This window comes from Narcine bancroftii, chromosome 11 (genome assembly GCF_036971445.1).
Source record: "Narcine bancroftii isolate sNarBan1 chromosome 11, sNarBan1.hap1, whole genome shotgun sequence".
In the NCBI taxonomy this organism is placed as follows: Eukaryota; Metazoa; Chordata; class Chondrichthyes; order Torpediniformes; family Narcinidae; genus Narcine; species Narcine bancroftii.
In genome coordinates, this window is record NC_091479.1 from 105,495,708 (window position 1) to 106,649,140 (window position 1,153,433).

The following is a 1,153,433-nucleotide window of genomic DNA, read 5'->3' on the forward strand; positions in this document are numbered from 1 at the left end:
AACACCTCACACTTGTCCGAATTAAACTCCATCTATGATTTAAAAACCCAGAAATGCTGGAGGAACTCAGCAGGTCTCACAGTGTCCATCATATGTAACCAACATTTCGGCCTGAGCCCTTCTTCAAGGTACCTTCTATGGATGCTGCGAGACTGGCTGAGTTCCTCTGGCATTTTGGGGTTTTTACTACAATCACAGCATCTGCAGACTTCCATGTTTCACTCCATCTACCATTTCTCTGCCCAGCTCTGTAATTGATCTATATTCTGTTGTAATATTTGACAACCCTCCAGTGGTTCTCAACCTTTTCCAGTCTAAGGCCCACTTGGCTTCCAGTCTAATATGCCATGGCCCACTAGTGGTAATGAATGAGCAATATTTTCAAGTCAAAGGCAGCTCTGGAAGAAACATATCTTAATCTAATTTAAATTATTTTACTTAACATTTTTAAAGACCCACATAGGAACATGCTGATAGCCACCAGTGGGCATGGTCTGCTGATTGGGAACCACTGGTCTACACTGTCCATAATTCATGGGCGACACGGTTTGCGTTGCAGTTAGCACAACGCCTTACAGCGTCAGCAATTGGGACCGGGGTTTGAATCCTGCGCTGCCTGTAAGGAGTTTGTATGTTCTCCCCGTCTTTGTGTGGGTTTTCCCCAGGGGCTCTGGTTTCCTCCCACCCTTCAAAACTTACGGGGGTCGTAGGTCAATTAGGTGTGATTGGGCTGCACAGGCTCATGGGCGAAAAGGGCATGTTACCATGCTGTATGTCTAAATTTTTTTTTAAATTAAATTAAAATTTTACATTTTAAATTTTTAAAACTCCACCAAATCCTTGCCTCATCTGCAAACTTACTAACCCACCCACCTACGTTTTCGTCCAAGTTATTTATATATACTGTATCACACCCAAAGCCAACCCTGCAGAACACCACTGGTCATGGGACCCCAAAATAACAAATTTCTACTACGACCCCCCCCCCCCTCCCTCCCCATCTTCTATGGGTCAGCCGATTCCAAATCCAAACTATTAACTTACTGTAGATCGAATGCACCACTACCTTCTAGATCAGAAATTAATCTCATGACGTTATATTGTAAGCTTTAATTACAGGCAGCACAGTGTTGTGACTAGTAGTGACTGAGCTTCAATGCTGACCTCAGCTGCTGTCTGTGTGGAGTTTGAATGCTCTCCCTGTGGCTGTGTATCCATGGGTTCCATTTGCAAACATTTGAGGCTGTTCTGAAGCTGTGATCTCAGATGGAACTTGCAACGTGAACACCCTGAACTCAGCTTCAAAACTTTAGAATCATAAACAATGAGGATCCTGATTCCCGATGAAGGGAACATTATGAACCAAGCTGTTCCTGGTGAAAGGTGTGATCCTGCATCCCTGATTCAGGGCAGGCAGAGTTTGATGACAATACCTAACAATTAACACTGGATTTTGTCCACCAGAGGGAGCCAATGACCAGCTATTCCTGCACAATGAGCAGTAGTCAACAGTGGCCAAGTTTGCATATCAAGAACAATTTTTGAATAAATACTGAAAGTTACCTGCCTTTTCATGCAAAGGAGCCAGAATCCACGAAAGCTGTCTTGAACTGGTTTTGTTTATCCAGCTGCAAAATATGTTGAAAGAGTTGTCAGTGACAATATGTGCAGCAGGAAGAACTGTTGCCCCACAGCTCCAGAGCCATGGGTCCAATCTCCCTGTTGGGTGCAGACTATGTTGAGTTACACATTCTCCCCGTGGCTGTGTGGGTTTCCCTGGAGACTTCAGGTAGCTCCCAGGTCCCAAAGACGTGTAGGTTGGTGGGTTAGTTGGCTGCTAGAAACAGTCCCTGAGTGTGTGGTGAGGAGCAAAATGGACCAGGGGCTTGTGAGAGCTGCAGAGATATAATAAGATGAAATGGAAATGCTAGTCTTAGTCTGCAGAGCCGGCAAGGCTTGGAAGGTCAGATAGTCTCTCCTCTGTGCTGTGGGCATCCAATCAACAGGATGGAGGAAGGGGAACTACTCGGGGTGAGTGGGGGTTTGGAAGAGAGAAGGTGAGTGACAAAGAATCAAGTGGAATTGACAGGCGAGAGAGGAGAGGGAAAGGGACTGATGGGAGTACACTTCAGGTGACTGGCTTGGATTCAACAGGCTGAATGGCCATCTTTTGTCCTGTCAGAAAAATACCAGTTTGTCAGTGAGTTGCTGGAGGGAGGTGGGAGGGCAGGCATCCATACTCTCTTTTTATTTTGTAATTCTTTATTTATCGCACTATGAACCATATCAACTAATATATTTACAGATGCATCTCTTTAAATATTCACAGTGACATTTTCTCTTTTTTCCCCCATCCCTCCCTTCCCCCTTCCCACCCCCTCCAAAAACAGTAAATATTGAACATATAAAATACAATAAAACAATATCTTTTACAAAAGGAATACAGACAAAAAAGACGTATCATCTACTTATTCAGATTAAATCTGATCGTGTTCATCTTCTTATCATTTCAGGTGGTGGTGGTCCAAGGCCTGCTCTTTCTGTTATGTTCCATATATGGTTCCCAGGTTTTGTCAAACATTGTAACTTTGTCTTTTAAATTGTATGTGATTTTTTTTCCCAATGGGATACACTTAAACTTGGTTATATATCCCATTAATGTTTATAGTCATATAGTCCAACGTGGCCATCTTATATCTTTATTTTCACTCTTTTCCGCCTCTTCACCACCTCCATCCCTTTTTTCCATTACTGTTTTTTTAAGTTTTCCTTTTTAATCTCAATATGTGACAACGCACTTAAGACATGAAATACCCCAACAATCCCCACAAGCAATAACCCTTTAACCCCAAATGAACCTCCCCTCCTTGAATTGCCTCCTGTCCCTTGACAGCAACCACAACTCCCCTTTCCATTTGGTTTGCAAACTTACTCGCAAGCGTCAACCGATTTTGCAGTGACCCTTATTCTCCCCCCCCTCCCAGAGAACACTATTTTCCTATACTTATAACAAAGCTCTCTCTCTCTCTTTTCCTTCTTCCCTTTCTCTTATCCATCTTTAAATCTTTATATATACATGATCTTTACTTTATATTTTTACATATTTTTGTATATTTTCTTGCCGGTCTTCCTTCTTGTCACTCCTCTTCCTCTTCTCCTGTCCTGCAAATGTTCAGCAAATTCTTGGGCTTTCTTTGAGTCTGAGAACAGTCTATTCTGTTCCCCAGGAATAAATAGTTTGAGTATTGCTGGATGTCTTAATATAAAGTTATACCCTTTCTTCTATAAGATTGTTTTCGCCATGTTGATTTCCTTCCTCTTCTTTAAAAGTTCAAAGCTTATGTCTGGGTAAAAAAATATTTTTTGTCCCTTATATTCCAATGGCTTATTGTCTTCTCTAACCTTCTTTCTTGCCTGCTCCAGTATGTTTTCTCTTGTCGTGTATCTGAGAAATTTTACCAATATGGATCTCGGTTTTTGATGTGGAGGTGGTTTCAGTACTAGCATTCTATGTGCCCTTTCGATTTCTATTTCTTCATGTAAATCTGTCGTTCCCAGCACCTTCGGGATCCATCCTTTTATAAATTCCTTCATATCTGACCCTTCTTTGCCTTCTTTCAGGCCCACTATTTTTATGTTGTTTTGACTACTGTAGTTTTCCAATATGTCAATTTTTTGTGACAATAAATCTTGTCTCTTTAATTTTTTTTTCCGCTCTCTTCCAACTTCCCTCTTAAATCATTTATCTCCATTTCTGCAGGCAGCTTCTCGTTCCTCCACATTTTCTCCTCTTTTTCCAATTTCCAATTTCAGTCCTGACCAACTCTAAGCTTTTCATTCTGTCTTCAGCTCTTTTCATTTTTCTTTTGATTGAAAAGATGGCCATTCTTTTAATGACCTCATTTGTTCTTCGAAAAAGGCTTTGTCTTTCTATTTTACCTTCTTCTTTCCTTTGAAATTCTTGGTCTTCATCCTCTTCTTCTGTGTCTGTATCTATGTCTGTGTCTTCTTCTCTTCTCTGTATCTTTGTATCTTCATCCTTCTCTGGTGAGCTGCTTCTGTATCCTTGCTGGGCTTCCAGCTGCTGTGTCTCCTGTTGTTGGGCCTCCTGCCGCAGGTCGTCCCCGTTGGTCGCCCCGTTGCCACTCACCCTCTTCCAGCCTTTAATTCTCTTTCTCACCACTCTTCTTTTCTTTTTTCTTGTTTACTTTCCCCAGTCGAATGCCCCGATACTGGGCGTCTCTCAACTGGCCTCTCCTCAGCTGAGCCCCCTTCCCGTCGGCATTTACCTTTTCTTTTACTTGTGCACGGCTCATGCGCCACTCTTTGCACATGTGCAGTTGCTGACCTCTTCTTGGCTCTGAGAACTATTTTTGGGGTCCGCCGGTCGGGAGGACACCACTCCTCTGAGAACTCACTGACATTGGAGATCGGACGCTCCTCTCCACGGTGGCTCTCTGCTCCGATGTGCAGATAAGGCCTTCTTCTTTCTTCTCCAGTGATTTTCCTTCTTCCCTTTTCTCTGTTATTCTTACTATTTCTCTTTTGGGCGCCATCTTCTGTCTCTTCTCTATAACTTTATCTTTCTCTTCCTGTATTTTATGTTTATTGAGCTCTGCTTTTTCAAACTTTCTGTTTCTTTTCTCTGGAGAGAGCTGTTTCCACTTGACCAGCCACGACTCCATCACGTGACTCCCTGCATTCATACTCTCTTAAGGGTGCGGAGTACCTCAGGGAGGGAGGATGTCGGCAAAGGTAAGCAAGAACTATGTGGATTAAATCCACAGCTCACAGCTCTGTGTGAATGGAGCAGCAGCACACTGGAGTTAATTTATCCTTTGTCATAATCCCTGAAGATCACTTACTTCACAAAAGGCCAGTTGGAGAAATGTGTGTGATAGGGAGAGGATGAGAAAGCTCATGGCAGGGAACAGCTGGGTATTCTGAGGATGGTCCTGGGGCTGAGAGGGTGGCAGCTATCAGATGAGATGCTGCATGAGATCACGTCAGATGAAACGACCAAAGGAACTGCTCACACAAACCATCCAAGCCTCTTGTGTTCATGAAACCATTTTTAAAAATTTAGTTGTATCGATGAATACTTGTCTTGCATATGTACTATTTGTCTGTATGTGGGTTATGTCTGGTTGTGTGTCTGCATGTTTTGCACTGAGGACCGGAGAACAGCGTTTCGTTGGGTTGATCTTGTGCAGACAGATGACAAATAACTTGGCTTGACTTGTATAGTGCCACTGTGCCCCACTGAAACCAATTGGAGCTGGCGTTGATGGAGGACTCCCTGCTTTGTTGAAGTGACGACTTGTCAGAGGTGGCCAGCTCACTCGGGACGTTGATAAATGTAAAAGGTGCTGAGTGAGCACAAGTTCCTTCCTCTAAAGGATAATTTCTCCAACCGTTACAAAGCATTTTAGTCTCATTCCCATCTCTCTGACTTTCCTCTGCTGGGCTTGGACACAGCACTTGGTGCCTGAGGAAACATTAACCTTCATTTGTGATCCTGTGTTAAGTGCTGGAGGGGAAGTGGAGTTGGGGAGGATGTGACTGCTCATTTATCCCTGTGGGGAATGGTTCAATAAATCCTCTCACCAAGTGTATTCACTGGATTGTGTGAGAGCCAATTTCGATTAACATTAGTACGTTCATTTAATCAACATCACCTTAGCCATGTGTAGTCAACACCGACGTTGCCCACTAAAAAATACTAGGAATATATATTTAAAAATAATAAAACACAAAAGTCTGCAGGACATCGCTGTTGAGGTAAAAACACGATGGTGGGGAAACTCAGCAGCTCAAACCGTGCATTTATATATCTTCTCTCTCTCTCTTTCTCTCTTTGGCTTGGCTTCGCGGATGAAGATTTATAGAGGGGTATGTCCACGTCAGCTGCAGGCTCGTTTGTGGCTGACAAGTCCGATGCGGGACAGGCAGGCACGGCTGCAAGGGAAAATTGGTTGGTTGGGGTTGGGTGTTGGGTTTTTCCTCCTTTGTCTTTTGTCAGTGAGGTGGGCTCTGCGGTCTTCTTCAAAGGAGGTTGCTGCCCGCCGAACTGTGAGGCGCCAAGATCAGCCCACTGGCAGTGGTCAATGTGGCAGGCACCAAGAGATTTCTTTAGGCAGTCCTTGTACCTCTTCTTTGGTGCACCTCTGTCTCGGTGGCCAGTGGAGAGCTCGCCATAGAACACGATCTTGGGATGGTCTGATGGTCCTCCATTCTGGAGACGTGACCCACCCAGCGCAGTTGGGTCTTCAGCAGTATGGATTCGAAGATAAAGATACATAACCAATGCTTCAAGCTTGAGCCCTTCAACAAGATATAGACAAAATGTTGTCAGGTGCCTGAATAAAATGATGGGGAGGGAGGGGTGTAGGGGAGGAGCACAGTCCCAAAGGCAGGAGGTAGTAGGTGGATAAGGGAGTTAATAATGGTTATGTATCTTTCACTTTGTTATATAAAGTATATTGTTTGAACAGCTGAGTTCATTCAGCATTGTGTTTTTACCTGTAATATACTGTCTAAAGGTAGGAAGGTGTTGCATTCTGGACACAAATTCAACAACAGTGAACAGAAGTATCAGAGCTGAGAAACAGCTTCTTCCCACGGACTGTGTGACTGCTGGATGATTGATGAACTGTTAATACAAACCCTCCGAGCTCGATCATTTATTTAACAATAATATTTATTTAATATTTGTATATGTATACTGGGCATGTGCATCATTTGTCTGTATGTGTATTTGCAGTGTGTTGCACCAAGGACTGGAGACTGCTATTTCACGGGGTTATACTTGTACGATTGGATGATAAATAAACTTGAACTTCACATAGAATGTACAGAATGGTTCAAAACCTAAGGTCAACAACGTGCATTTCTGATGTAACAATAACAGCAGTATTTCACTGGAGGCAGTTCAGAGAAAGTCCACTTGGATCCTCCTGAGTAGAGGGATGTTCGTGAAAGGAAGCTTGAACAGGTTCGGATTCAATTCATTGGAGTTTGGAAGCTTGAGAGAAGGTGTTATTGAAACCTGTCAGATTCCTGCAGGAGGCTGGGGAATAGGGTTAATGCTGCAAGGAATGTTTCCTCTCAGGTAAGAGTCTAGAAGCTCATGGCCTACTCTCATGCCAACAGAGACACACCAGAAACTGCAGAGGTTGCAATCTGGAGCTAAACACCCTATGAGGTAGGAACTCAATGGGTCGAGCACCATCAAAAGGAGAGAATGAATGTTCATCATTTTGAGCTGAAACCCTTTCTCGAACATAGAACATTACAGCACAGTACAGGCCCTTTGGCCCTCAATGTTGTGCTGGCCCATATATTCCTTAAAAAATGTACTAAACCCTCCCAACCCCAAAACCCTCTATTCTTCTTCCATTCATGTGCTGTGCGAGAGTCTCTTAAATGCCCCTAATGTTTCAGCCTCCACCACCATCCCTGGCAAGGTATTCCAGGCACCCACAACTCTCTGTGAAAGAGAAATTACCCCAATGTCTCCCCTAAACGTTTCTCCCTTCACCTTGTACATGTGTCCTCTGGCATTTGCTATTCCTGCCCTGGGAAACTGGTGCTGATTGTCTACCCTATCTAAGCCTCTCATAATTTTGTAGATCTCTATTAAGTCTCCTCTCATCCTTCCACGCTCTAAAGAGAAAAGACCCAGGTCAGCCAACCTTGCCTCATATTTTCCAATCCAGGCAACATCCTGGTAAATCTCCTCTGCAACCTCTCCATTCTTTCTATATATTCTATAACTGAACACAATATTCCAAATGTGGTCTCACTAGAGATTTGTAGAGCTGCAACATGACCTCTTGACTCTTGAACCCAATCACCCTATTAATGAAGCCCAGCATCCCATAGCCATTCTTAATTATCCTATCAACCTGCATGGCGACCTTGAGGGATGTATGGATTTGGATCCCAAAGTCCCTGTGTTCATTCACACCCTTAAGTAACCGACCATTAACCCTGTACTCAGCTTTCTGGCTTATCTTTTGAGAATGAGGAAATGTAGTAATCAAACCAATGTATAGAGGAGAGAGTGGAAGGGATGCAACAGGGGCCCCATGTGGGATTAGTGAACCAGGTGGAGGAGAAACATGATGGACAGAAGCAGAGGAATGGCAGATGCCAGACAAGAGAGAGACGGAGAAATTAAGGAAAAGCGAAAAGGTTAGGAAGAGGAAGATGTATCCACAGGAGGAAGAGGGTGATTAGAGACAAAGGCTGCCTGTGCTTGAATCTGATTAGTAGAAAAGGTGTAAAGAGAGATCAGATTAAACTAAAGCTGGGGTTGGGGGGAGGTGGGGGAGGCAAGAGAGAGTGGAATACAATGGGAAATGGAGTTGGAGGTGGATGGAACCAAAGAGGAGGGGGCATGAAAATGAAGAGGGGGCCACATGAATGGGAAATGGGACAAAAATGAATGGGGAAAAAGGAAGAGCCAAAGGGGTACAGAAAAAGAGAGAGGAGACTCATTACCTGAAATTAGAAAATTCTGATGTTCAAAAGACATTTGGACAGATATATAGTCAGGAAAGGTTAAGAAGGGTGTGGACCAAATGCAGGCAAGTGGAACCAGACCAGAATGCCAACTTGGTCAGCACAGAAAAGTTGGGCCAAAGGACCTGTTCTGTGCTGTATAACTCCGAGACTCTAGTCAGGTCTTACATCATGGACAATCCAGAGAGCATAAGGGATAACAAATTTCCTCCCTTGAGGGGGTTAGTGGCTTTATATTTTAATAACAATTTGTTATTTTTTGAAGTTATTTCTGCTATGGTAGAATGTGAACCCAGTTCTCTGTGTTGTTATCCCTGGCCCTATATTTTAATCACTGCAACACCAAGGTATTACCCCTTCTCTGGGCTCTGAAATTGCCCTCAGCAGGACCCAGCGGTGGGAGCACAGTCAGGCGGATATGGTTTCCATGCATTTCACAGCATGTTGCATCGTCCCTCTTGTGGACATGGTGAGGATGGTCTGTAAATAAATCACTGCTAAAAAGATGAGCCAATCAGTCTGTGCAGACGCACCAGTGATTCCTTTCCTGCTGCAGTAAGATACACTGAGTTACATACTTAAACATGACCTCAATGCAAAAGAACCCTTGAATGCTTGGAATTCCATGTGCAATATCCCAAAGGAAAGAAGAAACATTTGGAGATCCATGATCCTTATCACAGAGATACAAAATACTGGGAATAACTCCCCTGTTCTTTCTTAAACACTGTGACTGAAGCTCGAACACGAGCCAAAGGAAGAAGTCTCTTAAAATCCTCATTTTAAAATTTCACCTTCAACAGGCAGCATTCACTTGATCATGTGTCCAGCCTCCCAAATAGGACCTCAAACCCACAACTCCTTACCACAGAGGCAACAGTGAGCCAGGGGTCAACGTTCATGCCATAGAAATACAATTCCTGAGACACTCTTGGAAAATGATAAGGATAATCTGGAATCAATATCCTGAGTTGACAGAAGGCTAGTCTCGGAGCATCGGAGCTACAGGGCGGCCTGAAGAAACTAGATAAAATTAAGAAAGGCCGACATGGGGTAGACAGCAGAGTCTTTATCCTAGGATGGAAATGTCAAACTCAAGGCAATACAAATTTAAGGCAAGAGGGAGATGAAGCGTTTTTTTATTTACACAAAGAGGTGTGGGTGCCTGGAATGCTCTATTACAGGAAATAGTAGAAGCAGAACAATAGCAATATTTTAAAGACATTTAGACTGACGTGTGAAGAGGCTGGGAATGGAGGAATATGGATCATGTGTGAGCAGATGGGATTGGTTTAATTTGGTATCGTGGTTGGTTTGGAGATTGTGGGGAAAGGGGCCTGTTCCTGTCCTATACTGTTCTATGATCTAGATGCTGTGAGAGTATACACCTGCACCACCCTCCCAAGTAATTCATTCCAGGTCATTTCAAATTCAAAGCTCAAGTTCATCGTCACATGCATCAAAAGTGCAGTTCTGGAGGTTGTTTTGTGAGCAGTCCCTAGACAGCTCATACTTCGTACAACAAATAAGATACAATACAATACAGAGAAAGATCAGTTAGGATGGATTAAAAACAACATCATTTTACTAGTTTGGGGTTAATTTCCATACTCAGTCATCAGCATAGAAATTATCCCAGAAAGTATTATATTTAAAATAATATTTTTATTATTAAGCACTAATAATGTAACACCTTATCTAACTTATCTAAACTTAACCCCAACTATACACAATATGTGTGTGTGTGTGTGTGTGTGTGTGTGTGTGTGTGTGTGTGTGTGTGTGTGTGTGTGTGTGTGTGTGTGTGTGTTGGGCAGGGGGGGGGGGGGATATCCCAAACCATTACAGTTCAGGTCCAATTCATGAAAGACAGTTCAAAGTCTAGTCTCAGAAATCTATTGTTGACACAGAGACTCTTAAATTGATGGAAAGAAGTTCACAAAGTAGGTGGGCGAGATCAGGGTGACAGACGGTTTATGAACTCTCGAAATCCTTGTCGAGATGCTTCCAGAGAAATGTCCTTTTCAGATGAGTGGCAACCCAAACTCTCCTTCTCTTTGCGCAGGCAACACGAAGCGAGTGATTCTCATTAAGTTTCCAGAAACCCTTCTGAGGGTCAGCCATTCAAGGTGACCTTCCCTTTTGGTCAGGGTGTGACAGACTCATTCCCCTATAACACTGAGAAATCAGACAAGTTGTCTATTGTCACACAAGGCCACTTCAGCACAGTATCACTTCCAAGAGCTCCTTGCTCCTGTACTGTCTCCTTAAAAATGGCTCATGAGCAAACAGTGTACTGTTGCTTTAACACCTTGGTCACATGGTCTCCACACCTGTGCCTCCAGGCACTTCCTCTCTTCTAGAAGTATCAAATTTGGGTACACGCTGTCTTCAGTCTGTCAACCCACAGTCCATCTCCAGGGTTTTACAGCCTGATTTGTTCTCTTAAAGTGACAATCCCACTCAAATAAAAATGAACTGAAAATCGGAGCATGTAATACTGAGTACACAGCCTTGGAGTGTTTGTGGAGGAGGTGCTGTAGCATAGAAAATCATGGATCCAATTACAGAGAGAAATGCTAGAGCCAAGGTGACGTAGTTTGGGGGTTAGTTTAATTGGCACAATTGTGTTAAAAACAGAGCTGTAGTCAATAATTAGTAGTGTGATGTAGGTTTCTTGTTGCCAGGTGGTCCAGGGCTGAGTATAGGGCCAGGAGGATGGCTCCTGTTTTGGCAGTATGTGAACTGGAGTGGATTAAAAGTGGCTGGTAAGTTGAAATAACCAGCCTTTCAGTGCACTCTTTGATGGTGGATGTCAGAGCCACCAGCCGATAGCTCAGCACAGTGAAGAATTTGCTTCCTGAACACTTTTGGGAGTATTTTATGGGTTTTGGCCTGCTGATCTCGAAAATCATCTTAAACTTTTCCTATCACATATGGTTTTTTTTAGATATAACCTATTTTTGTGATTTCCTGTCATCATTTAAGTCTACTTCAAGCTGCAAAGCCATGAAGTGCAGCATGACATTGCATTTGCAGTTTGACTTCTTCGGTGCTGATCTTTGTGTGGTCAGTGTTGAGCACGGTGACCACGGAAAAGGGGTATCAGGGCAGCTGGAATCCATCAACACTGGCCGACTCTTGTTGGACACTGACATGAGAGGCATCTGATGCTGAGTACAAGCGAAAATCAGCAGCAGGACATTTTTAGATCAGTTGAACTAAAGGCAATGTTTAATTATGTTAATTGAATATTTTTCCAACTTCCTGCATGATACAGTTCGGCTCGAAGTTGAAGTTGTCTATCATAATATCTAATTTTTCTTCAGGAAGCAAACATTTTGAAAAGATTGTTGTCCAGTGTCATCATTTAGGCCCATTACCCCATTCTTCTTCAGTACTGAGTACAGAGGCCTTCTTGAAGCAGGTGTGTTTGGAGAGAGAGGTTGAACATGTATGTAAGTACAGCCACTAGTTGGTTGGTACAGGGCAGAGGACACATCCAGGAACTTTGCAGTAGTTTACCCAATGGAAGGCTGACCTGATGTGGCAGAAAGAAGGATGTGGATGATGATTGGGCCTTTCGGCTTTGGATGCTGCCCTGATAAACTCCTGCTGTCTTTCTTTGTGTGAGGTATGATTCCCATGGTCTTTTGTAGGAGTTGAGAACCAGAATCCCACCATCCTCCATGAGGGGAGTTATTTCCCATTCTTCCTAAATATAAAAGGGGGAAGGGCATCTTACTGTAGTTGTACAGGCTACTGAAGTACCACGGTACACCACACAGACTACAGAGGTCCCACGGTACACTACACAGACTACAGCAGTTCCACGGTACACCACACAGACTACAGCTGTCGCACAGTACTTCACACACAGACTACAGCAGTCCCACAGTACACCACAGTCTACAGCTGTCCCACAGTTCACTAGACACAAACTACAGCTATCCCACTGTTCACCACAGACTACAGCTATCCCACTGTACACCACACACAGACTACAGCAGTCCCACAGTACACCACAGTCTACAGCTGTCCCACAGTACACCACATGTTCACTACAGCAATCCCACAGTTCACTAGACACAAACTACAGCTATCCCACTGTTCACCACAGACTACAGCTATCCCACTGTACACCACACACTGACTACAGCTATCCCACAGTACAACACACAGACTATAACAGCCCCATTGTACACCACACACAGACTACACCTATCCCACTGTACACTACACAGACTACACCTATCCCACTGTACACTACACAGACTACACCTATCCCACTGTACACTACACACAGACGACACCTATCCCACTGTGCACCACACAGACGACAGCTATCCCACCGTACACCTCACACTGACTACAGCAATCCCACTGTACACCACACACAGACTACAGCTATCCCACAGTTCATCACACACTGAATATAACAGTCCCATAGTACTTTCAAGATTTTCTTCAATATTGTTTGATTTTCTCAAACTTTCCCATGATCTCTCATTGTTGTTCAGTCCACGTGACAAGTGGTTTGGTTTTGCTAATAAATATATAATCATGAAAATAAATCTTAATTCAAAAGAATGACCTTAACGCACTACTATATTCATCAATATCTGGCTCAGATCAAGTGTCGATGCTGAGAGCATGGAACCTGTTCTTCTCTGTCCTGGAAATTTGACGCATGTCACAGTGAATGATGAATGTCATGTTAGGTCACTGCACTTAAATTTCACAGAAAAGCTTAAGGGGTTCAGGAAGAAATTTCACACACTTCCAACTTTGAGGTGATGTCTGTGGTATTCATTAATTAAATGAGCGGTAAATCTCCAGAGACATGGCTTTCTAAAATCCCACCTTTGAACCGCTTCATCTTCCATCCCTGCTACTGAGAGAAACCACAGCTCATTGCCGGTCACAATTAGGAGCCACTAAACATGTAAATGTCTGGATATTTTGCAGCAAGTCCAAAAAAGAACTAAATTCTTTTTCACGGTTCTGTTAAATATTGAGATGAAATAATCAAAGAATATTTCTGGATGACTCAGTCACCAGAAGAGGCATAAGCCCAGGAAGACACATAATGAAGAACAATGGATTTTTTTTCCAAAAAGAGATAGTTTTAGTCACAGCTCCAGCGCCAGCATTTCGGAACTAGAAACAACAGTGTCATTTTGGGGTAATTTCATGAATGAATTTGCATCCCTCTTGATAACCCAGATGGGGGAGGGAGGGAAGGAGAAAAAGAAAGAAGGAGAAAATTCCAGGCATGTTATTTAAATCAACATACAAAACTGTTTTAATGCAGGTGTTGCCATTTGTAGCTCAACAACTCCTTTTCCTTGCACAGTTGTACAATTTGGAAGCAGGAAGCAGATCAATTGTCACAAGTTACCTGTTGATTGGTTTCTTCTCGCTGTGTGCCTGTTGACTCCTCTTCTGTTCCGCAAAGGTGGATGACGGGGTGATCAGTGTGATCCCTGCTGACTTCAATGCTTCTGCACAGACCAGATGCTCAGACTGGGGTGTTGTTGTAGTCATTTCTCCAGGCCTTGCAGGAGGTGGTGAGCACTAAAGAACAGGATGAGCTGCGAGGTGACAAAGAGGACTTTCAGAGGAGGTTGTATCTACCTTCATCATTTACGGGGCAATTTTATGTGCCAAACTTTTGTGATAATCTGGGAAGCTAGTGTTCACCCAAGGAGGTGATCGCAGAAATCAGCCTCCAGGAGTCGTTTCAGTGCAGGACAGCTCAGCATGACATCACTATTGGAAAGAAATTTCTAATGTACTTTCCTGTTCACTATTCTATTCCAGCTTTATTTGGTGTAGTGATAGAAAACAGTCGATTATTGCTGTCAATTGCCATGTGATGGCTTTTGCTACTTTAATGGCTAGATGTATTTTACTAACATGGAAGGACTCTATCCCTTTCAGTTATGCTCAGAGGATGACCCAAACGTTATCATACTTGAACCTCAAGAAGATTAAACGTAATGTTTCGAAAAATGAAGTTAAGTTTAATAAAATGTGCACTCCCTTATGGAATATTTTAATGCTTAATGAATAATACAGTGGTTTACTGTTTTGTATGTAACATACAAAGTGTTTGTAGTCTCCTCCAGAACTTACTTAGTGACGTATAAGGCAATTCACCTGTACAGCATACTTGTTCTTACATGTTCTGTTGTGTGTGTATATAGGTAACATAGTTATTATAGGTTAATTCAATCTCTTGTTTCTTATGTTGATCAAGGAATTGTCGATGTAGTTCTATTTTTTCCCTTTTTTTGTGCTTAGGTGGATACAAGATGATTTGTTTTGTCCTTACTTAAATTTTGTATGCAAGTTTGCATGTTAAACTCAATGAAAATATTTAAAAAAGAAAGAACAGCTTTCTTTGGATCCACACATTGTACTCGTGTATGACCAAGATGTAGATGATCAGTGATCAAAACAGTGGAGTTGCTGCAGCAGGCTGAAATGAGCTTGTATGGACCTGACAAGAGCAGGGCCACAGCCTGTCAGCACTCCTTTGCAGGGCTCATCTGCCCATCTGTCCCACCTGACAGACTTATGCAGGCTAAAATTGCCTGTATAACAGGCCTGGTGGCATTTTTTTTTGCATCGAAGGTCTTTGGAGTCCAGATCCAAGAAGGCACACCCATGTTTGACAATGAAGATCTCAAGGGTCTCAGCTCTGGAGAAAGAGTGGACTGGTGCAGGGTGCCAGAGCTGCAGGCCTGCATGGGGCTCAGTGCTGAAGGACTCACACCAGATGGTAGGCTGTTGGCAACTGGTTTCTGGGAACCAGGTGTCAGGTCCAGGACACTCAAGGGTGCCAATAGCAAGCAGGGCTTCTGAAGGAGCCCCAGGTGTTGACAGTCTCCTGACTGCATTGGGAGTTCAGAACAAGGGGCTGAGAATGTTTCCTGATGCCCCAAGCTTGGCTTCACCAATGGACAAGGCATGAGGCCGGGCAGCTATGGAAGTTGTTAGGGGGCAGAGGAGAAGGAGGTATCAAAGGAGGTGGTGGGATCCAAGATGTCTCAGAGGGGACTCTCCTTTGCTTCACTTTCTTGCCTTGATAATAGAGCTGGACTCAGTGTGTAACTTTACAGGGCAAACAAAGGAAAAAGATTTATGTGTATTTTGCATAAACAACAATAAATGGAATTCTGATCTTTATCTTGATAATAAATTCAGTCAATCTCTCTTTTGAACCATTCCCAGTCTCTCTTCCCTCCCTCTCCCTCCTTAAATTGGAAACAATGTCTCCTCCTCACTGATCATCAACACAGGTACACCCCAAGGATGCATGCTTAACCCTCAGCTCTACTCGTTATAAACCCATGACTGTGTTGCCAGGCTCAATTCCAATGCCATCAACAAATTTACGGATTACACCACAATTGTTGGACAGAATCACAAACGGCAATGAGAAAGTGTACAGGAGGGAGATAGATCAGCTCATTGAATGGTGTAACGACAACAGCCTTGTGCTCAAAGTCAGCAAAACCAAGGGGATAATTGTAGACTTCAGGATGAAGTCAGGGGAACACGAACCAGTCTTCATCAAGGGCTCAGTCATGGAGAGGGTCAAGAACTTCAAATTCCTGGGTGTCAACAGCTCCAAGGATCTGTCCTGGAGCCTCCACATTGATGCAATCATGAAGAAGGTTCGCCAGCGGCTATATTTTGTGAGGTGCCCGAGGCAGTTCAGTATATCACTGTAGAGCTCGTCGAAAGAACCAAAGACTTGTTGATCCAAACCAAGGCTTTTATTAGCAAAAGACAGGAGCTCTTCACAGGTGGCCGACCAGTCCGGAATGATCCGACCTGGCTAGGGACACAACCCTTTAAAGCCCAGACAGTGGGTGTGGCTAAGCTCTCAGACAATCGCTGTAAGCACAGTCATTACATACTCGAGATATTGTAACTATATACATTGATGATAGGTCTGTACTATCACAATCACTGAATAACTTTTACAGGTGGACTGTGGAGAGCACTCTGGCTGATTGCATCGCTGCCTGGTATGGAGGCACCAATAATCAGGACAAGAAAAAACTCCAGAGGGTTGTTAACTTGGCCTGCGACATCATGGGCATCAGACTTCACTCCATCGAGGACATTGACAGGAGGCGGTGTCTTAAAAAAGCAGCCTCTATCCTCAAAGACCTCAACCACTCAGGCCATTCCCTTTTCACTCTGCTACCATTGGGGAAAAGGAACAGAAGCTTAAAGATGAGCACTCAGCGGTACAAGGAGAGCTTCTTGCCCTCTAACATCAGATTCCTGAATGATCAATGAACCACAGACACGGCCTTTCTTTTTGACTCTATGGTGACGATAATAATTTTTTACTGTTAGAACATGTCTGTTTGGATTATCATTGCTGCTTCAAAACACCCAATTTCATATCACCATGTAACTATTACAGCACGGAAACAGGCCATCTTGGCCTTTCTAGTCTGCGCCGAACTAAGTCCTCTCCTCTAGTTCCACCGACCTGCACCCCGGCCATAACCCTCCATTCCCCTCCCATCCATACACCTATCCAATTTTTCCTTAAATGACTAAATGGACCCTGCTGCCACTACTTCTCCTGGAAGCTCATTCCACCCAGCCACCACTCTCTGAGTGGAGAAGTTCCCCCTCATGTTACTTCTAAACTTTTGCCCCTTAACTCTTCACTCATGACCTCTTGTTTCAATCTCTCTGACTCTCAATGGAAAAAGCCTCTCCACATCAACTCTATCTATCCCTCTCATAATCTTAAATACCTCGATCAAATCCCCTCTCAACCTTCTATGCTCCAAAGAATAAAGACCTAATTTGCTCAATCTTTCTTTGTAATCTAGATTCTGAAACCCAAGTAACATTTTTGTAAATCTTCTCCGCACTCTCCCTACCTTGTTGATATCCTTCCTATAATTTGGTGACCAGAACTGCGCATAGTATTCTAAATTTGGCCTCACCAATGTCTTGAACAGTCCCAACATCATTTCCCAATTCCTGTATTCTATGCTTTGATTTATAAAGGCCAGCATACTAAAAGCCATCTTCACCACCCTATCCACATGAGATTCTACCTTCAGGGAACGATGCACCGTTATTCCTAGATCTTTCTGCTCCACTGCATTCCTTAATGCCCTCCCATTTACTATGTATGTCCTGTTTTGATTATTCCTACCAAAATGAAGCATTCGCACTTCTCGGTCTTAAACTCCATCTGCCATCTTTCGGCCCATTCTTCTAAGCAGTCCAAATCCCTCTGCAATCTTTGAAAATCTTCTTCATTTTCCACAATTCCACCTATTTCAGTATCCTCTGCATATTTACTAATCCAATTGACCAACCCATTATCCAGATCATTAATGTAAATGATAAACAGCAAAGGACCCAATACAGAACCCTGAGGCACACCACTTGTCATCCACTTCCATCCTGATGAACAGTTATCCACTATTCATTTCTATGGCATTTCCCTTCCAGCCACTGTTGAATCCATATGACTTATCTCAAAATTATTACCTAACGACTGAACCTTCCTAACTAACCTTCCACGTGGAACCTTATTGAAGGCTTTACTGAAGTCCATATAGACAACATCCACTGCTCTACCCTCATCAACATTCCTTGTCACCTCTTCAAAAAATTCAACAAAATTGGTTAAACATGACCTTCCACACACAAATCTGTGTTGAGTGTCCCTGATCAGACCCTGTCCCTCCATATACTTATATATACTATCTCTAAGAACGCTTCCATTAATTTACCTACCACAGACATCAAACTTACAGGCCGATAATTGTCAGGCTTGCTCCTCTAACCCTTTTTAATCAACGGAACCGCATGTGCAACACGCCAATCCTCCGGCACTATCCCCATCTCTAATGTTATTTGAAAAATCACTGTCAGAGCCTCTGCTATTTCCTCACTAACTTCTCTCAAGGTCCTGAGGAAAATCTCATCGGGACCTGGAGACTTATCCCCCTTAATATGCTTCAAAAGCTCCAGTACTTCCTCTTTCTTAATCACTAGAGTTGCCATAATTACCCCCTTTCCTTCCTTTTCCCTGCACAGCTCGATATCCTGCTCCTTTGTGAATACCGAAGAAAAGAAATTGTTCAAGATCTCCCCCATCTCTTTGGGCTCCACACACAGTTGTCCGTTTTAATTCTCTAATGGGCCAGTTTTATCCCTTACTTTTCTTTTGCTATTAACATATTTGTAGAAACCTTTTCGATTTATTTTCACCCTGCTTGCTCTAGCCACCTTGTACCTTCTTTTAGCTCTTCTTATTTTTTTAAAAGATTATTTTGACACTCAAACTTTTGACCCTGCCTTTTAACCTAAAAGGAACATAAAGATTTTGTATTCTCAAAATATTACCTTAAAAAGACCTCCATTTCTCTACTACATCCTTTCCATAAAACAAATTGTCCCAATCCATTCCTCATAAATCCTTTCACATCTCCTCAAATCTAACTTTTCCCCACTCAAAAACCTCAACCCTAGGCCCTGATCTATCCCTTTCCATGATTACATTGAAACTAATGGCATGATGATCACTGGACCCGAAGTGCTCCCCAGCACATACCTCTGTCACCTGACCTATCTCATTCCCCAACAGTAGATCCAACACTGCCCCTTCTCTTGTTGGTACCTCGACTTAAAATACTATCCTGCACACATTTTACAAACTCCAATCCATTCAGCCCTTTCACAGTATGGGTTTCCCAATCTATATTTGGAAAATTAAAATCTCCCACAATCACAACCCTGTGCTTATTATAAATATCTGCTATCTCCCTACAAATTTGCTCCTCTAGTTCTCGTTCCCCATTAGATGGTCTATAATACACCCCTATAAGTGTAACTACCCCTTTCCCATTCCTCCCTTGCAAGCCCTCTAATCTATCCTGCCTAAGCACCACTGTAATATTTTCCCTGACAAGCAATCCAACACCACCCCCTCTTGCCCCTCCAATTCTATTACACCTAAAGCAACGAAATCCAGGAATAGTGAGCTGTCAATCACATCCCTCCTGCAACTCCCTCACTACCTCGTCATACTGCCAAGTGTCAATCCATACCATCAGCTCATCCATCTTCCTTACAATGCTCCTAGCATTAAAATATATGCATTTCAGAAATTTCCTATTTCTTACTCTATTTTCCCCATCTCTACAAACAATTCTATTACGTTCTTTTTCTATCATCTCCCCTCCATCTTCGTACAGAGCTTCTCCCTTCTCTATCACCTGCCTTTCTACCCTCAAACACTGTCTACAAGCTTTCTCTGTTTGCAATCTAACCTTGTCCTTGCTGTTCTCATCCATTTGGTTCCCTCCTCCCAACCATTCTAATTTAAAGTCTCCTGAGTAGCCTGAGCAAATGTCCCCGCCAGGATCCTGGTCCCCATGGAATTGAAGTGCAACCTGTCCTTTCTATACAGGTCACATCTACCCCAAAAATGGCCCCAGTGATCCATAAACTTGAATACCTGCCCTTGTTCATGACAATAAATTCTGATTCTGTCACACCCCCTTTCTCCCTTCCCTCCTTTTCTGTCCTCATTCCCCATGCAACATTGCTCCCTTTCTCTTTTTGTCACTCTTTCTTTCTGCATTTCCTTGCTCCATCAGGGAGTGGTGGAGGCAGCTACTCACATATTTAAGAAAAAAGATTCATTCAATTGCCAAGGTATAGAAATCTAGGCACCTCGCCAAAAAAGTAGGTCTATGTTTGCTGAGTTTAGAAGAATAAGGTATTCTAAGAGGGCTTGAAAGGACATATTTGAAATGTTTTCATGAGTAGGGAGTCAGGAACAAGGGACATAACTACAAGATAAGGAACCAGTTATTTAAAACTGGGATACATAATGTGTTTTTACGTGGTGCCTCCTTTTCGAGCCCAGCTAATTTCGCAGAGAGAAAAAAAATCAAACTTACCTTTTTGTGGAGCAGCCCTAAAAGGCTGTTCTTGGGTCGCATTTATGAAGGGCAGAACCTCGTAGGGTCCTCCAGAGCTGATGGAGGTGGTGTGACTGAGCCGTAGCACCACCTGCTGAGTCGACATCATGCACACATGCCCAGCGCAGAAAGAGCCCTCTAATGGAGAATGGTGACCCCAGAGCAGGTAAGAAAGTTGATTGGGATATTTGCACTGCAACCAGTCTTAGTGCCCAGGCAGAAATCCTGCACGCTGTCAGTGTTTTAAAAATCCTCCTCCTGGGTCTCAGGCTGACGATTCCACTGCGATGTCATCAGCCCACCCCGAGCAATCACGGTGTGTGGTGGGGCACTATGCTCCGCCGCTGACACTAGGTCGAGGGGGGAATGGAGTCGGTGCACCTTGGAGCTGGTCAGGGAGCATTTATGAAGGTGTTCAGCGACCTCCAAGGGAGAGAATTTCCGCTTTCACCTTCACATTTTATTACTCTCTAAAAGGGCCTATAGAGAGGTCTTCCCCCAGAGGGGAATGTATTCCTGGAGTTCTCTGCCTCTGAGAGTGATGGAGGAGGCCACATCATTAGATATCTTACAGGTAGAATGAGACCACCCTATCTACATGAGAATCCACTTTCAAAGAATGATGAACCATTATTCCAAGATCTCTCTGTTCCTCTGCATTCCTCAGTGTTCTCCCCTTCACTGCATATGTCCTGTTTTGATTCTTCTTCCCAAAATGAAGCACTTCGCACTTATCTCCATTAAACTCCATCTGCCATCTTTCTGCCCACTCTTCTAAGCCGTCCAAATCCTTCTGCAGTCCATGAAAACCATCCTCACTATCCGCAAATCCCCCTATTTTTGTATCATTTGCATATTTATTAACCCAAATTGGAGGGAAACACCTCATCTTCCAACTGGGCCCCCTCCAATCAGATGGGACTAATATCAACTTCTCGGGTTTTGGTTAAAATCCCCCCCCCCCCAATCCCCCATGGTCTCTTCAATTCCACCTCGTCCCTTATCACATCCAACCTTTCATGGGTCTGGATTCCTCCCCTGTTGTTGGATTTTCCCTTGAAGAAGGGCTAAGGCCCCAAAGGTTTGGTAAACTTGGTCTCCTCAGGACTGGGGCCACCATGGATTGAACCCAGTGCAGGCCCTTCGGCCCTGGATGAGATTCCGCCCCCTCTCCTTTTATTCCATCCCTCCGCTTGTCCAGGAGCCTTGTCAATGCCCCTCATGTTGCCCCACCTCTGGCAAGGCCGCGGATAACCCTCTCCACCAATCACAGATTGGGGCGGGCTTGTCTGAATCCGCCCCTTCGGAGCAGAACGGACCAATCAGCGGACCGGCCAATCGCAGCCGAGAGAGCCGTTGTCACGTGGCGCGGGGTGGGCGGGGTTTGCTGAGGCGGCGGCGGCGGCGGTGAATGAGGGGCCGCTTGGTGTCCCCGACCCGACCGGACCGGACCGGACCGGAGTCCTCACAGCGCCGGGCGCCTGCCGCCTGTCCCGGCAGCAGCAGCAGCAGAGCAGGTAGGGCTCCGGCGCGTCACTGAGAATGCGCGCCCCCCCCCGCCACGACCGCGCGGCCCCCGGGGTCTGCGAGCAGGCGCGCCTCTTGACCTCTCACCCGACGGGGTGAGCGAGGGAACGCGCGTTCCTGGCCACGATCCCTGCGGGGGCGCGGCTGCCTGTCCAAGTCTCAACGTGGAATGCGCGCTCCCGCGGAATGCGCGTCCCCGCACCCCCACCCCGCACCCCCCCACCCCCTCCCGAGCTGCCCGTCGGCTGCGAGGGACTGCGCACACCCGCCCCAGGGGGATCAACGGGAGCGCGTGATCTGGAGCGGGTGCGCGCTTCCCCATGGGGGTGGTGGTGGCTTTATCATGGGGTTGGTCTTCAGTGGGAAGACTGGTACCTATGGGGTGGCCGTGCCCCCCTCCCCCTTCCCTCCCCAGCTCCCGTGCCCCCCTCCCCCTTCCCTCCCCAGCTCCCGTGCCCCCCTCCCCTTCCCTCCCCAGCTCCCGTGCCCCCCTCCCCTTCCCTCCCCAGCTCCCGTGCCCCCCTCCCCTTCCCTCCCCAGCTCCCGTGCCCCCCTCCCCTTCACTCCCCAGCTCCCGTGCCCCCCTCCCCTTCCCTCCCCAGCTCCCGTGCCCCCCTCCCCTTCCCTCCCCAGCTCCCGTGCCCCCCTCCCCTTCCCTCCCCAGCTCCCGTGCCCCCCTCCCCTTCCCTCCCCAGCTCCCGTGCCCCCCTCCCCCTTCCCTCCCCAGCTCCCGTGCCCCCCTCCCCCTTCCCTCCCCAGCTCCCGTGCCCCCCTCCCCCTTCCCTCCCCAGCTCCCGTGCCCCCCTCCCCCTTCCCTCCCCAGCTCCCGTGCCCCCCTCCCCAGCTCCCGTGCCCCCCTCCCCAGCTCCCGTGCCCCCCTCCCCTTCCCTCCCCAGCTCCCGTGCCCCCCTCCCCTTCCCTCCCCAGCTCCCGTGCCCCCCTCCCCTTCCCTCCCCAGCTCCCGTGCCCCCCTCCCCTTCCCTCCCCAGCTCCCGTGCCCCCCTCCCCTTCCCTCCCCAGCTCCCGTGCCCCCCTCCCCTTCCCTCCCCAGCTCCCGTGCCCCCCTCCCCTTCCCTCCCCAGCTCCCGTGCCCCCCTCCCCTTCCCTCCCCAGCTCCCGTGCCCCCCTACCCTTCCCTCCCCAGCTCCCGTGCCCCCCTCCCCTTCCCTCCCCAGCTCCCGTGCCCCCCTCCCCTTCCCTCCCCAGCTCCCGTGCCCCCCTCCCCTTCCCTCCCCAGCTCCCGTGCCCCCCTCCCCTTCCCAGCTCCCGTGCCCCCCTCCCCTTCCCTCCCCAGCTCCCGTGCCCCCCTCCCCTTCCCTCCCCAGCTCCCGTGCCCCCCTCCCCTTCCCTCCCCAGCTCCCGTGCCCCCCTCCCCTTCCCTCCCCAGCTCCCGTGCCCCCCTCCCCTTCCCTCCCCAGCTCCCGTGCCCCCCTCCCCTTCCCTCCCCAGCTCCCGTGCCCCCCTCCCCTTCCCTCCCCAGCTCCCGTGCCCCCCTCCCCTTCCCTCCCCAGCTCCCGTGCCCCCCTCCCCTTCCCTCCCCAGCTCCCGTGCCCCCCTCCCCTTCCCTCCCCAGCTCCCGTGCCCCCCTCCCCTTCCCTCCCCAGCTCCCGTGCCCCCCTCCCCTTCCCTCCCCAGCTCCCGTGCCCCCCTCCCCTTCCCTCCCCAGCTCCCGTGCCCCCCTCCCCTTCCCTCCCCAGCTCCCGTGCCCCCCTCCCCTTCCCTCCCCAGCTCCCGTGCCCCCCTCCCCTTCCCTCCCCAGCTCCCGTGCCCCCCTCCCGTTCCCTCCCCAGCTCCCGTGCCCCCCTCCCCTTCCCTCCCCAGCTCCCGTGCCCCCCTCCCCTTCCCTCCCCAGCTCCCGTGCCCCCTTCCCTCCCCAGCTCCCGTGCCCCCTTCCCTCCCCAGCTCCCGTGCCCCCCTTCCCTCCCCAGCTCCCGTGCCCCCCTCCCCTCCCCTCCCCAGCTCCCGTGCCCCCCTCCCCTCCCCTCCCCAGCTCCCGTGCCCCCCTCCCCTCCCCTCCCCAGCTCCCGTGCCCCCCTCCCCTCCCCTCCCCAGCTCCCGTGCCCCCCTCCCCTCCCCTCCCCAGCTCCCGTGCCCCCCTCCCCTCCCCTCCCCAGCTCCCGTGCCCCCCTCCCCTTCCCTCCCCAGCTCCCGTGCCCCCCTCCCCTTCCCTCCCCAGCTCCCGTGCCCCCCTCCCCTTCCCTCCCCAGCTCCCGTGCCCCCCTCCCCTTCCCTCCCCAGCTCCCGTGCCCCCCTCCCCTTCCCTCCCCAGCTCCCGTGCCCCCCTCCCCTTCCCTCCCCAGCTCCCGTGCCCCCCTCCCCTTCCCTCCCCAGCTCCCGTGCCCCCCTCCCCTTCCCTCCCCAGCTCCCGTGCCCCCCTCCCCTTCCCTCCCCAGCTCCCGTGCCCCCCTCCCCTTCCCAGCTCCCGTGCCCCCCTCCCCTTCCCTCCCCAGCTCCCGTGCCCCCCTCCCCTTCCCTCCCCAGCTCCCGTGCCCCCCTCCCCTTCCCTCCCCAGCTCCCGTGCCCCCCTCCCCTTCCCTCCCCAGCTCCCGTGCCCCCCTCCCCTTCCCTCCCCAGCTCCCGTGCCCCCCTCCCCTTCCCTCCCCAGCTCCCGTGCCCCCCTCCCCTTCCCTCCCCAGCTCCCGTGCCCCCCTCCCCTTCCCTCCCCAGCTCCCGTGCCCCCCTCCCCTTCCCTCCCCAGCTCCCGTGCCCCCCTCCCCTTCCCTCCCCAGCTCCCGTGCCCCCCTCCCCTTCCCTCCCCAGCTCCCGTGCCCCCCTCCCCTTCCCTCCCCAGCTCCCGTGCCCCCCTCCCCTTCCCTCCCCAGCTCCCGTGCCCCCCTCCCCTTCCCTCCCCAGCTCCCGTGCCCCCCTCCCCTTCCCTCCCCAGCTCCCGTGCCCCCCTCCCCTTCCCTCCCCAGCTCCCGTGCCCCCCTCCCCTTCCCTCCCCAGCTCCCGTGCCCCCCTCCCCTTCCCTCCCCAGCTCCCGTGCCCCCCTCCCCTTCCCTCCCCAGCTCCCGTGCCCCCCTCCCCTTCCCTCCCCAGCTCCCGTGCCCCCCTCCCGTTCCCTCCCCAGCTCCCGTGCCCCCCTCCCGTTCCCTCCCCAGCTCCCGTGCCCCCCTCCCCTTCCCTCCCCAGCTCCCGTGCCCCCCTCCCCTTCCCTCCCCAGCTCCCGTGCCCCCCTCCCCTTCCCTCCCCAGCTCCCGTGCCCCCTTCCCTCCCCAGCTCCCGTGCCCCCTTCCCTCCCCAGCTCCCGTGCCCCCTTCCCTCCCCAGCTCCCGTGCCCCCCTTCCCTCCCCAGCTCCCGTGCCCCCCTCCCCTCCCCTCCCCAGCTCCCGTGCCCCCCTCCCCTCCCCTCCCCAGCTCCCGTGCCCCCCTCCCCTCCCCTCCCCAGCTCCCGTGCCCCCCTCCCCTCCCCTCCCCAGCTCCCGTGCCCCCCTCCCCTCCCCTCCCCAGCTCCCGTGCCCCCCTCCCCTTCCCTCCCCAGCTCCCGTGCCCCCCTCCCCTTCCCTCCCCAGCTCCCGTGCCCCCCTCCCCTTCCCTCCCCAGCTCCCGTGCCCCCCTCCCCTTCCCTCCCCAGCTCCCGTGCCCCCCTCCCCTTCCCTCCCCAGCTCCCGTGCCCCCCTCCCGTTCCCTTCCTCTGTGCCAGCTCTCTGCCTGCATGTGGGTTGACTGGAAACATAAGAGTGCCTGTTCTCTGCACACACGCCTTTTACTGTGGGTTTCCTGCAGAATCGTCTTTTACTTAAAATTATAGATATAGTCAGCGCAACCAGTAAAACGACTGGTTAAAGATTATAACCTGTTGCAGATCTGTGTACTGATTCCAGTAAAAACTCCTCAATGGAGCAAAGATACAAATACACAACTGATGTTTCTTCAAGATATGTCCGAATAGTGTCTGGTCTGTACTTTTTGTCGGTGTTGCACTGTCATTTCTGATCTGAGTGAAGCTTTAAACTTGCTGGTGTAATATGTGTGAAGATGAAATATGCTCAGTACAAATGCTGAAACTACAAGGATTTTTTGTGATTCGGACACATCATCTGTGTCTCACATGTTTATGTTATTTCACTTGTAGTTGAAAAGGTTTTACTGTTAATCCTGCAGATATAACAATTGAGACCATTTAAAGGCTTATTCAGTTTACTGATACTTGACCTTCAAAATTATAATTTGAATACTTTACCCTAAAGTACCCTGGGGCACAGTATTGAAATATCCAGGTCTTATTGTGAGGAGCATGTGGCATAACAGACATCGAAATCCTAAAAATGTGACCCATTTTAAAAATTAAAATTACAATTAAATTAAATCTTGTATTTAAACTAAGTTAGGTTAACATTTTGATGGGATTTGTGGTTAGTAAGAAATACAGTCTAGGTATAGGAGCTGTTGTCAAGTTGGAAATTGGTGGAGATGAGTATTTTTGGAAATGTATTTTTACAGAGCCAGTTGCTGCAAGCGAAAATGGACTGAATTATTTCTGTTTAAATGCCAAGTGTCATGGACAATTGACACTGAGATGCTTCTGTTGACTCTGTACCTCACTTTTGCTGACTTCACCTTTTGACTTTTTAATAAAGATACACACAAAAGGAAAGGCAGACACTGTTGTATCGATTATTTCTTCCCTTTGGTATACTATTTCCCAAATGGTTTGAAAGCCAGGCGTGTCTAGCTATTTTCATCATCGGACCATGTTATTTTTGGTAAAGCCATGTAATGGTTCGACAGCATTCCCAGAAGTGTGTGTGGTGATTCTGTCTTACCACATGTGAAGTAAGTTGCACCAGTAAAGTCTTGGGTTGACATTGAAACCTGACTTGTTTACTTTTTTAAAACAATCTCTACCTAGTCAGCCCCCTAAACTTTCCCCTTTCATCCTTAACCCTTTGATTTCTATCTCACCTAGATGCTAACCTTATCAGGAATTCTGACATACTGAAAATAAATACCAGACTGTTGGGTATAGTCTAGTTTTAATTTATATTTCTGAAAAATATGGATCTTGACTATCCTGAGACATTAGGGTGAAAATAAAATAAATCATGTTCTCCAAATCTGAAAGACAAACAGAAAACGCTGGAAACACTCTGAAGGTCAGGCTGCATCTGTGAGCAGGTCTTCAACCTGAAATGTTGGCTGATTAGATGTGAAAAGAGAAACAGGTGATCGCAGTACTGTATCTTTATTCAGACAAAGACATCCAAAGATGGCAAAGGTGGCTTTGGAAGTGGAGGTTTTGATGGTGCGCTCATCACTGTGGGATCACCAGAAGAGCTTGGTTGGTCAACTGGATCTCAGCAGTGCTATTTGTAATGCACTTCTCCACTTAATTTTTTTTTGACTGCCCCCTTTTTCACCAATTCCACTCCTTAGTTATATTTCCTGATACCCTTCCTTACTACGAAGTGCCAAAATGTAGGTTTGTAAATATTTTCCTGAGCTGGGAAGCAAATACTCTGGCTCATAAGCATGAAAGTTGTGATGTGTGAAAATACAAATTTAGTTTTGTAAAGTAGTTCAGCAAAATTAAACTGATCAAGATTTGGTCGACAATATGGATAAAAGAAGCAAATCAGAATATTACAGGTTTCATATCAAAACTGAGTTGTAACTCACTCCTCAAAATCCAGCCTGTTCATTTCACTAACCTGCTTTACTCTTCAGCTTTCTCCAACATGTACTGTCAACTTACAGCATTCTGTGGTATACAAAGGGCTGATCCAGCCTCATCCAAAAAAAACACACATTTTATCACAAATCTTGAACAGTTCATTGCTGCACAATGTGCTCTGATTGCTGCATTCAAAAATTGGCTTGCAGCCTGCCTGTGCAGGTTGTAGCAAAAAACTCCCCCCCCCCCCCCCCCCATAACTGCATTATTGACAAAAACACTCAAGTATTTTACTATAACTTGAAACAAAACCTTTTGAAAAATTGAGAGTCTGATCATTTCTCAATGAAGCAGGCAAACTTGCTTTAGGAGTTTACTTATCATCTGATTGTACAAGTACAATCAGATGTTCTCTGGTCCTCAGTGTAAATCACTGCAAACAAACATAACATGTAGCACACATGCAGACAAATGACACATATGCATGGTATGTATATAACAATATTAAATAAATACTATTGTTAAATAATAGTCACAGAGGCTTTGAGTAGTTCATCAGTCTCACTTTTGTCATAGAATCACTAATTTTGCATAGAAACAGGCCATTCAGCACAGGTATCCATTGCCAGCTAGTAGGCACCCATCAGCATTAATCCCATCTTCCAGTCTTTGGCCTAAATCTTTTGGTGCCTGGGTGATTCAAGTGTCTGTCTAAAATGTTTCCACCACTCTCAGGCAGTACATTCCAAATGCTCACATGCACTGAGTGAATTGGATGATAGAACATACAGCACATTACAAGCCTTTGGCTACTTATATAAACCTACTCAGCAATCTAAAATTTCCATCCCTTACACCCATAACCCTCTTTTTCTTCCATCCATATGCATGTTTGAGTCTTTTAAATGTCTGTTGTATCATCCATCACCACCTCTGGCAATGCATTCCAGGCACCCTCCACTCTATGTTTTTAAAAAAAAAGCCACACCCCTGATGTCTCCTCTGAACTTTTCTCCTCTTACCTTGGTATTTGCTGCTCTCACCCCAGGGAAAAGGTGGTGGCTGCCCACCCTATCTATGTCTCTCATAATCTTGTCGACCTCTATTAAGTCCTCTCCTTTATTCCAAAGAGAAAAGCCCTAGCCTCAGAAAATGCATTCTCCAATCCAGGCAACATTCTGTTAAATCTCCTGTGTACCCTTCTCCGTGACTTCCATATTCTTGTAATGAGGCAACTACAGCTGAACACAATATTCCAAGAGTGGTCTAACCAGAGATCTATAGATCCCTTCAGATCTTCTCTAAATCTCTTGCCCTAAATCTACCTTTGATATGGAGAAGAGTTTCCTACCCTCAAACTTATCTATATCTCACATAATTTTATATACTTGTACCTCAAACATGTCCTGTTTTCCTCTTCACAAATAAAATGGAACATTCCAGATAACCTCTTCTCCAGCACTATCATTCCCATAGTATGGAGACCAGAGTCATGTATGTTAGTCCAGTTTGAGGCCTGGCCAATGTTTTATAAATATGGAGCATAACCTCCTATTGTATTCAGTACCCCACCCAATGAGGGCCAATATCCCAAATAATGCCTTAATCACATTATCGACTTGCAAAGCTACCTTCAAGGATCTTTGGAGTGTGTCTTTGTCTCGAGAAGAATCCTGGAGACACTACCTGATCAGCTGATTGACTGGAAAAAGAAACAGTTAATGTTTCAGGTTGAAGACCCTCCCACGGATATAGCCAGGCTATCTGTGTGTTGCTGGTATTTCTTGTTTTTCAGATTTTTAGTTTGTGCAGGTTTTAGATTTTCACCCTGCTATCAGAATGGTCAATGTCCACATTTTTCTGAAATAGAACACAGCATCTCAGCCGTTAACAGTTCATTCATCCCAACAGAAACACTCATAGACCACCTCTGCACATTGCTTCAGTGGCCCATTCCACACCAAACAGCAATGGAGGGCAGGGGCTGTTTCAGGTTCCCAACACAGCAAAACATAGTCCACTCGAGTGATTTTTTTTAAAAAAGTACCCGTGAAGTTAAGCAATTAGTTAGTAAGGTCAATGGCAGTACACTGTTATCCGGAATTCAAGCAACTGGCAAAAAATAATTGAGGAAATAAAGAAATTAAAATAAACATTTAAATAAAAGTTTTAAATTGTAAATTTTTAATTCTTTTTAAAATATTTTGATATTTTTACAATAAAAATTGAACAATTATGAAATGTGCTACAGGACGAGGAAAAAAAGTTTCAATAATAATGATATGTATAAATTCCGAAGCACAATAGCACAGTCATGAAGATACAATGAGAAATAATTTCTAACCCCCTTCACCTAAGCAAGGTTAAGGATCAACATCCAAAAGTCTTGGAGAGGGACAGCACCATGCCAAAATTCCAAATCAACACCAACTTTTTTTAAATATTTTTTTTATTTTTCACACTGTGAACCACATCAACCAAAATATGTACAAAAGTTTCTCATTAAATATACACAGTGGCTTTTTCCACCTTCCCACCCCCCTCCAGAACCAATAAATAGTCAACATATACAATAAAACCATAAAACAATGTCTTCACACAAAGGAAAAACAAACAAGAAAAATATGTCATCTACTTTTGCACACTAAATCAAATCATTTTGTCTTCTTCTCATTTTAGGGGATGGAGGTCTGATTTATCTTCTTATCATTTTAGAGGATGGAGGTCTGAGGCAGGCCCTCTCAATGAGGGGGATATCAATACTAACTCTTAAGGTTACGATAGTGGTCCATGAATGAGCCCATATTGTTTGAAATTTAATATTTGAATCAATGATAGCATATCTAATTTTTTCCAGATTTAAACAAGACATCCCTTGGCCATTGTGCATTTGTAAATGTTTCCATTTAATCAAAATTGCTCGTCTGGCCATCAACGAAGAAAAAGATAGAATGTGACATTAAATTGAAGTTTGTAAAACATCATCGTATCAGAGTGTTCCAAAAAGAGCTATTAAAGGATTAGATTCGAGTTTTAAATTGAGATTTACTGATAATGTTTGAAAAATTTCCCTCCAAAATTTTTCTAAGCTAGGGCAGGTCCAGAACATGCGAATTAAAGGAGGCATCAGCTGTTTTACATTTGTCACATCAGGGATTTATTTAAACATACAGCACAGTAACAGGCCATTTTGGCCCACGAGCCTGGGCTGCCCAATTTACACCCTACATCCCCGGTACATTTTGAAGGGTGGGAGGAAACCGGAGCCTTCATGGAAAATCCACGCAGACACTGGGAGAACGAACAAACTCCTTCCAGACAGTGGGATTTTAACCCGGGTCCCGATCACTGGTGCTGGCTAGCCACTGTGGCAACCATGCTGTCCACATAGCAGTAAACATTCTCTGGCATTGCCCTGGTTGAAGAGTCTATTGATACTGCTTGCTGCTGGGGTGTCTCCTTATCCCTGCTTAGTAAGAGTCCTTATTGGTATATTAGTAAGGCTTTATCTGTAAATGGGTTTAATAATGATGTTATTCATCTTTCAGGCAGCTCTATGGCTCTGCCGGGGAGGAACCTACAGATGCAGCAATGGTTAAATGTTTTCTAAGATTGTGACTGAAAATCAAGTAAAATGCTTTAAGGTTTATGTATTCAAGCAATTTAAATTTGTTCAATCTAAGTATAGATTAGTATTTTTGTCTTTTTAAACTGTTTATTCTTAATGCAGGTGTATTGGGCATTAGAAGAGTGAGTCTCAAGCAACTGGAAATCTCACTTATCTACCAATCTCCATAGGTGCCAGATACCAGGGTTTTACTATTATTAGTTAGACAGACTACAGTTCACAGTTCTGCACTCCCTATTTCCCTATTTAAGAAAGGATATATTAGTACTGGAAGCAGTGCAAAAAGATTGATTGTTCTAGTTTCTCAGATGAGAGGATTGAACGAACATGAGTGGGTAAATAAGTTGGATTTGTGTTATTTGGAGCACATGGTAGTTGGATTTTCAGTTACTGAGAGAATGAAAACCTTCCTGCTCTCAGACTGGGCAAGGTAGGGCAAGAGGAACATTTATACTGCGGGCAACTTTAAAGTTAGTAGTAGTTTTGGAGATTATCATTTGTCTGCTGTGAATATAATTATCTTTAAATAAATTTGAGTGCTTGAGTTCCTAAAAAAAAAACTATTTCCATGTGTAAACATTTCCAATTTTAATTGCACACCATCTGCTCTGTAATATGTTGAGTGCAATGTTAATTGATTTTCTCACATTTTGTTCCACACTGATAATGTTAAATGACACAAAATTTCTTTGCACTAATGTATAAATTTATTCAGTAATATGATTCCTGCATTCTTTGGAAAATACATATTTTAGAAGCAAATGAAATCTATACATTGCTGCTTAGATGTTGGATCGTACTAATTATTTATTTATTAAATAAGTTCAATGTCCAACAAGGTCAGGTCAGGTACAGCAATGAGCTCTCTGAATCCTTCTCCATTAACAATGGCGTGAAGCAAGGCTGCGTTCTCGCACCAACTCTCTTTTCAATCTTCTTCAGCATGATGCTGAAACAAGCCAAGAAAGACCTCAACAATGAAGACGCTGTTTACATCCGGTACCGCACAGATGGCAGTCTCTTCAATCTGAGGCGCCTGCAAGCTCACGCCAAGACACAAGAGCAACTTGTCCGTGAACTACTCTTTGCAGACGATGCAGCTTTAGTTGCCCATTCTGAGCCAGCTCTTCGGCGCTTGACATCCTGTTTTGCGGAAACTGCCAAAATGTTTGGCCTGGAAGTCAGCCTGAAGAAAACCGAGGTCCTCCATCAGCCAGCTCCCCACCATGACTACCAGCCCCCCCACATCTCCATCGGGCACACAAAACTCAAAACGGTCAACCAGTTTACCTATCTCGGCTGCACCATTTCATCGGATGCAAGGATCGACAACGAGATAGGCAACAGACTCGCCAAGGCAAATAGTGCCTTTGGAAGACTACACAAAAGAGTCTAGAAAAACAACCAATTGAAAAACCTCACAAAAATTAGCGTATACAGAGCCGTTGTCATACCCACACTCCTGTTCGGCTCTGAATCATGGGTCCTCTACCGGCATCACCTACGGCTCCTAGAACACTTCCACCAGCGTTGTCTCCGCTCCATCCTCAACATTCATTGGAGCGCCTTCACCCCTAACATCAAAGTACTCGAGATGGCAGAGGCCGACAGCATCAAATCCATGCTGCTGAAGATCCAGCTGCGCTGGGTAGGTCACGTCTCCAGAATGGAGGACCATCGCCTTCCCAAGATCGTGTTCTATGGCGAGCTCTCCACTGGCCACCTTGACAGAGGTGCACCAAAGAAAAGGTACAAGGACTGCCTAAAGAAATCTCTTGGTGCCTGCCACATTGACCACCGCCAGTGGGCTGATCTCACCTCAAACCGTGCATCTTGGCGCCTCACAGTTCGGCGGGCAGCAACCTCCTTTGAAGAAGACCGCAGAGCCCACCTCACTGACAAAAGGCAAAGGAGGAAAAACCCAACACCCAACCCACCAATTTTCCCCTGCAACCGTGTCTGCCTGTCCCGCATCGGACTTGTCAGCCACAAACGAGCCTGCAGCTGACGTGGACATTACCCCTCCATAAATCTTCATCTGCGAAGCCAAGCCAAAGAAAGGAAGAAGAAGAAATAAGTTCAATTCTTCTCAAAATTTTCATTGAAAGATTCCTATTAGAACACTAAAATTAGCATTGGGTACAAGTATGCAGAAGGTATCATTGATAAAGCAGGGCACGGGAGAATCAAACTTTCATTACTCAAAATAACCGTAACAGGACAAGAACTGATTATAGATTAACCTATTCCATCTAAGGCAGAACTCTTCACCTCTGATCCACTTATCTGTGAAATTCATTTATGACACTCCGCCAGAAATTTGTTGATGCTTAGAAATACGGTGATATAATGTACAAAGTGGTTTGTTTTTGAAATTTTCCTTCAGCTATTTGCTAGAATTTTTTTAGACATTTTTATGAAAAAAATGAATTATTTAAATGGTTCTTACTTGACTGGATTCCCCATAGTTGGCTAATCTAGACGATTGTCACATGGGACTCACACAATGACTTGTGTAGTTTGGATTCAAAATGGTCTTCTTGGAAGATAAAATAATGGTGGAAGAGTGTTATTGAGAACCAGAGATTTATGAGCAGTGGTGTTCTGCAAGGATCAGTGCTGCTTCTTTGTAATATATAAGAATTACCTGGAAGAAAATATTGTGGCCTGATTAGAGTAAGTTTATGGACTACTTAAATTGTTGTTGTGGTTAATGATGAAGGTTGTCAAAAAGGTACACAAGATGGAGTTCAATTAGAAATTTAGGTGGAGAAATGCCAGACCAAGTTCATTCAAACAATTGAGGAGGGACATTTTGGGAAGTCAAATGCAATTGGAAAGCGTACAGTAAATTGATGAATGAAGTGTCCTGGCTCTCGTTCTGAGCTTGCAACATGTTTCCACATCCAGGAAGTTGATGAAAATGAAATCTTTATCTCTTATATTAAATAAAATAGACACAACGGGAAATCTTTAGGATAAGTGACCTGGTTAGTATAGCAGTTAATGCAACACCAGCGATCCTGATTGAGCTCGGTGCTGTGCGCAAGGAGGTTATATGTTCTCGTTTCTGCTCGAGTTTCCTCTGGGTACTCTGGTTTTCTCTTGCCTTCCAAAGCTAGACTGGGAGTTTGTAGGTTAATTGGTTCCCTGGATTTATTTGGGAGGTGCTGGCTCATGGGCCAGAATGCCCTGTTACCATGCTAGGTCTCAAAAAAATCAAGACGCCATACACTGTGGAAAAGTAAGTTACAATAATACTTGCCACATTTCAAATTATTGACCATAATGAAATCACACACGTCTTTGTTATTCCAAGGGCAGTCGCTGTTGTGAATCATAGCTGCTTCTGATTTAAAGTGCAAGTGTAGCTGTGTGTGTGTGTTTAAATCCACTTTAAAATCTTTACCCCTCCATAAATCTTCGTCCGTGAAGCCAAGCCAAAGAAAAGAAAATACGGAACAGAAAAAATCTATATTATGTATACATGTATGTATATATTTTTTCTGTTCCATATTTTTAAATTAATTTATTCTGTTTTAAGTGCCTCTGATTAACAGTTATATAGAAAACAGTTTAAAAAGCCTTTTGATGCACAAGCTATTTCAATAAACATTGGTGCCTGGGGCAGAATCTGTCACTAAAAGCATTGTCCCCACTCTGGTCTCGCCAAATGTATGATGCTGTCGATCAGATCAAACATAGTTCAACCCCAATGAATAATCAAATAAAAGATTAACAGGTGGTTGGAGAAATTTGTGTTGATAAAGATGATCCAGCATAGAATTGTTACAATGCAGGTTATGTTGGACTAATCTGATTAAGATTTTGATGAAAAGAGTTACAAGATTGATGAAGGGAATAAATTGGTATCATTAAATGAGACACATGGCTTAATTAATAAGATGACTGTTCATAACCTGGACTGTGTAGGATAACATTTTCAACTTATCATAAGATCATTAGTAATATGGTAAAATGTAGAAGATTGTATTAGTCTATAGCAAGACAAATCATCCGGTTTAATTGAAATGTGAAGTCATGCTGGCAGAATGAGAGACCATATAAAGTTTATGGCACAATCTTAAAGGGTGTGCAGTAAGAGAGGAGCTTGGAAGGATGTCATTAATCTCTTGTGCTGAGTGATCAATTGGTGACGTTTATGGGATCTTTGGATTCAGAAAAAGAAATATAACATAGAATGGTAAGAAAGTTATCTTGAAAGAAATGCTGCAAATGCAGGAAATGTGAAACAAAAACAAGCACTCAGCAGACCGGGCAGGATCTATGGAAATCTTCTCTCTGATTTGTTTAAGTTCTTCCAATGTTTCTAGTTTTAAATATGGAAGTTGTAGGGAACTCCATTCTTGAATGGATGGCTGAGATTTGGATCTCCATTTGTAAAAACTGAAGGAGAAAGTTGCATTGACATGTTTGTGCTTTTGATTTACTGACCAAGACCAGAACTTGCAATGTTATAATGTTTGCCTTCGTGTCTCAGCCTGCATGCTCCCGATTTGGGTTCATTTCAGTTTTTTTTATATTCTAGTTTACTGCCAACAGTTTTCTAGTATAACCTGGGGGAGTTGATGGGAATGGTGGGAATAGTGGAGGAATTGATTAGCATTAGGGTCTGTTTCCGTGCGGTATCTATTACATTATTACATTACATTACAGTCTCTTCAATCTGAGGCGCCTGCAAGCTCACACCAAGACACAAGAGAAACTTGTCCGTGAACTACTCTTTGCAGATGATGCCGCTTTAGTTGCCCATTCAGAGCCAGCTCTTCAGTGCTTGACGTTCTGCTTTGCGGAAACTGCCAAAATGTTTGGCCTGGAAGTCAGCCTGAAGAAAACTGAGGTCCTCCATCAGCCAGCTCCCCACCATGACTACCAGCCCCCCCACATCTCCATCGGGCACACAAAACTCAAAATGGTCAACCAGTTTACCTATCTCGGCTGCACCATTTCATCAGATGCAAGGATCGACAATGAGATAGACAACAGACTCGCCAAGGCAAATAGCGCCTTTGGAAGACTACACAAAAGAGTCTGGAAAAACAACCAACTGAAAAACCTCACAAAGATAAGCGTATACAGAGCCGTTGTCATACCCACACTCCTGTTCGGCTCCGAATCATGGGTATCTACCGGCACCACCTACGGCTCCTAGAACACTTCCACCAGCGTTGTCTCCGCTCCATCCTCAACATCTATTGGAGCGCTTACACCCCTAACGTCGAAGTACTCGAGATGGCAGAGGTCGACAGCATCGAGTCCACGCTGCTGAAGATCCAGCTGCGCTGGATGGGTCACGTCTCCAGAATGGAGGACCATCGCCTTCCCAAGATCGTGTTATATGGCGAGCTCTCCACTGGCCACCGTGACAGAGGTGCACCAAAGAAAAGGTACAAGGACTGCCTAAAGAAATCTCTTGGTGCCTGCCACATTGACCACCGCCAGTGGGCTGATAACGCCTCAAACCGTGCATCTTGGCGCCTCACAGTTTGGCGGGCAGCAACCTCTTTTGAAGAAGACCGCAGAGCCCACCTCACTGACAAAAGGCAAAGGAGGAAAAACCCAACGCCCAACCCCAACCAACAAATTTTCCCTTGCAACCGCTGCAATCGTGTCTGCCTTTCCCGCATCGGACTTGTCAGCCACAAACGAGCCTGCAGCTGACGTGGACTTTTTACCCCCTCCATAAATCTTCGTCCGCGAAGCCAAGCCAAAGATTCATAAGCAGGTACGAATTTGAGATCAAATGAACTTAGCTTAAATCGCACAAGAGCCCAACAAAGTGGGAACAGGATAGGGCACCAGAGCCCTCAAGCCTGTCCACCATTCAATATAATCATGATTGATATTAAATTGCAGCTTCACTTTTATATAGTCATTCCTAGTTCTAGAGGAAACATTTCTACATCCATCATTTTCAGGAATTTGTTTCAATCAACCCCCCCCCCCCCTCACTCTTCCGAATTCGAATGGATACAGGCCTAGTCTGCTGAACCTTTCCACAGAAGACGACCCTTCCATTCCAGATCTAAGTCCAGCAAATCTTTGAACTTCAAATGCACTAACATCAGTTCATAAAGAATGAGAACCGCTCTCTGCTGAATAACTCCAATTGTGGTTTCAAAAGTGTCCTATATCCCTCCTTCAAAATTCTAGCTTGATGAGTGTAATGCTGGTTCTCCTTTGCAAATTAAATTTGTTTGGCAATATTTTAATGCATTAAGTATGCTAAACTTTGTAATATATTCCAACAGTTCATCAAGCCATGTCTAATAGGGATGAAATATCACAATCGGTATGTGATACGAGTTGGCCCCTTACGTGAAACTCCTGAGGGGTGTTCTGTCATGATTTATCAACATTTCCTTTTGAAAACACTGAAATGCATTGTCAAAGCATTTTTTTCCCTGTGAATGACTTGATGTCAGTCAGTTGACCATGTTTCCCATTGTAGATCAGCAATGTATACAATAGTTTAAGCTTCTGTAATCCATTTAATTAATTCATTCAATACACAAAAGCGCTGGATAAATTTTTTTAGATTTACAAATTTTTTTGCAGATTCATTTCTTTTCACTTTTGATTAATGTGATGTTTGTCTCCTAAAATGTCATACATCCAATTTGTAGCCCCACTTGTAGATCTTTTATTGTAGGTTAAATCTGAGGAATTTGGATCTGAAATGCATTGAAAGATCCTGTGAAAAATAGGCAAGGCAATTTTTGCGAATGTTGCTCTGGCTGACCACCAGCAGATAGCAAATTGGTGTGGTTCTTACCAAGTTAGGGTCTTTTCTGCTTTCATCTGATAATACTGAAATCCTCTGCTCTGGTATGTCTTGCTGAGAGTGGGAATGGGCTGGAGAGGGTGAGGGGAGTGGTGATTTGTACCTGTGTATGGCTGTAACAGTGATATTTTTATGGTGTTACTTTTATGTGTTTTATGCATAATTTTGCTGTGCCAATCACTGTTTTACTGAGAATTGGTTCTGTTAAGTCTCAGGCAGAGCTTTGGGCTTTCACAAAAGTTTGAAAATGGGAATTTGCCAAAACACTGGAATTTTTCAATGTGTTCAAGTGGAAGCCAAAGCAGCTGACATCTGCTCAATGCAACTGCAGTCCAAATTACAAGCTATTTCCCCTTCTGACAGTATATTTTAAAAAACTTTTTCCAAGTTATTATTCATTGTTTCAGTCTTGTGTTCAAATTGAACTCTTTTAAGCCAATGCCATTGTCATAAGTCAAACCTATTGATTTGGATTGTTGTAAATTGTATGATGAGTTCGACATGGCGATTGTTTACAGCTTCTATTGATGCTGACGAAAGATTGAAAGATTTTTTAGGAAATAAATCTAAAAGGTTGAGTTTGTCGTCCAGCCGCTTGGAGATAGTTGACTTGTTTGTATGGTGTAAATTGCTTCTGTACAAATGTGTAGGCTCCAAAGATAACTTTCCAGGAAAAGTTTTTGCTTTTGTGGTTGATCATAACAAATTGTAAGTTCTCATTTCTTTCATTTCTACCTTCAATCCCTTCATTTCTTCTTTCATTTCCACTTTCATTACTTTAATCTGACACATTATTGTTATAGTTAAATCTTCTACTTTGTGAAATCTTAACTCCTTTAATTATCTCCTCTTCCTGTTGTTCTTCTTCATCGTTGCTTGCAGATCCAACCCCTTGTCATCCAGGGATGAAGTGGAGGACCTTGACTTCTCCATAGCTTGTGGCCCTACTCCCAATAGTGCCTTGTGGTTTGCTGTACTGCGCATCTGCATGAATGCAGAAATGAAATGGGAAACTAACAGTGTTAGAGTTTGCAAAAAAAATGAAGAAAAATTTGGATAAAATGGATGAGGAAATAATGGGGGTACATGTTGAAGACAGGGTATCGATTGTGGAAAATACAACTACTGGATTAATCATGGTGAATCAAAAGCTCTTAGAGAATGTGGATGTATTGGAAAACTTTAGTAGAAGGAATAATATTAAAATAGTGGGCCTTCCAGAAGGGAAAGAGGGTCTAGGTTCATTTGTTTTCAGAAATGGATCCTTGAAAATAGGGACTGCAAAATTGAAATTGAAAAGACTCTGAGAGCAAAACTTCTTCCAAACTAGAAGCTGCGTACTATTTTAATCCAATATTTACGTAAAGAGAGAAGGTTCTAAGCCAAGAGAATAGAAAGGCCTGCTTCAACGTGACAGAAATAGAATTTTATTCTGTCCTGATTTGAGCGAAGATTTATTGTAGAGAATAACTTAACTCAGCTAAGAAGGCTCTTTTTGATCATTTGTGCTATGTTACCCTGCGACTTTGAAGATTTTCAAACCGAGAGATCAAAATAAATTTATTTTCTAAATTTACTCAAGCAGAAGAATTTGCCCGGGGGCTCTAGGGTGACCCCAGGCAGTTCCAAGAAGATATTTCACCTCTGCTGGAATGAACTTTTATTTTTCCTGTTTTATTATTATTGGAAAAGAGAAAGTTTGTAAGATGAAAGAAATTGGAATATTTTTTTCTCTTTCTTTTTGATTTCTGGGGTAGTTGTGATTGCTATGGGATTATGTGTGTTACTGTGGTCACAGCCTGCAAAATGGAGGGAGGTAGTGTTGTACGTTATTTAAACAACACTTACAGGGAGGGTTTAGTTATGCTTGTATATAGTTATAAGTGTGGGATTATGTATTTTTTTAGTGTTTTATTGGTTTTTTTTCTATTTGGATTGCTGGAGGAGATGTGTACTGACACATAGGATATTAAACAATGGAATTAGGGGGAGATTTACGGGGGGGGGGTAATGGAAGTAACATGAAAAGAAATGATTATAGTTTTATCAAAATGAGTAAGGTAATTAAATTTGTAAATTTTAATGTTAATGGGTTAAATGGGAATATCACTTGGAATTAAAAAAGAGACTGGGTTGGATATGTAGCTTCTTTTTATTTAATTCTAAGAGAAGAGGTGTGGTAATTTTGGTTTTAAAAAAAAAAGAATCTTCCAATTAAAATTCAGTGTTGTAATGGAGCATGCAGGGAGATATGTAATGGAACGTTGTCAAGAATATTCTTAATTCTTGACTTTAAAATTTGTATGCTCCAAATATTGATGATGAGAAATTTATTCAATAAATATTCTTAATTTAGCAAGAGGCACATGAAAATATTTTAATGGGGGGGATTTTAATTTTTGTTTAGATCCATTGTTGGATAGATCCACTCGAGTAGCGATGGGAACAAAAGCAGCAAAATCTACATTTGTATTAATGAGAGACTTGAATTTAATAGATGTATAAAGGAAGATTCATCCTAAAGAGAAAGATTATTCATTTTATTCAAGACATGACTCTTATTCTAGAATTGATTTATTTTTTAATTTCAGCACAAATGCAAACTAGGATTCTTGAAGCTGATTATAGAGCGAGGATGTTATCTGATCATTCACCTTGGAATTAATAAGAACTGAAGTGTCTGACAAAGCGAAAATGATTATAGGTGGAGATTGAATTCACTATCATTGAAAAGATTTTTTTGAGTTTGTTAGACATTTTGTGATGTAAATTTGAACTCTGTCAATGAAAAGTTTATTATTTGTGATGTTTTGAAAGTGTATCTAAGAGGTCAAATTATAACTTTTACTTCTAAAATTAAAAAGGAGTATATGAGAGAGATTCATCAGTTAGTAAAAGAAATAACAATTTTGGAAAAAATCTTCAAAAATGGGTTTCCGAAGATAAATGTAGGCAATTAATAAAAAAAAAAACTTCAGTATGTACATTACAAATTTACAGAACAGAAAAAGCAACCACAGAATAAAACAAAATGTGAATTAGGTGGAAGATCACAAAGTACTTGGCAGTTAAAAACAGCAGGTTTTGAGAACAATTAATAAGGACACTAATATTAATACTTATAAGCCTCAAGAAATAAATGAATCCTTTAAGAATTTTTATTCAAAATTGTATAGCTTGGAATCTTTAAAAGACAAATAAAATAGATCTATATTTGTCAAAGATAACTTTGCGCAGATTAGGTTTGGAAGAACAAATTGAACTGAGTGTTCTCTTTACTCAGTTACAGGTGAGGGAGGCTATGAGTTCATTACAGAGTAATAAATCTCCAGAAGAGGATGAATTCCTGTTTGAATTTTATAAAGAATTTACAGATTTATTAATTCCTATTTTTATGGATGTATGAGATCAGGCTTCAGAAACTCATACTGTCACAGAATTGTTTTCAATGGCAATAATTATTTTGATACTTAAAAAAAAAAGACAGGAATCCTTTAAAGAGTTGATCTTATAGACCTATTTCACTATTAAATGTAGATTATAAGATTGTTGCAAACATTTTGGCAAATTGAATGACTAAACTGCTATCTAAATTAATAAATATGGATCAGACAGGTTTTTTTTTAAAAAAAACGAGACATTCATCTGAAAATATTGCCAGATTACTTGGTATAATTCACTTAGTGCAAAAAAAAAGAGATTTGAGTGTTGCAGTGGCTCAGATACAGAAAAAGTATTTGATATTTCCAGATTTGTTTATTTTGGCTATAGAACCACTTGCAGAAGTGATTTGGAATTAAGGGATTTTGTGTTGGTCAAGAAGAGCATAAAATTAGTTTATTTGCAGATGATGTTTTAATAAATATGACTGAATCTGAGACTTCATTATGAAAACAATATGTTAAATTGGAAGAATATGGAAAAATTTTGGGTTATAAAATAAATTGGGATAAAAGAGAAATTATGCCACTAACAGAAAGGGACTATAACCAATGCCAAAGGGATACCCAGTTTAAATGGCCAAAAAATGGTATTAAATATTTAGGGATTCATACAGATAATAATTTGAAGAATTTATATAAATTGAATTATTTACCATTACTTTAAAGTTTGAGGATGATTTTTAAAATTGATCGATTTTACCTACAACTTTGGTGGGAAGGGTTAATTGTATTTAGATGAAGATATTTCCAAGACTACAATATATTTTTCAAATATTACCTATTTTAACACTGGAAAAAAATGTTCAAGAATTGAATAAATATGTAAAGAAATTCCTCTGGAAAAGTAAAATGTCAAGAGTTATTCTAGAAAAGTTAATATGAAATTGTGAATTGCGATGTTTACTGCTTCCTAAATTCAAAAACTATTATTGAATGGCACAAATGAAATTTCTTACTTCTGTGACACAATGGGTTAATTAAATATATACTTATAAAAGGGATTAGAATTGGGTTAGCTGTTAGCTTGTATGCATTTCACAGAAACAACCTTGCAATGTCTGAAAGCAGGTGCAAACAGAAGGTTCTGGGCTTCAGCAACATGTGCAAGCACTCCCCAGAAACTGAAACATTTGCAGAGAGTTGGGGCCATGTGTTTTTTGTAAAGCCTGGAAATTTCAACATTTGCAAACTGAAATAAAAAAAAGTGCTTGGAACATCAGGAGGGGAGTGGCAGAGAACAAGAGAGAGGGAGTTAGCAGCAGGAGTCTGAGGAAAAACTGGACAGAAGAGGAGCCTGCTGAAAAGGCTCTCTTTTTCAAGACCGGGCAGAGTTCTGATATGGTAGCCTGAGTGTACTCTCTGCGGAAATCAGGAGTGGCAGCTAGTCTTCCCAGTGTGGCGAAGAGGAGAACTCTGGGAGAAGAACCTGGAAGGAAAACACTTTTTTTGGAAGTTACTCCTGTTTGGGGTGTTCAACAAGTAACAACCATCTCTCTATAACCCTCCACAACTTTCCTGCCTGGTAATTCTAAGTCAAGCACTGAGGTTTGCTTGAATGTAATGACTGTTTGATTCTGTGCACAGGATTGAAGATTACTGGAAACTGTCCTCTTGAAAACATGGAGAGTGGAAGATGGGGCAGTAGAAAGGACTTTCTTGAAAACATTACACACACTTGGGCTTAGATTAGGTTGGGGGGAGGGATTGTGTAAATAACTTGGGGTTGATAAGTGCTGATTTTGTTGTCCTATACTCAGAGAATTAAACTGCTTTGGTGTATTGCTGCTGGTATATGGGGGTCACTGTACTCATAACACTTTTTAAAAAATCCAGCATGGATTAAAATAGAATTGAATAAAATAGGAGAGAGGAAAGCAGAAGAATTCATATACAAATGGGATGCAAAATTGATGGTTGATGATAAAGAGACACCATTGTTGAAGCACCTGATTAATATTTGGAATAAAATAAATTATGAAATTGGTGTAAGAGGATGTATATTGCCTAAAATGCCTTTGACTCAAAATTCCTGTTGCTGTGCTGTAATATTCTCTCTACGATTATTTCTAGATTGATAATGTCTGCTTTCTTGGGACGGTAACTATTCAAGATGCATCACCTTGATTCAGAGGTTCCCAATGACATTATTGGTTTGGAATTTATGTTAATGTATAGGGATACTATTGATTTATACATTAAAATGAGCTGAGCAAAGCATTGGGGAGAACGACAGCCTCAAAGCTCTAACTCGGGTTCAGTTTGTGACCTCTGAAGTTTGCATGTTCTGCTGTGACTGCTTGGGTCTTTAATGGGTTTCCTCTCTTAATCCAAAGTCTTGCTGCAAGATAAACTGGCAGGGATAATTGAGTTTATTATCATCTACATTAATCAATGCACATACTATATGCCTGAAGTTCTTGCTGAAACTAAACGGGTTCTTTTTTTTAAAAAAAAGAACTACTGTTGCCCCAGGAAAAAGCTGCTGTCTGTCCACTCATAATCTCGTTGATCTCTATTAAGTCACCCCTTGTCCTTCGGTCCAAAGAGAAAAGCCCTTGCCTCGTAAGACGTTCTCCAATTCAGGCAACATCCTGTTAACTCTCCTCTGCACTCTCTCCAAGTTGATAGGTTGGTTAAGAAGGCATATGATTTGTTGGCCTTCATTAGTTGGAGATTGAGTTCAAGAATCACATTGTGTTCAAGAAGATGAAGAAGAGATTTTCCAGAATGTTTCCTGGATGAGAGAACATGTCTTATGATGAAAGGTTTAGTGAGTTAGGGCTTTTCTCTTTGAAGCATTGTAGGATGTGAGGTGACTTAAATGGAAGGTTATGTTGAGCATAGATAGGGTGGACAACCAACAAACACTCTTTTCACAAAGCAGTAACTGCCAATATCAGAGGACATTTAAGGTGAGTGGAGGAAAGTTTGGGGAAGATGTCAGAGGTAGATGTTTCTAGTAGTGGGTGCCTAGAATGCACTGTCGGGTATGGTGGTGAATGCTGGTATGATAGGGACATTTTAAAGAAAACAGGGAGATGGATTATTTAAAAAAAAAGGAAGGCGATGTACGGTGAGGGAGGGAAGGGTTCGATTGCTTGTGCAGTGTGTTTAGGTCAGCACAGCATTGTGGGTTGAGGGGCCTGTATTATACTATATTGCTCTATTTTCTAAAAGGAATGTTTATATTTGGTTACAGACCAAATTAAACTGACACAGTTGATGTCAGCGCCAGCAGAGAGACATTGGGAAGGAGAGGAGTGAGAATAGAGGTGGGGAGGGCAGCAGGGTTGGCATAGCGGTTAGAGTAATAATGCCAGCGATCGGGACCAGACCAGGGTTCAAATCCTACGCTCTCTGTAATGAGTTTATATGTTTTCCCTGTGTCTGCATGGGTTTTCTCTGGGGGCTTCGGTTTCCTCCCACTGTTCAAAATGTATTGGGGGTGTTGGTTAATGGTGTGTAAATTGGGTGGCACAGACTCGTGGGCCAAAATGGCCTGTTACCAGCTGTATGTCTAATTTAAAATTAAAATCAATTATGGAACCCAGGTGCAGAACATAGTTGCTGGAAATACTCAGGATCTGTGGGGGTTAAAAAAAATGAGGTAGTCACTGTAGTGATAGAGTGCTCGTGATCCTCCTGACCACTCGAGGGAGTCAGAGAGAGATGTTATGGTTCGGATTTGATGAAGGACATAGCCACACCATGAGGTCATGAGTAATTAATAAAATATAGTTATGAAAGAACCCAAGTTTTATTTATTACAATAAAAGGAACATCACATGGTACCAGGAGTGGGGTTTGGGCATTTCTAAAATTGATTCACCTTGCTCTTGTCTGGCTCCACACCTGCCTTCGACAACTTATCTCCCAGAAAAGTGATTTCCTTCACACCAAACTGACCTTTTGCTCTGTTTAGCTTTAATCCATACTTCTTGTAGCACTTTGATGAGCCTCTCGTTGTGTTGTTCCTATGTGGATCCCAATAGGATCATGTCATCCATGTACTTGCATACCCCATTTATTCCCTTCTATGATGTGCTCTGTGGAACACTTCTGGAGCTGAGGAAATTCAAAAATGCATCATCAGACAGGTACCAGGAGTGTGTATCAGTCAATTTCAGCAGATAAATGGAGAGTGTGAAGGTTCCTGATGCTGTGAATTGGACTGGGAATGTCGACCACAAGTGGCGGTTGTTCAAACAACAGTTTATGCTGTACCTGCAAGCCATTGGACTTTTTAGCAAACTGGATGCACAGAAGATTGCACTGCTACATATCGTGACAGGACCTCAAGCACTAGAGGTTTTCAACGCGTTCATTTTGCCGAGGCAGAAGACCGGGGCAAGTTTGACAAGGTTATCGAGATATTTGATGAACACTTCACCAAAGAAAAGTGAAACGTTAAAGAGGTACTTGTTTTTTGTACGCACAACAGCTGTAACTTCAATACTTAATAGACAAAAGCAAGAACATGCAATTTTGGAAATTGTGTTCGGAATTAGTAATAAGAAAGTGAGACAGGTTACAACTAGAGCTGTGAAGATATGCCACGCTAGTGAAATAGCTCTGCAACACTTGAAAAGGTTCAGTGCAAAAGCCAGTGAAAATGAAGACATAGCCGTGGCCACATAAACAAAGAATGAGACATAAGAAACAACAAAAAGATAGAGACATTCAATTGCAAACGATGTGGCACTCAACATGCTCCGAAACAATGTCCAGCATATGGAAAATTCTAATAAGTGCAAAGGGCAGAATCAAAGCAATGTTTTTCCAAAGAGAAATAAAACAGAAGTGAAAGTGTGTACACTGCTGTAAAACACAAGAGAAGAAACTGCTCTCAGTGATGCACTCTTCATTGACATGATAGTGCAGGAAGATTTTAAACCAACAGACACTGAACAGCCAAGTGTAAACAGAATCAAGCAGGACATATGGGCTGTGTCATTACATACAAATGGAGCAAATGTTCCAATATTCTTTTCAAGCTAGACATGGGCAAAGGTCAATTTGATTAGTGCAATGAAGATAAAGTCAATAATCCATTCAAATCCTGTTCAGCTTAAAGCCTACAATGGACCACACATTGACACAAAAGGTGAAAGTTAAAGAGCACCTAAGCCTAGTCAAGAGGGTGTACCACATAAACAGCGCCAATGCACAGAACCACGTAGAGGAAAAACTGGATCAATTTCCAAGCGGTTTGGTGTTCGACCATTCTCCTATAGGATACAGTTTAAGGAGGACACACAACCCGAAGTGCGTGCCTCAAGTTGGGTTCCAGTGCCACTAAAAGAAAGCTCAGGCAGGAACTCGACCAAATGACATCACTAGGGGTCATAGAGAAAGTGGAGGAGTGCACAGAATTGGTGAATTGAAAGATTTGTGTTTAAAAAGAAGAATGGTGCATGGACCCAAAAGACTTTAATGTCTATATAAAGAGGGAACATCATCAGATTCCAACCAGGGATGAAATTACAAGCGAGATGACTGGAGCAGAGTTTTTCACTGAATTGGACAGTGCTTCTGGCAAATAAAGCTGCAAGATAAGAGCACAAAATACTGAACATTTAATACACCGTGGCTGATACTCCTGTCTGAGGATGCCTTTTGGAATTTCCTCAGCTCCAGAAGTGTTCCACTTGACAATGGAGACATGTAGTGATACAATGCTAGTGATCCTCCTGACCACCAGAGGGAATCAGAGAGGGATGTTGCAGTTCACTTTTGAAGAATATGGCCACACCACAGGGTCATTAGTATTTAATAAAATATAGTTATTATATAAAAAAAAACAAAATTCTTTATTGCTTAAAAGAAACATCACAGTTATTGTTGACACTTTTGCCAGTGCATTCATAAACTGGTTATCCAGAATTGTGCAATTTCGCATTGAAAGTCTACGTCTGCAATCTTCATAGAAGGAAGAGAAGATGTTGTTTCTTAAGCTTGCATGCAACAGAGGTTAGGGTGTGAGTGGAATGGAGAAATGATGTAACAATGACTGGAACGTTAGGGGCTCAAGAGACTGCAGATGCTAGAATGTGGAGCAAAGATGAGAAATGATCAGTTCCAGTAACAGAATAAAGACAAACTGCTGGGAATATGATTTATAGAAGATTAGTTATGTTTGTGGACTAAACAAGATATTGTGCGAAGTGGTCTCCCACTCTGCATTTGGTCTCTCCAGTGTGGAGGAGAGACTAGTGCATGTTTATGGTGTACAGTGAAATTGTAATATTCCACTGCGTATTGTTGAGGGACTGTTAAAATAGAGCAGCAGAATTCAATATATGGCATGCTACATGTGATTGAACTGTTAATTCTAATTTTTTTTTGTTGCAAATTTGGGTCAGTAAAAGTTTGTTACTTTACTGTTGATGAATTTTTTTTTAGGCGGAGTGCTATAATTTGGAGAAATCTTGGTAGACATCTGCATTGAGATTCAGGATGATTACAGGAAGCCAAATCTAATAAACCATTTCACTTTAATAGCTGCAGCATTACCATTTGGGTTTCAATGTTGAATATGGGTGTTTGAAAAGTGAATGTAAAATTTTATTATGGATTGTTTTATTCCTGTAATCATAAAATAATGCAATGCTGAAGGAGGCAATTCCAATCCAAACAGTTTGTCCCAAATTCCACCCATAACTCCTTCCAGTTCCTCTCCCAAATACAAGAAGAAAAAAATTAATATCTTGACCTCAGGATATGTGAATTTTTTTCCCCAACGAAGCACAACTGATTAGTCACTGTTGCAGTGGAAGACACGTGGCAACTGATGAATACATAATGCAACTCCACAAACAGGAATGTGATGTGACCAGATCTTTTGTTTTTTTAGCGACGTTTGTTATAGGCTAAACAGAGGCCAGATCATAATGGAGAAACTTTGAAATTTTGACAGGGGATTCTTTTGCATTTACTTCAAGTTGAAGTTCAAATTTATTATCATCTGATTGTACACGAACAACCCAATGAAACAGCGTCTCTCCAGACCATGGTGCATAACCAACATGTACAATACACTGTACATAATGATCACATAAATAGACAAAATAAATATGTATATTTTAATTAGCAAAAGTGCTGGAGAAACTCAGCAGGTCACACAGCATTCTTTATGGCAAAGATACCAACATTTTAGGCCTGTGCCCTTCGTCGTAGTGCGGCCCTTCGTCGTAGTGCGGCCCTTCGTCGTAGTGCGGCCCTTCGTCGTAGTGCGGCCCTTCGTCGTAGTGCGGCCCTTCGTCGTAGTGCGGCCCTTCGTCGTAGTGCGGCCCTTCGTCGTAGTGCGGCCCTTCGTCGTAGTGCGGCCCTTCGTCGTAGTGCGGCCCTTCGTCGTAGTGCGGCCCTTCGTCGTAGTGCGGCCCTTCGTCGTAGTGCGGCCCTTCGTCGTAGTGCGGCCCTTCGTCGTAGTGCGGCCCTTCGTCGTAGTGCGGCCCTTCGTCGTAGTGCGGCCCTTCGTCGTAGTGCGGCCCTTCGTCGTAGTGCGGCCCTTCGTCGTAGTGCGGCCCTTCGTCGTAGTGCGGCCCTTCGTCGTAGTGCGGCCCTTCGTCGTAGTGCGGCCCTTCGTCGTAGTGCGGCCCTTCGTCGTAGTGCGGCCCTTCGTCGTAGTGCGGCCCTTCGTCGTAGTGCGGCCCTTCGTCGTAGTGCGGCCCTTCGTCGTAGTGCGGCCCAACTACTGTGGTATCATCCACAAGTTTAATGATTCTGTTGGAACTGAATCTGGCAGTGCAGTTGTGAGTCCTCAGCATGAACGGTGGCAGGCTGAGTGAGCACCCTGAGGGCCGCCAGTCCTCAGCATGAATGGGCTTGAGGTTTTGCTGCCAAACCAGATGGATTATGATCTTTCCATCAAGAAGTTCAGTATCCAGATGCACTATGATCTTTCCATCAAGAAGTTCAGTATCCAGATGCACCGAGTGTTGTTGAGTCCCATTGTGGATAGTTTATCCACCTGCCTCTGAGGTATGATTGTGTTGAACGCCAAGCTGAAGTCCATGAACAACTGACTGGCAGGGGATGCATCATTCCAGGTGGGTCAGGATGGAGTGGAGGGTCAAGGCTATTGCATCTTGTGTGGACTGGTTTGGATGGTAGGCATACTGGGATGGATCCAATGTTTCTGGAAAATGTGCTTTAATGCACTCCATAATCAGCCACGCAAAGCATTTGGTGATTGTAGACATCAGTGCATTAGTCCAGTTACTGTAACTTTCTTGAGCATTGGGGTGATGGTAGCTGCTTTGAATTCTATGGGGACAGTAGACTTCTTCAGTGAGAAGTTAAAGTTTTACATTGATCTGTCAGCTGATCCATACAGACATTCAGCATCTGGCCAGGAATGTTATCTGGACCCTCTGCTTTGAGGTGCAGATGGGTCCCAGGTTTAACTGTTGAGTAAACTCATCCACTTTCCGCCCCTGTATTTCATTGGTGCATTCTAGAATGGTTTGGGAAAGCTGGTCAGGTACACTATGGTAAAGATTACAATTTAGGGAAAATTAGTCAATGAATATGAATGGTTTTACATACTAACCGAGAGGAGAAACCTATTCTGCTCAAAATTTAATGACTAATTAAATATTGTTTTCAGCTGGTATGTCTGATGTTTTCAATTTAAAAAAAATATAGATGCTTTTTAAAAATGTGCCGCCTCTTCATGTCCCAACTGGATCTAATTTACACAACAGCAATTCCAATAATTGGGGTAGGCGGACAGAGGGTCCTAACGACTAGTAATTTGTTTAAACTATATTGAGATGAATAAACCTGGATTAAGTTTACATAACTAGGATCTCATGGTAGAAATAGAATTGTTTATTTTTAAAATCTACAGCTCTGTCTGTTGATCAGTGCAGTGCTGAGCTATTTTTTTGGATTGAGAGATGATTTAGTTTCAGACGGTAAATGTTGTGCAAGAATGCCAGCTGCTTTTACTTCCCGTGACTCAGCTCTGGCTTTGGCTAGGATAATTAGGTAGGAATACAATTACATTGCTCTTGTCTGCAAATCATTTAATTATTCATTAAATTCAGTCACAGGAGGTTGCTGTGCTAATTTGTTTCTGAATTACCATTTCTCCGCATGGCTAACACTGTTCATTTGGAATATAAATATTTCAGTAAGTCTCAGAGCAATCTTTCTTGTGAGCTGTTTCAGAAACTTAATGTGAAACTGTTTACATGGAAGAGTGCAAGAAAAGTCCAAAAAAATTAGAATTTTTGGGGTTCCTGCTGGAAGTAGTTGTCCATGAAATTGTAGATTGTTGATTGACTTTATGTGGAACGGTCACTGCTGTCAGAACAGATTTAATTCCCTTGTGGATATTCCTTAACACTCTAAGTTTATTAAATTACTACTTTGTTGTCTACCCACTGGGAAAGTGGATACAGATGTCTGTTTCACAGGTTTGACCTGAGCATTTGTGGTGATTCTATTTTTCCCTGTTTGCATGATACTTCCAAATCTGAACTCTTTGGAGGTTCAATGCAGTGCAGAAACTTGAGGTAGTGAGGAATAATTAATTTGCTTTGATTTTTACCATAATATGTGATTTTATTAGTCCAAATGTTTGCATTGCACTGATGGAGAGCTCTGTAGATTTAACAAGATAATACATATTTTCTGCTCTGCAATACGGTAAGTTGACTGATTTTAAACAAAAAATGCAGGAAATAATTCAAGTTGGTAGCATCCATGGAGAGAAAAAAATCAAGTTAATTTTGTGTTCAACAAAAGATGGTGGGGGGGGGAGAGGTGTGGCGAGAACATGAGTTGGGAGACGAGAGATTATAAGTGACATACAGTGTAAAGGTTGAACGTGTAGAATGAAGGAGGATGATCTAATTGGTGAAGGAGGAACTTGGATTTATAGATTTCTGCAGCTCAGAAACTGGCCCTTCAGCTGAATACTATTACACTGACCAAGGTGCCTGTCAAACCAATTATATTCACCTATGTTTGGCCCATAGGTTTCTAAAGCTTTTCATCAACCTACCTATCCAAATATCTTAAACACAACTAGGTTGTACAATAGACCCACAGGCTCAGCTTGTCCAAGCAAAATAACATGCCCCCAGCTTTAGTCCTACTTGCCTGCATTTGGCCCATACACCTCCGTTCTCCTCCCGTCCACCTAGTTATCCAAGTGTTTTTTTTGTATAGGAAGCTAATGTAGATGCCTTTACCCACTTTGGCAGCTCATTCCAAATGCCTAATACCCGCTTAAGTGTAAAAGCTGTTGCCTCGTGTCCCTTTTAAATTCTATCCCTCCCACCTTGTAGTTAAACCCTCCCATCTTGGATTCTCATACTTCAGGTAACAAACTAGCACCTTATTTACCTTATTTCTGCCTCCCATGACCTCAGTAAGATCTTCCTCAACCCTCTTCGTTCTAAGAAAATTTGGCCTAATTTTCCAGATTCTCATAATAACTCGGCTTCCCTAATTCTGGCAACAACTTTGTAAACTTCTACTGTACCCTTTTCATCCTTATATTTTTCTTGTTGCTAGTTGACCAAAACTGCACACAATGTTCCAAGTGTGGCCACACTAATGACTTGTACAACTTGAACATGATGTCCCAGTGCTTGCATTCATTGTCCTGACTGATGAAAGCAAACACCCCAGATGCTCTCTTCTGAAACTTGTGTACCTCCACTCCAAGATCCTTCTGCTCCATAACATTCTTTAGGACTCTTCCATTAATAAAGTAAGCTCTGCTCTGGTTCAATTTACCCAACTGCAGCACCTCACACTTCTCAGTGTTGAATTGTATCTGCCATTCCTGAGCCCAGTTCCCCATCTGATCTAGACCCTTTTGCAAATCCAGGTAGTTCCACCATCGTACATATTTTCATATCATCAATAAACTTACCTTGCCACAAACATCCTTGTTCAAATCATTTGTATTACAAAAAGTAATACTAGTACCAAACACTGAGGTACTCCATTAGTCAAAGTCCTCCTCCAGTCTGAAAAAAACACCTGCTGCAAACACTCTCTGACTTCAATCACCAGGCCAATTTTTTAATGCATTTAACTAACTGGCTTCTTATCCCATCTGTTCCAACATTCCATATGGTGCCTTATCAAAAGTTTCACCTAAATCAATATAAATTATATCAACATCCTTGCCCTCGTCTACCATCACTGTGGCCCAAATAATTCTTTCAAGTTTGTGGATCCATTTTGCACACACAGATCCAAGCTGGCTTTCCTTAATTTTCTCCAGGCCCATGTAAATGTTGGTAGATTCTCTATTGCTCTGAATCTACTCTAGTAGTTCCCTCACCACTGATGTCAGACAACAGGTCTGCAGCGACTCAGATTATCCTTACAGGTCTTTTTAATTAATGGCATTATATTTGACTTCCTGCATTCCTCAGAGCTTTTTTTTGTCCTCAGTGATGAGTTAAAAATGTCTGACAAGGCCCCATCAATTTCCTTCCTGACCTTCCACAATTTTCTGGGATACACCTGGAGGTTTATCCACCTGTATATGATTTAAGACTGTTAACAACTCTTTAGTACTGATATGGCACTATTTGCCTTGGCGAGTCTGTTGCCTATCTCGTTGTCGATCCTTGCATCTGATGAAATGGTGCAGCTGAGATAGGTAAACTGGTTGACCGTTTTGAGTTTTGTGTGCCCGATGGAGATGTGGGGGGGCTGGTAGTCATGGTGGGGAGCTGGCTGATGGAGGACCTCGGTTTTCTTCAGGCTGACTTCCAGGCCAAACATTTTGGCAGTTTCCGCAAAACAGGACGTCAAGCGCTGAAGAGCTGGCTCTGAATGGGCAACTAAAGCGGCATTGTCTGCAAAGAGTAGTTCACGGACAAGTTTCTCTTGTGTCTTGGTGTGACCTTGCAGGCGCCTCAGATTGAAGAGACTGCCATCCTCGCGCCTTTGGAAGACTACACAAGAGTCTGGAAAAACAACCAACTGAAAAACCTCACAAAGATAAGCGTATACAGAGCCGTTGTCATACCCACACTCCTGTTCGGCTCCGAATCATGGGTCCTCTACCGGCATCACCTACGGCTCCTAGAACGCTTCCACCAGCGTTGTCTCCGCTCCATCCTCAACATTCATTGGAGCGCTTTCATCCCTAACGTCGAAGTACTCGAGATGGCAGAGGTCGACAGCATCGAGTCCACGCTGCTGAAGATCCAGCTGCGCTGGGTGGGTCACGTCTCCAGAATGGAGGACCATCACCTTCCCAAGATCGTGTTATATGGTGAGCTCTCCACTGGCCACCATGACAGAGGTGCACCAAAGAAAAGGTACAAGGACTGCCTAAAGAAATCTCTTGGTGCCTGCCACATTGACCACCGCCAGTGGACTGATCTCGCCTCAAACCGTGCATCTTGGCGCCTCACAGTTTGGCGGGCAGCAACCTCCTTTGAAGAAGACCGCAGAGCCCACCTCACTGACAAAAGGCAAAGGAGGAAAAACCCAACACCCAACCCCAACCAACCAATTTTCCCCTGCACCGTGTCTGCCTGTCCCGCATCAGACTTGTCAGCCACCAACGAGCCTGCAGCTGACGTGGACATTTACCCCCTCCATAAATCTTCGTCCGCGAAGCCAAGCCAAAGAAAAAAAAAAGTACTGATATGGACATGCCCTAGGGTATCTTTAGTTAACTCCCTCAACTCCCACTCCTGCTTATCCTGCTCTACAATAAACACATTCACAAAATATTAATTTAGGATCTTCCCTATCTCCTCTGGCTCTACAAATAGACACTCTAGATCCTATATTAAGCAAAGAAGGATGAGAGGTGACTGGATAAGTGATTTTCAAGATTTAGAGACCTAGATAAGGTAAACATCCAGCATCTTATTTCTAGGGTGGGAAGAGCAAACATCAGAGGACATCTTTACAAAGTGAAGGGAGGAAAGTTTAGGGGTGACATCATGGGTATTTTTATTTTTTCATACACAGTGTTGTGGGTGCCTGGAATGCATTACCAGGGGTGGGAGTGGAGGCTGGAACAATAGCATTTAAGTGACTTTTAGACAGGCACATGGATGAAAGAAAAATAGAGGGTGATGAGGTAGGGAATGTTCGTTTTTCTTTGGTAACCCTGTGCTGAAATTTTCTATGTTTTATGGCTGATTCTGTACCTCATGATCCTTTTGTTCTTGATATCAAATATTTTTGGATTCTCCCTTGTGCTGACTGCCAAACCATCTCAAAACTTCATTTGGCCATCCTTATTTCCCTTTTTACTATGCTCCAGCATTCCTTGTACACAAAGGATTCCCTCGAACCTGTGTCTCCATCAGATATCTCTCCATTTTCTTTCCAATCTATTCCTCTATCTCTCTTGTTAACTAGGGTTCCTTTACTTTGTCATTCCTGCCCTTCACTCTAGTGTGAGCATGTTCATCCTAGACCTTAACAACTCTCTGAAATGCCTCCCATTTGTTAGTGGTGTTCTTACTCTCTAACATTTGTGTCCAGTTTATTATTGCTAACTCCTGCCAAATCATGTTGAAATTCACCTTGCTCGAGGACCAGAGTTATCCTTTTCTATAATTAGCTTAAAGGTAATAGAATTGTGGTCACTGGTTCCAAAATGTTGCCCTACAGACATCTCCATTATCTGACCAGCTTCATTCCCCAGTACCATTTTCCTGATACCAACTCTATCCCGTTTGCAGGAATTTCTGAAGCTAATCAATTATCATTTGTTTTGTTAGCAATCTTATAAGCTTGATTACTACTAAGAACATAATGGCATGTCAGGGCCAAAAGGCATTAACGTGGTTGCTTGAGATTGAAGTGTTGTATCACACAGCCAGCTAATCCAATTGCCCAGTTGGAGATTTGTAATTCTGTTTTGTATTTGTGCATTTTTCTAGGCTGGAAAATTTCCCCTGCTGAGACCTCAAATGTTGTGTACATTCTAGATACTTTCCCTCTCTTCACCCACCATCTCCGATGTTTAAGAGGCGGTAGTTTTGCCATGTAATTTATTACTCTTGTTAAAGGTTTTTATTAATTTGAGATAAGCGGTAGGAATTGCATGGTATTGCAAGTGTTTTGCTGCTTCATTTTGTTTGAATGAATGCTCAGATTTTAGATGTATGAGCAGAATGTTGGAATCTACTGATAAACTTGAGGATGACATGACTATCATGGCAAGGTTTCTAATGACAATGAAGTAAAGTGCGGAAAACAGACGGAGAGACTTGTGGTCTGGTGTCAGGACAACATCCTCTCCCTCAGTGACAGCAAGACCAAGGAACTAGTAGTCATAGACATGAGAGAAGGGTTCATTCACTCTCCAGGCCGCTTTACCAGTGCTGAGGTGAAGCCAGTAGTAACTTTTAAGTTCTTGGCTGGGGGGAGGGGGGTAAACATCTCCAAATACGTCCTGGTCCACCCCACATGAATACAGTGGTCAAAGTGCACCAACCCCTCTTCCTCAGAAGCCTCAGGAAGTTTGGCAAGTCACCTGTATTCTTTTAACAGCTTCCACAGGTTCATCATCAAAGGTGAATCACTGCGTGCTGCGTGTTGGTGGGCTTCTGTGGGGCACTGGTGGGATCTCATTTGGAGTGCTGTGTGCAGTTTTGGCCTCCTAGTCTTGGAGGGGATGTGGTGTTGTTGGGGAGGGTGCAGGGGAGGTTTACTGGGATGGTTCCGGAGTGCAGGGGCTGCCGTGTGGGAGGCGAATGGCGGCTCTTGGCTCTTGTTCGTTGGAGTATGAGAGCAGATCTTATAGAGGCATTTCGTATTTTGAAAGGTTTAGATAGAGTGGATGCAGGTAAGATGTTTCCCTTGGTGGGTGAATAGAGGAGAAGGGGTCATTGTCTGAAAATTAGAGGTTATCCATATAAAACAGATTAGGAAGAACTTCTTTAGCCAGAGAGTCGTGGATCTGTGGAACTCTCTGCTGCATACAGCAATGGAAGCCAGATCACTGGGAGTATTTAAACAAGAAATAGACAAGTATCTCATTAGTGAAGGTGTCAAGTGATATAGGGAAAAGGCCGGAAATTAGAACTAGTGTAGTGTAGCTTCGTGTAGATTTACAGAACAGACTCGATGGCCCTAGTGGCCTGCTTCTGTTCCTTTGTCTTGTGATCGTGTGAACTTGCATGTACGTGGCTCCACCTTGCACCATTGCCATTGTGGCAATGGCTGGCCACTGGAGGTCCTCGCTGTGGCACTACAGAGCGAAGGTAAACCAAAGACATCTCTGCTCCTTTTTAATAATTTTATATTCACTATAACTCATTTAATCTCAGTTTGTAACCTTGAAAAAGCTCAACTGTTTTCCCTTTAATCACAGTCAAAGGAATTGCATCAATCTAATCCATGTTAAACTAAAATTCTTTAGTCCTAACAATGGCTTTGTAATGTTTCCATGAGCAGGAATTCCATGAGCTTTCTGAGATTGTGGCCGATAAAGCCTTGGCCAATTTTCCTGTACACTATCTACTGCTACTCTGGCATTTGGTTGTACTGGCCCTTCATCCGACTATTTTGTGCTGACCTGTATCGGCTTACTCCACATCAATCAACCCTTTCCTCCCTCAAAGCTAATAACCATCCATTTTCCTTAATTCCAAGTGCTCATCTTAGAGTCTTTTAAATGTCGCTATTATGTCTGCCTCTACCAAACTCCTGGTTGTGTATTTCAGGCACCCATCCTTTTCTTTTTATAAAAAAGCTTCCTCTTGATGTTTCCCCTGAAAATTTTCCTCCACTCCATGAATGTCTTCTGGTATTAGCCATGCTGTCCTGGGAAAAAGTGTGTTGGCTGCCCACCATATTTATGTCACTAAATAATCTTGTACTCTTCTATCGAGTCACTTCTCATCCTCTGTTGCTCCAAAGTGAAAAGTCCTAGCTCACTCAGCTTTACTTCATGAGACATGTTCTCCAATCCAGACAGCATCCTGATAAATCTCCTTGCACTCTCTAATGAAGTAACCACCCTATCATCTTGTGTGAAAGTCTATGGTCTTGGACCTCAAGTTCCCTTTGTTACTCCATACTTCTAAGAATTTTGCTATCAACCTTCATCTTCTGGTTCAATCTTCCAAAGTGCATCACTTCACATGTTTCCAGATTGAACTTCCATTTGCCATTTCTCCATCCAATTCTCCAACCTGCTTCCCATTGTAACTTACAACTCTAATGGTCGCAACATCATAATTCCATCTACTGATCCGTGCTGTCAGTTCATCTTTTTTAAAAATGCTTTATTTAATATTTTCAAAACAAAAACTTTTACAAAATCTGTTAGCTACAACTAACCCAACCCCCTCCACCCACCCTCAGCAAACTCCACAAGGGAAGCATTAAGAAAATAAAAGAAACCCATACAACAATTTAAGATATTACTAAATTCATACATTTTAAATAAGGCAACCACATCTTAACAAAAAAGTCGTAATTATCATGCAAGTTGTATGTTATTTTCTCCATATAAATACAGGACCTCGACTCGTTAAGCCAATGAGTTGCATTTACCTCATCCTCATCTTTCCATGAAATCACAACACATTTATGTGCTGCAACCAATGCTAAATGAAAAAATGCTGTCTGAAACTTATTTAACCCCAAATCAATAAATGGGGCAGTGCAACCCAACAAAATTTTTTTTAGATCTAACAAAAATTAAATCTTAAACAATTTTTGAAGAAATTCCCTAATTTTATGCCAAAATGATTGAACCTTATCATAAACCAAACTGAATGTAAAAATGTTCCTACACATAATCCGCATCTAAAACTCAACTCTGAATTACTAAATGCATATTTTTTCAATTTCTCAGGGTTTAGATACAACTGGTGCAAAAAATTATAATTAACCATTACTATATCTTGCATTAAGCAATTTAGTCACACCATCAAAACACATCATCTCCCAAACGGCTTGATTAATATCACAAATTAAATCATTTTCTCATTTAATCCAAGATTTATCTAAATTTATTTTATCTATAGTGTCTTGCAACAATGCATACATCTTAGAAATAAAACCCCTATTTAATGAATGAGAAATCATAAACTCAAATTTCATTAACTTAGGAATTTTCATTTCTCTTCCAAAATTATCTTTCACTATGCTCTAATTTGATAATACACAAATAAAGAATTCACTGGAATTCAAAATTTTTCTCTAAGTTGATTAAACGATAAAAATTTACCTCTTCAAAACAATCCTGCAATGACTTTATTCCTTTAATCTGCCATTCCCTTAAAAATCTATTATTCAATGAAAAAGGAATCAATTTATTTTGGTATATTGGAGCTTGAACCTTTCATACCTATCAATAAATTCCTTTTAGTCCAAATCTCTAATAAATGTTTTAAAATCGGTACATTATAATGAAGCAGAATTCCACTTAAATATAAATTGATGTGAATAAGGTTCAGAAATACCAGCCATTCTACCCTAGCCCAGCTAGGGGGGTACAAAACATCCAGCATACAGTTAATAAATTTTAATTGAGCTGCTTCATAATAATTTTGAAAATTAGATGATTGTAAACCTCCCAAAGCATATTTCTTAGTCAGAGTATCGCTACTCTAGCTAGTTTTCCCTTCCATAAAAATTCTCGTACTACTTTATTTAAATCCTGAAAAAAGATTTCAGAAGTAAACAAGAAATCGACTGAAAAAGATACTGAATTCACGGAAAAATATTCATCTTAATACAATTTACTCGGCCTATTAATGACAAAGGTAGATCCTTCCACTTAATCAAATCAGCTTTGATCTTTCTCATTAACGGTACATAATTTAAATTATACAATGATTGAACATTTATACTTAATTTTATCAGTCCAACGAAGTTTAGTAACTTGTCTACACAAGGGGTGTCAAACTCAAATTCACAGAGGGCCAAAATTAAAAACTTGGACTAAGTCGAGGGCCGAACTAAATATTTATTGAAAATTTTCAACAACATCTGCATATTTTCTCTTCTTTCAACATATGTAATGTTAAACTTTTTCTTATTAAAATAAATGTTTAATAATAGTTTTGGATAAACTCTTTCATTGTCATTGTCATTGGTCCATTTCTTTTAGCGTTCTGAAACCGTGCACATGACGAGTCGAGGGATGATTAAAGCAGTGGTCTTCAAACTTTTTCTTTCCACCCACAGACCACCTTAAGCAATCCCTTACTAATCACAGAGCACCAATGGCACAGGGACGCGAGTGGAAAGAAAAAGGTTGAGAACTGTTGTATTGTGGTAACTCCATATCTGATTAGGTTAATTGTTAGGCAAGTGGTCAGAGAAGGACCCCCCCCACCCCAAGAAAGGCTTAAATCACAGGAACAAAATAAGCTTCCGTCTCACTGCTCCCAATCTTACACACAGTCCTGATGTGGAATGTGGGGTCGCAGCTCCACGTTCTCCCGAGTTCAGGTGCTGTCTGTGTGGAGTTTGTACGCTCTCCCCTTGTCTTGGACCAACAGGTCGGTCACCTGACGAAGGCACCCGAACCCCTCGTTGAAACGCCGGCATCCTGGGTGGTGGAGGAATTGGCTGAGAAGAGCGCGTTGCTCCCACCCCCTCCCATGGTTGGAGAGTGATTAAACTGCGATCTCATGGCGCCGGGCTCGTCTCCAACAAAAGGAGCGGGAGGCTGGGTCCGCCACGCACGGAGCGAGGGGGAAGGCATCGCCAACGAGACGTTCGGTCCGGCGTCACTGCTGAAGCGCAGACCCAGCGAGGATGGTCCCCAACTCCAGCCGCGTCTGTGTGTCCGGGAGCCGGGCGGGCTGAGTGCGGCGCTCCGATCCCCGGGATTCGGGACTCTGAGATCCCTCCACACCTCCGGCATCTTCATTTTCACCTTCAGTGTGCATGCGCTATACTGGCGCGGCGGCCAGCGGGCCAACTCTAATATATATTTAATATGATCTTGCGGGCCAAATATAATTATATCGCGGGCCAAATTTGGCCCGCAGGCCAGAGTTTGACGTGTGGTCTACACTGTTTGTAATTTGCCTCAGAAATTGGTAATACTTCACTTTTATCCCAATTCACTTTATATCCTGACAATTTACCATATTGTTCTAAACATTCTTGCATATAAATTAAAGATTGTTCCAGATTAGTTAAATACATCAAAACATCATCAGCAAATAGATTAATCTTATATTCATTGTCTGCTATCCTTGTACCTTTAATATTCTCATTCTGCCTAAGAGCTTGAGCTAACGGTTCGATGACCAACGCAAATAGAGCTGGCAACAAGGGACAACTTTGACGAGTTGAACGTGATAATTGTTAAAAAGGAAGAGGTTTGACCATTTGTCACCACCCTAGCAACTGGATTATTATACAGTGCCTTTACCCAACCAATAAAAAAGGGTCCAAACTTGTATTTCTCCAAGACTTTAAATAAAAAATTTCCATTCGATCCAATCAAAAGCTTTTTCAGCATCTAGAGCAACTACCATTGATATGTTGGGTTACTGACGTGATGTGTTGATCAGCGAAATTACTCTAAGAATATTATAAGAGGCATACCCATTTTTAATGAAACCAGCCTGATCTGCATGTAGCAATTGAGGTAAATACTTAGCAAGTCAATTTGCCAATAATTTCACTATTATTTTATAATCCACATTTAATAAAGAAATTGGCCGATATGAAGCTACATTTTGGTATAACCATTTTTATTGCACTCAAACACTAATCTGGTAAAGCTTGATCTTGCGTTACCTGCTGAAGAGCATCCATAAATGAGAAGACATCATCATAAAAAAACTTTATAAAATTCAACAGTAAACCCATCATCTCCTGGAGACTTCCCATTAGGCATTTGTTGAATAACATCCTTTATTTCTAAATCCATAAAAGGAGAGTCCAGTTTCTTCACATCATCTTCCCCTAATATTGGCAAGTTTAAATCTGACAAAAAAGATTCAATGGAACCATCATCTCGAACTCCCTCAGAAGTATATAATTTCTGATAAAATGATAAAAATTGGGCATTAATTTCCTGAGGTTTAAAAGTAACTGAATTATCTTTCCTCACAGCATTACTAATTCTCGATGCTTGTTCTGTTTTCAATTGCCGTGCTAGAACTTTGAGCTCTATCCCCTAACTCATAATAACGTTGCTTAGATCTTTGAATCAAATGTTCATAATGATATGTTTGTAATATGTTATATCGTAGCTTCAATTTAGTTAAAACTGCCTTATTATCCTCCATATAATTCCTCTGAAATTCTTTTTCCAAGTCAGCTATCTGTCTTTCCAATAACTGACTCTCCGCCAAAAATTTCTTCTTTTGATGCATAGCTAATAATTTGACCATGTAAAAATGCCTTCAAAGCATCCCATAAAGTAAAATTACTCTGAACTGTATTCCTATTCAAATCCAGAAAAGAAGCAATTTGATCCTTAGTAAATTTTACAAATTCTGTTTTTTTCAATAGCATTGCATTAAATCTCCACTGAAAAGTTGATTGAGTAACTTCTGGCCCAACACAAGAAATAAATAACAATGAATGGTCAGAAATTATTCTACTCTTATGTTCAGCTTGAGTAAAATGGGATTGCAAATGTGCTGATGCCAAAAATAAATCAATCCTTGAAAATGAATCATGACGCAAAGAATAAAATGAAAAATCTTTCTCAGTATGATTCAACCTTCTCCAAATCTCTATCAAATTTTAATCTTTCATCAAAGAAACCAATTGGACCACTGCTTTTGATTTTTTCTTTCAGTTTTAAGAGATTTATCCAATAATCGATCTAATACACAAATGAAATCTCCCCCAATCAAAATATTTTCTTTAGCTTGACTCAGAGTTAAAAAAGCTTCAGACACAAATTGTTCATTGTCAACATTGCAGACCATGACTCTGCAAACTATTTACAATTAATCATTAAAATTCGACCAGCTGTTTCCACCAAAGATTCGTTCAAATGGTATTTTCTTGTGAATCAAAAACGCCACTCCTCGTGCTTACGAATTAAAAGATGAAATTACATGACAACCCAATCTCTCTTCAATTTCAAATGTTCTTTTTCAGTTAAATGAGTTTCCTGCAAAAAAGCTATATCCACTTTCATCTTTTTTATATAGGCTAAAACACGTTTACGCTTAATCGGGTTGTTTAAGCCCTGAACATTAAATGTTGCAAAATTCAAACTAGACATTGTTTTAACAATTTAAAAAAAACCCTCCTTTTCCTTCAGTCAACAAAAAAACCTCTCCCTAATAAAATAAAATGAAGCTCCCCTTGCCAAATAGCCCCTAAATTAATCATCCACTAGAACCCCCCCCCCCCCCCACCTTAAACAGAATAAAGATTACACAAAAATAAAAAGGTTTTTTAGAAATAAGTTGAAGCTACAAAAGTAGTAACTCCCCGCTTAACTAGGTGTGGAAAGAAATAAAATCACGAGCGCGCTGATCAAGATAAGAGGAAAATAATTGGAAACCCAGTGCCATCTTGCGAAGGCGCCAGGGTAATACTTAAGCAAGCTGGAGTACGTTGCTGCTTGGCTAACTGTCCAATCGATTCCGTGGATTCTACTTGGTAAGTAGGCCTCAATTCTTCTGTACTCTTAAAAAGAAGTTTCTTCTGAATCTGTGCTTTCAATTTCTTTGTATTAGCAGCCATTGTAATCTTTTAACATTCAGACAACTTCAGAACAAATTTTCAAGACTTTAAAAAAATTCTTTAATTCGGCTATTTGTTAGTCCAACTGGGAGAAGAGGGAATTGCACTTCTTCCTTCGCCATCAGGCTACACCCCCAGTTCATCACCCTTAATACTAATTGCATTAAAGTATGTAAAGTCTCATCGTACATTGCTTCAATCTTTCAACCAACTGCTCCATCTAAATCAGTGGTTTTCAAATATTTTTCTTTCCACTCACATACCACCTTAAGTAATCACAGAGCACCGATGGCATAGGGATTACTTAAAATGGTATGTGAGTGAAAAGAAAAAGTTTGAAAACCACTGAGCTAAACTAAACGTTCCCATCCTCCTGTCTAGCTAGTTTAAACCCTCCCCATCCACTAGAAAACTCCTTTTTGTCAAGGTAATACTTTACCCAGAAGAGATCCCAATGATCCAAAAATTTGAACCCCTGCACCAACAACTCTTTCATCTGCTATATCTTCCTGTTCTTACCCTCACTGGCATGTGGCACAGGCAACGATCCAGAGATCACAACCTTTGAGGTCGTAATCCACAGACTGTTTGATCTTGCATCTACATCTGAATTCAAGTTGTGAAAGTTTAAAGCACTGAGTGATCTGGTTTCATCTCCACTGCTATGTAAAACGTGAATGAAAGCTTTGACCTAGGGTGGCCATTCCAAAAGGAGGACATGGTCATAGGTTATGCACGCACGCACCCTCCTCTACACACACCCTTCCCTACACACACATTCAAAAAAAATTATATTGTTTTTATAAGATTTAAATGGTATTGCAAAAACAACAAATGCAAACATGCGTGTGGGTGTGTATGTCCTCCTTTTGGAATGGCCACCCTACTTTGACCTGAAATATGAACAAATCTTTCTTCCCCCACTCCCACAGATGATGATCTACCAGTCGAGTTCCTCCAGCAGTTCTTTTTACTTGTTGGTGATTAGTCTTTTGACGATGACAGTTTGCTTATTATATCAGTCCCTTCACTGTTAAGAGAGCTATTGAACTAACCAAATTGATGTTAACAGCATCAGTTCAATGAGAAGATAGAAGGATCCAACTGGCTCTTGTTATGAATCACTGCCATTTGCTTTTCCTAATTTGCTACTCAGTTAATTTGTAGCTTTAATCATATTTCTGGAGTAATTTAAAGTGCAATCATTAAAATTAATTTTCATTCATGTGATCTGTGAAACTGTTTCATTTAATTTGATCTCCAATTATTAAATTAGTCATTCTAGCAGGTAACTAGGACTACAAGTCTTGTGCTGGATTATAAACTTTAGAATTCCATTACAGAAGCAGTCATTTTTATTAAAAACGATGCCCTTTGGTCATTTTTTTGTTCCATTTCAATTTTTGATGGACAATTCAAGTTTATTGTCACAAATAATAAACACAATGAGAGGTTGTTTTGTGAGCAGACCAGTGGACATTGCATATTAGTATCAAAAGTGCAGAATTGCAGAGACAGATCATTGGGTATAATGTTGCTGTTTTGGGGTTCATTCAGGAGTCTGGTAATGGCAGAAAAGAAACTGTCCTCTCAGCTGATGAAGCACGATCTTGCACTCTCATTCCTCTGACGGGAGGGGGTAAAGAGGATTTGGCCCAGGGTGGGGTGCATCTTGTAATGGTTGCCTGCTTTTCCAAGTCAGCGGGAGTTATAGATGGAGTCGATGGAAGGGTATGTGCCTGAGCCACATTTACACCCTTTTCATTTAGTAATGTTGGGAGGGAAAATCAGGAAAAAAAAATGCAGATATAAGAAATTGTAAGACCAAAAATGCTGAAAATCTTTGGTTCAAGCAGCATCTGTGGAAAGAGAAAAAGTTTACAATTTTAGGTCTGATGCCCTTTATCAGAGCTGGGTCTCAGACTTGAAATGTAAATATAAACTTTTTCTTTCCACAAGTGCAGTCTGACCTCATTAATATTTACATCAATTTTAGCATTGGGATGTGTGTGAATCAAGTGAGTTATGTTTTGGCTCATGAAATTGAAAGCAAGTTATTGATGAACCCAAGAAATTGCTTGAGTGCTAAGAATCAGAAGGGATAATGAACAGTTTCTTTAATTGCAAGTATGACCAATGTGTTTTGCAAGAATTTGTTGTGAGAGATTTTAAATGTAAAATTTAGACATATTGCTATGACAGGCCCTTACAGCCCATGAGCCTGTGCTGTCCAAATTAACCCATTTTTGGAGGATGGGAGGAAACTAGAGCAACTGGAGGAGAGAACATACAAACTCCTTAAAGACAGTGCTGGATTTGAACCCAGGTACTGGGACTGTAATAGCATCGTGTTAACTGTGCCTCCTTAAGATGTATGATAGATCAGTTGTAAACTGGAACAACACTCAAAATGCTGAGACAGCACAGCAAGTCGAGCAGCCACCATGAAAGATGATGGATGAGCAAGTTTCAGGCCAAACCATTCAGAAGTGATCTAGTGGGTAAGATAGAGAACCACAGTTTTGTTCTGATACAAAGTTGGATAGCAGTATAGAATTGTGAAGGTGTATTGTTTGATTTAAATGGGTAAAATTGGCAAGTGGATTTATTAAAAGCATATGTGACATCATCAACTTTGAGATAGCCGGATACTTTCTAAATGGAAGGGAGTTGGAAACATAGTGATCATTTACATTTATTATTAGAATGTTGTAGGAACAACTAATAATCAATGCAGCTAATGAATGCTGATTTTGTATGTGGAGGGTGTGTACAAGTAGGTGTGTACAGCTATTCAGTAGACAATAGGTGCAGGAGTAGGCTGTACAGCCCTTCAAGCCAGCACTGCTATTCACTGTGATCATGGCTGATCATCCACAGTCAGTTCCCCATTTCTGCCTTCTCCCCATATCCCTTGACTCTGCTATCTGCAAGAGTTTTACTTAATTTTTTTTCTTGAAAGCAACCAGAGAATTGGTCTCTACTGTCTTCTGAGGCAGAGCTTTCCACAGATCCACAACTTTCTGGGTGAAAAGGTTTTTCCTCAACTCTGTTCTAAATGGCCTTCTTAAACTGTGGCCTCTGGTTCTTGCCTCTCCCAACATCGGGAACATGTTTCCTCCCTTTAGCATGTATGATCCCTTAAAAATCTTATGTTTCAATCAGATCCCCTTTCATCCTTCTAAACTTCAGTGTAGCTGGAGCCCAGTTGCTCCAATCTTTCGTCATATGACAGTCCTGCCATCCTGGGAATTAACCTTGTGAACCTACGCTGCACTCCCTCAAAAGCAAGAATGTCCTTTCTCAAACTTGAAGATCAAAACTGCACACAACATCCCAGGTGTGGTCTCACCAGGGCCCTGTACAACTGCAGAAGGACCTCTCTGCTCCTATACTTGACTCACCTTGTTATGAAGGCAAATATGCCATTAGCTTTCTTCACTGCCTACTATACCTGCATGCTTACTTTCAGTGACTGATGAACAAGGATACCTAGATCTCGTACTTCCCCTTTACCTAACTTGACACCACTCAGGTAGTTATCCTCCTTCCTGTTCTTGCCACCAAAGTGGATCACCTTGCATGTAGTCGTCAGGGGCAAAAGAAAACTTTCCAAACAAGAACACTTCCCCACGCATAGTCTCTTCTTTGGAAAAAAAGGGGAGAATATACACCCTTACACATCATAAATTCATTTCAACAAGTCCTCTTGTACAGATATTTGAACCTTGAACAGGTCTTTAACATATTCTTTGGGCTGGACATAATTAGTGAAAAGGACATTCTGTTGATCTGGCAAGAATATTTTCCACATGGCTAGATAATATATTTATCATATAAAGCCTTCTTAACTGGGTTGAACTCTTTCCTTCAAAAGAGGTTGACTCAAATCGGGATTTTTAAAAAATCGTTTCTCCTTCATAAGTCAAAGGTCCACATTCTTTGGCTCTTTTCATTGCTAGACCAAGTATCTTCTCTCTGTCTTGATGATTTAAAAATCTAATCAAAATGGAACCAAGTCTCTGGTTCGGACCCGGTTTTAGTCTAAGAGCTCTCGATCTTATCTTCAAAATTGTTCTGTTCAAATATTTCTGGTATCCGTTCTTGAAAAAAAATCGAATTACACCTTATAATTGACTTCTTTACCTTCAGACATCCTGACAATTTTAAGATTATTCCGTCAACTGTAGTTTTCCAAAATATCAACTTTCTCAAGCAATTTTTCATCATATAAACCAAAGCAGTAACTCAATCTTCACTAACATTTGACCTTTCTGCAATACTTCTACGACTTCATGGTCCTTTTGAATTTTTTCTTCCACTTGATCAATCCTTTGTGAAACATTATTCATCAATTTAGTCATATCAATTCTAACTTTAATTCTAGTGTTAAAAAATTTCTCCTCTTTCACTTGCAGAGTGTTGGAGTCCTTCTCCACATAGAAAACATCTCCCTCCTGTTCAATAGCTGGGACATTGGAGTGGCCCTTTAACAATTGTGATTTTTTTTCTAACTTCTTCTATAGCATATGCGCGGTATAGTTTTACTTTTCCCGATGGTGCCATCTTTGCGGAGAGCCGCAGGGATAGCTCCAGAGTACAGTCCCTCACCAGGACTGTCTTCAGTGACTCCAGATCGAACTTTGATGGCCAGCTTTGAGTACAAAGTAGGCTCGAATTCTCCTTCCTCTCTGTCTTCACATTTTTCTTTTGGCGTAGTCTTTAAATTTTTTTCTTTCTTCGGAGACATCTTTTTTTCTTAATGATAAGCATTTTAAAATAACTTTAAGGTAGTTTTTATAATTTTAACTTTTCTTAATGTATTCCTCTTTTAATAAATCCTTCGGGAGTCTGAAGGGTGTGTGGTGTTCCCTCTGACATCATGTGACACCCCCTGCCACCCTATTTTCTATTCATGTCAGTACCCTTCCCCTAATACCATGTGCTCTAATTTTGCTCACTAATCTCTTATGTTGGACCTTATCAAATGGTTCTGAAAGTCCAGGAACACTACATCCACTAGCTCTCTCTTGTTCATTTTCATAGTTACATCATCGAAAGATTAGTCAAGGGTGATTTCCCCTTTGTAAATTCATGCTGACTTGGACCAATCCTGTTACTGCTATCCAAATGTGCTGCTATTTCATCTTTTATAATTGACTGTAGCATCTTTCCCACCATTGACATCAGCTAACTGTTTTTTCTCTCCCTTCTTAAAAAGTGGGACAATATTCGCTACCCTCCAATCCGCAGGAATTGATCCTGAATCTGTAGAACATTGGAAAATGATTACAAATGTGTCCATGATTTATCAGCCTTCAGTCCTATCAGTCTTCCCAACACCATTTTCTGCCTAGTGTGAATTTCCTTCAGTTCTTCCATTATCCTCTTCCTGCTATTATATCTGGAAGATTGTTTGTGTCTTCCCTAGTGAAGCCAGATCCAAAGTACCTGTTCAACTCGTCTACCATTTCCTTGTTCCCCAGAATAATTTCACCCATTTCTGTCTTCAACTTTGATCTTAACTAATTTTTTCCTTCTTCACATACCTAAAGAAGCTTTTACTATCCTTTATATTCGTGGCTAGCTTATCTTCGTCCATCATCTTTTCTCACCATACTGCCTTTTTAGTTCAATCCTAATTAGATTACACTTCTTACCTGTTTTACTGGCGTAAAACACTGCAGATACAGTGATTGAAGTCAAAACAATGCTGGAGAAACTGAGAAGGTTAAAGAGTGCACGGGTGCAAGGGCCTGTCTACATTTTGTTCAAACCTTGATGAAGGACTCAAGCCCAAAACATTGGTTATGTGTCTTTGCGATATAAAGTACATTGTTTGACTTGCTGAGTTTCTGCAGCATTGTGTTTTTACTAGGATTTATTGTCGTGAAGGCGAAGCAGAACAATACCTGGATTTGTTAAACATGAGGACAAACACAAAATATGTTTGTATTCCTTGGAAGTCAGAAGGTTAGAAGCAATTTATTGAAGGTTTTCAGGAGATGGGGAATTAATGAGCAGGTGGAGGGCAATTGTTTTCATTTGGCTGAAATTCTCTCAAGGGAAACTAGTCTAAACACTGTATCCAGGTCTTTTTCACCCCGTTTTTTATCTGCAATCCAATATGCATTTTAATTAGGGTGCCCAGAAGGCAGAGAAATTATTTAGATGTTGACATGGTTAGGTACAGAAGCCTAATAGCCTGAATACACCTGAGATTGTCAGATCTTGAAAGCAAAGCAGGCTCAGGCCTGGTCAGTACTTGGAGGAGAGACTGCCTAGGAACACCAGGTGCTGTAGGTTTCTGTGAGGGGTGCTAGACAAGTGGTGACTCTGTCTGCTTTAAGTTAGACAAAGTCAAAGAAGTTCATGCATGTTACATTCTAAATGTACTAGTATGTGACAATAATGGAACCTTTACACCAGTGGTACTCAACCTTTTTCTTTCCACTCACATACCACTTTAAGTGGTATTTGAGTGGAGAGAAAAAGGTTGAGAACCACTGTCTTACACACTCAAAATCCATAGATGTCTGCAAATTGTAATCAGGATGGTTCATTGTACGCAAAAGTTGTTCTCGTGCTTTCTTTGCTGTTTACTTGGTATAATAGTGCTGTTGTGCCTTGGGTAACTTTCTATTTTAAGGAACATTGTTAGCTGAGGAAAACATACTATAGTTTCATTTTTTTTATTTGAAAATTGTGTTGGATTTGAGCCTCGAAAAAAGATCTTCAAAACTGAATTTCTGTTCTATTGCATTTTTTTCTCTGAAAGCTGTTGTAGCTAATCTTCTCTAGGTGTCAGAACACAGTTTTCACATTAGATTTTGTTCATGTGTGGCAGCTGTCCTGCATATTGTTAAGTCATTTGGCTTTTTACCGAATGATAACAGAACCTCGTATATGTTTGTTTTTGCATATGGTTTCTAAGTTTGTGTAAGATTGTTCATCACATGTTAGTTTTAAACCATTGGATCACCATTTAAGGACAGTTCATGGGCGGAGAATAGGCAGGGGGATCTAGCAGAGTTGTTTGAGAGAACCGGCGTGGACTTGAAGGGCCGAGATGGCCTGTTTCCATGGCATAAGCTGTTATATGGTTATATAAGGTTTATTGAGGAAAATTAAAGATTTATTAAGTTGGAAAGATTTGCCAATTTCTTTAATAGGAAGGATTAATTGTGTGAAGATGAATATCTTTACTAGAATACAATACCTTTTTCAATCTTTACCAATTTTTGTACCAACAAAGTTTTTTCAGGATTTAAACAAAAGTGTAACATGATTTATTTGGAGAGATAAAATACCTTGGATGGCATTGGAAAAATTAACATGGAAATTTGATCAAGGGGGACTTCAATTGCCTAATTTTAAAAATTATTATAAAGCAGCTCAACTTAGATTTTTGTCCCCTTGCTATCAGACTGATGAAAAGATTGCATGGGTGCAAATTAAAATGAATAAAATAGGAGAAAGTAATTCTGAACATATTCTATAACTGGCACGAGGGGTTATTAAAGGGAACATTTTGAAGCATAGACTTAAAGTATGGAACGAAGAATGTGTAGAAAGAGGAGTGAAGGATTATCAGTTGGCTAAAATGATAATAAACCAAAATCCTTTCATTCCTTTTATGGTTAATAATCGTTATTTTGATGTTTGGTAATTGTGGAATTTAAAAAAAGGGATTTTTGGGGATCTGTGTTTGGACTTTTGATCAATTGAAAGATAGTATAATATACCACATAATACTATTTTTTCTTATCAACTTAAATCATATTTTTTTTTAAATTAGGGAGGAATTTTAAATTGCCAGGACAAAGTCCATTTGAAAATCTAATAATAGATATGTTTATTGAAAGATTTATTACTAATATGTATATCATATACAGATTCAAGATGAAGTAGGGTCAAAATTATGTTATGAAAGTGTAACTAATGCAATTAATGTTAGATATCAAATGGTACAATTTAATTTTTTACATCAATTATATTCTACTCCATACAAATTGCATGCGCTTCATTTGAATTGTTCTGATCAATGTTTTAGATGTAATAAAGAAGTAGGATCTTTTTAGGAAGGGATATAAGTATTTTATTGGGACAAGTTTTGAAGTTGCAAGTTTTGAAGGATCCCAGAGTTTTTTTTACTGGGAGATATTTTCAAATTGAAGTTAGATATTTATCAAAAGAAGTTTTTAAGTGTAGCAATAGCAAAGAAATCAAGAGCTGTTTACATAGAAATCTGGGGATATTGTGGGGTTGAATAGATGGCAAATGGAATTATTAAATTGTATATCAATTAGGAGAATAATGAATAATTTACCAAATCAACTAGAAAAATTTGATAAGATTTGGAAACCCTACATGGATTTTACTGCTCCGTCTTTACCTTCAGTGTCCACCACGCCCCCATCCAACCTACCCTAATTAGTTATGGTTTAAGACTTATGTAAATTGAAATTAATTAATTAAAATATATAGATTTATTAGACAGGCTTTTTCTTTTTTTCCTACTTTTTTGGGGAGGGAGGGGGATGAGAAAATATATAAAATTTGTATTATTTTTGTGTCATAATTTTATCATTTTCTATTATGGATAAATTCTGTATATGTTTTGATGCAAATGGAAAATAAATTTTCAAAAATATTATAAATCAGAAATTGTTTGTCATGAACGTGTGTCCCAAAGTGTGTCGTTTGGTGGCACTAATATTGCAAAATTGCTATAAATTACATTTTTTTAAAAATTAGTGCAAAAGAAGAGAAAAGTGAGGCCGTGTCTGTGGTTCATGGTCCGTTCAGGAATCAGATGACCAAGGGGAAGAAGCTGTTTTTGGGCTGTTGGGTGTTCATCTTCAGGCTCCTGTACCTCCTTCCTGATGGTAGCAGTAAGAAGGGCATGGCCTGGGTGGTAAGGGTCCTTGAGGATAACGACTGCTTTCTTGCACTGCCTCTTGTCGATGTCCTCAATGGTGCGAAGACTGATGCCCATGATGGTGCTGGCTGAGTTCACAACCCTCTACTCTTTTCCTGTCCTGTGCATTGGCACCTCTATACCAGACAGTGATGCAACCAGTTAGAATGCTCTCCACAGTGCACCTGTAGAAATTTCCAATAGTCTTTGGTGACATAACATACATGCTATTGTATTGAACAATCTGAAACAAACTTTTCATCTTAAAATTAGACTCTCGACAAAGAATCTAAAATTCTTACTTTGACGGTGAAGTTGCAACACCACCACCATCTTCTTCCAGCTCCAACGCAATCTTGTGCACGCTCCATTAGTTATTTGCAAAGTCTCAGTGCTCCTCTGTGGGGTCCATCTACCCAGTCTGACTGCTTTTGTCTCTGTATAGGCTTTAAATGACCTGTTACAGGATCTGACAGTGGTTTATTTTAAAATATCCAAATAAAATTTAAACCTGTGATAATTTGTCATTAAAATATTGTGATTTGCTTTTCACAGCATCCTCTGGTCTGTGCTAAGTGTCAGATTTGGGGGTCATCATATTCAAAGAGTATCACTCAAAGCCAACATTTTAGGTGGAAATTCCGGGGTTGTCATATGCGAGTCGTCCTATACAATGGCATAGACAGTATTAAATCTTCTCAAACTCCTCATTAAGTACTGTTGCTGGCAAGCCTTCTTCATGATTGCATCATCATAGAGGCCCCAGGATAGATCTTCAGAGATCTCAAATCCATACATCTCTCAAGGTCATACAGGTTGATAGGACAGTTAAGACGGCTTATGGGGTGCATGAATTCATTAATGGGGGGATTGAATTTAGGAGTAGAGAGGTCATGTTGCAACTCTACAAATCTCTGGTTCGAAGGAATTATGTTATTATTAATCTTTAATTATTGTATATTTTTTTAGTAAAGGGATTTTGTGGGTGAATAGGGGCCCAGATACCACAGACCTTTGAATGCAGAAACTGTTTTGAAAGTCGAAATGTCTGCTGTTATTTGGTTGAAGCTGGGTAAGCAACATTAAAAACTGAAGTGATTCTTCATTGAAATTAAAATTGAGTGGTTCAGTCAATTGCTGAAACAATAGATATTACAAGCATTTTGAGGGGATTGTTGATTGTATGTACAATTCAGAAACTTAAGATGTAATCTATGATCTGTACAGCGCTTTGGTCAACATGAATTGTTTTAAATGTGCTATATGAATAAAATGAATTATATTTGCTCAGAAGCATCTGTGTACACAAAGAGAACTTCTGGGCTCAATGATCAGCAGACAGGCCGGAGTCCTTTTCTCATAATTCATACTTTTGAAGTGGCTTGAAGCAACTTCAAAGACAGCAGAGAGGTCATGTCATGTGATTATGACATTTTAAGAGGCATCTTTAATATTACTGAACCAAAAACATCTGAGGTCAGAAATTCAGTAACATCCTGTGAAGAAAGACCTGCTTGTGTTCTCCTTGTCAAGGGAGGAACACAGAATTGGAGTGGCTTCAGAAAGGATGCTACATTGCTGCTTCTCTTGGTCAAGAGAGAGAGCAGTGCTGCGGTGGCATTTTAAATAGCCACTTGTGACTGACCCGATTCTGGGTAAAAGAAAGTAAAATCATTCTTGTTTCTGGATCAGAACCATTGTGATGGATACTTTGTCAGATTCGTACCTGAGTTTGTGAAATTATCATGAAAAAAAAACATAAGTTCTGAAATCTCCATGCAAGAGAAGTAAATCATCCATATGAAGAAACAATCCTCTGAAAACAACTCCAAGAATTTTGAGTTTTGAGAAGTCTGAGGCTAATTACTTTTGAGCAACACAAATCTGAAGTTTAAAAATTGATTCTTTTTACAATTGTGCCTAACCTGTAATGGTTTTGGGATCTACACACCCTCTTCCCCCCACCTCCCCCCCCCCCCCCCCCCACACACAAGTTTAGAGTTAAGTAAGATTTTATATTATTAATAAAAATTGTTTTGAAGATGCCATTGTCTTGGTGAATTTCTATTGCTACTTGGTCTGGTACATAACACTGGTAAGATCACACTTAGAGCATTGTGTTGAATTCTAGTCACCTCTTGTAGGAAGGATGTGGAAGTTATGGAGAGGGGATTTACCATGAGTATGTCTGGATTGGGAAACCAGACTTATGAGGCAAGGTTAGCAGAACTGGGACTTTTTTTCTGGAGCATAGAAGGATAGAGGTCTACAAGATTGAGAGACAAGATAGGGTGGACAGCCAGAACCTGTTTCCCAGCGCAGGATCAGCAAACACCGGAAGACGTGTACAAAGTTAAGGGAGGGAAGTTTAGGGGAGACGACAGGGGTAAATTTCACACTGAGAGTTGTGGAATGCCTTGCCAGGGATGGTGGTGGAGGCTGAAAAAAAGTATTGGCCCACACCCTGAGTTTATCTGCTCTATTCTTAATACTCACATTCAAGTTCAGACAATTCAACCTTGCTCTATTTTGCTCCATCCACTGCCTATTCTTGCTCGGTTTCACTGGTGATGAAACGAATGGTTTGTTGTAAAATCCCATCTGTTTCATTGATGGGCCTTCAATTTGATGTGGCTTCTGTGACTCAGACTCCATAACATTGATCACTCCGTTCAGGGTATATTGCTGTCCTGTGTATAAATAATTTTTTATATTTTAAAATATCATGAGCTAGTGCTTAAAATAAATGTTGTTTCTTGTCTAGTTTAATCTATTTCAATCAGTGTTATTGGGAGACTGCCAGTCTTGTAGAAGACGGCAAAACATTGCTGTAAATTTTGCACCGAAATGCATCCAACAAAACTGTTGTTAAATTAAATATCAGGAAGCTAGCACAGATCCAGTCCCTCAACAGCACTTGCACAAATATTTGCTACTGTGGCTTTGATTGGATGGAGGGAGTGGGTTTATTGAGAGAGTAAACACTGGAAATAATTTGTTCAGATTCTAACAGCTGTTCTTGTGACATGGAATGGGAACTCAAGTTTGTAAACCATTCAGATAAACCATTCAGATAAAATCTACCCTTGATTTCCTTGTAGCCATTCAGATTGGTGCCAGTCTAAGGGTCTTTCTGAATGAAAGTCTTGCACTGGTGTATGTTTGATCCATGTTTTATCACAGTATAAATAGCCCCAAAATGATGCATCTATTCATTCGTGTCATTTTCTTCCTCCAATGTGATTGATTGCTCATTTCTGGGAACCAGTGGGAAGAATCTCTAAAGATACCTCTTGTGATTTCAGTGTTTGTGGGTGTCAAGTTTCTTTTAAGTAAATCAGTTGCGAAAGGAATAAATAAGACCGTTAAGCAAAATAAATGCACAAAAACAGGAGAGGTCTAGAGGGTTATGGAACATAGGAAGTAGGAACGGGAGTCGGCCAAAAATGGCCCATCGAGCCTGCTCCGCCATTCAATACGATCATGGCTGATCTAATTTATGACCTAACTCCACCGACCTGCCTTCTCCCCAATATCCCCTAATTCCTCTATCGGGTAAAAATTTATCTAACCGAATTTTAAAAATTATGGAATGAGAGCAGGTCAGTGGGACTAGCTAGTTTAATGGTTGGCACAGACCAGAAGGGTCAAATGGCCTGTTTTTCTGTGCTGTAAAATTCTATGGTTCTAAATGCTCCACATGGATTAAACTAGATTTCTGCATAAAGGATGTATGAAAAATTTGTTACTTGAAACTAGCTTTTTTAAAATTCAGACATCCAGCACGGTAACATGCCCTTTCAGCCCATAAGCCCGGCCTCCCAAATAACTTGCAACCCCCAGTAGAAATGGTGGGAGGAAATGGGAGCATTCGGAGGAAACCCACACAGATACGGGGGAACATATAAACTTCTTCCAACGGCGGATTCGAACCCCAGTCACTGGTGCTGTAACAGCATTACACTAACTGCTGTGCTAACCATGCCGCCCCAAAGATTTAATTGAGATTTTATTTCTTATTTACTGTTGGCTCTTTTTGTAAATGAAATTAAAGCTTACTTGCATCTTTTCTGAAAGTGGGTTGGTTTGTAGTTGAACAAAGTAAATAAAAAAATTTAGAAAAATGTGCATTAAAAATTTGGCCCCATCTTGTTATCAAAAGAATTGCTACCATTACGTGGAAAACTGAAGATTTCTGCCAGCTGTAAAAGATGACTAAGTCCTTGTGCAGCGATGAAGCCACACTGCAAGCATGGACAAATGGTATAGGATAGAAGCTGGTTACCAACACTGGCAAACTTCCAAGAGACTTGGAACTCTAAAAACATGTGCAAGTTGCCTCCCTCAAACTGTGAGTCACAGATTGCACATAGAGTTGCATTGAAATATATGACACACCAAGGCTAGGAACCCAGGTGCATAACCCAGCATGTCCAACTTGCCAGCTCGTGCGATTTGTGTAGCTGCTTTCAGTAACAGCTGCCATCGTACCCAAATCCTTGTAAAGCTGAAATTACCATAACCACGGAGTAGAGTTTAGATTTGAGGTGATGTTTGTTTCACTTCATATTTGATATAACTTTCTCACTCACATAGATTTCATTGCTTTTGAATGTGAATAGAGTTCTGAGAAGTTTATTTGGATGGCTATTCCCCTTAATATCCTATTCCAGTGCATTTGAATAAAATTGAGAGCTTTTAACTAATGATTGAGGGCAGGGTCTCCAAAATGTTAATATCAACCCATGGGGGTCGATAATGCCTAGGTGGGGGGGGGGGGGGGGGGGGGTGTTGATTGAACTTTTGCAGTGGAAAACGGGTGGCCCAACAGAAAATAGCCTCTGTGGCGTTAGTGGCCAACCTCTCACTAGAATGGGCCTTGGTGACCGCTATGTTGTACTTGGCTTCGGCCTTTGAATAAGTTAAGAGTGAACGGGAGGGTGGACTGAGTGTAGAAGAAAGATGTATGTTTCTTTGTACTTTTGGTAGTGTCCCTCCCTTGTCCTCCTCCTCCCCACCTGTCCAGCGCCACCACCCCCGTCCCTCCCCTCAGTTCAGTGTTGGGATTCCATATCTGGGGGTCTATGAAGGATCAAATATTCCATGAAGTGGTCGATGGTCTAAAAGGTTTTGGGAGCCCTGATTGAGGGTGTTTTATAATTATTTCTTGTTTTCCATAGGTTCAGGTGTAGCGTTAACTGAGTTACAAAGATAAAAGATGACTGATGCCAGTGAGATGTTGGCTGCTGCTTTGGAGCAAATGGATGGTATTATAGCAGGTAAGACCTTGCTAAAAATTCCTCAATGATTCACTTTGTATTACAAATAACCACCATGAACATTTACTAGGCAGTCTGTGAGTAAAGCATTTGTGATACATAGAACTATATCTCAATTCCAAAGTGTCATTGCGAATTGTACTGTTAAACCCCACAAAAAAATTCCAGCTCAAGGTTGAGGCAGCTGGTGATAAAACAGATGAGCATCGGCTGGCTCATATGAGATGGTTCAGCTGGTCAGAAATAACACTGTTTTCTATATTGGTGGAATAAATTCAGGTACAAATCAATCACGACAGTTATATGCCCTGAGTGAAAGGGCAGAATGGCTTCCTTGGAGAAGATTCTGCCATTCCATGTCACCCCTGCTTCCATTTTGCTGTAGATTTCAGGTACTTGCACTCATTAAGTAAAAATGGTCCCTATCTGTGAATTTCTTGTTCTTTACCCTAAATCTATGTCCTCCAGTTTTATTTACCTCTGATATGGGGAAAATTTTCATGCAGTCCATTCTATCTATAACTCTCAGTGGTGCTGAATTGGGAAAATGGATTAACAAGACTAAATAGTGGGGCAGACTCGATTCTGCTCCTGTTTCTTATCGTCTTAAAGTTTCCTCTTAACTGCCATTCCAAGGAAAATGAACGAAGTCTTTCCTCATGGAAATGCTCCATCAGACATTCTGATGTACAAAAAATGAAAAGCTGAAGGGGTTTATCTGGTCAGGAGAGAAGTGGACAGTTGGGTATGGTCCCAACCTGAAACATTTCACTGCATGAAAGCTGCCTTTATTTCCTGGGATTAAGAATGTTGAGGTGATTTGACTCTTCCCTTGCCTGTTTCTTATGACTGATATAAGAGATAGCTGAATATTGTGCTGACTGGTATATTCTTTCCTTTTATATTAAAAAAAACTACCCCCCACCCCTTAACCCTCTATTTTCCTTTCATCCATATTTCTGTCTGAGACCTCTTAAATTTCCCCCAATGTTTCAGCTTCCACCATCAGTCCTGGCAATGCATTCCAGGGAACCACAACTCTTTTTTAAAAAAAACTTGCTCCTGATGTCTCCCCTAAACTTCCTTCCCTTAACTTTGTAGATACGTCCTTTGGTGTTTGCTGATCTTGCCCTGGGGAAACAGGTGCTGGCTATCCACCCTATTTATAGCCCAGTTTCCACTGACACCCTGACCCAGGAATTAACTGGGTATTTACTGGTACAGGGTCCAGTGGAAAAGGAACATTGTCTGAACACCAGTGTCAATATGATGCCATTTCACACCGGGAATTAACCACCTCTACTCCCCTACTCATATCCCCGGTGTTTGCTGATGCCGGCTTGCTGATAAAACCAATGGAAAAGGGACAGCAGAAAGTCACCCATTTCCAGTTGAAGGTAGCACACTCCGATCCGATCCCTGGGGATGTGTGTGTTTAGTGGAAAAGCAATTAGTGTCCCAGTTAAGGGTGGCTCAGTGGAAATGGCACAAAGGGCTTCCTATCCTGGAAGACTGTACAACCAATTAACTGGGATGGCGGTGGAAAAGGGGCTTATGAGGTCATAATCTTGTAAATCTCTATCAAGTCTCTTGTCATCGGGGGTGTTTCTAGTGAGCCAGGAAAAGCGCGGTGATGCGCGGTGACACCTCAAATTTGGCCGCACTTGAAACACATCCGGTTGTGGCCGATGTGTGGCGATTTGAGGTGCTCTGGCATCCTACTTTTGAGGTGGTCGATGCGGGGTGAAGCGAGGGATGACCTCGCAGTGGAAACACCGCGGGTGACTCACCGGAAGTCGCGATTTTTCACCCGCAGTTTTCAATTGCTCATTGGACTTCCTGGTCACCTCGCATTGCCCTGCATCACCTCGCATTCCTCGCATCGCCCCGCATCACCACGTATTCATCGCTCGGTAGAAACAGTTCAGGTAGTCCAAAAATGCGCAGTGATGCAAGCGACAAAAAATCGCGGTGATTCGAGGTGATGCAGGGTGATGCGAGGTGTCCTTAGTATAAACACAGCTATCCTTCTTTGCTTCAAAGAAAAAAGTCCCAGTTCTACTAATCTTGCCTCATAAGACTTGTTTCCCAATCCAGACATACTCATGGTAAATCCCTTCTGCACCCTCTCCATAGCTTCCACATCCTTCCTATAAGAGGTGACTAGAATTGAACACAATACTCTAAGTGTGGTTTTACCAAAGATTTGTAGAATTGCAATGTGACCTCTCTACTCTTGAACTCTCCCCCTATTAATAAAGCCCAGCATCCCTTAGGCCTTCTTAACTATTCTATCAACCTGCATTATGACCTTGAGGGCTGTATGGATTTGCACCCCAAGGTCTCTCCGTTCATCCGCACTCTTAAGTAACTGACCATTAAGCCTGTACTCAGCCTTCTGGTTAGTCCTTCCAAAATACATCACCTCACTTATCTGGATTGAACTCCATCTGCAACTTCTCCGCCCAACTCTGCATCCTGCCTTTATCCTCTTGTAACCTTCGACAACCTTCAGCTCCACCACAACTCCTCCAACCTTCATGTCATCCACAAAATTACTGACCCATCCTTCTGCCTCTTCATCCAGATCATTTATAAAATTCACAGAGCAGGGGTCCCAGAACAGATCCCTAGTCACTGACCTTCAGACAGAATACTTGCCTTCCATTACTACTCTCTACTTTCTTCCTACGGGCCAGTTTTTAAAAAATCCACAGATCCCATGTCTCATGACTTTTTGGATGAGTCTCTCATGGGGACCTTGCCAAATGGCTTGCTAAAATCCATGTAGACCACACCTACCACCCTGCCCTTAACAATTTATTTTATTACCTCCTCAAAAAACTCGATTAAACTTGTAAGGCACGACTTTCCCTTCACAAAGCCATGGTGACTATGCTTGAGTAGACTGGACTTTAGCAAATGCTCATAAATCCTATTCCTTAAAAATGCTCTTCATTAATTTACACACCACAGACGTAAGACTCACCCGTCTGTAAATTCCAGGATTCTCCCCGTTACCTTTTTAAACAAGGGGACTACATTTGTCATTCTGCAATCCTCTGGCACCTTGCCTGCGGCTAAAGATTCAAAGATCATAGCTACTGCCCCAGTTACCTCTTCCCTCACTTCCCACAGCAAGTCTAGGGTATATCGCATACAGCCCCAGGGACATCAATCTTGATATTTTTAAGAAGATCCAACGCTTCTGCTTCCATGTTGTCCAGTACACAGTCCTGTTCAATTTTTACTTCACCATGATCAAAGTCCATTTCTCTTGTGAATACTGTTCAAAGTATTCATTTAGGTCCTCTCCGCTTCCAGGCACACGTTGCCTCCCTTATCCTTTAGCGGCCTCACTTTCATTCTCATCGTCCTCCTGTTCTTCACATATGCATAGAACACCTTGGGGGTTCTCCTTAATTCTCCATGCCATGACCTTCTGATGCCCCCCTTCAAAGTCTCCTAAGTCCTTTCTTAAGCTCCTTCCTGGCTACCATATTCTTCTCATGAGCCCTTCCTATTTCCTGCTTCCCATATTTAATTTATGCTTCCTGTTTCGTCAGCCACGGTTCCCTTTTCCTACCATCTTTTCCTTGTCCCAGTGGGACAAACCTATCTTGAACCCAGCTCAAGTAGTCCCTAACTTCCTCCACATTACTTGCTCTCGCCTTTAAACATCTGTTTCCAATTTACTCTCACTAGTTCCTGCCTCATCCCTTCATAATTAGCCCTTCCCCAATTAAGCATTTTCCCAGTTTGACTGTTTTTAACCTTTTTCATAGCTATGTTGAAGCTAAGGGAGTTGTGGTCACTCTCACCAAAAGCTCTCCCACATGACCAGATTAATTCCCCAGAACCAGATCCAATAGGCCTTTCCTCTAGTTGGCTGATCTACATACTGTCAGGAATCCTTCTTGTACACACCTGACAAATTCAGCCGCATCTATCCCTCTTGCAGTCAGTAGGTACCAGTCAATATAAGGGAAGTTGAAATCACCCATAACTACAACCGTGTATTTCCCACTATTCCAAAATCTGCCTGCTTATCTGCTCTTCGGTGTCCCGAGGGCTGTTTGGGAGCCGATAGATGACTCCCAGCACAGTGACAGTTCCCTTCCTATTTCTGACTCCCACCCACAATGACTCAGTGGACACTCCCTCTGCAGCCGTGATACTATCCCAGACCAGTAATGCTACTCTCCTCCCCCTTTCTACATCCCATCCTTTTTTTTATATAAACATCTAAACCTAGGTACCTGTATCAGCCAATCCTGCCTTCCCTCCAGCCAAGTTTCAGTAACGGCTACAACAACATAGAGCATGGATCAGTGCATGGAACTAAGTTCATCCCCTTTATTCCTAATACTCCCAGTGTTGAAATAGAAACATTTCAACCCCTCTCACTGGCTACCTTTATGTTCTGTCCCCTGCCTGTCCTTCATCATGAACTCAGAGTACACAGCATCATGTTTTTGTCGATCTCCCCTAATCTCTGCCCTCACATTCTGATTCCCACCCCCTTGCAAAACTAGTTTAAACCCTCTTCAGGGTTTAAATTTCAGGTGCAGTCTGACCTTTTTGTACTGTCCCTCTTGTCCTTTCCCCAGAAGAGATCCCAATGATCCTGAAATGTGGACCCCCTGCACCAACTCTTCAGCCACACATTCATCTGCCACAACTTCCTGTTCCTGCCCACTCTGGTACGTGGCACAGTCAACAATCCTGAGATTACCACCCTTGAGGTCCTGCTTTTTAACTTCTTTCCTAACTCTTCAGGATCTCATCACTACTCCAATCTATGTCATTGGTCCCCACGTGGACCACGAATCTGGCTGCTTGTCTTCCCCCTCCAGAATGCTATGAACTCAATCAGAGACGTCCCTGGCACCTGGGAGGCCACATACCATCCAGGAGCCTCGATCTCGATCACAGCACCACCTTTCCACTTGTCTAACCAACAAGTCCCCAATCACCATTGATTTCCTTTTCTTCCCCCTTCTGAGCCAGAGGGCCGGCCTCTATGCCAGAGACATGACCACCTCGTCTTGTCCCTGGTAGGCTTCCCCCCGCCCGCCCCCCCCCCCCCCACCAACAACAGTATTTAAAACCGTATACTTGTTATATACTTTGCTCTTGCCATCACCCTGATCCATGTTAATCTTGGTCTCATCTTTCCCAGAATTCTGCAGGCTCTTTTAAACACTTCCTGGCAAACTGTAATCTGGCCGTCCTCTCTGTGGCCAACTAGTGGTTTGCAACTTGCAATGTAGCCTCTGTATTTCTTTTAATGAAATCTTCTGCAGACAGTCGTCATTGACAAATCCACACGTGCTTTCTGAAGAGTGTTTCTGATCTCTGGGACAGGGGTTTGTGGATTTTTCTTTACTAATGATGAGAATTCTTCTGTTATCAGTAGTGGCGATCTTCCTTGGAATACCAGTCCCTTTAAGATTACTGAGTTCAGCAGTATGCTCTTTCTTCTTAATGATCCAACCTATTGATTTTGATCATCCTAAGTTGTTATTCAGCCTCATAATGACCGCTTTGACTTGCATTGGCACAACTCTAGTCCTCGTGCTGAAAAATGGCAACAACCAATTCCAAAGGTGATCAAAAGCTTAGCAGACCTAGCTCTCTTATACCTGCACCGATGAAGCAATTAAACATTCCTGAGTACTCACAAACACCTGTAAAGCCAAATGTCCCAAACTTTATGGTGCCCTGAAATGGGGGACTATGTATTTAAAAAGTGCTGTAATTTCTATGTGGTCAAACCAAAATGCATACAAATAACCTTGAATTAAAATCTGGAGTGTGCACTTTAATATCCATGTGAATTGTTTGATCACAAATTTAAAACTGTGGAATGCAGAAGAAAATAGTGGAAGAAAAATGTCTTTATTCCAAACATTATGTCATAGAGTAGCTCGATTCATCACAAAATTGCTGCACTTTGTGTCCTCATGCTGATGATATGGTTTTATTCGTGCAGATACTAGTTGTAGTAGCTTTTTCTAACTGCATCATTTGTAACACGAGGCAATTTCTTGTGTTATTATAGCCTGATATGTGGAAGCCCATCATTAGCTTGTTTTCAAAGATGTTAACATGCTTTATCTGTGTAAGAAATTAATTTAAAAAGATGATCGGTAGGGTGGTAAAGAAGGTGTATGCTCAGCTTTTTTGGACAAAGCATTGAGTGTAAAAGTAAGGGGGTCATGATGCACCTCTATAAAACTGTGAGACTGTTATTGGAATAAGTTCATTTATCATCCGATTGTACAAGTACATCCGGATGAAACAGTGTTGTCCAGTCCTCTGCGAGACACGCAACCAGGCGTAAAACACATACAGATGAGTGATACAATAGTGTATGCAGTTCTGGTTACCCCCATTACAAGAAGAACGTGGAAGCTTTGAAAAGGGTACAGAAGAGCCTTGCAGGGTAGAGTTATGGGAAGAGAATGGACAAACTTGAGTTGTTTTCTCTGGCGTGTAGGAGACTGAGGGGGGAGATCTGATAGAGGAGTATATGATCATGAGACGCATTGATGGGTGGGGGGGGGTAAAGAGTCACATTAGAGGACATGAGTTTAAGATGAGACGGAGAGAGATATGCAGGGAAAATGATTTAGTGAAGGTGTCTGGAATGGGTTGCCAGGTGTGGTGATGGAAGCATACAATAGTAGGGTTTAAGAAACTTCGAGGTACTCACCCTCCATCGCCTTCATATTCATGACGTGTATATCACATGCAGCCGATTTTCAATTTGATTTCGATGTGCCGTTCTGCACATGTGCGGGCTGAAGGACTTGTTCCTGTGCTCTATTGTCCCCTGTTTTATGTTCCATGCAAGTTGCAAGCCCCTGATGTTCAAAGTGATCATTGCTCATGTTTCTGACATCGTTAAGTTTTTCTAATTGTCTTTCCCTAGGATCAAAGACCTTGGACTACTCAAATGGGCTGTTTGACTGCCAGTCACCCAACTCCCCATATATAGGTGGCCTCCGAGTATTGCACCTAGTGGAAGACCTTCGAGGGCTGCTGGAACTGATGGAGAATGAGGAGAAGGATGGACTGCGCTGTCAGATACCAGACTCCACTGCAGAACTTCTTGCTGAATGGCTACAGAGTCACATGGTGAGTAACACAGCATCGTACGTCCACATTTCCTATCTCGTATTTGTTTGTGCTGGTTGTTTTTAATGCAATAATGACTTTCCCATCCTTGTACTGAGACCAGTGGGAGAAAGTGGAGTTACATCATGCTCCTTGACTGAACTTTGAGAGATGTGTTATAAAGACCACCTCTTTTTCTCATGTCCTCTAAAAACCTTTCTTGTCCAGGGTACTGCCTCTTTGCTGATTATAAGTCACTTGTTCAACGTGTGGTTAAAAGATGTTCAGCCAGGTGAGATTTTGTTTGGCAGAATTTCTTCTTGAACTTGTAACCTCTCTATGCAGACACGGGCTCGGTCTTAATCGAAGAAAGAAAACTGCTGGAGGAACTCTGGGTCAGACAGTCGTTACAGTTGAACACACATTTCTGCTGCTGTTTGTTTGAGCAGTCATTCTACAGTAAAAGCCTTGCGCATAATGAGTGGTAAATATTTCTGATGGCATACAACTGAAATGTGCAAACATAATGGCTCTTTAATCTTGTTTTCAACAGACAAATGGCCATATCTCTGTCGCTGGTGATGCACGTCAAGATAGGCTGGTGAAGTTAGAAGGTGAAAAAGAATCTCTGCTTTTACAAGTAAGCAAAATGTAAATACTTTAAGAACTGAAGTTTGCAAGCTAATATTTCTTAACTAATCTGTACAACACAATTCAAATGATTTTTAATTGCACAATAACTGGTGGAATGCTGATCCAGAACATAGAGGCATTTCAGGATGAGGAATTGGCTGATGTCAACCCAGGAGCTGTGGCTTTAATGTGGAAAATGCAATGCGTTTTTAAAAACTGCTACCATTACCAAATAAAGTTTGTAGCTTGCCTACAGGATCGCATTTGGAACATCTTGTTGATAAGCCTACCAGGGGATCAGCGGTTTTGGGTTGGGTGATGTGTAATGAACCTGAGGTGATGGAGAAATTAAAGGTGATGGAACCCTAAGGGAATAATGATCATAACCTGATTGAGTTCAGGTTCAAATCTGAAAAAGAGAAGCTGATATCAGGGGTGTCAGTGGAATAAAGGAAATTACAGTGGTACGAGAGAGGAACTGCCCCAAGTTGACTGGAAAAGTAAGCTCAGAGGAGGGACGGCAGAGCAGAACTGGAGGATATTTCTCCAAGAAATAAGGAAAGTGTGGGATAGATATATTCTAAGAAAAAAGAAAATTATGAATGGAAAAATGACACAAATGTGGCTAACAAGAGAGGTTTAGGCTAAAATAAAAGCAGATGGGAGGGGATACAAGGAAGAAAAAAATAGTGGAGAAACAGGACTGGGAAACTTTTTAAAAAAAACTTGCAGAAAGAGACAAAGTCATTGGGAAAGAAAAAATGAATTATGAAAGGAAGTTGGCAAATAACACAAATGGATTTTTAAATATATGAAGAGTAAAAGGGAGACATGGGTAGATGTAGGACTGATTGAAAATGATGCTGGAGAAATTAAAATGGGTAACAGAGGTGGCAGAGGAACTAACTGAGGAACACAATAGGAGTATACCTGATGGAGATCTCTGGGAATAGAATTAAGTACAGACAAGATTACTAGAGAGATGGTGCTTAATAAGATGAATGGACTAAAGATAGGTAAGTCTCTTGGACTGGATGGGGTGCACCCACGGGTTCTGAAGGAGGTGGCTTTGGAGATTGTGGAGACATTGGAATTGATTTTTCCAGAAATCAGTAGGCTCTGGTATGGTTCTGGAGGATTGGAAGGTCACAAATGTAGATCCACTGTTTAAGAAAGGAGAGAGGCTGATATAAGGAAACTACAGGCCTATTATTCTGATGTTGGAAGTGGAAGGTTATTGGAGTCAATCCTCAAGGACGAGGTAATGAAATACCTCGAGGTGCTTGACTCGATAGGTTCAAGCCAGCATGGTTTCATGAACGGTAGATCCTGCCTGACCAACCTATTGGAATTTTTTGAGGGAATCTCAAGTAGGATGGACAAGAATGTTGTGTATTTGGATTTTCAAAAGGCCTTCGATAAGGTGCCGCATAAGAGACTGCTTAATAAGATGAGAGCCCATGGAATTATTGGAAATAGATTAGATTAGGTGGAGCATTGGCTGGTAGGCAGAAAGCAAAGGGTGGGAATAAAAGGGTCCTGTTCTGGTTGGTTGCCAGTTACTAGTGGTGTTCTGCAGGGGTTGGTGTTGGGGCAACTTCTTTTTACAATATGCATTGATGATTTAGATTATGAATTGAATGGTTTTGTGACGAAGTTTGCAGATGATACCAAGATAGGTGGTGGGGTAGGAAGTGTTGAAGAAACCAAAAGGTTGCAGAGACATTTGGACAGCCTGGCAGAGAAGCCAATAGCAGATGAGATACAATGGTGAGAAATGTACAGTTGGACATTTCGGAAGAGGAAATAAACACTATTGGGATGGAGAGAAAATTCAAAATTCGGAAGTGCAAAAGGACTTGGGGGTCCTCGTGTATGATAACCTAAAGATTAACCACCAGGTTGGATCAGCAGTAAAGAAACCGAATGCTATATTGGGATTCATTTAACGGGCAATAGTGCATGTGTAAAGAGGTGTTGTTGAGACTCTATGGGGCACTGGTGAGAGCTCATTTGGAGTAACTGTGTGCCGTTTTTGGGCCCCCCATCTTAGAAGGGATGTAATAATATTGGAGAGAGTACAGAGAAAATTTACCAGGATGATTCCTGGAATGCAAGAGCTAACATATGAGGAACGTTTAGCGGCTCTTGGACTGTATTCGTTGGAGAATAGAATGAGAGAGGATTTCTGAAACAATTCGAATGCTGAAAGGATTAGACAGAGTAGACATGAATAACCCGTTTTCCCCTTGTGGGTAAATCCAGGACAAGAAGGCCCAGTCTTAGAATTAGAAGGGACCCATTTAAAACAGAGATGAGAAATTTCTTTAGCCAGAGGGTCGTGGATTTGTGGAATTCGTTGCCACATACAGCTGTGGATGCCGGATCATTGGGGGAGTTTGAGGAGATTGACAGGTATCTAATTAGGGTATCAAGAGATATGGGGAAAAAGCTGGAATTTGGAACTAGATGTGAGAACAGTTTAGCTCAGGGTGGAGTTGTAGAGCAGACTCGATAGGCTGACTGGCCTGCTTCTGTTCCTTTGTCTTGTGATAAAGACCTGAAGATAATTTGCTAATTTTCATTTGCATTTTGTTATTTCTTTCCCCACTGTGCACGTGTTAAAACTCTCGTCACTCTTCCATCCATTCATAGGTGGCTATGATTCTTGGTTTCAAACTGAAAAAGAGTCCTTGAACTGAAGCATAAGTGTTTCTCTTTCCAAGATGCTGCCTGAGTCTTTCCAGCATTTTCTTTTTTTATCTCCTGAACCTAATCTGATTCTGTATGTTTCAATCTGTTGGCTTCAAGTTTTTGGCACTCTTGTACTCTGGCAACTTGTAAAATGCAAGGATTTGTGTTTTCCACAACTGCGCTTTGGGTGAAATTGCTTTTCTCAAGTCTCAAAAGTACCTGAAGATTATGTTTAGTGCAAAATTATGTGTGTAAAACAAACCTTCTTTAACTTGTGCTTCAGTTCAAGGACTCTTCTTCAGTTTGAAACCAAGAATCATGGCCACCTATGAATGGATGGAAGAGTGATGAGAGTTTTAACATGTGCACAGTGGGGGGGAAAAAATAACAAAATGCAAATGAAACTTAGCAAAACTGCACATGGAGTATTTAAGATATCACTGTGTTCAGTGGCCAGCCATTATAACATGGGACAGGTTGGGCAGATCCAATCTCCCTCACCACTGCACTGGCACCCAGCCTGCACTAGATTATTACGGCTCTCATTACTAATAGTTGTGCCATTCAATGAGGTGTTGCAAAGAGGCCACAGACAGTAGGAACTGACCTCAACTTCAGCTGGCTGGTGATTCTCTAAGGAAGTGCTGGCTCGCTGTCAGTGTATTCCAGTACACTGCAAAATCCTTTAGGTCTTACAGATCCTGTAATTGATTCTGAAAGAAAAACCTTCCTTTTGGAACTTGAGCAGAAAAATTTGTTGCTCTTTCTCTGATTTGGGCATGATAGGGCCTGCTTCGGAAGTCTGCCAGCAGAACTGTGAAGTTGTTCAATCAGTGAGCAGGGTCAGATTTGGTATTTGAGGTATGCTTAAAATTTCTAACTGCAGTGATGAACACGCAGATGGCTGCACCAGGTAACCTCTTTTTGGAGGTGGTGATATTTGTTGCCGTACTGGAAGTTTTACTTTGTGTTTCATAGGTGAGTGTTCTAACAGACCAGGTGGAGGCTCAGGGGGAGAAAATTCGAGACCTGGAGTGTTGTCTAGATGAGCATCGGGAGAAACTGAATGGCACAGAGGAGATGTTGCAACAGGTATGTGTAGTAGTTGAAGGAGAAAGAACCTTTGAGGTTTGTGTTGATTTGAATGTAGTAACACCATTTAAAAAATGGAGACAAATAAGATTGGATATCTTGGAATCTAGAGCAAAATAACAAAATGCTGGTGGAACTCGGCAGGTCACGAGGCATCTCTGGAGGAAGAGGAATGTCTTGACCCAAAACTTGAGGAGAAATTTCCTCAGCCAGAGGGTGGCAAATCTATGAAGATTTTGGCTGCAGATAGATGTGGAAGCCATGTTACTCAGTAGATTTAAAATCAAGATTGATTAGTAAAGGTCTCAAAGGGCAGGAAAATGGCATTGAAAGGAAGAATGGCTGAGCAGACTTGATGGGCTAAATTAGTCCAAATCTGCTCCAATCTTTTATGGAAGCATTCCTTTCCATTCACAGCTACTGCATGACCTACAAAATGCCTCCCCCATTTTGTTAGAACATTTAAAAAAAAAATTTGTGTTGGGAATTGAAAAATTGAATTATACAAAGGTACAACGCAGAAAAGGCCATTTAAGTTATCCTGCTTGTCTTGACCCTTTGAAGCAGGATAATTTGCCAATTCTCCCCAGAAAATTTATCCCTTTTAAAGTATTTGAATCAGCTCCCATGGTTTTATCCCTTCTGTTTTCTAATCCAGACAACATCCTGGTCAATGTCATCTGCGATCGTGTAGATCTCCATAGCTTCCACTTTCTTCCAGTAGTGAGGTGACTAAAATTGATCACAATATTCCAAGTGTGGTCTAACTAGAGTTTTATTGAGCTGCAACTTTAGCTCACCGCTCGAACTCAATATCCCCCCCACCCCCCCCGACTAATGAAACCCAGCATACCATAAGCCTTCTTTACAAGTCTATCAACCTGCGTGGCATATGTTCAAAGATATCCTTTGTTTCAGGAGCTCCTAAGCAGAACAGCACTGGAGACTCAGAAACTGGATCTTATGGCTGAAGTGTCAAATCTAAAAATAAAGCTGAATACAATGGAAAAGGACAGGTTGGAAAATGAGGAAAGATATAAAGATACTGAGGTGGGACAATCATTTATTATCTTAGTCTCCTTCAGAATAGTTCCAATTTATTCAATAAATGCCTGCTGTATTAAAATTTCTTTCCTCTTTTTGATAATCTTGTTTGGCATAAGCAGTGTCCTTTTCCAGGTTTTGTTTTATCTGTTCTAGAATCCAGTCTTCTGTTTCAGCAATTTGTATTTACCTAAAGTACATTGCCTAGGACTTTCTTTTTTGCACAGTATTTAGTTACAGACATGGTTTGGGAAATGAGCAGATTCTAGCTTAGGTTCCCACATCAAATTGCAAGCCATATCATGGGTTCTGCTTGATCTCACAAAATAATGGGCTTAGCAATACTGCCTAGGTATTTGGTCATGCTTTTGGGACTCAAGTGATCCTGAACTGATTCCAAATTGCACCATTTAATTCCTGCTTTGAAACAGAATTGTAGTTTATTTTCAGCAGATTTGTGTAAGATTCATTCCAAATAATGACTCCAGATATGTAAGATTTAACATAGTAGTTCTTAATTAATACTTTGTCATTATAGAGAAAGAATGTGGAAAAATTTTGATGGGATAAACATAGTCAGGAGGAAGTATTAGGGGTATTAGAATCTTTAAAAAAGTAGGGAAATCATCAGTCTGAAATAAAAGGCATACTAAGCTGTTAAAAGGAAGAAAATTGCTGAGGCTCTGGGTAACTTTTTATTTCTCCCTGGTATTGGGTGTGGTATTAGAGGTAATACCATTGTTTAAACTTAGAGGATGGCTAGGCCAGGCTAGGCAGTTACATTACAGGCCTTCTGATAGGCAAATTGTTTGGAAGCAGGCCCTTCAACCCATGCAGGTTGAAAAGGAATATGCAATGGTTTCATTTTTTTTGTGCCTAAAGCATTGAATATATAAGTAGGATTAATATGAAGCTATTTTCCATTCTAGTTGGACTGTAGTTTGCAAACAATCCCAGCCTCGAATCTCAAGGGTATTATTACTTTGGTAAGTGTACATCTGAGGACTTCACAAGGTGTTCTAAGAAAAAAAATGAAGAAAGATTGGAAATGCTAGAGCAGGTTTCTTTGGAACGGGAAGATCTTGTTTGAGAGGTGAAGGTAAAATAGAAGGGACCTGCTTCCCCTAAGCACAGGAGTCAGGACTAATACGGCATAGATTGAAAGTATTTGGTTGAAGGATTGGAGGAAAAGACTTCAGAGAGTAGTGGGCGTGTAGATCTTGCTGCCTGAAAGGTGGAGGCAGAAACCTTCATTGCAGTGAAGCATTAAAAGAGCCATGGGCCTACACAGCAACAGATTATGAGAGATTGGAAGAGAGATTAGGCTTTGGGTTGTTCTATTAAGTGAGCACAATATATTGGGTGATGTAGTAAGTATTTATTGATTCAATCATAGAGGACTGGTGATTCTTGAATTGGGAGAATTAGCCTGATCCCTACCTCAAATGTTGCTGAGTAAATTGAAGCACTTGCCTGATATTTACAGATCACCTTGCCTGATATTCACAGATCACCTTGCCTGATATTCACAGATCACCTTGCCTGATATTCACAGATCACCTTGCCTGATATTCACAGATCACCTTGCCTGATATTCACAGATCACCTTGCCTGATATTCACAGATCACCTTGCCTGATATTCACAGATCACCTTGCCTGATATTCACAGATCACCTTGCCTGATATTCACAGATCACCTTGCCTGATATTCACAGATCACCTTGCCTGATATTCACAGATCACCTTGCCTGATATTCACAGATCACCTTGCCTGATATTCACAGATCACCTTGCCTGATATTCACAGATCACCTTGCCTGATATTCACAGATCACCTTGCCTGATATTCACAGATCACCTTGCCTGATATTCACAGATCACCTTGCCTGATATTCACAGATCACCTTGCCTGATATTCACAGATCACCTTGCCTGATATTCACAGATCACCTTGCCTGATATTCACAGATCACCTTGCCTGATATTCACAGATCACCTTGCCTGATATTCACAGATCACCTTGCCTGATATTCACAGATCACCTTGCCTGATATTCACAGATCACCTTGCCTGATATTCACAGATCACCTTGCCTGATATTCACAGATCACCTTGCCTGATATTCACAGATCACCTTGCCTGATATTCACAGATCACCTTGCCTGATATTCACAGATCACCTTGCCTGATATTCACAGATCACCTTGCCTGATATTCACAGATCACCTTGCCTGATATTCACAGATCACCTTGCCTGATATTCACAGATCACCTTGCCTGATATTCACAGATCACCTTGCCTGATATTCACAGATCACCTTGCCTGATATTCACAGATCACCTTGCCTGATATTCACAGATCACCTTGCCTGATATTCACAGATCACCTTGCCTGATATTCACAGATCACCTTGCCTGATATTCACAGATCACCTTGCCTGATATTCACAGATCACCTTGCCTGATATTCACAGATCACCTTGCCTGATATTCACAGATCACCTTGCCTGATATTCACAGATCACCTTGCCTGATATTCACAGATCACCTTGCCTGATATTCACAGATCACCTTGCCTGATATTCACAGATCACCTTGCCTGATATTCACAGATCACCTTGCCTGATATTCACAGATCACCTTGCCTGATATTCACAGATCACCTTGCCTGATATTCACAGATCACCTTGCCTGATATTCACAGATCACCTTGCCTGATATTCACAGATCACCTTGCCTGATATTCACAGATCACCTTGCCTGATATTCACAGATCACCTTGCCTGATATTCACAGATCACCTTGCCTGATATTCACAGATCACCTTGCCTGATATTCACAGATCACCTTGCCTGATATTCACAGATCACCTTGCCTGATATTCACAGATCACCTTGCCTGATATTCACAGATCACCTTGCCTGATATTCACAGATCACCTTGCCTGATATTCACAGATCACCTTGCCTGATATTCACAGATCACCTTGCCTGATATTCACAGATCACCTTGCCTGATATTCACAGATCACCTTGCCTGATATTCACAGATCACCTTGCCTGATATTCACAGATCACCTTGCCTGATATTCACAGATCACCTTGCCTGATATTCACAGATCACCTTGCCTGATATTCACAGATCACCTTGCCTGATATTCACAGATCACCTTGCCTGATATTCACAGATCACCTTGCCTGATATTCACAGATCACCTTGCCTGATATTCACAGATCACCTTGCCTGATATTCACAGATCACCTTGCCTGATATTCACAGATCACCTTGCCTGATATTCACAGATCACCTTGCCTGATATTCACAGATCACCTTGCCTGATATTCACAGATCACCTTGCCTGATATTCACAGATCACCTTGCCTGATATTCACAGATCACCTTGCCTGATATTCACAGATCACCTTGCCTGATATTCACAGATCACCTTGCCTGATATTCACAGATCACCTTGCCTGATATTCACAGATCACCTTGCCTGATATTCACAGATCACCTTGCCTGATATTCACAGATCACCTTGCCTGATATTCACAGATCACCTTGCCTGATATTCACAGATCACCTTGCCTGATATTCACAGATCACCTTGCCTGATATTCACAGATCACCTTGCCTGATATTCACAGATCACCTTGCCTGATATTCACAGATCACCTTGCCTGATATTCACAGATCACCTTGCCTGATATTTACAGATCACCTTGCCTGATATTTACAGATCACCTTGCCTGATATTTACAGATCACCTTGCCTGATATTCACAGATCACCTTGCCTGATATTCACAGATCACCTTGCCTGATATTTACAGATCACCTTGCTCTCTGCCTTTTGGTGAAATTCTAGAATTAAGGTGAATCAAAATATCAATTTAAACACCCCAAATTTGTTTTGAAGACTCTAAAGCAATTGATAAAGTTGCTCTTTCTGCTTGGTGTCGAGTGTGAGATGCTGTGATTTTTTTTATCCTGTCCATGCTTTTCTTTCCACGACATGTTCTATTCTGAGCTTCCTTCTCCTTTTCAATTTCCCTTGTGATCGACAGTCCTTGATTAACCTAATAACAGAGCTGAGGCAGCAGATGGAAAAAGTGGAAGTGGAACTAGCATTATTCCAGGAAAAGAGGTCCCTGTTTTGGGATCAAGAGGTGACTGCACGACAGAAATGCAGTGTTTCCATGCATGACATTTCCTCTTTGATTGAAAGCTGATTTATTATGGGGATGATTTAAATGTACAACAGTACTCTGGTCCTTCTATTGCTGCCTTTAAGGCCCTGTAGAAGTCCAAGTAATATCTTAACTGCTTGTTAATGATGAGATTAGTAAGAAACATTAAAAATTGGAAAGGTCTTCCTGGCTCAACAAACTTTTCCTTCACAGGACATGTAATTCACTGTGTAAATACTGCAGATGCTGAACATATAGAACACACAGAACAATACTGAATATGGGAACAGGTCATCGGCCCACATGTCTGCACCAGAAATGATGCCCAAGTTAAATATTGTAAACACTCAACAGGGCTAGGAACTCAGACTATTTGTTTCTGAATTATAAATGCCTGCATTGTATTCTATCTAAACAATAAGGGACTGCTCCATGAGGGAATGTTCCTTAAAAAATTATATTCCTCTCTCTTGTCTGCACCCTACCCCTCTCCCCATGCTAGTGAGATTGAAATCTATGCCTCCCAACATAACTCCCCCCACCCCATTTTCCTTCATTCCATTTAAATATCCTGACCAACTCCTGTCACTTTTTTGTTTCAAATGGTTATCTCCCTTACTTTGTCACTAGGTTGCAAGTGCCTGAAGCCATCTCATTCATATTTCTGAAACATCAGCTGTCTGTTCTTTTTAAAGATGCCCGTGATTGAATTTAACCAAGGGACTAAATGACTTGTTGCAGGTTCGTGATCCTTGTTTGGTTCCAGGTAACTTTAGAGAGTCACCTTGATTTAATAGAATTTGTGGACTCGAATTTGTATTTTTGGTGTTTAGGAGTTGCTTTGATTTTCTGGATTTAACAGGATCTTGTGAATAGTCTGTAATCAGTATTTGTGGACTCGAATTTGTATTTTTGGTGTTTAGGAGTTGCTTTGATTTTCTGGATTTAACAGGATCTTGTGAATAGTCTTCAATCAGTATTTGTGGACTTGAATTTGTATTTTTGGTGTTTAGGAGTTACTTTGATTTTCTGGATTTAACAGGATCTTGTGAATAGTCTGCAATCAGTATTTGTGGACTCAAATTTGTATTTTTGGTGTTTAGGAGCTGCTTTAATTTTCTGGATTTAACAGGATCTTGTGAATAGTCTGCAATCAGTATTTGTGGACTCAAATTTGTATTTTTGGTGTTTAGGAGCTGCTTTGATTTTCTGGATTTAACAGGATCTTGTGAATAGTCTGTAATCAGTATTTGTGGACTCGAATTTGTATTTTTGGTGTTTAGGAGCTGCTTTGATTTTCTGGATTTAACAGGATCTTGTGAATAGTCTGTAATCAGTATTTGTGGACTCGAATTTGTATTTTTGGTGTTTAGGAGCTGCTTTGATTTTCTGGATTTAACAGGATCTTGTGAATAGTCTTCAATCAGTATTTGTGGACTCAAATTTGTATTTTTGGTGATTAGGAGCTGCTTTAATTTTCTGGATTTAACAGGATCTTGTGAATAGTCTGTAATCAGTATTTGTGGACTCAAATTTGTATTTTTGGTGTTTAGGAGCTGCTTTGATTTTCTGGATTTAACAGGATCTTGTGAATAGTCTGTAATCAGTATTTGTGGACTCGAATTTGTATTTTTGGTGTTTAGGAGCTGCTTTGATTTTCTGGATTTAACAGGATCTTGTGAATAGTCTGTAATCAGTATTTGTGGACTCAAATTTGTATTTTTGGTGTTTAGGAGCTGCTTTGATTTTCTGGATTTAACAGGATCTTGTGAATAGTCTGCAATCAGTATTTGTGGACTCAAATTTGTATTTTTGGTGTTTAGGAGTTGCTTTGATTTTCTGGATTTAACAGGATCTTGTGAATAGTCTTCAATCAGTATTTGTGGACTCAAATTTGTATTTTTGGTGTTTAGGAGCTGCTTTGATTTTCTGGATTTAACAGGATCTTGTGAATAGTCTGTAATCGGTATTTGTGGACTCGAATTTGTATTTTTGGTGTTTAGGAGCTGCTTTGATTTTCTGGATTTAACAGGATCTTGTGAATAGTCTGTAATCAGTATTTGTGGACTCGAATTTGTATTTTTGGTGTTTAGGAGTTGCTTTGATTTTCTGGATTTAACAGGATCTTGTGAATAGTCTTCAATCAGTATTTGTGGACTCAAATTTGTATTTTTGGTGTTTAGGAGTTGCTTTGATTTTCTGGATTTAACTGGATCTTGTGAATAGTGTGTAATCAGTATTTGTGGACTCGAATTTGTATTTTTGGTGTTTAGGAGTTGCTTTGATTTTCTGGATTTAACTGGATCTTGTGAATAGTCTGTAATCAGTATTTGTGGACTCGAATTTGTATTTTTGGTGTTTAGGAGTTGCTTTGATTTTCTGGATTTAACAGGATCTTGTGAATAGTCTGTAATCAGTATTTGTGGACTCGAATTTGTATTTTTGGTGTTTAGGAGTTGCTTTGATTTTCTGGATTTAACTGGATCTTGTGAATAGTCTGCAATCAGTGTTTGGAATATGATGAAAAAAGCAAAAGGAGCAGCCTCACTCCAGTTTTCTTTCACATTTGTCCTTTGCTAAAATTTTCTGCTTTTCTTTCTCTCTGCTAGCCCCTTCTTTATCCAATAGAGTTCTTTTGCAAACCTCATCAATCCCTTTCCATTTTCAATCTTTTTATTATCTAGGTAAACAATACACAAGGAGAATGGGTCATCATCAAAAAGACAAAAAAAACCACAAGATGACATCATCTTGTATAGCATATTGCATTACAGCGCAATAAACTAAAATCTTCAAAAGAGAAAACCATTATTATATAAACCCCACTTAATCTAAGAAAGAAAACGACTGGGTAGCCTATCCTAAGAATTTATTAATAAAAATTGATCATCTGGTCTTCAACAAAGAGAAAAGAAATAAAATTAAATATCGTCCAGAAGGGAAAATAATTCTATTAAGTCATGTGGAAATAATTTATAGAAGGTCACCAAGTCTCTTCAAATTTAACAGAAGTATCAAATATACAACTCCTAACTTTCTCTAAACTTAAATATGCCATAATTTGAGAGAGCCATTGAGTCAAAGTAGGTGGATTAGAATCATTCCATTTAAATAAAATAAATCCTCATCAATGAAAATAGTACAAGTGAATGGTAAGCCTGAAAAGACCAGTAGGGTTGGAAGCTGAAAAGAAGCAGAAAACATGGACAACACAATGATGAACCTTGCAAAATGAGGCGAGGAGCCAGTGAAGGCATAAGGCATGAGGGTGTAAAATAAAAACTCGTCGATGTAAAGTGAGCTTGGCTGCTCAGAATGAAAATATATTAACGAGGCTGCCCTGCATGTGAATAAACCATACAAAGGGGGCTTGTTGAAGCAGTAATAAACATCCACATCATGATTCGATCTTGTTGGTATACCTGCTCGCATTCTCTGATGGATTGAAAGGAATACGTCAGTATATATTGGGCACTCTGCCTGATTTCCTTTGGTCAAGTATTTTGAAATGATTGATGGCACACTGACTTTACCAAGCTGTTTATCCTAGGATTATTCATTGCAAAGGTGAACAATATGTTTGGCATTCAGTTGAATGTGGCAGCTCAAAGAATGAGTTGCTAACATGCCAGTGGTTAATCTGATAAATTCCCCTAATTGCTGTGGTGTTCATGCTTACCTTTGTTACAATGTGGGGAATGAGGATTTACATTTTTAAAAACGTGTGCTTGCTTTGATTTTTCAGTAATTTGGGCTATAACTTGACATTTTATGGCAGTATCTAGCTGGGTCCACTGCTTCCAATTTGATGCGTTGCATGGCGGTAGGAAATCTGCATATTGGTGCAGTTTGTATAATCTCATTAACAAATTGTGAACTTTCCTTTGTTTCAACTTGCCATTACAGATAGACCCTGACTTACGATGGTCAGAATCTGTACTTCTGATTTCGAGTTCTGACGTTTCCCCACACTTGTGATATGTGACGCAGTGAAGTTCTCCCCAGGCCACCTGCACATCCAAGCTCATAATGCCCAGGCCGCCCACGCATCCCATTCATACTCACCATCCAACAATTAATTTTAGTGCAATGCTTCAAATATTCTTCTAGCCTAGTGTGCTTCAGCTGTGTACATTGCAGTCATTTTTTACAGTGTAAATGACTTTTGAATAAAGGTTTTCAGCGTTTAAATAAAAAAAATTTAAAACAGTAGAGTGTGGTAATGTTTCAACTTACGATGAGAGTCCCGGAACTGAACCCCATCGTAAGTCGGGGTCTACCTGTAGTTGATTCTACTTTGCTCAGGTAATGTATCCAAGACCTATTATTTTTGTTTCATTTGCATGATGAAACTTTGATGCTATTTTTAAGTTAACTGAGAGTCGGGTAGCATTTGATTGAATATAATTTGAGGTGGTTTTTAATTAGAGTCAATTTTCTACATGGGCAGAGTTCAGAGCTTACTTTAATGGCCTTTTTGAATACTGTCACATTTTGTGTGCTTCATTCAGACTACTAAATCAGTTTAATCGTGCACTGAAATTGAATTTTTTTTTTAGGGCTTGTATAAAGAGGTTAATGATCTAAGGATAAAGGTGGTTGACATGGAAAATGAAAGAGTTCATTTTGAAAAAAAACTTAAAACAACCAAGGTAAGAATCCAATTTGCCAACTAGCCACTTAATTACATCTGTGGATAGAAGAGTTACAAATGTTAGCTCAAAGATCCTTTATCTAAAACCTTTTATTCAGCAATATCTTGCCACAACAATTTGAATTAATTTACAAGAGCCTTTTGCATTCTCTAAATAAAGTTGAGAAATGAATTAACATAAGTAATGCATAGTTTCTTCACAAGTTGTTCTTGGAAGTAGATATTGTATACCTGATGCACATTATTTTCACCCTTGTGTAAAGGTGTCATTTTCTTTTTGAATGTGGCCTTAAGTTGTATCGATAAAATTGTGATATACTCCGTATTATGATTGTATTGAGCAAATTAGGAGATTGTTTTAGTATTCAATTCAGTTAATGTCCAAATTACGTGACCATTCCATGCATTGGGTGAAGATCTGCTGAACTTTATCACTCTCTCATTATATAATTAGTTCATCTTAAGAGTTGTTCTTAGTTGCAATGTTATAACAGTGATGTGCCCTGAAATGGAATGTTTTTTAACAACAAGATCATATTACTTGGTAGGATATGGAATTAATGTGGAATCACTGTATTCTTGACACCGCTTGTGAATTAAGAGTTATGGTGATGAGATGTTCCCCTTTTGTTTATAGAGGAGGAATTATTTGCTTTATTCAGTCACATTATGCTTTGAATTTGGTTTTGCTCTCTGATAGCTTAGGGTGTGATGCCACCTGTTGTCACCAAGTACAGGTATACCCTGCTTTATGAAAGTAGAGCGTTCCTATGAAACCCTTCGTAAGTTGAAATGGTGTAAAGCGAAAACCCATTCAAATTTCTTTTGGATAATGAACACAGGTTTCTTCGTAAAAGCAAATTTGCGTCAAGTGAGTATTCGTTAAGCAGGGTATATCTGTGCCATTATCTTTAGCAGTGAGCAACACTGACATTCCAAAGTTCCTTTCCCCAGTTCTCTGTATATCAGCCCAGGTAAGAGGTGTTGACTGCAAATTGCACTTTTGTAAGAATTGAATGCGGTTACCCCTTTGAAACGACTGGTCACTGTGTAATCATAGCCATCTTGTTACATCCCAATGAACTTGTCAGCTAAAGCAAGTTGCATAAAAGAGTTTGGGCAAACTCTGATGCTGGGAAGATGAGTTGACTTAAACTTGTGTTTAAAAAGCTGCTGCTCTACATAGTGGTAAGCTGTTTCTGGAAGAGCACCTGAGCTATACAAACTTGCCTCTATCAGCCTCTAGCTCTCTATTTTTGTATTCTTTCATCTCTACTAGTCATTAATGGCTAAACTCTCTAGCCTGAAAATCAAAGTTGGGCAGATGCAGTACGAGAAGCAGCGAACGGAACAAAAGTCCCAGGCAATAAAGGTGTGATGAGTTTCAACTCATTGATACTGCTGTGTGGTAACTTTTTCCTGGACCATTTTGCTGTTTGCTTGTGTCCATGTGGTGTCTTGGAAAATATTACACAAAAGGTGTATTGGACTGAAAGCTGACTCTACATGATCCTTTGCTTTCTTGCTTGTGGCACAATTTTGTTTTACAGAAGCATCTCGTATTTCTAAATCATAGATTAAAATAACCAGACTACAATGGTTATGTAACATGTAATCTTTGTGGCCTTCACATTGCAGTGTATCACTCCGTTCTTTTGCAGCATGTTCGTTTTAGTTTCCCTAAACAATGCAAGTTCTAAATAAAATGTGGTCAGATTTGATAACAACCTTTATTTGTGGTTTTATTCAAACCACTTGCATTGTCTGTATATTTGACAAAATCAAGGATGTTTAGAATGCCTGCATGTGTTATCAGCATGTGTTTCAGTTTTGAGAAATGTTTTGATGTCACCCAGCAAGCAATGTATTGGAAAAGGTTCAACCTCTTGAGAAATTGTACATAATTCTTTTCTATTTTAAAGCATATTTGTGGCTAAAATATTTATCTCAATTTCTTGATGGATTCTCCTACTTTGTATGTACAGTAAACCCTCTGGTAATCCAGCGTCTAGAGGGATTGGTAGATGCCAGATAAGTGAATTTTGCGGTTGCTTTACATTGCGTGTTTCGTGATTGGCAAACTCATGGTGACGTGTGCCAATTTTAAACCTACATTTTTTTTGTCTTTATTTATCGTGATTTTTTTTGCCCGTTTCTTGAGGCTGCAGGTTGCTTGAATTCTGGATTTAAAAAAAAATTTAAATATGGACATACAGCAGGGAAACCGGTCCATGAGCCCATGACTCTCAGTAATGCCCAATTGACCGACAATCCCCAATACATTTTGAATGGTAGAGGAAACCGGAGCTCCTGGAGGAAACTCACACAGACAGCGCTGGATCCAAACCCTGGTCCCTGGTTCTGTAAAGTGCTGCACAAATCCCTACGCTTAATCGTGCTAATAATGGGGTTTTATGTATAGTTATTTTAGGTATTTCAGGTTGAATTTAAATTTTCACATTGAGCTGGCCTGATCTCTTTCTCAAAAGTATCCCATCAAATTTCAACACCCTAGAATTGGTGATTTCTCAAGTTTTCATTGCTCAAGATCTAAAATTGTCTTGCAGACAGAAAGCAGTGTGTAATGAATTTTGTGACTGTGTGGTAAGATTTCACAACGCCCATTGCTTGGTCAATAATTTTGATATTTGACGAAAGGCTCAGCCCCGACATATGGTTATAGATCTGTGCTGCTTATGGATGCTGTGCGACCTGCTGAGTTCTCCAGCACTTTTTTGCTTTAAACTACAGTCACAGTGTCTGCAGACTTGCTCCCTCATTGTCATACCCTAATTCAATTGAGGAAGAAAGGTGAACAGGAAGATCCATTTTCATTGCCATCAGTGGGTGTAATTCGAGGTATTTGGTAAAGGGATGAGACGAGACCTGGAGGAAATGTCCAGGAAAGGTTGATGGGGAGTGCAAGTGACCGCCTGACGGACGGTGAAAGTAGAAACTCTCCTAATGAGCATTTACCCAGCACAGACCAAATACGTTGTCTGGTTTCCTTCAGTGTTCTATGTTGCTGTGACTCGAACCTTTCGTCCTCCACAAGAACTGGGATTGGCAAACCTGACCTGGTCATGGAAAGATTATCTCTACAGCTGAATGACTTCCTCTGAGATGCAACATACTTGGCATCCTTGATTTTTCTTCCCCTCCCCCCCCAAAAAAACTGGTACGTGGAGGTGAACAGCACAGAACAGGCCCTTCAACCCAACTTAATCAAGTTGGCTTTCTGGGCTAGTCTCATTTTCTTGCATCTGGTTCATTTCTATCCATATATCTGTCTAAATGACATTTGAATGTTGTAATTGTACCTACTTTTATAGCTTCCATAGCCATCCCATTCATGTCGCTTTCCAAATTTTTCTTTAATGTCAAAATTGAGCCTACATTCACCAGTTTATATGCATGACCCTTTTAGCTGGCAGCTTGTTCCATACTGGGTTCAAGAACTTTGAGGTAATGTTGCAGCTCCATAAAACTCTGGTTAGACCACCCTTGGAATATTGCATTCAGTTCTGGTTACCTCATTACAGGGATTATGCAGAAGCTTTAGAGATAGTGAAGCCTAGATTGGAGAACATGATTTATGGAGCAAGGACTTTGTTCTTTGGAGAGATGATGGATGAGAGGTGATTTAATAGAGGTGTATAGGGTTATGAAGGGCTTAGGGTGGACAGCCAGTATCTTTTTCCCTGGGCAACAATAATAGAGGATATAGGTTCAAGGTAAGTGGAGGAAAGTTTAGGGGAGATGAGTTTTGTCTTACACAGTAGTGGATTCCTGGAATGCATTACAGGGGGTGAAGGTAGAGGCTGGTACAATAGGAGACATTTAAAAGCCTCTTGGATAGGCACATGGATGCAAGCAAAAGGTAGGGCTATGGGCTCTGAGAGAGGAAAGTGTGAAATTAATGTAGGGTTGGTTTATATCAGTTGGCACCATATTGAGTGCCTGTACAATGCTGTTCTAAGACAAAGAGCATGACATATTTTTGTAACATAAACCTTTGGCCCACAAGCATAATGGCCCTTGATTCTGCCATACTGAACTGGAAAAGATATTTGAGAAAGAACCTTATATAAAATTAAATTAATAACCAGATATAAATTAAATCCTGGGTGAAAGTTGTGCTGCATGGTTGCAAAATGGAGAAGGCTAAAATGATCTTAAACTATGAAAAGTGTAATCATTTATAATCATCTGTATCATCTAGTTCTTCCTTGAAACATTCCTTATTGCCATATAGGATGAATTGGTGCAACTGAAAGAAGAATTGGAGAAGAAGGATGCTGAGATCAAGAGACTGTTATCAGAGTTGAATTGTAAAACTGAAATGGCTGAAAGTGAAGGTGGAGCTGGTAAGGAACATTATTCTTTGTTCATCTGTTAAAGCAGGGCTGAAACAATTAGTTTGGATATTAAATGTAAAGTTATTGTATCCCGGATGTCATATTCTATAAATGTATTCTTGTGATGTGGGTAACATTTATTTCTCTCAATGAAACATTTTAAGATGATGTCACTTCATAACCCATTCCTACTTGTCAGTTGGCAATTCTATCAGCATTCCCATTGAACCATTGGATTTCTCATATTGTTTGACATTTTTGAACCTTGCACACCATGTTTTAATCTTTACAAAGAAATGGGTTGTTTAAACTTTTACATAAATATTCATAAACAGTTGCAAGTTTCTAGTGTTAAATTTAGCCATTTAGTTTTGTAAACTAATGGACTGTTCTTTCTTGTACCTGTATTACATGACCTGTGTGAATTTCCTGCACAGAGGAAAGTTATCAAAAGAAGCTGAAGGAGAAAAGTAAGGCTTTGGTGTCTTTGTGTGGTGAATGTGTGCATTGATGTTGTTGCTGGTGGCATTCATTGCAGCAGATGCATGCTTGGTTGAGAACCTTCTCTTCATCTGTAATCATTAGTTGTAGCTTTGAAGTTGAAGGTCAAATGAGCCAATTGAAAATGTCAGGTTTGTACATCCTGCACCACATCAGTTTTTCAAATGTTGAATTGAAGTAATTGTTTGCACTAACATAAATTTAAAAGATTTCAATGAGGAAAGTGGAGATTTGTTGAATAAGTTGTCTTCTGCTTTGGATTCACTTCTTTATACCGGCTATAATCAGTGGTCGATTTCAAGTGCCTTCTCTAGTGCAGGTGAGCTGAACTTTTTTTTAAATTAAAATTTATTTGCAGTGCAGTAGAAGCCAATTCTGGCCATTGAAAACCTGTGCCGACCAATTACACCCAAATTAACCTACAACCCTGTATGTTTTGGAATGGTGGGAGGAAACTGGAGCACCCAGGGAAAACCCACGCAGGCACTGGGAGAAGATGCAAACTCCTTCCAGACAGTGCCGTATTTGAACCCTGCTCACTGGCGCTGTAACCGCAGTGCACTAACTGCTATACTAAATTATGAAGGAGGGTTACATTCCTAGAAAACAGTTTGTAATAATCATCAATAATCATCTGCGTGAATCAAGAAACAAGAATTGAATAAAGGTTTTTTTAATGTACATAAATTCCATCAGAGTGAATTTTATTTCGTATCTCAAATTTATGGGCAATGATTTATGAATTCTATTGGGTGATTTTCCACTACCTGATTGGTCATAACACGGGGGTTGCCTGTACTGACAGGATGTATAAAATTTAAAGGCTAGGCATTATAAGTCACTTACTAAAGGTTACAGATGAATTGTAGCTATGGTTTTGTCTGGATTTGTGTTTTAAATCCTTGCATGACTACTTTATTATATTTTCTTATGCTGGATTTAACCTGTATCTTAGCTCTACTGCCCACTAGGCAAGATCAAGGAATCACACATTTTTCAGATGTTGGTTTTGAGTAGCAAGACCTGATAGTTTGTGAACCAAGTCCTTTTAAGCAGGCAGTAGAGTTTGTCCAAAGCAAAGTAAGGTTGCAATGCAAGTCCAAAACTAGGATCTTCATTTTCAATTTTTATTTGTAACATAGAATTGGATAATTGGTTTTCTCTCACATAGAGACCCATGGTCCTACAATTAGAAACTCTGCTTTTTTTTTTTCAAATTTTTATTGGAGAATATCAAGGAAATTTATACCTTTTGGGTACATTTTAAAAGTTGGGTACAAAGACCACTGCATTCCAGAATCAAATAAAACTACATCTGCTGGAAATCTGAAATGAAGGCAGAAAATGTTGGAAATCTTTAGCAGGTGGAGAGAAAAAATCATGGTTAATATTTCAGATTAATGAACCTCTATCAGAACCCAATCTCTTTTCCACAGATACTACCTGACCTGTTGAGGATTTACAGCATTTTTGGTTCTTGGTGTGTGTAATATCCTTGTTATTTAACCCTTAATCAAGAATCAAATGATTTGTTTTGTGGACCGTTTTATCTCGTATTTTCTTTAAGATGGTGGATTAGCAATAAATGACATTCCTATCCCGAAGGTGAATTAAAACAATTTTCTGCACATATAATTTATCGCTCTCCCACTTCAAATATGCTTCCCCTTATTAGTGTATGATTTTTATTTGTACCAAAATCTAAATACTCACTAAATTTGATGATAATTCTAAGAGTTTGTCTTTAACTGTGGAGCTCACTGCCCAGTGTATCCTAGCTTGGTTTCTTCATCCTTTTGGAACAATTTGGTGTCAGCAACTCTTTATTCCAGACCATGTTATTTAGCATCAGAGTGTGGTGCCCTGTCTTTATTTTTAATATTGGAACCGTTTTTTCTCTCATTCAGCGCTATGTTCTATATTCTACTCCCAGCACAGTTACTTTTTCACCATTTTGATAAACTGTTGAAAATATTATTTTCATCCTCATCCCCTCTTGAATAAACTCTTTATCATTAATACATTTTTCATATGGTTGTTAAAATACTTGTATTTCAGGAAGCCAGCAATTTTCTGGAAAATTTTAGTTTATATAAACTTTCACCACTGGATTTTGTACATTTCTCTGTTGCCTCTTAAGAATCTTTTATAAGTTACAATAGCTGATTGCCAACCATGTTTTATTGACTGTCCTTTTCTCATAATCTCTTAATTTTTCCTTTAATCCACTTTCTCTAGGTATCTTAGCATCAGCTTCCTTGCAATGTTGTGATGACCACTTCCCAGAAGTCAGAATTTTCACCACCTTGTACTCACCCCTTCATCAAATTTCCACGTTATTGTTTAATATTTCCAATTTAGAAGGACAGAAATGTAGATATAATAACATTACATCAGAGAAGACGGTTCAGAGTTGCTCCTTTAAAGAATACTTTCAATCTACCAGGAGTCCTGGTTCCCATCAACTGGAAACACACTTGCCCCAGAGGATGAGCTGCTTGTGAATGTCTATTTACTGCATGTAATCTAACACCTTTAATGTTGCATTTAATGTGCGTAGGGTTGAAATATTTAATAACGTATTAAAGGAATGTGAATCAAAGCTTCTTTTTGCAGTTTTGCTTGTATGTAGTTGGTGTTCTCCCAAAGCAAGGACATATTAATATAAAGTCATCGTATTGAATTTTGTACCTGATCTTTTCAGATCTTGAAGTCCATAACATGAAAAAGGCTGTGGAGTCATTAATGTCAGCAAATGAAGAGAAGGTGAGTTTAAGATTAATTTCATTCATGGGTGAATAATGGGTAGTGTTGACAAGGTTTAGCTCCCTTGCCATGTAGCACTTGAGCCAGTTCAAAAGATGCTCCTACGAAGACTGTAGGTAGCATGAACTGAATTCTGTTCAATGCTGTAGATATGGAAAGGTACTACTGTATATTGGTTTTGAAATGTTTCAAAGCCTGTGATTGATAAAATTAGAAAAATAATCACAAAATCCTGTGGATCAGTATTTCTCAACCTGATGTCCATAGACACTAATGGTGTGCGTGTTCTGCAAAGACTATACTTTTATCATGGACAAGTAAAAATGTAAAACGTGGCTGCAAAAATAAATTCTCAAAAACAAAATTCCCACCAAATCCTGGAGGTGGACTGGGAAGGGGTTGAAGCTTGCCACCCTCCCCACTGTGGTCTGTAATGGATGGTGTGCAGGAAGTAAGGAACTTGCAAGGAGGTCAGTGGGTGAGAGGAGATTGAGGACCACTGGTCTCGATTGTCCTGAATTCTTCTTTCTAGTCCAATGGGAAATTAAGGCAGATTAGAGATAAATTTAGATTGCTGTCTTTAATTAGTATAATCATGGCACTTTGCCAAAGGCCATGTTTCAAAATTTATAAAATAATCTTGGGGTTGTCATCCCTGCTGTTCACTCCTGCTGCTATTTGTGTACACGAAGGTATTGGTACTGGATTCTCAAATAAAAATTTCAAACATCATGCAGGAGTCATGCAGGGGTAAAACTGGCTCTGGAATTGTTGTATAATGTTACCATGCAGTTCAATTTCTCAACGTTTTTTTATATAGGATCGGAAGATAGAAGAATTGCGACAGTCTTTGAACAGATACAAGAAGGTGCAAGATATGGTGATGTCTGTGACACATAGTAAGAAAGGTGCGTTGGCCATGTAGCCCAAACATCAGTAGTGATAGAGCCAGTGCTAGAGGACTGGTAAATTGCATATGTTGCACCCTTGCTCACAACAGGGCAATAGCGACAGACCAGTGACAGGGAATGTTCTAGAGACTGTCCTGGACAAAATGAGCAGGAACGATTAGGGAAAGCCAGCATTGATTTGTGAAGCCAAGTCGTGACTGACTAATGACGGTCGTTTGAGAGCAAGGCAAGGAGTTGATGAGGAAAGTGCGATTGTTCTGATGCAGAAGGTAAAGGCATGTGGGATCAAGGGGAGCTGGCTAATTAGATCCAAACATTGGTTGGTGTTATCAGGCAGAGGGTGGTGGAAGAATGTATTTCAAATTTTAAGTCTGGCTTCTAGTGGTGTACTGCACTGATCTATCCCAAAACCTTTGCTATTTATGATTACATTAACTTGGATGTGAACGTATAAAGGGCAAGGAACAATTATAGATGAGACAAAAATTGGTGTTGGGGAGGTTGAGGTAGGTTTTCAACAGACTTCTATTGCAAATGTATTGTTCCATATATTTATAATAGAAATACAAATATGTAAAATAAATATATTTGATATATTTATAATATAAATATAATTAATAAATATTATTTATTCTTTCTAATTATATATTAAATATATTTAATGAGAGCCTCAACCTCTTCTCGGCAGAGAATTCCAGATTCACTACTCTCTCTCATCTCAGTCCTAAATCTACACCCCAATTTCTTGAGACTGCATTCCCTAGCTCTAGTCTCACTAACCAGTGGCAATAGTCTTCCTGCCTCCATCTCATTTATCCCTTTCATAATTCCATATGCTTTGAAAGATCCCCTCTCATTCTTCTGAATTTCAGTGAGTATAGTCCCAGGTGACTCATTCTCTCCTCATAGGTTAACCCCTCATCTCCAGAATCAACCTAGTGAACCTCCTCTGACTGCCTCATCTCTTGTGACACATCTGCCATACCAAGAATCAATCCCGTGAACTTTTGTTCAACTCCGTGATACAAGTATATTTTTTTCTTAACTAGGAAGACTGTTCTTTCACATGGTATGTAATTGCTGTGTCACCAGGACCATGCATAATTGTAGTCAGGCATCTTTCAAAGCAACACAAGCCTTTATACCAGTTGCCTTCCTAATTCTGCTAAATCTGAATGTTAACTTTCAGTGGTTCATGTACACTAGAGTCTTCTGATAACGAACATTTTCATTATCTCACTATTTTAACAATTCCTATACAGTAACTTTAAAAAAAAAATTTAGACGGGCCATTTTGGCCCACGAGTCCGTGCCACCCAATTGCACCCCATTAAACTACAATCCCCAATACATTTTGAACAGTAGGAGGAAACTACAGCCCTCGGGTAAAACCCACGCAGACATGGGGAGAAGGTAGAAGCTCCTTACAGACGGTGCGAGACTTAACTCCCAATCTGGTCCCGATCGCTGGCGCTGTAAAGGTGTGTTACCTGCTACACCAACTGTGCCGTCCTAAAGTACTTTTTTCTTCAGAGTTTATTACCGTACTTCATAATTTTCCACATCATATTCCACCTGTCGTGTCAATGGCCTTCACTTATGCCTGCCTCTGTTCTGCCATCTTCTTGCAATTGCACTAGAAAAATTACACTTTCTTTGTCTTACTTCTGTCATTTATCCAGTAATGTGTCACACTGATAACATTCTGCTGTTTGAAAAGAACCTTTAGGAATGGTTTCATTCTTCAAAACCATCAGTTGAAGGGTTTTAAATGTGGAATAGCAGAACGGAGAGTTGTGGACACAAACTAGTCTCCCATCCATCAACTGTCTACACTTCCTGCTACCTTGGGAAAGCAGCCAACATATTAAAGGGCCACCATCCCATCCTCTTAACAATTTCTTTTCCCCCATCCCATTGGGCAGAAGATGCACCACCAGATTCAAGGACAGTTTTTTTTTTCTTGCTATGATCAGACTATTGAATGGACCTCTCTTTGTGTCCTTACGCTGTTTATAACTACCGGTAAACCTTTCTTTGTAACACAAAACTCTGCACTTTCGTTTTATTTTGCACTCAAGTATGGGTTGACTTGACTGGATAGCAAGCAAAACACAACTTTTCTCTGTATCTCAGTACAAGTGACAAACCACTCGATTCAAAGGCATTAGGGCACAATGTCATGTTCATTACTGACTTTTTTGAAGCCAGTTCTTTATTAAAACATAAATATTTCCCAAAATTGAATGAATTTACTTCCTATTACAACATGTAAATGTGAGAAAAGAAAAATGATTTGTCAGGAAATTATTCCTGCAACAAGGAGTACACTAGGTATGAAATCAAAGTTTCACACTTGATGATCAATATTTTACTCAAAGCAAAAGAAGGTGAGAATGATAAAAGCCTCATTGGGGGATCTTCAGGAGTTAACAGCAGTGAAGTATTGGAGATGGAGCTGGCTTCTCCCACAACCCCATCGCCTGCAGCTGACAACATGACTTCAGTCCCAGTGCTAGAAATGGTAAGTCTGAAATTTCACTTTGTACTGCTGTGAAAAATTAAAATGTTGTACGTTGGTTCTTTGTAAAAGAGAAGGACAACAAAAATTGTGATACTGTATCCAGGAAATAGATTCACACACTTCTCTTGGATGGGGGTGGGGGAGATCTGATAGAATTGGGAATATGAAAGTTGACACTTGAAAACTTTGAATAAAATAAAAACGAGATATATATTTGGTTCCCACTTCTTCATCACTGCCAACGCATCTTGAGAGCAACAGAAAACAATGCTGGAAATATTTGCCAGATCAAACAAGATCTGTGGTGAGAGAAACACCTTGTGTTTTTATTGTATGTTTGCAGTAATCAGTGTTTTAGTTTCTCATGGTTGAGGCAGTGGACATCATCCATTAGGAATTCAGGATTGAAGGTTGTACACAAAACAGAAATGCAGAGGTAAATTTCTTTACCTAGAGGGTGGTGAATCGTGGAATTTGCTGCCAAGGCGGTTGTGGAGGCCAGCTCATTGGGTGTACCATATTTTAAGGCAGAGATTGATAGATTCTTGATTAGCCAGGGCATCAGAGGTTTTGGGGAGAAGGCTGGGGAGTGGGGCTGAGTGGGGAAAATGGATCAGCTGGCATGGAAGCCCTGATTCAAAAGGGGAACGTGCATAAGTTTATTGCAGCAATATATTTCTTACTCCAAGACGAGAGCCCAAAGTCAGGTTTTAAATCTAGGCAAAGGTGGGAGTTAGACTTGGGTGTAGCGATTGATGAAAGATGCTCGTCGGACCTGTGTTGTGACAGCATGTCCACAATTATTAACACTCAATACAGGCTGGTGCAGCATAATTTTCTGCACCAGTTGTACTCTACGCCACAGAAATTGAACAACGCTAAGCCAGAAATTGCAGATCAGTGTTTTAGGTGAGGTATAGAGACGGGGACCTTTGTGCACTCAAACTAATCATGCTCCAAGGTGAGGTCCTCGATTAAATCATAGGTAAAGAGTTTCCACAGGAACCAGAGTTGTTCCTGTTGGGAAACTCATGGACATGAGACTTACAATGAAGCTGTCCAAATTTCAAATCCAATTTGTGTTGATTGCTTTGGTGGTGGCCAGGAAGTGCATAGTGGTTACTTGGAAGTCGGACTCTCATTTTGGCATTGCGCGCTGGAATGCGGAAATGCAGAGCTGTGTCCCCTGGAGAAAATTGACTATAACTTAAGGAGGAAATATGACACCTTCCTCAAAATTTGGCAACTGTACCTGCATTTTATAGGGGCAAAGATATAGTGTGGTTCCTTGTGCTTCATCATTCTGTCTGTTCCCGTCTACCCCACTCCTTGGGGTGGGGAAGGGGGAGGAGGAATTCATCCTTCTTAATTAGATTGAGTCATGAAAATTTAAAGACCTGGGGGCCGGCGGTGGGGTCCTGACGAATCCTACGATTTCTGTCTTTTCATTGAATTTGTTCTTACTTTTTCATAAGAATTTTTATATGTAATTGTTTTTTTTTTTGGTCCTTGCGTCTGAAATGAAAAGGGACACTGTAAAATGTTACAGGAATAGGAGACGAGGACTAAATTATTGTTGCTGTCTCTCTTTTCAGGGTAATTGTCTATTTAATTTTGTCTCTGGTTATATGAATGGGGACGTGGGAATGAGAGGGGGTAAAAATTGGACTCAACTGTGAAGCTTGTATATAATTGGAAAATGTAGTGTGGTTTTATTATTATGGATTGTTGACACTGTTTGAGTCTGAATAATTATAAATAAATATTCAAAAAAAAGAAATTGGATCCTGGTTAATTGGCAGGACAGATTCGATGGGCTGAATACCCTGTTTCTGATCCTATGTCTTCTGGTCTAATTGACATTCCCCACTTTGGTTCACAAATCCAGTGTATGAAAGCGTTAAGTCACCATCAGGCACTGGTAGGAGGTAAACTGTAAAGATTGTTACATGAGAGGTCCAAGTTGATCCCCAGTAATCACATACAAGATCCATGTTGGATCTCCACTGTAAAAATCCATGTCCACAGTGCTGTTTCCCAGAGTGTGTGGTGCCTAATCCAGACAAAGTTGAGCAGGATGTGCACTGAAAAGCAAGTATCTCCTGGAAAGACATGGAAAGACCATTGCGAGTGAACAGATTGCCTGCAGACAATTTAAAAGGATTGGATAGTTTGTTAACCAAAGAAATGTGAGATGTTTGAGAATTGAGATTCCATGTGTTTGGAATGATGGCACAGTATTCTTTTTTGGGAATTGGTAAATAAATTAAAAATAACCATCACAATTTCCGTGCCATTTTCCAATGATGTGACCTCTAATTGCAACTTACAGAGCAGTGTAGTGCAACTAGATCTGATCTGTGGTTAGCATAGTTGGTTTCAAGTCACTTCACAAGGGACATTAAACCCAGCCAAGAGGCCCACACCCATCCTTTTTGCTGAATGTAAAACATTCCATGAGGGAATTTGAAAGATCGGGGTAGCTTTACTCTGTCTGTCCCTCATTCAAATCACTAAAACTGATTATCTGCTCTTAGTTCCCTCGGGCACTGTAAACTCCCATAAATAGCCAACCGACTTCTGCATTTCCTGTGTGATTGATCACGATTACTGTACTCCTTTCAAAAACCGAGACCAATCTCTTTTTATGAATATGATTACCCTTATTATTGGATACAAATCTAAAATTGAATCGTGCAGAAAATTATGTAAAATAACTGTTTTCTAAATAACCATAATGTGGATATTTACAGTTATAATGTCAGCATTTAAGATGCATTTAGACAGGCAGATGAACAGGTCAAGGATAGAAGGAGACAGACAATGTTCAGGTTGATGGGATTGATTTAAATAGCAAAAACTCAGCTGGTCAAACAGTGTCCTTTATAGAGCAAAGATCAAGATACAGAACCAATGTTTAGGGCTTGAACCCTTCATCAAAGTACGGAAAAATGTTGGCAGGTGTTCAAAGAAAATGGTGGGGGAAGGAGCCTAGTTCCACAGGCAGGAGGTAATGAGTGGATAAGGGAAGGAGGGCACACCAGCAAACAGAGGGAAGGATGATGGCTCTGTGAGTAGAGAGGGAAGGGGTTGGCAAGCTGGAGGAAAGGGACAGAAGGGAGAGAGAACAGAGAGTAGGCTAGTAGAAACTGGAGGGGTTGATATTAATGCCATCTGGTTAGAGAGTGCCCAGGCAGAGAATTAATGCAGTGATGGATTTATCTAGAGAACAGGGGGTCAGGAGATTGTAGGCTGGAAGGGCCTGTTACCATGCTATATGTCTAATTTATAAAAAAAAGTTATGGAATAACAGTAATTGAAGAGCATGTGCGCGAGAGAAGAAAACCAATGTGTACAGTAATATTTGATGAAAAGTCTGTAGCTGAAATTATTATTTTTAAATTTAATTTTTAGTTCTTGCTAGTATAATTTTGTACATTGTGTCATTATTGGCATTTATAGCTGATTTAAGAAAAAAGTGCGTTCTGTTTTGAGATAAACTGCACAGACATTGCAAAATGCTTATAGTTCAAGTTTATTATCATCTGCCTGTACATGTGGAACCCAACCATGGTGCATACACACATAAAGATATTAGTTATAATACCAATTAGTGGTAATTCTGCCTCACCACAGAAAAAATAATCTTGGTTGTATGAACTTTGACATAACTCTGAAATATAAATATTTTGGGACAATTTAGTCAGTTGGGGATACTGTCCATCAATCTCTCAGCCTCTGGGAAGAAGCTATATCCCTGCCTGACAGACCTGATTCTGATTTTGATGCTCCTGTACCTCCTTGATGGTGGATCAAAGATGCTGTGTGCTGGATGGAAGGAGTTTTCTATAATTCTTTGATTCCTATTCAAGCATTGTTCCTGGTAAATGCCAATAGAGGAAAGGGAGACCCCCCCCCCCCCAGTCATCTTTTTGGCTGTTTTAATGATCCTCTGTACAGACTTCCAGTCTTATGCTTTGCAGCTACCATACCAATGATGCAACCAGACAGGACACTCAATTGGGCTCCTGTACAAGGTTGTCAATGAGGGAGGCTGGTAGCCTTGCCATCCTTAACCTGCTTAGGAAGTGTAGCCGCTGCAGCACTTTCCTTACCAATGACGAGGTGTTGCGAGTCCAGGATAAGTCATCATTTGTATGCACACCAAAGAAATTTGTGCTCTCCACTCTCCATGACAGAACCATTGATGGTAATGGAGAATAGTCGACCTTTGTACTCCTGAAGTGCACAGCCATCTCCTTTGTCCATGTTAAGACTCTAGTTGTTATTCTCACACCATTTTATGAGCCTCCTGACCTCCCCTCTGTGAGCTGATTCATTGTTGCGGATGAGACCAATTACTGTTGCATCAACCACAAACTGGATGATTCTGTTGGAACTAAATCTGGCAAAGCAGTTGCGAGTCAGCTGCATGAACAGAAACAATTTGAATGGGAACCCTCTGGAGCACAAGTGTTCAGCGTGATGGGACTTGGAGGATTTACTACCAAATTTAAATTTAGATATTCAGCATGATAACAGGCCATTTTGGCCCACGAGCGCATGCTAGCCCATGATAACAGGCCATTTTGGCCCATGAGTCCATGCTAGCCCATAACAGGCCATTTGGCCCATGAGCCCATGATAACCGGCCATTTTGGCCCAGGAGCCCATGCTAGCCCATGATAACAGGCTATTTTGGCCCACGAGCCAATGCTAACCCATGATAACAGGCCATTTTGGCCCACGAGCCCCTGATAGTCCATGCTAACCGGCCATTTTGGCCCACGAGCCCATGCTAACCGGCCATTTTGGCCCACGAGCCCATGCTAACCGGCCATTTTGGCCCACGAGCCCATGCTAACCGGCCATTTTGGCCCACGAGCCCATGCCAACCGGCCATTTTGGCCCACGAGCCCATGCCAACCGGCCATTTTGGCCCACGAGCCCATGCCAACCGGCCATTTTGGCCCACGAGCCCATGCCAACCGGCCATTTTGGCCCACGAGCCCATGCCAACCGGCCATTTTGGCCCACGAGCCCATGCCAACCGGCCATTTTGGCCCACGAGCCCATGCCAACCGGCCATTTTGGCCCACGAGCCCATGCCAACCGGCCATTTTGGCCCACGAGCCCATGCCAACCGGCCATTTTGGCCCACGAGCCCATGCCAACCGGCCATTTTGGCCCACGAGCCCATGCCAACCGGCCATTTTGGCCCACGAGCCCATGCCAACCGGCCATTTTGGCCCACGAGCCCATGCCAACCGGCCATTTTGGCCCACGAGCCCATGCCAACCGGCCATTTTGGCCCACGAGCCCATGCCAACCGGCCATTTTGGCCCACGAGCCCATGCCAACCGGCCATTTTGGCCCACGAGCCCATGCCAACCGGCCATTTTGGCCCACGAGCCCATGCCAACCGGCCATTTTGGCCCACGAGCCCATGCCAACCGGCCATTTTGGCCCACGAGCCCATGCCAACCGGCCATTTTGGCCCACGAGCCCATGCCAACCGGCCATTTTGGCCCACGAGCCCATGCCAACCGGCCATTTTGGCCCACGAGCCCATGCCAACCGGCCATTTTGGCCCACGAGCCCATGCCAACCGGCCATTTTGGCCCACGAGCCCATGCCAACCGGCCATTTTGGCCCACGAGCCCATGCCAACCGGCCATTTTGGCCCACGAGCCCATGCCAACCGGCCATTTTGGCCCACGAGCCCATGCCAACCGGCCATTTTGGCCCACGAGCCCATGCCAACCGGCCATTTTGGCCCACGAGCCCATGCCAACCGGCCATTTTGGCCCACGAGCCCATGCCAACCGGCCATTTTGGCCCACGAGCCCATGCCATCCGGCCATTTTGACCCACGAGCCCATGCCATCAGGCCATTTTGGCCCACGAGCCCATGCCATCAGGCCATTTTGGCCCACGAGCCCATGCCATCAGGCCATTTTGGCCCACGAGCCCATGCCATCAGGCCATTTTGGCCCACGAGCCCATGCCATCAGGCCATTTTGGCCCACGAGCCCATGCCATCAGGCCATTTTGGCCCACGAGCCCATGCCATCAGGCCATTTTGGCCCACGAGCCCATGCCTTCAGGCCCACGAGCCCATGCCTTCAGGCCCACGAGCCCATGCCTTCAGGCCATTTTGGCCCACGAGCCCATGCCTTCAGGCCATTTTGGCCCACGAGCCCATGCCTTCAGGCCATTTTGGCCCACGAGCCCATGCCTTCAGGCCATTTTGGCCCACGCTGCCAAATTACACCCATTAACCTACAACCTCAGTATATTTCAATGGTGGGAGAAAACCAGAGCACCCGGTGGAAACACACACAGGCGTGGGGACAATATACAAACTCCTTACAGACGGTGTGGGATTCAAACCCCAATCCTGATCATCAGCGCTTTCATTGCTCTGCTATCCCAACCCCAATAAACTGGGGACTTTCAGTCAAGAAGTCCAAAATTCAGTTGCAGAGAGGGATGTTGATTCCCAGCAAGACAATTTATCCACAAGCTTCTGAAGTATGATAGTGTTAAATGCTGAGCTGAAGTCCATGAACAGCAGTCTGGCATATGAGACATTGTTCTCTAGGTGGGTTAGGACAGAATAATGGGTCAAGACTACAGCATTGTCTGTAAAAAGTTAATGATTTACTAATTGTGTTTTAGGAACCAGTTCAGATCCACACCAGTGTGCTTCAAGTCCCAATACCAATGATATCATCTACTCCAAAAGGCTGTGCTGAGCAGATGGATAAGAAGATGGAGACAGAAGCTGAAACAAAGCCTGACATTGGGTAACAGAGTTTTGCTTTGATGATCTGACTTGAGGTGGTGCATTGTGACAGCAGAGTGTGGTGGCAGTGGTTGCCTTCCTGGACATGAGGGATGTTGTTTGAGTACTAAAGAAGTGTGTGCAGTAATGGGTGGGGCGGAACCCAACTGTGATTGGCAGCCGGTGCTACCTCAACTAGTTAGGGGCAGTGCTGTCACCTTCCCAATACAATAATAAATTTAAAAGATGGGTAAACAGTTACAGTTAATGTAAGAAAAAATATTGTCATTTCAATAGTCCAGACAATATTTTTGTGGTGCTGGAGAAGTTTATAGTTAGGGTGGTAAGGGGAGGTTCAAGAGTCTGATAGCCATTTGATGTTGAAAGTGGTAGTCTTCAGGCTTCTGTACCTTCTTTCCAAAAGGTAGCAAAGAGAACAGGCAGTAATCAGGGAGTTGGGGCAAAGATTAGAAAATTCACAAGCTATTAAACAATTGAGAGAGTCACTGATAGTGTGAAGGTAGTATGGATTACACAGTGATATTAATGTGAAATGTGCTGCAAAATCACACGTGGTGTTCAATCCACACCATGCAAGGTGATGTATTGTGGGAGTATTAATGAAGCTAGGACATCATAAATTGTGAGGGAGTTGGGGATATTGTGGGGAAAAAATAGACCTTGGAGTACAAGTCCCTAAATCTTTCAAGGTGGTATTGCAGGTAGGTAACATGGTTTGGAAGACACGTGGCATACTGACCTTCACTAGTCAGAATATGAAATACAGAAGGAGGGAGATTATGCTGCAACGATACAAAGCCACAGTCAGGTCTCAGCTTTTGTCTCCATGGTCGGAGGATGTGATTGCCCTAGAGTGGGTGCAGAAGAGATTCACCAGGACATTGCCTGAGTTGGAGCTTTGCAATTAGTGAGGAGAGGCTAGAACTAGCTTGTTCTCCCTGGAGCAACAAGAGGGGACCCGAAATCCTGAGAGGTATAGATGGTGCAGACAGCAAAAAGATGTCCCATATCAGAGGTAGATGATAGAGAAAGTGGGTTTAGGGAAATGGGCAAGTAATTGAGGGGATCTGAGGGGGACCTTCTCCCAGAAAGTGATGAGAACATGGAACATGCTGCTAGAGAGGGGTGGGAGCAGAGTCGCTGACACCATTTAAGTATCTGGATGAGGACTTGAGTAACCTTGACACAGAAAGCCATGGACTTGATTGTTGGGGATGGGGTGAACACAGAAGAATGTCCATTGTCAGTCTGGACAAGTTGGGCCTAATAATTCTATGACTTTAATTTGTAATGTAACCAAGTGTAAATTTGTATTTTTCTGCAGCGAAAAACAACCAAGTGACATCTCTTCATTAGTTGAAGAAACTGTCATATGTGACAGTCCCATGTAAGTAGAAGGCAAGCAGTAGATCATTTTACATCAGTGTGGATCTGAAGGTTAAAAACTGGTCAGGTCCAGGTTATTTGTATTATTGCCAGTCTGAAAAGTTTACGATATGCTATCAAATTGAGCTCATTTGCAAAGTTTGAGATTCTGATTGTAGGTCTTTTTTTCACTAATATAAAATAAATGCAGGTTACACAAGACCAAGAATTAGAAACTCCAGATCATCTGGCCTTTTCAGAATCAGAATTTATTGTCATGAACAAGTCCTGAAATTTGCAGCAGCGTTATCGAGCAAACGTTCATATTGTAACCATCTTACGACATTACTGTAAAAAAAAATTAAAATAATTGTGCACAATAAATGAGGCCGTGTCTTTGGTTCATTGATTATTCAGGAATCTGATGGCAGTGGGGAAGAAGCTGTCCTTGTGCCACTGAGTGCTCATCTTTAGACTCCTGTACCTTTATCCCAATGGTAGCAGAGCGAAGACGGCATGGCCTGGGTGATGGGGATCTTTGAGGATAGAGGCTGCTTTTTTAAGACACCGCCTCCTGTAGGTGACCTCTAAGGAGTGAAGTCGCAGGCCAAGTTCACAAACCTCTGGAGTTTATTCTTGTGCTGAGAGTTGGCACCTCCACACCAGGCAGTGATGAACCAGTCAGAATGCTCTCCACGGTCCACCTGTAGAAGTTTATGAGAGACATCAGTGACATTCTGAATCTCCTCAGACACCTCACAAACTATAGCCACTGGTGAGCCTTCTTTGTGATTGCATCCACATGGCTCCAGGACAGATCCTCAGAGATGTTGACAGTCAGGAATTTGAAGTTCTTGACCCTCTCCACTACTAAGCCTTCAGTGAGGACTGGGTCGTGTTCCCCTGACTTCCTCCTGAAGTCCACAATCATCTCCTTGGTTTTGCTGATGTTGATCTCAAGGTTGTTGTCGTTGCACCATTCAACGAGCTGATCTCTCTCCCTCCTGCACACTTCCTCATTGCTGTTTGTGATTCTGTGGTGTCATCAGCGAACTTGTAGGTGGCGTTGGAATTGAGCCTACTCTGCCATTCATCAAAGTCATGGCTGATGATCCCCTGCAACTATCCAATATCCCTCTTCTGGTTGTATCCAGAAATCTATCAGCCTCTATTCCAAATGAAGACAATGTCTGAATTTCCACTGCCCCTTCAGGCTTCTGCCTAAAGGTCGCAGTGTGGTTGTGACTGGGATGATGGGGATCCCTTATTGAGGCAGCATCTCACATCGACATCGGCAGTGGGTGCAAGGTCAGAGCTTGTGATGTATCTGGCCTTATTTGTTACCTGCTGGGGTCTTCTGTGTTCTTGAGCATTTGAATTACCAAATTGGGCGGTGATGCAACCAGTCAGTATGTGTAACCTCAATGTGGACTCTGATGGAATCAATACAAGAACCTTTAAAATGGACCCAAGAGTCCAGCTTCTGACACAGGTTTCTAAGTGTTAATTTCTCACTAAACCCCCATTTAGTTCTCCAGTAAATGATATCCCGCATTCAGTCAGTAGATGTTTAAAGCCTTAAAGGCTTATAGCTCAAGAATGAGTGTGGTATTGAGATGGAGGATCGAATGGCAATGTCAGGAATGACTGAACAGGCTCAAAGATCCAAATGGCCCCTCTTGCTCCTATTTCTATTTTTATGTTTCTCTCGTTACTTTCAAATGTTCAGGAACTGTTCTCCATCAGTTAGGGAGCTGCGTACATTTAATTTCATTTGAAATGATGAAGTAAGTTCCTCACATCTCGTTGCAGATTATCAGATGTGCACAAGTCTGGTAGTGTGGACATCCTGACCATGGAGGAGAACAAGGTTGGTTTGTTTTGATATCTGCTCTTGCATATTGAAAAATGTAGATGTGAATCACTGAAGGCTGTTCAAGTGTGCTGATCTATGTTGTAAAATTCATTACTCTTGCCTTTGAACAGAAACTGTCCTTGGAACCGACACAGCCAAGTGCATTGGAGGTATGTCTGCTGTATCATATGAAGGTTTGAGAAGAGATGTGCATCTGGTGACCAAGAGGATAGCACTTTGATTTTAGTCATTATAAGGAATGCACTTTCAGCAATCACAGGTCATTTCACGTTAACTGGTTGTAATGTTGTATTCCAGGTGTAATGAACTCCCTGAGTATTTTGCACAATAGAGTTAGTCGTCTTTCCTCTTGTTCCTAATGCTGTTTTTCTTCCTTTTTTTTCTGCTCCATCTCTTCTATCCAATATCAGCTGGCAGAGAACATTCTGCTCTTGATCAAGGTTAGCTGGGAATGTTTTGTTGATTGAGCGTAAAGTATGTTTTACAATTCTTGAGTTGAAAGTCTATCATTGTCTTAACCCTTCCAGAACAAAGCATGTCTGGAGATTAGTAAATTTACAGCCCTGCCACCAAAACCAACTGGCCATCACAATTCTCTGGGCGATGAAAGTGCTGCCTCCAAGAAGGCAAGATCCTCTTTTGGTCGAGGCTTCTTCAAGATCAAAGGTGGCAAGCGGACAGCTGGTGCACCAAACCTAGGTGAGCAGGCACAAAGAGTTCACAGAATATTAATTTGGTGTCCATACTGCACATTTAATTTTTAGTTCTTGTCGCGTGGGTAACTTTGGCAAAGCAAAACATTGGATTTTAACTATTCCCTATAACACTGAGAGCAAAGCAGTGGAGCAGGATTGGAATTGTATGTGAACTGGAATATTGCAGGTGAACCAGTGGCTGCCTGAGCATTCTCATATTTCCACATTTGCCTTTAAATCTGGACCATGAAATCAGTGTAATATCTTCAAACATTTCAAAATTTATTTGAACTAATTAGGGGTATTATTAGCTTATTTAATATCTGATATAAAATATACCTGCCAAAACAAATTAAATCTGTTTTATACTTAAGCTATGTAAAACAAGTCCATTGCCAATCACTTGTAATCCTGTCTGAATATGAATGCAGTTTATTTCCGACTCTTCAACTTGTCGGAGTATCCGACCAGGTTTATGGGACTAAATCGTGCATCATTGAGTGTTACACCTGATCACAAGTGTTGACAACAATTGTTCATTCAACTTATTGTTATGTCGAGTTCAAGTTTATTGTCAATTATTTAAATTTACTAATATATTTAATGGAACTTAAGATCCTAAAGCAATTAAGGGTTAATGCAGTCGAGTGGTGTCGATAGAAAAATCAACCCTGGTGTAGCAGTTAGCATCACGCTTTTACAGAGCCGGTAATCGGGATCAGACCTGGATTCGAATCCCATGCTGTCTATAGGGAGTTTGTACGTTCTCTCTGTGACTGCGTGGGTTTTCCCTGGTGCTCCAGGTTCCTCCCACCCTTCAAAAACTTACTGGGGTGTAGGTTAATGGGGTGTAAATTGGGTGGTACAGACTGGTAGGGCCGAATTGGCCTATTGCATATCTAAATTTTTTAAAATTAATAATCTTAAGTCTGAGTAGGCCATTCAGCACAGGCGTATGCACTGATTGGCCTACTCAGACGTTTCGCTTCGGGCAACAAACCAATAAATTGTTCTCTTAATATATAAATATCTATGCTTGAGTGTTTCTGTGGTATGTTGTTCATGTTGTAAGCTTTTCCTGACCTTTGATTGGAGTAGTTTGTTTCTGTAAATTGATGTCTACTTTACCTTGTTATCCCGCATATTCTGTGTCGCTGTGCTCTCCACGATCACAAACATTTTCTGGATGGCTGAAGATCGCAGTCGAAGTGCAAGTGCACCGATGCTAGGTATAGTATAGCTGCATGTTTGACTGCACCAATGCCTTGCTCTGGCCATAGTGCCAGCTGTTTTCTACCTGTCATCCTCAGCAGAGCTAATAGAATTGAGATAGCTTAAGCTGATCAAATCTTGGAATACTTGGTCGATGCAATATGAACTTTTAAACTGCAATAATAGTTCTTTTGTAAGATGAAGAGATTGTATCAGCTGCTTTATGTTAACTCATCAGAATTTATTTTTCCATGCTCATTTATTTGCTTGCTTCATCAGGGGCATGCTTGATTTGTGGGTGATTATTTCAGAGAGCTTCGGGTGCTCAGTTTCAAAGGTGAACTGCAATTCCATTGTTGTGGATGTGGTAGAGAACAATAACCTGCATGCTTCATGTAGAAAAAGTCTCTATTCCCTTCATTTTCTCTGAATACCTTACTCCATATACCAGGAGGTTACTACTTCAGGATACCCAGAAGATTATAGAAAGTGTGGTGTGACATTAAGACAGAAATTAGAAAAATAAAGAAAGTGAATGGAAAGATTCAATTTATTGTCATTAATAAAAACTGTGTCATATTACACAAAATTGCCTTTTACGGCAGACAGATTCTCCATCAGCAGAAATTGCCTGAAACACCTCTTACAGTTAGAGAAAGAGAAACAAAAGAGTCACTGAGTGTCCGTGGATTTGACTCCAGCTTCTGCAGCCGCACAGAGTCCAGTCCAAACCATCGGCAACCCGAGCTCCAGATCCGAACCTCCGACAAGATCAGGAATCCTCCAGCGCCCTCGGCACCCACTTGCATCCCAGTTCTGTGACCTGGTTCTCCTTCAACCAGTCTCCAGCAGTCCTGCTGCCTGTAGTGAGTCACTTGACTGCAGTCTCCAGCAGCCAACAGCTTATGTGAGTTCCTCGCAACAACAGCCTGCTGCCTGTGTGGGTTCTTAAGCCGCAGAACCTCTCACTGGTCCACCCTTGTAGTCACTGAACCGTGGGTCATCTTCTCTGCTTCTGTTTTCCCTGTTTTCTTGGGCCTAGACTCCACGGTCGTAGGATTTTAAGGGCAGTCAGACTAGATGGATGGACCCCGCAGGAGAATTGTTTCTCTGTTCCCTGCTCTCCAGCAGCAGCGCTGCCATTTTGAAATGACTGGGAGTAAAATCAAAGACAGTCCTTCATTAGGAAGAGATTAATCAAAAATTGTCCATGGCCCTTTGTTGATGAAAATTCTGTGATCAAAGTGTAGTTTTGTGACTGGATAACTGATCAGTGGAGTTGGTACTCGGCCCTTTGCTTTTATTGTCATTTGTTATGATTTGGGTTTAACTGCAAGAAGCAGCGTAAAGACATTTGCACATGGTGTCAAATTGACTTTGGGCAACGAAGAGGAGGAAGATTTTAGAGCGCAAGAAGTTTTGGGTGGTCTGGTTAGTTGGGCAGAAAAGTAACTAGTTCAAATTCAAATTTATTGTCACATACCTCATAGAATGAAAAGGTTTAATCCATGAGCGATCTAGCAAGTCAACTTTAACATGCATGCATGCCACCATACAGAATTAAAGAGTAGGAGCATAATTAGAGTGTGAAGTTGCAGTATAAAAATCAATTAGTGCACAGCAAGGGCAATGGGAAAGCACTTGTGGGGTTCATTCAGGGTCCTGATAGCTGTGGGGAAGAAACCGTCATTAAGCTGGTTAGACCTCTTAAGCCTCTCTGATGGAAGGAGAGAGTGTGTATGGGGTGAGATGGGTCCTTTGGTATGTTGGTGTGGATGGAGGGGAGGGAGGTTTGCATCAGGTTCCAAAAACACTGAAATGCTGGAGGATTTCAGCAGGTCTTGCAGCGTCCATAGGGGATCCTCCAGAATTTCCGTGCATTTATTACAATCACAACTTCTGCAGATTTCCGTGGTTCACTTGCATAATGTTCTAACCTGCATTCACTCCCTTTTACAACAGCTCCCAATGTTGGGCAGATCCGCTTCCATGGCATTCTGTGATCCAGTTCGTTTGTTCGTGAAGGTGCACCTGTAGAAGTTGTGAAGGACCACTTTCTTTTCCTTGTACAAAAGTAGAGGCCTTAGTGCACTTTCTTTTCTAGCAAGTACATGTGGTTGGTCCAGGTCTATTCATTGGAAATGTAAACATCAAAGAGCATGAAGCCATTCACTAGCCCCTTTCCCACTGGCACCTTGTTCCAGGAATTAACTGGGACAGGATTCAGTGGAAAAAGAAAACTGTCAGCACACCTGCATCATTTCACACCGGGGATAAACCACCTCGACCCCTACTTCTATCCCGGTGTTTGCTGATAAAACCAGTGGAAAAGGGACAGGAGAAGGTCATCTGTTTCCAGTTGGCCAATTAGATGTAATTGGGTGTGGGCTGAAAAGGCCTGTTACCGTGCTGTATTATCTAAATTTTTAAAAATTTAGATATCTGGTAGCTCCGATAGCTCAGTGGGTAGAGCACTGGTCTTGTAAACCAGGGTCCCGAGTTTGTTACTCACTGTGGCCTCATTTGTATGAGGGGTGCTGGACAAAGTGGCGACTCTCTTCCTTACGATTGTCAAAGTTAAAGAATTTCATGAATGTTACATTTCATGACAATGATGGAACCTTTACCTGATTTTAGTAGATCCATCATTGATAACTGAATTCAGCTGCCAAAGCCCAATATCTGAGACATAATCCCTTGTGCTTCTTCACATCTTCAGCTGCTTCTTGAAATGTATTCCTGTGAGCTGTTGATCAAGTGTGTTCAGTCATTTTAATGGGTAATTTGTGCACCTGCTTCCTCCTGCTGAAGATGCTACTTAAATAAGAATCGTTGTGGAAGGTGGTTACTAATGAGGAATAAACTGCCTCATAATAAGAGTGGCACGATGGCCTGGGCTCCAGCAGCACAGACCCCATCATTATCCTGAGTGCTGTCTCTACAATCTTCCTGCAGCCATGTACCTTTTCTCCGGGTGCTCCATTTTCCTCCTACATCTCAACGACGTGTGGGTTGGTAGGTTAGTGAGGGCACCGGGGTTAGTGTAACAGTTAGTGTAAAGCTGTTATAGCACCAGTGAGCTGAGTTCGAATCTGGTGCTGTCGGTAAAGAGTTTCTACATTCTCCCCATGCTCCGGTTTCCTCCTAATCTTCAAAACATGTGGAGGTTGTAGGCCAATGGATGTATTTGTGCGGCACGGGGTGTGGACCTGAAGGGCCTGTTACCTTGTCTAAATTTAAATTGAATTGCTGTTTTAAGTTCCCCTGGTGTGTAAGTGAGTCATGGAATCTCATGTAGGGGTGGTAAGCAGAATGCAGACAGAATAAAATCAAGATTAGTGTAAAATGATCACTTGGTAATCATGGACTCAATGGGCAAGTTTCCATGCTATATGACCATAACTCGAAACTGTAGGGGACTTCACAAGATACAAATTGATCTCGTCGATGCGTCAAACAGAACAGGCCCTTCAGCCCATCAAGTGCACCAAGGCCTCTGCCTGTTCGTGTGTCTAGACATGTGCTTTTTAAATGTGGCCATCATATCTGCTTCTTCCATCTCCCCTGGCAGTGGGTTTCAGACACCTACCACTGTTATTTAAACAAAACTGTCTCGAACATCTTTTAAAATTTTCCCTTCTGCCCCTTAAACCTAGGCCTTCTAGAATTTGATATTCCTACCTTGGGAAAAAGACTCTATCCACCTCCCTCTACCTTTGTATTGATTGGGTAAAATCTGTTCTGTTGGTTTCTCTGCCAAGTTTAGAAGAGAGACGGGTGTAGTGAGCACACAATGAAGCAAGAGGGACTCGACAGGGCAGGCAGCATCTGTGGGGAGAAACAGACAGTCAATATTTTGGGTTGCAGTTCTTTGAGGCTAGGAGCATTGACCTTTGCGAACCTGGAAACAAACTAGTGCCTGATCCTGGAGAGGTTCCGTGAGGGATGAGTGCATGAAGAATAATCTTGTTTTCCTTGGAAGCTGTGATTTGTTGTTAGGACCTTTTTATTTAAAGGAGATGGACTGTGGTCAGTCTGGCCGTTGCCAGGAGTTCATTTTGAAACTGAATTTGATTTTGTTTTCTAATATTGTGCTGAAGTAACTATGAGGGGTTTGATACCAAGGAGAAGGGGGAGTAAGAATGAGATGCCACCATGGTGATAATGGTGGAATTAGAAATGAAGGTTCCACTGTACAGTGATGGAAACTTAGAGTGGGAAGAGACTGAGCGCTTTTCCTTTTGTAAGTTATTTATGGTGAATAAAGTCTGTTTTTAAAAAAAATCCCTGATCTGACTGGATTAAAGACTAAACCTTTGAGAGAATTGTTTCTCTTCCCATCCCACCTACAACCAAATTACATGCATGTGGAAGGTGGCCGGATGGGCAACATCAGCCAAATGCACAATGTATTTCAGGAGGTGTGAGTTAGTTTGGCTCAATACTACTAGTTCTGCTGAAGGTGTTCAACCCCATAAATGGTAACGCAGCTGACAAGGTCCATTAAAGCAAGGCATTTGCAGAGGCCAACTTCTGACAACACAATCTTTTCAGAAGTTGATCATTTAACTACAATGAAGTGTTTTTAAGGCCAGCGTCCGTCATCCATCTGTGTAAATCATGTTCAGTAACTCATAATAGTACTCTTTGTAGTTTAGAGTAATATGTTGATATGGTATCACATCCGTCCTAGTTCCCTGACCCAATCATGATTGCAGGCACCACCTTAATGTTTTAAAGGGTAGGCATGCGAAGACATTTATTTCACAGTTTGATTCTTGAAACTCCCTTGTTTATTTGGAGAATGACTAACAAAACAATCAATGATTCAAATAGCAATTTTTGTTTCAATAACAAACATTTTATGGTAAGTGTTATTTCTTTTTAATGTTGTAGGGTATTTAAAGAGATTGCATTGTCCTTAATACTAGGTCATTTTTGTTTGCATTAAAATGTTTTGCAGATTTTACCAGTTCACCACAGAATGTTCTGTTTATCGTAAAGAAGTTCATTTTTCATCATGAGGGAAAGAATTGATTAAGTTTTTTTTATACAAATGTTTAGCAGAGACTGAGAGAGAATCTGAGCAGGTGGATGTTGCTGGTCTCCCACAGCGGGCAGCCGAGGCAGATGGTTCCCAGCTCTTTCCAACCTCGCCAGAACTCAAAAAGAAATCAAAGGGAATCAAAAAGTTATTTGGAAAGTAAGTAGCTTTCAATTGAACATTAGGCCATGGGGTCATTAGAAATTGAAACAATGAAATAATTGGAATAAATTGTTTTTTTGTATCTATTTCCATAATTAAGCAAATGACGTCCTTTCACATCGATTTATCCTTGCTACATAAAGGGCCTATCTTATTGGCCTGGAGACTAGGTGGCGACCCCGCAACGTCTCCTGGAGACTAGCCGGGTCTCCGGGGAGTCGCGGGAAATTCAAACATGCCCTATTTATTTGGAGACTTTTTCCAGTGTCGAGCAGGTCGCGGAATCAGAGACCTGCTGGATACCAAGGAAACGTCGCAGCAACTGCCGGAGACGTCGCAGCAACTCTGTTAGTTTTAAGGTAGTTTTAGGGAGGAGCAAGGAGGGGCCTAAAGTTGAGGTTCTGGATTGGAGAAGAGCAAATTTCGAAGGAATAAGAAGGGATTTGGGGAGTATTGAGTGGGACAGGATATTTTCAGGTGAGGGTGTAAATGAGAAATGGAGGATATTCAAAAAAGAAATTTTGAGGGTACAGAGTAGTTATGTCCCAGTCTGGATCAAAGGAAAGGCTGGAAGTCATAGGGAGGCTTGGTTTTCGAGGAATATTGGAAATTTGGTTAGGAGAAAAAGGGAGGTGTACAAGAGGTATAAAGAACAGAGAGCTGACAATTTGAAGGAGGACTACAAGGTGTGTAGAAGAAATCTTAAGAAAAATTAGAAAGGCCAAAAAAAGGCACGAAGAGGCTTTGGCTGACAGAGTAAAAATAAATCCAAAGGGTTTCTATAGGTACATTAAAAGTAAAAGATTAGTGAGGGATAAAATTGGACCCCTTGTAGATAGCGAGGGTAGGCTGAATGAGAAGTCAGAGGAAATGGGGGAAATTTTGAATGATTTCTTTGCCATTCACGAGGGAAAAATATATTGAACCGGTTGAGGTAAAGAAAAATAGTGGGGAGGTAATGAAGCATATAAGGATAACTGAGGAGGTAGTGATGGCTGTGTTGAAAAAGATAAAGGTGAATAAATCTATGGGACTGGACAAAATATTCCCAAGGACACTCAGGGAGGCTAGTGGACAGATAGTGGGGCCATTAACAGAGATATTTAGGATGTCACTGGCCACGGGTGTGATACCAAAGGATTGGAGGGTGGCGCATGTGGTTCCGCTGTTTAAAAAAGGGTCTAAATGTAAACCTGGGAATTATAGGCTGTGGTGGGCAAGTTGATGGAAAGTGTTCTGAGGGATGGTATTTACAATTATTTGGAGGTACAGGGATTGCTAGGGAGTAATCAGCAGGGTTTTGTCAGGGGTAGATCATGCTTGGCAAACCTGATTGAGTTTTTCGAGGGGGTTACAAAAAAGGTTGATGAAGGGAAAGCTGTGAATGTTGTCTATTTAGATTTTAGTAAAGCTTTTGACAAAGTTCCCCTCAGGAGGTTAGGAAAAAAGGTGGAGGCATTAGGTATAAATGAGGAGGTAGTGAAATGGATTCAGCAATGGTTGGATGGGAGGTGTCAGAGAGTAGTGGTAGAAAATGTTTTTCCAATTGGAGGCCAGTGATTAGTGGAGTTCCTCAGGGATCGGTCCTGGGTCCACTATTGTTTTATATATATATATATATATATATATAACGATCTGGAAGTAGGGGTGGAGAATTGGATAAGCAAGTTTGCGGATGATACAAAGATTGGTGGTGTTGTGGACAGTGAGGAAGATTACCGTAGATTAAAAGGTGATTTGGGAAGGCTGGAGGTGTTGGCTGAGAAATGGCTGATGGAATTTAATACAGATAAGAGTGAGGTGTTACATTTTGGAAAGGCAAATCTAAATAGGACATATGCATTAAATGGTAGGCTATTGAGATGTGCAGAGCAACAAAGGGATTTAGGAGTTATGGTAAATAGTACCCTCAAGGCTGATACTCAGGTAGATGGTGTGGTGAAGAAGGCATTTAGAATGTTGGCCTTCATAAATCGGAGTATTGAATTCAAGAGTAGGGAGGTTATGATGAAATTGTACAAGGCATTGGTGAGGCCAAATTTGGAGTACTGTGTACAGTTTTGGTCACCAAATTATAGGAAAGAAAAAAACAAAATAGAGAGAGTGCAGAGAAGGTTCACGAGAATGTTGACAGGATTTCAAGGTTTGAGTTACAGGGAAAGGTTGTGCAGACTGGGGCTTTTTTCTCTGGAGTGTAGAAGATTGAGAGGGGACTTGATAGAGGTGTTTAAGATTTTAAAACGGACAGACAGAGTAAACGTGGATAGGCTTTTTCAATTAAAAGTGGGAGAGATTCAAACTAGAGGGCATGGTTTAAGATTGAAGGGGGAAAATTATAAGGGGAACATGAGGGGAAATTTCTTTACGCAAAGGGTGGTGAGGATGTGGAATGAGCTTCCAACAGACATGGTCGAGGCGGGATCATTGGTTACATTTAAGGAAAGACTAGAGAGTTACATGGATAGGAGAGGACTGGAGGGGTATGGACCGGGTGCTGGTCAGTGGGACTAGGAGGGCCGAACTGGCCTGTTCTGTGCTGTAAGTGGTTATATGGTTATGTGGTTAACTGCCGGAGACGTCGCAGCAACTGCCAGGTGAATTGGTTGTCACCTTTTTTGGAGACGTCTCAGACATCGCCCTGGCATCACCTTGGTGAGAGTTCAAGCTATTCTTTGGGCGCCCGAGTTGCCGCGACTGATAAGTCGTGGCAACATCTCCGCCAATGAAATACCAGTGTAAGAGTTGAAAACAAGATCTGTGCAACTAATTCAACACTGGCAACTTATTACAAAATTGTTTTGATTTTTTTTTTACACAAGCATCATTCTGCAGTATTGCTTTTTTCTGCATCCACCTAATGTCATTATAAATGATATTGAGGACCAAAATGTATCCAATGACCATTGAATGGTGAAAATCATCACAGAGAGTTGGGGAGATGTCAATTACCGAAAGGGGTAAAGTTAGATGCGTGTTTAACGTGCAGAGGAGAGGAAGGGTGAAAGATATAAATGCTGGAGGAGCTCAGCTAGTCTTTTCACCATCTATAGGAGACAAGGAGATGTAGATTTTCATTTAAACCCTTCCCCTGTCGCCTTTCCCTATGTCTCTCTCTCCACTCCAACTGTTTTCACACAAACATGATAAATTCTTACCTTGTCCCTATCGTATCTAATTAACACCTTTCGTTGGTCTGGATTCTGCCCCCAGCCAGCACTGTCTGAATTCTGAGACTTTAAGATTTCCTGCTTCTGGTTCATTCTGCTTATTCCTTGAAGAAGGACTTCGGCCCGAAACGTCGGCGATATATCATTGTCTCCTTATAGATGATGAAAAGACGGGCTGAATTCCTTCAGCATTTAGTGTGTTTTTACCACAATCACAGCGTCTGCAGACTTTCAGGTTTCACTAATGAAATAAAGAGGAATAGAGACTGAGTGAGGCAGTGATGGTGGTCTTCCTGAGGATTCGTTATTGCAGCTGATCTGTCTGGTGGGGGGGAGATGCAAATAGAAGGAAATGAAAGTGGGCAGTAAAGCACGTGCTGGAACTGTGACATACAGAAGGCTGCAGATGCCAAAATCCTGAAATAAAAGAAAAGACTCAAAATGTCAACAAGTTGATCAGCGTCTGTGATCTGAGTGGGGTGGGGAATTCAACAATAGTGATACCTACTGAGAAGTAAACTGAAAGGCTTTTAATCAAAACCTGGAAGAGTTTGGGCAGGATGAGGATCTTGGAAAACCCCACGTTGTGGGTGGAAAAGTTGGAGAGCCTTGGGAAAGATTGAGATGCATCAATTCCTGAGTTTCATGTTAACTCAGGTGACCAATATTAAAGCGGTCAAGCCATTAAGTGGATGACAAAACCCGCATTGTTTCCACAACTAAGGATTGAACTGTGAAGTTGATTACCATATGTACTCATGTAATCGTCAAATTTTTTGGACCAATTTTTTGAGTCAAATTTTGGGGAGGGAGTTTTGACTTTTACACAGGTCGTACTTTTTAACCACTGTAAGTACCTTATCGTTCAAGGCATCAGGAGCTTGGATGGCTGTGACTGGGTGAGGAGTCCACATTTAGGCCATCGGGAGCTTGGATAGGCAGGTGGCCAGGGTCAAAATATGAGGGTGGGGTTGACTTTTACATGGGTCATACAAAAACATGTAATTTTTGGGCCAAAAAAGGGGATCCATTATTACACGGTATCAACGGTAGTCTTTGTAGATCTTTCATCCACCATAGAAATTATGGGGCATATGGCAACCTCCTGTGCCTTAATTTCTTGTGATGTGTAACAGAAAACTGTTTAGAGGTAGGATTGCTGCTGAGCTGGCAGGTTCAGGACAGAGGGAACATTGGGAATTTGCATATCATCTTTTGAATTGTTTCTCTTGGGTTTTTCTACTCAGGCTTAAAAGAAGTCAATCAACCACCTTCAACCCTGATGACATAAGTGATGGGGAATTCAAGAGAGGGGGAGCCAGAAGCACCTTTGGTCCAAAGCTTGGCTGGTCCAGGGATCTACAGCACACTAAAGCGTATGAAGCAATTTGAAATATGACCAAAGTCTTGCATATGTTAATATCCCTTTTAGATTTCATTTCTCAAAGTTTGCGAAAACAATTCAAAAAAAGAACTTGGTAAATATTTGAAGGAAGTTAGGGATACAGGGCAAGAGCCAGGGAATGGAACTGACTGGATTATTAGTTCAGACTTCGTCCCATGCTCCTCTGCAACTTCATCGTGTATTTGATATTTCTGCTCATTGACATGTTTCCAACCATCCCCATTACTTAACAGCTCAGCTCTAACACCTCCAGGCCTGCATAAATCTTCCACCATCCCTGCCCTACCCTTGCTTCCTCATCCTTCGCTCTTGGCTTGGTCAGTCCTCTGGTGACTCAAGCCGGATCCTGAGCACACCAGTCACAGGGCTGCGGCTACAAATCCACTCCAACACCCTTTAGATTCAAGAGAGTTGCTGGGACTGTCAAGGCCCTAGTGTTCCCACCCACCTTATTTTTCATTCAAGATGTTTATTTATACATTTGTATCTGCATGTCACAAGCAACAGGGGTCCCAACAATAAAACCTATGGGACACTACTGTACTGGTCATGGCCCTCCAACTCGAATAACACCATTCCATCACTAACCTCTCTTCTATGGGCCAGCCAATTCACCATGGATCCCATGGATCTGTATCTAATGGATCAGCATACCATGAGGGACCTCATATTTCTAAAGTTGATGTGGGCCACCATCATCAACCACCATCTCAAAAAAACCCAGTCAAATTGGTAAGATGTGACTTGCCTCATATAAAGCAATATTGGCTGTACAAATATGTGTAAATCCTATCACTGGGTAATTCATGACCGCTGATGTGAGAGTAACCAGCCTATAATTTCTGGTATTATCCTGGTTTCTCTCTTTGAGTTTATCAGCATTAGCTTCTTTCTAGACTTCTGAGACCTCGCCTGTTGCTTGAGAGGATGCAAAAGTCTTTGAGGCCCCAGCAATCTCCTCATTTGCCTCCTTCAGTAAACTGGGTGAAATCTCATCAGGCCCTGGGGATCTTTACACTTTAATGCTCCTCAAAAGACCCAGCACCACCAATTTCTTGATCTCAAAATGCACACCTGAGGATTTTCCATATTATTAGAACCATAGAATGTTACAGCAAATAGGACATTCAACCCTTCTGGTCTGTGCCAATCAATAAAACTTAACTAGTCCCACTGACCTCCTCTCATTCCATAGCCCTCCAGACCCTTCCTATCCATGTATTTATCCAATTTATTTTTAAAATTCAAGATTGAATCTGCGTTCACTACATCAGATGGCAGCTAATTCCACACTCCCACCTCTCCCTGACTGAAAAATTATCCCCTAATGTTCCCCTTGTACCTCTCCCCTTTAGCCTAAAGCTATGACCTCTTATATTTATCTCCCCTAATCTAAGTGGAAACATCCTACTTGCATCTACTCTGTCTTAATCCTTCATAATCTTATAAACCTCTATCAAATCTCCCCTCATTCTTCGTTCCAAGGAGTATAGTCCTAACCTGTTTAATCTTTCCCTGTAACTCAACTCTGAAGACCCAGCAACATCCTTTTCACTATCCTCCATGTCCTTCTCCTTGGTATGATGCAAATTACTTAGTTCCTCATCCACTTTCTCTCACTCCTGTGGTAAACCACTGTATATATGTTTGACTATGTTGGGACACGCCCCTTGCTGACTGTGTCTGAGGCTCTTCCCACAGACCACTGAATAAAGGTGACTGTGCCACAGCTCCCTCCTCAGTCCAGGACAGTTGACCAGCATGGACATGCCTCCATTCTGTTGTCAATTAAAAACCTATCTGTTTCTCTATAACTTCTAGTCTGAAGTAATTGGATGATGCATCAGTTCCAAACATAAATTCCCTTCTTTGTCCTTGAATGTCTTATCATCTTCTTATCCTCTTGTTTTTATGCAAGTATAAAAAGCCTTGGAATTCTCTTCAATCCTGTTAATTTTGTGGCTCCTTTTGACCTTCATAATACCCTCCTAAAGCTCTTTCATGCCATTTTTATATTCTTCCATGTCCCTGTCTGATTGTAGCTTCCTAAACGTAAAAACTTTTTGACGAAACCCATGACCTCTGTCATTATCCAAGGTTCCCATCCTTGTCCTTCCCCCTACTAGTCCTGGACTCAACTTGGCTGATTCTTAAACAATTCTCACATGTCAGTTGTCGTCTTGCCCAATGACATCTGTTTCCAGTGAACACCCCTAACTCCTGCCTAGTTAGTCATGTCATAATTTGTCTACCCATAATTTAGTACTTTACCAATTTTCTTTATTCAAAACCATCTTGAAACTTACAGAATTATGATCACAATTCCCAAAATGCTCTCCAAGCACCTGGCCAGGCTTAACTGCCAATACAAGATCCAGTATGGCCCTGTTCGTGGTTGAACTATCTACATACTGCTGCAAGAGACCCGCCTGGGTTCACTTGAATTCTGTCCCCCAAGCCTCTGGCATCCCAGTCAATATTGGGGAGATACGTGTCTCCCCAATTGACATCCCTGTTGCTCTTATATAACTTTGCATAATCTCATGATATACCTGCTCCTCTACTTTCCAGTGGCCATTTGGAGACCCGTAGTTTAACCTGATCAGGCCAATTGCATCTTTCTTATTTCTGATCTCAGTGATGTTAGTGACTTACTCAGATTGTTACTTTTAAATTTACTTGATCACTAATCTGAGGGATCAAACTTATTTCTTCTCCAGTGATCTGGATGCTCCATTTGCCAAGTGGAGCAAAGACCAAGTGTGTAACTGGCTGGATGACCAAGGACTAGGTATATACGTGGGAGCTTCTGGATCCTGGATTACATCAGGCCAGACTTTACTGCACGCATCTCAACAGGACCTGGAGAGAGTAAGTTATCAAGGCTTGCATTTAACAGTGCCTTTGAAATGTGGAAATACCACAGTGATCTTCCCAGAAATGCAATTGAACAAAAAATGAAAATCCTCATTGGAACCTTCTTCAGTCAAGCTTGTCCACATTTCCTTTGCTGTTCAAAGAGGGAAAGTGAGATGGAGAATAGAAATGCCAGAGTAAGGGGGTCGTGGCAGCTGACGACATAGCTGTTGATAGAAGGCCAAGGAAATTGAATGCAACTTGTCCCCAAATGATTGAGACTTCCGAAGCAATGAAGTGTGGGTTATGTAAAATGTTCTTAAAGGCTCAAGTCATTTTTGACAATGTGGTAACTAATCTGGCACAGTTAGACCTCAGCTGTATTGTCTGATTCGTCAGCCATGGATCAGGTGGATAACTCTCCTCGGGTTCTACTCACCCTAGCAACTTGAAAACAATGTTGCAGGCTGATTCTCCACCACAGAACTGAGATCACTGCAATTCCAGTGGGTCAACCCTGAGTGAATGGTGCACCATTTGCAAATGGTGACTGAAATGTTGAACCTCACGCTTGAAAACTGTCAAATACAGTAGGTCCAAAAATCCAAATACCAAAAACCTAAGAACCTGAATATTCAAGCTCTCAAACTTCTAAAATTTAACAGGCTTTTGAGTGTGTGCGTGTGTGCATGCACAAGTGCCACAGATGCACAGCGGCCACATGTATAGCATATGTATTTGCAAACTATAGAACATTACAGCACAGAAGCAGGCCACTTTGGCCCTTCTAATCTGTGCCAAATCATTTTTATTTTGTCTAGTTCCATTGTCCTGCACCCAGCCCATAGCCCTCCATATCTCTCCCATCCTTGTACTTGTCCAAATTCTTCTTAAATGTTAAAATTGAGCCCACATTCATCACCTCATCTGGCAGCTCATTCCACACTCCCTGCGAAGAAATTCCCGCTCATGTTCCCCCTAAACCTTTCTCCTTTCATTCAACTCATGTCCTCGGGTTTGTATCTCACCTACCCTCTGGAAAAAGCCTATCTAAATTTACTCCTTTCTATCCCCTCATAATTTTAAATACCTCCACCAAATCTCCCCTCATTCATCTAAGGTCCAGGGAATAAAGTCCTAACCTGGTTATCATTTCCCTGTAACTTAGTTCCTGAAGTCAGGGCAGCCTCCTAGTAAATCTTCTCTGCACTCTTTCTATCTTATTGATACTTTTCCTGCAGTTAGGTGATCAAAATTGCACACAATCCTCCAAATTTGGCCTCACAAATGTCTTGTACAACTTGACCATAACATCCCACCTCCCACACCCAATACTTTGATTTATGTAGGCCAAGATGCCAAAAGATCTCTTTACAACCCTCTCCACTTGTGATGCCACTTTCAGGGAATTATGTATCAGTATTCCCAGATCCCTCTTCTACCGCACTCCTCAGTGCCCGACCATTCATCTTGTGTGTCCTTTCTTGGCTTATCCTTCCAAAATGCAACATCTCACACTTGTCTGTATTAAATTCCATCTGCCATTTTCAGCTTATTTTTCCAGCTGGGCCAAATCCCTCTGCAAGCTGTGAAAACCTTCTTCACTGTCCACAACGCATCCAATTTTGTCCACAATGCCTCATCTGCAAACTTGCTGATCCATTTTCCCACATTGTCATCCAGATCATTGATAGAGATGACAAACAACAATGGTCCCAGCACCGATCGCTGGGTCACAGGCCTCCAACTTGAGAAGCATCATCCATCACTACTCTTTGGCTTCTCCCGTCCAGCCATTGTCGAATCCATTTTTACCACTTCATCATGAATACAGAGAATCTGAACCTTCTTGATTAACTTCCCATGCAGGACCTTGACAAAAGCCTTACTGTAGTCCATGTAGACAACATCCACAGTCTTTCCTTCATCAACTTTCCTGGTCTTTATTAGCAGGATTCATATCGACAGGTTTTATTTCCGAAAGAATGCTGTATTGTGAGCAGTGTAATGGGGGACATGCTAATCCATTGGGATGTATGAACACTGTAAATATTCGGCAATTGATAATATGTTTCGAGGATCAGTACATTCTTGGACTAATTTATTTGTGTAGGAACTCGGCATCAAGCATCATCTACACAAAAAGAAGCTGCAGCTCGCTCTGCAAGCATTTGGCTCTGAAGAGGAAGATAACAAGGGGAAATTGGATTACAATTGGGTCACAAGTGAGTCAAATTTATTTTTTCATTCTTTTGGAAATAGAAACCATTTAAGAACATAAAGTGGCATATATTGCACAAGAATATTGTTTGTTTTGCTGGGGAGGTGTGGTCACTGGCAGGCCTGGGTTTTAACTGAATCTTGGAAAGCATTTTCCTGGGGCAACAATGGCAAATACCAGAGGACATCTGTTTGAGGTGAATGGAGGAAGGTTTGGGGGGGACATTAGAGGTTTGTTTGTTTTTACACAAAGTGGTGGGTCTAGAATGCATTGCTGGTAATGGTGGAGGCTGGTACAATAGGGACACTCAAAAAAAAATTGGTCGGCAAATGGATGTCAGAAAAATAGAGGGTTACAGATGGGAGCTACATTGTTGTCGAGCAGCTGTACAGAGGTTGGCACGACATGGTGAGCTGAAGGGCCTGCACTGTGCTCCAATGCACTATATTCATTTTAAATTGGAATGTTTGGAAGAGGGAACAGATGGGAAGTGGAGGGTGCTCAATGTCCTGTCCAATGAAGTCTGATGTATCAAACATTGACTTCTCTATATTGTCTACCTGTGTCTTCACTCTCAACAAAATATCCCCTGTACCCATGTCTCTCTGTTCTGCAACTTAACCAGTGTAATCAGTAAAAGGGCACGGCACCAAGAGAGCCCTATTAATGACGACACCACGTCTGTTCAAAGTGCTTATTGAGCAGTTTACTTTCAGACATAAAATTTATAAAATATAAATGTGAATAAATTCAATGACTGGTGCATTTGCTGCCAGCCTTGCCTTGCCAGAGCTCGTTATCAACACTCTCTGAGCTGGCTTGTCTTCCTGACGTTGGTTTGATGAAGATGCTGGGACTTTGGAACCTGTTTACAAGACAACATGTCCCTATACAATTGGAAACTAAACTTGGTTTAATGGCAGGGTCAGGGATATCTCTGATCGAGTACATAGCTTTCTGCAAGGGGAAGGAGAACAGCCAGAAGTCGTGGTCCATGTGGGGACCAATGACTTAGCAAGAAGTGGGGACGAAGTCCTGAAACAGGATGATGTAGAATTAGGTAGGAAGTTAAAAAACAGGACCTCCAAGGTAGTAATCTCTGGATTGCTGCCCGTGCCACGCGCTAGTGAGGGTAGAAATAGGAGGATGTGGAGGATAAATGCGTGGCTAAAGAGATGGTGCAGGGGGCAAGGGATAAGATTTCTGGATCATTGGGATCTCTTCTGGGGAAGGTCGGACCTGTACAAAAGGGACAGACTCCACTTGAACTGGAGGGGGACCAATGTGCTGGCAAGTAGATTTGGTAGAGCTGTGGGGGAAGGTTTAAAATAGTTTGGCAGGGGGGTGGGGAACAGAGTGTGTGAGTGCAGTGTCAAGGGAGCATGGCCACCTAGATAGGAATAAAAACGATAACAAAGGTAGGATGGAGATTAGGGTAGAAGGTAGAAAAGAGAATGTATGTGAGGGTCATTCTCTGAATTGCATATATTTTAATGCAAGAAGCATAGTGAATAAGGTAGACGAGCTGAGAGCATGGATAGATACTTGGGGTCACGATATTGTGGCAATTAGTGAGACCTGGATACAGGAGGGGCAGGACTGGCAACTTAATGTTCCGGGATACATTTGTTTTAGATGTGATAGATCAGGGGGTTAAAAAAAAGGGGGGAGGAGTTGCTCTGCTTGTTAAGGAGGACGTTACTGCCGTGAGGTGGCAGGATGGTCTGGAGGGATCGTCCACTGAGGCTGTTTGGGTGGAATTGAGGAGTGAAGGAGACATGAGGGTGCTAATAGGGGTGTATTACAGACCACCAAATGGGTCAAGAAAACTAGAGGAACAAATGTGTAGAGAGATAAAGTATATGTGTGAGAATCATAAGGTAGTGATCATGGGAGATTTTAACTTCCCTCACATTGATTGGGATACCCATACAGTTAGAGGGCTGGATGGGCTAGAGATCATTAAATGTGTTCAAGATTGTTTTCTGAATCCATTAGTAGAAGAACCAACTCGGGACAGTGTAGTACTGGATCTCCTATTAGGGAACAAGCTAGGTCAGGTATCAGACATTAATGTTGGAGATCCAATTGGGTCTAGTGATCATAATTCTGTTAATTTTAAGGTAGTTTTAGGGAGGAGCAAGGAGGGGCCTAAAGTTGAGGTTCTGGATTGGAGAAGAGCAAATTTCGAAGGAATAAGAAGAGATTTGGGGAGTATTGAGTGGGACAGGATATTTTCAGGTGAGGGTGTAAATGAGAAATGGAGGATATTCAAAAAAGAAATTTTGAGGGTACAGAGTAGTTATGTCCCAGTCTGGATCAAAGGAAAGGCTGGAAGTCATAGGGAGGCTTGGTTTTCGAGGAATATTGGAAATTTGGTTAGGAGAAAAAGGGAGGTGTACAAGAGGTATAAAGAACAGAGAGCTGACAATTTGAAGGAGGACTACAAGGTGTGTAGAAGAAATCTTAAAAAAAATTAGAAAGGCCAAAAAAAGGCACGAAGAGGCTTTGGCTGACAGAGTAAAAATAAATCCAAAGGGTTTCTATAGGTACATTAAAAGTAAAAGATTAGTGAGGGATAAAATTGGACCCCTTGTAGATAGCGAGGGTAGGCTGAGTGAGAAGTCAGAGGAAATGGGGGAAATTTTGAATGATTTCTTTGCCATTCACGAGGGAAAAATATATTGAACCGGTTGAGGTAAAGAAAAATAGTGGGGAGGTAATGAAGCATATAAGGATAACTGAGGAGGTAGTGATGGCTGTGTTGAAAAAGATAAAGGTGAATAAATCTATGGGACTGGACAAAATATTCCCAAGGACACTCAGGGAGGCTAGTGGACAGATAGTGGGGCCATTAACAGAGATATTTAGGATGTCACTGGCCACGGGTGTGGTACCAAAGGATTGGAGGGTGGCGCATGTGGTTCCGCTGTTTAAAAAAGGGTCTAAATGTAAACCTGGGAATTATAGGCTGTGGTGGGCAAGTTGATGGAAAGTGTTCTGAGGGATGGTATTTACAATTATTTGGAGGTACAGGGATTGCTAGGGAGTAATCAGCAGGGTTTTGTCAGGGGTAGATCATGCTTGGCAAACCTGATTGAGTTTTTCGAGGGGGTTACAAAAAAGGTTGATGAAGGGAAAGCTGTGAATGTTGTCTATTTAGACTGTAGTAAAGCTTTTGACAAAGTTCCCCACAGGAGGTTAGGAAAAAAGGTGGAGGCATTAGGTATAAATGAGGAGGTAGTGAAATGGATTCAGCAATGGTTGGATGGGAGGTGTCAGAGAGTAGTGGTAGAAAATTGTTTGTTCAATTGGAGGCTAGTGATTAGTGGAGTTCCTCAGGGTTCGGTCCTGGGTCCACTATTGTTTGTTATATATATTAACGATCTGGAAGTAGGGGTGGAGAATTGGATAAGCAAGTTTGCGGATGACACAAAGATTGGTGGTGTTGTGGACAGTGAGGAAGATTACCGTAGATTAAAAGGTGATTTAGGAAGGCTGGAGGTGTGGGCTGAGAAATGGCTGATGGAATTTAATACAGATAAGTGTGAGGTGTTACATTTTGGAAAGGCAAATCTAAATAGGTCATATATATTGAATGGTAGACAATTGAGGAGTGCAGAGCAACAAAGGGATTTAGGAGTGATGGTAAATAGTACCCTCAAGGCTGATACTCAGGTAGATGGTGTGGTGAAGAAGGCATTTGGAATGTTGGCCTTCATAAATCGGAGTATTGAATTCAAGAGTAGGGAGGTTATGATGAAATTGTACAAGGCATTGGTGAGGCCAAATTTGGAGTACTGTGTACAGTTTTAATCACCAAATTATAGGAAAGATATAAACAAAATAGAGAGAGTGCAGAGAAGGTTCACGAGAATGTTGACAGGATTTCAAGGTTTGAGTTACAGGGAAAGGTTGTGCAGACTGGGGCTTTTTTCTCTGGAGCGTAGAAGATTGAGAGGGGACTTAATAGAGGTGTTTAAGATTTTAAAAGGGACAGACAGAGTAAACGTGGATAGGCTTTTTCAATTAAGAGTGGGGGAGATTCAAACTAGAGGGCATGGTTTAAGATTGAAGGGGGAAAATTATAAGGGGAACATGAGGGGAAATTTCTTTACGCAGAGGGTGCTGGGGATGTGAAATGAGCTTCCGACCGACATGGTCGAGGCGGGATCATTGGTTACATGGATAGGAGAGGACTGGAGGGGTATGAACCGGGTGCTGGTCAGTGGGACTAGGAGGGTGGGGATTTGTTACGGCATGGACTAGTAGGGCCGAACTGGCCTGTTCTGTGCTGTAAGTGGTTATATGGTTATATGACTGTTGAGCTCCATGAGTCCTTGCCTTGCATTTCCTCATCGACTGACATGCTGATGTGTACCCTGAAGGGCAGTTTTGGAATAAATATGCCCATGGTTCCAATCTACTTCCTTGGCCATTAAAACAATGGCATCTTTGTCCCTGTCAGGGTGGCTGGATGATATTGGATTACCCCAGTACAAGACTCAGTTTGATGACGGAAGAGTTGATGGACGAATGCTCCACTATATGACAGCGGTAAGCAGATTCTTGTGAATTAAAGCCTTTGTCTATCTGATAAAAGTGTGATTTTTAACTACAACCATCTCAATAACTGTTTACTTTTGTTCTGGGTGAAAATGGGAATCAATCTTCCAAGTTACTTATATCCTCAATCCTGCACTGAGGTTAAAAAAAAACAAAATTTTTAAATTGAATGTTTTTTAAATGCTCTGATAGTTTTGGTTTTGTCACTGGTGTCTTGACTAACCAGTGTAATCAATAAGAGACTATTAACTGGGATCACCCATGTCAAGAAGGCAGTGACCAGAACACTGGTTTCAGCTGTTATAGAGAAGGACAAGAAATTAAAGTCCTGAGATGATGTGGGTAGAACCCATGAGAAAGCAACTTTCAATAGCCAGTTAAAAGGAACAAACTAAGAAATTGTCAGCTGGTGACCTTTACATCCATCGAAGATTCTTATTGTCCCAACTCTTGTGCTCAATGTCCTGTCCAATGAAGTCTGATGTGTCAAACATTGACTTCTCTATATTGTCTACCTGTGTCTTCGCTCTCAGCAAAATATGCCCTATACCCATATGTCTCTCTGTTCTACAACTTACTCCAGGCTCCTATTACATCAGTACAGTTACAGGCCCTTTTTGGCCCACAAGCTCATGCCATCCAATTAACCTACAGCCCTTCTCTCTTCTCCCCTCCCCACCACGTCTTCAAAAGTGGGAGGAAACTGGAGCAGCTGGAGGACATGGGGAGAATTTACAAACTCCTTACAGTGCTGGATTCAAACCTCTGGCGCTGTAGTTACATGTTAACTGTGCCACCTCTGCACTATTCTACATGCCCAACTCTAGTTTAACTTTTCTGAATCCTAACAATCCATGCCTGATCCATGTGACTCTTGGCCCACAGAAATATGGTTGTCTCCCGCCTGAAGCCAAAACACAAAAATGCTGGAGGAACTCAGCAGCCTGGCCCAGCATTTAAATGATGGCTCATCAGCACCACCTTGTGGGCAGCGAAGGGAGGGCCAATAGTACTGGCCTTGAATTTTAAAAAAGTTAACACGTTTCCAAAATTAACATTTGAGATGCTGGTTGACATGTTGAGAAACTCCAGTGTCCTATGAACTGTTTCCAGCAGGCTGAGTTGTCAAACAACTCATTGTGGGAACACGTGAAGTGGGGATGTATTTTAAATTGATTCTGTAAAACTATTCATGTACAGGAAGCTGAAGTAGCAATTTTTCAGCCAGATACAAAGTGTGTACGTAATCCAAACATCAGCTAGTCTTAATTATGTATGCTTCACAGAACAATTAAATATCAGTTGAACTATGTAAATATTTCTTACTCTGCTTCGACCAATATTTGTTTTGAACTATCTGTGGTATTTTCTTTTATTGGCTGAATTTGCATATTCCCAATTTTTGCTTCTCTCTTGTTCAAATAATTAAAACTAATCTTTTAAAGTAACTAAAAGCCAGAAGGAATTTGCATTGAGAAAAACTCTATCCCATCCTCAGCATTGGAAGCCCTGGATTACTTCAGGTGTCTATTATATTATATTGGTCATCCTTCAGTTTGAAGCAGACGCATTTGTTGTTCAGTTCATCTGTGGACACTAAGGTGATTTTGCAGTCCCAGTCTGGAAGCGCAGAGTCTAGTGCAATGGGGGCACTGGAAGTCCGTTGTTGGAATAACCGTGGCTGCTGCTTTGCGATGCAGTTCATGGTTTTACATCAGTTTTTGGCAGCGCCCATCTTCAAAATTGGTGGAGGCTTCATAGCACAGGGCTCTCCAACGGGATCTGTCAGTAGCCGCAGCTTCTAGCTCTTTTGGCTGGATGTCACAGTAGCATAGGGTTTCCTTCACAGACTCTTTATAGTGCTTGTGTGGACGACCTTGAACTCTCCTTCCAGTCTTCAGTTCACTAAGGAGATGCTGGTGAGGCATACGATGGTGGTCGTCCATTCAGATGACGTGTCCCACCCACCGCATCTGGGCTCTAATGATCAGGGACTCAATGCTGGTGACCCAAGACCTTCAGGTTGGAGATGTGGTCTTACCAACGGATGGAATTTCAGGAGTCCCCATTGTATAAATCACGGCTTGTGAGCCACATACGGCTCTGACATACAGTGTGCAGCTCACGAACTCTGTTGGTTGGGACTGGAATCATACCAGCTGATGCTCACGATGGTAGAATTAGTGGACGTGGGTTGCAATCGTATGATTGTTGTGGGTGTCAAATATCTAAAGCTTATCATATGTGGCCCTTGTGTTAAGCAAGTTTGTCCACTCCTGGTATAGGTTGAAGCAGCTCGCCAGGTTACTGTGGCTTGTAGAATTTCTCTCAGGTTAACTCTGGCCAGGTATGAATAGTATCACAGGGTTTTTCCACTTCCACCTGAGCAGCCAGACAAGGCTTTGATGACAAGACAATGCCTCCCAGAATGTAGCAGTCCTTCGATACTGCACTATGGAGGGCAATTTTGACAGTCTAGCTGATTCAGCATCACATTCTGCCCTCCGGATTAAAGAATTAGCAATCTGTTTGCCAGAAATGTTGGTCCCAGTAACAGGAGTCTCCAAACTCATGGCACAGATTAATTCCTGAGGTGAGCCTGAGAGCAGTTTGTGATGAATGTCGTTTGGTTTGTGTGTAATGTGGAGGATATAGTTGGTGAATCATTGTTTATGCACTCTCCCTCTCAACTATTTTTAGAGTGTGTTACTGCCAAGGTTTATTTTCAGTCTTTGGGTTTGACTTTTTGCAGGATGATCTGCTGTCATTGAAAGTTGGGAGTGTTCTCCATCATCTCAGCATCAAACGGGCCATTCAGGTTCTCAGAATAAACAATTTTGAGGCAAACTGTCTACGCAGAAGGCCATCTGATGAGGTAGGAATGTGTGTCTCAGGGTGCTTTCTCCATGGTAGGGTTAGGGGAGGTGGTGAGGGACTAGAGTGCAGGTCCTTCCAAACCACAGTGCTTAACACTTGGGCAACATAAACAGGATGCTGACAGTTAAAGAACAGGGCCTGGTGGTTGGAGACATATTCAGCTCAAGGGAAGGAGGTCAGAATTCTGTCCATAGGGATTATCCTGGGCCCAATTACCTGCTGATGCTGCTGGGTTGTGTGAACTGCCCCATGAATGAAGCAGTCCATGACTGCGTCCAGCAGGAACGAGACACAGTCAGGCACAAGCTGTTAGTGGCAAATTGCTGTCACATGTTCCCAAGTTCCAGTAAAAATGTTTCTTTTTGCTGCTGTCCAGACAATTCAACTCATACAAAAGTACAGCCATAATGTAAAATAAAAGTGCAGAGAGTGGTGTAGAGAAAAGTGCAATTCAACCCATGCAAGGTCCTCATCGAGTTCAATGCACCAACGAGTATTGCAGCATATAAACACAGCAACCATAGGAAGTAAAGAGCAGCCAACATTGAAGGCCTGAGTCCTTCGTCAGGTATAAGCAAAAACAGGCAGGCACCTGAGCAGGAGAGGTTCATCTTTTGTGCATTGGAAGTACATTCAAGAGTCTGATAACAGAGAGGAATCTAGTGGGGTGTCTTTTCAAAATAGTGTCTTCTAATAGATGTAAACTGTCCGATGAGGAGGGATGGGTCCTTGTTGGCTGCTTTCCTGAGGCAGCGGGAGGGGAGATTTACTGATGACCTGCATTCAACTATCTGCACTTTCTAACAGTCCAACCCAAACTCTTAACACATCATAAATGTGCCAAGCCAAAGCAGGATCTCACTGCGTAGTCAGGGGTTGTCATTGGTAATTTCAACTGGAGTAACAAATTCTTTTGCTGCAAGAGTAGGTCAGAGGCTGGGGATCCTGCAGTGAATAACCCACCTCCTGATACCCTAAGACTTAGACCATCTACGAGTGGCAAGCCAGGAATGCAGTATGTACGATCTGCAGATTGCACAGTATTTGCTCACCCAGACTGCTCCAACAGTACCTGCCAACTCAACCTCTTCATGCCCAGAAGGAAAGGGGCAGCAGGCGCATGGGAACACCTTCCCTCCAAGTTGCATGCCCTCACAATCTTGGAGATGTATTGTTGTTGCTGTGCCATGAACAGGAATGGGGAGAGAGAAGGGCCTAATGTAAGCCCAAGTAGATGGGCACTGTGGTTAGCATGGATGAGATGGGCCGAAAGGCTTGCTTTGTGATCCACAACTCCAAGACTGAGTAGGTTACTGGATCTAACTCCTCGAACCCCTCTACCCAAAAGCGGCTCCCCTTCTCGAGTACAGTGGAGGATGGATGTAAACACTGGTCTTGTCACTGATGTCTGGTTCCTAGAACGTGAATTTGAAGAATATGGAGGAGCATCCTGCTATATAGGATTTCAGTCTGAAATTGTGAAGGAATAGAATTTGAATTATATATAATATTTTATCTCCCAGAATAATATGACACCAGCAGAGGTCTCACAATGGACCAATCACCGGGTAATGGAATGGTTACGGTCTGCAGACCTGGCAGAATACGCTCCCAATCTGCGAGGCAGTGGTGTACACGGCGGCTTGATGGTAAGAAAGGCAGCAGAAGTCCATGCCAAATTATTTATCAGTCAACAGTTTATTCATCTAAAATGTGATGTACATATCTCACCACCTCGATAAATTCCACAGGCATTGTACGTAGTGTACTGCCCTTGCAGATCCCAGTGGCCTTGTAAATTTTTTTGTGCTGAGCTGCAATGACACTTTCCAAGGGGAAGAGAAAGAATACAAGAAAGAATGTTTACTTGTTTCAGTCTTTAATTTTTTTATATATAAAAATATAAGGTCCTGTGAAGACTGGAAAACTTTAGCAGATCAAGTGCCATCAGTAGAGGAGAGTCCATTTGAATGTCACTAAGGATGTTCAGAGCTCAACATCACTTGAGCCAGCACAGAGCCAGGAAAATGTGCTGACCTTGGGCCACTTTGTTCATACCCCCCTCTCCCTGGCTGACCGTCCCAATTTATCATGTTTTTCTCTTCCAGTTCTAAATCTGTGTGTTCTTGTTCTTGGACATTGTCTCATTTATTGAAGGATCGGCTTGCGATGGCCAGTTGATAACTGCTGCCAGTCCTGTCTGTGGTTAAGGCAGAAGTGGATGGAATTTCTGGTACACGAACGATGATCATCAGCTGATGTTGTCTTGCCTTCCTTCTGCAGGTGCTGGAACCTCGATTTAATGTAGAAACGCTGGCGATCCTGCTGAATATCCCTCCCAATAAAACACTACTGAGGCGACATCTGGCCACTCATTTCAATTTGCTGGTTGGTCCCGACGCTCAACAGCAGAAGCGAGAGGCTGTGGAATCTCCAGATTATACTCTTCTTACAGCAACTGCCAAAGTTAAGGTACGCTCTGAGATAGTCCCCCACACTGTCATTCTTCAGAACATTCTCCTTTGTCTCTCTTGTTGGCAAAATCAACAGTTCACAGCCTTGCTTTGGAGGCATGGAAACTGTTAACCACTCCCAGAATTATCCTTTGTTAGTGTAACATGACCCCTGTGTAAGCCTGGTGAATTAATCATATGCTCTAGGTAGGTCCTCAAGGCATTTTGTCATGTGTATGAAAAAAAACTGCCTAACAATTTAGCCAAATTATCTCTTAAATTTCTTCAGTCCCATGAAGTGTGGGAAAGCGGAAGATTGCAAGATGTAAGAGAGGAATGTAAAGACCGAGTGTTTAATTTAATTTTTAGTTTATTGTGCACATTAACAGACCCTTCTGACCCATGAACCTGTGCTGTCCAAGTCATGTCACCCATGTCATCAATTGACCTCCTGAGCCCGTACGCCTTTGGAATGTGGGAGGAAACTGGAACCAGGGAAACCATACAGAGACCTGTAGAAAACGGGCAAACTCCTTACACTCAGTGCCAGATTCAAACCTGGCCTCTGGCAACTGTAAGCGGATTTGCACTAACTGCTCTGCTTAACCGTGCTCTTCGAGTTGAGTGAAACACGAAAGTGTTCAGATACTGTGATTATAATGAAAACACAGAAATGCTGACGGAATTCAGCAGGTCTCGCAGCGTCGATCAAAGGCGAAGATATATTACCAACGTTTCGGGCCTGAACCCTTCTTCAAAGTGTTCTGATCTTACAACTGGTTATTTTGATCCCTGATGTGAATGAAAGGAAAGAATCCTGCACTCCAACTCTAATCCCCTTTCATGGGAATAAGATTCTGACTATCTACCCCACCAATGCCCCTTATAATTATAACACCTGTTAAGGTGAGAGTAGAAAGGTTTAAAGGGGGCTATCTTTTTTCATACACAAGGTGGTGGGTATATGGAATGAACTGCCAGAGGAAATGGTAGATGCAAGTACATTTACAACATTGCAGAGACTTTTGGACAGGTACATGCCACACCTACACTCATCTCACCTGGCTGCATTTGGCCCATATCCCTCTAAACCCATCCTGTCCACATATCTATCTAAGTATTCCTTTCAAGTTACAATCGAACCTGCTTCAACTAGCAGCATGTCCCATACACTAACAATCCTCTGTACCTTAAAAAAGAAGTTGCCCCTCAAGTTCCTATGAAATCTCTGCCCCCTCACCTTAAACCTATATCCTTTGGTTACCAATTCCCCAACTCTGGGCAAAAGACTCTGACCATTTATCTGATTTGTTCCTCTCGTAAGGCATTTGACAAGGTCCTACATGGGAGGTTAGTTCAGAAGGTTCAGACACTAGGTATCCACGGAGAGGTTGTAAACTGGATTCAAAATTGGCTAAATGGGAGAAGACAGAGTGATAGTGGATGATTACTTCTCAGACTGGAGGCCTGTGATTAGTGATGTGCCTCAGGGATCAGTGCTGGGGCTGTTGTTTATTGTCTATATCAATGATCTGGATCATAAATTGGATCAGCAGGTTTTCTGATGACACTAAGATTGTAGACAGTGACAAAGGCTTTCAAAGCTTAGAGGGATCTGGACCAACTGGGAAAATGGGCTAGAAAATGGCAGATGGAGTCTAATGCAGACAAGTGTGAGATGTTGCATTTTGGAAGGACAAACCAAGGTAGGACGTACATGGTAAATGGTCAGGCACTGAAAAGTGTGGAGGGACAAAGGGATCTGGAAACACTGATCCATAATTCCCCGAAAATGGCGTCACAGGTCAATAGGGTTGTAAAGAAAACTTTTGACATCTTGGCCTTCATAAATCAAGGTATTGAGTACAGGAGTTGGGATGTTATGGTAAAGTTGTACAAGACATTGGTGAAGCAAATTTTGGAGGATTGTGTGCAGTTCTGGTCACCAAACGATAGAAAGGATATCGCTAAGATTGAGAGAGTGCAGAGAAGATTTACTAGGATGTTGCCTGGTCTTCAGGAGTTGAGTTACAAATTATTTCTTGGAGTGTAGAAGAATAGGAGGTATAGATGCGAGGAGCCTCTTTCAACTTGGATTAGGAGAAGTCAAAACAAGAGGACATGACTTTAGGATGAAAGGGGAAAGGTTTAGGAGGAACATTAGTGGGAACTTCTTCAATCAGAGTGGTGGGAGTGTGGAACGAGCTGCCATCCGACGTGGTAAATGTGGACTCACCCTTATGTTTTAAGAATACATTGGATAGATACATCGATAGAAGAGGTGTGAACGATTATGGAATGGGTGCAGGTTAGTGGAACCAGCTGAATGATGTTTCGGCACAAAATAGAAGGGGCGAATAACCTGTTTTCTGTGCTGTAGTGTTCTATGATGTTATATACTTCTATGAGATCACCCCTCAACATCCTCATAAACCTTCTTTGCACCCTCTCCAGCTTGACAACATCTTTCTGCAGTATGGTGACCAAAACTGTTTTGAGGTTTGTTGCTTGACGTACAACTTGTGTTAATGATTGAATGTTTATCCTTCACAGCCCAAGAAGCTGGTGTTCAGCAACTTTGGAAGTCTGAGGAAACGGAAGCAGGATGAGGAGGAATACATCTGTCCGATGGAACTGGGACACCCAACAGGAACTGGGTTCAAAACAGGGAGCAAACAGGTCAGAGGGATAGAACTGAGATTGTACAATGAGGAGGACCTGGATAGGATTGAACAGGTAAAGGTAGCTGGCCTTCATTTACCATCTTTTGACAGAAAAAATTTCACAGCATTTGCCATACACATTTCCATTTAGCTCGACTAGTACACACTATCTGGCAGCAACACCACACTATCTTCTCACCGTGGCCTGCTGATCTCCTAGGGAGTTACCCCATGCACTGATGTTGAATTGAGAAATCACTTGCTGAGTAATGTTGAGGTGTGTTTTGAATGGGTTGAAACTGAGTGGCAACCATTTATTTTTAGATCAAATCTCCTCTTCTATAGACCCACTCCCCAGCTTGTGCATCTTTCCTCAATCCCCAGAGTAAATATCACCTTCTCCATGCTGACCATCAGCACAGAGACACATCAACACTGTGTGCTTAGTCCGTGCTCTATTCCATCTACCAACTTTGTCTCCAATGCAGTCTATAAATTTGCTGCCAGCATCACTGTTGTAAGGCTGAATGATGGGTAATGATGATGGAGTTGGAGAATCTGATGGACAGCACCAGAAAAACTATATTCCCTGAAACATCAGCAAGGCCAAGAAGCATGTTATGGAGTTTAGGAAGGGGAGGCCAAGGGATGACACATTGATGGGGCAGTATTGGAATTGGAACGGGTTCGTAGAATCAAGTTCCTGGCAGAGGACCCATCCTCTCGCCAACACATCAAGGCAACCATGAAAAAGGCACGCCAATGCCTCTATTATGCAAGAAGTCAGAGAAGAGTTGGGATGTTTTTGAACTTCTACAGATGTCATGTGGAACGATTACTGGCTGGGTTGTATTGTGGTCTGGTTAGCAACTTGTATGCTGTGAATGTAGAAGGCTGCCGAAAGTGGTGGACGTAGCCAGGTCCATCACAGGCACTGATCTTCTGTGCATTGCTGACGTCTGTGAGTTGCTGCCTCACAGAGGCAGCCAACGTCAGAAAGGTCCCCCATCACCCTGGTTACAATCCCTTCTTGCTGATACCTTCAGGCAGAAGTCCAGCACAACAAGGTTCAAGAATAGATTTTTTTCCAACAGCTCTCAGGTTCTTGAACCTCTGCACTACCATAATCATGAACTACATTTCAACCATCAAAAGACCTACTGAACATTAGTTTGGTGCTAACTGCAATTGTGAACATTTGTGCGTGCACCTTTCATATTTATTCCATTTTTCTTCCTCTCAGCATATTGTGGTAACATCATTTAAACTATTGCAGTTGATGCATGACAGTGTGCAGCTGCAGGAAGACCAGAAATACCCCTGGTATCCGGAATTCAAGCAACCTGCAAAAAAATCATGGAAAATAAACAGGCAAAAAATACATTTAAAATTGGCATGCCTGGCTATCAGTTCATCAGTCACACAACACGCAATCTCAAGCAACCAGAAAATACACTTGTGTGGCATCTACCAATCACCATAGGTGCTGGATACTAGGGTTAGTTAAAAACATAATGCTGGAGAAACTCAGCTGATCAAACAATGTACTTTATACAGCCATTCCCTGACATGCATCCAAGTTCTGACTGACTGGTTGGGTATCAAAATGGGCACAAGATATTAATAAGGGAAGGTAATGGAATAGAGAGAATAAGGAGGGAATTAAAAGAGGGACCTTTGTGACATATGAAAAGTGAAATCTTTTCTGGGGGAGGCGGGGTGGGGGGAAATAGCGGTCACTGCAAAATCAGTTGACGCTTGCGAGTGGATTCGCAAATCCAAATGGAGAGGGGAGATGTGGTTGTCCGACAAGGGATAAAGGACAACTCAGGAGGTGAAGGGGAGATTGGGGATAAATAAGATAGAAATAGGAGAATAAGGAAAATGTTAGATGTTATAGGAATGTTGTCTTATAAAGAGTTGAAAATAAGAAAACAGAAATGGAAAAGGAGGAAAGGTAATGATGGAAAAACGGAAAGAGAAGATAAACAAAATATAAAAGGGCTACGCTGAACTATATGTCTTTAAATATTAATGGAATACATAACCAAATTAAAAGGAAGAAACTACCAAATTTAAATGAATAAATGTATTCCATTAGAAAAAATAACATATTGGTTAAGAAATAATATTGAAATATTCGAACAAGTATAGGAGCCTTACATTAAATACAATAGCGAAAACGTACCGGGGACAAACATTACCTAAGTTGATGGAAGGAGAAGGAAAGAAAAGAATGGACTCAGTAGAATTTCTGGTGTAATTTTGTTGAATGACAACATTGTCTGACTGGCTTAATGCAACCTAGATTGTATACCTAAAATGGATGAGAGGGGGGGGTGGGGGGGTGGTTTGGGAGGAAAGGGGGGGGGGGGGAGAGAAAAAGTCACTGTATATGTGTGAAAAGAAATAGTGTATATCATGGCTAATGTGATTTATGGTGTGAAAAAAAAAAATTAAAAAAAAAAAAAAAAGGGCACAAGATGAACGTATATTAGCATGGCATGTAGTCCCCATGCTGATCCCACTGTCCTGCATTCTCCTGACAGCCCTCTGTACCCGTACAGGATTCCTTTATCCATTAGCACTGGTGGGTGTATGACCAAGCATAATTTTTATATTTATTTTTTTTAATTTATACAATTTTTTTTTCTTTGTATGTTTACCAATTTTCCCTTGCGACCGCTGCAACCGTGTCTGCTTGTCCCGCATCGGACTTGTCAGCCACAAACGAGCCTGCAGCTGACGTGGACATTACCCCTCCATAAATCTTCGTCCGCGAAGCCAAGCCAAAGAAAGAAGAGGTCATAAGTAAGGGAGAGGCTGTATGGCAAAGATAGATACGTTTCAGGCTTGAGCCCTTTATCCAGGTATGAGGTTCGGTTGACTGCCTACATTTTGCTCATACCTGGATGAAGGGCTCAAGCCCAAAATGTTGGTTCGGTGTCTTTATCTTTGCTACATAAAGGGTACTGTTGAACCTGCTTAGTTTCTCCAGCATTTTGTTTTTCAACCACGGTGTCTGCAGACTTTGGTGCTTTATAGGGGTTTTACTGTATTGTATGCAACTGTACATTGTACTTGTGTACGTGACAGTAAATGTATTCATTCAGAGAACTCGCAGAATGATTGGGCCATGGGATTCAGCTCAGAGGGACTGGAATCTAATTGAACCTTTGCTTGTCTTTTACTGCCAGTGCTACGGTTTGGGAATTTCTGTTGAATACAAGTATGTGGACTTTAATCTTTTAGATGGATGATTCCGAAGGGACGGTGAGACAGATTGGAGCATTCTCAGAGGGCATCAATAATCTCACAGTGAGTACATGGAACTTCTACTGAAAGTAACCAACTGTTTGAAATCTGCGTATCCAGTGTTCTTAATTTTTTTTTAATTTGGATGTACAGCACGGTAACAGGCCATTTCGGCCCACAAGTTAGTTTTGTCAAATTTACATCCCATTAACCTACAACCTCCAGTATGTTTTGAATGGTGGGAGGACATCCACGCAGACGTGGGGAGAATGTGCAAACTTCTTTCAGACAGCGCGGGATCCAGTCCCAATCGCTGGCGCTGTAAAGGCTTTGCACTAACTGCTACGCCAACCATGACGTCCTGTAAATGTAACTCAATAGAAATGCGTCCACTTTGCTCTGATTTCATGGCCAGTCCTTCCTTTCTGTTTGTAGCACATGCTGAAAGAGGACGAGCTGTTTAAAGATGTGAGAGTGAGCTCTCCCTGTGCCAGCATTGATTGATGAGGATTCCACTGTCTGACCATCACTCCAGGCCCAGCGTCTTCTCAGCGACTTCAGTCCAACACTACCAGATGAACTGCCTGCACTACTCAATGCCTTTTAGTAATACCTTCCCTCATCGTGAACGCAAATGCACGAGGCACCGCCAAATATTTATTCTCATTTGGAACTGGAAAAATGTGGTGAAAATCCAATGATATTCATTGAACACATTTCAAAATTCAATGGTTTGTGTACCCAGACCACATGGTGCTGGTTAATTTGATGAAGTTTTGAAAGCCGGGTCTGATTTTCATCAGGAATCAGAAGTTTGCAGTCTATTCTGCCCTCTGACGCCAACGAATACTTCAGAAGCAATATCTCAAGAATGCCTTAATAACCAAAAACAATGCCATTTTAATGATCCAATTATTTTACATCATTAATCCTTTTCTACCACAATGTGAATTTTGTACCTTTTGTAATTTCTAAAGTGGCAGAGAAAAGGAATATTTTGTAATGTACATCTTTTGAATGGGGTTACTAATTAGTGCAATGATTTGTATCGATGTAGGGATTGTATTCCAGCTGGCCTGGCCTAATCCATGTAGAATTTATATGGTGCTTTACAGAATGGTGTCGGGGTTTGAGGTCTTAGTCGTTTTGTAACCCAAGTTACAAAAACTTGATTTGTCACAGCAGGCGCTGTTGCAGTTGGGATGGAATCGTGTTAGTTTTAAATTGTGGCACATTTTAAATGGTACAGATTGCATTGTGGGAATTGTTTCCATTTCTTAATCTTGAAGAGCAAGTGGAGAAGGCATGAAATTGACCATTATAAACACTAACGAGCTTGATGACCATTGTGAACACTAACGAACTCATGCAAATTGATGCTTTTCATTTTGTTACCAAGTGCCCCAACCCCAGTTTGGATGAGTTGAATGAGGATTACATTTGAGATCGGTGTAACACTGAATCTTAGCACTCCAGCAGAGAATAATTCTGTACAGAAATACTGGTGGTTACTTAACTCTGCAGTTAGAAGTGCAATTGCCCAAAGCCTGAGCAAGAATTGAGAACTATGAACATTGAATAGGTTCTGTCCTACCCACAACCAGATACTTGTGCATCAATTACAACTCTAATCTTTGTACCTTAAAGATTTTTTATCCAAAACAGTTAATGATTCAAAATTAAAAATGCCCTTTATTTAAAGGCGTGAAAAAAGAAAAGGCTGTTTCTTCTCCTGACAGTGCCAAATGTATTTTTCTATATGCGTAGCTTTTATAAAAAAAATAAAATATTAGGCATTGGGCTCACGGGGAAATCTGCATTCCCTGCCTAGTGGTCAAGACAACCTCAATGCCATCAGATCCTCTCCACATCCAATCTGTAGATCAATGTGCTTTCCATCAGTTTATTTATTCTGCCATATACATGTTGAGTGTTGGTGCAATGTTTTGTGGCATATTTGTGTATTTTAGAACATTTAACAGGATGATTTAAAAGATGTAATTGGGCCATTGTTTCAAACCTGTTGAAAACCAACATGTGACTCAGAACTTGGATGGAAGGTTTTGAGATCTCTGCCTTGTTGCTCATTATCACAGCATGAATATTGATAAATATAAAATCCTGACAAGGCATTAGAACAGAGAGGGTGAATGTGTTAATTCCTTTGCCCTTAGCAGCACTTCCTGTCCTGAATCGTGAAAGCAGAATTGTGTATAATCCATTAACCTACAGCAATACCTGCATTATATATCCACTGCCATCATGTGAATATTTCAACATAAAAATAAAGTCTTGCATAACATTTGAAATGGTTGCATTTAATGATGAATGGATCATTCAGCCTTGCCTGTGTTTAAGGATCTTGGAACATGCATTAAGCCCCTAGTGTAGAGTTCAAATTTCCTTTCCTGGCAATAGGAAGAGCACACACCAATGTCTTACTTGGAGAGCCACGCAGAGACAGGTGGGAGTAGTCCTTGTTCTCTCAGTCATGCAGAAGATCATTGAACCTCAAACTGTATCACCCAAGTCCCACATTGTCATTGATCAGGGGGGCAGGAGGGGAGATAGTGGGATGTTGGAGGTGGGCCGTGTGGAACCAGTACTGGTTCAAAAAGTATCTGTTTAGCATCGCCACAGCCTCCAGAGATGACAACCAACCAATCCTTCCCAAGCAGGGCCAGCATTAACCAGGGTGGTGACTGAGCTCCAAATGCAGATTCCAAGCAAGCATTTTGCCAGCTGCAGGCAGTTACAGCAGAAGGGGAGAGTTGATCAAAGGCTCCGTGCCTTTCTGGTCAAGAGAGATCTTTTCCATCATCTCCAGGGGTACATTTATGCACTGGTTATACTATAAAACTGCTGTAGAGCTTGTGATCAGGCAATGCTGGCTGATCCCCAACAGTACTGCTCCAGACAATATCATTCAACAGAAGAGCCATTTAAATACTTTATTTTGCTCCATTAATACAAGTGGTGTGGTGCTGGACATTGCATTAACATATTACAAATGCTGTAGTACGAACTTTGTTAAAGCTAAGTAGTTAAAGTTTAAAACTAGAGGACAGCCAGCCACTCTCCGCTACCCACCTTGCTTCCCCCGCAGCATGGTGCTGTGTCTCAAGGGTCGTGTTGGTCATTCAAAAGACCCAAGGCTGACAGGCAAACAGAAGTGCACAGGAAGAGATTGGCTTGTATTTTTGCTGACCTGTCCATTAAACATTGATTTCTCTCTTTCTTAATTCAGCTGTAAGAGATCTCAGCATTGTGTGGGAGCAAGCTACCTGCTGAAAACAGGGGGGAAACTAAAGAGGTGAATGTGGGCTTGATTTTAATATTTAAGAAGAATTTGGACAGGTACATGGATGGGAGAGGTTTGGAGGACTATGGACTGGGTGCAGGTCAGTGAGACCAGGCAGAAAAATGGTTTGGCATTGACTAGAAGGGCCTGTTTCTATGCTATGATGTTATATGAATAGGGAGGTGGAGGGGAGACAGGAAGGCTGTATGTTGTACAAAGAGCATGATTTTGTGCAAGGCACTGATATAATCCAACCAGAAACTGGAGGTGGAAAGTGCAAGGATTTGTACTGAGGCATCTGGTGGCAAATGCAGCGCTTAAATCGCTAATGTGTATAGGTTGCAGGTATACAAGTGGGAGCAGATTGGCAAGTAGAATGAGTGCAGAGGGCTGACAGGCTGGTTCTGTGGAGTACGATAGCGAGCTCTGACGTGTGTCGGCTCCCCTCTCCAGCTAATGTCAACCACATTCAGCGCAAGCTTTGCTCAGAAGATGCCTCTGAACAGATTTATAAACCTTAGTTCTTATGGTGTAGGATATCACCATCAGTTTCCACTTTACAACCATTGCAGCAGGGAAATTCCAGGGCAAAGGGAACAATCCTGCTCGTCACAAATGTGCCAGAGGAGGAATCCTTGAAGCAGTTCCAGTGGAAGCATACTATCTGAATCTGTTACACATTTAATGGATAACCAAAGTTCAGCAAATTCTCCAGCTGACCCCACAGGATGCTGGAGTCGAGAGCAAAAACTAACCTGGGTCAGACCATTATCAGAGGAAGGCAGGACACAAGTTGTGACCCAATAGTGGGATCTGAAAGCCGATTGTCTCTCTGCCTCCATAGAATCTGCCAGACCCACTAGTTCCTCCCGCTGTTTGTTGTTCCTTCTGGAAAGCCCATATCCTGACGAAACATTCACCTGACATTGGTCTGGGAGTGATGTGAACAAGGAACAAATGTTGCAAACGCTCCCACGTGGGAAAAAGCAGTCTATTTGAATTCTCCTGTCGCCACATCCCTCTCACAACATTCCCTGGGGCAGGAAAGCTTTGAGGGGGTTGTCCTTGGGTGGTCTAACCGTGATTCAGGAGTGAGACTGAAGCAATCCATCCAGATTTGGTCAGTCTCAGACAAGCCATAGAAGTTATTAAAAATTGCTTTAATCTCAATTTCAGATTGAAGCTGTGCCCAAATTCCCCACAGTGATCCTCTGGAAGTGAGCCACACACATCACTTGTGTAACAAGAGCTCTGGTGCCCTCCATCCTTTCATTCGCCTCTAATCCTCCAAGCCCACCACCCTTCAACCTGGCAGAACCTAAAGTCAAACAATAGTAAAACACGAACATCTGCAGACACAGTGGTTGAAGTAAAAACGCTGGAGAAACTCAGCCCTTTAAAGACACATAATCAACGTTTCAGACAAGCCCTTCAAGGTATGAACAAAATGTAAGTAGGCATGGGTGCATTTGCTCAAACCTTTAAGGGCTCTAGCCCAAAACATTGGATGTGTTTCTTTACCTTTGCCACATTAAGTAAAACCAGCTGAGTTTCTCCAGCATTGTTTAAAAGTTGAACACTAGCCCAGTATAAGTTCCCAAAGTCCGAGCATCTCGAACAGGGGAAAAATCCACCAAGCAGCAGTAGAGAGGACAAGCAGCCATGCCCATTTGCCCCAAAAGCTTGCCTTTCACTTTCAGCTGTAGTGATGGCACTTTGATTAAGTATGTAGCTTATATAACATGGAAGGGAAACCCCAGCCACTACTGATCCCACTTCTGAACACTCAAAATGTAAACCGCGCATCCTGGCTGTAGCCCAGTTTGTCCAGGTTTGGGTTACAGGCAAACTCTATCATTGGTGGAGGGCCACACATTAGAATGAGCACGTCATCTGCTGGTGGGGGCAGATGCTCCTGGATCATCTGTTCATTCACAAATCCCTCACTATACTTCCAGCCTGAAAAATAGAATCAAAGTCACAATTAGAACATTTGTGCTTTCTGGTTCCAAGAAATCCCCAACCAACTCTGGATCACAGATCGATACAAGTCTTACTGGGATGGACTTCAGCCTCAAACCAACATTCAAACAAGCAACCATACCTTCAAATGTTTCCCCTCTGCTCAAGATCAGAAGTTAAAGGTGGTGAACACAGCTCCCCTTCATGGACACCATCTACATCTCCCACTGCCAGGAAAGCAACCAACATACTGAAGGACCCATCACACCCCGGACACATTCTTCATCCTCCCATCAGGGAGAAAACTTAAGAGTGAAAGCAGTTTTTTTCTCTGCAGGCATCAGGCTCCTAAATGAACCCCACTTAGTGCTCTCATGCAGACCTTGCTTGGTGCTAAATTATTTTCCTTTTTATTATAACCTGCTGGTCTGTACTGGGTACTTTGTAACCAAGAACAACTTTCATTGGCGGTTGGGATAGATGAATGGGATTTCAGAAATCGGGAGGCATGTAGGGGGTTACAGGGTATAGTCCATAATGATCTCCAAGAACTGCTGAGAATTGAGAACATTGCAACCTGACCCAAGGATCTTGCCAAAGTGTGCAGCACATTGAGAGACTATACCTTCAGGTGCTTTGTCCAAGGTGTACCATATGATCACACGATGAGGATTCTCTGCCTCAATTTCTTCCAGTTCAGCTTGTAAAAGAATGTCCTTCTCACTCTGCAAAAGTTAAATAGCCCATTACAACCTAATGCACAGCATTAACTCTGCCCCAAAACCAACAGAATTTTGCCTCCTACAACTCCATGATTAAGCGCCTTGTCCTTGGTGGGAATGGCCAAGAGATTTCAACTTCAACCCCAATCCATACTCCTTGGTTCTGCTCCTCAGAGAAAGAACAGTTTGCTTTTCATTCACCTCAATCTCCCAAAGCCAACAAAGTAGAAAATACAAAAATTTGTACACAGCTCACATCTAGTGTGACATTGACGAGGTGATTTGGCCAAAAAGGTTATAGATACTGTTTCATCCTAAGGATGCTGGAATCTGGGGTAACAACAGTCTGCTAGAAAAACTCAGCAAGTTGAGCAGTATCAGCAGGGATAGAAAATGAAGGGTTCCGGTCTAAAACGTTGACCGTTTGTTTTCTCCCTCTGATGCTACTCGACCTGCCGAGTTCCTCCAGCAGATTGCAGCTTCCTAAACCTTGCGCACCTGGGCCTGGAGGAATGTAAATATTGCAGTTGAACTCCAACAGGGCTCTGGGAAGGCTAAAGGGACCGTGAAATGTTCTTGATGGGTAGAATAACAAAATCCACAGGTATAGACATTAAACACAAGAGGATGACTCAGGAGACAATCAGACCCCTCAAGGTGGAAGTTTGGAGTTGGAGAAAATGAGACAGGTACAAGGTGAGTGTTCACCTCGCTGTTTCCCAAGGAGAAGGACGTGGAGGATAACTTTAGGGCACTTTAAAATCAAAACACAGATAGTACTGGGTGTTTTGAGGAATGTTAGAGTTTACTGGGCCATTGACCAGATTGCTTCCTCACAAGGAATGGGAGAGCCTCTTCGCTCGCTGTGTAGACTCCACTGTTTTCAGCCACTCAACTTGGTCCTCCTACAAACACTACAATGCTGACAGAGGTTAGCAGTGAGCCAACCCACAGCTGCTAGGTGTTCCTCAACTTGCGTCTGTGTTCCGTTCTGACCAACTGGTCGTATCCCCGAAATAGACGTACATCGGAAATTCACTTTTATCCATGTTTATGAAATACAATATGGCAGCCACCAAGGCCAGCTCCTGCAAGAGGTTGGCCACCCTTGCCATACGCATTTTCCATAGATAGGCCTGACTTTCACCTGTAAATGCATAATTTTTAGACTTTTTCATTATGGTTGCATGTACGGATGACGATGTTGCATAGGTGGTAAGTTAGGGAATGCCTGTATTGTTAGGACATTTCCCCAGACTGGACATCATCAGCTCCCTAGATCATCAACACAGCCCCCAGCCTGGAGTCACTGGACCGTGGGAGGAACAATCCAGGTTAGTTGGCAAGGCTGGCGATTCTGCTCAAGGTGAATATGAGTCACATTGCTGACCTCTCCCATAGACAGAGTCTTACCTGGTTGGCAAACAATAGGTGACAGATCATGGGGTCACTGGGATCCTTCACAATCGCTCGGATCAGTTGCAGCATTGGGGTGATGCCTGGAAAGATTCAATCGCATGTCAGACCCAGCCACATGTATCAGACACCCGAGACGCAGGGTAGGCCGCTGGCTGTGGCAAACCTCAGAGGTTTCATATAGATTCAGGTGGAGGTTGCTTGGACACCGGGGAACTTCTCTGCTCTCAGAAAGAATACCCTCAAACCTGCCTAGCATCACCTGCAGAGGTGCAATGAAGGCCTGTGGTATGGCCATACCCCAGTGTGGTATTACAACCCCAGGCAGAGACGGTCATCTCCCACTCACCGGTCCCACCAGCAATCATGCCCACTTTCTGAACCTTCTTGATCTTGGCTTCTGATTTCTTGTCAGCACAAATGGCAAATTGTCCTAGAAATAAAACATATAATCACTGAAGTCACAGACCCAGCAATCCTGTTCCAAGGCCGGGCTTCCCATCAAGCATCAAGTTGAGCACATGTGGCTGAGGCAGAGAAGCTACTGAGTTTCTGTGCCAGTACCTGGGGTTAGTGGAGTTGGGTACGATGGTCAAAATAGCCCCCCTAGTGGGCCAAAGGACCCGTTTCTCTATAACTGAGCTTCCAAGAGTTCACCCCACTGCCCTGGGACAACCTGTTTCATGCTAGGAAACAAAAACAGAAATGCTGGAGGAACTCGGGTGGTCTTGCAACATCCATAGGAGATAAGGATATGTTACCGATGTTTCGGGCCTGAGCCCTTCAAGGTACAAGCAAAAAGCAGGCAGGCCTCTCAATGAAGACAGAAAGGGTAGGGAGGAATCAAGATCATCACATAAAAGGTGTTAATTGGATATGATAAGAGGAAAGGTGAGGATTGATTTTGGTTCTGTGAAAGGAGTCAGGAAAAAGGGAAGAGAACTAGAGGGAAGGAGACGGCAGGTGGGGAGGGAGGGGTAATCACAGCATTTGCAGACTTTCACTACAAAGATGGAGAGCTGGGTTTTTGGAAACCGGAGAGGTCGATGTTAATGCCATCCGGATGGAATGTGCCCAGACGGAAGATGAGGAAGGAACATTTGTTATTGCAGCTCCTAAATCCCATGGCCCAGAACCCTCCACTGCTCAACGTGACCCAGCCAAGCGCAATACTGACTTGCCTTTTCCCTTGTAAACAAGCAGACCACTGGGTCCCCGAAAATCAATGGTGTCTTGCAGTCTCAGACTCTCCAGGTACTGGGACATCTTTCCTCCTTCAGGGTACTTTGGATTAACCCCTTTAAAGTAAACCTGAAACAGGGAATACGAGTTATGTTGTCTCTAGGGCAACAGGAGTGAACGCACAATCGATCACTGTCCCTAGACACTGCACTGGCCAGGGATCAATGACCCGCTGGGAACACATGCAATCTCTCAACAGCAAGACCTCTGCTCAGTTCCCCTCAGTGTTGGTCCAACCCGGTACTCAGAAACTCAACAGTCTCCATTCAACAAACACGGCTCATTGACTCTCCACATAGAGCCCCTCCCCTTCGCCCCTGTCTGAAACCTCTGCACCCGGACCCACATCACCTTTCCCTGTTGTCCCTCCCTGTCACCTCTGCACCCAGAGCCCCTGTCACCCCTCCCTGGATCCCCTATGATGTGCTGAGGGGGGGTGGGGGGGGGGGTTGATCAGATCATGTCAACTCTAAATGGTTGATTTTGGAGCATAGGTTCTGTGTGGAAGATGGTGATTCTGCTCAAAGGGTAGGACAGGCTGCTAGGACTCCCAGGGGTTTGGGGGTGGGATGGGGGGAGGATGAGGGATATCTGGCCCCTACATATCTGTTTTGGGGCCAGTTCCTGGTCAGGTTTCAGGGGGCATGCCAATATTAGTTTTAAGACAGATCTGTGACAACCATCACAGGGAGGCGTCCCTGAACCCTGGGTGGTGAATGGTGAGTAAAACACCCAGAGTGCCATGAACCAGGAGACACCTCCAGTCTATCACGCCAATTAAACCTGGGGCAAGACTGCAGGGTTGGAACCAGGCCACAGTCTGTGCCAAGGCCAAGCGTCTGGGTTGTACAGGCTGTCTCCATGGTTACAGAAATAGCCAGAGACCAAGGCTGAGAGTGACGCAAGACCCAGATCAATCATTCACTCTGCTGCATTTGATTGGCCCTGTGCCAATAACCTCGGTGAAATGGTCAACACAAGTGACCAGTGTCGATGCAGGGGTCCAACACAAGTTCAGGAGTGGTGGTGGGGGGTGGGGGAGAGATGATTCCTGAAAACAGGATTTAGCCCCTCAGGACAGTGCAGGAGCATCTCCTCCCAAGAGGGTTTGAGACCGGGACTCGGGACACTCTCTCCCCCCCCCCCCCCCCAAGAAAGACCACCATTGGGGTCTCAGAGGACAGTGCGCTGAGCAGGCTGGTGGTTATTGGAGCTGGTCCTTGTGGCTACGTGAATCCCACTCATCGCCAGTTGTCAGTGAGAGGTCTCTGCAGTACAAAGGCTGAAGAGTTATCAGGGTGGACAGGAACCTGGAGTAGAGTTGACAATATGATCAGCTGGGAACCTGTTAAATGGCAGGATGGGATGAAGAGGCCTTGGTCTCCTGCTGTTCCCACCTTCCTCTCCCCACCGCTCCCACCCTCCCCCCCACCTCCACTTTCCTTTTTCCCCAAGAGGGGTTTGAGTTCCCTGGAAGAGGAAACACACTCCCCCAGTCCACACATGAGCTGATGGAGAGAGGACAATCCCACACCTTCAAATGGAGACGATTCCCCAACAGAACGGGGGTGGTCAGGGGGCTGAGGGGGAAGGGACCACAGACAGGGGGCAAGTCTTTACCTTGACCACTAGGTCTACGTATCCCTTATCATCATCGCTGGAGACAGGGGTGTAGGGCCTGACAACCAACTGGCCGTTGATCCTGGCCGACAGGTAAATGTGCTGCCCTGTAAGGAACAGAGGCCACATTGTGATTCAGTGCAGAACTCCAGCCTAGCTCCCACCTCCCCGGGCACCACTTATCCACTGCATCGCTGGCCCCAATGTCTCGTGTGGTCATGTATAGAGGCCAGTCAGTACGCTACACAACTGTGGGTGGGCAAGATCGAGGATCCCCCGACAGGCAGGGGTAAGACTCACCAATCGGCAGTCCCAGGATGTGATCCGGGGAAGGGAGAGCGAAGCAGAACCTTCTGGTGTCCCTGGTGATGACCTGGGGACAGAAACAGTCACACCTTCAAATTGCACCCATGGGCACAGCCCTTGCCAGGGGAAGTAGGTAACCGTGGGGGGAGGGGAGGCAGGGGGCGAGGACCCACACTGCCCCAGCTCTCTACCCCCCATTATCACCCTGGCCCACAGCACCGGACCCCACCGCTGATCAGCACAAGTGCAGAGTCCTCGAGCATAAACCCCCTCAGTAACTGGGGCATTCGGCCTACAGATGTGGACCACTCTGTGTGGGTGGGTGGTGTGAGGGGAGGTTGTCCACCATCCCTGGAGTGAGGCACGTTCCGGGTCTGGAGCTCAGTCGATTAAAGTTCAGAAGATCATTGAACACATTCATCAAACCAACCAGTCACACTAAGCCAATCAGAAACCCAGGCAGAAAGAGACCATTGAGCCCCTCTAGTCTTCTGCCTTGAGTGAGATACATCTCTCTCCACCATGGGTACACAGACATTTCTTTCCAGCCGATCCTTCCTACCCCAACCTGCTGGGCATTTCGGATGGTGTGGTAAAGCTGCTGCTACAGTGCAGTATGCAATGTAACTGCTACACCTACCTATTTAAATTCAACCTTTCTCCAGCAATAAAATGCAAGTTATGGTAAAGTAAATCATTAACTGACTTCTGATAAACTGCTTCCCACAATCTGCCATAAAACACCAAAGTCTGCAGAGCCCTGGTTGAAGTAATAACACGATGCTGGAGAAACTCAGCAGTTCAGTGTCCTTTATAACCAAGATTTTGGGCTTGAGCCCTTCATCATGGGCACCATGGTTCACGCAACATCTTTACAGCGCCAGCGATCAGGACCAGGGTTCAAATCCCACACTGTCTGTAAGCAGTTTGTATGTTCTCCCCATGTCTGCACAGGATCTGGTTTCCTCCCACCCTTCCATAATAAAACATGCTGGGGTGAGAGTTAAAGGGGTGTATATTGAGCGGCACGGACTCAGGGCCCATTTGCTCTGTAACAGTGCTGTAGATCTAATTTTTTTCTCACAGATCACTTGAGCAAAATGTAGGGAGGTGCCTGAATATATAAATTGGAGGAGCTGTACCTGATTTTCTGTCTGGCTTTAACACAGACTTCTCCAGTTTCTACTAGACCACTCCTCACTGTTCCTCTATTGCCCATCCCTTCATCTTCTTTCCTCCAGCTTTCCACCCTCCACATTCACTGAGCCATCTCCCCTCCCTCCCTTATCCACCTATGACCTCCTGCCCGTGGGCCTGTGCTCCACCACTCCCCTCCCTCCCTTATCCACCTATTACTTCCTGCCCGTGGGCCTGTGCTCCACCACTCCCCTCCCTCCCTCCCTTATCCATCTATTGCCCATGGGCCTGTGCTCCACCACACCCCGCCCTCCACCATTTTATCCATCTATTACCTCCCGCCCGTGGGCCTGTGCTCCACCACTCCCCTCCCTTATCCACCTATTACCTCCTGCCCATGGGTCTGTGCTCCTCCACACCCCTCCCCCCACCATTTTATTCAGGCTTAGCTTGATCAAACCAGAAATGTTGGTTCTGAATCTTTATCTTTGCTAATATAAGAGGACACTGTTACACCTGCTGAGTTTCTCCAGCAAAGTGTTCTTCCTACAAATTTTAACAAAGTTCAGAGAACAGTGGATGCGAGTTTCATGTTTCAATTATAGTGTGTGGTTCCACCAACGTGAACAGGTTTCCTTCCTTCATACTAATGCCCAGAGACACCTTGGGTCAAACAACCCTGCACATTGATATGAGCAACATCTATCCAAGTAGCACACAAATGATTAATGGTCCCTTCTCACCTCCCACTCGCTGGTGAAAAGGCTGCTCTGGTGTAATGATGAATGGCCATAGATGACCTGGCTTCAAGGATGAACAACATGGAGATGCTCCATTATTCCTTTCCACGGGTGAAGTCAGGGCTCAGGATCTGGGGGGGGGGGGGGGAGGTGGTGTGGTGTGGAATCTGTGACTGGAGTTATCACATGGAGAAAGCGGCGGCGCTACTGCCCCGGGAGAAAGTCAAGGACCCAACAATGGTGGAGAGCAGAAGATCAGTCTCTCTCCTTTACTGAAGGAGGGCATGGTCATGGTGCCTTGATATCCTCAAGTGGGGAAACAAGATTATTGATTAGTCATGGGAAATATACTAAGGGATGGGGTGTGCACACATTTGCAATGGCATGTTCAGATTAGCATTGGTATACAGCTTTGCAAGGGACAGGTCATATTTGTGTTTATTATGGAAGTGACAAAGGGGTTGATGAGGGTAGAGACGTGATGTTGTCTATGTGGATGTTAAGGAGTTTGACAAACCCCCTCATAGCAGCCTGATCCAAAGGTACAGGTACATGGGATCTACAGTGAATTGACAGTTTGAATACAGATTTGTCTGGTCTGTAGAAGAAGGACGTTATTCTAGCTATGGTTTCATGACCAGTGATGTTCCATCGGGATCAATGTTTGGACCACTGTCATATTTATACATGACCAAGATGAAAAAGTAGGTGGGTGGGTTAGGAAGTGTGTGGATGATACAAAGATTAGTGGAGTTAGGCACAGTATAGTGGGCTATCAAAGAATATCACAGAATCTAGACCTGGCAGAGATGTGGCAGGCAGATCCATTTGTCAGGGCATTAAGCAAAAGAATACAGAGGTCGTGTAGCGATACAAAACTTTGGCCAGGCCACACTAGGGGAATTCTGTGTACATTTCTGGTTGCCCCCTTACAGGAAGGATGCTGCCTGGGTCAGAAGGAATGCTATGAGCACAAGCTTGGATTGTTTTCTCTGGAGCGTCAGAGGCTTTTTGCAGTTTATAAAACTGAGAAGCATCAATAGGATGGACAGTTAGGATCGTTTCACCAGGTAAAGGTGTCACACACTGTTGAATATGTTTGAGGGAAGGAGAGAAATTTAAAGGAGATGTGCAGGGTCAAATTTTTTTTTTTTAAACAGAGGGGTGGGTGCATCGAACGGACAGCCAGGCATGGTGGTGGAAGCAGACACAATGTTTAAGAGGCTGTTAGATAGAAACACAGACATGAAGGGGGTGGGGGATAAGGAGCAGGTGCAGGCAGCCAGTTTAGTACATACACTATTAGCTTGAATGGCCTGAAGCTGCAGGAAGAGTCATTCCGAGCCAAGCTGAGCTGAGTCATCACCGATACATTCACATCTTCCAAAAGTCCTCCCCAACCTGCCTTTGACAGTGAACCTTCAGATCTTCCATTGGTCCTCCCCAAGAGGCTTCTCACACTCTTGTCCAACCCTGCCACAGGAATAGATCTCAAGGACATTGCTTCTTGGAAATCCTTGCCCATAGAACGGTCATTTTTCAGGATGGCTGGAGAACCAATTCCATGTGTCAAGAGCACCTGTTCCCAAACTACACCCTCCCTGCTGCATCCTGCCAGTCACCTCCCTCTCCATCCACAGGGGAGCTGAAAGTTCCAAACTACTTTGCCCAGAGCCACAAAGCACGGTGGGACCGTCACCCTAGATCCCCAGGAAAACCACAGAGCAGAAACTTCACTGCCGATCTCCCTCTGTCCACAGTTCAGAGAAACCCTACAACCACTGCTTCCAAACCCTCCTCATATCTGCTCACTACACAAGCTACAACTCCAGGCAGGTGCTTCCTCAAGGGGATGAAACCTGGAGGAACCCCCTTCCATCCCATTAACATGATCAAAGCAAAAATGCATATTGCATGACCTCAGTACAGGTTACAAGTTAAAAATTAAAGGCTTCAATTCGTGAAGTGATTCCGCACTACAATTTTATTGGATTCATTATCGGTGGGGGGGGGGGGGTGGGTGGGGGTGGGACTGGTATTTATAGATGACCACAGACTGCCCTTGAACATCCTCCAAACAAATCCATGCTCTCAGGTTCCTGCCAGAAGCCACAGTATTTATGGGCATCTGAGCCACATTGGTGTGTCCGTAACAAGGGCGTTACCGGGCAGAGCACAACAGAACAGGCACAGCTGTTACTGACCAACTCCACATTCTTTCACACTGATTCTGGGTTCAAATTGAACTGCCTGCTGCCAAAAGCCCAGGATTGGAACATCGGAGATCTCAGGAGCAGGACCGCAACAGTCTGAGATGGGGCACAGTCTGGTAAATAGACAAAGATAGGGGTTTTACAATCTAGCCATTGCCAGATCAGGAGTCAGTGTTGCTCAACAAGAGGAACAGAGGATCAACTTGGTGCAGAGTCTGGAGCCACAGGTACACCTGGCCAGGCAAGGTGAGGAAGGAGCAGTTCTTTCTCTGAACAACATCAACCAACTGGATGAGATTAGAGTGGCTATTTGATCATTTCATTGCAAAATCATTCCTGATTTTATTACCATGGTCACCATAACTGACCTGCACCATTGCTGTGATGTGATTTGACACTGTCCCTGGACGCTAGTCCAGGATTCGACCAGGATACTCCTGAACTTGCTCCACACCTACCTCCTTATCAATCAGCCTCAGTGGGTACTTGGTATTTGGGTCTTCAAGGGTGACTGGTGGACCTGTTTTCTTGAGGCCCAGTAGCTTCAGGAAGACATCAATCAGTGACTTCAGAAAGGAAATGAGTGCCTGCAGACAGGGAGAGGGTGTCAGTCATCTCATCACTTGATCCCACAGCCTAGTCATGTCCATCTGCACTTGGAGGGTTTGAGAAAACATCTCCACACACTCTCAGAGAAGCATGATCAGACCTCTAGGCAAACTATTCTATCGACAATAGATGCAGGTGTAGTTGTAGGCCATTCAGCCCTTTGAGCCAGCACCACCAATCACTGTGATCATCCAGAATCAGTTCCCTCTTCCTGCCTTCTTCCCATATCCCTTAACTACCTTTAAGATAGTTTATTCTCTCTGCATTCCACTGCCAGAGAGAGGACACAATTTATCTGCCCCATTTCCCCAGACTTCACCCACTCTGCCAAGGGAGTTGTGTCTACATGAGAGAAGAACCTCAGACTGGATTACCAACCAGCCCAGCTTCCACTGCACCCTCTCCAGATCTCTGACATCCACTATGGAATGGAGGATAAGGCCAACCAGGCCCAAAGCAGTGACTCCAAGCTTCTGCTCAATATCTTCTGTGTATTTCATGACTTCTCGACCTCCCACAGCTACCAGACTATGCTGGAACCAAGCCGTTTCCGTGGACGGGGAGCCAGGTCCAGCAAAAGGTGGATGGGACAATTCCCACAGCCCACTGGGGAAGGGAGGTGAGGAAGGGTCAGGCAGAACCACGACAGGCATGTCCTTGTGAACGGGAGGGCTGGACTTCCATTCTTCTGTTGTTGCTCCATGCAGAGCAACTCTGGCAGTGATTGGGGGGGGGGGGGGGGGGGTCGTGAGTCCAGCACCCATAACTAGCCAGCACTGGGGTCCCAGACAGCATCATCCGCTGGTCAGTGGGCTCCCTCCCTCTCTCCCCTCCCTCTCTCGCTTCCCTCCCTCTCTCCCTCCCTCCCTCCCTCCCTCTCTCCCTCTCTCCCTCCCTCCCTCTCTCCCCTCCCTCTCTCCCTCTCTCCCTCCCTCCCCTCCCTCCCCTCTTCCCTCTCTCCCACACTCCATCCATCCATCCCTCTCTCTTTTTCCCTCTCATACCCCTCCTCTTTCTTTCTTCCCCTCCCTCATTCATTTATCCCTCCCTCCATATCCCCCATCCCCCCCTCTGCCCGCCCCGGCCTCACCGCCACCACTCGGCCCAACATTCCGTCCTCTCCGCGCTCCGACACAAAGTAACCACACCCTGGTCCCGCCCCCTGCCTTAAGACGATTGGCGTCTCGGACGTTGATTGTCTCGCTGCTTTGCCGTCTGCGGGCTTTGATTGGTGCATCCGCTCGCCAGTCAGGTGGGAATCGGGCCAATCGGCGGCGGTGAGAGCAGCGAGGTCCCGCGCAGTCCCCGGAGCGACGTACCGGTTCTTGCCGAAGCTCGGCGGCTGCGGGGGAGGAAGGTGTCGGGGTAAGTGGGGGGGTTGGGGGTGGGGGCCGTCCCCTCCCGTCCCCCTCCCCTCCCCTCCCCTCCCCTCCCCTCCCCTCCCCTCCCCTCCCCTCCCCTCCCGTCCCCCCGTCCCCGCACCGTTATCCGCCTTTGTCCAATCCGGGATTACACCGCGATCGGACCGTTAGGACGGTGTAAATGCGGTGTTTGTGATCGGACACCGGGTGCAGCGAGTCGGGGTCCGGGGAAGGATCTATCCTGGTCTGCGGGTCCCCGGTGGGAGCGGAGTGAGGGGGGCCTGGCCCGGGGGGTGGGGGGGGGCCTGGCCCGGGGCGGGGGTGGGGGGGGGCCTGGCCCGGGGCGGGGGTGGGGGGGGGCCTGGCCCGGGGCGGGGGCGGGGGCGGGGGTGGGGGGGGGCCTGGCCCGGGGCGGGGGCGGGGGTGGGGGGGGGCCTGGCCCGGGGCGGGGGTGGGGGGGGGCCTGGCCCGGGGCGGGGGTGGGGGGGGGCCTGGCCCGGGGCGGGGGTGGGGGGGGGCCTGGCCCGGGGCGGGGGTGGGGGGGGGGCCTGGCCCGGGGCGGGGGTGGGGGGGGGCCTGGCCCGGGGCGGGGGTGGGGGGGGGGCCTGGCCCGGGGCGGGGGGTGGGGGGGGGCCTGGCCCGGGGCGGGGGTGGGGGGGGGCCTGGCCCGGGGCGGGGGTGGGGGGGGGCCTGGCCCGGGGCGGGGGTGGGGGGGGGCCTGGCCCGGGGCGGGGGTGGGGGGGGGCCTGGCCCGGGGCGGGGGTGGGGGGGGGGCCTGGCCCGGGGCGGGGGTGGGGGGGGGGCCTGGCCCGGGGCGGGGGTGGGGGGGGGGCCTGGCCCGGGGCGGGGGGTGGGGGGGGGCCTGGCCCGGGGCGGGGGTGGGGGGGGGCCTGGCCCGGGGCGGGGGTGGGGGGGGGGCCTGGCCCGGGGCGGGGGTGGGGGGGGGGCCTGGCCCGGGGCGGGGGTGGGGGGGGGCCTGGCCCGGGGCGGGGGTGGGGGGGGGGCCTGGCCCGGGGCGGGGGTGGGGGGGGGCCTGGCCCGGGGCGGGGGTGGGGGGGGGCCTGGCCCGGGGCGGGGGTGGGGGGGGGCCTGGCCCGGGGCGGGGGGTGGGGGGGGGCCTGGCCCGGGGCGGGGGTGGGGGGGGGGCCTGGCCCGGGGCGGGGGTGGGGGGGGGGCCTGGCCCGGGGCGGGGGGTGGGGGGGGGCCTGGCCCGGGGCGGGGGTGGGGGGGGGGCCTGGCCCGGGGCGGGGGTGGGGGGGGGCCTGGCCCGGGGCGGGGGTGGGGGGGGGCCTGGCCCGGGGCGGGGGTGGGGGGGGGCCTGGCCCGGGGCGGGGGTGGGGGGGGGCCTGGCCCGGGGCGGGGGGTGGGGGGGGGCCTGGCCCGGGGCGGGGGTGGGGGGGGGCCTGGCCCGGGGCGGGGGTGGGGGGGGGCCTGGCCCGGGGCGGGGGTGGGGGGGGGGCCTGGCCCGGGGCGGGGGTGGGGGGGGGGCCTGGCCCGGGGCGGGGGTGGGGGGGGGCCTGGCCCGGGGCGGGGGTGGGGGGGGGCCTGGCCCGGGGCGGGGGTGGGGGGGGGCCTGGCCCGGGGCGGGGGTGGGGGGGGGCCTGGCCCGGGGCGGGGGTGGGGGGGGGCCTGGCCCGGGGCGGGGGTGGGGGGGGGCCTGGCCCGGGGCGGGGGTGGGGGGGGGCCTGGCCCGGGGCGGGGGGTGGGGGGGGGCCTGGCCCGGGGCGGGGGTGGGGGGGGGCCTGGCCCGGGGCGGGGGTGGGGGGGGGCCTGGCCCGGGGCGGGGGTGGGGGGGGGCCTGGCCCGGGGCGGGGGTGGGGGGGGGGCCTGGCCCGGGGCGGGGGTGGGGGGGGGGCCTGGCCCGGGGCGGGGGGTGGGGGGGGGGCCTGGCCCGGGGCGGGGGTGGGGGGGGGCCTGGCCCGGGGCGGGGTGGGGGGGGGCCTGGCCCGGGGCGGGGGTGGGGGGGGGCCTGGCCCGGGGCGGGGGTGGGGGGGGGGCCTGGCCCGGGGCGGGGGTGGGGGGGGGCCTGGCCCGGGGCGGGGGTGTGGGGGGGGGCCTGGCCCGGGGCGGGGGTGGGGGGGGGGCCTGGCCCGGGGCGGGGGAGGGGGGGGGGCCTGGCCCGGGGCGGGGGAGGGGGGGGGCCTGGCCCGGGGCGGGGGAGGGGGGGGGGGCCTGGCCGGGGCGGGGGAGGGGGGGGGGCCCTGGCCCGGGTGCGGGGGAAGGGGGGGGTGGTGGTGGGCCTGGTTTCATCAGGAGATCCTAACTGATTTGTTTCAGAGGTTGACCAAAGGTTGACAGGTGCTGAATGAACCATGGCAAACCTCCATGGCAGGAAAGCAAGGGCAGTTTGGCAAACCAGGATCTAAATTTTCAGTAATAGAAGGTGGTGGGTGATGGTAGGTGGAGTAGATGTTTGGTGTTGGGAAGCTGTGACCAGTGATGTCATGGAGTTGGACTACCTCAGCCCATCAATGTTTATGCCCAGCCATGTGACTTCCTGAGCCAGCCCCATTCAACCCTATACCCCTTGACCTTTCCTATCCACGAATCTTTCTAAATTTTATCATTGTTCTGTCTCTGGTAGCTCATTCTCTAAACTCACAACCCTCTGTGTGAAAAAAGGTGTTCCTCAGACCTCTTTAATAGTTTCCCTCTTACCTTAAATTTGTTTCCTTGTGTTTTAAAGATTTAAAGAATCAATTTATTGCTATAGTAATAAAACAGTGTCGCATTACATGAATTTTTTTTTCGCAGACAGAATCACCACTGACAGGAATTGCCTGTGCCTCTTGCAGTCAAAGAGAGAGAAGCAAAAGACTTCCCCCTACCCCCCCCCCCCCCCCCACCCCCCACCGAGTCACTGAGTGTCCATAGATTCACCTCCACAGTCTCTGCAGCAGCCACAGAGTTCAAACCATCAACAACCCGAGCTCCAGATCTGAACCTCCGACACAGTCAGGGACCCTTCGGTGCCCTTGGCAGCCTTTCACATCCCGGTTCCGATAACTGTTCCTACAGCCAGTTTGAGCCATTCTCCAACAGTCTCCAGCAGCCCACAGCCTCCGTGGATTCCTCTCCTCAAGTTGCCAGCACCCTCTGCAAGCACTGATCCCTCAGCCTTAGAGCCTCCTCACTGGTCCGCCTCTGAGATCACCATCCCCGCAGGTCATCTCCTCCACTTCTCCCTCTCAGTTGTGGTGTGATCGTCCAGACTTGTGGTGCCCTGCACCAGTCCTCCATTTCCCCAGAGTCTGCAGTCCTTCATGGCTGCCTGCTGAATAATAGACCCTGCCATCTTGGGCAATGAAGTGCCAGTTGATGAAGTAGACAAAGACGATGTAGTCAAACAATAATCATGGCTTTTATTAACAGAAACTAAGGGTACAATAATGAAAGACAATAGGTGCATGTATAGTTATACCCAAGGGGAGTATCTTTAACAGTAGAGATAACCCACAGCCAATGTTAGTACAGCAAGGCTCGCCAGAGGGGAGACAGGCAGCTTGGCAGAGATTCACCACAGGCACAGAACCCACAGTCAATTAAAACCCCCGTTGGCTCCTTTAATGGGTCGTTTCAAGCCCGTGCAGAGCTGATGGCAGTCAACTGGGCAGATGGACCCTGCAGGAGCACTAAATTTCAGCTCCCCATGGGTCCACACCAGCACTAACTCGACAATGGCTCCAGCAGCACCGCCATCTTTATCGGGCTCCTCTTGGGAAAAGACTGACAATCCTTGTCTATGCCACTCATAACTTTACAAATCTCACAACCTTCCTATTGTATGATACCCAGATCTGCTCTGGGCTTGATCTGACCAGAGTCACAATTTAATGTTCAGGGGGAACAGGATGGGGTCCTTCTTCACACAGAGAGTGGTGGGGGTGTGGGACAAGCTGCCAGCTGAAATGGTGAATATGGACTCAATTTTAACATTTAAGAGGAATTTTGACAGGTCCGTGGACGAGAGGGATCTGGAGGGCTATGGACTGGGTGCAGGTCAGTTGGACTGTGGTGAAAAAAATGGTTCGGCATAGACTAGAAGTGCCGAAGGGGTATGGTTCTGAGCTGTAATATTGTATGGTTCTATGAACGTGTCACAAAATTCGTTGTTTTGCGGCAGTGTTACAGGTGCAAATATTGCTATAAATTATAATGTCTCATACAGCTGTAAACCACTCCCAACTTTTGGACCCCATGCCCCATCCAGTAAAGCCAAGTCTGTTACCTTGTCTATCTGTGGCACCACTTTCAGGGAGCTATGCACCTGTACTCTCCAGAATATTCTACAACAGGAGCCATTCCTTTGGCCACTTCCCCAATTTAAACTTGTTAACTATTAATATCGACAACAAATAACAAGGGGCAGCATGGTTGGCGTAGCATTTAGCGCAACTCTGTTCCAGTGCCAGAGATCGGGACTGGGGTTCGAATCCCACGTCATCTGTAAGGAGTTTGTACGTTCTCCCCGTGTCTGCGTGGGTTTTCCCCAGGGGCTCCAGTTTTTTCCAACTGTTCATAATGTACCAGGGGTGAGATTAATTGGGTGGCAAGGACTCGAGGGCCAAAGTAGCCTGTTAAGTGCTGTATGTCTAAATTTTTTTTAAATAATTTTTTAAAAAATTAATTTAACATTGGACCCAGTGCCGATCCTTATGGCACACCACTGGTCAGAGGCTCCAACCTGAGTAATGTAAGGTAAAAACATCATGACATGGGACCGGAGAAGGAGTCACCCAGTACTAAGGAGTAACGGAATGCAGATGTGACCTTGTACTGGGTGACTCCTTCTCCGGTCCCATCTCATGATGTTTTTACCTTACATTACTCAGGTTGGAGCCTCTGACCAGTGGTGTGCCATAAGGATCGGCACTGGGTCCAATGTTAAATTAATTTTTTTTTAAATTATTTTTTAAAAATTTAGACATACAGCACTTGCAACTAACAGTGTTAGTTGGAGAAGGCGCATTCTGCCGTTATCAGCAAGTGGTGTTTTTTTATACCTCAGGATACGTACTTAATAAATTATCATACCATGACATTGTCCAATGAATTAGCTGTTGCTACCCTTCTCTGTTAGTCTGCTGCACATCATTCTTGTTAGTGCAAAGCTTATCTTGAGTGTACAAGGTCACATCTGCATTCTGTTACTCCTTAGTACTGGGTGACTCCTTCTCCGGTCCCATCTCATGATGTTTTTACCTTACAATAACAACCTTCCACTTCCACCATGTGTCTCCTACCATCATACCAATCTGTATCTCAATGTGGCCTCATCTTCTGGACCAGCCTATCAGAGCTTCACCAGCCCATTCATAGAACTAAAGTTCTTCATTTCTCCAATTCTAAGAAGTCTCTTCTGCACCTTCTCCAAAACTTTCCCATCTTCCCTGGTGTGGCCCCAGTACTGAACACAGCAGTATTTTTTTAAAAGGTATTTGTAATGTGCAGTTATGAACACAAAACACTGCCAAAGGAAATAATCATGAATCTCCAGACTGCAGGTTTCAGTGGGCACATTGTGGATTGGAGGTATATTGATTTCTTTCATTAATCTGTGGGCACTTTGGGGGGAAAGTGGTAGAAATAGTTCAAATATGTTTCGGATCAGAACAAAGGCGGCAATTAATTCCTTCATTGGTGAAAACATTTCGTCGTAATTTGTCATTTTGCTTTTAAAATGCATTTGCTTTTGCATCAATGCATTTCCAGTGATGAGCTTTCGCAGTGATAAACCAACAGGTTATGTTCGACAGTATCAATGTGACTGGGCAGACATTCCAAGTTGTAAACTATGTGCATGGTAACGTGAAAACACGACATGGGAATGTGTAAACACTATACGATAACATGTTTACATTCATTACTATGTTCCTCATGATTACACATTTCTACAAGGGAATCCACAGCACAGCACAGACCTTTTGGCCCACAAGTGTGGTGCTGACCTAATAACCTACTCTAACATTTGCCTCAAATTTCCCCACGGCATAACTCAGTTCACTGTACCTATCTAACTGTCTCTTAAAACATCCTATTGTACCTGCCACTGCCATTACTTGCAGTGCATTCAAAGGACCCACTACTCTGTGGGAAGAACTTACCTCTTACATCCCCCTGTACTTATTCCCAAGCACCTTAAAACTATGCCCCCTCATGTTAGACATTTCAGCCCTGGCATACAGTCTCTCATCATTCTGTACCCCTCATCCTCCGTCGCTCTAAGAAGAACAAACCACGTTCACTCAGCCTATCCTCATAAGGCATACTCTCCACTCCAGGCAACATCCTTGTAAATTTCCTCTGCACCCGTTGAATCCTATGCATCCCTATTTTTCCTGTGGTGAGGTGACCAGAACTGAACACAATATTCCAAGTATCTTGTATAGCTGCAACAGAACCTCATGGCTTTTGAACTTGATCCCATGATTAATGAAGGCCACGCACCTTATACCACCTTAACAGCATGTTCAACCTGTGCAGCTGTGTTGAGTATCCAATGGAAACAGACCCCCAAGCTCTTTTGGTTTGTCCTCACTGCTCCAAGTCCTTTCTTTAATGTTATATTCTGCATTCAAATTTGACCAATGGAAATGAACTACTTCACACTTTTTTGAGTTAAACTCCACCTGCCACGTCTCATCTGATCTCTGGATCCTGTCAACATTCTTTTGTGACCTCAGGCAACCCTCCAGATTATCCACAACACCATCCACTTTCGTTTCATCCACAAACTTACTAGCTCACCCTCCGACTTCCTCCTCCAAGTCATTGTTAAAAATCACCAAAGTCCCAGAACACATTTGTACAGAACACTGCTGGTGCAAGATATGAACCACCTCCAACCACCTCTGTCTTCTGTATCCACAAAACAAAGCCTCCTTGGATTGCTCACTTTCTGAATGAGACCTGCAGAGGGAACCTTATCAAATGCCTTTACTGTATTCAAGGCATTTCCAAATGTGAACTTTTAAAACATTGGCCCTCGATTTCGTGTTGACAGGTGGTAGGAGAATTGGAGAGAGTACGTTACAGGAAAGTCCGTGGGAATGGGACATGATGAGCCAAGTGATCAGTGTGGTAGGGACAGGCACAGACACCAGAGGGACCTCCCCTACACTTCAGTAAGATTTCAGAATCAGAATTTATTGTCAGGAACAAGTCACAAAATTCATTGTTTTGTGACAGCTTCACAGTGCAAACATTTATAAAAATAATGCATCAAAAGTCAAAATAAGGCAATGCCTTAGGCTCATTGATTATTCAGGAATCTGATGGCTGCTAAGTGCTCATCTTTAGGCTCCTGTACCTTTTCCCTGATGGTAGCACCAAAGAAGAGGTACAAGGACTGCCTAAAGAAAGCTCTTGGTGCCTGCCACATTGACCACCGCCAGTGGGCTGATCTTGGCGCCTCACAGTTCGGCGGGCAGCAACCTCCTTTGAAGAAGACCGCAGAGCCCACCTCACTGTCAAAAGACAAAGGAGGAAAATCCCAACACCCAACCCTAATCCACCAATTTTCCCTTGCAACCGCTGCAACCGTGTCTGCCTGTCCCGCATCGGACTTGTCAGCCACAAACGAGCCTGCAGCTGACGTGGACTTTACCCCTCCATAAATCTTCGTCTGCGAAGCCAAGCCAAAGAAAGAGCAGAGTGAAGAGGGCATAGTCTGTCTATTAAAGATGCCTTTGTCATGTAGAAACTAATAATACATGAAATTCATCAACTTTTGTTTGCCAGAGAAGTGCTGCTAGCCCAGGAGCCCAAACAATAAGAGAAAGGCGGGGTTGGCTGGAAAAAAAAAAGAGAAAGGCAAGAAAACAAAAGTCCTTTCAGAGACACCAAGTGTCTGTGGAGTCGGCCAGACTGGGTTTTAGTTCCACGTGGAGTGATGTGGTTATGGACATTTTAATTTTTATGGATGGAGCAAGGAGGAATGAGCATAAACTTGGGGAGGGGTGGGGGCTGAGTAGTCTGCAGTTCAGCACAACATGAAGAGAGTGGTGGGAGGTTGAGAGTGGAGCCAAAAGAGATGGGGAGATCTTAAATGTTTTTATTTCATCAGTATTCATGGAAACAGGCACAGAGTCATGGGATGTTAGGAAACCAAGCAGTGAGGTCATGGAACCTACACAGATTAAAGAGGAAGTGCTTGCTGTCCTAAAACAAATAAAAGTGGACAAATCCTCAGGACCCGACAAGATATTCCCTCGGACCTTGAGGGAGGCTAGTGAAAAATTATTTAAAATGTCCTTAGCCACGGGTGAGGTGCCAGAGGATTGGATAGTAGCTCATGTTGTTCCGTTGTTTAAAAAAAGACTACAAAAGTAACCCTGGAAATTATAGGCCAATGTCAGTAATAGGAAAATTATTGGAAGGTGTTCTAAGAGATCAGATATACAATTATTTTGATAGCCAGAAACTGATTAGGATTAGTCAAAATGGCTTTCTGCATGGTAGGTAATTTTTAACCAATCTTATAGAGATTTTTGAGGTGGTTACAAGGAAAATTGATGAAGGAAAGGCTGTGGATGTTGTCTACATGGACTTCAGTAAGGCCTTTGACAAAGTCCCGCATGGGAGGTTAGTCAGGAAGGTTCAGTCGCTCAGTATTCATGGTGAAGTAGTGAACTGGATTGGACAATGGCTGGACGGGAGAAGCCAGTGAGTAGTAGTGGATGATTGTTTCTCAGTCTGGAGGCCTGTGACTAGTGGTGTGTCTCAGGGATCAGTGCTGGGACCATTGTTGTTTGTCATCTATATCAATGATCTGGATGATAATGTGGGAAATTGGATCAGCAAGTTTGCAGATGACACTAAGATTGGAGGCGTTGTGGACAGTGAGGAAGGTTTTCAAAACTTGCAGAAGGATCTGGACCAGCTGGGAAAATGGGCTGAAAAATAGCAGATGGAATTTAATGCAGACAAGTGTGAGGTGTTGCATTTTGGAAGGACAAACCAAGAAAGGACATACTCGGTGAACAGTAGTGCAGTAGAACAGGGGGATCTGGCAAGACAGATACATAATTCCTTTAAAGTGGAGTCACAAGTAGACATGGTTGTAAAGAGTGCTTTTGTAATATTGGCCTTCATAAATCAAAGTATTGAGTACAGGAGCTTGGATGTTATGGTTAAGTAGTACAAGACATTGGTGAGGCCAAATTTGGAGTATTGTGTGTAGTTTTGGTCACATAACTACAGGAAAAAATATCAATAAGATTGAAAGAGTGCAGAGAAGGTTTACAGAGGTTGCCTGGACTTCAGGAATTGAGTTACTGGGAAACGATAAACAGGTTAGGACTTTATTCCCTGGAATGTAGTAGAAGAATGAGGAGAGATTTGATAGAGGGGGACAGACAGAGTAAATGTAGGTCGGCTTTATCCACTGAGGGTAGGTGAGATACAAACCAGAGGACATGGGTTAAGAGTGAAAAGGGAAAAAGTTTAGGGAACTTCATCACACAGAGTGGTGGGAGTGTGGAACGAGCTACCAGCTGAAATGGTGAATGCGGGCTCATTTTTAATATGTAAGAGGAATTTAGACAGGTACGTGGATGGAAGAGGTGTGGAAGATTATGGACTGGGTGCAGGTCAGTGGGACAAGGCAAAATAAATGGTTCTGCAGAGATTAGAAGGGCTGAACAGGCCTGTTTCTGTGCTGTAGCGTTCTATGGTTCTATGAATCCCAGAAGTACCGGATACCACGGGTTTTCCAGTTTTTTAGTCACAGTTCCAATACCACAAAGACAGAAACCAATTTGTGCACAGCAAGTTCCCACAGATCAATGATATGTGATCATTTATAGCCATCGCTCCTGCTGCTGAGGGTCTTTGGTCATCACTGCTTCAGAGTTGGATGAGTGTTTGCACAAAATTGTGGGGATGGGTCTGGGCTGGGCTCCATTACTCCAGCACAGAGCCGACACACGCAGTGAGAAGGCTTGAGGCTGATTCCGCTACCGCTTACCAATGTCTTATTAGGTGGGGCCATAAGTGTTGTGGGCAGGAAGTGAGGGAAATTATTCTACAACCCAGATGTCATGACTGTTCAAATTTAAATGTTGTTTTGCTTTGAGACGAGAGCATTACCCATAATTCCACCCACCGACATTACAGCTCTGACAGTGAGGGACGCAGTTGTTGTGTATAAATCCTGTCACATCGCTCCCTGACTTTTGTCCAGCATTGGGAAAGGATCTCCAGTACATTGATCTCACCCTTTTCTACTTCCTCCTTCCCAGGCTCATCATGAATCACGATCTGTCGAAGATACTGAACGAGCTTTGGAAAGTGGATGAAAACCGTCTCAGTCCTGGAGTGGATTACCAGATCTCAGTGCAGGTAGGTGGATCTTCAAATCTGCACACAAGGACCATCAGCTGCAAGATGGAGACATGACTGGGGCAGGATCCTCGTGGGGGTCTGGGGGAGAGGTTCGCAGTTCATCAAGACCATGCTGCTGCCTTCGGAGTGGCATAGGGAGGGGTCCATGTTGCACTGTGCGAGAAGGGGGATGTTTGGGGGGGTTGAGGCTGTCACTGGGGCATGGGGGAGGGGTTCAGGCTGGGATGGTGAAGTGGAAAGTCAGGGTAGAGGCTGAACTGTGAGAAGGGAGAGAGTCGAGGGAGGAGTCTGGAGACTGAGGATGGGGAATTTTAGTGGGGTCAAGGCTGGACTGAGGAGGGTGGTGGAGGTTTGCGGGGTTCAAGGCTCGACCGAGGCGGGGTTTGGGGGTTTAAGGTTAAGACAGGAGGGTGTTGGGGTTGCAAGGGGGGTCAAGGCTGGACTGAAGAGGGTGGTGGGGGTTTGTGGGTTTTGTCTGGGGCTGTGAGGAAGTGGGGAGTTGGGGTTGGGAAGACTGGGGAAAGGGAGTTATGGGGGATTGAGGGTAGGAGGAGTTTCGGGAGGTTGAGGCGAGGTCTGTTGGGGGGAGTTGAGGGTTTAAGGGTGGGAGAGGGTTGGGGGAACAGGACTTTGATTTTAAACACCTTTCTGTGATGTTGGGATTCTGGGCCCAAGTAGTCTAATCCATGCTTCTTCCTCGGCTCAGTGGTTGATCCCAGACACAAATGTGCTGTTGAAGCCAAAGTTGGGGGGGGTGGGGGGGGGTGGGTGTCGTGTTGGCGGGGTGTGGGTGTCGTGTTGGCGGGGTGTGGGTGTCGTGTTGGCGGGGTGTGGGTATTGTGTTAGTGGGCATGTGGGTGTCGTGTTAGCGGGGCGTGGGGGTGTCGTGTTGGCAGGGCGTGGGAGTATGGGTGTCGTGTTGGCGGGGTCTAAGTGTCATGTTGGTGGGGTGCAGGTGGTGGTTTGTGTGGGTGATATTGTTAGCGGTTGTGTGGTATTGGGATGGGATGATCTGATTCATGTTGATGCAATCTAGCCACGGACACATCCTCTGTCCCACAGGGCAAGGCCTCCTATGTCCCTGCGGGCAGCACCAATGCTCGGGACTGTGCACGCCGGCCTCTATTCTCCTATGTAAATGAGGAACGTTTGCAGACAATAAAATCCTTTGCAGGTAGGTTCCCAGCTTGTTGAAGTGTATCTCACCCATGTGGGAGCCTGCATCGGTTTGATGGTTCTCCCTTGGTCTGAAAAACAATTTCCCTTCTTCTGGGTTTGCACCTCCTTATTACAATGTAGGAGGCCATTTGGCCCATCGAATCTGTGTCTGATCACAGTATAGCAGTTCGATATCATCCTGATATCCCTGTAATCCCCACACACCCTTTGCTGCCTACCTCCTTTCAGGGTATTTGTTCACCTTCCCCCATATTTCCAGGGTGGGGGAGGAACTGCAACTCCCAGGGTTAAACCTCATGGCAAAGCCACACACTCCCCATCAGTTCTTGTGAGGTACATCTTGTGGCCATCTCCCCTGGCAGAGATGAGGTGATCGGTCATTTTCCCCAGGTGGTGAGGGAAATCTCAAACCAGAGACACAGAATAAGGTGAGAGGGTAAATATTTTCACAGAGAGCGGTGGATGTGTGGAACGAGTTTCCGCAGGAAGTGGTAGAGATGGGGTGAGTTACAGGTATGTGCATAGGGAGGGTTTGTGGGGATGTGGGCTGAAAGTGTATAATGCCCCTGGAGTTAGGTAATGGTGGGACTGTGTGCGTAATACCCCTGGAGTGAGGTAGTGGTGGGACTGTGTATGTAATGCCCCTGGAGCGAGGTAGTGGTGGGCCTGTGTGTGTAATGCCCCTGGTGCGAGGTAGTGGTGGGACTGTGTGTGTAATGCCCCTGGAGTGAGGTAATGGTGGGACTCTGTGTGTAATGCCCCTGGAGAGAGGTAATGGTGGGACTGTGTGCGTAATGCCCCTGGAGTGAGGTAATGGTGGGACTGTGTGCGTAATACCCCTGGAGCGAGGTAGTGGTGGGACTCTGTGTGTAATGCCCCTGGAGTGAGGTACTGGTGGGATTGTGTGTGTAATACCCCTGGAGTGAGGTAGTGGTGGGACTGTGTGTAATGCCCCTGGGGAGCATAGGGCAGGCACTTCTCCACTTAGTGGATCTAACACCATGGTGATTTAACGTTCAAACAATTCATTGATCAGCGTTTATTGCCCTGCTGGATAACTACGAAATGTCAACGGGAATTGCCGAGGTGGTGACCCCGGAGGAACGGGCGGAAAACAATCTCTTTCTTGATGCGATTCTGGAAACTAAAGTCATGAAGGTGAATGTCATTGGTGAGCGGTGGGATAGGCTCGGGGGTGGATTGGGGAGGGAGGGGCCGGGGGGAATGAGGGAGGGAGGGGCCCGGGGGTAATGGGGAAGGGAGGGGCCTGGGGGAAACAGGGAAGGAGAACGGGGAAGGGAATGGGGGAGCGAGCTCAAGCACATGAGGTTAGCTCTGGTAGGCAACTTGGTCAGAATGGACAAGTTGAGCAGAAGGGGCCTGCTGTGACTTGTGACTCCACTGTTTGGATGTTGAACATGATAGATTTGCACCTTGAATGAAGTGCGTTAGTTTGTTCCCCATTCACCCCATAGGAAAAGGTGGGTCCAGAATGCATCCCCGTTTGACACACCAGCAGAGACAAAATCAGGCCTGGGATTTTGCTCCATGACTGGGTTAAAGCAGCATTCTGATATCGGAGTGACCAGGATGGGTGAAATAGGGCAAGAGTAGTGAGACCCAGCACAATGACTTGACTGTTGTCCTTCCAGCTGGCTCACCAATACCTCGCCAGTCAAAACCTAACATCAGCCAATCCACAGGAATTCAAGGAGCACCTGTACGACATCTGGTTTGAACTGTACTCCAGAGGAGGCAGCCGTGGGTATGTTTTTGGCAGGAAACTATCTCGGGGTTTGGTGGAATGTTTCCTCTGGTGGGTGTCAGTGCTAGGAATGTTCTGGGAGTTTAACCTGACCTGGGTGTGCTGGGATTGTCCATTGGTGCCTGCAGAGTCAGGAGTAAAACACAAAAGTCTGCAGATGCCATGATTGAAGTAAAAACATGATGCTGGAGAAACTCAGCAGGTCAAACAGCATCCTTTATATAGCAAAGATAAAGATACAGAACCAACGTTTCATCTGAAGCCCTTCATCAAAGCGTGAGCAAAATGTAGGCAGGTGCCTGAATAACCATCCCCTTTGCTCCGTTTGGCGAAGGGATGGTTGGTAATGGCGTTACGTTAGCTGGAGACGGGGCTAACGGTGCAAGTTTTCCTTTGAGGAAAATATGGCTTCATTGGTCAGAATGAAACCAGTTCACTGATTTACAACTAGCCTGAATGACAAGCTATTCAGAACATTACAAGAGCTTGAGAAATCAGAGTTGGTGAGGCCATTTGATCCTTCAGACAGGTTCTGCATTCACCAGGATCCAAGCTGATCTTCCACCTTCACCACTTTTCTTGCCCTCTCCCCTAACATCCAGTAATCAGTCAATCCCTAAATGATGGAGGATCTCAGTCGGTCTTTCAGTGTCCATAGGAGACAAAGATACATTGCCAATGCTTTGGGCCTGAGCCCTTCTTCAAAGAATAAGCAGAATGAGCAAAAACCAGGAAGTTTCCGAATAGAGTCAGTGGCGGCTGGAGGAGGAGTCCGGACCAACAACAGGTGTTTAAATGGATATGATGAGGGGAGAGGTGAGAACTGATTATGTCTGTATGAAAGGAAACACACGGGAGAAGATGAGTGGGGGTGGGGGGGGTAGTTAATGAAAGCCAGAGGTCAATATTAATGCAAAGCAGTTGGGGGGTACCCAGTTGGAAGATGGTGTTGTTCCTCCAACTTGCAGGTGGTCCAACTGATCTGTATCCTTTGGGAAGCTTTATCACTATCCATCTGCAAACAGAATCAGATCACCTACATTTTCATCCAAATGATAGTGGTCCCAGCACTCATCCCTGTGGAGTACCACTGGTATCAGATCTCCAGTCAGGAAAATATCTCTTCACCACTGCCTTGAATTCTTGGCTAAGCCAAATTTGGATCCAACTTAGCAACTTGTATGAGTTCTATGTGACCTGCTCTTCCTGATTGAGCTACCACCAAGTATTTTCCTGTCTTCCATTTCCTTCATCTTCTCACTGGACCTTGGATCTCTATCTCAGGCAGTGTTTTTGTGTCTTCTTCATGCAGACTCACACAATGTTGTCGTTCATTTACTTTGCCATCTCCTCATATTGGTTAAAAATACTTAAGTCTGCACTCAAGGGGCTTGTGTATGCACTCAATAGACAATAGACAATAGGAACTGGAGTAGGCCCTTCGGCCCGTCGAGCTAGCACCGCCATTTTACAGATCATGGCTGATCACTACCATCAGTACCCCTTTCCAGGTCTTTTTGCCTGTTGAAGCTGTTGAGAGTTTGAGCAGAACCGAGATGATTTTTGAAGAGGCTTCCAGCATGGGAACTTACACTATTGATGTTTGCTCCCTCCAGGCGGGACTCCTCAGGCTTTGAGCATGTGTTTGTTGGAGAGACCAAGCGAGGAAAGGAGATCATGGGACTCCACAACTGGGTCCAGTTCTACCTCCAGGAGAAACGGAACCACATTGATTACAAAGGCTTTGTGGCACGCAAAAACAAGAACAAGGTTTGGTCCTGGCTCTTCACCAGTCACTGATGTGGTTAATCATTCATCCCACTCCACACATTGGTCTTTACCCCAAGCCCCTTCATGCATTGTTGATAAAACTATCACCCAGACTTCAAGTTACCAGTTGAATCAGCTGAACATATTCTGTGGGTTGAGCAGCATCAGTGGGAGGGAAAGAATGGTCAGCATTTCAGGCTAAAATCCTTCACTGAGACTTGGAATGCTTGTGTAAAGAGGACTGGGAGGGAGAGGTGGGGTGGCCCTGTATAGGTTGATGAAACATGACGAGCAAAGGCCTTTGGTTGGCAGGCCATTATGGGCATCAGACTTTACACCATCGAGGACATCTAAGAAAAACGGAGTTTAAGCAGTTTAATCTTCAAGGACCCTCACCACCCAGGCCATGCCTGCTTTTCACTGCCGTCATCAAGGAGGTACAGGAGCCTGAAATCGAGCATTCGGTGGCTTCTTCTCCTCCGCCATCAGATTCCTGAACGAACAGTGAACCAGAGACACTGATCGTTTTCTCTTATTTATTTATTTGTAAATATTTGCAGTGTGATCCTGCTGCAAAACAACGAATCTCCTGGCACGTTCATGACAATAAGTTCTGATTCTCTGTGTCCCTGGCCACATTAATTGCACATGGAAGCTCATCTAAAAGTGAATGCTGGAAACTCTCAGCAGGTCAGGCAGTGGGTGGGCAGAGAGAAACCAGTCAGAACTGGGGAGACACTGGTGAGAAACATTGTCGTCTTCTGCCTTCGATTGTAACCCATCCTTGCTTTTACTCAACATAATTATTTCCTGTTGATTCTGTCATTTGAATGTTTATTTTGCCTTTCTTCTTGAGGGACAAATAATACATTTCCTCTCGGTTGGCATAATCGTGGATAAAAGCCAAGGTCACCTGTTCATGAAGAGTAGGTCATGGGTTAAGGATAGGGGAAGCGGTTTTAGAGGACCTGAAGAGAAAGTTTCTCGACACAGTGTGTTTGATATCCGGAACTCACTGTCAGAGGAGGTGGTGAACCAGATACGAGCACTACGTTTACGAGACATTTCAATAGACGAGTGGGCAAGGCTAACGAAGGGAGGCTGCATAATTACCAGCAGTGACCACAGCGACACAGCTGCTGCCTTCATGCTCCATGGACCCAGGCGCTGCCTGTCTGGAGTTTGCACTGTCTCATTGTAATGTGGATTTCCCCTGGGTGCTCCAGTTTCTTTCCACATCTCTGAGGTCATTGTGCTCATTCACTGCTGTAAATTGCCCCCAATGTGTGGGTGAGGGGTAGAATTCGTGTGGGATTATTAAAGAATGGAATTTATTTTAGAGTATTGCAGTCTTATTGCATATAGTTTGTTGTATTGTCTTCTATTTAATATTCTAGTCATTGCTAATCATGTTTCATGGCTGGTTTACCAGCAAAATGACAATGACACCATCATCAATTGGCATAAATGGGTGCTTGATCAGCATGGACTAGAAGGCCCGAAGGGCCTGTTTGGTGCTGTGTCTCAAAATGAGCCCCATTGACTGGGATGATGGAGCTGAACTGAGGCTACAGGAATGTAGGTTCTTTTCTGTGGCAAGCCCTGCCTCTCCATCCAAAATTAACCAAAGGTTTGGTCCCAACCTGGCATGGTGCTTGCAATGCCTTGCTTTTAAGTAGAAGGGGATTTCTTGTGTGTGGGAAGTGAGGTCTTGGCCCAGTTACCTGCTGCCTGGTGTGGGGACTGTATGTGGGCAGTGAGGCCCTGGGCCCAGTTCTCCATTGCTTGGCGGAGGAAGTGTCTGTGTGGGCAGTGAAGTGCTGGGGCCCAGTTACCTACTGCCTGGTGTGGGGACTCTATGTGGGCATTGAGGCCCTGGGCCCAGTTCTCCACTGCTTGACAGAGGAAGTGTCTGTGTGGGTAGTGAAGTGCTGGGGCCCAGTTACCTGCTGCCTGACGTGGGGACTATGTGTGTGGGCAGTGAGGCCCTGGTCCAGTTACCGACTGCCCAGCCTGATGACCGTCTGTGTTTTTGCTTCCAGCCTGATGAAGATGATCATGTCTTGAACCTGCAGTTCAGCTGGAAGGAGATGGTGAAGCCTGTGGGCAGCTCCTTCATCGGGGTAAGCCCGGAGTTCGAGTTTGCTCTCTACACCATCTGCTTCCTCCTGTCGGATGCCAGGGGCTCACGAGAGCTGGTGATGGTGGATGAATACCACCTGCAAATCGTGGTGTATCGTCATGGCAAATACATCGGAACTTCGTACCCCGTCCTGCTTAGCAACAACAACACCCCTTTGGAATGAGTCTCAGCTGCCTGCATTGCTTCTGTCTGCTCCGTGCTGAGTCTGTCCAGGGGCAGGAGTGTAGACTCTGGGTTGTTTCAACATGTTAAAGCCTTGTACTAAATGGTGGCAGTGTGCCTTATCTGGAAACACCATGGAATACCCATGCTCCATTTTACCCTCTCCTGCTTCCCACCCTTCTATTCCCCTCTGTCCCATCATTCTCTGCCATGGGATGATTACAATCATAAGACCATAAGACAGAGGAGCAGAAATAGGTCTTTCAGCCCATCGATTCTGCCCCACTATTTAATCATGAGCTGATCCATTTACCCACTCAGCCCCACTGTCCGTCCTTCTCCCCATAACTTTTGATGTCCTGGCTAATCAAGAATATATCAGTCTCTGCCTTAAATGTACCCAATGACCCAGCCTCCACAACCACCTGTGGCAACAAATTCCACAGATTCACAGCCTTCTGGTTGAAGAAATTCCTCCACATCTCTGCTCTGTGGATGCCCTTCAATCCTGAAGTTGTGTCCTCTTGTCCTAGACTCTCCCACTATAGGAACAACCTTTCCACATCTATAGTCTGTTCATGCATTTCAACATTTGAAATGTTTCATTGAGATCCTCCTCATTCTCCTAAATCCCAATGAGTACAAGCTGAGAGCTGTCAAATGTTCCTTGTGTGATCACTCTTGCATTCCCAGAATCATCCTTGTGAGCCCTCTCTGAACCTGCTCCAACATCAGCACATCCTTTCTTAAATGAGGACCCCAAAATTTCTCACAATCCTCCAGGTGAGGTCCCACCAGTGCCTTATAAAGTCTCAACATTTTATATTCTATTTAAATGAATGCAAGCATTGCATTTGCCTTCTTCACCACCGACTCAACCTCCAAGTTTACCTTCAGACTCCTGCACGAGGTCTCCCAGGTCCCTTTGCATCTGGCTGTTTTCAATTTTCTCCCCATTTAGAAAATCATCTACCTGTTTGTTTTTCCACCAGAGAACATCACCATACACTTTCCAACATTGTACTTCATTGGCCACTTCTTTGCTCATTCTAATCTGTCCAAGTTCTTCTGCAGCCTCGCCGTTTTCTCAACACTACCTGCTCTTCCACAGTTAATTACAATTAATCTGTAAAACCAGAACATACCTGAATCAAGAACCAAGTTTTTAAAAATCTAGTTTAATGCTTTGAATGGATCGAAACTCCAGACCACAGCCCAACCACTTTTCCCAAGAAACATCACAATGGGCCCTTTCATTCCTGAATATATTGCCCGATATCATGCAACTGATCTTTCTTTTAGACTTTAACCTGGGAATGGCCAAAAGCAAGGCCGAGTGTCAGATATCACTCTCTCTACCCTCTGCCACCACAAATCACTTCATTCACTGAAATCGTGGACGAAGAGATTTCCATCTCCGTGACATTGGGAGGACAAATCATAGTGTCCTTAATGCAAAAAGAAGCTCCCTTCTGAGAATATAGAAAGGGAAATGTCTTTTTGAAAATGTTTTTATGTTTGTTCCGCAGCTTCCAGAGTTGTAGGAGATCATTGAAAAGTTCATCTTAATGTAATCAGACTTGTTATCAGCTTCATTTCCTCTGACCTTCCCCATCACCTGGTGTTTTAGTTGATGCTGCATCATTGCATTTAGCCTCTTAAATGTTATAAAGAACCTTCGCTGTGACAACCATCAGCTCATTCTCCCAGAAGCTGATTGAATTTTGTTTATCGCAGTTGAACCCTGATGTAGCTGATGTATAATTCACCCTGCACACTCGAGTGAATACTGGAATCTGCTTTGTGCGGTGCACTGACTGAAGTTTGTTAGTGATAAATGGTACAAGACCCTTTTATATTAGTCTTTATTACTGGAAGGGCCTTTAAAAAGCAGCTTCTTAAAGAGTTGAACACCGTTTATTTTATGTAATAGTTATATGTTTTATGCAGTGCATGTACTTTTTATAAACAAGCTTTCAATAAAATTAGGAATGAAACATGACTGGAATTGTTGCGCCAAACGTGAGTTCTCTGGGTGGTCCAGTCCTGATTGGGAGATATTGTTCTCAAGGCAAAGAACAGCTGAGCTCTCATCAACTTCAGCCTCGTCTGCCTCGATCCACAACAACCCTCGTCAGGTCCACAGGAGACCCCACTCAGCCCTGGAATGCTGAGAGAATACCCATGTCAGACTCCTTTATTGACTGCAGCTCCACCTTCAACACCATTTGTCCCAAACACAAATACCTTGTTTTCATACCTGTCTCTTCTCCTGACCCACAGACAACAATTAGTGAGGATTGGTGACAACATCATAATGTTTCCTCAACACCATTGCCTGTAAGGCTGCCACTCAGCCTCCAACTTTACTCCCCATCCCCTCAGGGCTCTGGCCAAATAGCTCTCCAACTCCATCTCCGTGTTTGCATGTGATGCCACTGTCAAGGGCCAGATCTCAAACAACGAGACGGAGTACAAGAAGGAGGTAGAGTTTACTGACCTGATGTCAGGACAATTTCTCTTTGAATGTCAGCAGAATAAGGTCATTGAGCAGGTTGGTGGGAGGCATTTACCTCTGTCTGTATTCACAGTGCTGAGCTGGAAATGGTGGAGACCTTCACGTTCCTTGGAGAGAGTATCAAGTCAAGTTTATTGTCACTGATTGTACAAGTACAACCTGATGAAATAGTGTTCGGTCCTTGGTGCAAAACATGCTGACACACATCCAGACAACACATATACAGACACACAATACATATGCAGGACAATAATAAATAATATTTCAGTTAGTGTGAGCAGTTCCTTTGGTCATTCAGCATTCTCACTGGCCAAGGGAAAAAGCTGTTTCTCAGCCTGGTGGTGCTGGCTCTAATACTCCTGTATCTCTTCCTCGATGGGAGCAGCTGAAAGATGCTTTGTGCAGGGTGGAAGGGGTCCTCAATGACTTTACACACAGTTGATGGAGGGGAGGGAGTCTCCAATGATCTTCTTTGCCACTCTTATGGTGTGTATGGACCACCGATCCATCTCTCTGCAACAACCGTAACATCAACCTGTCCTGGTCCAACCTTGTGGAAACCACAGCCAAGAAAATGACTATTTTCCCAGAAACTCTTGGAAATCTGTGTCCCCACTCTCATCTGTTTTTGTAAATGCATGGTAGAAAGTATCCCGATATCCTGTCTGAATGCATCACAGCTTCATGCGGGACTGCTCTGCCCAAGGCTCAGGGCATCTGTTAGCACCCCTCCTGTCTTATCTACCTTCCCTCCTCCCCAACACCCCTCACCCTCCCTCCAACCTCCTCACCCTCCCTCTTAACACCCCTCACCCTCCCTCCCTCCTCCCCAACACCCCACACCCTCCTCCCCTCACCCTCCCTCCTACCTCTTCACCCTCCCTCCCTCCTCCCCCACACCCCTCACCCTCCCTCCCTCTTTACACCCTTCACCCTCCCTCCCTCTTTACACCCTTCACCCTCCCTCCCTCTTTACACCCCTCACCCTCCCTCCCTCCCTCTTTACACCCCTCACCCTCCCTCCCTCCCTCTTTACACCCCTCACCCTCCCTCCCTCCCTCCCTCCACCCCAACACCCCTCCCCCTCCTCTTCAACACCCTCCTCCCCTCCCTCTCCCTCCAGTGCAACCCCGGACCCCTTCCCCGCGCAGCTGCCACTGGCCGGACCGTTTGTCCGGGACGCGCGGTTCCGGGAACAGGTTTGCGGGACGGACATGGAGGCGGCGGCGGCCATTGAGGTGCTGGTGGCCGAGTTCGGGGCTCTGGGCCCCGCCGAGCTGGCGGCGCCAGTCCGTGCAGTCGAGGTGAGGGGGTTCGGGGGGGTCCCGGACCTCGTGGAAACGCGGTGGCCGGGGCCTGACGGCTGGGCCCCTCCATCTCCCCTCCACCAACCCCGCTCTCCGCCTCCTCCCCTCCGGCCCCTCCCCCTCTCCGGCCCCCCCTCCGGCTCCGGCCCAGCCCCTCCCTCCTTCCAGCCCCTCCCTCTCCCGGCCCCTCCCCCAGCCCCTCCTCCCCCCAGCCCCTCCTCCCCCCAGCCCCTCCTTCCCCCGGCCCCTCCCCCAGCCCCTCCTTCCCCACCCGGCCCCTCCTCTACCCCCCACTCCGGCCCCTCTCCTCCTCCCCCCCCCCGGCCGCTCCATCTCCCCCCCCCACACCCCGCTCTCCGCCTCCCCCCTCCAGCCCCTCTCCGTCTTCCCCTCCGGCCCCTGTCCATCTTCCCCTCTGCACCCTCTCCACACCCCGCTGTCCACTTCCCCCATTCGGCCCCTCGCCGTCTCCCGCAACCCTCCTCATCTTTGGCCTTTGATTTGTCAAATGAGTGTGAAGTACGAAGCGCATGAAACAGTGACAAGGTTCAGTCACGGCTGCCCTAAAGTGAACTGAATAAATATGCGAAGAAAAATGTTGCCGTGATGAAGGGAAGACAGGAGTTGGGTTAGCTGAATGCTCTACTACAGTGCTCATCCATCTCCAGATTACCCTGTGCCTTGAAGCAAATCCTGATTTTTTTTTAGTATGGGACAAGAAATAAATTGTTGGAGGATCTCCGCAGATATCGAGGAGGCAAAGGAATGGTTTTGGGACGAGACCCTGTATCAGGACTGAGTGATCGGAAGATAGTGAGTGTAAAGAGGTGAGAGGGGAAGGTGAGACAGGCTTGTAGATGATGGGTGGAACCCAGTGAGGTAGGAGATGGAGGTGAGGAAGGGGATGGTAGAGATCGGAGCTGGTTGATGACAAGGGAGGGATGATGAGCAGATGGAATGGGATGGAAGAGGGGGTGCTGCTTGACCTGCTCAGTTACTCCAGGATATTTTTTGGTGAAGTTTTGTGTTGGTTTCACTGTGTGATCATATTATTAACTCAAACAATTAATCTGTGCCATCTGTGATTTGAAAACATTACTATAGGGTAGACATTTTATATTGTGGTTATCATTAAAAAAACTGCAGGTGTATTAAAATTTTGTTTTCCTTTCAGGAAAAATGGAAGCTGCTCCCTGCCTTCCTGAAGGTAATGTTGGAGCTTCAAACTGTTCCCAGTCCGTTGTGTCGTGGAAAAAGATGGCAGTGTTTTATTTGTTCTCTGTGTATAATGGAAGTGTACAACCTCCTAATCCTTCACACGATGGATTTGGGATTGAAATGGAACACTGCAGTGGGAGTAGCAGTTATTGTTGCTGCTGAACAGCTCCAGGAGTCCAGGTTCAATCCTTGGGTGCAGTATGTGTGGCATTCGCACGTTCTCCTGATATCACAGGGAGAACAGAAGGCTTGTAAGGATTATGGGCTGGGAAAGAGGGAGGGTTTACATTTATTCGTTTGTAAAAGTTGACCCCCCCAATCTGTTTTTTGGCCCCGGTCTCTGCACCTTCTGAGCTCCTGATGCCTCAACTGCCGTCTCTCACCCAGGCCCCGGCAGCCTGCCCATCTGAGCTCCTGACATCCCGAACTCAGACTTACCACCCGGTCCTGGCCGCCAGCCCGACCATACAAGCTCACGATGCTTCGAACGACACAAGTATTTACTGCAGAATTAGACAACCCCCTAAATTTTACCCTAAGTATTGGACTATTACACGCATATGTGAGGTGGATCGATGTAGAGTAGGTTTCTATAGGTGAGCACAACATCATTTCTGTCCCTGCTATTCCTGATGACTCGGTTTCCTCAAACATCCCAAAGATGTGTCTGTCGGTTAAAGGGCCACTGTTAATTCCTCTGTTTTGGTGAAGGTCAGGCGAAGCGGGGTAAATGGTGAGGATTTGAATGATGGGTCTGGACTGGAGGGAATGCTGGGAGCTGCCATGCATCAGCCATTCATTGTAAGTCTTCGACAGAATGTCAGCTCTGCAGCCTCTCTTGCACGTACCAAATCCTGATTCAGTCCTTGTTTTCCAACTGCCCGGTTGATGCAGCGACCCAATGGCCTCCTTTATCTGTACTGCCTCTCTTGCACCCACCGCTGACGCTCAGTCACCAAAAACAAGTTATTTTTTTCTTTGCAGGTCAAAGGGCTGGTAAAGCAACACATTGACTCGTTCAACTACTTCATAAATGTGGAGGTAGGAAAGTTGGCGTCCGGCTCTGGGGCTTCCTGCAGACCCATCCAGCTCACTCACTGCCTCTTGTGCTTTGCCCTAGATTAAGAAAATCATGAAAGCCAATGAGAAGGTGACCAGTGATGCTGATCCAATGTGGTACCTGAAGTGAGTCCAGATGATGCTGACCTTCGCTATTTCTCCCCTGTTGGGATGTTACTGTTGGAAAAGAAATGAAGCTGCAGATGCTGGAATGTAGAATTAAATAGAAACAGGCAAACAACTCAACTGGTCAAGCAGCATCTATGGGGAGAGAGGACAAGTCTTCACTCTCCCCCAGTTCAGAGGAAGGGTCACTGACCTGAAACTTTAACTGATTTGTAATTCCACAGATGCTGCCTGATTGGCTGAGTTCTTCCACCATCCCTGATCTAGTTATTTTTAGCAGCATTGCCAGACTGGACATATCCAGATGAGGACCAGTCGGTACCAAGTTTCCAACTATGACTTCGGAAGTCGCACTTGTCCTGAAACTATAGAAGGTTCTGTACCACAGGTTCAACCGCATTGCCCAACCTGACCCCCCCCCCCCCCCCCAGTGCATTACTGAGGGAAGGCAGCGTAGTCAGAGGTACTGATCATGTCCCACCTGCTCGGACAGGAAGGCCGTGTGCAGCAGGTAGAAATGCTGACCAACTGTAAAGGGCCAACGATATTCAAGTCGGAAGTATTGTATATACCAACATGTCAGCACCTGGGGATGGTGAACAAGAACATGGATGAGAAATTAGGTTTCAAAATCTAAGTGTCAGCTCAATTTTTAATCAATTTATTTCTTGCCTGTCAATATTTACAAGTTAGGGTTAGGGTAACCTTGATATGGTTTGCATAATTTCAGTTATTTGAAAGGATGGGAACCTACCAGAAGAAAAGGTCCCAGCTGTTGTGACCACTCACTGTAACTCTGGCCCTTCAGTCCTGGTGACATCCTGGTGAACTGACACCAAACTTTACTATTAATGAATCCATTGAAGTGTGATCGCCCTAATGTTGAAAAATGAATTTATTTTAGGTACCTGAATATTTATGTGGGTGTGCCAGATGTTGAAGAAAGCTTCAATGTAACCCGGCCTGTTGCACCTCATGAGGTAATGATGCAGCATATTCCCAGTGGAAATGTTTGGGGTTGTTATTGACTCTTTAGCATGGGTTGATTTTTTAAAATTCATTTATGGCATCCACATATGCTGGTAAGGGAACATTTACTCCCAATTCCGCGTTGCCCTTGAATGAGTGAGAGTGAGCCACGTCAATTTGAACCTCAGCAGTCATTATGGTTAAATTACTCCCATGTTGTTCTTAGAGTTATACAGCATGGAAATGGGCCATTTGGCCCAATTCATCCATGCTGACCACAGAACATTACAGCACAGTACAGGTCCTTCCATCCTCAATGTTGTACTGACCTATCTATTCCTACTAAATAAATCTAAACTCTCCCTACCTCGTAAGCCTCCATAAATTTTTCATCTATGTGCCTGTCTAAGAGTCTTTTAAGTGCCACTAATGTTCCAACCTCCACCACCACCCCTGACAATGCATTCCAGGCACCCACAACTCTCGTATAAAAAAAAACTTAACCCAGATGTCTTCCATAAACTTCCCTCCCTTCAGTTGGAACATTTGTTCTTTGGTGTTTGCTGTCCACCTCATCTGTGCCTCTCAGAATCTGCAGACTTCTATTAAGCTGGTTCCAATCCCCCGTGTTTGTCCTGTATTCCTCAACCTTTCCGATCCATGTATCTATCCCACTGTCTTTGAAAATATCCACCTCTACCACTTTCTCTCACATTTGTTTCACGTACCCACTGTATGGAAAAGTTCCCTTTAAACCTGTTCCCTCTCACCTTAAATCATTGCCCTCCAATTTCTGGGAACTAGACCTTTGCCATATTTATACCCCTTGTAACTTTATCCAATTCCATAAGGTGACCCTTCAGCCTCCTATACTCCAGGGACAAAATGCTGAAGGCATTTCCAATGTCTCCTTATAATTCAAGTTTCCAGTCCCAGTAACATCCTTGTGAATCTTGTCTGCACCCTTTCTAACTTAGTTGGGTGACTGGAACTTCACACAATACTTCCAAGTGTGGTCTCACCAATGTCTTGTACAGTTGTAACATGACATCCAAACCCTTCTACTCACTGACTTGACCAGTAAAGGCAAGCATGCCAGATGTGTTCTTCATCACCTCCACATGTGTCACCACTTTCGGGGAACCAGGTACCTGTACCGCTAGGTCTCCATTCTACAACCCACTCAAGAGCCATGCCATTTATTACTAAGGTGCTGCCCTGGTTTAACTTCTCAAAGTGCAAGTTTGTTAATTCTATCTGTCAACCTTTCACTCACTTCCTTGTTGATCTCGATGCTTTTGTAACCTGGTGTTCCTCTTAACTGACTACTGCACACCAATTTCGATGTCAGCTGTAAACTTACTACCGTTGCCAGCTACATCATCACGTAAATCGTTAATATGGATGGCTAACAACAGTGAAGCCAACACCAATTCCTGTGGCACACCACCAGCCAGAGCTCCAACCATCCACATCCACTCTTGGTTCCTCGTCATGTAACCTTCATGCCATGGAAGACCTTGTCAAGGGCCCCCGTAGACAACATCTACCACTTCGCCTTCGTCTATCCTCCTGGTCACCTATTCAAAAAAATACCATAAGACCCAATTTTCCTTCCCAAAACTAAACAGATGATCACTAATCACTTCCTTGAATTCTAAGATTTAGACACATCAGCAACAGAGGAATTGTGATACATTTCTGACTGAGGATGGGATGTTTTGGATAAGAAAAATTTGGACAGGTGGGAGGGCTATGGAGGGATATAGTCTGGGTGCAGGTCAGTGGGACTGTGGCAAAGACTTGATGGGCCAAAGTGCCTGTTTCTGTGCTGTACTGTTCTATGGGAACTAAATAGAGCATTTCAGAGTTTGCCCAATAGAGACATCATTTTGTTAGTAAATCTTTACTAATTTGGCCTAATGCATCAAACCTTTGTGAATAAAGTTACTTATTGACATGTTGCATCCCTAGTGTCGCCTGCGGGACATGACGTACTCTGCCCCCATCACGGTGGACATTGAATACACCAGAGGAAGCCAGCGAATAATACGCAATGCATTACCCATCGGCAGGTAACCACACTTGGCACGGGCTACGCTCTGCGACTCACGCCGTTCCCTTGCCTGCTGTGTACTAACGGCTGATGCTTCATTCCAGGATGCCAATAATGCTGCGCAGCTCAAACTGTGTGTTGACTGGCAAAACTCCAGCAGAATTTGCCAAACTGAATGAATGTCCTCTGGATCCAGGTAACAACCAGTGACCTTTCCACTTGGCTATTCCTGCTGTAGGGTGCCGCAGGCAGTGATTAATCCCAATAATGGAAATGCTTTGCCAGTGATGTCGTAGAAATATTGGAACGCAGAAGAAACAAATTTAGTTTTATCTGTTTTTATCGTATTTTTGTAATTCTGTGAATTACTTTAGGTTAGTGTGCAGAGATACAAAGCAAGATTCCACAGTTGCAAGTGAAAGGATGAACAAATTGTTATTATTCAGTGCTATTGGTTATGGGGGACAAAGTTTGCCTGGGCGTTGGAGACTTAATATTCAACCATTTGGAAGGAATAAACACAGTATTGCTTGAAATTTAGACATTCAGCACAATAACGGGCCATTTTGGCCAGGAGCCCGTGCTACCCAAATGCACCCAATTATCTACACCCCTCGGTATGTTTCGAATGGTGGGAGGAAACCGGAGCCCTTGGGGAAAACCCACGCAGACACGGGGAGAATGTGAAAACTCCTTACAGACAACGCGAGATTTGAACCCCAGTCCCATTCGCTGGCCGTGTAACAGTATGGTGCTAACCACTAAACCAACTGTTCCACCTGAAGTATTCTGCAGTCCTGGTGCTATCCATGACGAGAAGTGTCAAATACATCCCATCAGAATTGGGGATGGGTTTGAAAAAAGATGGGGAGAGGGTGAGAGAACTAAAGGGAAGGTCTGTGACAGGGAATGGGGCAGCTAAGGTGAAATGAGGAAAAGGATAATGGATGTCAAGACCTCCTGTAGGCAGAAACGGGGCCAGGGATTCTGATTTGAAACTGTTGATTGCCATCTGGGGGCTGCAGCGAGTTGAAGTACAAGATGGAGTTCAGTTGCTTGGGTTGTGTTCAGCTGCCATCAAAAGATGATGGAAGTATGGTGAGGAAGGAAGAGCAACAGTGGTGTGGATTGAAGAGCAACATCCTGCAGAGCCATCACCCAAGTTGTGTTTGGTCTGGGGAAGTTGAAAGCTGTAAATTCTGTTTAATTGAAATGGGGCCAAACTAAACCTTGTATTGGCAAATGAACCTGGCCATTTGATTGGAGTTTCAGTGGGAGAGCATATTGGGAACAATGATCATAATTCTGTATTAGTCATGGATGAGGATAAGACTGGTCCCTGGGAGAAGGCTGATTACAACAGGAGTCGTTAGAATGGAGTGAAACTCAAAAATGCTGGAGGAACTTAGCAGGTCATTCAGTAAAGATTATGCCCAATGTTTCAGGCCTGAGCCTATGACCAAAAGGCAGGCAGCACATGAATTTAAAGGCTGGGGAGAAGGGGAAGGGAAGAAAGGGGAGGGGGAGGAGCACAGGCCGACAGCTGAAAGGTGATAATTATACGTGGATTGGAGGACAGGAGAGGAAAGGTGAGAATTGCATTCACAGAGCTGGAGGAAAGGACAGAGGAACAGGGAAGGATAGAGAGAGCCAGAGGAAAAGAGACATAGGGAAAGGGAAGAGATAGAGTGGGAGGAGGGGACTAATGGAAACCAAAGTTGATGTTAATACCATCCAGATGGAATATGAGATATTGTTCCCCCACTCTGCCGGACGTCTCAGTTTGGCAGTTCATTAGGCCTGGTCAGACATGTTGGTATGGGAATGGAGCAGGGAATTGAAGTGGACAAAGCAAAGATGCTCAACAAAGTGATCTCCCAGCCTGCATCCAGCCTCTCTGATGTAGAGGAGGCCACAATGAGAGGACTGGATGGAGTCAAGGGCCCCTCCAGGATCACAAGTGAAGTTGAGCTTGGAGAGTAGGACCTCCTTCTGCATTAGGGAGTCATTTAAAGGTCAGCTGGACAGAATTCAGGATCAGTGTCTTCCTCTGACGGGAGAAAAGATAGGGATGGCGAGGTTCGGGAACATTGGAAGTCGAGAGAAGTACAGTTAGTCAAAAAGGAAAAGGAAGTAATTATAAGGTTTAGAAAGATGAAATCAGACAGGATCCTCGAAGAGTGTGAAGGGATCAGGAGAGAACTGAAACAGAGAATCAGGTCGGCAGAAAAGGGCCATAAATGTCTTTGACAAGTAGAATTAGGTGAATCCCAAGGCATAGGTGAAAACGAGGGTAACGAGGCTATGACATCAGTTGGAGCATTGAGAACAAAAATTGGGAAGTTATGCTGGAGCTGATGAACCATATTTAGAGTAGTGCATACAACTCTGGTCATTGGATTACAGAACATATATGGAGAGGGTGCAGAAGAGTCTCAGTAGGATGTGGTGTGGAGAGTATTGGCTGCAGGAGTCGATAGACAAACTTGGGTGGTAATCTCCAAGGTGTCAGAGATGTGATGGGTGCCTGCAACTGGGTGATACTGGAAGCAGATATAACAGCAACATTTAAGAGTCATTTAGACGGGCACATAAAGCAGCATGAAGTTGAGGGATGGAGTGCCAGCAACCTGGGTTCGAATCCTCCATTTCTGAGACCTGTGTGGGTTTTCGCTGGGTGCTCTGGTTTCCTCCCACCCTCCAAAAATACATGGGGTTGGGAGGTTAATTGGGAAGCAAGCAGTTCATTGGCCAGAAAGGCCTTCTAACGTGCTATATCGTTAAAATGAAAAGTTAAAATAGACCATGTGCAGGCAGATGGCATTAGTTAGATTGACATCAGGGTTAGCATAGATCAGTGGGCTGAAGGGCCAATTCCTGTGCTTTATGGCTCTGTCTGGAGAAAGAGAAAGGAGACTGATTGTGTATCTGATGCATCTCCTACTTTTCACAGAGATGGCAGCGCTCTATATATTCAAGGCTGGTGAAAATGGTGACAAGCCTGGTATTTGTCTATGTGGTCAGGGTGTTGTGAAAGAGTTTCATATGGATATTGAAAGGGGAGGGGAATATTTTTGTGGTGGTACCAGGAATGGTGGAGCTGTGGGGATTAAGTTGAAGACAAAGGAAACCCCCATGGTGGTTCTGAAAGCAGAGAATAGGTAAAGGCCTGGAGGTGAGACCAATGGGACAGTCACGAGTATATAGCGTGGACAGAAATATTGTTAGCAGGACAGAATGAAACTGATTGGAATTAATTGTCTTTTTTTTTGTTCTATCAGGTGGCTATTTTATTGTTAAAGGTGTTGAAAAGGTTATTCTCATCCAGGAACAACTGTCAAAAAACCGAATAATTGTGGATGCTGACAGGAAAGGGGCAGTCGGTGCCTCAGTGACCAGGTACTGTAGTCAATCATGGGTTAACTGTGAGTTGAGGTCAGGGTCAATGGGAAAAGCACTGTGGAACTTGAAGGATGAATGTGCACAAACTGCCTGCTCCACCTCTAAATAAGATTGTGACTGATCTTTCAGCTCAGCACCACTTAGCTGCATAAACCCCAGACCCCTTGATTCCTTTACTACCCAAACGTCTTGATCCTGGTCTTGAATATGCTCAGCAGCTATTGGGGAGAGAATTCCAAAAATTCACAACCCTCAGGGTAAAGGAATTCCTTCTCATCTCATTCCTGATTGTCCAGTTCCTCATCTAAAGGCTGTGACTCCTGTTTCCAGACTCTTCTGCCAGGTAAAATATCTGCTCTGCATCTATCAAATTCCATGAGAGTTTTGTGTGTTTCAGTGAGATCCAGCTTGTTGTAAATTCTAGAAAAAATAAGCCCACTCTTGTTAATCTTTCCTAGAGGACAGTCTGCTCCATCCTCAAAATCAGAAGACTGGTGAGACTTGTTGTATTCCCTCTCTCACGAGTATTTCCTTCCTTAGGTTGGGAGACCAGACCTGTACTCCAGGTGTTGTCTCACCAGCGTCTTGTGTAATCATGGTAAGATGTCTTTATGCTTGTATTCAAATCCTCCTGCAGTAAAGGCCATTTGCATTCTTAACTGTAGACTGCAGTGGCAAACTAACCATTGCCGACTGAATTGTGGAAATCACTTCGTTGAGGAATATTTGATGCAATGTAATTATCAACATTGAAAGGGCTGGATAGAGTGGATATAGAGATCTTCCCTGTAGTGGGACAGTCTGGGACCAGAGGGCCTTTAGGATAGAGAGGAAGAGAAATTTCTGCAGCCAAACGGCAGTGAATCTGTAGAATTTGTTGGCACAAATGGCTGTGGAGGCCAGATAGAAGGAGTTGATTGATAAGGAAGTCAAAGGTCATGGGGAGAAGGCAGGAGAACAGCTTTGAGAGGAAAGGTACATCAGCCATGATTCAAATGGCAGAGCACACTTGATGGGTTGAATGGCCTAGTTCTGTTCCTGGGTTTTATGGTGTCATGGAGAATGACGAATACTGCTGAAATCCACCTCAAACTCAATGCTGGGAGAACTCGACAGGATCTGTCTGCTGCTCACCCATTCTCCATCTCCAGCTACCCTTTCTCCCATCCCCCATGCGGCTCAGCCCTTCCCCATCACTCCTCCACCCCCAGCCTCCGTCCCATCCCCTATGTACTGCTGCTCATCCCCAGCCTCTGTCGCATCTCTCATGCAGCTCATCCCTTCCCCATTACCCCCCAGTCTCTGTCTCCTATCCCCTATGTACCCCTGCTCATCACTACCCCATCACCCCCTAACCTCTGTCCCTCACACCCCAGCCTCTGTCTCATCCTCTGTGTCCTGCTAAACGCTGGCAATCTCTCCCTGCTCAGTCCTGCTGAAGGTTCTCAACCTGAAATAACGACACACCTTTTGCTTCTAGATTCTGGTTGACCCTGCTGAGTTCTTCCAGTTGTTAATGATAGGCAATGTCGAGTTGAAATGTGCATTGCTGCCATGCATTGCAGCCAAGCTGACTCTTGAGATGGCAGGGTTGTTCTTTCACAAGCAGCTCAGACTTTAGAAGAATGCGGTGATACTATCAAAACCCGATGACCCTTGGGGAACAGAAGTCGAGATGTTTCCATTGTTCAGCCATTCTGACCAATGGACAAGGGACATGGTTGCAAAATGAAGGGGCAGTTGTTTCAAGCTGAAATGTTGGAACTCACAGAGGGTGTTGAATCTCTGGAATTCTCATTGCCAGAGGGTTTTGTGGAACCCAGATCACTGGTGATATTTAAAGAGAAAATAGATACCCTTTAGAAACATCCAGTAATTAAGAGCGATGAAGAACAATCATGGAAGAGACAATGGCGAGTTAGCCGTGATGATGAGAACAGGAGCAAGAGTCGGCCACCCAACATTCACAAGATCATGGACTCCACCTACCTGCCTTTTTCCCATGATCCTTAATTCCTCAATTCTGCAAAATCTACCTGTTGGCTCTGGCAGGACCCTGCACTGGCCCCCATGCTCTGGCAGGACCCTGTTTCTGGCCTCGTGCTCTGGCTGGGTTAAGCACTGGCCCTTCATCTGACAGGGCCCTGCACTGGCCCTGGGTTCCGATTTCTTGAATCCACTACTGCTTTGTTGACCCTTCAACTTGCCCACCCACAAACCATTCTCTACTCAACCTGCAGCTCCACGCACGAGAAGAAGAGCAGAACCAACCTTGTGGTGAAGCAAAGTCGCTACTACCTGCGGCACAACACTCTGTCCGAGGACATCCCCATCGCCATAATATTCAAGGTAAAGGCGCACGAGCTTGTCAGCCACGCAACCCCTCATCTGAGGTTGCTCTGCTTATTTCCAGATTTCCAGCGCATGGTCAATATGTCACCACACCCTGCTTGCAGTTCCATCTTAGTGGGCTCAGAGATCCTCGTTTTGTTAAATTGTGCCGCGATCCTTGTTCAGTCATCTGCCTTCACTTATGATTGACGGGATCATGCAGCCATACAGCACAGGCCTTTCAGCTCATTTCCTCTGTTCTGACCAAATTGCCATTCTGGATCAGCCCCACCTGCCTGCATTGGGTCCATATCCCTCTAAACCAGTGGTTTTCAAACCTTTTTTTCCAGTCACGTACCATAGGTGACAGTCACATAGGTGCTGTGAGGTTAGTAAAGGATTACTTAAGGTCGTATGTGAATAGAAAAAAAAAGATTGAGACCACTGTTCTAAACTCTTCCTATCCATACATTGTCCATCTGATCCTTGAGCATTGTAACTGTGTCCACTTCTACAGCTCCCTCTGGCAGTTCGTTCCAGATACGGTCCACCCTGGGGTCTCTCGAAAAATCTCTTTTCCCCCCCCCACCTTAAATTATGCCCGCTAGTTCTAGAATCATCTGGGGAAAGACTATAAGACAGGAGCAGAAATAGACTATTGAGCCCATCGAGTCTGCCCCACCATTTAATCATGTGGTGACCCATTTTCCCACTCATCCCCACTGCCTGGCCTTCTCCCCATAACCTTTGATGCCCTGGCTAGTTAAGAAACTCGATCTCTGCCTTCAATACAACACTCACTTTATCCATGTTCATTATTATTGTGAGGGTTGGATCTTGGAGAGCTGCTTTGATTTTTTTGTCATTGTGACCTGCTCTTGTTATATTCTCTATGGTTGCACATAATATTAGGCTGCTTGCATAAGAACCCTTCTCACTATGTTAAGGCGACACAGTTAGCGTAGCGGTTAGCGCCACACCATTATAGTGTCAGCAACTGGGGTTCGAATCCCATGCTGTCCGTTGGGAGTTTGCATGTTCTCCCCATGTCTGTGTGGGTGTTCCCTGAGGGTTCCAGTTTCCTCCCACCCTTCAAAAGGTACAGGGAGTTGTAGGTCAATTGGGTGTAATTGGGCAGCATGGACTCGTGGGCTGGAATAGCCTGTTACTGTGTTGCATGTCTAAATTTCAAATTTTAAAATATATAATGAGGCAGAATAATTTGGCACAGTCCAGATGGGTGGAAGGGCCTGGTTTGTGCTGCGGTGTTCTATGTGATGACAAATATCGATTCCCTCTCTGCCCTCACACATGTGGCATGGCCTGCTGTGTTCTCATTTCCTTGTTGTGCCAAGGCCCAGTGACTGTGAATATGAGGCAATGATGAAAGGCAGGGGAAGACTATACCCAGGGCAGAGTAAATACAGCATGGAAGCAGGCCCTTAGGCCCAACTCCTCTACGCCAACCAAGTTGTCATGAGCTCGTCCCATTTGCCTGCATTTGGCCCATGGTGACACAGCAGCCCCCGTGGGGTCCAACTGCCAGTCCTGTAAAAGAAGCTGGTTGTGTTTTTATTTAACGTCCTGCAACCACAGGATCTGGGCCCAAGATGGCAACATCTATGTATGGCAGCAGCCACGAGGGGTTGCAGACTCTATAAGGGAGCAGAGGATTGGTGCGGGGCTCCAGAAAATGGGGAGACCCCCACCCCCATTTGAGAAGGAGAAGCAGAGGAGGCGACCCATGGGCCAGTGACCATCGCGATGGACTAGCTAGGGGCTCCGAGGCTGAAGAACATACAGGCGGTGAGGCAAGGAACCCATGCAGGATGGGGTCTGCTGGCCACTGTGATCATGGGCCTCACACCAGGCTTCAGACTGGCTGAAGAGGTACCAGGTATTGGAACCAAGACATGAGAGGATGTCAGGGGTACCGAAATTTTCCTGATTGTGTCAGAGGTTTGCATCTGGAGCTCAGGTCGTGGATGGTTTGGAGTGGACTCTGTGTGGCTGCAGAGGCTGTGGGAACACTGGAGGTGAATCCATAGACTCTCAGTGACTCTGTAGGGAATTCTCTTTTGTTTCTCTTTCTCTGACTGCAAGGAGCAGTGGGTAATTTCTGATGATAAATGAATCTTTGCTTCACACTAGATTTAAGGAAATTTTGTGTAATCTATTTTCTGGTTTTTTAAACATGACACTATTATAATCTTGAATCCCTCTAAACCTTTTCCCTAACTATGTTCTTATCTGGATATCTTTTCAAACATTGTGATTAGATCCATGTCTGCCACTTACTCCAGCAATTTGTTCCACACACCTATCAATCTCTTGTGAATCTGTTGCCTGTCAGGTCCCCTTTAAATCTTTCTCTCCCCCACCCCCCCCTCACTTTAACTGTGCCCTCTAGTTTTAGATACCCTACCCTCATGACTTCATAAACTTTCCATGTTCCAAGGAGAAAAGTGCCAATCTATCCAGCCTCTCTTTATCATTCAAGGTCACCAATCGTATAATGTTCTTTGAATCTTTTCTGCACCTTTTCCAGCTGACTAATATCCTTCCTAGAGCTGGATGAGCAGAACTGCACAATACTCCCAAATGTGGTCTCACCAACATCTTGTACAGGTGTAACCTGACAACCCTGCTCCTGTATTCAATACCCTGACTGATGAAGGCAAGGGTGCCTAACACTGCCTTCACCACACCTCTACCTGTGTTACCATTTTCAGAGAACTGTATGCTTGCACCACCCCCCTTACCACTACAAATCTCTCTGTTTACAGCACTCTCCAGGACTATAATTCATTCTGCAAGTTCTGTCCTGGTTTTAATTCCCAAAATGCATCACTTCACATTTGTCAGACTTAACTACCACCTGCCATTCCTTTGCCCCCTTGCCAAGTTGCCAACTTCATCTGGACCCTGTTGTAATCTCTGGTAACGTTTGTTGTCCACCATACTACCAACTTTGAAGTCATTTTTTTGAAAACTTACCAACCACACTAACTACCCTCAGTGTTTCCTACTATTAAGTCAGCTCTGTATCCGATTGGCTGGCTCACCTTGGATCCCATGTAATCTGACTTTCCAGACCAGCCTACCATATGGGACCTTGCCAAAGTCCATGTGGATAATGTCTACCACTCTGCCCTCATCAATCTTCTTAGTCTCCTTTACGAAAGCTCACATTTGTGAGACGTGATTTCCCTGCACAAAGCCAAGCTGACTATCCCTCATTTATCCTTGCCTTTCCAAAGGCATGGAGATCCTGTGCCTCCAGAATCTGCTCCAGTAACTTCCCCACTGAGTTTGAGGTCATTGAGGTCTCCAGCCTGTTGTTCCTTGGCTTGTCCATGCAGTCTTTCCTAAATGTACAGCGTTGGCTGCCCTCCAGTCTACCAGCTCCCATTGTGAAAGATGATACAAATATTTATGCCAGAGTTCCTGCAATCTCTTCCCTCACTTCCCACAATGGCATAGGATCCACTCAATAAGGGCCTGGGGATTTATCGACCTTTATGCACGTTAAAGCCTCCAGCACTTCCCGTAATGTGAAAACTCTTCAACTCCTCATGATTTACTTCCAAGTTCCCTCACAGTCACGAGAAAGGAATGTTTGTTCACGATCCTGCTCTACTCCTGTGGCTCCACAACGTGACGACCGCGTCAAAGTTGTTAGCACAGAATGGCAAACTCTCCTTTAATGAAACTAGACTCCAGCAGCTGCAGATTTTCTTGTTTAACTCCTGTTCTGCACTTCTTGGGATTTGGAGATTGTTGGCAAAACCAGTGAATGGCAGAGAGGAATTTATGGGAAAATATCCACAGACAAAAGAAATTCAGGAGGCTGTCCTCAGTTAATCTTTTTAACTGGAGCATCCACTGAATATCTGCCCAGCATCACAGCACCATACAGACCCTCCAGCCCATAATGTGCTGACCTTGGTCTCAGAGAGTTATGCTCGTGTCCTTAGGCCCAGGTTGGCTGACCTTTTAATGAGCTCTGGTTTCACCATTCAGTAAACATCTTAGAAGAGATTTTGTTAAAATGTTCAAAATCTGAAGTGTGTATCAAAAATCCTGCTTCTTTCCAGTGAGTTCGCCAGTTGTTTCTGAAGTCTGATGAATTGATCATTTTTTTTCACATATTGTAACACCTTTGAGTGTGATTTTGTATTAATTTCTATGGAGCATCTCTTGGTAAACTCATTGGACATCCCAGGACCTTGCTGAGTCCCTGAACTCATATGGTTGATAAGAGTTTGAGAATAAAGTTTTGAGATGTTGACTTCAGTCTGTCGCCAGGAGAGGGCAGTGTTTCTCCACAATACAATCCTTTACTGTTTACAAATGTTTACCTCTGTACACAAATTTATCTGTTCAAAGCTGTACTTCACAGGTAAGTGTGTCAGACATCCAGAGGTGGTTGACCACAGATGGAGGGCATTTTTTTGGTGTCTTGGTAAACTTTCAATAAAGTTGTCCGTTTGGTTGTGCAGTTGTCGAACTCTGGCCTGCCTGCCTGTCGAGGGTGGAATTTTTTTTTGCGTTGAATTTTGGGAAGTTAAGCCAAGGCAGGACTTGCACAATAAATTGTAGGGCTCTGGGATGGGGGTACAGGCACTTAGTTCCATGAAAGTGACAACACTTTGTGTGGTCAAGAGTGGTGAAGAAGGTGTGTGTAGCACGCCTGCTTTCATCAGTTAGGGCAACCATCTGCCACTTCTCTGCCCAACTTTCCAGCTGATCTTTGTCACCTGTGTCCTGAGATAACCTTTGTTATCTATGACTCTACCAAATTTTGTGCTACTTGCAAGCATCAATCCAATCACTTGCATTCTCATCCAAGTCATAAATATATATTACAAAGGTCCCAACTCTGATTGCAGTGTGAAATGGGATGGGAAAGGGAGATGGAGTTTAATCCCAATAAATGTGAGGCGCTGCATTTTGGAAGGACTGATGAGTCCAGAACATACACCATGAATGGTCGGGTATAGAAGTATCTGGGAACGGAGGGGCTTTGGTGTACACGGTTGGTAGATAATAAGATGAAGAAGGCAGTTGGGGTACTGGCCTTCATTGGTTGGAATGTGGAAGACCAGAGCAGGGAGGTTATACTCCAACTTTATAGTCAGACCTCAACTAGAGTACTGTGCACAGTTCCAGCCACCATACTACAGCATAGCTGTGATGGGACTGGAGAGGGTGCAGAGGAGAACTTCAGTGTTCTATTCTAATGGCTTAGATCCATAATTGAGGTCTTTGTTCTGGATCTGCCATAGATAGTTACGCAATTATATCTGAGGATTGTTTTAAGTAACCTTATCACCCCTTGTGATGCCTTTAGTGTGGTGAGGGTGGGCAGTGTTGCTGAGTGAAGTAGTTGATGTGGATCTGACAAGTGAGGACATCAGGCAGGAGCTCTCCACTGGATCCCACCTAGTGACTGAATTCACTAGCTACATGGTTGGGCATGGTCCTGGGTTGGCCATATGGCTGGGTATGGCGCCCTGGATTGGCTATGTGGCTGGGTACAGTGCCGTGGGTTGGCCACATGACTGGGTATAGTGCCCTGGGTTGGCCACGGCTGGGTATGGTGCCGTGAGTTGGCTACGTGGCTGGGTATGGTGCCCTGGGTTGGCCATGGCTGGGTATGGTGCTGTGGGTTGGCTACGTGGCTGCATTCAGTGCAATCCCGATGATCCTTTCTCAAAGGGCAATGGAGCTGAGGCTAATGTGAGTAATTATCTAGAAACTGAAAACACAACGCTGGAGAAACTTCGCCAGTCAAAAGGTGTCCTTTATATAGCAAAGATAAAGTAACACAACCAATGTTTTGGGCTTGAGCCCCTTCATCAAGGAATAAGCAAAATGTAGGCAGGTGTCTGAGGTCCTTTAAAGGACACTCTTTGACTGGCTGAGTTTCTCCAACGTTGTGATATTACTTCAGTCACGATGTCTGCAGACTTTCGTGTTTTACTATTACCTGGACACTCTTTGCTTCTAATCTTTGTGACAACCCTTCAAGTGAAATCTCTGCAAATCAAAAGCAGTGCAAATGCTGGAATCAGAGAATACTGCAGGCTGGGGTGGAAAAGCAGCAAGCCTTTCCCTCCTTGTGTTCTCATCTTTCTCGTTCTGGCGTCGAGATTGTGCAGCACCCAGTATTTAGGATTTGATCCCGGGTGAGTTGTCTTTGCTTCTGCTCTACATTCTTCAGGCCTTTCATGTTCTGATTTCACAGACTGAATTGAGACCTAGTTGGAGACTAAACAACATGCACTCCATTATTAATTTGTGGTCACCTTAAGTTGTGATTGTGGGAGTCTGAGTTGTGCCTTGTTGGCCTAGCCAGATGGCAGAAGTGTGAGAGAAAGACCAATCGCTGCTGTGAACTCTATTAGCATAAGCAAATGTTACTGTGCTGTCAGAAATGCGAATACTGCCTGTGTCTCTCGCTCCTATTGTAGGCCATGGGGGTGGAGAGCGATCAAGAGATTGTGCAGATGATCGGTACTGAGGACCCTGTGATGTCTGCCTTTGCTCCAAGTTTGGAAGAGTGTCAGAAAGCTCAGATCTTCACACAGATGCAGGTGTGTTTTTAGAGAAATAAACCTCTTTTTCCTAAGTGTGACTATTTGAAAGTGCCCAGCTCAAAGCCCCGATTCCTCAACCTCAATGAACTCCTATCATAAAAATGCATCTTTCTCTAGTTTCACTCATTCAATATTTTAACAAGGCTTTACAGAAATTACCAAGGTTGTACCAGTATCACAGTACAATATTTCTAAAGCATTGATAGTAATTTACAGCATTAAGTGAAAATTTAGAGCTGGATCTTGAAATATTTAAGTTCAAGTCAGAGTTTTGCCTGCTGGTTATTATGTAGAGTTGAGAGTATTGTCAGCTTTACCTAGATTCAGTGACAATCTTAGTGTGTGCTACCCAGACAATGCAGAAAATGTCACCACTCTCCAGAGCGATTTTTGGTAAAAGGAGCAAGATTAATGCCTACAAATTGGGTTTCCAGTGCTTTTACCTAATCAGCAAATGGATTCATTCCCGCTGGCTTCCTGTTCTCGTGAGTGGGTTGGAATCCGGAACAAACTGTCACTCTCTGCCATCCGTCACCACCCAAGTGAGAGTGGGCTCCATGTCCGTGGTAACTGTCCTGCCTCTGGGACCTGGCGGAGGAACTGTCCCACACTCCCTGATATTTGTTCATTGCTTTGAGAGGGCATGTTTTAAAGGCTGAAGTAATCTGGTGATGGCAAGGATGTGAAATACGATTCATTCTGATTTGTAGGCATTGAAGTATATTGGGAATAAAGTGCGCAGGCAGAGAATGTGGGGAGGACCGAAGAAGACGAAGATGGAAGAGGCCCGGGAGCTGTTGGCATCAACAGTGCTCACTCATGTGCCGGTAAGTAGCACACTCATCTACTGGTGTTTGTGAGCCTTGGCCAGGCAGCTTGGAGTGATTGACCTGCCAGCAATGCCTTTATAAGACCATAAGACATAGGAGCCCATCGAGTCTGCCCCACCATTTAATCATGAGCTGATCCATTTCCCCACTCAGGCCCACTGCCAGGCCTTCTCCCCATAACCTTTGATGTCCTGGCTAAACAAGAACTGATCAATCTCTACTTTAAATACACCCAATGACCTGGCCTCCACAACCACCTGCAACAACAAATTCTGCAGATTCACCGCCCTCTGGCTGAAGAAATTCCTCCACATCTCTAAGTGGATTCCCTTCAATCCTGAAGTTGTTCCTACGTCCTAGATTATCCCACCATGGAAAAGAACCTTCTACATCTACTCTGACCATGCCTTTCAACATTCAAAATGTTTCCGTGAGATTCCCCTTCATTCTAACTTCCAACATCTACAGACAAGCTGTCAAATGCTCCTTACAAGTTAACCCTTTCATTCTGGAATCATCCTTGTGAACCTCCTTTGAATCCTCAGCAATATTAGCACATTTCTTCTTAGATGAAGAGCCCAAACCTGCTCACAATCCTCAATGGGCCTCACCAGGGCCTCAATATCACATCCCTGCTCTTGGATCTTATTTCTCTTGAAAATTTCTTTCTTTGGCTTGGCTTCGCGGACGAAGATTTATGGAGGGGGTAAAAAAGTCCACGTCAGCTGCAGGCTCGTTTGTGGCTGACCAGTCCGATGCGGGACAGGCAGACACGATTGCAGCGGTTGCAAGGGAAAATTGGTTGGTTGGGGTTGGGTGTTGGGTTTTTCCTCCTTTGCCTTTTGTCAGTGAGGTGGGCTCTGCGGTCTTCTTCAAAGGAGGCTGCTGCCCGCCAAACTGTGAGGCGCCAAGATGCACGGTTTGAGGCGTTATCAGCCCACTGGCGGTGGTCAATGTGGCAGGCACCAAGAGATAATGCCACAGCTTTGCATTTGCCTTCTTCACCACTGACTCAACCTGCAAGTTTACCTTTAGCTATCCTGCTCGAGGACTCCCAGATCCCTTTGCATCTGGGCATTTGTTCACTGTGTTGTTGCCATCAGAGGCACTGTGGAAGGTGCTCAGAAAAGGTTTGCAAGGGTGATACCAGAATAGTGAGGTTGTAGCCACCGAGGAAAGTTAAACCAGGTGGGTGGAACTCCTTTTGACAGGAGTCTTTAAGCTTGCATGTTAGCTTGATGGGCTCTTCTCAGTATGGGTGACACAAACCAGAGGCCATGAAAACCAGACCTGAACCAATAAATCTAGGAAGAGCATTGGGGCAGGAGTATGCCAGATGGCCACCTAGCCTGCTCTGCTGACTTGATCATGGACACAGCTCCACCTACCTACCCATTCCTCATTACCCCTACTGTTCAAGAATTAATCCATAACTTAGGAGAAGCACCTTTATCCAGTGAAGAGTGAGAATGTAGAGTTTTTCCACAGGGAGAGGTGAGGGAACAGCAGAGGTGTTTGGGGGGCATCTGGATAAATACATAGATCAAAATAGGAGGAGCTGCTGGCCTGTGGAACAGAACTAGTGCAGACCAGGAGGTGACTCAAGACCATGCTTGAATCTAGAACTCTGGAGGAAGGCAGCATGTCAGGCGGCTTCTGTGGTGGCAAAGGGACAGTTGACATTTCAGGTCAAGACCCTGCATCAGGCCTGGAGTGTAGAGGGAGATGGCCTAGAGGTGGGAGGGAGGGGTTAGACAGGGGCTGGTCGTGATTATGTAGGTGGAACCAGAAGATGTGGGGAATGGTGTGAGGTGGAAGAGTGGGAGAGGGAAGGTAGAGACGATGACTGGAAGATGATGAGTGAAACCAGATGAGGGATGATGCGCAGATGGAAGAGGGGAGCGGAAACCCAGGTGGACAGGTATGTGGGTGATGAGCAGATGAAACCATAGGGGACAAGGACAGGAATCTTGAATAGGGGAGGGTTGGGATAGAAAAGGTGGCGAGAGGACGTGGGAGTTCAGTGGAATATGAGGTGCTGTTCTTGCCCAAAAGCTCAGTTTCAATGCTATAAATATTATAACTTTGTCAGTTCAACCTTGGATGAAAATCCAAGGGTTTGGAATGTTGGTTGGGTTCAGTTGGACAGGAGAATCTGCAAACCATAGATCAGAAATCTGGTGCCAGATCCAGAGCCTAGCATCTGTAAACCCTCAGCCTTTCTCAGCTCTGGCTCAGTATGAGACTTGGTGCTTGTTCCATTAACTATCTCACAGAGGTTACAAAAGCAACCCTCAGCTTCAGTTCCGTCCTGAACTGTCTGGAGGCTTTGATTGAACAATGTAATTTTTCTTTGATATGATTTAATATTTATAAGAACATAGAACACAACACACAGTACAGGCCTTTCAGCCCTCAATGTTGTTCCAACCCATATATTCCTTTAAAAAAAAAGTACTAAACCCTTCTTACCCCGTAACCCTCTATTTTTATTCCATCCATGTGCCCATCTAAAAAGTACCCGTCATGTTTCAGCCTCCACCACCACCCCTGGCCAGGCATTCCAGACATTCACAACTCTCTGTAAAAAAAAACCTTACCTCTGACTTCTCCCCTAAACTTCCCTCCCTTCACTTTGTACTTCTATCCTCTGGTGTTTGCTATTCCTGCCCTGGGAAACAGGCACTGGCTGTCCACTCTTTCTCTGCCTTTCAGAACCTTGTAGATCTCTATTAAGTCTCCTCTGATCTTTCTACGCTCCAAAGAGAAAAGTCCCAGCTCTGCTAACTTGCCTCATAAAACTTGTTTTCCAATCCAGACAGCATCCTGGTAAATCTCTTCACCCTCTCCACAGTTTCAACATGACCTCTCAATTCTTGAATTCTTCTTCTTTCTTTGGCTTGGCTTCGCGGATGAAGATTTATGGAGGGGGTAAAAAGTCCACGTCAGCTGCAGGCTCGTTTGTGGCTGACAAGTCCGATGCGGGACAAGCAGGCACTATTGAAGCGGTTGCAAGGGGAAATTGGTGGGTTGGGGTTGGGTGTTGGGTTTTTCCTCCTTTGTCTTTTGTCAGTGAGGTGGGCTCTGCGGTCTTCTTCAAAGGAGGTTGCTGCCCGCCAACTGTGAGGCGCCAAGATGCACGGTTGGAGGTGATATCAGCCCACTGGTGGTGGTCAATGTGGCAGGCACCAAGAGATTTCTTTAGGCAGTCTTTGTACCTCTTCTTTGGTGCACCTCTGTCTCGATGGCCAGTGGAGAGCTCACCATATAACACGATCTTGGGAAGGCGATGGTCCTCCATTCTGGAGACGTGACCTACCCAGCGCAGTTGGATCTTCAGCAGCATGGATTCGATGCTTGCGGATTCTGCCAGCTCGAGTACTTCGATTTTGGTGATGAAGTCATTCCAATGAATATTGAGGATGGAGCGGAGACAGTGCTGGTGGAAGCGTTCTAGGAGCCGTAGGTGATGCCGGTAGAGGACCCATGATTCGGAAACTGAGGTCCTCCATTCTTGAATTCAATCACCCTATTAATGGACCCCAGCATCCCATGAGACCTTCTTAACTATCCTATCAACCTATGGTGACCTAGAGAGATGTATGGATTTTGACGTTAAGGTCCCCTCTGTTCATCTATGCTCTTAAGTAACCGATCGTTAACCCTGTGCTCAGCCTTCTGGTTTGTCCTTCCAAAATGCATCACCTCACACTTATTCGGATCGAACTCCATCTGCCACTTTTCCGCCCAACTCTGCATCCTGTCCATATCTTTTTGTAACCTTCGACAACCATCCACACTCCTCTATATCATAGAATTATAAACATTACAGCACAGAAACAGACCCCTTCAGCCCTTCTAGTCCATACCTGTCTAACCTTTCCCTGGAACTCAGTCCCTGAAGTCCAGAAACATCCTAGTAAATCTCTGCACTCTTTCTATCTTATTGATAGCTTTCCTGTAGTTAGGAAACTTACTGACCTCTTCATCTAGGTCATTTATAAAAATCATAAAGAGCGGGGGTCCCAGAAGTTCAGGTCCCTGTGGAACTCCATAAGTGATGCAAAAGATACCATATATGCTGTTGTATTGGATGAATCTCGAAACTTAAAATTTTCACCTTAAATCAAGGTCGTCCTGTACAAAGAATCTAAAATTCTTCCCTTGACGATGAAGACTCAACACCACCACCATCTTCCTGCTGGCTCTGATGTGATCTCGCGCATGGCCCATTATTGATCAGCAAAGTCTCAGCACTCCTCCACGGGGTCCAACTGCCTGGTGCCACTGCTGTCAGCTCTGTACAGGTTTTAAGCCACCTGTTACAGGAGCCGACAGTGATTTATTTTGAAATATCCAAATAAAATTTAAACCCTTAAATGATCATTTGTTATTAAAATATTGTGATTTGCTTTTTAACAGCATCCACTGGTCAGGCATAAGTGCCAATTTTTTTTGGGGGGGGGTGGGCTGGGGTGTTGACTTATTCAAAGGGTATCTCTCATTTTAGGTTGAAATTCCACGGTCCTCCTATACAATGGCATATACAGTATCTCCAGATAGAGACTATAACTAGTATGACAGGATGGTCACTGGGTCACACCTGTCAGCATCTATAATTATAATCAAATAAAACCCTCTATGGAATAGCTGGTGGTTCCATTCATGTGATATGGAGACACTGCACTTGTAGTATAAGTGGAAGCATTTAAAACATTCTCTGGTTTCTGCCAACACTTCAGATGCTGAGAGAAGACTCTTTGTCACAACAGGGAAGGGAGCTCACCCAATGCGCTAACCTCTCTTTGTTTCTGCTTTATTTTTGCAATGTTCCAATTCGAATAATATTCCCTGTCTTCTTGTGCGTGTCCTTCAAGGTACAGTTAAGTAAGAATAACATTTATTTCTGTTGGAGTTAATATTACAAAAGTAGTGTTTCTATTTAGATTTCGTTATGATATGCTTTAATACGGAACTAAATATAGCTAGTTTAAAAGGGGTTGCTTTGGGCAGAACCGTTGGTGTAGCAGTCAGTGCAACGCCTTTACAGCGCCAGTGACCGGGACCTGGGTTCGAATCCCAAACTGTTTGTAAGGAGTTTGTACCTTCTCCCTGTGTCTGCGTGGGTTTTCCCCCAAGGCTCTGGTTTCCTCCCACTGTTCAAATCATACCAGGGGTGTAGATTAATTGGGCGGTACAGACTTGTAGGCCGAAATGGCCTGTTACCGTGCTGTGTGTAAAAAAAATAATAATAATAAAATAACTAGCAACCTTGCAACCCACTTGATAAATCCTCTTTCTAATAAATATCTAAAGAAGTGCAGATAATCTGCACCCTTTCATTCAGCCTGTTTGACAGCCTTATCTTAATCTCCAGCTTCCACTTTTCCAAGTCTCTTGTGACATTCCCTCTGAGTAAATATGTCCATATTTCTATCTCTATTATAAATGGTTACACTGGTCAGCACATGCTGTGTTTTTTTTTATTGGGCTGTTTTATTCCCTTGTACAAAGGATTTTCGATGTTTAAAGTCTTGCAGCTTCTTTCCTTACACATTGTGAACAATTCCGCAATGCAACTGGCGTCCCCATAGTAACCCATTCTTTCACCGATCAACACCAGAATCCAGTTAGCCAGTTGAAAAAAAATGCCCCTGCACCAGGCCATGACCGTGAAAAGAAAGCCCTGATTTTCTCCACTCCTTTGAAAATTCCATCAACCATGGTCAGCAGCATCTTCGTCCATGGTCAATCTCTTTCAACTTTTTCCCCATCTAACCACTCTTTCCAAGAAGTGTTATAAAAAATAAATACTTTTAGGTAGGTTAAAACCTTGGGTGCAGCTTGGTCCTCTCTCTTGGCTCGCCCCCTCCTCACCATCCAGCTCATGTACCTCCTGCGTTTAGCTTCAACCCCTCTATCATTGCACACTGCAGTATTCTCAGTACTGTTCTGATAAACTGTACTCAAACTCTCATGTCTGAGCTCCACCCTTCCTAAACGTGAGTCAGTCAAAGCTCTTGCATGTGCCCAGTGTTGCAACAAGTCTTGTTCACCTGTTACCCATGATCTCACTGACCAACATTGTCTCCACATCCACCAATCCCTTGCTTTTACATTGTCATCTCCTCTCCCCTTTCTCTGTAGTTCCCTGCAAGTTTACTCCTCTCAGAGGTACCTCTGCCTTTCTGATTCCAGTCTGTTCTGTGTCTGTGATTTCATCTGTCAATAAGGCCAAACCTCATTAAAGAGATCTTTCCTCTTTCCTGTGATTTTGTCATCAAGTTTGTGATGGGGCTAAATCTTTTCATCTGTACCTTTACCGTCATCACCTATAGCCGGGAATATTTGTGACTTGGCTTTTTACAAGATGTCCACAATAAATGATGAAGAGAAGATTATGCTGTCAGAAATTCAGTGCCCACTGTCTGACATGTACACAAGGCTGCTTAAAGCCACTTGTGTTTCTTTAGACCTCATTGTGAATGAAAAGGAACTCAGAATCTTACGTGGACTTCAGCAGGTGAGTTAGTTCTCTCCTACCCATTTTCAGTACTGACTATCTGTTTGGACATTCACACGGAAATCATTTCATTAGTAGAAATGCAGGAGGAACTCGGCCCGTCTCGCAGTGTCCGTAGGAGGTAAAGGTATATTACCAATGTTTCGGGCCTGAGCCCTTTTTAAAATTTTTTATTTTTCACACCATAAATCACATTAGCCATGATACACACTTTTTCCTTTTCACACATATACAGTGCCATTTTCTCCCCCCCACCTCCCTCCTCCCAACCCACCCCCCCCACCCCTCCCCTCCCATCCATTTAAGGTATACAATCTAGGATATATTAAACCAGTCAGACAATGTTGTCACTCAACAAAAATACACCAGAAATTCTACTGAGTCCATTCTTTTCTTTCCTTCTCCTTCCATCAACTTAGGTAATGAGTGTCCCCGGTAGGTTTTCTCTATTGTGTTTCATGTAAGGCTCCCATATTTGTTCGAATATTTCAATATTATTTCTTAAACTATATGTTATTTTTTCTAATGGAATACATTTATTCATTTCTATATACCATTGTTGTATTTTCAAATTATCTTCCAATTTCCAGGTTGACATAATACATTTTTTTGCTACGGCTAGAGTTATCTTAACAAATCTTTTTTTGTGCATCCTCCAAATCAATTCCAAATTCTTTGTTTTTTCTGTTACTTAGGAGAAAGATCTCTGGATTCTTTGGTATATTGTTTTCTGTTATTTTATTTAATATCTGATTGAGATCTTCCCAAAATTTTTCTACTTTCTCACATGTCCAGATTGCATGAATTGTTGTTCCCATTTCTTTTTTACATCGAAAACATCTATCAGATACTGTTGGGTCCCATTTATTTAACTTTTGAGGTGTAATGTATAGCCTGTGTATCCAGTTATATTGTATCATACGTAACCTTGTATTTATTGTATTTCTCATCGTTCCAGAACATAATTTCTCCCATGTTTCCTTTTTTATCTTTATATTTAAATCTTGTTCCCATTTTTGTTTAGTTTTACCATTTGTTTCCTCATTCTCCTTTTCTTGCAGGGCCTGAGCCCTTCTTCAAGACAATGTCTGCCTGCTTTTTGCTTATACCTTGAGGAAGGGCTCAGGTCCGAAACATTGGTAATACACCTTTACCTTCTTTGGACGCTGCGAGACGGGCCGAGTTCCTTCAGAAGTTGTGTGTTTTTACTACAATCACAGTGTCTGCAAACTTTGGTGTTTCACCAGCGGTGAGAGATGTCTACAAACATTGAATGAAATTAAACCCTTTCCTCTTCCCCAGACTGCGTAGATTAAAGTCAGTGCTGCTGTAGATGAACTGTGCAGGGTCTGAAAATGTTTTTAAATAAGAGATTCTGCAGATGTAGGAATACTAGAAAAGCACAAAATGTAGGAGAAACTCACTGGGCCAGGCAGCATCTATGAAAGGCGGAAGGCAGCAACGTCCACTGTCCAAACCCCCCCCCCTCCCCTTAACAAATTTGTCCCTTCATCCAAGCTGAAGAATGGAGGGAAGATTTTAATTTTGCATACTGAGCTGTTATATTCAAGAACTCATTGGGAGGAAGGACAGTGATAGTTTATTCAGCAGGACTTCAGAAGGCAAATGTAGCAAGTCCGTAGGTAAAGAGGGAAATGGGATAGTTGGAAAACGGTGGGTACAATGTGACAGCTTGTTCTTTATCTGCAGGTCAAAGAGTTCAACTTCCGTGCCAAATGCATCTACACAGCAGTTATGGTTCGGAGAGTGATCTTAGCTCAAGGAGCCAACAAAGTAGATGACAGAGATTATTATGGCAACAAGCGTCTGGAGCTGGCTGGCCAGGTAGGCTTGACATCCCTCTTCTCCCAACCCCTTCATCTTATCCCCCCAGACCTAGTTTCCATTTTGTGTCTGATATCTTTCTACTGGTTGTAGAAGAGGAGAAGAATGAATTGAAGATGTTAGGGTGGTGGGGGACAGAGAAGAGTAACTAAACCTTTGGACCAATGTCAGATCAGTTCGAGAGGAAACATGGTTCTTATCTGGAAGATACCTGCTAATGAGTAGATTCAAGGCTGAACTACAGAGAGTGCAGGACATGAAACGTAGGAGAATCATCGTCACACAGCACAGAAATGGATCCTTCTGTCCAGAGAGCCCACGCCCTCAGAACTCATACTCATTCCAATTTATTCTCCATAGAATCCCATCACCTCCCCAAGACTCTTACCCCTAGCCAGTTATCCCACCAACCTGCATGTCTCCTGGGGAAGCGCTGGAGGTCAGGGTTGAAGCTGGGTCACGGTGAAGTGACAGCTCTCTCAGCTGTGTCACTGTACTGTTGCAAGTAGAGCTGCTGGCTTCACAAAGTTCCCTTGCTGAAGTTGAATTTGAATCACCTTGAAATAATATATAAATTTTCTTAATGCAGTTTATCCAGCATGTTGTCAGGTCAGTTAACTGGTTTCCTTGGATTGAGAAAGAGTTACAGAATGGTTCTACTGGGAGGGAGGCATTCAGCTTGGTGAATCCCAGGTGAGTTGGTACCAAACCTCCACTTGTTGCCCAGAGCTATGTAAGTTCCTCTGTATCGGACACTTTATCATCTCCCCTTTGAGTGCTACGGTAGAACTCACCTGCAGTCCCAGCCCTGGCAGCCATCCTGTTCCCAACAAAAATGTTTATCCTCGCATGTTTTATTCTATGTTCTTGTGCTGTCTATCAATGGCACCCCTTTTTCTTGTGGCAGAGTATATAGATTTGTTTTTGGGAGATAAATTGGAAAAGGTTTGTTAGACTAGGTTACATACAAACACTTTAACATATCTTATTTGAAATACTGGAGCTCTGCTAATGCTAGACATATCAGCCCCACAGCCTTTGCAAGAGCTTTGGAGAGTGCCCAAGAGACTTCACTAATGGATTATTGTTTACAAAAAGATCAGATGAAAGAGCTTGTCTGAGCCACTTAGGTCTGGAAGAGAACTTGCTGTTGTAAGAGGGTCATGTGGTTTTGCAAGCAGAGAGAGTCAAACAGGCTTTCTCTCAGAGAGAGAAACACACACAGAGATCACTTCTACAGTGTCAGATAAATGTTTTTTTCGGAGAACTGGTCATTTTTTAAAAACTGCACAGAGCAGCATCAAATCATAAATTTTTAAACAACAACAAACAAGGGAAGACCTTTTAAGCATTAAAATAATGTTTAATTTTCACCAAAAAAATGCTGGCTACCACCGATCACCGTGACGAACCCACCGCTGCCACTGATCCCCATGGAGGCTTCCCGGCTGATGGAACGCTCACTGGCGAGTTGGAGAGCTCCTGTCTCCCTAGTCACCGGAGCTCCTGATGCCAGAGTCCCAATTCCAAATTCTCCCTTTGGCCGACTGGAGTCAGTGTTGGCATCTGGTGTGACAAGGGGGGAGGGGACAGCCTGCCACTGAGACCGAGGTCCCACTCCTGCCCAGGAGGCCGCTCTCCTTGATGATGCCAGGACAAGGGATTCTTCCAACCGGTTGCTGCTAGGAGACAGTGGCGTGCAGTTTGAGAGGGAGAGTTAGAGAGAAAAGTCAATGGGGAAGGTAAAGATGAAATGGAAAGAGAGAGTGGAGGGGGTTACCTGAAATTAGGACAATCATCGTTCTAATTTCATGTCGAGTTAATTTTTTTTCAACCTGTGAGGTCAGTTCGGCTCCAAAAAAATCAGATAAATGAGGATTTCTGATATCCTCATTTAGCCAAAAAAAAATTTTTTTAATTTGAATAACTGAGGATTTTGGATAATCAGAATTGTCCTGTAATAAATATTTTCTTCATTACAGTTGGCTGGAAGAGCAAAAATGTGTGATGACAGCATTAAAGGCAGATCTTTGTAGTCTTGCAGTGGTATAGTTCAAGTGATTTGGGAGGTTCAAGATCCTAACAGCTGTTGGGAAAAGAGCTGTTCTGCTTTCTTCACCACCTGCTCTTCCTAATTTGCCACCATTCAGATAGTCTACCTTCTTGTTATTGCCACAGAAATAGATAACCTCACATTTAACTGCTTGAGGCATCTCTGTTCATGAATCCATTTTAGCGTTAAGCGGTCCAGTTTATATCACCTCTTCTTCACAGCACTTCATATTCCTAACACCAACTTTCATCTGGCAACAACCTTCCCACATTCCTCCAGCCTGTTGTGACTTTTTTGGGTCATCAAGGAGGTTCATTGTGCCTCCAGGGAGTAAAGACTCAGCTCTTCAATACTATCCAGGACTCTGCAACTGTGCACAGGCAGGAACTGTTGGGCCAATTGGCATGTTCCAGAACTGAGAGACCAGAGATAATACCAGTAAAAATACAATGCTGGAGAAACTCGGCAGGCCACACAGTGTCTTTCCTATAGCAAAGATAAAAACATTTTGGGCTTGAGCCCTTCATCAAGGTCTAAGCCAATGTAGGCAGGCGCCTGAACAAAATGATGAGGAGCACAGGCCCAAGGAGGTGATGAGGGAGGGAGGGCACACCAGCAGACAGGGGGAGGAAGGATGCCTCTGTGAATGGAGAGGGAAGGGGTGGAGAAAAGAAACCAGAGGAAGGAAGGGAGAATGGAGAGTAGGCTAGCAGAAGCATGAGCAGGGGGAATATGACGAGGACAGGGCGGTCAAACTGCAGAAGTCGTTGCTGTAACCCTGGACAGCAAGGAGAAGAACATTGGCACAGAGGACTGAGAGGAAAGAACACAAACATTTATTTTAGTTTTACCGATAAAATTAAAAATAATACAGCAAATATATTTATAAACTGTAATTTACAATTCAAATGCGAAGGCTGGACATTATTCTAAATCTCACAAAATGTACTCTTTATGTCTCTGAATCATTACCCACATTGATGCTGTAGGGTAGATGGTTGCATAATATTCAATGCTGTCATTTTGTCGTTAGACTGCAGCCACTGTTTCCCTGTGTACTTGAGAAAATTGAGTTGTGACCATAAACTACATGGTCCAAAGAGGGAGATATGTCACTTATATTTGAAATATGCTGAAACAAAGCTGTTGTGTTCAAAAAAATCGTGCAGACAATGAGTTTTAATTCCACACCACATGGGATTGGGGGAAAGCTAAGTCTGGGTTGGCTTGTAGATAAGAGTGGAGCGTCAAGCCCTCATGCTCGTTCCAATGTGCAGTTTGAAGCTGTACGACCACTAGAGGTTTAGTAGGCCCACAGCCAGTGGAGGTGCTTGTAAAACCTGCCAGTTTTACGGCTTAATCTTTCACCTTAATTTTCTGTGTTTTTAACGTGTTCATTATTTCCTCTGCATTTCCCTCTTCTTTGTTGTCAGCTTTTTATCCCTAATGCTGCTCGCTTTGTTGGTGAGAGATATGGAACAGTCCCAAATTCTGGACACCCTGGAAAGCACAGGATTTCCCTGGAGACAAAAGAATAGCGTGTCGGCTTTGGAGATTGTCTAATCCTACCCTCTCTGATAATGTAATTAAATGTACCCCACTGCCTTTAATTTCACAACTAGAATTGGCAATTGGAGGACTTCAGAGTCAAGTAGGGATCTCAAGGCATCTAATTAGAATTCCCTGACATTAAACTAATTCATGATGGCATAATCAGGATGCTAATGTATCTCTAAAATGTGTAATTGTTTATTGTGTGTGTTAAATGCCACTGATGAACTGTTTGCAAATGAATTTATTTGTTCCCGGATTTATTGAAACTCCAGGTGTAGCAATATATGAATTTTATCACGGGTTGTCTGTCCTCTGCTTTTTAACTGCCACTCTCTCCGTTTCAACAGCTCCTCTCACTCCTCTTTGAAGATTTATTCAAGAAGTTCAATTCTGAGTTGAAAAAAATCGCAGACCAGATCATCCCCAAGCAGCGGGCTGCCCAGTTTGACATCGTCAAACACATGCGCCAGGACCAGATCACTAATGGCATGGTCAATGCCATCTCAACAGTAAGGACTTGATGTTCTCTGAGCTTCAAGTCGGTGACTGTTTTGAATTTTTGTTTAATTTCTCATCCTTCTTTCTGAGTGTTTGATTCTTGTATCATGGTTATGGGAGCCACTGTTCAAAGGTTCCTTGCCAATAATGAACTGCTGTTGACCTTATAAATCAACACCTTGCCATTGAATACAAGGTGTAATATTTCTATACAAATGCGTTCATTTGAAGTGACGATGAGCATTTTGACAATTAAACAAGAACACAAGAAATAGAAGGCCATTCAGCTTCTGTACATCCTACCCCTTTCATTTAGATAATTGAGAATCTTTTACCTCATCACCACTTTCTTGAATGACTCAATAATTTCTAAAAAACATGCAATCTGTCTGGAATATACTCAGCAATTAAGCTTCTACAGCCTTTTGGGTAGACAATTCAAATTTGAAGCCAGAGTACAATGTTAATAGGAAGACTCAGTGCAGAGGGGACGAGCTGAGAGACCTTGGGGTCCATGTCCATAGAAAACTCAAAGCTGCTGCACCAATTGATAATGTTAAGGCCTTCATTAAATGTGGGATCGAGTTCAAGTCCTGTGGCAACTATGTAAGATCTTGGTTAAACACCACTTGAAATACCTCGTTCAGTTCTAGTCACCTCATTACAATAAAGATGTGGCTGCTAAAGAGAGAGTGCAGAAGAGATTTACAAGGATCTCTTCTGCACTCTCTCTTTAGCATCCACATCTTTATGAGGGTGGGTTGAGTGAAATTGGTCTTTTCTCCTTGGAGCAATGGTGGATGAGGTATGACCTGATAGAAGTGTACAAGATTATGAGAAGCATTGATTGTTGCATGGATGGCCAGAGGCTTTTTCCCAGGGCTGAAATGACTAACATGGAGGGGGGCATAGTGTTAAGGTGTTTGGGAGTAAGTACAGAGGGATAGGTGGAACTGAGAAAAATGGAGGGTTAGGCAGAAGGGAAATTCTAGGCCGTTGTTAGAGTAGGTTAGTATGTCAGCACAACACTGTGGGCTGAATGAAGAAGTGTCTTCTCATCTCAGTCCTCAGTGATTGACTGCTTATATTGTGACCAACCCTGGTTCCAGACACCCTAACCAGGAGATGTATCATCCCCACAACACTCCTGTCAAGCCCACAAGAATATTGCATGTAAAGTAGTTAAAACCCCTGCATTGTGGATCAAGAAACTGCTGTTTTGCAAACTGCAACTCTGAAACAGGAATTTCTCAGGATTTTTGGACAAATTGGCAAAGCTTTGTTGACTCGTTAAAATGTACTGCACACAGGTCGTCTGTTCTGAATGAATTTGGCACAATTGATCAAAGTTCCCCATCTTTACCATAGCTGAACCTTGGAGTATTGTGTCTAAAACCTGTATACTGAAACTATTGTCACTTCTACTTGTTCCAGGGAAACTGGTCTCTCAAAAGATTCAAGATGGATCGTCAGGGTGTGACTCAAGTGTTGTCACGTTTGTCTTACATCGCTGCATTGGGTATGATGACCAGGATCTCCTCGCAGTTTGAAAAGACCAGGAAAGTGAGTGGTCCCAGATCACTTCAGCCATCACAGTGGGGAATGCTGTGTCCATCAGATACTCCTGAAGGAGAGGTACGCTCACTCTGAGACTTATAAAAACCATGGAACAATGTCTGCCGAACATGGTCCTCACGTTAAACTAAAGCTCTGCTTGTTTCTCATCCCATGTACCTGCATATTCATGTGTCCAAATAGAAGCCATATAAATGCTACTATTGTATCTGCTTCCACCACTACTGGCACCTTGTTCCAGGCTTTGTGTTTTAAAAAAATCTGCCCTGCACATCTCCTTTCAACATTCTCCCCTGTGTGTTCTCTAATATATCATGTTTTGACCCTGGAAAAACCTCGAACCATCTGCCTGTCATCATTTAATGCACTTCCAACTGATCATCTCTCAGTCTCCTACACTCCATAGAAAACAACCCAAGTTTGTCCACCTCACCCCATAACTCGTACCCTCCAATCTGGGACACCCCAGTAAACCTCTACCCTTTCCAAAGCCTCCACATCTTCTATAACATGGCCAGTAAGTGCGAGGCTGCAACATGACTTCTTAACTTTTTCACTCAGTGCTCAGACCAGTGAAGACAAGCATATCATACACCTTATTTATCTATCTGTGGCCTCAATGACCTACCCCCTTCCCCCTCCCCGATCCCTCTATGCATCAGTGGCTTTGAGAGTCCTGCCATTAACTGTAGGCATTCCTCTTACATTTCATCTCCCAAAGGGCAGCACCTTTCACGTACACATCCACTTCTTCAGGCTATTTGTGAAACAGTTGCTGCTGTCGGATAGATGCTGAGGTGCTGGGAAGCCTCACCGTCAGGTGTCAGGGTGTATAGTTAATAGTAGGGAAACTTCCCCACAGATGGTGGGCCTTTGGAAGGATGATCAGTCAGTGGATGTATTGTAGGCTTCTTCATATTTTGGACGTATGAAAAACAGGATTGTTCTTCAGGTAAAGTTGTGTGGAGGACCAGGGCAGGCTGTGTGCTGTTGGTACAGAAGGCAAGGGCAGTGTTCCTTACTAATGTAGCGGCCTAACTTTTTGAATTACATGTGGTGAAGTTCTTTATTAAAACAACTGATCAAGTTTACGTTTATTGCCACTTATAGCAAGGTACAGTGAAAAGTTTTGTTCTGTGTGCTATCCAGCAAGTCTACCTGAACACTAAGCACAGCAGAATAAACCACGGTGCAAAGAAACTGAGAGAGCGGTCTGAATAGTGTGAGGACAACATTATTTTACTGAAATGTTTCCTGTAATATGAGGGGTGAATGAGTGATTTTACACACCTGTCATTGTCAGTGGTTGGGAAGATGTTGGATCGAGTGTCAAAGATGAGGTTACGAAGTAGTTGGAGCCACATGACAGGACAGGCCAAAACCACCATGGATTCCTTAGGGGAAAATCTTTCCTGACAAACCTATTGGAATTTGTTGAAGAGGTGACAAGCTGGCTGGATAAGGGAGATGCAGTGGATGTTATGTATTTGGATTTTCAGAAGACCTTTGACAAGGTGCTGAACATAAGGACACTTAACAGAAGCCCATGGTATAACAGGAAAAATAATAGCGTGGGTAGAACATTGCTGATTAGCAGGAAGGAGAGGGTTGGAATCCAGCGATCATATTCTGGTTGGCTGCCACAGGGGTCGGTGTTGGGGCCACTTCTCTTTATGTTGTATATTAAGGTATTTGGGTGAGGAGAATGGCAGAGAAGTGGCAAATGAAATACAATGATGGAATGTGGACAGTCGTGCTCTTTGGTGGAAAAAACAAACGGGCAGACTATTTTCTAAATGAGGAGAAAATTGAAAATACCCAGATGCAAAGGGACCTGGGAGTCCTCGTGTAGGATAACCTGAAGGAAAACTTGCAGGTTGAGTGGGTGGAGAAGAAGGCAAATGCAATGCTGGCGTTCATTTCAAGAGGAATATAATCTAAGAGCAGGGATGTGATTTTGAAGCAACCCCAACCAACCAATTTTCCCCTGCCACCGCTGCAACCGTGTCTGCCTGTCCCGCATCGGACTTGTCAGCCACAAACGAGCCTGCAGCTGATGTGGACATTTACCCCCTCCATAAATCTTCGTCCGCGAAGCCAAGCCAAAAAGAGAAGGCCCTGGAGAGATCTCACTGAGAGGATTGTGAGCAGTTTTGGGCTCAGTTAAGAAACAATGTGCTGATGTTGGAGAGGGTTTAGAGGAAAATCACAAAGATGATTCCAGAAATGAAAGGGTGATCATATGAGGACATATAGCTCTTGGCCTTTACTCATTAGAATTTGGGAGAATGGGGGGGGAGGGGGGATCTCTGAAATATTTTGAATGTTGAAAGGTATGGATAGAGTAGATGTAGAAAGGTTGTTTCCCACAGTGGGATCTAGGACAAGAGGGCACAACTTCAGGTTGAAGGGCAACTACTTAGAATAAAGATGCGGAGCAATTTCTTCAGCCAGAGGGCGGTGAATCTGTGGAATTTACTGCCACAGGCAGTTGTGGAGCCAGGTCATTGGGTGGATTTAAGGCAGAAATTGATAGTTTCTTGATTAGCCAGAACATTAAAGGTAATGAGAAAGACAGGCAGTGGTGCTGAGTGGGAAAATGGATCAGCTCATGATTAAATGGTGGTAAAGACTCAATGGGCTGAATAGCCTATTTCTGCTCCTATATCTTATGGTCTTATGATATTTTGGCTGTAGACAGACAAGAGAACCAGGGAGGAGTGTGTAGGATCATGAATAGACCCAGACTGAGCAGTGAAAGCAGGACATTGGTGAAGGAAATGGTGTTTGTGGCAATGTGCAAATTTCAAGGTCACTGACACTCTCTCCAAATGTATCTGAAACATTGCAGTCCTACCTACCTCATTTCCCCTCCATCAGCAGCTTGTTTCATACATTTATCACCCTCCATGCAAAAAAAACTAGTTATCCTCAGGTTCCTGTTAAATCTCTGCCCCCTCAGAAGCCTATGTGCTCTGGTTCTCTATTCCCCCACTCTGGACAAAAGATGGTGCATTCTCCAGATCCATTCCTCTCGTGATTTTGTACACCCCTTCCCATCCTCCTGGACTCCAAGAATAAAGCCCCAGCCTGCTTGTAGCTCAAGCCCCCGAGTCCTGGCAACATCCTTGTAAATTTTCTCCCCACCCTCTCCAGCTTGACAACATCTCTCCCGCAGCGTGGTGACTAAAACTGACGGCAATACTCCAACTGGGGCCTCACCAATGTCATGTGCAGCTTCAACAAGACCTCCCGAAATGCAGCCTCCTCACATTTCTCTGTGTTAAATCCCATCAACCATACCTCTGTCCACATGCCCACCCAATTGAAGTCTGTACTTAATGACCTGAATTGATTTTTCTCTGGTGCCGTGGTGGGATTTGAACTCTTTGGACCAGTGCTCGAGCTCTAGCTTTATGCTACCACACGCAATAATGTTTTTAGAGCCTCTTAGTTTGGGGAGGAGGCCAATCAGGCCACGTGCCTTCGGCAGCTTCCCTCTTCAGTGCTCATCCAGCTGGAAGAGGGGGAAGCTAAGTATGGTTGACATGGAAATACACTTCCTCAGACCACCTGGATTCGTGTCCTGTAGCCTGAAACTTCTCATAACATGTGAAAAACTCTTCTTTAAATGTACCATTTTGTCCTCATAGGCTTGTGGCCTAGTGAAGAATTTAGCTCTGATGACACACATTACAACAGATATGGAAGATTCTCCTATCATTAAACTAGCCTTCAATCTTGGTGTGGAAGATGTAAATCTGCTTTGTGGGGAAGAGCTTTCGTATCCAAACGTGTTCATTGTGTTTCTGAATGGTAAGTAATAATATTTATGTGCTCCTCCACCAGCCCTCATCCACCAGGAATCAGTGAGCATTGCCTTTGGGTTAACTTTGATGCAGGGAGGTTGAGTGAGGATCTCCGATGATCTGCATCAAATCCCTCAGCTCTGTTTTTCGACGTTGGAAAGTAGCTAACTTTAGTCTGATTATCTCTACCTTGGTTTTCTCCTAGCATGTAATCTCTCAGCATAGTGAAGCCAATAACGAGAGTATTTCAACAGTGATCCCAAGCATGGATGACAGATACATTTGGAATCCATTGGTAGCAAGGAAGGAAGGCACAGCGTGCCTGTGTACTTGCACAAAGAATGTGGCTTAAACCTGGATCTGAAAGAGCAGCCTCCAGGTTTAGAACAATGGCACTGACTTTGCCCATCCAGCCTGTACTATTGCTGGAACTGTGTCCTCATCCATGCCCGACTTTGCCCCATCATTCCATTCTCCCTCTCGTTAATTGCTGTCCACTCTTCTTCAACGATTCACAGTTTTATGTCTTGTTTGTCCTGAATATCTTGCATTTGATCATCCCTTGGCCAATGTTCCCAGATCTTCTCCATTTAAAATGTTCATTGCTTTGATTTTTTTAATTAGAGCACGAGAGACGGTAGGAATAGGCCGCTGGGTTCCTCAAACCTGCTGCTCCATTCAATATGATCATGGCTAATTTTAACTTTTACATTTAAGTTTTAGATGTACAGCACAGTAACTGACCTTTTCAGCCCACGACCCTGATTACACCTGATTCACCTACTACCCCCATATGTTTTTGGAGGGTGGGAGGAAACCCACATAGACACAAGGAGAACGTACAAACTCCTTACAGACAGCACCAGAACTGAATCTGGGATCTTCTACCTCAGTGATACTTTCCTGCACAATCCCCAAGTTCCTTGATTGTTCCCTAATATTTAAAATTTATCAAAATGTCAGGAGTAGGCCATGTGGCCTCTTGAACTCCCATAATACCCCTCATCCCCATTCCTCCCACCCCCCTAATAATCTACCCCAGAAAAAAGAAAGAGCGAGATGGAGGAGAATAATTAAAATAATACATTTAAACTTGTCATGGTTGGGGACCATACCACCCACACATGGGAAAATATTTCAAGAATTAGTATGTATCCAATCCATATATGGGCTTCAAACTTTCACAAAAAAGGATAATTATTTTGTAAATTATACGTTCTCTAAAGGAATACCTGATCTCATATCTCCGTATGTCATCATTGAATATTCAACTAAATATCATTCTTCCAAGTGACTGCTAAACATTTCCTAGCTACTGCTAAAGCCAACCTCAGGAAAGCAATTTGAGATTTATCTAATTTGAACTCTAAGCATAATGATTTCATATCACCCTGTGGCTGTACATCATTAGGCAGGCGAACCGGCCCTGCTTGTCATGCATGTAGCGGGGCAGCTGGACAAAATGGCGCTGTCGGGGGTTTGCTCCCGACCTCAGCACCGGGCTCAAAAGCCCATGCTTGGGAACCCACGTGACGCCCCGGTGACGTCGGGGCCCCCCCCCCCCCCCCCAGCTCAGTTCTCAGCCAGGTCCGGGCTGGGAGTATAAGACCAGCCAGGCAGCCTGCAATAAATCAGTTTTTGCTCACTGAACTCAACCTGTTTGGTTGTGTGATCCTTCAGTTAGCAGTGGAGCCACCACTACAATTGGTGACCCCGACAGGTTCAAACGTCTTTGAACCCAACGTGAACAATGATCAACGCTATAGCCATCAAGCTCCCTGACTTCTGCGTTAAGGAGCCAGAGACTTGGTTCAACCACGCAGAGGCTTAATTTAACCTCCACCAGATTTCATCGGATTCGACCAAGTTTTACCAGGTGGTCGCCGTCCTGCACCAGGCCACCACCAAACGAGTGCTGCACCTCGTTCAGCACCCATCTGTGGAAGATAAGTATGGGACCATCAAGCGGGTGCTCACTGGCTCCATCAGCCTCTCCAGGCACCAGTGTGCTGCTCGGATGCTGCCCGTCGATGCCTTGGGGGGACAGAACTCCAATTGAATTGATGGATGAGATGCTCGCGCTCATGGGCAATCACACCAACTGCCCACTTTTTGAGCGCATCTTCCTCAACAATCTACCTTAAGACATCCAGCTGTTACTGTCCCAGGAGAACTTCATCGACTCTAGGAAGGTCGCTGAAAAGGCTCAGGAGCTATGGCTCAAATGATTCCCGGAGGGCTCAGCAGTCCAGCAAGTTATAAGTCGCAGGCATGACTACGCCAAGCCTTCTTCGAGCGCTGCGGTGGAGCACTCAGCCCCTGCAAGGGCCTCAAAGAGCCTCTGCTTCTTCCATCAGCTCTGGAGAGCCAAGGCTCAGAAGTGTCGTCAGCCCTGGCCAAGAACACAGCCTTCTCTTTTTGCGGGATTCAGTCAGCGGCCAACGCATCCTTGTCGACTCTGGGACCCAGATCAGTGTCATCCCGGCCACAGCCATTGAGTCCCGGATCCCGCCTCGAGGACCTCCCCTCCGTGCAGCCAATTCGACGGAGATCCGAACATATGGAGACAAGACTGTCCACATCCAGATCGGCCAGTGGAAGTTCTCGTGGAGGTTCACTGTTTCGTCCCTTCCAACCGCCATCTTGGTTGTCAACTTCCTCCTCACCCACAGACTCCTGGTCGACATTCGAGGTAGGCGACTGGTAGATGCCTGTATCTTCCAATCCGTTCGCCTCAACACCTCCCACACAGAGCAGCTACAGATGGCCACGGTCAGCACGCCCAAGGACGAGTTTCAGTGTATCCTGGACGGTTCCCGTCCCTCCTCAAGCTGCAGTTCTCCGCTGCCTCACCATGCCTCGGGAAGTTTCATTACATCCCCACCCAAGGCCCGCCGGTCTACGCCAAGGCACGCCGGCTCCTGTCAGATAAGCTCCAGATAGCAAAGGAAGAGTTCTCACATCTGCAGGAGCTGGGGATCATTCGATGCTCCGACAGTCCATGGGCCTCACCACTCCACCTGGTCCCAAAAGCCTCCGGAAGCTGGCGCCCCTGCGGAGATTATCGACAGCTTAACGACGTGACAGTACCTGACCGTAACCCGATCCCTCACATCCTGGACTTTACGGCCAACCTGTATGGCGCGAGGGTATTCTCCAAGGTCAACCTGGTGCGCAGGTATCACCAAATCCCGGTGCACCCTGAAGTCATACCCAAAACGGCCATCATCACCCCCTTCGGCTTGTTCGAGTTCCTACGCATGCCGTTCGGGCTCAAGAATGCTGCCCAGACCTTCCAGTGCCTTATGGACACAGTGGGAAGGGATTTGAATTTCATATTCATTTACCTGGATGACATCCTTGTCGCCAGCAGAGACCGGGCACAACACAAGTCTCACCTGTGCACTCTCTTCTCCCGACTGGCCAACTTCGGCCTAAAGATCAATCCGGCCAAGTGCCAGTTCATGAAAGAGTCCATGCAGTTCCTGGGTCATACCATCACAGCCAAAAGAGCCACACCTGCCGCTACGAAGGTCAGTGCAATCAGGGAGCTCCCATGCCCAGACAACCTCAAGGGGCTACAGGAGTTCGCGGGTATGGTCAATTTCTATAACTGCTTAATTCCAGGCCCTGCGTGCATCATGCAGCCGCTCTTCACCCTCATCGCAGCCAAAGACAAGACACTCACCTGGACTCCAGAGGCCAGTAGGGCATTCGAAGCCACGAAAGATGCCCTCGCGAAGGCTACCCTGCTTGTCCACCCACGCACCGATCTGCATATGGCGCTCTCCATCGATGCCTCTGCCACAGCTGTCGGCGCCGTCCTGGAGCAGCAGGTCAACGGATAGTGGAAACCACTGGCATTCTTTAGCCGACTTCTTCACCCGCCAGAGCGCAAGTATAGCACTTTCGATCGTGAGTTGCTGGGCATGTACCTGACGGTGCGTCATTTCCACTATTTCTTGGAGAGGAGGCCTTTCACCATTTTTACTGACCACAAACCCCTCACTCAGGCGCTCGCTATGGCAAGAGATCCCTGGTCAACCCCCCAACAGCGTCACCTCTCCTTCGTGTTGGAGTTCACCACCGACATTCGGCACAAGGCGGGGAAAGACAACGTGGTTGCCCACGCACTCTCACAACCGGCCATTTGCGCGCTGACACCCAGCCTCGACTTCGACCAGCTCACCCGGAACCAGAAGTCCGACGAGGAGACGCGGGCCTTCAGGACCTTCCGACTCCTCACGGTGAGGGCACCGTCCTTTACGATGTTTCCATGGGCACCCCATGACCAGTGGTACCCCAGCAGTGACGCAGGCAAGTCTTCCACCATGTCCATAACCTTTCCCACCTTTCCATCAGGTCCACAGTCCGTATGGTGGCAGAACGTTTCGTCTGGCACGGGCTTCGGAAGCAGATTACGGACTGGACCAGAACCTGCACCTATTGCCAGCTTTCCATGGTACACAGGCACACCAGAGCGCCCATACAAGATTTCGAACATGTCCAGGAACAGTTCACCCACATACATGTGGACATCGTCGGACTCTTATCCGTTTCCCGAGGTAACCGTTACCTTTTCACAGTGGTAGACCGCACCACTCGTTGGCCCGAGGTGATCCCGATGCCAGATGCCTCCACGGACTCCTGCTCCCGAGCGCTTTTAAATGGTTGGGTTGCCCGGTTCAGCTTCCCGAACCACCTCATCAGTGATCGGGGTGCCCAGTTCACCTCTGCGCTCTGGGCACAGCTCGCCAACAGGCTGGGGATCGAGCTACATCACACCACGGCCTATCATCCACGGGCCAATGGGCTAGTCGAGCGATTGCACCGCCACCTTAAGTCAGCACTTATAGCCTGCCTCACCGGCCCCGACTGGGTGGACAAGCTGCCTTGGGTGTTCCTGGGCATCCGCTCGACAACCAAAGAAGACCTACAGGCATCATCAGCCGAGCTGGTCTACGGTGCACCCGGTGAGTTTGTCAACACACCTCACAACCCCCAGCAGTCACCGCATGGTCTACTTCCCCGCCTCCAGGCCCAGTTGGACTCATTCACACCCCCACTGCCACCCAGTCACGGCACGTGGGCCTCCTACATCCCCAGCGAGCTGTACTCCGTAGAGTACGTTTTTATCAGGTGGGGCCCGTCCACAGAACCTCTACAAAGATCATACGAAGGGCCGTACAAAGTCATCCAGTGTTCAGGATCCACTTTCACACTGGACATCGGTGGTAAGAGGGAACTGTTTATGGTGGACAGGTTAAAGCCAGCCCACCTCGACCCCACCAAGCCAGTAGTTGTGGCCCAACCCAATAAACAAGTCTGCCCGGCAAAAAAGGACATTGGCACCGGTTCTGGGGAGGGGGTGGCTGTGTGGCGGTATGCCATTAGGCAGGCGAATCGACCCCGCTTGTCACGCACGCAGCGGGGCAGTAGGCCAAAATGGCGCCGTCGGGGGTTTCCTCCCGACCTTGACACCGGGCTCAGAAGCCCGCGCTTGGGGACCCACATGACACCTCGGTGACATCGGGGGCACCCCAGCATGGTTCTCATCCAGGTCCGGGCTGGGAGTATAAGATCAGCCAGGCAGCCTGTAATAAATCATTTTTTGCTCACTGAACTCAACCCGTCTGGTTGTGTGATCCTTCAGTTAGCAGTGGAGCCGCTGCTACAACCCAATAAAAATGTTATAAATTCTAAAGTTATTTTAAATTTAAACATAACTTCCAAAAATTCTTTAATTTTATTCTAAAAAAGGTTTAATTGTCTCACTTAACCAAACTGAATGTAAGATTCCTACTTCCTTATGACATCTAAAACACAAATATTTAAACTTCTTTAATTTTTCAGGAGTTAAATATAATTGATGAATAAAATTATATGAACTAATTTCCTCCTTACTTCCTTTCTTCCCTTTCTTTCCCTTCTTAGTTCTTACCTATACTCTATTTTTTATATATACATATATATATATATACATATATATATATATATATATATATATATAAATACCTACATACACACAAACATATAGTTTGTTGTCATTTTTGTTCTTGTTACATCTCTTCATCTCTCTGTCTGTTTTGTAGTTCTGCAAATTTTCGTGCTTCTTCCGGATCCGAGAATAGTCTGTTTTGCTGCCCTGGAATAACTATTTTAAGTACCGCTGGGTATTTTAACATAAATTTATAACCTTTTTTCCATAGGGTCGTTTTTGCTGCTTTGAACTCCTTCCTCTTCTTCAGGAGTTCAAAACTTATATCTGGATAGAAAAAATTTTTTTGACCTTTGTATTCCAGTGGCTTTTTGTCTTCTCTTATTTTCCTCATTGCTTTCTCCAATATATTTTCTCTTGTTGTATATCTTAGGAATTTTACTAGAATGGATCTTGGTTTTGTGGTTGTGGTTTAGGGGCTAATGTTCTATGTGCCCTTTCTATTTCCATTTCTTCCTGTAATTCTGGTCTTCGTAGGTCCCTGAGGATCCATTCTTTTATAAATTCTCTCATACTCTTGCCTTCTTCATCTTCCTTAAGGCCCACTATCTTTATATTGTTTCTTCTACTATAATTTTCCATTATATCTATCTTCTGAGCTAACAGCTCTTGTGTCTCTTTAACTTTTTTATCAAATTCTTCTAATTTCTTTTTTTAAGTCCTCTACTTCCATTTCTACGGCTGTTTCTCATTCTTCTACCTTGTCCACTCTTTTTCCTATATCTGACATGACCATCTCTAATCTATTCATTTTTTCTTCTGTACTTTTTACTCTTTTTATTTCACTGAATTCTTGTGTCTGCCATTCTTTTACTGTTTCCATATATTCTTTAAAAAAAATATCCATTGTCTTGCCCTTCCCTTCATCTTCCATTTCTCTGTGTTCTTCCTCTTCTTCTTCTGACTCCACTCCAGGATCTGTGTCCTTTACCTCTGTCTCTTCTGGTTTTCTTGTTGGGTTGTTTGTTTTATTTTGTTGGGTATTTTTGGTCTTCTTATTTTTATTAGAAGTGTCTTGATGCTGGTCTTCTTCCTCTGAGTTGGTCCTCTGTTGTTTCTTTGATTTCTTATTTTTATTCTCTTCCTTCTTGTTCTCGTTATTTTCTGTTTTCCTCTTGCTGTTGTGTTGTAGTTGCCTGTTTCAGCTGTGGAGATCGACTCCTCAGCTGGTCCCCCCTCCCGTCAGTGTTATTTTTGTCTTGAGCATTGTTTGGATCCGTGAGCCATTTTTGTAGTCCCGAGTTCGGGGCTTCGACTGACCTCAGGGAGCGGGCTTCTTTCTCCACGGCGGGCCTCCTCGTACCGGTAAGGCCTTCACCTTCTTATTCCGACGTCCTTCCTTCTTCTTTTCTTCCTGTTGCTTTTGGTTTTTCTTTCTTCGCTGCCATTTTATCTTTTCTGGAGAGGGCTGGAGTTCCCCCACCGGCCACTACTCCATCACGTGACTCCTCCACCTTTTCCTGTTCAATGAAATCTTTCCTGCACCGGTATATGATCTGAACTGAGCACAATATTCCAACGTACGGTACCGTTATAACATGATGTCTCAGCTCCTCTACTCAGTTCCCTGGCTGATGAGCTCAAGTATGCCAAATGCTTTTTTTCACCACCCTGTCTGCATACTTTCATGGAACTATGTACTTATTCCCTAACATCTCTCTGTTCTACAACAAATTCCAGAGCTGAACTAATGTATACAATTCTACCTTAACTTCTTTACCTTGTTTCCCTGCCCACAGTTCATAAAATGAAGCCCTGTGCCTTTTGAACCATCCTATCTACCTGTCAAGCTAACTCAGGGTCTATAGTATACATTCCCATCCCCTCTGTCCCTGCACACCTCTCACTATTTGACATTCATGACTATGCCAAAAGATCTAAGACACACCATTCTTTACATCCCAGAGAAGATTTTAAGGTCATTAAGACAGCACTGAAGTGAATTTCATGGATGATTCTAGGGTGAGAAGTTTGTGGAGAGATTGGTATTGTTCTTCCTGGGGCAGGGAGATGTATTCAAAACTACATGGTGTTTAACAAAGTTTTGTCCCCTGGCTAGTGGTTTATTATCCGAAATCTTAAGTTTAAAATCATTCTCACAAAACAGAGATTAAGCTGAATGTTTTCGCACACAGAATTGTTAAATTATTAGGAAGAAATTGAATTCCATTGGAATTTTTTACAAAGGCAAGAAGGTACCATATCTATTTGTGTAATAGTTGAGTGTTTTGGACCAATTTTACAGGTCAAATTTGGGGGATTGACTTTTAAACAGGTAAAACTTTTGACTGTGGGAAGTATTTGTGTCGTTCAAGGCACTGGGAGCTTGGATGGCCAGATCCGGGTGACGTCCACGCGATCGGGGCATCGGGAGCTTGGGTGAATGGGTGGGCCTAGGAGATGGTCTGTGGCTGGGGTGTCAGGAGCTTGGATGGGTGGGCGATTGGGAGCTAGGATGATCTGTGTATCGGGAACTTTGTTGGACGGGCAATCAGGGTCTTGGGAGCTCATGTGGGTGGTGGTCAGGGCATTGGGAGCTCAGGTGGGTGGGCGATTGGGGCGTCGGGAGCTTGGGCAGGCAATCAGGAGCTCAGATGGGTGGTGATCAGGACGTTGGGACTCTGGTGGGTGGGTGACTGGGACAAGGATCTGCAGTTAGAGTGTCAGGAGGTTGGGTGGATGGATGATGGGGGCATCGGGAGCTCAGGTGTGTTGCTGGGGTGTCAGGAGCTTGGGTGGGCAGGTGGTCGTGGTGTTGGGAGCTCAGGTGGGTGGGCAGTCGGGGTGTCAGGAACTCAGGTGGGTGGGCTGTCGGGGTATTGGGAGCTCTGGCGGCCAGGTGGTCATGATGTTGGGAGCTCAGATGGGCAGGCAGCCTAGGCGATGGTCGGGGTGTCGGGAGCTCAGGTGGGCAGGCAGCCTTGGTGATGGTTGGGGTGTTGGGATCTCAGGTGCACAGGCAGCCTTGGTGATGATTAGGAGCTTGGGTGGGTGGGTGGCTGGGGCCTAAAATTGAGGGGGGGGTCAACTTTTACATGTCATATAGAAAATTTGATTTTTTTTCTGGCCAAAAATGGGTGGGGGGGGTGGTGTTGAGCATTACATGAGTATATATGCTATGTGCTGGAGTGGAGGACTAAATTATGAGCTGGCCTGGACAATGTGAGCCAAATGGCCTCTTTCTGTACTGCATGGTTTAGATTCTGTGACGGTTTCAGGATGTCTGCTTTAGGAATATAGTTAACGCCTGCACTCATATTGAACTCATTCTTGCTCCTGCTGTGATCAGGTAACATCTTGGGGGTAATACATGATCACCAGAAGCTGGTGAAAACATTCCGACTGATGAGACGAGCAGGATTCATCAATGAGTTTGTCTCCATATCCACAAACCTGACAGACCGCTGTGTGTACATTTCTTCAGATGGAGGCAGACTTTGCAGGTAACCACCAGGAAACGGCAATCTTTGTAATGACTCTGGGTGCAGAGGTCCACACGTGCTGGCAAGGAAAAGGTGAGACAGTCAAGGAAGGGGAGGGATGGGAGGAAGGAAAGTTAAGGAAGGTAAGGGGAAGGGAAGGTCAAGGAGGTGAAGGGAAGAATGAAAAGGGGAGGGGGAGAAAGGAGAGGGGAAGAGAGAGGGAGGGAAAGGCAGGGAAGGAATGGAGAGTGGAAGAGCAAGGAAGACAGGAATGGATCAGGGGAAGAGGAGGGGAATGTAGAGAAGGGAGAGAGAGGGGAATGCAAGGAAGGAGGGAAAGGAGGAGGGAAGGGAGAGGGAGGTGAAAGGAAGGATGGGGAGGGAAGGGGAAGGAATGAGGGAATGGAGAGGAAGGGGTGGAGAGGAATAGGCAACAGTGAAGGAGGGAAACTCCCCAGCAAGGACTGCAGGAGATCAAAGCATAGCTGTCCACAGTGGAGTGATTGCATTGGAGTGTGAGGGGGGCATGGATAAGAGGACATGGTGACCAGATGAAGTGAAGGAAGGTGATCAGTAGCTTTTAGAGTCGTGGGCTTCATCAGCACAGAAAAAGATTCTTCTGTCCAACTTGTCCATGCTACGACACTTGTCCCATTTGCCCATGTTGGGCCGACATTCCTCTACACATTTTTTTTTCCTTTCTCTGAGGGCCCCTTCTGATTTTATAAACCTCTAGAAGCTAATCCACCCACCTTCTTAACTGCTCCCACTCCAGGGAAGAATGTCCCAGCCTCTCCAGCCTTGAATTACAAGTCCTGGTAACATGACTCTTTTCTGTATCCTTTCCAGTTTAATGATATATTTCCTTCCACCTGGGTGACTAGAGCTATGCACACATTACCCCAGTGCGGTCCTACCAATCTCGTGTTGTTGTAACGTGATGTCCCTGCTCCTGTACTCAGTGCCCCAAGTGCTAAACACGTTCTTCACCACGCTGTCAACATGCATTGCCATTTTTGTGGAACTCTGTACTGTAGCCCCAAGTCTCTTTTACCACAGACCCCAGGACCCTACCATTCACTGAGCAAGTCTCACCCCGTTTAACTTCTCAAAATGCAACACCTCACACTTTCCAGACAAATTCCATCTGCTGTTCCTTGTCTGAGTTAAATCTATGGATTATTCTTTGGCCCACTTCATCTTGATCTTTGCTCACCATTCACTACTCCACCACAGCTGTGAATCTCTCTTCAAGTTTCTCTTGTTAACACCTCCAACTAAAGGTTGAAAGGTTCCAAAAGTTCCTTTTGTTGCTAAAGACCCCGTTAGTTCAGACTGGGATAAACCTAATGGAACCTCAATTCCATGATTAGCACAAATTGTTAAAAATAATCTTTCATCTGAACCCCAGACCCAATGCAGTTCATTCAGGGTTACCTGATTAGTTAAGGCAGCTAACTAGTTACAACAATAAGTTTCTGTCAACGGGGATAATGTTTCCAATATCATGGAGAGTGGTGCAGCACTCAGTTCCTCAGAGTTCCCTGCTTTAAATTAGGAAAATACTCAAGTGATTCAGCTCTCTTCCTTGACTGGTTGTGTGGAAATACAGCAGCGTAAAGCACCTTTGGTTGCTTTAAACCAGTGGAGAGATGCTCATCTCTCTCTGCCGTTACTTTTTCCCAAGAGGGTAAATCAAACTTTATATCCAATCTACCCAGTGACATTTTGGACCTTTTTTCTGATACTGTGCTTAATTTTTTGAGAAGTGCTCATTAAATGCCCGACAAGTGTGTGTACTTTTTTTATATGCAACTACCTCGTGTTTATCTTCTGCACTCTGCAGGAGCTGGCTGTACAAACAGGCAGCTTCACTGATGATCAGATGCCACATACCATCCTTTGTGCCTTTGGGTTCCTCTTGGCGATGGTAGTGAAGCCCGCTGGGGTCCATGCTCCACACCAATGCTGCGAATAGCAAGTCCCGAAACACCAATAAATCTCATTTTTTATTGACTGTACAAATATGGGCTTTATCAATGCCACAAAGTGGTGATGTGAAAAAGTCTGCGAACTTCACAATCTCTGTTTGGTTTTCTTTATGCATTAGATGTAAAACCACATGAGGATGTGTCATCCATAAATATTATTTAAGAATTACATTTCTCAGATTTAAAATTTGCCATGGCAATGGTTTCAGTAAATCTAATAGTATAGAGCACATTCGAGCTGCAGGCCCATAGTTGGACCATGAACCAAGGCATCTATTAATGGAAAACCAGAAATGTTTGAAATACTTGACAGGTTGGGCAGTGCCTGTTTTTTGAGGGGGGGGGGGGGGATATTGCGATAATGTTTCAGGTGGTTGGTTCTTCATCAGATGAAGATCTGTTAGCTGTTTCTCCCTCCACAGATGCTGCCTGACCTGCTGAGTATCTCCAGCAAATGTTTTTATTTATTTCAAATATGCAAAATCTAGTTTCTTTCTTGCCCATTTTCCAGTCGAAATTTGAAGGCTGAGGTAGTTACAGTGAGCTGATTGGTTTAAAGTAATTGCCTCTTTTGTGCTCAAGAGATCTGTCATTTTGCAGAAGGCAATTTGCATTTTGTACAGACCACTGAACGATACAGCACAGGAATAGGCCATTTGATGCCAAATTAAACTTCCTGTCTTACCTGTACGTGGTCTGCAATATCCCCTGCCTATTCTTGTGTCTGTTTAACTGCCTCTTAGGCATCACTATCCTATCTACTCCTCCTGACAGCACGTTCCGAGCACCCACCACGATACATAAAACAAAACCTGATGTAAATCTCCTTCAAACTTTCCGCCACTCTCTTAAAACCACGCCCTCTGGAATTTGATATTTTTGTTCTGGCAAAAACCATTCTATCTAACCTATCAACACCTCTCATAATTCCATTAACTTCTGTCAGGTCTCCCCTCAGTTTTCGAGGTTCCATGCAAACCAACCTCTCCTTTCAGCTAAAACTCTCCAATGCAGGCAATAAGCTGATGAACCTCTTCTGCACTCTCTCCAAAGCCTCCACATCTTTCCTAAAGGTCAGCGACCAGAACTACACTCAGTCTCACAATGTGTCCTAACCAAAGTTTTATTCAGATGCAACATTACTGCCCTACTTTTATATTCAGCACCCCAACCAATGATGGGAAACATTCCATACACCTTCTTTAACACACTATTTATTGACGTTTCCACTTGCAGGGGGTTATGGGTGCATCCAGGAACCCTCTGTACACATTGCTTCTGAGAGTCCTGCCATTTACTGTATAATTTTTCTGTTACATTTGACCTCCCAAAGCTCAACACCTCACCTTTCTCCAGATTAAACTCTGCCTGCCATTTCTCCACCCATATTTCTAACTGATCTATATCCTGCAATCTCCTTTAATAAACTTCCTCACAACTCTGCCAATTTTTGATCAAATTATATCAGAAACCACTGGTCACAGACCTCCAGTCAGAGAAACACCCCTCCACCATTACCCTCTCCATCTGTGGCCAAGCCAATTGTGAATCCAATCCACCAAATCACCATGGATTGCGTGTGGATTTATCTGCTGGATGAGCCTACCATGAGGGGCCTTGGCAAAGCCTTACTTAAATCCATGTGGATAATGTCCACTGCCGTACCTTTATCATTCTCCCTTCACAGTTCACCTCCGGCCATTCCATTAACAGTTTCCACCCTGTGACGCTCGAGGAAGTCATTGTAATGTCAGAAATACATTAGGTCATTTGGTGCTGCAAACAGTAGTGAGATGCTCGGATCTTGGTTTTGGCAGTATTGGCTGAAAGATAGACATTCAGTCCCTGCTGCTTTCAGTAGTGGGGTGAGATCATTTGTTCTATGTGGGCCCTTGATTCTTCAGAAGTCACTATTTCACTCTGGTGGTAGAGGGCTTCCTTAGCACTACCTCTGACATGGTGATCCCTTAATCAATGACATACTCCCTCAATACTCTCTCTTCGTCAGTGCAGCTCTCACATGCTACTGACTGATGGTTCATTGCTGTTTAGTTCTGCTGCAGTGGAGTACCCCCTTATCACTTGTAGAGATTTATAAAATCATGGGGCATGAATAAAGTAAACTGTTTTCCAGGGTAGACGGTTCTAGAAATAGAGCGCATTGGTTTAAGGTGAGAGAGGAGTGATTTAAGAAGGTTTTCACCCTGACCGTGGACTGTATCTGGAACTAGGTGCCAGAGGAAGCTGTGGAAGTGAATGTAATTATCACAATCAAAAGGCATTTGGACTGATGTGCAGACAGGAAAGGTTCAGAAGGGTAGAGATCCAATGCAGGCAAATAGGACCAGCCCAGAATGCCAACTGGTAGGGCTGATGGGCCTGTTCAGTGCTGTGTGGTTCTGACCCTGTACTTGAATGTCAGTAAAGATTTTCTGCTTTGGTCATTGGTGTTACAGTATTTTAATTTAATTCAGCTGCCGGAGCTGATTTATAACCCGGTGTCAACTTTTAATCTATTTGAAGTCACAAGATGAATGCAACTTGATTACAAGTTGAAAATTTTCAAATGTAAAACGTTTGTTGCTAAGCTTGGTTCTGACGTGGAGTTGAATTTGCTGTCTCACAACGGATAATATCATTGCTTGTATTGGACAACATTACTTTCTGGACTTCACTGAAGCAAATGTTTTGGTGTATGTGTTTAGACCCTACATCATTGTGAGGAATGGAAGACCAGCAGTGACAAGCAAACACATTGATGAACTCTCTCAGGGATACAGGTAATCTCTGTCCAATTCATATCAAGGGGATACATTGACTGATTCTGTGTGTACTGCTCACTGGCAGTATGGTGGCTTCTTGATGTGGGTGAGGAGCTGCTGGCTGAGCTACCTGGACAGGGCATAGGGAGGGAGCAGGTGAAAGGGGAGTCCAGAGGGGGGTGGGAACAGGTGAGCAGGGAGTTCTGAGGTGGGGAGGAGAGCTGGGAGTTCAGAGGGAGTATCACTGGGAGTTTTGAGGGTTGCACTGGGAGTCCAGTAGGGGGAGGGAGCAGGGAGTCCAGAGAGGAGACAGAGTCCTGATCTCATTTCATAGAACTACAGCACAGGAACAGCCCCTTCGACCCACATGTCTGTGCCAAATATGATGCTCAAATTAAACCAGAACCCTGCTACCTGCACATGATCCATATCTTACTCTCTGCATATTCATGTGTCTGCCGATAAGCCTCTTAAACTGCTTCCACAACTACCCCTGGCAACCTGTTCCAGGCACTCACCACTTAGTGGCAAAAGAAACAACTTGCCCAGTTTGGGTCCAATAGGGTCAAGTTTATTGTCTGATGTACCAAGGTAGAGTGAGAAAGTTTGTCTTGCAACCAGTCCAACCCAAACATAGTACAGCAGTAAAAGCACAAAATAGGGTGCTGAGTGACAGGGATAGATCAGTTTGAACAGGGAAAAGGCAACATTATTTTATTAGTGAGGCTCATTCAGGAGTCTGATAACAGCAGGAAAGGATCTGCCCTTGAAACTGGTGACTTCACATGAATCAATTTTCCCCAACAGTTTGTCTTTTTCCCCTAAGATTACAGCATCTGTAATCTCGTGTACTTCCAGGTACCAGTCAAGGAACTATCTTGTCAATTGCCTTGTTTGACCATCTTTGTTCAATTGTGAAAGTGACTAAAGAATACTGTGAGATGATTTTTTAAATCATTTTACTCTGAAAATAATGAGGGGCATAAGATAAGTTAAACAGCCAGCACCTCTTTCCCAGGGCAACAATAGCAAGTACCAGACAATATCTGTTAAAGGTGAGTGGAGGAACGTTTAGGGGAAATGTTAGAGGTACATTTTTCACACAGAGTGGTGAGTGCCTGGAATGCTTTGCAGGCTAGTACAATAGGGACATTTAAAAGACTCTTGGACAGGCACATGGATGTAAGAAAAGTAAAGGATCATGGGTGTGAGGCGGGGAAGGGTTAGATGGCTGTGGAGAAGGTTTATATAGGTTGGCACAGCATTGTGGGCCAAAGGCCTGTACTGTGCTGGAATGTTTCCCAGAGTATGCCTTGCATCTCAGCAGTGTAGGTCAGCTTCTTGGTACCTTGGTAAATATCTGCTTACTATCTGTTATTAACTGTAAACTGTAGAATCACAGAAACAAAGATTACACCATAAAATTAGATAATACAGGCCTTGTGTCTGAAGCATCATGGATAGAGCTGTTGTAGTGCAGTATTTTAAAGTGCTGAGAAATAGGAGCATTCTAACTAGAAAGTAGATGCAGGCCCGTGAGTGAGATGCAGAATCAGGAAAGGAACACTCTGAATTTTATTTTTAGGATGTGGAATGCAAGGCATAGAACATACTGTGGTTGTAAAACTCTTCGGGGTAACTTTATCACTTGAGGTTGCCTTCACCAAGGTTGTGAATGGAGGAAATGAAAAAACAGATTAATTTCTGTAGTAGGCTCAAAAATTGTTATTTGAACGTGACATTTTCTTTTATATGGGGTGTTATCCTAAATTCACAGAATTCCTTCGCACGGAGGTGGAAGAGTACAATGTAGATTGACTGGGATGGTTTCTGGAATGAAGGATAAAAGACAGCGTGAGGGGCTTGGGCTAAACCGACCGGAGGGACGAAGTGGGATAACATCCTGAAATGATGGTGGGAAAGGGTCCGTGGGGTAGATCATTGCAAGGAATTCTGTGAGGTGTGAAGTGGCAAGTGCTGAGAATTTCAAGCGAGGCTGCCAATGCCACACATTTCCGAAGGAGTTATTAAATATTTTAGGAAATGAGGAAGAAATCTGTCTTGCAGAGGTATTGCAGTTGCAACCCCATGTTCTTTATGGTTTATCTACAGATCATTTGAAGATTTTCTGCACGAGGGGTTGGTGGAGTACCTTGATGTCAATGAAGAAAATGACTGTTACATTGCACTTTACGAGCATATGATCAACAAGTGAGTGAAGGAACTGTCACATAATGTAACTGTTGGAGAGATTCCTCACAAAATTATCATTCCTTTTAAAAATAATTTACTAATCCTGGACAAAGGCAAAATCACCTTTTGAATGAAAGCCACTTGCTGGGATGGTAATATCTGGATGTAGGCAGAGGGGCAGGGCCTTCACCCCCTGTATCCGTTCTGCCCCCATTGTAAAGGCAACCTTTCTCCTTTCTCGTTTCCTTCCAGAAAGTCTTGGCTCTAGTTTTGTTTTCAGTCTTGTTCTAGTTTTTCCCATTAAAGGAAGCAGTTTCTATCAAAACATTTTTTGTTACTTGATCAATTTGCCTCTCAACTTTCCGAGAGAATACAAAGCCGAATTTATGCATCCGTACCTCATTCCGCCCTTCAGTACAATACTACCTGGATGAAACTCCTCAACCAGGCCAATGTATCCGAACTGAGCCCTGGTGTCCTGATTGTCCCCTGCTCTGAACTTCGTGAAAAATCGATGCTGGCTTTCATCTTCACCTGCCCTCAGCCTCTCTCACCTACCAATGTACTGCCTCACCCTAGTCCTACAATCTCTTCCACGAGAACAGTTTCCTGTCCCTCAGATTGTTGTGTGCTCTCCCATCTGATGCCTCCTCTCATCCTTGGTGGGAGAGCTCTGAGCTGCCAGAGCCCACTCCCTAGAACTTCTTCCCCAAACCTCTCCACCTCTGTGCTTTTCCCTCCCGAGTTTGGAAACCTGCTGAGGGTCCAATTTTGAGCTGTTGCAATTTTATTAGCCTCCCTCCCAATCCAATCACTCTTCTCCCTCATGCAGCCCCTCCCACACAACTCTCCTGGTGAACGTCCCTTTGCCAGAGGAAAATCTCCCCACCCCCACACGTATACCAAAACCTCTATTTTGAACGCCTCTCCCCTGTAGCTTCTGACAAGACCGGCAATAGGAATAAGCCATTCAGCCTCCGAAGCCTGCCGAACCATTCCATGGAATCAGGCCTAATCCTGACCTTTCCCATATCTCCCAATTCCCATTGTTCTTTCCTCTCAGCCATGTGCATGTTGTTTAGTATCTCCCCATGGACATCAGCTCAGCCGCTCTGAGGGAAATAATGCGTTGAAATATCCTTGTTTGTGTTCTGCTAACAAAAATGATGGTCATATTTTGAAATAGTTATCAGGACTTGTTACTTCTGTTAGCTGGCATTTGCTATTTTGGTAATAGGTTTCATATTTCAAATGAGGTGATTTGCTCTGCTCTTGTTTATAGGTCAACGACCCATCTGGAGATTGAACCATTTACGCTCCTGGGCGTGTGTGCTGGCCTCATTCCTTATCCTCACCACAACCAGTCTCCAAGGAACACCTACCAGTGTGCCATGGGTAAACAGGCCATGGGTAAGAGTTGCTGGCCTCCTTTCTGTAAAAGAACAAATGGGAACTGGTGCCCATTGCATTGAATCTGCTGCTTTACATTTGTAAGGTAGTAAAAAGAAAATAATCAATTACAGTGATCATAAAACCCTGAAATTTGCAGAAAAGGGAGGAGGTGATAAAGGAGGTGGTCACAATTAGCTTGAAGCAGTGAGTTTGTTGCCACACACAAACTGGGCATCGCACTGTCCTGAAGAAAGGAGCCATTTGTGAGCACTGAGGGATACTGGAACACTGTGTTAACAACAGGGAACTACAGGTAGTTCCTGGGTTACGCAGGGGTTCCATTCCTCATCAGAACCGCCTGTTTTCTGTAGTTACCCATATTGCACCTCTCTACACACACTCGGTGTGGTCCCTTCATTTTATTGAATGATCACCTTCACACGACCCAGAATTAAACTGACCCAGTCATCAATGAATACCAGGAAACATTTATTATTGTCATTATTCCTCACTTGAAAAAATGTTTTAAACCTGTCTGCAGAATTTGCATAATGTGTTTCCATAAGTCAGGTCATTGGTGACCTGGGGAGCCCCTGTAGTGGGGAGGAGACCACAGCATCACTGCAGGGGACATGTGAGCAGAGTTTGTCAAGGAGCAGGGGAAGAAGATCAAAAGAGATCTTCTGTTGAAGAGCACAGGCTCAGGGGGCTGAATGGCCTCTGCCCGAGCTGTAATTCTGAGATTATCTATCATGGCGCTGTGGGCCTGTAGAGTTTTTCTCTAATCATTCTTTACCGGCTGTGGGTCAGTGGTGCAAGACCAGTGCTAAAGTTTCCGACTAATTGCTTGCTGTGTTTGTACCCATTTGACATAATTTTCAAAGTGAACAGTCTGTTGCCACACACAGTTAAGTAGAGTCAGTGCAGAGAGAACAGCAGATCAATATATATGCAGCGCTTCTTTGTTGGCTTTGTGTGTGAAGCTTTTCTGTGTTTTTGTTTTGGAGTGTCATTTGCAATTCATTGTCTGTTTTGCTCTGTGGCTGGTGTATTCAGCTGCCCAGACCCTAGCTTGTACAATCAGCTCCCTGGATACAGTGCCCTGTCGTCACTCCTGACGTTAGAATGAGGGGCTACTGTCAAAACCTGGATGTAAACGTTGAGCAGGCTGAATGCGTAGCTATGATTAATGGCACCATCGTTACAATGTGTGGCCTTTGTGGAATATAAACGAGTTAAATTTAACTGGGCCTGTGTTGAGTGTTCGCTGAACTAACTCAGCACAAGCTAAGATTTACTGGTGTGGTGCTGGGGGCGAGAGACCTCAGTTGTGCAGAGAGAATAGAGAAGTCGGCGTTGTTCTCCTTAGAAAGACAAGTTTGCAAGGAGATTTAATAGGGTTTTTAGAATAGAGTTGGAGTTTGCTGGAGGACATAGCTCTCAGATAATTGGCCAAAGACCCAGAGAGACATTGGGGTGAATTTTTTTTAATGCAGCAGATTTCTATGATCTGGTTTGCACTGTCAGAAAGTAGCTCATTGCTACTTGAAACATTGGAATCTCCAAAAAAAAATCAACTAAATATCAGAAAAGGGAAGTTTACGGGCTACAAGGAAAAGGGGGAAAGAGGGTCTAATGGCTCCGGATTAGAATCAGGATTCATAGTCTCTAGTTGGCCCCTAAAGTCTACGCTGTTTCCAATAAATCTTCCTCCATGCTCTTCTCCAGACGTCTGAAATATTTTCTTTTTCAGGTAATTAGAAAAACACAATTCTCATTACAAATGACCACAAAGTAAACCACCAATATATAGAGCCCCCCACTGCCCCTTTGCTATCTTATAACTCCTTGAATTATAACTTTGCTGGATTTGCATTCTCAAGAATTTTAAATTTGAGGAAACCGCTGATGGTTCTTTTTCAGTTGCCGTGCCTTAAAGTTCACCCTTCTTTCGGACTGAAGAGCATTGTCTCAGCATGTTTTGGTAGCTAACAGAGTCCAAAACCAAAGCAGTGTAGAGAAATGGATCATAATTTATACCTCAGTAACTGTTAACTCGTGTTACTGATAATAAACCACTGCTGAATTATCGGGAATAATGAACCAGTTACATTTGGCACAAGGCCCAGACCTTTACACTTGCTAATGAGATATGATTTCACCAAACAGCAATCCCCAACTCTCCTGTTGTCCTCTGAACCACTTCAGGTGCCAGAGGGAAGGTAGTTGAACCTGTGGATGTTAGTGTGAGAGGTCCTAATTTATAACTGGAAACTAAAGAAATTGTGGAACTCTGATCAATGAAAAGGCCAGGGTTTAATTAATCAGAAGATTTTTTTAAGGTGTTTATGACCAGCTGCTTTGATTTTAGATCGTGCTGGTGAGTTGAGGTTTATATCATGACTGAAGACTGTTCTCTACTTGTGTGTCTGCAGGAACAATTGGCTATAACCAGCGAAACCGCATTGACACTCTCATGTACCTGCTCGCCTACCCTCAGAAACCCATGGTGAAGACCAAATCCATCGAACTGATTGACTTTGAGAAGTTACCAGCTGGACAAAATGCCACAGTGGCAGTGATGAGCTTCAGTGGTTATGATATCGAAGATGCTCTTGTGTTAAATAAGGCTTCTTTGGACAGAGGTAACTCTCACCAGCATATTTCATTCCATTCTTTTTTCGATTTTGACCATTCTGACAAAGATCGAATTGCTTTGTCTGAGCAGCAGAATGTATTGTTTATACCTTTCACAAGACTTTACTAAGTTCTCTTGAACTAATAGCGCAGTTAACATTGTTGAAACATAACAGCTATTTTATGCACTGCAAGATGTTAATGAGGTGATGAATAGATCACCTCTTACTGATGTCTGAGAGATTATAGTGGCTGGTTCAAAAGGCGATTAGATTGTCAAAGGTGTATTGGCTTTTCTAGCAGGGGCTGCTGAGGAAGATGTGCTTCATTTGTATAGGACTTTGATTTGATTGCACCTGGACAATTCTCAGCCAAGAAAGGATATATTTCGCAGAATAAGTAGTGAAGACTGATTTCCGGGACAAAGTGGTCGCCCTGCGTGGGCCCATTTTCTCCGGAGGTTAGAAGAAGGTGATCTCAGTGCCCTTACAAATTCCTCAGCAAGATTTAAAGAGGAGATTGAGAGAGGCTACTTTCTCTGCCTCAAGAGTCAAAATAAGGGCATCTCGAGAAGAGGTATTGACTGAGTATGACTGAGATGAGATTTTTTTTACTCTGGGCTGTAAATCTGTACCTCAGGGGTGAGGTACTTGACCCCAGGGTTCTGATCTGGGTTCATAATGGAGAGTGGGGAATCAAGGGACAAAGGAGGTGTGAGGGAGGGGATGGGCCATGATTGTGTTGAATGGTTGAGCGGTCAGGACAAAGCAGCCGACATGTGTGGCTCCTCTTTCACCCCCACTGTTCCACCATAGAGGCAAGGACCACCACCTGCAAAATTCATGGCAGCAACTCTTCAAGGCTACTGCCAAACCCACGGTATTTACCACAAGGAAAGCAAGTGCCCCCCCCCCCCCCCCCCCCCCCCGTAGGTTCCTTATCATCATAAACCACCCTGATGGATCTAAATCAGGGTAGACAACCTCTGGCCCACGATCTAAATTTATCCATACCCACTGCCACTCCCCACCCCAGGTCCAACAATGCTGAAAAATCAGTGTATTCCGCCATTCAACCACTGACTCACCATCTAGCCCACACATGGTAAAAGTATTCCCCCCCCCACTACCCTGTCTAAATCCTCAGGTTTCATGCCCAGCAGCACATTAAGTGGACTGAAGTGGTGCCAGTAGGTGGCACCACCTTCTCAAGGACCATGATGGGCAAGGAGTATTGGGCTTGCCACATCACACCCAGAAAGTAAACTCTTCCTCAAGGCCAAGTGACTCTTTTCTCCTCTGCATCTTATAAGCTCCACCCTAGAGACCATGTTGAGGATTAGGTTAATATCTCAACTCCAAGGCCTCCCTCGATACTGACTGCACCTTTGGGTGTCTGAAACGGGACTTGAACCCACAACCTGATGCAAGCCAAGGGTGCCACTATTCCTCCTGAAGGTAGAGAAAAAAATGTTGGCTTTTAATTAAATAAAATAGACTTGTGGAAAATTTTAAGTTAGGATGGAAGATCATCAGTGTGAAATGTGCCAAATTTAATTTTGAGGTGCAGCACAGTAACTGGCCCTTCCAGCCCACGTGCTTGAGCCACCCAAGTACACGTGTAGAATTCTACAGCACAGAAACAGGCCCCTTTGGCCCTTCTAGTCGATGGCAAACCATTTTTTTTTGCCCAGCCCTCCATACCCCTCCCATCCAGGTACCTGTCCAAATTCTTCTTAAAATTGAGCCTGCATTCACCTCATCTGGCAGCTCGTTCCACATTCTTACCACTCTCTGTGTGAAGAAGTTCCCCCTCATGTTCCCCCTAAACTTTTCTCCATTCACTCTTAACCCACATCCTCTGGTTTGTATCTCACCTACCCTCAGTGGAAAAAGCCCACCTACATTTACTCTGTCGATCCCCCTCATAATTTTAAATACCTCAATCAAATCTCCCCTCTTCTATGCTCCAGGGAATAAAGTCCTAATCTATTTAATCTTTCCCTGTGACTCAGTTCCTGAAGTCCGGGCAACATCCGAGTAAATCTTCTCTGCCCTCTTTCTATCTTATTGATATCTTTCCTGTAGTTTGGTGGCCAAAACTGCACACAATCCTCCAAATGTGGCCTCATCAATATCTTATACAACTTTACCATAACATTCCAACTCTTGTACTCAATACTTTGATTAATGAAGGCCAATATGCCAAAAGCTCTCTTTGCAACCCTATCTACCTGTGAAGCCACTTTCAAGAATTATGTATCTGTATTCCCAGACCTCTCTGTTCTACTGTACTCCTCAGTGCCTGACCCATTTAGCATGTATGATCTTTCTTGGTTTGTCCTTCCAAAATACAACACAAAACATTTGTCTGCATTAAATTCCATCTGTCATTTTTCAGCCCATTTTTCCAGCTGGGCCTGATCCCTCTACAAGCTTTGAAAACCGTCTTCACTATCCACAATGCCTCCAAATCTTAGTGTCATCTGCAAACTTGCTGATCCAATTTCCCACATTATCATCCAGATCATTGATATGGATGACAAACAACAATGGTCCCAGCACCGATCCTGAGTCACAAGCTTCCAGTCTGAGAAGCAACCAGCCACCACTACTCTCTGGCTTTTCCCGTCCAGCTATTGTTGAATCCAGTTCACTACTTCACCATGAATACTGAGCATCTGAACCTTCCTGACTAACCTCCATGTGGGACCTTGTCAAAGGCCTTACTAATATCGATGTAGACAACATCCACAGCCTTTCCTTCATCAACATTCCTAATAAACTTCTCAAAAAACTCTATAAGATTGGTTAAACATGACCTCCACGCACAAAGCCACATTGACTATCTCTAATCAGTTTCTGGCTATTCTAATAATTGTACGTTCCAATCTCTTAGAATGTCTTCCAATAATTTACCTACTATTGGCGTCAGGCTCACTGGCCTATAATTTCCAGGGTTACTTTTGGAGCCTTTTTTAAACAACGCAAGTTGCCCTCCAATCCTCTGGCACCTCACCTGAGACTAAGGACATATTAAATATTTCTGCCAGAGCCTCTGCAATTTCTACACCAGCCTCTCTCTCAAGCCCCAAGGGAATATCTTGTCAGGCCCTGGGGAACTCTTCCTCCTCTTTAATCTGAGCAGGTTCCATGACCTCACTGCTTATTTTCCTTACTTCCCACGACTCTGCCTGTTTCTTGAGTGAATACTGATGAAAAAAATCCATTTAAGATCCACCCCATCTTTTTTGACTCCATACAAATCTGACCACTCTGATCTTCAAGGGGACCCATTTTGTCCCTTACTATCCTTTTGCTCTTAATATATCTGTAGAAACCCTCAGGATTTTCCTTCACATTGTTGGCCAAAGCAACCTCACGTCTTCTTTTACCTTCCTGATTTATTTCTTGAGGTTTTTCTTGCATTCCTCAAACACCTGATATGCTCCATGTTGCCTACCCCTCTCTCTTCCAAACCAGATCCCCATTATCCCTCAACAACCAAGGTTCCCTGTACCTGCCAACCTTGCATTTGATCCTGACAGGAACATACAAGCTCTGTACTCTCATAATTTGCCCTTTGAAGGTTGTTCTGCACTTACATTGCACATCCTTGCCTGAAAACAACTTATCCCAGACCATTCATTCCAGATCCTTTCTTATTTCCTCCAAATTACCATAGCCTTTCTCCAATTTAGAATCTCAAACCGAGGCCCAGACTTATCCTTCGCCATAGTTAACTTGAAACTAATGGCATTTATAATCATTGGACCCAAAATGTTGCCCTACACATACTTTTGTCACCTGTCCTGTATCGTTCCCTGAAAGGAGATTCCTTATTGCACTCTCTCTCGTTGGTACCTCTATATTGATTTAGAAAAATTTCCTGAACATTTGACAAACTCTGAGCCATCCGGCCCTTTTACAGAAAGGGAGTCCCAGTTAATATGTGGAAAATTAAAATCTCCTACTGTCACAGCCTTATGTTTCCGGCAGCTGACTGCTATCTCTACAGATTTGCTCCTCCAATTCCCGCTGACTAGAGGGTGGTCTATAATACAACCACTTGAGTGTGGTCATACCTTTCCTGTTCCTCAGCTCTACCTATATAGCCTCAGTAGACAGCCGTCTGGTCTGTCCTGCCTGAGCACAGCTGTGATTATTTTCCCTGATGAGCAATGTCACTCCTCCCACCTTCATCTCCTCCACACCCCCCCCCCCCCAACATTTTGTCATGTTTAAAGTTATGGACGCCGGGAATGTGGAGCTGCCAGTCCTGCCCCTCCTGAAATCCACCCCATGAGCTTCTGTTTCCATGGAGTTGTACAGTACAGAATCCGTCACATGTGACCAATTAAACTACCAACCCTGTATGCCTTTGGAATGTAGGAGCACCAGGAGGAAGCCCACGCAGATTCGGGGAGAACCTATAAACTCCTTCCAGACAGAGCAGGATTTGAACCCGGGTCGCTGGAACTGTAATAGTTTTGTGCTAACCTTGTCGCCCTAGTTATTAGAAGGAGTTTGCCATTTAGCCTACTGTGGCCTTCTTTGGGATGAACAGACTGGTTAATTCCACATTCATTCCTCAGTCTTTGTGGTGACTTTAAAACCCTTGCTTTGTAATTATTCACTAATTCCTGCCTTAAATACACCTGATTCCAAAGACTGAGGACCGACTAAGGAAATTCGGTTTTTGAGCATTTTCCCTACTTTCAATTCTCCCATAGAGTAAACACCCTGTCAAGATTCCTCCATTTCAGGTATAAGCTCAGGCTGCCTAACCTTTTGTATTCCAGACAACCATTTAGCAACCTTTCTCCGAACAGATTATGATCCACCCCATGAGCTTCTATTTCCATGGAGTTGTACAGCACAGAATCAGGCCCTTCTGCCCTTCTTGTCCATTGTTGACCGTGATGCCTATCTACACTGATCCTACCTGCGTGCATTACTCTACCCCTCTATACCTATCCTGACCAAGTTCCTGTTCAATTTTCCTCATTACCCTAGTATAGCACCAGTTTTCCCATTTTCCCAGCAAGTTACTTCTTCAAAGAATCTTGGTACGTTTGTCAAAGGTGATTCCTTCTGTTCACCGTCACTGCCTGATCTGCTAATCTCAGAAACAGGCCCTTCAGCCCATGATTCCCATGCTAACAATCTTAATAATAAAGTTTATAAGTATTTGCTCTTCAGCCTTCCACGCTTTGATATTGAGATACTCCATAAATGCACCAGAATGCTTGCCTTCACCCTCTCAGTCTGTACAAACTCCAAACGCTCGCTGTGAGAAATCATTTCTTGTATCCCCTGTAATTTTGTTACTCCTTACTTTCAACCTAGGCCACTCTAATTTTGTACACCTCTATCAGGTCCTCCTTGGCCTCTTGTGCTCCAGAGACAACAAACACAGCATCTCCAGTCTCTTCTCACAACATAATGATCCATCCCAGGAAACATCCTCGTTAATACCTTGGATCTGTCCGGCACAGAACAGGCTCTTTGGCCTAATCCAGTGATCTTCAAACTTTTTCTTTCCACTCACATCCCACTGTAAGTAATCCCTATGCCATAAGTGCTCTGTGATTAGTAAGGGATTGCTTAAGGTGGGATGTGAGTGGGAAGGGAAGGTTGAGAATCACTGCTCTAGACACAATTATTACTGAAATATTTTGCTTGAGAGAAATTGTCATTGGCCCATTTCCTTTGGAGTTCTGAAACCCTGCACATGATGAGTCAATTGGGGACGATTAAAACAGTGGTTTTCAAAACATTTTCTTTCCATTCACATACGACCTTAAGCAATTTCTTACTAATTACAGAGCACCTATGGCATACGGATTACTTAAGATGGTGTGTGAGTGGAAAGAAAAAGTTTGAAAGCCACTAGCTGTGCCGACCAAGTTGGCGTCTGGTTGAATCCCATTTACGTGCATTGGTCCAGATCTAAACCTTCCTATCCATAAATCAACTCAAAGGTAAAACATGAAAGTCCGCAGGGACCATGGTTGAAGTAAAAACACAATGTTGGACAAACTCAGCACGTCCAACAGTGTCTTTTATGCAGCCAATGTTTCAGGCTTGAGCCCTTCATCAAGGTATGATCAGCCCCAAATCTCTTTTGTCAATGTACTCAATTCTCCCATATCATTCCAGATATGGACCACCCTCTGAGAGAAAATGTTTCCCCTCAGGCCCATCTTAAACCTCTCCTCTCTCACCCTAACCCATTCCCTCTAGTTTTTAAGCATAATCTACCTTGGGACAAAGCCTGTAAGCAGTCACTTTGTCTACCTCCCTCATGGTCTTGTAAGCTTCTATCAGGTCACCCCCTCAGCCTACTTCACTCCAGGGAATAAAGACCCAACCTGTCCAATTTCTCCATTGCACAACCCCTCTAGAGCCAGCAACAACCTTGGGAATCTCTTCTGTACCCCTTTCAGCTTATTGATGTCCTTCTTACAGCTGGGCAACCCGATCTGCACACAGTTCTTTGTACAGATGTTTCATGAAGTCCCAACTTTTACACCTTTATTGCCTGCCCAATGGTGAGCATTCTCCCTCACCATCCTCTACATCTCTCCATAGCAACACTCTGCACTCCACTCAATATCCCATCTGTGGCCTCACCAATGTTTGATAAACTTCATTCAGCATTTTCTATTTCTATTGTAACAGCTATTGATCTGCTAGCGAGTATAATAACTAGGAACTCAGTCCTGTCCAATGGAGAGGTGTGGAGTCTAAAATTGAAACACAAAATTTCGCCGCTGGTCAGCAGCATCTGTGCAGGGAGCAGAGGCAGGTTGCAGATGGAAGACTCTTCATCAAAACTAACATCTTTTCTCAGCATCACAACAGGTTGCAATTGTTCCCTGAATGCTCAAAAAAGACTGTAAAATTCTCATTTTTAACATTGCATGTTAATGACTTTATCGTCATATTCGTTGCCCAATGTTCACATGCATCAAGATTCTTTCTTGCTGCAGCCGAGCAGGAACTTTGTAAAAATAGGAACATGTGTAAAAGCAACTACAGTAGCTTTTTAATTGAATTCAAAAGAGAAATTAATGCAAAAAAATTAGGTAATCAATATTCACAGTTATCCTTGTGCAAAAAGAAGACAACAATAGTGTAAACAGTCCTTTTGTGGTGTCGGTGCAATCCCTTGTTCGAGGGGAGGGGATCAAGAACCTGATCGTTGTTGGGAAGAATCTGTTCTTGAACCTAATGGGGCTGGTCTTCAGGCTTCTGTACCTTCCACCTGAAGGAAGCAGTGAGAAGAGGTTGTACCCAGGGCGATAGGGTCCTTTATGAGATTGGTTTCCACCTTGAGGTAGCGCCTCACACAGATGTCTTCTCTGAGGTCAGAGCCTATGATGGTCCTGGCTATGTTGGCCACATTCCTGAGCCTTCTGTGTTCCTGGGTAGTTGAATTCCCAAACCAGGCCGTGATACATCAGTCACTGTACTTATAGAAGTTTCTTTTTAATTTTTTTATTTTTCACACTATAAACCATACTGACCAAAATACACACAAACATTTCCCTCTTGAATATACACAGTGTCATTTTCTCCCTTTTTCCTCCCTTCCCTCCCTCCTTCACCCCCCGCACCCATTCAACATAGTACTTATAGAAGTTTGATGAAGGATTCAATGACCTGCCAAATCTCCTCAGACTCCTTAGAAAGTAGAGGTGTTGGTGTCCCTTCTTCATGGTTGCATCAGTGTGCTGGCTTCAGGTCTTCTGAAATATGTAATCTCAGGACCTTGAAGGTTATGACCCTCTCCACTACCGTCCCAACAATGTGGACAGGGGTAAGGTCCCTCACTGAATCTTGCCAAATAATTCTGTATAGCTTCAATTTGGACCACTATAGCTCATGCTGATCCAGGTTCTTACTCAGTGTGTGACAGCCCAGTACTTTAGGAATATGACTCTTGGAGTGTGTCAGAAACTCCCACTATTCAGATGTATTTAGTGAAATGCCTCCTGCAAGCAATATAAAGGTAAATTCACTTCTCCATCCATTTCTTTACGGCCAGATTCAAATCACACGACAGGCTTTCTGGGTTTGTGGGTGTTGGAATTCATAGGTTTAGGGTTAGGGTTTCTGGGATTGTGGGTGTTGGAATTGATAGGGTTAGGGTTTCTGGGTTTGTGGGTGTTGGAATTGATAGGGCAGCACTTTGTACTTATAAACTATCTATAACGTGCCACACATCTAGGAACTTGAGAGGAACTTTAAAGAGAATTTAACTTGGCAACATATTGTCATCTGATATCAACATCCTTGAAGAGAGTTCAAGGAACTTCAGAGAAGAATGACGATAAGGTTTCTGGAAGTGATCATACAGACCTTGAGGCCTCAGCAGCTGATGGTAGCCAAAATGGTGGAGTGATTAAAGTCTCGTTGTGCATGTGCCAGGATCAAATCCTACACAGGACCATATACATGCAATTGCTTCATCAATAAAGTGTCTAAAACATGATGCCTGCACCACATCTGGAGGGGAGCAGACTGCAGAATTATTTCAGCCAGGCAGGCGCTGCCAATTTTCAGCAGGTCCGTTCACATTGTTACCAGTGAACAGCATATTATTTCAGCTAGACGTCTTCCCTGCCCTTCCACCTGCCTTTTCACCAGTAGAATTATCCATTTTATCCATATCCCTCTCCTATTCATCTGCTCAAAAACATTTTTTGCTTAAAATTATATCAATATATGTTGCAGTGCTTGACATTGTGAAACACCATTTATCTGTCACTGACACACACCCCCCCCCGCCCCCCCCTCCCACTCTGTCCACAGTAAGGGGTTGCTTACATCAACATGTTCCCAGGAATGTGAAAGGCAAAGAGGGCAGGATTGAATTGTCAATCCTGTAGGAGGGGCCTGGATGGTCAGACTTTCCCAGAGTGGGGAAGACTAAAACTGAGCAAAGATTTACTGTAAGTTGAGAGGGTGGGCACTTTGTCACTTGTAGGGTAGTGGGTTATGGAATGAGCTGGCAGGGGAAATGGTAGAGATGAGTGCAATTGCAATGTTTAAAAGATATTTGTACAGTTACATGGATAGGAAAGCTTCAGAGTGATGTGGGTCAAACATAGGCAAATGGGACCGATAGATGTCTTGGTCAGCAACGACAAGTTGAGCCAAAGGGCCTGTTTCTTTCAGCGCTGATCCCTTGGCATAAAAGCCTATTTTTGTAATTTTTTACATTTTTTTAATTTACATCACAGTAGAACCCGAGCTGCCCATTTAAACCCAAATTAACCTACAACCCTGTACATTTTAGAGGTTGGAGGGAAAACCAGAGCACTTGGGGAAACCCCACGCTGACATGGGGAGAATGTACAAACTCTTTATAGACAGCACTGGATTCGAACCCAGATTGCTGGCGCTGTAATTGCATCGTGCTAACTGGCATCCAATTCCAAGGGAAGACCTACATTAAGCACTCATGGAAAGTGTCCTGTCTTTGGAAACTGTCATGTTGTACAGGAACGTTTAGCTGTAATAATTGTCCAATGATCTTTTCTTGTCTCTCCAAGGGTTTGGAAGATGTCTTGTTTATAAAAACGCTAAGTGTACTCTTAAGCGTTACACCAATCAAACTTTTGACAAAGTCATGGGTCCAATGCTTGATGCTGCCACACGAAAGCCAATCTGGAGGCATGAAATTTTAGATGCTGATGGTATTTGCTCCCCAGGTAAGAATCGTGGATTGGACTAGCTAAAAGAGTGAGCAAAATGTAGTATCTTGTTAAAGTTCTCTTTGGTGATATCTTGGTTTCAATGACTGTCTCCTGTTTGTAGCAAAACATTTTTCCCATGTTATGTTGTGTCTCTTTCGCAGAAGTTGACTGGTCTCTATTGGTATTTATATCGTTCATGAGCCCCATCTCCATATCATCCTGTCACCATTCCCTTCGGTCCCTTTTACTCTCGTGTGAGTTAGCCCCCACTTATCTCGACCATTTTCCAATGGGAGAAAAGTCACTTTCTCACATCTCCCTGGGGAAAGAGGTGTCTCCTGAAATCCCAACTGGAGTCATGACTAGTTTAACCTCACAGTGATTGTGTGTACACTTCCCCATCCATCCGTAGAACTCAGAGACTAAGCTCTGAGCTCGTAATTCAGCAGCAGAAATTAGAAGGGGAATGTTTAGCTGGCAGTCGAATGTAGACGGACAGTTTGACTAGCTGTTGAGATGTGGATATTGAATGGATTACATTAATTTTCCAATTGTTCTAACTATATTACAATAAAATGGGGAATTTATTCTTTATAATATCTAATTGCACATTCTTTTGCAAATCAAACCTTGTGGACATTTCTCACTCTTGTCCTGTTGTGCAGTGCTACCTCCTGATGTGAAACCTTAACCTTTTTTATTGCACGTGCTTAGGGGAGAAAGTGGAAAACCGGCAAGTCCTGGTGAACAAGTCGATGCCCACAGTCACACAGACACCACTGGAGGGAACGGCCCAGTCCCAACAGCCACAGTTCCGTGACGTCCCAATCGCGTACGTTAAGGCACTGCTTTCTGAGAATACCTCAGCATGGAGGTGGGGCCTAAGCCATGAATGGTTTGATCTTGAAAGAAATGAAAGTTCCTATCTGCAGCCTAGAGTAAAGCACGAAAGCCTGCAGACGCTGTGATTATGGTAAACACACAGAAATTCTAGAGGATCTCAGCCAGTCTTGCAGCGTCCATAGGCAGTAAGATATACTACCCACATTTCAGGTCTGAGCCTCTCTTCAGGGTACAGGTCGAGTACCCCGTATCTCAAGTTCTGAAAACCGAAAAGATCCAAACACCAAACCTTTTTTTTAGTGCTGACACGACTTTGCAAGTTGGAAAGAATTCACCACCTGACTTGCCTTCACGGGACTCTGATGCTCTGTTGGCACCAGTTTGGTGCAATCAAAGACGGTCTTCTTGACGATGGGAATCAGTGGTTGCAGATATAAAAGGCTGAGAGGAGATGAGATGAAAAAAAAATGATTTGAACTATATTAGTACCACAATATAACACTATATATATAACACTATACCATCATGTGTGGTGCTGTCTGAATTGAAGAAGTCGTCTCAGGCTCCTGGGCAGGAGCGGGCACCATGATTGGGGACCGGCGGTAGGGAGGTGTCGGGACTGGCAACTGTGCTGCTTAGTTCCATGGTTCTGAAAACCAAAAAACCCAATAATCGAAAAACATCTGGTCCCAAGCATTTTAAATATGGGTACTGTACTGAATTGGTTCTTGAGGAAGAGTTCAGGTCCAAAATGTTGGTAATATATCTTTACTTCCTATGGATGCTGCAAGATCAGCTGAGTTCCTCCAGCATTTCTATGTATTTTTACTGTGTGCAGCATAACCCACTATACCTCACAGCAGTTGAATAACTTTTGAAGCTTTTTCTCTTCATATAGGTAAACTTTCAGGACAAAGACTAGGAATAGGAGAAGTGATGCTGGGAAAAGTCTGGCTGCTCAATTCAAGCCATGCTGGGACCTGGTCAATTGTTTGGTGTGGGTTGCATTGGGCATGTAGTCAGCCAAACTGGCACGAGGAACTGACACTTCTATTCGTGCAGGGTTGAGGGTACTGCTGTGGCCTGGGGTAGATGTTCTGGCCATTCAGCCTCATTGCAATGGTGGGTATGGACATCTGTGGGAATAATTATATGGCTTTGGGTTTGCATTTCTACCTTAAATTCAGTTAATAAAAATCCATGCCATGACATGCCTAGTTGTTTTAAAATCCCATTTGGTTCAGTCGTCCCTTTTGGAAAAGTTAACCAGCCATGCCTATTCTTTTAGGTCTGTATGTGACCCCCAAGATGGTTGAATCTGTCTTCTCCAAAGGCCTCATGAGCCACTGACCTGCTGCAGACCTACAAGGTCTGCAATGGTTTACGAAAGCAATAATGAGACTTTGCGGAGAATAGATCGTGGGTTAATGATCAGCGTTGGCTTGATTGGGTTCCTTGCTGTATCTTCCACTACTATCTTCTCAAGGGCAATCAGGGATAAATTATAAATCCTGGCCTTGCCGCAGGTGGAGCCATAAAGCCCTTCAAACAGGTGGAACCGGGTACAATTACAATATATGAAAATCATTTCAATATGTACATGGATTGGAATGGGTTAAAGCAGACAAGTGGGATTATCTCAGGTGAGTCAGCATGGAGAAGTTGGGATGAAGGCTCTCTGTGCTGTATAACTTTGACACTGGTATTACCAATGTGCCAAACAGTGTACTCCTTCGATTACCAAAAGTGCCAGACTGAGATTACTAATCTTGTTGTCACTTATACTGACAGGTACAAAGGAGCAACAGATTCATATATTGAGAAGGTGATGATCTCTTCAAACTCAGAAGATGCATTCTTAATTAAGATTCTCTTGAGACAGACGAGGCGTCCAGAGATTGGTGACAAATTCAGCAGCCGGCACGGGCAGAAAGGTAAATCGGACCATGCTGGAATATCTCCACATTCTGACTTTCCTCCTTGTACTTGCTGGTTGTAAGAAACCATTATCAAGAGGTGGAGATTCAAGGTGGCATGCAAAGTTTCACTTGTACAGAATCTTGTCAGGGTCCCACTTGGAGTAGCTGTGTTCTGGTCTCAGCTCAGTGATGTCTGCTTTGGGCAGATGCAGGAAAACAGTGGTGGGGTAGGAAACCCTGCACGAATAGAAGTGTCAGTTCCTCGTGCCAGTCTGGCTGACTACATGCCCAACGCAACCCACAATTGACCAGGTCCCAGCATGGCTTGAATCGAGCAGCCGGACATTTCCAAGCATCACTACTCCTATTCCTGGCCGTTGTCCTGAAAGCTTACTGACATGAAGGCAGTGAGAGTGGAGAAGTTGAGGGGATGGCAGATAGACCATAAGATTTAGGAGCAGAAGTAGGCCATAAATCCACTCCGCCATTCCATCATGAGCTGATCCATTCCCCCACTCAGGCCCACTCCCCTACCTTCTCCCCATAACCCTTGATACCCTGACTATTCAGATACCTACCAATCTTTGCTTTAAATACACCCAATGACACGGCCTCCACAGCCACCTGTGGTAGCAAATTCCAGAGTTTGGCAACTCTCTGACTAAAGAAATTCTTCCGTATCTCTGTTTTAAATGGGCGCACTCTTCAATCCTGAAGTTGTGCCCTCCTGTCCTTGACTCCCCTACCATAGGAAAATTTTTTGCCACATCTACTCTGTCCAGGCCTTTCATCATTCGCAATGCTTCTATGAAATTTCCCCCTGGGGGAGTCACGTGATGGAGTAGTGGCCGGACGGTGAACTCCAGCCCTCTCCAGAAAAGTCGGGAAAAACAAAGGAAAACACAAAGGCACAGAAATAAAAGTTACAGAAAAGTGAGTATAAAGGTGGAAAGAAGATGGCGACAAAAAAAGAAAAATCGAAAGCAACGGTAAGAAGAGAGGAAGAGAAGACAAAGGAGGAAAAAGGTGAAGGCCTTACCTGTCCGAAGAGGCCCGCTGCGGAGAGAGAAACCCGCTCCCTCAGGTCGGTAAATAATGGACTACAAAAATGGCTCGCAGAGCCGAGTAAAAGTGCGCAACCGCGCATGCGCGAAACTTCGCGCATGCGCGATGCGAATGAAAAAAAACACACCGACGGGAGGGGGGACCAGCTGGGGAGTCGATCTCCACAGCCGGCAACGACAGCTGCAGAACACCTGCAGCAAGAAGAGACCACAGAAGACAATAGAAACAAGAAAGAAGAGGAGGAAAGGGCAACAAAGAAACAACAGATGGTCAACCCAGAGGAAGAAGAAGAGGAAGAGTATGGTGAAATAGAAGAAGAAAAGAAAGGCAAGGTAAAGGATATACTTGCTCTTATTAAAGGATACATGGAGTCATTTAAAGAATGGCAAACACAGGAATTTAAGGATTTAAGAAAAAGAATAAACAACACAGAAGAGAAAATAAATAAAATGGAGATGACCTTAACAGAAATGGGAAAGAAAATGGACAAGATGGAAGAGCGGGCAGTAGCAGCAGAAATGGAGGTAGAAGACTTAAAAAAGAAATTGGAGAAATCTAATAAAAAAACTAAAGAGACACAAGAACTAGTAGCTCAAAAAATAGATACAATGGAAAACCATAACAGAAGAAATAACATAAAGATAGTGGGCCTTAAGGAAGATGAAGAAGGCAAGAATATGAGGGAGTTTATAAAAGAGTGGATCCCTAAGACCCTAGGATGTCCAGAACTACAGCAAGAAATGGAAATAGAAAGGGCACATAGAGTATTGGCCTCTAAACCACAACCACAACAAAAACCAAGATCTATTGTAGTAAAATTCCTAAGATATACTACAAGAGAAAAGGTACTGGAGAGGACAATGGAAAAAGTAAGAGAGGGCAACAAACCACTGGAGTATAAAGGGCAAAAAATCTTCATTTATCCAGATATAAGTTTTGAACTCCTAAAGAAGAGAAAAGAGTTCAATACAGCAAAGGCGATTTTATGGAAGAAAGGGTATAAATTTATACTAAAGCATCCAGCGGTATTGAAAATATTTTTTCCAGGACAACAAAACAGACTATTCTCGGATCCAGAAGAAGCACGAAAATTTGCAGAACAATTACAAAAATAGACTGAGGGAGGAAGACGGGTAATGAGAGTAAAAATGATCAAGATTGATATGTATGTGGGTAAAGACAAAAATAGACTGAGGGAGGAAGACGGGTAATGAGAGTTAAAATGATCACGATTGATATGTATGTGGGTAAAGACAAAAATAGACTGAGGGATGAAGACGGGTAATGAGGGTAAAAATGACCACGATTGATATGTATGCGGGTAAAGAGGTATAGGAGTGAATAGAGACAATGAGCATACATGAATGTATCTGTACTTAGAGGAAAATATAGATAGTATAGACAAGAATTAATAAGGGAAGGTAATGGAATAGAGAGAATAAGGAGGGAATTAAAAGAGTGACCTTTGTGACATATGAAAAGTGAAATCTTTTCTGGGGGAGGCGGGGTGGGGGGAAATAGCGGTCACTGCAAAATCAGTTGACGCTTGCGAGTGGATTCACAAATCCAAATGGAGAGGGGAGATGTGGTTGTCCGACAAGGGATAAAGGACAACTCAGGAGGTGAAGGGGAGATTGGGGATAAATAAGATAGAAATAGGAGAATAAGGAAAATGTTGGATGTTGTAGGAATGTTGTCTTATAAAGAGTTGAAAATAAGAAAACAGAAATGGAAAAGGAGGAAAGGTAATGATGGAAAAACGGAAAGAGAAGATAAACAAAATATAAAAGGGCTACGCTGAACTATATGTCTTTAAATATTAATGGAATACATAACCAAATTAAAAAGGAAGAAACTACTAAATTTAAATGAATAAATGTATTCCATTAGAAAAAATAACATATAGGTTAAGAAATAATATTGAAATATTCGAACAAGTATAGGAGCCTTACATTAAATACAATAGCGAAAACCTACCGGGGACAAACATTACCTAAGTTGATGGAAGGAGAAGGAAAGAATGGACTCAGTAGAATTTCTGGTGTAATTTTGTTGAATGACAACATTGTCTGACTGGCTTAATGCAACCTAGATTGTATACCTAAAATGGATGAGAGGGGGGGGTGGGGGGGTGGTTTGGGAGGAAAGGGGGGGGGGGGGGAGAAAAAGTCACTGTATATGTGTGAAAAAGAAATAGTGTATATCATGGCTAATGTGATTTATGGTGTGAAAAATAAAAAAATTTAAAAAAAAAGAAATTTCCCCCTCATTCTTCTGAACTGCAAGGTGCCATTAAACGTTACTCCCTTCATTCCAAGGATAATTCTTGTGAATTTTCTCTGAATCCTCTCCAATGCCCTACCTTCTTTCTTCAATATGGAGTCCCAAACTGTACAAGTACTTCAAGTGAGGCCTCATTAGTGCCTTATAAAGCCTCACCATCACATCCCTGCTCTTGTATGCTATTCCTCAGATACGAAGGCTAACTTTGCACTCACCGCCTTCACTGCTGACTCAGCTTTTAGGGGATCCTACTTGAAAACTCCCAAGTCCCTTTGCACCTTCAAATGTTAAATTTTCTCCCCATCCAAATAATAGGCTGCTGCCCTTTTATATTTTCGACCAAAGTGCATGATCGTACACTTTCCAGCGTTGCATTTCATTTACCACTTCTCTGCCCATTTTCTTAATCTATCTCCGTTTCCTCCTATCTACCCCTCCACCTGTCCATGGCAAGTAAGTCTGGAAAGAAGGACAGGAAGAGACAGGTGAATGGTCACAGTGAGCCAAAGGGGTTGAAGTGCAAGGAATATTGTGGATAGATACCATTCCAGAGACACGGCTGCAAGAGGGACAGGATTAGCAGCTCAATGTTAAGACCATAAGCAATAGAAGCAGAAATAGGCTATTCTGCCCATCAAGTCTGTCCCACCATTTAATCATGAGCTGATCCATTTTCCCACTACCCCCATTGCCCGGCCTTCTCCCCATAACCTTTGATGCCCTGGCCAATCAAGAACCTATCAGTCTCTGCCTTAAATACACCCAAATGATTCAGCCTCCACAACCACCTGTGGCAACAGTTCCACAGATTTACTACCCTCTGGCTTGAGAAATTCCTCCACATCTCTGGATTTTACTGTATTAAATGGGATAGAGAGGGAGGTGAAAGAGGCGGAGATGTTGCAGAGAGTCACAGCTCTACTCAGAAAGGCCCTAATGGTGGGGTCATCTGAGGCAGCGTGGGTAGAGATCAGAAGGAAGAAAGGTGCAATCACTCTGAATAGTCCTCCCAACAGGCACTCAGAGGTGAAGGAACAGATATATTGACAGATTATGGAATGTTGTAGTGAGAAACTTTAATTTCCTTAATATTGACTGGGACATTCTTCCTGCAGAAGTTCAAATGGAGCAGAATTTGTTGAGTGCATCCAGGAGGATTTCTAAGGTCCAGGTCCATAGCTCATTGAAATGGCCACAGAAGTGGATATGATGGTAAAGGAGGTGCATGATATGGGGCATCGAGTTCAAAAATAGGAGGTTGTAGCGATGTGAAACTTTCAATAGGCCACACTTATAATACTATGCAGTTCTGGTTGCCCCATTACAGGAAGGATGTGGAGAGGTTTTACCAGGATGTTGCCGCATTACAGGAAGGATGTGGAGAGGTTTTACCAGGATGTTGCCCCATTACAGGAAGGATGTGGAGAGGTTTTACCAGGATGTTGCCTGGTTTAGAGGGGATGAGTTATAGGGAGAGATTGGACAAAGTTGGGTTGTTTCTCTGGAGTGTCAAAGGCTGAGGGGAGACCTCATGAGGGGGTATTGATAGGGTGGACAATCCCAAAGTAAATATATCACACACTGGAAGTCATGCGTTAGAGTAGGGTGGGGGTGCAGTTTAAGGAAGATGTGTGGGGCAAATATTTTCTGCAGGGTGTGGTGGGTGCTTGGAATCAGAACCAGGAATGATAGCAGGGAGCACCTCCTCACAGGAAGGGCAGTAGGAATCAGAACCCTTCTTCCGCAAAAAGCTTGCAGCTCGTTGAAATTGATCAGTTTGTGTCACTTTGAGTTGGGTCGGTTTGTGACGGGTCAGTCCGAGACTGGATGGTTTGAGACGGGTCAGTTTACATTGGTTATTAAGGGGTGCAGAATGGAGTTGAGTGGATGAAGTTGTAACAGGATCAGCAAGTCAGGTTGAAAAATAGAATGGGCTCAAGGGGATGAAAGGCCTCTTCCTGCCCCGTCCTCCTTCTGAGCAATGGAATGCTTTCTCACTTCTGGCCCCCAGTACCCACATCAGCTGTCCCAAGACTGACTTTGTGGGTGTGGATGAAAATCTGGTCAGCTGCAACAACTCCAGTTCTTGGAGTAATTGCCCTGGGTACTCTAATTCCAGTTGCAGTCTGTATTGGGTGGATAAGGTTGGACCTTCGAGGAGCAGGCCTTGCACCTCTTTTCATTCAGTAACAGAGAAGTGGGATTCAATTACCCTGACTTGCATTGCAGTCGCTTTTCCATAGTCTCAATGTTGTTAGTTATTGGCAGACCAGTTGAAGCTGTGGAATCCACATCCCAAGAGTTGAAGGAAGTAAGGTATGGAAGTAATCTTGAAATCTTTTACTCTGGTAGTTTCTATGTAAGTTTGCAGTTAGAACTTGTGCTTACTGGAATATAAATCTGTTGAAAGTCTCTTTGCAATCTTTAGGCAGCTTGTTGAACTCTCCTTCATTCTGCTTTAGCCATGAAACGTGAAATGCACAGCTGCCTGTAAAATGTCCCACAATGTGTGTTTTCAGTACAAGACCTGAACTGGTAACCTTCTGACCTCCTAATTAAGTATGCAAAACAGTTTTCATTGCCATTTTATGGCACATAATTGCCTACGCCAAACACAACAAGGAGTGAAGCAGTAAGTGCAGACTGTATTGCAAAGGGGCCCTTAACCCATTCTCCGTTTGCAGCATCTCAAGTCTCCATGCTAATTGTTTTATAATAGCAGCTCCCAGGCGTATTTTAATCTTTCTAATATATTAATTAGCGTTCACTCTCCTTAGCCAATTCCACTGTGTTATGTGTGGCAATATCTGGTCTGAGCAAAATCATGTACATGGTTTAAAGTAAAGCTTGTATTGCAATAGATCCTGAGATCGAAGTTCTCTGACATTCAGCTGGTAGACCTGGTGCTGTCCTCTGCGTCTCCGGACGGTTTTGGAATTGCTGGTGTGGTTACATCGGAAGGCGAATTGTTGCCCCAATTTATTTTGCGTTCAGACAGAACGGTGGTGTGTTTATGTGATGTTCTTCCATGGTTTGTTTTAATACAGGTGATGTGCACAACCCACAATGTCAAAATATAGATGTGCAATTAAATGGGGGGAAATGTGAGTCAAACGCCTTTGATATGGTTTGCCCTGTCAGCACTTTCACTGGATCACAATAGGTTAATTATTTACTCTAGTCCACCAGTCTCTTCATCTAATGAAACCCACAGCTGTGTTGGATCTGTAGCTCCCATTGTTATGCAACTCACCAAAGGCTATGAGCTGCCTCTGAGGGAGTACCCCTGGTTCTTTCTGTTTTCCTGCCTTTTTGTGTCAATTTCATGCATCTTTTATCATTCCCTTTCACACAAAACAAACAACACACTGGCCCTCTGTGGCCTGAGGAGGCTTCAGTTCCACACTCGGCTGCTAGTCACCATTTTCATTTTTAATCGTAAGAAGTCTGGCTGAAGTTTCCCAAAAGAAGCTTTATTCACCTGTTACATCATTCAAGGTTAGCAGACTGGTAGGTCTTGTGTGTAATCGGTTAAGCTGATTTTTCTGTGAGCCCAACCCCCAGCATATTCAGGAGAATTTACAGCTGTTACTGGGGCCCTACCTTCCTGCCGGACTGCAGACTCTACCTGTAATTCCTCTGTACTCTTCTTCCCTCCCACCCCCATAATTGTGGCTGGGCTGCTTCAGTCGGATTTGGTGCTTCCTCAGACTTTGGGAAGTTCTTTTACATTGCTTAACCTTTGTTCTGAATCCTGCCTTTCAGTTTTTCCCAGGTCAGTTCTTGGGATGCAATGTAGTTGCCCAAGCTGACATTGATTGGTTAGCACCGGTTTCTCCTGCTCCTATTGGCTCATTAACCTTCTCTCTGTCCACATCAGTGACAGGGATCTTCCAGTGACTAACCTCTTCAACTCCATGCCCCACTCCCACTACTCACATGTCTGTCCATGGCCCCATGTACTGTCCCACCAAGATCTCCCGTAAATTGGAGGAACCAAACTTTGGGCACTCTCCGTGCTCCTCCCCTTGCCCCTCCTCCCCACCCATTACATTCGGACACCTGCCTACATTTTGCTCATACCTTGATGAAGGGCACAAGCCTGAAACGTTGGATATGTATCTTTATCGATGCTACATAAAGTAGACTGTTTGACTGCTTGAGTTCCCCCAGCACTTCAACCATGGTGTCTGCAGACTTTCGTGTTTTATTTCTAACTACAAAGTTCCAGGTTTTGTTTAAACTGATATCAAATATCAAACTGCTGTGAGATTGCCATACCTAGATTCAGTCTTGGCCTCTGGTACACTGCCTCTCAACATATCTCCTTCAGCAATCTGTAAGTACATCTCAGGAAGTTCAGCATGTCTCCTTGTCTCAACAAATACTGCAGGTGCACCATCGAAAGTAGACATGATGCATCAGAGCGTGGGATGGGAGATGTTACAAAACGTAGTGAATGCTGCTCAGAACATCATTCAAACTTCCCTTCCCTCCACAGATTCCATCTACATCTCCCAAATGCCAAGGAAAGGCAGCTGATACACTGAACGACCCATCCCTTCACCTTCCTCCCATTGGGGAGAAGGCCCACGAGTGTGAAACCACACAATAACAAGCTTAAGGACAGTTCCTTCCCCCAGCCATCAGGCTCCTGAATGAACCCCACAACAGTGCTCTTACTCTGCTCTTGCTTGATGCGAATTGATCTTTTCATTATAACTTCATAGACCTTTGTATGACTGCATGAATGTTAGAGCTAACCTGCTCACAGAAGAATCAGAATTTATTGTCATGAACAAGTCATGAAATTTGGTGTTTTGCAGCAGCGTTCACTTCTCACTAAACAAAGTATAATGTGACAAATAAATGTAAACATTAGTCAGTGTGAATATCCCAATGTTTAGTCCCTCACTTTATTCCTTGTAACCCCATGTCCCATCCCCATAGCCAAGTTCGGCTCCAACTCAATCTACAAATTTACTGACAACGCCACCATTGATGGTCAAATAACTGTAAATGATGAATCAGGACACAGGGTGGAGATTGAGATCCTGGTTGGGTGGTGCCAACGTCACCAAGACCAAGGAGCTTATTGTGGATTTTGGGAAGGGAATGCAAAAGGACTATGCACCTGTCTGCGTTGATGGGATGGAGGTGGAGAAAGTTAGAGCCTTCAAGATCCTGGGAGTCCATATTGTGACAGGATATAGATATGTTTTTGGGATATAAACTGGGGCAGGGTTTTTAGTGTAGGTCACATACAAACACTTCAAAACAGATCTTATGTAAAATACTGGAGCTCTGTTGATGCTAGACATATTGGGGCCAACAGTCTTTGCAAAAGCTTTGGAGAATGTCCAAGGGACTTTACTAATGGGTTGTTGTTTACAAAAGGCAACAGAGCTTGTCGGAGCTGCATTCTGTCTAGAGCGGAACTTGCTATTCTAGGAAGATCATGTGGCTTTGCAAGCAGAGAGAGTAAAATCCAGTGAAAGTTTTCTCTCTGAGAGAGGGAGAGAGACAGAGATCAGTTCTGCAGTTTTACAGTCAGCAGCAGCAACTGGAACAGGACAAGCTGGCAAGCTTGTGGAAAACCTCATTTGGAAGACGCTTTGCGGGTGGTTAGTTCAGCCTGGTCAAAGCCCTTGTGGTTCATGCAAGAGGAGAGGACTGGCTGTCTAATGTTTCACTTGGAATAAGAGAAACAAAAAGGCACTCTGTGGTGACCTGAAAGAAAGAGGTTATCATCTGGAGAACCCCGAGGGGCAAATTCCATCAGCAAGACACTGAAGTGGCTGATTGAAAAAAGGAATCAGTTGAGGGTGTCAACGTACAACGAATCTCTCTATGAAAACCGACAAGAACCTTGCTGAATGGTAACCATTTACCTTTCAAGCACCAAAGCCTATGAACTTTATAAATGTTAAATTTTGTGCACAGTTTCAGAATTGCCTCCAACCAATGAACTTGGAGGAATGAGAAGTGAGATTGGACTGTGAACCAAAGAACTTTTCTGAACTTACACACACATTACATACACATGCACTTAGAAATAGAAGGGGCTTAGGTTAGTTAAGTCAATAGTGATGTTGAAGTGTGATTCTGTTTTCATGTTTAAATATAATTAAAAGCAACTTTTATTTAAGTAACCATTTGTCGGTGAATATCTATTGCTGCTGGGTTTTGGGGTCCTCTGGGCTCATAACAATATCCTCTCCTGGAGCCAGCTCATTGAGACAACCATGAAGAAGGCACACTAATGCCTCTACTTTCTAAGTAAAGTACACTGACTGGTTGGATCACAGCCTTGTTTGGGAATTTGAGTACCCAGGAACGCAGTATGCTGCAGTAGGCCACAAACATAGCCAGGTCCATCACAGGCTCAGACCTCCCATCCATTGCTTCAAAAAGGCGACTAACATCATAAAGGACCACTCTGGTCACAACCTCTTCTCACTGCTACTTTTGGGCTGTAAGTACAGAAACCTGAAGATCAGATCCTCTTGGTTCAAGGACAGTTTCTTTCTAAGGGCCTATCAGTCTCTTAAACCTCACTGATCAGGTATCACAAAAGGGCTCTGCACTATTGCTGTCTTTTTCATTCCACAAGGAGAACGGAATATTTATTATTTATTTATATTTTGCATTTATTGTCTCTCTCTAAATCAATTATATATACTATTATAAAGTACCTGTTTGTCTGAAGCAAGAAAGAATTTTGGTGTATATATGACAATAAATTCATTTCTTGCATCTCCCTTCCTCTGCCCCAGGTGTTTGTGGCCTGATTGTACCTCAGGAGGACATGCCGTTCTGTGACAGTGGAATCTGCCCCGATATCATTATGAACCCTCATGGTTACCCTTCCCGAATGACGGTGAGACTTGACTGACTGGCCTAGTCGCTGCCGCCATGACTTATTACAACCATGCCAAATCTCAGTCAACCTAACTCACAAGATTGCAAACCCACGATGAGAGTTTTAGGATGATCCTTTTTTCAAAATCAAACAGATGAAGATTCACTAATTTAATTTAAATGTAGACATACGGCATGTTAACAGGCCCTTTCGACCCACGAACCCATACCGCCAAATTACACCCAATTAACCTACAATCCCTGTACATTTTGAAGGGAGGAAGGAAATTGGAAGCCCCGGGAAAACCCACACAGACACGGGGAGAACGTACCAACTGCTTACAGACAGCACCGGATTTGGATCCCATTCACTGGCGCTGTAATAGCATCACGCTACCCTCTATGCTAACCTTGCCACCCAGTTATAAGATGCCTTGTGCTGCTGAGAACTGGTGAGATCCTAAAGCAGGGGTGCCAAGCTATTGTTTACACAGGTCCATTTATGCCAACTGATTTAAATCAAGAGCAGCCTCTGAGATGGTCCTGGGTTTCAGAGATAACCTGGAGGCCACATTCTTCTGGCTCATTAATTGGCCTTCTCAGTCCTGTGGGCATCACATCTGCTTGACAAAGTGCCAAGATCATTTACACTCTCGGATGCTGTCATTCCTGAATCTGCTTGGAGGGAGCAGCAACTTTCCATCTGTTGCTCCTCCCATTGCTTTCTGGAGGAGCACCTGTCCTGTATGTGACCAGGTGCACCAGCCAATTCCCACAGGGTGGCTGTCCCCAGTCCGAAGCCAGGTGGTAGAACCAGCCTTCCCTCAGTTAGGAAGCTCCAGAATAGACTGGCCTAGAAAGAGTAATCCCTGTCACCTTCACACAGCAGGTCACAAGAACCAGTCAGTGAGGGTTTGAAGGTGAGGTTGAGAATTGGGGGAGCAGTGCTAGGATTCCATGATTGGTTAGTCTGACCAGCTGCCCCTTGCCTCTACAGGTTGGGAAGTTGATCGAGTTGTTGGCGGGGAAAGCTGGTGTCCTGGACGGCAGGTTCCACTACGGCACAGCCTTTGGAGGAAGCAAAGTGAAGGATGTTTGCGAGGATCTGATACATTATGGTTACAACTATCTGGGCAAGGATTATGTCACCTCTGGAATCACTGGGTAGGATACACGAAGGGGGTTAGTCCTGGCACACTTTAACATGGATTTGGGCTGGCGGAGCTGGGGTCGAACAACAGGTTTGAAGGGATAGGGATCGACACTAGGTATTCTTCAGCACAAGGGCCAAATGATTGATATTTTCCAACCTCTAGGATGCTTTCCTTCAATCAGCAGCGGTTCAGTGGAGATTTAATAGAGTTGTTCAAACTTCTGCAACTGAGCAGTTGTTAGTGTGAGCCCTTCAGTAAGGGCACTCGCTCGTGGAAAGGATAAAGAGAGTGTATCACACAGGACGCATGAACTATGGAGAAGTGAAATTCTGGAGTCCAAATGTCGACTGGGGTGGGAACAGGTAAAGGAGTAGAGGGGGAAGGATTTAAGGGTCTTCTCTCTGGTCCAGAAAAACAGATGAATCCAATCCAGTTCTGAAGACTGAGATAGGTCAAATAGAGGAGCTGCAATCTCTACAATTTTGATTGGGTTGTTGAAGGATGTTGCCTCGGTAGATTAGAACCAATGACTGGGATACAAAACAGCAACTTTGAAGTGGATGGTTCAGATACAGTCCACTGTATCTGAAGAGGGGATTTTCCACTGGAGAAACACTGGATATCAAAAGCCAGTGGACCCTGGATGCAAGAAAAATCAAAATAAGATGAAACAGTTGAGTTGAGAATCCAAGTGAGAATCAGGCGAATGTAGAACAGTTGAAAATGGGAAAGGAGGGAGACTGACAGCTAACATCAAAGAAAAATACAAACTGCATCTCGATAAGCAACTGAGAAGAGAATGTGAGATTTGTGATGGAGGGAGAGGACACGGCGTAATGAATTCTGAAGGTAGAGCCATGGTTGGATGATGGGGAATTCTCAGGTTTTGATGGAAAAAGAAAGAGAATTTTAAATTGCCACCAGGGTCAGTGTCCAACCGAACCCTACACACAAGCTCTGATATCTGGTGTATCATTTGCTATCTGGGATCTAAACTTGGGAATTCCCTCTCATCTTTTTCCACTTTGCAGTCTCGCCATTCTGTAGCTCACATACACTGGTTCTTTTCTCCCTGGTAGTGAACCCTTGGAAGCGTACATCTACTTTGGCCCTGTGTATTACCAGAAGCTGAAGCACATGGTCCTCGATAAGATGCATGCACGAGCCCGTGGACCCCGGGCAGTGCTTACCAGGTGAGTAGTCATTTCCCTCCTTGTCATGTTGATGAATTACCTTCCCCGTGATGTAGAATCCCTCCATCTGATGGCCTGCTGATTGGATCATTTGTGTTCTGTGAGAATAAAAAATCCTGGAAGTAAAATAATTGGATTTACTGCCTAAATGGATTGTTTGGGTTCGTGTGAGCCTCCTCTCCTTGCCTGGGTGTTGAGTACTTCGCCTGGTCTGCAGTTTGCTACCATTTCAGAAATCTGAGAATTAAATCTGAGAACATTGTTAAGAAACAAACCAAATGTGAATTGAAGAGGGGATTTTATGTGGTCTAAGTTCATGAAACACAACAGGTTAATGTATCAATGCAGCAAATGCTAAAAGAGACTCATGGAATGTTGGCTTCATTGCATGAGGTACAGGCCTCCAGTGAGGCCACAGTTGAATACTGTGTAGGTTTGGACTCCATAATTGAGGACTGGCATTGGAGGCTTTGCAAGCTTATTGCGTTGTTCCTGGCCTGAAGAGGTATGGCTGGGCTGACACTGCAAGATAGAGGAAGGAGAGATGACTTCAAAGAAGCGCTGAGAGCTGACAGAATGAATGCTGGAAATCAAGTCAGTTTATTGTCACCTGATTGTACAAGTACAACCCAATACAGAACATAGAACACTACAGCACTTCAGCCTACCCATGTATTCCTTTTTTAAAAAAAAGTACTACCTAGCCCGTAACCCTCTATTTTACTTTCGTCCATGAGTCTAAGAGTCTCTTAAATGCCTCAACCACCATACCTGCAAGGCATTCCAGGAATCTACAACTCTGTAAATAAATAAATAACTTCCTTCTGCCATCTCCCCTCAACTTTCCTCCCTTACTTTGTACACGTGTCCTCTGGTGTTTGCTGATCCCACCCTGGGAAACAGGCGCTGGCTGTCCACCCTATATATGCCTTTCATAATCTTGTAGACCTCTATTAAGTCTCCTCTCATCCTTCTATGCTCCAAAGAGAAAGGTCCCAGCTCTGCTAACCTTGCCTAATAAGTCTTTTTTCCAAATCCAGGCAAAATCCTGGTAAATCTCCTCTGCACCCTCTCCATAGCTTCTACATCCTTCCTGTGTTGAGGTGACCAGAACTGAACACAATACTCTGTGGTCGCACCCGAGATTTGTAGTCTACTCCTGAATTCAATCCCCCCTATTAATAAATCCCAGCATCCCATAGGCCTTCTTGACTATCCTATCAACCTGTGAGGTGACCATGAGGGATGTATGGATTTGCACCCTAAAGTCCCTCTGTTCATCCACACTCTTAAGTAACCAACCATTAACCCTTCTGGTTTGCCCTTTTAAAATGCATCACCTTGTACTTATCCAGATTAAACTCCATCTGTTATTTTTCTGCCCAACTCTGCACCCTGTCTATATCCTCTTGTAATCTTTGACAACCTTCAGCTTCATCCACAACTCCTCCAACCTTCGTATCATCCGCAAAATTACTGACCCATCCTTCTGCCTCTTCATCAGGTCATTTATAAAATCACCAATAGCAGGGGTCCCAGAACAGATCCCTGGAGAACTCCACTAGTCTCTGATCTCCAGTCAGAATACTCTCCTTCCACTACTACTCATTGCTTCCTTCCTACAAGCCAATTATTTATTCACACACCCAAGGTTCTATGGATTCCATGCCTCATGACTTTCTGAAAGTGTGTGAAATGCCATGTCGACCACATCTACTACCCGACCTCATCAATTTATTTTGTAACCTCCTCAAAAAACTCAATTAGGCTCATGAGGCACAAACTCCCTTCACAAAGCCATGGTGACTATCTTTGAGTAGATTGTATTTCTCCACATGCTCATAGATCCTATCCTTAAGTATCTTCTCCAATATTTTGTACACCACTGACACAAGACTTGCTGGTCTATAATAAATACAGAAAAGGGAACAAAACTGAAAATACAGTATCACATATGTATATTTTTCAAGATTAAAGCTTCAAACAGTATAAACTAAGCCCCCCCTCCACTGCACTGGGTGAAGACAGAACTTTCACATCCTTAATCGCCACATTGTCCAATGCAGGCATGTTCAATTTCAACCTCACCGTGATCTAGGTCCTTTTCTCTTGTGAATACTGAAGCACGAGGACCTCTCCGACCTCCTCTGCCTCCAGGCACACGTTGCCTTCCTTATTCTTTAGCGACCCGACCTTCATTCTCATCATGCTTCTGTTCTTCACATATACATAGAATGCCCTGGGGTTCTCCTTCATCCTACACGTCAAGGCCTTCTCAAGGCCCATTCAAGTCCTCTGTTAAGCTCCTTCCTGGCTACCAAATACTTCTCATGAGCAGTTCCTGTTTCCTGCTTCCTTTATCAAATGTAAATTTCCTTCTTCCTCTTGACTAGTTGCCTGACCTGTTTCATCAGCCACGGTTCCCTTTTCCTTCCATTTTTTCATTGTCCTAGAGGGACAAACCTATCTTGAACCCAGCACAAGTGGTCCCTAAACTTCCTCCACATTAGTTCTGTGTTTTCTCCATTAAACATCTGTTTCCAATTTATCCTCGCTAGTTCCTGCCTCATCCCTTCATAATTAGCCCTTTCCCCAGTTAAGCACTTTCCCATTTTGACTGTTTATATCCTTTTTTATAGCTATGTTGAAGCAAAGGGAGTTGTGGCCACTCTCACCAAAATGCTTCCCCACTGAGAGGTCCGCCACCTGACCAGGTTCATTCCCGAAAACCAGATCCAGTATGGCCTCTCCTCTAGTCGGCTGGTCTACCTATTGCATTATGAATCTTTCTTGTACACAGCTAACAAATTCAACCCCATCTATTCCTCTTGCATTCAGTTGGTGCCAGTCAATATTAGGGAAGTTGAAATCACCCATAACTACAACCCTGTATTTCCTGCACCTTCCCAAAATCTGCCTGCCCCTATCTGCTCCTTGGTGTCCCGAGGGCCATTTGGTGTCCTATGGGCTATTCCCAGCACAGAGATAGCTATTTCTGACTCCCACCCACACTGACTCAGTGGACACTCCCTTTCTTCAGCCATGATACTTTCCCTGACTAGTAATGCTACTCCCCTCCCCCTTTTCTCCCTTCCATCCTATTCCTTTTAAAGCACCTAAATCTAGGTACCTGTATCAGCCAATCCTGCCCTTCCTCCAGCCAAGTCTCTGAAATGGCCACAACATCACAGTTCCACGTACTGATCCAAGCTCTAAGTTCATCCCCTTTAGTCCTAATACTCCCAGTGTTGAAATAGACACACTTCAACTCCTCTAACTGGCTCCCTTTATATTCTGTCCCCTGCCTGTTCTTCCTCACCAACTCAGAACACACAGCATCATGCTTTTGTCCTTCTAACCTAATCTCTGCCCTCACATTCTGATTCCCACCCCCCTGCAAAACTACTTTAAACCTTCCCCAACAGCTCCAGCAAACCTGCCCACCAGGATATTGGTCCCCCTCCAGTTCAAGTGCAGCCCGCCTTTTTGTACAGGTCAGAGTTTTCCCAGAAGAGATCCCAATGATCCAGAAATCTGAAACTCTGTCCCTGACTCTTCAGCCACACGTTCATCTGCCACAATGTCCTATTCCTACATGCTCTGGTGAGTGGCACAGTCAACAATCCCGAGATCACCACTTTTGTGGTCCTGCTTTTTAACTTATTTCCTAACTTCTCATATTCCCTCTTCAGGACCTCATCTATGTCATGGATCCCCATGTGGACCACAACATCTGGCTGCTCATCCTCCCCCTCCAGAATGCTATGAACTTAATCAGAGAAGTCCCTGACACCTGGGAGGCCACATACCATCCAGGAGCCTCGATCTCATTCACAGAACTGCTATCTGCTCTGCTAATCAATGAGTCCCCAATTACCATCGGTCTCTTCTTCTCCCCCCCCCCCACCCCCCTTCCTTTCTGAGCTGAGGGGCCAGCCTCTGTGCCAGAGATATAATCATCTTGACTTGTCCCTGGTAGATCATCCCCAAAACAGTATCTAAAATAGTAAACTTGTTGAGGGGACAGCCACAGAGGAGCTCTGCACTATCTGCCTCTCCCTATTCCATCTCCTGACAGTCACCAGTTACCTATTTTCTGAATTTTAGGAGCGACTGCCTCCCTGAAACTCCTGTCATTATCTCTGCCTCCCTTAAGGGAGCTGAATAAACCCCCTGAAGAGTTCATCCAACTCCAGCTCTAGTTCCCAGACTCCGTTTGTCAGGAGATGCAGTTAGATACACCTTTTGCAGATTTAGTCATCAGTTACAAACGTGCTATCCCCATATCCTACTACCAGAGCACTAACTACTGTCTCCATTACCTACTCCTAAGTCTTTTAAACTTTTCAAAAACTGTTTAAACATCACTCACCTAGGCTGATGTTCTCCACTCCCCACTCTCAACGGGTTCCTCGCTCCTTTGTCCCTCTTCCTACTCCGATGGTCCCAAGATTGCAACAAAACAACGTACTCCGTTCCTCGGTGCAAAATACCCAGACACACAACTAGACATAACACACATACAGACAAACGATATATTTGCAGGACAAGTATTTCATCTATACAAATAAATATTATTTTGTACATACGAGAGTCTCAGATGGTTAGTGTGAGTAGTTCCTGTGGTAGGGTTGGCTCTTATACTCCTGTATCTCTTCCCCAATGGGAATAGCTGAGAGATACTGTGCGCAGGATGGAAGGGGTCCTCAATGATTTTGCGCGCCCTCTTCAAACAATGATCCCAGTAAACCACATTGATGGGGAGAGGGAGACTCCAGTGATCCTCTCTACCACTCTTACGGTCCTGTGGATTAACCTCTAAACTATTTCTCTACAGTAACTGTACCATACTGTGGTGCACTTGGCCAAGATGTTCTCAATAGAGCTCCTATAGAAGGTTGACACGATGGTGGGCGGTAGCCTTGCCGGCTTCAGTCTTCTCAGGAAGTGCAGTTGCTCTTGCGCCTTCCTGACAAGTGAGGAGATGTTGAGTGTCCCCGATAGGTCACTGGCTAAGTGAACTCCAAGGAACTTGGTGCTCTCCACTCTCTCTTCTATAGAGTTGTTGATGTGTAGTGAAGGATGGGGGATGGTAATGCGTAGTGGAGGGTGGTTCTGTTGGAGGGGCCATCTAGGATGTTATTCCAGGATAACTTCATCCATTTAACAAGGTGTTAAGATGGAAATTCTTCTCTTGAAAGATGTTTAATTTCTGGAATTTCCCTCCCACCACTGCCCCCTCCCCCCGTGAACAGAGGAGGTGGAGTCATCATTATAGGTGTTGAGGAATCTTTAACCAGCAAAGGAATTGGGCTGTAGGGAGAGGGCAGGAAAGTGTTGTGTTTGACTAGCTATTGTCTTACTGAAAGCAGTGCCAGTTTTACATTAACCTCCTGTTTCCAAATTACTGAATGCTGTTGCCTGATGAGTTGTGGCCTTTTCTCTTTAACACTGATGGAATTTGGTTTAATGGTGTTCATGCTCAAGGGGTCAGACAAGGTGAGGGTATGTCACAGTAATGTATAGACTGTCATCGTGCTAAAATTCCAAGACTTTATGCATCACTTTGCATGCCAGACTATGTAACTTTGAAACCTCAGTTGACAATCTCCACAAAACTTGACCCCACAGGCAGCCTACAGAAGGACGATCTCGTGATGGAGGCTTGCGTCTGGGTGAGATGGAAAGGGATTGTTTGATCGGGTATGGGGCCAGCATGATGTTGTTGGAGAGGTTGATGATCTCCAGCGATGCATTTGAGGTGGATGTCTGTGGACTATGTGGACTCCTGGGATATTCTGGCTGGTGAGTAAATGCTCCAATTCCTGACATCAAGGGTTGGTGCAGAGCGGGGACTGAGTGTCAACTGTGAGCAGTACTCCCACTTCTGTCAAGTTTGGCTTCCCTGGGCACGTCAACGTGGGCTTCAGGCCAATACTTGGTGCTCTAACTGCTTCCCTGTGGGTATCAGAGGGCCCCCCGTGGGTGTCAGAGGCCCACCCCCATGGGTGTCTGAGGCCCCCCCGTAGGTGTCTGAGGCCCCCCCGTGGGTGTCAGAGACTCCTTGCCGAAGGAAACAAAGAGCATTCTCCAATACACATCTAATGGCCAGCATCATGAAAGCAAGTCTCAATAATTTGGTTTTTACCTTAGCACAATTTTAGTTTTGAATGTTCAAACCAAGCTTAACTGTGATCTAGTTGAGGTTGGTGAACACGGGTCATGTATGAAGGGGATGAGCTGGTTTATGTCATGGGCAGTTAAACTTTGGATGTGGAAAGTGACAAACCCAGTGGAAATGATGTCATTGGTGGAGTTCTGGCTCCCCATTTTTAGAGATTTTTTGGAAGGGATGTGGGTGGTCTTACTGATGGAGGCTGAGTTCTGGTTCAGGTTCGGACAGTTACAAAGGAGAGAGATGGAATTAGAAGCAGAGGTGCCACAGATGTTGGACAGAAATTTTTTGTAGGTCAGTCAGCATCTGAGGAAAGTGTTTCAGGGAAACAGACTTCCTCCACTTTGTGGTATGGTGGGGTTTTGGTTCCAGGTGTTTCAAACATCTGGCCGCCAGGTCTGAATGTTGACTAGTCATTCTTAGTGGAGGGCCAGAGAGAGTGTCTTGCAGAAGGGATATGTGGAGATGTGTACAGTAGTGGTCAGGGATTGGGATGTGTGGAGATGTGTACGGTAGTGGTCAGGGTTTGGGATGTGTGGAGGTGTGTACGGTAGTGGTCAGGGATTGGGATGTGTGGAGATGTGTACGGTAGTGGTTTGGGATGTGTGGAGGTGTGTACAGTAGTGGTTTGGGATGTGCGGAGGTGTGTATGGAAGTAGTCAGGGTCTGGGATGTGTGGAGATGTGTATAGTAGTGGTCAGGGTTTGGGATGTGTGGAGATGTGTATGGTAGTGATCAGGGTTTGGGATGTGTGGAGATGTGTACGGTAGTGGTCAGGGATTGGGATGTGTGGAGATGTGTACGGTAGTGGTCAGGGTTTGGGATGTGTGGAGATGTGTACAATAGTAATCAGGGATTGGGATTGTGGAGATGTGTATGGTAGTGGTCAGGGTTTGGGACGTGTGTGAGGTGGGTGGAGGCAGATTCTGATCTCTGATGAAAGGAAAGGGAGTAAAATGGTGCAGGAAGTGGCAGGGACTGAGAGGAGCAGGATGCTGGCTTCACTTTTTGATGGGGTAAGGCAGTGTTTGAAGGGTCCCGTTGTTGACTGTGGGAAGGGAAGGCCTGGGAAGATGTGAGAGGACACCCTGGTGAGAGATGGGAGGGGAGGTGGGGCTGAGGAAATCCTGAACTTCCCACAACTGGTGACACCTGAGTACATGATTCAGTGAGAAGGGCCCAGGTGAGTGAGATTGGGGGTTTGTGGTCAAAGCTTCAGGAGGTTTGGAAGGGAGGGAGGAACTTGGGATTCCCTTGGACACACTGATGCTGTGGGAGGGGGCAGGAACCTGATTGCACATTGAGAGAGGGAAGGTCCGTGAAGGTGATCATGATTTTATAGGTGGGATCACCTGAAAGGAAAAGGGGCAAATGGTGCAGGAAGTGAGGGAATGAGAAACAGGCTGCTTGATGGGGTCCTGTGGTTGAACATTGAAAGGGGATGGCAGAGTCAGCTTGGTTTAACCCGCCCCTGTAGACAAAGCCTCTAGTTATGGGAGCTGGTCACTTCTCCAACTGCAGGTGTTAACCAGTCAGAGGAACGGGGAAGATATGAAAGCACTTTCGCTTCAAAGAGACTACAGCGGGAGCATCAGATGCAGTAGACGAGCCTTGCAGATTCACAAGTGAAGTGGTGAATAAGGTGGCAGCACACACTGAGGGAGCTGAAAGCAAAGTGAGGGGACCTTCACAGGGGTGAAGCATTGAAGAGCAGAGCAGGGTCAATCCCCTGTGCTTGGCCTGTAACTACTGTTGTGTCCAGCTGGGTGGAGTGAAGATTTAAAAGTGGCTCCAGAGACAAGATGGGACAACTGGGGATGGATGAACTGTGTGGAGTTATGACAATCTGGAGATTTTCTCAAGGTGTACTGGATGATGAAGGTTTAGATACACCAGCGAGGTCTTATGGTGGACAGAAAGGACAATTTACACAGGGAATGGTAATGACCTGCATATCTGCTCCCCAGGGTGCCAGTCTCAGAGGCGATCCATCAAAGGGCCACAAGGATGAAGCAGAGGAAAGGGACTGAGAACATTTCTCCTCCGAGAGCTGGCGGGGAATCTATGAGATGAATGGACTCCTGTGGGGAGCAGAGAGAACTGTTAACTTCAGCTAGGGTGGGGGTTAGGATGGGGCAATCAGGTGGTCAGCAGTTGAGTGGAGACAGGTTAGAAGAGCAGGTCTTCATGCCACCAGCATGAGGGGAGGTGGCAAGAGATGCATGTCTGGGATTGGTGTAGTTTACGGGGGGAGGGGATGGAGCAGTAGGTGGAGTTCCAGGAAAGAGTGCAGGGATGATCAGTATTTCAGTAGTGTGAGTGAAGAATGCCTTGTCTTTCTAGGTGCCATTATTGCAAGTCTTCGTGCCATGTCTCGTCACTGCGTATCCCCTACGCCTGTAAGCTACTGTTCCAAGAACTTCAGTCCATGAATATTGTCCCCAGGCTGAAGCTGGCCAGGTACAACGAGTGATACCAGGCCTGGCAGTGGGGCTGCAGTGGTGAAAGTGAATCCTTGGCCTGACTGATTTATGCACCCTCTTCAGCTCAGCGTGAAGAGGGCAGAGAATCATTTGTTGGTGATTGATGAGCTGTTACAATGCAGGAGTATCAGCTCTCACTGCTTGAGAAAGTTCTGGCCAGCTAACTAGTGCCGAGCGAGCAAAGTTTATACAGAACCTGTGTCTGTTCATTAATGTTAGTTTCTCTGTCAGACAATTAAGTATTTCACATCACTGTATCTGGGAGCAACTAATCTGCTGAGGCTGGTTCACACGAGAAGTGGGTGATTTAATGTAATTTCTATGTTGATGGGAGTTGAATGTGAAGGTGTGTTGTTACCTTTTTTCTGCGTGCCATGAATATATAATTAAAACAAACTTATTTTTCAAATAAAGATAGTCTTTGAACTGAATAAAATTCCAGCCATGGAATAACGGAATCTGTCACCAGTTTGCTGCACGTGTGACTCCCGTGCCGCTGGGGTGGAAAGCCCTCTCCTTGGGGAGTGGGTTCAGGAGCCCACTGTATTTCCCCCTGCCCCCCCAACTAGGAGCGCGGTGGCATGATGTGAAGCAGAAGATTCACACCACATCCTCGATCTGGAAATCTTTCTAGCACCTGGCCCGCTTCCCCAGGAAGGGCCGAGGAAAGTGGTGATTGTCTCGTGTGGTTCAGGGAATTTCAGGGAGCCCAGAACCACTCCAGTCCTTCGTCTGATGTATCTGATCTTTATCTGGAGGTTGGAGACGAGATTCTGCTGGGGTTGGGGCTGGGAGCCATATTGCGGTGTTAGAGTTGGTTAAAGCTCATTATTATTGATTATGTAGTTACATAATCCTACAACACGGAAACTGGTCTTTCACCTACTATCTGCACCAACTATCAACCACCCATTTCCACTAATCCCCTCATGTTATTATCCCATAAATCCTTCCCACCCCCCCCCCCCATCCCCCAGATTCTACCCTTCACCTGCACATCAGAACTAACTCACCATTGACCCGCAGATCTTTGGGAGGATGGAGGAAACCGGAGCTCCTGAGGAAACCCACATGGTCACAAGTGAAGCATGCAAACTCCTCACAGACAGTGCCCATAGTCAGGACTGAACTCAGGTCCCTGGTGCTGTGAGACAGTGACTCTGCCTGCTGCACCGCACTTTTGTGCAGCCCTGTTGATGATGTGCCGTGTTGAAAGAAGGACCACCCAGGTTCTGGATTTGAGTGAGGTTGACCAAGCAGGACACGGGGATTGTCCATGTAACCTCCAGAAAGCTGTTCGTGGGTGAGCCCACCATGAGGCAGAAGCTAGACAAAAACCAAATGCTCATCGGTACCCCCCATGAGAACTGATGCTGCAGAGGACAGGCGCAGAGAACTGACCAGGTGAGGGATGCCACAAACCTCACAGAGAAGGTACATGGAGAGGCAGAAACTGGATCTGAAGATGGGGAAGGTGTAAACTTCAAAAAAAGTGTGAAGCAGCACTGGCCAGGATATCGAAACCACCGCCACCAAAATGATTGCAAGATTAGTCATTCAGTGCAGCACAGGACTCTGAAATATTTTTAGTGGAGATTACTTAGTGGAGTCATAATAAATGTAGAACTGTCTCAGATTTCAGATTTATTGTCAGAATGCATACACGACATCACGTACCTCCCTGAGATTCTTTTTCCTGCAGTCGAGGCAGAATGACTACTTATTGGCAGTGCAAAAACAACTGTACACAACATAATAGATAAATAAATGTAAACAAACTGACTACAATACAGAGAGGAAACAAAATCAATAAAGTGCATGAGTCCGAGTCCTTAAACGAGTCCCTGATTGAGTTTGTCGTTGAGGAGTCTGATGATGGAGGGGGAGCAGCTGTTCCTGAACCTGGTGGGGTGAGTCTTGTGGCACCAATACCTCTTTCCTGATGGCAGCAGTGAGAACAGAGCGTGTGTTTGATGATTGCTGCTGCTCTCCGACAGCAGCAATCCCTGTAGATGTTCTCATTGGTGGGGAAGGTTTTGCCTGTGATGTCCTGGGCTGCGTCCACTACTTTTTGCAAGGTTTTACGTACAGGGGTATTGGTGTCCACATACCAGACTGTAATGCAGCTGGTCAGCACACTTTCCACCACACATCTCTAGAAATTTGACACTCTTCTTGGCACCGGTATGATTGACGCCTCTTTGATACAGGCGGTACCGCACCCTGCCAGAGATGTTGAAAAGATCTGTGAATACATTGGACAAGTATCACAACCTCAGCACAGGTTTTTAATACTCAGCCACGTACTCCGTCTGGTCAGGATGCTTTCCTCAGATTTTCTCTCCTGAAGGTGCCTGTATGTCATCCTTGGGTATAGAGAGGAGAGGATCTCCAGAGAACATGGTGGTGTTTCCTTATTCTTGTGATCGAATTAGGCACAGAAGCCATTGCATTCATCTGGGAGTGAGGCTTTGCTGTCTCCTGCACCAGATTTGAGTTAGTAGCAGGTTATGTCATTTAGGCCCTGCCACAGCTGTTGGGAATCCTTTGTTGTTTCCACTTTCACCTGGGAGATGGCTTTCTGTAGTCATACCTGCTCCTTCTGTTGTGATCTTGATCTCCGGACTTGGCCTGTGATCTGGCTCTCAGCAGGTTCCGGATTTCTTTGTTCTGCCAGGGCTTCTGATCCGGCAAAACCCTGAACGTTTGGTGGGGGACACACTCATCTACAGCTGTTTTGATAAAGTATGTGACAGCCTCAGTGTAATCATTCAGATTCTCAGCTAAGTCCAATCACTGACTCGAGGAAGACCTGTTCTTCAGCCTCTTGTGAGCACCTTCTAGCTGTCCGGATCTCCGGAGCCTCTCTTTTTAGGCTCTGTATAAAGACAGAAGGAGCATAGCCAGGTGATCTAACTGGCCAAAATGTGATCTCAGGAAAGAAAAGTCGGCCTTCCTTACCTGGGTGTAGCAGTAATCAAGTGTGCTGGGACCTCTGGTACAGCAGGTTACATGCTGGTGGTAGTTGGGCAGGGTTTGCTTGACATGGGCCTGGTTAAAGTTGGTGCCTGTGATTTGTAGTGTGTCAGGTGTTTATTGACCACACCGTGCAGTTGCAAAAGTGCCTGTTTATAATCGGCATCAGGAGGGATATAAACTCCAGTGAGAATCACTGATGGGAACTCTTGGGTTAGATAGGACATTTGGAAATTATTCCTGAATCAGCTACAGTGATTAAAATGAACATATCCTCAATGACACAAACAGAAAATACAAGTGTGATTAAAACTTTGGATTTAAAATTTAAGAATATTCTTTCTATAATTTTTTCAAGTAGTCTTGATGGGAATTATTTGTATGGATGTGAGATTTCTACTCACCTCCCAGCTGTTTAAGAAAAGTGAGAGAAGAGGATTCATTGATCAGTTGAAATCTATCAGTGGGAAATTGTTCGTCCATAATTATAGAGTCATTGTTTGAGCATTGTCAGATTACGCATTTTCATTTGTCACGAAATACCAGGTGCAGGGGAGAAGGGTGCAGAAGAGATTGGATAGGCTGGATCTTGAGTCCCTGGAGTGTAGGAGGGTGTTTGTTATCATGAGGGAGATGAGGGTTTGGAAGAAGCTGCCAGCAGAAGTGGTGGATGTGGGTTTAAGAGAAGATTAGATAGGTCCATGGATAGGAGGGGAGAATTGTAGAACAGAGAGACCGAGGGGTAAACATGCATAGTCTGCTGGAAGGGGTGAAGAAGGCATTTAATATGCTTACTTTCATTGGGCGGAGCATTAACAGGGACCCAAGGAACAACTTTTTCCACTCAGAGAGTGTTCTGTATCTGGAATGAGCTGGTAGACGTGGGTGTGATTCCAGTGATCATTGGGCATTTCAACAGATATATGGATGGGAAGAGTTCAGAAGGATATGGACCAAATGCCATCTTGATCAGCATGGAGGAGTAGGGCCAAAGGGTCTGTTCGATGCCATTTGATTTGAAAACTGAACTGCTCCACCCAAGGCACCGGCCTGGTGAATCCCTGCACCCTCTCGCGCAATATCACATCCTCTCTCTGAACCTCGGTGACCAGAACTGCAGGCAGCACTCAGCTGAGGGCTGATCAAAGTTGAATAACATTGAAACATCACCTCCCTATTTCTGAATTCAGTGTCCAACTAATGAAGGCCAGGACCCCATATACTTTTCCACCACCACATTATCTTCCTACATTGCCACCTTGGGGATCCATGGACATACTCCAAGTTCTCTCTGTTCTTCAGTCCTCACAAAGACCCAACCATCCATGGTGTCCATCCTAGCCTCATTTGTATTCCATAGAATCATCACCAATCATATATGCCAATCATAACCAAAGTAAATAGGGCCCCTTAGGGTAATATCTGTGGAGCCAGAGGCTATCAGTGAGGTCCTGAATTAATATTTTTCAACAGTATTTACTGGAAAGGAGGAGGTGGAGGCTGGAAAGTTGAGAGAGGTGGGCTGATATGTGGACCATATCTGTATCAGAAGTTGGGACAAAGGGTGGATAAATCCCCAAGCCCTGAAGGAATCTATCTCAGGGTGAGAAGGGAACCAAGAAAGAGATTACTGGGGCTCTGACAGAGAGTTTTGATCCTTCATTGGCCCCTGGTGAGGTACTAGAAGACTGGAGGATAGCTAATGTTGTCCCTTAGAGTGGTGGTTGTGTTTAGATGGACTTCAGTAAGGCTTTGACAAGGTCCCACCTGGTAGGCTGGTCCAGAGGATAAAGCTCAGGGAATTTAAAGTGTTTTAGCAAACTGGTGATGTGTGGGGGGGGGGGGGGGGAGAAGATAGTGGTGGTGGGGCATTTCTCTGACTGGTAGTTTGTAGCCAGTGATTGGCCACAGGGATCAGTGCTGGCACCTTGGTTGCTTGTATTGTACTTAAATGATGTGGATGAGAATTTGAGTCCAATTACTCAGTTTGCAGATGAGATGAAGATTAATGGAGTCGTGAATACTGAAGGTGTTTGTCTAAGGATGCAGGAGGACATGGGTTAACTGGAAAGTTGGGTGGAGGAGCGACAGATGAAATTTAATCCAGACAAGTGTGAGGTGATTCATTTTGGAAAGTCAATGACTGTCAAGATTTAGAGAAAATCTCAGAGACCTCAGGAGCGCTGATGTACAGAAGGACCTTGGCATTCAAGTACATTTCTCCCTGAAAGTGGTGATACATGTGGATGAGGTGGTGAACAACACTTCTCATTGCTATGGCATTGTGTAAGAGTTGGGACAAAACATTGGTCTGTCTGCATTTCAAGTGTTGGTCTGGTTCTGGGCACCATCCTGCAGAAACCAAGTGATAGAGCAATGGAGATTCACCAGGATGTTCCCTGGACTGGAGGGCTGTATTTCTAATGAGAGATTGGAGTGGCTGGGTTTATTCTTACTGGAACATCAGAATCCGAGCGTGACTTTAGAGGTTTGTAAAATCACAAGGGGCATAGACAAGGCCAGTCATTCACCAGGATATAGGAGTCCAAAACTAGAGGGCAGAAATTTGTGAGAAGATAACAGAAGTGGCATCTTTCCAGAGGGTGGTGGCCACATGGATTAAACTCCCAGAGGAAGTTATCAAGGTGGGTATAATAAAACACTTAAAAGACATGTGGACAGTTACATGGATAGAAAAAGATTAGAGGGATATGAGCCAACTTTGTTAGACAACTTGGCCAGCATAGACTTTGGGCAAAAGGGCCTGTTTCTGTGCTGTAGAACTCAATGACCCTAGAATCAGTTTATTTGTTGCTGGATCTAAATCCTGAAATTCCTGCTCCATCTGTTACTTCATACACAGTGGCTCCGGCTCAAGCAGATGGCAATAAATAATGACTTGATGTCCAAGGCAAATGAGGGATTGGTGGAAGTGTTGATCTGTGGATTGGACTTGTCAAGGAGCTGTGGAACTGGTATTAAGAATGCAAATGGACATGTTTCTGCAGTCAATGACCGTTGGAGGACACAGTGTGTACCCTGATCAGTGATGCACAAGGACCACTAAATGGAACCATAGAACAATCACAGCACAGAAACAGGCCACCTCAGCCCCTTTCTAGTCTGCCAAATCATTTTTTTCTTAGTCACTGACCTGCACCCAGCCAATAGCTCTCCATAGCCCTCCCATTCACATACCTGTCCAAATACTTAAATTTTAAAATTGAGCCCACATTCACCACTTCAACTGAAACCTCGTTCCACACTTGCACCACTCTCTAAGTGAAGAAGTTCTGCTTCCTGCAATTAAGATCTTTTTTAAGAGATAAATTAGGACCAACAATGACTCTACCAGAGTGTGGTGCCATGGAGATTCTAATTCGACAGGGAATGTGTTTAAGTTTATTTGGAGGATGTATTTCTTGTTCCACAGTGAGAACCCGAAGCCAGGACTACACCAATCAAAGGAAAGATGGGAGTTGGACTTGGGCACAATTAATGAACATTGGTGGGAAGACTTGTGTCTGAATAGCATGACGGGGATTGTTAATACCAGATACTTCCTGATACAGTTCAATTTCACATCGCAAAAATTACATAAATCAAAGTCAGAAATTTTGGAAATGTGCTTTAGATATGGTGTAGAGGTAGGAACCTTTGTCCACTCCATCTGGCTATGTACTGGGGGCGGGGGGAGATTGCAAAAGTAGACTTTCCACCAGATCCAGAACTATTCCTTCTGGGAGATATTGGTGAAGTGCAGTTTAGACGATCCAAACATCAAATTCAATTTGTGAAGATCACTTTGTCGGTAGCCAGGAAGTGCATGGACGTCTGACTCTCCCCTGAGTATTACACGACAGAGTACAGAAATACAAAGCTGCATTCCCCTGGAACAGGTTATTTATAACTTCAGGAAGAAGTATGACATGTTCATTAAAGTGGCGGCATTACCTGAGGCACAGAGGGGCAGATATGATCTATTCCCCCCCCCCCCCCCCACCCTGAGTAATGAGATAAGAAAAAAAAGGTCAATAAAGGAGCGTGAATTGGGGTTGTGGCACAGATGTCATGAGTTTTAATTTTTAGTCTTATTTTTATTATTTATCTTTTAGCCTTTATGGTTTATTTAACACCCGGGGTTCTTGAACTTTGAGGAAGGTTGCAGATCCCAATGGCTCTAGGCTATTTTTTCTTAAGTCATTGTGTGTTTCAATTTGAGGGGTGGGGGGGATATTGTACTCTGTAAATTATATTGTGTAGCAAGAAAATGTTTTGTATTGTTTATTTTCACTTACATTAATCTTTGAAAAAAAATTAAAAATAGTTCCCCCATGCAGGACCTTGTCAAAGGCCTTATTAAAGTCCATGTAGTTAAACATGACCTACCATGCACAAAGCCATGTTGATTATCACTAACCAGTCCCTGGCTGTCCAAACAATTGTATATCCAATCTCTTAGAATACCTTCCAATAATTTACCTATTACTGACGTCAGACTCACTGGCCTATAATTTCCAGGGTTGCTTTTGGAGCTGTTTTTAAACAATGGAACAACATGAGCTACCCTCCAATCCTCCAGCACCACACCTGTGACCTAACAGCATTTAAATATTTTTGCCAGAGCCCCTGGAATTTCTGCACCAGCCTCCCTCAAGGTCCAAGGAAATATCTTGCAGGCCTTGGGGATTTATTCATCCTTATTTGTTTTAAGACAGCAAACACTTCCTCCTCTTTAATCTGTGTAGAGTCCATGACCTCAATGCTTGTTTTCCTTACTTCCCACGACACTTTGCCTGTTTCCTGAGTGATGTTGATGAAAAAAAAATTAAGATCTTCCTCATCTCTTTTGGCTCCATACAAATCCGACCACTTGGATCTTCAAGGGGACCCATTTTTGTCCCTTACTAACCTTTTGCTCTTAATATTATCCTCAGGATTTTCCTTCACATTGTCAGCAAAAGCAACCTCACGTCTTCTTTTACCTTCCTGATTTATTTCTTGAGGTTTTTCTTGCATTTTTTAAATACTCCCCAAATACCTCATATGCTCCATGTTGCCTCTATCAGTTATACCCCTCTCTCTTCTTCCAAACCAGATCCCCATTATCCCTCAAAAACCAAGGATCCCTGTACATGCTAATCTTGCCTTTGATCCTGACAGGAACATACAAACTCTGTACTCTCAAAATTTCCCCTTTGAAGGTTCTCCACATAGTTCGCACATCCTTGCCTGAAAACAGCTTATCCCAATATTCCAATTGTCAGAAGATTGAGTAGATTTGGGCTTCTGGTCCCTCATTCCCTCCTAACTGGGGCTAACTTGCCTCCCTGTCTATCTGGAGATTCCAGATAGAGAATGATTGCAGGATCATCCACCCTCTGTCATTGCCTGTTTATCAGTGAGGGACCGTACATTGGCACATCGTTCAGATGAGTGTAGAAACATCAGTGTAGCTTGTGATAGGATGGTCAGAATTCCATGACCAACACACACTGGAACTGAGTGGTCGGTGCTCTGAAAATGGTGGGTTTTTGTCTCATAGACCTTCTTCTGTTCCATTACCCCTGTGGGGTTTGGTTGTTACTCCTGAATTTTTGCCACACTGGTTTTGTGACCCCTGGTTTGGACTCCACACAGAGATATCTCTGCCTTCTCATTAAATATTCATGTTTTAAACCCCCCCCCCCCCCTCACCATTCCCATTCTCACCCTTGGATACTCTCAGCCTTCCCTCTTCCTCTCACTCACTCTCAGCCCCACTCTCCCTCACCCCCTAACCTACCCTCACTCCCCCCTCCACATCCATTCCCATCCTCACCCTAGATCCCTGAAGCCCTCCTCCCCACCACCACCCCCTCACCAGTCACCTTCAACCCCCCACCCACACTCCTCCAACCCTAGTCACTCACTTCAAAGGATTTTAAAGACTGTGAGCTCCTCTATTTTTCTACCCTTCCAGGCATTATGCTCCACATTCCAACCACATTCTCAGTGAAAAAGGATTTTCACCTTCTGCTTAGACACCTCTTTTATGAGGAAAGGTTTACTCCTGGCGACCCTATCTGTGACCCCAACTTTTATCACCTCTCTTAGGTCTCCCTCAGCCTTCTCTACTCAAAGACAATTGCAGTCTCCCCTGATAAGTGAAATGCCCATCCCAGGCAACATCCTACTAAATCTCTGCTCTCTCTTTAGTGCCATCATTTCCTTCTTCTCGAAGAGGGGCCAGAACTGCATACAATACTCCAGTGGCCTCACCGATGCTTTATAAGGCAGGAATAATAACCACCCTGCTCTTATATTTTATACTTTAGCTAAGGAAGGTCACCATCCCAAACACCTTCTTCACCACCCTATCCTCTCTCTGATGCTGAGATCTTCAAAGAACTTTGGAATTCCACACCAAGGTCCCTCTTTCATCAGTACTCCTCAGGACCCTACCATCCCTGGCATATGTCCCACCCTTACCCAGGATCCATGAGTGCATCACTGTACAATTATCAAGGTGAAATTCTATGTGCCTTTTCAGTGTTCGATTAACCAGATGATCAATATTGTTCAGTTGCCTCACTATCTACACTGGCACCAATTGTTCTATAATCTGTCTTCAAAAACCTCTTTTAATCAGCAGAATTTCAAACTTAAATTAGTTAATATAGTAAGTAAAACATGAAAGTCTATGGGCACCATAGTTGAAAGCATTTTCATGTGTCTAAAAGTGGCGCTCAACTCTTCCTGTAAAAGCACAAAGCTGGAGAAACTCAGCAGCTTGAGCCCTTCAGAAAGGTGTGAACAAAATGGACCCAAGCCCCTTTATCTTTGCTATATAAAGGACACTGTTTGACCTGCTGAGTTTGGGGGGTGGGGTAGGGGTGGTGGGTGACTGTGATATTCTGTAAGAGGGATCCATGTCTTGAATGGGATCTTCACTGGACTGATGGTTACCAGACTGTTGGAGAAAGACAGGGCCAAGGCGAGGAAATCTCTGGATAAAACATGAAGATCTCTGGTTGCAAATGCTCTTTGTGAAATTTTGTGCATAATTTGCTCCCATGTTAGGACAGTAACAGAATTAAATTTGAAGCAGTGCAGAGATTTGGGATGCCATGCAAATGAACAAGCTTAGTCACTGACTCTTGAGATGGTATCGGTGCCACAAGACTTGCACCACCAGGTTCAGGAACAGATGCTTCCCCTCCACTCTCAGACCCTTCAACAACAAACTCAATCAGGGACTCTGTTAATTGATTTTTTTAAATTCTCTTGCAATTTCTTTACATTCTTTTATCTGTTTACATGTATGCACTGTGTAGTTTTTTTTAATTGCACGACCAATAAGTGGTAATTTTGCTTCATCCCCAGAAAAAGAATCTCATGATTGTGTGATGTCATGACAATAAATCTGAAACCAGAAATGCAAGTGGAGCATCCTCTGGGGTGGACTATCTCCTGAGGTGAACTGAATGTGAGGTGAATCAGATACTGTGGTTGGACCATCGCTAGGCTGGAATATCCCTGGGGATGAACTGACCCCAGTGCCACACTGGGGTTGGTCTGAGCTTGGCTGTACAGAGGCAATTTCTCTGAGGTTCTGTCCTGGAGCCCATATGTTGATGCAATCATGAAGAAAGCTCGCTGGTGGCAATACTGTGAGGAGTTTGGGGATTCACTATGTCACCAAAGACTCTTGAAATCTTCTACAGCTGTACTATGGAGAGCATTCTGGCTGGTTGCATCACTATCTGGTACAGAGGTGGCAACACTGAGGTCAAGAAAAATTTCCAGCAACATTACGGGCACCAGACTTCACTCAATCAAGGACATCGAGGAGGCATGTCTTAAGAAAGCAACCTTTATCCTCAAGGACCCCCAACACCCAAGTCATGCCCTCATTACTACCATCAGAAAAGAGGTACAGGAGCCTGAAGATGATCACTCAGAGGCACAAGGTCAGCTTCATTGATCAGCAAACTCCAAGACCTGGGGCTCAACACCCCACTGTGTAATTGGATCATGGATTTCCTCACCTCCAGACCACAATCAGTGAGGATTGGTAAAAACATTTCCTTCACCAACTCCATCAGTATCAGAACATCACATTAGCGACCCACCCCCCCCCCCCCCCACTGTATTGTTTTATGTTAGAAGAACTGGAATTTTTTGGAGCAAAGGAGGATGAGAAGAGATTTGATAGAGGTCTACAACATTCTGAGTGGACAGCCAGCGCCTGTTTCCCAGGGCGGGAATAGCAAACTTCAAGGAAGATCTGTACAAAGTGAAAGGAGGAAAGCTTAGGAAAGACATCAGGGTAAATATTTTTTACAGAGAGTAGTGGGTGTCTGCAATGCCTCGCCCGGGGGGGCGGGGTGGAGGCTGGAACATTAGGGGCATTTAAGAAACTCTTAGACAGGCACATAAGTGGGTATACAGGCCAGCAGAACATCAAGGGCCGAAAGGTCTGTACTGTGCTGTAGTGTTCAATGTTTTAAATTCTGACACAGAGGAGAGGTACAGCCCAGGCCAGGTCCTGGTGACCAGGATGAGGCTGCAGGAAGGAGAATCCTGACCGGACCCCTGAACTGTGGCCACGGTTTCACAACATACTCAGCCTATTTGTAACTGTTTGGAGAGAAGTCTCTCCCCCGGCGGCCGGGAGGTCCTTTTAGACGCCGAGCGAGAGATTTCTTGGCATTGATGGTGTGGAGATTGAGCCGAGAGAAGACGGGTCAGAATCTTCATGAACAGCAATGCCAGCCCGAATAACCGCATATCCTGCCGTTTCTAATTCTCCCGGTGCCTGTCCCAGCGCCTGCAGCCGGAGGGTTGTGACAGAAACAGAGCAGGTCCCAAATCTGTCCATCTGTTTGGGACTTGCCTGTACCCACTTCTCCAGCCTCCTCCGGCAACTCGTCCCTCCCTCCCTGGGCCTCTCCCTGAACCCTCTGGTTCTCGAATCTGTGGCTCCCGGCCGGCATGGTTGGGAGCGCTGTAACCTGGTCAGGGACGTTCTCGTTTCCACATGCTGAGGGCGAGCAGCCAGGGACGAATCCGCTGGGAACCCGGCCACCGTCCCGTCGATCAATCACGGGGGATTGGGATGCGGAGACGCGGTGCAAGTGACCGCTGACCCTGATGGGGAGCGGTCCCAACACCAGATGCGGAGGGGGATAGGGGCTCTGGAGGGGTCGAACGGGCCCAGGTGTATTCTGGCTGCCCCCTGTGTCCCGGCCGGTCGGGCTGGGGTGGGGGAGCTGGCCTGGGACAGACTGCCGCGCTCATTCCCCACTCGCAGTCTAATCCTTTCTCTCCGGGCGAGCTTCATTCATATTCTAATCACCATTCGCCTCTGGCCAACACGCTTCGCATCAACACTTTACAGAAACTCTTTTCACTCGCGGGCCCCCCAGATTCCCACAGGTCCCGATCCCCCGGGGCTCCGCATCCTAACGGGATTGAGCACCAGCCGAAAGTTGCGGGGATCCCGGAGCTGGGTTCTGCGCCAAGAAACGTCGCGCTTGCAAACTGCTTTCACATCAATAACCCGGTGATGGGCGGCGCCCAGAGTTTCAATGAAAGAATGTCGTTTCTTGGGTTCGGTGAAGGGGCAGGACCAAGTGCGGGCTCGCGTCTCTCTGCGCCTTCTTGAAGAAAAGCTTTTCTTATTCAAAGTGCGTTGACAATGGGGCTCAGTGCGCTCGGCGCACCGGCCATCTGACGAGCTGCCATTCAGGTACCGCCGGCCTATCAAGGACAGAGTCACCACCAGGGCCGCTATAAAACCATGCATTCTCCCATGGAACAGCAGCAAACACTCCGACGGCTGTGCCGGGGTCAGACTGCGTGCACACAGGAGCGGAGCGGCGCCGCGCCTCGCCTCTCTGCTTCAGGATGAACTGCGCGCTGTTGGACGGGTCCGACATGGAATCCACAGGTCGGTTTCACTTTCAGCTGACCGGCCGGAGATGCGGCGGTCCCTCCGACCTTCCTTCGGCGGGGAGGCTTGTTCCCAGCCCGGCTCCTGCTCGCCCCGTCCCTCGTCCCCGTCTTGGCTTTGCGCCGCCAGTTTCCTGGGGATTTCGCGGCTGCTTTGATCGCCTTGGATACAGGATGGGGATGCGCTGAAGGGCGGTGTGGCTCTCGCAGTAACTTGGAACAGTGAAGGCTCTTTGGAAGATTTTCTCTTCACTGCCCCGTCTCCAGTCGCGTTTAAAAGTTCCTGGTAAATTTGCTCCCTCGGCACTTCCCCGTCACACCTCACCGCCTTCGAACGCCCTCGCTGTCGTTCACAGGTCGCCAGGGCCCCCACTCCGCCTCCGCTGCCCTCGGCGAACCGATTCATCTTCCCTGAACCTAAAAAGAATCAACCCCATCTCATTAAATCCAATCCCCGAGTTACTGACGAATCCCGAAATATTACGAATTAATTATTCCATCCCAAAATAGGGGTTGGGAGCGATAGGGACCCACGGGGGAAACATGTCTGTTTCTCAAAAGGCAGGTAGATCTCAGTTAGATCCCTGGGACCCGCTGCTCGCTCTGCACTGGATTCCCCCTCCATCCCATCTCCCTCCGCCTCCCCATTTCCCCTTCCTCTTGCCCTATCTCTATCCCTCCATCCCCTATCCTTCCACCCTTTTCACCTGCCCCTCTCTCCATCCCTCCCTGTCCTTTTCCCTCTCCCCGTTTTCCGAACGATGCTCCCGTCTAACGGAGACACTCTCTGTCGCTCAACAAGTGCCGGTTTCTCCAGAAGTTGTTCCGGACGCCCCGCGAGTGTCGGCATCGCCTCTTACATTCCAAAATGTAACCGGACGAGTCGGTGGGCGAGAGGGAGCGCCCCGCTCTTCGGGTGGAAGGATCCCCGCGGGAGGGGGACAAGAGATGGGGACAGTCCCAGAGAGAATGCCTGCGGCCGGAGCCCAGACGCTCCTCGCCCCACCGGATGATTTCGCACGTCGGGAATACCGGCTACCGGAGCCGTGCTGAGTCCAACCGAGGGCTTACCACCGCAGCAAGGGTGTCGTCGTTTGGGCTCAATCACACCGTTAACCGGCTCCGCTTTGGTACCGGGCAACGGGGGATGGAGGCGGCTTTCAGTGCTTCGATCCACGGATGCGCCGGCAGCTCCGCCGCCCACCTTCACCAAAGGAGCGGCGGCCCCGCGACCCCCATTTCAGCCTCCCCCCCACCAATCCCGGCCCCGGGACTTCCTTCACCCACCCCCGGTCTGCGACTTTTCAACCCCCCGTCCCGGGACTTTACAACCCTCCCATACCCCGGGACGTCCCTCCTCTGCGGAGGCGCCTTGAACCCTGACCTGAGGCCAAATTGTCTCCTGAACCTGCCAATGACCAATGGGGAAGTGACCCGCGTGCCCGGGCGCGTTGCCAGGGCAGCCGCTGCCTTGGTTACTGGTTGTCAGGGAGGGAGGGACCATGCGTGGGCGGGAGGTCGAAGGCAGACACCAGAGGCAATTCCATCTCCCACCTCTCAACCCCCGTAGCCCTTTCCGGTAGACCAGAGCCCCCGCCCGACCCCCAGGACCCGGAACCGCCTGTCTTGGTCCTTGTCCTGCTCTTATCCCAAACCCTGGCCCTAAACTCCCAATGTCCCAGGTTCCCTGATCAACCATCACCCCCTGGCCTTTTTTACCATTACCATCCATGCCACCATCCGGACCTGACCGACCATCCGGACCTGACCGACCATCCGGACCAGACCGACCATCCGGACCAGACCATCCAGATCTGACCAATCATCATTGCAAAACCACCATCACTACCTCTTTGACCATCAGGACTGGACCATCCATCACAGTCCACCTGCCCTTTATTGGAGAGATTGAGTGTTGGGTGTGCATACCCAGAGACTGATCAAGTGGCAATGCTGTAATGAAGTTGTAACCATCTCTGCAAGATCAACAGGGTGACTCTCTCCCAGGGTCCTCAGAGTGTCCTGGGGTCAGCAGGATTTCTGAGGTCAGCAGGGTGACACATTCTGAGACCCTCTCCTAGGGTTAGCAGGGTGCCACCGTGTTCTTCACCTCTGAATGCCAGTGGAGATGTTAGTGAAAATTGATTATTAATTATTGAATATTGATTTTCCTATCAGGTCTGTTTGTGCAAGCAAACAAACTGACTCAGAAGTGTCTGTGATCGACTGCTGGTTAATGCTGGGTTTCTTTTTGCAGAGAGTTGGATTGAGAGATGCTTGAATGAGAGTGAAAGCAAACGGTTTCCAAATCATACCCCTCTGGGAAGTGTGTCCATCAGCGAGGAGCGTGAGTATGGGGGAGGACAGGTTGCCTGTCAGACATCCCAGTGAAGTGTGAATCATGGGGACAGGGTCCCTGACAGAGACATCCCAGTGGTGACTTAAAGGGAACTCCCAAACCCCCACACTCTGCACTATCTACCTGTGAATACTGCCCCTGCATTTCTCTTCAAGCCCCATACTGCCCTGACTTGGAGAAACATCTCTATTTATCACTGAGAGTAAATCCTGGGCCTCCTTCATCTTGGGTGTGCACACCTACAATGGAACCACCTTCACTTGAAGATGGAGTGAGAGGGGTCCCAGAGCACCAGGGTGGCAATAATGTGGTCTTGATAGTGACGCCCAGATAGGACACAAATAAAAATCATTAGGGGCTTTGTCCAGTATCCGGAATGAGGCAAAGGCTTGGGCATTAAGACAGGTGACCAAAATATGTACTTTAAAAGAGGAGAGAGGGGGCTAGAGAGGAACTTTGAGCTTAGAGACCAGACAACTGACATTGAAACAATTCAATTTGGATTGAAGGAAGAACTTCAGAAAGTTCAAGGGTTGGAGAAGATTCGAGAGGTTGGAGTGGGACTGGGGAAGGATGAAACCATGGATTAGTCAGAAAACAAGGCAGAGAGTTTCAGTTGCATGACAGACCACAGGATGAAGCTAAAGTGGCTGTTCAAGCACAAGCTGCTCAATGTTCACAGAGAGAAGGGCATTCACTAGGTACTTATCAGGTGCTGTGGTACAGACTGACCACCTCATCCTCTGGACACCACAACTGCTGTACCCCATGAGTTGCTAGAGATTCATACACCCACGCAAGTGCTGGCTGTTACACTCCTGGCATGATTTGTGAATGGGGGAAGGTCTTAGGTGTCAGGACATGGATCCCCAGCCTGTGACCTGCCCTTGTAACCACAGTGTTTGAGTCTGGTCCAGTTAAGTGTTGAGTTAATGGTGATACCCAGCATGTTGATGGTTGGGAAGTAGGTGGTTAGATTCTCCAAGTTAAAGATGCTTGGAATCTTTGTTCCAAGACCAACAAGGTGTTTATTTCAGAGCCAATGACCCAAGTTTGAATCTGGCGCAGTCTGTGTGCAGTTTGTACATTCTTCCAGTGTCTGTGTGAGTTCCTCTGGGTGCTCTGGTCTCCTCCCATCCTCCAATGGGGTTGGTAGGTTAATTGGATGTAATTGGGCAGCATGGGTTTCATGGTCTGGAATGGCCTTCTGCCATGTTTTATCATTAAGATTTAAATGTAAATTGTGCAATTATCAGTGAAGATCCCCACTGCTGACCTCAGGATGGAAGGCAGGTCATCGTTGGCACAGTAAAAGATCATTGGGCCTTGGACACTGAGGCATTCCTGCAGCAATGTGGGTGGGGAGGATTCCCTGAGTTGGCTTCAGTGTGGGAGTGTGATTATGTTAACTGCTTGCTCTCCACATGGGTTGTTCTCCTATTGACAGGCGAAGAAAAGGAAAACAACAGGGCATCAAAACCACACTCCACCCCAGCAACCCTGCAGTGGTGAGTTCAGCAGACAGTAAACATAGATGACATATCACCTCTTCACTTTCTCTCACTCTCTTCTACCCTCTCTCCTTGCCCTCCCATTCTTTGTCTTCATCCTCTCTACATCTCTCTGCATTTTTGTTCTTCCTCCATCATCAACAGTGCCTGAAAGTGACACTCAACTCTTCATGTAAAAACACAACACTGGAGAAACTCAGTAGGTCAAAGAGTGTCCTTTAGTTAAAGATTCATAACTAACAATTCAGGCTTGAGCCCTTCATCAAGGTATGAGCAAAATGTAGGCAGGTGCCTGAACTTGTCTGAGTGCCTGCCAACATTTTGATCACACCTTGATCAAGGGCTCAAGTCTGAAACATTGGTTATGTATCTTTGTTACAGAAAGGACACTGTTTGACCAGCTGAGTTTCTCCAACATCGTGTTTTACTTCACCCACGGTGTCTGCAGACTTTCCTGTTTGACTCCACTCTTCATGTGTTTGGTTGAAGGACTTGTGCTCACAACATTCAGATACTTAAAGGCCCATTTGGTTTGAGATGAGTGATGGTTCTTTCAGCATGTGTTGTCTGACTGGCCCACTGGCTGTTGACTGTGTTTGGAGCTTCCCTGGGTATAAATTGTTCCACTGGTTTCTGTTGCACTTAGGCTAGAGGAGAATTATGAGATGGCGGAAGGAGTGTGCATCCCACGCAGTGCTCTGTACATGCACTATCTGGACTTCTGTGAGAAGAATGCCACACAGCCTGTCAACGCTGCAAGCTTTGGGAAGGTGAGAAGGAGGGGTCAGAGGGCCTTGGGCAGAGCTGAGATGGATAAGAACCATGGTGTGGTTGGGAGGAGCAGAGATGGTGGTAATGCTGATTGGGGGCAGGGCTGAGTTTCTGAAAGTTTGTTCTTTCTTTCAACGGAATATACCATCACTAAGTACAATCGGCAGTTAGATTAGGGAGATGTAAAGATTTCAAACTGAGTTCTGCCTTCTCTCCCCTCCAGGAGATGATGGTCAGAGTCTCATCATACATCAGTTGTAACCACCTCACCTCCCTCTGTCTCCCTACATCGCTTACTGTGTGAATCGATTCTTCCTTTATTCTGTGATTCTCTAATGGTCCATGTATTATGAGGATGTGTGTGTGTAAAGATGTCTCTGCATGTGAGGGTAGAAAATAGAACACAGTAAGAATCTCACAGTACAAGCAGAGAATTGAAGGAGCGAAATAGAACACTCTCTCACATTCACAGACACACGAACACTTTCTCTGTGATTAAGCTAATGTTCAAATCCGATTGTTATGGAAACAACACGTTTTGTTCGAAGTACTTTTAAGACAACTAATTATTTTGACGTTTGAGCCTTTCTTAGCTAATTTAACAAAGATGATCTCTTCGCGGTGCAATGGTTTAAATTACATTAACTTCAGGGAGACACAGATCTCTCTCTTCCTTGAAAAGAAAGAATCCCGACTATAAAGCAAATCGATCTTTGCAGAGCTATGTTTATCGGGCAGATTGGATGTATTCACATTGAGCAGATCCAAATCACCTGCTACCGCAGAACGGGTTCCAGTTCCTATTCATTCTGCTTTACACGAACTGCAATATCTGAACTGGTTTTGATTGGCCAGATGTACAGAGCTGTGTCAGAACCAAAGTGTGGTTTACAATTAAAAACCCGTCGGAGAAACAAGTAAAAACGATTGCAGGGATGTTCTTTGTCTGAAGGAGTTGGCCAGTTGTAGAAAGTGTTTTCCCACAGCCTTGGGAAGTTCACCATGGCTGTACATGTGGATCTTAAAGGATAGGGGGAGGGATTAATGTACAATTAAAGAGGGAGAGAAGGCAGTGATGTTCTGGAATGTTAGATCAGTAGCTGGAACAGCAGGGGTGTCCTTTAGCTAAGCTTCATTGAATGTGCACAAAAAGCGAGGGGCTGTCTCTGTCTGCTCATTTATCACAGCCAGGCAAACTCCAGCGACTTTCAAACTCCCCTCTCCTGTTTGAGAAACCTTCAGCAATGAAATTAAAACGAGACATTCTGCCTGTTCTGAGCAAACCCCGAGTTCACGAGGGAACGTTTTCACTCAGCTTTGTCCCACGGATCCTGAGAGAGTTCTTGCTTAAACAGTATGCGGTATTCCCCTCTCTCAATATTATTTTCAGGCTTTGTTGAATGGGGATGGCTTTACATTTACATAAATTTACATACATGAAATTATTCCTGGAATAAGTTTACTTGTGCAAGATATGCAAATAAGCACTCTCCCTTTTAATCTGCCAGTGTGTGTTTACTGCTTTCCCAGACTTCATTCCAACTTTTTCACCATTTGAGTGGAAATTTTCTCTCTGCCCAATTTATACAGAGCAACGGGGAAATATAAACTTGGTAAAGTTTTTGAGAAGAATCATGGAATGTTAAGGGTGCTGGGGTGATGTGCTGGGCAGCGTCACGCAGGGATGGGGGGGGGGGGGCACATTGATTAATATTGATTCTTTGTTAATGACCAGCCTGGGCGATTTGATGGACGTGTTCCGAGGCACCCTCGGGTTATTAAATGAGATCTGATCTCTCAGGAGTTGCGCGCAGGAAAATGAAACAAAATGTAACCTGCAGGGAAAGGGAGATTAGACGTCCCAAGGAAGTCTGAAACTGAGTGCTTAGCACATCAGGCAATTTGCATTTTCACCCCTAAATTCTTGTCTCCAGATTTATAATTGAAACGGCCAATATAAACAACCAGACTCTTGACACCAATGGTGCTCGCAACCCGCTATTGGTTTCTTTCACCCCACCACAGATCCTTTGTGAACAGACCCAGGGGTTTAGAGCAGAAAGTGCCCAATGAGTTGGGGCTTGAGGTCGTTCTCCAATTGAGAAAAAAACCTTCTCCAAATATATCTGAAGAGTAATGTGTGTTTTATTAAAATCTTTATCTGGACCTCAGGTCCCCGAAGTGATTGGCAAAGAATGAGACCAAAGTAAAGCCTTTTCTTCATTTAGATAATTCGACAACAATTTCCACAACTAACGACAAGAAGATTAGGAACAAGAGGTCAGTCGAAGTAAGTATCCGGTTCCCTTCCCGGACACCCCGTTCCTCTCCTCTTGTGGCAACATTTAAACTTTATTAAAATAACCGAAAACATAGAATCAGAATCTACACCTGAAAATTTGGTCAAATTGGACAAAAAGGTCGAGCGCATCGCAGAGAAATGTTAACAGTCAAATTGAATTGTTCATGGAAACCAGAACGGGTCACGGAAACACGGCAGATGGGCAAGATTGCTCTCACGCTTCAAGATGGGGCTCCCGGTCTGCCGATGGTCATTGGGAGGAATCCCATGTCATCTCGGTGCAGCTCCCGCCAAACGATGTGACTGACAGTGAAGCTGCTCTCACGGCCCTTACACGCACCAATTTCACTAACACCACAAGTGGATGCTCGGGTGCTCTCCGAGAAAGGTGCAGTCGCCTTCACCTCCGGGGACTGACTGGTGCCGCTGCCCTTTCCTCTTGTTGCCGCTGGAGCTGGGAGAACTCTGGTTGTTACCGTTAAACCGGGCACGCGTGTCCGTGCTGCCAGATGTAGGATCACCGGCAACCTGGTGGGGGGGAGGGGGTGTCCTCTTCACCCAGGTTTGGCCTGGGTGCTCTACGGCGGGCAGAGGCAGGTTGGGGCCATTTGTGTCTTGCCGGAGATCGAGAGTCTGGGTGTATGGTGTGAGAATGAAGAGCTTACGGTGGGCTCGGGAAGGGAGAGCAAGGGCACGCACCCGTCTTCAGTTGCAGGACGCCGGGAATCTGCAAAACGGTGAAGTAGGCACACCAACGCCTCGACTTTCTGTGGAGTCTGCGGAGATTTGGCATGTGGTCAGACTTCTGCAGGTGCACGGTGGGAAGTGCACTGACTGTCTCGTTTGGGAATTGGAAAGCTCAGGAGCGCAGAAGGTTGCAGCAAATGGCAAACAGAGCCAGGTCCCTCACCAGCTCCGACCTCCCATACATTACTTCTTGGACCAGGTGAAATTGAGCGCCACCCCCCACCCAGACTCTCCATCTCCATCCTGTGTTCTGACTCTACACTTCCAGTAATTTGGCCATTAACGGTGGTGTGCTCGGCGAATTTGTAGATTAAGTAAGAGCCGAATTTGGCTGCGAAGTCATGGGTGGACAGGGAGCAAAGCAGGGGACTGAGCACGCAACCTTGAGGTGCCCCTGTGTTGATGGTCAGCGAGGAGGAGGAGGTGTTGTTCCAGATCCGCACTGATTGGGGTTTGCGATGACGATATCCAGGTTCCAGTTGTAGAGGGATGAGCGGAGACCCAGGTTCCTGAGTTTAATTCTAAGTGTTGCTGGTGTGATGGTGTTGAACACCGAGTTGCAGTTAATGAACAGCAGCCTAAGGTAGGTGTTCCACTTGTTCAAGAGATCCAATGCAGAGTGCAGGGCCAGTGAGATGCTGATGGGCAAAAGTTAACAGCACCGCCCACGACTGCCCATGTGTCAGAGAGGAGCTCACTCTACCTCCCGTCCCACACTCAGTCCCACGGCGGGGCGTTCCCTCAGTATTACCCCTCCCACGGTGTGACACTCTCTCCGACACCGACACCCCCTCGGCCCATCCCCTCAGACACTCCCTCAGGCCACCCTCTCCGATACTGACATTCCTTCAGCTCTACCCCCCCCCCCCCCCCGACACTGTGACGGACCCCTTGGAGTTGTCCGATGTGGGGGGAGGGGAGAGGGTGCTGGATCCCCACCTCCCACACTATCCGGCGCAGGCACAGATGTCCTGGCTCTGCTCAGCGGGCTGATTTGTGACTGTCTTGCCCACAGGTACCATTACTATGGGATCGCAGTGAAAGAGAGTTCGCCGTATTATGACGTGATGTACTCCAAGAAAGGAGCTGCCTGGGTCAATGAGACCGGCAAGAAAGAAGTGGCCAAGCAGACAGTGGCGTACTCCCCCCGCTCCAAGCTGGGCACACTGCTGCCGGAATTCCCCAATGTCAAGGAGCTGGAACTGCCGACCAGCCTCTCAGAGGAGAAGGTAAATCCTTGTATTGGTGCCGCTCGGGGAGAGGCTCCCACACGATACTTTTCCTTTCTCCAGCATCGGAACCCCATAACAAGCAGCTTCTAGGCAGGTTAGAATTGAGACACGGCGAGGGGCCAGCCATTCGGCCCCACTTATCTGTCCTGGTCCACAGAGAAATGGTTACACAGGGTGAAAGGAAGGTTGGGCTTGAAGAATGGAAACATCTAGAACTGCACCTACCAGAGGCTGGGGAACAAAGAGCTATGATGTAGCCACATGGCCAGGCTGCCTTGTCTGTCCATGGACTCGTGTACTGTCCCACCAAGACCACTCGTAAATTGGAGGATTAACATTTGATTTTCCATCTGAGCGCTCTCCAACCAGATGGCATTAACTTTGACTTCTCCAGTTTCTGCTAGACCACTCCCTGTTCTCCTTCCCTCCCCTTTCCCTTTGTTCTTTCCTCCAGCTCTCCACCCCTTTCCCTCTCCATTTCCAAAGTCAGCCCCCTCCCTCTGCTTGCCCTCCCTCCTTTATCCACATTATCTCTTGCATGGGACCATGCTCCTCCCCTGCCCTTTCCTCCCCCCCCCCCCCCAACTAGCCTGTTTGGGTGCTTGGTTGATTATTTTAAATTTATATTTTAAATGTAGACATACTGCACAGTAACAGGCCATTTCAGCCCATGAATCTGTTTTGCACAATTTATATCCTATTGACCTACACCCCTGGTACATTTCAAAAGGTGGGATGAAACTGGAGGCCCTGGGGAAACCCAGCACAGACACGGGAGAACGTACAGGATCCGAACCCCGGTCATGATCACTGGCGCTGTGACAGTGTTGCGCTAACTGCTAGGCCAACTATACTGGTTTTGTGTTTTTATCTTTGTACTGTTTGACCTGCTGAGTTTTTCCAGTGGTGTCTGCAGACTTTCGTGTTTTACGTCAGGTAACTGATTACTTTGTTGGAGCAGGTTTAAATAAGGAGAGAGGATAGAGAGGTGAGGGGAGAGAATCCTTTGGTCAGGGTTGAGCAACAGAAGGCCCAGACACCCACTTTGGTAATTACAGGGAGGGAAAGGTTGGGGTTGAAGGGGTGTGAGGATCGATGTGGGGAGATGCAGAATGCATTGCTGGCCTGATGCGGACACTCTGCCTTTTCCTGCAGGTTTCTACCTTCATCATGATGTACCGGACTCACTGCCAGAGGATCCTGGACACGGTGATCAGGGCCAACTTCGATGAGGTAATGGCTGTGATGACACGGGCCTGCAGTTTACTGCTGAATGGAACCTGACCGTGTTTCTTTCTCCTTTGGATCAGGTTCAGAGCTTTCTCCTGCACTTCTGGCAGGGTATGCCCCCCCACATGCTGCCTGTCCTGGGCTCCACCACAGTGGTAAATATTGTCGGTGTCTGCGATTCCATCCTCTACAAAGCCATCTCTGGGGTTTTGATGCCAAGTGTGCTGCAAGCTCTGCCGGACAGGTGGGTGTTATGGGGAGTGTGGCAATTCAGTCCGGCCTGTACGTTACATGTGCTCTATCTCCCTAGTTTAACACACACTTCCATTCCTTCACACACCAAGCCCACCGCACATCTGGTTACACCCTGATGTGCTGCTCATCTGGTCTTTAACACAACAGTCCAGATCTCATCCCAGCAGGTTACACATCTGTTCCTTCCTCAGGACAAATCCAATGCATTGCACCACCACCCCTAGACACACCCTGTCTGTTACACAACACCCAGATTGTTGTCCATGCGTCTTGTTGCATCCTACCTCTGGTACACACAGCCCAGCTTGCTACATGAATACGAGATGGGGCAGAAGTAAGCTTTACAGGCCATCCAGCCCCCTGCCACACCCACACTCAACACAATCACTGAAACTCTATTCTAATTTCAGTCTCACTCAGGTGATTCGCAAATTCGCAAAGCAACTGGATGAGTGGTTAAAGGTCGCTCTTCACGAACTTCCTGAGAATCTAAGAAACATCAAGTTTGAGCGTGAGTTGTGAATTAGTGTAAATCCATGCATGCAGCATGCCTGCAGATCATGTAACACATCCATGTACTCACCTGCACCACTATTCAGTTGAATACCTTTCTTCTCTGGAACATGGGTGAAGAGGGAACACATGATAGGGAAACCTTTACTGACGTGAGTGACGTTTTCACACTAACATCCACTCAATTCATCTGGTGGGGAGTAACATGCAAAATATCCTTAAAGAATCCTGAAATGTTTATCAGAAGAAAGACATCAGCAGATTGAGCAGCATCCATGGGAGAAGAGAATGGTCGACAAGTTGAAGCTCTTCATCAGGACTCAGCCTTGATAAAGGGTTCCAGCCTGCAATGTTGACAGTTCTATCAGCAAACTTGCCTCCCGATTACAGCAACTAGTCTCTCATATGAATTTATTTTGTGCTCTGGGTCCAAATGCTCCATTTGAGTTATTCTGTTAGATCAGTGGTTCTCAATGTTTTTATCCCCACTCACACATACCATGTTAAGTAATTACTTACTAATCACAGAGCACCTATGGTATGTGGTAGGAAAAGAAAGGTTGAGAACCACTGTATTAGATGCATGTTCCACTCTATCCAATTGTGAGGAAGCTCACAGGGGAGATGACAGTGAATCTCCAGGTAGTGTGTTCCAGATGCAGTAAAGTATCCCCTTGAGCTTTGTCCTGGTACTTTCAGTTTGCATCCTGTTGCCACAGACACTCATGCCATTGGAAATAATGCTTTACTTTCTCAAGGTGCAGGCCCCTCATGGGTTAAAACCTCCCAAACACTTTTTCTAGAGGGAGAACCAGACCACCCTTCTGAATACCACACATTAACCTTGTATCGTAGTAATGTGCATCAGGCCCAACCGTCAATTCAGTGTCGCTGTGATGGCTGCTTGCCCAGCTAGTTGCAACTGTAATATATCAGATCTAGAAACAGTCCATTCAGCCCATTGAGTCTTAATCATGAACTGATCCATTTCCCCACTCGGCCCCACTGCCCGGCCTTCTCCCCATAACCTTTGATGCCCTGGCTAATCAAGAACCTGCCTTAAATACACCCAATGGCCCAGCCTCCACAACCGCCTGTGGCAACAAATTGCACAGATTTTCAAACCTCTGGCTGAAGAAATTCCTCTGCATCTCTGTTCTAAATGGTGCCCTTCAATTCCTGAAGTCATGCCCTCTTGTTCTGGAATCTCCCACCCCATGAAACAACTTTGCCACATCTACTCTGTCCAGGCCTTTCAACATTCAAAATCCTTCTATGAGGACCTTTCATTCTTCTGAACTCCAAGGAGTCCAGTCCAAGAGCCATCAAACATTCCTCGCATTCTAATCCCTTCATTCCAGGAATCATTCTTGTGAACCCCCTCTGAACCCTCTCCAATACCAGTACTTCTTTTCTTAAATGAGAAGCCCAGCTTGTGATGAATCATTGCCACCCTAAGCCCCTCCACTGTGTCTAGGTCAAGTCCTTTGGTTCACCCTGTCCAACCTACCAGCACTGAAACAGGCCCTTTGGCTCATCTGTCTGTACCAAACTATTAATAGAATGTTACAATGGAACCATCTGTTCTAATCCCACTTACCTCCCTTGGTCTGCAATCGACCATATCTTGTGATTCATATTTTTGTCAGGGGCTTTGTGAATGTTGCAAGGATCTTTCTCCACCTGCTCATCAGAGAGCAAGTTCCAGGTTCCTATCACCTCTGGGGAAGACTCTTCCTCAGGCCCCCTATGAACTCTTCTCCTCTCCAGAAACCAATGTCCTCTGGTCTGAGACACCTCTGCCAGGGGTCATCGACATATAGTGGGGAAACAGGCCTTTCAAACCATTGGGTTCACACCAACCACCAAGCACCCATTAATATTCTATTCACAACCAGGACTATGGAACACTGAACAGTACAGCAAGGGGACAGGCCCTTCAGCCCATCTAGTCTGCATCAAATACAATGTACAAATAAAACTAAAACTGCTTTTTGGACATGGTCCATATCCCTCCTCTCCTTCACATCTGATTGTCTATTTAGAAACTACTTTGGTGTTTACTTCCACTACCACTCCTGGCTACCCGTACCAGATACCTACTGATCTGTTTTTAAAAAAGTTTGTTCCATGTGTCTCCCTTAAACATCCCCCACCCTGCACCTTAAATATTTAACACTTTTACCCTGGTGAAAAGATGGTGACTGCCCACCCTATCGATGCCTCTCATACACCTTCATTGTCTTCCATCAGCCTCTGACGCTCCACAGAAAACAACCCAGGTTTCCCTAACCTCTCCCCTTACCCCTCCCCTCTAAACCAGGCAACATCCTGGTCAAACCTCTTCTCTACCCTTTCCCAAACCTTCTCACGCTTCTCATAATGGGGCAATCAGAACTGCACATGATATTCCAAGTGTGGCCTAACCAATGTTTTACATCGCTGCAACGTGACCTCCTTACTCAATGCCCTGCACAATGAAGTCGAGCATTCCATTCGCTTTCTCTACCACCTTATCGACTTGCATGGCCACTTTCAATTAGCTACAAATGAACCGGGTCAGACCAGGAGCGCTGCAAAGGAACTGTCACCAGGGTCAGACCAGTCCTTCGCATTTTCTAATTTTATTACTTGAGGAAATAAAAGATGCTTGTAAAGTGGTCTTAAAAGTAATTCTCATTTAAACTGATTTTTAGTGAAAGAAATAAAAAAGGAAGAATGTTTCATGGACTGTCTGGCCAGCATGAGTTAGTTGGACCGAAGGGCCTGTTTTCATTCTATGGAACTCTATGACCCAATGACTGTTGCTCTAACATCAGTGGGATCCCTGTTTTCACCAGATGTTATCCAATGGACAGGATATTGTTCCTTTGACACCCAGGGGAGGGAGGACAGGTTCTTGACCGTGGTTGTCTGTCCACTCTGAGGTGTGTTATTGGGGTCAGGGTGATTATGAGGAGGTATTTAGTGTTGGGCCAGTGATAGACTGTGGATCACTACAGCACAGGAACAAGCTCTTCAGCAGCCATGTCTGTCCAAATCAGACTGGTATTCTCCTGCTTCCACCTGACAGATATCCCCTTCATATTTTGTCCAGAAGCCTTTTAAACCCTCCCATTGTATCTGCTTCCACCACCAATCCTGCCAGCCTGTTCCAGGCACCCATCACTCTCTATGGAAAATACTGTTCTTGCCCCATGACTCTCTTAAGCTTCCTCTCACTCACCTTAAACATGTCCTCTAGCATGTGACATTTTATCCTGGGGAAAAGTTTCTGATAGTCCACCCTATTGATGCTTCTATGATTTCAGAGTGGAGATAGGGAATGCTGAGGGCTGGGTGAACTTGAACAGATTGTTTTTAATCTGGAGATTGTGTTTCTTTCTAGTGGCAAGAAGATTTTCACAAGTTCTCAGACGCCAAACCTCATTAAATCATCTGTGTCAGGTAAGGTGAATTGATTGGTAATCCTCACCACATGAAGCCCTCTCTATTCCCCTGCACTGGGACTTCTCTAATGCAGAAAAGCTAGAGGTGATTTCAGATGGATTTTGTCTTGATACCTCGGCTCAAGGTCCCCTTGTTCATCCACTCACACACTGAGACTCAGCCAATGACAGAACTCTCATTGACTCTCCGCTTTAGTGACTGAATCTTGGCTCTCAGGTGCACATGGTCTTACACTGGTTGTGTTTTCATTCCTGAAGTCTTCACCCCAGTGGTTGTGTTACTTTTATAGGCCATCCCCTGGTGTGCAAGGAGGGGGTGGTTAACTGGAGACTATGTGGTCATTGCAGGGTAACCTGGTTGGTACGTGAGTGGAGTCGCACCTAGAGACGGCAGGTGAGGCAGAGATTTCTTTCCTTGAAGCCAATGTGAACAACTCTGAGAATCTGATAGCCTTGTACCAAGAGTTAATTCATTTTTTTTATCATTCACTTTAGCCTTGAAGGGGTCTTTGAGAAGATTTCTCTCAGGCTGTTCAGCTCTTCAGTGTGTGAGACATGTTACCTACTCTGTGACCATGAATCTACGTACAACCTCTGTACCCTCCTTCAGGGGTAAGGTCCTCTGAACTCACAACTCAGACCCAAGCCCCTCAGCCCCAGGTTTGACTGCACCATCACAGTATCTTAGATCCAGTCTCTCCACAACTCATGCCTTGTCATCTGGAATTAACCCCACTCCACTTCAAATCTCATCTCTCTCCTTACACCTATGACCTCCAGATCTAGAATCATCTACCCTGGGATAAATACTGTGAGCATATTCTTATTCTATTTTACTCATAGAATCTTACTTTCTAAGATCGCCTGTCAGCATCTACACCCCAGGGAATAGCTGGCCTATCCATCCTCTCCTTCGAGGCCTCCAGACACAGCCACTCCTTCCAATTTATTGATGTCCTTCCTACAGATGGGTGACCAAACTGCACAAAGTTCTCCAAGTATGGTCTCACCAACGCCTTGTATGCCTGAATCATGAGATCCCAGATTTTGTAACCTGCCCATTGAAGGCCAGCTTCACCTTGCCCACCTGAGTCCCCCACTTTGAAGGAACCATGAACATACCTCAGCTCCTCTGTCCTAGCACACCTCACTGTCTCACCATTCACCGTGTAAGTTCTGCCCTGGTTGGATGTACCTCAAACATGTCAGAGTTAAATTTCATTTTCCACTCATTCACCCCCCCCCCCCCCAACTGAACCGGATCCTGTTATGAACTTGGATATCCTTCCTCACTGTCCACTTCACCGTCCATTTTGATGTCATCCACAAACTTACAAGTTAATTAAAAAATTATTAAGATAGATGATAACCACTAGTGGATCCAGCACTGACCCCTGTGGCAACCACTGGACACAGGCTTCCAATCAGAAAAGCAACCACCACTACTACCCTCTGCCTCCTTCCACTCAGCTAGTGTTGAAATGATTTGGCCATCTCACCTTCCAGACTAATCTGCCATGGGGGACCTTGTCAAAGTCCATATGTACAACATCCACTGCCCTGCCCTCTTGGTCACCTCTTCCATGAGCCATGATCTCCCTTGCACAAATCCATGCTGACTCCTGCCACAGTCCCTGACTATCCAAATGCTGGTGGTCCTCTCTCTCAGAATCTCCTTCAGATACCTTCTCACAAGTGATGGGGTCACCGGTCTGTAGTTCCCTGGCTTTTCCTTGTTGCTGTTTATAAATAATGACGCAACATTGGTCACCCTCCAGTCTTATGGCACTTCACCTGTGGGCAAAGATCCCTGCAAGGGCATCCACAGCTTCCATACAAGGACTGAGGATGTGCCTACCTCAGCACTGATCATTTCTAGCTGCATGTTTTCATTTTCTTCACAATCTATCGGGAAGCTCAGTGTGATTTTTAATCTACCTCTGTAGTCTCAGTCTCCCCTCTGATCATGGATATTCCCTCTGTCCCACCCATCCCAGCTTCTCAGCTAGCAACCTGCTGATGAGCTTCCTGCATCTTACTCCCAGGGTCACAGCAATTTACCACACAGGAAGGAACAGGCCCTTCTGCCCAATAAGCTAACCATCCATTTGCACTGATTCTACATAATCTCATTTTCCCTTCCCAACATTTCCATCAACTCCCTCAGACCAACCTCACCCACACATTTGGGGCAATTTACAGCTGATAATCAACACCCTAATCTGCTCCTCTTTGGAGTGAAACATGAAAATCTACAGACGCTGTGTTTGTATAAAAACACAGAAATGCTGAAGGAACTCAGCCACTTCATAGCATCCATGGGAGGTAAAGATGTATAACTAATGTTTCTGGCCTGAGCCCTTCTTCAAGGTATGGAAGTTGAAGTGATGGAGGGCAGGTGAAGTATCGTGGATGTAGGTGAGGAGGAATTGAACCAAGTGGGACAAAACAGAGTCAAAGTCAGCAGATACCATTCGGTGGGGCAGAAGCATATGGAAACAAAGATCTATTGGGACAATGGGGTATGGATCTTGGGTAGGAGGTAGAACTGGGTAGTGTGGGGTTGGGAAACAATGAGGTTGGAGGCCCTGGAAAAGAGTGGAAGTGATGAGGGCAAATGAGATGAGGTGGTGACATGATGTTTTTTTGGTGGGGTCCTGTTCATGGGGTAAGTAGGTGTCTGAGAGTTGTTGTATGGCTTCGGTCAGATAGAAGTCAGTGCACCAGACTTCAACAGCGCCACCCTTGTCTGCAGGTTTGAGAGTGAGGTTGGGATTGGAGTGGAGAGAGTGGAGGATAAAGTGTTCCAAGGAGAAATGGTGAAGTCCAGATGGTTGATGTCTTGGTGGCAGTAGGAAATATAAAGATGCAGAGCTGACAGAAGGCTGGAATGGGGTGTCCAGGAGAAGGAAGAAAGCTTAAGGCAGGAGAAGGGAGTGGAGAATCCTGGTAGAGGAAATGGGCATGAGGAAGAGTTTGGCATTGTGACATGTGTGGAGCTCGTTGAGGTGTGGGTGAAGGGGGATGAGAAAGGGCTCAGGCCCAAAACATTGATTAAATAGCTTTACCTCCTGCAAGACCCACAGTATTTCTGTTTTTACTGCATGTCTTTGGGATGTAGGAGGGAAGTGCAGTGCCTGGGGAAATCCATGGGCTCAGAGGGAGAACATGCAACTCCACACTGACAATGCCGGAGGTGAGGATCGAACCGGGCTCTCTGTGGGATAGTAGCACTAGAGAAAGCATTTCTGGGCTGTCCTATAGTTATCTCCTATTTCCAGCAGCTGTGTGAACCAGGAGTCAAACATAGGACTGGGTGCCGTCCTGTCAACACATCGTGGGGGGAGGAGGTCCCATAATCCCATCACAGGATAGATTCTGTCACCCCACTATGGGGGGAGGGGGTGTGAGATCACTGAAAAGGGTGCAGAGGAAGTTTACAAGGTTTTACCAGGTTTGGAGACTTGTCATGAAGGGGATGCTGTCACAGGTTGTTTTCAGTGTAACAGATGAGGTTGGGGGAGAGGGAGTGAGGTGTTCAAAGTAATGAAGGGTGGAGATGATGAATGGAATGAGCTGAGAGTTCCAGGGTGTGGTGGAGGCATTAGAGGGGAGATGAGCGGAGTGGTGGGGTCAGGATCTCATTGTCTGACAGGCTGGTAGAGACAGAAGACTCTCCATATCAGAAGAGCAGTGAGCAGGATCACAGGTGAAGAGGTGGGTGGTGAGTAAGGGGATCTTGCCCTCTCTGTCTTCTCTCCCCCCCTCCACCCCCCCCCCCCCCCCGGCACTGGATGTGCTGACTAAATCTGTGATATAATCTCCTCAATTCCTCAAATATGATTAATGAATTTGTGCAAAACATTCCTGTGATCTGATCCCAATCCTGTTGAATTCATTGGCGATTGCTTCAGTTTTATGGTCCACCTGGAATTATCATCCAACCTATCACATTGCTGGTTAGAACCATAGAACATTAATGCACAAAAACAGGCCTGTTGGCCCTTCTAGTACATGTGGAACTATCATTCTGCCTTGCCCCATTAACCTGCACCTAGTCCATAGCCCTCTATATCCCTCCCATCCATGGACCTGTCCAAATTCTTCTTAAATTTTAAAATTGAGCCCACAATCATAACTTCAGCTGGCAGCTCATTCCACACTCCCACCACTCTTTGTGTGAAGAAGTTCCCCCCCCCCCCCAAACTTTTCCCCTTTCACCCTTAATGTATGTCCTCTGGTTTGTATCTCACCTACCCTCAGAGAAAAAAGCTGACCTACATTTTCTCCGTCTCTCCTCCTCATAATTTTAAATACCTCTATCAAATCTCCCTCATTCTTCTACACTCCAAGGATTAAAGACCTAACCTGTTTAACCTTTCCCTGTAACTCAGTTCCTGAACTCCAGGTAACATCCTAGTATATCTTCTCTGCACTCGTTCTATCTTACTGATATCTTTCCTGTAGTTTTTCTCTCCCTTGTCACTCTCTCTGCCTCCTCTCCCTCCCACTCCTCCTTCACCTCCTCCCCCTCCAACTCCTCATTTCCATTCCCCAATTCCACTCAGTGTCCCATTTCCCTGTCCCACTCGCAGCTCCACCTCCCATCTCCATTTTCCTCCACTTTTGGTTTGGAGAGAGGGGTTGTCACCCACCCTCAGGTTGAGTAGTTCCACCCCCACCCCCCCCACCACCTGGATCGGCCTGGACTCCAGCTCTGGTGACTGGCACAGGTAGAGTCTGTGCACAGTTCCATCCCTTCACACAGGTGATTTGGTTCCTGGCTAATGGTGTGCCCTCTAACCTGGCAGGCATCCCGAGCAGTGATCCACAGCGCTGACATCACCTTCCAGATGCTGGAAGACTGGCGGAGTGTGGACCTCAGTAGTATCAGCAAGCAGACCCTTTACACCATGGAGAGCTCACAGGAGGAGCACCAGAAACTCATCGTCAAATGTAAGCAGTGAATCGTCCCTCCCACATCAATGGCTGTCTCAAACATTCCTTTTGAACGAGAGCAGTTGCCCAGTTTTGGGCAGAAATCAGGCCATGCCGTTAGGACTGTGCAATCCAAGTCAAAGCTTAAAGGCTAGACCGTGTCTGCAACAAGGCATGATTTGTCTTAGCGGCTGTGACTGAGCACGAAACACAGACAGAAAACTCTGCCTGTCCCACTCCCTGACAATGATATCCCTCTTGTGCCAACAGTGTATCAGGAATTTGACCAACTCTTAGAGGAGCAGTCACCTATCGAATCCTACATCGAATGGCTGGATTCTATGGTGGACAGATGTGTTGTCAAGGTCGGTGAAAAGATGTTCTCTCTTCTCAAAGCCTGGATGTTGCAAGGCAACCTAAATCTGTCATGGCTGAACTGATGGGAATGGTGCTGATGTTGAGTTGGAAGCAGACTTGATGGGCTAAATGATCTAATTTTGCTCCTACGTTGTATGATTGTATGGAGCTGCCCAGGCCCAGACACTGCACCCTCCTCCAAGGGCAGTTAATGAGAACCATTCCCAGAGAGAGGTGGAAATGGGCAGGGAAGGGCTTGCAATGAGAGGCAGACAGAACGGGTGGGTGTTAAGGAGGGAGGGGAAAGAGGCTCATGAGGGACATTATAATAGGCATTTTCCTCCATCAACAATTCAAACAGCCACTTGTGAAAGAAAATCTTGCTGATGAGCTTTCTCAGCACCCCCTTCTTACACTAGTGAAGGAGTGGTTCTTTCACACACTAGTGAAGGAGTGGTTCTCTCACACACTGTAGTGAAGGAATGGTTCTCTCACACACTGTAGTGAAGGAGTGGTTCTCTCTGACACTATAGTGAATGAGTGGTTCTCTCAGACACTGAAGTGGTCCTCCCTCAGTACAGCCCGTTCCTTGAACACTGTAGAACTGATACTCAGAGGCAGATAATGATTTACTTGCTGTCAGTATTGTTTTACAAAAGGTCACTTTGCGATTGGAAATTATTATGTGAGATTGCACAAAATAATTTCAATAAATTGAATGTACAGTGCAGGAACAGGCCCTTCAGCCCTTCACCATGTTGCAACCATGATGGCCATTCAACCCCAACTGCCTGCACGTGGTCCATTTTCTACATGTTCACGTGGTTCTCAACCATTTTTCCCCACACATAACTCCTTAACTAAACCCTTACTAACAACAGTGGCACCTATGGCACAGGATGCCACTGGTGCCCTGTGGTTAGTAAGTGATTACTTATGGTGAGTAGAAAGAAAAAGGGTTGAGAGCTACTGGTCTCAGTCTCCTTCAACATCTCTGCAGCACCAGGTTGGATCATCTCCCTAGACACCCCATTCTGGGCACTTCCCACTCTCCTTGTGAAAAGCATGCCTCCTATAACTCTTTTAATTCCCCCACCTCCCTCAACTACCCTGGGGAAAAGACATCTCCTCCCATAACACTACTGCTTATTACATCCGGAGTTTGGTTTTGTAGATGGCAGCGACACAGCCGGGCAGTTTGAAGAAAGTGGCACGGCAATTCCTGCTGATGTGGTCCTGCTTTGGTACAAGGGTCATCCGGGACATGACGTTGCACAGCGCACCAAGTTTTGGTAAGTCGTTGTTCCCTGGCATCTGTGTCCGGGAGCTCGTTGTTCCAATGTTCCCGGCACGTGTGTCTGGGATGTCGTTGTTCCTGTGTCCCTGGCGCCTGTGTCTGGGATGTCGTTGTTCCTGTGTCCCCGGCGCCTGTGTCTGGGATGTCGTGGTTCCTGTGTTCCTGGAGCCTGTGTCTGGGATGTCGTTGTTCCTATGTTCCTAGTGCCTGTGCTTGGGATATCGTTGTTCCTCTGTTCCCGGTGCCTGTGTCTGGGATGTCATTGTTCCTGTGTCCTCAGCGCCTGTGTCTGGGATGTTGTTGTTCCTGTGTTCCCTGGCACCTGTGTCTGGGATGTTGTTGTTCCTGTGTTCCCCGGTGCTTGTGTCTGGGATGTTGTTGTTCCTGTGTTCCCTGGTGCCTGTGTCTGGGATGTTGTTGCTCCTGTGTTCCCAGTGCCTGTGTCTGGGATGTAATTGTTCCTGTGTCCTCAGCGCCTGTGTCTGGGATGTTGTTGTTCCTGTGTTCCCTGGCACCTGTGTCTGGGATGTTGTTGTTCCTGTGTTCCCCGGTGCCTGAGTCTGGGATGTTGTTGTTCCTGTGTTCCCTGGTACCTGTGTCTGGGATGTTGTTGTTCCTGTGTTCCCTGGTGCCTGTGTCTGGGATGTAATTGTTCCTGTTTTCCCCGGTGCCTGTGTCTGGAATGTTGTTGTTTCTGTGTTCCCTGGCTCTTGTGCCTGCGATATCATTGCTCCTGTGTTCCCGGCACCTTTGTCTGGGATGTTGTTGTTCCAGTGTTCCCGGCACCTGTATCTGGGATGTCGTTGTTCCTGTCTCCCCGGCGCCTGTGTCTGGGATGTCATTGCTCCAGTGTTCCCGGCACCTGTTGGGATGTTGGTGTTCCTGTGTCCCCGGTGCCTGTGTCTGGGATGTTGTTGTTCCTGTGTTCCTGGTGCCTGTGATTGGGATGTCGTTGTTCCTGTGTTCCCGGTGCCTGCATCTGGGATGTCGTTGTTCCTGTCTTCCTGGGCTCTGTGTCTGGGATGTCATTGCTCCTGTGTTCCCGGTGCCTGTGTCTGCGATGTCATTGTTCCTGTGTTCCCGGCACCCGTGCCTGGGATGTCGTTGATCTTATGTCCTCAGTGCCTGCGTCTGGGATGTCGTTGTTCCTGTGTTCCCATTGCCTGTGTCTGGGATGTCATTGTTCCTGTGTTCCCGGCACCTGTGCCTGGGATGTCGTTGTTCTTGTGTCCTCAGTGCCTGTGTCTGGGATGTTATTGTTCCTGTGTTCCCTGGCACCCGTGTCTGGGATGTTGTTGTTCCTGTGTTCCCCGTTGCCTGAGTCTGGGATGTTGTTGTTCCTGTGTTCCCTGGTGCCTGTGTCTGGGATGTGGTTGTTCCTGTGTTCCCTGGTGCCTGTGTCTGGGATGTAATTGTTCCTGTGTTCCCCGGCGCCTGTGTCTGGGATGTTGTTGTTCCTGTGTTCCCTGGCTCTTGTGCCTGTGATGTCATTGCTCCTGTGTTCCCGGCGACTTTGTCTGGGATGTTGTTGTTCCAGTGTTCCTGGCACCTGTTGGGATGTTGGTGTTCCTGTGTCCCCGGTGCCTGTGTCTGGGATGTCGTTGTTCCTGTGTTCCCGGTGCCTGTGTCTGGGATGTCATTGTTCCTGTGTTCCCGGCACCTGTGCCTGGGATGTCGTTGATCTTGTGTCCTCAGTGCCTGTGTCTGGGATGTTGTTGTTCCTGTGTTCCCTGGCACCCGTGTCTGGGATGTTGTTGTTCCTGTGTTCCCCATTGCCTGAGACTGAGATGTTGTTGTTCCTGTGTTCCCTGGTGCCTGTGTCTGGGATGTGGTTGTTCCTGTGTTCCCTGGTGCCTGTGTCTGGGATGTTGTTATTCCTGTGTTCCCTGGCTCTTGTGCCTGCGATGTCATTGCTCCTGTGTTCCTGGCGCCTTTGTCTGGGATGTTGTTGTTCCAGTGTTCCTGGCACCTGTTGGGATGTTGGTGTTCCTGTGTCCCCGGTGCCTGTGTCTGGGATGTTGTTGTTCCTGTGTTCCCTGGCTCTTGTGCCTGCGATGTCATTGCTCCTGTGTTCCCGGCGACTTGTCTGGGATGTTGTTGTTCCAGTGTTCCTGGCACCTGTTGGGATGTTGGTGTTCCTGTGTCCCCGGTGCCTGTGTCTGGGATGTCGTTGTTCCTGTGTTCCCGGTGCCTGTGTCTGGGATGTCATTGTTCCTGTGTTCCCGGCACCTGTGCCTGGGATGTCGTTGATCTTGTGTCCTCAGTGCCTGTGTCTGGGATGTTGTTGTTCCTGTGTTCCCCGTTGCCTGAGGCTGAGATGTTGTTGTTCCTGTGTTCCCTGGTGCCTGTGTCTGGGATTTGGTTGTTCCTGTGTTCCCTGGTGCCTGTGTCTGGGATGTTGTTGTTCCTGTGTTCCCTGGTGCCTGTGTCTGGGATGTAATTGTTCCTGTTTTCCCCGGTGCCTGTGTCTGGAATGTTGTTATTCCTGTGTTCCCTGGCTCTTGTGCCTGCGATGTCATTGCTCCTGTGTTCCTGGCGCCTTTGTCTGGGATGTTGTTGTTCCAGTGTTCCTGGCACCTGTTGGGATGTTGGTGTTCCTGTGTCCCCGGTGCCTGTGTCTGGGATGTTGTTGTTCCTGTGTTCCCTGGCTCTTGTGCCTGCGATGTCATTGCTCCTGTGTTCCCGGCGACTTTGTCTGGGATGTTGTTGTTCCAGTGTTCCTGGCACCTGTTGGGATGTTGGTGTTCCTGTGTCCCCGGTGCCTGTGTCTGGGATGTTGTTGTTCCTGTGTTCCCTGGCTCTTGTGCCTGCGATGTCATTGCTCCTGTGTTCCCGGCGACTTTGTCTGGGATGTTGTTGTTCCAGTGTTCCTGGCACCTGTTGGGATGTTGGTGTTCCTGTGTCCCCGGTGCCTGTGTCTGGGATGTCGTTGTTCCTGTGTTCCCGGTGCCTGTGTCTGGGATGTCATTGTTCCTGTGTTCCCGGCACCTGTGCCTGGGATGTCGTTGATCTTGTGTCCTCAGTGCCTGTGTCTGGGATGTTGTTGTTCCTGTGTTCCCTGGCACCCGTGTCTGGGATGTTGTTGTTCCTGTGTTCCCCGTTGCCTGAGGCTGAGATGTTGTTGTTCCTGTGTTCCCTGGTGCCTGTTGGGATGTTGGTGTTCCTGTGTCCCCGGTGCCTATGTCTGGGATGTAATTGTTCCTGTGTTCCCCGGCGCTTGTGTCTGGGATGTTGTTATTCCTGTGTTCCCTGGCTCTTGTGCCTGCGATGTCATTGCTCCTGTGTTCCTGGCGCCTTTGTCTGGGATGTTGTTGTTCCAGTATTCCTGGCACCTGTTGGGATGTTGGTGTTCCTGTGTCCCCGGTGCCTGTGTCTGGGATGTCGTTGTTCCTGTGTCCCCTGCGCCTGTGTCTGGGATGTCATTGTTCCTGTGTTCCTGGTGCTTGTGATTGGGATGTCGTTGTTCCTGTGTTCCCGTTGCCCGAATCTGGGATGTCGTTGTTCCTGTGTTCCCGGTGCCTTTGTCTGGGATGTCATTGTTCCTGTGTTCCCGGCACCTGTGCCTGGGATGTCGTTGTTCCAGTGTTCCTGGCACCTGTTGGGATGTTGGTGTTCCTGTGTCCCCGGTGTCTGTGTCTGGGATGTCGTTGTTCCTGTGTCCCCAGCACCTGTGTCTGGGTAGTCGTTGTTCCTGTGTTTCTGGTGCTTTTGATTGGGATGTTGTTGTTCCTGTGTTCCCGGTGCCTGCATCTGGGATGTCGTTGTTCCTGTGTTCCCGGTGCCTGCATCTGGGATGTCGTTGTTCCTGTGTTCCCGGTGCCTATGTCTGGGATGTCATTGTTCCTGTGTTCCCGGCACCTGTGCCTTGGATGTCATTGTTCCTGTGTTCCCTGGCACCTGTGTCTGGGATGTCATTGTTCCTGTGTTCCCGGTGCCTGTGTCTGGGATGTCATTGTTCCTGTGTTCCCTGGCACCTGTGTCTAGGATGTCATTGTTCCTGTGTTCCCTGGCGCCTGTGTCTGGGATGTAATTGTTCCTGTGTCCCTGGTGCCTGTGTCTGGGATGTTGTTGTTCCTGTGTTCCCTGGTGCCTGTGTCTGGGATGTCATTGTTCCTGTGTTCCCTGGTGCCTGTGTCTGGGATGTCATTGTTCCTGTGTTCTCTGGTGCCTGTGTCTAGGATGTCGTTGTTCCTGTTTTCCCTGGCGCCTGTGTCTAGGATGTCATTGCTCCTGTGTTCCCGGTGCCTTGTCTAGGATATTGTTGCTCCTGTGTTCCCGGCGCCTTTGTCTGGGATGTCATTGTTCCTGTGTTCCCTGGCACCTGTGTCTAGGATGTCGTTGTTCCTGTGTTCCCTGGCGCCTGTGTCTGGGATGTCATTGTTCCTGTGTTCCCTGGTGCCTGTGTCTGGGATGTCATTGTTCCTGTGTTCCCTGGTGCCTGTCTCTGGGATGTCATTGTTCCTGTGTTCCCTGGTGCCTGTGTCTGGGATGTCATTGTTCCTGTGTTCCCTGGTGCCTGTGTCTTGGATGTCATTGTTCCTGTGTTCCCTGGTGTCTGTGTCTAGGATGTCATTGCTCCTGTGTTCCCGGTGCCTTGTCTAGGATGTTGTTGCTCCTGTGTTCCCGGCGCCTTTGTCTGGGATGTTGTTGTTCCTGTGTTCCCGGCGCCTGTGCCCAGGAGTCACATCTCTGACACATTCACTCTGAGGAAACTGCGTTGAAAAGTGAACTCACTTATTTGCCCATTTCCATTGCAGTTAATGCCTCCTGGTGCAATCTCACATAATAATTTCCAGGCAATTTAAGTTCATACAAACAAATCAATCTCCTGTTTCTCTACAAGAGTTGGTTAAATACTGTCAAAGTGTTAACAGAAATTACATTTTATAACTTATGGTAGTAGAGATGAGGCTGGACTGATGGCAGACTGTGGGAATGTGAATGGGACAGAGGGAGACCATATTATTTTAAATGTTCATCTCGTATTTGCTTAGGAAATGAGATGCCATTCAGTCCCTACTGTCTCCAAGGGCAAACCCCCATCAATGCCATTTCTACATGTCCCAGACGCCCAACACTTTCTCATCCACTCTCCTGGCACACCAGGGATGTGGGGAATCCCACGCTGTCACAGGCAAGCGTGCAAACGCAATGCAGACAGTGTTGGAGGTCGGGATCGGGTCTTGGGAGACAGTGGCACTGCCTGCTGTGCCACTCATCGTCCAATCTCAGCACTGATTAGATCACTGCGAGTGAACTCCATCAGGAATTCTTTTGAAAATAGTGGGAACGTAGAGTTCGCTCCTAGGGAGTGATGGAGGTGGGAGAGGTTTAAGGGACAGCAGGAAAAGGATATGAGGAGCTGGTGGGCACAGAGAAATGTGCGATAGTGATGGGGAGATGGGGATAGATGTGAGGGGAAGTGAGAGGGTGATAGATGGGAAGGGTGATGAGTGGGGGAGAGGAATGAGGGAAGTGGGGAGGCAAGGGGAGGAGTCAGGTAGGGAAGAGGGGGAATGGGAAGGGAAGGATGGGGAGGGATAGGAAAAGAGTAAAGTGTGAGAGGGTGATGGTCATTAAGGAGGGGGGAGGGAGAATGTGGACTGGCGGGGGTGATGCGTACCATTGGCATGTCCTCCTCCTGCTTGACCTTTCACGTATTTGAGAGACTGTTGCATGATTTTTAAGAAAAGCTGAAACAATATTTTCCTTTTGAGCCTTTGATCTTGTGAGTTTGTGTGTGCCACTTCAGAACCCAAGGAGAGACAGGATTCTCCATTTAACAATGCCTGTTACTTTCTGCCACTGCTCTTGTGTTCGAGTCGACAGCACCTGAGGTCAGGTCTAACTCACTGAAACTCCTGCCTCTGGCATTCTAACCCTTGCAACCCAGGGCACAGGATATACCTGGGGTTTCACTTCTCCATGCTTTGGCACCCAATGCTGTTCCTTAAAGGTTCAGCATCAATGCGGCAGGATGCAGAAGGGACAGCCCAGACAACTTTGCATTGAGATCCTCATCCCTGCTGTCATTGCTAACGGTTTCTCTGTCCTCTCTCACCTCCAGTGCTGAGGATGTACAGGAATGCCATCTCCATCTCCTCACCTATCTGCCCAGCAGGACTTGGAAAATCATTACCATCCTTTCACCAGTGCAGGACTCTCGCCTTCAATCCCATAGTGGAGAATTGGAGGAATTCATAGAGCAGCTCTGGGATTGCACGCCATTGGGAAGAAACCATTCAGCCCACCGTTTATCTGCCAGAGCCTTCCACATTGTCCCACTTTTCCGCACTGCAAACATTTCCCTCTGCGTCCATACTTCTTCATCACTACTCAGGACCAGGAGTATCCTTTTCCCTCTGTCTCTTTCTTCACTCCCCCTCGCTGCTCTTCCTGCCTCTGGAACCAGGGAGTCTGTATAATGCCATGTCTAACCTCTGCCGTGAGATCAGGTATAGAGGAGGCCCTCCCATGGGGCAACACTCCCTCAGTGCTGCCCTTTTTTTATAACATTCAAATGTTATTCAACTACAATATTACAAACACAAAACACACACAGAGCTACAACTAAAACCAAAAACCACCATAAACATGTGGCAACAAAACCATGAGAAGCAGTAATCACAACCACCTCTCTATTAAACAGGGCCAGGAGGGACATCTCCTCAGTGGACCGAAAGTAAAACAATGTCTTCCCAAGAAGTTTGTCCATCATGACAATACCCTCCTTCCCATTCGAGAGTCTGAGACCGAGCTTGTAAACTGCCTTCCAGACCAATGGACAGGGGTATATTACATTGTACGGCATTGTCCAAAGTCATCAATCTGAAGGGTGACGCCTTTGCAGGAGCCCCATCTCCAGGAGCTACAACTGCTGCATAGGTCTGAGGGGCCGCCTTTATAGAGCTTCAGCTCACCATGATGAAAGTCCTACACAGTCAGTAATTATTGCAACTTCTGATTCGAAACACTATCCTTCCACCAGCAGAGCACTTTAATGAATCAGTTTTCCAAAAGAGCCCTGCAGGGAAGGGAGTATGTGGGAGTTTCCACAGGAATGTCTGTGCAATGAGAACTGTAGCACTGTTCTTGAACACAGGAAAAGATGTCCACCTCCAGGTTAGTGCGATACTCCTCCAGCCTCACAAGTTCCAGGAGCAATCGATAATCTTCATTCCCCAGTCATCCTGAGCGAAGGTTCTTGGTTGGGAGTGGGCTCTCCGTTGGTAATAACCCAACTCCCACTGAAGTCCAGAAACGGATTTGGCAATCAGCCAGCCACTGCTGCTTCCACAGCATTCAAGCCCAGTCAAAGACCTGGCAATGCAAAATCTTCTTTTCCTCCTCCAAAAGCAACCACTGCTGAGATGAGAATGCATGTCCATGCTTTTCAGTGACCTCTGCACAAATCAATTTTTAAAACCATAAATTCTTGGTCAACAATATGCAGTACCACCACCCCCTATAATGTGAACCCCCCACAGTACTGTCCCACTGTCAGTGACCCCCCCCCCCAGTACTGCTCCATTGACAGTGTGGGGCTCCCTCGGTATTACACCAGGTTATCATCCTGCCTTACTGGATGCCCCTCATTGTTATAGAGGGGGCTTGTGACTCCCTTCCTCTTGATTCCAGCTGAGAGAGCATCAGTTATTTTTTTTCCTGGGAAGACAGTGGATTGGATTTAAACAATCCTCATTTTCTATTTCTGAATCATTCTGAAACTCAGTTGAAGTTATGGAATTGCCAGTTCTTGTCACAATGCTCTCATAACCCTGCCATTCTGCCACAGGCAGACCAGCAGCTGAGGGTGTACTGTCCACGGTGCTGAAATTCCCCAACCAGGAATTTCTCTGGTGAATCTCAAGGTTCAAGATTCCTTTATTGTCATGTAATAAAGACAGTGTAATATTACACAGAATTTTCTTTTGTCTGTCATAAGACAGACAGATTCACCATCAACAGAAACTGTCTAAAGTGCCTCTGACAGTCAGAGAAAGAGAACCAAAAGAGATTCCCCCCAGAGTAACCGAGTGTCTGTGGATTCACCTCCTGCCCCTGCAAACTCACAGCATCCAGTCCCAACCATCAGCAATCTGAGCTCCAGATTCAAACTTCCGACACAATCAGGAACCCTTCTGTACCCTCTCACATCCTGGTTCTAATACTTGGTACCCTTCGGCCAGTCTCCAGCAGCCCATAGCCTGGTGTGAATCCCAGTTGCCAGCAGCCCTCAGTGAGTGCGGCTTCCTTGCCTCAAGTCACCAGCAGCCCGCTGCCTGTGTGTTCTTCAGCTGCAGAACCCCTTACTGGTCTGCTGCAGTGGTCACCATCCTGTGGGTTGTCTCCTCTGCTTCTCCTTCTTAAATGGGGATGTTCACCCCATTTCCTGATGCCCTGTGCCAGTACTCTGCTTCCCAGAGTCTGCAATCCCTCATGGATGCTGCTAATCATCTTGGGCCAGACCCTGCGGTGGTAGAATTTTAAAATAAAACCACTGTTGGCTCCTTTAACAGGCTGTATAAAGCCTGTGCAGAGCTGACGTCAGTCAGACCTGGTGGTTGAATCTTGCAGGGGAGCATTGTATCTCCACTGCCCACTCTCCACAGGTCCACACCAGTGAAAGTGCCACCATTTCCCAATCTGCAGCCTCTCAGAGCCAGGTGCCCAGAACTGGCCACGGTGGAGATGACTGACAGGACTTCCACTTGCATCTCCCCACACCATATTCGATGAAATGGAAAACACCTCACCATTACTCTGGCTGCATCGCACTATCAGGGCCTATTGCACGGATCCTTGTATCAGACACAAGATTATAGGACAGAAGATTTGAGAACAGGAAGAGGCCATTTGGCCCTTTATCCTGCTCCCTCATCCAATAGGATCATTGTTGTTCAAACTTCCTTATCCCTTTCCCCCTTATTGTCAGGACACTCATCTGAATGCTACTGGTACCACATAACCCAATGCTACCTGTCATGTTCGGGAGGTCAACGACTAAACCATTTCCCCCACCAGGCTTTCCTGGTACAGAGGGTGGCTAGACACTCTGCGATATGAAAAACAAGACCTGTCAAAGGGCAGACAAACCCTCTCTTAGGGTCAACAGCCATCTAGCAAACACATGCCATGAAGCATTGAAAGGACATCCTTTGCTTCGAAGCTTGGTCTGGCCATTCACTGCAACAGAACCTCCCCCAGCCATCTTGGACCTCACCATGCTGCTAGATCCGGGAGGGGATGTTGAGAGGGTGGGTCTGGCCTCTACTCACCTAAATCCATTCATGCACATGCTGTTCCTTTCTGAGGAGTGGGGTATCCTCATATCAAACCCCACAATCTGACTGAAGGAACTATCATCATCCTTTGGGATAGATAGGCAGAAGAAGAAGACTGGGTGATAAAAGTTTGGTAAAGCTTGCATTAAATAATTAAGTTAAATGCCATGCTGAGGCAGCTGAGGTGGGTGAAGTGGCTCAGAGGCACAGGGCATTTTGGTCTTCATCAGTCGAGGCAGTGACTACAAGAGCGGGAAGATTATAGTCCAGCTTTATGAACCCAATTTCAGACTTTAGCTGCAGGGCCTGCAATTCTGGTCACTGCACTGTGGGAAGGATGTGATAGAGCTGGAGAAGGTGCAGAGGAGATTCACCAGGCATGGAGCAGTTCTGTTATGTGGATGGACTGAAGAGGTTGGGGCTGATCTTCCTGGAAAGGAGGAGGTTGAACAAGGACAGGGTTGAGATATATAAGGTGAAGAGGGTTTAGATCAGGTAGTCAAGGAAATGTTTCTCCATAATCAAAGGTAGATTACACTAGAGGTTTGGGGTAAGGAGGAAGAGATTCAGAGGGGAACTGGCAGTGATCTTGTTCACCCAGAGAGTGGTGCACACGTTGAGTCCCCCGCGCCCCCCCCCCTTCCAGAGAGAGTGGTGGAAGCAACATCAGTGACACTGTTTAAGAAATGTCTAGACAAGCACTTGAATGACCCAGGGATGCGGCCAAGTGCTGCAAGATGGGATCAATGTGTACACACTATCAGCATGAACATGATGGGCTGATTGGTGTGTTTCCATGCAGTGTGACTCTATACCACAGACTCTGAATTTCAATGTTCTTCTATTTCAACAGGTTCCTTCCACCTAATTCACTTGACTTTTGATGACTACGTACTCTATCTGCTGGAATCTCTTCACTGCCAGGAGAGAGCCAATGAGCTCATGAGGGCCATGAAGGGAGAAGGCTGTACAGGTAAAAGGGAAACTTCATCCAGTTCCAGGAACTCACTCCCTGACTCTCTCCACAGTACCTCCTGCTTCATTCAGATTATCTTTGTGAATGCAGTGTAGACACAGTTGTAATCTGTGCCTATGACACAAAACCAGGAAGTGTGGAGCAGTACGACTCAGAAAATCCAGTCCGATCTTAGACCCTGGAAAAGGGTGCTGATTCGCATGCTGATTCCTCCATTTCCCTCACTCACCAGGACCCTAGTTCCTACACTCCCCCCTCATTTACCAGGGCCACAGTTCCTATGCTCCCCCCTCCTTTACCAGGGACCCAGTTCCTACAGTCCCACTCATTCACCAGGGCCCCAGTTCCTACGGACCCACTCACTCACCAGGGCCCCAGTTCCTACGCTCCCCCTCACTTACCAGGGCCCAAGTTCCTATGCTCCCCCTCACTCACCAGGGCCCTAGTTCCTATGCACCCCCTCACTCACCAGGGCCTTAGTTCCTACACTCCCCATCACTCACCAGGACCACAGTTCCTTCACTACCCCTCACTCACCAGGGCCCTAGTTCCTACACTCCCCCTCATTCACCAGGGCCTTGGTTCCAACACTCATCAGGGCCGCAGTTCCTACGGTCCCCCTCACTCATCAGAGCCCAATTCAAACTCTCCCCCTCACTCACGGAGGCTCTGCATCCCATGCTCCAACAGACTGGAAAACTGTTTCCATACTCACTCTAACACATTGAGGCCCAAGTTCCCTTACTCCCACCTCATTCACTAGGGCCCTGTCCCCCGTGCTCCCTCTGACTTACCGGGGTTCCGGTTCCCACACTCCCCTTCACTCACTGGGGCCCTGGTTCCCATGTTCTCTCTAACATTCTGAGGCCCTGGTTCCTGCTCTCTGAAACTTTCTGGCTCACTGGAACATGTACTAAAAGTGTGTTGGAGTATTGAATGTCTAATGGTCCAGGAAATCTGCAAGTTCAGCCCCACTAAATCTTAAGTGTGCAGAATTAAAGGAGTTGTTTAAAGTGGCAGTCATTGGGTAATTTAGATGGGGGGGGGGGGTGATGGGTGAAAGGGACAAGTCTGTTGGAATGTGACATTTAAAGCTGAGACTTGTTTTGGAAGACAAATGGCAGACACTGGTACAGTGTATTACAGCATGGAACTGGAGAGGTACCTGCACATTTAGAAGGTGGTTGGAGAAGTTGAGAAGGCCCTTGAGAAAGTATCCAGGATCTTTGGCTTCCAGAGCAGAGCACAAAAAGTCATACCAAACTATTTTTAAAGCATTAAGTAAATTTCAGTTGCAAAATTCTTTCCAATTCCAGCCGCACACTTTAGGAAGGATGTCAAGTCTTTCAGAGGGTGCAAAGGACATTTCGACAAGCAGTCCTAGATGAAAGACATGACAAGGAGAGATGGGAGGAGGTGGTTTTCACATTTAGAACAGAGCTGGTGAAATTGAGATTGAATAGAGGTGTGACTAGAAACCTCAAACTATTGAATACATTGAGGCAGATTTGTTCAGGGGACCATGATGTGTTGTTACTATAATATGTGGGAGTTAATGGAGATCAGATGAATCCTGTAACCACATCTGGAATAAGCTGCTTTTTCTTCTATGGGTGTTTTAGCTCAGATTTATAGAATGGGTTTTAAATTGATAAAGAGAGAGGGAAAGGTTTTAGTTTTAAAGGGTACAGGCCAGGCCACAGAACATTAGAGGAGTTGGGGATTGAGGGGCAGTGAGGACCAGAAGAAGGGAGTTCACTAGTGTCCGTGCTTCACAGAGTGAACGGAAAAATACAAATCTGATGTCTTTGAATCTGAAAGCGCAAACCATTTGTAAATAAATTGATGAACAGATGGGCAAATCGAGACATAGTTATTCCCTGAATGTGAAATGAATGCAGAAAACACTCAAGGGTCAGGCAGCATCCGTGGAGGAAGAAAGAGTTAATGTTTCAATTCTGCTAAAAAGTCATCAACCTGAAATGTCATTGCTGATCCTCTTTCCATGGATGGTGCCTGACCTGCTGATTCTCAATCATTTTCTGCTTTTATAGAGTGAATTAGGAATCACAGAATAAGAGATTCCCTGGGGAAAGCTGTGGTAAAGTTGTGGTTCCACGTGATAGAACATTGCATGCAACTGAAGAGAGATGCTGATCTGTCAGAAACATGAAACTTTTTTGGAGTTAACCAAGGAAGTGTGCAGATGTTGAAGGTGTGCTTTGGCCAAGCTAGTTTGGGGAAATAAAGAGTCTGGTGGACTCTTATAATGATTACAATTTAAAAGAAACTATTCTAAAATACTCTACAAATGTACATTCCATTGAGAAAAGATTGTGGGGTGATTTGACAGAGATATTTAAAATTCTGAGGGAGACAAATAGAGTCAATGTGGACAGGCTTTTTCTTTCATGGAAAGTGGGGAAGATTCAAACAAGTGGATATGGATTGAGATTGAAGGGGGAAACATGAGGGGGATTTTTTCACTCAGAGGATGGTCGGAGTGTGGAATGAACTTCTGGCCAAAGTAGTAGATGTGGGATCTATTTTAATATTTAAGGAAAAATTGGATAGGTCTATTGATGAGTGAGGAATTGGAGGTTATGTGGTGGGTGTGGGTCATTGGGACGAGGTGGGGAAGGTGTTCGTCATGGACAAGAAGTCTCTTTCTGTGATGCAATTGTTATATGGTTACAAATAAAACTCAATGAGAAAAAGATGCACCTCCAGCTGAATAAGGAAGTTGAGGAGAGTTTTACATTAAAGGAAATGGTAGTAATGTTGCTCGGAAGATCCATAAAGTCGTAGAGAGATGTGTCATGGAAACGGTGCAGATGCTCTCCAAGATTGCCTTGACCTTCGATGACCCATGTACACACAAATCTTACCCCACCCGCTTTATTCTCCAGATATTCCCATCCTCCTCAGAGTCTACCCCTCACTTGCATTCATCTTTAGGATGTGGAAGGAAACCTGTGCAGTCACAGGGAGAACTGGCAAACTCCACACAGACAGCACTGAAGGTTGGGGCCCTGGAGGTATGAGGCAGCCCACTACCCATTTTGCCAAGGTTATGAAACCTGCCCATTGGGAGGGGCTGAGGAAGCAGGAACAAATGAACAAAGATGGATGAATGGGGAGAAAATAGATTGAGTTAAAAATAGCAGGATCTTTAAAAAATTTTCATTTTTATTTAATACAGAAAAATGAGCAAAGGATCCCATTGGGACAATTACAGGGAAGTGGCTGAAGCTTTAAACAGCTGCTTTGTACCTGTTTTCACTTGTACAAGACACAAGAAATACTGGAGAGGTAGAAACAAATGACTGTTTATAATATTTTTATCTCCTCACAGTTCTATTTTCCACTTTACACAGCACAATAGCACATCACAGCACCAAAACAGGTCCTACATCACATCAATTTCATGCCAACAACCTGTACCATATCCCCCACATACCTCTCCTATCCATGTACCCAACCAATTTTATTTTAAATGTTAAAATTGAGCCCACATTCACCCCTTCAGCTGGCAGCTCGTTCCACACTATCACCACTCTCTGTGAGGTTCCCCTTAATGTACCCTTTAAACATTTCACCTTTCACCCTGAACCCATGACCTCTCATTCTTGTCTCTCCCAACCTCAGAGGAAAAATCCTGCTTGCATTTACTCTGTCCATACCTCTGCTATTGTGTACTCCTCGATCAAATTTTCCCTCATTCTCCAACACTTGAGGGAATAAAGTCTTAACTTGTTTAACCTTCCCCTGGAGCTCAGTTCCTCAAGTCCTTGCATCATCCTTGTAAATTCTCTCTGCACTCTTACTTGTTTCCTCTGGTTACGTCTCCAAAATTGCACACAATACTCCAAATTTGGCATCAGCAATGTTTTCTACAATTATGGCATAACATCCCAAACATAACCTGTATTCAATAGTTTGATTTATGAAGGCTAATGTATCAAAAGTTCTCTTTACAACTCTATTCACCTGTGAATCAGAATTTATTGTCATGAACAAGTCATGCCATATGAAAAGGGAATTGTATATCTGTATTCCCAGATCCCTCTGTTCACCTTTTCATCCTTCCCACTCTATCACGTATGAAACAACTGAAGCCCAGAACATTGAGCTGCCGGTCCTGCCCCTCCTGCAACCATTTCACTAATGTCCACAATGTCATTAATCCTTGCGTCCATTCACTCTCTAAGCTCATCTGCCTTTCCTACAATACTCCTTGCATTGAAATAGACACAACTCAGAACATTATTCCCACCACACTCAGCCTTTCTATTTCTGTCTTTGTTTGCAGGCTTAACATCATCTTCCACAACTACACCACTATCTGCTCTAGTTCCCATCCCCCTGCAACTCCAGTTTAACATCAACAGCAAATGTTGCTACAATACACATAGTCTCTTCATCGACATCATTAATGCAGATTGTAACTTGCTGAGGTCCTTGGCACTGATTTCAGTAGTTACACTTGCCAACTGAGAAAGACTTCTCTCACCCCAAACCTTGTTTCATTTCCATTGATCAATCCCCAGTCTGTGCAAATATGTTCCTTTTCTTCATTTTGACTTGACAATGAATGCCTTTTGCAAATCCAAATACATTATATTGATTACATTACATCAAAGAATTGAAATTCATTTGTCAAACACCATTTCCATGATCACCCTGCTCTATTTTCCAAATGCCTACTATTCCTTTCTTAAAGGTAGGTTCAGAACCATAGAACCATTGTTAGGACTTAAGTTCCTGTGTCCCTCCTGTCTTATTAGGAATGTCACATTTGCATTTTTCTGATCCATTGGGACCTCTCCAGAACATTAGAAGATCAGAGCCATGGACCATGATCTCTTTAGCCCCTTCTTTCACCTCTCAGTGAGGGTTTACCAGTTCAGCCATTTGATTACTGAGTAGTGAGGACCATTCCATATTCCTTCTTTTGCCTCTGGATTTTTCCATTATTCCAAAATATATCCTTGGCAAATTCAGACAGAAAATATTTGTTCAAAGTCTTTGCCATTTGCTCATTCTCTGAGGGATTAATATTTATTGTAACAATTCTCTCCCGTTAGATGCCTGCAGAAACACTCGCTGTCTATTTTAACCCTTGCTTGCTTGTTTTCAGAAACTGTTTGCAGAGGGAAGCAGTGGGACTGGGCAGAAAAAATGGTTTGGCACAGACTAGAAGGGACAAAGGGTTCTGTTTCTGTGCTGTAATGTTCTATGGTACTAGATGAAAGGCTGGAGCCCAAGGAATGAAGGATTGAGACAAGGAAGGAGAGACCTTCTGGATCAGCAGGTTGTGATCTGCAGATTATGGAGAGGGTGGGGTGGTGGTCTGGAGTTTCTTGTGGTCTTGGGAGGAGCAGATCCCATCCCACACAGTGATGCTCTCTGACAGGATGCTCTTGATGGTGCACCTGCAGAAGTTGTTAAGGATTTCAAGGGACAAGGTGAGTTTCCTCAGGCTTCTGAGGCAGCAAGGGCATAGGTGCATTTTCTTGGCCACTACACCAAGGTGCAGGATCAGCTTTTGTTCAGAACTCACCTCTCCAAGCTAATCTCAGAAAAGCTGAGGTGGTTTACCATTTTAGAGGTTGTAATAATACCTGCTGTGGTTTGTTTATTTAGATGTTGTGATGTAGTTTAGTACTCTGTCCAGTTACCTGGTAATGAATTCCATTCACATCTGTAAAAGCACAATTCAGCAGTTCAAACAGTTTACTTTGTATAGCAAAGATAAAGACACATAAGCAAAATTTCAGGCTTGAGCCCTTCATCAAAGTTTGAACAAAACGTAGGCAGGCGTCTAAACTCGTGTTTTACTTCCACATTTAGCCATACCTTGATGAAGGGCTCCAGCCGGAAACATCTTTATCTTTGCTACATAAAGGACACTGTGTGACCCGCTGAGCCCCCCCAACATCATGCTTTTACTTGAACCACGGTGTCTGCAGACTTTCATGTTTTACTTCCACTCACATTCTGTGCAATCATTGACCAAATCTTTCTGCCAACATGCAGTGGAACGACGGGAGGAGGTGGTGCAGTCTGATCACAGCCCTCTGGCGCAATCCCCCGACCCCTACTCTCCGGATAAATCCATCACTGCCGAAATCCAGCCCACCTCGCCTGTCCACAACCAGTCTCCTCAATACACTGGCGTTACAACAGCAGGTGAGAAACACCGGTCCGAGGTGAAGGGTAGATGAATGGGGTGGGGTGAAGAGTGGGTGAAGGAGCATGGGTGAGAATTGGAGCTTAAGCATTCGCCAATGACATCCTGGGTTGTCTCAGCTCTGCAATTTCCATAGCCCCACACCCTCTGTGTGCACTCTCCCACAACCCCCCTCCAGCTCCCTCACCAGGCAGACAGACCACATGTTCAGACATGTGGCCCTCTACCCCAATCTCTGCTCAGCTTTGTCTCTAGATATTCATCCTCCGAACCTACAGAGTGAGGGGCGATCGTTCTGGTGGTCTGGCTGAAATTTACCACCCACATCTGCTTGTGGGAGCATGCAGGTTCCAGTGATTCCAGCTATCCACATGACTCCAGTTCAGAGGTGTCTGCAATGGCCAGCAGTTGGAAATTGAAGTTTGTCCATCTGTGAAGAAGACAAGGGGCCTGCAGCCTTTGGTTCATACAGGGGAGGAGGGGGGGTGGGGGGGGGATCACTGAAAATCTCTGCTTTGGGCTCACCCAGATATTTGGGACTTGAAATTTTATTGAAAAATCTTCTGTTAAAATGCTACACTTTGCATCTTTCCCAACATGAGTAATTAACTTTGTGAAAATTCTAAATAGCATTAGCAAACCTCTTTAATAAAGCTTCTTTTGAGCAGGGTTTGCAATTCTGTTAATTATAGTGAATTAACACATGAACTAAAAGTTGGAACAGGAGTAGCAGACGTGGCCGTTCAATGTGCTGCTCTGGTTTGAGCGAGTAAATCACTTGTGTTTTCGGGTCTGTGTTTTGCCAGGATCTGTTCAGTCCTACACGTGGTCCCTGACGTACACAGTGACGACTGGATCTGCCCCACCAGATAGTCCCCAGCAGCTGTCCTGTATGAGGAGTAACACCGTGCCCCCAGTGTCCACAACACACCGAATGCCAGGCTACACTCACACAGAACAGCACGGGTAGGTCACGCACCACCTGCCAAATTATCTGGTAATAGTGCATTGGAATTTAAAAGGTTAAACTGCGATGCAGATCTTGTATGATTGGTGACGAGTTTATCATCGTACACATTGTATAATGTTCAGATGCACCATGATTCTTAATTGCTGCAAACGAACAAGAACTTTGTTTATATAAAAAAACTACAACAGTGTACTTTATTGAATTAAGATAATAAATACAAAAATAATTAGATAATATTCACAATTGAAAAATAAAGTGACTTAGCAATAGTGTAGTCAGTCCTGTAGTGGTGTGGGGAGCAGTCTCTGATCAATAGAACAATGGGAGGTTCAAGAGCCTGATAGCTGTTGAAAAGAAACTGTTCTTGAACCTGCTGGTCTTCAGGCTTCTGTGCCTTCTACAGTGAGAAGAGGTTTTGGCCAGGGTGGTGGAGGTCCTTTATGATGTTGGCTGCCTACGTGAGGCAATGTCTCACACAGATGTCTGTAGTGGACAGGAGATCAGAGCCTGTGATGGACCTGGCTATGTTTACTACCTTCTGCAGTACTTGTATTGCCAAACCAAGCTGTGTTCCAACCAGTCAGTGTACTTCCCATAGTACATCTGTAATCGTTTGATAGAATAATCTTGTCAGGAATTAGAGACATTTGTGTACCTTCTTTGCAGTTGTATGAGTGTGCTGGCTCCAGGAGAGGTCTTTTGAAAGAAGGACTCCAGAAACTTGAGGTTCTAACCCTCTCCACCATCATTACAGACAAGGTGTGCACTCCCTCAGTCTCTCCTTCCTAAATCAATAATAAACTTCTTGATTTTGTGATGTTGAGAGCAATATCAGTCTGGAACCACCCACCCAGATTCTTGATTTCCATCCTGTGCTCTGTAATATCATTGAATATAAGAGCATCAGGCTTATGAATGTTTCTGTGCACTTTGTCCAATGACAAATTGGCTCTGTCTCTGGTATACCTGTGTACCTGCTCCCCCTACTGACACACCTGCACACCTGCGCCATCCACGGCACACCTGCTCTGCTGGCACAATTGTTCACCTGCTCCTCCACTGGCACACCTATCCATGTACACGTCTCACACACCTGTGCACACTCCTCACACAAATGCACACCTGTGCCATCCACTGGCACACCTGCTCCTTTGCTGGCACATTTGTTCACCTGGTCCTCCACTAGCACACCTGCTCCACCCACTGGCACATCTGCTCTATCCATTGGCACACCTGCATACCTTCCCCATTCACTGGTACATTTGTGCCTCTGCTCCACCCACTGGTGTACCTTTTCCTCCACTGGCACTCCTGAAACCTGCTCCACCCACTGGCATACCTGCTCTTCTTCTGGCACACCTGTGAATGTACACTCCTCACACACCTGTGCACCTGGCCCTCCACTGGCACATATACACACCTGGCCCTCCACTGGCACACCTGTGAATGTACACTCCTCACACACCTGTGCACCTGGCCCTCCACTGGCACATATACACACCTGGCCCTCCACTGGCACACCTGTGCATGTGCATTCCTCACACACCTGTGTGCTTGCTTCTCCACTGAAATGTCTGTACCCCTATTCTTGTCCTAATATTCCTGTGCAATTTCACAGAAAAAATATACAGTACAAATGGAAATATGTAAAAAGTCAAAAAGATACATTACACTTAAATCATATAATTTCATCAAGGTACCCCACATTTTAATAAACAGATTGTATTGTATTGATATTTTATTATTAAAAAGGGAAAATCTAAACCCACAACCAAGAAAGAAGCTGTTTCGCCAAAAGAAAAGGGAGAGGATTCTTATCAGTGTGATAAATTACCTCATTAGTCAATAGTTCTACCTTCACAACAAATCAAAGATTATAAAAGTAATTTGAAAAGGGGCCCCACAGCATTTGAGAATTTACATTCAAATCGGAAATTGAGCATCTAATCTTCTCTAAATTTAAACATGACATGATGTCATGTAGTCATTGAGCACAATTAGCCAGGGTAACATCCCTCCATATGAGCAACACTGCCCATCAAGTCATGAGAGAAATTAAAGCTAATACATGTAGGTCAGAGCTGTTAAAGTTATGTTTCTCTCTCCAACAATATCAAATAAAGCAGTTAATGGATTAGGTTTAAAATTAACTTTAAAAAATTTGAAATACTTTGATCCAATATTTCTCAAGTCTCTGACATGTCCAGAACATTGTTGGATTTATCACAATTTATTGTTGGATTTATCACAATGAGGAGATACATCCATATGACTTTGGACATGTAAGCCCTGTGGACTACTTTAAATTGTAGGAGAGGGTTGCAGCCACATAAAGAAGAGGGATTAACCAATTTGAAAATTACATTCCAAGTTTCTTCAGGAATTAAAAGCTGTATGTCCCATTCCCAGGCTTTTTAAATTTTATCTGCGGGAAGCCTCTCTTATTCCCAACAACATGTCATAAATGTTAGATATTGATGCATTATAGAAAGGTTGTAAATTAAAAATTACATCAATTAAATTCTTATCAGTCCTCTTAGGAAATGTATGTAATTGAGATCATTAAAAAATCTCTAATCTATAGATAACAAAAAAATGAATATTTGTTAGACTATATTTAACTGAAAGTTGTTCAAAGGAAGAGAGATTTCCCTCGACAAATAAATCTTTAAAACATTTAATGCCAAGTCTATACCATTCTTTAAAAATTACATTAATCATGGAAGGTTTAAAGAAATTATTAGAAAAAAATAGGACTAGAAAGAGAAAATCTCATGAAACCAAAATGTTTTCTAAATTGTATCCAGATCCTCAAAGTATGTTTAACCACTGGATTATTAGTTAATTTATTTAAAGATATAGGAAGTGAGGATCCAAGAAGACAGATGAGAGAAAATTTTGTTTCGGAATTAGATTCCAAAAAGACCCTTATTGGACAATCTTCATGGTTAATATTGTCTATCCAAAATGTAAGATTTTTTATATTGACTGCCCAATAATAAAACCTAAAGATTGGCAAGGCTAAACCTCCCATTCTTAGTTTTTCTAAGTGGATTTTATTTAGGTGAGGATGTTTATTCTTCCATATATAAGAAGAAAACACTTAGGAATAAAAACAGGCAAAGCCTGAAAAAGGTATAAAAAAGTTAGGTAATATATTCATTTTAATAGAGTTGATTTGACCAACCAATTTTATAATACCCCTTTCACGTGTTTGATTAAGGTGGGAAAATTTTCTCTGAATACATTTTTATGGTTTTTAGTCATTGTTACACTTAAATAGGTAAATTAATTTCTTACAATTTTAAAAGGAAGGTTAGTATTTATCTATGCAACAAGTGTGCATTTGCACCTCCACTGAAAAGTCTGTGCCCCTATTCTTGTTCTGATATGCCTGAGCAACTACTCCCCTATCTATTTCCCTATTGTCACATCTGTACAGTTGCTCCCTCTGGATGTGCACCTGTTATCCTGATCTCTCTGCTGATGCACTCATGCACCAGGTTGCTCCAATGGAAACCTGGTGCATAAGAAGATATGATGGCAAGATGCAAGGGCATGAGCAGTTCCTGCAGCTCTCTTAGCCTGGCCTCACTAATCCACTTTTGGCCTCACTCCTCTTCCCCGTTCTCTTCCTGGATCCTTTTGAAATCCTGTCATTCAAATGTCTGTTGACAAGACTTTGATTTCCACCTCCACCGATCTTCTGAGCAGACTGCTTTCTGAAGAGAAGTACGAAAACTTATTCCGAAACCATGTCCCTTACTTCTAGCTATCCCAACGGGGAAAGCATTCCCTTTGGAATCTACCTGTTTGTATAAGATCACTTCTCATCTTCTGAACCCCAATAACTATTGGCCTCTGTTCATTCCTTCTCAAAAGCAGGAACCAGCCCACTGAATCTTCTCAGAACTGCCTCTAATGCAAGCACGCCCTCCATTAACGTGGAGAACAAAATTACCCACTCTGCTCCATGAGGTCTTATCAGCACCCTGTGAAAAATTCAAACTTCCCCAGAAGATCCCTGTGGTATTCCACTGGTTACTGATTGCCAGTCCAAAAACAACCCATTTAACCAACTTCATTTTTCAGATTGTAATGTTCCTCAAATATATATTGTTTAATTTGCAATAATCTTTTATGCGTTACCTTATCAAATACCTCTGGAAATATAAATCCATCAATTAGCTTCTCTTTAATCAAATTGTTTATTACATTCAAAAAGAACTCCAGGAAATGTATCAAACACAATTTCTCTTCCATAAAATCACTTTAACTGATTATTTCATAATTTTTACATGATTTACATAATTTTTACATAATTCCCCGGGAATAAATTTCAGCAGTTTTCCAATGACAGATCCTGGATGAACTGGCCAACGGTTTCCAGCTATCTTCATCTTTCCCTTAAATAACGGTGTAATATTTGCAATTGTTCCCTCTGCCAGCACACCTGTGCATGAACTCCCCCCTGCCAGTGCACCTGTGCATGGACCCCCCCCTGCCAGCACGCCTGTGCATGGACTCCCCCCTGCCAGTGCACCTATGCAAGGACCCCCCCCCCCTGCCAGTGGACCTGAGCATAGACTCCCCTCTGCTAGTGCAGCTATGCATGGACTCCCCTCTGCTAGTGCAGCTATGCATGGATTCCCCTCTGCTGGTGCACCTGTGCATGGACTCCCCTCTGCCAGCACACCTGTGCATGGACGACCCCTGTTGGCACACCTGTGCATGGACTCCCCCCCCCCCACCCACTAAGGGATCACTTAGGGTGGTATCTAAATGGGGAGAAAGGTTGAGAACCACTGCCCTAGACTGATCCCAGTTCCTGTTCCTGGATTCCCACTGACAGAATCATCCTTCCTCTAACTAACCTATCCATCATATTAGCATTTTACACATTTCAGGGAGGTTTCCTCACATTCTGCTGAACTCTTGCCCATTTGTCCAAATCTCCTTCCACACATCTGTCCTGACTGAGGAATCACCCAGGTGATGCTTCTCTCCTCTACCTCCTTGGCAGCAGCACAGTTAAGGATACCAATTACCAATCCTCCATTGGAGCTGGGTAAGATTGCAGAGCCCCCCCCCCCCGTCCTGCGTCCTGCACTCCAATCCTTCTGGTTGAGGCAGTTGATCACGTGACCTTCCTACCCACCTGCTGCTCGTAATGTTCCCTTTTAGCAAATGGTATTTTAAAAACACCAATCCTCTTTTCACTTTCTACTTTTACACTTTTCTGATTTGCCTCTCTCTCTGCCCTCCATCTCCCACTGATTGAGGAGACCTGCAGTTCACTCTTACCAAAGAGATGGCCCAAACATTCTGAATCTCTAACCTTGAGACCTTGTGATCACCCTCTGAAGTGGAGAACCACCATGAGCTGGAATGATCTCCCTCTTGCAACGTCCTGTCTCCGCACCATGGATGTGTCCCTGTGTCCCCATATTTCAACTTGGCCCTCGATTCCATGCCATTCTGCTCCTGATCCAGCCTCATGTCTCCTGCCCCCTCCCCCTCAGTCCAGGCAACTTGTTTCACTCTATAATCATATATATATATATATATATATAAATCATATAACAATTACAACACAGAAACAGGCCAGGTTGGCCCTTCTAGTCCATGCCAAACACCTTTTCCTACCTAGTCCCATTGATCTGCATCTAGCCCATAAACCTCCACACCTCTCTCATCCATAAACCTGTCCAACTTTTCCTTAAATATTAAAATTGAATCCACATTAACCACTTTGGCTGAAGCTCCTTCCACATTCCCACCACCCTCTGAGTGAAGAAATTCCCCCTCATGTTTCCCCTTAACTTTTCCCCCTTCAATCTCAATCCATGCCCTCTTGTTTGAATCTTCCCCACTCTCAATGGAAAACACCTGTCCACATTGACTCTATCTGTCCCCCTTAGAATTTTAAATACCTCTATCAAATCACCCCTCAATCTTCTACGCTCCAGGGAATAAAGTCCCAGCCTGTTCAACCTTTCCCTGGAGCTCAACCCCTGAAATCTTCTCTTCACTCCTTTTTGTTGGATGTCCTTCTTGTAATTCGGCGACCAAAATTTTAGACAATATTCCAAATTTGGCCTCACCAATGCCTTATACAATTTCAACATGACATCCCAACTCCTGTATTCTGATTTAAGAAGCCAACAACCAAATGTTTTCTACATGTGACTCCACCTTCAGGGCATTTTATTGTTCCCCTCAGTTGTCTATCATTTAACATATATGACCTTTTCTGATTAATTCCTATCAAATGTAGCACCTCGCATTTACCAGTATCATCTTTCAGCCCATTCTTCTAACTGGCCTATATTCCACTGCAAGCTCTGAAAACTTTCCTCACTGTCCACAACATCACCAATCTTTGTATCATCTGCATACTTACTGAGCCAATTTACTACCCTATCATCCAGATCATTAATATATATGACAAACAGCAATGGACCCAGTACTGACCCCTGATGCCCTCCACTAGTCACCGGCCTCCAATTCAACAAACAATTTTCCACCACTGCTCTCTGGCATCTCCCATCTAACCATTGTTGAATCCACTACTTCAACATTAATACCTAATGCTTGAAACTTCCTAAATAACCTTTTGTGTGGAACCTTGTCAAAGGCCTTACAAAAGTCCACATATACAGCATCCACAGCCTTTCCTTTGTCAACCTTCTTAGTAACCCAAGCTCAGGTAGTTTGCCTCCATTATACAAATGTCAGTGGAACATCTTGCTGGTGGATTCACCTGGAATGGTCTTGCATTGGGTAATGAAGAAGATGTTCTTTGTGTGAGAACTGCCCAACTCGGGCAAATATAATTGGGTGTCTGTTTGCAAAACATATCCATGTGAAACTCTCTCTCTTCCAGGTACACAGGTGGATACAACTACAGTAGTTACAGCAATCAGCCCCCACTTCCCATCCAGAACCAGTACCCAGCCCTCACACATGACACCCTCTCTTCACCATTGCCTTACTCAACGTACCACAGGAGTGGGTCACAGGTCAGTCTGCACAATGAGGCATTCACAAATGCTGTGTTTCATGGATGTGTTGGTGAAAACCAATCCACAAATAAAATACTGCAGGTGCTGGAAATCCAAAATAAAACAGAATCCTATAGAAAGCCCAAGAGGGCCATGCAGCATGTATGGAGAGAAAAACAATGGTTCAGACTGATCTTCCATGAGAAATGGTAGGATGATATTTAAAAAGCATCCAGATAAGAACTTGAATCACCTTGAAGAAGGGCTCAGGCCCAAAATGTCGGTTATATATCAATACCTCCTCTGGACGCTGTGAGACCTGCTGAGTTCCTCCAGCATTTCTGTGTTTTCATGAAGGTGAGTGGGCTTAAAGAAGCTAAGGCGGCAGTTACTCGATGGGCTGAAGGGCCTGATTCTTGGTTGCACTGTTCTATAACCTTGAGTTCTGACCAAGGGGAGCTGAGATGAAACGTTAACTGTTTCTCTCTCTACAAATGCTGCCAGATCTGCTGAGTCTTGGCAGCATTTTCTCTGTGTAAATGAAACTGCTTTGATGTGCATATATTGTATAACAAAAAACTCAACTGGATGCTTGAATTTTAGAACTGAATGAGCTTTGCAACTCTGACCCAGTGCCCAGCATGCACAGAACGGATTGTAAACTGAACTGTGGATAATTTCACGTAGTCACGTCCACTCAAAATGGTTGGAGACTAATCAAAGGAGGGAGTGAGAGAATGAGAGAGTGAGGAGAGTTGGAGTTTGGATCAGGATACAGAAAGCTTCATACTGGGATGAATTCTGAGTTCTCTTGGATAATAACCATACAATAAGGCAGCTTTAACATACCATCACCACAATGTGCAGGAGTAAACATACATACAATGGTGCAGCTGAGGAACCCACAATGTCTGCATCATCCATGATGTAAAGCTAAAGTAATCCTGTCCCTATCCCTTGATTGCTGCCTGATAATAACTCCAAGTATGTCTTTAACATCACTGCCATATGTACTTCCACCTCCTCTTTCTGGAAGCTCGTAACAATCACCTCTCCCCCAACCCCCAACCAACACTGTGTAAAAGCAAAATCTGCCTCACACATCTCCTTTAATCTTTTATCTCATCTTAAACCTATCTACTCTCATATTTGACATTTCTACCTTGGGGGAAAAATACGATCTCTGGTGTCTTTGCCTCTCATAATTTTATAAACTTCCATCAGGTCTCACCTCAGCACTGACGCTCCAGAAAAAACCACCTAGGTACAAACCTTGCCTTCTAACTTGTATTCCCTAACACTAGCAACATCTTGATGAATCTGTTCTTTCTCAAGCCTCCACATTCTTCCCACACCACAGAAAACAGAACTACACACACTAATTTAAATGTGGCTTAGCCAAAGTTAGCAACGTGACCTCCTGATCTTTACCCTCAATGCTCCAACCAATTAAAACAAGTGTGTCTTCTTTATACCCACTTTCAGGGAACTGTGGACTTGTTCCCCTTGATCCCGCTGGATATCATTCCTCCTCAGGGTCCTGCCATTGACTCTGTTCTTTCTTTATACATTTGACCTCCCAAAAGGCAACACCTCACACTTGTCCAAATTATACTCCATCTGCAGAAAATCACAAAAATCTGTAGACACTGTGGTTGAAGTAAAAACACAAAATGCTGGAGAAGCTCAGCAGGTCAGTGTTCTTTATGTAGCATTGGAAGAAATACATAATCAACATTTTGGGCTTGAGTCCTTCATCAAGCCCTCCATCCACTCCCTCTCTCCCCATGGGACAAACCCTCTAGGGAGTACAGGCTCCATCCACTCAGGACAAACCTGCCACTCCAAGAATCTAAACAAGAAGATCCACAAATGCTGGGATCGAGTGCAATACACAAACATGCTGGGGAAACTCAGCAGGTCACAGGCCTAGACCCGAATCTTTGGTTATCGTTTCTTTTCTCTGGATGTAGCATGACCTAGTGAGTCTCCCCCAGCACGATTGTTCATTGCACCCAGGAATGTGACAGTTTTTGCACGGGCTCTGTTAAGAAACTGAAAGGTTAGGGACATTTCAAACACCTTGTAAGGCATCAATTTAAGGTGAGAGGAGACCTGAGGGGTATCTTCTACTCACAGAGGGCAGTGGATGTGTGAAAATAGCTGCCAGAGGAACTGGTAAAGGTCCACATAGATTGGAAAAGTTTAGATATGGGCAGAATGCAGGCAAATGGGATAGCTAAGGGAGGCAACTTGATTGGTCAGGACAAATTGGCTGAAGGGACTGTTTCCTGTAGAACTATGTGACACAGTGAATGTTGTACTGCGGTCACAATGTAGTGAAACAGATCATTAATCAGTCTTTTGAACAGAGAGTCCGTAAGAAAGAACTATTCCATACCAGTCCCTATCTGTGGAGTTTCTAGATTTAGAAAAATGAGACAGAAAAGGGATCTTTTATTTTGGAAGGCCAGTTCTCTATGACCCAGGATGTGTAACAATAAAGAATGGTGCCTTAAATTACAACTTGGCGCACTGGCCATCCCTCATCCCAGAACTATTCTTGGCATGTGTTATTGAAGCAATACCGAACAAGTATGTAGTGTCTGCTTCTTTGATGAAGGGATGGAATATTGAATCTGTCAAGAAGGAAGTTTCAAGCAAAGCACAAAGTTCGTTAGTCCTAATCGCATTTATAAATGTTGTGTTTAATGGATCCTCAAGTATAACTTTTATTCTTTATCCAAATCTTACCTTTCACTTATTAATCCCACCCTAAATTCTCTCCCCTGGTCATATTACCATGATCAATCCCACTGCTATCCAATTACACAGATCCTACACTACCTGACACAACATCATATAACCATATAACCATTTACCGACCAGGTTGACCTTTCAAGTCCGCACCGGTTCACTAGAACAACTCCACTAGCTCAAACCTCCCGCTCTCCGCCAATAACCCTCCAACCCCCTCTCCTCCACGTACACATCCAGCCTTCTCTTAAATTTGTGAATAAGATTCCTAGAATTGGCCTTGTGGAGTCTCTCATGCATGGGTGTTTTTTCACTCACACCTTGAGTCTCAGGCATGAAATGACCTATGGACGCTATGAGACCAGCCGAGCTCCTCCAGCAACCTTTTTTTCTGAAGACGTTGATCCACTGCCATGCATCTGCAGTGGGGACCTGTCCCCTCCCTGCATATCTGTGGTGGGGACCTGTTCCTTCCTGCATATCTGTGGTGGGGACCCGTCCCCTCCCCGTATATCTGCGGTGGGGATCCGTCCCCTCCCCATGTATCTGTGGTGGAGACCCATCCCCTCCACCATCCCCTCCTGTGTATCTGTGGCATCCAACTTGAATCTCTCCAATTACGGATGCAGACACATGATCCGTATGAAGTTGGAGCACAGAAGTAGGTCATGAAGCCTATCCCACCCGATTGCTCTCCAATCAGTTATTCCTGCTTTCTCCCCATGCACCATTAAAGTTTCATGCCTCCAGCATCTATCCAATGACTCTGTGAATATTCTTGTTGAAACTGTTTCCACTGTCTTTGCATTTTGCAGAGCACAGCTCATTTGAACATATATGGTCAAACAATACAACACAGGAACAGGTCCTTCCTCCGCATCTTCCCTATGTGTGGCACCACAACCAGATGCACACTCCAAATACAACATGACTTCCCGACTCTTACACTGAACACTCTGACTGATCGAAAACAAACGTGCCTTGTGCGTCTATACTCTAATTATCAGGAAATTATGGACGCGCCCCCCAGATCCCTCTGTACATCAATACTCCTGGGGACCTGCCATTTACTGTGTACATTCCCCTTGACATTTGAACTGCACACCACACACTGGTCCCGATGAAACTCTGCCCATATCTGTAACTGTTGTATCCTTCTCAATCTTCCTCATTGTTTACAACTTCACCAATTATTTATGTTGACTGCAAAATTACTCTTTAGTCCTCTTGCATTCACATCCAAACAGAAACAGAAATTGCAGCAATGCTCCTGATGGAACATCACTGGTCGTAGTCGTCCAGTCATAGAGACACTTCTTCACCGCTACTCTCAGTTTTCTATGGCCAAGCCAATTTTGGATCCAATCTACTCTGTTCCCATGTCTTAGCCTTTATAAATCAAAGTATTGCTTATAGGAGTTGGGGTATTATGTGAAGTTGTTTAAGACATTGTTGAGGCCAAATCTGGAATACTGTGTGCAGTTCTGGGTGCCTAACGACAGGAAGGATATCAGAGAGATTAAAAGAGAGCAGGGAAGATTTCCTAGAATGTTGCTGGGTCTTCAGGGGTTGAGTTACAGGGAAAGTTTGGACAGGTTAGGATTTTATTCCTTGGAGCGAAGAAGAGTGAGGAGAGATTTGATTGAGGCTTACAAGATTATGAGACTCACAGACAGAGTGGATGCGAATAGGCTTTTTCCACTTAGATTGGGGGAGATAAATATGAAGGTCATAGTTTTAAGCTGAAGCGGGAGAGGTTTAGAGGGAACATGAGTGGGAAGATTTTCACTCAGAGAGTGGTGGGAGTATGGAATGAGCTGCCATCTGATGTAGTGGATGTGGGCTAGATTGCGTGTTTAAGAGTAAATTGGATAGATACATGGATGGGAATGGTCTGGAGGATTATGGAATGGGAGCAGATCAGTGGGACTAGTAAGATGGTGGTCGCCTCAGACTAGAGGGGCTGATCGGCCTGTTTTCTGTGCTGTAGCATTCTATGGTTCTATGTGCCATAATCTTCTGGATCAGCCTAACAAAAGGATCTTTCCAAATGTGTAATTAAAGGCCATCCAATGCCTTGCCCTCATCAATCATCTTCATCACCTCCTCAAAACAAATCAATCAAATTGGTAAGGCATGACCTGCCCTCACAAAGTCATGCTGACTGACTCTGATAGTCCCAAAGTTTTCAGTAAATCCTATCCTTAAGAATCCTCTCCAATAGCATACTTACCACTGATGTGAGCCTCATCAGCCTGTAGTTTGGGTGTTCCCTGAATGTCATTCTTAAACAAAGCAACAACATTGGCTACACTCCAGTCCTCTGGGACCATGCCTGTGGCATCTCTATCAAGTCCCCAACAATCTCCTCTTTTGCCTTGATAACCTGAGATGGATTCACTTTATAGAAAAAAAGAACCAGCATCTCTGCTTCCCTGATATGAACATGCCCTGGAATATTAGCACTCCCCAGGCAAGTCTCATTATTTTCCATGTCCTTCCCCTTGGTAAACACTGATGCAAAGTATTCTGCACTTTGCCCACTTCCTCTGGCTCCGAGTATAAATTCCCTTCTTTGTCTTTAAATGGCCCCACCGTCTCCCTAGATACCTTCTTGAGATATTCCATAATCCTACCACCAAGGATATCTCTTTGGTCCTTCCTGACTCCCCGTTTGAGTTCTCTCCTGCTTACTCAAGGGCTCTATCTGATTTCAGTTTCCTAAACCTGACATTTGTAATGTCCTGTTGAATTTCCTCTGCAGTGAAATCATTCTGATTGTGGTGAAAGTCCTCCATTTTGGTTCTAATTCACACTGATTCCTAGGATCCTCTCGTGTGGCCCAGGGTTGTCCATGCTGGTCAGCTGTGTGGGTGTGAGGGCCCTCACACCAATCACTGGAGCTGATTTATTGAGTGTCCTGACAGGCTGGGGTGTGATGGAGGTTTACAGAGGACCATGATGTGAAAAATGCAGGAAGTAGGACCCAGGCAGGCTACTCTTCACCTGAACCGGTGCTTGGTGAAACTATGAGGAAATTGGGCTGGAGTGATTGATTCCTTTGGTGCTGGGAAAGTCTTGATGGTTGGACTTGGCGTGTCTGTAAGCACAGCTTATGAGAAGGCCGGTTTGACGTTGAACGGCTATGATGGACATGACTAGATTGTAAATGCTGCTCTCTCTGGAGAGTTTCTGCAGAAACACTGCCGCTGGTGTCTCTGTGACATGGACAGGATTAACCATGAAACAGTTAAATCAGCATTCAGCCAGTGGAGCTACTTCCCTCCTCTGAAAGAATGGCCTCAGTCTGTGAACCCAACAACGCACTCTGAAGGCAAATGTTTTGCTGCGGAAACAGAGCTCTCATTCACACTTTACATAATGAATGGACGGGCACATTTGAATGAGAGGGATTTTATTCTTTTCTCTTGAACTCCAGCAATAGGGAATAGCAGAGTAGCAGGCTTCTAGAGGGAGGGGAGGGGGGGGGGGAAGAGAGAGAGAGGGAGGTGTGAGGAGGAGAAGGAGTAAATGTGGGAGGAAGGGGAGGAGAGAGGGGAAAGGATTTTGAGATAGGGAGAGGGGAAAGTAAGAGAGGGAGAGAAGGGTGAGGAAGAATCTGAAGGAGAGAGGGGGTGGAGAGAAGGGGACAGGGAGTAGAGAGTGGAGAGAAGGAGAGAGGGGAGTGGAAGGGAGAGAAGGGTGTGAAGGAGAGAGGGAGGGGAGGAGAGAGGGGAACAGGGAAGAGAGTGAAGGGAGGAGAAGTGGGAAAGGGTGTGGAGGAGAGAGGGGGAGAAAGAGAGTGGAGCAGGGAAGAGAGAGTGGGGAAAAGGGTGTGGAGAGAGGAAAGGGAGGAGGAAAAGAAAGGGACTGGGGAAGAGAGAGTTATGAGGGGAGTGGGGAGGATGTGGAGTGAGGGGAAGTGCGGAGAGGGGGAAGAGTGTGGAGGAGTGGGATGGAGGGGAAGAGAGGGGGAGTAGAGAAGAGAGTGGAGAGAGGGAGAGTGGAAAGAATGAGGGATTTACTCTTACTTCAACCATCTCTCTGAATGTCCGACCTGTCTTTCTCGGTGTACATCAAGTGATCATTCCCGTTCCTCCCTGATGTTGGATGTGATCGCAGCCTGCGTATCATGAGTTGACCTGTCTAGTAGCAACTTCCTGTGAAGGGCTCTCCAACAAGTATTGCCTTTGTGTTGCTGCATAGAACTGGGACAGTGTTTCAGACCCAATGTGTTCAAGAAGTGTCCGTGAAAGCGGATGTGGAGTGTGAAGGGTGATTGTGGTGCCAGACAGACATCCGCACAGATGGCCATGCTCCGGACACCACTGGGGTTCAGTCACTGCTTGGCCAGCTGAAGGGGGCTGGGAAGGGCTAGATGGGATAGGGTTGGGGTAGGCTGTGTTTGGGAAATGTTCTGGGTGATCGGAGGAACCATGGAAGTCTAGCAGCAGTGCTGTATTCTAATACCATAGCCTGTGCTGGGCTGAGTTCTGGATATTTTAGTTTGCGTCAGCTTTCTCTGGCTGCATTGAAATGCTCCATTCATGAGCAAATTAAAGACGGCCAACTCCACTCCCTCTCAATGTGGGGCACTCACAGAGCAAGAGGCGTTCCCTGATTCAGACTGACGACGCCTTCTTCCTTCACATGGGCTCGCACTAAAACACCATCCTGTGTGGTTGTTGCAGCACTGTGTGTGCACACTCAACTCTTGGCTGCATCTCCTCTCCGACTCCACTGGCATCACCGTGCCTCTGACCACTGGGATGGCTGAATCTCTCTCATCTGTTTCTTCCCCGCAATTCCCAGCAGACCAAGCAGATTCCTCCACAAATTTAGTTTTGGACACCTAATTACAGGAAAAATATCAATAAGATAGAAAGAGGGCAAAGAATATTTACTAGGATGCTGCTCGGACTTCAGGAACTGAGTTACAGGAAAAGGTTAAGCGGTTAGGACTTTATTCCCTGGACCATAGAAGAATGAGAGGAGATTTGATCGAGGTATTTAAAATTATATGGGAGAGAGACAGAGAAAATGTAGATAGGTTTTTTCCACTGAGGGTAGGTGAAATACAAACCAGAGGGCACAGGTGAAAGGGGAAAGGTTTAAGGGGAACATGAGGGGGAACTTCTTCACACAGAGAGTCGTGGGAGTGTGGAACGAGCTTCCAGCTGAGGTGGTGAATGTGGGCACAATTTTAATATTTAAGAAGAATTTGGACAAGTACATGGCTGGGAGGGGTATGGAGGGATATGGACTGGATGCAGGTCAGTGGGACTAGGCAGACAAATGATTCACCACAGACTAGAAGGGCCGAAGGAGCCCGTTTCTGTACTGTAATGTTCTATGATTCTAAATCTCAAATTCACGTGCAACTGGAGGTGGATTGCTTTCCAACCCCATGCACTCCCTCCCCTTCCTGCCTAGACCCAAGGTCCCTGACCCATAAAACCAAAGTGGGGACATGGGGGACAGATCTGAAACAAAGTCAAAGGCAGAGGTGCCAAGAGAATATTCACGTACAGCATGGTAACAGGTTCTTCTGGCCCACCAACCCTTGCCACCCAAGTACAATCCCATACATTTTTGAAGGGTGGGAGGAAACGAACAAACCCTTTACAGACGACAGTAAAGCACAAAAGTCTGCAGATGCCATGATTGAAGTAAAAACATGATGCTGGAGAAACTCAGCAGATCAAACATTGTACTTTATATAGCAAAGATAAAGATACAGAATCAACGTTTCAGGCCTAAGCCCTTCATCAAGGTTTGAACAAAATGTAAGCAATGCCTGAATAAAATGGTTGGGGGTGGGGAAGGGACACAGGCTCACAGGCAGGAGGCGGGATGAGGGAGGGAGGGCACACCAGAAAACAGGAAAGGGGGGGGTGGGAGGTGGTTATTCAAGCACCTGTTTACATTTTGCTCACACCTTAATGAAGGGCTCAAGCCTGAAACGTTGGTGATGTATCTTTATCTTTGCTATATAAAGGACACTGTTTTACCTGCTGAATTTCTCCAGCATCATGTTTTAATTTCTTTACAGACAGTGCCAGATTTGAACAAGGGCCACTGGCACTGTAATAATGAGGGGAAAGGTTTGCAGAGGAGCTGGGTGGAGTAGGAGCTGAAGGATGGAGGGCAGACATTATATCCAGGTGCAGAGGAACATTCCGCTCACACACAAAGAGCTACAATCTGAAAAGAACTGAAAGCAAATGTGAGGTTGAGAAATCAACAAAATTAAAAATATCACCCATTAATGTTTGGATTTAAGGGCAGATTTGGGCTTGAGCCAAATACTGGAGATGTGAATCTGAGGCCAGCTCGGAGATGTGTTGAGAAGTGCCTTTACTAAAACAGAAAATTTGGGAGAATTAGGCTCCAAGAACCACTTCATCCGATTGAGCTGGAAGGCGAGAGGAAGAGTTTGGGCTCATCAGTTCAGTTGAGCCTCAGTTTAAAGATGGGGCTACTGATGGGAGCAGGAATAAAGAGAGCCCAGGAAAATATTTGTATGTGGCCCTTCAGCCCTTCTGCTCCACTATTCATTGCATTGAGGGTCCTGAACTTGTGGTCATCTGGAAGACTGGATGGAAGGATTTGAATCTGGAGATGACATAAACAGATGAAGACAATTTGTTCCAGGATGTTGCAAAGAAGGAGTAGTTAGGGCTATATCCTTACCAGAACCAAACATTTGTCATAAAGTCACAGAGTTCGACAGTACGAAAACAGGTCCAACAACCCAACTTATCCCCATCGACCCAACCCGGCCCATTTGTTTATATTTACCCCATATTCCTCCATTGGCAGCGTTGTGCACAGCGGGGAAGGCTTTCAAAATTTGCAGAGGGATCTGGCCCAGCTGGAAAAATGTGCTGAAAAATTGCAGATGGAGTTTAATGCAGACAAGTGTGAAGTGTTGCATTTTGGATGGACAAACCAAGAAAGGACACAAACGATAAATTGGAGGGGCACTGAGGAATGCGGTAGAACAGAGGGATCTGGAAAGTGGCATCACATGTAGATAGGGGTGTAAATAAAGCTTTTGGCATATTAGCCTTCATAAATCAAAATCTTGAGTACAGAAGTTGGGATGTTATGGTAATGTACAGGACATTGGTGAGGCCAAATTTGGAGTATTGTGTGCAGTTTTGGTCACCTAACTACATGAAAGATATCAGTAAGATAGAAAGAGTGTAGAGAAGATTTACTAGGATGCTGCCAGAATTTCAGAAACTGAGTTGGAGTCAGGAGGCTGCAAGGAGGGTCCATGTGTGAGTGGTGTGAGTAGCCATTTCTATTTATTTAATTATTTTTAAAAGTCAGGAAAGGAGAGGGCAGACTGTCCAGGTGTGTGATATCAGCACAGCTGAGAGGGAGGTTTGAAAAGACAAGGAAATTTAACCTTGTTTCTTTTTGAGTTGGAGCCAGGAGTCTGCAGTTGAGTTAATTGATTAGGGCTAGGGAGCAATTGAGATAATAGATAAGGACATTTAAAAAGAGGGACAGAGTGGCTCAGAGAGGGACATTGTGGCTTTGAAGGAGTTCACTTCCTGTAAGGTAAGATTCTTTAATTAATATAGTTAATTAACTGAGAGATTGGATAATGGGAGGCAGTTGTTAGGGCAGTCCAGTGGTCTGACTGCAGAATGTGGGAAGTCAGGGGCAACCTATTTGTGGCTAATAACTACACCTGCAAGACATGCACCCAGTTGCAGCTCTGATAAACTGAGTTAGGGAACTGGAGTTGCAGATGAATGAACTTTGGATCAGTTGGGAGGCAGAGAAAGAGAGGAGTTTTAGGAAGGCACAGTCACCTCAAAGAATCAGGAGGCAGGCAGCTGGGTGAGTGTCAGGGGAGGCGAGAGGTAGAAGGAGCAGAATACCCCTGTGGCTATTCCCGTCAATAATAAATGTATAATTTTGGATACTGTTGATGGGAATGACCTAACAGGGAGAAACTGTAGTGGTCATGTCTCTGCCACTGAGACTGGGCCCTCAGCAGTAGTGATAGGGGATTTGATAGTTAGGGGGACAAATCGGAGGCTCTATGGGGGAGATTGTGTATCTCAGATGGTCTGTTGCCAGGGTGCCAGGGTCTGAGATATCTCGAATTGAGTTCTCCTGATTCTAAGGAGGGTGGGTGAGCAGCCAGATGTCGTGGTCCATGTAGAGACCAATGATGGGGTAGGAAGGGTGAGGAGGTTCTGCTAGGACAGTTTAGGGAGTTAGGTGCAAAGTTGAAGCACAGGACCTCCAGGGTAGTGATCTCAGGATTACTACCCGCGTCACGTGCTGGTGAGGTTAGAAACGGGAAGATAATGCAGCTAAACATGTGGCTAAAGAGATGGTGCAGGAGGGAGGGCTTCGTGTTTCTGGATGTTGCAGGGAAGTTGAGTCCTGTTCCAATTGGACGGTTTGCACCTGAACTGGAGGGGGAAATAACATTCTTGCGGATAGGTTTGCCAGTGCTGCTCTGTGGGGTTTAAACTAAATTTGCAGAGGGAGTGGAACCAGTGTGATAGGCAGTAAGGGTCATGCGGGAACTGCATATAAAGACAGAAAGCAGAGGTTTGCAAATGATAGAAATGATCTCAGATGGATCTATTTCAATGCAAGGAGTATTGTTGGTAAAGCAGATGATCTTAGGGTGTGGATTTGCATGTGGGATTATGACATTATTGGTACAAGTCTGACTTGGTTGGAGGACAATGTTCTGGGGTTCTGATGGTTCAGACGTGATAGAGGGGGAGGTGTGGCATTGCTAGCCAGGGAAAATATCACAGCAGTGCTTAGACAGGACAGTACTGTGGACTCTCCTACAGAGGCCATATGGGTGGAGCTAAGGAACAGGAAAGGTGTGAGCACACTAATGAGCTTGTAGATTGCCTAATAGACCGAGAGAATTGGAGGTGCAAATCTATTGGGAGATAGCAGACCTTTGTGATATTAGGAGATATTAACATTCTAAATCAATATGTGGAGGTACCAATGAGAGAAGATGCAATACTTGATCATGGAGCCAGGGAGGTCAGGAGGCAGAAGTCTGTGTAGGTGACCATAATGTCATTAGATTCAAGTTACTTAAGAATAAATATAGGTCTGGTTCTAGAGGTGAGGTTCTAAATTGGAGAAAGGCCCATTTTGTGGAAATGAGAAAGGATCTCAGAAGAGTCGATTGGAATAAGCTGTTTTCTGGCAGGGATGAGTTCAGCAAGTGTAAGGCATTTAAGGGTGAAATTTTGAGGGTGAAGAGCTTGCATGTTCCTACCAGGATTTAAGGCAAAATTAACAGGCATGGGGAACCTTGGTTTTCAAGGGATATTGATGATCTTAAGAAGAGATCTGCCATCTAACATGGTTAATGTGGGCTCACTCTGGAGTTTTAAGAATAAATTATATAGATACATGGATGGGAGAGGTCTGGAGAGTTATGGAATGGGAGCAGGTTATTGGGATGAGCTGAACAATGGTCAGCACAGATTGGAAAAGCGAAATGTCCTGTTTTCTGTGCTATAGAATTCTATGGAGTTACAGGGAAAGGTTAAAGAGGTTAGGATTTATTCCCTGGAGCCTAGAATAATAAGGGGAGATTTGATAGATGTATTTAAAATTATGAGGGGGATAGACAAGAGTAAATATAGGATAGACTTTTCCCACTGAAGGTAGGTGAGATACAAACCAGATGGGAAGGGGTTAAGGGTGAAAGGGGAAACATTGGGGGAAACCTCCTCATACAGAGAGTGGTGGATATGTGGAATGAGCTGCCACCCAAGGTGGTGAATGTGGACACAATCTTAACATTTAAAAATTTGGTCTTGTACATGGATGGGTTGGGTTGGGTATGGGAGGCTATAAACTGGATGCAGGTCAGTGGAACTAGGCAGAATGATAGTTTGGCACAGCCTAGAAAAGCCAAAGGGCCTATTTTCTGTGCTGTAATGTTCTATACCTTTCATATGTATGTCCCCTTCAAAATGCCCTTTAAGTGCCCCATCTCTACTACTGCCTCTGGCTGCTTGTTCCATTCAGCCACAACCTTCAGTGTGAAGCAAATGTCCCTCAGGTCTCTTAAATCTTTCCCCTCTCACCTCAAGTTTGTTCTGATTTATTGTCTGAGTACATACAAAACATCACATACATCCCTGAGCTTCTTTTCTAGATCCCTTTGCAAGCTTTGAAAATCTTCCTTGCTGTCTAATCTTGGTGTCATCTGCAAACTTGCTGATCCAATTTACCATTTTATCATCCAGATCATCAATATAGATGACAAACAACAATGGCCCAGCACCGATCTCTGAGGCAACACCACTAATCACAGGTCTCCAGTCTGAGAAGCAATCATCCACCACTGTTTTCTACCATACAGCCAATTTCAAATTCAATTTACAACCTCTCCATGGATACCTAGTGTCTGAACCTTCTTAACTAATCTCCCATGTGGGACCTTGTCAAGGGCCTTACTAAAGTCCATGTGGACTCCTACAGCCTTCCCTTCATCTACTTTCTTGGTAACATTGTTGAAAATCTCTGAGATTTGTTAAACACTACCTACCTTGCATAAAGCCATGTTGACTATCCTTAATCAGCCCTTGGTTGATCAAATACTTGTATATCTGATCTCTCAGAACACGATCCAATAATTTACGTACTACTGACATCAGGTTCAATGGCCTGTAACTTCCTAGTTTATTTTTGGAACCTTTTATAAACAATGGAACAATCCTCCAGCTCCTCACCTGTGGCTAAAGACATTGTAAATATTTCTGCCTGGGCCCTTGCAATTTCTACACTAGTTTCCCTCCAGGTCTGAGGGAATATCCTGTCTGGCCCGAGGGATTTATCTACCTTTATTTGTTATAAGGTACAAGCACCTCCTAATCATTAAGGACCTTTGCTATCTCCTCTGTCTCCATGCACACATTTCCACTCTCACTCCTTATGAATCTGGTCCTCACATGACTCATTCTTCACAAACCTGTAGGATGCCTTGGGGTTTTGCTTAATTCAGCTCACCGTCCTTTTCGTGGCCCCTTCCAGCTCTCCTTAAGTCCTTTCTTACATGCTTTCCTGGCAATCTTGTAATTCACTTGAGTTCCTATCTTGAATCTCTTGTAAGCTTTTATTTTCTTCTCTTGATTTTTCACATCCTTGAACACCATGGGTCTTTCACCTTACCATCTTTTCCCTGCCTCAATGGAATGTTCTTGTGCAAATGGTCTCTGAACATTTGCCACATTTCTGCTGAACTTTTCCCCAATTTATGATCATTTTTCCTAGGGCAGGATCAGAAAACACCAGAGGATATATGAAGGGAGGGTAGTTTAGGGGAGACTTCAGGGGTAAGTTTTTTTTACACAAAGTTGTGGGTGCCTGGAATGCATTGCCAGGCATGGTGGTGCAAGTTGAAACATTGTGGGCATCTAAGAGACTCTTAGACAGACTCATGGATGAAAGAAAAATAGAGGCTTATGGGGTAGGGAGGGTTTAGTACTTGTTTTTAGGAAGGTATTTATGGGCTGGCACACATTGAGGGTCAAAGGCCTGTACTGTGCTGTATTGTTCTATGATCTTCCAAGCTCCTGCCTAATAGCATCGTATTTTCCCTAATCCAATTAATCATTTTCCTAAATAGTCCATGCCTGTTTCTTCTCCAGTGCCAGGGTAAAGGAGAGGAAGTTGTGGTCACTTTGTCCATTGCAAGATCAGGCACCTGACCTGGTTCATTTCCCAACACCAGGTCAAGTATAGCCTCTCCTGTAGATGGCCTATCTACATATTGAGCTTGGAAACCTTCCAGAACACACCAGCAAACCCTTCATTCTAAGACCGTGCCAATCTATCCCTTTTTCACTGGCACCTTGTTCCAGGAATTAACTGGAAATTTACAGGGACAGGGACCAGTGAAAAGGAAACATTGTCCGAACAGCGGCGTCAAATAATGTCATTTCATGCCAGGGATTAACCATCTCTACCCCTACTCATATCCCTTGTGTTTGCTAATGTCAGCATGCTGATGAAACCAATTGAAAAGGGATAGCAGGAAGTCACCAGTTTCCAGTTGAAGGCTGAACTCTCTGATCCTTAGTGATGAGTTGTGTCACAGTTAAGGGTGGCCCAATGGCAACTGCACAAAGGGCTTCCTATCCTGGGATACTGCATGGCCAATGAACAGGGATGAGAGGGCAAGTTGAAATCACCCATCACTACAACCTTATTATTTTAGCAGGACTGAGTTAATTGAAATTTTAACATTAATATTACTTTGATATTGCTGGAATTGTGAGGCATCATTTGTATTTTGGAGTTTAAAGTTGGAATTTTGAACTGTTTAGATAAAATGATATGAAAAATGATATATCAAAAGAAACTTGATTTTGACTTTATTCCTGTTTCTACAGGAGATATTGAACAGTGCAATCATACACCCCCTCCGAGGTGCCTCTTCTTCAGATTTCTCCCCCCCCCTTCCCGTACCAGAACCTCCCTCAGTACCGCCCCCTCCCACAGTTACACTCCCTCCCTCAATACCACTGCTCTCTCAGTGCTGCCTTTCCCCCCCCCCCCCCTGCCAACTGCTCCTCTCACCCAATGCTGGGTTCTTTCCCCAGGTGCAGAGTGTAAGCCTACCCTGTTTGTCGCTGCACTGAATTATGAACATAGAACACTACAGCACAGTAACAGACCCTTCAGCTCTTGATGTTGTACTGACCCATATATTCCTTTTCTTAAAAAAAAAAGTACTAAACTCTCCCTATAACCCTCTATTTTCCTTCTACCCATATATGTGTCTAAGACTCTCTTAAATGCCCCCAATATTTCAGCCTCCACTACCAACTGATGTTCTCTGGTATTTGCTATTCCTACCCTTGGAAACAGGCACTGGCTGACCACCCTGTCTATGCATCCTTAATTTTGTAGATGTGTATTAAGTCTCCTCCCATCATTCTACACTCTAAAGAGAAAAGTTCCAGCTCTACTAACCTTGCCTCATAAGACTTATTTTCCAATCCAGGCAACATCCTGGTAAATCACCTATGCACCTTCTCCATAGCTTCCATATCCTTCCTATAATGAGGTGACCAGAAATGAACACAATACTCCAAGTGTGCTCTCACCAGAGAGTTGCAAAATGATCTCTCTGCTCTTGATCTGTATTAATAAAGACCAGCGTTCCATAGGCCACCTTAACTATCCTACAACCTGGACAGTAACCTTGAGGGATGTATCGATTTGGATCCCAAGGTCCCTTTGTTCATCCACACTCCTAAGTAACCAAACATTAACCCTGTACTCAGCCTTCTGGTTTGCCCTTCTAAAATCACCTTGCACTTATCCAGATTGAACTCCATCTGTTACTTTTCTGCTCAACTCTGCACCCTGTCTATATCCTCTTGTAACCTTCGACAACCTTCAGCTTCATCCACAACTCCTCCAACCTTCGTATCATCCGCAAAATTACTGACCCATCCTTCTGCCTCTTCATCAGGTCATTTATAAAAAAAATCACCAATAGCAGGGGTCCCAGAACAGATCCCTGGAGAACTCCACTAGTCTCTGATCTCCAGTCAGAATACTCTCCTTCCACTACTACTCATTGCTTCCTTCCTACAAGCCAATTATTTATTCACACACCCAAGGTTCTATGGATTCCATGCCTCATGACTTTCTGAAAGTGTGTGAAATGCCATGTCGACCACATCTACTACCCGACCTCATCAATTTATTTTGTAACCTCCTCAAAAAACTCAATTAGGCTCATGAGGCACAAACTCCCTTCACAAAGCCATAGTGACTATCTTTGAGTAGATTGTATTTCTCCAAATGCTCATAGATCCTATCCTTAAGAATCTCCTCCAATAGTTTACACACCACTGACATAAGGCTCACTGATCTATAATTTCCAGGATCTCCCTATTACCTTTTATAAACAAGGTGACTACATTTGTCATTCTCCAATCCTATGGCACCTCTCCTGCAGCCAAAGAAGATTCAAAGATCATAGCTATTTCCCCAGCTATCTCTTCCCTTAGTTCCCACAGCAGTATGGGGTATATCCCAAACAGCCCCAGGTTTTTAGGAAGATCCAACATGTCCTCTTTCTTAATCTCAACGTATCCAGAAAACAAGCCTGTTCTCGTCTGACCTCACCCTGATCATGGTATTTTTCTCTTGTGAATACTGAACCAAAGTATTCATTTAGGACCTCCCCAACCTCCTCCACCTCCAGGCACATGTTGCCTCCTTTATCCTTTGGCAACCCCACCTTCATTCATGTCAAACTTCTGTTCTTCACGTACGCATAGAATGCCCTGGGGTTCACCTTAATTCAACATGCCAAGGCCTTCTCATGCCCCCTTTGAGCTCCAAGTCCTTTCTTAAACTCCTTCTTGGCTTCCATACACTTCTCATGAGCCTTTGTTTCCTGATCAGAGGCGTATCTAGGGTATAGCACATGCTCTGGGTGCCACTGAGCAGTTACTGGCCCCCTAGGCCCCCAGTGATCCCTGCACCTCCCCCGATGACTAGAAGTGACGCATTGACAGAGGCATGATTCACCTAGACGGAATCTGTTTTTCTTCCTCCCCCCACCAGTGCCACCCCCCCCCCCAAATATACAAAGAACAGATACCTCTTTCTCCTCTGCTTCATCCTCCAATTCGTTCTCAACTTATTAAAGGGCTGAAGTCAAATACAACATGGTAAGGCCCACTTCGGCAAGACCTCCTCGTCACTATTTATTTTGTCGTATGCAATGTAAAAGTTTGGCCACCCCTGCCATAGCTGCTCTTTTCTGTAGATGGGCTCCTTTTTCTGCTTCCTATATGTATGCTTCTTTCTTCCTCTTGACTTTCTGCCTCACCTAGTTCATTAGCCATGGTTCCCTTTTCCTACCGTCTTTTGTCTGTCCCAATGGGACAAACATATCCTGAACCCAGCACAAGTGGCCCCTAAACTTCCTCCACATCAGTTCTGTGCTTTCACCCTTAAACATCTCTTTCCAATTTACTCTTGCTAGTTCCTGCCTCTCTCATCATGATCTTTCCCAATTAAACACCTTCCCATTTTCTCTGCTTTTATCTTTGTCCTTGACATGTTAAAGCTCAGAGTTCTGGTCACTCTTGCCAAAGGGTTCCCCCACTGAGAGGTCTGCCACCTGAGCAGGTTCATTACCCAGAATTAGATCCAGAATGGCCTCTCCTCTCGCTGGTCCACATACTGTGTTAGGAATTCTTCCTGGACACACCTAACAAATTCATCCCCATCTATTCCTCTTGCAGTCAGGAAATAGAGGTTCCTGAGAACAGGGAAGGACTCCAATCTTCGCTGGTCATTGGTCCAGGCAAAGCTGAAAGGGTTAATGGTCTGCTTGCCTTCCACAGTATCCCTTCAATGGGCAGAACTCGCGGATGGAGCCCTGTGTGATGGCTGGCAGCCCGAGACTTCACTCTACACCTGTCACTCCTCGCTGGGCTGATGTGCCCTCCACCAACAGCTGCTACACCAACGCCTCCATGCACTCTGCACGATATGGGAATGTGGGTGAGATGTACACCCCTCTGGTTCCCCGTAGGACCACTGAGTATGAGCACTTCCCTGGCTTTGCATACATCAATGGGGAAGCCTCCACAGGATGGGCCAAATAGTCTTCAGGCAGGGTGATCTAGGGCTGACACCTCTACCAGGGAACTGTTGAGTGAAAGCAAGAACCCTGGCCCTGAGGGACTGGAGAACTCCGAAACACCAGCGCTCTCAACAGGAACCTCCTATTGGTCCCAGATGTGAACTTCTCTCGATCTCTTGAATTCTCACAGACATGTGAGTGTAGAGACAGCCTTCTCCACTCCCTACTGTGTGATAGTGAGCAGTGTTTGCTCCATCAGTAACCAACCATTGGGCAGGTCACTCTCCAGACCACAGCAGGTTCCCAGTCTTGGAGCCATGCTCATGGACAGACAAGGGGCCACCAGAAACTGCTGGGAACTGGAGCAATAGAAGCAAACTGCTGTAGGAAGTCAACAGTCGCTTGGGCAGCATCCGGGGGGGTGGGGGGGTGACAGGATCAACTGTAAATTCTGTGGCTTGCTCTGACTGAAGCCAGCCACCCAGGGCTGTCCTTATCATTGCTGGCCTGCTGCTGACATACACTGGACAATGAAAAATTTGCTTCCTGAACATTTTTTGGGTGTGTTTTATGGATTTTGGGCTGCTGATCACAAAAATCAAATTTCTATCGTGTAATGCTTTTTTTTTTTTAGAAACCACCTATTTTTGTGATTTCCTGTCATATTTTAAGGCTCCTTCAAGACAAAATCATGAAATGCAACATGTCATTGAAAATTCATTTTTTGTATTCGCACTTGGACTCCTTCCCAGCTGATCTTGGTGCCGTCAGTGACGAACATGGTGAAAGGTTTCATCAGGACATTGTGACCATGAAAAAGTGGTATCGGCAACTGGAATCCAACAATGTTGGACACTGACTTGGGAGGCATCAGATGCTGAGTACAAATGAAAATCTGCAGCAAAACATTTTTAGGTCAGTTGAACTAATGCAATGTCAGCATCATTATGTGATTAAACTCACTAAATTCAATAAAAAAAATAATTTAATGTTTCTCCAACTTCCTATGTGATGCAGCAAATTTGAAATGATATTTTTCCGCTTAAAGTTGTCTATAATAATCCCCCACTTTTTTTTCAGGAAGCAAACCTTTTGAAAATCTTTCTTGTCCAGTGTGACCACAGGGTGGCCTCAGTCTGTCCTTTGAATGAGGACCATTGCACATTGGTCAAGAGAAGGCCAGAGACTGCTGTGAGATTTTGCTCCTGGACCTGAACCCAGTGTGCTGCACAGCAGCTGTGAGAGGTGCAGTACTGTGGACAGGTAGAGAGTTCTATCTGACTTCCTTACATGGCCACAGGAACCCTTTGGAGACTCAAAGCTGTGCCTTAGAAATAACTGTTTGTGTGAAAATGCCTATTCAATTTTCTCTTGTATTTTTGACAGACCATTTGGTGAAATCACTTGTCTCTGGCCTGTCACTATTGTGTTTGTGTACTCTGGCTCATTAACATAGTTATTTCCTTGTATTGCAATTACAAAGTGCACTCAGCAGATGACGTGGACATATTACCCTATGGGTAAGGAGGATAACTGAAGAATAACACCAGAAACCCTAGATTATTTTTTGTAAATAAAAGCACTGATAGCTCCGTGTGGTAATTATGATTGTGTATAAATCTGAAGTACATAGTATTATTTGTACAGATGCGCAAGATATATGAAGGCAAAACATTCTCAAAATACAAATACATTTTTATAAAAACGTGTTTTCTCTTAATATTTTGAATTTTCCAAACTTTCTTTTTGTCCACTACGGAGTGGTGGGAGATCTCACTCCATCAATCACACATGTAAAAAGCAAGCTTCTGAACATTTAACAGCCAGATGATGTTTTTTACTTGAAAAAGATTAACCAGAGAGGACTGAGCACTGAAAGGACCATTTTGGTTTCAATGCCTCCATAGCATTGCTCTAATGCCTTTTGCTGGTCCCAGATGTATCTGTTGCCTCAGCCCTCCATATTATAAGATCTTGTAGAGTCATTTTCTCCTCAGACTTTCCTTGAATTGGGAAGCAATTTCCTAGGAATAGTTTTGGGATTTTTGCCACCTTTATTGTCCATCACCAAAGCATGGAATGATGAGCCTACTCACAGATAGAGGCACAGAAATTTAACAAGCTGTGGGTGTCAGCATGGGACCATTACTTATGGCCTACCTACAGTAGGTTGGACAACTGCACCACTTCTGGGACCATTCCATGGAAGTGATGCAAAACTAGGAGATTATTGTAAACTTCATGAGGAAGTCAGAAGAACATAAACCAGTCCTCATCGAAGGCTCAGTAGTGGAGAGGGTCAAGAACTTCAAATTCCAGGGTGTCAACATCTCAGAGGATCTGTCCTGGAGCCTCCATGTTGATGTAATCACGAAGGCTTGCCACTGGCTACACTTTGTGAAGTGTTTGAGGAGATTTGATATGTCACTGAATACTCTTGAAAACTTTTACACCTGTACAATGGAGAGCATTCTGGCTGATTGTATCACTGTCTAGTACAGAGGTGCCAACGCTCAGGACAAGATTTAAAAAAAAAAAAAAAAACTCCAAAGGGTTGTTAACTTGGCCTGCGACATCATGGGCACCAGACTTCAATCCATGAGGCGGTGTCTTAAAAAAGATGCCTCTATCCTCAAAGACCACAGCACCCAGGCCAGGCCCTCTTCACTTTTCTACCATCGGGAAAAAGGTACAGAAACTTGAAATCAAGGATTCAGCAGCACAAGGACGGCTTCTTCCCTGCTGCCATCAGATTCCTGAATGATCAATGAACCAAAGACACTGCCTCACTTTGACTTCTCATGCACTATTTTTATTTATTTTTGTAAGGTGATTTATGTAAATGTTTGCACTGTGACGCTGCCACAAAACAGATTTCATGACTTGTTCATGACAAATTCTGAATTGAAGTGGGTCAGAATGATCTCAGAGGATTGATTGTGTTGAGGTGGAGCATGGAATTTTCTGCAGGTGAGTCTGTCATCTCTCCTTCCCTGGGAGTACAACAGTGCATTTTACAACCTTGTTTTTCCTTCCAGGATGTTTTGTCCACAGATTTCAAATTGCCAACCTGATGGGTTTTGTGGCCCTCGTCTCTGGCTAAATATCACAAGCCTTACAGCAGCTAAACTGGTGAGACCACATACCAGATACAATGTCCTGCTAATTCTGCAAAGATATGTCATGAGAGACTTTTCAGAGAAGGTTGACCTGGATGGTTCTAGGTCCAGAGGGACTAGTTTGAACTGGATTAGTCTCCCCTCACTGGAAGAAACCTTTGAGCCCCTTGGGGTGCTAAACAGGGTAAATGCTAGGTGTTTCTCACATTTGTCCTCCTCTGGGAGATTTATGGGTCTTTGGATCTCCCTTCTCTAAGAGAACTTGAGGACAGAGTCCTTGAGCATTGTCGAGTCTGAGACTGATTTCTATTCAGTTAACAAGTTACGGGCTATGGGAAAGGACAGGAAAGTGTAGAAGAAATGTTGATTTTCCATGTGCTACTAGATGATGGAGCAGTCTTGAGAGGCTGAATGGCTTCATGTTCTTATTTCGTATAGGCTACTTTGGTGACTTGGCCATGAACACCATATGGTGGATTGTCTCCTCTCCAAAGACCTGCTGTACAGTTGTCTGGCTGAAAGATCTCAACCCACCTGCCAAGGTCAGCAATTATTGCCCATCCCATATCACCCTGCTGCCCCACTGGCGTCCCGCCGAAGGCGGGGGGGGGGCCTGGCCGCTGGCGTCCCGCCGAAGGCGGGGGGGGGCCTGGCCGCTGGCGTCCCGCCGAAGGCGGGGGGGGGCCTGGCCGCTGGCGTCCCGCCGAAGGCGGGGGGGGGGCCTGGCCGCGGGCGTCCCGCCGAAGGCGGGGGGGGGCCTGGCCGCTGGCGTCCCGCCGAAGGCGGGGGGGGGCCTGGCCGCTGGCGTCCCGCCGAAGGCGGGGGGGGGCCTGGCCGCTGGCGTCCCGCCGAAGGCGGGGGGGGGGCCTGGCCGCTGGCGTCCCGCCGAAGGCGGGGGGGGGGCCTGGCCGCTGGCGTCCCGCCGAAGGCGGGGGGGGCCTGGCCGCTGGCGTCCCGCCGAAGGCGGGGGGGGCCTGGCCGCTGGCGTCCCGCCGAAGGCGGGGGGGGGGCCTGGCCGCTGGCGTCCCGCCGAAGGCGGGGGGGGGCCTGGCCGCTGGCGTCCCGCCGAAGGCGGGGGGGGGCCTGGCCGCTGGCGTCCCGCCGAAGGCGGGGGGGGGCCTGGCCGCTGGCGTCCCGCCGAAGGCGGGGGGGGGCCTGGCCGCTGGCGTCCCGCCGAAGGCGGGGGGGGGCCTGGCCGCTGGCGTCCCGCCGAAGGCGGGGGGGGCCTGGCCGCTGGCGTCCCGCCGAAGGCGGGGGGGGCCTGGCCGCTGGCGTCCCGCCGAAGGCGGGGGGGGCCTGGCCGCTGGCGTCCCGCCGAAGGCGGGGGGTGGATGTTCGTCCTAGCCCTGCCTGTGCTAAGCAAGACGTCTCAGGCTGGGGAGGTTCTTGCTGAGAAGTTCCTGAAGGTGCCACACAATGGAGTGCCAGTGGTGGATGCTCAGGGTGGAGGATGCTGCAAGCCCCCTGCTCCATAAACCCACACCAATGGAAAATGTCCCTCCAACTGCCAACCCTTCCTATCTTAACTCCCTCCATTAGATCCTCTCACAATCTCCTCTGTTCCAAGGAGAACAACCTCAACTTTTCCAGTCGCTCTATTATCCCTGGAATCATTCTGGTAAATTGCTTCTGTACCATCTCCAAAACTTTCTCTTCACAACCAGGATGGTATGGTAAGTATAGCAGTTACCACAACGCTGTTACAGTGCCAGCAATCAGGATCTGGGTTCTAATCCTGCACTATCTCTAAGGAGTTTGCATGGGTTTTCCCCACTCTTCAAAATGTACTGAGGAGTTTAAGGTTGATTGGTGAATTTGGGTGGAACGGGCTTGTGGGCCAGAAGAGCCTGTTACCATGCTGTATGTCTAATTTAAATTTTAAGTTCTCTATGTAAACATTTATTTTTAAAAAAACCCTGAAACATTTGTTATCAAGTCTCGATGAAAGTTTGTGACCCAAACCATCAACCATCCCAGAGTTCCTCCAGTAGAGAGTGCGTGCTGCTCCAGACACCAGCATCTGCTGCCCCTGGTGAGTCAATAATTACTTAGTTTAATCTTTGCTTTTTGAAACCATTAGCAAGTAAAAAATCATCTGCCTTTAATTATTGCATCAATTTAAAAAAAAGCACATTAACTCAAGAATCATCAAATGGTTTGTTTGGGGAATGTTCAGGTGAGATGAATTTATTTCTCTTCACTAGATTTCACAGCAGCTTTAAAGAAGCAGGCTTCAGCTTCCAGTGAGTGACCAGAGAGGATTGACCTCAGAATGAGCTATTCAAATTGTCTGACATTGTACAATATGTCTGAGGAAACGAGAATAAGTGAGCAAAGGGTAAAATATCCTCACTAACGGATCTGTGAATCTTTATATTACTCGGATCAAAGTTCCACAATTCATCTCTGGCTCCAAGGCAAGGCAAATGGATGTTCATCAGTTCATTCACAAACCACCTTCTTTAATTCTAATTAATCACAAATGTAGGATTGCAAAATGTCCATTCAGTCTTCTAGTTATGCCAGTCTTTTAAGGTTGTATCTGATGGGCAGTTTGTAGGAGTTTCCATGCTGAAACCTTTGGAATCAATTCATTCTACTGTTCATCAAATAATTACCAGCATAAAGCAGATAAGTTCAATTGCTGAATTTACACTGGGGCTTTTAATTTGTGCCAGAGCATTAGAATGCACACCAGCTGAGCGTTTCACACCTTTAACTAATGAGAGATATGAAATATCGGCGACGTGAACCTTAAACTGAAAATGGTGAAACTGCATCATTGTCCTCGGAGACAGCATTAAACATTTTAGAGAAGGACTTGTTCACTCAGGACTGTGCTGCACTTAAAAACAATAACCTTTTCTTTACGCTGCAGGTGCTGATATGGTCATTGGTGTAGCACCAACATTGACTGACTTCACTTCAATCTTGAGTAAGAAAGTGTTCCTTTTACCAGTCACTGTGTTCACAAAGCTAGCTAATTGGAACTTAGTTGTCATGAAGTGTGTTTGTTCCGAGGTTAGATATCTCAACCCTCTTCAGTAATACTACCAGACATTTTAGAACACAGAAATTGGAATACAACAGCACAGTACAGGTCCTTCGCCCGTCTATGTTGTGCCAATCCATACTTTCCTTTTTTTAAAAAAAGTACTAAACCCTCCCTACTTCATAACCCTTTATTTTTCTTCCATTCATGCGCTTGTCTAAGAGTCTCTTAAATGCCCCTAATGTTTCAGCCTCGACCACCACCCCTAGCAAGGAATTCCAGGCACCCACAACTGTAATTTTTTTTTTAAAACTTGCCCTTTCCTTCCCTTCACTTTGTACAGATGTCCTCTGGTGTTTGCTATTCCTGCTCTTGGAAACAGGTGCTGACCGTCCACCCTACCTATGCCTCTCATAATCTTGTAGATCTCTATTAAGTCTCCTCTCATCCTTCTACGCTCTAAAGAGAAAAGACCCAGCTCTTCTAACCTTGCCTCATAAGACTTGTTTTCCAATCCTGGTAAATCTCCTCTGCACCCTCTCCATAGCTTCCACATCCTTCCTGTAATGAGGTGACCAGAACTGAACACAATACTCCGAGTGTGCTCTCACTAAAGAGTTGCAACATGACCTCTCAACTCTTGAACTCAATCTCCCTATTAATGAAACCCAGCATCCCATAGGCCTTCTTAAATATTGTATCAACCTGTGTGGCGACCTTGAGGAAGGTATGGATTTGGACCCCAAGGTACCTCTGTTCATCCACACTCTGAAGTAACCGACCATTAACCCTGTACTCAGCCATCTGGTTAGTCCTTCCAAAATACATCACCTTGCACTTATCCAGATTGAAGCCCATCTGCCACATCTCTGCCCAACTCTGCATCCTGTCTAAATCCTCTTGTAACCTTCAACAACCTTCAGCTTTATCCACAACTCCTCCAACCTTTGAGTCATCTGCAAACTTCTGCCTCTTCATCCAGGTCATTTATAAAATTCACAAAGATCAGGGGTCCCAGAACAGATCCTTGTGGTACTCCACTAGCCACTGACCTCCAGGAAGAATACTTTCCTTCCACTACTTCTCTCTTTCCACTGGCAACCCATTAAAGTGACCATGCAAATTAATAGAATTTCTGTGTTAAAACTAAGAATAAAACTGCAGATTCTGGAAATATAAAACAAAAAATACTGTAAATACAGAGGTCAGCGGTAGAATGGTTTTATTCCATGACCAGTCATGCTCTGCAGAGATCAGAATTTGGACCCAGCTTCTGATATACATGTACAAATTACTTGGATGATACAATAATGTGGGTGGATGAGTATGTTTGCAGATGATACAAAGATTGTTGGAGTTGTAGTCAGTGTGGAAGGCTATCAATGAATACAACAAGAATTAGATTAATTGTGGATATGGGCAAAGAAATGGCAGATGGAGTTTAATACAGATGATGTGAGATGTTGCACTTTGGAAGGTCAAATGTCAGGGGAATCTTAGTTAATGGTGGGTCGCTTAAAAGTATCAATGTGAGAGGAATCTGGGGTTCAGGCCATAGTTAATTGAAAGTGTCTACTGTAATATGCGTCGAAAGAACCAAAGACTTGTTGATCCAAACCAAGGCTTTTATTAACTAAAAGACTGGAGCATATCACAAGTAGATCGACCAGTCCAGAATGCTCTGGTCTGGCTAGAGCAATCCTTTAAGACCTGCCAGTAGGTGTGGCTACACTCTCAGCCTATCACAGTCATCCTACACTACCATCTGTACATATGTACATATACACATTGGTGATGGAATCTGTACTATCACAGCTACACAAGTAGATAGAGTGGTAAAGAAGGCAGATGGTATGCTTTGGTTTCATTGGGCTGGGAACTGAGTATAAATGTGAGGTCATATTTGAACGATATAAAGGTTTGTTTTTTTTCTGTCTTCACCTAGTGCAGTGGAGGGGGGGACTGAGTTTATACTGTTTGAAATTTTATCTTGAGATATACATTTGTATTTTCAGTTTCATTCCCTTTTCTTCATTGTACTATATTTATTATTATAAAACCAATTTTTAAAAAATTGAAAAAGAATAGTGATGTGTGGGGAAAATTTAAACAGAATGGTGGGTGCCTGGAATGGGCTGCCAGGAGTAGCGGTGGAAGCTCATACAATCCTAGCATTTAAGAGGCTTCTAGATAAACACATGAATACAAGGGGATGGAGGGATATCTATCAGGTGTAAGCAACAGCTCAGTCCAAGATTCCGCCCTGCTCCAGCTCCCTCAACAGCCCCTAAGGCTAGAGCTGGATGAGGTTCCCACCCTGGATGAGACATATAAGGCAATCGAACAACTGAAAAGTGGCAAAGCAGCAGGTATGGATGGAATCCCCCCAGAAGTCTGGAAGGCTGGCGGCAAAACTCTGCATGCCAAACTGCATGAGTTTTTCAAGCTTTGTTGGGACCAAGGTAAACTGCCTCAGGATCTTCGTGATGCCACCATCATCACCCTGTACAAAAACAAAGGCGAGAAATCAGACTGCTCAAACTACAGGGGAATCACGTTGCTCTCCATTGCAGGCAAAATCTTCGCTAGGATTCTACTAAATAGAATAATACCTAGTGTCGCCGAGAATATTCTCCCAGAATCACAGTGCGGCTTTCGCGCAAACAGAGGAACTACTGACATGGTCTTTGCCCTCAGACAGCTCCAAGAAAAATGCAGAGAACAAAACAAAGGACTCTACATCACCTTTGTTGACCTCACCAAAGCCTTCGACACCGTGAGCAGGAAAGGGCTTTGGCAAATACTAGAGCGCATCGGATGTCCCCCAAAGTTCCTCAACATGATTATCCAACTGCACGAAAACCAACAAGGTCGGGTCAGATACAGCAATGAGCTCTCTGAACCCTTCTCCATTAACAATGGCGAGAAGCAAGGCTGTGTTCTGGCACCAACCCTCTTTTCAATCTTCTTCAGCATGATGCTGAACCAAGCCATGAAAGACCCCAACAATGAAGACGCTGTTTACATCCGGTACCGCACGGATGGCAGTCTCTTCAATCTGAGGCGCCTGCAAGCTCACACCAAGACACAAGAGAAACTTGTCCGTGAACTACTCTTTGCAGACGATGCCGCTTTAGTTGCCCATTCAGAGCCAGCTCTTCAGCGCTTGACGTCCTGCTTTGCGGAAACTGCCAAAATGTTTGGCCTGGAAGTCAGCCTGAAGAAAACTGAGGTCCTCCATCAGCCAGCTCCCCACCATGATTACCAGCCCCCCCACATCTCCATCGGGCACACAAAACTCAAAACGGTCAACCAGTTTACCTATCTCGGCTGCACCATTTCATCAGATGCAAGGATCGACAACGAGATAGACAACAGACTCGCCAAGGCAAATAGCGCCTTTGGAAGACTACACAAAAGAGTCTGGAAAAACAACCAACTGAAAAACCTCACAAAGATAAGCGTATACAGAGCCGTTGTCATACCCACACTCCTGTTCGGCTCCGAATCATGGGTCCTCTACCGGCACCACCTACGGCTCCTAGAACGCTTCCACCAGCGTTGTCTCCGCTCCATCCTCAACATCCATTGGAGCGCTTACACCCCAAACGTCGAAGTACTTGAGATGGCAGAGGTCGACAGCATCGAGTCCACGCTTATGAAGATCCAGCTGCACTGGATGGGTCACGTCTCCAGAATGGAGGACCATCGCCTTCCCAAGATCGTGTTATATGGCGAGCTCTCCACCGGCCACCGTGACAGAGGTGCACCAAAGAAAAGGTACAAGGACTGCCTAAAGAAATCTCTTGGTGCCTGCCACATTGACCACCGCCAGTGGGCTGATAACGCCTCAAACCGTGCATCTTGGCGCCTCACAGTTTGGCGGGCAGCAACCTCCTTTGAAGAAGACCGCAGAGCCCACCTCACTGACAAAAGGCAAAGGAGGAAAAACCCAACACCCAACCCCAACCAACCAATTTTCCCTTGCAACCGCTGCAACCGTGTCTGCCTGTCCCGCATCGGACTTGTCAGCCACAAACGAGCCTGCAGCTGACGTGGACTTTTTACCCCCTCCATAAATCTTCGTCCGCGAAGCCAAGCCAAAGAAGAAAAAGAAGCAACAGAGCTTTAGTCTGATGTAGATAATGTGTTCAGCACAGATATGTGGGTCAAAGGGCCTGTTCCTGTGCTCTGTTCTACATCAGTTAGCATTTGGGTGAAGAGAAACAGTGTTAATGTTTCAGTTCAAGAACCCTTCATCTATCCTGACAAGTCATTGCTGTTTCCCTCCCCACAGACACTGCCTGGCCTACTGAGTATTTCCAGCATTTTCTGTTTTCATTTTATTTCCGATTCAGATTTATTGTCAGAGTACATACATCTCATCACATATGAGATTCTTTTTTTTTCTGCAGGCCAGGCAGGATTACACTTATTGGTAGTGCAAAACAACTGTACACAGTGTATACATATAAACAAATAAAGAACTGTAAACAGAAAATGAATGTTTTAAACAGATAATGAATGGTTTTTTTTTAAAAAAAATCCGTTCAATACAGGGAGAACAAAAAATATAATTAGAAAGCACAAGTCTGAGTCCTTAAACCAGTCCCTGATTGAGTTTGTCATTGAGGAGTCTGATGGTGGAGGAGTAGCAGCGGTTCCTGAACCTGGGGGTGCGAGTCTTGTGGCACCGATACCTCTTTCCTGATGGCAGCAGCGAAAACAAAGCGTGTGCTGGGTGGTGTGATTCCTTGATGATTGCTGCTGCTTTTCGATGGCAGTGTTCCCTATAGATCTTCTCGATGGTGGGGAGGGTTTTGCCTGTATTGACCTGGGCTGTGTCCACTTTTGCAGGGCTTTATACTCAGGAGTATTGGTGACTCCATACTGGACCATGATGCAGCCATTCAGCACACTTTCCATCACACATCTGTAGAAACTTGTCAGGGTTTTTGTTGTCATACCAAACCTCCACAAACACCTGAGGAAGTAGAGGTGCTAACATGCTTTTTTTTTTACTATGCCATTGGTGTGTTATGTCTGAGGCAGTTACTTCGAAGAACTTAAATGTGCTCACCCTCTCCACCTCTGATTCCCCCAATTAACATTGGATTGTATACCTCTAGTTTTCCCTTCCTGAAGTCAACAATCAGCTTAGTTTCGGTGACATTGAATATAAGGTTATTTTTGGTGCATCATTCAGCCAAGTTTTCACTCTCCCTCCTGTATGCTGATTCATCCCCTTCTTTTATTCAACCCAATACTGGCAAATTTGTAGATGGTGTTATTGTTGTACTAAGCCACACAGTTGTAGGTGTACAGTGAGTAGAGCAGGGGGCTAAACACATTGCCCTGGAGTGCTCTGGTACTGATGGAGATTGTGGAGGAGATATTCTTATCAATTCTCATTGATTGTGGTCTGGAGGGGAGGAAATCCATGATCCAGTTACATAGAGGGGTGTTGAGTCCCAGACCTTGGAGTTTGCTGATTAATTCTGAGAGGATGATGGTGTTAAATGCCAAACACTAGTTGATAAAGAGCATCCTGATGAATGCATCTTTACTGTCAGATGTTCCAGGGCTTTGTGCCGAGCTGGTGAGATAGCAACAGATCTATGGTGAATGCTACGATAGGTGAACTGGAACATATCCATGTCACTGCTCAGACAGGAGCTGATCTGCTTCAAGACCAGCCTTTCGAAGCACTTCATCACTGTTGATGTAAGTGCTACTGGTCAATAGTCATTAAGACAGATTACAACTCTCTTGGGCACCGGTATGATTGATGCCTGTTTGAAACAGGTGGGTGTCCACCCTGCTGGAGTGAGATATTGAAGATATCCGTGAATACATTGGTAAGTTGGTCACCACAGATTTTTAATACTCGACCAGGTAGTCTGGGCCAAATACTTTCCTCAAATACAGACAGGATGGGATCATCAAGGGACTTGTGGTGCAGAGGGGTGGTTCTTCGCTGTTACTGTGCTCCTCTGGAAGAGAAGCTTTGCCATCTGCAGCAGGCTATTGTATTTAGGTCCTGCCACAGCTGTCGGGTGTCCCTCGGTGTTTCAATTTTCATCTGGAATCTCCACTTGCACTCCCATCATCAACTTTGACAAATACGTAAGTAAGTACTTTATTGTCATTGTGTAAGAGAACACAATGAAATTAAAAAATGCAACCCACAAATACAAAGTACAAAGAGCATGTATTATATAAAATAAAAAACAAGAAAAGAAACAGCAGAATTAAAACAATACAAATTACACTAATTGGCAGAGTTTAATTCTCTGATGGCTCTGGGATAGAAACTGTTCTCTAGTCTGTTTGTCCATGATTTAATGGACCTATATCGTCTACCCGAGGGCAACAGGTCAAACAAATGATGGCCTGGGTGAGTAATGTCCTTAAGAATATTGGCTGCCTTCCAGATACTATGAGATTGAAATAAATCCTCCAAAGAGGACCAGGAGCACCCAATGATCTTCTGGGCCATATTGATAAATCTCTGAAGATCCCTCTTATCTGCTGCTGTACAGCTGGGAAACTACACAGGAATGTTGTAAGTTACAGTTATATTTCATTAAGGTTTTTCAGCATTGTTCCTGCTAATAGCTGAAATGTACCTAAAACAATGTTTTGAATAATTGTTTACAATTGGGATACAGGTTATGATAATGAAATTATTGTGATGTACAATGTACATATGCACTGGAATTCTTACTTATGCAGTCAAACATAAATAATCCCAACTTCTACGTTAGAAAATTGAATTTCCAATCATTTGAATTAATAAGTATAATTTGTACAGTAACATAATGCAGAAAAATCATTTGGATTGTGAGGACCCAAATAATATTTTGTGAATCTTAAACTAACAGCTGAGAACCATCAGTTTCTGTTAAAGGAGACAAGTAGAACCTTGCAAGAAAGAAATAGTTGGTGTAATATGTGTAATTTTTAAAACAAATAGAGGTATGCATTGTTATTGGTATCGAGAGGCTCCAGAACAAATATAAAGGTGAGGATGATGAACTGCCATTCCCTCCTTGCCAGTGCCTTGTTTTCAAACGAAGCAGCTTCCCGCAGACCTGGAGGTAAAGGGGGCAGGCAGCAGTCTTTCTGCACTGGGGAGAATGAGTGTGCTGTGGAAGGACTGTTTATATTTCAGTCCTGAGCTGTGGAGTTTTACATTTGGTGAGTTGCAGATGGGGTAGCCTTAATGCAGTGTGAAGATCATTATTTTCAAACATCATTGAAATGTGAGAGAGTTTATTAGCAGACTGTGAAAAGAACCCAGCAAGGGGCCATGTGCAATGAAAGTCCATGAGGTGGAATGTATTCAAGCTCTTGGCAAGCTGTCTCTTGCTGGTGAGGTCAATGCCCTCCAACACCATCACCTTTGACACAAGATCTAGTCTATCGGTTAAAACTGACCCACAAATCCATGAAGCTCACAGCGAGACACTGCTGAAGGTTTGGATAAAATGTCTGCACAAGCGAAGGCACACAGTGACAAAACAAGCCAATCAGAGGTGTAACTCATTTCAGCTTCCCCTTCAATCCAACACTAATCCAACATCTTTTCAAGCAAACCCTTAAAATAATGCAGCTACTGGATTGTTAAAGGATTTAATCCAATAAACCAGCCAATAAATCTGATTTCTCCAACAGCAAAGAATTACAATGAAGAATACACTAATCTCCTCAATGTGGCAAGAACCAAGATCAACAGCAAGTTTACAACCTCAAACTTTTATGTTGTGGATGGTGAATATTTTCAGATTTAGCATTAAAAACCACCCACCATGAATTCTTACCTGAGAAGAGTTCACTCTGGTCTCTGGTGACAATCTAGAGTGGTCTGAAAGCACTTGTGTAACTACAAATGCAAATCATGATCTTAACAAGCGTGCTCCACGAAGACCCTTCCCATTCGCCACGCTCACTGCCCCACGTTCACCCCTCATTCCATACCTGCTCCACGTCCCCACAAGGAACAACACAGTATCAACAATTATTTGGAATAACGGAACAGGCCATTCAGCCCACATATCTTTGCTGTACATTATGCTCAAATTAAATGAAATCATGCCTGCACATGATTTATATCCCCAACCCTTCATATCAATGTATCTTTCTTAAACACTACCATTGTATCTGTTTCTCTCATTACCCCTGGCAGCTACTGATCCAGGCACCTACTGATCTGTGTTTTTAAAATAAATTGCCTAAAGATCTCCTTTAAACTTCACCCCTTTCAATTTAAACTCATTCCCTCTAATATGCAACATTTTTATGCTGTGAAAAAGACTCTGACTGTTCACACTATCTAAGCCTCTCAGAACTGTATAGACATTGATCAGGTTGCCCCTCAACCCACGCTTAATTCAGGCCACATTCTGGGAAATCTCATCTGTCCCCTTTCCAAAGCCTCCACATCCTTCCTGTAAAGGGGTGACCAGAATTGCCCACAGTATTCCTAGTGGGGCCAGACAGACAACCCTGCTGCAGTCTGGTGCAGAGCAGGTCTCAGAGAGGTTTTTTCAATGTGAGTCAACTCAACTGAAGTTTTGAAGGTGATGACCGTGAGAACAGAACCTTTGATGTGTTATCATCAAACTTAACAATGCATTTACAAAATGTCTACACTATAGAACACTACAGCACAGAAACAGGCACATTTGGCCCTTCTAGACTGTGCCAAACCATTTTTCTGCCTATGCCCCTAGTCCATAGCCTTCCATACCTCTTCTATCCATGTACCTGTCCAAATTCTTAAATGTTAAAATTGAGACTGCATTCACTACCTATACACTCTCACCACTCTCTGTGTGAAGAAGTTCCCCCTAAACTTTTCACATTTCATCCTTATCCCATGTCCTCTGGTTTGTATCTTACCTACCCTGAGTGGAAAATGCCTACAGACATTTTCACTGCCTATGCCCCTCAGAATATTAAATACCTCTTTCAAATCTTCCCTTCATTCTTATACACTCCAGGGAATAAAGTCCTCACCTGTTTAATCTTTCCCTGTAACTTAGTTCCTGAAGTCCAGCAACATCCTAGTAAATCTTCTCTGCACTCTTTCTATCTTGGAGAGGATCCAGAGGGCTGGAGACTTGCTGTCCACACTGTGTTGCTTTCTTCAGATAGAAGGAAACTGAAGGGAGATTTAAATGAAAATTAAAAAACTGCAGAAGCTGAAAATTTGAAATAAAGAGAAAATGTTGTAAATACAGCAGACCAGGCAGCATCTGCGGAGAGATAATGTTTCATGTCAAAGCCCCTTCATGTAACAATTAGGGCTCCGATTCAACTTCACTGAAGGTTGGAATGCAGGTGCAGCAGGCAGAGATGAAAGCAAACAGCACGTTGGCCTTTGTGCATAGTTTTGGTTTCCTAATCTGAGAAAGGATATTCTTGCTATTGAGGGGGTGCTGTTACGGTTCACTAGACTGATCGCTAGGACAGCAGGACTGGTGTATGAAGATTGGATAGACCAGGGTTATATTCATTGAGAGGTGATCTCATTGAGACAATTAACATTTTGACATGACAAGACAGATTAGATGCATGAAGAATGTTCCTGATGCTGGGGAAGTCCAGAACAAGGGGTCACGGTCCAAGGATCAGGGGGAGCCACTTAAGACTTCCTCACTCAGAGAGTTATGAACTTGTGAAACTGCCTACCACAGAAGGTTGTTGAGGCCAGTTCATTAGATATATTCAAAAGGGAGTTGGATGTGGACCCTGTGAAGAAAGGGATCAAGGGGCATAAAGTGCTGAAGTTGTATTATCTGCCACAATCATATAAAGGATGGAGCAGGTTTGAAGGCTGAATGGCCTCCTTCTGCTCCTATTTTCTGTGATTCTATGATTGGATGAGGAGTTGAGAAATAAAATGACAAGGTGAGGAGGTAACATAAATCCAGGATGAGGAGGCAGACCCTGCCACACTTGCACAGTAACTAACGAACATCAAAGAGCCACAAGACATGAAGGAAGTGTGAAGTGAGAGATAGAGGTAGGATGGTGATTTACAAAAATATCCCAAATCCTTTACCAGCAGGAAAGTAATGAGAGGGAAGTAAGAGGCAGGGGTGGGGATGAAGACCATGATGAAGGTGCAGAAAAGATTCACAGGTATGTCATTGGGACTGCAGGGCTTGAGTTACAAGGAGAGACTGGGACTGATGGGATGAACCATCTGATGGTAGAGGTTTACAAATCCTGAGAGGCATAGATAAGGTGGTCTTCCTCCTGGGGCATATATTTAAGGTAAGAGGGGGAAAATTTAAAAAGGATATGATGAGCCCTACATAGAGGGTGGGCATGTGGAATCAGCTGCCAAAGGAAGTGGTAGAGGTGGTGACAATTACAAAATTTAAAAGACATTTAGACTGGTAGATAAGAAAGGTTTTGAGGGAAGTGGGACAAATTCAGGCAAGTGAAATAGCTGGTCATCATTTTCACCGGGTCTGTTTCTGTGCTATAAAGAACTATGACTTTGCGTCGTTTACATGCCCATGGCAAGGCTAGAATAGTTAACTGGGAGGGGTAGCTGTGGCAACAGAGGCTGGTACGGCCAAGGAGAGTGTGATGCCTTCTCAGGGACCAGAAGGCAGGACAGTTATATCAACTACAGATGCTCCTCATATCCAGAAACCTTGGTTGAATAATTGTTGAGAGTAATCACCTTGTTCTTTATCAAGTGGTTTTAAATTCAAAACTGTGGTCTGCCTGAATAGCATGTAAAATGAAACTTTTCATGGAATCTCTGTACACATGACAATAACCAAGTGGATTCCAAAACTGTACACTGTTCCCTATGTGGAGTCCTACCAACACCCTGTACAGCTGAAACATCTTCTCTACCAGAATTGCTGTACCTGCACATTAGTTTTCCATGTTTCATGTATTCATGTTCTCCCTTCCTTCCTTCTCTTTAGCTCTCCGCCCACTTCTCTCTCCATTCACTGAGCCATCCCTCCTCCCCCTGCTTGCTGGTGTGCCCTTCCTCCCTTTTCCTGCCTTTGGGACCGTGCTCCTCTCCTGCCCCACAACCCCCTCCCACCCTTTTGTTTGGGTATCTGCCTACATTTTTCCATTCCTTGATGAAGGGCTTGAGCCTAAATCATTGGTTTATGTATCTTTATCTTTGCTATATAAAGGACATTTTTCGACCTGCCAATTTACTTCAGCATTGTGTTTTTACTTCAACCACAGTATCTGCAAACTTTCATGGTTTACTTCATGTATGCACCCAGATCTCTCTGAATTCTGCTTTTTCTCTTCTTTTCAAAGTCAAGAATATATCCCACATTACACTCTTATCTCTATCTTTTTTCCCCACTTACCCAGCCTGCTCTTGCAGACTCTCTCAACTTCCCCACCTACCCTTGTATTTGCAGTAACTTTGGACAAAACACACTGGGCAACAACCATTAATGTCATTAGATGGCAGCATGGATTGAGATGTCCTGCGAGGTACAGAACTGCATTCAAATTCTTACGCAGCTAGCTCATTTTTCTCTTCTATTCCTTGTTTGTATTCATCAGGCTGAGTATTTTGTTCCTGTTTAGTTCTGAAGTGCCCAGTGGCAGCCTCAATCACTGCTATGGGGAAAGTATGGGGGGTGGGGCAGGGGTGGGGTGGGAACAGGCGAGAGCAGTTTCAGAGCGAGAACAGGGGTATATAAAGTCCACTCGTGTTTTTATCTGTGCATCCATTTCAAGCATTGACCCAAAACACCAACTTCAAAAACTGAAAGTGAAGGTAGCATTTACAGATGAATAAACTGCTTCAATTTGTTTCAAGTCTTGAATCAGTTTCCAGTGATTAGCAGTAACATGAAAACTGGTGCCAACCCTGCAATTAACTGCACTTCATTTCAGCCTTCCCCCATCCCCCATTTCTCTCTCACTGAATTAACACTAATATTTCTGTGCCAGGGTCTATAGCCCTGTCTTTGGCAACACTACAAAGATTCCAAAGCTCCCCTTACACAGGCAGAAATTCCCTCTCTTCCAATGAGTAGCAGGAAAGGACCAGCAGTATTGGGAAGGGGCATTTGTACATCAGCTGGATCCCTCCCACAGTTAAACAGACACGCAGCAGGGGAAGCTGCTAAAGGCAGCAAACTCCCAGAATTTCTACAAAATGTCCCTCATTCCAAAAATGGCAGCTGCACTGTGCAATGAGAATCACTTTCCTTTCAGTGGGAAAGCAGTTCTGCCCCATAGTGGTTGCTTCTTAACCTTTCATCGGACTCTCTGGGAAGCATTCTTCAAAAGTGACACCACGTTCAGTTCTTTAGTTCAAACCTTGCTTTTTGTATTTCGTCAGAATGTTTAAAATAGTCTTAAAACCTTTGGCCCCTGCCCTGAAGTGTAGCTTCAAAATAATGTATGATTTAGTTTGAATTCTAGCTAATGTATTGGAAATAACAAATTTAGAGTCACGGTCATACATCAGAAGGAGACCCTTCAGCCCACCATGGGTGTCCGTTGTATCTATCGATGTTGTCTTTTCAGCCTTAGCCATTCAAATGCTCTTCAAGTTCCAGATGATTATCACTTGACTGTACAAACACAACAAGACGAAACAGCGTTTCTCCGGACCACACTGCACACACATACATTTCTCACAAATTCACCATATAATAATCATATACAGACACAAAAATATATAAATAATTCACTTGGTTTCATTATTGAAAGACTCATTCATTGATCTCATAGCCTGTGGGAAGAAGCTATTTCCCTGTCCTGATTTTGATGCTTCTTTGCCTCTTTTCTGATGGTATAGGACAAATATTCTATGCGCTGGATAGATGGTAGGGATCCTTGATCAATTTTTGGGCTCTATTTAAGCAACATTCCTGGTAAATGTCATCCCTATAAGAAAGGGAGACCTCAGTGATCTTCTCAGCCGTTTTAATGTTCCTCTGCATTGACTTCTGGTACGAGGCTTTGCAGCTTCCATACAACACCATGTCAATAATTGACGCACTATTGATGTCAGGCTCACTGGCCTCTAATTACCTAGATTATTCTCAGAGCCTTTCTTAAACAACAGACATTAGCTATCCCGAATTCTGCACCACCTCACCTTAAGGATGTTTTATATGGCTCTGCTAAGGCCTCTGCAATTTATTCACAAGCCTTCCGCAAGGTCCGAGGTAATATCTTGTAAGGTCCTGGGAGAATTGGAGGGCATTTAAAGGTGAGATTTTGAGGGTGCAGAATCTTTATGTTCCTGTTAGGATAAAAGGCAGGGCCAAATGTTCAAGAGAACCATAGTTTTCAAGTGAGATTAGGAAGTTGGTTTGAGATAAATGGGAGGCCTACACTGAATACAGAAAGCAAGGTATGGACGAGATGCTTGGAAGATGCATAGATTGTAGAAAGAAGCTTAAAGAAATTAGGAAAGCAAAAAGAAGGTCCAAGGTGGCTACAGCAAATAGGATGAAAGTAAATCCTAAGGGTTTTTACAAATATTTGAATAGCAAAAGGAGAGTGAACGATAGAATTGGTCCACTAGAGAATCGGAGCCGATGAATGTGTGAGGAGCCAAATGAGATGGGGGAGGTATTGAATGAATTCTTCTCGTTGGTATTCACTCGGGAAAAGGATATGGAATTGTGTAGGATAAGTGAGGCAAAAGGGGTAATTATAGAAAACATAGGGATTAGGAAAGGGGGGGGGTGTTGAAACTTCTGAGGTATATAAAGGAAGATAAGTCTCCAGGTCCTGACAGGATTTTCCCCAGGACCTTGAGGGAAGACAGGGAGGAAATAGCGGAGGCTCTGACAGTGATTTTTCAACAGTTACTGGAGGAAGGTGTGGTGCCGCGGGAATGGTATGTTGCAAATGTGGTTCCTCTGTTTAAAAAGGGCTCCAAGTGTAGGCCCAGCAATTATTGGCCAGTAAGTTTAACTTTAGTGGTGGGTAAACTAATGGAAAGTATTCTTAGAGATAATATGTATAAGTATCTAGAGAGGCAAGGATTGATCAGGGATACCCAACATGGATTTGTGAGGGGAAGATCATGTTTGACAAACCTTGCTGAATTTTTTGAGGAAGTGATTAGAAAGATTGATGAAGGTAGAGAAGTAGATGTGGTCTATTAGGATTTCAGTAAGGCTTTTGATAAGTTTCCACATGGAAGGTTAGTGAGGAAGGTTCAGGCACTAGGGATTAATGTTGAGATAGTCAGATGGGTTCAACGGTGGCTAGAAGATAGGCACTAGAGAGTCAAGGTGGACAACTGTCAGGATGGAGGCCAGTGACAAGCGGTGTGCCTCAGGGATTGGTGTTGGGTCCCTTGTTGTTCATCATTTACATTAATGATTTGGATGATGAAGTGGTAAATTGGGTGAGTAAATATGCGGATATAAAAGTAGGGGGAGTTGCGGATAGTGAAGATGGTTTTCGTGGACTGCAGAAGGATTTGGACGGCTTAGAAGAGTGGGCTGAAAGGTGGCAGATGGAGTTTAATGGAGATAAGTGTGAAGTGCTTCATTTGGGAAGAATAATGAAAATAGGACGTATGCAGTGAAGGGGAGGACATTGAGGAATGCAGAAGAACAGAGATCTTGGAATAATGGTTCATTAGGGTGGTGAAGAAGGCTTTTGGTATGCTGGCCTTTATAAATCATAGCATAGAATATAGGAGCTGGGAGGTGATGTTGAGACTGTTCAAGGCATTGGTGAGGCCAAGTTTGGAATATTGTATGCAGTTCTGGTCTCCAAATTATAGGAAGGTTATAAATAAGGTAGAGAGGGTGCAGAGAAGATTTACTAAAATGTCATCTGGATCGCAGTATAAAGAATATGGAGAAAGATTGATTATACTGGGTCTTTATTCACTGGAGCATAGGTTGAGGGGGGATTTGATAGAGGTATATAAAATTATAAGGGGAATAGATAAAGTAGATGTGAGTAGGCTCTTCCTCTTGAGGATAGGAGAGATGGGAACGAGGGTCATAAGTTAAGAGTTAGGGGGAAAAACTTTAGAAGCAACATAAGAGGAAGCTTCTTCTCTCAGTGGTGGCTGAGTGGAATGACCTTCTGGATGAGATGGTTGCAGCAGGGTCAATTTTGTCATTTAAGAGGAGGTTGGATGAGTACATGGATGTGAGGGGGTTAGAGGGTTATGGGCAGGGAGTAGGTAGATGGAACTAGTGGAGTTCACTTAAATTGGTGCAGAGTAGAAGGGCTGATATGGCCTGTTTCTGTACTGTAATTGTATATGGTTATATGAATTTATTCACCATGATTTGCCTCAAGACCACAAGCACAGGTTTCATGATCTCACTGATGTTTTCCTTCACTTCTATTGACAAAGTTCATTGAAACATTCTTACATTCAGAAATGGAAGCTTTTAAAATAGTGCAGAACAGAAGAATGATTTGAATTAAATTCTTTAGAAATTGTGACAGCAGAATTGATCTGCATGACAATCTGCAAACCCAGATCTTGGACAGCCCTTCTCTCTCCGATCCCACGCCCCGGACGTCCCTCACTCTAATCCCATCCACTGGACACCCTTCTCTCCAATCCCAGCTCCCCCTGGTCACCCCTCATTCTCTTATCCCACCCCCCTGGTCACCCCTCACTCTCTGATCCCACCCCCCTGGTCACCCCTCACTCTCTGATCCCACCCCCCTGGTCACCCCTCACTCTCTGATCCCACCCCCCTGGTCACCCCTCACTCTCTGATCCCACCCCCCTGGTCACCCCTCACTCTCTGATCCCACCCCCTGGTCACCCCTCACTCTCTGATCCCACCCCCCTGGTCACCCCTCACTCTCTGATCCCACCCCCCTGGTCACCCCTCACTCTCTGATCCCACCCCCCTGGTCACCCCTCACTCTCTGATCCCACCCCCCTGGTCACCCCTCACTCTCTGATCCCACCCCCCTGGTCACCCCTCACTCTCTGATCCCACCCCCCTGGTCACCCCTCACTCTCTGATCCCACCCCCCTGGTCACCCCTCACTCTCTGATCCCACCCCCCTGGTCACCCCTCACTCTCTGATCTCACCCCCCTGGTCACCCCTCACTCTCCAATCATACCCCTCTTCCCTTAGGACGCTCCTTAATTCTCTGATCCCACCCCATGGACACTCCTCACTCTCCAATTCTACCCCCTCCCCCACGACACCCCTCACTCTCCGATCCCACTCCCTGGATACTCTCACTCTCTGATCCCACCCCTCTTTCCCTGGGACACTGCTCACTCTCTGATCCCAATCCCCTTCCCCCGAGACATCTCTCATTCTCCAATCCCATGTCTGGGACACCTCTCTCTCTGATCCCAGTTCAAGTAGAAATGTTAATAATGAGAATGTTGCAGTTCTTACTGAATGTGGATCTGACGGATTTTGCAGAGGCACTGTTGGTGGAATCTCTCGAATGCTCTCTCCACTAATGTGTTGGTTATAGAGTTACAGAGCACAGAAACAAACACTTCAGCCCAACTCGTCCATGCTGACCCATTTGTCTGCATTCCTGTGGGTAGATAAATTTAAGATTTTTAAAATTTATTTCATTAAAAATAGACATACAGCATGGAAATAGACCCTTTTGGCCCATGAGCTCGAGCTGCCCAATTAAAATCACTTAACCTACATCCCCTGTACATTTTGAACAGTTGGAGGAAACTCGAGGCTCTGGGGAAAACCCACATGGACACAAGGAGAATTTACAAACTCCTAATAGGCAGTGCGAGATTCAAACCCCAGTCCCCATCGCTGGCGCTTTAACAGCATTGTGTTAACCACTGCACCATCCAGTCAGATCTTTCTGACTGCTGAAGGTAAAAGATTTTGTGAGATTTAAGCTGCTCACTGTACTTCATTTGAAGTTGATGCACAGTGGATTGAACCAGATTGTTTCCAGAAGGACAGAATTCACCTCTTAACACAACACTCATGATCTACCACAGGCAGCAATGATCCTCAGTATCCTGACGACCTCCAAAATGCTGGCTCTGCAAAGTCCGAGATCTATGAGTAGAATAAATGAACCTTGCCCAGGTAAACATTTCAGAAAATGAGTTCCAAGGTGATGTCACTTGATTTCCACATTTCTTAACCTTGCTTAGTGATAGAGGTTTTGTGCTATACAGAGGTCCATTTCTTTAAAAAAAAGTTTTTTTCTTTTTTAAACTGGATAATATAACAGATACTAGCCTTGATCAACTGTGAATAATACAACTTTTGATAAAAAATTCTTAATGAGAAGGAAAGACAATTGTATACTTTAAAAAAAAAAAGAAATTTATAATTCATTTGAAAAGAGCTTTTAACTTTATTTTTCCTTTCTTTTATTTCTCTTTCTTTTGGGTTGGGATATTTTTTCATTTTTGGTAATAGTGGAGTAAAATATAACATTGAGGGTGGGTGGGTGTGTGTGTCAAAAAATGATATTGCAAAAACAAGAAATGGCAACACAGTTTAAATGCAAGTCCTCCTTTTGGAATGGCCACCCTTGTGTTGGTCATTTGAATCATATTCATATTTGGAATTTTTTCCCCATATTTTAAATGTATTGCATATTGTATAACTGTATCATTCTATTGATTATATATTAAATACCAATAAAATATTTTTTTAAAAAAAGCAAACAGGCTCCAATTACACCCAATCACCTTTGATCACTTCACATCTGACTCTATCTTTAATCCCTTTCCCAGAATTCCTCAACATGGTGCAGAAAAATCCAGAGTGACACCAAGTACCTCAAATCCCCACACTAGGCATTTCGTGTGCTACCTGTAGTTCATACTGACCAACAATTCGACAGACTGGAAGCAGATACATCTCATTCAATTCCTCTAATACCCTCTCAATTTCATCCCCACCCCTCTCCCCATCCTGCTCTGTCCCTTCCAAACTTCTTCACCCCTCCAATCCAAACCCCTCTGTTCCCTAACCCACCTGATTATGCCTTGTTCTCAACAAGGCTCATGGACCAATCCCAATGATTCCCCAACATCAGATGCCTGCTCCCTCCCATTAAACCACCTCCTCTCCTAACCCCACACCACCAATAGTCCCAGCCCAAACACAACCCAGTCATCAAACTTGCCCATTACATCCCTGACTTCCCCCACTCAGATCCTGTCCACACCCTCCATCTACCCCCAACCAGATCCTGTCCCCACCCTGCACCCAACCCCACCCTGATCACCAGACCTAACCCAGCACCCACAAAAACATCCAGCCCTTCCCAGATCCTCAATCCCATGCAGATCAACATTCCCCACCCAGATCCCCATTCCCTACCCAGCCACACAGATTCCCATTTCCCACCCAGATCCCCATTCTCCACCCACCACACAGATTCCCATTCCCCACCCAGATCCCCATTCCCCACCCACCACACAGCCCCCCATTCCCCATGCAGTCCCACCCAGCACCCTGTCCCACCCAGATACCCATTCCCCATCCCCCACCCAGTACTCAGTCCCACCCAGATCCCCATTCCCCACCCACCACACAGCCCCCCATACCCCATGCAGTCCCACCCAGCATCCTGTCTCACCCAGATACCCATTCCCCATCCCCCACCCAGTACTCAGTCCCACCCAGCACCCTGTCCCACCCAGATACCCATTCCCCATCCCCCACCCAGTACTCAGTCCCACCCAGATCCCCATTCCCCACCCACCACACAGCCCCCCATACCCCATGCAGTCCCACCCAGATCCCCATTCCCCACCCACCACACAGCCCCCCATACCCCATGCAGTCCCACCCAGCACCCTGTCCCACCCAGATACCCATTCCCCATCCAGTACTCAGTCCCACCCAGATCCCCATTCCCCACCCACCACACAGCGCCCCATACCCCATGCAGTCCCACCCAGCACCCTGCCCACCCAGATACCCATACCCCATCCCCCACCCAGTCTCACCCATAGAGCACCGTCAATGTCTCCCTCTACCCAAAGCCCACCCAATCCATCCTTTATCTACCCACTCCAACTTTTACCTCAACACCCTGCATCAAACCCAAACCCACACGCCCCCTGGACAGTCGAGTCGCCTCTCTCTTCAGCGTCCGCATCTCCCAGGCGGGCGCCGGCGCGTTGCCGGGGTAACGGCGGCCGCGGGGTCAGGGGTGAAGCTGAGGCGGGGCCGCGCGAGGCGGAGAGCGGACGGTGATGGAGCGGGAGGTGGTGGCGGCACTGGAGCTGGAGGACGGCGGCGGCGGCGGCGGCGACGGCGATGGGGACGGGGAGCTGGAGCAGCGGCTGCGGGCGTTTAACCGGCAGGTGAGCGGCGGGCCCGGGCCGGCGGGCGGCTGGAGGCAGCAAGGAGGCCGCACACCGCCGCCCTCACCCGAGCTGGCCCAGCAAAGGCCGGGGAGCCGCCGCGGCCCAGCGTCGACGGTCGGGCTCGCTCCCAGGGAAACACCGCCCTGCCCAATACACCCTCCTCACTGCAAATACCCCCGAATATACCCCTCACTGCAAATACACCCCGAATATACCCCTCACTGCAAATACCCCCGAATATACCCCTCACTGCAAATACACCCCGAATATACCCCTCACTGCAAATACACCCCGAATATACCCCTCACTGCAAATACACCCCGAATATACCCCTCACTGCAAATACACCCGAATATACCCCTCACTGCAAATACACCCCGAATATACCCCTCACTGCAAATACACCCCGAATATACCCCTCACTGCAAATACCCCCGAATATACCCCTCACTGCAAATACACCCCGAATATACCCCTCACTGCAAATACACCCCGAATATACCCCTCACTGCAAATACACCCCGAATATACCCCTCACTGCAAATACACCCCGAATATACCCCTCACTGCAAATACACCCCGAATATACCCCTCACTGCAAATACACCCCGAATATACCCCTCACTGCAAATACCCCCGAATATACCCCTCACTGCAAATACACCCCGAATATACCCCTCACTGCAAATACTCCCCGAATATACCCCTCACTGCAAATACACCCCGAATATACCCCTCACTGCAAATACTCCCCGAATATACCCCTCACTGCAAATACACCCCGAATATACCCCTCACTGCAAATACTCCCCGAATATACCCCTCACTGCAAATACACCCCGAATATACCCCACACGGCAAATACCCCTCACTGCAAATACACCCCGAATATACCCCTCACTGCAAATACCCCCTCACTGCAAATAGACCCCGAATATACCCCTCACTGCAAATACACCCTGAATATACCCCTCACTGCAAATACATCCCGAATATACCCCTCACTGCAAATACACCCCGAATATACCCCTCACTGCAAATACACCCCGAATATACCCCTCACTGCAAATACCCCCTCACTGCAAATAGACCCCGAATATACCCCTCACTGCAAATACACCCCGAATATACTCCTCACTGCAAATACCCCCTCACTGCAAATAGACCCCGAATATACCCCTCACTGCAAATACACCCCGAATATACCCCTCACTGCAAATACACCCCGAATATACCCCTCACTGCAAATACACCCCGAATATACCCCTCACTGCAAATACACCCCGAATATACCCCTCACTGCAAATACTCCCCGAATATACCCCTCACTGCAAATACACCCCGAATATACCCCTCACTGCAAATACTCCCCGAATATACCCCTCACTGCAAATACACCCCGAATATACCCCTCACTGCAAATACACCCCGAATATACCCCTCACTGCAAATACACCCCGAATATACCCCTCACTGCAAATACACCCCGAATATACCCCTCACTGCAAATACCCCCGAATATACCCCTCACTGCAAATACACCCTGAATATACCCCTCACTGCAAATACACCCCGAATATACCCCTCACTGCAAATACACCCCGAATATACCCCTCACTGCAAATACACCCCGAATATACCCCTCACTGCAAATACACCCGAATATACCCCTCACTGCAAATACACCCCGAATATACCCCTCACTGCAAATACACCCCGAATATACCCCTCACTGCAAATACACCCCGAATATTCCCCTCACTGCAAATACACCCCGAATATACCCCTCACTGCAAATACCCCCTCACTGCAAATAGACCCCGAATATACCCCTCACTGCAAATACACCCCGAATATACCCCTCACTGCAAATACACCCCGAATATACCCCTCACTGCAAATACTCCCCGAATATACCCCTCACTGCAAATACACCCCGAATATACCCCTCACTGCAAATACACCCCGAATATACCCCTCACTGCAAATACACCCCGAATATACCCCTCACTGCAAATACACCCGAATATACCCCTCACTGCAAATACACCCCGAATATACCCCTCACTGCAAATACACCCCGAATATACCCCTCACTGCAAATACACCCCGAATATACCCCTCACTGCAAATACACCCCGAATATACCCCTCACTGCAAATACACCCCGAATATACCCCTCACTGCAAATACACCCGAATATACCCCTCACTGCAAATACACCCCGAATATACCCCTCACTGCAAATACACCCCGAATATACCCCTCACTGCAAATACACCCCGAATATACCCCACACGGCAAATACCCCTCACTGCAAATACACCCCGAATATACCCCTCACTGCAAATACACCCCGAATATACCCCTCACTGCAAATACACCCCGAATATACCCCTCACTGCAAATACACCCCGAATATACCCCTCACTGCAAATACACCCCGAATATACCCCTCACTGCAAATACACCCCGAATATACCCCTCACTGCAAATACACCCCGAATATACCCCTCACTGCAAATACACCCGAATATACCCCTCACTGCAAATACACCCCGAATATACCCCTCACTGCAAATACACCCCGAATATACCCCTCACTGCAAATACACCCCGAATATACCCCTCACTGCAAATACACCCCGAATATACCCCTCACTGCAAATACACCCCGAATATACCCCTCACTGCAAATACACCCGAATATACCCCTCACTGCAAATACACCCCGAATATACCCCTCACTGCAAATACACCCCGAATATACCCCTCACTGCAAATACACCCCGAATATACCCCACACGGCAAATACCCCTCACTGCAAATACACCCCGAATATACCCCTCACTGCAAATACACCCCGAATATACCCCTCACTGCAAATACACCCCGAATATACCCCTCACTGCAAATACACCCCGAATATACCCCTCACTGCAAATACACCCCGAATATACCCCTCACTGCAAATACACCCCGAATATACCCCTCACTGCAAATACACCCGAATATACCCCTCACTGCAAATACACCCCGAATATACCCCTCACTGCAAATACCCCTCACTGCAAATACACCCCGAATATACCCCTCACTGCAAATACCCCCTCACTGCAAATAGACCCCGAATATACCCCTCACTGGAAATACCCCCTCACTGCAAATACACCTGAATATACCCCTCACTGCAAATACACCCCGAATATACCCCTCACTGGAAATACCCCCTCACTGCAAATACACCCCAAATATGCCCCTCACTGCAAATACACCCCGAATATACCCTTCACTGCAAATACCCCCTCACTGCAAATACACCCCGAATATGCCCCTCACTGCAAATACCCCCTCACTGCAAATACACCCCGAATATACCCCTCACTGCAAATACCCCCTCACTTAAAAAAAACACCCCGAATATGCCCCTCACTGCAAATACCCTCTCACTGCAAATACACCCTGAATATGCCCTTCACTGCAAATACCCCCTCACTGCAAATACATCCCGAATATACCCCTCACTGCAAATACACCCCGAATATACCCCTCACTGCAAATACACCCCGAATATGCCGCTCACTGCAAATACACCCCGAATATACCCCTCACTGCAAATACACCCCGAATATACCCCTCACTGCAAATACACCCCGAATATACCCCTCACTGCAAATACCCCCTCACTGCAAATACACCCCGAATATACCCCACACGGCAAATACCCCTCACTGCAAATACACCCCGAATATACCCCTCACTGCAAATACACCCCGAATATACCCCTCACTGCAAATACACCCCGAATATACCCCACACGGCAAATACCCCTCACTGCAAATACACCCCGAATATACCCCTCACTGCAAATACCCCCTCACTGCAAATAGACCCCGAATATACCCCTCACTGGAAATACCCCCTCACTGCAAATACACCTGAATATACCCCTCACTGCAAATACACCCCGAATATACCCCTCACTGGAAATACCCCCTCACTGCAAATACACCCCAAATATGCCCCTCACTGCAAATACCCCCTCACTGCAAATACACCCCGAATATACCCTTCACTGCAAATACCCCCTCACTGCAAATACACCCCGAATATGCCCCTCACTGCAAATACCCCCTCACTGCAAATACACCCCGAATATACCCCTCACTGCAAATACCCCCTCACTTAAAAAAAACACCCCGAATATGCCCCTCACTGCAAATACCCTCTCACTGCAAATACACCCTGAATATGCCCTTCACTGCAAATACCCCCTCACTGCAAATACATCCCGAATATACCCCTCACTGCAAATACACCCCGAATATACCCCTCACTGCAAATACACCCCGAATATGCCCCTCACTGCAAATACCCTCTCACTGCAAATACACCCTGAATATGCCCTTCACTGCAAATACCCCCTCACTGCAAATACATCCCGAATATACCCCTCACTGCAAATACACCCCGAATATACCCCTCACTGCAAATACACCCCGAATATACCGCTCACTGCAAATACACCCCGAATATACCCCTCACTGCAAATACACCCCGAATATACCCCTCACTGCAAATACACCCCGAATATACCCCTCACTGCAAATACCCCCTCACTGCAAATACACCCCGAATATACCCCACACGGCAAATACCCCTCACTGCAAATATACCCCGAATATACCCCTCACTGCAAATACCCCCTCACTGCAAATAGACCCCGAATATACCCCTCACTGGAAATACCCCCTCACTGCAAATACACCTGAATATACCCCTCACTGCAAATACACCCCGAATATACCCCTCACTGGAAATACCCCCTCACTGCAAATACACCCCAAATATGCCCCTCACTGCAAATACCCCCTCACTGCAAATACACCCCGAATATACCCTTCACTGCAAATACCCCCTCACTGCAAATACACCCCGAATATGCCCCTCACTGCAAATACCCCCTCACTGCAAATACACCCCGAATATACCCCTCACTGCAAATATCCCCTCACTTAAAAAAAACACCCCGAATATGCCCCTCACTGCAAATACCCTCTCACTGCAAATACACCCTGAATATGCCCTTCACTGCAAATACCCCCTCACTGCAAATACACCCCGAATATACCCCTCACTGCAAATACCCCCTCACTGCAAATACACCTGAATATACCCCTCACTGCAAAAACCCCCTCACTGCAAATGCACCCCGAATATGCCCCTCACTGCAAATACCCCCTCACTGCAAATACCCCCTCACTGCAAATACACCCCGAATATACCCCTCACTGCAAATACCCCCTCACTGCAAATACACCCCGAATATACCCCTCACTGGAAATACACCCCGAATATACCCCTCACTGGAAATACCCCCTCTGCCAATACACCCCGAATATACCCCTCACTGGAAATACCCCCTCTGCAAATACACCCCGAATATACCCTCTCACTGCAAATACCCTCTGAATATACCCCCTCTGCAAATACCCCGAATATACCCCCTCACTGCAAATGCCCCCGAATATATCCCCTCACTGCAAATACCCCACGAATATACCCCCTCACTGCAAATACCACCTCACTGCAAGTAGGAATAGTTACACATAATTAAACAATACAATCAAAAATAAATGTAAATTGTAAAGCACATTCATAATTTGTAAACCAGATAGTAATTTTTTTTAAAAAAGGAACTAATAATAGAAAGGGGGAAAAGAGAAAAAAAAACTCCGTCCCATTCCCTAGCAGTGTTATCAGATACTGCACACAATTAACATTAAAAGAAAAATGAAGGGAGAAAAAAAGAAAAAGAACAAGGAAAAGACACAAGTCAGATAATTCAATTACATTGGAGTGCAATTATAAAGTAAGAAAGTGAGTCATAAATTACCCCAACAGCGTCTGAAATCCTATATCTGAATTATTAACTGAGTAATGATCTTTTCCATATTCAAACAAGACCTGATGTCACACAACCACTGATCATGAGTAGGCAGAGCAGCATCCTTCCATTTAAGTAAAATTACATGTCTCGCTAAAAGAGAGGCAAAAGAGACGGCACAATTCTGAAATGGAGACAAAGAAAAATCATTCTCTCCCATTGTACCGAAGAAAGCCACCAAAGGATTCGGTACCATATATTAAAAATGATAGACAAAGTGCGGAAAACCTCCCTCCAGTATTTTTCTAGACTAGGACAAGTCCAGAACACATGAATTAATGATGCTTTTCCTCTCTTACATCTGTCACAGCAGGGACTCATATCAGAGTAAAAGCGAGGAAAATTTAACCGTAGACATTTGTACTCTATGTACCACCTTAAATTGTATTAAACAATGTTGGGTGCATATAAAGAAGAGGTATTAACCAATTAAAAAATTATGTCCCAATCCACATCCGATATGGTGAAATTTAAATCCTGTTCCCAAGCATTTTTAATTTTAACTAGTGAAGTCTGTTTTAAACATAACAATTTCTCATAAATAATAGATATTAAATCTTTACGAGAAGGCATTGAACTAAAAAAAAATCATCAGGAAAATGGAGCTAACTTAGCATGAATATTGGGCCAAAGAGCCCATTTCCATGTTGAAGAACTCTACGACTCTAATCCCCACCTCTTGCAAATTTGTCATTACCCCCATCTCACCCCACATTTTCCCTGCCCTGAAAATACCCTTCAAGTAGCACCCTCCCCCACAAATACATGGCAATCCACAATATCCCAAACCTGCAAATGCCCTGTGATTCCCCCCAATATCCCACCCAACCCCTGTAACCTCCAGTTCCCCAACCCTCTCCCCTACAAATCCCTGCAATTCCTCCCCTACCCACAAATATCCCATAATGCCAACCCTTCCAGATACACTACTGCCCCCAACCTCTCAATTCCCCATCTTCCCCATACCCCTCGCCCTTTTGTCTCCACCCCTCCCAGTTTGCCCACATTCCTCTCCCCCCCCCACTTGAAGGGGGTAAGAGATAATGCTTTATTAATAAAGATAAAGCATTGTGTTTTAATTTTGAGCTTTTGCTCGGTTTCTTCTGCTTGATGTAAAAGACAAATGAGTTGAAAAGAAAAGAACTACATGTTCAAGACTTTCTATAAATCTGTTCCCTGTTTCTCAGGCATATTTGTGTACTGCACCCGATCCCAGCAACAGTAGATATGTTTATTTAGCTCTGATCTGATCATCAGATGTTGAATTAGTCCTGGCTGGAGTAAGTCGTACAGAGACTAAATTCATCTGCTTTGGTATGAGGAAGATGAAAGCTTGCAGTAACTAGCCAGGGAGGTGGAGCTGGCTGATAATATGGGAACATTTACAGCTGAATTAGAGCAGATTTGACGGAGACGTTAAATAACTCAACTCTTTTTATAATCTTTCCCGATGAGTGCTGAGCCTCTTGTGCTCTGTTCTCTTGTATCTGTCATTAACTTTCTGTATGTTTTATTTGACAGAACAGCCAAACGTTCAATTTTGATCTGAAGGAGCAAGAAGAGAGAAAGGTAAGAATCTGATAAATTCCTAACAGAAATATTTGCTTTAAATGCCTGATCATGAACAATCTTGATGTTTAGACTTTGGCAATCTCAAATATTACTCTGACAGCAGAATTCTACGGGCTTCAGCTTCTGTGTGACATCTATAATACATACAATTGTTACCATCTTTATAAGTTTGAATACAGTGGAAGTTCAAAAATCCAAATGCCAGAAATCTGGACCACCTGAGAATGCAGACTTTTCGAAAACTCTCCGACTTTTATAGCTTGTTGGGCTTTTGTGAGCGTTCATGCATAAGTGCCAGATATACACCAAGGCAACAAGAGACTGCTTTTACTTTAAAACTGCTCGTTTTTGCTAATGAATAAACTCAAAATTTACCAGTTCCTATCTTCCTCCTTAAATGTGAATTTTAAAATTACAGCCTGAGAATCCAGAAAACTGAAAATCCTGACCGACCCAATCTTCGAGCAGTCCAGATTTTTGGACTTCTACTGTATTTTGTTTGATACAGTTTAAATAACTCATAACTTTGGGAATGATGTGCAAGAGAGATGCCATGTTCCTGAAACATTAGCTCCTTTCACACTTGCAAGGAGTCCCAGGAATTAACGGCCAATCAGCCTAAAAAGGGTCAAGTGTGAAAGGAAAATTTTCTCAATGCTGACGTGAGATGACGTCATCTCACGCCGGGGATAGACTGCCTTGACCCGTAGTACAATCCCCGGCATCTGCAGACTTTGGTGTTGCAATCAGGCAAGTATAGAACGGGAAATTTCATTCTGGGATAGAAATGACCCAAGTTTTTGCATGAGTGCATGAATGTGAAGGAATAAAAGAGTAAAATGAAGGTATAACTTTGCCATGGGAAAGTTGCAGCGGCAGAGAGAGAGAGAATAGATAGCAATAGCGAATAATTTTTAAACAGCATGGGAAAGTAGCTAGTGCACAATTTATAAAGACCATAAGAAAAAGGGATGGCAGATCTGACTTATAGAATGCTGTGCGGCAGAGAAACCCCTCCATGAGTGCTCCCTCCGTGCATGCATCTGTGCATCCAGCCCTTTCTCTGCCACACGGAATTCTGGGAGGGCAGATCTACTTTCGCTTTTTCACATGGTATTTATAAATGGTGCATGATAGGTGCTACCAATTTTCCCCACGCTGTATAAATTGTGCACCATAGCACCTCCAGCTTTCCCACCCTGTTTAAAAATTGTCCGCTATTGCTATTTATTGCTAGCGCTTTCCCACGGACCCTTATAAAGGTTTACATAGGTCAGCACAACAACAGGGGCTGAAGGGCTCATACTGTGCTGTACATAAAACTTAATTATGTTATAATTCGGCATGATTAATTTTGTTCAAATAAAGGATCATAAAAAATTCTTCAGGATTTAGGGCAGGTCCACCATCGCTCGATGCGTCATGAGGTCAACAATAGAAGGTAGAACAGTCCTTATCCTTTGAAAGTGTGAATATGTGAAATGTCCCAGTGAAGAAGGGTCAGGTGTGAACATCAAAAATGCTATTCCTCGCCCAGGACACATAATGGCCAATTGAGTGGCACACAAGTGTAAAGGGGCTATTAAAATTCCTTTTACCTGGCGATGAGCTGAGGCTTTCTCAGACTGACCTAGCAGGCTGTTGATGTTAGAATTGAAGCAGTTTTGCACAGGGCTGGGAGCCAATTTCAGAAATCCAAGACCCCCATAGATCATAAAACTACATTTACAAAATGTAGTTAATACACCTAACAGTGTGGACACTGGAGAAAAGTGGTTTCAGTTAAACTGTCTTTTGCCACAACAGATTTAACGTGTAAACATTCTTAATGGACTGAAATATCACAGGCATCTTAAAACTACTTAATTTTTGGCCAGCAGTGTAACTGATACCAAGTCCTCAGCATGTTCCAGTGTTTTATGCCCAATGAATTTGAATCTGATGCTCGAGCACTATTGTAATGCTTTGTGGCTTTGGTGAAACACTTGCAGTGGAGGTCCAAAACATCTTGGGGGTCTACAAAGATAGATAATTAAATGTCATGGAGAGGCAGAGAATCAGAAAGGCCATTGGAATGCTGGCTTTTATGTCTACATGACTGGATTACAAAGGGTTGGAAGTTCTGCCACAGCTCTCTGGAGCCAAGTTAGTTTATACCTCAGACACTCTGAGCACCAGACCTTCAGAAGGATGGAATGGCTTTTGAGGGAGTTGACTCTGAAGGTTGAATTGCTTAAGAGAGGATTCAGAAACTTGGCTAGCTTTCCCTGACATTTAGAAGGGATAATTGAAGTGTTCAAAACATTAAGGGAATTAAATAAGAGTAACTGGAGAGAAACCAAGTTCCCTGGTTGGGATTGGGTTGGTTCGTCTTGGGGAGAAAAGTTGAAAAAGTGGAGCTTGGTCTTACCAAGGCTGTAGTTAGAAAATGTTTCTCCAAACTCAAGGTAGTAATTTGAAATACTTTTCCACAAAAAAAGTTGTAATTCTAAAGCTGAGGTGGATTTTCAATAACTAGAGATATTAAGGGATAGGAGAATGATAGATTTGTGAATTCAAGCCACTGATCATCCACAATCTCACTGAATGGCAGATCCAGCTCCAGGACTCCCAAGTGAAGCCACACTTCACTTGTGAATCTGCAGAGGTCTTCTACTGCATCCGGTGCTCCCGTGTGGTCTTCTCTGCATCGGAGAGACTGCACAGAGACTGGAAGATCACTTCGGCTCTGTCCGCCACAATGGATCTTTCAATGGCCATCCATTTCAATTCCCTGCCTCATTCCCATGTCGACGTGTCTGTCAGGCTGAGACCACCTGTAAATTGGAAGAACCACATCTTATCTTCTGTCTGGGTACCCCTCCAATTGGATGGCATTAACATCGACTTTCACATCCTCTTCGCCTAATGTTGGTAAATTTAAAGCAGATAAAAAAGATTCGATAGAATCATCATCTCGAACCCCTTCAGAAGTATATAATTTCTGATAAAATAAAGAAAATTGATCATTAATTTCCTGAGGTTTATAAGTAACTTTTGAATTCCTTTTCACAGCATTAAAAGTTCTCGAAGCTTGGTCTGTTTTCAATTGCCAAGCTAGAACTTTATGAGCTATGTCACCTAATTCATAATAACGCTGTTTAGATATTTTAATTAGACGTTTATATTGATATGTTTGTAATGTATTATAATGTAATTTTAATTTAGTTAATGCTGCCTTTTTATCTTCAGTGCAATTTTTCTGAAACTCTTTTTCCAATTCAGTTATCTATTTCTCTAACTCCAAACTTTCTGCCAAATACTTCTTTTTTTCTTTCGCTGAGTAACTAATAATTTGGCCTTGTAGATATGTCTTCAGTTCATCCCATAAAATAAAATTACTCTGTACTGAATTCATATTTTGTACTCAAAAAAGAAGCAATTTGCTCTTTAACAAAAGAGACAAAATGTTTCTTCAATAACATTACATTAAATCTCCAACGATAAGTTGATGACTTAACTTCAGATTCAGCATAAGAAATAAGTAACACAGGATAATCAGACACAATTCTACTCTTTATTCAGCCTGAGTAGTTCGAGCTTGAAGATGTGCTGATACCAAAAATAAATCTATCCTGGAAAATGAAAAATCTTTTTCTGTAGAATTTAGTCTTCTCCAAATCTTAACTAAATTCAGGTCTCTCATCAAAGACGGCATTTACATAGCCACCTTCAATTTTTTTATACTTTTTGGAGATTTATCCAATAATGGATCTCTCTTCTCTTCTTTGGCTTGGCTTCGCGGATGAAGATTTATGGAGGGGTAAATGTCCACGTCATCTGCAGGCTCGTTTGTGGCTGACAAGTCCGATGCGGGACAGGCAGACATGGTTGCAGCGGTTGCAGGGGAAAATTTGTTGGTTGGGGTTGGGTGTTGGGTTTTTCCTCCTTTGTCTTTTGTCAGTGAGGTGGGCTCTGCGGTCTTCTTCAAAGGAGGTTGCTGCTCGCCGAACTGTGAGGCGCCAAGATGCACGGTTTGAGGCGAGATCAGCCCACTGGCGGTGGTCAATGTGGCAGGCACCAAGAGATTTCTTTAGGCAGTCCTTGTACCTCTTCTTTGGTGCACCTCTGACACGGTGGCCAATGGAGAGCTCGCCATATAACACGATCTTGGGAAGGCGATGGTCCTCCATTCTGGAGACGGGACCTATCCAGCGTAGTTGGATCTTCAACAACGTGGATTCGATGCTGTCGGCCTCTGCCATCTCAAGTACTTCGATGTTAGGGATGAAGTCGCTCCAATGAATGTTGAAGAAGGAGCGGAGACAACGCTGGTGGAAGCGTTCTAGGAGCTGTAGGTGATGCCGGTAGAGGACCCATGATTCGGAGCCGAACAGGAGTGTGGGTATGACAACGGCTCTGTATACGCTTATCTTTGTGAGGTTTTTCAGTTGGTTGTTTTTCCAGACTCTTTTGTGTAGTCTTCCAAAGGCGCTATTTGCCTTGGCGAGTCTGTTGTCTATCTCGTTGTCGATCCTTGCATCTGATGAAATGGTGCAGCCGAGATAGGTAAACTGGTTGACCGTTTTGAGTTTTGTGTGCCCGATGGAGATGTGGGGAGGCTGGTAGTCATGGTGGGGAGCTGGCTGATGGAGGACCTCAGTTTTCTTCAGGCTGACTTCCAGGCCAAACATTTTGGCAGTTTCCGCAAAACAGGACGTCAAGCGCTGAAGAGCTGGCTCTGAATGGGCAACTAAAGCGGCATCGTCTGCAAAGAGTAGTTCACGGATCTAATGGATCTAAAACACAATTAAAGACTCCCCCAATTAAAATGTTTTCCTAGCCTGATTTAACGTCAAAAAAAGCTTCAGATATAAATCGTTCATCATCTACATTAGGCACATAGACATTCAACAATGTCCATGATTCTGTAAAGAGTTAACAATTCACTATTAAAATTCGACCAGCTGTTTCAAAGAATGATTCCAATTCAAGTGGTATTTTCTTATGGACCAAAATCGCCACTCCTCATTCCTTAGAATTGAAGGAGGATGAAATTACATGTCCAACCCAGTCTCTCTTTAATTTTAAATGTTCTTTTTCAGTTAAATGTGTTTTCTGTAAAAAAACTATATCAACTTTCATCTTTTTAATATAAGCCAACACCCGCTTATGCTTAATTGGGTTATTTAAACCATGTACATTAAAAGTCAGAAAGTTCAAATTAGACATTTTATATGAAAAAAAAACTTATAAATCACATGTATTCCAAAAAAGGGCTCCCCTTGCTCAAAAAAAAAACAAAAAACTTCTCTAATAAGCTACAAAAATAAAACCCTACTACAAAAATCACACAAAAAGTCTTTCCCAAAACTACACCAATGTAGTAACTCCCCACTTAACTGGGTGTGGTACAAAAACCCACTAGTGGCAGATGACTATAAAAAGCTTCAGAGTCATCGACCCTCCCCCGTCGAACTTCTCAACAACTATATATCTCAATCATATAATATTCGCAATAATTTCAATCCCAAAGCTTGTTCCGAATCCTCAATTTCAATCAGACTCTTTGACATTTCTCCTCTCTTCCCATTTCCATTTCCATTCTTCTTATCAGACATTTTCTTCTTAGGTGACAATTGCTGATCGACTCCCCTCATATTTGGCAAAGAATTAGCAAAAATTAATGCATCGTGATCATTCTCAAAAAACTGAGATTGAAAATTCCCATAAAAAACTTTCAACAAAGCAGGATATCAAAAGGTAAACATATCCCTTTCTCCACAACACTTCTTTTGCTGAATTAAATTCTTTACGCCTCTTAATAATCTCCTGACTCAAGTCTGCATTAAAAAATACTCTACTACCCTGAACCATCAATGGAATTTGATGTCTTCAAGCATTCTGCACCGCAATTCGCAAAATCATCTCCCTATCCTGATATCTCAAACAACGAATTAAAACTGCTTGAGGTGGTTGACCTGGATAAGGTTTCTTCCTCAAGGCTCTATGTGCTCTGTCCAATTCCAGACCATCTGGAAAAAATTCAGCACCCATTACATCTGGAATCCATTAAAAAAAAAATTTCACTGGATCTGAACCGTCAATATCTTCTGGAAGTCCCATTATTCCATTGCCCTTGATTTTCCAAAGAGTCAATTTTCTTTAATAATTCTCTCTTCTGGATTTCGCATCCTACAAAAGAAGCTTCCACTTTTTTTATTTTTTCTCTGTTCCATTCCACTTGTTCTCTACAATCATGAAATGCCTCTTCAATTTAAAAAAAAATGATCTTGCACTGTATCTACCACTTTCAAACATCTATTAACATCAGCCTTAACAACAGTCATATCTTTCTTTACAGATGCCACTTCTTCACAAATATTATTCATTTTAACTGTCATATCCATAAACCCTCGATCCATCTGTGTAGACATCTGAGTTGACATATTGCCCATTTGATGAGCAATACCTTCCAAAACTGTAAAGACTGCATCAAAAGCAGACTCTCCCATTCCTCTTTGAGGCCTACCTTCCTTAATTTCAATACCAGCAGTAGTTTCTTCTTGAGTGCATTCTAATAAAGCAGGGCTTCTTTCCTCCTCTTCACCTGCACTTATTATAGGTTTAACAGCTTTTCTGCGTGTTAACATGCCCACCGACGCAGGACTGAACCCCTCAGCCAGCTGCCGGCCGGCCTCCCCCACAGCCCAAACCTCATTGAGAAGATCCTGGACCCACAAAGCATGCCACCACCCGTGGAGCACAATCATGTGGCACTACCGACATCTGTCACTCGACTGGCTCATCTGCACGCCCAATATCATGGGCACGCGTATCAGAGTCAGCTGAGGAGCTCGCAGTACCGGCGCCATCTTGCGACTGCAAGAAGGGCGCCAGTGTAATACTTAGGCGGGCTGGAGTGCGCTGGGCTTTAGAAGACAGGCTCGTTGACTCCGTGGCATCAGAATGGTAAGTAGGCCTTAATTCCTCTGCACTCTTGTAAGGCAATTTCTTCGGTAGTTGAGTTTTCGACTTCTTTATATTGGTAGTTATTGTCTTCTTTCAGTATTCAGACACTTCAAAAACACTTTTCTAACTTTTCCACAATTTTAATTCGGGCATTAATTCAACTGGGGAGATGTGGAATTACATGTGTTCTTCTTACGCCATCACGCCACATCCCCCCGCATTAACATCGACTTCTCAGGTTTCTTTTAGCTGCCCTTCCCCACTTCCTTAAATCTATCTATTCTCTTTTCCTCTAGCTTGGACTTTCTCTCTCCCTCCTTTTCCCTTTGTCTCCTTTCCTCAAGCTCTGCAGACACAGAGCCATCCCTTCCTCTGATTATTTCTTTTCTTTCTTAGCCTTCTATTCATGTACAATTATTACCTTCTGTCTCTTGCTCCATGCTCCTCCCCCTGCTCTTTTTTCCCTTCTCCCCAGTCTTTTAATTCATACACTTGCCTGCTTTTTTCTTGTACCTTGAAGAAGGGCTCAGTCCCGAAATGTTGGTTATATAGCTTTACCTCCTATGGACGCTGTGAGACCTGCTGAGTTCCTCCAGCATTTCTATGTTTTGTACTACAATCACAGCATCAGCAGACTTGTGTGCTTCGCTCCAGGAAAATGGCTTCCAAGTCCAAGTTTCAAATTCACATCTATTATCATCTGACTGTATACAATGTGACTAAACAGCATTTCTCTGGACCACAGTGCACACACAGTGTGTGTGTGTGAATATATATAAATAGTATATGTGTCAGTTACTCAATACCTTCCATCAGTCTCACAGCCTGTGGGAAGAAGCTATTCCCCAGCCTGGTGGTCCACATTTTGATGCTCCTGAACCTCATTCCTGATGGTAGAGGGTCAAAGATATTGTGCACTAGGTGGAAAGAGTCCTCTATAATTCTTTGAGCCTTATGTAAGCAACCCTCCCAGTAAATGTCATCGATAGATGAAAGGAAGATCCCAGTGATCTTCTCAGCAGATCTGTGCAGATTTCCAGTCTGATGCTTTGCAGCTATCTTTACCACTTAAGGATGCAGCCAGACAGGACACTCTCAATTGTTGTTAAGGTGGGGGCTAGTCGTCTTGTTCTTCTCAGTCACCTTTGGAGGTATAGATGCTGCGACTTCTTCCAGACTAATGAAGAGGTGTATGTCCAGGATAGATCCTTATGCACACCCAAGAACTGTCCACGCTCTCCACAATGCATGTTTAGTGGAGAGTGGTCGACCTTTGTCCTCCTGAAGCCCATAATCATCTCCTTTGTCTTGTATACATTGAGACTCAGGTTTTTGATTTTTGCACATTTTCAGCGCCGCCCAACCTCCTCTCTAAATGGCGGCTCATCTTCGTTGACAATGTGGCCAACTACTGTAGTATTATCTGCAGACTTGATTTTGTTTGAACTGAATCTTGCAGTGCAGTTGTAGATCAGTAGAACACACAGCTCGGAGATGCACCACTATCCCTAAGCAAAATTACCAGTCAATTTGCTGTTGTTCTAGTGTGTACTGGAGGAGGAAAATTTGTCACAGAATTATAGAGCCCAGTGCTAGGCCCTTTGGCCCATCTGGCCTGGAATATACCCATTAGATATGTTGCACCCCATCCAAGTGTGCAAATAATCTTCTCAAGGACCTGAAACCTAAGGTTTAGCCTCCACTTGAACTAGTGGGACCCACAGCCCCCTGTTATCAAGTTGTAAAGGATGGAAAAGGCCATTCTGTCCAACCTTCTGAACCCTTGTCTTTGACCTGAGAGTATTCCACTCACAAGCTGACACTGCAATAAAATTAGAGTGGCATGTTTAGTGTATCGGTTAGCATAGTGCTGGTACAGGGACTGGGCTGTCAGTAAAGAGTTTGTATATTCTACATGTGTCTGCATGATTTTCCTTGAGGGCTCCGGTTTCCTCCCACCATTCAAAAAAGTATTGGGGGTTGTAGGTTAATTGGGCCGAAATGGCCTGTTACTGTACTGTATGTCTCAATTTAAAATTTATTCACTCAAAACGTAAAAAAAATAAGAACGGTGAAAGGGAAGAAGAAAACAATGGTAGATGGAATTTAATTCCTTTAAGTGCGAGGTGATACAATTTGGGAGGTCTAAAAAGTAAAATACATCTTGCAGGCATGGCAGAGCCTTCTGGAGTATTGAGGATTAGAGGGAGCTTGGTGTGACAGCACAGGTAGATAAGATGGTGAATAAGAACTATGGGTTATTGATGTTCATTAGCCAGGATATAGAATATAAGAGCCATGGAGCTGGTCTACCTGCGGTACTGAGAAAAACTGCTGACCTCACTGCTGTAGCTATGTCCTTTCCTTCCAGCTATTTGATTTTTTTTCTCTAGATTACAATCTCTTGTGTATCCTAGAGTATTGTGAGTAGACCTGGTAACTGCACTCTAGGAGGGATGTGATTGTGGTAGAGAGAATGCAGAGAAGCTTCACCAGATGTTAACCAGGAAAGACTCTGGGGTTGAGTGCAATACACAAACATGCTGGAGAAACTCAGCAGGTCAAGCAGCATCTATTGGAAGTAAAGAGTAACCATCATTTCAGCTCTGAACCCTTCATCAAGGTAAGAGCAAAACAGGCAGGTGCCTGATAAAAAGGTGGGGGGGGGGTGGGAGGGAAGAAGGTCAGAGAAGAGAAGGGAGGAAGGGGTGAGAAGAGGAGCACAGGGTAACAAGTACGAGTTGAGAGGTGGATACACATGGGAGGGTTGAAGAGAAAAAAGCTGAGAAGTGATGGGGAGAAGATAACTCTGATAGAGGGAAGGTAGTGGAGAGCTGGAGGAAAGAAGACAGAGGGATAGGGAAAGAGAGAGAATCCGGGGAGAATTAGAGAAGTCAATGTTGATGCCATCTCATTGGAGAGTGCCCGGGCAGAATTCAAGATGTTGTTTCTCCAATTTGTGAGTAGCCTCGGTTAGCGTGAGGCCTTGAGCAGACATGTCGATGTGCCGATGGCGTGTGAAATTGAAATGGTTGGCAACTGGGAGGTCCTTGCTGTTGCGGACAGAACAAAGTTGCTCAATTAAATTATTTCTCAATCTGCGTCCAGTTTTTCCAATGTGAGGGAGGCCATAATGGGAGCATTGGATGCAGTAGATGACCCCTGCAGATTCACAAGTGAAATGTTGCTTCACTTGGCAGAAACTATTTGGAAGCTCAAAGGGGGAGATTTGTGTTAAGGGTTGAGTGAGTCCCGGAGGCAGCAGTTCTTAATGGAAAGCGGGAAGGGAGGGAAGACATTTGGTGGTGGGTTACATTATAGGTGATGGAAAATAAAGAGGATAACATTGAGTATTCATTGAAGTTTAGAAGGAGAGGTGACCTTATTGAAACATATAAGATTTTAGAGGTGGGGGGTGAAATTGACGGGATGAAGATGAGCATATGCTCTCATTGTGGGGAATCTAGAACAGGGAGTGGGGGTCATCATTTCAGAAGACGGGATCACCTGTTCAGATGGAAATGAGGAGGTTTACAGATCTTTGGAAAAAATCAGAAAATTCTGGAAAAACAGCTGATCAGGCAGCCTCTGTTGAAAAAGAAGTGATCAATGTTTCAGGACCATGAATTTTCGTCAAAACTAGGAAAGAGGGAGATGCATCCATTTTTAATATAATTGGGATAAGAATGTGGAGAACAAATGGAATGTCTGCCTAAGGATGAGTCAAAATGGTTTAATGGAAGTATTTACTGGCACAATATGCTGTTTGGTAAGTGCAATATATTGTTACACTTGTAATGTGGTAGGACCTGCTCGGCAAACCAGACTTGGCCTGCGAGTGCCTTGCACAGAATCACATCTGGGTGCTATAGGAAAAAAGGGAGGCATTTAAGAAATAAATTGCATTATGAGGGTGCTTGAGTAACTTTCTTGAGAAATGAGTTGTTAGTCTTCTGTCCCATACTTGTGGTAATATCAACATGATCCACCCAGCTTAAGATTTTTTGTCATTTTGAGTATGTTGATTTTTTTTTCCCTCCAGTTTTGATCTTGAATTTTGATTCTGAGTTTGGATGATCTTATGTATTGATTCCAAGTTGTCTAATTTTCTTTAAATCAACTGAGTTTGGGAGGGAAAGCTGCTTAAATTTAAGTGTTTGTCAATAGGCTGCAGGAATTCTAAGCTGGCAAAGGGAATTACCAAGGCCTTCACTTGTAGAAAAGATGCTTTCGGGTCAATATAATGCAGAGTTTTGGTACTGAAATTAAAGAGGCTAAGTGTAGTGGATAGTATTTTCTCCTTGTATATAAGCTCAATAAAATTCTTGACAATGAACTCGAATGCCTCAGATGGATCTGACTGCTACGTGTTAGTAAGGGAGGGAGAGCATTGAGAAAGGCCCCAAACTTGTTGCTAGGATACTTGTCTTGAGTCTTCCAGCCATTTGTGTTATTTATAGATTTTTAAAAAATGTCCGTCAATGATGGTGAACACAGAAGTCTTGTACAAATGCAAACTTCATTCAATGTGATTCCAAAGTTCCTTTTATCTTATTCAACCCTTTGTATTTTCTTTTGTTTCCTCATTGCACACCAGTGACTAAGAGGATGTTGAGCTGGGGAATATGCTGCAGCAAAAAGGCGAGCTCCTACTGGAGTGGATGCTTTGGGCTGTTGGCTGGCAGGGCAGACTTTTTGTGCCCTGGTCTAGATTTATGGTGACCTCCAGGTACCCTGTTACTTTGGTCTAGCTTGTGCTGCTTTATAAGTCAAATTAGAAGGTAATCTCTGGCTGCACCAAGACTTAATGGTGGTGCAGCCTGGATTTAGCTACTAGTGTCAAAGACAGAGCACAGACAACAATAGAAATTCAGATCCCAGCTATAAAACCTTTGAGCCCTGCTCCCCATTTACAAAAGCAGCTGTGTATTTATATTTCATTCCTGCTCACTTCTGCCTTTTCTTCATATTTAACATTTTAATTTAAATTTTAAATCCTTACCTTTATTTTCAAATCCATCCCTGATCTTACAGCTCTATCTTAGTTGTCTGTCCCACAACCATGAATTGCAGCCTCCTAATGGCTCCATTCCTGATGCCAGAGCCCACAGTTCTGGAATCCCTCCCCAACACTTTCTGCCTTTCTTTCTTTTTCGTAAAGCCCATTCCTTTGACCAAACTTTGGGGCACCTTCCCCAATGCTTATGTGAAGCTTCTCAAAGCAACTTGCTGCATGAAAGGTGCTTAGAAATACAAGTAACATGTCTTTCCTTTATATTTCAAAACAGAAAGATTCACTGAACAAACTTTATCAAATAACTGGGTCTGGTGGAATCGGGTCAGTGGGAGTTACTTGATAGCATATCAAATTTGTGAATAAGTTATGGTTAAGATCTGGGAATATATAAGCATTCTGAAACAAGAAATAAAATAATGAAATGGGCTAAGACATTAGCTGAAAAGCAGGCATGGATTTTCATTGCTTAAAATTAACAGTAATTTTGGCATAGAATTGAATAATTCTGGAACTTTATTTTACCACCTCTACTAATCTATGTAAAAGAGAGTGCATGCATACTAAGTGCATCACTACAAGCTTCAGAAGAGATGTTATTACAGTAGAGGTCAGTTTAGAAGGACGTTAGTGAAAAATGCTGAGTTGCTGAAGAAGGGAATTCCAGAGTTTTGGACTCTCAGCAGCCAGTTGTGAAATAACAAACAGAATCCACCTCCTCTTACTGAAGCCCACTTCTGGGATGATTTGCTTCGACTATTGATTGTTGTATCATTCTTTGTAATTTGGACGGCTCAGTAACCCAATTGCCATCTGTTTCCCATGCTGAGTTTTTTCCACTTGGCCTGAGTAGATTGTAGACCTATTGTGAGTTAGCTGTCCCAGTTCTGTCCTTGCAGTGGTTCCTCAGAGATGGTCCAAAAGGAGCAGTGTGGAAAGATCCTGATCAAATTCAATGACATCTCACCCTTTTGTATCAGAATGACTCTTTGCTCTCTGAAATCTGTTCACAAAGCAACAGAACAATCATCCCAAGCAGTGGATTGTTACGTCACAGTTGCCTTTCTGGTATGTGGAATGTGATGGAATTCTTTTCATGTACCTACATGAGCAATTGAGCATTCACTCTTACTGTGAAAGGTTTCATTCTTTCAACCCATCTACCAATGGAATGATAGAAACATAGAAAATCACACGCCATTCAGCCCTTTGAGCCTGCTCCACCATGATCATGACTAATCACATGCCTTCAGTTCCTTATTCCTGCTTTCTCTCCATACCTCTTGATCCCTTTAGCCCATAGGGCCAACCCCTTTTGATATACTGGGATGGCTGTGGAACTAATTTGAAAGCCACAGAGAACCAGTCTCTGCTTTCTGTTGCCACCACTGGAGGCTGTGTCTTTTGCTTATAACAACATAGAGTTGTGAGTTCTCTCAACCAGCTATTCTCATTGGGGGCCATGTGGTCCTTCTGGGTGGTACAGCACATTTTCATGGGGGCCATGGACTGAAATCATAACTTTTTTTGTTTTTTATATGGTCGATATGAGAGAAGGATGAATGAATTCAACTAAACGACTGCTTCCCAGGGAAAGGGGCCCAGAAACTTTGAGAAGAATCCTTAAGGGAGGCACAAGCCAAAAAAAGTTGAGAATGGCTGCTCTAGACTGTGCCATCGCACATCTGTTTTTGTCAAGGGAAGATAGCCGCATGCCTTCTCCTGCCCTGCCACCATCAGTAATAGAATTCAATGCATATAACATACTTTGTGTTGGAATGCCTTTCTTAAAACTTCTGAGAAAGGGTGGAAGGACACACTATTGCATTAGTCCTTCAGCCTGTACCTAACCAAGAATGAAAGGGAAAATCTTGCTGAATTGGTACTTTGGAAAGGTGAAGCATGTTTGTTGGTGGTGATGGAGGAGAGCTCAAAGGTGCTGTGAAGGGTTTGATCCCTTCAGAATGCTGAAAGTGGAGCAAACAGGAGATGTGTTGGTTGGTGGCATTCTATTAGAAATGTGTCAAACGCCAGAGGATGATGTGTTAAATGAAGAGGTTGGTGGGGTGAAGAAAGGATTAATGGAATCCCATAACATAAATCAAAAATGCTGGCGATATTTAGCAAGTTAGGTAGAGAGAGAGATTTAAAGTTTCAGGTCAATGACCTGTCATCAAAACTGGCTGCTACATGAATATGAAATCTTATTTCCCCCCCATCTCATTCTCCTCCTTCCTCCCTCCACCCACCTTGCCCCCTTCTCATTCCCCTCCCCCTCACCACTTCTCCTCCTCATAAAAACCCCCCCACCCCACTCCCATTCCCCCTCTTCTCCTTCCCCTTTCTCCCCTTTCCCTTCCTTCCCCCTTTCCCTTCCTTTCCCCTTCCCCATTCCTCTTCCTCTCTCCTCCAGGGATTTTTATTTCACATTTCCAACATGGGCAGTTTTCTTTTGTAATTAGTGGTACCCATTTGTGTTTCTAGAAGAGGGAAAGGTTGAGAACAGAAGTGTGGCTACTGAATTTCTTGAGGTTGAGCACCTGTCGACTGTAAAGGGGGGAAGTAGTTGGCCATAGCAAAGGCATGGCATTGAAAAAGAAGTGAAAATGTCACCATGAAAATGCCTGGGATGAGATGAAGTTAGCAGGAGAATAGAATTTGTCTCTTCAGGTTGTGAGTGTTAACATTAAGTATAGGTAGTCCTTGACTTGAGTTATGTCCACCCTCAAGTAAGACCAAAATTAAAAAAACAACTTTATTAAAACTGTTGTAGAAGTGCATAATAAAGTGTACAGTGGTCCCCTCTCCCGTTGGCAGCCTGCTCCCCTTTCCCCATCAGCAGCTTGAGATCCCCGTTCCCTGCGACAGCCCGAGGTCCCCATTAAAGGTTCATTTTTTTTAATGTTGCATGACCTCAGGGATGCATGATGGAGCGAATCTGACTTATGACCAACCTGAGTTACAACCACTCCTTTGGTCCCTATTACGGTCCTAAGTTGGGGACTACCTGTAAACCCTCAAAAGCCAAAGATAAGAAATAGAAGCAGGAGGAGGCTATTTAGCCATTCTAGTCTACTCACCCGTTCATCAAGATCATGTTTTTTTAATTTTAATGCCTTTCCCATGTTCCTTTATTCCTCTAATTTTGATCTCGATTTTGGATTTGCTGGTGAAACCAACATTTTTATATTCTTTGTCTAGAATGTATAATGTAGAAAAGTTACTTTACAATGATGTTACTGGACGTTACATTACTCTTCATGTTAATAGATTTTTACAAAGTGTTTACAAAACAATTAACAGACTTAGCCTAGTGTCCCCTACTACAGTTCACTCACATATAAGTAAGCTATTTTTAAAGCCCATCTCCAAATTTGACTGGTTTCCTTGGCTGTCTAACACAGTTGTCATCTCTTTCGCTATCATTTGCTGAAATGTCTGTTATAGCTTTGCAAGGTCTAAAGAGATGTTTCTCTCTGGTTGACAGAAACTATGTGAGGAAGTGCTGAAAGCGTTACAGAAAGACCAGCGGCGTTCTTGCCAAGCTACCTGCCTAGAAACGATCCGCATTCTCTCCCGGGACAAGAAGGTTTTGGCCCCTCTGACCACCAGGCCGGGAATGCTGCTTCTAATGCAGCTGGCTGGATTGGAGTGCACACAAAGCTCAGCGCCACATGCCTCCCACTCTGATGTTATAATCGAGGCATTAAAATGCCTGTGCAACATGGTGTTCAACAGTGAGATGGCACAGCAGCTCAGTGTGGACCTTAAGCTTGTCATTGGAATCTGTGAACGTCTAAAGAAGCACAGAGACAAGAAGCTGGTGCATGGGATTAAGTTCTTTGACTTGCGTCTCCTTTTTCTGCTGTCAGCCTTACGGGTAGATGCCAGAACTCAGCTGAAAGAGGATCTGCAGGGTTTGCTGTTGCTTACCGATGTCCTGGAGAGCACACTGGACATCAAGTGGTCAGATAAGTATGTGGTGGCCAGGAATGATAGCAGTGCTCCCTTGTCTGAAGAGCAGGTGGATTTTGCCATTGAGACATTAAAGGCTCTCTTTAATGTCACGTACGACTGTAGCCAGCAGAAAGTCGTTGAAGTAAGTTTAATTTAACCCTTCGCATTCTCCCTTTCTTCTCTACCCCTCTGTTTACTTTCCTCCAGCTCCTCGGCTCCTTCTCTCTATACACAGAGCTATCCCCCTTCCCCTGTTTTCTCTGATGCTGTTTGACCTGCTGAGTTTCTCCAGTTTTGTGCTTTTACTTCAAACACAGTGTCTGCAGACTTTCATGTTTTACTTCCCTTGTGCCCTCCCTCCTTTATCCACATATTTTTTGCCTCCTGCCTTTGGGGACCATGCTCCTCCCTCTCCCCCTACCCTTACCATTTTGTTTGGACACCTGCTTACATTTTGCTCATACTTTGATGAAGAGTTCAAGCCCGAAACATTGGTGATACATCGTTATCTTTGTTATATAAAGAACACTTTGTCCAACAGAGTTTCTCCAGCATTTCGTTTTTACTTCAATCTCAACATCTACAGACTTTTCGTGTGTTTGAGCCTCAGAAGAGTGGAGACATTTGGTCACATCAATCCCACTGATATTATAGTTCAGTTATATTTTCTCCTTCATTCAACATCCAGGAAGGACCTTGATTGGCTTGAATGTATGACAGAAGATATCTGGTGGATACAAGAGGGAATTCAGTTTTCTCAGTCAGATACAAACTCACTAAGGGCCACTAGTTATTTGGTGAACTGAGCATCTCGATTCAGGTACTGTAGGGACAGATGTGTGATCATTTTGGAATGGGATGGCTTTAAGATGGCATGTGAGGATAGATTGGATTTCTGTGGCAAATGTGGTGAAATGGCTTCTGAACTAGGCAGATCTTTAGTCATTAGGGACACTGATAAAGCACTGGATTTATAGAAGGGGAGATAATTCAGCAAATTGTGTCCATGTCAGGTCAGAATAAAGCTATTAAAATGTTCCTAGCAGCTGTGCATTAGTGGGCACATCAAGTGTCATCCAAGCACAATTTTCATTTAGTTAATTGCTGGCTTGCACTGCCCATTTAAGGCAGTGGGTTTGAGATGCCTGATACTCCTCTGTATTCCTCCTACCTTAATTAAATGACCCTTAATTATTGATCTCTCCATTAATGGAAATGGCTACTTTCCTTCCAGAGGGTGATCTTAAATGTTTTTCTTATATCTGTATTTACTCATGAGATGGAGAAGTGAGCCAATGCAACAGTGAGGTCATGGACCCTATATGGATTACACTGGTGGAGGTGCTTGCTGTATGGAATAAAGGTGGATAACCCCCCAGGATCTGACAAGATATTGTCAGATATTCTTGGTTCATGACAGAGGCTTGTGAAGGAATTGCAGAGGCCAAAGCAGAAATCTCTAAAACATCCATAGACACTGGTGGTGCTAGAGGATTGGAGGATAATTTTCTATTGCTTAAGAAAGGCTTTATGAGTGTAATCCAAGTAATTGTAAGGCTGGTGAGCCTAACCAGAAGTGGGTAAATTATTGGAAGGTATCTTGAGTATGTAAGTACTTGGATAGATGGGGACTGATTAGGGATAAGTCAGCATGGGTTTTTATGTGGTAGGTCAAATCTAACAAATCTTAGAGTCTTTCAAGGTCGATGAAGGAAAGGCCGTGGATGTTCTCCACGTGGCAAGGACCCTATCAGAGGTTAATCACGATAGCTCAGTATCGAGGATGAGTTAGTAAATTGGATTAGATATGGCTCTGTGGGAGAAGCCAGAGAGTGGTAGTAGAAGATTGCTTCTCTAACTGGAGGCCTATGACTAGTGGTGTGCCTCAGGGTTCGGTGCTGGGTCCATTGTTGTTTGTCATCCATATCAACAATCTGGATGATAATGTGGTAAATTGGAACAGAAAATTTGCAGATGAAGATCGGGGGTATCGTGAACAGCGAGGAAGGCTTTCAAGGTGTGCAGTAGGATTTGGACCAGTTGGTCACAGCATTTTGGAGGAAGAGGGTGAGCAGCCAGATGTTGTGGTCCATGTGGGGACCAGACATAGATAGGAATAGTGATGAGGTCCTGAAGAGGGAATATAGGGAGTTAGGTAAGAATTTAAAAAGCAGGACTTCAAGGGTGGTAAACTCAGGATTTGCTGCCTGTGCCTCATGCCAGAAAGGACATGAATAGGAAATTATGGCAGTTATCTCCAGCTTTGTTCATTCTGGCGATGGAACTGTTGGCCGAGGCCATTCATCAGGATCTAGATAATAAGGGCTATAAATTAGGCCCAGGAAGAACCTATTTGGTGATGATGTGTTGATATATCTGACTGACCCCAATGAAATCACTGTCTAAACTGCACTCTACCCTGGAGGAAAGGTTCTGGGTACAAGATCCATTGGGACAAGAGTGAAATTATGCCACTCACAGGAGGGGACTATAGTCAATGACAAGAGAACTGTTACTTAAAGTGGGAGGTAAATGAGATCAAATATCTAGGAGTTAGAATAGATAATAATTTGAATAGTTTGTACAAGTTAAATTACACCCCCTTGCTGGGAAAGATCGAGGAGGACCTGAACAGGCCCATAATGCTAGTGGGCAGGGTAAAGTATTAAAATGAATGTGCTGCCAAGAATTCAGTGTCTCTTCCACACATTGCTTGTGGCATTGCCCTGGGGTTTTTTCCAGAACTTGCTTTCATGGTGAAGAACATTTTTATGGAATGGAAAGAAGCTAGGGTCTCTTTGGAGAAATTGACCTGGGATTAAAGTCTGGGCAGTTTACGGATACTGGACTTCAAATAGTATTATTGGGCAGCCCAGTCAAGATACATCTCCTCACTCTTTGAGGGAGGGGAGGTGCAATCCTGGTTACAAATTTGTCTGCACTTGGTGGGCGAGAGGTGGCAGAGGATTTCATTTATAAATGGGATGTCAAATTGCTATCTGGAAAAAATGACAGCCCCATATTGAAACAAATAATTTGCATTTGGAATATCATTAACCAATATTTAGGAATAAAAGTGTGGCTGTCCCTAAAAACATGCCTAACTCCAAATCGATTAATACCTTTGATGTAGGGAACAAGATTCTGGACACTTGACGCCAGAATGACGTCAGGTGTATAGAGGACTGTTACGAGCAGGGGCAGCTAATGTCATTTGAACAACTTAGACAGAAATATGATTTATCAAATAGGACATTCCACTGTTACCTTCAGATAAGATCTTTTCTACAGGACAAATTAGGTCCAACCATGACCCTACGAAAGTGCAGTGACATAGAGACCATGATACGAAGGGGAAACACATGGAAATTTATTCGGCAATGTATTTCCTCCTCCAAGCTGAAGGATCTAAACAAAGCCTTCATAAATCAAGGCAAAAATGGGAGTTGGACCTATGAATAACGATTGATGAGTGATGCTGGTCCGACCTGTGTCGGACAAGCATGACGACAATCAATGCATGGTTTAGGCTGGTGCAATTTAAATTTTTGCACCAGCTCTACCTTACGCTGCAAAAGATAAATCGATCTAAACCAGAATTATCAAACCAATGTTTTAGATGTGGCTTTGAACCAGGGACTTTTGTGCACGCAACCTGGACCTGTACCAAGGTGAGGCCCTTTTGGGCAGAGCTAGGCAAAGCCCAAGGGAAAATTATAGGTAAGGAATTCTCATAGGACCTGGAGTTATTCCTGTTGGGTAATATAATGGACATAACACTTAAAATGAAGCTCTCCAAATTCAAAATTTAATTTGTAATGATCGCATTGGCGATGGACAAAAAATGCATAGTGGTTACCTGGAAGTCCAACTCTTGTTTGAACATTGTGCTGTGGATCAAGGAGATGCAAGGCTGTGTTCCCCTGGAGAAAATCACGTATAGCTTAAGGGGGAGATATGATACTTTCCAAAAGATTTGGAAACCATAGCTAACCTTTATAGGAGTACGGTTGTAGGGAGGACTGCTGTGCCTCGCTGCTCTGCCCTCCCTGCTTCCTCCTCAGTCATTGGGGGAGGCGGGGGGTCTGTTTCATTCCAGCCAGGAAAAGTCTGGAAAAGAAATTGGCCTGGATCCAGGCTGCCATACTGCGACAAACCTACAACTCCCTGATGTATGAATTATTCATTTGTTGTGAATGTTTTTATTGTCTTGTGTGGTTTTTAATTTCTTTTTTTAATTAGGTAAACATTAAAAGTTAGGTGTTATGGGATTGGGGGGGGGGGCGAGGGAGGGTAGAAGGGAATAAATTTGGACTCATCAGTGGAATCTGTATAGTTTGGATTTGGATAAGTTGTAATCACCAGTGTTGATTGTACTCACTGACAATAATATTGTTGAAAGCTCTTTGAGTTCAAGTCTGGAAAATTATAAATAAAATATTCCAAAAAAAATAGGAAGGGCGCTATCACTGTACTGGAGTGGTCTATAGGCCCCCAAATAGCCCTCGGGAAACCGAGGAGCAGATAAGCAGGCAGATTTTGAAATGATGCAGGAAATACAGGGTTGTAGTTATGGGTGATTTCAACTTCCCTAATATTGACTGGCTCCAAGAGGGATAGATGGGGCTGAATTTGTCAGGTGTGTCCAAGAAGGATTCCTGACACGGTATGTGGACCAGCCATTGGGAGGAGAAGCCATACTGGATCTAATTCTGGTCAGGTGGCAGAACTCTTGGTGGGGGAGCATTTTGGTGAAAATGACAACTCCCTGAGCTTTAGAATAACTGGAAAAAGATAAAAGCAAATAAAATGGGAAAGTGCTTAATTGGGGAAGGGCTAATTATGAAGGGATGAGGCAGGAACTAGTGAGAGTAAATTGGAAACAGATGTTCAAGGGAGAAAGCACAGAATTAATGTGGAGGAAGTTTAGGGACCACGTGCTGGGTTCAGGATAGGTTGGTCCCACTGGGTCAAGGAAAATATGGTAGGAAAAAGGAACCGTGGCTGATGAAACAGGTCAGGCAACTAGTCAAGAGGAAGAAGGAAACAGGAAGGGCTCATGAGTAGTATATGGTAGCCAAGAAGGAGCTTATGAAAGGACAGGAAAGACCAAGCAGATGTGACCTCTCCCTGCCCAGCGGGATGGGGGCACAACCTCTCCCTGCCCAGCGGGACAGACCAAGCAGATGTGACCTCTCCCTGCCCAGTGGGATGGGGGCACAACCTTTCCCTGCCCAGCAGGACAGACCAAGCAGATGTGACCTCTCCCTGCCCAGCGGGATGGGGGCACAACCTCTCACTGCCCAGCAGGACAGTCCAAGCAGATGTGACCTCTCCCTGCCCAGCGGGATGGGGGCACAACCTTTCCCTGCCCAGCAGGACAGACTAAGCAGATGCGACCTCTCCCTGCCCAGCGGGATGGGGCACAACCTCTCACTGCCCAGCAGGACAGTCCAAGCAGATGTGACCTCTCCCTGCCCAGCGGGATGGGGGCACAACCTTTCCCTGCCCAGCAGGACAGACTAAGCAGATGCGACCTCTCCCTGCCCAGCGGGATGGGGCACAACCTTTCCCTGCCCAGCAGGACAGACCAAGCAGATGTAACCTCTCCCTGCCCAGCGGGATGGGGGCACAACCTTTCCCTGCCCAGCGGGACAGACCAAGCAGATGTGACCTCTCCCTGCCCAGCGGGATGGGGGCACAACCTCTCCCTGCCCAGCGGGACAGACCAAGCAGATGTGACCTCTCCCTGCCCAGTGGGATGGGGGCACAATCTTTCCCTGCCCAGCAGGACAGACCAAGCAGATGTGACCTCTCCCTGCCCAGCGGCATGGGGGCACAACCTTTCCATGCCCAGCAGGACAGACCAAGCAGATGTGACCTCTCCCTGCCCAGCGGGATGGGGGCACAACCTCTCCCTGCCCAGCAGGACAGACCAAGCAGATGCGACCTCTCCCTGCCCAGCGGGATGGGGCACAACCTTTCCCTGCCCAGCAGGACAGACCAAGCAGATGTGACCTCTCCCTGCCCTGCGGGATGGGGGCACAACCTTTCCCTGCCCAGCAGGACAGACCAAGCAAATGTGACCTCTCCCTGCCCAGCGGGATGGGAGCACAACCTTTCCCCGCCCAGTGGGACAGACCAAGCAGATGTGACCTCTCCCTGCCCAGTGGGATGGGGGCACAACCTCTCCCTGCCCAGCGGGACAGACCAAGCAGATGTGACCTCTCCCTGCCCAGCGGGATGGGGGCACAACTTTTCCCTGCCCAGCGGGACAGACCAAGCAGATGTGACCTCTCCCTGCCCAGCGGACAGACCAAGCAGATGTGACCTCTCCCTGCCCAGTGGGATGGGGGCACAACCTCTCCCTGCCCAGCGGGACAGACCAAGCAGATGTGACCTCTCCCTGCCCAGCGGGATGGGGGCACAACTTTTCCCTGCCCAGCGGGACAGACCAAGCAGATGTGACCTCTCCCTGCCCAGCGGGATGTGGGCACAACCTTTCCCTGCCCAGCTGGACAGACCAAGCAGATGTAACCTCTCCCTGCCCAGCGGTGCTGTAGCATTTCCTACTCTTCCTACTACCACTTTATTCCGGTTCTGCATATGTGAAGAATAGAAGGTGGGGCTGCTAAAGGGTAAAGGAGGAAACATGTGCCTGGAGGTGAAGGAGGTAGGGGAGGTCCTAAATGAATAATTTGCCTCAGTATTCACAAGAGAAAAGGACCTTGATCACAGTGTGGTTGGAATAGAACAGGCTTGTGTTTAAGGAAGACGAAGTGTGGATCTTCTTAAAAACATTAAGGTTGATAAGATCTCAGGGCTGGATCCAATATACTCTAGGTTGTTGTGGGAAGTGAGGGAAGAGAGAGCTGGGCAGTAGCTATGATCCTTGAGTCCTCTTTGGCTGCAAGGAAGGTGCTGGAGGATTGGAGAATAGCAAATGTAGTCCCCTTGTTCAAAAAAGATGATAGGGAGAATCCTGCATAGACCAGTAGTCTTGTGTCAGTGGTGTGCAAACTATTGGAGAGGATTCTTAAGGATAGGATCTATGAGCATTTGGAGGGTTCAGTCTACTCAAAGATAGCATGGATTTGTGAAGGAAAGGTTGTGTCTCACGGGTCTAATTGAGTTTTTTTGTGAAGGTAAGAAAAGAAATTGATGAGGATAAGGTGGTACATGTGGTCTACATGGATTATAATAAGGCATTTGACAAAGTCCCCCATGAGAGACTCTTCCAGAAAGTCTTGAGGCATGGGATCCATGGAACCTTAGCTGTGTGAATAAAAAATTGGCCTGCAGGTATAATAGTGGAAGGAAAGAATTCTGTCTGGAGGTTGGTGACTAGTGGAGTGCCGCAAGGATCTGTTCTGGGACCCCGGCTCTTTGTGATTTTTATAAGTGACCTGGATGAAGAGGCGGAAGGATGGGTCGGTCAGTAAGTTTGCAGATGACACGAAGGTTGGAGAAGTTGTGGGTGGTGCTGAAGGTTGTCAAAGTTACAAGAAGCTTTAGAGTTGGGTGGAAAAGTGGTAGATGGAGTTCAATCCAGATAAGTGTCCGGTAATGCATTTTGGAAGGACAAACCAGAAGGCTGAGTACAGGGTTAATGGTGGGTTACTTAAGAGTGTGGATGAACAGAGGGACATTGGGATCTAAATCCATACATCCCTCAAGGTCACTGCACAGGTTGATAGGATAGTTAAGAAGGCTTATGGGATGCTGGGCTTCATTAATAAGGGGATTGAGTTCAGGAGTTGAGAGATCATGTTGCAACTATACAAATCTCTGGTGAGACCGTACTTAAGAGTAATGTGTTCAGTTCTAGTCACCTCATTACAGGAAGGATGTGGAAGCTATAGAGAGGGTGCAGAGGAGATATACCAGGATGCTGTCTGGATTGGAAAATAAATCTTATGAGACAAAGTTTCCAGAGCTGGGACTTTTTGGAGCATAGAAGGATGAGAAGAGATTTAATAGAGATCTACAAGATTATGAGAGGCATAGATATGCTGGACAGCCAGCACCTGTTTCCCAGAGCAGGAATAGCAAACACCAGAGGACATAAAGTGAGGGGAGGGAAATTTAGGAGCGACATCAGAGGTAGGTTTTTTATGCAGAGAGTTTTGGGTGCCTGGAATGTGATGCCGGGGATGTTGAGACTTTAGGGGCATTTAAGAGACTCTTAGACAGGCACATGGATGGAAGTAGGGAGGGTTTAGTATTTTTTTAAGGAGTATATGGGTCGGCACAACATCGAGGGCCAGAGGGCCTGTACAGTGCTGTACAGTGTGGACAAATGCACTGGAAAATGTGAGATGGAACTTAATGCTGATAGGTGTTGGACTCTGGAAGGATAAATCAGGGTAGAATTTGCATGTAATTGGTAGGACACTGAGGTGTGCAGTGGAACAGAGGGATCTGGAAATATAGACACATAATTCCCTGAAAGTGGAGTCACAGTTAGAAAGGGTTGAAGAGTGAGTTTTTGGAATATTAGCCTTCATAAATCAAAGTACTGTGTTAAATACAAGAGTTAGGATGTTATATTGAAAGAATATGGGACAGTTAGGCCAAATTTGGAGTATTGTGTGCATTTTTGGTCACCTACCTGTAGGAAAGATGTCCCAAAAATGCTGGAGGAACTCAGCAGGTCTTGCAGGATCCATAAGAGATGAGATTTATGACCAATGATTCAGGTTTGAGCCTTTCTTCAAAGTGTATCTCAGATGGTCTGTTGTCTCCCTGGTGCCAGGGTCTGAGATATCTCGAATTGAGTTCTCCTGATTCTAAGGAGGGTGGGTGAGCAGCCAGATGTCGTGGTCCATGTAGGGACCAATGATGTGGATAGGAAGGGTGAGGAGGTTCTGCTAGGAGAGTTTAGGGAGTTAGGTGCAAAGTTGAAGCACAGGACCTCCAGGGTGGTGATCTCAGGATTACTACCCGTGCCACATGCTGGTGAGGTTAGAAACGGGAAGATAATGCAGCTAAACATGTGGCTAAAGAGATGGTGCAGGAGGGAGGGCTTCGTGTTTTTGGATGTTGCAGGGAAGTTGGATCCTGTTCCAATGGGACGGTTTGCACCTGAACTGGAGGGGGAATAGCATTCTTGCGGGTAGGTTTGCCAGTGCTGCTCTGTGGGGTTTAAACTAAATTTGCAGAGGGAGTGGAACCAGTGTGATAGGCAGTAAGGGTCATGCGAGGACTGCATATAAAGACAGAAAGCAGAGGTTTGTAAATGATAGAAATGATCTCAGATGGATCTATTTCAATGCAAGGAGTATTGTTGGTAAAGCAGATGATCTTAAGGTGTGGATTTGCATGTGGGATTATGACATTATTGGTATAAGTCTGACTTGGTTGCAGGACAATGTTCTGGGGTTCCGATGGTTCAGATGTGATAGAGGGGGAGGAGTGGCATTGCTAGCCAGGGAAAATTTCAAAGCTGTGCTTAGACAGGACAGTACTGTGGACTCTCCTACAGAGGCCATATGGGTGGAGCTAAGGAACGGGAAAGGTGTGAGCACACTAATGGGCTTGTAGATCGCCCAATAGACCGAGAGAATTGAGGTGCAAAGCTATTGGGAGATAGCAGACCTTTGTAAGAAATGGAAAGATGTGGTATTAGGAGATATTAACTTTCCACATATTGAACGAGACTCCCATACTGTAAAAGGACTGGATGGCTTGGAGTTTGTCAAATGTGTTTTGATAAGTTTTCTAAATCAATATGTGGAGGTACCAATGAGAGAAGATGCAATACTTGATCATGGAGCCAGGGAGGTCAGGAGGCAGAAGTCTGTGTAGGTGACCATAATGTCATTAGATTCAAGTTACTTAAGAATAAATATAGATCTGGTTCTAGAGTTGAGGTTCTAAATTGGAGAAAGGCGCATTTTGTGGAAATGAGAAAGGATCTCAGAAGAGTCGATTGGAATAAGCTGTTTTCTGGCAGGGATGAGTTCAGCAAGTAGAAAGCATTTAAGGGCGATTTTAAGGGTGAGGAGCTTGCATGTTCCTACCAGGATTTAAGGCAAAATTAACAGGCATGGGGAACCTTGGTTTTCAAGGGATATTGGTGATGTGATTAAGGAGAGAGAGATGTATATCTGGATAAGCAACAAGGAGCAAATGAGGTATTTGGAGAGTATAGAAAATGTAAGAGAATATTAAGGAAGGAAATCAGGAAGGCAAAAAGTAGGCATGAGGGTGCTTTGGCAGATAATGTGAAGGTAAAACCAGAGGGTTTCTACAAGTATATTAGGTGAAAAGGGACAAAGTTAGTCCCCTATAGGATCCGAGTAGTCACTGTGTGGAGTCTCACAAAATGGGGAGATCTTGAACAGTTTTTTTTGCATGAGTATGTACTCAGGAAACTGGCATAGTGTGTACAAAAGGAAGGGAAATAAATAGAAGTGTCATGAAACATATGAAGATTAAGGAGGAGGAGGTGATTGCTGCCTTACAGCGAATAAAGATAGACAAATCCCCTTGGTTGGATAAGATATTTTATCAGACCTTGAGGTAGACAAGTGTTGAAATTGCAGGGACCCTGATGGATATATTCAAAATGTCCTTAGCCATGGGAGAGGCGCTGGTTGATTGGAGAGTAGCTCATGTTGTCCTGCTGTTTAAGAAAGGCCCCAAGAGTAAACCAGGAAACTATAGGCCAGTGAGCCTGACGTCAGTAGTAGGTAAATTATTGGAAGGAGTTCTGTGAGATAGGATATATAGGTATTTGGATAGCCATGGGCTGATTAAGGACAGTCAGCATGGCTTTGTGCGTGGTAGGTCATTTTTAACAAATCTTATATAGAGTTTTTCGAGGAAGTTACCAAGAAGATAGATGAAGGAAAGGCTGTTGATGTTGTCTACGTGGACTTTAGTAAGGCCTTCGACAAGGTCCCACATGGGATGTTATTTCAGAAGTTGAGATGCTAGGTAATTTGCCCTGTGTCCAGGTAATTGTAATGGGCGTCACTAACAGACCACAAGATCTGGACACTGCCATTTTACGAAGGATGCCAACAAGATTTCATATAAATCAGCCTGTAAGTTTTGGTTTAGATAAAAATTTCCAGGATTTCCGTGAACTATCAGATAGACGTGATCTACTGGGAACCATTGCCTGAAGAGGGTGCACAAAATCAGTGAACCGGTGCGGACTCGAAAGGCCAACATCGAAAGGCCTGTTTCCGCTCCGTAAATGGTTATATGGTTATATAGTTATATAGGTATACATAGAGGGGTTGTAAACTGAATTCAAAATTGGCGGTGAGGGGAAAAAACATAGTGGTAGTGGATGGTTGCTTCTCAGACTGGAGGCCATTGACGACTGGTGTGCCTCAGGGATCTGCGTTGGGACTATTGTTGTCAATAGCAAAGATCTGAATGATAACATGGTAAATTGGATCAGCAAGTTTGCTGGTGACCCAAAGATAGGAGGCCCAGTGGGCAGTGAGGAAGCTTTTCAAAGCTTGCAGAGGGATCTGGCCCAACTTGGAGAATGGGCCAGTAACTTGATAATGAAGTTTAATGCATATTAGTGTGAGGTATTGCATTTTGGAAGAGACATTTTGAATATTGAAAAGTTTTGACAGAGTGAGTGTGGATAAAATGTTTCCCTTGATGAGTGAATTGAGGACAAGGGACCATATTCTTAAAATTAGAAGTTGTCCAATTAAAACAGAGAGGAGGAAGAACTTTAGTCAGAGGGTCGTGGATCTGTGGAACTTACTGCCGCACAAAACAGTGGAGACTGGATCACTGGGAGTATTTAAACAGGAAATGGATAAGGAATATGGGGAAAAGGCTGGAAATTGGAACTAGGTGTGAGCATAGTTTAGTGTAGAGTCCCGGAACAGACTCGATAGGCCTAGTAGTCTGCTTCTGTTTTTTTTAATCTTCTGATCAAATCAAGGAAGGGTGTATACTATAAATGGTGCAGAGAAGCAAAGAGACCTGGGATACAGGAACATTATTCCCTCAAGGTGGTGTTGCAGATAGATAGGGTTGTAAAGAAAGCTTTTGGCATCTTAGCCTTCATAAATTGAAATTTTGAGTATAGGAGTTGGGATGTTATGGTAAGGTTATAAGATATTGGTAAGGCCAAATTTGGAATATTGTGTGCAGTTCTGGTTGCCTAACTGCAGGAAGGATATCAATAAGATAGTAAGAGGGGAGAGAAGATTTACTACCATGTTGCCAGGTCTTCAGGAGTTGAGTTACAGGGAAAGATTAAACAGGTTAGAACTTTATTCCTTGGAACAAAGAAGAATAGGAGAGATTGATAGAGGTTTACAAAATTGAGGGGTTTTGATAGTAAATATGAGAGGACATGGCTTGAGGGTGAAAGGGGAAAGTTTTAGAGGGAACCACTCAGAGTGGTGGGAGTGTGGAATGAGGTGCCATCTGATGTGGTGGGTGTAGACTCGATCTTTTAAGAATAAATTGGTTAGATATATGGATAGGAGAGGTCTGGAGGCTATGGAATGGGAGAAGGTGATTGGGACTAGCCGAACAATGGTCGGCACAGACTAGAAGGGCCGAGTGGCCTCTTTTCTCTGCTGTAGTGTTCTAAGGTTCTACATCAAGTTTACTGTCCAATTGGAACTACACCCACTTCACCAGGTTGAATTCCAGTTTCCACCTTTGCGGCCAACCAAACCCATTGACATTTTCCTGCTGCCTCAACTGTCATCCTTGCTATCATTTGTCTGAACAAAATACCCAAGGTAGTGCATTTGGAGGAACATCAGTGTTGAAGTGGCTTCTCGATAGAATATGCAGGAGATCGAGGGATATGTATCATGTACAGACAGAAGAGATTTGGTGTAATGTTCCGTGCAGACATTGTGGGCCAAAACACCTGTTCCTGTGTTGTACTGTTCTATGTTCTGGTATCCTCCCAGAGTTTGGAGAGTTTAGAAAAAATCCAACTAATGGGTTTAGTATCTGCAGTCACTTCTATTAAAACCCTTGCATGCAGGTGATTGGGTCCTGGTAACTTGTCCGCCTTTAGCAGTAAATCACGAAAATCTGTAGACACTGTGGTTAAAATAAATACATAAATTTAAAAAAAACTTAAGGGATGCCTGAAGTTCGCCTTTGAGCTTCTCCAGCATTTTGTGTTTGTATGTCTGCCTTTAGCATATAAGCCCCTTTTTTAAAAAATCCCTTGTCATTGGGAGTTTTGTAACTTTGATCACTTTATTTAAAATTTGCTTCTCTGATCTCTTCAGATATTAGCGACATATTCTACAACAAAGATTAATGCAAATAGTTTATTCAGTATTTCTGCCATTTCTTTGCAGTTGTGAATTTGCCAGCCTCATTATCCACCCTCATATATAATATGGAAACTTTTACTGTTTGTTTTTATAGGGCATTCACATTTTTACTTACAATTAATTTTCTCCCTCCTTATGAGCTTTTTAAAAAAGTCTTTTGCTGTTGGATACAAAAATCTGCCAGCTTTGTTGCTTTGTATACTCTAGTTTTCAATTTCACATCCACCTAAACCTCTTTTTTAAGTACAGGTTACTTTTTCAGCGAGAGACACCTTTTTATTTAGTTCCAACCTTTGTGATTCAAACTCATTTCCAGGCCAATGGGAGCTAGCCCATAACTTGGTCTTAGTACCCCTATGCCTCTCTGGGAAGTACACAGGACCCTGCCAAATGAAAGCAGTTGAAATGTACAGATGGGTATAGTGGTTCACTTTCCAGTTGACTGCAGATAAGCTGACTGTGCATCGCTGCTTGCTGAGAGGTAACTGAAAGCATGCTTTAATGTTGATGACCTGTGGGGAGGACCCCAGCAGGCTGCCTTTAACTTGCTTTAGGAGCACACACCCAATGGGAGATGCTTAGCACCACACAAACCATGACAGGGAGGTCTACTGAAAGAAAGGTTATCCAAGATCTGTGAGTTTTCTCAATAGGCTAGTCACAGAAGTCTTGGTCTTAATATCCATTCATCTGAGAACCTTATTTTTATTCACTGGTTAGACACTTTGCTAACATGCACTTTCTCTAGCAGGATCAGGTTCACCAGTTCCGATACCTCACAGCCATTCTCTGTCACTGTTTGCTGCTGAGAGCTGAGGCTGAAGGGAAAACTGAAGAATTTTACAGGTGAGTACACCATCTCATACAACCTGTAACACCTGGAGTCGCAGAGAGGATACTACTTCTTGTAGGAGATTCTAGCATCTGTTTAGAAGTAAGGGGCCACCCATTCAATACAGAGTTGAGACAAAAAATGATCTAATGATTGTAGGTGCAGTGATACAGCACAAAACAACCTCAAAACCCACCGAGTCCACACTGTCCCTCAACCATTTGCCATTTTATTCTCCCCACATTGGATGTTCACTGACCACTAAGCACCCATCCTATCCGAACCTATTCCATTCCCCCCCACTTTCCCATCATCATCTGTATGAGGGGATGGCCAATTAACCGACCAACCCACATTTTTGGGATGTGGGAAGAAACTAGAACATCTGGGGAAAATTCACGTGGTCATAAGGTGAAGGTGCAAACTCCACACTTACAAGGTCAGGATTGAACTCTGGATATGAGAGCTGTAAGGCAGCAGCTGCGCAAATTGCCACAGGGCACCAGAAATGGGGAGAACAGAACAGAACACCTGTTGAGAAGCATGGGAGATGACTACAGGGAGGTGACTACAGCAACGATCAGCGAAGGGCTCAGTAGCTGAAGGGCTCACACAGTCTGCAGGCTGCTGGTGACATGGTTGAAGGACTCGTACCATGCCGTGTGCTGCTGGAAACTGGCTCATGGGAACCAGATATCGGAGTTGAGGTCCAAGAGGGTGCTGAGGGCAAGAATGGCTCCTGAAGGGCCTTAGGACTTGAAGGCTTCCTGATCGTATCGGAGCTGTGGATCTAGATCTCAGGTTGCCAATGGTATGAACAGGAGTTCATGCAGCTTCAGAGGCTGCGAGAATTGCTGGAGGCGAATCCATGGACACTCAGTGTATCTAAGGGACTCTCTTTTGCTTCTCTTTTTCCTATTGGTAGGGGCACTGGGCAATGTTCATGATGACTTTTTGTTTGCCTTACATCAGTCAGAAGTTGAAGTATATCATGTATATTACATTATTATTTATTATTACACATGACAATAAAAGGAACTAAATCCTTTGCTTTGGATAACCCTCTGAAATGAGCTTTGTATTGCACAGTGCTGTGTTGGTGCCTCGGCTTGGGCAGGGAAGTTTCTTGTGATAATTTCTCATTTCATTTCCATCTGTTGATTCTGCCCCTTTCCTGCAAATGGGTGCTTCCTAAATTCCTTTTTAAAAAAGTGCATTTCTGGGATCTGATCGTTGCTGACAAAACCAATCCCTAATTGTCCTGAGAAGGTGGAAGTAACTGCACTGCTGGTGAAGATGTCTTTGGGAGGAAGTTCCAGGACTCCGATCGAGTGATGGTGGAGGATGGCGATGTTTCATGCGCTTGCTACCTTTGCCTTCCTTGGTTGTAGAGGTCATGGGTTTGGGAGGTGTTGGAGCAGTCTATGCATTTCTACATGGTACAGAGGGGAGCCACTGTGCACTGTTGGTGAGGTGAATGGTTGTTCAGGATGGTTGTATCATGCCAGTCAGGTGGACTATTGCACTGGAATGTGTTAAACTTTTGTGGCAGTTTGTTAGCACTGCACTCCCTCAGTTTGTACTCAGGACGTGCCTTGTAGATGGCAGAAAGGTGTTAGGCTACCAGTCACTCAGTGTAACTGATCCTTTAGCCTCCCAGTCAGGCTTTAAACGACCTGTTAATGGAACTGATTTTTATTTTAAGATCCTGCAACTGTCGGGTCTGCGGCCAAGATGGTGGCTTCTATGATTGGTGGCCATGAGGGCTTGCAGACTCCAGGGAAGTAGAGGACTGGTGCAGGGCACCAGAAAATGGGGAGACTATCACCACTCCCCCCACAACTATTTGATAAGAAGAAGCAGGGGAGATGACCCAGTGAGGGGCTCTGAAGCTGAAGAACAGACCAGCATCGAGCTGTTGGTAATGATGCGAGGAACCCCTGCAGGCTGCTAGCGACTGCAGTGGAGGGATTTATACCAGGTGGCGGGATGCTGGTGACTGGCTGGAGACTGGCTGAAGGGGGTACTAGGTATCAGAACTGGGATGTGAGAAGGTGATGATGCCTTCCTGATCATGTAAGGTGTGCATCTGGTGCCTGGATTGCTGATGGTTTAGACTGAAGGCTGTGTGGCTGAGGAGGCTGCGGGAGTGCTGGAATTGAAGCCATGGGCACCCGGTGGCCCTGAGGGGACTCTCTTTTGCTTCTCTTTATCTGGCTGCAAGAGGCGCCAGGCAATATCTGCTGATGGCGAAACTTTGTCTGCCTAACAGTTGACTAAGGGAAATTTCAAGTAATATCACATATTCTGTTTTATTACATGACAATAAAAAAATCTTTAAAAACAGTCAATGATATTGTTCACACTTATTCTCTTCACTTGCTCATTATAGAACATGGATAGTGCAAGCGCAGGAACAGTTCCTGTGGCCCAACACAATGTCTGTCCAAGCTAATCCTATTCCTGTTCACAAGTCTGTTAAATGCTAAGTCTAGGACCTACCCTCATTGTTGAAGTCAGGGATAATCACGCAAGCTCTACCTGTCATCCTTTCTCTTCCCGGATCTATACAATGCGAAAAGCCACAACATGGTGTCGTAATTTTTTGACCCTCCTTGACTTTTTATTAATCTTTTCAATCATCCTGATATTTGACACCATGTTCTTTCAACCTTTTTTTTAATATCCTAAAGGTCTTTGTGTATTCTGCGGACTGATTTTTAAAAAAATGTTAACCAGAGGGGATAATACCACATGTATCAAATGCTGTAAATAGTATATTACAGTACATTCAGACAAGAATATTATTGATAATTGGGTTACAGTAAATCAGTTTATTCGTAAATGTACTTGTTTCTTTTCCATCCCTGGTTCACTAATTATTTGATTTTGTTTGAAGAGTTTTGTATCCCAGTACTGCTTCATCTGCTGGGAATAACAGTGGTACAGAAACAGTTACATTTGTAAGAAAAACACACATTGAATTCTCCTTTAATTAAAAGTTTCCCAATTTACCATTGGTTTAATCTGAACAAATCTGGGGTGGACTGTGTTAGAAGCTGCCTCACTTACAATGCTTTCAAAGTAGCAAGTTATTAAGCTGAATGTGACCAACTAGTGATTTGCGTCGTGTACTCTCATTGTGGATGGGCTGTGAGAAGTGGCTGGGAGTGTTGAGGGCTTCATTCAGTGCATTGGTCAGGAGGGGGCTGAGAGCTGAGGGGGTGAGTGTCATCTAAAATGATTAATGGGCTGTCTAGGGTGCAATAAGGGCTCATATATGCTCAATACCAGTGTGCATTTTACCTCCTAGGGGAAGAATGCTAATAGCTTTGTGTAGACCTGTGTATGGTGGCAGACTTGGTGGAAGCAAAAGAATTTCATACTCTCTTCTGCAAATAAAACTGTCAGCAGAGTGACAGAGATCAGAAAGTCAGGGATCTTTCATTGAAAAGAATAACTGAAACACAGTGATCCATAAAATGATTTTTCAAGGTGTTGTATAATCGCTTTTGCATTTGCTCTATGAAAGGAGAGCACAGTTTAAGAGAGAACAGGCACTTAGGAACAAGGGGGCAGATTCCAGACCTGCCATTACCTCACTCTTTTCAAAGATCAAGGTATTTTGCACATCAGATTCCTTCCCCACAGATTTTCCTCCTTACCCCAGAAGCATTGGGTAAGAGCATGAATCAGAAGGAATTGTGCAGTACAGTAACAGGTGGGGTCTACCACCTTCCTACTGACTGTGAAGCCTGCAAGGCCTTTTGATCTAAGTACCTGTCTGTGAATTATTTGAATTGTGCACCTCCTCCTCAAGCAAGGAATTTACCAAACAGTCATGGTGTCAGAAAGTAAAGTGTCTGCTGCACAGATCCTTCTGTTTCTTGCCTGCAGAAGGCAGAGGTAGTAGTAGATGAAATGCATTCTGCCTAGAGGTTAGAGACTAGTGGTGTCCCACAGGAATCTGTTGTGGGATCCCTGTTCTTTGTGATTTTTAGAAATAGCTTGGATGAGATACAAACCATGGGTGAAGGGGGGAGGCTTAGCAGTCTATTTTCTATGAGGAGAAAATTGAAAATACCTAGATGTAAAGGGACTTGGGAGTCCTTGTGTAGATAAACTTGCATGTTGAGTCCTGATGAAGAAGGCAAATGCAATGCTAGCATTCATTTCAATAGAATTAGAATATTAGGGCAGGGATGTGATGTTGGGGCTATGTAAGGTACAGGTGAGACCTGACTTAGAGTATTGTGAGCAGTTTTGGGCTCATCATTTAAGAAAGGATGCACTGATGTTGGAGAGGGTTCAGATGAAGTATGCAAGGATGGTTCTGCGAATGAGGAGCATTTGACAATTCTTGGTGTGCACTCATTGGAATTTAGGAAAATGAGGGGGGAATCTCATGGACAGAATAGATGTAGAAAGGTTGTTTCCCACGATGGGAGAGTCTAGGACAAGAGGGCACAACTTCAGGGTTGAAGGGCGTCTGCTTAGAACAGAGATGCGGAGGAATTTCTTCAGCCAGAGGGTGGTAAATCTGTGGAATTTGTTGCCACAGGAGGTTGTGGAGGCTGGGTCATTGGGTGTATTTAAGGCAGAGACTGATAGGTTCTTGATTGGTCAGGCCATCCAGTTGGAGATAAGTGGAAAAATGGATCAGCTTAAATGGTGGGGTGGTGGGGGTGAACAACCCATTTCTGGTCCAATGTCTTATGGTAATATTACAGCTCTATAAAACTCTGGATAAACCACATAATATTCCAATACCTTGAAGGGCTCAGGCTCTATACCATTGCCTCCTATGGACTCTGTGAGATCTGCTGATTTCATCCAGCATTTCTGTGTTTTTACTACAATCACAGCATCTGTTGGCTTTCATGTTTTGCTCTTTTCTCTTCAGAGAGACAAAGAATGAAGGGTGACTTACTAAGACTATGAGAGGCATAGATATGGTGACAGCATCTTTTTTCCTGGGCCGACAATAGCAAATACCAGAAGGCATCTGTTTAATGTAAGTTGAGAAAAGTTTAGGGAAGATGTCAGAGTAAGATTTTACACAGAGTAGTGCATTGCCAGGAGTGGTGGTGGAGCTGGTGCAATAAGGACATTTAAAAGACTCTTAGACAAGCACATGGATGTAATAAAAATGGAAGGTTATGCTAAGGGAAGGAGTAGATTGTTGTGGAGTAGGTTACATCAGACAGCTATGTTCCATGATTATCATCTAAAGCGGAATCCAAATCTCAGGCTAGTTTATATTTAGAAATGCACCGAACATGTAAATTATCCCTCAATTTGCCAAGTGTTTGTGGGGGGGGGGGGGTGGGGGGGTTGTGGAATGTGTCCTTTTGGGCAAATATGATAACTAGCTTTGCCAATGTTGCTAATCATTCAGAACTAGGTTTGGGAGGGAAGCTGTTTGGGGAATGGAATACAGGCAGAAATACAAGGGCTATAGTTTTTGACTGCGGTGAAACTGGCAGGATCAGATGGAGGGGTGGTGTATGTGAAAGGAATGAGGATTTGAGAGTGGGAAGTGGCAAAATGAGCAAACTGATGTGTCTAACTGGGACTGGCAGAGAAGTGAGGTAGAATATGAACAACAAAGGAAAGAGAAAAGCCAGAGAGTGGTTGTATGTGTGGAAGATGAATGTCAACTGGAGTATGTTGCTCAACAATGTGTGTCACTGAGCTCCGGCACTACATGGAAACGAAATGTACAGCAGGTCCAAGCACAGAATCCAAGCAGGAGAGGCCTTTAGAGAAATAAGGAGATGGAATGATTGTAATTTTTATGTTTATTGTTATGTGGAGATTATGAAGCACTCAGAGTTGTAATTTTGTTATTGTAATTAGTTGTGAGGTGAGGGAGTGTGAAGTCTGGAACCATACAGAGGGAAAACAGGCTCTTCAAGCCAGCAAATTCACACTGGCCACCAACTTGTATGAAATCTTTTTCATTCTCCGCACACTGTTATCCTCTTCCCCCACCTACACACTTCGGGCAAATTGCAGCTACCACCCTGCACATCTTTGCACTGAACATCTGAGGAGACTGTGCAAACTCCACATGGCCCAGATTGAACTGAGGTTGCGGAAACTAAGGCAGGAGTTCTCTCACTCTCACCAGTTCAATCATCACCTGAATCAGGGACAATGTTTTGTGCTGCTGTGCTCCACAGTTGACACTTTTCACTCTCAGTGAGCTTCTGATGGCAGGTGCCTAATGCTAAATAAGTGGTCACAAGGCAGACCCCCACATGGATAAGTAGTTCAATAATCTGCCCAAATTTGCTCAATTCCATTGAATGCCCCATTGCCAGAGCACATGTTTGATGACTGAAGGCAGATATGTTTATGGCTCTGTATCTGAATGACCTATGTCCCTTTGGCTGACTGGACCGTCTGTGCAGTATTATGGAGGTGAGATTATGAGTTTCTACAACTGTTCTTCCCTTTGTCTTTGATTGCCCCGGCTGGCAGCATGCACAGTGAATTCTCTGAACCAGAAGGGGATGAACTTGGAAGAATGGGGATCTGCAACTGCTCAGTAACCCCATGTAGTTAATGTACTATAGAAAGTGCTGCCTTCATAATGCCCATTTATGAGCAAAGGGTGTGCTTCAGGAGTTTCAACCAGACATCAAGAATATTGCTGCTTGGCTTAGAATGATACAAACTAGTTAAATTATTAAATTGAATAGGTATTGAAATGTGGATCAATTCTTGCCTTGTTTTCTGGAACTCCAGTAAAAGTGTGAGGGCTGGAAATGTGAGCTTTGGTTGGTTGACTTGTTTGTGCTTGCTGTGTGAGATTTTTGAGGAAATTTAAGCCAAGGGAGCATTCAAAATTTTAATTTTCTTTCAGCCACACAATCAATCTTTTGAACAACATTCCAGTGTCAAGCCTGGATCTCCTCTTCAGTCCAACCATCGAATTTGGAGTAATTGATTACAATGGGAAGAAGATGGACACAGTTGAGGTTTTGCTAGCTTTTATGGAAAAGAGAATTGATAGGGTAAGGCATTCGTCAGTTTAAAAAAAAATCCAACTCTATTTATTGATGTGTATTTTTCCCTGGTGTTGGGTTAAGATGTGCAGCTTGCAGAAGTCTTCACTTCATCTGGGAGCATTTGCTGCAGTTTCAGATTATGAATGTTTTTCTTAATGACCTGTTTTTATGTTAATCATGTATATTGTGTCAAAAATCCTGTCTGCATAGGATGTCATTCTTTATAAATGCCCCCAATCACATTTGGGAAGGTGAGCATATAATTTTAATTAATTTAATTTTTTAAATTTGCACATACAGCATGGTAACAGCCCCTTTCAGCCCTCGAGCCCATAGTGCCCAATTACGCCTAATTGACCTTGCATTTTGAAGTGTGGGAGGAAACTGGAGCACCCAGGGAAAACCCATGTAGACATGGGGAGAACATATAAACAGACAGCACCAAATTCGAACCCCAGTCACGACCGCTGTAATAGCGTGCGGTAACCATGCAGCCCTGAAATGTCAGCGTAAACCTGCCAAGTTGGAATTACACACCTCGTTTAGCTCCTGGTGTGCAGTTCGGGTGTCATGTTAGAGGAAGAATGTGATCAATCACGTAAGAGCATGGCAAGGACGTTGCTTGAACTTGAAGGTTGAGTGCAAGGAGATGCTGGGACCTGAGGTTTATAAAATCATGAAGGGTGTAGACAAGATGGATCATCAAGGTCGTTATCCCTACGTAGGGGAGTATAGAGAACAGAGGGCTAAAATGAGAGGGAAAAGTTACAAGAGACCCAAGAGGCAAGTTTCCCCACTCACAGTTATAGATGTATTAAAGAGCTGCCAGAGGAGGTGGTGCAGGTGGAGACGATTCCAACATTTAAAAGACATTTAGACAAGTACTTTGATTAGAAAGGTTCAGAGGATGTGATCCAGATGGTAAATGGGACTCGCTCAGGAAGACACTTTGGTCACCGAGGAGGATTTGGGCCAAAGAGCCTGTTTCCCAGTTGTATAGGTCCAGGACTCTCTTGGTATGTTGAGTGCACCCTGAGATGGGTGGTAGTTATTTTCCTGACTCACTATCTGTATTGAATGGTGCTGGCCCCTTTGTTGCTCTGTGAAGTATGTAAATGACCTGGATAAAAATATAGGAGTATGATTAGTAAGACTGAAGATGATCGGAAAAATTGAAAAAGTTGGATTTTAGAAGTCAGGAAATGGTGTTTCAGATGTCAAAAACTGACCACATTTGAAGTGTTGTGTGCAGTGCTGGTCACCTCATTACAGGAAGGATGTGGAAACTTTGGAGAGGATGCAGAAGAGATTTGTCAGGACTAGAACTTGGACAAACTGGGGTTGTTTTCTCTGGAGCATCAGGCTGACGAATGATCAAAATTATAAAAATTTGAAAGGTGTAGTAGTTATTCCTTTACCCAGGGTAGAAATACTAGAGGGCATAGATTTAAGGTGAGAGGAGGAAAGTTTAAAGGAGATGAGCAAGGCTAGTTTTTAAGAGTGGTAGGTATCTGGAATGGGCTTCCTGGAAGGCAGGGAATATGATTTAAACAGCATTGTTTAAGATGGATTTAGACAGACCCATAAGCAGGAAGGGAATGGAAGGATATGGACCATGTGCAGGTATGTGGGATCAGTTTAATTTGGCATCATGGTTAGCATAGGTGTGGTGGGCTGAAGGGCCTGTTACCACATTGCACCGTTTTACATTCTACGTTACCCGAGGGAGCATCCATTAGTAACGTGCACATGATAATGTATTCACAGCCAAGTCAGGAAAATGTCTGAATAAACACTTTGCAATGATGACTGCTTGCACTCCATGGCCAGTTCATTGCCTGGTTTGCAACATTCCACTTGCAAGATTTCCCTTTATATTAGAGATTAGGGAGTAAAATGTATGAACACTGGTATAAAACAATAAATCGCTCTGTCTTACAACATAGTCACAAAGTATTGTGTGCTTTTCTGTTCTACCTTTGGCATTCTTTGTGCTTAACAAGGAAGTCGGGATACTGCACTGCTGGTTTCCTATTGATAATGCATGAGATAATGGATATATGCTGAGTATTTTATTGTATGGTTTATGATCCACCTTGCCACATGGCTTGCAGTTAAAGGCATGTTGGTGATCAATAAGTAATTATGGCTTCCCCTACTTTCAAGAGTTAAGGTTAAAATCCAAGCTCCTGATGTACTTTGATATTGCACGTAGTATTTGTTCTTGCACTGTTGACTATATTTCTTTGTGAAATGAACCTGAAGATGATGGTCACAATGGACGGTGACTTTGTTAGAGGGCAAATCCTTTGTAGCATTCACCTGTTCCTTTGACCAGTGCGGAATGCAGAGTTATTTCAGCCCTTTGCCCAAAATAAAACCAGAAAATGGAGAATGAAACCTTTAATATTTTGCAATGTTGCTTTTGAAACTAGTCTACTCCTCCTGTGCTACTGTAAAGCATTGGAACGCCACATTCAATATGTCCTATACAATTCCTGGGATTGGTGGAGGAAGAGGGGAAGGATTCATTGCTTTTTGCTTCTACTCTTCTGTAGAAATCAGGAAAATTAAAGAAATGAGGGATTCTGGGGTTCAAATCCATAGATCTATCAAGGTTGCCAAGCAGGTTAATAAGATAGTTAAGAAGGCCTATGATATCCTGTGCTTTATTAGTCGTGTGATTGAGTTCAGGAGTCTTGAGGCCATCTTGCAACCCTATAAATCTCTGGTAAGACCACACTTAGAATATTGTGTTCATTTCTGGTCACCACATTGTAGGAAGGATGTGGAAGCTACGGAGAGGGTGCAGAGGAGATTTACCAGGATGTTGTCTGGATTGGAAGATATATTTTATAGGGCAAGGTTAGCAAAACCACTGCTTTTCTCCTTGGAGTGAAGAAAGATGAGAGAAGACTTAATAGAGGTCTACAAGATTCTGAGAGGCTTGGATAGGGTAGACAGGCAGCACTTTTTTTCAGGGTGGGAGTAGCGAACATTAGAGGACATCTGTACAAAGTGAAGTGAGGAAAGTTTAAAGGAGACATCAGGGTAAGTTTTTTTTAATACAGAGTGCCTAGAAAGCCTTGCCAGGGATGGTGATTGGTGGAGGCTGAAACATTAGGGGCATTTAAAATACTCTTAGACAGTCACATGGATGAAAGAAAAATGGACGGTTAGAGGTAGGGAGGCCTTGTTTCTTTTTGGTAGGTATATCTATAGGTCAGCACAACATCATGGGCCAAAGGACCTGTACTATGCAGAAATATTCTATGAAATTCGGTCTGCAGGTTGCTTAAATTGAGGAAATTGTTAGGTCCTTCTTTCTCACACTTTCTCCAACATCAGCCTGGGGATATGGGTTATGAGAAGGTGTGGTCAATGCAGAAGGAAAATGGAAGTGTTAGAGTAAGTAGTCCTTCATAGTAAAGCAAAGAGTCCGTGTAGTAATGGAGCAGCCCTCTGTTAATATTCAGACTCTTGATCCTTTAGTATCTTGAAGGCCTGGCAACCAATTGGAAACAGCAGGCAGGGAAACTTTGAGCAGAAATTTGTGTTTATAAACATAGTAAGTTATAATTTGAATGTTTTTACAGAAAATGGTTGAGATGGGGTGGCTTGTGGAGAAGCATATTCGGACCAGAGTTGGGTAGTCATGAAGGCTAAGGGAATGGAAAATGTCCGGATCATTTGGCTGAGCAGCAAGTCTGATCCTGATGAATGAATTACCTCATTCTTCAGTTTAAAAATGTTTCTTTCTTTGATAGGGAACCAATTTAAAAGAAGGATTGACTCCAGTTTTGAGCGTTTTGACAGAATGTTCCCGGACCCACAAGGATATGAGAAAATACATCCGTTCAAGGGTAAGGACTTTAAAAATAGGTCAGAAACTATCTGATTTGAATGAAAAGTATTATAGTAGCACAAGTATTTTTGGAGCATGGACTACCTCAATTTGAAAGAACTTTTGTAAAAATATCTTCGTGCCAATCAGTTTCTGATCAGTGCATTATCAAAATGAAAGGTGAAAATTGTCTTTAAAAACAAAGCACTCACAACATCCACTGCCATCTGACTTTATTCTAATTTTCATGTAATTTTTCACATTCTCAAATTTCAGTGATTATAGCTATTAATTTTCAAATTGGACTTTGTCCAAGTAAATGATATCAAATAAAATTAATGGAGGAAGTTTGACATCCTCAAAGTCAAGGAGATTTGTAACAAGTTTTAAGCACATGAGCATCTCCATATAATGCTTGGCTTAGCATCTCAACCAAATTCCTTGCATTGAGCTTGTATGCATGGCCCTGTTTCATTATCCATTCAAATGTTGGAAGCACTCTGCAAATCAGTCAGCTTTATGAAAAAAGAAATGGTGTTAATGTTTTTCTTTTTCAATTTTTTAAACATTTCATAATATACACAGCATAAGGAGAATAGAAATAACACAATTAAAATGGGATGACTAAGTCTACATAGTATTAGTATCATATAAATTCCAAAGAGTGAAAATGTGTCATATTAGAAATAATTCTCCTAACAAAGAAAGCAGAGATAAAGAAATAATTATAATATATATATAAAAAATCTCAATGAATCTACTAAAAATAATAATAAAATAAAAACAACTGGGTAGTCTATCCCAAGGATCTGTCGAATAGTTTAAAACCTAGCTCCTGTCCACACTTACAGATAATTCATAGAATAATACTAGTTATACCCTATGAAAGTCATCAATAAATGGTTTCCATGTTTCTTCAAATTTCGTAGTTGTTTCTAAAGTAGATTTAAGAAAGACTTAACATTGAGAAAGCCATTGAAATAATATAGGAGAATCAGTCTTTCCAAATGGATCTTCTAGCTTTTTTTCTTTGGCTTGGCTTCGCGGACGAAGATTTACGGAGGGGGGTAAAAGTCCACGTCATCTGCAGGCTCGTTTGTGGCTGACAAGTCCGATGCGGGACAGGCAGACACGGTTGCAGCGGCTGCAGGGGAAAAATGGTTGGTTGGGGTTGGGTGTTCGGTTTTTCCTCCTTTGCCTTTTGTCAGTGAGGTGGGCTCTGCGGTCTTCTTCAAAGGAGGTTGCTGCCCGCCAAACTGTGAGGCGCCAAGATGCACGGTTTGAGGCGATATCAGCCCACTGGCGGTGGTCAATGTGGCAGGCACCAAGAGATTTCTTTAGGCAGTCCTTGTACCTTTGGTGCACCTCTGTCACGGTGGCCAGTGGAGAGCTCGCCATATAACACGATCTTGGGAAGGCGACGGTCCTCCATTCTGGAGACGTGACCCACCCAGCGCAGCTGGATCTTCAGCAGCGTGGACTCGATGCTGTCGACCTCTGCCATCTCGAGTACTTCGACGTTAGGGATGAAAGCGCTCCAATGGATGCTGAGGATGGAGCGGAGACAACGCTGGTGGAAGCGTTCTAGGAGCCGTAGGTGATGCCGGTAGAGGACCCATGATTCGGAGCCGAACAGGAGTGTGGGTATGACAACGGCTCTGTATACGCTTATCTTTGTGAGGTTTTTCAGTTGGTTGTTTTTCCAGACTCTTTTGTGCAGTCTTCCAAAGGCGCTATTTGCCTTGGCGAGTCTGTTGTCTATCTCGTTGTCGATCCTTGCATCTGATGAAATGGAGCAGCCGAGATAGGTAAACTGGTTGACCGTTTTGAGTTTTGTGTGCCCGATGGAGATGTGGGGGGGCTGGCTGATGGAGGACCTCAGTTTTCTTCAGGCTGACTTCCAGGCCAAACACTTTGGCAGTTTCTTCTAGCTAATAGTGTAGAAAAAGCTATAACTGGATAAGCAGAAGTAGATAAATGACCTACATCTGAAATTCCAAAATGAGCAGTTAAAGGGTTAGGCTATAATTAAATAACCAGTATCATTGATAGAGTTTTAAAAATATCTTTCCAAAATTTTTCTAACATGTGACTTGACCAAAACATATGAGTTAATACTCAGTATTGAATCTATCACAAGTAAAGCTCGCATTAGGAAAGAAGCTCTACGAACTATTTTACACGATATTAAAGAATGACGTGCACAAAGTGAAGAAGTATTAACAAGTCTAGTAATTCTTCCCCATATTTCAGAAGATAACGTTAGTTGAAGTTCTGATTCCATGTTTATCGAATCTTATCCATGGGAACTGATCTCAAATTTAATGAGTATAAATAATAGCAATTTAACCCTTCTGAAAAGGGGTTTAACTGGAAGAAGGGTCAAGTAAATTTGGTGGTTGTAATGTTAGATAATTAGACATGATGGTATTCAGGAAATTTCTAATCTTTAGATATCTGAAAAAAAAATGTGAATGGTAAATTATATTTGGTAGAAAGTTGTTCAAAAACCATCAAACCACCATCAGCGAATAAATCTGGAACCATAGAACATTACAGCACAGAAAACAGGCCCTTCTAGTCTGTGCCAAACTATTTTCTGCCTCATCCCACTGACCTGCATCCAGTCCATAGCCCTCCATACTCCTCCCATCCATGTTCCTATCCAAATTCTTCTTAAATATTAAAATTGAGCCTGTACTAACCACTTCAGCTAGAGATGAAAACCCTTTATCAGAAGCAGGAAAGTTAGCAAACAAGTTGGTCTTAAGTTGCAAAGAGTGTGGGAGAGGATTGACAGAACAATGAATATTTCCCATTAAAAGAAATGATTCCAATGCTTGTGGGGTCATTTGGTTAATGGATTAAGGAGGAAAGATAGAAAGTGAAAACAAACAGCAGGGTACTTTAAAGCTGTAGACTGCAGGTGGGAGCTGTTCCTGAACCAGCTGAAGAGGCGGAGAGTAATGCTGAGTTGCAGGCAAAGGAGTTATCAGATTGAGTCTTGAAGGTTAAGAGGGGCTCAGATGGAAGTTGAGGTGTTACTTCTGGAGTTTTCATTGGAATAGTGTAGGGGCAACAGGCAGAGAGGCTAATGGGAGAGGGGTGGAGAATTAGTGTTGTGCAACTGGCATTCCTTGTGGACTAAACAATGGCACTTTTTAAAGCAGTCACTTGAAATAAAACAAGTAGATTTGAAGAGTTGTAAGTGAATCGCTGCTTCACCTCGATGGACCGCTTGGGTCCCTTGAGTGTAAGAAGGGGGCCATACTAGACCTTGTATTGGGGCAGGTTATGTCTTGCCCATTTGATGAGTTTTTTGAGGAAGTGATGAATGGCTGATGAGGGTTGTTGTCTACATGGACTTCAGTAAGGCACTTAACACAGTCCCTTGTGGTAGGCTGATCCAGAAGGTGCAGATGCATAGGAATCTACTGTGAATTGACAGTTTGGATACATTATTGGCTGGCCTAAAGAAGGCTGAGGGTAGTGTTGGAAGGCTGTTATTTAGGTTGGAGGCCTATGACCAGTGGTATTCTCCAGGGAGCAGTGTTGGGACCCATGTTGTAGTGATATATGACTTGGATCAAAAGGTGGGTGGATAGGTTACTAAGTTGTAGATGATGCAAGGATTGGTGGAATTATGACAATGTAGAGGGTTATCAAAAATATAGCAGGATGTAATCAATTGCACATGGGCAGAGAAATGTCAAATGAAGGTTAATCAGGAAGTGTGTGGTGTTGCTCTTTGGGAGATCAAATGTTAGGGATATGTACATAGTTAATGGTTGTGCTCTTAAAATTATTAATATGAAGAGGGATCTGAGGGTCTCTCTACATGTCACTTTGTGTCTAGAAATCTAGCTCCTTAAATATATTCAGCCACTTTCACATCCTCTTTCAAATCCACACACAGTGACAGTATAGAATTCTACTGGTTCACCACTGCCTTCTCTCTGCCACGTATTTACCCTCCTGAGGAAGATGAACAAAGCGGCACACAATACTCCAAGAGAAGACTCAACAAGGCCTTGTACTACTAGATTATGAAGGTCATAAACTCAAGGACATGAAAAGGTGATTAGCAGAATAATCAAAAGTGACATGAAGCAAATACAATGTTCTCTGCCATATTCCTGTTCTCTCCCTGAACCCTGAGAAATCTTTTTAATTGTTCTTAAATATATTCAGCTGCACCGCCTCTCCTGCCAGTGTGGAAATGTACAGCTGGGACTGGAAATAGAGGCAGATTCATTGGTAGTGTTCAAAAGAAAACTGGATAAATATCTGTACAAAAATAATTTTCAGGCCATTGGGGGAGTTGGAACAGAAGGACTTGCAGTGTTAAAAGCTGGTGCAGACTCAACGGACATAATGGCCTCCCTCCTGTGTGATATCCATTCTGGGTAAATAAATCCCTCTTGCCTTTTTGTCAGATGATGGGAGCCTGGGGCACCTCCCTGTTTTTCTCCATATAGGCTGAGCTGAAATAGATTGGACATGCCAGCATTTGTTATTGGGCTGAGCTGATACTTTGTGTGTTAGTGAGCTTTAAGAACAAGATTTACAAGAATTTAGAGAAGCATAGTCTTTTCAGAGATAATCAGCATGGCTTTGTGAGAGGAAAGTCATGTCTTATGAACCTAATTGAGTTTTTTGAAGAAGTGACAAAGGGTATATGGATTTTAGTCAGGTCCCACATGGTACACACATTCAGAAAGTCATGGAGTGCGGAATCCATTGAACCTTAACTGTGTGGATTCAGAATTGGCTTGCCTACAGGAACCAGAGGGTAGTAGTAGATGGAATGTATTCTGCCTGGAGGTCATTAACTGGTAGAGTTCCACAGAGATCTGTTCTGGGACCCTTGCTCTTTGTAATTTTTATAAATGACCTTGACAAAGAAGTGAAAGGATAGGTCAGTAAATTTGCAGATGACATGAAGGTTGGAGGTATTGTGGATGGTGTAGAAGGTTGTTGTAGGTTACAAGAAGATATAGACAGGATGCAGAGTTGGGCAGAGATGTGGTAGATGGAGTTCAATCTGCATAAGTTTGAAGTGATGCATTTTGAAAGGTTGAACTTGAAGGTGAGGTATATCGTTAATGGCAGTATTTTCAGCAGTGGGGCCTTGGAGTCCAAATCCACAGATCTGTCAAGGCTGCCATGTAGATTGCTAGGGTAATTAAGACATATGGTGTGCTGGCCTTCATTCATCAGGAGATTAAGTTCAAGAGTCGTGAGGTAATGTTGCAACTCTATAAAATTCTGGTTAGACCACACTTGGAATATTGTATTCCGTTCTGGTCACCATATTACAGGAAGGATAACAGAGGTAGGGTTTTTCCTCTTTGAAATGAAAAGGGATAAGAGGTGACTTAACAGGGGTCTACAATATTATGAGAGGCATAAATAGGGTGGTTAGCCAGCACGTTTATTCCAGGACAACCATAGAAAATACAGAGGCTAGCTGTACAAAGAGCGGGGAAGAAAGTTTAGGGAAGACATCAGGGTTAAGTTGTGGGTGTCTGGAATTGCTTGTTGGGGTGGTGATGGAGGCTAGTACAACAGGAACATTGAAAAAACATTGACAGGCACAGGGATGCAAAAAAAATAGACCATTCTGATGTGAGGTAGGGAGGTTTAGATTGTTGATTAGGTATATACAGGTTGGTACAATATCATGGGCCAAAGGGCCTCTACTGTGTTGCAATGTTCTATAGTTTAAAGTGTCCATGACAAGTGATAGCCCACTGATTGTGTAACTAGCAACAATGCTGGCATAGAATAGCAAGCCTCCATGAATCAGCTGGTGAGCGTCCCCCAATGGCCAGCTAGATTATAGCAGGCAGTGAATCACTGAGTCACAAAGATCCAAAACAAAGGAGAAGGAAAAAAAATCAAGGTTTGTGAATGTTTTAACACTTGCCTTTCTCAAAGCTTAATTTGGAACATTTTCACATTTGAGATGTATTTTGAAATCCTATTTGTACATTTTCAATTTTTGATATAATTTCACCATTTGACCAATCACTTATGCACTCACCTGGTTGACAATTATGTGGTGAGAGTGGCCAAATATCTGTATTTTATCTGTCATTTGCCAATTTTGTACTGCCAGGTCCTGCCTCCCTTAAAAGATGTCAAGAATCGTCCTGAAGTTGGGACCACCCTTCGGAACAAGTTGGTTCGCCTCATGACGCACATCGACACAGGAGTTAAACACATGGCAGCAGAGTTCCTCTTTGTGCTGTGCAAAGAGAGTGGTGAGCATCTGTAGATTCTACCCTTTAGTTGGTGTTAGTGAGGAATGAAGAGGGGTTACCCATGCAAGTCAGGACTGTTCAGTGACTGGATTCCATTCTCTGACACAAATTTAGTTCCATTCCTTTCAATTTCTAACATTTAGAAAATCTTTCGTAAATTTCAGCCCTCTAACAAGTGATCGTACTCGTGTCTTGCGGGTAGCACAGAGATATGTGCTCTGCTGAGCATGTGCTGGCTCTGAAGGAGATTTTTCCTTTTCCCCTCTCCGGGCTTTAATCTTGCAGCTCATCCTGAATTATTACATATTATTTCTGTCAATTATTCTTTTCAGCCCCAATTAACTCAAAATGATGGTAATAATGTGTAATTATAGCAGGTGGTTTTTCCAGATGCTGACACAATCTCAACCTTTTGTCTTGGGCACTTAGCTCTGTTTGCAATCAATTCACCTTAATTCTGTTGGGCTGAAAACAGTGATACTGCAAACAATTATGTCAGTATTGGAAAGATTGAAACGTTCCTACATCTGAAAAGATTAAATAAGTCCATTAAGAGAATGCATAAAGATGTGTAATGAAGACTTGTTCCATACCCTCCACAAAGGTTACATGACTGCTACACTGTTATCTTCTTTATTTGTCTGTTAATTTATCATTGCATATCTGCTATATGAATTGACTTGCCTGAATAGCACACAAGATGAAGCTCCTCAATGTATTTTGGTACACATGACAAAAAAAATCAGTTCAATTAACAAACAATAATGAAGATGTTTTGCAGGAACTGAAGACATTTGAGGACGTGATCACAAAGCAGGGATGTAGTTATGGTCCCCTTGCTATGGTGACAGAAGCCCAAAGGTTGTTGGTCAGCTTCTGAGAAAAATCACTGCAGATGCTGGAAATGGGAAGGAACCACAAAGACCACCAGCTGTTTTTCTCTCTCCACAAATGTAATCTGGCCTGCTTCATATTTCCAGTGATTTATTGGATTTCCAGCAACTGCAGTTTGTATATCTCACAGATCCAGCAGCCTTGTTCCCTCCCTTCCCTGCTTTTATTCAACTCCTTCAGACAGCCTGCCTGTGATTGACGAGTCACCCCCTACTCTCTCCCAGCTAGTGCCACCATCACCTGTGTCATTCAGTCTCTCCTGATCTCCACACATTTCCTTTGTCCTCTCCAACCCTCCCTCCTTTACTTAAAACATGTTTAATTTTTATCATTTCCAAAACTTGATGAAAAGTTATTGACCTTGAGTTTTATCTCGTGTTTCTATCTCCACAGATATTGTCAAAGCTACCACATCTCCTGTGTATTCTCTCATTAGTCAGATTGTTCAATTGAATTTATAGATAAATACAAGGAAAACTATCTCTCCTACTGTAGAGTCACCTAAGCCAATTCTCCCAGTCCCAGTGATGGTTTTTGGCAGATTTGGAAAAGATGGTGAACAGGAAGTTAAATAAGCCATGGCTAGGATGTGTGCTTGGTCAACGTGGGGTGTATGTACAAAGCAGCTGTTCCTGATGCCTTTCCTTATCTGAGGTCGCTGAGCACTGTCCAGCCAATTAACTATATGAGGAACATAGGAAAAGCAATATCCAGTTGTACAATGAATGTTCTACAGACTGAAATCCAGTAACGACCAGATAATGTGTTAGTGGTGTTTCAGTGTCTTCTTGGTTCCTTTACTGTATTTTGTGCATCCATCTACTGACGAAACCTTGTTTTATTGAATCGTTGGAAAGGTTTCTGACTTAAGACCATCATGGAACTTGAGCCCAAAATATTTGAGTAAAAGCACTATTAACTCAGCCATGTTGGAAGAACATTTTTTTCCAATCTAATGATGGCTAATCCATACCATTGTAAGCAGTTTGTTCATTCTCCCCTTGTCTGCATGGGTTTTCCTTGCGTGCTCCAGTTTCTTTCGAAATGTACCGGGGTTGTACGGTAATTGGATGGCATGGGCTCGTGGGCCAAAATGGCCTGTTACCATGTCTAAATTTTTTTTAAATTATGAATTTTAAAAAAATTAAATTTAAATTTACTTCCCTCTCAGAATCATTGTTAATATCCAACACAGAAATGTATTACATTTGCAGCTTGTAAACGTTGTGTGTTGTGGCGACTGTGGCCTTCAGCTTCTACCTGAGCAAGTGTACAGTTGCTTACAGTTACCTCTTTCTCCCAGTCGATTGCTTGTTAAAGTATACTGGCTATGGAAATGCTGCAGGGCTACTGGCTGCCCATGGTCTGCTGGCTGGAGGAAGGGGAAATGGGATGTACTCTGAAGATGAGGATACGGACACGGAAGAGTACAAAAGCGTCAAATCTTCGTAAGTATTTTTTCAAATGATGGCAGTGGTGAGACAGTGCAAATGCAGTGAGAGTTTAAAGCTTTTGCACATAAACCAAGGAACTGATTGTTGAATTCAGGAAGTGAAAACTAGACATGTATAATCCAGTGATCATTGGGGGATCAGAGGTGGAGATGGTGAGCAAATTTAAGTTCTTGGGAGTCACTATCTTGGAAGATCATTCCTGGACCCAACGCACTAATGGCATCATAAAGAAAGCACATCAGTGCCTCTACTTCCTCAGGAGTTTGCAGAGGTTTGGCATGACAACCCTGTAAAATTTCTACAGCTGTGTGGTGGAAAATGTGCTGATTGACTGCATCACACTCTGGTCTGGGGACACCAATACCCATGAGCAAAAAGCCCTCCAAAAAGTGGACACAGCCCAGGACATCACAGGCAAAACCCTCCCCACGTCAAGAACATCTACAGCAGCAATTATCAGGAATCAACACCACCTAGCACATGCTCTGTTCTCACTACTGCCATCAGGAAAGAGGTATTGGTGCCACAAGACTCGTCCCACCAGGTTCAGGAACAGCTGCTCCCACCCCCCCCCCTCCCCTCCACTATCAGACTCCTCAACAACAAACTCAATCAGGGACTCAAATGAGTTTTCTTACTTTTGCACTTCATTAACTTTTTTTCTATCTGTATAACACAGTCAGTTTGCTTACGTTTCTTTATTTGTTTACTACATGAGTACATTGTGTAGTTTTTTTTTTACACTGCCACTAAGTGGTAATTTTTCCTGGCTTGCAGGAAAAAGAATCTCAGGATTGTATGTGATGTGTACTTTGACAATCAATCTGAAATCTAAAGATAAATGACAGTGGCAAAGAGCAGATGGAAGAGAGACCATAGAACACGACAGCACAGGTGCTTCGGCTGCATGTCTGCGCTGAACGCGATATCTAAATCCACTCTGGCTCTGCTGATGGGTATCCCTTCATCCTCTTCTTATTCACGTAGTTATCTGGAAGCCTCTTAAACGTTTCTATTGTATTTGGTCCCTCCACTACTCCTGGCAGCCTGTCCCAGCCACCTATCACTCTCTGTGCGGTGAATAAAAAAACATTTGCTGCTTAAACCTGCTCCCCCTCACCTTAAACACAAATCCTCTAGCGGGTAATGCTTTTACCTGGGAAAAGATTCTGACTGACCACCTACTAACACCTCTCAGGATTTACAAACCTCTATCGGGTCACACTTCAGCCTCCAACACTTCAGAAAAAACAACCCACATATGTCCATCCTCTCTCCATCACTCATCCCCTCGAATCCACACAGCATCTGGAAAACCTCTTCTGTACCCTTTCCAGAGCTCTGCATCCTCCCTGTAAAGGGGCAACAGTACTCCCAGTGTGGCCTGATCCAAGTTTTCTATCGCTGCAACATGACCTTACCCTTGTCCTCAACACTCCACAGATGAGTAAAAACACAACGCTGAAGAAACTCAGCAGGTTAATCATTGTACTTGATAGAGCAAAGATAAAGAAACATAACCAACGTTTTGGGCTTGATCCCCTCATCAAGGTGTGACCAAAATGTAGGAAGGCGTCCAAATAAAATGGTTGTAGGGTGAGGAGCATTGTCCCAAAGGCAGGAGGTACTAGGTGGATGGGGGGGAAGGGGGGGAGCCACACCAGCAAGCAGGGGGATGAGGGGGGATGGCTCTGTGAGTGGAGAGAGAAGGGTTGGAGAGCTGGAGGAAAGAAGATGGGGAAGGGAGGGAGAACGGGGAGTGGTCTAGCAAAAACCTGAGAAGTCTATGTTAATGCCATCCAGATGGAGAGTGCCCAAAGGGAAAAATCATGTGTTGCTCCTCCATTTTATGGGTGGTCTTGGTTTGACAGTATATGCAGCCATGGACAGACATGTCTGCACAGGAGTGGTGTATGGAATTGAAATGGCTGGCCACTGAGAGATCCCTATCACTGGCGTGGACTGAGTGAAGGTGCTCAGCGAATTGATCTCCCAGTCCGCGTCCAGTCTCTCCAATGTAGAGAAAGTCAGAACAGGAGCACCAGATGCAGTAGATCACTCCTACATATACACAAGTGAAGTGTTGCTCCACTTAAAGGACTGTTTGGGTCCCTGAATGGTAGTAAGGGAGGAGGCGAGGGACTGTGCTTCGTATCTGTGCCCCTCTCCACCCCCCCCCCCCCCCCACCATTTTGTTTGGGCACCTGCCTACATTTTGCTCACACCTCGATGAAGGGCTCAAGACTGAAATGTTAGTTTTGTTTCTTTATCTTTGCTACATAAAGGACACTGTTTGACCTGCTGAGTTTCTCCAGCATTTTTACATCAACCATAGTGTCTGCAGATTTTAGTGTTTTAATTACCCTACAGACAAGTAAAGGCATTTTGATGAGCAGGTTATTTCCTGCATGGAAAGGCTGTGAAAGAGTTACTACCTGATGCAAGAGTGATTGTAGGACACTGGGACTGCCGGGTTTGGTCCTCTGCACCCACACTCCCAGTAACCTGGCCACTTCACTTTCAGAAGCAGAAATCCAAAAGCAAAATACTATCAATGTAAGAGAGAACTGAAATAAAACAGAAAAAGCTAGAAATGTTCAGTGGGTCAGGGGACACGTGTAGAGAAAGTAACGGTTATCATTTTCAACTTGTGACATGTCTGAAAATTCTAATGAAAAGTCATTGACCCCCAAGACGTTAACTTTGTTCCTTTCTCCTGTGCGGCTGCCTGACTTACCAAATATATCCAATGTTATCTTCCTTGATAGTAAACTTTATTATGTTGTTTGTGAATGTTATTTTGATAGGAGTGAGGGGTAGATTGTTTGAAAAATACCACTTTAAACTGTTGGCAAAGTCAGCTTCAATCATTCTGAATGCCAGGAAATAGTGCAAAGATAGAAGAGCTTCGAATTAACTTTCAATGTGAAGAGGAATGGGGATTATTCTCTTCTTCATGTTGAAAAAACAATGTAAACCTAACAGCAAGTTGTTTACTTTTGGGTTTTCTACTTCTAATTTGGTACCTGTTAATTCATAGTATTAACCCCATCACTGGTCACATGGAAGATCCGATGCCTAATCCAATGGCTGGCATGACAGAGGAACAGAAAGAATATGAAGCTATGAAACTCGTCAACATGTTTGACAAACTGTCCAGGTATTCCTGTTATTTCTCTCATTACTGCGGTATAGGGGCCAGCAGGAGGAGATGGGTGAACCAAGGAAGGCTAAAGGTTAATGGATGGATGGGGAAAGGGAGGGAGAGAAATATAGGAATTTGATTGGCAGGACCCAGAAAAATGGAGAGGTAAAATGGAAAAAATAAGGGGTCAGGAGAAGGAAGGTATCCTACAGGATAGGATAGGAGGATGCCTTTTCTCCACACACCGGGTTGTGGGTATGGAACGAGCTGCCAGAGGAAGAAGTAGATGCAGGGACAATTCCAACAGGCATTTATACAGGTATGTGGATAGGAAAAGATTGGAGGGATATGACCAAATGCATGTAAATGAGACTAGCTTGGTCAGTCTGGACAAGTTGGGATGTAAGGCCTATTTCTGTGCTGTCGAACTCGATGACTCTAAACGTAAATGGGACATTTAATTAAAAGCACAATGCTGGAGAAACTCAGCAGGTCAAACAGTGTACTTTAAAGATAATTTTGCTCATATCTATGAAAGACTCCAGGCTGAAATGTTGGTTATGTATCTTTATCTTTGCAACATCAAGTACACTGTTTGGCCTTCTGAGTTTCTGAAGTATTGTACTTTTACTTCAGTCACGATGCCTGCAAACTTTCATGTTTTACTCATAGGACATTTAATGATATGCAAGGAGGTTGCTTTCCTTAAGAATTTTATTACTAGGGAATTTCACATTGTTAAAGTTGGGATATTCACGTTCAAGTTTTTTTACAACCAGACAAAACAATGTTTCTCCAGGGATGTGCAAACCAAACGAGCAGCTCGCCCAGGAAGGGTCAATGAATTGAATAATTGCGAGTTGCATCTCCGGGTGGCATGGTTAGTGTAGCGGTCGGCACAACACTAATACAGCACCAGCGATCAGGTTCAGGGTTCAAATCCGGCGCTGTCTGTAAGGAGTATGTAAGTTCTCCTCGTGTCTGTGTGGGTTTTCCCTGGGGGTCCCATTTCCTGCAGCCTTCAAAATGTACTGAGGGTTGTAAGTCAATTGGGTTTAATTGGGCGGCACAGGCATGTGGGTCAAAAGGGCCTGTTACCATGCAATATTTTCTAAAAAATTTATAAAATCCGTTTCAAATATAGAACACAGTATCAGGCACTCTGGGAGAAACTGCACCACTATTGAGGAACATGCAAGTCTTTCAGCTGAGATAACTTCAGCATCTCAGTGCTATTCTTCCCTGTCCACAGACTATTCCCCTTGTGGAAAGCAGGTCTCAATTAAGAAAAAAATAATAATTTCAGTCTTCCATCATCCGCAGTGCGTGGCTTCTGCCTCAATTAAGCAGCATGCAGGCTGCTTGCATTCCTCTCTGGGGCTCCAGGTCTCCTGAGAGCCTCCTGCACGGTTCAGGTTACATCCTTACATTGCCATTTAGCCTGAGTCAGTCCTTTTGTCCCAACTATCTTTCTGGCTGTTGTGTGTGTGTGTGTGTGTGTGTGAAACAGATACCTGGAATTAATTACACTCGCCGCACCTTGCTGATTGAACAAAGCTGAATAGCTGTTGCCCTGGGTAAATCCTTCAGTGAGCGCATCTTCCTCTAATTGAGTGACACATTATAGTTCGAATCTTTTCATCGGGCTTTGAAGAGGTGAAACTCAGTGCTGCGTGGCCACATTCAATAGCCTGTTAATTAAACTAATGGTGTTAATGAGAGCATTTGATAACAGCACTGCTGGGTTACCTTGGCTTGGCTTGAACATTTGTGTTGGTCTCTGCCGCTTCTGTTCTGGTAATTGGGCTGCACTAATTTACATGGATTCCTGGCCTGTGGCACAGGTTGGCAAGGAATCGAGGTGACTAACATGTCCAGAGGTATGAATAATGATATAAACAAGGTTCTGCAGAACTAGCACAGAGCGAAGCCCCCCCTCCAGTACTGAAAACTTCCCCTAAAGACCCCCCCCCCCCAATGCTGTTTCCCTTCCCCACCCCTGGCGAGAAACCCTACCCAGATCTGCATCCTCCCCTCTCCTATTCTAGGTGTTTTCTTCCAGAAAGATTTTATTCTCTGAAACATTGTAAGAAAGTAATGGACCTACAAGCACTCAGCAAAATCATGAGCCAGATAAAAGCAACCTCAGTAGTATAGGTAGCACAATTGGTGTAGTGGGTACAACGCCTTTACAGCGCCAGCAATCAGGAACGGGGTTTAAATCCCACACTGTCTGTAAGGAGTTTGTATGTTCGTGGATTTTCCCTGTGGCTCCGGTTTCTTCCCACTGTTGAAAACGTACAGGAGTTGTGGGTTAATTGGTTGGCACGGGCTCATGGGCCAGAAGGGTCTCCTTACTGTGCTGCATTTATATGTAAATTACTTAAGGATAGGCCCAAAATTTCTGTACTTGTTACCCTCTCACTTCTTGGAATGTCCTTACAGAATGTGTCACTGATAACCCCAGTCATTCAGCACAGATTAGATGGGCTGAAGGGCCTGTTTCTATGCTGCTGCTATGTTCTATGGATCTGGTCCATGCTGCTTACTGACAAACCTGTCACCACTTGGAGCCTGTCCACACTAGCCTCTGCCATTGAGAATGTGGTGGTGAGTGACTGCCTTCCACTGGTCTGGTCAGTACATAGGAAGAACGGGAGTTGGAATAACAAGTTGCTGATACTGTGATCACAGCTGGGAAGAGGGTGTTTGTCTGTATACACTGGACAACAAATTCTTTCAATCGGTTTGCTTCCTGAAAGAAATTGGGAATTATGATAGACAACTTCAAGCTGAATGCAAAGATAATTTCAAATTGTCTGTTAGAGAAACATTAAATTAATTTTATTGAATTTTGACTATTTAATCGCATAATGATTTTTATGCCAAGCTCTCAGGTTGACTGGACATTTTGCAGAACAAATGTGAGGAGCCCAGGGTTTGTCTTGGTCACCAATTTTACATCCAAAGTGGAGCTCATAGGCTTTCTTAATAAGTGCAGTCATGCTGCGTCTTTGGGCCTTAACCATATACTCAGCACAAATGTAACAGAATGTATTGCAGCTGTTGTGACATTAACAAGATATTTCTGGTGTACTGAATCTTCCTGAAGAGAACAAATATTAAGTACAGTCACTATGCTATTGCCTGAAGAACATGTGCATCAACATGCATTCAATCTATACCAATCTAATGCGCGTCATCAGTATATGTTTTTAACTTCCCTCACATTGATTGGGATACCCATACAGTTAGAGGGCTGGATGGGCTAGAGTTTGTCAAATGTGTTCAAGATTGTTTTCTAAATCAATTAGTAGAAGAACCGACTCGGGACGGTGTAGTACTAGATCTCCTGTTAGGGAATGAGCTAGGTCAGGTATCGGACATTAATGTTGGAGAACAAATTGGGTCTAGTGATCATAACTCTGTTAGTTTTCGGGTAGTTTTAGGGAAGAGCAAGGAGGGGCCTAAAGTTGAGGTTCTGGATTGGAGAAGAGCAAATTTCGAAGGAATAAGAAGGGATTTGGGGAGTATTGAGTGGGACAGGATATTTTCAGGTAAGGATGTAAATAAAAAATGGAGGATATTCAAAAAAGAAATTTTGAGAGTACAGAGTAGATATGTCCCAGTGAGGATCAAAGGAAAAGGCTGGAAGTCATAGGGAGGCTTGGTTTTCGAGGAATATTGGAAATTTGGTTAAGAGAAAAAGGGAGGTGTACAAGAGGTATAAAGAGCAGGGAGCTGAGAGTTTGAAGGAGTGTAGAAGGAATCTTAAGAAAGAAATTAGAAAGGCCAAAAAAAGGCACGAAGAGGCTTTGGCAGACAGAGTAAAAATAAATCCAAAGGGTTTCTATAGGTACATTAAAAGTAAAAGATTAGTGAGGGATAAAATTGGACCCCTTGTAGATAGCGAGGGTAGGCTGAGTGAGAAGTCAGAAGAAATGGGGGAAATTTTGAATGATTTCTTTGCCTCGGTATTCACTAGGGGAAAAAATATTGAACCAGTTGAAGTAAAGAAAAATAGTGGGGAGGTCATAAAGCATATAAGGATAACCGAGGAGATAGTGATGGCTGTGTTGAAAAAGATAAAGGTGGATAAATCTCCGGGACCGGACAAAATATTTCCAAGGACACCCAGGGAAGCTTGTGGACAGATAGTGGGGCCATTAACAGAGATATCTAGGATGTCACTGGCCACGCGGGTAGTGCCAAAGGATTGGAGGGTGGCACATGTGGTTCCGCTGTTTAAGAAAGGGTCCAAATGTAAACCTGGGAATTATAAGCCCGTGAGTCTGACGTCTGTGGTGGGTAAGATGATGGAAAGTGTTCTGAGGGATGGTATTTACAAATATTTGGAGGTACAGGGATTGTACCTGTAGGGAGTAATCAGCATGGTTTTGTCAGGGGTAGATCATGCTTGACAAACCTGATTGAGTTTTTCGAGGGGGTTACAAAAAAGGTTGATGAAGGGAAAGCTGTGGATGTTGTCTATTTAGACTTTAGTAAAGCTTTTGACAAAATTTCCCACAGGAGGTTATGGAAAAAGGTGGAGGCATTAGGTATAAATAAGGAGGTAGTGAAATGGATTCAGCAATGGTTGGATGGGAGGTGTCAGAGAGTAGTGGTAGAAAATTGTTTGTCCAATTGGAGGCCGGTGACTAGTAGAGATTCTCAGGGATCGGTCCTGGGTCCACTATTGTTTGTTATATATATTAACGATCTGGAAGTAGGGGTGGAGAATTGGATAAGCAAGTTTGTGGATGATACAAAGATTGGTGGTGTTGTGGACAGTGAGGAAGATTACCGTAGATTAAAAGGTGATTTGGGAAGGCTGGAGGTGTGGGCTGAGAAATGGCTGATGGAATTTAATACAGATAAGTGTGAGGTGTTTTTGGAAAGGCAAATCTAAATAGGACATATGCATTAAATGGTAGGCTATTGAGATGTGCAGAGCAACAAAGGGATTTAGGAGTGATGGTAAATAGTACCCTCAAGGCTGATACTCAGGTAGATGGTGTGGTGAAGAAGGCATTTAGAATGTTGGCCTTCATAAATCGGAGTATTGAATTCAAGAGTAGGGAGGTTATGATGAAATTGTACAAGGCATTGGTGAGGCCAAATTTGGAGTACTGTGTACAGTTTTGGTCACCAAATTATAGGAAAGAAAAAAACAAAATAGAGAGAGTGCAGAGAAGGTTCACGAGAATGTTGACAGGATTTCAAGGTTTGAGTTACAGGGAAAGGTTATGCAGACTGGGGCTTTTTTCTCTGGAGCGTAGAAGATTGAGAGGGGACTTGATAGAGCTGTTTAAGATTTTAAAAGGGACAGACAGTCAATGTGGATAGGCTTTTTCAATTAAGAGTGGGGGAGATTCAAACTAGAGGGCATGGTTTAAGATTGAAGGGGAACATGAGGGGAAATTTCTTTACGCAAAGGGTGGTGGGGATGTGGAATGAGCTTCCGACAGACATGGTCGAGGCGGGATCATTGGTTACATTTAAGGAAAGACTGGATAGTTACACAGAGAGGAGAGGACTGGAGGGGTATGGACCGGGTGCTGGTCAGTGGGACTAGGAGGGTGGGGATTTGTTACGGCATGGATTAGTAGGGCCGAACTGGCCTGTTCTGTGCTGTAAATGGTTATATGGTTATATGTGAGCTGCTTTTATAGCCGGTCTGCATCTATCCTGACTAAGCATGCCTAGGCCTATGACAACATTTTCATAGTACCTGCACTGAGTGCATGCCCAGGCATGCTTGTTCTGACCAAAACAGCTTGCTTCATGGGAATATACGAGTAGACTTAAAATATGACAGGAAATTATAAAAATAGGTTTTTATTTTAAAAAGTGGTGTGTGATAGGAAAATTGTAAGGTGATTTTTGAGATAATCAGCCCTAAATCCATAACATACACCCAAAAGTGTTCAGGAAACAAAATCTTTAATGTCTTGGGGCATTTTGGGTTTGCATTTCCCAGAACACAAAGTTATCTTAAATGGAGAAATTACACTGGGATTATGTTCCTTGGAATTTAAAAGGCAATGGGATAGTTTGATTGCAGTTTACAAGATTTTCAGGTTAATTGATTGAAATTATTTTTCATCCTGGAGCCTAGGACTAACAGTTTGAGACTCATGTGTTAGCAATGAAGTTAGGGAACATTTCTACATAAGCCCAGTGGCAGACATTTGAAACTGGCACCAGGAAACAACAACTGATGCCAGATCAGTTATCAATTTTAAATCTGAGGTTGATACATTTATTTAAACAAAAGAAAAATAAGGATTTGGGACAAAGCTGGATGCGTGGCATTAAAGCACAGATCAGCGGGGTGCTCTCACTGAATGCTGATGAGGATCGGCGGGGCTGAGGCTCTGCTCTTCATCTGGTTCTATCTTTGTGCCCTATTCCTTGCTGCCTAAACCCCTGCCCTGAATATTCCTCTCATTCAAATATTTATCCAATCCTATGGATTTCCATGACAATGGGATGCAGTATCTTTAACTATTTTGTAATCGTGTTACACAAGCTGTTTAATATATCATTTTGGTGTTCCAATTGAATTTTGTTCACAAAGGCATTGAAGTGAGACACAAAAATCAATCTGGCCACAATTCAGGGAAAACAAAACCCATTGTACTATGGTCATTTAAAATCGCATTAAACCCACTGCCCCACACAGGGTAAGTCTTTGTGGTTCCCTGTCTCCAGTATTGCCAGTCAGGGACAGAGACGGCAGCTGCATTCCTGCCTTTTGGAGCACAGATTTCTTTGTAAGGTTCTAATTCAATATAAATGATGTAGTTTAGGATATTCCTCGTCCCTATAGATCTGTTTGTTTTGCAAAAACATGACAACAAAATTCAGAGCTCATTCTTTAACTTCAATGGTGTGTTTTAAATTAAGTTTAGTGGATTACTTTCTTCTCACCTTCCCGGTCTCCATCTGTTCACCTCGCTCTCTTACTCTCTTCTTCAGAGTCCCTGCTTTTCATGTGGTTATTTAATGAACAGCTGGATCCTGGGAAGTACTGAGGGACAGAGGGATCTCGGTGTAGATTTCCAAGGCTCCCTGAAGGAGTGGCAGAGGGAGATGAGGTGGTTAAGAAAGCACATAGAGCACCAGGGAGAGAATAGAAGAGCAGGAGTTTCTGGTACAACTTTACAACAATCTAATTAGATCAATGGTGGAGTATTGAGGCAGTTCTGACTGCCCACAAAGGAAGTGATTGCGGTGCAGAGGGGACTCCCCAGGATATTACCTGGAACGGAGAGTTTCAAGTGGAAGAAGTGACTGGACAATTTTTCTTGGAGCACAGAAGGCTAAGGGGAGTGCTAACTAAGGTGTACAAAAATATGATGGCCATAAATAAGATAGAGATTGAGAAATTTCCCCTTAGCAGAGGTGCCTACAAATAGTGGGCATAGGTGTCACTTCTATATGTAATTGAACTCGAGTTGGAGAACCAGTCAGCAAGGGGACTGATGATAGGTGAACTTTATACTGGTACCTCATAGCATCATCGCACAGAGAATTCTTCTTGCACTCTTGGTCCTCTAGTCTGCACAAGAGACCTATAGACCCCTGGAAAAAACAGCAGTTAGGGATGTGCCTGCTATGGCAGAGTTCTGATGCCATCCCTTGTCCCTCACTGTGCCCTGTACCAGGGACTTGACACCACCTCTTGCTTTCTATACCCTGTTCTAGGGTCCTGATATTACCCCTTCCTGCTTGGGGACAGGTTGTAATGTGTGATCACTCTGTGAGATCTGGGGTGGTGTGAGGACAGGCCACAATGTGCCACCTCAGTTTTGCCTCTGACCAACTTCTCCCTCTGTAATGCCTGATAGTTTATACTTGCCTTTGGGTGCATGACTTAGCAGTGGGGTGAAGATTGTCAGGGAGAGAATGCAGGTTTGATGTATGGTGTTGGGGTGTAGGGATGGAACTGCTTGAGCGAGGTCCAATCACGGCCTATCTTCAGATGTGCTGCTCTGCACACTCCACCATCCTGGCAATTTGAGTGGCTGGGAACGATGGGGATGTGACAATGATGTGTTCACTGGCTGTACCAACCGCAGAGCAGGACGAGAGCAGGCTCAAGGAGCTGCAGGCATCGAACATCAGGTTTGGAGAGGTGATTCAGGAGCCACAACTGTACATGAGAATTGTTTGAAAATTTAAATCATCTATGAATTCTGTATGTAATATTTTAATCCATAATTACCTCATGCATGGGGAGTTTTCCTGGATATTTAGCTGTATTTGAGCAGGTGCAGATCATGCTTTTGATTGGAGAATCCATCATCATCAGATCAAGGAGCAGCACCAGGGCAGATGTAATTGGATTAGCTGTGAAGAGGCTCAAAGTTCCTTTGAAGAGATTAAACTGACTGACAATTTTATAATTAAACTTTCCTAAACAATGGGAGTCAGAAATGAAACATGCCAGTCAGAATCAACTTGCAAGCATTGGAGGTGACACAGGGTTCGTGTTTGAGGGCGATTGCTCTATTTACTGAAATTAAATAAATTTGCTTACTTGAATGCATTTAATGAGTTTGCTTTCAGAGCTGGGAAGGGATGTGAGCTGCAGGTTGTGCATGGGGTCAGCATCCTCTGAGACAACGGCCCACATCCTGCTTTGGATTCATTAGACTTTCACTTTGCTCTCCGTGTTTTATTGGTTTAGTGAGTCTAATGAGACTCTTCGAATGGAGGTTTGTTGGAAGCTGTGGGAAGAGCAGAAAGGAAGCTGCCACTCACCACCTTTTCTTCTATCTTTCAGGGAGCAGATCATTAAACCCATGAGGGTAAAGCCGGATGGTACGATGGGTCCACTGGAGGAAGCAGCAGATGAGTACGCCAGCGATCGTGATTCCACGTCACATTCTGATCAGGAGGGCTAGCAGCACCAGGGGACTCCTTTCCCCAACACTACTTACCAGGTGATACTTGAATAAGTAAACCATGGGTTATGTCGACCAAATGCACGTTTCCTACATGAGATGCAGATAGTACATGAGATCATTTCTTTGCTGTAATGATCCCCCACTTCCGGAAATGCTTGTAATTATTCCGTGTTCGTACCACTTTTCCAAACTTTGTCCAACTCTGTACGGTCCAGTTACTTGTAATGGGAGGAAGCATCCCTGATGGACCAGTATGAGTAGATCTGGTATCTGATGCTTCGAAAGCCCTGGAGATCCTCCAGAATTTGCAGTGTTTGTGAGGTCACAACAACTTTGTTCCTTGAACCAAGATTATTTCCAAAGCCCTACGTTATTTGAACTTGAAGTAACCACTCAAATTGACATGGGCACATTGAAGTTATCACAACACATCTAAAGGAGAAAAACTCAAGGGCTGTTTTGCACACATTGGGTTGATTAAGCCGTTAATTTATTTTTGGTACTGTTGTTGAGTGGTGATCGTAAGTCAGGCACTGATCTGATCTCTGATTTTTTTGAGGTGTGTTGTTTTGCTGAAGTAACAGTTAAGAAGTATGACCAGCAGCTCTGTTGGTCAGGATGAGCAGTGGAGAGCAGGTACTTGTGATCAGCTGCTGTGCACCAGCATTGAGCAAGCCAACACCTTCAGTGATGTTCTCCATACATACATTAAGGGATGGTTGTAAATGTGCATTCCAGGGCATGGTAGGTCTAAAAACAATCCAGACATGATTAATGGCCAACAAAGGACATCTGTTTAAATTCAACATTATGTTTGAAAAGTGTGTGTCAAATGAATGTGTGTACATCTTGAACATTTATTGCATGTGTCCATTCATAGAGCCAAACAATACATCAGGCATGTTTTAAAACGAGCTCATCAACCTCACAATTAGAACAAGCAAGAAATGGAAAGTAGCAACCCATGGTTAAACCAAGAAGTCTTGAAATTACTGGATTTAAAAAAAAAGATTCTTAACGTTTTAAAAACGGATACATTTCTTGCAATTTTCTGTAAAACCAAAGATGAAAATGATGGGGAAAGCCACTTAGAGGGAGAAAATAAATGTACTGGAAAGTGCATCACCTGCGAATGTTCATCCTCTGATGGATGAACAGCTGGCTCTGTTATGACAGTGGATGATACCCTTTTGGACTGTCAACTCTAATCCTTGGCTGTTGCAGAGTACACCTTTAATTGTTGAGACAGAAAATTTCTGTGTGAAAGTTTACTTTTCGAGCTTGTGATAATTAAGGTTTGTGAATTTGGCCGACTATATAAATCAATAAAGTGATTGTTAAATATAAATCAGTCTCCTGTAATTGATAAGAGGAATGTAGGGATGTGGTCCTAACTAACCTGTGAACTGAAATTAAAGATTCAGTGGAGAGAAGAAAGAGGAAGATCAAATCGGGAGGAAGTCCCCCATGGTCTTACCCCTCCATTCAGTGTGATGATGGATAATCTGTGCTTGCCTCAATTCCTCCATGCCAGTTCCTCATCACTAACAACTCCTCCATACGTCAAATATTTATCCTTCTCCACCTTAAATATCCAATGTGGCTTCCACTTCTCTCAAGGATGGATTCCAGGGATTCCCCTCCCGGAGGACATTTCTAGAGTTTTAAATGACTGACTCTTGTAGCTGAATCCCTTTGTTCCTGACTTTCCCAAGAGTGAAAACACCTCAACATCTGTCCTGCTGAACCGATCAGGATGTTGTGTTTGAACAAAGTCACCCTCATTCCTCTAATCTCTGAGGATCACAGACCCAAACTATCTAACCTTACCTGATGGGACACCCCTTGTATCCCAGAATTATCCCAGTGAATGTTCTTGGTCACCCTCAAATGCCACAAGATCCTTCTTTTGGTGAGGGGACCAGAGCTGGGCAGAGTATTCCAAGTGTGGCCTCCAGACTCCAACTCCAGCCTCTTTGCAGTAGGCCAACGTGCGGTTTGCCTCCTGAGCTGTGTATTGGACCCGCCTGCCTGCCAACTCTGATTCATTCAGGAGAACACCCAAATCCCTCCAAACCGCACTCATTTGCAGTCTCTGCATTGAGACAAGGATCCACCTCTGGTTTTTGTAATTGAAGTGCCTGACCCCACATTAAACTCCGTTTGACACATCGTCCCCCAATCACGTGCTCCATCTCGTTGCAGAACCACAATGCCCTCGTCCCAGCTGGTCGTTCCACCTCGTGGAGTGGGCGGGGCTTTGTTGAGGGTGGAGCGACGGGAGGGCGTGGCTACCCCTGAGCTAATGAGCCACGTTCGTCGTGGCAGCGCCCCTTGCTGGTGCTGAGCGCGCCCTCCAGGAGCCGCCTGGGGATCAGGGCCGGGAGTTTGCTCACGGTCGCTCGCTCGAGGGCGGGCCCTTGAACGTGAGCAAGGCGAAGGCCTGCATTAGCCGGCCAGCCGTGGGCCAGATCGCACGTGTGATTGGCCGGGACTGCGCCTGCGCGCCTGGATGGCGGGCTGGGGGGACGCGGTGGGTCGGCCGCTGGAGGCCGTGAGCCGGGACTCGGGCTACGGCGGTGCCGGCGACACGCCACCCTCGTCCAGCCCGTCGCCGAGCTGGGAACCCGAGGATGAGAATCACGCCCGGGCGGCGGGACCCTGCGGAGACCGGCTGCCCGAGCTGGCTGAGCCACCCTGGGAGGTGGCCGAGCTGCGGGCCGTGCTGGCCCGGGAGCAGCCGCTGGCCCGATGGCCGCCTCACTCGCTGCTCCGTCTGTCGCGCTTGCTGGGCCGCCCGCTGCTGCGCCTGGCCCGCGAGGCCGAGCGGCTGAGCCGGCGCTTCGCCCGCTGCGGTGGCCCCGAGCTCCGCGGCGCCCTGCGCGTCGTGCTGCCCTGGCCGCTCGCCCGCCGCTGCTGCGAGGCCGCCCTGGCCGCCCTGTCCCGCCGTGACATGAGCGCTGAGCTCAGCCCGTCGGCCCGCTGTGGCCTCGGCCTCTCCGTCGGCCGCTTCTTCCGCTGGATGCGGGCGGGCCGCCTGGCGCCGCGCCTCCACCCGCACGCTGCCGTCTACCTGGCCGCCGCCGCAGAGACTCTGCTGCTGGAGCTGGCCGCCCGCCTCGGCCCGCCGCCCGGCTCCGCCGCCGCCGTCACCCCGCACCACATGGATCGTTGCCTCGGCGGCCAGCCCGACCTGCGTGGCCTGTGTCTTCCGCAGCGGCACCTCGACTGTGTCCGCACCGGGGACGGTCAGTCCAGGGGAGGGGGCGGTCAGTGTCCAAGGGATGGTCAGTCCAGGGGAGGGGGCGGTCAGTGTCCAAGGGATGGTCAGTTTAGGGGAGGGGGCGGTCAGTGTCCAAGGGATGGTCAGTCCAGGGGAGGGGGTGGTCAGTGTCCAAGGGATGGTCAGTCCAGGGGAGGGGGTCGTCAGTGTCCAAGGGATGGTGAGTCCAGGGGAGGGGGTGGTCAGTGTCCAGGGGAGGGGGTGGTCAGTGTCCAAGGGATGGTCAGTCCAGGGGAGGGGGTGGTCAGTGTCCAAGGGATGGTCATTTTAGGGGAGGGGGCGGTCAATGTCCAAGGGATGGTCAGTCCAGGGGAGGGGCGGTCAGTGTCCAAGGGATGGTCAGTCCAGGGGAGGGGGTGGTCAGTGTCCAAGGGATGGTCAGTCTAGGGGAGGGGCGGTCAGTGTCCAAGGGATGGTCAGTCCAGGGGAGGGGGTGGTCAGTGTCCAAGGGATGGTCAGTTCAGGGGAGGGGCGGTCAGTGTCCAAGGGATGGTCAGTCCAGGGGAGGGGGCGGTCAGTGTCCAAGGGATGGTCAGTCCAGGGGAGGGGGTCGTCAGTGTCCAAGGGATGGTCAGTCCAGGGGAGGGGGCGGTCAGTGTCCAAGGGATGGTCAGTCCAGGGGAGGGTGTCGTCAGTGTCCAAGGGATGGTCAGTCCAGGGGAGGGGGTGGTCAGTGTCCAAGGGATGGTCATTTTAGGGGAGGGGGCGGTCAATGTCCAAGGGATGATCAGTCCAGGGGAGGGGCGGTCAGTGTCCAAGGGATGGTCAGTCCAGGGGAGGGGGTGGTCAGTGTCCAAGGGATGGTCAGTCTAGGGGAGGGGCGGTCAGTGTCCAAGGGATGGTCAGTCCAGGGGAGGGGGTGGTCAGTGTCCAAGGGATGGTCAGTCCAGGGGAGGGGCGGTCAGTGTCCAAGGGATGGTCAGCATCCAAGGGATGGTCAGTCCAGAGGAGGGGGCGGTCAGTGTCCAAGGGATGGTCAGTCCAGGGGAGGGGGCGGTCAGTGTCCAAGGGATGGTCAGTTTAGGGGAGGGGGCGGTCAATGTCCAAGGGATGTTCAGTCCAGGGGAGGGGGTGGTCAGTGTCCAAGGGATGGTCAGTCCAGGGGAGGGGGCAGTCAGTGTCCAAGGGATGGTCAGTCCAGGGGAGGGGGTCGTCAGTGTCCAAGGGATGGTCAGTCCAGGGGAGGGGGCGGTCAGTGTCCAAGGGATGGTCAGTCCAGGGGAGGGGGTCGTCAGTGTCCAAGGGATGGTCAGTCCAGGGGAGGGGGTGGTCAGTGTCCAAGGGATGGTCAGTCCAGTGGAGGGGGTGGTCAGTGTCCAAGGGATGGTCATTTTAGGGGAGGGGGCGGTCAGTGTCCAAGGGATGGTCAGTGTCCAAGGGATGGTCAGTCCAGGGGAGGGGCGGTCAGTGTCCAAGGGATGGTCAGTCCAGGGGAGGGGGTGGTCAGTGTCCAAGGGATGGTCAGTCTAGGGGATGGGCGGTCAGTGTCCAAGGGATGGTCAGTCCAGGGGAGGGGGTGGTCAGTGTCCAAGGGATGGTCAGTCCAGGGGAGGGGCAGTCAGTGTCCAAGGGATGGTCAGCATCCAAGGGATGGTCAGTCCAGGGGAGGGGGTCGTCAGTGTCCAAGGGATGGTCAGTCCAGGGGAGGGGGCGGTCAGCGTCCAAGGGATGGTCAGCATCCAAGGGATGGTCAGTTTAGGGGAGGGGGTGGTCAGTGTCCAAGGGATGGTCAGTCCAGGGGAGGGGGCGGTCAGTGTCCAAGGGATGGTCAGTCCAGGGGAGGGGGTGGTCAGTGTCCAAGGGATGGTCAGTTTAGGGGAGGGGGCGGTCAGTGTCCAAGGGATGGTCAGTCCAGGGGAGGGGGCGGTCAGTGTCCAAGGGATGGTCATTTTAGGGGAGGTGGCAGTCAATGTCCAAGGGATGGTCAGTCCAGGGGAGGGGATGGTCAGTCCAGGGGAGAGGGGAGACCGCAGCAGGCTATGGTGAGCCTGGGACAAGGCTCCAAGGTTGAGCTGGATGGGGTAGGGGGTGTGATGGTTACTGGAGAGAAAATCAGGATCGGGGTCTGCACTGGGTGGGGGGTGGGGGGGTGGAGGTTTGGGTTGTCTGGGGGTGGGGGAAGGGGTCTGCAGTGTCGGTTTCAGGGCAGTGTGGTCTGTCGTGGGGGGTGTGGGGTTTGGAAGGGGTCTGCACTGAGTGGGAGGTGGAGGGGTCTCTGCTGGGTGGGGGGAGGGGGGGAGGCTTCACTGGGTGGGGCAGGGGCGACTGCAGGCAGGGGGTTGTGCCTGGACTCCAGCCACTCTCCTATGGATCCAGAATGTGAGGAGAGGGTGATGTCACTGATGGTGAGTAAAAGGGCTGAGGGACTCGGTAGCAGTCGGTGCTTTTCAGAGGAGGAAAGCAAAATATTTAAATGTTTAAGAGTATATTTGCCATGGAGTGCAAGGACAATTCTCTGCACTTGACCAGGGTTTGCTGCTTGACAGGTTGAGTTCAACATTCACATAGCATCACATAAAGCCTGAGATTCTTTTTCTTTATCCTGCTGGCAAGGCAGAATTACCATTTATAGGTATGTCAGTGGCATTGAATTTCTCACAACATTAAGGTGGTGTGCAGAGAGAGGTTTCCCTCAGCTGAGGCAGGGTCAGTCTCAGAATAGGAGCTGAGAGGTTTAATACTGAGGTGAGAAGTCCTCCACACAGTAATTAATGTATTAGAGGTCTGCATATATAACAATTACATCACAGAAATAGGGCAGTTCGGCCCTACTAGTCCATGCCGAACATCTCCCACCTCGTCCCAATGACCACCACCACCCCACCCCATAACCCTCCATACCTCTCTGGTCTATAGACCTATCCAACTTTTCCTTAAATATTAAAATCAAACCCACATCGACCACTTCAGCTGGAAGCTCATTCCACACTCCCACCACCCACTGATTGAAGAAATTCCCCCTCATGTTATCCCTAAACTTTTCCACCTTCAATCTCAATCCATGTCCTCTTGTTTGAATCTCCCCCACTTTCCATGAAAGAAAAAGCCTGTCCACATTGACTCTATCTGTCCCCCTCATAATTTTAAATACCTCTATAAAATCACCCCTCAGTCTTCTACGCTCCAGGGAATAAAGTTCCAGAGACACAGTCACTGTTTGTTCGAGACTGATAGATATTTGAAAACCCAGCTCAAATTTGTCACGTGTACCAGGATGCCGTGATAGAGGTTGTTTCACTAGTTGGACATCTTGTACATGGTACAACAAGTAAGTCAGGATGCAGAGATTAGTGGTACCGATCAAAAGCCACATAATTTTACTGTTCTCACAGTAAAAGCCTCACAGAAACCTACAGCACCTGGTTTTCCAAGCGGTCTCCCCTCCAAGTACTGACCCTGCTTAGCTTCTGAGATCAGACAATCACAGGAGTATTCAGGCTATTAGGTGTTTAGGCTTGCATCTCACTCTGCACACTGCCAGTGGATTGCACTGTCTCTACAAATGTGTTGCAGAAGCAAAGTGCCAGGCCACACCAACACCAGGGTTAGCCGAGGGATGGGGAGGATTCCCCTCCTTGCTACTGGCATTGATTCAAGCAAAGACATTTTCCAGCAGTTAATTATTCAACAGGCAGTGTGAGAAACTCACAACAGTGGCATGAAGAATATTTACTGTGGATAGCTTGCCATCCTCAGAGGGAGTTGGACCAGCTGCAGATCCTGTGGCAGCACTACTCTCATTGAATAGCTGACATTTTGTTGTATTACTAATCCTTCCTTTTAAATAATCATATTTGTAATAAACCATTAATGTTTAAATCATGCCAAAGCTAAATTATTTGGAAAAATAAATGTAATGCTTGAAGGGGTGTGAGGGTTCAGGAAAAGTGGTTGGAATTGAGTACACTCTCAGTTTTCAATCTGCATCACGCAGATTGGGAACTTTCCTCGTCAATAGGCATTCTCTTGGTCAATAATCATTTATCATCCACCTTCCTGACCCAAGGCCAGTCTGTGTCAGTGTGGAAAAAGTCAAAGCTTAGTTCCACCAGAGTAAATTGTATACATCATTAATGGCATGGTGGCACAGCAGTTCGTGTTGCTGGACCCTGTACATTCCTCTTGTCAGCGTGTGTTTCCTTTTGCATCCCAAAATGTTTGGAAAGTTTAATTAGGGGCTGTGGGGATTTTAGTGATAGGAAGGTTGCCCACAAAACCTTCTGGGACTTCATAAGATGCATGAGTGATTTGCTTTTCATGGTCTCAATCAATTACCCTGAGGAGAGGACTGAGTATTCACCTTGCCCATGCCCCTCAGCACTCCATGGCCCACCAAGCATTTCCAAAGCAACAAGGCAGTAAATACAGACCTTGCAATGTCTGCTTCTTATGTGATGAATGAAGAGGAACCCTCTTCACACTCCTACCATCGGGAAGGAGGTACAGGAACCTGAAGACGGACACCCAGCGGTATAGAAACAGCTTCTTCCCCTCTGCCATCAGATTCCTGAATGGACAATAAACCACAGATATGACCTCACTTTTCTTCTTTTGCACTAATTTATTTTTAAAAAGTGATTTATAGTGATTTTTGCCCCTGTAATTCTGCTGCAAAACAACAAATTTTATGATGTGACAATAAATTCTGATTCAGAGGGTTTTTTTTTGCTTTGTATAGTAGTAAGGGCTTTGATGATTGCACATCAGGGAAAATCGACCAATTTAACACCGACAATGCTTGTTTTTGAGTGGTGGAAGCAGAGTTGGGGCCTTCTGTCTCCTGACAATCGCCTTTTTCAGAAGTAGTTGGTAGATGGGGATTGGAGGGCAAGGTGGACGAAATTATTGAGCTAGCTGGGTAGTTGGAGTCTACAATCAGATCAGCCATAATTTGTTTAAATGCCAGAACATACTTGGGGCTGAGCTTCCTTGATGTGTGTGAGACCTGAGGGCTGTGGAAGCTCCGCTTATTGATAGCATTCAAAGTGAAGAATCAGTTTTTGGTCTATGAATTGAGGGGTGGATGAGGGGACAGTTGGCATGGATCTTGTTTAAAGAGGGGACAGGCACAAATGGTCCATAGCTAAGTTTTCTGTTTGCCAGTTGAAGAAAATCCTGCATCCCATGGAGAGTGCTGAACAGCTGAGTTTCTTGCTAGTTGGAGGTAAAAGAGGTCCTGCTTCCACCCACTCAGCCAATGCACCCCAGCACTCTGAATCTGCTTCCTTCTGAGCCTCTGCCCTGCAGTATGTGAGCCCTCTGAGGAACAGTTTCCTCCTGCCCTGCCTGTGCCTTGTAGTGTTGTACACCTCAGCAGCCTCCTGTCCGGTCTCCTGCAAAATGAAAACCTGCATCCCAGGCAACCTGCTGGTGAATCTCCTCTGGACCCTCCAATGTAATCACATCCTTCCCTTGGAAAGTGACGAGAATGACACTTAATATCTTTGCTGAGGCTTGATTGTTGTTACATTCCGGATGTGGTTGTTGAAAAGCCAGTGGAGCGAGTTGGAGGCAACGTTGTACGGGGTGAGGTGGGGGGGGGGGGGTAAATTCTGGGCTGCATCTCGTGTGCAGTTGTCTTCTGCGGAGGACAGATGCCATGTTGGGGACAGTGTCCTGTGGTTGCCAGTTCCTTCCTGATCCTGAGGATTAGTCTTGGGATGCTGAATGCCTCAAAGTGAAGGAAATGTTGGATCTTCATAAAAACGTTAAGTCTCTGGGGCCGGATGCGATATGCACCAGGTTGCTGTAGGAAGTGAAGAAAGAGATAGGTGGGTCAGTGGCTATAACCTTTGCCCACGGGGAGATGCTGGAGGATTTGTGAATGACAAATGTAGGCCCCTTTTTTAAAAAAGGTAATAGGGAAAATCTTAGGAATTGTAGACCAGTGAGTTTTGCATCAGAGGTGTGCAAACTATTGAAGAAGATTCTTAAGGATAGGATCTATGAGCATTTGGGGAAGTGCAGTTTACTCAAGGATAGTCACCATGGCTTTGTGAAGGGAAAGCCGTGTCATATGAGCCGAATTGAGTTTTTTGAGGCAGTAACAAAATAAATTGCTGAGGGTAGGGTGGTAGATGTGATCTACATGGATTTTAGTAAGGCATTTGACAAGGTCCCCTGTGAGAGATTCGTTCAGAAACTAATGAGACATGGAATACATGGAACCTTGGCTGTATGGATAAAAAAAATGGCTTGAATGCAGAAAGTAGAGAGTAGTAGCGGAAGGAAAGTATTCTGCTTGGAGGTCAATGACTAGTGGAGTTCCACAGGGATCTTTTCTGGGACCCCTGCTCTTTATGATTTGTGGATGAAGAGATGGAAGGATGGGTCAGTAAGTTTGCAGATGACATGAAGGTTGGAGGAGTTGTGGATGGAGCTGAAGGTTGTTGAAGGTTACAAGAGGATATAGACAGGGTGCAAAGTTGGGCAGAGAAGTGGCAGATGGATTTCAATCCGGATAAATGTGAGGTTGATGCATTTTGGAAGGACTAAACCAGAAGGCTGATTACAGGACTTGAGTGTAGATGAACAGCGGGACCTTGAGGTCCAAATCCAAACATCTCTCAAGTTTGCCATGCAGGTTGATAGGATAGTTAAGAAAACATAGGGAATGCTAGAAATCATTAATAGGGGGATTGAGTTCCGGAATCAAGAGGTCATGTTGCAACTTTACAAATATCTGGTGAGATCATACTTCGAATATTTCATTCAGTTCTGGTCACCTCATTATAGGAAGGATGTGGAAGCTATGGAGAGGGTGCAGAGGGGATTTACCAGATGTTGCCTGGATTGGAAAATGTCTTATGAGGCAAGGTTAGTAGAGCAGGGACTTTTCTCTTTGGAGCGTAGAAAGATGAGGAGACATAATAGCGGCTTACAAGATTATGAGAGCCATAGATAGGGTGGATGGCCAGTCCCTGTTTCCCAGGGCAGGAACAGCAAACACCAAAGGACGTGTTCAAAATGAAGGGAGAGAAGTTTAGGGAAGACTTCAGGGGTAATTTTTTAACACAGAATTGTGGTTGCTTGGAAGGCCTTGCCAGGGATAGTGGTGGAGGATGGGACATTAGGGGCATTTAAGAGACTCAGACAGGCACATAGATGGAAGAAAAATAGAGGGTTCAGTACTTTTTCTTTTGGTAATGTTACGAGCTCAAAGGACCCCAAAACCCAGCAGCAATAGACATTCACCAAGACAAATAGTTACTTAAACAAAATTTGTTTTTAATTATCTTTAAACATGAAAACAAAATCAAACTTAACTTATCTCTATTAACTTAACTAACCCAACTTAACCCCCTTCTAATTCTAAGCGCACATGTATGTAATGTGTGTGTAAATTTAAAAGCTATTCGGTTCACAGTTCAATCTCACTTCTCATTCTTCCGTTCACTGGTTGCAAGTAATTCTTACACCGTGCAAAGAATTTAATATGTATAAAGTTCACCAGGCTTTGGTGCTCGAAAAGTAAATGTTTACTGCTCAGGAAGGTTCTTTGTAGGTTTGCAGAGAGATGTGTTGTTCCAGGATTTCCACAACTGAGGTACCACCATTAGTCACTTCAATGTCTTGTTGATGAAATTTGCCCTATCAGGGTTCTCCAGATAATAACCTCTTTCTTTCAGGCTATCACAGAGTTCCTTTCCGTTCCACTTTTTCCAAGAGAAACATCAGATAGACAGGACTTCTAACCATCTGCCACTCTGGAGCTTCTGTTTCAGTTCCAACAAGCTTCTCCTGACTGACACTGTTCGGTCTCTCTCTCCCTCCATCTCTGAGATTCCAACTGCCAGTCACATGTTCTCTCTCTCTCTCTCTCTCTCTCTCTCTCTCTCTCCCCCCTCTCTCTCTCTCTCTCCCCCCTCTCTCTCACTTGCAAAACTCCTTCCTTCTCCAGCAAACAATAGGAGTTAGTCTTCTTGGTCAATCTGTTCTTTTTGGGTAAACAAGAACCCAGGAGTGACCTTTCTGTGCACTCGGTCAAAACCCTTACAAAGAGCTATCAACAGTCAGAGTGTCTTTTGCTTGTTGCTTTAAGGACAGCACTCCATTCATTCATGACATCATTTCAATTAACACCTACTTGGTAAATGTGCATAGCATTCACCATAGTTTCTGTAAAGTCTCTGAATCCGAATTCTTCAGCATTTCAAATAATATGTTTTAAAATGTATGTATGTAACCTACTCTAATTTAACCAATTTATCTCCCAAATATTCCATCACAGTAGGAGTATATGGGTTAGCACAAGTTTGAGTGCCAAGGGGCCTCTACTATGCTGCAGTGTTCTATGTTCTGAAATGCCAGAAATTTGGGTATCATCTATGGAAAGAAACTGAATGAACTTTTCAGGTTGAAGATCCTGACATTGACATCTGACCGGAAATGATATAGAGTTTTCCATTTTATTTGTTTTCTGCTGTAGAATTTTGCTTTTGATCACCTGATACACAGGTCTTGCTCTGCAGCATTGGGCTGCACAGTACAGGAGCAATTTATTTCATTGTCTCTGTGGTTTAGTACTGCTCCAACTTTGGACTGGGAAAAATAACCTCTTGAATGTCTTCTACCCCATGTCAACATGTGCAGTTGCGAATCTTGCATGCTAACTGATGACAGTCCTTGAAAGCCCAAAACTGGCATGTGTACAATGGCTGATAGATTGTTCCTGGAAACCACACACACTACTCAAGTTTTCTCCTGTATCTCATTTCCCCTTTATTTTTAATTGGACATAAATTCACCCAAATTCCTTCTATTATTCCTGTTTCATTCCATTTGTAGCTGCGCCTACCTTGCTTCCCTGAACCTGGCCCACACATTTTCCCCACAGTTCCTGAACTCAGGAATTTCTGAGATTTCGTTGCACTAGAAAAATCTGGCTGGTGTCTGGATCTGACTATAAACCACAGAGATTTTGCTGTGGCGCTAACTATTCAGATCATTGCTTGTATTTTCCCCCAAAATAGACTTTATTCACAATAAATTATTCTTTAAAGGGAAACCCGTTCAAAGTTTCTTCACACCCTTAGTGTCAATATGTCCCTGTAACTTGTGTTCATGTACTATTTGGCTATGTTGCCCACTCTGGCACCTTGCTGTAATTTGTTTAGCTAATGCCCAGAATAGTCAGCCAGTCTAGGTCTCTCGGACATGTCCGAATGAAAGCATCTCACCGCCAATTCTTCTCACAACCGAGTATTTGCCAAGTTGTTGCAAATGTAGAGAGTGAGTTGTTTACAAGCTTTGAGATTCTTTCTGAAATGATTCCAAAAAGAAGTACAATTGAGCTTTACAGAAAACTGGAATATTTATCTATTCATTGAGCATGAAGGATGATGAGGGTTTGATCTCTGTATGGTATAAGTGGAGGGCCTGATCTTTGAATGGTGTAAGTGGAGGGTCTGACTCTCTGAATGGTGTAAGTGGAGGGTCTGATCTCTCGGAATGGTGTAAGTGCAGGGTCTGATCACTGAATGGTGTAAGTGGAGGGGTTGATCTCTGAATGGTGTAAGTGTGGGTCTGGTCTCTGAATGGTGTAAGTGGGGATCTGTGGGGGGCGGTTTACATTGTTGAAGCCATAGTCTTGCTGATCTGTGGTGTAGGAATTTCCCCGCTGACTTCTCTGCCATCAGTGGGTGTCCAAAGAAATAAAAATGTTAATTGTACTTTTTAAAACCTAGACATACAGCACAGTAACAGGCTATTTTGACTCACAAGCTCATGCTGTCCAATTGCACCCCATTAACCTACAACTCTGGGTACTTTGAACAGTGGGAGAAAACCGGAGTCCCCGTAGACACAGAGAGAACATTCAAACAGACAGTGCAGGATTTGAGCCCTGGTCCTGATTGCTGGCGCTGTAACAGTCAGAACCAGGTGATACCACAACCAATAGATCAGATTAAAGCTTCAGACGACCTCCAGGACTTTGGCCTAGTGATGGAATGGTGACATATTTCCTGGTCAGGAGGTTGTGTGGTTTGGAGGGAAACTTTCAAGGGGTGGTGTTCACCACACATTTACTGCTCTTGGTGGAGGCACTTGGTTTGGGAGATGCTGTCTCAGGCATCTTGATTAATTGTTGCGGTGATTCTGTAGAAGGAGCAGAGCATCCATTGTATTAGTGAGGGAGAGGGAGGATAGGGTGCCTATCAAATGAGCTATAATGTCCTGTATGGCGTGAAATGTTGTTCAATCTCTGGTGTCCGCTCTCTCCCATCTTTAACAGCCTCACCTCTCATATCCACTGAAAATCCCTTTCCTGCCTCTGGTACCTGTTTAATCTGCACTCCGCAGTCTTGCTGCTGGAACCCATGCTGTTAGCTGTGAAGTTTGGCAGCTACCATTTGTAATGGGGCAGGAGCTTTAAATAGGCAGTGCTCACCCTCGGAGAGCTGAGTTGTCAGGGTAACACCTGATGTGTATCAACTACTGTCCTTTTAAATGTAGAACATACCCTCAGATAGATTTGGAAAAGTATATCATATCTCCCCTGCCAATTCATTGTGTTCCCTAGAAAATGCTAAAAAGAATTAATTTGAAAATGGGAGACTTTTTTTAAAGGAATAAAATACCACTAATCATCCCCAAATCTCTGGTCTACAAGTAAGACAAATCTGTCTGGGTGGAAGACTGTGTTTATACAGCAAAGTTGGGCTCCCTTGTCTGACCTTGCAGTTTGTAGTTGAGATGTGTGCCAGTTTGGATGGAGCACAGTTTGAGCTGGTGGCAGTTGATGTCGCTGATCTATGGCTGAGTCAAAGATGCAGGGTAATGAATCCCTCCCTGGAGATTTCCCTGCTGGATAATGAACCTGGCACAGAGCCAAAGGCTTGGTTAATGGAGCTGCCTTGATCTGATCCTTAGAGCTTTGTATGATGGCAGATTGTCACAAGGACAGGCAACAGTGAGTGACCCCTGGGTGGAGTCTGGGCAAGAGTGAGCCCACTGAACTGGTGGCTGAAGTGAAACACTTCCAGCTGAAAACATTGTGCTCCCCCCTGCCCTCAGATGTGTCTGTGGCCTGGACTATTGCCAGTTGAAGGTGCAAAGTTTGGGACTGGGGTGGCAGGCAAGGCTTTGTCTGTCCGCTGCTGCGTGGCAACATCGAATATTACAGCACAGAAAACAGCCCATTTGGTTTTTCAAGTCTGTGCCAAATTATGATTCTGCCTAGTCCCATTGATGTGCACCATACATAGCCCTCCATACCTCTCCCATTCCTGTACCTGTCCAAATTTTTCTTGAATGTTAAAATTGAGCCCGCATTCACCACTTCAGCTCATTCCACACTTCCACCACTCAGTGTGAAGAAGTTCCCCCTAAACTTACCCCTTTCACCCTTAGCCCATGTCCTCTGGTTTGTATCTTATCTTACTTTTCATTGCCCTACCATTTACCATGTACATTCTACCTTAGTTTGTCCTTCCAAAATCCAACACCTCATACTTGTCTGCATTAAACTCCATCTGCCATTTTTCAGCCCATTTTTCCAGCTGGTCCAGATCCCTCTGCAAGCTTTGAAAACCTTCCTCACTTCAGATGCCATGTGTGACCTTTAACATCTCCTTCATTGTATCAGTGAGCAAAGTGCTGTAAGTTTGAGTTGAGTACAGTTGTATTTGTTGAATTGGCTATTTATCGTTTTTTTTACTTCGCCTGTACCCATGGCGTGATTAGCAGTGCGATATTGAATGCTCGGACGTCCTGTCCAACTAGCAGCGTCCCTCGGTGCTGGGGGATTGGGCCGCTGCACTGGAAAATTATGTTCAAGCTTCCTCCAGCTCAACACTGTCTTTGCCCAACAGATGTGCATCGATCTAGAGGTTACCTTCAACTTCGTGCTGAATTTGTGTGAATGTGGCTTAAGTTCCTATCACTCTTTCTGAAATGATCAGCATTGTCCTTGGGCTGTAGACTACTGGTGAATCAGTAAGTATTTGCAATCTTGTTCAGAACGCAGGGTGGAAATAGAGGCACATGGTGCCAGGGTAACAAGGAGCAGTGCTCACTCCCTGTCCGTGCCTTTGTCACATTTTGCTGTTCTGTTTTGGTTGCAAGCTAATACAGATTTAATATTGTAAATTGCAACTTTTCAGGGGATATAGATTTTAAAATGTGTAACTTCTACAGCTAAGCACCAGCTTCACCAACCCTGAAGTACAATGTGGAAAAAAAATGTGAGATCGTATACTTAGGTAGGAAAGAACATGGCTGGGGAGAATGGCGAATGATCTTTGCTGGGTCAAGTCTACTTTGTTCTTCAGGTCTATCTCCAGCTAGCTTCTAGCCTTTCCACCCTCTTATTCAGTAGTCTGGATGATTCCTGTGTGGTGGATTTTACAGTTAGGGGTGTCTTCAGGTGAGGGAAACCCTTCCGAGGTCACCTGTACGCTGTCAGGAGCTGAAGGTTCTACAACCGATGTGGCATTGACAGCAGCTGTGAAAGGTTTGCTGGAGATTCATGGTTCCTCACCTGGCTCCTGCTCTGGTAGACAACGGCCATCCACTGTAGTAGGAGATGGAATAACTGGATTCTCCTACAACTGTGGTCTGGGTGAGGTAGTCAGTGAGAGGCAGTAGAGCCTTCAGGAGGAGAGACATGTCAGTTTTACACCACCAAAACAGGCCCTTTAGCCCAACTTGTCCGTGCTGACCAAGGTAGTCCCATTGCAAATACCCCTTTAAACCGTTCCTGTCCATGTCCAGGAAAACCCCTGGTATCCGGCACCTATGGAATTGGTAGATGCCAAATAAGTGCATGTTCCAGTTGCTTGAGGTTGCATATTATGTGAGTGATCTGCCCTGAACAAAGCCATGCTAACTGTTGTGCACTTTGGTAGAAGGAATAGACGGGCAGACTATTATTTGGATGGGGAGAAAATTCAAAATTGGGAGGTGTAAAGGGACTTGGGAGTCCTCTCACAGGACACCTTAAAGCTTGACCTCCAGGTTGAGCTGGTGGCGAATGCAATGTTGCCATTCATATCCAGAGGGCTAGGATACAGGAGCAGGGGTGTGATCTGAGGGGGTCCTGCTTCACACAGTGTTGAATATCTGTCTGAGAGAGTGGTGGAAGCAGAATCACTGATAGTGTTTGTGTCTAAGTGAACACTTGAATACCAGGCATTGCAGGGTGAGCCAAGTGCAAGGAGATGGGATTGGTGTTGGTGTCTACTGGTCAGCATGGAGGTGGTGGGCCAATTGACCTTTTGCCATTCAATGAAACCAGCGCTTTCTCTGCTGCCTTCCATTCCAGTCTGTTGCTCAAACTAATTTCACCAATCATCCCTGTGCCTCTGGAATTTCATCCTTTTGCTTCTCTTCTCTCTTCAAAATTTCAAGGATATTTTAGTTACCTGGTTTGTGGTTTACTGTCAGTTTGGTTTGATATGTCCCTGTGGAACACCTGACTATGTTAAACCTGCCACAGGAGTTTTTGTGAACATTAGAAAGCCCTTTAGAAAACCTGTTGTGGGTTCGAGTTTTTGATGTAACCATTCTAGTGGTGCTGTTTGTGGGAGCTTGCTCTGTACAAAGTGAGTGCTGAGTTCTGTGTATTACAACCATGGTTTCCATGGTTTGGGCATCCGGAGATGATGCAAGATGATGTTCAATGCCACTTCAGCTTAGCCCAGCCAAAGGTAGTTTTGTCAGCGCTGCCTGCCGTCTTTGAATTTAGTGAAATGTCAGAAACTCTATCCAAGTGTTGACATCTCGCTTTAGGTGACAAGGTTGATTGGAGCACGAACCATTCATTGCGTGTTGTCTGAAACCATCTGCTGTGCAGATGTGTGTGGGCTCTGTTAGATGATCTGTCGATTGGAAGGAGGGACTTTAGACTAAACATGTGGCTTAAGACAATATTCCTTTTTTGTCCACCTCATTATCAGAGGAGTGTGGAGTTGCTGTTCTTTGGGAAGGGATTGGCTGGACAGGAATTGAATTTTTTGTGGGGCATTGACTACAGATGAAGGCAGTAGTTCACGAGCCAGGATTAATTGCACAACCTTCCAGCTTTCCTGCAGTTCTCTGAAACGGGGACGAGCCTGTTTAGCACAAGTGCAAACCAGACTGTTCCATCTGCCATGTGGACAAATTCCTGTTTCAGACAAACACAGGAAATGAAAACCACATGGCGAGGAGCTGGCAACTAATCGTCTGCCTGAGAGCTTCACTCATTGAAACAACACCATAAAGTCCCATCCCAAGATACTAAAGTGTAAACAAATGTTGGACTTGTTCGATGTGTCCTGGAGAATTTATAAAACATAGAAACGTAGAAGATAGGAGCAGGAGTAGGTCAATTGACCCTTCGAGCCTGCTCTGCCATTCAACGAGATCATGGCTGATCTTAAAGTTCAGTACCCCGTCCCCACCTTCTCTCCGTAACCTTTAATACCCTCATACTGAAGAAATAGATCTAATTCCCTCTTAAATAGATTTAATGAACCTGCCTCTACTGCCCTCTGTGGCAATGAATTCCACAGATTCACCACCCTCTGGGTCAAGAAATCCCTCCTCATCTCGGTCCTAAATGGTTTGCCTATTATCCTCAAACCATGGCCCCGGGTTCTGGATTTTCCCATCCTTGGAAACATCCCTTCTGCATCCATTCTGTCCAGTCCTGCCAGAATTTTATAGGTCTCTATGAGAGTACAATCCCAATTTGCGCCATCTTTCCTCATAAGTCATTCCTGCCATTCCAGGTATCAGCCTGGTGAATCGCCTCTGCACTCCCTCCATTGCAAGAACATCTTTCCTTAGATAAGGTGACCAAAACTGCACACAATACTCCAGATGGGGTCTCACCAAGGCCCTGTACAGCTGCAGTAAGGTATCCTTGTTCCTAGACTTAAACCCTCTTGATATGAAGGCCAACATACCATTTGCCTTTTTAACTGCCTGCTGTACCTGCATGCTCGCCTTCAGAGACTGGTGTACAAGTACCCCTAGGTCTCTCTGCACTTCCCCATTTCTTAATCTATTGCCATTCAAATAGTAATCAAATAGTGCAGCCTTGACCTCTGACCCTCCTATGTCCACCTTTCCAGTGCGGAGGGACACAGTTGCAGAAGCGTTAATGCTACTTGTTTGCTATTTAAAGTTCGCTGTGATTGGGGCATTGGCTGAATTTATTGAGCAGTCAATCTTCTTCATCACCTCAAATACGATACGATTCACGAGACGTGATCTGCCACACACAAATCCATGCAGACTTTCTCCATTCAGTCCCTGACTATGCAAATGTTGGTAGATCCTGTCCAACATAATCCCTTCCAGCAATTTTCCAAACATTGGTGTTCAGCTCAAGGTGCTGTCGTTGCGTTGCTTGGCCCTGCTGCTCTTTTTAAATAATGGTGTATTAGCCCAGATGATGTAAGTATCTCAGCAATGACCTTTGAATTTCTTCCTGAGCTTTCCACACGATCACTTCATCAGCCCCAAGGAATTTGTCCAGTGTAATATGCTCCATAGCTTTGGAATGTAGATCACTCTTCTTAGCTTCCATGATCTCCATAGTAAAGACAAATGACAAATCTTCATTTGCAATCTCATCCATCTCCTGAGGCTCCATGTAAAGAAGGCTAGTGATCTCCCTCTCCCTACCAATCCTTTAACTTAATACAGGGTGGCACATTTAGCGAAGCGCCATTACATCACCAGTGACCAGGTCTAGGATTCGAATCTGACACTGTTTGTAAGGAGTTTGTATGTTCTCCCTGTGTCCTTGTGGGTTCTCCCCAGGGGCTCTGGTTTCCTTCCACAGTTTGAAACGTACAAGGGATGCAGGTTAATTGGGCAGCACGGACCCATTGGCTGAAATGACCTGTTACCATCCTCCATCCCATGTTCTCTTTTGCCTTTTTCACTTCTCTAAGTGTATTCCCTCACTTGTAATCAAGGGGTTGGTTTTATCTGGGCATTTTGTACCAGGTGTTTCCTGCCCCTGATCCCTAAGACCATAATATAGAAGCAGAAGTAGGCCATTTGGCCCATCCCATTTATGAGCTGATCCATTGTCCTGCTCAGCCCTTCTCCTCTGCCATCTCCCCATAACCTTTGATTATTCAGATATCTGTCTATCTCTGCCTTAAGCCCCTTGTTCTGAGAATTTAATCCCCACCCTTTCTGGAATGTGTGATTCCTCAAAATGTGATTTAGTCCTAATCTGAGGTACAATTAGGGATGGGCAGTAAGTGCTGGAAATCCCAATGGCAACCACATCTTCAAGCAGTTAGTTGTTTCACATGACCCCTTTGCTCTGGGTGATTTATGGACAGAATTAGTGGGGTGACTTGTCATTAATCTTGTTCTATGTGGTCTATAGTTGGGACTTTACCAAGCTGCAGTGGCACTGTTTGGTATTCCCCTGACAGTGACAGTGACATTTTTTCCATTTCACAAATCCACAATGTTCCCAGAAAAGTAACAGCAGATGTTGATCAAAAAAGCATTGCTCGATTTTGGTGCAGGATATGAATAACTTTCCTCTGGGGTTGGGATAAAAAGTATGTGCTGAAGAAAAATGTGTCTGTGTCACTGTAGTTGTCACTCTTTAACTCCAGGAGTCCTTGCCCTGCCGGAAACCCTGGACTTGTACACACACATGAAACCTGGGGATTCTTCATTCAGCCAGTCTGAGCTGCAGACCATTGAGCAGACGCTACTGGTTACTCGCGTCGGGAGCATCGCAGAACTCAGTGAGTAAACCACTTGCTCTCTGTCAGTGTGCATGTCCAGGTGTGAGCATCACCGATACTCAGCTTCTATTAATGTCAGCTAGTTTGTATCAGGATCTTGTAGACCAAGCTCTGCTGCTCTGGTGTGGGAGGGTAGTGGGAAGGGGGGTTCCAACATGGCAGGACCCACTGACCTCCATGCAGCAACCTATGTTTGCAATGATATGTTCACATGTGGAACGGACAGAAGGAACGGGGAAACAGTGAAGTAAATGTCGGTTGTTTTTTTATCCGTGATTGAGGACTCAGGAACAAACCAAAGAGTTGACATCGTGTGTAGAAAGGAAGGGTTGTGGATTCTGGAAAATATAAAACAGGAATGACGACATAAGAACATAAAAAACAGGAGTAGCTGGAGCCCGCTCCACCGACTTTCCTTCTCCCCAGTGAAGCAGCTCCACTGTGAAGTCTCTTTTGAGTGATACCCTTTACCCATAACCTTCATTTCCCAATGACGCAAAAAAAAAAATCTGTCGGACGATCTCAAATGTAATTCATGAAGCAGCCTCCACCGCTTCCTTGGACAAAGAATTCCACAGATTTACCACCCTCTTGGAAATGCAATTCTGCCCCTTCAGTCCTAAGTCTACTCCCCAAAATCTGGAGGCAATGTCCCCTAGTTCTTGTCTCACCTACCATCTATCCTTTAACAATTTTAGTTTCTATAAGATTTCTCCCCCACTTTCATCCTCGAAACTCCAGTGGGTAAACCTATTGGAATTGTTTGAGGATGTGACAAGCCGGCTGGATAAGAGAGATGCAGTGATGTGAATTTGGATTTTCAGGAGGCCTTTGACAAGGTGCTGCACGTGAGATGACTTAACAAGATAAGAGCCCATAGTATACTCCTATGTCCTCGTAGTCTAACCACATCTCCAGAATCATCCTGGTGAACCTGCTCTGCCCTGCTGGCAACACCAGAACCTCCGTTCTGAAGTAAGGAGGCCAGAACTGCGCACAGTACTCCAAGTGTGGCCTCGTGGGTTCCCTGTGCAGGTCCAGCAGAACCTCCCTGCTCTTGAATCCAATCTCTCCCAAGCAATGAAGGATAACTTTCTATTTTTTCTTCTTGATTGCCTCCTGCACCTGCAACTAACTTTGTGATTCATGCACAAGCACCCCCAGGGCTCTGCACAAAGGAATGCCCCAATTTTTAAAAATCATTTAAATAATTCTATTTTCTGTTTTTCTTTCTAAAATGGGCAACCTCACATTTGCTGATGTCTTTTCTATCTGCAGGATATTAGACGCTCCCTTAACCTATCTACATCTCTGGGCATTCTGTCCTCAGCACAGTTTGCTTTTCAACTCCATTTAATGTTGGCAAACATATGTGTGCTGCTTTTAGTGCCCTACTCTAAGCCATTTATGTAATCATCTTGTTCATGTGGGCAGCTGAAGGGATAACACAGATGGCAAGTTGGTGAATGCAGGGCATCAATGTAAAGGAGGAATGATGGGGAGAGTTTGTTTGCAGAGGGAGATGTGGCTTGTAAGTGACCAGCCAAAACAATATGCAAATGGACTTTTGGAGTGAACGAAGAAAGATATGAATTGGGTTTAAAGAAAATTTTTTGAAAATAAATGATTGAAAGCTAGAGTTGACTCTTTCACCTTTCTTCTCGGTGAGGTAAATGTGCAGCCACTGCTTGCATTGGGCAGTGTACAATTAGCCATGGTGGGGTGTTGAAGGTAGAAATTATGGCCAAGGAACTGTCCTGGGTATTGCTGCAAGTCTCAGCCAGTGATCCCCTTCACAAGGATTCCAGAGATTATCACTGCTCTACCATGTCCATTCCATGTTTCCAATCTCCATTCCCCAGTGCTGAAATTTTCATTGATTCACAAAATTCAGGTTACTGGTAGGGCCCTGGAGAGCCAAGACCTTGGGACATAGGTACACAGTTCCATGTGAGGGGCTACACAGGCAGGGTGGTGAAGAAGTTGTATAGCACACTTCCCTTTGTTCAAGGCATTGAGCACAGGAGCTAGGACATCATGTTGCAGTTGTACAAAGGCCATCTGGAGTATCGAGTGCAGCTGTGGTCACCCTACTAAAAAAAAGTTTAAGGTAATTACTGGGACAGGGCTCAGGTAACAAGGAGAGACTGGATAGGTTGGGACAAGTGAAGGAAGCTGAGAAAGACCTTGTAGAGTTTTGTAAAATCATGAAGGCCAGATAAGGTAAGTGGTCTTTTTCCAGGTGGGACAGTCTAAAATTCAACACAAAGGTGAGAGGGGAACAATGTAAAGGGAAGTCGAGGAGCAACTTGCCCCAGGGTGGTAAAGAGCTGCCAGAGGAAGTGGTTGAGGAGGGTATAACATCTCGGCAGGTGCATGGTTATGAGGGTTAGACCTTTTTTCGGCTGTGGACCCCAAGTATTGTGATCAGAGTGTATGGGCCCCCTTCCCTGTGAAGCAGTTAAATTTTGATTTCTTCCTTGCTTCTCTCCTACCGACTACATAAAAAAATTTTATGTTACACGAGAATGAAAAGAAAACCGGACTTTTACTTAACTGTGCCGTGGCCCCCGGGAGACTATGGTCCCCGATGAGAATGGCTTGTATAGAGAGATGTAGGCCAAGCGCAGTCCAATGCCACTAGCTCAGATGGACAACATGGTCAGCACAAAGGAGATAGCTGAAGGGCCTGTTCCTGTGCTAGATGGTTCCATTTCTCTGACTAATGAGTGAACACTTCACTGAGTAGTTTGGACAGTGCACATCAAAACCTGGGGGTAAAAAAAACATTCTCTGCAAACAGGTAAAGGTCCCATTAATACTACATTTAGAATGTAACATACTTTAAAGCAGCAACACTGCTGTAGCTGTTGTGGATCCACCTTATTGTTGAGGCATTGAAGTGAGATACCCTTAAGCTGCACAGCTCCACTGTGACCCAGCAAAGCAGATAAAATGGTGTCAGTTGCCAGCTGCTTGGGAGGTGGTTTGTTCCTGTCCACGTGTGGCTGGCCTCTTCACTTCATACATTCAATAGGACCAGCTGCTGCCGTATGCAGTAGTCATGAGATCAGTTAACGTTTGCCCATGAGCAAGTGTGTATGCAGTAAACAGGTCAAAGGCCCAAACATTTGATACATTTGATAGGTCTCCGAATTGCTTCAGGCATTAAGTCGGAGAGGTTCACTGACCCTTTTTGCTGACTAGAAATATTTGGATATCTTTTTAAAAGATGAGTTGATGGTTTTGATCTTGTTCTATCTTGAACTAATGGAAGATGATAGATATAGTGATCTGTGCCAACAGTTTGAGACAAAATGATGCAGGTTCTTCCGCGAGTTTTCCAAAATCTGCTGATTGTCATTTCAGTGCTGAACTGACATGAGTGAGAGTGTGTGTTGGATGTGAAATAAGGATTTGTACTCAGTAATACTTGTCCTGACTTTAACAGACTGCTGTGCCTCTGGTTGCTGTGAACGGTGTCTCCACTCTTTGCCCAGTTCAGCTGCTAAGCCTACAAATCCACACCTTACTGCAAGGGGCCTTGGTTACACAGTTCAGGTTGTGCGTGCTTGGCACCCGTTGGTTTGGCCTCTGGTTATGATATGGCTGGTTTTACTTAAAGCCAATGTTGTCTTCCAGGATGTTACACAAAGCACATCAACAAGTACACTTCCTCAGTAATCTCAGAATCTCAGAATTATTGCAGGCAAGTTGGATTAGTGGAGATAGCATAGATATGATCGGTCAATCTTTCACAGCCCTGCAACCATAAAATCTCCTCCTTTTGATTATTTGGCATATTGTTTTCTCTGAGCAGTTTTATTTGGGTTGTAAACAGCAGTTTTGCTGATGCCTTTTGATATTGTATTGCAAGGAATGAAACCCAATGTTGTGATTGCTTAATATCCCATTCTTGGAGCCGAAATCTGGTGAGTTGGCACTGCCCCTAGTGTCCTTCCGGGAGCAGTGTTCAGAAGTGCTCACTGTAGCAATGTATATAACCAGGGTTTTGTCTACATGCTACACAGCTTGTCCTCCATTAGATACAACACACAGGCCCTTTGGCCCAACAAATCGATACTGACCAGCACCATCTGCATTGAACCGACATTAATTTTACGTTTTATTCTCCATGTTCTCATGGACTCCACCCTATTTCTGCCACTGACCTACCCACTGGACTTGATTTCTCACTGTCAATGCCCCCCAGCTCCCACCCTGCACACTTTTAGGATGTGGAGGGGAGAGTGGAACACCTGGGGGAAGTCCACATGGTTGGAGAATGTACAAACTCCACACACAGTGCAGTTGAGGAAGAGATCGAATGCAGGTCTCTGAAGCCAAGAGACAGCAGCACTACCTGCTGTGTTGCAGACGCCTGCTTTTTCCATTGTATTTGACCAATACATTTTTTACTGAACCCCAAGTGTTCAGGGACATTGCCAATCTGGTGATTTCCAAAGAGCAGGGAAGCATTTGAAAGGACATCATTTGCTTGGTTATGTGGGGAGACTGGATTGAACATAAGAAATAGGAGTAGGAGTAGGGCCATTCGACCTGTTGAGGCTACTCTGCCATTCATTGAGATCATGGCTGATCTGACGATAGACTGATCATCTCCACCTACCTGCCTTTTCCCCATGTCCCTTAATTTCCCATCTATGTAAAAATCTATCCAACCTTGATATTTATTGAGGTCGCCTCCACTGCTTCAATGGGCATCAAATTTCACAGATTCACCCCCCTCTGTGAAAAGCAGTTCCTCCCCATCTCTGTCCTAAATCTACTACCCTGGATCTTGGGCTATGTCTCCTAGTTCTGGTCTCCTCCACCAATGCAAGCAACTTGCCGACGTCTATCGTATCTATGTCTTTCATAATTTTATACGTTTTTGTAAGAGCTCCTTATTCTAAATTCCAGTGAGTACAGACCCAGATGACTCCATCTCTCCTCATAGGCAAACCCCCTCATCTCAGAAAAAACTGGTGAACCTCCTCTGCCTCCAAAGAGCTGGAATGGTCTCATGGCTGAATGACCCCCACACCCTCACTTCCCTGTCCATGTTATCCCTCTACCTGTGATACTGCTGCTTGTACTGCCATTTCAGGGATCACCTCCACCTGCAAGGTTTATTGACCAGAACCTTGTAAAAATAGCCACATTGTGTGCTGGATTTGCAGGCTCTCTCCATCTGCTGGCCCCACTATGTTCTCCTGGCATTTGGTTTTCTCAAGGTGTTTATGCTTCATTTGGATCTTATGCTCTATGTCCACATCTGGGATTTCATTGAGATCAGAATGTCTGTGGTGAAACAGTGACCAAGGTCCCACTTTGTGAATTTCCTCCAGCCCTGCCATCCCTTCCCTTTCAAACTGATCCAATTCCCCTTCAGAAGCCACGATTGAAACTGGCTCCTCCATCCTGCTAAATGTCATTGGGTATTACCCAGTGCCAATCTCCGCAGCGTGAGGAGAACCAGAGGAGGAGAGTTACTCCATAATTTTGTTTAATGTGGTTGACCAGGTGAAGATGCAATGTTTCAGTTATGAAGGTTTGGAGAAATGAGCACAGCCCTGGGACCAGACCTGCAAGAATCCTGAAGTGAGCAGGAGGAAGCCTGTTCCAGGTGGTTGGAGCAGATTAGTGAGAAAGGTTAGTGGGATACAGGTAACAGACAGGGAATTTGGGAGCATGAGAAGTACATCAGGAGCTGGATAGGAGAGGTTAATGGGCTGAAGGACTTGGTAGGACAAAGCATGTTTGAGGAGCACTGACCCTTGGCCCTCCTCTCTGTTCCCCAGGTGAGCTGGTTTCTCGGGCAATGCAGCATTTGCAGTCGGTGAGCTGGACAGACCCAGGTGACGGCACTATGGCACACTACAGGCAGGGGTTGCTACACTGGGACACCGAGGCACTCTACACCCTCTGCTACTTCATGCACTCTGCCCAGCCAGAAAGGGAGAACCCCGATGCGGAGTCACCCAAAGTCATCCTGAGTACAGACAGGTACCAGCCGCTCATCAACCATCAGATTGTCAATCGCTTTCCTGCTGCAGAACAAACAGGAAAAGGGAGGGGACTCTGAGGCCAAACCTTTCCTAAACACAGCCACCCAGATCACCAACTGGCTGGAGAAATTCAAACTCATTCTCTGTCCTGAATGGCTGATCCCCAGTTCTCTACAGTCAGGCGAGGTATTGTCCCTGCCCTTTGAGGCCTCCCCATCCTCTTCAAACTATCACCCTGGCTGCTGAGTCCCTCCTTGTGGGGTAACAACTTCTCTCCCTCCCCTCTAAACCATCAGCTTGGTCTGCTGAGTTATCACCACTTAACATTATTAGTCTGGATAACATTTGATCTCCCTTGATCACAAATATCCTCCTTTGTGTAAGAAGACCAGATCAGGATGAGCAATCCCATCTTCTCCAAACTCTCCCTGAAACCATCCCATCCCAACAAACCTCCTGTTCCAATGTCTCTTCCTGCAGTGTGGTGACCAGAATGGCACACAGTACTCCCAGTGTGGCCCAGCCAGTGTGAACACATCGCCCTCACTGATGCATCCTGCCCTCGTCCTCGCCTGTGGTGCCACTTATGAAGGACCCCTGGGTCTCCATTCAACAGCATGCCACTCCTCCTGCAGCTGCATTGACCACTCCCCCTTGCGGTTTATCTGATTTGCTCCAGATTATGTTGGTCATCTCTTGTGTCCAGCTTATCCCAGAGCCCTGCCACTTGGTGTGTCTTTTCCCAATTGCCCAGGTAATTTCTATCAGTGATGTACGGAACATTTGGACTTGTACAGCTGTGACAAGATATTGGTGAGACCCCACCTGGAACATTGGGCCTTTCTGGTCAACAGACTACAAGCAGGAACAAGGGTGCAGATAGGTTCACGAGGATGTTGCTGGGAATGGAGGGCTTGAGTTAAAAGGAGAGATTTGATAAGCTGTGGCTTTTCCTCTCAGAGGGTGGGAGACTGGAGGGTGACCTTGTGAAGGTTCATGAAGTCACCAGGGGCACGGATAAGGAGAATGGTCAGCGATTTGTCTCTCTGTTAATGGTAATGTGCTGTCACCTACAGGTCATTCCTGGTTCTGCCACCACTGATGGAGTGGATACGAGTGGCTGTGGCCCACGCTGAGTATCGCAGGAGTTTCTCTGTTGACAGCGATGATGTTCGTCAAGCTTCTCGAGTTCTGCTCCCTGGAGTGGATTGTGAACCTCGCCAATTGAAGTATGACCAACTTCCAAACCTAACAGTGAACGCGAGAATCACTCGGAAGGGGTCTGGATCTGAAATGTGATCCTGACCCTAACCCTCCACTTGTGATGCCTGAATGTTCCCAGCACTTGGTTCTTGTTGGATTTCCAGCATCTGCAGGTTTTTAATTTTCATCCGATGCACAGACGTGCTGGAGAAACTCAGCAAGTCAGGCAGCTTTCCTTCCTGTGATGGTTTCTCCAGCACCTTCGTATATTAGAGTCGACCCCACCATCTGCAGACTTTCTTGTTTAATGTTAAATCCCATCCCCTTGACATGGGCTGTAGATGGTGTGATCTCCCTCGTACTGGCACACAGCCTTTCTCAGTCAGAACTAGCCCTGAACTCATTTCATTCAAATTATCATCAAATGCTCTATTCAACCTTTGTCAGGGTCTGCTGTGGTACAATGTGCAGAATGTAGATCCTAACATTCCCCTTTTCCTTCCCCAGTGTACTTCTGTGTCCAGGACAGTTGGGAAAAGGTTGTGCTTTGCAGCTTGGTGTAGACCTTGCATTTTTCTGCCCTTTATTTCAATGTCTTTTAATCTACAAGAGCCCTTCAAACTGCATATGCTGGGCCTCAGAACTTGTGACAGCAAAATGCTTTTGCAGTGGTAAGATTGCCATTAGAAACAATGAGCAGCAATGTACCACAGAAATCGGTGCCAGGCCCTTACTGTCCGTAATCTAGCACAGGGATCGGTGCCGGGCCCCGACTCTCTGAAATCTAGCTCAGGGATCAGTGCTGGGCCCTTATCGTCTGTAATCTACCACAGGGATCGGAGCTGGGCCCTTACTGTCCATAATCTACCACAGGGATCGATGCCGGGCCATTACCGTCTGTAATCTACCACAGGGATGGTGCTGGGCCCTTACTGTCTATAATCTACCACAGGGATCAGTGCCGGGCCCTTATCGTCTGTAATCTACCACAGGGATCGGTGCCGGGCCCTTTCTGTCCATAATCTACATTCATAATCCAGGTGAGAATATGGGCAACAGAAGAAGTAGAGGAGGTGTGAGAGTGGTCAGGCTGCAGAGTGATAGTGATTGATGTGTAAGATGGGTAGATGAAAGATAATCTTGGGAAAAACAAGCAGGGGTAAAAGAAAGTTTGGAGGAGAAGAGGAACTTTGTTGCCTGTCTTTGAGGATCCCTGAAAACAGCAACACAGGGAGATGAACGAAAGCAGAGTATGCACCGGGAGATGAACGAACTATTTCACTGGAATCAGTGTAGTTGGCACTCAGCAACAACGATATCATTGTACTGGGTGGTGCAGAGCGTGTTGCCTGGGATGGTGGGTGACAGTCATGAGCAGATGGGCGAAGGAGGTGAGACTATAGACGCTGGAATCTGAAGCAAACTCAAGCTGCTGGATGGACTCAGCAGGTCAGTCAGCACCTGTGGGGGGGGGAGGTTCTCTACAAAAGATCCTGACCCGAAACGCTAACTGAGCGTTTCTCTTCACATATTACTACCTGACCCACTGTGTCCATGTTCATTCCATTCCGCCATCTGCAGGTAGTTTCCCAAAGGGGACGGACAAGATCTGCATCAAGACTGAATGTAGAGGTGATAGGACAGGTGGGCTGGCCGGTGATGGGTGGATCCAGGTGAGGAGTGGTTGATGGGAAAAATGGGCCAGGTGTAATGGCTGGGGAAGAAGAATTAGAAAGGTCAAAGCAGAGGATGTCAGAACAAAAGGGGTGTGGACAGGCAGAGTTGGCCGTCCAAGGAGGCTGAGGGAAGTATTGGATGAGATGAACAAAGTATGGGTGGTGGAGATAACCCTCATGCAGAGATTGAAGGTGAGAGGCAACAATACATCAAGGGGGCTTCAGGAAGATTTTTTTCATTGGGTTGGTGGTTGGATAAATGCTCGTCCTGAGGGGATGGTGGTGGGAGAGACTCACAACTTTGGGAAGTATCTGGACAATGAAAGTTGTTGAGGCAGCGAAGGGCACAGACCTGGAATGATAGTAGTCATAGGTATGGGCAGGAAGGTGGTCACTGAGGGCTGTTTCTGTGCTGCTTGGGGGAAGCTTATCAAGGGGTGCCTCAATGCCAGAGACCGGGATTCCATCCTGCCCAGTGCTGCATGCCGTCCCTGTGACCATGGCCTTTCCCCAGGGCTTCCCATTTCCTCCCATGTCAAAGATGTGTGGATCAGTGGGTTAAATGGGCATCGAGTGTGTGGGTGAGTGTGGTAGCTAGTCAGTGGATCTATGGCTGAAGGACCTATTGCTGTGATGGTTATGGTGCTTACAAGGTTGGAATGTTGTACTTTTAGCTTGAAGGTTGAATCAGTTCATCCCTCTCAACCATTTGGACCTCGCTTCTTGCAGATTTCTGCCGTGCTGCCGTTTGCTATCACATTTCAGCCTCCAGATGTCCAAAACGGGCAGGGAGGGAAGTGAGGAGACGTGGGAGCCACATGATGACCTGGTGCATGTGCTCACCAAGTTATGTCATCATTGAGGCCCCTCCTTGAAGCATGTGACTGAGGGATTGGATCTGGTGATGGCACTCCCCACTGTCACCCTGGTGTGAATGGGTTTCTTGCCTCTACAGAGCCGACGTCTGCTCGTGCACCTCCCTGAAGCTGGATGCAGCAGTCACTGAGGCCAAGTTCCGGCAAGGCCTGGGCTTCCGCATGTTGAACTGTGGCAGGACGGACCTCGTCAGCCAGGCCATTCGGTTGTTGGGACCTGACGGCATCAACACTCTGAGTGACCAGGTAGGAGCCAGACTTGGTGCTGTCTCTGTGACTCTCTGGTGTCAGAGGACCCTAGACCTGAGAACCTTGACCAGGGGTTTGCAACTTTTTAATTTAGATATACAGCACGGTAACAGGCCATTTCAGCCCATTGCCCAATTAACCTACACCCCCAGAACAACTCGTGGGCTGACCCTTGACCCCATCCATTCACAGTGCTCACAAGCACTCTCCATTGTGGTCTGGAAGTGACTAGCAATATGGAGGAATGGAGGGTGTCTCGGGATATATGGGGGTGACTGGGTTGTGGGGGTATGGGGGTGACGGAGTGGTGGGGGTATGGGGGTGACGGAGTGGTGGGGGTATGGGGGTGACGGAGTGGTGGGGGTATGGGGGTGACGGAGTGGTGGGAGTATGGGGGTATGGGGGTGACAGAGTGGTGGGGGTATGGGGGTGACGGAGTGGTGGGGATATGGGGGTGACTGGGTTATGGGGGTGACTGGGTTATGGGGGTGACTGGGTTATGGGGGTGACTGGGTTATGGGGGTGACTGGGTTATGGGGGTGACTGGGTTGTGGGGGAATGGGGTTGTGGGGGTATGGGGGTGATGGAGTGGTGGGGGTATGGGGGTGACTGGGTTGTGGGGGTATGGGGGTGACGGAGTGGTGGTGGTATGGGGGTGACGGAGTGGTGGGGGTATGGGGGTGACGGAGTGGTGGGGGTATGGGGGTGACGGAGTGGTGGGGGTATGGGGGTGACGGAGTGGTGGGGGTATGGGGGTGACGGAGTGGAGGGGGGTATTGGGGTGACGGAGTGGTGGGGGTATGGGGGTGACGGAGTGGTGGGGGTATGGGGGTGATGGGGTTGTGGGGGTATGGGGGTGACTGGGTTGTGGGGGTATGGGGATGACGGAGTGGTGCGGGTATGGGGGTGACGGAGTGGTGGGGGTATGGGGGTGACGGAGTGGTGGGGGTATGGGGGTGACGGAGTGGTGGAGGTATGGGGGTGACGGAGTGGTGGGGGTATGGGGGTGACGGAGTGGTGGGGGTATGGGGGTGACGGAGTGGTGGAGGGTATGGGGGTGATGGAGTGGTGGGGGGTATGGGGGTGACGGAGTGGTGGGGGTATGGGGGTGACGGAGTGGTGGGGGGTATGGGGGTGACGGAGTGGTGGGGGTATGGGAGTGGTGGGGGTATGGGGGTGACGGAGTGGTGGGGGTATGGGGGTGACGGAGTGGTGGGGGTATGGGGTGACGGAGTGGTGGGGGTATGGGGGTGACGGAGTGGTGGGGGTATGGGGGTGACGGAGTGGTGGGGGTATGGGGGTGACAGAGTGGTGGGGGTATGGGGGTGACGGAGTGGTGGGGGTATGGGGGTGACGGAGTGGTGGGGGTATGGGGGTGACGGAGTGGTGGGGGTATGGGGGTGACGGAGTGGTGGGGGTATGGGGGTGACGGAGTGGAGGGGGGTATTGGGGTGACGGAGTGGTGGGGGTATGGGGGTGACGGAGTGGTGGGGGTATGGGGGTGACGGAGTGGAGGGGGGTATTGGGGTGACGGAGTGGTGGGGGTATGGGGGTGACGGAGTGGTGGGGGTATGGGGGTGACGGGGTTGTGGGGGTATGGGGGTGACTGGGTTGTGGGGGTATGGGGATGACAGAGTGGTGGGGGTATGGGGGTGACGGAGTGGTGGGGGTATGGGGGTGACGGAGTGGTGGGGGTATGGGGGTGACGGAGTGGTGGGGGTATGGGGGTGACGGAGTGGTGGGGGTATGGGGGTGACGGAGTGGTGTGGGTATGGGGGTGACGGAGTGGTGTGGGTATGGGGGTGACGGAGTGGTGGGGGTATGGGGGTGACGGAGTGGTGGGGGTATGGGGGTGACGGAGTGATGGGGGCGAGGAAGCAACTGGGTTGTGGGGGTATGGAGGCGACTGAGTTGTGGGGGTATAGGGGCAACTGGGTTGTGGGGGTATGGGGGTGACTGGGTTGTGGGGCTGTGGGGGTATAGGGGCATTGTGCAGGGACTGATGGTTGTGTGTTGCACATTGAGATGCAGGGTCTGAACCCACTCATGTATGCCTGTGCCCGGGGCGATGAGGCCATGGTCCAGGTGTTGCTGGATGCTGGAGCCGATGTGAACTGTGAGGTAAGGACAGGTTTGTTTTTCATTGGACCAGCGAAGTAGGACAATCTTTCCCCATACCCCTCAGTTCCTACTAAACAACTTTCCCACTCCATTCTTGTCCCCATTCCCTGTAATGCCATAAGAGGGTCGCATTGTAGTGGCACCAGGGCTGTCCTTCAGAAAGGGCCCTCAGTCTCCACTGCACATCTGGAGTCCCATTTGTGTGGGGAGGGTGGGACATCCTGGAGTCCTGTTGGTTTTTGGGGGTGGGGGGAGTCTAAGGGTCTCCTGTGGGATTGATCCATGCCACAAGAACCAATCCAGGATCAGTTTCACTGCCATTGGTTGGATCTTGCTGTGTGTTTTGTGTTGTTCTCCAAAGTCATCCACCATTGGGTCACCATTGACCAGTGTCATGGAGGTGAAACTCTCCTTTCACCCCCATGACTGCCACTACTATCCTGTTTGTCCCACTGACTGTAGGCTGTGGCATTCAAGGTTGTTGTATCCTGTGAGGGCCACAGGCAGTGACCCGCCCTTTTGTGGATAAATCTCCACTGGGACCTCTGTCAGCCCCATGTGAGATCTGTAGTCACATTCTCCTTCACCACAGCTCAGTTGGGAATTGCCAGTCTGTCCCCTGTACTCCTGCAGCACCAGACCCTGTCGTGGTTTGTGTGCTCAGGGGCAGTTCTGTCGTGTTCCTCCCATCCCCTCGCCCCACCAAAGCTGCGGCAAGAGTAGGTCCTAGTGCAGTCTGTGCCCTGTTCTTCACTCTTACTCATTTCTTGCACCTACAGGTTCCTAGTCCATCCCACAGATGCCCGTCTGTCCCACCGGATGCCCGCCATTGGACAGCCCTCACACTTGCCGTCCTCCATGGACATGTGGCCATTGTTCAGGTAATCCTGTGTGCTCGGTTCCATGATCTACCATGCATTGCTGATCAAAGGGCTTGCTTTGATTTGGGGAAGGGGGAGGAGAATCCGTGTAACTGGGAGCGATTTATCTGACCCAGACAAGTCCCTTGAACTTTCTAGCGGAGAGTGGTGGAAGCATCTGGGTGAGGCGAAGAGACCCAGAGCTGGGAGGTGGGATTAATGCAGAGGGGGGATCAACAGCATGGATCTGGTGGGCTGAATGGCCTGTTTCTGTGGAATGATAATCTCTCCCTTCACAATCCCCTCACTGTGCTTTCTAGATCCCAACCATCCTCTCCAAGGAGAAACCTCTTCCTCTTTTCCCCTCTCAACCTCACCCTCAACATTCCCGCAGTGTTCAGTGATTTTGGATTGAGGAAGGTTTCTCTTATCGGTTCCCCTTAGCTGCCACCTCTTGGAGGGAACCAAACCCGACATCATTCCCGGCAATGTCCTCTGCATTGTCTCCACTGAAAACACATTGTCCTGTTTGGTGGCAATACTCCAACTATGGTCTAACCAATGTTTTAGGAAAGTAGCATTCTGTCCCCGGACTAATGAATCACCCACTTTATCTTCCTGTGTTGTCAATTTCAACAATCCATCCCTTGAGCTTGCCCTTTATGGGATCTGTCCTGCCCCCCATCACCTCTTGCACGTCAGGACTAAATTCCATCCAATTTCCCATCCTTCTGTAGCTTGTGACCTTCCTCACAATCAGATCCATTATGTACATGACCAGCAGTGAAATCCAACAGTCATCCCTGTGTACACCATTGGTCACAGCCTTTCAGTCCCAAAGACAACCTTCCCCCATCACACTGTTACCAAGCCAGCCTCTAATCTCACTTGCCAACTGGATTTCATGGGCTCTGTGAGAGCTTGTTTGAATACCTTTGTGTTCTCTTGCTTTGTGAAGGCTGTTCTGTGGAGTGTTGTGTGTGTGACCAGTCTGCAGAGACAGAGACTCGAGCATTCTGGGACAGTGAGAGCAGGTGAATGTGTTGATTCTGAGCATTTGGAAGCCAGAATAACCACCGAGGCTTTACTGACCATCCAAAGATGAGGTAGAGGCCCAATCTCGCTAGAGGGTCCTTACCCAAACAGGTGGCCATTCCTCTGCCTGATTCAGTGTCCCTCCAGGTTCTCTCTATCCATATGCTCTGCCTTCTAACAGTGGTTTTCCTGCTTCACATGTCAATGATCAGCTCTACATGGAGAGCAGGATCACCCAGAGGAACACAGCTGCCCCCCCCCCCCCCTCCCTCCTCTTACAGGAACCCTGCATGGACCCTTCCCTCTGCTCCATTCTCTCTCAACCCTGCTCACCACTCTGGCCTCTTACAAAGTCTTTCCTCCCCAACAGTTTGGATTTGAGTTCAACTCTCTGTTTGGAGAGAGTAGTGAAGCTTTGCCTTGCCTTGTTCGTAAGAACGTTCTCTTTTCTGCAGCTGTTGCTGGATGCTGGAGCCGAGGTTGAAGGCTCCCTTGGAGAAGGTGGTGAGAATTACTCCGAGACCCCCTTACAGCTGGCGTCAGCATCTGGTGAGTTTGTGACCGTCTCGAGCATCCTTCCACGTGCACAGCTGGAGAATGATTCAGTGTTGAGAAATCAGTGGGTTCCAAACATTTCACCTCGACTACATTGACACTGAGCCTGTGCCTCTGGTTCACAGAATTATCAACTTTTTGGGAAAAGGATCCCTTGGGGGCAACACAAAGTTGGGGTTAACGAGCCCCTCTCCACAACTGAAGCCCCATGGTTGAAGAATTCAGCTAGGCTAGTCAGATTCTCCCAAATCCACAATCTGTCCCACTATGGGACCAGAGCAGCAAGGGAACGTCACCGGACAGGGAACATGTATCACCACTCCACTCACTGAGCACTGGAGGATTTGGTAACCTTCAACGATTGTGTTTTCCAGGGGAAACAACCTCCTTGCTTCTATCTTTTCATTTCATAATTTTGTTCCAACCTGGTGAACTTCCTCTGTACCACATTCAGGACCAGGATATCCTTAAGTAAGGAGACCAGAACTGCACTCACTTCTCCAGATGCAGCCTCACCAATCAGTACCTTGTACAGTGTAGCAAAACCTCCCTCTTCTTAAGTTCAATCCCTCTGGCAATGATCTTAGTAAAAACTCATTGCTGGAGGAGAAAAAAAAGTGGTTTGCCAGAGCCTAGAAGGGCCGAAGGGGCCTGTTTTTGAGCAGTAGTGTTCTAAGGTTCTAACTCAGTTGGACAAACAGTGTCACTTTAAGGCCAACATCCTATTTTCTTTTTTGATGACTTGAAGCAGCTGGAAAAACCAGCCATTTTTGATTTATGCACAGGCACTCTGTGGTCCATCCACATAATGGCCTGCTCCAGTTTTTTGCCATTTAAGTAATAATCTGATCTATATTTCCTTCCAAGGTAGGTGACATTTGTATTCCATCTGCCAGACCCACAACCACTCACTCAACATGTCCATATCCCTCACATCCTCTACACTTTGCTCTTCCACTCTATTTAGTCATCAGGAAACTTGGTAACGCCACGCTGGGTCCCTCCTTGAAATTGTTTGTTTAATGTGAACAGTTGGGGGCCAGCACAGATCCCTGCAGAACTCCGCTTGTGCTAACTTGCCTATTGTACCTATCTCTACCGTTTCCTGTGACTGATGAAGGCAGGCATGTGAGACCATTTTGGTGGAACTCTACTTGGATGTCTCTGTTGCACTACCCTCTCCTCAGCCCTAGTTTACTGTACAAGTCCTTTCCTTTTTTAACCTCCCAAAGTGCAACATCTCACTTATCTGAGATAAATGCCATCTGTCATTTCTTGGCCCATTTTCCAAGTTAATCTAGATCCTTTTGTAAATTCAGATAACCTTCACTATCCATCACACTACCAATTCTGACATCATCTACAAACTTAATAACCACGTGAACTACATTGTCAACCAAATGGGTAACAGTTAGCCTAGCAGTTAGTGCAACACTGTTACAGCCTGGTGTTTGAATCCAGCACTGTCTGTAAGGAGTTTATACGTTCTCTCCGTGTCTGCATGGGTTGTGTCTGGTTTCCTCCCACACTTTAAAATGTACTGGAGGTGTAGGTCAATTGGGTGTAACTAGGTGTACAGGAAGGGCCCGTTACCATGCTGGATTTCAGAGTGTTTTTGGCCAGGAAGTGGTTTTGTTGTGGTTTCAGGTGACATGGAACTGGTGAGTTTGCTCCTGGAGAGGGGGGCTGACACCCTGATGGGGACCATGTCCAGGAACGGCATCAGCACTGCACCTTACGGTGACATGAGTCCATTCAGCCAGGCTGCTGCTCATGGACACAGGTAACCATGGTAGTGGGAGGGAGGCTGATTCTGGTGTGTGTGAGGTGGATAGAGAGTCGGGGGTAATAGCTTCCGTTTGTGGGGCATGAGGGGCTGTTTCTCTGTTGCCTGGATCAGTGCCTGGGTTGTCCCACCTCTGGTCTGCCATGTCCCACGCTTGTGGGGGGGGGGGGTGTTGCCGTGGCTCACATGAGGGGGGCTGCTGTGTCCCACCCTCAGGGTTGGGGGGGGGGGGGGTTGGTCTGGTGACCATTCTCCGCCATCTCCTACACTTTATCCTGGTTTTCTGCCTATCCAGGGATGTGTTCCGCAAGCTGCTGGCCCACTCGGAGGAAGTGAGGGATGTGCTGTCGCTGGAGGAGATCCTTGCTGAGGGGAGGGAGCACATGGGGGGTAACCCCAGCCCCACAAAATCCAGTCACAGCAAGGCCCGGCTGTGTGCTCTGAAGGAGGCCCTGTACCACAGCTCAGAGCACGGGTTCCTGGACATCAGCATGGACTGCAGGGGCCTTGGTCAGTGTTGGCACCACCTCCCAGGGATCATGCCGTGAGCCAATCAACACTTCCCCAACTGAACCAGCCTCACTAGATGTTACTACGCACGTGTTTGGGTCACATTAACAACCCTTCCCCTCGTCTCAGGGTTTTGGAAGTTTAATGTTCTGTGCCTGAGCCCACTGCTTTCTCTACACTTTCTACTCATCCATGTTATCCCATCCAATTAGATGAGATGGGAGCAGCATGGTTAGTGCATTGCTGTTACAGTGCCAGTGGCTGGAGTTTGAATCCAGCGCAGTCTGGAAGGAGATTGAACATTCTCCTCACGTCTGTGTTGCTTTTCCCTGGGGGGGGGGTCCTGTTTTCTTCCTCTCCTCAAAACGTACAGGAATTGTAGGTTAATTGGGGTATTTGGGCCGCACAGGCTAATGGGCCCAAAGGGCTTGTTACCGTACTGTACATCTAAATCTAAATTTTAAATTTATTCATTTGATTAAATGTGAAATGGGTGGTGTGCTCCAGAATGTGGAGGTGGGAGCAGTTGGACCTCGAGTCCCAGTGCTGTGTATAACCTGCGTCAGTCTGTAGTGTGGAGTGGGGCAGCAGTCTGGCCTGTGTGACTCCACCTCTCTTACGTAGGGGTTCCGTGGAGCCTGCATTCCTGGTTACTGTCACTGGAGACGGCGTTCCAGCAGCACCGCAGGCCGGTGATCCAGTGCCTCCTGAGGGAGTTCGGCACCATCAAAAAGGAGGAGCACAGTGAAGAGCTTCTCCTTCAGGGGCTGTCTCTTCTCTTCAACATCCTGAAGGCCTGCAAGGTAAGGCTATGCCACCAGTGCGTCCAGATGACACTCCAAGGAACAGTGAGGCTTGCAGGACTGTCCAGCACTGGAGGGAGAGACAGCAGGGAACTTGTTGGGATGGACAGGTGTATCAGAGCTGGAGGTTGTTTAGCCCACTGTGCCCGTGCCAGCTCCTTCATAGATGGGACCCATTTGCTCCATGTTGATATTGAAATGTGGGATCATGATAGTCAAACAAGGATGCGGTGGGTCAGAGGCTGCCTGTGATGTGGTACAATCTTAATGTGCAGGTTACAGGCTTCTCAGCACTGGGCAATGGTGGAGATAAAGACAGTGTGAGGAGGTGAGAGAGATGAGTGCGGGGAGGAGAAGGTGAAGGAGACGTGGATGAGCTGAGAGGAGTTGTATGAGGAGGTGCCTGGCGTTAACAGAGCAGAGAGGAAAAGCATTGGGGGTGTGATCGAAGGGGAAGGCTGTGGAGTGGATGGGGAGTTGGCAATGGGGAGAAGAGGAACAGGGATCAGGAATGGGGGATTGGAACCAGGTGGGGATGGAGTGCAGACGTGACTGGAGGTGGGGTACAGGGATCGGGGTTGGAGTGGGGTTGGGGATCAAGGAGCATGGGACGGGAGTGGGGTTGGGGATCAAGGAGCATGGGACGGGAGTGGGGTTGGGGATCAAGGAGCATGGGACGGGAGTGGGATATGGGGGATCATGGTTGGAGTGTAGGTTTGGGGGGGTCAGGGCGAGAATGATGTCAGAAGTCACTGAGTTGAGCAACTGAGACTGGAGGCGGTTCCCCGAAAATGTAAGTGGTGAGCAACAGGAGGCAAGGAATTTACCAGCAAAATGTTGGAGGCTGTAATCAAGAGGAAATTGCAAATTGTGCAGGAAAGCTGAGTGGAATCAAACCCTGTCATCGTGGTGTTATGAAAGGAAACGTTGGTGGAGGCATTTGACAAGGTGCTACATGTGAGGCTGATGCATGAATGAAGAGCCAGAGGTGTTGGAGGAAGGTGGTGTGTTGCATGGACTGAATTGTGGCTGTCACGTAGAAATCAGAATGTTGGAATAGATGGCCCTCCGGCTGGTGGGATGGACCGGTGGGGTTCCCCAGGGATTGGTTCTAGCTGGAAGGGCCAGCTGTACGAGGGCATTGTGGTTCTGTATCGAGATGGAGCAAGTGTTTGGGGGAAGATGTGTCAAATGGAGTTTAATATGGGGTCAAGCACCTCAATAACAAAACCCAGAGGTGGATCCTTGCCTCAATACAGAGAGACTGTGAATGAGTGCGGTTTGGAGGGATTTGGGTGTTCTCTTGAATGAATTAGAGTTGGCAGGCAGGCGGGTCCAATACACAGCTCAGGAGGCAAACCGCACGTTGGTCTTTATTGCAAAGAGGCTGGAGTTGGAGTACGGAGGTCTTGTTCCTGTTGGAGAGGCCACACTTGGAATACTCTGCCCAGTTCTGGACCCCTCACCAAAAAAAGGATCTAGTGGCACCCGAGGGTGTCCAAAGGAGATTCACTGGGATAATTCCTCATTCATGTGGCATTGGGAGCAGAGAAGAGGCTGTTGCTTCACACGTGGCCTGGCTAATCCGTGGGTAGGGTTGGATAGTTTGGATCTGTTCCTCAGAGATTAGAGGAATGAGGGTGTGGAACGAGTTGCTTTCTGATTTGGTAAATGCGGGTTCACTCTTAAGTTTTAAAAATAAATTGGATAGATACATGGATGGGAGAGGTCTGGAGGGTTATAGACTGAGAGAAGGTCAGTGTGACTAGCTGAATGATGTTTTGGCACAGACTAGAAGGGCTGAATGGCCTGTTTTCTGTGTTGTCTATTGATGACTTTGTTCAAACACAACATCCTGAAGGGATCAACAGGACAGATGTGGAGTTGTTTTCACTCATGTGAAAGTCAGAAACAAAGGGATTCCACTACAAGACAAGGGTTGATCATTTAAAACTGGAGAAATGTCCTCAGAGAGGAGAAATTCCTGGAATTCTGTCCGCAAGGGAATTGGAAACCAGATTACTTGGTCGAGTGAAGGTGGGGATGGGCAAATATTTGACAGGTTGAGGGTGATGGGGAACTGGAACGAAGAGGAGTGGAATCCATTGGAAGTCAGCCATAGTACCATGGAACACTATAATACAGAAAAAGGCCCTTCAGTCTTTTTAGTCTGTGCCAAACTATTATTCTGCCTTGTCCCACTGACCTGCACCCAGTCCATAGCCCTCCATACCCCTCCCATCCATGCACTTGTCCAAATTCTTCAATGTTAAAACTGAGCTCTCACTCGCCACTTCAGCTGGAAGCTTGTTCCACACTCCCACCACTCTCTGTGCGAAGTTCCCCTTAATATTCCCCCTAAACCTTTCCCCTTTCACCTATAATCCACGTCCTCTGTATCTCACCTCCTTCAGTGGAAAAAGCCCTGTCTATCCCCCTCATAATTTTAAATGCCTTTATCAGATCTCCCCTCATTCTTTTACATTCCAGGGAATAAAGTCCTAACCTACTTAACCTTTCTCTGTAACTTAGTTCCTGAAGTCCAGGCAAAATCCTAGTCAATCTTCTCCGCCCTCTTTCTATAGAATTGATATCTTTCCTGTAGTTAGGTGATCAAAACTGCACACAATCCTCCAAATTTGGCCTCACCAATGTCTTGTATAACTTCACCAAAATATGGCAACTCTTGACACCACCTCCAGCCATGGTCACACTGAATTAGTGGAGCAGAATCAAGGGGCTGAATGGCCACCTCTGCTTTTCCTCATTCATATGGCATTGGGAGCAGAGAAGAGGCTGTTGCTTCACACATGGCCTGGCTGATCTGTGGGTTGGGCCCAGTCAGGACTAGCTTTCACTGCTTCCAGTCGTTGTGATACTGGCACAGTCAGACCCAAGGTCAGAGGCTGGGATCTCTTGACGAGAGAGGCTGTGGTGGGAGCAGAGTGCCCTATGTCTGGAATGAGACAGCACCTCAGCAGGAGTTGAAGGGCCTGCTGTACCTGGGAGAGTGGCATAACCTGGGCCAGGCTCGCTGTTGCAACCTGCATTTGGGACCCTCGAGACAGAAAAAGTATGTGCCCAGATGCTGGTGACATGTTGGATTCTTCATCAATGTTCTGCAGGTGCTTTAAGTTGTATTGCGGTCATTGGTTCACTCAGACTTACTGAATTTTTAATTTTTCTCTTAGAATGAAGCAATCAGCCAACAGCTGGCAGTGATTTTTGCTCAGTGTTATGGCCCATTCCCAATCCCCAAATTCACAGCAATCAAAAGGAAACTGATTTCTCGGCTGGGTATGTACTCAATTTGGTGAAACTCAACCCAGCTTTATTTTTGTTTAACAATTAGTCTGCATTTTGTGTTACTTGTAAGTTAGTGAGAGTCAGCAGGTGCCTTGACGCTGCCTTCCCTTGCTGTGATTTATCACTGAATGGAAGGGGAAGCGATGGTGGGACACCCTAAAGGTTAACCTCCATGTTGAGTCAGTGGTGAAGAAGGTGAATGCAGTGTTGGAATTCTGATCTAGAGGGATAGGATATAAGAGCAGCGATGTGATGTTTATAAGGCACTGGTGAGGCCTCACTTGGAGTATGGGGAACAGTTTGGGGCACCTTAATTAAGGAAGGATGTTCTGGCATTGGGGAGGGTTCAGGGAATATTTTAAAAAACGAATTCCTGCAATGAAGGGATCAACATATGAGGAACGTTTGACGGCTCTTGATCTGGATTCCTTGAGGTTCAGAAGAATGAGGGGGGACCTCAGAGAAGCATTCTGAATATTGAAAGGCCTGGACAGAGTAGATGTGACAAAGTTGTTTCCCATGGTGGGGAAAGTCCAAGACAAGAGAGCACAACATCAGGATTGAAGGTGGCACCCATTTAAAACAGAGATGTGGAAGAATTTCTTTTGTCAGAGAGCAGTCAACCTCTGGAATTTGCTGCCGTGGGCAGCTGTGGATGCCAGGTTGCTGAATACGAAATAGGGGAAAGAGTCGGCCATCAGGCCCGTTGAACCTGCTCCGCCATTCAATGAGATCATTCTCTGTAAAATTCTATTGAACTGAACCTTAAATATGTTGAATGAAGTTGCCTCGACCGCTTCCCTCAGCGGAGAAATCCACAGATTCACGACTCTGGGAAAAACAGTTTTTCCTCATCTCCATCTTAAATCTGCTCCCCTGAATCTTGAGTCTATGTATTTAAGGAAGAGATTGATAGGTATCTGAATAGTCAGGGGAGAAGGTAGGGGGGTGGCGCTAATTGGGAGAATGGATCAGCTCATGATGGAACGGTAGGGCAGACGCAATGGGCCAGATGGCCTTGTGGTTTTATGGACTTGTGGGAAAGGATTGGTGCAGAACATCAGGAACCAGAACTAGTTTTATTGGGATGTTCAGAGACAAACCACTGGTGCTGTTGGAGTTTTGTAACCAAGGTAATGTGGTCAGCATTGGGGGTGTAATCCTTATTCAAAAACTGTAGCTAATTTGGCCAACTCCAGCATTGAGACTTGAAGGAAGTCTCTAAACAAATCCTGCACATTTCAAATCCATTCCATAGCAACACTGGAGTTGAAGGACGTGCAGGATTTATTTAAATCGGTCACATCGTAGAACAGGATTAAAGTTCCTTTTGGGAAAGATTAATCATACAATTTCACAAATACAAGTCCAAAAGTAGGTGTGATGAGTGAGTTGGATTGGGTTAAAGAATGCAACTGGTGGCAAACATTTTAACGAATTCCTGTGTGAAATAAAGACTTGATGGGAACAGTTGACATAGTTGTGACTAATGTGGTGGGTCAGTGGGTGGAGCCACTGCATCAGCCCCAGCAACTCTGGTTCAATCTATGTGGAGTTTGCTCATTCTCCCTGTACAAACCTGAGATGTGAGGGGAGTTGAGCGACTTGTCCACTGTAAATGTGAAAGTTTACATGCGTCTCCCTTTACACCTCTTGCACCGTGAATGATTCTTATATGAGCATTCAGACAGGTTATCTCTAACATTCATACAGCCGTGTAAAGAGCACAGGTTACAAGGTATAGAATTACAATGAAAAGGAAGATAGTTTGGCACCAGGGAAGGGCAACGTGAGAGCACTGCAGTGGGGTTCATTCAGGAGCCTGATGCCTGTGGAGAATAAAGTGCAGGTGCCTGCTTTCACACACAAGCTTTCTGGCTATTTTCTGGGCTGTGATGGGTCCTTCATCATGTTGGCTGCCTTTCCTATGTACTGGGAGATGCAGATAGAACCCATGCAAGGGATTAGTTTGCTCTGTCCGGAACTGTATTTGTCACCCTCTACAGCTTCTGATCTTCAGCAGCTCAGCTACCGTCCCACGGTGACATGCATCCAGCAAGTCAGTGTGTTCGTCTCAGGCCAGGTCATTGGAGATGATTATTTCCACGAACCTGAAGTAGGTCTACTCTTTCACTTCAGCATCATTAACGTGGACTGGGGTCTGAATTCTCCTGAAGGGTCTTTGGTCATTTCATGATGTTTAAAGTCTACCTTAGTTATCTGATGCTTGATTCCGTCTGCAAATTTGAACATGTAAGTGTGTGGGGGGGGGGGGGGGGTGGCGGGGGGGAGAATGAATGGAATGTGAGGAGAGTGAAATAGGATCAGTATTGGTGAGCACTGATTTGGTTGATAGATTGTTGAACAGTAATTTGGTGCCAAAGGGCCTGTTTGTGTTGAATGTCTTGATTCTCGATCACTGCCTTGATTGAGAAAACAAGGGGCTGTGGAGGTTACTGGAAATTGGGAAAATTGATATTGATGCCCTCTGGTTGGAGATTGGTAATTGGTCTTAAACATAGAAACATAGAAGATAGGAGCAGGAGTAGGTCATTCGACCCTTCGAGCCTGCTCCGCCATTCAACGAGATCATGGCCGATCTTAAAGTTCAGTACCCCGTCCCCGCCTTCTCTCCGTAACCTTTAATACCCTCATACTGAAGAAATAGATCTAATTCCCTCTTAAATAGATTTAATGAACCTGCCTCTACTGCCCTCTGTGGCAATGAATTCCACAGATTCACCACCCTCTTGACCAAAAGACCACAGTGGGAAAAATCTCATCTCATCGTGCTGAGCTCTGAGGCACCTCAAGGCCGTGGCTCAGCTGCTACTGGTCACGTTGCTGACTCGTGACTCCAGTTCCAACTGAATCATCAGGTTTGCAAGTGATGCAGCACATGAGCAACAACGATGAGTCGGCTCACAGAGAGGAGGTCGGGAGGCTCATAAAATGGGGTGAGAATAACAACCTGAGTCTCACCATGGACCAGACCAAAGAGATAACTGGGAACTCAGGGGAATGAAGGTCGACTACTCTCCATTGCACCTCACTGGTTCCGTCACACGGAGAGAGGAGAGCACAAAGCATAAGGGCCTATCGTGGACCCACAACACCTCCTAAGTCAGGAAGGAACAGCAGCAGCTACACTTCCTCAGGAAGTCAATAAAAGAGGAACTTCAAAACAGCCAAGATGATCACTGGGGTCTCCCTACCGTGCAGCACATAGTGTCAAAATAATTATAAACATTTAAATTCTATCTTTGTGTGTACATGTGATTATTGTGTGCACTGTGGTCTGGAGAAATGCTGTATCGTCTGGTTGTACATGAACAGTCAAATGATGAACTTGAGATGGAATCCAAGGTGTTCTAATTTATGTGGCCCCAACCTGACAGTAAGGTCAGATATGACGTTGTGGGGTGGGAAATGGAATTAAAGTCGTTGGCCACTGGGACGTCCATGTATTGTCTGACAGAGTGAAGGTGCTCCATGAAGTGATCTCCCAGTCTGTGTTCAGTCTCCCTGAGGAAGGGCAGGCCACATCAGGAGCACTGGATTACTCCTACAGATTCCCAATTAATGTGTTCCTTCACTTGGAAAGACTGTTTCGGACCCTAAATGATGGTGAGGAAGGTGTTGCATTTGGTGTGGTCATAGGTAGGTACTGGTGGGAAGGGACAAGTGGTGAGGGAGTTTCAGAGACAGCCATCATCACGGTGGGAAAGCTGTGATGGAAATTGAGGAGAATGATGTGTAAGGTACAGAGAGGCCATCATTGACTTTGGAGCAATTGGTTTTTTCATTGTGATCTGACATTCTGTAAATTGTGCTCTTTATACAACAGTATGAATGTTAGTCATAGCCTGTGGGTCTGCTCGCAGAAGAACCATTCTCATTTATGAGCTATCTAGTAACAAACTAATTTCTTGGCTGTTGCAGACAAAGTTCAGGGAATCAGGGTTATGGGGAAGTGCAGTTGAGAGCAGATGGGTGGGACAGGCTCCCGCCTCAAATGTGTGTGTCCGCCCTGAACTCTGTCATCTCTCCTAGACCCACAGTTTCTCAATAACAAGGAAATGTCTGATGTTACCTTCCTTGTGGAAGGAAAGCCATTTTATGCTCACCGTGTGCTCCTGTTCACTGCCTCACCAAAGTAAGTGCTCCTTTGTGGTCTGTTGTGGGGTTGGGGCAGACTGGAGGGTGGGGCGGGAGCCCGGCCACCAGCCTGGAGGTGGGGCAGGGCAGTTGTGGGGCAGAGGTACCCTTTTGCTATTGTGATAGTGTGGGGTGGGTGTGGACTGGTGCATGATGATGCCTCGAGTCCGACAGTCATACAGCCACCATGTCCATGCTGCCCAATAGAGAAGCATTAATGCCATCGGAGGGAAAGAAAGTCATAGAACACTACAGCACAGAAACAGGCCCTTTGGCCCACAGACCTGCAGTGAAACGCAAAAATCTGCAGACACTGTAATTGAAGTAAAAACATGATGCTGGAGAAACTCAGCAGGTCAAACAGTGTCTTTTATGCAGTAAAGGTAAAGATACAGAGCTGACGTTTGGGGCTTGAGCCCCTCATCAAGGGGAAAATGTCTTCAGGGGAGATCTGCACTTGGACCAGAGCCCTCCACACCCCTCCCATCCATGTACCTGTTCAATGTTCTCTATGATCCACCACTCTGTGGGTAGCTCATCTCACACTCACCATCGTCTAAGTGAAGTTTCCCTGTATGTTTCCCTTAAACATTTCACCTTTAACCCATGACCTCTCATTCTTGTCTCCCCTAACCTCAGTGGAAAAAGCCTGATTGAATTTACTCTGTCCTTGTCATATTTCCCCTCATTCTTCTGCACTCCAGGAAATCAAATCCTAACTTGTTTAATCTTTGCATGTAATTCAGTTCCCGAAGATCCAGCAACATCCTTGTAAATTTTCTCTGCACTCTTTCAATCTATGAATAAATTCCTTGTAGTGAGTGTCCAAAATTGCACACATCTAAAATTGGTCTCACCAGGATCTTGTGCCAACTTCCCCCTAACATCCCCACTCCTGGACTCAATACTTTGACTTCTGAAGGCCAACGTTACAAAAGCTCTCTTTATGACCCTTTTGACCTTGGCCCTTCTACGTCTGGATGATTTGATTGCTCATCTGGTGGACTCTGGCAATGTGTTCCAGGTACTCCCCACTCTGGGTGAAAAAGACATCCCTCAGATTTCCCCTGAATCTCCTCCTCTTCCCCTAAATTTCCTAGTTTTATCTACCTCTGATATGGGGAAAGTATCCTGTCGTCTACCAATCTATACTCCTCAGTCCTGTCCCCTCTGATCCTCTGTTGTGGGGAGATTGGCCCAGTCTCCTCTGGTGAATCCTGGCAATGTGCTGGTGAATCTCTGCCCCCCTCTCCAGTGCTACCATGGCTGTCCCACTGGAGCAGATGGTCTGTGAAGGGGGTTTGGGGTAATGCTGGAGATGAATACTTGAGTTTAGTCGACACTGTGCTGGGGTCCAGCCCTGGAGCAGGAAGTTGCAGTGATCAGCTGAGTGTGAGCCAGGTCCTGTGTGAAACTGAGCTGCTTCCCATGGTTTCTGCAGGTTTAAGATGCTGCTATCCAGCCGGATGCCCTCAGACAACCCCTGCAGCATCTTCATCGAACTTGGCCACATCAAGTACAACATATTCAAGGTGAGTAAAGTTGAGTAATGTTCCTGCAGGCAGATGTACCTCCACCCAGCTGCTGTTCACGCTCTCCCCTGTTCCAAACCCCTCTCCCCCAGCCAGTCTTTCCCCATCTTATTGGATGAACTTCTGCCCCTCTCCCCACTTGGGCTGATCTGGGGATGTGTACTCCACTCCACACTGTACAGGGTCTTGCATCCTAAATCTTGTCTCTGAAGTTGCCCAGGTGCAAGCGGGTGTTTAAAGGCCACACACCCTGGGCTTTATTGCAGATGTGTGCAGTTCTGGTTACTCACCTGCAGCCCGAATGTCATTGAGCTGCAAAAGTGCAGAGAAACCATGCAAATGTTGCTGGAGAAGTAGGGAGGGGCCTGAGAGTTTTCCAAAATTATGAGGGACATCTTCACAGGGCAGGGGAACCTAAAACTGCAGGACACAGGTTTAAGGAGGGTGGGGGACGATTTAAAGGGGCCCTGAGGGGCTCCTTCTTCGGAGGGTACTGGGTCTGTACAATGAGCTGCCAGAGGAAGGGAAGGAGGCAGGGACACTTACAATGATGCAAAGGCAATTAGACAGATCCATGGAAAGGAAAGGGATGTTGTCCAAGTTCAGGCAAATGGGACTAGTTTGATGGCATGGATGTGATGTTTCTGGCTTGTACAATTGACTGAACTATAGTTAATCCTTGCAGTGCTGGCCACATGCTCCAGTTTAGCTTCCATATGTTGAGGTGGATTGTCTTCAAGTGAGGAGTGTGGTCAGTTTTTCAGAAATGCCTTGCGCTTGGAGCTGTTCCCTTTGAATCGATACAAAGTCCTGACTTTCCTTTCTGTAGATGGTGATGCAGTACCTTTACTATGGAGGAACAGAAATCTTGCAGATTCGGAGCAGTGATATTCTAGAGGTGGGTTGGCTTGATATTTTTGTCACTGGCCTGGTTTGGACTTGGATTTCCTATGCAGGTAAGCCCCAGGATTTTCAGCCTTGTGGCTTAGGTGGGTGGGGAGCAGGTTTGGAGCAGGACAGTGAGGGTGATGGGGAGCAGGGAAAGAAGAGGAGGTGGTGAAGGAGAACATGACAGATGAAGGGTGGGCATTTTGGGAGTAGGGGACATTTATCATTTATGACTTTTGAAAGCGAAGTGATGCATTTTGGGAAATTGAGCCAGGGCAGGACATAGCGAATGTCAGAGATGTGAGGTGTTGTAGAACAGACAAATCTCGGGACATTGCTACAAAGTTCCCTGACAAATGTGGTATGAGGTCAGTTCTACAGCATGGAAATGGGTTCTTAGAGCTGCTGGAGACCCAGTACCTCTGATACTGCCTGTGTTTAGAGAAGAGACTTCCCTCCTCCTCTCTTCCCCCCCCCCCCACCCCCAAATAGGCTCTGTCCACATCTCCTGCTGCCTCAGAAAGGCAGCAGATGCACTGAAGCACCCATTTCACCCCAGACACACTCGTCTCCCCTCCTCCCATCAGGGGGAAGGCTGAATTGTGCATCATTTGGCTTATTGACCTTCCTTTTCATTGCAGTACTCTGTGCTCTTTTTTGCTTTTAAATAAAGACACATTAGCCACAGTGCAGTCTTCCAGCAGCCTCACCTGTGACCAGTGGGCAGCACAGTTGACGTAGTGTTTAGCCTGACACTGTTAAGGGCGCCAGTGTCCACGTTCGATTCCCGTGCTGTCTGTCAGTTTAGTTTGTACTTTCTGTGTGGGTTTACTCCTGGGGCTCTGGTTTCTTTCCACTCTTCAAAAACTTGTGGGGTTGTTGATTAATTGGTGTATTTGGGCGGCATGGGCTCAGTGACCTGTTACCGTGCTCTAGTTCTAAGGGGGAAAACATCTCTGCTGGGGCTCCTGCAGTTTCTTCCCACTGGGACCTAGGATGCACTTGGTAATTTCTTGATCTCTGGATGTTTTGATACCTTCAGCACCTCTTGTTCTGTAACATGAATTCTCTTCAACACGACGATTCCCCGGACTCCATGTCTTTCTCCACAGTAAATACAGATGAAAAATGTCCACATGCTCACCATCGTCTATGGGAAGTGGTGCTCTGGACCCAATTAAATTGTGCTTGAGGTGGAGATAATTACAATGTTTTAGATATTCAGACAGGTCCATGGATAGGGAAGATTGAGGGATATGGGCTGAATGCAGGAATGGGACTAGTGTAGATTGGAATGGTGGTTGGCATGACAATTTGGACAGGTGCTCGTTTGTGCTGTGCAAGTGTGACAATGGAGGGAGATAGTTTCCAGGTGCAGGGAGTTGAACTGGAAGAGTAGAGATGAGGGGAGAGGCCGTTAGTGGGTTTGCCTCACAGCCACCGAACTCTGCTCTTCTTCCACAGCTGATGTCCGCTGCACGGTTTTTCCAGCTGGAAGCTCTGCAGCGACACTGTGAGCTGGTCTGCACAAGGAACATCAGCACTGAGAACTGCGTGGAGATATACAACCATGCCAAGGTGAGCCGGGTCTCAGGGCAGCCAGTGATGAACATATAGCAGCTATGAGGAGTGCGAAGGGTCTCTGGGAACTGCAGTGTCCCAACTTTTGACACATGATGGATCATAGAAAATAGGTGTGAGAGCTATTCCATCATTCAATAGGATCATGGCTGATCATGTAATCTCAGTCTCCCATTCCTGCTTTCCCTCCAGACCCCATGATCCCTTTTCCCAATAGGACCACGTCCAACTCCCTTTGGGAATACATCCGATGAACTGCCCTCAGCAACTCTGACAGGGTTCTACGTTCACAGCTGAGTGAAGAAGTTTCTCCTCATTTCAATCCCTAAATGGCTTCCCCATCTCAGACTGTGATCTGGACAAGTCCAACATTGGGATCCGCCTTGCATCTGACCAGTCCCATCAGAATGTTGTCCCAATGAGATCTTCCCCTCCTGAATTAACCTCCTCCCCTCCCCGGTCCATCCATTCTCTTTGTATGTCATTCCTGCCAGGAACCATCTGGTGAACCTTTGCTGCACTGCCTCAATAGAAAGGTGAGGAGACCAGAAATTCACACAGCCCCTGATGTGGCCTCACCAAGGCCCTGGACAACTGCGTGGGTGGATGTGCAGTGTACCTGGAGAGTGGTCTCCTTGCAGATTCCCTGTTGTGGCTTCAGTGCACAGGGGGGGTGTGGATGTGTCACTGAGACCTGATTGAGGGGTGAGACAGAGTTCCCTGAGGACTCGCAAGAACCATCAACCATGCCTGGTGTTGGGAGATGAGTAAGGGTTTTCCTTGAGGTATCTGATGAACACCCAACTGGTAGAGCCTGTGCCCATTGCACTGCCAACAGGTCAGTGCTTCCAGTGAACACCTCTCCTGGTACAAACCTTTGGGTATATGGGGAAAGTTTCTTCAATCTCAACAGTCCTGGATCACTGCTGCTGGGCTGCTGTTCCCCTGGGACCCCTGTTCCTCCAGTCTGTCATTAAATATGTGCACCCAGCCACGTGCACATATGTTCTTGTGAGTGAGGAGCTGGCTGGGTGTTACTAACAGATCACTCTCATCTCCAGCCCGCTGGCTCTGTTCTGTCCCTCTCTTGCAGTTTCTCGAAGCCTCCCATCTTACTGCGTTCTGTGAAGGATACTTCCTGAAGAACATGGTCTCCCTGATGGAGAATGAAGCTTTCAAACAGCTGTTGTATCCCTCTGCTGAAGATTCCCAGGGACAACAGGTGCTGCAGGATTTGGAGACAGCGCTTGTGTCTCGGATCCAATCCATCTGCCTCTCGTCTTCCAAGGGAACTATTGTATGACCTGTGGTGGGGTTGAAGACTTGGTTCTGATGGGCAGTGAGAGCTAGCGACCCCGGTAACTGGCTCTGAGGCTGCCTCACCACACCCTGATTCCCAGCCAAGGGAGAGAGGAGTTCATAAGAGAATGGAGCTGTTGAGCCCAGCAGCCTGTGGGGTCTGCAGTCCCTGAGGGTGGGGCCTGGGCAGGCGCCTCCTCTCCTGTGACCAGCTGTTGATGATTGGGGACCCGGGGTCGATTATCTCTGTGCAACTGACTACATTTGGCCTGGGTGAGCAGAGACTCTCGCCCCATCTAGGATCCTTACTGTCATGTCCTTCCTGCGCAAGGAGCTGCCTCTGAAGCCTGCACACAAGCACGCTCGTACACATGTTAACCCAAGCACATATATGACTCCGTGCCCACGGGTGTGCAGGTCCACGAGCTCAGAGTTTACAGTGGGATTTCTCAATGTACAAGGCTACATTCAGTATGGAGGTGACTGCCTCCTTGACCTGGGGTCAGTAAATATTGAACTATGCAAAATGAAATAATGCATCTGACTAGAGAGTATAAGTATATTGCTATATTTCTAATATTCCTTAAATATTTCTGATATTGCTAGTGTTTGAAGGAGGTAAAGAATACAGTCATGTGGGCAAATTTTGCAAACAGACTTGCTGAAATGAAGATGGTGAATAAAACCACTCAGACAATTTAAAATCTATTCACTACTGAAAGTAGTATTATCTATTATCGAAGAAGTGACAATATTCAAATAATAGCTTCTGAAATAGATTTAAAAATGAGGGTTTTTTAAATATAAAGCTGATTTAAAGAAGCATCTCTTTTTTGTTAATGAGAAAGTTTTGGGCAAGGGTGCTGTGGTTAATGCTGTTCCAGCGATCCTGGATCTGCATAGGTTTCCACCAATGTTCCAAAGATATCTGGGTGGAAAAAGCTCCTGGGCTGCCAGGGCTTGTTACTGTGCTGATTCCAAAAACAAGCTGATTGAACCTTTCTGACAAATTGGGAAGCCTTGCATTGAAGAACTGCAGAATCAGATTTGCTCAGTAGAATGTCCATTCACCAACCTTGGGTCTTGGCCTCCCTCAGACAAGGTGAGGCAGAGGACAGACGTTACTGTAGGAATGGTTGGTGGAGTTAAAATGTTTGGCTACATGCTGCTCGAGTTTAGACCCACAAACAGGTGTTTGGTCTCACTGATGAAGGGGAGTCCACACCAGGTACACTGAATACAGGACATAAGGTTGGATAATGTGTGTGTGATGCACTATCTCACCGGTGAAAGGTCCATTTGTGGCCCTGGATGGAGGTGGTAGAGAGATGCAGACAAGTTCAGATGCAAACTGTCCCACCAGAACAGGTCCCACCTTCCCTGGAAGAGCCCAATGATTCAGAAACATGAAGCCCTCCCTCCTGCACCATGTCTTTAGCCACACGTTGAGCTGCATTATCTTCCAGTTTCTAACCTCACCAGCACGTGGCATGGGTAGTAATCCTGAGATCACCACCCTGCCCTTTAACCAATGCCCTGAGCTCTCTTTACAGGACTTCCTTACCCTTCTTACTCATGTCATTGATTCCCTGTATGGACCATGACATCTGGCTCCTCACCCACCCTCCTGAGAAAGCCATGATCTTGATCTGAGATATCTCAGACCAGGGAAGCAACATATCATCTGGGATACTCAAATCTCCTCCACGGAACCTCTTAACTGTCCCACTAACTAAGGAATCCCCTATCACTGCAGTTCACCTCTTTTCCTCCCTTCCCTTAGCCTCAACGCCAGACTCTGTGCCAGAGACCTTGTGCCTCGTACTTCTTCCACCCCTACTACTCATTATTGATGGGGATGGCCACAGGGGTGCTCTGCCTGTTCCCTTTCCCACTCCTGACTGTCACCCATCTACCCTCCTGCCTCTTAGGAGTGATAGTGTCCTTGTAACTCCTATCACCCCCTCTGACTTCCAAATGATCAGGAATTCATCCTATTCCAGCTCCAATTCTATAACACAGCTTGGCAGGAGCTGCAGCTGGATGCACTTCTTACAGATGAAGTTCAAAATCAGGTTTATTGTCAGAGAACTTGCATGTCATCACATACAACACAGATTCTTTTTTCTTGTGGGTGAAGCAGAATTACTTAATGGTAGTGCAAACAAACTACTCAAGGAAAGATGCATAAATGAGAGAAATATAAACAAACTGCAATATAGAAAATTTCAGTAACAAAGTGCACAAGTCTCTAAACAAATCCCTGATTGAGTTTGTTGTGGAGTCTGATGGTGGAGGGGGAGCAGCTGTTCCTGAACCTGGTGGTGCGAGTCTTGTGGCACTGAAACTTCATTCCTGACGGCAGCAGCGAGAACAGAGCGTGTTATGATCGCTGCTGCTCTCCGACAGCAGTGGGGGAGGGTTTTGCCTGTAATGTCCTGAGCTGTGACCACTACCTTTCAGAAGGTTTTACGCTCCAGAATATTGATGTCCCTGTACCAGACCATGATGTAGCCGGTCAGTATACTTACCACCACCCTTCTGAAAACATTTGCCAGGGTTTCTGGTGACATATCAAACCCCTGAGGAAGTACAGGTGCTGATGTGCTTCCTTCCTGATGCCATTAGTGTGTTGGGTCCAGGAAAGATCCTCTGGATAGTGACTCCCAAGAACTTAAATTTGTTCACCCTCTCCACCTCTGATCCCCAAAAGATCATTGGGAGGCAATGGGTGCAGTTACCGCTGGGCGGCGCTAGGAGGCAGTGGGTGCAGTTGCTGGCGGGCGGCACGAGTTGGTGGGAGGATGCAGTACTGAAGGGCGACGCGAGGTGGGGTGCAGTACTGGAGGGCGGCGCCAGGTGGGGTGCAGAACCGGCGATCGGCGCTAAGCGGCAGTGGGTACAGTAACGGTAAGCGGCGCTTGACGGCAGTGGGTGCAATTACTGGCGGGCGGCGCGAGGTGGGGTGCAGTACCGGCGGGCGGCGCGAGGTGGGGTGCAGTACCGGCGGGCGGCGCGAGGTGGGGTGCAGTACTGGAGGGCAGGGCTAGTTGGCGGTGGTGCACTGGAGTGGGGTGCAGTACTGGAGGGCGGCGCCAGGTGGGGTGCAGAACCGGCGATCGGCGCTAAGCGGCAGTGGGTGCAGTAACGGTAAGCGGCGCTTGACGGCAGTGGGTGCAATTACTGGCGGGCGGCGCGAGGTGGGGTGCAGTACCGGCGGGCGGCGCGAGGTGGGGTGCAGTACCGGCGGGCGGCGCGAGGTGGCGTGCAGTACTGGAGGGCAGGGCTAGTTGGCGGTGGTGCACTGGAGTGGGGTGCAGTACTGGAGGGCGGCGCCAGGTGGGGTGCAGAACCGGCGATCGGCGCTAAGCGGCAGTGGGTACAGTAACGGTAAGCGGCGCTTGACGGCAGTGGGTGCAATTACTGGCGGGCGGCGCGAGGTGGGGTGCAGTACCGGCGGGCGGCGCGAGGTGGGGTGCAGTACCGGCGGGCGGCGCGAGGTGGGGTGCAGTACTGGAGGGCAGGGCTAGTTGGCGGTGGTGCACTGGAGTGGGGTGCAGTACTGGAGGGCGGCGCCAGGTGGGGTGCAGAACCGGCGATCGGCGCTAAGCGGCAGTGGGTGCAGTAACGGTAAGCGGCGCTTGACGGCAGTGGGTGCAATTACTGGCGGGCGGCGCGAGGTGGGGTGCAGTACCGGCGGGCGGCGCGAGGTGGGGTGCAGTACCGGCGGGCGGCGCGAGGTGGCGTGCAGTACTGGAGGGCAGGGCTAGTTGGCGGTGGTGCACTGGAGTGGGGTGCAGTACTGGAGGGCGGCGCCAGGTGGGGTGCAGAACCGGCGATCGGCGCTAAGCGGCAGTGGGTGCAGTAACGGTAAGCGGCGCTTGACGGCAGTGGGTGCAATTACTGGCGGGCGGCGCGAGGTGGGGTGCAGTACCGGCGGGCGGCGCGAGGTGGGGTGCAGTACCGGCGGGCGGCGCGAGGTGGCGTGCAGTACCGGCGGGCGGCGCGAGGTGGGGGTGCAGTACCGGCGGGCGGCGCAAGGTGAATGTAGTTAGGTGGTGATGCAATGCATAACTGCTGGGCGGCTTTTGGTGGCAGTGCGTGCAGTACCGGCGGGGAGCGATAGGTGGTGCGGCTCGGGCACTGGAATTAGACCGGAAATGAGGCGTGGTCGACGTCATTTCCTCTTAATCTGAAAGGCGCTGGAGAGATGTCGAGCTTCATTCCGTGCATCAGTTGGGTTCCCCGCGGGGCGGCCCGGGAAATCCCGGAGAAGGTCAGGGGAGTTTATTGACCGTCAGGGTGAGGGGGGGGGGGGGTCACTGACCATCACGGTGACGGGGTGGGGGGTCAGGCCACTTACCGTTATGTTGAGTGAGCGGGTGTTCGCTGACAGTCACGGTCACAGTAAGGGGGCAGTTAGCTGACAGACATGGTGGGGGGGTCACTGACTGTTACGGTGATGGGGGGGGGGGGTCACTGACCATCCTGGTGTGAATGTGCGGTGTCGTGTGGAGATGAAGGCTGATCTCTCACTGGGCAGGTTTTCTCCCAACACTGATCTGAGTTCTAGCCCACACCCCCAAGTCCCCTCATCTGCCTGCCAGCGTCCTTTACTTGGTTGATCCACACCCCAAGGCTGGTTCAAATGATCATCCCACAATGAAGAATCTCAAGAAGATTGAAATCAACATCCAATGGGAGGACGTAGAAAATCTTGGCAGATGATTTTGAGCCATGTGGTGGCGCAGGGGACCTAACGATACTCGTCGCTTGCTGTTGGCCCTTGATCCTGTGTTTTTATGTGATTATTGTGTCATTCCTTTCCTAGGTTGACCTGACTAAACAGGAGCTGGAGCAATTCATCCTGAATGCACAGGAAGAGTTTGAGTGAGTATCTCAACCTGTACAGGTACACAATCCTTTATCTGGACATCTAAAATCTGGAATGCTCCAAAATCCAGTATTTTTTTCCTTGTGCTGGTACAGCAGAAGGAGAGAGAGAGAGATAGCAGCGCGATTCGGGCGAGGGGGAGGGAGAGACACGGCAGCACGACTCGGGTGGGGGGGGGGAAGAGAGAGATGTCAGCACGACTTGGGGGTGCGAGGGTGAGAGAGATGCCACCGCAACTGGAAGGGGGTGGATACAGCAATACAATTGGGGTGGGCTTAAATCTGGGACAGCTGGCTTTTGTTCTGAAATCTGGAAGAATCTGAAATTCAGAACACCCTTTTCCCCAAGGGTTCCGGATAAAGGATTGTGTACCTATACTGATGTGTGAGCATAAGATGTTGGATATAGGGCATTCAGACTGTCAATACTACCCTTCCTCTCAGTATAATTGTGGCTGTTCATGTAACTGCAATACCTTGTTCTTGCTTTCCATATCCATTGGTCCCTCTAGCTTCAACAACTCTCTGTAATAGGAAGTTCTACAATTTCACAATATTCTCAGTGAAGAAATTCTCGACTTAGTTCTTATCCTTTGACAGTGATCTTTGTTGTGGACTTCCCCAATGTCAGGAACATTCTTCCTGCATCTGTGACCTGTCATAATTTTTATGTCTCAATGAAATCTCCTCAATTCCTCAGAGTATCACCCTGCTCTGTCCATTCTTTCCCTCAAAGGCAAGAATGTTCTACTTCGGGCCTCAGATATCAAAACTTTGCACAATACTCAAGGTGTGGCCCTATGCAATTGCAGTAATATCTCCCTGTTTCTACTCGAAATCTCTTGCAATAAAGGCTAACATGCTGTTTGTGTGGGAAAAGCAAGAAACCGCATAGAACAGCACAGTTAAAAACATGATGCTGGAGAAATCTGGCAGGGCAGACAGTGTACTTTATATAGCAAAGATAAAGATACAGAACCAACATTTTGGGCTTAAGCCCTTCATCAAGGTATGAGCAAAATGTCGGCAGGTGCCTGAACCTCAGGCCCAAAACGTTAGTTCTGTATCTTTATCTTCAGTCACCTGCCGACATTTTGCTCACACCTTGATGAAGGGCTTAAGCCCAAAATGTTGGTTATATGTCTTCATCTTTGCTATATAAAGTACACTGTCTGCCCTGCCAGATTTCTCCAGCATCGTGTTTTTACTTCAATCACAGCTTCTGCACACTTTTGTATTTGACTGGTCAAACAGCACTGGAACTGAACCTTCAGCCCACACGTCTGTGCTGAACATGACGTCCACACCAAACGAAATCTCTGCTGCTGCGCAATGAATATCCGTCCATCCATCATGTTCATGTGTCTACCTAACAGCTTCTTTAAAACTGCAGTTGAATCCGGGCACCCACATCTCCCTTAAATTCCATCCCCCTCACCTTCAACACGTCCTCCAATGTGGGAGACTTTTGTCCTGGGGTAAATATTGTGACTGTCCACCTGATCAACGCCTCTTGTGATTTTATACGCCCAATTAGTCTCTCTTCAGACTCTCATGCTCTGGAGAAAACCATTCAAGTTTGTCCAACCTCTCCCCAAAAGTCATCCCTTCTAAACCAAGCAACATTCTGGGAAACTTATTCTGTTCCCTTTCCAAAGCCTCCACATCCTTTCTGTAATAGGATGACCAGAACTGTGCACATTTTTCCAACAATGGCCGCCAATGGATATAGGTTTCCAACCCGAATTACAGCCTTCCACTGCCCTCTATCAGCCAGTTCAGTGTCCAAACTATTGATTCATCCCATGCATTTGCACCTTCTGGATCAATCTACCATGAGGGACATTTTCATATGCCTTACTAAAGTCCATGTATACAACATCCACTTAGAATCATAGCACAATTACAGCACAGAAGTAGGCCACCTCTGCCTCTCTAGTCTGTGCCGAATCATCTCTTTTCCTAGTCATAGTGATCTGCACCCAGTCCATTATCCCTCCATACACCTCCCATATTCTGTCTAAATTCTTTTTTTTAATTTTTTTTATTTTTCACACTATAAACCACATTGATCAAGATACATACATTTTTCTTTTCAAATATATACAGTGTCGTTTTCTTTCCCCCCCTCCCTCTTCCCATCCCACCCTCCCTACCTCCCCTCCCATTCATTTAAAGTACAGAATCTAAAATACATTAAACCCGTCAAACAATGTTGTCACTCAATAAAAATAAACAAGAAATTCCACTGAGTCAATTCTTTTCATTTCCTTCTCCTGTCATTTTAGGTGGTAGATGTCCGCAGTAGGTTTTCTCTATTGTGTTTCATGTATGGCTCCCATATTTGTTCAAATATTGTAATACTATTTCTTAAATTATATGTTATTTTTTTCTAATGGAATACATTTATTCATTTCTATATACCATTGTTGTATTCTCAAGTTATCTTCTAATTTCCAGGCTGACATAATACATTTTTTTGCTACAGCTAGGGCTATCCTAACAAATCTTTTTTGTGCACCATCCAAAACAAGTCCAAATTCTTTGTTTTTTATGTTACTTAGGAGGAAGATCTCTGGGTTTTTTTTGGTATATTGCTTTCTGTGATTTTATTTAATATCTGGTTTAGATCTTCCCAAAATTTTTTCCTTTCTCACACGTCCAGATTGCATGAATTGTTGTTCCCATTTCCTTTTTACAATGAAAACATCTGTCAGATACTGTTGGGTCCCATTTATTTAACTTTTGAGGTGTAATGTATAGCCTGTGTATCCAGTTATATTGTATCATATGTAATCTCGTGTTTATTGTATTTCTCATAGTTCCAGAGCATAACTTCTCCCATGTTTCCTTCTTTATCTTTATGTTTAAATCTTGTTCCCATTTTTGTTTAGTTTTACCATTTGTTTCCTCATTTTCCTTTTCTTGCAGTTTGATGTACATGTTTGTTATAAATTTTTTGATTATCATTGTGTCTGTAATCACATATTCAAAGTTACTTCCCTCTGGTAACCTCAGACTGCTTCCCAATTTGTCCTTCAAGTAGGATTTCAGTTGGTAGTATGCCAACACTGTATCTTGAGTTATATTATATTTATCCTTCATTTGTTCAAAGGATAGTAATTTATTTCCTGAAAAGCAATTTTCTATTCTTTTGATCCCTTTTTTCTTCTCCCATTCTCTAAAGGAAAGGTTATCTGTTGTAAAAGGGATTAGCTTATTTTGCGTCAGTATTAGTTTTGGTCATTGGTAATTTGTTTTATTCCTTTCTACATGAATCTTCTTCCAAATATTGAGCAGATGATGTAATACTAGAGAATTCCTACGTTGTACCAATTTTTCATCCCATTTATATAATATATGTTCGGGTATCTTCTCCCCTATTTTATCTAGTTCTAATCTAGTCCAATCTGGCTTTTCCCTTGTTTGATAAAAATCTGATAGATATCTTAATTGTGCGGCTCTATAATAATTTTTAAATTTTGGCAGTTGTAGGCCTCCTTGTTTATACCATTCTGTTAATTTATCTAGTGCTATCCTAGGTTTCCCCCCTTTCCATAAAAATTTCCTTATTATTTTCATTTACTCCTTGAAGAATTTCTCTGTCAAGTGTATTGGCAATGCCTGAAATAGGTATTGTATCCTTGGGAAAATGTTCATTTTAATACAGTTTATCCTTCCTATTAGCGTTAGTGGTAAGTCTTTCCAATGCTCTAAGTCGTCCTGTAATTTTTTCATTAGTGGATAATAATTGAGTTTATATAGATGGCCGAGGTTTTTATTTATTTGTATACCTAGGTATCGTATTGCTTGCATTTGCCATCTGAATGGTGATTCTTTCTTAAATTTTGAGAAATCCGCATTACTTATTGGCATTGCTTCACTTTTATTTGCGTTAATCTTGTAACCCGACACTTCTCCATATTCTTTCAATTTCTTATGTAATTCTTTTATTGATATTTCTGGTTCTGTTAAGTATACTATAACGTCATCTGCAAATAAACTGATTTTATATTCCTTGTCTTTTATTTTTATCCCTTTTATTTTATTTTCTGTTCTTATCAATTCTGCTAGTGGTTCTATAGCTAACACGAACAATAAGGGTGATAGTGGGCATCCCTGCCTTGTTGATCTGCTTAAGTTAAATTGTTTTGATATATATCCATTTACTGTCACTTTCGCCAATGGCCCCTTAGATAATGCTTTAATCCAATTAATATACTTCTCTGGTAAACTGAATTTTTGTAATACTTTGAATAAATAATTCCATTCTACTCTGTCAAAGGCCTTCTCTGCGTCTAAGGCAACTGCTACTGTTGGAGCTTTATTCCCTTCTACTGCATGAATTAAGTTAATAAATTTACAAATATTGTCTGTTGTTCATCTTTTTTTAATAAATCCAGTTTGGTCTAGATTTACTATTTTTGGTACATAGTCGTCTAATCTGTTTGCTAATAGTTTAGCTATTATCTTATAATCTGTGTTAAGAAAAGATATTGGTCTATATGACGCTGGTGCGAGTGGATCTTTCCCTGTCTTTGGTATTACTGTAATTATTGCTGTTTTGCATGAATCTGGTAAGCTTTGTGTTTTATCAATCTGGTTGATTACTTCCAGGAGGGGAGGAATTAATAAATCTTTAAATGTTTTATAGAATTCTATTGGGAATCTATCCTCTCCTGGTGTTTTATTATTTGGTAGTTTTTTTTTAATTATCTCTTGTATTTCTACTATTTCAAATGGTTCTGTTAATTTATTTTGTTCCTCTATTTGTAATTTTGGTAGTTCAATTTTAGTTAAAAATTCATCTATTTTGTCTTCTTTCCCTTCGTTTTCAGTTTGGTATAATTGTTCATAGAATTCTCTGAAGTTTTCATTAATCTCCGTTGGATTATATGTGATTTGTTTGTATTTTTTCCTTGATGCCAATACCATTCTCTTAGTTTGTTCTGTCTTAAGCTGCCATGCTAGAATTTTGTGTGTTTTTTCTCCTAGTTCATAATATTTCTGTTTTGTCTTCATTATGTTCTTCTCCACCTTATATGTTTGTAATGTTTCATATTTTATTTTTTTATCTGCCAGTTCTCTTCTTTTAGTTGTATCTTCCTTCATTGCTAATTCTTTTTCTATATTTACTATTTCCCTTTCCAACTGCTCTGTTTCCTGATTATAGTCCTTCTTCATCTTGGTTACATAACTTATTATTTGCCCTCTAATGAACACTTTCATTGCATCCCATAGTATAAACTTATCTTTCACTGATTCCGTATTTATTTCAAAGTACATTTTAATTTGTCTTTCAATTAATTCTCTAAAATCCTGCCTTTTAAGTAGCTTGGAGTTTAATCTCCATCTATACATTCTTGGAGGGATGTCCTCTAACTCTATTGTCAATATCAAGGGTGAATGGTCCGATAATATTCTAGCTTTATATTCTGTTTTTCTTACTCTATCTTGCATACAAGCTGATAACAGGAATAGGTCTATTCTTGAGTATGTTTTATGTCTACCCGAATAATATGAATATTCCTTTTCCTTTGGGTGTTGTTTCCTCCATATATCCAAAAGTTGCATTTCTTGCATCGATTTAATTATAAATTTGGTTACTTTGTTCTTTCTGTTAATTTTTTTCCCAGTTTTATCTATGTTTGAATCCAAATTAAGGTTGAAATCCCCTCCTATTAGTATGTTCCCTTGCGTGTCTGCTATCTTCAAAAAAATATCTTGCATAAATTTTTGATTTTTTTCGTTAGGTGAATATACATTGAGTAAATTCCAAAACTCCGAATATATCTGACATTTTATCATTACATATCTCCCTGCTGGATCTATTATTTCCTCTTCTATTTTAATTGGTACATTTTTACTGATTAACATAGCTACTCCTCTAGCTTTTGAATTATATGACGCTGCTGTTACATGTCCTACCCAATCTCTCTTTAATTTCTTGTGCTCCATTTCAGTTAAATGTGTTTCTTGCACGAATGCTATATCAATTTTTTCTTTTTTCAGTAAGTTTAGCAGTTTCTTCCTTTTGATTTGGTTATGTATTCCGTTAATATTTAAAGTCATATAGTTCAACGTACCCATTTCATACTTTGTTTATCTTCCCTTTCCATTTCCTCATCATCACCTTTCCTTCTTATCCATTTCTGCTTTCTTGTTTTGAACACTTTATAAGACAACATTTCTAAAACCTCAAACATTTCCCTTATGTTGGTCATCTGTTGTTTCCTTGTTTTCTTTTTACTCTCTTCTTTCTTGTTCTCGTTGTTTTCTATGTTCTCTTCCTGTTGTTGTGTTGCAGCTGTCATCCTCAGCTGTGGAGATCGACTCCTCAGCTGGTCCCCCATCCCGTCAGTGTTTTTTTTTTTCATGCGCAGTTGCGCACTTTTACTTGACTCCGCGAGCCATTTTTGTAGCCCCGAGCTCGGAACTTCCACTGACCTTAGGGAGCGGGCTTCTCTCTCCGCGGTGGGCCTCCTCGGACAGGTAAGGCCTTCACCTTCTTCTTCCGACGTTCTTTCTTCTTCTCTTCTTCCCGTTGCTTTCGACTTTTCTTTCTTCGCTGCCATTTTCTTCCCACCTTTACTTTCACTTTGTTTTAATTTTTATGTTTGTGCCTTTGTGTTTTGTGTTTTTTTTTAAACTTTTCCGGAGAGGGCTGGAGTTCCCTGAACGGCCACTACTCCATCACGTGATTCCTCCGTCTAAATTCTTCTTAAATGTTAAAATTGAGTCTCCATTCATCACTTCAGCTGAAAGCTCGTTCCACACTCCCACCACTCTCTGTGTGAAGAAGTTTCCCTAAACTTTTCTCCTTTCATTCTTAACCCATATTCTCTGGATTGTATCTCACCTACCCTCAGTGGAAAAAGCCTATTTACTCTATCTATTCCCCTCATTCTTCTACGCTTCAGGGAATAAGGTCCTGTTTAACCTTTCCCCATTACTCAGTTCCTGAAGTCTGGGCACCATCCTAGTAAATCTTCACTGCACTCTTTCCATCTTATTGATTTCTTTCGTGTAGTTATATGACCAAAACTGCACACAATCCTCCAAATTTGGCCTCACCAATGTCTTATGCAACATCCCAACTCCTATACTCAATACTTTGATTTATGAAGGCCAATGTGCCAAGGGTTCTCTTTACCACCCTGTCCACCTGTGACGCCACTTTCAGGGAATTATGTATCTGTATTCCCAGATCCCTCTGTTCTACTGCACTCATCAGTGCCCAACCATTCACCATGCATGACCTTTCTTGGTTTGTCCATCCAAAATGCAACACCTCACACTTGTCTGCATTAAATTCCATCTGCCATTTTCCCAGCTGGTCCAGATCCTTCTGCAACTTTGAAAACATTCCTCACTGTCCACAAAACCTCCAATCTTAGTGTCATTTGTAAACTTGCTGATCCAATTTCTAGCATAATCATCCAGATCATTGATAAAGATGACAAATAACAATGGTCCCAGCACCAATCCCTGAGACACACCACTAGTCACAGGCCTCCAGTCTGAGAAGCAATCATCCATCTCTATTCTCTGGCTTCTCCCATCCAGCCATTGTTGAATCTAGTTCATGAATACCGAGCGTCTGAACCTTCCTGACTAACATCCCATGCAGGACTTTGGTACTGAAGTCCATGTAGACAACATCCACAGCCTTTCCTTCATCTACTTTCCTGGTAACCTCGAAAAACTTTATAAGATTGGTTAAACATGACCTACCATGCACAAAGCCATGTTGACTATCCCTAGTCAGTCCCTGGCTGTCCAAACAATGTATATCCAATCTCTTAGAATATCTTTCAATAATTTACCTATTACTGACGTCACTAGCCTATAATTTCCAGGGCTTCTTTTGGAGCTGTTTTTAAACAGCGGAACAACATGAGCTACTCTCCAATCCTCTGGCACCACACCTGTGGCTAAGAACATTTTAAATATTTCTGCCAGAGCCCCTGGAATTTCTGCACTAGCCTCCCTCAAGGTTCAAAAGAATATTTTGTCAGCCCCTGGGGATTTCTCCACCCTTATTTGCTTTAAGACAACACGCGCTTCCTCCTCTTTAATCTGTGCAGGTTCCATGACCTCATTGCTTGTTTTCCTTACTTCCCACGACTCTTCCTGAGTGAATACTGATGAAAAAAATCCATTTAAGATCCACCCCATCTCTTTTGGCTCCAGACAGAGATGACCATTCTAATTTTCAAGGGGACCAATTTTATCCCTTATTATCCTTAATGTACCTGTAGAAACCGTTAGGATTTTCATTCACATTGTAAGTCAAAGCAATCTCATGTCTTCTTTTACCTACCTTCCTGATTTCTTTCTTGAGGTTTTTCTTGTATTTTTTATACTCCCCAAGTACCTCATTTGTTCCTTTTTGGCTCTATCTGTTATACACCTCTACCTGTTATACACCTCTCTCTACTTCCAAACCAGATCCCCAATATCCTTCAAAAAAACAGGGTTCCCTATACCTTCTAACCTTGCTTTTAATCCTAACAGGAATGTACAAACTTGGTACTCAAAATTTCACCATTGAATTACCCCACTTACCTCACACATCCCTGCCCAAAAACAACTTATCCCAATCCACACATTCCAGATCCTTTTTCATTTCCTCAAACTTGGCCTTTCTCCAATTTAGAATCTCAACCCGAGGCCCAGAACTACCCTTCTCCATAATTAACTTGAAACTAATGGCATTATGATCACTGAACCCAAAATGTTCCCCTGCACATGCTTCTGTCATCTGTTCTGTCTTGTTCCCTGAAAGGATATCCCTTACTGTATTCTCTCTAGTTGGTACCTCGATATTAATTTAGAAATTTCTCTTGAACATTTGACGAACTCCAAGCCATCGAGCCCTATTACAATATGGGAGTCACAGTCAATATGTGGAAAGTTAAAATCCATTTCAGCAAACTCAGACAAATTTGTGAAGGTACCATTATTGTCACATAATACTACATTTAGAATGTAACATACATGAAATTGTCCACTGTAAGTAAGACAGAAAATTGCCACATGAAATTGTCCACTGTACATCACCTTCTCTCCACTGTGAACACGCTGTCACAGTATCTGCCTCAGTCTGCCAATCATCACTGTTAAACCTTTTCCCTACTGTGCACCTGGTGTCACGGTATACCTAAGCAGAAAATTGCCACTTTATTCAGTGCCCCTCACAGAAATGAGGCCCCAGTGAGGGGCCTTGGTTTACAAGGCCAGTGCTCTAACCACTGAGCTATTGAGACATGAACATTGAGGCTCTCCCTAATCTGACCAAGATTATCCAAATGGATGTTTAAAAACTATGGATGTTGAATTTTCTGGGTATGTTGGTTTTTAATTTGGGCGCTACTGATCAATGAGAGATGTTCCAAATTTCCTAATTTGACACCAAACATGGATTTGTTTCTAGTGATGAAGATGAGGAGCTGGTGGAGGGGACAGAGGAGCTGAAACAAGGATCAGTCAAATCTGAGGCTGCAGAGGGAAGAGTGAAGCAAGGGGACAGTGACAGCCTGGCAGAATATGACCTGGATGCATATGATGAAGAAGAAGATGGTGAGACACACACAAAATAATTCCCCTGACAGAAAATTCTTTTGCAAAACTGAAGAAAATAGTAAGGAAATTTTTATGGAAAGGTAAGAAATCAAGAATAGCGCTAGAAAAATTAACACGGGATTACAAACAAGGAGAGTTATAGCTACCAAACTTCAAAAATTACTACAGGGCAGCACAGTTAAAGTACCTATCAGATTTTTATCAGAGAGGAGAAAAACCAGACTGGACTAAGATAGAATTAAACAAATTGGGAGAAAATATCCTGGAACACATACATTATAAATGGGATGAAAAATTGGTGCAATATAACAATTCACCAGTACTACATCACATACTTCAATTATGGAAAAGGTTACACCTGGAAGAAAAAAAGATAAATGATCAAATACCAGAAATGATATGAACACAAAACCCAATAATCCCCTTTACAATAGACAATTTATTTTTCAAGGAATGGGATAGAAAAGGAATCAAGAAAATAGAAGATTGCTTTTTGGGAAATAATTTATTAACATTTGAGCAATTAAAAGATAACTATGGAACAAGACAAGGTACTATGTTTACCTATTACCAATTGAAAACTTATTTAAAAGATAAACTGGGAAATAGCTTGAGATGACCAGAAAGTAGCAACTGTGAATATTTAAACACAGACACAATGATCATTTATAAAAATATGACCAACATGAACATCAAATTGCAATATAAGGAAGAAGATGAAACAAAATATAAACCGAAAGAAAGCTGGGAAAAGATTTAAACACAGAGATAAAAAACGAAACATGGGAGAAGTTATGTAGAGGAACAATGAGGACATGATAAATACTAGATGATGTATGATTCAATATAACTGGCGACCTAGATGATATATTTACTCCTCAGAAATTAAAAGAGTGGGATCCAACAGCATCAGAGAGACACTTCCGCTGTAACGAGAGACTGGAACAACATTACATGCAATTTGGACATGTTCAAAAGTAAAAACTTTCTGGGAAGATTTAAACCTAATATTAAATGAAATCACAAAAAATAATATACCAAAAGATCCAAAAAAATTTCTGTTAAATCATGTAAGAGACAAGTAAGACTTATTATGATAGGGCTGGCAGTAGCAAAAAAATGTATTATGACAACCTGGAAAATGGAAACAAGCCTTAAAACACAACAGTGGTTATACAGAAATAAACAAGTATATTCCATTAGAAAAAATGACATACAATCTGAAAGACAAATGTACATTATTCGAACAAATTTAGGAACCATTCATAAAATATGTCGGAGAACGTCGACCACAAACCTCCATCTCCTAAAACAACATAATTATGAGCACAGTAAGATTTAAAGATGTGAAAGTGGACAATACGACTTTTTTGTTATTTGTTATTTCTTTGTTTATGTGTTTTATTATTGATTTTTTAAGGGGAGAGGGATGAAAGGGGGAAAAGAAGAAATGTCACTGTGTATATATTGATAATGATCGTTTGTGGATGTTGTTATTGATATGACTCAGTGCAAGAAATTTTTAAAAATCTAAAAAGCAATTTACATTTCACAGGAATATTTCTTCATTAAAATATTCAGCCCAGTTTAAATGCAGAAAACATACAACTACATTGCATTACTTTCCACCCAAAATCAGACCCTACGTTTTTGTACTGGCCCTCCCTACATTAAGATTTTCATGCTCATATTTTATGGTAAGAAACTTGATTGTCTGATCTTCCAATTTCTTTCAGTTGGAAGAAGTGGGATGACAAAAGATGCAAATTTATTTATGATGTCACCTAATTAAGATGATTTTGTAATTACATTTATCGAGTGTTGCTGTAAGCCCTACTCCTTAAAGAATAAAAACATTAATTCAAAAAAGAAGATATAGACAGGGTGCAGAGTTGTGTGGAAAAGTGGAAGATGGATTTCAATCTGGAGAAGTGTGAGGTGATTCATCTTGGAAGGTCAAACCAGAAGGGTGAGTACAGGGTTAATGGTCAGTTACTTAAGAGTGTGGATGAACAAAAGGACCTTGGGGTCCAAATCCATACATTCCTCAAGGTCACTGCACGGGTTGATGGGACAGTTAAGAAGATCTAAGGGATGCTGGGATTCATTAGTCGGGGGATTGAGTTTGAGTTGAGTGGTCTTATTTCAACTGTACAAATCTCTGGTGAGACCACGCTTAGAGTATTGAGTTCAGTTCTAGTCACCTCTTTATAGGAAGGATGTGGAAGCTATGGAGAGGATGCAGAGGAGATTTACCAGGATGTTGCCTGGATCAGAAAATAAGTCTTATGAAGCAAGGTTAGCAGAGCAGGGACTTTTCTCTTTGGAGGACAGAAGGATGAGAGGAGACTTAATAGAGGTCTGGGAGGCATAGATAGGGTGGATAGCCAGTGGCTTTTCCCCAGGGCATGAATAGCAAACACCAGAAGATGTGCACAAAGCAAAGGGAGGGAAGTTTAGGGGAGACATCAGAGGTAATTTCTTTTTTACACAGAGAGTTGTGGGTGCCTGGAATGCCTTGCGTGGGATGGTGGTGGAGGCTGAAACGTTAGGGCATTTAAGAGACTCTTTGACAGGCACATGGCCGGAAGCAAAATGGAGGATTGTGGGGAAGGGAGGGTTTAGTACTTTTTTTTGGTATGAATACATAGGTCGGCCCACCATCAAGGATCAAAGGTCCTGTAGTGTTCTATGATCTAGAAGTTGTGTTAATGGGTAGGAGGTCAGAGACTGGGGCTGCACTGTTGGTAGGTTGCTGAGAAACCTGTTTCGGGGAAAGGGAATGTTGGATGGTGAATGACATCCCATGTGGACAGTTACGTGAAGTACAAATCCAATTGTAGCTGAGCAAACCTCATATGAGAATCTGTCTCAGATTGCTACAGATTTTGATAATCTGACTTCTTTTGCAGATAATGTGAACCTTGGAGATAATATTGGGGCACTCATCGTCCATGCCAGCAATGAAGATGACCCCTATGTCACTCTCAAAGATACAGTTAAGTTAAAGCAAGTGGTTTCATGGGATTATTCCATTATGATTTTTTTAATAATTGTGATAATATGTTCCATGAGGGTGGTTAATTAATGAGTATGTTATATCTAACTGTTGTAGGACCAATATGAAGATGAAGATTTTAAAATCAAACCAAGTGATAATCTGATAGTGGCAGGCAAAGTGGAGCGGGATTGCAGCATCCTTGAGATATATGGTAGGATGACAGACAAGCTACCCTTGGTATGCATTTGTTCTGTGGCAGATTGCTTTAGCTGGAGTCCCTAGTCTGAGACCACGAGAGATGATGCAGTTACCACTGATCAGGTTGAATCTGTTGAAGCGGATTGGTGGTTGTGGGTTAGAAAAAGCACCAGAAGAGATCCCATCTTGAGATGTCGTATGCCTCTTGCTACCTGGCTCCAGCTACTACTGTCTGGTTGCCAACACATCATTACGGGTCTTACAGGTATTAACAGTCGGGGTTGAAAATAAATTTGGAGTGCAGGCAGGATGTGGAGAAGGGTGGAGGGAGTAGGTGGAGTGAGGGTGAATGGGACTGGGCTGGGGTAAGGCAAATTTGGCATTTGGCCTTGTGTATTATCACTGAGTGAACAATGAAATGGAACTCAGTTTGGAAAAGTACAGACTGTATGGGCTTTCGGACCAGAATAAACTGATTGAAAATCTGAACAGTGGATCTGAACTGCCCCTTGCTGGGATGGCTGTGTTGGAGAGTTCCCATCTGCCATATGCTCTGGTGTGAATCAAACTCACAGGATGAGCCTTCGTTTCATGTGTTTCAAATGAGCACCAAGGGACATGATAATGATGTGGTTTGAGGGTGATTGAGCAGTGTCCAGAGATGGTGTGTTCTGTTGATGTCTATTATGTCTTGCAGTTTATAATCAGGAGGAGCAGTGCCTCTATGTTCATCATGACCTGCCTCTTCCTGCCTACCCACTATGTGCTGAGTGGCTCAACTTCGATCCGAATCCAGAAAAGCCAATGGGTGAGTTGTGTTTTCATCTGATGATCTCCAAGTTGATATGCATTGTTCAAGCTGGAGGCAATTGGAGAACGTGCCTTTCATAGAATCACCCAGCAGAGAAATGGGCCCATCGAAACTGCCTGGCACCATTCCCATCTACTCTGCTCCCAGTTTTACAGCACTTGACATGATGCTGTCATAGCACAGAATAACATGGAAATGGACCCTTCAACCCAACTCCAGACAAGTTGTGAAAATGTACTAGTCACTTTGCTTCGGCTGGCAGCTCATTATCTACCAACCTCTTTGTCAGGTCCCCCTCAAACCTTTTCCCTCTCGATGTAAATTCCTCTATGCTGAGCGAAAAACGATGACTATTTACCTATTCTATGGTCCTCGTGAATTTATAAACCCCTATGAGGCCCCCCTCAGCCTTCAGCACTCCTGGGAAAAAAGTCCCTGCCTCTCCTCATATTTCAAGTCTGCTAATCCCGGTAACGTCCTTGTGTATCTTTTCTATGCCCTTTTCAGTTTAATTCAACCTTTCATGTAGCAAGACATCCAGAACTACACACAAAGCTTCAAATATTCTCTTACCTTCATCTTGTACAATCATATCATGATGTTCTAACTGCTATACTCAGTGTCCTTACCAATGAAGGTAAACACCATCTTCATCGCTGTCTACCTGTATCATCACTTTCTGGAACTTGTGCACTCTAACCCCTTGGACTCTGTGCTACAATACTCTCCCGGGCTCTGAGCAAGTCCTGCCAGAGTTTGACTTGGCAAAAATGCGACACCCCATAATTATCTGGATTAAACTGTCTGCCATCCCCTGGCCCAATTGATCATTATATCTTTATAATCTTAGATACCCTTTATCCTTTCCCACTTTATCTCCAACATCATTGATAAACTTATGGAGCAGACCATTCATATAAAAGGGTGGCAAGGTTAGTTTAACACTATTACAATGCCAACAATCAGGACCTGGGTTCAAATCCTGCGCTGTCTGTAAGGAGTTTGTATGTTCTCCTGTGTCTGCGTGGGTTTCCTCCAGGGGCTCCAGTTTCCTCCCACCATTCAAAGTGTAATGGGGGGGGTGGAGGGTTGTAGGTCAATTGGGTGTAAAAATTGGGCATCACGGACTCATGGGCCGCAAGGGTCTGTAACCGTGCTGTATGTCTAAATTTAAAAAAAAATGACAATAGGCATTTCTTTCTTCACAGGCTCTGCCTGCTCTGCTGAGTACATTCAGCATTTTTTGTTTTTGCACCTCGCTTCACATAGTGGCGTGACTATGGTTTTGGATCCCATTCGACCTCGGGAGTAGGATCCTAATTACATGTGCCAGCCTTAGTGGTTTTCTTTCTTTCCCACGAATACGAATACCCTCAAACTGATGTAGTCTCTGCTGAGTGACTGATACTTCTGTGGGATTATTTCATCCATACCTCCAAATTTCCTGATGTCTACACATACCTGATTTAGATCAGATTCATTCTGCTTACCTGCCTTACCAATGATTCTACAGACCGATTCATTTCATGTGTGACTTGATTATTCTGATGAGAACAGTTGTCACTCAGCATTTGTTCTCCTCATCAGGTTCTATCTCAATCAGCCTGTGCTATTTTTCTGATTTATGATTTCATTCCTTTCAGATGGGAACACTTTAACTGTTTACCGTTTATCACTTTATCATGAGATGAGTGTACTCTGTTCTTTGCTTGGCTTCACACTGCGTGGTCGATACTTTGCACTTCAGCTTCTTCCTCTGACTGCATGTACTCTTTGTAGGCAATTACGTTGCAGTGGGCAACATGACCGTTGTGATCGATGTTTGGAATCTGGATGTGGTTGACTGCCTTGAGCCGGCCTTCAGCCTCGGAAGTGAGAAGCCAAAGAAGAGAAGGAAGGTACTCAACAGCCCTTGGCTTCATCATTGTTGGGGCTGCAAACGGTACCTGCACTGAGGGCTAATTGGCCTGCTAGCCAATACACTGTCCATGAGCAAATAGCACATTAGCTGGGGACTTTCACAGCTGCAGCCCCTTTGTTTCGCCCCAGCCAAAAGCAAGAAATGTCATTGTACAGCCCATGCTCATCTCCGGCAGTAAAGGGTCTGATTCTGATGTCTCCTTGTGTGCCGCGGTACTCTCCTAGAGAATCCTGACCCTTGCTTCTGTATGTGCAGTGACCCAGCTGTTCACCTACACCCAAATAGGGAAATGCGCGGCATGGGGAAATGTGGTCAGGTGAGAGTCTGCACCTTCACATCAATGCTGGTGAATTTTTCAGGCTGCAGAACCAGGAGCTGAGGGACATACTGAAGCAGTTCTGGATCTTTCCTGGAACAAACATGCCAGGTAACTAGCACATTCCTGCTCGCTTTGTGACGATAAAGGGGAGGAGAATGTTGTTGCCCCATCTGGAACGAGACCTCCCCTCTTGCCCACAGTCGACCACACACTCCTTCTGTTACATGGGAGATGGGTGTATTCGTTTTGGCCAAAGGTGTCATCACCCGGTACTGAGCAAAGGGTTTACAGAATTTTTTAACATCTGATGATAATAATATTATTTATCTATGATTTAACCTCATTTTTAAATATTTGTGTGTAATGTTGGTGGCAGTCATTGATTGTACTCAATCCCAGCAGGGCAGGTACCTAATTGTAGCTCCATTCTAGGAAGGTTGAGATTGAAGGGTATGAACACCAGGGTGGCCAAAAGATGGGGCTGGCGTTTCATTTACTTCTCTCGTTTCATTACCAGAAGATTCTGGTTCGTGTTGACATGGGAAAGGGTTCATGTACAGCCCATGCTCATCTCCAGCATGTGAATACTGGAAACAGACAGGATGCAGAGTTGGAAGGGGAAAAGTGGAGGGGAAATGTCAGAGATACAGAGAGTGGTGGGTACCTGGAAACCATTGCTGGGGTTGGTAGTGAAGGCTGGTACAATAGGGACATTCTAAAGACTCTTGGATAAGTTCGTTAACTATTATCATACAATTGTAAAGTACAACTGGATGAAACAGCATTTGGTGTAAAAATATGCAGACACATACATATTTACAAACAATTTTTATTCGGTACATATTTAAAAATAAATAAATATTGTTAAATAATAGTAGATTCTCAGAGAGATTGTATGAGCAGTTCATCAGTCATTCTGCATTTTCACTCCCCTTGAGAAGAAGCTGTTCCTCAGCATGCAGGATCTGGCTCTGATCCTCCTGTATCTCTTCCCTGACTGGAGCAGCTGGAAGATGGTGTGTGTGTGGGGTGGAAGGGGTCCTCAACAATTTTAATCTTATCAACTTCATGATGAGTACATAGATGAAATAAAGGGTTATGGATGTGAAATGGAGAAGGATGAGATTGTTCCAGAGTAAGTTTACATAGGTCAGCACAACATTGTGGGCTGAAGGGCCTGTCCTATAATATTCTATGTTCTTAAATAGTTGTGAATGTGCTGTACAGATTAGTAGGTGGGCTTTATGTGTGTGTGAGAGAGTGAGAGCACATTTCCCCAGTGCTGTCTTCCCTGTTGATCTGGAACAGAATAGATGGTCCGAGGAGGTACTCCTTCACATTGAATATTGGAAAAAGTTTGAGGGACCAGGTGTCTGCTCCCACTCCATTTTACTTGTATAAAGAGAAGGTATTTGGCCATTGGCCTCTTGAACCTTTTCCCACTCCTGATCTTGTCCTCTTTTTCACCTGAATCCCTTGTTCTCAGCTGCCAAGCCTCAGAAACAGACCTTCCAGCCTAACTCCAAACCAATCAGGGTTTCTACCTCAGCTTGTCCCATTTACCTGGATTGAGCCTAGACCTGTCAACTACCCATCGGAATGAGTTTTAAATGTTGTCATTGTTCCTGCCCATGGCAGCTCGTTCCATATTCCCACCACCCTCTGTGGTGGGGGGCGGGGGGGGGGGTGTAAAAACCACCTCTCAGGTCCCTTCCAAATGTTTCCCACCTCGCCTTACAGGAATGCCTTCTTTTTCTAGATTCTACTATCCTGGGGAAATGACTGCAACTATTCACCCTATCTATGTCCCTCAAGATTTTGTAGTAAGGTCACTCCCTTCACCTTCTACACTTGGTAAAGGTCCCAGCTGATCCGGTCTCTTCTTATAACTAAAGACCTCTAGTCCATATGGATAATGTTTTAGCAAAGTTGCCAGAAGTGCACACAGTATTCTAAATGTCTGGGACAGCTACAGCATGATGTCCTAACTCCTGTACTTGATCTTCTGACCATAAAGACAAGCTTACTCAGTACCTTATTTGCCGCACTCTCTACCTGTATTGTGATTTCAGGGAATTATGTTCCTGTAAGTTTAGGTATCTGTTCTTCAGCACTTCTAAGGCTTGACCATTAACTGTGCAAGTCCTTGCCCTGGCTTGACTTACCAAGTACAACACTTCATACATATCAGAATTAAATTCATCAGGCATTCCTTCACCCACTAGCTCAGTTAATCAAGACCCCATTGGGATCTTCAATAACCTTCCTCACTGTCTCATCAACATTAGCAAACTTACCTGTTTTTCTTACCCATTTTGATCCACTTCTGTTCAATCTACATTAATGATGGATCCCAGTAGTTACCATAATTAGTATGTTTGCAGATGACAGCCAAATAGGTGGCATAATGAAGTGATGAAGATTAAGATTACAACAGGATCTGGATGGACTGGGAAAATGAACCGAGGAATGGGAGATGAAATTTAACTTGGACAAGTGCGAGGTGTTGCTCTTTGGGAGGTTAACCAAGGCAGGACAATTCAGTCAATCTCTCTTGACAGTTACCATAGGACGTCACAGAAAACAAGCCCTTTGGCGTTTCTAGTCTGTGCAAACTATTCTGCCTAGTCCCACTGACCTGCACCCATTCCATACCTCTCCCAATCATGGACCTGTCCAAATTCTTCAATGTTAAGATTGAGCTTGCCTTCATCACTTCAGCTGGCCACTCATCCCATACTCCTACCAATCTCTGTATGAAAAAAATTCTCCAATCTTCTCCCATTTCACCCTTTACCCACATCCTCTGGTTTGTATTTCACCTAACCTCAGTGGGAAAAGCTGACCTACCTGTCTCTCCCCCTCATAATTTTAAAAACCTCTATCAAATCTTCCCTCATTCTTCTACACTCCAGGGAATAAACTCCTAACTGGTTTAACATTTCCCTGTAACTCAGTTCTTGAATTCTGGCAACTTCTTAGTAAATCTTCTCTGTACTCTTTCAATCTTATTGATATCTTTCCTGTAGTTCGGTGACCAAAACTGCACACAATCCTCCAAATTTGGCTTCACCAGTGCCTTACACAACTTTATCATAACATCTCCCATTCTCAATACTTTGTTTTATGAAGGCCAATAAAACCCTATCTACCTATGATGCCACTTTCAGGGAGTTGAATATGTGTATTCCCCAATCCCTCTGTTCTACTGTACTCCTTAGTGCTCTAACATTTACTATGAATGTTCTACCTTGGTTTGTCCTTTCAAAATGCAGTTAGACACAATTTGATGACCCCTTGATCCTCTAACCTATAGTGAGCAGCCAATCTATCTCAGTCAGCCCTCTTAGGACAGTCACCGATTGCAGGAATTTCTCTTGAATCTGCTGCCCTGATGCCAAGCTGACTGGATCCTGAGGGTATGGTGTCCATTTGTGTACCTGACGTGCTAGGTGACGTCTTATAACCATATACCATATAACCATTTACGGAGCAGAAACAGGCCATGTTGGCCTTTCGAGTCCGCACCGGTTCACTGATTTTGTGCGCTCTCTTCAGGCATTGGTCCCGGTCGGTAGATCTTCATTCAATAACGATGGACGAATTCAATGCAGGTCACTGGTATATTTCTCCTCTTTAAACAAGACTAAACATTAGACATCCTGAATTGGAAAAAGAACTGATATCCTGGAGTGTTTGAATCAAATTGTTAAACAATTAAACTCAGTGTTTGTACAACCTACAAATGACTACAATGTTTGGATAAATGCATGAAATAAATATCATTTAGTGGTGGGGAAAGTTCTATAAACAATAGAGAACTGGCAAATAATCCAAGATGGATTTGTTTTTTTTAAATTAAAATCAAAGAGAGACAAAAGAAATGTAACTGATAAGGTAAATATGAACTTTCAAAAAAACATTTGAAAATGTGCCATGAAGTTGGCTTTTTAATTGTGCAAACCTTGTACAGTCTTGGCAAGATTTCAACAAGAGCTAAATGTGAGAGAGAGCGGAAGTTGATAAATTAAGTACAGAATTGTTACCAGTTATTTATTTTAGAATAAAGCAAGTTCTGGATTTGAATCCATCCATGTCAGTGCTGGTAATTAAGTTATTTATTACCTGTTAGGACTGTTCTAGCCAGTGCATCTGCCGATAAGACTGTGATTCTCTGGGATATGTCTCAAAAGAAACCTGTGGACTGCCTCACCTCACACACAGACAAGGTAAGCTAAATGAAATGTTTCCTTTTCCTGCTGCTGACATCTTAACTCAGAACCTGCAGCTCTTCACCTGACTTTTCATCTGCACCTCTTGTCTTTTGTTATCCCAGCCAATGAAACTTTGCAACTTCAGGGCCACCTGAATATTTGTTCCCACTGCTGACCAAAGCATCACCTACTTCCCTTTCACTACATGGGGTTTTGGAATTCTCTCTCACCCCTCTACTCTCCTTCATCTCTTCCTCCTTAAATTCCACCTGCTTCACCAACCTTTCAGCCATCATTGAATCATGGGGTGTCCCTGGTAAGTTCAGGATTTTCTTCAACCTTAATTGGCCTTGAGCAGGTGGTGATATGAGCGGCAAGGTTAGCTTCACAGTTAACGCAGCGCTGTTACAGAGCCAGCGACTGGCGTTCAAATCTGGCACTGTCAGTAAGGAGCTTATACGTTCTCCCCGTCCCGTGTTTGCATGGGTTTCCTCCCACCCTCCAAAAACATGTGGGGGGTGGTTGTAGGTTAATTGGGGTATTTGGGCAGCACAGGCTTGTGGGCCAGAAGGGTTTAGTTACTGTGCTATATGTCTAAACTTAAATTTAAAAATATTCTGCTAACTTGAGTCAAGTGGTGAAGGTGCCACACAATTGGGGAAGGAACCCTAGGATATAAACTCAGGGCGGCATGGTTGGCATAGCGGTTAGCACAATGCTGTTACGGTGCCAGCAATCAAGAAGGGGGTTCAAATCTGGCAATGTCTATAGGGAGTTTGTACCTATATTCAATCCCTCTAGCAATGAAGGTCAACATTCCATTTGTGTTCTTGATAGCCTGAGCACCTGCAAACTAACCTTTTGTGATTCATCTGTAAGCATTCTCAAGTCCCTCTACACAACAGTATGCTGCAATTTTTCAGAAATTAAATATTAATCTGATCTATTTTTTCTTCCAAAGTGGATGATCTTACATTTACCAACATTGTATTCCTTCTGCTAGACCCTGGCTCATTCACTTATCTATCCATCTCTGCAGATTTTCCACATCCTCTGCACAATTTGTGTCTCCAGTCAATTTAGAGTTATTCGCAAACTTAGAAAAGGTTCAAAGGTTCCTTTTATTGTCACGTAATAATACCTTCTAAGTGTAATGTACATGATGTACTTTAACTTTAGTTTGCCGTTAGGCAAACAAAGAGTTGCTATGATCATTGCCCGGTGCCCCTAACAATTGGAGAAAGAGAAGCAAAAGAGAGTTCCTCAGAGACGCTGAGTGTCCGTGGATTTGTCTCCAGCGCTTCTGCAGTCGCACAGACTCCAGTTCAAATTATCAGCATCCCGAACTCCAGATCCAAACCTCCAAAATGATCTCTTCTTGCTTTCAGCACCCTCTCAAATCCTGGTTCCAATACCTGGTTCCCATGAGTCGGACTCCAGCAGCCTGCAGCCTATATGGGGGTCCTTCAGTTTCTGAGCTAGTTGGCTGCCATGGTCACTGTCCTGTAGGATTGACTCCTCTGCTTCTCCATCTCAACGGGATGAGGGGGGCTGGCGGTATTTTCCCCACCAGTACACTGATGCCCTGGGGTCTGCAACCCCTCCTGGTACACTGCACTCAACTCCTCTTCCAAATCATCAATGTGTATTGTGAACACTTGTGGGCCCAGCACTGACTCCTGCAGAATTCCACTAACACAGATGGCCAACCTAGAAACATCCATTTATCTCACTCTGCTGGTGTCCACTATCCATGCTATTACATTACCCACAACTACAGGATTACTAGTCAGGGATAGTATCATGGGTATAGAAAGGGAGGAGGCTGCAGAGGGAGTGTCCACTGAGCCGGTGTGGGTGGAAGTCAGAAATAAGAAGGGGGCTATCACTGCTGGGAGTCATCTATAGGCCCCCAAATAACTCTTGAGATACCGAAGAGCAGATAAGCAGGCAGATTTTGGAATGGTGGGATACAGGATTGTAGTTATGGGTGATTTCAACTTCCCTAATATTGACTGGCACCTACTGACCGCAAGAGGGATAGATGGGACTGAATTTGTCAAGTATGTTCAAGAAAGATTCCTAACACAGTCTGTGGACCGACTGACAAGAGGAGAGGCCACACTGGATCTAATTCTGGGTAATGAATCTGGTCAGGTGGCAGACCTCTCATTGGGGGAGCACTTTGGTGAGAGTGACCACAACTCTAAGATTTAGCATAGCCAAGGAAAAGGATAAAAGCAGACAAAATGAAAAGGTGTTTAGTTGGGAAAGAGCTAATTATTATGGGAGAGGTAGGATCTACCGAGGGTAAATTGGAAAGAGATGTTTAAGGCTGAAAGCACAGAACTAAAGTGGAGGAATTTTGGGGACCACTTGTGCTGGGTTCAGGATATGTTTGTCCCATTGGGACAGGGAAAAGATGGTAAGAAAAGCGAACCATGGCTGACAAAACAGGTGAGGCAACTATTCAAGAGGAAGAAGAAAGTGAACATTAGGTATAGGAAGCAGGAAGGGCTTGTGAGAAGTGTATGGAAGCCAGGAAGGAGCTTAAGAAAGGACTTAGGAGAGCTCAAAGGGGACATGAAAAGGCCTTAGCATGTAGAATTAAAGGGAACACCAGGGCGTTCTATGCATACGTGAAGAACAGAAGGATGACAAGAATGAAGGTGGAGCTGCCAAAGGATAAAGGAGGCAACATGTGCCTGGAGGCAGAGGAGGTCCTAAATTAATACTTTGGTTCAGTATTCACAAGAGAAAAGGACCTTGATCAGGGTGAGGTTGAAATAGAACAGGCCTGTGTGGAGATTAAGGAAGAAGAAGTGTTGGATCTTCTTAAAAATGTTAAGATTGATAAGTCTCCAGGGCCAGACGCAATATATACCAGGTTGCTGTGGGAAGTGAGGGTAGAGATAGCTGGGGCAGGGGGCTATGATCTTTGAGTCATTCGTGGTCACAGGATGTGCCAGTGGATTGGAGATTGGCAAATGTAGTCCCCTTGTTTAAAAGAGTAATTGGGAGAATCATGTAAATTTTAGACCAGAGAGTCTTATGTCAGTGGTGTGTAAACTATTGGAGAAGATTCTTAAGGATAGGATCTATGAGCATGTGGAGAAGTCCAGTCTACTCAAGGATAGTCACTATGGCTTTGTGAAGGGAGTTTGTGCCTCATGAGCCTAATTGAGTTTTTTGAGGAGGTTACAAAATAAATTGATAAAGGTAGGGTAGTAATCTGAGGTAAAACACAGGATTCTGTTGACACTGTGGTTGTGAAAAAAATACACGAATGCTGGAGAAACTCAGCAGTTTGGTCCAGACATCTCTCATGTTCCCCCACACCTTGATGAAGGGCTCAAGCCTGAAATGTTGGTGATGTATCTTTATCTTTGCTACATAAAGATGCTGTTTGACCTGCTGAGTTTCTCCAGCATTTGTGTGTTTTTTCAAGGTAGGGTAGTAGATGTGGTGTATATGGATTTTAATAAGGCATTTAACAAGGTGCCCCATAAGAGACTCATTCAGAAAGTCATGAGGCATGGGATCTATGGAAATTTGGCTGTGTGGATTAAAAATTGGCTTGCATGTAGAAAGCAGAGAGTAGTAGTGGAAAGAAAGTATTCTGCCTGGGGGGTCAGTGACTAGTGGAGTGCCAGACAACACTCTGATCTTGGTGATTTTACAAATGACCTGGATGAAGAGGCGGAAGGATGGGTCAGTAAGTTTTCAGATAATACAAAGGATGGAGGAGTTGTGGATGGAGCTGAAGATTGTCGAAGGTTACAAGAGGATATAGTCTGGATGCAGCGTTGGGCAGAAAAGTGGCAGATGGGCTTCAATCTGGCGAAGTGTGAGGTGATGTATTGTGAAAGGTCAAACCAGGAGGGTAACATGGTTAATGGTCAGTTACTTAAGAGTGCAGATGAACAGAGGGGTCTTGGGGTCCAAATCCATACATCCCTCAAGGTTGCCACACAGGTTGATGGGACAGTTTAGAAGATCTAAGGGATGCTGGGATTCATTAATGGGGGATTGAGTTCAAGAGTTGAGAGGTCATGTTGTATCTGTACAAATCTTTGATGTGACCACACTTAGAGTATTGCGTTCATTTCTGGTCACTTCATAACAGGAAGGATGTGGAAGCTATGGAGAGAGTAGAGAAGAGATTTGACAGGATATTGCCTGGATTGGAAAATAAGTCTTGAGGCAAAGTTGCCAGAGCTAGGACTCTTCTCTTTGGTATGCAGAAGGATGAGGGGAACCTTAATAGAGGTCCTCAAGATTATGAGAGGCATGGATAGAGTGGACAACCAGCACCTGTTTCCCAGGGCAGGAATAGCAAACGCCAGAGGATACGTGCACAAAGTGAAGGGAGGGATGTTTAGGGGAGACGTCAGGGATAAGTTTTTTAACACAGAGAGTTGTGGGTGCCTGGAATGCCTTGCTGAGGATGGTGGTGGAGGCTGGAACATTCTTGGTATTTAAGAAACCCTTAAACACATGGATGAAAGAAAAATAGAGAGATATGAGGTAGGGAGGGTTTAGTACTTTTTTTGGTAGGAACATATAGGTCAACGCAACATTAGGACCAAAGGGCCTATGCAGTGCTGTAATGTTCTATGTTCTACTGCCTGTGCCTGACACAATCTGTGACACTACAAACATAGCAGGCTTTGTTTTATCAGTCCCGTCAAGTATCTGAAATAACCTCCTTGGAACCCTCCTGACAACGCCAACCTCCCAATGTCAACATCTCTTTTCCCTGACTTTCTGTTAGAATACCTAAATTTAAGCTGGAAATGCATGCTTTTTAAAAAAATTATTTGAGCTGCTTCAGCAATGGAGCGAGAGTAGGGAGAGGAGAATGAACACATTGATTTCTGTGGCTCAGTCCGTCAGCACAAAGTCAGTGTCCATGTCTTTTGCAGCTTCTCCTGTGTGAGTGTGTCACTGAATTCTGGTCTCTTTTAGAATTTTGAGTTTTTCTCTTTAAGTGCATCTTCTGGTCCAAGTGAAAAGGTATCATGCTGTGAGAAACAGAAGTACCTTCACAGAATTTGCTCGAGACAAAAATTGAGAACAAAGAACTTTTATTCTACTATTACAACAATGCAAAGTTGGGTGCTTCCCCTTACCCTGGGAATACACACAGATACTGGGGCTCACCCAACTTCTATACATTTCATTTCAGTACAGAGATACCTTCCCCCCAACATTCTTCTGCCTCCTGGATTGGTTTAGCATTAGGTAATTCTGCCCACGTGGATTCTAACTTCTTATCAGTTTATGTGTCTTCCTGCAAACTTGTTAGCCAGAGAAGTATCATGTCTTTGTTCTTCACTCATTAATCAATCCCTAAGACTTGCTAAAGCTATCTACTTGTTATCCTGTTTTGAAGATCCTTAGTTTATTACACTTTTACAACCCTTCCTCTCATTCCAGCATCCCTTCACCCTGATTTAACCCATAATACTTCATCTCTAATGAGCACTTGCTTGACTCCTCACATTCCAGTATCCCTTCACCTTAAGTTAACCCATAATACTTTATTCTTAATTGGCACTTGCTTGACTCCTAACATTCCAGTATCCCTCACAATCCACCCTTTTTCTTTAGCTACGCTTAGTAAATCCCCATTCGGTAGTGTTCTGTTAAGCTTGGTCCTTTTCCCAGCGTGTGAGTAAACGAACTGCGGCCTCAGCATCATCAGACGGAGTTTGGGAAGCATACATCATTTGGGTTGTAGTGACCTGCCGAAGGGCCCGTTGGATTAAACACTGCACACAAGTCTTTAGGCAGGGGAGCACCATAATGGCCAGAATAGTGAGTCCAGCTGCTATAAGGGCTATGGATATCAGACTCCAGTTACCAATAAAAAGTCTAGTTCATCCCACACCGGACCAAGGTTGCCCCGTCTGAACCTGGGCATGGGAAGATTTTCGAACTCCTGAAGAAGTGTCTTTAACCGCCTGACCGTTGTGAGCATTGTCCTTAACCAGTCTTTCACAAACGCTGCCTTCAGCAGCCAACGAGTAATCGAGAGCCAGGCGGTTTTGTTAAACTGTGGCTCGTATCTGTCGTTTTTCTTCAGCCCCTAAATTCAGGGCCACTGCTATCTGTTCGGTGATGATCTCCAAGGCTGCCTGGAGTCTGATTGAACGATTTAAATGCCAAGCAGCTTTAGTATTCTAGAGCATCTTACTTCGTTTACAGCTGGAACTCCCCTTACAGTGGTGGTTTTTTTAACATTCCGAATGTCTGTGTGACCCAAAGGATGCTTTACAGGAGACCAAGTTGGGGAGGGGTGTTTCTTGTCACTTAACCTGTGAGTTGCAGCCTGTCTGTGAACATTAGCATATGTATTAACACTATCTCTGCCACATGTACAATCCTGACTACCATTCTGTCTGTCTTTGTCCCACCATCTCCTTTGTGCTATCCCTTTAAAACTCCTCTCTTTAATACCTGTAGAGGCCAAAATACAAATCTACTCCTCTAGAGCCGTTCTGTTCCCCTGGTCCATGTTGGGATCCTATATTATTAACCCATACCCCACTATGACTATACTTTATATCTATGCCCTGTCTACATTCTAAAGGTAAATAATTGTCACCTCTGCTGCTCCTATTCCAGGAGGACTTAATACATCGTGAGTAATTTAGGGATGTCCCAAAAACGTGGAACCAACAAGTAAACAATACAGTAAATGGTAAAAACAACATTATAGCACTTTTTCCCGGCGTAGTGTAACTTTCAGATCAGAAGGATGAAGGACAGCACGCCCGGTGGAGGGTAGATTATCAATGTCTTTAGTCCATGGATCAGCAGCTTGTTTAATTCGTTGTATTTGAGTTCACCCCTTTTCTTTCGTTCACACTGCAGTGTCTGTAATCAAAAGTACACAATAGGGGCCATCCCAGACAGGTTTTAGTTGGTGATCTTGCCATGCTTTTACATATACCCAATCACCAGGTTTAATAGAATGAATAGGATACTCCAGGGGTGGGCAGTAACAGCTGCATGTCTATTTTCTCCGTGAGCGTAGCCTGTTTGGCAGCTGCATCTGCCTTTCTGTTCCCCTGTGCTTTTCAGGACTGTCACTACTTTGATGGCTCCGTACATGAACTACAGCTATTTCCTCAGGTAATGTAAGAGCATCTAGAGATTGGACAATTAAGTTTTCATGGATCAACTTTTGTCCTTTTCCAGTTATCATTCCCCGCTCTTTCCTGATCTCCCCAAAGGTGTGCACTGCACCAAAAGCATACTCTGAGTCTGTGTAGATCGTGCCCACCTTGTTTTCTAGACCCTGGAGCGCTCTACAGAGGGCATACAATTCACAAGATTGTGCGGACCAATGACCGGGAAGATGACCGGCTTCAATCACCACTCCTTCTTTCCCATCCACTACACTATACCCGCTATAGCGAGTGCCATCAATGCAACGAGAAGATCCATCAATAAACCACCTTTCACCCTCCTGTAAAGGCTCATCACTTAAATCCTCTCTAATTTTGGTCTGTAAATCTATTACCTCTAAACATACATGCTCTAACTCATTTATGGTATTGTCAGAATTTGGAGAAACCAAGAAAGCTGCTGGATTGTGTTCTTTATTCGTAATCAGGGTCAAATCATCCCTATCCATTAGGATCGCTTCATATTTTAAAATTCTAGAGTCTGTGAGTCACCTTCCAGCACGTTGTAAGGGAATATTGTGGACTGTGTGAGGGGTGTGAACTATCATCGGGGCACCAAACATAATCTTTCGTCCTTCCTCATCTAAAATAGCAGTGGCTGCGATGGCTTGCACACACTCTGGCAACCACGACAAACAGGGTCTAAAACTTTTGACAGAAAAGCAACTGGCTGTCTACAGCCTGCCCTCTCTTGTGTTAGTACTCCGGTGGCTACACCTCCTTTCGCATTGGTATATAGGTCAAATGGCTTATTTAGGTTGGGTAAAGCCAACACTGGGGCACTAATAAGGCACTGTTTCACCAAGTTAAAATCTTTAATCTCTTCCTCTGTCCAGACAACAGCTTCGCCCCCTAGAATTGTGAGTTTATCATAGAGAAATCTGACCAGACTAGAATAATTTTCAATCCAGATTCTACAGTATCCCACTAAACCAAGGAATTTCCTAAGTTCTTGGGCATTCTGGGGGGGGATCTGTAATATACCACATATCCTCTCTGGACTTATTTTCCTAGTTCCCTGACTTACCAGATGACCTAAGTATTTAACTTCTGATTGAACAAATTGTAATTTGGATTCGCTCACCTTGAGACCCTTATTCTCCAGAAAATTCAAAAGTCCAACAGTATACTGTTTAGCTAATTCATATGTTTTTCCCGTAATTAACAAATCATCAACATATTGTATCAACTGACAATTCTCTCTCCGAGGAGCCTCATCTAGTATTTGTTCTAAGACCTGGCCGAATAAATTTGGTGATTCTGTAAAGCCCTGGGGAAGGACCGTCCACCGGTATTGATCCTTGCGTCCAGTAAAAAGATTTTCCCATTCAAAGGCAAACATGTCTCTGCTCTCTGTGGCTAACGGACAGGTCCAGAAAGCATCTTTGAGGTCAATCACACTAAACCATTTACTATGTGGATCGATTTTACCCATTATCGTATAGGGATTAGGTACAACCGGGTGACAGGTGAGAATAATTTTGTTCAGCTCCCTCAAGTCCTGCACTAATCGATAGGTACCGTCTGGTTTTTGGACAGGTAAAATTGGGGTATTAAAAGGTGACATACAAGGTTCGAGTATACCATCTTTCACCAACTGGTCAATTACTGGCTGCAGCCCCTTTCGGACAGCCATAGGAATTGGATACCATTTTCGTCTAATTACTTGTTCAGAATCTTTTAAAGTAACTTGCAGGGGAGGAACATCTAACCCTCCTCTATTTCCTTTTTTTTCGCCCATACTCTAGGATTTATTATTTTCCGATCCTCCTCTGTCAGCACATAAAATTGAACCCCGATACCCGATCCCTGTGGTCTGGTACCGATAGCCAATTGGTCCTGTAAATCACGTCCCATCAAGCAAACCCCAGCTTGGGGAACTAGTAAAATATCCTCTGTTATTATCTTTTCTCCCATTTGTATTCTTACATCCCTTAATACAGGGACCGTAAAATCTCTTCCTCCTACTCCCGAAATCATCACGGTCCCCTCTATCTTAACACCCTCGGGTGGTTGTAAAATACTAGACCGGGCTGCCCCAGAATCTACTAAAAAGGTAATCTTGTCACTGTGGGGCCCTATGCTTAAATTTACCAATGGTTCTCCGTGCAGCCCCACGGTGTGTATTGACTGAGAACCGTGACCCCCTATTCATAATCTGCTTCCATCTGTCTGACTCTGGCTTTACCCTACCCTTAATTTAGTCTATGTGTCGTCTGAGTCCAGCGTGTTCGTTAAATGAAGTGATAGGAGAATCAGTTTATTACACAGCAAAAGAATAAAGCTTAACAGAGCTCTGGTTCAGTCATTAGTTCATAGGTCACCTGCACAGTGAGCTATTCCCCAAGACTGACCTCTACTGTCCAGTCTCTACAGTTTATATCTTCTCTTTGGCTTGGCTTCGCGGACGAAGATTTATGGAGGGGGTAAAAAAGTCCACGTCAGCTGCAGGCTCGTTTGTGGCTGACAAGTCCGATGCGGGACAGGCAGACACGGTTGCAGCGGCTGCAGGGGAAAATTGGTGGGTTGGGGTTGGGTGTTGGGTTTTTCCTCCTTTGCCTTTTGTCAGTGAGGTGGGCTCTGCAGTCTTCTTCAAAGGAGGTTGCTGCCCGCCGAACTGTGAGGCGCCAAGATCAGCCCACTGGCGGTGGTCAATGTGGCAGGCACCAAGAGATTTCTTTAGGCAGTCCTTGTACCTTTTCTTTGGTGCACCTCTGTCACGGTGGCCAGTGGAGAGCTCGCCATATAACACGATCATGGGAAGGCGATGGTCCTCCATTCTGGAGACGTGACCCACCCAGCGCAGCTGGATCTTCAGCAGCATGGACTCGATGCTGTCAACCTCTGCCATCTCGAGTACTTCGACGTTAGGGATGAAAGCGCTCCAATGGATGTTGAGGATGGAGCGGAGACAACGCTGGTGGAAGCGTTCTAGGAGCCGTAGGTGATGCCGGTAGAGGACCCATGATTCGGAGCCGAACAGGAGTGTAGGTATGACAACGGCTCTGTATACGCTTATCTTTGTGAGGTTTTTCAGTTGGTTGTTTTTCCAGACTCTTTTGTGTAGTCTTCCAAAGGCGCTATTTGCCTTAGCGAGTCTGTTGTCTATCTCATTGTCGATCCTTGCATCTGATGAAATGGAGCAACCGAGATAGGTAAACTGGTTGACCGTTTTGAGTTTTGTGTGCCCGATGGAGATGTGGGGGGGCTGGTAGTCATGGTGGGGAGCTGGCTGATGGAGGACATCAGTTTTCTTCAGGCTGACTTCCAGGCCAAACATTTTGGCAGTTTCCGCAAAACAGGACGTCAAGCGCTGAAGAGCTGGCTCTGAATGGGCAACTAAAGCGGCATCGTCTGCAAAGAGTAGTTCACGGACAAGTTTCTCTTGTGTCTTGGTGTGAGCTTGCAGGCGCCTCAGATTGAAGAGACTGCCATCCGTGCGGTACCGGATGTAAACAGCGTCTTCATTGTTGAGGTCTTTCATGGCTTGGTTCAGCATCATGCTGAAGAAGATTGAAAAGAGGGTTGGTGCGAGAACACAGCCTTGCTTCACTCCATTGTTAATGGAGAAGGGTTCAGAGAGCTCATTGCTGTATCTGACCCGACCTTGTTGGTTTTCGTGCAGTTGGATTATCATGTTGAGGAACTTTGGGGGGCATCCGATGCGCTCTAGTATTTGCCAAAGCCCTTTCCTGCTCACGGTGTCGAAGGCTTTGGTGAGGTCAACAAAGGTGATGTAGAGTCCTTTGTTTTGTTCTCTGCACTTTTCTTGGAGCTGTCTGAGGGCAAAGACCATGTCAGTAGTTCCTCTGTTTGCGCGAAAGCCGCACTGTGATTCTGGGAGAATATTCTCGGCGACACTAGGTATTATTCTATTTAGTAGAATCCTAGCGAAGATTTTGCCTGCAATGGAGAGCAGCGTGATTCCCCTGTAGTTTGAGCAGTCTGATTTCTCGCCTTTGTTTTTGTACAGGGTGATGATGGTGGCATCACGAAGGTCCTGAGGCAGTTTTCCTTGGTCCCAACAAAGCTTGAAAAACTCATGCAGTTTGGCATGCAGAGTTTTGCCGCCAGCCTTCCAGACCTCTGGGGGGATTCCATCCATACCTGCTGCTTTGCCACTTTTCAGTTGTTCGATTGCCTTATATGTCTCATCCTGGGTGAGGACCTCATCCTCCAGCTCGAGCCTTAGGGGCTGTTGAGGGAGCTGGAGCAGGGCGGAATCTTGGACTGAGCGGTTGGCACTGAAAAGAGATTGGAAGTGTCATACAGAACAAAAGTTGGCTTCCTTTGCTAGATTTCATTATCATACAGAACAAAAGTTGGCTTTCTTTGCTAGATTTCATTATCATACAGAACAAAAGTTGGCTTTCTTTGCTAGATTTCTTGCATAAGATTTATCACAAGTAATTTCCTGCTCTGCAGTTATCTGGGGTGTAGAGCTCCCATCTTAATCCTCAAGGTCAGAATATCCTGTTGTTTTGATCAGAAATCAATTCATACCCCAGATATTTCTAATTATTTCTTTGTTCTCATCTGACCATATTCTTCTGTTCTACTCAACACCTCCTTCTGTCTTAGCTTCTTACTGATTCCATTCTCTTTGTTTCTGACAGTCTCTGTCAGGATTCTTTTTGTTTATGCTAATCAACACCTCCTTTTGCCTTAACCTTCCTACTAAATTGTTTCATACATATCCTCTCTTTTGTATTTTGGGAGCAGGCAATTCTAAACCGACTGTAATCAGCCAACTTTGCTACATACTGTGGCTGCCCCTTACTTACATTACTCTTTCCCTTCACCATGAGGTAAATATTAAATTGTTACATGGTACTGGATTCATGTATACAAACTGAATAGTACATAAGCATATATTCTACATATTTTATATGATTAATTAACCCCTATATTCCAACACATCAGTGCGTAACGTCGTGTCTCCCTGGCTTGCATTGGGCATTCTCTCTTAAAATAACGCACCTCCGGACTAGTCAGGAGCACATTTACAAGACCGAGACCCCCCTCCCATGGGAACTTCCCGTAAAGGTCTCATCCAGTTAGTTTCTGGCTTATCCTCTCCTTTATAATGTCTAGGTTCCTGCTCTCTGGGAAATGAATCAAAGGGTTCTGCCCTTTCTTCCCTGAGGGTCTCACACTGCTCTCAATTAAAGTCGCCTCTCTCTCTTGTCAATAGAGGTGGTAATCGAGTACTTTGTGAAGGGTCATCATACCACCCCTACTTTCTTCTCCTTTCTTTAGCTGTGGGAGAGGAGGGGAAGGTGCAGAAGGGTAGAGCATAGGAGGGGGGGGGGGGAAGATAGGAGCCGGCATAGGAGGAGCATAAGGTGGAGGAAGGGAATGTAACACATCCCATCCTTGTGTTTCAGGGACAAAAGGTTCCTTATCTTTCTTGCTTTCCTTTTCATTCAAAACCAGTTGATCAAACGATCCCCTGAGCCAGCAGGCTGCATATTCTCTGCTCTCAATATTATCTCTTTGATTTTGATAGAGCCAGATGTTCAATGCCTGATACATCCAGTCATCCTCAGATCCGAGCTTTGGCCAATATACCGAATTCCCTTTTATCGGGTTTTTTAACCCATTCCAGACAGCAATACCTGACCATGGTCTGTTTGTCTTTCCCACGGGTTTTCCCCGCACCCCAATCAGATAGCATTAATCCTAATGAACTTTGCTTAGTTATCTGATTGTCCCGTCCTTCCTTAGGACTATTTCCCTTGCTACTCACACCTCCCATACTAACAAGTAAGTAAAATTTCTCTTACCAGGATCCAGTAGCTATTCCTAGCGCGCTTCCTTAACATCCTCCCGTCGTTTGTTCTCAATGCCTCTTCTCGGATATCACTCGCTTCGTCCACTTACAAGTCACCCGCCGAATCAGCCGGGGTGCACCTACCCTCGTCGTCGGGCACTCTGTCAGTGGAGGGAGTGGGATCCCGGACGAGCCCCCATTTGTGAGAAACAGAGGTACCTTCACAGAATTCGCTCGAGACAAACATTGAGAACAAAGAACTTTTATTCTATTATTACAACAATGCAAAGTTGGGTGCTTCCCCTTACCCTGGGAATACACACAGATACTGGGGCTGACCCAACTTCTATACATTTCATTTCAGTACAGAGATACCTTCCCCCCCTGCCTCCTGGATTGGTTTAGCATTAGGTAATTCTGCCCACGTGGATTCTAACTTCTTATCAGTTTATGTGTCTTCCTGCAAACTTGTTAGCCAGAGAAGTATCATGTCTTTGTTCTTCACTCATTAATCAATCCCTAAGACTTGCTAAAGCTATCTACTTGTTATCCTGTTTTGAAGATCCTTAGTTTATTACACTTTTACAACCCTTCCTCTCATTCCAGCATCCCTTCACCCTGATTTAACCCATAATTCTTCATCTCTAATGAGCACTTGCTTGACTCCTCACATTCCAGTATCCCTTCACCTTAAGTTAACCCATAATACTTTATTCTTAATTGGCACTTGCAAAAACTCCTAACATTCCAGTACCCCTCTCAATGCTGAATTATTATAGAACATGCAATTTGAGTTAAGGCCAAGGATCATGTATATTCTTTAATATATGAAAAATATCTGTGCTTCCTCCTCCCATTTCCCAATGCACTGGCTGCAGACAGAGACTGTTAAGGCAACAGCACTGCAGGTTTCTTTGTCATGTGTGAGGCTGCTTAAGTTTAAATGTTTACATTCTGTTAGCCAAAGCCACAACCATGTGCTGCAGCCTTGAGTAACCCTGTGCCAATTTTAAATCAGCGAATCAAATCAAAATCCTGCAGCATTTAGAAGATAAAATAAGAATCTAGTATTCTTCTTCTTTGGCTTGGCTTCGCGGACGAAGATTTATGGAGGGGGTAAATGTCCACGTCAGCTGCAGGCTCGTTTGTGGCTGACAAGTCCGATGCGGGACAGGCAGACACGGTTGCAGCGGTTGCAGGGGAAAATTGGTTGGTTGAAAGAACAGCAGGATTTTGATCTGGAAGATATGATAGTAAAGCTGCATTATTAATGAACAACCCAGTCTGATTTCAGCCAAAGGTTACTGCGGGTGTGGCATGTTAAGGTCAGTGGGTTTGTATGTCACTTGCTCCTTTGCTGGTCTTTGGCTGCAGCTTGTGCTTGCGATTAACAGTGTTGCGTTTTCAATCGCAAAATAAAGGGTGTCAGTACCATTAACAATGGGATCAGCAAACGAACTTGCTGGAAGCACTTGTTTCATCTATCTGACTGCCTGCATTCCAGTAGCTTTTCATTGTCACTTAATGGGAGTGCATACCATTTCCATTCTTGACAAGATGAGAAGGTCCAAACAACTTTGCTTTACTAAAGCCATATTTATAATGTTTTAGATCCTGGTAGGAGGATTTTACTGTTGTTCGAGATGTTATGAGGTGAACCACCTGTGGTAGGTTGCCACCCTCTCTGTCTTTGTGAAGCCATTGTGCGTTTCAGTGAGCATTTAACGTGGGGTGAGGAAATGGCAATGTAATGAAGCTGATGAAAGCGTGCTGGGAGGACTGCATGTCTGTCTGACCCCATTGTCCTGCCTTTTGCAGCCCAGGAAAGTTTATATGGTTTCTCCTTTCTGTTGCCCTGAACAGTGGACAGCTTTAACAGAGCCTTAAAGCAATCATTTCCATACATGGTCTGATCCCCAATGAAAATAATTACTGGCACTTGTCTACCAGGATACAATTTGTCCTCCAAATCTAGCCACCTGTTAATTGTGTATATACTTGGGTTTCAGTAGATGTGTCTACTCAGACCTGCTGATTGAAGACCTCTATTTCCCACTACCAGTAATTGAACAGCTGCAAACCATCCTGTGTTTATTTAACTGCACTGTATGGATTAATGAGACATGTACCCTGTGGATTAATAGGACATTTATGAATTGAGGTGAAAAATTGATTGGAACACATTAATTCAGAAATATCTAGGGGAAGGGAGGTCCACCTCTGTTGAATTTAAGTTCTTAAAATCCTGGGGCTCTGTCCAGAGCAGTGAGTACAAGAGTTAGGGCATCTTGTTTCAACTGTAGAAGGTGTTGGTGAAACCATACTCAGAGAATTGTAGACAGTTTTGTTCACCCAGCTCCAGGAAGGACATTATTAAGCTGGAATGAGTGCAGAATAGATTTGTGAAGACATTGCTGGACTGGCAGGCTTGCATAATAAGGAGAGACTGGAGAGGTTGAGACCTCTCCATAGTCAGCCTCTTATTTTTGATTAAAGTATAAATTGCCTTGCTGTTCTTTTCAGTCCTGCTCGCCAAGGGTATTTCATGAGCCCTTTTGGCCTTCCAAATGCCCTGCCTCAGCTATTCCCTGTGAGCAACTGTGCCCAAAATTGAAGGAGAAGCCAAGATTGATGAGGGTGAACGAGTGGATGTGGAATATTTGGACTTCGAGAGACTTGTAGCATAGAAGAATGAGGGCAGATTTGACAGAGATAAACAAAATTATGATGAGTACAGGAAAAAGGTCTCGGTGCCACAAGACTCGCAGGTCAGGAACAACTGCTCCCCCTCCACCATCAGACTCCTCAACAACAAACTCAATCAGGGACTTGTTTAAGGACTTGGACTTTTACACTGTATTGATTTTTTTAATTCTCTCTGTATTGCAGTCTGTTTACATTTCTTTTATTTTTTTATATGTATACGCTGTGTACACATTTCTTTGCACTACATAGGTGGTCATTCTTGCCTGCATAAATCTCAGGGTTGTATGTGTTGTCATTAATGTACCCTGACAATAAATCGGAATCGGAGTAAATAGAAGCCAGCTTTTTTTCCACTGAAGTTGGGAGAGATTTAAAATGAGAAGTCATGGGTTAAAGTTTAAAGGGAATATGAGAGGGAACTTCATGCAGAGAGTTGGGGGAGTGTGGAACAAGCTGAATTGGTCAATGAAGGCTCTAGTTTGACATTTAAAAAAAATCTGCACAGCTACACAGATGGAAGAGGTGTGGAGGGATGTGATCTGGGTGCAGGTCATTGGGACGAGGCAGAATAATAGGACCTATTTCTGTGTTGCAATGTTCTGTGGTCTGTCAAGGTAGTGATTATCCATCTCTTCCTCCATCTTGGCTCCTGAAAATTAATGTTTTCTCTCTTTCCCAGTTCTGATGAAGGCCTTGAAGCACAGAGGTTGCCTGACCTAATTACCCGGATTACCATCTGAAGTGCTCAGATGGGCCATCAATTAGCTGGTTGCTTTCTGTGCCTGATGCTGTTCTTGCTGCCATGACCATTGGTTGTCATATTACAGTTCCAGGCCAATCTTGTACAGCAGGAATGAAGGTATTCAAGACATAGAGCCTTGGGCTTACTGAGGCTGGAGCTGAGACCCTGGCCTGAGCATCCCTTGGTTTGTGAAGAAGAACTTGCTTTGGAGATTCTGATTAACAAATACTTGCCCATTGTCCCAGAGATGTGCAGATTAGTATGGAGAGAGAACCCGCCTGAGACCAAATCTAATGAGGTTCTGAAGCCTGGCCATCACACCCTGATAATCACTCAGGAGGAGAGAATCAAAATAGCTAGAGCAAACTCACTGTATAGGTAATATGTCAAATAGAAACCAGTAAATCACACCTTTTTTTTTAATTAACTGTTTTAGAAGTGACGTACAGATTTGTTACCACATTTCAGTGGAATATTCTCTCCAAAAATTCTTGTTGATTACTTTGCTGTGAACGTAGAGAGGTTTCATGGGAGAATTTCTACCCATGATGCTCTCTGACCTGCCGAGTTTCCCCAGAAATTCTTTGTTTGCTTGAGATTCCCACATTTGCAGCTTTTGTGTTTCTCTGTTGCACAGCAGCTTTCCCAGGATGTTTCTGGGGAATTTCTTGGGGAGACTTAATTGATTGTAAAGTTATGGGAGGCAGGGACTGAATGAACAGGAGGACCATTTACTTAGGCAGAGAGCTCAATAACTAAGGAGCATGAATTGATGGAAGGATTAGATGGGAGCTGGGAAAAGAACTTCGCCTAAAGAGTGCGACACTCTGGAATAGTGGTGGAGAGAAGTTCATTTAAAAAGTACCTGAATAAGTGCAGGAAGTGCCAACACCTGAGAACTGGCAGGTAGGAGGGAACTCACTAGCAGACAAAGGCTACTGTCCCTCCCAGCTCTACCTTTCTGATTCTGTAAAATCACTGCTCTGTTCATTCCCCTGCAATGTTCACTTCTTTCTGTTTCAGGTGCAGACCCTCTGCTGGCATCCATTTGAAGCACAGACTCTTCTCTCTGGATCGTTTGATAAGTGAGACATGATGTTAGAAACTTATTCCATTTTGTAAATTGTCATCTTCAGCGTTTGAAGACGCATATTTCTCTTCTAGTGTGATAATGCTTCATTTTCATAATTCTCATCTGTTCAAACCTTTGTGCCACCTCAGAGCTCACCATCTCCAGTCTCCTCCCTTTGCTGACTTTAGGCTTGTGTGGATCTCTGCTTGCATTCATCCAACTTTTGGCAGGAGGCCTTCATAACCTTGCTGTGAACTAAGGAATTCATGTTTAAATTATGACATTTTTAACCTTCCAACAAATCTTGTCTTTGGCATATTAATAATGAAATGATGACTGAATTGAGATGCTTGCTGTGTGTTGGCTGTTGGATAATTGGCCAAACTATGTCCATGCATGGACCTCGTGGCCTTGATGGATAGCTCTGTCAGGAGGGTGGTCCTGATTGTGATGTGTCAGTAGTGGATACTGTCTTTGGTGGTCCTGGAGTAGTTTATGGTTCAGGTGATGTGTGGAGATTCAAGAGTCTGATAGTTGGAGAAAGCCTGTAGGTATTTCAACGAGAGAGTTCTGGATGTAGGGAAGGGCGGGTACCGAGGGAGAGTGGATGCGGGGCAGTACCGAGGGAGAGTGGATGCGGGGCGGTACCGAGGGAGAGTGGATGCGGGGCGGTACCGAGGGAGAGTGGATGCGGGGCGGTTCCGAGGGAGAGTGGATGCGGGCCGGTACCGAGGGAGAGTGGATGCGGGGCGGTTCCGAGGGAGAGTGGATGCGGGGCGGTACCGAGGGAGAGTGGATGCGGGGCGGTACCGAGGGAGAGTGGATGCGGGGCGGTACCGAGGGAGAGTGGATGCGGGGCGGTTCCGAGGGAGAGTGGATGCGGGGCGGTACCGAGGGAGAGTGGATGCGGGCCGGTACCGAGGGAGAGTGGATGCGGGGCGGTTCCGAGGGAGAGTGGATGCGGGGCGGTACCGAGGGAGAGTGGATGCGGGGCGGTACCGAGGGAGAGTGGATGCGGGGCGGTACCGAGGGAGAGTGGATGCGGGGCGGTACCGAAGGAGAGTGGATGCGGGGCGGTACCGAGGGAGAGTGGATTAGGGAAGGGGTATTAGTAGTGGGGGAGTGCTACATTGTCAGATGTTAAACTAGGTTTCCAACTTGCCTCTCACAGAACTTTCCAAAGGATGTGGGGTTTCTTCATGGTGTCCTATGGCCTCTCAGACACATTACTAAACTGACTGTCTGACCATTAGTACATCAATGTTGTGCCGACCTATATATCCCAGCCAAAAAAAAACTGAACCTTTCCTGCCTTGTAACCCTCTATTTTCCTTTCATCCACATGCGCCTCTAAGAGTCTCTTAAATCTCACTGTCCACCCATCAATACATCTCTCCCTCGGTACCGCCCTGCATCCGGCTCCCTACCACCACCCCGACAATGCATTCCAGACACCCACTACTCTCTGGGTAAAAAAAAAAAATTATCCCCGATGTCTTCACTAAACATCCCTCCCTTCACTTCTACGCATGTCTTTTGGTGTTTGCTACTCCTTCCCTGGGAAACAGGCGCTGGCCATCCACCCTATCTATACGCCTCTCATAATCTTCACTCAAAGAGGAAAGTCCCATTCCTGCTAACCTTGCCTCATAATACACATTTCCCATTCCAGGCAACATCTTGGTAAATCTCCTCTGCACCCTCTCCACAGCTTCCATATCTTTCCTGTAATGAGGACCAGAACTGAACACAATACTCTTAAGAATGATCTCACCAGAGAGTTGTAGAGTTGCAACATGACCTTTACTCTTGAGAAGTACTTTGGTTGTGAAAACTATGCCTCAACACACTAGTAATTTGATTGCATTTAATTTGCATCAGAATATCTTGAGCCCATGTTCAAGCAGTGTTCTTTCCAAGATCTCTACCAGCTCACATGGGAATATAGTTAATTTGCAGGTGGGTAGGTAACTGTGTCTGCCTGTCCCACATCGGACTTGTCAGCCACAAACGAGCCTGCAGCTGACGTGGACATTACCCCTCCATTAATCTTCGTCCGCGAAGCCAAGCCAAAGAAAAAGAAAAGAAAGGTAGATTACAGGGGCATGCTGAGTGTATCTCACCTCAACCCATTCCACTCACACAGGTGTACAGTGCAGCAAAACCCCACCCCTGAATATCTTGCCCACCTGAATTTGCTGCATAGTGTAGCTGTGATCAAAGAGAGTCCTCTCGTTGTACCATTGATACAGCAGTTTGTGTTTTCTTGGCTATCACTAGGTCTGTTGTTGTGTATGACTGTCGGAATCCAAAGGAGAATCATCGCAGCTGGAGGTTTGCTGGTGAAGTTGAGCGAGTGGTGTGGGATCATTTTTCACCTTGTAACTTCTTGGTAAGTTTTGTTCTGGGTGTAGGGCAAGAGATATTTGGCTGTGATGGAAGGTTAGCGGGTTGCTGGGACCAAATGGTGGGGAGTTTTTACATGTGGTTCGTGACTCTAACCCTTATCCTCATGGTGCTATCAGCAGTAATACCTTTCCCTGCACTCCCAGGTCAGCACAGAAGACGGCTTTGTGTATTGCTTGGATGCTCGGTCAGAGAAACCACTTTTCACACTCAAAGCTCATAATGGAGAAGTAACAGGTAAGAATCCCCTGCAAGTGTGTATTTGGTGTGTCTGAATGAATGTGTGTGAGAGAAAGAGAGAGTATGTATGGGTGAGTATGTGTGACAATTCAGAAAAACAATCCCAGCTCCCTGTCCACTTTTTGAGTTTAAGTCTAGTCTGAATTTGGAAACTGCAGTCCAAAGAAAAAGATGTTTCCATGTCACAGCTTCAAGGGCTGGCAGCGAAATATTGGGTATTCCTGGTGCTGCTCCCTGCACCACCCACACCCTGATCTGACATAGGTCACTCATCATCTCACTGAAGGACAGAATGGTCTTGGCCCCTGTGTATTCCATTTGCCTACATGTGAGCAGCATTAATACGTCCGTCTGAACAATCTTTCTTCAGGTCTGGCGCTCAGCAGCCAGGTCAAAGGCTGCTTGGTGACATCATCTTCTGATAAACAAGTGAAGATATGGAATATTTTGGGGAATAAACCAAGCCTGGTACATTCGCGATATATGAATATGGTAAGGAAAAGGAAATGGTCACGTTGGGGTTCATTGTGGTGCGCTGGTGACCCCTCTTCCACCCTTCAGACTTGTTCATTTGCCACAGGCTGTGTTGTTGATGAATTGTCTGTGTTTTACCTCATGGCTCAGCAGTGAGTTACTTCAAATTACAATGCAAACCTCCATTTATATAGTGCCTTTAAGGTGGAAAATTGTCCCAGCAGTTTCACATGGTGGTCTGACACAAAAACATATCAAGAGATATTCAGATAGCTTACCAAGAGTTCCATCAAAGTGGGAGATTTCAGACGGTTGTACCAGTACAATCGGTGATATACCGCTGATACTGTCAGCGAAGGTGCCAAAGTGGTCAGGGAGTGGGGGATGCAAGCTTGTATCAGAGGGTGTATGTCAGCATTTGTCTATATGTATGTTGGTTTTTCTGTAAAGAAATGAAAACAGGAGCACCACGTACATCTGTGTAATGTGAACGAAGTTGTTTTTGATGCTCAATAAATATATTTTGGAAAAAAAAGAGGGAGATTTCAAGGAGAAACTTTAAAAAAGAGGTAAAGTGGTAGGTATGTTGAGGAGAAATTTTCCAGTTATGACACCACTTGTGGAGCTAATGGGAATGGTCAGAATTAGAGGATAATTGAGATGGAGGCAGTTAGGAACATTGGGAGGCATTTAAAAATTAGAATTTAAATCAGGAATTTGCTTAATCAGGCAGTGTGGGTAAGTGGACAGAGAGGGGATGTGGACAGAGAGCGGATGTGGACAGAGAGGGGATGTGGACAGAGAGGGGATGTGGACAGAGAGGGGATGTGGACAGAGAGGGGATGTGGACAGAGAGGGGATGTGGACAGAGAGGGGATGTGGACAGAGAGGGGATGTGGACAGAGAGGGGATGTGGACAGAGAGGGGATGTGGACAGAGAGGGGATGTGGACAGAGAGGGGATGTGGACAGAGAGGGGATGTGGACAGAGAGGGGATGTGGACAGAGAGGGGATTGTGGGTCAGTGGGGACGGAGGGGATGGGAGACTGGATCTTGGGGACGTGAGCAGTGAGGGCTTGGATGTCTTTCTAACATTCGCAGAAAATGGAGCTCCTGGTTGCTGCTGTACCCCTGGATCAGGGCATAATGGAAGTTACAGGAATAGGACATTTGTTTGGTGCTCTTGAATCCCAAATTAAAATTAAAAATTTTAAATTTAGACATCACGGTAACAAGCCCTTTCAGATCAAGAGTCTATGCCGCCCAACTGCACCCAATTAACCAACAACCCCTGATACGTTTGAACAGTGGGAGTAAACTGGAGCTCCCAGAGAAACTCACAAAGACATGGGGTAAAAGTACAAAATCCTTACAGACAGCGCTGGATTTGAACCCCAACCCCAGTCATTGGCGCTGTAACACCATTGTGCTAACCGCTATGCCAACCATGCTGTCCAGAAGTCCTAACTGGTCTGTGTTTGTTTTCAGGGTGTTGTGTTCTGTTCAGCCTGTTGCCCAGATGAACCGTTCATCTACTGTTTTGGGGGACAAAAGGGAGGTCTCCGCACCTGGGATATAAGCAATGTCTCTGCAGGTAATAGTCTACTCTCAGTTCATTGAGTTTCACAGCACTTATACAAGCCCTTCAGCCCAACTTGTTCATGTTGACCAAGAAACATCTACGTTAGTCTCATTTACCTGCATTTGGCCAATAAGCCTTTCCTATCCATGGATGTTGTAATTCTCCCCACCTCCACCACTTCCCTTGGATGCTCATCACTGACTCACCTCCCTCTGTGTGGAAAAAGTTGCCCCTGAGCTCCCCTTTAGAGCTTTCCTGTTTAAGCAAATGGACAACTGGCAAGTGGGAGGCTTTTAAAGTAAAAGAGTGCCAGCGTGTTCCTTTTAGAGTGGAGAATGGGATTAAGGATCCCTGGTTGATGAGAGATATTTGAGGCTACGATGAGGAAAATGTCAGATACAGGCAGCTTGGATCAAGCAAATCCTTTGAAGAGAATAAGGGATATAGGAGTATACCTGAGAAGCATATCAGTAAAGCAAAAGGGATCATGGGATATCCTTGGCTGATAGGTAATGAGAATCCAAAAAGATTCTATAAATTAAGAGTGAAAGGTAACTAGGGAAGGAATGGGTCCTCTCGAAGACCAGTGAGGTGATCTGTGGATGAAGATCAGTGAGGCCTTGAATGAAATCTCCTTCCCTGTATTGAGCGTGGAGGTGGTCATGGAAGGTAGTGGTATTCTGAAGCATGTTGAGTTGTTGGCAGTCAAGCTGAATAAATGTAGATAAATACCTGGGCCTGAGTGTATCCGAGGATGTAGTTGGAAGCTATGGGAGAAATTGCTGGGCCATTGCCAGATATTTCTGCATCTTCCATGAAGGAACAGTGTTGTTTGTTTATTTAACAAGGGCTTCAAAGACAAGGTTGGGAATTTCAGGCCAATGAGCCAGACAGGTTGTGGGAAGGTGACTGGAGGGGTTCTGAGGGACTGGATCTACTTGCATTTGAAAAGGCAAGGACAGATTTAAGGGCACATTAAGGCTGTGCACGTGAAATTGTGTCTCGTGAATTTGAGTTAATGAAGAGGCACCAAGAAGGTTGACGAGGGCAGAGTGGTGAATGTTGTTTACACAAACCTTAGCAAAGCTGATGTCCATGTCCTGCATGGTAGGCTGTTCTGAAAGGTCAGATCACATGGGGTCCAGGGTGAGTTGGCCAATTGGATATGAAATTGGCCAACTGGAATCAGAGAGTGGTAGTGGAAAGTTATTCAGGCTGGAGGCCTCTGACCAGTGGTGTGCCACAGGGATGGATACTAGATCCAATGATTAGTTTGGGGATTACCCTAACACTGGTGGGTAATGGGTAGTGATGAAAGTTGTCTAAGGCTACGACAGGTACAAGATCACCTGGAAAAGAGGCCAAAGGAATGGCAGGAGAAATTTAACTCCGACAAGTATAAAGAGGTACATTTTGGGAAGTTATTCCTGGCGGGACTTGACTTGCACAGTAAATGGTAGGGCCCTTGAGAGTGTTGGTAGAACAGAGATTTAGAAATAGTCTGAAAGTGGGGAGACAGTTCAGCAGGATGGAGAAGAATGCATGTAACATACTTGCCTTCACTGGTTAAGTAATGAGTACAAGATGAGGGAGTCATATCATAGCTGTACAAGACATTGGGGAGACTGCACTTTAAATATTGAATACAGCTCTGCTCGCCATTCTGTGAGAAGGATGTGATTAAGTTAGAGAAGGTGCAGGAAAAGTTCACAGGTCTCGGGGTGGGGGGGGGGCTTGAGTTAGAAGGGAAGGCTGAATAACTGTCCCTGGAGCAGAGGAGGCTGTGGAGTGAGCTTGCAGAGATTTAAAATATCAGGATAGGCAGAGATAAGGAAGGGAAGGGGAGTCTAAAACCAGAAGGCACAGATTTAAGATGAGAAAGATTTAAGGGGTACAGAAAAGCTTTAAAAAAACCACCATAATGCTGGAGGTACTCAACTGGTCTTTAAGCATCCATAGGAGACAAAAATATATTGCCATCATTTCGGGCTGAGCCCTTCAAGGAATAAACAGAATGAGCCCAGAAGCAGGAAATCTCAGAACGCCTCTGAATTCAGACAGTGCTGGTTGTGGAAAGAATCTAGACCAACGAAAGGCGTTATTTGGATATGATAAGAGACAGGTAAGAATTTATCATGTTTGTGTGAAAGGAGGTGGAGTGGAAAGACGACAGGGGAAGGAAGTGAGGGGGTGGAGGAGTCAATGTTAATGCCATCTGGTTGGAGGGTGCCAAGACTAAAGATGAGGTGTTGTTCATCCAATTTACAGGTGGTCTCAGTTTGGCAGTACACGAGACCACGGACAGACATGTCGGCAAGGGAATGGGGTGGGGAATTAAAATGGGTGGCCACTGGGAGATCCACGCTATTGTGGCAGACAGAGCTGAGGTGCTCAACAAAGTGATCGTTCAGACTCTCCAATGTAGAAGAGACCACAACGGGAACACCGGATGCAGTGGACGACCCCTGCAGATTGACAAGTGAAATGTTAATTCACTTGAAAGGTCCGTTTTGGGCTGAGGGAGGAGGTGTGAGTGCAAATAGAGCATCACAGGGGTAGGTGCCAAAGAGACGATTGGTGGGAAGGGAGGAGTGGACAAGGGAGTCAAGGAGGGAGCGGTCCTTGTGGAAGGCAGAGAGAGGAATAGAGTCTAGTGGTGAGATCATGGAGTAGGTGACAGAAATGGCGGAGGAGGATGTGTTGAGACTGGTGGGGTGGTGGGTGAGGATGAGGAATCCTGTCCTTTTTGGGGCGGTGGGGGCCAGGGCAAATGTGTGGGTAATGGAGAATATACACACGAGTTGATGGTGGTAGAGGGAAAGCCACATTGTTTGAAGAAGAAGGGCATCTCTGATGATCTGCATGGAAGTCCTCATCATATGAAATGAGCTGCCAGATGAACTGGCAGAGGCAGGGACAGTTACAAAGTTTAAGACATTTGAGCATGTATGTGGACAGGAAAGGCTGAGAGGGATATGGGTCTTATACAGCTAAGTTAGGCTGAAGAGCCTGTTTCCATGCTGTTTCACTCTAAAAACTCAATGACTCTCATATCGGGAAAGGACAGTGAGCATTTGCCTTACCTGTGGTCCTCAGCATTTTATAAGCCTCTATAAGGATACTCTTCAGCATCCTATGTTCCAGTCTATCCTAAGCCCTCCAATCCCAGATGAATGACATCCTTACTGTTGTTAGACCTCCAGGACTGCACATAGTAGACCAAAGGTCTCACCAAAGTCTTGTACAGATGTAACAAGCTTTAAGTGCTGGAGGCAAGTGGCTGTACATCTTCTTCATTACAGTGTCGACTGTGCCCCGAACTCTGTTCTGATAAGCTCTCCAGAGCCTTGACCCAACATCCCAAGATACATCATCTCACACTGTCTGAGTTAAATTCCATCTGCTATTCCTTTGCCAGCATTCCCAGTTAATCTGGATGCTGTTCTAATCTTAGACAACGTTCTTCATTCTCCGCCAATGTTGATACCATCAGCAGACTAGGCTTCCCAAATGTATGGAGCTGACTTCCTGCCTGTCACAATATTCGTCAGTCCTTTGACAGGACTGGGGGAATCAGTGAAGATAATTCATTTAAAATTGTTACATGTAATTGAGTGAGTAGTGAATGTTCCATCCTGGGAGTGGGTGAAAGGGAAATTGTGCAAGTATCTGAGGACAGTTGGGGAGATGGCAAATGAGGTTTCAAGTGTTGGAGAGAGTGTTAGCAAAATCTGTTTTACAAACTGATTCTAAACCAACATTTTTTTTGGAAGCTGCAGATCATGAAAATGGGAGAGATGGGGCTAGGAACGACAGACAGAGCATGTTAAAATCACATTAAATCAAGAGAAAGTGTTTCAGAAAGCTTGATGGGTAAGAAAGGCCATGGAACAGTTTGAAGAGATGCAGTAATATTTTTCTCACAGCATGTGGTTATGATCTAGAAACCAATTCAATGCAAACCTTTAACAAGGAATTGGCAGGAATATGGGGAAAGAGCAGATGAAGTGGATGAACTCAATGATCTCAAATAACCAGTGGAGGTCGGATGTACAGAGAAGCCTGCATCATTTTCTGATTCTATAGTATTGAAGGAAATCCATGTTTAGAAACAAAAAGGGCGATTTGAATACGGTTCAAGATAGATTTCACACCTGCAAAGTGTCCATTTCCAATCACTTTCTGAGAATGGTGGCTGAATTGCAGTATTCAGAGTTTGAATGTATTTGGTGAACTTGGTGTAACCCAGACTCCAGGCACCTTGTATTGAAAATTTGTAGGTCATTTCAGAAAGATGTATTTATTAAATTGGCACAAAGTGTATTTCCCTGTGCAGGTGCTTCTGTTCAGTTCAACTTTAGCACTGTTAGTCTCTGAATCAAGAAATCACTCCCTCTTTTTTAGTGAAAACCTCACTATACTTGAAGTGAGCAAAGTGTTTCATTATTCTTGAGTTTCACTCACCTAAGTCTAACCATGTTTATCCTTTGTGTTGCATTGCAGTGAACACCACCTTTGCTTCTTGCAAGCGATCGCAGGTTGCTGTGCCCTGGAGCTCATCAGCTGTTGATTCTGTGGCTTGCAGTGCAAATGACGTCGCAATGGTGCCCCAGCTTCAATGACAGACTGAAGCCTCATATCAACCTTTCCACAACTCTCTGTTGGAGAAAGAAAATTATGAATATGAATTATTTTGTTTAATTCCAGTCAATAAAGTAGGTATTTCATGCAATAAAATGCGACCCTGCATATCCCTGTGCAATCTGCAGTTTCACATCTTGGGGGGAGAAAAGTGAATTCAACACTTTGTATCAGAACCACAGCCATCATGGCAGTTCTGTCTGGAAGATGAAGGGGCAGGTCGTGAGAAGGAAACGGAGAAGCTGTAGAGAGACTTGGATTCAGAGAAAGGGCAAAGAATTGGCAAGTGAAATACGATGTTGAAAGTGTATGGCCACACTCTGGCTGAAGGAATAGACGGGCAGACTATTATTTGGATGGGGAGAAAATTCAAAATTGGGAGGTGCAAAGGGACTTGGGAGTCCTCTCACAGGACACCCTAAAGGTTGACCTCCATTTTGAGTTGGTGGTGAAGGTGGCAAATGCAAAGTTAGCCTTCATATCTGAGGAATACAAGTGCAGGGATGTGATGTTGAGGCTTTCTATGCCCTGGTGAAGCCTCACTTGGGAGTATGGGGTACAGTTTTGGGCTCCTTATTGAAGGACCATTGGAGAGGGTTCAGAAAAGATTCATAAGAATGATTCCTGGGATTATCATCTAAAGAATGTTTGACAGCTCTTGGCGTTCAGAAGAATGAGGGGGGACCTCATAGAAGCATTTTGAATGTTAAAAGGACTGGATAGGATAGATGACAAGTGATTAGTAAAGGGTATTATAGTAAGAAAGGAGGAAATGGACTCAGTTGGGGTAGTTAAGTGCTCCAATTGTGGGATGTGGGAAGTCAGAGACTGCACAGCTGTTCCTGATGACTACACCTGCAAAAGGTGGATCCAATTGCATAGAATGAGTGACCGTGTTAGGGAGCTTGAGCTGCAATTGGATGAACTGAGGATCATAAGGGAAGCAGAGGCAGTGATAGAGAGGAGTTACAGGGAGACAGTCACCCCTAGAAGGCAGGAGTCAGGGAATTGGGTGAATGTGAGGAAAGGAGGGAGAGCGCCAGTGCAGAGTACCCCTGTGGAAGTGCCCCTCAGCAACATGTATTCAGCTTTGGATACTGTTGGGGGGAACAGCCTATCAGGGACAAGTCGTGGGGGTCAGGTCTCTGGCACAGGGGCGGCCCCTGAGGTTCAGAAGGGAAAGAAGGATAAGAACAGGATTCTTGTAGTTGGGGACTCATTAGTCAGAGGGACAGATAGGAGGTTTGTGGGAAGAGATCGGGGGTCCAGGTTGGTATGTTGCCTCCCTGGTGCCAGGGTCAGGGATATCTCTGATCGAGTTCATAGCATTCTGCAAGGGGAAGGAGAACAGCCAGAAGTCGTGGTCCATGTGGGAACCAATGACTTAGTTAGAAGTGGGGATGAGGTCCTGAAACAGGATTATGTAGAATTAGGTAGGAAGTTAAAAAACAGGACCTCCAAGGTGGTAATCTCTGGATTGCTGCCCGTGCCATGAGCTAGTGAGGGTAGAAATAGGAGGATGTGGAGGATGAATGCGTGGCTAAAGAGATGGTGCAGGGGGCAAGGGATAAGATTTCTGGATCATTGGGATCTCTTCTGGGGAAGGTCGGACCTGTACAAGAGGGACAGACTCCACTTGAACTGGAGGGGGACCAATGTGCTGGCAAGTAGATTTGCTAGAGCTGTGGGGGTAGTTTAAACTAGTTTGGCAGGGGGGTGGGGAACAGAGGGTGAGAGCAGTGTCCAGTGAGTATGGCCACCTAGCTAGGAATAAAAAAGATAAGAAAGGTAGGATGGAGATTAGGGTAGAAGGTAGAAAAGAGAATAGATGTGAGGGTCATTCTCTGAGATGCATATATTTTAATGCAAGAAGCATAGTGAACAAGGTAGATGAGCTGAGAGCATGAATAGATACTTGGGGTCACGATATTGTGGCAATTAGTGAGACCTGGCTACAGGAGGGGCAGGACTGGCAACTTAATGTTCCGGGATACATTTGTTTTAGATGTGATAGATCAGGGGGTAAAAAAGGAGTTGCTCTGCTTGTTAGGGAGGACATTACTGCCTTGAGGTGGCAGGATGGTATGGAGGGATCGACCAGTGAGGCTGTTTGGGTGGAGGAGGCAAGAGGGTGCTAATAGGGGTGTATTACAGACCACCAAATGGGCCAAGGGAATTAGAGGAACAAATTTGTAGGGAGATAACGAATATGTGTGAAAATCATAGGGTAGGGATCATGGGAGATTTTAACTTCCCACACATACGGTTAGAGGGCTGGATGGGCTGGAGTTCGTTAAATGTGTTCAGGATTGTTTTCTAAATCAGTTAGTAGAAGAACCAACTCGGGATGGTGTAATACTGGATCTCCTGTTAGGGAACAAGCTAGGTCAGGTAGCAGACATTAATGTTGGAGAACCAATTGGGTCTAGTGACCATAATTCTGTTAGTTTTAGGGTAGTTTTAAGGAAGAGCAAGGAGAGGCCTAAAGTTGAGGTTCTGGATTGGAAAAGAGCAAATTTCGTAGGAATAAGAAGAGATTTGGGGAGTATTGAGTGGGACAGGATATTTTCAGGTAAGGATGTTAATGAAAAATGGAGGATATTCGAAAAAGAAATTTTGAGGGTACAGAGTAGTTATGTCCCAGTCAGGATCAAAGGAAAGGCTGGAAGTCATAGGGAGGCTTGGTTTTCGAGGAATATTGGAAATTTGGTTAGGAGAAAAAGGGAGGTGTACAAGAGGTATAAAGAGCAGGGAGCTGAGAAGTTGAAGGAGGACTACAAGGAGTGTAGAAGGAATCTTAAGAAAAATTAGAAAGGCCAAAAAAAGGCATGAAGAGGCTTTGGCTGACAGAGTAGAAATAAATCCAAAGGGTTTCTATAAGTACATTAAAAGTAAAAGATTAGTGAGAGATAAAATTGGACCCCTTGTAGATAGCGAGGGTAGGCTGAGTGAGAAGTCTGAGGAAATGGGGGAAATTTTAAATGATTTCTTTGCCTCGGTATTCACTAGGGAAAAAAATGTTGAACCAGTTGAAGTAAAGAAAAATAGTGGGGAGGTCATGAAGCATATAAGGATAACCGAGGAGGTAGTGATGGCTGGGTTAAAAAAGATAAAGGTGGATAAATCTCCCGGACCGGACAAAATATTCCCTAGGACACTCAGGGAGGCTAGTGGACAATTAGTGCGGGCCATTAACAGATATTTAGGATGTCACTGGCCACGGGGGTGGTACCAAAGGATTGGAGGGTGGCGCATGTGGTTCCTCTGTTTAAGAAAGGGTCCAAATGCAAACCTGGGAATTATAGGCCTGTAAGTCTGACGTCTGTGGTGGGCAAGTTGATGGAAAGTGTTCTGAGGGATGCTATTTACAAATTTTTGGAGGTACAAGGATTGATAGGGAGTAATCAGCATGGTTTTGTCAGGGGTAGATCATGCTTGACAAACCTGATTGAGTTCTTCGAGGGGGTTTCAAAAAAGGTTGATGAAGGGAAAGCTGTGGTTGTTGTCTATTTGGACTTTAGTAAAGCTTTTGACAAAGTTCCCCACAGGAGGTTAGGAAAAAAGGTGGAGGCATTAGGTATAAATAAGGAGGTAGTGAAATGGATTCAGCAGTGGTTGGATGGGAGGTGTCAGAGAGTAGTGGTAAAAAATTGTTTGTCCAATTGGAGGCCGGTGACTAGTGGAGTTCCTCAGGGTTCGGTCCTGGGTCCTCTATTATTTGTTATATATATTAACGATCTGGATGTAGGGGTAGAGAATTGGATAAGCAAGTTTGCGGATGACACAAAGATTGGTGGTGTTGTAGACAGTGAGGTAGATTACTGTAGATTAAAAGGTGATTTAGGAAGGCTGGAGGTGTGGGCTGAGAAATGGCTGATGGAATTTAATACAGAGAAATGTGAGGTGCTGCATTTTGGAAAGGCAAATTTAAATAGGTCATATACATTGAATGGTAGACAATTGAGGAGTGCAGAGCAACAAAGGGATTTAGGAGTTATGGTAAATAGTACCCTCAAGGCTGATACTCAGGTAGATGGTGTGGTGAAGAAGGCATTTGGAATGTTGGCCTTCATAAATCGGAGTATTGAATTCAAGAGTAGGGAGGTTATGATGAAATTGTACAAGGCATTGGTGAGGCCAAATTTGGAGTACTGTGTACAGTTTTGGTCACCAAATTATAGGAAAGATATAAACAAAATAGAGAGAGTGCAGAGAAGGTTCACGAGAATGTTGACAAGATTTCAGGGTCTGAGTTACAGGGAAAGGTTGTGCAGACAGGGGCTTTTTTCTCTGGAGAGTAGAAGATTGAGAGGGGACTTGATAGAGGTGTTTAAGATTTTAAAAGGGACAGACAGTAAATGTGGATAGGCTTTTTCAATTAAGAAAGGGGGAGATTCAAACTAGAGGACATAGTTTAAGATTGAAGGGGGAAAATTATAAGGGGAACATGAGGGGAAATTTCTTTACGCAGAGGGTGGTGGGGATGTGGAATTAGCTTCCGGCAGACGTGGTCGAGGCGGGATCATTGGTTACATTTAAGGAAAGACTGGATCGTTACATGGATAGGAGGGGACTAGAGGGGTATGGACCGTGTGCTGGTCAGTGGGACTAGGAGGGTGGGGATTTGCTACGGCATGGACTAGTAGGGCCGAACTGGCCTGTTCTGTGCTGTAAGTGGTTATATGTGGCAAAGTTGTTTCCTGTGGTGGGGGTGTCTCGGACAAGGTGGCACAATGTCAGGATTGAAGGGCGTCCATTTAACAGAGATGTGGAGGAATTTCTTTAGCAAGGGAGTGATGAACCTCTGGAATTTCCTACCATGGGCAGCTATGGAGGCCAGGTCATTGGGTGTATTTAAGGCATAGATCTGTAGGTATCAAAAGTTAAGGGAGAAGGCAAGGGAGTGAGACTGAATGGTAGAATGGATCAGCTCATGATGGAATGGCAAACTTGATGGGCCAAATGGCCCATTTCTGCTATATCTTATAGAGGACATCAACAGCAGCAGGTTCTCCAAATAATGTCATACTGTCCTTGGAAAGGTATTGCTGTACCTTTGAGGAATCCAATTTGTGAATTCACTCCACAGTATCATCATTGGGCTGTAGTTGTTTGACAAAATGACCTTACCTTCTCAAGGGTTGAAGTTCAGGTTTATTGTCATGTACTGAGGTACAGCAAATAATCCAGCTAGTGTAGTGCAGAGTTACAGAAGGAGTAGAGAGCAAAGGCATTTCTGGGTGGGAGATGCACCCTGGCCTTGCCAGCAACATTCTGGTTCCCATAAATAATGCAAACGTACAGCTCTCCACGTTCCAAGTGCAGTCATGAGTTGTATTACAGACACGTTCAGTGTATTTCTTTTCATCTTGCATTTCATAGAACATTACAGCACAATACAGGCCCTTCTGCCCTTGATGTTGTGCCGACCTATATATTCCTACCAAAAAAAGTACTAAACCCTCCCTACCCCATAACCCTCTATTTTTCTTCCATCCATGTGCCTGTCTAAGAGTCTCTTATATGTCCCTAATGTTTCAGTCTCCACCACCACCCCTGCCAAGGCATTCCAGGCACCTACAACTCTCTGTGTATATAAAAAAAATCCTGACAAACCCCTAAACTTCTCTCACTTAATACACATATCCTCTGGTGTTTGCTATTCCTGCCCTGGGAAAAAAGTGCTGGCTGTTCACCTTATCTGTGTCTTAGAATCTTGTAGATCTCTTAAGTCCAAGCTCTCTAACCTTGCCTCATAGGACTTATTTTCCAATCCAGGCAAGATCCTGGTAAATCTCTACACCCTCTCCATGGCTTCCACATCCTTCCTGTAATGAGGTGACCAGAACTGAACACAATATTACATGTCATCTCACACGTGATTTGCCACATGACCTTATCAACCTGTGCAGTGACCTTGAGGGATGCATGGATTTGGACTCCAAGGCCCTTCTCTACATCCACACTCCTAAGTAACCAACCATTAACCCTGTACTCAGCCTTCTTGTTTGTCCTTCCAAAATGCATCACCTCACTGGATTGAACTCCATCTCCCACTGTTCCACCCATCTCTACATCCAGTCTATATCATGTTGTAACCTGCAACAACCACAGAATGCTACAGCACAGAAACAGACCCCTTCGGCCCTTCTAGTCTGTACCGAACCATTTTTTTGCCTAGTCCCACTGACCTGCATCCAGTCCATAGCCTTCCATACCCCTCCCTTCCATGTACCTGTCTGAATTCCTCTTAAATGTTAAAATTGAGCCCACCTTTAGCACTGAATTAGAATTTAACTTCAACATTTGTCTTGCATTAAAAAAATGGCATTAACTGAAATGTAGATGTTGGGGGAAAATGGGCAATTTTCTTAAGAGCTTGGACATTTCCTGGATCATGTGATCATGAAATATAAACAGCACGGTAACAGGCCATTTGGCCCACATCTGCACCAAACATAATGACCGATTTAACCCGAAACTACTTGCACCTGAAACATCTTCTCTGTTTTCTGCATCCAAGCAGTGTCAAAGCCTGGATGTTCTGCAGCTGGGCAGGTCAGCTTTCCCACCGCCTACCTCCACAGGCAATTCTGGATCCAAGGGGATCACCACATTACCAACAACACGTAGGAAGACCAGGTCTCGCAATAGCAGGCCAGCCCCAGGAAGGTGACAGGACCACGTGAAATCAGCCCATGCACAGCTCCAGAGGTTCATCAGCTCCAGTCTGACAGCACAGAAACTGGCCCACAGTTCAACCCTGAAAGGAGATTTGGCCATACGTATTTTTTTTTTTAATGACATTGGCTACTTTTCCAGGGCAGCAGAAATGTAAACAGAGGTGAGGAAGGAGTCTGTGTGACGTTCTGTATGGTCTGCACTGCGTTCACAACTCTCTGCACTTACTTGAGGTCTTGGGCAAAACAGTTCCTGTCCCATGCTGTGATACATCAGGACAGCATCCTTATGATGCTTCCAACAACTTTAATGGAAAATTGATGATCCCTGCATTTTTTACAGTGTTTCATCTCCCATGTTCTTGCCCATTCATTTGGCCTCTCAATGTCCCCAAAAAGCATCTCCACATCTTCCTCGCAGCCCACACTGGCACCTTATGTCTACAAGATTATGATAGACATAAAGTAGACAACCAACACCTTTTTCCCAGGGCAGGAGTAGCAAATACAAGAGCACATCTGTACAAAATGAAGGGAGGAAAGTTTAAAGGGTTGTTTGGACGTCCGCCAACATTTTTCCAAACCTTGATGAAGGGCTCAAGCCTGAAACATTGGTTATGTATCTTACCTTTGCTAGATATAGTATACTTTTTGACCTGCTGAGTTTCTCCAGCTTTTTGTTTTTACTTCAACCACAGTGTCTGCAGATTTTTGTGTTTTACCTGTTTCGTGACCAGGTCTTGACCCAACGTGAAGGTGTATATTGCAGTCCTTCAGAGAGTGCAGAGACACACTGGAGTTGTATTGTACCAGGACACAACATGTTCAGGGATGAGAGAGAATGGTGCTGAGGCACAGGATGGAGGTGCTCACAAGAAGTGTTGTGGAGAGGTGGGCTGCCTGCAACGAATGTATGTCTGCGGGCAGTGGAAAGGTCCTCATTAGTCCACTGCACTGCTCCCCCGTGTGCATTTACCCAGTGCAGCGCTCCTTCGCCATGGCAATGTCGGGCCCCCGTGAACCTGCCGTCGCCATGGGAACGACGGGCCCCCGTGAACCTACCGTCGCCATGGGAACGACGGGCCCCCGTGAACCTACCGTCGCCATGGGAACAGCGGGCGGAGCAGCGGGATGGAGCTGAAGCAGGTAAGCCCCGTTCCCCCGGATCGTGTCAGGGCCTCGGGCTGCCCCTGAGTCCCGGGGCCCAGAGCCCACAGATTACCCCAGGGTGTGCCCGGCCGGACCGGTGGGGGGGGGGTGTGAGGGGCTGGGTGGGGGTCTGTGTTGTGAGGAGATGGGGGGGGTCTGTGTTGTGAGGAGATGGGTGGGGGTCTGTGTTGTGAGTAGATGGGTGGGGGTCTGTGGTGTGAGGAGATGGGTGGGGGTCTGTGTTGTGAGGAGATGGGCGGGGGTCTGTGTTGTGAGGAGATGGGTGGGGGTCTGTGGTGTGAGGAGATGGGGGGGGTCTGTGTTGTGAGGAGATGGGTGGGGGTCTGTGTTGTGAGTAGATGGGTGGGGGTCTGTGGTGTGAGGAGATGGGTGGGGGTCTGTGTTGTGAGGAGATGGGCGGGGGTCTGTGTTGTGAGGAGATGGGTGGGGGTCTGTGGTGTGAGGAGATGGGTGGGGGTCTGTGGTGTGAGGAGATGGGTGGGGGTCTGTGGTGTGAGGAGATGGGTGGGGGTCTGTGGTGTGAGGAGATGGGTGGGGGTCTGTGGTGTGAGGAGATGGGTGGGGGTCTGTGGTGTGAGGTGATGGGTGGGGGTCTGTGGTGTGAGGTGATGGGTGGGGTTCTGTGTTGTGAGGTGATGGGTGGGGGTCTGTGTTGTGAGGAGATGGCTGGGGGTCTGTGTTGTGAGGAGATGGCTGGGGGTCTGTGTTGTGAGGAGATGGCTGGGGGTCTGTGTTGTGAGATGGCTGGGGGTCTGTGGTGTGAGGGGCTGGGTGGGGGGTCTGCGTTAAGCGAGGAGATGGGTGGGGGTCTGTGTTGTGAGGAGATGGGTGGGGGTCTGTGGTGTGAGGAGATGGGGGGGGTCTGTGTTGTGAGGAGATGGGTGGGGGTCTGTGGTGTGAGGAGATGGGTGGGGGTCTGTGGTGTGAGGAGATGGGTGGGGGTCTGTGGTGTGAGGAGATGGGTGGGGGTCTGTGGTGTGAGGTGATGGGTGGGGGTCTGTGGTGTGAGGTGATGGGTGGGGGTCTGTGTTGTGAGGTGATGGGTGGGGGTCTGTGTTGTGAGGAGATGGCTGGGGGTCTGTGTTGTGAGGAGATGGCTGGGGGTCTGTGGTGTGAGGGGCTGGGTGGGGGGTCTGCGTTAAGCGAGGAGATGGGTGGGGGTCTGTGTTGTGAGGAGATGGGGGGGGTCTGTGTTGTGAGGAGATGGGTGGGGGTCTGTGGTGTGAGGAGATGGGTGGGGGTCTGTGGTGTGAGGAGATGGGTGGGGGTCTGTGGTGTGAGGAGATGGGTGGGGGTCTGTGTTGTGAGGAGATGACTGGGGGTCTGTGGTGTGAGGAGATGGGTGGGGGTCTGTGGTGTGAGGAGATGGGTGGGGGTGTGTGGTGTGAGGTGATGGGTGGGGGTCTGTGGTGTGAGGTGATGGGTGGGGTTCTGTGTTGTGAGGTGATGGGTGGGGGTCTGTGTTGTGAGGAGATGGCTGGGGGTCTGTGTTGTGAGGAGATGGCTGGGGGTCTGTGTTGTGAGGAGATGGCTGGGGGTCTGTGTTGTGAGGAGATGGCTGGGGGTCTGTGGTGTGAGGGGCTGGGTGGGGGGTCTGCGTTAAGCGAGGAGATGGGTGGGGGTCTGTGTTGTGAGGAGATGGGTGGGGGTCTGTGGTGTGAGGAGATGGGTGGGGGTCTGTGGTGTGAGGAGATGGGGGGGGTCTGTGTTGTGAGGAGATGGGTGGGGGTCTGTGGTGTGAGGAGATGGGTGGGGGTCTGTGGTGTGAGGAGATGGGTGGGGGTCTGTGGTGTGAGGAGATGGGTGGGGGTCTGTGGTGTGAGGTGATGGGTGGGGGTCTGTGTTGTGAGGTGATGGCTGGGGGTCTGTGTTGTGAGGAGATGGCTGGGGGTCTGTGGTGTGAGGGGCTGGGTGGGGGGTCTGCGTTAAGCGAGGAGATGGGTGGGGGTCTGTGTTGTGAGGAGATGGGGGGGGTCTGTGTTGTGAGGAGATGGGTGGGGGTCTGTGGTGTGAGGAGATGGGTGGGGGTCTGTGGTGTGAGGAGATGGGTGGGGGTCTGTGGTGTGAGGAGATGGGTGGGGGTCTGTGTTGTGAGGAGATGGCTGGGGGTCTGTGGTGTGAGGAGATGGGTGGGGGTCTGTGGTGTGAGGTGATGGGTGGGGGTCTGTGGTGTGAGGTGATGGGTGGGGGTCTGTGTTGTGAGGTGATGGGTGGGGGTCTGTGTTGTGAGGAGATGGGGGGGGTCTGTGTTGTGAGGAGATGGGTGGGGGTCTGTGGTGTGAGGAGATGGGTGGGGGTCTGTGGTGTGAGGAGATGGGTGGGGGTCTGTGGTGTGAGGAGATGGGTGGGGGTCTGTGGTGTGAGGAGATGGGTGGGGGTCTGTGGTGTGAGGAGATGGGTGGGGGTCTGTGGTGTGAGGTGATGGGTGGGGGTCTGTGGTGTGAGGTGATGGGTGGGGGTCTGTGTTGTGAGGTGATGGGTGGGGGTCTGTGTTGTGAGGAGATGGCTGGGGGTCTGTGGTGTGAGGGGCTGGGTGGGGGGTCTGCGTTAAGCGAGGAGATGGGTGGGGGTCTGTGTTGTGAGGAGATGGGGGGGGTCTGTGTTGTGAGGAGATAGGTGGGGGTCTGTGTTGTGAGGAGATGGGTGGGGGTCTGTGTTGTGAGGAGATGGGTGGGGGTCTGTGTTGTGAGGAGATGGGTGGGGGTCTGTGGTGTGAGGAGATGGGTGGGGGTCTGTGGTGTGAGGAGATGGGTGGGGGTCTGTGGTGTGAGGAGATGGGTGGGGGTCTGTGTTGTGAGGAGATGGCTGGGGGTCTGTGGTGTGAGGAGATGGGTGGGGGTCTGTGGTGTGAGGTGATGGGTGGGGGTCTGTGGTGTGAGGTGATGGGTGGGGGTCTGTGTTGTGAGGTGATGGGTGGGGGTCTGTGTTGTGAGGAGATGGCTGGTGGTCTGTGTTGTGAGGAGATGGCTGGGGGTCTGTGGTGTGAGGAGATGGGTGGGGGTCTGTGGTGTGAGGTGATGGGTGGGGGTCTGTGTTGTGAGGAGATGGGGGGGTCTGTGTTGTGAGGAGATGGGTGGGGGTCTGTGGTGTGAGGAGATGGGTGGGGGTCTGTGGTGTGAGGAGATGGGTGGGGGTCTGTGGTGTGAGGAGATGGGTGGGGGTCTGTGGTGTGAGGTGATGGGTGGAGGTCTGTGTTGTGAGGTGATGGGTGGGGGTCTGTGTTGTGAGGAGATGGCTGGGGGTCTGTGTTGTGAGGAGATGGCTGGGGGTCTGTGGTGTGAGGGGCTGGGTGGGGGGTCTGCGTTAAGCGAGGAGATGGGTGGGGGTCTGTGTTGTGAGGAGATGGGGGGGGTCTGTGTTGTGAGGAGATGGGTGGGGGTCTGTGGTGTGAGGAGATGGGTGGGGATCTGTGGTGTGAGGAGATGGGTGGGGGTCTGTGGTGTGAGGAGATGGGTGGGGGTCTGTGGTGTGAGGTGATGGGTGGGGGTCTGTGGTGTGAGGTGATGGGTGGGGGTCTGTGTTGTGAGGTGATGGGTGGGGGTCTGTGTTGTGAGGTGATGGGTGGGGGTCTGTGTTGTGAGGAGATGGCTGGGGGTCTGTGTTGTGAGGAGATGGCTGGGGGTCTGGTGTGAGGGGCTGGGTGGGGGGTCTGCGTTAAGCGAGGAGATGGGTGGGGGTCTGTGGTGTGAGGTGATGGGTGGGGGTCTGTGTTGTGAGGTGATGGGTGGGGGTCTGTGTTGTGAGGAGATGGGGGGGGTCTGTGTTGTGAGGAGATGGGTGGGGGTCTGTGGTGTGAGGAGATGGGTGGGGGTCTGTGGTGTGAGGAGATGGGTGGGGGTCTGTGGTGTGAGGAGATGGGTGGGGGTCTGTGGTGTGAGGAGATGGGTGGGGGTCTGTGGTGTGAGGAGATGGGTGGGGGTCTGTGGTGTGAGGTGATGGGTGGGGGTCTGTGGTGTGAGGTGATGGGTGGGGGTCTGTGGTGTGAGGTGATGGGTGGGGGTCTGTGTTGTGAGGAGATGGCTGGGGGTCTGTGTTGTGAGGAGATGGCTGGGGGTCTGTGGTGTGAGGGGCTGGGTGGTGGGTCTGCGTTAAGCGAGGAGATGGGTGGGGGTCTGTGTTATGAGGAGATGGGGGGGTCTGTGTTGTGAGGAGATGGGTGGGGGTCTGTGGTGTGAGGAGATGGGTGGGGGTCTGTGGTGTGAGGAGATGGGTGGGGGTCTGTGGTGTGAGGAGATGGGTGGGGGTCTGTGGTGTGAGGAGATGGGTGGGGGTCTGTGGTGTGAGGAGATGGGTGGGGGTCTGTGGTGTGTGGTGATGGGTGGGGGTCTGTGGTGTGAGGTGATGGGTGGGGATCTGTGGTGTGAGGTGATGGGTGGGGGTCTGTGTGGAGAGGAGATGGCTGGGGGTCTGTGTGGAGAGGAGATGGCTGGGGGTCTGTGTGGTGAGGAGATGGCTGGGGGTCTGTGTGGTGAGGAGATGGCTGGGGGTCTGTGTGGTGAGGAGATGGCTGGGGGTCTGTGTGGTGAGGAGATGGCTGGGGGTCTGTGTGGTGAGGAGATGGCTGGGGGTCTGTGTGGTGAGGAGATGGCTGGGGGTCTGTGTGGTGAGGAGATGGCTGGGGGTCTGTGTGGTGAGGAGATGGCTGGGGGTCTGTGTGGTGAGGAGATGGCTGGGGGTCTGTGTGGTGAGGAGATGGCTGGGGGTCTGTGTGGTGAGGAGATGGCTGGGGGTCTGTGTGGTGAGGAGATGGCTGGGGGTCTGTGTGGTGAGGAGATGGCTGGGGGTCTGTGTGGTGAGGAGATGGCTGGGGGTCTGTGTGGTGAGGAGATGGCTGGGGGTCTGTGTGGTGAGGAGATGGCTGGGGGTCTGTGTGGTGAGGAGATGGCTGGGGGTCTGTGTGGTGAGGAGATGGCTGGGGGTCTGTGTGGTGAGGAGATGGCTGGGGGTCTGTGTGGTGAGGAGATGGCTGGGGGTCTGTGTGGTGAGGAGATGGCTGGGGGTCTGTGTGGTGAGGAGATGGCTGGGGGTCTGTGTGGTGAGGAGATGGCTGGGGGTCTGTGTGGTGAGGAGATGGCTGGGGGTCTGTGTGGTGAGGAGATGGCTGGGGGTCTGTGTGGTGAGGAGATGGCTGGGGGTCTGTGTGGTGAGGAGATGGCTGGGGGTCTGTGTGGTGAGGAGATGGCTGGGGGTCTGTGTGGTGAGGAGATGGCTGGGGGTCTGTGTGGTGAGGAGATGGCTGGGGGTCTGTGTGGTGAGGAGATGGCTGGGGGTCTGTGTGGTGAGGAGATGGCTGGGGGTCTGTGTGGTGAGGAGATGGCTGGGGGTCTGTGTGGTGTGGAGATGGGTGGGGTTTTGTGTTGAGAGTGTGTAGGTAGGTTGGGTGGGTGGGTTTGGGACTGTGTTGTGAGGAGATGGGTGGGGTTCTGTATTGAGTGTGTGAGGCATGTCGGCGCCCAGTATGGACTTGGGATGAATGCCCAGATGTGAAACAGTGGAGAACAGGAATGTTCCCAGGGTGTGGGTGTCTGTATTCCTGAGAGGGCACCCAGTCAGTGGGACATGGACACTGTTCCCTCTAAGCTGTGGGCATGTGTGCGCTCACACATTGGGCAGCCAGCAGACAAAGAAAATTCATGTGCGCACAAAAGGTAAGTTCCCCAAAATAATATAGTATGAATAATTATGCTGCATAGAATACAATCATCCTTGTATTATATTAACACAGGCTAATACCGTTTTATCAGCGTTCAGTTAGCACCTGTTCTTGTCATAAGGAAAAATGTGCACAAGTTAGGGTTTTGCACACATAGGCGACTAAAAATTGGAAGTGGTGCATGTAGACATTCAGCACAGTAACAGGCCCTCTGGCCACCAGCTTGTGCTGCTCAATCACACCCAATTAACCTACAACCCCTGGTATGTTTTGAACAGTGGGAGGAAACCAGAGCCCACAGTGAAATCCCACGCAGACACAGGGAAAATGTACAAACACCTCAATGACAGTGCCGAATGCAAACCCAGGACACTGGTGCTGTAATAGCGTTGCGCTAACCATGCTGCTCACCTCAAATTGGTTGAGGGCTTGAGTACGAAATTACCAACATCTTACCACAATGGATAAAGGATCTTGGTGGGACCGTACCCAAGACTGGGTACATCCCAATAAATTTTCACTGCACTTTCCATTGGCACCACACCTTTCCTTGTGTGGCTGTCAAGATTGTACACAGTTCTCTCAGTGCACACTAACCAATTCAACATGATATTCCAACTCCTATACTCAATGCCTCAGCCTATGAAGATACTTACCAAACACCTCTTCGTTCCCCCATCTACCTGTGTCACCACTGTCAAGTACCTGTGGCCATATCCCAACATTTCCGTGTGCATCAAGCTACACCATTTACTGTACCATTTTTCCCCAACTTTCCAACTGATCTATATCCCTCTGGCAAGGCAGCTGAGCAGAGTCCAGGACAAGAGGGCACAACTTCAAGATTGAAAGGTGTCTGCTTAGAACAAAGATGCCAAAGATCTTTTACAGCCAGAGGGTGGTAAATCTGTGGAATTTGTTGCCACTGGTGGTTGTGGAGGCAGTCATTGGGTGTATTTAAGGCACAGATTGATTAGCCAGGGCATCGAAGGTTATGGGGAGAAGCTGGCCAGTGGGGCAATGGATCAGCTCATGATTGAACGGTGGGGCAAACTCAAATGGCTGAGTAGCCTATTTCTGCTCCTATGTCTTATCAGGAATAGCAAGTAATGGGCAGATGACAGACAGATAGGAAAATTAGTTTGTCATTGTAAATTCTCACGTGCGTGGGCAATACTAGTGGATATCTGTTTAAGATGAGTGGAGGAACGTTTAGGGGAGATGTCAGAAGTAGGTTTTCACTCAGACAGTAGTGGATGCCTTGAATGCATCGTGGGGGGTGTTGTTGGAAGCTGGTACAAGATTTGGGTAGGCACATGGATGTAAGAAAAGTGGAGAGTTATGGCCTGTGAGGTTGGAAAGGGTTAGGTGGATGGTGGAGTAGGTGTGTATGTTGTTATAACATTGTGGGCCAAAGGGTCCATATTGTGATTTACTGTTTAACGATCAGTGTTAATTTCCTTAAATATATTCAAGAAGGAGTTGAATATTGTTCTTCTGGATAAAGAGACCAAGGTGTATGGAAAGAAGGCAGGAACAGAATATAGAAGTTGGATGATATGTCACTATCCCATTGAATGGTAGATTTGTTGGGATGGGCTGAATGATCTTCTCCTGGTTCTGTGCTCAGGATATTGCATTGCTGTTGATGACTTGCACCTTCCATACCTTTAAGGAGGGCTCAGGCCTGCAATTTCAATTATATACCTTGACCTCCTATGTGCGCTGCAAGATCTGCTGAGTTCCTCCAGCATTTCTGTGATTTGACTACAATCACAGTGTCCACAGACTTTCATGTTTCACTTGCATTACTGTTTTGTCAATCACACTGAGAAGGGCAACTTTTCCTTTCTCACTCAATCAGATTCATATGTATTATGCAATTCCTTTGCCACTCAGTCCTTATGTGACTCATACGTTCACTCTATCCTTGTCTGTCCCATTCCTTTAATGTTGTACATAAATGATTTGGATTATGGAATATATGTCTTTGTGTTTAAGTAAACAGATGATACCAAAATATGTGGTAGGGGAGGTGGTGCTGAGAAGACTGAAAAGAAAGACTTGGCTAGATTAGGAGAACGGACGAAGAGGTGGCAGATGAAATACAATGTTGGAAGGTATACGGTCATGAACTTTGGTAGAAGAACTAGATGAACAAACTATTATTTAGATGGGGAGAAAATTGAAAATTCCAAGGTACAAAGGGATTTGGGAGTCCTCATACAGGATAGTCTAAATTTGACCTCCAGGTTGAGTTGGCAAATGCAATGTTGGTATTCATTTCAAGAGGGTAAGCATACAAGAACAGTGAGATAATGTTGAGACTCTATAAAGCACTGGTGAGACCTCTATGTATAGTTTTGGGTGTCATATTTGAGAAAAGACGTACTGGCATTGGAGAGGGTTAATTTACTAGAATGATATCAGGAATGAAAGGGTTAGTTTATAAGGAACAATTGTCAGCTTTTGGACTGTACTTGTTTTAGTTCAAAAGGATAAGGGGGACCTCAGAGGCTTTTCGAATGCTGAAAGGCTTGGACAGAGTAGATGTGACAAGGACGTTTCCCTGGTGGGGGAGTCTAGGACAAGAGGGCATAACTTCAGGATAAAAAGGCATCAATTTAAAACGGACATGGAAAAATTTATTTAGTCAGAAGGTCATGAGTCTGTGGAATTTGTTGCCACAAGCGGCTGTGAAAGTGAGATCATTGGATGTATTTAAGGCAGAGATTGACAGGTATTTGATTAGTCAGGGCATCTAAGATTACAGGGAGAAAGCCAGGGAGTGGGGCTGGATCAGCTTATGATTAGAAGGGTGGAGCAGACTCAATGGTCCAATGAACTTTCTTCTGGTCCTAGATCTTGTGATCCTTGGGCACCTGGTAGTGACCTGCCTCCTGATCTTTGACCAATCTCTCTAAATGCAGATGCTGTTGCCATTTGTGTTGGCTCTCTTGATCAGGTACGAGTATGGATTACCACAACACCCCCCGGACCATATGAAGGCTTTGCTCAGATGCCTGCCTGTAATTGTTCTCATAACTCGGATCCTGGAGAGCCAGAATGGGAATGACTTCTCGCTCAGGCTGGGGGCAGGCATGGGCTTTGCTGCCGCAGGTGAGCCACCAGAAATTAGCAGGTAGTTGGTAATCCAGCACTCTCTACTCCTTACTGCTTGTTCCACCTCCCTCCCTCCCTCCCTCAGCTCTCCAAGGTTCAATTGCCTTGAGAAAAAAGTCAGGCTTTGTAAGAGACCTTGTATCATTGTTGGAAATGTGATGGTCGGTCTCTCTAGTCTCAAGGCCATTCATTTCAGAAACAACAGCTGAACATTTTACCTGCGATCCTCTTATTAGCCTCTAAGATTCTGCTGTGTTGACATTGACTGCCAGGTCACACACTCACTCAAGTATGTGATGTACTTAAGAGGGCTAAGGTTAGGAAGGAGATGGGGAGATTGTAAATGATCATCAGATAATGATTATTTCTCGGTCTTCCTGCAGGTGATCTGTGTCAACTCTATAAAGATGAACACTTCACTCACGGTGTCATTTGCTTTGGGATTGCCTATTGTCTGTACACAGTGGCATTTGGGCTGAAGGTAGACCACACATGCCTGGCAGCTCTGATCGGTCTGATGGCTGCCACAGGTTGCTACGTGATAAATCCAGGTATCCATGGTGTGACCCAGCCTGTGGCACTTGCCTATTTACTGATGGTCTTGCTGATGGTCTGGAGGGCAGTGGCGTGGTGGAAGAATTCCCGTCACAGGAACAGCTCATGTGCAATGTATGGGGCTATCATACTCGCTATGTCCAATATCATCCTGTCCACACACATCTTCCAGTTCCCTGTCCCACACAGCCCGCTCCTGGTCACTTCCTTCTACTACACTGGCCAGCTGCTCATCGCCATGTCTGCGCTCTAGCACCTGCTGGTAATGAAAGGCCATTCTTGCTAACTCCCAGCCACCCGTCTCTGGGCTCTCTGAGCTGTTACACCCACAGGACAGCATTTCCGCCACTGTTAACCCAGTTTAAACTGCACCACTGCACAAGGCTGGGACCTCCTCTCCCCACCCAGTCTGGCAGTCAAAATCTGCTCTGACATCTGAAACTCAAACTCCACCCCAACCACAGAAATAGCCTTCTCTTCTGAAACCTGCATCCCAACCCGACCCACACCCTCACCCGCAGCCTGCCCCTCAGTGTCACCATCCCTCACCCCTCAGAGTCCACCAAACCTGCCCTGCTCTAGGTGTCACCTCTATTCCTGGCCCACCCCTCGGTGTTATCCCCACCTCCTATGACCAGCATGCCCCTTGGTGTCTCCCAATCCTGCCCTTGGCATCACCTCCACCCCCAGCTCACCCCTCAGGTCTCACCCTCACCCCTCAGTGTCCCCCCACCCCATGGTGAGGGATCCCTGTCCCCAGCAGTTGGACTGATGCAGTGGGAGTATTTGCCAGACAGAAATCCCAGCACCGGCCTCTGTTAAATTGATCAAACTCTACCAGCAAGTAAAATAAAGAGTGCAGATGTGAGGAAATGGGTCCAATGCATGGAGTGGGAGGAATTTGTTGATTCATCTTATTTAAAAATACACCACATCCTCAGCCCCATCCACTCCAGACCCTGAGATTTTCCCCAACCCTAGGGACTGAGACCCCACCCTTACCACCAGGGACCTTCCTCAACCTTGAACCCTGGGACCTGGCGTTATCCCACCAATTCTGTGATTCCTGGACTGGGAATCTGGCAGGTTCTACTCCCTTGTACCTCGGTCCTGCCAGATCCTACCCTCCCCACCTCGAGCCCCTGAGACCTCCCATTTCTCCCCAACCATGGAACCAGGCAGTTCCTCACTTGGACCCCAATATCATCCTGTCCACACACATCTTCCAGTTCCCTGTCCCACACAGCCCGCTCCTGGTCACTTCCTTCTACTACACTGGCCAGCTGCTCATCGCCATGTCTGCGCTCTAGCACCTGCTGGTAATGAAAGGCCATTCTTGCTAACTCCCAGCCACCCGTCTCTGGGCTCTCTGAGCTGTTACACCCACAGGACAGCATTTCCGCCACTGTTAACCCAGTTTAAACTGCACCACTGCACAAGGCTGGGACCTCCTCTCCCCACCCAGTCTGGCAGTCAAAATCTTTATTTTACATGGAACATGACAAATCTCCTACACTCATTCACCTCTCCATGCCCCCCCCCCCAGCTTATAGAACCTGAATTGCCCTCATGGTCACTCTGGCCCCTCAGCTGCCCTCGAGTCTTTGCCTGACCTCTTCTACCTGTTTCCTATAATTCATGGCTCCGACACTCTGACTGTCTGCCCATCCAAGCTCCCAATGCCTCAACCTTAGATCCTTTCCCTGGCTGCCTACCACTGTAGTTCCCAATGACCTGACCAAAAGTATGATCCATGTAAAAGTAGAATCTCCACCCCCCCCCACAGCCAAATTGGACCTTAAAAATTGGTTAATAAACTCAACTATTACATATGGTAAGTCTTTCATAATTTTAAACCAACAAATCTCTTTTTCTTCAAAATTCCAGTAAGTAGTCTCCTCATAGGCTAATTCATCTCTGGAATTAACCTGATGAACCTCCTCTGCACCACCTCCAAAGCAAGTACATCCTCAAGTAAGGAGGCCAGAACTGCATGTAGGACTCCAAATGTGGCCTCACCAGTGCCCTGTACAGTTGCTGTATAATCTCCCTGCTCCTAAATTTGATCCTTCTTGCAACAAAAACCAACATTTAATGTCACCTTGATCACCTACAAACCAACCTTTTGCAATTCATGCACAAACACTGCCAAGTTCTTCTGCATAGCAGCATTCTGCAATCGGTTACCATTTAAATAACAAATGGATTTACATTTTTCCTTCCACAATTACCAACATTGTACTCCATCTGCAAGACTCTTGCCTTTTCACTTAACCAATCTATCTCTCGGCAGATTCTCTGTATCCTCTGCACACTTTGCTTTCCCCTCAATTACTGCTATCAGCAAACTATGCTTTGTCCCCTCTTCCAGACAGTTAATGGATATAGTGAACAGTTGCGGGCCCAGGGCCAACCCTTGCGGTACCCCACTCACCATCTCTCTGCTTTCTATTGGTTAACCAATCCTCTATCCATGCTAATACAACACCCCCAACTCCAAGCATCCTTATCTTTATGTAGCACCTTTTCAATGTCCACCTGCTGCACTCCATCTACCACCTCGTTATATCCTCAAAGATCACCAGTAAATTTGTCAAACATGACCTACCTTTGCTGAATCCATGGTACGTCTACCTGATGCATCCATTTTGCTACAAATAACTCACTAAACTCACTATTTCTTCTTTAATGACAGCTTCAAGCATTTTCCCAACCACAGATGTTAAACTAACTGGTCTACAGTTCTTTACCTTTTGCCTACATCCTTTTTTGAAGAGTGGATGATATTTGCCATCATCCAATCCACCAGGACCTTCCCAGAGTCCAGAGAATTTTGGTAAATTATTACCAAAGCCTTTGCTATAATTTCTGTCATTCTATTCAATACCATGGGATGCATTCCAACAGGACCAGGGGTCTTCTCTTTAGACCCTCAGGTTTTCTCAGTACTTCCTCTTTAGTGATAGCTACCGTATTACATCAGGTCCTCACCTCCTATCACATCCATAACATCTGTTTTTGGAATGGCAGACATGTCTTCCACTGCCAAGACCCTCATTTCACCCTCCATTTGTATTTGAATAGTCATTTAAAGCCTCAGCCATTTCCTTATTACCCAATATCTATTCCCCCTTCTCATCTTCCAAGGAACCCTTACTGTCCTTGGTTTAACTGGAGCACCATGAAATATCTCTTTGAAAGTCTTCCACTGTTACTCAACTGTCCCTACATACAGCCTGCATTCCCAATCTACCCTGGCTAACTCCCCTCATCGCTTTGTAGTTTTCTTAGTTTGCTCTAAACAATCATACCCTCCATTTGTATGAGAAACTCAATCATAATGTGATCACTCGTTCCAAGAGGATCCGTAACCACAAGATCTCTAATTTTTTTTTGGAATATTTTATTTACAATTTTTCATACAGGCATAGTCATATATTTATTCATGTTGTGCTCCCCAACATACGCAAGTCCAGGTGGTCCCCTGACCAGACTACATTCCACTCATGCACCACAAAGTGGGTAAGTTTACAGGCGGTCCCCTGACCAGCCATTACATTCCCGTCGTGGTCCTCAACATGGGTAAGTCCAGGCGGTCCCCTGACCAGGATTTACATTTCCGTCATGTTCCCCAACATTGGTATGTCCAGGCTGACCCCTGACAAGCCTTTACATTCCCGTCATGCTCCACAACGTGGGTCAGTCCAGGCGGTCTCCTGACCAGCCTTTATATTCCCGTCGTGCTCCCCAATGTGGGCAAGTCCAGGCAGACCCCTAACCAGCCTTTACATTCCCGTTGTGCTCCCCAACATGGGTAAGTCCAGGCGGACCCCTGACTAGACTTTACATTCCCGTTGCGCACTCCAACATAGGCAAGTCCAGGTGGTAGATTGACCAGACTAAATTCCCGTCGTGCTCCTCAAAGTGGGCAAGTCCAGACGGTATGCTCCCCAACGTGGGTAAGTCAAGGCGATCCCCTGACCAGCCTTTACATTCGTGTCGTGGTCCCCAACGACGGAAGTCCATGCAGTCCCCTGACCAGCCTTTACATTACCGTCATTCTTCCCAAAGTGGGTAAGTTTGCAGGTGGTCCACTGCCCAGCCTTTACATTCCCGTCATGTTCCCCAACGTGGGCAAGTCCTGGCAGTACCATGTCCAGACTTTTCATTCCCCTCGTGCTCCCCAACTTGGGCAAGTCCAGGCGGTCTCCTGACCAGCCTTTACATTTCCGTCGTGCTCCCCAACATGGGTAAGTCTAGGCATTCCCCTGACCATCCTTTACATTCCCGTCATGCACCCCAACATGGGTAAGTCCAGGTGAACCCCTGACCAGCCTTTACATACCGTCGTGCTCCCCAACGTGGGTAAGTCCAGACGGTACCCTGACCAGCCTTTACATTCCCATCGTGCACCCCAACATAGTTATGTTGAGGTGGATTCCTGACCAGACTTTACATTCCCGTCGTACTCCCCAATGTGGGTAAGTCCCAACAGTCCCCTGACCCACCTTTACGTTACAGTTGTGCTCCACAACTTGGGTAAGTCCAGGTGGTTCCCTGACCAGGTTTTACATTTCCGTCGTGCTCCCCAACGTGGGTAAATCGAGGCGGAACCCTGACCAGACTACATTCCAGTCGTGCATCCCAACGTGGGTAAGTTTACAGGCGGTCCCCTGACCAGACATTACATTCCCGTCATGCACCCCCAACGTGGGTAAGTCCAGGCGGTCCCCTGACCAGGTTTTACATTCCCGTTGTGCTCCACAAATTGGGTAAGTCCAGGTGGTTCCCTGACCAGGTTTTACATTCCTGTCGTGCTCCCCAACGTGGGTAAATTGAGGCGGTACCCTGACCAGACTACATTCCAGTCGTGCACCCCAACGTGGATAAGTTTACAGGCGGTCCCCTGACCAGCCATTACATTCCCGTCGTGGTCCTCAACATGGGTAAGTCCAGGCGGTCCCCTGACCAGGGTTTACATTCCCGTCATGCACCCCAACGTGGGTAAATCCAGGCGGTCCCCTGACCAGCCTTCACATTTCCGTCGTGCTCCTCAACATGGGTAAGTCCAGGCGGACCCCTGACCAGCCTTTAAATTTCCGTCATGCTCCCCAACATGGGTAAATCCAGGCGGTCCCTTAACCGGCCTTTACATTCCCATCATGCACCCCAACATAGTTAAGTTGAGGCAGATTCCTGGCCAGACTTTACATTCCCGTCGTACTCCCCAATGTGGGCAATTTCCAACGGTTCCCTGACCCGCCTTTATGTTACTGTCGTGCTCCACAACTTGGGTAAGTCCAGGTGGTCCCCTGACCATCCTTTACATTCCCATCATGCACCACAACATGGGTAAGTCAGGGAGTCCCCTGACCAGGATTTACATGCCCGCTGTGCTCCCCAGTGTGGGTAAGTCCAGGCGGTCCCCTGACCAGCCTTTACATTTCCGTCGTGCTCCCCAACATGGGTAAATCCAGGCGGTTCCCTGACCAGCCTTTACATTTCCGTTGTCCTCTCCAACATGGGTAAGTCCAGGTGGAACCCTGACCAGCCTTTACATACCGTCATGCTCCCCAACGTGGGCAAGTCCAGGCAGTACCATGTCCAGACTTTTCATTCCCCTCGTGCTCCCCAACTTGGGCAAGTCCAGGCTGTCCCCTGACCAGCCTTTATATTTCAGTCATGCTCCCCAACATGGGTAAGTCCAGGTGGAACCCTGACCAGCCTTTACATACCGTCGTGCTCCCCAACGTGGGCAAGTCCAGGCAGTACCATGTCCAGACTTTTCATTCCGCTCATGCTCCCCAACTTGGGCAAGTCCAGGCGGTCCCCTGACCAGCCTTTATATTTCCCTCATGCTCCCCAACATGGGTAACTCCAGGCGGTCCCCTGACCAGCCTTCAGATTTCCGTCGTGCTCCCCAACATGGGTAAGTCCAGGCAGACCCCTGACCAGCCTTTACATTTCCGATGTGCTCCCCAACTTGGGCAAGACCAGGCGGTCCCCTGACCAGCCTTTACATTTCCGTCGTGTTCCCCAACATGGGTAAGTCTAGGCATTCCCCTGACCATCCTTTACATTCCCGTCATGCACCCCAACATGGGTAAGTCCAGGTGGACCCAGACCAGCCTTTACATTTCCGTCATGCACCCCAACATAGTTAAGTTGAGGCAGAATCCTGGCCAGACTTTACATTCCCGTCGTACTCCCCAATGTGGGCAAGTCCCAACGGTCCCCTGACCCGCCTTTATGTTACCGTCGTGCTCCACAACTTGGGTAAGTTCAGGTGGTCCCCTGACCATCCTTTACATTCCCATCATGTACCCCAACATGGGTAAGTCAGGGAGTCCCCTGACCAGGATTTACATTCCCGCTGTGCTCCCCAGTGTGGTTAAGTCCAGGCGGTCCTCTGACCAGCCTTTACATTTCCGTCGTGCTCCCCAACATGGGTAAGTCCAGGCGGACCCCTGACCAGCCTTTACATTTCCGACGTGCTCCCCAACTTGGGCAAGTCCAGGCGGTCCCCTGACCAGCCTTTACATTCCCGTCATGCACCCCAACATGGGTAAGTCCAGGTGGACCCCTGACCAGCCTTTACATTTCCGTCATGCTCCCCAACATGGGTAAATCCAGACGGTCCCCTGACCAGCATTTACAATCCCATCGTGCACCCCAACATAGTTAAGTTGAGGCTGATTCCTGGCCAGCCTTTACATTTCCGTCGTGCTCTCCAACATAGATAAGTCCAGGTAGACCCCTGACTAGCCTTTACGTTTCCGTCATGTTCCCCAACATAGGTAAATCCAGGCGGTCCCCTGACCAGCCTTTACATTTCTGTTGTGCTCCCCAACATGGGTAAGTCCAGGCGGACCCCTGACAATCCTTTACATTCCCGTCGTGCTCCCAAACGTGGGTAAGTCCTGGCAGACCCCTGGCCAGGCTTTACATTCCCATTATGCTCCCCAACGTGGGTAAGTCCAGGCAGTCCCCTGACCAGCTTTTACATTCCCGTCGACCTCCCCAACGTGGGTCAGTCCAGATGGTCCCCTGACTGCCTTTACATTCCCGTCATGCTACACAAGGTGGGTCAGTCCAGGCAGTCCCCTGACCAGCCTTTACATTCCCGTCATGCACCCCAACATGGGTAAGTCCAGGCGGTCCCCTGACCAGCTTTTACATTCCCGTTGTGCTCCCCAACATAGGCAAGTCCAGGTGGTAGCTTGACCAGACTAAATTGCCGTCGTGCTCCTCAAAGTGGGCAAGTCCAGACGGTATGCTCCCCAACGTAAGTAAGTCAAGGCGATCCCCAGATCAGCCTTGACATTCTCGTCGTACTGCCCAAAATGGGTAAGTCCAGGCGGTCCCCATACCAGCCTTTACATTCGTGTCGTGGTCCCCAACGTGGGCAAGTCCATGCAGTCCCCTAACCAGCCTTTACATTATCGTCATTCTTTCCAAAGTGGGTAAGTTTGCAGGTGGTCCGCTGCCCAGCCTTTACATTCCTGTCATGTTCCCCAACGTGGGCAAGTCCAGGCAGTACCATGTCCAGACTTTTCATTCCCCTCGTGCTCCCCAACATGGGTAAGTCCAGGCAGTCCCCTATCCAGCCTTTACATACCGTCGTGCTCCCCAACATGGGTAAGTCCAGGCGGACCCCTGACCAGCCTTTACATTTCCGACGTGCTCCCCAACTTGGGCAAGTCCAGGCGGTCCCCTGACCAGCCTTTACATTTCCGTCGTGCTCCCCAACATGGGTAAGTCCAGGCGGACCCCTGACCAGCCTTTACATTCCCATCGTGCACCCCAACATAGTTAAGTTGAGGCGGATTCCTGACCAGCCTTTACATTACCGTCATTCTTTCCAAAGTGGGTAAGTTTGCAGGTGGTCCACTGCCCAGCCTTTACATTCCCGTCATGTTCCCCAACGTGGGCAAGTCCAGGCAGTACCATGTCCAGACTTTTCATCCCCTTCGTGCTCCCCAACTTGGGCAAGTCCAGGCGGTCCCCTGACCAGCCTTTATATTTCAGTCATGCTCCCCAACATGGGTAAGTCTAGGCATTCCCCTGACCATCCTTTACATTCCCGTCATGCACCCCAACATGGGTAAGTCCAGGTGGAACCCTGACCAGCCTTTACATACCGTCGTGCTCCCCAACGTGGGCAAGTCCAGGCAGTACCATGTCCAGACTTTTCATTCCGCTCATGCTCCCCAACTTGGGCAAGTCCAGGCGGTCCCCTGACCAGCCTTTATATTTCCCTCATGCTCCCCAACATGGGTAACTCCAGGCGGTCCCCTGACCAGCCTTCAGATTTCCGTCGTGCTCCCCAACATGGGTAAGTCCAGGCAGACCCCTGACCAGCCTTTACATTTCCGATGTGCTCCCCAACTTGGGCAAGTCCAGGCGGTCCCCTGACCAGCCTTTACATTTCCGTCGTGTTCCCCAACATGGGTAAGTCTAGGCATTCCCCTGACCATCCTTTACATTCCCGTCATGCACCCCAACATGGGTAAGTCCAGGTGGACCCCGACCAGCCTTTACATTTCCGTCATGCACCCCAACATAGTTAAGTTGAGGCAGAATCCTGGCCAGACTTTACATTCCCGTCGTACTCCCCAATGTGGGCAATTCCCAACGGTCCCCTGACCCGCCTTTATGTTACCGTCGTGCTCCACAACTTGGGTAAGTCCAGGTGGTCCCCTGACCATCCTTTACATTCCCTACATGTACCCCAACATGGGTAAGTCAGGGAGTCCCCTGACCAGGATTTACATTCCCGCTGTGCTCCCCAGTGTGGTTAAGTCCAGGCGGTCCTCTGACCAGCCTTTACATTTCCGTCGTGCTCCCCAACATGGGTAAGTCCAGGCGGACCCCTGACCAGCCTTTACATTTCCGACGTGCTCCCCAACTTGGGCAAGTCCAGGCGGTCCCCTGACCAGCCTTGACATTTCCGTCGTGTTCCCCAACATGGGTAAGTCAAGGCATTCCACTGACCATCCTTTACATTCCCGTCATGCACCCCAACATGGGTAAGTCCAGGTGGACCCCTGACCAGCCTTTACATTTCCGTCATGCTCCCCAACATGGGTAAATCCAGACGGTCCCCTGACCAGCCTTTACATTTCTGTTGTGCTCCCCAACATGGGTAAGTCCAGGCGGACCCCTGACAATCCTTTACATTCCCGTCGTGCTACACAAGGTGGGTCAGTCCAGGCAGTCCCCTGACCAGCCTTTATATTCCCGTCGTGTTCCCCAATGTGGGCAAAACCAGGCAGTCCCCTGACCAGCCTTTACATTCCCGTCGTGCTCCCCAACATGGGTAAGTCCAGGCGGACCTCTGACCAGACTTTACATTCCCGTCATGCACCCCCAACGTGGGTAAGTCCAGGCGGTCCCCTGACCAGGTTTTACATTCCCGTTGTGCTCCACAACTTGGGTAAGTCCAGGTGGTTCCCTGACCAGGTTTTACATTCCCGTCGTGCTCCTCAACGTGGGTAAATTGAGGCGGTACCCTGACCAGACTACATTCCAGTCGTGCACCCCAACGTGGATAAGTTTACAGGCGGTCCACTGACCAGCCATTACATTCCCGTCGTGGTCCTCAACATGGGTAAGTCCAGGCGGTCCCCTGACCAGGGCTAACATTCCCATCATGCACCCCAACGTGGGTAAATCCAGGCGGTCCCCTGACCAGCCTTCACATTTCTGTCGTGCTCCTCAACATGGGTAAGTCAAGGCGGACCCCTGACCAGCCTTTAAATTTCCGTCATGCTCCCCAACATGGGTAAATCTAGGCGGTCCCTTGACTGGCTTTTACATTCCCATCATGCACCCCAACATAGTTAAGTTGATGCAGATTCCTGGCCAGACTTTACATTCCCGTCGTACTCCCCAATGTGGGCAGTCCCAACGGTTCCCTGACCCGCCTTTATGTTACCGTCGTGCTCCACAACTTGGGAAAGTCCAGGTGGTACCCTGACCAGCCTTTACATTTCCGTCGTGCTCCCCAGTGTGGGTAAGTCCAGGCGGTCCCCTGACCAGCCTTTACATTTCCGTTGTGCTCTCCAACATGGGTAAGTCCAGGTGGAACCCTGACCAGCCTTTACATACCGTCGTGCTCTCCAACGTGGGCAAGTCCAGGCAGTACCATGTCCAGACTTTTCATTCCCCTCGTGCTCCACAACTTGGGCAAGTCCAGGCGGTCCCCTGACCAGCCTTTATATTTCCGTCATGCTCCCCAACATGGGTAAGTCTAGGCATTCCCCTGACCATCCTTTACTTTCCCGTCATGCACCCCAACATGGATAAGTCCAGGTGGACCCCTGACCAGCCTTTACATTTCCGTCGTGCTCCACAATGTGGGCAAGTCCAGGCAGTCCCCTGACCAGCCTTTACATTCCCGTCATGCTCCACAACATGGGTAAGTCCAGGTGGACCCCTGACCAGACTTTACATTTCCATCATGCACCCCAACATGGATAAGTCCAAGTGGACCCCTGACCAGCCTTTACATTTCCGTCGTGCTCCCCAATGTGGGTAAGTCCAGGCAGTCCCCTGACCAGCCTTTACATTCCCGTCATGCTCCACAACATGGGTAAGTCCAGGTGGACCCCTGACCAGACTTTACATTTCCATCATGCACCCCAACATGGGTAAGTCCAGGTGGACCCCTGACTAGCCTTTACGTTTCCGTCATGTTCCCCAACATGGTTAAATCCAGGCGGTCCCCTGACCAGACTTTACATTTCTGTCTTGCTCCCCAAAATGGGTAAATCCACGCGGTCCCCTGACCATCCTTTACATTCCCGTAATGCACCCCAACATGGGTAAGTCCAGGTGGACCCCTGACCATCCTTTACATTTCCGTCATGCTCACCAACATGGGTAAATCCAGGCGGTCCCCTGACCATCCTTTACATTCCCATCGTGCACCCCAACATAGTTAAGTTGAGGCAGATTCCTGGCCAGACTTTACATTCCCATCGTACTCCCCAATGTGGGCAAGTCCCAAAGGTCCCCAGACCCGCCTTTATGTTACCATCGTGCTCTACAACTTGGGTAAACCCAGGTGGTCCCCTGACCATCCTTTACATTCCCGTCATGCACGCCAACATGGGTAAGTCCAGGTGGAACCCTGACCATCCTTTACATTTCCGTCATGCTCCCCAACATGGGTATATCCAGGCGGTCCCCTGACCAGCCTTTACATTCCCATCGTGCACCCCAACATAGTTAAGTTGAGGTAGATTCCTGGCCAGACTTTACATTCCCGTCGTACTCCCCAATGTGGACAAGTCCCAAAGGTCCCCTGACCAGCCTTTATGTTACCGTCGTGCTCTACAACTTGGGTAAGTCCAGGTGGTCCCCTGACCATCCTTTACATTCCCGTCATGCATCCCAACATGGGTAAGTCAGTGAGTCCCCTGACCAGGATTTACATTCCCGTTGTGCTCCCCAACGTGGGTAAGTTCAGCCGGTAACCTGACCAGCCTTTACATTTCCGTCGTGCTCCCCAACACGTGCAAGTCCAGGTGGACCCCTGACAAGCCTTTACATTCCCGTCGTGCTCTCCAACATGGGTAAGTCCAGGTGGACCCCTGACTAGCCTTTACGTGTCCGTCATGTTCCCCAACCTAGGTAAATCCAGGCGGTCCCCTGACCAGACTTTACATTTCTGTTGTGCTCCCCAACATGGTTAAGTCCAGGCGGACCCCTGACAAGCCTTTACATTCCCGTCGTGCTCCCAAACGTGGGTAAGTCCTGGCAGACCCCTGGCCAGGCTTTACATTCCCGTTTTGCTCCCCAACGTGGCTAAGTCCAGGCGGTCCCCTGACCAGCTTTTACATTCCCGTCGACCACCCCAACGTGGGTCAGTCCAGATGGTCCCCTGACTGCCTTTACCTTCCCGTCATGCTACACAAGGTGGGTCAGTCCAGGCGGTCCCCTGACCAGCCTTTATATTCCCGTCGTGCTCCCCAATGTGGGCAAGTCTAGCCATTCCCCTGACCAGCCTTTACATTCCCTTCATGCTCCCCAACATGGGTAAGTCCATGCGGTCCCCTGACCAGCCTTTACATTTCCGTCATGCTCCCCAACATGGGTAAATCCAGGCGGTCCCCCGACCAGCCTTCACATTTCCGTCGTGCTCCTCAACATGGGAAAGTCCAGGCGGACCCCTGACCAGCCTTCACATTTCCGTCATGCTCCCCAACATGGGTAAATCCAGGCGGTCCCCTGACCGGCCTTTACATTCCCATCATGCACCCCAACATAGTTAAGTTGAGGCAGATTCCTGGCCAGACTTTACATTCCCGTCGTACTCCCCAATGTGGGCAAGTCCCAAAGGTCCCCAGACCCGCCTTTATGTTACCATCGTGCTCTACAACTTGGGTAAACCCAGGTGGTCCCCTGACCATCCTTTACATTCCCGTCATGCACGCCAACATGGGTAAGTCCAGGTGGACCCCTGACCATCCTTTACATTTCCGTCATGCTCCCCAACATGGGTAAATCCAGGCGGTCCCCTGACCAGACTTTACATTTCTGTCTTGCTCCCCAAAATGGGTAAATCCACGCGGTCCCCTGACCATCCTTTACATTCCCGTAATGCACCCCAACATGGGTAAGTCCAGGTGGACCCCTGACCATCCTTTACATTTCCGTCATGCTCACCAACATGGGTAAATCCAGGCGGTCCCCTGACCATCCTTTACATTCCCATCGTGCACCCCAACATAGTTAAGTTGAGGCAGATTCCTGGCCAGACTTTACATTCCCATCGTACTCCCCAATGTGGGCAAGTCCCAAAGGTCCCCAGACCCGCCTTTATGTTACCATCGTGCTCTACAACTTGGGTAAACCCAGGTGGTCCCCTGACCATCCTTTACATTCCCGTCATGCACGCCAACATGGGTAAGTCCAGGTGGACCCCTGACCATCCTTTACAATTCTGTCATGCTCCCCAACATGGGTATATCCAGGCAGTCCCCTGACCAGCCTTTACATTCCCATCGTGCACCCCAACATAGTTAAGTTGAGGTAGATTCCTGGCCAGACTTTACATTCCCGTCGTACTCCCCAATGTGGACAAGTCCCAAAGGTCCCCTGACCAGCCTTTATGTTACCGTCGTGCTCTACAACTTGGGTAAGTCCAGGTGGTCCCCTGACCATCCTTTACATTCCCGTCATGCATCCCAACATGGGTAAGTCAGTGAGTCCCCTGACCAGGATTTACATTCCCGTTGTGCTCCCCAGCGTGGGTAAGTTCAGCCGGTAACCTGACCAGCCTTTACATTTCCGTCGTGCTCCCCAACACGTGCAAGTCCAGGTGGACCCCTGACAAGCCTTTACATTCCCGTCGTGCTCTCCAACATGGGTAAGTCCAGGTGGACCCCTGACTAGCCTTTACGTGTCCGTCATGTTCCCCAACCTAGGTAAATCCAGGCGGTCCCCTGACCAGACTTTACATTTCTGTTGTGCTCCCCAACATGGTTAAGTCCAGGCGGACCCCTGACAAGCCTTTACATTCCCGTCGTGCTCCCAAACGTGGGTAAGTCCTGGCAGACCCCTGGCCAGGCTTTACATTCCCGTTATGCTCCCCAACGTGGCTAAGTCCAGGCGGTCCCCTGACCAGCTTTTACATTCCCGTCGACCACCCCAACGTGGGTCAGTCCAGATGGTCCCCTGACTGCCTTTACCTTCCCGTCATGCTACACAAGGTGGGTCAGTCCAGGCGGTCCCCGACCAGCCTTTATATTCCCGTCGTGCTCCCCAATGTGGGCAAGTCTAGCCATTCCCCTGACCAGCCTTTACATTCCCTTCATGCTCCCCAACATGGGTAAGTCCATGCGGTCCCCTGACCAGCCTTTACATTTCCGTCATGCTCCCCAACATGGGTAAATCCAGGCGGTCCCCCGACCAGCCTTCACATTTCCGTCGTGCTCCTCAACATGGGAAAGTCCAGGCGGACCCCTGACCAGCCTTCACATTTCCGTCATGCTCCCCAACATGGGTAAATCCAGGCGGTCCCCTGACCGGCCTTTACATTCCCATCATGCACCCCAACATAGTTAAGTTGAGGCAGATTCCTGGCCAGACTTTACATTCCCGTCGTAGTCCCCAATGTGGGCAAGTCCCAACGGTTCCCTGACCCGCCTTTATGTTACCGTCGTGCTCCACAACTTGGGTAAGTCCAGGCGGTCCCCTGACCAGATTTTACATTCCCGTCGACCTCCCCAACGTGGGTCAGTCCAGACGGTCCCCTGACCAGACTTTACATTTCTGTCTTGCTCCCCAACATGGGTAAATCCACGCGGTCCCCTGACCATCCTTTACATTCCCGTAATGCACCCCAACATGGGTAAGTCCAGGTGGACCCCTGACCATCCTTTACATTTCCGTCATGCTCACCAACATGGATAAATCCAGGCGGTCCCCTGACCATCCTTTACATTCCCATCGTGCACCCCAACATAGTTAAGTTGTGGCAGATTCCTGGCCAGACTTTACATTCCCGTCGTACTCCCCAATGTGGGCAAGTCCCAAAGGTCCCCAGACCCGCCTTTATGTTACCATCGTGCTCTACAACTTGGGTAAACCCAGGTGGTCCCCTGACCATCCTTTACATTCCCGTCATGCACGCCAACATGGGTAAGTCCAGGTGGACCCCTGACCATCCTTTACATTTCCGTCATGCTCCCCAACATGGGTAAATCCAGGCGGTCCCCTGACCAGCCTTTACATTCCCATCGTGCACCCCAACATAGTTAAGTTGAGGTAGATTCCTGGCCAGACTTTACATTCCCGTCGTACTCCCCAATGTGGACAAGTCCCAAAGGTCCCCTGACCCGCCTTTATGTTACCGTCGTGCTCTACAACTTGGGTAAGTCCAGGTGGTCCCCTGACCATCCTTTACATTCCCGTCATGCATCCCAACATGGGTAAGTCAGTGAGTCCCCTGACCAGGATTTACATTCCCGTTGTGCTCCCCAGCGTGGGTAAGTTCAGCCGGTAACCTGACCAGCCTTTACATTTCCGTCGTGCTCCCCAACATGTGCAAGTCCAGGCGGACCCCTGACAAGCCTTTACATTCCCGTCGTGCTCTCCAACATGGGTAAGTCCAGGTGGACCCCTGACTAGCCTTCACGTGTCCGTCATGTTCCCCAACCTAGGTAAATCCAGGCGGTCCCCTGACCAGACTTTACATTTCTGTTGTGCTCTCCAACATGGGTAAGTCCAGGTGGAACCCTGACCAGCCTTTACATACCGTCGTGCTCTCCAACGTGGGCAAGTCCAGGCAGTACCATGTCCAGACTTTTCATTCCCCTCGTGCTCCACAACTTGGGCAAGTCCAGGCGGTCCCCTGACCAGCCTTTATATTTCCGTCATGCTCCCCAACATGGGTAAGTCTAGGCATTCCCCTGACCATCCTTTACTTTCCCGTCATGCACCCCAACATGGATAAGTCCAGGTGGACCCCTGACCAGCCTTTACATTTCCGTCGTGCTCCACAATGTGGGCAAGTCCAGGCAGTCCCCTGACCAGCCTTTACATTCCCGTCATGCTCCACAACATGGGTAAGTCCAGGTGGACCCCTGACCAGACTTTACATTTCCATCATGCACCCCAACATGGATAAGTCCAAGTGGACCCCTGACCAGCCTTTACATTTCCGTCGTGCTCCCCAATGTGGGTAAGTCCAGGCAGTCCCCTGACCAGCCTTTACATTCCCGTCATGCTCCACAACATGGGTAAGTCCAGTTGGACCCCTGACTAGCCTTTACGTTTCCGTCATGTTCCCCAACATGGTTAAATCCAGGCGGTCCCCTGACCAGCCTTTACATTCCCATCGTGCACCCCAACATAGTTAAGTTGAGGCGGATTCCTGACCAGCCTTTACATTACCGTCATTCTTTCCAAAGTGGGTAAGTTTGCAGGTGGTCCACTGCCCAGCCTTTACATTCCCGTCATGTTCCCCAACGTGGGCAAGTCCAGGCAGTACCATGTCCAGACTTTTCATCCCCTTCGTGCTCCCCAACTTGGGCAAGTCCAGGCGGTCCCCTGACCAGCCTTTATATTTCAGTCATGCTCCCCAACATGGGTAAGTCTAGGCATTCCCCTGACCATCCTTTACATTCCCGTCATGCACCCCAACATGGGTAAGTCCAGGTGGAACCCTGACCAGCCTTTACATACCGTCGTGCTCCCCAACGTGGGCAAGTCCAGGCAGTACCATGTCCAGACTTTTCATTCCGCTCATGCTCCCCAACTTGGGCAAGTCCAGGCGGTCCCCTGACCAGCCTTTATATTTCCCTCATGCTCCCCAACATGGGTAACTCCAGGCGGTCCCCTGACCAGCCTTCAGATTTCCGTCGTGCTCCCCAACATGGGTAAGTCCAGGCAGACCCCTGAACAGCCTTTACATTTCCGATGTGCTCCCCAACTTGGGCAAGTCCAGGCGGTCCCCTGACCAGCCTTTACATTTCCGTCGTGTTCCCCAACATGGGTAAGTCTAGGCATTCCCCTGACCATCCTTTACATTCCCGTCATGCACCCCAACATGGGTAAGTCCAGGTGGACCCCGACCAGCCTTTACATTTCCGTCATGCACCCCAACATAGTTAAGTTGAGGCAGAATCCTGGCCAGACTTTACATTCCCGTCGTACTCCCCAATGTGGGCAATTCCCAACGGTCCCCTGACCCGCCTTTATGTTACCGTCGTGCTCCACAACTTGGGTAAGTCCAGGTGGTCCCCTGACCATCCTTTACATTCCCTACATGTACCCCAACATGGGTAAGTCAGGGAGTCCCCTGACCAGGATTTACATTCCCGCTGTGCTCCCCAGTGTGGTTAAGTCCAGGCGGTCCTCTGACCAGCCTTTACATTTCCGTCGTGCTCCCCAACATGGGTAAGTCCAGGCGGACCCCTGACCAGCCTTTACATTTCCGACGTGCTCCCCAACTTGGGCAAGTCCAGGCGGTCCCCTGACCAGCCTTGACATTTCCGTCGTGTTCCCCAACATGGGTAAGTCAAGGCATTCCACTGACCATCCTTTACATTCCCGTCATGCACCCCAACATGGGTAAGTCCAGGTGGACCCCTGACCAGCCTTTACATTTCCGTCATGCTCCCCAACATGGGTAAATCCAGACGGTCCCCTGACCAGCCTTTACATTTCTGTTGTGCTCCCCAACATGGGTAAGTCCAGGCGGACCCCTGACAATCCTTTACATTCCCGTCGTGCTCCCAAACGTGGGTAAGTCCTGGCAGACCCCTGGCCAGGCTTTACATTCCCGTTATGCTCCCCAATGTGGGTAAGTCCAGGCGGTCCCCTGACCAGCTTTTACATTCCCGTCGACCTCCCCAACGTGGGTCAGTCCAGATGATCCCCTGACTGCCTTTACATTCCCGTCATGCTACACAAGGTGGGTCAGTCCAGGCAGTCCCCTGACCAGCCTTTATATTCCCGTCGTGTTCCCCAATGTGGGCAAAACCAGGCAGTCCCCTGACCAGCCTTTACATTCCCGTCGTGCTCCCCAACATGGGTAAGTCCAGGCGGACCTCTGACCAGACTTTACATTCCCGTCATGCACCCCCAACGTGGGTAAGTCCAGGCGGTCCCCTGACCAGGTTTTACATTCCCGTTGTGCTCCACAACTTGGGTAAGTCCAGGTGGTTCCCTGACCAGGTTTTACATTCCCGTCGTGCTCCTCAACGTGGGTAAATTGAGGCGGTACCCTGACCAGACTACATTCCAGTCGTGCACCCCAACGTGGATAAGTTTACAGGCGGTCCACTGACCAGCCATTACATTCCCGTCGTGGTCCTCAACATGGGTAAGTCCAGGCGGTCCCCTGACCAGGGCTAACATTCCCATCATGCACCCCAACGTGGGTAAATCCAGGCGGTCCCCTGACCAGCCTTCACATTTCTGTCGTGCTCCTCAACATGGGTAAGTCAAGGCGGACCCCTGACCAGCCTTTAAATTTCCGTCATGCTCCCCAACATGGGTAAATCTAGGCGGTCCCTTGACTGGCTTTTACATTCCCATCATGCACCCCAACATAGTTAAGTTGATGCAGATTCCTGGCCAGACTTTACATTCCCGTCGTACTCCCCAATGTGGGCAGTCCCAACGGTTCCCTGACCCGCCTTTATGTTACCGTCGTGCTCCACAACTTGGGAAAGTCCAGGTGGTACCCTGACCAGCCTTTACATTTCCGTCGTGCTCCCCAGTGTGGGTAAGTCCAGGCGGTCCCCTGACCAGCCTTTACATTTCCGTTGTGCTCTCCAACATGGGTAAGTCCAGGTGGAACCCTGACCAGCCTTTACATACCGTCGTGCTCTCCAACGTGGGCAAGTCCAGGCAGTACCATGTCCAGACTTTTCATTCCCCTCGTGCTCCACAACTTGGGCAAGTCCAGGCGGTCCCCTGACCAGCCTTTATATTTCCGTCATGCTCCCCAACATGGGTAAGTCTAGGCATTCCCCTGACCATCCTTTACTTTCCCGTCATGCACCCCAACATGGATAAGTCCAGGTGGACCCCTGACCAGCCTTTACATTTCCGTCGTGCTCCACAATGTGGGCAAGTCCAGGCAGTCCCCTGACCAGCCTTTACATTCCCGTCATGCTCCACAACATGGGTAAGTCCAGGTGGACCCCTGACCAGACTTTACATTTCCATCATGCACCCCAACATGGATAAGTCCAAGTGGACCCCTGACCAGCCTTTACATTTCCGTCGTGCTCCCCAATGTGGGTAAGTCCAGGCAGTCCCCTGACCAGCCTTTACATTCCCGTCATGCTCCACAACATGGGTAAGTCCAGGTGGACCCCTGACCAGACTTTACATTTCCATCATGCACCCCAACATGGGTAAGTCCAGGTGGACCCCTGACTAGCCTTTACGTTTCCGTCATGTTCCCCAACATGGTTAAATCCAGGCGGTCCCCTGACCAGACTTTACATTTCTGTCTTGCTCCCCAAAATGGGTAAATCCACGCGGTCCCCTGACCATCCTTTACATTCCCGTAATGCACCCCAACATGGGTAAGTCCAGGTGGACCCCTGACCATCCTTTACATTTCCGTCATGCTCACCAACATGGGTAAATCCAGGCGGTCCCCTGACCATCCTTTACATTCCCATCGTGCACCCCAACATAGTTAAGTTGAGGCAGATTCCTGGCCAGACTTTACATTCCCATCGTACTCCCCAATGTGGGCAAGTCCCAAAGGTCCCCAGACCCGCCTTTATGTTACCATCGTGCTCTACAACTTGGGTAAACCCAGGTGGTCCCCTGACCATCCTTTACATTCCCGTCATGCACGCCAACATGGGTAAGTCCAGGTGGAACCCTGACCATCCTTTACATTTCCGTCATGCTCCCCAACATGGGTATATCCAGGCGGTCCCCTGACCAGCCTTTACATTCCCATCGTGCACCCCAACATAGTTAAGTTGAGGTAGATTCCTGGCCAGACTTTACATTCCCGTCGTACTCCCCAATGTGGACAAGTCCCAAAGGTCCCCTGACCAGCCTTTATGTTACCGTCGTGCTCTACAACTTGGGTAAGTCCAGGTGGTCCCCTGACCATCCTTTACATTCCCGTCATGCATCCCAACATGGGTAAGTCAGTGAGTCCCCTGACCAGGATTTACATTCCCGTTGTGCTCCCCAACGTGGGTAAGTTCAGCCGGTAACCTGACCAGCCTTTACATTTCCGTCGTGCTCCCCAACACGTGCAAGTCCAGGTGGACCCCTGACAAGCCTTTACATTCCCGTCGTGCTCTCCAACATGGGTAAGTCCAGGTGGACCCCTGACTAGCCTTTACGTGTCCGTCATGTTCCCCAACCTAGGTAAATCCAGGCGGTCCCCTGACCAGACTTTACATTTCTGTTGTGCTCCCCAACATGGTTAAGTCCAGGCGGACCCCTGACAAGCCTTTACATTCCCGTCGTGCTCCCAAACGTGGGTAAGTCCTGGCAGACCCCTGGCCAGGCTTTACATTCCCGTTTTGCTCCCCAACGTGGCTAAGTCCAGGCGGTCCCCTGACCAGCTTTTACATTCCCGTCGACCACCCCAACGTGGGTCAGTCCAGATGGTCCCCTGACTGCCTTTACCTTCCCGTCATGCTACACAAGGTGGGTCAGTCCAGGCGGTCCCCTGACCAGCCTTTATATTCCCGTCGTGCTCCCCAATGTGGGCAAGTCTAGCCATTCCCCTGACCAGCCTTTACATTCCCTTCATGCTCCCCAACATGGGTAAGTCCATGCGGTCCCCTGACCAGCCTTTACATTTCCGTCATGCTCCCCAACATGGGTAAATCCAGGCGGTCCCCCGACCAGCCTTCACATTTCCGTCGTGCTCCTCAACATGCGAAAGTCCAGGCGGACCCCTGACCAGCCTTCACATTTCCGTCATGCTCCCCAACATGGGTAAATCCAGGCGGTCCCCTGACCGGCCTTTACATTCCCATCATGCACCCCAACATAGTTAAGTTGAGGCAGATTCCTGGCCAGACTTTACATTCCCGTCGTACTCCCCAATGTGGGCAAGTCCCAAAGGTCCCCAGACCCGCCTTTATGTTACCATCGTGCTCTACAACTTGGGTAAACCCAGGTGGTCCCCTGACCATCCTTTACATTCCCGTCATGCACGCCAACATGGGTAAGTCCAGGTGGACCCCTGACCATCCTTTACATTTCCGTCATGCTCCCCAACATGGGTAAATCCAGGCGGTCCCCTGACCAGACTTTACATTTCTGTCTTGCTCCCCAAAATGGGTAAATCCACGCGGTCCCCTGACCATCCTTTACATTCCCGTAATGCACCCCAACATGGGTAAGTCCAGGTGGACCCCTGACCATCCTTTACATTTCCGTCATGCTCACCAACATGGGTAAATCCAGGCGGTCCCCTGACCATCCTTTACATTCCCATCGTGCACCCCAACATAGTTAAGTTGAGGCAGATTCCTGGCCAGACTTTACATTCCCATCGTACTCCCCAATGTGGGCAAGTCCCAAAGGTCCCCAGACCCGCCTTTATGTTACCATCGTGCTCTACAACTTGGGTAAACCCAGGTGGTCCCCTGACCATCCTTTACATTCCCGTCATGCACGCCAACATGGGTAAGTCCAGGTGGACCCCTGACCATCCTTTACAATTCTGTCATGCTCCCCAACATGGGTATATCCAGGCAGTCCCCTGACCAGCCTTTACATTCCCATCGTGCACCCCAACATAGTTAAGTTGAGGTAGATTCCTGGCCAGACTTTACATTCCCGTCGTACTCCCCAATGTGGACAAGTCCCAAAGGTCCCCTGACCAGCCTTTATGTTACCGTCGTGCTCTACAACTTGGGTAAGTCCAGGTGGTCCCCTGACCATCCTTTACATTCCCGTCATGCATCCCAACATGGGTAAGTCAGTGAGTCCCCTGACCAGGATTTACATTCCCGTTGTGCTCCCCAGCGTGGGTAAGTTCAGCCGGTAACCTGACCAGCCTTTACATTTCCGTCGTGCTCCCCAACACGTGCAAGTCCAGGTGGACCCCTGACAAGCCTTTACATTCCCGTCGTGCTCTCCAACATGGGTAAGTCCAGGTGGACCCCTGACTAGCCTTTACGTGTCCGTCATGTTCCCCAACCTAGGTAAATCCAGGCGGTCCCCTGACCAGACTTTACATTTCTGTTGTGCTCCCCAACATGGTTAAGTCCAGGCGGACCCCTGACAAGCCTTTACATTCCCGTCGTGCTCCCAAACGTGGGTAAGTCCTGGCAGACCCCTGGCCAGGCTTTACATTCCCGTTATGCTCCCCAACGTGGCTAAGTCCAGGCGGTCCCCTGACCAGCTTTTACATTCCCGTCGACCACCCCAACGTGGGTCAGTCCAGATGGTCCCCTGACTGCCTTTACCTTCCCGTCATGCTACACAAGGTGGGTCAGTCCAGGCGGTCCCCGACCAGCCTTTATATTCCCGTCGTGCTCCCCAATGTGGGCAAGTCTAGCCATTCCCCTGACCAGCCTTTACATTCCCTTCATGCTCCCCAACATGGGTAAGTCCATGCGGTCCCCTGACCAGCCTTTACATTTCCGTCATGCTCCCCAACATGGGTAAATCCAGGCGGTCCCCCGACCAGCCTTCACATTTCCGTCGTGCTCCTCAACATGGGAAAGTCCAGGCGGACCCCTGACCAGCCTTCACATTTCCGTCATGCTCCCCAACATGGGTAAATCCAGGCGGTCCCCTGACCGGCCTTTACATTCCCATCATGCACCCCAACATAGTTAAGTTGAGGCAGATTCCTGGCCAGACTTTACATTCCCGTCGTAGTCCCCAATGTGGGCAAGTCCCAACGGTTCCCTGACCCGCCTTTATGTTACCGTCGTGCTCCACAACTTGGGTAAGTCCAGGCGGTCCCCTGACCAGATTTTACATTCCCGTCGACCTCCCCAACGTGGGTCAGTCCAGACGGTCCCCTGACCAGACTTTACATTTCTGTCTTGCTCCCCAACATGGGTAAATCCACGCGGTCCCCTGACCATCCTTTACATTCCCGTAATGCACCCCAACATGGGTAAGTCCAGGTGGACCCCTGACCATCCTTTACATTTCCGTCATGCTCACCAACATGGATAAATCCAGGCGGTCCCCTGACCATCGTTTACATTCCCATCGTGCACCCCAACATAGTTAAGTTGTGGCAGATTCCTGGCCAGACTTTACATTCCCGTCGTACTCCCCAATGTGGGCAAGTCCCAAAGGTCCCCAGACCCGCCTTTATGTTACCATCGTGCTCTACAACTTGGGTAAACCCAGGTGGTCCCCTGACCATCCTTTACATTCCCGTCATGCACGCCAACATGGGTAAGTCCAGGTGGACCCCTGACCATCCTTTACATTTCCGTCATGCTCCCCAACATGGGTAAATCCAGGCGGTCCCCTGACCAGCCTTTACATTCCCATCGTGCACCCCAACATAGTTAAGTTGAGGTAGATTCCTGGCCAGACTTTACATTCCCGTCGTACTCCCCAATGTGGACAAGTCCCAAAGGTCCCCTGACCCGCCTTTATGTTACCGTCGTGCTCTACAACTTGGGTAAGTCCAGGTGGTCCCCTGACCATCCTTTACATTCCCGTCATGCATCCCAACATGGGTAAGTCAGTGAGTCCCCTGACCAGGATTTACATTCCCGTTGTGCTCCCCAGCGTGGGTAAGTTCAGCCGGTAACCTGACCAGCCTTTACATTTCCGTCGTGCTCCCCAACATGTGCAAGTCCAGGCGGACCCCTGACAAGCCTTTACATTCCCGTCGTGCTCTCCAACATGGGTAAGTCCAGGTGGACCCCTGACTAGCCTTGACGTGTCCGTCATGTTCCCCAACCTAGGTAAATCCAGGCGGTCCCCTGACCAGACTTTACATTTCTGTTGTGCTCTCCAACATGGGTAAGTCCAGGTGGAACCCTGACCAGCCTTTACATACCGTCGTGCTCTCCAACGTGGGCAAGTCCAGGCAGTACCATGTCCAGACTTTTCATTCCCCTCGTGCTCCACAACTTGGGCAAGTCCAGGCGGTCCCCTGACCAGCCTTTATATTTCCGTCATGCTCCCCAACATGGGTAAGTCTAGGCATTCCCCTGACCATCCTTTACTTTCCCGTCATGCACCCCAACATGGATAAGTCCAGGTGGACCCCTGACCAGCCTTTACATTTCCGTCGTGCTCCACAATGTGGGCAAGTCCAGGCAGTCCCCTGACCAGCCTTTACATTCCCGTCATGCTCCACAACATGGGTAAGTCCAGGTGGACCCCTGACCAGACTTTACATTTCCATCATGCACCCCAACATGGATAAGTCCAAGTGGACCCCTGACCAGCCTTTACATTTCCGTCGTGCTCCCCAATGTGGGTAAGTCCAGGCAGTCCCCTGACCAGCCTTTACATTCCCGTCATGCTCCACAACATGGGTAAGTCCAGGTGGACCCCTGACCAGACTTTACATTTCCATCATGCACCCCAACATGGGTAAGTCCAGGTGGACCCCTGACTAGCCTTTACGTTTCCGTCATGTTCCCCAACATGGTTAAATCCAGGCGGTCCCCTGACCAGACTTTACATTTCTGTCTTGCTCCCCAAAATGGGTAAATCCACGCGGTCCCCTGACCATCCTTTACATTCCCGTAATGCACCCCAACATGGGTAAGTCCAGGTGGACCCCTGACCATCCTTTACATTTCCGTCATGCTCACCAACATGGGTAAATCCAGGCGGTCCCCTGACCATCCTTTACATTCCCATCGTGCACCCCAACATAGTTAAGTTGAGGCAGATTCCTGGCCAGACTTTACATTCCCATCGTACTCCCCAATGTGGGCAAGTCCCAAAGGTCCCCAGACCCGCCTTTATGTTACCATCGTGCTCTACAACTTGGGTAAACCCAGGTGGTCCCCTGACCATCCTTTACATTCCCGTCATGCACGCCAACATGGGTAAGTCCAGGTGGAACCCTGACCATCCTTTACATTTCCGTCATGCTCCCCAACATGGGTATATCCAGGCGGTCCCCTGACCAGCCTTTACATTCCCATCGTGCACCCCAACATAGTTAAGTTGAGGTAGATTCCTGGCCAGACTTTACATTCCCGTCGTACTCCCCAATGTGGACAAGTCCCAAAGGTCCCCTGACCAGCCTTTATGTTACCGTCGTGCTCTACAACTTGGGTAAGTCCAGGTGGTCCCCTGACCATCCTTTACATTCCCGTCATGCACCCCAACATGGGTAAGTCAGTGAGTCCCCTGACCAGGATTTACATTCCCGTTGTGCTCCCCAGCGTGGGTAAGTTCAGCCGGTAACCTGACCAGCCTTTACATTTCCGTCGTGCTCCCCAACACGTGCAAGTCCAGGTGGACCCCTGACAAGCCTTTACATTCCCGTCGTGCTCTCCAACATGGGTAAGTCCAGGTGGACCCCTGACTAGCCTTTACGTGTCCGTCATGTTCCCCAACCTAGGTAAATCCAGGCGGTCCCCTGACCAGACTTTACATTTCTGTTGTGCTCCCCAACATGGTTAAGTCCAGGCGGACCCCTGACAAGCCTTTACATTCCCGTCGTGCTCCCAAACGTGGGTAAGTCCTGGCAGACCCCTGGCCAGGCTTTACATTCCCGTTATGCTCCCCAACGTGGCTAAGTCCAGGCGGTCCCCTGACCAGCTTTTACATTCCCGTCGACCACCCCAACGTGGGTCAGTCCAGATGGTCCCCTGACTGCCTTTACCTTCCCGTCATGCTACACAAGGTGGGTCAGTCCAGGCGGTCCCCTGACCAGCCTTTATATTCCCGTCGTGCTCCCCAATGTGGGCAAGTCTAGCCATTCCCCTGACCAGCCTTTACATTCCCTTCATGCTCCCCAACATGGGTAAGTCCATGCGGTCCCCTGACCAGCCTTTACATTTCCGTCATGCTCCCCAACATGGGTAAATCCAGGCGGTCCCCCGACCAGCCTTCACATTTCCGTCGTGCTCCTCAACATGGGAAAGTCCAGGCGGACCCCTGACCAGCCTTCACATTTCCGTCATGCTCCCCAACATGGGTAAATCCAGGCGGTCCCCTGACCGGCCTTTACATTCCCATCATGCACCCCAACATAGTTAAGTTGAGGCAGATTCCTGGCCAGACTTTACATTCCCGTCGTACTCCCCAATGTGGGCAAGTCCCAAAGGTCCCCAGACCCGCCTTTATGTTACCATCGTGCTCTACAACTTGGGTAAACCCAGGTGGTCCCCTGACCATCCTTTACATTCCCGTCATGCACGCCAACATGGGTAAGTCCAGGTGGACCCCTGACCATCCTTTACATTTCCGTCATGCACCCCAACATGGGTAAATCCAGGCGGTCCCCTGACCAGACTTTACATTTCTGTCTTGCTCCCCAAAATGGGTAAATCCACGCGGTCCCCTGACCATCCTTTACATTCCCGTAATGCACCCCAACATGGGTAAGTCCAGGTGGACCCCTGACCATCCTTTACATTTCCGTCATGCTCACCAACATGGGTAAATCCAGGCGGTCCCCTGACCATCCTTTACATTCCCATCGTGCACCCCAACATAGTTAAGTTTAGGCAGATTCCTGGCCAGACTTTACATTCCCATCGTACTCCCCAATGTGGGCAAGTCCCAAAGGTCCCCAGACCCGCCTTTATGTTACCATCGTGCTCTACAACTTGGGTAAACCCAGGTGGTCCCCTGACCATCCTTTACATTCCCGTCATGCACGCCAACATGGGTAAGTCCAGGTGGAACCCTGACCATCCTTTACATTTCCGTCATGCTCCCCAACATGGGTATATCCAGGCGGTCCCCTGACCAGCCTTTACATTCCCATCGTGCACCCCAACATAGTTAAGTTGAGGTAGATTCCTGGCCAGACTTTACATTCCCGTCGTACTCCCCAATGTGGACAAGTCCCAAAGGTCCCCTGACCAGCCTTTATGTTACCGTCGTGCTCTACAACTTGGGTAAGTCCAGGTGGTCCCCTGACCATCCTTTACATTCCCGTCATGCATCCCAACATGGGTAAGTCAGTGAGTCCCCTGACCAGGATTTACATTCCCGTTGTGCTCCCCAACGTGGGTAAGTTCAGCCGGTAACCTGACCAGCCTTTACATTTCCGTCGTGCTCCCCAACACGTGCAAGTCCAGGTGGACCCCTGACAAGCCTTTACATTCCCGTCGTGCTCTCCAACATGGGTAAGTCCAGGTGGACCCCTGACTAGCCTTTACGTGTCCGTCATGTTCCCCAACCTAGGTAAATCCAGGCGGTCCCCTGACCAGACTTTACATTTCTGTTGTGCTCCCCAACATGGTTAAGTCCAGGCGGACCCCTGACAAGCCTTTACATTCCCGTCGTGCTCCCAAACGTGGGTAAGTCCTGGCAGACCCCTGGCCAGGCTTTACATTCCCGTTTTGCTCCCCAACGTGGCTAAGTCCAGGCGGTCCCCTGACCAGCTTTTACATTCCCGTCGACCACCCCAACGTGGGTCAGTCCAGATGGTCCCCTGACTGCCTTTACCTTCCCGTCATGCTACACAAGGTGGGTCAGTCCAGGCGGTCCCCTGACCAGCCTTTATATTCCCGTCGTGCTCCCCAATGTGGGCAAGTCTAGCCATTCCCCTGACCAGCCTTTACATTCCCTTCATGCTCCCCAACATGGGTAAGTCCATGCGGTCCCCTGACCAGCCTTTACATTTCCGTCATGCTCCCCAACATGGGTAAATCCAGGCGGTCCCCCGACCAGCCTTCACATTTCCGTCGTGCTCCTCAACATGGGAAAGTCCAGGCGGACCCCTGACCAGCCTTCACATTTCCGTCATGCTCCCCAACATGGGTAAATCCAGGCGGTCCCCTGACCGGCCTTTACATTCCCATCATGCACCCCAACATAGTTAAGTTGAGGCAGATTCCTGGCCAGACTTTACATTCCCGTCGTACTCCCAAATGTGGGCAAGTCCCAAAGGTCCCCAGACCCGCCTTTATGTTACCATCGTGCTCTACAACTTGGGTAAACCCAGGTGGTCCCCTGACCATCCTTTACATTCCCGTCATGCACGCCAACATGGGTAAGTCCAGGTGGACCCCTGACCATCCTTTACATTTCCGTCATGCTCCCCACCATGGGTAAATCCAGGCGGTCCCCTGACCAGACTTTACATTTCTGTCTTGCTCCCCAAAATGGGTAAATCCACGCGGTCCCCTGACCATCCTTTACATTCCCGTAATGCACCCCAACATGGGTAAGTCCAGGTGGACCCCTGACCATCCTTTACATTTCCGTCATGCTCACCAACATGGGTAAATCCAGGCGGTCCCCTGACCATCCTTTACATTCCCATCGTGCACCCCAACATAGTTAAGTTGAGGCAGATTCCTGGCCAGACTTTACATTCCCATCGTACTCCCCAATGTGGGCAAGTCCCAAAGGTCCCCAGACCCGCCTTTATGTTACCATCGTGCTCTACAACTTGGGTAAACCCAGGTGGTCCCCTGACCATCCTTTACATTCCCGTCATGCACGCCAACATGGGTAAGTCCAGGTGGACCCCTGACCATCCTTTACAATTCTGTCATGCTCCCCAACATGGGTATATCCAGGCAGTCCCCTGACCAGCCTTTACATTCCCATCGTGCACCCCAACATAGTTAAGTTGAGGTAGATTCCTGGCCAGACTTTACATTCCCGTCGTACTCCCCAATGTGGACAAGTCCCAAAGGTCCCCTGACCAGCCTTTATGTTACCGTCGTGCTCTACAACTTGGGTAAGTCCAGGTGGTCCCCTGACCATCCTTTACATTCCCGTCATGCATCCCAACATGGGTAAGTCAGTGAGTCCCCTGACCAGGATTTACATTCCCGTTGTGCTCCCCAGCGTGGGTAAGTTCAGCCGGTAACCTGACCAGCCTTTACATTTCCGTCGTGCTCCCCAACACGTGCAAGTCCAGGTGGACCCCTGACAAGCCTTTACATTCCCGTCGTGCTCTCCAACATGGGTAAGTCCAGGTGGACCCCTGACTAGCCTTTACGTGTCCGTCATGTTCCCCAACCTAGGTAAATCCAGGCGGTCCCCTGACCAGACTTTACATTTCTGTTGTGCTCCCCAACATGGTTAAGTCCAGGCGGACCCCTGACAAGCCTTTACATTCCCGTCGTACTCCCAAACGTGGGTAAGTCCTGGCAGACCCCTGGCCAGGCTTTACATTCCCGTTATGCTCCCCAACGTGGCTAAGTCCAGGCGGTCCCCTGACCAGCTTTTACATTCCCGTCGACCACCCCAACGTGGGTCAGTCCAGATGGTCCCCTGACTGCCTTTACCTTCCCGTCATGCTACACAAGGTGGGTCAGTCCAGGCGGTCCCCGACCAGCCTTTATATTCCCGTCGTGCTCCCCAATGTGGGCAAGTCTAGCCATTCCCCTGACCAGCCTTTACATTCCCTTCATGCTCCCCAACATGGGTAAGTCCATGCGGTCCCCTGACCAGCCTTTACATTTCCGTCATGCTCCCCAACATGGGTAAATCCAGGCGGTCCCCCGACCAGCCTTCACATTTCCGTCGTGCTCCTCAACATGGGAAAGTCCAGGCGGACCCCTGACCAGCCTTCACATTTCCGTCATGCTCCCCAACATGGGTAAATCCAGGCGGTCCCCTGACCGGCCTTTACATTCCCATCATGCACCCCAACATAGTTAAGTTGAGGCAGATTCCTGGCCAGACTTTACATTCCCGTCGTAGTCCCCAATGTGGGCAAGTCCCAACGGTTCCCTGACCCGCCTTTATGTTACCGTCGTGCTCCACAACTTGGGTAAGTCCAGGCGGTCCCCTGACCAGATTTTACATTCCCGTCGACCTCCCCAACGTGGGTCAGTCCAGACGGTCCCCTGACCAGACTTTACATTTCTGTCTTGCTCCCCAACATGGGTAAATCCACGCGGTCCCCTGACCATCCTTTACATTCCCGTAATGCACCCCAACATGGGTAAGTCCAGGTGGACCCCTGACCATCCTTTACATTTCCGTCATGCTCACCAACATGGATAAATCCAGGCGGTCCCCTGACCATCCTTTACATTCCCATCGTGCACCCCAACATAGTTAAGTTGTGGCAGATTCCTGGCCAGACTTTACATTCCCGTCGTACTCCCCAATGTGGGCAAGTCCCAAAGGTCCCCAGACCCGCCTTTATGTTACCATCGTGCTCTACAACTTGGGTAAACCCAGGTGGTCCCCTGACCATCCTTTACATTCCCGTCATGCACGCCAACATGGGTAAGTCCAGGTGGACCCCTGACCATCCTTTACATTTCCGTCATGCTCCCCAACATGGGTAAATCCAGGCGGTCCCCTGACCAGCCTTTACATTCCCATCGTGCACCCCAACATAGTTAAGTTGAGGTAGATTCCTGGCCAGACTTTACATTCCCGTCGTACTCCCCAATGTGGACAAGTCCCAAAGGTCCCCTGACCCGCCTTTATGTTACCGTCGTGCTCTACAACTTGGGTAAGTCCAGGTGGTCCCCTGACCATCCTTTACATTCCCGTCATGCATCCCAACATGGGTAAGTCAGTGAGTCCCCTGACCAGGATTTACATTCCCGTTGTGCTCCCCAGCGTGGGTAAGTTCAGCCGGTAACCTGACCAGCCTTTACATTTCCGTCGTGCTCCCCAACATGTGCAAGTCCAGGCGGACCCCTGACAAGCCTTTACATTCCCGTCGTGCTCTCCAACATGGGTAAGTCCAGGTGGACCCCTGACTAGCCTTGACGTGTCCGTCATGTTCCCCAACCTAGGTAAATCCAGGCGGTCCCCTGACCAGACTTTACATTTCTGTTGTGCTCTCCAACATGGGTAAGTCCAGGTGGAACCCTGACCAGCCTTTACATACCGTCGTGCTCTCCAACGTGGGCAAGTCCAGGCAGTACCATGTCCAGACTTTTCATTCCCCTCGTGCTCCACAACTTGGGCAAGTCCAGGCGGTCCCCTGACCAGCCTTTATATTTCCGTCATGCTCCCCAACATGGGTAAGTCTAGGCATTCCCCTGACCATCCTTTACTTTCCCGTCATGCACCCCAACATGGATAAGTCCAGGTGGACCCCTGACCAGCCTTTACATTTCCGTCGTGCTCCACAATGTGGGCAAGTCCAGGCAGTCCCCTGACCAGCCTTTACATTCCCGTCATGCTCCACAACATGGGTAAGTCCAGGTGGACCCCTGACCAGACTTTACATTTCCATCATGCACCCCAACATGGATAAGTCCAAGTGGACCCCTGACCAGCCTTTACATTTCCGTCGTGCTCCCCAATGTGGGTAAGTCCAGGCAGTCCCCTGACCAGCCTTTACATTCCCGTCATGCTCCACAACATGGGTAAGTCCAGGTGGACCCCTGACCAGACTTTACATTTCCATCATGCACCCCAACATGGGTAAGTCCAGGTGGACCCCTGACTAGCCTTTACGTTTCCGTCATGTTCCCCAACATGGTTAAATCCAGGCGGTCCCCTGACCAGCCTTTACATTCCCATCGTGCACCCCAACATAGTTAAGTTGAGGCGGATTCCTGACCAGCCTTTACATTACCGTCATTCTTTCCAAAGTGGGTAAGTTTGCAGGTGGTCCACTGCCCAGCCTTTACATTCCCGTCATGTTCCCCAACGTGGGCAAGTCCAGGCAGTACCATGTCCAGACTTTTCATCCCCTTCGTGCTCCCCAACTTGGGCAAGTCCAGGCGGTCCCCTGACCAGCCTTTATATTTCAGTCATGCTCCCCAACATGGGTAAGTCTAGGCATTCCCCTGACCATCCTTTACATTCCCGTCATGCACCCCAACATGGGTAAGTCCAGGTGGAACCCTGACCAGCCTTTACATACCGTCGTGCTCCCCAACGTGGGCAAGTCCAGGCAGTACCATGTCCAGACTTTTCATTCCGCTCATGCTCCCCAACTTGGGCAAGTCCAGGCGGTCCCCTGACCAGCCTTTATATTTCCCTCATGCTCCCCAACATGGGTAACTCCAGGCGGTCCCCTGACCAGCCTTCAGATTTCCGTCGTGCTCCCCAACATGGGTAAGTCCAGGCAGACCCCTGACCAGCCTTTACATTTCCGATGTGCTCCCCAACTTGGGCAAGTCCAGGCGGTCCCCTGACCAGCCTTTACATTTCCGTCGTGTTCCCCAACATGGGTAAGTCTAGGCATTCCCCTGACCATCCTTTACATTCCCGTCATGCACCCCAACATGGGTAAGTCCAGGTGGACCCCGACCAGCCTTTACATTTCCGTCATGCACCCCAACATAGTTAAGTTGAGGCAGAATCCTGGCCAGACTTTACATTCCCGTCGTACTCCCCAATGTGGGCAATTCCCAACGGTCCCCTGACCCGCCTTTATGTTACCGTCGTGCTCCACAACTTGGGTAAGTCCAGGTGGTCCCCTGACCATCCTTTACATTCCCTACATGTACCCCAACATGGGTAAGTCAGGGAGTCCCCTGACCAGGATTTACATTCCCGCTGTGCTCCCCAGTGTGGTTAAGTCCAGGCGGTCCTCTGACCAGCCTATACATTTCCGTCGTGCTCCCCAACATGGGTAAGTCCAGGCGGACCCCTGACCAGCCTTTACATTTCCGACGTGCTCCCCAACTTGGGCAAGTCCAGGCGGTCCCCTGACCAGCCTTGACATTTCCGTCGTGTTCCCCAACATGGGTAAGTCAAGGCATTCCACTGACCATCCTTTACATTCCCGTCATGCACCCCAACATGGGTAAGTCCAGGTGGACCCCTGACCAGCCTTTACATTTCCGTCATGCTCCCCAACATGGGTAAATCCAGACGGTCCCCTGACCAGCCTTTACATTTCTGTTGTGCTCCCCAACATGGGTAAGTCCAGGCGGACCCCTGACAATCCTTTACATTCCCGTCGTGCTCCCAAACGTGGGTAAGTCCTGGCAGACCCCTGGCCAGGCTTTACATTCCCGTTATGCTCCCCAATGTGGGTATGTCCAGGCGGTCCCCTGACCAGCTTTTACATTCCCGTCGACCTCCCCAACGTGGGTCAGTCCAGATGATCCCCTGACTGCCTTTACATTCCCGTCATGCTACACAAGGTGGGTCAGTCCAGGCAGTCCCCTGACCAGCCTTTATATTCCCGTCGTGTTCCCCAATGTGCGCAAAACCAGGCAGTCCCCTGACCAGCCTTTACATTCCCGTCGTGCTCCCCAACATGGGTAAGTCCAGGCGGACCTCTGACCAGACTTTACATTCCCGTCATGCACCCCCAACGTGGGTAAGTCCAGGCGGTCCCCTGACCAGGTTTTACATTCCCGTTGTGCTCCACAACTTGGGTAAGTCCAGGTGGTTCCCTGACCAGGTTTTACATTCCCGTCGTGCTCCTCAACGTGGGTAAATTGAGGCGGTACCCTGACCAGACTACATTCCAGTCGTGCACCCCAACGTGGATAAGTTTACAGGCGGTCCACTGACCAGCCATTACATTCCCGTCGTGGTCCTCAACATGGGTAAGTCCAGGCGGTCCCCTGACCAGGGCTAACATTCCCATCATGCACCCCAACGTGGGTAAATCCAGGCGGTCCCCTGACCAGCCTTCACATTTCTGTCGTGCTCCTCAACATGGGTAAGTCAAGGCGGACCCCTGACCAGCCTTTAAATTTCCGTCATGCTCCCCAACATGGGTAAATCTAGGCGGTCCCTTGACTGGCTTTTACATTCCCATCATGCACCCCAACATAGTTAAGTTGATGCAGATTCCTGGCCAGACTTTACATTCCCGTCGTACTCCCCAATGTGGGCAGTCCCAACGGTTCCCTGACCCGCCTTTATGTTACCGTCGTGCTCCACAACTTGGGAAAGTCCAGGTGGTACCCTGACCAGCCTTTACATTTCCGTCGTGCTCCCCAGTGTGGGTAAGTCCAGGCGGTCCCCTGACCAGCCTTTACATTTCCGTTGTGCTCTCCAACATGGGTAAGTCCAGGTGGAACCCTGACCAGCCTTTACATACCGTCGTGCTCTCCAACGTGGGCAAGTCCAGGCAGTACCATGTCCAGACTTTTCATTCCCCTCGTGCTCCACAACTTGGGCAAGTCCAGGCGGTCCCCTGACCAGCCTTTATATTTCCGTCATGCTCCCCAACATGGGTAAGTCTAGGCATTCCCCTGACCATCCTTTACTTTCCCGTCATGCACCCCAACATGGATAAGTCCAGGTGGACCCCTGACCAGCCTTTACATTTCCGTCGTGCTCCACAATGTGGGCAAGTCCAGGCAGTCCCCTGACCAGCCTTCACATTCCCGTCATGCTCCACAACATGGGTAAGTCCAGGTGGACCCCTGACCAGACTTTACATTTCCATCATGCACCCCAACATGGATAAGTCCAAGTGGACCCCTGACCAGCCTTTACATTTCCGTCGTGCTCCCCAATGTGGGTAAGTCCAGGCAGTCCCCTGACCAGCCTTTACATTCCCGTCATGCTCCACAACATGGGTAAGTCCAGGTGGACCCCTGACCAGACTTTACATTTCCATCATGCACCCCAACATGGGTAAGTCCAGGTGGACCCCTGACTAGCCTTTACGTTTCCGTCATGTTCCCCAACATGGTTAAATCCAGGCGGTCCCCTGACCAGACTTTACATTTCTGTCTTGCTCCCCAAAATGGGTAAATCCACGCGGTCCCCTGACCATCCTTTACATTCCCGTAATGCACCCCAACATGGGTAAGTCCAGGTGGACCCCTGACCATCCTTTACATTTCCGTCATGCTCACCAACATGGGTAAATCCAGGCGGTCCCCTGACCATCCTTTACATTCCCATCGTGCACCCCAACATAGTTAAGTTGAGGCAGATTCCTGGCCAGACTTTACATTCCCATCGTACTCCCCAATGTGGGCAAGTCCCAAAGGTCCCCAGACCCGCCTTTATGTTACCATCGTGCTCTACAACTTGGGTAAACCCAGGTGGTCCCCTGACCATCCTTTACATTCCCGTCATGCACGCCAACATGGGTAAGTCCAGGTGGAACCCTGACCATCCTTTACATTTCCGTCATGCTCCCCAACATGGGTATATCCAGGCGGTCCCCTGACCAGCCTTTACATTCCCATCGTGCACCCCAACATAGTTAAGTTGAGGTAGATTCCTGGCCAGACTTTACATTCCCGTCGTACTCCCCAATGTGGACAAGTCCCAAAGGTCCCCTGACCAGCCTTTATGTTACCGTCGTGCTCTACAACTTGGGTAAGTCCAGGTGGTCCCCTGACCATCCTTTACATTCCCGTCATGCATCCCAACATGGGTAAGTCAGTGAGTCCCCTGACCAGGATTTACATTCCCGTTGTGCTCCCCAACGTGGGTAAGTTCAGCCGGTAACCTGACCAGCCTTTACATTTCCGTCGTGCTCCCCAACACGTGCAAGTCCAGGTGGACCCCTGACAAGCCTTTACATTCCCGTCGTGCTCTCCAACATGGGTAAGTCCAGGTGGACCCCTGACTAGCCTTTACGTGTCCGTCATGTTCCCCAACCTAGGTAAATCCAGGCGGTCCCCTGACCAGACTTTACATTTCTGTTGTGCTCCCCAACATGGTTAAGTCCAGGCGGACCCCTGACAAGCCTTTACATTCCCGTCGTGCTCCCAAACGTGGGTAAGTCCTGGCAGACCCCTGGCCAGGCTTTACATTCCCGTTTTGCTCCCCAACGTGGCTAAGTCCAGGCGGTCCCCTGACCAGCTTTTACATTCCCGTCGACCACCCCAACGTGGGTCAGTCCAGATGGTCCCCTGACTGCCTTTACCTTCCCGTCATGCTACACAAGGTGGGTCAGTCCAGGCGGTCCCCTGACCAGCCTTTATATTCCCGTCGTGCTCCCCAATGTGGGCAAGTCTAGCCATTCCCCTGACCAGCCTTTACATTCCCTTCATGCTCCCCAACATGGGTAAGTCCATGCGGTCCCCTGACCAGCCTTTACATTTCCGTCATGCTCCCCAACATGGGTAAATCCAGGCGGTCCCCCGACCAGCCTTCACATTTCCGTCGTGCTCCTCAACATGGGAAAGTCCAGGCGGACCCCTGACCAGCCTTCACATTTCCGTCATGCTCCCCAACATGGGTAAATCCAGGCGGTCCCCTGACCGGCCTTTACATTCCCATCATGCACCCCAACATAGTTAAGTTGAGGCAGATTCCTGGCCAGACTTTACATTCCCGTCGTACTCCCCAATGTGGGCAAGTCCCAAAGGTCCCCAGACCCGCCTTTATGTTACCATCGTGCTCTACAACTTGGGTAAACCCAGGTGGTCCCCTGACCATCCTTTACATTCCCGTCATGCATGCCAACATGGGTAAGTCCAGGTGGACCCCTGACCATCCTTTACATTTCCGTCATGCTCCCCAACATGGGTAAATCCAGGCGGTCCCCTGACCAGACTTTACATTTCTGTCTTGCTCCCCAAAATGGGTAAATCCACGCGGTCCCCTGACCATCCTTTACATTCCCGTAATGCACCCCAACATGGGTAAGTCCAGGTGGACCCCTGACCATCCTTTACATTTCCGTCATGCTCACCAACATGGGTAAATCCAGGCGGTCCCCTGACCATCCTTTACATTCCCATCGTGCACCCCAACATAGTTAAGTTGAGGCAGATTCCTGGCCAGACTTTACATTCCCATCGTACTCCCCAATGTGGGCAAGTCCCAAAGGTCCCCAGACCCGCCTTTATGTTATCATCGTGCTCTACAACTTGGGTAAACCCAGGTGGTCCCCTGACCATCCTTTACATTCCCGTCATGCACGCCAACATGGGTAAGTCCAGGTGGACCCCTGACCATCCTTTACAATTCTGTCATGCTCCCCAACATGGGTATATCCAGGCAGTCCCCTGACCAGCCTTTACATTCCCATCGTGCACCCCAACATAGTTAAGTTGAGGTAGATTCCTGGCCAGACTTTACATTCCCGTCGTACTCCCCAATGTGGACAAGTCCCAAAGGTCCCCTGACCAGCCTTTATGTTACCGTCGTGCTCTACAACTTGGGTAAGTCCAGGTGGTCCCCTGACCATCCTTTACATTCCCGTCATGCATCCCAACATGGGTAAGTCAGTGAGTCCCCTGACCAGGATTTACATTCCCGTTGTGCTCCCCAGCGTGGGTAAGTTCAGCCGGTAACCTGACCAGCCTTTACATTTCCGTCGTGCTCCCCAACACGTGCAAGTCCAGGTGGACCCCTGACAAGCCTTTACATTCCCGTCGTGCTCTCCAACATGGGTAAGTCCAGGTGGACCCCTGACTAGCCTTTACGTGTCCGTCATGTTCCCCAACCTAGGTAAATCCAGGCGGTCCCCTGACCAGACTTTACATTTCTGTTGTGCTCCCCAACATGGTTAAGTCCAGGCGGACCCCTGACAAGCCTTTACATTCCCGTCGTGCTCCCAAACGTGGGTAAGTCCTGGCAGACCCCTGGCCAGGCTTTACATTCCCGTTATGCTCCCCAACGTGGCTAAGTCCAGGCGGTCCCCTGACCAGCTTTTACATTCCCGTCGACCACCCCAACGTGGGTCAGTCCAGATGGTCCCCTGACTGCCTTTACCTTCCCGTCATGCTACACAAGGTGGGTCAGTCCAGGCGGTCCCCGACCAGCCTTTATATTCCCGTCGTGCTCCCCAATGTGGGCAAGTCTAGCCATTCCCCTGACCAGCCTTTACATTCCCTTCATGCTCCCCAACATGGGTAAGTCCATGCGGTCCCCTGACCAGCCTTTACATTTCCGTCATGCTCCCCAACATGGGTAAATCCAGGCGGTCCCCCGACCAGCCTTCACATTTCCGTCGTGCTCCTCAACATGGGAAAGTCCAGGCGGACCCCTGACCAGCCTTCACATTTCCGTCATGCTCCCCAACATGGGTAAATCCAGGCGGTCCCCTGACCGGCCTTTACATTCCCATCATGCACCCCAACATAGTTAAGTTGAGGCAGATTCCTGGCCAGACTTTACATTCCCGTCGTAGTCCCCAATGTGGGCAAGTCCCAACGGTTCCCTGACCCGCCTTTATGTTACCGTCGTGCTCCACAACTTGGGTAAGTCCAGGCGGTCCCCTGACCAGATTTTACATTCCCGTCGACCTCCCCAACGTGGGTCAGTCCAGACGGTCCCCTGACCAGACTTTACATTTCTGTCTTGCTCCCCAACATGGGTAAATCCACGCGGTCCCCTGACCATCCTTTACATTCCCGTAATGCACCCCAACATGGGTAAGTCCAGGTGGACCCCTGACCATCCTTTACATTTCCGTCATGCTCACCAACATGGATAAATCCAGGCGGTCCCCTGACCATCGTTTACATTCCCATCGTGCACCCCAACATAGTTAAGTTGTGGCAGATTCCTGGCCAGACTTTACATTCCCGTCGTACTCCCCAATGTGGGCAAGTCCCAAAGGTCCCCAGACCCGCCTTTATGTTACCATCGTGCTCTACAACTTGGGTAAACCCAGGTGGTCCCCTGACCATCCTTTACATTCCCGTCATGCACGCCAACATGGGTAAGTCCAGGTGGACCCCTGACCATCCTTTACATTTCCGTCATGCTCCCCAACATGGGTAAATCCAGGCGGTCCCCTGACCAGCCTTTACATTCCCATCGTGCACCCCAACATAGTTAAGTTGAGGTAGATTCCTGGCCAGACTTTACATTCCCGTCGTACTCCCCAATGTGGACAAGTCCCAAAGGTCCCCTGACCCGCCTTTATGTTACCGTCGTGCTCTACAACTTGGGTAAGTCCAGGTGGTCCCCTGACCATCCTTTACATTCCCGTCATGCATCCCAACATGGGTAAGTCAGTGAGTCCCCTGACCAGGATTTACATTCCCGTTGTGCTCCCCAGCGTGGGTAAGTTCAGCCGGTAACCTGACCAGCCTTTACATTTCCGTCGTGCTCCCCAACATGTGCAAGTCCAGGCGGACCCCTGACAAGCCTTTACATTCCCGTCGTGCTCTCCAACATGGGTAAGTCCAGGTGGACCCCTGACTAGCCTTCACGTGTCCGTCATGTTCCCCAACCTAGGTAAATCCAGGCGGTCCCCTGACCAGACTTTACATTTCTGTTGTGCTCTCCAACATGGGTAAGTCCAGGTGGAACCCTGACCAGCCTTTACATACCGTCGTGCTCTCCAACGTGGGCAAGTCCAGGCAGTACCATGTCCAGACTTTTCATTCCCCTCGTGCTCCACAACTTGGGCAAGTCCAGGCGGTCCCCTGACCAGCCTTTATATTTCCGTCATGCTCCCCAACATGGGTAAGTCTAGGCATTCCCCTGACCATCCTTTACTTTCCCGTCATGCACCCCAACATGGATAAGTCCAGGTGGACCCCTGACCAGCCTTTACATTTCCGTCGTGCTCCACAATGTGGGTAAGTCCAGGCGGTCCCCTGACCAGATTTTACATTCCCGTCGACCTCCCCAACGTGGGTCAGTCCAGACGGTCCCCTGACCAGACTTTACATTTCTGTCTTGCTCCCCAACATGGGTAAATCCACGCGGTCCCCTGACCATCCTTTACATTCCCGTAATGCACCCCAACATGGGTAAGTCCAGGTGGACCCCTGACCATCCTTTACATTTCCGTCATGCTCACCAACATGGATAAATCCAGGCGGTCCCCTGACCATCCTTTACATTCCCATCGTGCACCCCAACATAGTTAAGTTGTGGCAGATTCCTGGCCAGACTTTACATTCCCGTCGTACTCCCCAATGTGGGCAAGTCCCAAAGGTCCCCAGACCCGCCTTTATGTTACCATCGTGCTCTACAACTTGGGTAAACCCAGGTGGTCCCCTGACCATCCTTTACATTCCCGTCATGCACGCCAACATGGGTAAGTCCAGGTGGACCCCTGACCATCCTTTACATTTCCGTCATGCTCCCCAACATGGGTAAATCCAGGCGGTCCCCTGACCAGCCTTTACATTCCCATCGTGCACCCCAACATAGTTAAGTTGAGGTAGATTCCTGGCCAGACTTTACATTCCCGTCGTACTCCCCAATGTGGACAAGTCCCAAAGGTCCCCTGACCCGCCTTTATGTTACCGTCGTGCTCTACAACTTGGGTAAGTCCAGGTGGTCCCCTGACCATCCTTTACATTCCCGTCATGCATCCCAACATGGGTAAGTCAGTGAGTCCCCTGACCAGGATTTACATTCCCGTTGTGCTCCCCAGCGTGGGTAAGTTCAGCCGGTAACCTGACCAGCCTTTACATTTCCGTCGTGCTCCCCAACATGTGCAAGTCCAGGCGGACCCCTGACAAGCCTTTACATTCCCGTCGTGCTCTCCAACATGGGTAAGTCCAGGTGGACCCCTGACTAGCCTTGACGTGTCCGTCATGTTCCCCAACCTAGGTAAATCCAGGCGGTCCCCTGACCAGACTTTACATTTCTGTTGTGCTCTCCAACATGGGTAAGTCCAGGTGGAACCCTGACCAGCCTTTACATACCGTCGTGCTCTCCAACGTGGGCAAGTCCAGGCAGTACCATGTCCAGACTTTTCATTCCCCTCGTGCTCCACAACTTGGGCAAGTCCAGGCGGTCCCCTGACCAGCCTTTATATTTCCGTCATGCTCCCCAACATGGGTAAGTCTAGGCATTCCCCTGACCATCCTTTACTTTCCCGTCATGCACCCCAACATGGATAAGTCCAGGTGGACCCCTGACCAGCCTTTACATTTCCGTCGTGCTCCACAATGTGGGCAAGTCCAGGCAGTCCCCTGACCAGCCTTTACATTCCCGTCATGCTCCACAACATGGGTAAGTCCAGGTGGACCCCTGACCAGACTTTACATTTCCATCATGCACCCCAACATGGATAAGTCCAAGTGGACCCCTGACCAGCCTTTACATTTCCGTCGTGCTCCCCAATGTGGGTAAGTCCAGGCAGTCCCCTGACCAGCCTTTACATTCCCGTCATGCTCCACAACATGGGTAAGTCCAGGTGGACCCCTGACCAGACTTTACATTTCCATCATGCACCCCAACATGGGTAAGTCCAGGTGGACCCCTGACTAGCCTTTACGTTTCCGTCATGTTCCCCAACATGGTTAAATCCAGGCGGTCCCCTGACCAGCCTTTACATTCCCATCGTGCACCCCAACATAGTTAAGTTGAGGCGGATTCCTGACCAGCCTTTACATTACCGTCATTCTTTCCAAAGTGGGTAAGTTTGCAGGTGGTCCACTGCCCAGCCTTTACATTCCCGTCATGTTCCCCAACGTGGGCAAGTCCAGGCAGTACCATGTCCAGACTTTTCATCCCCTTCGTGCTCCCCAACTTGGGCAAGTCCAGGCGGTCCCCTGACCAGCCTTTATATTTCAGTCATGCTCCCCAACATGGGTAAGTCTAGGCATTCCCCTGACCATCCTTTACATTCCCGTCATGCACCCCAACATGGGTAAGTCCAGGTGGAACCCTGACCAGCCTTTACATACCGTCGTGCTCCCCAACGTGGGCAAGTCCAGGCAGTACCATGTCCAGACTTTTCATTCCGCTCATGCTCCCCAACTTGGGCAAGTCCAGGCGGTCCCCTGACCAGCCTTTATATTTCCCTCATGCTCCCCAACATGGGTAACTCCAGGCGGTCCCCTGACCAGCCTTCAGATTTCCGTCGTGCTCCCCAACATGGGTAAGTCCAGGCAGACCCCTGACCAGCCTTTACATTTCCGATGTGCTCCCCAACTTGGGCAAGTCCAGGCGGTCCCCTGACCAGCCTTTACATTTCCGTCGTGTTCCCCAACATGGGTAAGTCTAGGCATTCCCCTGACCATCCTTTACATTCCCGTCATGCACCCCAACATGGGTAAGTCCAGGTGGACCCCGACCAGCCTTTACATTTCCGTCATGCACCCCAACATAGTTAAGTTGAGGCAGAATCCTGGCCAGACTTTACATTCCCGTCGTACTCCCCAATGTGGGCAATTCCCAACGGTCCCCTGACCCGCCTTTATGTTACCGTCGTGCTCCACAACTTGGGTAAGTCCAGGTGGTCCCCTGACCATCCTTTACATTCCCTACATGTACCCCAACATGGGTAAGTCAGGGAGTCCCCTGACCAGGATTTACATTCCCGCTGTGCTCCCCAGTGTGGTTAAGTCCAGGCGGTCCTCTGACCAGCCTATACATTTCCGTCGTGCTCCCCAACATGGGTAAGTCCAGGCGGACCCCTGACCAGCCTTTACATTTCCGACGTGCTCCCCAACTTGGGCAAGTCCAGGCGGTCCCCTGACCAGCCTTGACATTTCCGTCGTGTTCCCCAACATGGGTAAGTCAAGGCATTCCACTGACCATCCTTTACATTCCCGTCATGCACCCCAACATGGGTAAGTCCAGGTGGACCCCTGACCAGCCTTTACATTTCCGTCATGCTCCCCAACATGGGTAAATCCAGACGGTCCCCTGACCAGCCTTTACATTTCTGTTGTGCTCCCCAACATGGGTAAGTCCAGGCGGACCCCTGACAATCCTTTACATTCCCGTCGTGCTCCCAAACGTGGGTAAGTCCTGGCAGACCCCTGGCCAGGCTTTACATTCCCGTTATGCTCCCCAATGTGGGTATGTCCAGGCGGTCCCCTGACCAGCTTTTACATTCCCGTCGACCTCCCCAACGTGGGTCAGTCCAGATGATCCCCTGACTGCCTTTACATTCCCGTCATGCTACACAAGGTGGGTCAGTCCAGGCAGTCCCCTGACCAGCCTTTATATTCCCGTCGTGTTCCCCAATGTGCGCAAAACCAGGCAGTCCCCTGACCAGCCTTTACATTCCCGTCGTGCTCCCCAACATGGGTAAGTCCAGGCGGACCTCTGACCAGACTTTACATTCCCGTCATGCACCCCCAACGTGGGTAAGTCCAGGCGGTCCCCTGACCAGGTTTTACATTCCCGTTGTGCTCCACAACTTGGGTAAGTCCAGGTGGTTCCCTGACCAGGTTTTACATTCCCGTCGTGCTCCTCAACGTGGGTAAATTGAGGCGGTACCCTGACCAGACTACATTCCAGTCGTGCACCCCAACGTGGATAAGTTTACAGGCGGTCCACTGACCAGCCATTACATTCCCGTCGTGGTCCTCAACATGGGTAAGTCCAGGCGGTCCCCTGACCAGGGCTAACATTCCCATCATGCACCCCAACGTGGGTAAATCCAGGCGGTCCCCTGACCAGCCTTCACATTTCTGTCGTGCTCCTCAACATGGGTAAGTCAAGGCGGACCCCTGACCAGCCTTTAAATTTCCGTCATGCTCCCCAACATGGGTAAATCTAGGCGGTCCCTTGACTGGCTTTTACATTCCCATCATGCACCCCAACATAGTTAAGTTGATGCAGATTCCTGGCCAGACTTTACATTCCCGTCGTACTCCCCAATGTGGGCAGTCCCAACGGTTCCCTGACCCGCCTTTATGTTACCGTCGTGCTCCACAACTTGGGAAAGTCCAGGTGGTACCCTGACCAGCCTTTACATTTCCGTCGTGCTCCCCAGTGTGGGTAAGTCCAGGCGGTCCCCTGACCAGCCTTTACATTTCCGTTGTGCTCTCCAACATGGGTAAGTCCAGGTGGAACCCTGACCAGCCTTTACATACCGTCGTGCTCTCCAACGTGGGCAAGTCCAGGCAGTACCATGTCCAGACTTTTCATTCCCCTCGTGCTCCACAACTTGGGCAAGTCCAGGCGGTCCCCTGACCAGCCTTTATATTTCCGTCATGCTCCCCAACATGGGTAAGTCTAGGCATTCCCCTGACCATCCTTTACTTTCCCGTCATGCACCCCAACATGGATAAGTCCAGGTGGACCCCTGACCAGCCTTTACATTTCCGTCGTGCTCCACAATGTGGGCAAGTCCAGGCAGTCCCCTGACCAGCCTTCACATTCCCGTCATGCTCCACAACATGGGTAAGTCCAGGTGGACCCCTGACCAGACTTTACATTTCCATCATGCACCCCAACATGGATAAGTCCAAGTGGACCCCTGACCAGCCTTTACATTTCCGTCGTGCTCCCCAATGTGGGTAAGTCCAGGCAGTCCCCTGACCAGCCTTTACATTCCCGTCATGCTCCACAACATGGGTAAGTCCAGGTGGACCCCTGACCAGACTTTACATTTCCATCATGCACCCCAACATGGGTAAGTCCAGGTGGACCCCTGACTAGCCTTTACGTTTCCGTCATGTTCCCCAACATGGTTAAATCCAGGCGGTCCCCTGACCAGACTTTACATTTCTGTCTTGCTCCCCAAAATGGGTAAATCCACGCGGTCCCCTGACCATCCTTTACATTCCCGTAATGCACCCCAACATGGGTAAGTCCAGGTGGACCCCTGACCATCCTTTACATTTCCGTCATGCTCACCAACATGGGTAAATCCAGGCGGTCCCCTGACCATCCTTTACATTCCCATCGTGCACCCCAACATAGTTAAGTTGAGGCAGATTCCTGGCCAGACTTTACATTCCCATCGTACTCCCCAATGTGGGCAAGTCCCAAAGGTCCCCAGACCCGCCTTTATGTTACCATCGTGCTCTACAACTTGGGTAAACCCAGGTGGTCCCCTGACCATCCTTTACATTCCCGTCATGCACGCCAACATGGGTAAGTCCAGGTGGAACCCTGACCATCCTTTACATTTCCGTCATGCTCCCCAACATGGGTATATCCAGGCGGTCCCCTGACCAGCCTTTACATTCCCATCGTGCACCCCAACATAGTTAAGTTGAGGTAGATTCCTGGCCAGACTTTACATTCCCGTCGTACTCCCCAATGTGGACAAGTCCCAAAGGTCCCCTGACCAGCCTTTATGTTACCGTCGTGCTCTACAACTTGGGTAAGTCCAGGTGGTCCCCTGACCATCCTTTACATTCCCGTCATGCATCCCAACATGGGTAAGTCAGTGAGTCCCCTGACCAGGATTTACATTCCCGTTGTGCTCCCCAACGTGGGTAAGTTCAGCCGGTAACCTGACCAGCCTTTACATTTCCGTCGTGCTCCCCAACACGTGCAAGTCCAGGTGGACCCCTGACAAGCCTTTACATTCCCGTCGTGCTCTCCAACATGGGTAAGTCCAGGTGGACCCCTGACTAGCCTTTACGTGTCCGTCATGTTCCCCAACCTAGGTAAATCCAGGCGGTCCCCTGACCAGACTTTACATTTCTGTTGTGCTCCCCAACATGGTTAAGTCCAGGCGGACCCCTGACAAGCCTTTACATTCCCGTCGTGCTCCCAAACGTGGGTAAGTCCTGGCAGACCCCTGGCCAGGCTTTACATTCCCGTTTTGCTCCCCAACGTGGCTAAGTCCAGGCGGTCCCCTGACCAGCTTTTACATTCCCGTCGACCACCCCAACGTGGGTCAGTCCAGATGGTCCCCTGACTGCCTTTACCTTCCCGTCATGCTACACAAGGTGGGTCAGTCCAGGCGGTCCCCTGACCAGCCTTTATATTCCCGTCGTGCTCCCCAATGTGGGCAAGTCTAGCCATTCCCCTGACCAGCCTTTACATTCCCTTCATGCTCCCCAACATGGGTAAGTCCATGCGGTCCCCTGACCAGCCTTTACATTTCCGTCATGCTCCCCAACATGGGTAAATCCAGGCGGTCCCCCGACCAGCCTTCACATTTCCGTCGTGCTCCTCAACATGGGAAAGTCCAGGCGGACCCCTGACCAGCCTTCACATTTCCGTCATGCTCCCCAACATGGGTAAATCCAGGCGGTCCCCTGACCGGCCTTTACATTCCCATCATGCACCCCAACATAGTTAAGTTGAGGCAGATTCCTGGCCAGACTTTACATTCCCGTCGTACTCCCCAATGTGGGCAAGTCCCAAAGGTCCCCAGACCCGCCTTTATGTTACCATCGTGCTCTACAACTTGGGTAAACCCAGGTGGTCCCCTGACCATCCTTTACATTCCCGTCATGCATGCCAACATGGGTAAGTCCAGGTGGACCCCTGACCATCCTTTACATTTCCGTCATGCTCCCCAACATGGGTAAATCCAGGCGGTCCCCTGACCAGACTTTACATTTCTGTCTTGCTCCCCAAAATGGGTAAATCCACGCGGTCCCCTGACCATCCTTTACATTCCCGTAATGCACCCCAACATGGGTAAGTCCAGGTGGACCCCTGACCATCCTTTACATTTCCGTCATGCTCACCAACATGGGTAAATCCAGGCGGTCCCCTGACCATCCTTTACATTCCCATCGTGCACCCCAACATAGTTAAGTTGAGGCAGATTCCTGGCCAGACTTTACATTCCCATCGTACTCCCCAATGTGGGCAAGTCCCAAAGGTCCCCAGACCCGCCTTTATGTTACCATCGTGCTCTACAACTTGGGTAAACCCAGGTGGTCCCCTGACCATCCTTTACATTCCCGTCATGCACGCCAACATGGGTAAGTCCAGGTGGACCCCTGACCATCCTTTACAATTCTGTCATGCTCCCCAACATGGGTATATCCAGGCAGTCCCCTGACCAGCCTTTACATTCCCATCGTGCACCCCAACATAGTTAAGTTGAGGTAGATTCCTGGCCAGACTTTACATTCCCGTCGTACTCCCCAATGTGGACAAGTCCCAAAGGTCCCCTGACCAGCCTTTATGTTACCGTCGTGCTCTACAACTTGGGTAAGTCCAGGTGGTCCCCTGACCATCCTTTACATTCCCGTCATGCATCCCAACATGGGTAAGTCAGTGAGTCCCCTGACCAGGATTTACATTCCCGTTGTGCTCCCCAGCGTGGGTAAGTTCAGCCGGTAACCTGACCAGCCTTTACATTTCCGTCGTGCTCCCCAACACGTGCAAGTCCAGGTGGACCCCTGACAAGCCTTTACATTCCCGTCGTGCTCTCCAACATGGGTAAGTCCAGGTGGACCCCTGACTAGCCTTTACGTGTCCGTCATGTTCCCCAACCTAGGTAAATCCAGGCGGTCCCCTGACCAGACTTTACATTTCTGTTGTGCTCCCCAACATGGTTAAGTCCAGGCGGACCCCTGACAAGCCTTTACATTCCCGTCGTGCTCCCAAACGTGGGTAAGTCCTGGCAGACCCCTGGCCAGGCTTTACATTCCCGTTATGCTCCCCAACGTGGCTAAGTCCAGGCGGTCCCCTGACCAGCTTTTACATTCCCGTCGACCACCCCAACGTGGGTCAGTCCAGATGGTCCCCTGACTGCCTTTACCTTCCCGTCATGCTACACAAGGTGGGTCAGTCCAGGCGGTCCCCGACCAGCCTTTATATTCCCGTCGTGCTCCCCAATGTGGGCAAGTCTAGCCATTCCCCTGACCAGCCTTTACATTCCCTTCATGCTCCCCAACATGGGTAAGTCCATGCGGTCCCCTGACCAGCCTTTACATTTCCGTCATGCTCCCCAACATGGGTAAATCCAGGCGGTCCCCCGACCAGCCTTCACATTTCCGTCGTGCTCCTCAACATGGGAAAGTCCAGGCGGACCCCTGACCAGCCTTCACATTTCCGTCATGCTCCCCAACATGGGTAAATCCAGGCGGTCCCCTGACCGGCCTTTACATTCCCATCATGCACCCCAACATAGTTAAGTTGAGGCAGATTCCTGGCCAGACTTTACATTCCCGTCGTAGTCCCCAATGTGGGCAAGTCCCAACGGTTCCCTGACCCGCCTTTATGTTACCGTCGTGCTCCACAACTTGGGTAAGTCCAGGCGGTCCCCTGACCAGATTTTACATTCCCGTCGACCTCCCCAACGTGGGTCAGTCCAGACGGTCCCCTGACCAGACTTTACATTTCTGTCTTGCTCCCCAACATGGGTAAATCCACGCGGTCCCCTGACCATCCTTTACATTCCCGTAATGCACCCCAACATGGGTAAGTCCAGGTGGACCCCTGACCATCCTTTACATTTCCGTCATGCTCACCAACATGGATAAATCCAGGCGGTCCCCTGACCATCGTTTACATTCCCATCGTGCACCCCAACATAGTTAAGTTGTGGCAGATTCCTGGCCAGACTTTACATTCCCGTCGTACTCCCCAATGTGGGCAAGTCCCAAAGGTCCCCAGACCCGCCTTTATGTTACCATCGTGCTCTACAACTTGGGTAAACCCAGGTGGTCCCCTGACCATCCTTTACATTCCCGTCATGCACGCCAACATGGGTAAGTCCAGGTGGACCCCTGACCATCCTTTACATTTCCGTCATGCTCCCCAACATGGGTAAATCCAGGCGGTCCCCTGACCAGCCTTTACATTCCCATCGTGCACCCCAACATAGTTAAGTTGAGGTAGATTCCTGGCCAGACTTTACATTCCCGTCGTACTCCCCAATGTGGACAAGTCCCAAAGGTCCCCTGACCCGCCTTTATGTTACCGTCGTGCTCTACAACTTGGGTAAGTCCAGGTGGTCCCCTGACCATCCTTTACATTCCCGTCATGCATCCCAACATGGGTAAGTCAGTGAGTCCCCTGACCAGGATTTACATTCCCGTTGTGCTCCCCAGCGTGGGTAAGTTCAGCCGGTAACCTGACCAGCCTTTACATTTCCGTCGTGCTCCCCAACATGTGCAAGTCCAGGCGGACCCCTGACAAGCCTTTACATTCCCGTCGTGCTCTCCAACATGGGTAAGTCCAGGTGGACCCCTGACTAGCCTTCACGTGTCCGTCATGTTCCCCAACCTAGGTAAATCCAGGCGGTCCCCTGACCAGACTTTACATTTCTGTTGTGCTCTCCAACATGGGTAAGTCCAGGTGGAACCCTGACCAGCCTTTACATACCGTCGTGCTCTCCAACGTGGGCAAGTCCAGGCAGTACCATGTCCAGACTTTTCATTCCCCTCGTGCTCCACAACTTGGGCAAGTCCAGGCGGTCCCCTGACCAGCCTTTATATTTCCGTCATGCTCCCCAACATGGGTAAGTCTAGGCATTCCCCTGACCATCCTTTACTTTCCCGTCATGCACCCCAACATGGATAAGTCCAGGTGGACCCCTGACCAGCCTTTACATTTCCGTCGTGCTCCACAATGTGGGTAAGTCCAGGCGGTCCCCTGACCAGATTTTACATTCCCGTCGACCTCCCCAACGTGGGTCAGTCCAGACGGTCCCCTGACCAGACTTTACATTTCTGTCTTGCTCCCCAACATGGGTAAATCCACGCGGTCCCCTGACCATCCTTTACATTCCCGTAATGCACCCCAACATGGGTAAGTCCAGGTGGACCCCTGACCATCCTTTACATTTCCGTCATGCTCACCAACATGGATAAATCCAGGCGGTCCCCTGACCATCGTTTACATTCCCATCGTGCACCCCAACATAGTTAAGTTGTGGCAGATTCCTGGCCAGACTTTACATTCCCGTCGTACTCCCCAATGTGGGCAAGTCCCAAAGGTCCCCAGACCCGCCTTTATGTTACCATCGTGCTCTACAACTTGGGTAAACCCAGGTGGTCCCCTGACCATCCTTTACATTCCCGTCATGCACGCCAACATGGGTAAGTCCAGGTGGACCCCTGACCATCCTTTACATTTCCGTCATGCTCCCCAACATGGGTAAAGCCAGGCGGTCCCCTGACCAGCCTTTACATTCCCATCGTGCACCCCAACATAGTTAAGTTGAGGTAGATTCCTGGCCAGACTTTACATTCCCGTCGTACTCCCCAATGTGGACAAGTCCCAAAGGTCCCCTGACCCGCCTTTATGTTACCGTCGTGCTCTACAACTTGGGTAAGTCCAGGTGGTCCCCTGACCATCCTTTACATTCCCGTCATGCATCCCAACATGGGTAAGTCAGTGAGTCCCCTGACCAGGATTTACATTCCCGTTGTGCTCCCCAGCGTGGGTAAGTTCAGCCGGTAACCTGACCAGCCTTTACATTTCCGTCGTGCTCCCCAACATGTGCAAGTCCAGGCGGACCCCTGACAAGCCTTTACATTCCCGTCGTGCTCTCCAACATGGGTAAGTCCAGGTGGACCCCTGACTAGCCTTCACGTGTCCGTCATGTTCCCCAACCTAGGTAAATCCAGGCGGTCCCCTGACCAGCCTTTACATTTCCGTTGTGCTCTCCAACATGGGTAAGTCCAGGTGGAACCCTGACCAGCCTTTACATACCGTCGTGCTCTCCAACGTGGGCAAGTCCAGGCAGTACCATGTCCAGACTTTTCATTCCCCTCGTGCTCCACAACTTGGGCAAGTCCAGGCGGTCCCCTGACCAGCCTTTATATTTCCGTCATGCTCCCCAACATGGGTAAGTCTAGGCATTCCCCTGACCATCCTTTACTTTCCCGTCATGCACCCCAACATGGATAAGTCCAGGTGGACCCCTGACCAGCCTTTACATTTCCGTCGTGCTCCACAATGTGGGCAAGTCCAGGCAGTCCCCTGACCAGCCTTTACATTCCCGTCATGCTCCACAACATGGGTAAGTCCAGGTGGACCCCTGACCAGACTTTACATTTCCATCATGCACCCCAACATGGATAAGTCCAAGTGGACCCCTGACCAGCCTTTACATTTCCGTCGTGCTCCCCAATGTGGGTAAGTCCAGGCAGTCCCCTGACCAGCCTTTACATTCCCGTCATGCTCCACAACATGGGTAAGTCCAGGTGGACCCCTGACCAGACTTTACATTTCCATCATGCACCCCAACATGGGTAAGTCCAGGTGGACCCCTGACTAGCCTTTACGTTTCCGTCATGTTCCCCAACATGGTTAAATCCAGGCGGTCCCCTGACCAGACTTTACATTTCTGTCTTGCTCCCCAAAATGGGTAAATCCACGCGGTCCCCTGACCATCCTTTACATTCCCGTAATGCACCCCAACATGGGTAAGTCCAGGTGGACCCCTGACCATCCTTTACATTTCCGTCATGCTCACCAACATGGGTAAATCCAGGCGGTCCCCTGACCATCCTTTACATTCCCATCGTGCACCCCAACATAGTTAAGTTGAGGCAGATTCCTGGCCAGACTTTACATTCCCATCGTACTCCCCAATGTGGGCAAGTCCCAAAGGTCCCCAGACCCGCCTTTATGTTACCATCGTGCTCTACAACTTGGGTAAACCCAGGTGGTCCCCTGACCATCCTTTACATTCCCGTCATGCACGCCAACATGGGTAAGTCCAGGTGGAACCCTGACCATCCTTTACATTTCCGTCATGCTCCCCAACATGGGTATATCCAGGCGGTCCCCTGACCAGCCTTTACATTCCCATCGTGCACCCCAACATAGTTAAGTTGAGGTAGATTCCTGGCCAGACTTTACATTCCCGTCGTACTCCCCAATGTGGACAAGTCCCAAAGGTCCCCTGACCAGCCTTTATGTTACCGTCGTGCTCTACAACTTGGGTAAGTCCAGGTGGTCCCCTGACCATCCTTTACATTCCCGTCATGCATCCCAACATGGGTAAGTCAGTGAGTCCCCTGACCAGGATTTACATTCCCGTTGTGCTCCCCAACGTGGGTAAGTTCAGCCGGTAACCTGACCAGCCTTTACATTTCCGTCGTGCTCCCCAACACGTGCAAGTCCAGGTGGACCCCTGACAAGCCTTTACATTCCCGTCGTGCTCTCCAACATGGGTAAGTCCAGGTGGACCCCTGACTAGCCTTTACGTGTCCGTCATGTTCCCCAACCTAGGTAAATCCAGGCGGTCCCCTGACCAGACTTTACATTTCTGTTGTGCTCCCCAACATGGTTAAGTCCAGGCGGACCCCTGACAAGCCTTTACATTCCCGTCGTGCTCCCAAACGTGGGTAAGTCCTGGCAGACCCCTGGCCAGGCTTTACATTCCCGTTTTGCTCCCCAACGTGGCTAAGTCCAGGCGGTCCCCTGACCAGCTTTTACATTCCCGTCGACCACCCCAACGTGGGTCAGTCCAGATGGTCCCCTGACTGCCTTTACCTTCCCGTCATGCTACACAAGGTGGGTCAGTCCAGGCGGTCCCCTGACCAGCCTTTATATTCCCGTCGTGCTCCCCAATGTGGGCAAGTCTAGCCATTCCCCTGACCAGCCTTTACATTCCCTTCATGCTCCCCAACATGGGTAAGTCCATGCGGTCCCCTGACCAGCCTTTACATTTCCGTCATGCTCCCCAACATGGGTAAATCCAGGCGGTCCCCCGACCAGCCTTCACATTTCCGTCGTGCTCCTCAACATGGGAAAGTCCAGGCGGACCCCTGACCAGCCTTCACATTTCCGTCATGCTCCCCAACATGGGTAAATCCAGGCGGTCCCCTGACCGGCCTTTACATTCCCATCATGCACCCCAACATAGTTAAGTTGAGGCAGATTCCTGGCCAGACTTTACATTCCCGTCGTACTCCCCAATGTGGGCAAGTCCCAAAGGTCCCCAGACCCGCCTTTATGTTACCATCGTGCTCTACAACTTGGGTAAACCCAGGTGGTCCCCTGACCATCCTTTACATTCCCGTCATGCATGCCAACATGGGTAAGTCCAGGTGGACCCCTGACCATCCTTTACATTTCCGTCATGCTCCCCAACATGGGTAAATCCAGGCGGTCCCCTGACCAGACTTTACATTTCTGTCTTGCTCCCCAAAATGGGTAAATCCACGCGGTCCCCTGACCATCCTTTACATTCCCGTAATGCACCCCAACATGGGTAAGTCCAGGTGGACCCCTGACCATCCTTTACATTTCCGTCATGCTCACCAACATGGGTAAATCCAGGCGGTCCCCTGACCATCCTTTACATTCCCATCGTGCACCCCAACATAGTTAAGTTGAGGCAGATTCCTGGCCAGACTTTACATTCCCATCGTACTCCCCAATGTGGGCAAGTCCCAAAGGTCCCCAGACCCGCCTTTATGTTACCATCGTGCTCTACAACTTGGGTAAACCCAGGTGGTCCCCTGACCATCCTTTACATTCCCGTCATGCACGCCAACATGGGTAAGTCCAGGTGGACCCCTGACCATCCTTTACAATTCTGTCATGCTCCCCAACATGGGTATATCCAGGCAGTCCCCTGACCAGCCTTTACATTCCCATCGTGCACCCCAACATAGTTAAGTTGAGGTAGATTCCTGGCCAGACTTTACATTCCCGTCGTACTCCCCAATGTGGACAAGTCCCAAAGGTCCCCTGACCAGCCTTTATGTTACCGTCGTGCTCTACAACTTGGGTAAGTCCAGGTGGTCCCCTGACCATCCTTTACATTCCCGTCATGCATCCCAACATGGGTAAGTCAGTGAGTCCCCTGACCAGGATTTACATTCCCGTTGTGCTCCCCAGCGTGGGTAAGTTCAGCCGGTAACCTGACCAGCCTTTACATTTCCGTCGTGCTCCCCAACACGTGCAAGTCCAGGTGGACCCCTGACAAGCCTTTACATTCCCGTCGTGCTCTCCAACATGGGTAAGTCCAGGTGGACCCCTGACTAGCCTTTACGTGTCCGTCATGTTCCCCAACCTAGGTAAATCCAGGCGGTCCCCTGACCAGACTTTACATTTCTGTTGTGCTCCCCAACATGGTTAAGTCCAGGCGGACCCCTGACAAGCCTTTACATTCCCGTCGTGCTCCCAAACGTGGGTAAGTCCTGGCAGACCCCTGGCCAGGCTTTACATTCCCGTTATGCTCCCCAACGTGGCTAAGTCCAGGCGGTCCCCTGACCAGCTTTTACATTCCCGTCGACCACCCCAACGTGGGTCAGTCCAGATGGTCCCCTGACTGCCTTTACCTTCCCGTCATGCTACACAAGGTGGGTCAGTCCAGGCGGTCCCCGACCAGCCTTTATATTCCCGTCGTGCTCCCCAATGTGGGCAAGTCTAGCCATTCCCCTGACCAGCCTTTACATTCCCTTCATGCTCCCCAACATGGGTAAGTCCATGCGGTCCCCTGACCAGCCTTTACATTTCCGTCATGCTCCCCAACATGGGTAAATCCAGGCGGTCCCCCGACCAGCCTTCACATTTCCGTCGTGCTCCTCAACATGGGAAAGTCCAGGCGGACCCCTGACCAGCCTTCACATTTCCGTCATGCTCCCCAACATGGGTAAATCCAGGCGGTCCCCTGACCGGCCTTTACATTCCCATCATGCACCCCAACATAGTTAAGTTGAGGCAGATTCCTGGCCAGACTTTACATTCCCGTCGTAGTCCCCAATGTGGGCAAGTCCCAACGGTTCCCTGACCCGCCTTTATGTTACCGTCGTGCTCCACAACTTGGGTAAGTCCAGGCGGTCCCCTGACCAGATTTTACATTCCCGTCGACCTCCCCAACGTGGGTCAGTCCAGACGGTCCCCTGACCAGACTTTACATTTCTGTCTTGCTCCCCAACATGGGTAAATCCACGCGGTCCCCTGACCATCCTTTACATTCCCGTAATGCACCCCAACATGGGTAAGTCCAGGTGGACCCCTGACCATCCTTTACATTTCCGTCATGCTCACCAACATGGATAAATCCAGGCGGTCCCCTGACCATCGTTTACATTCCCATCGTGCACCCCAACATAGTTAAGTTGTGGCAGATTCCTGGCCAGACTTTACATTCCCGTCGTACTCCCCAATGTGGGCAAGTCCCAAAGGTCCCCAGACCCGCCTTTATGTTACCATCGTGCTCTACAACTTGGGTAAACCCAGGTGGTCCCCTGACCATCCTTTACATTCCCGTCATGCACGCCAACATGGGTAAGTCCAGGTGGACCCCTGACCATCCTTTACATTTCCGTCATGCTCCCCAACATGGGTAAATCCAGGCGGTCCCCTGACCAGCCTTTACATTCCCATCGTGCACCCCAACATAGTTAAGTTGAGGTAGATTCCTGGCCAGACTTTACATTCCCGTCGTACTCCCCAATGTGGACAAGTCCCAAAGGTCCCCTGACCCGCCTTTATGTTACCGTCGTGCTCTACAACTTGGGTAAGTCCAGGTGGTCCCCTGACCATCCTTTACATTCCCGTCATGCATCCCAACATGGGTAAGTCAGTGAGTCCCCTGACCAGGATTTACATTCCCGTTGTGCTCCCCAGCGTGGGTAAGTTCAGCCGGTAACCTGACCAGCCTTTACATTTCCGTCGTGCTCCCCAACATGTGCAAGTCCAGGCGGACCCCTGACAAGCCTTTACATTCCCGTCGTGCTCTCCAACATGGGTAAGTCCAGGTGGACCCCTGACTAGCCTTCACGTGTCCGTCATGTTCCCCAACCTAGGTAAATCCAGGCGGTCCCCTGACCAGACTTTACATTTCTGTTGTGCTCTCCAACATGGGTAAGTCCAGGTGGAACCCTGACCAGCCTTTACATACCGTCGTGCTCTCCAACGTGGGCAAGTCCAGGCAGTACCATGTCCAGACTTTTCATTCCCCTCGTGCTCCACAACTTGGGCAAGTCCAGGCGGTCCCCTGACCAGCCTTTATATTTCCGTCATGCTCCCCAACATGGGTAAGTCTAGGCATTCCCCTGACCATCCTTTACTTTCCCGTCATGCACCCCAACATGGATAAGTCCAGGTGGACCCCTGACCAGCCTTTACATTTCCGTCGTGCTCCACAATGTGGGTAAGTCCAGGCGGTCCCCTGACCAGATTTTACATTCCCGTCGACCTCCCCAACGTGGGTCAGTCCAGACGGTCCCCTGACCAGACTTTACATTTCTGTCTTGCTCCCCAACATGGGTAAATCCACGCGGTCCCCTGACCATCCTTTACATTCCCGTAATGCACCCCAACATGGGTAAGTCCAGGTGGACCCCTGACCATCCTTTACATTTCCGTCATGCTCACCAACATGGATAAATCCAGGCGGTCCCCTGACCATCGTTTACATTCCCATCGTGCACCCCAACATAGTTAAGTTGTGGCAGATTCCTGGCCAGACTTTACATTCCCGTCGTACTCCCCAATGTGGGCAAGTCCCAAAGGTCCCCAGACCCGCCTTTATGTTACCATCGTGCTCTACAACTTGGGTAAACCCAGGTGGTCCCCTGACCATCCTTTACATTCCCGTCATGCACGCCAACATGGGTAAGTCCAGGTGGACCCCTGACCATCCTTTACATTTCCGTCATGCTCCCCAACATGGGTAAAGCCAGGCGGTCCCCTGACCAGCCTTTACATTCCCATCGTGCACCCCAACATAGTTAAGTTGAGGTAGATTCCTGGCCAGACTTTACATTCCCGTCGTACTCCCCAATGTGGACAAGTCCCAAAGGTCCCCTGACCCGCCTTTATGTTACCGTCGTGCTCTACAACTTGGGTAAGTCCAGGTGGTCCCCTGACCATCCTTTACATTCCCGTCATGCATCCCAACATGGGTAAGTCAGTGAGTCCCCTGACCAGGATTTACATTCCCGTTGTGCTCCCCAGCGTGGGTAAGTTCAGCCGGTAACCTGACCAGCCTTTACATTTCCGTCGTGCTCCCCAACATGTGCAAGTCCAGGCGGACCCCTGACAAGCCTTTACATTCCCGTCGTGCTCTCCAACATGGGTAAGTCCAGGTGGACCCCTGACTAGCCTTCACGTGTCCGTCATGTTCCCCAACCTAGGTAAATCCAGGCGGTCCCCTGACCAGACTTTACATTTCTGTTGTGCTCTCCAACATGGGTAAGTCCAGGTGGAACCCTGACCAGCCTTTACATACCGTCGTGCTCTCCAACGTGGGCAAGTCCAGGCAGTACCATGTCCAGACTTTTCATTCCCCTCGTGCTCCACAACTTGGGCAAGTCCAGGCGGTCCCCTGACCAGCCTTTATATTTCCGTCATGCTCCCCAACATGGGTAAGTCTAGGCATTCCCCTGACCATCCTTTACTTTCCCGTCATGCACCCCAACATGGATAAGTCCAGGTGGACCCCTGACCAGCCTTTACATTTCCGTCGTGCTCCACAATGTGGGCAAGTCCAGGCAGTCCCCTGACCAGCCTTTACATTCCCGTCATGCTCCACAACATGGGTAAGTCCAGGTGGACCCCTGACCAGACTTTACATTTCCATCATGCACCCCAACATGGATAAGTCCAAGTGGACCCCTGACCAGCCTTTACATTTCCGTCGTGCTCCCCAATGTGGGTAAGTCCAGGCAGTCCCCTGACCAGCCTTTACATTCCCGTCATGCTCCACAACATGGGTAAGTCCAGGTGGACCCCTGACCAGACTTTACATTTCCATCATGCACCCCAACATGGGTAAGTCCAGGTGGACCCCTGACTAGCCTTTACGTTTCCGTCATGTTCCCCAACATGGTTAAATCCAGGCGGTCCCCTGACCAGACTTTACATTTCTGTCTTGCTCCCCAAAATGGGTAAATCCACGCGGTCCCCTGACCATCCTTTACATTCCCGTAATGCACCCCAACATGGGTAAGTCCAGGTGGACCCCTGACCATCCTTTACATTTCCGTCATGCTCACCAACATGGGTAAATCCAGGCGGTCCCCTGACCATCCTTTACATTCCCATCGTGCACCCCAACATAGTTAAGTTGAGGCAGATTCCTGGCCAGACTTTACATTCCCATCGTACTCCCCAATGTGGGCAAGTCCCAAAGGTCCCCAGACCCGCCTTTATGTTACCATCGTGCTCTACAACTTGGGTAAACCCAGGTGGTCCCCTGACCATCCTTTACATTCCCGTCATGCACGCCAACATGGGTAAGTCCAGGTGGAACCCTGACCATCCTTTACATTTCCGTCATGCTCCCCAACATGGGTATATCCAGGCGGTCCCCTGACCAGCCTTTACATTCCCATCGTGCACCCCAACATAGTTAAGTTGAGGTAGATTCCTGGCCAGACTTTACATTCCCGTCGTACTCCCCAATGTGGACAAGTCCCAAAGGTCCCCTGACCAGCCTTTATGTTACCGTCGTGCTCTACAACTTGGGTAAGTCCAGGTGGTCCCCTGACCATCCTTTACATTCCCGTCATGCATCCCAACATGGGTAAGTCAGTGAATCCCCTGACCAGGATTTACATTCCCGTTGTGCTCCCCAACGTGGGTAAGTTCAGCCGGTAACCTGACCAGCCTTTACATTTCCGTCGTGCTCCCCAACACGTGCAAGTCCAGGTGGACCCCTGACAAGCCTTTACATTCCCGTCGTGCTCTCCAACATGGGTAAGTCCAGGTGGACCCCTGACTAGCCTTTACGTGTCCGTCATGTTCCCCAACCTAGGTAAATCCAGGCGGTCCCCTGACCAGACTTTACATTTCTGTTGTGCTCCCCAACATGGTTAAGTCCAGGCGGACCCCTGACAAGCCTTTACATTCCCGTCGTGCTCCCAAACGTGGGTAAGTCCTGGCAGACCCCTGGCCAGGCTTTACATTCCCGTTATGCTCCCCAACGTGGCTAAGTCCAGGCGGTCCCCTGACCAGCTTTTACATTCCCGTCGACCACCCCAACGTGGGTCAGTCCAGATGGTCCCCTGACTGCCTTTACCTTCCCGTCATGCTACACAAGGTGGGTCAGTCCAGGCGGTCCCCTGACCAGCCTTTATATTCCCGTCGTGCTCCCCAATGTGGGCAAGTCTAGCCATTCCCCTGACCAGCCTTTACATTCCCTTCATGCTCCCCAACATGGGTAAGTCCATGCGGTCCCCTGACCAGCCTTTACATTTCCGTCATGCTCCCCAACATGGGTAAATCCAGGCGGTCCCCCGACCAGCCTTCACATTTCCGTCGTGCTCCTCAACATGGGAAAGTCCAGGCGGACCCCTGACCAGCCTTCACATTTCCGTCATGCTCCCCAACATGGGTAAATCCAGGCGGTCCCCTGACCGGCCTTTACATTCCCATCATGCACCCCAACATAGTTAAGTTGAGGCAGATTCCTGGCCAGACTTTACATTCCCGTCGTACTCCCCAATGTGGGCAAGTCCCAAAGGTCCCCAGACCCGCCTTTATGTTACCATCGTGCTCTACAACTTGGGTAAACCCAGGTGGTCCCCTGACCATCCTTTACATTCCCGTCATGCACGCCAACATGGGTAAGTCCAGGTGGACCCCTGACCATCCTTTACATTTCCGTCATGCACCCCAACATGGGTAAATCCAGGCGGTCCCCTGACCAGACTTTACATTTCTGTCTTGCTCCCCAAAATGGGTAAATCCACGCGGTCCCCTGACCATCCTTTACATTCCCGTAATGCACCCCAACATGGGTAAGTCCAGGTGGACCCCTGACCATCCTTTACATTTCCGTCATGCTCACCAACATGGGTAAATCCAGGCGGTCCCCTGACCATCCTTTACATTCCCATCGTGCACCCCAACATAGTTAAGTTGAGGCAGATTCCTGGCCAGACTTTACATTCCCATCGTACTCCCCAATGTGGGCAAGTCCCAAAGGTCCCCAGACCCGCCTTTATGTTACCATCGTGCTCTACAACTTGGGTAAACCCAGGTGGTCCCCTGACCATCCTTTACATTCCCGTCATGCACGCCAACATGGGTAAGTCCAGGTGGACCCCTGACCATCCTTTACAATTCTGTCATGCTCCCCAACATGGGTATATCCAGGCGGTCCCCTGACCAGCCTTTACATTCCCATCGTGCACCCCAACATAGTTAAGTTGAGGTAGATTCCTGGCCAGACTTTACATTCCCGTCGTACTCCCCAATGTGGACAAGTCCCAAAGGTCCCCTGACCAGCCTTTATGTTACCGTCGTGCTCTACAACTTGGGTAAGTCCAGGTGGTCCCCTGACCATCCTTTACATTCCCGTCATGCATCCCAACATGGGTAAGTCAGTGAGTCCCCTGACCAGGATTTACATTCCCGTTGTGCTCCCCAGCGTGGGTAAGTTCAGCCGGTAACCTGACCAGCCTTTACATTTCCGTCGTGCTCCCCAACACATGCAAGTCCAGGTGGACCCCTGACAAGCCTTTACATTCCCGTCGTGCTCTCCAACATGGGTAAGTCCAGGTGGACCCCTGACTAGCCTTTACGTGTCCGTCATGTTCCCCAACCTAGGTAAATCCAGGCGGTCCCCTGACCAGACTTTACATTTCTGTTGTGCTCCCCAACATGGTTAAGTCCAGGCGGACCCCTGACAAGCCTTTACATTCCCGTCGTGCTCACAAACGTGGGTAAGTCCTGGCAGACCCCTGGCCAGGCTTTACATTCCCGTTATGCTCCCCAACGTGGCTAAGTCCAGGCGGTCCCCTGACCAGCTTTTACATTCCCGTCTACCACCCCAACGTGGGTCAGTCCAGATGGTCCCCTGACTGCCTTTACCTTCCCGTCATGCTACACAAGGTGGGTCAGTCCAGGCGGTCCCCGACCAGCCTTTATATTCCCGTCGTGCTCCCCAATGTGGGCAAGTCTAGCCATTCCCCTGACCAGCCTTTACATTCCCTTCATGCTCCCCAACATGGGTAAGTCCATGCGGTCCCCTGACCAGCCTTTACATTTCCGTCATGCTCCCCAACATGGGTAAATCCAGGCGGTCCCCCGACCAGCCTTCACATTTCCGTCGTGCTCCTCAACATGGGAAAGTCCAGGCGGACCCCTGACCAGCCTTCACATTTCCGTCATGCTCCCCAACATGGGTAAATCCAGGCGGTCCCCTGACCGGCCTTTACATTCCCATCATGCACCCCAACATAGTTAAGTTGAGGCAGATTCCTGGCCAGACTTTACATTCCCGTCGTAGTCCCCAATGTGGGCAAGTCCCAACGGTTCCCTGACCCGCCTTTATGTTACCGTCGTGCTCCACAACTTGGGTAAGTCCAGGCGGTCCCCTGACCAGATTTTACATTCCCGTCGACCTCCCCAACGTGGGTCAGTCCAGACGGTCCCCTGACCAGACTTTACATTTCTGTCTTGCTCCCCAACATGGGTAAATCCACGCGGTCCCCTGACCATCCTTTACATTCCCGTAATGCACCCCAACATGGGTAAGTCCAGGTGGACCCCTGACCATCCTTTACATTTCCGTCATGCTCACCAACATGGATAAATCCAGGCGGTCCCCTGACCATCCTTTACATTCCCATCGTGCACCCCAACATAGTTAAGTTGTGGCAGATTCCTGGCCAGACTTTACATTCCCGTCGTACTCCCCAATGTGGGCAAGTCCCAAAGGTCCCCAGACCCGCCTTTATGTTACCATCGTGCTCTACAACTTGGGTAAACCCAGGTGGTCCCCTGACCATCCCTTACATTCCCGTCATGCACGCCAACATGGGTAAGTCCAGGTGGACCCCTGACCATCCTTTACATTTCCGTCATGCTCCCCAACATGGGTAAATCCAGGCGGTCCCCTGACCAGCCTTTACATTCCCATCGTGCACCCCAACATAGTTAAGTTGAGGTAGATTCCTGGCCAGACTTTACATTCCCGTCGTACTTCCCAATGTGGACAAGTCCCAAAGGTCCCCTGACCCGCCTTTATGTTACCGTCGTGCTCTACAACTTGGGTAAGTCCAGGTGGTCCCCTGACCATCCTTTACATTCCCGTCATGCATCCCAACATGGGTAAGTCAGTGAGTCCCCTGACCAGGATTTACATTCCCGTTGTGCTCCCCAGCGTGGGTAAGTTCAGCCGGTAACCTGACCAGCCTTTACATTTCCGTCGTGCTCCCCAACATGTGCAAGTCCAGGCGGACCCCTGACAAGCCTTTACATTCCCGTCGTGCTCTCCAACATGGGTAAGTCCAGGTGGACCCCTGACTAGCCTTCACGTGTCCGTCATGTTCCCCAACCTAGGTAAATCCAGGCGGTCCCCTGACCAGACTTTACATTTCTGTTGTGCTCCCCAACATGGTTAAGTCCAGGCGGACCCCTGACAAGCCTTTACATTCCCGTCGTGCTCCCAAACGTGGGTAAGTCCTGGCAGACCCCTGGCCAGGGTTTACATTCCCGTTATGCTCCCCAACGTGTCTAAGTCCAGGCGGTCTTGCCTTTACATTCCCGTCATGCTACACAAGGTGGGTCAGTCCAGGCGGTCCCCTGACCAGCCTTTATATTCCCGTCGTGCTCCCCAATGTGGGCAAATCCAGGCAGTCCCCTGACCAGCCTTAACATTCCCGTCGTGCTCCCCAACATGGGTAAGTCCAGGCGGAACCCTGACCAGACTACATTCCCGTCATGCACCCCAACGTGGGTAAGTCCAGGCGGTCCCCTGACCAGGTTTTACATTCCCGTTGTGCTCCACAGCTTGGGTAAGTCCAGGTGGTTCCCTGACCAGGTTTTACATTCCCGTCGTGCTCCCCAACGTGGGTAAATTGAGGCGGTACCCTGACCAGACTACATTCCAGTCGTGCACCCCAACGTGGTTAAGTTTACAGGCGGTCCCCTGTCCAGCCATTTCATTCCCGTCGAGGTCCTCAACATGGGTAAGTCCAGGCGGTCTCCTGACCAGGATTTACATTCCCGTCATGCACCCCAACGTGGGTAAATCCAGGCGGCCCTCTGACCAGCCTTCACATTTCCGTCATGCTCCCCAACATGGGTAAATCCAGGCGGTCCCCTGACCGGCCTTTACATTCCCATCATGCACCCCAACATAGTTAAGTTGAGGCAGATTCCTGCCAGACTTTACATTCCCGTCGTACTCCCCAATGTGGGCAAGTTCCAACGGTTCCCTGACCTGCCTTTATGTTACCGTCGAGCTCCACAACTTGGGTAAGTCCAGTTGGTCCCCTGACCTTCCTTTACATTCCCATTATGCACCCCAACATGGGTAAGTCAGGGAGTCCCCTGACCAGGATTTACATTCCCGCTGTGCTCCCCAGTGTGGGTAAGTCCAGGCGGACCCCTGACCAGCCTTTACATTTCCGTCATGCTCCCCAACATGGGTAAATCCAGGCGGTCCCCTGACCAGCCTTTACATTCCCATCGTGCACCCCAGCATAGTTAAGTTGAGGCAGATTCCTGGCCAGACTTTACATTCCCGTCGTACTCCCCAATATGGGCAAGTCCCAAAGGTCCCCTGACCCGCCTTTATGTTACCGTCGTGCTCTACAACTTGTGTAAGTCCAGGTGGTCCCCTGACCATCCTTTACATTCCCGTCATGCACTCCAACATGGGTAAGTCAGGGAGTCCCCTGAACAGGATTTACATTTCCGTTGTGCTCCCCAGCCTGGGTAAGTTCAGGCGGTCACCTGACCAGCCTTTACATTTCCGTCGTGCTCCCCAACATGCGCAAGTCCAGGCAGACCCCTCACAAGCCTTTACATTCCCGTCATGCTCCCAAACTTGGGTAAGTCCTGCAGACCCCTCACAAGCCTTTACATTCCCGTCGTGCTCTCCAACATGGGTAAGTCCAGGCGGTCCCCTGACCAGATTTTACATTCCCGTCGACCTCCCCAACGTGGGTCAGTCCAGACGGTCCCCTGACAGCCTTTACATTCCCGTCATGCTCTACAACGTAGGTCAGTCCAGGCGGTCCCCTGACCAGCCTTTATATTCCCGTCGTGCTCCCCAATGTGGGCAAGTCTAGCCAGACCCCTGACCAGCCTTTACATTCCCTTCACGCTCCCCAACATAGTTAAGTTGAGGCAGATTCCTGGCCAGACTTTACATTCCCGTCGTAGTCCCATATGTGGGCAAGTTCGAACGGTTCCCTGACCCGCCTTTATGTTACCGTCGTGCTCCACAACTTGGGTAAGTCCAGGCGGTCCCCTGACCAGATTTTACATTCCCGTCGACCTCCCCAACGTGGGTCAGTCCAGACGGTCCCCTGACAGCCTTTACATTCCCGTCATGCTCCACAACGTGGGTCAGTCCAGGCGGTCCCCTGACCAGCCTTTATATTCCCATCGTGCTCCCCAATATGGGCAAGTCTAGCCATTCCCCTGACCAGCCTTTACATTCCCTTCATGCTCCCCAACATGGGTAAGTCCATGCGGTCCCCTGACCAGCCTTTACATTCCCGTCGTGCTCCCCAACATGGGTAAGTCCAGACGGTCCCCTGACAGCCTTTACATTCCCGTCATGCTCCACAACGTGGGTAAGTCAAGGCGATCCCCTGACCAGCCTTTACATTCGTGTCGTGGTCCCCAACGATGGGTAGTCTATGCAATCCCCTGGCCAGCCTTTACATTACCGTCATTCTTTCCAAAGTGGGTAAGTTTGCAGGTGGTCCACTGCCCAGCCTTGACATTCCCGACATGTTCCCCAACGTGGGCAAGTCCTGGCAGTACCATGTCCAGACTTTTCATTCCCCTCGTGCTCCCCAACTTGGGCAAGTCCAGGCGGTCCCCTGACCAGCCTTTACATTTCCGTCGAGCTCCCCAACATGGGTAAGTCTAGGCATTCCCCTGACCATCCTTTACATTCCCGTCATGCACCCCAATATGGGTAAGTCCAGGCGGACCCCTGACCAGCCTTTACATTTCCGTCATGCTCCCCAACATAGGTAAATCCAGGCGGTCCCCTGACCGGCCTTTACATTCCCATCATGCACCCCAACATAGTTAAGTTGAGGCAGATTCCTGGCCAGACTTTACATTCCCGTCGTACTCCCCAATGTGGGCAAGTCCCAACGGTTCCCTGACCCGCCTTTATGTTACCGTCGTGCTCCACAACTTGGGTAAGTCCAGGCGGTCCCCTGACCAGATTTTACATTCCCGTCGACCTCCCCAACGTGGGTCAGTCCAGACGGTCCCCTGACAGCCTTTACATTCCCGTCATGCTCCACAACGTGGGTCAGTCCAGGCGGTCCCCTGACCAGCCTTTATATTCCCATCGTGCTCCCCAATATGTGCAAGTCCAGGCAGTCCCCTGACCAGCCTTTACATTCCCTTCATGCTCCCCAACATGGGTAAGTCCATGCGGTCCCCTGACCAGCCTTTACATTCCCGTCGTGCTCCCCAACATGGGTAAGTCCAGACGGTCCCCTGACAGCCTTTACATTCCCGCCATGCTCCACAACGTGGGTAAGTCAAGGCGATCCCCTGACCAGCCTTTACATTCATGTCGTGGTCCCCAACGATGGGAAGTCCATGCAGTCCCCTGGCCAGCCTTTACATTACCGTCATTCTTTCCAAAGTGGGTAAGTTTGCAGGTGGTCCACTGCCCAGCCTTTACATTCCCGTCATGTTCCCCAACGTGGGCAAGTCCTGGCAGTACCATGTCCAGACTTTTCATTTCCCTCGTGCTCCTCAACTTGGGCAAGTCCAGGCGGTCCCCTGACCAGCCTTTACATTTCTGTCGTGTTCCCCAACATGGGTAAGTCTAGGCATTCCCCTGACCATCCTTTACATTCCCGTCATGCACCCCAACATGGGTAAGTCCAGGTGGACCCCTGACCAGCCTTTACATACCGTTGTGCTCCCCAACATGTTTAAGTCCAGACGGTACCCTGACCAGCCTTTACATTCCCATCGTGCACCCCAACATAGTTAAGTTGAGGCGGATTCCTGACCAGACTTTACATTCCCGTCGTACTCCCCAATGTAGGTAAGTCCCCAATGTAGGTAAGTCCCAACAGTCCCCTGACCCACCTTTTTTTTTATTATTAATTTTTTATTTTTCACACCATAAATCACATTAGCCATGATATACACTTTTTCTTTTTCACACATATACAGTGACTTTTTCTCCCCCCCCTTCCCTCCCTCCTCCCAAGCCACACCCCCACCCCCCCCCCCTCTCATCCATTTTAGGTATACAATCTAGGTTGCATTAAGCCAGTCAGACAATGTTGTCATTCAACAAAAATACACCAGAAATTCTACTGTGTCCCTTCTTTTCTTTCCTTCTCCTTCCATCAACTTAGGTAATGTTTGTCCCCGGTAGGTTTTCGCTATTGTGTTTAATGTAAGGCTCCCATACTTGTTCGAATATTTCAATATTATTTCTTAAATTATATGTAATTTTTTCTAATGGAATACATTTATTCATTTCTCTGTACCATTGTTGTATTTTCAAATTATCTTCCAATTTCCAGGTTGACATAATACATTTTTTTGCTACGGCTAGGGCTATCTTAACAAATCTTTTTTGTGCATCCTCCAAATCAATTCCAAATTCTTTGTTTTTTATGTTGCTTAGGAGAAAGATCTCTGGATTCTTTGTTATATTGTTTTCTGTTATTTTATTTAATATCTGATTGAGATCATCCCAAAATTTTTCTACTCTCTCACATGTCCAGATTGCATGAATTGTTGTTCCCATTTCTTTTTTACATCGAAAACATCTATCAGATACTGTTGGGTCCCATTTATTTAACTTTTGCGGTGTAATGTATAGTCTGTGTAACCAATTATATTGTATCATACGTAGCCTCGTATTTATTGTATTTCTCATCGTTCCAGAACATAATTTCTCCCATGTTTCCTTTTTTATCTTTATATTTAAATCTTGTTCCCATTTTTGTTTAGTTTTACCATTTGTTTCCTCATTCTCCTTTTCTTGCAGTTTAATATACATATTTGTTATAAATCTTTTGATTAACATTGTATCTGTAATCACATATTCAAGGTTACTTCCCTCTGGTAAACTCAAATTGCTTCCTAATTTATCTTTCAAGTAGGATCTCAGTTGGTAATATGCCAGCGCTGTATCTCCAGTTATATTGTACTTATCTCTCATTTGTTCAAAGGATAAGAATCTACTTCCTGAAAAACAATTTTCTATTCTTTTAATCCCTTTTTTTTCCCATTTTCTAAAGGCAAGGTTGTCTATTGTAAAAGGGAGTAGCTTATTTTGCGTCAATATTAGTTTTGGTAATTGATAATTTGTTTTATTTCTTTCTACATGAATGTTCTTCCAAATATTGAGGAGATGATGTAATACTGGAGAAGTTCTATGTTGTACCAATTTTTCGTCCCATTTATATAATATGTGTTCAGGTATCTTTTCCCCTATTTTATCTAATTCTAATCTCGTCCAGTCTGGTTTTTCCCTTGTTTGATAAAAATCTGATAGGTATCTTAATTGTGCGGCTCTATAATAATTTTTGAAGTTTGGCAATTGTAAGCCTCCTTGTTTATACCATTCTGTTAATTTATCTAGTGCTAGCCACGGTTTCCCCCCTCTCCATAAAAATCTCCTTATTATTTTCTTTAACTCTTTGAAGAATTTTTCTGTCAGTTGTATTGGCAATGCCTGAAATAAGTATAGTATCCTTGGAAAAATGTTCATTTTAATACAGTTTATCCTTCCTATCAGTGATAGTGGTAGATCTTTCCAATGCTCTAAATCGTCCTGTAATTTTTACATTAGTGGATTGCAATTGAGTTTATATAATTGGCCTAGATTTTTGTTTATTTGTACACCTCGGTATCTTATTGCCTGCATTTGGCATCTGAATGGAGATTCCTTCTTAAATTTTGAGAAATCCGCATTATTCATAGGCATTGCTTCACTTTTATTTACGTTTATCTTGTAACCCGACACTTCTCCATATTCCTTCAATTTCTTATATAATTCTTTTATTGATAGTTCTGGTTCTGTTAAGTACACTATAACATCATCCGCAAATAGACTGATTTTATATTCCCTGTCTTTTATTTTTATTCCTTTTATATTATTATCTATTCTTATCAATTCTGCTAGTGGTTCTATACCTAGCGCAAACAATAAAGGTGATAGTGGGCATCCCTGCCGCGTTGACCTGCTTAAGTTAAATTGCTTTGATATATGTCCATTTACTGTCACTTTCGCTAACGGTCCCTTATATAATGCTTTAATCCAATTAATATACTTCTCCGGTAAACTGAATTTTTGCAATACTTTGAACAAGTAATTCCATTCTACTCTGTCGAAGGCCTTCTCTGCGTCTAAAGCAACTGCTACTGGAGGTGCTTTATTTCCTTCTACTGCATGAATTAAGTTAATAAATTTACAAATATTGTCTGTTGTGCGTCTTTTTTTGATAAATCCAGTTTGGTCTAAATTTACCATTTTCGGTACCTGTTCTGCTAATCTGTTTGCTAATAGTTTAGCTATTATCTTATAATCTGTGTTTAGCAAAGATATTGGTCTATATGACGCTGGTGAGAGTGGATCTTTCCCTTGTTTTAGTATTACTGTAATTATTGCTGTTTTACATGAATCTGGTAAGTTTTGTGTCTCATCAATCTGGTTGATTACATCCAGGAGGGGCGGTATTAATAAGTCTTTAAATGTTTTGTAGAATTCTATTGGAAATCTATCCTCTCCTGGTGTCTTATTATTTGGTAATTTTTTTATTATCTCTTCTATTTCTACTGTTCCAAATGGTTCTGTTAATTTATTTTGCTCCTCTATTTGTAGTTTTGGTAGTTCAATTTTAGTCAAAAATTCATCTATTTTCCCTTCTTTCCCTTCGTTTTCAGTTCGGTATAATTGTTCATAGAATTCTCTAAAGTTTTCCTTAATTTCTTTTGGATTATATGTAATTTGTTTGTCTTTTTTCCTTGTTGCCAATACCATTTTCTTAGTTTGCTCTGTCTTAAGCTGCCATGCTAGGATTTTGTGCGTTTTTTCACCTAGTTCATAATATTTCTGTTTTGTCTTCATTATATTCTTCTCTACCTTATATGTTTGTAATGTTTCATATTTTATTTTTTTATCCGCCAATTCTCTTCTTTTAGTTGTATCTTCCTTCATTGCTAATTTTTTTTCTATGTTTACTATTTCCCTTTCCAACTGCTCTGTTTCCTGATTATAGTCCTTCTTCATCTTGGTTGCATAACTTATTATTTGCCCTCTAATGAATGCTTTCATTGCGTCCCATAGTATAAACTTATCTTCCACTGATTCCGTATTTACTTCAAAATACATATTTAATTGTTTTTCAATAAATTCTCTAAAATCCTGTCTTTTAAGTAGCATGGGATTTAATCTCCATCTATACATTCTTGGAGGGATGTCCTCTAGCTTTACTGTCAGTATTAAGGGTGAATGGTCCGATAGCATTCTCGCTTTATATTCTGTTTTTCTTACTCTATCCTGCATACTAGCTGATAACAAAAATAGGTCTATTCTTGAGTATGTTTTATGTCTAGTCGAGTAGTATGAGTATTCCTTTTCTTTTGGGTTTTGTTTCCTCCATATATCCAAAAGTTTCATTTCTTGCATTGATTTAATTATAAATTTGGTTACTTTGTTCTTCCTGTTAATTTTTTTCCCCGTTTTATCCATATTTGGATCCAAATTCAGGTTGAAATCCCCTCCTATTAGTATGTTCCCTTGCGTATTAGCTACCTTCAAAAAGATATCTTGCATAAATTTTTGATCTTCTTCGTTAGGTGAATATATATTAAGTAGATTCCAAAACTCCGAATATATCTGACATTTTATCATAACATATCTCCCTGCTGGATCTATTATTTCCTCTTCTATTTTAAATGGCACATTTTTGCTAATTAGTATAGCCACTCCTTTTGCTTTTGAATTATACGATGCTGCTGTTACATGTCCTACCCAATCTCTCTTTAATTTCTTGTGCTCCAATTCAGTTAAGTGTGTTTCTTGGACAAACGCTATATCAATTTTTTCCTTTTTCAGTAAATTTAGTAGTTTCTTCCTTTTAATTTGGTTATGTATTCCATTAATATTTAAAGTCATATAGTTCAGCGTAGCCATTTTATATTTTGTTTATCTTCTCTTTCCGTTTTTCCATCATTACCGTTCCTCCTTTTCCATTTCTGTTTTCTTATTTTCAACTCTTTATAAGACAACATTCCTACAACATTTTCCTTATTCTCCTATTTCTATCTTCTTTATCCCCAATCTCCCCTTCCCCTCCTGAGTTGTCCTTTATCCCTTGTCGGACAACCACATCTCCCCTCTCCATTTGGATTTGCGAATCCTCTCGCAAGCGTCAACTGATTTTGCAGTGACCGCTATTTCCCCCCACCCAGCCCCCCCCAGAAAAGATTTCACTTTTCATATGTCACAAAGGTCACTCTTTTAATTCCCTCCTTATTCTCTCTATTCCATTACCTTCCCTTATTAATTCTTGTCTATACTATCTATATTTTCCTCTAAGTACAGATACATTCACGTATGCACATTGTCTCTATTCACTCTTAAACCTCTTTACCCGCATTCATATCAATCATGATCATTTTTACTCTCATTACCCGTCTTCATCCCTCAGTCTATTTTTGTAATTGTTCTGCAAATTTTCGTGCTTCTTCTGGATCCGAGAATAGTCTGTTTTGTTGTCCTGGAATAAATATTTTCAATACCGCTGGATGCTTTAGTATAAATTTATACCCTTTCTTCCATAAAATCGCCTTTGCTGTATTGAACTCTTTTCTCTTCTTTAGGAGTTCAAAACTTATATCTGGATAAATGAAGATTTTTTGCCCTTTGTACTCCAGTGGTTTGTTGCCCTCTCTTACTTTTTCCATTGTCTTCTCCAGTACCTTTTCTCTTGTAGTATATCTTAGGAATTTTACTACAATAGATCTTGGTTTTTGTTGTGGTTGTGGTTTAGAGGCCAATACTCTATGTGCCCTTTCTATTTCCATTTCTTGCTGTAGTTCTGGACATCCTAGGGTCTTAGGGATCCACTCTTTTATAAACTCCCTCATATTCTTGCCTTCTTCATCTTCCTTAAGGCCCACTATCTTTATGTTATTTCTTCTGTTATGGTTTTCCATTGTATCTATTTTTTGTGCTAGTAGTTCTTGTGTCTCTTTAGTTTTTTTATTAGATTTCTCCAATTTCTTTTTTAAGTCTTCTACCTCCATTTCTGCTGCTACTGCCCGCTCTTCCATCTTGTCCATTTTCTTTCCCATTTCTGTTAAGGTCATCTCTATTTTATTCATTTTCTCTTCTGTGTTGTTTATTCTTTTTCTTAAATCATTAAATTCCTGTGTTTGCCATTCTTTAAATGACTCCATGTATCCTTTAATAAGAGCAAGTATATCCTTTACCTTGCCTTTCTTTTCTTCTTCTATTTCACCGTACTCTTCCTCTTCTTCTTCCTCTGGGTTGGCCATCTGTTGTTTCTTTATTGCCCTTCCCTCCTCTTCTTTCTTGTTTCTATTGTCTTCTGTGGTCTCTTCTTGCTGCAGGTGTTCTGCAGCTGTCGTTGCCGGCTGTGGAGATCGACTCCCCAGCTGGTCCCCCCTCCCGTCGGTGTGTTTTTTTTCATGCGCATCGCGCATGCGCAAGGAGTCGCACATGCGCGGTTGCGCACTTTTACTCGGCTCAGCGAGCCATTTTTGTAGTCCATTATTTACCGACCTGAGGGAGCGGGTTTCTCTCTCCACAGCGGGCCTCTTCGAACAGGTAAGGCCTTCACCTTCTTCCTCCGTTGTCTTCTCTTCCTCTCTTCTTACCGTTGCTTTCGATTTTTCTTTTTTTGTCGCCATCTTCTTTCCACCTTGATACTCACTTTTCTTTAACTTTTATTTCTGTGCCTTTGTATTTTCTCTTGTTTTTCCCGACTTTTCTGGAGAGGGCTGGAGTTCACCGTCCGGCCACTACTCCATCACGTAACTCTCCCCCCTGACCCACCTTTACATTACAGTTGTGCTCCACAACTTGGGTAAGTCTAGGTGGTTCCCTGACCAGGTTTTACATTCCCGTCATGCTCCCCAACGTGGGTAAATCGAGGCGGAACCCTGACCAGACTACATTCCAGTCGTGCATCCCAACGTGGGTAAGTTTACAGGCGGTACCCTGACCAGCCATTACATTCCTGTCGTGGTCCTCAACGTGGGCAAGTCCATGCAGTCCCCTGACCAGCCTTTACATTACTGTCATTCTTTCCAAAGTGGGTAAGTTTGCAGGTGGTCCACTGCCCAGACTTTACATTCCCGTCATGTTCCCCAACGTGGGCAAGTCCAGGTAGTACCATGTCCAGACTTTTCATCCCCTTCGTGCTCCCCAACTTGGGCAAGTCCAGGCGGTCCCCTGACCAGCCTTTATATTTCAGTCATGCTCCCCAACATGGGTAAGTCTAGTCATTCCCCTGACCATCCTTTACATTCCCGTCATGCACCCCAACATGGGTAAGTCCAGGTGGAACCCTGACCAGCCTTTACATACTGTCGTGCTCCCCAACGTGGGCAAGTCCATGCAGTACCATGTCCAGACTTTTCATTCCCCTCGTGCTCCCCAACTTGGGAAAGTCCAGGCGGTCCCCTGACCAGCCTTTATATTTCCATCATGCTCCCCAACATGGGTAACTCCAGGCGGTCCCCTGACCAGCCTTCACATTTCCGTCGTGCTCCCCAACATGGGTAAGTCCAGGCGGACCCCTGACCAGCCTTTACATTTCCGACGTGCTCCCCAACTTGGGCCAGTCCAGGCTGTCCCCTGACCAGCCTTTACATTTCCGTCGTGTTCCCCAACATGGGTAAGTCTAGGCATTCCCCTGACCATCCTTTACATACCCGTCATGCACCCCAACATGGGGAAGTCCAGGTGGACCCATGACCAGCCTTTACATTCCCATCGTGCACCCCAACATAGTTAAGTTGAGGCAGAGTCCTGGCCAGACTTTACATTTCCGTCGTACTCCCCAATGTGGGCATGTCCCAACGGTCCCCTGACCCGCCTTTATGTTACCGTCGTGCTCCACAACTTGGGTAAGTCCAGGCGGTCCCCTGACTGCCTTTACATTCCTGTCATGCTACACAAGGTGGGTCAGTCCAGGCGGTCCCCTGACCAGCCTTTATATTCCTGTCGTGCTCCCCAATGTGGGCAAATCCAGGCAGTCCCCTGACCAGCCTTTACATTCCCGTCGTGCTCCCCAACATGGGTAAGTCCAGGCGGACCCCTGACCAGACTTTACATTCCCGTCATGCACCCCAACGTGGGTAAGTCCAGGCGGTCACCTGACCAGGTTTTACATTCCCGTTGTGCTCCACAACTTGGGTAAGTCCAGGTGGCTCCCTGACCAGGTTTTACATTCCCGTCGTGCTCCCCAACGTGGGTAAATTGAGGCGGTACCCTGACCAGACTACATTCCAGTCGTGCACCCCAACGTGGATAAGTTTACAGGCGGTCCCCTGACCAGCCATTACATTCCCGTCGAGGTCCTCAACATGGGTAAGTCCAGGCGGTCCCCCGACCAGCCTTCACATTCCCGTCATGCACCCCAACGTGGGTAAATCCAGTCGGACCCCTGACCAGCCTTTACATTTCCGTCATGCTCCCCAACATGGGTAAATCCAGGCGGCCCCCTGACCGGCCTTTACATTCCCATCATGCACCCCAACATAGTTAAGTTGAGGCAGATTCCTGGCCAGACTTTACATTCCCGTCGTACTCCCCAATGTGGGCAAGTCCCAACGGTTCCCTGACCCGCCTTTATGTTACCGTCGTGCTCCACAACTTGGGTAAGTCAGGGAGTCCCCTGACCAGGATTTACATTCCCGCTGTGCTCCCCAGTGTGGGTAAGTCCAGGTGGTCCCCTGACCAGCCTGTACATTTCCGTCGTGCTCCCCAACATGGGTAAGTCCAGGCGGTCCCCTGACCATCCTTTACATTCCCGTCATGCACCCCAACATGGGTAAGTCCAGGTGGACCCCTGACCATCCTTTACATTTCCGTCATGCTCCCCAACATGGGTAAATCCAGGCGGTCCCCTGACCAGCCTTTACATTCCCATCGTGCACCCCAACATAGTTAAGTTGAGGCAGATTCCTGGCCAGACTTTACATTCCCGTCGTACTCCCCAATGTGGGCAAGTCCCAAAGGTCCCCTGACCTGCCTTTATGTTACTGTCGTGCTCTACAACTTGGGTAAGTCCAGGTGGCTCCCTGACCAGGTTTTACATTCCCGTCGTGCTCCCCAACGTGGGTAAATTGAGGCGGTACCCTGACCAGACTACATTCCAGTCGTGCACCCCAACGTGGATAAGTTTACAGGCGGTCCCCTGACCAGCCATTACATTCCCGTCGAGGTCCTCAACATGGGTAAGTCCAGGCGGTCCCCCGACCAGCCTTCACATTCCCGTCATGCACCCCAACGTGGGTAAATCCAGTCGGACCCCTGACCAGCCTTTACATTTCCGTCATGCTCCCCAACATGGGTAAATCCAGGCGGCCCCCTGACCGGCCTTTACATTCCCATCATGCACCCCAACATAGTTAAGTTGAGGCAGATTCCTGGCCAGACTTTACATTCCCGTCGTACTCCCCAATGTGGGCAAGTCCCAACGGTTCCCTGACCCGCCTTTATGTTACCGTCGTGCTCCACAACTTGGGTAAGTCAGGGAGTCCCCTGACCAGGATTTACATTCCCGCTGTGCTCCCCAGTGTGGGTAAGTCCAGGTGGTCCCCTGACCAGCCTGTACATTTCCGTCGTGCTCCCCAACATGGGTAAGTCCAGGTGGGCCCCTGACTAGCCTTTACGTTTCCGTCATGTTCCCCAACATGAGTAAATCCAGGCGGTCCCCTGACCAGACTTTACATTTCTGTCTTGCTCCCCAACATGGGTAAGTCCAGGCGGACCCCTGACAAGCCTTTACATTCCCGTCGTGCTCCCCAACATGGGTAAATCCAGGCGGTCCCCTGACCATCCTTTACATTCCCGTCATGCACCCCAACATGGGTAAGTCCAGGTGGACCCCTGACCATCCTTTACATTTCCGTCATGCTCCCCAACATGGGTAAATCCAGGCGGTCCCCTGACCAGCCTTTACATTCCCATCGTGCACCCCAACATAGTTAAGTTGAGGCAGATTCCTGGCCAGACTTTACATTCCCGTCGTACTCCCCAATGTGGGCAAGTCCCAAAGGTCCCCTGACCTGCCTTTATGTTACTGTCGTGCTCTACAACTTGGGTAAGTCCAGGTGGTCACCTGACCATCCTTTACATTCCCATCATGTACCCCAACATGGGTAAGTCAGGGAGTCCCCTGACCAGGATTTACATTCCATCTGTGCTCCCCAGTGTGGTTAAGTCCAGGCGGTCCCCTGACTGCCTTTACATTCCTGTCATGCTACACAAGGTGGGTCAGTCCAGGCGGTCCCCTGACCAGCCTTTATATTCCTGTCGTGCTCCCCAATGTGGGCAAATCCAGGCGGTCACCTGACCAGGTTTTACATTCCCGTTGTGCTCCACAACTTGGGTAAGTCCAGGTGACCCCTGACCAGACTTTACATTCCCGTCGTGCTCCCCAACGTGGGTAAATTGAGGCGGTACCCTGACCAGACTACATTCCAGTCGTGCACCCCAACGTGGATAAGTTTACAGGCAGTCCCCCGACCAGCCTTCACATTCCCGTCATGCACCCCAACGTGGGTAAATCCAGTCGGACCCCTGACCAGCCTTTACATTTCCGTCATGCTCCCCAACATGGGTAAATCCAGGCGGCCCCCTGACTGGCCTTTACATTCCCATCATGCACCCCAACATAGTTAAGTTGAGGCAGATTCCTGGCCAGACTTTACATTCCCGTCGTACTCCCCAATGTGGGCAAGTCCCAACGGTCCCCTGACCATCCTTTACATTCCCATCATGCACCCCAACATGGGTAAGTCAGGGAGTCCCCTGACCAGGATTTACATTCCCGCTGTGCTGCCCAGTGTGGGTAAGTCCAGGCGGTCCCCTGACCAGCCTGTACATTTCCGTCGTGCTCCCCAACATGGGTAAGTCCAGGTGGACCCCTGACTAGCCTTTACGTTTCCGTCATGTTCCCCAACATGGGTAAATCCAGGCAGTCCCCTGACCAGACTTTACATTTCTGTCTTGCTCCCCAACATGGGTAAGTCCAGGCGGACCCCTGACAAGCCTTTACATTCCCGTCGTGCTCCCCAACATGGGTAAATCCAGGCGGTCCCCTGACCATTCTTTACATTCCCGTCATGCACCCCAACATGGGTAAGTCCAGGTGGACCCCTGACCATCCTTTACATTTCCGTCATGCTCCCCAACATGGGTAAATCCAGGCGGTCCCCTGACCAGCCTTTACATTCCCATCGTGCACCCTAACATAGTTAAGTTGAGGCAGATTCCTGGCCAGACTTTACATTCCCGTCGTACTCCCCAACATGGGTAAGTCAGTGAGTCCCCTGACCAGCCTTTATATTCCCGATGTGCTCCCCAACGTGGGTCAGTCCAGACGGTCCCCTGACAGCCTTTACATTCCCGTCATGCTCCACAACGTGGGTAAGTCCAGGCGGTCCCCTGACCAGCCTTTATATTCCTGTCATGCTACACAATGTGGGCAAGTCCAGCCAGTCCCCTGACCAGCCTTTACATTCCCTTCATGCTCCCCAACATGGGTAAATCCATGCGGTCCCCTGACCAGCCTTTACATTCTCATCGTGCACCCCAACATAGTTAAGTTGAGGCGGATTCCTGACCAGACTTTACATTTCCGTCGTACTCCCCAATGTGGGTAACTCACAACAGTCCCCTGACCCACCTTTACGTTACAGTTGTGCTCCACAACTTGGGTAAGTCCAGGTGGTTCCCTGACCAGGTTTTACATTCCCGTCGTGCTCCCCAACGTGGGTAAATCGAGGCAGAACCCTGACCAGACTACATTCCAGTCGTACATCCCAACGTGGGTAAGTTTACAGGCGGTCCCATGACCAGCCATTACATTCCCGTCGTGGTCCTCAACATGGGTAAGTCCAGGCGGTCCCCTGACCAGGATTTACATTCCCGACATGCACCCCAACGTGGGTAAGTCCAGGTGGACCCTTGATCAGCCTTTACATTCGTGTCGTGGTCCTCAACGTGGGCAAGTCCATGCAGTCCCCTGACCAGCCTTTACATTACCGCCATTCTTTCCAAAGTTGGGAAGTTTGCAGGTGGTCCACTGCCCAGCCTTTACATTCCCGTCATGTTCCCCAACGTGGGCAAGTCCAGGCAGTACCATGTCCAGACTTTTCATTCCCCTCGTGCTCCCCAACTTGGGCAAGTCCAGGCGGTCCCCTGACCAGCCTTTATATTTCAGTCATGCTCCCCAACATGGGTAAGTCTAGGCATTCCCCTGACCATCCTTTACATTCCCGTCATGCACCCCAACATGGTTAAGTCCAGGTGGGACCATGACCAGCCTTTACATACCGTCGTGCTCCCTAACGTGGGCAAGTCCAGGCAGTACCATGTCCAGACTTTTGATTCCCCTCGTGCTCCCCAACTTGGGCAAGTCCAGGCGGTCCCCTGACCAGCCTTTATATTTCCGTCATGCTGCCCAACATGGGTAAGTCCAGGCAGTACCATGTCCAGACTTTTCATTCCCCTCGTGCTCCCCAACATGGGTAAATCCAGGTGGACCCCTGACCAGTCTTTACATTTCCGTCGTGCTCCCCAATATGGGCAAGTCCAGGCAGTCCCCTGACCAGCCTTTACATTCCCGTCATGCTCCCCAACATGGGTAAGTCCAGGTGGACCCCTGACCAGACTTTGCATTCCCGTCATGCACCCCAACATGGGTAAGTCCAGGTGGTCCCCTGACCAGCTTTTATATTCCCGTTGTGCTCCCCAACATCGGCAAGTCCAGGTGGTAGCTTGACCAGACTAAATTCCCGTCGTGCTCCTCAAAATGGGCAAGTCCAGACGGTATGCTCCCCAACATGGGTAAGTCTAGTCATTCCCCTGACCATCCTTTACATTCCCGTCATGCACCCGAACATGGGTAAGTCCAGGTGGACCCCTGACCAGCCTTTATATTTCCGTCGTGCTCCCCAATGTGGGCAAGTCCAGGCAGTCTCCTGACCAGCCTTTACATTCCCGTCATGCTCCCCAACATGGGTAAGTCCAGGTGGACCCCTGACCAGACTTTACATTCCCGTCATGCACCCCAACATGGGTAAGTCCAGGAGGTCCCCTGACTAGCTTTTACATTCCCGTTGTGCTCCCCAACATCGGCAAGTCCAGGTGGTAGCTTGACCAGACTAAATTCCCGTCGGCTCCTCAAAGTGGGCAAGTCCAGACGGTATGCTCCCCAACGTGGGTAAGTCAAGGCGATCCCCAGATCAGCCTTGACATTCTCGTCGTACTGCCCAACATGGGTAAGTCCAGGCGGTCCCCTGACCAGCCTTTACATTCGTGTCGTGGTCCCCAACGTGGGCAAGTCCATGCAGTCCCCTGACCAGCCTTTACATTATCGTCATTCTTTCCAAAGTGGGTAAGTTTGCAGGTGGTCCACTGCCCAGCCTTTACATTCCTGTCATGTTCCCCAACGTGGGCAAGTCCAGGCAGTACCATGTACAGACTTTTCATTCCCCTCGTGCTCCCCAACATGGGTTAAGTCCAGGCAGTCCCCTATCCAGCCTTTACATACCGTCGTGCTCTCCAACGTGGGTAAGTCCAGACGGTCCCCTGACCAGCCTTTACATTCCCATCGTGCCCCCCAACATAGTTAAGTTGAGGCGGATTCCTGACCAGACTTTACATTCCCGTCGTACTCCCCAATGTGGGTAAGTCCCAACAGTCCCCTGACCCGCCTTTATGTTACCGTCGTGCTCTACAACTTGGGTAAGTCCAGGTGGTCCCCGACCATCCTTTTCATTCCCGTCATGCACCCCAACATGGGTAAGTCAGGGAGTCCCCTGACCAGGATTTACATTCCCGCTGTGCTGCCCAGTGTGGGTAAGTCCAGGCGGTCCCCTGACCAGCCTGTACATTTCCGTCGTGCTCCCCAACATGGGTAAGTCCAGGTGGACCCCTGACTAGCCTTTACGTTTCCGTCATGTTCCCCAACATGGGTAAATCCAGGCGGTCCCCTGACCAGACTTTACATTTCTGTCTTGCTCCCCAACATGGGTAAGTCCAGGCGGACCCCTGACAAGCCTTTACATTCCCGTCGTGCTCCCCAACATGGGTAAATCCAGGCGGTCCCCTGACCATCCTTTACATTCCCGTCATGCACCCCAACATGGGTAAGTCCAGGTGGACCCCTGACCATCCTTTACATTTCCGTCATGCTCCCCAACATGGGTAAATCCAGGCGGTCCCCTGACCAGCCTTTACATTCCCATCGTGCACCCTAACATAGTTAAGTTGAGGCAGATTCCTGGCCAGACTTTACATTCCCGTCGTACTCCCCAACATGGGTAAGTCAGTGAGTCCCCTGACCAGCCTTTATATTCCCGATGTGCTCCCCAACGTGGGTCAGTCCAGACGGTCCCCTGACAGCCTTTACATTCCCGTCATGCTCCACAACGTGGGTAAGTCCAGGCGGTCCCCTGACCAGCCTTTATATTCCTGTCATGCTACACAATGTGGGCAAGTCCAGCCAGTCCCCTGACCAGCCTTTACATTCCCTTCATGCTCCCCAACATGGGTAAATCCATGCGGTCCCCTGACCAGCCTTTACATTCTCATCGTGCACCCCAACATAGTTAAGTTGAGGCGGATTCCTGACCAGACTTTACATTTCCGTCGTACTCCCCAATGTGGGTAACTCACAACAGTCCCCTGACCCACCTTTACGTTACAGTTGTGCTCCACAACTTGGGTAAGTCCAGGTGGTTCCCTGACCAGGTTTTACATTCCCGTCGTGCTCCCCAACGTGGGTAAATCGAGGCAGAACCCTGACCAGACTACATTCCAGTCGTACATCCCAACGTGGGTAAGTTTACAGGCGGTCCCATGACCAGCCATTACATTCCCGTCGTGGTCCTCAACATGGGTAAGTCCAGGCGGTCCCCTGACCAGGATTTACATTCCCGACATGCACCCCAACGTGGGTAAGTCCAGGTGGACCCCTGATCAGCCTTTACATTCGTGTCGTGGTCCTCAACGTGGGCAAGTCCATGCAGTCCCCTGACCAGCCTTTACATTACCGCCATTCTTTCCAAAGTTGGGAAGTTTGCAGGTGGTCCACTGCCCAGCCTTTACATTCCCGTCATGTTCCCCAACGTGGGCAAGTCCAGGCAGTACCATGTCCAGACTTTTCATTCCCCTCGTGCTCCCCAACTTGGGCAAGTCCAGGCGGTCCCCTGACCAGCCTTTATATTTCAGTCATGCTCCCCAACATGGGTAAGTCTAGGCATTCCCCTGACCATCCTTTACATTCCCGTCATGCACCCCAACATGGTTAAGTCCAGGTGGGACCATGACCAGCCTTTACATACTGTCGTGCTCCCTAACGTGGGCAAGTCCAGGCAGTACCATGTCCAGACTTTTGATTCCCCTCGTGCTCCCCAACTTGGGCAAGTCCAGGCGGTCCCCTGACCAGCCTTTATATTTACGTCATGCTGCCCAACATGGGTAAGTCCAGGCAGTACCATGTCCAGACTTTTCATTCCCCTCGTGCTCCCCAACATGGGTAAGTCCAGGTGGACCCCTGACCAGTCTTTACATTTCCGTCGTGCTCCCCAATATGGGCAAGTCCAGGTGGACCCCTGACCAGACTTTACATTCCCGTCATGCACCCCAACATGGGTAAGTCCAGGTGGTCCCCTGACCAGCTTTTATATTCCCGTCGTGCTCCTCAAAATGGGCAAGTCCAGACGGTATGCTCCCCAACATGGGTAAGTCTAGTCATTCCCCTGACCATCCTTTACATTCCCGTCATGCACCCCAACATGGGTAAGTCCAGGTGGACCCCTGACCAGCCTTTATATTTCCGTCATGCTCCCCAATGTGGGCATGTCCAGGCAGTCTCCTGACCAGCCTTTACATTCCCGTCATGCTCCCCAACATGGGTAAGTCCAGGTGGACCCCTGACCAGACTTTACATTCCCGTCATGCACCCCAACATGGGTAAGTCCAGGAGGTCCCCTGACTAGCTTTTACATTCCCGTTGTGCTCCCCAACATCGGCAAGTCCAGGTGGTAGCTTGACCAGACTAAATTCCCGTCGGCTCCTCAAAGTGGGCAAGTCCAGACGGTATGCTCCCCAACGTGGGTAAGTCAAGGCGATCCCCAGATCAGCCTTGACATTCTCGTCGTACTGCCCAACATGGGTAAGTCCAGGCGGTCCCCTGACCAGCCTTTACATTCGTGTCGTGGTCCCCAACGTGGGCAAGTCCATGCAGTCCCCTGACCAGCCTTTACATTATCGTCATTCTTTCCAAAGTGGGTAAGTTTGCAGGTGGTCCACTGCCCAGCCTTTACATTCCTGTCATGTTCCCCAACGTGGGCAAGTCCAGGCAGTACCATGTCCAGACTTTTCATTCCCCTCGTGCTCCCCAACTTGGGCAAGTCCAGGCGGTCCCCTGACCAGCCTTTATATTTCAGTCATGCTCCCCAACATGGGTAAGTCTAGGCATTCCCCTGACCATCCTTTACATTCCCGTCATGCACCCCAACATGGTTAAGTCCAGGTGGGACCATGACCAGCCTTTACATACCGTCGTGCTCCCTAACGTGGGCAAGTCCAGGCAGTACCATGTCCAGACTTTTGATTCCCCTCATGCTCCCCAACTTGGGCAAGTCCAGGCGGTCCCCTGACCAGCCTTTATATTTACGTCATGCTGCCCAACATGGGTAAGTCCAGGCAGTACCATGTCCAGACTTTTCATTCCCCTCGTGCTCCCCAACATGGGTAAGTCCAGGTGGACCCCTGACCAGTCTTTACATTTCCGTCGTGCTCCCCAATATGGGCAAGTCCAGGTGGACCCCTGACCAGACTTTACATTCCCGTCATGCACCCCAACATGGGTAAGTCCAGGTGGTCCCCTGACCAGCTTTTATATTCCCGTCGTGCTCCTCAAAATGGGCAAGTCCAGACGGTATGCTCCCCAACATGGGTAAGTCTAGTCATTCCCCTGACCATCCTTTACATTCCCGTCATGCACCCCAACATGGGTAAGTCCAGGTGGACCCCTGACCAGCCTTTATATTTCCGTCATGCTCCCCAATGTGGGCATGTCCAGGCAGTCTCCTGACCAGCCTTTACATTCCCGTCATGCTCCCCAACATGGGTAAGTCCAGGTGGACCCCTGACCAGACTTTACATTCCCGTCATGCACCCCAACATGGGTAAGTCCAGGAGGTCCCCTGACTAGCTTTTACATTCCCGTTGTGCTCCCCAACATCGGCAAGTCCAGGTGGTAGCTTGACCAGACTAAATTCCCGTCGGCTCCTCAAAGTGGGCAAGTCCAGACGGTATGCTCCCCAACGTGGGTAAGTCAAGGCGATCCCCAGATCAGCCTTGACATTCTCGTCGTACTGCCCAACATGGGTAAGTCCAGGCGGTCCCCTGACCAGCCTTTACATTCGTGTCGTGGTCCCCAACGTGGGCAAGTCCATGCAGTCCCCTGACCAGCCTTTACATTATCGTCATTCTTTCCAAAGTGGGTAAGTTTGCAGGTGGTCCACTGCCCAGCCTTTACATTCCTGTCATGTTCCCCAACGTGGGCAAGTCCAGGCAGTACCATGTCCAGACTTTTCATTCCCCTCGTGCTCCCCAACTTGGGCAAGTCCAGGCGGTCCCCTGACCAGCCTTTATATTTCAGTCATGCTCCCCAACATGGGTAAGTCTAGGCATTCCCCTGACCATCCTTTACATTCCCGTCATGCACCCCAACATGGTTAAGTCCAGGTGGGACCATGACCAGCCTTTACATACCGTCGTGCTCCCTAACGTGGGCAAGTCCAGGCAGTACCATGTCCAGACTTTTGATTCCCCTCATGCTCCCCAACTTGGGCAAGTCCAGGCGGTCCCCTGACCAGCCTTTATATTTCCGTCATGCTGCCCAACATGGGTAAGTCCAGGCAGTACCATGTCCAGACTTTTCATTCCCCTCGTGCTCCCCAACATGGGTAAGTCCAGGTGGACCCCTGACCAGTCTTTACATTTCCGTCATGCTCCCCAATATGGGCAAGTCCAGGTGGACCCTTGACCAGACTTTACATTCCCGTCATGCACCCCAACATGGGTAAGTCCAGGTGGTCCCCTGACCAGCTTTTATATTCCCGTCGTGCTCCTCAAAATGGGCAAGTCCAGACGGTATGCTCCCCAACATGGGTAAGTCTAGTCATTCCCCTGACCATCCTTTACATTCCCGTCATGCACCCCAACATGGGTAAGTCCAGGTGGACCCCTGACCAGCCTTTATATTTCCGTCATGCTCCCCAATGTGGGCAAGTCCAGGCAGTCTCCTGACCAGCCTTTACATTCCCGTCATGCTCCCCAACATGGGTAAGTCCAGGTGGACCCCTGACCAGACTTTACATTCCCGTCATGCACCCCAACATGGGTAAGTCCAGGAGGTCCCCTGACTAGCTTTTACATTCCCATTGTGCTCCCCAACATCGGCAAGTCCAGGTGGTAGCTTGACCAGACTAAATTCCCGTCGGCTCCTCAAAGTGGGCAAGTCCAGACGGTATGCTCCCCAACGTGGGTAAGTCAAGGCGATCCCCAGATCAGCCTTGACATTCTCGTCGTACTGCCCAACATGGGTAAGTCCAGGCGGTCCCCTGACCAGCCTTTACATTCGTGTCGTGGTCCCCAACGTGGGCAAGTCCATGCAGTCCCCTGACCAGCCTTTACATTATCGTCATTCTTTCCAAAGTGGGTAAGTTTGCAGGTGGTCCACTGCCCAGCCTTTACATTCCTGTCATGTTCCCCAACGTGGGCAAGTCCAGGCAGTACCATGTCCAGACTTTTCATTCCCCTCGTGCTCCCCAACATGGGTTAAGTCCAGGCAGTCCCCTATCCAGCCTTTACATACCGTCGTGCTCTCCAACGTGGGTAAGTCCAGACGGTCCCCTGACCAGCCTTTACATTCCCATCGTGCCCCCCAACATAGTTAAGTTGAGGCGGATTCCTGACCAGACTTTACATTCCCGTCGTACTCCCCAATGTGGGTAAGTCCCAACAGTCCCCTGACCCGCCTTTATGTTACCGTCGTGCTCTACAACTTGGGTAAGTCCAGGTGGTCCCCGACCATCCTTTTCATTCCCGTCATGCACCCCAACATGGCTAAGTCAGAGAGTCCCCTGACCAGGATTTACATTCCCGTTGTGCTCCCCAGCGTGGGTAAGTTCAGGCAGTCACCTGACCAGCCTTTACATTTCCGTCGTGCTCCCCAACATGCGCAAGTCCAGGCGGACCCCTGACAAGCCTTTACATTCCCGTCGTGCTCCCAAACTTGGTTAGACCCCTGACCAGGCTTTACATTCCCGTCGTGCTCCCAAACGTGGGTAAGTCCAGGCAGTCCCCTGACCAGCCTTTACATTCCCTTCATGCTCCCCAACATGGGTAAGTCCATGCGATCCCCTGACCAGCCTTTATATTCCCGTTGTGCTCCCCAACATGGATAAGTCCAGGCAGACCCCTGACCAGACTTTACATTCCTGTCATGCTCCCCCAACAAGGTGGTTCCCTGATCAACCTTTACTTTCCCGTTGTGCTCACCATCGTGGACAAGCCTGTGACATATTCCTTGACTTCATCCAGGTCTGTAAAACATACCTTTGCTACTGCTGTTAACAATATTTTCAGGGTGGCTGGTACCTCAACACACATTCATATTTCTTCGGATTGAGCATTCTCTTTGGCAGTTCAAATGCCTTCCTGACCTTCAGGATTGTCAAACTAATATCTGGGTAGTAAAAGATTTTGTTCCCCTCTATTCTAGAGGGGATCCCATTTGCCCTGATCACTGCCACTCCTAATATTTTCTCCCTGTCCTAGTACCACAACAGCCTGACCAGAACAGAGCGCGGGCTTTGTCCAGGACCAGTTTTGGGGAAGAGGAACCTCTGTCTTCTCTCCATCTCTATTTTTTTTACCCAGTATCTCCTTACTCAACACCTCAGGGATCCAGGTTTGAAAAAAGTGAACTGGGTTCTGACCTTTCACCCCCTCCCTTAGTCTCACTATTTTAATATTGTTCCTCCTGCTATAATTCTCTTGGGCCTCCAGCTTCTTCCAGTAGCTGTCCCTTTCATTTATTAACTTTTCCATTTCATTGGACATAATGTGGATATCATCTTCATTCTTATTTAATTCTTTCTTCTGCCTCGTTCACCCTGCCCATTAGCCTAGATAGGGTGCTCTGGACCCTGTCCAGTTTTTCTCCCATGTCCTGGGCACTTTTATCCACAGCTAGGAAGAATCTGCCCTACCTTGTTAATTACATCCTGCAGGGAGGGCTCTGAGCCTCCCCGCTTACTTTTCCTTATAGTCCTTTTCCCCTGGGGTCAGCTTCACCGGGTCTCCCCTGGCCGTTGGCCTCTTCCTCCTCTGTACTGCTGGACCCCCCTTCACTGCTGCTGGTGCTCCCTGCCTTCTCTGATCCAGCGCTTGACTCATAGACTGCTCTGCTTCCTCTGAAGTCGCTTGCTGTTGGGACTTCCCCTTGAGACTTGCAGTCTCACTCCTGGCCCGCTGCCAGGGCAGAGGTCAGTTTCACTCTGTGCTGGCAGCAAGGCTGGTTTCTTGCAGTTTCCTCTTTTGTTGGGCAGGTCTGTTCCCCATGGAGGCTGCTGCTGCCCCGCACCCGACTTTGCGTTCCTGCTTTGGGAGGGGGGACGCAGCTCTTTCCTTCTCTCCAGTTGCTTCCAGAGAGATTTCCCTCCATACCTGCTTGACACTGATGCTGGATTCATCCAGGACCTGCTCTCCCCATCTGGCGAGTGCCTCCTATGGAGCTGTGGTTCCCATTTTGGGCCCTGGGGTGGCCCCGCCATTTTCCTCACCACGAGGTGTTCCAGGCTTGCCCTCTCACCTCGGTGGTGATTCTTTCGCACTCTTGCTTGCAGAGTCGCTTTTTTTTGTCACGTTGCATTAAAAAAATTATCACATCTTTTTTGGCGTTTTGGACTGGTCAGTTGAGGTTTTGACCTTGTTTATAATCAAAAATCTTGGGAGCTCTCAGAATCCACCTCTTCTTACTCTCCCTCCATCACGTGACCTCCCAAGATCACTCATCTTGTCTGTCTTATTGCACAGGACCAGATCCAAGATAACATGTTCCCATGTCGATTCAGTAACATGCTGTTCAAGAAAGCTGTCACATATGCATTCTATGACATCCTCCTCAAGGTGGTCTTGACCAACCCAATTTACCTAGTCTATGGGGTAAAGGCACTTTTACCCATGTGTCCATTAAAGTTCCCCATAACTGCTGTTCCAACCTACATGCACCACTATAATGCTATTATTGGGCAGCCAATAGACAACTCCCACTGGTAGTTTTTCCCTTTACTATTCTTAATCTCTACCCAGATGGATTCAACATTTTGCTCCCTTGATCTTGCATCATCTTTCATTATTACCCTGATCTCATCCTTGCCCAAGAGTGCTAACCTACCTCCTTTACCTTCCTGCCTGTCCATTCTGTATTACCGGATATTCTTGGATATTTAATTCACAATCCTCTCCACCCTGCAACCATATTTCTGTAATAGGCACTAAATCATATCTGTTTGTACTGATTTGTGCCACAATTTAGCTGACCTTGTTCTGAAAAGAGGCATTCAGATAAAGCGCCCTTACACATGCTTTTAAAAACTGATCTTTGCCTCTTTTGCACTTGACTCTTTATACACTCTACCCTTACTCTCTCTTAACTTTTGCTTTTACTTGATTCATTCCTCTCCAATCTGTTGAACTCACCTCCCTACTATTCAGTTTAAAGCCCTGTCCGCAGTCCTAGCTGTGATTAGCTATGATCCAGGTCCCATCATTGATTCAGATGGAGCCTGTCCCCTTTGAACACAAGCAGGAGTAAGGCTTACAACCTGTCGATCCTACTCTGCCATTCATTGAGATCAAGGTTGATATGATGATAGACTCACCTCCACCTACTTACATTTTCCCTATATCCCTTAATACTCTTACTGTGTAAAAAATCTATCCATCCTTGTCTTAAATCTATTTACTGAGGTTGTCTCCACTGCATCATTTGGGCAGCAAATTCCACAGATTCACCACCCTCTGGAAAAAGCAGTTCCTCCTCATCTTAGTCCAAAATCAACTACTCTGAATCTTGAGGCCATGTCCCCTAGTTCTGGTCTCTCCTTCCAATGAAAGGAACTTACCAACCTTTATCTTATTGATGCCTTTCATAATTTTATGTTTCTGTAAGGTCCCCTTCCATTATTCTAAATTCCAGCGAGTACAGTCTCAGACAATTCAGTCTCTCCTCATCGGCCAACCCCCTTCATCCTCGGAATCAACTTGGGGAACCTCCTCTGCACCACCTCCAAAGCCAGTACATCCTTCAAGTAAGGAGACCAGGACAGCATGCAGTTCTCCATATATAGTCTAACCAGTACCTTGTTCAGTTGCAGCAGAACCTCCCTGCTTTTAAAACTCAGTCCTTCCAGCAATAAAGGTTGACATTCCATTTGCCTTTTTGATAGGCAGCTGCATCTGCAAACCAACCTTTTGCAATTCTTGCACAAGCACTCCCAAGTCCTTCTGTTCAGCAGCATGCTGCAATCGCTTGCCATTTAAATAATATTCTGATTTTACCTTCCAAAGTAGATAACCTAACATTTTCCAACATTGTACTCCATCTACTTGACCCTTCCCCACTCACTTCACCTATCCCTTTCTCTCTGCAAACTCTCTGTATCCTCCTCACAATTTGCTTTTCCACGCAATTTAGTGTCAACAGCAAACTGCACTCTGTTTCCTCTTCAAGATTGTGAATGGATATCATGAACAGTTGTGGGCCCAGTACCGACCCAAGGCACCTTGCTCACAACTGATTGCCAATCTGAAAAACACCCTATACCCCAACTCTCTGATTTCTCTTGGTTAACCCATCCTCTATCCATGCTAACTCATCACCACTAACTCCATGCATTCTCATCTTTGTGATGGAATATTTGGGAGATAAATTGGTAAAATGAGAGGAGGTTACATACAGACACACATTTTAAAACATCTTATTTGAAATACTGAAGAATTCATATTCAGTGACTTTACACAGAAACCATGGGGAATGCTACACACATTTCACAAGTAGGTGCTAATTGAATGATGTCATGAAATGAATGGACTGGAGTCAGGTTGTCTGTGTTGGACATTTCTGACCTCTCTGCAAAGTGCTCACTCATTGAGAGGTTTGTTTACCTAAAACAACAGATGGGAGCAGAAGGCTAACTCCTATTTGCTGGAGAAGGTGGGGGGGGGGGGGGGGGCTTTGCAAGTGAGAGAGAGGACATGTGGCTGGGAGTTGGAATCTCAGATGGAGAGAGAGAGACATACAGCTGAAACAGTGTCAGCCAGAGGAAGCTTGTTGGAACTGAATTAGAGGCTCCAGAGTGGCAGATGGCTGGAAGTACTATCTGATGTTTCTCTTGGAATAAGTGGAACAGAAAGGAACTCTGTGATAGCCTGAAAGAGAGGTGATCATCTGGAGAACCCTGATAGGGCAAGGTTCATCAGCAAGACATTGAGGTGACTAAAGGTGGTAGCTCAATTGTGGAAATCCTGGAGAGAAATCTCTCTCTGCAAACCTACAAGAACCTTCCTGAGCGGTAAACTTTTATACCCCTCAATTTGTATGATAAACTCAAACAGTGATCCCTCTTTCAAAGAAGATCCCTAACCACAAGGTCACTAATTTTATTTGTCTTATTGCACAGGACCAGATCCTAGAAAGCATATTCCCATGTAGATCCAGTAACATGCTGCTAAAGAAAGCTATCATGTATGCATTTTATGACGTCTTCCTCAAGGTTGTCTCGACCAACCTGATTCACCCCTTATATGCATATTAAAGTCCCCCATAATAGCTGCTGTTACATCTTTACATACCTCTGATATTGCCTGTGCCACTGTAATGTTATTATTGGGTGGCCGATAGACAACTTCCACCAGTGATTATTTTCCATTTATTGTTCCCAATCTCAATCCAAATGGACTCAACATTTTGCGCATTAGATCTTACATCAGCTCCTTCCTTCCTCAACACTGGTGCCAATTTCCCATGAATTGGAACCCACATTTCCTCCATCAATCCTTTAGCCATGCATTTAACTCTAATCTTCCGTGGCATGTGGCTCAGATAGTAATTCAGAGATTACCACCTTTTAGTTTTGCTCTTTGATTTGGCCCCTAGCTCCTCAAATCCCTTTAACCGAACCACTTTCCTCATTCTACCTACACCATTGATAGCCTCAAGGACCACCACAACTGGATCTTTCCCTCCCACTACAAATTTCTCTGCAGGTCAGATCGATGTCCTGAACTTGGGCACCAAGCAGGCAACACAGCCTTCAGGATGCTCTATCCCTGCAACAGAGCACTTTGTTTATTCCCCTAACTATACTATTCCAATTACCACTACATTTCTCTTCTTCCCCCTCTTCAATGGCTTACAGAATCACAGTGCCATGGTCAGGTTGCTCATCCTTTCTACAACCCCTACTCTTATCCAGACAAGGAGTAATAATCTCAGACTTGCAAGACAATATCAAGGACTGAAGCTCATCCAGCACTCCTGGATCCCACTACCTGCCTCACTTGCAGTCACACCTCTTTATCTCTGACTACAGACCAAATTTGAGGCACCTATTCTAATGGGTGTGACAGTTTCCAGATCTCTCTCCTCCTCCCTGATGTGCTGCAGTGTTTGAAGCTTCGATTCAGGTCATCAATGCTGAGCCAGAATTCTTCCAGCACCCAACACTTGTTGCAGACGTAGTCATCAGGAACCACATCGGAGTGCACCTGCTCCCACATCGTGCATCTACATCACCTAATCCTCATGCCTTCTTTAATTACCTCTAATTTGGTGAGTTCTATATAACCACTACAAAAGCCTTACCTGCTCATCACTGAAGGTTTGAGCCAAAGCCTCCCAGTCCCACACTGAGCTGCTCCAAAATGGCCCTTCTGCTTAAGCCTCCCCTCTTTTTATTGGCTACAGCTAATTAGCTAATGGAGAGATTTAAATGAGCACCTGGCTCTACCTCTTGCTTTTTAAAGCCTGCACACCTCCAACAGCTCTCTCTCGCAGTCCCTGCCTGACAGGAATCGTGGGCCACATTTCAAACAAAGATCAGGGTGGAATGACTTAAGAAAAGAGTGGGATTAGGCATTAAATCTATTTGAATACAAAATGTTGACAATATATATTGATGATTTAGATTATGGACTGAATAGTTTTGTGGCTAAGTTTGCAGATGACACCCAAGATAGGTGGTGGAATAGGATGTGTTGAATAAACTGAAAGGTTGCAGAGACCTGGACAGCCTGGCAGAGAAATGATAGATGAGATCCGATGTGGAAAAATGTTCAGTTGACCATTGTGGAAAAGAAAATAAACAGGCAGATTATTATTTGGATGTGGGGAAAATTCAAAATTTGGAAGTGAGTAAAGAGTTGTTGATGAGGCTCTGTGGAGCACTGATCAGACTTCATCTGGAGCAAATGTGTGCAGTTTTGGTGCTGGATGAAGAGATTTCCCAGGATGATTCCTGAAATGCAAGGGCTAACATAGGAGGAATGTTTAGCAGCTCTTGGACTGTATTCATTGGAGAACAGAAGAATGAGAGGGGGATCATGTTGAATGCTGAAAGGATTGGACAGAATCCCTTCATGGATGAATCCAGGACAAGAGGGCATGGTTTTAGAATTAGAAGGGACCCATTTAAAAAATGAGGAGATATTTCTTTAGCCAAAAGGTCGTGGATTTGTGGAATCCGTTGCCACTTTCAGTTGTGAAGGCCCAATCACTGGGGGAGTTTAAAGGGGGGATTGACAGACTTGATGGGCCAAATAGCCTGCTTCTGTTCCATGATTTTATAAGCAAAGGTCTGATCTTGGAAGCTAAGCATGCTCAGGACCAGTCAGTACTTAGAGAGGAGAGACTGCCTGGAACACAAGGTGCTGTAGGTTTCTGTGAGAAACCTGGACAAAGTGGCGACTCTCTGTCTGCCTTACGGTAGACAAAGCTAAAGAATTTCATGCATGTTACATTTAAAATGTAGTATTGCGTGACAATAATGGAACCTTTACCCTTTTATAATAAAAAATTAGGAAGTATATTGCAAATTTAGAACTCTAGAAACAGGATCAGTCCTCCAGGAGCCCAGAATGTTTTGGGGGAATACTTAACAAAATATTACTGGCAGACATGATTATTTTAAAAAATCATAAAATATTTCACATATTTCAAAGAGAAATATAATGTTAGGACACAAGTTAAAAAGTAGGTCCTTCAAGATGATAATCTCTGGTTTCCTCCCAGTGCCACATACCAGTGAGAAGAGAGGTAGGAGGATAAAGGATGTGGCTGAGAAGTTGGTGCAGAATAGAGAGTTTGAGATTTATAAACAATTGGGATAAATTCTGGGGCAGAGTCGACTTGTACCAGAGAAGGATTACATTTGAACCTGAAGGGTCCTATATTTACATTTTAGGTATACAGCATGTTAACAGGCCCTTCCAGCCCATAAACTCCCCAAATACACCAATTTGTTTTTGAAGGGTGGATGGGTGGGAGGAAACCCACACAGACACAGAGAACATCAAACTCCTTATAGAAAGTGCCAGATTTGAACCCAGATTGTTGGTGCTGTAATAGCATTGTGCTAACCATCACACTAATGTGCCACCTGGTAAGAAGAATCATCTGATTCACCCTGAAGGCTTTAAACTAGTCTGGTAGGGGGTTAGGATCCAAGATGGAGAGAGAGGGACTGAAAGGGAGACAAAGGAAGTGGAATGAAACAGTTGACAAAAGATGGTGTGGGATGAGCTAAGACAAACTTCGTTGTGCTTATTTTAAAGCAAGAAGCCTGATGGGGAGGACGTGTGAGATTTGTGCGTGGGTGATAATGGGACTATGGAATGGTGTCTATTGCTTGAATGGAGGACCAGGCTGGCAGCTCAATGTTCCAGCAAGCCTGGAACATTGGGTTACAATATTAGTCAAATATCCAATAGTCTTTAGAGAGGATATTGTGTGTATCAGCAAGGGTGTTGCTGAGTGTGTCAGTGTGCAAGTGTGTGTATTGTTGAGTGGGTCAGTGTGCAAGTGTGTAGTCAGTAAGTATTCAAGAGTGCATTTGTGATGCTTGTGGATGGTGGGTGATGATCCATGGACTGAGCCCTGGGATAGCTTGTCTTGGTCATCCACAGATGAGCACAGGCAGGAAAATAAATCACTTCAAGATCCGGAATTAGTCAGTTCACAAATCTGACTCAAACTTCACCATTGACCTTCATTGAAGAAGTTTTTTTTATTATTTAGCAGTTAAAAATCCCGCAAACATCAAAAACTTTTGCTTAATCCGAGATTGTAAAATGGTTCCAGTGAGATCAGCTCCATTAACTTCCACGTTAAATCCAATGAAAGACACTGAACTGTACCCAAATGCTTTATAAATAACTAGCATTTTTGTAAATTTTTTAATTTCTAGATTATGAATAAATTCAATGAAACGTGCCATAAATAAATCTGCTGCCTGATACAAAACCAAAAGGAGGAATGAACCTGGTCACAAATGCTGAACTCACTGTTGACCCAGAGGCCTGCGGCAGGCTTCAGACTGTGACAGGTTGAGGAGTGCAGAGAGCAGTGTGTGAAACCCCTCCTGCAGCAGGCCACATCAATGTCCCAAATTTCTGGTCCCTTTTTAAATGGGTGCACAATGACCCCTTGTGATTTAAACACCAATGAGGTATAGCCTCAACACGACATAAACATTTTTAATCATCAAAAACTTCACTATTTACAATGGAGAGTTGCAGGGAAAGCAGACAAATCTACGGTGACCAACACACACCAGTCACTGAGCAGTGTGACCAACACCTACTTGTCAACACCAGGCACTGTGATTGACCAACACCCATCAGTCAACATAGGGGCGGTGTGACTGCCCAACACCCACTGGTCAATACTGGGCGGTGTGACTGCCCAACACCCACTGGTCAATACTGGGCAGTGTGACTGCCCAACACCCACTGGTCAATACTGGGCAGTGTGACTGCCCAACACCCACTCACCACACCAGCCAATAATATTGTGCATTGCTCATTGTGCTTAGGAACATGGAGATGAGCCACTGCCTTCAGTCTCTGCAGTCCTGGTGTAGATGCTCCCTTTGGGAGGGGGAGTTCTGGAGTTTGTCCCCGTGATGAAGAATGGTGATATCTTTCCAACTGGTGGGGCACAAATTGGAGATCTACCAATTACAGTGGTGGAAGGAATGACTGTTCAGGGTGTGCCCATCAGACACGTTGCTTTCTCCTGGATGGTGTTGTGCTTCAAGTGTTGTTGGAGTAGCACTTAGCAGGTAAGAGGCATGATTTCACATTGATGGGAAAAAGCTGGGGGTCAGAAAGTGAGACTCTTACCACAGGATCCCCTGCTCTGACCTGTTCTTGTGGCCATGATGTCTATGTGGCTGCTCCAGTTATGTCTGGTCAACGGTGTTGATGTGGAAGACTGGGTGATGGGTGAGACCACTGAATGTCAAGGGTGGAGAGTCTCTTTATTGGACACAGCCTCTTTCTGGCATTTTTTGCAACATAACTGTAGATTGCCATTTATTAGATCGTGTCCGAATTCTGCACATGAAACATGGCAAGTGGAGAACATCACCACCTTATGATGGAAGAAAGCCATTGATGAAGCAGCTGAAGATGGTTGAGCACTGTTCTAAGATCTCCTAATGATTGACCTCCAACTACTGCAGCCATCTTCTGTTATGTGAGAACTAATCATTGGGTTTTTCCTATTTGTGTCCATTCACCGTTTCCTTCATGGGTCATGGCACTAAAAACAGGATCTGGGATACCATGTTACAACTGCACAAGATGTTTGTGAGACCACCCGTAGTATTGTGCATCGTTCCCGCCAAACAACTTTTGGAAGGATGGCATTACACTGAAAAGGGTGGAAAAAGATTTCCAAGAATGTTATTGGAATTGGGGATTGAGTTATAAGGAGTGGGTTATAGGGGAGGGGGGGAGGAGGGGGAAGAGTGGCAAGGCAGGAGATGACAGGTGGAGAAAAGAGGGAGGGGACAGAAACAATGGGGGGGAATGGCTGGGCTGTGTGGGTGAAAGAGGAAAAAGGTGGAGGTGAAAAAAAAGGTAAGCAGGTTTAATAGAAAGCATTAAAGTCATTGTTAATGCCATCTGGCTGGAGGGTGACCAGCTGGTAAATAAGGTCTTGTTCCTTCAATCTGTGGGTGATCAGGGTGGGACAGTACATAGGGCCATGGACAGATGTGTTGGTGAGGGAGTGTGACCCAGAATTGAAATAGTTGGGATGTGACTGTGGTTGCGAACCCAGCAGAAGTGCTAGGCAAAGCAATCTCCCAGCCTACAACCAGTGTCTCCAATGTGGAGAAGGCCACAAAAGGTGCACTGGATGCAGTAAATAAGTCCTCTGGATGTACAAGTGAAGTGTCACTTTACGTGAAAGGCCTGTTTGGGCCCCTGGACCGTGGTGAGGGAGGAGTTGTGGGTGCAAGTGTTGCATCTCTGTGGGCACAAGGGAAGATGTCAGGGTGCCATGGGTGGGGAGCGATGAGGGAATCGCGGAAGGAGCAGTCCCTGCAGAAGGCTGAAAGGGGAGAAAAGGGAAAAATGTGATTGGTGGAATCCTGTACTAAGTGATGGATACGGAGGCTGGTGAGGTGGTAGGTTTGGATGAGGGAGATTCCATGTTGTGGGAAATGGATGAGATGCAGGTGAGGGCTGAGTTGATGGCGGTGTAGGGGAAGCCATGTTTGTGGAAGAAGACAGACATTTCAGAAGATCGGGACTGGACGACCTCATCTTGGAAACAGAAGTGGTGGAGACAGAAATTGAGAAAAGGGGATGGAATCTTTGCAGGGGGCAGGATATGAGGAAGTGAGGTCCAGGTAGTTGTGAGAGTTAGTGGGTATGTAATATATGTCGGTGGAAAGCTTTCTCCTGAGATGGAGACAGAGAAATCCAGGAAGGGGAAAGTGTTATTGGAGATGGACTAGGTGAGTTTGAGATTGGGGTGGTAGATGACAAGCTCATCGTGGGTGCATGAGGCAGCCCTGATGTAGTCATAGACATATTGGAGGAAGAATTTGGGGAGGGGGGGGCAGTTGGGGTCCTTGCCAGAGTAGGCTTGAGGCATGGATTGTTCCACAAACCCTACAAACAGGCAGGCGTAGCTGGGTCCCATACGGGTACTCATGGCTACTCTGGACAAGTTTGCCAGGCAGAGGAGGGTAGTGTCACAGGGTGACTGGTCCGGTTTTTGGTCCAGGAAGAAGTGGTGCTTACAGACCTATGTGGGGAATAGAGGTATAAAGGGATTTGACATCCATCGTGGAAATTAGGCAGTTCAGTTCAGCGATATTTCTACATAAAGGATACAATTTGACCTGCTGAGCTTCTCCAACATTTTGTGTTTTTACTTCAACCACAGTGTCTACATATTTTCAAGATTTACTTTAGATTGTTGAGTAGGTTTATATAGGTTAGCACAACATCATGGAAGAAGGGCAGGAGAGGAGAGGCAGGATAGACTGGGACTTTTCTCCCTGGAATATAGAAGACTGTAGGTGGATCTTATAAAAGTGTTGAATCAAGATGGGTATAGATGGGCACAGTCTTTTCCCCAGGGTATGGGAGTTTAAAATTAGAGGGGCCAGATTTGAAAGGAACCTGAGGGGCAACTTTTCAACACAAAGGGTAATGGATATGTGGAATGAGCTTCCAGAGGAAATGGGGACGCAGGGACAATTGTAAGATTTAAAAAAATATTTGAATAGGAACACAGAACGAAAGGTTTAGAGGGTTATGGGCAAATGGGACCAGCTCAGTAGATAACTTGGTTGGCATGAATAAATTGGGCTGAAGGGCCAGTTTCAGTGCTGTAAAATTCTCAGTTGCTCTCTGTTCCTTGATGCAACACTTCGTAAAGTTGTTTTAATGTCACCTCACCTTGACTGGGATGAAATCTGAAGGGATGATGGTGGTGGAGGCTGGTACAAAAGACTCTTAGTTGGGCACATGGATAGAGGGTTATGGGTGTGATGTAAGGAAAATTAGATTGTTGTGGAGCAAGTTTACATAGGCCAGCATAATGTGGGCTGAAGGGCCTGGTCTGTGCAGGAATATAGTGCTCCTGCTTAGACCCACAAACAGGCATCATGAGAAAGTGCCACTTGATAACATGGCCATTGCAGAATTCCATCACTGCTGATGGGTGAGAGGGGACATTAGACTGTGATTAGTTGCCATGGGTCTGTCCTGCCTTCTCTGAACTGGGCACATGCGCACATTGTCAGTTTGGTGCCTATGTTGAGGTTGTGCTGGAACTGTAGATGGTGGCACAGCTTGGTCTGGAGTGCAGGTCTTCACATACTCCTGGGACTTGGCCTTTGCTGTTCTCATTGACACCTGGAGTGGTCACAAAGCTTGTTTGAAGTTGTGGACCTGAGGATCAGACCCCAAGGAACATTGACCCTTGTCGAGATATCTGTCTAGGATACCTGACTGCACTGGCACCCTGAGACAGGTGGGTTTCATTTGGGCAGGATGCATCAGTTTACCTAGAGTGTGTTCCAGGGGCAAGGGATATGTGTGTTCGGGGATGTCTAGGGGTGAGGGATGTGTGTTGACCATTGGCACAGATCCAGCTCTGGTTCGACTGATTGACTGTGCTCTGCCGACACAGACTGCCTCACTAGTGCTTGCTACTCTCTGCAACCCTACGACAGACCTTGATTTTTAAAGATCACAGTGTAGTTGTGATGGGAAAATGAAGCAGGTAAAGAGTTTAACACAGTACAAAATGCTACATTTCCTATTCTACTCTTAAAAAAAGTTGATTTATTTGTAAAAATGAAGCGAATATCCGCTGATCAGAGTAGCTTGACCCAGCAAATTGTCAGAGGGTATTGCTCCTGCTCATCAAAGATTGAGCAGGTTAGTGAGCCACCCTTGGCTACCAAGCTGAACCTTCCTGGCTCCCCACACTGAGCAACCACTGACTCGTGTCCCTGTCCCATCTAATTTCCTTTTCATGTGTTTGCACAAGGATAATTTGGTTTCTCCTCAGCAGATCTTTGTCGGGAGTGTGCTCGAGATGGTTGGGTACAGAGCCAACCTCTCCCCGGGCCTGCAGTGGACATTCTGCTCAGTTGTCAGGCTGGACACTATTAGTTTCTGACACCTGGTGTGGGAATAATATGGAGGTTTGCTACATGATGCTGAGCCAAGCCCAGTGGCTCACTGCCTCAAACCTCAAGGGGTGCTGCTCTGACAGGCAGGCAGTTCAAGGGAAAAAGGTCTTAGCTGACAAGGGTTTGAGCCTTCAGGAGAAACCTGCTTCTGTGCTGGGGGTTGGAAGGTGTCGAGAGGAGAGGTTAAATCAGGGACACTGCTACAAGATCCCATATTTGGTGTGTGAGTGACTGCAGTCACCAAGCCCCACAGAAGCAGACAGTGTTTAGTAGTTTAATTTTCTTTGGCAAAAAGAAGGAAGGCTCACTCCTGAAGCAGACGTGGAGGGAGAATGGCTGCTGGGGACACTGAGTGAGTGAGGAAGTGACCCCTGTCCGCACAAAGGCTAGGCCTTATACTTTTTACCACCCCTGGAGATTTGATGGAACAAGATCATCGAAAAAACCATTCCGAGAATCTGGAAGAGAGCAAATACGTAGCATCAATGATCTGGTCAGAATCAGACAACACCCCAACCTAGGGATGGCACAGCAAGGAGCTGAATGGGCAGAATGGTGGGCATTGAAGGCACCCATTTAGAGATGTGGAAGAATTCCTTCAGCCAGAGGATGGTAAATCTGTGGAATTTGTTGCCACAGGCAGTTGTGGAGGGCAGGTCATTGGGTGTATTAAAGACAGAGATTGATTGATCGATGGATGAGTTCTTGATTAGCCAGGGCATTAAAGGTTATGGGCAGAAGGACAGGCAGTGGGGCTCTGTGGGAGAATGGAACAGCTCATGATTAAATGATGGGGCAGACTCGATTGACAGAATGCCCTATTTCTGCTCCTATATCTTATGGTCTGATGGTTGAGTGGTGATCAGGGTGTGAGTTGCAGGCCACTCAATGGCTGTCTAACCTGCTCTAAACCAGTGCAAAGCCTCTTTGCCCAGAACTGCAAAGGAAATTCTCTGCCCGGGGGGGGGGTGGGGGAATGTCTGTACAGGGTTTGGGCCAATAGCCCATGTTTTCACATCTCCATGCCCAGAGACAGGGTAGGGTAGTTAATTGGGCCTCTTTACTGGCTGAGTTTAACATAAAAATGAGATTTCATTGTATCTAAATTCTAGCTAGGTTCAACAAGCTAATGGGTTGGATATCTAAGGGGGGAGGGGGTTTCACAGAATAAAGGGCCAGCCATTCAGCCAAGGATGGGGTGAATCTGCACTCGGAGGATGGTGAATCTGGAGTTATGCCCCTCCCGAGAGTCATGGAGGTTCAGTCATTGAGTGAGTGCAAAACTTAAGTCAATAGAATCTTGTACATCAGGCAGGTGAAGAGAGAAGGGTCAGTAAGTCCACTGCCTGGTGCTGAGGTAAAAACCCAAGCACAATCTCAGTGGAGGGGCAAGGGTCAGAGCCTGATTGGGGAGTGACTGGGGGGGGGGAATCTGGGAACTGTTTGGGCACCAGGGATGATAAAATTACAATCTCTGATGAGGGTGAAGATCAACCTGCTGTGATTATGAACATTTGAAACAGGTTTGACACTAGGGTCTGAGACACTGGCTGTTGATAGGAAGTCCTTACCTGGATCACCACAACTGACATTGCCACAGAGCCCAGAACAACCGACCGTTGCTCAATAAATGCTGCAATCTTGTCATAGCAGCCCTGCAACACACCAAGGGAGAATGAACAACCAGCGCTTCCCTCTACACAGAAAGAAAACTCAGAATCACTTCAGAACATGCTCCGACAGGACAGATTGCACCTGAATTGGAGGAGGATTGATAGCCTTGTTAGTGCTGCTCTGGTGGGTTTTAACTAGATTTGCAGGAGGAGGGGAATCAGAGTCCTAGAGCAGATAGAGGATTGGAGGAGGGAATTGCATGCACCGTTAAATGCCTATGGGTTGAACGTGGTGGAAATTTCAAAGCAAGGAATATTGTAGGAAAGGCAGATGATCTTAGAGAATGGATTAACATGGGGAATTATGACATTGTGGCCACTATTGAAACTTGGTTGCAGGAGGGGCAAGACCGGCAGCTCAATGTTCCAGGCTTCTGTTGATTTACACACAATAGAACAGAGGGGATGAAAAGGGGAGGAATGGCAATACTTGCAAGGGAAAATATTTTAGCTGTGCTCAGGCAGGACAGACCAGAGGGCTCATCTACTGAGGTTATATGGGTGGAGCTGAGGAACAGAAAAGTATGACCATACTCATGGGGTTGTATTTCAGACTGACCAGTAGTCAATAAGAATTGGAGGAGAAAATCTGTGGAGAGATAGCAGACAGCTGCAGGAAATGTAAAGTAGGGGATTTTAACTTTCCACATATTGACTGGGACTCCCTTACTGTAAAGGGCTGGATGGCTTTGGGAGTTTGTCATATGTGTACAGGAAAGTTTTCTCAATCAATATATAGAGTACCAACGAAAGAGAGAGTGTAATACTGGATCTCATAGTAGGGAATGAGACAGGACAGATGACAGAAATATGTGTAGGGGAACATTTTGGGTCCAGTGATCATAATGTCATTAGTTTCAAGTTAATTATGGAGAAGGATGGGTCTGGGCCTCAGGTTGAGATTCTAAATTGGAGAAAGGTGAATTTTGAGGAAATGAGAAAAGATCTGGAATGCGTGGATTGGGTTAAGTTATTTTCAGGTAAGTGGAGGACCTTCAACGGTGTAATTTGGAGAGTATAGGGTACATGTCAGAATCAAAGACAAGGTAAGCAGGTATGGTTTTCAAGGGAATATTGGGGATCTGGTTCGGAAGAAGAGGCAACAAGGAACAAATTAGGTACTTGGGGAGTATAAAAAATACAAGAAAAACCTCAAGAAATAAATCAAGAAGGTAAAAGAAGACGTGAGGTTGCTTTGACTGACAATGTGAAGGAAAATCCTGAGGGTTTCTACAAATATATTAAGAACAAAAGGATAGTAAAGGGACAAAATTGGCTGAGTGATCAGATTTGTATGGAGTCAAAAGAGATGGGGTGGATCTTAAATGGATTTTTTTCATCAGTATTCACTCAAGAAACAGGCAAAGAGTCGTGGGAAGTAAGGAAAACAAGCAGTGAGGTAATGAAACCTCCAGATTAAAGAGGATGGAAGAGCTTGTTGTCTTAAATCAAATAAGGGTGGATAAATCCCCAGGGCCTGACAAGATATTCCCTTGGACCTTGAGGGAAGCTATTGTAGAAATTGCAAGGGTTCTGGCAGAAATATTTGAAATGTCCTTAGCCACTGGTGTGGTGACAGAAGATTGGAGGGTTGTTCATGTTGTTCCATTGTTTAAAAAAGGCTCCAAAAGTAACCTAGAAATTATAGGCCAGTGAGCCTGACCTCAGTAATAGGTAAATTATTAGAAGGTATTCTAAAGGAGTGGGTATGCAATTTGGATAGCCGGGAACTAATTAGGGATAATCAACATGGCTTTGTGTGTGGTAAGTCATGTTTAACCAGTCTTATGGAGTTTTTTGAGGTTACCAGGGAAGTTGATGAAGGAAAGGCTGTGGATGTTGTCTACATGCACTTTAGTAAGGTCTTTGACAAAGTCCCGCATGGGAGATTAGTCAGGAAAGTTCAGATGTTAGGTATTCATGGTGAAGTAGTGACTGGATTAGAAAATCTTGGACAGGAGTGGTAGATGATTGCTTCTCAGACTGGAGGCCTGTGACTAGTGGTGTGTCTCAGGGATTGATACTATATCAATGATCTGGATGATAATGTGGTAGGTATGCAGATGACACTAAGATTGGAGGTGTTGTGGACAGCGTATAAGGTTTTCAAAGGGATTTGGACCAGCTGGTAAAATGGACTGAAAAATGGAAATGGAGGTTAATGAAAAATTATTGAATTTTGAAAGGACAAACCAAGAAAGGTCATTACACAGTAAATGGTAGAGCACTGAGGAGTGCAGTAGTGCGGAGGGATATGCAAATAAGATACATAATTCCCTGAAAGTGGCGTCACAGGTGGACAGGTTTGTAAAGAGAGCTTTTGGCATGTTGGCCCTCATGAATCAAAGTATTGAGTACAGAAGCTGGGATGTTATGTTAAAGTTGAACAAGACATTGGTGAGGCCAAATTCGGAGTATTGTATGCAGTTTTGGTCACCTAACTACATGAAAGATATCAATAAGGTGGAAAGAGTGAAGATAAGATTCACAAGAATGTCACTGGGATTTCAGGAACTGAGTTCCAGGGAAAGGTTAAACAGGTTAGGACTATTCCCTGGAGTGTAGAAGAATGAGGGGAGATTTGATGGAGAGTAAATGTAGATAGGTGAGATGTAGACTAAAGGACATAGGTTAAGTGAGAAGGGGGAAAGTGAGGGGGAACATCTTTGCAAAGAGTGTTGGGGTGTGGATCAAGCTGGCAGCTGAAGTGGTGAATGCAGGGTCATTTTTAACATTTAAGAAGAATTTGGACAGGTACATGAATGGGAGAGGTATGGAGGGATATGGGCTAGATGCAGGTCAGTGGGACTAGGCAAAAAAATGGTTTGGCGCAGACTAGAGGGACCGACTTGGCCTGTTTCTGTGCTGAGATTGTTCTATGGAACTTACGTTGGCAAACCACTTGCTGGGATCATGCAGTCCACACTTTTGGCTGTATTCCTGGCAGCAGGAATCAGGAACAAAGTTACCTCCCATGAGTGAGTCCCAGTCAGTGGCGTTGTCCACTCCACAACACTCGTACTGAGAGAGAGAAGAAATACAGTTCAGGGAGGTCTGGGGATGTGAGGATGAGAGAAAGGGAGTGGGGGGGGGGGGGGAGATTGAGGTGGGGTGAAAGGGGAAGAGGGAGGAGACTGAAAGGGTGTCCCAGGAGTGGGTGGTGAGAGAGAGAGGGTGCCATGTGCTTGGGAAGATCCCACAAATGAATGTAGGATGCCTGGACACATGGGTCCATTCATTCTTTAGAATCCAAATAAGACTGAAACTCTATTAACCTTGAAATATCAAAATTCAAGAAATGAAGTTGAAAGAACACATTTTATGGTGAAGTTGAGAATTTTCGGGAATCCAGTGGGATCCATCGGGATGGGATCAGCCCACAGAGCTAAGGGGAGGAGAACAAGGGGCTGAAGGGAGGGTCCAAGGGGAAGGCTAATGGGGATACAGCAGGTGGTGCTGTTGCCTCAGCTCCAGAGACCCAGGTTCAATTCCGATCTCCAGTGCTTTCTACCTGTACATCAGCCAGCATGCGGACAGACCATTCAGCACAACATGTCCATGCTGACCAGTGGGCACCGATCAGTGACTACAACAGTGGAAGGGGGCGGTGTCGGCATGTGGTGAAAGGCTCCACGGACTACCACCTACTTCATTCTGAATTATGTTCCAGGCGTTGGTCAGGCCGACGTTGCCCTCTGAGTCGTACAGCATCAGCCCCCTCTTCAGATCCCTCCGGACATACTCCCCCACCTGTAGACATCGGGAACTCAGAAACCTCACTGGTTCATACACCAGGCTGTTGCACTAACATGCAGCATAGCACAGTACCAACCTAACACAATGCAGTACTAACACTGCACAGCACGAGAGAGCATACTGCAGAGAATGGTACATTTGGCACCAACAGCAGAGCATGGCATAGTGTGATATCAATGCAACACAGTACAGTACGGTATGGCAGAGCACAGTACCAACACACTGGACAACAGGTACTAACACATGGCACAATGTGTACCAACACAACACGTACAAACATGGCACATTATGTGTACCAACACAGCTCAATGTTTACTAACATGGGAAAACTGAGCACGAAGACACACAAGGAATAGGATCAACACACAGCACAACATGGCTCCAGCCCATACTGTTGCACTTTGGGAGATCAAATGTTAAGAGTTAATGACAGGGCTCCGACAGGGATTGTGTGCAGAGGGATCGGTGAGTCCCGGTTTGCAGCTCAGTGAAAGAGGCCACACAGTAGATTGGATGGTAAAGAAGGTTTGCGATATGCTTGGCTTCATTGGATGAACCATTGAGTATAAGAGTAAGGAGATCACTTTGCATCGATATCAAACTTTGGTCAGGCCACACAGGCAATTCTGTGGGCAACTCTAGTCACCCCATTACAGGAAGAATGTGGAGGCTTTGAAAAGGGTGCAGCAGAGGTTTACTGGGAAGTCACCAGATTTGGAGGGTATGAGTTATGAGGAGAGGTTGGACCATAGAACCCTTTGGTCCTTGATGTTGTGCCAACCCATATAATCCTTTAAAAAAAAAGTATTAAACCCTCCCTACCCCATAACTCTCTCATTTACTTCCATCCATGTGCCTGTCCAAGAGACTCTTAAATGCCCCCAATATTTCAGCCTACACCACCATCCCTGGCAAGGCATTCCAAGCACCAACAACCCTGTGTATGAAAAAACTTACCCCTGAAGTCTCCCCTGAACTTCCTTCACTTTGTACAGGTGTCCTCTGGTGTTTACTGATCCTGCCCTAGGAAACAGCTGCTGTCTGTCCACCCTATGTATGCCTCTCATATTCTGTAGACCTCTATTAAATTTCCTCTCATCCTTCTTCATTCCAAAGAAAAAAGTCCCAGCTCTGCAAACCTTGCCTCCTAAGGCTTATTTTCCAATGTAGGCAACATCCTGGAAAATCTCCTCCGCACCCTCTTTATAGCTTCACCATCCTTCCTGTAATGAGGTGACCAAAAATGAACACAATACTCTTAAGTATGGTCTCACCAGAGATTTGTAGAGTTGTTACATGACCTCTCAACTCCTGAATGCAATCCCCCATTAATGAAGCCCAGCATCCCATAAGCCTTCTTAACTATCCTCTCAACCTGTGCAGTGACCTTGAGGAATGTATCGATTGGGACCCCAAGGTCCTTCTGTTCATCCACACTCTTAAGTAACCGTCCATTAACCGTGTACTCAGCCTTCTGGTTTGTCCTTCCAAAATGCATCATCTCTCACTTTTCTGGATTGAAATCCATCTGCCACTTAACCATATAACCATATGCCCAACTCTGCATCCTGTCTATATCCTCTTGTAACCTTCAACAACCTTCAGCTCCATCCACAACTCCTCCAATCTTCGTGTCATCCGCAAACTTAGTGACCCATCCTTCCATCTCTTCATCCACAAATCACAAGGAGCAGAGGTCCCAGAACAGATCCCTGCAGCACTCCACTAATCACAGATCTCCAGGCAGAATACTTTCTTTCCTTCCAGTACTACTCTCTGCTTTCTACCTGCAAGCCACTTTATTTTTATCCACACAGCCAAGGTTCCATGGATCTTGTGCCTCTGAACAAGTCTCTCATGGGGGACCTTGTCAAATGCCTTACTAAAATCCATGTCGACCACATCTAATGACCTACCCTCATCAATTTCCTTTGTAACCTTCTCAAAAAACTCAATTAGGCTCGTGAGGCACAACCTTCCTTTCACAAAGCCGTGCTGACTATCTATGAGCAGACTGCACTTCATAGATTCTATCCTTAAGAATCTTCTCCAATAGTTTGCACACCACTAACTTAAGACGATAATTCCTACCATTCACGCTATTACCTTTTTTAAACAAGGCAACTGCATTTGCCATTTTCAAGTCCTCCAGCACCTCCCCAGTGGTCAAAGAGGACTCAAAGGATTTCACCACTGCCCCAGCCATATCTTCTCTCATTTCCCACAGCAACCTGGCATATATTGCTTCTGGCCCTGGGGATTTATCAATTGATGTCTTTAAGAAGATCCAATCTTGGGCTGTTTTCTCTGGAGCATCAGGCTGAGGGGAGACATGATAAAACCTTTGGAAGAGTGCATAGTCAGAATGTTTTCCCCAGGATAAAATCATCAGACAATTGAAGACGTGTTTAATGTGAGGAGGAAGAAGAAGGGAAATGTGTTGGGTAACTATTCACCTTTATTCACTTTGTACTTCACATTGGATGTAGTGAGGATGTTCCTGATGGTTGGTGACTCACTGCTGACGAAGTTGCCGACCTGAGTTACTCCCATTCGTCCCACATCACTCTAACCTTTCTCCTCTGTGTACCCGTCCAAATGTTAAATCTAACAATTGTCCTGCCTCTACCAATCCCATTTACCCACCACCCTGTGTGAAAAACCTGCCCCTCGTGTCACTTTAAATATCTGCCCTCTAGTTCAATACTCCCCACCCTGTGACCATTCACTGTATCCAAGCCCTTCGTGATTTTCTAAACTTCTACAAGGATCATCTCAGGCTCCTGGTCACCAGGAAAAATATCCCATCCTCTCCTCTCCCTGATAACTTGAGCCCCCAGTGTCATGGTAAATGGCAGGAAATGGCTTAAACATCTGAATCCTTGATCTATTCTCTCTTTCCACTGCCTGCTGTGGATTGGGAATTCTCTGTGCCTTGCTCTGGCTCTGGATCTGAGCACTGAGGAGTCTAGTTTTGAATCTGAGCATGTTGGCGGAAATATCGATTTTAATCCCTGAAAAGATGTAAACAAAGATGTCTTTCTTTCACACCCTGAGTGGATCGAGCAAGTTTATTGTCATCTGATTGAACAACCCAACGATCTTGGCTGTGGAGCGACTTGGGTATGCTTGCAATCAGAGGGGCAGCAGATGGTGCGGGCTAATCTCCTATAAAGAAGGATCAGTCCCTCCTGCCTCAGCCTGTGACCTGCTCCTTACTGCTGGCAATAAGGCTACGAAACCCTGGACCTGGGAGCTCCCTCCACATTCCTAGCCCATTAATTGTAAAAGGTGCAGGCCAGGGAGGAATGCTCCACCGCAGGTTCCTCATACTCTCTTTGAATGTGGAGGTACCACATCACAGCAGCATGTGGAACCTGGAATGCACTTCAGCTGATACACCCACTGCTAGCTTGCTGTTGCTTACATACCCCAGTGCCCAGATTCACCAGGACTGACTGCTTCTCCCCACAGATACTGCCTGATCAGCTGAATCCCCTCTCACAGTCTTTGTGTCTCACCAGCATGGTGATAGTTTCCCAATTCTAATGAAGGTTCCTGAATCATTTTACTCTTCCTGTACAATCTGCCTGATCTGCTGAGCTTTTCCTGCATTTTGTTTTTTTATTCATCGGAATGTTGGACCAGTGTGGTCATCCCTGTGTGGAGCCACAGAAAACAAGGAAGATTCTAAATGAAAACTTTCCCTCTGTATTATCTGTGGATGGCATGTAAGAGAGGGAGTTCAGGGGAGGGAAGGTTGACATTACAAAGGAGGAGGTGTTGGTGACCTTGAGATGCATAATGGGTGATAAATATCTTTGTCTCCTATGAATGCTGAAAGACTGGCTGAATTCCTCCAGCATTTTGGTGGGCTTTTACTACATTCACAGTACTTACTAAATCCTCATGACCTGCCCAGGTCTATCCTGGGATGTTTTGGCAAGCAAGAATGAGATTGTTAGAGCCCTGGCAGAGGTTTATGTAACTTCATTGACTACAGGTGAAGTCTTGATGAATATCTGGAACTGGTGGAGGCAGATACAATCATCCAGGACCCAATTCTGCTGAAAATACACATGCACATGGCAACTTGAAAAGTGCCCAATTTATCAATGTTGCATGGGGTGCAGGGGTCTCGAAGGTTGGCCTTACACTACTTCTGCAGGGAAATCTGGTTCTGCAATGCTCTGTGGATTGTTGCCAAATCACACAAAAAGCTTACTGATGCTGAAGAAGGCAAAATGTCTATCTCCCTGCAGATCGTGACAGCTGATTCCCACACCACAGACTCTCAACTCACATGGTTTATCTCCCCACATCCACCATCTTCCTGCGCCCCTCACCGTCCATCTCCCCGCACCCAACATTGTCTATTTCCCTGGAGACTGCGGCAGCCAATTCCCACCTCACACTCAATCCCTGTTAATGCTGAGCTCACAGCTCTCTGACTCTCAACCGGAAACAAGGGAGAGATCTGGTGCAAAGTCCTACTAATGAAGACATGGAAATGCCACTGAACCTGTTCAACCACAGCCCAGGATGCAGGGGACACTGAGCCTCTTGCAGGGAGTCAACCACAGAATCTTCTCTATGGGTGTAGCAGTTTGACCAAGGTCACAATGTTGCTTCTACCTGTTTACAGGGGTTCTCGAGCAAAGATAGTGCATGCAGAAGCTCATGGAGACTTCCGAGCAGGTCAGCAAATACAACTCCAGGGTTGGCTGAATGTTAGTTCTGACCACAACACTGAGTCTGGGGATTAGCATGTTTACAATGTTCTTGTGTTTTGGAATTGGCCAAAAAACTGCAGATGCTGGAAACTTGAAATAAGCCGGCTGAAGCACTGAGCAGATCCGACAGTGTCTTTGCGGAGGGAGCTACCATTTCTATGACATTGGCTTTTCACATAAAACAATGACCATCCCTTTGCCTTCACAGTTGCTGCCTGACCCACTTGAGTTCTTCCAGCAGTGTAATATTTGCTCCAGATTCCAGAACCTGGAGTTTCTTATGTTTGCTCTGGTGCATCCTGACTAGTGGAACATTTCTACATTCTCTGTTCTGGTACCCTGGTGTTCCAGTTAATATTCCCAATTAGCCCATTCCTGCAGCTCCTCATTCCAGTGGAGGGTCTGCTCCTAGCCTGAGGTGGCCTGTTCCCAGGACAGCTAGTACAGGTGGTGATCAAGGTAACTTACCTCTGTCCTATAGACAAAGAACAGGATGACCAAGATCAGCTCCATGAAGAAGATGGTCACCAGGATGATGAAGAACTGCAATAGAAGAATCAGATACAGGTAAATGAAACACAGTAAAATACAAAAGTCTGCAGGGACCGTGGTTGAAGTTAAAACACAACAGTGGAGAAACTCAGCTGGTCAAACAGTGTATAAGAAAAAGAGACTTGACCAACATTTCAGACTTGAGACCCCCTCATCAAGGTATGTGCAAATTTTGGGCAAGCGATTGAGTTTCAGGCGCCTGCCTACATGTTTCTCATACCTTGATAAAAGATTTAGCCTGAAACGTTGGCTATATTTATCTTTGCTTTATAAAGGACACTGCTTGACCTTCTGAGTTTCTCCAGCTTTGTCTTTTTAAATGAATTGTCATGAACATTATGAAATTCATTGTTTTGTGACAGCATTTGGGTTCCAACCAACTTACAAATAAAAATACTCCAAGGAAAAGACGAAGTAAGGCACCGTCTGAGGGTCATTGTCCATTTGGAAGCTCGTCTTCAGGCTCTTGTTCCTCCTTCCTGATGGTAGCAGTGTGAAGAGGACATGGCCTGGATGGTGGGGGTCCTCGAGGAGAGAGGTTGCTTTCTTAAGGTACCTCCTTAAGACATGCCTGGACATTAAAGTTCACTCAGACAGGTAATGAATGTAGAGATTCAGTCACTGTGTCACAGCTTGGAGCCTATAGGACGGAGGGGCTGGGACATATCTGCTGCAACTAAAAATGGTGAGCTGCCACTAGCTGTGAGATGGATGCTGGGTCTGAGATGGCAGGATACACTCTGAGCAGCTGGTTCTGGGTGTGTCACGGCTTGCTGGCCTTTCTGCACCCACCGAGGGACACAGATCTGGTCAAACCACATCCTTACCACACAAGGCTTGGTGTCCCCAAAGGGAGCTGCACACCTATGGAAGGTCTGAGGTGAGTGACTAAACCGAATGCCTTTGTCCCCAGACTGCCTCAGAAGCTGACACTCACAGGATGGGATGGTTTCACCTAGGAACAGGTCACCGAGGGACCCACAGCTCTGGAAGCAAGGCTGGTACACCACCATATCCGAGGTGTCTCAAGGCACAGATAGTCAGGACAGGAACTGAGTGAGGCAAGGAGCAGGGGACAAGGTTTAAATCCTCACTCTAACCCTCATGGTTTTCTGATTAATCCAGGATTATCCAGATCAAATCCCTGCCCAGAGTTGTCACCATGACCCCAGGGAAGGTGAGGGCACAGTTTGCAACCTGGGCTGATTCACACAGTGAGACACAATTCATCTACCCTGAGCTGGGAGCATCCAACACTTCCAGTCCCAGAAGCAGAGCTCACACCAAGTCTGGGAGGTGGCGGTCTCACCTGTTGCACTGTCACACTCATTATCCACAGGCATCCTTACCCTTCCCTCACTCCACTCATTCATGCCTCCCTCATCTCGCCTCACCCACTCTTCTCATTACTGCACTCCCACCCCCTCACACAACTCCCTCACCCCTTCACTCCCATCCCCTTACCTCCCTTACCATCCTTCACCCCTTCACTCCCACCATCTCCCCTTCCCTCACCCCATATCTCAGCCCCTCCACCTCACCATACCCCTCCTCCCCAATCCCACCCCCTCCCTCACAGCCCCCCTCCCCCCACTGCCCACTCGTCACTTACACTGAGGAGGAGACACTTGTTTTCCTTGATGGCACCGAGACATCCAAGGAACCCCACCACCATGATGGTGGTGCCGATGGCAATGACCAGGTTGGCAGCTGAGAGATAGGGCAGGCTCGGTGCCAGGGTGGCAAAACTTCCCTGCGTAGCCGACAGCCAGATGCCCACTCCCAGCAGCCCGCAGCCGCATAGCTGGAGGAGAAGGGCACATCTAGATCAATACAACGCAGAGTTGTGGCGGCAAAGCTGAGCACATCACCAGTAGATAGTGAGACTCCCTCATGTCCCTCCTACTCCCCATTCCCTCCCTCATCTCCCTCTCTCTCCCACTCTCCTCTCTTGCCTTTCTCTTTCACCACTTCCCTCACTCTCCCACTCCCTCCCTCCGCTGTTGACAGGACAGTACTGTCAGGACTGCGGTAGTGATGGTACAGGCACAGCAATAACTCGTCCCACAGTAACTGGTGTCAGTAACCTCTAACATTAACAGTTCATAGTATCTGGTGTCACAGTAACCAATTCGTACTAACCATCACCTCAGTAGCTGGTGTCAGTAAACAATCTCTGCAATCAGTTTCACAGTAACCAGCCTTCGGTCCCATTCCTTACAAAGTAACTCAGCTGGTTAAGATGTTAAAGGTCCTGGGATTGAGCAGTCATTGCTGGGATTCTAAGACAGTGGCCTGACTGCACTCCCACAGTGCAGCCTATCCAGATGTTACATGCAGATGTGGGGGGGGGGGGTTTACAGATGTCAGTCTCTTTGCAGCAATTTTTATTTGCTTTAATCTGATTCCAGTTGTTATTTTTGCCAGCTGCCGAAGATTTACTTATAATCAGCATGTTAAATTTAATGCAGACGCAGTATGTGAGTCAGTATGTTTACCAGATGAACAGTGGCATCTTCAATCATGTTCCTCACATCCGCAGAGATGAAAACCTTTAATGCAAATATGGAGCTATTTATCATCATATTTATTATCTATTTGAGCTACTTATCTTTCAAGAACTAAAATACTAAATAAAAGAACATGGATGTGTCACCTCCAGAGTGTGAATATCCAACTGACTGATTAACCTTCAGTTTGGTTTGGGCAACGTTGTGATTAACACCCCCCCCCCCCCCCCCCAAGGCAGCAAGTTAACGTGAGGAAACTCTCAACATTATCCAGGGAAACAATATAGTGCACAATCAGTTCACGTTTCTGGGAGAAGCAGAGAAAGAGATGACACAGGGATTCCATCGAGTGTGCCAACTCACTCAATGCTTGTGCTGGGATGGGGTTGACCATCTGACTGCTGCTCTGATTAGTCAATACCAGAAGATCGACAGACCCTGGGGGTCAGGTAGGGTTCAATACCTCGCCCACACCAATGTGTGTCAAACATCCCATGACACATTATCAGCCACAGTAGGACAAATGAGAGGTTTTTTTGGCAGGATTTTGAGAGGGAATTCCCAAAAGTTCCCTGCAGTGCCTGTCATCAGCTCTCCAGTGTTGTGTCACAGCCTGGAGCAGGGCAGGGCCGTGGACCTCAAGGATACAGCTCAGTGCACCTCCCAGCCTAGCATCAGAAAGACCCACATCTACTCTCTTCGAGAGGCCTGCTTCTGATCTCATCTCTCAGTAGTACGACAAGATGCCTCAACTGCTGTGCTAACAACAGTTACCATCATCCAGCTAACAGATGCTGGCTTACCTACTGAGAATTTCAGGCTCGATTCTGCTTCCAGTAAAACACATTACATATGAAGAACTCGATACCACCTGTCTTGCCTACAACTCAAACCCCACCGAGAAAGAGGATGGAAGTTAAACATAGAAAATGGCCAATCAGCCCCTCAAGCCTGTTGCACCATTCAATACAATCATGTGACCTCAGTCCCTCATTCCTGCTTTCTCTCCAGACCCCTTGACCCCTTCGGCCACAACATCCAACTCCTTTTTACCTAATGAACTGGCCTCAACAATTTTTTGTTGCGGGAAGTTCCCCAAGTTCACGATTCTCCTGAGTGAAGATTTTTCTCATCTGCTGTGAAATTCCTTACGAGCTGATTAACCACCAGTTGTGCATCCTGGCCAGATGTTTCCACCTCTTGAGGATCTAGATAACTCTCCTGTCGTGCTGAGGAGTAAAGGGGGCAGGTAAAGTCCGGAACGATGCCAGAGTCCAATCCCATGTCCACTCCTGGTCTTCCATGCCCTTCATCAGCGCCCACAGTAGGAGGCAGCCCATCCCTATGGACAAATCGTTGGCCACACTACATCCTCCTTTCTTGAACAGCAGAACTACATTTGCGACCTTCCAGTCCTTTGGAACCATGCCAGAGTCTACAGATTCCAGCATCCAATCAGTCCTATATCTACCCCATATCTCTTTTACTCTTGATAGATTAAAAAAAACCATTGTATCCTTTTGTGTGCTATTTGCCATCTTCCTTTCATAATTCATCTTTTCTTGCCAAATAACTTTCTTTGCCTAAGTTTTTTAAAGTTTCCCAGTCCTCTGTTTTTCCACTAATTTTTGCTTCCTTGTTTTCCCTCCCAACTGCTTTTATTTTAACCTAAACCTCTCTTGTTACCCACAATTGTGGCATTTTCCATTCATGGTTTTTTTTTTGGAATATATCTATCCTGCCATTTTTTAATTGAATGAAGAAATATCCTCCAGTTCTGCTCTGCTGTCCCTCCATTGAGCTTACTTTCCCAGTCAACTTGGGCCAGTTTCTCTCTCTTACCACTGTAATTCCCTTTATTCCACTGACACCCCTGATATCAGGTTCTCTTTTTCAGATTTGAACCTGAACTCAATCATGTTATGATCATTATTCCCTTAGAGTTCCATCACCTTTAAATCCTTCATCACCTCAGGTTCATTACACATCACCCAATCCAAAACTGCTGATCCCCTGGTGGGCATTCTACAAACTCTCTCTCTCTCTCCTGAGATCCAGCCCCTTCCTGACTTTCCCAACCACCTTTCATGTTAAAATTCCCCATAATTATTTTGATATTTTCCTTCTGACACACTTTATCTATCTTCAGCTGGAGCTTGTAGTCCTCTTCCTGGCTACTGTTGGGGGTGGTGGGGGCGGGGGCCTGTATATACCTTTTACCCTTGCCATTTCTTACTCAACCCATAAAGATTCTCCCACTTCTAACCTTATGTCCCTTTTTTTCCAGTGATTTAATATCATTGCTTCCCATCAGGGCCACACCACCCCATCTACCTTCCAGCCTATCTTTCCTATACACTGTGTACCCTTGGACATTCAGCTCCCAATCACATCCATCATTAAGCCATGTCTCGGTGAAGGACACAATGTCATATCTTTCAATCTGTAGCTGCGCAACAAACTCATCTACTTTATACCTAATGCTCTGTGTATACAAGTACAGTACCCTTAGACCAGTATCTGTTACTAATTTTGCAAATTATCCTATCTTTTCATCTCCCTCTCGACCCTAACACCCTGGTTCCCTGCTACCCTAATCTTTGCCCTATATTCTGATTCCCACACCACCCCCCCCCACCCCCCCCCGTCAAACTAGGTTAAGCCCTCCCCAACAGCTCTAGCAAACCTGCCTACCAGGATATTGGTCCCCCTCCAGTTCAGGTTCAGCCCATTCTTTTTGTACAGGTCAGACCTTCCCTAGAAGAGATCTCAATAATCCAGAAATGTAGACCCCTACCCCAGCTCTTCTGCCACAATTCATCTGCCACAACTTCCTGTTCCTACCCTCTCAGGCGCATGGCACAGGCAGCAATCCTGAGATCACCACCCTTGAGGTCCTGCTTTTAACATCCTTCCTAATTCCCTCTTCAGGACCTCATCCCTACTCCTATCTATGTCATGGGTCCCCACGTGGACCACAACATCCAGCTGCTCACTCTCCCCTTCCAGAATACTATGTACTTGATTAGAGATGTCCCTGACCCTGACACTTGTGAGGCAACATACCATTCGGGAGCCCCGATCTTGTTCACAAAACCCCCTATTATTCACTTGGTAGTCTTTTCTGCACCCTTTCCATCTTTGTATTTTTTTCTGTAGCTGGGTTACCAGAAGTGTGCACAATACTCCGTTTGGAGCAACCAACTTCATGTACGACAACATTGTGGATCATCTACTCAGCACTTGGCTGAATGTGGTTGTGGATGGCCCGTTTGAGCTCACTCAATCTCATACAGCATGACTATAGGTTGGACTCTATCAGACCTGGCCTGTCTGTTTGTTCTTTGCATATAGACACCAGTCCCCAGATCTTTGTGAGGAGCTCTCCAATGGCACCAGGACCCACATCAAACTTGTTGGTCCCATTACCATCTGTCTGTGTTTCACCATGTTTTTATTTATTGCCGAGGGGGGACAGACAGAGTAAATGTAGGTCAGCTTTTTCCACTGAGGGTAGATGAGATACAAACCAGAGGGCATGGGTTAAAGGTGAAAAGTTTAGGGGGAACTTCACACAGAGAGTGGTGGGAGTGTGGAATGAGCTGCCAGCTAAAGTGGTGAATGTGGGTTCAATTTTAACATTTAATAGGAATTTGGATAGGAACATGGATGGGAGAGGTAAGGAGGGCTATGGGCTGGGTGAAGGTCAGTGAGACTAGGCAAAAAGAATGGCTTGGCACAGGCTAGAAGGGCTGAAGGGGCCTGTTTCTGTGCTGTAATGTTCTAAACGTTAATGTTTCTGTGCTGTAATGTTCTAAACCTGGGTCTCTGCATTGTCAGTCACAGCTTTGCATTTCTAACCCTAACCCACTCCTCTCACAGATCAACCGTTGGCTGAACAATGCAAACACATCCCCCTGCATTATCAAGGCATAATGTGGGAGCCATTCACAGGGTAGGAGGGAAGATTGTGGGAACCAGCTGAGACAGAAAGCTCCTGCTTTGCAAGTATCTCCACAGTGGAAAGAGACAAGCATGAAGTATCCAGGAAGGAGTGTGGTGCCCGGGGACAAGGCCGAGGGATATCAGGCAGTCTCGGGTGCTGTCAGACTGCAGAAGCTTCTGTATCTCGAGAATGGTTGGAATGTGGTGAGTTGACAAGTGCCAGGGAACCAGCAGGCACAAGGATTTACTGATCCAGCACTCAGCTTCAAGCCTGAGATACATCACCTGCCCACTGGGACAGCCAGACCCTGCCTCTTTACAGTGACAGAGAAATGAGGAACCGTACTCCAGGGAAACAGACGTCCAAACACAATGAATCAGTGCCCATACCATGAGGCAATCTGGAGCTCCACTCAAATGCCCAGCCCCACTGGCAGTCCATCTGACGGGAGTGCTCGTGACGTGGGGAGGAAATCAGCACTTGCCATCTGTTGATGTGTCAGGAGTGTGTGCTGGGACCAAGGGCAGCTAATCTCAGCTTTATATGGGCTTTGCGCTGAGGATGACAGAGTATGTGGTCAGGTGTCCTGGGCTGATCAGCATAGATACGCTGTTATCTGCTCAGAGCTATTTTCATTGCAGATTCCTGCATGTGAGCCCAGGCCTTCCAACTCCAAGCGTCAAGTAGCAAACAGGCTATTTTGGAAAGCATTGGTTGGGGGAGGTGATCTGATAACCTGAGGAATAAAAAGAACTGGTGATCTCAATAGCGAGAGGAAAGAGCTGGCATTTGCCCTCCTGTTCCTGCTAATTAGCACAGCAAAGAGTAAAATGCTTCAGTGTGAGTCGAGGGTCTCAGACCTAGCTTTACGAGGATAACCTTGAACTGGGACTGGGGTCAAATGGACAGGAAAGACTGACCAGAGGCAGCAAGTAACTTCTGTTCTCACAGATGGTGTCAGGCTGGTGACAGTAAGCCTGGATCATTACTGTCCTGGTCACAACCCTTAGAAATAAACCTCATCCATGAGTGGAGATTTGTGCTGATTTCCCTGTGATGTCTTTCACGGATGTTTCATCAACTAGACCAAACACTGTATTCACAAACCTTACCTTTTCCACTACGGTTGGATGAGTCAAGAACAAGGACGTGTGTTAAAGGTGAAAGGGAAAATGTTTAAGGGGAACATTCAGGGAACTTTTTTACTGAAAAGGAGGTGAGAGTTTGGAATGAGCTGTCAACTGAAGTGAAGGATTTGGGTTCAATTTCAACATTTACAGGATGGGCTAGGTTTATCGATGGGAGGGATATGGAGATCCATGGTCTTGATGGAGGTTGATGGGACTAGGTGGAATAGATGGGTTGAAGGGCCTGTTCCTGCACAAAAGGATGTATTCCATTTTTGAGTGGCCTTATTGAAAATATTTTGCTGCATTATCTCCAATGATCTAATTATAAAACAAAAATCACATTATGTCTAAGCCATTCCCTGGGTGGCTCTCCAGCCCTGTGGCACACCACACTGAACTGAAAGAAGAACATCCATTAGGCCAAGCAAAACAACCAATGGTTCAGATGAAATGTCCTTCACTGCAGTTAACCTCTGATCTCCTCAGTCCTTCCAACCTGGGCTTCTGGTAGCCTAGTCCTGCCCACCAGTTGGCACATTCTCAGACAGCATGGCGGCACTCACTGGTAACCAGGCAGTAATGGTGCTTATTTTGGAAGGGATGCTGCAATGAGAGAGAAGAGAGAACGCAAGAGAGAGAGAGAGAAAGAGAGAGAGAGAGAGAGCGAGCGAGCTCAGGGTATGACTGGCTGACACACTGCTGAAGGCATCAGCTACTGAACCAGTTTGAACTGGAAGCAATTTCAAAGAGATGGAAGGCAGAGAAATGGGGAGAAGAGAGAGAGTGAGTGGGAGGTGAGAAAAAAGGGGACAGGGGAGTATGGAGAATGAGAAAGTGAGAACGGGCAAGAGCTGGAGTCAAAGGAGAAAACACACGAGAGAGAGAGAGAATTAGTGAAGACGAAGATGGCAAGGATATGGAGCAAGAGAAAGGAGAGGAAGAAAGGAAGGAAGGAGGAAAAGGGAGAGACTGCAAGTGGATAATAACTGAGAAAGAGTGAGCCACAGACAAGAAGGAGCAGGAATAGGAAAAAAGATTTAATTATCGGAATTAAAAACAATACATCTGTTTTATTACATGACCAATAAAAGGATCTTGAATCTCTATCTCACCAACCATATTGTGATAATTTATACAAGCTTTATGGATCCAGCTGCAAAAGAGTAGCCATGGGACCCTTCAAAGTCACTCCTGACACAGCACTCACAGCTTTGGAGTAAAATCTGATCTGAATACCTCCCACAATGACACTCCCTCAATGTCCCCTTCTATTTTTATGCCTTTTTAGCAGTAAATTAATACTACCCTGTTTCTTAATCCAAAAGTTAAAAGTACAACTTTAGCCTACAGTTCAGGCTATTCACAAAAACACAAAACACTGGAGAAACTCAGCAGGTCAACAATGTACTTTATGTAGCAAAGATGCATAACCAATGCTTCGGGCAGGCATTTTACTCAAACCTTGATAAGGGGCTAAAGCCCAAAATGGTACAGAATTGTTATATTTTCTACATAATGGACGCTGCTTGACCTGCTGACTGTCTCCAGCATTGTGTTTTTACTTAGTTACAAATTAAAATATAATTATCTCCGTCGATACCATCAAACCCTTGGGATGTGGGATGCCAACCATTCCAGGAGACCCTCCAAACTGGCAATGAGCACTGGATGCTCCTTCTCCAGGATACATGTGCACACAGATATCCTCAGAAGAGGGGCAGGCAGTCAGCCTGAACCGAATCCTCGACTGTCCTCTGCCTTGACCCAGGATGGCCATCTTGGCCAGTCCAGTACCAGACCCACAAGGATAACCCTCAATTGACCCTCCCTCCTCTGCACCATGTAGCCAAAGATCTGGAGTGTGGGGATGAAATGCAGCCAGAACTTGAGAAGCAACCCCTTCAAGCACTTTCGCATGTTCTGTATCTCCATGAAACAGTCTCAAACAAGCTGAAGCAACAGACAGCTAGCTGTCTGTGAATTGAGTCAACACAAGACTAGACCCACCACCTTTGATTTCCATTTTAGAAAGAATTTCTGGTCATAGTTGAAGTCGTTGGCCCAGCACGACCTCTGTAGAGCCCAGGCCTTTCAGAAAATAGATCTGGGATATTTACGAAAAATAAACAAATGAGACCACTGTATAAAACAATCGTTCACAACAGGAAGGCAAGGCTCATGTTGATTGGTCATACTAATTCAGTACTCCCCACCCATATTTCTCATATTGAAATGAGATGAGAGTCCTTTATCTGGATGAAATAGCAGAGTGATGGACAGAAATCCCCAGATGCTTTGTGAATTAGCTCCCTGGAAATCCACCAAATCCTCCAGAACTCTTCAAAGGTGAGGCCGAGGTTCCCAAGCCTATGAAGATATCTGAAAAGTCATCAATGACCGATCACCGAGCTAATCAGTGATGAACTGGTGGTGGAATCGTCAAAGTTAAACTTTTAACAAGCAAATTAGGCAAAAGATAGTGGTTTCACGGTAGAGTAAATCCAGCCTGGCAAACTGCCAGCTGATTGCCTGAACTGCTGTTGAAGACAGCAGAGTTTTACTCACAAGCAGTAGATTTATTCTAAACAAGATGTCTGCCTGAGTACTCCCACACCACACACACACAAAACCTCCTTTCAATTCAAATCCCATTTCTGCCCTTTAAATCATTGATCTTTCTCCGTCTCCCCAGCGGAGCAGACCGTTACTTCTGCTCATACAGTGTACCCTTCCTCAATGTTCCTTCAGCACTAACCCCCACAGTGTGGTGTTCCCTCAGCACCCCTTCCCCAATGCAGGCTATTCACTGGGTCTACTCATACACTAGTCCTCTCTGAAATTCTCAAACCACGGGACAATGGCATGGCATTGCATTGCATTCCTTGATTCAATGGAGATGAACAAGTTATCTTTTCTTCACTTTAAAAAAAATTGAACAATTTTTAATTTTAATCAAAAACAGAATGTGATTTGGATACAAGAAATAAAACCATCGTTCATCACCAAAAGAGTCGCTTTGTCACAGCTGCCAGATTGGGGAACGATGACGTGGGAATTGGAAGGACTAGATCAGGCAGCGCTTTGTGAATTACATCCAGAATGAGCCATGGAGTCAGAGGGAGCAGGAGCACCGATCCCCTGCAAGATTATCAGGGTGGAGATATTCATTGCCCATCCCAAGTACTGCCCCAACAGTAGTGGGAAGGGGGTTTTGGGATTTAGACCCAATGAGAATGAAGAAAGGTGATTTCCATGTCAGCAGAGTGTTGGACTGAGAGGAGAGCCTTCGAAGGGCAGTGGTTTCATGCTCAGACTGCCCAGGTCCATCATGATGAAATATCCACCAACCCTCTGCCTACATAAATGCTGTTTAACTGCTAACTTCCCCCAGCAGTTTCCCAGTCTCTAAACCTGGGGTCCCTTGTACCTCAATGGTGGGAGAGGCCATGGATTTGAAAGGGACCACTCAGTTTAACACACGCAGGACATTTAAAATCATTAGCGAGGGCAGATGAGAGCCATTCCTCCCATACTAAGCCAATTTACCCTCAAATATTCTCAGACTCTGATAGCTCAGTGGTCCAGAGCATTTGCCTTGTAAACCAGGGGTTGCGAGTTCGTTCCTCGCTGGGGCCTCACCCCTGTGAGGGGGCACTGGACAAAGTGGAAACTCTCTGTCTTCCTTACGGTAGACAAAGTCAAAGAATTTCATGTATGTTACGTTCTAAATGTAGTATTACGTGACAATAATGGAACCTTGAAGAGTAGGGAGCACTCTCCCAGAGCATTAAGTAGCCTGAGTACATCACTGTGGGGATGGCAGGGGTGTGATCAGGTAGCCAAGTGAGTTATTCCATCATTCCATCTGTGCTTAAGGTGAAGGGGAGAATCAGAGATCAGGTTCACAACTGTAAACAGTCCTCTCAAGTCTGATGGGATTGGATAATGTGGGCAGCTTGAGTCCTGCTAAGGGGGAGAGGGAAGTGTGTGCGCGCATTCAGTCTATCTGCCTCTGTGCATGATGCACCACATCCTCAGATCCCTATTATATACAAACATCAATGGCAAAGAGCAGAAGGATAAAGGAGAAGCATTGCTGTGGCCCCAGATCAAACACACCTCCAAACGACGAGATCATTGCAGCTCTTCTCCCCGCCCCAAGGTCAGAGCAAATCTTCTTGGAAACACATTTGGACTATAGTTATATTTAATATTCACGACATCTGAAAGTAACAGACACCAAAGCTCAATCCATGAGAAATAAACTGGATAGATTTTATGCCTTTAATTGTTCCCAATTCTCTTGGGAATTGCTAAATATTTTTTTAAAACTCTATAGGATTTAATATTGTTTAATTGTCAAGCAATTTAAATGTTCTGCACTCCTCACTAAGTGGGCAATGATGCCTGAGGAGCAGACAAAGACCTTCCTCTACACCATTGGGTGAAGGACGTCATTCACTAAAATAAAGCAGTCTGTGTGAATATGGAGTAAATATTCTAACTTAAGTAAGAGAACAGGAACTAAGAGTAAAGCAAACAAAGGAGCAGCAAGGTTGGAAAGGCGGTTAGCACAACGCTGTTACAGCGTCAGCGATCGGGACTGGGTTTCAAATTCCTCATTGTGTGTAAGGAGTCTGTCTGTTCTCCGTGAGGGTTTCCCTGGAGGCTCCAGTTTTCTCCCACCCTTCAAAATAGCACCAGGGGTTCTGGTCAATTGGTGTAATTGGGCAGCATGGTCTTGAGGGCCAAAAGGGGCTGTTACCATGCTGTATCTCAAATTTAAAAAAAAATTAAATTTAAACAATACCACTAATAAACAAAGCCTAACCAGAAAAGTGTGAGAATAAAGTAGGAGCGAGGATGTCGGAGAAAATGTTCTTGCTGGAGTTTAGAAGGATGAGGGGCAGCTCATTGAAACGTGTCAAATACTGAAAGGCCTGGATAGAGCAGACGTGGTGAGGATGTTTCCTGGTGGGGGGCAGAGGGAGGCTGGGACCAAAGGGCACAGCCTCACGATACAAACTCGTCCCTTTAAAACAGAGATGAGAGGGATTTCTTTACCCAGAAGGTGATGAATCTATGGAATCCATTCCCTTAGATAGCTATGGAGGCCACATCATTGGGCAGATTTAAGATGGGGAGGTAGATTCTTGATCAGGAAGTACATCAAGGATTCTGGGGAGGGAGGAGTCACGTGATGGAGTAGTGGCCGGACGGTGAACTCCAGCCCTCTCCAGAAAAGTCGGGAAAAACAAGAGAAAACACAAAGGCACAGAAATAAAAGTTACAGAAAAGTGAGTATAAAGGTGGAAAGAAGATGGCGACAAAAAAAGAAAAATCGAAAGCAACGGCAAGAAGAGAGGAAGAGAAGACAAAGGAGGAAAAAGGTGAAGGCCTTACCTGTCCGAAGAGGCCCGCTGCGGAGAGAGAAACCCGCTCCCTCAGGTCGGTAAATAATGGACTACAAAAATGGCTCGCTGAGCCGAGTAAAAATGCGCAACCGCGCATGCGCGATACTTCGCGCATGCGCGATGCGAATGAAAAAAAACACACCGACGGGAGGGGGGACCAGCTGGGGAGTCGATCTCCACAGCCGGCAACGACAGCTGCAGAACACCTGCAGCAAGAAGAGACCACAGAAGACAATAGAAACAAGAAAGAAGAGGAGGAAAGGGCACCAAAGAAACAACAGATGGTCAACCCAGAGGAAGAAGAAGAGGAAGAGTACAGTGAAATAGAAGAAGAAAAGATAGGCAAGGCAAAGGATATACTTGCTCTTATTAAAGGATACATGGAGTCATTTAAAGAATGGCAAACACAGGAATTTAAGGATTTAAGAAAAAGAATAAACAACACAGAAGAGAAAATAAATAAAATGGAGATGACCTTAACAGAAATGGGAAAAAAAATGGACAAGATGGAAGAGCGGGCAGTAGCAGCAGAAATGGAGGTAGAAGACTTAAAAAAGAAATTGGAGAAATCTAATAAAAAAACTAAAGAGACACAAGAACTACTAGCTCAAAAAATAGATACAATGGAAAACCATAACAGAAGAAATAACATAAAGATAGTGGGCCTTAAGGAAGATGAAGAAGGCAAGAATATGAGGGAGTTTATAAAAGATTGGATCCCTAAGACCCTAGGATGTCCAGAACTACAGCATGAAATGGAAATAGAAAGGGCACATAGAGTATTGGCCTCTAAACCACAACCACAACAAAAACCAAGATCTATTGTAGTAAAATTCCTAAGATATACTACAAGAGAAAAGGTACTGGAGAAGACAATGGAAAAAGTAAGAGAGGGCAACAAACCACTGGAGTATAAAGGGCAAAAAATCTTCATTTATCCAGATATAAGTTTTGAACTCCTAAAGAAGAGAAAAGAGTTCAATACAGCAAAGGCGATTTTATGGAAGAAAGGGTACAAATTTATACTAAAGCATCCAGCGGTATTGAAAATATTTATTCCAGGACAACAAAACAGACTATTCTCGGATCCAGAAGAAGCACGAAAATTTGCAGAACAATTACAAAAATAGACTGAGGGAGGAAGACGGGTAATGAGAGTTAAAATGATCACGATTGATATGTATGTGGGTAAAGACAAAAATAGACTGAGGGATGAAGACGGGTAATGAGAGTAAAAATGATCACGATTGATATGTATGCGGGTAAAAAGGTATAAGAGTGAATAGAGACAATGAGCATACATGAATGTATCTGTACTTAGAGGAAAATATAGATAGTATAGACAAGAATTAATAAGGGAAGGTAATGGAATAGAGAGAATAAGGAGGGAATTAAAAGAGTGACCTTTGTGACATATGAAAAGTGAAATCTTTTCTGGGGGAGGCGGGGTGGGGGGAAATTGACGCTTGCGAGTGGATTCGCAAATCCAAATGGAGAGGGGAGATGTGGTTGTCCGACAAGGGATAAAGGACAACTCAGGAGGTGAAGGGGAGATTGGGGATAAATAAGATAGAAATAGGAGAATAAGGAAAATGTTAGATGTTGTAGGAATGTTGTCTTATAAAGAGTTGAAAATAAGAAAACAGAAATGGAAAAGGAGGAAAGGTAATGATGGAAAAACGGAAAGAGAAGATAAACAAAATATAAAATGGCTACGCTGAACTATATGACTTTAAATATTAATGGAATACATAACCAAATTAAAAGGAAGAAACTACCAAATTTAAATGAATAAATGTATTCCATTAGAAAAAATAACATATTGGTTAAGAAATAATATTGAAATATTCGAACAAGTATAGGAGCCTTAGATTAAATACAATAGCGAAAACCTACCGGGGACAAACATTACCTAAGTTGATGGAAGGAGAAGGAAAGAAAAGAATGGACTCTGTAGAATTTCTGGTGTAATTTTGTTGAATGACAACATTGTCTGACTGGCTTAATGCAACCTAGATTGTATACCTAAAATGGATGAGAGGGGGGGGTGGGGGGGTGGTTTGGGAGGAAAGGGGGGGGGAGAGAAAAAGTCACTGTATATGTGTGAAAAAGAAATAGTGTATATCATGGCTAATGTGATTTATGGTGTGAAAAAAAAAAATAATTAAAAAAAAAAAAAAAAAGATTCTGGGGAGAAGCAGGAGAATGGGGTTGAGAAGAATAGTGAATCAGCCATGATGGGATGGTGGGGCGGTCTCAAAGGGCCAAACAATCCAATTCTGTTCATGTTGTATAGTTTGTCACAGCATGGAAACAGGCCTTTCAGCCCATCAACTCCATGGCAACTAACATTTACCCATTTTTACACCAATCCAAACCTAACCCATTTAATTCCCAAACACACTGGGGCACATTTCCATGGCCAAGTAATTCACCAATCCTGGCATGAGGAAACTGGAGCTTACAGGAAAATGTACCGGAGGAACATGCAAATTCCACACAGTCAGTGCCGTGGTCAGCATTAAATCTAGGTCTCTGGAACTCCAAGGCAGTAGCAGTACCCGGTGTGCCACCATGCCACCAAGAGAGTGAAGTGGGGGGGGAGAGAGAGAGAGTGAGAGAGAGGGGAAGAGAGGGGGGGAGGGAAGAGAGGGGGGAGGAGGGGTGAGGGGGAGGGAAAGAGGGGGAGGGATGAGAGGGGGGAGGGAAGAGAGGGGGGAGGGATGAGAGGGGGAGGGAAGAGGGGAGGGAAGGGAGGGGGAGGGAAGGGAGGGGGAGGGAAGAGAGGGGGAGGAAAGGGGGGAGGGGAGGGGGAGGGAATAGAAGGGGAGGGAGGAGTGGGGGAAGAGAGGGGGAGGGAAGGGAGGGGGGAGAGAGGGGGAGGGGAGGGGGAAGGGGAGAGAGAGAGAGAGAGAGAGAGAGAGAGAGAGAGAGAGAAATTAAGTAAAGAAAGGCCAGTAAACTGGAACAACCCTTATGTCTTTGAACTACTGAGTAAGCAGAATATCAAATAGAAAAGTAACTGATGCAACCCAGGAGAACTGCAGATGCTGGGGTCATGTGCAATATACAATCCCAGGGCCCATACTGTTCTAACAGCTCCATGGGAGAACTGCAGAGTTTCAAAAAGACAGCTCGCCAACAAAGGGTAAACAAGAAGCCTGCACATACAGAAAAACTGAAGCCACTCTCAAAATGCTGGAGGAACTCAGGCAGCATCAGTGTAAGGCCATGGATAAAGTTTCTAGACAAAACCCTTCATCAGGAACAGCTCATCAAACCTTTCTACTGTCAATAAATGCCAATGAAATAGATTAAAATATTGTGCAAATAAATCACCTTGAACTAAAAAGTGAGAGAGCCCACAGCACACTCAGAGGGGCCAGTCATTTGGGGTGACAGGAAGTTGAGTCCAGTTCAACTGCTCTGCTACCGACCGCTGTGTTACTTGGTACATGTTGAGAACAACCTTAAGTTAAAGGGCAGAGTGGCCACTATCTGTGCTCTACACTTCAGTGATTCTCCAAAAGGTGAAAGGAAGAGAAGGTGGAATGTGATTCCAAAATAAGGAGAGGGATCTTGTGGTAAGGATGTCAGAAAAGAGGGTGCACCAGGCTGAGTGGAGGAAGCAAACGAGAGGCCAGGCAGGGGTGTGATGGAAGTGTAACGTCAGGAGAGAGCCAGCAGGGTTGAAAGTTCGAATGGCCTCTGCCTTTTGGTTTGAAACCCAGATCTGATGGAGCAGGGCAGTGGTGGGTGGGTGGGCATGAGTGGGTGGAGTAAGTACAGGAGAATGACTGGAGGAAGAGCAAATCCTGGCTGGCCCTTGTGGTCCGGGCTCCACATCACCATGGGGAACATCATGGGGAGATCTTTGGTGAAATGAGTGTAGAGGGAAATGTTCCCCAGACAGCACCTGCTCTTCATCAGGATTAGATGCCTTTATTGTCACAGCTGCATCACATCAGGAGTCTGATACAAGGCAGCAACTGTTAACCAAAGAGATCACATGCAGGAAAGGAACCAGTGAAATCATGGGTATTGGCAGAATGTGACAGGAGCTGCCTGCCTCTCATTAAAGTTCATGCTGTGAAAAACCCTGTTGTTTCATTCCTTTGAGCAGTGAGTCCAGGACTCATGGAGGCATCTGGGTTTGGAAGGCAGAGTTACTGCATGGTACAGGTAAGAGGGCTCAGTCAACACCGGCAGAAGTAGAAGCATTGGCATGAGGCCATAATGATTCTCTGGACTCCAGTCATTACTCCTTGGTGCTCGACCAATGCAGAACCTAGGTCAAACCAGGCCACCTGACCTCTGGCCTTTTAACCTTTGGTCTCTGCAGCTAGAAATCTAAAGGTGCTTGCAGGTGGCCAGAATACCCAAATGTAAAGCTGCCTAAAATACCGAATGCAGCTGTCAGGTGGCCACCTGAAGGTGGAGAACCTGGCTCCGAGGAGCACTTACCTAACCCTCCTCGACGAGGTATACTCTCCGTCTCAGAGCACTCCCCCATGGCACATGAAAGTGACTGTTGACGGTCAGCTGGCGACCCACTGACAGCCACTCTCCCTGCTGCCGACACCTACCCTTCCCGTTGCGGACTGGGCACAGTATGGGGCAGAAGTCACCGTGCGGACCGGGAATAGTGTGGGACAGGAGTCACCGTGCGGACCGGGAACAGTGTGGGACAGGAGTCACCATGCGGACCGGGGACAGTGTGGGACAGGAGTCACCGTGCGGACTGGGGACAGTGTGGGGCAGGAGTCACCATGCAGAATGGGGACAGTGTGGGGCAAGAGTCCCCACTGCCAACACCTGACCTCAATGCTGCCTGAAAGTCCCCTAGTGCAGGACTACGGGACTGGGGCACTCGGCGTGGAACTTTGGGCCACTGACGTCCCACGTCGGCTGCTCCAGCCCCGTGTGGCTGTCAGGCAGTGAGGAGGGGGCTGTCAGGCAACAGGGAAGTGAGCTGTCAGACAGCTGCCCCTGTCCAGACTCAGGAGCCGCGTTTGCTTCGTGGCACCTCTCCCTGCTTCAGACCTTTCAGGTAGCAGAACACCACCTTCAGCGTTGCCACCTGAACGTCCCTTCGCAGACAACTGCAGCCACTCCGGAGCCACATTCTCCAGGCAATTCCATCTGAAAGTGGCTTCAGTGGAATTGTTCAAAGGCTGGGAGGAGGGTAGTGACTTCTCTCTCCTGGGATGCATGGAGGTCGGCACACTTCCAGATCCTGTGGGGCTGACCGACTTGCTCAGAACCATTCCTCATTGACCTCTTACCTTGTCCTCCAGCTAACATCCAAGGTATCTGGAGACTAGTGGGAAACAGCCAACCTTTCCCAGCGTGAACAGGTTTGATGATCAGTTCAGAGGGGACAGTAAACTGGCGTTGTGCCCACACCTGGAATTCCCTAGAGGAATTCCTGATCCATTTCGACTATGTAACAATCAGATTGGTCCTCTGATTCAGTTCAGACCCTCTTATCCAGCCTTCTTACCCCTGACCTCCTGTACCCTGATCATGTACCCCAACCCACCTTTTCCCCAAACCAGACCCTCTGTACCCCAACCCTGACCACCTAGCAGGATTAACCTAGGGGAGAGACTGAGACTGGAATATAGAAGAATGAGAGGGGATCTTATAGAAATATATAAAATTATGAAAGGCACAGATAAAATAGAGATAGGCAAGTGGCTTCCATTTGTTGGGGAGACCAGAACTTGGAGACATAACCTCAAAATTCAGGGCAGTAGATTTAGGACCGAGGTGAGGAGGAAATGCTTTTCCCAGAGGGTGGTGAATCTGTGAATTCGATGCCAATTGAAGCAGTGGAGGTGACCTCAGTAAATATATTTAAGACCAGTTTGGATTGATTTTTACATAGTCAGGGAATTAAGGATAAATGCAGGTTGGGTGGAGATGAGCCGATCATGATCTCAGTGAATGGTGAAGCCGGCTCAACGGGCCGCATGGCCCACTCCTGTTCCTATTTGTTATGTTCTTATGGACACACATCCTCTGGTACCCCAATCCAGACCCTCTCTGTGAGTCTATCCTAGACGTGACACATTCCAAGCCTCTCTCCCAGTGTCCTGCTCCGTGAGATTCTATTTTGTTATTCAATGACAGGGTATTAGCAAAAGAAGACCATCAAACCAAACTGCAGTAAATTCAGCTGTATCTCAGGGCAGCACAGGGGCGCAGCAGGTAGTGTTGCTGCCTCCAAGGGCCAAGTACCAGGGTTGATCTAGACCAGAAGTGCTATCTGAGTGGAGTCTGCATGTTCTCCTTGTGACTGCATGTGTTTCCCTTGGTGCTCTGGTTTCCACCCACAGCCTGAGATAAGCGAGTGAGTGAACGGGTCACTGTAAATTGTCCCATGTGTCACAGTGAAGGGAGAATTTGGGGAATTGCCTTGCCTGTGAAAAGCAGAAAAGTTTTCGGGGAATTGGGAATGAGAATGGGATGAACGTCAATGCTGTAAATGTTGGTGTCAATGTATCTTTACCTTTGCTATAATCCTCCTTCCAGCTTTGTGTTTTTACTTCAATCATTGCATCTGCAGACTTTTGTGTTTCAGAACATATTCCATCTGAATCGGGTCCCACCTGGCTCCCTTCTTATAAACTCTCTGCCCCTTCTAAATTGCAGCACCTAGTTAGCCCTCCTGGGACCCTGGGTCTGGGGCAAAGGTCCAGAATCTTTCAAATTGAAGGGGGAAATCAAGCCATTAAATCGCCAACCCAGTGATTTAAGAGGGATCCCGCCCCCGCAATGACACATCACGCACTTACCAGAAGTGTTGCCTGATGTTCAGATGTTTGTTGCCCTCTGGTGCACGCACGCCAGCATTGACATCACCGGAATAAACGGGTTGGCCATTTTCCTGTTCAAGTCACCTGTGAACATGACCTACCTCTGAGGGACCCGGTTGGACCCTTTCTAACTGCTATGTAACTGGGGCACTAACTAGTTAAATTGCCCAGTTAACCCCATTTTACACAGCCTATTGTACTCCTTAAACCCAACACAATGCATCTCTTATCCCCAACAGAAGGTACCCCTAATACAATGTACCCCTAACATAACGAACACCTCTCACCTGATCCAATGTTCCCTACACCTTCATCCCTGACACCACGCCCCCTCACCCCCAATGCAACTTTCCCCCCACCCCCCCAACGCAACGTTCCCCCTAAACCCCCAACACAATGATCCACGCACCTCCCCGACACCATGTTCCCCAACACAGTTCCCCACGCCCCCCAACACAATGATCCCCTCACACCTGACACAATGTTCCCCACCCCTGGAGACTTAGCACCCCTTCACACTCAACAATGCAGCCCCTCACACTTGTCTGCATTCAACCACCTGCTGCACTTCTCCCTATCCCACCAGCCTTTCAGAAAGCAGAGGATTGTTGTAGATGGAACGTATTCTCCCTAGGTATCAGTGAATAGTGGAGTTCTGCAGGAATCTGCTCTTTGGAGTTCAATACGGATAAATGTGAGGTGATGCATTTTGAAAAGTCAAATATGAAGGCAGAGTACATGGTTCATGGAAGTATTCTGAATGGTGTGAAATACCAGAGGAACCTTGGGGACCAAATCCATATATCTTTCAAGGTGCTGCACAGGTTGATAGGATAGTTAAGAAGGCTTATGGTATGTTAGCCTTCATTCATCAGCGGATTGAGTTCAAGAGCCACAAAGTCAGAGGAGAGACGGAGTTGGAGATGGTTCAAGGGTGTCGTTTTAGTAAGTAGGTTTTAGGGGAGTTTAAAAAGGGCGTGGGGTCAGGACTTGACCTTTCCCAATGTGTAACTGGGCAATTGAGTGAACTGGCAAGGACCAATAAAGGATGAGTTAGGTAAAGGAGCAGCCAGTGAGGAGGATAGTGAAGCAGTGGGACTTCGAGGCTTTGGCAAGCAAAGATGAAGGAAGTGCTCCCAGTGAGGTAAGGCTGGGAAGTTTTTTTTAATTAATCTAATTAATTTAAGAGTAGGTTATGGAGGCAGTTGGGGTCATCCTGTGCTCTGATTGCAGGATATAGGAGGTCAGGGATAGCACAAATGTTCCTGATGACTACACCAGTGAAAAGGTGCATCCAGATGCACTCCTGGGAGACCGTATTAGGGAACTGGAGTTGCAGTGGAAGAGCTTTGGATCATAAGCGAGGCAGAGGGAATGATAGGTAGGAGTTACAGGGAGACAGTCACCCCAAATAGACAGGAATCAGCTAACTGGGTGACTGTGAGGAAAGGGAAGTGGGGAGACACAGAGCGCAGAGTGCCCCTGTGGCCGTTCCCCTCATAATAAGTATACTGTTTTAGACACTGTTGGGAGGAAATGATCTACCAGAGACAAGTCGGGGTGGTCGGGACTCTGGCACAGGGGCTGACCCCTCGGCTCAGAAGGGAAGGGGGAAAAGAGGAGAGCTCTTGTAATTGGGGACTCACTGGTTAGGGGAGCAGATAGGAAGTTTGCTGGATGAGACTGAGACTCCCAGTTGGTCTGTTGCCTCTCAGGTGCCAGGGTCAGGGACAACTCTGATCAATTACACATCATTCTGGAGGGGAATGTTGAGCAGCCAGATGTCATGGTTCATGTGGGGACCAATGACGTAGATAGAAGTGGGGATGAAGTCCTGAAGAAAGAATATATGGAGTTAGGACAGAAGTTATAAAGCAGGATCTCAAGGGTGGTAGTCTCAGGATTGCTGCCTGTGCCTTGTGCTAGAGAGGGTAGGAGTAGGAAGATGTGGATGAATGCATGGCTAAAGAGTTGGTGCAGAGGGCAGTGGTTACTACACTTGATCTTAGCCAAAAGGCCGAGAAGCGATCAGAGGACAGGGGTTCACATTTGTGGATCATTGGGAACTCTCCTGGGGAAGGTCTGACCTGTACAAAAGGGACGGGTTGCACTTGAACTGGAGGGGCACCAATATCCTGGTGGGCAGGTTTGCTTGAGCTGTTGGGTAGGATTTAAACTAGCTTGGCAGGGTTGTGGGAATCAGAATGAGAGTGTGGAGATTAGAGTAGAAGGGCAACTAAATTTGAAGGGAGAGAGGAACCAGAATGTTGAAGTTAATGAAGATGTCGGGGTGGGGGGGGTGTAAAAGTACATGGTAGTCAAATGTGTGAGTGTGGAGGACATTCTCTCAAGTGTATATATTTCAGTGCAAGGAGCACGGTAAGAAAGGTGGATGAGCTTAGAGCATGGATTGACACATGGAAATATGATATTGTAGCCATCAGTGAAATGATGCAGGAAGGGCATCATTTGCAGCAAAATGTTCCAGGATTCCGTTGCTTTAGGTAATGATAGATTAAAGGTGGAGGAGTCACATTGCTTGTTAGAGAAAACATTCCAGCAGTGCTATGGCAGGATAGATTGGAGGGCTTGTCCAGTGAGGCTATTTGGGTGGAATTGAGGAATGGGAAAGGCATGAAAACACTAATAGGGGTGTATTATAGACCCCCTAATGGGCATATGTGTAGTAAACATTATGTGGTTGTAGGAGATTTTAACTTTCCACACATTGACTGTAAAAAGGGCTGGGTAGGTTGGAGTTTGTCAAATGTGCTCAGGAAAGATTTCTAACCCAATACATAGAAGAATCGACTAGAGAGGGGACAGTATTGGATCTCCTATTAGGGAATGAGATGGGTCAGTTGACAGAGGTTTGTGTTGGGGAACACTTTGGATCTAGTGATCATAATACTATTAGTTTTAGGTTAATTATAGATAAGGATAGGGGTGGGCCCAAGGTTAAAATTCTTGATTGGAACAAGGCTAATTTCAAGGAGATGTGAAAGGATTTAGATGGTGTGGATTGGGATCATTTACTTTCAGGGAAAGATGTAACAGATAAATGGAGGATGTTCAAAGGGGAAATGTTGAGAGTACAGAGCCAGTCTGTCCCTGTGAGGATTAAAGGAGAGGTTAGAAAATATAGAGAGCCTTGGTTTTCAAAAGATATTGGGAATTTGGTTCAGAGAAAGAGGGGTGTGTACAACAGGTAGAGACAGCAGGGAATAGATGAGATGCTTGAGGAACAGAAGGAGTATCAAAAAAATCTTAAGATAAAAGTTAGAATGGCTAAAAGGAGAGATGAGGCTGCTTTCGCAGGCAGTGTAAAAATAAATCCAAAGGGTTTCTACAGGTACATTAAAAGTAAAAGAAAAGTGAGGGATAAAATTGGGCCCCTTGGGGATCAGAGGGGTAGGCTGTGTGAGGAGTCAGAAGAGATGGGGGAAATTTTAAATGATTTTATTTTTCTTCAGTATTTACTAAGGAAAGGAATATTGAGCCAGGTGAAGTAAGGAAATCTGGTAGTGAGGTCATGGATAATATACATAATATAATCATGGAGGTAGTATTGGCTATTTTAAAGAGAATAAAGGTGGATAAATCTCCAGGTCCTGACAAGACATTCTCTTGGACACCGAGGGAGGTTAGAGTAGAAATAGTGGAGCCTCTGACAGAAATATTTAAAATGTCACTGGCCAAGGGGGAGGTGCCGGAGGGTAGCTCATGTGCTTCCACTGTTTAAAAAAGGCTCCAAAAGTAAACCTAATAATTATAGGCCTGTGAGTCTAACGTCAGTGGTGGATAAATTAATGGAGAGTGTTCTTAGAGATGGTATATACAATTACTTAACTAGACAGGGATTGATTAGGAGTAGTCACCATGGCTTTGTGTGTGGAAGGTCAAGCTTAACAAAGCTGCTAAGAAGGTTGAAGAGAACCTTTGACAAGGTTCTTCATAAGAGGTTAGTTAGGAAGGTACAAGCATTAGGTATTAATGTTGAAGTAGTGAAATGGATTCAACAATGGTTGGATGGGAGATGTCAGAGAAGTGGTGGAAAATTGTTTGTCAACTTGGAGGCCGGTGACTAGTGGAGGGCCTCAGGGATCAGTACTATGTCCATTGTTGTTTGTTACATATATATTAATGATCTGGATGATAGCGTGGTAAATTAGATTAGTTAGTATTCAAATGATACAAAGATTGGTGGTGTTGTGGACATTGAAGAGAGTTATCAAAGCTTACAGTGGGATATAGCACAGTTAGAAGAGTGGGCTGAAAGATGGCAGAAGGAGTTTAATACTGATAAATGCGAGGTGCTACATTTTGGACGGACTAATCAGCAAATGTCATATATGTTAAATGATAGACAATTGAGGAGTGCAGTAGAACAAAGGGATTTAGGAATTCTGGTATATAATGCCCTGAAAGTGGAATCACATGTAGATAGGGGAGTGAAGAAAACATTTGGTATGTTGGCCTTCATAAATCAGAGTATTGAATACAGGAGTTGTGATATCATGTTGAAGTTGAATAAGGCATTGGTGAGGCCAAGTTTGGAATATTGTGCGCAAATTTTCTCGCCGAATTATAGGAAGGATATAAACAGAATAGAGAGAATGCAGAGGAGATTTACAAGAATGTTGCCTGGGTTTCTGGGTTTGAGTTACAGGGAAAGATTGAACAGGCTGGGACTTTATTTCCTGGAGCAGAGAAGATTAAGGGGTGATTTGATACAATTATTTAAAATTATGAGGGGGACAGATAGAGTCAAAGTGAATAGGCTCTTTCCATTGAGAGTTGGGGAAATTCAAACAAGAGGACATAAATTGAGATCGAAGGGGAAAATGTTTAGGGGAAAAATGGGGGGGGGGGGGTGGAATTGCTTCACTCAGAGGGTGGTGGGAGTGTGGAATGAGCTTCTGGCCAAAGTGGTCGATGTGGGATCGATTTTAATATTTAAGGAAAAGTTGGATAGGTATATGGACGAGAGAGGTGTGGAGGGTTATGGGACGGGTACGGGTCAATGGGACCAGGTGGGAGGTGGTATTCAGCATGGACTAGAAGGGCCAAACTGGCCTGTTTTCTGTGCTGTAATTGTTATATAGTTATATATGGGGATAAGTAATATTGCAGCTCCATAAAACTCTGGTTGGGCCACACTTAGAATATTGTATTCAGTTCTGGTCGCCTCATTTCAGGAAGGATGTGTAAGCTTTGGAGAGGGTGCAGAGGAGATTTATCAGGATGTTGGCTGGATTGGAAAATGTTTCTTATGAGGTAAATTTAGCAGAGCTAGGACTTCTCTCTTTGAAGTGAAGAGGTAACTTAATAGGGTTTACAAGATTATGAGAGGAATAGATAAGGTGGACAGCCATCACCTGTTTCCTAGGGTGACAGTAGCAAACACAAGAGGACATCTCTACAAAATATAGGGAGGAAAGTTTGGGTGAAATATCAGTGCAAGTTTTTTTTCTCCACACTGAGTGGTGGGTGTCTGGAATGCACCTTCTGGGGGTGGTGGTGGGGGCTGGCACAAAAGTATACATTTGAATGACTCTTAGACAGGCACCTGGATGCCAGAAAAATAGAGGTTATGGGTACATGATAGGGAATGATTAGTTTGTTAGGTAGGTGCATAAAGGTAGGCACAACATTGTGGGCTGAAGGGCCCGTACTGTGCTGGAATGTTCTACATTAACCTCTGCCCACAAATGAGGCCCTGCAGCCCTGGTGACATCCTGGTGAATCTCCTCTCCAACACAATTGCATCCTACCAATAGCACAGCAACCAGAACTGCATACATTATCAGATGTATCAGATCCCATTGCAATGTCCTCAGTTCCAAGGAGAGCAACCTTCACTTCTCCCTCAGTCAAGGTCACTCCAGTAAATCTTTTCTGCACCTCTCCAAAACTCAAAAGCTCCCCCAGTCGTGAGCAGGTCATTCTAGATGTGGCCAAATACAAGTTTCAGAAAATTTTAAAACTTCCTCTCTCCTGTGCTCTAAGCATCTTAATCAATTTATTCAAACACATTCTGAACCTGGCCTTCCACTTTCAATGACACACATCCTTCAGCTCTAATTTTCTGTACTTCTTTGAAGATCTGTACCACAGACATTTGAGCAGAACCAGGCCATTTGGCTCATTGACACTACCCCGCTATTTCATCGCAGCTGATTTATTACCTTTTTTATACTCTGTACCTCAACTTCATGGTTGTTTCTCCTCATTATTCCTGAAAAATGTAACACATCACATCTCTCCACTATTCCCCTCATTATCCTCTCCAGTTGAACCTCCTACTCCCTTCCAATCTACGGCCTTCATGTCTATATACAGCAGCTCACAAATCAAAAAATATCAATAACCACATTTCCCTTGTTCTCTATATTTAATCAAAATCTCTTATCATTAGTTGGACACAACTTGTCTCAACCAATCGCACATTGCTTTTCTCAAATCAATACATGGTGTCCTTCATGACACATGGTGAAGAAAGCTTTTTGGTATGTTGGCCTTCATAATTTAGAGGATTGAGTACAGGAGTTGGGATGTCAAGTTGGATGGAAGTTGTACAAGGCATTGGTAAGGCCAAATTTGGAATATTGTATGCAGTTTGGGTCGCTGAATTATAGGAAGGATATCAACAAAATGGAGAGTGCAGAGGAGATTTACAAGAATGTTGCCTGGGTTTCAGGGTTTGAGTTACAGGGAAAGATTGAACAGGCTGGGGATTTATTCCCTGGAGCATAGAAGATTAAGGGGTGATTTGATACAGTTATTTAAAATTATGAGGGGGACTGATAGAGTCAAAGCGGACAGGCTTTTTCCATTGAGAGCTGGGGAAATTCAAACAAGAGGACGTAGATTGAGATTGAAGGGGGAAAAGTTTAGGGGAAACATGAGGGGGAATTTCTTCACTCAGAGGGTGGTGGGGGTGTGGAATGAACTTCCAGCTGAAGTGGTAGATGCATGCTTGATTTTAATATTTAAGGAAAAGTTGGACAGGTATATGGATGAGAGAGGTGTGGAGGGCTATGGGGTGGTTGCGGGTCATTGGGACTAGGTGGGAGAAATTGTGGACTAGAAGGGCTAAACTGGCCTGTTTCTGTGCTGTTTTTATATAGTTATATATTGTTTTATGAATGTTTCTACAATGTTCCTCACTACCCAAACGATCCACGTCCACGTGTGACTAAAGCACATCAGTGGAAGGATGTAAAGCTGGAATGGAAATGAGATTGTCAGAACAGGTTACTCAAAAATATGATCAACAGTCAGTGAGGACTGACAAAAATATCGAAGTAAGGGCACATCTGAGGGGGCACATTTTTCCTCTGGCTGAGTTCTGGAAATGGCAGCGATAAACGACGTGCCTTCTGTCATAGTGAAAACATCCCAGTTATACAGACACTCTGGGGACAGTGCTCTACGTTTCTGGGATGTGTGAGTTACCGATAGTATGCTGGGAGTTCTTCCTTTCTTAGGCTGGCCGGATTCCTTGCAGCCACAAGGTCAGATTCCTGAGTTCGGGCTGAATTGAGCATTTACCATTCTGGAGTGTGGGCTGGTCACTGCTCAACTTAGGATCAGTTCTATTTTAAAACAGCTGAGGGATCTGGGGCAAGTTATCGGGTCAAAAGCAAAGATTTCTTCATCTCTTTTTTTAACTGTAACTGCTGTGGTTATTTATAAAGATGAGGGATAGAGACAGAGTGACTCCTGAGAGATTAAATATTCTGCACTGGGGGAAGGGAGAACTTGCTGGAAACAACTTGCATTCAAGGAAGCAACTGGAAATTTACTCCTATTAAAGTTGCCTTCAAAGAAGGAAATGGGGAGAGAGAACACCCACTCACATCAGACACCAGCACTTCTCCACTGATTAACTCATCACAGGGAGGGAGACCTGGTCCACCCCATCCCTCAACTCATAGCAGGACATGGTCAAACCTGTCCATCTCAGAGAGATCTGGTCCATATGTCCCTTCACTCACAGAGACACCTGGTCCAACAGTCCCTCAACTCACAGAGAGACCTGGTCCAAACGTACCTCAACTCACAGGGAGATCTGGCCCATCCGTCCCTCAACTCACAGGGAGACCTGGCCCAACCGTCCCTCAACTCACAGGGAGACCTGGCCCAACCGTCCCTCAACTCACAGGGAGACCTGGCCCAACCGTCCCTCAACTCACAGGGAGACCTGGCCCAACCGTCCCTCAACTCACAGGGAGACCTGGCCCAACCGTCCCTCAACTCACAGGGAGACCTGGCCCAACCGTCCCTCAACTCACAGGGAGACCTGGCCCAACCATCCCTCAACTCACAGGGAGACCTGGCCCAACCGTCCCTCAACTCACAGGGAGACCTGGTCCAACTGTCACTCAACTCACAGAGACCTGACCCAACTGTCCTTCATCTGACAAAGAGAACTCAACTCACAGCAGTACATGATCAAACTTGTCCAACTCAGTTAAGGTCTAAGTTGGGTCTTGAAGACAGAAATGAGTGAAATTATTATGGGGAACAAGGAAATGGCACAAGAGTTGAACAGGTACTTTGGTTATATCTTCACACGGGAACATACAAACAATCTCCCAGATGTAATACTGGACCGAGAGTAATGTAGGAGCTGGGACCATTTCCTCACTGGTTCACATCTCACTAGGCCTGTGAGAAAACTGAAAGAACCAAGGTCTTGCTGGGTTGTTGTGACAAGCCACCTGGCTCAGTACTTTGTGGGAAGGATCTTTGCCCTCCTCTCTATGTGACTCCCGATTCATCTTGTCATCTTCTCCTTAGACTTGGGGCACTCAGGATGGACAACAAACGTGGCCTTGCTACAATAATCATCGCCAACATTAATGTTCCCCCATCACCACCGTGAAGTCAGCACCTAGACCAGTGTGAAACAATCAGCAATGACAAAAGGTGCTCTGCCAGAAACACTGACAACATCTTGAATCATCTTCTCACAGGTTTGGTTTGTTTATTTGGGCATTTACAGCTCATAAACACTTGTTGAAAGTCACCTCTCTGTAGCATTCAGGGTACCACTCCATACACCCCAACCTCCTCATCCACACAGATGCCCAGGTCTCTGGATTGAACAGTCACCAATGTAGGCACCCCCAGTACTGCCTCTCTCCTGCACTTCCAATACTGCTATAGGGCTGAACATTGATCAACCAGCCCTTCATATCCAGGATTTGATGACAAGGAAACCAGTGAACCACTGCAATTCTTCAGAAGGTATCTTTGGGGACAAAATCCTGGATTTAGTCCCAGTGATGGTGAAGAAGCAGCAAAATTACATCCTGTCCAAGGGATGTGGAACTTGGAGGGGTAGGTGCAGAAGGTAATCTTCCCCATGCTTGCTGCTTTCTCCACCTGGGTACTAGAAGCTGCAGCTGTGGGTGAGATGAAGCCAAGAACATCTGAGGCCCATGGCTCCTTGTCATCACACTTGGTCTCTGGTTACCTGGGATTCAGTTCTGTGGTCCCCAGTGAGACTATGGTGAGATCTGGAGCTGAGAGGTCCTGGCAAACCAGAACATCAAGATTTGAGTGCAAGAGATATTCTACCAATCCTGACCTAGCATTTCCAAAACTGAGGACTAACCATAGTGAAGAGGACCAGGAGGGAGGACAGGTTTCTAGGTCCTACCCTTGGCCAAGGGTGACTCAATGTGAACCATCTCGTTAAGTATTGGGAATTCTCACAAAAGCCAATCCAATATCTGGCCATTTCACTCCAAACCTTTACAGAAATGTATCAAATCCAAAGAGCTACTGATAGATTTGAGAGTCAGATTATTTTTCCCAGGGTTAAAATGCCTCATTGTAGAGGACGTGTTGATGGCAAGAGGGCAATTTAAAGAAAAACGTGCAGGGTGATTTTTTTTGTTGTTGTTGTGGCTTGTTTGAGACCCAGTGAGCGGTGGGCACTTGGAATGAATTGCTAGGGGTAGTGGTGAAAGCAGATACAACAGTAACATTAAAGAGGCTTCTTGATTGACAAATATGAAGGGGGAGGATTATGGATAAGTTTAATTTGTCATGGTGTTTGGTACAGACATCTCAGGTTGAAGTTTGTTCGATGTTCTTTGTAAAGCCGTGCTGACACTATCCCTAATTAGCCTTTCCAAATCCACGCAAATCTCATCTCTTCAAGATTTATTCAATAATGTCCCTGCCGCTGATGTAAGGCTCACTGGCCCATAGTAACCTGGTCATCTCCCACCAACGCCCCACTTTCATTTCCTGAGTTCAAGTAAAGCCTTTTTTATGGTAGGATTATCTATATATTACCTCAAAATATACTCCCTTGGTCACTGAACAAATTTCTCTTAATCTCAGCCCCTTGCACTAAAGCAAACCAAATTCCGGCACATCTGCTCATTACTGGGAAGGCAATAGTACAACACAGGGATCAGGGAATCCTACCCTGGAAGGGTTTAGTGCTTGACTTTAATTAATTTGATATCATGTCACTGTAGATCAAGTCAATGATTTCACAGATCGACTCCAGAAACACAAATTATTGCATTTCCCCATCAGTTAGAAACAGCCCTCTCTGCATGAATGGTCAGCACTGCTTTGTCACTCAGTCCAACCCTTGTGTGAAGCACATCAATCTTCAGAGAACCTTTGAAAGAACTGGACATTAATCTGACAAAATTACTCCTTGCATTCACATCCACCAAGATGACCAATTTCTAATGGTCATTTGATTTGGAAGCTATTTACATTCCACAATATTATGTTTATCTAATATTCTCTGAGGCTTAATTACCTATTTCGCAGAAAATTCAGGGAGTCATAAATATGCTTTCATTAAAAGTCACTGGAGACGCTGAGGTTAATGTGGGCAATGAAAATTAGTTGCAAGTTACATGAGAAAATCACATCGATCAGACAGCACTGGGTTAAGATGAACTAATCCCTCGTATACACGTGAATCAGGATGACAAGCTGTCACTGAAGATTGGGCCACTGAAAATTACGCTCCAGTGGGACAGGGGAATTCAACAGCTGCAAAAATAGGCCTCATCTTATGGGTAAAATCTCAAGGCACAAGGCATCAGGCCTCGTCTGATTCCCTGCTCTGACACCACGGTCCTGCTCTGCATCTTTCATAAATCATTGCAGCCCCTTTTGATTCCGCAGACATAGTGATCAGAGAACAGCAAGTTGAAAGGAAAGGGAAGGACCTATCGAAAACTTAAAACTCTACCTTAAACTACAACATTTCAAAGCATGGAAAATATCACAAACTGCTGCAAACATTCCATGACCGTATGGGACAAAACATGTCAATATTCAGTAAGAGAAGGCAGTCAGGACGAGCCATCCTCCCTCAATCCCAAACGCAAGTTGGATCAGTGGATGATATCAGTTCCACCGCTGGCTGTGATGACCCCTGTCCACCGCTGGCTGTGATGACCCCTGTCCACCGCTGGCTGTGATGACCCCTGTCCACCGCTGGCTGTGATGACCCCTGTCCACCGCTGGCTGTGATGACCCCTGTCCACCGCTGGCTGTGATGACCCCTGTCCACCGCTGGCTGTGATGACCCCTGTCCACCGCTGGCTGTGATGACCCCTGTCCACCGCTGGCTGTGATGACCCCTGTCCACCGCTGGCTGTGATGACCCCTGTCCACCGCTGGCTGTGATGACCCCTGTCCACCGCTGGCTGTGATGACCCCTGTCCACCGCTGGCTGTGATGACCCCTGTCCACCGCTGGCTGTGATGACCCCTGTCCACCGCTGGCTGTGATGACCCCTGTCCACCGCTGGCTGTGATGACCCCTGTCCACCGCTGGCTGTGATGACCCCTGTCCACCGCTGGCTGTGATGACCCCTGTCCACCGCTGGCTGTGATGACCCCTGTCCACCGCTGGCTGTGATGACCCCTGTCCACCGCTGGCTGTGATGACCCCTGTCCACCGCTGGCTGTGATGACCCCTGTCCACCGCTGGCTGTGATGACCCCTGTCCACCGCTGGCTGTGATGACCCCTGTCCACCGCTGGCTGTGATGACCCCTGTCCACCGCTGGCTGTGATGACCCCTGTCCACCGCTGGCTGTGATGACCCCTGTCCACCGCTGGCTGTGATGACCCCTGTCCACCGCTGGCTGTGATGACCCCTGTCCACCGCTGGCTGCAACTTGCAGCAGAACCAAAGAACTTTCCCATGCCTCAGACACTCAAAGTTTCGGCTGCCTACACTTCAAGCACACACATCCCACCCTCTGCTTTACCGACAAGCAGCAACCTTCCTGCATTACCCAATGGCTGATCAATGTCAGTCTGCAGAGGAGTCCTAGACAGATTCTGCTCTATCCCTAACAATGAGTTGGGATCCATGATGTGTCTGATCTCAGTGAGTGATTGAGAATGTAGCTTCACATTGCTGGGTGTGAAAGGTACATGTGAAGATGACTAAGGCCCAGAGCAGTGTTCACTCACTCTCTTTGTCAGCTCACAAAAGGACTGGAGACATCCCAAGGTGCAGACACCCAGGAAGACTGACATGCAGAGAGAGGGATTAACTTGATCATTATGGACCAGAGGATCCTTCCTGTATAATTGTGTAAATTCAAACATACAGCATGGTTACAGGCTATTTTGGCCCACAAGTCCATGTCACCCAGTTACACCCAACTAACCTACAACCCTGGTATATTTTGAATGGTGAGAGGAAACTGAAGTTCCCAGGGAAAACACACGCAGACATGGGGAGAACATACAAACTCCTTACAGACAGCACAGGATTCAAAATCCAATCCCAATCGCTGGCACTGTAAAAATGTTGCGCTAACCATGCTTCCCTAGTTATCATTACTCCATGTAGGGGCGGGATAAAGAAATATGTAGAGAGGAGAAACATTATTTAACAGCAGGAAGTTACAGGAGACCATCATTTGGGCAGACCAGGACATAATTGAAGGGTTCTGCAGGGTCTTGGTCCCAACCTTCATCAGATCAGGGGTGTTCAATTCCATTCAGAACTCCTCAGTGAATGCCCCAGCCCAAGAGTGGGGTACCGTGGCTACTGACCTTCTCACAACAATGTTGGGGAATGATCTCCACAAATCGAACCATCCTCTGTCACCTTCAGTGGCACTACCACCATATCTACTGACCTACCTTCATCAATTTCTTTTGTTACATCCTCAAAAAGACTCATAAGGCACGACTTTCCCTTCACAAAGCCGTGCTAACCTTGAGTAGACGAGACTTCTCCAAATGCTCATAGATCCTATCCTTAAGAATCCTCTCTATTAGTGATGGGGAGAAGCAGGGAGGGGACAGGACAGAACAAGACCTGCACTTGTCTCCTCCCATTGAATGATACCTCATTCTCAATCTCAGGAAGTGAAGATTCAGGGGAGGTCAACCAGAACCACTCGCAGAAGTCCTTGGTGGCCACCTTCCAGCAGGTGAGCACATTACGCTCAGTTGTGGGAACGTAATACCACAAGACCTGCAGGGCTTTCTTCCCAAGGTGGCAGATTGAAACGTTTTCTGGTCCTCACGGTTCTGCTGCTTCTGTACCCTGCAAGGTTTCTATCAATGTCTCACCATCTGTGCTCCATTTGCTTTCAGGGAACACACAATTACAGTGATTACGTGCTTGCAGTGGAGATAAAGCAACACTGCAGGGAGCTCATACTTCCCCTAGCACCAGCTATAATCCACGAGGAATTTGATCTTTCATGGATTTGAGGCAATTTATGAGAAAACCATAGGTCAAACTACTCATTGTTCAAATGAATTAAATGCCGAACAGAAGAGCCAGTTGTTTCTTACACAATGAGTGGGCCACACTGTGTTGCAGATCCTCGGCTCTAGGACACAGCGAACAGGTTACTTACTGACTGACAGAGCAATGAACACTTCTCATGTGCAGATGATAACCTTTTAAATTTAGATATAAAGCACGGTAACAGGCCCTTTCGACTCACAAGCTTGATCTGCCAATTACACCCAAATGACCTACAACCCCTGGCATATTTTGAATGGTGGTAGGAAACCAGAGCACCCAAAGGAAACCCTTGCAGACACAGGGAGAATGCATAAACTTCTTACAGACAGCGTGGAATTTGAACCCCAGTCACTGGCGCTGTAAGAGAGTCGCACTAACCACTACACTAATTTAAACTGCACAGCGCTCACTCTGATAATTCAACGAAAGTGAAGAATTTTAACAGCGGATTGGAGGGAGTTTGTCCATGAAACTGGAACCTTCTGTCCACAACAAAAAGATTGTGTTTGGATTCACAAAATCTTGAGCACAGTCACCCTGCTGTCAGAAGTAAATCAGCCATGCTGGAAAGAATCATTAAAACACTGCAGTCACTGGGGGGCCTGAGTTTTACGGAGAGGCTTGGATTGTTTTTCCTCAGAGTGTAGGAGGCTTGAGGGGAGACCTTACTGGGGTTTACAAAATCATGAGAGGCCTAGATAAGATATATGGTCACATTCTTTATCCTAGGATAGGGGTGTGTGAAACATGAGGACACACATTTTGGGGGGAAAGATCAAAAGGCCACCTAAGGGGTACTTTCTTTGCACAGAGTGTGGTGGACATATGGAACAAGTTTCCAGTGGAAGCAGTAGAGGTGGAGAATGTAATGTTTAGTCATTTGGGCAGGTTCATGATAGGGAAGGTTTGGAGGGATGGGGTCCACATGCAGATAAGTGAAATTAGACAAGATCAGCCTAGACAAGATGGGATGAATGGTCATTTCTGAACTGTACAATTTGAAGTCCAAACAGAACGAATCCAATCCATCTCATCATCCTCTCTCAATCTCAGAGAAGTGCTGGAAGATTCATGAACAGTGCTATCGAGTAACAATGACTCAATCATCCAGCTTGGGTTTCCCCACAAGCACTAAGATCTAGTCTTCATTACAACATTGGTCCAAATAAAGCACCCTCATCTCAGAACGCACAGTAAATGCTGAAGGAACTCAGCCGGTCTCGTAACGTCCATAGAAGGTAAAGATATGTTACCGACATTTCGGGCCTGAGCCCTTCTTCAAGGCATAAGCAAAAAGCAGGCAGGGCAGATGTCGTCACTGTACAGAGAGACATAGGATCCCCATACCACAAACAGAGAGTACAGAGGCATGAAGGTCAGTGTAGACATGGTCCGAACACTGCTCGAACAGTGCTGGTCTGACTCGAGTTACTGGTTCCTCCATTCAGAGTTATTCCTAGAACATCCTGTCCCTCTGCCCAAAACTTCTGTCCCTCCGCCCATCCCTCTCCCCAGAACACCCCACCATCTGCCCGGCACTCCCATCCCTCTGACGGAATACTCTACCCTCCATCCAAAACTCCCATCCCTCCCCCCGGAACTCACCGCCCTCCATCGGGAAGGCACCAAGAATGAAAGATTTTACTCACCCAGAAGACGAGGTTGAACACAAACATCAGGTACTTGAGACAACACAGGCAGCCACTAGCCATGCTGCACTTCTGGAACTCTAAGAGGAAAACAAAGGAGAGGTCCAGGTAAAACACCACATACTTGCTGCCTTTGGGCGCTGTGTATTTGTCATTCTTCGCACCCAGGTCTAGACCCCTGGGGCACGAGCTGGTGTTGCCATAAAAAGCAGCTGCAGTGAAACCACTGCCTAACTGTGGAGCAGAGCCGGAAGCTTGTCCGCCATCCAAACCTCTACTCTCCACAGACAGACTCCGGTGCAGAGATGATTCTTCACTACTCGATTTTTCCATGTTCTTCCTTTCCACAGCTGTCACCTTCAACGGCGAACATCTCAGTAGTTAGAAAGGTGAGAGCAGCAGGTCAGTCTGAAATGCAGTGCAGGCAGCAGTGAAGCCTCTTAAACAAACTCTCCTCCATTTAAAGAGCTGTAGTTTTAATGCAGTCCCAGGAACAGACAACTCGAGCCCAGCTTGTCAGAGCCTCTCGGAGCTCCCACTGCTGGTCCAGTCCACTGGCAGCTGCTCAACTCCGGGGTGCTCAGTCCGAGTGCTCTCAGATCGCTGGCTTCACTGACTGAACCTTTCACCCTGCTCACCACTGATCCCCCCTAGCACCAGTCCTCATCCAGCCAGCAGCTCTTTCCCAACCTGATGCGTTGCTGTGAGTGAAAGGCAGGAGCATTTTACACTGCATGTTGCCTCGACCACAGCGGCTGCAGCCCACACATGCACACACCCACTTTCTGCTGCCTACCCAATCAGAGAGTACGCCTTCAGGAAGCAGCAGACAACCATTTCCCTCTGGCTGTGGAAGTGTTGAACAAATCCTGGTCAGCTCAGGGCTGGTAGGAGTGAGAGCTGAGGGGAAGGGGATGGTGTGGAGTTACTCTGGGCTGGGAGCCTGTGTTAGCTCTGCCGCAATGTTCCACTAATTCTGACCTACTGAGTGCAAAAGGTACGCTTGTGGGGGTCAATTTCTAGCCAGCATCCTGCCCCTGTCCATATCTGGCCAAGTCCCTGGTCAGTCTCCCACCAGTCTCTGGCCAGTCCATGGTCAGTCTCCAGCCACAGGACGGCACTCCCACAGTTCCACCTCTCTCCCAGTGTGATAAATCTGCAAGTCCCAGGACTGTTCTATGCTCTCCAGTGACCTTGACCTTTGATTCGAGCCCGGCTGAGGGTCCTGTCATGTGGTGTTACTATTGGAGAAGAGCAGCCAATCAGTACACTGACTGTACAAATGACATCATCATCTCACATGTAAACCATCCCAAGAAATGCCTAGTGATCTGGACTCAACTTTGGTGTTGAAGAGTTTCGAGCAATATCACTGGCATCAGAAATATTTTGAACTCAAAGCGATGTGTGTGAATTCATGACATTCAGCTTTGTCGTCTGACAGCCCAAAATACTTGTGGTCCACGATGACCCTGCATGTCGTTAATATTCTACACAGATTGTTCAGAGTCAAGTTTGCTCTGAAATAGACCCCACTGCATGGAATGTTTGGAGACTCTCCATGCTCACACCAGGATGGCGCAGGGTCTCTGTTTGCATCATGTCCTCAACGATGGGAGCAAGACATACATATAGTCACAACCTACAGGTAGGGCCTCTCCACCAGCCTCAACTCCCAACTTACGATAGTCAAAACTAATGTACATGGAGCCGAGAAAATGAAATCTTCTCCCTTGCTTGGATAACACTGGACAACAATTCCCCCCCCACCCCCACAAAGGTTTGCTTTCCAAAAAAATGGGGAATGAGCTGCCATCTGATATAGTGAATGTAGATTCAATTTTAAGTTTTAAAAATAAATTAGATAAATACATGGATAGGAGAGGTCTGGAGGGTTATGGAATGAGAGCAGACCAGTGGGACAAGCTAGTTTTATTAGTCGGTACAGACCGGAAGGGTCAAGTGGCCTGTTTTTCTGTGCTCTGCTCGATGATAGACAACTTCAAGCTGAACAGAAAGATAATTTAAGATTTGGTGCATCATGTAGGATGTTGGAGAAACATTAAATTAACTTTTATTGAATTTAGCATGTTTAATCGCATAACGACACTGACGCATTGTGTTAGGTCAAATGACCTAAAAATGTTTTGCTTGTGGCGGCGCACATCACGACACAGGCAAATCGGCTCCGTATGTGATGGCTACGGTAGCGGAGCAGTTGGGTTAAGATGCCGCCGTCGGATTCAGGGATTCCTTGTGGCCTCTGCCATCGTGGTGCGGGCTTGCCTTAAAGATCAGCGCACGAGTTTCAAATAAACAGTTGAAATTGGAACTCACCTCGACCTGTGATTTCTTTCAATCTCTCGATCATTGTAGCTACTGCTACAATTGGTGACCCTGACGAGTCCAGATGTTCCTGGCCTCTCAATTATGGACACGGCAGGAGTGAATGCAGTCGCAGTAAAACTGGCCCCCTTTTCGATGCTTTGCCCGCGCACATGGTTCAGGCAAGTGGAAGCACAGTTTCACCTCTGGCAAATCAACTCCGACTTGACAACGTTCTACCATGTCGTCAGTGCCCTCGACCAGGAGACTGTAGCCAAAGTGGACGACCTGATCCACGACCCACCCGAGGAGGGTGAATACCAAGCTGGTTCTGGGGGGCTGTTGTGTGACAGCGCACATCGCGATGCAGGCAAATCAGCTCCGTATGTGATGGCTGCAGTAGCAGAGTAGCCGCATTAAGATGGCGCCATCGGGTTCGGGGATTCCTTGTGGCCTCAGCCATCGAGGGCGCCCTTTCAGGTGCATCATGATGTCACAGCCAACGTGGCGAAGGCTCACCCTTAAAGAGCACTGCGCCAATTTCAAATAAACAGTTGAAACTGGAACTCATCTCGACCTGCGGTTTCTTTCAATCTCTCGATCATTATAACTACCGCTACATGCCACTAATTTTAGTTTATACTCAGCATCTGTTACCTCTCACGTCAGTGTCCAACAATAGTCGGCTAGCATTAATGGATTCCAGTTACCCTGATACCACTTTTCCGTGGTCGCAATGTCCTGGTGAAACCTTTCACTGTTTATGTCACTGACTGTACCACGATCAGCAGGGAAGAAGTCCAAGTGCAAATGCAGAAAATGAATTTTCAATTATGTGCTGCACTTCAAGGTTTTGTAGCTTGAAGTAGATGTAAATTATGACAAGAAATCACAAAAATAGGTTATATCTAAAAATCAGGACGCAATAGGAACATTTTAAGTTGATTTTTGTGATCTGCAACACAAAATTCATAAAATACACCCAAAACTGTTCAGAAAACAAAATTTTCAATGTCCTGTGTTAGCACCACTTCTCTCAGACCCACATCTGATGCTGTGGAGCCTCTTCTCTCTAGTGTAGCTTAATGCACTACAGCCTCCGTGTACCACGTCAACCCAGATACATTCAGTACGCCCAACAACTCGAACCTCACATGTCACCTCCATGATAACGAGTTGGTTGCTGTACAATATACTGATGCACCAAAGTCCTTACTTGCTGCAGCCGAACAGGAACTTGTAAAGAAAAACTATATTAGTAAACTAAATAAATTAAAAGGGAGAATAAATACATCAGATGGATATGAACACTCACAGTAATCTTAGAGCAGAAAGTGATTTGTAATATTGCAGACCAGCCTTTTGTGGTGTTGGAGTAGTTTCTGATTAGTGTAGCAAGGTAGGTTCAGGAGCCCAAAACCTGTTGGAAAGACACTGTTCTTGAACTTAAGAGGTGCTGGAAGAACTCAGCAGGTCTCGCAGCATCCATGAGATAAAGATGTATTACTGATGTTTTGAGCCTGAGCCCTTTCTCAAGGTTTTTTACTACAATCACAGCATCTACAGACTTTCATGTTTCACTTGAACCTAGAGGTCCTGGTCTTCAGGCTTCTGTACCTTCTTCCCAAAGGGAAGAGTGAGATGAGGTTATGACCAGGGTGATGGGGATCCTTTACGACGCAGGCTGCCTTCTTGAGGCAGCAACTCACATAAATGTGTTCAATTAAGAGAATGGACCAGATTATTTGCTCACAGCAGTTTTGCAGTCTGCCGGGATTGGAACGCCCCCCCCTCCAACACTCACCTCCAGCATATTGTTGCCAAGGTAGGTTCTGGCCAGAAACCCTATCGTAGACACAGAGCTGAACGATGGATCTGATCAGCTCAAACTTTCACTTTGCTTGCTAGAGTAGCTGAGTCTATATCAAGCAGCATACTTACAGGATTAGAGGGTGGGTCAAGAATGGAGGTTCTCCAGAACATTCTATCTGCAGGGTTGTGGAGCTGGATCATTGCAGGTATTTAAACTAGGACAGGAGTTGCTCTGTTAATGGCAGTGCCCCTAAAGCATGTCATGGAGCAGAGGGACACGTACATAGCTCTTTAAGGATGGCAGCGCAAGTAGACAGAGCACTGAAGAGTGTTTGGGATGCTTTCCTTCACCGGTTATAGCACTGATTACAAGTGTTGGACCCAATATTGAAGTTAAACAAGATGTTAGTGAGGTCACAAGTTGGTAGCCCAATATAGGAAGGATATTGTAAACTTGGAAAGGGTACAGAAGAGGTTCACAAAGATGAAGCTGAGTTGTCATGAGAAACTGGAAAAATTAGGCCTGTTTTTCTCAGAGAGTAGAAGGTTGAGAGGGAACATTATAGAGGTTGATAAAATCTTGAGTGCACAGTTAAGGTGAATAGTGGAGAAGAGAACCCAAGATGAGAGTCCTTAACAACAAGGTGAGAGAGTGAGATTAAGAAGGGATGTTCTTCACTCTGAAGGAGGTGGAAACAGAGTGAGCTGCCACACGGCGTGGTAAAGGCAGATATATCAGCTTCATTTAAACAACAGTGGATAAGTCCGTGGAAGGGAAGGGAATGAAGGTATGAATAAAAGGGTATGAAAGAGGGTGGGAAGGGAGAGGGAGTATGAAGAACGAGGTGCAGTTATCAAAAATGAACATGAATGAGACAACATGCACAATTTCCTCTGGATGTACGAGAACACACACACTTGACTCATGAGATAAGAAGAAACAGGAGTGGTCCATTCAGACATTCCTGCTGCTTTTTCATCCAATGAAATCAGGGCTGATTTTTAACTTACACCTCTTTCCTGCAACAGAACTACTTCCTTTAATATCAAAAAATCTACTGAACTCTGCTTTGATTCAGTGACCGAGCCTCCATAGCTTTCTTGGGTACAGAATTCCAAATTGGGTGTTGGTGGTGTGTTTTTTGGGAATAGCATTATGACTGAGTTATGGAAGGAGATAAAGTTGTCCCTCTCAAGTTGTTGCTTAACTTGTGGAAGCAGATTTCAATAATATAAGAGAGGAGCCAGCAAAACTAGGCTGGGAGAAGATGGAGTTCAAAGTCCCATGGAACACCCTCCTTCAGGGTGAAGCCTCACCTCAGTTCTCATCAGCTGATCACTTCCTTAGAGATTGTGATCTCGAGTTCACAGCAAATCATCCTTGCATCTACCGTGTTCAAGTCTGATACATTTTTAAATAAATTTCAACATGATCATTTATTTGAACTCTCTTCAAATCTGTTCAAGGTCTTCTCAGGTGGAAGATCTGCCACATCAGCAATTAATCTGTGAACATTTGCAGCATTCGCTCTTTTGGAAATATTCCCTTCCTTTTGTAGGGAGATCAGATCTGTGCAATAATATTCCAAGATGCAGTCTCACCATGTAATATAAATTAATAATTTGGATTTGAATGTGGGAGGAATGATAGTTCATTTGGAGATGACACAAAAATGCTGGTGTGAATAGTGAAGAAGGTTGTCTTAAGGCTACAGCAGAATACAGATCATATTGAAAGTAAAGCAGTGTTGGAAAATAGAAATTAATCCCAACAAGTATCAGGTGATGCAGTTTGGGAAGTATTATACGAGTTGGACACTCATTTTAATCTAAAAGGTTCATAAACAGATGATTTCAGATTTATTATCAGAGAACATACATGACATCACATACAACACTGATTCTTTTCTCCTGCGGGCGCAACAGAATTACCACTATTGGTAATGCAAAAAATAAACATGTAACAAATGTAAACAAACTGACTGTACAATACAGAGAGAACAAAGAAAATTAATAAAGTGCACAAGTAAGAGTCCTTAAATGAGTCTCTGATTGAGTTTGTCATTGAGGAGTCTGATGGTGGAGGGATAGCAACTGTTCCTGAACCTGGGGGTGCGAGTCTTGTGGCACCGATACCTCTTTCCTGATGGCAGCAGCAAGAACAGAGCGTGTGCTGGGTGGTGTGGATCCTTGATGATTGCTGCTGCCCAACAGCAGCTTTCCCTGTAGATGTACTCAATGGTGGGGAGGATTTTGCCTGTGATGCCCTGGGCTGTGACCACTACCTTTTGGAGGGCTTTGCACTCAGGAATATTGGTGTTCTCATACCAGACTGTAATGCAGCCAGTCAGCGCACTTTCCACAACACCTCTGTAGAAATCACCAAGGTTTCTGATATCATACCAAACCACCGCAAACTCCTGAGGAAGTAGAGGCGCTGACATGCTTTCTTCACGATGCCATTGGTGTGTTGGGTCCAAGAAAGATCCTCCAAGAGAGTGACTTCCAGGAACCTAAATAGGCTTACCCTCTAGGGGTCCAAGCCTAGAGTCCTCTGAAGATTGTAATATAAGTAAATAGGTGGTGAAGAAGACATTTTGCATGCTTGTCTTCACAGGATGAGGCAAACAAAAGTAAGTTGGGATGTAATGTTGCAACTTTACTAAACTCTGGTTAGACTGCACTTGTATCAAATGGATTTCTTGACACTTTTCTGCAGAAGAGGAGAGCACAGAGGAGATTCACCGGGATTCTGCCTGAATCAGAGGATTTTAGTTATTGCGAGAGACTGGATTGGTTAGCTCCTCTTCCCTAGAGTGAAGGAAGGGTGACCTGATGGAGATGTACAGGATTGAGAGGTATAGTCAGGGTAGATGCTAAGAATCTTTCCCCCACACTATTAGTGTCAAAGGTGAGAGGAGAGTGTTTGATATCTGAGACAACTACTGCAATCAGGTACAATGACTACGTTTAAGGATAATTTATACAGGCTCTCAAATTGAAGAGGCACAGAAGGATGCGGTCTCATACAGGCCTGGGAAGAGTACAGATGAGCAAATAGGTGAAGTGTGGATGTTGAGTGCCTGTTTCGGTTTATCTTTGCTGTGTGAAGTTTATTTTCAAACGTACCATGATTCAGTGACAAGCTTTGTTTTGTCTGTTATCCAGGAAAAGGTTGGGCAAAATAAATAAATTAACTACTGTGTAAAATAGGGGACCTAATGCAGGAATGGAATGAAAGCTGGTGGGTACGTTGTTGGGGACAACACATCTGCACAGGCCTGTGCAGATAGTGGTACACTTTTGAGCAGAGATCACCTCACTGCCAGCTTGACGCAGCTCACTCGAGCCAATTCCAAAACGGTTAGCTCTTAAAGCTACATTACCTCAGAGAAGTAAATAGCTTCAGATTCCAGAGTCGCATCTCATTTGATAACAGCGGTTGCAAGCAGAGCAAACATGCAAAAGCACACAGCCCAACACATTCCCGCATGTAACTGATATTCATTCAAGCCACATACCAGAGCCAGCTCTTCGAACTGTCAGCAAGGTTCTACAGCTGGATCACATTCTGGGACATTGTTTCTTGAGCAGGGTCTCCCCTTCCCACCAGAGTGACCTTTGCCCACAAAATATGAATGGTAGGCCAGAATTAATCACATTTATGTTGCGTCAAGTCACTCCAGCTGAGAACCTCAAAGCATTGAACTGCTGCGACATAACTGGAGTAGTAGTCACAAATGGATTTGATACTTATTTAAATTACCTTTGAATTCAAATTTCTTACAATTTTTAAATAGTATGGCAATAATTTAGTCCATGGAAACAGAATCTTTGGCTCATTGGGTCCAAACTAAACTACTGCCCAATAGATTTAAACAAAAACTACCTGAACTATTGCTCATGGAGTCGAAACTAAACAAAGAAACACAAAAACAGCAGAATCTGAAGGGACACAGCAGGTCAGGCAGCATCTGTGGAGCGAAATGGTCAGTCATCGTTTCGGGCCATTGCACACTAAGGGGCGGATACTATTCCCCTTGATATATTTGACTTCGATCTCACCCTTTTCTAATTTTGTCTCGATAAAAGGGTCCCAACCCAAAACATACAAAATTATTTAGGGCATAGATGGGGCAAAAAGTAGGAAATCTTTCCCTTTGCAGAGATAGGGATGTCTAAAATGATCAGGCTCAGATTTAGACTTAGAGAGCATTGAAAGAAGACATTTTTTTAATCCAGGATGTAAACCTAGAATGGACTGCCAATGTGGGCCTGGAATCGGGCATTCTCACAAGACTGAGGAAGTAGCTAGACCCTCACTTGAATCAGCGAGCCATGGAATGGTGTGGTCTCTGCTGGTTGAGGGTGCATGTACAGGAAAGTCTGGGTGACACAGTGTGGGAATATGATTGACCTGTCTGGGTGACACATTGCAGGAACACTTCCCTTGTCTGGGTGACACAGTCAGGGAATACTCCCCCCCCTCCGCCCCATTTGGTGACACAGTGCGGGAATATTCCTCCGTCTAGATGACATGGTGCGGGAATATTCTCCACAGACAATATCCTTCCCCATAATTAACGAAACTAATGACATTATGATCATTGGAACAAAAATGCTCTCCTACACATATTTCTGTCACCTGTCCTGCCTCATTTCCTAATAGGAGATCCACTATTGCATTCTCTCTAATTGGTACCTCTATACATGGATCGAGAAAACTTTCCCAACACCTTTGAGAAACTCTAAGCCATTGAGCCCTTTTACAATATGGGAGTCCCATCTGGACAGTATGTGGAAAATTAAAATCCCTAACTATCACAACCTTATGTTTCCTGCAGTTATTTGCTATCTCTCTACAGATTTGCTCGCCCATTTCTCGTTGACTATTGGTCTAAGATACAACCCCATGAGTGTGGTCAAACCTTTCCCATTCCTCAGCTCCACCCATAAAGCCTCAGTGGACGAGCCCTCTGGTCTGTCCTGCCTGAACACAGCTGTGATATTTTCTCTGATGAGCAATGCCACTCCTCCTCCTTTCATCTCCCCATTCTATTGTATCTAAAGCAACGGAACCCTTGAACAATTGAGCTGCCAGTCCTGCCCCACCTGCAAACAAGTTTCACCAGTGCCCACAACGTCATAATTCCATTTGTCAATCCACGCTCTAAGATCGTCTGTCTTTCCTACAATACTCTTTGCTTTGAAATAGATACATTTATAATGAATATTTCCTGTTCTTTGCTTATTCCTTGAAGGGCTCAGGCCTGAGACATTGCCAATATATCTATGAACCCTGCAAGTCTGGCTGGGGACTGGATTCCTCCAGCATTTCGGTGTGTTTCTATGAGTACCTCAATCACAGCAGCACACAACGGTTGCAGTATTTTTTAAAAATAAAATTATTTTTCACTATGAACGATATTAACCAAAATACACATAAACATTTCCCTCTTGAATATACAGTGTCATTTTCTCCCCTTCCCCCCCACTCCTTCCCACCCCCCTCCCCACCCATTCAACATTAATGAAACATCAAGCCCATTAAACAATGTCATCACACAATGAAAATAAACAAGAAAATTGTGTCATCTACTTTTACCCACTGGGTCAGTTCATTTTGTCGTCTTCTCATTCTATCATTTTAGGGGGTGGAGGTCCGGGGTAGGCCTGCTCTGTTGTGTTCCATGTACGGTTCCCAAATTTGTTCAATACTGTGACTTTATTTTTTAAGTTGTATGTTATTTTTTCCAATGGAATACATTTATTCATTTCTATGTACCATTGCTGTATTCCCAGGCTATCTTCTGATTTCCAGGTTGACATTATACATTTTTTTGCTACAGCTAAGGCTATCATAATAAATCTTTTTTGTGCTTCATCCAAGTTGAGGCCTATTTCTTTACTTCTTATATTACTTAGAAGGAAGATCTCTGGATCTTTTGGGATGTTGCTTTTTGTGATTTTATTTAATACCTGATTTAGATCTTCCCAAAACTTTTCCACTTTCTCACATGCCCAAATTGCATGTACTGTTGTTCCCGTTTACTTCTTACAGCAAAAACATCTGTCTGATACTGTTGGGTTCCATTTATTTAACTTTTGGGGTGTGATATATAGCCTGTGTAACCAATTATATTGTATCATGCGTAACCTCGTGTTTATTGTATTTCTCATCGTTCCGGAGCATAGCTTTTCCCATTTTTCATCTTTACGTTTAGATCTTGTTCCCACTTTTATTTGAGTTTACAGATTATTTCATCGTTCTCTTTCTCTTACAGCTTGATGTACATGTTTGTTATAAATCTTTTAATTATCATTGTGTCTGTAATCACATATTCAAAGCTGCTTCCTTCTGGTAACCTCAGCCTGCTTCCCAATTTGTCTTTTAAGTAGGTTTTCAGTTGGTGATATGCAAACATTGTATTGTGAGTTATACCATATTTGCACTTCATTTGTTCAAAAGATAATAATTTATTTCCCGAAAAACAATTTTCTATTCTTTTGATCCCTTTTCTCTCCCATTCTCTAAAGGAAAGATTATCTATTGTGAAAGGGATTAGTTGATTTTGCGTCAATAATAATTTTGGTAGTTGGTAATTTGTTTTTTCCTTTCTACGTGAATCTTCTTCCAAATGTTGAGCAGATGGTGCAGTACTGATGAACTCCCATGTTGCACCAGCTTTTCATCCCACTTATAAAGTATATGTTCTGGTACCTTCTCCCCCATTTTATCTAGCTCTAACCTGGTCCAATCTGGTTTTTCCCTTGTTTGATAAAAATCTGATAGATATCTTAATTGTGCTGCTCTATAATAATTCTTAAAGTTTGGTAGCTGTAAGCCCCCTTGTTTGTACCATTCTGTTAATTTATCTAGTGCTATCCTCAGTTTCCCCCTTTCCATAAGAATTTCCTTATTATTTTCTTTAGCTCACTGAAGAATTTCTCTGTTAAGGGAATTGGTAACGATTGAAATAGGTATTGTATCCTTGGGAAGATATTCATTTTAATGCAATTTACCCTTCCTATCAGTGTTAGTGGTAAATCTTTCCAATGTTCTAACTCATCTTGTAATTTCTTCATTAATGGATGATAATAATCTAGGCCATCTATACAAAATAAATTATCTAGTCTAATACCTAGGTACCGGATTGCTTGTGTTTGCCATTTAAATGGTGATTCTTTCTTAAACTTTGTGAAATCTGCATTATTCATTGGCTTCGCTTCACTTTTATTTCCGCTGATCTTGTACCCAGATATTTCTCCAATTCCTTCAATTTCTTATGTAATTCTTTTATTGATAATTCTGGTTCTGTTAAGTATACTATGGTGTCATCTGCAAATAGACTGATTTTATATTCCTTCTCTTTTATTTTTATCCCTTTTATTTTATTTTCTGTTCTTATCAGTTCTAGTGGACATCCCTGCCCAGTTGACCTGCTTAATTTAAATTGGTTCGATATATATCCATTCACTGTCACCTTTGCCAATGGTCCCTTATATAATGCTTTAATCCAATTAATATATTTCTCTGGTAGGTTGAACCTCTGTAGTACTTTCAATAAATAATTCCATTCTACCCTGTCAAAGGCTTTCTCTGTATCTAAAGCAACTGCCACTGTTGACGTCTTATTTCCTTGTACTGCAATGATTAAGTTAATGAACTTACAGATATTGTCCGTTGTTCGTCTTTTCTTAATAAATTCAGTTTGATCTAGTTTTACTATTTTTGGTACACAGTCGACCAATCTGTTTGCTAATAGTTTTGTCATTATCTTATAATCTGAGTTAAGTAGAGATATTGGTCTATACGATGCTTGTGTTATTGGATCTTTCCTAGTCTTTGGTATTACTGTAATTATTGCTGTTTTACATGAATCTGGCATGTTTTATGTTTCTTCTATCTGTTTCATTACTTCCAGGAGAGAGGAATTAATAAGTCTTTAAATGTGAACAGTGGCAGTATTAACTACAAGATCCTTCCAGCTTCCCAAACTCACGAGCCCTGGCACCAAGGCAGCATGTGCATCGGATCACCACCATTCACACATTCTGCTCTAAGTTGCACATCAGATGACTTGGAAATAGACCATCAATTTCTCTTTGTTGCTGGGTTTAAATCACAAGGCAAAGACCAGCTACAGCACCTGTCAATCACTGTCCACTGCTGAGAACTCACCCCAACATTTTTTGCACAACAAATCCCATCCGATGATTGGACCAACTCCACTGGTTCAACCTGCCATCACCCCTCCCTTATGTCATTCCACCCAGTACCCAGCAACTCCAGTCTCCCTTTTCCCTCCCCACCTGGGTCCGTCGCTGCCCTCCTCACCTGGTTCCACCTATCACCTGCCAGCCCTCAACTCCCCTCCTCCCCTCTGTTCTTTTCACTGGCCACCTCCTCATTGCAGGGTCTTGACTTGAAGCCAACCATCCCTCTGCCTCCATGGATACTGTCTGAGCCGCTTAGTTCATGGTGCAATTTCAGCCCAAGACACGAATATTACACAAATCTAACCTTCTGTAAAAGTCAATGTGGAGAAATGACTGAAATCGGGTATCAGAGGAATTTCAAGGCCAAGCTTATTTATCATCTGATTGTATCAGTACAACCTGACGGAACAGCGTCTCTGGTCCACGGTGCAAACAATGTAAACATACATACAGACAGATGACACATATTCACATCACATATGTACATATATTCAATTAATATAGTAGAGGCTCAGGAGTTGTTTTAGCAGTTCAACAGTCTCACTGCCCGTGGAAAGAAGTTGTTCCTCGGCCTGGTGGTTCTAGCTCTGATATTCCTGTATCTCTTCCCCACCGGTGGTAGATGGAAGATGCTGCATGTGGAGTGGAAGGGGCCTTCCAATTTTGAGAGCTCTCTTTATCAATGATCCCAGTAGATCATGTTGATGGGAAGGAGGGAGATCCCAGTGATCCTCTCTGCCACTTTTACCATCCTGTGGATTGACCTCCGATCCATGTTTCTGCAGCAACTGTACCCCACTGGGATGCAGACAGGCAGGATGCTCTCAATGGAGCTCCTATAGAAAGTTGACAGAAAGATGGCCAGTAGTCTTGCTTGCCTCAGCCTTCTAAGGAATTGCAGTCGCTATTGTGTCTTCCTGACTTCTGAGGAGATGCATGTCCACAATAAGTTATTAAAGTGGACTACGAGGAACTCGGTACTCTCTACTACCAAGCTATTAAAGTGTAGTGGAGGGTAGTCATCTTTGGTCCTCCTGTAATCCACAATCATCTCCTTTGTCTTGACCACGTTGAGACACTTTGTGCAACTAATCGCCAGTGTTTGGAGGCAATTCTGTAGCCTGATGTGTACAGAATGTGTTAACAAGTTGTGATGGATGTGAATGTCTTTCTCACACCTGCTGTGTGAAGGAGATGTCTGCAGGCTGAAACTGCCCAAGTGCCTGACAGGCATGGACGGATTGTGGCTCCAGAGCTGGAGTGCTGGCATTCCAGGAAGTATGCCATGTCATTGAAATAATCCTTCACAATCCTCAGTAATTAAATAACAGGTGTTCCCAGCAAGGCTTTTTGCTCTGCCCCACTTCCTAATCTAAAGACACCCTGCAAAGGAATGTAAAATAGTCCAGCTGTCCAGTTACATACCACGTACCCAACATCTGGCTGACAAACAGCCTGCGGTGGAACTGTTCCCATGAATGGATCACGAATGCGAAATCTGATCTTCGAAAGGCTCAAAAACCAGGCAGATATGAAGTTGGCAAAGATACAAAAGCCTTCTCAATTTATGAAAGTGTCTGATTTAAATGTGAACTGTTTCTCACACTCACACAGACACCAACATTCTCTCACATCCGCACTCTCTCACACGCACACCCTCGCGTATTCGCGGGTGCACACCAACACTCTCATGTGGATTTGCACACACACAAGCACACAGACATAGTCCTCTCTCACGCACACACACTCCGATCCTTCATCACCAACGATATAATCATGAACTCGACCTCGACATTGGTCTCAGCTCAAAGATGGAGCCTTCACCAAAGGAGACAAGGGAGGCAACAACCAGTTTGGAGGGTTAGAGATCGCGATGGATGTAGAGATATGATCGCCCGCGTCGGACATCAAGGCACCTGAACGATGATGATGTGTCCCTCAATGTGAATATCTGAGGGAGTCACTGGAACCCCAACATGACAGGATCAGCCACATAAATAGCCGACTCCATCCAGTTGGGATCAGCGTCATCTGGATTGTCAGTGAGGGCACTCACCGTGCGTGTGCCACCAGAGAGGAACACAACCAACACACAACAGGGGCCTGAGCTCAGGTACGGTATCCAGGTTTCACACCGATTCTAAGACATTACTCCAACAAACACACAAGAAAGCAAATCTTTCACAGGTAAGCCTTTGCTCTTGGTTCTTGTACAGATCCCAAATAAATCAAAAGCTCTCCTTCTCACACATTCTACCCCAGTGGCTCGTACATGCAAGGGATCAGCTGCAATTCTAACAAAAGTCCATCGCCTCCCCACATTAAAACACGCCCTCCATGATTCCCCAGTTTGTTCTATCTCCACCAACCATTCTCCTTCCATCTCTACTCCTTCCCTCCACTATCCAGGACTGAAATAGTTTGTCCATGAGAAGCAGCAACGCGTACCTCTTCTAATCTTGCATTAGGGTTGTGTAAGACTTGAGGTCAAATTTGGAGGATTGTGTGCAATTTTGGTCACCTAACTACAGGAAAAACATCAATAAGATAGAAGAGTGCAGAGAAGATTTACTAGGATATTGCCGGGTCTTCAGGAACTCAGTTCCAGGGAAAGGTTTAACAGGTTGGGACTTTATTCCCTGGAGGGTAGAAGAATGAAGGAGATTTGATAGAGGTATTTAAAATTATGAGGGGAGTAGACAGAGTAAATGTAGAAAGGCTTTTTCTACTGAGGTTAGGTGAGACACAAACCATAGGACATGGGTTAAGGGTGAAAGGGGAAAAGTTTAGGGGGAACATTAGGGGGAACTTCTTCACACAGAGAGTGGTGGAAATGTAGAACGAGCTGCCAGCTGAAATGATGAATGTGGGCTCAATTTTAACATTTAAGAAAAATTTGGACTGATACATGGGGGATGGGAGAGGTATGGAGGGATATAATGCAGTTCAGTGGAACTTGGCAGAATAATAGTTTGGCACAGACTGGAAGGGCTGAAGGAGCTGTTTTCTGCACTGAAATGTTTTATAGTTCTCTGCTTGGTGCTCATGTTGTCCCTCTCCATCAAAGAAACTAAACGCACATCAGGTGATCCTGCTACCACCATGCAGCCCACACAAATGAGTGATCTTGAGCTTCCAGTTGCCACTTTAATTCTCCATCCCACCCAACTTGTGCTTCTACATGGAATGGAATCTCATCCTCAGAGCAAACATAAGCCCCTTTTCCACCAGCACCCTGTCCCCAGTAATTAACTGGGAATTAACTGGGGCAGGGTCCAGTAGAAAAGGAACATTATCCGAACACTGGCGTCAAATGACATCACTTCACACTAGGGATTAACCGGCTCTACCCCTACTCATGTCCCTGGTGTTTGCAGACACCGCGTGCTGATAAAACCAGTGGACAAGGGACAGCAGAAAGTCACCTGTTTCCAGCTGAAGGTCAAACACTCCAATCCCTGGGGAGGAGTGTGTTCAGTGGAAAAGCAATTAATGTCCCAGTGGAAATGGCACAAAGGGCTTCCTATCCCGGGACACTCTACAGCCAATTAAGCCAGTGGAAAAGGGGCTATAGAGGCGTAGAGCAAAGATTTACCAGACTAGTTCCAAGGGTGCAGGCTAACGACATGATTGAGCAGAATAGGATTATATTTACTCAAATTTAGAAGAATGAGAGGGCTCATTGAAACATGCATGATTCTTTCAGGGCAGATGAGAGGAGAAGGTTGTCAACAGAGCAATCCAGAATGAAGGTGACGGTTTCAGACAACACAAAGGAGACCAACCAGGACTAGGACAAGGAGAAATGGTTCAGAGGGTGGTCACTGGAGTCCTCTCACCCAGAGTGTGAGGAAACTTGAATTCAGTCTGGAATTGAAAATAGAGATCCACAGATTTCAAGGGAATTAGGGAGATGGAGGGGTTGCAGAAAATATCTTGACCAATCTAATGTCCAGTCACAGATGGTTGGCAGCCTGATCCCACCATCCTACTATCCTCTCCTCCTTGAAACACACTTGTTTTCTCACCACCATTTCTGATCGAAGGTCACTCAACTGAAATATTTATTGCCACCTTTCTTCAGAGTTACACAGCATGGAAACAGACCTTCCCTCAGCAGTCTAAGTGTCTCCCTGAGCCAGTCACATTGGCCCATGGTTGGTCCATTTCCCCTGGAACCCTCTCTATCCAAACGTTTAAATTGGTTCCAGCATTTTTGGGGTACAGTATTTGTAGAATTCCAGCGTCTGCAGGTTTTGGGTTTTCAGCATGAATTTCATCTGGAAACTAATGGAGCCGAGAACTGGGTCACTGATAGGATGAGAGAGAGGGAGAGAAAACTATTGAATACTACAGCACAGAAACAAGTCCTTCAACCCACCTAGTTGGTGTCAAACTATTATTAGAACTATTTGGTCCTTCTAGTCTGTGCTGAAAACATCATACCACTAGTCCCACTGATCTGCACCCATCCCATAGCCCTCCAGACCTCTCCCATCTATATATCTATCCAGTTTATTTTTAAAACTTAAGATTGAGTGGCATTTACCATGTCAGATGGCAGCTCGTTCCACACTCCCACCACTCTTTGAGTGAAAAAGTTCCCCCTAAATCTTACCCCTTTCGCCTTAAAGCCATGTCCTCTTTTATTTATTTCTCCTAATCTCAGTGGAAAGAGCCAACTCACATTTACTCTGTCTCTGCCCATCATAATCTTGTAAACCTCTATCAAATCTCCCCTCATTCTTCTACGCTCCAAGGAATAAAGTCCTAACCAGTTTAACCTTTCATTGCAACTCAGTTCCTGAAGTCTGGGCAACATCCGAGTAGATCTTCCCAGCCTCTCCCCCCCTCCCCTTCCCCCCTCTTGCCTCTCCTTCCCCCAAACTGAACACAGGAGGCCAGATAGCCCCTCAGAGTCATGCTCCTCAAGAACAATGCAGCTAGACAATTTCCCCCTCTTTCCCAGATGTGCAAACAGCCAATGGGAGTGTTACTGGCAGTAACCTGTGGGGGATGGGGAGTTACCCTCCCTCTCTTTACACAATTTCCTGTTAAAAGTAGTGACCAAATCACATCCTGTGCCATATCAGAGAGCACCATAGAATGGGGTCAGGCTCCCTGGGCAGGAGATTCCTCTTCTATCTCTTCCTTGGTTCTCACTTCCTCTCTCCCTTGTTCACCCTGTCCCAACCGATGGTTCAAATACTTACTCAGTCTTCTCTCGGACTTTCTCCCACTCGAAGAACACACAAACTTCCTGACACAGTACACAAAAGTGCAGTGAAAACAATGCTGGAGAAACTCAGCAGGTCAAACTGTGTAATTTATACAGCAAAGACAAAGATACATAACCAATGTTTTGGGCTTGAGCCCTTCATCAAGATATGGATAACCTCTGCAGTTTTCTGTGTACTGTTCTAGTCCCCCAACATCTGCAGACTTCTTGTTTACCAACAAACTTGCTTGCAAACAACTGCATAGCTGGAGTACCTCAGGCATGATTCAAGGTAACAAAACCACAGAGCTCTGACATTTCACCACAGCTAAAACATCCACACAAACATTATTCGCAAACTCGTGCAACTACTCTGGAATCTGCAGTCAGCTCTGTCAAACCAGCCAAGTCACTGAGCACAGATGGAGCAACCAATGAGCTGCTGGAGGGTCTCAGGGGGTCACATAGCAACCATGGGTGGAAACAGTCCGTCCATGTTTCAAGTCGGGACCCTTTATCAAGGCCTGAAATGCTGATGACGCAGGGATGAGGTCTGACCCGCTGTATTCCTCCAGCAGTTCTCTGCCTCCTCAAAATTCCACCATTTGCACTTCTCAGTTGATGGGCCATGTCTGCCACCATGTGGGGATTCCAGGAAGCACTAAGAATGTCATCTCTGCTCCCAGACCTTCGGGAAATACTCCATCACCATGGATTGGACGAGGAAGAACAGGGAGCAAGTTACCAGGAGGAGGCAGACACAATTACAATGCTCAAAAGACACTTAAATAGGAACCAGAGGGATATCGACTAATGTGGGCAAGTAAGATTCGCGCAGATGGGCCTCATCGGTCCACAGGGATGAGATAGGCTGAAGAGCCTTTCCTCTGCTGACCATAATTCTCCAAGTGCAATACACAAAAACTCAGCAAGTCTAACAGCATCCAAAAGAGGTAAAAGATATCCAACGTTTTGCGTCAAAGTCCTTCATCAAGAATGCCAAAAATCAGACAGACACCTGAATAAAAGGTGGGTGGAGAGGGAGGAAAGGAGGGAAGGGAGGAAGGGGCACAGGCCAACAGGTAATAAGTGGATACCGATGGGAGGGTAGAAGTTGAGAAGTGATGGGGAGAGGGCTGAGAAAGGTAGTTCTCTGTCTGATCAGAGCAAGAAGGGAGGGCAGCTGGAAAAAAGGAGACAGAAGCATTGGGAAAGAGAGAGTGGGAGACTGGGTTAATGGAAATTGGAGGTCAACATTTGATGCTGTCTGTTTGGAGACTGCTGAGACAAAAAACAAGGTGCTATTCAATAAAACTAGCTAGTCCCACTGACCTGCTCTCATTCCATAACCCTCCAGATCTTCCCATCCACGTATTTATCCATTTTCAAAACTCAAGGTTGAATCTGCATTCACTACATCAGATGGCAGCTCATTCCACACTCCCACTTCTCCCTGAGTGAAAAAATTTCCCCTCATGTTCCCATTATATCTCTCCCCTTTTAGCCTAAAGCTATGACCTCTCGTATTCATCTCCCCCAATCTGTGGAAACATATGACTTGCATCTACTCTGTCTATACCCTTCATAATCTTATAAACCTCTATCAATACTCCCCTAATTCTTCTTTGTTCCAAGGAATATAGTCCTGACCGGTTTAATCTTTCCCAGTAACTCAATTCCTGAAGACCCAGCCACATTTTAGTAAATCTTCCCTGCACTCTTTCAACCTTATTCATATCTTTCCTGCTGCTGGGTGACCAGAACTCCACACAATATTTGAAGTGTGGTCTCACCAATGACTTGAATAACTTCTACATAACATTCCAACTGCTAGACTCAATACTTTGATTCATAAAGGATAAGATGCCAAAAGCTTTCTTTACAACCCTGTCCACATGCGACACCACCTTCAGGGAACAACGTAAATGAATTCCCAGATCTCTCTGCTGCTCTGCACTCCTCAATGGCTTACTATTCACTGTATACGTCCTACCCTGATTCATTCTTCCAAAGTGCAACATCTCACACTTCTCTGTATTAAATTCGATCAGCCAAATTACTGGCCCAATTTCCCAGCTGGTCCAGATCCTCCTGCAAGCTTTGAAAATCTTCCTCATAGTCCATAACACCTCCTATCTTTGTGTCATCAAAGATAGACAGGGTGGTGAGAAGGCATTTGGCCTTGAGTGCAGGAGTAGGGATATCATGTTCTAACTGTGCAAGACATTGGTAAAATATTTGGAGTATTGTGTAACATTTGGGTCTCTTAGCTGTATGAGGGAGGCCATTGAACAGAAAAGGTAGCAACAAGACTCATAAGGAGGTGCAAAACTGGAGGACTTGAGGCCCAAGGTGACATTGGATAGGCAAGGATTCTCTTCCTTGAGGAACAAAAGACCAAGGGGGTGACCTCATGGAGCTTTATAAAAATATCAGTATCAGGTTTATGCCATGAATATGTGTCACAAAATTTGTTTTGCAGTAGCTGTATTGTGCATTACAGGTGTGAAAATTGCTATAAATTATATTTCCACAAACACACTACTTAAAAATAAATAATTGAGTGCAAAAGAAGAGTTAAAATAAGTGAGGTGATGTCTGTGGTTCACTGTCCACTCAGGAGTCCGATAAAATCTTTTACCAGGGTTGGAAAGTTTAAACCCAGAGGGCATTGGTTTAAGGTGAGAGAGGATATATTTAAAAGACGTGGGTGGCAAGTATTTCCAAACAGAGGAGATGGGTAAATGGAATGAGCTGCCAGAGGACGTGTTTAAAAGTATTTGACAGAAATATGGGTGGGAAACATTGAGAGGGACAAGACTAGCTCAGTTAAACAATGGTCAACATGGAGCAGTTGGGCCAACAGGACTCTGGCATAAGAACTGACTCATTCCCAGTGATACGACAAAATGCCAGAAAGAACATCCATCTCAGACATGGGTCAGTGAACTCAAAATAATTGTACTCCGTAGTGAATCCTCTGGTGACCGCTCCTATAACCAAAGAGCACCTCAATCTTCCCATTCCCAAATGACCAGTTTAGGTCTTCTGTTGAATTCTGTCCAGGACAGCCTGTTCACTATCAGTGTGCTCTGAAGATTGGCACAGTTCACTTTGAGAAACAAATCTCTGAATTCCCCAAACCAGACATGGCACTGTTGCTGCACCCCTCTTCCTTCAGCGATACCTCCTCACGCTGGGCAACTCCGCTGAAGTAAACTCTTGAACATAGTATGTTGGAGCAGTACAGTTAGTGCAACGCTGTTACTGCCCCAGCGTTCAGGACCAGGGTTCAAATCCTGTGCTGTCTGTAAGGAATTTGTACATTCTCCCCGTGTCTGCGTAGGATTCCTTGGGTGCTCTGGTTTCTTCCCACTGTTCAAAACATACTGGGGTGTGGGTTAATGGGGTTCAATTTGGCAGCGTGGGCTTGTGGGCTGAAAGGACATGTTACCATGCTGTATGTCTAAATTTAAATTTAAAATTTTTGAAGCCACCTCCACATTGCTCATAAGATTTATGAGTTTAATTTCTTTTGCAAACTTTGAAATGAAAACTGAGGAGCCAGGTCCACATCAATCAAGAGTCTCAAAAAAAAAAAGGCATTTAGTGTCTGAGTCATGTCCACACAGATCTTCCCTCTTTAATTGTATGAAACCATCTGTGGGCACTTTATCACACATCGAGGACCATCAGTTCTTTGGTGAAAGTCTGGTGAAGGAGGAGAGGAGGAAGTAGGAGATGATTAAGGAGCAATGTGTCTGGAGTACCAATCTCCCACTTCCTGCCACATCAAAAATGGAAAACAGATGTCGGGAGACAGCGATTAACCACACCCATCCCACACTCTTAACCATCATCTGCAGACTGCAGAGAAACATGTTTTGGTGCCATTTTGGATTTTGATCAGGAACAAGAGAATGTCCAATCTGCATCTTGCATGAAGATGTGTGATCACCTGCCAAGTGTGGGATGAGAGACCAGGTACTAACAGAAAACAGAATGTTTTTACCTAGACTGTTTCATAGAGGAAACTAGAAACCATCCCCATCTTCCACTGCCTTCTCTAGAATTAAGATAATATCAAGGTAATGTCTGGCAGCTACAGTGTGGGCAGATCCATAGTTAACAGTCAGTGCCTGCAGTGCTGAGACCAGCTTGTCAATGGAGATTCAGTTGTGTGCATGGCATCAGTGAGACAAAAGTTACCTGGATGCTGTTCCTTTTGATGAAGCACAGGAGATTGACCAGAGAAAAGAAGGGCATTCAATGAGGATGAGTGGAAAGGAATGGTGTCAAGAGAATATGTGGGTTGCAGCTGTGAACATATCCTGAAGGTGGAGTTCCCAACCCAGGGTTAAGGACAATGCCCTCAAGCAGAGTGGGAAGGAGACATCCATATCAAAAACAGGACTAAGGTTATGTGCAAATGGCAGAATGAGATCAGAGAGTTAATGGAGTGGCTCAAAGATTGGATGTCCTGTGGTCAGCATGGTCTATAAAGGCCCGATTCATGCTGTGTGCCTCTGGGAGTGGCGTGGGGGAAATGCATGGGAATTCCCACAGGAGAGGGGGAAGAGGGAGGAGGAGAGATCTCTAAGGAAGTTAAAAGGGGGCAAGACCTTAGTTCAGAAAACCATGTAATGGATTCAGTTTGGGTAGAGTTAGGATAAAGCCAGGACTGGTGGGTGTTGTCTGATGACTGGAAACTGCAGTGTGACACAGGGCATTGTATATATCAGGAAAGTGACCTGGATAAAACCTGGTCTTTATGTTCGATCATTCAATACTATCATACCAGCAAAACTCATGACCAAGTTAAAGGACCAAAAGACATAGGAGTAAAATTAGGACTTTCAGCCCATCAAGTCCATGCCACCATTCCATCAGGGCTGATTTACTGATCCTTTCAACTCCTTGCTTTCTCCCATAACTCTTGATTCTCTTCCTCACCAAGAACTTATTTACCTCGATCTTAAACATACATTGACATGGCAACCCAAAGCATTGAATTCCACAGATTCACCACTGTCTGGGTAAAGAAATTCCTCCTCTGCTCTGTTCTAAAGGGACGTTTCTGTATCCTGAGGTTCTTCACTCAAACGCTCCTCATGTGATAACCCTTTCATTCCAGGGATCTTGCAGAAAACCTCCTCTGCATCCTCTCCAACACTAACACATCCTTGCTGAGATAAGCAGCCCAACTACTCACAATACCTTATTAACCTCAACAACACATCCCTGCTTTCTATTCTATCCCTCTCAAAATGAATTATTCCATCCCATTTTCCTTCCTACCACTGGCTCCACGTGCAAGTTGACCTTTAGGGAATCTTGGTCAAGTCCCTCTACATTTCTGATTTCTCAGAATCAGAATTTATTGTCATCAACAAGTCATGAAATTCGATCTTTTGCGCCAGTATCCATTAGCACAAACATTCATATTATAACCATTACTCGAAAAAAATAAAAATAATAAAAGTGCATGAAAAGTAAGGCCAGTGTCTTTGATTCATTGATCATTCAGAAATCGGATGACAGCGGGGAAAAAGCTGTCCTCGTCTTTAGGCTCCTGTAATTTTTTCCCAATGGTAGGAGACTGAAGAGGGCACGACTTGGGTGGTGAGGGTCTTTGAGGATAGAGGCTGCTTTTTTAAGACCCCGCCTCATGTAGATGTTCTCAATGGAGTGAAGTCTGGTGCCTGTGATGTCGCAGGACGCGTTAACAACCCCGTGGAGTTTATTCTTGTCCTGACAGCTGGTACCTCCATACCAGGCAGTGATGCAACCAGCCAGAATACTCTCCACATACCCTTATAGATGTTCTTGAGTTTTTGGTGACATACCAATCTCCTCAAACACTTCACAAAGCATAGCTGCTGGTGAGCCTTCTTTGTGATTGCATCAACATGGAGGCTCCAGGACAGATCCTCAGAAGTGTTGACACCCAGGAATTTGAAGTTCTTGACCCTCTCCACTACTGAGACCTTGATAAGGATTGGATCGTGTTCCCCCGACTTCCTCCTGAAGTCCACAATCATCTCCTTAGTTTTGCTAACATTGAGTGCAAGGTTGTTGTTACACCATTCAATGAGCTGATCCATCTCCTTCCTGTACATTTCCTCATTGCCGTTTGTGATTCTGCCGACGACTGTGGTGTCATCGGCAAGCTTGAAGGTGGCATTGGAATTATTCCTGGCCACATTATCATGGATGTTTAGTGAGTAGAGCAGTGGGCTAAGGATGCATCCTTGGGGTATGCATGTGTTGATAGTCAGTGATGAGGAAGTGTTGTTTCCATTCATACTCACTGTGGTCTTCCGATGAGAAAGTCAAGGATCCAGTTGCAGAGTGAGGTACAGAGGCCTAAAGTTTGTATCTTCTTGACTAGTCCTGAGGGAATAATGGTATTGAAGGCTGAGCTGCAGTCAATATATGCAACTATATGTATAGATTGCTGTTTTCAAGGTGATCCAGAGCTGAGTGGAGAACCAGCGATATTGTTTCTGCTGTGGAGCGATTGTGACGATCGGTGAATTGCAGTAGGTCCAGATCTTTGTTTAGGTACGTGTTACTTCTGGCCATGTCTAGCCTCTCAAAGCATTTCATCACAGAAGAAGTTAGTGCTACTGCATGGTAGTCATTGAAACAGTTGACACGGTTCTTCTTGGATACCAGGGTGATTTTTGCCCTTTGAAGCAGATGGGAACTTCTGATTGCAGCAATAAGAAGTTGAAAATGTCCATGAACACTCCACTAGTTGGTTGGTGCAGATTTTCAGTACCCTGCCAGGTACACCTATGAATGATGTTCTGACATCACCGTCAGAGACAGATATTACAGGTTCCTCAGCCTTTTCAGGGATTCTGAACGTTGCCAGTTTAGAAAATAGTCCACACCTTTATTCCTTCCACCAAAGTGTACTTCTCCACTCCATTTGCCATTTCCTTGCCCATTCTCCTATCCTGTCCAAGTCCTTCTGCAGACTCAGTGCTTCCTCAACACTACCTGCCCTCTTGATATCTTTCTGCCATCTATTAATTTGGCTACAAAGCCATCGAAATCATTAACATCTGTGAAAAGATGCGGCCCCAGCACCGAACCCTGCGGAACCCCACTGGTCACTGGCAGCCAACCAGAAAAGGCCCCTTTCCTCCCCTCTCTCTGCCTCCTGCTGGTCAGCCAATCTTCTACCCATGCTTGTATTTTTCCTTTAATACCATGGTCTCTTATTTGCTCAGCAACCTTGTGAGTAGCACTGTGTCAAAGGTCTCCTGAAAATCGAAGTGAACTACATCTTCTGACTACCTCAGACAAGATTTCTCCTTGAGGAAACCATGTAGACTTCAGCCTATTTTATAGTGTGCCTCTCTTTTGCTCTTTGTTTCTCTGAAAAAAACTTTTCATACCCTCTTTTATGTTTGCTGGCTTACCTTCGTATTTCACCTTTTCTCTCCTTATTCCTTTTTTAGTTGTCATCTGTTGACTTTTAAAACCTTGCCATATTGTATTCCTTCCCTTTTACTGGTGGTCTTTAACCTCCCTCGTCAGCCAAGGTTTCTTCATTGCTCCCACAAGCATTTTACAAATTCCTTCTCTTGTGATCCAGCAGCAACCTGAATTTTCCCCAATCAACCTGCATATTGAAATCTCAGTGACTATTGTAACATTGCACTTTTTGCACACCTTCTCTATTTTCCTCTGCAATTTGTACGCCAACTCTTGGCTATTGTTTGGACGCCTGTATATCACCTCCTTCACGGTCTTTTTACCCTCCAGTTTCTGAACTCTATCCGTGCAGATTCTACATCTTCTCCTCTCTCCAAGGGTTTAATTCAATTTTATTTTAAACAAGCAGAGTCACCTTTCTCCTCCTGCCTACCTGTTCTTTCGATACACTGTGTATCCTTGGACATTCAGCTCCCAAATGAGATTTTCTTTCAGCCATGTCCCACAATGACACAAATGCCAATTTCCAAATTTGCTTCAAGATCAGCTATCTTATTCCTCATCCTGTCTGAATATAAATAACCTTTTCAATTTTGTTTCCATATCATGAATTTGTATCCTTATGAACATAGAACATTACAGCACAATACAGGACCTTCATCCATCAATGTTGTGCTGACCTATATATTCCTCCCAAAACAATACTAAAACCTCCTCCCACGTAACCCTCTATTTTTCTTCCATTCATGTCCCCCTAAAACCTGCAACTTTTCCCTATTGACCTGCTTAACCTTCCTCACAATCTCTCTACACACTCATTTACTTGGATATCACCAGCCCTAGCACTTCGGTTCCTGTCCCTGGACAGGCCTGGCACTCTGTCCGTTCCTCTCCAACTCAATTTATAACTATGACACCACCCTCATCACCATCCCCTTTTTAAAAAATAATACAAACTTTATTCAAGTGCATCAAACACAAAATACCATGGAGCTGCAACTAAAACCAAAAAAACACCATAACATGTGGCAACAAAACCGTAAGAAGCAGTAATCACGACCATCTCTCTAGTGTTACATATCAAATTAAAACACGGTTTTCACCATCAACTACACACGCGATCCCTTGGGGGGCCCACCATTCCCTGAACTCGGCCACCATCCCCTCGGACACTACGTATTCCCACTCCAACACTGCATGGGCCCCAGACATAACCCCGAAAGATGGACAGGCAGTCAGCTCTCGACTTTTGGGTCTAGGTTCTTTGTCTGCTGTTCTTGTGTTTCTTTCTGGTGTTTCCCAAATTTTGGACATTTGTCAAGTCTGTTCACAATGGCAGGCAACTCGGAACCAGCAGCAAGTACAAGCAGCTAGGATGCATAGATTGAGGGAGGTGTTGGGGTTTGGACGGAGTATGTGGCAGACTGTTCTTTACAACTGGGCGGCATGGTTTGCATAGTGGTTAGTGTGATGCCTTTACGGCGGCAGTGATTGGGACTTGGATTCGACTGCCCGCTGCTTCAACCCGTTAATGGCCAGATTCGCCAACCTCAACAACAACCCCACAAGGAGATCCACTGAAAGCCCGGCCTCAGTGCTGCCCCTCCCACAGTGCTGCCCCTCCCACAGTGCTGCCCCTCCCACAGTGCTGCCCCTCCCACAGTGCTGCCCCTCCCACAGTGCTGCCCCTCCCACAGTGCTGCCCCTCCCACAGTGCTGCCCCTCCCACAGTGCTGCCCCTCCCACAGTGTGACCCTCCCACAGTGTGACCCTCCCACAGTGTGACCCTCCCACAGTGTGACCCTCCCTCAGTGCCAGATGGATTCAGAATTGACAATTTACTCAAGAGAGTAGCAATTCAACCAAGAATGAAGAATTCACTGCATGATTTATAGAGATTTGTACAAAGGAAAATATCAAACCTTAGGATATAAAAATCTATCGACTCTACAGGACATCTAACATTGAAATTCAAATTTATGTACTTTTTTTGTTATGTTTTGGTCCAAGAATAGTTAAAGATGAATGATGGAGACATTAGAAAGGGTGAAGATCTCGGCTGCTCAGAGCCAACACTAACTGTGAATACTGAACCTGTTGATCACAACAGACACCATTCACCTCACTGGTCTGCCCTGATTCTCAAAGTCAAAATTCAGATTTATTGTCAGAGAAGATACATGGCATCACAAAAATTCCTGAGATTATTTTTCCTGTGGGCCAAGTAAAATTTCTACCAAAAAAAAAACAGTACTCAAGAAAAGATATTTGTATCGCCCAGGAGATTCCTCATTCAGTGATCACCCTTTGTTTCCAGCTCCCATCAACTCCTTCTCTGCAAAGCTGAGCAACTCTCTGCAGCAGGTTAATTCCAGACATTTTTAATTTAAAAAAAATTAGACATACAGCAAAATAGCAATTCCTTTCAGCTCCCAATAACATTCAATTAACCTACAACCCCTGTACGTGTGAATGGTGGGAGGAAACTGGAGTCCCCAGGGAAAACCCACATAGACACAGGGAGAACATACAAACTCCTTACAGACAGCATGGGATTCGAATCCAAGTCCCAATCACTGCCGCCGTAAAGGCATCACACTAACCACTATGCAAACCATGCCGCCCAGTTGTAAAGAACAGTCTGCCACATACTCCGTCCAAACCCCAACACCTCCCTCAATCTATGCATCCTAGCTGCTTGTACTTGCTGCTGGTTCCGAGTTGCCTGCCATTGTGAACAGACTTGACAAATGTCCAAAATTTGGGAAACACCAGAAAGAAACACAAGAACAGCAGACAAAGAACCTAGACCCAAAAGTCAGCCACCTTTGACTTCCGTTGGATGCTGCATGACTTACTGACTCTGCTCCACTTTGGTGCACTGCACTAGATCCCAACATCCGCAGAGTTTTGTGTTTACCAATAAGTACACAGGTGCTGGAATTAAGAGTGAACAAAAAGAACAGTACAGCACAGTACAGGTTCTTCAGCCCTCAATATTGTGTCAACCATATATTCCTTAAAAAAAACTAAACTCTCCCTTCCCCATAACCCTCTATTTTTCTTCCATCTATGTGCCTGTCGAAGAGTCTCTTAAATTCCCTTAATGTTCCAGCATCCACCACCATCCCCAGCAGGCATTCCAGGCACCTACAATTCGATGTAAAAAAATTTACCCCTGCTGTCTCCCCTAAATTTCCCTCCCTTCACTTTGCACAGATGTCCTCTGGTGTTTGTTATTCCTGGCCTGAGAAAAAGATTCTAGCTGTCCACCCTACCCATGCCTCTCAATTATCTTGTCGACCTCTATTTGGGCTCCTCTCATCCTACTAAGCTCCAAAGAGAAAAGTCCCAGCTCTGCTAATATTGCTTCATAAGACTTATTCCCTAATCCAGGCAACATCCTGGTAAATCTCCTCTGACCTTTTCCATAGCCTCCACATCCTGGAGAGACACAGCAGGTCAGGCAGCATCCATGGAGAGAGATCACCAGTGAGCATTTTGGGTCGTGACCCAATCCACTGAGTCTCTCCAGCCTACCTTTGTACAAACCACCAGGTAGATCCATTTTCCTTTGGTTTCCAAATCAGAAAGACAGTGCTCTGGAGTGCCACCTGGGCATCTGGGGGAAGCCAGGCAGTCACTGGAAGAACATGCAATCTCCACATAGACAGCACCCAAGTCAGGACTGAACTTGGATCACTGGAGTTGAGGAAGTGGCTCTACTCACTGTCTCACTGAGCTCAGCCACGGAAATACACAGTGTAGCACTGGACCCAGGACCACTGTTCTCATCTCCTTGCCACTGATCTCAAGAGAAGTTCACACCTCCCTGGTTCATCCAATAGACTTGCCTGGATTTCCCGAGAAGCAGTGACCCAAATGGGGGGGGGGGGGGGGGGGGGGGGCTGAACATAATGAGGGAGCAGTCAGGTACGAGTGATCTCACAGAGGAACAAGAACCAGAACGGAGGACCACTAACTAAAATCCTCCTTCTTGGCCCATCAAGCTACCCAGCCTTCCAACCCTGCCAGCCCACCCTTCCCACAGGCCTCACTACCTATCCCATCAGCTGCCCGAGATTGCCCATCCCAACCACTTCCCTGACCACCTCCACTCCCCCAGGGCACATCAAGCTCCTCCCTGGTCCGGAGAAGTTTGCAGAAACCTAATCAGGCTCAGTCTTCTTCAATTATAAAAATAGAGGAGGAGCAAATCACAGTCCCTGGAGTTACCATTGATTGAGATCTTTCTGATGTACCTCAACTGCACAGTTCCGCAGCCGTGCTCCTGCAGCTGGGCACCCCTGCAGTTGCATGCCCACGAACCCCCACAGTCACGCCCCTGCAGTTGCATATCAATGCACCGAAGCAGTTAAGTGCCCCTGCCGCTGTATGCCCATGCATCATGTTCTCAAATCCCTTCAAATACTAAAATCTATTTATAATGATCAAACTTTGTCCTGAATGTATTCAGTGACTGAGACTATACATCCCTCAAGGGATAGCGTTCCAGAGACAGCCTTCTAATCCCAATTCTAAATTCTTTCCTCAGTTCAAGCCTCTGATCCATGATTCTAGACACCTCACTCCACCCTGTAACTAATCTCTATCTTGGTGTCTGTACTGTCCACAACTCCACCAATCCCACAGAAGCCATGGTGGTATTAGCAAATGAAAAGTTTGCAAATGTCTCGGTACGAACCCTGGCATCTCAGTACTGCCAATCCTCTCTCCTGCTTCCTGCCCTCAGTCCACAAGCTGCCAGCACCAAAGTTCAACGTAATGAGGAACTTAACCCAGGTAGGGACCCACATCTCCAGCACTGAGAGACTGGGTAAAAACAGGGCGCATGTTGCAGGAGCCCATGGTGAGCAACAAGAGCCAGTAGTGGGTCACAACAAAAGGTTGATAATTTACAACTTTCCCCACATTCTGTAATCATTGTGGAAACTCAGTCACCCCTGACATCTCTGTTTCTCAACCAATCTTAACCCTGACCTTGCCAACTCCAGGCTTCATTTTTACAAATGACTCGGCAAAGGACAGCAGGTAGTTTGTGATACGGTGCAAGGCAACACAGATTTCTAGGTGACTGATACGTGCACACACACACTACCCCACACTTCGCACACATAGCAATCACAGCCAAAGCTCGCACATACACATTGGACACCCATACCTCTCACATGTGCACATACACAGAATGCACCAGGCAGACACACACCACACATACTCGTACACACATACCTATATTCTGCACACACACTTGCCCTCACAGCAGCTATTGGACACCTTGCCCAGACTATAGTAGGTACAAGGACCACCTTTCCAAGGGCACATGGGAAGCACTGGCTTTATCTTCAAAGCCCACATCAGAGATAAGCAGCAAACAAGACGAGTTGGGCACTTACTGCGATTTAGGAATAATTAGTCAACAATTGGTCATAAAAAAGATCCTACCTGAATGTTCAGCTACAGTAAACCATGAGAAAATTATGAAACAAATCTGTTTAGTTGAGAAACATCCTTTTCTCAATAGAAAGACTGCACAAAGCAAGCACCTTGCCGATAGCTCGTCACTAAATATTTCAATGCTGTAGCCATGAAGCTCTGCAAAGGCTCCTAAACTGTCAGTGCTCAAGGTCTTAGAACAGGGGTGTCAAACTCAAATTCACGGAGGGCCAAAATTAAAAACTTGGACTAAGTCGAGGGCCGAACTAAATATTTATTGAAAATTTTCAACAACGTCTGCATGTTTTCTCTTCTTTCAACATATGTAATGCTAAACTTTTTCTTATTAAAATAAATGTTTAATAATAATTTTGGATAAACTCTTTCCAGAAGCATTAACAAATGAGAAATAAAATATTCAATCAATAATATTTCTCTATAGAGGATTTGTCAAATGTTGCTAGTGTGCTGTCGAATAGTAAAACCTGAGGGCTATTGAGAATGTGGGAGAATAACATGATTCCTGAAACAATCCAATGGGTGACTGATTGTGGGCATGGACTCTAGCAGGGTTATTTGCCATGCCCTTTTTCCATTGGTACAGATATCCTTTGATTGACATATTTTTCAAGTTTTGTGCCTAATGAGCTTGTATCCAGGAGCAGGACCATTTTTAACCAGGAATATATTGATCACTGTGACATGAAACTATTGGAAGATCGTTTTATCCTGAGATTGAAGTTCATAATCTTTACTCAGGCCTGTGTGCGGGAGGGCGGGGTTTGCGGGCGATCGGGTTGGACAACGACAGTGCGGGGGCGTCGGCTCTCGCTGCAGGGCGGCATCTCGGCGGATCAGCGGCCCCGTCACCGTGAGTCGCGGGTCGGCCTGCGGCAGGGAGGGGGAGTGGGCAACGGTCCTGGCGAGGTCAGGCCCGAGGCCTCCGGTTCCGGGCGCTGGGAAGCGGCCTTGGCTTCCCCTGACACCGGCCAGGCCCCAAAACCAGAGTCCATGGTGAGACCCTGCAACGTAAACAGAGGAGGTGGGGGCGATTAGCAGGCTGACGCCAATGCATTCTGGGATTTGTTGTATTAATGTGCATGCGCTATACTGGCGCGGCGGCCAGCGGGCCACCTCTAATACATTTTCAAAATGATCTTGCGGGCCAAATATAATTATATCTTTGGCCCGCGGGCCAGAGTTTGACATGTGTGGTCTAGAAGATAAACTGTAGCCAGGAGCTGGTTGTAATGTTACCTGCCCACTCTCCCTGTACACCAAACCTCAGCAAATGGAAGCAAATAAGCACTGAATCGCCTTTCTCATCCACATTAAATAGTGAACCTCAATCCATGCTATCCCATCTCCCAGCAGATAACCCCACAGCAGAAATCAGAGGCAGGATTTCTATGTCTTGTGCAATTCAGTTGCTTGGCTCACACTGTCTTTCAACAAGCTAGAGAAATACTGGTGAGTGAGTAGAGGGAACATTACTGGAGGGATTACAAGGGACAGGATCTACCTGCATTTGGAAAGGCAAGGACTGATTTGGGAGAGGCATGACTTTGTATAAGGGAAATTTAGTTTTATTTTTGAAAGGGTTACGAAGAAGGTCAATGAGGACAGAGTGGAAGATGTGGACCTTAGCAAAGCCTTTGCCAAGGTCCCCCATGGTAGGCTGGTCCAGAAGGTCAAATCATATTGGCTCAAGGGCAAACTGGCTTGGTAGAACGGTAAAACCATACAACACTACAGCACACAAACAGATCCTTTGGCCCATTTAGTCTGTCTAGTTTCCACCTGGTCCCACTGACCTGCACCTGGACTGTAGCCCTCCACACCACTCCCATCAATGTACCTATCCATTCTTTTCTTCAATATTGAACTTGAGCCTGCATTCACCATGTCTGCTGGCATCTTGTTCCACATTCTACCCTTTGAGTGAAGAAAGCCCCCTAATGTTCCCTTTAAGCATTTCACCCTTTATCCATGTCCTCTAGTTTTTGTCTCATCAAACCTCAGTGTAAAATTCCTCCTTACATGTATCCTATTTGCACTCCTGTAGTAGAGGGATGGTATTCAGACTGGTGGCCTGTGACCAGTGGTGTGCCAGTGATCCGTGCTGGGTCCAGTATGGTCTATCAGTAAGGTTTCAATCTGTAATATCCAATATCCATCTTCATCCCCGGATTCTGCCTGACCCAATGAGTTCCTCCAGCAGATGGCTTTTGCACAGGTTTCATAGAGATGGGTTAAAAAGCTGGCATTGGCATGGAGGGCTGATGGACCTGCTTCTGTGCCCTGATGCTCTATGTGGAGAACTCAATACTTGCAGAGGTCAGAGCTCCAGTTCCAACATTATCAACAGAACAAAGTCTTTGAGTGGTTCTCAACCTTTTTTATTCCCCACTCATACACCACCTATGCCAGACATGCTCTGTGGTAAGGGATTACTTAAGATGGTAATGTGAGAGGAAAGAAAAAGGTTGAGAACCATAGACTTTGAGCCATCCGAGACCACCTTGCTACATCTCCATCTGCAACAACAGTTCACCATGAGATCTACGCCACTTCTCATATACTGGGAGTCGCCTTCCATTGAAAGCAGATACTGATGACAAAATTCACCACTGCCCTCAGTACACCAGCACAGCTTTTAACCAATGCAGGAAATTCAAGGCAGGAAATTCAAGACATGAAAATTCATAGCCTCCAAGGCAGCCAAGAGCTCTGCCCTCCTGTTTATTTCTGAGGCTTGAAGCACAGGAGAGTTACAACCAACACTGTCCACTGGAGCACAGGCATGGCCAGATCAGCAGAGATCCCAGTGACACTATAACTACAATGGAAAGGCTGTGTTGTTTGTGGACCCAACATTACACTGTTCAGGCAGGGAGATTTGCTCCTGCTATGTGGGAGTGTTCAAACTAGTTTGTCAGGGGTATGGGACCCAAAGATTAATAAAGCAGATGAGAAAGCTGAGTCTAATTTAGATGTTAAAGCGAGCAAGTTCAATCGACAGAGCAGGCAGGGGCAAGTTAGCAAGTGAGGAGGACTGACAGGCCTTTATTTTAATGCAGGAAGTCTGACAGATAAGGGAGGTGAACTCAGGGCATGCATAGGTATGTGGCTTAAGGTTTCAGGGTAAAGATGGTACAGGCATGAAAGAAGTGAGAGGAGAGGGGCATGTTGAGTTTTTGATAAGCAAAAACATAACGGTAGTACTTGGAGAGTGTGGGATTTTCCAGCGAGATACTGTGGGTGCAACATAGAAATGAGAAGGGGATGATCAGTTTATTGGGGCTGTATTATGTGATCCCCAATAATCATCTGCAATTAGAGGAGCAATTGTGTAGGGAAATTGCTGTAGGAATAATAATAGTACGGGTTTTCAACGTTCCTCACACTGAACCAGAAATCCCACAGGTTATGTACAGAGCTGAAATTTTGAAACGTATAGATAATCCGATGAGGGTTCAACACTAACCTCCTCGAGGCAAGTGGCCAAGGAATCTGTAGGAGATTTTTTTGGGACCAGTGACCATAAATGTATTAGTTATATAATAGTTGGAGAAAAAGATAACAAACTAAAGTCCCAAATTGGGGCAAGGCCAACTTTGAGGCCATTAAACAAGAATCTACAGAAGACTGATTGCGAGAAGATGTGGGCAGGGAGAGGGGCATCTAGCAAGAGGGGGGGCTTTAAAGCAGTTCATAGCAGCACGTTCCTGTTAGAGTGAAGGGAAGGGCTGGCAGGATTTAGGAGCCCTGGATGAGATATTGAGGGATTGGTCAAGCAAAACTGCTTGTCAGCTATAAACGGGATCAAGTGAATCCCTTGAGGAGAGTAAGGATTGTAGAAGTTCACTACAGAGGAAATAAGGAGGGCAAGGATGGGTATGAAATTGCTTTGACAGACAAAGTAAAGAAAAATCCAAAGAAATTCTCAGCAAAAGAACAACATTGAAGAGAATAGGACCCTTAACAATCAACAGGATCATTTGTGTGGAGTCACAGGAGATGGGTGAGGTCCTAAACAAATATTTCTCATCTGTATTTACCATAGAGAAAGACAGGGGTGGAAAAATAAAAAAATTTTAAAAAAAGAGAAAGACAGGGGGGCTAGGGAACTCAAAGAAGTAAATAGTGATATCTTGAAGAGAGTCCATGTTACAGAAGGAGATGCTGGAGGTCTTAAAATGCAGAAAACTAGATAAATTGCAAGGTTCTGACCAAGTACACTAAAACCCATTATCTGGAATCCAAGCAACTGGCAACCTCAAGCAACCAGCAAAAAAAAAAACTGGAAAATAAATAGGTTCTAAAATTTGCACACCTCACCATTCCTACCTCACACCCATATCTCACTAATCACAGTCTCAAGCAGCCAGAAAATTCACTTCTCTGACATCCACCAATCCCTATAGATGCCGGAGACTAGGGGCTTTACTGTATATCCTAGATCATTGTGAGGAGCCCTGGCCGATATATTTCTATCATTAGTCGCAGGAGAGGTACCAGATGACTGGAGGCGAGTTAGTGCTGTGTCTTTATTTCAGAAAGGCTGCAAGGACAAGGCAGAAAAATGCAGACCAGTGAGCCTAACACAAGTGGAAGATAAGTTATTGGAGGGATTCTGAGAGACAGAATCAATTTGCATTTGCAAATGTAAGGAATGAGTTGCAAAGGATGGAAAGCATAGTTTTAAATGGCTTGGGAAATCGTCTCACAAACTTGATTTAGTTTTGGAAGAGGTGACCATGAGTGTTGATGAGGGCAGGGCTCTGGACATTGTCTTCATCAGCCATTCTCAACCTGTTTTTGGCTGTGGCCCCCTAGGACTCTGCTCTGCCCCTTTCCTGTGAAGCAGTCAAGTTTTGGTTTCTTCTGGAATTCTCTCCTACCGACTGCATAAAAAATATTTATGATATGGGTATTGAAAAGAAAACTAGGCTTTTACTTAAATGTGCTCTAGCCCCTCTCAGATGGGGTGTGTGTTGGGTCCCTGTTGAGAATGGCTGGTGTACATGGAGAAGAAAGGTTTTAGACAAGGTCCTACACGATAGACTGGTCCAGAAAGTCAGATTACACAGTCCAACTGGATACAAAAGAGGCTTGGCAGAAGGAGACACAAAGTGATGCAGAGCTTGTTAGAATGGATGCCTGTGACCCTTGGTGTATCGTGAGACTGGTGCTGGGTTCACTGTTGTTCATCATTTATATCTGAGGTTTTCAAACATTTTCTTTCCACTCAAATATCACCTTAAGTAATCCCTATGCCATAGGTGCTCTGTGATTAGTAAGGGATTACTAATCGGATTCATATCAACAATCATCATGAGAATCTATGTGGGATGATTCATACGCGTGAAGGTCACACTTAAAATTAGAGGTGTTGTGAATAAGAGAATGCGAATGACAATTCAACTGAGTGAGTGGTCCAAGAGTAGCAGATGGATTTTGATTGGGATAAGTGTGAAATGTTCCATTTTTTTTTGTCAATCAAACAGAAATTGATAGGGTCCTGGACAATATTGTAGATCAAGGTGATCTAGTCCAGGTACATAGTTCCCTGAAAGCTGTGACACAGATGTTTAGGACAGCAAAGAAAGTGTTTGGCTCACTTGCTTCATCAGTTGGGGCACTGAGAACAGGAGCAGGGAAGTTAGTTACAGCTGGACAAGATGTTAGTAAGGCTACATTTGCAACACTGCATGCAGTTCTGGTCACCCAACTCGAGGAAGGAAGTCATTAAACTGGAAAGCTTGCCAAAAAAAGATTCACAAGGATGTGGCCAGTTCTGGGGAGCTGGAGTTATAGGCAGATGCTGGACAGGCTGCAAGTAAAACACAAAAGTCTGTAGACACAGTGATTGAAGTAAATATCTTTTCTGTACTGCATAAAGTTCACTGTTTAGCCTGCGTCAAGCATTGTTTTTGCATCAACCCTTGCAGAACACCACTGGTCAAGGACCTCCAGCCAGAATAACACCCATGCACCACTGCCCTCCACAAGGCAGGCAATTTTAAATCCAAATCACCATCAAAGATGTACCTTCTATATCGGCCTACCATAAGAAACACAAAACATAACCACACAGTACAGGCCCTTCAGCCCATGAAGTTGTGCTGACCTATATCAAGTAAAGCTTATGGCCATCTGATTTTACAAGTCAACCCGACGAAACAGTGTTCTCTGATCCTTGGTGCAAAACATGCAGATACACAACCAGACATAACACACATACAAACAATGCATATGCAGGACAAGTATTCGTGCATACAAATCAATAAATAAATAGATAAGAGATGAAGTTTTGTAAATAGGAGAGTCTCGGAGGGTCAGTGTGAGCAGTTCCTTTGGCCGTTCAGCATCCTCACTGCCTGAGGGAAGAAGATATAAACCTACTCATAATCTTCACCTTCACTCTGACTGCTGTAATAGCAGGAATCTCCAAGCAACATCCCTCGTTGAGTCCCCGCCCCATTCCCATGATGGCATGTCTGACCTTTATCTTATGCACTGCCAAGCTTAGACTATCTGAGAAATTGGAGGAACACCTCATATTCAGTCTGGGCAATGTCCAACCATTTGACATTAACAGAGGCCTCTCCAGTTTCTGTTTAGGCACCCTCTCCACTCTCCCCCACCCCCCGTTCTTCCCCTGTCCCCTTTCTACCCTCCACCCCAATTAATTCCCTGCTTTTCTCTCCTGCTTTCTTATCCATGTCTCTCTTCTGGCTGTTAGCCTGTGCCCCTCCCCCTGCCCCTTCTTTCCTCCTCCTCCTCTCACCTTTTTATTCAGGTTTCTGTCTGCTTTTTGCTCATTCCTTGACGAAGGGCTTAGATCCAAAACATTGGATCCATAGATTCTCCTATGGATGCTGCGGGACCTGCCGAGTTTCTCCAGCACTTATTGTAAATATCAATAATCTAAACCATTGCTACCTTACAACCATATCTCTCTATTTTTCTTGCATCCATGTGTCTGTCTAAGAGACTTTTAAAAATGCCCTATTGTTCCAGCCTCCACCACCCCCCCTCTCCCCAGCAATACAGTCCAGGCACCCATCACTCTCTTGTAACAAAAACCTACCCCTAACTTCTCCCCTAAACTTTCTTCACCTCATCTTATATAGATGTCCTCTGGTATTTGCTACTGTCACCCTGAGAAAAAGATGCTGTCTGTCCACCCTATCCATGCCTCTCATAATCTTGTCTCCTCTCATCCTTCTTTGCTCCAAAGAGAAAACCCATAGCTCTACCAAACTTGCCTCATAAGACACGTTCTTCCATCCAGGCAACATCCTGATAAATCTCCTCTGCACCCTCTCCAAAACTTCTACATCCTTCCTGTAATGAAGCAACCAGAAAACATAATATTCCAAGTATGGTCTAATCAGAGTTTTATAGACATTACTTCATGGCTCTCCAACTAATGAAGGCTAGCATGACGTAAGCCTTCTTAACTACCCTATCAACCTTGAGAGATCTACAGATTTGGATGCCAAGGTCCTTCTGTTTTTTCCACACTGTTAAGAATCCTGCCATGTACTCTGCCTTCAAGTTTGACATTCCAAAATGCATCACTTCCCAGTTATCAGGATTGAATTCCATCTGGCTCTTCACTGCCCAAACTTCTGCACTATCCATAACACCTCCAACCTTCGTGTCATCTGCAAGCTTACTGACCCATCCCTCCACTCCTTCAAACAGGTCATTTATAAAAATCACAAACCAGCAAGGATCCCAGGACAGATCCCTGTAGAATCCACTGACCTCCAGGCAGAATATAATCCATCTATTTATTCCCCCTGCTTTCTGCAAGCCAGCCAATTCTGAATCACATGCATTCTTTACTGTTTCCACAAGATTCATGGCTGGTCTTGTCACCCAACCAACTCTGAAGGCAGAGAAGTCCTTCTGAACTTGTAGATGCCTTCAAAGGTGATTCCTTGCGATGAGTGAAAGTTGCTCTTACGTCATAGCTTCAGAAACTTGGGTGCATGGGGATATGGAAGGAGACTAGAATACCCAGGCTATGGTTCTGCAGTCCTTCGAAGAATGTGTGAACTCAACGCAGATAGCATTGGAGGTCAGGATTGACCTGGGTCAAGAGTACTGCAAGCTGCACCGTGGTATGACCTAATTATGTTGCTTGATAGGCAGAAAAGAATTAAGATAAATTAACCTCAAGAATGAAAAAGCGAGGAGTCACGTGATGGAGTAGTGGCCGGACAGTGAACTCCAGCCCTCTCCAGAAAAGTCGGGAAAAACAAGAGAAAACACAAAGGCACAGAAATAAAAGTTACAGAAAAGTGAGTATAAAGGTGGAAAGAAGATGGCAACAAAAAAAGAAAAGTCGAAAGCAACGGTAAGAAGAGAGGAAGAGAAGACAAAGGAGGAAAAAGGTGAAGGCCTTACCTGTCCGAAGAGGCCCGCTGCGGAGAGAGAAACCCGCTCCCTCAGGTCGGTAAATAATGGACTACAAAAATGGCTCGCAGAGCCGAGTAAAAGTGCGCAACCGCGCATGTGCGACTCCTTGCGCATGCGCGATGCGGATGAAAAAAAACACACCGACGGGAGGGGGGACCAGCTGGGGAGTCGATCTCCACAGCCGGCAACGACAGCTGCAGAACACCTGCAGCAAGAAGAGACCACAGAAGACAATAGAAACAAGAAAGAAGAGGAGGAAAGGGCAACAAAGAAACAACAGATGGCCAACCCAGAGGAAGAAGAAGAGGAAGAGTATGGTGAAATAGAAGAAGAAAAGAAAGGCAAGGTAAAGGATATACTTGCTCTTATTAAAGGATACATGGAGTCATTTAAAGAATGGCAAACACAGGAATTTAAGGATTTAAGAAAAAGAATAAACAACACAGAAGAGAAAATAAATAAAATGGAGATGACCTTAACAGAAATGGGAAAGAAAATGGACAAGATGGAAGAGCGGGCAGTAGCAGCAGAAATGGAGGTAAAAGACTTAAAAAAGAAATTGGAGAAATCTAATAAAAAAACTAAAGAGACACAAGAACTACTAGCTCAAAAAATAGATACAATGGAAAACCATAACAGAAGAAATAACATAAAGATAGTGGGCCTTAAGGAAGATGAAGAAGGCAAGAATATGAGGGAGTTTATAAAAGAGTGGATCCCTAAGACCCTAGGATGTCCAGAACTACAGCAAGAAATGGAAATAGAAAGGGCACATAGAGTATTGGCCTCTAAACCACAACCACAACAAAAACCAAGATCTATTGTAGTAAAATTCCTAAGATATACTACAAGAGAAAAGGTACTGGAGAAGACAATGGAAAAAGTAAGAGAGGGCAACAAACCACTGGAGTATAAAGGGCAAAAAATCTTCATTTATCCAGATATAAGTTTTGAACTCCTAAAGAGAAAAGAGTTCAATACAGCAAAGGCGATTTTATGGAAGAAAGGGTATAAATTTATACTAAAGCATCCAGCGGTATTGAAAATATTTATTCCAGGACAACAAAACAGACTATTCTCGGATCCAGAAGAAGCACGAAAATTTGCAGAACAATTACAAAAATAGACTGAGGGATGAAGACGGGTAATGAGAGTTAAAATGATCATGATTGATATGTATGTGGGTAAAGACAAAAATAGACTGAGGGATGAAGACGGGTAATGAGAGTAAAAATGATCACGATTGATATGTATGCGGGTAAAGAGGTATAAGAGTGAATAGAGACAATGAGCATACATGAATGTATCTGTACTTAGAGGAAAATATAGATAGTATAGACAAGAATTAATAAGGGAAGGTAATGGAATAGAGAGAATAAGGAGGGAACTAAAAGAGTGACCTTTGTGACATATAAAAAACAAAATCTTTTCTGGGGGGGGCTGGGTGGGGGGAAAAGAGCGGTCACTGCAAAATCAGTTGACGCTTGCGAGTGGATTCGCAAATCCAAATGGAGAGGGGAGATGTGGTTGTCCGACAAGGGATAAAGGGCAACTCAGGAGGGGAAGGGGAGATTGGGGATAAAGAAGATAGAAATAGGAGAATAAGGAAAATGTTAGATGTTGTAGGAATGTTGTCTGGTAAAGAGTTGAAAATAAGAAAACAGAAATGGAAAAGGAGGAAAGGTAATGATGGAAAAACGGAAAAAGAAGATAAACAAAATATAAAATGGCTACGCTGAACTATATGACTCTAAATATTAATGGAATACATAACCAAATTAAAAGGAAGAAACTACTAAATTTACTGAAAAAGGAAAAAATAGATATAGCATTTGTCCAAGAAACACATTTAACTGAAATGGAGCACAAGAAATTAAAGAGAGATTGGGTAGGACATGTAACAGCAGCATCGTATAATTCAAAAGCAAGAGGAGTGGCTATATTAATTAGCAAAAATGTGCCATTTAAAATAGAAGAGGAAATAATAGATCCAGCAGGGAGATATGTTATGATAAAATGTCAGATATATTCAGAGCTTTGGAATCTACTTAATATATATTCACCTAACGAAGAAGATCAAAAGTTTATGCAAGATATCTTTTTGAAGGTAGCTAATACGCAAGGGAACATACTAATAGGAGGGGATTTCAATCTGAATTTGGATCCAAATATGGATAAAACGGGGAAAAAAATTAACAGGAAGAACAAAGTAACCAAATTTATAATTAAATCAATGCAAGAAATGAAACTTGTGGACATATGGAGGAAACAAAACCCAAAAGAAAAGGAATACTCATACTACTCGACTAGACATAAAACATACTCAAGGATAGACCTATTCCTGTTATCAGCCCACATACAAGGGAGAGTTAGGAAAACGGAATATAAAGCTAGACTATTATCGGACCACTCACCCCTGTTATTGGCAATAGAGCTAGAAGACATCCCTCCAAGAATGTATAGATGGAGATTAAACCCCATGCTACTTAAAAGACAGGATTTTAGAGAATTTATTGAAAAACAATTAAAAATGTACTTTGAAGTAAATACGGAATCAGTGGAAGATAAGTTTATACTATGGGACGCAATGAAAGCATTCATTAGAGGGCAAATAATAAGTTATGCAACCAAGATGAAGAAGGACTATAATCAGGAAACAGAGCAGTTGGAAAGGGAAATAATAAACATAGAAAAAAAATTAGCAATAAAGGAAGATACAACCAAAAGAAGAGAATTGGCGGATAAAAAAATAAAATATGAAACATTACAAACATATAAGGTGGAGAAGAATATAATGAAGACAAAACAGAAATATTATGAACTAGGGGAAAAAACACACAAAATCCTAGCATGGCAGCTTAAGACAGAGCAAACTAAGAAAACGGTATTGGCAACAAGGAAAAAAGACAAACAAATTACATATAATCCAAAAGAAATTAAGGAAAACTTCAGAGAATTCTATGAACAATTATACCGAACCGAAAACGAAGGGAAAGAAGGGAAAATAGATGAATTTTTGACTAAAATTGAACTACCAAAACTACAAATAGAGGAACAAAATAAATTAACAGAACCATTTGGAACAGTAGAAATACAAGAGATAATAAAAAATTTACCAAATAATAAGACACCAGGAGAGGATGGACTCCCAATAGAATTCTACAAAACATTTAAAGACCTAATAATACCGCCCCTCCTGGATGTAATCAACCAGATTGATGAGACACAAAACTTACCAGATTCATGTAAAACAGCAATAATTACAGTGATACTAAAACAAGGGAAAGATCCACTCTCACCAGCGTCATATAGACCAATATCTTTGCTAAACACAGATTATAAGATAATAGCTAAACTATTAGCGAACAGATTAGCAGAACAGGTACCGAAAATGGTAAATTTAGACCAAACTGGATTTATCAAAAAAAGACGCACAACAGACAATATTTGTAAATTTATTAACTTAATTCATGCAGTAGAAGGAAATAAAGCACCGGCAGTAGCAGTTGCTTTAGACGCAGAGAAGGCCTTCGACAGAGTAGAATGGAATTACTTGTTCAAAGTATTGCAAAAATTCAGTTTACCGGAGAAGTATATTAATTGGATTAAAGCATTATATAAGGGACCGTTAGCGAAAGTGACAGTAAATGGACATGTATCAAAGCAATTTAACTTAAGCAGGTCAACGCGGCAGGGATGCCCACTATCACCATTATTGTTTGCGCTAGCTATAGAACCACTAGCAGAATCGATAAGAAGAGATAATAATATAAAAGGAATAAAAATAAAAGACAGGGAATATAAAATCAGTCTGTTTGCGGATGATGTGATAGTGTACTTAACAGAACCAGAACTATCAATAAAAGAACTATATAAGAAATTGAAGGAATATGGAGAAGTGTCGGGATACAAGATAAACGTAAATAAAAGTGAAGCAATGCCTATGAATAACGCGGATTTCTCAAAATTTAAGGAGGAATCCCCATTCAGATGGCAAACGCAGGCAATAAGATACCTAGGTGTGCAAATAAACAAAAATCTAGGCCAATTATATAAACTCAATTACAATCCACTAATGAAAAAACTACAGGACGATTTAGAGCATTGGAAAGAGCTACCACTAACACTGATAGGAAGGATAAACTGTATTAAAATGAACATTTTTCCAAGGATACTATACTTATTTCAGGCATTGCCAATACAACTGACAGAAAAATTCTTCAAAGAGTTAAAGAAAATAATAAGGAGATTTTTATGGAGAGGGGGGAAACCGAGGATAGCACTAGACAAATTAACAGAATGGTATAAACAAGGAGGCTTACAATTGCCAAACTTCAAAAATTATTATAGAGCCGCACAATTAAGGTACCTATCAGATTTTTATCAAACAAGGGAAAAACCAGACTGGACGAGACTAGAATTAGATAAAATAGGGGAAAAGATACCTGAACACATATTATATAAATGGGACGAAAAATTGGTACAACATAGAACTTCTCCAGTATTACACCATCTCCTCAATATATGGAAGAAGATACATGTAGAAAGAAATAAAATAAATTACCAAATACCAAAACTAATATTGACGCAAAATAAGCTACTCCCTTTTACAATAGACAACCTTGCCTTTAGAAAATGGGAAAAAAAAGGGATTAAAAGAATAGAAAATTGTTTTTCAGGAAGTAGATTCTTATCCTTTGAACAAATGAGAGATAAGTACAATATAACGGGAGATACAGCGCTGGCATATTACCAACTGAGATCCTACTTGAAAGATAAATTAGGAAGCAACTTGAGTTTACCAGAGGGAAGTAACCTTGAATATGTGATTACAGATACAATGTTAATCAAAAGATTTATAAAAAATATGTATATTAAACTGCAAGAAAAGGAAAATGAGGAAACAAATGGTAAAACTAAACAAAAATGGGAACAAGATTTAAATATAAAGATAAAAAAGGAAACATGGGAGAAGTTATGCTCTGGAACGATGAGAAATACAATAAATACGAGGCTGCGTATGATACAATATAATTGGTTACACAGACTATACATTACACCGCAAAAGTTAAATAAATGGGACCCAACAGTATCTGATAGATGTTTTCGATGTAAAAAAGAAAGGGGAACAACAATTCATGCAATCTGGACATGTGAGAGAGTAGAAAAATTTTGGGATGATCTCAATCAGATATTAAATAAAATAACAGAAAACAATATACCAAAGAATCCAGAGATCTTTCTCCTAAGTAACATAAAAAATAAAGAATTTGGAATTGACTTGGAGGATGCACAAAAAAGATTTGTTAAGATAGCCCTAGCTGTAGCAAAAAAATGTATTATGTCAACCTGGAAATTGGAAGATAATTTGAAAATACAACAATGGTATATAGAAATGAATAAATGTATTCCATTAGAAAAAATAACATATAGTTTAAGAAATAATATTGAAATATTCGAACAAGTATGGGAGCCTTACATTAAATACAATAGCGAAAACCTACCGGGAACAAACATTACCTAAGTTGATGGAAGGAGAAGAGAAGAAAAAAATGGACTCAGTAGAATTTCTGGTGTATTTTTGTTGAATGACAACATTGTCTAACTGAATTAATGCAACCTAGATTGTATAACTAAAATGGATGAGAGGGGGGAGGGATGGGGGGGTGGCTTGGGAGGAGGGAGGGGGGAGGGAGAAAAAGTCACTGTAAATGTGTGGAAAAGAAAAAGTGTATATCATGGCTATTGTGATTTATGGTGTGAAAAATAAAAAATTAAAAAAAAAAAAAAAAAAAAAAAAAAAGAATGAAAAAGCGAGGAGTCACGTGATGGAGTAGTGGCCGGACAGTGAACTCCAGCCCTCTCCAGAAAAGTCGGGAAAAACAAGAGAAAACACAAAGGCACAGAAATAAAAGTTACAGAAAAGTGAGTATAAAGGTGGAAAGAAGATGGCAACAAAAAAAGAAAAGTCGAAAGCAACGGTAAGAAGAGAGGAAGAGAAGACAAAGGAGGAAAAAGGTGAAGGCCTTACCTGTCCGAAGAGGCCCGCTGCGGAGAGAGAAACCCGCTCCCTCAGGTCGGTAAATAATGGACTACAAAAATGGCTCGCAGAGCCGAGTAAAAGTGCGCAACCGCGCATGTGCGACTCCTTGCGCATGCGCGATGCGGATGAAAAAAAACACACCGACGGGAGGGGGGACCAGCTGGGGAGTCGATCTCCACAGCCGGCAACGACAGCTGCAGAACACCTGCAGCAAGAAGAGACCACAGAAGACAATAGAAACAAGAAAGAAGAGGAGGAAAGGGCAACAAAGAAACAACAGATGGCCAACCCAGAGGAAGAAGAAGAGGAAGAGTATGGTGAAATAGAAGAAGAAAAGAAAGGCAAGGTAAAGGATATACTTGCTCTTATTAAAGGATACATGGAGTCATTTAAAGAATGGCAAACACAGGAATTTAAGGATTTAAGAAAAAGAATAAACAACACAGAAGAGAAAATAAATAAAATGGAGATGACCTTAACAGAAATGGGAAAGAAAATGGACAAGATGGAAGAGCGGGCAGTAGCAGCAGAAATGGAGGTAAAAGACTTAAAAAAGAAATTGGAGAAATCTAATAAAAAAACTAAAGAGACACAAGAACTACTAGCTCAAAAAATAGATACAATGGAAAACCATAACAGAAGAAATAACATAAAGATAGTGGGCCTTAAGGAAGATGAAGAAGGCAAGAATATGAGGGAGTTTATAAAAGAGTGGATCCCTAAGACCCTAGGATGTCCAGAACTACAGCAAGAAATGGAAATAGAAAGGGCACATAGAGTATTGGCCTCTAAACCACAACCACAACAAAAACCAAGATCTATTGTAGTAAAATTCCTAAGATATACTACAAGAGAAAAGGTACTGGAGAAGACAATGGAAAAAGTAAGAGAGGGCAACAAACCACTGGAGTATAAAGGGCAAAAAATCTTCATTTATCCAGATATAAGTTTTGAACTCCTAAAGAGAAAAGAGTTCAATACAGCAAAGGCGATTTTATGGAAGAAAGGGTATAAATTTATACTAAAGCATCCAGCGGTATTGAAAATATTTATTCCAGGACAACAAAACAGACTATTCTCGGATCCAGAAGAAGCACGAAAATTTGCAGAACAATTACAAAAATAGACTGAGGGATGAAGACGGGTAATGAGAGTTAAAATGATCATGATTGATATGTATGTGGGTAAAGACAAAAATAGACTGAGGGATGAAGACGGGTAATGAGAGTAAAAATGATCACGATTGATATGTATGCGGGTAAAGAGGTATAAGAGTGAATAGAGACAATGAGCATACATGAATGTATCTGTACTTAGAGGAAAATATAGATAGTATAGACAAGAATTAATAAGGGAAGCTAATGGAATAGAGAGAATAAGGAGGGAATTAAAAGAGTGACCTTTGTGACATATGAAAAGTGAAATCTTTTCTGGGGGAGGCGGGGTGGGGGGAAATAGCGGTCACTGCAAAATCAGTTGACGCTTGCGAGTGGATTCGCAAATCCAAATGGAGAGGGGAGATGTGGTTGTCCGACAAGGGATAAAGGACAACTCAGGAGGGGAAGGGGAGATTGGGGATAAAGAAGATAGAAATAGGAGAATAAGGAAAATGTTGGATGTTGTAGGAATGTTGTCTTATAAAGAGTTGAAAATAAGAAAACAGAAATGGAAAAGGAGGAAAAGTAATGATGGAAAAACGGAAAGAGAAGATAAACAAAATATAAAAGGGCTACGCTGAACTATATGACTTTAAATATTAATGGAATACATAACCAAATTAAAAGGAAGAAACTACCAAATTTAAATCGTATTCCATTAGAAAAAATAACATATTGGTTAAGAAATAATATTGAAATATTCGAACAAGTATAGGAGCCTTACATTAAATACAATAGCGAAAACCTACCGGGGACAAACATTACCTAAGTTGATGGAAGGAGAAGGAAAGAAAAGAATGGACTCAGTAGAATTTCTGGTGTAATTTTGTTGAATGACAACATTGTCTGACTGGCTTAGTGCAACCTAGATTGTATACCTAAAATGGATGAGAGGGGGGGGTGGGGGGTGGTTTGGGAGGAAAGGGGGGGGGGGAGAAAAAGTCACTGTATATGTGTGAAAAAGAAATAGTGTATATCATGGCTAATGTGATTTATGGTGTGAAAAATAAAAAAAATTTAAAAAAAAAACTTGGGTGCATGAAGAAGGCTACAGAAAGTTTCAACTTTCCTTAAACCTGTGAGGTGTGGGGAGTTAAATCATATAGGGAAATGCAGACACCAAAATACCTAACGTTTAAACTCCATCCTTTCCTTTAAAGTCAGAAACACAGAAATGAGGGTTGAAAAGAATGCATTGCTGGAGCTTACTCAAGATCCCTGTGTTTTCATATTCTCCAGATCACAAAAGCATTACCTCAGAAATACCTCCTGAATGAAATCTTAAAACTGACAGAGTAATCCCCACTAAGTCATATCCTCACCTTCATCCACTCTGCTACCCCTCCCTCCCCCTCCACCAGTTTCCTGTGTTCCTTTCCCTCCCACTTTCTCCAACACAACTCACTCTCCCCCCACATACGTCTCCCCTGCCTCCCTCTACACAAGGTTTCCTCAATCTTCCCTCGGTCCCTTACAACAAACACACTCACATCTTCTCTCCCTCCCTCACATTCCCACCTAACCCCATTTCTTTCTCACTCCATCATCTCCTTCTCTATTCCCTTCCCCTCCTCTCCTACCCCCCAATTCTCTCTCCCATCCCCCCCCATTCTCTCTCCCACCCCCTCCCCATTCTCTCTCCCACCCCCTCCCCATTCTCTCTCCCACCCCCTCCCCATTCTCTCTCCCACCCCCTCCCCATTCTCTCTCCCACCCCCTCCCCATTCTCTCTCCCACCCCCTCCCCATTCTCTCTCCCACCCCCTCCCCATTCTCTCTCCCACCCCCTCCCCATTCTCTCTCCCACCCCCTCCCCATTCTCTCTCCCACCCCCTCCCCATTCTCTCTCCCACCCCCTCCCCATTCTCTCTCCCACCCCCTCCCCATTCTCTCTCCCACCCCCTCCCCATTCTCTCTCCCACCCCCTCCCCATTCTCTCTCCCACCCCCTCCCCATTCTCTCTCCCACCCCCTCCCCATTCTCTCTCCCACCCCCTCCCCATTCTCTCTCCCACCCCCTCCCCATTCTCTCTCCCACCCCCTCCCCATTCTCTCTCCCACCCCCTCCCCATTCTCTCCCTCCCCCTCCCTATTCCCTCCCCCTCCCTATTCCCTCCCCCTCCCTATTCCCTCTCCCTCCCTATTCCCTCTCCCTCCCTATTCCCTCTCCCTCCCTATTCCCTCTCCCACCCCCACCCTATTATCTCTCCCACCCCCTCCCTATTCTCTCTCCCACCCCCTCCGTATTCTCTCTCCCTCCCCCTCCCTTTTCTCTCTCCCACCCCCTCCCTATTCCCTCTCCCTCCCCTCCCTAATCCCTCTCCCTCCCCCCATTCTCTCTCCCTCCCCCCCTATTCTCTCTCCCTCCCCCTCCCTATTCACTCACCTACCCCCTCCCTTTTCCCTCTCCCTCCCTATTCTCTCTCCCACTCCCTCCCTATACTCTCTCCCACCCCCTCCCTAATTCACTCTCCCTCCCCCTCCCTATTTTCTCTCCACCCCCTCACTTTTCCCTCTCCCTCCCCCTCATTTTCCTTCTCCCTGCCCCTCCCTTTTCCCTCTCCCTGCCCCTCCCTTTTCCCTCTCCCTGCCCCTCCCTTTTCCCTCTCCCTGCCCCTCCCTTTTCCCTCCCCCTCCCTATTTTCTCTCCCTCCCCATCCCTTTTTCCTCTCCCTCCCTATTCTCTCTCCCTCCCCCTTCCTATTTTCTCTCCCTCCCTTTTCCCTCTCACCCTATTCCCTCTCCCTCCCCCTCCCTATTCTCTCTCCCTCCCACTCCCTATTCCCTCTCCCTCCCACTCCCTATTCCCTCTCCCTCCCTCCCCCTCCCTATACCCTCTCCCTCCCTATTTTCTCTCCCTCTCCCTCCCTCCCCCTCCCTATACCCTCTCCCTCCCTATTTTCTCTCCCTCCCCCTCCCTATTCTCTCTGCCTCCCTATTCTCTCTCCCTCTCCCTCCCTATTCCATCTCCCGCCCCCTCCCTATTCTCTCACCCACCCCCTCCCTATTCTCTCCCTCCCCCTCCCTTTTCTCTCTCCCATCCCCTCCCTATTCCCTCTCCCTCCCCCCTTTTCCCTCTCCCTCCCCTCCCTATTCCCTCTCCCTCCCCCCTTTTCCCTCTCCCTCCCCCATCCTATTCTCTCCCCTTCCCCTCCCTATTCTGCCACCCTCCCCTTCCTATTCTCTCTCCCTCTCCCTCCCTATTCCCTCTCCCACCCCCTCCCTATTCTCTCTCCCTCCCCCTCCCTATTCTCTCTCCCTCCCCCTCCCTATTCTCTCTCCCTCCCCCTCCCTATTCTCTCTCCCTCCCCCTCCCTATTCTCTCTCCCTCCCCCTCCCTATTCTCTCCCCCTCCCCCTCCCTATTCTCTCCCCCTCCCTTTTTTTCCCTCTCCCTCCCTATTCTCTCCCTCCCCCTCCCTTTTCCCTCCCCCTCCCTATTCACTCTCCCTCCCCTTCCCCTCCCTTTTCCCTCTCCCTCCCCCTCCCTATTCTCTCTCCCTCCCCCTCCCTTTTCTCTCCCTCCCCCTCCCTTTTCTCTCCCTCCCTTTTCCCTCTCCCTCTCTATTCTCTCTCCCTCCCCCTCCCTATTCACTCTCCCTCCCCCTCCCCCTCCCTTTTCCCTCTCCCACCCCCTCCCTATTCTCTCTCCCTCCCATACTTTTTTTCCCTTTACCCCCCCCCCCCCCTCCTCCGGTCTCAACTTTCTCCGCACTCCGGCCACTTTGGGCTCCGCTGCCGTTTCTCGGTCCTCACCTGGAACCAGGGCTCGGCCGGGATCACACTGTGTATCGACTCCGGCGCCACCGGGACCACGACCAAGTTCACTCCGGATCAGCAGTTTCAGCTTTTCCCTTTAGTTTGTTCGCTTCGCCCGCAGCGGAAATGGGAGAAAAATGGGCGGTTCGCCCGTCACATGATTCCAGGCTATCCCAACCACTGGATCCGATCCCAACCACTGGATCCGATCCCAACCACTGGATCCGATCCCAACCACTGGATCCGATCCCAACCACTGGATCCGATCCCAACCACTGGATCCGATCCCAACCACTGGATCCGATCCCAACCACTAGATCCCAACCACTGGATCAGTCCCCGGCCACTGGATCGGATCCCAACAACTGATTCCACTCCCAACCACTGGATCAGTCCTTAACCACAGGATCTGACCCAAACACTGGATCTGATCCCAACCACGGGATCCAATCCCAACAACTGGGTCTGACCCCAACCACTGGATCAGATCCCAACCACTGGATCTGATCCCAACCACTGGATCCGATCCCCACTGGATCACAATACTGGATCAGTCCCCATCCACTGGATCAGATCCCAACCACTGGATCAGTCCCTAACCACAGGATCTGACCCAAACACTGGATCTGATCCCAACCACGGGATCCAATCCCAACAACTGGGTCTGACCCTAACCACTGGATCACAACTACTGGATCAGTCCCCATCCACTGGATCAGATCCCAACCACTGGATCAGTCCCTAACCACAGGATCTGACCCAAACACTGGATCTGATCCCAACCACTGGATCCAATCCCAACAACTGGGTCTGACCCCAACCATTAGATCTGATCCCAACCACTGGATCCTATCCAAACAACTGGATCACAGATCAAAAGACTGGGTCAGATCCTTACAACTGTATTTGAGCCCAACAACTGGATCTGATACCAGCGCTGGAGCCAATCTCAGCAACTGGAACCAAAGACAGCAGCAAGACTTGATCCCAATAAAATTCCAGCTACAGAATCCGAATGCTGTCAGGTCAAAAAGGACCCGATTCCAGCAACAGGGCTTGACCAGCACTGCCGGAGACTAGGAGATGACCACAAGCAAACGAAAACAGAAAATGCTGGAAACACTCAGCAGGTCAGACAGCATCTGCAGGGAGAGAAGCAGTGTCCGTTTCCATTTTGATCATTTGTCAGCACTGGGAAGGAGATACAAGCAGATTTTAAAGCTGCAAGGGGTGATGGGGCTATGAAACTGGGTGACTGTGGGGAAAATCTGCAAGCAAAACAGACTGTGGGTCAAGCAGCATCTGTGGGTGGGGGAAGGAATATTTATTTTAAATATATATTTTTTCACAATAATATATTTTCAATGGAAAACAGTACAAAGGTTTGATGTTATTTAAGATGTACAGTCATGATTTCAGGTTGGGATCAGGACAGAGTGTGGAGAGGGAAGATATTCAGCATATAGAGGAGAGGGGAAGGGTGGGACAGGGGGAAATAGGTGACAGATGGATGAAGAAGGGGTGAAGGATAGTGGGGAGATGGAGGCAGGGTGATTAGCGTGAACACAAAGTCTTGTGCTGGAGGATGGTACGTCAAGAAGGTGGTGATGGAAACCATTAAGGGAGAGGTGAAGGGCAGATGGAACCAGAAGGGGAGGAGGATCCGCTGGGCGAAATGTGTGGGTATTAGGATGGAACCAGGAGGGAAAGGGGGTGAAGAGGGATGATTGGAACTGAAGGGGGGGCATTGATAAAGGGAGAACTGGAGATGGGTCTGAGGGAGAGAGGGACAGACAGGAGGGGAGGGTTACCTGAAATTACCCAGGTGGGATAGGAGGTGTTCCATTAGTTTACATCAGGTTTACTCTGGAAGTGAAAGAGGCAGAAGATGGGCAGCTCACTGTGGGAATGGTAATGGGAGTTGGAATGTGGAGGAAGCCACATTGGGAGTCCCAAGTGCAGCAGAGAAGTTCACAGAAGTGCATGTGAATTTCTACCTCACCTGGAAGGGCAAGTCATGTCCCTGGGTTGTGGTGAGGGGTAAGGTGTTGCATCTCCTCTGGTTGGAGGGAAAAGTACCAGGGTTCAGGGAGGGGAAAGTGAGAGATGAGCAGATGACGGAGTGCTGGAGAGGAAGATCCCTGTAGAAGGCAGGAAGTGCGGGGAGGGGATAATGTGGCTGGTAGTGGGATCCCATGGGGGATGACGTGGCTGCGGTGGGATCCTATGTGGGGGCCGAGGCTGGTGGTGGTATCCCATGGGAGGGGATGTGGCTGACAGTGGGATCCCATGAGAAACGACATGGCTTGTAGTGGGATCCCAAGGGGGAATGATGTGCCTGCGGTGGGATCCGATGGCAGCCAGTGGAAATGATGAAAGGAGAACTGAAAAGAAGATTGATGAAGGCAGGACGATAATTTGTAATTCTTTCAATAACCACCTGAACACGATCCATAATTAAACAGATGAAATATAAACTAGATTCAGGTAAAATAGATGGGGGAGAGCCAGTGGATGTGGTGTACCTGGACTTCCAAAAGGCCTTCGATAAGGTCCCGCATAAACGACTGGCTTCCAAAATCAAGGCTCATGGGATTGGGGGCAAAGTATTGATGAGGATTGAGAACTGGCTGGCAGGTAGAAGACAGAGAGTTGGGATAAATGGCTCGTTTTCTGAGTGGCAGGCGGTGACCAGTGGGGTGCCACAGGGATCTGTACTGGGACCCCAGCTGTTCACAATTTACATTAATGATCTGAATGAGGGGATTGAATGTAATATCTCCAAATTTGCAGATGACACTAAGCTAGGAGGGGTTGTGTGCACGGAAGAGGGGGTCAGGAAGCTCCAGTGTGATTTGGATAAATTGAGGGACTGAGCAGATCCATGGCAAAAGCACTACAATGTGGATAAATGTGAGGTTATCCACTTTGGTAATACAAACCGGAGGGCAGATTACTATTTGAATGGCAATAGATTAAGAGATGGGGAAGTGCAGAGAGACCTAGGGGTACTTGTACACCAGTCTCTGAAGGCGAGCATGCAGGTACAGCAGGCGGTTAAAAAGGCAAATGGTAGGTTGGCAATCATATCAAGAGGGTTTGAGTCTAGGAACAAGGATTCCTTACTGCAGCTGCACAGGGCCTTGGTGAGACCCCACCTGGAGTATTGTGTGCAGTTTTGGTCACCTTATCTAAGGAAGGATGTTCTTGCAATGGAAGGAGTGCAGAGGCAATTCACCAGGCTGATACCTGGAATGGCAGGAATTACTTATGAGGAAAGATTGCGCAAATTGGGATTGTACTCGCTGGAGTTTAGAAGATTGAAAGGGGATCTCATAGAGACCTATAAAATTCTGGCAGGACTGAACAGAATGGATGCAGATGGGATGTTTCCAAGGATGGGAAAATCCAGAACCCGGGGCCATGGTTTGAGGATAATAGGCAAACCATTTAGGACCGAGATGAGGAGGAATTTCTTGACCCAGAGGGTGGTGAATCTGTGGAATTCATTGCCACAGAGGGCAGTAGAGGCAGGTTCATTAAATCTATTTAAGAGGGAATTAGATCTATTTCTTCAGTATAAGGATATTAAAGGTTACGGAGAGAAGGCGGGGACGGGGTACTGAGCTTTAAGATCAGCCATGATCTCGTTGAATGGTGGAGCAGGCTCGAAGGGTCGAATGACCTACTCCTGCTCCTATCTTCTATGTTTCTATTAATGAGTACCATGAAACATTTTAATATTATTATTAGTAGTTTGAAAAATGCTTTTAAAATGTATGGGAAAATTTAGGTAAAGTGTGATTTCTCCAAGTCGTCATTTGTGTCCAGGAAGTCCCAGTATGATTAAAACTTGCAGGAATCAAAGTCAGAGTTCTAATTTAAGCCGAGGTATCGAGGGACAACAGTCAGAGAACAATGACAGTAAATCGACCAGGAGCATGCTAACATCATGCAAGCAACTCTGGCGGGGGTGGCGCTGTATTTGCAGAAAAAGAGGCTGTGTCATGGTTTTCATAAACACGGAGCTGTCACCTGTATAGGCAATGAGAAGCAGAAGTTGAAAATTTAACAAAATGCTCCAAACATTGTTTACATTGAACTAGGATTCTGAAAGTTAAAGGCAGGAGAGTATTTGTGGAATTTGTCATCAATACTGGTGTCAGAGTTTTGTGCCAATTCATCATTTTATTTTCAAACTTTTCTTTCTCTTCACATTTGTTTACTCTTTCTCTCAAACCCCGCACTTTAACCCTTTGGATTCCAGCCATTTTTAACTTTTCATAATACATACTCCAGACTAGATCCATGGATAAACTACAGTAGGAACACCAGTACAAACCAGCTGGTAGTTGGGTATAAAATCAGACCCAGAAAACCGGGACAAGGAATATTTATGCTTCTTGGTAATCCCTGCAAACAGTCCAAAGGGTTAAACACTTGTGGCCTGATCTGTTGACTTTCAATCTTCTGTACTCTTAGCTCAATTCCTTTCAGAAAGTTTTGCTTTTTCCAGTTGTCTCTTGCAGATTAAATTATTTCTTTGGTCACTGTTCCTTGAAAGAATCCCATCGACCAATTGTCTGGAATTCTGTAACGACTGTTGACTCTTCACCCACTTGGATGATGGATGTTTGAACCCTTCACTGTCAGTGTTCAGGACAAGCCGTCCCATGCATTATGACTATTTATGTTATGGAAACTTGCCTTGCAGAATTCACAAATTGCTTCCCCAAATTATGAGGTATAGAACAAAATTTGCTCATAGAATTTAAATAAAACTAAATGATTTAATCTGTAAGAGATGATCTGGTCCTTGAATTCAACATTCTTCATCATCTAATTTTATTTTTTAATTTTACTAACACTTCCATTGAAACCTAGTTGCCCAATTACAGTCAATTAACCTACCAATCCTGTACTGTGAGCAGTTTTGGGCTCATCAATTAAGAAAGGATGTGCTGACCTTGAAGAGGATTCAGAGGAGGTTCACAAAGATGATTCCAGGAATGAAAGTTATCATATGGGGAGCATTTGACAGCTCTTCCTGTACTCATTGGAATTCAGAAGAATGAGGGGGTATCTCAATGAAACATTTTAAATGTTGAAAGGTATGGACAGGGTAGATGTAGAAAGGTTGTTTCCCATGGGGGGAGAGTCTAGGACAAGAGGGCACAACTTCAGGATTTAAGAAGAGATGCACAGGAATATCTTCAGCCAGAGAGTGGTAAATCTGTGGAATTGTTGCCACAGGCAGTTGTGGAGGCTGGGTCATTGAATGTATTAAATACAGAAATTGATAGGTTCTTGATTAGCCAGGGCATCAAAGATTATTAGGAGAAGGCCAGGCAGTGGGGCTGAGTGGGAAAATGGAACAGCTCATGACTCGATGGGATGAAAGGCCTATTTCTGCTCCTATGTCTTATTATTTTGAAGGGTGGGAGGAAACTTGAGGTTTAATGCAGGTCTCAGAGAGAACATCAAAACTGCTCACAGACAGGACCAGATTGTTCTTCCCAATCGACTTCTACCGGTTGATTGCAAAAAATGCCCTGGTCTTGCTTTGCTTTCAAGTAAAATATTAACAGATTATCTTGATTGTGGCTCAAATTGATGCTATGCTAATAATATATTCCCTCTTCAGGCAGTCAATCCTTTTCCTGAAACTGGGTTACATCTGCTAAATTCTAGCTATCAAACTGATCTAATATCCTCCTGAAGCCTTAAAGATCATTCCTCACTATTCACATCAACACCAACTTTTTTGTTATCTGCACACTGACTAATTATTCCTTAAATTCACATCCAAGTCATTCATGTCCCAGCACAGATCCCTGAGGAACACAGACTTCAAACCATCCACCACTACCCTCTACCTCCTGACACCAAGCCAAGTTAGCCAGCTCATCTTGGATCCCCTATGCCTTACCTTTTTTTGGGCTAGCCCAGCACACAGAACCTTATCAAATGGTGACAGAAGAGATCCATTATGGGGGGAGGAGAGGGAAGGTAGGAGTCCGAGGCTGGAAGGTGATGAGTGGATCCATATGATAGGCAGATGGAACCAGGTTGGGAGGAATAGGAAAGGTGAGCTTGGGTGAGGAAACCCAGGACTTTGAACGATGAGCACATTGTCCCTGACAAGAGTTACACAGGTGCAGCTCAGTGGGACAAGGCAGAAAAATAGTTTGGCACAGATTAGAAGGAGCGAAGGGCCTGTTTCTGTGCTGTAATGTTCGATAATTCTATGGATCCATGGCTGGTGAAAAATGGGATTGACTGAGGCATTGATACAATTGTTGGGATGTCAATGACACAACTGTGCATGTCATTGGTGAGTCTGCACTCAGAGTACAAGGTGATGTGGTGAAGTTAGGATGCAGAGAACATTCCAAAGGGTGTGCAGGGTTTGGAGGGCATGAGTTACAAGGAGAGGCTGGACAGGCTTGGACTGAGTTCCAGAAGCAAAGGAAGCAGAGGGCTAATATAATGGTGTACAAAATTAGGTAGAGATAAGGTAGCTGTGCAGAGCTGGTTTCCCATGGCAGGGGAGTATAAAACCAGAGAGAGAAGATTTGAAGAAAGAGAGAGAGAGAGAGAGAGAGGAGGTTTCAAGGAGACCTGAGGGGAAATATTTCACTAGTTGATATCTGTAATGAGCAGCCAGAGTAGGTGGAAGCAAGAACAGGAACATTTACTTGAGCAGGGCATAGAATTGTTGAAGGCAAGTGGGATCAGAATAGATAGGACTGATGGTCAGCATTGATGTGGTGGGCCAAATGGCTTGTTTTATGCTGTACAACCTTTGACTCTAATTTCTCTACCAATAACACAGGCTCATTGGTCTGTAGTTATCTGATTTACCCCTACTGTTCCTTTTAAACAAAGGAACAATACTTTATTTCTTTATCACAAAGTACCCACAGTGAGAAAGCTTCTTCTGCAAGCAGACTAGCAGGCTAACCATCATTTGTTCAGCTGTGTAAAGAGGACAATTTACAGAGTATAGGATTGCAATGAAAAGGAAGATAATTTGGCCCCAAGCAAGGGCAGTGTGAGAGCACTGTAGTAGGGTTCATATAAGAGCCTGATGGCTTCAGGAAAGAAGCTGTCTTAAAGCCTGTTGGTGTGCATTTTTAATCTCTAAAGCCTTTTCCCCAATAGGAGGAGGAGAAGAGAATGTGTCCGGGTGGGATGGGTCCTTTAGTCTGTTGGCTGCCTTTTATAGGTGGTGGAAGGTACAGTCCATGGAGGGAAGGGAGGTTTATGTGATGTTCAGATCTGCCTTCACTACCATTTGCAGCATGTTCCAACCTTAAGCAGAGTAGGTCCTGTCCCAGGTTGTGATGCATCCAGCAAGGTTGCTTTTGTGTCAATGTGCTTGTCCCAGTCAGGTCATTGGAGATATTAATTTGCAAGACTAAAAAGGTGGATTCAGAATTGGTTTGCCAGTAGAAAGCAGAGGATAGCAGTAGATAGAATACATTCTGCATGGAGATCAATGAGTGGAGATTCACAGGGATCTTTTCTGTTTGTGATTTTCATAAAGAGGTAGATGGATAGGTCAGTAAATTTGCAGATGACATGAAGGTTGGAGGGTAATGGAGAAGATTGCCAGAGGTAACAATAGGATATGGATAGGGTGCAGAGTTGGGCAGAGAAGTGGCAGATGGAGTTAAATCCTGATAACTGTGAAGTGATGCAGTTAGGAAGATCAAACTTGAAGGCAGAGTACATGGCAGGATTCTTAACAGTGTGGAAAAAACAGAAGGACTTTGGCATCCAAATCCATACATCTCTGAAGGTTGCTGAGCAGGTTGATAGGGTAGTTAAGAGGCTTATGAATATGCTGGGCTTCATTAGTCAGGGATCTGCGTTCAAGAGTCATGAGGCAATATCTGTAAAATTCTGGTTAGACCATATTTGGAATATTGAGTTCAATTCTGGTTGCCTCATTACAGAAAAGATGTGGAAACTATAGAGAAGGTGCAGAGGAGATTTACCAGAAAGTTGACTGGATGGAAGAATGTGTTTAATGAGACAAGGTTAACAGGTAGGGTTTTTCTCTGGAGTAAAGGATGGGAGGTGACTTAGAGGTATACAAGATTAAAAGAGGGATATATAGGGTGGACAGCCAGCACATTTTTGATGTATTTATAGAATGTCTTGGAAAATTCATAAATTGTCCCTTCCCAGGATACTTCATGGCCCTTTATTTCCTTATTTCTTTCTTAAAGTCTGTCCTACACAGTCTCCATTCTCCAAGAGTTTCACTTAATCTCAATTCCCTAGAAATGGCATGAACTTTAAATTTTCTGGGAAAAATTCACAGCAGATCCATGTTTCCAGTGCTCTGACAATCCCGGTGAAGTCAGGAGTGATACTTCCAGCCAGTAATTGGCACAATTCTGCTCCACCTGGATTAAACCCATAAACATTTCATCAGCTCGAATGAAATTAACATCCATGATTTCAACTACAACTAATCACAATCTCCTGATGAGCAGCACAGAAACATATTTATTTCAGGAAACAAACTCCCGTTTACATTTTCACAAACAAGCATATATTTCGTAACTTAAATTTTCTAAATGACCACTTAACTGAGATTATAAAGATAATTTATTCAAGAGTAATAAACTAATGAATTTAAATAATTTAAACAAGTGTTCAGCAACATGATGCTATTCAGTTTTTTCTCATTCTAACAAACGACACATTTGCTCTTTAAGGTTTAACAAATGTTCTAAACGAGAAGCATCACTGGGAAACCATAACAAAGTTCTGCATTATTTCAGTGCCTTTCATGACTTCAGGACATGAGTGTTTCGCAGCTGAAATGCAGTCGCGGTTTAATGTGAGCAGGTGCTACCAGCTCCCACAAACATCAAAGTGGGCAGTAGCACACAGGTAATGAAAGACACTCTGCCCTATTTTTAAAGAGGGATCTTTTACTTCCAACAGATTTTACAAGTCAAGTAAAAGTCAGCACCTCCAACAATGCACAGTTTCACTGTTCTTAGCCCAATGATTTTAATGCTGAAGCTTCTTGAATTAAACTTAAATCCAGAACCTTCTGATAATGTGGTTACTGAAGCACAGCTGACAGACAACATGAACTGCCGTGAATACAGTCAGCTCAGAGACTACATATGGAGCAGGCATCAGGTCCTGTGGCAACCCACTGGATGGCGCAAAGTGGAAATGCCAACATCTGCTGGACTAACAACGAAACTGTCATTGCTTCGTCAACAAACCAGCAGTAAGACAACCCTGCAAATGCCTGATTTCCATGACTGAATACTGGGACAGTGAAGCCAGCAGTCCCCCCGACAGCATACAAATCTGCTTCATTCCTTTCATTCCAGTCCATGGGTCGGGTGAGAGAGGACAGTTCGGGCCATGGGATTTGACTGGCTACTCAGAGCTAGACCACCAACATCAAGCCCACCCCTCTCCACCCCAGAGTCCAATCCAGCTCCCAACATCCCCTCCTGGAACAGAATGGTGTCCTGGGTCAGAATGGTTTCCTTGGATAGAATGGTCTCCTGGGCTGCATCCCCACCTGGGCTAAAATGGTCACTGGGGCCAGAATGATCTTCTGAGCCATCGTCTTCCCCGCCCCCCTCCCCAACTCAGGTCCGCTTCCTCTGCATCGGGCCCTGATCACGTTGGGCACAGCTGACACCAGATTCCTGAAAAGCACTCTCTATTCTCTGCTCTGATCCCTGCCACAGCAAGAAGAGATCGCCCGTCAGACAAAAGAATCAAGGAGATGCTCAAAGCCTCTTTGAAGAAAGCATCCCTGTCATTTCCTGGGATTTGCTGACCACGATTTTATGAAGGGAGTTGGTGGGGAAGGAGCATTTAAAGTGGTTCTGAGAATGGGTCCATGTGTCAGGTGCATGCAGAATCCCAGCAGAAGTACAGTCCCTCCCAGTGACCACCATTCATGTGTCACACACCTGCTGTCCAGCAGTCCCTTACTGACCCCATCATTCACCTCAGATCACAAAACAAGGGGAGAAAATATCTCCCTCGATCCTGGGAAGGGGTCTGGCAAGAGTTCAAACACCATGGATTGTTGGACATTAAAGGAACAGAGGGGGGAGGAGTCACGTGATGGAGTAGTGGCCGGACGGTGAACTCCAGCCCTCTCCAGAAAAGTCGGGAAAAACAAAGGAAAACACAAAGGCACAGAAATAAAAGTTACAGAAAAGTGAGTATAAAGGTGGAAAGAAGATGGCGACAAAAAAAGAAAAATCGAAAGCAACGGTAAGAAGAGAGGAAGAGAAGACAAAGGAGGAAAAAGGTGAAGGCCTTACCTGTCCGAAGAGGCCCGCTGCGGAGAGAGAAACCCGCTCCCTCAGGTCGGTAAATAATGGACTACAAAAATGGCTCGCAGAGCCGAGTAAAAGTGCGCAACCGCGCATGTGCGACTCCTTGCGCATGCGCGATGCGGATGAAAAAAAACACACCGACGGGAGGGGGGACCAGCTGGGGAGTCGATCTCCACAGCCGGCAACGACAGCTGCAGAACACCTGCAGCAAGAAGAGACCACAGAAGACAATAGAAACAAGAAAGAAGAGGAGGAAAGGGCACCAAAGAAACAACAGATGGTCAACCCAGAGGAAGAAGAAGAGGAAGAGGAAGAGTACGGTGAAATAGAAGAAGAAAAGAAAGGCAAGGTAAAGGATATACTTGCTCTTATTAAAGGATACATGGAGTCATTTAAAGAATGGCAAACACAGGAATTTAAGGATTTAAGAAAAAGAATAAACAACACAGAAAAGAAAATAAATAAAATGGAGATGACCTTAACAGAAATGGGAAAGAAAATGGACAAGATGGAAGAGCGGGCAGTAGCAGCAGAAATGGAGGTAGAAGACTTAAAAAAGAAATTGGAGAAATCTAATAAAAAAACTAAAGAGACACAAGAACTACTAGCTCAAAAAATAGATACAATGGAAAACCATAACAGAAGAAATAACATAAAGATAGTGGGCCTTAAGGAAGATGAAGAAGGCAAGAATATGAGGGAGTTTATAAAAGAGTGGATCCCTAAGACCCTAGGATGTCCAGAACTACAGCAAGAAATGGAAATAGAAAGGGCACATAGAGTATTGGCCTCTAAACCACAACCACAACAAAAACCAAGATCTATTGTAGTAAAATTCCTAAGATATACTACAAGAGAAAAGGTACTGGAGAAGACAATGGAAAAAGTAAGAGAGGGCAACAAACCACTGGAGTATAAAGGGCAAAAAATCTTCATTTATCCAGATATAAGTTTTAAACTCCTAAAGAAGAGAAAAGAGTTCAATACAGCAAAGGCGATTTTATGGAAGAAAGGGTATAAATTTATACTAAAGCATCCAGCGGTATTGAAAATATTTATTCCAGGACAACAAAACAGACTATTCTCGGATCCAGAAGAAGCACGAAAATTTGCAGAACAATTACAAAAATAGACTGAGGGAGGAAGACGGGTAATGAGAGTTAAAATGATCACGATTGATATGTATGTGGGTAAAGACAAAAATAGACTGAGGGAAGAAGACGGGTAATGAGAGTAAAAATGATCACGATTGATATGTATGCGGGTAAAGAGGTATAAGAGTGAATAGAGACAATGAGCATACGTGAATGTATCTGTACTTAGAGGAAAATATAGATAGTATAGACAAGAATTAATAAGGGAAGGTAATGGAATAGAGAGAATAAGGAGGGAATTAAAAGAGTGACCTTTGTGACATATGAAAAGTGAAATCTTTTCTGGGGGGTGCTGGGTGGGGGGAAATAGCGGTCACTGCAAAATCAGTTGACGCTTGCGAGTGGATTCGCAAATCCAAATGGAGAGGGGAGATGTGGTTGTCCGACAAGGGATAAAGGACAACTCAGGAGGTGAAGGGGAGACTGGGGATAAATAAGATAGAAATAGGAGAATAAGGAAAATGTTGGATGTTGTAGGAATGTTGTCTTATAAAGAGTTGAAAATAAGAAAACAGAAATGGAAAAGGAGGAAAGGTAATGATGGAAAAACGGAAAGAGAAGATAAACAAAATATAAAAGGGCTAAGCTGAACTATATGTCTTTAAATATTAATGGAATACATAACCAAATTAAAAGGAAGAAACTACCAAATTTAAATGAATAAATGTATTCCATTAGAAAAAATAACATATAGGTTAAGAAATAATATTGAAATATTCGAACAAGTATAGGAGCCTTACATTAAATACAATAGCGAAAACCTACCGGGGACAAACATTACCTAAGTTGATGGAAGGTGAAGGAAAGAAAAGAATGGACTCAGCAGAATTTCTGGTGTAATTTTGTTGAATGACAACATTGTCTGACTGGCTTAATGCAACCTAGATTGTATACCTAAAATGGATGAGGGGGGGGTGGGGGGGTGGTTTGGGAGGAAGGGGGGGGGGAGAAAAAGTCACTGTATATGTGTGAAAAAGAAATAGTGTATATCATGGCTAATGTGATTTATGGTGTGAAAAATAAAAAATTTAAAAAAAAGGAACAGAGGATGTGGGTGAAAACTTGGGGGGATGGGGGTAGTATAGCCATGGAGTTCTACATGATGGAAACAGGCCCTTCAGCCCAACATCTGTGCTAACCAAGAGGTCTACCCAACTGTTCCACTTGCCTGCATTTGGATCCTATCTATACACCTGTTTAAATGTCTTGACAACTTCCTGACAGCTTGTTCCACAGACCCACCACATTCTGTGTGAAGTAGGTGACACTCATGTCACTTATAAATCTTTCCCTTCGCACCTTAAATCTATGACTTCTAATTTTAGATTCCCCAACCCATACTCGAACACTCCAGGGAGAGAGGTCCCACCTCTCCTCATAGCTCAAGCTCTCCAGTCGTGGCCACACTCTTGTGGAATGTGTTTATTGTGATTTCAGCGATGAGCCACATGACAATAACTTTACTTTCCCCCTCAACATGGTTGCCATGACAGCATTCAGGCCGTGGAGGTGCCACTTTAACCTTCAACCTATGCCCTTGCTATATGGTAATCAAAGCTTAGACGGGTGACACAGAGTAACTGGACAGTTATACATGATGTTTGGAAAAGTTAATAAATATATTGCTCCTACATTCAGCACATAGAAAAGGACTGGAATTTTTTAAAGGCCTCAGGGTCAAAATCCTGCCATAGATGGACTCACGGAACGATCCAATTTAGTTCTTCAGTATCAATCATTCCATAGATCTGCACGATAAAAAATAACTTTGCTGGAATCTGCAATATAACACATTCACCAATTTCCAATTCTACCAAATCAGCAAATTTAAAGGTTCCCCATCAATAGGAGGAAAAGCAGCATGGGAATAGTACTGGAGGCTCAGCCGGACACCTTGGGGAAAAGGTGGGTGATGTGGGAGTGAGTTAGCCAAGGGGTTGGGGGGTCGTGAGAGGGTGGGCAAGGGGAGAGAGAGGGAGGGGAGAGGATGGACAAGGGAGAGAGGGCAAGGGGAGAGGGCAGAGAGTTGGGGGGGGGAGATGTGAGAGAGGGGGAGGAAGTTGAAGGTGGGCAGTTTACAAATTGTGGATGGGTTGATATGAAAGGTCTTGTCTTGTGCTGTGTCCAGTTGGGTTTGGTACCACATCCCTAGACTAGGCCTTGGGTCTACAGCCTGACTGACAGATGTTGGCATTTGCAGGGAGAAACATGAACTCTTCTTCTCTCTCCATAAATGCTGCCTGTCCTGTCCACCTGGTTTCAAGCTTCACCAGGATATTGCTGATGAGAGGTGGGGAGAAGGAGTTGGTTATAGAGGGATGTCGTCACCCACCTTGCTGTACAAGATGATCTTTCGAAAAACGTGCAGGAGTCCTTTGGCATGACTATGAAATAGAGAGAGTTTGTGGTTAATTTGTCACATTCCGTGCCCATGGGAAGGCAGCAACTAAAGGAGGCTACGTGGTTGGAAATGATTTAATGTGGACAAGTGTGAGGTGTTGCATTTTGGAAGGACAAACCAAGAAAGGACGTGCACGGTAAATGATCGGGCACTGAGGAGTGGGGTAGAAAAGAAGGATCTGGGAATACAGATACACAAGTCCCTGAAAGTGGTGTCACAGGTGGACAGGGTGGTAAAGAAAGTTTCTGGCACATTGGCCTTCATAAATCAAAGTATGAGAATAGGAGCTGGAATGTTATGGTAAAGTTATACGAGACATTGGTGAGGCCAAACTTGGAGCATTGTGTGCAGTTTTGGTCACCTAACTACAGGAAAAATATCAGTAAGATAGAAAGAGTGCAGAGAGGATTTATTGGATGTTGCTGGGATTTCAGGAACTGGGAAAGGTTAAACAGGTTATTACTTTATTCCCTGGAGTGTAGGGGAGATTTGATAGAGGTATTTAAAATTATGAGGGGGATAGACAGAGTAAATGTAGGTAGGCTTTTCCCTAGGAGGGTAGGTGAGATACAAACCAGATGGCAAGGGTTAAGGGTGAAAGGGGAAAAGTTTAGGGGGAACATGAGAAGGAACTTCTTCACACAGACAGTGGTAGTAGAGCATGGAATGAGCTGCCAGCTGAAGTGGTGAATGTGGGCTCAATTTTCACATTAAGAAGCACTTGGACAGGTGCAAGGATGGGAGAGGTACAGAGGACTATGGACTGGGTGCAGGCCAGTGGGAATAACAAAGGCTCGGTGCAGACCAGAAGTGCCCGTGTCTGCGCTGTATTATTCTATGATTTGCAATCTTCATGGGTAAAATGAATTGGGTGAAAGCCTAACAAACAGAATAAGCCTATCATCAGGAACAGCCAGTAGTGGCTGTGGGTGGGGAGTGGTCACACCACCAAATGTCTAGGCCACGAGCTAAAACTGACCAAAATAATTTACTTCCCACCCAGTTCCCGCTGCTTTTCAGGACTTGGGTGGAAGTGGATTTGGAGAAAGTCCTCTGGCAGATTGAGACCAATCCCCAGCCCACATGCCTCACCTCCAACACTCACTTCCCTCAACTCAGCCCCATTCCAAATCTGCACCACGCATATTCCATTCATTAGCACCCCACAACCCCTTGATCTTTGCCCAACTCCCAACACCTTAAACCCTTCCCTTTCCCCCAACCCTCAGAACCCCTGATGACCACTCTCCTTGAGTTCTGCTTCTGACCTCTGCTCTCCAGCCTCTCATTCCCCACTCTATCTGCCCTGCCCTCTTCCCTCCCCACCCCCAGCCTGATCCTGATCACAGCATCCCCTCCCTGCCCTGACCTCAGCCCCTACTACCCCCACCCTGATCTCACCCCCTACCACCCTGTCCTGATCCCTCACCCCCATTCTGCCCTGATCTCCCCCACCCCCACCCTGATCACAGTACCCCCCACCTCCATCCTGCCCTGATCTTGGCCTTTCACCCCCTCCCTGCCTTTACCTCGGCCCCCCTACCCTACCCTCAGCACCCCTCTCCCACCACACACTTTGCCAAGCAGGTGGGAATTTAAAAGGGGAAAGGAGGCTACATTTGGACCAAATTATTTCCCTTTTACAAACCTGTGCCAAGCCTACCACCCATCTGTGGAGAAGCTGTTCCTCCCCTCACTTCCCTTTCACTCCCCCAGCTCACTTAGGGGCCCATTTGCCCTCATTAACTTTCCTTCTCTCTGTGTCACGGGAGTGTGAGCTGTGGCTATGTGGATGCCTTGACTTCAGTACCACGCCATGCTGGGCTCTGGCAGCAGCTGCATGGTTGCCTGCACTGTACCGATGTAAAATGTACAATGACACAAGCAGCAATGGGAAACTGAGTATTACGTGCAGTTTGGATGAATTATGGGTAACACTGGCATCTGGTGTATGGAGCTGGGCTGTCTGTCCTCATCCAGAGACTGGTCCTTCCTCCAATCTCCACATTCAGAAAACAGAACTGGTGTAAAAACACAATGCTGGAGAAACTCAGCTGGTCAAACAGTGTCCTTTATATTAGCAAAGGTAAAAATACATAACCGACTTTTCAGGCTTGAGCCCTTCAACAAAGTATGGAAAAATGTCAGCAGGTATCCAAACAAAAGAATGTGGGGGTGGGGGGGTGTGGTCGCAAAGGTAGGAGGTGATAGGTAGAGAAGGGAAGGAGGAGACAGCAACAAGCAAGGAGAGGAGGGATGGCTAGATGAATAGAGGGAAAGGGGTGCAGAGCTAACAGGGGGAAGGGGAGGGAGGGGAAATGAGAGCAGGTTAGCAGAAACCGGAAAAGTCGATGTTAATGCCATCCGGCTGGTGAGTGCCCAGACAGAAAATCAGGTGTTGTTCCTCCAATTTACAGATGTTCTTAAAAAAAGAGAGCTGTGCTGTCTGGAGCTCCACCCCCACTTCCCACCACAATCCCCTGATAAGGAAACATGATGCAAGTGCCACAGGTTTTGAAGGCAGCTCCACAGAAGCAACACAGAGTCTGTGCTGGAAAAGCCATGCAAGATGCAGCCAATGGTTTGGTTATAAGCATGCACACACTCACAGGCAGCCGCCTGCCTCGAAAACTCACAGCCGTCAGTTCTGGAAATACACCTCCTCCTCCTCTCTGATGAGCACACAGATGAAACAGGCGGTTGTTACAGCTCCGATCAGCTGCCACACAAACAACGGCACCTTCAGAATTAGTCACAGAGAGCCTCTTGTATCCAGAGCTGATAGTGACCAAGCACATAGCTCTGAACACTACAAATATCAGAATAAAATATGAGCAAAGTCACCTCCGGCAGAGACAGGAAGGATGTGTGCTGACAGGCCTTGTACAAGATGGCAACAGAATAAGAACTGCACCACCATGAGGCAATTCTGGCATACCGTCACCGCCAGTTATGCCCTGTCACCACCAGCCGTGCCCCGTCATCACCAGTCATGCCCCATCACCAGCCATGCGCTGTCACCACCAGTCGTGCCCCGTCACTACCAACCGTGCCCCGTCACCACCAGCCATGTCCTGTCACCACCAGCCGTGCCTCATCACTACCAGCCGTGCCCCGTCACCACCAGCCATGCCCTGTCACCACCAGCCATGCCCTGTCACCACCAGCCATGCCCCGTCACCACCAGCCATCTCCTATCACCACCAGCCGTGCCCCCTCACCGCCAGCCGTGCTCCGTCACCGCCAGCCATGCCCCATCACCGCCAGTCGTGCCCCATCACCACCAGCCATGCACTGTCACCGCCAGTTGTGCCCCGTCACTGCCAGTCGTGCCCCGTCACCACCAGTCGTGCCCCGTCACCACAAGCCATGCCCCGACACCACAAGCCATGCCCCGACACCACTAGCACACAATCCTAGATCTCCATCATACACTGCACACCACCATCATCACACAGAGGTTTTTCTTTTGCATCTTCAATCACTTTGACTCGTCTTGCTGACACACTCCCCTCTCCTGATGCTCAAGCATCAACACTCTCCTCCCCAACACAATAAACACCACACACTTCCTTGACATGCTCACTCCACACACACCCTTCTCGTGACACTTGCCCCTGACACACTTGCCCCAGAGGCATGTTCCCATCATAAACCTATCTGGTGCATCGTTTATCCATCACAAATTATCCAGACAACTTTCCCTTGACACCTCCCCACAACCCTTCCCCACCCAACCCTCTCCCCACTTGACCCTTCCCTACCCGACCCCCCTCTCCATGGCCCCTCCTCACTTGCTTCCACCACAGTGACCAATGCTCTGCTACACATTCACCTGGAGACAGGCCACACCAATGCCAACTGCTCCCATAATCAGTAGACGATCCGACAAGACCTGCTCCAAGACAGCGAGACATCCACCCTGTCAACAGTCAACAGGAAATGACACCATCTCAACATAAATTCGTTTTGCCTTTGCTCTATACCTTGTGCAATAAAATCAGTCAATTCAAGGTGAGGCTTAAGGACCACACACCTGTCCACATTTCAGAGATCTAGATGAGGTGCTGCCTGATGAAGGACCCCCACCACCCTGGTCACAACCTCTCCTCACTGCTACCTTTGGGCAGAAGGTATAGAAATCTGAAGAACAGCATCTCTAAGTTCAAGAACAGTTCCCAACAGCTATCGGGCACTTGAACCTCCCCATGTTACACAGGGATGGCACTGACACCACAAAGAAAATGTCAGCACTCGGTTTTGCAGTAGGGTTGCTGTGAATATTTATTTTCTATTTAAAGTATGTATCATCCTTTTGAAATTCAATTAAGTTCAATGTTTTTACATACCTACTTGGGTGCAGCAAAAGAGAATTTTGATGCACATGTAGTATATGAAAATAAACCTTGCCATTATCATGAAGGGTCAAAATAGAGTTTGTGACGGTGTACAAACCAATAGTTAGAGATAGTGGGGAACTTCTTGTAATACCATGGAGAAATTCCATTTAATGAGCAACTGGTGTTGCAGGACTGATGATAATAATGAAGACCCCAGAGATAGGAGAAAGTTGTGGGAAGGAAAGATGGTGGAACAGACCCATTGGGTTGTTCAGAAGGTTAATCCCTTCCAACACAGCTTATACCTGGATTCATAAATCCTCAGAGATGACTTTATATCCCAGAAATTATTTTCCAGAGGTGATTTACCTTTTATTCGTGGGACAAGGCCAACATGTTTCCCACCCCCATGTGACTACCCGAGAGGGTGAGGGTGTGCTGTGGTAGTCTCTAGTGAGGATGTTCCCACAATGCTGGGCAGGGCATGGCAGGAGTTCAACAAATTTACTTCTAAATTGGGATGTGTGTAACTTGCAGAACTTTGTGTGGTGTTCCTTGCCTTGTCTTTGGCCTTCTTGGTAGGAAATGGTTGAAATGTGCCATCATATTACAACACAGTACAGGACCTGCACACACCTTTGTGCTGACCTATGTAAACCTACTCCACAACAATCTAATCCTTCCCTACTTCGCACCCAGGCTTGTTAATCCGCGTGCTGTCAGCCACCTGTCCTGCTTTTCTGTTTTGTGAAACGTCCAGCAGTTTTGGAAGGAGGATGTTACAGTGAGCCTCTCCTCATTGCTGTGAACAAATGTGGAAGTAATCTGAATTTTGTGGCAACTCCATGGAATTCCAAGAGTTTGGTAATCTGGGGATTTGTGTGAAGAGTTTTAAAGCCTTTCCTTCAGAGCTTGGTGTGTTTGCCCCTGCAATGTATTCATGTAGCCATCGAGTTTCTATTCTTTATACTGGTTTTGTGCATTATTAATTTGTCCAGGAAATATACTTGAGAGATATAAGAAATCATGAGAGTGAAAAGAATGCATGAGTTTGCTCTGGCACACAAAGGTGAAAGAAAATCCCAATAGCTTCAACAGATATATTAAGTGCAGAACGGTATTACTTTAGAGTCTTAATGAGTTTTCATACCTGTGTTTACTCAAGAGATGGACACAGAGTTTATCACAGCAGTGAGGTCAGTGGGCCCAATAGATAATAGAGGAAAGGAATTGATGTCTTGAGGCAAACAAGGATGGATAAATCCCCAGAAGCTGACAAGATATTCCCTTGGACCTTGAGGGAGGCTTGAACAGAAATTGCAGGAGCCTTAGCAGTAGCATTTAAAATGTCCTTCGCCATGAGTAAGGTGTCGAGAATTGGAGTATAGTTAATGTTTCATTGTTAAAAAAGGATCCAAGAATAATATTGGAAATTATGGGTTAGTGAGCCTGACATCAGTAAGTTGATGTAAAGAATCCAAAGAAATCGGATATACAGGTAGTCCCTGACTTATGACCATAATTGAGACCGATGGGTTGGTTGCAACTCGGACTGGCCAAAACTTGGGGACCTTGGGGTGCCGCCAGGAGCGTGAACCTCAGACTATCACTGGGGAGCGGGGACTTCAGGCTGCTGCCAGGAGCAAGAAACCTTGGGTTGCCACCAGGAGTGGGGATCTCGGGCTGCCGCCAGGAGTGAGGACCTTGGTCTGCTGCTAGGTGTGGGAAACTTCAGGCTGCTGTCGGGATCAAGGACCTCGGGCTGCCGCCAGGAGAGGGGACAGTTACATACAATACTTTTAATACAAAATATGTACTTGTACAGTAGTTTTAATAAAATTTTTTTTTAAATGTAGTCGTATGTATGGGTGGACGTAACTTGAGTAGGTTGGAAGTTGAGGAATACGTACAGGTATTGGGATAGGCAGGGACTGATTAGGGATTTACCTGGATTGGAGAACATCTTATGAAACAAGGGGAACCAAGATAAGGCTTTTCTCTTCGGAGCAACAAAGGATGAGAGGTAACTTAATAGAGGTATATAAGATTATGAGAGGCGTGGATAGGATGGAAAGCCAGTGCCTTTTTCCCCAGGGTGACAATAGTAAATACCAGAGGGCATCTGTTTAAGGTGAGAGGAGGAAAGCTTTGGGGGAGATCTCAGGGATAAGTTTCTAGGATGGAATGCATTGGCCAGGGGTGGTGATGAAGGCTGGTACAATAGGGACATTTAAGAAACTCTTAGACAGGCACATGGATATAAGAAAAATAGAGAATTATGGGTGTGAGATAGGGAAGGATTAGGTTGTTATGGAGTAGGTTTACATAGGTCGGCACAGTATCATCGCCTGGAGCCTTTACTGTGCTGTTCTAAGATGGCACATTTCAACCATCTCCCACCAAGATAGCCAAGGACAATAATGAAACCCACTCTCTAGTGGCAATTCTAACCCCCACTGTAAATGCATCAATATAAACATGTGTTTAACAGTGCAAAGATTTCAGTTCCAGCCAAAACTGTGCTTACCTCTACTTTGTAAACGTTTGATGGGTGGTCCCTTTGACCACAGGCCTCTGTCACTGTTTTACAGCAGCTATCGGGCACCAGCCTGTTACCTGAACCAGGTGAGTTTATGTAGACACTGTACTGCCAGTCAGACAAGCTGTTGCTGCCACAGCACTTGAACTGCAAGAGGAAGGAGCAATCAGTGTTGCCTTCTGGCAAATTAACGAGAAAACTGTTGCCAAAACATGAAAGCAAAGCTCCAAACCTTTTGAACATTCAGTCGTCTCCAGAGGAGGCAAACTGAGTGGTAGACAGACTTAATACGCAAACGTGCTCAAGAAACTCAGCAGGTTCTGCCACGTCCTGGCAAAGATACAAGTATATAACTAATGTCTCGGGCCTGAACCCTTAACTAAGGTATGAGCAAAAAGCAGGTAGGTGCCTGAATAAAAGGGTGGTGGGGGGAAGGGAAGAAGGGGCAGGAGAAGAGGCCACAGGTGTTCATGAATAGGAGACCAGGAAGGAAAAGCTGGGAATTAATTGAGGGCGGTTAGTCTGTGAATGCAGCTAGAGGAAAGGAGAAAGAGGGATGAGGAAAGAGAGAAACGGGGAGGTTGGTTAACAGAAACCAAATAATGTTAATACCTTCTGGTTGAATATGAGGTGCTTTACAGTAATTTGCAAGTGGCCTCACTTTGACACCGTATGAGACTATATACAGACATGTGACATAGGAATGGGGCGAGGATAAACAGAGAACAGAGTGTACTTTCCACTACCAAACAGGCTTGGTATTTAAAACGGTGTCATGGCACATAGATGGATGTTTATCTGTCAGAGACATGCAACATCTGGTGTAACAGGATTTCTGCATCAGGTATGGAGGAGATTGGTTAGCAGGGCCATGGAAGGAGTGTGGATGCAGCAAGATCCGTGGCAGGATGCTGAGCAACACACAGGAACTTTGCTGCTCAGTTGTAGTGCACCATATTTATCATTCATCTCCCCTCTCAGACAGGAAGAGTGCCACAAGAGAGTGCCATGTTAGCGTAGCAGCTAGCGCAATGCTGTTCCAGCACCAGCGATTTAGACCAGAGTTCATATCTGGCACTGTTTGTAAGGAGTTTGTACGTTCTCCCCATGTCTGTGTGGGCTTTCTCTGGGGGCTCCAGTTTCCTCCCACCATTCGAAAAGTACCAGGGATTTCAGGTCAATTGGATGGCATAGGTTCGTGGGCCAAAATGGCCTATTTCTGAACTATAGGTCTAAATTTAAATTTAATCCATGTGGCTTCAGATACCAACACACCTCCTAAGGACAACACAACCTTTGGTTAATCTTACAGCCATGTCACAGAGAAAACACACAATTTTGATGTAGGAATAATGCATCCTCAGTCAGAACGTGGTTAGCTGGGATAGACAATAAAACTATCTTCATCTCTGGGGCCTTAGTAACTAGAGAACAAAAGGAGGAGGGGATTTGTTGGAGATCTAAGAAAAGGAACATTTGCAGAAGGGCTGATGGGAGTTGATTCTGTGCTTGAAACAAGTTTATAGATGTTGGGAATAAAACATGAAAACATGAACTTTGGAGAGCCAGGCTACATCCCCTTCTGGATTGGTTGAGAGCACCCACCAACCGTACTCCAAACCTGCCACCCATCTGACCACAGGAAACAATAACTGACGATCACTGCCATCCCTTCCCCACCACCTCACACACCGCTGCCTCCTCCATCTTTCCTGAAGTTCTTGTATTCTGGAATATTGGACAGGATCATTCTTTGCTCCAACCAGCAGGAGGGGTGGGATGGAATCACCCCTGTAGTCCTGCCACATTTGGCAATGTGATGGAGATAGTGGAAGGAACGGCCTCTGGACATGGCCATCTGCAGTACCAGTTCCCCATTCCAGTACTGATCTTAGTGCAGACCACCAGCTCCTGAATTTCCTGCCCCAGTTCCATTTCCTGCCAGTCCCAAACATTCTCACCAAGTTTCAGCAGGAAATAAGTCACTGAAGTGTTGGAAAGTTGCCTGCCTGTGGGCGTGGTTTGATTTCCCTTGATCGGAATCAGCAGCACTGAATGTAGCAGGAATGTAGAGATCAGAACGCAGATTGGTGAAGGTTCCTGACCCTAGATCTTGCTCAGCGTTGCTGGTCCCAACCTGCTCCTTCTCTATCCACCACAATCACATCACTTTTTGCTTTGAACCTTGGCACAGTTTGTGCATGGTTTAGGGAGAATCAACGCAGCCCAGTAATGACACAGCACCAGATGAATCTAGCTCTAGCCTTTTTTCAACCCTCATCACAATCTTCATGAAAACTTGGAGCATGGTTAGCACCAACTCTCCCTGCCCCCCTTAAACAGGGGTGAACATTTCACATCTGGGCATGTGTTTATTTAATAGAACCAGGACGTGATCCAACAGCTCCTTCACCTGCCCAACCCTCTCTTACTTCTTGGTCTGATTTATTCAGCACAGACAGGCCCAACCATCTCATCACATCCAGGTTGGCCTTGATGATGAGTTGGAAATGATCCCCCAAGTGCATTTGAGTGAGAGCCGGAAGTGAGAAGCAAGTAATAAGTTGTTGAGTTCCAATGAGTCCAGGAAGCTGCCCTAGCGTAGTCCTCAATGAATGGTAGAGATATGATGACATTGGAGCTGCTTCCTGCTGTCAGAAAAAATGTCATTGTCACTTTTACTTACTTCCACCCCACCCTCAAATTCTTTTGAACTATTTCTGACACCCCTGCCCTATTCTGGATTCTCTCAGCTTCCACCTCAGGATAAACTTTCTACTAATATCTACTACAAACCTACTGGCTCCCACAGTGACCTGGACTCCACCTACTCCCATCCAATCTCTTGTCAGGACAACATCCCTGTCTTTCAGTTTATCTGTCTCCACCACAGCTGCTCAAAAATGAGGCTTTCCCTTTGAGTACTTCTGGAATATCCTTTTCCAGGAACCTTGGCTTCTTCCCTCCCATTGTTGATAGAATGCTCACACAGTTACTCCATCTCCTAGAGGTCTGCTCTCACTCCACTCCCCCCACCACTGCCCCCCCCCCCCCCCACAGACAGATAGACACAAGAACTATAGATAGTGGAATCTAAGTGATCAAAGAGAAGCTGGAGGGATACAACAGGTCAAGCAGTATCCGTGGAGAGAAATAGTCAGTCAATGTTTTGAATCTTGATAAAGAGTCCTGAGCTGATACCATCTAATGCAAGCAATATCCTGGTAAATCCTTTTCAAAACCTCCTCATCCTTCCTGTAAAGAGGTGACTTGAATGGCCCACAGTATTCCAAGTACAGTCTAACCAAAGTTTTATATCGATGCAACATGACCTCCTTCCTTTGACACTCAAATGTCCCACTCAATGAAGCCAAGTATTACATTCGCCTTCTTTACCTCCCTTTTTGTGTGGCCAATTTCAATGAGCTTGGAATTGATCCCAGATCCCTCTGCACTTCAATGCCTTTAAGAATCCTGCAATTATCTGTGTATATCCCCCTACCTTTGAACTCCCGAAGTACAACACCTCACATTTGTCCAGATGAAACTCCATCTGTTATTTCTCCACCCATATCTATAACTGGTCTATACCTTCCTGTATATCTTTACACTATTCACATATCCACAGCTCCATCAATTTTTGTGTCATCTGCAAATCTACTAACCCAAGCACTTATTTTTCCATCAAAGTCATTCAAATTTATCACCTGCAGCAGGGGCCACAACACCGATCCTAGCAGATCACCTCTAGTCAAAGAACCAATCAGGATAACATCCTTCCACCACTTCCCCCTGTCTTCCATGGGCCTAACCATCAATTCACTGCAGATCCCATGCATCTGTACCTTCTGGAGTACCCTACCATGTCAAACATCTTAAATGAAGTCCATATTCTCAACATTTACTGCCTTACTATTTTTATCAACCACCTTTATCACCTCCACAAAAACCATGTCCCTAAGCCAACTGTGACTTTTCAAAAGTGCATAAAATCTCTAAGTATTCCTTCTAATTGTTAAATTGCTGTTGACATGAGGCTTATAGGCCTACAATCATCCCTATTTATCTTCTTGAACAAAGGTAGAATATTAGGTGCTCTCCAATCCTCCACGACCTGGCTTGTTTTCACCAAGGCCTCACTTGTCTCTTTCAGTAACCTGAGATATATCCCATCATCTCCTGGGGATTTATCCACCTTAATGCTTTTCAAAAGACTAGCATCATCTCTCTCTTGATTTCAGAAAGCCCCAACAATCTGTCTATAATTTTGACCCCCCCCCCCACTTTTGCTTCATCTGCCCATCATCCCCTCCACCTCACCTGGTTCCACCTGTCACTTACCAGTCCCTGTCTCACCCCTCCCTTCTTCTCTTTGTACTAACTTTGATCTCCACTCCATCCCGTTGCAGTGTTTTATTCTGAACCACTGACCTCCCCTTTTCCTCCACAGATGCTGCTCGACCCACTGATTTCCTCCAGGAGTTCGCTTTTTAATCGCTAAGGAAGTCAGCATCTACAGACTCCTGTATCTCCAACTAAAAAAGTTGTTCATACATAGCAATAACCTTCACCTGAAATTCAAACATTCAGCATCCTACACCTTGTTGCAATTAAAACTCTAACAAAATAACTGAAGTTACACAAACAAATAGAAACGACCTTATTGCAGGCAACATTCCTCAAAGTAACACTTCAGGATACTTTCTGAAAATCTTTGATTATCTATCAACAGTTAGTTATGTTTTAGCAAGAGGCATAAATCTAACAGCCCCACTTGTGAAAAGGAAATTGCCTGAAGCTAATTGCATACATCTTGCTGTAGTCGGTCGATAGAATCAGTGACACTGCCCTCTCCTGGCTTGCCGTAATTCTCCACCATCGTTTTGTTCAGGTGCTGCTTCAGTTCTTCACTTAACTAAACAAAAGCAAAGAGGAAGAGTGCAAAGGTTAGAGAGAGTTTACTGCTCAATACAGGGAGATGTGGGCAATGAGGGTATCGAGGAGGGGGTGGGAACAAAGTAAGAGAAACCTTCTCTACCCCCTCTCCACCTGGTTCCATTGGCTATCATCCCTCCCTTTCCTCATTCCAATGATGACCTACTGGCCTCTGACACTTATGCACCTGGCTCCATCTGCCCATCATCCCCTCTCATCTGGTTCCACCCATCACCTAACTCACTAAGACCACTCAAGGACAAGTGGACGAGGTCTTTAATGAGTATTTCACCCCAGTATTCACCAAGACGGGCACCAAGAATGGTGAGATTATGCAGGGGTATATTAATATTCTAGGACAAGCCAATATTAGGATGGAGGAAGTGTTGGATGTTAAGGTGGACAACCCCAGGCCCCAGTGGAATCTCCACTAGGATATTTATGGAAGCAAGAGAGGACCCCCACGTCCCCTGATGATCCCATCCCGTCCTTATATGAGGACGACATGTGAGCTGCCTTCAGGAGAGTGAATTTGAGGAAAGCATCTGGCCCAGACAGAGTACCTGGAAAATACCTGGTATTAAAAATCTGTGTTGACAGATGTATTCACAGATATTTTCAATATCTCACTCTGGCAGGGCGCTACCCCTGTTCAAACAGGTGTCTATCATACCGGTGCCCAAGAAGAGTGTTGTAATCTGTCTTAATGACTATCGACCAGTAGCACTTACATCAACTGTGATGAAGTGCTTTGAAAGGCTGGTGTTGAAGCAGATCAGCTCCTGTCTGAGCAGCGACATGGATATGTTCCAGTTCGCCTATTGTAGAAACAGCGGATGTATGCTATCTCATTGGCTCTACAAACAGCCCTGGAACACCTGGACAGTAAAGATGCATCCATCAGGATGCTCTTTATTGACTTCTTTGGCTTGGCTTCGCGGACGAAGATTTATGGAGGGGGTAAAAAATCCATGTCAGCTGCAGGCTCGTTTGTGGCTGACAAGTCCGATGCGGGACAGGCAGACACGGTTGCAGCGGAAAATTGGTTGGTTGGGGTTGGGTGTTGGGTTTTTCCTCCTTTGCCTTTTGTCAGTGAGGTGGGCTCTGCGGTCTTCTTCAAAGGAGGTTGCTGCCCGCCAAACTGTGAGGTGCCAAGATGCACGGTTTGAGGCGTTATCAGCCCACTGGCGGTGGTCAATGTGGCAGGCACCAAGAGATTTCTTTAGGCAGTCCTTGTACCTTTTCTTTGGTGCACCTCTGTCACGGTGGCCAGTGGAGAGCTCGCCATATAACACGATCTTGGGAAGGCGATGGTCCTCCATTCTGGAGACGTGACCCATCCAGCGCAGCTGGATCTTCAGCAGCGTGGACTCGATGCTGTCGACCTCTGCCATCTCGAGTACTTCGACGTTAGGGATGAAAGCGCTCCAATGGACTACAGTTTGGCATTTAACACCATCATCCCCTCAAAATTAATCAGCAAACTCCAAAACTTGGGACTCAACACCCCACTGTGTAATTGGAACATGGATTTCCTCCCCTCCAGACCACAATCAGTGAGGATTGATAAGACCATCTCCTCCACAATCTCCATCAGTACTGGAGCACTGCAGGGCTGTGTTCTTAGCCCCCTGCTCTACTCACTTTACACCTCCGGCTGTGTTGCTCGGTACGACAATAACACCATCTACAAATTTGCTGACAATACCACTGGAGTTGTGGGTAAAGAAAGGTGATGAGTCAGCATGCAGGAGGGAGATGAAAACTTGGCTGAATGGTGCAGCAACAACAACCTGACACTCAATGGCACCAAAACTAAGATGCTGATTGTTGAATTGAGGAAGGGAAAACGATCCAATGATCATTGGGGGATCAGAGGTGGAGAGGGTGAGCAAATTTAAGATTTTGGGAGTCACTATCTTGGAAGATCTTTCCTGGACACAACACACCAATGGCATCATGAAGAAAGCAAATTAGCACCTCGACTTCCTCAGGAGTTTGTGGAGGTTTGGGATGACACCAGAAACCTTGACAAATTTCTACAGAGGTGTGGTGGAACGTGTGCTGACTGGCTGCATCATGGTCTGGTATAGGGACCCCAATACCACTGAGTGTAAAGCCCTGCAAAAGGATATCACAGGAAAAAACTTCCCTACTATCCAGAACATTTACAAGGAACACTGCCAACGGAGAGCACAGCAATCATCAAGGATCCACACCACCCAATACACGCTCTGTTCTCGCTGCTGCCATCAGGAAAGAGGAATAAGTTCTACAAGATTCGCACCACCAGGTTCAGGAACAGCTGCTACCCCTCCACCATCAGACTCCTCCACAACAACCTCAATCAGGGACTTGTTTAAGGACTCTTACTTGTGCTCTTTGATTTTTTAAATTCTTTCTGTATTGCAGTTTGTTAATATTTGTTATCTGTTTACAGTTCTTTATTTGTTTACGTGTGTACATGCTGTGTACAGATTTTTTTTCCAATACCAACAAATAATAATTCCTATTCTGACAATAAACCTGAAATTTGAATCTGAGATTGCTGGAGTCTTGATAGACATGTATGTATGCTCTGTAGCTACAAGTGAGGGGAAACAAGACTGGAGAGTTGCCAATGTTCTTCCTTTGTTTGAGAAGGGGAACAAGAACAAGTCTGGTGATGAGTGCATCATTGATTGGGAAATTAGTGGAGAAGATTCTTGGCGCCAGGACTTACATAAGACACAGATTAAGGACAGTCAGTATTGCTTTGTGTGTATAGTTCATATCTCACAAATTTGATTTCATATTTTGAGAATGTGACCAAGTTGATTGATGAGGGTTGGGGAGTAGCTGTTGTCTCCATGGAGTTTAGTGAAGCAGAATCAGAATTTATTGTAATGAACATGTCACAAAATTTGTTGTTTTGCAGCAGCATCAGAGATAGAAATATTAAAGCTCGAAAGTACATTAGTGCAAAAAGAAGAGAAAGTGAGATGGTGTCTGTGGTCCATTGTTCATTCAGAAATCTGATGGCAGAGAGGAAGACTAATTTGTACCATTAGGCTCCTAAACCTCCTTGATTGTAGCAGTGTGACGAGGGCATGGCTTGGATGACGGGGGTCCTTGAGGACAGAGGCTGCTTTCTTAAGATATCTTGTAGATGTCCTTATTTTTTGTAACTTTTCATTTATTGCACTATGAACCATATCAACAATATATATACAAATGTTCTTCGTTAAATATACACAATGACATTTTTTTCTTTTTTCTCCTCCCTTCCCACCCCCCTCAAAAACCAATATTAAAAATACAATCCACACAGAAAAAAACAAAGAAAACTCGTGTCGTCCACTTTTACATATTTAAGTGTAATCATTGTTTATCTTCTTGTCACTTTAGGAGATGGAATCCAAAGTCGGCATTTTCTGTCATATTTCATATTTGGTTCCCAAATTTGTTTGAACAATGTATATTTGTCTTTTAGATTATATGTATTTTTTTCTAATGGAATACACGTATTCATTTCTGTATATCATTGTTGTATTTTTAGATTCTCTTCCATTTTCCAGGTTGCCATTATGCTCTTTTTTGCTACTATGAGGGCTATCATAATAAATCTTTTTTGGGCTCTATCTAATATGAGACCTAGTTCTTTGTCTCTTATACTATTTAACAGAAAAATTTCTGGTTTTTTTGGTACGTTGTTCTTGGCAATTTTGCTTAATATCTGACAGTTCTTCCCAGAAAGTTTTCACTTTTGTACATGCCCAAATTGCATGTATTGTTGATACAATTACTTGTTTACAGTGAAAGCATCTATCCGATATTCTTGGGTCCCAACAATATTCTGAGGGGTGATATATAGTCTGTGTAACCAATTATATTGTATCATGCGTAATCTTGTATTTATTGTATTCCTCATAGTTCCTGTACATAGCTCTTTCCATGTTTCATTTATCTTTTTAAAACATTTTTTACACTACTATCCACATTGATCAAGATACATACATTTTTCTTTTCAAATATATACAGTGTCGTTTTCTCCCCCCCTCCCTCTTCCCATCCCACCCTCCCTACCTCCCCCCCCATTCATTTAAAGTTCAGAATCTAAGATACATTAAACCCGTCAAACAATGTTGTCACTCAATAAAAATAAACAAGAAGTTCCACTGAGTCAATTCTTTTCATTTCCTTCTCCTTCTGTCATTTTAGGTGATAGGTTTTCTCTATTGTGTTTCATGTATGGCTCCCATATTTGTTATGTTTCATTTATCTTTATGTTTAAATCTTTTTCCCAGCTTTAGACCTTGTTTCATCCACTTCTTTGCATTGCAGTTTAATGTACATATTTTTAATAATTTTTTTAACTAATCATTGTGTCTGTAATTATTCATTAGCTGCTTCCTTCTGGTAGTTTCAAACAGTTTCCCAATTTGTCCTTTAAATAAGCTTTCAACTGGTAATATGCAAACATTGTACCATGTGTAATTCCATATTTGTCTTTTAATTGTTCAAATGTTAACAAATTATTTCCCAAAAAGTAATTTTCTTGATTCCTTTTCTCGCCCATTCTCTAAAAAATAAGTTGTCTATTATAAAAGGGATTAGTGGGTTTTGTGTCAATATCATTTTTGGATTTAGATAATTTACCATTTTTCGTTCTACGTGTATTCTCTTCCATATTTTAAGTATGTGATGCAGTTCTGGTGAATTATTGTATTGCACCAGCTTCTCATCCCACTTATAAAGTATATGCTCTGGTACCTTTTCTCCTATTTATCTAGTTCTATCCTAGTCCAATCTGTTTTTTTTCTCCAGTCTGATAAAAATCTGATAAATATCTCAGCTTGGGAAGGTCAAATGCAAGACGAAACATAAGTAGGTAAGATGGTACAGAAAAGACACATGGCACACTTCCCTTCACCAGTCAAGACACTGAGTATAAAAACTGGAGCATGTAGCAGCTGTATAAAACAGGTTAGGCAACATTTGAAGCATTTCTGTGCAGTTTTGGTCATCTAAGAAAGATATCAATAAAATTGAAAGAGTGCAGAGAAGATTTGCTAGGATGTTGCCAGGACTTCAGGAACTGAGTTACAAGGAAAGGATTAACAGGTTAGGTCTTTATTCCCTGGAGCTTAGAAGAATGAGTGGAAATTTGAAAGAAGTTTACAAAATCATGAGGGGTAGAGACAGAGTAAATATGACTAGGTTAATTACACTGATGCACTCATTCCTCTCCACTCATCGCACCCCCAGTACCTTCCCCTGTGCCCTCAGGAGGTGCAACATTTGCGCCCCACACCTCCTTCCTCACCACAGTCCAGGGCCCTAAACAGGCCTTTCATGTAAAGCAACACCTCACTTGTACATCCAGAGGACTTATTTACTGCATCCAGTGCACCCTTTGTGGCATTCTTTACGTCGGAGAGACCGGTCACAGCTGGGAGATTGATTCGCTCAGCACCTACGCTCCATTCACAACCATAGTGACCTCCCAGTGGCCAATCGTTTCAATTCTGAGTCACACTCCCGCACTCACATGTCTGTCCATGGCCTTGTATACTGTCCCACCCTGACCACCCGCAGATTGGACAAACAACAGCTTATTTTCCATCTAGGCACCTCCAGCCACATGACATTGACTTTATTGCTTTCCATTAAATCTGCTTGCCTTTTTTCTGAGGTGGGAAATGTTAGAATCTTGAGGACATACATCAAAGGTGAGAGGAGGTAAGTTTATTTCCACAGGGAGTGGTGGGTGCCTAGAGTAACTGCCAAGGGAGATGGTAGAAGCAGACATGATAGCAATGTTTAAGAAGCATTTGGATAGACTCCTGAACAGGCAAAGAATAGATGGATATCGAACATATACACGCACACATTATCAGTTAGATTGGTATCATGGTTGGTGCAGACATGATGGGCTGAAGGGCCTGTTTGGTAACATGGTTGGTGAGGGCGTGATAGGATGAAGGGCTGTTTCTATGCTGTATTGTTCTATCTTCTAAACAAACATGTAAATGGTTGGGGAATAGAGGGATACAGACCCAGGTATAGTACCAGACAAAGTGGGCCAAAGGGCCTGGTTACATGCTGTATGAATGTTAATTTTCGCAAGTTACTGCAAAACTGGCAAGACATTGCTTGCCTCTGAAAAAACTACGACATTTAGAAAATCTGGCAGTCAAACTGAATGGTACAAACAAAGGAACAGACCAAATGAAATCACTCCAAACTTTTTAAACTCCAACCTCCACTGATAAGAGAACTGAGTAGGGCAAGAACCCCCTTTCTGAAAGGATAATGGTGCCAGCAACATACGACATGTCCCTGCAGTGATGCTGGGAGAGGTGGGATCTGGAATTCGTCAACAGTCACAAATCACAAAGGGACTGTTCAAGCAACCACCTTGAATGACATCCCCTACTCTCCCTGCACATTTGGTACTAATCCTAAGCAGGGAAACACCACAGAAACTTATTTTACCTCCTTATTGAAAATGAGATGCTGTCATTTTTTTTGCAGCTCAAACTTTGGTGATTTGTACAAAACTCTGCCTCGGTCTCTCCCAGTTCTCTCAGAGGTAAACAAGAAAGGGAGCAGATGCTGGGAACTTGTGCAGTCCACAAAAGTACTGAAGAAACCACGCAGGTCATTCAACATTCGTAGGAAATAAAAGCCTGTCAACATTTCGGGCCTGAGCCCTTCATGCCCGATGAAGGGCTCAGGCCTGAAACATTGACCGCCTTTCATTTCCTGGCACCATTTCCAGATTCCCAACATTGGGAAGGAAACAGAATCTCCCTAACTTTCCATCAAGAAGTAGAGTAGTGGAGAGGGTCAAGAACTTCAACCCTCAGTCGGGAAAAGGGTCAAGAACTTCAAATTTCTGGGTGTCAACATCTCAGAGGATCTGTCTTGGAGCCTCCATGTTGTTGCCATCACAAAGAAGGCTCACCAGGAGCTATACTTTGTGAGATGTCTGAGGGGGTTCGGTTTGTAACCAAAGACTCTCATAAACTTCTACAGGTGTACTGTGGAAAGCACCCTAGCTGGCTGCATCACTGCCTGGTTTGGAGGCACCAGCTGTCAGGACAAGAATAAATTCCAGGGGGTTGTTAACTTGTCCTGCGACATCACAGGCATCAGATTTCACTCCATCGAGGAACACCTACAAGAGGCGGTGTCTTAAAAAAGCAGCCTCTATCCTCAAAGGCCCCCACTACCCAGGCCAGGCCCTCTTCACTCTGCTACCATCAGGAAAAAGGTAGAGGAGCCTAAAGATGAGCACTCAGCGGCACAAGGTCAGCTTCTTCCCCACTTGAATAATCAATGAACTAAAGGCACTAATCTTACTTTTCGTGCCTTGTTATTTTAATTTTTTTATAGTTATGTTGTAAGATGGTTATAATATGAATATTTGCATTAAAATGCTGCTGGAAACACTGAATTTCAGGACTTGTTCATGATAATAAATCCTGATTCTGAAGATGCATAGAAAAACAGTAATAAGCAATCCAGTGTGGGTAAGATGTCAGTTTAGACTGGTGTGAAGGGTCACAGGGTCTTTGGATACCCACAACCTCCCTCACCCCACATCTCAGCTTTGTTAATCTTAACATTTAACATTTTATGAAACTGTAATTAAACTCACCATTTGATAGTAAACACAAGCAAGGGCACCAGCTATCAGCTCGACCAGAAAGATTAGCAAGAGCGAAGAAAAATACTGAAAAGTAAGAGAAAACAATGAAAAACATAAACCTGTTTACCTTTGAGTAAAAGCAATTCCATTCTCGAGACTGTAACACATATGCAATTGAACTCATTGCTTTTACTGCATGAATGATTCCTCATTTCTCCCCATCTCATTCTATTCTCACTTCTCTCATTCCTCCACTGTCCTTTAATTCCCTATCTAACCTCTGCTTCAATCACCTAACCCGACAAGTGACATTACTCAGTGTACATGAGTCCTCTGAATTGTTTTTGTCAGCATTTAACTCACCATTTTTCTTCAACTATTCAAGTTGGGGTTTTTTAATTTCATTTCTATTACATCATCTCCAGCCCCTTCTCCAGCACCAGCTTAGATTGGCCGTCTGTTCTGACTTTCTTATTGCCTTTCTGAACAGCAAGTTGTTGATCCAGCTTTCAGAAGGGGTGATGAACCAAGGACTTGAACTTTGGGGATGAGTTTATTTGGCCCGACAGTGTTGAACCAGGTTAGATTGGTTTTCGTATTACTCCTTTCCTGGACAAGATGTTTCATTGTAAACTTCAAGCACTACCCGTGTTGAAGAATGATTGGAAGATTATGACCAATATACTGGACATAAGGCTTATGATGAAGCTGTCCAAATTTCAAATCCAATTTGTTTTCATCGCTCTGGCGGTGGCAAGGAAGTGCATAGCTGTTACTTGGAAGTAAGGCATTTTGGAAAGAGCAAAACCATTGTGGACATTCAGTGAAGCATACAACTACAAAACAAAGGTTTTCTATCATTCTGCCTCCCCCCCACCCAATACAGCATCACCCTCTGACCAGAAAGGTTCATGGCAAGATACTGCAAAGTGTGGTCCACTTTCCATATTTTCAGGGCTACTCCTGATTGAAAGTCGATGTTGGTGATGAAATTCACCATCTCCTTCCAAACCCGTGATGTCGACCAACTGAAAGAGCAGAGGGATCCAGCCACATCTCAATCTATTCCTTATCTCTAGGTAAAAAAATTGGAACTGCTCTCTCTGTGCTGAGAGAATCTTAAGGAACTCAATCATGCAAAATGCAAGCCTATACCTTTTCAAAGGCATTTAGTGTGACTTTCAACCTGTGATTGAATTAAAAATTATAAACCTGATATGTCCTCAACTTTTTCATGATTTATTGACAAATGGAGCGCCTGAGCAACTGTGGATGTGTTTAATTTTTGTCTCCCACCTTCGACTGAAGGATGTCTGGGTTTTGGAAAATGTCTAGATTCAGTGAATTGAGCCAAGGGATGTTATTTTTGTGGAGAAGTTGGGCTCATTGTCCCAAGAGCTGCTCTCCACTTTCACAGGTGACTTTCCAAACCACTTTTTGTTATTTGTCTGGTACAGATGAATCTAGATTAATTGTCTAGACTCTAGATAATTTAGTAATCTCCTTGCATCATTCTTCAAGACATTGGTTAGACTATAACACACATGGCACAAGATACAGATGGCACACATTCTCCAGCTGCCACTAATTCTGACCTCACAGATTTGAACATTGATAGAAGAGAACTGGTCACAAGAGCTGGCGATTGGAACAGGTCACATTGAACAATGACTTGTTTCGATTGCTGCGGCTTCTTAGATTGAGGAATTTTTCAGCACATTAACAGCTTTTAAATTGAGAAAAAAGTGGAAATGTTTCTGTCATGGACAGGCAGCGTTCCACCACCTGGTGGCGCTGCTGCGCTCCTGATCGGAGGACACACTACCTGACAATCAAGGTCAAAGACTCACCCCAAGCCATCAAGGTGACCCTTGCAATTGGCCCACCTAAATCACCAGGTGCTGCAGTCCAGGCACCATGCCCAGACTCAGCCTTGACCTTCACCCAAATGGCCTAGGTGAATCATCTTGGCTGACCTCTGCACTTGGCTTTGAGCCATTGGTCACAGCAGCCAATGGGGCCCAAGTGATTGGCCCCCCAGTACTGCCTGTAGAACTATAAAGGACCATGTGCCCCTCTGTTCTGCCTCTGGACTCCTCGTGGCACGTAAGTAGCACCTTTCACACTGGGTTGGGGTGAGTCGCGAGGACAGGTAGCAAGAGCCGTGTTCGTACCAGTCAAGGGGTGGAGGCACGCAGTATCACCTCGATCTTGACTGTTGAATGTGTACGTTTCCCCAGTCTCTGTCGATTCCTCCCTCATTATCCGAAGTGTACATTTATCCCTAGCATATTGTGTGTGTATGTGTGTTGCGGTTTGCCTAGCATATTGACCCTGTTGTCCCATTTGCAACCTCAAAATAAATGTGTGCTTTGTACCATAACTTTGGTCTGGTTCTTAAACTGTGGGACCCACACAAACCCGAACAACACTTTCTTTTTCATTTATGTAGATGACCAGGTATTAGCCTAAATCAGTGATTCTCAACCTTTTTCTTTCCACTCACTTACCACTTGAAGTAATCCCTATGTTATCGGTGCTCTGTGATTAGTAAGGGATTGCTTAAGGTGGTATGTGGGTGGAAAGAAAAATTTGAAAACCACTGTTTTATTTGTACCTAATTGACTCATGTGCACAGTTTCAGAACTCCAAAGGAAATGGGCCAATGACAATTTTTCTCAAGCAAAATATTTGAGTAACAATTGGGTCTAGAGCAGTGATTTTCAACCTTCCCTTCCCATTCACAGACCACCTTAAGCAATCAGTTTCCTCAGGTTCCCCACTGTGCCCAGCAGCCACCAGAGCATTCAGGGACATTAGGGACCATATCGGTAAAGCTACCATGCGGTCCATAGATGAGTTGACCCTGTTTCAAGTAGAAACGGATGCATCCGATGTGGCTGCCACCCTAAACCAAGATGGACGATCGGTGGCCTTTTTCTCATGAATCCTACAGGGTTCAGAGGTAAGACACACAGCAGTAGAGAAAGAGGGCCTAGCCATTGTGGATCCAGTAAGGCACTGGCGACATTATCTGGCGTGCAAACACTTCACCCTCCTCATGGACCAATGGTCTGTGGCTTTTATGTTCGATAACCAGAACAGGGGGAGAATTAAGAACGACAAAATCCTGCCCTGGTGGATAGAATTGTCTACATTGAACTACGACATTCTATACTGCCCCGGGAGACTCAACGAGCCCCCGGACGCAGTGTCCAGAGGCACTTGTGCCATCTTTAACCACACGTCCCAGTTGCAGAGCTTGCACAATAAGCTGGTTACATTTAAGGAAAGACTGGATAGTTACATGGATAGGAGAGGACTGGAGGGGTATGGACCGGGTGCTGGTCAGTGGGACTAGGAGGGTGGGGATTTGTTACGGCATTGACTAGTAGGGCCGAACTGGCCTGTTCTGTGCTGTAAGTGGTTATATGGTTAATACCTGCATTTTAAATCATCCTATTAAGCATAAGAAAATATTTATGCACATTAAAAAGTTTAAGGGTTACATTTTTTTGACAAGAAATGCATATCCGTTTGAATGACACCGTGTTTTTTCGATGTTGGAAAGGGCAGCACTTTCATGCATCTTCTATGGTAAAGGCCAGAGGGGTTTCAATTTTAATTGACTAATTTATTCCTTTTGTTCATCATAATGTTGTATCTAACACTAATGGTCATTTTCTTATTGCTTATGGAAAACTATATAATAAAAGGATTGTTTTTGCCAATGTTATGATCCTAATATCGATGATCTGGGTTTTTTTGAAAATTTTTCTTCTTACTTTCTGGATTCAAACTTATGGACACTTCAACTGTTGGTTAGTCCCTATCTTAGACCATTTGTCTTCTTAAACAGTGACATTAAATACCCCTTATTCATTCATTCTTTCTTTCTTGTTAAAGTGTGGCATTTTCTCCATCCTAAAGATAAGGAATACTCCTTTTTTCCCAAGTGTCCATCATATGTACTCACGGATTAATTACTTTTTTACTGATAATCAGCTAATTCTGTTAATTAGTGCATATTGTGATAGAATACTTGCAGATGTATTTGGGAGATAAATTGGTAAAATTAGAGTAGGTTACATACATACACTTTAAAACAGATCTTATTTGAAATATTGAAGAATTCATGTTCAGTAACTTTACAGAAACTATGGAGAATGCTGTGCACATTTCACAAGTAGGTGCTAATTGAAATGAATTAAAGCAACAAGCAGGAGACACTGGCTGTTAAAAGCTTTTTGCAAGGGTTTTGACAGAGTGCACAGAAAGGTCACTCCTGGGTTTTTGTTTACCTAAAGATAACAGCTTGACCAAAAAGACTAACTCCTATTGTTTGCTGGGGAATGTCAGGGGTTTTGCAAGTAAGAAACATGTAATGCGCATCGTAAGAACCAAAGATTTGTTGATCCAAACCAAGGCTTTTATAAACTAAAAGACTGGAGCATATCACAAGTAGGTTGACCAGTCCAGAATGACCTGGTCTGGCTGGCAGCAATCCTTTAAGACCTGGCAGTAGGTGTGGCTACACTCTCAGCCAATCACAGTCATCCTACACTAACCACCTGAACATATACACATTGGTGATAAAATCTGTACTATCACAAAAGTCAAAAGGGCTTTCTGGCAGTTAGAGAGAGAGAGAGAGAGAAAGAGAGAGACAGACAGACAGCTGAAACAAGCAGGACAAGGTGGTTGGAACTGAAACAAACTCCAGAGCAGCAGATGGCTGGAAGTGCTATCTGTTTGATGTTTCTCTTGGAATAAGAAAAACAAAAAGGTAGCCTGAAAGAAAGAGGTTATCATCTGGAGAACCCTGATGGGGCAAGGTTCATCAGCAAGACATTGAAGTGACTAATGGTGGTTCCTCAGTTGTGGAAATCCTGGAACAACAAATCTCTCTCTGCAAACCCTAGTTTGCTATCTTTTCGGATAGTTTTTGGGGGGGGGGGGGGAGGATGGATGTAGAATTTGCTTTTGGATTCCTTTTTGAAGTTGCTATGGTGATTTACGATTGCTTTCATTCCTGAGCAGTAAACATTTATCTTTCGAGCACCAAAGCCTGGTGAACTTCATACATGTTAAATTCTGTGCACAGTATAAGAATTGCCTGCAACCATAGAACTTAGAAGAATGAGAAGTAAGTTTGAACTGTGAACCAAAGAACTTTTCTTTAACTTACACACACATCACATACATGTGTGCTTAGAATTAGAAGGGGGTTAAGATGGGTAGTAAAGTTAATAGAGATAAGTTAAAGTTTGATTCTGTTTCCATGTTTAAAGATAATTAAAAACAACTTTTGTTTAAGTAACTACTTGTCCTTGTGAATGTTTATTGATGCTGGGTTTTGGGGTCCTTTGGGCTTGTAACAATGTGAATATGAGTCTATTGTAATTTCAGACCGTGCTCCGGTGATTTTATTACTGAGCTTTCCTGATTTACCTCAATCTGTTAGAAGCAGGTTCTTTAATTCAATTTTACTCTCTGATTCAGATTTTTTGAAATTTATGAAGGAGTAGATTGTATTTTTCTTTGATAACAATTCTTCTTTGGAGGTTTCTAGCTTAATTGTCTGGAGTTCTTTTAAGGTTTATATTAGAGGACAAATTATTTTGTATTTTTCAAAAATGAAAAAGAGGCTAATAATAAGATTACACTTACCAATCAAAGATTTTAGAGCAACAATATGCCCTTACTCCGAAATCTGAGATATTTAAAAAACAAGTTGATCTTAAAACTAAGTATGATTTGCTTTTGACTTATCCTATCAAAGCACAACTTTTGAAAAGTAAGAGCCAATTTTATATTCATGGTAATAAGCTGGGAAAACTTCTGGAAAATCAACTTTAAGGCTTAGCTGCTAAATGTCTTATTACGGAGATTCAGAAGGAAGATGGTCGTGTTACCAAAGACCATGTAGAAATTAATGATATGTTTAGACAGTATTATTCTAAATATCAATCTGATTTTCTCATTGATAAAACTCCTATTATAAAATTTTCTGGACCATTTGACAATACCTACTCTTTCTTTAGAAGCACAAATGCAGTTAGAAAAAAACAGGAAGAGTTAATAATGATTATTAAATCATGACACATTGGCAAAGCACTAGGCCCTGATCACTTTCCTGTCAAGTGGTATAAAACTTTTTCCCACCTGCTTATACCCTATTTATGTTCTGTATTTTTCTGATTCTTTTAAATCCAGGAACTTGCCAACCTCTTTTAATCATGCAACAATTTCCCTCATCCCTAAAAAAGAAATATTTATCAGTTTGTGCCTCCTACAGGCCTTCTTCTTCTTCTTTGGCTTGGCTTCGCGGACGAAGATTTATGGAGGGGGTAAATGTCCACGTCAGCTGCAGGCTCATTTGTGGCTGACAAGTCCAATGCGGGACAGGCAGACAGGCCTATTTCTCTTCTAAATGTCAATGTAAAAATTTTATCTAAAATCTTGGCCAGTAGATTAGAAGATATTTTGCCTCTTAATTATTTCAAAGGACCAGGCAAGTTTTATTAAAAACTATTATTCACATTTTAATATTTGCCATTTATTGAATATTTTATATTTCCCCTCTGTCTCTTCCTTGGAATGTGTTATCTCTTTAGTTGCTGAAAAAGCCTTTGATAGAGTTGAATGGGAATATTTATTTGCATATTAGAAATATTTAATTTTGGTCCCACAATTATTTTGTGGATTAAATTACTATACCTATCTCCTGTTGTTTCTATTCTTACTAACTCTTTGCAATCTTAACCTTTTAAATTTTATCAAGGGAGCAGAGAGTGTTGCCTTCTTAGCCCTTTGTTGTTTAATTTAGTTTTAAAACCCTTGGCTATTGTCTTTAGAGAATCTCAGGATATCTCTGGAATTATTAGGGGAGGATCGGTCCACAATGTTTCTCTTTATGCTGATGACCTTTTGCTTTTTGTAATTGATCCAATGGGCACCGCTATCTTGGGCCAGCCGGGCCCCAGCAGCATATTGACGGGACGACATGGTCAACATGGGCGCATACCCGATCACCCACCCGATGCATCCCATGCCCAGGAAGGAAGCTGTTGGCTGCTATTCGCCTCATCCATCAGGGAGCAGTGACTCGGACCCCGAGATGGTCTTAGCATCCATCACCTTAAAAGGGGACATTCCCCATGCCCTCGAGTGCTCAATGATGGACATCACTGTCAATGGGAAGGTGAGAAAATGCCTGTTCAATGGCGGTAGTACTGAGAGCTTTGTGCACCAAAATGTGGCCCGGACACTAAAGCTCAAAGTCTATCCCACAAACTTTTCCATTGCTTTTGCAGCCCAGGAAACTTTCCAAGGGGTCAGGCTCCTGGTTATGCCCCGGCTCTGTGCCCCAATTCTCTTAGGGCTGGACTTCCAGTGCCACCTCCAAAGCCTTACCCTCATTTTTGGCGGGCCCCTCCCTCCGCTTACACTCCACAGCACACAGCCCAGCGGCGGCCCCCAATCCACTTGCGGGCTCTCCGCACTACAGGTAACCCCTCCCACCCTCTTCAACTACCTTATGTCAGATTGCAAGCCCATAGCTACCATGAGTAGGCGTTATTGCACGGCCGACTGGGCCATCATTAAGGCAGAAGTGAGGCGTCTTTTGGCAGGAGGTATCATAGACCCAGCACCAGTCCCTGGAGAGCCCAAGTGGTAAAAGGGGTTAGCAAACCGAGGATGCTCATCAATTATAGCCAGATCATAAACTGGTACACCCAACTGGACGCCTACCCGCTACCCCAAATAGCTGACAGGGTCAATGAGATAGCCTGCTATAAGATTTTCTCAACAATTGACCTAAAGTTGGCCTACCACCAGCTCCCTATTCATACCCGGGATGTCGTATACCACCTTCGAGGCAGACAGGCGCCTCTACCAGTTCTGCCGGGTTCCATTTGGGGTCACTAATGGGGTCTCTGTTTTCCAGCGGGAGATGGACCACATGGTAGACCAACACAAACTAAGAGCAACCTTCCCGTACTTGGACAATGTCACCATCTGCGACCATGACCAGCAGAACCACAATGACAACCTGGAGAGCTTTCTCTGAACGTCCGAGGAGCTGAACAAAGAGAAGTGCGTGTTCAGCACGGCCCACTTCACCATCCTAGGGTACATCATGGAACATGGTGTCATCGGTCCTGATTCAGAATGCATGTGTCCACTGATGGAACTGCCCCTCCCCCACATGTTCAAGGCCCTCCGCAGGTGCCTTGGACTTTTCTATTACTCCCAGTGGGTCCCCTGTTTCTCGGACAAGGTCTGCCCACTGGCCCAAGCTACCACCTTTCCTTTCACCCCCTGAGGCGCAAGCAGCTTTCGCTCACATCAAGTAGGACATTGCCGATGCCACAATGAAGGCTGTGGACGAGGACACTCCATTCCAGGTGGAGTGCGATGCCTCTGATGTTGCCCATGCCCAGGTGGGGGGGGGGGTGGGGCGACCCGTGGCCTTTTTCTCCAGGACCATCCCCGATTCTGAGCTTGGACATTCTGCTATTGAAAAGAGGCCCAGGTGATTGTGAAGGCGGTCCGCCACTGGTGCCACTACCTGGCAGGCAGGAGGTTCACCCTCCTCACCAACCAGCAAGCAGTGGCTTTCATGTTCAGCTCCACACATAAAGGCAAGATCAAGAACGATAAGATCTTGCACTGGAGAGTTGATCTGGCTATGTTCAGCTATGACATCCAGTACCATCAAGGAAGTTCAAGGACTCCCCGACACCCTATCCCGGACCTGCGCCACGGTGCAGTCTGACCAAATGCAGACACTGCAATGCACCCTTTGTCACCCGGGTGTCACGTGCCTGTACCATTTCATCAAGTCCAGGAAGATCCCCTTCACCGTACAAGAAGTCAGGACCATGACCGGGTCATGCAGAGTCTGTGCGGAGTGCAAACCGTGCTTCTTCCATCCATCACAGGCCCATGTCATCAAGGACACTCGGCCCTTTGAATGGCTTAGCATCAAATTCGAGGGCCCCCTACGTTCCACGAACAAGAACATCTATTTCCTCACGGTCGTAGAGGAATACTCCCGTTTTCCTCTCGCCAGTCCTTGCCCTGACACCACCACAGCCACTGTTATCAGGGCTCTGACGCAGATCTTCACCATGTTCGGATACCCAGCATTCATCCACAGTGATTGGGGGTCCAGCCTCATGAGTGAGGAGCGGTGCAGCATCTGTTAGCGTGAGGCATTTTGACTAGTTGTACAACTAGTTACAAACTTAGGGTCAACAAGAAAATGGTGTGTTCTGGAAGGCATCCTCCTGGCCCGGAGGTCCAGAGGCTGGTCCATTGACTACTGGCAAGAGGCCCTCCCCGAGGCACTCCATGCCATTAGGTCACTCTTGTGCACGGCGACCAATTAGACCCCTCACGAGCACCTTTTCTCATTCCCCAGGAAACTGGCGACTAAAATCTCACTCCAAACTTGGTTCACATCTCCAGGACTGGTGCTCCCACACAAATACATGTGGGCCCACAAGGCCGACCTGCTGGTCAAGCAGGTGCTCTTCCTCCATGCCAACCACAACTATGCTTACATCAGGTACACCAATGGCCGTGAGGACACCATCTCAACCAGGGATCTGGCACCAGCAGGGGCCCCACCCCCCACCATCACGACCCCCTCCCTCCGCCCCTCCAGAGAACCCCACTCCTGGCGGACCACACCCACCTGCCCCCCCCCCCCCCCCCCCCCACCGAGGACAGACGTGCAAATAGACTGCCCACACCGACGCCTGCCACGGCTACAATGGACCCAGCCAGCCCTAAGGCAGCAACCACACTCTCACCGACCTTTGACCAGGATCCAACCCTGAGAGAGTTTCAGAGACTCCGACGGCCGCCAGAGTGTCTAAATTTGTAAATACCACCCAGCCCCTCCCAGGACAATTTTAAGAAGGGGGTGAATATGACCACCAGTCTGCTATAGGGGGTGATCTCTGTTCCTGCAGGAAGACCACCAAAGGGGCTGACTGCACCTGGCCATTTGTCAATCAGCCGACCTGAATATAGATCTGAGCTGGTCCTACCTGAGGCAGTCACACAGGGAGCCACCAAGGCATGAACTGGTGTTCAGACTTTTACTGGAATAAACCCTGTTGTACAGTCTTTCGAATTTTGTGCTTGCTCGCTGCTACCTCAGTGCACCACAATACTATAATAACAAAGCGGGTGGCCCAGCCTGAGTTGATTTGGAGTGGAATTCGACTAAAAAAAATGCCATTATTTCTTTACTTGGCGAGTTATTGCCTTTTTTTTAGTAAAAAGATTGATAATCTAGTGGTCAAACAATCAATTAGGATTTGGTTTCAGGTTAGAAAACATTTTGGACTCCATAGGTTTCTTCTTGTTACTCCATATCAAACTACTTTTTTCAACCTTCTTTGATGGACTCTGCTTTTCAGAAATGGTTCAGATTAGGTATGAAATGTTTTTATGATTTATTTTTTGATAATAATCTTGCTACATTTGAGCAACTTTCCACTAAGTTTATTTTACAAAATTTTCATTTTTTTTAGACATTTGCAAATTAGGGACTTCCTCCAATCTCAATTATCCCAACTTTTCCAGGCACCTATTATATATTTGATAGAAACAATTTATAATCTTCAAACATTCTATGAAAGGTTATTGTATAAGTTGTATATGACGCTTTGTTGAAATCAAGGGAAACTTCATTGGACAAAACTAAAAAGACATGGGAGCAGAACCTCTGTATATCAAAGATACTTGGAATTCAATTTTTAAGTTAATTAATGCATCTTCTCTATGTCCCCGTCACTCACTATTACAATTTAAAGTTGTGCACAGAGTTTATATGTCAAAAGTTAAATTAGCTCATATTTACCCTAATATTAGCTGTCTTTGTGACAGATGTAAGAATGAGGACAGCTTTCTAATTCACATCTTTGAGTCTAGTCTGACCCTAGTTAAATATTGGGAAGAGGTTTTCTGTACTTTATCCATAATTATTAGTGCAAACTTAACACCAGATCCATTAATAGCCTTATTTGGATGATTAAACAGGATGTGGTGAAATTGTCTTCTCTTATTGCAAGATGAGTAATTTTGATCAGATGGAAAGATGCTGTCCTGCCCACTTATAACTATGAGTGGGCAGGACATATTATGATGTCATATCCAACTTTGGAGAAGATAAGATGTTCAACAAGTGTTTTTAAATGTAAATTTTTTAATCTTTGGGATTCCTTTTTGAATAACTTTCATAACCTTGAATGGAATAATTATATAACTTCTGATTCTCATGGATTTGCGTTTCTTCTTATTTTCACTAGTAGCATGCCTCTTCTTTATATTGCCATGCAACTTTGAAATGGTTTAGGGCTTGGATTATATAATTATATACTTTTTAAAAAATTCTCTCTTTTTTGCTTTTCTTTTCCAGTATATCATTGAATTAGTAATGTTGTACAAGGTTAAATAAAATTCTGTTAATGTGTTTTCTTACTTTGTTACAGCTGTATCAGTGTTATGCATCAATCTTTTATCTATATATTTTTAGAAAAAAAGTTAATAAAAAGATTGAAAAAATAACTGAAGTCCAGATGGACACTGGGACAGAATGCAGGCAGCAAACATAGATCATGGGTTATTCAAACCCATCATTGGGCTTGAGATAACACTTGCACTTTGGAAGAGCAAATCAGGGTAGGATGTATACAGTAAATTGTAGGCCATTGAGGAGTGCGAAAGAGCAAAGAGAACTGGGAATACATATACATTGTTGGCTGAAGGTGACATCACATGTGGACAGGATTGTAAAGAAAGCTTTTGACATTGAAGCCTTTATAAATCAAAGTAATGAGTAGAGAGATCACACTTTGAATATTTTGTGCAGTTCTGGTCACCTAGCAGCAGGAAAGATATCAATAAGATTGAAAGAGTTCAGAAAATATTTACTAAGATGTTGCTGGGTCTTCAGGAGTTGAGTTACCGGGAGAGATTAAACAGGTCAGGTCTATATTCCTTGGAACGAAGAAGAATGAGGGGAAATTTGATCAAGGTTTATAAGATTATGAGGGGTATAGTCAGAGTAGATGTGAGTAGGATGTTTCCAATTATATTGGGCGGAGATAAATACGACGGATCATAGAGTGGGAGAAGTGTAGAATGAACTGCCATCTGATGTAATGAATGCAGATTCAATCTCAAGTTTTAAAAATAAATTGGATAAATACATGGATGAGAGGTCTGGAGGGTTATGGAATGAGAGGTCAGTAGGTCTAGCTAGTTTTATTGGTCGGCACAGACTAGAAAAGTCAAATGTTTTTTTGCACTTTACGTTCTATGGCTACACACAGTCACTTGGTTTGCACCTGGTGTGGTGGTCGAGGCCACCTCAGAAGCACTGAATGCAGTGGATGAGATTGGTGGAGGTGCAAATAAACCTGCTTCACCTGGAGGTCTGTTTAAATCTCTGGATGGTGGGGGGGACAGGTGTGGCACCTCACTGAACTTCTCATTTTGTCCTTAGACAATAACCACAACATATTTACAGTCCATTGATTAAGAGAAACAATTCCAGAATTTAACAAGAGAACCACAAGCGAGACAGTTTAAATAATTGAATAAAGGATGTAAATACACAAAATTTTCCAACTCTGCCCCAAATTTCTCAGAAAATCATCTGAGTATCCACGGTCAGGCAGTTGCATTAGCTGCCTCTTTCTTGATAAGACATTAGTTAGACTTCCAGGCAAAAGTCTCTTTGAAGCAAGAACATGTAGTATCAATAAAATGCTTTGCTTTTTTACACCTTATTTTGATTATTCAATGTCAATGATCTTCAGACATCAGAACTTATTGCAGGTTGATCTCAGATCATGCACTTACTGTCACAAGAGCAGACTTCTGTTCTCGAACAATGGCACAACAGCCAAGGAACCCAGAGATGGTGACAAGGCATCCCGTGAAGACCAGGATACCTGCAGAGACGACAAATGTACTGGACGGCAGGAGGCTGAGGTAGTCTTTTTTTTCACTGAGTGTCCATGAGCCAATGACGAGCACTACTGCACCAGCCACCTTGAAGCACAGAAGGTTGAACAATCAAATATAGGAAATCACTTGGATTTTACATACGTTCAATCGGAAGAGCTTTATTCTAAAAAACAGAAAACATTTCAAATGTAAAGATAAACATGATGGAATATTCCAGAAGTAAAACAATGAAAATCTGCAGATACCATGGTTGAAGTAAAAACACAATGCTGGAGAAACTCAGCTGGTCAAGCAGTGTTCTTTATATAGCAAAGGTAAAAATACATAACTGACGATACGGGCTTGAGCTCTTCATCAAAGGATGGAAATATGTCAGTAGGTGTCCAAAAGACTAGGTGGGGAGGGGGGGCACTGCCAAACCCCCCACCCTCCACCTCCCCCCTCCAACCTTCCCCACTTTCCATCTCCACCCTCTGACCTCCCCATCCCTCCCAATTCCCCAATACCCTCCACAACACCAATTTCCACTCTGACCCCTGCTTGGTCTTCACTATCCCTTCTGACCTTCCCCTTTCTGAGACAGAGCACTCGCTCCTCAGCAGAGGCCTCACCTTCATCCCCCTCTGGATCCACCTTAATGAGCTCCACGCATGCTAAAATGCTAAACTCTTCTTCTGCCACCTGCAGGCTTTACCTCTATGATTGTGACTCCCCCCCACATCCCCCCAAATCCCTTTCTCCCGCCTTAAGCATTCTTCCTCCTCCTGGACACTTTGTCCTATCTGCTCTGGACCTTTTTATTTCCAGCTCCCGCAGAGACATCAACCATCTCAACTTCACCACACCCCTCTTGTATTCTAATCCTACCTCCTGCGAACGCTCTGCCCTCCACTCTCACAGCAACAATCCCAATATTGCCATCAAATCTGGAGATAAGGGTGGTGCTATTATGGTCTGGCGCACTAACCTCTTCCTTGGTGAAGCTGGATGACAGCTCTCAGACACCTCGTCCCACCCTTCCCACAGTCACTGTCTCCAACACCATCTCCAACCTCATTACCACTGGTCACCTCCCTCTCAAGACTGTCAACCTCATTGTTCCCTTTCCCTGCACTGCTCATTTCTACCTCCTACCCAAGATATACAAACCCAACCACCCAGGTAGACCCATGTCTCTGCTTGCTCTTATCCCACCTAACTAGTTCCATCTTACCATGACTCTATCTTTCCTCCCCGGTCCAATCCCTCCCCACCTACATCCGCAACACCTCACGTCCTCCATCACCTCAATGCCTTCAAATTCCCCAAACTGGACCACCTCATCTTCACGATGGATGTACAATCCCTTTATACCTCCATCCCCCATACAAAAGGTCTTAAAGCACTTCGAGACCTGACTACTCACCCTCTACCACTACCCTCCTCCGCCTGGCAGAACTTGTGGTCACCTTAAACAACTTCTCCTTCAACTTGTCTCACTTCCTCCAAATCAAAGGAGTACCCATGGTACCCACATGGGTCCCAGCTATGCCTGCCTATTATGGGCTTTGTGGAGCAATCTATGCTGCAAGCCTCACAGACCCCTCAACTCTTCATCCGTTATAGGAGGAGTCACGTGATGGAGTAGTGTCTGGTCAGGGAACTCCAGCCCTCTCTGGAAAAGTTTAAAAAAAACACACAAAACACAAAGGCACAAACATAAAAATTAAAACAAAGTGAAAGTAAAGGTGGGAAGAAAATGGCAGCGAAGAAAGAAAAGTCGAAAGCAACGGGAAGAAGAGAAGAAGAAAGAACGTCGGAAGAAGAAGGTGAAGGTCCGAGGAGGCCCGCCGCGGAGAGAGAAGCCCGCTCCCTAAGGTCAGTTGAAGTCCCGAGCTCGGGACTACAAAAATGGCTCTCGGAGCCAAGTAAAAGTGCGCAACCGCGCATGCACGACTCCTTGCGCATGCGCGATGCGCATGAAAAAAAAAACACTGACAGGAGGGGGGACCAGCTGAAGAGTCGATCTCCACAGCTGAGAATGACAGCTGCAACACAACAACAGGAAGAGAACATAGAAAATAAAGAGAACAAGAAAGAAGAGAGTAAAAAGAAAACAAGAAAACAACGGATGACCAACCCAGAGCAAGAAGAAGAAGAACATAGAGAAATGGAAGAAGAAGGGAAAGGCAAGACAATGGATATTTTTTTTAAAGAATATATGGAATCAGTAAAAGAATGGCAATTACAAGAATTTAGTGAAATAAAAAGAAGAATTAAAAGTGCAGAAGAAAAAATGAATAGATTAGAGATGGTCATGTCAGATATAGGAAAAAGAGTGGACAAGGTGGAAGAACGAGAAACAGCCGTAGAAATGGAAGTAGAGGACTTAAAAGAAATTAGAAGAATCTAATAAAAAAGACAAGAGCTGTTAGCTCAGAAGATAGATATAATGGAAAATTATAATAGAAGAAATAATATAAAGATAGTGGGCCTTAAGGAAGATGAAGAAGGCAAGAATATGAGAGAATTTATAAAAGATTGGATCCCCAGGGACCTAGGAAGACCAGAATTACAGGAAGAAATGGAAATAGAAAGGGCACATAGAACCTTAGCCCCGAAACCACAGCCACAACAAAAACCAAGATCCATTTTAGTAAGATTCTTAAGATATACAACAAGAGAATATATATTGGAGAAAGCAATGAAGAAAATAAGAGAAAACAAAAAGCCACTGGAATACAAAGGTCAAAAATTTTTTTTTTCTATCCAGACATAAGTTTTGAACTCCTGAAGAAGAGAAAGGAGTTTAATACAGCAAAAACGATCCTATGGAAAAACGGATATAAATTTATGCTAAAGTACCCAGCGGTACTTAAAATAGTTATTCCAGGGCAGCAAAACAGACTATTCTCGGATCCGGAGGAAGCACGAAAATTTGCAGAACAACTACAAAACAGGCAGAGAGATGAAGACATGTAACGAGAGTGAAAATGACCATGAACTATATGTATGTGTGTATATGGGTATATATATACATGTGTGTGTGTATGTATATATGTGTGTACATGAGTGTATCCATATTTAAAGGAAAATATATAGAGTATAGATAAGAATTAATAAGGGAATGAAAGGGAAGAGAGGAAGTAAGGAGGGAATTAAGAGAGTGACCTTTGTTATATATGAAAATTGAAATCTTTTCTGGGGGGGCTGGGTGGGGAGGAGTTACAGTCACTGCGAAATCAGTTGACGCTTGCGAGTGAATTCGCAAATCCAAATGGAGAGGGGAGATGTGGTTGCCCAACAAGGGAGAAAGGGCAATTCAGGAAGGGGAGGGGATAGTGGTGTTAAATAAATTTTAGATAGGAGAATAAGGGAAATGTTTGATGTTTTAGAAATGTTGTCTTATAAAGTGTTCAAAACAAGAAAGCAGAAATGGATAAGAAGGAAATGTGATGATGAGGAAACGGAAAGGAAAGATAAACAAAGTATGAAATGGCTACGTTGAACTATATGACTTTAAATATTAACGGAATACATAACCAAATCAAAAGGAAGAAACTGCTAAATTTACTGAAAAAAGAAAAAATTGATATAGCATTCGTGCAAGAAACACATTTAACTGAAATGGAGCACAAGAAATTAAAGAGAGATTGGGTAGGACATGTAACAGTAGCGCCATATAATTCAAAAGCTAGAGGAGTAGCTATATTAATCAGCAAAAATGTACCAATTAAAATAGAAGAGGCAATAATAGATCCAGCAGGGAGATATGTAATGATAAAATGTCAGATATATTCAGAGTTTTGGAATTTACTCAATGTATATTCACCTAACGAAGAAGATCAAAAATTTATGCAAGATATTTTTTTGAAGATAGCAGACACGCAAGTGAACATTCTAATAGGAGGGGATTTCAACCTTAATTTGGATTCAAACATGGATAAAACTGGGAAAAAAATTAACAGAAAGAACAAAGTAACCAAATTTATAATTAAATCGATGCAAGAAATGCAACTTTTGGATATATGGAGGAAACAACACCCAAAGGAAAAGGAATATTCATATTATTAGGGTAGACATAAAACATACTCAAGAATAGACCTATTCCTGTTATCAGCTCGTATGCAAGACAGAGTAAGAAAAACAGAATATAAAGCTAGAATATTATCGGACCACTCACCCCTGATATTGACAATAGAGTTAGAGGACATCCCTCCAAGAATGTATAGATGGAGATTAAACTCCATGCTACTTAAAGGGCAGGATTTTAGAGAATTTATTGAAAGACAACTTAAAATGTACTTTGAAATAAATACGGAATCAGTGAAAGATAAGTTTATACTATGGGACGCAATGAAAGCGTTCATCCGAGGGCAAATAATAAGTTATGTAACCAAGATGAAGAAGGACTACAATCAGGAAACAGAGCAGTTGGAAAGGGAAATAGTAAATATAGAAAAAGAATTAGCAATGAAGGAAGACACAACTAAAAGAAGAGAACTGGCAGATAAAAAAATAAAATATGAAACACTACAAACATATAAGGTGGAGAAGAACATAATGAAGACAAAACAGAAATATTATGAACTAGGAGAAAAAACGCACAAAATTCTAGCATGGCAGCTTAAGACAGAACAAACTAAGCGAATAATATTGGCATCAAGGAAAAAAGACAAACAAATCACATATAATCCAACGGAGATTAATGAAAACTTCAGAGAATTCTACGAACAATTATACCAAACTGAAAACGAAGGGAAAGAAGACAAAAAAGATGAATTTTTAACTAAAATTGAACTACCAAAATTACAAATAGAGGAACAAAATAAATTAACAGAACCATTTGAAATAGTAGTAATACAAGAGATAATAAAAAAACTACCAAATAATAAAACACCAGGAGAGGATGGATTCCCAATAGAATTCTATAAAACATTTAAAGATTTATTAATTCCTCCCCTTCTGGAAGTAATCAACCAGATTGATAAAACACAAAGCTTACCAGATTCATGCAAAACAGCAATAATTACAGTAATACCAAAGACAGGGAAAGATCCACTCGCACCAACGTCATATAGACCAATATCTTTACTTAACACAGATTATAAAATAATAGCTAAACTATTAGCAAACAGATTAGCCGACTATGTACCAAAAATAGTAAATCTAGACCAAACTGGATTTATTAAAAAAATACGAACAACAGACAATATTTGTAAATTTATTAACTTAATTCATGCAGTAGAAGGGAATAAAGCTCCAACAGTAGCAGTTGCTTTAGACGCAGAGTTTACCAGAGAAGTATATTAATTGGATTAAAGCATTATATAAGGGGCCATTGGCGAAAATGACAGTAAATGGATTTATATCAAAGCAATTTAACTTAAGCAGATCAACAAGGCAGGGATGTCCACTATCGCCTTTATTGTTCGCGTTAGCTATAGAACCACTAGCAGAATTGATAAGAACAGAAAATAAAATAAAAAGGATAAAAATAAAAGACAAGGAATATGAAATCAATTTATTTGCAGATGACGTTATAGTATACTTAACAGAACCAGAAATATCAATAAAAGAATTAGATAAGAAAATAAAGGAATATGGAGAAGTGTCGGGTTACAAGATTAACGCAAATAAAAGTGAAGCAATGCCAATGAATAATGCGGATTTCTCAAAATTTAAGAAAGAATCACCATTCAGATGGCAAATGCAAGCAATACGATACCTAGGTATACAAATAAATAAAAACCTCGGCCATCTATATAAACTCAATTATTATCCACTAATGAAAAAATTACAGGACGACTTAGAGCATTGGAAAGACTTACCACTAACACTAATAGGAAGGATAAACTGTATTAAAATGAACATTTTCCCAAGGATACAATACCTATTTCAGGCATTGCGAATACATTTGACGGAGAAATTCTTCAACGAGTTAAAGAAAATAATAAGGAAATTTTTATAGAAAGGGTGGAAACCGAGGATAGCACTAGATAAATTAACAGAATGGTATAAACAAGGAGGCTTACAACTGCCAAACTTTAAAAATTATTATAGAGCCGCACAATTAAGATACCTATCAGATTTTTATCAAACAAGGGAAAAGCCAGATTGAACTAGATTAGAACTAGATAAAATAGGGGAGAAGATACCTGAATATATATTATATAAATGGGATGAAAAATTGGTACAACGTAGGAATTCTCCAGTATTACATCATCTGCTCAATATTTGGAAGAAGATTCATGTAGAAAGGAATAAAACAAATTACCAATTACCATAACTAATACTGACCCAAAATCAGCTAATCCCTTTTACAATAGATAACCTTTCCTTTAGAGAATGGGAGAAAAAAGGGATCAAAAGAATAGAAAATTGCTTTTCAGGAAATAAATTACTATCCTTTGAACAAATGAAGGATAAATATAATATAACTCAAGATACAGTGTTGGCATACTACCAACTGAAATCCTACTTGAAGGACAAATTGGGAAGCAGTTTGAGGTTACCAAAGGGAAGTAATTTTGAATATGTGATTACAGACACAATGATAATCAAAAAATTTATAACAAATATGCATATTAAACTACAAGAAAAGGAGAATGAGGAAACAAATGGTAAAACTAAACAAAAATGGGAACAAGATTTAAACATAAAGATAAAGAAGGAATCATGGGAGAAGTTATGCTCTGGAACTATGAGAAATACAATAAACAAGAGGTTACATATGATACAATATAACTGGATACACAGGCTATACATTACACCTCAAAAGTTAAATAAATGGGACCCAACAGTATCTGACAGATATTTTCGTTGTAAAAAGGAAATGGGAACAACAATTCATGCAATCTGGACGTGTGAGAAAGTGAAAAAATTTTGGGAAGATCTAAACCAGATATTAAATAAAATCACAGAAAGCAATATACCAAAAAACCCAGAGATCTTCCTCCTAAGTAACATAAAAAACAAAGAATTTGGACTTGATTTGGATGGTGCACAAAAAAGATTTGTTAGGATAGCCCTAGCTGTAGCAAAAAAATGTATTATGTCAGCCTGGAAATTAGAAGATAACTTGAGAATACAACAATGGTATATAGAAATGAATAAATGTATTCCATTAGAAAAAATAACATATAATTTAAGAAATAATATTACAATATTTGAACAAATATGGGAGCCACACATGAAACACAATAGAGAAAACCTACCAGGGACATCTACCACCTAAAATGACAGAAGGAGAAGGAAATGAAAAGAATTGACTCAGTGGAATTTCTTCTTTATTTTTATTGAGTGACAACATTGTTTGACGGGTTTAATGTATCTTAGATTCTGTACTTTAAATGAATGGGAGGGGAGGTAGGGAGGGTGGGATGGGAAGAGGGAGGGGGGGGGAGAAAACGACACTGTATATATTTGAAAAGAAAAATGTATGTATCTTGATCAATGTGGTTTATAGTGTGAAAAATAAAAAATTAAAAAAAAACTCTTCATCCGTTATATCGATGACATCAGGGTTGCCTCATGCACCCGCGATGAGCTTATCAACTTCATCCACTTCCACCCCATCTCAAACTCCATTTCTGACAACACTCTCCCCTTCCTGGATCTCTCGGTTTCCATCTCGGGAGACAAACATACATTAAAAATCCACCAACTCCCATGACTACACTTCTTCACACCATGTCCCCTGCAAGGATTCCATCCCCTTCTCTCAATTTCTCCATCTCCGCTGCACCTGTTCCCAAGATGAGGTCTTCAGTCCAGATCTTCCAAAATGTCTACCTTCTTCCACAAATGTGGCTTATCAACTCAGCCCTCACCCGCAGCTCATCCATTTCCCACTCATCTGCCTTGACCCCCCTCTGCCCACAGACGTAATAAACATAGAACCCTCCCCCTAACACCCATCCTCACCTACCTCCCCGCCAGCCTCTGCATCCAACACATTATCTTCTGGAATTTCCAGCACTTACAACAGGATCCCACCACCAGACACATCCTCTCCTCTCCACCTTCAGTAGGGTCTGCTCATTCTCATTCTTCCTTACATGGCTCTGGGCAGCAGAGAGACCTAGAGGTGCAGGTGCACAGTTCACTGAAAGTGGTGAGAGTTAGTCAGGGTGGTGGAGAGAGCACTTGTCTCTATCAGATGCAATACTGAGTACAAGTTTTGGGATATCACATCACAACTATGAAAACACACCTGGAATTTTGTTATAATTAGACACTGGACAGGCTAGCAGAGCAGACTCACTGGGGCAAGGGGCTTACTTCTGCTCCTATATCTTGTGATATTTTCCTTGGAGTGAAGGAGATGGAGGGATGACCTAAAAGAGATTTATAAAATCACGAGAGGGTGTCTCTAAGGTGGATACTCGCAGTCTTTTATCCAAGGGTGGGGAATCTAAAACTAGAGGTAACAGATGTTAGGTGAGCAAGTATGAAAGGGTAGATTTTAAAGAGATCTAAGAAGCACACTTTTCCACAAAAGGGTGGTGGATCAATAGAACGAGCTGCTAGAGCAATGGGGCACTTGATCAGCATGGAGGAGTTGGACTGAAGACCTGGTTCCACATTGTATGGCATGTAGAATTATGACATTGTAGTCATTAGTGAAACTTGGTGGCAGGAGAGGCAGGACTGGCAGCTCAATGTTCCGGGCTCCCATTTCTTTAGATGTGATAGAATGGGGGAATGAAAGGGGGAGGGGAGGCATTGATTGTCAGGGAAAATATCACAGTTGTGCTCAGGCAGGATAGGCCAGAGGGCTTGTCGACTGACGCCATATGGGTGAAGCTGTGAAACAGAAAAGGTATGACCTCACTCATGGGGTTGTATTATAGACTGCCCAATCATCAACAAGAATTGGAGGAGCAAATCTGTAGAGAGACAGCAGACAGCTTCAGGAAGCAAAGTTGTAACAGTAGGGGATTTTAACTTTCCACATATTGACTGGGGCTCCCATAGCGTACAAGGGCTGGATGGCTTGGAGTTCGTCAAATGTGTTCTGTAAGTTTTCTATTCAAAATATAGAGGAACCAACTAAAGAGAGTTCAATACTGGATCTCTCAAAATTGTACCCTATGAAACACTTTGGGTAGAGAAGACCTGCAAGAAGAAGATCCCAAGCACCTCAATGAACATTTCTCATCAGTCTTTACAGAGATCATGGAAGGAACTGAAGCAAACAATCTAATGCAGGCCAAATACTTGGGAGGAAGTGCTGGCAGCCTTGGTATGCATTAAGTTGGTCAAATCCCCAGGGCCTGACCCAAGTTAGTACTTTGCATTGGTATTTGCTAAGGAAAAGGACCTGGAGGATAGTGATAGGGAGAATGATGTGGAGAAATGGGGGCATGAAGGTGGAAGTCCCCAGGCTGATGAGATATATCCCAAGGCAAGAGAGGAGACTGCAGGGTCCTGAACAAAAATCTTTTTATCCTTATTAGTAAGAGGCGAAGTCCTGGAGGATCAGGGAGTAAATAATGGGGAAGTGGGGATGATGCAGGAGAGTGTAGTCCAGTGAGCCATACATCACTGGAAGAGAAACTATCAGAAAGGATACTCAGGAATAGAATATACATGCATCTAGAAGATCATGGTCAGATTAGGGACAGTCAGCATGGCTTTGTGAGGGGAAGGTCAGTGTTAAAAGCGAGCTCGATCTGTGATTTGCATTATCTTAAAAATGGTGACTCACTTACCCAGAAGATAATGTTGTAAACAAAGAGCAGATACTTTAAGCAGATTGTCAGACAGTCTTCTGAATAATTTTTATATTTTTTTGACATTGTCATTTGCTGAAAAACATAAAAGAAACAAGACAAATTAACACTTTAATCCCAGAAGCAAGAAAGTGCTTGCACAGTGATGTGGCTGATTCTCCCTTCACTGATGCCAGAAAACCATGAGTCCCTGAGCACATTGGCCACAATTCAGAGTAAAAACAAAATTCAGCTGAAGTAGATAAATTAGTTTTGGGAGGAGGGAGATTTCCACAGTAATGAAGGGGGCAGTGGTTCAATCCTGGATTATTGCGATCTCTTCAAGAGAAGGTCTATTATATATTTTTTCTATAAAATATTATATATTTTTTCTATAAAATATTATATATTTTTTCTATATATATGTTTTCTTTTTTTTTCTTTTTTTTCTAGTTTTTTTTATTAGTTGTTTTTTTGTTTAAGTTCTTTTTGTTTTTTCATATATATTCTTATATAATAAAAAAATTTTGGATTAATAATTAATACTTAATTAATATTTCTTTTGTTTTTTATATATATATATCGATCTTTTTTTTAAGATATATATTTTTTATTTTTTTTAATTCTACTAATAGTATTAATTCTTCACTCTTTATCGAGGGGGTGGGGAGGGGGGGGTTTGGGGTTAAAAATAGTTTTTTTTTAGTCTTAGTTTTTAGTTGTTAGGGGGAGATGCCGAGATTGGAATTGTATTAACTATGTTAATTTGTACTTGTATTAATTTATTTTGTATTTTTTCTGTACGTGAATTACTTACTTTCTTCATATGTTAAAATTAATAAATAAAGTTTTGAAAAAAAAAGAGAAGGTCTGACCTGTACAAAATGGATGGGCTGCACCTAAACTGGAGAGGGATCAATATCCTTGTGGGCAGGTTTGCTCGAGCTGTTGAGGAGGGTTTTAACTAGATAGGCAGGGGATGGGAACCAGGATGTTAGATCAGATGGTGGAACACCTGATGGAAAGGTAGATAAGTACTTTATTATCATTGCAAAAGAAAAGACAACCCACAGTACTCAAATACAACATACAAGAGCATATAAAAAAAAAATAAAAACAAGAAAAAAAGTAGCATTAAAACAATAAGAAATACACTAATTGGCGAAGTTTAATTCTCGGATGGCTCTGGGATAGAAACAGTTCTTGACTCTGTTTGTCCATGATTTAATGGACCTATATCATCTACCCGAGGGCAAGAGGTCAAACAAATGATGGCCTGGGTGAGTAATGTCCTTAAGAATATTGGCTGCCTTCCAGATATGAGATCGAAATAAATCCTCCAGAGGACAAGGAGCACTCAATGATCTTCTGGGCTGTATTGATAAACCTCTGAAGATCCCTCTCATCTGCTGCTGTACAACTGGCAAACCACACAGGAATGTTGTAAGTCAGCACTCTTTCAATAGAGCAGCGATAGAAGGACACCAATAATTTCTCCTATAGATTGATTTCCTGAAGGATTCTGAGGAAATGGAGATGTTGATGTGCCTTTTTAACTATTGTGGTGACATTAATAGTCCAAGAAAGATCATCAGCCAAATACATTCCCAGAAGCTTAAAAATCGTGACCCTTTCCATGGAATCCCCATTTATAATGGAGCTGGGACCATACTGTTCCTCCTGAAATCCATTATGAGCTCTTTCGTTTTGAAGGAATTCAATACCAGATTGTTTTCCAAGCACCACACTGACAGTCTGTGGACTTCGTCCCTAGAGGCTGACTCATTGCCGCTTGAAATGAGCCCAACCACAGTCATGTCATCCACAAATTTTATGATGGTATTAGAGAAATACTCGGAGACACAGTCATAGGTATAAAGAGAATACAACATTGAGCTCAACACACAACCCTGCAGGGAATCAGTGCTAAGTGTGAGAGTAGGGGACAAATGAGCGCCTATTTTCTTTTTACAGTCTGGAAACGGTTTGTTAAAAAGTCCTTGATCCATAGGCAAATAGATCTGGAAAATCCTAAGTCAGTGAGTTTACTGCTATTTGTAATGAGTCTGTGGGGAAGGACAGACAGTAAATGGCGCATAAGTGCAGTCAGTTGGATGGGTTGAAATATGTTTAATTGAGAAATGTTAAGAATAAGGGTGATGAATAATGGATCAGTACATGGAATTATGATGATGTCGCCATTATAGGTACTTGGATGGACAGGATTGACTGAATGATGTTCTGGGGTTTAAATGTTTCTAAAGGGATATGAAAATAAAAGGAGGGAGGATTGGCAATGCTAATCAGGAAGAGTATCACAACTGCACAAAGGGAGAACATTGTAGAGGAATCATCTACTGAGTCATTATGGGTGGAAGTCAGAAGCAGGAAGGGAACAACCACTCAATTGGGAGTATTTGACAGGTCTTCAAAATAGCCACCGGAACACCAGAGCAGGTAAGTCAACAGATCTTGGAATGATCCAAAAATGTAATGGGAAACTTCAACTTGCCAAATATTGACAGGCACCTCCTCAGGGCAAAACGTTAGACAGGGCAGAATTTGTTAGGTGTGTCCTGGAAGAATTCTTGACAGTTTGTCAACAAGCCAATTGGAGGAGAGCCATATTGCATCTCGTACTGGGTAGTGAACTGGTCATGTGACAGACCTCTCAGTGGGGGAACATTTCAGTGACAGTGACCACAACTCCCTGACCTTCAGCCTAGATATAGAGTCCTTAATGGATACTTTGCTTCAGTATTCACCAAGGAGAGAGGCCTCAGTGAATGTAAGGTCAGTTTAGAACAGGCAAATGTGCTGGAGCATGTTGAGGTTAAGAAAGATGTAATGCTGGAGTGTTTGAAAAACATCAGGATAGATAATTCACCAGGGCTGGACAAGATCTACCCCAGGTTACTAAGGGACATGAGGGAATAAATTGCTGGGGTGTTGGCGATGATCTCCCCGACTACAATCCTTGGTACCAAGGATTGAAGGATGGCAAATGTGCAAAAAATAGAGAGAATCCTGGGAATTATAGACCAGTGAATCTTATGTCAATGTTGGACAAACTACTGGAGAGGGACTGGATTTGCAAGCATTTGCAGAAGCATAGTCTTATTGAGGATAGTTGGTAATGTCTTTGTGAAGGGAAGGTCATGCCTTACAAGCTTAATTGAGATTGTGGAGCAGATAAAAGAAAATAATGAAGGTAGGACAATGGATATGAACTTTAGTAAAGTGTTTGACAAGGCCCTTTTCTTTCAAATTTGGGGGGGGGGGGTGCCGGGAGAAGAGGGACTTTCCTTTTTTTTTGTACCTTATGAATGTTTTTCAATGTATTATTGTTATTATATTAATTGGGTCCAATATTCTCTATTTTCTTAAAACTAAAAATAAAGTATCCAAAAAAAATGTTTGAAAAAGTCCCCATGGTCAAATCATCCAAAAAGTCATAAGGAATTGGATCCATCCTGTTTGCATGGATTTGGAATTAGCTTGCCCACAGATGGCAGAGGGTAGAAAGAGTGTATTTTGTCTGTAAGGTCTGAGACTAGTGGTATTCTGCAGGGATGTCTTCCAGGACATCAGATTTGTGATTTTTATACATGCCATGGATGAAGAACTGGAGTGAAGGGTCAGAAGTTTGCAGATGACACGAAGGTTAGAGGCATTGTGGATAGTGGATAACATAGAACATTACAGCAGGTCCTTCGGCCCATGGTGTTGTGTTGATCTATTCATCCTTCTCTATCATACACCTATAGACCTTTATTTATTTTTACATCCATGTGCCTATCTAAGAATATTTTGAATGTTCCTATTGTACCAGCCTTCATCAACCTCCACCTCCCCCCCCCCTTGGCAATGCATTTCAGGCATCCACCTCTCCCTGTGGAAAAACATACATCTGAAATCTCCCCTAAACTTTCCTCCATTCACATTAAGCAGATGTCCTTTGGAATATACAATTGTCACCTCCAGGAAAAAGGTATTGGTTGTCCATGCTATCTCTGCCTCTTCCCCTTCTATTGTTGTATATACATCATCTCATACCCATTGTTGCTCCAAAGAGAAAATCCCGGGATCTGTTATTCTTGATCTAAAAGACATGCCCAATCCAGGCAACATCCTGGTAAGGAAGTAAAACACAAAAATCTGCTGATGCAGTGATTGAAGTAAAAATGTCCTGGTAAGTCTCTGCACATTCTCCAAAGCATCCACATCCTTCCTGTAATGAGGTGACCAAAACTGATTGCAAGTTGGTCTAACCAGAGTTCTATAGAACAGCAAGATTACCTCTCAATCCCCCATTAATGATGATCAGCAAATCATACATCTCCTTAATCACTCTTATCAACAGTGGCAACCTTGAGGGATCTGTGGACCTGAACTCAAGATTCCTCTGTTCCTCCGCATTGTTAAGAATCCTGCCATGAACCACACACACCACCTTCAGGTTTGACCTTCCAAAGTATATACTTCACATAGAGAGATGCAGCAGCTTGATAAAAATGAAACTCCAGATTCAAGGACAGTTTTCCTGCTGTTATCAGAATGTTAAATGGACCTCACTTTCAAGAGATGATGCCCTTGCACTGATTTTCCAACTGCACTTTTCTCTGTATTGACTTGGATTTCCATACTGTAAAAGGGTGGATGACTTAGAGTTTGTCAAATGCTTTCAGGAACAGTTTCTAAATCAATAAATTAAGGGACAAACTACAGTGTGCAATACTGGATCTCCTATTAGCGAATGAGACAGGACAGGTGTCAGAAGTATGTGTAGAGGGATACTTTGGGTCAAATGATCATAATGCCAATAGTTTCAAGATAATTATGTATGTCGATAGGACTATAGGTCTGGTTCTTAGGTTGAGATTTGAAATTGGAGAAAGGCCAATTTTGAGGAAATGGATTGGATAAGTTGTTTTCTGGCAAGGATGTTTTTGGTAAGTGGAAGGCCTTCAAAGGCAAAATTTTGAGAGTACAGAGTATGTATATTCTGGTCAAAATTAAAGGCAAACAGGCATAAGGACCTTAGTTTTCAAGGGATATTGGGGTTCTGGTTAAGGTGTATAGCAAAACAAGGAGTAAATGAGGTACTTGAGAGTATAAAAAATTCAAGAAAAAACTCAAGAAAGAAATCAGGAAGGCTAAAGGTTGCTTTAGCAGACAAGGTGAAGGAAAATCCTAAGGGCTTCTACAAGTCTATTGGGAGCAAAACAATAGTAAGGGACAAAATTGGTCCCCTTGAAATTCAGAGTGGTCATCTATGTATGGAGCCAGAAGAGATGGGGGAAATCTTAAAATGTTTTTTTTTTGTATCTGTAATTTACTCAGGAAACTGATATAGAGTTGAGGGAAGTAAGGAAAACAGGCAGTGAGGTCCTCAGACCTGAGGATATTCCCTCAGAATTTGAGGGAGGCTAGTGCAGAAATTGCAGAGGCCTTACAGAAATATTTAAAATATTCCTTAGCCATGGGTGAGGTGCTGGAGGATTGGAGGGTAGATCACATTGTTCCATTGTTTAAAAATGGCTCCAAAAATAAACCAGGAAATTATAGGTCGGGGAGCCTGACGTCAGTAGTAGGTAAATTATTGCAGTATGATCTATGATTTTGGATATACAAGTATTTAGATAGTCAGGGACTAATTAGAGAAAGTCAACATGCCTTTGCGTGTGGTAGGTCATGTTTAATCAATCAAAGTTTTTTTGAGAAGGTTACCAAGAAAGTTTACAAAAGAAAGGCTGTGGATGTTGTCTACATGGACTTCAGTAAGGCCTTTGACAAAATTTCACATGGGAGGTTAGTCAGGAAGGTTCAATCACTCGGTATTCATGGTGAGGTGGCAAACTGGTTTCGACATTGACTTTATTTGAGAAGCCAGAGAGTGGTGGTGGGAGACAGGGAGATGAGCCTCTCAAACTGGAGACCTGTGACTAGCGGTGTGTCTCAGTGCTGGGACCATTGTGGTTTGTTTTCTATATCAAGGATCAGGATGATAATGTGGTAAATTGGAGCAGCACGTTTGCAGATTACACAAAGATTGGTGGCGTTGTGGACAGTGAAGGTTTTCAAAGCTTGCTGAGGGATCTGGCCCAGCTGGAAAAATGGGCAGCAAAATGGCAGATGGAGTTTAATGCAGACAAGCGTGAGGTATTGCATCTTCATAAATCAAAGTATTGAGTATAGGAACTGAAATGTTATGGTAAAGATGTACAAGATATTGGTGAGGCCACATTTGGAGTGTAGGCAGATTTGGTCTCCCAACTACAGGAAAGATATCAATAAGATGGAAAGAGTGCAGAGAAAATTTACTAGGATGTTGCCCAGACTTGAGAAACTGAGTTACAGGGAAAGGTTAAAGAGGTTAGGACATTATTCCCTGGAGCATAGAGGAATATGGGATTTGATAAGATGTATACAAAATTATTAGGGGTAGAGATGGAGTAAACGCAAGTTGGCTTTTTCTACTGAGAAACGTGAGATACAAACCAGAGGACACAGGTTAAGGGTGAAAGGGGAAAAGTTCAGGGGAAACATTTAGGGGAACTTCTTCACACAGAGAGTAGTTTGTTTTCCTTTTTCAAAGGTGGTTTACTCCATGATTACAAGAAATTACATTAATACAAATTTGTAATATTTCAGTTACACATATTTACATGTTCAAATTATAATACAGTCATCATCATCCAGAATGCACTTGAGCCCATGTGGCTCCCACCAGTCCTGAAAATCCCCCATCGAACCTGTGGACACTACATGCTCCTTCTCCAACAGCACACTGGCAACAGTGAGAGTAGTGGGGGTGTGGAATGAGCTGCCAGCTGAAGTGGTGAACGCGAGCTCATTCTTAACATTTAAGAAGAATTTGGACATGTACATGGATGGGAGAGGTATGGAGGCCTAAGGACTGGCTGCAGATTAGTGGGAGTAGGGAGAATAGTTTGGCACAGACAAAGGGCTAAACAGCTTACTTCTATGCTATAATGTTCTATGGTCCTACGTACCCTGCATTATGGTTTTGTATTTTCTCTCTACCCTCCCTATTCAACTTATCGTAACACTACTTCCTGCAACATTATTTACTAGTTTGTTATTATTTCACCAAATTGATTGGCCTAGATTTCACACAAAGTGAATCTCTTTTTTGTAACTCCATTTATTTGACAATAAATAATTCAATTTTCCCCTACAAAGTTACAGGTCTCCACCATCCCCACTTCAGCACCATCGCCTTGTACACCCTCAGACACCTTTGCAATAAAAACCAGCACAACATTTACTTGCTGAACCTGCATGTTTAGCTTGCATTTTGTGTACTGGCTACTATCCCTGACATTTAATAATTTGTCAACATTTGAGAATTGTCCATCCTTACATCATTCCCCCTCTGCTATTATCAGGCACACTTCATTAGAATTTACGCCTTTTCAGACTCTGTATCCTCCGCACAACTTCCTCTCTCCACCCACCTGTGTCATCAACAAACTTAGATAAAAGGACCAACTCATTTTAATCTAGTCTTGAATATAGATTGTAACTAGCTAGTGTTCCAGTGTTGATAGAGTTACAGTCTTCCAACTAAAAAACACCCATTTTCTCCTACTCTTTACATACGGCCATTATGTTGTTGTTCGTCCTTCGTAGTGGAAGATGACCATGACCATTCAAAATCAAATGGGAAATTGGTGCTGTGGGTCTGGAAGTGACTGGGCCCAATCTGGGCCCTGAAGGCTCGCCCACATGTGGGACACAAGTGGGTGGGTGATGTCATGGTAGTGGATGCTGCTCGGGCCTTGCACACAGCATGCTTTCATTGCGCCTTGGTGATACGCCTGACTTCAGCTGCATGGGCTCCTATTCTAATCTTGCTGCACCAACCTGGACAGTCGAGGGTAAGTATCTCCCATGTATTGATGTCAACGCCCAGGCCTTTGAAGGACGCTTTGAGGCAGTCTTTGTAACGTTTCTTCTGCCCCCTCCCCAACTGAGTGTTTGCCCTGACACAGTTCTCCATAAATCAGCTGCTTAGGCAATCGGCTGAGAGGCATGCGGGTTGGGTTTAAGTCATGACTTGCGCTTGACTTGGATTAAAATGAGGGAGAGTTGCGCAGGTCGTCAGCCTCACTCTCTCGCCCCAGCCAATCTGGACCCAGTGGCAAGACATAGTCGAGACGGCTGGAGACAGGTCAGGATGCAGTGAATGGTATGTGTATCTGTATTTGTCTCATTGTGCCCTCTTAGCGCTCCACAATGCTTTGCTGAGATTCGCCTTTCTGCCCAATGAACCAGTGATGGTTTCTTCCACACAGTCCACCAAATCCAGGCTTCACACACTAGGTAGACAAGCCCTGAGTGTTGTGGGCCATTAACCTGTTCTCTGAACACTCAGGCCACTTAAAAAATCAAGATATTCTATTAATGGATCACTGTATCTACTTTCCTAGTTATATTCTCAAAACTGCTCAAATTATTTTGCTTTCTTAAAACCATGTTAAATATTCTAATTTTAAGTATTCTATTTATATAATTTGCCCAGTACGTTTAGGATTTTCTTGATAAACTATAAAAAGAAAGTTTACTCATCAACCAACAATTTATTTTCTCCCCATTATAATTCCTCCTGATTCCTTCTCTCAGGAGATCACAGAGAAGCTAAAAAACACAGAACCAGCAGTGAAGACTGGATAGAAATGATCTGGGGAAGCAGAAGAGTGGCTTCCTGACTGGTGTCGGTGGTCGAAAGAGTTCAAGGACTTGGTGGCCAATCTGAATGAATGTTGTCACAGATGTTACCGCCAAAGAGGAGAGTGTTACAAGAGATGGACCAAGTGAATTTGAGGTTGGGGTGGAAGTCGGCAGCAAAGTGGATCAAGTCAACAATGCTTGATCATGATGCTTGAGGCAGCACCAAAGTACCTATCAATGGAGTGCAGGAAGAGTTGAGAAGACTTGCCTGTGAAGCTTGCAACATGGATTGCTTCACTAACCCAATGCTAGTCCCCATGGCTACACCTGTGACTTGGAGAAAGTGGAATGAGTCAAACAAAAAGTTATTGAGGGTGAAAACAAATTCTGCCAGCTGGAGGAGGGTGGTGGTGGAGGGGGACTGTTTGGGTCTATTATTGACAAAGAAACAAAGGGTTTTAGACCATAAGATATAGGTATAGAAGTAAGCCATTCTGTCCATTGTATTCACTCTGCCATTTATTCATGAGCTAATCCATTCTCCCACTCAGCCCCACTCCCCTGCCTTCTCCCCATAACCTTTGATACCATAACTATTCAGATAACTGTCAATCACTGCTTTAAATACACCCAATGACCTGGTCTCCACAGCTGCCCATGGAAGTAGAGGTTCATCACTTTTTGGCCTTCAGTATGGGGGAAGGAGGGTGCATGAAGATTGTCCATGGTGAAGGAAAACACCTCATCTTCAATCTGGGCGTTCTCTAACCAGATGGCATTAACATCGACTTCTCCAGTTTTCATTAGTCTCATTCCCACTGCCTCCCTCTTTCCTTATTCCAATGTCTTCTTTCGTCCAGCTCCCCACTCCATCTCTCTCTCTCTTCCTCTTTCCCTATCCCTGTCTCATTTCCTCCAGTTCTACATTCACAGAACTCCCCCTCCCCCCCAATCAATTCTTAGCTTTTCTCTCCTACCCACCCACCAATGTCGACCTATGGCCTGGGTTCTGACCCTTTCCCCTTCCCTTCTCTCCTCGCCTTTTTATTCAGACACCTGCCTGCTTTTTAGCTTATACTTTGTCAAGGGGCTCAGGCCAGAAACATTGGCTATAGATCTTTGACTCCTATAGATGTTGCAGCACCTGCTGAGTTTCTCCAGCATTTTTATACAATACTCTGTGTGGTCTAACCAGAGCTTTGTAAAGCTGCAAAGTTACCTCTTGAATGCAATCCTCTGACTAATGAAGGCCACCACATTATATGCCTTCTTAACTAACCTATCAACCTGTGCAGTAACCTTGAGGGATCCACAGAGCTCAAGATCCCTCTACTTCCCCACACTGTAAAGAATTCAGCCATTAACCATGTACTCTGCCTTCATTTGACCTTCCAGGGTGCAACATTTTACACTGAGTCATCAATCCACTATTTTGTTCATTTGTTAAATTTTATTACTTTTCCCCTCATTGGAACCATTTCCCACTCCATTTTTAGTTTATAGTCCCGACCTTAATGATTACAATATTTTCTCAACAATAGATCAAATGATCTAAAATTAAGCCAGCTTTTAAAATATCAATTCTTGCCAGAGGGAGGCAGAATACAGTGCTTTCTTCAGAAGGGTTTGGGTTCCAGAAGGCATCATGAACACAGTGCTCCAAATGGCATAAATCAGATCAACTTGAAATGGTGCCAGGTGCTTCTTTTGACATTTTTTTTTTGCTTTCGATAGAGTGTGAAACATAATTAGTGCTTGGTGTCTCAAACTCCTACTCAAATATTCAGAAGCCGAATCCACATAAATATACATGAAGTCCTTCCACCCTCTAAGCTGTGAAAGGCAAATATAAAATTTGCAGTTAAAGTCATGCACTCCTTCACATACAGTTCATGAACCACATCCACTCTGTGGTCATTTGTTCACACACAGCCTTCTTCCATCAATCCTCAATGCAAACAATTGATTTGCCTTCTTAAAGTTCCTTTGGAACCAACTTCATCCCTTCTGCTTGTACAGTCCAGATTGAGGATAGCATATTGGGCCAAATGTGGCAAATGCTGCCTCTCCAAGCTTCAATCTTGAGTGCTGTCTGTGTGGAATTTACACATTCTCCCAGTACCACATGGGTCTCTCCTGGGCACTTCTCACAGCCCAATTTAACTCTATAAATGACCCTTTGTGTGAAGAGAAGGGAGAGTACAGGAATTTGGGGAGAAAAAAATAGCTTTAATTAAGATGAATTTAGAATGGATGCTCAACTCAGTGGACAGACCATCTGTTTCTGAATTAATCTTTATTTCAGCATCCCTGACTGTGAAATTCTGCCAATTTCACTTTTTTAATAATTACTTTAAATGTGTGTGGGAAATAATTTGGATTATGTCTGCCTCATAAGAACAGCTCCATAGACTTTGCTTTATCATGATTTTGTGATCTTCCTTTAAACCTGACCCTAACCATCTCTGCTATGAAGAGAACAAACCAACCTCTTCTGCCTCCTCACATCAATTGAAATTTCTCATTCGCCACCAATGAGACCATGTAAGTAATTTGAAAAGGTCACTGTGATATCCTACAATTTTCTTTCAAGGATAGAATCACAGAATAAGCCACACAGCACAGAACAGGCATTCGAGGCTAGTCTGATTTTAATTGAATTCGGTCCATATCCTTCTAAGGCTCTCCTGTCCAGTTCAAATACCATTTGAATGCCAAAATTGTACTCTGCTTCATATCTATATCTTGTTATAAATCTAGAAAGTTGTCGTAGATTAATTATAACAGGATGTTGATGGCATACAGAGTTGGATGGAGAAGGTGGGAATTCAATCCAAGTATGCAGTGATGCACTTTAGAACGTCGAACGTGGAATGCATGGTTAATGGTAGGATTCTTAACAAGGTAAAGGAACAGAGAAATCTTGGGTTCCAAGTCCACGGATGCCTCAAGCTTGCCCCACAATTTGATAGGGTGATTAAGAGGGAATATGATGTGCTGGCCTTCATGAGTTGGAGGATTGACTTCAAGAGACGCAAGGAAATGTGGCAGCTCTATAAAACTCTCATTTGACCACATTTGGAGTACTGCATTCAGTTCTGGTCACCTGATTAAAGGAAGGTTGTAGAAGTTTCAGAGAGGCTGCAGAAGATTCACCTGGATTGGAAAACATTTCTTATGAAACAAGGTTGACCAAGCTAGGAATGAAGGATGAGAGGTGTACAAGATTATGAGCGGCATAAATTCAGTACACAGCAGCACCTTTTTCCTGGAACGACAATAGCAAATACCAGAGAACCCTAATCCAGGCCTGGGGCAGAGTAGGAATCGTGTTATCTCAAGTAAAAGGAATAATCCCTTTCTCTTGGATTCAGCATTCTCCAGACATCTATTAAATTCAGCTCTTTCATGAATACCAGGGTGAAGTCCCCTCCAATCAAGACATTCTCACCCCTACTCTGTTACCTTTAAGAATACATCTTGAATAAATTGTTTATCATCAAAATTCAGAGCATAAATATTCATGAGTGTTCATGATTTGGAGTATATTTGACAATGCATCATCACAAATCTCCTAACCGGGTCAGCGACCACACCCCGGATCACCACTAGAACATTTTTCCCCATCAAAATACCCACTCTCTTTGAACCAAAGGAAGATGTTGCCATCTGGTCCACCCACCCCCTCTTTAACTTTATATGCTCTTGGATTGTAAGGTGGGTCTTGTGCAGAAACACTATGTCTGCCTGCATCTTTTTGGGTGTGTCAAAACTCTTTCTGTTTATCATTCTGTTAATTCCATTCACATTAAAACTTACAAACTTAATTGTATTATCCATTATCCCAGAGCTTTTCCAATGCCTTCTCCCCCTTCCTTCCATTCCTCTGGTACTCATCTTCCTTCTTGTTTATCTTTTGCAGACATCTGGCACAGACAACCGTGCTCAAAACAAAACCTAAACAAACACAGTTAAACGCAATGAAACATACCCCTCATAATCATACCATTTACAATCAATAATTCCCCCAACTCCTTTTCCCCTTATTTATATTTAGACCTGGGAGGGTGATAGGGTTTCCACATACACCAATGCCTCCTGAGGGTCAGTAAAAAAATGTTTTCTCCCTTCCTGCTCTAAATATCTTCAATGATTCGGGGTGAAGGAGAATAAAATTAATTCCTTTTTACCTCAGATTTTTTCCACCTGGTCAAATTCCCTCCTGCACCTTAAAAGTGCTGCACTTATATCTGGGTAAAAGAGGACTCTCACTCCTCCATACTCTGCCAGACCCCCTCTCTCTTTAGCTCCCCTCACCGCAGCCCATAAAACTCTCTAGCGAAGTAACCTAACCAGGACAGATTGAGTGGTCGCTGACTTGGACCTCGATGAGGTGCAAGAGACATGTGGACCCAATCTATCTCCAGATCATTTCAAAATTTTTCCCTCCCCAACACCTCAGGAATCCACTTTTTGAAGAACCCCACCAGAAATGTCAAAAGAAGCACCTGGCACCAGGATAAGCAAGTTTGCGGATGACACAAAGATCAGTGGTGTTGTGGACAGTGAGGTAGATTACCATAGATTAAAAGGTGATTTAGGAAGGCTGGAGGTGTGGGCTGAGAAATGGCTGATGGAATTTAATACAGATAAATGTGAGGTGCTACATTTTGGAAAGGCAAATTTAAATAGGTCATATACATTGAATGGTAGACAATTGAGGAGTGCAGAGCAACAAAGGGATTTAGGAGTTATGGTAAATAGTACCCTCAAGGCTGATACTCAGGTAGATGGTGTGGTGAAGAAGGCATTTGGAATGTTGGCCTTCATAAATCGGAGTATTAAATTCAAGAGTAGGGAGGTTATGATGAAATTGTATAAGGCATTGGTGAGGCCAAATTTGGAGTACTGTGTACAGTTTTGGTCACCAAATTATAGGAAAGATATAAACAAAATAGAGAGAGTGCAGAGAAGGTTCACGAGAATGTTGACAGGATTTCAGGGTCTGAGTTCCAGGGAAAGGTTGTGCAGACTGGGGCTTTTTTCTCTGGAGCGTAGAAGATTGAGAGGGGACTTGATAGAGGTGTTTAAGATTTTAAAAGGGACAGACAGAGTAAATGTGGATAGGCCTTTTCAATTAAGAAAGGGGGATATTCAAACTAGAGGACATGGTTTAAGATTGAAGGGGGAAAATTATAAGGGGAACATGAGGGGAAATTTCTTTATGCAGTGGGTGGTAGGGATGTGGAATGAGCTTCCGGCAGATGTGGTCGAGGCGGGATCATTGGTTACATTTAAGGAAAGACTGGATCGTTACATGGATAGGAGGGGACTAGAGGGGTATGGACCGGGTGCTGGTCAGTGGGACTAGGAGGGTGGGGATTTGCTACGGCATGGACTAGTAGGGCCGAACTGGCCTGTTCTGTGCTGTAAGTGGTTATATGGTTATATTTCTTCCCTTTGTAGCCTCCTTCACTCCCACAATTTTTATATTATTTATCCTGCTGAATTTTTGAGGGCATCCATTCTCTCCCATAGTCTTTCTTTTACCTTTCCCCAAATGTCCATCTCTCCTTCCCTTTTTTCCAGCTTTTATTCCACTCTTTCTATTCTTTCTTCTGTTACTTCCATCCTGTTGGTTAAATTATCTACTCTTTTTTATGGTATTCTGGCCTGCCACCAATTTTTTTAATGTAATGTTCATCTGGTGGAGAGCATCCATAATATCCCTGGAAGAGGGCACTGAGGCTTCTGCCTCCCTTTTCCTTTGACTTTCTTTGCTCCCCACCTTTCTCTTTTGTTCCTTTTTCCTCCTCCTCCCCATCTGACTCTTCCTCTGGTTTTCAGGCAAATGTTGCCCATGCCCCTCCCCATTGTCCTTTTTTTTTTTTTTTTAATTTTTTATTTTTCACACCATAAATCACAATAGCCATGATATACACTTTTTCTTTTCCACACATTTACAGTGACTTTTTCTCCCTCCCCCCTCCCTCCTCCCAAGCCACCCCCCCATCCCTCCCCCCTCTCATCCATTTTAGTTATACAATCTAGGTTGCATTAATTCAGTTAGACAATGTTGTCATTCAACAAAAATACACCAGAAATTCTACTGAGTCCATTTTTTTCTTCTCTTCTCCTTCCATCAACTTAGGTAATGTTTGTTCCCGGTAGGTTTTCGCTATTGTATTTAATGTAAGGCTCCCATACTTGTTCGAATATTTCAATATTATTTCTTAAACTATATGTTATTTTTTCTAATGGAATACATTTATTCATTTCTATATACCATTGTTGTATTTTCAAATTATCTTCCAATTTCCAGGTTGACATAATACATTTTTTTGCTACAGCTAGGGCTATCTTAACAAATCTTTTTTGTGCATCCTCCAAGTCAATTCCAAATTCTTTATTTTTTATGTTACTTAGGAGAAAGATCTCTGGATTCTTTGGTATATTGTTTTCTGTTATTTTATTTAATATCTGATTGAGATCATCCCAAAATTTTTCTACTCTCTCACATGTCCAGATTGCATGAATTGTTGTTCCCCTTTCTTTTTTACATCGAAAACATCTATCAGATACTGTTGGGTCCCATTTATTTAACTTTTGCGGTGTAATGTATAGTCTGTGTAACCAATTATATTGTATCATACGCAGCCTCGTATTTATTGTATTTCTCATCGTTCCAGAGCATAACTTCTCCCATGTTTCCTTTTTTATCTTTATATTTAAATCTTGTTCCCATTTTTGTTTAGTTTTACCATTTGTTTCCTCATTTTCCTTTTCTTGCAGTTTAATATACATATTTTTTATAAATCTTTTGATTAACATTGTATCTGTAATCACATATTCAAGGTTACTTCCCTCTGGTAAACTCAAGTTGCTTCCTAATTTATCTTTCAAGTAGGATCTCAGTTGGTAATATGCCAGCGCTGTATCTCCCGTTATATTGTACTTATCTCTCATTTGTTCAAAGGATAAGAATCTACTTCCTGAAAAACAATTTTCTATTCTTTTAATCCCTTTTTTTTCCCATTTTCTAAAGGCAAGGTTGTCTATTGTAAAAGGGAGTAGCTTATTTTGCGTCAATATTAGTTTTGGTATTTGGTAATTTATTTTATTTCTTTCTACATGTATCTTCTTCCATATATTGAGGAGATGGTGTAATACTGGAGAAGTTCTATGTTGTACCAATTTTTCGTCCCATTTATATAATATGTGTTCAGGTATCTTTTCCCCTATTTTATCTAATTCTAGTCTCGTCCAGTCTGGTTTTTCCCTTGTTTGATAAAAATCTGATAGGTACCTTAATTGTGCGGCTCTATAATAATTTTTGAAGTTTGGCAATTGTAAGCCTCCTTGTTTATACCATTCTGTTAATTTGTCTAGTGCTATCCTCGGTTTCCCCCCTCTCCATAAAAATCTCCTTATTATTTTCTTTAACTCTTTGAAGAATTTTTCTGTCAGTTGTATTGGCAATGCCTGAAATAAGTATAGTATCCTTGGAAAAATGTTCATTTTAATACAGTTTATCCTTCCTATCAGTGTTAGTGGTAGCTCTTTCCAATGCTCTAAATCGTCCTGTAGTTTTTTCATTAGTGGATTGTAATTGAGTTTATATAATTGGCCTAGATTTTTGTTTATTTGCACACCTAGGTATCTTATTGCCTGCGTTTGCCATCTGAATGGGGATTCCTCCTTAAATTTTGAGAAATCCGCGTTATTCATAGGCATTGCTTCACTTTTATTTACGTTTATCTTGTATCCCGACACTTCTCCATATTCCTTCAATTTCTTATATAGTTCTTTTATTGATAGTTCTGGTTCTGTTAAGTACACTATCACATCATCCGCAAACAGACTGATTTTATATTCCCTGTCTTTTATTTTTATTCCTTTTATATTATTATCTCTTCTTATCGATTCTGCTAGTGGTTCTATAGCTAGCGCAAACAATAATGGTGATAGTGGGCATCCCTGCCGCGTTGACCTGCTTAAGTTAAATTGCTTTGATACATGTCCATTTACTGTCACTTTCGCTAACGGTCCCTTATATAATGCTTTAATCCAATTAATATACTTCTCCGGTAAACTGAATTTTTGCAATACTTTGAACAAGTAATTCCATTCTACTCTGTCGAAGGCCTTCTCTGCGTCTAAAGCAACTGCTACTGCAGGTGCTTTATTTCCTTCTACTGCATGAATTAAGTTAATAAATTTACAAATATTGTCTGTTGTGCGTCTTTTTTTGATAAATCCAGTTTGGTCTAAATTTACCATTTTCGGTACCTGTTCTGCTAATCTGTTCGCTAATAGTTTAGCTATTATCTTATAATCTGTGTTTAGCAAAGATATTGGTCTATATGACGCTGGTGAGAGTGGATCTTTCCCTTGTTTTAGTATCACTGTAATTATTGCTGTTTTACATGAATCTGGTAAGTTTTGTGTCTCATCAATCTGGTTGATTACATCCAGGAGGGGCGGTATTATTAGGTCTTTAAATGTTTTGTAGAATTCTATTGGGAGTCCATCCTCTCCTGGTGTCTTATTATTTGGTAAATTTTTTATTATCTCTTGTATTTCTACTGTTCCAAATGGTTCTGTTAATTTATTTTGTTCCTCTATTTGTAGTTTTGGTAGTTCAATTTTAGTCAAAAATTCATCTATTTTCCCTTCTTTCCCTTCGTTTTCGGTTCGGTATAATTGTTCATAGAATTCTCTGAAGTTTTCCTTAATTTCTTTTGGATTATATGTAATTTGTTTGTCTTTTTTCCTTGTTGCCAATACCGTTTTCTTAGTTTGCTCTGTCTTAAGCTGCCATGCTAGGATTTTGTGTGTTTTTTCCCCTAGTTCATAATATTTCTGTTTTGTCTTCATTATATTCTTCTCCACCTTATATGTTTGTAATGTTTCATATTTTATTTTTTTATCCGCCAATTCTCTTCTTTTGGTTGTATCTTCCTTTATTGCTAATTTTTTTTCTATGTTTATTATTTCCCTTTCCAACTGCTCTGTTTCCTGATTATAGTCCTTCTTCATCTTGGTTGCATAACTTATTATTTGCCCTCTAATGAATGCTTTCATTGCGTCCCATAGTATAAACTTATCTTCCACTGATTCCGTATTTACTTCAAAGTACATTTTTAATTGTTTTTCAATAAATTCTCTAAAATCCTGTCTTTTAAGTAGCATGGGGTTTAATCTCCATCTATACATTCTTGGAGGGATGTCTTCTAGCTCTATTGCCAATAACAGGGGTGAGTGGTCCGATAATAGTCTAGCTTTATATTCCGTTTTCCTAACTCTCCCTTGTATGTGGGCTGATAACAGGAATAGGTCTATCCTTGAGTATGTTTTATGTCTAGTCGAGTAGTATGAGTATTCCTTTTCTTTTGGGTTTTGTTTCCTCCATATGTCCACAAGTTTCATTTCTTGCATTGATTTAATTATAAATTTGGTTACTTTGTTCTTCCTGTTAATTTTTTTCCCCGTTTTATCCATATTTGGATCCAAATTCAGATTGAAATCCCCTCCTATTAGTATGTTCCCTTGCGTATTAGCTACCTTCAAAAAGATATCTTGCATAAACTTTTGATCTTCTTCGTTAGGTGAATATATATTAAGTAGATTCCAAAGCTCTGAATATATCTGACATTTTATCATAACATATCTCCCTGCTGGATCTATTATTTCCTCTTCTATTTTAAATGGCACATTTTTGCTAATTAATATAGCCACTCCTCTTGCTTTTGAATTATACGATGCTGCTGTTACATGTCCTACCCAATCTCTCTTTAATTTCTTGTGCTCCAATTCAGTTAAATGTGTTTCTTGGACAAATGCTATATCTATTTTTTCCTTTTTCAGTAAATTTAGTAGTTTCTTCCTTTTAATTTGGTTATGTATTCCATTAATATTTAGAGTCATATAGTTCAGCGTAGCCATTTTATATTTTGTTTATCTTCTCTTTCCGTTTTTCCATCATTACCTTTCCTCCTTTTCCATTTCTGTTTTCTTATTTTCAACTCTTTACCAGACAACATTCCTACAACATCCAACATTTTCCTTATTCTCCTATTTCTATCTTCTTTATCCCCAATCTCCCCTTCCCCTCCTGAGTTGCCCTTTATCCCTTGTCGGACAACCACATCTCCCCTCTCCATTTGGATTTGCGAATCCACTCGCAAGCGTCAACTGATTTTGCAGTGACCGCTCTTTTCCCCCCACCCAGCCCCCCCCAGAAAAGATTTCGTTTTTTATATGTCACAAAGGTCACTCTTTTAGTTCCCTCCTTATTCTCTCTATTCCATTACCTTCCCTTATTAATTCTTGTCTATACTTTCTATGTTTTCCTCTAATTACAGATACTTTCACATATGCCCGTTGTCTCTATTCACTCTTATACCTCTTTACCCGCATACATATCAATCGTGGTCATTTTTACCCTCCTTACCCGTCTTCATCCCTCAGTCTATTTTTGTCTTTACCCACATACATATCAATCGTGATAATTTTTGCTCTCATTACCCGTCTTCATCCCTCAGTCTATTTTTGTAATTGTTCTGCAAATTTTCGTGCTTCTTCTGGATCCGAGAATAGTCTGTTTTGTTGTCCTGGAATAAATATTTTCAATACCGCAGGATGCTTCAGTGTAAATTTATATCCTTTCTTCCATAAAATCGCTTTTGCTGCATTGAACTCTTTTCTCTTCTTTAGGAGTTCAAAGCTTATATCTGGATAAATGAAGATTTTTTGCCCTTTATACTCCAGTGGTTTGTTGCCCTCTCTTACTTTTTCCATTGTCTTCTCCAGCACCTTTTCTCTTGTAGTATATCTTAGGAATTTTACTACAATAGATCTTGGTTTTTGTTGTGGTTGTGGTTTAGGGGCCAATGCTCTATGTGCCCTTTCTATTTCCATTTCTTGCTGTAGTTCTGGACATCCTAGGGCCTTAGGGATCCATTCTTTTATAAACTCCCTCATATTCTTGCCTTCTACATCTTCCTTAAGGCCCACTATCTTTATGTTATTTCTTCTGTTATAATTTTCCATTATATCTATTTTTTGGGCTAGTAATTCTTGTGTCTCTTTAGTTTTTTTATTAGATTCCTCCAATTTCTTTTTTAAGTCTTCTACCTCCATTTCTGCTGCTATTGCCCGTTCTTCCATCTTGTCCATTTTTTTCCCCATTTCTGTTAAGGTCATATCCATTTTATTTATTTTCTTTTCTGTGTTGTTTATTCTTCTTCTTAAATCATTGAATTCCTGTGTTTGCCATTCTTTAAATGACTCCATGTATCCTCTAACAAGAGCAAGTACCTCCTTTACCTTGCCTATCTTTTCTTCTTCTATTTCCCTGTACTCTTCCTCTTCCTCTTCTTCTTCCTCTAGGTTGACCATCTGTTGTTTCTTTGCTGCCCTTTCCTCCTCTTCTTTCTTGTTTCCATTGTCTTCTGTGGTGTCTTCTTGCTGCAGGTGTTCTGCAGCTGTCGTTGCCGGCTGTGGAGATCGACTCCCCAGCTGGTCCCCCCTCCCGTCGGTGTGTTTTTTTGTATGCGCATCGCGCATGCGCGAGGAGTCGCGCATGCGCGGTTGCGCACTTTTACTCGGCTCTGTGAGCCATTGTTGTAGTTCTCTTTCTACCGACCTGAGGTAATGGGGTCTTCTCTCCACAGCGGGCCTCTTCGGACAGGTAAGGCCTTCACCTTTTTCCTCCGTTGTCTTCTCTTCCTCTCTTCTTTCCGTTGATTTTGATTTTTCTCCTTTTGTCTCCATCTTCTTTCCACCTTTATATTCACTTTTCTTTAACTTGTATTTCTGTGCCTTTGTATTTTCTCTCGTTTTTCCCGACTTTTCTGGAGAGGGCTGGAGTTCACCGTCCGGCCACTACTCCATCACGTGACTCCCCCCTCCCCATTGTCCTTGATGCTCCAGCTTCTCCCTGATCCTGCAGCCCACAATTCTTGACACCACATGCACCCATCATCACCTCCATCTCCTGGTCCCCGCATGAATTGGCCTTATCAGGTGAGTGGCTTTTATTCCTCTTCCTTGTTGTTATTGCTGGTGGCACCATTTCTGCCCCTCTGGTCCCAAGTCAGTGGTGGCACCCACTGGCCTCCACCGCACCTCCATGGTCACCTGACAGTGCTCCCGCCTCCACGTCCGTGGCCCTCTGCAATAGCCCAATGGCTCCCACCTCCTCATTCACTGCCCTCACCATTCCAGTCACCTGGCAGTGCTCCCAGCCATCTCTGGACCCCCTCACACTCCTGTTTCTGCCACACCAACCTCATTCACCCTAACCCTAACCCACAGGATGGTCTGGAGTTCCATTGCCACTGTCGCCAATGCCTACATGGGCCAGAGGTCGGCCGCCTCCTCCCTTCCACCATGAGACAATCCTCTCCCATTTTCTCTTCTATCTTGATTTGTTGCTTTATTCTTCCTTCCCCCTATCACTTGGTGTTTCTTTATTATTTCTTCAATGTTTTCTTTTTTCCTTTACACGTTTTTGAATGGGTTCATCTTTCTCCTTCTTTCTTCTGGAGAGCTCTGCTCTTCACCTACTGCCTTTCCGCACCATCTTGAGCACACATCCCCCCCCCCCCCCTCCCATGCCATCCTTAAAGGAACATCACTGGTCACTCTCCAGTGCTAGCTGCTTATCAAGATACAAATATCTCTTCTTGATATCAACATGCTCTAAAATATTAGCAAGCTCCATACTATCCTCCATATCTTCTTCTTGGTGAATTCTGATACAAAGTACTCGTTTACTACCTCTGCTTTCTCCTTAGTAGGAGGGAGGGAACAAAAGGGGACAAAGAGGAAGAGGAGGGAGATGACATAGGGGGATGGGAGCGAAATATTAAGGGGTGGGATGTGAGGGAGAGGGCAGGAAGAGATGGAGGGGTGAGGACACTCTTGGCTGCACCTGCAGACTGCGTGGTGAGACATCCACCATAGTAGGTGAGGGTGAAAGAATACTATACAATGAGATGAAGATGGAAGAAGGGTTGGTGAAGAGAAGGAGTAAGTGTGGAGAGGGGAGATGAGGAATATGGTTAAGGAATTAAAGGAGAGGGAGGGATGATAATGATGGGGAGAGCAGGAAACCTATCCCTCCCCCGCTAGCTGAGATTCTTCGCTGCAGGTCGGGTGCGATTCACCCCCTCCCCCCCCTGCTTGAGCCTACCCTCTCGATTTCTGTGCCGCTGCTCCGATCCGTTCTGTTCTGTCTGGGACTCACGGCCCGCCCTCTCAGGGGGTCAGTCTGTAACATCAGGAGCTGTGTAGGCGGTTGTGGGACGCCCCCGGGTAGCGCCACCGTTCACCAATGGAGTGGCTGCCTGCAGCCTGGCCCCTCCCTGAACAGTCCCCCGTGTTCGCCGCAGAATCTCCCAGAACCAACAGCAGTGGAGACCCAGTGCCAAATCGCTGCACTTGTGTAACACCAGAGGGTTGCCGTTGCTCTTCACTGTGAACACTGTCAGTTCATCTCAAGCTCAGCTCTGACCTTGGCTCATTGGAATAAAGTGGCTACCCCCCTCCCATTCCCCGTGTTCCCCTTACCACGTTTGCAATTCCAGCTGCAACCTCTCAGGGATCGGTGGGAGGTTCTCACTCCCTTGTGTGAATTCCTCTTGACCAGAGTTGCCCAACAGTTCCCATTTATTTCCCTTTCCATATCATTTCTCCCACCAGTTCAGAATATGAACATGGGCTCAATTTTTTCAGCACTCCTCTTATCTATGTTTCTTTATTCTCTGGGTAATCTCTCATCAATACTTGTCCAACTTCTGGAGTTCTGGTTGCTTTATCAATACATGCTGATTGATGGATTCGAAACTCCATGTTTGGGCATACCGCAGAGAGTACAGTTCTCAAGTTGCGTCCAAACATCAGTTCTGCCGACATGCATTTTGTTGTAGAGTTTGGGTTGTCCTGTATGATAACAGAAAATTTGAGATCCTGTGATGCCAGTTATGTTGGATCATTTCTGAGTCTTCATGGCCCAGAAATTAGTTTAAAGCATTACGCTTCTCCATTGGTACTCGGATGCCGATGAGATGTGTCTTTTTGTTTTGCAGGAATTGGTTTAAAGCATTGGACAAAATTGTGGTGCATTGTTGGAGACCAATTCTATTGGCAAACTTTCTGTTGTGAAAATACTCCTTAGCCTCAGTTGTTTTTTTTTTCTGCTGCTGCTGTCTGTATTTGGGATACCATGGGCCATTTGGAGTGTGCATCCACAATCATAAGAGTTTTCACCCATAATTGGACCAGCAAAATCAATGTGAATTCAGTGTCAAGAGTATGAAGGCCATTTCCAGGGGTTGCCTTTGCCTTGGGGTGCTTTCGGTTGCATTTCTTGGCAAATGTGACATCTTTTCACATTCTGTTCAATGTTCATTGATGGCCATCAGACATGCATGCACACAAGAGTCTTCATTCGGAACATCCCTGGATAGTTGTTGTGGAGTTCAGTTAACATGTTTGCTTGCCATTTCATGAGAATAATTGTTCTTGTTCCCCACAATAAACAACCTTCTTCAATTGATACCTTGCTGTATCGCAGATATAAGGTTTTAATTTGGGCTTAATCCTCTTGGCTTTGGGCCATCCATTTAACATGAAGTACATGATCTTTGATAGGATTGCCTCACTTCATACCTCTTTACTGATAGTTTTTGCTGTAATTGTCAAATGTTGAAGTTGCTCTTGATTAATGGCTATGGCTTCTGCTCTCCAGTTAATCAATCCTTCTATTTGTTCTGTCATCCGAATGGCAGTTTTCCTTCCCTGGACTGTTTTAAATCGGAATTGTATGCTGCGAGTTGCATCACCCATCTTTGAATTCTTGTGGCCGCTAGTACCAGAATGCCTTTCTTCGCACCCATGATTAAACTTTCTACCATGTAGGTATTGATGAAATATTTTGACACCAAAAATTATGGCCAGTCCTTCCTTTTCCAGTTGTGTATAATTCCGTTCACAGGGCATAAGCTACAAATTGTTTTCCTTTTTCTGCGACCTGTGACAATACTGCTCCTAAACCCACTGGTGGCGCATTGACCATCAGGGTCATTTCTTTACCAGGCTCGTAGTGAATGAGAACATTATCTTCAGAGGTCAGCATTTTCTTCAACCTCTTTAAGGTTTTCTCATTTTCTGTAGTCCAGCACTATTGTTGATCTTTCTTTAGTAGTTGGTTAAACAGGTTGCACAATGCGGACATGTTGGGGATTTATTTTCAATAATGGTTTGCCAAACCCAAGAATGACTGTAATTCCGGTCGACTTGTTGGGCAAGGTGCCTTGCAGGCGGCTTCAGAACCTACTGTGTATTCCTTCACTGTCGATTGTAAATCCCAAATATGTTATTGAGGGTACCATAAACACACATTTATCTTGATGTAGTCTGACCTTGGCTTCCTTCAGTCAGATTAGTATTTTTTCCAGGTTTGCCAAGTGCTCTGTGTCATCGTGACCAGTAATGGTAACGTTGTCTTGGTGGATGTTGGAGAGGCAAATCCCATTAAACAACTCCCAGACAGAATAAACATTCAGTAAAGGAAAATTATGGATCAGGAGGTGGAATATATGTTGAGAAATGCTATTATTAGACTTCAAACTCAGATTGGAGTTCTCCTTGTATTCTGGTACCGAAACCAGATGGAACTGTTAGGTTTTGTAGATTACAGGAAGGTTAATGCAGTAACTAAAACAGATGCTTATTCTATTCCAAGAATAGATGCTTGCATTGATAAGATTGGAAAAGCTAAATTTCTTACAAAATTGGATTTGTTGAAGGGTTACTGCTGTGTGCCTTCAACTGAGAGAGAAAGGAATATTTCAGCTTTTGTTACCCTATCTGGCTTATAGGAGTACAATGTGTTACCTTTTGGCATGAAAAATGCCCCTGCAACATTTCAAAGGATGATTAATTCGGTAATCCAAGGGTTAACACAGACAGATGCTTATATTGATGACTTGGTCACAAAAAGTGACACATGGGAAGACCATTTGAAGGAATTGGACAAATTGTTTGCAAAATTATCCAAAGTAAACTTAACTGTTAACTTAGCAACAAATATCTCTCTCTGAAAACCCAACAAGAACCTTCCTGAGCGGTAAACATTTACCTTTCAAGCACCAAGCCTGGTGAACTTTATACATTAAATTCTGTGCATTGGTATGGTGATTGCCTGCAACCAGAAAACTTGGAAGGAGAAGTGAGATTGAATTGTGAACCAAAGAACTTTTCTTGAATTTACACACCTCACACACACATTACATATAGGTGTGCTTAGAATTAGAAGGGGGCTATTTGGGTTAGTTCAGTATAGAGTCAAGTTAAAGTTTGATTTTATTTTCATGTTTGAAGTTGATTAAAAATAACTCTTGTTTTAAAAATCACTTGTCTTGGTGAATGTCTATTGCTGCTGGGTTTTGGGGTCCTTTGGGCTCGTAACAGTGGTGCCCGTAGGAAAAAAAATCTCAGGTTTGTATGTGATGTCATGCATGTACTCTGACAATAAATCTGAATTCTGAGGAAATAGTCAGGAAGGTTCAGTCACTTGGAGTTCATAGTAAGATAATAAATTGGATCTGACATTGGCTTTATGAGAAGCTGGAGAATGGCAGTGGACAATTGCCTCTCTGACTGGAGGCCTTTGAGTGGTGTGCCTCAGGGATCAGTGCTGGGACCATTGTTGTTTGTCATTTATAACAATGAGATGATAATATGGTCAATTGGATCAGCAAGTTTGCAGATGAAGCAAAGATTGGAGGTGTGGTGGACAGTGTGGAAGGCTTTCAAAGCTTGAAGGGATCTGGTGAGGTGTGAGGTGTTACATTTTGGAAAGGCAAATCTAAATAGGTGATATGCATTAAATGGTAGGCTATTGAGATGTGCAGAGCAACAAAGGGATTTAGGAGTTGTGGTAAATAGTACCCTCAAGGATGATACTCAGGTAGATGGTGTAGTGAAGAAGGCATTTGGAATGTTGGTCTTCATAAATCAGAGTATTGAATTCAAGAGTAGGGAGGTTATGATAAAATTGTACAAGGCATTGGTGAGGCCAAATTTGGAGTACTGTGTACAGTTTTGGTCACCAAATTATAGGAAAGATATAAACAAAATAGAGAGTGCAGAGAAGGTTCACGAGAATGTTGACAGGATTTCAAGGTTTGAGTTCCAGGGAAAGGTTGTGCAGACTGGGGCTTTTTTCTCTGGAGCGTAGAAGATTGAGAGGGGACTTGATAGAGGTGTTTAAGATTTTAAAAGGGACAGACAGAGTAAACGTGGATAGGCTTTTTCAATTAAGAGTGCGGAGATTCAAACTAGAGGGCATGGTTTAAGATTGAAGGGGGAAAATTATAAGGGGAACATGAGGGGAAATTTCTTTACACAAAGGGTGGTGGGGATGTGGAATGAGCTTCTGACAGATGTGGCTGAGGCAGGATCATTGGTTACATTTAAGGAAAGACTGGATAGTTACATGGATAGGAGAGGACTGGAGGGGTATGGACCAGGTGCTGGTCAGTGGGACTAGGAGGGTGGGGATTTGCTACGGCATGGACTAGTAGGGCCGAACTGGCCTGTTCTGTGCTGGACTAAATGGAAAAATGGGCTGAAAAATGGCAGATGGGATTTAATGCAGGCAAGTGTGAGGTGTTGGATTTTGGAAGGACAAAGCAAGAAAGGACATACAGAATAAATGGTAGGGCAATGAGGAGTGTGGTAGAACGGAGGGATCTGGAAATACAGATATGTAATTCCCTGAAATTTGCATCACAGGTGGATCAGTTTGTAAAGAGAGCTTTTGGCATATTGGCCTTCAGAAATCAAAATATTGTGTGTCGGAGTTGGGATGTTATGGTAAAGTTATAGAAGACATTGATGAGGCCAAATTTGGAGGATTGTGTGCAGTTTTGATCACCAAACAGGAAAGATATCAACAAGATAGAAAGAGTGCAGAGAAGATTGACTAGAATGTGGTCCAGACTTCAGGAACTGAGTTCCAGGGAAAGGTTTAACAGGTTAGGTCGGACTTTCTTCCCTGGAGGGTAGAAGAATGAGGGAGATTTGACAGAGGAATGCAAAATGATGATGGGCATAGACAGAGTAAATGTAGGTGGTTGTTTCCCATTGAGCTCAGGTGAGATACATCCAGAGGACATAGGTTAAGGGTACAAAGGGAGAAGTTGAGGGGAACATGAAGGGAACTATCTTCAGACACATCGTGGAAAGAGATGCCTGCTGAAGTCGGGCTCAGTCTTTGGATAGGGGCATGGATGGGAAGGGCATGGATGGGAAGGGTACGGACTGGGCACAGAAGGGCCAGTTTCTGCGCTGGCGTGTGCCATGGTTCTGCCCGTCTCCGCCCACCCCGGGCTCTGGCCGGGTCCCAGGCTGGGGGCGGGCGTCACCTCGCTGGGGCGGGAGGCGGGAGCCCGTAAGCGGAGTCGGGCGGCTTGTCAGGCTGCAGTCGGAGCGGCGCCGCTGATGGGAACCCGGCACTCAAGCCGGTGTATCCTCCGCCGGTCACCGCGGGTCACCGAGGTAAGAACTGATGCGAAGGGCGGTCTGGCCTGTCTTTCCGGCTCCCGGACCCTGTTCCGATCGCTCCCCAGTCCCTTTCCTCGCTCCTGGGCGCTTCGACCCGGCCCCCCTCCCGGTCCCTTCCCGCCTGAACTCCCATCGGCGGCCCAGTCGGCGGGTCTGTCTGCAACGCCGATTACCGTGAAGCGCCGGAGCTCCTGTCCGCACTGCCAGGTGTCGGTGGGAGCGGCTGGAATGCGGGGCACAGGGAGAGGAATCGCCTGAAGTTGGCGCCAACGCCAACCGTCATCCAGGCGAGCGCCGAGGCAAGCAGTGCGGGAACGTGACCGAGATCCGCGCTCTCCGTCAGCGGCAAATGGCGCCAAAACACCTCGTCACCGCCATGGAGAGGGGGGGAGAGGGGGGGGAGGGGGAGAGGGGGGGGAGGGGGAGAGGGAGGGGGAGAGGGAGGGGGAGAGGGAGGGGGAGAGGGAGGGGGAGAGGGAGGGGGAGAGGGGGGGGAGAGGGGGGGGGAGGGGGAGAGGGGGAGAGGGGGGGAGGGGGGGGAGGGGGAGAGGGGAGGGGAGAGGGGAGGGGGAGAGGGGAGGGGTAGAGGGGGGGGAGGGGGGAGAAGGGGGGGAGGGGAGGGGGAGGGAGGTGGGGGAAAGGGGGGGAGGGGGGAAAGGGGAGGGGGGAAAGGGGGGGGAGGGGGGAAAGGGGGGGAGGGGGGAAAGGGGGGGGAGGGGGGAAAGGGGGGGGAAAGGGGGGGGGAGGGGGGACGGATCTGTGAACTTTCTTCAGAATCTGGTTCTTGACATGTAACGTGTTCTGCGGCAGCAGCGGGGCGAGGCCGCGAGGCGGGGGCGGGGCGAGGCCGCGAGGCGGGGCGGGGCGAGGCCGCGAGGCGGGGCGGGGCGAGGCCGCGAGGCGGGGCGGGGGCGAGGCCGCGAGGCGGGGCGGGGCGAGGCCGCGGGGCGAGGCCGCGAGGCGGGGCGGGGCGAGGCCGCGGGGCGGGGCGAGGCCGCGAGGCGGGGCGAGGTACAAATGCAGAGGTGTGTTGATTGAAAGGGATGTTTTCACCCACATCCTCTGTTCCTTTTTTTTTTAATTTTTTATTTTTCACACCATAAATCACATTAGCCATGATATACACTATTTCTTTTTCACACATATACAGTGACTTTTTCTCCCCCCCCCCCCTTCCTCCCAAACCACCCCCCCACCCCCCCCCTCATCCATTTTAGGTATACAATCTAGGTTGCATTAAGCCAGTCAGACAATGTTGTCATTCAACAAAAATACACCAGAAATTCTACTGAGTCCATTCTTTTCTTTCCTTCTCCTTCCATCAACTTAGGTAATGTTTGTCCCCGGTAGGTTTTCGCTATTGTATTTAATGTAAGGCTCCCATACTTGTTCGAATATTTCAATATTATTTCTTAACCTATATGTTATTTTTTCTAATGCAATACATTTTTTCATTTAAATTTAGTAGTTTCTTCCTTTTAATTTGGTTATGTATTCCATTAATATTTAAAGTCATATAGTTCAGCGTAGCCATTTTATATTTTGTTTATCTTCTCTTTCCGTTTTTCCATCATTACCTTTCCTCCTTTTCCATTTCTGTTTTCTTATTTTCAACTCTTTATAAGACAACATTCCTACAACATCCAACATTTTCCTTATTCTCCTATTTCTATCTTCTTTATCCCCAATCTCCCCTTCCCCTCCTGAGTTGTCCTTTATCCCTTGTCGGACAACCACATCTCCCCTCTCCATTTGGATTTGCGAATCCACTCGCAAGCGTCAACTGATTTTGCAGTGACCGCTATTTCCGCCCACCCAGCACCCCCCAGAAAAGATTTCACTTTTCATATGTCACAAAGGTCACTCTTTTAATTCCCTCCTTATACTCTCTATTCCATTACCTTCCCTTATTAATTCTTGTCTATACTATCTATATTTTCCTCTAAGTACAGATACATTCACGTATCTCTTTGGCTTGGCTTCGCGGACGAAGATTTATGGAGGGGGGTAAAAAGTCCACGTCAGCTGCAGGCTCGTTTGTGGCTGACAAGTCCGATGCGGGACAGGCAGACACGATTGCAGCGGTTGCAAGGGAAAATTGGTTGGTTGGGGTTGGGTGTTGGGTTTTTCCTCCTTTGCCTTTTGTCAGTGAGGTGGGCTCTGCGGTCTTCTTCAAAGGAGGTTGCTGCCCGCCAAACTGTGAGGCGCCAAGATGCACGGTTTGAGGCGGTATCAGCCCACTGGCGGTGGTCAATGTGGCAGGCACCAAGAGATTTCTTTAGGCAGTCCTTGTACCTTTTCTTTGGTGCACCTCTGTCACGGTGGCCGGTGGAGAGCTCGCCATATAACACGATCTTGGGAAGGCGATGGTCCTCCATTCTGGAGACGTGACCCATCCAGCGTAGCTGGATCTTCAACAGCGTGGACTCGATGCTGTCGACCTCTGCCATCTCGAGTACTTCGACGTTAGGGATGTAAGCGCTCCAATGGATGTTGAGGATGGAGCGGAGACAACGCTGGTGGAAGCGTTCTAGGAGCCGTAGGTGGTGCCGGTAGAGGACCCATGATTCGGAGCCGAACAGGAGTGTGGGTATGACAACGGCTCTGTATACGCTTATCTTTGTGAGGTTTTTCAGTTGGTTGTTTTTCCAGACTCTTTTGTGTAGTCTTCCAAAGGCGCTATTTGCCTTGGCGAGTCTGTTGTCTATCTCATTGTCGATCCTTGCATCTGATGAAATGGTGCAGCCGAGATAGGTAAACTGGTTGACCGTTTTGAGTTTTGTGTGCCCGATGGAGATGTGGGGGGGCTGGTAATCATGGTGGGGAGCTGGCTGATGGAGGACCTCAGTTTTCTTCAGGCTGACTTCCAGCTCTTCAGCGCTTGACGTCCTGCTTTGCGGAAACTGCCAAAATGTTTGGCCTGGTATATATATACACACAAATTAAAAAACAGAAAAAAATATAAAAAGAAAAATGAGTCCCCACCCATCCTCCCACCCCATTCGCCAGCTCTCTTAAGGCGAGTCAAAAATATATAACCAGAAACTAAGAATATATAATAAATCAAAATGCATATATTCCAAATATGGTAACCACATATGAACAAAAAAAGAATAATTATCATGTAGATTATATGTAATTTTTTCCATAACAATACAAGCTTTCAATTCATTATGCCACCGCATTATATTAATCACTACGTTACCTTTCCATGTACTTGCTACACATTTTTGAGCAACGGACAATGCTAAGCGTACAAATGCTATTTGAAATTTATCCAACCCTAATCCCTTTAAAGGAACCATATAACCATATAACCCATTAAAAAAAAATAGATGGATCTAATGATAACTTAATGTCATATCATTTTTCCAAAGTTAACCTAATTTCTTGCCAAAATAGTTGTACATGAATACAAGACCAAACGGCATGTAAAAAAAGTACCAGTACATACACCACATCTAAAACAAGAGTCTGAATTACTAAAACCATATTTTTTCAATTTCTCTGGGGTTAAATACAACTGATGTCGAAAGTTATAATTAACCATTCCATACCGCACATTCATCAATTTAGTAACACTATCATGACACGTATCTGCCCAATAGTCTTCAGGAAAAAAAAAGGCTAAATAATTTTCCCATTTAAGCTTAGACTTCTCCCATTCTGATTTATCTATATTGTCATGTAACATTTGGTACATAACAGAAATATAACCCTTTTTTGGTATAGAAGAAATCAAAGACTCAAATTCCATCAATACAGGTAAAATCATCTACCATACATATCGTTCACCAAAGCTCGAAGTTGATAATAAACAAAGAAAGAATTTTCAGCAATATCAAAAAGCTCTTTCAATTGATTGAAAGAAAGAAACTTTCTACAAAACAATCCTAAAACATCTTTATACCCTTAGAGTCCCAACTCTTTAAATGATTATTAAGCATTGAAAAAGGAATAAGCTGATTGTTATATAATGGGGTTAAAATTGACAATTTACCTTTTGATCCTAAAATCTTATTTTTTTTAGACCATACCTTTAATAGATGTTTTAATATCGGCATATTATATTCCCGCAACAAATTTACATTCCATCAAAATATAAATTGATGCACCTCAACTTCAGAAATACAAGCCATCTCAACTTTAGCCCAACTCGGGGGTTGGTCCAAATCCATCAGTCTACTAATATATTTCAACTGGACTGCATCATAATAATTTTGAAAATGGGGTAATTGAAGCCCACCTAACGCATACTTCCAAGTAAGTGTATATAATGCTACCTGCAGTAATTTGCCTTTCCATAAAAATTCTCTCATAGCTTTATTTAAATCCTGAAAAAATCTTTGAAAGAGAACACAATATTGATTGAAATAAATATTAAATTCAAGTGAAAATATTCATCTTAATACAATTAACTAGGCCAATTAAAGTTAATGGAAGATCTTTCCACTTAATTAAATCTGCTTTAATATTTTTTAATAAGGGAACGTAATTTAACTGATATAAAGATTGATAATCAAATTGACAATTATTCCTAAATATTTAATTTTATCAGACCATTTCAATTTAATAATATTTTTATATTCTGAATAATCTCCTTCTCCAACTGGCAAAATTTCACTCTTATCCCAAATAACCTTGTATCCAGATACAATACAATATTCCATATTGTAATAAACATTCCCGCAAATGCGACAATGATTGTTCTGGATTTGTCAAATATATCAAAACATCATCTGCAAATAGATTAATCTTATACTCTTCATCCATAACTCTCATCCCTCTTATCTGTTCATTTTTTCTCATTGTTTGTGCTAATGGTTCAATAGCCAATGCAAACAGGGCTGGTGACAATGGACACCCTTGTCGGGTCGAACGTGTCAACTTAAACAATAATGAAACTTGACCATTTGTCACCACCCTGGCAATTGGGTTCGTATATAAAGCTTTAACCCAACCAATAATAAAAGGGCCAAATTTAAACTTTTCCAACACCTTAAATAAAAAATCCCATTCAACCCTGTCAAAAGCTTTTTCGGTGTCAAGTGCAAACACCATTGGATGATTGGGCTACTGTCGATATGCATTGACCAAAGTAATTAATCGAAGAATATTATCTGAAGCATTTCTATTCTTAATAAAATCTGTTTGATCAATAGCAAGTCGATTTGCTAACACTTTCGCTATGATTTTATAATCTACATTCAGTAAAGAAATAGGTCTATACGAAGACACTTTCAACAGGTCTCTATCTTTTTTCGGAATTACACTAATTAAAGCACTAGAACAAGATTCCGGCAACTCATGATCTTCAATTACTTGTTGTAATATCTCCTCAAACACAGAGGATAAATCTTCATTAAAAGTTTTATAAAATTCCACAGAAAATCTGTCGTCCCCTGGTGACTTCCCATTTGGCATCTCCAACATAGCTCCCTTAATCTCAAATTCTGTAAACGGAGCTTCCAATTCCATAACATCCTCCTCTTCCAATGGTGGTAACGTTAATTTAGATAAATAAGATTCAATAGAACCACTATCCTGTTTCCCCTCAGAAATATACAATTTTTTGTAAAATGAATAAAACTGATCATTGATTTCCTGAGGTTTATAAGTAACTGTTGAATTTTTTTTAACAGCATTAATAGTCCATGAAATCTGTTCCGTCTTTAACTGCCACGCTAGTACCTAATGTGCCCTCTCACCCAACTCATAATAACATAGCTTAGATTGATTAATTAAAAGCTCAAATTAATAATTTGCAATGTATTATAATGTAATTTCAAATTGGCCAAAACTACTTTTTTTTAAATCTTCTGTCACATCTTTCTGAAATTCTTTCTCTAATTCAGCAATTTGCTTCTCCAGTTCCAAACTCTCTGCCATATACTGTTTCTTAACTTTAGTAGTATAGCTAGTATAACTAATATTTTAGTCGTATAATTAATAATCTGCCCTCTTAAATAAGCTTTTAATGCATCCCATAATACAAAACCATAATATCTACAGAATTAGCATTCAGTCAAAAACAAAGTCATCTGTTCCTTAACAAAAGTAACAAATTCTGTTTTTTTCAACAACATTGTATTAAATCTCCATCTATAAGATGAACTTACGCAAGAGAAAATAATAAAGAATGATCTGATATAACCCTACTTTTATATTCTGCCTGTAATATTCTTCCTTGTAAATGTGCCGATATTTAAAAAAAATCTATTCTGGAAAATGAATCATATCGGGATGAATAAAAAGATAAATCCTCCTCTGTAGGATTGACCCTTCTTCAAATATCCATCAAATTTAAGTCCTTCATCAAGGTCCCAGTTTGTGTCACCATCTTTGATTTATTTATACTTTTCGGAGATCTTTCCAATAAAGGATCCAAAACACAATTAAAATCTCCCCCAACTATGATATTTTCATTAGCTTGATTTAACAACATAAAGCATCAGAAATAAAATGCTCATCATCCACATTAGGTGCGTAAACATTGAGCAAAGTCCAAAGTTCAGCAAAAACTTTACAATTCACCCTTAAGACCCGTCCAACATTTCCTTCCATGTTTTGTAATTCAAAAGGCAAATTCTTATGAATTAAAATTGCTACACCTCTTGCCTTAGAATTAAATGAAGAAGAAAACACATGTCCATCCCAATCTCTCATCTTTTTCAGTCAAACGAGTTTCTTGTAAAAAAGGCAATGTCAATATTCATTTTCTTAATATAAGCCAAAACTCGCTTTCGCTTAATCGGATTATTTAACCTCTGAACATTAAAAGTTGCAAATTTCAAATTAGACATCCTTACAAATTAACAATATAATCTCTCACTACAAACTATCACTCCCCTTATAATAACTTAAATCACTATCCCTCCCCTAGATATTTAAAGAAAATGTTAAAAAAAAAGGAATATTAATTATCTCCCAAACAAAACTACCCAAAGGTAGTAACGCCCTAAAAAATCTGGGTGTGGTAAACCCAACTAATGGCGGATGACTATCAAAGATTTCAGTGCTATCCACCCCTCCACCCCCCCCCCCCCCCCACCAGCCAGAAATACATTATTCACATCAACACAAGCAAATACTATAAATATATTCAACCTAGTGACTCCATTCCCAATTATTGTTCTGGATCTTCCATGTCAATAAGACTTTGTGTTAAAACTTCTTTCTTTCCATTTTTCCCATTCCTATTCCCATTTCCATTTGCCTTTTTAGGTGACAGTGGCGAAGATCTTCCATATCCTCGCAAATCTGGTAGTGAATTAACAAAAATTAATGCATCATGGTCATTTTCAAAAAATTAAGATTGAAAATTACCATAAAAGACTTTTAATACTGCGGGGTAACAAAAAGCAAATTTGTAATCCTTCCGCCACAATATTTATTTTGCCGAGTTAAATTCCCGATGTCGCCTAATAATTTCCTGACTCAAATCTGCATAGAAAATACTCTGTCATTTTGGACCACCATTGGAGTTTGCCTTTGTTGCGCCTTCTGCACCGTTAACCGTAATATCATTTCTCTGTCCTGGTATTTCAAACAACGAATTAAAACCGCCCGTGGCGGTTGTCCCTGTAATGTTTTCTTTCGTAACACTCTATGTGCCTGTTCCATTTCAAGGCCTTCTGAAAAAAACTCCTTGCCCAATACCTCGGGAATCCAGTTCTTTAAAAAATTTTTATTGGACCCTTCAATATCTTCTGGGAGACCCACAATTTTCACATTATTTCTCTGACTTTGATTTTCCAATGAATCAATTTTTTTCAAAAGTCTTTCTTCTGGATTCCCCAATCCACAAAGGAATCTTCCATTTTTCCATCTTTCCCTATTACGTTCAACTTGATTTCTACGTTCAAGAAAAGCTGTTTCAATTTTTAAAAAATTTTCTCGCACTGTATCCACTGATTTAATACACTTATTAACATAACCGCAGACATATCTTCAGACATAGTAGTTATTTTGGTTGTCACTTCCAAAAATCCTTGAGTCATTTGTTTAAACATATTGTCCATTTGATAAGCAATCCCTTCCAGGACTGTACACACAGACTCCATTCCAGATTCCAGTTCCACTTTTTGAGGCCTACCTTCTCTGGTCTCCACCTCCAATTGTTACTATAAGCTGCTCAGTAAAGGTAAGTCTTCTTCTTCCAGCATTGCCGGTCCCCTCCCAATGCGGCTGCGGGTCTGTACACCCGATAATGGCATCCCCCCCACAGCCCACATGCAGTTCAACAAGTCCCAGACCCTTGAAGCACCACGCATGCCTGGTAAGGCCAGGGACTGCACAGGTGTGACTTTCAACGCCATTCTGTGCGTCCCCAGCCCACCCAACAGCAGTCTGGACTCAAGAGTTCTTCTCTCAGCCGGGTCACCTGCGTGCCCAACGTCGCGGATGTGCAGTTCGGCACCAGCCGAACTCATCGTCAAACCGGCACCATCTCGTGGAGGCAAGATCGGTGCCGGCGTCATACTTAGCTGGGCAGGAGTCCTCTGCGCCTTGGAGGTTCCAAATGTCAGGTCCGTGGCTTCAATTGAACAGGTAGGCCTCAATTCTTCAGCACTTTTAAAAGGTAGTTTCTTCTGCAGTTGAGTTTTTTTTTTAATATTACTAGCCATTATAACCCACTAATGTTCCCAAAAGTAAAAATACAACTTTTAATCACTTTTATAAACTTTAAAAACAGGTGCTTAAAAAAACTAGCTGAGGAAGGGTGGGACCGCACGTCTGTTCTCTACACCATCTTGCCACACCCCCACCCAGTTCTGGGCTCTTCATCCTTGTTACTCTGCTCAGTTCACTGTTAGTAACCTGGCCTTCAACTGATTGAGCCACAGCTCTGGAGTTCTTTCCCTATCACCTCTATCCTTCTCTCTCCAAAATGTTCCCAAACCCTTATTTATCGCCATGACTTGATGTCATGGTTATAGCCCATTGAGTCCATGTAAGAGTAATTATGTTTCAACCAATGACCCCGATCAGGATTTTAAATATAAATGTGAGCCATTGTAGGTTCAAATTTTGGACAAATTAACAATGAATAATTTGCTGCAAGTTAGAGATTTGAATCATGTTTTGCTGTTTGATGACTGACTGATTCATTTCATGGAGCTTGGTTATTTTCTTAAAACAGGTGTCCAGTGACTCAGACCCACTGGCCATCACACAGCCAGATCATCCCATCCAAGCTATGCAGCAATCACAGTCACCAAAGCAAACAGTGGTCCGGACTCCAGTGCAGAAGGTGGCTCAGACACCGGTGCAGGCAGCGGGGCAAACGCAAGAGAGAGCAGCGCAGATGACAGTTCAGACTGTGGCTCAGACTGCTTCTTGGGGGAAAGACCAAGAAGCTAAAATTTTCACTCCAGATGAAATGACTTCAAGAGATTACTACTTTGATTCGTATGCACATTTCGGCATCCATGAGGTAAAGGTTTGTCTTTTGTGTGGACTGGGAAAAAACTTGTTTTTCTAAGCCTGATCAGTTTCAGTATTCAAATAGTTTACAATCCCTTCTGACCCCAGAAATTTAGCTTGGATATGAAAAATGAATAAAACAAATTCTGATGGATGAAATGTTTTTAAAATAGAGAGCAACCATTTAGGAATTGAAATATATAGGGAAAAAAGCTCAGTCTTTGCTGTTACCTTTCACATCTGACATTCGAAACATGCAGTCTTTGCAAAAATTATCAAGGTTAATCATATGACTGAAAATATTAATCACAAGTTGATCAGTTTTCATTATGCTTTTATACAGTAAAATACCAATATTTTTTGAACATTTGAATGAAAAATATTTGCATTATTAAATCCAATGCAATTAATAATTCTCATTATTCACATGCCTCAGAGAAGTGTGAAGACAGACACTGAGAAGGGAGAGAGTTAGGGAGTAAAGAGAGCTTCTGAGTGAGAGAGAGAATGTGCGTGTGCGTGTGTGTATAGAGAGAGAGAGTGCTAAGTCGAGAGAGACAGGATAAGCCCTTGTGCTTGAACTATGTCCATGAACTTGCTTGCTACCTGCACCCTCCTTCCCATTTCTTCACCCTGAGAGCAGAGCAAGGCAGGTGGGATGGGGAGGATCTAGGATTCACCAGAGGGAGAGGGGGAGAATTCAGAGATCTGGCAGCAGGGGTGGACTGGGTAATTCTGGGATCTGAATGGGCACTTCAGTGCGTCTGAGTCAAGATAAGCAATTGGATCAAGGCCCTTTAGAGAAGGAAGTCTATTCTTCCTTGGCCTGGGCCACATGCAACTCCAGGCACACCCCATGTGTTAAATGTTATGTCAAGCATGCCGCTCAAGTGTAGTGGTGTAACAATGTTGAACGAGATGGACCATTCAATGTTTATTGCATGCATTTCTGGTCACCCTGCCACAGGAAGTATACTCTTCTTAAAGGAACTTAGTAGGTCAAATAGTACCAGTAGGAGAAAAATAATGGTGACGATTTGAGCCAAAACTCATTGTTGAGTCTCTAGCAGATTGTGTTTAGCTTCAGATTCCAGCATGAGCAGCGTCTTCTGTGTGTCTCCTGTGGAGGCTTTAGAAAGGGTACAGAAGAGATTTACCAGGATGTTGCCTGGATGAGAGGATATGAGCTATGAGGAGAGGTTGGGCATACTTGAATTATTTTCTCTTGAGCTTTTGAAGTTGAGGGGAGACCTGAAAGAAGTTTATAAATTATAAGAGTTATTGATAGGGTAGAGAATCAGAATCTTTATTCTAGTGTAAAAATTAGGACAAGAGGGCACAACGGCAGAATTGAAGGGCGCCCATTTAAAACAGAGATGCGGAGGAATTTCTTAAACCAGAGTGGTGAACCTCTGGAATTTGCTACCATGGGCAGCTGTGGAGGCCAAGTCGTTGGATATATTTAAAGCAGAGGTTGATAGCTATCTGAATAGTCTGTTGGAAGAACTCAGTAGGTGAGTAGCATCCGTGAGAGAGAAAGAATTGTTGATGTTCCAGATGAACCCTTTGTCATCAGATTGGTTTTAATTATTTTCCTGGGAACAGAGGAAAGTGAAAGGGGACAATTGAGGGCTATAAAGTTATGAGGGGTCCAGGAAGATTAAATAAGAAGTAGCTGGTCATTTGGATGAGGGATCCATTCCCTGTAGGCAGAGAATGGAAAATGGTGGAAAGATTTGCAGAGAAGTCAGGGTAAGAATTTCCACTGCGGCTGGTGGTGGTTACTGCCTGAAGGAATGTGGATGGCAGAAACCCCCATTGGCAGCGAATGTGAGCTATGGGGCCAAGGACCCACTGCTAAATGATGTAATTAGATTGGCGAGATGTTTTTCAACTGGATGGATTGGCCTGATAAATTGTAAATTAACTATGATTCCATGATGTTTACAATATCTCATCAATTTCACAAATAATCATATTCCTAATAAACACTCAAAAAACATTCACCTTTCCTTCGTTACCCCAAATAAACAGCTAACCTTCCTGATAGGCTCTATCAATAACTCTAAAGCTGCAGAGTGAGGAACGAATGGCTTTATTGTACTTTAGATGTAGCTGGCCCGATTCCAAGTGCTCAACTGAGGACAGGGAGAGGGAGGTCGACCTTTAATCCAGGGTCACAAGGGGAAGAGTTACAAGGGAGCAATTCACCAGTGAGGGACGGGCCAGCTATCCATCAGCAGTTACATATTTGTATTCCCACATTCACCCCCTCTTTTAAAACAAAATCCCTGCCGGGTTAAAAGTCCTAGAGGTCAGGTGGTCCCCTTTGCCTCTGTGACCAGTGCAGTTCTGTCGGTGGTGTACTGGTTGGCTCCATTGCCAATTGTGTGTCCTCAGGCTGGGAAGGGAGGGCTGGCTCCATCAGAGGTCGGGCTTGGCTGTATGTGGGGACAGTTGTGGTGGACAGAGCAGCTGGAGCATGGTCCAGGGTGTATGGCGTGGTGGGTGGGGGTGGGTCGATGGGGGCAGTATGGGTGTAAGTAGGACCCTGGTTGAAGGGGGTGGGGAGTGGGCAGGGGTCTCCAGCACTTGCCAGGTCCTGGACAGGGACCGTGTCCTCATGGCCATCCAGGTAAATCATGTAGGCAATATGAGGGTTGGCATTGCACTTCTTCAACCAATGGGTCAGACTTGTGACCCCTTGCATGTTTCTGCAGGAGGATGGGTCCCAGGGATGAGAGCCAGTGTGGTTCTGGTCGCCGATTTCCTGAGGAAGGAAAATGCATGTTTGTGTGGAGTTGTGTTGGTAGCGGTGCATAACAGATCAGATGGCATGGAGTGCTTCCAGCAGGACTTCCTGCCAATGGGACACTGCAGCCTTTTGATTTAAGAGCCAGGTGGATGGATTGGCCTGATATATTGTAAATTCACTATGATTCCATGATGTTCACAATATCTCCCTCTCTCTACCTCACTTCCTCCGGGGATTGTAACTGGTCGTCCTACTAGTGGCAATGCCTCTAGCCAACAGATACTGCCGCAGTTTGTCACTCATAAGAGAGGACTCCCGATCACTGGATGTAATTCAGGTACCTGAAGAGGGTAAATATGATACGGAGCACCTTTATGATGGTGGCTGAGGTCAAGTTGGGACAGGGGATGGCAAAAGGGAACCTGGAGTACTCGTCATTGACGTTCAGGAAGTATACCTTCCTGTTGGACAAGGCTAGGGCATGTGCCTTTATGAGGTGTGACTTGTCAGGCTGGAAGAACTGTGGTTTGCATTCCACACAGGCCCGACAGTGTCTGGTCAACGACCTGACATCCTCAGTGGAGTAAGGAAGGTTCCAGGTTTTCACGAAGGAACAATCTCATGACTCCAAGGTGGCAAAGGTCATCGTGGAAGGACTGGAGGCAGCCAAGTTGCGCACTGGTGCACATCCCCTGGGATAGGGCATTGGGTGGGTGGGGGGAGGGGGGGTCGTTGCGCTTGCCCAACTGGTGCAGGATATCGTCGTTGTAGGTGGAGAGCTCGATTCTCCACCTCATAATTTTGCCATTTTTGATCAGACCCCACAATTTGGTATTGAACATGAACGCAATGGCTAGTTGGTCCGTTAGCAGGGTAAATCTCTTCCCAGCCAGGTAATGAGACCACTGGCTTACCGCCTCAACGATGGCCTGCGCCTCCTTCTCAACAGAATGCCGTGTCTCAGGACCGTGAAGGGTATGGGGAAAAAAAAGTTCCTAGCCTGCCTGCCTGGTTTAGAGTAGCAGCCAGCGTGAAGTCGGAGGCATCAGTTTCCACCTAAAATGGGATGGATTCTTCCACGGCATGCACCGTTGCTTTGGTGATGTCTTCTTTGATCTGAGTGAAGGCTGCCCGGGCTTCTTCTGACAAGGGAAAGTTGTGGATCTTACCGGGAGTAAATTTTATCAGCATAATTGGGCACTCATTGGGCATAATAGGAAAAGAACCCTGTGGTGAAACCACTGCTCTACATATTTGTTTTATATATAAATTACATGACCTTTCCTGGTTGATCCTACTCTCACTGGCTGGCTTGTGACTCCTCTCCTTTCTTCCCCTCAAAGCTGTCATGCCAGAAGCCTGCCCCCAGTTCGAGACTGGGTCAGGGTGAGCAACCAAGACAGGGATCCTGTCTATCTCCTTGCAAATAAAAGCCTTCAGTTTCAGTTACTTCATTCTTTGTACAATTGATCATGTATCAAACTCCAGGCACCTTTTCAGCACCTTGAGATTGTGCAGGATTGGGAGTTCCATCAAGGGACACATGCGGTCGCGGGGCAATGACACCACGTGCCACACATCCGAGAAGGGCCAGGCGAATTGTGCTAAATGCACACTTGTCCTCGTTGTAGATCAGATTGAGGGGGTAAAGTTTGCGTTGTGGTCCTGCTGGTCGTGGCCACAGATGGTGACATTATCTAGGTAGGGGAACATGGCTGCCAGTTTGTGCTTGTCCACCATCCAATCCATTTCCCTCTGAAAAATGGAGACACCATTGGTGACTCTGTAGGGTACTCAGAGGAAGTGGTAGAGCCTGCCATCTGCTTCAAATGCGATATACTGGTGGCTGGGCATAGGGGAAGATGGTGGTACTTCGACTTTAGACCATTGGTGGAGAACACCCTGTACCGTCCGATCTTGTTGTCAGCGATCTGGGGAATAAGGTATGTGTCCAGCTGCGTGAAGCGGTTGATTGTTTGGTTACATTTGATCACCATAAAGGGTTTACTTCTGCCCCTGATGACCACGACTTGAGCTTTCCATGGGCTGGAGCTGGGCGCTATGACCCCCTCCGCCAAGAGTCACTGCATCTCAGTCTTTATGGATGCCCTGTCCTCAGCACTGTAGTGTCTGCTTTTACTTGCTATGTGCTCCATGATGTTTACAGTATGTACTATGTACTTACAGTCCAGGGTCAGGTTCTCAAACAGCGATGGTGGAGAGACCTCAGGAGGTGGCTGGCTGCAGGGGGTCTGTGAACTGGGAGTTGTATTTAGTGATGGGTGGTTGGGCCCACCTCCCCCCCCCCCCCCATCCTGGGCCTCCTGAACATCATAATGACACTCCTGAACTGGCTTTGGAAGTCCAGCCCCAGAAGGATCGATGTACAGAACTGAGGCATTAACAGTATATAGAAATTGTCATAATATTTACTAGGCACTGTTAATGATGCAATACAATACCTGCAGATCTTGGTAGATTGGTCCTTTGGGGCCATTGATGGTCTGACAGGGAGAGAGAGTTTGTTAGCAGTGTCCGGGTGGATGAAGCTTTCAGTGTTTCCACTGTCGAACAAGCAGTTAGTTAGTTTCCCATTTACCTCAATCTCCATCATCGAGTGGGTGATCAAGTGAGGGCTGCCCTGATCCAAGATGATGGTCGCTAGTACTGGGTTGTCATCACTGTCAGAAAGGGAGCTGGTTTGGTAAGAAGGCAGCCCCCATGTTGACCACAAGGTGGCACCAGGAGAAGTGGATGAAGAAGGCATAAGTGGCGTCGTCCACGATGGTGGAAGTGGAGTTGGGTAAGATGGCAGGGAGAGGGAAGTCAACTTTTATTCCAGGGTCACAAGGTGGGGAGTTACAGTGGGGGACGGGCCAGCTATCCATCGGCAGGTACATATTCATCACCACACTTCCCTCAAAGCCTAAGGTAAACATCAATTTCTCTCCTAATAAACATCCATCCTCCCTGTTACTGATACTCAGCTGCCCCTCACACACTGACCAGTAAATATCTGTCTTTTGCCATTGTTTCCCACCCCTTCACCCAGACCAGGATTTACATTTGTGAAATCTTCTATTATGATAATATTTGCACCATTTCCTTCACTCAGTTATATTTATTTTGATTGGCAGACTGTACAACATTTGGAAGATTTAATGAATAATTTATTCTGAGGAACACCTTCTTCCCACGGGCAGTGAGAATGCTGAACAACCAAAGGAACTGCTCACATTAACCATCTGAGATTCTGATATGTACAAAACAATGTTCATTTATTTATTTGTATGGATTAAATACTTGTCCTGCATATGTATTGTTTGTCTGCATGTGTGTTATGTCTGATTGTGAGTCTGTGTGTTTTGTTCTGAGGACCGGAGAACCCTGATGGGTCAGATTGTACTTGTACAATCAAATGCCAATAATGGTGATGATTGGCTGTTACCTGGGATAGGTCCTTTTACCTACCAGCTACAGCACTGTCATAAAACTGACCAATCAGAACCTCTCCCTGGGCTCACTGGCTTCAACTGAAAAAGACTCGCTATGTTAACTGGCTGTCTGTGTTTGATGCCAGGAAATGTTAAAGGATGAAATTCGAACGTTGACATACAGAAATTCCATCTACCACAACAAACATGTGTTCAAGGGCAAGACTGTTCTGGATGTGGGAAGTGGAACAGGGATACTAGCGATGTTTGCAGCCAAAGCAGGAGCGAAGAAAGTGTTTGGGGTGAGTTCTTGTGATTGTTCGTACAGGTTCTCTATTTGTTCATGCACTCTCTCTGCCAGTGTGAGGGAGTGCTGCACCCACTGGATTGTGATCTGCTCCTCCTGTTTATTGGGGATTGTGCAGGTGGGTGAGAATTTAGTCAGTCTTGATTCTGCTACAGTTGAACAGTCTTAGTATTGAAGACCTGAGCTGTGGAACCAGATGTACCACCGACCAGGCCATTCCAGAGAACTCGCATCTATCTGACAATGTAGAAAATTTACCACGTTCACAAACAATGCAAATCCCATGTTACTTACCAAGCAATCTACTCATTAGCTAAGTGATAGAGGTTGTTGGTCATGGTGCTAATGACACCCACCTTGAGGTGTTCCAGATCTCATCATAGCCTTGATCCAAGTGTCAACCAAAGACCAAATTGCAGAGGTGAAGTGAGAATGCCCTCAGTAATAAGATCATGCCTGACTAACTGTGGCATCAAGGACTCATTGAAGTCAATAAACGGGAAAAACTCTCTGGAGACACAAGAGGCTGCGGGCAGGATTGAACAAATGTTTATTCCATGCAGCTAAGTGAAATGCAGGCATAGTTTGGACCTATTTGTGTGCCTTTGATTGATAGGAAGTGAGAAACATTAAAGGAGAAGTTGGTCAGGGTGAGAAACATAGAAAATAGATGCAGGAGTAGGCCATTTGGCCCTTCAAGCCTACACCGCCATTCAATACGATCATGATTGATCAGGACCCAGTTCCTGCCTTCTCCCCATAACCCCTGATCCCCTTAGCCACAAGGGCCAAATCTAACCTACTCTTAAATATTGACAAGAAACTGGCCTTAACTACTTCCTGTGGCAAAGATTTCCACAGATGTACTACTCTCTGAGAGAAGAAATTTTTCCTCATATCAGTCCTAAAAAACTTCCCCCAATCCTTCAACTGTGACCCCTGGTTGTAGTTTTCCCAGCATTGGAAACAACCTTCCTGCATCTAGTCTGTTTAAACCCTTAAGAATTTTATGTTTCTATAAGATTCCCCCCTTAATCTTCTAAATTCCAGAGAATACAAGCCTAGTCTATCCAACATTTCTTCATGTGCTAGTCCTTCCATCCCTGGTATCAGTCTCTGCACTCCCTCCATGGCGAGGATTCCTTTCTCAGATAAGGAGACCAAAACTGCACTCAGTACTCCAGATGTGGTCTCACTAAGGCCCTGTATAGCAGCAGCAGGATCTCTGTACTCCTGTACTCAAATCCTCTTACTATGAATGCCAACATACCATTTGCTTTCCTCACTTCCTGCTGCACCTGCACACCCACTTTCAATGACTAATGTACAGCAACACCCAAGTCTCTCTGCATCTCCCCTTTTGCTAAACAGATACCATTTAGATAATAGTCCTCTTTCCTATTCTTACCTCCAAAGTGGATAACTTCACATTTATCCACATTATATTGCATCTGCCACGTCTTGGGCCACTCGCTTAACTTGTCCAAATCACTCTGCACCCTCCTAGCATCCTCTACACAGGTCACCCCGCTACCCAACTTCATGCTGTCTGAAAATTTTGAGATATTGCTATCTATTCCCACATCTAAGTCGTTGATATATATTTTGAACAACTGTGGCCCCAGCAAAGAGCCCTGCGGTACCCCACTAGTGATTGGCTGCCATTCTGAAAAGAACCCATTTATTCCTACTCTTTGCTTCCTGTCCATCAACCAATTCTCTATCCACCTTAATTCCATACCTTCTATACTGTGCTTTTCAAGTTTGTACGCTAGTATTCTGTGCGGAACCTTATTAGATGCCTTACTAAAGTTCAGATATATCACATCCACTGTACTGGTTACATCCTCAAAGAACTCTATTAGATTAATCAGACATGATTTTCCCTTCACAAAACCATGCTGACTCCTTCTGATGATACCACTACTTTCCAAATGTATTGCAATTGCATCTTTAATAACTGATTATAGCACCTTCCCTACTACCGATGTCAGGCTAACTGGTTTGCAGTTACCCGGTTTCTCTCTCCCTCCCTTCTTAAAGAGTGGAATTACATTGGCCACCCTCCAATCCTCAGGAACTAATCCAGTATCTAAGGAGGTTTGAAAAATTATCACTAATGCATCCACTATTTCCTGGTCTACTTCCTTCAGCATTTTTGGATGCAGACCATCTGGCCCTGGGGATTTATCCGCCTTTAATCCCTGCAATTTAACTAATACAACCTCTCGACACAGTTATTTCCTTTATTCCCTCCCTCACATTAGATCTCCGATCCTCAACAATTTCCAAAGATTAGTTATGTCTTCCTTGGTGAAGACAGAACTAAAGTAGTCATTCAAACAGTCTGCCATACCCTTGTGCCCCATGATTATCTCACCCGTTACTGTCTGCAACGGACCCACATTTGTCTTAACTAACCTCTTTCTCTTAACGTATCTATAAAAGCTTTTACAGTCATTTTTTATGTTCCCTGCCAGCTTCCTCTCATAATCCCTTTTACCTTTCCTAATTAATCCTTTTGTCCTCCTCTGCAGAACTCTGAATTCCCCTCAATCATCAGGAATATTTTTGTTTGACTAATTTATATGCTGCTTTTTTGGATTTGATACTCTCTCTAATTTCCCTTGTTAGCCATGGATGTGCTACCCTCCTTAATTTATTCTTTTTACAAACTGGGATGTATATTTGTTGTACTTGCTCCAAGCTATCCCTAAACAATTATCATTGCATTTCTGCCGTTAGTCCTTTAAGTACCATTTGCCAATCTATTTTAGCCAGTTCACATCTCATACCATCAGAGTTACCCTTCATCAAGTTCAGAATCTTTGTATCTGAATCAACTCTGTCACATTCTAATCTAATGAAGAATTCCACCATATTGTGGTCACTCTTGCCCAAGGGGTTCCTCATAAGAAGATTGTTAATTAACCCTTCTTCATTACTCAATACCCAGTCTAGAATGGCTTGTTCCCTTGTCAGTTCCTTGACATGCTGATTTAGAAAACAGAAAACTAAGAAATCCTCTTACTCTTTATCCTTACCAATTTGGTTCACACAATCTACATGTAGATTAAAGTTACCCGTTATAACTGCTGTCCCTTTGTTGCACGCATTACCAATTTCCTTCCTAATACCATCCCTAACCTCACTGCTACTGTTAGGTGGCCTGTACACAACTCCCACTAGCATCTTCTGCCCCCTCATGTTTTGCAGCTCTACCCACATTGATTCCACATTCTCCAAGCTAATGTCCTTCCTTTCTGTCACATTCACCTCTTCCCGAACCAACAATGCTACTCCACCTCCTTTTCCATTCCGTCTATCCCTCCTGAATGTCGAGTTACCCTGAATGTTGAGCTCCCAGTGACGGTCTCCCTGAAGCCATGTCTCTGTGATCCCAACTATATCATAGTCATTAATAGCTATCTCCACATTCAATTCATCCACTTTATTATGAATGCTCCTTGCATTCTTACTTTAGCCATTCTTATCCCTTTTACTATTATGTAAATAAGTATCTCTTTTTGATTTTTGCCCTGGTCTTACCTGCCTGTCACTATTGCTTTTCACCTTGCTATCTTTTGCTTCTGTCCTCATTTTACACCCCTCTGACTTCCTGGACTGGTTACCATCCCTCTGCCACATTAGTTTAAACCTTCCCCAACAGCGTTAGCAAACAAACCCCCAAGGACATTGGTTCCGGCCCTGCTCAGATGCAGACCGTCCTGTTTGTACCAGACCCTTCTGCCCCAGATTCTTACTCTGACTAGCTCGTGGCACCGATAACAATCCAGAGATTATTACCTTTGAGATCCTACTCCTTAATTTATTTCCTAAATCCCTAAATTCGTCATGCAGGACCTCATCCCTTTTTTTTCCCCAATATCGTTGGTACCGATATAGACCATGACAGCTGGTTTTTCACCCTCCCCTTCCAGAATGTGCTCTAACCGCTCTGAGACATCCCTGACCCTTGGACCCAGAAGACAACATACCCTTACAATTGAATCCCCCTATGACTATTGCCCTACCACTCTTTTTCCTGTCCTCTCTCATAGCAGAGCCACTCACGGTGCCATGAGCCACACTATTTAAATTAAACACTTGCCTCTGGCATCTCCCCAAAACTTTCCACTACTCATCTTAAACAAATGCCCTCTGGTATTTGCTATTGTCATCCCAGGAAAAAAGGTGCTGGCTGTCCATCCTATCTATTCCCTTCATAATCTTATATATCTCTCTAAAGTAATGTAATGTGTGTGTAAATTTAAGAAAAATTCTTTGGTTCACAGTTCAATCTCACTTCTTATTCTTCCAAGTTCTTGGTTGCAGGCAATTCTTAGACTGTGCACAGAACTTAACATGTATATGGTTCACCAGGCTTTGGTGCTCGAAAGGTAAATGTTTATCGCTCAGCAAAGTTCTTGGTAGGTTTGCAGAGAGAGATTTGTTGTTCCAGGATTTTTCCACAACTGAGGAACCACCATAAGTCACCTATGTCTTGCTGATGAAACCACGATTTTCCAGATGATAATCTCTTTCTTTCAGGCTAACACAGAGTTCCTTTCTGTTCCACTTATTCCAAGAGAAACATCAGACAGATATCACTTCCAGCCATCTGCCACTCTGGAGTTACTGTTTCAGTTCCAACCAGCTTCTCCTGTTTATTTCAACTGTGACTTTCTCTCTCCATTTCAGATTCCAACTGCCAGCCACATGTCCTTCTATCTCTCTCTCTCTCTCTCTCTATCACTTGCAAAACCCCCTCCTTCTCCAGCAAACAATAGGAGTCGGTCTTCTGCTCCCATTTGTTGTTTTTTAGGTAAACAAACCTCTCAATGACCTTTGAGTAAGCACTTTGCAGAAAGGTCAGAAGTCTTGTAAAAATGTTCAACACAGACAACCTGTCCGCAGTCCATTTCATGACATCATTTCTATTACCACCTGCTTGTGAAATGAGCATAGCATTCTCGATAGTTTCTGTAAAGTCACTGAATATGAATTCTTCAGTATTTCAAATAAGATGTGTTTTAAAATGTGTGTTGTATGTATGTAACCTACTCTAATTTTATCAATTTATCTCCCAAATATTCCATCACACTACACTGCAGGCAAACAATTCAGAATCCAAGCAGCCAAGTTCCATGGATCCAGATACATCATATCCACCACCTTCCCTCCATCAATTTCCTTTGTTGCTTCCTCAAAAAACTTGTTTCAACTATTCTCTTGCACTTTGTCCCTGTTTGATTCCATTTGCCCCTGGCCTGTTTGCTCCTGCCTCTGTTTGAGGTGTGGACTCTTGCCTGAATTGGAGGTGAGGCCGAGGACAGATTAACCATGATCATCCTGAATGGCCTTCTCTTGCACCTATTTTCTTCTGTTCTTCCTCTCAATTACTGTATTTGACGATTTCCACACAGTGCCAACCTTTACTCCCCAAGTTACTGTGCACATTCCTCTTTGGATATATCCATGGTTGCTGCACACCACCCCCCCTTTTTTTTCCACGACACATACCTGTAACAGATGTCCCGTATTTTCATCCTAGATTTTCTGCACACTTCTCATTTTAACAATGGTCATGATGTCACATTGTACTGATACACCAAATTTCTTACTTGCTTCAGCCACTCAGGTAACTAAGATACATTAAAAATAATATTACTTTAAATGACCACAATGTACCATGAGACAGAATAAGGGATAATAAATCTAAGAGGATATATACAAAAGTATTAATGTGATTGCAAAAAAAATGGAAGTTCATTTGTGAAGGGACATCTTTTGGTGGTCCCAGAGTAGTTTAGGGTTAGGAAAGTTTATGGAAGTTCAAGAGCCTGATAACTGTTGTATGTAAACTGTACTTGAACATAAGACCCTAAAATGTAGGAGCAAAATTAGGCAATTCAGCCCATCGTGTCTGCTCCATTACTCAAATCATGGCTGAAGTATTTTTTCGCTCAGCCCCATTGTCCCTGTAACCCTTAACACCCTTACTAATCAATAACCTTTTAAGTTAGAAGCTCCTGTAGCTCTAAAAGACAATGGCCCATCTTTACTGGGTGCCCAAGGATGCTCCTTTTATCTAATACATGCACCCTGCACTTCATTTCCTCCTTGGTCAATCACTATTCTCTCTGCTTCTCTTTTTTCCAGCAGCCAGATCCAATGTATAAAAGCTGGTCTGAACTCTTCCAATCCATTGTTTCTCTTTGGGTATTACATCCTTCTCCATGTGATAGCTCCATATTCATTCCTGCTATGTTTCCATGATCTTACATTTGTTTTGACTCAATGAAGAATGTCCTCGGGGCATTCAGAGTTGTAAGCAACAGATCAAGTGATTTATTACGGAATAAATTCTAATCAATTGTAGTGAAATGTAACTGGAGTTGTGGAGGTTGCAGAATTTAAAAGGATTAAATAATTTCCAGATGGGGGTGAAACAAAATCCACTCAGCATGGCCTTTGAAACAATGAATTGGGGATGACATTAAGTAACTGGATGTGAGTAACTTGGAGTTGTGGCAGTAGGGGTTTTCAGACTGCAGGCATGTAACTGCATAATCAAGGAATTTTGCCGCTACATGGGCAGTCTAAAAGGAATGTGCAGGAATTTTGAGGCAATTCCTGCTCCACGATTTATCCTGTAGGACCCCTAAACCTTTTGCAGGAAGCCTGCAGTGTAAATCGTACCAGAAAAATTCGTTGATGGTCATCCACTTGATTGCATGTCCAACCCACAGAATTGTAGCATTCATGTACTTGCAATCTATAAACTACCACATGGGCAGTCATGATGTTAATTTTTTCAGCAAATTTTTTTTCTCCAAACTTTGCAGTCTGAAAAAACATTAGTATTTCTTTCCTTCTGAGTCTGTCCTTTTACTGCCTCCTTACATGTGTCCAATGCAGCAGGAACTTGGCTGTAGACGTTTGTTTTTACTCAATCTCATGCAAATTTGCAGACATTGGAACTGATGGTGCTGTATCTATGTTGCATTTCTTGCCAAACCATTAGCCTTTTCCACTGGCAAATTCCTCCTTGTGGAAGTTGACCCGTTATTACTGAAGTGAACTGGGGGTGCTCAGTGATCACGGACTTTAGCCAATCAGGAGGGTTATTTTAAAATTATGTATTTGGCTGGACTGTGCTCAGAGATTAAGGCCTATCCTTTCTCTTTTATGCTTCAGATTGAATGTTCCAGCATCTCTAATTATTCTGAGAAGATCATCAAAGCAAACCACTTGGATAATAGTAAGGAACTTGCTTGCCTAGAAATTGGACCCATTTGCAGTGTATGTCCTGTCCATTGTGAAATTGGACCAGGCATTTCCTAACAATACCTCTCCAATGTAATGGACATCTATCAGAACGTAGAAGGCTGAGAGGGGATTTGATAGAGGTCTTTAAGATAATGAGAAGGATAGATAGAGTTGATGTGGAAAGGCTTTTCCCATTGAGAGTAGGAGAAATGGATACAAGAGGTCATGGGTTGAGAGTTGACATGTAAAAGTTTAGGAGTAACATGAGGGGGAACTTCTTTACTCAGAGAGTGGTTACTATGTGGAATGGGCTTCCGGGAAAGGTGGCGGAGCCAGGGACAATTTGGTCATTTAAGAAAGAGTTGGATAAGTATATGGATGGGAGGGGGATGGAGGGATATGGGCTGAGTGCTGGTAAGTGGGATTAGAGGAGGGTACTTGGATCAGTGCGGACTAGAAGGAACTTGCTTGCCTAGAAATTGGACCCATTTGCAGTGTATGTCCTGTCCATTGTGAAATTGGACCAGGCATTTCCTAACAATACCTCTCCAATGTAATGGACATCTATCAGAACGTAGAAGGCTGAGAGGGGATTTGATAGAGGTCTTTAAGATAATGAGAGGGACGTTTCCGTGGTGTAATTGTTATATGGTTATATGTTATATGCATACGTCACAGAATGCCACAGCACAGAAACAGGCCCTTTCAGCCCTTCTAGTCTGTGCCAAACCTTTTTTTTTTTTTTACCTAGCCCCACTGACCTGCACACAGTCCACATACATCCAAATCTCATTTCTGACTTGCAGCAGAAACTGGAAAGAGTCTGCATCCTACAATCATTGCTTAACATTCTCAGTGAAACAAAAAGGAAAGACCACGGCAGTTTGATGGAGGCGTCAAAGGAACACTGATGAGGTGATGTGAGCTTTTAATGCTTTGCATTCTCCACATATAATCCCTGGGTTTCAAAGTGCTCACTGCATCAGCGAATGGCACTGATACACAATGTGATCACGTACAGAGTCAAGATCACAATCTCTCGAGGCACAGTGAGCTCTGAGCCTGTGATTGTGGATATGTACAGTTTGTGGCTCAACACTCATTGCACTTGGGGCAGTGCCATTCATCACAAATAATCACAAGGTTGGGCAAATTTGCCTTTAGAAAATCAAGTATATGGTGAGTTTTGAAGCAAGTTAAGTTTAAAAATGATCCACATATTCAGTGGCATATCTAGGTAAAATAGTGCCTATGGCAAACACTGAAATTACTCCCTCTCTCCCCCCCCCCCATTTATTTAAAAAAAAAAGGCATATAAAGTTGACAGTTGGCCAGTTTTCACGTATAATCTTGCTAGTTTTGAAAATCAGCCATGTGTGTATTTGGTACTTTCTCAGAGGTCATGAATTCCCATTCCCTAAATCAGCACCGGTCCTCATTGTAACAGGAGGCATTTCATGTCAGGCTTCCACCTTGAGGCCAGCTCCTGGATGGAAAACTAAGAACTTACTTTCAGTCAGCAGATCATTGTCCCATTCATATCCAGAGGCACCTCGTAGGGCCATCTGAAACCAATGGAGGGAGGTGACAGGTGCAGTAGCGCCACCTGTCATAAATACACAGCAGACCAGAACAATTCCTGCTGCGTGGGGGATTATGGAAAGGGAAGACTGCCATTGTTCTGCCATGTTTTGAGCCACAAGAGAGCAGCCCCGAAGGCTGAAGTGGCCCGTTGTGGCTCTCACAGCCTGCATCGGCTGCTCCCGCTGACAGCCCCCACTGCCCTGAGGGTTCTCAACGGTCCATGCCTTCAGTTCCCGCTGCCCTGACAGTCCCCTCTGCCCCGAAGGCTCACAACGGCCCCCTCTGCTCCAATGGTCCTTGCTGACAGCTTTCTCTGCCCCGATGACCCCCGCTGCCCCAACGGCCCTGCCTTGGAGGGAGAGAGGTGAGTGAGGAGATGGGTTGCGGCTGACGGCATCATTAGTCCTCCCCTAACCACTCGATTGTAGCATTTAGGTCAGGCAGTGGAGCGCAGCATTCTGCCGATTATCCTTCCCCAAAAAGGATTAGAATTGGCGCCTCGGTGCCGGCCACGGCGCATTCAGAAAGGTTCGTCTTTAACTTTAAGAGCAATTAACCTCTGCCTTTACAAACGAGTGTTTGGTCTACCTGAAAGTGCCGAGGGTTAGAAGTGGGACGGGCCAAAGGTTTTTAACGGGGAGAAGCAGTCTCTCTCACTATTTCCCTCCCTTCCCAAAGCCTCTGCACCTGCCACGTGATGAGACTCATTTGCTTTATTTGAGAAACTAGCGTGTTGACTATACAGTATATTGACGTGCAACCACTCCAGAACCAGGCACAGGAGCGCACTGTCTGGAGAATTACAAACGCATTGCTGTCAACTCCCGTCACAACGGCAGTGACTGAATGGCATCCCTCCCACACCCAAGACCGGGCTGAACTGGCCTGACTGCAGAGCCGAGAAGGCTAGCCTGTACCTGAGCTTCCTTTCTCATCCCATATAACTGCCCGGCTTCAGTGGGGAACTGAACATGCACATGGGGGGTTGAGGTGAACTCTTGAATTCTCACAGCTGCAAATCACCACTTACTGCAATGAAAACTCCGACTCTCCCTTTGTTTTGCAAGAGTCTACTGCAGGCCACGATAACACAAGGGGTCTCGCGGTGAAGATAAATGTTGGGTAAGTCAGGCATGGTTTTTTTTACTGTTCCACGAACATAATCTCTTCCCTTGCACTTTGCGAGTTTCAAACATAAATGCTTCTGCCACTTCAGGGTGAAATAAAGTCTTACCTGCGATTGTTCAGAGGGTCACCACTGCCCCCTCAGAGGACTGGTTTGCCTAATAATAGCGCCAGCCCTGGGTACAGTGCTGCCAGAGCTCACTGGAACGGTGCTTTGGCACATCTCTGGGCCAGCATCTTATCGGGCCTCTTCCGGGCTTCTCTGGCACCTTGCACTATGTGGGATCAATGGGCAAAATGGCTGTCTTCCCCACAATCCCCCTTGCAACTGGAACTGCTGTGTGTTTCCCTGGTGCTGTCAGAGTAGTTCCAGCTATATGGGGGATTATGGAGAATGAAGACGGCCATTGATCTCGCATTGAATGAGGTGCCAAAATGGCCCGATGAGATTCTGGCTGGGAGTGGAGCTCAGGTGAACCTAGGCAGCACTGCATCCCTGCTATGGAGGTTCGTTGTTGGGCTAGGGACTTGGATATTGGGTGGATGAGGTGAGAACAGTGGTGCCCCCCTGCAAGTGATGCCCAGGGCATGTACCCTAGCTGCCATACCCTAGATATACCTAGGCAGATATCTCCCTCGACTCAAGAGTTTTTTCTGTCTGCAGCAGTTTTGGTTACCTTAAGGTTGCAATCTTTTGCCTGAAGGTAGGAACCTGTAGTGTCCATGGTATGGTCAGGTTTTAATGTATCGTCAGCATGGAACATATCAATGATTTCTTTTAAAGGCAAAGTTTTCCAATCTGATGGGTGCCCTGAATGGGCATTTGCACGAAATGCAACTGCATATAAGCCGCCAAATGAGTTCATACAATCAGCTGCTTGGTGGAATAAAAGCAATAATTTCAGGTTTTCAATTTTTTTTTACACTTGGTTGTTTGGAGAATTTTTTTTCCCTTACTAAATATTATAATTTATAATTTTTCAGTTCAAAACCAGAAATGTTAACAAAGAACTGGAGCAACAAGAATAATTATGTAGTGAAACCGGTATGTCTGCTGACGCTGTAATTCTAGTGCAATTCACAAAAGTGCTAAAGAAACTCAGCAGGTCATGCAGAATGCATAGGAAGTAAAGGATAACTAATGTTTCAGGACTGAGCCCTTCGTCAAGGTTTGGGTAAAAAGAAACCAGGTTATCTGAAACAAAAAGGTGAGGGGGCAGAAGAGAAAAATGCCAGGAAGTGAGAGAGGGGCACCTCTGCTCCTCTCTGAATGGAGAGTGAAGGGAAGAGGGTGGGGAGCTCAAGGAAAGGAGACAGGGATAAGGAAAGAGAGAGACTCAGAGGAGGAATATAATGGAAACTGGATGTCATTGTTAAGTCCAGGTGGAATATTAAGTGTTATTCCTCCAGTTTGCAGGTAGCATCAGTTTGACAATGCAATGCATGGACATATCAGTGTAGGAATGATGTGTGGAACTAAAATGGTCGGCCACTAGGATGTTCCTGTTATTGCAGTGGATGGAGCAAAGGTGGTCAATGAAATTATCTTCCAGTCTGTATATAGTCTCTCTGATATAGAGGAGGCCACAACGGGAGCACCAGATGCAGTAGATGACCCCTGTAGAATCACAAGTGAACTGTTGCTTCACTTGGAATGATTTTGGAACCCCAAATGTTGAGGGAGGAAATATGGGCACAAGTGCAGCATTTCTTGTGGACATAGGGGTAGGTAACAAGGGGGCTATTAGTGAGAAGGGATGAGTGTATGCAGGAATCCCAGAGGGAGCAGTCTCTGGGGAAGATGTCTAATGGTGGGATCAAATTGTAGATGGAGGAAACTGGGGAGGATAATGCATGCAGAAGCTGGTAGTGGAGTAACTGAGATCAAGGGAAATCCTGTCCTTGTGTCTACGGGCAGAGGGGAGCCGAGGCAAATGTGTCAGAAATAGAGGAGATGTGGATGAGGGCTGAGTTGATGTCGGTAGAGGGGAAGATACATTTCTTTGAAGAAGGGGGACGTCTCAGATGATCTGGAATGGAAGTCTTCATTCTGTGAGTAAAAGCAATGATGGCAGAGGAATTGAGAGAAAGGAACAGAATCCTTACAGGAGACAGGTTGAGGTAACTGTGGGAACTTGTAGGATTGTAAAAAATACCTGTAGAGTGTTTGTCTCCCAAGATGGAGATAGAGAGATTGAGAAAGGAGAGAGTGTTATTGTTCAGAATAGGTTCAAGAGAATCAAGACTGGACCCGTGTTATGAATAAACAGTGGTTTTTATTTACACACAGGAATTCACAAAAAGGGCAGACGCTGACAGACTATTGCACACAGGCATGGTATACTGAGAAATGAGGGTTTAACTTCTTCAGCACTCATCACCCACAGGCACGGTATACCGTGTAACTAATGAGTACATACACATGAACCTGATCTCTAATGTCTCTGTTGCTCAGAATCCAGGACGGGCCCATTGCATTCAGACCACTGGAGTTGCCAATGGCTCACAGCCTGGAGTTCAACAGTGGTCACAACTAACGAACACATACACAACAATAATACACAAATAACTATACATCAGGTACGAATAAATCATTACTGAACATTCTCAACATCCAATTGGAAATGTGAGGGTTAAACTCTATCTTTAGCAGGCACAGCACACTAACAAACAGTAAATTAATTACAATTAACAAATATATCAAATGAACCTGGTCTCCAGCATTGCCCATGCCTTGGGAATTGGAAGGTGTTGAAATGATGGAGGGCATGGGAAGTATCGCAGATGAAGGTAGGAAAGGACTGGATCGGGGGGACAAAATGGATTATACCAGTTCAGTGGGGAAAGAGCATGTGAATGCAATGGGTCTCGAGGGACAATCGGGTTTGTGGATCTCAGGTGGGAGATAGAACCAAACAGTGCAGGGTGAGGAAACAATGAAGATAGAAGCTGTGGGAAAGATGACCAGAAATTATAAGGTCAGTGATGGTGCGTGATATGGTGGTTTGATCTTTCTTGACGGATCCTGTTCAAGAGGAGGTGTCTGCGAGCTGTCAACTGGCCTTAGCAAGGCAGAGGTCAGTGTGCCAAACTGCAACAGCAAGTTAGGTAATGAGGTTGGAATTGGTGTGGAGAGCTGTACATTCCGAGAGGGTGAGATTAGACAAAATGATGGGAGTGATGAAGTTGAGACAGTTGATGTCTCAGCAGCAGTCAGAAATAGAAAGATCAAGAGCAGCTAAAAGGATAAAATGGGATGTCAAAGAGGAGGAAGGGTTAAGGTGGGAGAAGAGGTCTTCATTGGGAGGTGCCACTGATTGAAGAAGTAGGCATGGACACTGAGATGACAGAAGAGTTTAGCAATGTGCTGTGTGTGGAACTCGTTCAGGTGTGGGTGAAAGGGACGCCTGACTGAGGACACAATGGTTTATCTCAGAGAGGGGAATGTTGGAGGGGATAGTAAGATCTGGCAGGGTTCAATGGGATGGAGGGTGTCAGGGCAAGAGGGTGGGGGATCAGAGGGGGAGGTGGAGGGTTGGAAGGGTCAGTGGAGCTTGAAGATTGGGGGATCATGAGAGTTGGGGAAGAGGTGAAGGGTAAGGGGGTGGGGGAAAAAGTGGCTCAAAAGAGTTGAAGGGGAGGTGAGGAGTAGGGAGAGGTGAGAGGGAATAGGGAAGGATAAGGAGTATAGGTGGGGGAGAAGTGGCAGTGGGGTCCAGCAGTGGAGGCACCCAAGGTATCAGCCTGGAGAAGTCAGGGTGGGAACTGATGATGGGATCACTGAGGATGGGCAATTTGGGACTGGGGTGAGTAACTGCGTTGGTGTGATAGTACAGATTCTATCACCAATGTGTATATGTACAGATGGTCGTGTAGGATGACTGTGATTGGCTGAGAGCATAGCCACAGTTACTGGCAGGTCTTAAAGGATTGCTCCTAGCCAGACCAGGTCATTCTGGACAAGTCGACCTACATGTGATACACTCCAGTCTTTTAGATAATAAAAGGCTTGGTTTGGATCAACAAGGCTTTGGATCTTTCGATGCGCTCTACAGTTGGAAGTGCTGGTGTGATGTGAGTTGGCATTGTCAGAGACTCCAGCCCATAGGTGGCCGGGGTCAGGGTATGTAGCATCAAGGTGATTGGTTATAATTTGTTATGATGGTTAATTATAGTTAGAACATAGCAGTGGCAGAGTACAGCACAGGAACAGGCTCCTCTGCCAACATGTCTGCTGGCTATAATGCTGAATTAAACTGCCTGCCTGTAAATGGTCTACTTCCTTCCATTCCCTGCCTATACCTGTGTCTATCCAAATGCCTCTCAAACTTCGTAATTGGATCTGCATCCAGCTCTTTCCTGGCAACGTGTTCCAGTATCCACCATTCTCTATTTTACAAAAAATTTGCCTCATTAATATCATTTTAACTTTCCCCCTCCCACCTTAAATAGGTCTAGTATTTAATATCTCTACCCTGGGAAATCCACCTAGCAATGCCTTGAATTTTGTTAAACTTCCATTGGATTGCCCCTGAGCTTCATTGGCTGAGGGGTGCTTCGATCAAAGTTTTCAAAGCTTCATAGTGTGTTGGTAAAGATTTGAAGGAAAGCCATCTTAAAATTCCACCATCGGAATTTAAATTCAAATATTACAGCGCCAGTGATGTCTGTAAGGAGTCCGTATCCTCTCCCTGTGTCTGTGTGGATTTCATCTGGATGCTCTGGTTTGCTCCCAACCCTTCAAAAACTTATGGGAGTTGTAGGTTAATTAGGGTACTTGGGTGGTACAGGCTCATGGGCAGGAAGGGGCTGTTACTGTACTGAATGTCTAAATTAAAATCAAGTCATTAAATCTTTATTAGGTTGGAATTTGTGATGGTGGTTTTACAAAAAATATTGTGCAGGAAGGAAATCTGTCCTTTTTACCCTTCTAACTATGTGTGAGTCTGGACATTCTGATGCACATGCCTTTTGACTGTCTCCTCACTTCAGGGGCAATTAATGAAGGACATTGAATGCCACTGGTCCTCATTAACCCAAGGAGCTTGACAGCCTGGAAAGGGGCCTTTTGGCCCAACTCATCCAGGCCCTCCTTTGAAAGACCGTAAATAATTATTTTAATTGATCATAATCCTTTGCTGTTCATGTTCTTGTTATTATAAACTATGCTGCGAATTGCAAGCAATATAAACCTTTTGGTTAAGTGTAGCTATGCTGCCTTTCCAGTTACTGGGATGTTTATGGACTGTTTTACAGTCATTGTAATCTTTAATGGTAAAGTGGAGGAAGTGCAGCTGCCGGTGGACCAGGTGGACATCATAATCAGCGAGTGGATGGGTTACTGCCTCTTCTATGAATCAATGCTGAACACGGTGATCTTTGCACGGGACAAGTGGCTGGTAGGTTGCTCTTCCATTGTATGGGTGACAGGATAACTGGGCTGCTGACTGAATCATGCTTCACAACACCTGTAAAAGCCAAAGGATATCACTCATGTACTCATGTAATAGTTGATTGGTCCCATATAAAAGTCAACCCCCACTTTATTTATTTATTTTTTGGCCCAAAAATCTCATATTTCCATGTATCCCATGTAAACATTAACCCCACTAATTTTGGCCCTGACTGCCGGCCTTTCCGAGTTCCCAACTGCCCGACCATGGATCTTCACCTCAGCTGCCCTTCCACTGGAGCGCCCGACGCCTCAACCGTGGATCCTCGCCCCGGCCGACCGCCCACCAGAGCTCCCAAATCCCTGTCCTTGGACCTTCACCCCAGTGACCACCCACCAAAGCTCCCAACACCCCGACTGCAGATATTCTCCTCCGCTGCCCTTCCACTGGAGCTCCCGATGCGCCGACTGCAAGCCCTCGGCCGCCCACCCATTCGAATACCCGACGCCCCAAACACAGACTTACCACCCAGTCCTGGCCATCCTCTCCTGACGCCTTGAACAACGTAGGTATTTGTGTTCAAAAATAATCAATCCCTAAATTTGACCTGAAAATTTAGTTCCCAGAGTTTGACTATTACGTGAGTATTCAAGGTATCTTGTCCCAACAAAGCTCAACCTGTGGGTATATCAGGCTGGGAGTATTGGCACATCACTGCATTGTGTCTCAGGAAATAAAAGCTCCAAAGACAGGTGAACTACAAAGTGTGAGTGGCTGCTAGCTTGGTTCTGCAATGTTTATGCTGTTCAAAATGTGATATCTTTGTCAGGTGAATAAATGATGAAATAAATTCACCAACAGAAACCTGGAGGACTGATGTTCCCTGACCGAGCCACTTTGTATATCGTAGCCATTGAAGATCGTCAGTTCAAGGACTTCAAAATTCACTGTAAGGTTCCACCTGAGTGCTATGTGTTCCATGCGTGTTGTGTTCCTGAAGCCTGGAGATAGCCTGTGGCTCATCTCTGTCCACACCTGGCCCTGGATCTGTGGGGATTCCTCAGGGTCTTGGGGATGACAAGGAGTCACTTCCCATGAACAGCGAGGACACTACTAGTCCTGGGTCTGTGGGGATTAATTTGGGTCTCTGCATTTTCCAAACTGTCCATTTGACCAGTAAGAGTTTTGGGAGGTTTGGATCTGAAAGGGGACATCTTCCACATTTCAGGACTTTATGAATTGCTTCATCAGCAGAAACAATTCTGGTAGAGTTTGTTGCTTGGATAATGTGAGGACATCAGAGTCAACTTGCAGACAGCAGTTCCCAAAAGGAGCAGTGACATGAACTCTTGTGCCTTACTCCAAATTCTAACCCTGTGTGCAGATCCCTTCTCAAACTGGTTTGCTATTTGCATTTATATCTTATTCTGTTTGTTTAGGGTGGGAAGACGTTTATGGGTTTGACATGACATGCATCAGAAATGTGGCCATTAAGGAACCGCTGGTGGACATTGTGGATCGAAAACAAGTTGTGACGAATGCTTGTCTCATCAAGGTACACTGAGGCTCTTCTGAAACAACATGTTTACTCGCCTGCATGTATCCTGTCTGATGTGGAACCAATAATACTCCATAGTTACCAGACATTACCCTGGGCAACCGGTAGGAATCCAACAAACCAAGGCTAAAGACCTGCATCCTGCTCTCATAGAAAAGATGAACTCTCATCAAAAGGGATACAGTGTCCAAGGAATTCAGCCACTCACCACCAATCTTCAGGCCCATTTAATGTCATGGTGCAGGGTAGGGACCTCTGCAAGAGGTGGCAGACTAGGTTCATGGTTTGCATACCAATTAATTGGTTTGAATTTGGCTCCTGCACATTGTTAAAGTAAGAAGCATTGGCCTCAATCTCATCTTTGTACATGGGGAACAGGAGTTGGTAGATCTGTTCCTTATGTCTTCCCCACACCTTTCCTTTCCTCCTACTTGCCTCTTGCTTCCCCCACTTCACTTCTTCCCTCCACCCTCACCAACACCTTCCCCCACACCTTGCCTTTCCCCTCTGTCCACATTCATTTCTCTCCCCCTCTCTATGGTTAGACCTTGGCGTCAACACCATTTTCCAGCTCTCCCTGTCCCCCTTGACTTTTTTGTGGTTCTAAGTCTGTAAATCTCCACCTCTGGAGCAGAACCTCCACAGATTCACAACCACATGTCTGGGACAAACACCCTCACGATCCACCCTCTCAGACTTGCATCTTTCATTAAGCTCTGTTGTTTTTCTCCTGAAGCTCCCACTGCCTGCAGTCCCGAGTGCCCAACCCCTGAAGGACCGAGCGTCCCCCCCACCCTCACCACTGCAATCTAGAGCGCTCCAGCGCCATTTTCGTGGGGAAGGGTTCCATTATTTGGGGTGGGGGGAAGGTTCCATTATCGGAGGGGGGACAGTTCCATTATCGAGGGGTGATTTCATTATTGTGGGGGGATGTTTCCATTACTGGGGAGGAAGGGTTCCATTATCGGGAGGGGAAGAGTTGCATTATCGGAGGGGAAGGTTCCAATATTGGACGAGGGGGAGGTTCCATTATCGAGGGGTGATTTCATTATTGTGGGGGGATGTTTCCATTACTGGGGAGGAGGGGTTCCATTATCGGGAGGGGAAGAGTTGCATTATCGGAGGGGAAGGTTCCAATATTGGACGAGGGGGAGGTTCCATTATCGAGGGGTGATTTCATTATTGTGGGGGGATGTTTCCATTACTGGGGAGGAAGGGTTCCATTATCAGGAGGGGAAGGTTCCAATATTGGACGAGGGGGAAGTTCCATTATTGGGAGGGGGGGGAGATTTCCATTTTCGGAGGGCGGGGGTTCCACTATTGGGGGGTGAAGGCTTCCATTATCGGGGAGGGGGGAGGGTTCCATTATCGGGAATGGGGGGGGGGGGGAGAAATGGTTCCATTATCAGGAGGAAGGGTTGGACACAGATGAAAGAGCCCAGTAAAGTTCCTGGAGCGGTGTGAAATATTCATAATTGCATTAGACTTGTGGAATGCTGCTGCCTGATGCTTTCTCCTGTCATTGTATTCACTGTTAATGAATTAATGCAGGAACCTCCTGATGAAATTAAAACATACATGTAATGGTCTCTTGGTTCGTATGTTTTTGATTGAGTGAAGAAAGGGGTTTTGCTGGATGCCTTCTAGCAATTGAGGTGGTCAAGTGCACTGAGGAAATACAATGTTGTGGCCAGTTAGGCCCAAGAATGGCAGCTCAATATTCTGGGTTCAAATATATCAGACAGGACAGAGAGGCAGGTGAAAGAGATGGAAGGGTTGCATTACTAATCAGGGAGAGTATCACAGCTGACTTAGAGAGGATGTACTGGAGGACTTATTCACTGAGGCATTATCGATAAAGAAAGGTGTAATCATTCTGCTAGGGTTACACTCTAGGCCTCTGAGAGATAGAAGAACAGGTATGTTGACAAATTATGGAATGGTGTGAAAGCAACAGGATTGTTGTCACAGAAGATCCACAATATTATCAGAGGCTTAGATGGGGCAGAATTTAAATGCATCCAGGACAACTTATTGAAGCAGCATGGAGATAGTTCAACCAGGGAAAGAGCTATATTGGAGCTGTATCGGGAAACAAAAGCCTAGCCAGGTGATGAATTTTTAGTGGGGTGCATTTTGAGAATAGTAATCACAATTCCTCATTTCAATATAGTTGTAAATAAGGACTGTCGAGGTCTGATGGGAAAATGCTAAATCGGGGGGGGGGGGCAATTATGGCAGTAGGCAAGAGCTCCTGGGAGTTATTCGGAGCAGCTATTATTAGGCAGGTCAGCTATTGACACTTGGGAGTTGTTTAATGAGCAGCTAATTACAGTCCAGGATTGGCATGTTCAAGAAAAGGAGGAGGGCAGGAATGGCAAGGTAAGAGATCCTGAAATAAGAACCTTGAATGGTTACAAATCTAGTCAAAAAGAAAAAGGAAATGTTCAAGGTTTAGGAAGCTAAAATTGGAAAGAGTTCTGGAGGGATACAAAGGTTGCAGGAAAGAGCTCAAGCAGTTCATTAGGAAGGCCAAAGCAACATAAAATGCCTTTGATGAGCAGAATTTTTAAAAATCCCTTGGTCATGTCTTACAAACATTATTGAGGTGACAAAGGTGGTTGATGAAGGTGGAGCAGTGGATGTAGTCGACATGGACTTTAATAAATGATTTGACAAGATCCATAGCTCATTGAATATGGCTGTGCAAGTAGATAGGATGGTAAAGAAGGCCTATGTTTGGCTTCATTGGTGAGGTGGAGTAAGGATGTCATATTTAAGTGATATAAAACTTTGGTTAGGCTGGTTGCCCCATTGCTTGAAGGATGTGGAGGCTTTGGAAAGGGGACAGAAGAGGTTTACCAGGATATTGCCTGTTTTGGTGGGGGTATAAGTTAATGGGGAAAGGTTGAACAAAGTTTGGACATAGGGCGGCACGATTGGCGTAGCAATTAGCGCAACTCCTTTACAGTGCCAACTATCAGGACCAGATGGGTTCAAATCCAGTGCTGTCTGTAAGGAATTTGTATGTTCTCCCCGCATCTGCATGGGTTTTCTCTGGGGCTCCTGTTTCCTCCCACTGTTCAAATCGAACTTGAGGTGTAGGTTAATGGGGTGTAATTTGGGCAGAATGGACTCAAGGGCTAAAATGGCCTGTTACTGTGCTGTATTTCTAAATTTAAATTTAAAATGGAGTTGTCTTCTCTGGAGTGTCAAAGGCTGAGGGGTGACACGATAGAAGTTCCTGAAATAATGAGAGACATTGATGGGGTCGACAGTATGAATTATTGTGTCGGGCAAGTTTTTTTAACAGAGTGGTGGGTGCCTGGAATAGGATGTCTGGAGTAGTGGTGCAAGCAGATACAATAGTACAGTTGAAGTCCAAAAATCTGGATGCCAGAAATCCCGAGAATGTGGAATTCTTGAAAACTCACAAACTTAAAAAATTTAGCGGGCTTTTATGTGTGTGCATGCATAAGGGCCACAGATGCACAGCAGCAACAAGTGACCACAACATTTTTCTTTAAAACTGGACATGTTGATAATTGAAACACGCTGTCTTTGCCAATCAATAAACTATCTAAACTTATCTGTTCATCTCTTCTTTATTCCTCCTCAAATTTTAATTTTGAAAGTACTGCCGAAAATCTGAAAATCCCCAAGCAGTCCAGATTTTTGGTCTTCTACTGAGGTGTTTTAGAGGAGATGAATATGAAGAGATTAGAGAGATATGTGGTTGTGTAGGCCAGGTAATAGGTGTATTTAAGGCAGAGATAGGTTCTTCATTAGCCAGGGCATCAAAGGTTATGAGGAGAAGGCCAGGCAGTGGGGCTGAGTGGGAAAATGGATCAGCTCTTAATTGAATAATGGGGCAGACTCAATGGGCTGAGTGGCCTATTTCTGCTCCTCTATCTTATGATCTTGTATTATCATGTGCAAATAGCAAAATGTTAGTTGAATTTGGCATCACGTTCAGTGCAGACAGTTTGGGCTGAGTGTAATGTTCCTGTGCTATTGTATTCCACATTTGAGCCTGTAATTACTTGAAGAGATGAAGGGTAACCAGCGTGCAATTTTGTGCAGTTCTGGTCACCTTATTACAGAAAGGACATGAAGCCTTTGGAAAGGGTACAGAAGAGATTTACCAGGATTTTGGAGATACACAGGAGACTGTAGATGCTGGTATCTGAAACTAAACACAACCTGCTGGAGTAACTCAGCAGGTTGAACAACGTCAATGTGGAGGCAAAGAAGAATGATTGGTTTCAAGCTGAAGCTCTTCATCAACACTGAGAAGCTGTGGAAAGAGAAGCCAGTGAAAAGGGTGAGACGGGCCCATATTGTTCAGAGAGGAGGAAAGATTGATGGACAGAGGATTAGGAAATGCCAGACAAAGGGAGAGAGAGGCAAGAAAAACCAAGGGGTCAGGTGGAGGAAGATTAGTCACAGGGTGGACTGGGGATATTAGAACACATCTGATGAGAAGGTGACACTGGTGGTGAAAAGAGAGACCTGGTGGAAAGGGGAAGGGTGGTGGGGGGAGAAGAGAGGGAGGGGAGGAGAGAGAAGGAATCCAGTGGGGAAAATGCAGGCACAACTGTCTCATTTAAGAGACTTCTAGCAGACAGGTGAATTTGAAGGGAATAGAGGGGTGATGGATCATGAATTTTAATTTAACTTGGGTGTCATGTTTGATGTAGATACTGTGGATCAAAGGCTTGTTTCTGTGCTCTTTTGTTCTATGTTGACACTGTTATTGTGACTTTCTATCTAAACCCTTCTACCTATTTAAATGGCTCTTTCATATAGTAACTGCATCTGATTCCACCATCTCTCTGGCAGTGTTGCGGAGAAAGACTCAACTACTTCTTCGGAAGAGTTTTATTAGCAAGATATCTTGGAGAGCATGCTGTTGGACTCTGGCTTTACCTTACTCTTAATTTAGTCTATGTGTGGTCTGAGTCCAGCGTGTTCTTTGAATGAAGTGATAGGAGAAGGTATTCGGTTCAACAGTCAATTTATTACACAGCACAAGAATAAAACTTAACAGAGCTCTGGGTCAGTCGTTAGTTCATAGGTCACCTGCACAGTGAGCTATTCCCCAAGACTGACCCCTATTGTCCAGTTGGCTCAGTTTATATAGATCAACCTTATCATACAGAACAAAAGTTGGCTTCCTTTGCTAGATCTTTTTGCATAAGGGTTATCACAAGTCATCTCCTGTTTTGCAGATATCTGGGGTGTAGCGCTCCCATCTTAATCCTCCAGGCCAGACTATCCTGTTGTTTTGATCAGAAATTAATTCATCCCCAGATATTTCTAATCACCATTCTGTTCCTGTCTGGCCAATTTCTGCTGTTCTCTTTAACACCTCCTCATGCCTTAATCTTCCTCCTAGACTGGTTTTCCATTCCCTTTGTTTCTTGCAGGCCATTCTTTGTTCTGGTCTGGCCTGTGTCTCCTGTGCTACTCACCACCTCCTTCAGTTGGAGCATTCCTCCTAAATCGTTTTATGAATTTCCTCTCCCTGTATTTGGGAGCAGACAATTTTGCTCGGCCAACTTCGCTCCATGCTGTGATTGCCACTTAATCACATTCTACTTTTTCCCTGAACCATGCAGTACATATCAACTTATTAATTAATCATTTCTTTCATAATGTTTTAACCCCTAGATTCCAACAATGCCCAGCACCCAGCCTGAGCTTGCTCTGCTCACAGCCAGTTTGAACAGAGTTTATATTACAATAAATGGCAGTGCATTCCTGCACGTGGCTCCCTGTTGCTCAACCTGACAATAGTTTCTCATTGTCAACATTTGGCAATAATTTAATCATGGTTTCACAAATTCCAGAGCTTATCATGTCTGCAGATAAATCGCATCTTGAGGTTCCCTGCCTCCACTTAATCAATATGCAACTAACTCTTGTATGTTCTTGTAAGCAACTTATGGGTGAACCCTTAACCCTTTGTGTTCAGATTTTCCTCCACAGGCAGTGTTCAAGATATCAATCCCTAAAATCTCATTTAAAACTCCTTCCTGTAACCTTAAATCCATGCCCTATTTTAACCTCATTAACCTCACATAATCTTCTGAACCTCAGAGCAGTTCTGAAGCAGGGTAACCTGGTCAGCGGGGGCCATTCATGCACTTCGATTGCTTTGAGCGTACTGGCTGGCACATGTTCAAGGAAGCAGCAACCGATGGTAATTGCATCAATCTGAGGAGTATATTGGCATCAGTGACCAGTTGCATTAGTAAGTGTATTGATGACGTCACTGTGCCCAAGACCATCATTAACCAGAAGCCATGGATGGCTGCAAAGGTGTGTATGCTGCTCAGGAACCGTAACTCTGAACCGTTCAGAGCAGGAAACAAGGTAACCCGAGCTATTGTAAGATCCAAGCTGTCTAAGGCCATCAGGGAAGCAAAGTGTGCACATGCCCAGCACATTTCACAGTTACTTCCTGAACAGCAAGGACACACGTCGCATGTGGAAGGGCATCCAAGATATCACCAACCACGAGACTACAGCATCTGCCTGTGCTGTTGATGCCTCCCTCCTACATGTTTTGAGGCAGAAAAACAACATGGCAGCGAAGAAGACCATCTCTCCTCCAAATGATCAGGTGCTCTGTCTTGCAGTGGCCAATGTGAAGAGAGAGATAGGCAAGGTCAACCCATGGAAAACTGCTGGACCGGATAACATTCCTGGCAGAGTGCTCAGGGGATGTGCAGTTCAGGTAGCAGACATTCCAAATCTACATATTTAACATCTCCCTGAGAAGCGCTGTGTTCTCAACACGCTTCAAAACCACCACAATTGTCCCCATGCTGAAGAAGTTTTCTGTGTCCTGCCTCAATAACTACCGCCCTGCCGCACTCATGTCCAATGTCATGAAGTGCTTCAAGGGGCTCATCATGGGGCACATTGAGCTCTTGGTGTCCTTTTCACTGGACCTCATGCGGTTCACATATAGATCCAACTGCTTTACAGATATTGCCATTGCCACCACCCTCGATCTAGCCCTCATCCACCTGGAAAATAAATCATGCTGTTTATTGATTTCAGTTCGGCATTCAACACAATCACCTAACCCTAACCCTAACCCTGATAAGGAATTTGATCTTGCTGGGTCTAAACACCAATTGGATTCTTGACTTCCCGTCGGAGAGACCTCAAGCAGTATGGATCAGTTACAGCTCTTCCAAGACCATCACACTGTCTATGGGAGCCCTCCAGGGCTGCAGACTGAGTCCACTGCTGCTCACTTTGCTGACCCATGACTGTGCAGCGAAACATAGCTCAAACCACATCATCAAGTTCGCTGACGACATGACCATGGTGGACCTTATTAGTAAGAATGAGGAGTCAGCGTACAGAGATGAGGTGCAATTGCTAATGGACTAGTTCAGAGCTAACAACTTGTATCTGAACATTAATAAAACAAAAGAAATGGTGGTTGATTTCAGGAGGACCCGGAGGGACCACGCTCCACTGACCATTGTCGGCTTGACCTTTGAGGTTGTCAAGAGTATCAAGTTCCTTGGAGTGCACATGGCATAGATTCTAACCTGGTCCCTTAATACCAGCTTCATAGCCAAGAAAGCCCAGCAGCGCCTCAACTTCCTGTGAAGGCTGAGGAAAGTTCATCTCCCATCCTCCATCCTCACTACATTTTATAGAGCATGAATTGAGAGCATCCTGTGCAACTGCATCACTGCCTGGTTTGGAAGCTGTACCTCCAAGACCCTACAGAGGAAGTGAAGCCAGTGGAGTGTCATCTAGTTGGAGGTACCATAGCACTCTGGTTATTATGTTTAGATTGAGCAACACTTTTTTTCTCTCCCAAGCCATCAGGCTCCTGAATTCCCAGAACATATATGGATAGTACTGTGGACTTTTACTGTATCCATCTTCATATTTTAATATCTCAATGTGTTTAACCTCTATTCTAACTTGTATTTATGTAAATATGCTCTGTGGTCCTGGAGAAACGCTATCGTCTTTACCACGCAAGCATGGTATGAATGATCAATAAAGGTGACTTGACTTGACATGACACCCTTCAGTCTCCTTCACTACTTGGCAAACAAGGTTTGCTTATCCAGTCCCTCCCCATAATCAATGCTGTTCAATCAGTTAACATCCTGGTGAATCTCCTCTTCAGCACAACCACATCTTCCTGCAGAATGGCCACTACTACATTTTTGTAAAGTTGCAACATATCCAACTGTTATGTTCTATGTAAAAACACAATACTGTAGAAACTCAGCAGGCCAAACATTGCACTGTATATAGCAAAGAAAATTATGTATAGCCAATATTTCAGGCTTGAGCCCTTCATAAAAGTACGAGCAAAATGTAGACAGGCACCTGAATAAAATGGTGGTGGGGGGGGTGGTTTAGGGAGCCTTTGAGATCCTTGTGGGGACCAAACTGGGAGGCCTGGAACCGGAGCAGGAAGTCACAAGATGACAGCAGAGATAAGTAGCAAGGAAGGAAACATGGCTGTGGAAGCACATCTGGGTGAGTATGTGGTCATAGCTTGAGAGCAGCAGGGATTGCACATGGGGAGCAGTGAGAGAGATTCTCCCCCTACCACCATTTTACTCAGGCGCCTTTCTACATTTTGCGCTTACCTTGATGAAGGGCTCATGCCTGAAATGTTGGTTATATATCTTTATCTTTGCTATATAAAGTACACTTTTTACCTGCTGAGTTTCTCCAGCATTGTGTTTTTACTTGTAAATAGAATGTGTCTATGCCCTGACTAGGATGACGAACCCTTGAGAGACACAAAAGGTGTAGTTGCAGAATCTTGAGCAGACAGAGAATTGATGGATGAACCGAACAGGTCAGACACCATCCATGGGTAGAAACGGTCAGTCAATGTCTTAAGTCAGTCTATTTGCTGTCCTCGTTATCCTATGTGTTGCCACTTTCAGGGACTTGGATCCTAAGGTCTCTCTGTTCATCAACATCCTTCATCTCCCACCTGTTTTGTATAGGGACTATCTTCTATTGAGTTTAGAAGGATAAGAGATCTCAGTAAAATTTGATAAATTCTTCAATATCTTGATGGTTTAAATGGGGTGTTAGATTGTTTTTTCTTGCTGAGGAGTTCAGATGAGTGGTATGTTGTTTAGAACCGTGGTATGGAGATATCTATTCACTCAGACGTCAATCAACCTTTGGAATTATGCTGGAATGTTCTATATTCATTCAATGTGGAGCTTGACAGATTTCTGGTCTTTAGCACATTTGAGAAGGTATCTCAATAGTGCTGGCAAATATGGTTGAATAGAAAATTAATCATAATCTTGATGCACGTTGAAGGGCCAGATGACTATTTCTGTCACTGTTGTGTTTTATGTGACCTGACAGGGAGTGCAGGATGTTATTCCTGGCCAGGCTGTCCAGAATCATTAGTCGGATTAAAAAGTTGACCAATCAGAGTTAAGATGAGTTGAAATTCCTTTTAAGAGGGTAACAAGTTTCTGAAATTTTTTTATTGGGGCAAGCTAAGGAGAGTCAGACACGGAATTAGTTCATTGTCATACATATAAGTACTGTGTATATATGCACTGAAATTCTTATCTACTGCACCCAAAGGTAATTTAATAAAATAATTTAAAGTTGTACATTAAATTACCCAAATATGGAAAGAGATGACAAATATTCAAAATTATTGTTGATGCAAAACTTCCAGTAAATGAAATAGTGCAGACAGGTCATTTTGTGGAAAAATTTAATAAGATTTTGAAACCCTACATGGATTTAATTGCTACGACTTTACCTACAGCGTCCACCGGACCCCCATCCAACCTGCCCTAATTAGTTATGGTTTAAGATTATTATGTAAACTGCAATTAATTAATTAAAAGATATAGGTTTATTAGACAGGCCTTCCCTTTTTTTCCTACTTTTTTGAGGAACAAGGTGGGTGGGGGGGAGAAAATATATTAAAAACATATTTTTGTGTCATAGTTTTTTATCATTTTTATGTTATAGATAAATACTGTATATGTTTTGACGCAAATGGAAAATAAAATTAAAACCAACCCTTGGCTGAAATGGGAATCGAAGCTTAGTGCAGAAGAATAGCACTGAGGTAAAAGATCAGCCATGACCTCGATGAATAGGAGAGCAGTTAGGGGCGACCGAATGGCCAAATCATGCTTCAGTTTCTTTTGTGCTAGCCTACCCTTTGGTCTCTTGATAAGCCAATCCATTGACTCAGCTGCTTCCTGGACACAGGAGTAATGCCGGATTGATGGTACATGGTAAATGAATCGTGTTTTATTTTTAAATACTTGAATATTGTGCACGGTAACTCAGATCAGATGGCTGATCTCTATGTTGGGAATTCCAAGGCTCTTTGACTAATTCCAGAGATTTTCTCCCACTCCAAGAAGCCTCTGCCTTCTCAATGGCAGCCAGTGTTGTGTGTCTTCAAGGACTGGCACTTTTCTCAAATTGGCTAGAGAAATTGTCCAAAACTGGGATGAACTGCACCTCATCCCTTCGGAGGCCAGCATTCCCTGTTTTGCTGTGTTATTCTCAGTGTAAGCCATCTCAGCACCATATCTAATGAGGATTTGACCTAATTTCACAATGTTCTGCAGGAACCCCAATTGAACATGAGTGCAGTATGGGAATATAGTGTGCATCAAGCATATCTCAAAACTGCTGTGAGAATACCATACCTTTCTGACAGTACTGAACTTCCAGGAGCAGAATAGGGGGTAAAGAAGACTACCTGGGGTAGCAGGAAAGGTAAATAATTGAATAGGAGAGATGAGTCATACTGATGCTAATTTACACAAACAACAATGAAATTGCCAGATTCACTGATCAGTCTTTCTCAACATGTCTCTGTACAACTATTGGGGTTCTCTCATGTTGGTATCTTATTCCCCTGAATCCTGCAAAACACGCTGCAGCTATTTGTAACAATTGGTCCAGTTCTGGTGTTTATCTGAAAATAGTGTGCAGGTACATGCATCAATCAGGTTTTTATTGGGTTGCATGCATGTAACTGAATGAGGATCATGAAACTAAATTCCAAAAGAATAATAGGTTTGATGCAGGAAAGATATTCCTAATGGCTAAGGTTTTGGGGCTAGGGGTCAGAACCCAAAGGGTAATTCAGGTAGGACTGAGATGAGGATACATTTTTTCACCCAGGAAGTCATGAACCTGTGGAATTTTCTACCACAGAAAGAAGTTGAAGATAGTTCATTAACTATTTTTGGAAAGACATAAATTATTCTTGGGTCTGAAGGGATCAACAATGTGGGAAGAAAACTGAAACAGGGCACAGAATGTGGATGATCATATTGAATAGCAGAGAAATAATGGAAAGGTTTATCCATCCAGGAGGTGGATATCTACAGCGTGAAGACTGAGGATCTATCGTTCTCTTCGGCGTTCCGCCTTCAGGTTCAGAGGAATGAATATGTCCACGCTTTGGTCACATACTTTAACATTGAATTTACAAAGTGTCACAAGAAAACTGGATTTTCGACAGGTAACTGTCAACTATATTGGCTCTTTAATCAATGGACTCTAAGTTAGGCAAATAATTTAGGCAGATCATGCGCTTTAATTTTGTTACAATTAATGGATAATAATGTTAAACAAAAAAGTCTGCAGACGCTGGGGTCGAGTGCAATACACTGGAGCTGGAGAAATTCACCAGGTTACGCAGCATCCAACATTTTAGCCTGAGCCCTTTGTCTAGGTACTGAGGGGAATGGATGAGGGAGTCTCGAAGAGAGCAGTCCCTATGGAATGTGGAGAGGGGAGGGCATGATAAGATGAGTCTGGTGGTGGTGTCACATTGCGGGTGGTGGAAATTGTGGAGGATAATGTTGAATGTGGAAGCTGCTTGGATGGTAGGTGAGGTCAAGTGGAATCCTTGTTGTATCTTGGGGCAGAAGTGACCATGGCAAATGTGCCAGAAATAGAAATGTGGATAAGAGCTGAATTGTTGACAGTAGAGGGGAAGCCACATTTATTTTTGAAGAAGGAGGACCTCATCTAGGTAGTAGATGTTGTGGAGACGGAGGAATTGAGAGAGTTGTTCTTAGTGAGTCTTAAATAACTGACTTGCAAACATTTGGAAAGAATTCTTAGGGATAGGATTTAGAGCAGCATAGAATTTTCAGAAGTAGTCATTTGATAAAGCCCCCAGTGGGAGACTCATCAGAAAGTCATGAGGTATGGGATCCATGGAACCTTGGCTGTATAGATTCAGAATTGGCTTGCCTGTTGAAAGCAGAGGGAAATATTCTGCCTGGCTGTCAGTGACTAGTTTTATTTTGTCCATGGACCCTTGATCTTTGTGATTTTTATATATGATCTGGATGAAAAAGTGGAGGGATGGGTCAGTCAGTTTGCAGACAATATGATGGTTGGAGATGTTGTGGTTAGTGTTGAAGATTGTTTTAGGTTGCAACAGGATATAGACAGGATGCAGAATTGGATGGAAAAGTGGCAGATGGAGTTCAATCCAGATAAGTATGAGGTGAAACATTTTGGACTTGAAGGTAGAGTACATGGTTAATGTTTGGATACTTAATAGTGTGGAAGAAAGTGACCTTGGGGACCAAAACCATAGATCTTTCACAGTTGCTGTGATAGCTAAGAAGGCCGAAAGCTATGAGCTTCACTAATCGGGGATTGATTTCAGGAGTCATGTGGTAATTTTTCAGCTCTATAATTCTCTAGTGAGACAGAATTTGGAATATTATGTTCATTTCTGGTTACCTTATTACAGGAAAGATGATGAAATTATGGAAAGGGTTGAACTATGGCAAGATGTTGCCTGGATTGGAAAATATGTCATATGAGGCAAGTTTAGCAGAGCTAGGGCCTGTACTGTGCTGTAATGTTTTAGGTTCTGTTGTCCCTTTTGCGTGCTTTCTCATCTCCATCTGTAAATTGCACATCAGATCCTGGCTACTGTTTGGAGGCCTATATCCAACTCCTATCAGACTCTTTTTAACCCTTAATTCTACCCACAGGGATTCTAAACCTTTTGATCCAATGTCTCCTCTCTCCAAAGATTTAATTCTATTTGTAACCAGGAAAATCCCCCACCTTTCTGTTCTTCCGATACACTGTGTATCCTCGGATATTTAGTTCCCAGCTGTGGTCTTATTCCAGCCACAACTCAGTGATGGTCACAATATCATATGAGCCATCTTCCAGCTACAGGATCATCAAATGCTACACTGCAGCCATTTAAATACAAGACCTTCAGTGCTGTATACATTACCCATTTCAATTTTATTTCCAAAGTACCTCAAGCTAAATCCTCAATCTTACTCTTGCAATTTTTCCCGACTGGTGGCCTCTCCTTTCTCACAAACTTGCTAAATAGTTCATTAACGTGTATCTTCTGCCCTATTCACTGCCCTCTCATTCTGGTTCCCATCCCCTGGTCTAATAGTTAGGTGGCACGGTTATTGTAGCAGATTGCGCAACACTATTATACCACCAACGTCCTCATTGGCGCTGTCAGGATTTTTTCCATTTTCCCCATGTCTGCGTGAATTTCCTCCCACTCTCCATTGCGGAAGTTTGTAGGTTAATTGGTGTATTTGGGCGGCACAGGCTTATTGACCAGATGGGCCTGTTACCATGCTGTATATTTAAATTTACAACTGTATTATAAATCTGACAAACTTGTCAATCATAGTTTCCTTTTCATAAATTCATGGTTCTGCCCAATCTTATTATTTCTCTGGTTGCCATTACCTCAGTAAAAAATACCAGCATTTTTTCTGCAACTAAATTCAGGGCATTTGTATTTGTGTGGTGCTGGAGAGGGGGGGGGGGTGGTTACAGTTATAATATTACAATCTGTTCTTGCTGTTTCAAATTCTCTGGATTATTGGAAGCATAATGCATTCATATCTCCACACCCAACTCCTTCAACACACTGGGATGTCAGTCACTAATGCGAATTTGTTTCATCCAATTTATACACAGGATTCTATGGAGGATTGAGATGTCTCAGGATAAACAACAACCATTTAGGACTAAGTTATGAGAAACCTCTATCTAGATCAGTAATTTTCAAACTGTCCCCCTAAACTCACATTCCACCTTAAGCAATCCCTATGCCTTAAGTGCTCTGTGATTGGTAAGGGATTGCTTAAGGTGGTATGTAAGAGGAAAGAAAAAGTTTGAAAAGCACTGTTTTAATTGTACCTCATTGATGTTATGTGCACGATTTCCTAACCCTGAAGGAAATGGGCCAATGACAATGTTTCCAAAGCTGTGCTCTCATCCTTCCCTTCCCACTCACATACCACCTTAAGCAATCCCTTAAGCAATAAGAGCTCTTATGGCATAGGGATTGCTTAAGGTGGAATGTGAGTTTAGGGGGGCAGTTTGAAAACCACTGATCTAGATGGATGCAATTCTTTGGAAGCCTCAACATTGAGTTGTGGATGCTTAATTTGTTCAGTCTGGGGGTTGATAGATATTTTAGGGAATGAGAGGAGGTGAGGATTTATTGAAAAAGAGGATGATTGACAGGATCAATGAATGGGCTTGAGGGTCTCAAGCCTGCTCTGGTTTCTCTTGTGTTGTCAACTGTGAGGACTAAGTTTTAAATTGTTTAGATTGTAAACAACAGGATGCAAACCAATTTCACAATCAGTCTAACATTGATCTCCTTCACTGTGGAAAATCAGCTACTTTTTTACATCTATGTGCGCATCGAAGAGACTTTTAAATGGCCTTCTGCAGCAGCTTCCACCACCATCCCTGGCAATGCATTTCAGGCACCCACCACTCTGTGTAAAACAAAGTAAGGCCTTTGAATCTCCCTTAAATGTTCTTCTGTTCATCTTAAACAGATGTCCTCTGGTATTGCCATTGACACTCTGGTAAAATGGTAGTGACTGTCCACTCTTATCTCTGCCCCTCGTATTCTTCTCTACTTCTATTGTCACCTCTCCTCCTTCAACCTTTCCTCATAAGACATGTTCTCCAATCCATGTAGGATCTTGGTTAATCTACACTGTATTCCTTCTAAAGCTTCCACCCTTCAACTAATGCAATCAGAACAAACCACAATACTGTGTCTCATCTAACCAGAGTTTTATGGAGCTGAAGGTTAGTACCTTCAAGTTCCTGGGTGCTCTCCTTGAGCCAGCACATCAAGGCAGTTGTGAAGAAGGCACACCAACTATTTGACTTTCAAGTCTGAGAAAATGTACCATCCTGAAAAATGAGCTCCACCAACCTGGTCTCGACCTCTTCTCACTGCCAACTGAAGGGAAGGGTGAAGTCAGTCAGAGTGATAGGGGTCATAGGGGATTTGATAGTTGGGGGAACAGATAGGGGATTCTACGGCTGCAAAAGAGATGCCAGGATAGTACGTGGTCTCCAAAGTGCTTGGTTGCAGGATGTCTCCGAGCAGTTGCAGAATATGTACCACAGCCAGAGGATGTGGTACACATTGGTACCAGTAACAGGCAGGAGTGGAGTAGAGGTCCTACAAAGCAAGTTTAGGGGGTTTGGAAAGAGGGTGAAGAGCTGGACCTCTCTGGATTACCCCTGGTACCACGAGCTAGGATAGGTCAGAACAGGAATATAATGCAGGCAAATGAGGGGCTGAGGAGATGGTGCAAGAGGCAGGGTTTCAACTTCTTGAATCTTTGGAACCTTTTCTGGGGAAGGGGTAACCTGTAAAACTGGGATGGGTTGCACCTGAACTGGAAGGGGAACCAGTATCCTGGCAGGGAAGTTTGCTAATGCTATTTGGTGGGGATTTTAAATGAGATCGGCAGGGGTGTGGGAATCAAAGTGAAGGCAGAAGAAGAGGTGGTAGGGAATTGGTGTGAAAGGAAGGCAGGTAGGGAAAATTTGGAGCCATAGGGATGAATTGCAATGAAATAGGGACACAAAGTCAAAAAGGTTACAAACATAGGACTGAAGATTTTATACATAAATGCATGCAGTATAAGCCTTGAGTACAGCCACAGATTGGCAATATGATTTTGTGACCATCACAGAGTTATGGCTAAAGGATGGATGTCATTTTGGAGCTGAATGTCCAAGGATACACAGTGTATCGAAAGGATAGCCAAGTAGGCAGTGGTAATAATGTCAATCATTAGAAAGAGGTGACATAGGATCAGAAGGTATAGAATCGTTGTGGGTTGAGTTCAGAAATGGCAAGAGTAGAAGGCCACTGTTGTCAGTTACATACAGACCTCCAATCAATAGCCTTGTTTAGGTAAATAAGCAGTCAGGTCATGGAACCTGTACAGATTAAAGAGGAAGAGGTGCTTGCTGGTTAAAGTGAATAAAGGTGGATGTCCCCAGGGTCTGACAGGGTATACCCTTGGACCTTGAGAGATGCAAGTGCAGATATTTCAGGGGTCCTGGCAGAAATATTTAAAATATCCTGAATTAAAGGGAAAAGTTAGGATTTTATTACCTGAAGTGTTGAAGAATGAGGGGAGATTTGATAGAGGTATACAAAATTATGATGGGTATAGACAAAGTAAATTAAAGTAGGCATTTTCCACTGAGGTTAGATGAGATGCCAACAAGAGGATATGGGTTGAGGGTGAGGTGCCACAGGATTGAAGAGTTGCTCATTTTGTTCCATTGTTTAAAAATAACCCTGGAAATTATCAGCCGACTGGTAGGGAAGTTATTGAAAGATGTTCTAAGAGATAGGATATACAAGTATTTGGATAGCCATGGATAGTCAACATGGCTTTGTGCATGGTAGGTCATGTTTAACAAATCTCATAGTTTTTTGAAGAGGTTACCAAGAAAGTTGAAGGAAAGGCTGTGAATGTGGCGTGTATGGACTTTAGTAAGGCCTTTGGCATGATTCCCCTAGGGGAGGTCAGCCAAGAAGATTCAGACAGTCAGCATTCATGATGAGGTAGCATACTGGATTTGACACTGGCTTTATGGGAGAAGCCAGAGTGTGGTTGTGGATGATTGCATCTCTGACTGGAGGTATGTGATTTGTGGTGTGCCTCAGGTATCAGTGCTGGGACTATTGTAGTTTGTCATATATATCAATGATTTAAAATTTATACATACAGCACGGTAACAGGCCATTTTGGCCCAATTTATGCTATCCTACAGGGACATTTTGAAGGGTGGGAGAAAACCAGAGCCCCGGGGGAAATCCCACACATACAAACTTTTTACAGACAGTGCGGGATTTGAACCCAAGTCCCAATTGCTGGTGATGTAACAGTGTTGTACTAATTGCTATGCTAACCATGCCACCCTCTAGCTGACGATGTGGTAAATTGGATCAGCAAATTTTCAAATGACACAAAGATTGAAGATGTAGTGGACTGTGAGAAAGGCTTTCAAAGTTTGCAGAGGGACCTGGACCAGCTGGAAAAAGTGGTCTGAAAAATGGCAGATATAATTTAATGCAGACAAATGTCAGGTCTTGATTTTGGAAGGACAAACCAAGATAGGACATTCACAGTAAATGGTAGGACACTGAGGAATGTTGTGGAACAGAGTGTTCTGGGAATTCAGACACTTAATTCCTTAAAAGTGGCATCATAGGGTTATAAAGAGAGCTTTTTGCCACATTGGTCTTCATAAATCAAAGTATTGAGAATAGGAGTTGTGATGTAATGGTAAAGTTGTATTAGACATTGGTGAGGCCAAATTTTGGAAGATTGTTTGCAGGTTTGGTCACCTATCTACAGGAAAGTAACAAATAAGATAGAAAAAGTGAAGAGAAGATTTACTAGGATGTTGCTGGTAATTTAGGAACTGAATTAAACGGAAAGGTTAGGATTTTATTACTGCAGAATTAGGGGAGATTTGATAGAGGTATACAAAATTATGATGGGTATAGACGAAGTAAATTAAAGTAGGCATTTTCCACAGAGGTTAGATGAGATGCCAACAAGAGGATATGGGTTGAGGGTGAAAGGGCAGAAGTTAAGAGAGAGCATTAGGAATTAGTTCACACAGAGAGAGGTGAGAGTGTGGAACAAGTGCCAGCTGAAATGGTGAATGCAGGCTCAATATTCCTTTTTTCTGTACTGTAATGTTCTATGTTTCCAAGATTTGACAACAAATTACATCTGCAAATGGAAAGGGCAATGTTGTGGTCATCATGGGAGATTTTAACATGAAAGTAAATTGGGAAAACGAGGTTAGAACTGGATCTTGAGAGAAAATTTGTAGAAAGCCTACAAGATGGCTTTTTAGAGCAGCTTGTTGATGAGCCCACGAGGGGATTGGCTGGACTGGATTGGGTGTTGTGTAATGCACCAGAGGTGAATGAAGAGCTGAGAGCAAAGGAACCATTAGAGGGCAGTGTTTACAATATGATTGAGTTCAATTTGAGATTTAACAAAGAGAAACAAAAATTGGGTGTGTTGATGTTTCAGTAAAGGGAATTACAGTGGCTTGAGAGAGGAACTGGCCAAAGTAGATTGGAAGGGGGCACTAGTTGGGAGGACAGCAAAGCAGCAATGGATGGAGTTTCTGTGAGAAATAGGGAAGGTGCAGGATAAATACAGACCAAATAAGAGGAAATATTTGAATGGAAAAATGTCACATCTGTGGCTGACGAGGGAAGTTGAAGCCAAAGTGAAAGCAAAAGAGGGCATACAAGGAAACAAAAATTAGTGGGATTGGGAAGGTTTTTTAAACTTGCCGAAGGCAACTAAAAAACAGAGAAAAGATGAAGTATGAAAGTAGACTGGGAAATAAATCAACGAGGATACAAAAAGCTTATACTGGTTGGCTGCCAGTTGCCAGTAGTGTTCTATATCGGTTGGTGTTAGGGATGCTTCCTTTTATATTTGCATATCAATTATTTAGATTATGGAATGACTAGTTTTGTTTTCAAGTTTTCAGATGATACGATGATTGGTGGACGAGCTAGTGGGTATTAAGGAAACAGAAGCTGTAGGACTCAGACAGATTCGGAGAATGGGCAGAAAAGTAACAAATGGAATACAATATTGGAAAAGTGTATGGTGATACACTTTGGTAGAAGAAATAAATGGGCAGGCTATTTTCTAAATGTGGAGAATATTGAAAATTCTCAGATGCAAAAGGACCTGGGAGTCCTCATGAAGGATACCCTAAAGGTAAACTTGCAGTTGAATCTGAGGTGAAGGCAAATTCACTGCTGGCATTCATTTCAAGAGGAATAGAATATAAGAGCAGGGAAGTGATATTGCGGTTTTACAAGGCACAGGTGAGAGTTTGTTTGGAGTATTGTGAACAGTTTTGGGCTCCTTATTTACGAAACGATGTGCTGACATTAGAGAAGGTTCAGAGGAGGTTCACAAGGATGATAACAGGAATGAAAGGGTTCTCATTATGAGGGACTCGTGATGGCTCTTGGCCTGTACTTGTTTGTATTTGGGAGAATGAGAGGGGATCTCATTGAACTATGTGCCCCTCCACCTAACTTTGTATTATCTGCAAACATAGCCAGAAGCTACTTATTTCACAATTCAAATCATTAATGACCAACGTTAAAAAAAAGTGGCCCCCTGCACCAATCCCTGCGGAACACCACTGGCAACCAGAATAAGATCCCTTGACTCCCATTCTTTGTTTCCTGCCGATCAGCCAATGTTCTTCCCACGCAAGTATATTTACTGTATTTCCATGGGCTCTAATCTTGTTTAGCAACCTTGTGTGTGGCAGCTTGTCAAAGGCTGTTTGAAAATCCAAATATACAGCATCCACTGCATTTCCTTTGTTGAGCCTACTTGTGATTTCCTCAAAAACTGCAATAGGTTTGTCAGGCAAGATTTTCCCTCAAGGAAACCATGCCGACTTTGGCCTATCTTGTCATGCACCTCCAGGTATTTCATAACTGATAGGGCTTGCTTCTTTTCGGCAAGAACATGTGCATCAGTCATGATGAAGCATCTCTTCTTGACAAGCTCATTGTTTTCATTTTCAAAGGGTGGCATGGTTGATGTAGTGGTTAGTGCAACACTGTTACAGCACCAGCGATCGGGACCAGACCGGGATTCAAATCCTGCGCTGTCTGTAAGGAGTTTATATGTTCTTTCTGTATCTTCGTGGGTTTCCCCAGAGGCTCCACTTTCCTCCCACTTTTCAAAACGTGTTGGGGTTGTAGGTCTATTGTGTGTTATTGGGTGGCGTGGGCTCGTGGGCCAAAAGGGCCTGTTTCTGTGCTGTATGTCTAAATTTTTTTTTAAAGTTAACTTTTACATTTAGAATGTAGAAGGCAATGATGCACACTCACTAGCTCCAAAATCTTAGGGGACCCTGCTCCCATTGTCTACGAGCAAGAGAAAGAAAGAAAAAAGGAGACCCTTCCTCCTGAATCCTTTTTGTTCCTTGATAGGGTTGTCTGCTTCACCTCCTGCACCACCACCTCAGCCTCAACTTTCCACTCTTAACTCTGGCCCATTCACACAATGGCTGTTCCTACGATAACTGCTCTGCTTCTACTGCTCCCCTATTTAAGCTGCTGACTCTTGCCCTCTCTCACTCCAACTCTCGTTCGTGCAAAAAAGGAGAGACTGGTCACAGACTGGAAAATCATTGAGCACCTTCACTATCTGCTGCGATGGCGAGGACCTCCCCAGTCACCAACCATTTCAATTTCAGACACCATTGCCACACTGAAATATCTATCCATGGCCACCTGCAATATTGGAGGTACAGCACTTTATATCCCCTTAGCATTTTTCAACTAGATAGCGTTAACACCGACTTCTCCAATTTCTGCCAAGTCCCTCCCCAAGTCTGTCTCTCTCTCTCTCTCTCTCTCTCTCTCTCTCTCTCTCTCTCTCTCTCTCTCTCTCTATATATATATATATATATATCTATATATATATATATATATATCTATATATATATATCTATCCCTCTGTCTCCTTTCCTCCAGCTCCCCCTCTCCATTCCTATCAGAGAGCTACCCTAATCCCTCTCCCCAATACCTCAACTTTTTGCTGTTCTACGTTCTCTCCTGTATCCACCTTTGATCTGAATCCACCTGTCAGCCTGTGGTCCCACTGTCCTTTCCTCCCTCTCCTCCTCCCCTCTCTCCCTGCCTTTTATTCAGCCACTTGCCAGTTTTAGCTTGTACCCTGACCAAGGGCCCTGCCCTGAATCGTTCGTTACCCTTTTCATCCAAAGTGCAGCGTGACCTGCTGAGTTTCTCCTGCACACCTGTGTGTTGCACATAACCCCAGCATCTGCAAACTTTCTTGTTTAACTCCTTAATAATGTTTGCTGCCTTTTTGAGGTACTGTCTCACATAGATGTCTTCAATGGATGAGAGGTTTGCTGCTTGTGAAGAACTTGGCTGTATCTACCATTTTATGTAGCCTTCTATGTTCTTGGGCACTCATGTTTCCATAGTGCACCTGCAGAAGTTTATGGAGTATTTGACGACATACCAAATCTCCTCAAACTAATTAAAACAGACATGGCATACCTTCTTCATGGTCATCTCAATGTTCTGATTCCAAGTGAGGTCCTCTGATTGCAGATGCCCAGGATCTTCAAGGTACTAACCCTCTCCACAGCAATCCTGCCAATTAGACCGATGGGTGGTCCCTCCGCCTCCGTTTCCCAGAGACCACATTAAGTTTCTTGATCTTGCTGATGTTGAGACATGAATGTTTTGGCACCACACAATCAGTTTCTTATTTCTTCCCAGATTCTATCATTACCCATTATTTGGCCAACAAGTGTGTTGTCAGGTAATTTGTTGATTGTGTTGGAACTGAACGGGTATAGAGGGAAAAGAGTAGGAAGCTACGTACACTGTCTTGAGATAGTCCCAGTCTTGAGATAGTCCTGTGTTGCTGATCAGTGAGGAGAGGGTGATGTCCACTAGATCACAAGAAGAAGGAACAGAAGTAAGCCATTTGGCCCATTGAGTCTGCTCTGCAAATTCACCCTGAGCTAAACTGTTCACGCATTTAGTTCCAAATTCCGGCCTTTTCCCCCATATCCCTTAATACGTTGACTAATTAGATAACTATCGATCTCCAATCTGAACTGATTGGAGTCTTTTAATGAGGATGGTGAGGAACAGATTCCCCACTCCAAGTTTGGGAGTGGCACAGTTAGCAACACTTTTACAGTGCTAGCGACCAGTGTTTGAATTCTATGCTGACTAAGGATATTGTACATTCTCCCTGCATCTGTGGGTTTCCCTGGGGGCTCCAGATTCCTCCTACCCTTCAAAAATGTACCGGGGTTGTCAGTTAATTGGATGGCACGGACTTGTGTGCCAAAAGGGTCTTTCATTGTTTTGTATGTCTAAAGTTAAAATTTAAAATCATTGGTTTTGCTTGTATAATGGTGTTAAAAAAGTTGAACTGTAGTGAGTAAACCACAGCCTAATTCAAATTAAAACATAATGCTGGAATATTCAGGTGGTCCAACTCTGAGTGGAGGGCCAGTGAAATGGCATCTGCTGTTCACCCAGAACAGAAGGGGGAGAGGAAGAGAGAGTGAATAATTGGGGATTCCATAGTTTGGAGAACAGACAGGAGGATCTGTGAACAAGATGAAGTCTCTCGAATAGAGCCAGGGTCAGAGATTTATCTGAACAAATCCACAGCATTCTCAAGCGGGAGGGTGAGCAGCCAGATGTCGTGGTCCACTTTGGGAATAATGACATAGATAAGAAAATGGATGGTCCTGAAGAGGGAATATAGGGAGTTAAGAAGGAAGCTAAAAAGCAGGACCTCAGGGATGGTAATCTCAGGATTTTTGCCTGTGCCACGCGCCAGATGGGGCAGGAATAGGAAGTTACGGCAAATGAATTCATGGTTGAAAAGTTGAGACAGAAGTTAAGATTCATGGATTATTGTGATCTCTTCTAGGGAAGGAAGGATGGGTTACAGCTGAAAGGGAGGGGGACCAATATCCTGGCGGATAGATTTGCTAGAGCTCTTGGGGAAGGTTTAAACTAGTTTGGTTGGGGGGATGGGAGCTAGAATGTGAGGGCAGTGAATAAGGCAGAAGATACACAAGTGCAGTTAGATTGGGAGGAAGGAGAGGCAGTCAGTGGGGTAAGGATTTAACGTGATACTTCAGAAACAAAATTGAAAATGGTGATGAACACAGCACTGAAGGTCTTGTATTTAAATGGCTGCAGTATAAGAAATAAGGTTGATGTTCTAGTGGTGCAGCTGGAAGTTGGCACATACGACATTGTAGCCATCACTTGAGTCATGGCTGAAAGATGTCCACAGCTGGGAACTAAATATCTGTGGATACACAATGTATCAGAAGGAGAGGAAGGTAGATGGAGGGGATGGATCTGCTGGGTCAAAATTGAATTAAATCTTGGAGAGAGGAGACATTAGATTGGAAGCTATAGAATTCCTGTGGGTAGAATTAAGTAACTGTAAGGGTAAAAAGACATTGATGGGAGTTCTATACAGACTGCCAAACATTAGCCAAGTTGTGGCATGCATTCTCAGAAGGAGATGGAGAAGGCGTGCATAAAGGGAAATGTTACATTAGTCACAGGGAATTTCAGGTGGATTGGGAAAACCAGGTTGGTGTGGGATTCCAAGAGAAGGAATTTATTGAATGGCTTCTTAGAACAGCTTGTGACTAAGCTGGCCAGGGAAATGGCAATTCTGGTTGGGTATATTGTAATGAACCAGATTTGATAAGGGAGCTAAAAGTTAAGGGAACCCTTCGAAGGCAGTGATTATAATTTAATGGAATTCACCTGCATTTTTTTCTTCGGTATTCACTAAGGAGAAGGATATTGGGAGATGTGAGATAAAAAAAGCAAATTGGGTAAATATGGGGAATATAGAGATTACAAAAGGTGTAGTTTTAAGGCTTTTGAAGAATATAAAGGTGGATAAGTCTCCGGGACCAGACGGGATCTTACCCAGGACATTGAGAGAAGTGAGGGAGGAAATAGCAGAGGCTCTGGCGGTAATTTTCCAAATGTCATTAGATATGGGGATAGTGCCGGAGGATTGGCGCATTGCGCATGTGGTTCCGTTATTTAAAAAGGGTTCAAGGAGGAAGCCTGGCAACTATCGGCCTGTAAGTTTGACGTCTGTGGTAGGTAAATTAATGGAGAAAATTCTTAGAGAAAGTACTTATAAACATCTGAATAGACAGGGTCTGATCAGGAGCACTCAACATGGATTTGTGGGAGGAAGGTCATGTTTGACCAATCTGATTGAATTTTTTGAAGAGGTGACTAGGAATGTGGATGAGGGTAGCGCAGTGGATGTTGTCTAAATGGACTTCAGTAAGGCCTTCGATAAGGTACCACATGGAAGGTTAGTTAGGAAGGTGCAGTCTTTAGGTATAAATTTTGAGATAGTCAAATGGATTGAACATTGGCTGAAAGGGAGAGGCCAAAGGGTGGTAGTGGATAATTGTCTGTCAGGTTGGAGGCCGGTGACCAGTGGTGTGCCTCAAGGATCTGTATTGGGCCCATTGTTGTTCGTTATATACATTAATGATCTAGATGATGGGGTGGTGAATTGGATTAGTAAATATGCAGACGATACTAAGATAGGTGGAATAGTGGATAATGAAGAAGGTTTTCAAGGATTGCAGAGGGATTTGGGCTGCTTAGAAAAGTGGGCTGAAAAATGGCAGATGGAATTTAATGCTGATAAGTGTGAGGTGCTTCATTTTGGTAAGAAGAATCAGAATAGGACATACGTAGTAAATGGGAGAGCATTGAGGAATACAGTAGAGCAGAAAGATTTAGGAGTAACGGTACATCATTCCCTGAAGGTAGAAACTCACGTGAATAGGGTGGTGAAGAAGGCTTTTAGTATGCTTGCCTTTATCAATCATTGCATGGAATATAGGAGTTGGGAGGTAATGTTGAGATTGTATAAGACGTTGGTGCGGCCTAATTTGGAGTTCTGTGTGCAGTTCTGGTCGCCTAATTATAGGAAGGATATAAACAGAGTGGAGAGAGTACAGAGAAGTTTACCAGAATGTTGCCTGGGTTTAAGCATCTGGAGTATGGGGAGAGATTGGACAGATTGGGTCTTTATTCTTTGGAGCGTAGAAGGTTGAGAGGGGATTTGATAGAAGTATTTAAGATTATGAAAGGGATAGACAGAATGGATGTGGATAGACTATTTCCGTTAAGAGGAGGAAAGATTAAAACAAGAGGACATGAGTTAAGAATTAAGGGGCAGAGGTTTAGAGGTAACATGAGGGGGAACTTCTTTATTCAGAGAGTGGTAGCCGTGTGGAATGATCTTCTGGGAGAAATAGTGGCGGCGGAGTCAATTGTATTATTTAAGAAAAGGTTGGACAGGTATATGGATGAGAAGAAGATGGAGGGTTATGGGCATTGTGCAGGGAGGTGGGACTAGAAAGGGGTGTTTGGTTCGGTGCGGACTAGAAGGGCCTAATGGCCTGTTTCTGTGCTGTAATTGTTAAGTTATTTAAATTCCAGAATAAATGGCATTGTGGGTAGGTTTGCAGATGATATAAACATTGCTGGTGGGGCACATTGTGATGAGGAAACTGGGAGGTGAACAAAGTCTTAGATTTGGAGCATGTTCAAAGAAGTGGCAAATGAAATACCCTTTGGAAGAAGGAATGGACGGGCAGACTATTATTTGGATGGGGAAAAAATTCAAAATTCGGAGATCCAAAGGGACTTGGGAGTCCTTGTGCAAGATATGCAAAAAGTTAACCAGGTTGAGTCAGTGATGAAGAAGGCAAATGCAATGTAGACATTCATATCTACAGGACTAGCATTCAAGCCCAGGGATATAGGGTCATTATTAGAACAAATTATTAGTATTTCATACCCACAAAATCCTGATTTATTTTTATTAGGGAATATGGGACATACCCTAAACTGAAATTTCCTCTAAATCAAAGGAAGTTTGTGAAAATAGTATTGGCGGTGGCAAGAAAGTGTATTGCAGTTACTTGGAAGTCGGACTCGTGTCTGGGTGTCGACAGATTACATGCAGAAATTCAAAGGTCTATCCCAATAGAAAAAATTACTTATAATTTGAGGATTAAGTATAATATATATTTATAAATATGGAGCCCATATATACAAAATATAGGTATTATGGTTTAATTTTCTCTCTTCCAATCGCTGATTCCTACGACCTCCCCTGTTAGTACAAATACTTGCCTGTCGGTTAAAGTCCTTGGTGCACCATGGCCTATTCGAGAACAATCCAGTAGCTTTTTTAGTTTTTCTTTCTTCTTTCTTTAATATGTTACTCTTTTCTTTGGCTTGGCTTCGCGGACGAAGATTTATGGAGGGGGTAAAAAGTCCACGTCAGCTGCAGGCTCGTTTGTGGCTGACAAGTCCGATGCGGGACAGGCAGACACGATTGCAGCGGTTGCAGGGGAAAACTGGTTGGTTGGGGTTGGGTGTTGGGTTTTTCCTCCTTTGCCTTTTGTCAGTGAGGTGGGCTCTGCGGTCTTCTTCAAAGGAGGTTGCTGCCCGCCAAACTGTGAGGCGCCAAGATGCACGGTTTGAGGCGTTATCAGCCCACTGGCGGTGGTCAATCACCAAGAGATTTCTTTAGGCAGTCCTTGTACCTTTTCTTTGGTGCACCTCTGTCACGGTGGCCAGTGGAGAGCTCGCCATATAACACGATCTTGGGAAGGCGATGGTCCTCCATTCTGGAGACGTGACCCATCCAGCGCAGCTGGATCTTCAGCAGCGTGGACTCGATGCTGTCGACCTCTGCCATCTCGAGTACTTCGACGTTAGGGATGTAAGCGCTCCAATGGATGTTGAGGATGGAGCGAAGACAACGCTGGTGGAAGTGTTCTAGGAGCCGTAGGTGGTGCCGGTAGAGGACCCATGATTCGGAGCCGAACAGGAGTGTGGGTATGACAACGGCTCTGTATACGCTTATCTTTGTGAGGTTTTTCAGTTGGTTGTTTTTCCAGACTCTTTTGTGTAGTCTTCCAAAGGCGCTATTTGCCTTGGCGAGTCTGTTGTCTATCTCATTGTCGATCCTTGCATCTGATGAAATGGTGCAGCCGAGATAGGTAAACTGGTTGACCGTTTTGAGTTTTGTGTGCCCGATGGAGATGTGGGGGGGCTGGTAGTCATGGTGGGGAGCTGGCTGATGGAGGACCTCAGTTTTCTTCAGGCTGACTTCCAGGCCAAACATTTTGGCAGTTTCCGCAAAGCAGGACGTCAAGCGCTGAAGAGCTGGCTCTGAATGGGCAACTAAAGCGGCATCGTCTGCAAAGAGTAGTTCACGGACAAGTTTCTCTTGTGTCTTGGTGTGAGCTTGCAGGCGCCTCAGATTGAAGAGACTGCCATCCGTGCGGTACCGGATGTAAACAGCGTCTTCATTGTTGGGGTCTTTCATGACTTGGTTCAGCATCATGCTGAAGAAGATTGAAAAGAGGGTTGGTGCGAGAACACAGCCTTGCTTCACGCCATTGTTAATGGAGAAGGGTTCAGAGAGCTCATTGCTGTATCTGACCCGACCTTGTTGGTTTTCGTGCAGTTGGATAATCATGTTGAGGAACTTTGGGGGACATCCGATGCGCTCTAGTATTTGCCAAAGCCCTTTCCTGCTCACGGTGTCGAAGGCTTTGGTGAGGTCAACAAAGGTGATGTAGAGTCCTTTGTTTTGTTCTCTGCACTTTTCTTGGAGCTGTCTGAGGGCAAAGACCATGTCAGTTACTATGTAATATGAAAATGTATAAGTAATGATTGATTTTGTTTTGGGGGATTGGGGTTAGAGAAAGTTTTAGTTTTAAGTGGGGGTATATTTCCTTTTGTAGTGAGGACTAATCTGTACTATTTATGATAGATATATGCAAATGATTATATACTACATGTATAAAAATTCTAAAATGAAGTATTCAAAAAAAGACTAGGGATGTGATTGAGGTTTTAAAAGGCACTGGTGAGGCCTCACTTGGAGTACGGGGTACAGTTTTGGTCTCGTTAATTTCAGAACGGACATGTTGGCTTTGGAGAGGGTTCAGAGTAGCTTCACAAGAACGATTCCTAGAATGAAAGGATTCACATATGAAGAATGTTGCAGCACTTGGCCTGTACTCATTGGAATTTAGGAGAATGAGGAGGAATCTCGTTAAAACATTTTGAATGTTGAAAGGCATGACAGAGTAGATGTAGAAAGGCTGCTTCCCACTGTAGGAGAGTGAAGAACAAAAGGGCACAACTTCAGGTTTAAAACTGATGTGGAGGATTTTCTTTAGCCAGAAGGTGGTACACCTTTGGAATTTGCTACCACAGGTGGCTGTATAGGCAAAGTTGTTGACTGTATTTAAGGTGGAAATTGACAAGTATCTGAATTATCAGGGTATCAAAGGCTATGAGGAGAAGGCAGTGGAATGGGGCTGTGTGGGAGAATGGATCAGCTCATGATGGAATGGTGGAGCGGACTCAATGGGCTGAAGAGCCTACTTCTGTTCCTAAATCTTGTGACCTCATGGACTTGTGATAGTAAGTTAATTGAAGTGTATAAAGGTCCTTCCTGAAGCAGGAGTTGATTTGAACAATAAACCTCTCTAAACACTGGGATAATGGTTTTGAAGCAGATGGGACCTCAGACAGTACCAGCAAGAGGTTGAAAACATGTGCAAAAACTCAAGCCACATGGTCCACACAGGTTTTAGAATGCAGCCATCTACACTATCTGAGTGGCACACCTTCTGAGGGTTCATCCTCCTGAAGGTTCTTTCTTCATTAGCCTCAGTAACTGGGAAAACAGGGTCATCTGGGGTGTGGGAGCTCGTGAGGGTGTATCATTGCCTTCTACATTCATTTTGAATGGGAAAACAATTATCTTGTCAAGAAGAGAGACTTCACAATTACTGATGCTACGTTTTTGCCACATAGAAGTGAAGCATGCAAGCCCTGTCACAGTTACCAAGCAGCTGTCTGGGACTCCAACTTAGTCCAGAATGTGTTCATGTTTGTCATGGCCTTCCAGAAGACATGCCTGGTCTTTCTGTACAACTCAGAATCACCCAATTGGAGTGCCACAGATCTGATCTTCAACAGATTGTGGTTATCTTGATTCATCCATGGCTTCAAATCAGGGCTCGAATGGGGAGACTTAGGAACTCACTGTTCCACTCAGACACTGATGAACTTGGTAATAATTGTGTCATATTCTTTCAGATCAACCACAGAGCTCTTAAACACAGCCCTGTTCACCCACTCCAGAGTCACAAAGCTGCTCTTCTGCTTCCCCAGACCACCTCAGTCTAGTTTTCACTGCTGGTTCTGTCTGTAGTAGGAAAGAGAGCCAGTCCGACTTTTCAAAGTGTGGATGTCGAATGTTATGGTCAGCATCACTGATGGTAATATAGCAGTGGTCAAGAGTATACAGATGTGTATGGTGGGGTTTGGGACTTTTAAGCTGGCCTGGTTGAAATCCCTGGTATGAGTGGTGTCTTGTGCAGTACACCTGCTGGAGAAACTCAGCAGATCAGGTCAATTGGATATTCTGTCCCTGCAGTCTCCAGTCAGATAGAAATGATATCAATTCAGTTTCTGTTCCCATCTCTCACTTTTCTTTATCCCTTTGTCTGTTATCCTTCCAACTTCTCCTTTCAAGGGAACTTCTTTCTCAGTCCTCTGCCCTCTCTCCCATCACTTCTCAGCTCCTTTCTGTTCTCACCCCTCCTACCATGCACCTATCACTTGACAGCCTGTGCTCCTCCCCCACCCCCACCTACTTATTTGGGCATCTGCCTATTTTTGGCTTACCTGAACAAGGTCTCGGGCCTGAAATTTCAACTACCTTTTGTTTTCCATGGAAGCTGTCTGATCTACTGAGTTTCTCAAGCACTTTTGTGGAGTACTGCAGACTGCTTGTTTTGCTCCATTAGGACCCATTAGATGGTGTTTATTGATCACAGCAGGATCCCTGGTGCTGGTTGAATATCTACTTGTAGGAGGGATGTGGACTGCAGTCAGAGTGAAGGTGAATTCCCTCAGGAGGTAGAAGGATCAGTACCATATGTTCCAGATGAAGGGAGCTTCCACATCTGGGCACCACAAAGAGTTAACCATGAAGCAGACACTGCTGCCTCTCAATTCCATGTGATGGAGATAGAAATCGTCTGGCTGAGGGCCTGATCTGGAGAGCTGGAGCGAGCCACATCTCTGGGAAGCCGAGTGCATAACAGTCTTCGTGACCCTCTGCTACAACAATCCACCTTGTGCTCCAAATATGGGTGGAAGGATGCTGGGGTGGGGGAAGGGAGGACAGTCCCAGCATTTTGACCTCACTTGTAGTCCTCCCCAGTGGTCACATTTCCAGGCACAGAGGAGCCTTCCCCATTGTTTCCAAGGACCATCCTTGACGTTCTTCGGACTATTGAGATTTTTCAGCAAACACAACATCACTAATCCTGTAAAATGGGTGTAAAGCATGTTTGTTATGGTGCAATTTTGCACTGATTCCGAGCTTTGACAGGTTAAAATGTGACTATTTTCGATTTTGTTGATCATCTGCTGGGAAAAAGGAGACAGTCTCCAGCAATATGTTTTAAAGACCCTTTTTAGAGAAGGTTTAGGAACAGAAGGGTAAATAGGTCCCATTAAGGATTTATTCCTTGAGCATGAGCATGGGAGATGGACAAAGTCTTTAAATAGAACTTTTTTGCTTATGCCTTGAAGAAGGGTTCAGGCTTGAAATGTCGGTAATATATGTGTACCTCCTATGGATGCTGCGAGACCAATCGAGTTCCTCCAGCATTTCTGTTTTGACTACAAACACTGTGTCTGTAGACTTTCATGTTTCACTCAAGGTCTTAAATAACTACTTGTCTGTATTTACCATTGAGAAGGTCATGGAAGCTAGGAAATTCAGAGCATGGAGATATCCTGAAACATAGCCACTTTACAAAAGAGATGCATAAAGATGGATACATTCGTAGGCCTTGACCAAAGATATTGTGAAAAGCAAGGGAAGAAATTGCTGGTGAACTTTACAATGGAGAGGCAGGATCTATCGGCATTTGAAAGGCAAGGACTGATTAGAGACATGCTGAGATTGTCGTAAATACACAAAACTGATTAGGTGTGATCATTGCTGAGGTTAGGGCAGTAGACATTATGTACATGGACTTTAGCAAGCCCTTGATCAACCTCCCATGAGTAAGTTGTTCAAGTTCATTGTCATCTAATTGTACATGTACAACCCTAGAACCATAGGGCGTACATACACTCACACATAAACAACATATACATTACAATCCATATGTAGTATATATATTTATAAATAATTCAGATTTATAGGTTGTTCAACAGTCTCACCACCTGGCAGTCCTGGTTTTTATTGCTCCTGTACCTCTTAGAACATAGAACAATACAGCACAGTACAGGCCTTTCAGCCCTCAATCATGTGCCAATCTATATATTCCTTTCTTTAAAAAAAAAGTACTAAACTCTCCCAACACTGAGACCCTCTATTTTTTTTTTCACCCATGTGCCTGTCTAAGGAGTCTCTTAAATGCTTCCAATGTTTCAAATTCCATCACCATCCCCAGCATGGCATTCCAGGCACCCACAACTCTGTGTAAAATAAAAATAAAAAAAAAACTTACCACTGATGTTTCCCCTAAACTTCCCTCCCTTAACTTTGTACAGGAATCCTCTGGTGTTTACTGTTCCTGCCCTGGGAAACAGGTGCTGGCTGTCCACCCTATCTATGTCTCTCATAATCTTGTAGACCTCTGTCAAATCTCCTCTCAACCTTGCTAACCTTGCCTCATAAAATTTGTTTTCCAATCCAGGCAACATCCTGGTAAATCTCTTCTGTACCCTCTCCACATCTTTCTTATAATGTCACCAAAATTGAACAATACTCTAAATGTGGTCTTGCCAAAGAATTGTAGAGTTCTAACATGACCTTTCTACTCCTGAGTTCAATACTCTATTAATGAATAGCAGCATTCCATAGCCCTTCCTAACTATCCTATTAGCCTGTGTGGTGACCTTGAGGGATGTATGGATTTACAGCCCAAGGTCCATCTGTTCATCCGCACTCTTAAGTACTCTGCCTACTGGTTAGTTCTTCCAAAATGCATCACCACACTTTTCCAGATTGAAATCCATCTGCCACTTTTCTGCCCAAGTCTGCATCCTCTCTATCACCTTGTAACCTTGGACAACTTTCAGCTCCACCCATAACTCCTCTAACCTTGATGTCACCCACAAACTTACTGACTCATCCATTTTCCTCTTCATCCAGGTCATTTATAGAAATCACAAAGAGCAGGGGTCACAGAACAGATCCCTCCCTATGGCATTCCACTAGTCACCGACCTCCAGGCAGAATACTTTCCATCCACTACTATTCTCTGCTTTCTTCCTCCAAGCCAATTTTTTATACATACTGCTAATTTGCCACTGATCCTGTGACTCATGACTTACTGGATGAGTCTCTAATGGGGGACCTAGTCAAAATCCTTGCTAAAATCCATGTCTACCACATCTACTGCCCTACTCTCATTAATTTCTTTGTATCTACTCAAAAAACTCCATTAGACTCGTGAGGCACTATGTTCCTTTCACAAAGCCATGCTGTCTATCCTTGAGTAGACTCTACTTCTCCAAATGCTCATAGATCCTATCCTTAAGAATCCTCTCCAATATCTTGTACACCACTGACACAAGACTCACTGATCTATAAGAGGATTCAAATATCATAGCTCCTGCCCCAGCTATCTCTTCTCCCACTTCTCTCACTTCCCCCACTTCCCACAGTAGTGACCGGCCCTGAAGATTTATCAATCTTGATGTTTTTGAGAAGATCCAAAACTTCCGCATCCTTAATCTCCACATTATTCAGCACATAGGCTTGTTCAATTTCAACCTCACCATGACCAAGGTCCTTTTCTCTTGTGAATAGTGACACAAAGTATTAATTTGGGACCTCCCCAACCTCCTCTGCCTCCAGGTACATGTTGCCTCATTTATCCTTTAGTGCCTTACCTTCATTCTCATTAACCTTCTTCACATACACATAGAACACCTTCAGGTTTTCCTTAATTTTTAATGACAAGGCCTTTTCATGCCCCCTTTGAGCTCTCCTAAGTCCTTTCTTAAGCTCCTTCCTGGCTACTACATACTTCCTGCTTCCTATATCTAATGTACATTTCCTTCTTCCTATTGACTAGTTGCCTGACCTGTTTCATCAGCCACGGTTCCCTTTTCCGACCATCTTTTCCTTGGCGCAGTGGGGCAAACCCATCTTGAACCCCGCCCAAGTGGTCCCTAAACTTCCTCCACATGACTTCTGTGCTTTCACCCTTAAACATCTGTTTCCAATTTATTCTCTTCCTTGAAAGTAGTGTCTCAAAAATACTACAGGTTCAGATGATTATCTGAGCCCTCTTCCAGCAACGTTTCCTGTTGATATTGTTTTTTTTTTTAATTTTTTTTATTTTTCACACCATAAACCACATTGATCAAGATACATACATTTTCCTTTTCAAATATATACAATGTCGTTTTCTCCTCCCTCCTCCCATCCCACCCTCCCTACCTCCCCTCCCATTCATTTAAAGTACAGAATCTAAGATACATTACATCAGTCAAACAATGTTGTCACTCAATAAAAATAAACAAGAAATTCCACTGAGTCAATTCTTTTCATTTCCTTCTTCTGTCATTTTAGGTGGTAGATGTCCCCGGTACGTTTTCTCTATTGTGTTTCATGTATGGCTCCCATATTTGTTCAAATATTGCAATATTATTTCTTAAATTATATGTTATTTTTTCTAATGGAATACATTTATTCATTTCTATATACCATTGTTGTATTCTCAAGTTATCTTCTAATTTCAAGGCTGACATAATACATTTTTTTTGCTAGGGCTAGGGCTATCCTAACAAATCTTTTTTGTGCACCATCCAAACAAATCAAGTCCAAATTCTTTGTTTTTTATGTTACTTAGGAGGAAGATCTCTGGGTTTTTTGGTATATTGCTTTCTGTAATTTTATTTAATATCTGGTTTAGATCTTCCCAAAATTTTTTCACTTTCTCACACGTCCAGATTGCATGAATTGTTGTTCCCATTTCTTTTTTACAATGAAAACATCTGTCAGATACTGTTGGGTCCCATTTATTTAACTTTTGAGGTGTAATGTATAGCCTGTTTATCCAGTTATATTGTATCATACGTAGCCTCGTGTTTATTGTATTTCTCATAGTTCCAGAGCATAACTTCTCCCATGTTTCCTTCTTTATCTTAATGTTTAAATCTTGTTCCCATTTTTGTTTAGTTTTACCATTTGTTTCCTCATTCTCCTTTTCTTGCAGTTTAATATACATATTTGTTATAAATTTTTTGATTATCATTGTATCTGTAATCACATATTCAAAGTTACTTCCCTCTGGTAACCTCAGACTGCTTCCCCATTTGTCCTTCAAGTAGGATTTCAGTTGGTAGTATGCCAACACTGTATCTTGAGTTATATTTTATTTATCTTTAATTTGTTCAAAGGATAATAATCTATTTCCTGAAAAACAATTTTCTATTCTTTTGATCCCTTTTTTCTCCCATTCTCTAAAGGAAAGGTTATCTATTGTAAAAGGGATTAACTGATTTTGCGTCAGTAATAGTTTTGGTAATTGGTAATTTGTTTTATTCCTTTCTACATGAATCTTCTTCCAAATATTGAGCAGATGATTTAATACTGGAGAATTCCTACATTGTACCAATATTTCATCCCATTTATAAAATATATGTTCAGGTATCTTCTCCCCTATTTTATCTAGTTCTAATCTAGTCCAATCTGGCTTTTCCCTTGTTTGATAAAAATCTGATAGGTATCTTAATTGTGCGGCTCTATAATAATTTTTAAAGTTTGGCAGTTGTAAGCCTCCTTCTTTATACCATTCTGTTAATTTATCTAGTGCTATCCTCGGTTTCCCCCCTTTCCATAAAAATTTCCTTATTATTTTCTTTAACTCCTTGAAGAATTTCTCCGTCAAGTGTATTGGCAATGCCTGAAATAGGTATTGTATCCTTGGGAAAATGTTCATTTTAATACAGTTTATCCTTCCTATTAGTGTTAATGGTAAGTCTTTCCAATGCTTTAAGTCGTCCTGTAATTTTTTCATTAGTGGATAATAATTGAGTTTATATAGATGGCCGAGGTTTTTATTTATTTGTATACCTAGGTATCGTATTGCTTGGATTTGCCATCTGAATGGGGATTCTTTCTTAAATTTTGAGAAATCCGCATTATTCATTGGCATTGCTTCACTTTTATTTGCGTTAATCTTGTAACCCGACACTTCTCCATATTCCTTCAATTTCTTTTTTTTTTTAATTTTTTATTTTTCACACCATAAATCACAATAGCCATGATATACACTTTTTCTTTTTCACACATTTACAGTGACTTTTTCTCCCCCCCCCCTCCCTCCTCCCAAGCCACCCCCCCACCCCCCCCTCTCATCCATTTTAGGTATACAATCTAGGTTGCATTAATTCAGTCAGACAATGTTGTCATTCAACAAAATTACACCAGAAATTCTACAGAGTCCATTCTTTCCTTCCATCAACTTAGGTAATGTTTGTCCCCGGTAGGTTTTCGCTATTGTATTTAATGTAAGGCTCCCATACTTGTTTGAATATTTCAATATTATTTCTTAAACTATATGTTATTTTTTCTAATGGAATACATTTATTCATTTCTATATACCATTGTTGTATTTTCAAATTATCTTCCAATTTCCAGGTTGACATGATACATTTTTTTGCTACGGCTAGGGCTATCTTAACAAATCTTTTTTGTGCATCTTCCAAGTCAATTCCAAATTCTTTATTTTTTATGTTACTTAGGAGAAAGATCTCTGGATTCTTTGGTATATTGTTTTCTGTTATTTTATTTAATATCTGATTGAGATCATCCCAAAATTTTTCTACTCTCTCACATGTCCAGATTGCATGAATTGTTGTTCCCCTTTCTTTTTTACATCGAAAACATCTATCAGATACTGTTGGGTCCCATTTATTTAACTTTTGCGGTGTAATGTATAGTCTGTGTAACCAATTATATTGTATCATACGCAGCCTCGTATTTATTGTATTTCTCATCGTTCCAGAACATAATTTCTCCCATGTTTCCTTTTTTATCTTTATATTTAAATCTTGTTCCCATTTTTGTTTAGTTTTACCATTTGTTTCCTCATTCTCCTTTTCTTGCAGTTTAATATACATATTTGTTATAAATCTTTTGATTAACATTGTATCTGTAATCACATATTCAAGGTTACTTCCCTCTGGTAAACTCAAATTGCTTCCTAATTTATCTTTCAATAGGATCTCAGTTGGTAATATGCCAGCGCTGTATCTCCAGTTATATTGTACTTATCTCTCATTTGTTCAAAGGATAAGAATCTACTTCCTGAAAAACAATTTTCTATTCTTTTAATCCCTTTTTTTTCCCATTTTCTAAAGGAAAGGTTGTCTATTGTAAAAGGGAGTAGCTTATTTTGCGTCAATATTAGCTTTGGTAATTGATAATTTGTTTTATTTCTTTCTACATGAATCTTCTTCCATATATTGAGGAGATGGTGTAATACTGGAGAAGTTCTATGTTGTACCAATTTTTCGTCCCATTTATATAATATGTGTTCAGGTATCTTTTCCCCTATTTTATCTAATTCTAATCTCGTCCAGTCTGGTTTTTCCCTTGTTTGATAAAAATCTGATAGGTACCTTAATTGTGCGGCTCTATAATAATTTTTGAAGTTTGGCAATTGTAAGCCTCCTTGTTTATACCATTCTGTTAATTTATCTAGTGCTATCCTCGGTTTCCCCCCTCTCCATAAAAATTTCCTTATTATTTTCTTTAACTCTTTGAAGAATTTTTCTGTCAGTTGTATTGGCAATGCCTGAAATAAGTATAGTATCCTTGGAAAAATGTTCATTTTAATACAGTTTATCCTTCCTATCAGTGTTAGTGGTAGCTCTTTCCAATGCTCTAAATCGTCCTGTAATTTTTTCATTAGTGGATTGTAATTGAGTTTATATAATTGGCCTAGATTTTTGTTTATTTGTACACCTAGGTATCTTATTGCCTGCATTTGCCATCTGAATGGGGATTCCTTCTTAAATTTTGAGAAATCCGCGTTATTCATCGGCATTGCTTCACTTTTATTTACGTTTATCTTGTATCCCGACACTTCTCCATATTCCTTCAATTTCTTATATAGTTCTTTTATTGATAGTTCTGGTTCTGTTAAGTACACTATCACATCATCCGCAAATAGACTGATTTTATATTCCCTGTCTTTTATTTTTATTCCTTTTATATTATTATCTATTCTTATCGATTCTGCTAGTGGTTCTATAGCTAGCGCAAACAATAATGGTGATAGTGGGCATCCCTGCCGCGTTGACCTGCTTAAGTTAAATTGCTTTGATACATGTCCATTTACTGTCACTTTCGCTAACGGTCCCTTATATAATGCTTTAATCCAATTAATATACTTCTCCGGTAAACTAAATTTTTGCAATACTTTGAACAAGTAATTCCATTCTACTCTGTCGAAGGCCTTCTCTGCGTCTAAAGCAACTGCTACTGCAGGTGCTTTATTTCCTTCTACTGCATGAATTAAGTTAATAAATTTACAAATATTGTCTGTTGTGCGTCTTTTTTTGATAAATCTAGTTTGGTCTAAATTTACCATTTTCGGTACCTTTTCTGCTAATCTGTTTGCTAATAGTTTAGCTATTATCTTATAATCTGTGTTTAGCAGAGATATTGGTCTATATGACGCTGGTGAGAGTGGATCTTTCCCTTGTTTTACTATCACTGTAATTATTGCTGTTTTACATGAATCTGGTAAGTTTTGTGTCTCATCAATCTGGTTGATTACATCCAGGAGGGGCGGTATTCATAGTTCTTTAAATGTTTTGTAGAATTCTATTGGGAGTCCATCCTCTCCTGGTGTCTTATTATTTGGTAATTTTTTTATTATCTCTTGTATTTCTACTGTTCCAAATGGTTCTGTTAATTTATTTTGTTCCTCTATTTGTAGTTTTGGTAGTTCAATTTTAGTCAAAAATTCATCTATTTTCCCTTCTTTCCCTTCGTTTTCAGTTCGGTATAATTGTTCATAGAATTCTCTGAAGTTTTCCTTAATTTCTTTTGGATTATATGTAATTTGTTTGTCTTTTTTCCTTCTTGCCAATACCATTTTCTTAGTTTGCTCTGTCTTAAGCTGCCATGCTAGGATTTTATGTGTTTTTTCACCTAGTTCATAATATTTCTGTTTTGTCTTCATTATATTCTTCTCCACCTTATATGTTTGTAATGTTTCATATTTTATTTTTTTATCCGCCAATTCTCTTCTTTTAGTTGTATCTTCCTTTATTGCTAATTTTTTTTCTATGTTTACTATTTCCCTTTCCAACTGCTCTGTTTCCTGATTATTGTCCTTCTTCATCTTGGTTGCATAACTTATTATTTGTCCTCTAATGAATGCTTTCATTGCGTCCCATAGTATAAACTTATCTTCCACTGATTCCGTATTTACTTCAAAGTACATTTTTAATTGTTTTTCAATAAATTCTCTAAAATCCTGTCTTTTAAGTAGCATGGGGTTTAATCTCCATCTATACATTCATGTCCTCTAGCTTTACTGTCAGTATTAAGGGTGAATGGTCTGATAGCATTCTCGCTTTATATTCTGTTTTTCTTACTCTATCCTGCATACTAGCTGATAACAAAAATAGGTCTATTCTTGAGTATGTTTTATGTCTAGTCAAGTAGTATGAGTATTCCTTTTCTTTTGGGTTTTGTTTCCTCCATGTGTCCACAAGTTTCATTTCTTGCATTGATTTAATTATAAATTTGGTTACTTTGTTATTCCTGTTAATTTTTTTCCCCGTTTTATCCATATTTGGATCCAAATTCAGATTGAAATCCCCTCCTATTAGTATGTTCATATTCCTTCAATTTCTTATGTAATTCTTTTATTGATATTTCTGGTTCTGTTAAGTATACTATAACGTCATTGCAAATGAACTGATTTTATATTCCTTGTCTTTTATTTTTATCCCTTTTATTTTATTTTCTGTTCTTATCAATTCTGCTAGTGGTTCTATAGCTAACGCGAACAATAAGGGTGATAGTGGGCATCCCTGCCTTGTTGATCTGCTTAAGTTAAATTGCTTTGATATATATCCATTTACTGACACTTTCACCAATGGCCCCTTATATAATGCTTTAATCCAATTAATATACTTCTCTGGTAAACTGAATTTTTGTAATACTTTGAATAAATAATTCCATTCTACTCTGTCAAAGGCCTTCTCTGCGTCTAAAGCAACTGCTACTGTTGGAGCTTTATTCCCTTCTACTGCATGATTAAGTTAATAAATTTACAAATATTGTCTGTTGTTCGTCTTTTTTTAATAAATCCAGTTTGGTCTAGATTTACTATTTTAGGTACATAAACGGCTAATCTGTTTGCTAATAGTTTAGCTATTATCTTATAATCTGTGTTAAGTAAAGATATTGGTCTATATGACGCTGGTGCGAGTGGATCTTTCCCTGTCTTTGGTATTACTGTAATTATTGCTGTTTTGCATGAATCTGGTAAGCTTTGTGTTTTATCAATCTGGTTGATTACTTCCAGGAGGGGAGGAATTAATAAATTTTTAAATGTTTTATAGAATTCTATTGGGAATCCATCCTCTCCTGGTGTTTTATTATTTGGTAGTTTTTTTATTATCTCTTGTATTTCTACTATTTCAAATGGTTCTGTTAATTTAATTTGTTCCTCTATTTATAATTTTGGTAGTTCAATTTTAGTTAAAAATTCATCTATTTTGTCTTCTTTCCCTTCGTTTTCAGTTTGGTATAATTGTTCATAGAATTCTCTGAAGTTTTCATTAATCTCCGTTGGATTATATGTGATTTGTTTGTCTTTTTTCCTTGATGCCAATACCAATCTCTTAGTTTGTTCTGTCTTAAGCTGCCATGCTAATATTTCTGTTTTGTCTTCATTATGTTCTTCTCCACCTTGTATGTTTGTAATGTTTCATATTTTATTTTTTTATCTGCCAATTCTCTTCTTTTAGTTGTATCTTCCTTCATTGCTAATTCTTTTTCTATATTTACTATTTTCCTTTCCAACTGCTCTGTTTCTTGATTGTAGTCCTTCTTCATCTTGGTTACATAACCTATTATTTGCCCTCGGATGAACGCTTTCATTGCGTCCCATAGTATAAACTTATCTTTCACTGATTCCGTATTTATTTCAAAGTACATTTTAATTTGTCTTTCAATGAATTCTCTAAAATCCTGCCTTTTATGTAGCATGGAGTTTAATCTCCATCTATACATTCTTGGAGGGATGTCCTCTAACTCTTTTGTCAATATCAGGGGTGAGTGGTCCGATAATATTCTAGCTTTATATTCTGTTTTTCTTACTCTGTCTTGCATACGAGCTGATAACAGGAATAGGTCTATTCTTGAGTATGTTTTATGTCTACCCGTATAATATGAATATTCCTTTTCCTTTGGGTGTTGTTTCCTCCATATATCCAAAAGTTGCATTTCTTGCATCGATTTAATTATAAATTTGGTTACTTTGTTCTTTCTGTTAATTTTTTCCCAGTTTTATCCATGTTTGAATCCAAATTAAGGTTGAAATCCCCTCCTATTAGAATGTTCCCTTGCGTGTCTGCTATCTTCAAAAAAATATCTTGCATAAATTTTTGATCTTCTTCGTTAGGTGAATATACATTGAGTAAATTCCAAAACTCCGAATATATCTGACATTTTATCATTACATATCTCCCTGCTGGATCTATTATTTCCTCTTCTAGTTTAATTGGTACATTTTTACTGATTAATATAGCTACTCCTCTAGCTTTTGAATTATATGACGCTGCTGTTACATGTCCTACCCAATCTCTCTTTAATTTCTTGTGCTCCATTTCAGTTAAATGTGTTTCTTGCACGAATGCTATATCAATTTTTTTCAGTAAATTTAGCAGTTTCTTCCTTTTAATTTGGTTATGTATTCCGTTAATATTTAAAGTCATATAGTTCAACGTAGCCATTTCATACTTTGTTTATCTTTCCTTTCCGTTTCTTCATCATCACCTTTCCTTCTTATCCATTTCCGCTCTCTTGTTTTGAACACTTTATAAGACAACATTTCTAAAACATCAAACATTTCCCTTATTCTCCTATCTAAAATTTCTTTAACCCCATTATCCCCTCCCCTTCCTGAGTTGCCCTTTATCCCTTGTCGGGCAACCACATCTCCCCTCTCCATTTGGATTTGCAAATTCACTCGCAAGCGTCAACTGATTTCGCAGTGACCGTAACTCCTCCCCACCCAGCCCCCCCCCCAGAAAAGATTTCAATTTTCATATATAACAAAGGTCATTATTTTAATTCCCTCCTTACTTCCTCTCTTCCCTTTCATTCCCTTATTAATTCTTATCTATACTCTATATATTTTCCTTTAAATACAGATCCACTCATGTATACACATATATACATACACATCTATATATATATACCCATATACATACATACATATAGTTCGTGGTCATTTTTACTCTCGTTACATATCTTCATCTCTCTGCCTGTTTTGTAGTTGTTCTGCAAATTTTCGTGCTTCCTCTGGATCTGAGAATAGTCTGTTTTGTTGCCCTGGAATAACTATTTTAAGTACCGCTGGGTACTTTAGCATAAATTTATATCCTTTTTTCCATAGGATCGTTTTTGCTGTATTAAACTCCTTTCTCTTCTTCAGGAGTTCAAAACTTATGTCTGGATAGAAAAAAATTTTTTGACCTTTGTATTTCAGTGGCTTTTTGTCTTCTCTTATTTTCTTCATTGCTTTCTCCAATATATTTTCTCTTGTTGTATATCTTAAGAATTTTACTAAAATAGATCTTGGTTTTTGCTGTGGCTGTGGTTTCGGGCTAATGTTCTATGTGCCCTTTCTATTTCCATTTCTTCCTGTAATTCTGGTCTTCCTAGGATCCTGGGGATCGAATCTTTTATAAATTCTCTCATATTCTTGCCTTCCTCATCTTCCTTAAGGCCCACTATCTTTATATTATTTCTTCTATTATAATTTTACATTATATCTATCTTCTGAGCTAACAGCTCTTGTGTCTCTTTAACTTTTTTATTAGATTCTTCTAATTTCTCTTTTAAGTCCTCTACTTCCATTTCTACGACTGTTTCTCGTTCTTCCACCTTGTCCACTCTTTTTCCTATATCTGACATGACCATGTCTATTCTATTCATTTTTTCTTCTGCACTTTTAATTCTTCTTTTTATTTCACTAAATTCTTGTAATTGCCATTCTTTTACTGATTCCATATATTCTTTTAAAAAAAAATATCCATTGTCTTGCCTTTCCCTTCTTCTTCCATTTCTCTATGTTCTTCTTCTTCTTCTTCCTCTGGGTTGGTCATCTGTTGTTTCCTTGTTTTCTTTTTACTCTCTTCTTTCTTGTCTGTGTTCTCTTCCTGTTGTTGTGTTGCAGCTGTCATCCTCAGCTGTGGAGATCGACTCCTCAGCTGTTCCCCCCTCCCGTCAGTGTGTTTTTTTTTCATGCGCATTGTGCATGCGCGACTCCTCGCGCATGCGCGATTGCGCACTTTTACTTGGCTCCGCGAGCCATTTTTGTAGTCCCGAGCTCGGGACTTCCACTGACCTGAGGGAGCGGGCTTCTCTCTCCGCGGCGGGCCTCCTCGAACAGGTAAGGCCTTCACCTTCTTCTTCCGACGTTCTTTCTTCTTCTCTTCTTCCCGTTGCTTTCGACTTTTCTTTCTTCGCTGCCATTTTCTTCCCACCTTTACTTTTACTTTGTTTTAATTTTTATTCTTGTAATTTTGTGTTTTGTGTATTTTTTTTAAACTTTTCCGGAGAGGGCTGGAGTTCCCTGACCGGCCACTACTCCATCACGTGACTCCCCTGTTGATATTGTTGAGAGAGGGAAGGAAGACCCAGTGATCTTCTCAGCAGTTTCAATCACCCTCCATACTGATCTCTGATCTGAGGCTTTGCAGTTACCATGCCACACTATGATTTCTCAAGAAGTTTTCCTGGGCAGTATGGTTGGCGGAGCAGTTTGCGCAACACCCTTTACAGCTCCAGCAATCGAGACCGGTCCTGGTTTAGAATTTCACACTGTCTGTAAGGAGTTTGTATGTTCTTCCTATGTTTGTGTGGGCTTTCTCCATGGGCTCCAGTTTCCTTCCACCCTTCAATAATGTTCCAGGGGTGTAAATTGGGTGGCGCAGACTCATAGGGTTGAATTAGTCTGTTTCAGTGCTATATGTCTAAATTGTTTTTAATGTAGATGTCATGGCATCAAAGGTGAGTTAGTCAATTGGGTATGAAGTAAAAACACTGCTGGAGATGCTCAGTGGGTCAAACAGTGTACTTTATGTAGCAAAGATAAAGATACATAAACAACACTTTGGGCATGAGCCCTTCATCAAGGTACCTTAATTAATAATTACTGGGAAATACTCATGTTCTTGGAACAGAATCCCGTTAGACCTCCACATATACCCACCATTCTGATATAGCAGTTCGGCTACATCTGGGCCAAAATAGTTCATATTGTTATTGCACCTTGAGAAATGTCCACTTATGGTACTAAGGAGAAGAAACACTAAATTGTCTTTTTTTTTTTATTTATTGGGATTGAGCAGGAGGCCATTCAGCCTTTCAAATCCATGCCATTTCCTAGCAGAACAATTCCATCTGTCCTCCAATCTCACCTGCTCTTTGGTTTCTCTGCACGCCTCCCTTTTATCCTAATATACTAATGCTAACATGCTAATAAAATACTTTAGGGTTTTCCTGGATTTTATCATCTAATACTTTTTCATCCATATTCTTTACCTTCCTGATATGCTTTTTTTAAAATCTCATCCCTATAGTTTAAGTAAGATGATAGGACAGTAGGAGGAGAGAAGTTGATGCACAATACAGAGTGATTGATGGACTCCTACTCTTAAATCTTGTGCTGTGATTTTTTAAAAATATGCTATTAAATGACATAAATCATGGGCATGTGATTAGACCATACATAGGAGCAGAAATAGGATATTTAGCCCATTTCATCTTTCTGCCATTCAATCATGAGCTAATCTATTTCCCCACTCAACCCCATTGTCCTGCTTTATCCCCATAACTTTTGATGCCCTGGCTAATTGAGAACCTGTCAATCTCTGCCTTAAATACACCCCATGGCCTGGCATCCACAACTGCTTGTAGCATCAAATATCACCCTCCAGTTAAAGAAAATCCTCCGCATCTCTGTTCTAAGCAGAAGCCCTTCAATCCTGAAGTTGCACCCTCTTGACCTGGAGTCTCCCACCGACTCTGTCCATGCCTTTCAACATTAGAAATACTTCAATGAGATCCCCCCTTCATTCTCCTAAATTCCAATGAGTACAGTACAAGAGTTGTCAAATGCTCTTCATATGATAACCCTTTAATTCCCAAAATCATCCTTTGTGAACCTTCTCTGACCACGCTTTTTTGAATATTTATTATTTTCCAAATTTAAACTCAGTTATCAACATTGCCAGTGTCAATGTTAACAGTATCAGCATTGATTATAATTAGCCATTTTATACCGTTTTCTGCAGAGTTCAAGTTCTTTTCATCTCCCTCCCTCCCCACATTTAACACTTTACACTTAACTAACCACAGTTACACACAACATTCAAGACACAACAAAGGTATAAGACACATCAGGGTTTTATGGGTTTGTCACGACAGAGTGGCCAGTGCTCAGGCTGTTTTCTTCTCTTGACTTTTACTAGTTGGGATGGGATGGAACCCACCCCCCCAAATTGAGGGATAGACAGGGAAGGTGGAGCGGGGAGGCGTGATGCTCCACACTGTAATCATGTTCATATGGAATTTAAGTATGGTTGTCAAATTTTCAAAGAAGTGTTATACTTTTTTCTTAAATTATAAGTAATTTTCTTCATGAGAACACAGCTTTGCATTTCCATGTTCCAGCGCGCAATACTCAGGCAGGAGTTGGATTTCCAGGTAACTGCTATGCACTTCCTGGCCACTGCCAATGTGATCACTACGAATTGGATTTGAAATTGGACAGGTTCATTGTAAATCTTATCTACATTGTTTCCCAACAGGAACAAATCTGGGTCCTGTGGGAATTCTTTGCCTATGATTTAGATCGGAACATTGTACACTCAACCTGGAGATGTACCAAGGTGAGACCCAGAAATGCCACATCTAAAGCATTGGTCTGACAATTTTGCTTTGGATCTGTTCAATTTTTGCGGCGTAAGGTACATCTAGTGTAGAAAGTTGTATTGTACCAGCCTGTACCATCCATTGATGATTGCAGTCATGCTGATCTGACACGTCAAACCAGCACCGCTCATCAATTGTTATTCCTAGGTCTGACTCCCACCTCTGCTTGATTCATGAAGGCCTGGTTTAGGTCCTTCCGCTTGGAGCAAGAGAGACATTGCTGAGATGAACTTCCGTTGTTCCCACTTCGAATAATGGCCTCTATATCGCTGAACATTGGTAGGGCCATAGTTGAACCCAATTTGTCATGCAGGAAAGATCTTATCTGAAGGTAGCAGTGGAACGTCTCATTTAATAAATCATACTTATTCCTGAGTTGTTCAAATGACATTAGTTGCCCTGCTCGTAACAGTCCTCTATGCACCTGATGCTATTCCGCGCCATCGTCAACATTCATTGGAATGACTTCATCACCAACATCGAAGTACTCGAGCTGGCAGCGTCCCCAAGCATCAAATCTGTGCTGCTGAAGACCCAACTGCGCTAGGTGGGTCACGTCTCCAGAATGGAGGACCATCGCTTTCCCAAAATCGTGTTCTATGGCGAGCTCTCCACTGGCCACCGTGACAGAGGTGCACCAAAGAAGAGGTACAAGGACTGCTTAAAGAAATCTCTTGGTGCCTGCCACATTGACCACCGCCAGTGGGCTGATCTCACCTCCAACCGTGCATCTTGGCGCCTCACAGTTCGGCGGGCAGCAACCTCCTTTGAAGAAGATCGCAGAGCCCACCTCACTGACAAAAGACAAAGGAGGAAAAACCCAACACCCAACCCCAACCAACCAATTTTCCCCTGCAACCGCTGCAACCCTGCCTGCCTGTCCCGGATCGGACTTGTCAGTCACCAACGAGCCTGCAGCAGACGTGGACATACCCCTCCATAAATCTTCGTCCGTGAAGCCAAGCCAAAGAAGAAGAAGAATTTGGAGTCAGGGGTGTTCTCTGAACACTCTTGAAGAATTGTGTAAAGAATAAGAGTTGGGACATGTCTAAATGTGTTCACAATCATAACTACTTGTTGTTGGCTAATCTCATGATGTGTAGAATGCTTGGAGAGGAATTGACTGTTCCCCTGCTGATCAATGCTGAGGCGCTCAAGAAGACAGGAAAGAAACTGTAGTAAAGACATGGTATCGACCATGGTAAAAGTAACGCAGAATGTCTTTTTCAGTTCAGACCTAAGAAATAATTTCACACCTAATTTATTTTAAACGACACACCATTTATTTTCAAGATTCCATTGTATTGAGTCACTCTCATGAAGCTTAGATATCTATAAACAATTGAGACCCAAACAAGGTCCAAGGCCTGCTCCTTATACATTTGTTATTCTGCATACTGGTCTATCTTTGCCAGACTCCCTTGACTAGTGACTCACAGCTACCTTGTGCTACAGGCATTTCCTACGTGGGCCTTGAGCATCTCGGCCTTGATCAGTAACCTGAAGGCCACCATTAGTTCCTCCACAACTATTAAACACATGTGAAATTAGTTAAGACAGCAACAAGTAATTAAGAATGTGAACACATTTAGACATGTCTCAATTCTTGTCCTTTCCACAATTCCTCATTCTAACGTCAGCAGCACATCCTCTCTTAAATGAGGAGTCCAAAACTGAGGTCTCGTCAGTGCCTTATGAAGCCTCAACATCACATCCCTGCTCCTATATTATCTTCCTCTCGAAAATAATGTCAGCATTGCATTGTGTTTTTCATCACTGACTCATCACCATGCAAGTTTACCTTCAGGTTATCTTGCACGATGGCTGTTTATTTCTTCGAGCACAGTGCAAGACCATGAGCTTTCCAACATTGTATTTCATTTCCTATTTCTCTGCCCCTTCTCCTAATCTGTCCTTCTGCAGCACTACCTACTCCTCCACAAATCTTTCATCGTTTGTCAAAGTTGGCCACAAAGCCATTCCTTTCATAATCTAACTCATTGATATACAGCATAAAAATACGCAGCCCTAATGCTGACTTCCTGTGAACACCACTAGCAACAGGCAACCAACCAGAATATGATCCCTATATCTTGGCTTTGTACCAATCACCCAATGCTCTACCCACGCTCGTATGTTTCCTGTTATACCAAGGGCTTTTGTTAAGTACAACGTCCACTGCATTTCCCTTATCCAACCTACTTGTTTCTTCTCAAAGAATTCCAATATGTTTGTCAAGCAAAATTTTCCCCTAAGGCAGGGTTTCCTAAACTGGGTTCTGTGAAAAACGAAGGGGGTTCTGCCAAAGAAATGACAGAGAGTAATATCCTGTTTTTCTTTAAATTACTTATTACCTCTATCTTTTATGTTTTTTTACACAGCCGCTGTGTTCTGGGAAATTATTCCCAAATTCCCGGAACACAATCTGTAAAAAGGTTGGAATGGAAATGAATGCAGGGATGGGAAAAGTTGCAAAATGAACAGAAGTGATTGGTCTTGGACCAGAGATTTAGAAGAAATGAAAGACTAGCTTCTTGCATTTGGAATTTGAACATAGAAGTTAAGAAACTGGGGGCATTTTTGATGGTGAGTTTGATAGTATGTTTACCACAGACAGGAATGTCAATATCACATTCATCCAATGATAAGCGCTGTAGGATAAGCAGGCATGGAATGATGGAAAAAATATTACATTTGATTCTACCAAGGGAAGAAATGATTTAAAAAAAATATAAAACTGGAGTAAACGCAAGGCAACTTCCACAGTCATGGTGATCTCAAGGTACAGTAGATCATGTGATTACAAATTACTTGCTTCTGATTAAACTCTTAGAGTCAAACAGCATGGAAGCAGGCTCTTGGCCCAACTTGCCCATGCCGACCAAATTATCCTTTCCACTTTTGTCCCACCTGCTTGCATTTAGCCCATATTTCCTCTAAACCCATCCTATCCATGTATCCATCCACTTTTTTCTTAAACATTGCAAAAATACCTACCTCAACCACCTGCTCTGACACCCTCGGTGTTTATTTTTTTTTATAAGTTACCTCTCAGATTCCTATTTAATCTCTTTTCCTTCACCTTAAACCTGTGTTCTCTGGTTGCTGATTCCCCTATTCTGGCCAAAAGACTGTGGTTACGAATCAATTCTTCTCAAGATTTTGAACACCTCTGAAGTCACCCCTCATCCTCCTGCGCTCTAAGGAATAAAGCCTAAGCCTACTCAACCCCTCCTTGTAGCTCAGGGCCTTGAGTCCTGGCAACATCCTCGTAAATCTTCTCTGCATCCTCTGCAGATTGACAGCATCTTGCTTGCAACATGGTGATCTAAACTGAACACAGTTCTCCACATGGGGCTTCAACAATATCTTGTACAACTGCAACTTAATCTCTGAACATCTACACTTAATACTCTAATAAAGACCAATCTGTCAAAAGCCTTTTTGATCACCCAATCTACCTGGGACTACTTTCAAGGTACTATGTGCCTGTATAGTAAAATATCTCTGCTCTACAACACTCCCTGCCATTCACTGTATTGGTCCTGCCTAAGTTAGACCTCCGAAAATGCCACACATCACACATCTCTCTGTTAAATTCCATCAACCATTTCTCTGCCCAACAGATCATGGTCCTACTGCAATTTTTGGCAACCATCTTCATTATCTACAATATCAGACAATTTATAGTTATCCACAAATGTTTTTATCTAAATCATTGATATTAATGACAAACAGCAATGGGGCCAGCGTCACAGGCTTCTTCAAAAATCAATTCCATCTCCACTCCATATAGTCATTTTTCTATCTAATCTGCTCCCTCATGAATCCCACATGATTTAAATCTCCAGAGCACCCTTACTGTGCATTACCTGACCTTGCTGAAATCCATATGTACAACACCCACAGCTCTGCCCTCCTCATTCTTGGTCACATCTTCAATAAGCAGATTTCAAAGATACTACCTTCCACTTACAAAACCATGCTGAATATCTATATTCACCTTTTGTCTGTCCAACTGCAGATGCATCTTCACCCTCAGAATACTCTCTCATACTTACCATCCACAGATGTGAAGCTAACCGGCCTGTCCATCCCAAGCTTTACTCTGCAGACCTTGAATAGAGGCACAGGATTTGCCACTCTCTGGTTTAATGGCACTCCACCTGTACTTAACAACAACTTTTAAATCTCAGCCATGGAACCTGTAATTTCCTCTCCAGCTTCCACAGTGTCCTTGGTCACATCTGACCAGGCCCAGGAGATTTCCCTACCCTCAACATATCAGGACCTTCAACACTTCCTCAACTGAAGCAATAACTGTTCTGAAGTCACTACCATTGACTGCCCCAAATTCCCCAGCGCTCATGCCTTTCTCCACAGTAAAAACAAAGGAGAACTTGCCCATCTTCTGGGGTTCCACTGCATTGATTCCCAAGGGCTCCTCTTTTTCTCTAGTTATCCTTTTCCTTTTTATGTACAGAAAATCTCTTGCGATCATCCTTAATGTTATTTGCCAGAGCTATCTCCAATTTCCCTTTTTAGCTTGGTCCTTAGTTCCCAAAACTCTTCCAGGTATAAATTTTATCTCCAGGTGCCAAATGGGTCTATTTACAGTTTATTTAAGTTTAAATTTGTGAAGTGTTTGAGAATGTATTTTCAGATCATAATATTCTTGTTGACTTGTTTGTTTGAAGCTCCTGATGCTCCATACACACACTGGAAACAGACAGTATTTTACTTGGAAGACTATTTGACTGTGAGACTGGGAGACGAGATTTGTGGGACCTTCACAATGAATCCCAATGCTAAAAACAATGTAAGTTAAATCTGATCACTGAGTGTCTGTAGAGAGTCATCCTTATCAATCTTTTATAAAACAAATGTTCCCATTATTTCAGACACATTACAACTTCTGAGTTGGAGGACAATTTAGGTTTCACTCCTTGAATTTGAGCTCCAATCTAGGCTGACATCCCAGGACATTCCATTGTTATCCTGTTTGCATTTTCACATGGACTGCCCTCAGTGTACTGGGGGAATCAGTAAATATTATTGAAAAAAAGATTTGGTGGGTATCATACTTCTGATGGACTGAGTACATGTGAGAGGTGAGGGAAAGGAAGCACAATCGATTTTTCTTCCATCCATGTGCCTGTCTGAGAGTCTCTTAAATGGCCTAATGTTTCAGCCTCCACTCCCATCCTTGGTAATGCATTCCAGGCCCCCACAACTCTCTGTGTTTATATATAAAAAAAAAAAATCCTGCCCTGGGAAAAAGTTGCTGGTTGTCCACCCTATCCCCTATCTATGCTTCTCCTCTGCACCCTCTCCAAAGCTTCCACATCCTTCCTGTAATGAAATGTGCAGAATTGAACACAATACTCTTAACTGTGGTCTCACTAGAAATTTGTAGAGTTGCAACATGACCTCTCGACTTTTGAACTCAATCACCCTTTCAATGAAGCCAAACACCCCATAGGTCTTCTTAACTATTCTACAAACCTGAGCAGTGACCTTGAGAGATGTTTAGATTTGGACCCCCAAGTCCCTCTGTTCATCCACATTTCTAAGTAACTGACCATTAATCCTGTACTCAGCCTTCTGGTTTGTCCTTCCAAAACGCATCACCTGACACTTATCCAGATTGAACTCCATCTGCCATTTCTCTGTCCAATTCTGCATCCTGTCTATAATCCACTTGTAACGTCAACAACCTCCAGTTTCATCCACAACTCCTCCAACCTTCATATCATCCGCAAATGTACTGACCCATCCTTCCTGCTCTTCATCCAGGTCATTTATAAAGATCACAAAGAGTTCAACATTCTCACTGCCCGTGGGAAGAAGCCAATTCGCAGCCTGGTGGTTCTGGCTCTGATACTTCTGTATCTCTCTTTCTTGATGGGAGTAGCTGAAAGATGCTATGTGCAGGGTGGTAGGGAACCTCGTGGATTTTGTGATCCCTCTTCAGGGAACAAAGAAGATAGAAAACCTACAGCACCATAAAGGTTCTTCGATTCACAAAGTTGTGCCCAACATGTCTAACCGTAGAAATTATTTATCCTTACTCATAACCCTCTGTTTTTCTAAGCTCCATGTCCTGATTAAGATGTCTCTTAAAAGTTGCTATTGTATCTGCCTCCACCACTGTTACCGGCAGCACGTTCCACTCACTCACCACTCTCTACATAAAATAACTTGACATCCCCTCTGTACCTATTCCCCACCACCTTAAACCCAAGGCCTCTTGTCGTACCATTTTAGCCCTAGGTAAAAGCCTCTGACCACCTACACAATCAATGCCTCTCATCATCTTATACACCTCCATCAGGTCACTTCTCATCCTCCTAGGAGAAAAGGCAGAGTTCACCCAACCTGTTTTCATAAGGCATGCTCCTTAATTGAGGCAGCATCCTTGTAAATCTCCTCTGCACCCTTTCTATTGCGACCAGAACTGAGCACAATACCCAAATGGGGTCTGACCAGGGTCTTATAGAGCTGCAATATTAGGGGTAGGCTGCAACAATCCCGGTGAATCCCGTCGAAAGGGGAGGGAGTGAGACTGTAGTGATCCTCTCTGCAGCTCTTATGGTCCTGTGGATTTTCCTCTAATTTGATGCTCGACAGCAACTGTGCCACACTGTGATGCAGCCAGCCAGGACACTCTTGATAGAGCTTCTGTAGAAAGTTGACAGGCTGTTGGCTGGTAGCCTTGCCCACTTCAGATTTTGCGGAATTGCAGTCATTACTGCGCCTTCTTTGCAAGTGAGGAGATATTTTGTGTACAGGATAGGTCACTTGTGGCCTCAGAGGAACTTGGTGCTCTCCACTACCAAGCTATTTATGTGTAGTGAAGGGTGGTCAACCCTGGTCCTCCTGAAGTCCATAATCATCTCCTTCAACTTGTCCACATTGAGACTCAGGTTGTTATTCTCACACCCTTTCATGAGATTTTCCACCTCTTTCCTGTCGTATTACTCATCATTGCTGGTGAGGCCGACTACTGTCATGTCATCTCCAAACTTTTTTTTTAAAACTTTATTTATTCGTTCAAAATACAGATAATAAGTAACATATATAACAATAAACAAAGCATGAATGTTATATTTTATATATTTTTTTTAAAAAAAAGAAAGAAAAAAAAAGGAAAGAAACCCCCCCCCCCTTCAGCCAACTCTCCTAAGGAGAGCCATAAAGAAAAAAAATAAAGAAAAGTAAAGCATACATATTAAAATCTAGTCAATATAAATCAAAATGTAAATATTCTGAATATAACAACCACCTATTAATTTAAAAAAACTATAGTTATCCACGAAACATATGTAAATTTTTCCATTATTAAACAGTATTTCATCTCATTATGCCAAAAGTCTCAAATTTAATCATTTCAGGTAAAATCATATCTCGACCGAACACGTTTTACCAAAAATCGAACTTGATAAAAATACGCTTACGCTTAATCGGATTGTTTAAACCCCGAACATTAAAAGTAGCAAACTTCAACTTTGACATATCCACTAATATTACCAAAAACTAATAATATCAATATATAAAGACTCAGATCAACGTAAATAGGCCCTCCAATAGGAGAAAAAGAAACAACAAATTAAAGTCTAAATAAAATGAAAATAAAAAAAAGATCAAAAGAAAACCCCCCCCCCCCCCCCCCCCCCAAAAAAACTACCAAAAGGTAGTAATCCCTAAACAAAAGTTGGGTGTGGGAGGGAGTCACGTGATGGAGTAGTGGCCGGTCGGGGAATTCCAACCCTCTCCAGAAAAGTTAAAAAAAAACACACAAAGCACAAAGGTACAAGATTAAAATTTATAATAAAGTAAAAATAAAGGTGAGAAGAAAATGGCAGCGAAGAGAGAAAAGTCGAAAACAACGGGAAGAAAAGAGGAAGAAAGAATGTCGGAAGATGAAGGTGAAGGCCTTACCTGTCCGAGGAGGCCCGCGCGGAGAGAGGCCCGCTCCCACAGGTCAGTGGAGGTCCCGGGCTCGGGACGACAAAAATGGCTCGCAGAGCCGAGTAAAAGTGCGCAACCGCGCAAAAAAAACCCACTGACGGGAGGGGGGAACAGCTGCGGAGTCGATCTCCACAGCTGAGAGAGACACCTGCAGCACAGCAACAAGTGCAGAACAGAGAAAATAACGACAACAAGAAAGAAGAGGGTAAAAAGAAAACAAGGAAACAACAGATGGTCAACCCAGAGGAAGAAGAAGAAGAAGAGAAAGAAATGGAAGAAGAAGAGAAAGGCAAGACAATGGATGTATCTTTTTTAAAGATGGTCAACCCAGAGGAAGAGGAAGAAAGACGTGGAAGAAGAAGAGAAAGGCAAGACAATGGATATATCTTTTTTAAAGAATATATGGAATCAGTGAAAGAATGGCAATTACAAGAATTTGATGAGATAAAAAGAAGAATTAAGAATGCAGGAGAAAGAATGAATAAAATGGAAGTGGCCATATCAGAATTGGCAAAAAGAGTGGAAAATATGGAAAAACGAGAAACATTTGTAGATATGGAAGTAAAAGACTTAAAAGAGAAATTAGAAGAATCTAAAAAAAGCTAAAGAAGCACAGGAGCTGTTAGCTCAGAAGATAGATATAATAGAAAACTATAATAGAAGAAATAATATAAAGATAGTGGGCCTTAAGGAAGATGAAGAAGGCAAGAATATGAGAGAATTTATAAAAGATTGGATCCCCAGGGTCCTGGGAAGACCAGAATTACAGGAAGAAATGGAAATAGAGAGGGCACATAAAACTTTAGCCCCGAAACCACAACCACAGCAAAAACCAAGATCCATTTTAGTAAAATTCTTAAGATATACAACAAGAGAAAATATATTGGAGAAAGCAATGAAGAAAGTAAGAGAGGACAAAAAGCCACTGGAATATAAAGGTCAAAAAATTTTTTTCTATCCAGACATAAGTTTTGAACTCCTGAAGAAGAGGAAGGAGTTCAATACAGCGAAAACGATCTTATGGAAAAAAGGATATAAATTTATGTTAAGGTACCCAGCGGTACTTAAAATAATTATTTCAGGGCAACAAAACAGACTATTCTCGGATCCAGAGGAAGCAAGGAAATTTGCAGAACAACTACAAAACAAGCAGAGAGATGAAGACATGTAATAAGAGTAAAAATGACCACGGTCTATATGTATGTGTGTAAAGGGGTATATGTGTGTATATATATAGTGTGCATACATGAATGTATCCGTATTTAGAGGAAAATATATAGAGTATAGACAAGAATTAATAAGGGAGGGAAATGGAATAGAGGGAATAAGGAGGGAATTAAAAGAGTAACCTTTGTTACATATGAAAATTGAAATCTTTTCTGGGGGGGCTGGGTGGGGAGGAGTTACGGTCACTGCAAAATCAGCTGACGTTTGCGAGTGAATTCGCAAATCCAAATGGAGAGGGGAGGTGTGGTTGTCCGACAAGGGATAAAGGACAACTCAGGAGGGGGAGGGGAGATTGGGGTTAAAGAAGTTTTAAATAGGAGAATAGGGAAAATGTTTGATGTTTTAGAAATGTTGTCTTATAAAGTGTTCAAAACAAGAAAGCAGAAATGGATAAGAAGGAAAGGTAATGATGGAGAAACGGAAAGGGAAGATAAACAAAGTATAAAATAGCTACGCTGAACTATATGACTTTAAATATTAACGGAATACATAACCAAATTAAAAGAAGAAACTGCTAAATTTACTGAAAAAAGAAAAAATTGATATAGCATTTGTGCAAGAAACACATTTAACTGAATTGGAGCACAAGAAATTAAAGAGAGATTGGGTAGGACATGTAACAGCAGCATCGTATAATTCAAAAGCAAGAGGAGTAGCTATATTAATTAGTAAAAATGTGCCAATTAAAATAGAAGAGGAAATAATAGATCCAGCAGGGAGATATGTAATGATAAAATGTCAGATATATTCGGAGTTTTGGAATCTACTCAATGTATATTCACCTAATGAATAAGATCAAAAGTTTATGCAAGATATTTTTTGGAAGATAGCAGATACGCAAGGGAACATATTAATAGGAGGGGATTTCAACCTGAATTTGGATTCAAATATGGATAAAACTGGGAAAAAAATTAACAGAAAGAACAAAGTAACCAAATTTATAATTAAATCGATGGAAGAAATGCAACTTTTGGATATATGGAGGAAACAACACCCAAAGGAAAAGGAATATTCATATTATTCGGGTAGACATAAAACATACTCAAGAATAGACCTATTTTTGTTATCAGCTCGTATGCAAGATAGAGTAAGAAAAACTGAATATAAAGCTAGAATATTATCGGACCATTCACCCTTAATATTGACAATAAAGTTAGAGGACATCCCTCCAAGAATGTATAGATGGAGATTAAACTCCATGTTACTCAAAAGGCAGGATTTTAGAGAATTCATTGAAAGACAAATTAAAATGTATTTTGAAACAAAAGTTGGGTGTGGATCACCCACCAGTGGCTGATGACTAGTAGAACATAGAGCAAATTTCTCCCTCCCCAGCCAAACAAAGAATAGCAACAAGATATCATAATGACATAAAAAGAAAATAAAAAATAAAAAAGTTCTTCTATTCATCCAAGAAATTCCAGACTCAGCAACCCCATTTCAAGGAAGCGGACTCTTTCCATTCCCGTTTCTCCCATTTCTGCCGTTTCTTCCATTTCCAGAACAACCAGATTTTTCTTTAGGAGACAATGTTGGGCTACGTCTTTGTCCTCTTACATCTGGCAACGAATCAGCAAAACTCATTGCTTCACACTCATTCTCAAAAAACCGAGATTGAAAGTCTCCACAAAACACCTTCATCACTGCCAGATAGCGAAAAGTAGACTTATAACCTTTACACCACAAAACTTCTTTAACTGGATTAAATCGATGCCGACGCCGACGCTTGACTCAAATCGGGATAGAAAAAAACTCTACTCTTCTGAATCATTAACGGGGCTTGTTGTTGTCTCGTGTTTTGCACTGCTAGACGAAGTCTCGTTTCTCTGTCCAAATAATTCAAACATCGAATTATCACAGGTCTCGGTGATTGACCAGGCAGAGGTCTTCTTCTGAAGGCTCTATGAGCTCTTTCCAATACCAGACCTCCAGAGAAAAATTCCTGCCCCAGTATTTGTGGAATCCATTCAGTAAAAAAACGAAGAGGATCTTGTTCTTCCATAACTTCTGGCAAACCAACAATCTTCACATTATTCTTTCTACTTTGATTCTCCAAATAATCTACTTTCCTCTCTAACTCCCTCTCACGTTCTCGCAATTCTTTAATGGATTTTTCCACCTCCAACACTTTTTCTGTATTAGAAGCCACTTGTTGTTGACATTTCAAAAAAGCAGCCTGAAATTGTTTAAAATCCTCACAAGATGCTTCCACACGTATTTTAATTGTATCCAGTTCCAAAGTGAGCCTCTGAGACATTTCATTCAGCAGAGGCTGAATGATGAGGCTTAGCTGTTTACATTGTAATTCAGAAAAGCTCAGCCCTGGTTTCTCTTGCGTAGTGGCAGAACCAGGTAACTGAAGCTCCTGCTGCATATCAACAACAGGCAGTTTAACAGTTTTACTGCGGGTCTGGACTCCCAGCGACGGCACCCCAACTTCCTCAGGGGGCCGACGCTGTTCTCCCCCCACAGCCCATTGTTGCTTCAAAAACTCACAAAAAAGACCAAAATATTCAGATTGCAGTATATCCTGGGGTATTTCAAGCAATGGAGTCGTCTTCTTGCGTGCCCCTCCGTTAAAGTCAGCAGGCTGCCAGGATCGGGATCCATATCGGGGGCACACGCACCTTCCTCCTGAGAAGGGGTAATTCCAGCGATATCCTTCTCCTGGTGAATGGTAGTCATTTTTTCAGCTCCCACAGGCAATCTCTGTGGTTTAGGCTTGAAAGAAAGCAAACCTGAAGTTGTAGCAGACTGTTTAAGCTCTAAATCTTCAACACTCCAAAAATATAGTTTCTTCTGTACTTGAGGTTTAATCTTTTTACCATTAATAGCCATAACAATTCCTTGATACTTTAAACTAAGTATCAAAAAATTTAATCCTGAAAACAAAGAGTTAGAAACAGATTCTTAAAAGTCTGGCCAGAGAGGTCGAGATTACACCTGTAGACTCTACGCCATCTTGCCACGCCCCCGTCATCTCCAAACTTGATGAATCTTTTGGAGCTGGATCTAGCGTTGCAGTCTTGGGTCAGTGGCATGAACAAGAGCAGGTGAGCACACAGCCCTGAGGTCAGCATGATGGTTCTCAATGTTCTGCTGTCAAACCAAACAGAATTTGGTCTTCCCGTTAAAAAGTCCACATTTCAGTTACAGGGAAGTGTTGAATCCCTGCGAGGTTAGCTTCTCCACGAGCCTTGAGCTATGATCATATTTAACACAGAGCTGAAGTCAATGAACAGCAGCCTGGCGTTTGAGATGTTAATCTCCAGGTGAGACAGGGCAGAGTGGAGGGACGAGGCTCTATGCATCACCAGTGGAATTATTCTAGATGTAGGCAAATAGAAATTAGTCCGGTTTCTCTGGGAGGGGCACTTTGATGTGTTTCATAATAGTGGAGGTCAATGCCACTGGGTCATATTTGAGGCCTGTTCTGTTGCCTTCTTTGGTAATGGGCTGATGGAATGTTTGTTGCGTTGACATGTTAAAGATCTTTGTAAGGACCTTATCAGTTGGACTGCACAGTCCTTCAGTACCTGACCAGGAATGTTGTCTGATCCTGCTGTCTTTTGTAGGTTCACCTTGGATAGGATTCTTTTCACCTCAGACTCAACTATGCAAGGGATCCATTCATCAGGGGACATGGAGCTTTTTTGGCATCTGTCTGTTCTTCTTGTCGTACCATGAGTAGGTGTTCAGTCTGTCCAGAAGGGAGGTATTGTTGTCTTTGACTCGTCAGGTTGTCTTGTGGTCTATTATGGTCTTGATGCCTTGCCACATGTGCCTCTTGTGTGAGTGTCATACAGCTGTCTGTGAATCTTCTGTGCGTACCCCCACATTGTCTTCTAGATTGCACGTGAGAGTTCAGCCCTGGTTGATCTTAATGTCATCCTACACCCTGTACTGAAGGAAGCATCACGAGCTCTAAGAAGGGCCCAGACCTCAGACATGGTTTCTGGTTAGCCATGGAAGTATAGCATTTGATCTCTGTGACATTCTCAGTGCACTGGCTGATGTAAGCAGTCACTGAACTTGTGTACTCCTCTATGTTTACCTTACCATGGTAGGTGGCCACCTCCCTGAAATAGCTCCAGTCTTGCGCCTCAAAACAGACTTGCAGCACTGCTTTGGCCCCACACTCCCCACCCATGTACTGACCTCCCTGCGAATTGACCTAGTTTGCTTTGCCAGTGATCTGTACGCCGGTGTTAGCAGGATGGATATGTGATCCGAGTCACCAAGGTGCAGGTGAGGTTTAGCCTTGAATGCACCAGGGACAACGGTGTACATCTGATCCAGGGTATTCTCTCCTTTGGTGGCAATCTTGATGTGCTGTTGAAACTATGGCAAGATAGTTTTCAGGTTGGTGTGATTGAAGTCGCCAGCTACAATTATTGCATCACTTTCATTACCTGAAGGCAGAATGTAGGCTGTGGCAATCAACATGGCTGAGAATTCCCTGGGCTGATAGAAGGGTCTGCATTTCATCAGGAGGTACTCTATCTCTGATGAGCAGAAGGGGTTTACAACAGAGACATTTGTGCACCAGTTCTCATTTTTGTAAATGCAGTCCCTCTGCGTAAGTCTTGCCAGAAGCAGCAGGGTCTCTGTCTGCCCTGAAGGAGATCAGGCATTCCAGCTGGATCGCTGAGTCTGGAATGGTGTCTTGGAGCCACGTTTCTGTAATCACCAGAGGTTCCAGTGCAGCCTCAGGTAATCAACTTTCTTCTCCAGAGATCTTACATTTGTGAGTAATATCATTGGGAGTGTGGGACTGAATGGGTTAACTCTAAGTCTAACCCCAACGCTGGCCTACTTGCTGTGCTTCTGCTTTACGCAACAGCGCTTCAGACAGTCTCCTGCGTCTCCAGCAATCTGCTCTGCAGTTTGGTGCAGTCTGTTTCCCTTTGTTCAGTGTGTTCAAAGTCACCAAAACAATCCTCGAGTTCATGTCTGCTTCATTTTCTTTTCTCTGGGTTACATGATCATACACAATATGTAATGGGTTAGAGGGTTTTCACTGCTGTACAGAGCTGAAGCGGCCGCTGCAACCTCGTGCTCTACTAAAGTCATGAAAGGGATAGATGATATAGAGGCAGAAAAAGTTGCTTCCGCTGATAACTAGAGGACAGAGCCTCAAGATTCGTGAGAGTAGATTTTAGATGGTTCTTCTTTTCTCAGAGAGTGATGAATATTTGGAGTTCTCTGCCCAAGGAAGCAGTAGAGGCTGCCTCATTAAAGACACAGTTAGATAGATTTTTGCATAGTTCTGGGTTCTGGGGAAAAGGCAGGTGGAATCCATAGCCAAGTCAGCTAGGATCTTATTGAATGGTGGAACAGGCTGGACAAGCCAGATGGCCAGCTCCTGCTCATATTTTTATGTTCTTATGACAAAGTGGTGAAGAAGGAATTTGGCTTTAAATGGGTGAGCTATGAAGTTCTTCAATAAATTAGAAGGGCTGGTCTCAGGATGTTGCCGGGACAGGAGTGGTTGAGTTATGAGGAGAGGTTGGATGGGCTGGCTCTTTATTCTCTCGAGCAAAGGAATTTACAGGGTGATCTTGCAGAAGTGTACAAATTAAGAGGGGCATGGATAATGTTCAGTCTTTTTCTCTAGGGTAGATTCTAGAACTAGAAGGCATAGGTTTAAAGTGAGGGGAATAATTTAGGAGGGACCCAAGAGGCTTTTTTTTCACTCTGAGAGTGGTCTGTATCTGAAATGAACTGCCTAAGGAAACTGCAGTAGCAGATTTGATAAAAGCTTTCTGAAGACATTGGGACAGATTTATGGGAGAGGCAGGGCTCAGAGGGGTATGCCCCAAATGCAGACAAATAGGATCAGCCCAGAGTGCCAACTTGGTTGGCATGGACTGGTTAGACCAAATGGACAGTCATCATTCAAGTGCTTGATGTTCAGCGTGGGCGATGATATCTCTCCATCTCTCATAATTTCTGACCCTCCGAATTGTAGTTGTTGTCTCCCCTGCTCTCCTTCGGTGAAGGCTCCATCTTTAAGCTGAGACCATGGTCAATGTTGAGTTCATAATTATACAAGGGAAAAATACTGAAGTGATCTCCCATTGTCTTCTTCAGTTGCAGTGTCCATGCTGGACGGGTAACCTTGACCATTGATCATCAGATTCATCTGCCCAGCTTTTTTAGTTTTACAACCATCAATTCCAATTTGTAGAATCTGCTTGTAAAAACCATTCACAATCCATGGTTTCACGGGTCTCTGATTTGGAGGCTAAACAGGTGCTGCACCTTGTCCAAAGGTGACCTGTAGGCTACTGGATGGAAGAAACGCCTGACCCCTCCTATTGCTAAGCAATTATGCAACACTGACTCTGGTTGAGTATAACTGAGATGCTGTCTAGGATTGCACCAGGATTTTGAACAAATGGGTGTAGGCCAAGTAATGGCAGACAGAATTTATCTTGATGAATATTTTGGTAAGTCAACCTTTTGCTTGGAGAGTTTTGGATTGGATTTACATTCATTTGGAGATCGAGAATCTGGTCGGGTTGTGCCAGAACAACAATTTTGCTCTCAACATCAGCAAGAAAAGTCATCAAGAAATAGGCTCGTTGGCCCACTAGTCTGTGCCGACTGACCTGCACCCCTTCCATAGTCCTCCATGCCCCTCCCAACCATGTAACTGGCCAAATTTTTGTTATATATTTAAATTGTCCTCATTCACCACTTCAACTGGTTGCTCGTTCCACACTCCCACCACTCTGTGTGAAGAAGTTCCCCCTAAGCATTTCCTCTTTCACCCTTAACCCATGCCCTCATCTCCCCTCAATGGAAAAAACCTCCCTACATTTACTATGTCTATACCAGTCATAATTTTAAATACCTCTATCAAATCTCTCCTCATTCTTTTATGCTCCAGGGAATAAAGTCCTAACCTGTTTAACATTTCCCTGTAACTCAGTTCAAGTTCCAGTAACATCCTCGTTCATTTTTTCTGCTCTCTTTCAATCTTATTGCTATCTTTCCTGTAGTTGCACACAAAGCTCCAAATTTGGCCTCACCGATGACTTTACCATAACATCCCAACTCCTATACTCAATACAAATTTAGGAAGGCCAATGTACCAGAAGCTCTCTTTACAACCCCATCTACCCTTGATTCCACTTTCAGGGAATCATGGATGTGAATTCCAAGATCCTTCTAATGACTAGCATTCCTCACTGCCCTACTCTTTCTATGCACTTTGAGTAATATCTTTAAGTGTGGCTGGTGCTCCATACTTTCATGGTAAAGAAAAGGAAATTCAGGCACGCCACTTAAACATACAATATTTAACATGCTCTAACTATCTGTCTGAGATCCAATCACGATCCATCAGGTTCAGGGCTAGTGACAGGACTTTGTGAGGGTTGAAGGAGTATCTGCTCCTCACAAAGAGGGTCTATTTCCTCAGCTGGGGTCAATAATTAAATGCACAAACGTTATGGAGGAGAACCAACTCTTTGGGCCTGAATCCTTCAAATTACGAGCAAAATGCAGACATGCCCCTCAATAAAAAGGCTGGGGAAGGAGGGAAGACGGAGCAGGAGGAAGAGCACAGGCCAACAGGCAAAAGGCCATAAATTGGACATGCATAGGAGGAAAGGTGAGTAAATAAACAAATCTCTCAACATTAGGCTATGTTCTTATGCCAAGGTGATAGATCTGCTACAGCAGAATGGGAGTTTAATTTTAGGTGGAATAATTACATTTCATTTGTGATCCTGTAACAAAGTGGCCTGGTTTAAGACGATCTTAATTATTTTTCATTGCAGCGTGATCTGGATTTCACCCTAGAGCTGGATTTCCGGGGCCAGTTATGTGAAGCGTCACTGTCTCATGATTACAAAATGCGCTGACTACCTTCCAAATCTTTGTATCATATTTTAAATCATTCTACTGAAATATTAGGAAGTAAAATCCAGCAACTGATAATCGCCAACACACTTGGAGAAATAAACACCCATTTATGGAAGTTACTTTTGATCATTGTGTAATGCATCTGATTCCACAGTGTCAAGTGTGGATATAGTCTATCTTAAAAAAAAGCTCCAATATTAAGACAAAACTCTCTCTAGTTTCAAGAGTCTGCTTTAAGAAGCAGAAATAATACTGAATGTTAATACTGAATCACTTTGTTAGTAATTATTGGCTGGTTCACATCCACTTGCAAAAGAGGATCTATTTTTATGACAAGTCTCTCAGAGGATCAGCAGAAAGGTTTTAGTGTTCTTCACAACACGGAAAAGTAAATGTCGCAATTATTGAGTTTCCATTTACTCCAATTCATACGACAAGGAATTGGCTGGATAGTGAAACTCCACAGACAAAGTGGTGCTCTCTCATTCCGAGTTACACTCTCAGTAAGTGTGTAAGAACACAGAGGTTGTAAATCTCTTGCAGCTTCTAGTGCAGTTTAAAAAAAATATTTACCTTCTACATTTGCTGAAATGTTCTCCATGTGTATAATTCATACAGATTGTGAAATATTCAGGAACTGATTAAATTCTATTTGTGCAACTTACAATTAAATTGCTTTTAATTATCACATTTTGTGCAAGTGAATAGCTTGAAGTTAGAAGATTGTACGACAGTAGAAAAAATCCAAATCGGCAGCTTGTCTTGCTCTGTGCCAAGCCTTCAATATGGGATGCATGTTTTAATCTAGTTCTTGTGGCATGTTTCTACAGTGAAATATTGCCACATAGTTGGAAAGAAACTTTACTTTTAATTATAATGATGTTTAAGATTTTCTTTAGAAAAATATTTGGACAAGGTAAATGTGTTTTGCAATGCAATAAATACATTTATTCATTAATTAACCTTCAACAGGTCTTATCATTTTTTATTTATTGACATGCTTTTGGACAAATTACTATGTTTCCTTAAATTAGCCTGCAATAAACTGGTGTTAATCATACAGCTAAGCCTAGATCCTGATTGGGGCAGAGAATTGGGTAAATCTGAAAGTTTCAAAAGAAGTCACATGGTTAAGTTGCAGGACTAATAACCCAGGCACCTGTATTAACAAACCAGAGACAAGTTCAAATCCTAGCTCAGCAAACAGAAACTTAAAATCATTTAATTACATCATCTGGAATTAAATTAAGAAAATGACAAGCCTCAGTAGAAGTGTGTCTGGATTGTTTGTCCTTCAGGTGATCAAATCTACCATTTGGATAATTATATGAGTCAAGTTTCACAACAATGTAAAATTCCTCAAAAACTGCTGAGGTGAAGCAAGAGGTCATAAAATTGGATGAAGGCAAATAATTTCAACAGTTACTGAAGTAAATTCTGTTTTGGGGAAACGCAAGGGGGAATTTCTTCACTCAGAGGATGGTTGGAGTGTGGAATGAGCTTTCAGCTGAAGTGGTAGATGCAGGTTCAATTTTAATATTTCTTTTCTTTGGCTTGGCTTCGCGGACGAAGATTTATGGAGGGGGTAAAAAAGTCCACGTCAGCTGCAGGCTCGTTTGTGGCTGACAAGTCCGATGCGGGACAGGCAGACACGATTGCAGCGGTTGCAGGGGAAAATTGGTTGGTTGGGGTTGGGTGTTGGGTTTTTCCTCCTTTGCCTTTTGTCAGTGAGGTGGGCTCTGCGGTCTTCTTCAAAGGAGGTTGCTGCCCGCCAAACTGTGAGGCGCCAAGATGCACGGTTTGAGGCGTTATCAGCCCACTGGCGGTGGTCAATGTGGCATTATAATATTTAAGGAAAAGTTAAATAGGTATACAGGACATAACAAAACAACATAACCCATAATTAATGTTTCGACAATTTTATTTGCTTTGCAAAGCAAGGGGTATTTTCTTACAAGGAAGTTGTAAGTAACAACAGGGTCTTACTGCAAGGATGTCCTTCTGGTGCTTTGAAACAGATATTTATACAGGCTGGTTTACTTGTTACATTATCTTGCAACCACTTTTTAAAACCAGGATCAGTGCAATACGTCTGGTCAGCTATCCTGTTTCACGGTCCTTATCTGAAGATATATTTCAAGGAATCTACAACCAGGTAAATATATCCAGACAAATTCCATCCCAGTCTTTATCAAAGGGTAAAGAATTACCTACTATAAACTATGTCCAGTTCAGATGTCTTATCTCTCTACAGTTCCTGACCTGGAAGTTTGCTTCTGAAGCTGTTTGCCATCTGCCTAGCCATAATATTTGCAAATATTGACTGACACCTACTGACTGCAAGAATTTGTCACGTGTGTACAAGGTTGATTCCTGATGCAATATGTGGAGGGCCAACTAGAGGAGAGGCCATACTGGATCTTGTCCTGGTCTGGTGGCGGACCTCTCGGTGGGGGAGGATTTTGGTGAGATGGTCGCAACTCCCTTAAATTCAAAATAGCTATGGAAAAGGATATAAACAGTCAAACTGGGAAAGTGCTTAACTGGGGAAGGGCTAATTATGAAGGGATGAGGCAGGAACTAGCGAGAATAAATTGGAAATGAATGTTTAAGCACAGAAGTAATGTGGAGGAAATTTAGGGACCACTTATGCATGGTTTAAGATAGGTTGGTTCCAGTGGGACAAGGAAAAGATGGTAGGAAAAGGGAATCACGGCTGATGAAGCAGGTTTGGCAACTAGTCAAGAGAAGAAGGAAACATACATTAAATATAGGAAGCAGGAAGCGCTCAAATATATGGTAGCCAGAAAGGAGCTGAAAAAAGGACTTTGGAGAGCTCGAAGGGGGCATAAGGCGGCCTTAGAATGAAGAATTAAGGAGAACCCAAAGGCGTTCTATGAATAGAATGGAAGGATTACAAACATGAAGGTGGGGCCACCAAAGGATAAATGAGGTCAACCTGTCTGGAGGAGGGGGAGGTCCTAAATGAATACTTTGTGAAAGTATATGCAAGAGAAAAGGACTTTGATTACAGTGAGATCAAAATTGAACAGGCTTGTGTTCTGGACCATGTGGAGATTGAGGAAGCAGAAGTGTTGGATCTTCTTAAAAACGTCAAGATTGATAAGTCCCCGGGGCCGGACACGATCTACGTTTTGGGGAAACGCAAGGGGGAATTTCTTCACTCAGAGGATGGTTGGAGTGTGGAATGAGCTTTCAGCTGAAGTGGTAGATGCAGGTTCAATTTTAATATTTAAGGAAAAGTTAAATAGGTATACAGATGAGCCAGGTGAGGATCAATGGGTCTAGGTGGGAGAAGGTGTTTGGCATATACGAGAAGGGCCAAACAGGCCTGTTTTTGTGCTGTAATTGTCTGGTTATATAGTATTTTCTCCTGAGAAATAAGAGCTCTAGTGATACCACCAGGAAGTCAGAGATGGAGTGTATGGAATCGTGGGTAGTTTCAAGATGGATGCCTTCACATGAGGTCTTGTCTGGTTTCAGTGCTGTTGCTTTCTTTAATAAACTAGTTTAAAAATAACCCTTTTCTTTATTGTAATAAAGAAACATCACATGGTACCAGGAAGAAACCACCAGTGTTCATAGTGAGTATTAGTCAATATCAGCAGAGAAAAATGGAGCTTTTAAAAACTCCTAATGTAAAATGGACTGAAAATGTAGACCATGAGTGGAGTCTGTTTAAATAAAGATTTATGTAGTACCTGCAAGCCATTGGAATCTAGCGAACTGGATACATGGAAGTTTGCATTGTTACTTAACTTGGCAGGAACTCAAGCTCTAGAGCAGGGGTCGCCAAATGTGCTGAACATATGAGCCACATACCATGTTTCAGATCCATAGCAATGACGTGATTGCAAGCCACACCCACTAACACCATCGTTAGCCCCTTTCAGATGGCCATAATAACCGAATGTAAAGCCACCCAAAATACTCAAATATGGCTGTCAGGAGGCCACCTGAAAGTGGAGAACCCGTTCCCGAGGTGTACTTACTCGGTGAAGTATAGTTCTGCTTCCAAGCGCTCTCCCTAGGCACCTGAAAGCAGCACATGTTTATTCCCAATAAATCTCAAGTGGAGCCTGGTGCAGTATGTGTGCAGTTTGGATGTTCTACCTGCAGAAGTGTTGTTCCTTCAGGTGCTCTGGTGTCCTGCTATGTCCCAAATGCAAGATGCCTGATGGGTTGACTGGCCTCTATAAGCTGCCCCTAATGGTGACTTGGGGTGAGACAGGGCAGCGAGCAGGCTGTTGACAGTCAGCTGGCGACCCACCGACACCCCTCCGTTCTTCCCCCCTCCCCTCAGTTTACTCCCCTGTTTCCATAACCCTAACCCCACATGGGCCTGAAGTCCATCCAGCTAACTCTGCTAGGCAATGATCAGAACAGACCCTCCCATGCTACGACACAATCAAGAATCACAGAGGCAACCTTAACCAGACTTCTCCTTTTCCTAAATACCCAACACCACAAAATCAATCCCACAAGGGCCTTAAGGCCTGACAGCAAACTCCACCAGGTACTCCTTAAGGCAGGCTCCCTAGGCCAGGACACATCCAGAAGGGCATATATGCACCCTACCCAGATGTCACCTTAACCAAAAAAACCCAAAATAACCAAAAGCTAATCTTACAGGGACGCTAAGGCCTTACAGTAAGCTATACCAGACACTACTCAAGGCAGACCCCCCCAGTCCAGGACACAATCATAGATCACAGGGGCATTTCCACCAGATTTAACCCAATGATATCCACCAAAATAACCCACAATTAATCCCACATGGGCCTTAGGTCCATCCAGCTAACTCTGCCAGGTACTGATGAGGACAGACCACTGGGCCAGGACTCAAACAGGAATCATGAGACAACCATACCCAGAGTTCACCTTATCCTAAACACCAAACAACCCAAAATCAATCCCACAAGGGCCTTTAGGCCTGACAGCAAACTCAAACAGGCACTGATGTAGACTCTAGGCCAGGACAACCAAGGAGCATAAAGGCACCCTTACCCAGACTTAACCCTAATTCTAAACCCCCCCCCCCCCCCAAATAACCTAATATAATCCCACATGGGCCTTAAATCCATTTGGTTAACTCTGCTAGGAAAGGATTAAGACAGGACCCCCGCCCCCCCCCCCCCAGTAATTACAGAGTCAGCCTTAATTACAAAATTAAGACTTCACCTTATCCTAAACCCCCAATAACCCAATATGAATCTCACAGCGGCTTCAAGGGATGGTAGCAAACTCCACCAGACATGTGGGATTTGGAGCAATGTGGAGACTGCTCTGGGAAAGGTGAGTGAAATCAACAAGGTGACAGTTTCCATTCAAACAAAGGGAGTCAGGAGTGCAGCAGAGATGGTGATAATGGCCCAGTGTGGGTGTGCGACTTGGAGGCTTCTGATCGATAGACGTGAGCAAACAGACACATCACAGGAAACCAGGTAAGGATCCTTAAACCTTTCTCTTTAAAGCCTCCAAACATGGGGTACCGCAAGGCTGAGAGGGACAGGGATCCAGAAGGGTGAGAGGGACATGAGAGGCTGAGGGGGTCGGGGACCCAGCAGGGTGAGGGAGACCTGAGGGAATGAGGACCCAGAAGGCTGAGGGAGACCTGAGGGGATGAGGACTCGCGAGGCTGAGGGGGGACGGGGATCAAGAAGGGTGAGGGGGACCCACAAGGCTGAGGGAGAATGGGAGAAAAAGGGGATTAAAAGAATAGAAAATTGTTTTTCAGGAAATAGATTCTTATCCTTTGAACAAATGAAAGATAAGTACAATATAACTCAAGATGCAGCGCTGGCATATTACCAATTGAAATCCTACTTGAAGGATAAATTAGGAAGCAGTTTGAGTTTGCCAGAGGCAAGTAACCTTGAGTATGTGATTACAGATACAATGATAATCAAAAGATTTATAACAAATATGTATATTAAACTGCAAGAAAAGGAGAATGAGGAAACAAATGGTAAAACTAAACAAAAATGGGAACAAGATTTAAATATAAAGATAAAAAAGGAAACATGGGAGAAATTATGTTCTGGAACGATGAGAAATACAATAAATACGAGGCTACGTATGATACAATATAACTGGATACACAGACTATACATTACGCCTCAAAAGTTAAATAAATGGGACCCAACAGTATCTGATAGATGTTTTCGATGTAAAAAAGAAATGGGAACAACAATTCATGCAATCTGGACATGTGAGAAAGTAGAAAAATTTTGGGAAGATCTCAAAATAACAGAAAACAATATACCAAAGAATCCAGAGATCTTTCTCCTAAGTAACATAAAAAACAAAGAATTTGGAATTGATTTGGAGGATGCACAAAAAAGATTTGTTAAGATAGCTCTAGCCGTAGCAAAAAAATGTATTATGTCAACCTGGAAATTGGAAGATAATTTGAAAATACAACAATGGTATATAGAAATGAATAAATGTATTCCATTAGAAAAAAAAAACATATAGTTTAAGAAATAATATTGAAATATTTGAACAAATATGGGAGCCTTACATTAAATACAATGGCGAAAACCTACTGGGGACAATCATTACCTAAGTTGATGGAAGGAGAAGGAAAGAAAAGAATGGACTCAGTAGAATTTCTGGTGTATTTTTGTTGAGTGACAACATTGTCTGACTGGTTTAATGTATCCTAGATTGTATACCTTAAATGGATGGGGGGGGTGGGGGGGTGGGTTGGGAGGAGGGAGGGGGGGGGGAGAAAACGTCACTGTATATGTGTGAAAAGGAAAAAGTGTGTATCATGACTAATGTGATTTATGGTGTGAAAAATAAAAAAAATTTAAAAAATAAATAAATAAATGGAATCTGGATAACATTTTCTACAACTTGTCACTGCCTGGCTTTAACTCGCTTCAGCAGCTTTGTTACATGGGTAAGAATCTATTAAAATGGCATCGTGTCACTGTAACAACTTTTATTAATGGTTCTTTTTAAACCTGATTTAGAGCCCAGGATTTGTTTCACTTGCTAAAGCTTTTCAATCCTTTTTGGAAACAAGAAAAAAAAGAAAATAATTTAAACATATAACACAACAGTAATTCCGTGGCATGTCTCAATGCTTAAATGTCTAATCACAGTAATGGCAAACATTGTGAATGGCAGCTATCTTTATTTCTAAGTGTAAAGAATATCAAATTAACTTGGATCATGAGATTTGATTTCCTAAATCATCTTTAATGATGGAAATTTAAGATTAACAGTATAGTTACATTCCAGTTTTCACGCAAGTTAGAGGAAGAGAGAGATTAATTTAAATTTAACCTTGTTCAACTTATCTTAAAGCTGCTGGTCTGACATAAAACTGGAATTTGAGTTCACAATCCTCCTGGCTTTTACATTAATGACAAAAGTCTATCTTGAAATAATTGTGAGTGATGTTGGTAAGAAAAATGTGGAGACTGTAATGAAATACCTTGAAATGCAACCTATGTAGAGCAGCACAAAAGGGCACAGTTTCTTTCATCCCATTCAGTTGTATTAAGACTGTTTGATGTCTGTTTTGGTGAACACTGTATCCTTTAAACTGTTCCTGATGGATGAGTGTCTTAGCTGTCTTGAGTATGAATAAATGATTTGTCTGGTGCAGATCAAGTGATTCCTTTGGACCATGTAAATATAACTTTTTTTACAGCAAATTTTGGAAAAAAAAACTTTATTTGATCTGACATTCAGCATGTGAATGTGAAATGTTTGTGGTTTAGAAAAAAAAACCAAACCAAAACATTGAAACAATCTCCATAAAACTGTTCTGTAGAACTGTTCCAGGTGGACAGTGAAGTGCTGAGGTCCTCAGTGATGGCTGAATTCCATTTGTGCTGTCAATCTTTCAGTGCTTGGACACCAAACCCATTGATCCTTTTGGAAAATTAAATTCTAAATTTCTGTTATGCCGATAGATGTTGCCTGTTTTATGGCTGGTCCTTGTATGTTTTTATTGCTTTTGGATTCTCTACAAAGCGAATCAATATGAAGGATGTAAAAATAAAGAAAATGATGCCGCCTCATACTGGGATAAATAATGCTTGTAAATTTGTCTGGAATGACATTCTCTGTAAAGATCACAGTATGCTGACTGTGTGATTGTACGCAGAGTGTTTCCGGGACACTGGGTTAGAAAGGCTGTTACGCTTTCCTCACTCACAAATATCGGAGATAAACAAGTGTCAGATCCTTCGGTTACTTGGAATTTTTTTCATAGAATAGTCTTTTTAAAATTATTTTTATAAAATGTGCAGCAGGTTTGTGTGGGAGAAGACCAATTCAGACTGCAAAATTAATACTAAATTCCAACGGTAAATGCAAATGCAGTATCTAAAGGGTAAGTGTTGCTGAGGGGAAAACCACAGGGGGACCCTGCACTGCCTGCCTGTTCCCTATCCCTCTCCTGACTCACTCAGCTACTTTTCTCCTAGGTGTGATTGTGTCCCTGTAACTTTCTTTCACACCTCAGCCTCCCAAATAACCTGGAGTTCATCCAACTCCAGCTCCAATTCCCTCATATGGTCTGTAAGTAGCTGCAGTTCGATGTACCTCTTGCAGATGGAGTCATCATGGATAATATTGGCTTCCCTGACCATCTACATTTTGCAAGAGGAACATGTCCCTACCCTGGCTGCCATTCCCACTCTCTATTAAAGAGTTAGAAAAACATATTACCTTGACTCAATTCTTATACCTCCACTTCAGTCACTGCTCAGCCCAAATCCCCAATCCTATACTGAACTCGTCACACAATGGTCGCTCCACTTTAACCTTGCATTTCTTTTATCTTGTCTCAACTCCAAAGCCTCTGAAAAAGTCTCAAATTCCCACTCCTAAACTGGGCTACTCACACAATGGCTGCTCCAACAATGACCGCTCCAATTATGCCCGCCTCACTGATTTGATCCTGCTAATGAATTATGATTTGATCCGCTAAAGTGCCGAGCCCCATGTGGAACTCTTTCTTTGTCAATCCGTTGGTTAATTGGGCAGCATGAACTCGTGGGCTGGAAGGACCTGTTACTGTGCTGTTTGTATAATTTTTGTTTCAATTAGAAACTGTCCTTGAGTGGTACTTCTTATTCTCTTGCCAGCTCTTCTCTGGTTTTCCTACACAGGTCAAATGGCCCTTCTTGTCTGTGCCGAAAACATCATACTGTTAGTCCAACTGACCTGTACCCATTCTATCACCCTCCAAACCTCTCCCATCCATGTATCTATCCAGTTTATTAAAACCTAAGAGTGAGCATCCCTTATTTTTACTTCTTAATTTCCTTCTTAAGTATTTTCTTTACTCTTCTAGTACCTGAGGAGCTCTTTGTTGCCTCTGCTTTCTATGACCCTCTCTTCTTAACTCGATCACCAATGTTCCTAAAAAATCAGGTTCCCTCTGCCTTTTACTTTTGCCTTTAATCCTGACAGGAACATGCAAACTCTGCACTCTCAAAATGTCGCCTTTGAAGGCCTTCCGCTCACTGAACACATCCTTGTTAGAAAACAACTTATCCCAATCCACTCTTTCTGGATTCGTTCTCATTTCCACAAAATTGACTTTTCTCCAATTTCTAATCTCAACTCAAGGAAAAGTCCTATCCTTATCCATAATTAACTTAAAACTAATCTTGAAAAAAAATATTTGCCTCCATATACTCCTGTCACCTGACCTGTCTGGTTTCCTAATAGGACGTCAAGTAACCCTAATCCCTGCGCCATAGGTGCTCTGTGATGAGTAAGGGATAACTTAAGGTGGTATGTGAGTGCAAAAAAACAGGTTGACAATTCCTGCTCTGGACCCAATTGTTACTGAGATGTTTTGCTTTGGAAAAATTGACATTGGCCCATTTCCTTTGGAGTGATGAAACTGTGTTCATAACAGGTCAATTAGGTACGATTAAAATAGAGGTTTTCAACCTTTTCCTTTCCTCTCTCACAGAACACCTATGGCACAGGATATGAAAGTGTAAAGAAAAAGATTGGGAAACCCAGATCAAGAAACTGGAACCTCTCCCACCTGCACCATGTCCACATGTTCAAATGCATTATCCTCCTATTTCTAACCTCCACAGCATTCGGCATGGGTAGCAATCCTGAGATTGTTGGAGGTCCTCTCCTAGTGCATAATTCCATGAACTCTCAGGACCTCCTCGCCCTTCCTACCCATGTCATTGGTTCCTATGCAAACCATGACATCAGGCTGCTCGCCCTCCTTCCTGAAAATGCTATGAAAGATCTGAGATATCTTGGACCCTGGCACCAGGGAGGCAACATAACCATCCAGGATACTCAATTTCCTGCATAGAACCTCATATCTGTCCCCCTAAACTATGGAATTGCTCTCCCCTTCCCTTCTGAGCTACAGGACCAGATTCCATGCCAGAGACCTGATCGCCATGGCTTGTATCCAAAGTAGGATATTCGCTATTCAGAAGAATATCCACAGGGGTGCCTGTTCCCTTTCACTCTCCCGAATGTCACCCATCTACCCTCCTCCTGCCTCCCAGGTATGATAATTTCCCTTTAACTCCCATCAATCGCTCCCTCTGCCTCCCAAACGTTCTGAAGTTTATCCAACTCCAGCTTTCAATCCTTAACTTGGTTCTTCAGGACGATCATCTGAATTAATTTCTTACAGATGAAGTCATCAGAGATATCAGTGGCTTCCCTGACAACCCACATCCAGCAAGAGGAGCATTCTTGCTAACTCTATCTCTTTCTAGCCTCATTTCTCTTTGTTAACGCCATTACTCCTTTTGGATTGACTGCGACTCTGCCCTAATGTGCTGGTTCTTGATGCAGGATCCCAACCCAAAATGTGGGCATGGAACACTGAATATTGGAGCACATTAGTTGATGATATCGTGCTAGTCCATAATAACCAACATCAATCTAACCCTTTCCAACCTTGTTCAAGATTATAATCACGGCAGGACAGTCATCACATTCTGTCACAGTGCCTGCGACTGGGGTTCAAATCTGGCATGTTTTCCTTGTGCCTGCGGGGTTTCCTTTGGTGCTCTAGTTTCCTCCCACTATTCAAGATACATAAGGCGATGCCGGTCTTTGGGAAACACAGGTTCATTGTCTGAAAGGGCCTGATACCATGCTGTACGTCCTAATTAAGTTTAAAGATAATTTGTACATTAACAACCTGATACAAGTTTCTCTCGAGGGCAGTGCACACAATACAGAGGACATTCTTATCACACAGGTGAATGAAGTGTTACGAACTAGACCAGCAGCAATAGAAATTCACCAAGACAATGGTATCTTCAAAGCAATAATTTTTATTAATCTAACATTTCTTAATTTTAAATTCAACTCCACAATGTGCAAGTGTGTGTCAGATCCCAAACCATTACAGTTTCAGTCTTACCAATCGTGTGTCAAAACTCAGATTCTTTAAACTCACCAATTCTTGTTATTTTCAGAGAAATGTTTCTTCAAATGAATGATTTTTCCACAATTCCCCTCTCTTGTGTGGACGTAACAGAACTTGTGATTTCCTTGATGATTTCAGGGGTTTGGACAAAATTACCATGAGTTGAGGGCCAAAAGGGAGAGTTTTAATAGAATATTAGGGGGAACCTCTGCCCACAGTGATCGGTGGGAGGATGGAAAGAGCTGCCAGCTGAAGTGGTGGTTGGGTGCTAAATTTTGACATCAATTGAAAAAAAACGCAATGCTGGAGAAACTCAGCAGGTCAAAAGCATACTTCATATCACAAAGAATTTTGACAGAGGTTTGGAGGGATATGGTCTTGGCACAGGTCAGTGGGAGGAGACAGAGTTGTAGTCTGGCACAGAGTAGAAGGGCTGAAGGGTTTGATGCTCCTTCACCTGTGAAATCTATTTGTTGCTCCACATTCCAGCAAGGATTGTCTCCTGTCCCCAAGGCAGCATCAATTAAGGGGATGGGAGGCTGTTTATCAGGTGACCACGGGTTTAAAACAGGGGAGTTTTCACAGTTGTGGCATTCAGATGGAAGATAAGAGGCCCGGTTTTATTGTTGAAAGCCATTTGTTTTCAGGCCTTGTTGGTTGAGTTGGTGTGGAAGGCATCAGGTGTTAGTAAAAGTCATTGTACTTGTTGGTAGTGGTCTGTAAGTGTTGAATAATAATGCAAGCTCTTATTTTCCTTGTTGCCAATTGTTACGTAGTTTGTAAAATTTCTCAAATATATTTCATCTTAAACCATTTGCTGTACCAGTACTTTTGGATCTTGGTTTGGAGTGATGGCTTGGGGATGTTAACATTGAAGATTCGGTCTGGATTCTGCCTGGATGTAGAGTCAGTGCATAAAATGCATTGAAATACATTGTTCTGTTTTAAGATGTATAAAATGTTATGAGACCAGAGGACCTCAAAACCCAGCAGCAATAGATATTCTCCAAGACAAATGGTTATTTAAACAAAAGTTGCTTTTAATTATCTTTAAACATGAAAACAGAATTACATTTTAACTTATCACCATTAACTAACCTAACTTAAACCACCCCCCCCCCCCTCTAATTTTAAGCGCACGTTTATGGAAGTTCAGAAATTTTCTTTAAATCACTGTTTAATCTCACTTCTCAATCTTCCAAGTTTACTGGTTGCAGGCAATTCTTGTACTGTGCACAGAAAGGAAAAGGTTCTTGTTGGTCTTCAGAGAGAGATTTGATCAACACTGGACACCCACAACTGATACTTTATACTTTATAGTCTTGCCAAAGAAACTTGCCCCATCAGGGTTTTCCAGATGATAACCTCTTTCTTTCAGGTCACCACAGAGTAACATTTTGGTTCTCTTATTTCAAGTGAAACATTACGCAGCCAGTCCTCTCCTTGTATGAACCACAAGGGCTTTGACCAGGCTGAACTAAGCACACTCACAACCAGTCTTCAAAATGGGGTTTTCCACAAGCTTTGCAGCTTGTCCTGTTCCAGTCCCAGCTGCTGCTAAACTGTAAAACTTTTCTCTCTCTCTCTCTCTCTCACACACACACACACACACACACACACACACACACACACACACACACACACACACTCACTCACTCACTCACTCACTCACTCACTCACTCACTCACTCACTCACACACACAAAAAAAAGCCTATTTGACTCCCTCTCTGCTTCCAAAACCATATGGCCCACTGAGAACAGCAAGCAGCACTCCCAGACAGCCTGCGGCTCCGAACCTACTCCTCTGAGTTCTTTCATCTGTTGCAAAGGTGTTCGGAGCCAGCCTGTCGGACTTGAGCAGAACTCCAGTATTTTAAATGAGATCTGTTTTGAAATCTTTGTATATGACCCCTACACTAAAAATTCTGCCCCAGTTTATCTCCTTTAAAATGTATCTATAATCTGTCAAACAACCAACTTTAGTTTCAAATCTGGGTGCTTATCTTGTGATATTCACGGATTTGTTTTGTCTCTATTGGTGGATGAACGTCCAACAACTGCAGAAAGATTTGTGGCAGGAAGCAGCTGACTCAAGGTGTGATGTGTGTATTGTTCATCAAACATATTTATTTGTTGCAGAGTTGAATATGGACATCATAATACACTGCAGGCTATTTGGCCCAAAATGTTGTCCTGACCCATATATATTTACTAAACAACCTAAACGTTCCCTACCACAAAGCCACATCCCTCTGGATGATGACGGCGCAGCACAGCTGCAGTGGCCTCCCCAGATCGTAATGCTACTGAAATGGTCTAAGCAGTGTGCTGTGCTCAATTTTGAAAGGATGAAGATTGGAAGATAGCACTGTGGAGACGGGAAAGTGAGAAGAACCGCGAAGTCAGGTGAAGATCTGGAAGAAGCGCACGTGGCCTGATCTGCTGTGGTCGGACTCCTGCTGTGGGATTGAGGCTTCCATATATTGAGTGCTGCAGGTGGCCGAGGAGGAGATGCTGTGGCAGATCTGCATCTGAATGCCTGGAGGGAATGGTGTATGGCTGGCTGTCTGATCTGCGGAGAAGGTGTCCCGGAGACTGGAGTGATCATGTCATGTGCCTGGCCTGGAGGTTCCAGAGGCTGTGCCATCTTAGAGCATGGGTCCTGCGGCAGATAGTGGAGTCAGAGAGTAGGACGTGGGGGGGGGGGGGGGGTGGGGTCCTCTCAACAGTTACAGTGCAGAAGCTGATGGGCTTGTCTAGACGTGATCTGTGCGCTGGTTTTTCTTTTCAAGTCACTGCACATTCTAAAATATGAAATGTGCTTATTGTCAAGTCTTTCGTCATTTACTGTACTGTTGGCACTTTTTTCTTCCTCATTGTGTGGGTGCATTTCAGTCTTGTATAGTTTTGATCTTTTGTCTGGAGTTGAAATGGCATCTTGTGTTGCCTGATGTGGAATCATGGTTTGCTGGTTAGCATTGTAGTTTCTGGAGGCTGTCATTTCATTTTTAAACTGTCTCCTGGTTTTAAATGACAATACAGGCTACTACTCTTCTTCTATCCATGTCTTTTAAATATCCCCATTGTAGCAGCCTCCATCATCACCCAGCCAATTCATTCCAATCCCCTACTAATGTGTAAAATAAAAAAAACCTACCAATGTCTCCTCACCACTCCCCCTCACCTTGAACAGATGTCCTCTGGCATTTTACTGTTGCCTCAGGAAAAATGTGCAGGCTGCCCACCCTATCAAGGACTTTCATCATCTTTGAGACCCTTTCAAATTGACTCTTGTCTTTTTTCCCCAAATGAAATAGCCCCAATTGCTCCCCTAATCTTGCCTCATAAGATGTTGTCTGATCTGGGCAACTCCTGGTAAATCTCCTCTACACCCTCTACAAAGCTTCCACCTCCTTCCTGTAATGAGGTGACCAGAACTGAACATAATATTCAAAGTGTGGTCTCCACAGAGCTTTGAGGAGCTGTAACATTACCTTGCAGCTCTTGAACTCAATCCCTAATGAATGAAGTGATCTGTAAACCCCAGATGAATGGGGCACCATGGTTAATGCAATGCAACCACAGCAGCAGTGATTGGGACCAAGGGTTTGAATCCCACACAGTCATCAGTTTGTAGGTTCTCCTGTCAATGTGGGTTTCCTCCCACCCTTCAAAAGGTCCTGGGCGTTGTAGGCCAATTGGGGCAGCACAGGCTTGTGGGCCAAAAGGGCCTGTTACTGTGCTGTATCCCTAAATTTAAATTTAAGACCCCTAAACCTTAAACAGATTCCCATTTGGTCTGAATTATCCTTATCCATAGCTATATGAAAGTTCAGAGATGTGGTCACTCTCACCAAAATGCTTGACCACCCTAAAACCTGCCACCTCACCAGGTTCATTACCCAGCATTAGATCCAGTATGCCTGCTCGCAGCTGGTCCACAGGCTGTTAGGACTGCTTCTTGAACACTTGGCAAATTCAGACCCATTTATCCCTCTTGCAATCTGGAAGTACTAGTCAATATAGGGGAAGTTCAAGTCTCCCATAACCACAACACTGTGTTTCCTGCACCATTCCAAACTCTGCCTGCTTATCTGCTCTTGGTGCCCCAAGAACTACTGGGGGGCCTATGGCACATTCCCTGTTTCTGACTGCCACCCACACTGTCACAGTGGACACCCCCTCTGCAGTTACCTCCCTTTCTATAGCTGTAATACTATACCTGACCAGTAATGTTATTCCCCCCACCCCACTACCCCTCATTCTATTCCTTTTAAACCCAAACCCTAGGACCTGCATCAGCAAATCCTGCCCTTCCTCCAACCAAGACTCTGTAACAGTCACAACATCATAGTTGTACATACTGATCCATGCTCAAAGTTCATCCCCTTTATTCCTTGCATTGAAATAGACATTTCAAACCCTCTAACTGACTACATCTGTTTTTTTTCCCCTGCCTGTCCTTTTTTTTACAAACTCAGAACATGTACCCTCATGCTTTTGAACTTCTGCTCTCATATTGTGGTTCCCGTCCCCCTGCCAAACTGCCATCTGGTATCCAAGAAAAGCATCCTGACCGGACCCCATCTGTTTCCAACAGGTGTCAATCACACCGGAGCCCAAGAAGAGTGTAATCACCTGCCTGAATGACTATCGACCAGTTGCACTTGCATCAACAGTGAAGAAGTGTTTGGAAAGGCTGGTGATGAAGCACATCAGCTCCTGTCTGAGTGGTGACGTGGATCCATTCCAGTTCGTCTCTCATAATAATAGCAAATGTTGTCTTACTGGCCCTACACAAAACCCTGGGGCACCTGAACAGTAAAGATGCTCTTTATCAATTACAGATCAGCATTTAACACCATCAGCCCCTCTAAACTGACCAGCAAACTCCAAGACCTGGGAGTTAACACCTCCAGACCACAATCAGTGAAGGTTGGTAAGAATATCCCCTCCACGATCGCCATCAGTACCAGAGCACCACAGGGCTGTGTTCTTAGCCCCCATTCTACTCACTTTACACCCACGACTTGTGGCTCGGTACATCAATAATATCCCCCTACAAATTTGCTGACGATACCACGGACGTGGGTTGTATGAAGGAAGCGGATGAGTCCATATGCAGGAGGGAGTTTGAAAACCGAGCTGAATGGTGCATCAACAACAACCTCGCAACCAATGTCACCAAAACCAAGGAATTGATTGTTGACTTCAGGAAAGGAAAGCCAGAGGTTTAAAATCCAGTGATGATTGGGGGATCAGGGGTGGAGAGGGTAAGCAACTTTAGGTTCTTGGGAGTCACCATCTCAAAAAATCTTCCTGGACCCACCAATGACCTCGATAAGAAAGCACGTCAGCGCCTCTACTTCCTCAGGGGTTTGTGGAGGTTTGGGATGACACCAGAAACCCTGGCCAATTTCGACAGAGATGTGGTGGAAAGTGTGCTGACTGGCTGCATCATGGTCTGGTATGGGGACACCAATACCCCTGAGAATAGAGCCCTCCAAAAGGTCGTGGACACAGCCCAGGACATCACAGACAAAACTCTCCCCACTATTGAGTTTATCGACAGGGAATGGTGCTGTCAGAAAACATCAGCAATCATCAAGGATCCACACTCTCTCTTTCTCTTCTCTAGGCTGCCATCAGGAAAGAGGTCTCGGTGCCTCAAGACTCACACCCCCAGGTTCAGGAACAGCTGCTCCCCCTCCACCTTCAGACTCCTCAACAACAAACTCATTTCAGGACTCTTGCAGCACTTTATTGATTTTCTTTGTTTTCAATTCTTTTATCTTTCCATGTTTCCACTGGACCGTTTATTTTTGCACGACTAATTTGTGGTAATTCGGCTGTGTCCAATGGAAAAAGGGAATCTCAGGGTTGGATGCGATGTCGTGTATGTTCTCTGCCAATCAATGGGAAATCTCCAAATCTTCAATCTTGGTGCAAGAGCCCACAAGGTGCAAACCAACCATCTCCTGTCCAAGCTGCAGATTGCAAGGTCTGTAAAGTGCTGCCACCGCCTGTTCACACCGAGTACTGCATGCATGAAGCGAGGGCGAGAGAGAAAGATCTAGGTATAATACCACCACCTGGTGTCCAGACCCGCGAACTACAGGATACATGATTTTTATTTTTCATGGGAGTGTTGGAGTATGAGAGGAGACTTGATTAAGGTTAACAAAATAGAGCAAGATGGATAATATGGAGCTCCAATGAACAGGGAGGTCTCACCTGTGAAGGAGCAAGTGTGAGATCTCCCAGTTCATTCTTGCTCGGGCAGTGGTGGCCAATTGCAAGACACCTCCATTTAGGGGAAGAGAATATGCTGTTTCAGGTCATGGGTTTGAAACGGTTTCCCCAGTTGTGCCATTCAGACTCAAGAGAGCAGATGCTTGCAGACAGGTAGGAAACCTAGTTTTATTGTGGAGAATTGCTTGTTTTTCGGGGTGAAGGTTGTTTGTGGTCTGAGATTCCTCAATGGAAACATAGAAAATAGGTGTAGGAGGAGGCCATTTGGCCCTTCAAGCCTATACCGCCAAGCATTTTGATCATGGCTGATCATCCACTCAGTACCCTGTTCCAGCTCTCTCTCCATACCCCCAGATCCCCCTAGTCACAAGTACTAAATCTAACTCTCTCTTAAATATAGCTATGGAACCGGCCTCAATCACTTCCTGTGGCAGAGAATTCCATAAATTCACCACCCTCTGAGAGAAAAAATTCTTCCTCATCTCAGTCCAAAATTCTACTAAATGCTTCACAATGGAAGCAGCTATTTTTCTTGTGCCTGATTGTTAAACAGCTGGAAAAATGTCTCAAATCTATCACTCAGCCAGTACTTTTGGTCATTGATTTGGAGTGATGGCTTGGGAATATTTATTGCATGGTTCGTCCAAAGCTCTTAAAGTGACAGTGTGGAAGGAGTGTGTATGTCCTTTGTGTTTTCTGCCACCCTTGAGAACATAAAAAGTGTCCGTGAATTGTGGTATTGGTGAGACACAAGCTTGTTTTGCCCTGTTTTTGTTCTGTATGTCTATAAAGTTTCAGTTTAGGGATAAAATGTCCAGACACTGTTCTGTTCAAAAGTCTAGTAACCAAATCAGATTCTCCTGAGTTCTTGTCATGGATATGTATCATGAAGCCTGTTTTGCAGCAGTCGTGATGCATTAGAGGGGCACATACAATTTTTAAAAATAATTGAGTTTGAAACCATAAAAAATATCAGGTCGTGCCCAAAGGTTCATCTGTGCTGTTTAATTAAATTGATGCCCACAGGACCATCATGTGCACTTCCTCCCCATGGTCTTGAGCTTCCCAAATCGCCTTGAGCTGTGGAGTGTGGGAGGAAATCCACACAGACACCGAGAGAATGTCGAAACTTCTTGCAGTCAGTGCTGGTTTGATCCTGGGGTGACTCGTGCTGGAGAGGTGGGACTACTGTCCTGCCTTCACCTTGTGATGGCTGATTTTTGTCTATTGGTGGATGGAGGTCTGACATGATATTCCCTTGGCCTTGAGGGAAAGGAGAGTAGAAATTGCAAGGGCTCTGACAGAAATATTTAAAACCTGTTTATCCACGGGTGAGGTGCCAGAGGAATGGATGTAATCTCATGCTCCTTTGTTTAAAAATGGCTTCAAAACCAAACCTGGTGAGCCTGACAGTAATAGGTAAATTATTGGAGGGTAATCAGAGAGTACCTCAAAAAGAATCTGTTCAAATAGCTGGCCTTTATCAACCAAAGCATAGAATACAGGAGTCGGGCAGTGAGGTTAAGACTAAACAAGGTATTGGTGAGGCCCTATTGAGAGTACTGTGTGCAGTTCTGGTCACCAAATGAGAGGAAAGCTATTGTTAGAAACAGAAGTACTGTAATGGAAGATTCTAACCTATTTTAGTTAACCTGTTTTTTCTTAATTTCCAGCTCTTGGTTCTGCAGAGCTGATAACCTTTTTTTTAAAACTTGCAGCTTTGGGTTCTGCAAGGCTGAGAATCTAATTGTTTTTAGACTCAGCAGACATAAGCAAAATTCCACCGAGGTGCCAGAGATGCTGTTATCTGAAGAAAGGACATATGTGTACCGAGAACATTTAATCTTCCTGCTTGTTTTGGTCACAGACTGTCAGAGCCTAGCCTTGATGTAGAATAAACCATTTTATTAAAAATGATAAGCTGAAAATTATGTTATTCGTTAATTAACCTAGCATGCTAGCTCGCTTGCTTAACTTTCATGCTGTGCTGGGAATAGGTGCTTGGGTAAGCAGTTTTTGGGTAATAAAAGGCAAGGTCCCGCTGCTGAAGGGAGAGACTCTCCGAGAGGTGGCAACATCTCTCAGCAAGAAGAAGAACTTCTGGAGTCCAGCCAATGTCCCGGTCAGGGGAGGTGGAGAAGTTGCTACCGGCGCCCTGACAACCAACTACAAGTGTGCAGTCATTGCCTCGCTTCAGCAGTTGGGACCAGTCCAAGCGTTGATAAGTATAGTTGGGAAGGGCTTGCATATTGTAGTGTGAAATCAGCTTTTGAATTTGTAATAAACATTTGTATAATCTGAACTGCTCTCGGTGTGTGTGTCTATTTTCTTTCGGTAGTTCAAACAATGTGACCAATCTAAAACGAACAAAGTGAGAGGTACAATTTTACCCAAGATAAGTACCTTCACAGAAATTGCTCAAGACAAAAATTGAGAACAAAGAACATTTATTATACAACAATGCAAAGTTGGGTGCTTCCCTTTACCCTGGGAATACACACATACACAGGGGCTCACCCAACTTTTATAGAGTTGATTTCAGTATAGGAATACCCTCCCCCTTACATTCTTCTGCCTCCTGGATGAGTTTGGCATTAGGCAATCCTGTCTGCCCACGTGCTGTTTCTGTGAACTTGGAGGACCGGGGGTATCCTGTCGGTGTCCCATCATGTCATTATCCTCTTTTCTTCTTTGGCTTGGCTTCGCGGACGAAGATTTATGGAGGGGGTAAAAGTCCACGTCAGCTGCAGGCTCGTTTGTGGCTGACAAGTCCGATGCGGGACAGGCAGACACGGTTGCAGCGGCTGCAGGGGAAAATTGGTTGGTTGGGGTTGGGTGTTGGGTTTTTCCTCCTTTACCTTTTGTCAGTGAGGTGGGCTCTGCGGTCTTCTTCAAAGGAGGTTGCTGCCCGCCAAACTGTGAGGCGCCAAGATGCACGGTTTGAGGCGATATCAGCCCACTGGCGGTGTTCAATGTGGCAGGCACCAAGAGATTTCTTTAGGCAGTCCTTGTACCTTTTCTTTGGTGCACCTCTGTCACGGTGGCCAGTGGAGAGCTCGCCATATAACACGATCTTGGGAAGGCGATGGTCCTCCATTCTGGAGACGTGACCCACCCAGCGCAGCTGGATCTTCAGCAGCGTGGACTCGATGCTGTCGACCTCTGCCATCTCGAGTATTATCCTCATTATCCTCATTGTCCTTATTCACAAACCTGTCTTTGTTCTAATTTACACCTTCCCAACTCTCAGGGCTACAACCTCTTCATATGTAGAACTTGCTAATACTGTCTAGGGCTACATTCTAATATCCATTTCTTATCCTGTTCATACTGGCTTTATTCATTTACCCATATATCTATATTAGTTTCCTCATCTTCATATTTTTATACCAGTTTTACTCATCTCTTACAATCCTCACTTTTCTTTTAGATCAGTGTTACTGATCTCTTACACGATCAACAAAGTAGAGAGGGTGCAGAGAAGATTTACATCAATGTTACCTGGATATCAGCAACTAGATTACAAAGAAAGATTGAGCAAATGAAGTCTTTATTTTTTGGATTGTAGATGGTTGAGAGGGGATTTGATCGAAGTCTTTAAAATTACTAGGAGGATAGAACGAGTTGATGTGGAGAGACTTTTTTCATTGCGGGGAGCAGGGATTGAAACAGGAGGTAAAAGTTTGGAAGTAACATGAGGGGGAACTTCTTTACTCAGAGTGGTGGCTGAGTGGAGTGAGCTTCCGGGAAAAGTAGTGGCGGCAGGGTCCATTTTGTCATTTCAGGGAAAATTGGAGGGGAGGGTAATGCAGAGAGGTGGTACGAGAGGAGAGTATTTAGTTCAGTGCAGACAAGAAGGGCCAAGTGACCTGTTTCTGTGCTGTAATTGTTATAGGGTTAAAATGTGTGGCAGTAACTTGGAAGTCCGATGCGTATTTGGGAATGGGTCGATGGCCACACTGAAATAGGCCGTTGATTCCCACAAAATAATTACATCGAATTCACGGAACAAATTTGAATTTCTCTTTTGAAGATTTGGGATGTGTATTTACCAATTGTAGGAATTAAGTTTTAATCACCCAACACGAACTTTCTGACTCCTAAAACCAAGAAAAGCAAGATTTTATTTGAGAGTTTTGGTCAATTTTTATAAATACTATCTAGATGTTTTCTCTCTTTATTGTTTTCTATTGGGCAGCTGTGGGAGGGGTTACTTTTGAAATCACTATGCATTAATTTTATCTTATTTTCAAATAAGAAATTTAAGTTTTTTAATGCATATGTTAAATGTAAAAATGTTACAAATAAGATGAATGAAGAATTGTTTCAGGAACTGGCGATCTTCCACGAGTGCCGTGAACCCCAGGAAGCAGGAATGTGTGAACGAAACACAAAACTGGCCAGAAGAACTGAGGAAACACAGCTAAAAGTGTCCAAAAAGGTGCTGATGCCATCTTGATTTTAATGCAGGTGACACCGAGGAATGCGTTGGGGCAGAGATGGTCTATGGGCAGCCAATACGGACGCCTTGGGTAACAAAGCCCGCACCACCAGTAGGGATGGATAATGGTGGGTAATGAATAAGCAAATATGAGAGACACCAAGAGAGAGAGTCACAGACAGACCCGATTGGTTCGTGAGGTGCCTGGGACGCAGGTTAATGATATTCCCCACCTGATTGGTTCAGGGGTTGCATGTGACCCTGAGTAATGATATTCCCCACCTGATTGGTTTGGGGATTGCATGTGACCCTGGTTAATGATATACCCCACCCGATTGGTTCATACGTTGCCTGGGACGCTGGTTAATGATATGCCCCACCCGATTGGTTCATACGTTGCCAGGGACGCTGGTTAATGATATGCCCCACCTGATTGGTTCAGGGGTTGCATGTGACCCTGAGTAATGATATTCCCCACCTGATTGGTTTGGGGGTTGCATGTGACCCTTGTTAATGATATACCCCGCTCGATTGGTTCATGAGTTGCCTGGGATGCTGGTTAATGATATGCCCCATCTGATTGGGTCAGGGGTTGCATGTGACACTGGTTTATGATATACCCGACCCGATTGCTTCAGGCTTTGCCTGGGATGCTGGTTAATGATATGCTCCACCCGATTGGTTCATGCGTTACATGTGACGCTGTTTATTTATATTCACATCCCGATTGGTTCACAATTTGCCGAGAATGCTTTTTATTGATATTCCCCACCCGATTGGTTGGTGAGGTGCCTTTAACGGTGGTTAATGATATTCCACACCTGATTGGTTCGTGGGTTGCACGTGATGCTGGTTAATGATGTGCCGCGCCCGATTGGTTCATACGTTGCCTGGGACGCTGGTTAATGATATACCCCACCCGATTGGTTCATACGTTGCCAGGGACGCTGGTTAATGATATGCCCCACCTGATTGGATCAGGGGTTGCATGTGACCCTGAGTAATGATATTCCCCACCTGATTGGTTTGGGGGTTGCATGTGACCCTTGTTAATGATATACCCCGCTCGATTGGTTCATGCGTTGCCTGGGATGCTGGATAATGATATGCCCCATCTGATTGGTTCAGGGGTTGCATGTGACGCTGGTTTATCCGATTGGTTCATGCGTTACATGTGACGCTGTTTATTTATATTCACCGCCCGATTGGTTCACAATTTGCCGAGAATGCTTTTTATTGATATTCCCCACCCGATTGGTTGGTGAGGTGCCTTTAACGCTGGTTAATGATATTCCACACCTGATTGGTTCGTGGGTTGCACGTGACGCTGGTTAATGATGTGCCCCGCCCGATTGGTTCATACGTTGCCTGGGACGCTGGTTAATGATATACCCCACCCGATTGGTTCATACGTTGCCAGGGACGCTGGTTAATGATATGCCCCACCTGATTGGATCAGGGGTTGCATGTGACCCTGAGTAATGATATTCCCCACCTGATTGGTTAGGGGGTTGCATGTGACCCTTGTTAATGATATACCCCGCTCGATTGGTTCATGCGTTGCCTGGGATGCTGGTTAATGATATGCCCCATCTGATTGGTTCAGGGGTTGCATGTGACGCTGGTTTATGATATACCCGATCCGATTGGTTCAGGCTTTGCCTGGGATGCTGGTTAATGATATGCTCCACCCGATTGGTTCATGCGTTACATGTGACGCTGTTTATTTATATTCACCGCCCGATTGGTTCACAATTTGCCGAGAATGCTTTTTATTGATATTCCCCACCCGATTGGTTGGTGAGGTGCCTTTAACGCTGGTTAATGATATTCCACACCTGATTGGTTCGTGGGTTGCACGTGACGCTGGTTAATGATGTGCCCCGCCCGATTGGTTCATACGTTGCCTGGGACGCTGGTTAATGATATACCCCACCCGATTGGTTCATACGTTGCCTGGGACGCTGGTTAATGATATGCCCCACCCGATTGGTTCAGGCGTTGCCTGGGCCGCAGGTTAATTATATGCCCCACCCGATTGGTTCAGGCGTTGCCTGGGACGCTGGTTAATGATATTCCCCACCTGATTGGTTCAGGGGTTGCATGTGACCCTGGTTAATGATATACCCCGCTCGATTGGTTCATGCGTTGCCTGGGATGCTGGATAATGATATGCCCCATCTGATTGGTTCAGGGGTTGCACGTGACGCTGGTTTATGATATACCCGACCCGATTGGTTCAGGGTTTGCCTGGGATGCTGGTTAATGATATGCTCCACCCGATTGGTTTATGCGTTACAAGTGACGCTGTTTATTTATATTCACCGCTCGATTGGTTCACAATTTGCCGAGGATACTTTTTATTGATATTCCCCACCCGATTGGTCGTGAGGTGCCTTTAACGCTGGTTAATGATATTCCACACCTGATTGGTTCGTGGGTTGCCTGGGACGCTGGTTAATGATATACCCCACCCGATTGGTTCATACGTTGCCAGGGACGCTGGTTAATGATATGCCCCACCTGATTGGATCAGGGGTTGCATGTGACCCTGAGTAATGATATTCCCCACCTGATTGGTTTGGGGGTTGCATGTGACCCTTGTTAATGATATACCCCGCTCGATTGGTTCATGCGTTGCCTGGGATGCTGGATAATGATATGCCCCATCTGATTGGTTCAGGGGTTGCATGTGACGCTGGTTTATGATATACCCGACCCGATTGGTTCAGGCTTTGCCTGGGATGCTGGTTAATGATATGCTCCACCCGATTGGTTCATGCGTTACATGTGACGCGGTTTATTTATATTCACCGCCCGATTGGTTCACAATTTGCCGAGAATGCTTTTTATTGATATTCCCCACCCGATTGGTTGGTGAGGTGCCTTTAACGCTGGTTAATGATATTCCACACCTGATTGGTTCGTGGGTTGCACGTGACGCTGGTTAATGATGTGCCCCGCCCGATTGGTTCATACGTTGCCTGGGACGCTGGTTAATGATATACCCCACCCGATTGGTTCATACGTTGCCTGGGACGCTGGTTAATGATATGCCCCACCCGATTGGTTCAGGCGTTGCCTGGGCCGCAGGTTAATTATATGCCCCACCCGATTGGTTCAGGCGTTGCCTGGGACGCTGGTTAATGATATTCCCCACCTGATTGGTTCAGGGGTTGCATGTGACCCTGGTTAATGATATACCCCGCTCGATTGGTTCATGCGTTGCCTGGGATGCTGGATAATGATATGCCCCATCTGATTGGTTCAGGGGTTGCACGTGACGCTGGTTTATGATATACCCGACTCGATTGGTTCAGGGTTTGCCTGGGATGCTGGTTAATGATATGCTCCACCCGATTGGTTTATGCGTTACAAGTGACGCTGTTTATTTATATTCACCGCTCGATTGGTTCACAATTTGCCGAGGATACTTTTTATTGATATTCCCCACCCGATTGGTCGTGAGGTGCCTTTAACGCTGGTTAATGATATTCCACACCTGATTGGTTCGTGGGTTGCCTGGGACGCTGGTTAATGATATACCCCACCCGATTGGTTCATACGTTGCCAGGGACGCTGGTTAATGATGTGCCCCGCCCGATTGGTTCATTCGTTGCCTGGGACGCTGGTTAATGATATACCCCACCCGATTGGTTCATACGTTGCCAGGGACGCTGGTTAATGATATGCCCCACCTGATTGGATCAGGGGTTGCATGTGACCCTGAGTAATGATATTCCCCACCTGATTGGTTAGGGGGTTGCATGTGACCCTTGTTAATGATATACCCCGCTCGATTGGTTCATGCGTTGCCTGGGATGCTGGTTAATGATATGCCCCATCTGATTGGTTCAGGGGTTGCATGTGACGCTGGTTTATGATATACCCGATCCGATTGGTTCAGGCTTTGCCTGGGATGCTGGTTAATGATATGCTCCACCCGATTGGTTCATGCGTTACATGTGACGCTGTTTATTTATATTCACCGCCCGATTGGTTCACAATTTGCCGAGAATGCTTTTTATTGATATTCCCCACCCGATTGGTTGGTGAGGTGCCTTTAACGCTGGTTAATGATATTCCACACCTGATTGGTTCGTGGGTTGCACGTGACGCTGGTTAATGATGTGCCCCGCCCGATTGGTTCATACGTTGCCTGGGACGCTGGTTAATGATATACCCCACCCGATTGGTTCATACGTTGCCAGGGACGCTGGTTAATGATATGCCCCACCCGATTGGTTCAGGCGTTGCCTGGGCCGCAGGTTAATTATATGCCCCACCCGATTGGTTCAGGCGTTGCCTGGGACGCTGGTTAATGATATTCCCCACCTGATTGGTTCAGGGGTTGCATGTGACCCTGGTTAATGATATACCCCGCTCGATTGGTTCATGCGTTGCCTGGGATGCTGGTTAATGATATGCCCCATCTGATTGGTTCAGGGGTTGCACGTGACGCTGGTTTATGATATACCCGACCCGATTGGTTCAGGCTTTGCCTGGGATGCTGGTTAATGATATGCTCCACCCGATTGGTTTATGCGTTACATGTGACGCTGTTTATTTATATTCACCGCTCGATTGGTTCACAATTTGCCGAGGATACTTTTTATTGATATTCCCCACCCGATTGGTCGTGAGGTGCCTTTAACGCTGGTTAATGATATTCCACACCTGATTGGTTCGTGGGTTGCACGTGACGCTGGTTAATGATGTGCCCCGCCCGATTGGTTCATACGTTGCCTGGGACGCTGGTTAATGATATACCCCACCCGATTGGTTCATACGTTGCCTGGGACGCTGGTTAATGATATGCCCCACCCGATTGGTTCAGGCGTTGCCTGGGACGCAGGTTAATTATATGCCCCACCCGATTGGTTCAGGCGTTGCCTGGGACGCTGGTTAATGATATTCCCCACCTGATTGGTTCAGGGGTTGCATGTGACCCTGGTTAATGATATACCCCGCTCGATTGGTTCATGCGTTGCCTGGGATGCTGGTTAATGATATGCCCCATCTGATTGGTTCAGGGGTTGCATGTGACGCTGGTTTATGATATACCCGACCCGATTGGTTCAGGCTTTGCCTGGGATGCTGGTTAATGATATGCTCCACCCGATTGGTTCATGCGTTACATGTGACGCTGTTTATTTATATTCACCGCTCGATTGGTTCACAATTTGCCGAGGATACTTTTTATTGATATTCCCCACCCGATTGGTCGTGAGGTGCCTTTAACGCTGGTTAATGATATTCCACACCTGATTGGTTCGTGGGTTGCACGTGATGCTGGTTAATGATGTGCCCCGCCCGATTGGTTCATACGTTGCCAGGGACGCTGGTTAATGATATGCCCCACCCGATTGGTTCAGGCGTTGCCTGGGCCGCAGGTTAATTATATGCCCCACCCGATTGGTTCAGGCGTTGCCTGGGACGCTGGTTAATGATATTCCCCACCTGATTGGTTCAGGGGTTGCATGTGACCCTGGTTAATGATATACCCCGCTCGATTGGTTCATGCGTTGCCTGGGATGCTGGTTAATGATATGCCCCATCTGATTGGTTCAGGGGTTGCACGTGACGCTGGTTTATGATATACCCGACCCGATTGGTTCAGGCTTTGCCTGGGATGCTGGTTAATGATATGCTCCACCCGATTGGTTTATGCGTTACATGTGGCGCTGTTTATTTATATTCACCGCTCGATTGGTTCACAATTTGCCGAGGATACTTTTTATTGATATTCCCCACCCGATTGGTCGTGAGGTGCCTTTAACGCTGGTTAATGATATTCCACACCTGATTGGTTCGTGGGTTGCACGTGACGCTGGTTAATGATGTGCCCCGCCCGATTGGTTCATACGTTGCCTGGGACGCTGGTTAATGATATACCCCACCCGATTGGTTCATACGTTGCCTGGGACGCTGGTTAATGATATGCCCCACCCGATTGGTTCAGGCGTTGCCTGGGACGCAGGTTAATTATATGCCCCACCCGATTGGTTCAGGCGTTGCCTGGGACGCTGGTTAATGATATTCCCCACCTGATTGGTTCAGGGGTTGCATGTGACCCTGGTTAATGATATACCCCGCTCGATTGGTTCATGCGTTGCCTGGGATGCTGGTTAATGATATGCCCCATCTGATTGGTTCAGGGGTTGCATGTGACGCTGGTTTATGATATACCCGACCCGATTGGTTCAGGCTTTGCCTGGGATGCTGGTTAATGATATGCTCCACCCGATTGGTTCATGCGTTACATGTGACGCTGTTTATTTATATTCACCGCTCGATTGGTTCACAATTTGCCGAGGATACTTTTTATTGATATTCCCCACCCGATTGGTCGTGAGGTGCCTTTAACGCTGGTTAATGATATTCCACACCTGATTGGTTCGTGGGTTGCACGTGATGCTGGTTAATGATGTGCCCCGCCCGATTGGTTCATACGTTGCCTGGGACGCTGGTTAATGATATGCCCCACCCGACTGGTTCATGCGTTACCTGGGACGCTGGTTAATGATGTGACCCAACACTTGGGCACTGAGGCTTAGGGTTTCCACCCATTTGTTTCCAAACATCTGTTTCTCCGCCTCTTGATTCAATCTTCTGTTTCCTCCCTTTGTTTCCCCGCCTCTTTTTACATCCCTCTGTTTGAATCCATCTATTTGCAGCCCTCTGGTTGCATCTTGGTTTCAACGTCTCTGTTTCCACCCTTCTTTTTCCACACCTCTCACTCCATGCGGTGTCTCCTCCTCTTGCTTTTGACCCCTCTGTTTTGAGCCCTCTCATCTGTCTCTGCCCCTCCAATTCTGCTCCACTGAATGAAGCGCTCAAGTGCGCAGTGAGTTCACTCTGACACCAGGGGGAGATATTGCACCTAATGTGGGCTTTTGCAGTTTGCCCATCTTGACACTGGAGGGCGGTGTGGTCCCAATTTCTCTCAACTACATCTCCACCTGCACTCACTGATTCACCAAAATTAAGTCAATCATTTTTAGGTGTTTTTGAATCTTAAATCTTTGTAAAACACTCTTTATTCCAATGTTTAATTTTAGAAGTGTTTTGGGTCATTAAGAAGTTTGGTGGTGTCTTTGTGCCCAGATATAAGCACCAGCAACTCGTTTTTCTGGTTGAGGCTCTTGTTAAATGTTGTTTAACATCACAAAGTGCTTTCCAAGGACGTCCTCCCTCCAGGGAATGAGATTCTGACCAAGAACGTCTCCCCTCCATGGAATGAGATCCTGCTGTATAAAGGTCACAGGAAAGATTTCAAGCAGAGCACATAATGGGAAGGTGAAAAGAGTCCTTGGCGAGTGGGTGTAGGGAGAGTCCCAATGCATTTTATACCCTCATGGAAGACCAGAGAGGGAATGGGACCACTCAAGGTCAGTTTGGAATTTAAAAATTAAACATACAGCACAGTAACAGGCTGTGCTTCCCAAATCCCCATTGAATTGGCAAACCCTGTATGTTTTGAAGCATGTGAGGAAACCAGAGGAAACCCACAGACACAAGGAGAAAGTACCAACTCCTTACGGACAGTGCCAGATTTGAAACCCGGTCACTGAGGCTGTGACAGTGTTGCTTGGAGTCTGAGGACATGGTTGTGGTACTGACTGGGTGTTTTCCATCAGTATTTACTAAAAAGGACATGGTGGATATTTGGGCATGTTCATGGGTCCAGGTGTTTTGAGAAGAATTCTTGGGATTTTTTGAGGAGTCTGAGCCCTTCATCAGGAGTGCAGGATAACAGGCAAACACTTGAATAAAAAGATAGGGGAGAGGAAGAGACAAAAAGGTAACAGTTAAGGGGTAACAGGTGGACACAGGTGGGAGGGTAGAAGAGAAAAATGGGGGGAAAAAGGACAGGGAAGCATAGCTCTGATAGAATAAAGGCAAAGGGACAAGAGAGGAAAGGAGACAGGTGGGGAAATAGAGACCAGAGGAGTGGTCTTACCAGAAATTTGGAGGTCGATATTGATGCTATTTGATTAGAGACTTCCAAGATGGAATTTGTGCTAGGCCTTGATTTGGCAGTGCGTGAGGCCATGGACAACCATGTTGAGTGGGAATGGGATGTGGAATTAAAATGGTCTGCCCCTGGGAGATCCTTCTGTTGGAGCCATCAGAGTGAAGGTGACCAATGAAATGATTTTTCCAGTTTGCGTCCAATCTACCCAGCATAGAGGATCAACAGATCCAGTGGAGGACCCTGCAGGTTCATCAGTGAAGTTTTGCTTCACAGAGTCAGGTTCCAAGGGAACAGTTGATGGGAAGGAATGAGCGAATCACTGATGGAGCAATCACAAAAGAAAGGAAGGAGGTGTCTGATGGCAGGAGTGGTGGAAAATGTATGGTGTGGGAGGCAATGACCAGGAGAATTCTGTCCTTGTTATATTGAGGGGGGTGGGGGAGGAGGGGCAGGGCTGGGAATAGAGATGTGGGCAAGGGCATTAGGCCAGATATCCTGGACCAGATGGCCATACAAGCACATATGTGAGCTGAATTCATCACCTCACAAAGATATGTCACTTGCTTTAGCTAGTCTACTGCCCAGCAGCATCCCATTCCAGGAGCTGCTCAAGATGTTACTATTCTATGATGTTGTCTTGACCACAATGAAGAAGGTCGAATCCGCCCCTTGTTTCAATGTCCAGCAACATTCAGCTGTGATACCTCACACCTGAAGGATCAGCCAATTAACTCTTGGCCAGATTCCAGCTCAGGCCTGGCTGCTGCCTCCATCACCATGGCCAATAGTGAGAGAGCATCAGTTCAGGGGCTGTTAATCAGGTGACAGAAATTCATGGGTTTAAAGCAGATGAATTTCTCTCCCCGCCCCACTCTCCTCTCTTACCCCTTCCCCCGCTCCCCACGGCCCCCGCTTCCCACGGCCCCCGCTCCCCACGGCCCCCGCTCCCCACGGCCCCCGCTCCCCACGGCCCCCGCTCCCCACGGCCCCCGCTCCCCACGGCCCCCGCTCCCCACGGCCCCCGCTCCCCACGGCCCCCGCTCCCCACGGCCCCCGCTCCCCACGGCCCCCGCTCCCCACGGCCCCCGCTCCCCACGGCCCCCGCTCCCCACGGCCCCCGCTCCCCACGGCCCCCGCTCCCCACGGCCCCCGCTCCCCACGGCCCCCGCTCCCCACGGCCCCCGCTCCCCACGGCCCCTGCTCCCACCAATCCCCTCCCCTTCCCCCCTCCCCCTCCCCCTCCCCCCTCCCCCTCCCACCTCTCCCCTCCCCCTCCCACCTCTCTCTTTCCCCTCCCATCTCTCTCTTTCCCCTCCCACCTCTCCCCTTCCCCTCCCACCTCTCCCCTTCCCCTCCCCTTCCCCTCTTCACTCTCCTCCCCACTCTTACCCCCACTCTTCCCCCCCTCTAACCTGTGGCTTTCAGCCTGAGATGTTGCTGCCATCAGAGGAAGGTAGGAAGTTTGGTTTTTCTGTGGCTCCTTTTTCTGGGGTTGTTCTCTGAGTTGTTGGGGTGAAAGGAATTTGGTGTTCGTGGAAGCCACCGTAGGTGGGTAGTTTGCAATCTGGTGTTTTCCATGTGGCTCATGACGATGGAGCCAGAGAAATGTGTTGGTTTCATGTGTGTGGTTTACGCTGCCTGCAACTTTAGCTCTTGTCTTGGGATGATGGTTTTGGGATGTTTGTACCTGATTGTGTCTGAGGTTTGCTTTTGAAGTGACGGCTGCTGATGGATGTAGGTGGGCAAGAGCTGGGTTTGGAGACTGCGTTGGAAATGGGGAATTTTCATTTGCTCTTGACTTCAAGAATCACTTCATTTAACTTTCTGCTAATGTAACCCTATCTGCCTTATGCATGAATGAGTGGTTTGTGTAATATTGCACTTTATTACAGGACAATCAATTGAATTTTGATCTTGGCATGTTTAGCAGAATGTTCTTAAAGTGACAGTGACCCAGGTTCATATCTGTCCCCATGTAAGGAGTGTTTTTATCTCACCCTTTACAAAATGGGAAGGTGAATGAGGGTATTTGTGTGGTTCTGTTCTGAATGTTTAAAGTTCCTGTCTCTGGATGTACAGTTCAGGGGTGAAATGTCCTGATGTCAATTCTTCTGTGTTCACACGTAGTAACTCAACCAATTTCTGTAGCGACGCAAATGCTGGGGAGGCTCAGCAGGTCAAGCAGTGAACTTTATATAGTACAGATACTTGCCCTGATAAAGGGCTCAAGCCTGAAACGCTGTTGTGTGTTTATCTGAATACTGTCTGGAGCAAATAAACCAGGGTCTCCAATCAGAATTGGGTGGGGAGTTTTGTGCATTACAGTCGTAGCGATGCAACATTTAAAAATATTTAGGTTCATCTGTGTCTTAAATCTTTAAAGTTATACCTGCAGGACAATAACAGGCCCTTCACCCCCAATTAACCTCCAGTCTCCAGAGAACAGTCCAGCACAGAAGCAGGTCCTTCGGCCCTTCGAGTCTGTGCTGAACTATTATTTGGCCCATTCCCACTGACCTGCAACCAGTCCATAGCCCACCATACCCTTCCCATCCACATACCCATCCAAATTCTTCAATATTAAGCTTGACTCCTCATTCACCATCACCCAGTAGCTCATTCCACATTCCCTTTACTCTCTGAACAAATTTCTTCCAATTTTCCCTCTAAAATTTTCCCATTTCACTCTTATTCCAAATCCGCTGGTTTGTCTCTGAGTGGATAACGCTGACCTACATTTACTGTCTATCCTCCTCATAATTTTAAATACCTCTGTCAAATCTCAGTCATTCTTCTACCCTCCAGGGAATAAAGTCCTAACCTGTTAAACCTTTCCTTGGAACTGATTTCCTGAAGTTAGAGCAACATCCTAGTGAATTTTCTCTTTCAATCTTATTGATATCTTCCCTGTCGTTAGGTGATCACAACTGCACACAAAACTCCAATTTTGGCCTCACAAATTTCTTGTGAGGCTTCACCGTAAACTCCACACTTTGAAACTCAGTACTTTGGTATATGAAGGCCAATATGACAAAAACTCTCTTTACAACTCTATCCACCTGTGACAGCACTTTCATGGAATGACACCTGTTAGAGATAGAGAATTTAGGTTAAAATGGCTTAAGTTAAAATGTGATGATTAATCATAAAAAGGGAAGCCAGAACGGACAGGGAGCTTACTAGCAGCCAAGGACAAAAGGTTCAGCTGGATATGTTTTTTTAAACCTATCTTTTCATGGTCATAGTGAGAGACATGCAGGAGACAAAAGATTGATAAGAAGGGTGAGAAACAGAATTTAGTGTATGTAGAGTTCGCAGCGTACGTAACGAACGTGATAATTAAAAATGCAGTTGTACTTAGAATGCTTTTGCAATACTAACCAATTAAAACAGTATTAATAAGAAGGGGAAGGGCAAACAACAAGGGTATAAAAATCAATGCACTGTATGTATCGGGGCTTAACTGGTGAGAAGCCAGTTGAGTCCAACTCTGCAGACTTGTAAATAAAGCTTGTCGTGTCATCAGTTTTAAAGAGACTCATGTGTGAGAAGTTTTATTTCTGACAACACCTGTTTCCCAGTTCCCTCTGTTCTACCGCACTCCTCAGTGCCCAACCGTTCACCGTCTTTTCATGGTTTGTCCTTCAAAACGCAACACCTCACAGTTGTTCATGTTAAATTCCATCTGCTGTTTATTCCAGCTGGTCCAGATCCATCTGCAAGCTTTGAAAACCTTCCTTGCTGTCCACAACGCTTCTGATCTGAGTATTGTCTGCAGACTTGCTGATCCAATCACCACATTGTTGTCCAGATTGTGCATCTATATGACAAGCTACGCTGGTCCCAGCACCGATCCCTGCAGCACAGATCCCTGCAGCACACCACTAGTTACAGGCTTCCCCCTTCCCACCCCCCTCCAAAAACAGTAAATATTGAACATATAAAATACAATAAAACAATATCTTTTACAAAAGGAATACGAACAAAAAAGACGTATCATCTACTTATTCACATTAAATCTGATCGTGTTTATCTTCTTATCATTTTAGGTGGTGGTGGTCCAAGGCCTGCTCTTTCTGTTATGTTCCATATATGGTTCCCAGGATTTTTCAAACATTGTAACTTTGTCTTTTAAATTGTATGTGATTTTTTTTCCCATGGGATATACTTAAACTTGGTTATATTATTCCATTAATGTTTATAGTCATATCGTCCAAAGTGGCCATCTTATATCTTTATTTTCACTCTTTCCCACCTCTTCACCACCTCCATCCCTTTTTTCCATTACTGTTTTTTAAGCTTTCCTTTTTAAACTCAGTATATGACAACGCACTTAAGACATGAAATACCCCAACAATCCCCACAAGCAATAACCCTTTAACCCCAAATGAACCTCCCCTCCTTGGATTGCCCTTTGTCCCTTGACAGGAACCATAACTCCCCTTTCCATTCAGTTTGCAAACTTACTCGCAAGCGTCAACCGATTTCACAGTGACCATTATTCTTCCCCCCCCAACCCCCCAGAGAACACTATTTTCCTATACATATAACAAAGCTCTCTCTCTCTCTTTTTTTTTCCCTTCTTCTCCTTCTCTTAGCCATCTTTAAATCTTTATGGATACATTATCTTTACTTTATATTTTTGAATATTTTCTTGCCAGTCTTCTTTCTTGTCACTCTTCTCCTGTCCTGCAAATGTTCAGCAAATTCTTGGGCTTTCTTTGGGTCCAAGAACATTCTATTCTGTTCCCCAGAAATAAATACTTTGAGTACTGCTGGATGTCTTAATATCAAGTTATAACCTTTCTTCCATAAGATTGTTTTCGCCATGTTGAATTCCTTCCTCTTCTTTAAAAGTTCAAAGCTTATGACCGGGAAGAAAATTTTTTGTCCCTTGTATTCCAACGGCTTATTGTGTTCTCTTGCCTGCTCCAGTATGTTATCTCTTGTCGTCTATCTTAGAAATTTTACCAATATGGATCTCGGTTTTAGATGTGGTGGCGATTCCAGTACTAGCGTTCTATGTACCCTTTCGATTTCTATTTCTGCATGTGAATCTGTCATTCCCAGCATCTTTGGGATCCATCCTTTTATAAATTCCTTCATACCTGACCCTTCTTTACCTTCTTTCAGGCCCACAATTTTTATGTTGTTCATGTTGTTTCGCCTACTGTTTCCAATACGTCAATTTTTTGCATTTCTCAGCTGGCCTCTCCTCAGCTGAGTTCCCCTCCCACTGGCATTCACCTTTTCTTTGACTTGCGCATTGCGCATGTGCAACTCTTCGCGCAGGTGCAGTTGAACACCTCTTCTTGGCTCTGAGAGCCATTTTTGAAGTCCACCGGTCGGGAGGACACCACTCCTCGGGGAACATCAGAGATCGGACACTCTTCTCCACGGTGGCTCTCTGCTCCAATGTGCAGATAAGGCCTTCTTCTTTCTTCTCCAGTGATTTTCCTTCTTCCCTTTTCTCTTTTATTCTTACGATTTCTCTTTTGGGTGCCATCTTCTGTCTCTTCTCTGAAACTTTCTCTTTCTCTTCCTGTATTTTATGTTTATTGAGCTCTGTTTTTCAAACTTTTTTTTCTTTTCCCTGGAGAGGGCTGGTTCCACTCGACCAGCCACGACTCCATCACGTGACTCCCTCTCCTCACCCTCGTACTTGAGAATGATGTGAACTCTACTCTAGAAACAACCACAGCAAAGAGACCATTCAGCCCTTCTCGTCCCTGGTGAAATAACATTTTGCCAGTCTCATCGATCTGCACCCAGTCCCTAACCCTCCTGACTTCCCACATCCATGGATCTCTACAATTGATTCTTAAAATGAAAGAGTTTTAATGTTAAATGGCAGACCATTGAGAAGTGTCGTCGAACAAAGGGATGGAGGAACTGTGGAACAGAATTGCCCGAAAGTGGAGTCCCTTGTAGAGATGGGGGGGGGTGGGATGAAGAAAGCTTCTGGTATTTTGGCCTTCAGAAATGAGAGGATTGAGTGCAGGAGGTGGGAGGCCACGAGGAAGTTGGACAAGGCATGGGTGAGGCCAACTTGGGAACGTTGTGTGCCGTTTGGGTGGCAGGAATGAGACAGCGCGTCGAGGAGAGGGACAAGAAGGTGGTCTGGCTTTCAGGGTTTGAGTTCCAGGGGAAAGTTGGACAGGCTGGGACTTTATTCCCTGGAGCGTAGAAAATTGAGGAAGATTTGAAAATTGTGAGGGGGGACGGATCGTGTCCATGGGGACAGGCTGTTTCCAAGGAGAGTGGGAGAGATTCAAAGAGGAGGACATGGATTGAGATTGAAGGGGGATTTTCTTCCCTCAGAGGGGGGTGGGAGTGTGGAATGAGCTTTGGGCCAAGGTGGTGGAGGTGGGATGGACTGGAATCTTGGGGGGGAATGTGGGGCAGGTCCTGGTGTGGAAATGTGCAGCCTGAAGGGGAGATGGACTGGAGGCCCGAGGCAGCTCTCGGCCCCTTCCCCAGTGGGACTGGGCTGGCGAAGAGATCCCGTGGAGGGGTGGCTCAAGCTCTCGCGAGAGCGACCGCTGGGGGCCGCCATGTTGTTGATCTTTCCCGCCTTTGGAGCAGTTGGTCGCGAGCGGGAGAGGTTCGTGTCGGTGCTTCACGGGCGGGAATCGGGGCATTTTGGGAGCGAGACCAGGGAGGAGGGAGTTTCCACGGGTCGCCCTTTGGGTTTGGGGCGGCCGGAGCTCGGAGGGGAACGGGCGGGGAGATGGTTGTGAGGTGGGGCCGGGGAACCCTGAGGGAGTTTGTGGCGGGGTGACATTAGGGTGTGTGGTAGTCGGGGACCCGCGAGGCTGAGGGGGGGGGGTCGGGGCCCGCGAGGCTGAAGGGGGGGTCGGGGCCCGCGAGGTTGAGCGGGGTCGGGGTCCGTGAGGCTGAGGGGGGTCGGGGGCCGCGAGGTTGAGGGGGGTCGGGGGCCGCGAGGCTGAGGTGGGGGGTCGGGGCCCGCGAGGCTGAGGGGGGGGGTCGGGGCCCGCGAAGCTGAGGGGGTTTCGGGGCCCCCGCGAGGCTGAGGGGGGGGGTCGGGGCCCCCGCGAGGCTGAGGGGGGGTCGGGGCCCGCGCGAGGCTGAGGGGGGGGGTCGGGGCCCGCGCGAGGCTGAGGGGGGGGGGTCGGGGCCCGCGCGAGGCTGAGGGGGGGGGGGGTCGGGGCCCGCGCGAGGCTGAGGGGGGGGGGGGTCGGGGCCCGCGCGAGGCTGAGGGGGGGGGGGTCGGGGCCCGCGCGAGGCTGAGGGGGGGGGGGTCGGGGCCCGCGCGAGGCTGAGGGGGACCCGGGAGGCTGAGGGGGACCCGGGAGGCTGAGGGGGACCCGGGAGGCTGAGTCATCCCGTGAGGGTGAGGGGGACGGGGACCCTTGGATGGGAATGAGCGGGAAGTTTGTGATCGATGTGAGGGGGCTGGGGATGGGGACCTGCAAGTGGGACGGGTGGTCAGGGCCAATAATAGAAAGGTTCCACTTTTCCACAGGACTCTCTGTTCCTCAAGTAGATGCGGCAGTGATGTTCCCCCCACCCCATCCAGCGCCAGGATTCCAGGCGTGGGGGGTCAATGAGGGATCAGGGATGCTATGAGGACAGTCTGACCCGTTTGGGGACCCCTGACCTCAACCATCAAGTGTTACTAAAAGGAATGGATGAAGGTCTGGCAGAGGATGAGGTTTGTCTTCATTTTGGTGAGGCATTTGATAGGCTCCACAGACTCAGTCATAAGGCTTGGGATCTATGGATGTGTGGATTCAGAAATGGCTTAACTGCAGAAAGCATTTGGATATGGGCATGGATGAGAGGGGTATGAAGGGATATGAAATGGGTGCTGGTCAGTGGGATGAGAAAATCAGTTCACCACAGACTGGAAGGTTTCTGTGCTGGAATGAGACGTCATTAACAACGACACTGACAGCCTAATCCTCTTTCTGCCAGTTCCGCTGCAGACATTGGAAGACGGTCCTGTTTAAAATAATCCAAATATCCCTGGGCGCGGACCCGGCGAAGCCACAGTTTAGTTCCTGCACCTCAGATGGTGAAGTCCACAGATTTTTCTTTAAAATATTGTTTACATTGTAAAAAAAATTTGAAAAGTGCATGAGCATATATTGTAATGTTCAATTCAAAAGGAAAAAATAATGAAAAAATCTTAATTCAAAGCCCTAGCGCTAAGCGAGGTTAAAAAAAAACACACAGGAATAAAGTGCCAACATCCTGCAGATGGATTTATCAGTGGCTAAGGACCAGATATGTTCTCGTCTCTCGCCGTGCACACACGAAGATGAGAGCAGTATTTGAGGTGCTCCAGGCTCCATGTTATAACGTGTACCCAGCCAGAAAGAATTCCGATCCATATCCCCACGTTTTTATTCCTGGGGCTGACGGCAAGGTTCAGCCTGAAATAGTAGAGGATGAGAATCCAGGCAAAAGGACAGAAGCCCAGACCAAAGCAACAATTGGAGCAGAAGGATTTAGTTCCACCGGTAGAGGGAGAGTGGAAGGACACTGTCAGAATGCCCATAGGATTTAACCTGTTTAAAAGCAGGTGGCACAAATCTGTGCAGAGGGGCACAATTTCAAGGTGATTGCAGATGTTTGATTGGGAAGCTGCAGGAATTCAGCCCATCAGAATGAAGTAAATGCAATATCCAGAGAGAGAAACCTTGGGCTTTTCTCTGGAGTGATGCAGGAAGCTCATGTAGTGAATGGATTTGTGGCAGAGCTTGGTGGAGGAGCAGGCAGTGCTGAGGAAACACAAGGCTGCTGAAGGACTTGTAAAAAGAGAACATGCAGAAGGCTGCGGGTGCCTGGAGCACATGGCCGGGCAGGATGGTGGAGTCTGGAATAATAGGGACCTTTAACATTTAGACAGGCACATTGATGCAACAAAAATAGTGGGTTACGGGTTTGAGGGGTGAAATGTTCAGTTTGTAGTAGATTTGAGCAGTTGTCTTGTGACACCAATACACCTGAGCAAAAAGCTCTGCAAAAGTATGGACACTGCCCAGGACATCTCAGGTAACCACTGAGAACATTTGCCGGGAATGCTGCTGTCAGAGAACAGCAAGAATCAAAGATCCACGTCACCCGCTCTGTTCTCACTGCTCCCATCAGGAAAGAGGTATAGCCAGGTTTATCACGAGACTCAACACACATTCAGGGACTCTTCCTTTTGCACTTTGAATTTTTTCTCTCTCCCAGTTTGTTTTCATATGCACATTTTCAGAGATTACATGTATTATAAGTAGATGAGTCCAGTTAGGGAAACTTCGTTTTGGTCTATATAATGGTTACTTTTATCCCCTTTTATTGTTCATTTATATTAGTGTCTGGGCCCCTATGTGGTCCAGGTACAGCTGACAGACCTTTACCAAAGGGTTACGTTTATGTGATTTTTTTTTTCCGTAGGTAACAGCAGTTCATTTCCACAGCCCAGCGTGCTATCGGACATCCAGTTGATCGTGATACATCTTTTCGCTAAGGCCAGTGCTATTTTTATAAATGAGATTAGATATTTGTTCAAGTTGTCGCTTGTTTCCATGAAGATATTGCTCCAGGTCTCACGTGGAGGCCACTCCTGTGATCGTGGTTAATTTTTCTGCGCTTTCTTGCCAAAATGGCCTCACTTTCACGCACGACCACGTAGAAAAGTTTAATGAAGCTCATCATCCCATTGGCCTTCATAACTATCCTATTAACCTGAGCGGCAACCTTGAGGGATGTTTGGATTTGAACCCCAAAGTCCCTCTCTTTATCCACACTCAAGTAACCGACTGGTAACCTTGTGCCCAGCCTTCTGGTTTGTCCTTCCAAAATGCATCACCTGACACTTACCTGGATTGAAATCCATCTGCAACTTTTCTGCCCAAATCTGCATCCTGTCTGTATCCTCTTGTATCCTTCGACAACCTTCAGCTTCATCCACAACTCCTCCAACCTTCACATCGTCCGCAGACTTACTGACCCATCCTCTGCCTCTTCATCCAAGTCATTTATAAAAATCACCAAGAGCAGGGGTCCCAGAACAAATCGCTGTGGCACTCCACTGCTCTCTGCTTTCTTCCAACAAGACAATTTTTTATCCACAGCCAAAGTTACCCTGATCCTTTGCCAAATTATTTTCTGGATGAATCTCGTCAAATTCTTGCTAAAATCCATGTAGATCACATCTACCACCTGAGCCTCATTCATTTCCTTTGTTACCCCCCTTAAATAAAACTCATTTAGACTCATGAAGCATGACCTTCCCTTCACAAAGCCATGCTGACTGTCCTTGAGAAGTCTGTACTTCTGCAAATGCTCATAGATCCTATACTGGTCTATAATTTCCAAGATTCTCCCCATTACCTTTTTTAAACATGGCGACTGCATTTGAATGTTTGTGCTGGATTTTGGGGCCGGGGGGCTGGGTGTTTGTGGGCAAGGGCTGGGTTTGGGGGCTGTAGGGAACTCAGGGAATTCTCTTTTCCTCTTGACTGCAAGGAACACTTTGTCTAACTTCCTGCTCATGTGACTCTCCTTTATGCCTGAATGAAGTGAATTTTGTGTAATATTGCACTTTATACCATGACAATCAATTGAATTTTGATCTTGGCATGTTTGGAAGAATGTTCTTAGTGACAGTGACCCAGGTTCAAATCTGTCACCATGTAAGGGGTTTGAGTGTTTTTTTTTCTCACCCTTGTTGAAGTCGACTTCCTGTCAAGGTACAAAAAGGTACAGTAACAAACCACAAACTCTAAAACACAGTCTTTATTGAGTCATGCCAGCAAGAATGAGGTGTACCAGTGGTGGGTGAATAGACTCACCTCACTATAAATGTTTGAACGGGAGTTAAAGAACACAGTCACATGGTAGAGCTTTTAAGACATTTTCCTGCCAACAAATTAGATAACATTTCTTGGAAGGTATTGGTACAGATCTGCTTTACATTTTGCACATCCTCTTCCTCAAGACATGGAAAGGAAGGAGTCACGCGATGGAGTAGTGGCCGGTAGGGGAACTCCAGCACTCTCCAGAAAAGTTTAAAAAAAAGATAGAGAAAAAGCAAAGGCACAAACTTAAAAACCAAAACAAAGTGAAAGTAAAAGTGTGAAGAAAATGGCAGTGAAGAAAGAAAAACAAAAAACAACAGGAAGAAAAGAAGAAGGAAAGACGTCGGAAGAAGAAGGTGAAGGCCTTACCTGTCCGAAGAGGCCCGTTGCGGAGAGAGAGGCCCGCTCCCACAGGTCAGTGGAGGTCCCGGGCTCGGGACTACAAAAATGGCTCGCAGAGCCGAGTAAAAGTGCGCAATCGCGCATGCGCGACAACAGATGGTCAACCCAGAGGAAGAAGAAGAAGAACAGAAAGAAGTGGAAGAAGAAGAGAAAAGCAAGACAATGGATGTATCTTTTTTAAAGAATATATGGAATCAGTGAAAGAATGGCAATTACAAGAATATATGGAATCAGTGAAAGAATGGCAATTAGAAGAATTTGATGAGATAAAAAGAAGAATTAAGAATGCAGAAGAAAGAATGAATAAAATGGAAGTGGCCATATCAGAATTGGCAAAAAGAGTGGAAAATATGGAAAAATGAGAAACATTTGTAGATATGGAAGTAAAAGACTTAAAAGAGAAATTAGAAGAATCTAATAAAAAAGCTAAAGAAGCACAGGAGCTGTTAGCTCAGAAGATAGATATAATAGAAAACTATAATAGAAGAAATAATATAAAGATAGTGGGCCTTAAGGAAGATGAAGAAGGCAAGAATATGAGAGAATTTATAAAAGATTGGATCCCCCAGGGTCCTGGGAAGACCAGAATTACAGGAAGAAATGGAAATAGAGAGGGCACATAGAACTTTAGCCCCGAAACCACAACCGCAGCAAAAACCAAGATCCATTTTAGTAAAATTCTTAAGATATACAACAAGAGAAAATATATTGGAGAAAGCAATGAAGAAAGTAAGAGAGGACAAAAAGCCACTGAAATATAAAGGTCAAAAAATTTTTTTCTATCCAGACATAAGTTTTGAACTCCTGAAGAAGAGGAAGGAGTTCAATACAGCGAAAACGATCTTATGGAAAAAAGGATATAAATTTATGTTAAGGTACCCAGCGGTACTTAAAATAATTATTCCAGGGCAACAAAACAGACTATTCTCAGATCCAGAGGAAGCACGGAAATTTGCAGAACAACTACAAAACAAGCAGAGAGATGAAGACATGTAATAAGAGTAAAAATGACCACGATCTATATGTATGTGTGTAAAGGGGTATATGTGTGTATATATATATATAGTGTGCATACATGAATGTATCCGTATTTAGAGGAAAATATATAGAGTATAGACAAGAATTAATAAGGGAGGGAAATGGAATAGAGGGAATAAGGAGGGAATTAAAAGAGTGACCTTTGTTACATATGAAAATTGAAATCTTTTCTGGGGGGGCTGGGTGGGGAGGAGTTACGGTCACTGCAAAATCAGCTGACGTTTGCGAGTGAATTCGCAAATCCAAATGGAGAGGGGAGATGTGGTTGTCCGACAAGGGATAAAGGACAACCCAGGAGGGGGAGGGGAGAATGGGGTTAAAGAAGTTTTAAATAGGAGAATAGGGAAAATGTTTGATGTTTTAGAAATGTTGTTTTATAAAGTGTTCAAAACAAGAAAGCAAAAATGGATAAGAAGGAAAGATAATGATGGAGAAACGGAAAGGGAAGATAAACAAAGTATAAAATAGCTACGCTGAACTATATGACTTTAAATATTAACGGAATACATAACCAAATTAAAAGGAAGAAACTGCTAAATTTACTGAAAAAAGAAAAAATTGATGTAGCATTTGTGCAAGAAACAAATTTAACTGAATTGGAGCACAAGAAATTAAAGAGAGATTGGTTAGGACACGTAACAGCAGCATCGTATAATTCAAAAGCAAGAGGAGTAGCTATATTAATTAGTAAAAATGTGCCAATTAAAATAGAAGAGGAAATAATAGATCCAGCAGGGAGATATGTAATAAAATGTCAGATATATTCGGAGTTTTGGAATCCACTCAATGTATATTCACCTAACGAAGAAGATCAAAAGTTTATGCAAGATATTTTTTTGAAGATAGCAGACACGCAAGGGAACATATTAATAGGAGGGAATTTCAACCTGAATTTGGATTCAAATATGGACAAAACTGGGAAAAAAATTAACAGAAAGAACAAAGTAACCAAATTTATAATTAAATCGATGGAAGAAATGCAACTTTTGGATATATGGAGGAAACAACACCCAAAGGAAAAGGAATATTCATATTACTCGGCTAGACATAAAACATACTCAAGAATAAACCTATTTTTGTTATCAGCTCATACGCAAGATAGAGTAAGAAAAACAGAATATAAAGCTAGAATATTATCGGACCATTCACCCTCAATATTGACAATAAAGTTAGAGGACATCCCTCCAAGAATGTATAGATGGAGATTAAACTCCATGTTACTCAAAAGGCAGGATTTTAGAGAATTCATTGAAAGACAAATTAAAATATATTAAGTTATGTAACCAAGATGAAGAAGGATTATAATCAGGAAACAGAGCAGTTGGAAAGGGAAATAGTAAATATAGAAAAAGAATTAGCAATGAAGGAAGATGCAGCTAAAAGAAGAGAATTGGCAGATAAAAAAATAAAATATGAAACACTGCAAACATATAAGGTGGAGAAGAATATAATGAAGACAAAACAGAAATATTATGAACTAGGGGAAAAAACGCACAAAATTCTAGCATGGCAGTTTAAGACAGAACAAGCTAAGAAAATGGTATTGGCATCAAGGAAAAAAGACAAACAAATCACATATAATCCAAAGGAGATCAAGGAAAACTTTAGAGAATTCTATGAACAATTATACCGAACTGAAAACGAAGGGAAAGAAGGGAAAATAGATGAATTTCTAACTAAAATTGAACTACCAAAACTACAAATAGAGGAACAAAATAAATTAACAGAACCATTTGGAATAGTAGAAATACAAGAGATAATAAAAAAATTACCAAATAATAAAACACCAGGAGAGGATGGATTCCCAATAGAATTCTATAAATCATTTAAAGATTTATTAATTCCTCCCCTCCTGGAAGTAATCAACCAGACTGATAAAACACAAAGCTTACCAGATTCATGCAAAACAGCAATAATTACAGTAATACTAAAGCAAGGGAAAGATCCACTCGCACCAGTGTCATATAGACCAATATCTTTACTTAACACAGATTATAAGATAATAGCTAAACTATTAGCAAACAGATTAGCAGAGTATGTACCGAAAATGAACATTTTTCCAAGGATATTATACCTATTTCAGGCATTGCCAATACACCTGACAGAGAAATTCTTCAAGGAGTTAAAGAAAATAATATGGAAATTTTTATGGAAAGGGGGGAAACCGAGGATAGCACTAGATAAATTAACAGAATGGTATAAACAAGGAAGCTTACAACTGCCAAACTTTAAAAATTATTATAGAGCCGCACAATTAAGATACCTATCAGATTTTTATCAAACAAGAGAAAAGCCAGATTGGACTAGATTAGAATTAGATAAAATAGGGGAAAAGATACCTGAACACATATTATATAAATGGGATGAAAAATTGGTACAACATAGAAGTTCTCCAGTATTACATCATCTACTCAATATTTGGAAGAAGATTCATGTAGAAAGAAATAAAACAAATTATCAATTACCAAAACTAATATTGACGCAAAATAAGTTACTCCCTTTTACAATAGATAACCTTTCCTTTAGAGAATGGGAGAAAAAAGGGATTAAAAGAATAGAAAATTGTTTTTCAGGAAATAGATTCTTATCCTTTGAGCAAATGAAAGATAAATACAATATAACTCAAGATACAGTGCTGGCATATTACCAATTGAGATCCTACTTGAAGGACAAATTAGGAAGCAGTCTGAGTTTACCAGAGGGAAGTAACTTTGAATATGTGATTACAGATACAATGATAATCAAAAGATTTATAACAAATATGTATATTAAACTGCAAGAAAAGGAGAATGAGGAAACAAATGGTAAAACTAAACAAAAATGGGAACAAGATTTAAATATAAAGATAAAAAAGGAAACATGGGAGAAGTTATGTTCTGGAACGATGAGAAATACAATAAATACAAGGTTACGTATGATACAATATAACTGGATACACAGGCTATACGTTACACCTCAAAAGTTAAATAAATGGGACCCAACAGTATCTGATAGATGTTTTCGATGTAAAAAAGAAATGGGAACAACAATTCATGCAATCTGGACATGTGAGAAAGTAGAAAAATTTTGGGAAGATCTAAACAAAATGTTAAATAAAATTACAGAAAACAATATACCGAAGAATCCAGAGATCTTCTTCCTAAGTAACATAAAAAACAAAGAATTTGGAATTGATTTGGATGATGCACAAAAAAGATTTGGTAAGATAGCTCTAGCCGTAGCAAAAAAATGTATTATGTCAACCTGGAAATCGGAAGATAATTTGAAAATACAACAATGGTATATAGAAATGAATAAATGTATTCCATTAGAAAAAATAACATATAGTTGAACAAATAATATTGAAATATTTGAACAAATATGGGAGCCTTACATGAAACACAATAGCGAAAACCTACTGGGGACATTCACTATTTAAATTAACGAAAGGAGAAGGAAATGAAAAGAATTGACTCAGTGGATTTCTTGTTTATTTTTATTGAATGACAACATTGTTTGACTGGTTTAATGTATCCTAGATTTTGTACTTTAAATGGACGGGAGGGGGGGGGAGGTAGGGAGGGTGGGATGGGAGGAGGGCGGGGGGGTGGGGGAGAAAATGGCTCTGTATATATTTGAAAAGGAAAAAGTATGTATCATGGTTAATGTGGTTTATGGTGTGAAAAATAAAAAATTTAAAAAAAAAGACATGGAAAGGATTTGTTGTTGGCAATTTAATCTCATGTGCCCGTTATAATTAAGAACATTCTTCTGGTCTACAAAATTTCAACAGAAATCTGGAAGGGTTGCTCACAGTACACATTGGTAATCATTCTCTGCCTGTCTGATTTCTGGTTTCCAATTTACACATGTAAATGTCTAGTTTCATGGTAATTTTAAATTCTTGAAGTTGACAATGGTGGCCAACAGTTCAAAGCAGAATTTGCCATTCTGGGACTGAGTGGTGCTGGAGGCTTATTGCAGCCTTTGGATCAGGCCTCATGAGCCTCTTTCAGGTGGCCAGAATACCCCCGATGTAAACTCACATATTCTACCCGAATGCGGCTGTATGGAGGCCATATGAAAGAGCCTGATGCGGCTCGGAGGAGTACTTACCAATCTTTCTTCGGGAGGTATAATCTCCATGTCTGAGCAATTCCCCCGAGGAACATGAATGCAGCTGCCTGATGATAATCAGCCAGGGACCGAAATCCCCGCGCCTGACAGCCCCCCTCCTCATGCCCGACAACTCACCCTCCCCACGCCCGATGACCCACCCTTCCCGCATCTGACAGCCCCATTCACCTCACCCGACAGCCCCCATCACCGCGCCCGACACCACCCATCACTGCTGCCTGACAGCCTCCCCTGCCCCAACGTCCTGAGCCAGCCGCACCAGCCCTGATGTCCCACACTGACAGGAACTGGAGTGCGCTCTGAGGCGCCTCTCCTGCAGCTGTCCCTTTCAGGCTGCCACCTGAAAGAACATTCCACAGGGCTGTTTCCTCTTCTGCAGACTGATTCTTGACGGAGAATGCACCTGAAAGCAGCTCCAGCTGTAGTCAATTCGCACTATTGTTTTAGAGATGAGGCAGGCATTAGGATATAAGACTCAGTCGAGGAGTTGAGAATTGATTCCTGTTTGAAATGTCCTTGGTCTCTCTCTCTCCTAGCTTCCTGGCAAAATCTGTGCGATGGTTTCTTCATCACAATTATCAGAACAAGATCCAGCTAATATTCTGCACCCTTCATCAAAATGGAAAATGAATGTGGGGATTTGTGTGGTCAGGGCTTAATATAACACAGAATGATGCAGGTCTGTGTGGATTCAGTTGAAATGAGAGGGTAGATAACCTTTAACTTATCCCTAATCCCCCAACAAACCCACGTCTTACCCCCAACCTTCAACACTTGACACTCCCCCAATACTAATCCACGGAATGGCACAAAGATAAACTGAGTCCTTTCAGGGTGAGAGGCAGAAGAGTGGCCTTTGTTCTGTACAAGGGCCAACAGATGCCAAGGACCGATCACCTCACAAGGAGTGAACGAGGAGACAACACTGTCTGAGACATTCGATGGTCCAACCAAACCCTCTCCTGCACTCCCCAATGAACCCACCCCTCTTCTCCTCAGCAAACCCTGAGCTCTCCTCCACTGAACCCTCCCATCCCCTCCACCGAACCCTCCCCTCTGCCCCCCACTGAATCTCTTCCCGTCCTCCCCAACCGAACCCCCTCCACTCCCTACTGGATGTGCATCGACTTGTATTGTGCTGCCCTTGGCACGGCTGTCATCTTTATCGAATAGTGTTTGTGATTGACAGTGTCTCTTCCTCCTGGTAAATTTCCATTTAATTTGTAATGTGGGTTAATTTTTGTCATTGTTCTTGAGGAGGCCTTCCTCGAATCAAGCATTGACTGAGGAGTGGATGAAAATTTAGAATAGGTTTTCCCCAACACAGAACAAAGTAGGAGCAGGAGGCTGTTTCTCCCTGTGAGCCCATTCTGCCTTTAGGTGAAGGACCACCAGAATGAGGAATAAAGAATTAAGCTGGAGGAACTCAGCAGGTAAGGCAGTGTCCATGGACAGAGATGGTCAGTTAATGATTCAGATCCGTACACAGACTGAAGTGAGAAGGGGAGTGGCACAAAATTGGGAGGGCCCAGAAGACTGGACAGAAAGGAGGGTGGAGAGGCAGCTGGGGGAGATCATTGGGGAGGAGAGGAGAGAAAACAGGAGCAGGACAGAGGAGTTGCGTGAAACTCTGAAATCCAGTGTTCACGGTGTTGGGTTGAAGACTGTCCAGAAGGAAAAAGGAATTCTTCCTAGAGTTTGCTTTTGGTCTCACCCTGCTGGAAATGGATGAGACTGAGGACAGACATCTGAAGGGGAGACTTGAGATGTTGGAACGTGAAGCCAAACACAATGCACTGGAGGACTCAGTGGATTGAAGAGCATCACTGGGAGAAAAAGACTGTCCCTTTTGTGTCGGCTCTCTCCATCGAGACTGGTGGGGAATTCCTGCTGGAAATCCACTCATTCTTTCTTTCCCACTGAAGCTGCTCGAAGTCTGCATGCAATATGGTATGGTTATGAACGTGGCTGGAATCCAAGGGCTGCAGCCTTGATCTGCAGGTTAAGCACAGACGCTCAGAGAAGTGGTTGTCCACTCAGAGAGCCCTTTCTCGAGTTGAAGGGTGAAGAGTTCAGGGCATGTCCAAGGATGTTGGCTTTCTCAGAGGAAGTTGGAGATCTGGAAAGTGTTGCAAATAGTCCACACCACAAGGCAGCTTCTTGCTGGCAGTGAAGTTGATGAGCTTGTTGATTTTGACATGGGTTCAGATACAATGGATGCATCAGAGGAAGAGTTCAGGAGTGCCACCGGTGTCAAATTGGATCAGTGACTGTCCGACATCATGGACAAGAGTCTGGCAAAGCTCAGGCAAAGGTCCGCTCTGTATTTGATCTCGTCGTTGGAGTCCAACAAGAAGCTCTCTGACACCTCATTTCTTGCTCCCACCCACCTCCACAGATGGGGATCCCACAAAGGTATTTCCCATTCAATCATAGATCTCATCACTCAGATGATCTCTCAAACTCCAACCTGATAGTTGAGGTGTCTGACACCTGCATTCTGACCTCCAAAGCAGAGATGTCCAATCCAGGGTGCATGTGGGCCCCAGATTTGCCTGTCCTATTCAGTTGTGTGGGACAGTCCTTGTTCCTTTCCTGCTCCTGTCCCACTCCCATTTCTCCGGCTGCATCAACCACTGTCTGTGATGTCTGTGTCGAAATGAACAATTGGATTAGATGTTGGGGTTCAAGGTGAACAGTGAGTGAGAGAGGTTTGCCTTTCTGAATGGTGGGCCCCAAGGATCAGTTTTGTCTTTTGTCACCGAGATTGTTTTTTTTTAAATTTTTTTTTCACACCATAAATCACATTAACCATGGTACACACTTTTTCCTTTTCACACATATACAGTGCCATTTTCTCCTCCCTCCTCCCATCCCACCCTCCCTACCTCCCCCCTCCCGTCCATTTAAAGTATACAATCTAGGATACATTAAACCAGTCAGACAATGTTGTCATTCAATAAAAATACACCAGAAATTCTACTGAGTCCATTCTTTTCATTTCCTTTTCCTTCCGTTAACTTAGGTAATGATTGTCCCTGGTAGGTTTTCGCTATTGTATTTAATGTAAGGCTCCCATATTTTTTCGAATATTTCAATATTATTTCTTAAACTATATGTTATTTTTTCTAATGGAATACATTTATTCATTTCTATATTCCATTGTTGTATTTTCAAATTATCTTCCAATTTCCAGGTTGACATAATACATTTTGTTGCTACGGCTAGAGCTATCTTAACAAATCTTTTTTGTGCATCTTCCAAATCAATTCCAAATTCTTTATTTTTTATGTTACTTAGGAGGAAGATCTCTGGATTCTTTGGTATATTGTTTTCTGTTATTTTATTTAATATCTGATTTAGATCTTCCCAAAATTTTTTTACTTTCTCACATGTCCAGATTGCATGAATTGTTGTTCCCATCTCTTTTTTACATCGAAAACATCTATCAGATACTGTTGGGTCCCATTTATTTAACTTTTGAGGTGTAATGTATAGCCTGTGTATCCAGTTGTATTGTATCATACGTAACCTCGTATTTATTGTATTTCTCATAGTTCCGGAGCATAACTTCTCCCATGTTTCCTTTTTTATCTTTATATTTAAATCTTGTTCCCATTTTTGTTTAGTTTTACCATTTGTTTCCTCATTCTCCTTTTCTTGCAGTTTAATATACATATTTGTTATAAATCTTTTGATTAACATTGTATCTGTAATCACATATTCAAGGTTACTTCCCTCTGGCAAACTCAAACTGCTTCCTAATTTATCCTTCAAGTAGGATCTCAATTGGTAATATGCCAGCGCTGTATCTCCAGTTATATTGTACTTATCTTTCATTTGTTCAAAGGATAAGAATCTATTTCCTGAAAAACAATTTTCTATTCTTTTAATCCTTTTTTTTCCCCATTCTCTAAAGGAAAGGTTATCTATTGTAAAAGGGAGTAACTTGTTTTGCGTCAATATTAGTTTTGGTAATTGATAATTTGTTTTATTTCTTTCTACATGAATCTTCTTCCAAATATTGAGGAGATGATGTAATACTGGAGAACTTCTATGTTGTACCAATTTTTCATCCCATTTTTATAATATGTATTCAGGTATCTTTTCCCCTATTTTATCTAATTCTAATCTCGTCCAATCTGGCTTTTCCCTTGTTTGATAAAAATCTGATAGGTATCTTAATTGTGCGGCTCTATAATAATTTTAAAAGTTTGGCAGTTGTAAGCCTCCTTGTTTATACCATTGTCACCGAGATTATTGATGAGAATGTGGTGAACAGGATCAGCAAGTTTGAAATTGATACAAAGATTCAGAATGCAGAGCAGGCAAGAGCGTCAAAGATTGTAATGAGATTGAATAGCCAGAAATTGGGCTGCCAAATGGCAAATGAAATTTCATGAGGACAAGGGTGAGGTGCTGCCAATTGGATCACAGAGCTAGGCCATAATGGCAATCAGGTACATTGGCCGAGACAATTGAATGTTCTGAGCGTGGCAGTTGAGGTCAGAGTGAAGTTGACACTGAGGCCAGATGGGTAGGATTTTAGGCAAGTTTAGTCAAAAACTGACAGCAAAGATCTGAGGAAGATGAGTGAAAGGCTGTGGATGTTGACTGCATGCACATAAGTAAGGCTTTGACAAGGTTCTCCATGTGAGGTTATTTTCAGAAGGTTAAAGCACAAGGTATCGATGGAGAGCTGGATTCAAAATTGGCTGTGTGGGAGAAGACAGTGATAGTGGATGGTTGCTTCTCAGACGGAAGACCTGTGATTTATTGGTGTGCCTTGGGAATCTGTTGGGACAATGGTTGTCTATTGCCAATATTATTGATCTGGATGATAATGTGGTGAATTAGAACAAGATGTTTTGCTGAGGTCAGACAAGGAGAAGCTTCCAGAGGGATCTGGTCCAAATGGGAGATTGCACCAAAAATGGCAGATGGAATTTGATGCAGATGTCAAATGTGAGGTGTTGCATTTTGGAATGGACAACTAAGGTAGGATGTGCACATTCATGAGTGTGGAGGAACAAAGATCTGGGAATAGGGATGCTTGATCCCTCTACAGTGGTGGAAAGCAAACTTTTGGCATTTTAGCCTTCACAAATTTTAGCATTGGGATGTTATGTTGGTGTTGTTTCAGACATTGGTGAGGGCAAATTAGGAACATTGTCTGCAGTTCTTTTTTTCACTCCTGGAAGCATATCAATAGAGGGTTAGGGATGAACATTATATCGAGGAAGAGGGCACTTGAGTGGTTTACTGGACCTTCCACAAGATTGTGGCTAAGCAGTAGTGGATAAACCATTCTATGGAGTCATCCAAACTTTCTTCTACTTTGTTGAATTCCCCGAATGTACCCTCCACCATCTTGGCATGCTTTTGCCTTGATCTTTCGTTGGGAATTTGTTGGGGTTATAAGATAGTTGTTTTCCTTCTCATGGTTGGTGCATGGAGTATGTACAGGGTTTATTTTGTTCCTCTTTGCCACTGTTGTGTTGGTACTCACACAATTAAGACTCGAAGGAGTGATGCTTTCTCATCCGTTACTTCTTTTAGACTAACGTGGCTACTGACACACAGGGTTGTAGATGGAAGGGAGACATCATGACGTGGGTATCATGATGTCCAGCAGAGGGTGGACTTACGCCCAACAGGCTTGGTTTAAACTGTGCAATTCACGGACAACATAGAATCTCACAGAATTGGAATATCCTATTATTACAGTGAAGATGTCTCTTTGCTTTTCACAAGTTGAGTTCTTTCAGACAAATTTTACAAGCTTTTCTTTCAAAGAAAGTTCTCAATTAAAAATCTTCTTTGAATCAAAATATAGATGACACTTTCCAGGTTCGAGTATTTCCTAATTTCAAAACATGTCATCTTCAAGGAAACTTGGGGATGATATTCTGAATTACAGTTTCTTTAATCCAATTAACCAAACTTTGTAGATGCAGCTTTAACCTGTAGATAAAACAGATAAAGGTTTTGCAAAACTTCACATTAAGCTTTTCATAAAGATGAATAAACAAAACATATATTGTATTTAAAGAAATAACGATATTTAACTTCAGAGGGATATACAAGAAATGAGACAAATTCAAAGAAAATTAACTCGTTCTCATGTCCCCTTCATAGTTTGTCGAAGAATGAGATGCAAGCTTTTAGTCTGCATGGATAATTCAACATATTATGTCATAGTCACAATGGTAACTCTGTAAACAATAGTTTTCTTAAAGAGTCGAGCACAAAATTAACTATGTGTAGCGGCAGCTACACTGCTACTGAAAGAGCACACAACCAGACGGGTTGAGCTCAGCGAGCAGAACTGATTTATTGCAGGCTGCTGGGCTGGACTTGGACTTGGCTGAGAACTACACTGGGGGCGCTGACATCACCTGGGCGTCACGTGGTCCCTCAGCGCGGGGCTTCTGAGCCCCGTGCTGAGAAGAAGGGGAAACCCTTGATGGCGCCATTTTGGCCGGCTGCCGGGCCGCTGGATTGCAAGCGGAGCCGGTTCGCCTGCCTAATGGTGTGCGCCACATAAGAATCAAAAACCTTGACACTGTTGTCTCATCCAACCTCACCTTCACACCTGTACTCAATATGCCACCTGGTGTCGGGCTCAGCAAAATACAAGTGCTGTAAGGTGCTGCCACCACGTGTTATAACTGAGTATTGCATGAAGTCATGGCAAGGTGCAATACCACCCTCCAGTGTCTGAAGTAGCAGACTGGAAGAGTTTGACTTATTTCACAAAATGACATGATTGAAGGACACTGAATATTTGGAGATTTAATGAAGGTTGGCAAAATTGAGGGAGATTTAATTGAGCTGTTACTCCAGCTTGTCCGAGGCCAGATGCAGCAATAGGGTTATTTATAATGTCACCGTAGGGGTCAATGTTCACGGAGCACTGGCAGAGGGAGGGGGTGGCACTGTCAGAAGCCTCTTTGAAACTGGAGCACCTCTGGGACCCAGGTACGATAACTGGGACAAAGGAGCTGGAAGCACCTTTTAAATTTCAGGGGGAATCAACCCATTAAATTGCCAACTTGGCGATTGAAGGGGGATGCCGCCCCCATAATGATGTGCTGCACAACAGGGATCTCACCCTGTGCCTCGAAAACCACAGAGGATCACAAGACCACACGACAGGCTGAACCTGTGATGGACACTAAGAACTATGTATGTCATAAAGTAGTATGTGCTCTGTGTCGCCACATCACCTCGTTGGGTTTTATTTCAAAGAAGTGGTGAAAGGCTTTTGTATAGATATATGGACTGGCCAGTCCGAATCTACCTGACCTTCTCCAACCTCTCCCTCAGCTCCACCCTGGATTTCCCGGACTTGCCCCCTCTTGCTCCTGTTCATGGAACCTGGCCCAGTCATGTATCAGTAATGCTCAGGTTTTTGGCAATTGAAGGTGTTTAATCACTCCATCCTATTTGTCGTGATTATTGTGTGCACCACAATGCTGATCCCAAAGGCTTTGGGCAATGTGTACACCTGGTGTAACTGTGCCCAAAATGTCGTGCTGCACACGTAGATGAGGAATCGAACTCCCACTTTGAGTTGACTCAGAGAATTAATGAAGGACACAGAGTTTCACCAAACCACACCCCAACTCTCTTTAGTTCTTGTATGCAAGATTCTTTGCACAAAACGGAGAGAGTTATTGATCGTATTTACACCAGCTTGACTTCAAGTCACAAAATAGTCTCGTGAGCCATTTACTTGAATGATGGCTCGCGTGGCAGCACCCACTCCTGGCGACTGTGGGTCACTCTGATTAGGGCGTCCGAGCAATGCCAGCATAAATGTTGCCAATATTTAGGAGAAGTGTTCCCCAATTAAGGAATGGTTGTGGTGTTTTGGGGAATTTGTGTCCAATGGTTGTTTTGGGAGAATTGGAGGTTCTAATAAACAAAAACTGAAGGTTGTGTTTTGAAGGAAAGTATGGAGTGTTTTGCTAAAAAAAGACAAAAGTTATATTTTTCAAAATAATGTCCTGTTTTTGGGTCAAAACCGACATCTTTGCTGTGCAAAAATGTGTTCAATTTTCATTTCAAAAGCCAAAGCTGATTTACAAATTGGGGTTGAAAAAAACATCTGTGCTTTGTAAAATATGAGACAATAAGATACAGGAGCAGAAGTAGGCCATTTGGCCAATTGTGTCCATTCCATCATGAACTGATCCATTCTCCCACTCACCTTTAATACCTTGACTATTCAGATATGTCACGGAGTTGTGTTAACCTTTAATATTAATTTAATATTTCTCGTACATAAAAATGTCTTAGTAAAGTAAATTACAGAGATAAAATATTGTACCAGTATTCTTGATGAGTTAGCTTGGATGTTTCAGGGGCACAAGGACAAAGCATTAACATTTTAAACACACATCGTACTTGGAGAAAGTGAAAAGGATTTATGATGTTCTTGAGATATTGAAAACAATAGGTGTTAGTTCAGAAGCACCTGTCCAAATGCAGACCATTTTAGTTCTGAGGAAAGCAGACTTCTCAGAGGCATAAATGGATTTAAATGCTTTTTAGCACATTCTTGTCAAAAGGTCCTTTAGTCCCAAACATACTAAAAAAGGTTGTTAGTTCATAACATATTTTGGGCTTGTCCTTGTGATTTGGAGTTTTGGGATGTGAAATCTTTGGAGTTTTTGTGATTTATTAGTAAACTGATTTCCCAAGCTAATTAAAAGGCCTATTGTGTGTGTGGTTAATGTACAGCGAAGGATTTTGGTCCATGTTTGGCAACACCAATCAGTGTCGATTTGAAAGTGGAAACTTTGTCAGTTTCTGCAGAATGTGAATGTTTTAAACCCCAATATGAAGTGAGATTCTGTACAAAGAACAGATGAGTGTGTTTTGGAAACAAAACTTAAGTGTGGGCCAAGTGAACTTGTCCAAATAGAAATTAAAAATGTGTTTGGAATCACCAAACTTTTCAGATCTGAAAAAGGAGGAGTTGTTGCTTATTGCTAAAGAGATGAAACTTCTGGAGGTTAAAAGTTGAACAATGCAAGTTGGCAGTTATGTTGAAAACCTTGGCCAGTGAAGAAGATATTGGACAATTGATTTCAAGAAAGCTTGAGAGAGTCAGCAGCTGAAAGAAACAAGCTGTCAGGTACACAAGCAAACTAATTAAGAGATGACAGAGTCAAGCTGTGAATCACCAGTCATTTTAAATATTTTCTTCAGTCAGAATTCTGATTCTGATTTTAAATTTGAAAGTTGTGACAGTGAAGGCAGTGATGTCTAAAATGATTTAAAAGTTTGTGACAGTGAGCAGCAGTTGGAAAAAGGATTTTTCAGATCTTAGAGGAAAATTGATAGAAAAACAAAATGGAGATGGATAGAAACCATTCTCTGGTGAAGGAATTAAAAAGGGCCAGTTGGATATAATGCGACGTTGGCTAATGAAGAATGAGCAGAGGTTTATTGGGTTATAGATCCTACAGCGTATAGAGATGAGATTTTGAACATGGCTCATAAAACACATTTGGGTGGGCACCTTGGGGAAAAGGAAATAATGAAACAATCCTACTGATCTAATTTGGAAAAGGATGGAAAGAGATTTTGTAAGACTTGTCAAATTGCAAGGAAACCTAATGAAGGTCCCACAGTAACATCTTTAAAATCTGTTCTTGGAGAACATTTTTCTAAAGTAATTGTGGACTGTCTTGGTCCAATGCCTGAAACAAAAACTGGAAATGAATATCTATTGACCATTATGTGTGCCATTTCCAGGTGGACAGAAGCCATACCACTTGGGAACATTAAAGCAAAAACTGTGTCTGGGGTTCGAGAAAAATTTTTTCAATTTGTTTCGTTTGCCTCAAGAAATAAAATCAGATCAGGGAAAGACTTTTATGTCAGGTGTATTTCAACAGTTAGTTTATAAACAAGGAGCTCAACAAATTGCATTGTCAGGATTTAAATATGGCGGTTTGGAAATTATGTAAAGATAAAATGCCCAGGGTTTCTTTGGAAAAATTGACTTGGAAATATGAATTGGGGGTGGGGGGGAATGTGGTTTGTGTCTTCCTCATTTTAAGAATTATTAAAAAGCAGCTGAATTGAGATTTATAAATATATTGTATAATTTAGATGATATTCCAGCTTGGGTTTCTGTCGAATTTAATGCAATAGGGAATATGGATCCCCAAGATTTTATTTACAACTGGAATCCTAAGCTTTATTTGGAAGTGGGGAATCATCTATTTTGAAACATTTGATTGAGTTGATAATGAAATTGGCATGAAAGGTTTAATATTGAAATAGGTGTTTTCCTTTTTCAAGAGACAACGAATTCTGGAAGATTTGGAGATGGAAGGGAATTAAGAAAATTAGTTTTGAGGATGTGAGATTGAAACCTTTGAAAGAATTATCTATTATTACCAAGTTAAAGCATTTTTATCTGTAAAAATAGGTCTTACTTTGATGTTACCTAATCAAAGTGAATTAGAATTACTGATTTGTAATCCTACTGGAAATAAATTTATTTCAGTAATGTATAACTTGCTTCAATCTAAGGCCCCCAAAACTGGAGTGAATAAATCTAGATGAAGATGGGAAATAGATTTAAATTCTCAAATAAGCAAAAAGATTGGATGGATTTGTGTAAATAATATGACTAAGATATAGGTTGGTTCAATGTAATTTTTTACATCAGTTCTATTTGACTCCACACAAATCAAATAGATTAAATCCTGCCGTATCGGATTAATGTTTTCGATGTAGACCTGAGATTGGAACATTTTTGCATTCAACTTGGCAATGTCCTAAAGTTAGACATTTTGGTTTGGGGTAGGTAATTTTCACAGGACTTCATGTTCCACAGGCCTTCATGTTATTTTTACTGAGTAATATTAAGCTCACACCAAGACACAAGAGCAACTTGTCCGTGAACTAATCTTTGCAGATGATGCCGCTTTAGTTGCCCATTCAGCTCTTCAGTGCTTGACGTCCTGTTTTGTGGAAACTGCCAAAATGTTTGGCCTGGAAGTCAGCCTGAAGAAAACTGAGGTCCTCCATCAGCCAGCTCCCCACCATGACCACCAGCCCCCCCCACATCTCCATCGGGCACACAAAACTCAAAACGGTCAACCAGTTTACCTATCTCGGCTGCACCATTTCATGGGATGCAAGGATCGACAACGAGATAGACAACAGACTTGCCAAGGCTAATAGCGCCTTTGGAAGACGACACAAAAGAGTTTGGAAAAACAACCAACTGAAAAACCTCACAAAGATTAGCGTATACAGGAGTGTGTCATACCCACACTCCTGTTCGGCTCCGAATCATGGGTCCTCTTCCCGCATCACCTACGGCCCCTAGAACCCTTCCACCAGCATTGTCTCTGCTCCATCCTCAACATTCATTGGAGCGACTTCATCTCCAACATCAAAGTACTCGAGATGGCAGAGGCGACGCTGCAGAAGATCCAACTGTGCTGGGTAGGTCACGTCTCCAGAATGGAGGACCATCGCCTTCCCAAGATTGTGTTATATGGCGAGCTCTCCACTGGCCACCGAGACAGAGGTGCACCAAAGAAGAGGTACAAGGACTGCCTAAAGAAATCTCTTGGTGCCTGCCACATTGACCGCCGCCAGTGGGCTGATATCGCCTCAAACCATGCATCTTGGCGCCTCACAGTTCAGCGGGCAGCAACCTCCTTTGAAGAAGACCGCAGAGCCCACCTCACTAACAAAAGACAAAGGAGGAAAAACCCAACACCCAACCCCAACCCACCAATTTTCCCTTGCAACTGCTGCAACCGTGTCTGCCTATCCCGCATCGGACTTGTCAGCCACAAACGAGCCTGCAGCTGACGTGGACATAACCCCTCCATAAATCTTCATCCGCGAAGCCAAGCCAAAGAAAGATTAAGGTTATGAGGCCAAAATTAAATTGAAATATTTATCACATTGAATTTGTGTTAACTCAGCAGTTGCTAGGAAATGTATAGCTGTAGCGACACACATCGAGACGCAGTCGAATCAGCTCTGCACTGTTACGGCCGCAACAGCAGTGTAGCCGTGTCAAGATGGTGCTGCTGAGCGCATCTTCTCCCCAGCTCAAACGGGCCATGCAGATGCACTTGTCTGCGTCATAACATCACCGCCCATGTGTGGGCATGACTTACGGGCCGCCTGATAAGGTGCAGCACAGGGATTTTCTAATTTAAACTGTTGGAAGTGCAAGCGACTAACAGAGTCATCTCCTTATTTCACTTCTCCTTGTAGCTACCGCTACAATTGGTAACCCCGACGAGTCCAGACGATTCTGGACTGCACACCATGGATGCTGCAGCAGTCAACACAGTGGCTATGAAATTGCCAACCTCTGGATGCTTTGCCCACGCACTTAGTTCAGGCAAGCGGAAGCACGATTTCACCTCCGGCAGATCACGTCTGATAGAACAATGTTCTACCATGTCATCAGCTCCCCGGACCAAGAGACCGTGGCCAGGGTGGACGACCTGATACACGATCCCCGGAGGAAAGAAATACCCAGCCCTTCACAAACTCCTCTTGAGGGCTTTCGGCCTGTTCAGACGACAGAGCGCTGCCAGGCTGATGCACCTGCACAGCTTAGGAGACAGAGCACCATGTGCCCTGATGGATGAGATGCTCGCACGAGCAGAGGGCCACAAGTCATGCCTCATGTCTGAGTAGGCTTTCCTGGAACAGATGCCAGATGACATACAACTACTGGTGACGGACGAAGATTTCTCAGACCCACGTAAGGTCACGGCCAGAGCTGATGTACTGTGGCACATGAAACATGAAAATGAGTCCGCCTTGACCCAATTGACTCATCCCCATGTGGGGCAGCAGAACTGATCCCACCCGAACCGAGCACAATCGCACCCCACCAAATTAGCAGAGGTACTGAAGGTTAGCTGGTTGTTTTATCACCAACACTGATGGGCTCGAGCGTGTAGATGCAGCCTACCCCTGCTCATTTTCAGAAAATGCCCAGGCCAGCCGCCGCTAATGGACAAGGTGGCTGGCCTCACCAATCGCCTCTTGCACATTACTGACAAGGCTAGTGGCATGTGGCCGGCAGTTCCTGGAGACACGGGTGCTGAACTCAGTGTCATCCCACCAATCGCACTGAAGACACGAACATACCCAAAAGGTCCCACCCTCTGGGCGACAAAAAACACTGCCATCAAGACCTTTGACACGCACAATGTCCAAATACAACTCGGCATAGAAAATTTCCAGTGGAATTTCACTCAAGGCACTGTGGACACATCACTTCTCGGCGCAGACTTTCTACGAGCACACAGCCTGCCTTTGGACGTGAAGGCCAAACGCTTGGTCCATTCCCAGACATCCCAATAGATATTTCTCCAGGAATGCTTTATGTTCTTGGCATTCTCCAGTTTATTTCTTTTTTTAGGAGTGGGGGGGATGTTGGGAGGGTGGGTTGAGGGGGATGGGAGGATAAATACCACGTGTTTAATTTTTAAAAATAATTTACAATTGAATGTAATACAATTATTATTGTGGTGAAAAATTGAGAAATAAAGTATTAAAAAAAACAAATTGCATTGTCTGCAAATCACCCAGAATGTGTGATGTGTGGCCGCTCACCACCAGGCAGGCGAACCAGCCCCGCTTGTAATCCACGCGGCGGGACAACCGGCCAAAATTGTACCGTTATGTGTGTTCCCTTCCTCCCAGCACGGGGCTCAGAAGCCTGTGCTGGGGGACCACGTGATGCCCGGGTGACATCAGCGCCCTCCAGCTTGGTTCTCAGCCAGGTCCAGGATGGGAGTATAAGTACAGCTCAGCAGCCTGCAATAAACTAGTCTGCTCACTGAGCTCAAACTGTCTGGTTGTGTGTGTTCTTTCAGGAGCAGGTGTAGCTGATGCTACAATTGGACCCTGATTGGATCAAACGTCTTTGAACCCATCATGAGTGAGCCTGGGGTGATCAGCGCTTTAGCCACGAAACTCCATGAATTCTGGGTTCAGGAGCTGGAGACCTGGGTCGGCCACGTGGAGGCTCAGTTTCACCTCTGCCAGATTTCGTCCGACACAATAAAATTCTATCATGTGTTCGCTGCCCTGGACCTGGCCATCAGCAGACACGTGCTGCACCTTTCTCAGCACCCACCCGCCGAAGACAAATACGAGACCATCAAGCAAGTGCTTACTGGATCCCTCGGACTATCCAGACACCAGCATGCTGCTCAGATGCTACACCTCGACGCCCTGAGGGACAGGTCCCCGATGGAGCTGATGGACGAGATGCTCGCGCTCATGGGTGAGCACACCAACTCCCCACTCTTCGAGTGCATTTTCCGCGACCATATGCCCGGGGACATCCAGCCGCTGCTGGTCCAGGAGAGCTTCACTGACCTGAGGAAGGTCCCCCAGAAGGCCCAGGAGCTATGGCTCACACGATTCCCAGAGGGCTCAGTGGTCCAGCAGGTCACGAGGCACAGACATGACCACGCCAAGCCTGCCCCGAGCACTGCAGTAGAGCATTTGGCTCCTGCAGGGGTGCCCAAGAGCATAACCAAGGCCACAGCATCTGCTCCAGGCCTCTGCTTCTACCACCAGCGCTGGGGAGCCAAGGCTCGGAAGTGTCATCAGTCTGACTCATTCCAGGAAAATGACCAGGCCGGCCAAGGTTAATTGCTGCGGGGGCTGGCCAAGAACACAGCCTCCTCTATCTGCGGGACTCAGTCAGCAGCTGGCAGTTCCTCGTTGACACTGGAGCCCAGATCCATGTCATCCTGGCCACGGCCGTCGAGTCCAGGAACTGACCTCGTGGTCCTCCCCTCCGTGTAGCCAATGCAACAGCAATCCAGATGTATGGAGACAAGACAGTCCACTTCCAGATCAGCCAACGAAATTTCACATGGAGGTCCACCGTCTCGTCCTTTCCAACTGCCATCCTGGGTGCAGACTTCCTCCTCGCACATGGGCTTCTGCTAGTCATTCGAGGTAGGCGTCTGGTGGACGCCGTACCTTCCAGGCCGTTCGTCTCGACGCCTCCCGCTCGTAGCAACCGCAGACGGCCACGATCAGCACACCCAGAGACTCGTTCCAGTGAATCCTGGAAGAGTTCACGACACTCATCAAGCCATAGTTCTCTGCTGCCTCACCGCACCACGGGGTGTTCCACCACATCCCCACGCTGGGCCCACTGGTTCACGCCAAGGCTCGCCGGCTCCTGCCTGACAAGCTCAAGGAGGCGAAGGAGGAGTTTTCTCACCTGTTGGAACTGGGGATCATTCGGCGGTCTGAAAGCCCATGGGCCTCGCCGCTCCACCTGGTCCTGAAAGCCTCCGGCGGCTGGCGTCCCTGCGGAGACTATGACGGCTCAATGAGGTAACAGTTCCTGACCGTTACCCCATCCCTCACATCCAAGACTTTGCGGCCAACCTACATGGTGCGAGGGTTTCCTCCAAGGTTGACTTGGTGCGTGGATATCACCAGATCCCGTTGCACCCTGAGGACATACCAAAGACAGCATTCATCTCCCCCTTTGGCTTGTTCGAATTCCTGCGCATGCCATTTGAGCTCAAGAATCCCGCTCAGACCTTCAAGCGCCTCATGGACTCTGTGGGCAGGGACTTGGATTTTGGCTTTATTTATTAGGACTACATTCTCGTTGCCAGCAAGGACCAGGCGCAACACAAGGCCCACCTATGTGCCCTTTTCTCCCGGCTGGCCGATTTCAACCTTGCCATCAACCTGGCCATTTGCTAGTTAGGGAAACAGTCTATGCAGTTCCTGGGCCATACCATCACGGCCGAAGGAGCCACGCCCACCGCTGCAAAGGTCTCCGCTCTTGGAGTTACCATGTCCGGACAGCCTCAAGGAGCTGCAGGAGTTTGCGGGTATGGTGTACTTTTACAACCGCTTCATCCCGGGATTTGATGGATGCAGCCGGTGCTGTATTAAAAGTAAATATGTCTGATGATGTTAAAAATCCACTGGCTTATGTATCTCAGACATTGAATAAACACTCAAAAGAATTCTTCTGCTGCTGGAAAATAATTTTTGTCCCTTGTATTAGCTCTGCAACATGTAGAAGAATGTGTTTGCGCTGCTATGGGATTAAGTATTGATCATAATTTTTGAGTAAGATTAAAAATAAGAATAGATGATGATTCAACTGGAGTTTAATTTTGCAAGAATAGGACTGAAGTATAAGACATTATAATGATATTAAGGGCCAGTGTCATTGAGGATTGCTTATTTAGATGTTGGATTTAGAGGTTTCTGCTATATTTGCTTTTATTCTATTGATTATGGCTGTGAAATCTATTAAGAACAAATCGGAGATTGCAGTTTAACATTTTGACCTTTCAGAAGTCTAAAAATTTCTCCATGGGAAGGAGGTGTCATTGAATTGTGTTAACCTTTCAAATAAATCCTCAAAGGCTTAACTTTATCACACAACCAGACAGACAAAAAAAAGTATTAATTTGAATCCCACAATGAAAACATAAATCTGAATGACTAAATCCTTATCTTTTTTTCCTGGAGTTAAATACAACTGATGTAAAAAAAAAATTATAATTCATCCAATTATATCACACATTAATCAATTTAATCCACCATCTTCACACATAGTAAGTAGTCCGTTCTTCTTGGGTTAATTCTAAAGAGGAATCTCCCATTTAATCTAAAGATGGTTTAGCCATTTTCTGTTGTCACAAACATTTCTGAAATAGATCCCTTTTTTTGCCCCATTTACAATTTTCAATTTTACTTAACTTGGGTATCTTCAATTCCCGCCTAAATCCACCTGTGACAGCACTTGCATGGAATGACACCCGTTTACCATGTCCCTCTGTTCAACCTCATTCCTCAGTGCCCGACCGTTCACCGTGTCTATCTTTTCTTGGTTTGCCCTTCAAAATGTGACACCTCACACTTGTCTGCAGTAAATTCCATCTGCCCTTTCTCCAGCTGGTCCAGATCCTTCTGCAAGCTTTCCTGGCTGTCCACAACTCCTCCGTTCTTGGTGTCACCTGCAAACTTGCGAATCCAATTCACCAGATTATTGTTACAGCACCTATCCCTGAGGCACATCTCTCGTCACAGGCCTCCAGTCTGAGGAGCAATTGGCCACAGCCACTCACTGGCTTCTCCTGCACAGCCGTTGTTTCACATCCAAAATACAGAGGACATATGGATGGATGTTAAAATTCTCAAAGGTACATTAGTTAAAATGGTGTCAAATCAGAAGGAACAGAAGTTGGCTATTCAGCCCACTGTGTCTGCTATCCCCTGATCTAAACAGTTCTCGCCTCTCATTCCAAGTTCTGGCTTTTTCCCCTGATCCCTTGATACCCTGACTCATTAAACATCTATTAATTCCGCCCCCCTCTCCCCCCACTTAAACTCTCTCAACAATCCAGCAACAAATTCCATGACCTACTGGTGAAATAAATTTCTCATCTGCTTTAAATAGGTATCTTCTAATTCTAAGACAATGTCTTTTTATCCAAGGGAAACATTATTCACATCTACTGTCCAATCCTTTCAGCATTGGAAAGGTTTCTGAGATCTCCTCTCCTTCTTCTATACTCCAATGAAGAGTGGAGATATATCATCCTGGTAAATCTCTGCTTTCTCTCCAACATCAGCACATCCTTTTTAAGATAAACTTCGGAGTTCTCCAAATGAGGTCTCTCCCATGCCCCATCAACACCTCCCTACCCTTGAAACAAAGGCCAACATAGAATTTGCTTTCTTTTCCTGCCGATCCAACCTGGTGGTTACCCACTCACTATGTTTTTCTGAACGAGAACCCCCCCCCAAGTCCCTTGACACTTGAAATAATTCCATGTAAGTTATGTAACAAATTTGAAATTTTTTGAAAGATTTGGGAATCCTATTTATAAATTGTAGGAATTAAGTTGTAATCGCCCAACCTGAACCTTCTGACTCCTAAAATCAAGAAAATTTGTTAGATTTTATTTGATAGTTTTTTAGTAATTTTTTTATAAATACTTTCCAGATGTTATCTTTCTTTTATATTGGGTTGTTGGGCAGGGGGAATTTTAAAGAAAAATACTATGTATTAATTTTTCATTATCTTTGAATGAGAAATTTATGTATGCATTTAATGCATGTGAAATTAAAATTTTCAAAGAAAAGCTTAACATAACGTAATACATTTTGCTTATTTTCAAGAGTTGTGGAGAGTGAGGAGGGTTTTCATGGACTACAAAAGGATTTGGACTGTTTGGAAAGATGGCAGATGGAGTTTAATGTAGGTAAGTGTGAGGGGCTTTATTTTGGGAAGAATAACCAAGACGTATGCAGTGAAGGGGAGGGCATTGAGGTACAGAGGGACCTTAGAGGAATGGTTCAATAGACAATAGGAGCAGGAGTAGGCCCTTTGGCCTGTCGAACCTTCAGTGACCGCCATTTTACAGATCATGGCTGATCACTACTATCAGTACCCCTTTGCAGCCTTATTCCCATAACCCTTAACTCCTTTGCCCACTAGAGTCTTATCTAACTCTCTTTTGAACATAATCAGCGAATCTGCCTCGACCACCCTCTGTGGCAGAGCATTCCACAGATTCACACTTCTCTGGGTAAAAAAATGTTTTCTCATCTCCGTCCTAAAGGGTCTACCGTGTATTCTTAAACTATGCCCTCTAGTCCTCATCTCCCCCATCATTGGGAACAAGTAATCCGACTTCACCCTGTCTATCCCCCTGATAATTTTGTAGACATCAATCATGTCCCCCCTCATCCTTCTAAACTCCATCGGATACAAGTCCAGTTTTTCTAACCTTTCAGCATATGTCAACCCCGCCATCCCTGGAACTAACCTTGTAAATCTGCGCTGCACACCATCTAGCCCTTCCTCAAAATTGGAGACCAGAACTGGACGCAATACTCCAAGTGGGGTCTCACCAGGGCCCTGTACAACTGCAAAAGGGCGTCTCTGTTCCTATACTCCAATCCCTTCTTTATGAAAGCCAACATGCCATTTGCCTTCTTCACAGTTTTCTGAACCTGCATGTTATCCTTCAGTGACCGGTGAACAAGTACACCCAGATCCATTTGCACCCCCCCACTCCCTAGCTTGTCTCAATTTAAATAATACTCACCTTTCCTATTATTTCCCCCAAAATGGATAACCTCACATTTGCTCACATTGCACGTCATCTTCCATTCAGCAGCCCACTCCCCCAATCTGTCCAAGTCCCTCTGCATTTTCCTGACATCCTCCTCACACCCCACACCGCCACCCAGTTTAGTGTCATCTGCAAATTTGCTCATGTTATTAATAATCCCCTCATCCAAATCATTTACATAAATTACAAACAACTGAGGACCCAATACCGATCCCTGCGGCACTCCACTCGTCACATCCTGCCATCCTGAAAAAGACTCGCTTACTCCAACCCTTTCTTTCCTATTTCTTAACCAATTTCCTATCCATGTCAGCACCTTACCTCCAATACCATGCTCCATGATCTTGCCCACTAGTCTCCCGTGCGGTACCTTATCAAAGGCCTTGTGGAAGTCCAAATACACCACATCCACTGGCTCTCCCAAGTCCACCCTCTTTGTCACATCCTCGAAAAATTCCAGGTTAGTCAAGCATGACTTGCCCTGAAGGAATCCATGCTGACTAGCCCTTATACTATTATTTCTGCCTAAGTGTTCTGCTATTACTCCTTTTATGATAGATTCCAATATCTTCCCCACCTCTGACGTCAGGCTGACTGGTCTATAATTTCCCGTTTTCTCCCTCCCTCCCTTCTTAAAAATCGGCACCACATCAGCCACTCTCCAATCCTCAGGGACCTCCCCCGAATCTATGGAACTTTGGAAAATGTCGACCAGTGCCTCCACAATTTCCATAGCAACTTCCTTAAGCACCCTGGGATGCAGCCCATCAGGCCTGGGGATTTATCAGCCCTCAGTCCCAACAATTTACTCACAATCTCCTGCTTCTAGATCCGGATATCCATGAGATCCCCTACTTCCCCAGGAAAGTTCCCCAAGTCTCTTGATACCGCATGACCACTACCCCCTAACTGACCATAACCTATATCCTCCTTGGTGAAGACCGATGCAAAGTATTTGTTAAATTCCTCAGCCATCTCCTTGTTTCCGGTAATAATTCCAGCCTTTTCCATTCTTAATGGACCAATTTTAGACCGAACCAATTTCTTCCTCTTCACATATTTAAAAAAGCTTTTGTATCCTCCATTATATTATTTGCTTATTTCCTCTCGTACTTCATTTTCCCCTCTCTTATGACTTTCTTAGTTACCCTCTGATGCTCCTTGAAGGTTTCCCAATCCTCTAACTTCCAAATCCGCTTTGCTATCTTATACTTACTCCCATTGGATTTGATATTGCACTTGATTTCATTAGTTAGCCACGGCTGCCATTTGCATCTCCTCGAGCCTTTCCTCCACTTTGGAATAAATTTGTCCTGAATCCTGTGAAAAATGTCCAACAATACCTGCCATTTTTCCCCAGTTGTCCTCCCAGCTAGTGTATCTTTCCATTTTATTTTGGCTAGCTCCTCCCTCATAGCTGCATAATCCCCTTTATTTAACTGCAGTACAGATGCTTCCGACTTCCTTTCTTTTTCCCTTTCTAATTGCAGCTCAAAAGTAACCATACCATGGTCACTATTCCCTAATGGCTCCCCTACATCGAGGTCACTTATTAACTCAGCGTCACTGCACAGCACCAAATCCAGAATCGACTTCCACCTGGTATGTTCCTCCACTAGCTGCTCCAAGAAAGTATCTCGTAGACATTCAATAAACTCACTCTCTTGTGTTCCTGCCCCCGTCTGATTATCCCAATCCACCTTCATGTTGAAGTCCCCCATAACTACCGTATTGCTACCACTTTGACATGCCACTCTTAATTCCTGATTTATACTTCTCCCGATATCTGAGCTACTTTTCGGAGGCCTGTAAATGACCCTCATTATGGTCCTCATGTCTTTACAATTTCTTAATTCTATCCAAACAGACTCTACCCACCTGTTTCAGTGTCTTTCCTTTCAAACGCCTGAATTTCATTTCTTACCAACAGAGCTACCCCACCTCCTCTTCCTAACTTTCTGTCTTTTCTATAGAACGTGTACCCGGGAACATTGATTTCCCAATCCTGCCCTTCCCGCAGCCATGTCTCCATAACTCCAACAATGTCATAACCTCCCATTGCCATTTGCGCCTCAAGCTCATCCATTTTATTCCTTACACTCCGTGCATTCATACACAATACCTTGATACCATATCTCCTTTCTCCCTCCACCTTTGTTCTCGATGCACTTGCCCCTACTCTCCTATCACATTTAGTTCCCTTTTTCCTTATTGTTTCACCGTCTAACAGAACCACCCCTATATTCACTCTCCTATCTGCTTCCCTATCAGTCCTGTTCCCTTCCCCCTGCCAAATTAGTTTTAAATTTGAAGGTGGATTCCCATGGAGATAGAAGACACACACAGAGACACAGACAGAGAGAGAGAGAGACACACATTGAGATACATAGGAAGAGACACACACAGACAACGACACACACAGACACACAGAGAGAGACACACACAAACAGACAGAGAGAGAGACACACACACACAGACCCACACATAGTGAGACACAGACAGAGAGAGAGACACAGACAGAGAGACACACAGAGTGACACAAAGTGAGACACAGACAGACAGAGAGACACAGACAGACAGAGAGACACAGACAGACAGAGAGACACAGACAGAGAGAGACAGACAGAGAGAGACACAGACAGAGAGAGACACACACACACAGAGACCCCTTGGTTGTGCCCTTCACCTTCGCACTTAACTCCCTCATCTCTCCTGGCAGGATCTTATCACCTTTACTACCCGTGGACCATGACATCTGTCTGCTCATCCTCCTTCCTGAGAATGGTGTGAACTCTACCCTAGAAACCCCACAGCAAAGAAAAGAGACCCTTCGGCCCTTCTCGTCCATGGTGAAATATCATTCTGCCAGTCTCATCGACCTGCACCCAGTCCCTAACCCTCCTGACTTCCCACATCCATGGATCTCTGCAATTGATTCTTAAAACATAAGAGTTTGAATGTTAAATGGCAGACCATTGAGGAGTGTTGTGAAAGAAAGGGATTGAGGAACTGTGGTACAGAACTGCCTGAAAGTGGAGTCCCATGTAGAGATGGGGTGGGGGGGGATGAAGAAAGCTTCTGGTATTTTGGCCTTCAGAAATGAGAGGATTGAGTGCAGGAGGTGGGAGGCCACGAGGAAGTTGGACAAGGCATGGGTGAGGCCAACTTGGGAACATTGTGTGCCGTTTGGGTGGCAGGAATGAGACAGCGCGTCGAGGAGAGGGACAAGAAGGTGGTCTGGCTTTCGGGGTTTGAGTTCCAGGGGAAGGTTGGACAGGCTGGGACTTTATTCCCTGGAGCGTAGAAGATTTGAAAATTGTGAGGGGGGACGGATCGTGTCCATGGGGACAGGCTGTTTCCAAGGAGAGTGGGAGAGATTCAAAGAGTAGGTCATGGATTGAGATTGAAGGGGGATTTTTTTCCCTCAGAGGGGGGTGGGAGCGTGGAATGAGCTTTGGGCCAAGGTGGTGGAGGTGGGATGGACTGGAATCTAGGTGGGGAATGTGGTGCAGGTCCTGGTGTGGAAATGTGCAGCCTGAAGGGGAGATGGACTGGAGGCCCGAGGCAGCTCTCGGACCCTTCCACAGTGGGGCGAGGTTCTCAGGACAGAGGGGGCTCCAAAGGACTGGACCTCGAGCCCTGGGGCTCCATCCACGGGCTCGGGGTGGCGGAGAAGAGATCCTGTGGAGGGGTGGCCCAAGCTCTCGCGAGAGCGACCCCTGGGGGCCGCCATGTTGTTGACCTTTCCCGCCTTTGGAGGAGTTGGTCGCGAGCGGGAGAGGCAGAGAGGTTCGTGTCAGTGCTTCACGGGCGGGAATCGGGGCATTTGGGGAGCGAGACTAGGGAGGACGTAGTTTCCACGGGTCGCCCTTTGGGTCAGGGGTGGCCGGAGCTCAGAGGGGAATGGGCGGGGAGATGGTTGTGAGGTGGGGCCGAGGAACCGTGAGGGAGTTTGGGTCGGGGAACCGTGTGGGAGTTTGGGTCGGGGAACCGTGAGGGAGTTTGGGTCGGGGAACCGTGAGGGAGTTTGGGTCGGGGAACCTTGAGGGAGTTTGGGGCAGGGTGGCGTTAGGGTGTGTGGTAGTCGGGGCCCGCGAGGCTGAGGGGGGTCGGAGCCCGCGAGGCTGAGGGGGTTAGCGGCCCGCGAGGCTGAGGGGGGTCGCAGCCCGCGAGGCTGAGGGGGTCGCAGCCCGCGAGGCTGAGGGGGTCGCAGCCCGCGAGGCTGAGGGGGTCGCAGCCCGCGAGGCTGAGGTGGGGGGAGGGCGATCTGCTACGCTCAGGTGGGGGGAGGGGGACCCAGAAGGCTGAGGGGGTGGGAGGGGGACCCAGAAGGCTGAGGGGGTGGGAGGGGGACCCAGAAGGCTGAGGGGGTGGGAGGGGGACCCAGAAGGCTGAGGGGGGACGGGGACCCAGAAGGCTGAGGGGGGACGGGGACCCAGAAGGCTGAGGGGGGACGGGGACGGCGACCCAGAAGGCTGAGGGGGGACGGGGACGGCGACCCAGAAGGCTGAGGGTGGACGGGGACGGCGACCCAGAAGGCTGAGGGGGGACGGGGACGGCGACCCAGAAGGCTGAGGGGGGACGGGGACGGGGACCCAGAAGGCTGAGGGGGGAAGGGGACGGGGACCCAGAAGGCTGAGGGGGGACGGGGACGGGGACCCAGAAGTCTGAGGGGGGACGGGGACCCAGAAGGCTGAGGGGGACGGGGACCCAGAAGGCTGAGGGGGACGGGGACCCAGAAGGCTGAGGGGGACGGGGACCCAGAAGGCTGAGGGGGACGGGGACCCAGAAGGCTGAGGGGGACGGGGACTCAGAAGGCTGAGGGGGGACGGGGACGGGGACCCAGAAGACTGAGGGGGGACGGGGACGGGGACCCAGAAGGCTGAGGGGGGACGGGGACCCAGAAGGCTGAGGGGGGACGGGGACCCAGAAGGCTGAGGGGGGACGGGGACCCAGAAGGCTGAGGCGGGACGGGGACCCAGAAGGCTGAGGGGGGACGGGGACCCAGAAGGCTGTGGGGGGACGGGGACCCAGATGGCTGAGGGGGGACGGGGACCCAGAAGGCTGAGGGGGGACGGGGACCCAGAAGGCTGAGGGGGGACGGGGACCCAGAAGGCTGAGGGGGACGGGGACCCAGAAGGCTGAGGGGGGACGGGGACCCAGAAGGCTGAGGGGGGATGGGGACCCAGAAGGCTGAGGGGGGACGGGGACCCAGAAAGCTGAGGGGGGACGGGGACCCAGAAGGCTGTGGGGGGACGGGGACCCAGAAGTCTGAGGGGGGACGGGGACCCAGAAGGCTGAGGGGGGACGGGGACCCAGAAGGCTGAGGGGGACGGGGACCCAGAAGGCTGAGGGGGGACGGGGACCCAGAAGGCTGAGGGGGGACGGGGACCCAGAAGGCTGAGGGGGGACGGGGACCCAGAAAGCTGAGGGGGGACGGGGACCCAGAAGGCTGTGGGGGGACGGGGACCCAGATGGCTGAGGGGGGACGGGGACGTGGACCCAGAAGGCTGAGGGGTGACGGGGACGTGGACCCAGAAGGCTGAGGGGGACCCGCGAGGCTGAAGGTGGGGGTGTTAACCCACGTGGTTGAGGGGATCTGTGTGGTTGAGGTGATCGGGGAATTGCGAGTGTGAGGGGGACACGTGAGGGTGAGGGAGTCCCGGACCCATGGATGGGAATGAGCAGGAAGGGGTGCTGATCAGTGGAACGAGAATATCAGTTCACCACAGACTGAAAGCTTTCAGTTCTGTAATGAGACGTCATTAACTATGACACCGACAGCACAACCCTCTTTCTCCCAGTTTCACTGCAGACATTGGAAGATGGTCCTGTTTAAAATAATCCAAATACCCCTGGGCGCGGACCCGCCGAGCCACAGATTAGTTCCTGCATCTCAGATGGTGAAGTCTTCAGATTTTTCTTTAAAATATTGTTTACATTGTAAAACAATTTGGAAAGTGCATTAGCATATATTGTAATGTTCAATTCAAAAGGAAAAACTAATGGAAAAATCTTAATTCAAACACCTAGCACTAAGCAAGGGTCAAAAAAAACATACAGGAATAAAGTGCCAACATCCTGGAGATAGATTTCACAGTGACTAAGGACAAGATTTGTTCTTGTCTCTAGCTGTGCACACACAAGGATGAGAGCAATGTTTGAAATGCTCTCGCCAGAAAGAATTCCGATCCATATACCCACAGTTTTATTCCTCGGGCTGACGGCAAGGTTCAGTCTGAAATAGCAGAGGATGAGAATCCAGGCAAAAGGACAGAAGCCCAGACCAAGCAACAATTTGAGCAGAAGGATTTAGTTCCACTGGTAGAGAGAGAGAGAGTGGAAGGACACTGTCAGAATGCCCAAAGGATTTAACCTGTTTAAAAACAGGTGGCACAAATCTGTGCAGAGGGGCACAATTTAAAGGCGACTGCAGATGTTTGATTGGGAAGCTGCAGGAATTCAGTCCATCAGAATGAAGTAAATGCAATATCCAGAGAGAGAAACCTTGGCATTTTCTCTGGAGTGATGCAGGAAGCTCATAGAGTGAATGGATTTGTGGCAGAGCTTGGTGGAGGAGCAGGCAGTGCTGAGGAAACACAAGGCTGCTGAAGGACTTGTAGAAAGAGAACGTGCAGAAGGCTGCGGGTGCCTGGAGCGCATGGCCAGGCAGGACGGTGGAGTCTGGAATAATAGGGACCTTTAACATTTAGACAGGCACATTGATGCAAGAAAAATAATGGGGTTACGGGTGTGAGGGGTGAAAGGTTCAGTTTGTAGTAGGTTTGAGCTGTTGTCTTGTGACACCAATACCCCTGAGCAAAAAGCTCTGCAAAAGTATGGACACCGCCCAGGACATCTCAGGTAAAAACCCTCTACCATTGAGAACATTTGCAGGGAACGCTGCTGTCAGAGAGCAGCAGCAATCAAGGATCCACATCACCCGCTCTGTTCTCACTGCTCCCATCAGGAAAGAGGTATAGCCAGGTTCAGGAACAGCTGCTACCCCTTCACCACAAGACTCAACATACATTCAGGGATTCATTAAAAGACTCTTCCTTTTGCACTTTGAATTTTTTCTCTCTCTATTGCAGTTTGTTTTCATATCCACATTTTCAGAGATTACAAGTAGATGAGTCCAGTTGGGGAAACGTGGTTTTGGTCTATAAAATGGTTACTTTTATCCCCTTTTATTGTTCATTTATATTAGTGTCTGGGCCCCTATGTGGTCCAGGTACAGCTGACATACCTTTACCAAAGGGTCACGTTTATGTGATTTTTTTTTCCCGTAGGTAACAGCAGTTTATTTCCACAGCCCAGCGTGCTATCGGACATCCAGTTGATCGTGATACATCTTTTCGCGAAGGCCAGTGCTATTTTTATAAATGATATTAGATATTTGCTCAAGTTGTCGCTTGTTTCCATGAAGATATTGCTTCAGGTCTCACGTGGAGGCCACTCCTGTGATCGTGGTTAATTTTCTGCGCTTTCTTGCCAAAATGGCCTCACTTTCACGCACGACCACGTAGAAAAGTTTAATGAAGCTCATCATCCCATTGGCCTTCATAACTATCCTATCAACCTGAGCGGCAACCTTGAGGGATGTTTGGATTTGAACCCCAAAGTCTCTCTGTTTATCCTCACTCATGTAACCGACTGGTAACCTTGTACCCAGCCTTCTGGTTTGTCCTTCCAAAATGCATCACCTGACACTTAACTGGATTGAAATCCATCTGCAACTTTTCTGCCCAAATCTGCATCCTGTCTGTATCCTCTTGTATCCTTCGACAACCTTCAGCTTCATCCACAACTCCTCCAACCTTCACATCGTCCGCAGACTTACTGACCCATCCTCTGCCTCTTCATCCAAGTCATTTATAAAAATCACCAAGAGCAGAGGTCCCAGAACAAATCCCTGTGGCACTCCACTGCTCTCTGCTTTCTTCCAACAAGACAATTTTTTATCCACAGCCAAAGTTACCCTGATCCTTTGCCAAATTACTTTCTCGTCAAATTCTTGCTAAAATCCATGTAGACCACATCTACCACTCGATCCTCATTCATTTCCTTTGTTACCCCCCTCAAATAAAACTCATTTAGACTTATGAGGCATGATCTTCCCATCACAAAGCCATGCTGACTGTTCTTCAGAAGTCTGTACTTCTGCAAATGCTCATAGATCCCATACTGGTGTATAATTCCCAAGATTCTCCCCATTACCTTTTCTAAACAAGGCAACTGCATTTGATGGTTTGCGCTGGATTTTGGGGCCAGGGGGCTGGGTGTTTGTGGGAAAGGGCTGGGTTTGTGGGCTGTAGGGGACTCAGGGAATTCTCTTTTCCTCTTGACTGCAAGGAACACTATGTCTAACTTCCTGCTAATGTGACTCTGTCTGCTTTATGTCTGAATGAAGTGAATTTTGTGTAATATTGCACTTTATACCATGACAATCAATTGAATTTTGATCTTGGCATGTTTGGAAGAATGTTCTTAGTGACAGTGACCCAGGTTCAAATCTGTCACCATGTAAGGGGTTTGAGTGTTTTTTTTTTCTCACCCTTGTTGAAGTCGACTTCCTGTCAAGGTACAAAAAGGTACAGTAACAAACCACAAACTCTAAAACACAGTCTTTATTGAGTCATGCCAGCAGGAATGAGGTGTACCAGTGGTGGGTGAATAGACTCACCTCACTATTAATGTTTGAACGGGAGTTAAAGAACACAGTCACATGGTAGAGCTTTTAAGACATTTTCCTGCCAACAAATTGGATAACATTTCTTGGAAGGTATTGCTACAGCTTCTGCTTTACATTTTGCACATCCTCTTCCTAAAGACATGGAAAGGATTTGTTGTTGGCAATTTAATCTCATGTGCCCGTTATAATTAAGAACATCCTTCTGGTCTACAAAATTTCAACAGAAATCTGGAAGGGTTGCTCACAGTACACATTGGTAATCATTCTCTGCCTGTCTGATTTCTGGTTTCCAATTTACACATGCAAATGTCTAGTTTCATAGTAATTTTAAATTCTTGAAGTTGACAATGGTGGCTAACAGTTCAAAGCAGAAACTGCCATTCTGGGACTGAGTGGTGCTGAAGGCTTCTTGCAGCCTTTGGATCAGGCCTGATGATCCTCCTTCAGGTGGCCAGAATACCCCCGATGTAAAGTCACATATTCTTCCCGAATGCGGCTGTATGGAGGCCATGTGAAAGAGCCTGATGCGGCTCGGAGGATTACTTACCAATCTTCCTTCGGGAGGTATAATCTCTGTGTCTGAGCAATTCCCCCGAAGAACCTGAATGCATCCGCCTGATGATAATCAGCCAGGGACCCAAATCCCCGCGCCTGACGGCCCCCCTCCTCATGCCCGACAACCCACCCTTCCCGCGCCCGACAGCCCCATTCACCTCACCTGAGAGCCCCCATCTCCATGCCCGACACCACCCATCACTGCTGCCTGACAGACTCCCCTGCCCCAACATCATGAGCCAGCCGCACCTGCCCTGATGTCCCGCGCTGACAGGAACTGGAGTGCGCTCTGAGGCGCCTCTCCTGCAGCTGTCCCTTTCAGGCTGCCACCTGAAAGAACATTCCACAGGGCTGTTTCTGCTTCTGCAGACTGATTCTTGACGTAGAATGCACCTGAAAGTGGCTCCAGCTGTAGTCAATTCGCACTATTGTTTTAGAGATGAGGCAGCCATTAGGATATGAGACTCAAGTCGAGGAGTTGAGAATTGATTCCTGTCTGAAATGTCCTTGGTCACTCTCTCTCCTATCTTCCTGGTAAAATCTGTGTGATGGCGTCTTCATCACAATTATCAGAACAAGATCCATCTAATATTCTGCACCCTTCATCAAATTTGAAAGTGAATGGGGGGATTTGTGTGGTCAGGGCTTAATATGACACAGAATGATGCAGGTCTGTGTGGATTCAGTTGAAATGAGAGGGCAGATAACGTTTAACTTATCCCTGATCCCCGAACAAACCCACGTCTTACCCCCAACCTTCAATACCTGACACTCCCCCAATACTAATCCCCCAAATGGCACAAGGTTGAACTGAGTCCTTTCAGGGTGAGAGGCAGAAGAGTGGCCTTTGTTCTGTACAAGGGCCAACAGATGCCAAGGACTGATCACCTCAAGGAGTGAACAATGATTTAGAATAGGTTTTCCCCAACACAGAATCAAGTAGGAGCAGGAGGCTGTTTCTCCCCGTGAGCCCATTCTGCCTTTAGGTGAAGGACCACCAGAATGAGGAATAAAGAATGAAGCTGGAGGAACTCAGCAGGTTAGGCAGTGTCCATGGAGAGAGATGGTCAGTTAATGATTCAGGTCCGTACACAGACTGAAGCGAGAAGGGGAGAAGGCACAAAATTGGGAGGGCCCAGTGTATCGGAAGCCACAGAGGATCACAAGACCACCCGACAGGCTGAACCTGTGATGGACACTATGATCTATGTATGTCATAAAGTAGTATGTGCTCTGTGTCGCCACATCACCTCGTTGGGTTTTATCTCAAAGAAGTGGTGAAAGGCTTTTATATAGATGTATGGACTGGCCAGTCCATATCTACCTGACCTTCTCCAACCTCTCCCTTAGCTCCACCCTGGATTTCCCGGACTTGCCCCCTCTTGCTCCTGTTCATGGAACCTGGCCCAGTCGTGTATCAGTAATGCTTAGGTTTTTCGTCATTGAAGGTGTTTAATCCTTGCATCCTATTTGACGTGATTATTGTGTGCACCACAATGCTGATCCCAAAGGCTTTGGGCAATGTGTACACCTGGTGTAACTGCCGAAAATGTCTGGGCTGCACACGTAGATGAGGAATCGAACTCCCACTTTGAGTTGACTCAGAGAATAAATGAAGGACACAGAGTTTCACCAAACCACACCCCAACTCTCTTTAGTTCTTGTATGCAAGATTCTTTGCACAAAACAGAGAGTTATTGATCGTATTTACACCAGCTTGACTTCGAGTCACAAGATAGTCTCGTGAGCCATTTACTTGAATGATGGCTCGCGTGGCAGCACCCACTCCTGGCGACTGTGGGTCACTCTGATTAGGGCGTTCGAGCAATGCCAGCATAAATGTTGCCAATATTTTGGGGAAGTGTTCCCCAATTAAGGAATGGTTGTGGTGTTTTGGAGAATTTGTGTACAATGGTTGTTTTGGGAGAAGTGGAGGTTCTAATAAACAAAAACTGAAGGTTGTGTTTTGAAGGAAAGTATGGAGTGTTTTGCTAAAAAAAGACAAAAGTTGTATTTTTCAAAATATGTCCTGTTTTTGGGTCAAAACCGATATCTTTGCTGTGCAAAAATGTGTGCAATTTACATTCCAAAAGCCAAAACTGTGATTTACAAATTGGGGTTGAAAAAAACATCTGTGCTTTGTAAAATATGAGACAATAAGATACAGGAGCAGAAGTAGGCCGTTTGGCCCATTGTGTCCATTCCATCATGAACTGATCCATTCTCCCACTCACCTTTAATACCTTGACTATTCAGATATGTCACGGAGTTGTGTTAACCTTTAATATTAATTTAATATTTCTCGTATATAAAAATGTCTTAGTAAAGTAAATTACAGAGGTAAAATATTGTACCTGTATACTTGATCAGTTAGCTTGGATATTTCAGGGGCACAAGGACAAAGCATTTGCATTTTAAACACAGATTGTTGTTGGAGATCGCAAACAGAAGGCAGTTGAGACAAACATGCAAGAAGGTGAAAAGGATTTATGATGTTCTTGAGATATTGAAAACAATAGGTGTTTGTTCAGAAGCACCTGTACAAATGCAGGCCATTTTAATTCTGAGGAAAGCAGACTTCTCAGAGGCATAAATGGATTTAAATGCTTTTTAGCACATTCTTGTCAAAAGGTCCTTTAATCCCAAACATAATTAAAAAGGTTGTTAGTTCATAACATATTTTGGGCTTGTCCTTGCGATTTGGAGTTTTGGGATCTGAAATCTTTGGAGTTTTTGTGATTTATTAGTAAACTGATTTCCCAAGCTCATTAAAAGGCTTATTGTGTGTGTGGGGTTCAAGTACAGCGATGGATTTTGGTCCATGTTTGGCAACTCCAATCTGTGTCGATTTGAAAGTGGAAACTTTGTCAGTTTCTGCAGAATGTGAATGTTTTAAACCCCAATATGAAGTGAGATTCTGCACAAAGTACAGATGAGTGTGTTTTGGAAACAAAACTTAAGTGTGGGCCAAGTGAACTTGTCCAAATAGAAATTAAAAATGTGTTTGGAATCACCAAACTTTTCAGATCTGAAAAAGGAGGAGTTGTTGCTTATTGCTAAGGAGATGAAAGTTCTGGAGGTTAAAAGTTGAACAACGGAAGTTGGCAGTTATGTTGAAAACCTTGGTCAGTGAAGAAGATATTGGACAATTGATTTCAAGAAAGCTTGAGAGAGTCAGCAGCTGAAAGAAACAAGCTGTCAGGTACAGAAGCAAACTAATGAAGAGATCAAAGAGTCAAGCTGTGAATCACCAGTCATTTTAAATATTTTCTTCAGTCAGAATTCTGATTCTGATTTTAAATTTGAAAGTTGTGACAGTGAGGGCAGTGATGTCTAAAATGATTTAAAAGTTTGTGACAGTGAGCAGCAGTTGGCAAAAGGATTTTTCAGAACTTCGAGGAAAATTGATAGAAAAACAAAATGGAGATGGATAGAAACCATTCTCTGGTGAAGGAATTAAAAAGGGCCAGTTGGATATTATTTCAAAGGAGGTTTATTGATGAGAAAATATAATGCGATATTGGATAATGAAGAATGGGCAGAGGTTCATTGGGTTATAGATCCTACAGCCTATAGAGATGAGATTTTGAACATGGCTCATAAAACACATTTGGGTGGGCACCTTTGGGAAAAGGAAATGATGAAACAATTCTACTGACCTAATTTGGAAAAGGATGGAAAGAGATTTTGTAAGACTTGTCACACTTGTCAAATTGCACAGAATTTTCTATTCTTTTGATCCCTTTTTTCTCCCATTCTCTAAAGGAAAGGTTATCTATTGTAAAAGGGATTAGCTGATTTTGCGTCAGTATTAGTTTTGGTAGTTGGTAATTTGTTTTATTCCTTTCTACATGAATCTTCTTCCAAATATTGAGCAGATGATGTAATACTGGAGAATTTCTACGTTGTACCAATTTTTCATCCCATTTATATAATATATGTTCGGGTATCTTCTCCCCTATTTTATCTAGTTCTAATCTAGTCCAATCTGGCTTTTCCCTTGTTTGATAAAAATCTGATAGGTATCTTAATTGTGCGGCTCTATAATAATTTTTAAAGTTTGGCAGTTGTAAGCCTCCTTGTTTATACCATTCTGTTAATTTATCTAGTGCTATCCTCGGTTTCCCCCCTTTCCATAAAAATTTTCTTATTATTTTCTTTAACTCCTTGAAGAATTTCTCCGTCAAGTGTATTGGCAATGCCTAAAATAGGTATTGTATCCTTGGGAAAATGTTCATTTTAATACAGTTTATCCTTCCTATTAGTGTTAGTGGTAAGTCTTTCCAATGCTCTAAGTCATCCTGTAATTTTTTCATTAGTGGATAATAATTGAGTTTATATAGATGGCCGAGGTTTTTATTTATTTGTATACCTAGGTATCGTATTGCTTGCATTTGCCATCTGAATGGTGATTCTTTCTTAAATTTTGAGAAATCCGCATTATTCATTGGCATTGCTTCACTTTTATTTGCGTTAATCTTGTATCCCGACACTTCTCCATATTCCTTCAATGTGTTATGTAATTCTTTTATTGCTATTTCTGGTTCTGTTAAGTATACCATAACGTCATCTGCAAATAAACTGATTTCATATTCCTTGTCTTTTATTTTTATCCTTTTTATTTTATTTTCTGTTCTTATCAATTCTGCTAGTGGTTCTATGGCTAACGCGAACAATAAGGGCGATAGTGGGCAACCCTGCCTTGTTGATCTTGTTGCTTTGATATATATCCATTTACTGTCACTTTCGCCAATGGCCCCTTATATAATGCTTTAATCCAATGAATATATTTCTCTGGTAAACTGAATTTTTGTAGTACTTTGAATAAATAATTCCATTCTACTCTGTCAAAGGGCTTCTCTGCGTCTAAAGCAACCGCTACTGATGGAGCTTTATTTCCTTCTACTGCATGAATTAAGTTAATAAATTTACAAATATTGTCTGTTGTTCATCTTTTTTAATAAATCCAGTTTGGTCTAGATTTACTATTTTTGGTACATAGTCGGCTAATCTGTTTGCTAATAGTTTAGCTATTATCTTACAATCTGTGTGAAGTAAAGATATTGGTCTATATGACGCTGGTGCGAGTGGATCTTTCCCTGTCTTTGGTATTACTGTAATTATTGCTGTTTTGCATGAATCTGGTAAGCTTTGTGTTTTATCAATCTGGTTGATTACTTCCAGGAGGGGAGGAATTAATAAATCTTTAAAAGTTTTATAGAATTCTATTGTTCCTTTTTATTATTGTGTCTGGGCCCCTTTTGTGGTCCAGGTATGGCTGACAGACCTTTACCAAAGGGTAATGTTTATGTGATTTTTTTCCGTAGGTAACAGCTGTTCATTTCCACAGCCCAGTGTGTTATAAGTAGAGGGGAGTCGGACATCGTGATCCATTTTTTCGCTAAGGCCAGTGCTATTTTTATAAATGTGATTGGATATTTGGTCACGTTGTCATTTGTTTCCATAAAATTACCATGTAGATATTGCTCGAGGATGCACGTGGAGGCCATTCCTGTGATCGTAGTAATTTCCTGCGCTTTCTTACCAAAATGGCCTCATTTTGACGCACGACCACGTAGAAAAGTTAATGAAGCTCAGCATCCCATTGGCCTTCATGACTATCCTATAACTAACCTGTGTGGCAACAACGTTGAGGGATGTTTGGATTTGAACCCCAAAGTCCCTCTGCTTATCCACACCTTCAAGTAATTGCCTATTGACCCTGTACCCAGCCTTCTCTTCCCCTACCTCATTTTTAACACCTCTGTTTCCACCCCTCCATTTCCCCAACTCTGTTTCTACCCCGCTTTCCGCTTCTCTTTTTCAACCAGACTAATTCCACACCTCTGTTTCTCCACTTTAGATTCTACCCATCTCTTATCACTTCTCTTTTTCCACCGCACTCTTTCCCCACCTCTTTTTCCCCGTCTCTCCTACTCCTCTGTTTCCCTTCCTCGATTTCTCCACCTCTCTTTCGTCCATTCTACTTCCAACCATCTGTTCCAACGCCGCTGTTTCCCTGCCTGTTTCGCCGCCGCCGTTTCCCCGCCTCTGTTTATCCACCTCCGTTTCCCCCCTCTTCCCCACCTCTGATTCCCCGCCTTTGATACTCCTCCTCCGATTCCCTGACTCTGATTCCCTGCCTCCCTTACCCCACCTCTGAGTCCCCGCCTCTGATTCTCTGCCTCTCTTTCCCGCCTCTGATTCCCTGCCTCTCTTTCCCGCCTCTGATTCCCCGACTCCGATTCCCTGCTTCAGAGTTCCTGGCTCTTTCCCCGCCTCTCTTTTCCCCCTTCTGAATCAACGCCTCTGATTCCACGCCTCTCATTCCATGCCTCTGATTCCCCGCCTCTGGTTCCCCGCCTCTGATTCCCCACCTCTGATTACCCGCCTCTCTTTCCTTGCGTTTATTTCCACGCCTCTTTCTCTGCCTCTCTTTCCCCACATCTCTTTTCCGCACTCTGATTCCCCACCTCTGATTCCCCGACTCCGATTCCCTGCTTCAGAGTCCCTGGCTCTTTCCCCGCCTTTCTTTTCCCACATCTCTATTCCCCCCACTGAATCCTTGCCTCTGATTCCACACCCCTGATTCCCCGCCTCTGATTCCCCGCCTCTGATTCCCCGCCTCTGATTCCACACATCTGATACCCCGCCTCTCTTTCTCTGCCTCTCTTTCCCCACATCTCTTTTCCGTCCTCTGATTCCCCGCCTCCATTTCTCCGACTCTGATTCCCTTCCTCTGTTTCCCTGCCTCCGATTCCCTGCTTCAGAGTCCCTGGCTCTTTCCCTGGCTCTTTCCCTGCCCTTCTTTCCCCACATCTCTTTTCCCCCCTCTGATTCACCCCCTTTTAATTTCAGCCTCTGATTCCCCGCCTGTGGTTCCCCGCCTCTGATTCCCCGCCTCTGATTCCCCACCTCTCTTTCCTTGCCACTATTTTCCTGCCTCTTTCTCTGCCTCTCTTTTCCCACATCTCTCTTCCCACCTCTGAATCCCCGCCTCTGAATCCCCGCCTGATTCCCCGCCTCAGATTCCCCACCTCAGATTCCCCGTCTCTGATTCCACGCCTCTGATTCCACGCCTCTGATTCCCCGCCTCTGATTCCCCGCCTCGGATTCCCCGCCTCGGATTCCCCGCCTCGGATTCCCCGCCTCGGATTCCCCACATCTGATACCCCGCCTCTCTTTCCCTGCGTCTATTTCCGCGTCTCTTTCCCTGCCTCTCTTTCCCCACATCTCTTTTCCGCCCTCTGATTCCCCGCTTCTGATTCCCCGCCTCTGATTCTCCGCCTCTGATTCTCCGCCTCTGATTCCCCGCCTCTGATTCCCCGCCTCTGATTCCCCGCCTCTGATTCCCCGCCTCTGATTCTCCGCCTTTGATTCCCCGCCTCTGATTCCCCGCCCCTGATTCCCCGCCTCTCTTTCCCTGCCACTATTTTTGTGCCTCCTTCTCTGCCTCTCTTTTCCCACATCTCTGTCCCCGCCTCTGATTCCCCGCCTCTGATTCCCCGCCTCTCTTTCCCTGCCACTATTTTCGTGCCTCTTTCTCTGCCTCTCTTTTCCCACATCTCATTTCCGCCCACTGATTCCCCGCCTCTGATTCCCCGCCTCTGATTCCCCGCCTCTGATTCCCCGACTCTGATTCCCCGCCTCTGATTCCCCGCCTCTGATTCCCCGCCTCTGATTCCCCGCCTCTGATTCCCCGCCTCTGATTCCCCGACTCTGAGTCCACACCTCTGATTCCCCGCCTCTATTTCCTTGCCTCTTTCCCTGCCTCTCTTTCCCCACATCTCTTTCCCCGCCTCTGATTCCCCGCCTTGAATTCCCCACATCTGATACCCCGCCTCTCTTTCCCTGCGTCTATTTCCGCGCCTCTTTCCCTGCCTCTCTTTCCCCACATCTCTTTTCCGCCCTCTGATTCCCCGCCTCTTATTCCCCACCTCTGATTCCTCGCCTCTGATTCCCTGCCTCGGATTGCACACATCTGATGCCCCGCCTCTCTTACCCTGCCTCTCTTTCCCCACATCTCTTTTCCGCCCTCTTATTCCCTGCCTCAGATTCCCCACCTTAGATTCCCCGCCTCTGATTCCCCGCCTCTGATTCCATGCCTCTGATTCCCCGCCTCTGATTCCCCGCCTCTGATTCCCCGCTTCTCATTCCCCGCTTCTCATTCCCCGCTTCTCATTCCCCGCCTCTGATTCCCCGCCTCTGATTCCCCGCCTCTGATTCCCCGCCTCTGATTCCCCGACTCTGATTCCCCGACTCCGATTCCCTGCTTCAGTCCCTGGCTCTTTCCCCGCCTCTCCATTCCCACATCTCTATTCCCCCCTCTGAATCCCCGCCTCTGATTCCACGCCTCTGATTCCCCGCCTCAGATTCCCCACCTCAGATTCCCCGCCTCTGATTCCACGCCTCTGATTCCACGCCTCTGAATCCCCGCCTCTGATTCCCCGCCTCTGATTCCCCGCCTCTGATTCCCCGCCTCTGATTCCCCGCCTCTGATTCCCCGCCTCTGATTCCCCGCCTCTGATTCCCCACATCTGATACCCCGCCTCTCTTTCCCTGCGTCTATTTCCGCGCCTCTTTCCCTGCCTCTCTTTCCCCACATCTCTTTTCCACCCTCTGATTCCCCGCTTCTGATTCCCCGCCTCTGATTCCCCGCCTCTGATTCTCCGCCTCTGATTCCCCGCCTCTGATTCCCCGCCTCTCTTTCCCTGCCACTATTTTTGTGCCTCCTTCTCTGCCTCTCTTTTCCCACATCTCTTTCCCCGCCTCTGATTCCCCTCCTCAGATTCCCCGCCTCTGATACCACGACTCTGATTCCCCGCCTCTGATTCCCCGCCTCTGATTCCCCGCCTCTGATTCCCCACCTCTGATTCCCCGCCCCTGATTCCCCGCCTCTCTTTCCCTGCCACTATTTTTGTGCCTCCTTCTCTGCCTCTCTTTCCCCACCTCTTTCCCCGCCTCTGATTCCCCGCCTCTGATTGCCCGCCTCTGATTGCCCGCCTCTGATTGCCCGCCTCTGATTCCCCGCCTCTGATTCCCCGCCTCTGATTCCCCGCCTCTGATTCCCCGCCTCTCTTTCCCTGCCACTATTTTTGTGCCTCCTTCTCTGCCTCTCTTTTCCCACATCTCTTTCCCAGCCTATGATTTCCCGCCTCAGATCCCCCACATCTGATACCCTGCCTCTCTTTCCCTGCGTCTATTTCCGCGCCTCTTTCTCTGCCTCTCTTTCCCCACATCTCTTTTCCGCCCTCTGATTCTCCGCTTCTGATTCCCCACCTCCGTTTCTCCGACTCTGATTCCCTGCCTCTGCTTCCCCGCCTCTGATTCCCCGCCTCTGATTCCCCGCCTCTGATTCCCCGCCTCTGATTCCCCGCCTCTGATTCCCCCCCTCTGAATCCCCGCCTCTGATTCCCCGCCTCTGATTCCCCACCTCTATTTCCTTGCCTCTTTCCCTGCCTCTCTTTCCCCACATCTCTTTCCCCGCCTCTGATTCCCCGCCTCGGATTCCCCACATCTGATACCCCGCCTCTCTTTCCCTGCGTCTATTTCCGCGCCTATTTCCCTGCTTCTCTTTCCCCACATCTCTTTTCCGCCCTCTGATTCCCCGCTTCTGATTCCCTGCCTCTGATTTCCCGCGTCTGATTCCCCGCCTCTGATTCCCAGCCTCTGATTCCCCGCCTCAGATTCCCTGCCTCTGATACCACGACTCTGATTCCTCGCCTGATTCCCCGCCTCTGATTTCCCACCTCTCTTTCCGTGCCTCTTTCCCCGCCTCTCTTTCCTTGCCTCTTTCCCTGCCTCTCTTTCTCCACATCTCTTTCCCCACCTCTGATTCCCCGCCTCAGATCCCCCACATCTGATACTCCGCCTCTCTTTCCCTGCGTCTATTTCCACGTCTCTTTCTCTGCCTCTCCTTCCCCACATCTCTTTTCCGCCCTCCGATTCCCCGCTTCTGATTCCCCACCTCCGTTTCTCCGACTCTGATTCCCTGCCTCTGTTTCCCCGCCTCCGATTCCCTGCTTCAGAGTCTCTGGCTCTTTCCCGGCTTCTCTTTTCCCACATCTCATTTCCCCCCTCTGATTCACCCCCTTTGAAACTCAGCCTTTGATTCACCACCTCAGATTCCCCACCTCTAATTCCCCGCCTCTGTTTTCCTGCCTCTGATTCCCCGCCTCTGGTTCCCCGCCTCTGATTCCCCGCCTCTGATTCCCCGCCTCTGATTCCCCGCCTCTGATTCCCCGCCTCTGATTCCCCGCCTCTGATTCCCCGCCTCTGATTCCCCGCCTCTGATTCCCTGCTTCAGTCCCTGGCTCTTTCCCCGCCTCTCCATTCCCACATCTCTCTTCCCACCTCTGAATCCCCGCCTCTGAATCCCCGCCTGATTCCCCGCCTCAGATTCCCCACCTCAGATTCCCCGTCTCTGATTCCACGCCTCTGATTCCCCACCTCAGATTCCCCGCCTCTGATTCCCCGCCTCGGATTCCCCGCCTCGGATTCCCCGCCTCGGATTCCCCACATCTGATACCCCGCCTCTCTTTCCCTGCGTCTATTTCCGCGTCTCTTTCCCTGCCTCTCTTTCCCCACATCTCTTTTCCGCCCTCTGATTCCCCGCTTCTGATTCCCCGCCTCTGATTCTCCGCCTCTGATTCTCCGCCTCTGATTCCCCGCCTCTGATTCCCCGCCTCTGATTTCCCACCTCTCTTTCCGTGCCTCTTTCCCCGCCTCTCTTTCCTTGCCTCCTTCCCTGCCTCTCTTTCTCCACTCTTTCCCCACCTCTGATTCCCCGCCTCAGATCCCCCACATCTGATACCCTGCCTCTCTTTCCCTGCGTCCATTTCCGCGCCCCTTTCTCTGCCTCTCTTTCCCCACATCTCTTTTCCGCCCTCTGATTCTCCGCTTCTGATTCCCCACCTCCGTTTCTCCGACTCTGATTCCCTGCCTCTGTTTCCCTACCTCCGATTCCCTGTTTCAGCGTCTCTGCCTCTTTCCCGGCTTCTATTTCCCCACATCTCTTTTCCCCCCTCTGATTCACCCCCTTTGAATCTCAGCCTTTGATTCACCACCTCAGATTCCTTACCTCTAATTCCCCGCCTCTGATTCCCCGCCTCTGATTCCCCGCCTCTGATTCCCCCCCTCTGAATCCCCGCCTCTGATTCCCCGCCTCTGATTCCCCACCTCTATTTCCTTGCCTCTTTCCCTGCCTCTCTTTCCCCACATCTCTTTCCCCGCCTCTGATTCCCCGCCTCGGATTCCCCACATCTGATACCCCGCCTCTCTTTCCCTGCGTCTATTTCCGCGCCTCTTTCCCTGCTTCTCTTTCCCCACATCTCTTTTCCGCCCTCTGATTCCCCGCCTCGGATTCCACGCCTCTGATTCCCCGCCTCAGATTCTCCACCTCTGATTCCCCGCCTCTGATTTCCCACCTCTCTTTCCGTGCCTCTTTCCCCGCCTCTCTTTCCTTGCCTCTTTCCCTGCCTCTCTTTCTCCACATCTCTTTCCCCACCTCTGATTCCCCGCCTCAGATCCCCCACATCTGATACCCCGCCTCTCTTTCCCTGCGTCTATTTCCGCGCCTCTTTCCCTGCCTCTCTTTCCCCACATCTCTTTTCCGCCCTCTGATTCCCCGCCTCTGATTCCCCGCCTCCGATTCCCCGACTCTGATTCCCCGACTCTGATTCCCCGACTCCGATTCCCTGCTTCAGAGTCTCTGACTCTTTCCCCGCCTCCCTTTCGCCGCCTCTCTTTTCCCACATCTCTATTCCCCCATCTGATTCCCCGCTTCTGATTCCCCGCCTCTGATTCTCCGCCTCTGATTCCCCGCCTCTGATTCCCCGCCTCTGATTCCCCGCCTCTGATTCCCCGCCTCTGATTCCCCGCCTCTGATTCCCCGCCTCTGATTCCCCGCCTCTGATTCCCCGCCTCTGATTCCCCGCCTCTGATTCCCCGCCTCTGATTCCCCGCCTCTGATTCCCCGCCTCTGATTCCCCGACTCTGATTCCCCGACTCTGATTCCCCGACTCTGATTCCCCGACTCTGATTCCCCGACTCTGATTCCCCGACTCTGATTCCCCGACTCTGATTCCCCGACTCTGATTCCCCGACTCCGATTCCCTGCTTCAGAGTCTCTGACTCTTTCCCCGCCTCCCTTTCGCCGCCTCTCTTTTCCCACATCTCTATTCCCCCATCTTATTCCATGCCTCTGATTCCCCGCCTCAGATTCCCCACCTCAAATTCCCCGACTCTGATTCCCCGCCTATGATTCCCTGCTTCTGATTCCCTGCCTCTGATTCCCCACCTCTGATTCCCCGCCTCTATTTCCTTGTCTCTTTCCCTGCCTCTCTTTCCCCACATCTCTTTCCCCGCCTCTGATTCCCCGCCTTGAATTCCCCACATCTGATACCCCGCCTCTCTTTCCCTGCGTCTATTTCCGCGCCTCTTTCCCTGCCTCTCTTTCCCCACATCTCTTTTCCGCCCTCTGATTCCCCGCCTCTGTTTCTCCGACTCTGTTTCCCTGCCTCCGATTCCCTGCTTCAGAGTCCCTGGCTCTTTCCATGCCTCTCTTTCCCGACGTTTCTTTTCCCCCTTCTGATTCTCCCCCTTTGAATCTCAGCCTCTGATTCCCCACCTCAGAATCCCCACCTCAGATTCCCCGCCTCTGATTCCCCGCCTCTGATTCCCCGCCTCTGCTACCCCGCCTCTGATTCCCCGCCTCTGATTCCCCGCCTCTGATTCCCCGCCTCTGATTCCCCGCCTCTGATTCCCCGCCTCTGATTCCCCGCCTCTGATTCCCCGCCTCTGATTCCCCGCCTCTGATTCCCCGCCTCTGATTTCCCACCTCTGATTCCCCGCCTCTGATTCCCCGCCTCTCTTTCACTGCCACTATTTTCGTGCCTCCTTCTCTGCCTCTCTTTTCCCACATCTTTTTCCCCGCCTCTGATTCCCCACCTCAGATTCCCCACCTCAGATAATACGACTCTGATTCCCCGCTTCTAAATCCCCGCCACCATTTCTCCGACTCTGATTCCCTTCCTCTGTTTCCCTGCCTCCGATTCCCTGCCTCCGATTCCCTGCTTCAGAGTCCCTGGCTCTTTCCCTGGCTCTTTCCCTTCCCTTCTTTCCCCACATCTCATTTCCGCCCACTGATTCCCCGCCTCTGATTCCCCGCCTCTGATTCCCCGCCTCTGATTCCCCGCCTCTGATTCCCCGCCTCTGATTCTCCGCCTCTGATTCTCCGCCTCTGATTCCACGCCTCTGATTCCCCGCCTCTGATTCCCGCCTCTGATTCCCGCCTCTGATTCCCTCCTCTGATTCCCCGCCTCTGATTCCCCACCTCTGATTCCCCGACTCTGATTCCCCGACTCCGATTCCCTGCTTCAGAGTCTCTGACTCTTTCCACGCCTCCCTTTCGCCGCCTCTCTTTTCCCACATCTCTATTCCCCCCTCTGATTCCACGCCTCTGATTCCCCGCCTCAGATTCCCCGCCTCAGATTCCCCGCCTCTGATTCCCCGCCTCTGATTCCCCACCTCTGATTCCCCGCCTCTATTTCCTTGCCTCTTTCCCTGCCTCTCTTTCCCTGCCTCTCTTTCCCCACATCTCTTTCCCCGCCTCTGATTCCCCGCCTTGAATTCCCCACATCTGATACCCCGCCTCTCTTTCCCTGCGTCCATTTCCGCGCCTCTTTCCCTGCCTCTCTTTCCCCACATCTCTTTTCCGCCCTCTGATTCCCCGCTTCTGATTCCCCGCCTCCGTTTCTCCGACTCTGTTTCCCTGCCTCCGATTCCCTGCTTCAGAGTCCCTGGCTCTTTCCATGCCTCTCTTTCCCTACATTTCTTTTCCCCCTTCTGATTCTCCCCCTTTGAATCTCAGCCTCTGATTCCCCACCTCAGATTCCCTGCCTCTGCTTCCCCGCCTCTGCTTCCCCGCCTCTGCTTCCCCGCCTCTGCTTCCCCGCCTCTGATTCCCCGCCTCTGATTCCCCGCCTCTCTTTCCCTGCCACTATTTTTGTGCCTCCTTCTCTGCCTCTCTTTTCCCACATGTCTTTCCCAGCCTCTGATTCCCCGCCTCAGATTCCCCGCCTCTGAAACCACGACTCTGATTCCCCGCCTCTGATTCCTCGCCTCTGATTTCCCGCCTCTCTTTCCGTGCCTCTTTCCCGGCCTCTCTTTCCCCACATCTCTTTTCCTGCCTCTGATTCCCCACCTCGGATTCCACGCCTCTGATTCCCCGCCTCAGATTCTCCACCTCTGATTCCCCGCCTCTCATTTCCCGCCTCTCTTTCCTTGCCTCTCTTTCTCCACATCTCTTTCCCCACCTCTGATTCCCCGCCTCGGATCCCCCACATCTGATACCCCGCCTCTCTTTCCCTGCGTCTATTTCCACGCCTCTTTCTCTGCCTCTCTTTCCCCACATCTCTTTTCCCCCCTCTGAGTCCACGCCTCTGATTCCCCGCTTCAGATTCCCCGCCTCAGATTCCCCACCTCAGATTCCCTGCCTCAGATTCCCTGCCTCTGATTCCCCGCCTCTGATTCCTCGCCTCTGATACCCCACCTCTGATTTCCCGCCTCTCTTTCCGTGCCTCTTTCCCGGCCTCTCTTTCCCCACATCTCTTTTCCTGCCTCTGATTCCCCGCCTCGGATTCCCCGCATCTGATACCCCTCCTTTCTTTCACTGCGTCTATTTCCACGCTTCTTTCTCTGCCTCTCTTTCCCTACATCTCTTTTCCGCCCTCTGATTCCCCGCCTCTGATTCCCCGCCTCTGATTCCCCGCCTCTGATTCCCCGCCTCTGATTCCCCGCCTCTGATTCCCCGCCTCTGATACCCCGCCTCTGATTCCCCGCCTCTGATTCCCCGCCTCTGATTCCCCGCCTCTGATACCCCGCCTCTGATACCCCGCCTCTGATTCCCCTCCTCTGATTCCCCGCCTCTGATTCCCCGCTTCTCATTCCCCGCCTCTGATTCTCCTCCTCTGATTCTCCTCCTCTGATTCCCCGCCTCTGATTCCCCGACTCTGATTCCCCGACTCCGATTCCCTGCTTCAGTCCCTTGCTCTTTCCCCGCCTCTCCATTCCCACATCTCTATTCCCCCCTCTGAATCCCCGCCTCTGAATCCCCGCCTCTGATTCCCCGCCTCTGATTCCCCGCCTCTGATTCCCCGCCTCTGATTCCCCGCCTCTGATTCCCCGCCTCTGATTCCCCGCCTCTGATTCCCCGCCTCTGATTCCCCGCCTCTGATTCCCCGCCTCTGATTCCCCGCCTCTGATTCCCCGCCTCTGATTCCCCGCCTCTGATTCCCCGCCTCTGATTCCCCGACTCTGATTCCCCGACTCTGATTCCCCGACTCTGATTCCCCGACTCTGATTCCCCGACTCTGATTCCCCGACTCTGATTCCCCGACTCTGATTCCCCGACTCTGATTCCCCGACTCCGATTCCCTGCTTCAGAGTCTCTGACTCTTTCCCCGCCTCCCTTTCGCCGCCTCTCTTTTCCCACATCTCTATTCCCCCATCTGATTCCATGCCTCTGATTCCCCGCCTCTGATTCCCCGCCTCAGATTCCCCGCCTCAAATTCCCCGACTCTGATTCCCCGCCTATGATTCCCTGCTTCTGATTCCCTGCCTCTGATTCCCCACCTCTGATTCCCCGCCTCTATTTCCTTGCCTCTTTCCCTGCCTCTCTTTCCCCACATCTCTTTCCCCGCCTCTGATTCCCCGCCTTGAATTCCCCACATCTGATACACCGCCTCTCTTTCCCTGCGTCTATTTCCGCGCCTCTTTCCCTGCCTCTCTTTCCCCACATCTCTTTTCCGCCCTCTGATTCCCCGCCTCTGTTTCTCTGACTCTGTTTCCCTGCCTCCGATTCCCTGCTTCAGAGTCCCTGGCTCTTTCCATGCCTCTCTTTCCCTACATTTCTTTTCCACCTTCTGATTCTCCCCCTTTGAATCTCAGCCTCTGATTCCCCACCTCAGAATCCCCACCTCAGATTCCCCGCCTCTGATTCCCCGCCTCTGCTTCCCCGCCTCTGCTTCCCCGCCTCTGATTCCCCGCCTCTGATTCCCCGCCTCTGATTCCCCGCCTCTGATTCCCCGCCTCTGATTCCCCGCCTCTGATTCCCCGCCTCTGATTCCCCGCCTCTGTTTCTCCGACTCTGTTTCCCTGCCTCCGATTCCCTGCTTCAGAGTCCCTGGCTCTTTCCATGCCTCTCTTTCCCTACATTTCTTTTCCCCCTTCTGATTCTCCCCCTTTGAATCTCAGCCTCTGATTCCCCACCTCAGAATCCCCACCTCAGATTCACCGCCTCTAATTCCCCGCCTCTGATTCCCCGTCTCTGCTTCCCCGCCTCTGCTTCCCCGCCTCTGCTTCCCCGCCTCTGCTTCCCCGCCTCTGATTCCCCGCCTCTGATTCCCCGCCTCTGATTCCCCGCCTCTGATTCCCCGCCTCTGATTCCCCGCCTCTGATTCCCCGCCTCTCTTTCACTGCCACTATTTTCGTGCCTCCTTCTCTGCCTCTCTTTTCCCACATCTCTTTCCCCGCCTCTGATTCCCCACCTCAGATTACCCACCTCAGATAATACGACTCTGATTCCCCGCTTCTGATTCCCTGCCACCATTTCTCCGACTCTGATTCCCTTCCTCTGTTTCCCTGCCTCCGATTCCCTGCCTCCGATTCCCTGCTTCAGAGTCACTGGCTCTTTCCCTGGCTCTTTCCCTGCCCTTCTTTCCCCACATCTCATTTCCGCCCACTGATTCCCCGCCTCTGATTCCCCGCCTCTTATTCCCCGCCTCTGATTCCCCGCCTCTGATTCTCCGCCTCTGATTCTCCGCCTCTGATTCCACGCCTCTGATTCCACGTCTCTGATTCCCGCCTCTGATTCCCTCCTCTGATTCCCCGCCTCTGATTCCCCACCTCTGATTCTCCGCCTCTGATTCTCCGCCTCTGATTCCACGCCTCTGATTCCACGTCTCTGATTCCCTCCTCTGATTCCCCGACTCTGATTCCCCGACTCCGATTCCCTGCTTCAGAGTCTCTGACTCTTTCCCCGCCTCCCTTTCGCCGCCTCTCTTTTCCCACATCTCTATTCCCCCCTCTGATTCCACGCCTCTGATTCCCCGCCTCAGATTCCCCGCCTCAGATTCCCTTCCTCTGATTCCCCGCCTCTGATTCCCCACCTCTGATTCCCCGCCTCTATTTCCTTGCCTCTTTTCCTGCCTCTCTTTCCCCACATCTCTTTCCCCGCCTCTGATTCCCCGCCTTGAATTCCCCACATCTGATACCCCGCCTCTCTTTCCCTGCGTCCATTTCCGCGCCTCTTTCCCTGCCTCTCTTTCCCCACATCTCTTTTCCGCCCTCTGATTCCCCACCTCTGATTCCACGCCTCCGTTTCTCCGACTCTGTTTCCCTGCCTCCGATTCCCTGCTTCAGAGTCCCTGGCTCTTTCCATGCCTCTCTTTCCCTACATTTCTTTTCCCCCTTCTGATTCTCCCCCTTTGAATCTCAGCCTCTGATTCCCCACCTCAGATTCCCTGCCTCTGCTTCCCCGCCTCTGCTTCCCCGCCTCTGATTCCCCGCCTCTGATTCCCCGCCTCTGATTCCCCGCCTCTGATTCCCCGCCTCTGATTCCCCGCCTCTGTTTTTCCCACATCTCATTTCCGCCCACTGATTCCCCGCCTCTGATTCCCCTCCTCTGATTCCCCGCCTCTGATTCCCCGCCTCTGATTCCCCGCCTCTGATTCTCCGCCTCTGATTCCCTGCCTCTGATTCCCCGCCTCTGATTCCCCGACTCTGATTCCCCGACTCCGATTCCCTGCTTCAGAGTCTCTGACTCTTTCCCCGCCTCGCTTTCGCCGCCTCTCTTTTCCCACATCTCTATTCCCCCCTCAGATTCCCTGCCTCAGATTCCCTGCCTCTGATTCCCCCCCTCTGATTCCCTGCCTCTGAATCCCCACCTCTGATTCCCCGCCTCTATTTCCTTGCCTCTTTCCCTGCCTCTCTTTCCCCACATCTCTTTCCCCGCCTTGAATTCCCCACATCTGATACCCCGCCTCTCTTTCCCTGCGTCTATTTCCTCGTCTCTTTCCCTGCCTCTCTTTCCCCACATCTCTTTTCCGCCCTCTGATTCCCCGCTTCTGATTCCCCGCCTCCGTTTCTCCGACTCTGTTTCCCTGCCTCCGATTCCCTGCTTCAGAGTCCCTGGCTCTTTCCATGCCTCTCTTTCCCTACATTTCTTTTCCCCCTTCTGATTCTCCCCCTTTGAATCTCAGCCTCTGATTCCCCACCTCAGATTCCCTGCCTCTGCTTCCCCGCCTCTGCTTCCCCGCCTCTGATTCCCCGCCTCTGATTCCCCGCCTCTGATTCCCCGCCTCTGATTCCCCGCCTCTGTTTTTCCCACATCTCATTTCCGCCCACTGATTCCCCGCCTCTGATTCCCCTCCTCTGATTCCCCGCCTCTGATTCCCCGCCTCTGATTCCCCGCCTCTGATTCTCCGCCTCTGATTCCCTGCCTCTGATTCCCCGCCTCTGATTCCCCGACTCTGATTCCCCGACTCCGATTCCCTGCTTCAGAGTCTCTGACTCTTTCCCCGCCTCGCTTTCGCCGCCTCTCTTTTCCCACATCTCTATTCCCCCCTCAGATTCCCTGCCTCAGATTCCCTGCCTCTGATTCCCCCCCTCTGATTCCCTGCCTCTGAATCCCCACCTCTGATTCCCCGCCTCTATTTCCTTGCCTCTTTCCCTGCCTCTCTTTCCCCACATCTCTTTCCCCGCCTTGAATTCCCCACATCTGATACCCCGCCTCTCTTTCCCTGCGTCTATTTCCTCGTCTCTTTCCCTGCCTCTCTTTCCCCACATCTCTTTTCCGCCCTCTGATTCCCCGCCTCTGATTCCCCGCCTCCATTTCTCCCACTCTGATTTCCTTCCTCTGTTTCCCTGCCTCCGATTCCCTGCTTCAGAGTCCCTGGCTCTTTCCCTGCCCTTCTTTCCCCACATCTCTTTTCCCCCCTCTGATTCACCCCCTTTTAATTTCAGCCTCTGATTCCCCGCCTGTGGTTCCCCGCCTCTGATTCCCCGCCTCTCTTTCCCTGCCACTATTTTCGTGCCTCTTTCTCTGCCTCTCTTTTCCCACATCTCATTTCCGCCCACTGATTCCCCGCCTCTGATTCTCCGCCTCTGATTCCCCGCCTCTGATTCCCCGCCTCTGATTCCCCGCCTCTGATTCCCCGCCTCTGATTCCCCGCCTCTGATTCCCCGCCTCTGATTCCCCGCCTCTGATTCCCCGACTCTGATTCCCCGCCTCTGATTCCCCACCTCTGATTCCACGCCTCTGATTCCCCGCCTGTGGTTCCCCGCCTCTGATTCCCCGCCTCTCTTTCCCTGCCACTATTTTCGTGCCTCTTTCTCTGTCTCTCTTTTCCCACATCTCATTTCCGCCCACTGATTCCCTGCCTCTGGATCTCCGCCTCTGATTCCCTGCCTCTGCTTCCCCACCTCTATTTCCTTGCCTCTTTCCCTGCCTCTCTTTCCCCACATCCCTTTCCCCGCCTCTGATTCCCCGCCTTGAATTCCCCACATCTGATACTCCGCCTCTCTTTCCCTGCGTCTATTTCCGCGCCTCTTTCCCTGCCTCTCTTTCCCAACATCTCTTTTCCACCCTCTGATTCCCCGCCTCCGTTTCTCCGACTCTGTTTCCCTGCCTCCGATTCCCTGCTTCAGAGTCCCTGGCTCTTTCCATGCCTCTCTTTCCCCACATTTCTTTTCCCCCTTCTGATTCTCCCCCTTTCAATCTCAGCCTCTGATTTCCCACCTCAGAATCCCCACCTCAAATTCCCCGCCTCTGATTCCCTGCCTCTGATACCCCGCCTCTGCTTCCCCGCCTCTGCTTCCCCGCCTCTGCTTCCCCGCCTCTGCTTCCCCGCCTCTGCTTCCCCGCCTCTGCTTCCCCGCCTCTGCTTCCCCGCCTCTGATTCCCCGCCTCTGATTCCCCGCCTCTGATTCCCCGCCTCTGATTCCCCGCCTCTGATTTCCCGCCTCTGATTTCCCGCCTCTGATTTCCCGCCTCTGATTCCCCGCCTCTGATTCCCCGCCTCTGATTCCCCGCCTCTGATTCCCCGCCTCTGATTCCCTGCCTCCGATTCCCCGCCTCAGATAATACGACTCTGATTCCCCGCCTCTGATTCCCCGCCTGTGATTCACCGCCTCTGATTTCCTGCCTCTCTTTCCGTGCCCCTTTCCCGGCCTCTCTTTCCCCACATCTCTTTTCCTGCCTCTGATGCCCCGCCTCGGATTCCACGCCTCTGATTCCCCGCCTCAGATTTTCCACCTCAGATTCCCCACATCTGATACCCCGCCTCTCTTTCCCTGCGTCTATTTCCGCGCCTCTTTCCCTGCCTATCTTTCCCCACATCTCTTTCCCCGCCTCTGATTCCCCGCCTCGGATTCCCCACATCTGATACCCCGCCTCTCTTTCCCTGCGTCTATTTCCGCGCCTCTTTCCCTGCCTCTCTTTTCCCACATCTCTTTCCCCGCCTCTGATACCATGACTCTGATTCCCCGCCTCTGATTCCCCGCCTCTGATTCCATGCCTCTGATTCCCGCCTCTGATTCCCCGCCCCTGATTCCCCGCCTCTCTTTCCCTGCCACTATTTTTGTGCCTCCTTCTCTGCCTCTCTTTTCCCACATGTCTTTCCCAGCCTCTGATTCCCCGCCTCAGATTCCCCGCCTCTGAAACCACGACTCTGATTCCCCGCCTCTGATTCCTCGCCTCTGATTTCCCGCCTCTCTTTCCGTGCCTCTTTCCCGGCCTCTTTTTCCCCACATCTCTTTTCCTGCCTCTGATTCCCCGCCTCGGATTCCACGCCTCTGATTCCCCGCCTCAGATTCTCCACCTCAAATTCCCCGCTTCTGATACCACGACTCTGATTCCCCGCCTCTGATTCCCCGCCTCTCATTTCCCACCTCTCTTTCCGTGCCTCTTTCCCCGCCTCTCTTTCCTTGCCTCTTTCCCTGCCTCTCTTTCTCCACATCTCTTTCCCCACCTCTGATTCCCCGCCTCGGATCCCCCACATCTGATACCCCGCCTCTCTTTCCCTGCGTCTATTTCCACGCCTCTTTCTCTGCCTCTCTTTCCCCACATCTCTTTTCCGCCCTCTGATTCCACGCCTCTGATTCCCCGCCTCTGATTCCCCGCCTCTGATTCCCTGCCTCTCTTTCCCTGCCACTATTTTCGTGCCTCCTTCTCTGCCTCTCTTTTCCCACATCTCATTTCCGCCCTCTGATTCCCCACCTCTGATTCTACGCCGCCTTTTCCCCGCCTCTGATACACCTCCTCTGAGTCCAAGCCTCTGATTCCCCGCCTCTGATTCCCCGCCTCTGATTCCCCACCTCTGATTTCCCTCCTCTCTTTCCGTGCCTCCTTCCCGGCCTCTCTTTCCCCACATCTCTTTTCCTGCCTCTGATTCCCCGCCTCGGATTCCCCGCATCTGATACCCCTCCTCGCTTTCACTGCGTCTATTTCCACGCCTCCGTTCCTCTGCCTCTGATACCCCGCCTCTGATACCCCGCCTCTGATACCCCGCCTCTGATAACCCGCCTCTGATTCCCCGCCTCTGATTCCCCGCCTCTGATTCCCCGCCTCTGATTCCCCGCCTCTGATTCCCCTCCTCTGATTCCACGACTCTGATTCCCCGCCTCTGATTCTCCTCCTCTGATTCCCCGCCTCTGATTCCCCGCCTCTGATTCCCCGCCTCTGATTCCCCGCCTCTGATTCCTTGCCTCGGATTGCACACATCTGATACCCCGCCTCTCTTTCTCTGCCTCTCTTTCCCCACATCTCTTTTCCGTCCTCTGATTCCCCGCTTCTGATTCCCCGCTTCTGATTCTCCGCCAACATTTCTCCGACTCTGATTCCCTTCCTCTGTTTCCCTGCCTCCGATTCCCTGCCTCCGATTCCCTGCTTCAGAGTCCCTGGCTCTTTCCCTGGCTCTTTCCCTGCCCTTCGTTCCCCACATCTCTTTTCCCCCCTCTGATTCACCTTCTTTTAATTTCAGCCTCTGATTCCCCGCCTCTGGTTCCCCGCCTGTGATTCCCCGCCTCTGATTCCCCGCCTCTCTTTCCCTGCCACTATTTTCGTGCCTCTTTCTCTGCCTCTCTTTTCCCACATCTCATTTCCGCCCACTGATTCCCCGCCTCTGATTCCCCGCCTCTGATTCCCCGCCTCTGATTCTCCCCCACTGATTCCCCGCCTCCATTTCTTCGACTCCAATTCCCTGCTTCAGAGTCTCTGACTCTTTCCCCGCCTCCCTTTCGCCGCCTCTCTTTTCCCACATCTCTATTCGCCCCTCTGATTCCCCGCCTCTGATTCCCCGCCTCTGCTTCCCCGCCTCTGCTTCCCCGCCTCTGATTCCCCGCCTCTGATTCCCCGCCTCTGATTCCCCGCCTCTGATTCCCCGCCTCTGATTCCCCGCCTCTTATTCCCTACCTCTCTTTCCCTGCCACTATTTTCGTGCCTCCTTCTCTGCCTCTCTTTTCCCACATCTCTTTCCCCGCCTCTGATTCCCCGCCTCAGATTCCCCACCTCAGATAATACGACTCTGATTCCCCGCCTCTGATTCCCCGCCTGTGATTCACCGCCTCTGATTTCCCGCCTCTCTTTCCGTGCCTCTTTCCCGGCCTCTCTTTCCCCTCATCACTTTTCCTGCCTCTGATGCCCCGCCTCGGATTCCACGCCTCTGATTCCCCACCTCAGATTTTCCACCTCAGATTCCCCGCCTCTGATACCACGACTCTGATTTCCCTCCTCTCTTTCCGTGCCTCTTTCCCCGCCTCTCTTTCCGTGCCTCTTTCCCCGCCTCTCTTTCCTTGCCTCTTTCACTGCCTCTCTTTCCCCACATCTCTTTCCCCACATCTGATACCCTGCCTCTCTTTCCCTGCGTCTATTTCCGCGCCTCTTTCTCTGCCTCTCTTTCCCCACATTTCTTTTCCGCCCTCTGATTCTCCGCTTCTGATTCCCCACCTCCGTTTCTCCGACTCTGATTCCCTGCCTCTGTTTCCCTGCCTCCGATTCCCTGCTTCAGAGTCTCTGGCTCTTTCCCGGCTTCTATTTCCCCACATCTCTTTTCCCCCCTCTGATTCAACCCCTTTGAATCTCAGCCTTTGATTCACCACCTCAGATTCCTTACCTCTAATTCCCTGCCTCTGATTCCCCGCCTCTGATTCCACGCCTCTGATTCCACGTCTCTGATTCCCGCCTCTGATTCCCTCCTCTGATTCCCCGCCTCTGATTCCCCACCTCTGATTCTCCGCCTCTGATTCTCCGCCTCTGATTCCACGCCTCTGATTCCACGTCTCTGATTCCCTCCTCTGATTCCCCGACTCTGATTCCCCGACTCCGATTCCCTGCTTCAGAGTCTCTGACTCTTTCCCCGCCTCCCTTTCGCCGCCTCTCTTTTCCCACATCTCTATTCCCCCCTCTGATTCCACGCCTCTGATTCCCCGCCTCAGATTCCCCGCCTCAGATTCCCTTCCTCTGATTCCCCGCCTCTGATTCCCCACCTCTGATTCCCCGCCTCTATTTCCTTGCCTCTTTTCCTGCCTCTCTTTCCCCACATCTCTTTCCCCGCCTCTGATTCCCCGCCTTGAATTCCCCACATCTGATACCCCGCCTCTCTTTCCCTGCGTCCATTTCCGCGCCTCTTTCCCTGCCTCTCTTTCCCCACATCTCTTTTCCGCCCTCTGATTCCCCACCTCTGATTCCACGCCTCCGTTTCTCCGACTCTGTTTCCCTGCCTCCGATTCCCTGCTTCAGAGTCCCTGGCTCTTTCCATGCCTCTCTTTCCCTACATTTCTTTTCCCCCTTCTGATTCTCCCCCTTTGAATCTCAGCCTCTGATTCCCCACCTCAGATTCCCTGCCTCTGCTTCCCCGCCTCTGCTTCCCCGCCTCTGATTCCCCGCCTCTGATTCCCCGCCTCTGATTCCCCGCCTCTGATTCCCCGCCTCTGATTCCCCGCCTCTGATTCCCCGCCTCTGTTTTTCCCACATCTCATTTCCGCCCACTGATTCCCCGCCTCTGATTCCCCTCCTCTGATTCCCCGCCTCTGATTCCCCGCCTCTGATTCCCCGCCTCTGATTCTCCGCCTCTGATTCCCTGCCTCTGATTCCCCGCCTCTGATTCCCCGACTCTGATTCCCCGACTCCGATTCCCTGCTTCAGAGTCTCTGACTCTTTCCCCGCCTCGCTTTCGCCGCCTCTCTTTTCCCACATCTCTATTCCCCCCTCAGATTCCCTGCCTCAGATTCCCTGCCTCTGATTCCCCCCCTCTGATTCCCTGCCTCTGAATCCCCACCTCTGATTCCCCGCCTCTATTTCCTTGCCTCTTTCCCTGCCTCTCTTTCCCCACATCTCTTTCCCCGCCTTGAATTCCCCACATCTGATACCCCGCCTCTCTTTCCCTGCGTCTATTTCCTCGTCTCTTTCCCTGCCTCTCTTTCCCCACATCTCTTTTCCGCCCTCTGATTCCCCGCTTCTGATTCCCCGCCTCCGTTTCTCCGACTCTGTTTCCCTGCCTCCGATTCCCTGCTTCAGAGTCCCTGGCTCTTTCCATGCCTCTCTTTCCCTACATTTCTTTTCCCCCTTCTGATTCTCCCCCTTTGAATCTCAGCCTCTGATTCCCCACCTCAGATTCCCTGCCTCTGCTTCCCCGCCTCTGCTTCCCCGCCTCTGATTCCCCGCCTCTGATTCCCCGCCTCTGATTCCCCGCCTCTGATTCCCCGCCTCTGTTTTTCCCACATCTCATTTCCGCCCACTGATTCCCCGCCTCTGATTCCCCTCCTCTGATTCCCCGCCTCTGATTCCCCGCCTCTGATTCCCCGCCTCTGATTCTCCGCCTCTGATTCCCTGCCTCTGATTCCCCGCCTCTGATTCCCCGACTCTGATTCCCCGACTCCGATTCCCTGCTTCAGAGTCTCTGACTCTTTCCCCGCCTCGCTTTCGCCGCCTCTCTTTTCCCACATCTCTATTCCCCCCTCAGATTCCCTGCCTCAGATTCCCTGCCTCTGATTCCCCCCCTCTGATTCCCTGCCTCTGAATCCCCACCTCTGATTCCCCGCCTCTATTTCCTTGCCTCTTTCCCTGCCTCTCTTTCCCCACATCTCTTTCCCCGCCTTGAATTCCCCACATCTGATACCCCGCCTCTCTTTCCCTGCGTCTATTTCCTCGTCTCTTTCCCTGCCTCTCTTTCCCCACATCTCTTTTCCGCCCTCTGATTCCCCGCCTCTGATTCCCCGCCTCCATTTCTCCCACTCTGATTTCCTTCCTCTGTTTCCCTGCCTCCGATTCCCTGCTTCAGAGTCCCTGGCTCTTTCCCTGCCCTTCTTTCCCCACATCTCTTTTCCCCCCTCTGATTCACCCCCTTTTAATTTCAGCCTCTGATTCCCCGCCTGTGGTTCCCCGCCTCTGATTCCCCGCCTCTCTTTCCCTGCCACTATTTTCGTGCCTCTTTCTCTGCCTCTCTTTTCCCACATCTCATTTCCGCCCACTGATTCCCCGCCTCTGATTCTCCGCCTCTGATTCCCCGCCTCTGATTCCCCGCCTCTGATTCCCCGCCTCTGATTCCCCGCCTCTGATTCCCCGCCTCTGATTCCCCGCCTCTGATTCCCCGCCTCTGATTCCCCGACTCTGATTCCCCGCCTCTGATTCCCCACCTCTGATTCCACGCCTCTGATTCCCCGCCTGTGGTTCCCCGCCTCTGATTCCCCGCCTCTCTTTCCCTGCCACTATTTTCGTGCCTCTTTCTCTGTCTCTCTTTTCCCACATCTCATTTCCGCCCACTGATTCCCTGCCTCTGGATCTCCGCCTCTGATTCCCTGCCTCTGCTTCCCCACCTCTATTTCCTTGCCTCTTTCCCTGCCTCTCTTTCCCCACATCCCTTTCCCCGCCTCTGATTCCCCGCCTTGAATTCCCCACATCTGATACTCCGCCTCTCTTTCCCTGCGTCTATTTCCGCGCCTCTTTCCCTGCCTCTCTTTCCCAACATCTCTTTTCCACCCTCTGATTCCCCGCCTCCGTTTCTCCGACTCTGTTTCCCTGCCTCCGATTCCCTGCTTCAGAGTCCCTGGCTCTTTCCATGCCTCTCTTTCCCCACATTTCTTTTCCCCCTTCTGATTCTCCCCCTTTCAATCTCAGCCTCTGATTTCCCACCTCAGAATCCCCACCTCAAATTCCCCGCCTCTGATTCCCTGCCTCTGATACCCCGCCTCTGCTTCCCCGCCTCTGCTTCCCCGCCTCTGCTTCCCCGCCTCTGCTTCCCCGCCTCTGCTTCCCCGCCTCTGCTTCCCCGCCTCTGATTCCCCGCCTCTGATTCCCCGCCTCTGATTCCCCGCCTCTGATTCCCCGCCTCTGATTTCCCGCCTCTGATTTCCCGCCTCTGATTTCCCGCCTCTGATTCCCCGCCTCTGATTCCCCGCCTCTGATTCCCCGCCTCTGATTCCCCGCCTCTGATTCCCTGCCTCCGATTCCCCGCCTCAGATAATACGACTCTGATTCCCCGCCTCTGATTCCCCGCCTGTGATTCACCGCCTCTGATTTCCTGCCTCTCTTTCCGTGCCCCTTTCCCGGCCTCTCTTTCCCCACATCTCTTTTCCTGCCTCTGATGCCCCGCCTCGGATTCCACGCCTCTGATTCCCCGCCTCAGATTTTCCACCTCAGATTCCCCACATCTGATACCCCGCCTCTCTTTCCCTGCGTCTATTTCCGCGCCTCTTTCCCTGCCTATCTTTCCCCACATCTCTTTCCCCGCCTCTGATTCCCCGCCTCGGATTCCCCACATCTGATACCCCGCCTCTCTTTCCCTGCGTCTATTTCCGCGCCTCTTTCCCTGCCTCTCTTTTCCCACATCTCTTTCCCCGCCTCTGATACCATGACTCTGATTCCCCGCCTCTGATTCCCCGCCTCTGATTCCATGCCTCTGATTCCCGCCTCTGATTCCCCGCCCCTGATTCCCCGCCTCTCTTTCCCTGCCACTATTTTTGTGCCTCCTTCTCTGCCTCTCTTTTCCCACATGTCTTTCCCAGCCTCTGATTCCCCGCCTCAGATTCCCCGCCTCTGAAACCACGACTCTGATTCCCCGCCTCTGATTCCTCGCCTCTGATTTCCCGCCTCTCTTTCCGTGCCTCTTTCCCGGCCTCTCTTTCCCCACATCTCTTTTCCTGCCTCTGATTCCCCGCCTCGGATTCCACGCCTCTGATTCCCCGCCTCAGATTCTCCACCTCAAATTCCCCGCTTCTGATACCACGACTCTGATTCCCCGCCTCTGATTCCCCGCCTCTCATTTCCCACCTCTCTTTCCGTGCCTCTTTCCCCGCCTCTCTTTCCTTGCCTCTTTCCCTGCCTCTCTTTCTCCACATCTCTTTCCCCACCTCTGATTCCCCGCCTCGGATCCCCCACATCTGATACCCCGCCTCTCTTTCCCTGCGTCTATTTCCACGCCTCTTTCTCTGCCTCTCTTTCCCCACATCTCTTTTCCGCCCTCTGATTCCACGCCTCTGATTCCCCGCCTCTGATTCCCCGCCTCTGATTCCCTGCCTCTCTTTCCCTGCCACTATTTTCGTGCCTCCTTCTCTGCCTCTCTTTTCCCACATCTCATTTCCGCCCTCTGATTCCCCACCTCTGATTCTACGCCGCCTTTTCCCCGCCTCTGATACACCTCCTCTGAGTCCAAGCCTCTGATTCCCCGCCTCTGATTCCCCGCCTCTGATTCCCCACCTCTGATTTCCCTCCTCTCTTTCCGTGCCTCCTTCCCGGCCTCTCTTTCCCCACATCTCTTTTCCTGCCTCTGATTCCCCGCCTCGGATTCCCCGCATCTGATACCCCTCCTCGCTTTCACTGCGTCTATTTCCACGCCTCCGTTCCTCTGCCTCTGATACCCCGCCTCTGATACCCCGCCTCTGATACCCCGCCTCTGATAACCCGCCTCTGATTCCCCGCCTCTGATTCCCCGCCTCTGATTCCCCGCCTCTGATTCCCCGCCTCTGATTCCCCTCCTCTGATTCCACGACTCTGATTCCCCGCCTCTGATTCTCCTCCTCTGATTCCCCGCCTCTGATTCCCCGCCTCTGATTCCCCGCCTCTGATTCCCCGCCTCTGATTCCTTGCCTCGGATTGCACACATCTGATACCCCGCCTCTCTTTCTCTGCCTCTCTTTCCCCACATCTCTTTTCCGTCCTCTGATTCCCCGCTTCTGATTCCCCGCTTCTGATTCTCCGCCAACATTTCTCCGACTCTGATTCCCTTCCTCTGTTTCCCTGCCTCCGATTCCCTGCCTCCGATTCCCTGCTTCAGAGTCCCTGGCTCTTTCCCTGGCTCTTTCCCTGCCCTTCGTTCCCCACATCTCTTTTCCCCCCTCTGATTCACCTTCTTTTAATTTCAGCCTCTGATTCCCCGCCTCTGGTTCCCCGCCTGTGATTCCCCGCCTCTGATTCCCCGCCTCTCTTTCCCTGCCACTATTTTCGTGCCTCTTTCTCTGCCTCTCTTTTCCCACATCTCATTTCCGCCCACTGATTCCCCGCCTCTGATTCCCCGCCTCTGATTCCCCGCCTCTGATTCTCCCCCACTGATTCCCCGCCTCCATTTCTTCGACTCCAATTCCCTGCTTCAGAGTCTCTGACTCTTTCCCCGCCTCCCTTTCGCCGCCTCTCTTTTCCCACATCTCTATTCCCCCCTCTGATTCCCCGCCTCTGATTCCCCGCCTCTGCTTCCCCGCCTCTGATTCCCCGCCTCTGATTCCCCGCCTCTGATTCCCCGCCTCTGATTCCCCGCCTCTGATTCCCCGCCTCTTATTCCCTACCTCTCTTTCCCTGCCACTATTTTCGTGCCTCCTTCTCTGCCTCTCTTTTCCCACATCTCTTTCCCCGCCTCTGATTCCCCGCCTCAGATTCCCCACCTCAGATAATACGACTCTGATTCCCCGCCTCTGATTCCCCGCCTGTGATTCACCGCCTCTGATTTCCCGCCTCTCTTTCCGTGCCTCTTTCCCGGCCTCTCTTTCCCCTCATCACTTTTCCTGCCTCTGATGCCCCGCCTCGGATTCCACGCCTCTGATTCCCCACCTCAGATTTTCCACCTCAGATTCCCCGCCTCTGATACCACGACTCTGATTTCCCTCCTCTCTTTCCGTGCCTCTTTCCCCGCCTCTCTTTCCGTGCCTCTTTCCCCGCCTCTCTTTCCTTGCCTCTTTCACTGCCTCTCTTTCCCCACATCTCTTTCCCCACATCTGATACCCTGCCTCTCTTTCCCTGCGTCTATTTCCGCGCCTCTTTCTCTGCCTCTCTTTCCCCACATTTCTTTTCCGCCCTCTGATTCTCCGCTTCTGATTCCCCACCTCCGTTTCTCCGACTCTGATTCCCTGCCTCTGTTTCCCTGCCTCCGATTCCCTGCTTCAGAGTCTCTGGCTCTTTCCCGGCTTCTATTTCCCCACATCTCTTTTCCCCCCTCTGATTCAACCCCTTTGAATCTCAGCCTTTGATTCACCACCTCAGATTCCTTACCTCTAATTCCCTGCCTCTGATTCCCCGCCTCTGATTCCCCGCCTCTGATTCCCCGCCTCTGATTCCCCGCCTCTGATTCCCCGCCTCTGATTCCCCGCCTCTGATTCCCCGCCTCTGATTCCCCTGCCTCTATTTCCTTGCCTCTTTCCCTGCCTCTCTTTCCCCACATCTCTTTCCCCGCCTCGGATTCCCCACATCTGATACCCCGCCTCTCTTTCCCTGCGTCTATTTCCGCGCCTCTTTCCCTGCTTCTCTTTCCCCACATCTCTTTTCCGCCCTCTGATTCCCCGCTTCTGATTCCCCGCCTCTGATTCCCCGACTCTGATTCCCCGCCTCTGATTCCCCGCCTCTGGTTCCCCGCCTCTGGTTCCCCGCCTCTGATTTCCCGCCTCTCTTTCCGTGCCTCTTTCCCGGCCTCTCTTTCCCCACATCTCTTTCCCCACCTCTGATTCCCCGCCTTGAATTCCCCACATCTGATACCCCGCCTCTCTTTCCCTGCGTCTATTTCCGCGCCTCTTTCCCTGCCTCTCTTTCCCCACATCTCTTTTCCGCCCTCTGATTCCCCGCCTCTTATTCCCCACCTCAAATTCCCCGCCTCTGATTCCCCGCCTCTGATTCCTCACCTCTGATACCCCACCTCTGATTTCCCGCCTCTCTTTCCGTGCCTCTTTCCCGGCCTCTCTTTCCCCACATCTCTTTTCCTGCCTCTGATTCCCCGCCTCGGATTCCCCGCATCTGATACCCCTCCTCTCTTTCACTGCATCTATTTCCATGCCTCTTTCTCTGCCTCTCTTTCCCCACATCTCTTTTCCACCCTCTGATTCCTCGCCTCTGATACCCCGCCTCTGATTCCCCGCCTCTGATTCCCCGCCTCTGATTCCCCGCCTCTGATTCCCCGCCTCTGATTCCCCGCCTCTGATTCCCCGCCTCTGATTCCCCGCCTCTGATTCCCCGCCTCTGATTCCCCGCCTCTGATTCCCCGCCTCTGATTCCCCGCCTCTGATTCCCCGCCTCTGATTCCCCGCCTCTGATTCCCCGCCTCTGATTCCCCGACTCTGATTCCCCGACTCTGATTCCCCGCCTCTGATTCCCCGCCTCTGATTCCCCGCCTCTGATTCCCCGCCTCTGATTCCCCGCCTCTGTTTTTCCCACATCTCATTTCCGCCCACTGATTCCCCGCCTCTGATTCCCCTCCTCTGATTCCCCGCCTCTGATTCCCCGCCTCTGATTCCCCGCCTCTGATTCTCCGCCTCTGATTCCCTGCCTCTGATTCCCCGCCTCTGATTCCCCGACTCTGATTCCCCGACTCCGATTCCCTGCTTCAGAGTCTCTGACTCTTTCCCCGCCTCGCTTTCGCCGCCTCTCTTTTCCCACATCTCTATTCCCCCCTCAGATTCCCTGCCTCAGATTCCCTGCCTCTGATTCCCCCCCTCTGATTCCCTGCCTCTGAATCCCCACCTCTGATTCCCCGCCTCTATTTCCTTGCCTCTTTCCCTGCCTCTCTTTCCCCACATCTCTTTCCCCGCCTTGAATTCCCCACATCTGATACCCCGCCTCTCTTTCCCTGCGTCTATTTCCTCGTCTCTTTCCCTGCCTCTCTTTCCCCACATCTCTTTTCCGCCCTCTGATTCCCCGCCTCTGATTCCCCGCCTCCATTTCTCCCACTCTGATTTCCTTCCTCTGTTTCCCTGCCTCCGATTCCCTGCTTCAGAGTCCCTGGCTCTTTCCCTGCCCTTCTTTCCCCACATCTCTTTTCCCCCCTCTGATTCACCCCCTTTTAATTTCAGCCTCTGATTCCCCGCCTGTGGTTCCCCGCCTCTGATTCCCCGCCTCTCTTTCCCTGCCACTATTTTCGTGCCTCTTTCTCTGCCTCTCTTTTCCCACATCTCATTTCCGCCCACTGATTCCCCGCCTCTGATTCTCCGCCTCTGATTCCCCGCCTCTGATTCCCCGCCTCTGATTCCCCGCCTCTGATTCCCCGCCTCTGATTCCCCGCCTCTGATTCCCCGCCTCTGATTCCCCGCCTCTGATTCCCCGACTCTGATTCCCCGCCTCTGATTCCCCACCTCTGATTCCACGCCTCTGATTCCCCGCCTGTGGTTCCCCGCCTCTGATTCCCCGCCTCTCTTTCCCTGCCACTATTTTCGTGCCTCTTTCTCTGTCTCTCTTTTCCCACATCTCATTTCCGCCCACTGATTCCCTGCCTCTGGATCTCCGCCTCTGATTCCCTGCCTCTGCTTCCCCACCTCTATTTCCTTGCCTCTTTCCCTGCCTCTCTTTCCCCACATCCCTTTCCCCGCCTCTGATTCCCCGCCTTGAATTCCCCACATCTGATACTCCGCCTCTCTTTCCCTGCGTCTATTTCCGCGCCTCTTTCCCTGCCTCTCTTTCCCAACATCTCTTTTCCACCCTCTGATTCCCCGCCTCCGTTTCTCCGACTCTGTTTCCCTGCCTCCGATTCCCTGCTTCAGAGTCCCTGGCTCTTTCCATGCCTCTCTTTCCCCACATTTCTTTTCCCCCTTCTGATTCTCCCCCTTTCAATCTCAGCCTCTGATTTCCCACCTCAGAATCCCCACCTCAAATTCCCCGCCTCTGATTCCCTGCCTCTGATACCCCGCCTCTGCTTCCCCGCCTCTGCTTCCCCGCCTCTGCTTCCCCGCCTCTGCTTCCCCGCCTCTGCTTCCCCGCCTCTGCTTCCCCGCCTCTGATTCCCCGCCTCTGATTCCCCGCCTCTGATTCCCCGCCTCTGATTCCCCGCCTCTGATTTCCCGCCTCTGATTTCCCGCCTCTGATTTCCCGCCTCTGATTCCCCGCCTCTGATTCCCCGCCTCTGATTCCCCGCCTCTGATTCCCCGCCTCTGATTCCCTGCCTCCGATTCCCCGCCTCAGATAATACGACTCTGATTCCCCGCCTCTGATTCCCCGCCTGTGATTCACCGCCTCTGATTTCCTGCCTCTCTTTCCGTGCCCCTTTCCCGGCCTCTCTTTCCCCACATCTCTTTTCCTGCCTCTGATGCCCCGCCTCGGATTCCACGCCTCTGATTCCCCGCCTCAGATTTTCCACCTCAGATTCCCCACATCTGATACCCCGCCTCTCTTTCCCTGCGTCTATTTCCGCGCCTCTTTCCCTGCCTATCTTTCCCCACATCTCTTTCCCCGCCTCTGATTCCCCGCCTCGGATTCCCCACATCTGATACCCCGCCTCTCTTTCCCTGCGTCTATTTCCGCGCCTCTTTCCCTGCCTCTCTTTTCCCACATCTCTTTCCCCGCCTCTGATACCATGACTCTGATTCCCCGCCTCTGATTCCCCGCCTCTGATTCCATGCCTCTGATTCCCGCCTCTGATTCCCCGCCCCTGATTCCCCGCCTCTCTTTCCCTGCCACTATTTTTGTGCCTCCTTCTCTGCCTCTCTTTTCCCACATGTCTTTCCCAGCCTCTGATTCCCCGCCTCAGATTCCCCGCCTCTGAAACCACGACTCTGATTCCCCGCCTCTGATTCCTCGCCTCTGATTTCCTGCCTCTCTTTCCGTGCCTCTTTCCCGGCCTCTCTTTCCCCACATCTCTTTTCCTGCCTCTGATTCCCCGCCTCGGATTCCACGCCTCTGATTCCCCGCCTCAGATTCTCCACCTCAAATTCCCCGCTTCTGATACCACGACTCTGATTCCCCGCCTCTGATTCCCCGCCTCTCATTTCCCACCTCTCTTTCCGTGCCTCTTTCCCCGCCTCTCTTTCCTTGCCTCTTTCCCTGCCTCTCTTTCTCCACATCTCTTTCCCCACCTCTGATTCCCCGCCTCGGATCCCCCACATCTGATACCCCGCCTCTCTTTCCCTGCGTCTATTTCCACGCCTCTTTCTCTGCCTCTCTTTCCCCACATCTCTTTTCCGCCCTCTGATTCCACGCCTCTGATTCCCCGCCTCTGATTCCCCGCCTCTGATTCCCTGCCTCTCTTTCCCTGCCACTATTTTCGTGCCTCCTTCTCTGCCTCTCTTTTCCCACATCTCATTTCCGCCCTCTGATTCCCCACCTCTGATTCTACGCCGCCTTTTCCCCGCCTCTGATACACCTCCTCTGAGTCCAAGCCTCTGATTCCCCGCCTCTGATTCCCCGCCTCTGATTCCCCACCTCTGATTTCCCTCCTCTCTTTCCGTGCCTCCTTCCCGGCCTCTCTTTCCCCACATCTCTTTTCCTGCCTCTGATTCCCCGCCTCGGATTCCCCGCATCTGATACCCCTCCTCGCTTTCACTGCGTCTATTTCCACGCCTCCGTTCCTCTGCCTCTGATACCCCGCCTCTGATACCCCGCCTCTGATACCCCGCCTCTGATAACCCGCCTCTGATTCCCCGCCTCTGATTCCCCGCCTCTGATTCCCCGCCTCTGATTCCCCGCCTCTGATTCCCCTCCTCTGATTCCACGACTCTGATTCCCCGCCTCTGATTCTCCTCCTCTGATTCCCCGCCTCTGATTCCCCGCCTCTGATTCCCCGCCTCTGATTCCCCGCCTCTGATTCCTTGCCTCGGATTGCACACATCTGATACCCCGCCTCTCTTTCTCTGCCTCTCTTTCCCCACATCTCTTTTCCGTCCTCTGATTCCCCGCTTCTGATTCCCCGCTTCTGATTCTCCGCCAACATTTCTCCGACTCTGATTCCCTTCCTCTGTTTCCCTGCCTCCGATTCCCTGCCTCCGATTCCCTGCTTCAGAGTCCCTGGCTCTTTCCCTGGCTCTTTCCCTGCCCTTCGTTCCCCACATCTCTTTTCCCCCCTCTGATTCACCTTCTTTTAATTTCAGCCTCTGATTCCCCGCCTCTGGTTCCCCGCCTGTGATTCCCCGCCTCTGATTCCCCGCCTCTCTTTCCCTGCCACTATTTTCGTGCCTCTTTCTCTGCCTCTCTTTTCCCACATCTCATTTCCGCCCACTGATTCCCCGCCTCTGATTCCCCGCCTCTGATTCCCCGCCTCTGATTCTCCCCCACTGATTCCCCGCCTCCATTTCTTCGACTCCAATTCCCTGCTTCAGAGTCTCTGACTCTTTCCCCGCCTCCCTTTCGCCGCCTCTCTTTTCCCACATCTCTATTCCCCCCTCTGATTCCCCGCCTCTGATTCCCCGCCTCTGCTTCCCCGCCTCTGATTCCCCGCCTCTGATTCCCCGCCTCTGATTCCCCGCCTCTGATTCCCCGCCTCTGATTCCCCGCCTCTTATTCCCTACCTCTCTTTCCCTGCCACTATTTTCGTGCCTCCTTCTCTGCCTCTCTTTTCCCACATCTCTTTCCCCGCCTCTGATTCCCCGCCTCAGATTCCCCACCTCAGATAATACGACTCTGATTCCCCGCCTCTGATTCCCCGCCTGTGATTCACCGCCTCTGATTTCCCGCCTCTCTTTCCGTGCCTCTTTCCCGGCCTCTCTTTCCCCTCATCACTTTTCCTGCCTCTGATGCCCCGCCTCGGATTCCACGCCTCTGATTCCCCACCTCAGATTTTCCACCTCAGATTCCCCGCCTCTGATACCACGACTCTGATTTCCCTCCTCTCTTTCCGTGCCTCTTTCCCCGCCTCTCTTTCCGTGCCTCTTTCCCCGCCTCTCTTTCCTTGCCTCTTTCACTGCCTCTCTTTCCCCACATCTCTTTCCCCACATCTGATACCCTGCCTCTCTTTCCCTGCGTCTATTTCCGCGCCTCTTTCTCTGCCTCTCTTTCCCCACATTTCTTTTCCGCCCTCTGATTCTCCGCTTCTGATTCCCCACCTCCGTTTCTCCGACTCTGATTCCCTGCCTCTGTTTCCCTGCCTCCGATTCCCTGCTTCAGAGTCTCTGGCTCTTTCCCGGCTTCTATTTCCCCACATCTCTTTTCCCCCCTCTGATTCAACCCCTTTGAATCTCAGCCTTTGATTCACCACCTCAGATTCCTTACCTCTAATTCCCTGCCTCTGATTCCCCGCCTCTGATTCCCCGCCTCTGATTCCCCGCCTCTGATTCCCCGCCTCTGATTCCCCGCCTCTGATTCCCCGCCTCTGATTCCCCGCCTCTGATTCCCCTGCCTCTATTTCCTTGCCTCTTTCCCTGCCTCTCTTTCCCCACATCTCTTTCCCCGCCTCGGATTCCCCACATCTGATACCCCGCCTCTCTTTCCCTGCGTCTATTTCCGCGCCTCTTTCCCTGCTTCTCTTTCCCCACATCTCTTTTCCGCCCTCTGATTCCCCGCTTCTGATTCCCCGCCTCTGATTCCCCGACTCTGATTCCCCGCCTCTGATTCCCCGCCTCTGGTTCCCCGCCTCTGGTTCCCCGCCTCTGATTTCCCGCCTCTCTTTCCGTGCCTCTTTCCCGGCCTCTCTTTCCCCACATCTCTTTCCCCACCTCTGATTCCCCGCCTTGAATTCCCCACATCTGATACCCCGCCTCTCTTTCCCTGCGTCTATTTCCGCGCCTCTTTCCCTGCCTCTCTTTCCCCACATCTCTTTTCCGCCCTCTGATTCCCCGCCTCTTATTCCCCACCTCAAATTCCCCGCCTCTGATTCCCCGCCTCTGATTCCTCACCTCTGATACCCCACCTCTGATTTCCCGCCTCTCTTTCCGTGCCTCTTTCCCGGCCTCTCTTTCCCCACATCTCTTTTCCTGCCTCTGATTCCCCGCCTCGGATTCCCCGCATCTGATACCCCTCCTCTCTTTCACTGCGTCTATTTCCATGCCTCTTTCTCTGCCTCTCTTTCCCCACATCTCTTTTCCACCCTCTGATTCCTCGCCTCTGATACCCCGCCTCTGATTCCCCGCCTCTGATTCCCCGCCTCTGATTCCCCGCCTCTGATTCCCCGCCTCTGATTCCCCGCCTCTGATTCCCCGCCTCTGATTCCCCGCCTCTGATTCCCCGCCTCTGATTCCCCGCCTCTGATTCCCCGCCTCTGATTCCCCGCCTCTGATTCCCCGCCTCTGATTCCCCGCCTCTGATTCCCCGACTCTGATTCCCCGACTCTGATTCCCCGACTCTGATTCCCCGACTCTGATTCCCCGACTCTGATTCCCCGACTCTGATTCCCCGACTCTGATTCCCCGACTCTGATTCCCCGACTCCGATTCCCTGCTTCAGTCCCTGGCTCTTTCCCCGCCTCTCCATTCCCACATCTCTATTCCCCCCTCTGAATCCCCGCCTCTGAATCCCCGCCTGATTCCCCGCCTCAGATTCCCCACCTCAGATTCCCCGTCTCTGATTCCACCCCTCTGATTCCCCGCCTCTGATTCCCCGCCTCTGATTCCCCGCCTCTGATTCCCCGCCTCGGATTCCCCGCCTCGGATTCCCCGCCTCGGATTCCCCGCCTCGGATTCCCCACATCTGATACCCCGCCTCTCTTTCCCTGCGTCTATTTCCGCGCCTCTTTCCCTGCCTCTCTTTCCCCACATCTCTTTTCCACCCTCTGATTCCCCGCTTCTGATTCCCCGCCTCTGATTCCCCGCCTCTGATTCCCCGCCTCTGATTCCCCGCCTCTGATTCCCCACCTCTGATTCCTCGCCCCTGATTCCCCGCCTCTCTTTCCCTGCCACTATTTTTGTGCCTCCTTCTCTGCCTCTCTTTTCCCACATCTCTTTCCCCGCCTCTGATTCCCCGCCTCTGATTCCCCGCCTCTGATTCCCCACCCCTGATTCCCCGCCTCTCTTTCCCTGCCACTATTTTTGTGCCTCCTTCTCTGCCTCTCTTTTCCCACATCTCTTTCCCAGCCTATGATTCCCCGCCTCAGATTCCCCGCCTCTGATTTCCCACCTCTCTTTCCGTGCCTCTTTCCCCGCCTCTCTTTCCTTGCCTCCTTCCCTGCCTCTCTTTCTCCACTCTTTCCCCACCTCTGATTCCCCGCCTCAGATCCCCCACATCTGATACCCTGCCTCTCTTTCCCTGCGTCTATTTCCACGCCTCTTTCTCTGCCTCTCTTTCCCCACATCTCTTTTCCGCCCTCTGTTTCTCCGCTTCTGATTCCCCACCTCCGTTTCTCCGACTCTGATTCCCTGCCTCTGTTTCCCCTCCTCCGATTCCCTGCTTCAGCGTCTCTGGCTCTTTCCCGGCTTCTATTTCCCCACATCTCTTTTCCCCCCTCTGATTCACCCCCTTTGAATCTCAGCCTTTGATTCACCACCTCAGATTCCTTACCTCTAATTCCCCGCCTCTGATTCCCCGCCTCTGATTCCCCGCCTCTGATTCCCCGCCTCTGATTCCCCGCCTCTGATTCCCCGCCTCTGATTCCCCGCCTCTGATTCCCCCCCTCTGAATCCCCGCCTCTGATTCCCCGCCTCTGATTCCCCGCCCCTGATTCCCCGCCTCTCTTTCTCTGCCACTATTTTTGTGCCTCCTTCTCTGCCTCTCTTTTCCCACATCTCTTTCCCAGCCTCTAATTCCCCGCCTCAGATTCCCTGCCTCTGATACCACGACTCTGATTCCCCGCCTCTGATTCCTCGCCTCTGATTTCCCGCCTCTCTTTCCGTTCCTCTTTCCCGGCCTCTCTTTCCGCACATCTCTTTTCCTGCCTCTGATTCCCCGCCTCGGATTCCACGCCTCAGATTCTCCACCTCAAATTCCCCGCTTCTGATACCACGACTCTGATTCCCCGCCTCTGATTCCCCGCCTCTGATTTCCCACCTCTCTTTCCGTGCCTCTTTCCCCGCCTCTCTTTCCTTGCCTCTTTCCCTGCCTCTTTCTCCAAATCTCTTTCTTCACCTCTGATTCCCCGCCTCGGATCCCCCACATCTGATACCCCGCCTCTCTTTCCCTGCGTCTATTTCCACGCCTCTTTCTCTGCCTCTCTTTCCCCACATCTCTTTTCCGCCCTCTGATTCCCCGCTTCTGATTCCCCACCTCCGTTTCTCCGACTCTGATTCCCTGCCTCTGTTTCCCCGCCTCCGATTCCCTGCTTCAGAGTCTCTGGCTCTTTCCCGGCTTCTCTTTTCCCACATCCCATTTCCCCCCTCTGATTCACCCCCTTTGAAACTCAGCCTTTGATTCACCACCTCTAATTCCCCGCCTCTGATTCCCCGCCTCTGGTTCCCCGCCTCTGGTTCCCCGCCTCTGGTTCCCCGCCTCTGGTTCCCCGCCTCTGATTCCCCGCCTCTGATTCCACGCCGCCTTTTCTCCGCCTCTGATACACCTCTTCTGAGTCCAAGCCTCTGATTCCCCGCCTCGGATTCCCCGCATCTGATACCCCTCCTCTCTTTCACTGCGTCTATTTCCACGCATCTTTCTCTGCCTCTCTTTCCCTACATCTCTTTTCCGCCCTCTGATACCCCGCCTCTGATTCCCCGCCTCTGATTCCCAGCCTCTGATTCCCCGCCTCTGATTCGCCGACTCTGATTCCCCACCTCTGATTCCCCGCCTCTGATTCCCCGCCTATGATTCCCCGCCTCTGTTTCCCTGCCTCCGATTCCCTGCTTCAGAGTCCCTGGCTCTTTCCATGCCTCTCTTTCCCTACATTTCTTTTCCCCCTTCTGATTCTCCCCCTTTGAATCTCAGCCTCTGATTCCCCGCCTCAGATTCCCCGCCTCTGATCCCTCGCCTCTGATTTCACGCCTCTCTTTCCGTGCCTCTTTCCCGGCCTCTCTTTCCCCACATCTCTTTTCCTGCCTCTGATTCCCCGCCTCTGATTCCCCGCCTCTGATTCCCCGCCTCTGATTCCCCGCCTCTGATTCCCCGCCTCTGATTCCCCGCCTCTGATTCCCCTCCTCTGATTCCCCGCCTCTGATTCTCCTCCTCTGATTCGCCGCCTCTGATTCCCCAACTCTGATTCCCCTACTCCGATTCCCCGCCTCTGATTCCCTGCCTCCGATTCCCCGCCTCAGATAATACGACTCTGATGCCCCGCCTCGGATTCCACGCCTCTGATTCCCCGCCTCAGATTTTCCACCTCAGATTCCCCACATCTGATACCCCGCCTCTCTTTCCCTGCGTCTATTTCCGCGCCTCTTTCCCTGCCTCTCTTTTCCCACATCTCTTTCCCCGCCTCTGATTCCCCGCCTCAGATTCCCCGCCTCTGATACCATGACTCTGATTCCCCGCCTCTGATTCCCCGCCTCTGATTCCACGCCTCTGATTCCCCGCCTCTGATTCCCCGCCCCTGATTCCCCGCCTCTCTTTCCCTGCCACTATTTTTGTGCCTCCTTCTCTGCCTCTCTTTTCCCACATGTCTTTCCCAGCCTCTGATTCCCCGCCTCAGATTCCCCGCCTCTGAAACCACGACTCTGATTCCCCGCCTCTGATTCCTCGCCTCTGATTTCCCGCCTCTCTTTCCGTGCCTCTTTCCCGGCCTCTCTTTCCCCACATCTCTTTTCCTGCATCTATTTCCACGCCTCTTTCTCTGCCTCTCTTTCCCCACATCTCTTTTCCGCCCTCTGATTCCACGCCTCTGATTCCCCGCCTCTGATTCCCCGCCTCTGATTCCCTGCCTCTCTTTCCCTGCCACTATTTTCGTGCCTCCTTCTCTGCCTCTCTTTTCCCACATCTCATTTCCGCCCTCTGATTCCCCACCTCTGATTCTACGCCGCCTTTTCCCCGCCTCTGATTCCCCACCTCTGATTTCCCGCCTCTGATTCCCCGCCTCTGATTCCCCACCTCTGATTTCCCGCCTCTCTTTCCGTGCCTCCTTCCCGGCCTCTCTTTCCCCACATCTCTTTTCCTGCCTCTGATTCCCCGCCTCGGATTCCCCGCATCTGATACCCCTCCTCTCTTTCACTGCGTCTATTTCCACGCCTCCGTTCCTCTGCCTCTGATACCCCGCCTCTGATACCCCGCCTCTGATACACCGCCTCTGATTCCCCGCCTCTGATTCCCCGCCTCTGATTCCCCGCCTCTGATTCCCCTCCTCTGATTCCACGACTCTGATTCCCTGCCTCTGATTCTCCTCCTCTGATTCTCCTCCTCTGATTCCCCGCCTCTGATTCCACGCCTCTGATTCCCCGCCTCTGATTCCCCGCCTCTGATTCCTTGCCTCGGATTGCACACATCTGATACCCCGCCTCTCTTTCTCTGCCTCTCTTTCCCCACATCTCTTTTCCGTCCTCTGATTCCCCGCTTCTGATTCCCCGCTTCTGATTCCCCGCTTCTGATTCTCCGCCTCCATTTCTCCGACTCTGATTCCCTTCCTCTGTTTCCCTGCCTCCGATTCCCTGCCTCCGATTCCCTGCTTCAGAGTCCCTGGCTCTTTCCCTGCCCTTCTTTCCCCACATCTCTTTTCCCCCCTCTGATTCACCCTCTTTTAATTTCAGCCTCTGATTCCCCGCCTCTGGTTCCCCGCCTGTGATTCCCCGCCTCTGATTCCCCGCCTCTCTTTCCCTGCCACTATTTTCGTGCCTCTTTCTCTGCCTCTCTTTTCCCACATCTCATTTCCGCCCACTGATTCCCCGCCTCTGATTCCCCGCCTCTGATTCCCCGCCTCTGATTCCCCGCCTCTGATTCCCCGCCTCTGATTCCCCGCCTCTGATTCCCCGCCTCTGATTCCCCGCCTCTGATTCTCCGCCACTGATTCCCCTCCTCCATTTCTTCGACTCCAATTCCCTGCTTCAGAGTCTCTGACTCTTTCCCCGCCTCCCTTTCGCCGCCTCTCTTTTCCCACATCTCTATTCCCCCCTCTGATTCCCCGCCTCTGATTCCCCGCCTCTGCTTCCCCGCCTCTGATTCCCCGCCTCTGATTCCCCGCCTCTGATTCCCCGCCTCTGATTCCCCGCCTCTGATTCCCCGCCTCTGATTCCCTGCCTCTCTTTCCCTGCCACTATTTTCGTGCCTCCTTCTCTGCCTCTCTTTTCCCACATCTCTTTCCCCGCCTCTGATTCCCCACCTCAGATTCCCCACCTCATATAATACGACTCTGATTCTCCGCTTCTGATTCCCCGCCTCCATTTCTCCGACTCTGATTCCCTTCCTCTGTTTCCCTGCCTCTGATTCCCTGCCTCCGATTCCCTGCTTCAGAGTCCCTGGCTCTTTCCCTGGCTCTTTCCCTGCCCTTCTTTCCCCACATCTCTTTTCCCCCCTCTTATTCACCCTCTTTTAATTTCAGCCTCTGATTCCCCGCCTCTGGTTCCCCGCCTCTGATTCCCCACCTCAGATTCCCCACCTCTGATTCCCTGCCTCTGATTCCCCGCCTCTGATTCCCCGCCTCTGATTCCCCGACTCCGATTCCCTGCTTCAGAGTCTCTGACTCTTTCCCCGCCTCCCTTTCGCCGCCTCTCTTTTCCCACATCTCTATTCCCCCCTCTGATTCCCCGCCTCAGATTCCCTGCCTCTCTTTCCCCACATCTCTTTCCCCGCCTCTGATACCCCACATCTGATACCCCGCCTCTCTTTCCCTGCGTCTATTTCCGCGCCTCTTTCCCTGCCTCTCTTTCCCCACATCTCTTTTCCGCCCTCTGATTCCCCGCTTCTGATTCCCCGCTTCCGTTTCCCTGACTCTGTTTCCCTGCCTCCGATTCCCCGCCTCAGATTCCCCGCCTCTGAAACCACGACTCTGATTCCCCGCCTCTGATCCCTCGCCTCTGATTTCACGCCTCTCTTTCCGTGCCTCTTTCCCGGCCTCTCTTTCCCCACATCTCTTTTCCTGCCTCTGATTCCCCGCCTCGGATTCCACGCCTCTGATTCCCTGCCTCAGATTCTCCACCTCAAATTCCCCGCTTCTGATACGACGACTCTGATTCCCCACCTCTAATTCCCCGCCTCTGATTCCCCGCCTCTGATTCCCCGCCTCTGATTCCCCGCCTCTGATTCCCCGCCTCTGATTCCCCGCCTCTGATTCCCCGCCTCTGATTCTCCGCCTCTGATTCTCCGCCTCTGATTCCCTGCCTCTGATTCCCCGACTCTGATTCCCCGCCTCTGATTCCCCACCTCTGATTCCCCGACTCTGATTCCCTGACACTGATTCCCCGACTCTGATTCCCCGACTCTGATTCCCCGACTCCGATTCCCTGTTTCAGAGTCTCTGACTCTTTCCCCGCCTCCCTTTCGCCGCCTCTCTTTTCCCACATCTCTATTCCCCCCTCTGATTCCACGCCTCTGATTCCCCGCCTCAGATTCCCCGCCTCAGATTCCCTGCCTCTGGATCTCCGCCTCTGATTCCCTGCCTCTGATTCCCCACCTCTATTTCCTTGCCTCTTTCCCTGCCTCTCTTTCCCCACATCTCTTTCCCCACATCTCTTTCCCCGCCTCTGATTCCCCGCCTTGAATTCCCCACATCTGATACTCCGCCTCTCTTTCCCTGCGTCTATTTCCGCACCTCTTTCCCTGCCCTTCTTTCCCCACATCTCTTTTCCCCCCTCTGATTCACCCCCTTTTAATTTCAGCCTCTGATTCCCCGCCTGTGGTTCCCCGCCTCTGATTCCCCGCCTCTGATTCCCCACCTCTGATTCCCCGACTCTGATTCCCTGACACTGATTCCCCGACTCTGATTCCCCGACTCTGATTCCCCGACTCCGATTCCCTGTTTCAGAGTCTCTGACTCTTTCCCCGCCTCCCTTTCGCCGCCTCTCTTTTCCCACATCTCTATTCCCCCCTCTGATTCCACGCCTCTGATTCCCCGCCTCAGATTCGCCGCCTCAGATTCCCTGCCTCTGGATCTCCGCCTCTGATTCCCTGCCTCTGATTCCCCACCTCTATTTCCTTGCCTCTTTCCCTGCCTCTCTTTCCCCACATCTCTTTCCCCACATCTCTTTCCCCGCCTCTGATTCCCCGCCTTGAATTCCCCACATCTGATACTCCGCCTCTCTTTCCCTGCGTCTATTTCCGCACCTCTTTCCCTGCCTCTCTTTCCCCACATCTCTTTTCCACCCTCTGATTCCCCGCTTCTGATTCCCCGCCTCCGTTTCTCCGACTCTGTTTCCCTGCCTCCGATTCCCTGCTTCAGAGTCCCTGGCTCTTTCCATGCCTCTCTTTCCCCACATTTCTTTTCCCCCTTCTGATTCTCCCCCTTTCAATCTCAGCCTCTGATTTCCCACCTCAGAATACCCACCTCAAATTCCCCGCCTCTGATTCCCCGACTCTGATTCCCCACCTCTGCTTCCCCGCCTCTGCTTCCCCGCCTCTGCTTCCCCGCCTCTGCTTCCCCGCCTCTGCTTCCCCGCCTCTGATTGCCCGCCTCTGATTTCCCGCCTCTGATTCCCCGCCTCTGATTCCCCGCCTCTGATTCCCCGCCTCTGATTCCCCGCCTCTGATTCCCTGCCTCTCTTTCCCTGCCACTATTTTCGTGCCTCCTTCTCTGCCTCTCTTTTCCCACATCTCTTTCCCCGCCTCTGATTCCCTGCCTCCGATTCCCCGCCTCAGATAATACGACTCTGATTCCCCGCCTCTGATTCCCCGCCTGTGATTCACCGCCTCTGATTTCCTGCCTCTCTTTCCGTGCCTCTTTCCCGGCCTCTCTTTCCCCACATCTCTTTTCCTGCCTCTGATGCCCCGCCACGGATTCCACGCCTCTGATTCCCCGCCTCAGATTTTCCACCTCAGATTCCCCACATCTGATACCCCGCCTCTCTTTCCCTGCGTCTATTTCCGCGCCTCTTTCCCCGCCTCTCTTTTCCCACATCTCTTTCCCCGCCTCTGATTCCCCGCCTCTGATTCCCCACATCTGATACCCCGCCTCTCTTTCCCTGCGTCTATTTCCGCGCCTCTTTCCCTGCCTCTCTTTTCCCACATCTCTTTCCCCGCCTCTGATTCCCCGCCTCAGATTCCCCGCCTCTGATACCATGACTCTGATTCCCCGCCTCTGATTCCCCGCCTCTGATTGCACGCCTCTGATTCCCCGCCTCTCATTCCCCGCCCCTGATTCCCCGCCTCTCTTTCCCTGCCACTATTTTTGTGCCTCCTTCTCTGCCTCTCTTTTCCCACATCTCTTTCCCCGCCTCTGTTTCCCTGCCTCCGATTCCCCGCCTCAGATAATACGACTCTGATTCCCCGCCTCTGATTCCCCGCCTCTGATTCCCCGCCTGTGATTCACCGCCTCTGATTTCCTGCCTCTCTTTCCGTGCCTCTTTCCCGGCCTCTCTTTCCCCACATCTCTTTTCCTGCCTCTGATGCCCCGCCTCGGATTCCACGCCTCTGATTCCCCGCCTCAGATTTTCCACTTCAGATTCCCCACATCTGATACCCCGCCTCTCTTTCCCTGCGTCTATTTCCGCGCCTCTTTCCCTGCCTCTCTTTCCCCACATCTCTTTCCCCGCCTCTGATTCCCCGCCTCGAACTCCCCACATCTGATACCCCGCCTCTCTTTCCCTGCGTCTATTTCCGCGCCTCTTTCCCTGCCTCTCTTTCCCCACATCTCTTTTCCGCCCTCTGATTCCCCGCTTCTGATTCCCCGCCTCCGTTCTCCGACTCTGTTTCCCTGCCTCCGATTCCCTGCTTCAGAGTCCCTGGCTCTTTCCATGCCTCTCTTTCCCTACATATCTTTTCCCCCTTCTGATTCTCTCCTTTTGAATCTCATCCTCGGATTCCCCACCTCAGATTCCCCACCTCAGATTCCCTGCCTCAGAATCCCCACCTCAGATTCCCCGCCTCTGATTCCCCGCCTCTGATTCCCCGCCTCTGATTCCCCGCCTCTGATTCCCCGCCTCTGCTTCCCCGCCTCTGATTCCCCGCCTCTGATTCCCCGCCTCCGTTCTCCGACTCTGATTCCCTGCCTCCGATTCCCTGCTTCAGAGTCCCTGGCTCTTTCCCTGGCTCTTTCCCTGCCCTTCTTTCCCCACATCTCTTTTCCCCCCTCTGATTCACCCCCTTTTAATTTCAGCCTCTGATTCCCCGCCTGTGGTTCCCCGCCTCTGATTCCCCGCCTCTGATTCCCCACCTCTGATTCCCCGACTCTGATTCCCTGACACTGATTCCCCGACTCTGATTCCCCGACTCTGATTCCCCGACTCCGATTCCCTGTTTCAGAGTCTCTGACTCTTTCCCCGCCTCCCTTTCGCCGCCTCTCTTTTCCCACATCTCTATTCCCCCCTCTGATTCCACGCCTCTGATTCCCCGCCTCAGATTCGCCGCCTCAGATTCCCTGCCTCTGGATCTCCGCCTCTGATTCCCTGCCTCTGATTCCCCACCTCTATTTCCTTGCCTCTTTCCCTGCCTCTCTTTCCCCACATCTCTTTCCCCGCCTCTGATTCCCCGCCTTGAATTCCCCACATCTGATACTCCGCCTCTCTTTCCCTGCGTCTATTTCCGTGCCTCTTTCCCCGCCTCTCTTTCCTTGCCTCTTTCCCTGCCTCTCTTTCTCCACATCTCTTTCCCCACCTCTGATTCCCCGCCTCGGATCCCCCACATCTGATACCCTGCCTCTCTTTCCCTGCGTCTATTTCCACGCCTCTTTCCCTGCCTCTCTTTCCCCACATCTCTTTCCCCACATCTCTTTCCCCGCCTCTGATTCCCCGCCTTGAATTCCCCACATCTGATACTCCGCCTCTCTTTCCCTGCGTCTATTTCCGCGACTCTTTCCCTGCCTCTCTTTCCCTGCCTCTCTTTCCCCACATCTCTTTTCCACCCTCTGATTCCCCGCTTCTGATTCCCCGCCTCCGTTTCTCCGACTCTGTTTCCCTGCCTCCGATTCCCTGCTTCAGAGTCCCTGGCTCTTTCCATGCCTCTCTTTCCCCACATTTCTTTTCCCCCTTCTGATTCTCCCCCTTTCAATCTCAGCCTCTGATTTCCCACCTCAGAATCCCCACCTCAAATTCCCCGCCTCTGATTCCCCGACTCTGATTCCCCGCCTCTGCTTCCCCGCCTCTGCTTCCCCGCCTCTGATTCCCCGCCTCTGATTCCCCGCCTCTGATTCCCCGCCTCTGATTCCCCGCCTCTGATTCCCCGCCTCTGATTCCCCGCCTCTGATTCCCCGCCTCTGATTCCCCGCCTCTGATTCCCCGCCTCTGATTCCCCGCCTCTGATTCCCCGCCTCTGATTCCCCGCCTCTGATTCCCCGCCTCTGATTCCCCGCCTCTGATTCCCCGCCTCTCTTTCCCTGCCACTATTTTCGTGCCTCCTTCTCTGCCTCTCTTTTCCCACATCTCTTTCCCCGCCTCTGATTCCCTGCCTCCGATTCCCCGGCTGTGATTCACCGCCTCTGATTCCCCGCCTCTGATTCCCCGCCTCTGATTCCCCGCCTCTGATTCCCCGCCTCTGATTCCCCGCCTCTGATTCCCCGCCTCTCTTTCCCTGCCACTATTTTCGTGCCTCCTTCTCTGCCTCTCTTTTCCCACATCTCTTTCCCCGCCTCTGATTCCCCGCCTGTGATTCCCCGCCTGTGATTCACCGCCTCTGATTTCCCACCTCTCTTTCCGTGCCTCTTTCCCGGCCTCTCTTTCCCCACATCTCTTTTCCTGCCTCTGATGCCCCGCCTCGGATTCCACGCCTCTGATTCCCCGCCTCAGATTTTCCCCTTCAGATTCCCCACATCTGATACCCCGCCTCTCTTTCCCTGCGTCTATTTCCGCGCCTCTTTCCCTGCCTCTCTTTCTCCACATCTCTTTCCCCGCCTCTGATTCCCCGCCTCGGATTCCCCACATCTGATACCCCGCCTCTCTTTCCCTGCGTCTATTTCCGCGCCTCTTTCCCTGCCTCTCTTTTCCCACATCTCTTTCCCCGCCTCTGATTCCCCGCCTCAGATTCCCCACCTCAGATTCCACGCATCTGATTCCCCGCCTCTCATTCCCCGCCCCTGATTCCCCGCCTCTCTTTCCCTGCCACTATTTTTGTGCCTCTTTCCCTGCCTCTCTTTTCCCACATCTCTTTCCCCGCCTCTGATTCCCCGCCTCAGATTCCCCGCCTCTGAAACCACGACTCTGATTCCCCGCCTCAGATTTTCCACTTCAGATTCCCCACATCTGATACCCCGCCTCTCTTTCCCTGCGTCTATTTCCGCGCCTCTTTCCCTGCCTCTCTTTCCCCACATCTCTTTCCCCGCCTCTGATTCCCCGCCTCGGATTCCCCGCCCCTGATTCCCCGCCTCTCTTTCCCTGCCACTATTTTTGTGCCTCTTTCCCTGCCTCTCTTTTCCCACATCTCTTTCCCCGCCTCTGATTCCCCGCCTCTGATTCCCCGCCTCTGATTCCCTGCCTCTGATTCCCTGCCTCTGATTCCCCGACTCTGATTCCCCGCCTCTGATTCCCCACCTCTGATTCCCCGACTCTGATTCCCTGACACTGATTCCCCGACTCTGATTCCCCGACTCTGATTCCCCGACTCAGATTCGCCGCCTCAGATTCCCTGCCTCTGGATCTCCGCCTCTGATTTCCCGCCTCTGTTTCCCCGCCTCTGATTCCCCGCCTCTGATTCCCCGCCTCTGATTCTCCGCCTCTGATTCCCCGCCTCTGATTCCCCGCCTCTGATTCCTCGCCCCTGATTCCCCGCCTCTCTTTCCCTGCCACTATTTTTGTGCCTCCTTCTCTGCCTCTCTTTTCCCACATCTCTTTCCCCGCCTCTGATTCCCCGCCTCTGATTCCCCACATCTGATACCCCGCCTCTGATTCCCTGCGTCTATTTCCGCGCCTCTTTCCCTGCCTCTCTTTCCCCACATCTCTTTTCCGCCCTCTGATTCCCCGCTTCTGATTCCCCGCCTCTGATTCTCCGCCTCTGATTCCCCGCCTCTGATTCCCCGCCTCTGATTCCTCGCCCCTGATTCCCCGCCTCTCTTTCCCTGCCACTATTTTTGTGCCTCCTTCTCTGCCTCTCTTTTCCCACATCTCTTTCCACGCCTCTGATTCCCCGCCTCTGATTCCCCGCCTCTGATTCCCCGCCTCTGATTCCCCACCCCTGATTCCCCGCCTCTCTTTCCCTGCCACTATTTTTGTGCCTCCTTCTCTGCCTCTCTTTTCCCACATCTCTTTCCCAGCCTATGATTCCCCGCCTCAGATTCCCCGCCTCTGATTTCCCACCTCTCTTTCCGTGCCTCTTTCCCCGCCTCTCTTTCCTTGCCTCCTTCCCTGCCTCTCTTTCTCCACTCTTTCCCCACCTCTGATTCCCCGCCTCAGATCCCCCACATCTGATACCCTGCCTCTCTTTCCCTGCGTCTATTTCCGCGCCTCTTTCTCTGCCTCTCTTTCCCCACATCTGTTTTCCGCCCTCTGTTTCTCCGCTTCTGATTCCCCACCTCCGTTTCTCCGACTCTGATTCCCTGCCTCTCTTTCTCCACTCTTTCCCCACCTCTGATTCCCCGCCTCTGATTCCCCGCCTCTGATTCCCCGCCTCTGATTCCCCGCCTCTGATTCCCCGCCTCTGATTCCCCGCCTCTGATTCCCCGCCTCTGATTCCACGCCTCTGATTCCCCGCCTCTGATTCCCCGCCTCTGATTCCCCGCCTCTAATTACCCACCTCTGATTCCCCACTTCTGATTCCCCGCCTCTGATTCCACGCCTCTGATTCCCCGCCTCTGATTCCCCGCCTCTGATTCCCCGCCTCTGATTCCCCGCCTCTGATTCCCCGCCTCTGATTCCCCGCCTCTGATTCCACGCCTCTGATTCCCCGCCTCTGATTCCCCGCCTCTGATTCCCCGCCTCTAATTACCCACCTCTGATTCCCCACTTCTGATTCCCCGCCTCTGATTCCCTGCATCTGATTCCCCGCCTCAGATTCCCCGCCTCAGATTCCCTGCCTCAGATTCCCTGCCTCAGATTCCCTGCCTCTGATTCCCTGCCTCAGATTCCCTGCCTCTGATTACCTGCCTCTGATTCCCCGCCTCTGATTCCCCACCTCTGATTCCTCGCCCCTGATTCCCCGCCTCTCTTTCTCTGCCACTATTTTTGTGCCTCCTTCTCTGCCTCTCTTTTCCCACATCTCTTTCCCAGCCTCTAATTCCCCGCCTCAGATTCCCTGCCTCTGATACCACGACTCTGATTCCCCGCCTCTGATTCCTCGCCTCTGATTTCCCGCCTCTCTTTCCGTTCCTCTTTCCCGGCCTCTCTTTCCGCACATCTCTTTTCCTGCCTCTGATTCCCCGCCTCGGATTCCACGCCTCTGATTCCCCGCCTCAGATTCTCCACCTCAAATTCCCCGCTTCTGATACCACGACTCTGATACCCCGCCTCTGATTCCCCGCCTCTGATTCCCCGCCTCTGATTCCCCGCCTCTGATTCCCCGCCTCTGATTCCCCGCCTCTGATTCCCCGCCTCGGATTCCCCGCCTCGGATCCCCCACATCTGATACCCCGCCTCTCTTTCCCTGCGTCTATTTCCACGCCTCTTTCTCTGCCTCTCTTTCCCCACATCTCTTTTCCGCCCTCTGATTCCCCGCTTCTGATTCCCTGCCTCTGTTTCCCCGCCTCCGATTCCCTGCTTCAGAGTCTCTGGCTCTTTCCCGGCTTCTCTTTTCCCACATCCCATTTCCCCCCTCTGATTCACCCCCTTTGAAACTCAGCCTTTGATTCCCCACCTCAGATTCCCCACCTCTAATTCCCCGCCTCTGATTCCCCGCCTCTGGTTCCCCGCCTCTGGTTCCCCGCCTCTGGTTCCCCGCCTCTGATTCCCCGCCTCTGATTCCCCGCCTCTGATTCCCCGCCTCTGATTCCCTGCCTCTCTTTCCCTGCCACTATTTTCATGCCTCCTTCTCTGCCTCTCTTTTCCCACACCTCATTTCTGCCCCCTTGATTCCCCGCCTCGGATTCCCCGCATCTGATACCCCTCCTCTCTTTCACTGCGTCTATTTCCACGCCTCTTTCTCTGCCTCTCTTTCCCTACATCTCTTTTCCGCCCTCTGATACCCCGCCTCTGATTCCCCGCCTCTGATTCCCCGCCTCTGAAACCACGACTCTGATTCCCCGCCTCTGATCCCTCGCCTCTGATTTCACGCCTCTCTTTCCGTGCCTCTTTCCCGGCCTCTCTTTCCCCACATCTCTTTTCCTGCCTCTGATTCCCCGCCTCGGATTCCACGCCTCTGATTCCCTGCCTCAGATTCCCCTCCTCTGATTCCCCGACTCTGATTCCCCGCCTCTGATTCCCCTCCTCTGATTCCCCTCCTCTGATTCCCCGCCTCTGATTCCCCGCCTCTGATTCCCCTCCTCTGATTCCCCGACTCTGATTCCCCGCCTCTGATTCGCCGCCTCTGATTCGCCGCCTCTGATTCCCCAACTCTGATTCCCCTACTCCGATTCCCTGCTTCAGAGTCCCTGGCTCTTTCCCTGCCCTTCTTTCCCCACATCTCTATTCCCCCCTCTGAATCACCGCCTCTGATTCCCCGCCTCAGATTCCCCACCTCAGATTCCCCGCATCTGATTCCACGCCTCTGATTCCCCGCCTCTGATTCCACGCCTCTGATTCCCTGCCTCGGATTGCAAACATCTGATACCCCGCGTCTCTTTCTCTGCCTCTCTTTCCCCACATGTCTTTTCCGTCCTCTGATTCCCCTCTTCTGATTCCCCGCTTCTGATTCCACGCCTCCATTTTTCCGACTCTTATTCCCTTCCTCTGTTTCCCTGCCTCCGATTCCCTGCCTCCGATTCCCTGCTTCAGAGTCCCTGGCTCTTTCCCTGGCTCTTTCCCTGCCCTTCTTTCCCCACATCTCTTTTCCCCCCTCTGATTCACCCTCTTTTAATTTCAGCCTCTGATTCCCCGCCTCTGGTTCCCCGCCTCTGATACCCCGCCTCTCTTTCCCTGCCACTATTTTCGTGCCTATTTCTCTGCCTCTCTTTTCCCACATCTCATTTCCGCTCACTGATTCCCCGCCTCTGATTCCCCGCCTCTGATTCCCCGCCTCTGATTCCCCGCCTCTGATTCTCCGCCTCTGATTCTCTGCCTCTGATTCCCCGCCTCTGATTCCCCGCCTCTGATTCCCCGCCTCTGATTCCCCGCCTCTGATTCCCCGCCTCTGATTCCCCGCCTCTGATTCCCCGCCTCTGATTCCCCGCCTCTGATTCCCCGCCTCTGATTCCCCGCCTCTGATTCCCCGCCTCTGATTCCCCGCCTCTGATTCCCCGCCTCTGCTTCCCCGCCTCTGATTCCCCGCCTCTGATTCCCCGCCTCTGATTCCCCGCCTCTGATTCCCCGCCTCTGATTCCCCGCCTCTCTTTCCCTGCCACTATTTTCGTGCCTCCTTCTCTGCCTCTCTTTTCCCACATCTCTTTCCCCGCCTCTGATTCCCCACCTCAGATTCCCCACCTCATATAATACGACTCTGATTCTCCGCTTCTGATTCCCCGCCTCCATTTCTCCGACTCTGATTCCCTTCCTCTGTTTCCCTGCCTCTGATTCCCTGCCTCCGATTCCCTGCTTCAGAGTCCCTGGCTCTTTCCCTGGCTCTTTCCCTGCCCTTCTTTCCCCACATCTCTTTTCCCCCCTCTTATTCACCCTCTTTTAATTTCAGCCTCTGATTCCCCGCCTCTGGTTCCCCGCCTCTGATTCCCCACCTCAGATTCCCCACCTCTGATTCCCTGCCTCTGATTCCCCGCCTCTGATTCCCCGCCTCTGATTCCCCGACTCCGATTCCCTGCTTCAGAGTCTCTGACTCTTTCCCCGCCTCCCTTTCGCCGCCTCTCTTTTCCCACATCTCTATTCCCCCCTCTGATTCCCCGCCTCAGATTCCCTGCCTCTCTTTCCCCACATCTCTTTCCCCGCCTCTGATACCCCACATCTGATACCCCGCCTCTCTTTCCCTGCGTCTATTTCCGCGCCTCTTTCCCTGCCTCTCTTTCCCCACATCTCTTTTCCGCCCTCTGATTCCCCGCTTCTGATTCCCCGCTTCCGTTTCCCTGACTCTGTTTCCCTGCCTCCGATTCCCCGCCTCAGATTCCCCGCCTCTGAAACCACGACTCTGATTCCCCGCCTCTGATCCCTCGCCTCTGATTTCACGCCTCTCTTTCCGTGCCTCTTTCCCGGCCTCTCTTTCCCCACATCTCTTTTCCTGCCTCTGATTCCCCGCCTCGGATTCCACGCCTCTGATTCCCTGCCTCAGATTCTCCACCTCAAATTCCCCGCTTCTGATACGACGACTCTGATTCCCCACCTCTAATTCCCCGCCTCTGATTCCCCGCCTCTGATTCCCCGCCTCTGATTCCCCGCCTCTGATTCCCCGCCTCTGATTCCCCGCCTCTGATTCCCCGCCTCTGATTCTCCGCCTCTGATTCCCTGCCTCTGATTCCCCGACTCTGATTCCCCGCCTCTGATTCCCCACCTCTGATTCCCCGACTCTGATTCCCTGACACTGATTCCCCGACTCTGATTCCCCGACTCTGATTCCCCGACTCCGATTCCCTGTTTCAGAGTCTCTGACTCTTTCCCCGCCTCCCTTTCGCCGCCTCTCTTTTCCCACATCTCTATTCCCCCCTCTGATTCCACGCCTCTGATTCCCCGCCTCAGATTCCCCGCCTCAGATTCCCTGCCTCTGGATCTCCGCCTCTGATTCCCTGCCTCTGATTCCCCACCTCTATTTCCTTGCCTCTTTCCCTGCCTCTCTTTCCCCACATCTCTTTCCCCACATCTCTTTCCCCGCCTCTGATTCCCCGCCTTGAATTCCCCACATCTGATACTCCGCCTCTCTTTCCCTGCGTCTATTTCCGCGCCTCTTTCCCTGCCTCTCTTTCCCCACATCTCTTTTCCACCCTCTGATTCCCCGCTTCTGATTCCCCGCCTCCGTTTCTCCGACTCTGTTTCCCTGCCTCCGATTCCCTGCTTCAGAGTCCCTGGCTCTTTCCATGCCTCTCTTTCCCCACATTTCTTTTCCCCCTTCTGATTCTCCCCCTTTCAATCTCAGCCTCTGATTTCCCACCTCAGAATACCCACCTCAAATTCCCCGCCTCTGATTCCCCGACTCTGATTCCCCACCTCTGCTTCCCCGCCTCTGCTTCCCCGCCTCTGCTTCCCCGCCTCTGCTTCCCCGCCTCTGCTTCCCCGCCTCTGATTGCCCGCCTCTGATTTCCCGCCTCTGATTCCCCGCCTCTGATTCCCCGCCTCTGATTCCCCGCCTCTGATTCCCCGCCTCTGATTCCCTGCCTCTCTTTCCCTGCCACTATTTTCGTGCCTCCTTCTCTGCCTCTCTTTTCCCACATCTCTTTCCCCGCCTCTGATTCCCTGCCTCCGATTCCCCGCCTCAGATAATACGACTCTGATTCCCCGCCTCTGATTCCCCGCCTGTGATTCACCGCCTCTGATTTCCTGCCTCTCTTTCCGTGCCTCTTTCCCGGCCTCTCTTTCCCCACATCTCTTTTCCTGCCTCTGATGCCCCGCCTCGGATTCCACGCCTCTGATTCCCCGCCTCAGATTTTCCACCTCAGATTCCCCACATCTGATACCCCGCCTCTCTTTCCCTGCGTCTATTTCCGCGCCTCTTTCCCCGCCTCTCTTTTCCCACATCTCTTTCCCCGCCTCTGATTCCCCGCCTCTGATTCCCCACATCTGATACCCCGCCTCTCTTTCCCTGCGTCTATTTCCGCGCCTCTTTCCCTGCCTCTCTTTTCCCACATCTCTTTCCCCGCCTCTGATTCCCCGCCTCAGATTCCCCGCCTCTGATACCATGACTCTGATTCCCCGCCTCTGATTCCCCGCCTCTGATTGCACGCCTCTGATTCCCCGCCTCTCATTCCCCGCCCCTGATTCCCCGCCTCTCTTTCCCTGCCACTATTTTTGTGCCTCCTTCTCTGCCTCTCTTTTCCCACATCTCTTTCCCCGCCTCTGTTTCCCTGCCTCCGATTCCCCGCCTCAGATAATACGACTCTGATTCCCCGCCTCTGATTCCCCGCCTCTGATTCCCCGCCTGTGATTCACCGCCTCTGATTTCCTGCCTCTCTTTCCGTGCCTCTTTCCCGGCCTCTCTTTCCCCACATCTCTTTTCCTGCCTCTGATGCCCCGCCTCGGATTCCACGCCTCTGATTCCCCGCCTCAGATTTTCCACTTCAGATTCCCCACATCTGATACCCCGCCTCTCTTTCCCTGCGTCTATTTCCGCGCCTCTTTCCCTGCCTCTCTTTCCCCACATCTCTTTCCCCGCCTCTGATTCCCCGCCTCGAACTCCCCACATCTGATACCCCGCCTCTATTTCCCTGCGTCTATTTCCGCGCCTCTTTCCCTGCCTCTCTTTCCCCACATCTCTTTTCCGCCCTCTGATTCCCCGCTTCTGATTCCCCGCCTCCGTTCTCCGACTCTGTTTCCCTGCCTCCGATTCCCTGCTTCAGAGTCCCTGGCTCTTTCCATGCCTCTCTTTCCCTACATATCTTTTCCCCCTTCTGATTCTCTCCTTTTGAATCTCATCCTCGGATTCCCCACCTCAGATTCCCCACCTCAGATTCCCTGCCTCAGAATCCCCACCTCAGATTCCCCGCCTCTGATTCCCCGCCTCTGATTCCCCGCCTCTGATTCCCCGCCTCTGCTTCCCCGCCTCTGATTCCCCGCCTCTGATTCCCCGCCTCCGTTCTCCGACTCTGATTCCCTGCCTCCGATTCCCTGCTTCAGAGTCCCTGGCTCTTTCCCTGGCTCTTTCCCTGCCCTTCTTTCCCCACATCTCTTTTCCCCCCTCTGATTCACCCCCTTTTAATTTCAGCCTCTGATTCCCCGCCTGTGGTTCCCCGCCTCTGATTCCCTGCCTCTGATTCCCCACCTCTGATTCCCCGACTCTGATTCCCTGACACTGATTCCCCGACTCTGATTCCCCGACTCTGATTCCCCGACTCCGATTCCCTGTTTCAGAGTCTCTGACTCTTTCCCCGCCTCCCTTTCGCCGCCTCTCTTTTCCCACATCTCTATTCCCCCCTCTGATTCCACGCCTCTGATTCCCCGCCTCAGATTCGCCGCCTCAGATTCCCTGCCTCTGGATCTCCGCCTCTGATTCCCTGCCTCTGATTCCCCACCTCTATTTCCTTGCCTCTTTCCCTGCCTCTCTTTCCCCACATCTCTTTCCCCGCCTCTGATTCCCCGCCTTGAATTCCCCACATCTGATACTCCGCCTCTCTTTCCCTGCGTCTATTTCCGTGCCTCTTTCCCCGCCTCTCTTTCCTTGCCTCTTTCCCTGCCTCTCTTTCTCCACATCTCTTTCCCCACCTCTGATTCCCCGCCTCGGATCCCCCACATCTGATACCCTGCCTCTCTTTCCCTGCGTCTATTTCCACGCCTCTTTCCCTGCCTCTCTTTCCCCACATCTCTTTCCCCACATCTCTTTCCCCGCCTCTGATTCCCCGCCTTGAATTCCCCACATCTGATACTCCGCCTCTCTTTCCCTGCGTCTATTTCCGCGACTCTTTCCCTGCCTCTCTTTCCCTGCCTCTCTTTCCCCACATCTCTTTTCCACCCTCTGATTCCCCGCTTCTGATTCCCCGACTCCGTTTCTCCGACTCTGTTTCCCTGCCTCCGATTCCCTGCTTCAGAGTCCCTGGCTCTTTCCATGCCTCTCTTTCCCCACATTTCTTTTCCCCCTTCTGATTCTCCCCCTTTCAATCTCAGCCTCTGATTTCCCACCTCAGAATCCCCACCTCAAATTCCCCGCCTCTGATTCCCCGACTCTGATTCCCCGCCTCTGCTTCCCCGCCTCTGCTTCCCCGCCTCTGATTCCCCGCCTCTGATTCCCCGCCTCTGATTCCCCGCCTCTGATTCCCCGCCTCTGATTCCCCGCCTCTGATTCCCCGCCTCTGATTCCCCGCCTCTGATTCCCCGCCTCTGATTCCCCGCCTCTGATTCCCCGCCTCTGATTCCCCGCCTCTGATTCCCCGCCTCTGATTCCCCGCCTCTGATTCCCCGCCTCTCTTTCCCTGCCACTATTTTCGTGCCTCCTTCTCTGCCTCTCTTTTCCCACATCTCTTTCCCCGCCTCTGATTCCCTGCCTCCGATTCCCCGCCTGTGATTCACCGCCTCTGATTCCCCGCCTCTGATTCCCCGCCTCTGATTCCCCGCCTCTGATTCCCCGCCTCTGATTCCCCGCCTCTGATTCCCCGCCTCTGATTCCCCGCCTCTCTTTCCCTGCCACTATTTTCGTGCCTCCTTCTCTGCCTCTCTTTTCCCACATCTCTTTCCCCGCCTCTGATTCCCCGCCTGTGATTCCCCGCCTGTGATTCACCGCCTCTGATTTCCCACCTCTCTTTCCGTGCCTCTTTCCCGGCCTCTCTTTCCCCACATCTCTTTTCCTGCCTCTGATGCCCCGCCTCGGATTCCACGCCTCTGATTCCCCGCCTCAGATTTTCCCCTTCAGATTCCCCACATCTGATACCCCGCCTCTCTTTCCCTGCGTCTATTTCCGCGCCTCTTTCCCTGCCTCTCTTTCTCCACATCTCTTTCCCCGCCTCTGATTCCCCGCCTCGGATTCCCCACATCTGATACCCCGCCTCTCTTTCCCTGCGTCTATTTCCGCGCCTCTTTCCCTGCCTCTCTTTTCCCACATCTCTTTCCCCGCCTCTGATTCCCCGCCTCAGATTCCCCACCTCAGATTCCACGCATCTGATTCCCCGCCTCTCATTCCCCGCCCCTGATTCCCCGCCTCTCTTTCCCTGCCACTATTTTTGTGCCTCTTTCCCTGCCTCTCTTTTCCCACATCTCTTTCCCCGCCTCTGATTCCCCGCCTCAGATTCCCCGCCTCTGAAACCACGACTCTGATTCCCCGCCTCAGATTTTCCACTTCAGATTCCCCACATCTGATACCCCGCCTCTCTTTCCCTGCGTCTATTTCCGCGCCTCTTTCCCTGCCTCTCTTTCCCCACATCTCTTTCCCCGCCTCTGATTCCCCGCCTCGGATTCCCCGCCCCTGATTCCCCGCCTCTCTTTCCCTGCCACTATTTTTGTGCCTCTTTCCCTGCCTCTCTTTTCCCACATCTCTTTCCCCGCCTCTGATTCCCCGCCTCTGATTCCCCGCCTCTGATTCCCTGCCTCTGATTCCCTGCCTCTGATTCCCCGACTCTGATTCCCCGCCTCTGATTCCCCACCTCTGATTCCCCGACTCTGATTCCCTGACACTGATTCCCCGACTCTGATTCCCCGACTCTGATTCCCCGACTCAGATTCGCCGCCTCAGATTCCCTGCCTCTGGATCTCCGCCTCTGATTTCCCGCCTCTGTTTCCCCGCCTCTGATTCCCCGCCTCTGATTCCCCGCCTCTGATTCTCCGCCTCTGATTCCCCGCCTCTGATTCCCCGCCTCTGATTCCTCGCCCCTGATTCCCCGCCTCTCTTTCCCTGCCACTATTTTTGTGCCTCCTTCTCTGCCTCTCTTTTCCCACATCTCTTTCCCCGCCTCTGATTCCCCGCCTCTGATTCCCCACATCTGATACCCCGCCTCTGATTCCCTGCGTCTATTTCCGCGCCTCTTTCCCTGCCTCTCTTTCCCCACATCTCTTTTCCGCCCTCTGATTCCCCGCTTCTGATTCCCCGCCTCTGATTCTCCGCCTCTGATTCCCCGCCTCTGATTCCCCGCCTCTGATTCCTCGCCCCTGATTCCCCGCCTCTCTTTCCCTGCCACTATTTTTGTGCCTCCTTCTCTGCCTCTCTTTTCCCACATCTCTTTCCACGCCTCTGATTCCCCGCCTCTGATTCCCCGCCTCTGATTCCCCGCCTCTGATTCCCCACCCCTGATTCCCCGCCTCTCTTTCCCTGCCACTATTTTTGTGCCTCCTTCTCTGCCTCTCTTTTCCCACATCTCTTTCCCAGCCTATGATTCCCCGCCTCAGATTCCCCGCCTCTGATTTCCCACCTCTCTTTCCGTGCCTCTTTCCCCGCCTCTCTTTCCTTGCCTCCTTCCCTGCCTCTCTTTCTCCACTCTTTCCCCACCTCTGATTCCCCGCCTCAGATCCCCCACATCTGATACCCTGCCTCTCTTTCCCTGCGTCTATTTCCGCGCCTCTTTCTCTGCCTCTCTTTCCCCACATCTGTTTTCCGCCCTCTGTTTCTCCGCTTCTGATTCCCCACCTCCGTTTCTCCGACTCTGATTCCCTGCCTCTCTTTCTCCACTCTTTCCCCACCTCTGATTCCCCGCCTCTGATTCCCCGCCTCTGATTCCCCGCCTCTGATTCCCCGCCTCTGATTCCCCGCCTCTGATTCCCCGCCTCTGATTCCCCGCCTCTGATTCCACGCCTCTGATTCCCCGCCTCTGATTCCCCGCCTCTGATTCCCCGCCTCTAATTACCCACCTCTGATTCCCCACTTCTGATTCCCCGCCTCTGATTCCCCGCCTCTGATTCCCCGCCTCTGATTCCCCGCCTCTGATTCCCCGCCTCTGATTCCCCGCCTCTGATTCCACGCCTCTGATTCCCCGCCTCTGATTCCCCGCCTCTGATTCCCCGCCTCTAATTACCCACCTCTGATTCCCCACTTCTGATTCCCCGCCTCTGATTCCCTGCATCTGATTCCCCGCCTCAGATTCCCCGCCTCAGATTCCCTGCCTCAGATTCCCTGCCTCAGATTCCCTGCCTCTGATTCCCTGCCTCAGATTCCCTGCCTCTGATTACCTGCCTCTGATTCCCCGCCTCTGATTCCCCACCTCTGATTCCTCGCCCCTGATTCCCCGCCTCTCTTTCTCTGCCACTATTTTTGTGCCTCCTTCTCTGCCTCTCTTTTCCCACATCTCTTTCCCAGCCTCTAATTCCCCGCCTCAGATTCCCTGCCTCTGATACCACGACTCTGATTCCCCGCCTCTGATTCCTCGCCTCTGATTTCCCGCCTCTCTTTCCGTTCCTCTTTCCCGGCCTCTCTTTCCGCACATCTCTTTTCCTGCCTCTGATTCCCCGCCTCGGATTCCACGCCTCTGATTCCCCGCCTCAGATTCTCCACCTCAAATTCCCCGCTTCTGATACCACGACTCTGATTCCCCGCCTCTGATTCCCCGCCTCTGATTCCCCGCCTCTGATTCCCCGCCTCTGATTCCCCGCCTCTGATTCCCCGCCTCGGATTCCCCGCCTCGGATCCCCCACATCTGATACCCCGCCTCTCTTTCCCTGCGTCTATTTCCACGCCTCTTTCTCTGCCTCTCTTTCCCCACATCTCTTTTCCGCCCTCTGATTCCCCGCTTCTGATTCCCTGCCTCTGTTTCCCCGCCTCCGATTCCCTGCTTCAGAGTCTCTGGCTCTTTCCCGGCTTCTCTTTTCCCACATCCCATTTCCCCCCTCTGATTCACCCCCTTTGAAACTCAGCCTTTGATTCCCCACCTCAGATTCCCCACCTCTAATTCCCCGCCTCTGATTCCCCGCCTCTGGTTCCCCGCCTCTGGTTCCCCGCCTCTGGTTCCCCGCCTCTGATTCCCCGCCTCTGATTCCCCGCCTCTGATTCCCCGCCTCTGATTCCCTGCCTCTCTTTCCCTGCCACTATTTTCATGCCTCCTTCTCTGCCTCTCTTTTCCCACACCTCATTTCTGCCCCCTTGATTCCCCGCCTCGGATTCCCCGCATCTGATACCCCTCCTCTCTTTCACTGCGTCTATTTCCACGCCTCTTTCTCTGCCTCTCTTTCCCTACATCTCTTTTCCGCCCTCTGATACCCCGCCTCTGATTCCCCGCCTCTGATTCCCCGCCTCTGAAACCACGACTCTGATTCCCCGCCTCTGATCCCTCGCCTCTGATTTCACGCCTCTCTTTCCGTGCCTCTTTCCCGGCCTCTCTTTCCCCACATCTCTTTTCCTGCCTCTGATTCCCCGCCTCGGATTCCACGCCTCTGATTCCCTGCCTCAGATTCCCCTCCTCTGATTCCCCGACTCTGATTCCCCGCCTCTGATTCCCCTCCTCTGATTCCCCTCCTCTGATTCCCCGCCTCTGATTCCCCGCCTCTGATTCCCCTCCTCTGATTCCCCGACTCTGATTCCCCGCCTCTGATTCGCCGCCTCTGATTCGCCGCCTCTGATTCCCCAACTCTGATTCCCCTACTCCGATTCCCTGCTTCAGAGTCCCTGGCTCTTTCCCTGCCCTTCTTTCCCCACATCTCTATTCCCCCCTCTGAATCACCGCCTCTGATTCCCCGCCTCAGATTCCCCACCTCAGATTCCCCGCATCTGATTCCACGCCTCTGATTCCCCGCCTCTGATTCCACGCCTCTGATTCCCTGCCTCGGATTGCAAACATCTGATACCCCGCGTCTCTTTCTCTGCCTCTCTTTCCCCACATGTCTTTTCCGTCCTCTGATTCCCCTCTTCTGATTCCCCGCTTCTGATTCCACGCCTCCATTTTTCCGACTCTTATTCCCTTCCTCTGTTTCCCTGCCTCCGATTCCCTGCCTCCGATTCCCTGCTTCAGAGTCCCTGGCTCTTTCCCTGGCTCTTTCCCTGCCCTTCTTTCCCCACATCTCTTTTCCCCCCTCTGATTCACCCTCTTTTAATTTCAGCCTCTGATTCCCCGCCTCTGGTTCCCCGCCTCTGATACCCCGCCTCTCTTTCCCTGCCACTATTTTCGTGCCTATTTCTCTGCCTCTCTTTTCCCACATCTCATTTCCGCTCACTGATTCCCCGCCTCTGATTCCCCGCCTCTGATTCCCCGCCTCTGATTCCCCGCCTCTGATTCTCCGCCTCTGATTCTCTGCCTCTGATTCCCCGCCTCTGATTCCCCGCCTCTGATTCCCCGCCTCTGATTCCCCGCCTCTGATTCCCCGCCTCTGATTCCCCGCCTCTGATTCCCCGCCTCTGATTCCCCGCCTCTGATTCCCCGCCTCTGATTCCCCGCCTCTGATTCCCCGCCTCTGATTCCCCGCCTCTGATTCCCCGCCTCTGATTCCCCGCCTCTGCTTCCCCGCCTCTGATTCCCCGCCTCTGATTCCCCGCCTCTGATTCCCCGCCTCTGATTCCCCGCCTCTGATTCCCCGCCTCTCTTTCCCTGCCACTATTTTCGTGCCTCCTTCTCTGCCTCTCTTTTCCCACATCTCTTTCCCCGCCTCTGATTCCCCACCTCAGATTCCCCACCTCATATAATACGACTCTGATTCTCCGCTTCTGATTCCCCGCCTCCATTTCTCCGACTCTGATTCCCTTCCTCTGTTTCCCTGCCTCTGATTCCCTGCCTCCGATTCCCTGCTTCAGAGTCCCTGGCTCTTTCCCTGGCTCTTTCCCTGCCCTTCTTTCCCCACATCTCTTTTCCCCCCTCTTATTCACCCTCTTTTAATTTCAGCCTCTGATTCCCCGCCTCTGGTTCCCCGCCTCTGATTCCCCACCTCAGATTCCCCACCTCTGATTCCCTGCCTCTGATTCCCCGCCTCTGATTCCCCGCCTCTGATTCCCCGACTCCGATTCCCTGCTTCAGAGTCTCTGACTCTTTCCCCGCCTCCCTTTCGCCGCCTCTCTTTTCCCACATCTCTATTCCCCCCTCTGATTCCCCGCCTCAGATTCCCTGCCTCTCTTTCCCCACATCTCTTTCCCCGCCTCTGATACCCCACATCTGATACCCCGCCTCTCTTTCCCTGCGTCTATTTCCGCGCCTCTTTCCCTGCCTCTCTTTCCCCACATCTCTTTTCCGCCCTCTGATTCCCCGCTTCTGATTCCCCGCTTCCGTTTCCCTGACTCTGTTTCCCTGCCTCCGATTCCCCGCCTCAGATTCCCCGCCTCTGAAACCACGACTCTGATTCCCCGCCTCTGATCCCTCGCCTCTGATTTCACGCCTCTCTTTCCGTGCCTCTTTCCCGGCCTCTCTTTCCCCACATCTCTTTTCCTGCCTCTGATTCCCCGCCTCGGATTCCACGCCTCTGATTCCCTGCCTCAGATTCTCCACCTCAAATTCCCCGCTTCTGATACGACGACTCTGATTCCCCACCTCTAATTCCCCGCCTCTGATTCCCCGCCTCTGATTCCCCGCCTCTGATTCCCCGCCTCTGATTCCCCGCCTCTGATTCCCCGCCTCTGATTCCCCGCCTCTGATTCTCCGCCTCTGATTCCCTGCCTCTGATTCCCCGACTCTGATTCCCCGCCTCTGATTCCCCACCTCTGATTCCCCGACTCTGATTCCCTGACACTGATTCCCCGACTCTGATTCCCCGACTCTGATTCCCCGACTCCGATTCCCTGTTTCAGAGTCTCTGACTCTTTCCCCGCCTCCCTTTCGCCGCCTCTCTTTTCCCACATCTCTATTCCCCCCTCTGATTCCACGCCTCTGATTCCCCGCCTCAGATTCCCCGCCTCAGATTCCCTGCCTCTGGATCTCCGCCTCTGATTCCCTGCCTCTGATTCCCCACCTCTATTTCCTTGCCTCTTTCCCTGCCTCTCTTTCCCCACATCTCTTTCCCCACATCTCTTTTCCACCCTCTGATTCCCCGCTTCTGATTCCCCGCCTCCGTTTCTCCGACTCTGTTTCCCTGCCTCCGATTCCCTGCTTCAGAGTCCCTGGCTCTTTCCATGCCTCTCTTTCCCCACATTTCTTTTCCCCCTTCTGATTCTCCCCCTTTCAATCTCAGCCTCTGATTTCCCACCTCAGAATACCCACCTCAAATTCCCCGCCTCTGATTCCCCGACTCTGATTCCCCACCTCTGCTTCCCCGCCTCTGCTTCCCCGCCTCTGCTTCCCCGCCTCTGCTTCCCCGCCTCTGCTTCCCCGCCTCTGATTGCCCGCCTCTGATTTCCCGCCTCTGATTCCCCGCCTCTGATTCCCCGCCTCTGATTCCCCGCCTCTGATTCCCCGCCTCTGATTCCCTGCCTCTCTTTCCCTGCCACTATTTTCGTGCCTCCTTCTCTGCCTCTCTTTTCCCACATCTCTTTCCCCGCCTCTGATTCCCTGCCTCCGATTCCCCGCCTCAGATAATACGACTCTGATTCCCCGCCTCTGATTCCCCGCCTGTGATTCACCGCCTCTGATTTCCTGCCTCTCTTTCCGTGCCTCTTTCCCGGCCTCTCTTTCCCCACATCTCTTTTCCTGCCTCTGATGCCCCGCCTCGGATTCCACGCCTCTGATTCCCCGCCTCAGATTTTCCACCTCAGATTCCCCACATCTGATACCCCGCCTCTCTTTCCCTGCGTCTATTTCCGCGCCTCTTTCCCCGCCTCTCTTTTCCCACATCTCTTTCCCCGCCTCTGATTCCCCGCCTCTGATTCCCCACATCTGATACCCCGCCTCTCTTTCCCTGCGTCTATTTCCGCGCCTCTTTCCCTGCCTCTCTTTTCCCACATCTCTTTCCCCGCCTCTGATTCCCCGCCTCAGATTCCCCGCCTCTGATACCATGACTCTGATTCCCCGCCTCTGATTCCCCGCCTCTGATTGCACGCCTCTGATTCCCCGCCTCTCATTCCCCGCCCCTGATTCCCCGCCTCTCTTTCCCTGCCACTATTTTTGTGCCTCCTTCTCTGCCTCTCTTTTCCCACATCTCTTTCCCCGCCTCTGTTTCCCTGCCTCCGATTCCCCGCCTCAGATAATACGACTCTGATTCCCCGCCTCTGATTCCCCGCCTCTGATTCCCCGCCTGTGATTCACCGCCTCTGATTTCCTGCCTCTCTTTCCGTGCCTCTTTCCCGGCCTCTCTTTCCCCACATCTCTTTTCCTGCCTCTGATGCCCCGCCTCGGATTCCACGCCTCTGATTCCCCGCCTCAGATTTTCCACTTCAGATTCCCCACATCTGATACCCCGCCTCTCTTTCCCTGCGTCTATTTCCGCGCCTCTTTCCCTGCCTCTCTTTCCCCACATCTCTTTCCCCGCCTCTGATTCCCCGCCTCGAACTCCCCACATCTGATACCCCGCCTCTATTTCCCTGCGTCTATTTCCGCGCCTCTTTCCCTGCCTCTCTTTCCCCACATCTCTTTTCCGCCCTCTGATTCCCCGCTTCTGATTCCCCGCCTCCGTTCTCCGACTCTGTTTCCCTGCCTCCGATTCCCTGCTTCAGAGTCCCTGGCTCTTTCCATGCCTCTCTTTCCCTACATATCTTTTCCCCCTTCTGATTCTCTCCTTTTGAATCTCATCCTCGGATTCCCCACCTCAGATTCCCCACCTCAGATTCCCTGCCTCAGAATCCCCACCTCAGATTCCCCGCCTCTGATTCCCCGCCTCTGATTCCCCGCCTCTGATTCCCCGCCTCTGCTTCCCCGCCTCTGATTCCCCGCCTCTGATTCCCCGCCTCCGTTCTCCGACTCTGATTCCCTGCCTCCGATTCCCTGCTTCAGAGTCCCTGGCTCTTTCCCTGGCTCTTTCCCTGCCCTTCTTTCCCCACATCTCTTTTCCCCCCTCTGATTCACCCCCTTTTAATTTCAGCCTCTGATTCCCCGCCTGTGGTTCCCCGCCTCTGATTCCCTGCCTCTGATTCCCCACCTCTGATTCCCCGACTCTGATTCCCTGACACTGATTCCCCGACTCTGATTCCCCGACTCTGATTCCCCGACTCCGATTCCCTGTTTCAGAGTCTCTGACTCTTTCCCCGCCTCCCTTTCGCCGCCTCTCTTTTCCCACATCTCTATTCCCCCCTCTGATTCCACGCCTCTGATTCCCCGCCTCAGATTCGCCGCCTCAGATTCCCTGCCTCTGGATCTCCGCCTCTGATTCCCTGCCTCTGATTCCCCACCTCTATTTCCTTGCCTCTTTCCCTGCCTCTCTTTCCCCACATCTCTTTCCCCGCCTCTGATTCCCCGCCTTGAATTCCCCACATCTGATACTCCGCCTCTCTTTCCCTGCGTCTATTTCCGTGCCTCTTTCCCCGCCTCTCTTTCCTTGCCTCTTTCCCTGCCTCTCTTTCTCCACATCTCTTTCCCCACCTCTGATTCCCCGCCTCGGATCCCCCACATCTGATACCCTGCCTCTCTTTCCCTGCGTCTATTTCCACGCCTCTTTCCCTGCCTCTCTTTCCCCACATCTCTTTCCCCACATCTCTTTCCCCGCCTCTGATTCCCCGCCTTGAATTCCCCACATCTGATACTCCGCCTCTCTTTCCCTGCGTCTATTTCCGCGACTCTTTCCCTGCCTCTCTTTCCCTGCCTCTCTTTCCCCACATCTCTTTTCCACCCTCTGATTCCCCGCTTCTGATTCCCCGCCTCCGTTTCTCCGACTCTGTTTCCCTGCCTCCGATTCCCTGCTTCAGAGTCCCTGGCTCTTTCCATGCCTCTCTTTCCCCACATTTCTTTTCCCCCTTCTGATTCTCCCCCTTTCAATCTCAGCCTCTGATTTCCCACCTCAGAATCCCCACCTCAAATTCCCCGCCTCTGATTCCCCGACTCTGATTCCCCGCCTCTGCTTCCCCGCCTCTGCTTCCCCGCCTCTGATTCCCCGCCTCTGATTCCCCGCCTCTGATTCCCCGCCTCTGATTCCCCGCCTCTGATTCCCCGCCTCTGATTCCCCGCCTCTGATTCCCCGCCTCTGATTCCCCGCCTCTGATTCCCCGCCTCTGATTCCCCGCCTCTGATTCCCCGCCTCTGATTCCCCGCCTCTGATTCCCCGCCTCTGATTCCCCGCCTCTGATTCCCCGCCTCTCTTTCCCTGCCACTATTTTCGTGCCTCCTTCTCTGCCTCTCTTTTCCCACATCTCTTTCCCCGCCTCTGATTCCCTGCCTCCGATTCCCCGCCTGTGATTCACCGCCTCTGATTCCCCGCCTCTGATTCCCCGCCTCTGATTCCCCGCCTCTGATTCCCCGCCTCTGATTCCCCGCCTCTGATTCCCCGCCTCTGATTCCCCGCCTCTGATTCCCCGCCTCTCTTTCCCTGCCACTATTTTCGTGCCTCCTTCTCTGCCTCTCTTTTCCCACATCTCTTTCCCCGCCTCTGATTCCCCGCCTGTGATTCCCCGCCTGTGATTCACCGCCTCTGATTTCCCACCTCTCTTTCCGTGCCTCTTTCCCGGCCTCTCTTTCCCCACATCTCTTTTCCTGCCTCTGATGCCCCGCCTCGGATTCCACGCCTCTGATTCCCCGCCTCAGATTTTCCCCTTCAGATTCCCCACATCTGATACCCCGCCTCTCTTTCCCTGCGTCTATTTCCGCGCCTCTTTCCCTGCCTCTCTTTCTCCACATCTCTTTCCCCGCCTCTGATTCCCCGCCTCGGATTCCCCACATCTGATACCCCGCCTCTCTTTCCCTGCGTCTATTTCCGCGCCTCTTTCCCTGCCTCTCTTTTCCCACATCTCTTTCCCCGCCTCTGATTCCCCGCCTCAGATTCCCCACCTCAGATTCCACGCATCTGATTCCCCGCCTCTCATTCCCCGCCCCTGATTCCCCGCCTCTCTTTCCCTGCCACTATTTTTGTGCCTCTTTCCCTGCCTCTCTTTTCCCACATCTCTTTCCCCGCCTCTGATTCCCCGCCTCAGATTCCCCGCCTCTGAAACCACGACTCTGATTCCCCGCCTCAGATTTTCCACTTCAGATTCCCCACATCTGATACCCCGCCTCTCTTTCCCTGCGTCTATTTCCGCGCCTCTTTCCCTGCCTCTCTTTCCCCACATCTCTTTCCCCGCCTCTGATTCCCCGCCTCGGATTCCCCGCCCCTGATTCCCCGCCTCTCTTTCCCTGCCACTATTTTTGTGCCTCTTTCCCTGCCTCTCTTTTCCCACATCTCTTTCCCCGCCTCTGATTCCCCGCCTCTGATTCCCCGCCTCTGATTCCCTGCCTCTGATTCCCTGCCTCTGATTCCCCGACTCTGATTCCCCGCCTCTGATTCCCCACCCCTGATTCCCCGCCTCTCTTTCCCTGCCACTATTTTTGTGCCTCCTTCTCTGCCTCTCTTTTCCCACATCTCTTTCCACGCCTCTGATTCCCCGCCTCTGATTCCCCGCCTCTGATTCCCCGCCTCTGATTCCCCACCCCTGATTCCCCGCCTCTCTTTCCCTGCCACTATTTTTGTGCCTCCTTCTCTGCCTCTCTTTTCCCACATCTCTTTCCCAGCCTATGATTCCCCGCCTCAGATTCCCCGCCTCTGATTTCCCACCTCTCTTTCCGTGCCTCTTTCCCCGCCTCTCTTTCCTTGCCTCCTTCCCTGCCTCTCTTTCTCCACTCTTTCCCCACCTCTGATTCCCCGCCTCAGATCCCCCACATCTGATACCCTGCCTCTCTTTCCCTGCGTCTATTTCCGCGCCTCTTTCTCTGCCTCTCTTTCCCCACATCTGTTTTCCGCCCTCTGTTTCTCCGCTTCTGATTCCCCACCTCCGTTTCTCCGACTCTGATTCCCTGCCTCTCTTTCTCCACTCTTTCCCCACCTCTGATTCCCCGCCTCTGATTCCCCGCCTCTGATTCCCCGCCTCTGATTCCCCGCCTCTGATTCCCCGCCTCTGATTCCCCGCCTCTGATTCCCCGCCTCTGATTCCACGCCTCTGATTCCCCGCCTCTGATTCCCCGCCTCTGATTCCCCGCCTCTAATTACCCACCTCTGATTCCCCACTTCTGATTCCCCGCCTCTGATTCCCCGCCTCTGATTCCCCGCCTCTGATTCCCCGCCTCTGATTCCCCGCCTCTGATTCCCCGCCTCTGATTCCCCGCCTCTGATTCCACGCCTCTGATTCCCCGCCTCTGATTCCCCGCCTCTGATTCCCCGCCTCTAATTACCCACCTCTGATTCCCCACTTCTGATTCCCCGCCTCTGATTCCCTGCATCTGATTCCCCGCCTCAGATTCCCCGCCTCAGATTCCCTGCCTCAGATTCCCTGCCTCAGATTCCCTGCCTCTGATTCCCTGCCTCAGATTCCCTGCCTCTGATTACCTGCCTCTGATTCCCCGCCTCTGATTCCCCACCTCTGATTCCTCGCCCCTGATTCCCCGCCTCTCTTTCTCTGCCACTATTTTTGTGCCTCCTTCTCTGCCTCTCTTTTCCCACATCTCTTTCCCAGCCTCTAATTCCCCGCCTCAGATTCCCTGCCTCTGATACCACGACTCTGATTCCCCGCCTCTGATTCCTCGCCTCTGATTTCCCGCCTCTCTTTCCGTTCCTCTTTCCCGGCCTCTCTTTCCGCACATCTCTTTTCCTGCCTCTGATTCCCCGCCTCGGATTCCACGCCTCTGATTCCCCGCCTCAGATTCTCCACCTCAAATTCCCCGCTTCTGATACCACGACTCTGATTCCCCGCCTCTGATTCCCCGCCTCTGATTCCCCGCCTCTGATTCCCCGCCTCTGATTCCCCGCCTCTGATTCCCCGCCTCGGATTCCCCGCCTCGGATCCCCCACATCTGATACCCCGCCTCTCTTTCCCTGCGTCTATTTCCACGCCTCTTTCTCTGCCTCTCTTTCCCCACATCTCTTTTCCGCCCTCTGATTCCCCGCTTCTGATTCCCTGCCTCTGTTTCCCCGCCTCCGATTCCCTGCTTCAGAGTCTCTGGCTCTTTCCCGGCTTCTCTTTTCCCACATCCCATTTCCCCCCTCTGATTCACCCCCTTTGAAACTCAGCCTTTGATTCCCCACCTCAGATTCCCCACCTCTAATTCCCCGCCTCTGATTCCCCGCCTCTGGTTCCCCGCCTCTGGTTCCCCGCCTCTGGTTCCCCGCCTCTGATTCCCCGCCTCTGATTCCCCGCCTCTGATTCCCCGCCTCTGATTCCCCGCCTCTGATTCCCTGCCTCTCTTTCCCTGCCACTATTTTCATGCCTCCTTCTCTGCCTCTCTTTTCCCACACCTCATTTCTGCCCCCTTGATTCCCCGCCTCGGATTCCCCGCATCTGATACCCCTCCTCTCTTTCACTGCGTCTATTTCCACGCCTCTTTCTCTGCCTCTCTTTCCCTACATCTCTTTTCCGCCCTCTGATACCCCGCCTCTGATTCCCCGCCTCTGATTCCCCGCCTCTGAAACCACGACTCTGATTCCCCGCCTCTGATCCCTCGCCTCTGATTTCACGCCTCTCTTTCCGTGCCTCTTTCCCGGCCTCTCTTTCCCCACATCTCTTTTCCTGCCTCTGATTCCCCGCCTCGGATTCCACGCCTCTGATTCCCTGCCTCAGATTCCCCTCCTCTGATTCCCCGACTCTGATTCCCCGCCTCTGATTCCCCTCCTCTGATTCCCCTCCTCTGATTCCCCGCCTCTGATTCCCCGCCTCTGATTCCCCTCCTCTGATTCCCCGACTCTGATTCCCCGCCTCTGATTCGCCGCCTCTGATTCGCCGCCTCTGATTCCCCAACTCTGATTCCCCTACTCCGATTCCCTGCTTCAGAGTCCCTGGCTCTTTCCCTGCCCTTCTTTCCCCACATCTCTATTCCCCCCTCTGAATCACCGCCTCTGATTCCCCGCCTCAGATTCCCCACCTCAGATTCCCCGCATCTGATTCCACGCCTCTGATTCCCCGCCTCTGATTCCACGCCTCTGATTCCCTGCCTCGGATTGCAAACATCTGATACCCCGCGTCTCTTTCTCTGCCTCTCTTTCCCCACATGTCTTTTCCGTCCTCTGATTCCCCTCTTCTGATTCCCCGCTTCTGATTCCACGCCTCCATTTTTCCGACTCTTATTCCCTTCCTCTGTTTCCCTGCCTCCGATTCCCTGCCTCCGATTCCCTGCTTCAGAGTCCCTGGCTCTTTCCCTGGCTCTTTCCCTGCCCTTCTTTCCCCACATCTCTTTTCCCCCCTCTGATTCACCCTCTTTTAATTTCAGCCTCTGATTCCCCGCCTCTGGTTCCCCGCCTCTGATACCCCGCCTCTCTTTCCCTGCCACTATTTTCGTGCCTATTTCTCTGCCTCTCTTTTCCCACATCTCATTTCCGCTCACTGATTCCCCGCCTCTGATTCCCCGCCTCTGATTCCCCGCCTCTGATTCCCCGCCTCTGATTCTCCGCCTCTGATTCTCTGCCTCTGATTCCCCGCCTCTGATTCCCCGCCTCTGATTCCCCGCCTCTGATTCCCCGCCTCTGATTCCCCGCCTCTGATTCCCCGCCTCTGATTCCCCGCCTCTGATTCCCCGCCTCTGATTCCCCGCCTCTGATTCCCCGCCTCTGATTCCCCGCCTCTGATTCCCCGCCTCTGATTCCCCGCCTCTGCTTCCCCGCCTCTGATTCCCCGCCTCTGATTCCCCGCCTCTGATTCCCCGCCTCTCTTTCCCTGCCACTATTTTCGTGCCTCCTTCTCTGCCTCTCTTTTCCCACATCTCTTTCCCCGCCTCTGATTCCCCACCTCAGATTCCCCACCTCATATAATACGACTCTGATTCTCCGCTTCTGATTCCCCGCCTCCATTTCTCCGACTCTGATTCCCTTCCTCTGTTTCCCTGCCTCTGATTCCCTGCCTCCGATTCCCTGCTTCAGAGTCCCTGGCTCTTTCCCTGGCTCTTTCCCTGCCCTTCTTTCCCCACATCTCTTTTCCCCCCTCTTATTCACCCTCTTTTAATTTCAGCCTCTGATTCCCCGCCTCTGGTTCCCCGCCTCTGATTCCCCACCTCAGATTCCCCACCTCTGATTCCCTGCCTCTGATTCCCCGCCTCTGATTCCCCGCCTCTGATTCCCCGACTCCGATTCCCTGCTTCAGAGTCTCTGACTCTTTCCCCGCCTCCCTTTCGCCGCCTCTCTTTTCCCACATCTCTATTCCCCCCTCTGATTCCCCGCCTCAGATTCCCTGCCTCTCTTTCCCCACATCTCTTTCCCCGCCTCTGATACCCCACATCTGATACCCCGCCTCTCTTTCCCTGCGTCTATTTCCGCGCCTCTTTCCCTGCCTCTCTTTCCCCACATCTCTTTTCCGCCCTCTGATTCCCCGCTTCTGATTCCCCGCTTCCGTTTCCCTGACTCTGTTTCCCTGCCTCCGATTCCCCGCCTCAGATTCCCCGCCTCTGAAACCACGACTCTGATTCCCCGCCTCTGATCCCTCGCCTCTGATTTCACGCCTCTCTTTCCGTGCCTCTTTCCCGGCCTCTCTTTCCCCACATCTCTTTTCCTGCCTCTGATTCCCCGCCTCGGATTCCACGCCTCTGATTCCCTGCCTCAGATTCTCCACCTCAAATTCCCCGCTTCTGATACGACGACTCTGATTCCCCACCTCTAATTCCCCGCCTCTGATTCCCCGCCTCTGATTCCCCGCCTCTGATTCCCCGCCTCTGATTCCCCGCCTCTGATTCCCCGCCTCTGATTCCCCGCCTCTGATTCTCCGCCTCTGATTCCCTGCCTCTGATTCCCCGACTCTGATTCCCCGCCTCTGATTCCCCACCTCTGATTCCCCGACTCTGATTCCCTGACACTGATTCCCCGACTCTGATTCCCCGACTCTGATTCCCCGACTCCGATTCCCTGTTTCAGAGTCTCTGACTCTTTCCCCGCCTCCCTTTCGCCGCCTCTCTTTTCCCACATCTCTATTCCCCCCTCTGATTCCACGCCTCTGATTCCCCGCCTCAGATTCCCCGCCTCAGATTCCCTGCCTCTGGATCTCCGCCTCTGATTCCCTGCCTCTGATTCCCCACCTCTATTTCCTTGCCTCTTTCCCTGCCTCTCTTTCCCCACATCTCTTTCCCCACATCTCTTTCCCCGCCTCTGATTCCCCGCCTTGAATTCCCCACATCTGATACTCCGCCTCTCTTTCCCTGCGTCTATTTCCGCGCCTCTTTCCCTGCCTCTCTTTCCCCACATCTCTTTTCCACCCTCTGATTCCCCGCTTCTGATTCCCCGCCTCCGTTTCTCCGACTCTGTTTCCCTGCCTCCGATTCCCTGCTTCAGAGTCCCTGGCTCTTTCCATGCCTCTCTTTCCCCACATTTCTTTTCCCCCTTCTGATTCTCCCCCTTTCAATCTCAGCCTCTGATTTCCCACCTCAGAATACCCACCTCAAATTCCCCGCCTCTGATTCCCCGACTCTGATTCCCCACCTCTGCTTCCCCGCCTCTGCTTCCCCGCCTCTGCTTCCCCGCCTCTGCTTCCCCGCCTCTGCTTCCCCGCCTCTGATTGCCCGCCTCTGATTTCCCGCCTCTGATTCCCCGCCTCTGATTCCCCGCCTCTGATTCCCCGCCTCTGATTCCCCGCCTCTGATTCCCTGCCTCTCTTTCCCTGCCACTATTTTCGTGCCTCCTTCTCTGCCTCTCTTTTCCCACATCTCTTTCCCCGCCTCTGATTCCCTGCCTCCGATTCCCCGCCTCAGATAATACGACTCTGATTCCCCGCCTCTGATTCCCCGCCTGTGATTCACCGCCTCTGATTTCCTGCCTCTCTTTCCGTGCCTCTTTCCCGGCCTCTCTTTCCCCACATCTCTTTTCCTGCCTCTGATGCCCCGCCTCGGATTCCACGCCTCTGATTCCCCGCCTCAGATTTTCCACCTCAGATTCCCCACATCTGATACCCCGCCTCTCTTTCCCTGCGTCTATTTCCGCGCCTCTTTCCCCGCCTCTCTTTTCCCACATCTCTTTCCCCGCCTCTGATTCCCCGCCTCTGATTCCCCACATCTGATACCCCGCCTCTCTTTCCCTGCGTCTATTTCCGCGCCTCTTTCCCTGCCTCTCTTTTCCCACATCTCTTTCCCCGCCTCTGATTCCCCGCCTCAGATTCCCCGCCTCTGATACCATGACTCTGATTCCCCGCCTCTGATTCCCCGCCTCTGATTGCACGCCTCTGATTCCCCGCCTCTCATTCCCCGCCCCTGATTCCCCGCCTCTCTTTCCCTGCCACTATTTTTGTGCCTCCTTCTCTGCCTCTCTTTTCCCACATCTCTTTCCCCGCCTCTGTTTCCCTGCCTCCGATTCCCCGCCTCAGATAATACGACTCTGATTCCCCGCCTCTGATTCCCCGCCTCTGATTCCCCGCCTGTGATTCACCGCCTCTGATTTCCTGCCTCTCTTTCCGTGCCTCTTTCCCGGCCTCTCTTTCCCCACATCTCTTTTCCTGCCTCTGATGCCCCGCCTCGGATTCCACGCCTCTGATTCCCCGCCTCAGATTTTCCACTTCAGATTCCCCACATCTGATACCCCGCCTCTCTTTCCCTGCGTCTATTTCCGCGCCTCTTTCCCTGCCTCTCTTTCCCCACATCTCTTTCCCCGCCTCTGATTCCCCGCCTCGAACTCCCCACATCTGATACCCCGCCTCTATTTCCCTGCGTCTATTTCCGCGCCTCTTTCCCTGCCTCTCTTTCCCCACATCTCTTTTCCGCCCTCTGATTCCCCGCTTCTGATTCCCCGCCTCCGTTCTCCGACTCTGTTTCCCTGCCTCCGATTCCCTGCTTCAGAGTCCCTGGCTCTTTCCATGCCTCTCTTTCCCTACATATCTTTTCCCCCTTCTGATTCTCTCCTTTTGAATCTCATCCTCGGATTCCCCACCTCAGATTCCCCACCTCAGATTCCCTGCCTCAGAATCCCCACCTCAGATTCCCCGCCTCTGATTCCCCGCCTCTGATTCCCCGCCTCTGATTCCCCGCCTCTGCTTCCCCGCCTCTGATTCCCCGCCTCTGATTCCCCGCCTCCGTTCTCCGACTCTGATTCCCTGCCTCCGATTCCCTGCTTCAGAGTCCCTGGCTCTTTCCCTGGCTCTTTCCCTGCCCTTCTTTCCCCACATCTCTTTTCCCCCCTCTGATTCACCCCCTTTTAATTTCAGCCTCTGATTCCCCGCCTGTGGTTCCCCGCCTCTGATTCCCTGCCTCTGATTCCCCACCTCTGATTCCCCGACTCTGATTCCCTGACACTGATTCCCCGACTCTGATTCCCCGACTCTGATTCCCCGACTCCGATTCCCTGTTTCAGAGTCTCTGACTCTTTCCCCGCCTCCCTTTCGCCGCCTCTCTTTTCCCACATCTCTATTCCCCCCTCTGATTCCACGCCTCTGATTCCCCGCCTCAGATTCGCCGCCTCAGATTCCCTGCCTCTGGATCTCCGCCTCTGATTCCCTGCCTCTGATTCCCCACCTCTATTTCCTTGCCTCTTTCCCTGCCTCTCTTTCCCCACATCTCTTTCCCCGCCTCTGATTCCCCGCCTTGAATTCCCCACATCTGATACTCCGCCTCTCTTTCCCTGCGTCTATTTCCGTGCCTCTTTCCCCGCCTCTCTTTCCTTGCCTCTTTCCCTGCCTCTCTTTCTCCACATCTCTTTCCCCACCTCTGATTCCCCGCCTCGGATCCCCCACATCTGATACCCTGCCTCTCTTTCCCTGCGTCTATTTCCACGCCTCTTTCCCTGCCTCTCTTTCCCCACATCTCTTTCCCCACATCTCTTTCCCCGCCTCTGATTCCCCGCCTTGAATTCCCCACATCTGATACTCCGCCTCTCTTTCCCTGCGTCTATTTCCGCGACTCTTTCCCTGCCTCTCTTTCCCTGCCTCTCTTTCCCCACATCTCTTTTCCACCCTCTGATTCCCCGCTTCTGATTCCCCGCCTCCGTTTCTCCGACTCTGTTTCCCTGCCTCCGATTCCCTGCTTCAGAGTCCCTGGCTCTTTCCATGCCTCTCTTTCCCCACATTTCTTTTCCCCCTTCTGATTCTCCCCCTTTCAATCTCAGCCTCTGATTTCCCACCTCAGAATCCCCACCTCAAATTCCCCGCCTCTGATTCCCCGACTCTGATTCCCCGCCTCTGCTTCCCCGCCTCTGCTTCCCCGCCTCTGATTCCCCGCCTCTGATTCCCCGCCTCTGATTCCCCGCCTCTGATTCCCCGCCTCTGATTCCCCGCCTCTGATTCCCCGCCTCTGATTCCCCGCCTCTGATTCCCCGCCTCTGATTCCCCGCCTCTGATTCCCCGCCTCTGATTCCCCGCCTCTGATTCCCCGCCTCTGATTCCCCGCCTCTGATTCCCCGCCTCTCTTTCCCTGCCACTATTTTCGTGCCTCCTTCTCTGCCTCTCTTTTCCCACATCTCTTTCCCCGCCTCTGATTCCCTGCCTCCGATTCCCCGCCTGTGATTCACCGCCTCTGATTCCCCGCCTCTGATTCCCCGCCTCTGATTCCCCGCCTCTGATTCCCCGCCTCTGATTCCCCGCCTCTGATTCCCCGCCTCTGATTCCCCGCCTCTGATTCCCCGCCTCTGATTCCCCGCCTCTGATTCCCCGCCTCTGATTCCCCGCCTCTCTTTCCCTGCCACTATTTTCGTGCCTCCTTCTCTGCCTCTCTTTTCCCACATCTCTTTCCCCGCCTCTGATTCCCCGCCTGTGATTCCCCGCCTGTGATTCACCGCCTCTGATTTCCCACCTCTCTTTCCGTGCCTCTTTCCCGGCCTCTCTTTCCCCACATCTCTTTTCCTGCCTCTGATGCCCCGCCTCGGATTCCACGCCTCTGATTCCCCGCCTCAGATTTTCCCCTTCAGATTCCCCACATCTGATACCCCGCCTCTCTTTCCCTGCGTCTATTTCCGCGCCTCTTTCCCTGCCTCTCTTTCTCCACATCTCTTTCCCCGCCTCTGATTCCCCGCCTCGGATTCCCCACATCTGATACCCCGCCTCTCTTTCCCTGCGTCTATTTCCGCGCCTCTTTCCCTGCCTCTCTTTTCCCACATCTCTTTCCCCGCCTCTGATTCCCCGCCTCAGATTCCCCACCTCAGATTCCACGCATCTGATTCCCCGCCTCTCATTCCCCGCCCCTGATTCCCCGCCTCTCTTTCCCTGCCACTATTTTTGTGCCTCTTTCCCTGCCTCTCTTTTCCCACATCTCTTTCCCCGCCTCTGATTCCCCGCCTCAGATTCCCCGCCTCTGAAACCACGACTCTGATTCCCCGCCTCAGATTTTCCACTTCAGATTCCCCACATCTGATACCCCGCCTCTCTTTCCCTGCGTCTATTTCCGCGCCTCTTTCCCTGCCTCTCTTTCCCCACATCTCTTTCCCCGCCTCTGATTCCCCGCCTCGGATTCCCCGCCCCTGATTCCCCGCCTCTCTTTCCCTGCCACTATTTTTGTGCCTCTTTCCCTGCCTCTCTTTTCCCACATCTCTTTCCCCGCCTCTGATTCCCCGCCTCTGATTCCCCGCCTCTGATTCCCCGCCTCTGATTCCCTGCCTCTGATTCCCTGCCTCTGATTCCCCGACTCTGATTCCCCGCCTCTGATTCCCCACCTCTGATTCCCCACCTCTGATTCCCCGACTCTGATTCCCCGCCTCTGATTCCCCACCTCTGATTCCCCGACTCTGATTCCCCGACTCAGATTCGCCGCCTCAGATTCCCTGCCTCTGGATCTCCGCCTCTGATTTCCCGCCTCTGTTTCCCCGCCTCTGATTCCCCGCCTCTGATTCCCCGCCTCTGATTCCCCGCCTCTGATTTCCCGCCTCTGTTTCCCCGCCTCTGATTCCCCGCCTCTGATTCCCCGCCTCTGATTCCCCGCCTCTGATTCCCCGCCTCTGATTCCCCGCCTCTGATTCCCTGCCTCTCTTTCCCTGCCACTATTTTCGTGCCTCCTCCTCTGCCTCTCTTTTCCCACATCTCTTTCCCCGCCTCTGATTCCCTGCCTCCGATTCCCCGCCTCAGAAAATACGACTCTGATTCCCCGCCTCTGATTCCCCGCCTGTGATTCACCGCCTCTGATTTCCTGCCTCTCTTTCCGTGCCTCTTTCCCGGCCTCTCTTTCCCCACATCTCTTTTCCTGCCTCTGATGCCCCGCCTCGGATTCCACGCCTCTGATTCCCCGCCTCAGATTTTCCACCTCAGATTCCCCACATCTGATACCCCGCCTCTCTTTCCCTGCGTCTATTTCCGCGCCTCTTTCCCCGCCTCTCTTTTCCCACATCTCTTTCCCCGCCTCTGATTCCCCGCCTCTGATTCCCCGCCTCTGATTCCCCGCCTCTGATTCCCCGCCTCTGAAACCACGACTCTGATTCCCCGCTTCTGATACCACGACTCTGATTCCCCGCCTCTTATTCCCCGCCTCTCATTTCCCACCTCTCTTTCCGTGCCTCTTTCCCCGCCTCTCTTTCCTTGCCTCTTTCTCTGCCTCTCTTTCCCCACATCTCTTTTCCGCCCTCTGATTCCCCGCCTCTGATTCCCTGCCTCTGATTCCCCGCCTCTGATTCCCCACCTCTGATTTCCCGCCTCTATTTCCGTGCCTCTTTCCCTGCCTCTCTTTCCCCACATCTCTTTCCCCGCCTCTGATTCCCTGCCTCTGATTCCCCGCCTCTGATTCCCCGCCTCGGATTCCCCGCATCTGATACCCCTCCTCGCTTTCACTGCGTCTATTTCCACGCCTCTTTCTCTGCCTCTCTTTTCCCACATCTCATTTCCGCCCACTGATTCCCCGCCTCTGATTCCCCGCCTCTGATTCCCCGCCTCTGATTCCCCGCCTCTGATTCTCCGCCTCTGATTCCCTGCCTCTGATTCCCCGCCTCTGATTCCTCGCCTCCATTTCTCCGACTCCGATTCCCTGCTTCAGAGTCTCTGACTCTTTCCCCGCCTCCCTTTCGCCGCCTCTCTTTTCCCACATCTCTATTCCCCCCTCTGATTCCCCGCCTCTGATTCCCCGCCTCTGCTTCCCCGCCTCTGATTCCCCGCCTCTGATTCCCCGCCTCTGATTCCCCGCCTCTGATTCCCCGCCTCTGATTCCCCGCCTCTGATTCTCCGCCTCTGATTCCCCGCCTCTGATTCCCTGCCTCTCTTTCCCTGCCACTATTTTCGTGCCTCATTCTCTGCCTCTCTTTTCCCACATCTCTTTCCCCGCCTCTGATTCCCCGCCTCAGATTCCCCACCTCAGATAATACGACTCTGATTCCCCGCCTCTCATTTCCCACCTCTCTTTCCGTGCCTCTTTCCCCGCCTCTCTTTCCTTGCCTCTTTCCCTGCCTCTCTTTCTCCACATCTCTTTCCCCACCTCTGATTCCCCGCCTCGGATCCCCCGCATCTGATACCCCGCCTCTCTTTCACTGCGTCTATTTCCACGCCTCTTTCTCTGCCTCTCTTTCCCCACATCTCTTTTCTGCCCTCTGATTCCCCGCCTCTGATTCCCCGCCTCTGATTCCCCGCCTCTGATTCCCCGCCTCTGATTCCCCGCCTCTGATTCCACGCCTCTGATTCCTTGCCTCGGATTGCACACATCTGATAACCCGCCTCTCTTTCTCTGCCTCTCTTTCCCCACATCTCTTTTCCGTCCTCTGATTCCCCGCTTCTGATTCCCCGCTTCTGATTCCCCGCCTCCATTTCTCCGACTCTGATTCCCTTCCTCTGTTTCCCTGCCACCGATTCCCTGCCTCCGATTCCCTGCTTCAGAGTCCCTGGCTCTTTCCCTGGCTCTTTCCCTGCCCTTCTTTCCCCACATCTCTTTTCCCCCCTCTGATTCACCCTCTTTTAATTTCAGCCTCTGATTCCCCGCCTCTGGTTCCCCGCCTGTGATTCCCCGCCTGTGATTCCCCGCCTCTCTTTCCCTGCCACTATTTTCGTGCCTCTTTCTCTGCCTCTCTTTTCCCACATCTCTATTCCCCCCTCTGATTCCCCGCCTCTGATTCCCCGCCTCTGATTCCCCGCCTCTGATTCCCCGCCTCTGATTCCCCGCTTCTCTTTCCCTGCCACTATTTTCGTGCCTCTTTCTCTGCCTCTCTTTTCCCACATCTCTATTCCCCCCTCTGATTCCCCGCCTCTGATTCCCCGCCTCTGATTCCCCGACTCTGATTCCCCGCCTCTGATTCCCCGCCTCTGATTCCCAGCCTCTGATTCCCCGCCTCTGATTCCCCGCCTCTGATTTCCCGCCTCTCTTTCCGTGCCTCTCTCCCGGACTCTCTTTCCCCACATCTCTTTTCCTGCCTCTGATTCCCCGCCTCGGATTCCCCGCATCTGATACCCCTCCTCTCTTTCACTGCGTCTATTTCCACGCCTCTTTCTCTGCCTCTCTTTCCCCACATCTCTTTTCTGCCCTCTGATTCCCCACCTCTGATTCCACGCCTCCGTTCCTCTGCCTCTGATACCCCGCCTCTGATACCCCGCCTCTGATACCCCGCCTCTGATACCCCGCCTCTGATTCCCCGCCTCTGATTCCCCGCCTCTGATTCCCCGCCTCTGATTCCCCGCCTCTGATTCCCCGCCTCTGATTCCCCGCCTCTGATTCCCCGCCTCTGATTCCCCGCCTCTGATTCCCCGCCTCTGATTCCCCGCCTCTCTTTCCCTGCCACTATTTTCGTGCCTCCTTCTCTGCCTCTCTTTTCCCACATCTCTTTCCCCGCCTCTGATTCCCTGCCTCCGATTCCCCGCCTCAGATAATACGACTCTGATTCCCCGCCTCTGATTCCCCGCCTCAGATTTTCCACTTCAGATTCCCCACATGTGATACCCCGCCTCTCTTTCCCTGCGTCTATTTCCGCGCCTCTTTCCCTGCCTCTCTTTCCCCACATCTCTTTCCCCGCCTCTGATTCCCCGCCTCGGATTCCCCACATCTGATACCCCGCCTCTCTTTCCCTGCGTCTATTTCCGCGCCTCTTTCCCTGCCTCTCTTTTCCCACATCTCTTTCCCCGCCTCTGATTCCCCGCCTCTGATTCCCCGCCTCAGATTCCCCACCTCAGATTCCACGCATCTGATTCCCCGCCTCTCATTCCCCGCCCCTGATTCCCCGCCTCTCTTTCCCTGCCACTATTTTTGTGCCTCTTTCCCTGCCTTTCTTTTCCCACATCTCTTTCCCCGCCTCTGATTCCCCGCCTCAGATTCCCCGCCTCTGAAACCACGACTCTGATTCCCCGCCTCTGATTCCCCGCCTCTGATTCCCCGCCTCTGAAACCACGGCTCAGATTCCCCGCCTCAGATTTTCCACTTCAGATTCCCCACATCTGATACCCCGCCTCTCTTTCCCTGCGTCTATTTCCGCGCCTCTTTCCCTGCCTCTCTTTCCCCACATCTCTTTCCCCGCCTCTGATTCCCCGCCTCGGATTCACCGCCCCTGATTCCCCGCCTCTCTTTCCCTGCCACTATTTTTGTGCCTCTTTCCCTGCCTCTCTTTTCCCACATCTCTTTTCCGTCCTCTGATTCCCCGCTTCTGATTCCTCGCTTCTGATTCCCCGCCTCCATTTCTCCGACTCTGATTCCCTTCCTCTGTTTTCCTGCCTCCGATTCCCTGCCTCCGATTCCCTGCTTCAGAGTCCCTGGCTCTTTCCCTGGCTCTTTCCCTGCCCTTCTTTCCCCACATCTCTTTTCCCCCCTCTGATTCACCCTCTTTTAATTTCAGCCTCTGATTCCCCGCCTCTGGTTCCTCGCCTGTGATTCCCCGCCTCTGATTCCCCGCCTCTCTTTCCCTGCCACTATTTTCGTGCCTCTTTCTCTGCCTCTCTTTTCCCACATCTCATTTCCGCCCACTGATTCCCCGCCTCTGATTCCCCGCCTCTGATTCCCCGCCTCTGATTCCCCGCCTCTGATTCCCCGCCTCTGATTCCCCGCCTCTGATTCCCCGACTCTGATTCCCCGCCTCTATTTCCTTGCCTCTTTCCCTGCCTCTCTTTCCCCACATCTCTTTTCCGCCCTCTGATTCCCCGCTTCTGATTCCCCGCCTCCGTTCTCCGACTCTGTTTCCCTGCCTCCGATTCCCTGCTTCAGAGTCCCTGGCTCTTTCCATGCCTCTCTTTCCCTACATATCTTTTCCCCCTTCTGATTCTCTCCCTTTGAATCTCATCCTCGGATTCCCCACCTCAGATTCCCTGCCTCAGAATCCCCACCTCAGATTCCCCGCCTCTGATTCCCCGCCTCTGATTCCCCGCCTCCATTTCTCCCACTCTGATTCCCTTCCTCTGTTTCCCTGCCTCCGATTCCCTGCTTCAGAGTCCCTGGCTCTTTCCCTGGCTCTTTCCCTGCCCTTCTTTCCCCACATCTCTTTTCCCCCCTCTGATTCACCCCCTTTTAATTTCAGCCTCTGATTCCCCGCCTCTGATTCCCCGCCTCTGATTCCCCGCCTCTGATTCCCCGCCTCTGATTCCCCGCCTCTGATTCCCTGCCTCTGATTCCCTGCCTCTGATTCCCCGACTCTGATTCCCCGCCTCTGATTCCCCACCTCTGATTCCCCGACTCTGATTCCCCGCCTCTCTTTCCCTGCCACTATTTTCGTGCCTCTTTCTCTGCCTCTCTTTTCCCACATCTCATTTCCGCCCACTGATTCCCCGCCTCTGATTCCCCGCCTCTGATTCTCCGCCTCTGATTCCCCGCCTCTGATTCCCCGCCTCTGATTCCCTGCCTCTGATTCCCTGCCTCTGATTCCCCGACTCTGATTCCCCGCCTCTGATTCCCCGCCTCTGATTCCCCGACTCTGATTCCCTGACACTGATTCCCCGACTCTGATTCCCCGACTCTGATTCCCCGACTCCGATTCCCTGTTTCAGAGTCTCTGACTCTTTCCCCGCCTCCCTTTCGCCGCCTCTCTTTTCCCACATCTCTATTCCCCCCTCTGATTCCACGCCTCTGATTCCCCGCCTCAGATTCCCCGCCTCAGATTCCCTGCCTCTGGATCTCCCCCTCTGATTCCCTGCCTCTGATTCCCCACCTCTGTTTCCTTGCCTCTTTCCCTGCCTCTCTTTCCCCACATCTCTTTCCCCACATCTCAGAGTGGTGGCTGAGTGGAATGATCTACTGGAAGAAGTTGCGCCAGGGTCAATTCTGTCATTTAAGATGAGGTTATATGAGTACATGGATGCGAGGGGGTGGGAGGGTTATGGGCAAGGGAAGTAGGTAGGTGGAACTCGTGGAGTTTCACGTAAATCGGTGCTTTAGGTGCCATAAGCAAGTTTGCTCTTTCTTGCACTCGACTTGATTATATGAAACCTTTCTGGGATAGAATCAAGGAACTTATTAAAATTTAAACTTTCACTTGATCCTAAGGTATTTTTATTGGGTTATATGAAGAAATTGAGTTTAGAATTAAAATTAGATGAGTCTCAAATTGCTCTTTGAGATTGGGACCCAGAAGGCTGAGGGGGGACGGGGACCCAGAAGGCTGAGGGGGGGGGTCGGGGCCCTCGAGGCTGAGGGGGGTCGGGGACCCAGAAGGCTGAGGGGGGACGGGGACGGGGACCCAGAAGGCTGAGGGGGGACGGGGACCCAGAAGGCTGAGGGGGGACGGGGACCCAGAAGGCCGAGGGCGGACGGGGACCCAGAAGGCCGAGGGGGGACGGGGACCCAGAGGACTGAGGGCACCTGCGTGGCTGAGGGTGAGGGTGGGAACCCGCGTGGCTGAGGGGATCGTGTGGTTGAGGGGATTGGGAAACTGCGAGTGTGAGGTGGACCCGTGAGGGTGAGGGTGAGAATTCCGATCCATATCCCCACGGTTTTATTCCTCGGGCTGATGGCAAGGTTCAGACTGAAATAACAGAGGATGAGAATCCAGGCAAAAGGACAGAAGCCCAGACCAAGCAACAATTTGAGCAGTAGGATTTAGTTCCACCGGTAGAGTGAGAGTGAGAGAGAGAGAGAGTGGAAGGACACTGTCAGAATGCCCATAGGATTTAACCTGTTTAAAAGCAAGTGGCACAAATCTGTGCAGAGGGGCACAATTTAAAGGCGATTGCAGATGTTTGATTGGGAAGCTGCAGGAATTCAGCCCATCAGAATGAAGTCAATGCAATATCCAGAGAGAGAAACCTTGGGCTTTTCTCTGGAGTGATGCAGGAAGCTCATTGAGTGAATGGATTTGTGGCAGAGCTTGGTGGAGGAGCAGGCAGTGCTGAGGAAACACAAGGCTGCTGAAGGAATTGTAGAAAGAGAACGTGCAGAAGGCTGCGGATGCCTGGAGCGCATGGCCGGGCAGGATGGTGGAGACTGGAATAATAGGGTCCTTTAACATTTAGACAGGCACATTGATGCAAGAAAAATAGTGGGTTTACGGGTGTGAGGTGTGAAAGGTTCAGTTTGTAGTAGGTTTGAGCTATTGTCTTGTGACACCAATACCCCTGAGCAAAAAGCTCTGCAAAAGTATGGACACCGCCCTGGACATCTCAGGTAAAAACCTTCCACCACTGAGAACATTTGCAGGGAACGCTGCTGTCAGAGAGCAGCAGCAATCAAGGATCCACATCACCCGCTCTGTTCTCACTGCTCCCATCAGGGAAGAGGTATAGCCATGTTCAGGAACAGCTGCTACCCCTTCACCACGAGACTCAACACACATTCAGGGACCCATTTTAAGACTCTTCCTTTTGCACTTTGAATTTTTTCTCTCTCTATTCCAGTTTGTTTTCATATCCACATTTTCAGAGATTACAAGTTGATGAGTCCAGTTGGGGAAACTTGGTTTTGGTCTATATAATGGTTACTTTTTACCCCTTTTATTGTTCATTTATATTAGTGTCTGGGCCCCTATGTGGTCCAGGTACAGCTGACATACCTTTACCAAAGGGTCATGTTTTTGTGATTTTTTTTCTCCGTAGGTATCAGCAGTTCATTTCCACAGCCCAGCTTGCTATCGGACATCCAGTTGATCATGATACATCTTTTCGCGAAGGCCAGTGCTATTTTTATAAATGAGATTAGATATTTGGTCAAGTTGTCACTTGTTTCAATGAAGATATTGCTCCAGGTTTCACGTGGAGGCCACTCCTGTGATCGTGGTTAATTTTTCTGCGCTTTCTTGCCAAAATGGCCTCACTTTCACGCACGACCACGTAGAAAAGTTTAAGGAAGCTCATCATCCCATTGGCCTTCATAACTATCCTATCAACCTGAGCGGCAACCTTGAGGGATGTTTGGATTTGAACCCCAAAGTCCCTCTGTTTATCCTCACTCATGTAACCGACTGGTAACCTTGTACCCAGCCTTCTGGTTTGTCCTTCCAAAATGCATCACCTCACACTTGCCTGGATTGAAATCCTTATCCTTCGACAACCTTCAGCTTCATCCACAACTCCTCCAACCTTCACATCATCTGTAGACTTACTGACCCATCTTCTGCCTCTTCATCCTGGTCATTTATAAAAATCACCAAGAGCAGGGGTCCCAGAACAGATCTTTGTGGCACTCCACTCCTCTCAGCTTTCTTCCAACAAGACAATTTTTTATCCACAGTCAAAGTTACCCTGATCCTTTGCCAAATTACTTTCTGATGAGTCTCGTCAAATTCTTGCTAAAATCCATGTAGACCACATCTACCACACGACCCTCATACATTTCCTTTTTTTACCCCACTCAAATAAAACTCATTTAGACTCATGAGGCATGACCTTCCCATCACAGAGCCATGCTGACTGTCCTTGAGAAGTCTGTACTTCTGCAAATGCTCATAGATCCTATACTGGTCTATAATTCCCAAGATTCTCCCCATTACCTTTTCTAAACAAGGCGACTGCATTTGATGGTTTGCGCTGGATTTTGGGGGCAGGGGGCTGGGTGTTTGTGGGCAAGGGCTGGGCTTGGGGGCTGTAGGGGACTCAGGGAATTCTCTTTTCCTCTTGACTGCAAGGAACACTATGTCTAACTTCCTGCTGATGTGACTCTGTCTGCTTTATGACTGAATGAAGTGAATTTTGTGTAATATTGCACTTTATACCATGAAAATCAATTGAATTTTGATCTTGGCATGTTTGGAAGAAAGTTCTTAGTGACAGTGAGCCAGGTTCAAATCTGTCACCATGTAAGGGATTTGAGTTTTTTTTTCTCTCACCCTTGTTGAAGTCGAGTTCCTGTCAAGGTACAAAAAGGTACAGTAACAAACCACAAACTCTAAAACACAGTCTTTGAGGGATGTTTCATGCCAGCAGGAATGAGGGGTACCAGTGGTGGGTTAACAGACTCACCTCACTATCAATGTTTGAACGGGAGTTAAAGAACACAGTCACATGGTAGAGCTTTTAAGACATTTTCCTGCCAACAAATTGGATAACATTTCTTGGAAGGTATTAGTACAGCTTCTGCTTTACATTTTGCACATCCTCTTCCTCAAGACATAGAAAGGATTTGTTGTTGCCAATTTAATCTCATGTGCCCGTTATAATTAAGAACATCCTTCTGGTCTACAAAATTTCAACAGAAATCTGGAAGGGTTGCTCACAGTACACATTGGTAATCATTCTCTGCCTGTCTGATTTCTGGTTTCCAATCTACATATGTAAATGTCTAGTTTCATAGTAATTTTTAATTCTTGAAGTTGACAATGGTGGCTAACAGTTCAAAGCAGAAACTGCCATTCTGGGACTGAGTGGTGCTGAAGGCTTATTGCAGCCTTTGGATCAGGCCTGATGAGCCTCCTTCAGGTGGCCAGAATACCCCCGATGTAAAGTCACATATTCTACCTGAATGTTGCTGTATGGAGGCCATATGAAAGAGCCTGATGCGGCTCGGAGGAGTACTTACCAATCTTCCTTCGGGAGGTATAATCTCCGTGACTGAGCTATTCCCCCGAGGAACCTGAATGCAGCCGCCTGATGATAATCAGCCAGGGACCCAAATCCCCGCGCCTGACAGCCCCCCTCCTCATGCCCGACAACCCACCCTTCCCGTGTCCGACAGCCCCATTCACCTCACCAGAGAGCCCCCATCACCGCACCCGACACCACCCATCACTGCTGCCTGACAGCCTCCCCTACCCCAACATCCTGTGCCAGCCGCACCTGCCCTGATGTCCTGCGCTGACAGGAACTGGAGTGCGCTCTGAGGCGCCTCTCCTGCAGCTGTCCCTTTCAGGCTGCCATCTGAAAGAACATTCCATAGGGCTGTTTCTGCTTCTGCAGACTGATTCTTGACGTAGAATGCAGCTGAAAGTGGCTCCAGCTGTAGTCAATTCGCACTATTGTTTTAGATGAGGCATGCATTAGGATATGAGACTCAGTCGAGGAGTTGAGAATTGATTCCTGCCTGAAATGTCCTTGGTCACCCTCTCTCCTAGCTTCCTGGCAAAATCTGTGTGATGATATCTTCATCACAATTATCAGAACAAGATCCAGCTAATATTCATCCAATTGGAAAGTGAATGGGGGGGATTTGTGTGGTCAGGGCTTAATATGACACAGAATGATGCAGGTCTATGTGGATTCAGTTGAAATGAGAGGGCAGATAACCTTTAACTGATCCACCAACAAACCCACGTCTTACCCCCAACCTTCAATACCTGACACTCCCCCAATACTAATCCCCCAAAGGTTGAACTGAGTCCTTTCAGGGTGAGAGGCAGAAGAGTGGCCTTTGTTCTGTACAAGGGCCAACAGATGCCAAGGACCGATCACCTCAAGGAGTGAACGAGGATTTAGAATAGGTTTTCCCCAACACAGAATAAAGTAGGAGCAGGAGGCTGTTTCTCCCTGTGAGCCCATTCTGCCTTTAGGTGAAGGACCACCAGAATGAGGAATAAAGAATGAAGCTGGAGGAACTCAGCAGGTTAGGCAGTGTCCATGGAGAGAGATGGTCAGTTAATGATTCAGGTCCGTACACAGACTGAAGCGAGAAGGGGAGCTGGCACAAAATTGGGAGGGCCCAGTGCCTCGGAAGCCACAGAGCATCACAAGACCACCCGACAGGCTGAACCTGTGATGGACACTATGAACTATGTATGTCATAAAGTACAGTATGTGCTCTGTGTCGCCACATCACCTCGTTGGGTTTTATCTCAAAGTGGTGAAAGGCTTTTATATAGATGTATGGACTGGCCAGTCCATATCTACCTGATCTTCTCCAACCTCTCCCTTAGCTCCACCCTGGATTTCCCGGACTTGCCCCCTCTGAACCTGGCCCAGTCGTGTATCAGTAATGCTCAGGTTTTTGGTCATTGAAGGTGTTTAATCACTCCATCCTATTTGACGTGATTATTGTGTGCACCACAATGCTGATCCCAAAGGCTTTGGGCAATGTGTCCACCTGGTGTAACTGTGCCCAAAATGTCTGGGCTGCACACGTAGATGAGGAATCGAACTCCCACTTTGAGTTGACTCAGAGAATTAATGAAGGACACAGAGTTTCACCAAACCACACTCCAACTCTCTTTCGTTCTTATATGCAAGATTCTTTGCACAAAACAGAGAGAGAGTTATTGATCGTATTTACACCAGCTTGACTTCAAGTCACAAGATAATCTCGCGAGCCATTTACTTGAATGATGGCTCGCGTGGCAGCACCCACTCCTGGCGACTGTGGGTCACTCTGATTAGGGTGTCCGAGCAATGCCAGCATAAATGTTGCCAATATTTAGGAGAAGTGTTGCCCAATTAAGGAATGGTTGTGGTGTTTTGGAGAATTTGTGTACAATGGTTGTTTTGGGAGAAGTGGAGGTTCTAATAAACAAAAACTGAAGGTTGTGTTTTGAAGGAAAGTATGGAGTGTTTTGCTAAAAAGGGACAAAAGTTGTATTTTTCACACTATGTCCTGTTTTTGGGTCAAAACCAACATCTTTGCTGTGCAAAAATGTGTGCAATTTTCATTTCAAAAGCCAAAAAAAACATCTGTGCTTTGTAAAATATGAGACAATAAGATACAGGCGCAGAAGTAGGCCATTTGGCCCATTGTGTCCATTCTATCATGAACTGATCCGTTCTCCCACTCACCTTTAATACCTTGACTATTCAGATATGTCACAGAGTTGTGTTAACCTTTAATATTAATTTAATATTTCTCGTATATAAAAATGTCTTAGTAAATTAAATTACTGAGGTAAAATATTGTACCTGTATTCTTAATGAGTTAGCTTGGATGTTTCCAGGTGTACAGAAGCCATAACACTTGGGAACATTAAAGCAAAAACTGTGTCTGGGGCTCGAGAAAAATTTTTTCAATTGGTTTGGTTTGCCTCAAGAAATGAAATCAGATCAGGGAAAGAATTTTATGTCAGATGTATTTCAACCGTTAGTTTATAAACAAGGAGCTCAACAAATTGCATTGTCAGGATTTAAATATAGCGGTTCGGAAATTATGTAAAGATAAAATGCCCAGGGTTTCTTTGGAAATAGTGACTTGGAAATATGAGTTGGTGGGGGGGGGGGGTGGTTGTGGTTTGTGTCTTCCTCATTTTAATAATTTTAAAAAGCAGCTCAATTGAGATTTATAAATATATTGTATAATTTAGATGATATTGCAGCTTGGGTTTCTGTTGAATTTAATGCAATAGGGAATACGGATCCCCTCGATTTTATTTACAAATGGAATCCTAAGCTTTATTTGGAAGTGGGGAATCATCTATTTTGAAACATTTGATTGAGTTGATAATGAAATTGGCATGAAAGGTTTAATATTGAAATAGGCATTTTCCTTTTTCAGTAGACAACCAATTCTGGAAGATTTGGAGATGGAAGGGTATTAATAAAATTAGTTTTGAGGATGTGAGATTGAAATCTTTGAAAGAATTATCTTGTTATTACCAAGTTAAAGCTTTTTTATCTGTAAAAATAGGTCTTACTTTGATGTTACCTAATCAAAGTGAATTAGAATTACTGATTTGTTATCCTACTGGAAATAAATTTATTTCAGTAATGTATAACTTGCTTCAATCTAAGGCCCCCAAAACTGGAGTGAATAAATCTAGATGAAGATGGGAAATAGATTTAAATTCTCAAATAAGCAAAAAGGATTGGATGGATTTGTGTAAATAATATGACTAAGATATAGGTTGGTTCAATATAATTTTTTACATCAGTTCTATTTGACTCCACAAAAATCAAATAGATTAAATCCTGCCGTATCGGATTAATGTTTTCGATGTGCACCTGAGATTGGAAAATTTTTGCATTCAACTTGGCAATGTCCTAAATTTAGACAATTTTGGATTGGGGTACGTAATTTTCACAGGCCTTCATGTTATTTTTACCGAGTAATATTAAGCTCACACCAAGACACAAGAGCAACTTGTCCGTGAACTACTCTTTGCAGACGATGCCGCTTTAGTTGCCCATTCAGAGCCAGCTCTTCAGCGCTTGACGTCCTGTTTTGCGGAAACTGCCAAAATGTTTGGCCTGGAAGTCAGCCTGAAGAAAACTGAGGTCCTCCATCAGCCAGCTCCCCACCATGACTACCAGCCCCCCCCACATCTCCATCGGGCACACAAAACTCAAAATGGTCAACCAGTTTACCTATCTCGGCTGCACCATTTCATCGGATGCAAGGATCGACAACGAGATAGACAACAGACTCGCCAAGGCAAATAGCGCCTTTGGAAGACTACGCAAAAGAGTTTGGAAAATCAACGAACTGAAAAACCTCACAAAGATTAGCGTATACAGAGCCGTTGTCATACCCACACTCCTGTTTGGCTCCGAATCATGGGTCCTCTACCGGCATCACGCTTCCACCAGCGTTGTCTCTGCTCCATCCTCAACATTCATTGGAGCGACTTCATCTCCAACATCGAAGTACTCGAGATGGCAGAGGCCGACGCTGCTGAAGATCCAACTGTGCTGGGTAGGTCACGTCTCCAGAATGGAGGACCATCGCCTTCCCAAGATCGTGTTATATGGCGAGCTCTCCACTGGCCACGGAGACAGAGGTGCACCAAAGAAGAGGTACAAGGACTGCCTAAAGAAATCTCTTGGTGCCTTCCACATTGACCACCGCCACTGGGCCGATATCGCCTCAAACCGTGCATCTTGGCGCCTCTCAGTTTGGCGGGCAGCAACCTCCTTTGAAGAAGACCGCAGAGCCCACCTCACTGACAAAAGACAAAGGAGGAAAAACCCAACACCCAACCCCAACCCACCAATTTTCCCTTGCGACCACTACAACCGTGGCTACCTGTCCTGCATCGGACTTGTCAGCCACAAACGAGCCTGCAGCTGACGTGGACATTACCCCTCCATAAATCTTCGTCCGCGAAGCCAAGCCAAAGAAAGATTAAGGTTATGAGGCCAAAATTAAATTGAAATATTTATCACATTGAATTTGTGTCAGTTGCTTCAGCAGTTGCTCGGAAATGTATAGCTGTAGCGGCACACATCGAGACGCAGTCGAATCGGCTCTGCACTGTTACGGCCGCAGCAGCAGTGTAGCCGTGTCAAGATGTTACTGCTGGGCGCATCTTCTCCCCAGCTCAAACGGGCCATGCAGATGCACTTGGCTGCGTCGTTACATCACCGCCCCTGTGTGGGCGGCACTTACGGGCCACCTGATAAGGTGCAGCATGGGAATTTTCCAATATAAACTGTTGGAAGTGCAAGCGACTAACAAAGTCATCTCCTTATTTCATTTCTCCTTGTAGCTACCGCTACAATTGGTGACCCCGACGAGTCCAGACGATTCTGGACTCCACACCATGGATGCTGCAGCAGTCAACGCAGTGGCTATGAAATTGCCAACCTCTGGACGCTTCGCCCACGCACTTGGTTCAGGCAAGCGGAAGCACGATTTCACCTCCGGCAGATCACGTCTGACTCGACAATGTTCTACCATGTCGTCAGTTCCCTGGACCAAGAGACCGCGGCCAGGGTGGACGACCTGATACACGATCCCCGGAGGAAGGAAATACCCAGCCCTCAACAAACTCCTCTTGAGGGCTTTCGGCCTGTTCAGACGACAGTGCGCTGCCAGGCTGATGCACCTGCACAGCTAAGGAGACAGAACACCATGTGCTCTGATGGATGAGATGGTCGCATGAGCAGAGGGCCACAAGCCATGCCTAATGTCTGAGTAGGCTTTCTTGGAAGAGATGCCAGATGACATACAACTGCCGTTGACGGACGAAGATTTCTCAGACCCACGTAAGGTCACGGCCAGAGCTGATGCGCTGTGGCACATGAAACAGGAAAATGAGTCCGCCATGAACCGATTGACTCATCCTCATGTGGGGCAGCAGAACTGATCCCACCCGAACCGAGCACAACCGCGCCCCATCAAATTAGCAGAGGCACTGAACGTTAGCTGGTGTTTTTATCAGCAACACCGATGGGCTCGAGCGTGAAGATGCAGCCAGCCCTGCTCATTTTCAGAAAATGCCCAGGCCATCCGCCGCTCATTGTCAAGGTGGCTGACCTCACCAATAGCCTCTTGAACATTACTGATAAGGCTAGTGGCCGGCAGTTCCTGGTCGACACGGGTGCTGAACTCAGTGTCATCCCGCCAATCGCCCTGAAGAGACGAACATACCCACAAGGTCCCACCCTCTGGGCGACAAAAAAGACTGCCATCAAGACCTTTGACACGCACAATGTCCAAAACAACTCGGCAGAGAAAATTTCTAGTGGAATTTCACTCGAGCCACTGTGGACACATCACTTCTCGGCGCAGACTTTCTATGAGCACACAGCCTGCCTTTGGATGTGAAGGCCAAACGCTTGGTCCATTCCCAAACATCCCAATAGATATTTCTCCAGGAATGCTTTATGTTCTTGGCATTCTCCAGTTTATTTCTTTTTTTAGGAGTGGGGGGGATGTTGGGAGGGTGGGTTGAGGGGGATGGGAGGATAATACCACATGTTTAATTTTTAAATATAATTTACAGTTGAATGTAATACAATTATTATTTTGGTGAAAAATTGAGAAATAAAGTATTAAAAAAATCAAATTGCATTGTCTGCAAATCACCCAGAAAGTGTGATGTGTGGCGGCTCACCACCAGGCAGGAGAACCAGCCCTGCTTGTAAGGTGGGACAGCCGGCCAAAATGGCGCCATTGGGTGTGTTCCCTTCCTCCCAGCACGGGGCTCAGAAGCCCCGAGCTGGGGGACCACGTGATGCCCAGGTGACGTCAGCGCCCTCCAGCATGGTTCTCAGCTGAGTCCAGGATGGGAGTAGAAGTACAGCTTAGCAGCCTGCAATAAACTAGTCTGCTCACTGAGCTCAAACTGTCTGGTTGTGTGTGTACTTTCAGGAGTAGTGTAGCTGATGCAAAAATTGGTGACCCTGATTGGATCAAACGTCTTTGAACCCATCATGAGTGAGCCTGGGGTGATCGGCGCTTAAGCCGCGAAACTCCATGAATTCTGGGTTCAGGAGACGGAGACCGGCGTCAGCCACGCGGAGGCTCAGTTTCACCTCTGCCAGACTTCGTCCAACACAACCAAATTCTATCATGTGGTCGCTGCCCTGGACCTGGCCATCGGCAGACACGTGCTGCACCTTGCTCAGCACCCACCCGCAGAAGGCAAATACGAGACCGTCAAACAAGTGCTTACTGGATGCCTCGGACTATCCAGACACCAGCATGCCGCTCAGATGCTACACCTCGGCACGCTGAGGGACAGGTCCCCAATGGAGCTGATGGACGAGATGCTCACGCTCATGGGTGAACACACCAACTCCCCACTCTTCGAGTGCATTTTCCTCGACCATATGCCCAGGGACGTCCAGCTGCTGCTGGTCCAGGAGAGCTTCACTGACCTGAGGAAGGTCCCCCAGAAGGCCCAGGAGCTATGGCATGCATTATTCCCAGAGGGCTCAGTGGTCCAGTAGGTCACGAGGCACAGACATGACCACGCCAAGCCTGCCCCGAGCACTGCAGTAGAGCATTTGGCTCCTGCAGGGGTGCCCAAGAGCATAACCAAGGCCACAGCATCCGCTCCAGGCCTCTGCTTCTACCACCAATGCTGGGGAGCCAAGGCTCGGAAGTGTCATCAGTCTGGCTCATTCCAGGGAAATGACCAGGCCGGACAGGGTTAATGGCTGCGGGGACTGGCCAAGAACATAGCCTCCTCTATCTGCAGGACTCAGTCAGCAGATATCAGTTCCTCGTTGACGCTGGAGCCCAGATTAATGTCATCCTGGCCACGGCCGTCGAGTCCAGGAACTGACCTTGTGGTCCTCCACTCCGTGCAGCCAATGCAACAGCAATCCAGATGTATGGAGACAAGACAGTCCACTTCCAGATCAGCCAACGAAACTTCACATGGAGGTTCACCATCTTTTCCTTTCCAACTGCCATCCTGGGTGCAGACTTCCTCCTCGCACATGTGCTTCTGGTAGACATTCGAGGTAGGCGCCTGGTGGACCTTCCAGGCCGTTCGCCTCGACGCCTCCCGCTCGGAGCAACCACAGATGGCCACGATCAGCACACCCAGAGACTCGTTCCAGTGAATCCTGGAAGAGTTCACGACACTCATCAAGCCATAGTTCTCCGCTGCCTCACCGCAGCACGGGGTGTTCCACCACATCCCCACGCAGGGCCCACTTGTTCACGCCAAGGCTCGCCGGCTCCTGCCTGACAAGCTCAAGGAGGCGAAGGAGGAGTTTTGGCACCTTTTGGAACTGGGGATCATTCGGCGGTCTGAAAACCCATGGGCCTCTCCGCTCCACCTGGTCCTGAAAGCCTCCGGTAGCTGGCGTCCCTGCGGAGACAATCGGCGGCTCAATGAGGTAACAGTTCCTGACCATTATCCCATCCCTCACATCCAAGACTTTGCGGCCAACCTGCATGGTGCGAGGGTTTTCTCCATGGTTGACCTGGTGCGTGGATATCACCAGATCCCGGTGCACCCTGAGTACATACCAAAGACAGCAATCATCTCCCCCTTTGGCTTGTTCGAATTCCTGCGCATGCAATTCGGGCTCAAGGATCCCGCTCAGACCTTCAAGCGCCTCATGGACTCTGTGGGCAGGGACTTGGATTTTGGCTTTATTTATTAGGACGACATTCTCGTCGCCAGCAAGGACCAGGCACAACACAAGGCCCACCTATGTGCCCTTTTCTCCCGGCTGGCTGATTTCAGCCTTGCCATCAACCTGGCCAAGTGCTAGTTTGGGAAAGAGTCCATGCAGTTCCTGGGCCATACCATCACGGCCGAAGGAGCCACGCCCACCGCTGCAAAGGTCTCCGCTCTCAGGGAGTTACCATATCCGGACAGCCTCAAGGAGCTGCAGGAGTTTGTGGGTATGGACTACTTTTACAACCGCTTCATCCCGGGATTTGATGGATGCAGCCGGTGCTGTATTAAAAATAAATATGTCTGATGATGTTAAAAATCCACTGGCTTATGTATCTCAGACATTGAATAAACACTCAAAAGAATTATTCTGCTGCTGGAAAATAATTTTTGTCCCTTGTATTAGCTCTGCAACATGTAGAAGAATGTGTTTGCGCTGCTATGGGATTAAGTATTGATCATAATTTTTGAGTAAGATTAAAAATAAGAATAGATGACGATTCAACTGGAATTTAATTTTGCAAGAATAGGACTGAAGTACAAGAGACTATAATGATATTAAGGGCCAGTGTCATTGAGGATTGCTTATTTAGATGTTGGATTTAGAGGTTTCTGCTATATTTGTTTTTATTCTATTGATTATGGCTGTGAAATCTATTAAGAACAAATCAGAGATTGGAGTTTAAAATTTTGACCTTTCAGAAGTCTAAAAATTTCTCCATGGGAAGAAGGTGTAATGGAATTGTGTTAATCTTTCAAATAAATCCTCAAAGGCTTAACTTTCTCACACCACCAGACAGACAAAAAAAAGTATTAATTTGAATCCCACAATGAAAACATAAATATGAATGACTAAACCCTTATCTTTTTTTCCTGAAGTTAAATACAACTGATGTCAAAAAAATTATAATTCACCCAATTATATCGCACATTCATCAATTTAATCCACCATCTTCACACATAGTAAGTACTCAGTTCTTCTTGGGTTAATTCTAAAGAAGAATCTCCCATTTAATCTAAAGTTGGTTTAGCCATTTTCTGTTGTCACAAACATTCCTGAAATAGATCCCTTTTTTGCCCCATTTACAATTTTCAATTTTAGTTAACTTGGGTATCTTCAATTCCCGCCCAAATCCACCTGTGACAGCACTTGCATGGAATGACACCCGTTTACCATGTCCCTCTGTTCAACCTCACTCCTCAGTGCCCGACCGTTCACCGTGTCTATCTTTTCTTGGTTTGCCCTTCAAAATGTGACACCTCACACTTGTCTGCATTAAATTCCATCTGCCCTTTCTCCAGCTGGTCCAGATCCTTCTGCAAGCTTTCCTGGCTGTCCACAACTCCACCGTTCTTGGTATCACCTGCAAACTTGCTAATCCAATTCACCACATTATTGTTCCAGCACCTATCCCTGAGGCACAGCTCTCGTCACAGGCCTCCAGTCTGAGGAGCAATTGGCCACAGCCACTCACTGGCTTCTCCTGCACAGCCGTTGTTTCTCATCCAAAATACAGAGGACATATGGATGGATGTTAAAATTCTCAAAGGTACATTAGTTAAAATGGTGTCAAATCACAAGGAACAGAAGTTGGCCATTCAGCCCACTGTGTCTGCTATCCCCTGATCTAAACAGTTCTCGCCTCTCATTCCAACTTCTGGCTTTTTCCCCTGATCCCTTGATACCCTGACTCATTAAACATCTATTAATTCCGCCACCCCCTCACTTAAACTCCCTCAACAGTCCAGCAACAAATTTCATGACCTTCTGGTGAAATAAATTTCTCATCTGCTTTAAATAGGTATCTTCTAATTCTAAGACAATGTCTTTTTATCCAAGGGGAACATTATTCACATCTACTGTCCAATCCTTTCATCATTGGAAAGGTTTCTGAGATCTCCTCTCCTTCTTCTATACTCCAATGAAGAGTGCAGATATATCATCCTGGTAAATCTCTGCTCTCTCTCCAACATCAGCACATCCTTTTTAAGATAAACTTCGGAGTTCTCCAATTGAGGTCTCTCCCATGCCCCATCAACACCTCCCTACCCTTGAAACAAAGGCCAACATAGGATTTGCTTTCTTTTCCTGCCGATCCAACCTGGTGGTTACCCACTCACTATGTTTTCCGAAACGAGAACCCCCCAAGTCCCTTGACACTTGAAATAATTACATGTAATTTATGTAACAAATTTGAAATTTTTGGAAAGATTTGGGAATCCTATTGAAAAACTGTAGGAATTAAGTTGTAATCGCCCAACCTGAACCTTCTGACTCCTAAAATCAAGAAAATTTGTTAGATTTTATTTGATAGCTTTTTAGTAATTTTTTTATAAATACTTTCCAGATGTTGTCTTTCTTTTCTATTGGGTTGTTGGGCATGGGGAATTTAAAAAAAAATACTATGTATTAATTTTTCATTATCTTTGAATGAGAAATTTATGTACGCATTTAATGCATGTGAAATTAAAATTTTCAAAGAGAAGCTTAACATAACGTAATACATTTTGCTTATTTTCAAGAGTTGTGGAGAGTGAGGAGGGTTTTCATGGACTACAAAAGGATTTGGACTGTTTGGAAAGATGGCAGATGGAGTTTAATGTAGGTAAGTGTGAGGTGCTTTATGTTGGGAAGAATAACCAAGACGTATGCAGTGAAGGGGAGGGCATTGAGGAACAGAGGGACCTTGGAGGAATGGTTCAATAGACAATAGGAGCAGGAGTAGGCCCTTCGGCCTGTCGAGCCTTCAGTGACCGCCATTTTACAGATCATGGCTGATCACTACTATCAGTACCCCTTTCCAGCCTTATCCCCATAACCCTTAACTCCTTTGCCCACTAGAGTCTTATCTAACTCTCTTTTGAACATAATCAGCGAATCTGCCTCTACCACCCTCTGGGGCAGAGCATTCCACAGATTCACACTTCTCTGAGTAAAAAAAATGTTTTCTCATCTCCATCCTAAAGGGCCTACCCTGTATTCTTAAACTATGCCCTCTGGTCCTCGTCTCCCCCATCACTGGGAACAAGTAATCCGACTTCACCCTGTCCATCCCCCTGATAATTTTGTATACCTCAATCATGTCCCCCCTCATCCTTCTAAACTCCATCGGATACAAGTCCAGTTTTTCTAGCTTTTCAGCATATGTTAACCCCGCCATCCCTGGAACTAACCTTGTAAATCTGCGCTGCACACCCACTATAGCTAGTATGTCCTTCCTCAAAATTGGAGACCAGTACTGGGTGCAATACTCCAGGTGGGGTCTCACCAGGGCCCTGTACAACTGCAGAAGGGCGTCTCTGTTCCTCTACTCTAATCCCCTCTTTATGAAAGCCAACATGCCATTTGCCCTCTTCACAGCTTTCTGAACCTGCATGTTAGCCTTCAGTGACCGGTGAACAAGTACACCCAGATCCATTTGCACCTCCCCACTCCCTAGCTTGTCTCCATTTAAATAATACTCACCTTTCCTATTATTGCCCCCAAAATGGATAACCTCACATTTGCTCACAGTGAACGTCATCTTCCATTCAGCAGCCCACACCCCCAACCTGTCCAAGTCCCTCTGCATTTTCCTGACATCCTCCTCACACCCCACACCGCCACGCAGTTTAGTGTCATCTGCAAATTTCCTCATGTTATTAATAATCCCCTCATCCAAATCATTTACATAAATTACATACAACTGAGGACCCAATACTGATCCCTGCGGCACTCAACTCGTCACATCCTGCCATCCTGAAAAAGACCGGCTTACTCCAACCCTTTGTTTCCTATTTCTTAACCAATTTCCTATCCATGTCATCACCTTACCTCCAATTCCATGCTCCCTGATCTTGCCCACTAGTCTCCCGTGCGGTACCTTATCAAAGGCTTTCTGGAAGTCCAAATACACCACATCCACTGGCTCTCCCAAGTCTACCCTCTTTGTCACATCCTCAAAAAATTCCAGAAGGTTAGTCAAGCATGACTTACCCTTAAGGAATCCATGCTGACTAGCCCTTATACTATTATTTCTGCCTAAGTGTTCTGCTATTACTCCTTTTATGATAGATTCCAATATCTTCCCCACCACTGACGTCAGGCTGACCGGTCTATAATTTCCCGTTTTCTTCCTCCCTCCCTTCTTAAAAATGGGAACCACATCAGCCACTCTCCAATCCTCAGGGACCTCCCCTGAATCTATGGAACTTTGGAAAATGTCGACCAGTGCCTCCACAATTTCCATAGCAACTTCTTTAAGCACCCTGTGATGCAGCCCATCAGGCCCTGGGGTTTTATCAGCCCTCAGTCCCAACAATTTACTCACAACCTCCTGCTTCTAGATCTGGATATCCATTAGATCCCCTACTTCCCCGGGAAAGTTCCCCAAGTCTCTTGATACCGCATGACCACTACCCCCTAACTGACCATAACCTATATCCTCCTTGGTAAAGACCGATGCAAAGTATTTGTTAAATTCCTCAGCCATCTCCTTGTTTCCGGTAATAATTCCAGCCTTTTCCATTCTTAATGGGCCAATTTTAGACCGAACCAATTTCTTCCTCTTCACATATTTAAAAAAGCTTTTGCTATCCTCCATTATATTATTTGCTAATTTCCTCTCATACTTCATTTTCCCCTCTCTTATGACTTTCTTAGTTACCCTCTGATGCTCTTTGAAGGTTTCCCAATCCTCTAGCTTCCCACTCCACTTTGCTATCTTATACTTACTCCTTTTGGATTTGATATTGGACTTGATTTCATTAGTTAGCCACGACTGCCATTTGCATCTCCTAGAGCCTTTCCTCCACTTTGGAAAAAATTTGTGCTGAATCCTGTGGAAAATGTCCAAAAGCACCTGCCATTTTTCCCGAGTTGTCCTCCCAGCTAGTGTATCTTTCCATTTTATTTTGGCTAGCTCCTCCCTCATAGCTGCATAATCCCCTTTATTTAACTGCAGTACAGATGCTTCCGACTTCCTTTCTTTTTCCCTTTCTAATTGCAGCTCAAAAATAACCATACCATGGTCACTATTCCCTAATGGCTCCCCTACATCGAGGCCACTTATTAACTCTGCGTCGCTGCACAGCACCAAGTCCAGAATCGACTTCCCCCTGGTAGGTTCCTCTACTAGCTGCTCCAAGAAAGTATCTCGTATTGGGTAGGACACGTAACTGCAGCATCGTATAATTCAAAAGCAAGAGGAGTAGCTATATTAATTAGTCAAAATGTGCCATTTAAAATAGAAGAGGAAATAATAGATCCAGCAGGGAGATATGTAATGATAAAATGTCAGATATATTCGGAGTTTTGGAATCTACTCAATGTATATTCACCTAACGAAGAAGATCAAAAGTTTATGCAAGATATCTTTTTGAAGGTAGCAGATACGCAAGGGAACATATTAATAGGAGGGGATTTCAACCTGAATTTGGATTCAAATATGGATAAAACTGGGAAAAAAATTAACAGAAAGAACAAAGTAACCAAATTTATAATTAAATCAATGGAAGAAAGTATCTTGTAGACATTCAATAAACTCACTCTCTTGTGTTCCTGCCCCTGTCTGATTATCCCAGTCCACCTTCATGTTGAAGTCCCCCATAACTACCGTATTGCTACCACTTTGACATGCCACTCTTAATTCCTGATTTATACTGCTACCGATATCTGAGCTACTTTTCGGAGGCCTGTAAATGACCCCCATTATGGTCCTCATGCCTTTACAATTTCTTAATTCTATGAAAAAAGACTCTACCCACCTGTTTCAATGTCTTTCCTTTCAAACGCCTGAATTTCATTTCTTACCAACAGAGCTACCCTACCCCCTCTTCCTAACTTTCTGTCTTTTCTATAGGACGTGTACCCGGGAACATTGATTTCCCAATCCTGCCCTTCTCGCAGCCATGTCTCCGTAACACCGACATCTCCTGTCCAAGCTGCAGATTGCAAGGGCTGTAAAGTGCTGCCACTGCCTGTTCACACCGAGTACTTCATGCATGAAGCGAGAGAGAGAGAGAGAGAGAGAGAGAGAGAGAGAGAAAGATCTAGGTATAATACCACCACCTGGTGTCCGGACTCGCGAACTACAGGATACATGATTTTTATTTTTCATGGGAGTGTTGGAGTATGAGAGGAGACTTGATTAAGGTTAACAAAATAGAGCAAGATGGATAATATGGAGCTCCAATGAACAGGGAGGTCTCACCTGTGAAGGAGCAAGTGTGAGATCTCCCAGTTCATTCTTGCTCGGGCAGTGGTGGCCAATTGCAAGACAGCTCCAATTAGGGGAAGAGAATATGCTGTTTCAGGTCATGGGTTTGAAACGGTTTCCCCAGTTGTGCCATTCAGACTCAAGAGAGCAGATGCTTGCAGACAGGAAGGAAACCTAGTTTTATTGTGGAGAATTGCTTGTTTTTCGGGGTGAAGGTTGTTTGTGGTCTGAGATTCCTAAATACTTTACAATGGAAGCAGCAATTTTCCTTGTGCCTGATTGCTACATAGCGGGTAAAATGTCTCAAATCTATCGCTCAGCCAGGACTTTGGGTCATTGATTTGGTGAGAGAGTGATGGCTTGGCAATATTTATAGCATGGTGAGTCCAAAGCTCTCAAAGTGACAGTGTGGAAGGAGTTTGTCTGTTCTTTGTGTTTTCTGCCACCCTTGAGAACTTAAAAAGTGTCCGTGAATTGTGGTATTGGTGAGACACAAGCTTGTTTTGCCCTCTTTTTGTTCTGTATATCTATAAAGTTTCAGTTTAGGGATAAAATGTCCAGACACTGTTCTGTTCAAAAGTCTAGTAACCAAATCAGATTCTCCCGAGTTCTTGTCATGGATATGTATCATGAAGCCTGTTTAGCAGCAGTCGTGTTGCATTAGAGGTGCACATACAATTTTCAAAAATAATGAGTTTGAAACCAGAAAAAGATCATGTCGTGCCCAAAGGTTCATCCGTGCAGTTGAATTGAATTGATGCCCCCAGGACCAGAATGTGCACTTCCACCCCATGGTCTTGAGCTTCCCAATTCGCCAATGAACTTACGGCCCCTTGAGCTGTGGAGTGTGGGAGGAAATCTACACAGACACCGAGAGGATGTAGAAACTTCTTGCAGTCAGTGCTGACTTGATCCTGGGGTGACTTGTGCTGGAGAGGTGGGACTACTGTCCTGCCTTCATCTTGTGTTGGCTGATTTTTGTCTGATGGTGGATGGAGGTCTGACATGATATTCCCTTGGCCTTGAGGGAAAGAAGAGTAGAAATTGCAAGGGCTGTGACAGAAATATTTAAAACCTGTTTATCCACGGGTGAGGTGCCAGAGGAATGGATGTAATCTAATGTTCCCTTGTTTAAAAACGGCTTCATAAGCAAACCAGGTGAGCCTGACAAAATAGGTAAATTATTGGAGGGTAATCAGAGAGTACCTCGAAAAGAATCTGTTCAAATAGCTGGCCTTGATCAACCATCACATAGAATACAGGAGTCGGGCAGTGAGGTTGAGACTAGACAAGATGTTGGTGAGGCTTTTTTGTGAGTACTGTGTGCAGTTCTGGTCACCAAATGAGAGGAAAGCTATCAACAAAGTAGAGAGGGTGCAGAGAAGATTTAAGTCAATGTTACCTGGATATCAGCAACTAGATTACAAAGAAAGATTCAGCAAATGAAGTCTTTATTCTTTGGATTGTAGATGGTTGAGAGGGGATTTGATCGAAGTCTTTAAAATTACTAGGAGGATAGAACGAGTTGATGTGGAGAGACTTTTTTCATTGCGGGGAGCAGGGATTGAAACAGGAGGTAAAAGTTTGGAAGTAACATGAGGGGGAACTTCTTTACTCAGAGTGGTGGCTGAGTGGAGTGAGCTTCCGGGAGAAATAGTGGCGGCAGGGTCCATTTTGTCATTTCAGGGAAAATTGGAGGGGAGGGGAATGCAGAGAGGTGGTACGAGAGGAGAGTATTTAGTTCAGTGCAGACAAGAAGGGCCAAGTGACCTGTTTCTGTGCTGTAATTGTTATAGGGTTAAAATGTGTGGCAGTAACTTGGAAGTCCGATGCGTATTTGGGAATGGGTCAATAGCCACACTGAAATAGGCCGTTGTATCCCACTTGAAATAATTACATTGAATTCACGGAACAAATTTGAATTTCTCTTGTGAAGATTTGGGATGTGTATTTACCAATTGTAGGAATTAAGTTGTAATCACCCAACATGAACTTTCTGACTCCTAAAACCAAGAAAAGCAAGATTTTATTTGAGAGTTTTGCTCAATTTTTATGAATACTATCGAGATGTTTCCTCTCTTTATTGTTTTCTATTGGGCAGCTGTGGGAGGGGTTACTTTTTAAATCACTATGCATTAATTTTATCTTATTTTCAAATAAGAAATTTAAGTTTTTTAATGCATATGTTAAATTAAATGTAAAAATGTTACAAATAAGATAAATGAAGAATTGTTTCAGGAACTGGCGATCTTCCACGAGTGCCATTAACCCCAGGCTGCAGGAATGTGTGAACGAAACACAAAACTGGCCAGAAGAACTGAGGAAATCCGGCTAAAAGTGCCCAAAAAGGTGCTGATGCCACCTTGATTTTAATGCAGGTGACACCGAGGAATGCGTTGGGGCAGAGATGGTACATGGACAGCCAATATGGACGCCTTGGGGAACAAAGCCCGCACCACCAGTCGGGATGGATAATGGTGGGTAATGAGTTAGCAAATATTAGAGACACCGATAGAGAGCGACACACATACCCAGACACAAACACACACACACACACACACACACACACACACACACACACACACACACAGAAACACACACAGGCAGAGACAGAGAGAGACTCTGACAGCGAGAGAGAGACAGAGAGACACACACAGACGGAGACACACACAGACAGATAGAGAGACACACACAGACGGAGAGAGAGATACACACAGACGGAGAGAGAGATACACACAGACAGAGACAGGGAGACACACATAGAGACAGAGAGACACACACGACACAGAGACAGACATACACACAGACAGACACAGAGAGACACACATAGAGACAGAGAGAGACACACACACGACACAGAGAGACAGATACACATACACACACACACACAGAGACACACACATACAGACACAGAGAGAGTCACACATTGAGATACAGAGGGAGAGACAGTGAGAGAGACACACACACACACAGACAGCGACACACACAGAGACACAGAGAGAGAAACACACACAAACAGAGAGAGAGAGACACACACACAGACCCACACAGAGAGAGACACAGACAGAGAGAGAGAGAGATAAACAGAGAGAGAGACATGGACAGAGAGACACAGACAGAGAGACACCATCAGAGAGACACCATCAGAGAGACACCATCAGAGAGACACCATCAGAGAGACACCATCAGAGAGACACAGACAGAGAGACACAGACACACAGACACAGAGAGACACACACACACAGACAGACACAGAGACAGACACAGATACAGAGACACAGACAGAGAGAGAAACACACACACATACCCAGACAGACAGACAGACACACTCACACACAGACACAGAGAGACAGATATACAGACACACAGAGAGTCACATACAGACAGAGAGAGAGACACTGACAGCGAGAGAGAGACAGAGAGAGAGACACAGACAGAGAGAGACACAGCGAGAGAGTCACAGACATACACACAAAGAGACACACACAGACAGAGACATACACAGAGAGACAGAGAGACACACACACGACACAGAGAGACACACATAGAGACAGAGAGAGACACACACACGGCACAAAGCCCGCACCACCAGTCGGGATGGATAATGGTGGGTAATGAATAAGCAAATATTAGAGACACCGATAGAGAGCGACACACATACCCAGACAGACAGACAGACAGACAGACAGACAGACAGACACACACACACACACACACAGAGACAAACACACACACAGACACACACACAGAAACACACACAGGCAGAGACAGAGAGAGACTCTGACAGCGAGAGAGAGACAGAGAGACACACACAGACAGACACACACAGACAGATAGAGAGACACACGCAGATGGAGAGAGAGATATACACAGACAGAGACAGAGAGACACACATAGAGACAGAGAGACACACACACACGACACAGAGAGACAGACATACACACAGACAGACACAGAGAGACACACATAGAGACAGAGAGAGACACACACACGACACAGAGAGACATACACACACACACACACAGACAGAGAGAGAGAGACACACACATACAGACACAGAGGGAGTCACACATTGAGACACAGAGGGAGAGACAGAGAGAGAGACACACACAGACAGCGACACACAGAGACACAGAGAGAGAAACACACAAACAGACAGAGAGAGAGAGAGAGACAGAGAGAGAGAGAGAGACACACACACACACACACAGACCCACACAGAGAGAGACACAGACAGAGAGAGAGAGATATAGACAGAGAGAGAGATATAGACAGAGAGAGAGAGATAGACAGAGAGAGAGACATGGAGAGAGAGACACAGACAGAGAGACACAGAGAGACACAGACACAGAGAGACACAGACACAGAGAGACACAGACACAGAGAGACACAGACACAGAGAGACACAGACACAGAGAGACACAGACACAGAGAGACACAGACACAGAGAGACACTGACACACACACACAGACACACACACAGACACACACACAGACACACACACAGACACACACAGACACAGAGACACACAGACACAGAGACACACAGACACAGAGAGACACAGACACAGAGAGAGACACAGACACAGAGAGAGACACAGACACAGAGAGAGACACAGACACACAGAGAGACACAGACACAGAGAGACATACACACACAGGGACAGACACAGAGATAGACACAGATACAGAGACACAGACAGAGAGAGACACACACACATACCCAGACAGACAGACACACTCACACACAGACAGAGAGAGACACACACACATACCCAGACAGACAGACACACTCACACACAGACACAGAGAGACAGATATACAGACACAGAGAGACAGATAGACAGATATACAGACACAGACACACAGAGAGACATATACGGACAGAGAGAGAGACACTGACAGCGAGAGAGACACAGATAGAGAGACACAGCGAGAGAGTCACAGACATACACACACAGAGACACACACAGACAGACACACACAGACAGAGACACACACACAGAGACACAGAGTGACACAAAGAGAGACACAGATAGAGAGAGAGACACAGACAGAGAGAGAGACACAGACAGAGAGAGAGACACAGACAGAGAGAGAGACACAGACAGACAGAGACACAGACAGAGAGACACAGACAGAGAGAGAGAGAGACACAGAGAGATAGAGACACACACAGACTGACAGAGAGAGACCCCTTGGTTGTGCACTTATCTCCCTCATCTCTCCTGGCAGGATCTCATCACCTTTCCTACCCGTGGACCATGACATCTGTCTGCTCATCCTCCTTCCTGAGAATGGTGTGAACTCTACCCTAGAAACACCACAGCAAAGAAAAGAGACCCTTCGGCCCTTCTCGTCCATGGTGAAATATCATTCTGCCAGTCTCATCGACCTGCACCCAGTCCCTAACCCTCCTGACTCCCCACATCCATGGATCTCTGCAATTGATTCTTAAAACGTAAGAGTTTGAATGTTCAATGGTACACCATTGAGGAGTGTTGTCAAACAAAGGGATTGAGGAACTGTAGTACAGAACTGCCCGAAAGTGGAGTCCCTTGTAGAGATGGGGGGGTGGGGGGGAGTGAAGAAAGCTTCTGGTATTTTGGCCTTCAGAAATGAGAGGATTGAGTGCAGGAGGTGGGAGGCCACGAGGAAGTTGGACGAGGCATGGGTGAGGCCAACTTGGGAACATTGTGTGCCGTTTGGGTGGCCGGAGGAGAGGAAGGATAGGAATGAGACAGCGCGTCGAGGAGAGGGACAAGAAGGTGGTCTGGCTTTCGGGGTTTGAGTTCCAGGGGAAGGTTGGACAGGCTGGGACTTTATTCCCTGGAGCATAGAAGATTGAGGAAGATTTGAAAATTGTGAGGGGGGACGGATCGTGTCCATGGGGACAGGCTGTTTCCAAGGAGAGTGGGAGAGATTCAAAGAGGAGGACGTGGATTGAGATTGAAGGGGGATTTTCTTCCCTCAGAGGGGGGTGGGAGCGTGGAATGAGCTTTGGGCCAAGGTGGTGGAGGTGGGATGGACTGGAATCTTGGGGGGGAAATGTGGGGCAGGTCCTGGTGTGGAAATGTGCAGCCTGAAGGGGAGATGGACTGGAGGCCCGAGGCAGCTCTCGGACCCTTCCCCAGTGGGACGAGGTTCTCAGGAGAGATGGGGCTCCAAAGGGCTGGACCTCGACCCCTGGGGCTCCATCCAGGGGCTCGGGGTGGTGGAGAGGAGATCCCGTGGAGGGGTGGCCCAAGCTCTCGCGAGAGCGACACCTGGTGGCTGCTATGTTGTTGATCTTTCCCGCCTTTGGAGGAGTTGGTCGCGAGCGTGAGGGGGAGAGAGGTTCGTGTCGGTTCCTCAAGTGCGGGAATCGGGGCATTTTGGGAGCGAGACCAGGGAGGACGGAGTTTCCACGGGTCGCCCTTTGGGTCTGGGGCGGCCGGAGCTCGGAGGGGAACGGGCAGGGGGATGGTTGTGAGGTGGGGCCGGGGAACCGTGAGGGAGTTTGGGTCGGGGTGGCGTTAGGGTGTGTGGTAGTCGGAGACCCGCGAGGCTGAGGAGGGTCGCGGCCCACGAGGCAGAGGGGGGAGAGGGACGGGGACCCAGAAGGCTGAGGGGGTCGGGGACCCAGAAGGGTGAGGGGGTCGGGGACCCAAAAGGGTGAGGGTGTCGGGGACCCAGAAGGGTGAGGGGGTCGAGGACCCAGAAGGGTGAGGGGGACGCACCAGAGGGGTGAGGGGGACCCTCCAGAGGGGTGTGGGAGATCTGCCAGAGGAGTGAGGGACATGCAAGGCTGTGGGGGGCGGGGATCCTGCGAGGCTGAGGGGTCGGGTATCCAGAAGGTTGAGGGACACGCAAGGCTGAGGTACTCGTGGAACCAGAAGGGTGAGGGGAATGAGGACCCAGAAGGGTAATGGTGATCAGGACACAGAAGGGTGAGGGTGATCAGGACACAGAAGGGTGACGGTGATCAGGACCCAGAAGGGTGAGGGTGATCAGGACCCAGAAGGGTGAGGGTGATCAGGACCCAGAAGGGTGAGGGTGATCAGGACCCAGAAGGGTGAGGGTGATCAGGACCCAGAAGGGTGAGGGTGATCAGGACCCAGAAGGGTGAGGGTGATCAGGACCCAGAAGGGTGAGGGTGATCAGGACCCAGAAGGGTGAGGGGGGACGGGGACCCAGAAGGCTGAGGGGGGACGGGGACCCAGAAGGCTGAGGGGGAAACGGGGACCCAGAAGGCTGAGGGGGGACGGGGACCCAGAAGGCTGAGGGGGGACGGGGACCCAGAAGGCTGAGGGGGGACGGTGACGGGGACCCAGAAGGCTGAGGAGGGACGGTGACGGGGACCCAGAAGGCTGAGGGTGGACAGGGATGGGGACCCAGAAGGCTGAGGGGGGACGGGGACGGGGACCAAGAAGGCTGAGGGGGGACGGGGACGGGGACCCAGAAGACTGAGGGAGGACGGGGACGGGGACCCAGAAGGTTGAGGGGGGGCAGGGACGGGGACCCAGAATGATGAAGGGGGTCGGGGACGAGGACCCAGAAGGGTGAGGGGGTCGGGGACCCAGAAGGGTGAGGGGGTCGGGGACCCAGAAGGGTGAGGGGGTCGGGGACCCAGAAGGGTGAGGGGGTCGGGGACCCAGAAGGGTGAGGGGGTCGGGGACCCAGAAGGGTGAGGGGGTCGGGGACCCAGAAGGGTGAGGGGGTCGGGGACCCAGAAGGGTGAGGGGGTCGGGGACCCAGAAGGGTGAGGGGGTCGGGGACCCAGGTGAGGGGGTCGGGGACCCAGAAGGGTGAGGGGGTCGGGGACCCAGGTGAGGGGGTCGGGGACCCAGAAGGGTGAGGGGGGTCGAGGACCCAGAAGGGTGAGGGGGATCCGCCAGAGGGGTGTGGGAGATCTGCCAGAGGAGTGAGGGACACGCAAGGCTGTGGGGGGGGGGATCCTGCGAGGCTGAGGGGGACGGGTATCTGGAAGGTTGAGGGACACGCAAGGCTGAGGTACTCGTGGAACCAGAAGGGTGAGGGGAATGAGGACCCAGATGGGTGAGGGTGATCAGGACCCAGAAGGGTGAGGGTGATCAGGACCCAGAAGGGTGAGGGTGATCAGGACCCAGAAGGGTGAGGGTGATCAGGACCCAGAAGGGTGAGGGTGATCAGGACCCAGAAGGGTGAGGGTGATCAGGACCCAGAAGGGTGAGGGTGATCAGGACCCAGAAGGGTGAGGGTGATCAGGACCCAGAAGGGTGAGGGTGATCAGGACCCAGAAGGCTGAGGGTGATCAGGACCCAGAAGGCTGAGGGGGGACGGGGACCCAGAAGGCTGAGGGGGGATGGGGACGGGGACCCAGAAGGCTGAGGGGGGACGGGGACGGTGACCCAGTGGGCTGTGTGGGGACGTGGACGGGGACCCAGAAGGCTGAGGGGGAATGGGGACCCAGAAGGCTGAGGGGGAATGGGGACCCAGAAGGCTGAGGGGGAATGGGGACCCAGAAGGCTGAGGGGGTATGGGGACCCAGAAGGATGAGGGGGGACGGGGACGGGAACTCACAAGGCTGAGGGGGGACGGGGACGGGGACCCAGAAGGCTGAGGGGGGAAGGGGACCCAGAAGGCTGAGGGGGGACGGGGACCCAGAAGGCTGAGGGGGAATGGGGACCCTGAAGGATGAGGGGGTACGGGGACGGGAAATCACAAGGCTGAGGGGGGACGGAGACAGGGACCCAGAAGGCTGAGGGGGGAACGGTACCCAGAAGGCTGAGGGGGGACGGGGACCCAGAAGGCTGAGGGGGGACGGGGACCCAGAAGGCTGAGGGGGGACGGGGACCCAGAAGGCTGAGGGGGGACGGGGACCCAGAAGGCTGACGGGGGACGGGGACCCAGAAGGCTGACGGGGGACGGGGACCCAGAAGGCTGAGGGGGGACGGGGACCCAGAAGGCTGAGGGGGTCGGGGACCCAGAAGGCTGCGGGGGGACGGGGACCCAGAAGGCTGCGGGGGGACGGGGACCCAGAAGGCTGCGGGGGGACGGGGACCCAGAAGCCTGAGGGGGGACGGGGACCCAGAAGGCTGAGGGGGGACGAGGTCGGGGACCCAGATGGCTGAGGGGGGACGAGGACGGGGACCCAGAAGGCTGAGGGGGGACGGGGACCCAGAAGGCTGAGGGCGGAAGGGGACGGGGACCCAGAAGGCTGAGGGGGGACGGGGACGGGGACCCAGAAGACTGAGGGAGGACGGGGACGGGGACCCAGAAGGTTGAGGGGGGGCAAGGACGGGGACCCAGAATGATGAAGGGGGTCGGGGACGAGGACCCAGAAGGGTGAGGGGGTCGGGGACCCAGAAGGGTGAGGGGGTCGGGGACCCAGAAGGGTGAGGGGGTCGGGGACCCAGATGGGTGAGGGGGTCGGGGACCCAGAAGGGTGAGGTGGTCGGGGACCCAGAAGGGTGAGGGTGTCGGGGACCCAGGTGAGGGGGTCGGGGACCCAGAAGGGTGAGGGGGGTCGAGGACCCAGAAGGGTGAGGGGGATCCGCCAGAGGGGTGTGGGAGATCTGCCAGAGGAGTGAGGGACACGCAAGGCTGTGGGGGGGGGATCCTGCGAGGCTGAGGGGGACGGGTATCCGGAAGGTTGAGGAACACGCATGGCTGAGGTACTCGTGGAACCAGAAGGGTGAGGGGAATGAGGACCCAGAAGGGTTATGGTGATCAGGACACAGAAGGGTGAGGGTGATCAGGACCCAGAAGGGTGAGGGTGATCAGGACCCAGAAGGGTGAGGGTGATCAGGACCCAGAAGGGTGAGGGTGATCAGGACCCAGAAGGGTGAGGGTGATCAGGACCCAGAAGGCTGAGGGGGGACGGGGACCCAGAAGGCTGAGGGGGGACGGGGACCCAGAAGGCTGAGGGGGGACGGGGACGGGGACCCAGAAGGCTGAGGGGGGACGGGGACGGGGACCCAGAAGGCTGAGGGGGGACGGGGACGGGGACTGGACGGTGACCCAGTGGGCTGAGTGGGGACGTGGACGGGGACCCAGAAGGCTGAGGGGGAATGGGGACCCAGAAGGCTGAGGGGGTATGGGGACCTAGAAGGATGAGGGGGGACGGGGACGGGAACTCACAAGGCTGAGGGGGGACAGGGACGGGGACCCAGAAGGCTGAGGGGGGAAGGGGACCCAGAAGGCTGAGGGGGGACGGGGACCCAGAAGGCTGAGGGGGAATGGGGACCCAGAAGGATGAGGGGGTACGGGGACGGGAAATCACAAGGCTGAGGGGGGACGGAGACAGGGACCCAGAAGGCTGAGGGGGGAAGGGTACCCAGAAGGCTGAGGGGGGACGGGGACCCAGAAGGCAGAGGGGGGACGGGGACCCAGAAGGCTGAGGGGGGACGGGGACCCAGAAGGCTGACGGGGGACGGGGACCCAGAAGGCTGAGGGGGGACGGGGACCCAGAAGGCTGAGGGGGTCGGGGACCCAGAAGGCTGCGGGGGGACGGGGACCCAGAAGGCTCCGGGGGGACGGGGACCCAGAAGGCTGCGGGGGGACGGGGACCCAGAAGCCTGAGGGGGGACGGGGACCCAGAAGGCTGAGGGGGGACGGGGACCCAGAAGGCTGAGGGGGGACGAGGACGGGGACCCAGAAGGCTGAGGGGGGACGGGGACCTAGAAGGCTGAGGGCGGAAGGGGACGGGGACCCAGAATGTTGAGGAGGTACGGGGACCCAGAGGGCGGAGGGGGGACGTGGACCAAGAAGGCTGAGGGCTCCTGCGAGGCTGAAGGTAGGGGTGGGAACCCGCGTGGTTTAGGGGATCCGTATGGTTGAGGGGATCGGAGAACTGCGAGTGTGAGGGGGACCCATGAGGTTGAGGGAGTCCCGGCCCCATGGATGGGAATGAGCAGGAAGGGGTGCTGGTCAGTGGGACGAGAATATCAGTTCACCACAGACTGTAAGCTTTCAGTTCTGTAATGAGACATCATTAACTATGACACCGACAGCCCAACCCTCTTTCTCCCAGTTCCACTGCAGACATTGGAAGACGGTCCTCTTTAAAATAATCCAAATACCCCTTGGCACGGACCCGCCGAAGCCACAGATTAGAATCTGCATCTCAGATGGTGAAGTCTTCAGATTTTTCTTTAAAATATTGTTTACATTGTAAAACCATTTGGAAAGTGCGTTAACATATATTGTAATGTTCAATTCAAAAGGAAAACTAGCACTAAGCAAGGTTCAAAAAAAACACACAGGAATAAAGTGCCATCATCTTGGAGATGGATTTCACAGTGACTAAGGACAAGATTTGTTCTTGTCTCTACCTGTGCACACACGAGGATGAGAGCAGTGTTTGAGATGCTCTTGCCAGAAAGAATTCCGATCCATATCCCCACGGTTTTATTCCTCGTGCTGAGGGCAGGGTTCAGATTGAAATAGCAGAGAATGAGAATCCAGGCAAAAGGACAGAAGCCCAGACCAAGCAACAATTTGAGCAGAAGGATTTAGTTCCACTGGTAGAGAGAGAGAGAGAGAGAGAGTGGAAGGACACTGTCAGAATGCCCATAGGATTTAACCTGTTTAAAAGCAGGTGGCACAAATCTGTGCAGAGGGGCACAATTTAAAGGCGATTGCAGATGTTTGATTGGGAAGCTGCAGGAATTCAGCCCATCAGAATGAAGGAAGTGCAATATCCAAAGAGAGAAACCTTGGGCTTTTCTCTGGAGCGATGCAGGAAGCTCATAGAGTGAATGGATTTGAGGCAGAGCTTGGTGGAGGAGCAGGCAGTGCTGAGTAAACACAAGGCTGCTGAAGGACTTGTAGAAAGAGAACGTGCAGAAGGCTGCGGGTGCCTGGAGTGCATGGCCGGGCAGGATAGTGGAGTCTGGAATAATAGGGACCTTTAACATTTAGACAGGCCCATTGATGCAAGAAAAATAGTGGGTTTACGGGTGTGAGGGGTGAAAGGTTCAGTTTGTAGTAGGTTTGATCAGTTGTCTTGTGACACCAATACCCTTGAGCAAAAAGCTCTGCAAAAGCATGGACCCTGCCCTGGACATCTCGGGTAAAAACCCTCCACCATTGAGAACATTTGCAGGGAACGCTGCTGTCAGAGAGCAGCAGCAATCAAGGATCCACATCACCCGCTCTGTTCTCACTGCTCCCATCTGGAAAGAGGTATAGCCAGGTTCAGGAACAGCTGCTACCCCTTCACCACGAGACTCAACACACATTCAGGGACTCATTTAAAGACTCTTCCTTTTGCACTTTGAATTTTTTCTCTCTCTATTGCAGTTTGTTTTCATATCCACATTTTCAGAGATTACAAGTAGATGAGTCCAGTTGGGGAAACTTGGTTTTGGTCTATATAATGGTTACATTCATCCCCTTTTATTGTTCATTTATATTAGTGTCTGGGCCCCTATGTGGTCCAGGTACAGTTGACTGACCTTTACCACGTTTATGTGATTTTTTTTTTCCCGTAGGTAACAGCAGTTCATTTCCACAACCCAGCGTGCTATCGGACATCCAGTTGATCGTGATACATCTTTTCGCGAAGGCCAGTGCTATTTTTATAAATGAGATTAGATATTTGGTCAAGTTGTCGCTTGTTTCCATGAAGATATTGCTCCAGGTCTCACGTGGAGGCCACTCCTGTGATCGTGGTTAATTTTTCTGCGCTTTCTTGCCAAAATGGCCTCACTTTCACGCACGACCACGTAGAAAAGTTTAATGAAGCTCATCATCCCATTGGACTTCATTTCGGTTGAAGCACTGCATGCAGATTTTACAAAGCAGTCTGAAACCCTTTTTCTACGGGAATCCCAGTTCATTGGCCATGCAGTGTCTCAGGTTAGGAAGCCCTTGGTGCCATTTCCACTGGGACACAAGATTGCTTTTCCACTGAACACAACTCATCCCCGGGGAGCTGAGTGTTCTGCCTTCGACTGGAAACAGGTGATTCTCTACTGTCTCTCTTCCACTGGTTTTACCATCAGGCTGACGTCGGCAAACGCCGAGGATATGTGTAGGGTTAGAGGTGGTGTGAAATGACATCATTTGTCACTGGCATTTGGACAGTGTCCCTTTTCCACTGGACCCTGTCCCAGTAAATTCCCGGGATTGGCCATGAGGGGCTGTACTTTTGAAGTTGAAACACTTTGCAGAGCAAAGTCTTGGAATTTAATTTCTTCAACTATGTACGCTATTCTGGCGCTCCATCCTGTAGGATGTAGATGGTTCCTTTCATAGCACCTGAATCAATTCCTGACTAATCACAGAGCACTTCTGGTGTAGGGATTGCTTCAAGTGGAATTTGAGTTTGAGAGCATTTTGAAAACCACAGGTCTAAGTTATAGGGAAAGGTTAAGCAAAATTTTTATTCTGCGGAGCATAAAAGGTTGAGGTTGGATTGGGTTGAGGTATTTAAAATTATTGGGGTATAGATTTGACGTGGGTTGAGAGAAAGGGGCAGAAGTTTCGAGGAAATGTGAGGGGGGACTTTCACTCAGAGTGGTGGGTGTGTGGAATGGACTTGCAGATGAAGTGGAGGAGGCAGGCTCAATATTAGCACTTAAGGAGAAGTGGGATATGTATTTGGACAGGAAAGGAATGGAGGGTCAAGGGGCGAGTGTAGGTCAATGGGATTAGGTAGGACCAAGTGTTCGGCGTGGACTCGAAGGGCCAAGTTGGCCTATTTCGATGCTGTAATGGTTAGAGAGGTAAAACGTGTATGTGAACATTTTGGGTCCAGTGACCATAGATTAGTTTCCAATCAATTATGGATAAGAGTGGGGTCTGCTGCAACAGCACCACTCAATCAATGCACCGGACACAGTTAATCAGGAAAGATGTTTATTCAGACTTGTTCCCCTCTTAGGTCTCTTGCCCACGACCTTACCAGAGAGAGGGGGATCTTTTTCTCTTCTATCCATCAGTGACTGGTGTCATCCTCTGTTCTGCTAATATTTCAAAACAGCACTGAGCCCACGTTAAATGTTCCACTTGAAACTCAAACATGTTACAGACTAAACCAAGCCAGTCATCTTTGCTAAAATTAATGATGAGGGAGAAAATGAAGGGAATAGAAAGCAAGGGAGTAACAGGGAGAGGATGTAGAAAATAATGCAGGCTGAATGAGAGGGGAAAGAATTCAGGCTTCAGATTATTAAGGAAGACAAGGCGAAAGAAGGAGACCCTAGGACACTGTCACCCAATGTTGAGAATGAGGACTCAAAAGATTCCTTGTGGGCAAGGCTATCTGCATGTGCCCCCCAGCAGCCACCGTGACCAGTCCTGCATCTCACTTGATTCAATAAAAGGTGGTTTCAGACTTGGCTCTGACGTAAACAATTTGCTCATTTTCAAACCAACTTTCCTCCCTCCGTCATTGACGGCCGTGACACTGTGCACGAGTGAGGAAGATGGGGTGAAAGATCTTGAACTGAAAGTTACCTGCAGTAATTGGAAACCTGCCTTCCAGAGAGCTTCAATCATGTGAATGTTTCACCAGTTGTTGGACTTTACCAGCGATGAAACAGCGTCCCACTCCCACAGTGTTTCCTGTTACTAACTTGGACAGGAGTAAAAAAATGATTCACACAAAGAATTATAAACCAGGGGAAAGATATACTCTGAAAACAACAAGAAATGTTGTTCATATCCCACTGTGCTCCCGATAGAAGTCAAAATCCAATGGGCTTCATGAACTATATCAGATCAACTCAAAACACATACGGAACTTAGCCCCAGATTATTCCCCCGCCCCCCGTCCCATTAAATATTGAATCCTGTTGTGTGAAGAAGGAGTTGCCTGGAATGTTAGCCCATCCCAGAAAGCTCACCAGACTTGGACTGCAGATCAACACTTAAGGATGACCAGCCGCAGCTTCATTTAATGCAATGCTTGTTTCCCCCCCTCCAGCAAAAATCTTCAGCATTGCTTCATTGAAACTGGTCTAATTCCAAATAAGATCAGCAATGTCTTTTGGATCGAGTACAAAAGAGAGAGAGCTGAGGTACCTTCGAAACCCAGAACCAAATACATGCAACATTCAGTGGCAGCTCTCCTTGCATCTAATCAAGCATTTTTGAGCCACTATGAACTCTTCCCCAAGAGAATTCATCCAACCATCCATGAGTGCATTCCTGTCAACTCGAAAGCCGAGAGGGGATTTGGTAGAGTATTTAAAATTACAAGAAGGATGGATAGAGTTGATGTGGATAGGCAATTCCATTGCAAGTGGGAGAGATTGAAACAAGAGGTCTTGAGTTAAGAGGCAAAAGTTTTGAAGTAACGTGAGGGGGAACTTCTTGACTCAATGGTGGCTGAGTGGAGTGAGCTTCCGGGAGAAATAGTGGCAGCAGGGTCCATTTTGTCATTTAAGAGAAAATTGGAGGGGTGGGGAATGCAGAGAGGTGGTACTGGAGGAGAGTATTTAGTTCAGAGCAGACGAGAAGGGCCAAATGACCTGTTTCTGTGCTGTAATTGTTCTAGGGGTAAAATGCGTGGCAGTAACTTGGAAGCTCAACATGAACCTTCCGACTCCTAAAATCAAGAAATTTAAGATGTTAGATTTTATTTGAAAGGTTTGGTAAATGTTTATAAATACTATCCAGATGTTTTTTCTTTTTTTCTTTACATCAGGAAAAATTAAATGAAATGGTTCTTGCAGTCAAGAGCAAGAGAATTCCTCCAAACCAGCCCTTGCCCACAAACACCCCCCCTCCCCCCCCCCCCCCCCGCCATTCTGCGATCAACCCATCAGCAGCGTCCACTTCAGAGACAAACCTCAGGCACAAACATCCCAAAACCATCATCCCAAGACAAGGGGTTAATTTTTTAAATCACTATGCATTCATTTGATGTTATTTCAAATAAAAAATTAGTTTTTAATGCATATGTGAAATTAAATAATTTAAAAAAAAATAAGATGAATGAAGAATTATTTCAGGAATTATCAATCATCCACTACTCCCATTAACCCCAGACACCAGTACTGAATGAAAAACTAAACTTGCCATATTGACTGAGTAAACACAGCTAAAATTGGCCAAAAGGTGCTGATGCCATCATTGATTTAAATGCAAGAGACACTGAGGACTGCATTGGGACAGAGTTGGTCCATGGACAGCCAATACGGACGCCTTGGGGAACAAAGCCCGCACTGCCAGTTGGGATGAATTAGATTATGACATAAGCAAATATTAGATACTCCCCCCCCCCCCCCCCAGAGAGAGACCCAGCCTTGATTTTCATTTTTTATATTGATAGAGAGATCCCAGACATCACCAAATGTACCGAGACCCCACCGCATGTTATCAGTTAAAGGCAACATATTCCTCTCTAATGGAACTTTTACTACCTCTATTACAGGAAACATCCTCCCTGCCTCATTTGCCATTGGAACGTTAGGCCCGCTTGTCGTCACAGGGCCAGAAAACGCTTGAGTCAGAATACTGATCATCGTTTGAGGAGTGACGAAGGAATTTGTGAGCACGATAAGAATCCTGTTTCCCTCTGGTCTGAGATTGGATGGTGAGTCCTCAGCTACACATCCCTGCAACACACTCTCCTTCGCCAACAACTGCCTCACATTCCTATTCACGCCACCAGCTCTGTGCATTCCCCCTCATTCACCTGCGATTTCCCCCCCCCCCCCCCACAAACCCCTGTTAACCTGCCACCTCCACTGAAGAGTGGGTGAACACACAAACCCCTTGCAGACGGGGCCAGATTTGATCCAGAGTCATTGACTTAACAGGACCATAACACCACCTGTGGCATAAATATTCCCAAATCAATGCTCTAGGGCACTGGGAGAGCAAACAGCTCAAATTCTGCATTTGAGAAGTTTGAACTGCTGCACAACCATCAGGATCAAAGAAAACCCTAGTTTGCATAGTTTTCAGCTGTCATAGACCACAAAAGACTTCCAAACCAAAATTGAAAGGACGAGGCCCAAAAACAAACAAATCTCTCATAAAGCTCTAACACTCCCCTATCTAGAAGTATCATCTCCTCAAACATCTCAATGCCACAAGTGAGAAAACTTTTTTAACTCCCACTCCAAATTAAAAAGGTGCTATTCCCTTAATTGCAGCTCTCTTGAAGGGCGGAGATGGGCCTTGTTTAAAGGGCCAGCCACAATTTACTGAGATATTTCACACCTGAATTAATTGTCCTCCTGATTCCAGATCAGGGTTTAAAACAGGAGAGTTTCCCCACTCTCGTCACTTGCAGCTTTCAGGCAGAGATGAGGTGATGCTGCCATCAGAGGAAGGTAGGAAGCTTGGTTTTACTGTGGCTGCTTTTTCTGGGGTGGTTCTTTGAGTTGTTGGGGTGAAAGGAATCCGGTGTTTGTGGAAGCCCCTGTTTGTGGGTAGTTTGCAAACTGGTGTTCCATGTGGTTCGTGGGTATTGAGCCAGAGAAATGTGTTGCTTTAATGTATGTGGTTTACGGTGCCTGCAACTTTAGATCTTGTCTTGGGATGATGGTTTTGGGATGTTTGTGCCTGAGGTTTGGCTCTGAAGTTGTCGGACTCTGGCTTTCCCTTACTCTTAATTTAGTCTGTATGTGGTCTGAGTCCAGCGTGTTCTTTGAATGAAGTGATAGGAGAAGGTATTCGGTTCAACAGTCAATTTATTACACAGCACAAGAATAAAACTTAACAGAGCTCTGGGTCAGTCGTTAGTTCATAGGTCACCTGCACAGTGAGCTATTCCCCAAGACTGACACCTATTGTCCAGTTGGCTCAGTTTATATAGATCAACCTTATCATACAGAACAAAAGTTGGCTTCCTTTGATAGATCTTTTTGCATAAGGGTTATCACAAGTCATCTCCTGTTTTGCAGATATCTGGGGTGTGGCACTCCCATCTTAATCCTCCAGGCCAGACTATCCTGTTGTTTTGATCAGAAATTAATTCATCACCAGATATTTCTAATCACCATTCTGTTCCTGTCTGGCCAATTTCTGCTGTTCTCTTTAACACCTCCTCATGCCTTAATCTTCCTCCTAGACTGGTTTTCCATTTCCTTGGTTTCTTGCAGGCCATTCTTTTTTCTGGTCTGGCCTGTGTCTCCTGTGCTACTCACCACCTCCTTCATTTGGAGCTTTCCTCCTAAATCGTTTTATGAATTTCCTCTCCCTGTATTTGGGAGCAGACAATTTTGCTCAGCCAACTTCGCTCCATGCTGTGATTGCCACTTAATCACATTCCTCTTTTTCCCTGAACCATGCAGTACATATCAACTTATTAATTAATCATTTCTTTCATAATGTTTTAACCCCTAGATTCCAACAAAGTGTAGGCTGCTGATGGGTTGATCCCAGAATTGGGGGGGGGGGGGGCAGGGGGTGTTATTTGTGGGCAAGGGCTGGTTTGGAGGCTGCAGGGAATTCTTTTGCTCTTGACTGTAGGAAGCATTTCATTTAATTTTTGCTGATGTAACCATCTTACCTTACGTGTGTGTAATATTGCAGGACAGTCAGTCGAATTTTGATCTTGGCATGTTTAGCAGAAAATGACAGTGACTCAGGTTCAAATCTGTCCCTTGTGTCAGGATTTTCCCCCCATCACCTTTTACAAAATGGCAAGGTGAACAGGGGCATTTGTGTGGGTCAGGGTTTTTTTTTAAATTAATTTTTAAGAGTTAGTTATATTCTTGTTAATTTTACAAGAATATAATTCAAATCCCGATACATGTGGTTGATTAATACAAATTGAGATCTACCCAGGCCCACCCTCTCCACATCCCATATGAGGGACCAGAGATCTTCAACAGATGTTTTATTTAACCATAATATTGTGAATATTTCAAAACTTCACCAACCCACCTTTAGGAAATGTGGGCTCCAAAGATAGAATGTTCATCTCGTGAACGATACATTATTTTCTTGTGGTGAACAGCTCCGAACCTCAGCCAGTTTGCAAGATATGGCCACGCACTTTCTAGCTGTACAATTTGCAGCAATTTAAACCTGGTAAATATTCAGTTTTAATTTAAATTTAATTCCTTAACATCTCTTTCTCATGGATCCTTTGGGAATTTTTAAAAAAATACTTATTTCAACCAAGCTGCCCAACTTTAGGACATTGCCAAGTCAAATGCAGAAAAGTAGAAATGACTTGTTAACATTTGAAACAAATCCGATTCCATGTATTTTCTTTTGAGGTGTCTGGTGAATAAAATTGTATTGAACCAGTCTATCTCATTTATAACGATCAGTCCATTTTCTATGTTCAAATCTCCATCCCATCTTTGCCTCAGTTTATGAATTCCTAATTTCTCAGCTTTTGCAGTCATTTCTACATTACTGAATAAATTTATATTCCCATGACCTGTTTCAGATTGTCAGGGCTTGTTATGACCTGTTACTGTTCTATCTGCCACTGTATTTTACATTTTGCATATCCTCTTCCTAAAGACATGGAAAGGACTTCTTGTTGGTCATCTAATCTCATGTACCAGTTAAGGTGAGGGAACACAAAAATCAACAGGTGTCTGGAAGACTTGCGCACAGTTCAGATTAGTAATCATTCTCTGCCTGCCTGATTTCTGGTTTCCAATTTACCCAAATGTCTTAATTGCATAGCAGTCTTAAATTCTTCACTTCAAAGCAGAAACAATGCCATTCAGGGTCTGAGTGGTGCTGTGGGCTTATTGCAGCCTTTGGATCAGGTCTAACAATTTGCACCATTGTTTTGAAGATCAGGCAGGCATTTGGATATGTATGGCTCAGTAGAGGAGGTGAGAATTGATCCCTGTCTGGAATGTGCTTTTTAACTCTCTTTCCCAGCTTTCTGGCAAAGTCTGTGTGATGGTTTCTTCATCATAATTCCCAGAAGAAGATATTCTACAGCTAATATTCCACACACTTCACCAAATGGGGGTAGTTGTGTGAAAAATAAGAAATGTTTCAAGTTCCTGTCTGTGTAGATGGACAGTTTAAGGGTGAAAAAATGACCTGATGTCCACATATAGTAACTCAACCAAATTCTGTAAGGACACAAATGCTGGAGAAGCTCATCTGATCAAGCAGTGAACCTTTATAAAGTACAGATACTCGTAGCCCTGATAAAGGGCTCAAGCCTGAAACACTGGTTGTGTATCTTTTTTAAACTTTATTTCTTTGGCTTGGCTTCGCGGACGAAGATTTATGGAGGGGGTAAAAAGTCCACGTCAGCTGCAGACTCGTTTGTGGCTGACAAGTCCGATGCGGGACAGGCAGACACGATTGCAGCGGTTGCAGGGGAAAATTGGTTGGTTGGGGATGGGTGCTGGGTTTTTCCTCCTTTGCCTTTTGTCAGTGAGGTAGGCTCTGCGGTCTTCTTCAAAGGATGTTGCTGCCCGCCAAACTGTGAGGCGCCAAGATGCACGGTTTGAGGCGATATCAGCCCACTGGCGGTGGTCAATGTGGCAGGCACCAAGAGATTTCTTTAGGCAGTCCTTGTACCTTTTCTTTGGTGCACCTCTGTCACGGTGGCCAGTGGAGAGCTCGCCATATAACACGATCTTGGGAAGGCGATGGTCCTCCATTCTGGAGACGTGACCCATCCAGCGTAGCTGGATCTTCAGCAGCGTGGACTCGATGCTGTCGACCTCTGCCATCTCGAGTACTTCGACGTTAGGGATGAAAGCGCTCCAATGGATGTTGAGGATGGAGCGGAGACAACGCTGGTGGAAGCGTTCTAGGAGCCGTAGGTGGTGCCGGTAGAGGACCCATGATTCGGAGCCGAACAGGAGTGTGGGTATGACAACGGCTCTGTATACGCTTATCTTTGTGAGGTTTTTCAGTTGGTTGTTTTTCCAGACTCTTTTGTGTAGTCTTCCAAAGGCGCTATTTGCCTTGGCGAGTCTGTTGTCTATCTCATTGTCGATCCTTGCATCTGATGAAATGGTGCAGCCGAGATAGGTAAACTGGTTGACCGTTTTGAGTTTTGTGTGCCCGATGGAGATGTGGGGGGGCTGGTAATCATGGTGGGGAGCTGGCTGATGGAGGACCTCAGTTTTCTTCAGGCTGACTTCCAGGCCAAACATTTTGGCAGTTTCCGCAAAGCAGGACGTCAAGCGCTGAAGAGCTGGCTCTGAATGGGCAACTAAAGCGGCATCGTCTGCAAAGAGTAGTTCACGGACAAGTTTCTCTTGTGTCTTGGTGTGAGCTTGCAGGCGCCTCAGATTGAAGAGACTGCCATCCGTGCGGTACCGGATGTAAACAGCGTCTTCATTGTTGGGGTCTTTCATGGCTTGGTTCAGCATCATGCTGAAGAAGATTGAAAAGAGGGTTGGTGCCAGAACACAGCCTTGCTTCACGCCATTGTTAATGGAGAAGGGTTCAGAGAGCTCATTGCTGTATCTGACCCGACCTTGTTGGTTTTCGTGCAGTTGGATAATCATGTTGAGGAACTTTGGGGGACATCCGATGCGCTCTAGTATTTGCCAAAGCCCTTTCCTGCTCACGGTGTCGAAGGCTTTGGTGAGGTCAACAAAGGTGATGTAGAGTCCTTTGTTTTGTTCTCTGCATTTTTGTTGGAGCTGTCTGAGGGCAAAGACCATGTCAGTAGTTCCTCTGTTTGCGCGAAAGCCGCACTGTGATTCTGGTAGAATATTCTCGGCGACACTAGGTATTATTCTATTTAGTAGAATCCTCGCGAAGATTTTGCCTGCAATGGAGAGCAACGTGATTCCCCTGCTCATTTGCTCACATTGAACGTCATCTTCCATTCAACAGGCCAAACCCCCAACCTGTCCAATCCCTCTGCATTTTCCTTATATCCTCCTCACACCGCCACCCAGTTTAGTGTCATCTGCAAATCTGCTCATGTTATTAATAATCCCCTCATCCAAATCATTTACATAAATTACAAACAACTGAGGACCCAATACCGATCCCTGCGGCACTCCACTCGTCACATCCTGCCATCCTGAAAAAGACCCGCTTACTCCAACCCTTTGTTTCCTATTTCTTAACCAATTTCCTATCCATGTCAGCACCTTACCTCCAATACCATGCTCCCTGATCTAACCCACTAGTCTCCCGTGCGGTACCTTATAAAAGGCCTTCTGGAAGTCCAAATACACCACATCCACTGGCTCTCCCAAGTCCACCCTCTTTGTCACATCCTCGAAAAATTCCAGAAGGTTAGTCAAGCATGACTTACCCTTAAGGAATCCATGCTGACGAGCCCTTATACTATTATTTCTGCCTAAGTGTTCTGCTATTACTCCTTTTATGATAGATTCCAATATCTTCCCCACCACTGACGTCAGGCTGACGTCAGGCTATGATTTCCCGTTTTCTCCCTCCCTCCCTTCTTAAAAATCGGCACCACATCAGCCACTCTCCAATCCTCAGGGACCTCCCCCGAATCTATGGAACTTTGGAAAATGTCGACCAGTGCCTCCACAATTTCCATAGCAACTTCTTTAAGCACCCTGGGATGCAGCCCATCAGGCCCTGGGGATTTATCAGCCCTCAGTCCCAACAATTTACTCACAACCTCCTCCTTCTAGATCTGGATATGCATTAGATCCCCTACTTCCCCAGGAAAGTTCCCCAAGTCTCTTGATACCGCATGACCACTACCCCCTAACTGACCATAACCTATATCCTCCTTGGTGAAGACAAATGCAAAGTATTTGTTCAATTCCTCAGCTAACTCCTTGTTTCCGGTAATAATTCCACCCTTTTCCATTCTTGATGGGCCAATTTTAGACCGAACCAATTTCTTCCTCTTCACATATTTAAAAAAGCTTTTGCTATCCTCCATGATATTATTTGCTAATTTCCTCTCATACTTCATTTTCCCCTCTCTTATGACTTTCTTAGTTACCCTCTGATGCTCTTTGAAGGTTTCCCAATCCTCTAGCTTCCCACTCCACTTTGCTATCTTATACTTACTCCCTTTGGATTTGATATTGCACTTGATTTCATTAGTTAGCCACGACTGCCATTTGCATCTCCTAGAGCCTTTCCTCCACTTTGGAATAAATTTGTCTTGAATCCTGTAAAAAAAATGTCCAAAAATATCTGCCATTTTCCCCAGTTGTCCTCCCAGCTAGTGTATCTTTCCATTTTATTTTGGCTAGCTCCTCCCTCATAGCTGCATAATCCCCTTTATTTAACTGCAGTACAGATGCTTCCGACTTCCTTTCTTTTTCCCTTTCTAATTGCAGCTCAAAAGTAACCATACCATGCTCACTATTCCCTAATGGCTCTCCTACATCGAAGTCACTTATTAACTCTGCGTTGCTGCACAGCACCAAGTCCAGAATCGACTTCCCCATGCTATGTTCCTCCACTAGCTGCTCCAAGAAAGTATCTCGTAGACATTCAATAAACTCACTCATGTGTTCCTGCCCCCGTCTGATTATCCCAGTCCACCTTCATGTTGAAGTCCCCCATAACTACTGTATTGCTACCACTTTGACATGCCACTGTTAATTCCTGATTTATACTTCTACCGAGATCTAAGTTAATTTTCGGAGGCCTGTAAATGACCCCCATTATGGTCTCATGCCTTTACAATTTCTTAATTCTATCCAAACAGACTCTACCCACCTGTTTCAATGTCTTTCCTTTCAAAGGCCTGAATTTCATTTCTTCCCAACAGAGCTACCCCACCTCCTCTTCCTAACTTTCTGTCTTTTCTATAGGATGTGTACCTGGGAACACTGATTTCCCAATCCTGCCTTTCCCGCAGCCATGTCTCCGTAACTCCGACAATGTCATAACCTCCCATTGCCATTTGCGCCTCAAGCTCATCCATTTTATTCCTTACACTCCGTGCATTCATACACAATACCTTGATACCATATCTCCATTCTCCATCCATCTTTGTTCTCGATGCACTTGCCCCTACTCTCCTATCACTTTTAGTTCCCTTTTTCCTTATTGTTTCACCGTCTAACAGAACCACCCCTATATTCACTCTCCTATCTGCTTCCCTATCAGTCCTGTTCCCTTCCCCCTGCCAAATTAGTTTTAAATTTGAAGGTGGATTCCCATGGAGAAAGAAGGCTTTGGGTACGCTGGCCTTTATAAATCATAGCATGGAATATAGGATCTGGGGAGGTGATGTTCAGAGTGTTGGTGAGGCCAAGTTTGGAGTATTGTATGCCGTTCTGGACTCCAAATTATAGGAAGGATATCAATAAGGTAGAGAGAGTGCAAAGAAGTTTGACGAAAATGTTGCCTGGATTGCAGTATTTTGAATACGTAGAAAGATTGAGTAGACTGGGACTTCATTCATTGGAGCGTAGAGGGTTGAGCGGGGATTTGATAGAGGTATTTAAAATTATCAATGGAATAGATAGAGTAGCCGTGAATAGGCTCTTTCCCCTAAGGGGAGCAGAGATTGGAACAAGGGGTCATAAGTTAAGGGGCAAAACTTAAGTAATACAGGAGGATGCTTCTTCACTCAGAGTGGTGGCTGAGTGGAATGATCTACTGGAAGAAGTTGCGCCAGGGTCAATTCTGTCATTTAAGATGAGGTTATATGAGTACATGGATGCGAGGGGGTGGGAGGGTTATGGGCAAGGGAAGTAGGTAGGTGGAACTCGTGGAGTTTCACGTAAATTGGTGCTTTAGGTGCCATGAGCAAGTTGGCTCTTTCTTGCACTCGACTTGATTACGTGAAACCTTTCTGGGATAGAATCAAGGAACTTATTAAAATTTAAACTTTCACTTGATCCTAAGGTATTTTTATTGGGTGATATGAAGAAATTGAGTTTAGAATTAAAATTAGATGAGTCTCAAATTGCTCTTTGAGATTGGCTTTAGCTGGGGCTAGAAAATGACGAGTATTCAATGGTGGCATTCAGAAAGGAGGTCTTGTATTCCATTAGAAAAGATAACGTATAATACAAGCCTCGTCTCCGAGTGGAAATATTAAACAGGCGGAAAACTATTCATAGTCTGAAAATGAGAGGTTATCCGTATAAAAGAGATCAGGAAGAACTTCTTTAGCCAGAGGGTCGTGGATGTGTGGAACTCACTGCGGCATACAGCAGTGGAAGCCAGATCGCTGGGAGTATTTTAAAAAGAACGACAAATATCTCATTAGTGAGGGCATCAAGGGATTATGGGGGAAAGGCCAAAAATGAGAACTAGTGTAGAGTAGCTTAGTGTAGATTTATGGAACAGACTCGATGGGCCTAGTGGCCTGGTTCTGTTCCTTTGTCTGTGATCACTAATGGAGTTATTTCAGAAATGTACAGAAAAAAAGCTGCTAAATTAGAAATTCATCAATCAAGATTAAAATGGGAATCTGATTTGAAAGTTAAAATATGAAAATCATTAAGTACAACTAAAATTATTAATGTCAGGTCGAGACTGGCACAATATAATCTTTTTTACATCGATTATACTTGAAACCCAATTTAAATAAATTTAATTTGACATTATCAGATTTGTCTTGGATGTAATAAAGTAGGTTCTTTTATGTGGATAAATGTGAGGTGATCCACTTTGGAGGCAAGAACAGGAAAGAGGACTATTATCTCAACGGTATCTGTTCAGGAAATGCAGAGAGACTTGGGTGTTGCTGTGCATCAGTCGTTGAAAGTGGGCATGCAGGTGCAACAGGCGGTGAGGAAGGCATTCATAGCAAGAGGACTTGAGTACAGAGATCCTGCTGCAGCCATACACGGCCTTGGTGAGACCACACCTGCAATACTGCGTGCTGTTTTGGCCTCTTTAATCCGAGGAAGGACATCCTCGCCGTGGAGTGGGTGCAGAGAAGATTCACTAGACTGATACCAGGGATGGAAGGACTTGCAGATGAAGAAAGGTTGGATAGACTAGGCTTGTATTCTCTGGAATTTAGGAAATTGAAGGTGGATCTTATAGAAACAAAATTCTAAAGGGTTTAGATAGACTAGATGCGGGTAGGTTGTTTGCAATGCTGGGAAAAACAGAACCAGGGGTTACAGTTTAAGGATAACCATACTATAACCATATAACCATTTACGGAGCGGAAACAGGCCATGTTGGCCTTTCGAGTCCGCACCAGTTCACTGATTTTATGCGCCCTCTTCAGGCATTGGGGGAAGGTTTTCAGGACCGAGATGAGGAAAGATTTCCTCTCTTGGAGGATGATGGATCTATGGAATTCTTTGCTACAGAAAGTAGTTGAGGCTGGTTCCTTGTCAATGTTCAAGAGTAGGTTAGAATTGGCCCTTGTGGCTAAGGGGATCAGGAGGTATGGAGAGAAGGCAGGAACTGGGTACTGATCAGCCATGATCGTATTGAATGGCAGGGTAGGTTTGAAGGGCAAAATGGCCGAATCCTGCACCTATTTTTCTATGTTTATATATTCTACTTGGGTTTGTCCAAAATATATACATTTTGGTCCAAAATTAAAATTTTGAACACTCCCAATGGATCCTAGAATATTTTTCCTGGAAGAGACTAAAAATATTTGGATTAAACGGGATTTTTTCAGGTTGCTTTAGCTGTTTCATATTTGGAGGACCAAGTCACCAAATTGCAGAATCCATGTGATTGAAGGAGTGCAGAGATTGGTTAGGTTGTTGCTGGGACTTGAAGGTGAACCCACCAGGGCCTACAGCTGGTCCTCAATGTTGTCGACACATTCTTGGAAAGTGTGACTTGAAGTGAAATGAAGGTTTTACCATGGGCTCAATGATCAAAAATAAGAGAAGTTCCTATTTTGGACACCAAATATCATCATTCAGGTGCCTTACCGTCCAGCGAGGGCGATCCTGTCTCTCAATCCACCACAATCTCTGAACCTCTGAATTGTAGTTGTGGCCTCCCCGTTGTTTTCTGAGCTGAGACCAATATTGACGTTTAGGTCATGGTTACAGATGGGCTGGAAATACTGAAGAAGTTTCCTCTTGCCTTACTCAGTTGCAGTGTCCATACTGGATGGGTAACCCTGGCCATTGATCAGCAGATCCAGAGAACACAGCACAGTACAGGCCCTTCAGGCCTTAATGTTGTTCTAGCCCATATATTCATTCCTTAAATATAACGTACTAAACCAATGGTTCTCAACCTTTTTCCTTCCACTCACATACCACTTTTAGTGGTAAGTGGGTGGTAAGAAAGTTCAAACCCTATTTTAAAATAATCATATGAACAATCTAGAACCGTCATCCTCAACCTTCCCTTCCCACTCACCTACCACATGAAGCAATCCCTTAATGTTCAGAGATTACTTAAGGTGGTAGGTGAGTGAGAAGATGAAGGTTGAGAACCTCTTTCTGCAGGCAAACTAATTCTGAATCCACACAGCCAAGGTTCCACAGATCCTTTGGCTCATGACAATCAGAATGAATCTACCCTGGGCAACCCTGTCAAAGGCCTCACTAAAATCCACACACCCCACATCCACTCCCCTGCCCTTCATTTGTTATTTCATTGTTTTCAAACACTTTCTTTCCCCCCCCATTCTTGAGTCATCCCTGACTAATCACGGAACCAACAGTCAAAGGACAAGGCCAGTGCCATTTTTATAAATGAGATTTGATATTTGCTTAAGTTGTCGTTTGTTTCTACGAAATTACCTCAAACATATTGCTGCGGGTCGCCTGTGGAGGCCACTCCTGTGATCGCGGTTCGTTTTGCTGCGCTTTTTTGGCCAAAATGGCCACACTTTCACACACGACCACGCGGTACATAGAAAGATTAATGATGCCTAGCGTCCCATTGGCCTGAAATATTCTATTAAATTTTATTAAAATTTTCAAAGAAAAGCTTAACATAACGTAATACTTTTTGCTTATTTTCAAGAGTTGTGGAGAGTGAGGAGGGTTTTCATGGACTACAAAAGGATTTGGACTGTTTGGAAAGATGGCAGATGGAGTTTAATGTAGGTAAGTGTGAGGTGCTTTATTTTGGGAAGAATAACCAAGACGTATGCAGTGAAGGGGAGGGCATTGAGGAACAGAGGGACCTTGGAGGAATGGTTCAATAGACAATAGGAGCAGGAGTAGGCCCTCCGGCCTGTCGAGCCAGCACCACCATTTTACAGATCATGGCTGATCACTACTATCAGTACCCCTTTCCAGCCTTATCCCCATAACCCTTAACTCCTTTGCCCACTAGAGTCTTATCTAACTCTCTTTTGAACATAATCAGCGAATCTGCCTCTACCACCCTCTGTGGCAGAGCATTCCACAGATTCACACTTCTCTGGGTAAAAAAATGTTTTCTCATCTCCGTCCTAAAGGGCCTTCCCTGTATTCTTAAACTATGCCCTCGAGTCCTCGTCTCCCCCATCACTGGGAACAAGTAATCCGACTTCACCCTGTCCATCCCCCTGATAATTTTGTATACCTCAATCATGTCCCCCCTCATCCTTCTAAACTCCATCGGATACAAGTCCAGTTTCTCTAGCCTTTCAGCATATGTCAACCCCGCCATCCCTGGAACTAACCTTGTAAATCTGCGCTGCACACCCTCTATAGCTAGTATGTCCTTCCTCAAAACTGGAGACCAGTACTGGACGCATTACTCCAGGTGGGGTCTCACCAGGGCCCTGTACAACTGCAGAAGGGTGTCTCTGTTCCTATACTCCAATCCCCTCTTTATGAAAGCCAACATGCCATTTGCCTTCTTCACAGCTTTTTGAACCTGCATGTTAGCCTTCAGTGACCGGTGAACAAGTACACCCAGATCCATTTGCTCCTCCCCACTCCCGAGCTTGTCTCCAATTAAATAATACTCAGCTTTCCTATTATTGCCCCCAAAATGGATAACCTCACATTTGCTCACATTGAACGTCATCTTCCATTCAGCAGCCCACACCCCCAACCTGTCCAAGTCCCTCTGCATTTTCTTGACATCCTCCTCACACCCCACACCGCCACCCAGTTTAGTGTCATCTGCAAATTTGCTCATGTTATTAATAATCCCCTCATCCAAATCATTTACATAAATTACAAACAACTGAGGACCCAATACCGATCCCTGCGGCACTTCACTCGTCACATCCTGCCATCCTGAAAAGGACCGGCTTACTCCAACCCTTTGTTTCCTATTTCTTAACCAATTTCCGATCCATGTCAGCACCTTACCTCCAATTGCATGCTCCCTGATCTTGCCCACTCGTCTCCCGTGCGGTACCCTATCAAAGGCCTTCTGGAAGTCCAAATACACCCCATCCACTGGCTCTCCCAAGTCCACCCTCTTTGTCACATCCTCGAAAAATTCCAGAAGATTAGTCAAGCATGACTTACCCTTAAGGAATCCATGCTGACTAGCCCTTATACTATTATTTCTGCCTAAGTGTTCTGCTATTACTCCTTTTATGATAGATTCCAATATCTTCCCCACCACTGACGTCAGGCTGACCGGTCTATAATTTACCGTTTTCTCCCTCCCTCCCTTCTTAAAAATCGGCACCACATCATCCATTCTCCAATCCTCAGGGACCTCCCCTGAATCTATGGAACTTTGGAAAATGTCGACCAGTGCCTCCACAATTTCCATAGCAACTTCTTTAAGCACCCTGGGATGCAGCCCATCAGGCCCTGGGGTTTTATCAGCCCTCAGTCCCAACAATTTACTCACAACCTCCTGCTTCTAGATCCGGATATCCATTAGATCCCCTACTTCCCCAGGAAAGTTCCCCAAGTCTCTTGATACCACATGACCACTACCCCCTAACTGACCATAACCTATATCCTCCTTGGTGAAGACCGATGCAAAGTATTTGTTAAATTCCTCAGCCATCTCCTTGTTTCCGGTAATAATTCCAGCCTTTTCCATTCTTAATGGACCAATTTTAGACCGAACCAATTTCTTCCTCTTCACATATTTAAAAAAGCTTTTGCTATCCTCCAAGATATTATTTGCTAATTTCCTCTCATACTTCATTTTCCCCTCTCTTATGACTTTCTTAGTTACCCTCTGATGCTCTTTGAAGGTTTCCCAATCCTCTAGCTTCCCACTCCACTTCGCTATCTTATACTTACTCCCTTTGGATTTGATATTGCACTTGATTTCATTAGTTAGTCACGGCTGCCATTTGCATCTCCTAGGGCATTTCCTCCACTTTGGAATAAATTTGTCCTGAATCCTGTGGAAAATGTCCAAAAACACCTGCCATTTTTCCCGAGTTGTCCTACCAGCTAGTGTATCTTTCCATTTTATTTTGGCTAGATCCTCCCTCATAGCTGCATAATCCCCTTTATTTAACTGCAGTACAGATGCTTCCGACTTCCTTTCTTTTTCCCTTTCTAATTGCAGCTCAAAAGTAACCATACCATGCTCACTATTCCCTAATGGCTCTCCTACATCGAGGTCACTTATTAACTCTGTGTTGCTGCAATGTACCAAGTCCTGAATCGACTTCCTCATGGTATGTTCCTCCACTAGCTGCTCCAAGAAAGTATCTCGTAGACATTCAATAAACTCACTCTTGTGTTCCTGCCCCCGTCTGATTATCCCAGTCCACCTTCATGTTGAAGTCCCCCATAACTACCGTATTGCTACCACTTTGACATGCCACTCTTAATTCCTGATTTATACTGCCACCGATATCTGAACTACTTTTCGGAGGCCTGTAAATTTCCCCCATTATGGTCCTCATGCCTTTACAATTTCTTAATTCTATCCAAACAGACTCTACCCACCTGTTTCAATGTCTTTCCTTTCAAACGCCTGAATTTCATTTCTTACCAACAGAGCTACCCCACCCCCTCTTCTCAACTTTCTGTCTTTTCTATAGGACGTGTACCCGGGAACATTGATTTCCCAATCCATTCGTGGGAATTCGGTCGTGTCTACAGGAAAAAGGGAATCTCAGGGTTGGATGTGATGTCGTGCATGTTCTCTGCCAATCAATGGGAAATCTCCAAATCTTCAATCTTGGTGCAAGAGCCCACGAGGTACAAACCAACCATCTCCTGTCCAAGCTGCAGATTGCAAGGGCTGTAAAGTGCTGCCACCGCCTGTTCACACCGAGTACTGCATACATGATGAGAGAGGGAGAGAGGGAGAGAGAGAGAGAGAGATCTAGGTATAATACCACCACCTGGTGTCCGGACTCGCGAACTTCAGGATACATGATTTTTATTTTTCATGGGAGTGTTGGAGAATGAGAGGAGACTTGATTAAGGTTAACAAAATAGAGCAAGATGGATAATATGGAGCTCCAATGAACAGGGAGGTCTCACCTGTGAAGGAGCAAGTGTGAGATCTCCCAGTTCATTCTTGCTCGGGCAATGGTGGCCAATTCAAGACAGCTCCAATTAGGGGAAGAGAATATGCTGTTTCAGGTCATGGGTTTGAAACGGTTTCCCCAGTTGTGCCATTCAGACTCAAGAGAGCAGATGCTTGCAGACAGGAAGGAAACCTAGTTTTATTGTGGAGAATTGCTTGTTTTTTGGGGTGAAGGTTGTTTGTGGTCTGAGATTCCTAAATACTTTACAATGGAAGCACCACTTTCCCTTGTGCCTGATTGCTACATAGCGGGTAAAATGTCTCAAATCTATCGCTCAGCCAGTACTTTTGGTCATTGATTTGGAGAGAGAGTGATGGCTTGGCAATATTTCTAGCATGGTGAGTCCAAAGCTCTCAAAGTGACAGTGTGGAAGGAGTTTGTCTGTTCTTTTTGTTTTCTGCCACCCTTGAGAACTTAAAAAGTGTCTGTGAATTGTGGTATTGGTGAGACACAAGCTTGTTTTGCCCTGTTTTTGTTCTGTATGTCTATAAAGTTTCAGTTTAGGGATAAAATGTCCAGACACTGTTCTGTTCAAAAGTCTAGTAACCAAATCAGATTCTCCCGAGTTCTTGTCATGGATATGCATCAAGAAGCCTGTTTAGCAGCAGTCGTGTTGCATTAGAGGTGCACATACAATTTTCAAAAATAATGAGTTTGAAACCAGAAAAAGATCAGGTCGTGCCCAAAGGTTAATCCATGCAGTTGAATTGAATTGATGCCCCCAGGACCAGAATGTGCACTTCCACCCCATGGTCTTGAGCTTCCCAATTCGCCAATGAACTTACGGCCACCTTGAGCTGTGGAGTGTGGGAGGAAATCCACATAGACACCAAGAGGATGTAGAAACTTCTTGCAGTCAGTGCTCACTTGATCCATGACTCGTGCTGGAGAGGTGGGTCTACTGTCCTGCCTTCACCTTGTGATGGCTGATTTTTGTCTGTTGGTGGATGGAGGTCTGACATGATATTCCCTTGGCCTTGAGGGAAAGAAGAGTAGAAATTGCAAGGGCTCTGACAGAAATATTTAAAACCTGTTTATCCACGGGTGAGGTGCCAGAGGAATGGATGTAATCTAATGTTCCTTTGTTTAAAAACGGCTTCAAAAGCCAACCAGGTGAGCCTGACAGTGATAGGTTAATTATTGGAGGGTAATCAGAGAGTACCTCGAAAAGAATCTGTTCAAATAGCTGGCCTTGATCAACCATAGCATAGAATACGGGAGTCGGGCAGTGAGGTTGAGACTAGACAAGATATTGGTGAGGCCCTGTTGAGAGTACTGTGTGCAGTTCTGGTCACCAAATGAGAGGAAAGCTATCAACAAAGTAGAGAGGGTGCAGAGAAGATTTAAGTCAATGTTACCTGGATATCAGCAACTAGATTACAAAGAAAGATTCAGCAAATGAAGTCTTTATTCTATGGATTGTAGATGGTTGAGAGGGGATTTGATCGAGGTCTTTAAAATTACTAGGAGGATAGAACGAGTTGATGTGGATAGACTTTTTTCATTGCGGGAGCAGAGATTGAAACAGGAGGTAAAAGTTTGGAAGTAACATGAGGGGGAACTTCTTTACTCAGAGTGGTGGCTGAGTGGAGTGAGCTTCCGGGAGAAATAGTGGCGGCAGGGTCCATTTTGTCATTTCAGGGAAAATTGGAGGGGAGGGGAATGCAGAGAGGTGGTACGAGAGGAGAGTATTTAGTTCAGTGCAGACAAGAAGGGCCAAGTGACCTGTTTCTGTGCTGTAATTGTTATAGGGTTAAAATGTGTGGCAGTAACTTGGAAGTCCGATGCGTATTTGGGAATGGGTCGATGGCCACACTGAAATAGGCCGTTGATTCCCACTTGAAATAATTACATCGAATTCACGGAACAAATTTGAATTTCTCTTTTGAAGATTTGGGATGTGTATTTACCAATTGTCAGAATTAAGTTTTAACCACCCAACACGAACTTTCTGACTCCTAAAACCAAGAAAACCAAGATTTTATTTGAGAGTTTTGGTCAATTTTTATAAATACTATCTAGATGTTTCCTCTCTTTATTGTTTTCTATTGGGCAGCTGTGGGAGGGGTTACTTTTTAAATCACTATGCATTAATTTTATCTTATTTTCAAACAAGAAATTTAAGTTTTTTAATGCATATGTTAAATTAAATGTAAAAATGTTACAAATAAGATGAATGAAGAATTGTTTCAGGAACTGGCGATCTTCCACGAGTGCCGTGAACCCCAGGAAGCAGGAATGTGTGAACGAAACACAAAACTGGCCAGAAGAACTGAGGAAACACAGCTAAAAGTGTCCAAAAAGGTGCTGATGCCATCTTGATTTTAATGCAGGTGACACCGAGGAATGCGTTGGGGCAGAGATGGTCTATGGGCAGCCAATACGGACGCCTTGGGGAACAAAGCCCGCACCACCAGTAGGGATGGATAATGGTGGGTAATGAATAAGCATATATTAGAGACACCGAGAGAGAGCGACACACACATACCCAGACAGACAGACACACACACACAGACACAGAGAGACAGATACACACACACAGACACACAGAGAAACACACACAGACAGAGACAGAGAGAGAGACACTGACAGCGAGAGACAGACAGACAGAGACACACACAGACAGACACAGACAGACAGAGAGACACACACACAGACAGAGAGAGACACACACACGACACAAAGAGACAGACACACACACAGTCAGAGACAGAGACAAACACACGACACAGAGAGACAGACACACACAGATACATACACACAGACATAGATAGAGAGAGACACACACAGAGACATAGACACACAGACACACAGATATAGAGACACAGACAGAGAGACACACAGACAGCGACACAGAGAGAGACACAGACAGAGAGAGAGACACAGACAGAGAGACACAGACAGACACACACACAGATACAGAGACACAGAAAGAGACAGAGAGAGAGAGACACACAAACATACAGACACAGAGAGACACACATTGTGCCACAGGGAGAGAGAGACACACACACAGACAGTGACACACAAAGAGACACAGACAGAGACACACAAACAGACACAGAGAGACACACACAGACAGAGACACACAGACACAGAGAATCACACAGTCACAGATACACACACAGACCGATAGACAGACAGAGAGAGAGAGACACAGACACAGAGAGAGACACACACACAGACACAGAGACACACAGAGACACACAGAGACATAGAGAGAAACACACAGACGTAGTGACACACGCACACAGACAGACAGAGACCCCTTGGTTGTGCCCTTCACCTTCGCACTTAACTCCCTCATCTCTCCTGGCAGGATCTCATCACCATTCCTACCCATGGACCATGACACCTGTCTACTCATCCTCCTTCCTGAGAATGGTGTGAACTCTACCCTAGAAACCCCACAGCAAAGAAAAGGGACCCTTCGGCCCTTCTCGTTCATGGTGAAATATCATTCTGCCAGTCTCATCGACCTGCACCCAGTCCCTAACCCTCCTGACTTCCCACATCCATGGATCTCTGCAATTGATTCTTAAAACGTAAGAGTTTGAATGTTAAATGGTACACCATTGAGGAGTGTTGTCAAACAAAGGGATTGAGGAACTGTGGTACAGAACTGCCCGAAAGTGGAGTCCCATGTGGAGATGGGGGGTGGGTGGGGGGAGTGAAGAAAGCTTCTGGTATTTTGGCCTTCAGAAATGAGAGGATTGAGTGCAGGAGGTGGGAGGCCACGAGGAAGTTGGACGAGGCATGGGTGAGGCCAACTTGGGAACGTTGTGTGCCGTTTGGGTGGCCGGAGGAGAGGAAGGATAGGAATGAGACAGCGCGTCGAGGAGAGGGACAAGAAGGTGGTCTGGCTTTCGGGGTTTGAGTTCCAGGGGAAGGTTGGACAGGCTGGGACTTTATTCCCTGGAGCGTAGAAGATTGAGGAAGATTTGAAAATTGTGAGGGGGGACGGATCGTGTCCATGGGGACAGGCTGTTTCCAAGGAGAGTGGGAGAGATTCAAAGAGGAGGACATGGATTGAGATTGAAGGGGGATTTTTTTCCCTCAGAGGAGGGTGGGAGCGTGGAATGAGCTTTGGGCCAAGGTGGTGGAGGTGGGATGGACTGGACTCTTGGGGGGGGGGGAGGGAAATGTGGGGCAGGTTCTGGTGTGGAAATGTGCAGCCTGAAGGGGAGATGGACTGGAGGCCCGAGCCAGCTCTCGGCCCCTTCCCCAGTGGGACTGGGCTGGCGAAGAGATCCCGTGGAGGGGTGGCTCAAGCTCTCGCGAGAGCGACCGCTGGGGGCCGCCATGTTGTTGATCTTTCCCGCCTTTGGAGCAGTTGGTCGCGAGCGGGAGAGGTTCGTGTCGGTGCTTCAGGGGCGGGAATCGGGGCATTTTGGGAGCGAGACCAGGGAGGAGGGAGTTTCCACGGGTCGCCCTTTGGGTCTGGGGCGGCCGGAGCTCGGAGGGGAACGGGCGGGGAGATGGTTGTGAGGTGGGGCCGGGGAACCGTGAGGGAGTTTGGGTCGGGGTGGCGTTAGGGTGTGTGGTAGTCGGGGACCCGCGAGGCTGAAGGGGGGGGGGGTCGGGGCCCGCGAGGCTGAGGGGGGGTCGGGGCCCGCGAGCCTGAGGTGGGGGGGTCGGGGGCCGCGAGGTTGAAGGGGGGTCGGGGGCCGCGAGCCTGAGAGGGGGTCGGGGCCCGCGAGCCTGAGGGTGGTTCGGGGACCGTGAGGCTGAAGGGGGGTCTGGACTCGTGAGGCTGAGGGGGGGGGCGGGGGCCTCGAGGCTGAGGGGGGGGTCGGGGCCCGTGAGGCTGAGGGGGGGGTCGGGGGCCGCGAGGCTGAAGGGGGTTCGGGGGCCGCGAGGCTGAAGGGAGGGGGGCGGGGGCCGCGAGGCTGAGGGGGGTGGTCTGGACCCGTGAGGCTGAGGGGGGGGTCTGGACCCGTGAGGCTGAGGGGGGGGTCTGTACCCGTGAGGCTGAGGGGGGGTTCGGGGCCCGCGAGGCTGAGGGGGGTTCGGGGCCCGCGAGGCTGAGGGGGGGGTAGGGGCCCGCGAGGCTGAGGGGGGTTCGGGGACCGTGAGGCTGAGAGGGGGGGTCTGGACACGTGAGGCTGAGGGGGGGGTCTGGACCCGTGAGGTTGAGGGGGGGGTCGGGACCCGTGAGGCTGAGGGGGGGGTCGGGACCCGTGAGGCTGAGGGGGGGGTCGGGGGCGGCGAGGCTGAGGGGGGTCGGTGCCCGCGAGGTTGGAGGGGGGTCGGGGGCCGCGAGACTGAGGGGGGGCTCGGGGATCGGGACCTGCGTGGCCGAGGGGGGTCGGGGGCCGCGAGGCTGAAGGGGGTTCGGGGGCCGCGAGGCTGAAGGAGGTTCGGGGGCCGCGAGGCTGAAGGGAGGGGGGCGGGGGCCGCGAGGCTGAGGGGGGGGTCGGGGCCTGCGAGGCTGAGGGGGGGGGTAGGGGCCCGCGAGGCTGAGGGGGGTTCGGGGACCGTGAGGCTGAGGGGGGGGGTCTGGAC

General features: G+C 46.0%; 11 protein-coding genes and 3 long non-coding RNA genes across 66 annotated transcripts; 9 read left to right on the forward strand and 5 right to left on the reverse strand.

The window, feature by feature from the left end:
• Window positions 1-1,567: 1,567 nt before the first annotated feature.
• LOC138745693 (uncharacterized) lies at window positions 1,568-21,401 on the reverse strand. Its single transcript, XR_011346415.1, has 3 exons — window positions 20,493-21,401; window positions 13,928-14,120; window positions 1,568-1,628 (listed from the first exon to the last, which is right to left on the reverse strand). It is a non-coding gene; the product is annotated as an uncharacterized lncRNA (long non-coding RNA).
• Window positions 21,402-21,881: 480 nt separating this feature from the next.
• Window positions 21,882-154,787, forward strand: ppfibp1b (PPFIA binding protein 1b). 21 transcript variants are annotated; one of them, XR_011346833.1, is made up of 33 exons: window positions 21,882-22,030; window positions 31,203-31,298; window positions 77,267-77,365; window positions 84,303-84,508; window positions 85,041-85,127; window positions 88,793-88,906; window positions 89,825-89,956; window positions 98,699-98,791; window positions 100,073-100,165; window positions 103,049-103,160; window positions 103,589-103,621; window positions 106,357-106,418; window positions 107,239-107,326; window positions 109,711-109,853; window positions 116,535-116,662; window positions 117,986-118,048; window positions 119,839-119,896; window positions 120,013-120,051; window positions 120,313-120,342; window positions 120,430-120,601; window positions 121,794-121,826; window positions 126,874-127,012; window positions 131,430-131,558; window positions 134,308-134,458; window positions 136,557-136,668; window positions 141,133-141,221; window positions 143,983-144,105; window positions 145,631-145,756; window positions 146,391-146,579; window positions 149,114-149,302; window positions 150,467-150,721; window positions 152,476-152,541; window positions 152,914-152,932. XR_011346833.1 is itself a non-coding variant. In XM_069904475.1 (31 exons), exons 2-31 carry the CDS (start codon window positions 77,305-77,307, stop codon window positions 152,980-152,982), a joined length of 3,129 nt encoding a protein of 1,042 aa, XP_069760576.1. In that variant the 5' UTR covers window positions 21,882-22,030; window positions 77,267-77,304; the 3' UTR covers window positions 152,983-154,787. The 21 variants fall into 21 exon arrangements, 9 of the variants coding, with proteins under 9 accessions (XP_069760576.1, XP_069760577.1, XP_069760581.1 ...); XR_011346834.1 differs by having other exon boundaries at window positions 31,203-31,283; XR_011346832.1 differs by lacking the exon at window positions 31,203-31,298.
• Window positions 154,788-155,415: 628 nt separating this feature from the next.
• Window positions 155,416-168,917, reverse strand: LOC138746288 (NADH-cytochrome b5 reductase 3-like). The gene is made up of 9 exons (XM_069904489.1): window positions 168,837-168,917; window positions 167,596-167,724; window positions 163,042-163,114; window positions 162,742-162,848; window positions 161,061-161,190; window positions 160,229-160,312; window positions 159,877-159,962; window positions 158,367-158,466; window positions 155,416-157,738 (listed from the first exon to the last, which is right to left on the reverse strand). Exons 1-9 carry the CDS (start codon window positions 168,855-168,857, stop codon window positions 157,566-157,568), a joined length of 903 nt encoding a protein of 300 aa, XP_069760590.1. The 5' UTR covers window positions 168,858-168,917; the 3' UTR covers window positions 155,416-157,565.
• An 86-nt stretch (window positions 168,918-169,003) lies between these two features.
• Window positions 169,004-188,478, forward strand: LOC138746287 (poly(U)-specific endoribonuclease-like). 3 transcript variants are annotated; one of them, XM_069904486.1, is made up of 7 exons: window positions 169,004-169,111; window positions 179,349-179,448; window positions 180,514-180,625; window positions 181,667-181,788; window positions 182,283-182,395; window positions 184,012-184,165; window positions 186,208-188,478. In XM_069904486.1, exons 2-7 carry the CDS (start codon window positions 179,356-179,358, stop codon window positions 186,469-186,471), a joined length of 858 nt encoding a protein of 285 aa, XP_069760587.1. In that variant the 5' UTR covers window positions 169,004-169,111; window positions 179,349-179,355; the 3' UTR covers window positions 186,472-188,478. The 3 variants fall into 3 exon arrangements, with proteins under 3 accessions (XP_069760587.1, XP_069760586.1, XP_069760588.1); XM_069904485.1 differs by lacking the exon at window positions 169,004-169,111 and adding an exon at window positions 179,151-179,251; XM_069904487.1 differs by lacking the exon at window positions 169,004-169,111 and adding an exon at window positions 179,210-179,231.
• A 1,710-nt stretch (window positions 188,479-190,188) lies between these two features.
• On the forward strand, window positions 190,189-281,235 carry polr3b (polymerase (RNA) III (DNA directed) polypeptide B). 3 transcript variants are annotated; one of them, XM_069904490.1, is made up of 28 exons: window positions 190,189-190,292; window positions 191,470-191,502; window positions 192,498-192,554; window positions 192,634-192,698; window positions 193,603-193,678; window positions 195,642-195,742; window positions 195,828-195,919; window positions 199,005-199,122; window positions 201,366-201,474; window positions 207,933-208,055; window positions 208,769-208,885; window positions 217,122-217,256; window positions 221,211-221,372; window positions 222,796-222,996; window positions 226,590-226,752; window positions 236,033-236,186; window positions 240,862-240,936; window positions 243,031-243,129; window positions 244,394-244,521; window positions 246,939-247,148; window positions 256,703-256,861; window positions 257,561-257,678; window positions 259,481-259,623; window positions 269,733-269,836; window positions 270,815-270,981; window positions 272,051-272,164; window positions 277,796-277,969; window positions 280,683-281,235. In XM_069904490.1, the coding sequence occupies exons 1-28, from the start codon at window positions 190,203-190,205 to the stop codon at window positions 280,810-280,812; spliced, it is 3,417 nt and encodes a 1,138-aa protein (XP_069760591.1). In that variant the 5' UTR covers window positions 190,189-190,202; the 3' UTR covers window positions 280,813-281,235. The 3 variants fall into 3 exon arrangements, 2 of the variants coding, with proteins under 2 accessions (XP_069760591.1, XP_069760592.1); XR_011346844.1 differs by lacking the exon at window positions 280,683-281,235 and having other exon boundaries at window positions 270,815-270,950; window positions 277,796-277,884; XM_069904491.1 differs by lacking the exon at window positions 240,862-240,936.
• A 13,962-nt stretch (window positions 281,236-295,197) lies between these two features.
• rfx4 (regulatory factor X, 4) lies at window positions 295,198-359,181 on the forward strand. Of its 3 annotated transcripts, XM_069904492.1 has the most exons (18): window positions 295,198-295,864; window positions 295,992-296,081; window positions 297,541-297,601; window positions 298,251-298,374; window positions 300,604-300,665; window positions 302,440-302,653; window positions 303,812-303,889; window positions 303,967-304,130; window positions 304,552-304,652; window positions 308,043-308,101; window positions 312,915-313,059; window positions 313,312-313,406; window positions 314,573-314,690; window positions 324,833-324,952; window positions 330,995-331,147; window positions 331,955-332,114; window positions 339,005-339,140; window positions 357,275-359,181. In XM_069904492.1, exons 4-18 carry the CDS (start codon window positions 298,270-298,272, stop codon window positions 357,536-357,538), a joined length of 1,974 nt encoding a protein of 657 aa, XP_069760593.1. In that variant the 5' UTR covers window positions 295,198-295,864; window positions 295,992-296,081; window positions 297,541-297,601; window positions 298,251-298,269; the 3' UTR covers window positions 357,539-359,181. The 3 variants fall into 3 exon arrangements, with proteins under 3 accessions (XP_069760593.1, XP_069760595.1, XP_069760594.1); XM_069904494.1 differs by lacking the exon at window positions 330,995-331,147; XM_069904493.1 differs by lacking the exon at window positions 297,541-297,601.
• A 13,438-nt stretch (window positions 359,182-372,619) lies between these two features.
• On the reverse strand, window positions 372,620-382,713 carry LOC138745694 (uncharacterized). The gene is made up of 3 exons (XR_011346416.1): window positions 382,637-382,713; window positions 380,002-380,149; window positions 372,620-372,793 (listed from the first exon to the last, which is right to left on the reverse strand). It is a non-coding gene; the product is annotated as an uncharacterized lncRNA (long non-coding RNA).
• Window positions 382,714-382,780: 67 nt separating this feature from the next.
• ric8b (RIC8 guanine nucleotide exchange factor B) lies at window positions 382,781-453,366 on the forward strand. Of its 2 annotated transcripts, none has more exons than XM_069904496.1 (10): window positions 382,781-382,919; window positions 390,391-390,438; window positions 405,894-406,505; window positions 420,401-420,498; window positions 427,356-427,506; window positions 431,268-431,363; window positions 437,466-437,610; window positions 439,808-439,952; window positions 442,999-443,118; window positions 451,895-453,366. In XM_069904496.1, the coding sequence occupies exons 1-10, from the start codon at window positions 382,809-382,811 to the stop codon at window positions 452,013-452,015; spliced, it is 1,647 nt and encodes a 548-aa protein (XP_069760597.1). In that variant the 5' UTR covers window positions 382,781-382,808; the 3' UTR covers window positions 452,016-453,366. The 2 variants fall into 2 exon arrangements, with proteins under 2 accessions (XP_069760597.1, XP_069760598.1); XM_069904497.1 differs by having other exon boundaries at window positions 420,404-420,498.
• Window positions 453,367-454,375: 1,009 nt separating this feature from the next.
• Window positions 454,376-503,166, forward strand: btbd11b (BTB (POZ) domain containing 11b). Of its 5 annotated transcripts, none has more exons than XR_011346845.1 (17): window positions 454,376-455,266; window positions 471,876-472,010; window positions 477,815-478,019; window positions 479,098-479,250; window positions 481,856-482,021; window positions 484,050-484,145; window positions 484,925-485,026; window positions 486,496-486,589; window positions 488,243-488,378; window positions 488,677-488,891; window positions 489,516-489,694; window positions 492,886-492,991; window positions 495,007-495,116; window positions 497,054-497,156; window positions 498,600-498,690; window positions 499,520-499,588; window positions 501,043-501,061. XR_011346845.1 is itself a non-coding variant. In XM_069904498.1 (17 exons), the coding sequence occupies exons 1-17, from the start codon at window positions 454,531-454,533 to the stop codon at window positions 502,460-502,462; spliced, it is 2,910 nt and encodes a 969-aa protein (XP_069760599.1). In that variant the 5' UTR covers window positions 454,382-454,530; the 3' UTR covers window positions 502,463-503,166. The 5 variants fall into 5 exon arrangements, 4 of the variants coding, with proteins under 4 accessions (XP_069760601.1, XP_069760602.1, XP_069760599.1 ...); XM_069904498.1 differs by lacking the exon at window positions 495,007-495,116 and adding an exon at window positions 502,253-503,166 and having other exon boundaries at window positions 454,382-455,266; window positions 501,043-501,156; XM_069904499.1 differs by lacking the exon at window positions 495,007-495,116 and adding an exon at window positions 502,253-503,166 and having other exon boundaries at window positions 454,383-455,266; window positions 484,056-484,145; window positions 501,043-501,156.
• Window positions 503,167-506,626: 3,460 nt separating this feature from the next.
• pwp1 (PWP1 homolog, endonuclein) lies at window positions 506,627-554,328 on the forward strand. Of its 3 annotated transcripts, XM_069904517.1 has the most exons (16): window positions 506,627-506,734; window positions 507,290-507,348; window positions 516,788-516,933; window positions 519,849-519,934; window positions 520,052-520,148; window positions 520,833-520,943; window positions 522,726-522,844; window positions 523,227-523,294; window positions 527,319-527,415; window positions 544,841-544,902; window positions 547,170-547,281; window positions 547,442-547,532; window positions 547,906-548,027; window positions 549,498-549,603; window positions 553,365-553,464; window positions 554,095-554,181. In XM_069904517.1, the coding sequence occupies exons 1-15, from the start codon at window positions 506,669-506,671 to the stop codon at window positions 553,430-553,432; spliced, it is 1,410 nt and encodes a 469-aa protein (XP_069760618.1). In that variant the 5' UTR covers window positions 506,627-506,668; the 3' UTR covers window positions 553,433-553,464; window positions 554,095-554,181. The 3 variants fall into 3 exon arrangements, with proteins under 3 accessions (XP_069760618.1, XP_069760617.1, XP_069760619.1); XM_069904516.1 differs by lacking the exon at window positions 553,365-553,464 and having other exon boundaries at window positions 554,095-554,328; XM_069904518.1 differs by lacking the exons at window positions 506,627-506,734; window positions 507,290-507,348; window positions 516,788-516,933; window positions 553,365-553,464 and adding an exon at window positions 518,734-518,905 and having other exon boundaries at window positions 554,095-554,328.
• Window positions 553,873-561,958, reverse strand: LOC138746299 (uncharacterized). The gene is made up of 2 exons (XR_011346850.1): window positions 561,635-561,958; window positions 553,873-554,249 (listed from the first exon to the last, which is right to left on the reverse strand). It is a non-coding gene; the product is annotated as an uncharacterized lncRNA (long non-coding RNA).
• A 6-nt stretch (window positions 561,959-561,964) lies between these two features.
• Window positions 561,965-712,046, forward strand: LOC138746297 (lysoplasmalogenase TMEM86A-like). 5 transcript variants are annotated; one of them, XR_011346849.1, is made up of 6 exons: window positions 561,966-562,058; window positions 570,666-570,855; window positions 571,242-571,409; window positions 664,197-664,352; window positions 707,159-707,334; window positions 711,969-712,046. XR_011346849.1 is itself a non-coding variant. In XM_069904524.1 (5 exons), the coding sequence occupies exons 1-4, from the start codon at window positions 562,044-562,046 to the stop codon at window positions 664,313-664,315; spliced, it is 492 nt and encodes a 163-aa protein (XP_069760625.1). In that variant the 5' UTR covers window positions 561,966-562,043; the 3' UTR covers window positions 664,316-664,352; window positions 707,159-707,345. The 5 variants fall into 5 exon arrangements, 4 of the variants coding, with proteins under 4 accessions (XP_069760623.1, XP_069760625.1, XP_069760624.1 ...); XM_069904524.1 differs by lacking the exon at window positions 711,969-712,046 and having other exon boundaries at window positions 707,159-707,345; XM_069904523.1 differs by lacking the exons at window positions 707,159-707,334; window positions 711,969-712,046 and having other exon boundaries at window positions 664,197-664,382.
• LOC138746293 (tetraspanin-11-like) lies at window positions 668,079-847,335 on the reverse strand. Of its 12 annotated transcripts, XM_069904506.1 has the most exons (18): window positions 847,130-847,297; window positions 832,200-832,337; window positions 820,559-820,698; window positions 819,684-819,779; window positions 809,881-810,072; window positions 797,002-797,076; window positions 789,232-789,336; window positions 786,854-787,072; window positions 784,410-784,568; window positions 777,474-777,525; window positions 713,778-713,857; window positions 681,031-681,084; window positions 680,145-680,336; window positions 678,449-678,523; window positions 673,140-673,241; window positions 672,381-672,512; window positions 669,390-669,473; window positions 668,079-668,276 (listed from the first exon to the last, which is right to left on the reverse strand). In XM_069904506.1, the coding sequence occupies exons 4-18, from the start codon at window positions 819,774-819,776 to the stop codon at window positions 668,205-668,207; spliced, it is 1,686 nt and encodes a 561-aa protein (XP_069760607.1). In that variant the 5' UTR covers window positions 819,777-819,779; window positions 820,559-820,698; window positions 832,200-832,337; window positions 847,130-847,297; the 3' UTR covers window positions 668,079-668,204. The 12 variants fall into 12 exon arrangements, with proteins under 12 accessions (XP_069760607.1, XP_069760604.1, XP_069760603.1 ...); XM_069904503.1 differs by lacking the exon at window positions 820,559-820,698 and having other exon boundaries at window positions 786,854-787,069; window positions 847,130-847,298; XM_069904502.1 differs by lacking the exon at window positions 820,559-820,698 and having other exon boundaries at window positions 847,130-847,298.
• On the forward strand, window positions 846,833-943,118 carry LOC138746296 (protein arginine N-methyltransferase 8-like). 5 transcript variants are annotated; one of them, XR_011346846.1, is made up of 11 exons: window positions 846,867-846,950; window positions 855,290-855,506; window positions 856,099-856,392; window positions 862,718-862,873; window positions 870,079-870,142; window positions 878,116-878,258; window positions 879,114-879,201; window positions 879,692-879,807; window positions 891,193-891,343; window positions 927,458-927,662; window positions 929,774-929,861. XR_011346846.1 is itself a non-coding variant. In XM_069904519.1 (11 exons), the coding sequence occupies exons 2-11, from the start codon at window positions 855,360-855,362 to the stop codon at window positions 942,146-942,148; spliced, it is 1,365 nt and encodes a 454-aa protein (XP_069760620.1). In that variant the 5' UTR covers window positions 846,867-846,950; window positions 855,290-855,359; the 3' UTR covers window positions 942,149-943,118. The 5 variants fall into 5 exon arrangements, 2 of the variants coding, with proteins under 2 accessions (XP_069760621.1, XP_069760620.1); XM_069904519.1 differs by lacking the exon at window positions 927,458-927,662 and adding an exon at window positions 942,065-943,118 and having other exon boundaries at window positions 929,774-929,895; XM_069904520.1 differs by lacking the exons at window positions 855,290-855,506; window positions 927,458-927,662 and adding an exon at window positions 942,065-943,118 and having other exon boundaries at window positions 846,833-846,950; window positions 929,774-929,895.
• Window positions 943,119-1,153,433: the final 210,315 nt, after the last annotated feature.

Coding starts and splice junctions, on each gene's coding strand:
- ppfibp1b (XM_069904475.1), top strand. CDS start 77,305: ATGACTGATGCCAGTGAGATGTTGGCTGCTGCTTTGGAGCAAATGGAT. Junction 85,128..88,792: donor AAGAATCTCTGCTTTTACAA/GTAAGCAAAATG, acceptor TGTGTTTCATAG/GTGAGTGTTCTAACAGACCA. Junction 118,049..119,838: donor GTCATATGTGACAGTCCCAT/GTAAGTAGAAGG, acceptor ATCTCGTTGCAG/ATTATCAGATGTGCACAAGT.
- LOC138746288 (XM_069904489.1), bottom strand. CDS start 168,857: ATGTTGGGCCGAGTGGTGGCG. Junction 162,849..163,041: donor CATCCTGGGACTGCCGATTG/GTGAGTCTTACC, acceptor TGTTCCTTACAG/GGCAGCACATTTACCTGTCG. Junction 160,313..161,060: donor GCTTGTTTACAAGGGAAAAG/GCAAGTCAGTAT, acceptor TTTTATTTCTAG/GACAATTTGCCATTTGTGCT.
- LOC138746287 (XM_069904485.1), top strand. CDS start 179,166: ATGTTGTTTTGCTTTGAGACGAGAGCATTACCCATAATTCCACCCACC. Junction 180,626..181,666: donor GACAATAAAATCCTTTGCAG/GTAGGTTCCCAG, acceptor TTCATTGATCAG/CGTTTATTGCCCTGCTGGAT. Junction 184,166..186,207: donor CACGCAAAAACAAGAACAAG/GTTTGGTCCTGG, acceptor TTTTGCTTCCAG/CCTGATGAAGATGATCATGT.
- polr3b (XM_069904490.1), top strand. CDS start 190,203: ATGGAGGCGGCGGCGGCCATTGAGGTGCTGGTGGCCGAGTTCGGGGCT. Junction 195,920..199,004: donor TGAATGTCCTCTGGATCCAG/GTAACAACCAGT, acceptor TTGTTCTATCAG/GTGGCTATTTTATTGTTAAA. Junction 259,624..269,732: donor CAGCCGGCACGGGCAGAAAG/GTAAATCGGACC, acceptor CCTCTGCCCCAG/GTGTTTGTGGCCTGATTGTA.
- rfx4 (XM_069904492.1), top strand. CDS start 298,270: ATGGCGGAAGGAGTGTGCATCCCACGCAGTGCTCTGTACATGCACTAT. Junction 304,131..304,551: donor CTGCAAGCTCTGCCGGACAG/GTGGGTGTTATG, acceptor TTCTAATTTCAG/TCTCACTCAGGTGATTCGCA. Junction 331,148..331,954: donor CACTGGCGTTACAACAGCAG/GTGAGAAACACC, acceptor GTGTTTTGCCAG/GATCTGTTCAGTCCTACACG.
- ric8b (XM_069904496.1), top strand. CDS start 382,809: ATGGAGCGGGAGGTGGTGGCGGCACTGGAGCTGGAGGACGGCGGCGGC. Junction 382,920..390,390: donor TGCGGGCGTTTAACCGGCAG/GTGAGCGGCGGG, acceptor TTTATTTGACAG/AACAGCCAAACGTTCAATTT. Junction 437,611..439,807: donor TGTGCTGTGCAAAGAGAGTG/GTGAGCATCTGT, acceptor TCTTTCTCCCAG/TCGATTGCTTGTTAAAGTAT.
- btbd11b (XM_069904498.1), top strand. CDS start 454,531: ATGGCGGGCTGGGGGGACGCGGTGGGTCGGCCGCTGGAGGCCGTGAGC. Junction 492,992..497,053: donor GAAACTGATTTCTCGGCTGG/GTATGTACTCAA, acceptor CATCTCTCCTAG/ACCCACAGTTTCTCAATAAC. Junction 498,691..499,519: donor TCAAGTACAACATATTCAAG/GTGAGTAAAGTT, acceptor TCCTTTCTGTAG/ATGGTGATGCAGTACCTTTA.
- pwp1 (XM_069904516.1), top strand. CDS start 506,669: ATGTCGAGCTTCATTCCGTGCATCAGTTGGGTTCCCCGCGGGGCGGCC. Junction 527,416..544,840: donor TCACCTCACACACAGACAAG/GTAAGCTAAATG, acceptor TTTCTGTTTCAG/GTGCAGACCCTCTGCTGGCA. Junction 547,282..547,441: donor TTTCACCTTGTAACTTCTTG/GTAAGTTTTGTT, acceptor CTGCACTCCCAG/GTCAGCACAGAAGACGGCTT.
- LOC138746297 (XM_069904521.1), top strand. Junction 570,856..571,241: donor CATGGGCTTTGCTGCCGCAG/GTGAGCCACCAG, acceptor GTCTTCCTGCAG/GTGATCTGTGTCAACTCTAT.
- LOC138746293 (XM_069904502.1), bottom strand. CDS start 832,277: ATGAGTACCAGAGGAATGGAAGGAAGGGGGAGAAGGCATTGGAAAAGC. Junction 810,073..819,683: donor TTTACAACATTATCTTCTGG/GTAAGTGAGTCA, acceptor CTGTGCTTCAAG/GTGGCTGGTGCAGTAGTGCT. Junction 680,337..681,030: donor AAGATGCCACTGTTCATCTG/GTAAACATACTG, acceptor CTTCTCCTCCAG/CTATGCGGCTGCGGGCTGCT.
- LOC138746296 (XM_069904519.1), top strand. CDS start 855,360: ATGTGCAGTTCGGCACCAGCCGAACTCATCGTCAAACCGGCACCATCT. Junction 856,393..862,717: donor CACATTTCGGCATCCATGAG/GTAAAGGTTTGT, acceptor GTTTGATGCCAG/GAAATGTTAAAGGATGAAAT. Junction 870,143..878,115: donor AGCAAACCACTTGGATAATA/GTAAGGAACTTG, acceptor ACTGTTTTACAG/TCATTGTAATCTTTAATGGT.